A 1,153,433-nucleotide genomic window follows, 5' to 3' on the forward strand; every position below is an offset into this window, starting at 1 on the left:
ATCAAGGTATCTTTAGATTTTATTAACACTACTATCTTAAAATAGAAGAGTCAAAATACCTTGTATTTCTTTATTTTTGTACGATAAGCCTCAACAAAGATATTACACATTTCCAGGCAGTCTCCTTTCAAGGTGAAGTCTCTAAGAAGTCGGTACGTATATTAGATGTCTCCCGTGCTCAATGAAGGTTCTAAAGTTCCGTGAAAAATCTCCCCAACTTCAAACGTTAAGCTGAATTACCGTGACTGCCTTCACGGCTCTTGAGCGGAATTATTTTATTAAGCGTATTTTATTCCGCTTTTTACCTAGACCTTATCTGAAGTATTATTGCTTAACTTCGAGACATGGGCCATTTTGAAAAGGAACCCCTGGAGGTTGCTGCTTATGACATCTTTATTTTTTAGAGGTAAGTATTAGGGGACTTTCATACCTAAAGGTTTTATCTATACACTAGCTGACGCCGCGCGGTTTCACTCGCGTGGTTCCCGTTCCCGTAGAAATACGGATAATATATAGCCTATAGCCTTCCTCGATAAATGGGCTATCTAACACTGAAATAATTTTTCAAATCGGACAAATAGTTACTGAGATTAGCGCGTTCAGTCAAACAAACAAACTCTTCAGCTTTATAATATTAGACTATATATATAATAGATTAAGAAAAGTTATTGCTGAATTTACTTATATATTATCCTACTAATATTATAAATGTGAAAATTTGTATGGATGTTTGTTACTCTTTAATGCCGCTACTACTGAAGCAATTTGGCTGAAACTTGGAATGGAAATAGATTTTACTCTGGATTAACACATAGGCTTTTTATCCCGAAAAAATCCATGGTTCCCGAGGGATTTGTGAAAAACTAAATTCCACACGGACGAAGACGCGGGCGTCCGCTAATATTTTATATGTAGTACAATAGAATTTATTACTTCTACCTTAACTTATCGTTAATCATTTAAAATAGCAAAACTTCTAGAGTTTGTTATACATACATCTAATTTTATCGCGTTTCATTTAAACAAGCGAAGCTTCAAGTACAACCCTTTGCTCGAATTACACAAGCTACAGATGTCTGACCTCTATTCTGCGAAGGTTCTGGGCTTGTTATTTCAGACGAGCGTTCGAACTGTTGCCTTTCTGATTGTTTTAACTGAAGCACTTTACAGTTTCTCGTAGTTAAAAGGTGTCTATGACTATGAAATACTATTCAAAAGTACTTTTATGTAAGCCAGCGAATGTTGTGACTACGTCTTCTTTTTTCAAGAAATCAGTTCGTGCATGTTTTAGTTATTCAATTTCTTAAATACCGAACTACTTAAACTGTGAAGGAAAATATCGTGAGGAAATCTGCATACCTGAGAATTTTATTAATTCGCTACGTGTGTACTAAGGCCTAACCTCTCTCATTCCGAGAGGAGACTCGTGCTCAGCAGATGATGATGATGATGACGATGATGAGGATGATGATGATGGTGATGATGATGATGATGATGATGATGATGATGACGATGTAGCTGCTCCAGACTGTGCTTAAACTACCTGTAAAAAACCTCATGAAGATGAAGAGGTCTATACAATCATAAAGAGAATATACTCGATCATATACTCGATTACTACTTTGTGATGTAAATACCCAAGAGCCGTGATAGCCCAGTGGATATAGCCTCTGCCTCCGATTTCGGAGGGTGTGGGTTCGAATCCGGTCCGGGGCATGCACCTCCAACTTTTCAGTTGTGTGCATTTTAAGAAATTAAATATCACGTGTCTCAATCGGTGAAGGAAAACATCGTGAGGAAACCTGCATACCAGAGAATTTCTTTTCTTTGCGTGTGTGAAGTCTGCCAATCAGCGTTGGGCCAGCGTGGTGGACTATTGGCCTAACCCCTCTCATTCTGAGAGGAGACTCGAGCTCAGCAGTGAGCCATATATGGGTTGATAACGACGACGATGTAGATACACCACATTCTCTCACCTTCTTATTTCAACAAACAATCACACACACAAACACATAATATTTAAGCACTATTTATATATACTCTTAGATTGTGAATTTTTAAGGAGATATATTAGTACAATATATGTATAACCATGTACAAGTGTGTGGACAAGCACACGTGCACTCTCTATTCCCTAGGTGAAAGATTAGGCGCAGGAGCAACGGCTTTACGTTCTCTCCAATGATATTAAAAACATTATAACCCTAAGCACACCAAGTCGCTTCGGAGCACCCTTGTGAATCTAAGCTCTATATCCCATCTCCTGAAAATAATGAGGCCGTTAAACTTGGCTGATAATGATAGCTCGTGCAAAACCAGGGTGAGTCGCTAGTAAATAAACTAATTTCAATTCATATTACTACTTTATACTTAGCTACTACCGTTCTCCATTTACGATTCAATATAAAAGTTTATTTTTGAGTTCAAATGCTTTTGTTCGCGTTTCCGCTTTCGTAACTTTTATATATCCATTCCGAGATAAAGAACTATAAAATAACGTTTTATTTGTCCGAAGCGGGAATCGAACTGCTATACCGGAGCGATCAATCAGTTGTACAATAAAGTCCAGTATCGTAACTCGCAAGACTGAAAGGTCTAGTACGAGGACGGACTACTCGATGTGTTTTATATTGTTAACATTTTCTGGCTCTGATTACAACCGACACGTCTTGAAGTCGGTTCCCACGTTAATACTTTCAACTGTCTGATCTCATCCTCATCCATTCCAACTATTATCCATAGTATACTCTTAATATAAATGTATGTACATAAGTTAAATCTTTGTAGCTAACCGATATAAATGAATTTTAGTAAACAGATAAATCACTTTTTGTTGCCAATAAAACAATAGAATTTGTTTGTATGAAAACCTTTCATTTTCTAGGTATATTTATGAATATTATTACACGGACTTGGACCATCGGGTATTTTTAGATACTAAACGAAAAATTGCCCTGAGGGCGTAAACGAGTTTGAACGATAAATGAAAACTCCATCGTTATTAAATCATGTTCACGGAAATTAGTAGGTATTGGTAGTGTAATTTTTTTTCACCAATTAATTACCAATTGTAATGTAAAAACGTTGTTATAATTAGATATTTTTAATTTCTATCCCCAATGGGGTTAAGAGTTCATAGTCTATATCGATATTTCCGTTATTTGAAATTGTTCATAGTATTTCGACTAACGATTGTAGTGGCTCCTCGTACTAGTGCCGCGGGAACGGGCCATGTAGTGAATAGATTTCTACAAACTGAGCTATTGTAGTACTATGTAGCTATTTCTAGCTCAGATTAACTACTTTCAGTAAACCTTAACATTTTCTATAATTAATCATAACAAATCAGTCTATTTTGGGCCACTGCAGCCGATCATTACTCTGAATAGCTGAGGGGATTTGGAGCATAGACCCACCACGCTGTTCAAATACGGTATGCCGACTTTTTTTGTCTTACTGTCATTTTTTTTTTATTCTTTACAAGTTAACCCTTGACTACAATCTCACGTGATGGTAAGTGATGATGCAATCTAAGATGGAAGCGGGCTAACTTGTTAGGAGAAGGATGACAATCCACACTCCTTTCGGTTTCTACACGACATCGTACCGGAACGCTAAATCGTTTGGCGGTACGTCTTTGCCGGTAGGGTGGTAACTAGCCACGGCCGTAGCCCACCAGCCAGACCTGGACCAATTAAGACAATCTCAATCGGCCCAGCCGGGGATCGAACCCAGGACCTCCGTTTTGTAAATCCACCGCGCATACCACTGCAGATTAATAGACAGATCTCTAAATCGCAGACTTGCGACTTGCGACGCTTCAATACCGAGCGTATCAAAGATACAATCGAGAAAAATCGAGGCTCGAAAGTGTTCGCGAGAGATCTGTCTATTGGACGAAGACAGTTGACACGTTTGAAGACCGATCAGGGCAATATCATTTCTTCTAAGCCTGAGATCTTGAGTGAGGTCGAGAAGTTCTACGGACAGTTATACACCTCTACCCAAAAGCCTGTTGACAATTTGGCCAAAGATCCTAGAGCCAAATTGACCCGACACTATACCGAAGATATCCCGGACGTCAGCCTATACGAGATTAGTATGGCTCTCAAACAACTTAAGAACAACAAAGCACCAGGTGATGACGGAATCACAGCAGAACTCCTGAAAGCGGGTGGAAAACCGATACTTAAGGTCCTTCAGCGGTTGTTCAATTCCGTCATTCACGAGGGTACAACACCTAAGGCGTGGCACAGGAGCGTGGTGGTTCTGTTCTTCAAAAAAGGTGACAATACCTTGCTGAAGAACTACAGACCCATCTCGTTGTTGAGTCATGTCTACAAGTTGTTCTCAAGAGTCATTACGAATCGTCTCGCTCGTAGGTTTGACGACTTCCAGCCTCCCGAACAAGCCGGTTTCCGAGCAGGCTTTAGTACCATGGACCACATTCATACGCTGCGGCAGGTTATACAGAAGACCGAAGAGTATAACCAGCCACTTTGCTTAGCGTTTGTGGACTATGAGAAAGCCTTCGATTCGGTGGAAACTTGGGCTGTGCTGAGGTCTTTGCAGAGATGCCGGATCGACTACAGGTACATTCAAGCGTTGAAGTGTTTGTATGAAAGCGCCACCATGTCAGTCCGTATACAGGATCAGACTACGAGGCCAATCCAACTGCAGCGAGGAGTGCGGCAGGGAGATGTGATCTCCCCAAAGCTATTTACCGCTGCATTGGAAGATGTCTTTAAGCTTCTGGACTGGAACGGATTTGGCATCAACATCAATGGTGAGTACATCACTCAACTACGTTTTGCCGATGATGTAGTCATTATGGCAGAGACTCTGGAGGACCTTAGTACCATGCTCAACGACCTCAGCAGGGTTTCTCAACGTGTGGGCCTAAAAATGAACATGAGCAAGACGAAGATCATGACTAATACTCATGTACCGCTCCACCCAGTTATTGTTGAGGACTCTGCGCTCGAAATTGTAGACGAATATATATACCTAGGACACACAGTCCAGTTAGGTAGGTCCAATTTTGAGAAAGAGGTGAATCGCCGAATCCAGCTCGGCTGGGCAGCGTTCGGGAAACTCCGCGACATCTTTTCGTCCGAAATTCCTCAGTGCTTGAAGACGAAAGTCTTCGATCAGTGCGTGTTGCCAGTGATGACATACGGATCCGAGACTTGGTCGCTGACTATGGGCCTTATTAGAAGGCTCAAAGTCACTCAGCGGGCGATGGAGCGAGCTATGCTTGGAGTTTCTCTGCGTGATCGAATCAGGAATGAGGAGATCCGCAGACGAACCAAAGTCACTGACATAGCTCAGCGAGTCGCGAAGCTGAAGTGGCAATGGGCGGGCCACATAGTTCGAAGAGCCGATGGACGTTGGGGCCCCAAGGTGCTGGAATGGCGACCCCGCACCGGAAAGCGCAGTGTTGGGCGACCCCCCACTAGGTGGACCGAGGATATCAAGCGGGTTGCAGGGAGCCGCTGGATGCTGGCGGCTCGAGATCGTTGTGCTTGGAGGTCCATGCAAGAGGCCTATGTCCAGCAGTGGACGTCTATCGGCTGATAAGGTAAGGTAAGGTATACCACTGCGCCACGGAGGCCGTTCGTGGCGCGTATCCTAAACACGTCGATCAATATGGCTGGCATTAAAAAAATATATATTTAACCGAGTTATAGAAGATTGCTGGAAATAAAAATAAACTAAAACCCATCGCCGTCGGCCATTTTTAGAAAATATTTAAATAGATAAAAGAATGTGACGTATCGCACGCCCGCATCGTCCGCCGACCTAAGTCAACATGAAGGCTGTTTGACCACTCGTCTCTACTTATGCTTGACTTGTGGCAAGTTAAGCTAAAACTTTCAGGGGTTAAAGTGTAAATCGTTTATAGTCAAATATTATATATCTTTAATAACGAATATTGTTTACACAAAAAGGATTAAAACATTAAAATATTTACAAAAAAAAAAAATATAAGTATATTAATTGGACATACATTGCTGACTAGCTAAGCTTATTATATTAGACTACAAGCTCTTGAAAAAAAATTACTTGTGAAATGAACCAACGTGAATAACGCTTAGAAGGCTGTTACTATATTATCAGAAAATACCTCTGAGCACTATGCCGTCACTTCTGAGCGGTACAGGTGAGAACACCCGAGTGAATAGAATTTTTCAGGTACAAATGATGAATTACGACAAATTATTAATGTACGGCTTTGTTATAGTGTTATTATGTAATGATTATTATGTAATTTTTTTTAAGGGCTTGTAGTCTATATGTTACTTGTCAACTAATTATATTTATAAAATGAGACAACAGGTCGGGTCAATTTAGTCATTCCCACCAAGCTGAAAATCAGTAAAATTGCTTAAAATATTGTTGAAAACAAAATTTGAAAGTTCTTTACCTGTAATAAAAAAAATATATATATTATTCAAGGTAAAAAAAATAGATATATTTTCAGCAAAACGATTATAATCATATTTTAAATAATCTTACTTTTTTCAGCTTGGTGGGAAATTATGTAGTTTTACTCTTATTTTTTGGTCTATAATTTGACCGGACTATATTGATTGCTTTAAAATATTAATATTTCATTTATGGAAGTCCAGAATACTTAATATAATTTCATTGCTACCCTAAATCGATGTGGCAAGGAATAACAAACTTGGGGATGTTTTTCTTACTAACAGATTGACAAACACTCGTCGTGAAGGGGATCATGGAGGGATGGAAACTTATTAACGTAAAGTGAAACTCAAACATGGGATATTCTATGTGTTATTTTTAAATCTTAAAATGAAAAAAAAAAAAAAACCACGAGGCATAGTGATCTTTTAACGATCTCTCTGGTGTAGTTGGTAGCGCTGTGTTTCTCAACAGAGAGGTCCAAGGTTCGAATCCAGTTTAGGATTTTATTTTTTCTTAATTGGCTCAGCTCTGGTCTGGAGGTAGGCTTCGGCCGTGGCTAGAAAACATCCTACTGACTAAGACGTATCGCCAAGCGATTTAGCGTTCCGGTACGATGCCGCGTAGAAACTGTCAGAGGTTTGAATAGAATAAGACTGGTTCAGTTCTAAAGATTTTAAGTACGTCTTAAGTTATTAGATCAAGTAATACAAGAATATTACTGTTTTATTTTTGAAAAAAAAAAAAAAAAACATGAGTCGTGTTTTTAAGACCAGCATTCTCTTTAATCCACATTTGGCCAGCGTGGTGGACTAACGCCTAACCCCTCTTATTATGAGAGGAGACTCGTGCTCAGCAGTGAGCCGAATAGAGGGGATGGGGGATGATGATTCCCTTCAATTAGTCGTAAAAACTTTGGGAATGGTTAGACAATCGTACGAGCGGGGATCGAACCCATGCTATATTGAGTATTTTAATATAGCTGGAATTTTCCGAATAATTATAAAAATCTTTGTTCTATAAATTTTTTGTGCAAGAAATGACTTCCCGTAACAATCATGAAATTTTAATTCACCCGACAGAGATTTAGCGGCGGCTGGTTTAATATTTAACTACAACCCGCCATTTCATTTCCAAGGTTCAGATTAAACTCGAGATTTGCTCTGGACTCGACAACTTAAAGACTTACATAACTAAGTACTAGATGTTAACTGCTACTTCTTGTTCTGCAAATTCATTTTTCCTACTTCCAAAATCCGTGGAGATTTTTAGAATCTTTACTTTCTTTTTAAGTACCTGTTTTACTAATAATGTAATCGCGAAAGTTTGTATGGATGTTTGTTATTCTTTTACGTTAAAACTACTGAATGAATTAGCCTGAAAATAGAATATACCCTAAATTAACGCACTTTTATTCCAAAAAAATCAATGGTTTTCAAGAGATTTGTGAAAAAAAAATGTTTAATGTGAACGAAGTCGCAGCCGTCCTCTAGTCAGAATATACAAATGGAAATTAAAGTGAACACATCATTATTGTAGTACTATGTGATATTGCAACTATACTGCGAACTTTCACTCGTAGACGTTGACGTAGACTTATCAGGTCCTTTGTTTGAGGACTAGGTTTTTGAGGTGAGGGAAGTCGCTCCCAAATTCTAAACTCCAGATTGAGATCCAGTTTCACTCTGAAACTGGAGTTCCAGTTTCGAACTCCAGTTTCAAAAGTAAGAAATAAATGCTCAATAATTCATAGACCGACACAAAACTCGCACTTAGAACTCGTGGTTTGGACCACAAAGTTCTAAGTGCCTAACCTGACCAACGAAGCAGTTAAAGAAAATACTTAATCAATCATCTCCAATATTTGTGATAAGACACGGTTTTATCTAACAGTGATAAGGTTACATTACAATAGATTTATTAGTTGTAAGATACCCATTGTTTACAGGACAATAAATTGGCTTATTAATAGTATTTAATTATAAATATTATCTAAAGATAATTGTCTATTTTGATTTGCATTACGGCAACTCTACTCATACTTTACAAACTTATTATATATTAATGCTGTCTGCAAAATTAATAAATGTGATTCAATTGCTCAAATACACAATATTGAACTACAGAACGGTATAACAGGTAAGACACTTCGACACTCATACTGTATTTATTTATTTGTAATGCCAACAATGACAGCAAAAAACATTATATATAAATCAGTTACAAAATTCTTGGACTACTGCAGCCATCTTTAACAGGCATTCACAGCACTGCAGAGTCCGGTGAAAAACTTAAAGTAAGAGATTAACCTACACTTAAATCTAAGAAAATTTACAATAATAATAAAATAATTAAAATGTCAAAATCAAGAAAGTTTACAATATTAATTAAAACTGTAGAATTATAATAAAAACATAGTTACAGAAATAGAGCTGCAACCATTGTTAATGTGACCACTGCCATTTGTGAAACTAGAAGTATTGTGTCATCTAGCGAGTTTATTTAGGAAAGTATTAACATTTCTTCAAAACTTCTTTAAATGAATAAACTTTATTAGAATTTGATCAAAGAAGAGCCATTTAAATGAGCTATTAGAATTATAATGAAAAAATGTTACAAAAACAGAGCTGCAACCAATGTTAATGTGACCACTACCATTTGTGAAACTGGAAGTAGTGTCTATAAAATTAAAATCTAACATTATTATACGAGCAAGTGATTGTCTAATATTTAGCGAGTTTATATAAGGAATTACTTTCACATCTTCAAAAAATCTTTAAATAAATCTAAACTTACATCAGAATGTGATTAAAGAATGACACTAATTTATATTCTTTAATATTAATTATTTTAGACAAACAAAAATTATTTTCAGTTTTAAATTAACTAAATTTTATCAGTATAATAATAGTAGACTATAGGTAAGTCAGTAGAAATCATATAAATATTATAAAGTCAGGAGTAGGTACGAGTATCTTTGACTTCTGGGATAATAACAATGTTGCACTGACGTCACATTTACTGGTTTATCTGTCTATTAATGGAAAATTATATAGATCCATATACACACAAATACCAGATAACAATGCAATTGCGTTAAAACTATTTGATATTTTTTCATTTCTTCATCCAGCCACGCGCAGAGTAGGGTTCGAAGATTAAGTTAGCACTTTAATCGCCTATGTAATGCACAAAAATACCGATAACCATATCTCACATCATGAGATAGACGATGAAAAATTCATTCTCACTTTGCAAAGTGGAAGGAACCCAAAAAATATTTTTTTTCAACCTTTTTTTTTTCTATTTTATAGACGAAATTAATATACATTCCCATACTAAATTTTATCTTTCTGGTCTTAACAAACTCTGAGTTATCTTACTAACAACTTTATCTTTTTAATTTACGTTTTTTAAGTTGGTTGACTATTACTCTTTAAATAGCGATTGCTAATAAGATGTTATAGTTTTCCTTGCAATCTCATAATACTTTCTATCCACACTATGAGATAAACGAGTAATTATCCCCACTATTCATGTTGGGGAAGTACATTAATTTTTTTTGCAAGAAATTACTTTACGACTTTGTTTACATTTTAAATGTACATATTCATCTCAATTTACAGCTTTCTAGTAGTAATAGTCTCTGCGCTACACCGCGGACGGACGGACAGACAGACGTACATGACGAAACAATAAGAGTTCCTTGTGGACTACGAAACCTTAATAAAAATGAACAAATTAAAATCATTTATCAATAAATAAAAACCAGTCCAAACGTTGCCATAAGTTTGGACTGGATGACGTGTGTACTAAAAACAAATTTTACAGATTTTAGTGTATTAAATAATACATGCGATACGTAAAATTTTCTGCAAATATTGTAATCACCGCTTGTATAAGAAACTATTATTATTTTCGTAGTAACGTGAATTATTATCTTATCGTGTGTTTAAAGTATTACATGTTTAAATACGTTTACCGTTACAGTGTATACTCGTAGTGTTCTGAGTTCAGAGCTAGGAGTGTAAGAATGGATATTTCATTGTTTTCATATTTGAAAAACTACAGCTAAATGATATTTGCTATAAAGTGTATTGGATTTAGAAGGTAAAGGCATTTGTAAGAGTTTTTAATTTAAATTTAATAATTATTTGTGGCAGACGATGCTATGTTTAGCAACTTTTATCAGTTTTAGACCGCTTTTTAAAATCAATTGTTGTACTGTACTTTATAATTGTTGCATATATTAGTAGGTATTTGTTTTATTTGTTTAGTGAGCATTTCAAACTTTTATTCAAATTTAGACAACAGTATGTTGTATTTAAACAATATATTTTTTTTAAATTTTGCAGTGAAACGTAAACGTGACAATGAAAGTGAAGAGGCAGTGTTTTTGCTCCGAATCCAGTAATGATGTAGAAGACGTCAATCCAAATACTGCGTTAGTACAACCTGGTGTATATCATCCAAAAAATAGTAGTAAGTACCTAGATAAATTAAAATAAAATAAACGAATAATGCGGTTTTCTTTGGAATAAGACGTCATTGGGATGGGTCTTAGCTGCATCTACGATGAAGATCTGATAAGCCTGACTGAAGATATCGACGTTTTTCCATTTAAGATGTAATTATTTTCTGACGTAATAAACGTTATTTTATCTAAAATCATTATTTGTAGAGTTAAGCTGAAAATCCGTTTAATGGCAGATATTTACTTTCAGAAATCATGCGTTCCAAGAATATACGGAGAAAGTATTTACGGGCAGTGTTCAAAAGTGGAGAGTTCAATATTTATACAAAAATGACCAAAAATTTTAAAATATTCTCAAATTATTTCTTCCTGCTTGTAGAAACTAGATGGCGATGGACATTGTTAAACTTCTTCGTAGCTTATACATGTGTGTGGTTATTGTTTGGTGTTATTTATTGGATCATTTCTTACAACCACGACGATTTTAGTGAAATCCATCTACCTCATAACCAAAATATTTCAAGTTTTACACCGTGCATCAACAATATTTATGGCTTCACATCAGCTTTTTTATTCAGCATCGAAATTCATACAACTGTTGCTTATGGTCGAAGATCTATCACATTGGAATGCCCAGAAACTATAATGGCAATGTGTCTTCAATGCATATTGAGTTCTATTTTCCAAGCGATAATGATCGGAATTTTATTTGCTAAGTTAACGCGACCAAGAGGGAGAACCCAGACTATTCTCTTTAGCAAACACGCTGTTATAAATATGAGGAATGATAAATTATGCCTTACATTTCGAGTTGGTGACATAAGAAAATCTAGAATTTTAAATATTGAACCAAAAGCCTATGTCATAAGATTTAATGCTGGTGATAGTGAAGTGGATAATTTAGAGCAAACCGAACTCAAAGTGGTAGTAGATGAATGTGAATCTACTTTCTTTTTATGGCCTTCAACAGCTGTTCATGTGATAGACGAAAAAAGCCCTCTATATAGGTTGTCAGCGGCTGATTTGCTTTGTTGCAAGTTAGAAATACTTGTTGTATTTGAAGGTATAATAGAATCAACCGGTCAACCTGTGCAGGCTCGATCGAGCTTCACCGAACATGATCTTCTCTGGGGTCATAGATTTGTGTCTATGGTGAGTTTCAACTTTGTTAAAAAAATGTATGATGTTGATTTTTCCAAGTTATCTGAAGTACAAGCAGTCGATACTCCTCTGTGTTCCCCGTGTGAATACAATGAACTATTGGCTTTATTAGAAGACGATAAGGCTTTGTCAAATTTTGACTTTTGGTACAAATAAGAAAACGAATGATGCTTTGTCAACAATTAATGGATTCTGAATTCATATTCATTGTAACATGTCACTGAATTTGATTTTACTGGTTTAATTAATAATAAATAAAGTCGTATATTTAAAGGTCTATTTAAATAATATTGAACATTAAAAATAATCTTTCATTATTGTAGTTTCACAATTTGTGTATATTTATTTATTTATTGTAGCTAAAATAAAATGTAAGTAATAATCACAATTATATGCTTTAAATGGTTCCTCTATTTATTTATGTAGTCAATAAACATATTTTGAAATCTGATAATACAAAGACAGTATACTTTTGCACCATTCCATTAAAACCTTTAGTAAAGTTCAGGATATCAAATGACGATCTTGAAGTTTCAAAAACAATGTAACTGTCACATTTAAATACATGATTGTTTATGGATCAATTAGCTTTGAATGCCATTTACAAATACAGAAATTAGAGATGTCTTTACTTTAATTTGTAATTAAATTGTAATAATAAATATTTATTATTAACATTCATTCTCAGCATACCTTTTTTATTTATTGCAAAGTATACTCATACATCGTATATTTCAGTTTGTATTTTTATTAATTGTATTGTTAATCGTTAATTCAGTTGGTAGACCTATTTTTATTAAGCGTATTGTTATTGTTATTGTTACATAATATGTATATTGTTACATATTATGTATATTATGAAATCTCCAAGTATCTAAAGTTTTGAAGCCAGATTGATTTTTTTATTAACAAACTATCTTTTGCATGAAACCTTAGAGTTTTCGCTTTAATTTGGTATTTATCAGTTAATTTTACGCCAGACTAATTTTTAACACCTCGGGAACAATTATTGATTTTGTTTATATAAAAACTTACCTGATGACAGCTTGTGTTGTGATTTTAAACCGTAAAAATAGACATAGCTATTCATTTTTCATGTTTTAATTGGCTTAGTACAAAATTGCTACAAAAATAGGTAAAAAAAAAAAAATTTTTTGTAATTTTACAGTCGTGTGGTTTTTTATTAGACATCGTATCGTTCATTGTAAAGCATATCCGTAGCAGTTTCGTTAGATACAATCTGAAGAACTTATAACAAGGCCGAAGATAAAGCTCTTACAATTAATTAGCAAAAGTTTCGACCAGGTTTCGAAATTAATTGTTGGATGGTATCGAAACTTGTTCGATATCGAGCTGAGGTATGGGTAACATGTTAAGGTAGAAATATCTGATTATAGATAAAGCGATTGATGAGATCTAGAATGAGGATATTAATATTAAAAGCTAATGAACGCTCATGTTACTCCAGGTTATCATGTGCTGCTATGTATGATGTGGTCTTCGGTTTATGACTTAACACGCTCACAATCTAGTGGGCCTAACGTGGGCTCACGCCAGTTTCTACTCATGAGTTCGTGAGCCCAATATGAACTCATTTAACTCTTAAAGTGTTGTAAACAGTTTTTCCTGTATAAACATAGTCTCAAGGAATTTTAGTAGCTCTCGATACTCCCTTCCCTTCCTTAGAAGTGCACCTTTAGCTTTTGGATTAGATTTATGAACAACCTAATAAACTCTTAAAAACAAGACAACCAACCTTTTATTCAGATTATAGCCTAACTACCTAATTATTACTACTACCTAATTTTTGGTGGTGGGAGTCTTTGGCTGTGGCTAGTTACCACCCTACCGAGAAAGACGTATCGCCGAGCGATTTAGCGTTCCGGTATGATGTCGTGTAGAAACCGAAAGGGGTGTGGATTTTCATTCACCTCCTAACTTACCATCAGGTGAGATTGTAGTCAAGGCTAACTTGTAAGGAATAAAAAAAAATATCAAGCTTGTAAGACATTCAACCTGTTGAGAACACTGCGGTGTGGTCTAAGTCTAAGTCTAAGTTTTAAATCACCGTTTAATAGATGAAGATAATATGAGGCAAGAAACACAAAACGATCAACAAAGAACAGGTTTTCTAAATAAGAAAGGTACAATATATAAAATTAGGCTAATCAATGCTTTTATTGTTTTTAGATCGCATGTCATACTCATATCCAATTAATATTACAATACATTGAATACCAGCGACGTCATCCGCGTGGAGTTCAATGTAAATTTTCAACCCCTTTTTCATCACTTTAGGGGTTGAATTTTAAAAATTCTTGAATCACATTATATTTCGTATTTTTTATGATTTATGAACGATTTTTTAAAATTGTAACTCTAAAAATTAAGGACTTTCCATACAAACTTTAAAACCCTACTTCACCCCCTTTTATTTTTATTTTAGCGTCGAAAAGTACCCTACGTTTTACTCCAAAGTTTAGCCGTGAAAAAGTAACAGCCAGACAGATAGACAGACTGACAGACATTCAGACAGACTTACTTTGGCATTTATAGTATTAGTATTTATATTATATCCTTTATATTCATGTTTTTATAATATCTTAAAATGGTTATGAATCTTTAAAACGTTATAAAAAATTATCTCAGTTACAAAAAATAATTTTGAAGGAACATTTTCGAAAAACATTCCCTGTTACCTGTTACATTAGTTTCGTAATAGACGTTACAGAAAAGTTCTTTCAGTTTTAATTTCTAATGCTCAGGAGACGTGACGTGTAGCCGAGGTACAGTCACGTACAATATTACTAGCGTGATTCATCCCTGGCCTAATTTCTACAATGTACACCGGCGATAATAAATCTCACCCACCTTTAGCTGTATCCATGCCAAAATATGCCTTATCACATTTACACCAAAGGTGGATTTGGATTTCGTAAAATATGTAATTTTAAAATATTTGCCGATTACAGTAATAAAGTCGTTACACCTCTTGAATTGTTATGTTTAATATGTCGTTTTACGTTTTTATTGTTACGCTTTCATAAGTTCATAATTTATAATTTAACTCGATGTGAGGTTATTACTCTTAAATTTTAAATTAATGTTTGTCTTATTTATGAAACTCCTACAATAAGTGGTTGATGGTAACGTCGCTCTAAAATTATTTTTAGAGGGCACACTGAATTATACATCGACAAACTGTATATGTTATTTCTATCTTCTTTTCTCTTGTGCTTTTATTTCAATATAAAAAAATATTCAACCCGTGTTAAGATAAATAAAAATATTCCATTTGCAGCAACTCTTAAAAGAATATTTTAATTATTGTATAAATTTTTCAATGTATCATTAATATAAAAGCAAAAGAATTACAACGATTCCATTGATTTAAAAATAAACAACAGTAAAATATCTCTACAAATAAACCCGCTTTACTATTGTTGGGTGAAACGAGAAATTATTTTTATGAATTCGAATATCTCCAACGCCGCACTGAAATATGCTTTATTGGGAGTGTTCCCGTTCTTATACCGGTTTAATCAGGGATCGAAGACAGCGCATTTGGTACAGTCACGTACAATATTGCCGGCGCACCGGCGCCACCGATCTACCTGCCACTGCATGCGGGAATTAAAAAGTGCTTACAAAATAATATCGAAAATATTTTACACTTTTCTGTTGAAATGTACATTGCTGTATTACATAGCAGGTATTTTAAATTATTTGTTATGGTAATACAAGGTATTACTATCTATACTAATATTATAAAGCTGAAAAGTTTGTTTGTTTGTTTGTTTGATTGAACGCGCTAATCTTAGGAAGTAGTCCGATTTGAAAAATTCTATCGAATTATATAGCCCATTTATCGGGGAAGGCTACATGCTATATTTTATCCCCGTCTTCCTACGGAAACAGGAACCACGCGGGTGAAACCGTACGGCGTCTACTAGTATCTCATATACAAGGTACCATATCAATTATATTATGTTATTACCATGTATGTATCCTTATTTGGAGACTAAAGAGGAAGTATCTATGCTAAAAACCGTAGCAAATATGTAATACCTATATACAAACAGGAAATCACCACAATCTCTATAAAAGCTTTTACATTCCACAGACATCGACTTCATTTATTTGTAAAAGATATCCCACAACTTCCTGCAAGTGCTTTACAACGTTTTCTCTCGCGAATACTTCTATAGTTTCAAAATACAGACATCTAGTATCGCGAATTATGTCGGCATAGACAATATATCATAACTATTCCGACAATGGAAGGAAACTATTCTCTAATGGGCATGCCGAAGCAGAAACTATGCGACAGTTTGATATTGTGCCGGATTCGTCCAATACGCTTGAACGTGGATCGTTTTGCTGAGCGGGTTACTAAAATTCCTATTGCTATTAGTTTAATCGTAAGGTTTAGAGTCAGCTTTTAAATTGAGCTTTGTTCTAATAGAAGTTATCTTACATCACACTAATACTATAAATGCGAAAGTTTGTGTGTAGTGAGTGTTTGTTAATCCTTTGCGCTGCGGCTACTGAAGCGATTTGGCTGAAATTTGGAATGGAACTAGATTTTACTCTGGATTGACATATACTTTTTATCCCGAAAAAATCCATGGCTCCCGCGGGATTTATGTAAAACTGAATTCCACGCGAACGAAGTCTAGTATTACAAATAAAGGACCATAAAATATGACTACACTTTCGATCCTTGGGTTCAGGAACAATACTTATTAATGACTATCAGCTGCCGCGCGGTTTCACTCGCATGATTCCCTTTACCGTAGGAATATGAGGATAAAATATAGCCTATAGCACTGGGGATAGTGTGACTTCCTAAAAGTGAATGTTTTTTTCGGCTACACTTTGCGTCGCTCACTACTCTTTGCGTTCAAACCGAACGCATTCGAGGGAAAGGTTTGGCATGATAGATACCAAAATATGTGCGTACCTCCTTTTACACGAAAATACAACTATATTTTATTAGTTTATGTTCGTTATAAAGCATGCTATGACTAAACTAGCTGACACCGGGTTACCGTTTCCGTAGGAATATAGGGATAATATGTAGCTTATAGCCTTCCTCGATAAATGGGCTATCTAACACTGAAAGAATTTTTTAAATCGGACCAGTAGTTCCTGAGACTAGCGCGGTCAATCAAACAAACAAACAAGCAAACTCTTCAGCTTTATAATATTAGTATAGATGTCAAAATGTGAAAATTGTGGATTAGATAGGGGTCGTCATTCCAGCATCTTGAGACCACAATGTCATCGGCGCTTCAAATCTTATTCCCCATGCATTCCAACGTCAGCTTTGCCACTCGATGAGCAACGTATAACCCTGACTTTGGTATTTTTCATTTCATTTCTGTTTTAATCAATCAGAGGTATTCGAACATAGCTCACTTCATCCCTCGGTGACTCTGAGCGTTCTAATGAGGCCTATAGACCAAGTCTCGCAGTTAAATTCGTATATCATAAATTATAAAACACTGGGTCAAATATGACCCGAAGGCCTGTAAATTCAGTAATTTAGTTAGCCTATGAAGGTTAAAATGTTCTCCCATAAGAACTACCGTTGGATGTCAATTATTTTTTTAAATATGAATGAAAATAAAATTATTGTTTCTCTTTGTATTCGGTATTTTATTTACAACAAAACGTATCAAAGTACAGTTCGAATGACAACATTTTAGTTAATGTACTCTGAATACAAATTTGTCTCGTATAATATAGTTCAGCACATTGTTATTTTCCCAAGAAAACTTTACACAAAATCACTTTGAAAGTTTTAGTTGGTAATGTTTTGAGTGGGTCAATTCATGAGAGAATACAACGGAGTTTATTTATCTGAATGTATTCTTCTTGTAAGCATTAAGAGATAAAAAAGTAAGTATAATTTAAAATTCGTTAAAGAAGTTAACGAATTTGTTGGTTTGTTTTTCACTTTTTTACAGTCAAAGCGGAATGACTTACTACCTACTTTTACTTCTTTACTTTTTTTTAAGTTAGCCCTTGACTACAATCTCACCTGATGGTAAGTGATGATGCAGTCTAAAATGGAAGCGGTCTAACTTGTTAGGAGGAGGCTGAAAATTCACACCCCTTTCAGTTTCTACACGACATCGTAGCGGAACGCTGAATCGCTTGGCGGTACGTCTTTGCCTTCACGGTGGTAACTAGCCACGGCCAAAACCTCCAACCATCCAAAACCGGTTTTTATGAATTTTAGTATAGAAATATATTAGTAATTGGAGCAGAACATGGGCTACCATGTGTATCTTGTTATGTCTTTCTCAGGCACAGATACTAATACATTTTATATGGAGTCACGCAAATCTAAACAGGTTTGCGTGACTCCATATAAAATACCTTGCAATATACAGATCTATAAGCGAGTAAAAACTTTGTTTGTCGCCGATACCTTTCTTGCGATTGGTTGCTAACCTAACTGTCAAAACGAAACTTGAATGGGTCCGCTAGTTATCAAAATATAGGCAATATAATTAAAATTTTGAAAATATAATCTTAAATTGACTCAAGCTGGGCATTGAACCTAAGATCTCTTCGTTGAGAAGTACCTACAGCGCCAGGTCGTCAAACCTACAACCAACCCAGTGACCACCTCCTATGACGTGCACCACGGACCAGAACTCCTGTTTCCTCGTGTTATCGCGACCTCCGAGACGTTGCGAGCCCAAACCGCTTATTTCTACTTAAAACTTATAACGCTATAACATTGTGACTATACCATGTTGTAGACACGTATACATCGTGGAACAATCTACAAGTTCTGTGCTGAAACTATGAAGAGTCAGTCATTTACATTTAGACTACAACTATAGACACGCACTTATAATAAGCAGAGTATTTGTAGCGCACAAAAGAAATAAAAAAAAATCATGTGTGAGTAGATACCCTTTTAGGATTAGCAGGTCAATTCAGGCTGGTGGGAGGCTTTGGCTGAGGCTAGTTACCATCCTACCGACAAAGACGTACCGCCAAGCGATTTAGCGTTCCGGTATGACGTCGTGTAGAAACCGAAAGGCGTGTAAATTTCATCCTTCTCCTAACAAGTTAGCCCGATTCCATCTTAGATTGTATCATCACTTACCATCAGGTGAGATTGTAGTCAAGGGCTAAGTTGTAAAGAATAATAAAATAAAAAAAATTATGACGTTTGTTAGTGGATTTATATGAAACTAGCGGTCTTTGTATTTTTCCGGGATGAAAAGTAGCCTGTGTACACAAAAAAATCTTATTTCTATTCCAAATTTCAGACAAATCAAGTTATGTCGTCGTCATCAACCCATATTCGGCTCACTGCTGAGCTCGAGTCTCCTCTCAGAATGAGAGGGGTTAGGCCAATAGTCCACCACGCTGGCCCAATGCGGATTGGCAGACTTTACACACGCAGAGAATTAAGATAATTCTCAGGTATGCAGGTTTCCTCACGATGTTTTCCTTCATCGATTGAGACACGTGATATAAAATGCACACAACTGAAAAGTTGGAGGTGCATGCCCCGGACCGGATTCGAACCCACACCCTCCGGAATCGGAGGCAGAGGTCATATCCACTGGGCTATCACGGCTCTTAAAATCCTCAAGTTATGTAGGAGTAGGTAATGTAGAATTATTCTATTAATATTTGTTTTAGCAAAATAAATTCCTATTATATTTATAGCTGGAAATATCGTCCATAAAATTTAATATGTCATCATTTTAAAATAAATGGCTTTTGGAACAATCGATGTGCCTTATTAAATTATTATAAAGCTTTCTATTCAGCTCGCAATGTACTGCCGAGTTTCACACGCACGCAATTCGCACTTGTAATGATTCGCACATTATTCGCTGACAATTTATTATTATTAATCGTACATGGGATTTAATTTATATACTTTTTTTATGACGTGTTTGTTAGTGACACATTCTCGTAGCTGCTCATTAATAATATATAAATAGTAAATAGTGATTGATAGGGATATTCCCACCGGGATAAAAATAATTTGATTATTTCCTTTATTGTCTAGGGCAGGTCTATTTTCATCATCGAAATGAAGGCAATCAAGAACAAACCACACATAATACAATTAGTTACTTACTTAAGTTTACTGCCATTATATTTCGTGTTGCAGCCGAAGATAGTTTACTTGATTTGTGGGCATGATTTGTATACTGATAATTTCATATTCATATTCATTTATTTGTTGAGAATACACAGATAATTATGCATTTGACTATTTCTGGAGTACAACAATTCAAAAAGACACAATTAAAATCTAAAAAAAAATTAAAAATGAAAGTCAATAGCAATTAAATTAAATTAAACTTAAATTGTTAAGGTACCTTTGTTCAGAAATTATATTTTAAATTATGGCCCAATGCGGATTGGCAAACTTCACGCAGAGAATTAATAAAAATAAATAAAAATAAAATAAAATTCATTTATTTCAGGCATACACCCATATTAAAAAAAACATAAAAAACAAAAATCGAAAATAAAATTAAAAAGTCAAAATAGTATTGGTAAAATGTCAGAATAATATGAAATGTCAGTAAAAAGCATTATGGTCATTATTATTTTTATTATTATTATTATTATTATTATTATTATTATTTTATTAAGTCCGTTAGGTTAAGTTACAATTTCCATATCGGCATGGACTTTAAGAAAATTCTCTGGTTTCCTCACAATGTTTTCTTTCACCGTTTGAGACACGTGATATTTTATTTTTTAAAATGCACACAACTGAAATGTTGGAGGCAGAAGTCATATCCAATGGGCTATCCCGCACAGCGAGTCCATGGATTCGCACCTATTCGCACCTCCGTGACTCAACTAATAATTTCCTGAAAGAAAACCCAATAAAGCCCAGACACACTGAACCACTAACACTGGCCTATAAAACGTCTCCGCAATAATTTATACGCGCGACTCCGACCAAGGATCGGGTTCTGCACTCGCAGTTAGCTGCGACTCGTAAACCAGAGTGCACGTTATCACATTATACCTACTGTATACTCCACACCTACCTTAAGTTGAGTCTTGACAGAAAAATCATCATATCTTGTATATATGACCAATATTCCTATTCCCCTCCAATTAGTCGGGAAAGACTGTATTAGGAGTGGGTACGACAAAAGTCCATAGGGGCGGGGATCGAAGCACTACCCCTTGGTGATTGATTGCTTTTACCGTTGAGCTATTTGAGGCTCAAAGCTTAAGCTTTGTGAAGGCCAAAGTTTGTGTACTGATGCTATCATAGGTAAGTACTTATTGTAAACAATGATGGAGTTTGGAATGCAGTGGTTTTATTTAATATGATAGCAGGTTTCAAGGATCTAGACCACAGGTAAACAGTCCAAGTAAAAATAATATTTTTATTATATTTCATTCGATATAATAAGATAATTCATGTTTCCAATCGTCAGTCACTTAGCTTTGCGCCAACCCTTCGAAAAACTGTTTAAGAACTTTAAGGGCCTCTAGCAAAGTTTCGCCACAAGGCTCTGGAAAATTGATTTTTTATGATTTAAAGTAGCAAAATTACGTTTTATACTTACATTTGGAATATGGGCTAGGAAACTTATAATCTGAAACTAGCTAACTGTGGTATAAATAGCGAAGGCTCTCGTTGTATAAGCTTAGTACATAACTAACAGTGTAACCTGTGGCGTGCATATGGTTTAACTAGGGTAGACACAACATGTACAAATTATACGAAATGTACTAATTGTACAAAATGGAAAATTGTTCTTCCTTCAATGATCGGGGTATGCAGTTCATATATGGATCTATGAAGTGCACGTCATTGCGTATAAGACTCCAAAAAGTTTACCCAAAACCCCGTACGTCTACAACTCTACGTACAAGTACGTAGCAGCCATCAATCAGGCCACCGTCCCGTGCCGCCGCGTATAAAATCGACAAGAGTGCTGCCCAATGAAATATCGACGCAATAAACATCCTACCTACCGACACGGTGATATACACGTGTTGCAGGTGAAATAAATATTTCGACTATTCATACATTTTCTGAAAATGAAGCTTTTATTCAAAACTCGTTATTGATGGCGCTACATTAAATAGTCAGTTGTGATATTTTATTTAGAGTGCACAAATTACGGGTATTAATAAAAATATTTAGTTGTATCCATATTATTTAAAATGAAATTCTTTTTCAACAAGCAATTACGGGTTTAGTTTTGATACAAATAAAGTTGTTGTATGGGTTGTTAATGATGAATTCGCTAAAACTGGTAAACATATATTTTATTATTGTTTGCATTTGTCGAATAAATTATATTCTTTTCACATGCAATGACAAAATTTATATGTTTTTTTTTATTTATTAGATTGATTATAATTTGACTTTTTATTCACGTTTTTCGTCGTTTTTTTTTACAGAATGTTGACTTCAGTTGTGTGTCTGACATTTTTGTCAGCCCATAGATAACAAAGCCAATATATCGACACTCGGAAACGAAATCTTATTATGTTATGGATTCACGGTGAACAGGGCCACGTGTGACACAGAGAAAATCTCCGAATAGAGCTCGAGACTGGAACACTTCCCTTCCCCGCTCATATTCCCTCATCATTCATCATCATTATCAGCCAATGGACGTCCACTGCTGGAAATAGGCCTCTTGCATAGACTTCCAAAACACAACGGTCTCGAGACCAGCGTTTTAGTGAGGGGTCGATCAATACTGCGCTTTCCGCTGCGAGGTCGCCATTCCAACAGTCTTGGAACCCCAACGTTCATTCGAACTCTCTTCGAATTGTGTGGCCTGTCTTACCACTTCAGCTTCGCGACTCGCTGAGCTACATCAGTGACTTTGGTACGTTTGCGGATCTCCTCATTTCGATCACGCAGAGAAACTCCAAGCATAATTCTCTCCATCGCCCGCTGAGCGACTTTAGAGAGAGATGCCAATAGTCGGCCAGGCTGGCCCAATGGGAATTGGCAGACTTCACACACGCAGAGAATTAAGAAAATTATCTGGTGTGCAGATTTCCTAAGGAACCTTCTTCCTTCACCGTTTAAGACACGTGATATTTAATTACTTAAAATGCACATAACTAAAAACTTGGAGGTGCATGGATGCTATTGTAACCACTCTTATATACTAGAAACTTACAGCAGTTCTAGTGAAGCCAAGGCATTTAAACAGGTTATAGATATTTTGTTGACACTACTTCCCTACTTTTACGGCATATAAATTAATGGCCATTTTAATTATTTAATTCATTTGTTATGTCAATTGTAATAAATGAATGTACTTAATTTTAACAAAGTCAGGGTAGTTACAAATTTTTGGAAACTTTGGAATGAATTGAATTTGGAATGAAATTGAAATTAACTTTGGAATGTCTAAACGGATCTGAATGGTATTAAACGCAGAAATATAATGTAGTCTTGAATAGCGCATAGATTAATTTATAATCCCGATATAAAAATGGTAACGCAAGGTGCGTGGGTGAAACCGCCGAGCACAATTATTTTTTTATAGATAATTGTTTTATTGTTGCAGATAAACAGTGGTCGTGAAAATTCAATTAAGCGCCTTTGTTGTTTCAACAGCAATAAATGCTGAGATTTCTTTTGCATTTATATTTTTAAATAGCAATATAATTGCTATGATTGTATTTAATCGTTTTTTTCTTAATTTAATCAAATAAATGCGAAAATTGTCACACAAAAAGTATAATAATACTTGGGGACACCAGATTATGCCTTGTTGGTTCAGCTTGTACTATTCTGATATCGTGTACCGGCTGAGGCGAAAAAATATTGGGGTTTTCGATAAGAAATTATAAGTATCCCGAAGTTTAAAAGTTGATGGTGTAATTAACTTAATTTGCTTTAATTGTCACTCTATATCACACAAAATCCATCAATCAGCATTAAATATACTTAGAGGCACAATTATCCGCCCGCTTTAATGGGCGGATAATTATGTCTCTGAGTGTATATGTGGTGAATTAAAGTTCCAAATCCCCCGGGCATGCACCTCCATTTTTTTCAGGTATGTGCATTTTAAAAAATAAATATCACGTGGCTCAAACGGAAAAACACCGTGAGGAAACCTGCATATCTGAGAATTTTATTAATTTCTACGTATGTGAAGTCTGCCAATCCACATTGGGCCAGCGTGATGGACTACTGGCCTTAACCCTCTCATTCTGAGTTGAATATGGGTTGATAGTGATGATGATGATAACATTTTTGACATGACAACGTCTTATAATTCGATGGAGCCAGCAGCACACTCGAAAAATGATGACGTCATGCGTCGTTCCCTCGCTCTAGGGTTGCAAACTTTTTTTACAAGAAATAAAGTATAGTCTTGTCTATGAAGATTAATAAACAGTATTTTAGGAAAGCGAACATTTTCTTTTCAAAAATGCAAGTATTCCATCAGTATACTCTTATGACGTTGTCACGTTCAACTATCGTCAGTAAACCGACTTTTCAGACTACCGATTTTTTTATGCCTATAATATGAACAGACACTAACCGGAATTTCGATAAAAATATCGGAAAACACCCGTAGCAGTAACGATGAAGCCTTCAATAGATGGGATTGTTGTGTAAGGAAGACGCGATTGTGAATTATTGGAGCGATGTCGGGCGCGGATACGTAAGAGCTTTCGCCCATCTGCGGTGGTGCCGACAATAAAACATACGTTGATAAAATATATAAAAAAATAAAAAATCCGGCCAAGTGACAGTCGTACTCGCGCACCGGGTTCCGTAGTTTGACCCGTAAATGATCTGATATAGAAAATTAATAATATTTATAGCTGCAATTGCAATTTTTTTGGGTTCCATACCCAAAGTGTAAAACACGACCGTAATAAGAAAATAAACAATTATTTTTGAAGTAGTTACCGACAAAAAACAAAAATTTCTAAAACAGAAATCTCTAACAAAAAATTAATTAAATTATGGGACATACCTATATATACTGAAGGCACGGCACTAGAAATTAATTTTACGATATTTCAACTTGTACTTCGCTTTTTGTTTATTTCATAATTCTAGTATAGTCTGCTATTAAGATTTTAGATTTTGAGTCCCTTGTCAGGGACAAACTTTGCGATTTATCCCAGTACTTATATTTTATTTTTTTCATAACTTTACACTAATTTTTCTAAAAAATAATTACAATATGCCATCTTCAGGCGTTGTGTAGAAAAATGGTCCTGACAAACTAACAGACGGACAACTACGTGATTTTCAGACTTTTATTTTATTATTTTTAGATACGGAACCCTAAAAAATAAAAAAAGGGGAAAGCGCCGTTCGGTAGGATAACATTTCTTGAGATCAAAACAGAATGAAGCTTTCCTTCAATTTCGATTTACGACCAAAACATACCTGTACCTCACCTGACGTTACGCATAGACCTAATACCTTGTACCCGATGTATTCTTTGAAATACGTCTTGTTTTGGTTTATCCTTCGCAGACAAAAAGAGTTCTATTCCCTCTAGCTATTCTCTTTCTACGATCGCTAACGCTTCGAAAACTAGAAAAATGCATGGGAATGACATTTGCTACTACAGGTCATGTGTTACGAACGAATTTGCCTATCTATAGCTAAGCAGTTGTATATAAAAAGGTTTATAACGATTCATTTTGAGGCTGCACCTCTGTCCACTGCAGGTGAAGACAAAGTTGCTTCACAAAGCTATGTTAATATCAACGACTCTGCGCTCAGGGGCTCGGCTCAAATGTTCGTAACACTTTGTACGCTTTGGTGAAAGTTTTAAATTTGCTGAACAGGTTGTGGATTGGACAACTTTGGCCTTTCAGTTGATTATGCATGCTAAGTGTGATTTACATTAGGTATACGTGGGTATTCTTTTTCAGGAATAGGGTCAGCTTTTTTAGGGTTCCCTAGTCAACAAGGAGGGTTTTTTTTGCGACTGACATTATGAAACTAATAAGGGTTTGTTGTGTCGACAACGTTTGTCTGTCTGAACGCCGTAATTTTGCATTTACATTAGGTATACTGTCGAAGTTGTAAGATAAAATCTTGAAAAATACTCTTTTTTAATGTAAAGGTTGATTTTTTTTAATCGTTAATATCATAGTGGGGGGTGTTATATATTGTATAAAATGTAATGTGTCTAAAAATATTGTAGGTGTGTTGTTTTCGATTCATAAACAGGTGTAAAATATTAGTAAAATTTTGTACTAAAGCTATAAGAGTCATATTGTGTTCTCGCTGGAAGTTAAACGTCTAAAAAATACAAAAACGTAGGTATTAAAATTTTAAGAGTTTTAGTTGACCAACCAAAAGCTTAGCGTATAACTGCGGAACCCTACACTGCGCGTATTCCGACACATACTTCACTGATTAAATGTAGTAGTAAGGTGACACACACACACACCCACATATACACAGCGCCGCAGAAACGAATCTTTAAATTATCTATTTAATTGAAAACAGTTATCTTTTCAGCAAATTACTGTTTGGCGCCAGAAATATTATTTATTTATATAAATGTTGTTATCAAAAACAATATTAAATTATTAACAATATTACTCATCATCATCATCATCATTATCAGCCGATGGACGTCCTCTGGTGGACATAGGCCTCTTACTTGGACTTCCAAACAAAACGGTCTCGAACCGCCAGCATCCAGCCGCTCCCTGCAACTCTCTTGATGTCTTCGGTCCAGTGGGGGGTCGACCAACACTGCGCTTTCCAGTGTGGTCAACATATTACTATATTGAATGGATCGATAAATAAGAAAAACAATTTTAAGTCATATCTATGCAAAATTTATAGGCTTTTAGAAGGAAGAAAATGAAAATAGACGCTCATAAAACTTTCACGCAACCCAAACCGAGGTTGTATACCCTTTAGAAAAACACGTCGTAAAAATCATCTGATTTCAACCAAAAACCCCTTCAACCCTTACAAGTAAGGCAATAACTCCAAGGGCAGGGACAGACGTTAATAATGCCCTATAAACCATCAAAGGACTTGCATAAACCATCTTCAAAGTTATTAACTTTAGATTGTCATAAACTAAAGTGCCCCATACTTTTATAGCGGAATTAGGGAGAGTTACATGGACGGGTAATGCCAAGATACACGACGCAGTCGGACAGTTAAATATCAGTTTTATGTTCACGTACTTAAAGTATGTGTGGACGGTACGAGATAATGTTGATGTATTGTGTTTATGGCAAGGTTTAGTAGGGAAATATTCCTTTTTTACGATGTAAGAATGGCTGAGGCTTACGTATGGAGACGTTATTAATGTTGTTCGCTTTGAGCTAAGTGATCAAGGGTTGGAATGGTTTTACATTTTAAATTGATTAATCGTTATTTATTTTCATTATTGCCTACTAAGACATCCATCTTTACACAAAATCCAGGACGTTCTACTTATGAAACTACTCAATTACAACTGGCTATGAGTAATTGAGCTTTCCTTCTAACAAATTCTCAGTTTGCTACTGGAAATGTAACAGCAGGGTAAGTAGTTGATGGTGTTACCACTCGTTTAAGTCCTCATTAACAATTAATGGAGTCGAGGTTTCAAAGGAAAAATATGAGAAGATGATCTAAAAATGATCATAGGACCTCTTTGGATAAGAATAGCGGTAGACAGAAAACAGAAAGAGTTAGAGGAGGCTTTTTTCGTAAGGCGTACCGAATTAGGAGACATTCTGTATGATACTGGTTTTACTCTTTTCAGTTCATTACGCTTAAACAGTCGGGTTTTTTATGTTTTACTTTCTTTAAAATTATTTACTTTGTAAAATTGTAAAGTTAATATTTCAGAAAATAAAAGCTATTATTATTAAATTGAGGCATGTCTGACTATCACAGACTGTCGATCGTTGTAGCTATCGTACAATATCACGTATAGTTTTAGCTACAAAATAAATAGCACCTTTCAGTACGAGCTCAGTGCTACAATACGTAACGTTTATTGGATGTGGCGCGACACTTAGAAAGATGATAGCGAGATGTGCTCGGAAGCTGCGCTGTAGCGGAAAACTCTTTGGATCATGTTAACTTATACAAAATAATAATAATAATAATAATAATAATAATAATAATAATCATTTATTTGCAAGAATTAGATTGGGCAAGTAAAATCTAAAGATAACATTAGGAAAATTGTATAAACTGAGTGTCAATGCTATCGTCGTTATCAACCCATATACGGCTCACTGCTAAGCTCGAGTCTCTTCTCAGAATGAGAGGGGTTAGGCCAATAGTCCACCACGCTGGCCCAATGCGGATTGGCAGACTTCACACACGCAGAGATTTAAGAAATTCTCTGGTATACAGGTTTCCTCATGATATTTTCCTTCACCGTTTGAGACACGTGATATTTAATATCTTAAGATGCACATAACTGAAAAGTTGGAGGTGCATGCCCCGGACCGGATTCGAACCCATACCCTCCGAAATTGGAGGCAGAGGTCATATCCACTGAGCTATCACGTCTCTGTCAATGCTATAAAAGCGTGGTAAAAGCAAGTCTTTGTTTATCATGAAAATTACCGGCTTGGCATTATCTAATCTGGCTTCTAATCCTCTGTCAACCTCTTAAACATTTAATATAAAACGGTGTTTTCGCAGGGTTGAAACTGTCTGGCGACGCAGATGATAATATTTTATTCTTATTTTGTACCTACGCCTGAAAAGTGAAAGGTGCGCATGAGGAGCAACAGGCCGCGGCGTGCGCACCCGCACGCATATGCACGCTGTTGGCGGTAGCGTACGTTGAAAGGTGCGCAGAATAGGTTGCGCCTAAAAGTGTAACTCTGTCATTCGCTCATCGAATTTTACTGCTCATATTTTTTCATACCGGGGGCTATATATGAAAAATAGATTCCTATGGAGTAAACTCCAAAAAAAAAACAAAATGACCTTTATCTGGGTACTGAATCTTTAAAAGCAGCTATATTCCAATGTCACCATGGTGCTATCTCAGTAGTTCATAGTGCAAATCCCCTAATCGTCTCCCACACTTACCTGTAAACAATGAGGATGAGCGTTTATAAAATGAAGGTCTGGCCACCAGCCACCCTCATTTTACTAGCTAGGTAAGCACTTAATTAAATTACTCTTAATCATTGTAGATAAGTACCAGGGTACAATAAAACAGCAGCAAAACAAATTAACAAGTGATAGCCCAATAAATGAAACTGCACTGCTGAATTAATAAAGGTCTCGAAGACCCCAGAATTTTTTTTTAGTCTTTCATTATTCCTGCAATCTGTCGTGAGACATTCAGCGTGATTTTAAGTATTTGTATTAACCATTCGCTGCCCGCGAGTATTTTATCGAAAAGCCCGTCTGCGTTGAAGAAGCCGACAGTCAGGGAATGCGGTTTTAATCTACCGTTGTGAGCCATTTAAAAAAATCTTTATATTCCTCTATCGCGCCGAGCATGATACTGTGCTCGCCTATTGCCCTAAGTTTACTTTATAATTTTTACATGTCACGTAATGGATACGATGGGCGACCGGTCGTCCATTTAGGAGTCAAGAGGTTAAGGCGTATTTGGTGCGAAATCTAGTGATTTGCCCAAATATAATAATATAGTGTCTATTTCATGACATCTTCTGGTGCTCGTTTCTTGAGCTTTTTGAAAGTTACCAGGTTTCTTCATCATTAGATACCTTGCAAGTTTATTTGGATTGGATGCATACGCTTTTGGTATGTTTTCATTGAGTGTGCAACTTCTGTTAATTATAGTAATCATTGTAGGTAAGTACCAGGGTATAATAAAACAGCAGCAAAACAAATTAACAAGTGATAGCCCAATAAATGCAACTGCACTGCTGAATTAATAAAGGTCTCGAAGACCCCAGAAATAAACACCAGTGCCGCTGCAACTGACAGGTATTCTGCATCGTTCATTTCATTTGGACCTAAACTTACTTTGTCTATATTGAGAGCGCAGGTTAATTCGCGACAGAGACCGACGGAAGTTGTAATAAAATCGTACTGAGCATGCAGCTAGTCTATTTCAGTCAGCTGTTGTCTTTAATTAAATTGCAGTGGATCCAGCTTTGTATAATGTTATGTCTCATCTAATTGAGTATCTCTGCATTTACAGAAAATGAGTTGCACGTATCCAAATAATACTTTAAATCAACTTTAATTAAATACACTTTAACTTTTTTTTTTATGATTGTTTTGAAAGTGTAATTATTTAAACTAAACTAAGATGGTTGTTTGCTTAAGCAGATTTTCATTAACTTTGGATTAAGGTTTTATACTATTTACATAGTAGCAAGATATAAAATATATACCAAAAATAAATGAGTATGCAGCGTGAAAATAGGAATTGTTCTTTGGTCAAATATCGTGTTTCGGAGAGCACAAGTATAATTGCATGTGATAGCGCTCTATAAGTGTCAGCATCCCATCTGGCGTTCTCACCATACTTATCAAATTTCATGAGGTCGGTTAAATAAAATATTGGATTTTTATTACCAAAGTCAACAGCATCTAAACAAAAGATAGATAAAAAAATCAGAAGGCATCTCCGAGTTGAGAAGTTTGTGGTATTACACATCCGTGCCTCGGCTGTCCATCTTCATCAAATAATTAAAACCTATCAGTTATATCAGTATAGTTACGAATTCAAACACTAGCCCTAAGCCCAAATCTCTGAAGAAGCACATGGTCAATTTAGACCTAATAAATTTTATTTTTTTTATTTTTGATTGCGTAATTGCTGTAGGCTCTTTAATGGGACCTCAGCTGTGTTAGGGAGGGCTTTGTGGGAGTGAAGAGATATCGCCAAGTGGGGCTCGAGTGCAAGAAAAGGCTCGGCTTAAAGGCCCGTTCGGAAAGGGTGTTTTGGTCTGTCAGTCCTGACGTCCGTGATTATTTACTAAATCAAGGTTCCGAATCTCCTCGAATTGAAGGTCGCACGGCAGTCGTTAAATAAAATTAGTTGATGATGACGATGATGATGACGACCATGATGGTATTAAATACGTTTTCACGTAACAACCTCTGTGAGCAAGCTACCCTGTGTCACAGCATCGCTATATGGAGCGTAGTGGATGCTCTAAACAAACAGTTACGGCGCAGTTTTACTGCGGGCGCACTTAAGTTGCGCTGCCCATATTGTTGCATCCACTTTACTGTACCAACTGGCAGCTCAACTTGCGCGCAACTTATTATAATGGCGTATATGGGGGTGGATGTTTATGTTGTTGAATTGTATTTATTGGTTGATAAACATTGGCTGTTATTTAACTAATCCTAACTATTTTATTGCAAGCTTTTTATTTATCTTCTCTTGTTAAAGTGTGGGTTAACCACTATCAGCTAATTTAAGGGTCTATGACAGATCCCTTCATATATAAGGGATATGGAATTTAGAAACACTACGCTGCTCCAATGGGGTTTGGGTGATAATGTGAACTCCTTAACAACCACTATCTAATTAATCAGTAATAAACCAGCAGGGTCATTATGTAACTCGGTGAACGCTTTAAAATCACAGTCACGACAACAAATGACAGCGATTTTTCGTTTTTGCGATCATGTAACACACATCTCCCACCGAAATGACGTCATCTTGGATCGTTCTCTGTCACGGTCACTTGTAGGGATTTATCCAAGTTATAACGCAGTTTTTACGTATCGATAGTCAGTTTAAGCGATTATGTAAGCCTAGTGATCATACAACTGGGTGACACAGAAGTTGTCAAAGTCAATCGCTATAGAAACTAATACCGAGCAGTGTTTTAATAAAGTTTACTTGACGCCTGTGATTCAATAATTACAAATAAAAGTACTTTTAGGATTTTTTTGAATTTTGTACTATACCTTGTAAGTAAGGTATTAGTTTGTAAGTCAATAAAATCAGAATTAGAAAAGTTTTTCATGTAAAATATGACGAAAGTTGAGAATATATAGTAGGTACCTACCTACATACTTATTTCATAAAGCAGAATTACAGTTTTAGAGTTAGTTGAAGTGAATTTAATTAATTGTGTTATTTTTGTAGGGTTTACCGACATTGCCATGTACAATACAATGCATGTAGCATTTGTATTGTACGCGGAAACGGAACGAAAAAGATGTCTTTGTCGAGTTCATTGCAAAACTTTCGTGTCGCGATACCAGCAGGTTTTAGAAGAAATACAAAGTCTTTGAACAACTGCTGTTCGCAATGAATTAGAGATAAGTAAGTTATATGAATGAATGAAGGAATTTTCTTCATTCTCTGCGTTGAGCAAGTGACGTGGACTATGGGCCTAACCCCTCTCATTCTGAGAGGAGACTCGAGCTCAGCAGTGAGCCAAATATGGTATTTTTATATGGTGAGCTTCCATCATAGGATAAGTTGGTTTAAGATTTGGAGTAGGCTTATTCAGTACTAGCAGACACACCATAGTTTGACCGGTGTAGTTCCCGTTCCTGTGGGAATATGGGGTAGCACAGAGTAATACGGGCTATATTTTATAGCCTATATTACTCTGTGCTGTAGCTTACCAATGGTGAAAGATTTTTTATAATCAGTCCAGTAGTATTTGTGTTAGATTGTAAGAAACAAATAATATTATCTAAAGATCTGTCACTGTCATCCTAAGAACCTAAATTAAACCATTGAATATTATTTACAGGTCTTGGCAGCTTTAAACTTTTATGCCAATGGATCATACAAATGGCTTTGTCATGGCTAAGCCATCTTTTAGCAAATGCCTACATGAAGTCGCTGACGCTCCTGAATACCCCAGCTGTTTAAAAAAAATGTGTTAAGTTCCCTTTGCATTAAACACAAAATCATTATAAATAAGTAAGTATGAAACTAACTTATAGCACAGTATGAAACATAAACATAACCTATTCATTATATTTTTAGTTTTTTTTTTCTAAGACTCAACTAATTTGTGTTCACTACCACACTGAATCTTTCATAGGTTGATTTTGCATAAAAACTTATTTGCAAAATGAGATTAATAAATAATACACAGAGTGCTTATTTATATCACAGGATGTTACTGTAAATAGACATATACCCAGGTGCTTAATCTAGATTAACATCTACTTACAGATTTATGAAAAAATTTGGATTGCCCGGGTATTAGGGCGGATTGATTGCACCCATGTGACAATAGTTCGGCCTACAAGCCAAGAGCTACTAGGAGGCTAACAATTAGAATTGAATAAAAGCATGGTACCTCCTTTTATTTAAACATTAACTTATTTATATATTGTCAATTAATATTTCAGATATGTGATGCCAATCTAATAATAACATAGTGGATGCTCAATTTGGTGGTGCATCTTATGACTTGTACATATGGAACCAGTGCAATAAGACCACTTGAGGAAAACCTGCCCAATAGGGACCGCTGTTGGTTGTTAGGTAAGCTGTTGCTTAGGTATAACTGTCAGTTAATGAAACTACAGGATCCAAATCTAAATTATGAAACTGTTACTTTTATGTAGGCAAAATACATAATACATTGCAATACACACTTCAATTCTTTCAGGTGACCAATGTTTGCATGATGACCCCCATCTTGGGAGCTGCTCCTAGATCCCATGAAGATATGGACAACATTGCTGTGTCAGAAATACGGTGGAGCCTTGTAGTTGGGTGCATATTGTAAAATGTTTCCTCACTCCAAAACCATGAACTCTGGTTTCCTAAACCCTCAAGCTATGCAGCCGAAGGAGGAGACTTATCACAGGTCAGTATATTATATACCTACTTTATAAGAACTTGTTGGGCAGTACCATGTATACCTACATTATGATTTATTTTTCTAGGAGAATCACTAATAATTTTGAAGAAGTGAAGAGCTTAACAATGTTTCAACCAACACCTAAAGAAGCTTTCACTTGGCTGTTAGATCAAGGGCTGGATACAGAAAACAGTAATCCTTGTGATGGCAGTATTGTCCAAGGATTCCTCACCATGATACCAAGTTGCTAGAACCCTCAAGCTATGCAGACAAAGGACTGGATATATTTTTTCGTGACCAAGCCTTCTGTATAATTATTTATACTTAAACCATACAAAGCACTATCTAGCCCCAAAGTAGGCATACAGAGTAGCTTGTGTTGTGGGTACTAAGATAGTTGATATTATAATATTCATTTACATTTATATACTACCTATAAATACTTATATAATGTAGGTATAAATACACACACACTGGAAAAAACCCATGCTCTTCACACAAATATTTTCCAGGTGTGGGAATCGAAACCATGACCGTGGATGCAGGAGCACTACTTACTGCGCCACGCGTATGTGTTTTTATTTTGAAGCAAATTATTAAAGTTGATAATTCAAATTGTAGTCATGTTTTTAATTAATCTGTAATTAATTTTTAATTTACATTTTTGTTAAATATTTACCTATACTTCAGTCTATTTTTGTTAGAGGGGGTATCTATATGTGTAAGTAGGGTCGTTTCTTGATTAAATTAAACTAAAGAATGAAAGATATATATTATAACAAAATTTGTCAACAACAATATATTAAGTCTGAATAAAAAATACACAAGTAAATATATTTTTTATTTTTAAGTAATAGATGTTACACAAATATAGAGTATCTACTTTAACTACCTGGCCCTACCTGCTTAACATTAAACAACATTGTTTTTAATCAAATCATTATTTATTTATTTCCTACAATGTGGTAGGTACATGTTTTGTTCTTAAAATTATTGAATTGTATAGATAAACAACTAATGTAGTATTAAATTTTTTCTTTTACAATTACTTAAATAATCATCATCATCATCATCATCATCATCATCATCATCATCATTATAAACACATATTCGGCTCACTGCTGAGCTCGAGTCTCCCCCAGTAAGAGGGGTTAGTGCCTACCCGCACTCGGGAGACCCCGCACTGGAAAGCGTGGTTGGTCGGTTGGTTGGATGTTCGCGGCTCAAGATCGTTGTGCTTGGAGGTCCATGTAAGAGGCCTATGTCCAGCAGTGGACGTCTATCGGCTGATAAGGTAAGGGAAGGCCAATGCCTAACCCCTCTCATTCTGACAGGAGCCGAATATGGGCCAGCATATTTGGATTACATTGGCAGACATCACATATGCAGAGAATTAAGAGAATTCTCTGGTATGCAGGTTTCCTCACGATGTTTTCCTTCACTGTTTGAGACACGTGATATTTAGTTTCTTAAAATGCACACAACTGAAAAGTTGGAGGTGCGTGCCCCGGAACGGGTTCGAACCCACACCCTCCGGAATTGGAGGCAGAGGTCACATTCACTGGGCTATTAGGGATAATAATAATAGTTAAATAATATTTCCTCCTAATAATAGATAATAAAACATATTTTGATGTGCAATTTTACAATAAAATTTTTATCTAATACTATGTAATACTGAAATTAACCAAATGATAATAATCATATTCTTTATATACAGTGATGTCATAATTAACTATATTAAATTAAAATGAAATTATATTTGAAAATTTTCTCTCATATGCAATGTCATTATTGATAATAATCTTATAAAAAATCTGTTCATTAAATGTTTGTTTAATTCTTTCTTCATGAATCGTTCATAGAGATGAAGGATTCAGAATCACCAATTTTTTCAAGGTGTTTTGCACCTCAATGGTGACCAGCGACATGGAGACTTCCATAGTCAGTCCCTGGCACTCAAAGTTTAGAGCCCACATCTTCATGTTGATCTGAAATGTAGAAAATATTTTTTTATTACATGAACTACATATGCCCCCGGTTTCTTTAAGTAGATCTCATTCCTGTGGGAATATTGAGATTATATGTGATATTTAACAAATCAAAATGATGATATTTAACAAATCAAAATGTGCAATATTTATTAAGCTGAACATGTACATAATAAAAGAAAATATAAAGTACAAATTATTATTTGAATTAGCAATTATTATCATTAAGAATTACATACACTGGATTAGGTAATACTATTCATTCATTCATGATTAGACCAATAGTCCACCACTCTGACCCAAAGCGGATTAGCAGACTTCAGATAAGCAGAGAATTAAGAGAATTATCTGGTATGCAGGTTTCCTCACGATGTTTTCCTTCACCATTTGATACATGTGATATTTAATATCTTAAAATGTACACAACTGAAAAGTTGGAGCTGCATGCCCCGGACTGGATACAAACCCACACCCTCTGGAATCTGAGGCAGAGGTTACATCCACTGGGCTATTGCTGTGCTTATGGACCTATATCCCTGACAAACCCTCTAGTCTATACTCTGCAGCAACTGGGCTTTTATGGGATTAAACTGAGCTCTTTTGTTTTTTGATTTGCCTTATATTTTATCCAGTTTTGTAGGAGATACAGATACTTGTAGGATTTAACTTAACTATATATTGTAATTGAAATTTGAATTAATTATTTTAAGTGGCTAGCCTCAATCATCATAAAAAAATTACTAATCAAGGTAGGATTTTATATTTAGCCTTAATGTAACTAAAACAAACACCTACAAATACAAACAATTCTAATACATCTGCATAATGAGACAAAGTTTGATTTTGATTATTTGTCTTGTACTTAATGCTTAGAACTTAAAGGTTACAAGGTGCAGGTATAGTTGTGGTTTAAAAAGGCTTGTTAATGCAATATGCTAGTCACAAAACCAAGTATTATGTTAAACTTATAATAGAAAATCATGAATTTCAATTGAATATAATTACTATCTGATGCTCGACAGTTCCAGCTGCATAGTTCTCACTCTCTTGGGACTACAGGGATAAAATATAGCCTATTACACTCGCAAGTTATGTGAGTTTCTATTGGTGAAAGAATTTTCGAAATCGGATTAGTAGATCCAGAGATTACCCCCTACAATATCAAAAATTTCCTCTCATCCTCTTTAAAATAATAATATAGAATATAGATATGTGATAACTTACACAACGCCACTGGCAGACGCGAACACGGAAGGTTTATTTAGTAGCCTGACTTTCCAAAGGCCCTCCAAAACAACCCATCGCCAAGTTTGATCCAAGCCAAGGCGATCATTGAGTTTCCCGGACATCTTTAGTTGCAAGCGATGAACTTTAATAAACAAAACACTATACAATATACTTTACATATTATCACAACGACCATTAAATTAATCATAGGCAGACGATAAAACTTTGAAGAACTTTCGTGTAGATAATGTTTTATGTAAAAGTGGCCGTTTACTTTGATAAATTAACTATTAACACTAATAAAAATGTATACGATAAAATGATTAATTAATTACTTTTATTGAAAACAAAAAACTAGCAGTAGCAAGTACTTTGATCCAACGAAACCAATTTTTTTATTAATATTTTGATACGGCTTTGTTTACCAACAAAGAAACTATGGCACTTCACTTCACCACAGACAAACAGCAAAATCAAGTATAATGCGTATATGTGCAAAAGTATGCCGCACCCGTAGTAAGTAGTACCGGGAAAGGGTGTATTTTATTTAGTCGCATAATGTCGATAAAATTTTGCGCCTAGAACGATATCACTAGGCATTGTGGCTGTCTTTTGTCTTACATAATCGGAATTGCAAAAACACTCTAGTGTTCAATTTAGCTTTGCGTTACACAGTTAGAAGTGATACGTCGAGATACATAATCAGCCTGCAGGACTGAAGGCAAACGTACTATCAGAGACCTATTGTCACAAACTTTAAATTAATAATAATTATTAATACTAAAGGTTTTATATTATAGATATGTCACTAGCGAATCGAAACTGAGGCGGAAAAAATTGGCGAATTGTCTTAATTTCATTTAGTCTCATTGTAAACAACGAAAGTTATATAAACAAGTAATACTTAAATAAATATTTGATTATTATTACAAAAAAAAAACATCATTCATGTAGTAATAGATCATGTATGTAGTATCCCTATTAGGCTTGCCAAATTTGGAAGATATATTTACTATTTGCATCACCTGTCTACAGAATATGTGCAATAAATAAATTGCTTGATTGAACTTTTCAACATCACACTGAGATACTTCATAGGAAATTTCTTGAAAGAAAGTAAAGCTACATATCTCATAGTCTGACCTAGGACTCGAACTTAGGACCTCTTGTACTACAAACTAGGCTAACCACTACTAACTAGTATACTGACAGTATCTGACTGCCTCATTCGACGATTAATCGTCTAGAGTATTCTTAAAAATGTTCACAAAAGAGGTTCACGTGTTTATGACATTTTTAATAGACGAAATAGAAAGCTTACACCAATAACAGTAACAGTAATTCGCTCCACGCCGCCACTGGCTTTGGGTAACGGTTAAACCTCTAACTTGAAACAGAACAAATGTTACAATTCCAGGCGTAACTTTGTGCTGCGAGATTTAAAACTTGATTTATACAGTTGTAATGTGTGCCAGGAGCTAAAGGCGCAGCCACGGTTGGCATAAAATCAGCAACCCATATTTTATTTAATTTAATTACAAGTTTTTTTTTATTGAGAAAGAATACAATAAGGAACTTAAGCTAACTTATCCTTATAACTTTGCGCTAAAGAATGAGCCAGCCCTTCTGTCACCAGTCGAAGCATCTAGCCGTGGTGAAATAATTCGGTGTAATTTTTTGGCAATGCGACTCCGTGGCCCAAGGGTCTCCACGGCTAAAGTTACAAGTAACTCTCAGTCAGAGGGACATACTTGTGCCACCGGTTTCAGCTTTTTCTGCTGCCGGTCTTGATTCTGTCTCCCTGGTATGACACGGTGCTAATGTTTCAATGCATGTAGCGTCTACATTAGGGCCCGCCTCATTTCACAGGGAACCAGCGTCAATCTACCAGGTCTCTTGCCAGCATCCCGACTTATTCCTGACGACTTATTACAAGTTAGCTTTTGACTGCGACCTCACTTGATGTCAAGCGACGATGCTATCTACGAGATAGAAGCCGGCCCACTTGGAAGAGTCCATGTCATTATTATATAATAGTGATAGATACATACATCAAGCTTTGTGATACGAGTATACTACGCAAACCAAGCAGTATAATGGATTATTATAACGTGACTAGCAGCGACAGTGATTGTACCATCATTTAGTGGTAGAGGAAACACCTCGAGTAGGTCCCAGGACTTGTGACACCTTGGGTGTTTAAAGGTTAAAAGGATCCTTTCATAATGCATAAACACTCGCCTGCCTTGCCCCACATGTTCTCCATGCCCACACTAAACTACTTATGATCAATAATTACAACACAAAATCACTAACGCGACTAGCAGCGTGACGGCGTTCACGCAGCTTAACAATGAACTGAACTGAAGTCATCAAATAGAGGAACACGTAACACGATAGCTGGATTATAGCTTCATATATCAGCTCCAAATATCTCACGATGATGATAATGTCACTAAGTCTTTAGGGACACACTAGAGCTAAAAGTGACTGTTTACAGTTCGTATGGACACGACCTAACTTGGAAACAATTTCTAAAAACTTTCTTACGAATGATTTAGGTTGTAATAATACAGCGAAAAGTTTTAATAATGCGGGGACTTGTTGCTTAGTTCCAATAAGATCCGGGTTCTTAATACCAAAGAAAGAAAATTCTTTCTAAAGTTCTCTTCTTTTTCTCAAGTTTCTACCTGGAGATGAGAAAGTTAACTATAATATTATGCTCGTGTCGATTAAGGTTTTCTTAATTGGTCCAAGTCAGGCTGGTGGGAGGCTACGGCCGTGGCTAGTTACCACCCTACCGGCAAAGACGTACCGCCAAGCGATTTAGCGTCCCGGTAAGATGGAAATACACTGTTAGAAGTGGGTACAACAATAGTCCAGCGGGCAAGCATCACACCTATGATATTTGACCATGACCACGATAATGATACATGACGTAATTTTAATTTTAAGTTTTCGACTTTACTTACCATAATTAAATCATGACAAACTGACGTTTCAAAAGTGCTTGTATAATAAGCCAAATTGAAATAAATGAATTTTGAATTTGACCATTGACTTGACATGAGCTGTTGAGGCCTATATCGCATGGATTTTTATTAGCCATCTGATATAATCAGATATCATATCAGCCGATATCCACTGCAGGACATAGGCCTTTAATAGGGACTTCCAAACATCACGCATCTAGCATGATGAGCTTTCGGTAGACGCTCTCTTTTGATATGCTTTCCTCACTCGCCATGGACCACTGTGCTTTCCGGTGTAGGGTCACCATAATATAAAAAAACGAAAGTTATTTCATAAAAATATAAACTTTATTCATCAAATATTTATAATTAACAATGTAATACTAAAACGTATACATTTCGTTGAAATAATATTAGTGATTGAAATCAGATTGAAACATGGAATAAATTAATCGTTTCATAATTATACAGCTTAATTGGGTATCTCCCAATTAACAATAGTTTTCAATTGATAGCGATTGTTTTGAAGCCATTTTGTATTATAGAATGTGAGCCTGAAATAGCCATACCTGCCTCACTTTATGAATACTTCCAGTTTGTCTGCCCATGTTCCTACCATATGCAATTAATAAATAAGATATGGTAAAATCCGCTACTAAAGTACCAATAAATACCTACAGGACCACAAGCTACATACGTTTTCTTTGGGGCTAAGTAGTGATGTGTGTATTGTGTCAGTATATATTTATTATATATGGGTACCTACGTACTGTGCCAATTGGATTTTGACTACCTTTGAATGAATTGATTTATGTGTAATTCGGGAAAATTAAGTAAATTTTAACTATACTTAGAAAACAAAAAATTTCGGGATATTTGTAAAATAAACAAGGTTCGAAAATTTCAAAAAGAACAACGTAGGTAATTTTGTTTGTACGTCCCCGTCTCCGAAACTCGTCATCGCAGATACACTGTTAGGTACTTCTACAAATTTGCTTTTAAAATATTCAATAAGAAAAATTGACAAATGTAGAGAACCAAGGTCCAACTTGGACCATTGAAACCTGTTACTTTCCACCACCACAGTCCAAACTGCATAATTGGAGGATTACAAATTTTCAGCCTTAAAGCCGTAAGAGCCGTGATAGCCCAGTGGATATGACCTCTGCCTCCGATTCCGGAGGGTGTGGGTTCGGATCCGGTCCGGGGCATGCACCTCCAACTTTTCAGTTGTGTGCATTTTAAGAAATTAAATATCATGTGTCTCAATCGGTGAAGGAAAACATCGTGAGGAAACCGGCATACCAGAGAATTATATTAATTCTCTGCGTGTGTGAAGTCTGCCAATCCGCATTGGGCCAACGTGGTGGACTATTGGCCTAACCCCTCTCATTCTGAGAGGAGACTCGAGCTCAGCAGTGAGCCGAATATGGGTTGATGACGAAATTTTCAGCATTCATAAAAGAAGTATGTCTGACTATCGCAGACTCTTAGAACATTGTGTGTATTATTTATACTAATATCATAAAGAAGATAGATTTGAAAGTTCGTTTGTGTGCAATAAAAGATTCCGAAACTACTGAACTGATTTTAAACTTTCACTATTGGGCAGCTACACTATCCCCTAGTGCTAAAGGATATATTTAATCCCCGTATTCTTACGGGAACGAGAACTACGAGGGTGGCCCGTAGCGTCAGCAAGTAACTAATAGTAATGTGAGATAGGATGCACTGTTACAGGTAAGTGTAGGTAGTTCCTTCTTCCTCCAATATCTAGTTAAATAAAACAAGCGCATAGCTTATACGTCATTTTCTTAAAATAGTCTAAATAAATTCAATATGCACTTCCTTAAATCCTAAGAACTATATCTAATAAGTGGGATCAAAGTTTGCATTAATGTATACGATAATTGTTAGGAATAAATATCATATTTCCTAAAGTAAAACACCGTTTATATATAATACCCGTATTCCATAAAGACTTAATACCTTCGATATGTTAAGTATGGCAACTTGCGTGGTTTAAACTAAGAAGTAAGTAGTACAAAGTTAGCAAAGACAAGTGGAAGAAGGTGCCTTGTTTTTATCACGCCTTATTTGGGTTGCATAAACGCAATTTCCAGCGGAAAAATAAGGTCTGTCAATTATCACTATAAAATAAAGACATCTATCTATAGCTTGGCAACTTCGTTCGTAACACTCCCGGGGGGCGTGTAGCGATAAATGAAAAACCCACTCACTTCTCCGCACGCACTATTTCACACCCGCGCAGTCTTTCCCCTCGTCGCCCGCATATCATGGGAGTGTCATCAACTAAATTGCCAGACTACAGAACTAGTTAAACAGAGTTAACTATACTTCAGGCGGTCTAGAGCTATAAACAATTTTTTTAATTTCTTACTTTACCTCAATATTTAAATTTATCATTGTAAATAGTTTGTGGAAGTGGATCGTTTATATTAAATATGGTCTAATATTCGTACTTCTTAGAGTTTGAATGGAATCTCCATTAAAATTTGCCTATATTGAAACCTTCGTTTTAGGTACAAACAATCTGTTAGCTTTTGTGGATCTATAGTTATTACTGTTTTGATGAAACATCTCATATTGTTCTTAAATCAAATCTTAGTATTATTTATCAATATAAATATCACTCACTATTACATATTATATTACGAATAAATTATCACTAACATAATACTGCATGCATACACATCATAATCATAATCAATCATATCGTTAAATAATATTCGTTTTTAGTGTTAAAAGCTGTGGCATTGGAAATTTTTGATCTTCCTTTATCCTTTTAATTATCTCGATCTTCGAAATTCTCGATTTAAAAAAAAAAATCTAAAATGTTTATCAGCAAATCCAGTAGACATACCTACTGTTTATGCACAACCATTATTAATATATTTTTATATTCGTAATTAATAGCATATAAAGGTATGTTTCTTTTCTATTATCGAAGGTCTTGTATCGTATCGTCACAAAAGTAATCTACCTATATCACAATATAGTCTATGTTCAACCTAAATTGTGTCAGTATTCAAAAAATCATATGTATCTTTGGTTACAAATGCAATAAATTATTTACGCTTATCTTTAACATTATCATTATGTGTGATCACAAAATTGTCTTTGTCTACATATCACTCGATTTGTGTTTCTATATTGTGTCTAGTGGTCGGTAGATCTCTTTCTTGTATCAGTTCGCCGTCACTGTGACCGGAGTCTGTGTCAGCTGTAAATAATCACATATTCACATATTATTCATATGCCATACTAGTGGACGCCCGCGACTTCGTCAACGTGGAATTAATTTTTTAATTTAAATAATTAAAAAATGGATTTTTCGGGATGAAAAGTAGTCTATGTGTTAATCCAGGGTATTATATAACTATCTTTGTTTCAAATTTTGGACAAAATGAGTTCAGTTGTTGTGCCGTTATAGAGTAACAAACATCCATACAAACTTTCGCGTTTATATTATTTGTAGGAAGTATTAATTTAGTATTTGTAAGTAGGTTATGCCAACGTAGCATATTCCTATAAATACAAAGGGTATATTGTAATATACGCTTTGTATTTATAGGAATATATGAATGATGGTTCAAAGTGAAGTTACCATAATATAATAAGCTTTTGTACATTTGGCAACATTTATAGAAATAGATGAGTAATGGTTCAAATCGCAATTATGACTTAATTAGGTAAGTTAATGCAAGTTTGATTTTTTTTCTAACTGAAAGAACTACATTTATTTTGTGTTTAGTTATAGAAAACCCTGGACCATGCTCGAGTGATTCATGTTCAAATAATGTTGGTTTCTGAATGACAAAATACCTTTTTTCTTTCCCATTGCTAACAAGCAGACTGTTTTTTAAGATTCACGTAATCTAAAATTGCGAATCTTACACAAGTTGTGACACAAAGAATTACTTTTAGTTATAAACAAACACTTTAATTTTTTTTTCTTTTAAAAAGAATATTTGCCATATCTTTGAAATACGACCAATATTAATATTAATAATTAGGAGTGGGTACGACAATAGACCAACGAGGCAGGGATCGAACCACCACCCCTCGGTAATGAGTTCGACCGCTCTTACCGTTGAGCTATTAAGGCTACTTTACATTGTAAACAGAATACTTGCCATGGGGTCTGGTATCTAGAGCCAGCACAGCAAGGGGCGTGTCTTCCAGCACGCCCGACCACCTCGCAGCCAGCACTCGGGAGCCCCTGTGACCCCGCACCACCACCGTCGGGACGATACTCGGCGATATCGACGAGCCAGAGTACATTGATACGCCAACACTTCGACGCAGAATTGTACTACAAAAACAATTTTTTTTAATCTTTTCTGGCGATAGACGTCCTTTGCAGGATATAGGCCTCTTGCAAAGACTTTCAAACTTTATGATTTTACTAGCTGACGCCGCGCGGTTTTACCCCAGTAGTTCCCGTTTCCGTAGGAGCACGAGGATAATATATAGTATATAGCCTTCCACGATAAATGGGCTATCTAAAACTGAAAGAACTTTTCAAATCGGACCAGTAGATCCTGAGATTCGCGCGTTCAACCAACCAAACAAACAAACAAACAAACTCTTCAATTTTATAATATTAGTATAGATTACTAGTAAGTAATAAAGTTCCGGGTGATGGCTTAGGCCGTGGCTAGTTACCACTCTACCGGAAAAGAATCGATTTAGCATTCCGGTACGATGTAGTGTAGAAGCCGAAAGGGGTGTGGATTTTCATCCTCCTAACAAGTTAACCTGCTTCCATCTTAGATTGCATATTCACTTACCATCAGCTGAGATTGTATTCAAGGTATAAATTATAACTTAATAAATGAAAGTAAAGTGGAAAACGAAATAAAAATGAAAAAGAGAATTATTTTGCTAACAGAAATAATCTGTTAGCAAAAGCTTTAACACGCAGTTAAACAGTTATTTTTTCTACTCGGTTTAGTTAAACTAACGTTCATTACGACTGCTGTCTCACCTGATGTAAAGTGACAATGCAGCCTAAGAAGAAAATTAGTTTACTCGATTAATTAGTACAAGTTTAGTTTTACCTATTAAGTACTACAAATTTCTACTCGAAACTGTACGGGCAAGCTAAATCGCTTGGCTTATTCACTAGGGTCTCCAGCCACGACCAATGTCTACTACCAGACCTTAGCCAATTTAGATATTTTCGGACCACTTTGTAGACAACCACAACACTACCAACTGTATTGGCGCAGTTTAGGTGGTAAAAAAGTTTCGAGAATATGTCTCACTTTTGTTCGGGATCCCGCTGCGGCTGTTGTCGCTTCTTGCAAATGACCACCAGCGTGACACACAGGGTGGTCAGTATGGTGAGCAACACCAACGATAGAGAAGCGCCCACGAGAAGCGCCACACTATTGTCGTTCGATGGTGGCTGAGGTGGCATCGGAGTCATTGTTTGGAGAGAACCTGACGAAAACAAAAACAGATTAAGAGATTAAGACATAAATATGATCATAAAAGAAAATGAGATAAATCTGGCTATTAGATAAACGATAATGATGGCTTTTGGTAAACAAAATAAAGCCGTGGGCTGTTGTAGGCTTTTCTCGGACCGCTCGCGTTCGGAACACTCGTAACTGTTTTATTTTCTCTTCAAGATAGCCCTTGACTATAATCTCACCTGATGGTAAGTGATGTTGCGATCTAAGATGGAAGCGGGCTAACTTGTTAGGAGTAGGATGAAAATCTACACCACTTTTGGTTTCTACACGACATTGAACGTTAAATCGCTTGGTGGCACGTCTTTGCTGGTAGGGTGGTAACTAGTCACGGCTGAAACCTGCCATCATCCAGAATTAAGAAAACCTCAATCGGCCCAGCCAGAGATCGAACCCAGGACCTCCTTCTTGTAATTAATCCACTGCGTAGGTATACCACTGCGCCACGGAGACTATCAATACTTACTTTATTTATAACTTACTAACGTAGTTTAAAAAGTGCTTGCTAAATGTCTAATTGAAATGAATTGAATTTGATTTTGACTATCGTAGGCTCTTGGTCTATAATACTCTAAGGTACTAAGGAACACCAGTTAATAGGAAAAAAAGTAAAGAAAAAATCAAAACAGGTTTCAAATATAATTTAGTAGGTAGGATAAGACGTAATTGAGACAGGGAAAAATTTAGTACAAAAAAAGACCAATTTATTTTAATATTTCTTTTACTATAAAACTTTTATGAGGGAATTTTCCATGTTTGCAATACAATAACAGATTTAATTTAAACTAGCGGACGCCCGCGACTTCGTCCGCGTGAAATTTAAATTTTCACAAATCCCTCGGCATCCATGGATTTTTCCGGGTTGAATACTTTCCAACCTATGTGTTAATCCAGAGTAAAATCTATTTTTATTTCAAATTTCAGTCAAATCGGTTCAGTAGTTGCAGCGTTATAGAGTAACAAACATCCAAACAAACATCTAAACAAACATCCATACAAACTTTCGCGTTAATAATATTAATAAGATTAAAGTAAACAGGTGTTATTGCAGCCAAGTTGTAGGGACCTTATATGTTTTAAAAGAATCTATACTAATATATTAAAGCTGAAGAGTTTGTTTGTTTGTTTGTTTGTTTGTTTGATTGAACGCGCTAATCTCAGGAACTACTAATCCGATTTGAAAAATTCTTTCAGTGTTAGATAGTCCATTTATCGAGGAAGGCTATAAGCTATACATTATCCCCATATTACAACGGGAACGGGAACCACGCGGGTGAAACCGTGCGTCGTCAGCTAGTATATTATAATTAGCGAAAATTTTATAAAGGTTTTTTACCAGGTACATCCAAATCATCGCTAGTCCGTATGGGGATGCTGTGCAACGCAGCCGGATGCTGTGACCTTCCGCGAGGAGTTTCCGAGTACACGAGGAAAGTGTACAGCCCCGCAGACAGAGCGTCCAGGGGAAACTGCGGAGTGACGTCATTGCTGGCTCTGTATACTGCTTCAGTGAGACCTCTGCCAGAGATGCCCTGGGTAAAAAGCACGAATCATCATTGTCAAGTATCTTAACGACCCATTACATGATGCGGCCTCTCTCTATAGGAGACGACGACGACGACTTTCGACGGCTTCCGTGGCGCAGTGGTAAGTGCGGTGGATTTACAAGACGGAGGTCCTAGGTTCGATCCCCGGCTGAGCCGATTGAGGTTTTCTTAATTGGTCCAGGTCTGGCTGGTGGGAGGCTTCGGCCGTGGCTAGTTACCACCCTTCCGACAAAGATGTACCGCCAAGCGATTTAGCGTTCCGGTACTATGTTGTGTAGAAACCGAAAGGGGTGTGGATTTTCAACCTACTCCTAACAAGTTAGCCCGCTAAGATGACTATCTGATCTGAGATGGACTGATCTAAGATGGACTTAGATTGCATCATCACTTACCATCAGGTGAGATTGCAGTCAAGGGCTAACTTGTAAACAATAAAAGAATATAAAAAAAGTAGAGGGAAAACGTAGCTTAGGCCCACTATGCTGCTTCAATGCAGGTTGGCGGGATTACGGTCATCATTTCATCATCATTATCAGCTGATAAACGTGCACAGCTGGGCAAAAGCCTCTTTCATGGACCTTGAAACACAGCGGTCTCGAGGCGTCAGCACCCAGCGGATTCATGCAAATCGATGAACCGAGGGATTAGGGTGTTATTGTTAAATTAACGGCCACTATAAGATGTTAATACTAGTGTCCGGATGGCTTTTCGCGCTATTTTAGACAAGGGAGTGAAAAACTGTCATCTTTCCAACTATTTTAATTTTTTACTGAAAATATCTTTGAAGAAAGAAAAGCTCAGTAGGTGCGTTATACGTATAAATCCCGACCCAGGATTTGAATCCAGGAGCTTTAAAGGTAAATTTCTGTATCAACGAGGCAGATATAGCACGAATAGGAATAAATAAATCATTAATAGTTACACTAGTCACTGTTTGAATTACTTCCGTAGAATAAGATAGGCTTGTAACTGAACTAGTTATGAATGAATGATCGTTTATTCACAAAAATGTAGGTCGTACACGATGGTAAAATTTAATTGAGCCTATACATTATACCATAATGGTGTATGAATGTTATTATCTTAGACTAATAACCTTTAGACCCGTCTACCTAAGAATTTTTCACTCCAAACGTAAGCTACTTCTGTGACTATGTGAGCATTAGAGCTAAACTACCTTCGCCAACACGTACACAAGCGTACCTATCGTAGCGTAGCGATGCCTCAAGTGCCCCGATTTCGGGTTACATAAAACATCTTACGAATCTGGTGACAACACACTATCTGTGTGTTATCACCTCTATGGTTATTTCACGGTGTCATCAATTCTATGGCTATTATCAAGTTGGACAATAATGCAACATGACACAATGGAACGTCGCGTGATCGATGAAGAAGGACAGAAGCGAATGAAGAATTAACGGAAAATTAAGCTTGATAAGACCATCGCTTTAATGCAGAAATGCAAACATACTGCTCGAGAAATGTCAGACTGAGAAGCCTAGAATAAAGTTATTGAAGTGATAACTTCTTTTTTTTATTTATCCCTAGTAAAAAGCCTTGAGAGTAAAAAAAAACATAGCGGACTTGTATGTATCAATCTATACTCTATACATATATATAAAGCTGAAGAGTTTGTTTGTTTCTTTGATTGAACGCGCTAATCTCAGGAACTACTGAACCAATTTGAAATATATTATCCCCGTTTTCGTACGAGGACGGGAACCACGCGGATAAAACCTCGCGGCCTCAGCTAGTGTATTATAATTTATGTACTGTCAAAAGTGTTGGCGGCTGGAGAGCGTTTTGTTTGGAAGTCCATGCAAGAGGCTTATATCCAACAGTGGACGTCCATCAGCAGTTAACGACGATGATGATGGTGTTATCACTTGAAGAGATAATAGGGAAATATTAAAGGGGACAGTATAGACACCTCGACCTCACCTGATCGTTCATAGTGGAGTCATCGCCCATCACGGGCGCGTGGTGGCGTACCTCCAGCGCTTCGAGAATGAACCGCTGTGGCAGCCCGCCGTCGTGACCCGGCTCGCAGCGCAGGAACTCGTCTTCTATCTCGCAGTTGCTCGGAGGCTCGGGTAGAGCTACAGAATAGTTATTTATGCCACTGTCATGTAAAGGCCATTGTAGCTCGAGAGTTTTTTGTGCGAAGCCGAATTGCACGAGTGCTACAATTGCTAATTGCGTGCAGTGGCATACAATACTTTTTCTACGAGCACAATACAACCGTCTGCCCAATTCCAGAAAACGACTGACAACGATGTGATAAAGTATTAATTTTTTTTGAATCTTTATATATTATGCACTAGTTGTAGTTACGAATCCAATTGAAAAGCCTAGTAATTTGGACCAAGAACCTACGATAGTTCGTCAGCTTATATTCCTATGAAAGTACAGTTTTATACGTGGACAATAATTGAAGATTCGGACCTTTGAAACCTGCTACCTCCCAAAGCCACCATGGTCCAAACTCCATAGAGTTACTCAACGAACTCAGGTATACGTGAATGGTAGGTGCAACAGCTACACACTTTCAGCATATTTTATAAAGATTTTACACTATTACCACATTTTTAATGTGTTACAAAATTTTTGGAATCTATACCAAAAAATGTCCCGTCCAGTGTGTGTGTCCCGTCAAAATGTAAATTACAAAAATAAAAACAATTCTTTGTGTACCCAGCCTTACTCTAACTTAGGTGATTTTAGACTAGCGTATTTTGCGGGTATACGGTCCTTTCAGCATACGCGCTACATATCGCGCTTCAAAAAACCGAACTCGCGTAAACGGGCATATTTCGGCGTGTCCGCTCGAACCGGTGTTGTCTTGTCAGTATCCCTGGGAGGCGTCTCCTCCGGCTCGCGCTTATACGAGCTCAGAAGCGCGTCAACGCTCCAACGAATTGAACGTGAGCCAAAAGGCGCGCCTATACGCGCCTACATGCACTTCCAAAAACGAGCTCATACGCGCGTATAAAACGCTAGTGTGAAACCGTTCGTAGACATTGAAGCGAGGAAATTTATAAAATTTAACAATTTCTGCTATATACATTGAGATAGTATATATTTAACGGTTCAACCTCCAATAACTCTATGTTACCCTGGTACTTTGTTTGACTCTTTTACTTGTGATGATTTCTATCAGGTCAGTCCACCTACTGTACACCGCACAAATGAACCTTACTCCAAAAAACTGGATGAAAACCTACTGACCTGCAGGCATAACCCTGAACAAGCACGGCTCCCGCTGGTTGCCGATGTCGTTGCTGGCCCAGCACGCCAGCCAGCCCAGATCCTCGTCACCATCTTCAGTGGGTAGACCATGGACCACAGAGCTCGTCGCGCCCCTTATGGTGACATTTGATGGCGGTATCTAGGTGTTATAATATTTAATGATCATCTTTTGTCATCGCAAAACTGTAGTCACAATGTGAAAGAAAGAAAATATAAATACCATAAAAAACAAGACTTGAAAATGTAGCAATTCTCGCAATCAGTTATTCTACCGTATAAAGTTGTGAGATCCATGTAATTGCAAGTCGACTACTCCTGTATTCTGTTTTAAGTTAATTACGTAATTAGCTAACCTAACAACATCTTATAGTGACCCTATCAATATTAAAAATCTTCTACATTTTAAATAAATAGATTGAGAAAACAGAGAAGTAAAAATTTGATCTAAATACGGGAAAGTAAGCAGTAAAAGTCCACTTACAGGTAAGACATCCTTAGTCCCATTATAAGTCCAATAAAACCTCAAAGGTCCAGCGTCCCTAGTTGAAGGCGCGGATACAGAGCAGCGTGCCCTGACCTCTCCGCCTGGAGCGCCAGCTATCTGCTGCACCACGCTCCCCGCTGAACATTCAGGGCGCGCTACACACGTAAAAGATAAGTCAAAGTCAAAGTCAAAATTCAGTGAAAACTTCTACCGGAAAAATAACTTTAGTTTTCCTGGCACCATATAATTACATTACATATAATTATTTTTCTGGGTATACTTTTCTTTGTTCCTTATACTGCAAAGTTATAAAATATCCTTCCAGCTTTTTTCGCTACCACCTACAACATAGGTAGGTTGGCACCGCTTTCAAACCGCAAGGAAATAGGTACAATGTTATTTTTCGCTTTTTAGAGTAGTTAATGCATCTATGAAGTCGGTTCAATTTTTTTGTTAAACAGATTTTATTTTTCTGTTTTTAGTGTGTCCTAACATTTATCACATATTTCAGCTATTTTGATTTCAACACAAAAGTAGGTACTGAATCGATTTTCGTGAAAATTAAATAGGACCCAGTGGCGTGCACAAGGATTTTAACTAGGGCATGTAGTACAAGTAATTTTTACTTATGTACTGTGGTTCAAAATAGGTTTGTATGTTTGTAAGTCCTTAGGGTAGGCAATGCATTTTTTGCATCTATGTAGTGCACGCCACTGATAAGACCAATATGAAAGTATATTTTTTCAAACAAAATAATTTAATACAAAATTGATTAATAAATGACGAAGTTATGAGGTAAAAAACATTAAAAAAACATACGTTTCGAATTGAGAAACTCCTCCTTTTTTTGAAGTCGGTTAATAAAAATAATAGTCCCTCCGTAATATTAAGTACGGAAGTATATATAAGAATAGTCTTAAGATAATAATATGTGGCACTTACACAGTACATTCAAGTTGAGAGGTTCGCTGAGTCCACTGCCCTCTGAGTTCCAAGCTCGGCATCTGTATCTTGATGAGTGGTGTCTCCGGAGACCCCTTAGCACCAGCTTGTTGCCTTCTACTGCTATACCTCCTATGGGGTCGTCTCGAATTAGGTGGTTCTGTGTTCAAAAATAATATGACTTAAGTGGTAAAGTGGTAGTGGAGGTAAGGTAGGGATAAAGGTATAGTAATTTACTTTGTGTTTATATTTTTTTTGTATTTTAAAATTAACCTGAGGTGGCAATCCAACACACTGCCTTCCAGCGTTATGGGCAACGGGGTATAAATTATGTTTGTTGTATCAACTCAAAGTTTTTTTTATGTTAGTTTTAGCAGACTCAGAAGTGGATTACAAAAATAAGAAAACCAATGTCGAACAAAGGTCGAACAATATTTGTTGACAACTTAATTAACAAATTAAACTGAAACCACAATAGGACCCTAGAATATAGTGAATGACCTTGAGTGAAGTCACGCACTTGTGAACGTTGTGTGTAGGGTTAAAGGCGCCTTTGACAGATATCTAACAATATCATAAATTTTGGATACGACTTCACGTAAAGTGGAGTAGAGTCACGAACTTGTGATAATTGTATATATGGTTAAAGGAACCCTTCACAGTTAACTAACACTACCCTTTTCACTCAAGTCACACTGCCCGCCTAACCCCCCATTAAGGATTATACAACAAAAAATGTGGACGGCTCTAACGCTTCGAGAATACTGAAGCCGACCGTACGACGAGTGCCTTATATCGCAAGCCATACCTTTTATCGGCACGAGCCAACATGAGATCGAGCGACGTCATATCCGTCTCAGACTACTATTTACTACATTATATTCATTTATGCATTCTTAATCATTTGTATGTGGTACTACAGTCTCGGACCAAGGCGTGTTTGGGACCCTCGTAACTTTAATTTTAAGTTTTCGAATAATTATTATCACCATTATCTTAAGTTTAATATTATTACCTGACGTTTCGAAAGAGCTTGTAAACTAAGCCTATTTGAAATAAATGAATTTTGACTTTGACTTTGACTATCAATTGTAAAATGGAACTATTTGTAGAGCACTTTCATACAGATCGTTCACGAAGTACTATCGGCCAAGCAGCAATGCTGTATTATTTTTGCTGTGTTTACACCACATGGATCGTTTACATGTCTATCAGTAACGCTTTACTTTAAGAGAAAAGTGTGCGCGTGGAATTTAGTTTTTCGCATATCTCGGGAAACCATGGATTTTTTCGGGATAAAAAGTAGCCTATGTGCCTCCCCCAAGCCGATTGGTCATCGTGGGGGAAAATGACCAAGACCCCCTAAGTATAAAAAAATGTACCACAGATATATTTATAGCTACCTTTAATGCAAGATCGTTACGAACTGCTGAAAAACTTCTAGAACTGGATCTAGCCATTGCTGAAATTAAATGGGACATAATAGGTATCAGTGAAATGAGAAAATTTGGAGAAGGTATAGAAGACCACGGTAACTACATATTGCAATATAAAGGCGAGACACCAGGTTTGTATGGTGTAGGATTTCTAGTCAAAAAGAGACTTGCACATAATATTGAAGAATTTAAAGGGATCTCCGAAAGAATAGCTGTTCTGAATATAACGTTACCCTTGAACAAAGCAGAAAAATGGACCATCATTCAAGCGTACTCACCAACTGAAGCAGAAAAGATAGATAATGTTGAGAAAATTGAAAAATTCTATGAAGACTTAAGAATAGCTGTACAATATTCACATAAGAATCTTATAGTAATGGGTGATTTTAATGGACAGATTGGGAAATGTAATAATAGTGGAGAAGAATATACAATTGGAAAATACGGACAAGGTAAAAGAACAAAAAACGGAGACAGATTGATAACATTTGCAATGGAAAACAAACTTAGAATTCTCAATAGTTTCTTCAAGAAAAAGAAATCAAGGAGGTGGACTTGGATTTCACCAAATGGATTACATAAAAACGAAATTGATTTTATTATGTCCAATAAATTTAAGACTTTTCAGGATATATCAATCATTCACAATTTAAATTTTTATTCTGACCATAGAATGGTACGTGCAAAATTAACAGGCACACCTATAAAAACAGCTAGAAGATTGCATAATGATAAATCTGCCATTGTTTGCACCGGAAACAACAATCAACTTAGTACTAACTTACAGAAACTAATTGACGAAAGTAACTTTACAACGATGCCTCTTCAAGCTAAGTACGAACATGTTATAAATTTATTAAAAACAGAAACAAAGAAAGTAAATGCAAAATGTAAAACGGAAATTTCTAACAAAACACTACAGCTGTTACAAGAACGAAAAGAACTTTTTAATAAAAAAGATAAAAAATCAAATCGGTCTAAAATAACTGAAATCAGTAAAAAGATAAATGAAAGCATTAGGAAAGATAAGAAACTAAAGAGGCAAAACACATTGAAGAAACATATTGAACGAACTGGTGGTATCAAAAAGGCGATTAAAGAACTAAATCATAAAAAAGATTGGATGCTAAAGATGAAGACTAAAGATGGGAACCATACAAATAAAAGACCAGAAATACTTAAATTAGCTACAGACTTCTACCGGAAGCTATACCAAAGCAGAAACCAAACAGTTGAGATAAACGAAATATCCTTGGAACCTGAGCCAATACCTAAAATTCTAACGGAAGAAACTATAAAAGCAATTAATACTCAGAAGAGAGATAAGGCAACTGGAACTGATCAAATAACAAATGAACTTCTAAAATTTACCATACAGGTAATTGCTCCTCTATTAACCAATGTATTCAATGAAATTATTGAAACTGAAAATATTCCTACAGACTGGACTAAGTCGATAATTACATTGTTGCATAAGAAAGGCGATAAGGGAGAAATTGGAAACTACCGGCCAATTAGTTTGATGTCGAATGTATATAAGGTTTTTTCAAAAATAATTTTGTCCCGAATTACACTTACACTTGACGAAAACCAGCCAAAAGAGCAGGCAGGTTTCCGTGCCAAATATTCAACTATAGATCATATACATGTTCTGAGACAAACATTACAAAAATATAATGAATACAATAAAATTTATTACCTAGGATTTGTTGATTATAATAAAGCCTTTGATTCCTTGGAACATGAATATATATGGGAGGCAATGCGTAGCCAGGGTATTGAACAAAAATATATTCGACTATTAAAGAAGATATACTCGAAAAGTACAGCTCAAGTCAGGCTGGAAACAACGGGGGAAGCGTTTCCTATACAGAGAGGCGTTCGACAGGGAGACCCGATCTCACCCAAGTTGTTTTCAGCAGCCCTGGAAATGATATTCAGGAACCTGGACTGGGACAAAAATGGACTCAACATAAACGGAGAAAATCTAAACCATCTACGTTTCGCAGACGATCTAATTATATTTTCTGAATGTCCCATAAAGTTACAGCAAATGCTTCAACAATTATCAATCCAGAGTGCGATAGCAGGGCTCTCAATGAACACAACTAAGACAAAAATTATGACTAATGGCCCAAAGACATATAATATAGAAGTAAACATGGAAAACATTGAATATGTAGAAGAGTACGTTTATCTTGGACAACTAATATCCATAAACGATACAATGAAAAAAGAAATTGACAGAAGAGTATCTAACACGTGGAAAAGATACTGGTCCCTTAGTGAAATAATGAAAAATATAGATATGCCAATTAAGGAGAAAAGGAAAATATACAACACATGCATTTTGCCATGTTTAACGTATGGCTGCCAAACATGGGCATTAACAGAAAAATTAATAAATAAAATAAATATATGTCAAAACGGAATAGAAAGAAGTGTAACTGGAGTTAGGAGAAAAGATAGAGTAAAGTTAACAAAAATTAAAAAGACTACTAAATTTAAGAATGTGGAAAAAGTATACAAAACACTAAAATGGCAGTGGACAGGACACATGATACGGGAAAAGGGCGAGAAATGGACAAAAACAATTTCAGAATGGTATCCAAGGGATGGTAAGAGGAATAAAGGAAGACAGGTGAAACGTTGGGAGGATGATTTTAAAAAGGTCGCCGGTCCTGAATGGATGAGAATGGCGAAGGACAGAGAAAAGTGGAGATCGTTAGGGGAGGCCTATGTCGAAGGACAAGCTGCTAATTAATAAGAATTATGTATATACTTTAAAATGTAAATCTTAAATACCGGCAGTAATAAAGGCTTATTTTATTTTTTATTTTATTATGTGTTAATCCATGCTATAATATATCTCAATATCAAATTACAGCTAATTCGGTTAAGTAGTCGAGGCGTGAAAGAGCAACAAACATTCATATCATTAAAATCATCAATATTCGCAAATCTCGGGAAACCATGGATTTTTTCGGGATAAAAAGTAGCCTATGTGTTAATCCAGAGCAAAATTTATTTCCATTCTAAATTTTAGAAAAATTGCTTCAGTAATAGCGGCGTTAAAGAATAACAAACATCCAAACATCCATACAAACTTTCGCGTTTATAGTAGGAAGTAGGATTTTTACCTAAAGCATTTTATTAATAACTAAAAAAACATATATGCAAGAATTTATTAGTTATAAGAATTTATATTTAAGTTATTTTCAACCAGTTTTATAAACAAATTGAAATTTCATACGGTATTAATGAAATCTTTATTACCTGTCAGGCCGACACGCCACAACTGAATTACATGCGAAGCGACCTAAGTTTCAATTTGCGTGGAAGGCGTATTAACGCTGGCTGGCGAATAATTACGCCACAAGGCGGACATAAAAACCTAATGTCACTTATGTTCGCGTTATGGCGGTTTGTTGGTTTTATTGCCCTCACGTACCGAAATGTAAGGGTACAAGCAACCAAAACCAATCATATACTATGTTTTTGTAAGGGTTGCCGCAAAACTACTGGCGAAATTATTTGCCTAAGAAACTATTGAAAAATATGATGTATACTAGGACGGAAACCACCACCAAACTCCATGATTAGCTATAGTACAAAATTATACTTTTAGCAAACTACTCCGAAGTGTTTTGAAACAATAAGAAAAACTTATGTTGAACGAAGGAATAACCTTCGTTCAACATAAGTTTTTCTTTGTTTGTCAGGACAATTTAAGCACCATGTTTGTCAGGACAATTTAAGCAAGTCAAAATGTCACCAGGAATGGCAGAGCAGTAATACCTTGGACAATCACAGAGGCTTGTGGCACCGGACGCAGTTTTAAGATGTTTTTATTTTGAGATGATAGTACTTACGTATTAACTTCTGTCGTACATAAATTTACCTAACTAACCGACGCCCTGCATTTCAACCCACGTAGTTCCCGTTCCTGTGGGAATATGGGAATAAAACATGGCCTTTGATACTCACAAATAACGTGACTATTTAATGTTAAAAGAACTTTCGAATTCGGTTCAGTGGATCCGGAGATTACATTACCACAAACTTTACCTCTAGATATATCTAACAGAAAAAATCTTAATGGTCGTAACTTCGTGAGTTAAAAAAGAAAACAAAAGAATAACTGCCCGAAAATGTGTTTTCAATCTCGGAAAACCTCGGGCAAGCGAAAGTTCAAGCGAAAGTTTTCCGACAGCCAAAACGGCCAATTACGTATTCACAGAGGTTAGCGGCGAGGCGTATTAAAGAATTTGTGCTAAAATTGCCATTTCATTTTTATTTTATTTATTTCATAATTAATTTTACAATAGGTCCGTCTTTTATTCTTAAAACAATATTTTGAAGTTGACTTCTTCAACGTTCTATTTTATTGACCATCTTTTACATTTTATTGCTATAATTGTCCGATAACACCAGCATCAAAAAGCAAGTTAGATTTAAAACAAAAATCAGTCAATAGTGTGTCGTGTCATGCGCATTTTAGGGTTCTAAAGTTGCATATCTTAATGCTGAATTAGGATAGTGATTTTTAATTGATTCCATGAATTTCCAGCCTTAATTAGACCTCGTGACGCTACGCCCTGAGCCAATGAGGAGGCATGCAGCAAGATATCCAAGACAATTATGGATTTGCCAATGCATAAGTTTAAGCAATGTATTGATAAACATTTACTTAAACAAGGTTGCTACACAATTAATGAGTTCTAATGATAAAGTCCCTTATAGGCCATTAGATCGGTTTTCACCTTCACACAGGAAGACAGGAAACTATATAAAAAATTGTAATGATGTAAATTGGAAAAAATGGAACCAACTTCAGAGACGTATTTCAGTTATTTTAATTCATACACAAAATTACTAAACCGATTTTCATGTAAATGAAATGGGACTTATCTGGAATTATACTCTTTCATTCAAGAATTTTCAAAATTGGAAACTAAATGACAAAGTTATGACAAACATAAAAAAAAAACATACGCGTCGAATTGAGAATCCCCTCCTTTTTTGAAGTCGGTTAAAAAAGAGCAAATCTTGAGTTTCTTGCGAGCCCCTGTAACCAAGTGGCACGTCGATTCTCTTTCTACGTTCGCAAACGCTTCGAAAACTAGAAAAAGGTATGGGAATGACATTTGCTATTGACAGGTCACGTGATCAAGATCTGTCACTCCCATACATTTTTTTAGTTTTCGAAGCGTTTGCGAACGTAGAAAGAGAATCGACGTGCCACTTGGCTATATGGGTAGCTCTTCTCAGCAGAACAGTGCTTGTAAACAAAGCCTCATCATCATATCAGCCGATGGACGTCCACTGCAGGACATAGGACTTTTGTAGGGATTTCCAAACATCACGATACTGAGACGCCAGCATCTAAGGAATCTCGCTGCGACTCGCTTGATGTCGTCAGTCCACCTTGGGGGGGGGGGGGGGGGATCTCTTCATAGCTCGTTCCATCGACCGCTGTGTGACTCTGAGCTTTCTTATAAGGCCCATAGTTAGTGACAAAACAAAACAAAGCCTACTTGAAATAAATGAATTTTGATTTTGATTTTTTGCTGTTAACATAAAATATAAATACTGTCTGCTTAAACAATATTTCATGTTTATCTTCAAGAAGCAATCAAGAAGCTATAAGCACTTGGTATCATGAAAAGGCTTTTCACGCAAGGTGAAACTTAAGTCAATGGTTGTTCACTTAATTTCCCTGTAGCGTGACGCGATGGACGGGTAATAATGGTTTAATTAGCACTTTAAGAAAATTCAATTTGATATTAAAAAGAATCCTACTAAGATTATGAATGAAAATGGAAATGTACATACTTCGAAAGGAAAATAACGGTAGCCTTATAGACCCACATTTGTTTCGTCTGTTTGTTTGTCTATCTTTATCTTGGAAACATGTGAATGTATCGAATTGGAATTAAACCTCAGGTCTATATTTCCCCTAAAATTGTGAAAAAAATAAATATCTATGATAATGTTAAAAAATTCGAATGTGCGTAATTGACCCGAGCTGGGTACCCTCTCTTTTGAAAGCCGTATTACCAGGTGCGCCAAAAATGTCATCAATGTAGGGTAACTATTAACGTCATCATCATCATCATCATCATATCAGGATGTTCACCGCAGGACATAAGTATTTTGTAGGGACTTCAGAACATCACGGTCCTGAGCCGCCCACATCTAGCGAAACCGTGCGACTCGCTTGATGTCAATCAGTCAGTCAATCCACGTGGTGGAGGGTCGATCAACACTGCGCTTTCCAGTGCGGAGAAGCGATTCCAGCACCTTGATAAATTTGTAAAATGGCGTTAAACATAAAAAACTCCTGGCTGAGTTTGTTGTGGGCTCTTCTCGGACCAAGCCTCGTTTGGAACCCTTGTAACTTTAATTTTAAATTCTCGACCAATTATTATTACCATTATCTAATAATATTATTACCTGACATTTAGAAAGTGCTTGTAAACTAAGACTAATTGAAATACATGAGTTTTGGAATTTTAATTTGAATTATACCAACGTAATGAGTCATAATAAAATACTTTCAGACAGTCTTCCAATGCAAAATTGATAGACAAGCTCTACATTACGAGTAACTTGAGCGAAGCGGATCAGGTTCCATGCAAGCTTATCCTATGTGTAGCAAACTGTCTATGTATTAGTTACTTTGTTTTCTTTTGTGCTGTAGCTAATTTTATCTTCTCATTGAATGAAGCTGTATAATCATAATAATGTTTGAACCTAAACAAACTTAATTACTCTGAGAAAGGCTTCGTTGATATTGCTAATTAATTACACCCATAAATCTCTTATAATAACCGTGATCTTTATTAACTTTCTGATGAGAGCTTCAATGAAAATTTCACGTGTAAAGTATGACTTCATCAGGTGGCAGTCATAAATAACAACCCCCTCTTGAGGGGTTATTACTGTACATCAGTCACGTTTATATCAAATCACTGCTTATATTATTATTCTGAAATATTTATACCATTAGATTAAATATTTAAAGGGTTAAAATCTGGCAAAGGAAAGTATATCCTAAAAAAATCCTGACTTTGTAGATATAGAGGTTAATGTAGTCTCACTACTCCCTAACCAGTTCTTCAATTTTGAGGACTGAGTTGTCTTGTGGAAGGTATAGCGCAAGTTTTCAGATTGCTAAAAATACCTAACCAAAAATGTCGACCAGCATGCTATTCTGTAACGATGGTTTATATAACTCGCAAGTGCCATTTTCGAAATCACCGCTATCTTTCTCATTCTACAGTATCATGTTAAACAGGGAGAGATAGAGGTGAATTCGAAACTCTTGCGAGTTATAAGAATATCGTTACAAAATAGCCTAGCTCTCTCTTCTTCTCAGATCATTGAAAGGGTTGTTGAGCGTAATTTAATCTCAAGTATTTCTAAAAAAAGTATTCATTGAAGCATAAAATTCAAGTACATTCTTATTAATTTTCTGTACATAATATCAATTACACCAAAAATATCAATACACACGTAACTGAATATATATTTATTACTAGCAGAACCTCACGGTTTCGCCTGCGGGCTGCGTATTTCCAGTTTCCGTAGAAATAAGGGATTAAAATATATTTTATAGCTATTGGGATAATGTAGCTTTCAAACAGTGAAAGAATTTTCCAAATCGGTTCAGTAGTATTAGAGCAAACAAACAAATAAACAATCAAATCTTTCCTCTTTTAGTTAGTACTCGTATACTCGTAGATGGACGATTCGCACGTGAAGTTCAGTTTTTCACAAATTCCGCAGGAACTATGTGTTTTTCCGGAATAAAAAGTTCCCTATATGTTAAATAATAATCTCCTCTATTATTCAGTGAAAGTCATAGTAAAATCAGTGTAAAGCCGTTCCAAAGATAAGCCCGGACAAACAGTCAGAGAGACGATAATTTTAAAAAAGCTCGTTTGCGTTTTGTTATTTATAAGCACTTAAAACATAATAAAATGACAGACAGACACTATAATTATTATTGTATTGATTTGTTTTCATTACCTCAGTTCCCCTGTAAAAGGTGAAGTTGTAAGACGGCGGCGAAGCGTCAGCAGAGCACAGTAACTCGGCATCTTCGTCTTCTCTGAGCAGGCGCGGCTCTTTGGGCTCTACCATAGATATCTGGGCGGCTGGCGGATCTGAAGCAAGGAGTTTTATTTATAAGAAATATAATATTATGCGGATGTCCGCAACTTAATGGAAGGCCTATTCTACAACCCCGTGGAATCAGGCTTTTCTAATAGTTATTTCCTTTTTATTAAATGAAAGATAGGTTTGTGCCACAGATAACATTGACAAAAAAAAAACGGAAAGACAAACTGACAGACCGGACAGACCTGACAGACGGAAACACAAACAGATGTAACAACATAAAAGTGAAAATTTTGGAAAAACCCCCGAAGGTCATAAAATTATTAATTACACTCTCGATTAAGTCATCAATATTCTCCCCCACGCCAGTATATTTGCAGACATTCGGTTGTTCTTCCCCACCTTCACGCCTCACAACTTTTAACCGATTTTCATCAAACATATCTAAGAACACTCGCCCGTAGGTCACAAACAAAACACATTTCATACAAAGCACCTAAATTCACCCGTTCGATAGCTATGGTGACACAGACAGACAGACAGACACGTCAAACTAATAACAACCCTCTTTTTGCGTCGGGGAAAAAAAGAATATAATAGCACATGTAAAGCTGCATAGATTCGTGTTTAGCGTTAAAGTGAACATAACATAACATAAAATTATCGATTCCAAGTAAACATGAGAGTAAACCAATATTGAAATATGAGGTACAAACTCGAAACCGTCAAATGTCTAACTTTAGCGAAGACATTGGTTAGGAGTTCATCGGAAAGTTCTACTTGTTAAACCCTCTAATTAATATAATAATTAAATGTCCCGGCTTCGAGACGTGTGAGGTGTTGGCTGAGAGAACTTTTAATAAGATCATTATGTAATTAGAGCTTGAATGTCATTAACATTGGAATAATGATATACGATTTTACGAGTAATTATAGCCAGTTAATTAATTTTTGAACGACTTCGAAATAGGAGTTTATGTACGTTCACATGATCGCAATTTCCTCAAAAACTAAAAATAGATTTTGGTAGGGGAATTCTTATTTCAGTCACGGCTATCAAATAAGCGTCAGCGTTCTGTGATTTTGATACATATTTTAAAGAGATTATTTATTTCAGCAATGAAGGCAATTAGATTTTTTTTGTATTGTGTTATTTGGGGGTTTGGTTTTAACAGGAAAATAAAGCTTTATAAGTAAGTACATATTATTTTTTAATAAAAAATGAGGGAAATTGAACAAAACATTAATATTTGTTTATCGTTTGGCAATTTGACAATTTCACTAGGCCCCCTATGTGCTAACCCTTATAAAAAGGCTCAAAGTCACTTAGCGGGCGATGGAGCGAGCTATGTTTGGAGTTTCTCTGCGTAATCGAATCGAGGAGATCTGCAGAAGAAACAAAGTCACTGGCATAGCTCAGAGAGTCGCGAAGCCGTTGGAATCAAATCTCGCTGGAATGGCGACCCCGGCATTAATTTATTTCACTCATTTCATTTCATTTATCACTAATAAATAACAGATGACTGTAAATATTTCCAATATCGGGTCTTAAACCAATAATTTTTGCTTTACTTAAAATGTAAGTATTTGACAATGTAAGGGACATTGTCATTATTAATATGTTAAAATAAAGCATATTTCGCCGCCGTTTCGTCTTAATGCTTCGTTTTTTATAAACTATATAGATTTTAACGCAGTTTTTATTCATTCATTCATATATTTGTTGAGAATACACACACTATGATTGTATTCACCAAGAGATAGATAAATCAAGAGGAAGGTTTAGGACTTAGGACAAGGCACGATTTAATCCGAAAATGCGTATTAAAGCGGACAAAATCTCGAGCGTATGCTAGTTATGACAATATAGCAACGAACAGATGTCAATGGTTAACAAATGATTTTCTGGAACAGTTTTTATTGGCGTATCTCGCAGCTGAAAACGATAAAAGCCATAAAAAGCTATAAAAGCGGACAGACGGTCGGGTCAATTAGGGACCAGTTTTATTTCGAATTTATCGTATACATTACGGCATGTTTGCGCATACAATACTTAAAAATTAATAGGTAACAATTAAAAATCATGTGCTTCCTTAAAAGCCTAGTCCAGTGGTCCCAGTTTTGAGGCCATATACTATGAAACCATATAAAGGTGGACTGACGACATCAAGCGAGTCGCAGGGATTCGCTGGATGCAAGTGGCTCAGTATCGTCATGTTTGGAAGTCCCTATAAAAGGCCTATGTCCTGCAGTGGACTCCATCGGCTTATATGACGATGATGATGGTGATACTATGAAACTGAGGATATTTAAATGTATTATTTTTTTCAATTTAAAAGTTGTCAAAACTCTTGAAATTGAGTAGAAAAGTTGTTAGTAGCAGATTACACCCATGCACCTTAAAAAGCATGTCATGACTATTTTGATCTACTCAACACCTTACCATAGCGCTGTTTTATAACGGCGTTTAATAATAATTGGACAGTGTGAGTTTTGATCGTCTCTATCTTTCTCTATCTATAGTACTGTGTAAGATATTGTGTAAGACAGACACAAATAGACGATTCGAAAGTTATTTGTTAATTTATAAAAACGTCTACCTACTACTTGAGTTTCGATCTTGATATGTCCAAATGGTCAAAGCATCAGAAACTAATGTGTACACATTTACGTGTGGTACAATTTTTAATTTTTTTTTTACTATTTTCCATATTCATCATCCAACCTAAATTGTCTTACAGGAGTTTCAACATGTTAATACCTACTCTTTAGGTAATGAATTCCGTCAGAAATATACGTTACTCGATCTCACTCCAAGTGTGTTAAGTTGGTGCTTAATTATGTGAGGAATTCGCGAGAATTACAAATGGCCGCGGTCTGGACGAGGGCGAGTATACTGCTGAAATGTATGTGCTGTCGGTACTTTGTTATTAGTGATAGTGCTTGAAACTGTCTTAAATAAGCACTGAAATATACTTAAACATATAATGTCTAGCACAAAAAAGTAACTACTCTATTAGGACACTAAAGGACATTGACCAAGTGACTATGAAGATTAGTATCGGTATCAACTTTATTGTGTCACAATGAAATAAAGCTTAATTAAATGTTTGATTTGAAGACTTTTAAACGTGGACAATAGCGGTATTAAATCGTCAAAATGATATAAATAATAAAATAAAATAAAGTGACATGTTACATGTCATGTAAGTAAAAATTACTATGACAACATTCCAAGAAAAATAATGGCGGTCGTATTAAAGACAAAATAGTATTTTATTTTTATTCATCTTTATTGACGGTGTTTTCGTGATAGCTTATAAATGAAAGTAACATTTATAATTTAAAAAATGAATTATAATCATGAAAAACTTGTGACACAAATTCGATTTACTCAGTTCACCGATACAGCTTTTGCCCATTGTCCTTTCTCTTCACTATTTCTCGCTAATATACAACAAAGTCCTGTGGATATGACATGACATCTGCCTTCTACTTGGAGGGCGTAGGTTCGTTTGTGTTTGTCTACTATTTTCTGCGTTTGAAAAACAAATGATTAATTAATCATACTTTACGTAAACCAAATACATGTTTTGTAATTCAAGACCTCCGATCGGCAAAACATTTTCTCAAGTTTGGTGTTCATTAAACTTTGGTGTAGATTACTAATTAATACCTACATCGAGAAAACAAAACAATACAAACAAAATATTTTGACGAGATAATAAGATACATGGCAAACGAGTTTTGGTCTATAAAGTTTAGGTTTCACATTACAAAACAATGTGCAAACCACAGAATTAATAAAATACATAGAAGTCACTTCTGTAATTTTAAGTTTTAAAAATCCGTACCCAGGGTCGTGTCCTGACCGAATATAGAGTAAACTTTAGTTATTACTTAACTAGTTTAGTGCATAGCAATAGTGCTATAATACTAACTAAAGTTCACTCTAAGTTACCGTTATTAAAGTCTATTTTCTTAAAACACAAACGCATAAGCGTACGTCTTCTTATAGGTCCGCACCCTTGTTCTTTCTAAAGCTAAAGCTTTTTCAATGCTTTGTTACGCAAAATAAAACTTTCAGTCCTTAACACTCATCATCACCAACCTTGTTTGAGTAGGTATCCTCTCAGAATGAGAGGAGTTAAGCCAATAGTCCACCAAGATGACCCAACGAGGATTGGCAGTCTTCACAGACGTGAGAATTAAGAATATTCTCAGATATGTTTACGGTTTCCTCACAATTTTTTCCTTCACCGTTTGAGACACGTGATATTTAATTTCTTACAATGCACACAACTGAAAAGTTGGAGGTGCATGCCCCAGACCGGATCCAAACCGAAGGCAGAGGTCATATCCACTGGGCTATCACGGCTCATAATTATTATAATAATCACCACCAAAGAGTGGTTGTTCGATCCCCGCCCTGTTGGTCTATTGTCGTACCCACACCTAATACAGTATCTCCGACTAGTTAGTAGACTAGTAGAAATGAGAATATTGGCCATATTTGAAAGATATGGCAAATTTTCTTTTAAAAAAATAATAATAGTATTTCCGCCGAATAATAAGTTTTGGTCAGAAGATTAGTTACAGACACATGAGGCTTATAACGTACGCCTCATCAAGTTGAGGCACAGATAATGCACTATAAGAAAAAAAAAATTATGTTGATGATGGACTTAAAATTAACAGAAAACCTTAAACACAAACTCATACTTAAATAGCACAAACTAAATAACTGAAGTAATAACTTCATATTTTTTTCTTTAAGTAAAAATGTAAGAACCTACTACTCGTAGTAGCGATAAAAAGTATAATTTTAACGCTTGTTGTAAATTCATAACCATCAAGTTCCACAGCTCCATTTTCACTTCGCGAAATGAAGACCAAAGTAATGACCATAAACACGATTGCGCGCCGCTAACTAGATGTCACGACTTTTTGTCCAGTAGTTAATTGAAATACTCGACTGTGTACTACATTTATTACATTTGCAATCTTTGTTTATTTCATTAACATTTTCTATCCCTTTTAAATTGGTTTCCAATAAAACAAATGTACGGTTGTAAACTTGCTATCCGCGTTAGTTATAAATATAACCCATTTGGTACTTCAACACACAGAAAAACACTGAACTTTCCTTATTTAAAGCTAGACTTTGAAATAAGGCAGCTATTAGTAATTAAAAATGAACTAAAATAAACAAAGTAACGACTATAACGAAATCTGTCGCTTTAATATTATGTGTTTATGTGTTACAGAAACAATAACATGCTACTTGTGAAACTCTTTAACGAGTTATTGGCCTCTAAAAGAGTTCAGTATTTTAATAAAAAACTAACTTTACTAACCAAATTAAAAAAAAATAATATAATCCTTTCCAAAAAATATTAGCTATATTTTTTGAATATGTCCAATCAGTCAATCGGTTTACTATTTATAGACCCCGACCGATATTCATTTAATTTTCAACTACCTTAATTTCTATAATTTACTTATATAGTATAATACTTTAATTTTTATAATACATATCTAGCAGTAAATTAAATTAAGTAGTCTTAAAACGATCAAATTAAAAAAAACATAAGTTTTTTCATCGACCTTTGCATATACATACCTATACATACCTTTAAAGCGGCTATAAAACAAAACTTTGTCCCTAAACTCCTTTAAAATCACGTATAACGCTCTCTGTTCTTTAAACTTTAAATAATTCAGGACTGAGTCAAAAAGCTTTATTATTACACAAAATAGCAGAGCGTGGTAATGGCGGCCACAGCGCGACTGCACAACCGCTAACTAGATGTCATGACTTTTGTCCAGGAGTTAATAGAAAAATCTCCACTGTGCGCAAAACTTGCTTGTTTAGTAACTGTGATTATTTTGTTCAGCAAAAAAACTACCCAGGTCAGTGAAGTTCTAAAATAGTGCTTTTAAAACTATTACTCAGTTCATAATTTTTAGAGTACACTCCTTATTGCAAATATTTTTTTATTGTTTATGAAAAAACTACTCTTTTGTAATCAATCACCATCATTATAAGCCACTTTAAACTGCTCCCTACAGGGCCTGAAGGCTGATTCACTAGCTTTGACTTATGTTAGTTGACATGTTATATACGAAATTGATATTATATGTAACCCTTCGTGGATATCATACAGCAGGTAGATGACATTTCTCAGTTAATTTGATGTTAATTTTAATAGGTTATTAATAAAGACCAACTTAGTGACTAGGCCAGCAGTAGGCCATTTCATTAACTTTGGCGTATGTTTGTGGACATATAGCTATTGATAGTCATTCTTAAATCACGTGATTTTGTATTCTCTATTTATTTAATGCTAACCGTTCCAATTGAGAGATTATAGGTAAAAAAAATGTCATTCGGCCTACTGACTACCTTTCGTGGATATCATGGTAGATGACTTTGCCCAGTTGACACTGTAAGTTTTGTTAACAACGGCCTCTACGAAAACGCGGTTATTATTGAATTGATGTTTATTGCATTAAGTAGCTGACATACGTCAAAGTTAGTGAATTGAGAAACCCTCAGTTTTCGTCGTCTAATAATATGTAACATTTGCTATGTACTTTAAAACCATAAAGTTGTTTAACAAAATTGCCGTCGACTCAATCTTGTAAAAAATACTGGCGGGAAAATAACGCGGAAGTAACCCGGGGCGGGACATACTCGTATAATGCCCGCCGGATTTGAGTCACGACGCATAAAATCTCGTTACAGTAAAATGCAAAGCTAAGATCGGGCGTGTGTGTGCGTTTAAAAACTGAGTGACTTTGAACACTACGACATTATGTCTCCGCATGTTATGTGGAGACATGTGCAAACTAGTTCCTTGAAGAAGAAGATTTGATGAATGACGTATCATTTTTGAATCTCGTAGATAAGCCTTGCTAAGCACAACTCCGCCGCTGTCGGTCCCAAGTCTGTATGCAAAAGGAGGAGGGTTGATAAGGAGGGACCATCATCATCATCATTATCAACCCATATTCGGCTCACTGCTGAGCTCGAGTCTCCTCTCAGAATGAGAGGGGTTAGGCCAATAGTCCACCACGCTCAATGCGGATTGGCAGACACGCAGAGAATTATGAAAATACTCTGGTTATGCAGGTTTCCTCACGATGTTTTTCCTTCAACGTTTTGAGACACGTGATATTTAATTTCTTAAAATGCACACAACTGAAAAAGTTGGAGGTGCATGCTCCTCACCGGATTCGAACCCAAACCCTCTGGAATCGGAGGCAGAGGTCATATCCACTGGGCTATCACAGCACAGGAGGGACCATACCTACCGTAAAAGGTCAATACCATGGCCACCTAACCCCCATGAAGCGGTAACCAGTTTAGCCCTACAACATCCCATACAACAACTATTTCTGGCATTTTGTGTATAAATCTGATTCTATAGTGTACTGAAAATTATAGGTTCGCAATATTGACTTGATTTACGATTAACTTAAAGTATCAAGACATCAAGATTGGTTGTGATTGAACTTCTCAACGGTTTGCAGTAGCTACCTTGTGATTGGGCTTGGTAAATGTGTATTGATGATAACTTTTCACCCACATGGTGTTGACTGTTATTAAGGGTCTGATGATGAAGACGAAGGACCAAAAAAAACGAGAGACTTTTAATGTAGTTTTTACCAATGTGTATAAAACCTGATTGACTATTTACTGTATAGTCAAAATTTAAATTGCGACTGACGCGTTGCAAATGCGACAAAATTGTCGCTACACACAAAGGCTCTAAGACCAAGTGTGTAAATAAGCAGGACGAGAGCACGTGTGCATGACACGAATTTATGCTGCTCCTTGGTTTAAAAATAAGCAAGTTAAAGAGACAAAAATATAGCTTGAGGTTGCTCATGGAGGAAAGTAATATTAGACTTCAGAAAGTGTCAGAAAACTTAGATTAAACAAAATCGCATCTATAGGCACTAATATTATAAAAAGGTAAAGTTTGTGCTATTGTAGGGGTTTTTTACCATTAGCCACATTATTTTTGAGTGTCACAGATTATATTTTATCTCCGTATTCTCACGCAAACGTCAACTGGGTCCTGGGTGAAACCGCGAGGCTTTGTCTAGTAATAATATAAAAATGGGTTAAGTTCGAAATACGCATTTGCGTATTTGTCTTGATATCTTATTAAATGAATGCGAAAGATCATTCACGACGAAATCTCGAAAACCGCTTGATGTAATCCAACAATGTTGAAATTTGGCAGGGAGGTAGTTTATAATTAGTAGGTGTCCACTAAGAATTTTACTATAGGACCGGATTAAAGGATCTAAATATCAGTAGGTCAAAGTCGCGGGCGTCTGCTAGTATTAAATATATAGGAATTGAAATGTAGCAACTGCCAAATTATATAGTTTACTTTTGTTTATTAACTTGAAGTTAGTGGTGTTAGACCCCGTGCCTCGGAGAGCACGTTAAATCGTCAGTCCCGGTCATTATTATTAACATCTGACAGTGGTCGTTAATGAATTTAACATAATCACCCTAAGCGTTTCAAACCGCATTGGATCGTGGTGGGTCTAAGTTCCATATCCCCTCTTAGGTAGAAGGCCTGGCCCTTTAGTAGGTCGTTAAAATAGGCTGATAATGATATTACAAGTTTTACGTAGGTATACCAATATAAAATCAGTAACCAAGTGTTCCAAGGAAATTACGGCTGCAACGATTTTGCAACGTAAAATAATGTACTTGATATTTCACATTTCCCGGCTGCAATTGGCGCGCTGGTGAATTTTCCATCGCACCGGAGTTCAGCGTTGCGGAGACGCACACGTTATTTACGCATCGGAAAGTAGCTTTATATACGTGAGGCCTGTTATTTTAGGGTCGAAACAGACTTGCAACTTACATCGCGCCGCGACTGTCGTTTTAGTAACTACTGCAAGTTAGTTTTAGTTGCAATATTAAAGGTAGAATTTAACGTAAAATACACAGTTTAAAAATCATATCAATTTAATGTAACATTTATTCTGAAATTCAGACGCATTCTGACAAAAAAACAGCCGGTGTATCGGACCACGAGCAGTGTAGGAGGAAAATTGACAGATTTTCGAAATGTACACTTTTTAAATAGTTATTTCTGAAGTTTATTTTGTTTATCTGCCACGTTTACCCAAAATCTCATCGGCTCCTTTCGTCGTTATCAACCTATATAATAATCTTAATTCTTTGCGTGTGTGAAGTCTGCCAATCCGCATTGGGCCAGCGTGTTGGACTATTGGCCTAACCCCTCTCGTTCTGAGAGGAGACTCGAGCTCAGCAGTGAGCCGAATATGGGTTGATAACGGCTCCTTTACTAAAGGTATTTTATCAGGCTACACCAAGTATTGATACTCGCGCGCCAAGGCGCGTTTGCGACCCTCGTAACTTTAATTTTAAATTTTCAACTTCAGTTATATCTAACCATAATTATACAATAACGTGACTTTTTAAAAATAAAATAAGTCTCATTTTACACCTATAATTTGAGCACCTTCAAATCAAGAATGAATAGGCATCTTTTAGGCAAGCGTGCTTTATCTTAGACGTCATCATTACTTTCCATCAGGCCATTACATTCCATACACCATTGTAGGTGTCAGAAAACAAATGCCGGGAGGGCATCCCAAATCTTTAGTGTGCGAATTAAAAATGATAGTGGTGAAGCGCAAGAATAAACAATTTATAAATGAATTTTGATTTTGATATTTTAAGTTAAGTGTTGCATGTATATTTAAGTTGTTTTAAGTGTCGCACATGTGGTCCAGCCCATAAGTAACCCACAGGGAGCGTCGCAGCGACCTCGGCCTGCCAGCGCACGATAATATTTAAACTTGATGAGATAAACTCTTGCAACATACGAATAAGGAAATATGTAGAAACCGCTTTTGAAATTAAAAAAAAAACTATTACCCCGAGTCCATAATATTGCTAGAATTAGGGCTTTTGTGTCTATATGATTTTAAAAAAAATCTAAAATGCAATGAAAAATGTGCTTATCTAGTCTTTCTCTACATACGAAAATCCTCTTTCTTTAAGAAAACTTCCTCTAAATCGGTCTATCCGTTTAATAACTATGATACCACAGACGTACACAGACAACTTATAAGAAAGAAGACACAACTACAGATAAACTTAAACGTTTGAACCTCGCATACACAGGGGTGAAAATAGCAACAAGCAATTATAAAGAATATTGCTCCGCCAATCATTTTCATAAAAAAAAAAACAAACTTAATTAACGTTGTTGGTCATGATAAAAACCAATCACAAAAATGTTTGTCAAATGTGTGTTTGGCAGAAGCTTGCACTTTAGAGATGCGAAAATGTACTGCCAACCTAAATGGACGCAACAGTAACTTTTCATTGTATATTTTACTAATATTTCCTATTATAATTAATAACCTTGTATTACAACTGTGTTGTTGACATTATTATGTTTCCATATACATATTTCTATATTCGAAGTTTGCAAAGTTTGCGCCCCAACTGTTCTACGCCACCTTGTTTAGGAGTTGTCAACTTGGTGAGATCGTGCAAAGTTTTGATGAATCAATTTTGTCAAATTGTAAAATAGCTAGTCATTTTTTCATCTAAGTAGTTTGAGAAGAAATAAGATTGAAATATAGAAGCTATTCATTATTATTAGAAGTAGAAAAACAAATATAAAATTGAAAATTTATAGTTTAACCTATGATGTTTATACTGTGTTTGTATGGATGTGTTTGATAGCCAGGTGTCAAGTTAATGCACACGGGTTATACTAAAATAACTGCCTCGCTACTTCAGTGGTTACCTACCTAGGCCTGGCCTGAGTTTGAGTCCAGCCAAAAACCCCGCATTGGAGTAGTGTGTTGAGTCTGTGCCCCATATCCTCACCTATAGGGAGGCCTATCCTGGCCTGGTCAGGAAATTTAAAATAGGCTGTTATTGATGGTTAACATATATATAGAACCTCAATTGTATCTCTTTCACATTGCAGACGGCATGTTTTAACTGATTTTTTATTTTCTTTTAAATAATGAAGCTCTTTCATGTATAAATAGTGAAGCTGAGAATGGCAAAAAAAAATTAATAAAGTATTTTTTAAATAATAAATAAACTTACCTCCGAACGAGTGGGAGAAAAAAAAATATAATATTTTATTAAAAACAGTTCCGCCATTTTTGTATGCCACGCAGCAATAAAAGGAGCCAGTCCCCTGGCGCTCTTATATTTCCCTTTATGCTCCTCAAAGATTCAGTTATTAACGACGCGGTGTCCCCGCGATGGCTTTAATGCAAAAAAACCTTCTAAAGAATTTCAATTTTTTTTCAAAAGCCCGCGAATAAAGGCGCAACGACGCTGAATAGTCAACGGCTTAAAAGATTCATTCAGATTTATACGAATTTAGAAAGAATCTTAATGACTTCATTAAGACGGGAGTGGTTATGAAATTATGATTTCCCATTGACCGGACCTCGCGATGGACTGAATAATGATAGAGTGCGACTGTATCTGGAGCAATAAGTGTGTACGAATTGTATAATTATAATTATTTTATACTGCATTATAGGCCAAGAGCTTGCCCTTGACTGCAATCATGCTAATGTTAAGTGACGATTTTTTTTTTATTCTTACAAGTTAGCCCTTGACTACAATCTCACCTGATGGTAAGTGATGATGCAATCTAAGATGGAAGCGGGCTAGCTTGTCAGGAGGAGAATGAAAATCCACACTCCTTTCGGTTTCTACACGGCATCGTACCGGAATGCTAAATCGCTTAGCGTATGTCTTTGCCGGTATGGTGGTAACTAGCCACGGCCGAAGCTTTCAGCCAGACAGACCTGGACCAATTAAGAGAAGCCTCCGTGGCGCAGTGGTATGCGCGGTGGATTTACAAGACGGAGTTCCTGGGTTCGATCCCCGGCTGGGCAGATTGTCTTAATTAGTCTAGGTTTGGATGGTGAAAGGCTTCAGCCGCGGCTAGTTACCACTCAAAGACGAACCGCCAAGCGATTTTGCTTTACGGAACGATGTCATGTAGAAACCAAAAAGGGGGTTTCGTTTCACTTAAAAAAAACAACAAAAAAATTAAATATATTAAATCTTTAACTGAGCCGTGCTGGAAATCAAACCCAGGACTTCTGTTGAGAACCACAGCAATACCAACTGTATCAAAAATCTCAATGATTGTCTACCGCACTTATTTAACTATCTATGGTTAATGGGCTGACTAACTTTCGGGCTTGAGAAAATGAGGTATATGTGACTACGGCAGGCCCACGTTCTACAATGTCATATACAAAAACTTTTTTCAAAGCACATTCACAAACAAGCAAGCCCTCAGATAACGCCGGTAAGTTGGCAGCGTGTAACGAAACGACGCTATCTAACCGCGCTCTCTCTCTCTCTTGATGCATTGTCACCGGTTTTTACAACTTATCTATGCTCATACTTTTGTCTGTTTTAGTCTGTGGTGTTTGAATACCAACACGGAAACGTGCATTCACTAACATTGCTATACAGAATTTTAGAATTTAAACTATCGTGAGTGTTATTCGTTAATTCGGTTTGCTTACAAGAAGACGAGTCTAATGAAGATGACATTAATGAACCGTCGGAGAGTGTAACGGAACCTTCACTCTCCACCACTCAACCCCTCTCCGCGCGCGCAATGCGTGCAGCAGCGCGTCGCGCAGCCGCTTCGCAGTTTGGATCGTGCCGCGATGCAAGAACCAGCTCATGACTAAGGGCCCCGTATGGGTTCGAAACTAGTCGGGCATACTCCGACCTAATATCACGTGAGTTTTAGCCGTGTTTCATAATCAATTAATTGCTATACAGTTTCATTGTTTCATAGGATACAGTAAAAATGTATAAAATAGATTGACAAGTTCGTTGAGGACACTCCAGTGATATGCGGGCGAAGAGGATGGAAGATCTGCGTGGGTGTGAAGTCGTGCGCGCAGTGAGACTAGAAGTAGGGTGCATCAGTTGTAGGTTTATCTGTCATCACTACCCGCCTCCCGGCCCCCGCGGACCATCGGAAGTGTTACGAACGAATTTGTCAAGCTATAGTCCCTCAACGTAAAAATTATTATTACGAGTACATAAGTTTAGAGCCAGACATGATAGCCCAGTGGATATGATCTCTACTTCCGATTCCGGAGGGTGTGGGTTCTAATCCGGTCCGGGGCATGCTCCTCCAACTTTTCAGTTGTGTGCATTTTAAGAAATTTAATATCACGTGTCTCAATCGGTGAAGTAAAACATCGTGAGGAAACCTGCATACCAGAGAATTTTCTTAATTCTCTGCGTGTGTGAAGTCTGCCAATCCGCATTGGGCCAGCGTGGTGGACTAAGGCCTAACCCCTCTCATTCTTAGAGGAGACTCGAGCTCTGCAGTGAGCCAAATATGGGTTGATAACGACAAACGAACTATGCTTGGAGTTTCTCTATGTAATCTGAATTGAGGAAATCCTCAGAAGAGCCAAAGTTATCGACTTAGCTCAACGAGTCGCAAAGCTGAAGTGGCTATGGGCAGGGTATAGTTCGAAGGCTTTGAAGTTGGACTTCCTTCGGTGCTTTTGAGGTGTATGCCACAGTGCCACCTATTGAAACTAAAACTATGTTCGGTTCATTGTTGAACACGAGTCTCCTCAGAGAATGAGAAGGTTTGGGCTAATAGTCCACTACACTGGCCTAATGTGGATTGGAAGACTTAACACAAGTTCTGGTACGCAGGTTTCCTCACGATGTATTTCGTGAGGAAAGCTGCGTACCCTTCTTTTAAAAAAAAAAATAAAAGAAAATTTGCCATATTTTTTGTAATAGATATGACCAATATTCCCATTCCCCTCCAACTAGTCGGGAAAGACTGTGCTAGGAGTGGGTACGACAATAGACCAACGGGGCGGGGATCGAACCACCACCGCTTTTGAGGCTATATAGAGTATAGACCTTCATAATTTGAGACACGTGATATTTAATTTCTTGAAATACACAAAACTGAAGAGTTGGAGGTACATGACCCGGTTCGAATCAAAGCCAAATGTGTTCACTAGTCTATCACGGCTCTAATTTAATTCATCATCATCATCATCATCATTATCAACCCATATTCGGCTCACTCCTGAGCTCGAGTTTCCTTTCAGAACGAGAGGGGTTAGGCCAATAATCCACCACGCTGGCCCAATGCGGATTGGCAGACTTTACACACGCAGAGAATTAAGAAAATTCCCTGGTATGCAGGTTTCCTCACGATGTTTTCCTTCACCGTTTAGACACGTGACATTTAATTTCTTAAATTTATTTTCTCATTACGAGGTTAATTTAATAGCAATGACATAATTCGGAGATTTCTATGTACTCAGTGACAAGTGGCTTTTACATTAAGGTTAACACAAACATGAACACGATGTAATAACGTAAACTGTAAAGCGATTTAAATCATTTTTATTCCTTTAATCTCTTTGAAAACGGTCAGCAGTGCTTATTTACAGTCTGGCGCCCACTAGAGGAAACGTGCGCGGCATAAATACCACTTGGCTTGTGCCTGCGGGATGTAAAGAGCACTATGAATATGCTTTATAACCGTTTGGCACAGTTAGAATGTTTTACGACTGTTTTTTTTATCACCATCTTACAATGTCATTGAAAATAATCCTCGTGTAGGTTGAGTTCATTGTTGGTTGGTATTAATTTTACTAAAATAGAGTCATAAAATCTATATTTGTGGTATAAAATATGAGAAAATAATTATATTGATTTATTCTTATGAATTGACGACCTTCGTGGCGCTGTGGTATGCGCGGTGGATTACATGACGGAGGTCCTCTGTTCGATCCCCGGCTGGGCCGATTGAGGTTTTCTTAATTGGTCCAGGTCTGGCTGGTGGGAGGCTTAGGCCGTGACTAGTTACCACCCTACCGACAAAGACGTACCGCCAAGCGATTTAGCCTGATGTACGATGTCGTGTAGAAACCGAAAGGAGTGTGGATTTTCATCCTCCTCCTAACAAGTTAGCCCGTTTTCATCTTAGACTTCATCATCACTTACCATCAGGTGAGATTGTAGTCAAGGGCTAACTTGTAAAGACTAAAAAAAAATGGGCATTAAAATGTCTTAACCCTCGTGGATAAAGAAAATAGTATAAAAATGTTTCATTCATCTCAAACATTTTTATATTTAGATTAAAAACTCTACGAACATTTCCATGTATTGATGAAACTTGAAGGTTGCTATCGACTAGTGTAACCACGTTCACAATTACTTTAAGGATATTTTCAGAGAAAATTTGAAATATTTTATTTATATACGAGAATTTAGTAAATTACAAAACAAGAAACAAATTTCATGAAAGTTGACTATTGGTACTCGTAGATCAAAATAATTCTGCCGTATATCGAGATACCGTTAATTCTTTTATCGCTATCATAGCGAGCAAACATTTATTATGCGGATCACCTGATGTTAAGTGATTCCCGCCAGTATGTTATGAAATAATTGAGGACGACGTAGTGGGTCCATGGGGAGTTTTTAGATAAGTTTATTCAATCATAAACAATACGATATTAAAGCTAGTTACAAACATCGCAACAAGAAGTTGTTTGAAGAAACAACTTACTTACCTAGTGGGAAAATGATCGATTCCAAGTACAGAACAAAGTTGCAACGATCGATTCAAAGCACAGAACAACTCGCCGAGTTGGTAGATAGTGATAATGATAGTCAATAATTAAAATAATAAAAAATCCTCACTGCCTAACCTGCTCACACCTTGTTCGTATTTTGTATAGCGATTAATAAATACCGTTTTTCTAATTGTAGATTTTTTTTAATATGGCCATGATATACCGTTTGGAAATCCTCTTGATAAGCCCTTGATTTTGATACCCATATCGCAATAATCGAAATATTTTTTTTTCTCGCAGCCGTCGTATTGTTTTTTTTTTTAACTTCACCTCTATAAGAATACTTGGGTTATGAAGAGAAATCTAACGATATCTTAAAGACGTAAATCTATTCAGCGCCTTGGAAGATGTGTAATAAAGAATATTACATACATACATATCATACATACTTACATTCATACAAGATACGCGCGACAAACATAACCCTTCTTGCAGTCGAATAAAAAGAAATCATTACAGTATGACAAAATAAAAAAAAGTGATTTAAAAAACGGTCATCCTACAATCGATGCACTCGTTTGGCAGCGCGCCATATAATATACGCCAACTTAACGAAAACTGTTGTGATGCGAACATGACGTAGGCACTCCACTAGTTGGAGGATCAGCAATAACTTTTGCCGCGGTATTCAACTTTATGAACTATTTCAAGAGCTCGTTTTAATATAATAAAAGGGGGAATCTTAGATTTCGTTTGAGAAAAATAAATTTTGATCTGATATTGAGATAAAAGTTGTATGTGTGTAGTACTTCAGCAAAATGGTGATACTTTGGCTGTCCTTTATGAGAAGGTATTAGGCATGGTTACCCCACTAGGTGGATTGAAGACATCAAGCGGGTTGCCGGGAGCCTGGATGCTGGCGGCTCGAGATCGATATGCTTGGAAGTCCATAAAAGAGGCCTATGGACGTCCAGCAGTGGACGTCCATCGGCTTTTAATGATGATGATGATTAGGCATGGTGTGATATTAAAAGTGAACCCATTTTTTTCAAGAATTTTTAGTAAGACATATTTTCATGGGTTGTGTATTACATACATTGTCTTGAAGAACCTGATACGGTCATGTTCAGTAACATCAAACAGTGATCTATACAAAGTCAAAAATAATTCCAAGACTTTCAACCCGAATCAGAGCAGCGGTTGGTATAATTTCATAGAAAAAGCTATACCACGTAAAATAGGCTAATTTCATTTAAAATCAACCAAGACGAACGCTATATGCTTGCACTTATAAAAAAATAAGCATAAAGGTATCAGGAAGTTCCTAACTCTACCCGCTGTTACATAAAACTCTCTAACTCTATCATATTCTTAGCTATGTATTTTGCGTGAATCCTTGCCGTAAGTTTTTTACAAACCTAACACTTTAGTCACGATGTGTGCACGTTTAGCTGTAACATGTGTGTTTATATTTGCTTGAGATACCATCGACAATTCTATAGGCACTACTCACAAAGTACTTCCAAAGTCAAGGAATCCTCCAGGGTGTAGGCCGGGAACCAGGGGTTCGAGACGCGGCAGACCAGCTGACGGCCGCTGTCTTCCCTTCTCACTCGCCAGGTCAGGACACTTCTGGTGACTTCACCCTCTACTTCCACCTGATCAATACACATAAATAAAATAAGTGTCCGTCTGTTTCAAAATAATTATATTTTCTCAAGCGCTTATAGTTATTTACACAATAACGTTCCGGCGTAGTTGCCTCACTTGCACGTAAGGGTTAAAACCTACGCTCCACACCTAGAATGGATGCTCAATTTATAGGCTATGGTTTTTTGCTTACTATGTGGGTTAATATGCTTGGTCCGTCAATTATTACATATACAACAAAGAATATAAAATAAAATTTATTTATTCCAAAAAAATGTTACATATTTCTGCTTATATTTGAATCTTTCTTGACTGTCTCAGATTCTAGGATTGAATTTCAGAAACTAGCCATTGAGTGCCAAAAAATTTAACCGAATCATTTCACCGCGGCTAGTTGCCTCGACTGGTGACAGAAGGGCTGGCTCATTTTTTGCGCAATGGATCAGCCTGGCTGTCCAGCGCGGAAATGCAGCCAGTATTCTTGCCACCATTCCATGTGGGCATGATTTGTATAACTTAGCTTAAGTTCTTTATTGTATTCTTTCAAAAAAAAAGAAACCAGGTCTCTCAAAAGATTTGATTCTGTACTAAGACGTGGACGTATTCTGGTTAGTTGTATAAAAACAATCACCTGTGTCATAGATGAGTCCATGCGCTGTGAGTTGATGAACCAGTCAATGTTGGGCGCGGGTTTGGACCCTCGCGTGGTGCAGACGAAGGAGCGCTCGTGCCCCGACCGGGTCGGACCTCCTCCCGTCACTCGGATGAACTGAGGCTTCACTGAAAGTACCACATTGCATTTTTTTTCTTCGGTATGAACCCATATTCGGCTCATTGCAGAGCTCGAGTCTTCTCTCAGAGTGAGAGGGGTTAGTCCACCACACTGGCCCAATGCGGAAGGCAGACTTCACACACGCAGAGCATTAAGAAAATTCTCTGGTATGCACGTTTCCTCACGATGTTTTCCTTCACCGTTTGAGACACGTGATATTTTAATTTCTTGAAATGCACACAACTGGAAAGTTGGAGGTGCATGTCCCGGACCGGATTCGAACCCACACGCTCCGGAATTAGAGGCAGAAGTCAAATCTACTGGCCTATCACGGCTCTTTATTGGGCTATCACGAATCTTTACTGAGCTATCACGGCTCTTTGTATTTTTCTTTCTTATTTAGTGGGTTCCCTTACTATGAGGTAGTCGACATCCTCGGACCGGGTTCCGATGAAATACTGCTGAGCCAATCCCCGAAGAAATTTATTTTAAGTCTCACGACTTGCAGGATCATTCAAATAAATAGGTTCTATTGTCAGTGAATTTATTAATTGAAAGTTTATTTAAGATCTTTGCATTTTTCTGTTTAACCATATGTTGGTGAAACAAGAAAAAAGTAACAACTTTGTGACTTTATTACATTTTTTGTTTGTAAGAAGGTTGAGGGTTTTTATTATCTACTATCGATTGATCGGTTTTTTAGTAGGTACCTAGGATACTCCGTTTTTACACGTAATTTATAGTATTACGTATTACATTTCGATCTTCCATCGTCAATAAACTCCATTGGTAAAAGCTCTTTTATAGTGAACACTTACGAAAAAAAAATATTCGTAACGAATTTTTGGTATTTAACTAAAAACTCATTATTCAAATTGTACTAAATTCCCATAAATATACTCAAAAGCGTTCATTCCAAAACAACACCCATTCATTACACAAATCCAGGACTTACAGTACAGCTTGAGGGTGACATCCCTTGTCTGCGGTTGCAGCAACGGCGGCTCGACCCTGCACTGCAGCTTCGTGCCGGACGCCTCGCGAGACAGGGCGGGCAGGTGGACCTGACACACCGAGCCGGACTTGGTTGAGGCGAGGCGCTCGTCGCCTCGGTACCAGGACATGTCAGGGGCTGGTTTACCTGTGGAATTTATTACCTCCTTCAGATATTCCTTTGGCAGTCATTGCCTTTGTGATAATAAAAATAAGATACAAACAAACGTTTTATAGGTGTGTTTGGTGTGCAGCTATAGGAGCTTCATAATTGTTAATGTGCAAAATATGCTGACATTTCTTCCGTTTATATTCGGGATGTCTTGCCCTACTAGTACATCCAAACGCAAACGGACTTTCTAAAAAAAAACATAGTAAAAATATTTCTGCCAGAGCCTAAAAAGGACCATTTTTACCATGTTTCTGCCGCTAAACATGGTAAAAATTTTTGGCACCAAAAATGCCTAAAATTGACAATTAATTATACGTGCAAGCGATATTAGCATTCTACGAAATGATGTGATAGGAACAATGGTTTTGCTCTCGACATTAAGTGGGTTATCTGTTAATTCCGTCAATATGCTAAAAAAACATAGTACTGAAGGACACCAAGTGTATCTCTTGCCCACAAAACTCGTGCAAGGCGTTTTGCGATTTTGTGTATAATTGTTTCTGCTCGTATACTAACTCACCTCCAGAAGCTTGGCAAGACAACAGTAGATCCTGCCCCTCTCGGAAGGGTCCAGCGATAGAGCCCAAGATTTCTCTGCCTTCTGAGTCGTATATCCGCGGCGAGTCAGGTGGAACTGCATTTTCAAATGGAAGATGAATGAAAAAGGATACGAAGACATAGTTGTTTTGACAGATCATAGCCAAAATTTATTACTTTATTATTCGTATTAAACTGCCTCGCTGGTGCAGTGGTTAGCCTACGTGTAGCATCAAATTACGAAGTCCGGTGTTCGAGTCGTACAAAGAAACGCCAAGATTTTCATTTTTTATGATGGTAAGTGATGATGCAATCTAAGATGGAAACGGGCTAACTTGTTAAGGAGTAGGATGAAAATCCACACCCTTTTCGGTTTCTACACGACATCGGTAGGGTGGTGACTAGCCACGGCCGAAGCCTCGCACGAGCAATCATTGGATAGTGATAGTTACAAGCGCAAAGGTAGTTGGTTGAACCAAGGACATCAAACGGGTTGCAGTGAGTCGCTGGATACGGTTGTCCGAGACCGTTTTGTTTGGAAGTCCATGCCAGAGGCCTATCTAGCAGAGGACATGGTCGTCCTCTGCTAGATAGGCCTCTGATTAGCTTTTAATGATGATGATGATGATGATGATGATGATGATGATGATGATGATGATGATGAAGATGATGATGATGATGATGATGATGATGATGATGATGATGAAGATGATGATGATGATGATGATGATGATGATGATGATGATGATGATGATGATGATGATTTCTAAGTACTGCTATTTATTATTTACATGTAGATAGAATTCTCCACAATGCAACTCTTGTGAAAAAAGCAAGTCATGTCTACTATGATATTGAGCATATTATGAAATGACTACTCACCTATAACAGTAAGATTGACTCTATAATTCCTAGTCGGGGAATCAATGTAGTCAATCCTGCATCTATACACGCCTTCATCGTACCGCGCCACCTTGTCCACTGCGAGATGAGCCGACGAAGGGTCAGATTCGTTCAGCACGAAGTGTGTTCTAGTGCCGAACTCACCGGCTATCGCCCAGTGGACTGGTGGGCCGTTTCTGAAGTCGACACTGTGAACAAAAAAAACAAACCTTAAACATCATTTAAGGCACTCGCTCACTACAGCGTTCGAAAGTAGACAAGCGCGCTTTACTTCGCCAAGCCCTCGAAGTGCCCGGATATCAGCTGATGTGCCTCTGATCAAATTTGCAGGGCGGTGACGGAGGTTTGCCCACACATATATTATCAAACATAGAAACACGTTTCCAGAAGTTATATGAAAAACAAAGTTCGACGACTTACGCCTTTATAATTCAAGAATGAGTGGTCGGACTTTTTACGAGTATTGTATCCATACTCCTGACAGTTATTCTATGTGGTATCATAGCGGAACACTAAATAGCTCAACGTCTAATGGCAGGCGTCCACAAATCCACATCCACGATCCGTACGATGCGGATCATTGGTCACTTGTTTACTTTCTATACAAATAATACCAAAATCCGTTTGATGTGATGCTTACGATACGTACGTTCTGTGGACGTCTGCCATTAGACGTCCCGCTAAGCTATTTGGTGTTCCGAACGGTGTAACCTATTGCGTTTATATAAGTACATACTAGTAATAGATTAGATAGATAAGGAAGTAAGGATAGATAAAGTCTGAAGTAGATACAATTCATAGCACAACGGCTGGCGGTGCCAAATCGAGCTCGCATCCGAGCTGTGAGTCAGCGCTGTTTGAACGCCGCGCCAGGAAGACTTCCGCTTGGACGAGCTCCAGTTGATTCCGCTCCTGGAGAGATATTGTTTAGATTGTGCTGGCTATCGATAACTTTATTTATTGCCAGATAGACTGTTTACTGTCTAAATACTCGCTAGCTGGATTAATCTTTTTATATCTGCTAGCATAACAATCTTTCAATAAATTTGTCCTGTTTTACTTAAACACTCATAAAGATTTATAAAAAAAACCCAGCGATCCTGATGCGTGGCGTTTGGAGTACCCAAGCAGCCGGTGGTTAAAACTCCGGTGTAAGGAACCCCCTCACAATACACGCTATTTCAAGAATCGTTCTGTGTCCGGCTCTTGATCCAATAGTCAAGCGTTAACTAAGATGTTGGTCGAAGTATTTCCCATGAGACTATTTTCTTTATTATTTTGATACTTTTGTTATTATCACAGAACACAAAACAATAACCACTTATGTTGATAATTTTTCAAAGTATTTTTTTTTATCTTTTAACCATGACTAATATTTGACTCCAATTAGTCGGAAAATACTGTGTGGTTATGACAATAGTCCCGGGCGATGATGGAACCACGACTTCTGGTGTAAGTCCGTTCCCTTTACGATTGAGCTATTGAGGCTTAAAATGAGCTTATGTAACTCGGGAAAGATGTAGCTTTCTAATGGTGAAAGAATTTTTAAAATCGGTTGAGTAGTTTTTGATTTTCATAACACACAATAAAACAATTCTTAGGCCAGATTTCCCATAAAGAAGGAGGATTTAGAGCTTCTTAGTCATACCACTATGTTTTATTGCAGCAGCGGGCTTAGAGTATATTCAAATAATTCAAATGACTCAAATAACTCAAATGACTCAAACAACCCAAGTGACTCAAAGTTAATGATAATGACCAAGACAGCTAGTTAGACGTGTCCTCCGAGGCACAAATATTTCATTTTCCGACACAAGACTTGAATCATTATTTATATCCAAATTTCAAAAATATATTCATCTAATTTCACCGCGGCTAGTTGCCTCGACTGGAGACAGAAGGGATGGCTCATTATTTGCGCAAAGGATCAGCCTGGCTGTCCAGCGCGGAAATGCAGCCAGTATTCTTTGCTACCACTCAACTTGGGCATGATTTGTATAGTTATTAGGATAACTTAGCTTAAGATCCTTATTGTATTCTTCCTCAATAAAGTATGCTTAATTTACAAGCACTTTTGAAACGTCAAGTTTGATAAAGTGTTTATAGAATACAAATACGGTTCGGAAAGGAACCCACTACTAACCACAGAACCAACGAAGCGGCTGCTACATGTATATATTCGAATGAAAACATAAATCTTATCAGGCTGTCGCCAAGCGACAGTGGTCATAGATCACGGCGCAACAAGAGCTAACAAAGCTTAGACCTCCAGCATCAGATACCAGGTGATCGTTAGGAGACTCGCTGGCAACTAACCCTTCAGGAACTGGCAACTAGCCAAATAAGTTCAAAACCGGAATGACGATTTTTTGTTGCGACTTAAATAGGAATTGGTATTATTATAAATATTATAAATTAACATCAACTCATATTTTCATCATTATCATTAACAGCCTTTGGACGTCACAGCTGGACATAGGCCTCTTGCATGGACTTCCTAACATCACGATCTCGAGCCGCCAGCATCCAGCGGCTCCTATTGTATTATATATTATTACTATTAAATAAATTGCCATTGAATATAATAAACTTGGTCACAGAATACATATGTATATACATGACTTGGTCAAGATTTTTGCAAACTTTTTTGTCAAGTTATTCTGTATTTTCTATCTTATTCGAATTCATTATCTAACTCTTAACTCTCTTTGTCTTATATGACACTCTATTTCAGATTGAGATTAGAGATAAATTACAGATAAAAAATCGACATGTTTTAAAATCATCTTCACGTAATTATTATCTTTAGTAGCACCAAACTTTTACCTACTTATTAAACACTTAACATATTATAGAAATCTTTAACTTTACTTGAATCCAAGTAAAGTTAAAGATTTAAAAAAATATATACAATTCCAACTTTTTGTCGCGCGACATGTCGATAATATGGTTCTAAACTAAAGTTCTGATAATATTTCAGCATTCCCAATTTATTGAGGCTCTTGTTCCGGACAATGCAATTTGGATTTTTAACTTCTGTAAGAGTAGGTACTTCTGAATATTATTACCTTAGTTTACGTGTTTAAGATCTTATTAGATTATGATTAAGTAAAGCTTTTGTGTTAAGCTTCTCTTGCATATTTTAGTTATACAGAGTCTATTTTTGGAAGACGTTTTAGCTTATCATGAAGGTAAGATCATATTATATGAAAGCTGGTGTGTGTAAGCTAAACGGATACCAGCCAGTGCGATACATGAAAATAATACTCGCATATCATAACTATGTATTAAAAAAATATTCAATTCGTATGAGTCGTACGTTTGGTTATCAATCATATTATGTTTCAATATTGTGAATACCAAATTTTATAAAAACTAAACAAAGCATCATCCTGATGAATGAAATCGTGGGAAATATCTATTCTAGATGCAGCTGGATAAACTCAGAATCATAAAATTCATAGCAGAACATAATACTGTTATTCAAAAGTATATATTTTTAATAAAAGCCAGTTTAAAGTGCACCGTTTTTCATTGCATGCAATTTAACCGTCTAGACTTATATCGCGAGTTAAGGATTCATGTATGCATCGGCGAGTGCTGGGATTCTTTTGTTGTACGCCAAGCACGGCTGGAGACCGGCCAATGCTGTGTTATGGCTCTGATCTATCTCACTCTACTTTCATATAGTATAGGAGCATAAAAGTTAATTTTTGGATTCATTCGAGCATAGCATGTGAACATAAGGGTTCTTTAATTTCCTTTCACGTTGTTCAGTACCTCCAAGTAGGAGCTCTCAAGCTTAATCGTCTAGACTTAAATTGTGAGTTAAGGATTCATGTATGAATCAGCGAGTGCTGGGATTCTTTTGTTGTACGCCAAGCACGGCTGAAGAACAGCCAATGCGTGTTATGGCTCTGACCTATCTCACTTTACTTTAATATAGTAAAAGAGCCTAAGAGTTATTTTTTGGATTCAGTCGAACATAGCATTAGCATGTGAACATAAGGGTTCTTTAATTGCATTTCATGTTGTTCAGTACCTCCAGATATGAGCTCTCAAGCTTAATCGTCTAGACTTAAATTATGAGTTAAGGATTCGTGTATGAATCAACGAGTGCTGGAATTCTTTTGTTGACCCCTTAGGCTTGACTGTCTAGGCTTATATTACGAGTTAAGGATTCATGTATGCATCGGGGAGTTCTGGGATTCTTTTGTTGTACTCCAAGCACGACTGGAGAGGCTGAAACGGATGGTACCTGATGGTAACTTGTACCTCTTCCTCGTCAGATGCCATTTTACCATCATGTAAGATCGAAGTCAAAATGTAACATGACCTTTACTTTAAATTAATTTATTAATAATAATTTACATAAATAAATAAAAAATAAATTAACTACAACAATGTTTGTTCTTTAACTTATTCTTGACCACTGTGCCAATTTGGGTACACTACACTTAGGGTAGATAGACAAATATGTCTACCTACCCTAAGTTTAGTGTACCCAAATTGGTTAACAGAGTTTAATGTTTGTACTGTGTGGTAGAATCTTTGCAAATAGTCAACCGACGTTTCGAAAGTGCTTGTAAACTTTAATAAATGAATTTTGAATCATCATCATCATCATCATATCAGCCGATGGACGTCCACTGCAGGACATAGGCCTTTTGTAGGGACTTCCAAACATCACGATACTGAGCCACCTGCATCCAGCGAATCCCTGCGACTCGCTTGATGTCGTCAGTCCACCTGGTGGGGGGTCGGCCAACACTGCGCTTACTAGTGCGGGGTCGCCATTCCAGCACTTTGGGACCCCAACGTCCATCGGCTCTTCGCACTATGTGCCCCGCCCATTGCCACTTCAGCTTCGCAACTCGTTGAGCTATGTCGGTGACTTTGGTTCTTCTGCGGATCTCCTCATTTCTGATTCGATCACGCAGAGATACTCCTAACATAGCTCGTTCCATCGCCCGCTGTGTGACTCTGAGCCTTCTTATGAGGCCCATAGTTAGCGACCAAGTCTCGGAACCATAGGTCATCACTGGCAACACGCACTGTTCGAAGACTTTTGTCTTCAGGCACTGAGGAATTTCGGACGAAAAGATGTCGCGAAGTTTCCCGAATGCAGCCCAGCCGAGTTGGATTCGACGGTTCACCTCTTTCTCGAAATTGGACCTACCTAACTGGATCATATGTCCTAGGTATATGTATTCGTCTACAATTTCGAGTGCAGCGTTCTCAACTATAACTGGGTGGAGCGATACATGAGCATTACACATTATTTTTGTTTTGCCCATGTTCATTTTCAGGCCCACCTGTTGAGAAACGCTGCTGAGGTCATTGAGCATGGTACTAAGGTCATCCAGAGTCTGTGCCATGATGACTACATCGTCCGCGAACTGTCGCGAAAGCGATTAGACAGATAATCGTAAGTATCGATTATAGAGTACATCTCTAAAGAATTGTCACATCACTACCGACGCGGGACGTTTGACGTCTATGGTTTTGGCGGGTCGGCAGAGAGAAAAAAGTGTGAAAAAAGTTAGCAGAAAAGATTACAGTGGTTAGAAGTGTTAGAAGATCTTAGTAAGTTTAGTTTGAAATAGGCCAGCAGTTTGGTAAGTGAAATTGTTATCATGTTGTCTAGATATAACCAAACAAATGTTGGTGCAAATGAGTTAATAGCACAATGACTGTTTGCGGACAGTGTATTAGTACTCAACAAAAGAATTAGTAAGAGACATTGCGAGGCTTGGGGTGGCTATAGGGGCGGTTGGAGGCCACTTGGGGTGAAACCCCAAAATCAGTTATTAGATAGCCAACTCTATTGTACTGGGAGTGATGGCTCAGAGATTAGGTAGCTAATTAGACCCACTAACAGGCAAGAGTAGTGGAGGACCAGTGTTCATGTAATTAGACCCACTAACAGGCTAGAGTAGTGGGGAAGCAGTAATATTAGAAAGGTAGCATGGTTAATGCTACAGCGAACACTGGTCAATCAGTAAATTAGATACCCACTAACAGGCTAGAGTAGTGGGGGCCAGTACTATTAGTAGGCATCATGTTTGGTGCTACAGCGAACACTGGTCAATCAGTAAATTAGATATCCACTAACAGGCAAGAGTAGTGGAGAACAAATGATCAGTTACTTAGACCCACTAACAGGCTAGAGTAGTGGGGGCCAGTACTATTAGTAGGCATCATGTTTGGTGTTACAGTACACTGGTCAATCAGTGAATTAGATCCGCTATCAGTGTGAATGGTGGATAGTTAGTAACTAAAATATAGAAGGTAGGTGTGTATAGTATAGTAAACAATAGTAATGTTTTGGGCACACTATGATCATTGGCCCAGCAATTTAGACAATGATATTGTAGTATTTACAGAGTTACATCTTTACTTAGTTGCAATGACTTATTTAGAGAATACTTATAATTGTTATGCAGTATGAATTAACTTAGAATAATCGTCCAGTACCTCTGGTTAGATGTACTTGGCGACATGGTGGAGACGCTGGGATATTTTATAAAAACATTAACATTATTGTCTGTATTTTCATAGTACATAATGAAGTCTAAATGTTTAAACACTAGCAATGTGGCAAAAGTAATATGCCATAGTTATTATAAGTCAGAATATGTCTCTATACCTTGATATTTAGTGTAATAATTATGAATGTAAACATGTACATGATGTTTACATCTGTTGGTATTAATTATTTATATTTAACTTAATAACACATATTAGGATCATGCTGTTAACTCTTAGTTAACACTTATAACATGGTATCAATTATAATTCAATTACAATTTTTTGTTAATTTAACTAACATTCATCACTTTGTAAACATACAAAACAGAGTGTAACATTCTTTTGTAATGTAATATTGAGAGTTATAATTAAAATATTCTTAAAATTAGCCAGAATGAACATTTATTAAAATAAACAAAGAGTTTTTTAAACTAGTATGTAATTAATGGCAAATATTTTAATAGGGTAGTATTATTATTTATTGGAGCATACTATTAGTCATACTATGAGCATAATTATTTACATAAAGACAGTTAAGATACCATGAGGCTAATAAAGAAGCAAAGATAGTAATGTTGGTACTTTGGGATTTAGATCAAACATCAAAGTACAGCAATATGCCTACTTATTAGTACTTGACTTATGCCTTAATATTGAATGTATGAAAAAAAAAGGGGTTATTTTTTACAAAAGTTTAATATTGAATAGTAAATTTTTAACCTAACTGTATATGATGGTGTTTAAATATTTAAGTATAATATACATACAAAAAAGTATGTTAATCAGGTACTCTGAATTTCCTTAGAATGAAAACAATCCTATAAAATAATGCAGTTTAATTTAATATGAGTCATAATGAAGTGAACCATAAGAAATAACAAAATATTTACCTTTTTTGATACAAATAGGTACAGAGTAAATAGAGTTTAAGAATACCAAGTCTTAGTACAGCCGTTTTAGTTTATGGTCATATTATTATGCAACTCTGACCTACTGAATTTTGTTTTAGATCAGAATTTTGGTTGTTCATAAGAAACAGGATGGATTGAGTGTCTGTTTTTGGGTTATACTGTATTAAAAAAAAAAAAAAAAAAATGGAAGTGGTCATCCAAACTCGGGTAAAACTGCTTTACGAGGCCGTTCAAACCCATATAAAGACAGCTCGAGATATGCTTTTAGACTTTGTTAAAAGTGAAGAGAATGTAAGAAAGTTGGAAGTTATTAGTGCTAAATTAAAAAGTGGCAATGATAATTTTGTTGCGGAAATGCAGAATTATTATAAGGTACTGACCGCTGCACCCGACATAGATGAAATCAACCAGTTTTCTGTAGTGCAGATTCAAGCGGAGGAGCTGATAACAGAAATATGTGTAACTCTTAAACAAAATGAAAGAAAACCAAGTTCCACCACAAGCGACAAAGTTATGGATGTTACGGCTAAATTACCAAGGATGGAATTAGCCAAGTTTAATGGCAATATCTTAAAATGGTATGAATTTTGGGACCAGTTTGCTTCAAATGTGGATAGCAGAAATATTTCGGACGTTGACAAATTACTCTACCTGCATTCAGTCCTCGAAGGAGAAGCCAAACAGGCCATTATTGGATTAGACACCACGAGCAAAAATTACAGCGTTGCTGTAACCACATTAAAAGAGAGGTATGGCAAAGCAAGTGCAATAATTGATGCCCATTATGTTGCACTCTATAGAATTAAATCAGCTCCTACGAATAACATAAAAGATAGTAGATGTGTTTTAAACGAAATTGAGAGGCACCTTCGAGTATTGAGTTCTTTGGGTGAAGACGTGAATCATAATCATCTAAGAGTCATGATAATGGAAAAAATTCCTGAAGACCTTATTTATGAAGTACGGATGAAAATGTGCGGAGAAGATGACTCTATTGATAGTATAAGAAAAAATTTAGAATATATTATATCAGCCCGGGAAACATCAAGCAGATTCAAGAGAGAAGGGACTGATATAAAGAACATGGAACGGTCTGTTATCGAAGATAAATCGGACCAGGAAAATTTTACATTACGTTCTCTACATGCTAGATCTGAAGTAGTTAGTGGCAATAGTGGTAGTAGACAAAACAAATTTACTACTTGGAGAAAAGACAGATCAAAATTTGATAATCGTCAGTTAAACAAATTTAAACGACCCTCTCGAAAAAGGCCATATGAAAACTCTGACAGGACTAACGAACCACCTAAAAGGAAAACTATCAAATGTATATTTTGTGGACAGGTGCATTTTAATGATGAATGCACAACATATATATCAATACAAGATAGAAAGTCTCAGTTAGGTACACGCTGTTTTATTTGTTTTGGGGACAAACATAAAGCTGATAGTTGCCGTTTTAAACAAAAGTGTAGACATTGCGGTAGATTCGGCGCCCACAACCGTGCACTGTGCCCCACGAAATTTAAAGGACAAAGTAAAACGCATCATACAGATAATCTACATATTAACACTGAGATAGCTGATCTCAGTGTTACTACAGTGTTACAGACTTGTTTAGTAAAAGTAAGCTCAAATACTGATTCAACACAGTTACCAGGTAGAATACTACTTGACTGTGGTAGCCAACGCTCTTATATAATTGAATCTTTTGCAAATTCTTTAAAGTTACCTATAATTGAAACTACAAATTTATCAATATTTACTTTTGGCGCGAAATCACCACATCATATCGAAAGTCCTATAGTAAATTTCAATATCACCACACGAACTGGTATTAAACGACTAATATATGCGAATGTAGTACCCCACATTACACGTGACATAAAAACGCCAAAATTTGATAAGTCAGTTGATGTACGGAATGATATTAGATTAAAAAACCTAACGTTGGCAGATGATGGGTCACGTGGTGATGAAATAGATATTTTGTTGGGTAACGATTATTATCACTCTTTATTGTTACAAGATAAAATACCAGTTGCTCAAAACCTATTTTTAGTAAATTCAGATTTTGGATGGGTATGGTCAGGAAGTTTCAATAAGATGCCTGACAAGTCAGATCAGTTAACTGTACTTACTTATTTTCAATCAAATGGTAATTTTGATAACAAGTTAAACATACCAGACCTTCCACTAAAGTATGATGATGTCAAAAAACTGTGGGATCTTGAATCAATAGGCATAATAGACTCACCTAAATTGACTCGTGATGAAGAGGCCATAAATCAATTTAATGAAACCATTCAGTTTAAAGGTGGTAGATATTATGTTCAATGGCCTTGGACAGTGTTTCCACCAAATCTTCATGATAATTTAGGTTTAGCTTTTGGCCGTCTCAACAGTTTGTTAAAACGTTTAGATGCTACCACAATCAAAGCATATGATCAGGTTATTAATGAACAAATACAAAGTGGGGTTGTTGAAATTGTACCAGACCCAAAAGCTACACAAAGCCACCCAGTCCATTACCTTCCCCACCATTGTGTCTCCCACAGAGACAAACCCGGTAAGCTACGAATAGTTTACGATGCCTCAGCCAAAATTAAAGAGAACCATAGTCTCAATGAATGTCTATACCGTGGACCGTTAATGTTGGAAGATCTTACAGGGTTATTAATTAAGTTTAGACAACATCGAATAGGAATTGTAGCCGATGTGGAAAAGGCTTTTCTTCAATTAGGGCTGCAAGAACCAGATAGAGACGTCACGAGATTTCTGTGGCTGAATAATATTAACCATAGATCTCCTGATAATATTTTATATTTACGGTTTTGTCGCGTACCATTCGGAGTAATAGCTAGTCCATTCTTGCTGAATGCTACGATTCGATTCCACCTAATTAAATTAAAAAACGAAGTGGCAAAACAATTAGCAGAAGATATATATGTAGACAATATAGTAACATGTGCACAAACTGTACAAGAGGCATGTGATATATATACGATAGCCAAACAATCATTTGAACAGCTTTCAATGAATTTACGTGATTGGAATTCCAATTCTAAAGAACTGTTGTCCCATATACCTAATGAATTTGTAGTAAGTGATCAAGACAGACATGTTAAAGTATTAGGGTTGATTTGGGACATCGATAACGATAGTCTTCATATTAAACCTCAACGAGATAATAGTGTAACATACAATGTAAAAACAAAACGTGACGTTTTAAAGGTTATAGGTTCGATTTATGATCCTTGCGGTTTTGCAGTACCTGTGATGCTATCCGCAAAACTATTTTTTCAAAAGTTATGGAAACTAAAGAGTAAATGGGACGAGAAATTACCGGACGAGTTATTAGGCGAATGGGGAGAGATAACAGAAAAGTTTAAATACATAGACAATATAAAAATTTGTCGTTATTTCGCGCGAGATTTGGACATAGAAATGCTGAGTAATAACATTCAATATCAATTACATTGTTTTACGGATGCATCCTTAACATCTTATGCGGCAGTCATTTACCTACGTAGCTCCGCAAATAATAATAATAGTGTTAATTTTGTTATTGGCAAGTGTAGACTAGTACCTCTAAAGAACAAAGATAATTTACAAATTCCTAGATTAGAATTACTAGGCGTACTTATAGGACACAGATTAATTAATTACGTGTCAAAAATATTACGGCTTCAAATTAAAGCACAATATTTATGGACTGATAGCCAAATTGTTTTGAGCTGGTACAAATCAGAGAAACTACTCCCACCATTTGTTTCACGTAGAATTGCTGAGATAAAACAAAATAGATCCCTAGAAATCCGGTATGTTCCAACAAAACTTAACCCAGCAGATGTAGGTACTAGGGTAGAGAGGGTAGAGTCCTATCAGGAATGGCTTAAAGGTCCTTTATTTTTGATGGAAGACTCAAAACAGTGGCCAACACATATCAGTCACGAGATAGTTCAGATGCAAACCTTTTTGGCCGGGGAGGGTCGTAAGAGTCCAACGTCTACGAATAACTCCGATGAAACAGAACGAACACTTGAAACAATTCAACACTCTGATAGTCAGACAGAAGATATATTAAAATTACAAGCGGAATATTTTCCAAAAGAAGTAGGAGGATCTACAACAGACTTATCTAGAGTACTACAATTATATAAGGACCAAAATGGAATACTAAGATGCAAAGGTAGATTCAGATACACTAATTTAACGCATGATCAAAAAGAGCCAATCTTGCTTCCTAAGAATGCAGAATTTACACATAATATTATTACTGAGTTGCATCAAAAGAATTACCATGTGGGTGTTTCGCATACATTGGCCTTACTAAGGGAACACTTCTGGGTTCCACATGGACGATCAACAGTTCAAAAAGTGATTAGAAAATGTCAACAATGTGTTAAATACGGAGGAGGTCCATTCAAACTACCAGCAATGCCTGACTTACCAGCTGAAAGAGTAAAACTGGGCTTACCTTTTCTCTTTACGGGTTTAGATTACTTTGGCCCTCTTTATGTCAATGAAATGACTCTGGAAAAGAGATGGGTATGTCTATTTACATGCTTGACAATTAGAGCTATTCATATGGAAGTTGTGACAGATTTAACAGCTCAGGAATGTTTGTTGGCAATCAGGAGATTCGTAGCGGTCAGAGGTTTACCTCAATTGATTCTATCTGATAATGCTACACAATTCAAACTTACGGCCGACGTTTTAACATCTGATTATTGCATACAAAATAATGTGCGTTGGAAGTTCATCCCAGAATTAGCGCCATGGTTCGGCGGCTTCTACGAAAGACTTATAGGATTAGTGAAACACAGTATGAAAAGAACATTAGATAAGCATACTATAAACCACAATCAGTTATGCACTGTGATTAAAGAACTTGAGGCAGTTATTAATACCAGACCATTAACGACAGTAGGGACTGAGCTAGAACATGTATTAACACCAACAGATTTTTTACGCATAGGCGGGCCAGTTGTAGCTCAGATCTCGGATCGAGATTTTTTAGAATCAGCTATAGCGACTAAGTCGAATTTGATTGAAGGTTGGAAACGCGGTCAGACTATTCTTTTAGAATTCACAAAGATGTTCAATAACCAATATTTAACCAGTCTGCGAGAGCGACATGACAGACATCGGCAGCCAAGGACTGTAGTCGCTAGAGCACCTAGATTATCAGAAATAGTACAAATAAAATCAGACAGTAGTAGAGCACACTGGAAAGTCGGCAGGATTGTAGAGTTAATTAAAGGTTCAGATGGAGAGATTAGGGTAGCTAAAGTAAAACTACCCAATGGAGATACTTTGACACGGTCCATAGGCCATCTTTTTCCATTGGAGTTGGATGATCACGATAATACAGTAACCCTGAAGGATCCAACACTAACAGAAGATCAAACTACGGAAAACAACCAAACTTCGGAGCAAGAAGAAATAGCAACAGACGCAAATAAGCGACCTTCGCGTGCATCAGCAGTAAAAGCCAGAGAGAAAGTCAAGGAGTGGACTGCACAGCTAATGATTAACTTGTTTGAGCAGTGAAGGAATTCTAGTTCTTAGATAGTGACAGAAAGTAATTTAGTGATTGTAATAAATAGTCAATTAGTAAAGTCAAAGTTTTATTTCCTTCTGCTGGTGGCAGTGTCGCGAAAGCGATTAGACAGATAATCGTAAGTATCGATTATAGAGTACATCTCTAAAGAATTGTCACATCACTACCGACGCGGGACGTTTGACGTCTATGGTTTTGGCGGGTCGGCAGAGAGAAAAAAGTGTGAAAAAAGTTAGCAGAAAAGATTACAGTGGTTAGAAGTGTTAGAAGATCTTAGTAAGTTTAGTTTGAAATAGGCCAGCAGTTTGGTAAGTGAAATTGTTATCATGTTGTCTAGATATAACCAAACAAATGTTGGTGCAAATGAGTTAATAGCACAATGACTGTTTGCGGACAGTGTATTAGTACTCAACAAAAGAATTAGTAAGAGACATTGCGAGGCTTGGGGTGGCTATAGGGGCGGTTGGAGGCCACTTGGGGTGAAACCCCAAAATCAGTTATTAGATAGCCAACTCTATTGTACTGGGAGTGATGGCTCAGAGATTAGGTAGCTAATTAGACCCACTAACAGGCAAGAGTAGTGGAGGACCAGTGTTCATGTAATTAGACCCACTAACAGGCTAGAGTAGTGGGGAAGCAGTAATATTAGAAAGGTAGCATGGTTAATGCTACAGCGAACACTGGTCAATCAGTAAATTAGATACCCACTAACAGGCTAGAGTAGTGGGGGCCAGTACTATTAGTAGGCATCATGTTTGGTGCTACAGCGAACACTGGTCAATCAGTAAATTAGATATCCACTAACAGGCAAGAGTAGTGGAGAACAAATGATCAGTTACTTAGACCCACTAACAGGCTAGAGTAGTGGGGGCCAGTACTATTAGTAGGCATCATGTTTGGTGTTACAGTACACTGGTCAATCAGTGAATTAGATCCGCTATCAGTGTGAATGGTGGATAGTTAGTAACTAAAATATAGAAGGTAGGTGTGTATAGTATAGTAAACAATAGTAATGTTTTGGGCACACTATGATCATTGGCCCAGCAATTTAGACAATGATATTGTAGTATTTACAGAGTTACATCTTTACTTAGTTGCAATGACTTATTTAGAGAATACTTATAATTGTTATGCAGTATGAATTAACTTAGAATAATCGTCCAGTACCTCTGGTTAGATGTACTTGGCGACACGAACCGCAGTTGAGTGATGTACTCGCCATTGATGTTGATGCCAAGTCCGCCCCAGTCCAGAAGCTTAAAGACGTCTTCCAGTGCGGCGGTAAATAGCTTCGGAGAGATCACATCTCCCTGACGCACTCCTCGCTGCAACTGGATTGGCCTCGTAGTCTGATCCTGAATACGGACTGACATAGTGGCGTTTTCGTACAAGCACTTCAACGCTTGGATATACCTGTAATCAATTCGGCATCTCTGCAATGACCTTAGCACAGCCCAGGTTTCCACCGAATCGAAGGCTTTCTCATAGTCCACAAACGCTAAGCAAAGTGGCTGGTTATACTCGTGAGTCTTCTGTATAACCTGCCGCAGCGTATGGATGTGGTCTATGGTACTAAAACCTTTTCGGAAACCGGCTTGTTCGGGAGGCTGGAAGTCGTCAAACCTATTAGCGAGACGATTCGTAATGACTCTCGAGAACAATTTGTAAACATGGCTTAGCAGCGAGATGGGTCTGTAATTCTTCAGCAAGGTGTTGTCACCTTTTTTGAAGAACAGAACCACCACGCTCCTATGCCACGCCTCAGGCGTCGTGCCCTCGTGAATGACGGAATTGAACAATCGCTGAAGGACTTTAAGTATCGGTTTTCCACCCGCTTTCAGGAGTTCTGCTGTGATTCCGTCCTCACCTGGCGCCTTATTGTTCTTCAGGTGTTTGAGAGCCACACTAATCTCGTATAGGCTGACGTCCGGGATATCTTCGGTATAGTGTCGGGTCAACTTGGCTCTGGGGTCTTTAGCCAAGTTGTCAACAGGCTGCTGAGTAGTCGAATTTTGAATACTTTCAAAAAATCTACATGTACCTACGTCATACCAAAAATTTGTGACAGAAATATTCAAACAGTAATTTCTCCTCGACAAACTTTACATTCTCCATAAAAACCAGTTTACTACCCCTCATTATAATATACATAATTTTATTATATTTAACAAGCTAATATAAAATTCATGTCGTCCATTATAGTTTGAGAGCATAACATTCTCAAAAATTTTTAATAAAACCGTCATATAAAGCGAATCGCCCATTCGCTTCATTCAATATTGTTGGATGAAGCATGGATACACGTAAAAATTATTATAGTGCAATAAATTACTGGCGATTGGCTTAGTACCTCTATTTTAAATACTCTCGTAATATAACAAAATCTAAATAGGTAGCAAACACTACCTAGTTATTGTACCTACTTGGGCTTGGTGTACAAGCACTTCAGCCCTCCTAACAAAGTGGCACGCCGATTCTCTTTCTACGATCGCTTACGCTTCAAAAAGTTGAAAGATGTATGGGAATGACATTTGCTATCGACAGGTCACGTGATCAAGAGCTGTTATTCCCATACATCTTACTAGTTTTCGTAGCGTTAGCGATCGTAGAAAGAGAATTGACCATTAGGCTAGGAGGGCTGAAACATCAAGTTTCACTATTTGCAATGATATCACCGATAAAGGAAGGCAGAATCTTTTTTTTTTTTTATTTATTTTTTACAAGTTAGCCCTTGACTACAATCTCTCCTGATGGTAAGTGATGATGCAGTCTAAGATGGAAGCGGGCTAACTTGTCAAAGAGGAGGATGAAAATCCACACCCCTTTCGGTTTCTACACGGCATCGTACCGGAACGCTAAATCGCTTGGCGGTACGTCTTTGCCAGTAGGGTGGTAACTAGCCACGGCCGAAGCCTCCCACCAGCCAGACCTGAACGATTTAAGAAAATCTTAATCTGCCCAGCCGGGGATCGAACCCAGGACCTCCGTCTTGTAAATCCACCGCGCATACCACTGCGCCACGGAGGCCGTCTCTACTGAGAAGAGCAGTAATAATCTATGCTATATTATATGTTATATTATATAGAGGAATGATTTGATAGTTTGTATGTTTGTTTGCATTGAATAGGTTCTGAAACTAATAAATCGATTTGAAAAATACTTTCACTGTTAAGAAGCCACACTATCCTTAAGCGCTATAGGCTATATTTTATCTCAGTATTTCGACATATACGGAAAGCACGCAGGTGAAACCGCGCGGCGTCTGCTAGTACTAATACTCGTATAATAAACTCAACAGAATCATCATTCTTAATAACGTACGAGTAAAGTACGAAGGTTTGGCTGGTGGGAGTCTTCGGCCGTGGCTAGTTACCACCCTACCGGCAAAGACGTACCAAGCGATTTAGCGTTACGGTACGATGCCGTGTAGAAACCGAAAGGGGTGTGGCTTTTTATCCTTCTCCTAAAAAGTTAACTCGCTTCCATCTAAGACTACATCATCACAAATAAAAAAATAAAAAAAAGGAGTTAGATTTTATATTTTATTCCCCTTGTATCTAGATGAAAGCCGATCCAAGTGACTCCAAGCATCTTTGTCATTAATAAAATCAATAATTGTATATTAAGCTTGGTATTAAAAGTTGAACACATTTCTTGACCTTTTGCAGTGGCAGGTCCCATAACTCAATAAGTACGTATAATTTGTCCCACAAGTAACTAATCGTAAGTACACGCTTTTTAATTTGAAGAAAGAGAAGAATAAACATAAACATAAATGATAAATTCTGAGAAGAATATAAACAGATGCCAATAGACTCGTGTTAAATAGAGCCAAAAATCAACCCGCGATTTTGTTTGCCTTTAGACCTCCTTAATTCGACTCTGCAAACAACAAAATCCGTCCTTAGCGGAAGTCTATTAACTATGTACTGTAGGTATATAATGTCGTTGGCTAACAAATACTACCTCACTGACAAATTTCATCTTTATACGTCAAGTAGTTTCGAACTTCCGGTATTATTCGTTATCAACCCTTAAGTATACGGCTCACTGCTGAGCTCGAGTCTCCTCTTAGAATGAGAGAAGCTAGGCCAATAGTCCACCACGCTGGCTCAATGTTTGAGACACGTGATATTTAATTTCTTCGGTTTTATATTATTTAGATTATAATATGTATATCTTTGAGTATTGTACAGTAAAATAAACAACAAATAAGCAGATAGTTTTATAGAGAGACGGCAGTTATATAAAAATAACGAACTTCTTTATGGCCAGCTCTCTAGTCTACGTCTGAGTAATTTTAAAGAACTTCTGTTTCCCGGTCGAGTTTACTGAGGCTTCTTTACGACTGTCCCGTACTGTTATTGCGTATGAACATAGTCTAAGAGACCGTGGCATTGTTGATATATTATATTTAACCGACTTCCAAAAAGGCGGAGGTTCTATGTTTGTCTTGTATCTTGCATGTTTCTTTTTTCATCATCACAATATTCACTATCAATTCAAATATACTTATTTGTCCTAATGAAAACATGAAAATCTTTTATGTCATATTTTTTTTTGTTTGTCTGGATGCAGGCGGCTCAGGATCGCGATGTTTGGAAGTCCCTACAAAAGGTGTTTGTCCTGCAATGGACGTCTATCGGCTGATATGATGATGATGATGAAATTTTTTAACATCAACACTTAGCCATAATCGAATAATCGTCCATCATTGTTCATTTACGAAGTTATCCTTGAAAAATTTTTTCATTGCCATCAGAAATAAACACGCAACGTATTTCGAATATAGTGTCGTTAAAAAAAAATGCACTGTTATTGTTTTATTTTGTATTAACTATTACTAATATAATATAATAAAGTCTAAAATAAACTTAGCATACTATTCTATGTACTTTTTTTGAGTTGTGTTGTATTTTTAATTTTGGGCGTCGCAAATAGACTTTCATTTAACCTCATACAATATTTGAACGAGAGTTTTTTTAACGTCCGTTAAAAAAAATCTCGTGCGAATGAGGGCTTAAGATCCCACACTCTATTAACAAGTCTACAATACGCCTACGCCCATAAACTCAAGTGTGAAATCTTATTTGTAATTATACCGATAATAACCATACCCTTGAGTCTGAAACACAGTGATGCAACTTTGCAGTGGAAATAAGCCCATAAAATAACATTATAGTGTAAGAGACAGTGGCAATTAAAGGTTAAATCTTTAACGGTATAGGGTCCCACTAAACTTTGATCAGTCCAATCACAGACAGAAAATATATACAAAAATTGGTTTTCTGTGTTGTATAGCTTGAATGGCTAAAATCGATTTTTGTATATTTTATTCAAAGTAAAGACACTTGATTTCTCTCTCTTCTATTAAAGTATAGTATAGAAATATAGATAATGTAGGGCCTTTGAAACAAATATATACAATGACAAGTTACTATCCTTGACTGCGTTAAAGGAGAAATTTAAAGAAATTAATTGTGGACAGTTATGTAAAATGGTGGTAAACAAAAAAAAGTAACCTTGGCTATGTTTGTAATGTATAATATTACTAGCGAACGAAATTCAGTTTTTCACAAATCCCGCGAGAACCATGGCATTTTCCGGGATGAAAAGCCTATGTGTTAATCCAGAGTAAAATCTATTACCATTCCAAATTCCAGCCAAATCGCTTCAGCAGCCGCAGCATAAAGGAGACAAAAACGTCCACACTTACACACAAACTTTCGTCTTTATGATATTTGTTTAAGATAAGATTGTGATTACGTAGGTCTGGTCGCACAGGATTTTTTTCTAATAGTATTCAGTTACAAAATGCACACAAGCAATAAAGTCACACAAATCTGCGCCCGTGTTACATTTCGTTAATAATTACATTGTTTATTATGCATCAGCAAATTCACTCATTCTAATTTATGGATTGCAAATAATTTGGACGCAACTATGCAAATTTGGGCCTGTCATGTGTGCAGTGTGCGAATTTAGTGTAATAATAAACACGATTCGAGCTTCTACACGCGGAAATTATTATAAACATAATTGCTTTACACGATATTATACAATATACACAGTGACAACATTGTATTAATTTAGCCATAGGTTATTACAAAAATAACTTTTGCCAACAGTTTAGCTCCCGTTAATTTAAATTTTCAATATTATATTGGAATACAATTGACTACGGAACGCTAAATCGTTTGGCGGTACGTCTTTGTCGGTAGAGTGGTAAAACCACGGCCGACGCCACCCACCCATCACTTCTCAAGTTTCGCAAGAGTGAAAGAATTTTTCAAATCTGTTGAGTACAGTTCTGAAGCATAATCAATGCAAACAAACAAACAATCATTATCAACCCATTCCTCTTTATCGTTATCAACCCATATTCGGCTCACTGCTGAGCTCGAGTCTCCTCTCAGAAAGAGAGGGGTTAGGCCAATAGTCCTCCACGCCGGCCCAATGCGGATTGGCAGACTTCACACACGCAGAGAAATAAGAAAGTTCTCAGGTATGCAGGTTTCCTCACGATGTTTTTCTTTCACCGTTTGAGATACGTGATATTTAATTTCTTAAAATGCACACAACTGAAAAGTTGGATTTTCATGCCCCGGGCCGGATTCGAACCCACACCCTCCGAAATCAGAGGCAGAGGTCATATCCACTGGGCTATCACGGCTCTATATAATAGTAATATATATGAAAGAATTGACACTATAGTCTGGCAAGATCGTTGATAACACTCACATGATATGCGGGCGACATGGGGAAAGACTACGCGGGTGTGAAATCGTGCGTACGGGGAAGTGAGGTGCATCAGTCGTGGGTTTTTCATTCATCGCTACACGCGCCCCGGCGGAACATCGAGAGTGTTACGAACGAAGTTGCCAAGTTATAGTTATGAATATTTTAACAGGGGGATATAAAAATCTTGCTAAAGAACATCAGTCTTGAATAAAATTAAATTATATTACATCGGGAGTCAAGTAAAAAGGCAATTTTTCATGTATAATGTACTGCAAGTTATGTTGGCAGCACTCCAGTTAAACTTGGCGCATAATAAGAGATTTCCAAAGTTCACCGATGCTTATATGAATTCTAAACTTACTACCAGTTACAACTCTTGGCAACTAGATTAATTGCACAGCGACTGAATGACCGAGTAACGAGTGTAAAAAATACATATAAATTCCTTTGCTCTTTAAATTAAATAGGTACTGTTATTTCCTTTTTTAAGCGCACAGTCATGAAAAATTTGCCAGCGATGCAGTTCGTTTAATTTCGGAATTTACCGCTACACACAATAAAACAGTATATTTTTTTATTTTATTTTTATAATTTTGTATTTATTGCTGGCTTTTTATATTTTTTGCTCTGGCCTGACGTTTCAAAGGTATATGTAAACTAAAGCTACTGTTACATATGCTCATTTCAAGCACGAAAGCATGCTACTATTGTGCATGTGTATCACAACATTGGTAATAATAAGCATGCTTATTTCGAGCTTGCTCAAGAATCAACAGTCGTGCGATTTATGAGCATGCTACTGCTGCGCGGGTGGAAGGGGGCGTGCTTTTAGCGACTCTAGAACAGGTTTGCTTATTGAGTGTGCTAGTCGATCAGCATTGCTATTCTGTATTCTCTTCACCTTCTTCTCTCCCTGTCTAACACTATACTATAGACAGAGAGCGATAGATACAAATTAGCATGTGTTATTGGAATGTTTGCTATAAGCATGCTTATTTAGGAGCATACTTAAAAATAGCATGCTTATTGCTAGCAAATGTAAACTGATGATAAGCATGCTCGTATGGAGCATACTTAATAGCACGTTTTTAGCATGCTATTTTAGAGCATGTGTAATAGTACCTTAAGCCTACTTGAAATAAATGATTTTTGACTTTGACTTTGACACGACATCAAAAACAAAAATCTCATTACTATTCATAACTCCATTACTCCACCAAGCGAAAGTCTACGCGGTCAGAAGAAAAGGCTCAATAAATTGCCGACGTTGAAACATTACCGTGGGTGCATTTGGCTGTCGGCCAACGGGTCCGGGTTCGGTGCCAGGCCAGTTCTTAACGATCACCTGATATAGAGTCCTAACTTCTAAGCTTTGTTGGGCCCTGTTGCGTCTTGATAAATGATCTTTTACTGTATAACGGATGTATTGCATTAAAAAATGTACTACTCTATATATTCTATGCTTCTATAAGTAATGATAGTAAACATTGTAAAAAATAATTATTTCAAAAGAGCAACTGTTGTTGACGGAGAGACAGCAACAGCCAGACCTTCGTCAATAAAATTAATAATAAGAGCTAAGAGTTTTTTCGGCTCATGCTCTATACTATAGATGAGTACCGTAACCTACTATGTAGTTTGGACCGTAGTGGCTTTAGGAGATAGCAGGTTTCAGGGTAGAGTTAGTTAACTATTATACATTGACATTTTTTTATAATATTCTGGCTGTGTAATTTTTTATTATTTTTAAATTACACCTTGTTAATTGAACAGGTTTATTTTTTGCATAAACATAATACAATAATTTATAAGACCTACGAGTATGTAAGAATTTATCTTTATTTTGGTAAATAAAGAATGATTTGATCTGATTTTATATTTTTATCGGCAAATGATATCCCTATCCACCATCAAGTTGGCTTCATGGCAACCCTTGGCTACAGACGCTTGAAGTTTCAAATTAAATAGTGGTTTACGAAAGGTTCTCATTAAGCTAAGTAACTGGAGACTGGGAATATAATTTCTCATATTATGCCGAGGAAAATATATAAAAAATACACTTTATTCTTAGACGGTTGAGGGTCTGGATCCTTAAACCCCGCTACCTCCCAAAACCACCACGGTCCAAACTCCATAATTGGCTACCGTACCTTCTTATGGTAAGGATTCTTCAATAAGGAAGTTAATAACGAAAGCCAAACAAACGTAAGCTTCCGCCAAAACTATAAATCAGTTTATTAGACACCATATTAATAATTTTGAAACTTATCCAGTATTGGAAATATTGGAACATTTAATAACTGAGACAAATTGCAATTAAGCTTACGCAAGCTAATATACACTGTCGAAATATAATTTGATATCTCGAACGTTCTAGAATAATGCAGCAATATGAGATAGTGGAGCTTCACGGGAAAATGTTTCGCGTATGGAAAATACGACCCCGGAAGCTAAGTGGAAATCTCGCGCGAGAAGTAGGAAAATGAATTTTCTTATTGATAGAATCCTAACTTTGGACTTTTTTATTTGCTAAGTATTTTGAAAATACCTTAATTTTTAAATCCAATTATTAAGCAGTTTTATAATAACCATAAGATTGTTTAACTATAACACAAGTGGGTAGAAACAAATTTTTACCATATGGAATTCATCAATTGTGTAGTAAATGTTTTTTGTTTGAACTTATGTAGGTCTAGCTTAAGCGCATTAGGTATATGCTTTATGTTCTGTGGGTCTGTGTGTTCTGTGGGTCTGTGTTGGGTGTTCTGTGGGTGGTCCGGCTTTAACTATCTTGGGAATCTTCATAGTAATACACCCAAGCCTACGAAAGATTTTTGTACTCTTGACATATACATCCTGCATAACCAGTGAAGTGTTTCACTGTTTATAGGCGGCATTTCATTTACCATCACGTTGACTTTATGCTAGTGTGGGACGCCCTCTAGCTATATGGTCCAACAACATCAAGGTAGTAGGTAGTGGCTGAATGAGGAAGGCGGAGGATCCTCGGTACGTCAGTTTTTACCATTAAAAATCAGTTTTCCAATTAATTTTTACTCAGAGAACTTTTTTTGAACCAGTCTTTTTACGCAATCAGTTTGTAACCATGTAATTGGTGGGTATCTGGAATACAACACGAGCCAATGTCATCTGTATTCAGGTAGCTTCTGTATCTGGACGTTAGCCAGACTAGCCCTTACTAGTTGTTTGATCTCTTGAGGGGATGCTGAATAATGGAGGGGTACAACTAAATTGGTTTTCATTTGTTTCGATATCAAACGTCCAACCAGCTTTGGACTGTACGAAAGTGAAGTTGATATGTGGTCCATTTTATTTTGTTACTAGCTGACGAATTCACGCAGGAATATGGGGATAATATATAGCTTATAACCTTCCTCGATAAATGGGCTATCTAACACTGAAGGAATTTTTCAAATCGGACCAGAAGTTCCTGTGATTAGCGCGTTCAACCAAATAAACAAACTCTTCAGCTCTATAATAATAGTAAACATGAGAAATTATCTAATATACACCAATATTATCGTGCTAGCCGTGATAGCCCAGTGGATATGACCTCTGCCTCCGATTCCGGAGGGCGTGGGTTCAAATCCGGTCCAGGCAAGCACCTCCAACTTTTCAGTTATGTGCATTTTAAGTAATTAAATATCACGTGTCTCAAACGGTGAAGGAAAAACATCGTGACGAAACCTGCATACCAGAGAATTTTCTTAATTTTCTACGTGTGTGAAGTCTGCTAATTCGCATTTGGGCCAGCGTGGTGGACCAGGCAAAGAGTCTCCTCTCATTCTGAGAGGAGACTCGAGCTCAGGAGTGAGCCAAATATGGGTTGATAATGATGATGATGATTATCGTGCTGGCTGTGCCCCGCAAATTTAGAACCATCAAGTTTCGCAATCACAACTTCAGTTCTTTACCGTCCATACATTTTAAAGTAATTAAGATTAAATTACCAAAGTTTAATACTTCTAAATTAGCTTGCGAAGTCTACAGTTAATTTGGGTCTACAAAGAGAATGCTAGCGGAGACTGTGAGCTGCAAAGCCTTTTATTATGTATCCACCCGCCAATCAGCATTGAACCAGCCTGACAGATTATGTCTCGGAAAATCCTTTAGGGTCACCGCAAACTGTTATGAGCTGAAAATTATTATTGGTATTAAATTGTATTAAGTTTAAAAAATAAAATAATAATAAATATCTGTTGTTTAGGTAAGTACTTTATTTACATTTCTTTTATAATTACTTTATGTAATATAAGTAAACGCTAAACTGAAATTTCGAAAGCGAAAGCAACATGATTATTGATTATATCGGATAGCTGTTAGATTAAACATTATTTTATTACACAATTAAATTATGTAAGGTTCAGTTTTAGAAATACAACATTTTTATTTATGTTTATTGCTTACTAGCGGACGCCCGCAACTTCGCCCTCGTGGAATTCAGTTTTTTGAAAATGTCGCTAAAACCATAGACTTTTTCAGGATAAAAGGTATAATTTAAAATTTTAGCCAAACCGGTTTAGTAGATGCATCGTTAAAGTGCAACAAACATCCAAACAAACATCCAAACATACATCCAAACATACATCCAAACAAACATCCTTACAAACTTTCGCGTTTGTAATATTAGTAGCATTAGTAGGAATATCAGCCTATGTAGATGGGCCATTACATGGCCAGGCCTTACTACTCATAGGAAAGGCTATATAAAACATAAACCCACCAAGCTGCACGAATGTGGGTTGGATGGCCTAATGCGAGCAAAAAATGGGTCATAGAGTTTTTAACCACAATAGTTCGTTGAATATACTACATTAAAAACTCCTTTGATATGAAGAATGATTCATCAATTTAAATTAATTATTTTACAAGTATTTTGTGCTGCTAATAAATTTAGGGATTCTCATTGCATCGCCTGACCAAACGGCCACCGCATATTGTAAAGTTACAACGCTGTGACAACGAACTTTCCATGGAAACTTCGTTGTTAGTGACATTTTAGTATTGGCTCCCTATAGAAATAAAGTTCAAATTTATTTATTTATTTATTTGGACCACCAACAAAATTATATGGACACAGACTTTAAATATTTTACAAATAAGGGTAGCTTAACAAACTTAACACACATTATTTTACTCATAGGTAGCCACAGCACGCAAAAAGTACATATAGTTCGTATGAATAATTTTAAAATTGACAAATAAAAAGAAAAATACAAAATATTAATTTAAATTTACACATTTTCACATAATTCGAGATTTATAGACAATTATTATTTATTTCACCGACATGTGTTAAATAGTAGATTCGCACTCCTATCTGCGTTGACCCTTATCTACGGGAAATCTTTTAATCCAAAAGAGGCGACATTTTCTCGACTGCAGAACACTAATTAATTATTCCATTTAAATTATTTATTTTGTTGAGTTCAAATAAAGCGTAAATTAGGTGTGCGGTTGGAGATAAAGTTTTCCTAGCTGAGCCTCTCGCTTTCACTCGCGTAAGTCCCGTTACTGATCACAAAGGGATTGGTGATTGGGTTGCAAAGTAGCCTATAGTTTCTCGTTGAGTAATGATTTAGTCACAAACTTTTTTTTTTATTTATTCTGTACAAGTTAGCCCTTGACTACAATCTCACACACATGGTAAGTGATGATGCAGTCTAAGATGGAAGCGGGCTAACTTTTTAGGAGGAGGATGAAAGGAACGCTAAGTCGCTTGGCGGTACGTCTTTGTCGGCAGTGTGGTAACTAGCCACGGCCGAAGCCCCCACCAGCTAGACCTGGACAAATTAAGAAAACCTCAATCAGCCCAGCCGGGGATCGAACCCAGGACCTCCGTCTTGTAAGTCCACTGCGCATACCACTGCGCCACGGAGGCCGTCAAAACATCTTTAAAATACTATCTGAGTTTTCTGAAAATTTCCAATTATCCTTCATTGTATAAACTAAAAACGTGCAAAGTTTCATTACTTTCGGCTTGACAGTGCGGTCGACACATAGAAGGATAGATAGACAAAAATAAAAATAACAATATCTTTTGGCTTTAGTATCGATTATTTATTATATATAGTACCCTCAAACATGTTTTTAAATATCTTCAATGAACAGAATTGGACATGTTTTAATTTTTTTATTAGTACAAATTCAAACATACAAACTATCAAAATAAAGTTCTTATAAAATATTCAATCTTCTAAAACTATTTTCAATTTTATCTTGCCAATCACTGGAGCGCAAAAAGACTTGCGTCCAAAACTTTTTTAATTCTCCAAACAGCCTCCACGGTTATTGGTGAAATGGATTCCGCACATTGTGGGCCCCGGCACTTAGTAGATTAACAAACACCGGTCAGTTTTGTAGTAAAATAACCTCTTGATATGCAAATACAACGGTTTTGTAATTCAGATTAGAGGTTGGGTACGTGTGAAGTAATGGATACGTGGTAAAGAACCGTGTATCGCGTACCGTGAATCGTGTACCGTGTAAGGCATAATCGTGAGCGTTGCAGAGATAGATTTCGGTTTCCTCCCCACCACACTGCTTTCCTAAATAAGAGCATCTGCATGATGATTATTAGAATATATAATAAATTACCAAAGCGTATAAGACAGGAGAACAATTTAATTAGTTTTAAAAATAATCTGCGTAGGTTTCTCCTGGACAATGCGTTTTATGACGTAAATGAATTTTTAACTTTGACATTTTAATATAAATTTATTCTTTTGACAATATGATGTAAATTGATTTTTGATTCATTTATTTTTTATTTGTATTTTCTTTTTTTCAAATTAATTAATATTGTTCTTCTATTCATTATTAAAAGTAATTTCTGGAATGACATAATATTTACTGTAAATGTAACTAATATTTTGCATGCCAATCGGGCGTGATACAGAACAGATTATATTTATTTGTTAAGACCTTGTAAACTGTATCAGCAAATAAAGGATTGTATTTGTATTTGTATAAAGAAGCTTTGGGTAAGGAGTGCTTTTTTTCAACAGCTGCGGAAAAAATAAATGTGCAAGGGGTTATTGCAGTTGTTATTCTGACCACGCAATAGATGAACGAGCTGCATTCATCATCACAGAAACTAATACGCGAGCGCTTACACAAACTATACGTAGCTCGGTCGTAACGACCAGAGTGCCTAGTGGAAGTTTTCAATATTTTTATACTGTTACTATCGCGTTAACGTAAACGCGAATTTATATGGAATTGAAACAGTTGTGCAGTAGTGCCACTAGATGGCGCTGTTTCAATTCCTTAGAAATTCGCGCTTACTTTAACGCGTAATAGTAACAGTATCAAACTGCCACTAGGCCCTCAGTGCAGTAGGTTAGTTGACACTTTTTTAAGTGTTTTAAATTGTTCGTTTGCGTTGTATTAGATTGAAAAAAATATTATAATTTTTTGAGACGTGTTTACATAAAAAAAATTATTTTTAAATATTTTTTTGACAGTACGAACCAACACGCTGTCGGCCATGATGGCTTAACTGTTTCAGGAAGTCACGTTAACACTAAACCTTAACCAAACGTTTGACAAATTTATTAAGAATTAATTAGTTTGACGTTTATTCCTTTAGCGACATCTAGTAACATATTGACGTCACAAAATGGATGACAGTATTTTTGAATTAATTGATTATGAAACAATCCAAACTTTTTGGATCAGTTTGGATCGTGCCACGATGCAAGAACCAGCTCATGACTAAGGGCCCCGTATGATTTCGAAACTAGTCGGGCATACTCCGACGTAATATCACGTGAGTTTTAGCCGTGTTTCATAATCAATTAATATGAATAACACTCACGATAGTTTAAATTCTAAAAAGTATTTTTGACGTTTGGAAAAAATTATTCAAATACATTATTTTTAAATTAAGTTTTGTATGAAATCCTTAACATTTATTCATTAATATCGATATATTTCGGACCCTTATTCCATGTTAATTAATGTCTGAAGTGAATATTGTTTATATTTAATTTGAAACGAGTCAACTACCCTATTTGATAATGCGGCCAAGTGCGCGATTTTCACTTACGGTTTTTTTTTCAGATAACATGGTCGTTGAGGCCACTGGTCGTGGTCATGATCGCCGCCTAGTGTGCATGGTGCCTAATAAATAAGGAAAAATCATGTATGAACATTTTAAAAATGCGTCCATAAATAAATGTATTTGAATAAAGTCTGAAAGACCGAAGTTTTGATACTTTCAGTGAACTTTTCCATTACTTCTGTTCGCAGGAAGCACTTAAGTATAGTTTAACGCGTTATATCGAAAAACTATCTCCACAGAGCGAACGTGTGGAGGAACTTTGACCTCTATTTGTCTCTGGGGTAAGATATAACTCTGGTGAATATGTCAACGAGATTTACATGAGGAATAGAGCGGCTTTTCTGTAATAATTATTGTCACAAGTTCACACCTCATGTTGGTTTGTGATTCAGTTTAACAGACTCACTTTTTTCTTAAATGTCTCAGTGTAAAATAGATAAGTCTTGAATTATACTTTTGACCTTCGAATTTATCTAAATTAGGTAATGAATGGCCTGGCAGTAGGGCAGCCTTAGCTATTTACCATCATTCTAGTAAGGATAATCATTGTCATTGATTTCAGCCGCTGGTTCACTCCTGGACTAAAGTTTCTTGCGAGAATTTCCAAACACAATGGTCTGCATCCGGATACTCCCGGCAACTCGGTGATGTCAATGGTACACACTACGTAGCGTCATTTCACCTTGGGAACCCAACATCTATTGGCTCTTCGAACGATGTGCTCCAGCCTCAGACCAACTATTGTATAGGACCTCCCTCGCTATACGTTAATTTTCTGTCAAAGTATCAACGATCTAATGCGATTATAAAAACTTTCTCTACAGCATCGATGTTTCATTGTTGTAATCGTGTTCGTCGTTTAAAGAGCTCCGTAAAAATACCTTTTTGTGTAGTTGAATAATGTAAAAAACGAGCAAATACTTGTAGTTTAATAAAAGTTATATTCCAAATCTAAGCTCGTTTTCCTTAGAAAATGACAGAAAATTTCGTTTGTGAACATGGGTGCGATACTGGTTCTTCTATAATTGGTCTGAGGCTCCAGCCATTGCCTTTTTACGAGTAGCTTTACGACTAACTATTTTTCCAAATTTCTTTTTTTTTAATTTTAAAATTTTGCTAGTACAAGATTTTATTTAAACAAAACTTACAATTTCATTTTTTATCACTTTTGTCAAGACAAATTATTGCGCCTGATATGCAAAATTTCGTGATAATTGGTGGAGTAGATAGCCTCAACTACTCCTCTAATTATTATCATATTATACGTAATAAACAAACCAAAATTCATATTTTTAAAACGTTGGTTAGTCTCATCTACGAGCTGATGAGTATATCTTGGGTGTACGTCAATCTTTCGCCCCATTAATTATTGTGACCCATTTTATTGGACACTACACCAAGTTATGTTATTGATACTGTTCCGTCCTATATCAGCCTTTGTAATTTATGGCACAAGGGTCCGGGATTAATAACTTTATTATTAAACACTCTTCGGATGGGTATACTTCAGTTATGACAAAGGAAATTTTACTATGAAGAAAATTGTTAAACAATATTGTTTTAAAATGCGTTTGTTTTTGTTCTTTACTATTTTGTTGTGTTTTAGACAACGAAAAGTTTTTTTATTTTTTTATTCTTTACAAGTTAGCCCTTGACTACAATCTCACCTGATGGTAAGTGATGATGCAGTCTAAGATGGAAGCGGACTAACTTGTTAGGAGGAGGATGAAAATCCTCACCCCTTTCGGTTTCTACACGGCATCGAACGCTAAATCGCTTGGCAGTACGTCTTTGCCGGTAGGGTGGTAACTAGCCACGGCCGAAGCCTCCCACTAGCCAGACCTGGACAAATTAAGAAAATCTCAATCTGCCCAGCCGGGGATCGAACCCAGGACCTCCGTCTTGTAAATCCACCGCGCATACCACTGCGCCACGGAGGCCGTCAAAAGTTGTTAAAAGGAACTGAATTTTTTTAATAAATTAAATTAAAGTGAACAAATTAAAGTTACTAATTTTAATAAAACTGCTAGTGCAAGTTGAGTAATTTAAAAAAAAAGGCTAAAATAAACAGATATATAAAAATATTTAATTTTATTTAAAACGAAAACTGCTATTCAGAATCAATCCAGAAGCCCGCCCACAATAAACTCAGCCAGTAGGTAGGTGTATACTAATACGCTTCCTAAAGCACAAGCCGAGGAGGAGCCGTGATAGCTCAGTGGATATGACCTCTGCCTCCGATTCCGGATTGTGTGGGTTCGAATCCGGTCCGGGGCATGCATTTCCAACTTTTCAGTTGTGTGCATTTTAAGTAATTAAATATCACGTGGCTCAATCGGTGAAAGAAAACATCGTGAGGAAACCTGCATACCAGAGAATTTTCATAATTGTGTGTGTGAAGTCTGCCAATCCGCTTTGGGCGAGCGTGGTGGACTATTGGCCTAACCCCTCTCATTCTGACAGGAGACTCGAGCTCAGCAGTGAGCCGAATATGGGTTGAAAATGATGATGATGAAATCAAAAATTAAAGAGATTTTTCGGGATTTGCCACTCGTCTATTGGGCCCTCGTAACCAAGTTTGATACAGGGCCTTTCCAAGGCACGCTTCGCCACTGGTCTCGACGTCTGCAAGTTGTGTATAAATTCATTTACTGGATAAAAAGTAGCATAAGTGTTAATCCAGAAGCCCACCCACAATAAACTCAGCCAGAAAGTATACACTAATTATACGCTTCCTAAAGCACAAGACCGGCATGTAGTGAGGTTATGGGCTCACAGAGTAGCGTTTAGTCCGCAGCCTCACTATCACTAATTACATCATGTGGACAGTGCATAAATTCACGCAGCGACTGCACCGCTCCGTGCGGCCATTTGTATCTCACGCGGGCGCCTCGCACAATTACACCGGCCAACTCACTTGAGTTATGTTGCTAAATAACATTTATAATTGATAATGAATTGTTCATCAGTTATGTATTAAATGTAAAGATATAATAATGATCGCAATCATTTAAACTTTTATCACTTTAATCACAAAGTACGAGTAGATACAATCCAGTATTATTTTTTAATGTCAAACACGAATCCTTATCTGTCCAGTTTTCTGTCTTCCGAATTGATTTATTTATTGCTTTTTTATGTATGCAACTATACAAGCAACTATGCAACTATACAAGCAAGCTAAAAGGTTCTATTTAAATTGTCTACCAAAACTTATTATTTAATCTACATATTATAAAATGAGCCGTGATAGCCCAACGGATATGACCTCTGCTTCCGATTCCGGAGGGTGTGGGTTCGAATCCAGTCCGGGGCATGCACCTCCAACTTTTCAGTTACGTGCATTTTAAGAAATTAAATATCACGTGTCTCAAACGGTAAAGGAAAAACATCGTGAGGAAACCTGCATACCAGAGAATTTTCTTTAATTCTCTGCGTGTCTGCCAATCTGCACTGGGCCAGCGTGATGGACTATTGGCCTAACGCCTCTTATTCTGAGAAGAGACTCGAGCTCAGCAGTGAGCCGAATATTGGTTGATAATGATGATGATGATGATGATGATGATATTATAAAAATAAAACTCACATCGTGTTTATCTACGAGTAACTTTTCTTAAAATAAATAAAATAAATTTACACCCCAAACAAGGACTTGAACTAATCTCGTGGGTCGACGCCACATAGTCTAACCATTGAACCAACAAGGTAGTCTAAACAAGATGGACAGTTTCAATGAAGCTGTTGAGGCAGCATTTTCAAAATCAAAAACAAAAATTTCAAAAGTTTGGAAGGTCATTTATTATTATCATAACTTTAAAACACCTTAATAACACCGGTCAGTGACCGTCCATTAGCACTAAGTTGGTTATTCAGATTGCCTGTCTCATGGCAAAAAGCCTGAAGCACCCTCAAAATATAATTGGGGGCTCAAACTATGGGGCGGCTAATTGCCGCGCATGCATATGCATGAGCATCGATTGTGGTGTAATGAACACTGGCGAGATATCCGCGGCGGAATACTCATTTGAGAAAACAAATAATTCCGATGGTTATCTCTTTCAACACCTCTGGTTTTATCTTTTTCTTTACATATTGAGCAGCATTTTCTTCTCTTTTTGATGGTTGAATGCAGAATATTTTACGGAACTTCATTTTAATAATAGATAGCTTAGTCCTGGCTCATTTTATAAAACATGTAAAGTTAGAATGTGCTTCTTCCATAGGTAATTCCAAAATCTATGGAGACGTGATATCCTGAATGGATATGACCTCTGCATTCAGTTCGAAGGGCGTTGATTCGTTTCCGGTCCGAGGCATGCACCTCCAGCTTTTCAGTTGTGTGCATTTTATGGATTTATATATCACGTGTCTCAAACGGTGAAAGAAAAACATCGTGAAACATGCATACTTGAGAACTTTCTAATTCTCTAAGTGTGTGATGTCTTCCTATCCGCACTTGGCCAGCGTGGTGGACTAAACTAACCTAACCCCTTCCATTCTGAGAGGAGACTCTCAACTATGAGCCGAATATGGGTTTTAATGATGATGTATGGAGTTCAGGCCGCTTAGACTTAAGGACGTAGTATATGTTTCATATGTAACAGTAAAATACGTATTATTGTAATATTTTTTATAGGATTTGAGAAATTATCTTCCAGATTATGGCACTTAGCTATATGGCAACCCTTCGCTAGATGCCCTAAAAGTTTCATCTTAAATACTTTTTTTCGTAGGTATGTCACGTAACTGGCGAGTATGAACATGATTTCAAATATTATGCCTAAGAAAATAACATACAACCATAGAACTTATCTATGGGATAAAAATCTTCCTTAATAAAGATTTTATGGACATAAAGGCGGTTCTGACATAAAGGACCCGATAGAAGGAACCCTGAGTATTAGTCTGTTGCATTTGCTACCAGACGAGTTAAGTTACACAAATCCCAGAGCTTATCTATGGGATAAAAATCTTCCTTAATAAAGATTTTATGGACATAAAGGCGGTTCTGACATAAAGGACCCGATAGAATGAACCCTGAGTATTAGTCTGTTGCATCTGCTACCAGACGAGTTAAGTTACACAAATCCCAAACCCTTTGCATAAAGTAATAATAATAAATAAATAATAAATCGTTATTTATCAAAATACATATAACAATTAGTTTGAAGCCCTGCTTCCTGTATTAGTTATTACTGTGTTACAGAAGGCAGTGTCTTCCCATTTTTAATGTTACGGAAAAACTCAAGACGCAAACACGAACTCAGTGTATCCTTCCCTTTACGAAATGATATGTTGCGGAAATCATAACAATTCAGCAGTTTCATCAACTAACCGGTTTGCATGTAGTACAGTGGGCCATCAATCACGCAGTCACACGTCGGGATCGGATGTTAGATAATTAATTACCTGCTGTATGACACTTCGCTACTCAATTCCTCAATCGTTACTGGGAGACATTGTTTGTATGTGGCAACTAATTAGGGACATTTTAGTGAACTAAACCTCAAAATGACGTGACGGCTAGAGATGCGATGTTAACCACTGCGTTGCCTTTATTAAATTATGGCCTTATGGCCTATAAGCCTATGATGACCTTCGTTATTATTTATAAGCCGAAAGATTATCAGCTCTTTCTTAAAATCCAAGCACAGTAATCTTTTTTTTTTTTTATTCTCTACAGGTTAGGTAGCCCTTGACTACAATCTCACCTGATGGTAAGTGATGATGCAATCTAAGATGGAAGCGGGCTGTTAGGAGTAGGATAAAATCCACACTCCTTTCGGTTTCACACGACATCGTACCGGAACGCTTAATCGCTTGGCGGTACGTCTTTGTCGGTAGAGTGGTAACTAGCCACAGCGGAAGCCTCACACCAGCCAGACCTGACAAATTAAGAAAATCTCAATCGGTCCAGCCGGGGATCGAACCCAGGACCTACGTCTTGTAAATCCACCGCGCATACCACTGCGACACGGAGGCCGTCAAAAATCCTCTATAACTATGTGTCATCGATGCTGAAATACCTGAAAGTACCGACAGTTTACTTTAAACTGTCGCTAATTAGTTAAACTGGTAAAAATCTGATTACAATCTTCTGGCTATACACACCAATTTCAAAGGACACAATGAGCAAAGACGACATCAAAAAAGTTGAGACGAGGAGAAGAGAGAATACGAAAGAGAATGACGTGATAAAATGCATTACGGTTCCATGTCAACTTTAGAATCCTGGGGACGTCCATGCCTATTAGCAAAACTCCGAAAGATTTTTCCTCCTCGCTGAATAAAAGTGTTTCCACGAAATCTCAAAAACCTATAAAACCACGAAGTTGTGAGTACCAAAATAACCTACGTCTCCCAAAATTCTAAATCAAACTAAGCTGAACACTCACAAACCAAGCTTTGGCGTTAATTAATAAGGCCATTGTTTCCAACCCTGAATAGCTTAATCAGCAGTGACAATAGACCCGATACGTGCCTCGCTGTGCTGCAGGCGAATGTGGACCAGACGTAATGAACTGCATTCTGAAACATGTTGCTTAATACGCGAGTTCAAAAGTAGATGGACATGGAATCGCTACGAAGAGTTCCCTGGCGTATCTTATTTTGGACGATTTTCTAGTTTAAATTCTTTATTATCGTGCCTAAAGGTTGTCGTTTAAAATTTCTTTGATTGTTTAATGTAAATATTAGATAAAAGGTGAAAAGTTACAGCACCTTAACCTTAAACATTTAGGTATCACCGCCAGCTAAGATTTTGCCTGTTAATCAACAAAAATATCACCCAGACGAACCTCGTACCTACGCAACGTTTAGCGCTTTATGATCCAATTTTCTGTGTGCAAAAAAATATTTAAAAGGGTTGAAGAATATGTCAAAACCTCCCTCAGGTTTCGACATATTCTACGAGCGGTCACAGAGGGGGAGAGATATGAAAGTGAAAAAATATTTCGTAACTATAGCTAAACAGTATTTTTAACCGACTTCAAAAAAAAAAAGGAGATTCTCAATTCGCCGCATAAGTCTTTTTTTTGTTTTTTTTATGATTGTTACCGCATAACTTCGTCATTTGTTAACCAATTTTAAATAATATTTTTTTGGTTAAAAGAGTATACTTCCAGATTGGTCCCATTTAATTTTCATGAAAATCGGCTCAGTAATACGTCACTGGCTTGGCACCGCCTTCAAAGTGATCTGAAGGTAGCACATACCATGTTTGATTTTCGCTTTTTAGTTAATTTTTGTGATTTTGAAGTCGGTTCAATATTTTTTGTTAAAAATATTTTATTTCACTTTAATATTCCTAAACGCGCTACAGACTAGACGGCATAATTGACCGTGTATGAGAGGCGTAAGCCGTGAAAGTACTTACGTGTAGATGGGCATTCGATCTGCATCCTTGAACCACATCGTCATGGCCACGTCGTGGACCGAGGCGGCCAAGTCGCAGGGCAGGCGGGTTTCAGCGCCAGGTGCTGACCACACCTGGATTATACCTGGAAAATAGAGTTGGATATAATCAATATAAAGAGTCCGTCTGTAATAATTTCAAAGCTATTTACACGATACTATACAGCTTTTTTTATTTTTTTTCTGTCTGTCTTTGTTTGTCCGGGCTAATCTCTAGAACGGCTAAACCTATTTAAATGGGACTTTCATTGTTAATAGAGGAAAACACCAACTACAAGTAATGACAAAAATATCAATTACACTAATTTATTTTTATACTATTTAATTACTAAATCATTCACTAGCACCGTTACATGTTTGAAAACGCCACGCCTCTCCTTTTACGAGAGAAGATATGGAGCTTAGAACCACCACGCTTCAATACGCGTAAGAATGAATGGTTGCAGTCATTAGAATGAATATTATAGTAAGCTTAGTTTACTAGGAAGGTAATATCCACGGTATTCATAAATAGCGTTCAACTTTAGTTTTTAATGCTCTGTGGTAATATCAATTCCGATTGAAAGCGAACCGCACAAGCATTCCGCACATAAACTTTTCTTTTTAATTTTTCACCCTCATTCGAACCCGACCCGCTCTTATTGTCTCAATAAAGAACCTGATGGCGTCGGAACCTCATTCGGCAAATGATGAGATTGAATAAGATCTCTCGCAATATGACTCTGAGACAATTTCCTCAGCAGATGTGCGCGAGACGGGTTTATGGAGTCGCAATATATGCTCAGTTTATCGCTCTGCTTCAGCAAATGAAATATCAGATCCGTCTGATTTTTAATGTGCATCACGTTGTGATGACACTGACGTTTTATATTTTAATAGGAAATTAGCAGTAGCAACGGAAGAACAACACCGGTTTAAGTAACATTTTAGTCCCGGTCATTATTATTGTCATTAATCATCACTAGCAATCCATATTCTGCTTACTGTTGAGCATGAGTCTCCTCTTGGAATGAGAGGTGATAGGCGTTGGCATAAAACGGTGAAGGAAAACATCGTAAGAAAACCTGCATAACTGAGAATTTTCTTAATTCTCTGCGATATTTTGCCAGCGAAATTAGGCCAACTTGTCATTGAATAAAAAAATGTTATTATTTAGAAATCGTTATTTGAATGGTATTTCAAATTAGGTACAAAGTATTTTAGTTATAAAATCATGATCCCGTGTCAACCGGGACCCGTGACTTTAATTAAAATTAATTAAAAATATATCACTAGCCCACTCCGCTCTAAATTGGCCATCCTTTTTAATCATTTAATCCTTTTTAAGCTAATTACAGGACCACGGTGGGTGCGTTTAATTAAAATGTGTCCCCACATATCGACTTAATTAATAGAAAATACCGACTCAGTTTGCGGAAAATTTTAGGTATTTTTGTTTGGTATTTACTGGCAAATACCTGCGACAATTTATTAATGTATTATGTACTCTTTATTCTTTTAACATACGAGCAGACGTCAGCAGCTTCGTCCGCGTGAAAGACGATTTTCTACCTTTACCTTAGAAGCAAGAGCTTTGAGACCTAACCTAACCCGACCCTTTGACCTGACCACCACCGATTGTGTGTATTTTTAGAAATTAAATATCAGTGTCACAAAAAACGGTGAAGGAAAACATAGTGAGGAAATCGGCATACCAGAGAATTTTCTTAATTATCTGCGTGTGTGCCGTCTGCCAATCCCTACTGGCCTAACCCCTCTCATATTGAGAGGAGACTCGAGCTCAGCAGTGAACCGAATATGGATTGATAATGATGATGATGATGAACTCGACCCTGACTCCTTAATCCGATAATGATAATAATAATAATATGATGCTGACAATAAGTGAGCCGTGATAGCTCAGTGGAAATGACCTCTGGCTTCGATTCCGGAGGGTGTGGGTTCGAATCTGGTCTGGAACATGCACTTCCAACTTTCCAGATGTGAGCATTTTAAGAAATTAAATATTACGTCTCTCAAACGGTGAAGGTATAACATCGTGAGGAAACCTGCGTACCAGAGAACTTTCTTTATTCTCTGCGTGTGTGAAGTCTGCCAAACCGCATTGGGCCAGCGTGGTGGACTATTGGCCTTACCCCTCTCATTCTCAGAGGAGACTCGAGCTCAGCAGTGAGCTGAATATGGGTTGATAATAATGATGATGAATATCTACCTTAGTACTATTGTCCTGAATTATATTTGATGTAACGAACAAACACTAGCGTGATGTATTCCGGTATAGTGCCATCTGGTGAACGCCATTCCAAACAGTTAGCTGACCGAACTGACATTGTCCTGTTTCATGCCACTGTTATGTATATTGTAAAACAGTCCTCTGCTGCGTCTGTTTGTTTGTTCACGATACACTGGAAAATTACTAAACGGTTTTTCATGAAAAAGTCTTAAATATATAGTCATTTGTCAAGGTTTAAGGAAAACTGAATACAGTTTAAAAAAGTTGGACCACCCACCGAAGGTAATGATGTAGGTAATTAACTATAAATATAAATATTCTTTTATTTTGACATTCTTTTCAAAATATAAGTTTTTGTGATTAAAAAAGCTCGAAAATATTTCTAAATTTAAGTATCTTTTTAACAATAACTTAAAAGTTTGATTTTATGAGCACTCAATAAAATAAAGCTCTCGCTCGAAGCTATACAAAATAATGGACTAAACGTAATAATTTAAAACGCGATATACAGTAGGTATCTACACCAGTGTTGCCAGTAAGTTTGGTGTATGTAAAAGCACTGAAAAATTCCAATACAAACTTCAAGCAATAACATTGTTGCAGCTTCAACAAAAAGTGCCAACACAACACCAACAATGGAGTACAGAAGTCACTTGCACTGCGACAACACAAACAATGCGTCAACAAAACGGGAGCCGTACCAACAAAGCCATAAACAATCGATACACTGTTTCAACAGCGCTTCATTGAAATGTCCTACTTAAGAGCAAAAATGAGTGTTGCAGTATTGTTCAATGCAAATAGAATGCGCAACTTGAAGTGCTTGCAACAACCGTATCGAGGACCCGCCACAGAACTACGAAAGTTACAGACAATCCACACTGAATATACTATTCAGTTAAAATAATAATAACCAAAAACGAAATAATAAAATTTTACTAAACAAATTAAGTAAAAATACAAACAATGGTGTAACGGCGACCTCTCTAAAGTGATATTCCAGGCAACCGTTAAATAGAAGGAGTTCACGTTTACAAAGAGAAGTGGTTGGTGCGCAAATATCGACTTCAAATACTGTATAATAAAAAAAAAAAAATAAAATATACTTAAAACTACATACATTAAGTAAATAAGTCATCATTATTAACCTTCTTTTTAACAATCTACTACATAACCAGGCTTTGCTCTTTATAGAAGAAGGAAATTGAGCTTTTACCCACAACGCTTCTCTAATGTAGTTAGCGGGCATGTGGTTATAATGTTATTTTTTTTAAAGACTTGTATCAGATGGTAATGATAATGACTTAACAGCTTAATGTGCTCTCAGAGGCACGGTGTGTGTGTCCACTTCCCAACTATGAAAACGGTTGAAAATGTCTTTTGAAACTGTAAAAATCGGCCCATTTTTTAACCGACTTCAAAAAAGGAGAAGGTCATCAATTCGTCGGAATCTGGTGATGGAGGCGGTACCAAGTTAGTGATGTATTAATTGAAGCCGTTTAAAACATAAAGATTTAGGATTTCTAGACAGTTTAACGGCTTTAATTACCACAGCAGTGCTAACTTGGTACCGCCTTCAAACTGTGATGTTATTTTTCGCTTTTTAGTTAATTTTAATTTAACAATAAGTATTACTTATTTTTCAAGACTGTATTATTAAATTTAACAAAAAATATTAGTTTCTCCTCCTTGCATCCCAATTCTATCCAGATGTTAAACTTTCGGAGAATTTCAATAAATAATTGGCATGTCTGCGAGTTCTACAGTCTACGGTCGACTGGGACAAAGATATCGACGACGGAGTAAGTTTGAATGCTATCTCCGTAAATGAACCTCATCGCATAGCTATAGATTAGTGTTCGCTGCTCGTTGCATTAATGTTATTACTATCTGTCTCCTTATGCTCTGGCGTTTCCCCTCTATTTGTTTCTTATTTCTTCATTTGGAATGCCAAAAGGCAACTGTTATGGCTAGTGGACATTGTAACAGTAAAACAATTGTGTTATTTTATATGGTTCATGAGTTGTGATGGCCCAGTGGATATGACCTCTGCCTCCGATTCCGGAGGGTGTGGGTTTGAATCCGGCCCGGAGCATGCACCTCCAACTTTTCAGTTGTGTGTAATTAAATTTCACGTGTCTCAAACGGTGAAGGAAAACATCAAAATCATGGTGGACTATTGACCAAACCCCTCTCTCACTCTGAGAAGAGACTCGAGGGCGGCAAAACTAAGTCACTTATTGCAGTTGCAATGCAACATATAAGAACATGATGCTTGGATTAATTGTTTGTGTGTTTGGATTAATAGATCTCCACATAGTTTAGATTTAAAAATATTTACTTTCTGTGTGCAGGTGATCCAATGGTCTCCAAGCATTTTTATCGTAAAGAAATCCGTTAATTGCACAGAACAGAAAAAAACAAACATACAGCCGAACGTAGAACCTCCTCCTTTTTGGAAGTCGGTTAAAACACTAAAAGTTAGTGGTTAATTCAGTAGGAACCTCTACTTAGTAATAGATTATTATTATATTCACATACGTTTTCATCAACTAGATCAACGCTATAGAATTCTATCCAATGCTTGTATATTCCACATCATCATCCCCTTACCCTTATCCTACTTATTACTCGTCAACTCATTTTACACACATGTCCTCCTTCACACAATCCAACCATCTCCTCTTTGGCCTTCCTCTCCTCCTTTGTCCTTCCACTTGCACATTCAACATTTTTCTAGTAATATGTCTTTCCTCCCTACACATTACATTACCAAGCTAACCTTCTACTCCTCAATTTTTCTGTCACTGGCGCCACTTTCAGACTTCCTTCTATATACTCATTCCTTATTTTATCTACTCTTGTCACACCATACATCCATCTTAACAAACGCATTTCGTTCACATGCATTCGTTTACTATCCGTCCCTTTCACCGCCCAACATTCTGATCCATACAGCACGACAGTTCTTACAACCGCTTGTATATTCCACATATTATGTATTAATTAAAACTTAATTAGTACATTCAAAATTTCATACAACACAGCAGCTGCAGAAAACTCAGCACACGATATTCGCGTGCGTTGTCCCAAAGGCAAATATAATTAAGTTGCATCCGGGAGGAGTTGGCTGTAATTTTCTCCTTGACGGCGCAACTGGCTTAACGAGATAAATTACGGGAACAGACGACCACGTGGTGCTGTGGTTTGTTGCTTAATTATAACATTGTTTGCTTTGCTAACTTTGTGGCGCGCGACGAATCCTAATGACTGGCGACACTCATTGAAATAACACTACTATCGACCTTAATAAAGAACGAATTAAACGAGGCATGTTATTTATAAGAAAAGGAGAAGTAAGAGCCCAGTGGATATGAGGTCTGCCTCCGATTCCGAAGGGCGTAGGTTCGAATCTACGATAATTAAATATCACGTGTCTCAAAAACGGTGAAAGGAAGGAAAAACATCGTGAGGAACCTGCGTACTTTAAAATTTTCTTAATTCTCTACGTTTCTGAAGTCTGCCACATTGCGCTAGCGTGGTGGACTATTGGCTTTACTTCTCTCATTCTGAGAGGAGATTCGCGCTCAGCAATGAGCCGAATATGGGTTGATAGTGATGATGATGATGATGATGATGATGATGATGATGTTATTTATAAAGTGCTTAATGTCAAGCAACTGTTCACTTTAATACCGACTCTTCAGCAGTAAGCAGAACCTGCCTTCTGCCTTCTGATTCTTATCTGGTGGTAAAGCCTCTACAAATAAACTTGAGGTTTCAAAGGTGCTTGTACTAGAAATTAGAAACAAATAGATTTTGATTTTTTATTTTAAGTGATCATAAATTTCCGCATCATTGTATTCATAACATTTTTTTTTATTCTTTATAAGTTAGCCCATGGCTACAATCTCATATGATGATGCTACCTAAAATAGAAGCGGGCTATCATATTAGGAGGAGAATGACAATCCACACTTTCGGTTTCTACACGACATCGTACCGGAACGCTAAATCGCTTGGCGGTACGTTTTTGTAAAATAATAACTATGTAGTAATTAATCTCGCATGGAGTGTTTTTACAGCAAATTAAGTAAATGAAAGTCTCTTGTGCGTCTCTTTTGTGCGAACAATTCAATTCCGATATTGTTTTCTCCGTAAAATGACCCCGGGAAACATAAAAGGGAGAAAAATAAATTTATTAACAAAAACAGAGGACGTTTCTCGATTAAAAACGGACTTTGCGATGGTAATTTCATTTGAACGGTCTCCAACCAACCGATACGAAATATTATTTACATTTGCTACGTGATCATAGTGTTTCACTTCCATTGCTGCATTTCTTAGATTTTAGTTCAGGTTGAAATCTATACTAATATTATAAAGCTGAAGAGTTTGTTTGTTTGTTTGTTTGTTTGATTGAACGCGCTAATCTCAGGAACTACTGGTCCGATTTGAAAAAATCTTTTAGTGTTAGATAGCCCATTTATCAAGGAAGGCTATGGGCTATATATTATCCCCGTACAGGAACGGGAACCACGCGGGTGAAACCGCGCGTCGTCAGCTATGAGAAATATTATTGCTAATGTGATCATTGAGTGCACACCAAAGATTCGTTTAAATAACTAACTGGACAATTGTATGACATAGTCGACCCAGTGGTGTGCACAAGGCTAGGGTATGCACTGTAGGTACAAATTGCACAAAATGGAAAATTCCTCCTCCAAAACAGGCACGCAATGAATCCTCAGGGTATACATTGCGTTTATGCATCTATGAAGTGCACACCAATCGACCAATAGCGGCCGGACTTTAAATATCGCTCTCCATTTCGTACCATCACAACGAAAGAGTTATTGTATTGAATTTGTTAATTGTCGTGAAGACAATAACTATAATGTTGTCTACACGACATAGTTATGTCGTAGCGCGCATCTTAAGCCTACTGAGTACAAATATAATAACGACATCCACTTTGTTAAGGCTACAGAGCACATGCAATTTAAAAAATAATTATTTATTTATTTCCTTATATTTTATTTTTATAATAAGTTTAGCCTATTTGAGTATTATCTTTGTAAATATACTTATATTTACGAAGTACAATTATAACTTTATTCTTATAACTAGCTGACGCCACGCGGTTTCACCCGCGTGGTTCCCGTTCCCGTAAGAATACGGAGACAATATATAGCCTTCCTCGATAAATGGGCTATCTAACACAAAAATAATTTTTCAAAACGGGTTCCTGAGATTAGCGCGTTTACTTTAATTATTAGTATATAGATATAAACAAAACCTAAAACCATGAATACCCAGCAATGTACAAATTACAACAGAATATTGTCCTCTTTGCGAGACGTCTTAGTAGAGGCCCGGGATCAAACGTATTCGATACAGTCATACATTTTATTGTTAGTGGAAGTCCAGGTAGCATTTACATACGGTCTCGGCGCCTAATCCCTTGCCTGGGTAAGGGCCGAATCAAAACGCGGATTGAATGGTATTACCTGGCTGAATTTAACCAGTTCTATATTTGTGTACTTGTGTAAAGCTTTTTGTTAAAGCTCGTCTCTAAAGTACCACCAGCTTGGGTATTTGTCGTAAAGCAAGCGGTATTTCAGTTTACAGGGAATGGTTTTTGCAAGTAAGTATGAAACAGGATTTGGGTTCTAAGTCTAAAATGATAATAGGTACCTTTGATACTGATGATGACGATGTGGTGACTGATGGTGATTATTATGATTAATTCGGTGGTCATGACAACCTGATGATTACAATAAAATGAATTATACTAAGTCACTTTCTTTGTCCCTTTATCCCTATGTATGCTTAAATCTTTAAAACTACGCAACGGATTTTGATGCGGTTTTTTAATAGATAGAGTGATTGAAGGTTATTTATATAACTAGCGACCCGCCCCAGTTTCGCACAGGTGCAATGCTGCTACTAAATACTTCTGGGACTCGATTCATCATACATCATCATTATCAGCCGATGGACGTCCACTGCTGGACATAGGCCTCTTGCATGGACCTTCAAGCATAACGGTATCGAGCCGCCAGCACCTAGCGGTTTCCTGCGATCCGCTTGATATCCTCGGTCCACATAGTGGGGGGTCGACCAACACTGCGCTTTTCCGGACTCGATTGGAACCCTTGAAATATTAATTTTAAGTTTTCGACTTATTACAACATTAACAAACGTTCCAAAAGTGTACCTATTGTAATTATTTTTATGTTCCAGTAAACTTTACAAAGACGTTCTTTCCTCTACATTCATGTAGCCCTACTTGACTCTGTCTTTCATTTGTCCCTTTGGTGATACGGCTGTTTACAGCAAATTCGCAAGAAAAAAAATGTTCTCATTAAGTCATGTGAAAGAGTTTATAAATTGTATTACCATGACGTAAGACAAAACGGATTGATATTTGACCACTTTGTTTCAATTCGCGTGATGGAGCCCATTTAACTGCGGTTAGGTTACGAAGCGTTAAACGACGCTATGCCATTGTTTGCATTGACATACACGTCACGGCAAAATTATCGGCTGTTGTAAAACATTTCTTTAACAAATACTGCCTTCAACATCCCATTTACGAACTTCCAGATTGGTCCCATTTAATTTTCATGAAAATCATGTAGTTAGTAATTTTGTGATAAAAACAAAATAACGAAATTGACCCTACTGGCGCTTTCGTTCACTATTCTAGGACACGCTAAAAACGGTCATAAAGTTGTAGGACTAATTAAGAAAATCTCAATCTGCCCAGCCGGGAATCGAACCCAGGACCTCCGTTTTGTAAATCCACCACGCATACCACTGCGCAACGAAGGCCGACGAAAATTTAGTTCCTTAAATCACATTTTAAGTTGAGATGAAACAACCCTGCTAGTCGTATATTATAGACGTTAGAACATAGCAATGGAAACACTCCTAGCTTTAATTAGCGCTCCTCAATTAGAAGAGTCAATAAAACTTGCTTTTATTTGAATAACCGTGGATTAGCATGGTGTCGACAATGTTAGTAATTTGTACGACCCGGTTGTCTATTTGTTTTAATGACCTACATGACGTAGTGTGAATAATTAAATAAGCCGGATAAAACAAGGTACAAAGTTTAAATTTTTTAATCATTTGGTGTTTGGAAGAATTAGTAGAGTTTGTAATAATATTATTATGTATCTTGTCTCTTTGGTCCCGTAGTTAGTTACTTTTTACGGACAATGAGGCCAAGGTTCGAATCCCTTAAAAAATATTTTAAAGATAAGTCATAATGGCAGCCTAGAGTTGGCAGTTTGTCGGTGTCCACCATTATCTCGGTGAAATCTTCTTATGGTGATGGTGTTGGCTTTTCACTGGACATTAACTAAACGACTATTAGAACAATAACATTTGACTCACTCCACATTGCAGTAAGCTCGCGAACAAGGTCCGTGTTTTGTTAATCAATCCTTTCTCATTATAATTTAGCACTAGCGGATGCCCGCGACTTCGTCCGCCCTTAGACCTCCTTAAACCGGCCCTCTCGCAAAATCCGTTCTTAGTGGACGTTTACTACCTATGAACTACTTCCCTGCTAAATTTCAACTTTGTACGTAAAGCGATTTTTGAGATGTCGTGATGAATGTATGTAGTACCTTTCGAATTTATATTATACTAGCTGACACCGCGCGGTTTCACCCGCGTTGTTTCCATTCCCGTAGGAATACGGGGATAATATATAGATAAATGGGCTATCTAACACTGAAAGAATTTTACAAATCGGACCAGTAGTTCCTGAGATTAAAGCGTTCAATCAAACAAACAAACAAACAAAAAAACTTCAGCTTTATAATATTAGTATAGATTAAGATTAAGATTACATAAAGTTTTGGTTTTTTACGTTAAAATACATAAATATATTCTGCTACCTAAAATATCTTTAAGTAGAATATGTTTAAGTCATCACCAAGAGACGTTAAGTTCACAATATTCAATAATAAATGAAATTAAAATTATTTATTCACTGAGAATTCTCGGCGAGTCTCAGTAAATAATTAATTTTAGTGATACAAGTTTCAGTAAACTCCACTTCTCGGTAAGTCTTAATTATATTCATACGAGTAAGTGGTCTAAAATAAAATAGTTACTTTATTCAAAATGTCTTTATGTGTAACTAACGCACGCCCGCGACTTCGTCCGAGTGGAATACAGTTTTTCACAAACCTCGCGGGAACCATGAGTTTTTCTGGGATGAAAAGTCTAGCCTATGTGTTAATCCGGAATAAAATCTATTTCCATTACAAATTTCAACCAATTCGTTTCAATAGTAGTGGCGTTAAAGAGTAACAAACATCCATACAAACTTTCGCTTATAATATTAGTAGGATTGTTTAAGTTAATTTATTTTTAGTTAAGTTTCAGAAGTTGCGGGTGATCGAACGAGCTATGTTAGGAGTATATGTGCGTGATCGAATCAGAAATGAGGAAATCCGCAGAAAAACCGCAAAGTCACCGACATAGCTCAACGAGTTGCGAAGCTGAAGTGGAAATGAGCGGGGCACATAGTTCGAAGAGCCGATGGAAGTTGGGGTCCCAAAGTGCTGGAATGGCGACCCTGCACTAGTAAGCAGTGTCGGTCGACCCCCACCAGGAGGACTGACGACATCAAGCGAGTCACAGGGATTCGCTGGATGTAGGCGGCTCAGTATCGTGATGTTTGGAAGTCACAACAAAAGGCCTATGTCCTGCAGTGGACGTCAATCGGCTGATATGATGATGATTATGATGAGGTTGCAGATGTTCACCAACGTAAATTCATCATCAACCCATAATCAGCTCACTGCTGAGCTCGAGTCTGCTCTCAGAATGAGAGGGGTTAGGCCAATTTAGTCCACCACGCTGGCCCAATGCGGATTGGCAGACTTCACACACGCAGAGAATTAAGAAAATTCTCTGGTATGTAGGTTTCCTCACGATGTTTTCCTTCACCGTTTGAGACACGTGCTATTTAATTTCTTATAATGCGCACAACTGAAAAGTTGGAAGTGCATGCCCCGGACCGGATTCGAACCCATACCCTCCGGAATCGGAGGCAGAGGTCATATCCAATGGGCTATCACGGCTCAATAATGTAAATTAGAATAAATAAATTTTACTAATAATCCCGAAACACCCATATAAATAGATAATACTCACAAATAAATCCCAATGCAGTTACATTAACGTATTACGCAACATAGCGCATGGTTCGAGGCACATCAAATATGTTATGATATATGTCGGTGATTGCGTATAATAGTATGGTCCTCAGTCACGAACCTTCCCCCTATACATCAGATAAACACTCGGCAGAAACTACCCACATATATTCATTATTACGATAAGGGGATAGTTGTGTGGTGCAATATGTTTGTATTGTTAATCTTATATTACTATTTCGCTTTTTTTGGTCAATGCGCTTAACTACAATCATGCCTGATAGAAAGCAACCATAAAGCCTAAGGTAGAACGTGGCTTGCCTAGAAAGTGCATAATAACTCTTAGAAAAAAGTTAAAAATAAAAACGAAAAAAAATAGGAACTTATTAATACACACCCCTGTCAAAGTGTACAGTAACATCGATATATGCAAAACTGGCTGTAGGTGATTTTTTATAGTATTAATGAACCAAACAAATCAGAATCAGAATCAGAATCGTTTATTTGCAACAAACATTAAATTTAATTATTCAAAGATGTTCTAATGTATTAGGTAATAATGTTTTGGTAACAAGGAGCAGGCCTTTTTTTGTTTATGTTTTTTTTTTCTTTTTTTATTCTTTGCAAGTTAGCCCTGACTACAATCTCACCTAATGGTAAGTGATCATACAGTCTAAGATAAAAACGGGCAAACTTGTAAGGAATTGAATGAGAATCCACACGATCACATTTCTACACGACATCGTACCAGAACGCTAAATCGCTTAGCGGTACGTCTTTTCCGTTAGGGTGGTAACTAGCCATGGCCGAAGCCTCTCACAAGCCAGACCTGGACCAATTAAAAAAGCCTCAATCGGCCCAACCGGGGATCGAACCCAGAACCTCCGTCCTGTAAATCCACCGCGCGTGCCACTGCGCTACAGAGGCCGTCATGAATAGGTAGATACTAAGCTTTTGGGCAAGGGCAAGGGCAATTGTAAAGAATAAAAAAGTAACCACTGGTACAACAAGGCATTTTTCTTTCTAGATAAATAATAAATAAAAGCTTACAAAATATCGCAAAACAAATAGCTCGTGTACCCTCTGTATTGTGGGACAAGCCCACAATATCGCTAAGTGCCCTCCTATTTTCTGTTAGGGTTCATTAATGGACAAAGATACTGAACCCGTTAACAATTTTTCCACAGCTTGTATAAATCGAGAGATTACTCCGGACAATTACTAGAGTATTTTCCCTTTGAAACTTGCGCTGTCTCCGCTTTTATCTAAGCCCTAACATTTAAATACTCACCGGGGGTACAAACGGCCCAGTACAAAGATATTTTTATAAGTAAGATATCAATTTGTGGCGTGCTTTGGAAATAATACCGCTGAATAATATTTTATCGTCGTGTGTTAGTTTTTCAGCATAATGTAACGGACACATACTGTTTATGCATCAGCTTAAGTTAGGTGTTGTATGTATATTATTATAAATCTGCAGTTATAAATATAAAGATACTTTATAAATTATACATTTTAAAAATTCAAAATTTCAGGAAAACAGCATTTTTTAAGAAATTGCTATAAATATGAATTGCTTGCTTGCTATTTAAAACAAGTTACTATCTGTAATATGAACTCTCACGTACAATTTATTTATTTAGTTTTTATAAACAACACTTGCTTTATTAAGTAGGAATCAATAATATTACAGCAGGCAAGGATCGAACCCACGATTCTCCGTGTTGAGTTCATCTCCTCACTTCTTCACCGGCTTGGGTCTTATTTACCCATCTTGAAACATTACGTTGTGAAAAAAGGTACGTGTATGGAGTGTTAAATTAAACGGCAAAGCCTTTCATTATGAAATGCTTAACGATCTTCTATTATGACTGTTTTGATTTATTAATTAATCTGACAAATAAATAAATGTTTCTTTAGTAACCGTTTCTATTTATAATTAATAATTATTAAATTCTTAATGATTAATTAGCTTTGATTCGTAATGATTTATTAGAATGAAATGAAGGAAATTATATTGGAAATTTGTTTCGATTTCGGATGAAAGGAAAAGTTTTGACAAAATAATATAAATAGCGCAATGGTTGTATTAATATTCATTTGTTTAAATGCATGCATGCAATGAATGCAGATAAATATTTAAATATTTTTTAATGGTTTGTAGTGATTTTATAAACAAATGGTATCAAATTATCTCTTATAAAATATTTCTTTTATAGCTTTTTTCCCTACAAAATATATAATTATTCCAAAACTGTTTTTAATTAGCTTTATAACTTTGTTTTTATTAGAAGTAAGTAGAGTTTATCGTGACCGAATCACAGACATGCTATTTCTGGGGTGCCATTCCGCTATCTGACACTCATCGACGAACATAACGACTATAACACGTCTTATTCGAATTTGAACTTTAAGTTTATAGGATTTCAAAATTAAAATGTCACTAACAACATAGTTGCCATGTACTTGAGCGATGTTACATCGCTGTAACTTTACAGAATGCAGAGGTTGTTGTCTGTGATCTGTGTGCCGGTCTAAAGGCTTCCAGTGAAGGTTTTTATGTGGACAATTGATTGAAACCCTACGAGGTGTTGTAATGTTACAGTCGGTGGCTTTCCATTGAATATCAGGTATCTCCACTTTATTATAAATCGATCAAAAAGAGTAAAGTACATCTTTTAGATTCTAGAAAATACGTTTGTTATACTTTCATCCTTTTCTATTTAGAGACTGATATAAAACTAAATAAGGCAGATAACAATAGCGTGTGAAAAAATATATAACTCAGTACCAACTGTAGTGGGCACCGACGTCATATAACGAGATCATCTAGCAGCAAGTCTGAGAGAAGAGATAGAATATATGAGAAGATATAGTCCATTTAGGTTTCTTTATTCTTTTTCTGGTACATGTAAGCCCTGTCCTGAAGTTTTTACTTCAAGAAAAAACATCACTCGCAAGAGTATTCAAAAGTCTTCATAGGATAACATGGAGACAATTGCACTATCTTCTCTCCAATAGTAATGTCAGTGTGCCCTCTCATCAGGCTATAATAGTGAGAAATTAAAAAATGCAGTTATAAACACCCTTGCGCATTATAACATCTCATACATATCTACTCGTACGTATGAGTGTTGGTATTTTTTCAAATCGCTTAGTAAAACGAAAGCTGGAAGATTACTTTATTGTATACAGCATAGATATTGATGACTTAGCCGTCCAGATTTTCTGTAAGATATTCAACAGCAAAGGAAATTGTGAAATTTGGACCAACGGGTCAAACAATTTGTTAATCGGAATAATTTAATGTTAATCTGTTCCCCTCGGCTAGAGGAGGGTAAAGCTTTGAGAGAAGCAGACAAAAGACATGAGGCCGTTTGATCAAAGCCTCCTGAAACGTGTGAATCGAGTTACGAGTGTTTAGGGTGGGCGCGACAAAAGATTTTAGGCGTCATTAAATACAAGCTTTTCCTGTATTGTGCTGCGTTTGAACTTTACACCATGCTGTTGCACCAGCAGTTTCATACCAAGTTGTATAATCTATATCTGTAAAAACTAATCCCTATTTACCTTGATCGCCTCGTAATTCAAGAACGACTTAGCTGATTCCATGTAGGTCAGTACTTTATAGAAGGAAATTCAGAAAAAAAAAACAACTTTTTAGGAATGTGTTGGTGATGGAGCAAGCCTAGGGGTGCCTTAGCGTGTGGTTTGAAGGTTTGGTAAAAGGAAAATACTTGTTTGAACTTTGGAATTACACAGTAAGACAACAGCCGGCGTTACGTTGAGAGACGAACTGGGCGATACAAAAAAGTCGCTGCACGGCGCTGGCGTCGCCTTAAAATGTGTTCCGTTTAATGCATAAAAACATATACATACGAGTACAACAGGTTTATACATAGTGGTAAGTACATTATTATTTTATTTATATTAACTATTTTTATACTTATTTATTTTTATCCTAAGTTAATTTATTACATAATATAATTTATTATGTTACAGGTGCTGTGTCGGCAACAGAATGTTTGTTACAAAATTACGGCTTGTTTGATGGTCTAGAATAAATTTAAGAAAGAAATACGTAAATATTAATATACACTAGTGGGTTTAAAGACTATTTTTACGATGCTATTCTCACAGGATCAGGAACTACGCGAGTGGAAAGGTTTCCAGTGGCTGTTGGTAACCATTCTGGGTCTCTTAATTGTTTAAACTCTTCTTCACATCTCTCTGATTTAATCTACTTCTATTTCATCTCTGGGTTAATAGTAATTTTTACAAATATTTTTTGCAGATGTCCAGCTTGTATCAATCATATATCATATTCATATCAGCCAACGTACGTCACACTGCAAGACATTTTTAGTAGGGACTTCCAAACATCACTATCCTGATCTGCCTGCATCCAGTGACTCCCTGCGACTCTCCTAATGTTGACAGCCCACCTGAATAGGGTTCGATTAACACTGCGCTTTTTAGTGCGGGGTAGCTATTCCAGCACGCAAGCAAGTTGCATTGCCACGGCTCGCTACTCGCGCCACGCCGCTCGCCGTGCGAACGCGGCACAAATGCGACGCCGTAGCGGACAATACGCCGCTGTTTCACGCGCACTTGTGCCCGGCCGCTGCCTCTTGGCAGTTTTCCGACGATTTCCGCTTCAAAATGCTTTGTCTGCTGTGAAATTTTTTTGAATACGCGCCTTTTTTTTATTCGCGTGTAAGAATGTAGGTTGAAATGTTGATATACGGCCGTGTTTCCGCGTATTGCATAATTAAAAATGCGCTGCGAAAATTAAATGTGAATGTGTATCACGACCTTTCTTGTGCAGATGTGAATGTTGTTGCTTTTATATATGCTACAAGCGGACGCCCGCGACTTCGTCCACGTAAATTAAGTTTTACACAGATCGGATACGGATACATTTTTTTTAATTTTCCATCTGATTTTTGTCTAATTTTCCATCCCCCCAGAAGCGACCTACTACATATTTAAAATTACATACTTCCAAAATTTTCCAGAAATGTTGAAGTAAAAAGCTTATTTATGGATTTTTTCTCAAAATTTTAGATACAGTAGTTTCGGAGAAAAAGGGTAAGGTCAATTTTCCTCTATTTGTTTAAATAACTTAAAAGGTATTTTTTTTTAATCTAAAAAAAAAAATTTTTTTAATTCTCTTATCAAGACCTATCATTTGATGTATCAAAGAAGTTTGTAAGAGTTTTTTGAAAAGAATGTGCGCAAGTGAGATTATTAGGGTTCCGTTTTTGTACTACGTACGTTCGGAATCCTAAAAGGAAACTAATATAAATATAATCGGAAACGAATATAATCTAACAATTCTAGATTTTAGAAATCGTATTGCAGTTGAAATAGTTGACACGACGAACCTCTTCGCACGCTTGTAAAATTTGAATCGACTCACGAAATCCTGCCAAAGGATTATCGCATTTATAACGAGAGTGTTTAGGTTCATATCGTGTAGCGTAGATTATATTCGATTCTAAAATCTGAATATGCCAGATAGGAAGGCCGGAAATTGCTGGATGCGTGCGTTCCTTTCCTTTGTTTGGTCAGAAAGCTGGACGGATTGCCGGACTTACGGCCTCTGTGATGAGATTGCTCACTAGTTCCTGCCTTTGGTTTTGGGTGAGTTGTTGATTATCCTAAAACGATATCTCGTTTGTTTAGTACAGTGATTCCCAAAGTGGTCTATGTCGGCCCCTAGGGGTCTATGACAACCTGCAAGGGGTCTAAGTCAGTGAAAAAAAATTTGGGGGTCCATGAAATGAAAATGGGGGTCCACGATAGTAGATCTTAACACAGGAAATCAATATCAGGTAAGTAGGGGGTCTTCCCAACACGGAAAAACATGGCAAGAGGTCTACGACACAAAAAAGTTTGGGGAACTCTGGTTTAGTGCATCTACGCACATCAAAAGCAAAATCAAAAGTGGTTAGTCTGTGTGGTTTTAAATAATTAATTAATTTCCTGGGTTCGATTCCCTGGGTATAAAATATTCTTTCTTTCAAGCATTTTTAGTATTAGTTCGGCGCTGTTGGGGGGATGACACCATTGGGCCTCTCAGAGTATGGTAAGCCGTCGGTCTCAGACATTAGCATTAAACAATCTGGTAATAATGGTAAGACCACAATCCCGCATTGAAGCAACGTGGTGTGCTGGTGGGTCAATGCTCCAAATTCTCACTCCTATAAAAAGATCGTGTGTGTCGTTCAAGTAACCTTTTGTAGGCTTATAAGTCTTCATTTTGTAATATCGAAAAAAAGGAATAGTCTCTAAAATGTGTAAAACTTTCCCTGAAAAATATGTATTTAAATAACGAAATTCATAACTTCCCATATCTATCAAAATTAAATAATTACTTACAAGTTTTGGAAACAAACATAATATAAATCATAGTTCGTATTGATCAAATACAAAATCTTATTTTTTGAAGTGAACTGTGAAACTGATCTTTTAAAAATATTTAAGTGGACACTTCGCTTGTCCTTTTGTTAATTTTTAATTAAAAATGAAATTGCAAAGATTAAACAGGGTAAACGTATTACGATCATATATTGACCCGTGAATAACAATTCAATAAAACACAAAATTATCATCCCATTCGTTCATCCGAACATCAAAATGGATTCCAATTACGTAAATTACACGATATTAATTTAAATTTAATAGAGAACGGCGACCCATTTCGCAATTTCCTTAGAACAAGACCGGGTTGGGGGATTTCGCGCTTCGAATACGTTTTATTAAGTATCTCTCACCAAATATTATATAAATTCGCTTTGGATTTGTATTTAGTTAGTAGCTAAAGGATGCCCGCGACTTTGTCTATGCAGTTCAGATTTTACGTGAAAAAAAAGTTGTCATAAGTTTGACCTGTCTGTCTGTATGTCTGTCAGTATTCAGTGTATGTTCGGAGAGGGCTATATGTGCTCTCCGAGTTATGGGGATGTAACCCTACAAAGAAGGTTTTTTACTGACCATTTCTGAGAAAAACTAAAGTTCTGTGTCATAAACCAGCTTGGACTCCAGGACCTGGTGATTCGAAGCTACACAAAGTAACAACTGAACCAACAAACACTGTTATAATTTTAAATTTTATTCTGATTCTGGCGTTTAACCAACCAACCAAGCCTCTTCAGAGTTTTAATATTTAGTACTAGCTGACGTCGCGCGGTTTTACCCGCGTGATTACCGTTTCCGTAGGAAAACGGGGATAATATATAGCATATAGCCTTCCTCGATGAATGGGCTATCTAACACTGAAAGAATTTATTAAAATCGAACTTGTAGTTCCTGAGATTAGCGCGTTCAATCAAACAAACAAACTCTTTAGCTTTATATATTAGTATAGGATTGAAGTCTGTATTATATTGACCCTATGGTCCTATACTTTGACACAGGACAAATTTACATCTCCTCGCTCTTCTGAAAGACACATTTGATGACTACAGATAATTCGAGATGCTTATATTCTGAGAATAGACAACGCGTATCATACAAATTGTTTCAATTAATACATTCATTAAGACATCAATCATCACCAAACGAAATATTAGCTTAACAAATTAATCATCATCAACAACAAATGGGTAACTGTCTGTCTATTCGCGATAAACTCCAAAAGTACTGAACGGATTTTCATGCGGTTTTCACCAGTACGTAGAGTGATATAAGATTCATGAGATAATATGTGTATTGTGTAAGTTTGTTAAAATAAAATCTTGTTTACAAACAAATTCAACCGACTTCAAAATCTCAAAAATAAACTAAAAATTTTGTAAAAAAGATTTTATTTTTCTGTTTTCAGTGTGTCCTAGCATAGTGAACAAAAGCGCCACAGTACGAGCAATTTCGTTTTTTCAAGTGCTTAGGTATCTGTAGTTATTTTGACGATTCTGAAATACAGACTTTTACAAAATATTTACCTAGGCTCAATCTCTTGAACAACTGAACCGATTTTAATTGGATTTTCACTTATTTAAATTCCCGCGGAATTTGTGGAAAACTGAATTTTAGGCGGACAAAGTCTCAAGCGACCGCTAGTATACATTAAATGAACCTAAATCACACCCCTTTCAGGTCACCGGCGGCCAGAGCAAAGGATTCGGTTCGTGGAAGCTGTAATCTCGCGCAACATCTGTCACACAAGTGCTTTGAGTCTCCCAATTAGAGTACACACGTGGACCGCTTCACACTAAGTGCTGCATCGCTTTAGGCTCCTCGCACACGCGGCCACAACCCGACCAGAGGCCAGACCAGCCTATTCACTCACTTTGAGTAACTATAGTAGACGAAATTTACCAACTAACAGCGGCGAAAAGTCCATACAAGCCGATTCCTGTTAACTTTCAAAATCTAATTTTAAATCCATAAATACACATTTTTTTTTATTCCTTACAAGTTAGCCGTTGACTACAAACTCACCTGATAAGTGATAATGCAATCTAAGATGGAAGCGGGCTAACTTATTAGGATTTATTATTGTATATCCATACATACATGTTGTAATAAATATATATATGTATGAATGTATGAGAAACTGGAGTTTGTATCAAGCGGTATGAACTTCCTTTTCTTTGGGACTGCTTGCCTTCGTCAAAATTCCATCATTTGCCACTGCTAACTAAAGTAACTAACTTTCGTAATTCTTAGGTCACGTGATTTTGTATTCACTATTTAACTTTTGCTAACTGATCAAAACTACTAATCAGTATCTAATGGGAGAGAATAGTCTACCTTTAAGGAGCAAAATGTTTAATTGCTTAGTAAATTGGCAGGGAGGTGGTTTATAGTTGGTAGACGTCTGTTACATACAAATTTTACGACAGGGCCGGATTAGAGGTCCAAAGGCTTTCACAAGTTTGAATTAAAGTCTTTCATTTTTTATGATATTATTAAATAATATTTATGCGAACTTTGAATGCATGTAAAATCATAACTATTTGGTTCTTTTAAATAAAACAAAAACTAGTATATCTGTATATTTATAAGCTCTAATGTAACGAAGTTTCAAATGATTTTGCATGCCTAGTAATATTCTTCATTCAATGACGGCAGATGCGACCAGCCAGTATTACGCGGGCAGAATAAAAATTGCAGTAGTCCAACGATTGTCTGCTTCACGACCGGTCATGGTCGTGGCTGCAAATCTTTTGCGACCACGGCCAATTAGTCGTAGTCTTGGCTGCCCAGTTCGTGAGATTATAGCGACACAAATTATAGTGTACTGTAAGAACACTTAAGTTTACACAAAATGTTAGAAAGAGGAAATATCTTTAGTGCGATTAGGCTTTAAACTACTACAACGATTTTGAATACTTTATCGCCGATGGAAAGCTACGTTATGAGCGAGTAACATAGTTAATATTTTATCCACATGCTCTTACAGATACAGGAATGGAAATAGAACGGGAATAATGAAAAATGTCACATTGAACGGACGGAAGCTAAAAATATTTTTCATATATTTTTTTTTGTAATTGTACAACTTTATTTTATAAACATCCCGATAATCATTGTTATTTGGATATCAATTATTTAATATTAAATTAATTTTTCTAAAGTTAAAGTCTCATAAAAATCAAAATATTCAAAGCCAAATTTCAAATTAGTACAGCCACTTTATAGCATGAGTTGTTATTAATGATAATACGCAAAATAACTTTACAAGGAAGTTGAAAAACACCTATTTTAAAAATATATAAGTCTTCCTAAATTCTCTATACGTTTGTACAATTTAAGAGGCTGTTAGTGACATCTGAAGCATGAAGACTCGTTTCATACATTGCCTGAAATATATTCGGCTTTTTATTAAACGGCTAAATTATACAGTAAGAGTTGGTGGGCTATATAAAGTCGGGATTTTCTAGGCTGACGTATTTTTAATGGACTTTAAGTAAATGAGACTATGAAATTTTTTGTTATCTGTGTTTTACTAATATGGGATATATTAGTAAAACACAGATAACAAAAAATTTCATAGTCTCATTTACTTTAAGTCCATTAAAAATACGTCAGCCTAGAAAATCCCTACTACTACTCACCTTACACCTCAATTATCCTACCTATTTATTTATAATATATTATACCTACCTAATTATCACCTATTCGTCAATTCAACTGTGAACTGTGTGCCTAGTGGTAGTTTTCAATATTTTCATACTGTTACTATCGCGTTGACGTAAACGCGAATTTACTACGCAGGTCATCTCCTCCCGGACAAAAATCCAGGTGGGGGTACGGGCCTCGAGGCTACGCCTCCTTGCCCGGGTAAGGCGCGGGGGATCTTGTTCCCCCGGTCATGTTCTTCCAGCCCCTTTCGGGGCTGAGACCTTTCGGCCTAAGGGTGACGCGAATTTATATGGAATTGAAACAGTTGTGCAGTAGTGCCACTAGATGGCGCTGTTTCAATTCCTTATAAATTCGCGTTTACGTTAACGCGAAAGTAACAGTATCAAACTGCCACTATGCCCTCTGTGCAGTTTTCGCTGAACAGTTTGACTTTTATAACATCACATTTAAAACTGAAGACGGTCCATAGACCGTAGATCCGCATCGTACAGGTCGTGTGGATTAACTTGACACACGGCTCGAATGATGTTTTTACTGTTTGTATGGATGTGTTTGGAAGTTAGATGTCAAGTAAAAGCGCAGCATCAAATGGATTTAGTATTGTATAGAAAGTCATTCAAGTGCGTCCACTGATCCGCATCTTACGGATTGTATCAAATGGATTTTATGTTCCGTAAAATTAAAATCCGTTTAGACACCAACGTTAAGTGGACGCCAACATTTACAGTGCAGTCTTCAGTTTTGCATACTGAACAGTTCGACTGTTCAGTTAAACTTGAGATCTGTAGCCCGCATAATAAACAAAATTTGAACCACTACATTAAACCTTCACCGTTCTGAATATTTAAACGGGTTGCAATATGGGAAGAACGATCTATGGATACCCATTCATTCCTAAGGGATGTAAAATATCATATTTATGAAAGAGTCTACTGTTTCCACAGATTAAATAATAATAGGCAGATAGAGCAGATAGACCTTTTCAAATACAAATTCAAAAACTAATACAGTCTCGAGTCAGTACGATCACAATGCATCGCATCAGTAATTTTTAAGACTATTCAAGAAAATTGGCGTTTTATGTTTTTAAATATTTTCAAAACTGCTTACAAAAACAAAAAATCTGTATTATTATTACTAATATTATAGAGTTGGTTTGAACGCGCTAATCTCAGGAACTACTGATCCGATTTGAAAAATTATTTCAGTGTTAGATAGCCCATATACCGAGGAAGGCTATAGGCTATATATTATCCCCATATTTCTACGGGATCGGGAACCACGCGGGTGAAACCACGCGGCGTCAGCTAGTAACTAATAATCAATAGTTTACTTAACTATTGTTTATTATACTATTATGATATCAATCTACGTAATTGTTGGTAAATCTTGAAATACAAAAAAAAGAAAAAAGTTTGTACATGCGGATGTCAAGGAGACGCGTGACGTTTTTATAGGTTTTACCGGCCTAACGCGCTGCTTATAAAGACTCATTCTGTATAATTCTTTATTCTGTGACTGTTTCTTACACAATATGAAGTATAGTAGCAGGTAAAGTTAGAAACAATACAGGTATCGTTATTTCTGTCTCGCAGCCAGCACTGAAACAACGGAACTAACTGTAACTTCAAAGCGCTTCGTACGGTGACATCTTGCTTTCTCAGCGTGTTGCATGATGTGACTACGTGCTACATGCAAGATCCATGTAACTTTTGAAAAGGCTTTTAACGTTTGCTGTTTAAAAATAAATTATTATCAACTAGCTGACACCGCGCGGTTTGACCGGCGTGGTTCCCGTTCCCGTGGGAACACAGGTATAATATATAGCATATAGCCTTCCTCGATAAATGGGCTATCTAAGATTGACAGATTTTTTTAAATCGGACCAGTAGTTCCTGAGATTAGCGCGTTCAACCAAACAAACAAACTCTTCAGCTTTATAATATTAGTATAGATTGAAATCCAATGTATTTGGAAATTGCATAGTTAGTTAGTTAAGTAATAGGCTTTTGTTATTTCAGTCCTAGGTTAGAGTTCTAGGTCGGGTAGGGAATAATGTCATTTTCTTTTTTTTTCCAAATATTCTTAATAAAATCTCAGGCCACAGTTAAGTACTTGTACTCTCGCGCCTGCGACTTGAACTATTGGTTAAATTAGAGGTTTTAATTTTGGTATTGGATAGTCCATTTCTTAAAAAGACTGTGCAGTTGAATATGAACGAAGCATCAACGAAAAAGTAGTAAAAACGGGGAAAATTATCCCTTTTGTTTCCGTTGCGTGCGCTGCGTAAACGATCAAAGTTTCGCTTAAATCATGTAAAATGAAATATTTCCCCTTTGAAAGTTCTATAGAAGTCCGCAACGGAAGTTGTCTATCTTTTAAGGTTGAATAGGGTTTCCACGCAGACGAAGTCGCGGGCATCCAGTACTTCACTTTGTTATTTCAAGTTTGCTTACAAGTTTTAGCAGACTCATAAGTGATTACAAAAATAAGAAAACTAATGTTGAACAAAGTTTATGATTCACAACATTTGTCAGGACAACTTAATTAACAAATCAAACCGTAACCAAAATAAGACCCTAGAACGGCAGAGAATGACCTTGAGTGAAGTCACGCAATTGTGAACGTTGGGTGTAGGGTTAAAGCGCCTTTGACAGATATCTAACACTCCCCTTTTTCACTCAAGTCACTCTTCCCGCCTCATCCCAATTAACCCATAAAGAATTACACAACAAAAGATGTGGACAGCTCGAACGCCACGACCACACTGAAGCCGTCCGTACCGCAAGTCGGTGCAACGCGGCGATAACACAAGTAACTTTTGGAATGTCAGGTTTATCTGTTTCTTACTACTAGAATATCTACCACCAGTTCGAAAGGTAGGATCTGCTGAGAGGTTCCGGCAACAATTAGCAAAAATAAAAGTAAGAAAACGCTACAATACCGAGGTGCAATATCCCCACACCTTCCAAAGCACGTGTCAAGTCGCCTAAATAATTCATCCCGCGGTACCTTTGTAATACAAAACAAAACACACCGCATTTGGCGGGTAGTTGGAAAAAAGCCGGCTAATATTGCGCTCTCGTTCCGGGCGGCTGGTCGGGACGCCGCATACATAAAACATACAGGACTCTTTGCCGCACCGCGCAAATATGATCTAATAACGGTGCGTAGTGTACAGGGCATGTGTGCGTTTGCACGCACGACACGAGATTTGCCTTGGTGTGCGATTCTTAATGAGTCACGACATCGTTTTTAGGGTTCCGTAGTCCACAAGGAACCCCTTATAGTTTCGCCATGTCCGTCTGTCGGTCCGTTCGTCCATCTGTACACGGTTCAGCGTTGTGTGTAAGTGTGTAAGTATGTTTGTCCTCTTTTACGCTACGGCTACTGAAGCGATTTAGCTGAAATTTGGAATGGAAATAGATTTTATTCTGGATAAACACATAGGCTACTTTTCATTCCGGAAAAATCCATGGTTCCCGCGGGATTTGTGCTATGTTAGTTACTAATAAAATACAGTGAACAAAGTTTATTTAGTTTACCTCCCCTACTGTGAAGTGGGAATGTTTTTTTTTACTCGTTTACATAGTGTAGATACCCCATACTATGTAAACGTCGTTGGATATGTATTTAAAAAATATGTGGGATCTTCTTGATTTATTTTCCGATTTAGGGATCCGTTTGTAAAATATTAAGGTTTTATGAGCTAATTTTTATAAGAGTCAAGCTCCTCCCCCTCTACCAGCTAAACTATGCTAATGTATGGATACGTGAAACAAATCACAAAGTAAGTAAATAAAGTTTTCAGTAATATAACTCAGAGTCTGTTAGAAATAGAAAGCTGGAATTTGGCATGGGTATGTATAAACTCTCATTTACTTATTAGTTATTTTTTTTAATTTTTAAAAATGTCAATATAAATATAAAACACTATTAAAAATTTATAAAAAAAAAATCAACCCTCCCGCTGCGGGACATTTGAGTGCCCAAGCAACCGGTGGTCAGGGCTCCAGAGTAAGGAACCTCCTCACAATACGCGCCGTCTCAAGAATCACTGCCTTTTGTATCCGACTCTTGATCCAACAGTTAAGCGAAAGCTTCTTAAGGTGTTGGTCGAAGCTTTTTGCTATAAGACCATTGACTGAAACAACTATCGGAATAGAATAAAAATTAGTTGACTCAACATTCCACAATCCGGAGTCTGGCGGTAATCTCGTGAGCAAGGTCCAAATATTTTGATACTTTTGCATAGATTGATAATTACGTCTTTAAAGTGGTGAAGAACAACAGTATTACTAACTGCCCCAGATAAGTCGTGAAACTGCTATTGCTAACTCAGAACTATTTTATCTATTATTTTGTCTAGTACAATGGAAACGCTCTCTACCTAACTCAATTCTCAGAGCTCTTGTCTTCTGATGTAATGCTGTCTTAAGTAAAGTCAGAGCTAATGTTGTATAGTTCCTGGCCTACCTGCGGGATAATTTAGCTGATGTTTGTTTTCAACCTATTTTAATGACCTTACAGGTATTTATAGGAAATAAGATATAGAATTTAGATAGAGTATAAGCCGCTTCGTTTCAGCGATGTAGGTTCTAGTTTGACAGCCTCCGTGGTGCAGTGGTATGCGCGGTGGATTTGCAACGTCCTGGATTCGATCCCCAGCTGGGCCGATAAAGGTACATATTTCCAGCGCAGGAGTCGAAATATAAGGGTCGCAAACCTTACTCTTCACTCGCGCACTCACCACTTTACCGCTCAGAAATGACGGCATATTGCTCAGAGTTATTTTCTGATATAGTTAACGCCTTCTAAGCGTTAATTACGTTGGTTCATTTCACATGTAATTTTTGTTCAAGGACTTGTAGTCTAGTCTAGCTGGTGGGAGCCTATGACTGTGGCTAGTTACCACTCTACCGGCAAAGACCGCCAAGCAAGTTACCGTCCCGGTATGATATCGTGTAGAAACCGAAAGAGGTTTGGATTCCATTGTCGTCCTAACAAGTTAGCCCGCTTCCATCTTAGGTTGCATCATCACTATCAGGTGAAATTGTAAGTAAGGGCCAACTTGTACAGAATAAAAAAAAATTGATCGAAACTAGGACCTCTCCTAACCACGCACCAGCGAGGCAGTTTTTCACTTTAAAGTAATCTACCAATTCGCCAAAAGTGCAACATAGCAGCTTTTAACTTGGCTAAAATGCATGGCTCAAAAAATTAAACACTGAATATAACTACGGGAAAGAATTGTTAGACGTACCTATGTTTTAAATTAATTTAATACTTTTACATTTATATTTAACTAGCGGACGCCCGCGACTTCGTCCGCGTAAATTTCGATGTCAACTTTACTACTACCCCTACCCTACCCTACCCCTACCGTACCACTACCCCAACTCTACCCTACCCAACCCCTACATCTACCCTACCCCTACCCCCACCCTACCCCAAACCTACCCCTACCCTACCCCTACCTTACCTACACCCTACCCCCATCCTACCCCCTACCCCCATCCTATCCCTACCCACCGCGTACCCTATCCCTTTCCTACCCCTATCCCACCCGTACCCCTATCTCACGCCTATCCTACCCCTACCCTACCACTTCCCTATCCTACCCGTACCTCTACCCTACCACTACCCTACCTCTACCCCTATCCTACACGTACCTCTAACCTACCACTACCCTACCTCTACCCCTATCCTACACGTACCTCTAACCTACCACTACCCTACCTCTACCCCTATCCTACCACTACCCGTACCCTACCCTACCCTGTAACTTCTCTATCTTACTCCTACCCTTAGCAAAATCGGTCCAGTCTTTCGAGAGTGGTGGTATGACCAAGAGAAATAGAGACTTCTATGCTAATAATATAAAGAGGTAAAGTTCGTGTGGTTGTAGGAGGTAATCTCTGGATCTACTGGACCGATTTGGAAAATTGTTTTACCAATAGAAAGCTACGTTATTTGCGAGTGTCATAGGCTATGTTTGATCTCCATATTCACACGGGAACGGAAACTACGTAAATGAAAGCGCCGGGCGTCATATAGCGGAATTTCTGCGTCTTTTAGAAATTTTGTATTATCTCCGAAACTATTTAAGTAATTAACATACTGTAAAGGGCAAATCTTATCTCCATAATATCCTTGTGATTATTAAATAATTTATTTTAATAAGGATTAAAGTTTAGTTGTATAAATAATGACGTAAACCTAAGTATATAAAAATAATAATTTTTAAAACACAAAAGGTACTATATCTGCTAATATATAGAAGATAGATATATGGTGTCGCGGACTTTTTTGTAGAACTTTTAAAGATACATAAAGCCTCCATACATAAATTTCAATTTTACACAATAGTTAAGGCAGCGCATGCGAATAAGTCTGTTTAAGAGGATTTTCAGTCCGACCTGTATGACAAAAACTGTGATAACTCGGCTAATATATTTGATACCAATATAAAATATAGCCTATAGCACTCCCCGATAATGTAGCATTCTACTGGTGAAAGAATTTTTAAAATCGGACCAGTAGTTCCGAAGATTACCCCATTTAAAAAATGTGACAAACTTACAAACTTACAAACTTTACCTCTTTATAATATTAGTATAGACTAGTGGACCCGGTCAAGCTTCGCTTTGACTTATGTGCACTTCTTCCCTATCTCTACTCTACCCCTGCCCTACCCGTCTCTACCCCTACCCCTTGACTCTTAAACGCTTGTATGGGAAATAGAAAACGGTTGTTTTTATGGTTTTCCCGGCAATTATTCTGATTTTTCTCACCTTTTAAACCTTCTCTATACCTCCACGAACATTTCAAGACCAAGATGAGATAAATCCACTCAGCCGTTCTCGAGTTTTAGCGAGACTAACGAACAATAATTCATTTTTATATATATAAAGATTGTATTGTCAGAAAATTTTAGCGATTAATTAGGAGGTTAATTTATTCCTTCAAAATAAGTAAAAAATTAATCGCACTCATAACTCGAGACCTAAAATATAAGGGCTTTATTTTGTAACTGTAAAACTCTCCCATTCCATTACGTTACGCTCAAGTCGTCAGATTTTCGAAATGTGCAGTTTTTAGCTACCAACTCACCTACCTTATCTTAATCTGACGAGCTGGTTGAGTATTTCTGAAGTTACTTTTTTATTTGGTTGCTGTAAACGTACCCACCAATATTAAGGGCTCATACTTGGTGGAGGTACTCAACAACGTGCAAGGTATAATCCCTTATGTGTATCTACCGCGCTCGAGTAACTGCAGAAATCCCCTCTTCGGCTCCCCAGCTATAGCCTGATGGGACGGCAGACTGATATGACGGACAGGTTATTAAAGCAAACATATTAAAACATCCAAATTAGGTACAATTTTACGGGATCGGTCGAGGTTTGAAGAGCCTGCTACTATTGGTATTGGAATGTCCGATCCACCATGATCCAATAATACCTCCCTCCCCCATATGAAGCGTCCTAAATACAGAATCGCATGCGACACACGATATTATTTAGGGATCGGCATGCCCTGGCACGCTGCCAAAGATCAACGGTAAAATTAGAGGGACCTAGCGCCACCCCAATAAAAAGGCACAATCATTAGCTACAAATGTATCCTAAACTAATATTATGCCATGGTTCTGCATATTAATACAGAGTAAAATTTTAAATACATAATATACATTTATTTTATTTATTATTATCGATTCGATATCGATATTTTTTTTTAAATCTCTTGTAGTGTTTCTGTATGATTTGCGATCCCAATTAGATCTGGTTTTATTTTGCTTTGTGATCCAGGAATTTCTTTTTTTTATTTAATGATGCGAGATCATCATCCTCCATCTAGAATAACTCTTTTAGAAGAGCCCATTATTAAGAAAGCTTTCATACATTTCAATACGCTCGCCTTATGCGGATTGGCAGACTTCACACACGATGTTTTTTCTTCACCATACGTTACCTACGCCCTCTTAATCGAAGGTTGAGGTCATATCCACTGAGCTATCACGTCTCTTCCGTGGCGCAGTGGTTTGCGCGGTGTATTTACAAGATGGAGGTCCTGCGTTCGATTCCCCGCTGGATCGATTGAGGTTTTCTCAATTGGTCCAGGTATGGCGGGTGGGAGGCTTTGGCCGTGGCTAGTTACCACCCTACCGACAATAACGTGCTGCCAAGCGATTTAGCGTTCCGGTTCTACGTCGTGTAGAAACCGAAAGGAGTGTGGATTTCATCCTACACCTAACAAGTTAACTTCCATCTTAGATTGCATTCTAACTTAACATCAGGTGAGATTGTAGTCAAGGGCAAACTTGTAGAGTATAAAAAAAATCAATTCACAAAGTCACTATAAAACTCTTGAAAGGAATAAATCACAGTCGCATCCAAAACTGCTTGAATCGATGCCGATACGAAAAGTTATTATTTTTTTTCTTTAACTAAATTATAATACTGTTTTAATATTTTTTGACTATGTAGTTTAAAATAAACGTATCTACTCATCAATGTACTCTTAGTTATCCGACTCGTGCCTGTCCAATCTTGGAAGACTATTTCAGACCTCTGGCACATCGCCAATGCCTGTTGGAATACTTCCTTCTTGGGTCTATTACTTACATCACTGAATAAATGGTACTTTTAAGAAATTTTGTCGTTTATTACTTAACTGGCTACCACGGTTTTGTTCGCGTTTAGTTAAAAATAAATTGAAGGAATTCTCTCATTCAATGTTAAAACTTCAGCATCATCTTTCTGTTATAATAGGGTACTTGACTCATACCAAATTTAATATAAACAATATTAATCTTGCATAATACATGGACTCGAAATATTTCGATATTAATTAATAAAAGTTAAGGATTTCTTAGAAAATTTAATTTAAAAATCATGCATTTTAAAAATTTTGAAACCAATTGTTAACTAATATTTTTGTCAAACGCTCCTTTATTATAGTGTAGGGGTTCGTTTACGCTGACGATGAATTTTGTAACTACAGTGTAGAGGAAAGCGTGCATACGATACGATAGTCACTTTCCGCAGCTCGCGCATTCCGGTCGTTTGTAACTAAACAATAAAGATATTTCCATACAAAAGTGTATCATTAATAGCAACCCCAGCAGAAGTACCATAGTTGCTAAAGTGGTGACCACCGACATTCCTAGTGAACACAGAACTTTTGGAAATTCAATAAATAAGGGAAGTGACTGACTTGTGTGACAGCAAAATGACAAATCCATCTTCTTCGGTAGCAGCGACTTCAGAATTGGCCGCCATCACTCTTTCGTCAAAAATACCGGATTTCTGGACCGACCAGCCCAGGGTATGGTTTATACGGACGGAAGCAATGCTGGCACCACAGAAGTTATCAGACGACGCAAGATACGACTTGGTTGTGTCCAAACTCAACAAGGAAGCCATACAGCAGGTAACTGACCTATTAATAGAACCACCGCCAACGAAGAAATTTGACACCCTTAAAGCTCGCTTACTTAAAATATATGAAGAATCTAAAAACCGTCAGTTACAAAAGCTAATTAGCGAGATGGAACTTGGGGAGCAAAAACCATCCCAACTTCTTCGACGGATGAGGGAGCTAGCGAAGGATAGCATCCCGGATGACACACTCCGTATCCTATGGCAAGGGCACCTGCCTAGTTCCGTACGGGCAGTGCTTGCAGTCTCCGAGATAAAAGAGCTGGAACACCTATCGTCAATCGCCGATAACGTATATGAGACTACGCGCACCACACACAACGTAAGCGAGATTACACAACCACCAACCACCGACACGGATAGGATTTTGGCAGAAATAGCCAAACTAACCGTGAAAGTGAATGAGTTCGAAAGATCAAGACCAAGATCGAGACCACGTCGCTGGAATTACGATCGTTCGCGTTCAGCATCTCGGACACGCGATCCTTCAGAACCGCGACGCACCCCGGACTCACCAGGTTGGCTCTGTTTCTATCACAACCGGTTCCGCGGCAAAGCTCGGAAATGCACGGAACCCTGCGCGTGGAAAAATCAGCCGGAAAACTAAATGAGGCACAGACACCGGCGGAGCTCTGTGCCATCTCACCGTGCAACCGCCTTCGCATCCTAGACACCAACAGTGGTATGCATTTTTTAATAGACACTGGTGCTAACATTTCAGTGTTACCTGTGAATAAAAAGTGTAACTCATTAGAACATAACGACTACAAATTATACGCCGCTAACGGTTCAGAGATTAAAACATATGGTATAAAATCATTAGTATTAAATTTAAAGTTAAGACGACCATATCGATGGGATTTCATAATAGCAGACGTAAAACAACCGATTTTAGGTGCAGACTTTTTGAGTCACCATAAACTACTGGTTGACGTCGGCTCACGAAAACTCATTGATAGGGTTACAGACTTAAACGTTATAGCGTCAATAGTAAGTGTAAGTGAACCTTCAATATTATCTGTTAGTATAGATCAACCATATCGCGATTTGCTTTTGAAATTTCCTAGCATTACGAAGCCAATGTCATTCACGGGAACAGCATCAAGTTCGGTACAGCACTGTATTGAAACCACCGGACCACCTGTTTATGCACGGGCTAGACCGCTTCCACCCGATAGGTATAAACGCGTCAAAGCAGAATTTGAAAAAATGCAACAGCTAGGTATTTGTCGCCCCTCTAAAAGTGCGTGGGCGAGTCCTTTACATGTAGTTCAGAAGAAAAACGGTGACATTAGGCCATGTGGAGATTACCGTCGCCTCAACGCTATTACTAAACCTGACAGGTATCCTATTCCTCGTTTGCAGGATTTTACCTACATGTTGGCAAAAAAGAAAATTTTTACCAAAATTGATGTAACTAGGGCTTACCATTGTATCGAAATCGCGCCTAATGATGTTGAAAAAGCTGCCCAAATTTTGCCGTTTGGATTGTTCGAGTTCACCCGTATGACATTTGGCCTACGTAACGCTGCCCAAACATTCCAACGTTTTATGGACTCCATTTTTAAAGAATTAGATTTTGTTTTCATTTATATAGACGACATACTCATCGCTAGTGAGGACGAAACACAACACCTCAAACACTTAGATATAGTATTTCAACGTTTAGCTAATTATAATATTACTATAAATCTCTCAAAATGTATGTTCGGTCAAGCTACTTTAGAATATTTAGGTTACCATGTTTCGCCTGAAGGAATTCGACCCTCCGACGATAAGGTTCAAGCGATCATAGAGTATCCGAAACCGCAGACAGTGGAGGAGCTACGTCGATTCACGGGTATGATCAATTTTTATCGTGCTCATTTGCCCAATTCAGCTTCGTACCAGTCCCTATTTAACAAATATCTCGGGAGTACAAAAAAGAAAGATAAAACTAAAATTCAGTGGTCAGAAGACGCGAGTAAAGCATTTGAACAATGTAAGTTAAGTCTTAAACAGGCTACTACATTGGCACACCCACGGATTGATACGACGCTCGCTTTGATGACCGACAGTTCTGATTTTTGTGTAGGTTCTGTTTTACAACAGCAAGTGCATGGTGTGTGGGAACCTTTAGGATTCTTTTCAAAAAAGTTAACCACAGCTCAACAGAAATATTCAGCTTACGATCGTGAATTGTTAGCTATTTACATGTCAATAAAGTATTTTCGAAAACTATTCGAAGGTCGTCAAATTTCAGTGTATACCGACCATAAACCGCTAACATACGCTTTTTCGAAGTTAGGTAAAGAATCAAACGAAACACCACGTAGAGTCAGACAATTATTATATGTCAGCGAATTCACGACAGACATACGTCATATAAGTGGACATAGCAACACGGTTGCCGACACATTATCACGTGTAGAAACAATCCATTGTCCTACAATTCTTGATTTCGATAAAATTGCAGAGTTGCAAGAAAACGATGCCTACGTGACTAACGCGAATAACTCCAATGCAATTTTAAAGAAATTCTCTTTACCGACTTGTAATAAAGCGGTATATTGTGATGTATCTTCTAAAACGGCTAGACCTTATATACCACAAGAGTTTAGGCGTGCAGCTTTCGAAAGCATACACAATCTTAGCCATCCCGGCATACGCGCTACTCGGAAACTAGTTACACAAAAATATTTTTGGCCAAGCATGAATATGGATATCAATGAATGGTCTAAGACATGCATTAGTTGTCAACGAGCTAAAATTGATCGTCATACAATTTCCAATTTAGAGCGCTTTCCTAAGGTCGATCGCTTTGCTCATATTCATATAGATCTAATTACTTTACCAACATCTCGAGATGGATATAGATATTGCTTAACGGTAATAGATCGTTGCACACGCTGGCCAGAAGCTTTTCCTATTCGTGATATTAGCGCAGATACAGTAGCGAAAGTTTTGTACGAGAATTGGATATGTCGATACGGAAATCCAGTACAGATTACTACAGATCGTGGATCTCAGTTTGAAAGTTCTCTTTTTCAAAATCTTATGAAGTTACTAGGTATAAATAGGATACGAACGACAGCATATCACCCACAAGCTAACGGAGCTGTTGAACGCTGGCACAGGACTCTAAAAGCTGCTCTGATGGCACGCTTAAGTGATAAGTCCTGGGTTGAGGAGTTACCCACAGTTTTGCTAGGGTTACGCGCAGCATGTAGAAGCGACAGTGGCATATCAGCTGCTGAGTTAGCATTCGGACGAACATTGCGTTTGCCTGGAGATTTCTACGATACTACTCAAGTAGGATTTTCAGATCCTCATAGTTTAGTAGAAAACATTCGAGAACACATACAGTCCCTCCAGCCAATACCGGAAGGACACAGCAACTCCCGCTCGTATTTCGTTCACCCAAACCTAGATAAGACTAACTACGTTTTCGTCAGGGATGACACAGTACGAAAACCTTTAAAACCTCCTTACGATGGTCCATACCGCGTTCTACACAGAAGGTCCAAGGTTTACGTCATACAGATGCCAGGGAAACAGGTCAGCATTTCGATTGATCGCCTAAAACCCGCGTACATCTTGCAAGATCCCGATGAAACAAGCATTTGTTCTGAAAATAAGTCACACAGTCCTAAAAAGGTCGAACCAACAGTAAGTCCCAACACAGGAGTCAAACCCGCGACCGTACACCGAACATCACGGTCAGGCCGATTAATAAGAACACCAGTAAGATTTGCTGAATAGGACTCGCGTACATTATAAGCGTTAATATAGCTAAGCGATACAACAATTATATTCCTTATTATTTTTCTCTTAAATAGATATACGAATAGTTAGTAGTAATCGCATCGCGCAGTTATGGAATGTAAACCTTTAGTATTAAGATAAGTAGGTTACAACTAAGCGTTTTTCTCGAATAAAAACCGACTTGAATGTTTAAATTTTATTGTCATACTCTTACTTTAGTAACGTATACATACTTGTCATTCAGATAGACAAAATGGGTAAAACGTATAGCAAGCAAGAAGGAAACAAAGAAATTGTGATTGCCCAAAACGGCGCTAATGACGCACATTATAGCGCAGTGGAATATAAAATAGAAACTTATGGACTGATTATCGTAATTACTTTAATATTTTTGCTTCTAATATGTGGTTGCATCATGTACAAGAAATGCAACACTGCCATTAAACATTGGACTAGAAAAACCATGATGTCAGCGATGTCCACAAATCAGGTTGAAAAACAAAGTCAACCAGCAACAGCAGTCCAATACGCTTAATAATTAAAAGTAAGTCAGATCATGTTTGCATAATTTTAAGTAAAGATAACATTATTGTACCCAGTTCACTTGAATGTAATATTAGATTCTTTGTACCTGAATGTAATAATTGTAATTCTGCAAAAAGTTTGTGAACACTATAGGTGGGCTACTTTCCAAGATAATGTAACTTGACGCCTCATTGTTCAATATTGTATTGTGTAATTGTTTGCGTACCTACTTGATAATTTTATCTATTCTATGTTTTCTGTACAATGCAATGAAATTCCGTATGAAAATTTTTGTTTCTTTGTTTGTATACCTACTTAATAAAATTTTTTTTTTCCGCATAGGGGGGGAATACTGTAGGGGTTCGTTTACGCTGACGATGAATTTTGTAACTACAGTGTAGAGGAAAGCGTGCATACGATACGATAGTCACTTTCCGCAGCTCGCGCATTCCGGTCGTTTGTAACTAAACAATAAAGATATTTCCATACAAAAGTGTATCATTAATAGCAACCCCAGCAGAAGTACCATAGTTGCTAAAATAGGATTTGTTAATGTGACGTCATGAAATAGTTGAAATATAGACTATCATGGCCTACAGGCGTTTTGGTTGGTATTGGATAGAAGCAGGCGTTACTTTGCGGAAGTTCATCATGATTATATAATGATTTATTTATTTTGCTATCATCCGCGAAAATTCGGCGAACCCATGCGACAACGTCACCCAGGTCCGACAAAATACTCTCTACGTACGTTTCACCCCGAAACCGGAGCATCCTCAGGAGATGTTGATTTTGCAATTGCAAGTTGTAGAGTCAACATCTCCGGAGGATGCTCCTTTTTAAATTGCCACACATCAATGGCACGACCATATATATTAAGTGTACGTCAAAATTATAACTGCTAAAACACCGCCGTTATATTTGCCACAATTTTGAAATTGTTTGGTACCATTTTGAGATTGTGCCAGTACCTAGTAGTTACAACTGCATTTGCCTGCCTGCCGGCATTGGAGCGTGGTGGATACTCCATATCTCCTTTAAAGGCCTAGCCTATGTTTAAATCTACGAGTATACTAGTATTATAAAGCTGAAGAGTTTGTTTGCTTGAACGCGCTAATCTCAGTAACTACTGGTCCGATTTGAAAAACTCTTTCAGTGTTAGATAGCCCATATAAAGAGTAATGCTATAAGCTATATATTATCCCCGTATTCCTACGGGAACAGGGATCACACGGGTGAAATCGCGTGGCGTCAGCTAGTTGATAATGATGACTACTATACATACATCTCAAGGTTTACTAAAAGAACTCTTACATAAACAATGGTGCATTGACCTCCTTTATTAGCTACATAGAAATAACAGGTGTCTCAACATGGCGTCCGTCCAAACAGGTCGCCGTACGACCGATGCCGTTCATTTGTCACCACTTTATTTCCTACCAAAATTATCGCAGCACTTGCGTCCTAATTATAGACCGCGTCTTGTTGTCTACTGGAAACAAGCAGTTTATGTCTATCTAATAAAGTTATCGTAGAGCCATGATAGCCCAGTGGATAAGACCTCTGCCTTCTATTAAAAGGGCGTAGGTTTGAATCAAACTATTCAGTTATGTGTATGTTAACAAATTTAATGTCACGGTGAAAGAAAAACATCGTAAGGAAACCTGAACATCTCAGATTTTTTAAAATTATCTGCGTGTGTGAAGTCTGCCAATCCGCATTGGGCCAGCGTGATGGACCATTGGACTAATCCCTCTCATTCTTAGAGGAGACTCAAGCTCAGCCGTGAGTAATGATGATAAAGTGTGATAACCCTATTTATTTGCATCCGGGTAAATTAAGCTTTAGCATCCATTATGTAGGACGTAAAAATAACCGCACGGATAAGTCATCATCATCATCAGTATAGTATAATTTCTACAATACAAAAATGATCACTTAAAATAAGTTCACCACATATTCGAATTTAAAACAAAAATAAAATGGACAATCGCACTAAAACCCAAACCAGCCGGGCACAGTTGGCTAAGCCAGAAACAAAACCAAAACAGAATTAAATATAGTTAGTTTAAAGTCACGAATACGATTATTTAGATCTCTCCACGACAATTACGCTCCCCGTACGGTCTTAAAAATCCTTATGGCTTAGTGGAATTTATTTACCCGGTTTATGTGCAACCGGGTAAATTAAGCTTTAGCATCCATTATACAGGACGTAAAAATAACCGTACGAATAAGTATCTGTTATTAATTTTATATTTTAGCCATAATACAGGTTCACACGGGTGTATGTGAATTATTTCAACGTATAGTTTTATTTTAAATTATTTCATTTATCATCATCATATAGTTTTATTTTAAATTATTTCTGCTTACTGTTTTATACCGTTAATTTACATTATATTGATTCAATATATTGTTAAACTGGTTATGTCCTAAGGTTTCGAAATTCAATCGAATTTAAATAAAAGAAATATAGCTTCATTACTATGTTATATTACGAAGAATATTCGAGAATAATGAATTATTTAACTATAAAACAGTTTTTTTGAAATCGATCGGTAGTTCGCTATAGGTACAAACCAACAAATTATTGCTATATACGACTTATAAAGATCAAATTATTATATATCTATTTATTAAAAAAAACAACCAAATAAATAAATATTCTGTAACCGGATAAAGATTCATTGAACGCCGCAACCATAATTATCGTACTAAAGGCATCTAAATAAGAGAATTGTAGTAAATTCAAACGGCTCAGTTTGGCTGCGGAGAGCTTTACGACCGGTTTTTAGTCGGCTTGCCCGGGTGAAATTGGATTTAGATCCGGTTTCATTAATTCTGTAACTTTTAAGCTCGGAATCGGGTATTGATTTCTATCTGGAAACCCCGCAACAGTAGCTGCCGTGTGATTGATTGACGGATATAACAATAGGATTTTTGGAAATAAAATAGCCAGATTTATCGATTTCTATAAGGAGTTTTGTTATCTACTTTAACCTTTAATATAAAAACATACCACAAAGGAAACAAAAGGTGGAGAAACCTGCATACCAGAGAATTTTCTTAATTCTTTGCGTGTGTGAAGTCTGCCAATATTTTACCCTCGTATTCCTAGGGCAAAGGGAACTAAACAAGAAAATCCGCGGGCCGTCCGCTGGTTTAAAACAATGACTGACAGACATACCGACAACCAGCCAAAGCTACTTAAGCTCAAGCAAGTTGATTTCAGGGTTATTTTATAAGGAGAAAAGAAACGGGAGCGGCAAGTCAAAAATCTGTTTTGAACTTAAGATCAAGTCAGCGTTTTCGTACTAAACGAAACTATTCATTTATTCCGGTGTATATTTCGGTGTATATGCCTAAATATTTTGAAGTCTTCTGGTGTTTTTAGTAATGAACTTGTCCTGTGGCGTACACTTATCTGACTCGGCCATATTTATAAACTTGGATTAATATTTAAACTTAAATTTTTGTCAAAGTAAACTTTACTTTGAAGAAAATTGAGGCTGAAATCTTAATCCAAGTATATAAAAAATTGTTATTAATCTTACTAACTCATCTAGATTATTATTTATATGGTTCTTGAACTGAAATAAAAATTCATTTATTTTATTTTATTTTTTTTATAAAATGTAGCCGACTGTATATAGGTGTACACTGTTTAGTATGTAAGCTTGGGCCTAACGCAGTGTAAGAGTTGTAGGTCCAAGCTTACGACTAATAACTTGGCAGTACAAAGCAGGCTCGCAGTAGTTCTAAAATTATACTTATTTATGAAATCGATTTATTGACAATTTCGTAGTTTATTCCAGTAGTTTAAAAACCGATATATTTACGGCCCCCGTATATGGGATCAACGGAGAGTGGTACGATCTATAAACCACTTTAATGTCCTCTTATAACTCGAGTATATCCAACTTGCATAATCCCTATAAATAAAATATCATCCAGTCCCTGCAGAGATATTGACGTACAATTTAGATCGGCTAATATGAACATTTTCATGTTTTATGTGAATAATTTAACATTTGTAACGTAATCGCTAAAGTAATATACCTATCTCATAGAATTGTTATGATACTTTATAATGGTGAAATATTAGATGCATGCTTTATACGTTTTCGTCTATATAGTTATAAGTTTATATTTTAAATAAAAACCGGTTAGTTTAAACTTTCATAATACAATTTAATACTCATAAGTTAAATCATCCGAAGAAAATTCAGTTCAGTTGGTAAAATACTTTCATGAATTTTTTTTTTTGTACGTAACAAAACATATTTTATCACTGACCCAATTATTATTGGTAATGAGTCGTACGAGTATGTCGTGTTATTCCAAAGTTACACACACGTTTATCGTAATCGGCATCCTATTTTTAGGGCCATTCCTTTATGTTTATGTTAGAGCACTCTACCAGCAAAGACGCACTGCTAAGCATTTTAGCGTTCCGGTACGTCGAAACCAAAAGGTTTCTGGATTTTCATCCAACTCCTGACTTGTTAGTCTGCTTCCATCTTAGATTGAATCATCACTTACCATCAATTATGAATGTAGTCAAGGGCTAACTTGTGAGGAATAAAAAAAAAAGAGGGAAAAATCACCTCGCTCCTTCAGTGCAGTTTGACGGATTTTGTTATAATGTTTGAAAATGTGAAGAATGGTCCTAACACTCTGGGTTGCTGTTAAAAATATCTTAAGTGTCTAACATTTTTATAAAAATATCTTAAGTGTATAACCCAAGACTTGTACTAGGTACTCGTCATCTGTTACGGAAATGGATAAATACTGGATCAACAAGGCAGTTGATCAAATTAATACAAGACAAAATATGTCCTTCTTGTGTATGAGCTTTTTCATCGCTTCCTAATGTCCTATATACCACAGTCATAACGCTCTTAGTTATGTGATTGTGTGGAATTATTATGTTTTTATTGCTTTTGCATCATATACTTTTGTTTTCAAAACGATTAATGTTGTTTTAAATTCAACCGAATGAGGCATGATATTGCGAGGTTTTACGAGTCTTTGTGTTGCAAAACTAAATAATATATTTTATTTTTATATATTTTGGACAGAAAACCAATACATTGAAATAAACATAAATTATATACACATTTTAATTATTTTGGAAGCATTTCATTTAATGGCTGTGACTTTATTTGAAACGGATGAATTTCTTTTTTACGTATTTCAACATAACTTATTATTGTAAATAAAAAAAAATTATATCGGCATTGATTTTTTTGAGCATTCAAACAAATATGTTCTCATTATAGGTCTCCACATCTGCACTGTCTTTACTGGCAAAGACGAGGTTGAAAACCTTCCGTGATCTAAAATGTTAATAGCTATTGAGTTTATGAGCTAATAAAATAAAAAGCTTTACTTTTATTATAGCAGACTCAAAAGGTGATTACAAATATAAGAAAAATAATGTCAAACAAAGGTTATGATTTACAACACTTGTCAGGACGACTTAATTAACAAATCAAACTGTAACCAAAATAAGACCCTGCAATGGCAGAGAATGACCTTGAGTGAAGTCACGTACTTGTGAACGATGTGTGTAGGGTTAAAGGTACCTTTGACTGTATACAAACACTCCCCTTTTCCACTCAAGTCACTCTTCCGCTTATAGAAACCCATAAAGAATTACACAACAAGACATGTGGACGGCCCGAACATACTGAAGCCAACACGAGATCGGACGACGTCATATCTGTCACAGACTACTATTTCCTACACTATTTATTAACAATGTAAATTTAAAAGCGACTAACGCGGCGATAACACTCTGAATCTAGTGATTTTACAGCGAATCAGATCCGGAAATACCAACAACGCTCCTTAAATACTGCAGTACGAAATAAACGTCACATTAAGGTCACATTATTATTTCACAAAAGCAGTAACTTTCGGTTCAATGAATGAACTTTTAGTAGCCATCGCTGCAGCGCCGCGTCGGCCGCGCTGTCGTTGGCAGAGCGCCAGGTTTAAAGAGAATAATACGAGTGTATCGGGGAATATGTTCGCACGGACGTTTCTGTCATACGTGATGTCGAATGTGTTCCGTGGCTTGTTAACTCTTGATATGAAAGAGGGGTGTTGTATATTTATATAATCAGTGAGCTGATAGACGATGGGTTTTCAAAGTGTAGAAATGGCAACCCCACAACAGCAGGCGCAGTGTTAGTGACTGCCATTAGGTGTAAGTGAATGTATCGGGGAATATGTTCGCACGGACGTTTCTGTCATACGTGATGTCGAATGTGTTCCGCGGCTTGTTAACCCTTGATATGAAAGAGGGGTGTTATATATTTTAAATAAATAATATAATAAATTAACCTTGTACGCAGGAGATATTAGAGTACATAAGTGTATGCGCAAGCACAGGTGCACTCTCTCTTCCCTCACTCTCAAAATCCGATGGAACGGCAGACTGACGCGACCGGTGAGAGATCAGGCGCAGGACCGACGGCTTTACGTGCTCTCCGAGGTACGGGAGTGTACCAACACCGCCAACTTCCCAACTCCAGGCTGCTTATTATTATTATTATATATTAAGATTTTCCTTGTAAGAAAAATCCCAATAACCTATTTTATTTTTTTGTCGCCCTGACCCGGGATTCGAACCCTGGACCTCATTGTCTGTAGCTGAACCAGCTAACCACGGGATCAATAAGGCAGTTAATACTTTAAATATTGAGCTGCTATACGATGGGGTCTTAAAGTGTAGGAATGGCGCGATGGGGACTCAATTCAAGGTAAAGGAATGACGATCCCACGCCGAAAAACGCAGTGTTTTCGAAAATGTATCGAATATGTTCGCAGAGATGTTTCTGTCATACGTTATGTCGAATGTGTTCCGTACTGTGTTAACCCTTATAGCGAAAGAGGCATATTGTATTAGTCAGACGATAGACGTTGGAGTCTCCGTTGAATGTTGACCCCACATGTATAAGAAGAAGCGTTAGCTTTTAGCGATGTCTGTTCTGTGGTTGACCCCGCACCAGCAAGCGCAGTGTTAGTGACTTTCACTAGGTGATATAATTATATCGGGGAATATGTTTGCACGGACATTTCTGTCATACGTGATGTCGAATGTGTTCCGTACCGTGTAAACCCTGGCTGATAATGAGGGGCGTTTTTTATTGCATTTGTAGACCATTAGACGTTGGAGTTTCAAGGTGTTCAAGGAATATCGACCCCGTACCAGCAGGCGCAGTATTAGTGACTACCATTATATTTATACATGGAATAAGATTTGAACCTCAAATTTATTAAAAGTAAAGTAGAACTAATTACTACTACTACTTTTAGTTCACTTGCAGTTCAGTTGCGAAGTATCAAGTAGGTAATCAAGTATCTAGTAGGTAATCTAGTATCAAGTAGGTAATCAAGTATCAAGTAGGTAATCAAGTATCAAGTGGGTAATCAAGTATCAAGTAGGTAATCAAGTATCAAGTAGGTACATAGTAATCCACCAATACTCACTTGACTCCACGATCTCCTCGCTCGTCCTAATCAGGCTCTGCAGCACCAGCCACACCGCTATGCCGCACAGGTTCGTATCTCTCACCATTGTCACTGCTTCTCCGAACCACTTCACTGCACTTCTTCGGTTTAGCACTCATTGATCTGTCACTGACTCACTTGATTACCACTATTTATATTTTTTAAGTTTAATTTTGACTCACTTTTATAGCTTGAATCAGATGACTTGGTGATATTCGTACCATCTAATTAATAAAGGTTTTCTAATTTTAGCAAAGAAAAGTATTTTACCTCTTAAGTTTGACGAAAATGTTATGTGCAAACTCTCATTAAAATCGGTGCAATCATCGCGGGCAAACAAAGGAAGGAAATGAAAAAGAATATACTTACTATATGAGCAACCAAAATAATAACATAGGTTGCTCATATAGAATGTTTGTGTTAAAAAAGTTTTACCCTAAATATCTTTGAAAACCATGCTCTAGGTATATTATCAATTGGATTTTAAGTGACAAATATACAGACAAAAAATTCTGGATTTTTATTTAAAAATTCATTACTTTCCCTAGGATAGTTCCGTTCTTAAACTCAATAACTATTTGACTTAAAATATGTATAAGTATTTTAAATAACTTGAGTTTTTAATATAAATGCATATTTTTATCTCTGTTTGCTTTTATTATATTATATTCTTAAATTCAGGTTACGTAAATTGAAAATCAACTAAGACAAAATTAAAAAAAAAAAATATACTTAAACAATACACATCACTATCTAGCCCCAAAGTAAGCATACAGAGTAGCTTGCGTTATGGGTGCTAAAGATAGTTGATATTATAATATTCAATATTCAATTAAAAGTTGCCACCTTAGATTATTTTAATAGATTGCATCCTATCTACACAATTGCCATATCCTCAAATGATAACAGTTAATTTAAATTACTCAACGTAATCTTTTTTACATTTCGTTACATAGGTAAACAGAATTACATATGATCACATTAGTCACACGTAACCAAGTCAACTGTCCCAAAAGTTGCAGTTCCAGCTATTTCCTAATCCGTCTCCAAAAATATAAATCTATTTCCGTCCATCAAAGTGTCATAAAGTTTGGAGGGTGTCCAAGATATTTTTTCCGCTGGTGAAATTTTTCGCGTCCGGAACTCGAGATCTGAAAAGAAATAATATTATTTTTGATTATGTAAACACTCGTGTTTGCGGGATTAGATTTATGGGAATCACTTTTGTGAATAACATCTTTTACGTTCATGGCAACACGTGGCCTTGGGTAGATTAAATATGCGTGAAGAATAAATTAAACACTTTAGTAGTCTACTGCCTTGTTTGTCCAGTGGTTAAACTATGGGCCTTTGAATCACGGGGTCCTGGGTCCAATACGACCCCGTGTCGAATCCAGACGCGGGGGTATAATGACTGTGTTACTAGGATGTTCGCGGAACAAAGAAAAGCTTAACATTTCATACTAGTTGATCACTGAGCCAACGGGGTATGCGACTTCTGCCTGGCTAGCTGACTTTTAAACTCACTGTAAGATTATTGAGGATATTAAGCAACATAGTATAGGCTACTCATTAATATCAGAATTCCACAGGGACTCGTGAAAAGCTTTATTTGGTTCTCTACAAGTTAGCTTTTGACTACAATCTCACCTGATGGTAAATGATGATGCAATTTAAGATGAAAGCGGACTAACTTGTTAGGAATATTGAAAAACCACACCCATAACGGTTTCTACACGACATCGTACCGAAACGCTTAATCGCTTGGCGGTACGCCTTTGCCGATAGGGTGGTAACTAGCCATGACCGAAGCCTCCCACCAGCCAATCGTCTAGAAGAATTATTATTCGCCAAACTGAGGTTTTAAAAGTACTCCGTAGTTTGAATGTGAGCAAAGGCCCTAATGGAATACAGCAATTCTATTGAAAATATGCGCCCCTCAGTTGTCTAATAAACTAAATTAATTCGCCTGTACCTAGCCACGGCCGAAGCCCCCCCCCCCTCCCCCCCTCCCAGTCAAAAGCTTTCATTCGGACGAAGTCTCAGAAGCTTTCCGCTAGTACATACCTACACTAAACTAAGCAACACTGAAGCGTTTTCCTGTTAACAATTGTCATGAAAAACAATTTCCAATTACCCAAGTTGGTATTCAAATATTAATGAAAGTCCCGAACATTTATTAGATTAGGAAAAAAAGCTACGACGTAAGCCGCGATGACAGCGTCAGACCAAATCATGGTAATCTTAATTGAAAATAAACACTGGATGAGACTTACGGAGGCTGTTTTTTATTTACGGCAGCCATTTTGAAATTCATGTTTTATTCACTCCATAAATACAAAGAGATTGTGTACAAATTTCTTAACTACCATTTTCTGTACTTTCAAAGCTAGCGATTCTTCCCGCGTTAATACATCCATACTAATGTTATAAAATTAAATATTGTAGGAAATAGTAGTCTGAGACGGATACGACGTCGCTCGATCTCGTGTTTGATCGTGCAGACGCTAGGTGGCGCGACTTGTTTCTGTAAAAAGTAAGGATTTAGAGAGGGTAGCGATCAGTTGGCGGGAACGACTTGCGATATAAGGCGCTCGTCGTACGTTACATTGTGCTCGTGGCGTTCGATGCGTTCACATTTCTTGTTGTGTAATTAATTCTTTATGGGTTACTTGGGATAGGTGGGGAGAGTGACTTGAGTGGAAAAGGGGAGTGTTAGTCGACTATCTATAGTGTGTAGGGTTAAAGGATCCTTTAACCCTACACACAACATTCACATGTGCGTGACTTTACTCAAGGTCCTTCTCTTCCTTTCTTGGGTCTTATTTTGGTTACAGTTTGATTTGTTAATTGAGTTGTCCTGACAAATTTTGTGAATCAGAATCTTTGTTCCACATTGGTTTTCTTATTTTTTTTAATCCACTTTTGAAGCCTTCTGTTAAAAATATATAATATGCGAATGCGAATTTAAAACTATTTTTTTATGGCTGTCTGACTAATTGACTGATTTAATGAGTTTTACTTATTTTTGCAAAAAAAAAATACTTATGTAGGTAACTTTGTATGAAAAACTATTCTTTTTCAAGTTATGTTAATGAAAATTGCTAAAATGTAATGAGTTAAGCAAACTCGCAAACCCACCTTGTAGCAGTGTAGTGGGATTAAGCTCCTAATCCCCTCTCCTATAAGCAATGCATGGTCATTCAAATATGCTGACAATGGTGAACCAATAAAATATGATAAAGTCACGGGATGTTATAAACTATAAACGCTTTTAGAAGAATAATTTTCAAAAGTAACACTTCTCTGACGATATTTATCATTATCATCATCATCACTTAATGCAATCTCCATAACGAAGTTTGACGATAAGTATATGAAAATCTTTCTACATTCTATAACGCGCTTCAGTTGAATAAAGGTGATATTTATATAATAGATATATTTACCTCATTATATGGTTAACACTATATGCCATACTACTTTGATGTATAATACCGAGCTAAGCTCTGAAGTTTATTGCAGAATGTTGTTGGTATCAATTTGCAATAGCAGCACCTGTTTGCCGGCAATCGGAAACAATTAAACATCCCAAAACCATTCAGTGAAGAGCTCTCTACCAATATTACATCGCTGTAAGGCTGGACGCACATCAATCTGCAGGTGTAAGAAACTTTTGCAACAACAAAAAAATATGAGATATCAATTTATCGATTGTTTTGCTGTTTGTAAATTACCTAAATATACATCCAAAATCGATCAGATAGCATCTGATCAGAATGCAAAAGTACTTCTGCAAAAATTCTTTTGGATGCTCCACGTATCATGACACTCTGGATGCCCCACGTGTCATGACACTCCCATGATATGCGGGCGACGGAGGAAATAAAGCGCGGTTGTAAAATCGTGCGTGAGGTGCATCAGTCGTGGGTTTTTCATTCATCGCTATACGCCCCCGGCCCGCGCGGACCATCGGGAGTGCTACGAACGAAGTTGCCAAGCTATAGCAGAAAGAGTCTTGAAGCTGAAGTGGTAATAGGTGGGGCACATTGTTTTATTGGAAGAGCCGTTGGACGTCGTGGTCCCAAGTTGCTGGAATGGCGACACCGCTCTGGATAGCGCAGTGTTGGTCAAACGGGATACGAAAGCTTCTTGATACAGACGGCTCAAGACCGAAGTGTTTGGTCTTGTAAATGGCAAGTATCTACTGAAAATTATGATTGTTGCAGACCAAAAAAACAAGACCCGAAAACCGTATAGTGAGCGACAAATAAAGTGACATATTTGAAACCTGAAAGGAACATTATTTTATTCCCCAAGATCAAATTTCGCGACCCGCAAAATTGGTTGTACAAGTTTTCTAATGTTACAATACAATCAATTGTGTGTGCACGAAAATATATATTAATTCATAAATTATATTGGAGATCCTTTAAGAGTGGAAAAGCTGGAATTAACAATGATGAAATAAGCCGTGATAGCCCAGTGGATATGACCTCTGCCTCCGATTCCGGAGGGTGTGGGTTCGAATCCGATCCCGGGCATGCACCTCCAACTTTTCAGTTATGTTCATTTTAAGAAATTAAATATCACGTGTCTCAAACGGTGAAGGAAAACATCGTGAGGAAACCTGTATACCACAGAATTTTCTCAATTATCTGCGTGTGTGAAGTCTGCCAATCCGCATTGGGCCAGCGTGGTGGACTAAGGCCTAACCCCTCTCATTCTGGAGATTCGAGCTCAGCGGTGAGCCGAATATGGGTTGATAACGAACGAACAATGATGATGAACCAGAACTTCATGGTACATAACCAAAGCGTGACTTATTAAACTAAGAACTTCTTGTATAGAAGAAACCGAGAAGACCTATACTAGCACTTCAGATGTTTGCGTTGAGCCTAACGTCGAGGGCTCTGAATATTTTGGCCTCAGCCGCACTTCCGCCGATCTAATAATACCAACTCCCTCCGGATGTGACGCTTCCCTCGCCTTGAAAATATTAATCGGGCGATTCAATTACCGCCCAGTTTGGGTAATTAAATGAAATTACTCTTTTTGGATGTCACAAGCGGTTAGTTTAACTTTAACGTGAAGGTTATTATGTTTTTAAACTGGCTTCACTACTGTTACAAACTGAGTCTATCTCTACAATAGCTAACGTTTAGAAAATGGGATTGATACATCCAATTGATCAAGTGACTTATCGAAAAAAAATCCAAGTAGGTATTTTAACTTGGTTGAAGAGAAATTTCGTGCCAATCTAAGAACCTCCTAATTATTATAGATTATGTGATAAAGAAAAAGAGATAGGGAGACTTGGAGAACTATCAATCTAAAAGTTCAATGACTTGTAAATTATTTTAACAGTAAAATAATTTACCCTTAAAATATCAATCTTCACAATACTAATAGTTTTCATCAGCTCATCGATCCATCATGTCATCTCATGTCACATTTTTTCATATACGTACATTCCATTCTCGAAATACTTTTCCCACTTCACACACCATTAGCTGCATAGATAAAAATGATATCTATAATTAGTTTAACAATAACCATGACAGTATGCCGTACTTCATTGTCGGCCGCAAGTGCTACCAGGCGAGGCAAATCATTTTTCAGTTTACAAAATGTCACTCACATCAAAGGGTGTACATCAAAAGGTATTGCTAATGATATACAACGTTGCATCTTCATTTGTTTTGACCGCATCTTCTTTAGTCGCCAGTACTTTTTCGATTTCACCAACTGCATTAACAAGTTTGTCAGGATGCGCACCGTTTAAATTTATGCTATCCTTTTTTAACTTGATGACAAACTTGGATACGTTTTCGAACCCCACTTTTAATACGAGGAATGTTTCAATGTTGACGTTAATTTCTTGAACGTGCCGTTTTGTTTTGGTTCTGTTGATATAATAAATTTAATCTCTGGTTCTAATTGAGGGGTTCAGAAAGAGGGATATATTTTTGGAAACTTTTAACCTTCGTTAAAATTGAGTTTTATAAGTTTAGTGTGTGTGAATGTTTGAGCCTATAACAGTAGTAGCAAATATATTAAATTGAAATTAGACCACCTTGAATGTAGTTTTGTTTAGTGGACATTTGATTTTATGAAGGAACTTATTTTTTTTAGGAATGCTAGGTGTAATGAAAAGTTAGTAGCTCAAGGGAAGATATCTGATTTTGTGATTTTTTGTGATTATTTTTCTTATTTTAAAAGTGATTTTCTACCTTTGAACTGTGTTCTACACTCCACTACACTAAAATATTTTTTTATAAGTTAATGTTTAAGTAACCAGGGCCTGTAACCATATGGCTCGTCGATTCTCTTTCTACAAACGCTAACGCTTGGAAAATTAACAAAATGGATGAGAATGACAGATCTAATAGACAGTTTTATCACGTGACCTGTCTATAGTCGTCACTTACCATCAGGTAAGATTTCAGTCAGGGGCGAACTTGAAAAAAAAATAGTGAATATTATTCTCATACCTTTGTTAATTTTCGAAGCGTCATCGTTTGTAGAAAAATATCGATGTGCCACATGGCTACAGATCCTGAATATATAACTAAAATCATTAAGTTGAGTAGTTTATTGTATTGTAAACGATTATTTTCATTTAGTGGTTATAATTTACTCACGATAGTTTAAATTATAAAATGTAATGATATTTTTATTAAGTTTAATCACATTTTTATTTCTTCCCGAGACACCTAAGATAATAATCTGTTGCCGAATAAACAAGAACCCCTATGATCCTTATCACAGAGCCTCATAATCAGTGGTGTAAGTGACAAATTGAAATGGGTCTCGTCGTGTATTAAATTATGTTTATGAGGGTAGATAATTACATTTTTATGGCAGACGGGCCACAATTGTAAGTAACAATGAATTATGATAATGTACCTACATCATTGCTGTATCATTATTATCATTGACGGCCTCCGTGGCGCAGTGGTATGCGCGGTGGATTTAATGACGGAGGTCCTGGGTTCGATCGCCGGCTGGGCCGATTGAGGTTTTCTTAATTGGTCCAGGTCTAGCTGGTGGGAGGCTTTGGCCGTGGCTAGTTACCACCCTACCAACAGAAACGTACCGCCAAGCGATTTAGCGTTCCGGTATGATGCTGTGTAGAAACCGAAAGGGGTGTGGATTTTCACCCTCCTCCTAATAAGTTAGCCCGCTTCCATCTTAGATTACATCATCACTTACCATCAGGTGAGATTGTAGTCAAGGGCTAACTTGTAATGAAAAAAAAAAAAAAAAAATTATGTCTCTGTTTGTCATAGGTTTAGAATACATTTCTAAACCTATGACAAACAGAGACAATTTTTTTTTTTTGTTTAGGTTATACATTTCAAGGTTAAGTGTAGCTCCTGGGTAGGATACTGCTAATAGTATAATAATTCTACCTATTACTTTCGGTTGTTGATACAATAATTACAATAATATTATGACTCCATATCTTGTCATGGTGACCATACTATATTTACCACAGAACAGACATCGCTAAAAGCTAACATGATATTTACAATTTTAGGAATTTTATATCATATTGTCTCGATGTCTCGACGGTGACAAACGTCCCTTTGTGTTTAAAGTTTACCTAACATTAAATTTGAGTACCTCACTTGTAGAGAACAAAATAAAAAAAAATCTTTCTTCCGAGAAATTGTTAGTAAGAAGTGTCAGCTCGGAGTGGGAAAGTTATTGGTGCTACATCACCTTGCCTCGGCAAACATGTAAAGCCATTGGTCTAGGTTCAGCAATGTGGAGTGTACTACTCGATCCGTTGCTGCTTCATTTAAGACGCAGAGGGTTGTGCTGGGTTTTAGTGGGTATTCTGGTCCTGGTCGGCGAGTTCCTCATACCCTCCTGAGGGTACCGCGGAGTCTCTTCCACGACACCGTCGGGAGGGATGCGTAAAAGCTTCCCTCCCGACGGAGAAAGCTCCCAGAAACTTCCCAGCGAGAAAAATAAATTAGTATAGGTTATTATCATTAAAATTTTGATAGTGATAGTTAAGGATTAAAACATTATCACCGTCCGCCAACCCGCATTCAAGCAGCGTGTCTATTTAGAGTATGAAAGAAGTGTGACGAAATTCTCGAAGAAAGGTTTATTATAGTCTGGTCTAGTAGAACTAATGTTATCGCCGTGTTACAACGACTTGCGGTACGGACGGCTTCAGTGTGCTCGTGGCGTTCGAGCCGTCCACATCTCTTGTTGTGTAAGTCTTTATGGGTTACTTGGTTGTTAGGCGGGGAGAGTGACTCTAGTGGAAAAGGGGAGCGTTAGATATCTGTCAAAGGCGCCTTTAACCCTACTCACATCGTTCACAAGTACGTGACTTCACTCAAGGTCATTCTCTGCCATTCTAGAGTCTTATTTTGGTTACAGTTTGATTTGTTAATTAAGTTGTCCTGACAAGTGTTGTTAATCGTAACCTTTGTTCGACATTAGTTTTCTTAATTTTGTAATCACCTTTGAGTCCACTAAAACTAATTTCACCTAATTATTTATTACATTCAATATATTCAAATTCCCCGACGTGATAAACTGGGGTCCAAACACTATTTGCATTCAAATAGCACCCGTATCCTAGCATAATTTATAAAGCAGACCTGCTCATATAGTCTAAGCTAGATGCTCCCCTTCGCTCACGCATCCAATCTACCTGCTAAATTCGAAACTTCCTCTGCCAAACGGTTCGCAACACTGTAACTTTGATAGCCTATTTGGACGGATTATACATATGATTTGCAACGAGAAATAGCTCTCTGGCTACTCATATCGTTCTGTATTAAACTGTTATGCTCTTTTGTTGTATTCCAGTATACAATATACGTTACTTTTTATTAAACACAATGTATGTGATGTATGTACGTAATAAAACTGTAAAAAAATCAAAAAAATATTGAAGTAAAATAAACAAAGTGATTATTCATACAGAATACTTATTTTTCCGGTTACCGGACCAGTAGCTTTAACCGAAAATAAAATACGTACCTATCTTCTTAAGTATACTTTTCCTGTTAATTTCTGAAATTGAGTCTATTAACCAGTCCTGTTTTTAACCTTGACTGTTAGGCTTCATTTAGAACTTTCCAACGAAAAGGAATTTTACATGTTTTTTTCAACGGAACAAATCCTACTAATATTATAAACGTAAAAGTTTGTTTGGATGTTTGTTACTCTTTAACGCCGCTACTACTGAAGCAATTTGGCTGAAATTAGGAATGGCAATAGATTTTAATCTGGATTAACACATACTTTTTATTTACTACTTTAGCTACTTTTTATCACGAAAAAATTTATGGAATCCCGAGATTTGCGAAAACCTGATGATTATGATGGTATGAATGTTTGTTACTCTTTCACGCCTCGGCTACTGAACCGAATCACCTGAAATTTGAAGTAGAAATAGATTATAGTCGGGACATATAGGGAACTTTTTATCCCGGAAAATCCATAGTTCTCGAGGATTTGTGAAATGCTAAATTCCACGCAGACGAAGTCGCGGGCGTCCCTTGGTAATATGATGTGCCATATATAACCATGCATTATAACTATTTTGAGGATGTTTCTGAATCATATCCACTGAGCCATCACGGCTCAAGACGAAGTGTTTCAACACATTTGCGAGGAAACACAGTTTCTGAAAATTAATTTGCATCTATGTTGTTAGGTATGACATTTTGACACACTTGCCATTTTTACAAATTTACACAGATAGCAAAGTGCGAGCACCAGCGTTTTTTTAGGCAAATGCACCAAAAACAGCCAGTAGGTATTACTAATAAAGTAAATTAATATTTTTGTGTGTCTGTTACAGATAGATGTCATTTATTGTCAAAATTGATAAAATGAAATAATTAAATGTTTATTTCTTATATTTTATCTCACAAGGTTAATTTTATTCATAATATGTTGAGCACTTTTCTGGCATAAAAACTTTTTGCTAAGGTTTAAAAAAGTACCGTTCGTTTTTACACGGATGATAAAGGTTGTATACTACATAACAGCACATGTGCATTTTACTTTACATTACGGCACATGTGCGTAATGAGATACATTATAATAAATATGTTATAATAGTACATTATGTCCCACGTCTCAAAAGTTTGCAACCGTCGACATACCTGTTTTTAACAGGACCCACGTATCCCAGTGATATAAATGTGGACCACCATACGAGTAGGTACGTACCAATACGTCGTATCGTATACAAATAACAAAAAGATCTCGTGAAACCTCCAACACCACAATAAGTATTGTATACGGTAACGTTTGAGCACGAGTGAGTATATGATAACAATAACAGTGACTTGATTTGCATTTAAAAAGAATCATTTGCTCAAGGAGATTAGGAACGTGCCAGATTTTTATTTTTAAATTTACCATTCTTAGGGTTTTTCTATACTAATATTATAAAGAAGTAGTTTGTGATGCTGTATCTGTGGAACTACTGAATCGATTTTGAAAATGCTTATAAATAGCAGGCCACGTTATAATTTTTTTTTATCTGTCTTTATAAGTTAGCCCTTGACTACAATCTCACCTGGTGGTAAGTGATGATGTAGTCAAAGATGGAAGCGGGCTAACTTAATGATGGAGGATGAAAATCAAAATCGCTAAATCTCCACCAGCCAGACTTGGACCAATTAAGAAAATCTCAATCGGCCTGGCCAGGGATCGAACCCAGGATCTCCGTTTTGTAAATCAACCGCGCATACCACTGCGCCACGGAGGCCGTGTGAGTGTCATCGACTATATTTTATACCCGTATTCTCACAGGAACGGGAACTACGCGGGTGAAACCGCGGGACGTCGTCTAGTTCATAATGGGGAACAGTTAGTTTTATTTTTTTTTGGAATTTACTCCTAAGGAAACAATTCTCATATAAAGCGGCCGGTATAAAAATTTGACGAGTAGTAAATTCTTTTAAGCGTTATCAAAAAGCGTAAGGTTTTTCTGCGAAACGTCCTTTGCGAAAATATTACTTTGAGACTCAGACCAATTATAGAAGGACCTGTATCACACTCATAGTCACGAGCAAAATTGTCTGTCATTTTCTAAGGTAAACGGGCTTCGGTTTAGTATATCTTATACTAAACTAGAAGTTTTTGCCTGTTTTTTACACCATTCAACTACAAAAAAAGATTTTTACGGAGTTCTTTAATCGACGAACACGATTACAAATATTTAAAATTGATTCTATAGTGACAATTTTTATAATCGTATTAGATCGTCGATCATATAATTTGACAGAAAAGTAACGTCTAGCGAGGCAGGTCCTATACAATAATTGGTCTGAGCTTTGAGATCATGTATGTGTTTTTGTAGACTATGGCAATTAAAGTTTATCTTCAAACATATCAGATTCCATCGTAAAACTTTAGCATTAATTTATTAGCACTTGTACTACATTATTATTGTCTCAGGCAATTGTCCCTAGTGAAATAATTATTTATCAACTAATAAGCCAAGAGACCACCTATACTATTTTATCAAGGGAAAAATCACGTCTACTCACGGGTACTCATCATAATCATCATTATTAATCCATATTCGGCTCACTGCTCTCGAGTCTCCTCTCAGAATGAGAAGGGTTAGGCTAATAGTCCACCACGCTGGCCCAATGCGGATTGGCAGACTTCACATTCGCAGAGAATTAAGAAAATTCTCTGGCATGCAGGTTTCCTCACGATGTTTTTCCTTCACCGTTTGAGACACGTGACATTTAATTTCTTAAAATGCACACAACTGAAAAGTTGGAGGTGGATACTGGGTACTCGCATCGCAATTACTTTTCGCAAGTGATGCAATTGGAGTATTATGAGAGAGCTAGAGAAAAAAAGATAACTAGGGATTTGTTTTAAAGCTTGTTCACTTTTATTATGTCATCTGCACATACTCGTAAAATGCCAGTAGTTACACACGTGTCGTAAAAGCTTCGATGCTACTGTCTTAGCTATTTTGACATACAAAATACTGATACACGTATTTTTTATCACAAAGTTGTCTTAAAACTCAACATTAGCTTAAATATAATTTACGGGATAAGTTTTCTTCAGATTTTTTTTGTACTAACTCGTTTGTTTCGTTTACTATTTATTTTATAGTGATATATTACTTGTTATCGGACTGCCAAGAAGAGTTATGTTTATCGCGAGTATCTTGTATGTGTGTATGTACTATTCTTTATTATCTTATATCTTCTAAACCATTTCACTATTTTATTCATTTTTTATATAATGAAATTGTTATGTGTTGTAAATTTAAATTAAAACTATGGATTTCCAAATTGAATTTAATCGGAGAAGAAACTCAGCCCACCATAAAATATAAAAATAAATAAAGCCCACCTTTCTTTTTGTTATTAACATCTCACAATATAATTTAACATGGAAAAGCTATTATTGTAAATTTTATGCAATCCTTTACATTGTAATAGGCTTTTGCAATAACAATGTTTATTTATATAGCGTGGCAACTTCGTTCGTAACAGCCTCGATATTCCGTGCGGGTCGGGGGACGTGTAGCGATGAATGAAAAATCCACTGAACGTCACATTTCACACCCACGCAGTCTTTCTACCTGTCACCCGCATTTCATAGGAATTTGCCAGATTATAGGTAGGCTAGCTTATAGATAGGCATGTTTGTGCGGTGGTCTCCTAGCCTAGTGCTGTTTATCGCTGCGACCTCGCGCGGTGCATCAATTGTGATGGATAGGTGCGCGTCATAGCGGCGGGGGTGTATCCCGCGCGATCACTATTATTCTATTTCGTATCTTGCATATCGTATGAGTGGATTTGTCTTAAATTATTCTTTGAATCTACCTACATGTACCTGTAATAACAGGTATGTGTAATAGGATATTTAGTTATTTACTGACTTGATGACGGCGCACGAGATCTTCCGCGTGGTTACCGTTCCCGTAAGGATACGGGGATAATATATAGCCTATAGCATTCCTTGATAAATGGGCTATCTAACACTGAAAGAATTTTTCAAATCGAACCAGTAGTTCCTGAGATTAGCGCGTTCAAGCAAACAAACAAACTCTTTAGCTTTATTCATATTATAAGAATATATAATATAATATAGATTCAAGTTCCTGCTGGAAATTGAACTCCTGAGTGTTTTGAAAAGAAAACAAAATCCCATGGACTAGCTCTCAAGATAAAGGCCGTGTTAAAGTATTGAATAGAAAGCAAGCGGTACTTCCGTGGAAGTTCTTATCTTGTTATATTCTATCAAAGTTTCGATGAGTCCGAGCGACCACATTACCCAGACCCGATGAAGAATCCTCTGCATATTACTATTAAGAAAAATCACATTTTAAAAATACAAATTACCACTCGAAATTTTCAATGATGTGTATTTGAAATTAAAACAATTTTTCCATCTTTCCTAGATGGAAAATTTGGACAACCCACAGAATCAGACAGTAGACAAGGTCATAACCCGCTGCACCAATCGGCTGTCGGTAGCAAAATAAATCTGTTTTGAAACTTTGTGTAAACTATTGATGAACTTCTGATAATATTTCAATACTAAAAAATCCTTTTTCCTCCGTCTATTAATTAGATTCCTGGAATCGGTGTGTGGCCTGTTTTAAATATACACGAGAACTTTGGATTGTCGGCGCCATTGCAATTAGATAGCATCGTGAGATGACTCAAACGGAATGTCGGTCGTGTCACAACACTGCGAACGTGGAATTAGTTTGAATAATTAAACTAATTTATTGTGATAGTTATGTGTTAATATAGAATTCTTGAATTATAAATCATAAGAAGGCTCAGAGCGACACAGCGGGCGAACGAAGTAGGAGTATCGTGATCGAATCAGAGGGCCTAATGGCAGTTTGATACTGTCACTGTCACGTAACGTAAACGCAAATTTCTAAGGAATTGTAAGAGCGCCATCTAGTGGCACTACTGCACAACTGTTTCAATTCCATATAAATTTGCGTTTATGTCAACGTGATAGTAACAGTATGAAAATATTGAAAACTCCCACTAGGCACACTGAAATGAGGAGATCCGGAGATCGGCATAGCTTAATGAGTCGCGATGCTGTGACCGGGGCACATATTCGCAAAATCCGCTGGACTTTGGAGTCCAATGTGACTTTACCCGACCGGACTTAATGATTGATAACAATTAAAAGAGAAGGATTGTGATAATTTTGTGTAAATATAGAATTTTATTGCGTAATGCCCAATTGTAATGCAAGATATAACCTGCATTGAAACAGCATGGTTTAATCAATCTTCTACTAGGTTATATGCAGGGCTCTTCTGTGGGCGTTTAAAATATAAGATGACGTCGATTTTGATAATGATGTTTGATGATGAAGATTCTTTCACCCATGCGAAGTCAGACCGCATCGCTTGTTAAAAATAACAAACATAAGGCGACGTCGTAAGAACCTCATCTTTCAACATAAAGCGATCTAATAAATTATATTTTCGCACTTTTAAATCTGTGTAATGTGGTAATTTTTTATTTTTAATCCCAAGGTCGTGGGCGAATCGTAAAAAAGTGACAAAAAACTGTGTTTTTTAAGTAGATAGCATCTTTTTCGGCACAACCGACTGCCAAAATTATAAAAGTATATATCTTATTAATGTATGTAATGACATTACTGGTAGTCTAGCGCAGGGGTTTTATTAGTTAGTAGTATTATAGATTAATTACTAGTAATTTTGTCCTAGAGCAGCAGAAGTCATATTGATAGTACACTGGTCATTTTAGCCTAGAACAGGGAAATTCATTTTAATTAGAAACTTCATTTTAGCACTGTTAATTTTAACCTTGAACTGATTAGACTCTGGTCATTTCATCCCAGCAAAGAGGCAGTCAATTTGATTAGACACTGGTTATTTGAAAAATCAATTTGATTAACAATTAAGTTGCTTTTAGTAAGTGAAAGCCACGCAACTCGTTTAACATTTCCATAAAGCATAATATACTCGGAAGTAGGCATAGTTTATAGATTACTTTAACAAGTATTAAAGTATATTTCCTGTAACAGACTAAAAAGTATGCTCAAATAGGCTCGGTTTATTTTAAAATGATGAATGATATTTAAATTGATATTTAAATCTAAATGATATTGAATTAACGTATAATCAAACACGTGTTTGATGAATAATGAGATGGTTTTTACTTCAAAACACTTCCAGGAAATCTTAGTATGTTTAAAAAAATTAAAGATAAATAAAAAGCTTGTAAGAGCGACCTACAAACATACAATTTGTATGATGGCGCCAGTTCGCTCTCGTTTCAATTTCATCCCTGTATTTTTAGAGGCGGTAGGCCAGCGCTTATCGCTACGTTGCGGCGTCCATCTGTCATTCTTGTTTACTTTCACGGTTAATTAACAATTTTAATCAAAATAAAACTTCGGTTCTAGCTACGAACAAGCAGAATATATATTTTTAATCGCAGGTGTGATCGCAGTTAAACGTTACCTCGGATCAAAAATAAAATTAAAATGTATACTACAAAATTAAAAACAGGTAAATTTTGTGGTATTGTAATCTCTGGATATACAGAAGCGATTTTAAAAATTCTTTTACCACTAGAAAGTCACGTTGCTTGTGAGTGTTACAGGCTATAATATTTTATCCCCGTTTTCTATATAAGAACATTTTTCATCTTTCTTCTTTTTTTTCTCACGGGATCGTAGGTGAAACCGCGGGGCGTTGGCCAGTTAAAAATAAAATAATTAAATCTGTAAATCAGTATATTTTGGGAAGCTTGACCATTTTTAATCTCTAATCCGAGAATATGACTAGTAATGAAACCTAGTGGAATGCCCGTGATCTAGGTTTAAATGACCAGTAGGTATTTACCGAAGGTAGCGCTGTACTAAAGGTTCCTATTCACTCTTGACTTGAAGGTACCCATGCTGTCGGTTATAAGGAAAATGGAGTTTCAAAAGGCATTCCATAACTTTGCAGTGCGAAACAGGAACGAAGAGCTAAAACGCTCAACTACGTAAGGATGCAGATAACTTCGATATCTATTATATTATATTCCATACTATTAGTAAGTAGTTCCTAGTTAGTTTCTAGTTATATGATGAACTAGCTGACTCCGCGCGGTTTCACCCACGTGGTTACCGTTTCCGTAAGAATACGGGGATAATATAAAGCCTGTAGCCTTCTTCAATAAATGGGCTATCAAACTCTGAAAGAATTTTTCAAATCGGACCAGTAGTTCCTGATATTAGCGCGTTCAACCAAACAAACAAAAAACTCTTTAGCTTTATAATCTATACTAATATTATAAAGCTGAAGAGTTTGTTTGTTTGTTTGTTTGATTGAACGCGCTAATCTCAGGAACTACTGGTCTGATTTGAAAAATTCTATCAGTGTTTGATAACCCATTTATTGAGGAAGGCTATAGGCTATAGCCTATAACCTTCCTCAATAAATGAATGGGAATATATATATTATCCCCGTATTCCTACGGGAACGGGAACCACGCGGGTGAAACCGCGCGGCATCTACTAGTATTAGTATATAGATAGTGAAGAACGCACTAGGTACTAGACATATCGAAAAATTGCTGTTTGAAAAGTTATACTTCGATACATTGACACGATGCATCGATAAATCATGCCCTTATCACAATGTTTCCGCTATTGTACGCACTTTATTGATATTAATTGTGCGAGGAATAAATCCCCATCGGCCGCTCCCTCGGGCTTCGCATGTCGAGATATTTTCGTATCCCATGGGTAATCCTTATCATCTATCCAACTTGAAAAGTATGAAAAGGGATTTTATATGATAACTAGAAAACACCCCACGGTTTTACTCGCATAATTTGCATTCGCGTAGGAATACGGGATTAAAATATCTATACTAATATAATAAGCTGAAGAGTTTGTTTGATTGAACGCGCTAATCTCAGGAACTACTAGTCCGATTTGAAAAATTCTTGCAGTGTTAGATAGGCCATTTATCGAGAAAGGCTATAGGCTATATATTATCCCCTTGTTCCTACGGGAACGGGAACCACGCGGGTGAAACCGCGCGGCGTCAGCTAGTAGCGTTTATTTGTGAAGATTCATCATCATCATCATGTCAGCCGATGGACATCCACTGCAGGACACAGGCCTTCTGTAGGGATCCAGCGAATCCCTGCGACTCGCTTAATGTTGTCAGTCCACCTGGTGGGGGGTCGACCAACACTGCGCTGCGCAAAAAGTTGAATCTTACCTTAAAAAAATACCTACTCGTATTAGTTTAAAGACGTTTACTAAATAATACATTTTCTTGATCGTATTTTTCATTGCTGAAGGTCATGCCATTTTATGGCCTCCGTGTCGCAGTGGTATGCGCGGTGGATTTACAAGACGGGGGTCGTGGGTTAGATCCCCGGCTGGGCCGATTGAGGCTTTCTTAACTGGTCCAGGTCTGGCTCGTGGAGGCTTCGGCAGTGGTTAGTTACCACCCTACCGGAAAAGACGAACTGCCAAGCGATTTAGTGTGGATTCTATTCCTAAGAAGTTAGGCCGCTTCTATTTTAGATAGCATCATCACCTACTATCAGGTGAGATAGTAGTCAAGGTTTAATTGGTAAATAAAAAAAAAATGTCTGCAAAATGAGATACAGGCTACTTTTTATCCTAAAAAACCAAAGAGTGTCCGTGGGTTAGTTACAATTTCAATATCATTACGAACGTTGTTGCGTGTAATGGCTTGTAGGAAATAATTTATATTGTTTGATTGAACGCACTAATCTCAGGAACTACTGATCCAATTTGAAAAATTCTTTCAGTGTTAAATAGCCCTTTTTTCGAGGAAGACAACAGGCTATATATTATCTCCGTATTTCTACGGGAACGAGAACCACGTGGGAGAAACCGCGTGGTGTCAGCTAGTACACTACATATAACTTGAGGATGTATGAAAGAATTGGAGTTAAAAGCCCATCTGAGATAGAATTGCACTCTACTTTTTAAGGAAAAGCGATCTACAGACTGAAACCGCGGAGCTAATCAATACTAATATTATAAAGCTGAAGAGTTTATTCGTTTGTTTGTTTGATTGAACGCGCAAATCTCGGGAACTACTGGTCCGATAGAATTGCACTCTACTTTTCAAGGAAAAGCGATCTACGGACTGAAACCGCGGAGCTTAGCTAGTATACAATATGATGTACACAATATATTAAACTAGTAAGCCGGGATAGAGTATCCACGATACGAGACTTAACTCTACTTCAGGATACAAAACCAAAATTTCCGCCTAAGCCTTAATAAGCACTGCTTAAAACTGTGATACCTACTTAAGTAGTTATGAAGTAACTATTATAATCGTTTATTGAATTTTGTGATTTTATAGCAACTACGAGACACAAGCTCGTACTGAACATGATCGAAGTTAGTCGACTTGAAAAAGCAGGTTCTTTATTAGACCCCCATGTATATAAATGATGGGGTGAGATATCCTTGGAGTTTCTCTGCGTGATACAATCAGAAATGAGGATATTCGCTGAAGAAAAAAAGTCACCGATATAGCTCAGCGAGTTGCGAAGTTAAAGTGGCAATGGGTAGGTTACATAGTTCGAAGAGCCGATGGACGTTGGTCCTAAGATGCGACCCCCGCACAGGAAAGCGCAGTGTTGGTTGACCCCACACTAAATGTACCGAGGACATCAGGCGGGTTGCAGGGAACCGCTGGATGCTGGCGGTCCGTAGTGTTTGAAAATCTATACAAGAGGCCTATGCCCAGCAGTGGACGTCCATCGGCTGATAATGATGATGATGATGATGAAGGTAGATATCACATAATCATCGTTGACACTCAAATTGTTAATATGAATTCTGCACATTTTGTACATTCTGTACATTGAAGATATTTTGAAAATTATTGTCGATACTGAAGCTAAAAATATTTCTTTTCGATTTTTTGTGTATGTCTGTCTGTCCGTGTTTTTATGTTATTAAGGCATCACGCTGAATGAATTAGGAACATCATACGGAGAAGGTTAAAAGATACTTTTTTTTTTTTCAAATAATACTTGCCTTTTCTTTGAAATACGACCAACATTAATTGGTAATTGACCAAGGGAATGGGACCCTTTCAACTAGTCGGAAAACAAAGTGTAAGTAGTTTACGGCAATAGGACGGGCGGGAATCGAATCACGACCCCTCGTGAAGAGTACGACCCCTTTACCGTTAAACTTCTGAGGCTTCCATTGTGTTTCCTCAAATAAAAGTGATCCGATTCGGATTGTTTTTATTTCTTCATTATCATTAGCAGCCTATTTACGACCCACTACTGAACCAGGCCAGGCAGTAATTTTCAATATTATTCTAGAAAAAATGGCGTCTTATGTTTATATATATATTTAAAAAACTGTTCAGAAACATTCAAAAAATAAGATGGAGTATTTTTTATTGGTAATTATTGATTATTACAATAATTTACGCACCTTATTTTTGTTATTGTTCAATTTTGAGATAAAAATTATGAAGAAAGTTTGTCAAGGATACGCGTGACGTTTGTTTTTTTTAATAGGTCTCACCGGCTTCAGTACGTTGCTTGTAAACTATGTAGTACCGATGTAAAAATTATAATGATTCACGCCTTACCGAGCTCTATCAGGGTAAGACCACCAACGTTCTAAAGTAACATACAACTATATGATAGTAGCAATTCAATGACCGGTCATAAAATCACAATATATCAAATGATACCATGACAGGTTGCCTGTCACAGATGACATATGATATGTACTGACCGCTATAACTGGTCTACAATTCGTCTATGATAGCTAGTCTAAGTAGCTAGTTAGCAAAGTAATTGAATTTAATATATAAAATCTTATTTTATTTCCTTTTTCCAAAATTCGAAAATAAGTCTGTCTGAAACGTCTGTCTTTTTACGGCTTAACCGATTTGGATAAAACTTTCTAGTAGGTATAGGATTAAATGAGACCTTGAACCATCCAGTGTTCTCGTGGAATTCATAAAAATAGAGAAATTTATCATCATCAACCCATATTCGGCTCACTGCTGAACCCGAGTCTCCTCTCAGAATGACAGGGGTTAGGCCAATAGTCCACCACGCTGGCCCAATGCGGATTGGCAGACTTCACACACGCAGAGAATCAAGAAAATTCTCTGGTATGCAGGTTTCCTCACGATGTTTTCCTTCGCCGGTTGAAACACGTGATATTTAATTTCTTAATGCCGGAGGTGCATGCCCGGACCGGATTCGAACCCACACCCTCCGATATCGGAGGCAGAAATCATATCCACTGGGGTATCACGGTATCACAGAGAAAGAGAAATTTATAGAGATTAATAAATAAGAAACTCATCGCATTATGAAGTAAATAATGACAAACCTGAAAAATAGTTCCAACCACTTAGACACTCACAATTTGCCATTAACTGTAACTGCAAGGTTAAAAATTGCATACAAATAAAAATATATAATAAAAGTGAATATTAAAAGAACACTGTAACTACCTTGTAACAACGAAAAAATGCCAAAATCCATTACGCATAGACAACATAGAAGCACCAACACAAATCTGTCACATTTCGAATTTCGAACACCGCCATTTTGGAATTCATAACACACGAGCGCGCGCGCCGCGTTCGTAGCACAACTACCAGCTTTACGATTATTAGGTACGTTTCACTATAAATAAATTGCTTTAACACGTTTTCTGATGCTACCAACTGCCGTTTGGATGTGACTGCCTCATTTTCTTTTTATTTCACACAAACATTTGACATAATATATTTCTTAGAAAATGTTTATAAATATTGTATTTTTATTCTCTACTAGCTGACGCCGCGCGGTTATATCCGCGTGGTTTTCGTTTCCGTAGGAATACGGGGATAAAATATAGCCTGTAGAAACCGAAAGGGGTGTAGATTTTCATCCTCCCCCTAACAAGTTAATCCGCTTCCATATTACATTGCATCAATGCAATGTTGCTTACCATCATGTGAGATTGTGAGATTGTAGTCACGGGCTAACTTGTAAAGAATTAAAAAAGGTACCTTGTAGGCAAGTGTTCCATTGTAGGTAGCAACTACATTTAACATCAGGGGTATTTTTAAGTATAGAGAATCAATCGGCACCTTATAGGCAAGTATGTTCAAATGTAGCCGCAGGCTGCATCTTCGCGTTAGTATTCTTCATCAGATGTGTTCACGGCCTAACCTATCTATACTAATATTATAAAGCTGAAGAGTTTGTTTGTTCGTTTGTTTGTTTGGACACACGTTAATCTCAGGAACTACTGGTCCGATTTGTAAACTTATTTCAGTGTTAGATAGCCCATTTATCGAAAAAGGCTATAAGCTATATATAATCCCCGTATTCCTACGAAAACAGGAACCACGCGGATGAAACCGCGCGGCGTCAGTTAGTTTGTTATAATGATTCCTATATATTTCCTAATATCCATCCTATAAGGTTGGTTATTGACTATTAAGTAGAAGAGATGTTTGAACTAATTTCCGTGTACCGCAAGCATTGAGATGTTAATGTTGCTCTCAAATGTGTTTGTAAATCTTGTCGGTCGCTTCGACAGGTATTGTGTGGCGTTTTGAGGATCGCTCGCTTTAACTGTGAATAATTTTCCGAAATTTCAATGTCACAATGTGTAACGGTGACGTATGGAATGCGGTCGAATAATTCCTGAAACTTAACTTTAACTTTCGGAAAGTAACTTCCTTTTGTGTTTTCAAGTTTTGTTGTGTGTTCGTACCTTTATTTTATGTGCAACTAGCGGATGCCCGTGACTTAGTCCGCGAGGAATTCAGTTTTTCACAAATCCCGCGGGAACCATGGATTTTTCCGGGCTAAAATGTAGCCTATGTGCTAATCCTAAAACGTTACATATTTATTGTTGCCTTTACATCTCCGTGACTCGGAGTTCCTGCAAATGCCTCAAGGCCGTCCAAGTCTCACAGCAGTATGGGTCGTATTGTACTAAGTACACCTAAGAGCGTGGTGAGTCTCAGCCCCAAATCGCCTTTCCTAGCGTACTACGAAGCTATGATGATTCCTATTACCTGCCTTCCAAACCGGTGTTCTTTGTAAAAGCCTTTACAAGCCGCACTTGAAGTTTTTTTTTTATGCAAATAGGCTAACCTGATGGTAAGTGTAGATACAGGCTAAGATGGGACACGCTTGCCTAAAAGGTGCCTATTCACTTTTGTTTTGAAGATACCCAAGATTCAAGAAAAAAAAGACTTAGCCGTGCGTGTGAGAAAAAAGACGCAAAGCGTTTTATACGGGTCCTAGGGATATCTACAAAATAGCGATGAAAACCCAACCGATGTCTTTAAAAGTGCTTGTATATGTATCCATAGGTCGCTGGTTCAGATCCGGCTCGAAGGACCACTTTGTAGAGGCCAGGCTCAAAAAACACAGTTTTTGGTAAAATCGGCTTATTTCTTTGGAGACGTGTGTGGTGACAAAATTTCTGTGGTTCTTTCAGAAACGGCTTTAATTAAAACATGACACTGGATTGGCACCGCCTTCAAACTGATCAGAAGGTAGCACTTAGGTTATTAAATAATGTTAATTCGCGTCGTTTACACCAAGCTTGTATACCTACGTGAAATACAGAAAAAATGATTTTAACTAAGTGCCTATAACTAACTCAGCCAGGAATTTTTCATTTCAAATCTTTACCACGAATAAATCCCTCAAACTTCGCCCACATCAGTACGGATCTTATTGTTTTATCTCCGCCCATTACGTGGATTGACATTCGCCGTCGCAGCGGTCATCGTTTATGGGGCCCTAATAAACCCTTGGTATGACCACGTTATGTCATTTTAATGTTTCTTTTTGCGGTTGCTTCTACACTAGCGCTTCTGTACAGAAGCGTTCGAACAGCTTCATTCAATTGGCTTTAGAAAATACAGCAGAAGCAGAAATTATAGTCAAAATAATATTTTTAACATTAAAATGGAACCCACTTCAAAGACATATTTCAGATATTTTGGTTTTAACACAAAATAATTTTTATGAAAATTAAATGAGACTTATGTGGAAATATACTCTTTCAAACAAAAAACATTTTTCAAAATTGATTTGTAAATAACAAAATGTAAGTAACAAACATTAAAAAAACATAAAAACATACGCGTCGAATTGAGATCCTTCCTTCTTTTTTTGAAGTCTGTTAATAAAACTAAACTCTCAGTTTTATTGCGTTGCATTAACAAACTCATGAAGAAGAAACCAAAACCAAGTGTTCAGAAGTAGTCGGGTATATTTCGAGAGTAAGCAGGTAAGTTTAAGTCATTTTTCACCTTCATAATTATTATTAGCATTGGACTAAAAATAAAGCTTATTTTCCCATTTCATAGATGCATAGATAAGATGCATAAAAGTACGACATACTTTGAGGATTCGAACGATTTTACGAACCTATATAGGAAGAACAATTTTCTAATTTTAAGACAATTTTTACGTATAGTTAATAATATAGTTAATTTGTACGTAAAAATTGTCTTAAAATTTAAAAGTTTACGTATAGTCCTATAGTTAAAAACCTTGTGCACGCTACTGCTCATTTCTAACTATTAACAACCCATATTTCGCTCACTGTTGAGCACGAGTCTCCTCTCAGAATGAGAGGGGTTAGGCCTCCACCACGCTGGCCAAATGCGGATTAGCAGACTTCACACATGTAGAGAATTAAGAAAATTCTTAGGTATGCAGGTTTCCTCACGATGTTTTTCCGTTACCGTTAGAGACATGCGATATTTAATTTCTTAAAATGCATATAACTGAAAAGGAGCATGTCCCGGACTGGATTCGAACTTACGCCCTCCGATTCAAAGGCAGAGGTCATATCCACAAGGCACCCAAGACCACCGATACTGTACCAACGAGTCAAAAATTGCATCAATATATTCCATCAATTGTATATCCCAGCAATATGTCAAATCTAATCACTATACGGGCGAACAAGGCGCACGTTAGGCTGAACCTCCATCATCCTCGGCTGCGAAGCTCAGCGATCACTCATCCACTGCTGTAATTAATTCTAAAGTGCTTTGCTAACTTTTGTGATGAATTAATATCGTTTGGTATCGTGTTGCCTAATATAATGTCTTCATACGCTGGGGACGCGTTTACATTTTGTAGGAACGATTTAAATGCGATACTACAGAGGAATTAATAGTCATAGTCTCAATCGATCTACTAAGCTATTTTAACTAATTTTAACAGTCCACTACAAAACAGAGGCCATTTCTATTTAAAAGTTAGAATTTGTAGCTTAGATCCCCCTTGGTTTTTTGTTATTGACAAGTAGTTTTTGTTTGTTTTATTAAATTTTCATGGACTTTTTGTTTGAAAACTCTTTTTGTATTTGGCATATTGACCAACGAGGGACAAAATAGACTTTATGAAAATACTCTTATTTTTATAATAAAGATTGAAAAAGAAAGGAAGCTTCGTATTTTTACGTACGTCGCGCGCACATTTTTTACAGCTAATAGGTAAATAAAGCGAAAAAGGACTATTTCCCTCCGCTCTTATCGTGACCGTAAAAATGCAAACGCAGTACAAGTTTCCTAGTTAACTCGCATGGCGTTGTATTACTTTATATTGTTAGGAGTTTTCGCGTAATGAGTGTTGAGTTTCAAATTAATTTACACACTTTATAATATACTTTACTTTACTTTAGAGCTTGGGTTTTGCTGTAAGTACGTTTTCAGAGTAAACAAAGGTGTTTTTTAACTAAAGTATAACCGGCCTAACTTAAATTAATATGACATTGTTTTTTGTAGCGAAAAGTTTGGGAGTATAGGTTTAGTTTTGTAAGGGGAAAATGTGTAAAAATGCCTTAACATTTTAATCTAATGTATAAAATTCTCGTGTTCCGATGTTTGTTGCCAAACTCCTCCGAAACGGCTGGACCGTTTTTTGTGAAATTTTATGTGCATATCAGGTAGGTCTGAGAATCAGTCTACATCTATTTTTCATAACTCTAAGCTCATAATACATACCCCTAAAAAGGGTGGTCCACCCCGAAATTCTTTAAACGTTAGTCAATCAGCTAGTATTAATAATACAATGATGTTTAATTATATATTTAAAGTAATCCTTACCTTATACTTATATTTTAATGCGACAATAACTTTATACGTCAAAATTTCAAGCGTAAACCACTTAACCTATTTAAAAAATCCTTTACCATTGGAACGCTATATTATCAGCAAGAATCTTACTTAATAAAAAGTATATAAACGTCTTTTTAGTAGACAAAACGCCAGTGCAAAAGTTACACCATCGCTTGTGCGAATGACATTGTAAAAGGGAATATTTATGGTGTCCCATAGAGAAGTTTATTGTACCATGAACATTACCACATAAGGGGAGCGATTTGTTGGCGAAAACACTTGAGTTATAAATAGCCCGTCATTTTTATGTTGGAACCACTTGCCTTTGTTGGTGTTGAAATTTTTATTTATCGTGTTAATGCTAAATTAAAATAAATTAAATATGTGCACTAATTTATCACACTATCACATTTCACACTAATATTACAAAGGCGAAAGTTTGTGTGTGTGAGTATGTTTGTTCCTCCTACACGCTTCAGCTAAGCGATTAGGCTGAAATTTGGAATGGAAAAAGATATTACTCTGGATTAACATATATGTTACTTTTCAGCCCGGAAAAATCCATTGTTCCCGCGGGATTCGTGAAAAACTGAATTCCACGCAGATGAAGTCGCGGGTGTCCGTTAGTATAGGAATAAAACTAGCGGAGCACTGCGACTTCGTCTGCTTGAAATCTCTTAACAAAAATCTACCTCAACTTTAAATTTAAATCAAAAAGAACTTTGTAAGACGTTTTTAACCCTACACAAAACGGTCACAAGTTCGGGACTTTACTCAAGGTCATTCTCCGCCATTCGAGGGTTTATTGGTAACATTCTTAGTAAGAATAGTTAGACGTGACTGACTTTTATTCAATAATCGTGTTTTGCTAATTAAATCTGCTTCTGAAGTCAACCCCTATTTCTAACACACGCAATGGAAGGTCTCATAAAGGAATAATTTCTTTTAATTTTTGGTTCATTTATTAGTGTGTATTAGTAGTCATAGTGTGACGTTACAATTATAGCTATCTTCGATAAATGGGCTATTGAACACAAAAATATTTTTTTTATTCTTATCAGTAGTTCCTGAGATTAGCGCGTTCAACCAAACAAACGCACTCTTCAACTATACAATAATACCTATTAATATAACTGAGATTTCACGTAGTTTTATTTCGTCGTCATCAAACCATATTCGGCTCACTGCTGAGCTCGAGTCTCCTCTCAGAATGAGAGGGATAAGGCCAATAGTCCACCACGCTGGCCCAATGCGGATTGGCAGACTTAACACAATCAGAGAATTAAGATAATTCTCTGGTATGCAGGTTTCCTCACGATGTTTTCCTTCACCGATTGAGACACGTGACATTTAATATCTTAAAATGCACACAACTGAAAAGTTGGAGGTGCAACTTTTCAATCCCCGGACCGGATTCAAACCCACACCCTCCGGAATCGGAGGAAGAGGTAATCCACTGGGCTATCACGGCTCTTGTTTTATTTAAAAACAATATTTTATTTTAAATAACTTTAGAATAACATACAAAAACCAGTATATAGGTTAAACATACGAGTCATGAACAAAGCAAAAAATTAAAATTCCACACGTCACATGGTCCACACGTGGCGCCTGAGCTACGTGTACTGCCCTCATTTTGCTCTATTTGTGTTTACTACTGTTTATTATTTACTGTTTTTTGTTTTGTTTGTGTTTTTAGATGTCTTATAAATAAACAATGTATGGGAAATAATTGGCTCTTATTACAGCATATTACATGCGTGAAATGTGCATGCCGTGTCTACCTTCATTTGATTGTGCAGAGCCTTGTGTTTGTGTTTATTTTAGATTGTATTTGTGTTAATGCTGCAACAGTCACTGGTGGACCAAATAAATAAATAAATAAAATAAAATTATTATTTTTATTTATTTATTTATTATTCAACAAACAACACATTTAAATTAAGCCTAACCATAGTGCAACACAAACCACAGTTGGTTTTACTGTGCACTGGTTATTATTGCATAATACAATATTTAGGAACAAACAGAACATTATTAACAAACAGAAGAGGATAAATACCAAGAATAATCATTATAGGGTAGTTAAATAAAAGTGTGAGTGAAATAAAATGTGAATAAAAATTACATTGAGTTTACTTTAATAATATAACAGACTTGTCTAGTTATATTATTAAAGTAAACTCAACAATACATACCTAATTACTACTAAATATTTATTTTTAATATTTACTAAGGCTTCATTTCATAACAATACAGAAGGAGTACCTACCCAGTGGAGTGTAGTGGTGTAGATTTGGAATATGAAGAATGAATGAGAGAAAATGAATTTAACACCTACAAAACATAATAAGTAAGTGTTTAAATAATATAATTAAAATTCAATTTTATAACTACGTATTGATTGATTGATTGATTCAGTCTTCAGTACGTAACCCTCTATGAATCAGATCATTAAGACTGCATTGATTGATTGATTGATCAGAGTTAAAAATTAAGTCTGGAATGTTTACTTATTCCAATGTTCTATTTTACTTATTTTTTTATTACGTTGAAATGCACGTAAATGGAAAATTTACGTGGTTTAGAAATAGTAACGGTAAAAAAAGATTATCCGAAAATACTCCTTCATACACCTACTACATCTCTAGGGTAACATTATCGCCTACTCCACACCTACTCCTACAAATCAAGACAACATCACTTTAGCTACACATAAACTTATTTAAAGCGAATATATTTGGTGTAGGAAATAGTGAGACTTGGTTGCTAACTATGGGCCTCATAAGAAAACTCAGAGTCACACAGCGGTCGGTGAAAAGAGCTATGCTAGGAGTATCTCTGCGTGATCGAATCAGAAATGAGGAGATCCGCAGAAAAACTACAGTCACCGACATAGCTCAACGTGTCGCGAAGCTGAAGTGGCAATGGGCGGGGCACATAGTTCGAAAAGCCGATGGCCGTTGGGGTCTCAAGGTGCTGGAATGGCAACCCTGCACTAGAAAGCGCAGTGTTGGTCGACCAGGTGGACTGACAACATCATGCGAGTCGCAGGGATTCGCTGGATGCAGGTGGCTCTGTATCGTGATGTTTGGGAGTCCCTACAAAAGGCCTATGTCCTGCAGTGGATGTCCATCGGCTGATATGATGATGATGATGATGAGGTAATAGTAATCTGAGACGGATATGACATCGCTCGATCTTGTGTTGGCTCGTGCCTACTCTAGGTGGCGCGATTGTTTCCGTTGGGGCCGTTGGGAGGGAGCGGTTTGTGATATAAGGCGCTCGCCGTACGGTCTCGTCGTGTTCGACCCATTCACAACTCTCGTTGTGTAATCCTTCAGGGGTCACTTGGAATAACTTAAGCAGTGGTGTTGGCTTGTCGAAAGGGTACCCTTGGTACCTGCGTCCGGAGTCACAAGCTGGGACTGCTCAAGATAATCTCTGCCATTTTAGGGTCTAATTTTGGTTACAGTTTGATTTGTTAGTTAAGTTGTCCTGACAAATATTGTAAATCATGACCGTTGTTCAACATTGTTTTTTTTTTATTTTTTTAGCGAACGTCCTAGACATGTAAGAAAACGGGAAAAGACAATTGTCGACCCTACAGTCACAGAGAAGAGGAAAATATTGCCCTCTCTTCCGTTGCGTTAGGATGGAAAAGAGAGCAGATGTGCTATGCTCAAAGGGTTCGGTAAAGCTTTGTATAATGACCCTACGTACGGAAACTTCGGTAGACAAGTCCGGCACGCACTTGTCCGGTTTTTCTACTTACTACAACTCGCTTGGACAACTTGCAACAAATACCCCGTTGGACCAGTAATTTATCCCATGTTTATTCTCGTAAGTCCAGTAACTTTGAATCATGGCGTCTTGGATTCGAGTCTCCACATGTCACGTTGCAAGTGACGGGTATTTTGGTATATTATTTCTCATTTAGGCCAAGAAAAATGTTTGAAAGTCTGGTCCCATATAAACTCCAAACACACTACGTTCGAAACTCTATAGTTTGCACAAAATTGAACAAGCAGATTCGAAATTTTTAATTGCCAACCAAAACATACAGCCTTGAGAGTACAAATCAAATGCTTGTTTGGCTAAAAATATAATAATTAAGAACAATAGAATGAAGGTAATTGTTACATTCATTGTTTAGAAGGTATTGTTTTCAGAAACTGAAGATGAAAGTTATATTTATTTTTCACCGCTTTGATGGAAATGTGGAAGCCTCATAATTTATTATTACTGACTGAAAAAATAAAGCTTCTGGCATACATTTTTGTCCTATATTTGAAAAAATGTTTGAGTTTGAGAGTTTGAAAATTTTTACTTAATTGTTAGTGACAATCGTTGGAATTTGGATACCATATAATAAACTAAAGGATTATTAAATTTTCAAAATAGACCCAATCGAGAACTAACCCACTTACAAGGTTATTTATAATTTACATAAAAGAGTTAAAACATACACATAAGTACAATTCATATACATTCAGATTTCGTATATATGTTCAAACGTAATTAATTCAAATGAATTGCTGAATCACAAGTAAGCACAGACTAACGGAATACAGTAGAAGACTGTATTAATGAAAATGTATTTTTTTAATTCTAAAGGACCATTATCGTAAAATTTTAATTATAAAAATAAATATGCTGAATGCAGCTTGGAATATGAAAAGATTTATATTTATAAAATGAAATAATGTTCTTGTATACCCTATTATAATAATTTGCGTAAATGCAAATATTTCATATTCTTACCGAAAAATTATAGAAATTCTACAATTTACTACAATTTATAATCATCTAAGACATTCGGTTCACTATTGAGCACGAGTCTCCTCTTAGAATGAGAGAAGTTAGGCTGATAACCAAATGCGGATTAGCAGACTTCACAGACGTAGAAAATTAAGATAATTCTCAGCTATGTTTAGTTTTCGTTATGATGTTTTGCCTTCCTTCACCTTTTGAGATAAGTGAATTTTAATTTCCTAAAATACCTACACATAACTGTAAAATTAGAGGTAAATGCCCCGGACAGGATTCAAACCTACGCCCTCCGAATCGAATGCAGAGATGGCACTGAGCTATCTCGGCAATCCTTTACTAGTGTGTTGAAGAAGAAGAAGAAGAAATATACTTTATTGTACATTAAAAACAAAAATAAACAATAACTTATAATAACACTTAGAAACTAATGTACAAATGGCGGTCTTATCGCTAAAGAGCGATCTCTTCCAGACAACCACTGTGGAAGAGAAAAAAAAACGTAAGCACCGATTCACCGATACACCGTATGTTGTATTTTGAAACAGTCATAGACATTCTACATATTTCATCTAGTCCTTGAGAATATCATGAAAGACAATTTTAGTAGGATCTAATTTATAATTGGCGAACGAACGAGTGGGTGCTAAATTAATATGAAATTTTCCTAATTTGACTCGACGGAAAATTTATAATTTAACGCACATTAATGATGTACGAAAATTGAAACATAATAAAACGTGATTCGTATCCACAGAACAAAAAGCACTTCAGTTACGCTATCAATTTCTTTGGAAAATCATATTATAATAATTTTCAACCAGACACATAATATTGTCTGGTATAAAAAAAAATTCAAAATTAATTTTTCAACCAAACAAGTAATCTTGTTGCTTGCTTTAAAAAAAATCAAAATTCATTTATTTCAAGTAGGCTCAGTTCACAAGTACTTTTGTAAGGTCAGTTGACTATTTGTAAAGATTCTACCATCTTATGGCTTTTTTTTAATCTACAAGTTTTATTAAGGGACTTTTATTAGAACTATAAAGTTGACTATTCGTAAAGACGTTCTACACTTAACTCTATCATAATTATTTTTATAGCTTATTAAATTTTGAGTGGACAATTAGATGGTGTGTATTTCTTTTTTATTTTATTAGGGGTAAGGCAGTGTAGGGATAGGGAGGAAATGCATATAAGTCAAAGCGAAGCTTGACCGGGTCCGCTAGTTTACACTACAAAAGAAACTGTCCTTTTTGAAAATTAAAAAAAAATACCAACAAAAATACTCGTATACATGGAACGTTAAACGCAATACGAGTCGCTGGAACAACAAACGGACGGTCAAATTGCGTTACCAAATGATTCATAGAAAAAAATATTTATCTTCGATTCGGGGGAATCTATTTATGTACTGAATTGTGCCTGTTCCCGTATTTATTGGTTTGGCAGTTATCGGTCATTAGTTACTCGAACTACATTTACTTGTCTTTAACCGACTTTATATAAAGCGCACAAATAATATGAATCTGTAATAGCTTAGTGGATATGACCTCTGCCTACAATTCGGAGGGTGTAGGTTCGAATCCGGTCCGGAGCATGCACCTCCAGTTTTCCAGTTACTTATGTGCATTTTAAAAAATTTTGACGACCTCCGTGGCGCAGTGATATGCACAGTGGATTTACAAATCGGAGGTCCTGGCTTCGATCCCCGGCTGGGCCGATTGAGATTTTCTTAATTATACCAGGTCTGGCTGGTGGGAGGATTCGGCCGTGGCTAGTTACCACCCTATCGGCAAAGACAACTACCAAGTGATTTAGCGTTCCGGTACCATGTGGTGTAGAAAAAGGGGTGTGGATTTTCATCCTCCTTCTAACAAGTTCGCCCGCTTTCATCTTAGACTGCATCATCACTTACCATCAGGTGAGATTGTAATCAAGAGTTAACTTGTAAACAATGAAAAGAAAACAAATGTCACGTGTTTCAAACGGCGAAGGAAAAACATCGTGAAGAAACCTACCATACTCTGCGTGTCTAAAGTCTACCAATCCGCATTGGGCCAGCGTGGTGGACTATTGGTCTAACCCTTTTTATTTTGAGAGGAGATTTGTCCTCAATAGTGAGCCGAATATGGGTTGATGATTATGATGATGACAAATAAAGAGGTTCTATGTTTGAGTCGTACGTGTGTGTTTTTCTTTTCTATAACAAGTTGACAACGATCTCACCTGATGATAAGTGACCAATGTCTAAGCGGGCTTATTTCGAAGAGGTATTTATACGGTCGATAATGAATTTAAAATTATCACCTTAAGCCTACCAACCTGCATTGTCAGAGCAGGTGGGTTTAAGCTCGAGATCCCCTCTCCTGTTAGGAAGGATTCCTGGACTTGTAGCCCACTACACTGCACTGTTAAAATAATGATGATGATGATGATGATGATGATGATGATGATGATGATGATGATGATTATGAACTTGGAATTAGCTAATCTATACTAATATTATAAAGAGAAAAGATTTGATTGTTTGTTTGCATTGAATAGACTCTGAAACTACTGAACTGAATTGTATTATTAATTGGTATTCTTGCCACCATTCCACGTGGGCATGATTTGTTAAGTTATTAGGATAAGTTAGATTAAGTTCCATATTGTATTCTTTCACAATAATAAAAAAAAACTGAATTGAAAAACATTTTAACTGTTGGACAGCCAATACAACAATACAAATACTATTCAAAAAAGCTATAGACTATTTTATCTCCATATTTCTACGTGGACGGGAATCACGTGGGTAAAATCGCGCAGCGTCTGCTAGTCAAATAATAAAAAATACGTACCTAGATCTACCTACGACACGCTTGGCAGTAGGTACCTACGGGAGCCGCAGTCGAATGTAGCACAGTCTAAGATGGGACACGCTTGCCTAGAAGGTGCCTATTCACTCTTGTTTTGAAGATACCCAAGTTATAATATTCAGGAAACACAGACTTGGGAAGGGTATTCCAAATCTTAGCCGTGCGTATGAAAAAAGAAGACGCAAAGCGTTTTGTACGGGTCCTAGGGACATCTACAACATAGGGATGAAAACCTACCCGATGTCTTGCGGTGCGATGGTAAAAAGGCGAAGGTGGTATGACATCGAATAGCTCCTGACTACATTCTCCAAAATATATCCTATAAAACACCGATAAACTGGCAACTTTCCGCCGATGCTCAAGGGTCTAGAGTTTTGTCAAAAGCAGTGAATCTGTGCCAATGAGTCTGTTCTATTACTTCTATCTTTTATCATTCCATTTTATTCCACGCAAGCGGGCACATATACGAATAGGTGCCACAGTGAGGCAATTCAGAGAGGAACTCTTCAATAGAAAACCGGACAAGTGCGAGTCGGACGAGCTCAATGCGGGTTCTGTACAAATCATTTTTTAAATTGGAGGCAAATATGTATAAACTTGAAAAGAAATATAGATATGTTTAAAATTGTGACAATGAAGCCCTTTCATAAATGACACGGTTAACTAAATTTAAAGTTGATATGAGTACATTGTTTTTTTGCAATGAAATGGTTTCAAGTTTTTACATATAAATGTAATTGTAGCACTTATAAGAATTTAATAACTTGTCAAAAATTCAAACCATCTATTCTTACGTTAATTTGGAATTTTAATTTTTTCACAACTTCAAGTGACTGTAGACCTAGGTTACCTAGGTTGTAATTTCAAATCGATGCGCTTTCCCGATAAAGAGTCTCGATAGAAAGATGGACAGACAGACAGAAAAACAGATGGATCGTGGATTTTATGTTTTTGTTTTTCAAAATTCTTTATTAAGCAGAAATATTATACATAAGCATGTTTTTATATAATTACATACAGTCAACATAACACTAAATTACTAACTAAGGCTAACTTACACCTATTTTAGTTATCGGCTATGTACTTAAAACTATTTAAATTTTAACATGAAACAAACATAATAAGAATTAAGACGTAATATCAAAGATTATTGCGGTATATTTGGTAATATATCAGCTTTATAGGGACCAAGTTAGCGACCAAGTTTCGGAACCATAGTCATCACTTGGTCGCTAACTATGGGCCTCAGAGTCACACAGCGGGCGATGGAACGAGCTATGCTCGGAGTATCTCTGCGTGATCGAATCAGAAATGAGAAGATCCGCAAAAGAACCAGAGTCACCGACATAGCTTAACGAGTCGCAAAGCGGAAGTGGCAATGGGCGGGGTACTTGCAGTGGACGTCCATCGGCTGATATGACGATGACGATGATGATCCGCTTTATACTAGAAAAAAATTATAAAAAGAAGGTTCATGGGTAGATGGACAGATAAGGGTTCCATTTTTCATTTTATGGCACGGCTAGGGACCCCTAAAATATGCCCAAAATTGACAGTAACGCGAAAGCGAAAATTAAATCGCGAGCAGCGGAGCAACGCAAACAGTTGTCAGAGACCGAAGCGAAGCCGGCGCGCGGGCGATTTCGGCTTTTCATCTAAATGCACACATCGCGGCCTCAATTTCACGCGGCGTCGCTCAAAAACGTCGCAAAAAGAAACTCAAAAGGCTGCCCAAAAAGGCCGAAACCAATAAGGTCAACGCCCACTGACCAAAAGGCCAGTAGGATACAGTAGTTTGACCATGTGTTTTTGATTTACGGGATAAATGTAGTTGAACTAAGTTGGGATTTTTATTAGTCATAGTCAACGGATCAAGTAGATGGAACCTGATTGTATGAAAAGTGGAAAATCTGATTGACACAGCGCAGGCCATGCAAGGAATACGTCATAGTAAGAGCTCTCCTGTGTACATAAACCTGAGGCTTCCACCTACTTACTTTATCGATCTTCATCAAAAATGGTCCGGTCATTTTTGAATGATGGTTCAATAATCAAACAGCGCAATGTAATGTACCTAATTTGAATCTAATGTATGTACGAGTACGAGTAAATAATCATCATTATTAACCCACATTCGGATCACTGCTGAGCACGAGCCTCCTCTCATAATGATAATGGTTAGGCCTTAGTCCACCACGCTGGCCCAATGAGGATTGGCAGACTTTACTTACGAAAAAAGTTTAGAGAGAGTTGTAGTTTTCTCAGGTATCGTGTTTTACATTCACCGTTTGAAACACGTGATTTTTAATGTCTTAAACTCACTCACTGCTTTTATCATGTACATAATATCGCAGGGTATTTTTCTGAAATATTGAGGTATGTCATAATGTAGAAATAAAGATATTTTCTTTCTTTCTTAATTTTCCTTTTCATATGATTTTATTAGATTTCTAGTGTTACAAACATATCTGTAGTACAGACAAATGCGTAAAGAGCATTAATGTCGTGCATTGACAGCGTAATTTAAGACGTAATTTTAATACCAATTTCAGCGAGACCTATCCTGACTTTTCATGCAAGTATGGTGACCCTACCCAGGGGAAACACGTGCGAGACGAGAATCCTTTGACAACTAGTTACCCGTAATTCGGAACGTGTTTTTCGGTACGTTTGAATGGACGAATTTCTTTGTAGATGTCGAAAAAATGTAGCTCAAATCGTTTGGGTAGGTTTCTTCTGTATCTAGTAATTTTGTAGGAAATTGACATCCAATAAATAGACTTAATTTAAAGCTAGGTTCTATTTCCAATTCTAAGCGAAGATCTGATTAACTATAAAGTAATAAATAAATAAATGAATAAATAAGCCGTTTATTCCATATTTACATTTACATTTCTAAATTACATTTCAAAAGGTGTTAGTAGTTTGTTAGCAAGTTTTCTTAAATAATTATGTTAGTAATATTAGTTAGTAAGTTCTTATTAAATATGGAGTAAAGGTCTCCTCCATCTTGTTCCACAACTTCCTGTCTTTGCCAGATTACATCCATTCGTTTCCGGCTATCTGAATGATATCATCAGCCTACCGTCTGATTGGTCTTCCTACATTTCTTTTCCCTAATGGACCTATAATAGGATACCCCAACTATAAAGTAAATCGGTCACTAATCAAACTAAGGTTCAGATGTTTAAAAGGTTTGTTTCTGTTCCTGTTTAAGCTACGAGTAGAGTAGCATCAAATCTGATACGCATGGGTAAATTATATTGAGAAACAGAATAGCTTGTGACATCGAAGCCCGTTTACGAAAAACACATAATCAGTTTGATGTTTTCCGTCCATTTACCAGTAGATAAAATAGCGGGTAGCTAAAGCTTAGATTGCTTGAAAATCGTTTTAAATGTATAATGTAATGTAAAAAAGAGTAGTTTAAAATAGAATAGTTTTAGTCTAGAATAGTTTTCTAGTAATAAATATTCGCATTTTCGCAACAATACTTGTGTAGTGTTTCGCAAGGCACCCCTTTTGTGCCAAAATCGTTTACAATCGGCAGTCATGTTTTATGCTGGCCATGTGTTGCTTACGTGTTTACGTGAGCGCGTTCTACAGTACACATCGCTACTAAATGAATACAGCTACAAAATAGTACATTCAGTATACATTTATATACGAATTTATTTGATTTCTTATGTGAATTTACTAACAGTGTCAGCAATTTTATTGCAAGTTTATAGACTTCGTGCACATGGAATTTTGTTTTTTCGAAATTTATCTCATATGTCCAATAGTCTAGCTTAACTTTTATAATTTTAAAATAATTAGAAAAAATATATGTTCATGTTCAGTAAGTAACTTTAAAAGAGGAACAATTCCTTCATACCTCCAACTTTTACTCGGCGCACGCAACAGAAGATCTCAAAAAGAATACTTTCTCCCGTTTTTGACATTTTTGTCATTTTGCACTGATACTGCGCTGCTAGGTGGTATTTTTTTTTTATTCTTTACAAGTTAGTCCTTGACTACAGTTTCACCTGATGGTAAGTGATGATGCAATCTAAGATGGAAGCAGGATAGCTTGCTAGGAATAAGATGAATAAAGAAATTCACAGTCCTTTCGGTTTCTACACGATATCGTACCGTCTAAATCGCTTGGCGGTACGTCTTTGGTGGTGGGGTGGTAACTAGCCACGGCCAAAGCCTCTCACAAGACAGACCCGGACCGCAACTGGGGCTGCCAAAAGCCTCTATACCTATAGCTTTCCCCGATAAATTGAATATCCACCACACTCAATTTTTAAACGTTCAACTAAACAAACAAATAAGCTCTTTACTCATAATATTAGGATACAGTGGATGTTAGTAATCGAACAGAGACGTCGATTAGAAGAGTCAGTGCACCCATTATTCGATCGTACATACTCCAGACAGACAATGCAATCACGGAATAATCAAAAACTTTCGTAAATAAAACCCAGTGTCATTGACCCCAATAAACCCCCCGAGACCGATACAATGCTCAAACCCAAACCCAAATACCTAAAACTACCCACATTGCCGTGCAACATAAACAGTTCACGTCGCACAGAAATAACAATATAAATAACTTTAAAAGGCATTTCTTTGTACTGATCGTTGTACCGACTGATTTGTGAACGGTTTGAAGTCTGCCCATAGAGCTAAGAATGTGATAGATTCGTCATCATCATCAGCCTATTTAAACGGGCCTGCCTCCAGCAAATCCTCACAGTTATTCGCTGGATGCAGGCAGCTCAGGATTGTGATGTTTGGAAGTTGCTACAAAAGGCCTATGTCCTGCAGTGGATGTCCATTGGCTGATATTATGATGATGATGATGTGACAATCATTGTTATTAGAGGTCAATAAAGGCCGGTACCGACAACTTAACCTATTCTTCGAAGCACAAAGCTGTAATACCACCAACTTCCCAACTCCGGAATAATAAAGAAATGTTACTGAAAATTGCTTAGTACAAAGAAAGCTACAGTCTAGTTATTAAAGCAATTTCTTATTGAATAAATATTGAATCGTCATAATATTATGTTATTGTTTTTTTTACATTAAACTAAACAATACTCGAAGCCTGACGCCTTCAACAAAAATATATTTATAGTGTATACCTAATTGACAGACTACGCATAATAGCCCATTTAATGGTAAGTAAAAAACAGGGCAGTTCTATAAACGCTTCGCAAGACATTCAAGAAACATGCAAGCCAATTGTGGCATAAACATGAGGCGTACATCTTAATCCTCATGTGCCTCTAACTTCACTGACAACCCTTCACTGGCTTATGACTGCTAAACAGCAGAAATAAGCATGGCTGTACAAAACTCTACGTCCGCTCTATAAATATGTAGGTCTTCAAAATCGGCGTATTTATAGTAATGCTTGAGCATTTCAGGATTATTATCGGCTCGCATCGCGTGCGCCGCTGGCCTTGACGGCACATGCTCGTCCGCACACTGTCAATACACTCGTTGCCATGTTTGTGTGAACGCCCATTTCGCTTGGTACACATTCCGCGAATAACATGTAGATTTTTTGAAACAAATCAGGTCAATCAATCAGAAATCAAGTCTGATCAAAATTAGCAGAGTCAACTTCGACGCAAACGCTTCAAACAAAGTTTATCTTTACAATGTTTTTTTTTGTATTTTTTTTTCAAAAATGTTTTACTTAAACAATGACAATTTCAACTCAAAGTTAAAAATTATTAAGTAGACATAACTTGAAATACGCTATTTTTGCATAGTGGCTGTTTGACGATCGCGTTAATGTAAACGCAAATTGCTAAGGGATTTAAAACAACGCCATCTTATGGCACTACTGCACAACTGCTTCAATTCCATATATATTCCGTTTACGTCAACGCAAACTGATTTCCAATGCGGCTATTGAACTATGAGCTATCACCACCATTATACAATAAGATGTGATGTATACAAAACATACTTAAATATTAATGTAAGTCCAAGAAGTTATTGATTAACAACACAGATTCGATTGTAGTCCAAGCAAGTGGGTCAAAGAGTTCGTGAGCAATAATTGGAGCACGCTGTATAATATACAGGATGGTCACATTCCTGACATGCGATCTGCTCGTTTACCTTGCACTTTCTGAATGGATTTATTATTTACTTTTTCCTCCCTTTAATCACACTCGGAAACTTGATTGAGTTTTATTTTTTAAGCAGCTATGAAATAGGTGGAAAATTTAAACAACTTTATAAACTTAAGTGTCGCTTAGCATGGTACATGCAACTTCGCGTAATTAATGTATTGTGATTTTTAAACAGTTTTATATTTTACTGAAATGCGATCAGAACCTATAATGCATATTATGATATGCAGCATAAAACTCACATGGTATAGTAACAGAAATGAGGATATCCACAGAGGAACCAAAGTCACCGACATAGCTCGGCGAGTCGCGAAGTTGAAGTGACAATGGACAGGGCACATAGTTCGCATAGCCGATAGACGTTGGGATCCCAAACTGCTGGAATGGCGACCCCGCACCAGAAAGCACAGTGTTGATTGACCCCCAACAAGATGGACCGAGGACATCAAGCGGTTTGCAGGGAGTCGCTTGATGCTGACGGTCCGAGACCGTGATATTTGAAAGTCAAGTGAAATCAAATCAAAAATCATTTATTTCAAGTAGGCTCAGTTTACAACTTCTTTTGACACGTCAGTCTATACAATAGGCCTGTGTCCAGCTGTGGACGTCCATCGGCTGATAATATGATGATAATGACATAAATAAAAGAAATCCATACTAATGCTAAATGCGAAAGTGTCGGTCTGTTACCTTTTCAGGGCTATACCTACCGCTGAACCAATTTGTATGTAATAATGAAATAAACTGTTTATTTATTGTCATTGTTGGACTTAATCTTCAGATTGTGACGTATTTTATGGTAGTAAAACTATGTAGGTACTATAAAATAAACAAGGAGTTCCTAGCTGAATATAAGTCCGTAATTTTAACGGAATCGTAGTGCGAGAGCGAGCTACCATAAATCGTCGAACACAGTTCAATAGCAAAATTTCAATTAGGAATAAGAAAGTTTAGACCTGGAGGAACGCCAGCGGAACTAATGCCATATGAAATTTGGGGAAGTACAATAAATCGTTTAATTCAATATCTATGACACTCACAGTCCGACGAACTTGCACTGCATTAGAATTTATTCAAGTTATGGGTTCGCCATTAATTACTATAAACGACAAAGCCTATATTCATGACTAGTACTGAAGAAGTACCTACATTTTTTATTGTTTCACGACCTCTACATAACGAGTGCATACCCTGTCAAAAAACTCTGAGCACGCCACTGACTAGCATCTGATCTAGCGATTTTTTTTTATTGGTTTAGTAGATTTTTTCTAATTATTTACAAGTTAACCCTTGACTACAATCTCAACTAATGGTAAGTGATGATGCAGTCTAAGATGGAAGCGGGCTAACTTGCTAGGATCAAAATCAACACCCCTTTCGGTTTCTACACGGTATGGTACCGGAACAACATAAATGTTTTTTGTGCCGGAACGTTAAATCACTTGGTGGTACGTCCTTGCCAGTAGGGTGGTAACTAGCCACGGCCACCAGCCATCAGAGATTACACCTACATCCTCTTAAACTCACAACTTTATAATATTACAAATGGAATGTTCTTCATGGGATATCTAAATATAATACAATCACAAGCTTTAGGCCTAGTTCAGACTACTTTAGTATTTTAGTCGAGTACGAAATTCAAAAATTGTTCTTACTAAAATAGTAAAGTAGTCCGAACTAGGCATTAGTCCAAATCCCCTTCTCTACAGTTAAAGAATAGCTCAAAAATGAAATAAATAAAAGTAGATTTTCTAACGTAGTCCGTTGATGTCTGCGACACTTGCATCTAATATTTTACCGCCTACTACGATTATTATTTTAAGAATGGCGTCGGTCTAGATATGACGCACGTCTGAGATTCTATTATACTTATTCCTTAAAATATTCGGAAATTTCTTTAAATTACTCTTTTATTTATTACTAGCGGACACCCGCGACTTCGTCTGCCTTTAGACCAACTAACAGTAGTAAATTGTCCAGCCCTTACAGTAGTATCGCTGTAAAAATTGAGTAACTTCTCCCGTTTTTCCAACATTTCCCTTCACTGCTCTGCTCCTATTGATCGTAGCGTGATGAAAAGTATACTATAACCTGTCCAGGAGCATGAAGATAATAATTGTACCAAGTTTCGATTACTAACCACCAACTGATAATTATTTAGGAAATATATTTTATGTACAGAATTGACCTCTCTACAGATTTATTATAAGTCAATAACTTAACCGTTTTGGGAACGACTTAACCTGAGGGATTATTTTGGGATACATATATATCCTCTTTGAACTATCGTTATATTCACTTCTAGCCCTGACTTTACGGTTGCTTGCATAGTTTTTTTTAAGAATAATTTGCCATATATTTCCATGCCCCTCCAACTAGTCGGGAAAGACTGTATTAGGAGTGGGTACAACAATAATCTGACTGCTCTTACCATTGAGCTATTGAGCTTAAAAGGGAAATTACTACTTAGTCATATATCATTCATACATACAAGCACACACACAGCAGTAGAACTTCCCTAGGCTACCTTTGACACAATAATCTCTATCACTAGAACAGTTACTGTATTAATGAAAAGCGACATCCATCCATTCCAATTTAATTGCATGCGATACGTACACAGGCGCTCGTATTTGAATACAAAATTCAATATGTCGTCATTCATATTGCGGATCAGCGATTATATTGTTCTGCGGATTATCCACCAATTAGGTTAATTATTAAACTATATTATGTGCCTCGCGGTTTTAACCGCGTCGATTAAGAGTGTGCAATATGTAATTTGGTGGTTACAAATGGTTCTGGATCTCAGATTCTGGAAAAGTTAGGAGCCTGATATTTGGGTAAACGATATTTCAAAGTGTTAGCTTCGTTACGACTATACAAAATACACAATTTGTAAAACTTTTCTCGATAGTTTATTTTTTTTTAAAAATCCATGTTTGAAAGTAAAATGTGAGCAACATTTTTCTTTCAATCTCAGGAAAAGCAAACTTATTTTCTTAAATTTTTGTTTTGTATAGAAAATTAGGTATATATCTTGAACATGGCCATTTTATTTTTCGTTATGTTGTTTTATTTACTTGCAATTAGGTAAGAATGGTTTTGGCGCTCACGTCATAAAATTTGCATCGCGCGTCATTCGCTCCGTGCTTTTCACTCACGTGAAAGTCATAATTCAGCGTCTCGCTTGCGCTTCGAATTTTATCCATATCGTACCGACGTGCTGCGCGCTCTTAAGTATCTGTGGGAACAAGAAAATTAAAAAATCAAATCGTTTCAAAAAAGCTCAGTTTACAAGTTTTTATAACTCGCTAGTGCGAGTTTCGAATTCATCTCTATCTTTCTCTGTTTAACACGATACTATAGAATGAGAAAGATACCAGTGAATTCTCTCGAAAACTCGCACTTGCGAGTTATACAAAACAACGTTAGAGAATAGCCGTGCTGCTCCCAGTTTCGTCAAGTCAGAGGCATATAGAGCCGCAGTTAACTCTTCATATAATAGAAACAAGGACGTACTACGTCCATGGAAATATATATTCCTATCATTGAAAAAATAAATACAAACACACCAAAATGCATCTGTCAAGCCGATCACGTCAAAATGGACGCCGATAAAAAAATTCGATTCCAAACAGAGCTCGCGCCGCGTTAGCATGACAATACCGAATCGTACATATTTCCAATATAATGGAAAAATCCAAACATTCCTAACACAGCTACATACCTACAATTTTCTAAAATACTAATAGACGCCACGCGGTTTCACCCGCGTGGTTTAATATTATTTTGTTAATAAACTATAGTTACCTCTAGTAGTTAAAATAAGTGACGTCAAAATAGGTTCAATGTAAACAAACAAAATCGAATCTCTACCTATCTGTAATAATTATTAGTATTAGTACAATTTATAGGAAGAGCCTTGATAGCCTCTGTGGATATGATCTCTGCCACCGTTACCGAAGGGTGTGGGTTTGAATCCGGCCCGCGCATGCACCTCCAACTTTTCAGTTGTGTGCATTTTAAGAAATTAAATGTCACGTGTCTCAAACGGTGAAGGAAAGACATCGTGAGGAAACCTGCATACCTGCAGCAGTGAGCCGAAAATTGGTTGATAATGATGATGATGAGCTTATAAGAGGAAGTCTGAAAGTGGCACCAGTGACAGAAAAATTGAAGAATGAAAGGTTAGCTAGAGCTAGACATATTGTAATGCGGAGGAATGAAAGTCATATTACCAGAAGAATGTTGAAATTGCATGTGGAGGACACAAGAGGAGAGGAAGGTCAAAGAAGAGATGATAGGAGTGTGTAAAAGAGGGCATGTATGTAAAAAGATTAGATGACGAGTTGACGAGTAATAGAGAGGAATGTAGAAGATTGACATATTTTGCCGACCCCATACTCGTAAGTGAACAAGGTATAGGATATAATGATGAATAATCCTACAAATATTGAAGATTGATATATTTTGCCAACCCCATATAACTCGTAGGTAAGGTATAGGAGATAATGATGAATAATCCTACAAATATTATGAACGCGAAAGTTTGTATGGATGTTTGTCCTTTTAGATGTTTGTTACTCTTTAACGCCACTACTACTGAAGCGATTTGGCTGAAATTTAGAATAGAAATAGATTTTACTCTGGATTAGCACATAGGCTACTTTTCATCCGCCCGCGACTTCGTCCGCGTGGAATTTAGTTTTTCACAAATCCCTCGGGAACCATGGATTTTTCCGGGATAAAAATAAGCCTTTGTGTTAATACAGACTTAAATCTATTCCCATTCCAATTTTCAGCCAAATCGCTTCAGTACTAGCAGCGTTAAAGAGTAACAAACATCCAAACATCCATACAAACTTTCGCGTTTATAATATTAGTAGGATCTCTCTGTCAATATTTACATCAATGAAAGAAACCTTGACTTCAAAGTTTGCTAACACGTTCTATCTAAGGTTTCGATTCGCATAATACGATTTGGAAAACGAATATTTCGTTGTAGGTAAAATTTCGCCAGTGATTGCACGGTATTCAATAAACGATCGGTGTTAGATGGGAATCCCATTACGAGACATGCATGACCCGACATTGTTATGGTAATGCGATGCGAACTTGTGTACGGAGTCGGGATTTTTCATACGAATTTAAGATATGGGTATGACAGTTCAATTTTTTTTTTTTAAGAAAATTGGTTGAATCCAAATTGGAATGCTAATTCGCAGATTATTTTTTTAACTTGAAAACTCCAGGCTTGTGTGATGTATAGTAACTGTATGTGTGTATCATGTATGTAACTGTTGTGAATACCAATGGATTAAAATCACAATGTTATAGTGTGCAAGTGGAAGGACATAAGAAGAGAGAAAGGTCAAAGAAGAGATGGTTGGATTGTGTGAAAGAGGACATGTTTGTAAAAGAAGTGGATGATGAGTTGACGAGTAATAGAGACGAATGGAAAAAGTTGACATATTTTTCCGAGTTCCGACCCCACTTAAGTGGGATAAGGGTAAGGAGATGATGAGACAACATTGTTATAGGTTGCCTGGTAGAGATCGCTTAAAAACTCCGCGCCACGAAAGAAGTCCTGCGGCTAAAACCTGATCTAAAATTGACAGCGCCTTACGCAAATGACAATAAGACAAAAGACAAATGATAATAACAATTTTTTTGATTTTGATTTTTGATTTCATCTTCTTCTTCTTGATTTTAGAAGGATGAAACTTTCGTCCACCGACGTTCGTCGTTTCGTCGGCCTGCTCTAACTATGATATGGACCCGTAAACCTGCTACCTTCCAAATAAGGCAAGTTTTCCGAAAATCTTTAAGTAAAAAGTTAACTTCTGTATTTTTTCAAAATTTTAGATTTAGTACTTTCAGAGGAAAGGGGGGAAATGTTATAATAAATAACTTAGTAACTTTTTGTAATTTATTTTAAAAATATTTGAAATCCTCTTAACAAGCTCTTTCATTTGATGTTACATGATGCAGTTTGAAATTTTCTTTGTGTGTTTTCAATCTTGCCTCCAAAAGTGAATCAAAAATTTCAGTTTCAAATTTTTCTGGAAATCTTCAAGTAGAAAGCTCATTTTTGTATTTAAAAAAAAATTAGCTTCGGAGTAAAAGGGAATGGTCAATTTTCTTCTATTTGTTTATATAACTTGAAAGCTATTTATTTTGAAATTACAATAAAAATATTTTTAAAATTCTCTTATCAAGATCTTTCATTTGATGCATCACACGATGAAGTTTGCAAAAGTTTCCATCTTTCCCCCCATAAGTGTTCCATATTCAATCACCTATTCACAGTACATCACTGTGTTTGGATCAAAAAAATTGATATGTGTATCAAATTTCAACTGGATTGGTCCGGTAAGTTCGGAGTTCGGAGAGACAGACATTTAAATATGCGCGAGTATACAAGGGTTCCGTTATTGTATTACGTACGTTCGGAACCCTAAAAAGAAAAAGTATGCACTAAATGAAATTTGAGACTTAAAGGGAATATTTTACTGGATTTTTCAATATAACTCGCAATCATGCAACGTATACCATTAGTATACAAAACAGACCACAAAAACCTTCGAGCATTTTCCGAACAACGCCGCGCGCAACTCCAAATCATATTACAAGGATTGGCATGTTAAAGTGGTCGCACATTTACCACCGCGGTAATATCCGCACGAACGCAATACGACCTTAATGATTATTGAATATTTTGAGAAAACATAGATAGGCATTTCCTTTTTGTCGTTTTTATTGGTAAACAGAGACAATAGCTAGAGAGACACATGTTTCAGTAGTAGAAAGAAAGAAAAATGCGTTTATTTCGAAATTATGCCACACATCACAATATCTCCAATACACCAGTTCAACCAGGACCCTGCGTAATGTGTGGCATAACCCAGAAAATGTAAATACTATAATTAATGGATGAATTTTGCCAAGCAATCGAATTAAAAAGTCATAAGTCAAGCAGACAAGTACACAGTATGACAGTAATTTTTATCAAAGATAATAGAGTAAAACATTTTTGAACACAAAAAAAGAAAACAGAATGAATCAGAAAAAGAGCGTATCAAACACATTTTTTAATACACTGATCTTTGTGATTGATGTGACGCAAACTTTTCCGCAAATGCGGATTTTCCGGTACGGCTTCGGTTATAAATATGTGCTTTCTGCTTTACATCTGTGGTATTGGATTTATTCTAACACTGCACTCGGGACAGGATTAAATAGCGAAGCGCTTTGTTTTTCCAAATGTTTTCGAAGTTCACACTCGCTCGCGCAGTAAGCTTGGAAATAAAACCGATTTTTAAAAGTCAAACTTACATAACAATACCCTGCCTTGATGGTCTAGTGGTTAACTCTACTAACTCTGGTTTGATTACGAACCAAAAAGCCCAAGGTTCGCGTCCAGAATCAGCTTGGAAATCAGATTATTGTGAGTGGGAATTAGATATTCTTAGTAGTTAGTTTAGCCCAAACTTGGAAAGCAGTGTCACCCTTTTACTGTATGAATTTTTATGGTGCCATTCTTGGCGATTATCATTAACAGATGTGAATGATCTTTACTGCAATTTATTCGATTCCTGAAATATGTAGGTAAGTGCATATTGTGATCAAAGATGGATGAATGAAAGATTTTTATATGCAAGGCAAGTTCGAGTATTTACTCGTAAAGTTACAAGTTACCTTTACAATGCAGTTGGTAATACTGCTTTTCAATTTTGAGGTGCTGGGATTCAATTCCCGACTCTGTTCAATTTAGGACTTTGTGTTATCTAAATTGGTTCAGCTTATACACCAGCAGGGGTATGGGTAGAATTTGTACGTCCAAGAAAGCCGGCTATCTGAGACTGCATCGTTACATAATATCAAATTAGATGTGCCGTGACAGCCCAGTGGATATGACCTCTGTCTCCGATTCCGGAGGGTGTGGGTTTAAATCCGCTCCGGGGCATGTCCCTCCTTAAGTTGTGTGCATTTTAAGAAATTAAATATCACGTGTTAAATATAACGCTGAAGGAAAACATCGTAAGAAAACTTGCATACCAAAGAATTTTCTTGATTTTCTGCGTTGCTGAAGTCTGCTAATCCGCATTGGGCCAGCGTGGTGGACTATTGGCCTAACCCCTCTCATTCTGAGAGGAGACTCGAGCTCAGCAGCGAGCCGAATATGGGTTGATAATGATGATGATGATTTCAGCTAGTCATCATCATCATCATTATCAGCCGATGAACGTCCACATAGGCCTCTTGCATGGACTTCCAAGCACAACGATCTCGAGCCGCATACATGGGAGCCGATGGATGCTGGCGCCTCGAGATAGCTAGTATAGAATAAAAAAACTTGTATCAAAACATGTGGACGCTTGATACATGTGTGGTCGGGTTCTGTGTTTTCAAGTTTAATAAATCTCGCACTGGCTTTTAGGAAGTGATTAAGAAATAAAATTAAAACGGTCACTCACGTCGCCAATGTTTCTAAATGTGTTCCGTATATAGAATTATTGAAGAAAATATTTCAATAGTCTCGATCATCTTATAATTTGTTTGCCTTTGCATAGCAAAGTTTGAATTTTGCAATTAAAAGGCAATCTATACTAATATTATAAAGCACAAGAGTTTGTTTGTTTGATCTAATGTGCTAATCTCAGGATCTACTGGTCCGATTTGAAAAATTCTTTCAGTGTTAGATAGTCCATTTATCGAGGAAGGCTATAGGCTATATTATCCCCGTATTCTTACGGGAACGGGACCCACGCGGGTAAAACCGCGCGACGTCAGCTAGTATATCAATAAATATACCTACCTGAAAATATTCTTAATTCGCTATGGACGTGAAATTTGCTAACCCGCAATAAGCCAGCGAGATGAGGCCTAACCTATATATATGATAACCTATCTCATTCTGAGAGGAGATTCGTGCTCAACAATGAGCCAAATATGGGTTGTTAATGATGATTATGACGATAGTAATAAATGGTTAGGGTTGCCTGTTGCCCGATTTCCATTAACATGTAAGTATCAAACAGCATGTGCCTGTAATAATAGGTAACTAAAAGTTATTCATAAATTAATGTTCAATACATAAAATACTTATCTCTAGCATGAGCTTCTTAGGCTTGTTAAAAAGAAAAGTAGTAGAAGTACACGTTTTACTTAAAACACATCACTTTATAAGTTAACTAGCGGATTTTCGGAGGTTTCCCATTCATGTGAGCATATACTCATATAAAATATAGCCTATGTTAATGTATATTATTTAAATTGGTGCAGTAGTATTGGAACACATCTCCTACAAACATAAAAATTCAAAAAAGAACCCTACTTTTAAAATAATAACAATGAAGGAGTGTAGTTACTCATATTCCAAGGATCTCTAATATCGTACTCATTATAGCTTACCAAACAAACGACTTATCTTCTCACAGTAATCTAATTGCTTTTTTTTATTTTCTTCGTAACATAAATATGCCTACGAAAGTTCCGTTTGGTTTCAACCATATGCAGAATAAATTCAAACCTAAATCACGATTCTTGGAATAATGAACGCAAAAATATACCATATACCGCCTTTCCTGTGTTACCATACGTCATTGTCTCATGGCTTACTTAACGTATAAAATAAAGATACAAGTCATATTTTCATGTATTTGATTACATAACTTTTTTTTTTAATGCAAATAGGCTTGCGTTTGACTATGATCTAACCTGATGGTAAGTGTAGATACAGTCTAAGATGGGACACGCTTGCCTAGAAGGTGAATATTTACTCTTGTTTATTCATTTATTAGAAGTACTAGAGGTTGCCTGCAAATATGTTTGCGTGAAATTCAGTTTTTTACAAATCTCGTGGAAACAATGTATATATCTGGGAATAAGGTAGACTTAAGTAATTGCTATATATGAACTCTGCTTTCGATTCCGATATGAACTCTGCTTTCGATTCCGGAGGGTGTGGGTTCGAATTCGGTCCGGGACATGCACCTCCAACTTTTCAGTTGTATGCATTTTAATAAATTAAATATCACGTGTCTCACACGGTGAAGGATAAACACCGTGAGTAACCACGCATACCAGAGAAAGTTCTTAATTCTCTCTGCGTGGTGAAATATTGGCCTAACCCCTCTCATTCTGAGAGAAGACTCGAGCTCAGCAGTAAAACGATATTATTGAATCGTCGTCGTCGTTATCAACCCATATTCGGCTTACTGCTGAGCTCAAGTCTCAAGTCAAATAGTCCACCACGCTGGCCCAACGCGGATTGGCAGACTTCACACACGCAGAGAATTAAGAAATTCTCTGGTATGCAGGTTTTCTCACGATGTTTTCCTTCACCGATTGAGACACGTGATATTCAATTTCTTAAAATGCACACAACTGAAAAGTTGGAGGTGCATGCCCCGGACCGGATTCGAACCCACACCCTCCGAAATCGGAGGCAGAGATCATATCCACTGGGCTATCACGGCTCATATTATTGAATAACCTCTATTTTTCAGTGAAAATCTCATTAAAATCGCTTTAGCCATTAAAGAATACCTATCAGCTTCAGCCCGCTCGAACAGACAGACAGACAAAGTTTAGTAGTCGTTTAGTATCGTTTAAATGACTATAGTAAGCAAACCTATAATATGTCATACGGAACCCGAAAGGTGGAATTTCATCCTACTCCTAACAAGGTAGCCAGCTTTCATATTCGATTGCATCATCACTTACCATCAGGTGAGATTGTAGTCAACGGCTAAGTTGTAAAAAATAAAAAAGGCTAATAATTTAAAATCACAAACAGACACTTTTATATTATTTATATGTCTTGATTACTAACTCGCGAACGCTCCGCGGTTTCATCTGCGTAGTACCGGTTCTCGTTTGAAAATATTACTCGCTTATAATGTAACTTTAATTTGCTTGTAGGAAATGAAGTAACATACGCTTTATTATGTTATGTTTAACTCCTGCGAAGGATAAAAAGGCTCAATATTTCTTAAAAGTGTTAAAAGCTCAGTATTTCAGGACTCGAACCCAATCCGAAACCATAAAGGCCAACCTCTGTTCTCACGAGGCATTTGATATTAGTGCTATTGAATATATCCTCCATGCCGCGAATATACTCTTATTGTTTCGCTTTAGATTGTGTCCCTTAACGTTGCGGCGCCGATTGCATTGTTAAATCAAAAGGGCGATTGTGATTCGACCGATCGAGATCGGCTTCAATAGTTCTAAGCGATGATCTTAGAGCGATTTTTATTATATTATAGGATCACACGTGTGAGTAAAGGAGACATCAATAGTTCTACAATAGAGTTTCAATAAATCTCAGAGCTCTATACAATTTCAATACAAGACAAACTAACAAACAAATGAACAAGCAGCTTTTACACTTCTCCCCAAAATTACAAGGATTTTTTCATAAAAACAAAAGACTAAACCCGATGTTAACTGAAATGCGTGTTCACTAGCTCGCAGTTGCTAGCGAAGTGACAATGTAAATGCAATATAGGTTTTAGGTAATCTTTAAATAGGTCGCTTTCCCTTTTTCAAGACATAGGTGGCTGGCGCCTCGAAGTCTATGTTTTGATCTTCGACATAGCTAACAATATTTATATTAGTGCATAGGTATGTGGCAAATCTGGTGAAATATATTCGCCACGTATTTATGTTACTAAGCAGCATTTCTGTGTAGTTTGTAGGTCTGAATTTAACAAGTAAGAACGATTAAAAATACATGAATTTTAATAGCTGCGACTCAGTTGGTTAGGCCCAGCTTCTTATACCAAGACTCGAACTCAGAACTTCGTGATCTGAAATCACATATTATGCTAACTACTAGACCAATGAGACAGCCCCATCACAAATCAAAGTTACTATTGCCCTTTAAAATACCAATTTTAAAGAAAAATTAAAACACTTGAAATAACAATAAAATCATTTAATTTAATTGTTATTTCAAGTGTTTTCATTTTTCTTAATATAATAATAATAAAGATAACTTTGAATCCGAAAATAAAGTAAATACCATATATGAAAAAACTTTACACGAAATATATTTCCAAAATAACTATCAGAGTGTGATTAGTGATCGATTCTGATGCCAAAAATGCAGTTACTAAATTTTTTGTCTGTCTGTATGTTCGTTATAGAAACGAAAAATACTCGACGGATTTTAACTTGGTACAATTATTGTTCATACTCCTGGGAAGGTTATATATACTTTTCATCACGCTATTTACTCCATTTTTACAGCGATACTACTGGATTAATTCATGTCCATGTAAGGGCTGGATTATAGAGGTTTAAGGGCGGATGAAGTCGCGAGCGTCCGCTAGTAACTAATATATTTGTAAATGGTTTAAGCCTACAATAATATACAATACAAAAAACTTTTTAAAACTCTTTGCTCTATAAGCTCTAGTCTTTGTACTCTAGCTTCTATATAATAGTATTTAGTTTAAGCTTGTCAACTCGATTCCGATCGCTAGATTACAATAGCACGGCTGTGTGCGTGGTTCACCAGCAGATATTTCACTGGTAACCGAGGGTGTAAACGAATGGACATGAATGGGATACGGATTGTCTATGGCTTCTCGTATGCAGGAGCAACTATCTATGACAGAATATATTTCAATAGGCTATTCTTGATGTAGATCTAGATACTGGAAGTGACTTTAAGCTTCCGAACTTCCATCCACAATATAGGTAGGTACTATCAGGGTCCTTTTATTTAATAGTTAAAGAGTTTGTTTGTTTATTACTACCTACTAATCTCAGGAACTATTTAGTTCGAATGGAAAAATTATGTAAGTGTTGGATAGCCTATTGATTGAGGAAGGCTATATTATAACAAGAGCTATGACAGCCCAGTGGATGTGATCTCTGCCTCCAATTCCAAAGGGTGCGGGTTCGAATCTGGTCATGGGCATACACCTCCAACTTTTCAGTTGTGTGCATTTTAAAAAAATAAATATGACGTGTCTCTAACGGTGAAGGAAAACATCGTGAGGAAATCTGCATACTGCAAAGAATTTTCGTAACTCTCTGCGTGTGTGAAGTCTGCCAATCTGCATTGGGCCAGCGTGGTGGACTATTGGCCTAACCCCTCTCATTCTGAGAGGAGACTCGAGCTCAGCAGTGAGCCAATTATGGGTTGATCAAATCAGTTTACAAGCACTTTTGAAAGGTAAGTTGATTATTTGTAAAGATTCTACCACGCATTCGTTGCGTGCGCGTTGTATTAAAGTTACACAAAAACCATGTATGAAGGAAAACTTAATGGTTAAGAAGGGGTCTTTGTACTAAATAAAGCTAAAATATTTATAAAATTGTTTAATTAAAAACTTTAGTTCTCTTACTAAAAACCTAAGCCTTATGGTACGTAATTAATCATCCAAGTCACAAAGTTTAAACTAGTACACTAAGGTGCCGACGTTTAATCGTAGCAGCAGACCCACACGCGTGGCATATGGGATTTATTGACAAAGTTTGACCGGTGGACGAGGCTCGGCTCAGCCTCAGGTGAACCCTTCCAAGTGTATTTAGGCACTTTGTTGATGGGAGCTACCTGATTAGCGAGATATCATAAGTCACGTAAAGACAATAACACAATAACCCGTGACTTTTCGCAAGAAAATCGACGTAAATTCATTGTACGTGAAACTTTGAAACACATAGGTACATACGCACGAAAAACATTACCCTCGTTCTGATGCAGTCGGATAAAAAATGGTAAATCTTCAGGATCTAGATTGTAGATCTATACTACAGCCTTTCGTGATGAGTACTGTTTGCCAACAAAGAAATTAGAAACGAAGGTAGAAAACGCACGTTATTTTATAACTTATTTATTTTAAATTATGTATGATGTGTTTATGAAATGCAATATAAAATATTTTAACCATATCTAATTGTTCTAAACTTATTAATTTAAGAACAAATTAATTATAATTATTATGAGGTGATTTATACCCTCATTTTTAATTTGTTTGTTGATAAACAGTATTCATCAAGAAAGGCTGTAGTATAGTTCTAATGTTTTGTGTCAAAAGAAGAATATTCCACCACGTATGTTCTTGTTGTTGGTATCTTCAAGGGGTTGTGAAGAGACAAAAAAAAATATATAAATATTTGTTAATTATTTGCTTTACGTTATTTAGTCTCGTGAATTGAAATTGCAAGTTTTTTTGTAGTTAAAGAAATGTATTTAATACATATTATATCATCTAACTATCATCATCATTTAAATGCCCAGCGCAGGGCTAGAACTGTCTCTTTTCACTTGTAAAGACATGGTACATATAGCGTGAACCCACCAAGTCACTCCAATGCGCTTTTTCCAAGAATTCCCACACGTTTTAAGAACGTGACCAACGAAATATTTCTTAGACAAATACACAATCCAAAGGACACCATATCTCTGATATACCTTGATTTTAACGTGGGGAAATCCTCGTGGACACCTTCAAAGGGAGGTTTTGTCGGACTTCAACCGACTAAAACCCCTCGGTGTTCCGACTCGTCGCCTGATGACTGAATCACGAGAACATTTTATAAACTACCGCAACATCTCAGATATATCTACGTTTAATAATTTGGTACGAATCCCATACAACAAAGAAAAACTCTTTTTCTCGAGAAAATAATCCATATGCAGAAATTAAATTTCACTTGAATATTCCATACTACCCTCAGAATAAATAGCCGGCACATTCCACGCCGATGTCCTAATTTTAACGCTAGGACGAGACATTTACACAACAAATTCGCTCGTAAGCCGCGCGTTGACTGTTTGTATGTTTGTTTATGTGTTTGTTTTACCCCTCATTTGGGGTTGGCTTTGAGATGTTTTAATTGCACTGTTGTGTTTTGTTAACTGAATCCTTTTAGTTCACTTATGGTTTTAATTTAACGCCTCAACAGCTCTATAGGTAACGGTAAAGGACCGGACTTCTTCTTCTTATTCCTTCAGAGTTTTTTTCGAACTTGGCCATGTAATTGGCCGTTGTTGTTGTGTGGTCGCTGAGGAACCAATGTAGGTTGCTCGTTGTTCCGTTACGCCGCTGCTTTGTTGACTGATTGACTCATATCAAATTTAATATGTACGTTGTACAATAATAATTTCGCATAGTAACAATACCTTACATACCTACATAGTAAAACAATACCTTATGAAAGTTAAAGATTTCTTATAAAACTTAATTTAAAAATCATTATTTTTGAAATTCTCAAAATCACTGTCGTTCATTTTGTGACGTCACAATAATACGTCAAACTAATATTTTTGTCAAACGCTCCGTTTGTAAGGGATTTATTAGAGTGACGTCACGAAACAGTTGAAATATAGACCATGATGGCCGACAGGCGTATTGGCTTAAACACATTATTCAAAAACTAAAATTTTCTTGTAGATAATCACGTCTCAAAAAAAAATGAAAAAGTGTGTGTCAGCTCCGACGCACGAATGGAGCTTACTCTTTCAGATCCACTGTCTAAATAGTGTATGTTGTCGCGCAGCATACACTATGTACGTCTCAATACTTACGCCTGAAAAGTGAAAGATGTGCAACCGAGGAGCAGCAGGCCGCGGCGTGCGCGCCCGCCACATGCACGTGCACATGCATGATCAAGTGCTTGCTGTTGGCGGCAGCGTACGGTGAAAAGTGCGCAGAATAGCTTGCGCACAAAAGACGTAGGTACCTTACGCTGTTTGTTGTTTATTGTTGTTTGTGTTGAAGTTAACGAACTTCGTCATTTCTTAACCAATTTAGAAAATTATTTTTTGTTTGAATGTGTATACTTCCAGATTGGTCCCATTTAATTTTCATGAAAATCGGTTTAGTAATTTTATGTTAAAATGAAAATAACAAAATTGCCCGTGCTGTTGCGCTTTCATTATTTCCGTAACAAACATAAAAAATTTAAAAATACAATACAAATACAATCCTTTATTTGCTGATACAGTTTACAAGGTCTTAACAAATAAATATAATCTGTTCTGTATCACGCCCGATTGGCATGCAAAATAATAATTTGTAAAATAATACAAATAGGAAAAATTAGGTGTTGAATTGAGAACCTCCTCCTTTTTTTTGAAGTCGGTTAAAAACCTTGCCTGTAATGGGCCCTTAAGTAAGGTTGATAATGATGACTACTAAAAATCTTATTTAGCCCTTATCAATTTACGACGCCCATTCAAGATCAAAGCGCAGTTTTATGGGCGATCGCAAATCTGCTGCTTATTCGGCAATAATAAAAGCGCCAATAACAAGCAGTAACCCGCGTCTATACCCGTGGACCATGTGCGCGAGTAATGGCTGCCGACTTAGTTCCAGGACTTTATTGTGAACCGTTAAATTTTACCGCCATGCATAAGCCGGATGGGCAAAGATCGGACTGTGTAGATCGGACAGTCACAATAATTGATAAGACCTAATAACTAATATTAATTCATTGTCACGGGGATAGCCTGACCTGTCTCTTCGATTCGGAGGGCGTAAGTTCGAATCCGGTCCGGGGCATGCACATCCAATTTTACAGTTATGTGCAATCTAAGAGATTTTTTTTTAATTCTCTATGTACGTGTAAAATCTGCCATTCCGCATAGGGCATATTATGGGGCTAGCGTGGTGAACTATTAGTCCCCGCTCATTGCGAAAGGAGATACTTGCTTAACAGTGAGCCGAATATGGTGTGTACTAGAGATCGACTAATACTGCAGGCTAATTCACTATCTTTGACTTAAGCTAATTGACATATACGAAATTGGGATTCTACGTAACAAATGTCATCTGGTATTTACTGGTGGATATACAGTACGTAGACGACATTTCTCAATTGATTTGATGTTTATTTTAATAAGTTTATAATAAAGACCAGCTGTTCTCTATAATGCTCAATTGAATATTTGCTCTTTTGCTTTCATTACATTTTTATATGTCACATCTGCATCTTTTATTATTCTTTGCCCGCACACTGACCACCAGGGGGTTTTACTTTTATGTCCGCGACGCTTACTCTTTTTGTGTTGGAAAGTTGGTAACATTGCGTCACATGTCCGCCACAGCGCGCCACTCGTTCCGATAGCGAACTTTAAATTAAAACACTTGCAGGATTACTTTTACTCCTTCGTGAACAGGTCAATGAACCCTGTGGATGATAGGCAAGATACAAAGAGGTGTTTAAAGTAAGAATAGATGGCATTTCAGAATCTGAATTTACTATATAATCAAAATACGTCCGATATAGTACTATAGAATCAGAATATCTATATAAAGTACTGACTAAATTCTTTATGTTGTGGCATGCGGTGACAAACAGTGGTATTTTACACAATTTACTCAGTACTTTATATAGATATTGTGATACTTGTTTTTCTCTTTTTAGTTTATTACGTTTAAGCAGTCGGGGGTTTTTTTTTTAAAAGGTTTTTTTTTGAACTTTTTAATTTCTTTAAGTCAGATCTTTTATATATATTACAGACAATGTCATTTCTGACTTGAATACATTTTTGTTAGTAAATTTTACTTCGATAGTTCCAATATAATTCATCCATCCATCAGGTGAGATTCTAGTCAAGGGCTAACTTGTAAAGAATAAAAAAAAAAAAGACTAGTGGTTAGGCTTTAGAGCTCGAGGTCCTGAATTCGCTTCCTGGGTCGAAATGTGAAATACTGGGCTTTTCCTTTTTCTAAGATTTTCAGTATAAAGATTGTAGCTCATTAGATCCACTCGGGACCCGACGAATTCCCGAAAGACGACAGGTAGACCACGGGTAGACGCCGCGTTGACAACTCGCGGTTCATGCGAGGCAAGCATGTCAACAGCGAACTATCATCGAGTGATTCACTCGCGGTGACACCTTGCGTTCGAGGCGATCCGGTGAAAATAAAAAAAAAATCAAAAATTCATTTATTTCAAGTAGGCTCAGTATACAAGCACTTTTGATACGTCAGTTGACTATTTGTAAAGATTCTACCACCGGTTTGGAAGACAGATTCTGCTGAGAAGAAACCGGCAAGAAACTCAACAGTTGCTCTTTCTAAAATCATACAATAATGTTATAATTACAATTTATGACAACATTACAATTTCTTATGATGATGGTACGGAGTTGATGTAGTAAGCGCTTGGCCATACTAATCCATACGAAGAATACTAACCACTCGGCGAGGCGATGCGGGTAGGGTCTCGGGTGGGTCTAATGAGCTGCGAACTTTAATTGTCAGCCAAAACTGGGGTAGTTGGCGGCGTTACACCCTTGTGTCTCGAAAAGCACTTTTAGTCGGCTGTCATTATTACCTTTAAGTAGGTCAACAATTATACCTTAGTATTTTAGATCTTGTTAATATATGTTTATTTATTAATTGTTATCTGTTGGTGTCCTAATAACACAAATAAAATAAAATAAAACGACATTCTACACAATCGATAGTAATATAATAAAGAGGACTACAAACCGATTTTGAGAGATCTTTTACCATTTGAAAACCACGTTATTTGTGTGTTACATAGGTTTATACCCGTATTCTCACGTGCACGGATGAAACCGCGTGGCGTGAGCAAGTCAAAATTGATTTTTTGATAATATTCTCCCAAATTTGGTACAAATAGCTATAATGAAGGTAACTACAGGTATGGGGTAGATTAATTACACAACACCGCCTGCCTTGCCCGGGGCGCGCTCGACACAAAGGCAGGGATCACATGTAGTAACATTTACCCTACGTGTTCTACATTAATATGTAATTATCCTTCGCTAGCATTCACCTGTGACTTCGTCTGGATACAATATTAAGTTTATGCCGTAAAAATCAGTTACGAAGTACCAAATTTAAAAACTTTCTTGTACTTTTACCAAAGTGATTCAATTCTATTTATAACTAAGTGGAAAGTTCGTACCAGGGATACTAAAGAGGTTCGATAGTTCCACGCAATAATCGAATCCTAGACTTGAGACCGCTGCATTCACCATAAGGCTACTATTGATGATTAAATATATTGAAAATATCATATACTAGCGGACGCCCGCGACTTCGTCCGCGTAAATTTCGATGTCAACTTTACTACTACCCACCCATACCCTACCCTACCACTACCCCAACCCTGCCCTACCCAACCCCTACCCTACCTTACCCTACCCCCACCCTACCCCTACTCTACCCCTACCTTACCTACACCCTACCCCCATCCTACCCCTACCCTCCCCGTACCCTATCCCTTTCCTACCCCTATCCCACCCGTACCCCTATCTCACGCCTATCCTACCCCTACCCTACCACTTCCCTATCCTACCCGTACCTCTACCCTACCACTACCCTACCTCTACCCTACCCTACCAATACCCTAAACCCGGCCCTAAACCTACCCTACCCCTACACTACCCCTACGCTTCCCTACCTGTACCCTACCCTACCCTGTAATTTCTCTATCTTACTCCTACCCTTAGCAAAATCGGTCCGGTCCTTCGAGAGTGGTGGTATGACCAAATAGAGACTTCTATGCTAATAATATAAAGAGGTAAAGTTCGTGCGGTTGTAGGAGGTAATCTCTGGATCTACTGCACCGATTTGGAAAATTGTTTTACCAATAGAAAGCTACGTTATTTGCGAGTGTCATAGGCTATGTTTGATCCCCATATTCACACGGGAACGGGAACTACGTAAATGAAAGCGCCGGGCGTCATATAGCGGAATTTCTGCGTCTTTTAGAAATTTTGTATTATCTCCGAAACTATTTAAGTAATTAACATACTGTAAAGGGCAAATCTTATCTCCATAATATCCTTGTGATTATTAAATAATTTATTTTAATAAGGATTAAAGTTTAGTTGTATAAATAATGACGTAAACCTAAGTATATAAAATTAATAATTTTTAAAACACAAAAGGTACTATATCTGCTAATATATAGAAGATAGATATATGGTGTTGCGGACATTTTTGTAGAACTTTTAAAGATACATAAAGCCTCCATACATTAATTTCAATTTTACACAATAGTTAGGGCAGCGCATGCGAATAAGTCTGTTTAAGAGGAGTTCAGTCCGACCTGTATGACAAAAACTGTGATAACTCGGCTAATATATATGATACCAATATAAAATATAGCCTATAGCACTCCTCGATAATGTAGCATTCTACTGGTGAAAGAATTTTTAAAATCGGACCAGTATTTCCGAAGATTACCCCATTTAAAAAATGTGACAAACTTACAAACTTACAAACTTTACCTCTTTATAATATTAGTATAGATTATCATTTTGATATGACTACTGACAGCCGTCGGTCGCCCACTGCCTGTTGGTCTTTTGTAACATAGCGATCCTGCCCCCCTAGCCAAGTGGCAAGTCGATTTTCTTTCTATGATCTTCGAAAACTAGAAAAATGTATGGGAATAACAGATCTTGATCACGTGACCTTTCGATAGCAAATGTCATTCCCATACATCTTTAGATAACGATCGTAGAAAGAAAATCGACGTACTACTTGGCTAGGGGGGCTGAGCCGCCTGCATCCAACGATTTCCTGCGACTCATTTGATGATGTCAGCCCACCTGGTGGAGGGTCGACCAATACTGCGCTTTTCAATGCGGGGTCGCCATTCCAGCACCATAGGACCCCAACGTCCATCGGCTCTTCGAACCACGTGACCTACCTATTGCCTTATTCAGCCCATTTCAGCTTCGCGACTCGTTAAACTATGCCAGTGATTTTGTCTTCTGCGTACTCCTAATTTCTGATTCGATCACGCAGAGATACTCCGAGAAAAGCTTGTTCCATCGCCTGCTGTTCATAATATTTATATTGTGGTCCAAAGTTGTGCTATCTACAAGTAAATATTACAATAGCCAACGCAATAATCGAATCTTAAACATTTCAGACTTGATCCCGGCGACTTCATCATTATTTAGATTCTAATCTAAGTCCTAATTGCATTGTTCTCATATAACGGTCCAACCGAAATGCAAAGAAAGAAATAAAAACATAAAAACCAAAATAAAGTTGCAGTGAATTTTTCGAGTCTATACAAAAGTGTATAAAGGAAAAGCCACAATAGAAAACTAAACAAAATAATGACAAAAATGCTCTCCGTAACATTCTGCGAGCCCTGCAACACTTCATAAACAGTTTTTACGGCAAGCGTGGAGCGAATGACGAAACGTCAAGACTCTTTTGATCTATAGAATTAAAATCACACGGTGTATGGTGCAATGCTACGGCCCGGCGCCCAATATCGGCATAGGTACGAATAAGATATAATATAAAATTTAAAGGGAGAGGTCCAAAATTGTATGGAGCCCAGGATCAGTCATTGCACCCTGGCGGAAATAAAAGAAAAAAAAAATAAACTATTTTTGATTATACAAATCTACGAATTATCTTTAATTCTTTCGAAATAATATTAATTCTCTCCCAAGAATTGCAACACTAATATGGGTAATAATGGCGGATTAATGATGTTTTCAATGCAGTAATCGATTTGACGTTTGCTGTCAATTGTCATGTCATAGTTGCTTTGAGGGGGCCATCTTGATATAACTTAAAAACTTGGGTTTTAATTTTATTTATTTCTTTTTATTTAGTTAGACTGCTGAAACAAAGGCAAAACCCCCGAAGGTCATGTTATTAATTACCCTCTTGATCAAGTCATCAATATTCTCTTTCAATGCTCTTTCATTTGAGACCCAACTCGAGAATATTTGCCGACATTCGCTAATTCTTCCCCACTTTAACCCCCAGAACTTTTAAACGTCTCAACCGATTTTCATCAAACATTTCTAAGAACACTCGCATATAAATCACCTTTCCATCCATTCAGAAGCTATAGTGCCACACACAGACTGTCAGACAGAAAGACACGTCAAACTTATAACACCTATCTTGCATCGGAGGTCAAAAATACAAAGAAGAAATGTTCATGTTTTAACGTCGTAGTAACAACAATACCTCTTACATCTGGAGGCTTGCCTTGTTGGTCCAATCAAATTGGTTAGCCCATGTGGCTTCAGTCTTGAGGTACTGGGTACGAATCCTTAGTCAGGCTATGAGATACTGAGCTTTCCTTTCTTCTAAGAATCCTTAGAAAGTTGGGAAGTTGATGGTGTTACTACCTCCGTGCATGGAGAGCCATCAATCCCGGTAATTAACAACATCTGATATTACGAGTTCCTCGAGTACGGGTGCTATTATCATTCATTATTTATATTATTCCAAAGAGCGACGTATTTGTATGAAGTTTTTGCAACAGTGGTGGTATAAAAAGAGGGTATTTGATGACTTGAGCTTAGTTGTTTATTAGGCTAGCGTGGACACCGATACGCTGCACTAGTCGCGTTAGTCATTTTGTGCAATAATGTTTTGTTATAATTACTATAAAATGTTGATGTAATTATTGACCATAAATTGCTTAGTGTGGGCATGGAGAACATGTCGGGCAAGGGAGGTGAGTGTTAATGAGTTGTAAAGGAATGCAACCTACACCTAAGTCCTGGGACCTGCTCGAGTTGTTTCCTCTACCACAAAATAACAGTACAATCACTGTCGCTGCTACCCCTTAAGTCATAACTAGTAGTTAATGAAATTAACGTTACCACCCTAAGCCCGCCAAACAGCATTGGAGCAGCATGATGGGTATAAGCTCCATATCCGCTCTCGTATAAGGAGGAAAACCTGGCCCTGTAGTGAACCGTTGAAATAGGCTGATGATGATGATGAATAACGGCATAAAAAGATGTGAACCGCGTCTGCGTGTCTCTTGGGCCACACCATAAAGCGGGTAAAGGAAAACAGTGACGTCACACGAGTCCTCATAGGTCTCGTGCGCTATGCCTTTGTGAACATTTGTGATACCGAATTCTTCATACATGTCTATCCTACGCTGCGTTTCTCATTAAGTTAGTTACGTTTTAATGAGGCGTACTATGTAGTCTGTACCTCATTGGTATAGTGGTGAACCTATGTAGCTTCGGATACCGAGGTCTTGAGTTCGAATCCAGAGTCGGACAACACTGGAATTTTCTTTCTTCTAAGAAATTATCAGTAAAGATTCTTTACGTCTACGTCTTGGAGCATTTTAAGCTATCAGTTATAGTTAATAAACTATTAATAGCTACCAATAGTGGTCGTTATGGAATTTTTAACAACCATTGGAGCAGTGTGGTGGATTTTAGCTATGAATGCTTCAAATCCCCTCTCCTTTAAGGTGGGTAGCTGGCCCTGTAGAATGTAGATCGCTTGCTTAAATAGGCTGATGATAATTATGACCATTTGGAAGGTTTTGAAGATTTGTACGGTACTTTAGACTTGAAGTCCCGGTCTTTCTTCGCAAGTCCCTTCGTTAGAGGTTGTCAGGTAGACATTGCTTATAGTAATAAGACCACCTGTACATGTCATTCTTGGTTTAAATTATTAATTTTTAATGTTTTTTGTATTTTTGTGTGCAATAAAGTAATTCTTCTTTTTCTTCTTGAATGGTTAGGTGACACTTAAAACTTCATCATCATTATCAACCAATTAACATTCACTGCTGTACATTGGCCTCTTGCATGTACTTCCAAACACTTGAAACCTTCTACCTTCTAAACCCAGCAAAGTCAAAGTCAAAGTCAAAATTCATTTATTTCAAATAGGCTTAGTTTACAAGCTGTTTCGAAACGTCATGTAATAATATTGAAACTTAAGATAATGGTGATAATAATTATTCGAAAACTTAAAATTAAAGTTACGAGGGTTCCAAACGCGCCTTGGTCCGAGAAGACTGTCCAAACTCCATAATCGGCCATATTTACCGTACCATTGTATTTATGGATTGGATACTATGGTTAAGTACGGTTAAGCCTTTATATAGTAGAGTATGTCTGGCCATTGCAAGCTCTCCTATATTAAAGAACGACCGAACCAAGTCCAGTAGCATACAATGGCTATTCAGTGAGGTGTAGACGCTATAAACACATCCCTAAGACGGTGTATGTTTATAGAACTGGAGTAATAATAATATTATCAATACCCTATTATGTTAGTGGAACTAGTGTTGTGCAACGTTGGTTTTAGTTTCATTTATCTATCTAATAATTTATTTTATTTATTTACCTACCTCATATCGCAAAACCTGAATTATTTATAAACTTGAATAAAATTAAATCATTTTCAAAAGCACAAATGTACCTACTCATAAAATTAAGAAGTGGATAATAATATCGTAAGTATGTGCTACCTAGTGATCAGTATTAAGGAGGTTCCAAATCAGTGTGTTAATTTAGAATGTTTCTGAAAGAGCCACAGGAAAAAACTATCTTCCTACTTCGTACTAATATTATAAACGCAAATATTGTAAACCCATAAGTTTGTATGGATGTTTGTTACTCCTTAACGCCGCAACTACTAAACCTATTTGGCTGAAATAAGAAATAGAAATAGACTTTACTCTAGATTAACACATATGCCACTTTTCGCCCCGGATAAATCCATGGTTCCCGCGGGATTTGTAAAAAACTAAATTTCATGCAGACGAAGTCGCGGGCGTCCGCTAGTTATGACTTAAATGGCTATTATTCATTATCCTGGCACCGCCTTCAAACAGAGCAGGAGTTAGCACATAAGATGTTATTGTATTTGGTTATTTTTATTTTTAAATTATTAATTTTAACAATTACAGCTGAACATAAACTCCTCCTTTTTAAAAGTCTGATAAAAAGAAAAAAATATTTTTTTATTTATTTTATCGATTGTTTAATATTATTCTCCATACCCCTGGGGCGATAAATTGAACGATAATGATTAAACTTATAGTAATAATATGGTAGAGATTACTTATAGTAATAAGGCCGCCTTTGCATGCTAAGTTTAAATTATCTTTTTAATGTTTTAATTTATAACTGAATTTTTGTGTGCAATAAAGCATTTCTTCTTCTTCTTCTTCTTCTTCTTCTTCATTCTTAACTTCCCGGTATCCAGACATCACTACGCTTGCACCTATAATACAAGACGTAACAGAATGCCTATTAGAACTAAGATATTGCTTTCCATTTCCCCAAACAGCTCTCTCGGGGCCGGCTATATTCAATGTCTCAATGAATTTGTGAGAAGCGGATATGTTTATTATTGCTTACTTGCCTTGTTCGTCTGTACGGCTGTGAAGTACTTGATCCCAAGTTCAATTCCAACATATGGATGCAAAGAATGCAAAATTCAAGAATATCGAAATTATACAATAAGTTTCATATGTTAGACATCCATTGTGGGTCCTTGGCTAATTTCAAAAAGCAAATGCGTGTTAGTCCCATTACACTCTGATTTATTCTTAAATATGTAGGTATATAATATATTTCTAAGACGTTTATAAGCGATTGTGATTTTTTTTCTTTACAATTTTGTATGAATATTCTTGTGTGTAGCTGTAGAGCTGTTTAACTCTAATTAGTATTATAATATTTAGATTTTCATTTTAATGTTTAGAAATTTTAATGTTTAGAGCATGTAGTGTTAACCTATAAGTGGCCGAACATTTTGCCTTGATACCTTATATTATTAAAATATTAAATATTATATAACTTGTAAGAAATGTAAGGTTGTTGGTTAACCAAATAAATAAAAAAAAAAAAAAAAAAACAATAAATTATTCCCTTTTAATAATTTATTTCCTCAAATGAACACCACCTTATCTGTACCTACTAATATTATAAAGAAGAAACATTTGATTGTTTGCATTGATTAGGCTCTGAAACTACTGAATCGATTTCAAAAATTCTTTCACTCTTGGGAAGCTGCATTCTCCCCAAATATATATTTTATCCCCGTATTCCTGCGGGAACGGGAACCACACGCGGAAACCGCGCAGCGTCATCTAATATTCAATAATAATTAATCTTTACGTAATACCTACCTTGTTTCGTGTCCTAAATACATTCTCGCATCATAACTAACATATGCCCTCTAGTTTCACTCACTTAGTACCCGTTTCCGTGAAAATACGATAATATGAGCTATGGCTGTGGCTCTCTATTGGTAAAATAATTTTCAAAATCAGTTCATCAGATTCAAAGATTTCATTCTACAACCTCACATACACACAAACTTTACCTCGTAACACTAATCTATACTAATATTATAAAACTGAAGAGTTTGTTGGCTTGAACGCGCTAATCTCAGGAACTACTGGTCCGATTTGAAAAATTCTTTTAGTGTTAGATAGCCCATTTATCAAAGAAGGCCCCTATTATCCCCGTATTCCTGCGGGAACAGGAATCACACGAGTGAAACCGCGCGGCGTCAGTTAGTATTAATATAGATTTATTTGAGTATACACCCCGTCACTGTAAAATGCGTGATAAATTGTAAGCCTCAACCTCAAACCTCAAACCTTTGTGTACGGACGACCAAATGTTTTTGACAGATATATACAAAATTGACAGATTTACGCCTACGCAGTCTGACAGATTTACAATTGAGTACTCGTCATTCGATACATGCGATATGGCGTTCCTGTACGAGGAATTGTTCTGGAATGTTCTATAAAGGCTACAAGGAAACGTAGCTAGTATAATTAACTACCACATTGGACCAGTGTAGCTTATGTGGCTTTGGATCACGATTTCCTAGATTCGAGTCCTGACTGAAGGTCTAACTTGACTTTACCATGGCATGACAAAGTATACTGTTGCTTTCCATATTCAATTGTTTACGCTTCTTATGTGTTTGAATTGTAATTTTAGAGCTGAAAAAAAAACATGGGTGAGTTTTTTGTTTTCCGACTTTTCTGACTTATCAGATTATCTTTTTCCGACCGAAGTTTGTCATAGATAATTTTTTGTCACTAAAAAAAATATGATTTAAACGGAATATGTACCCTGTACCCATTATCTTTTAGGTTTGGAAGTATCAACATGAAAACTACAATTCCATCAATTTGTCGTTATCAACCCATATTCGGCTCATTGCTGAGCTCGAGTCTCCTTTCATGATAGGGGTTAGGCCAATAGTCCACCACGCTGGCCCAATGCGGATTGGCAGACTTCACACACACAGAGAATTAAGAAAATTCTCTGGTATGCAGGTTTCCTCACGATGTTTTCCTTCACCGTTTGAGACACGTGATATTTAATTTCTTAAAGTGCACACAACTGAAAAGTTGGAGGTGCATGCCGCGGACCGAATTCGAACCCACATCTTCCGGAAACGAAGGCGGAGGTCATATCCACTGGGCTATCATGCATCTATGTATAACTCCAATAAATTTGAATAGATTGATGGTTCTAACTACTAACAATACAAAACAGATAACAACAAAGAATTGACGTATAAATTGTTTGTTTATAACGCGAAATCGTCTGAAAATCTAAAATTAAAAGGCGACCCGTGATGTACGGCGCAACGTCTGTCTGTCACGGGCCACCTACTGAGACGGTATCATTCATCTTTATATCCCCAAAACCATATTTATTCACCTACCCTCAACCGTATTACAATGTAGTAGAATTGATATTCATCTGCGCAAGTGATATACTAATTTTGCGACGTCGGGATGTTTCCTAATTTATGACAGGCATAGCTCTTAATGCGTCGACATAAAGGCGATATTTGTGTTGAATGAAATATGTATACTGGTAAGTAATGTGATGGTTTTGTTACGCACGGAGGGGGAGACTTGCACGTCTTGTTAGGAAAATGACAGTTAGGCATTGCACACACGTAGACACCACGATATATGGAACACCGTTAAAGGACACCAACATATTCAACATAATTTTGTTTTACCCCTCAATAGCTATTAAAGAGGCCGAACTGCCGCCGAGAAGTTCAATCCCCGTCCACTTGGCCCCCGTCCAGTTGGATAGTCTTTTCGACTAATTGGAAGGGAAAAGGAATATTGGCCATAATAAAAAAAGATATGGAAAATACTTTTGTAAAAAAAATACTGGTCATTTTTTAGCGAAAAAAATAAGGTATATGAAAAAAAATATTTATTATGCGTTGGGTGTAATATTGGCGATCAAAACTATAAACCTATCTTTACCTGAAAAATAAAATATAAAATTAGAACTTCGTAACTTACAAATTTTACTAATTTGTAAGTAAGTTCGAATTGTTATAATTCGTAAGTAAGTTCGAATTAATATAATTCGTAAGTTGAAAGGTTAAGAGGTCCTGATAACACCAATGATAAACTACTAGTAAAGTTTTTACTTAGCTGGAGGAGAGGAAAGTTGAATTTTAGTCTTGTGAGAAAATATTGCCCTTACAAGTTTTGAAAGTTCCCCTCGATTTCTCCAGGATCCCATCATCAGATCCTGACATGATGACAATGGGACCATTCCGAGAGTATACACTTGCAAACAAAAAAAGAATTATTCAAATCGGTCCAGGCGTCTTCGATTAATCGAGTAACATACACAAAAAAAAACATACACTCGAATTGAGAACCTCCTCCTTTTTTTGACGTCGGTTAATAAAAAGATGGATAGATTTTTCGGCAACAAATCTCTACGTTTGCAGTACGCCTTAGGAATTTATGCTTCACGTACATTTGGTATGTTCTTTTTGCGTTCGTAACTTGTTAATGAGATACGGGTTTTACTATGTTGCTTTACATCTTTCTATGATTTATTTTTATACAAAAAACTTACAAAAAGTACTTGGAGGAGGAATATTTTGAACAGCTCTAAAACTTTACTTTAGTTTACGGCTTTTTTTATTCTTTACAAGTTAGCCCTTGACTACAATTTCACTTGATGGTAAGTGATGGCTTTTACGGCCCCCATGGCGCAGATTTACAAAACGGAGGTCCTAGGTTCGATCCCCGGCTGAGCCGATTGATGTTTTCTTAATTGGTCCGGATAACGGCTTCGGCCGTGGCTAGTTACGAGTGCTACTCTACCGGCAAAGACGTACCTCCAAGCGATTTAGCGTTCCAGTATGATTTCATGTAGAAACCGATAGGGGTGTGGATTTTCATCTAACAAGTTAGCTCGCTTCCATCTTAGATTGCATCATCACTAACCATCAGGTGAGAATATAGTCGAGGGCTAATTTGTAAAGAATAAAAAAAAATAAAAAAATAGTTGGAAGGAAATGGCAATTTTTTTAAAAGATATTTAAAAAAAATCGAGTTGTTTTATTTTTAACCGACTTCAAAAAGGAGGAGGTTCTCAATTCGGTCGGTATTTTTTTTTTTTTTTTTTTATGTATGTACACCGATTATTCAAAGACGCCTGGACCGATTTCAAAAATTCTTTTTTTGTTTGAAACGGTATAGTCCCCATTTGGTCACATTGCCATCAAGATCTGATGATGGAATCCTGGAGAAATTGAGGGGAACTTTCGAAAATTATATAGGTGTCTAATGTGTTCGTCAACTTTTCCATTTAGTACTTTTAAGCACTACAATTTCATGAAGGTTTAAAATCGATCTGATGATGGAGCCATAAAACAGACGAGGGAACTCCTCGGCGATTTACAGCAGTTACCTTGTGTTTGGGCTTGATTTATTTGTATTAATGAGAACTTTCCACATAGATAGGTTGTGACTATCATTTAGGGGTTTGGTGATGAAGACCAAGGACAATTAAGGGAACTCCTTAACAGTTTACAGTAACTACCTTGTGTTTGGCCTTGATTAATTCGTATTGCTGAGAACTTTGTACCAAGATGGGTTGTGACTGTCATTAGGGGTCTGATGACGAAGACCAAGGTCAATTAAGGGAACCCCTTAACGGTGTACGGTAGCTACCTTGTGCTTGGGCTTGATTAATTTGTATTGCTGAGAATTTTGTACCAAGATGGGTTGTGACTGTCATTAGGGGTCTGATGTGTTCGTTTGAGATGAAATTTTACACTAAAAATGGAAAAATAATAAAAATTTTAATAAAAAAAATACAACCGACTTCAAAACCAAAAAACGTAACCAGTAAACTAAAAAGCGAAAAATAACATCATAATATGTTCTACCTGCTGATCAGTATGAAGGCGGTGCTTAGCCGGTGTTGTCTTGATTTAAGCCATTTCTGACAGGACCACATGAAACAACACTGTCTGCAAAATCTAAATGGCTTGAATTAATACATCACCGGCTTAGCACCGCCTTCATACTGATCAGCAGGTAGAACATATTATGATGTTATTTTTCGCTTTTTAGTTTATTGGTTACGTTTTTTGGTTTTGAAGTCGGTTGTATTTTTTTTATTAAAATTTTTATTATATTACATTTATTTACATGGTGTTTAACCAATAATTTCACAGCAAGTTAAGCTAAAATTGGGATATAATCTATACTAATATTATAAAGCTGAAGAGTTTGTTTGTTTGGTTGAACACGCTAATCTTAGGAACTACTGGTCCGATTTGAAAAATTCTTTCATTTTTAGATAGCCCATTTAACGAGGAAGGCTATAGGCTATATTTTATCCCCGTATTCCTGCGAGAACGGAAACCAAGCGGGTGAAACCGCGCGGCGTCTACTAGTATAATATAATATCTTCCAAGATCTGGTTCATCAAAGAAGCAGAGTGTAGGTACTAAAGTTCAATGACCCCGCTAATTAATATCTCACAGTGTCACAGTTTAAGACGTCACTGTCACGGTTGCCGTTATAAATGGCTGACGGGTTCCGCACATCACTCCCGCGCTCACTCGAGATTAATAGTGTAACCTTATCAGCGGAGTATCTTAATTCTTATCAGTTGCAAATTTTACTTAGGTATTTCTTAGCTGTTTAAGAAATACCTAAGTGATTAGGTGTTTTGACGGCCTCCTGGCGCAGTGGTATGCGCAGTGGACTTACAAGACGGAGGTCCTGAGTTCGATCCCCGGCTGGACCGATTGAGGTTTTCTTAATTGGTCCAGGTTTGGCTGGTGGGCTACCGGCAAAGACGTACCGCCAAGCGATTTAGCATTCCGGTACGACGTCGTGTTGAAACCGAAAGGGGTGTGGATTTCATCCTCCTCCTAACAAATTAGCCCGATTCCATATTAGATTGCATCATCACTCACCATCAGGTGAGATTGTAGTCAAGGGCTAACTTGTAAAAAAAAAAAAGGTTATCTGACTAAATAAGCAACTTAACAAATTAACAAAATATATGATAGTATATTTGCAAAATACAACCTGATAAAAACCTTTCATCTTTTAGCTTTCGTCATGACTTATTGCCCTACCCAATGATATTTAATACTAGAGATAAATCACTAGTGCATCAAAACTGAGGCGGACAAATGTGTATAATTGTCTTAATTTCATTTAGTTGCTTATTAAACAGCGAACGTTATTTAAAGCCTCCCAACAGCCAGATGTGGACGAATTAAAAAACCTCAATCGGCCCAACCAGAGATCGAACCCAGGACCTTAGTTTTGTAAATCCACCGCGCACACCACTGCGCCACAGAGGCCGTCAGAAAGGTCTCTATAAAGAGACGTTTCTTCTACTTAATGTCTAGTCTAGACTAAGTCTCCTGTGAGACTCGGATCTGAACTAAGTGGGACTAGACTTCATACTTTTATCGACTGTGAACAAATAATAAATGAATAATTAGTAGGCATCGAAATCTCTACATATCTTGGCAATTAGCACCGAAACGATACCTATTGCGTTAGATTTTAATACCAGTTATTCTGTATGACCCTATAAATACTTTAATTAAATCAAAAGCCATAAAACTCAATTAGTAGCACCTAAACACCTAATACCCTCACATGGTATTAGCAAAGCGACCAAAAATTACATTCGCGAAAATATATTTCACGCGAAAACGTACCTTACGTTTCAATACTTAAGGATCAATGTTTGATTTTGCAACTGAAACATTTTGTAAACAACGTACTAATGTGTTGATAATTAGCTTCCAAATTATGGTTTGGTTAACATCCCATATCGCCTTCGCAACTCATATTGGATAAACAAAATTGAACCTTATTGCTTTGGTGTAGGAGTTGATATTGTACTCCAATAAGGCATCAAACGGATAGGCAAATAATAAATTAATTAAAATTTATTGCCGGCTGTAAATCTAGGAAGATTTTACAATAGACAACTGAACAAAGCTGGAAACATTTAGATAAAATTTAAAGAAATACATACATGATGATGACTAACCTTATTTTAGCCGCTAGTTGCTTTCGGTAAGGTTAGGGTTCGGTATTAGTCATTTATTAGTTTCAATTTCAATTCTTGGGAACAATCGGAAAAATTTTGTATGTAAATACAAGAACCCACACTACATTATGCATTTTACAAGTTAAATACAAGAACCCACTCTACACTATGCATTTTACAATTTAAATACAATAAGCCACTATACATTATGCATTTTACAAGTTAAATACAAGAACCCACATTACATTATGCATTTTACAAGTTAAATACAACAACGCACACTACATTATACATTTTACAAGTTAAATACAAGAACCCATACTACATTAAGATTATGCATTTTGAAAGTTAAATAAATATAACAACCCACACTACATTATGCATTTTACAAATTAAAGAAAAGAACCCACACTGCATTATGCATTTTACAAGTTAAGTACAAGAATTACACTACATTATGCATTTTACAGTTTATCTCACATTATTTCGTATCTTCGGTACTATCATCAACACATCAGCTATTTGTCTACATTTTAACATACCCAATATTATCTCCCCCATAAAGATCACTACACTAACCGCATATAGGATTCCAATCAGAATAAAAGCTCCGAGTAAATGCTGGATACTTAACGGTAGAATAGCGTTAGTTGCATCGCGCGTGTTGTGTATAAACAACTCTTCGTTCCATTTATCTATCAAACCATTCTCTGAAACACTCCGTATGATGTTATTGAATCTCTCCAACATTGGAAACCATTGTCTAGCCAACAATACGACACCGTATTTGTAAAGGTTATCACTCTCTGGGAAGCAATATATCAAAGGCGCACCTTTGCCCAATTTCTGATCCATATATTCCGCCTGCCTTCTCGATGAGACAACAGCGAAGTTTTTCTCGAAAGCCGCCCGTCTTACACCTTCAGAGAAAGTAGTAGTATTATATTTGCGATACAAATAAAATCCACTCGCGTTATTATTCTCAAAATAGGATCGGTATATCTCCCGACCTCCCAAAGGAATTCCAGACTGAATTAGATTAGATTCAGTACTTATCTGCTTCTCGAATCGTGGGTGTATTAGGAAGCTCCTCAGGAACGACTCGTACGATATCGCCATGTTCAAACTGAAGCATAACCAGACGAAAATCAAAATGCGGAACGCCGACGATTTCGGTTCAAATCGTGCACCCCATCCGAGTAGCATACTAAATGTCATCAAAATCGAATTCGTCGGCCATTTGGTTATAGTCTCATTATGCTCTTTGTAGTACATATAATGGAAAATGTTGCCCATTATAATAATACTCAGCGAAGTGGCCACCCAAGTTGTCCATTGAAAAATTATAATGAGGTTATCCCAAGTCGCCGCCGGCTTCGCTTTCGGCACGCACCAAGTCATCTCGTCTTGAGTATAACTTACGGTTGGTTGGAACCATTTGCGAATTGTGCGCGTAACTTCTATATTGCCGATGACGAGATCCACGGAATCATTTCGTAACATACTGTAAGCTCCTGTCGCCCTCCCGTCCGGGTAGATCACGCCCCAGTTCTCCTCTTTGTCTGAAACTCGAATAATAAGACTCATGTTTGTGAATTGACTTATAATCTTCACAAGATTTATCTCCCCACCCTTTTCGAATTCATAAGCGTCGCTCCATATTGTGTTCGTAACTTTTCTTTCGGGAGGCATCACATACGGTTCAGATATGACGGCGTACGTTATTAGAGGGCATCCTTTTAAGTCGTATGGAAACATCTCCCTTTGAGGTTCGAATTGCTTTATATTGTTATCTTTGCATTTGTCTAAAATGTATACTGTTGTACATTTACCGGCGCAGTTTGTATCACTGTATGGAGACCAGGAGTACGCGGTGATATCATCATTTAACGAGGAATAAATCAAGATTATACTTTTAAGGATTTTAAAATTACGAAATTCGTTAATTAATTTGATTGCTGCTCTTTCGCCGTCTTCGTTTGGTTTTAGTTGATAGTAAGCTACGGATTTAGCGAGTGGGTTCCAAGACGGCAATGATCTCAATTGGTCCAAGTGGATTGCTAGATCAGTTTTGTTTTCCAAAATCAACATGTAGTTCTTTGCTTTCTCAGGAAAGTGAGATGCGTTGGCGTGAGGCCGGAAACCATTTTTTACCATAATTGAATACTTCTTACCACTATGCAGGGTTTGTAATATCAATGCTTCTGTAGTTGAAGTGTAGGATTGTATGTTTATGATGACGATGCTACCTCTTAATGCTTTCTTCTCCACGAAGTATTTCTCAGATAGTTTCAAAACACAAATTGCGCTCTTCGTGTTTTGGTTAGTCTCAGAACTAAACAAAAGTGTATTGTTGCTATATGCAATATTGATGAGATATATGAATAGTACGAATGATATTTCGTGTGAGCACATCTTGACTGACTACGCCGTACTAAGAAAATAGCGAAATTTTGCAAATGAGTGTGATTTTAGCGTTTAAATTCGCAAATGGTTGTGTGCAGGGATGGTACACTTGAGGGTTTAATACTAGTTACTAACAATTACTACCGTTGTTTCATTTTATTTAGGATATTTGAAATAAATGAAGTATGAGTAAGTAGGTAGGTTCTGTGTACCTAGTCAATCGTTTGTAACGATTACAATTTTGTACTGTATACAATTTTGTCATTAGTGAAGCTGCGGGAAAATGCTAGTTTTAGTGGACTCAAAGGTGATTGCAAATATAAGAAAACTAATGTAGAACAAAGGTTATGATTCACAACACTTGTCAGGACAACTTAATTAACAAATCAAACTGTAAGCAAAATAAGACCCTAGAATGGCAGAGAATGACCTTGAGTGAAGTCACGTACTTGCGAACGATGTGTGTAGGGTTAAAGGTTCCTTTGACTGATATCAAACACTCCCCTTTTCCACTCAAGTCACTCTCCCCGCCTATCCCAAGTAACCCATAAAGAATTACACAACAAGAGATGTGGACGGCTCGAACGCCACAAGCACACTGAAGCCAACACGAGATCGAGTGATGTCATATCCGTCACAGACTACTATTTCCAACACTAAACGGCGATAACACTAGTTCATTTTATTCACAACTAAAGGAGTTTGATTATTATTTATATTCATAAAACATATAAACAAAGGATTAGAAACAAAATTAACCTTTTCTATTTTCAACATTATTAGTTATTCTTTTTTGTTGACTCGATTAAATATTGTCAGATGAAAAATATTGTAACTGGTGGAGTACACCTGCTGATAATTTTTTCTTTGTTTTGCCATTTGTTGACATTTAGAATCAAATAGGCCAATCATTTGTAAATTCGCAATGTTTGCCATTTCTTTTCTAGTCAGGTAACTTAAGGCACGGCACATTGCAGAAAGAGTGTTATTAGCTTGTCCTGTGATTGTTTACAGACAGATTGTTAGCAATATTGTTGTATTAACTCTTTGCTATTGAATTCCTAACGGTTTAATTATCCTAATTAAGAAATAAATGAAATGCTAAAATTTTTAACATTAACTTTAATAATCACTACATTAATATATATAATGGTTTATTCTATTCTCAAAAGAGATGATGGTTAAATAAAAAAATCTAGTAGGCTCTTGTACGAGCGTGAATAAATGACTTTAGTTATTAAAGATTTTTTATTAAATAAAAGCTACACAAATCTATTGGTGCATCTTGTATGCTTTCTACTTTCTCGTAATATAACCTAAAACTAATTCTCCAACAAAAACAACAATAGACACGGCATACAAGATACCAGTTAACACAAAGGCTCCCAACAAATGTTGTACACCCAGCGGCAACACTACAGCACCTTCAGACCTGATTTTATTCGTAAATAGTTCCTCGTTCCATTTGTCAATCAGACCATTTTCCGAAACGCTCCGTATAATGTTATTAACCCTTTCCAACATGGGGAACCACTGCCTGGTTAGTAAAACAACTCCGTATTTATAAAGATTATTCCTTTCGGGAAAACAATAAATTAATGTCTCACCTTTACCCAACATCTGATCCATATATTCAGCCTGCCTTCTCGATGAAACAACAGCGAAATTTCTATCCAAAGCCGCCCGCTTTATCCCTTCGGTGAACGTTGTAGAGATATATTTGCGATACAAATAAAATCCGCTAGCATTATTAGTCTCGAAATAGGATCGGTAAATCTCTCTACCTCCCAAAGGAATACCGGAGTGTATTAGATCTGATTCGCTACTTATCTGCTTTTCAAATCGCGGGTGCATTAGCGAGCTTCTCAGGAATGATTCGTACGTTATTATCATGTTAACACTGAAACAGAGCCATCCGACTACTAAAATACGAAATTTTGATGATTTCGGATTAAATTTCGAAGACGACCCTAGCAGCATATTCAAAGTCATTAAAATAGAATTCGTAGGCCACTTTGACACATTTCGATGTTCTTTGCTATACATATAATGGAAAATAATGCCCATTATTGTTACACTTGCTAAAGTGGCTATCCAAGTGGACCAGTGGAATATTTTTATAAGATTATCCCATGCTGCAGCTTTTTTTGCTTTCGGCACGCACCAAGTCATTTCATCTTGAGTATAACTTATTGTAGGATCGAACCACTTACGAAGAGTCCTTGTGACTTCAACATTTCCTATAACGAAATCAATCGAATCATTCTTTAATATCTTGTAAGCTCCAGTCGCCTTACCGTCTGGATTGATAACACCCCAATTTTCTTTTTTCTCTGACATTCTAATAATAAGAGTCATATTGGTAAATTTGCTTATAGTTTTTACAAGATTTATTTCGCCACCTTTTTGAAAATCGTAAACATCGTTCCATGGAGCATTAGCGACTTTTTTGATCGGAGGTAAGACATACGGTTCAGATATAACTGCGTATGTGGTTAACGGGCACCCCTTTAAGTCTAACGGAAATTTTTCCCTTTCGGGCTCAAACTCGATTATTTTATTATCTTTACATTTATCTAAAACGTATACTGATTTGCATTTTCCAGCACAATTATTATCACTGTAAGGGGTCCAAGAGTAGGCGGTTATTACGTTATCTAACGGCGAATGGATTAAAATTATGCATCTGAGAATTTTAAAACTTCGATATACGTTGGTTAGCCACATGGCAACTTTTTTACCATTTTCGTTTGGCCTCAACTGATAAAAAGCCACCACCTTCGCAAGGGGATTCCAAGTTGGCAAATGACTTAGGAGACCTAAGTGAATTCCTGGATCATATTTTGTTTTCAATATCATCATGTAGTTTTTAGCCTTTTCAAAAAAGTGTGAAGCATTGGCGTGGGGCCGGAATCCATTTTTGATCATTATAGAGAAGTGTTTGCCTCCATGCATTGCTTTTAGTATTGTTCCTTCTCTAACAGAAGCATGTGAATGCAGATCTACGACAATTATGCTTCCACTTAAAGCTTTTTTATCAACGAAGTATTTTGCAGTCATTTTTAATAAACATTCTGCTATATTTTCAAACTGTTCAAAATCATTTGTAGCTATAGATGGATATTCACCTAATGTTACAGATAGTAGATGAACAAACCATAGAATTGAAACCTTAAACTCCATATTAGATGTGGGTTTGTCTGCAGTTGTAAGGAAAATAAGGATTTAAAGGTGAGACTTAACGCGATTATTAATTCAGGAAGTTTAAAAAGGCAGAGGTACATAACATTTCTAGTACAAAGCCAAATTTTAATATTTTGATTTTAATAAATCAAAATATTAAAATTTTAGTTTTTCTTAATAAAAAAGATGAAAAACTACCTAAAACTGATTTACAGATATTACAACAAGAATGTTTGTACATTTGCATGTTTGTATACAATACGTAAAAAATGTGTGTTTATTGCGTGTTGTGTGTGCTTGCCATGTGTGCATGATTTTTTGTAAGGTACTTATTTAGTCGAATGTTTTATAATCTTTACACCTTGTAGAAAATATTTCATACATACCTACGCTATAAGTATAATATGATGTATGCTCAGGTTAACCTGCATTTTACAATACTATAGAAATTGACTCTATGTTATCTTGAACGCGGTTGTAAAAAGCTCTAAACCACTACAATTATTAGTAGTATTAAACTTATTGTAGTTTTTATGTTGACGATTTCTAGCAATAAACTGTTTCACGGCAGTGACATTTGAAAGAAAGTAGGCTAACATATAAATAATTTATGATTCATCATCATCATCCTGAACTTCTTTGTATTTAAAGTTCAAAGTTGTTATCGAGTTTAACGTAAGTTCACCGTCATTATCCTCATTCAACTTTACTAAAGCATCATTGGAACCTATTTCAAAGCAAATATGTTCAAGTACATTAACGGCCTTCATGACGCCGTATGGTATGCGCGGTGGATTGTGGTGGTGGTGGTGGATGGTGGAAGACGGAGATCCTGTGGTCGATCTCCGGCTGGACTGATTGAGATTTTGTTAATTGGTCCAGGCCTAGCTGGTGGGAGGCTTCATCCGTGGCTAGTTATCACCCTAACGGTAAAACGTACTGGGGTGTTGATTTTTATCCTACTTCTAACAAGTTTGCCCGTTCCATCTTAGATTGCATCATCACTTTCCATCAGGTAAGATTGTAGTCAAGGTAAGAGTGTAGGGCTAACTTGTAAAAAATAAAAAAAAATAAGAAATGTAATGTAATTTACTTTTATATTCAACTAAAATGATGGTAAATCACTGCCACTTGATATAAAATTTTCTTACGGTCATTTCTTAAAAAAGCCATAAATATACGACAAAAATTATGCGGTGGCTGATGTTTAAGTCATACACTAGGACATGATAACCTTGTTAGCATGAACTGTTCAAGCTCACGTACCTGTTACTTCATTGGACATCAACGTTTCTTTTTTGGAACATTCACTTAGTATCGCTGCGCCGTAGGTACTACTTAATGGACAAGGCCTAATAATCACTAGCAATGTCTATGTTGTTCCTGTTCAGGTTTAATAAGATTAAAAAATAAAACAAAAGGACATGTAAATTACATAATGTATTATTATTTCAAAATCTGATCGCTTTACACAAACAAATCTTGACTGTACAACAACTTTAAATGTGTGTGGTCGAAACAATTAAACATTTAAAATGTTTTCATAAAACATTGCTCACATTCAAACAAATTGATCGGGGATCTTACGTAATATTGTATTGTGAGAACTTAAACTGTAAAAGTAAAAATTATCACGGTACATTTATTGGTACAAATAACTAAAATACATTAACTATTATAATTACGACTAAAATTGACAGACAAACAAATTGTTCTAACGCTTTGTGCCGTAAAACGAGTGTGACGTTACACCGTACAATACCGCTTACATTACATTAAGTTATTCATATATTACTATATACAATAAATGCAACTTCGAGTCCCTAAAACCTGTGCTCCATAACAATCTATATAAATATGACTTTATCGTTAAAGCTAATTAGCTACGTCCACAGCTTGTTTTTATCTTAATCTTGCATTTTCTTCAGTTACTTGATGTAAATCAACCTAATTGAAGTAAAATCGGTCTACACTCACATTGGGAGCGGACTATTGCTGATAACTAATTGATATGTTGTACAAAAATGTAAGTGGGTGAGAACAGGTACCAGTTTAAAATAATCATCAATCAACAAGATTAAGATAAAAGTGTTTGAATATGAACATAGCTATTGAAATATTGGGAAAGAGGAAAACGGGACGGTGGATGTAGTATTTTATTATAAAAAATACAAGCAAGGCATCCGTAATGTAAAAGCTTTCAAAGTAAATGACATAGCTTATAATAAACAAATCTAACTAATAATAATATAATCAGTTATTGTAATTATATAAAAATGAGATTACCAAAAATCTATTTATGATTTTAAAATTAAAAATTGGTAATATGTTATAGTTGATAAGTAATACTTATTAAATGAAGATGTAAAGATTGAAGACACAAAATAAGCACAGAAACGATTTTATTACCATAATGCTTGAGTATTTATTAAAATAATCAACGATATAATGAACAAAAACAAAATACAACATGATGGTGAGAAAATCTTAAACACTTGAGTATTGACACAATTTAAAAAAGATTATAATATAACTAAAGCATTAAAATAAAGTACATTTTGCAAAATCCATAATAAATTTCTAAAGAAAACCAAAACTAAATAAAAACGACAAGTCTAATGAGTGAAATATACTCAGGTGTATACAAAATGAGCATGAACATTTTTGCGATTTATTATTTGAAATACATTACATTATAAATAGGATACAATTAGGACGCATTAAGGAACTAGTCCTGGATTAGTTTCATGAAATTTATTTGACGTTTCTGGATTGAGTTTTATTGTTTTAATAAAATATTTACATTTGATTTAACATTTGGAAAATTTAATATGATGTTTTTAATGATTAGGCCTTTGTTTAAATAATCAGTAACAGAATTAATATATTCTTTTTCGAAAATAATAGTATCGGAGAATGACATCAGATATCCTAGGTATCCATATAACATAAAGTTATTGTTACTCTAAATTAATGTTGAGAGAAAGCAAAGCTTAACTTAAAAGATTAACAAATTATAGGTGTTTTTAATCTTCATTTGCAAAATATATGTATTATTCTAGATACAAATGCTAAAAAACCGATAGACAATGGAAAATTAAGGTAATGGGATGATAAGTATACCCTGAAAATTATAGTCTGAGCAAGGTCCAAATAAATTTAGAAATATGCAAAACGTACTTCGAACGTCTATCCATGGAAAACGGATAGCAAAATTCATAGTACGGTATTCAAGAGTATAATATATAAAGTATTTTCATGGACCCATAGGAAATCTGTCACCAAATCCCTGATCTCTAATGTCTAAATGGGATAATGCATAACAATCTCTACAGAACCACCATTTCCTACAAGCTCGTATGTTTTTACGCCATCTATGTTATTATACCTGTCTATATCAAAGCTGATGTCGCCTTTTTTCTCAATAACATACCATTTTCTAATGATCGCAAGTTATAGTTTGCGCAGTTTTAGTAATGAAAATACAAATAAGCTGAAAGGCATCAGCTATATTTCTTTATCATTTGCATTTTCTATACAATAAAATTTCTGATCAGCTTTATAATTCCCTACTCGCATTACCTATTTATTTAAAATATTGTATAAGACCTAACAAATATAGGAAAGAGAAACATGTAATTGTAAAAGTACCGTAGTCTTCAATTGAACGATATGCTTCATTGTCATTGGTGGCAGCGCCATTTTATTTTAGCCTTGTACTCTTTAATTAATAAGGGTTTAAAAGGATTGTCTCACAAAAAAGTATTTAAATTTAAAGATTCGCAATATCTTTTAAAGTAATGTAGGCAATATTTTTATTTAAGTAACCATAATATTACCTACTATTGCTAAAGATTGCTAGATTGCGATTTTCCAATTAAATAACCAGCTTAAGGCCAGAAGTTGTTTTCAAAAGGCATGACGAATCATGTAACTCTCCATGTTTTCTATATAAACAAAGTAATTATAAATTAACACGAATTTTTAAAGTCTACTCATTAAAATATTATTTCAAAATGATGCTGAGGAAAATTTGGACATCTCATCGAGATATTGTCAACAATCATTTTATATTAGAAGAAGTTAGTCTGAAAGCCAGAAAGTACATTGCATTACGTGGATATACAAATCAAAGATATCAGTGCCAGAACCTGGTTTTAAAATAATTATAATATCAATGTTAATAAACTAATTATTGAACGAAAACTTAGGAGAAAATATTTACTATCAAACTCTAAATATTTTACTGTAGCTTATTATAATGAAATTGTTGAAATCGATGATGATTTTAATTCTGGAAAAACCATTTCCAAACATGTTATAATTTGGCAGGCGTATAATTTTGGATAAAATTTTTGATAGAATGCTTTAAATCTGTTATTTTATACAAACTATCATGGTTTGATTACCATCACCAGAATCCTTGCTGCTTTATGTTGATATGTAACTGATAAGTTAAACATCTGTGCTGTATTCTCTATGTAATTCTATATTATGAGCTGTATAGTAAATATCTTCCCTGACAGTTTAAGGTTTATGGAACAAGTTTATACACACGATCTCACAAGTGCCGTTCTACAACGTTTTACATAATTAATATTTACACTAAGAGCCTTTGGAATCTGTGACATTTTTACAGCACCACAAGAAATTAAAAATTTAAGATTTTTATACATAATAACTCATTTATACATAACCTAAATACAATTTTAAAACATCAGTATTATGTTGTATTGTATAATATTTTGATGTATTAACATCAAAATATTATAAACTCCGAAGTAGATTGTATACTAGCATTTATATTTTATTTTGAATCTTCAATTAGATCTACTGGGAAGCGATGTACAAAACATTACAATAGTTGCAATATTCAATTCACTTTACTTAACTTAATACTTGATATATAAACCAATGACGTTCAGCAAAATGCTATTGTAAAGCAGTACGCTTGTAGTGCGTACAAGAATGTCACTGTCTACAAAGGCTCTAACACTTGCGTATCAGTCGGTATTATCATCTCTATCTTAATGCAACTTAACCTTTACTTGCTCATCATTCACACCATTAACGATTTATTACCAAATACATACCATTCTCAAATCATATCATTATTTTGTATATTCCATTCAGCTAATTAAGGAACCAAGCGACTACGGGTTGATATTCGAATCACAACTAATTCTCGTATATAAATCGATCTACAGCTGATATGTCCCCGTCTTACGAGACTTGTATTAACAATGCCTTTGTATAACTTCCACCTAGTAGGAGCACTATATTATGCAAACGTTTACCTAATTATTTCTGTGTAAAATATTCATCATAGTATTCTTAATCTTCATCATCATCAATAGCATATAATTTGCATGCTCATATTTTGAATGAATGCTTACTTGGAGGTTAGGAAGATTGAAACTAAATTCAATTGAAATGTGTATGAACATTATTCTTATTTGAAATTAAATTGATCATCATTTAAATCAGTAGTCACTTTTGTATCACTTGAGCAATCAACTCTAACATTCAAATATTTTACACATGTGAGTAAACGTGCAAATTATAATATCCCTACAGAAAAGTTTAGCACCTTGTTACTCTACCAAAAAAGTAGGTAATCAATTAATGAAACGGTGAACAAATTAGTGTGACATGGTTTTATGTTGGCGATCACTTCGAGCATTTCAGCCATGGAAGTTTAGAATTTAATCAAGGAATCCATCCGAAAAGGAACATTTTAATGGACATTTCAGAACACATTTTTTTTTACATTTTCTTATAAAAATTTGCATCTGACTTTATTTTATCATCTGATGTTGAAAAACCGTGACAGCTTGATAATCTATGTAAGTTATTTTGTTCAGGCTACACCTTCTTCAAACTGATGGTATGCTAAAATACTTCAAATCGCTTCATTATTACTTGCTAATAGGGTGAACTAGCCATTACTGAGATCACTACTATTCTCCGAATCACTTGATTTATGAAGAGAATAACTTGATTTATGAATAGCATTTTTTCAAGCATTAGTGGCTTCAACTTTTTACCTTTTGCTTTTATAAAATTTTCAATTCAATCTTCTTTAGAGATAGTTAACTTCTTGAGGGAAAGAGAATGAATTCGAAATTCAACCCAATTGTAATTTTTAGTGCCTTTTAGGGAAATTCTAGCATCTGCTTACATTTTCTGTGTTAGATCCATACTTTTACTTTCTCAATTATTAGTAGCAGTGTTTGCTTGTAAGTGATAAGGCTGCCTATTTTTCATCTTTCTAAATTCTTTTTATTACTTAGTTATTTTCGATTTCTGCTGTCAATTAAGTGTGTTTTCATTCAATCCATTTCAACGCTTGACAGAATCTTGTGAAAGTGTAATGGCTGTACTGATCAACTACTAAAGTTCTCTCGTCAGGGGTTGCCTGGTAGAGATTACTTATAGTAATAAGGTCGCCTTTGCATGCTAAGTTTAATTTATGTTTTTAATGTTTCAATTTATAATTGTATTTTTGTGTGCAATAAAGTATTTCTTCTTCTTCTTCTTCTTCTTCTTCTAATATAACAAAAAGAAAACACCTTCCATGGCCCTAATGCTCGAAATCGTTATACCATGCATTATCAATACAAGTGGCGTAACTCCATTTTAAACACAACAGCGGGTGGTATATCCATCTCTGTCTTACACGTACCACTCCTTGATGCCATCTCGCTTCACGGGTTGCGGGAGCGGCGCGAGGGGGGTGGTGCCGTTCCTGTTGAGCGGGAGAGGTTCGAGGTTCCGCGCTGCTCCGCCGGCTGGGACGCTCGAAGCGGTTTGGTAACTTGAGTGGGCCTGAAGAAACAAATACATTTAGTTAATTCAAAGCCATATAAAACCAATACAGGTAATGACTTTAAATAGTAAATAAATATATAATTTATACGAGAGATAAGGATTGTCCGCAGACCAACTGTACTCTCTGCATCTCCCCGTTGCAACAAAAAGGGGGATGGGATAATAAGGAGAGATTTGTCGTCAAAATTATCTGAACCTTATGACGTATTTTAGGTTGGACTTGGTTGGTATAGACAGGCTGAATTTACTAAGCTATTCATTACCAAATTTTAGTGTTTTTTTGTTTGCCCACTCTTTCAAAAATCAATAAAAATAACCAAAATGTAGTTCGGGCCATAAATATGGGATCAATAAATGTCGAGTGGCGAGAGACTTGAGGTTGGTTTCATTACCTAATAAATGTCAGACAGTCTAAAACAAAAACAAAAACAAAACTTCGACACTACAGATTCGAATTTGGTGAAATCTGAGCAAAGAACAGGGAAAGATGAGCTCTTAATGAGGCTTACTACTTCATAAATCCTTAAGTTCCTAAGTTAAAAAAAAACTATTAATATAATATTTTACCTGGTTCCCCAGTAAAGCAGCGCTGGCACTTTGCTGATAGCTCTTGTCTTCCGTGACCTTGTATGAGGTATCTATGCGGAACATCACTTTCAACACAATTATAACTATAATTATAATAGCTATCAGCACTATCGCCACGATACCTGGAACAAAATAACAAATTATCGGCCAAAGGATTTGAGACACCTTTGATGAAAAAGTTTCGTTGAAAACAAACATTTAGTCGCAGTTGTCTAATCTTAACCATATTGGTCGCCTAGAAAAGACTTACAGCTATCGTCTATTATATTTTGACTAGATACATAGGTATCTAATAATAGTTTAAGAATCAAGAGTGGTAGAACGAAAGATATCCTACTAATATTGTAAACGCGAAATTTTGTATGGATGTTTGGTACTTTGTTACTCTTTAACGCCTCCACTATTGAATCAATTTGGCTGAAATCGGAATGAAAATAGATTTTACTCTGGATTCACACATACGCTACTTTTAATCCCGAAAAAATCTATGGTTCCTGCGGGATTTGTGAAAAACTAAATATCACGAGGACGAAGTCGCGGGCGTCTGCTAGTTATAAAATTTTGCTACTATCATGACAAATTTGGTTGCTAGACCTGATTTAAACCAATTTAAAATTTTGTCACTCAACGAAGCAGAAAGAGGACGCGACATGAGCCTTTGTAATGTACAAGTTAAAGCCTCCAACGAAACCAACGAAGTTTTATGAACTGATTAACGGGAATAAAAGAAGCTCAAATATGCCGTGATGATGATTATTTATGTATTGTACATTACAACTTAATAACTCGCGTCACAACAACGTTCATCTGAGTCGTGTCCCGTCCAATTAGTGGCGATAACTGCAGCTTACAGATCAAACTTACCAACAATAGTTGCATAAAACTCTGACTCAGGTGGTGTAACTCTATTGTCCGTAGTCTTAGGATGGTACCACTTGGTGGTAATCTCATGCTCATATCCATTATAATCTGGATGGACTCTGCCCGGCACCCGGTCGTGGCCCTCCTCTATCTCGTACGTTGGGGAGCGGGTCTCGATCTCTATCTGATGATGGTCTTCGTAGTCGGGGATGTGATGGTCTTCGGTGGTGTGCGTGGACTCTGTGTGTCTGCCTGTCAATGTCGGAGTGAAGTGGCCAGGGTGTGAGCGATCTGTGGAAAACAATACTTTGGTATGTAATCCATTATAAATTTTGCGTCTCTCGTGACCTGGGCCTGTAGTCATGTGGCACGTCGATTGACTTTCTACAAAGTAAAACGATAGACGTCAACGACAGATCCGATCGATAATTTGATCACGTGACCTGTCGATAACGAATGTAATTCCGTTGCATTTTTAATTTTCGAAACATTTGCGATTGTAGAAAGGAATCGACGTGCCAGATGGCTACAGGCTCGGATGTTTCAAAAGTGTTTGCACAGTTTTGAAACGTCACAATCACAGAATATGGAAAAAATAATTTTTTTGGCAGAGTGCTCGTGGTTATACGCTACAAAGACACGTTTTGCTTTACCATGGACAATAAACTAAAAAAATAGATTAAAGAAATACCAGTATACTAACTTACAAGTTTAAAACTAAAGAAGTCAACCAAACAAATATACTTTTATTAGGTTTTTTTGTATTATTGATATGCGACGAAATTCTGTTTATAAGTAATGTAAGGAATGATAACATTAATGTCCGTTTGGTATAATTATCCAAGACTCCAATCTTAGCGGACGTCTTCTAACTATAAACTACCTCCCTTTTGAATTTCAACTTTATACGTAAAGGGGTTTTCGATATTTCGTGATGACCTTTTTATATATTTATATAAAACCAACTTACCATCAGTAGGCGTAGTTCCCTTATCTGGTACAGTACCACTGTCAACCGTGCCAGCGTGCATGTTATCATGGTCAGGTAGAGTGGTATCGCTCTTCGTGGTGCCAGTGGTATCGGTACCGCCGGCGGTGGAGCCAACTGTTTTCTCTACATGCTCTGTTACCGATATGGTTGCTGTTGGTGAAGTCATTGCGTGGGTGCTGCTCGCTCCAGAACTGAAATAAAATGTAATATATGCTTTTTTGATCAAGTTCACTTCTCTGATTAAAATAAAGTCATAAAACTGTTTTTACACTCTCAAGAGTATCATTCTCAAGAGCTGGATCTATATTTAATCTCAAAGGCATTTGATTTTGATTTATTGCCTTTGGTTGGTGTTTATATTTGGCATGTGTAGTTTTATTTAAAATTCAATTTAATATTGTATAAATATTCAGCAAATATATAATCCAAAATTTCAGCAAATGTTTCAAATACTATAATTGTAATTGCGATCTTTATCAGTCATTGAAATTGCTGTATTTTCCTAGTTGCAATAATTATTTTATAAATGTAAAAAGTGCCCAAGATAAACTTATGTCCTTCTATGATATGATATGGCATATTTTATTTTATATTAACATTTCTTTCTTAGAATTTCTTATTTCGCTTTCACATAAGTTATTCTTTCGTTTGGTTTATTGGCTAGCCAGTATTAAGTGTTTTTATTTTTTTAATCTTACGTTGTCATAGGATGTTCTGGTTCTGTGATATCTTCTCCACTGGAACCTGATCCTTCTATGCAGTCTTCATCATCGCATGGTTTCATCATTTTCTCGCTCTTATCTCCCTGGAAAAATATATTGAGATAATTTCAGACAAATTAGTTTTTTTTTTCAATTTTCAAAATTCTAGTCAAATAAATAAGTAGACATTTTAATCTGTTGATATCTGAAATCGTAGCATGTTTCCCCTTAACTAAATGTGATCATAATTAATCTTTGAAAACCGAAACAAGTCGTTTACCTTATGCATCTTAGAAGGCGGTCGTCTCGTAGAAGGAACATACACAGGAGTAATGAGATCGTCTCCAGAGCCCGCGTCAGGAAGCACGCAGGCATCCTCGTCATCATCCCTGCATCCCGACCCGGCGCCGGAGTATACCAGTTCATCCAACACGCCCGGCCCTCCGTAACCAGATGGTGGTGTCTGGAAAATTTCATTCGAAAAGTTACTACTTCAATATAACATTGCTTATATTTTAAAATTTGACAACAATTTTTAACTTTGCTAAAACGCCATCATGCCTTTGATTTAGCAAAGAGACATCATACAAAAAGTGATTTCAAAAATGATAATAATGAGACTTATTAAGTGTCGTACAAACGCTAAAAACTAATTCTAATTTAATTAAAATAAGTTTCAATGACTAATAGATAGATAGACAAGGATTTAGAAGAGATTTGATTGAGTCTTAACCAAATTATTGAATTTAGCTGAATCAATTACATTCAGTATGACAAAATGCAATGGAATCAATAAACTCAAATGCAAACAGACTTTCTGAAATAGATTCTGATTTAAATAAGCTTGAGCCTGCTTTAAAATGAAAAACAAACTCCAGATTTAACGTTCCAAAGAAAAGGATAATTCTTCTTCCAGAGAAGATCATATCATCTTTTCATCATGTTTATGTGAAAATGGTAATTCTTACTTCTACTTAGCAAAATTTGCTCCTTACTTGCTGCATCCTGTTGATATCTCGATCCAATGGAGTGTGAGCTCTTCTCACGTCACCTCGCAATGCTGCAGCGGGGTCAACCGCAGCGGCCAGGTCTAGCAGTCGGGCTCCATTCACCACCAGACCTGCCACCACTCCGCTGAACGACCTCCCACCACCGCTGCCACCGCCGATCGTGATGCGAGACATACTGTTGAATATTGAGGACTGTTGGCCACCTGGAAGAATGCATTTGTTTTTTAAATAATCTCAAATTAAAGTTTTTAAAAAATTGACAGATTTTAAAGTAATTATTTTAGAATTAGATTGCGTCCAGGTAATCATAGTATACAATGATTTTTATTTAAGTCACCTTTATGTACACATCTGAAGTTTCTCTTCTATGATTTGTACACATTTATGAGGTTCCGAATGTCCAAGTACATAAAACGGAACCCTTGTAGATCATTCGCGTGTCTGTTTGCCTGTTGGTCCGTTTGTCTGTCTATTACAGCCACTTTTGGATTGAATATTTTTTACTATTCATAAAATCATCACTTAGTTTTAAAACTTGTTGCATAAATTTTGTTTTTGTGACTGATAACTGTGGAATTTGGTGTTAATATCTTCAATGATCATTATCGAATGTAGTGAAAGATCACTAGGGAACAGGTATCGTCGCTTTAAGTGATGGTGGTACACCCTTGAGCCTTAGTTGTGCTTCAAACACAAGGGTAGCATACGGATGTTTCTCATACAATGACTCACCTTGCGGATGTTTCTCATACAATGACTCACCCTGTGGATGTCTGATGTTGACAGCGTAGTTGTCCAGCTGCAGCGCCGCTCGACTGCCGTTCCTGGTGAACCTGGCGACGTGGTACGCGCCGTCGTCAACACGCGCCGCCTCGTCACCCAGCGGGTGGTCTCCGTCACCCACGTTGTATACCATGAACAGGTTGCCGCGAATCTAAACACATGTGTTAGCAATTTTAAATGTTGGTCCTACTAAGTCATGATACGTCATGATACGCCAGTACATTGACGTATCATTACATTCTATATATTTAGAGTTTTAGATCAAGTAAACGGTTAAGCCGAAGGCAGACTCGAAGGGCTATCACCCCGTATATACCTCTGTCTTCGAGTCGTAGGTTTGAATCCAGTCAGGGGCATGCACCTCCACCTTTTCAGTTGTGTGCATTTTAAGTAATTAAATATCATACGTCTCAAACGGCGAAGCAAAAACATCGTGAGGAAACCTGCATATATCTGAGAATTGTCTTAATTCTTCACGTATGTGAAGTCTGCCAATCTGCATTGTGACAGCGTGGTGGTCTAACGCCTCTAATTCTGAGAGGAGACTCTTTAGATAAGAGATTATTATTGATGATGATTTGTAATTATAGCTAGTTTTCAACCTACAATCTTAGTATTGTTTGTTTTTGGATTTGTCCATGAAGGTTAACTATGGGCCTTATTAGAAGGCTCAAAGTCACTCAGCGGGCGATGGAGCGAGCTATGCTTGGAGTTTCTCTGCGTGATCGAATCAGGAATGAGGAGATCCGCAGACGAACCAAAGTCACTGACATAGACAAAGAGCAACTGTTGAGTTTCTTGCCGGTATCTTCTCAGCAGAACCTGCCTTCCGAACCGGTGGTAGAATCTTTACAAATAGTCAACTGACGTGTCAAAAGTGCTTGTAAACTGAGCCTACTTGAAATAAATGAATTTTGAATTTGAATTTGAATAGCTCAGCGAGTCGCGAAGCTGAAGTGGCAATCGGGCCACATAGTTCGAAGAGCCGATGGACGTTGGAGTCCCAAGGTGGCGACCCCACACCAGAAAGCGCAGTGTTGGGCAACCCCCCACTAGGTGGACCGAGGATATCAAGCGGGTTGCAGGGAGCCGCTGGATGCTGGCGGCTTGAGATCGTTGTACTTGGAGGTCCATGCAAGAGGCCTATGTCCAGCAGTGGACGTCTATCGGCTGATAAGGTAAGGTAAGGTGATCTTAGTATTTAAAAGTCATTGAAACTCACGATTTCCATCTGCATGTAATCCTGTGTGTTGGAGGACTCGATCCTCATGAGCACCGCGTCCGACTTGCTGGTGACGAAGCCGACCGCCACTTTGTCTGTTTCAGTATCAGCGACCGCGCTCGGCGGGAACGTGTACGTTATGATGCCTCTGCCGGGACCGAACTCGTAGGCGATTGATTCTACAAATTTAATGGTGAACAATCTTTACCTGATATTAAAGGTGGAGTCGAGGTATTAGATAAAAAACACTTGTCTATTACTACTGTATACGCTCGTTCCCAAGTAGCAAGAGAAAAGATCATTGGTGCGGTGCTAGGAAATATTTACAAAACAAGGTACTGTTACCTTGATAAATAAATATTTTCCAGTACCAAATAATCATTTCTCTAAGGTAAAATATAAATTGTTGCTTCTTGCTACTAATTTCAAACTGCAACAATACTTTCTTCATTAAAATTATAATTCCTTTACTGCCAGAAATGTTTATCAATAGAATTTTTAACAATTCCTCGAAAGCAGATGACAATGAAGACAGCTTGTTTAGAAAGTTTTAAAAAAAATAAGATAAAGAAATAATAAATTAGAATTAAAACGTGGCGGTTACTATTTTAAATTTTAATCCCAGAGAGTTACTTAAAATTGTATGGGCGCGTATCGATATCACATTGTCTTACTATCGTACCGAGAGGGGCGACACATGGGGTAGATGGCCACGTAGACTCCGGCAGCCTGATTGCGCGTATGCTGTCAAGCGAAGGCGAGTGGCAGAAATATGCACAAATGCTCCGGAAAATAATGATAAAAAAGAAAGAAAAGGAAAAAGAGGAGAAAAAGAAATGGGAAATACCCTAGAGGCAGTTAGCACGATGTAATGCCACGCAGTTCCGTGCTAACTCTGACAATAATAAAAAAAAAATGTCTTACCATCGTAACATGTGGGTCCAGTGAATGAAGTCAGGTCACAATCGCATACATATGTGTTCCACTGTTGCACACAAACACCTTTGTTTGCACATGCGTTATGTGTACATTTCGTAGGACCTGAAATCAGAAAATATTAAATAAGTATTAAAATTAAATTGACTGTGCGTGACTGTGAGTCGATTTAAGTTAAATTGAAATGACTAATTGCAATTATTATAAAAAAAAAACGTGAATAATATTAAATTTATGCGATAATATCTCTGTCAAAAATTAATCAGACAGGCAAATTACATTTCTGGTCTAAATGACTGCACAAATTTTGATGAAAAATCTTGAAATACAAAAGACAAATAAATTTGAATGGCAAACGCAATATGTAGATATACAAGGTAAGTAACAAAATATCGAATAATGAATTATTTAGTAAATCGACTATCTATGTACCTTCACAACCCGATACTAAAGATGAACTAGGAACAACAGCGTCCTCAATCAAAGAAGGTGATTCACCAGGCAAATCCAGACTTGACATGCAACCTTCAAAACCTTGTCTCGACAACACTCCCACTGGCAAAGACGTGTACATATCCTTTGGAACTCCGCCCACATATAAAACGCTGTCTAATTCCAGCATTAAATTTGAACCTGAAATAATAATACGTTAATGTACAAATCTAATATTAAATAAAAAGTCTACGAATAACTACCTGTATTTGCTTAATCTTAGCAATTTTATTTTAAAAACTTGTTGTTCAATGTTAATAAAAACGACGTAACCATGTTTTAGTGGGTTTCGCTAAAGCTATTGTATTTTATTACTAACATATCACCATCTCTTTACAAAGATGTAGATATATGATAATGATAAAGGCAATAAGTTTCGAGTTCCTATTTAATAAGTATAAATAGAACCAAGTAGAACTAAATATATAGTATTTCTGCTCAATTAGTCTCTTTTAAAGTTTCAAATTAATATCATAAAAATTTGAATTTAAATCTTACTTGTTGTATGCATTTCCAAATCCTCATCAACTTGCATAGTATGTATCTTCGGGGTCGGTCTTCTGATAGACACCGTATGCCATCTGTTATCATTGAGGAAGCTCTTTATCTTGTCTTTCATCGTAACAACTCCATCGCCAAGATTAAAAACGCAATGGATATGGCCATTCACTAATTCTACTGCAATAAAATCTTGCTTTTTCCCTCCATTGTAAAATAATAGACCATCCATTTCTGTTGTTCGGAAATAAAAATCTAAGTACGTGTTCCCATATGCCTTTAGCAATGGTAGTCCAACGTAAGTATGTTTTGATTTAAACGTAACGGATTTATAAACGTTCAAGGAATCCGGTTTCACAAATTTCCCATTGAATATTATATTGGAGTTATCATAAATATTGTTGTTCTCATCGCTTACTCCGATTCCTAAAGTTTTGGCCATATCAATGTACTTTATTCCGTTGAAAACGAATTTTTGAAGGTATCCAACAAAATTCGGTAGCGTCGATGTCATTTGAATTTCTTCTTCTGGATGATATAGTCCTCCTAAATGTAGTGTCGAGATTTCTAAAGTAGAAGCTTTTCCTAGAATGGTTTCAGCTGTAAAATAAATCAAAATAAATGATAAACTGGGTATTGGAACAAATAGTACATTAAATCACAACATTGACCTTTTAAATAATAGAAACTAGCAAAGTAAATGCTTCGTGGTCTTAGAAATAAAATTTCACTTCTTTAAATTTAATATTTGATTGTAAATTGAGTACTACATTAATAAAAATCAACATGTTTTCGAGTAACAGTTTTAGAAGACGTAATATTCTATTCATAAGACCGTTAAAATTTACAATTAGCAGCCAGTTTTCAAACGTATTTACACAGAGTCTATCAGCTGGAAGATATTTAGCATAAAATAGCCAAGCTGTACTGTTGCTTAAAAATATTGACTGTAAGTATTTTGAACAACATTTTTAAATAAGAATGCTTGAGGAGCTGGTGATGTTTATAACAAATTACTGTGTAACAAACATTACACTAGCTTAGAAGATTTGTATTTGTAATATGTTACATACAACTTATACCACAAGTTAGTTCTTAACACTAAATAATTTGTAGTTGTGTATTGTATTGTATAATGTTACTACTTGTGCTTTACTTAAGTTTAATTAAATTAACTAATATTTAATTAAATTATAAATATGCACTAAATTAATGGATATGAGACCATTCTTGTGTTAATGAGTGTTACTTATAAAAGAACAAGTAGTAATTTTGAATTGTCGCCAATAGGTAAGAACAATAGATATTCTAAGGAGAAATCAACTAGGAAGAAATAAAGCAGAACAACTAAAAGGTGAAGGTATCAAGTGCCAGCTAGAACGAACTTAAAATACAAAAAAGCCTCTATCTACAGCTAACAGGAACAATAAACATCTAGGGACACTATTGATAGAACATCAAAATTAAGTTCAGATTTATAATTGCACAAAGGAGATCTCTTGGTTTCATTTTAAACTGTTTAGAAAATTATCTTTGATTCGAATGAATCTAATGATGAGTGAAAGTGCAATTATTAAACTATTTAAGAAGTTTTCTTACGACTATCACTACTACTAATTATAAACTATTATGATGTAAAGTAGTTTTGTATAGTTAGTTTTGAATGTTAATCTTAAAATATGTTTCATTTGTTTTTTTTTTTTGTGAATTGCACAAAGGAGTTCTATGATCTACATATTTTTGTAAATATGTTTGTTTTATCACTATTTTAATAGATTTTTTTTATTCAGATTAGATTCAGATTTAAGATCATGAACTTCCAAGTTTTCTATTTTCTCTCTTGTAAGTAATATCTCATTCTTTTCTCTTTCTGTCAATTGTGATTTGAATATAATATTTTGTTGATTATCACTATTTTCAATTAATTGTTTGATATAATATTTCAACCGTTATGACCTTTCTATTTCTTGCACTTTCTTTTCTGGTTTTAGTAAATCAAAAATATTTAAATTATCTATTGTCTTTTTTAATTTATCAGATTTACTTATATTACTCTAATATCAATATCTTGTTTCAAGTTTCTTACTTTACGGATTGTTATATCTTTGGATGTGTATCCCTATTTAATTTTCATGTCAAATTAAAACCAACCTTATATCCACTACAATAAGGGTGAAAACAAAATGGTGCGGGTGCGTCCCGTGCATACGTACATAACGTACCGCGTACTGGCTGCCCTCCGTCTACCTGCAGCTTAAGGTTAGAAGCTCGGCGCGAGAAGCGGACAGTATGCCACTTGTCGTCTGCTACGTTGGTGCCAGCTAGAAGATTCTGGAGAAATAATATTACAAATCTGTTACAAACGAACATTTTGAATGTTAAATAATTTTAAGTCTGTTAACAATAAATAATTTGAATTGAATGGAATGGATCAATGGATATTGGATCAATCATAAAATTGATTCTGAGCGATAGGTTCCTTATAAATCGGTACGGAGGTCCTGGGTTCGATCCCCGGCTGGGCAGTTGAGATTTTCTTAATTTGTCCAGGTCTGGCTGGTGGGATGCTTCGGCCGTGGCTAGTTACCACCCTACCGGCAAAGACGTACCGCCAAGCGATTTAGCGTTCCGGTACGATGCCGTGTAGAAACCGAAAGGGGTGTGGATTTTCATCCTCCTACTAACAAGTTAGCCCGCTTCCATCTTAGACAGCATCATCACTTACCATCAGGTGAGATTATAGTCAAGGGCTAACTTGTAAAGAATAAAAAAAAAATAACCCAAAATATTACAACACCTTTAAGTTAACACGGAAATTATACTAGCAAAATGCCTTTCGATACTTTTACTGTAAGCAAACAGGAATATTTAGAAGTGTTAAGCTATGCCGATCAATATATACCTATATAGATGTATACATCATAGTTAAGTCTTAGATATTTTTGATTTTTTATCATTTGTTATATATATGAAAAACGAATAAATAGATTCTCTAGAAAAAGTCGTGACAAAGTCCAAAAGTAAGTTAGTTTTTCAAACTATAATTATTCACCTTTTCTCTATCACCCAATCTAACACTTGCTCTGACTCTCCCAGCAGCCACAGCCAACTCTATCCTATCAGCAGAATGTTCCGACGCTGTCCGGAGCAGCAACCCAGCCTTGCTCGTCCGGAAACGTAGCAGCAACTCCTCCGTCTGTGTGACGTGCTCCGGACCGAGAGAAGCTGTGAGATGCTGACTGCCGTTGAGGAATATTGTTGGAGATTCTGTAAAAGTCAAATATTTCTTTAGTCACACTCTAGAAAATGTTACAGGATTTTAAGTCAATATGTTTCAGTAGAAGCTTGTTGAAACAACGACATATCTCAGGATAGTCGATAATGTTATTGGATATTAGGAATCTGAAATCAATTTAACTTCGGTCGTGAAAATACTCGTATATTTTAGATTGAGATATAATACAACATAATAACAAAAAATTATAGATATTTCTTTAGTCACACTCTAGAAAACGTTACAGGATTTTAAGTCAATATGTTTCAGTAGAAGCTTGTTGAAATCACGACATATCTCAGGACAGACGATAATGATATTGGATATTAGGAATCTGAAATCAATTCAACTTCAGTCGTGATAATACTCGTATATTTTAGATTGAGATTTAATACAACATAATAACAGAATAATTATAGAAAATAATGATAAATTTTGTTATGAATCTTTCTTTTGTCAAAGCGTATCGATTAGCGTGATGTTGATTAGCCAGCCTTTTGTTGGGGGTTGGACAGTCAATAAATGGACTAAATGAACTAATGAAGTAAAAGTAGTTCCTGAGATTAGCACATTCAACGAAACTATCGATCTCTTTATATCTTCATTAACTTTAGTAGGTAGGTATAGATTTCTCTTTGTACGTCATTTTGGTTAGAAGATTACCTCGTCCACAAGTCGGACCTCCGTAGTTAGTGGCAGAGCAGTCGCAGAGTCCTCGGTTCCAGCCCTCGGAGCACACCCCGCCGTGCTGACACGGTGAGCTCACGCACTGCTTCATTAGAACGTGGCACGCTGGTCTCACTGACGCTGGAATGAGGTAAACAGAACTTCAGACGCAGTAATCTTGTAAATGCGTTAAGCAAAGTGTAAACGAGCGAAGCAAACTTTTTGAATTTTTGGTAGGCACTAATAAACTGCTTCGTTGGTACACCTATGTGGTTGGTTGACCTATGTGGTTTCGTATCACGATGTCTTGAGTATATAATTTCATATATTTATCATCATCGTCATTGTCAACGTCATTGTCGTCGTCGTCGTCGGCATCACCATCATCATCATCGTCATCGTCATGAACATCATCATCATCATCAGCACTGCGCTTCACATCATCATCGCCGTTCCAGCACCTTAGGACCCCGACGTCTATCGGCTCTTTAAACTATGTGAACTAAGCTGAAGTGGCAAGGGCGGGACCCTTGCCACTTCAGCTTCACGACTCATTGAGCTATGTCGGTGACTTTTATAAAGATGTGAATTTAAAAGGATTTCTAAAATATTATTTTAATTAATGAGACCGAGACATTTCTTACATTATGCAAAGGAAATTCAGCTCCATATAATTCCGTTTCCGTAAGGAAGGAGACCCTATAGTATACTATTAAAATAGTGGCTGATAATGATGACACAGTAAAATCTAATAAAATTTTTCAACGTGAAATTTTTAAATGAATACAAATATACTTGCAGCTTGCAATAACTATTTGCGGCAAATATTTGTGGCCTTTTCACGTGTACACTCCGACTAATGAGTACATTTGTTACGTACGTCTTTTATGATATGCACGTTCACTAATGACGTCATTAAAAATGAGCACATAAGATAAATTAATATCTCTACTATCACGATGAATAAAATAGTTTGCCTCAACACTTTAATGCTGCGGTGAAATAAAAATACTGCTAAAACTGACGTAATTTCTTCATAGTATTAACTACCTAACCTAGAAGTAATTTGTAATTTTTTTGGAGCCCTTATTCATAAGGTACATGGTTCTGCAAAAAAAGATAAAACTAATACCGCGCATAAACATGGGCTCTTATAGTATTTATTTACTCCCACAGGAAAATCAAAAATACTATTTAAAGTGGGGCTTATCTTAACAATTTATATCTAGTTTGGCTCATCATCACCATCATTATCAACCCATATTTGGCTCTCGAGTCTTCTCTCAGAATGAGAGGGGTTAGGCCAATAGTCCACCACGCTGGCCCAAAGCGGATTGACAGACTTCACACACGTAGAGAATTAAGAAAATTCTCTGGTATGCAGGTTTCCTCACGATGGTTTTCCTTCGCCGTTTAAGACACGTGATATTTAATTTCTTAAAATGCACACAACTGAAAAGTTGCAGGTGCATGTCCCGGATTCGAACTCACACCCTCCGGAATCGGAGGCAGAGGTCATATTCACTGGGCTATCACGGCTCACTAGTTTGGTTATTGTGCGCATTTTTTCACGAAGAAGTCACATCAAAGGGTCAGATTGAGCTAGGCCAATGTTCTTTCTTACCAGAATCCTGCTGCCTGGCATAAGCCGTAAGATCCTGTGGCTTGCCGTTCAGCACCAGGTCGCGGATGCAGCCGACGAAGCCCTGCCTCAGTGCAGCCGTCCACAGCACCGCAGGGGTCCGGGAGGCGGAGTACTCTGACCCCAGACCCCCCACAAACAGGGGGCCGTCCAGCTCGAGCTGATTGGATTCACCTGTAAGAATATCACACAAATATCACGAAAAGCTTACGTGTCAATACGTCTCGTATGTTTGCTACTCCTTTTCGCCGCAACTAGTGAGCCAATTTAGCTAAAAGGAATGGAGATAGAGATAGATTATAGCCTGGATTAACACAAAGGTTACAATCGAAATCTGGAAGATAGCTTGAAATTAAAACATCACACCACCATGGCTAGCAGTAACTACGTTCTTAATTTTGTTCAACTCGACATAAATATCTTATACAAAAAGTTTTAATAGAATGGTTATGCTATACTCTATTGTTAGACCCAAAAGTTCGTTTTACACTAATCCTGCCATTGGAGCACTTTGGACAAGTCAAATCTCCATACTCGCTCTGGCGAAAAGCCGTAGAGTTAGGCCATTAAAAAGGCTGATAAGTAATAATAAGTAAGGATTTTTTTTTTATTTATACGTTCACAAATAAAAAAATACCTAACCTAACATACTTGGTTTTTGAACCACTAAAGTTCCAGTTCTTAGGAGCATGGAGTTTACAATCTCGCGAGATAGAGATATCATGCTGAGGTGGATACCTTTTTTGTCCACGACCAGATATTCGTATGTTCTGTTTGTTTATTTTATTTTATTAATTGTGTGTGGACAAATAAAGATATTCTATTCTATTCTACAGATTCTAAACTACCGGTATTTATTATTTTACGGTGTCATACGCACTGAAAAGTTATTGAATACATCTATCAGAAAAGTGCGTTCCGCCATAAAACATTTCAGCAAACTTACCAGGAGTCTTAAACTCCGCGTTGGCCCCATCAACGGTGACCCTCCCGTCCCTCCCAGTCCGTCGCAACAGGAACTCGTGCCAGTGGGAGTCGTCCACCCTCCTCCGGGACGCTCTGACCCTCACTCCTCCGGAGCCAAGGTCCACGTGCACGTAGATATAGCCGTTCAGGATCTCCACGGCGAACAGATCCGCCTTAAAGAGACAGTATTACTACTACTAAGTAATCGTGTCTCGTACCAATTTGTTAGGTTATCTCATCAAGAATATCTGACTTGGTAGGGGACAAATGATGACTTTTCTAGTACTCGTAAATTGTACCAAGAGATGACCTCATCATGAGGGACTTCTCTTGTAAATGACCATACTCTGAGCGTTTTAGATTACGTGATCTCTAAAAGACGCACCAGTGACTTTGTTACACCAATTGTGTAATTCGTTCCGAAGACCTCATCATCTGACCTCACGCCTCACAACCTATAACCGATATAGACCTCAAAATTATTAAAGTGGACTAAGAAACTTTCGTACTTGTATGTCGTACGTAAAACCTGTAAAAAATCTATCCTATCTATGTTAGGAATTTCATTTATTCCATGTTAAAATAGGGTTATATTTTACCCAATTTATATTGGGCCTAAGAGCTTGGTCAGACTTTTGTCATTGTATAAAAACTGAAAGTTTGTCAGCCCATTCTCATGACATATGAATATAATAATAAGTACGGTAGGAAACTAAAAGAAAGTAAAAATCTAGACTTATTTGTCTACATTTTGTATGTTTATATACTATACACTTTCTACATTATATATCATTATAACTATCATGACGAACGAAATTATGCTACTAATCTTAAGACACATAGATTTATGGCAACCCTTTGCTAGAGACTTTTAAAGTTTTATTTTAAACAGTGTTTTTAAGAGTTGAAATGACTGGCGACATTACGCCGGAAAAAAAAATCGCTTTGTCTGGATCCTTAAAACGTGCTATCTTCCAACAAGCCATCACAGTCCAAACTCAGTACAAGCATGGGCTGACAAATTTTCAGTTTTTGTAAAAAAAAAACTGTCTAGCTTTCTCAGATACTCAATGTTGCATTGACACGCTCTACAAAATTTCACAGATTTCCATAGTGGAGACATTCGACTGATCGCAATTGTAGGAGTGACTAAGAGGTAGGTATTTATTTCTCTAACATACTATTTATGCAAGCAGGATTAAACGATTTTTAAACAGCTAGTTTTTTTTTTAAATTTCGATTGATCTTGCCAATGCTGCTATATTTACTGTATGTGACGAAACACTATATTTGAACATAATTAAACTATAATCAATCGCTCAGTATAGATTCATGTCATCGATAATTCAGATATTCGTGTACATTGCATGTTCTGTTAGTTCGTCCTGTATGTATTAGGAACACAGAACTGTTAACAAGGACTTGAATACATTAATACGCCAATAGCAACATAGTTTGTTTTCACAGCATCTACATTACATTATATAGAATTATATTACCAAAATCTAGTTATGTAGTGTTAAAAAATTTAACCCGTGTCTCTATCTATCGCTAGGAGTACCTACTGTCTTATTAATTTGGCCACAGTTCACTTGTACCATGAATTTAATAATTTTATTAGATACTGGCGGACGCCCGCGATTTCGTTCGCGTACCCTACTCCTACCCTAAGTATTCCGTCTATTGGTTCTAAGCTACCTCCCCACCAATTTTCAGTCAAATCGGTCCAGTCGTTCTTGAGTCATAAATAGTGTAACTAAAACGATTTTATTTTATATAATAAGATAATAAGATTATATTTTCTGTTACCTATGTGATTCCAGTGAGTTATTTCAAAATTTTAGAAAAATAAATATATAATACTATCAATTACCAACTGGAAACCAAAACACTTTGATGTTATTGCATAATTATTATGAATACAGTATGCCTTTCATTTTATAAAACAAAGGTCTGGTCATACAAGCTCTGAATCTACAACAAAATATCATACGTAATATTTTCTCGCCACCTGATCATACTAAGTTATCATAGAATATAATAATATGAAATAAATTCGGTTAAATTACACCATTACAGCTGAATAGATTTGGACAAAATTTGGCACAGAGCTAGACTACAGTATGAAATAGTACAGGAGCTAATTTAATCTTGGTTATTCCCAATGGAACGGAATCTACGCGGATAAAACCGCGATGCACTGCTAGTCTGAAAATAAAATTTCTCCTTGACACAATCAAAATGCATGCAAACTATTCAAAGCCTATTTAAATACCATTCTACAGACGGGGCATGCAAACCGTTCGTGGCAGTCATTATTATTAACTGTAATAAAACTAGAAAATGTTTGTATTTTTTTTTTAAAAGAGTATGAAATACTAATGAACTTTGTGTGAGGGACTTCTTGAAATATACAGAAAACATAGGAACATAAAGTTGATCGCACATTGCCTCACGAGCACGTTTCATCTGCGGCTATTGGGTCTCATGACATCATAAAGCAATGTGCAATAGTATTAAGACTTAAAGCCAAAGAACACTTGGTTTTAGCCATCTACAGCTCCTCCTTGCGTAGTATTCCTAGTAACTACCAATGACTTCTTTTTCTCGCGACTTGCAGACCCTTAATTACCACATTTCCAGTGATCATTAGTTTCTCTAGGTTGCTCTTTATCTCCTAGCAATGTGGTACCCACTCGAAGACCTTTTGTAAACAGGTGGTAGGACAGTCTCTTCAAAATCTTGAGCTTAATTATTTGTAGGTATATTTGTAGCCAGCAAAAACCAAGTAAATTACTCTATAATAAACTCAGTCGTAACATATTTTTATTATGACAATAAATCTTATGACTAAAATAATATATCTACAGACTTACTCGCTTTGGATGTAGCCTCAAAATTTTGTGCATTTTTAACCGACTTCAAAAAGGAGGAGGTTCTCAATTCGGTCGGTATTTTTTTTTTTTTTTTTTTTTTTTTTTTTTATGTATGTACACCGATTACTCAAAGACGCCTGGACCGATTTCAAAAATTCTTTTTTTGTTTGAAACGGTATAGTCCCCATTTGGTCCCATTGCCATCATGACAAGATCTGATGATGGAATCCTGGAGAAATTGAGGGGAACTTTCGAAAATTATATGGGTGTCTAGTGTGTTCGTGAACTTTTCCATTTAGTGCCTTTAAGAAATACAAAATTATGAAGGTTTAAAATCGATCTGATGATGGAGTCATAAAACAGACGAGGGAACTCCTTGGCGATTTACAGCAGTTACCTTGTGTTTGGGCTTGATTAATTTGTCTTAATGAGAACTTTCCACACAGATAGGTTGTGACTGTCATTTAGGGGTTTGGTGAGGAAGACCAAGGACAATTAAGGGAACTCCTTAACAGTTAACAGTAACTACCTTGTGTTTGGCCTTGATTAATTCGTATTGCTGAGAACTTTCTACCTAGATGAGTTGTGTCTCTTATTAGGGGTCTGATGATGAAGACCAAGGTCAATGAAGGGAACCCCTTGACGGTTTACGGTAGCTACCTTGTGCTTGGGCTTGATTAATTTGTATTGCTGAGAATTTTGTACCAAGATGGGTTGTGACTGTCATTAGGGGTCTGATGTATTCGTTTGAGATGAAATTTTACACTAAAAATTGAAAAATAATAAAAATTTTAATAAAAAAAATACAACCGACTTCAAATCCTAAAAACGTACCCACTAAACTAAAAAGCGAAAAATAACATCATAATATGTTCTACCTGCTGATCAGTATGAAGTCGGTGCTAAGCCGGTGTTGCCTTAATTCAAGCCATTTCTGACAGGACCACATGAAACAACATTGTCTGCAAAATCTAAATCTATAAGATATGCTCACATAGCTTGAATTAATACATCACCGGCTTAGCACCGCCTTCATACTGATCAGCAGGTAGAACATATTATGATGTTATTTTTCGCTTTTTAGTTTAGTGGGTACGTTTTTAGGATTTGAAGTCGGTTGTATTTTTTTTATTAAAATTTTTATTAGTTAAACTAAAATTTTATTCAATAAAATTATAAAGGTAAAAAATAGAGACAAAACACACTACTAACTAAAAGAATAAAATTTATGGTTGAATAAAAAATGGTATAAATATCTATTTATATATTTTTAATAAATTATGGGATATTGGTGCGAATTTGTGTAGGTATATAATAAAGCTTAATAACACATCCTCTCACGTAGCTACGGTCATCTAAGAACCGCATGTTGGGATAAAATAACGTGCGTTAGGCTTAATTCAGACGGTGATAGTATTGTAGATGTTCAAGCCGTAAAAAAATATTATCCCATATTTCCAAATATATTTTTAGGGGTTTTAGTAAGTCACTTATACAAAGCACATAAATAACAATCACAGAGAAGGCGGGGTGGGGGGAGACATTTTCAAACTTCTTCAAAAAAAGTTATCCGTAAATATTCATATTTATAGATTTGCGATTTTGATCAAAATCTTATAAGTACCTAACGGTATTATATGTTTCAGTTAAATAGAAATAAATTCAAAACTCACACTCTCTAGTAATAAAAAAACATCATTACAGAATAGCGCAACTGTTTCAATTTTGATATTCAATTAAATATTCAATTTAAAGGCGGATTCGTCTTCCTTGATTTCTTTCTTGGTTTGAGATCTCGTTTAGGAATCTATTGCAATACAAAATCAAAATATAAGACGACGCAATCTGAGATTAATTCCATAGCGACACTGGATCACCTCGCTCGCAAGATGTTGATCACGATGTCACCAGTTTAGGCGGTGTGGTGCAGGTGCCTCGTAGCTCTAATGAGCTATGACCATAATCTGTCATTTAAGTTTATTTATGTCAAATTTCTGTCAATTTTTATTCATCTTGGTAAACCAGTTACCTATCTGACAGTAAACATTAAAAGCTTTATTATATCAGACAAAATATAAAATACCCAAACAAAATATCGCCGTCTAAAGCCGCCATAGTGTATATACCTGTGCCTATAATACTACGTGCACACCAACGACAAAAAACACAATACACTTCAACATATCCAAGTGGGTGAAACTTTATAAGGTACCATACACAAATTCCCCTAATTTTAGTGTTGCCATATTATTCCAACACTGCCTTACCTCGACCTACCATGCATAACTCTCAGTGGATAAAAATGGAACTCAATTCCAATGGCACTCCATTCTAACGCTGGACTGCTATTGGAATAGCTTTTCAATTCCAATTTGTAAACTGTAATTTTAAAATTAAATGCTGAAACCGTGGAAACTCCAATCAAATATACTTCACACTAAATATTTGTTTTAGTTTAGATTTTAAGCATGAATTTTCTATTTATGGAAAGTGAACTTTGTCTTCAGCTTTCACACCTTAACTACTGAACCAATTATGATGAAAATGTAACATGCATTCTGTCAGAACTATAGAAGAGAGCATTACCTGTGCTACCTTTCAACTCTTCTAAGAAAAACATGGATTGAAAAAATCACTTTCACACAAAATCGTAACAGTGATATTCCTGACACCAGGAAAGTTGAGATTTGAAAATACTTCTATATTACAGCCTTACTTAACATATTGTACTGTTTACCACCAATCAAATTAGAAATGAAGGTAGAAAATGAATGTAATTATTTAAGTATGTAGAAATTTCATAACTTACCTATTTTAAATTATGTATTGTTAGTTTATAAAATGTTATTCAATATTAACTATATCTAATTAAGCTTATTAGCTTATTAATCAAATTCATTTTAATTTTTTCAAAAACATGACGTATAATTATTATTATTAGATGTGATGCGAGTAAGGCTAAAGTAAAGATTCGAAAATAATCAAAACATTCTGTTTGACTAATAAATATTATATGTAGCTAAATTTAATTATTTTCATAAAACAGGCAGTTTCACAACGCCGGGCAGGTTATGAAGTACGATGAAATAAACGCTAAATCACGGTCTCAAATAATTAAGCGTCGATCGTGAAGTTAATGTTCATGCTTATCCACTGAGTATAATTTATTGAGATTGCAAAATTTTTCCTCAAACATCGGTTCATAATAATCAACCGTTTTTAATTAAATCGTTCTGTACTAATTATTTCAACGGCGAAAAATGTATACAGAAAACTAATTAAACGCGTGTTAGAACACGCATGTGGACATGGGTTCCGTAGATTTTTAATAATATCATAAAAATTTACGGAATAAAACAAATTTACATAAGTATAGCTTTTCTTATCCCGAATGATGTTTTATAATTGGAATTATTATTGAAACACCAATTAAAGACTTTGTGTATAATGTAAAGGGACGTCTATACATCAAAAATGCATTTTAAATTATTTAGAGCGATACCGAGGATGACGCATAATAAACGAAAAAAAAAACAATTGCTCAGCAAACATTCGTATGATAATTTAATAAGATAGTATGAAAAAACTTTCGCACAGTACGTATCATAAATGTTCCCATGATAATGCGAATAAATCTGAAAATTATCATACGAACAATCCAATTTGCCAATTGTTTGATAGTATGATGACATTTGTTTGAATACTTTGTAGTTATGTCATGTGAAACTTTTGAAAATAATTTAATAATATGGTTTTGCTGCTGATACTGATTTTAAATGTCAACGCTTGTCTCTACACGACTTACGTGTTCCGTAATTATGGAGACTATGCCCCATTCAGAGTTTTTTTTTTAATATCCTTTTTTCAAACAAAAATGCCGACTATGGCATTTCTGTAAATATGGCTTTAATTTTTTTTATTTGCCTACGGAACCCTAATAATGTTACAAAGTATTTTCCAACGTTAAACACAAAGAGCAAACTTAACGAACCGAACCTTTTATAATATCGATCACAATTGCCTGAACACACATGATATTATCGAGAGCCCTTGATATAGCCTTCGTGCGGCCGCCGTCTGTTTAAGGATACATCCATAATGGCTAATTTTCTGCCCTAGTGAAATAAACGCCAATTATAGTTCTTAAGTTTTCTGTCTACTTTTTATCTAATATCCGTTAATAATTCAATGGAGCCGGCTGCACACTCGAAAAAAGATGACGTCATGCGTCGTTCCCTCGTTCTAGGGTTGCCAACTTTTTAAAGATTATTAAACAGTATTTTAGAAAAACGGACATTTTCTTTTGAAAAAATGCAACCATTCCATCAGTATTTTCTTATGACGTTGTCACGTTCAACTATCGTCAGTAAACCTACTTTACAGAAAATCTGTTTTTTTAGAAACCTTTTGAATTAGCTCAGAGCTACGCGTAAGTTTTCTTATAAAGACCGTGAAAATCAGTTTCAAATTTTTTTAGGTCACTGTTAAAATTTATTTTTCACATAACTTGGCTTATATTGGTTTAGTATACCTATGCACTCTTTACTTTAAGATGTCTATATATTACACCTATATTGACAGTCAGGTCGTAATCTATATACTAATATTATAAAGAGGATTTGATCGATTGTTTGTTTGTTTAGCTTTGAAACTACTGAACCGATTTGAAGAAATTTGTCACTTTTGGGAATCTATACTATCTCCGCGTACTATAGGCTATATTTTATGCCCGTATTCTAACGTACACATACACTACATTGGTAGTATCCATAGAACATAAAACACTAAAGCTAACGTGTATTTAAAATTCCATAATAGTAACCTATTAAAAACTCAATAAAATTTTGCAATCTCTCAATAATTACTAATCTGATGGGTATGACAGTGGAAGGAGTTGGTTTAGTGAAAACAAGTTACGAAACGAGATTGATATCAACGTTTTTAAATATTTATTCATTTGTTTTCGAAGGCAATCGATTATAAATCGTTTATTTCAAGTATATGGTGTCCGGTTTCCGTTTCGCATAATACACATAATACGCAGTGAAAATTACATCTTATAGTCATAGGTATATAGAGCAAATATTTTAATAGTATGTATTTTGCTACGGTTATACCATAACCTCCAACGTCAAAAACCGATCCAGCCGATTGGAATACGCAGCCATCCTTGGTCTATACTAATATTCATCATCAACCCATATGCGGCTCACTGCTGAGCTCGAGTTTCCTCTCAGAATAAGAGGGGTTAGGCCAATAGTCCACCACGATGGCCCAATGCGGATTGGCAGATTTCACTCACGCAGAGAATTGAGAAATTCTCTGGTATGCAGATTTTTCCTCACAATGTATTTTGGATATGGATCGTGGAATGGAATGGATCGTGATTGGAATTTGGATCGTGGTGACATTGAGAAGTAGCAGGTTCCTATCCTAACTATTTAAAAATGCTTGAAATAAACGATTGTATATTCTTTCTATACCGATTTTAGAACTTCCAACCTTCCGGATTGACTAAGCATTGTCCTCATCATCGTTTCGTAACAAAGGGTTCGGATATCAGTTCCTGATGATGATGAGATGACCTCGCCAATGGTATCTGCGACAACTGTCCCCCAAAAGCTCCACCCCTTACCGTGCAACCTACCCTTGGTGGCTTCGCGCCCATGTTGAAGAGAATGAGTCCATTCGGCTCATTTGTTCTGAACTTGAACGATATGGTTCCGGTCTTCACTGCCTCCCACTTTGGTAGTATCTGTGGAAACAAATAGAATTAGTTAAGAGAATATCATCAAATGTCATGACAGGATACCAAAACACAACCAATCTTTTTTAATAAAATCTTTCTGTTTATCCGGGTTAATCTTTGAAACAATTTTAAATTCAATTTTAACAGGACTTTTACAGGAAGTTAGAGGACATTATTAAGCAACATAAAGGCTTTTTTATCCCGAAAAGATTCATGGTTCCTGAGGGATTTGTGAAAAACTGTTTTTGATGTGGAAGAACTCGTGCATCCGCTAGCCATCATTAAAAGATAAATATAAACAACCCACTGTAGTATACCTGCAGTGGGTTGTTTATATTATTCTCCTCGGGATATGGAGTTTACACCCAGGCTGCTTTAACATGAGTTTGATGGTAGTAACTATTGTTAGGCCTCATTCGCACGAGAATTTTTTTAACGGACGTTGACAAAATATTGTAGAGAATGATCTATTTCCAACGCCCAAAATTGAAAATGCAATACTGCTCGAAAAAAGCATTGTGTCTTGAAAACGCTGTCGTGTGAACATAATATAGGTACTTAGAAAGGCATTTGAAAGAAAGAAAGAAAGAAAGAAAGAAAGAAAGAAAGAAAAAATCTTTATTACAGCATTATGCCACACAACACAATATGCTCATAATATCATATAATGCTAACAAATAATATTGTCATATTAAATAATATGACAGGACAATACCCTGCGATGTGTGGCATAACCCAATAAAGGGCCCCAACTCAGCATATGCTACATACTCTTTAAATAAAAAGAGCATTTGTTGTATTTGAACGTTTTTTTAACGACCGTTAAAAAACCTCTCGTGCGAAGTTCATCCTGATATCCATAAAATCAGTAAGAAAGCAATCCCAGCGAACACTATCAGACCTAGTTTAACACCTTTACATATTTATATGGCTTACATTCGTTCAAAAAAACGTGGTGCAGGGAAAAAAATAATATAGAGTAATTTATCCAAGTATTAGCGTTGTATTACGTACGATCGACCCGCTCCGACCTCGGAGCTAATGACCGGTCCTTCAGGGTTGAACTTATTTTATGATCGACATACCGATAAACCAATTCACTCCTCGTGTTTTAATGATTCTGTAATTTATTTAATTTACTAAGTAGTAGCTAAAGACGTATGCGTATAGCAGAAACTAGTTGACCCTGCGCGGTTTTACCCGTGTGGTTCCCGTTCCCGTAGGAATACGGGAATAATATATAGCTTATAATCTTCCTCGATAAATAAGCTATCTAACACTGAAAGAATTTTTCAAATTGGACCAGTATATTAGCGCACGATTTCACCCGTGGTGCAGTTGTGTGCGTAGTGGATTTACAAAACGGAGGTCCTGGATTCGATCCCTGGCTGTGTCGATTGAGGTTTTCTTAATTGGTCCAGGTCTGGCTTGTGAGAGGCATCGGTCGTGGCTAGTTTCCACTCTACCGGCAAAGAACTACCGCCAAACTATTTAGCGTTCCGGTACGATGTCGTGTAGAAACCAAAATATGACCTCTGTCTCCAATTCCGGAGGGTGTGGGTTCGGTTCGAGGCATGCACCTCCAACTTTTCAGTTCTGTGCATTTTATGAAATTAAATATCACGTCTCTTACGGTGAAGGAAAAACATCGTGAGGAAACCTGCATACCAGAGAATTTTCTTATTTTTTTTTATTTTGAATAAGCAAGCGCTTAGCTGCAATCATGCCTGATGGTAAGCGATGATGCAGCCTATGGTGGAACGCGCTTGCCTAAAAGATGCCAACTCACTTTTGACTTGAAAATACCCATGTGGTGTGATGGTGGGGAAAACTGAAGCTGGAAGGGCATTTAATTCTACGTGTGTGAAGTTCCAATCCGCATTGGGCCAGCGTGATGGACTATTAGCCTAATCCCTCTCATTCTGAAAGAAGACTCGAGCTCAGCAGTGAGCCGAATATGGATTTATAATGATGATGAATGATGATATGTATATTTAAACGTCTATTTTAACTAGGTACCATATATACGTACTGCACAACAACACTAATGCAAATATCAGAATATCAAACGCAATAACCATGTCAATACTAAATCCTCCATTTGCGTAACACCACCTTATCGTCGCTGTACGGCGATTACATCACATAAAGTTACATTACGGGACTACGCTCTGCGTATGGGGATTAGGCTTTTTGATTCCAACCCTTTTCTCATACCATTTTGTAGCGAGATTTATCGGAAAACGTTGAGATTATTCAATAGGTAGCGGAATCTTAGGAAAATACTTCCAAAACATAAAATATAATATAAATAATATCATTTCTGAAAAGCCCGGATGCGTCCCAATCCCGGGGTTACTTTTCGTCAACCCCTAATACCCGGTATTTAAAATTATTATTTATTTCTAAGAATAGTCCCGAAGCTAAGTTTCTAGCGACTGGTGATATGATTTATATATGATATTTACAATGCTATATACTCGTATTATGGACCTTTAATATCTATTTATTGTAGGCCTCCGGGACGCAGTATGCGCGGTGGACTTACAAGACGGATGTCCTGGGTTCTATCCCCGGCTGAGCTGATTGAGGTTTTCATTACTAGTTCAGGCTTGGCTAGTTACCACCCTACCGCCAAGCGATTTCGCGTTCCGGTTTATGTCGTGTAGAAATCATCATAGACTGCATCATCACTTATCATCAGGTGACAAGGGCTTACAAAAAAAGAAGAGGCCTATGTTCAGCAGTGAACATCCTTAGGCTGGTAAAGACGGAATTATCAGAAAAAATCAAGCTGCCAAGGAGATATTGTCATCGGAAACGCTGAAACCTTTGATAAAAAAAATGCATGGTGGAATATTTCTCTCTATCTAGATCTATTTAGCGTTTATAACACACAACGATTGCCTGATCTTCGCGGTTCTAATAAAAACTGAAAGTTTCAAGCAATTCTAATTTAAAGCATAAGTTTTATTCTATAAAATTAATTTTATTCTATAAGAGCATATTGTAGCTAAATCTACAATAAACTCCAGGAATATATCTAAGAATAGCTAATCGTACCCTTGTTCATTATAATTTACTTATGCTTTTATAAAATTGCTTAAAACTTTCAGTTCTTATAGAACCGCGAAGATCAGGCAATCGCTGGTCGCACTAATGGGCTTAGTAAATAACGACGTTCATCGGCTTAAGTGAGAAAATTAGCATGCCATAGCTTAAGCCAGTGCGTGGCGTAGGTGACCTAATACTCAGGGGATTAGGAATTTTCCCACCCTTTTCTCATACCATTTGCGAGTTGGCGCTATCGCAGCGGAAAATCAGTTTATTGCCTCAAACCCCGCCTGCCTATATTGGAAGTAATTACAATAATTTACAAACACTTAGTAAAAAAATCATGAATAGTCATCATACAGTTCACATAGTAAGGAATAAAAGAAAATGTATTCACATTGCAATGTTAATGTTACAGAATGGAAGAGCGAGGTCTCGCAATACAGAGATAATTTTACTTATAGAGAAGTCTCAATTCCAAATTAGTCACAACTCACAACTGTTACTGATATGATGGAAATAAATTATATTTAATTTTTCATTTTGATTCTTTTCGCAATATGGATCAACTTTGTAAGTTATAGACGCTAAATAAATATAATTAAGTATATAGCCTTCTGCTAAGATACCACATAAAACCAGTCAAGGGTATCAGTAGGATAAACATATTATGTCTACTTTTCTAATTTAGCCGATTTAGACTACCAAGAAAATACTGTCTAGGGCAAGGATAGAGTCGGAGTAGGTTAGAGGTAGGGGTAGGGAAGTCCGCTAGTTAATTATAGAAATACAATTTTACTAATTTGTATCAGATGCCCCGCTGTTTTACCCGTGGAAATATTGGAATAAAATATAACAAACTAATGTTTTACTTGGTGAAGAAGAAGACAACTTTCTAATGGTAAAGGAATTTTTAAAATCATTTGAGTAGTTTTTGAACAAAATCATAACGAATAAACAAAAAATCAAATCTTTATATTATTAGTTTAGATCCAACTGTATAATAGTCAAACTATGACTCCATTTCGTTTTCAAAGGTCAAAGTACGTATGCGTGGTCGGGATCGTACAGAAATGGTGGCATACACAAAATATGAATGAGCGGTATTATTCATTGTTAAACTAAGGTCTAGAGAGGCTAAACATAAGCGGCTTTTAGTTTCTGAGAAAGGACTTCAAATAACATGCAAATAATAGTCATAAGCTAAATGGTCTAAATAAAATTTCCATTTAGGTGTACTGGCTATTTGAATGAGAACCTGCAAATGTCAGATATACTACATTTTATAAGGCGGAAAATTCGTTAGCTCCCACCTTATAAATAGGTAATTAAGGTAGACAACTTTGGAGTTTAGACCACTCGCTTTGGGAGCTAGCAGATTTCTAATGTAAATCTCAATAAAAAATATAAATTCTTTTATTTTTTTCATGTCCTCAGTCGTCAGACAATTCGTAGCTAATAATCCGCGCAATCCATCAGAGTTCAAAAGTTCGTTAATTTTGACTTTGACTTTAATTTTAGAATCTAGCACTGTAGAGCAATTCTATAACGATTATTTGTATAACTCGCAAGTGCAAGTTTCGAATTCACCTCTATCTTTCTTTTTCTATAGTATCGTGTTAAACAGAATACAATAGAAAACAGATATAGAGGTGAATTTGAAACTCACACTTGCAAATTATACAAAACATCGTTACAGAATACAGTTGGTTAGGAAGGCAGAAAGAGCGCCGAGAAGAGCCGACTTATCTTCCTTCTTCTAAAGTTATTTGAAGGTGTTTTTCAAAGGTTTGCTTCACGGCAAAACAGCTGAACCGATTTCGATGAATTATCGTATGGAGATAACTTGGACCTTAGAGCTGAAAAGGCTACATTTATCCCGGAAAATCAATATTTCCCGCGGGTTGCATGAAATAGAGAATTTCATCCATAAACGGATTATTAGGGCCGGCTACTCCCAATTCACGATAAAATAAAAAGTCATGATACTCGGAAACTCGGAACACAAACCGATAACGATGATGCAGTAAAGGAAGTAAAAGAAAAAGTTGCGAAGTACTTCCTAGTAAGTTACTGACGAACTTAAAGAAAACTTTACCGCTGAGTCCGAATAAAAAGTCTTAGCAAATCAATATTGAAGCGCTTCAATGGATTTCACTGCTCACAGAACAAATATAATAAAACTAGCAAACGCTACTAACTGAGGCTGGTAAATTACGGTCTTTTTAATCGATTTAAGACGCTTTCGAGATGTGTTGCAGGAAAATGCTCCGGATTCGAAGGACTGCATTTCGGACCCACGCATCGCTGCATTTAGACTTGCCAAGCTTAAGGTTAACAAGGCTTTCTACCATCTGCTTCAAACGTATTCTAGAATACTTCGGACACGTTGCCAGGAAAGAAGGAGACAATATGAAAAAAATGTTCCTAGCAAGGTTATTTTACATTTTTTTATTCTATACAAGTTAGCCCTTGACTACAATCTCACCTGACGGTAAGTGAAGCTGCAATCTAAGATGGAAGCGGGCTAACTTGTTAGGACGAGGATGAAAACCCACATCCCTTTTGGTTTGTATACGACATCGTACCGGAACGCTAAATCGCTTGGTGGTATCCCGATTTCCGTTTGTCTGACCAGATCCGCACCACACTCAAGTCTACGATGCTCTCAAAACAGCCGGAGATAGAAAAAAGATGGCGCAACACCTTAAGGAGTAAAGTCAGAGACGGAGGTTGCCACGACCGTCACACATGAGGACAACGACTTACGGAGGAGGAATCGAATTCCAAAATAAGTACGCGAGCTTAATCCGTATTTAGACAGAAATAAAATACTCAAAAAAAATATTTTAAAAAGGATTTCTAAAATGAAACTTGGATATCCCGCTAAAAGTGCAGGTTCAGATCAGATACGCATTATCTTAAATACTTTCGTTTATTTATTTTTTACCCACGTAGACGACGTTCCTGTTGAAATATCGAAAATTGAAATAATAGCCTATATTACGCTAACCCAGATTATATATATCTATGTAAAATTTCATTCAGAACTTTTCAGCCTTTCTCGACTAAAAAATGGTGAAAATATGTGAAGAATGGTATTATAGATCAGTTTGACTTGAAAATGTACTTTCATTAATTAGATTAAACCTAAGAAGACTCTAAGAACAACTGTGTAACGTATCTCACTATTAACGCGTCAAGATAAACCAAATTTACAGATATCAAAGACTAAAGGGACCCCTAGAGTGGCAGTAAAACGCTTAACTCAAATCCAATAAGCTTTCCTAAGTCTAATCAGATGAAGCGAACTGCGGAGCACTTGACCAAATTCGAGAGTCCGTCCCATAGAGTGCCCTCGACTTTAGCGAACGTTCACTGTAATGGTCCGGGTTATAGCCGATTTTTCACGTGAACCATTGTTTTTAATTGGTACTTATCCCCTCTACAGACCGCTATTGTAAAGTAATGAGGTATGTGAAAAGTAATTGTTGCTCGAATATCTACGTGAAGTTTGAATGGCCTTTCTGAAATGTAGCATTCAAAACGGAATGGCTCTAGGACTGCTACTGTTGGAAACTCCTAGCTATTATGTTACGGTGAAAATTAACTTTGTTAGTACTGAATTTAGGTTTGATATGAATTGTTATTATACCACGTTGATCCAGTGGTTAAGCCATTAGCCTATGCGGCTTCGGATCATATGGTCGGTGGGTACGAACCCTGGCTGTGGCTATAATATTTTTTTAGTGGCAGCCTGCAGTTGAAAAGTCGATGGTGTTACTCCCTTGTGCCTCGAAGACTATTTGAAGTCGTCAAACCCTATCACAATCATTATCTTATGATAGTGTTGAGTCAAATATTGTTATCGGTGCATATCACTCATATCAACTGGAAAACGGATTGGAATCGTATCGCTATTCTTTGTATAAAATTACAACGCACACCAATCGGATGCGTAACGTAATCGCCTCGGTCTATTTCGCTATACTAAACGTCCGGATTTTAACTGATTGATTTGGCTTCCTCATGGTAGGCATCCACAGATACACATCGTACGTATTAGATCGCATCAAACGGATTTTTAATTTTACGGTAAACAAAATCCGTTCGATGCGACCCGACAAAAATTCTTTTAGTGTTAGATAGCCCATTTATCTAGGAAGGCTATAGGCTATATATTAACCCCGTATTCCTAGGGGAACGGTAACTATGCGGGTGAAACCGCGAGGCATCAGCTAGGCCAAAATATATTGATGATTCTAAATAAATCAGGTCAAGCTTCATTACAAAATAATACGCCCCACAGAATCGTCGAGGTCATCTCTTTGATATTGGAAAGTCACTTTAGATCTACTGATGGTAGTTGGCTGTCCAATATTCTACTTTGCAGTAATTTTAAAGTAGAATTTAATATCTGCAGTTTGATATTTTTACGTAAAATCATAATTACTTAAGGTCTACTTACATTAAGATTTTGTTTGTCTATCTTGTAATTTTGAATTTTTTTTAGCATCTATTATATCTATTAACATTTTAACTGACCAATTTTGTATCTTTGATATTTTGAAAAATATCGTCCATATCAATGAACCAATCCTCACTGACATAATTCAAGCTGAAGTGGCAATGGGCAGGCCACATAGTTCGAAAAGCCGATGGACGTTGGGGTCCCAAGGTGCTCGAATGGTGACCTCACACCGAAAAGCGCAGTGTTGGTCGACCCCCACCCGAGGATATTCAAGGGAGTAGCTGGATGCTGGTGGCTCGAGACCGTCGTGCTTGGAGGTCCATGCATGTCATATCAACCGATGGACGTCCACTGCTGGACATAAGGTCCAGCAGTGGACGTCCATCGGTTGATATGATTTTCGCGTGAAATTCTGTTTTTACTAATCCCTCATGAGCTATGGACTTTAACTTTATAATATTAGGTATAGATAAACCTCACTTATTTCGATTTACAAAATTACTCATATTTTATTAATCCATATGATGCAACCGTTTTATAATCTGCTATTTACTCTTTTTTTTTGAAAACGTTTTGCGGGTACTGTTATACAGTGCCTGATTAAGGTAACCTGATTAAGGTAACTTAAGCAATCTTGTGAGCCCCCGTATCCTTAATTGAAGTACAAAGAGTTCCTACAAAAATTAAATCAATCAGTCACTATAAAAGCGCGGATTTCTTTGACTTTCGTGTGCCCGTTTTTTTTTTCTCGGTCATCTCTGGTTCCCTAGACGGGAGGCCCTAAACAATAAGCTACTCGCCTGCTGTACAGAACTAAGAAGATTTTTTGCATACAGATTTTTAGATGCCTAGAAACTCTGATCACATTTTTATTTGTGAAAATAATCTCGTAATTGTAATATTTTTATAAAACAAAATGGTTAAATAACCTGGGATGCCATTCGCTACAAGGCATCGGTTTGTGATTGGCGCTTGCGGTGACGTGATATATCACATCACTGCAAACGCCAATCGCGCTTTTATCTCTATGAATGACGTCACTTGCTAATGTGTTGTGTTTCGGCGGCAAAAATTTTACGTAGATATTTTTTTACTGGTTATTATTGACGGGACAAAATAAAATATAGCTTACAATACTTCCATAATTCAGTTTAAACACTGTTTACAAAAGAGGCAAGTAGCCTATTGCTTAAATAGCTTAAAGACTTATCCGACTGTAAATACCTGTTAGAGGCATAGAGCTTACCAAGTGCGCATCCTTGGTGGCGAAGGTGACCGGATCTGCGGAGTCAGTGGCCGAGCACGCGTACTCCAGGCGCCCGGTCACAGTGATCAGCTTGCTCCCGGTCCTCGCCAGGTCTATCAGGTTGAGACGCAGCGTATCTGCCGAGAACTCCACCTGGAAAGGTTCCTCTGGATATCATAAGAACTTTATAAAAACATTTTTTTTTTAAATTCTTTTCAAGTTAGCCCTTGACTATCTCACCTGGTAGTAAGTGGTGATGGAAGCGGGCCAACTTGTTAGGAGGAGGATGAAAATCTACACACCATTCGGTTACTACACGTCATCGTGCCAGAACGCTAAATCGCTTGGCGGTACGTCTTTGCCGGTAGGGTGGTAACCAGCCAGACCTGGACCAATTAAGAAAATCTCAATCGGATCGAACCCAGGACCTCCGTTTTGTAAACCCACCGCGCATACCACTGCGCCACGGATGCCGTCAAAAACATGATTTTATTATTACACTAACAGCCTCCCCGCGGTTTCACCCCCGTGGTTCCTATTTCCGTATTTCTACGAGAACAGGAACCAGATAACACGCAGATAAATAAAATGTATGCTAAAAATAGCACACGGGGATAGTGTTGCTTCCCTACTGTAAAAAAAAATCAAATCATTTCAGTAGTTTCAGAGCCTGTTCAATGCAAACAAACAAACAATTAAGCCTCAACGTAGCTAGTTCAACGGTAAGAGCGGTCGGACTCATCACCGAGGGTTGGTGGTTCTATCCCCGCCCGTTGAACTATTGTCGTACCCACTCCTAATACAGTCTTTCGTGACTAGTTGGAGGGGATATGTATGATGGAATGGGAATATTGGTCATATTAAAAAAATATATATGACAAATATACGAGGGGAATTGTGTTACATGTTATTTTTGTAGAATTTTCACTTAGGTATGTCTGTAATAAAATAATAGCAGCGTTTTACCTGAAATAAAACGCATATTAAAATACTTACCTCACTGGAAGCTTTATATTGAGAGTAGCATTTCCGTTTCCGTCGATTTCATACCAGTTTTCGTACTTTTATTGACGTCACGTCTGGCTATGTGGCGCCACCTGGCGGTGTCGGGCTCGGGAAGTTTCGTAAATCGCTGAGCGCGACTTTAGCTCATTGGCTCAATATATCACCAGGCAGGAATTACTTAAAGCTTCCAGTGAGGTAAGTATTTTAATATGCGTTTTATTTCAGGTAAAACGCTGCTATTAAAATATTGACCGTAACTGGAAGCTTTATATTGAGAGCCTGTTTGTTTTCGCCTGGTGACGCCACATTATGGTATTATTTCGCCAATGTGATTATTAAAATAAAACTTTTTATAAAAATATTATCTCTAATTCGATTAGGCTTTATTTAGAGAACAAGCTAGTAACGAAGTTTGACTTACTGTGTCTGTGCATAATACAATATTCCATTTTGTTGGAATGTAGCAAAAATACATGTCTACGGTACAATGGTAGCCAGTAATAAGTATCTATTGTCTGTGGATATTATTTATTCAAACTGTCAACTCTTCGACATTCAAGTGTCGTAATTGATATTCACACTAAATTATTTAGGAAAAACACTGCTGACCGATATAGTCGTTATGAAGATTTCTTACGTGACGTCTTTACTCATTCTGCTATAACCATATGCGAGGCGGTTTTTTAAAAAATTTATTACAAAGAAATAAATATTAATTCTTGCTGCATTTAGTCGTAGTGGATAGTTATTTTATTTAATAATGAAATAGACTTATTATTTCCTAAAGAAAAATTATGATAGTGATTATTTTATTTACAAATAATTTCCAGCCAGAGTAAATACTTCTATCGGTTTTTGAGCCAAATTGCGGCCAAAATTAAATAAAATCATCAGATTTTATACTATGTTATCCCTATAATAAGTAATGTTAGGTCATATACACGCCTTTCAGAGTGTACCTACAAAAATATAATTATTGAAAAAATAACTTAAGAAGTTACTGACATTCCAAACTGGTGGCATGGAATTTTTAGGCTTTCTTAACAATTTGGCATGAATTTAAGGATATGCTTTACAAAGTTATTGATCTCTTAAGTAGGTTACTTGAAGATTCAAGAAACTTAAACTGGGTCAGTTCTTAGACATTAGGTCATATAATGTACTAAAACTTTTACTTTTAGACAACACTACACAAGCCGATTTTTAAGTTTTGACAGGAAATTAAAAATAATTTCAGGTTTTCCCATATTTCTTGAAGACTACCTCTAACAGTTTTGTAACTGCTAAGTCCGTTGTCGTGATTATAATAAATTTGTCTTCATCCTATAGAATTATCGGTACTGCTAGCACTCGGAATCTGAGATCCAAATGACATAAGACTTACTCTTATCAAGGCTATTAAATATATTCTTGTCAACCGATTCTGATGATTCTCTGAGAATCAGTGTAAGTGGTGGCGATACCATAAAGCAAGTGGAAAATTCCCTATACACACTGTACACATCGTATAAAACAACTTGAGCGTAAGTTACATCTCGGGATACGTACAAGTAATCATGGACTACGTGTACCTTATTTAATGAGTCAGATCAGTATAGATCAGTCACCGACATACCCTATTTCACAATCACTTTTTCTATGCTACAGTAATGAAAGCGCCGAGTATGGAAGATAGCGATGTTGTATAACAAGTGATTTGCATGCTTGTTGTTCCTGCCGCGTATACTATTGTGTACTGTTTTGAACTTAGTGATAGTCTAATTAAGGTTACTAGACATAAAGATCTTGCAATTTTAACTGTTATATTCTATATTTAAACTCATTTCTCTTTTCCTCCGTAATATGTAACGGCAGTCATTTTGTCCAATTGAATGTTGCTTAGGGGGTGAGCTTGATTCTAGGGGCATATACGAGTAGTATGACATACATTTCCTTTTTATTGGAATGCAGTAGCTATTCCTCTCGTGACCATGAATACCTCTGAGGGTGAATGTTTAGTAACGCTGCCCAAGCGTGGTCAAAGGCATCTGCTACTAACAAAAACACTGGCTGAGGGTGTCAGTGAAGTAGGTAGCTAGCAGTCTGATTATATTAAACAAGGTCATTCATTCATTCAATGGTAACGGGCAAGTTTTCGATATAGTCTACATCTACGCTTCGTATTATTTTCTTAGTAAATGATAAAATTGTCGATTCTTAATTCTACATATCTCTTACAAAACATGCTGCGAATTCGATAGCATTGAGAAAGTATTTGAGAAAGAGACATGCATAGTTCAAATGACAAGGAAGTAATCTCCAACAATTCCCTGTATACAAAACGTAGGAAGCACCTTTGGGATTTTATTACATACACATGCAAGTAGGCTTGTGTCTATTCTTCAAACTGAGTTTTTGATGCTGTGCGTATTTAGCAAGTGGAAATGAGTGCGACCGCGCAGGCCCACAGGGTTGGAGGCCGCAGGCCCACGCGTCACAAAGAGAAAAATGAAGGTGTCGGAACTTAAGTTCAATCCAGCTCCAGAGGTCCTGGGTTCCAGTCCACCTGGTCACTGTGCTATTTCCTACTAACCTAACCTAACCTACCTAATTGAGACTGTGAGGCTATTTGGATGAAATAATAAAGACTCACACAGAAAGTCCAGAAATTCTTTATTCGTCAGTTATTTCTTATTAGATAACTAGAAACTATGATAAATCATATACGCTTAGTGCGAGTGATGTTTTTCTCGTCCCACGGAGGAAAGAAGATGTGGGTTACTTGGACCGGACTTAAAGGCTCTGATGTCCCGGTATCTCAGTCGTTGAATTGAGAGCCCGTGGGTCCAAATCACACTACCGGTCACCAACCAACCAAACGGAAAATTTGTTTATCTTCCCACATTCCCACCTCCGTAAGAGAAAGCATAACTAAACCTTTAATTAAGCATGTACTTCTATAGAATCCTCAAACAGCATATATTTGCTGTTGGACAAAATTACACAAGTATCATAATATACCAAAATACCGCGTACAAAATACCAAAATACAAAATACCACGTACGAAATACAAAATACCAAAATACAAAATACCACAATACAAAATACCACCATAAATCGTTAAGCACTAAACTTTAAATTATATCAGAACACGGTTCAGATCCAATGTCCAAATATCCAAAATTCCCCCCCGAAATTAACACTGTATAGATATGTGCTCGTCCATAACACCGAAGATCAACGCAAGCTTGGTAAACAAGATAGGACTGACCTTGTCTGGGTCTTTACCCGGTTATATGTCCTGCCGGACTCCCTTGACCTGGTACGGCTACTCCGTCTGCCTCAGCTTGCGACGTTCCCGGATGTTGTAACCGGCAAATGATTATCTTCTTAAAGCCTTCCACGAATCCCGCGACGTCACGACGGATTCGTACAACCTCTTCGAAACTCGTAAAAACTCCTAAATTACCCTTTTACATTCTCAAAGGTTCTCGAAACTCATTCTTATATCTTTCTTTCTTATTTTCCTATTTTTATTTTTCCCACTGAAACGAAGAAATGACACGTCATTGTTAAGTTCTACCGGCGTGGTCAATGACCCCGCCCAATGTCCCGTAAGGTGAAAAATATTTCTTACCTGATAATATCAGCTCTCTCTAGCCCATTATTCCCCCAAATATTAAATATACGAATTCATTGCCAACGGGAACTGGAACAAAGATTTATACATTCTTTAACAGCGGCCATTTTGTAATACCTGAATGTGCAAAAAATATGTACTCACGGAAGACTCCTGCGATTTTCCCAAGACTTAATAAACTTATATTTTCAATGAGCTGAACATAATATTTTAGTTAAGGTTTTTGGTCTCAGCAGACCTGCTACATTAAATCCTTCCCCCCGGATATTTTTGTTCAGCTCATGGTGGCTGTTTCCAGAAAATGACCGAAACTCTGTCCCCGGCGAGAACTTTGCTCACACGTTTTCGTTCGACGCATCAAAAAATTTGTTCGTTCATACAAATCTTAACTATAACAATAGAAAATCTTTATCCCTTCTATTTTTGTATTCACAAATCATAAGCTTGCCAACACCATTCTAGTGCCTTATTATATGTTTTTGAACCCCCACGACGTTTGTTTTACCCGAAATTTGCCAATTTGCACACTCCGACCCTGAAACGAAACGCAATCTCACACAAAGAGACACGCTCCAGTCGCCATCTATGGTTTAGACGCCCATTCACTAGCGACCCATAATATAATCAATTCTTCGCACCTTATTATGAGCACGTTTTGTACAGATTTCGTCATCATACCAACAGATGGCGCTTTACACCGTCACAATACTCCCCCTCCACAAAAACACGTGTCGAGATATATCGAATATATATCTCGAGACGGCTGCCCTCAGCTTAAGCAAAAGAAAACCCAAAACAAAAGAAAAGACATCTGTTGAAGAACACCTTTCGAAATCTAAGATGTTAAATTCAAAAATTATCGTAAAACTTTGATCAAAATACCATCAACAGACAGTCGTCCTACCAAATTTACGAAATCATTTTTCCCGAAAGAAATAACCTACAAAGATAAAGAATTATTATGGACCTCCTACCAAAGATTATTTAACTTAAAGACTACTAATACGAAATTCATTTAACCGTAAGGTAACTGAAATTTTCTAAATTCTAAGACTAACTAAATTAAGCTTGAACAAAGTATAATAAGACAAAATTTGTATTTTCCACTTTAACTAATGTTGTATTGCATCTTAAGCGAATTTAAGAACCTACGAAACTTAATAAACCTATGTTATGTAAAAGCGAATTAATCAAAATCAAAAAAAAAATGCTAACAAAATTATAGAAAAAGAAATTATAAGAAATCTAATGCAAATGTATTTAAAAAAACGGAACTAAATACACCAGTGATCCACAACCAAGTGAGGTTCACCTTAAGGTGTGACTGAATTGTTTCTTCTTAAAGAAAGAAACACCAAAAGAAACCATAAGCAGCCCGTTTCCACTTCTCGCTCTGAAGTATCAACCTAACCAAGCAAGAATTTACATTGCCTATGTCATTGCTTAATCCTAAATTAATGTCGAACTTTTAGTTGACCTCTTATAACTTAGCTTCAAGAAAAAACTGATACTGAATACTGAAAATGTGTATACTGAACCGTAATAACTGCACTATGAGGGATTTAAGTTTTTCTGCGCCAATATTCTTTGAATTGTTTTCCTTAACATGCCTAATCTCTTTCATACTTCTCTCTCTTAAACTATGGTAATGCTCTCGTTTTCCGATACATCACTACTTTCACAATATCCTAATTAAATGCTTTATATTATTTACATTTAAACAGGGAAAAACAACTTCTTCGGCCTAACCTCATTTATTTCTTAAAATCCTTTATGTGCCACGTCCCAATTGGACGATTATCTGAACACCGAACCAATTCGTACACCAATGGTGAAAGAACTTTAACTATCTTACATTTCTCAAACTTAGGGGCTAATTTTGATGCAATATGCTTAGAAGCATCACTTAATATATAAGTTCTTTTCCATACTATATCCCCTACAGAATATTTCGCGGACCTCCTTCTTATGTTGTAATGAGCAGCGTTTGTAGCATGAGCCTGAAACAATTTTTCCCTAACTTGCTGAAATATCTCGGTCAAAGTTCCAAATTCACCTGCATATTCTTCCCTAGGCATACCGACTTCATAATCTTTATCTGTCTCCTTATAAAAGGAACCATTTAAGATTGGTTCTCTAGCATGGACAAGAAAAAACGGCGTAAACCCAGTGGATTCGTTAACTGATGAATTGATTGCAAATTGGATCTTTGATAAGTTTTTATCCCACGTTTTATGATTGTCTTCTACATAAGACGCTACCGCCGTCATTACAGTCTTATTATAACGCTCCACAAGATTAACTTGAGGAGTGTACAATGGAGTATAATGTAAATTTGGGATATTGTACTGTTTAATAAATTTTCGGAAATCAGAACTCGTAAATTGTGATCCATTATCCACAATTACGGTTTCTGGAATACTGTGCGTAAGAAACACATTATTCTCTAAATGCTTAATAACGGCAGCACTTGTGGCTTGCCTTAACGGAAATAATAACGTATATTTTGAGAAACAGCACGTTACGACTAGCAAGAATGTGAATCCTGAAGTTGACCTTGGCAAAGGTCCAACAAGGTCAGCTGAAAGAACCTGGAATGGTCTTTGACACCTCTTAGGTTTTCCCATTAGTCCTGGTTTAGCAGTTGTAGCATGTTTATACGCAGAACATGTGTCACAATTTTCGACGAAGTTCACTACATCTTTGTACATGCCCTTCCAGAAATACCGAAGAGAAATCCTACGATGTGTTTTGAATACACCGAAATGACCTGATTTTGGGTCTGTATGGTTCTCTTCCAAAATCTTTTTGACCTCACTCTTACGAACCACCTCTTTCCATTCAAACTCACTAAGTAATTTATATTTACACTTACTAAACCTAAACAATCTATTGTCCAAAATGCAGAAATTCGGAAAATTAGATGGATGCTCCTTACAACCCTTAAAAGTTTTATCGTACCATTCATCTGGAACGAAATTTTTATCTAAACTTGCTTGTTGTCTTCCAACAGCTTCTACCGCAATCAGTCTCGATAAAGAATCTGGAACAACATTTTCGGAACCCTTCCTATGTTCGATAGTGAAGTTATACTGCGACAACCTGCAACCCCATCTGGCTAATCTCCCCGTTGGATTTTCAAGATTCAGAAACCATTTCAACGATGCATGATCGGTAATAATTCTAATGTGTGCTGAACCAAAATATCCCTGAAATTTTCCACGGAGTATATTACTGCCAAAGCTTCTCTTTCGGTGGCCGAATAATTTCTCTCGTTTTTATTCAAACTTCGACTTATATACGCTATTGGATGATCATGACCGTCTATATCTTGAGAGAGCATACCGCCTATTGCATATGAAGACGCATCGCAATGAATTTTAAATTCTTTACTGAAATCCGGAACTGCCAAAATTGGTGCAGTAACTAATGCATTTTTTAAAACATTAAATGCTAATTCAGCCTCCTCATCCCACTCAAACTTAGGTGTATTTTTCCCACTGATAATATCAGCTCTCTCTAGCCCATTATTCCCCCAAATATTACCTGCCTGCGCGGCCTGCGCGGTCGCAAATGGCGCCCCACGTTGGGCGCCATTTGCGACCGCGCAGGCCCACAGGGTTGGAGGCCGCAGGCCCACGCGTCACAAAGAGAAAAATGAAGGTGTCGGAACTTAAGTTCAATCCAGCTCCAGAGGTCCTGGGTTCCAGTCCACCTGGTCACTGTGCTATTTCCTACTAACCTAACCTAACCTACCTAATTGAGACTGTGAGGCTATTTGGATGAAATAATAAAGACTCACACAGAAAGTCCAGAAATTCTTTATTCGTCAGTTATTTCTTATTAGATAACTAGAAACTATGATAAATCATATACGCTTAGTGCGAGTGATGTTTTTCTCGTCCCACGGAGGAAAGAAGATGTGGGTTACTTGGACCGGACTTAAAGGCTCTGATGTCCCGGTATCTCAGTCGTTGAATTGAGAGCCCGTGGGTCCAAATCACACTACCGGTCACCAACCAACCAAACGGAAAATTTGTTTATCTTCCCACATTCCCACCTCCGTAAGAGAAAGCATAACTAAACCTTTAATTAAGCATGTACTTCTATAGAATCCTCAAACAGCATATATTTGCTGTTGGACAAAATTACACAAGTATCATAATATACCAAAATACCGCGTACAAAATACCAAAATACAAAATACCACGTACGAAATACAAAATACCAAAATACAAAATACCACAATACAAAATACCACCATAAATCGTTAAGCACTAAACTTTAAATTATATCAGAACACGGTTCAGATCCAATGTCCAAATATCCAAAATTCCCCCCCGAAATTAACACTGTATAGATATGTGCTCGTCCATAACACCGAAGATCAACGCAAGCTTGGTAAACAAGATAGGACTGACCTTGTCTGGGTCTTTACCCGGTTATATGTCCTGCCGGACTCCCTTGACCTGGTACGGCTACTCCGTCTGCCTCAGCTTGCGACGTTCCCGGATGTTGTAACCGGCAAATGATTATCTTCTTAAAGCCTTCCACGAATCCCGCGACGTCACGACGGATTCGTACAACCTCTTCGAAACTCGTAAAAACTCCTAAATTACCCTTTTACATTCTCAAAGGTTCTCGAAACTCATTCTTATATCTTTCTTTCTTATTTTCCTATTTTTATTTTTCCCACTGAAACGAAGAAATGACACGTCATTGTTAAGTTCTACCGGCGTGGTCAATGACCCCGCCCAATGTCCCGTAAGGTGAAAAATATTTCTTACCTGATAATATCAGCTCTCTCTAGCCCATTATTCCCCCAAATATTAAATATACGAATTCATTGCCAACGGGAACTGGAACAAAGATTTATACATTCTTTAACAGCGGCCATTTTGTAATACCTGAATGTGCAAAAAATATGTACTCACGGAAGACTCCTGCGATTTTCCCAAGACTTAATAAACTTATATTTTCAATGAGCTGAACATAATATTTTAGTTAAGGTTTTTGGTCTCAGCAGACCTGCTACATTAAATCCTTCCCCCCGGATATTTTTGTTCAGCTCATGGTGGCTGTTTCCAGAAAATGACCGAAACTCTGTCCCCGGCGAGAACTTTGCTCACACGTTTTCGTTCGACGCATCAAAAAATTTGTTCGTTCATACAAATCTTAACTATAACAATAGAAAATCTTTATCCCTTCTATTTTTGTATTCACAAATCATAAGCTTGCCAACACCATTCTAGTGCCTTATTATATGTTTTTGAACCCCCACGACGTTTGTTTTACCCGAAATTTGCCAATTTGCACACTCCGACCCTGAAACGAAACGCAATCTCACACAAAGAGACACGCTCCAGTCGCCATCTATGGTTTAGACGCCCATTCACTAGCGACCCATAATATAATCAATTCTTCGCACCTTATTATGAGCACGTTTTGTACAGATTTCGTCATCATACCAACAGATGGCGCTTTACACCGTCACATGAGGTAAAATATTGGTCCGGCTTCAGTATTAACAACAGAGCATGGTGCTTTTATGATCCTTTGTATTTCATTAAGTAGACAATTGTTGATATTTCTTCCAAAACAGGAGTGTGGAACGATGTTCCATATAGATTAAGAAAAACACGAGGTTATTCGAGAGAACGGTAGGAGATAACCTCAGATTAACCTCTGTACGTTTCTGGTGCCACCATTTTCTTCCATTGAAAAAAGTGGTGAAAAAGGTGGCTAAAAAGACCGCTTGAAATGAGGTCTATCTCAAAATACTTTAGGTTTACTGGATGCATTAAACTTTAAAGCATACATAATACCCTTGATGGGCCTCGAGCCCCTGAAAAAGGATTCATTTAGAATCCTTTGTTTTAATAGAAATTTTTATGTTACCGCTTATGCGTTTTTCTACATTTGCTAGGTGACGGAGGGTATCATAATATGTTTTACCTTTTCGTTTGTTTCTAAGTTTTATGAAACCTGAAGTATGGTTATAAATTTTGCAAATAATAAACTGTATACATCCAGTAATACCTTTAGAAAACTTTGATGTATTCGGAAAAATAAGTTTCCTGCCTTTAACCTCTATACCAAAATGCACATGATGTTTTAATCTGACGCTTTCGTTCATCAGATTTTTACGCCATTGTTACAAAGTAATTAATTCACCCATTGGTTACAAATCTAGTAGGCCTATTCACTATTTTGGTCTTTATTATCAACCTATATCAATTGGAAAAATATCATTTACCTACTGTGGGATATTCACGAGTAAGCAATAAATGACATTTTTACATAGAAACTCAATTTTGTATATGTCAACTAGCAAACGTAAAAGATAGTGAGTCAGCCTGCAAGGGCTTTAGGACATTAGTCTCTTGTACATTGCTGATAAACACCCCGCGAGAGTGGATTATAATGATCATACAAGCAAGGCTGCGCAAGTGTTCCAAGCGATGGAATCTTAACATTTTTCATGCATTCGCGAGAACCCCTCGCGAGGGGTGGCGATCACACACACGACATCGACACGGGTATTTGAATAATTTATATAGATAGATAAGATATTCGTATCCATACATCGTTGATAAACACCCCGCGAGGGTGGATTGTATTGATCATGCAAGCAAGGCTGTGCATGAACGTGTGCGCATTACAGATATGTATATTCCGTGTTGTATGTTCCACGCGATGGAACATTACTCGTCATGCATACGCCCGCGACGGTGGCGATCAAGGACACCGGTATTTGAATAATTTATATAAAGAGATAATACACCCCGCGAGGGTGGGTTGTAATTATCATGCAAGCATGGCTGTGCATGAGCGTTTGCGCATTGTATGTATATTCCGTGTTGTGTGTTCTACGTGATGAAATTTCAACACTATTCGTGCCTTGCCCTTGCGAGGGGCGGCAATCCTCAGTATTTGACTGGAAATACGTCTAGGAATGTTAACACTTTCTATAACCTCGTCCCCATGAGGGGCGGTAATCTATTAGTCCGGTATTTGACTGTGCAAATACGTCTAGGAATATTTAAACTTTCTATACCTTACTCAGTAAGTTGGTTTTGCAAATACGTCCAGGAACGTTAAAAAAACTGTGTATACCTTGCCCCTGCGAGGGGCGGTAATCTATTAGACCTATATTTGACTGCAAATGTGTCCAGCGACGTTAACAGTGTCTACGCCTTGCCCCTGCGTGGGGTGGCGATTTATAAGGCCAGTAATTTACATCCAATCAAAATTCCTGTGCTAAATTCTGGCGGGATTTGTGAACCTTTTTTCAATGCCGGTTTGAATTGAAGTAACAATATGTTTGAGTAACTTCCAAAAACTCTTTGTCTAACTTGTCTTCGAGCATTCGTAATTTATGTACTCCTTTGAAACGAAAGCCACTGGCCACGCGTTCGTTTTGTAGTATATATGTTAGACAACAGTCTATTGCTAGAACGTTCACTTTGGTTTCTGAGTTCACATTTTTAGGAAGCCCGCTGGGCCCCGCCACTTTTAATACTATTTTAACTGTTGAAAAATCACTACAAAGAAAATATTATTATATACATGCAAGTACGAAAACATTTGCAAAAAAGCAAGACTTTCAAACACATGAAGTAGTGATCCGAACGGAAAAACCGTTAAAATAATGATCACGTACTATTTTCAAATGAAATTTGAAATTTTACATAATTTAACGTTAATTACATTAACGTTGTATGTAACAACGTAATAATTACAACGTAATAAAATATAAAGTACTCACAGCGAATTCACTTCACTTATTACACTTTATCTTGCAATGTCGGGTACCAACTGATTGCAAGATGTTGCTTCGACGGTAAACAAAACGCCAATGAGCTAAAGTCGCGCTCAGCGATTTACGAAACTTCCCGAGCCCGACACCGCCAGGTGGCGCCACATAGCCAGACGTGACGTCAATAAAAGTACGAAAACTGGTATGAAATCGACGGAAACGGAAATGCTACTCTCAATATAAAGCTTCCAGTTACGGTCAATATTTTAATACGTTATTATTATCATCTCAAGAATGTACAAGATGGCGCTACGTTTGGCTTTTCAAAAAGATGTAGGATTTTTGAGAAAGTATGATTATTCAAATATGACCAATACTCGCTTTCCTTTTGGTACAAAACACAAGAAGCTGGGATTATGATTCCTAACCAAGAACAAGGACAATACAATTATAAATCATAGAACATAAAATAATATTCATGATATAATTGACCGGAGCTTATTAATCACAATTAAACTCAATTTACAGAGAGAATGAAAAATCATTACGTGAGCTTATCACAACTGAATAACGACGTAAAATATATTACGGCGACCCGACAATATATTAATATTAATTAAAATCGCTAACCGGATACACATATACTTGCAGATCGGAAATAAATGTTAAAATACGTAGGCTACGTACAAGTTAAATATTAAATAAATATCGTATTACATTAAATGAAATTCATATACAAACAAATATTTTGACTGACTGTGTTTATATTTCACAGGGAGTTGAAGGAATAAACAGATGGTCGCTCTGATGTAAAGTGAATGAAGCAACTTTTAGTACTACGCGCTATACATGCTCGCTAACTTGAAGTAGAAACTATGGATTTTAAGTGTTAAGCCTCAAATGTCCGTAATTTCACCCTGCGGCAAATTGAACCACCGATGCGTTGCGGCGCCGCATCGCAAAGATTTCGCAAGATTTCATCAGCGAGCACACGAGTGGTGCGACGCCGCAACGTTGTTATGTCGCAGCGACGCCGTAGTAGCGTTGGACAGTCTGTTAATAAAGTAATGTTGTGACGCATAAACAACTGAGCGGTGCCGCTCCGACGTCACCACGCATCCCACCCATCCTCGCCTCGGCGGTTGCAAGTCCGGTGCGGCGCCGGAGCGCATCGTGCCACAGATATTTGTAAGTAAGACGACGCAACGCATTGTGAGCCACCGCTCCATATTGAAATCCGGTATACTTTGAGCAAATGTTATGATAGAGTTGAATAAATAACCAGGAACTAAAGTGGACTTCGAACAATGCATAGTTTCAGTTATGACATACAGCATATGATATGCAGTTTGACGGCCTCCGTGGCGCAATGGTGTGTGCGGTGGATTTACAAGACGGATGTCCTGGGTTCGATTCCCGGCTGGGCCGATTGAGGTTTTCTTAATTGGTCTAGCTGGTGGGAGGATTCGGCCGTTAGTCCGCTTTCATTTTAGAATGCATCATCACTTACCATCAGGTGAGATTGTAGTCAAGGGCTAACTTGTAAAAATTTTAAAAAACTACAGATTCGAGACTCTTATTTTCCTCATACTCATACCTTTTATACCAAACATTACGATACTGAGCCGCCTGCATCCAGCAAATCCCTGCGACTCGCTTGATGTCGTCAGTCCACCTGACAGGAGCTGCGTTTTCTACACATACAATTTGTCACAAGACGTTATCACTTCAAAAACATACCTTTTTCAGACAGCCGATAAAGTTAGTATGCACTCTGGCCCCCGGCAGCGCCCGTGCGTTGAGAGACCCCCCAACATGGGCGCGGGAACTCGCCAGCATGGTGAACGACCCCGCCACGTGCGAATGCTCCGAGTACACGTCATCCACCACTGCTGACACCTGGGGACAAGATAAATTGTTGAATAGCAGTAGGCATTTCATTGGTGAAGTTTATTATGATTAATCCTACTACTATAAACGAAAGTTTATATGGATGTTTGTGTGTTTGTATATTTGTTACTCTTTAACGCTACTACTGAAACGGTTTGGCTGAAATTTGGAATGTAAATAGATTTTACTCTGGATTATCACATAAGCTATCCCTATTCATTCCGGAAAAATTCATAGTTCCCGCGAGATTTGTGAAAAACTATATTCCACGAGGACGAAGTCGCGGGCGTCACGTTCACCACACCTTGTGCCTGGCATGCCACCAATGACATGTTCTTGTGAAGAGAACTAGACAAAATGTCTATCAATGGAAGAGGTGTTTTCTCAGTCCCATTTCTTTCGTCCCAAAGTTGGCTTTTCGTCGTCGTTTGGTAGCATTTTAGGCCTACTGGAGACAATACCAGTTGTTGAATAGCAAAGTTTATTATGAACAATGAATATTTTATTTACTTTGGTACGCGGCAGCGTATGTAGCTGCCTGATGCTCTTACCATAAGTAAGTACGGGAGCCAATCATAGAGTTGGGACTGGACTGTTACCTGTTACCTTGAAAGGTAACAGGTTTCAATGATCAGACCCTCAACCATTCGAGTGTAAAAGGTTCTATCACTTTCTATTAAAATATATATATTTTTTTAGCTGCGGCAAACTTTGAATCTAAATAGTCCTCAATCATATTTCAAATCATAAATCATCACTATCGCGTTTAGAACAAAGAAAAGTACTAAATTTCAAACAAAAGACATTTTTGAGATTACCATTTCCGAGCGTCCATCTAACTTCTTTGTTCTTTTTACAAGAAAAAGTGTGAAACTAATATCCCCCATTGAAGGGAAGTTGAAATGCTGACTGAGCGCCAACTTCGGAAATAAACTGTATATTACGAGTGGTCGGGGTTCCCGACACATCAGGTTGCTTCGAACCGTGAACTAATAATGTAGGTATAGGTAGGGTATCCATTCTGTAGTACGATGTATTGAGAAATGTTATAACTTAGCAAAGCATACCGTCGGTTTCGATGTGATAGCTCGTGCGTGCAAACTGACGAACTTTACAGAAGAGACAAGAAACATTCTTTTAGGTATCACAGGTTTTATGCGATTAAAAACGTTTTTAATGTACGTACTACAAGATATTTACGGGCTACCACCGGAAAAGCTGTTTGAAGCTTTCTGCATCAAAATCAATTTTTACCAAAAATTGTTAGTTATGAGGTATCACATCTAGACCGACGATACCGTAGTAATACATTTTGGGAACGGTTATGCCGTAGCACAACATTTTGGGAACGGTTATGCCGTAGCACAACTTTTTGGGAACGGTTATGCCGTAGCTCGACATTATGAGAACGGTTATGCCGTAGCGCTACATTTTGGGAACGGTTATGCCGTAGCATGATGTTTTGGGACCAGATATGCCGTAGCAGTTTTGGGGGAACGTTATGGCCGTTACTCCCCCAAAACTGTCATGCCGTATCATGACATTTTGGTAACTGTTATGGCTTAGCACGACATTTTGGGAACGCTTATGCCGTAGCACGGTTTTGGAGGAACGGTTATACCATATCACGACATTTTGATAACGGTTTTGCCGTAGCACGACATTTTGGGAACGGTTATGCCGTACCACGACATTTTGGGAACATTTATGCTTTAGCATAGCATATTGATAATGTTGAACGGTTTTAGTTTAGCACGAAATAATGAGGAATGGTAACGGCTTAGCACGACATGAGAATAAATTGTTGTCATCAACTCATATTTGGCTCACTGCTGAGCTCGAGTCTCCTCTCAGAATGAGAGGGGTTAGGCCAATAGTCCACCACGCTTGCCCAATGCGGATTGGCAGACTTCACACACGCAGAGAATTAAGATAATTCTCTGGTATGCAGGTTTCCTCACGATGTTTTCCTTCACCGTACCTTAAAAAAACTCTTTGTAAGCACCATCCTCGTTCTTCAAGGAGTATTCTAAAAAAAGAATTAGCAGAATCGGTTCAGCCGTTATCAAGATTCGCGTTTGTTCAAGATTAATTTTTGTATAGAAAATACAAATCGAAAAATCTTTTTTTAGTCTTTTAAATTTTTCTCTACGTAAGAACCATCCTAGAACTTTAAGGAGTATTTAAAAAAAGAATTAACAAAATTGGCTCAACCGTTATCGAGATTTGCGCTTAGAAAGATTCAAGATTCATTTTTATATTACGAGAAGATTTACAATTCCTTTTACATTTACATAATATTATCGATATCCCATATGTCGGGATCTCTGTAATGGTCAATGTCCATTTATAAAGAAAATTGTTGGTCACCCAGTATATAGTATACAGCGCTGGGATCGTTTAGGGTAACTTTTATCGCGCGGAAAAGTTTTTTCATATTCCACGGGTCGATGCGGTGTATAATGAAATTTGTTTTCAAGATATTGCTTGTAAACATATTGGATACACATTCTGGCTCCACATTTTGTTTGTGTTGTGTAGTTTGTGGATAATAGTGGTAGACCACTTTGTGAGGAATTTCTTTTTCACTATAATTCAACCGTATTCCTGAAACTAAAGAAATATGTCTGTTTTTTTTTTATTCTTTACAAGTTAGCCCTTGACTATAAACTGATGGTAAGAGATTGATGCAATTTAAGATGGAAGTGGGCTAACTTCTTAGGAGGAGGATGAAAACACACAGTTTCTACACGACAAAGTACCGGAACCCTAAAAAGTGTTGGTCGACCCTCCACCAGGTGGACTGACGACATAAAGCGAGTCGCAGGGAGTCGCTGGATGCTCAGTATCGTGATGTTTGGAAGTCCCTACAAAAGGCCTTTGTCCTGCAATGAACGTCCATCGGCTGATATGATGATGATGATGTTGGATTTATAAGAAGCCGGAGTCCGTATCAAGCGATATGAATTTCCTAATCTTTGTCAAAATTTCATCCTTCGCCACTCCTGGTTATACCACATAGAACTACAGTCTACAATCGTACTATCACCACAACGTCTTTTTGCAAAGAAACAATTCGTTCCAAGCCGCAATTTCGCTACACAGATCGTCTGACGGATAGATACTCATGCATACGTTATAAATAGATTGTCCCCAAACGAATTGCCCCCAACACGCGAGTTACAGCGACGTGGGGCAGACGATACCATCTCAATACAATTCATGAAACATGCCCCAAACAAATAACATTTGTATTTTGTTGTGGTTATTTTCGAAAACCACATTTCTGAATTATTCGGTTCTTTTTAAACATTTAATTTGATTATCTTGGCAAAAATCTAAACGCAATTTATGTTGGTAAAATATACAAGAACTTTTCAAACTAAAAATGGAACAAGATTTTGTGTTAATATTATTTGAATGTCACTTTGCAAAAAAGGTGTTAGATAAGTGTTTAAAAATTGTGTCACGTAATTTTTTACTGTGAATTACTTCTTATTTATCCTTTGCAAGTTTTTACTTGATATCAATCTAACCTGATCTATCCTATCTAACACTTTTAACTATGTGCCCAGCCCATTGACTCTTCAGCTTCGCGGCTCGTTGAGCTAAGTCGGTGACTTTGATGTTCTTCTACGGATCTTCTCATTTCTGATTCGATCACGTAGAGATAAGATAAAAGTGTTGCATCCCTCTGCGTGACTCTGAGCCTTACTTTGGAGCCCATAGTTAGCGATCAAGTCTCGGAACCATAGGTTATCACTGGCAACACGCACTGTTCGAAGAGTTTGGCCCAATCCGCATTGGGCCAGCGTGGTGGACTATTGGCCTTAACCTTCTTATTCTGAGAGGAGACTCGAGCTCAGCAGTGAGCCAAATATGGGTTGCCTATAGAAAAATGTAATGTAATAGAATTAAAGTTTTCGGCAAATTATTATCACCATTATCTAATAACATTATTACCAGACGTTTTGAAAGTGCTTGTAAACTAAGCTTAATTGAAATACATTAATTTTGACTATGACTTTGATTATGAAGTTGTATGTTAGAACAAAGCAGCCATTATTACGTGTTTACTGGCGGCGGTATTATGAAACCGCTGCACGATTGTGGCTTGCAATACACTTGGCAAAGGACAAATATTGTGTACAGTCAGCAAACAAAGTCATATAAATAATTATAATTAAATTTTATTATTACACTTTTTACAGAATATGCTTTCCGGATGCACTTTAGCGTGGTGGTCAATTGCGGAGTTTCGACAGAGATGGTTTCGGAAAATAGTACGTAAAACGCTTAGGTCTTCAATTGTCAAATTCGTTTCGAAAGTTAGACCTTTAGCTTTGTCATAACTCTTCGCTAGAGACCCTGATAGTATCATATCATTTACGGTGTTTTTCAAAGGGTTGTGCTAAGCTAAGTGATTTCGCCAATTACGCCGAAAAAATAACATGCAGGACCAGACCAGGAGCAAATGGTACACCTGAGGCGTACCTAAGTGTTAAATCACATGTGCCTGTAATTACAACGGCAAACATACCTATAAACCCATAAAAAATGTACCCCGCAATACAAGCTCTGAAAGTAAAGACTGGTAGAAAATTTAATTGATAGTCAGCGATGATGCATCCCATTCACTCTTGACTTGAATATACCCGTATTGTATATGGTAGGGAAAACGGAATCGGTAAAGGCATTCTATTACTTCGCAGTGGGGATCAGGAACGAAGCGAAACCCTTTGTACCAGTCCAAGGAGCATAAAGTACGTAAGGATGCAGACCACGATTCCTGGCAGTTCTATTGTAAACATGTAAGTATCTAGTATATAAATTCAATTCAATTCAATTTATTTATTTGCAATTATATAGTTAAATAGGTACATTAGCTGGTATACAATAAATGTTGAAGTAGGAACATTATACAATTCGCCATATACTGGCATGCCAATTTCTTAAAACACTATAGTCAAATTAAATATAAAATTAAATTCATATAAAATAAAATAATAGTATCATTAAAATAATAACACTTTTGTTGCTGACTGTACTGAGATAGAATCGTCATAAGCGAGATAAGCGAAATAGTGTCGCAATCCCAACGAGTTACTCCAGATTGATGTTTGCTCAGCGAAATTATACAGACATTAATCTCACAAGATTACAATAATGAGATTTAGGAGCTGACTGGAGATAAAATGAGATCCCAGCGTCATGATAATATTTTCGATTAATCTGCTATATAATAATGTGTAAGAAATGAAAGAGAGAGACATTTTATATACCTACTAATAAGATACATTTTATTTTCAGATCCAAAAATTGTATGATGAAAATGTAGTCTTACACAGGGTTGAACATTTTAACTGAATAGATATAAAAGCTTAATAATATACCATATCTTTTTATACTCTTCCCTCCATGTTAATGTGTTTCTCAGATAGCATGGGCACGGTGACAGTTGCCTCATGCTTTCAAGGGTGAAACGAACTGTCACCGGACCCACGCTATCTGAAAAACACTATAGGAGTAGATACAACTATAACCGTGTGAAGATCAAATCTATGACCTCTAAGTGTTGAATCCTGTATAATAGAGCTGCGGGGATTTAAATTTAATTTTAGTTATTCATAAAAACCAAGAGGACCGTGATAGCCCAGTGGATATGACCTCTGCCTCCGATTCCGGAGGGTGTGGGTTCGAATCCGGTCCGGGGCATGCACCTCCAACTTTTCAGTTGTGTGCATTTTAAGAAATTAAATATCACGTGTCTCAATCGGTGAAGGAAAAAATCGTGAGGAAACCTGCATACCAAAGAATTATCTTAATTCTCTGCGTGTGTGAAGTCTGCCAATCCGCATTGGGCCAGCGTGGTGGACTATTGGCCTAACCCCTCTCATTCTGAGAGGAGACTCGAGCTCAGCAGTGAGCCGAATATGGGTTGATGACGACGACGATAAAAACCAAGCCTGGTTATACAGAACACAGCGTACGAAATTTAGAACAATTAAAAAATATAACATTTACACGCAAATTAATTACACGAAATTACAAAATAACACGGGTTATGTGAACCAAAAGGTTTATTTGAACATTTTCCCAGGTTTCTTAATTGATATTTTGAACCTTAAAAGCAATTTCATGTTATTTGAAAATTTCTCATTTAATAATATGTTTATAGTTAAATGGAGTGACTTCTCCCGTTTTCCCAACATTTTCCTTCACTGCTCTGCTCCTATTGATCGTAGCGCGATGAAAAGTATACTATATATAACCTGCCCAGGAGTATGAAGAATATTGTACTAAGTTTCGTTAAAATCCGGCATATTATTAAAATGAGACAGCGAACTATAACGAACATACAGACAGACAGACAAAAATTTTACTAATTACATTTTTGGCATCAGTATCGATCACTAATCACCCCCTGATAGTTATTTTGGAAATATATTTCATGTACAGAATTGAACCATCTTAGTCATAGTCATAGTCTTACAGATCATAATATTAACTGAAACACGGCTAAAACTAGTTTCGAACACATACGGGACCCTTAATCATGAGCTGGTTCTAACAACGCAGCACGATCCAAACAGTTGTGAGTGTTTCATAATCAATTAATATGAATAGCACTCACGATAGTTTAGATTCTAAAATCTTACGAGATATTGATTCGAATTTTGGAGAGGCATGGTGGGTCCAAACTCTAATCCCCTCTCCTATGTGTGACTTTATTAACGTAACGTAATGTAACGTTAAAAACGTAACAATTACCTGAGAATTATACGCTAAAAATACTTAACAATAAAAATAAATACCTGGATTAAAACCAAAGAAATTTTTATTTCGTTTGCCCGCAAATTAGCTTATATAATGAATACTTAAAACTATTTAACTATGAATATATAACGAGATAACGGATTTTAAAGGCAAATATTTATTTTTCAACACTTACCCTGCAAAAGCTCGTGAACGGCGTAATCTGTAAACAAGGAACAAAAATTAAACTTTATTTTAGTTTCGGACTATCTGCAAGACAGGTAACTAAAGTGTATTTCAGATAGCATGGGTACGGTGACAGTCGCCTGTATGACGTTCATAATGCATCGTGAATCGTAAAAACCTTTCAAGAGTTAAACCCTGTCACCCGCACCATCCTACATGAAACAAACTGTATGTATCTTGATATACAATTCAAAACATAAGCCAACAGTGGCATTAATATAGCGGTGATAGTGGTAATGTTATTCCAAAGAAACAACGATAATTTTATTTCTATACAAGTTAACCCTTAACTACAATCTCACCTGATGGTAAGTGATGACGCAATCTATAAGATGGAAGTGGGCTAACTTATTAGGAGCAGGATGAAAATCCCCTTTCGGTTTCTACACGACATCATACCGGAACGCTTAATCACTTGGGGATACATCTTTGACGGTAGGGCGGTAACTAGCCATGGCCGAAGCCTCCCACCAGCCAGACCTGGTCCAATTAAGAACACCTCAAAATGTAAATCCACCGCGTACACCACTGCGCCACGGATGCCGTCAAAATTTTCTGATTTCATTTAAATAACCATGTAACACCATCGTAAAATATTACTCTTGTAACACTACTTAATGTAAAATGTCATTATAACCTCATTTTATTGAAATAACCATTTTAGATGATGATGGTTTAAAAACGTATTGCTACGATATTACGCAGGCAAAGTAGCAGCAAAGGGTTAAAGAATAAACTCGCAACAATTACTTAAGCAGCTAATAAAATCTAATATTCAGGTGTCCTTCACAAATTGCTTTCCGGAAACCCTCTGTTTCACTATAATCATGCAAACGGCTCGTAAATCGACCCGTTACTGGAAACACTAAGCCCATACAACTAGAACAGGGTCTGTAGCCATATGGCACGTCGATTCTGTTTCTATAAACGCTAACGCTTCGACATCTGCAAAGAGAACCCTCTTACGAGTTTCTTAAGTTGATACTAGAAGGCAAGATAGTCGAAAAAAGGGCTCGAGGATGACAAACATGATTTGTGGCGCAGTGGTATGCGCACTGGACTTACAAGACGGAGGTCCTGGGTTCGATTCCCGGCTGGACCAATTGAGGTTTTCCTAATTGGTTCAGGTCTGGCTGGTGGGAGGCTTTGGCCGTGGCTAGTTACCACCCTACCGACAAAGACGTACCGCCAAGCGATTTTGCGTCCCGGTACGACGTCGTTTAAAAACCGAAAGGAGTGTAGAGTTCATCCTCCTCCTAACAAGTTAGCCCGCTTCCATCTTAGATTGCATCATCACTTACTATCAGGTGAGATTGTAGAAACTTGTCAAGAATAAAAAAAAAACTTTTCAGCTTTATAATATTAGTATAAATAAGTATACAAAAATACAAATCTTTCTTCTTTATGATAATATCAAAGTAAATAGATAAGATCGAGATTGACCAAACGTGATCAAAATGTTTTTACAACTCAGCAGTATATCTCGATTTTGTCTCTATCTTTATCTATCTCTATCTTTAACATGATACTAAAGACATACGATACAAACCGATTACTATTGTTTTTAAAGTATACCCTGAAATTTTTCTTAATATAATGCCATAAACAGGTGCTGCATAAGCCATGTTAGAAACTTTCACAGTTCAAAAATCACGTTCTCGAAATTTTCCACCAGATTTCGAGCTTTAAGGTCGCGTCATAAATAATTCAGTTCCGAACAATCTATCTAACACGGGCGAAGGTGCACACAAATAAACACAGTCTCGATCAATCTTTATTTGTGTGCAGCAAGAATTTTAAAATACCCGCAGCTAAATCAGAATGTCTGGGCAATTTAAATTTATCCTAACTTTTCAAAGCTCACATTTCTTTTAGACTAGATAAATCGATAAAGCATCAAACTTCAAAAGGTTTCTGATGGAACTGTATTTATTAAAAAAGATTATTTGATCATAGTGATACCTATTACTTGAAAGTTTTGCTCATTTCATTAGTAAAGATGTCTGGGACAAGATTAGGAAACGGTAGACATTTCGTTTGAAAAGCTCTAGCCTAATTACTACGTTGAAAACAGATCATTTTTTGCTGGGATGTTTTATTACATAACAAAATTTTACTTTATTACAAAAAAGATAAATTAAAAAGATCAAGAAAACATATTGCTCTAAGCCCTCATTCGCACGAGAGTTTTTCAACGGACGTTAAAAAAGCATTTAAATATAGTATGAAGTTAAATGAAGGTCTATTTATAACGTCCAAAATTAAAAATGGCACAGTGCTCGAAAAAATGCGTCGTGTTATTTTTTTTTTTAAGAATATTTGCCTTATTATAATATTAATAATTATGCTTATTTATTAAATATGACCAATATTCCCATTCCCCTCCAACTAGTCGGGTTTTACATATACTTGAGAATGCATTTGTTGTATTTGAACACTTTTTTGCTGCGTTGCATTTTCAGTTTTGGTCGTTGGAAATAGACGTTCATTTAACTTCATTTTATAATTGGACGCTTTTTAACGCTTTTTTAACGCCCATTAAAAAACGCTCGTGCGAATAGGAACTAACTTTTCAAAGGCAAATTCTATTCTACTCTTATCTAATTTAGTTGTCTGTATGCATTGACCTCTTATAATAAAAGGACGCACAATCATGTAGAAAATTTCACTTATAAACTGGCCAATTTTGCTATGACAGTTTTAGAATTATTGGAAAAGAAAATTATACCTAAACCTTTAAATATAGTCCATTATTCAATAAAATCCCAAATTCAGAGGAAATTCAACGTTAGGGATTGAGTTTATGATTGTATTTGCAAATGCAACTACTAGAATTAAGTGCCAAGTAGTTGTGTCTGGCACTCATTGAGTGGGGACATTTTATGGTCGATGTCTGTATGGCTCGACAACCTTTGTTTTCCGATGACTAGAAAAAATCAAAAAGTCATTTAAAAATGAAGCCAAATGAAGATAGTCAATAAATTTTTAAAATGGAAATAATAAATTACCCTTGGGCAGTTTTTCTTTTCGAACATAAACACTACTCATTGTGTTATCGCCGCGTTGCAACGACTTGCGGTACGGACGGCTTCAGTGTGCTTGTGGCGTTCGAGCCGTCCACATCTCTTGTTGTTTAATTCTATATGGGTTACTTGGAATAGGTGGGGAGTGTGATTTGAGTGGAAAAAGGGAGTGTTTGTTAACAGTCAAAGGATCCTTTAACCCTACACACATCTTACACAAGTGTGTGACTCCTCAGGGTTTATTGGTAACATTCTTAGTGGGAATTGTTAGACCTGACAGACTTTCATTCAATAGTTGTGTTTTGCAGACAACCGCTTCTGATGTGAAACCCCTTATACTTCGACATTTCCAAGCGATGTAATTCATAAGGTACATTTATTTAAAAATTAATGTAGACCTTAGAACACGTCTGATCTTGGAAAAGATGAAAAATACATATTGAAGTTTTCCATAATTATCCAAACCGTGTTTTTTCCAAAGCATAGCATAATCCTATATGAAAAAAACTGAACAAAGTTTTAGAAGTTGTAAAATTACGTATTCGAAGGATAAAATAAAAAAGTAATTCTGACGAAACCCTAACCTTTTATAAGCTCTTAGTTCATAATAAATTCTCGGAACTCAATTCTCGTTTGCTGAATAAATTTTCTGGTAGTAACTTTATGGCACAAAATTATCTACTAAAAGCTACCAGACTGATACGCTTTTTGATAGTGGCTAACGTCACAACGTAATTATTAGGTTTAGGTAATCAATTTAAGTAGGTAGTTTTAATATTATCTTCTAATACCACGACTAGTTGCCTTGATTGGTGACAGAAAAGCTAGCTCATTTTTGCGCAAAGGATCAGCCATTCCACTTAGATATGCTTTGTATAGTTATTAGGATAAGTCAGCATACATACGTTCCTTATTGTATTATTTCTCAAAAAAAACCTATATGTACGATACTTTTATGTACATGGTTGCCAAATAAATGGATTCAATTTTAAAAAGGAAATGAATTATTAACAACCTGGTTGGTCCAGTGGTTAGCCTATCTGACTTCGGATTACCAGGTCCTGGGTTGGAGTTTGGGTGCCCCTACAACGTCTATGAATGCCACTGTTAGCACACGCACTGCTTCAATGCGGGTTTGTGGTAAGGGTTTGTTTGACTTTGTGATGGTCTCTATCAGCTGGCTAATTCACTAACTTTGACGTATGTTAGCCCTTTCCCGAAAGGAGAATCCTTTCTCCTGCCTAGCCTGGTCTTGGAATAGGCTAATTATGATAATACCAATAAAACATGCATATTTTACAAAGATTTTTGATTTACCTCTTGTATCCTTCTTCTTACAGTCAATTTATGCCATTGATGGTCATCGAAGCGGGTCTTCGAGGGTTTGATATGCATCTCCTGCTTGCCGTTGCCCAGCCCCATGGTCAGGGACAGCCCTCCGTCCCGGACAGCCAAGTTGAGGTAGTCCGCTTCATGACCTGGACATGTACGATCTATTTTTTAATTGTCTTTGCGCTTTGATGTCTGTAAAATTAGAATGTAACTGGCGAATGCAAAATTTTCATGTGACGATTACGGTTGATTGGATATTGATGAGTTAATTTAAGCATTTTGTAAATTGATGAATATGTAACACTAGCCTACGCCTTTTGACCTCCTTAATCCGGCCCTGATGCTCGAATGAAATTCGTTTTTAGCGGGCACCCACTAACTATAAACTACCTGCTAAATTTCATATTCGTACGTGAAGGTGTTTTCAAGATTTCATGATAGTGATTTTTTGTATTTTTATGTATATATATAGTAGTGCAATCATTAACAACTTCTTTATCTTAGTTGTAATGAACAAAGAAACAAAGAAATTCTTTAATTTCAAGGCATGCACCTCCAACTTTTCATTTGTGTGCATTTTCAAGAAATTAAATGTCCCGTGTCTCAAACGGTGAAGAAAAAACATCGTGAGGAAACCTACCACAGAATTCCTTAATTCTCTGCGTGTGTGAAGTCTGCCGATCCGCATTGGGCCAGCGTGGTGAACTATTGGCCTAACCTCTCTCATTCTGAGAGACTCGAGCTCAGCAGCGAAGAATATGGGATGATGAATGATGAGAGACCTGTCGTAGAATGTACAACGTTCAGTAGAGATTAGTCAACAAACCAGTATAGAACAGCAGGCCGTTGGGCTGTCTCGTCTTAAAGTAGAGGGAGATGGCGTCCTGCGTGCTCACGATGGGCTCCCCGCCGGTCTGCGTCAGGTCGTAGGACAGGAACTCTGCGCCGCGGAACGTTGCTTCTGAAGGTGCTTTGTCTGAAACAACATCATCTAATTAACATTTTTATTATTTAAATATATCATCATCAACATTAGGTGCCTTCTTCCAGCTGAGTTTGGCAGTCATGTGTAGACAACTCTTCCGGTCTTTTGCAATATTTTTAAGCTGTGTGTATATTAACTTGGTCCACTCTTTGACATCTATCCACTTTCTTCGCTGTCTTCCTGGAGCAAGTTTTCCGGGTATCTCACCTTCGAGGATCTACCTAGGAATCCTAAAAGGATCCCCTTTGCAGATGATTAATGATTGTCATGAGGCTTCGGTTACAATTGGCTCTTTTTAAAACTTGATCATTCCAGACGAAATCTTTCTGATGATCTTGACTTACAGATCTTGACCCAGAAAACTATTTATTCTTGTTTATTTCTTCATGAACATATCGTGGAACTTTTGAGGTTGGATTGCTTAGTTACTAATCTCAATTCAGAAAAAATCTTTCCCATAACAACGGCTGTTGTATTTGATGTGTTCAAGTCAAACGGCGCCATTATTGGTTCGAGTTCACGAGCGACGCGACACAATGTGTTCGTGCTGCAATAAACATACACTGACACGATCGTGTCGTAAAGTGTTCAGCTACCCACTACTACGAGTACCATTCCAAGTGATTACTTGCCGAGAGCACGTCACCTAAATGTACGGAACTTCTAGATTATTAACAGCTACATTTTGTTATTTCATACTTTTGCTGAAAATATGAAATACTAGCCGGCGCCCCACTTTTTCTCCCAAGTAGGTTCCATTACTGTGAGAATAAGATTAAATAGCATAGGCGCTCAGAAATAAAGTGGCTTTCTAGCGGTAAAAGAGTTTTCAACATCGGTTAAGTAAATCCAGAGATTACATCCTACAACACCACAAATTTCACCTCTTTAAATTATTATTAGTAGATTATAACAGCAAATTTATTGGTTTCAACCAATTCCGAACCGAATTTGCACCTACAGAGAGGTCATATCCACATAACGAAAAACGTTAACGGAATATCCACTAGGCTATTACATAGAGCTTTGCTATAGTGCTCGTAGCTATGGTTGTCTTTAAAACGTACAACGCCATCCATTTATAATTCGCTCCCAAGTAATTGAAGGAGGTGCTTTAAAGTTTGCTTTTACTTATGCAGTTTTAATCGCCTCCCAAGTTGGCTGACACCTGAAAGAAGCGAAATTGATTAATGGCGCGAAGTTTGCCGCAAGTTTTGTATAATTTGCTAACGACTCAGTTGCAACTACTGCTACCTCGACTACTATTATGTATTCTGTGCCACAACCTTTATACTCAAACTTTTAAAACACTTTGTTCAAATAGGAGTATTGAAAATGCCTTTTTGAGTTTCAGATTTCATTCTCTTATGACAATCATCATCATTGTCATCATCATCATCGTCATCATCATCATCATCATCATCACTCCACCTAGTGGGGAGGTCGACCAACACTGCGCTAACGTCAATATTAAAATGAAATTTATTATAAAACTTCAATAAAATTTACTTAACTATAACGATAATAAGCTCTGATTTCTTAACACGTCTTCGTCTAAGAGCCTATTACAAATGATTGATGTTTTTTGTTATCAAAAATTGTAAGGTGATAGGATAAAAGCTTTCCCATTATACACAGAAAGATACTATCAAGCTTTCTCAGTCGCCTAGTCTAATTCACATGTGCTCTTTAGTAGAAAAAAAGTTCTCCGTCTCCTATAAAAATGTTTGAGGTGTCATTCGATTGGGAATTGGATGTATGTAGTTTTTGAAAAAATTGAAGGCTCGCTCACAAAAATTGCATAAGTTATGAACAATTAACTAAAAATAAAAAAGGGGTTCGGTTTTTGACTTATAACTCAAAAATTATTTAAGATATTTCCAATTTGATAAAGATTCAAAAAGAATAGGAAATTTTCTAACAAAAACTGTAACCTTTAGAAGTCTGGACAAATATTTATCTAACTAAATATTGCGCTGAAAATGGGGAATTTAGTAAAAAGGCTCCAAGAAGAACTAGAACTATTTTCTACTAAAGAGCGCATGTAAATTAGTCTAAACCATATTTACAGTGAAATAGGATTGTTGAGTGTTGATTTGCTTGCGTTTGATAAAAGCCCACAAATTACACTATTGGCCGTGATTTCATTTTGCAATTTATAAAATTTTATTGTGTGCACCTTTGAAAGAATTATAAATTTAATGTAGCCTTTTATTGTGTCCTACATTACTTTATTTTTATTTCTTATGTTAGTAAAATTACAGTCGCATTTTCCCTTATACATTTTTATAAGCATACATAAACTAAGAAATTTATTCCAATTTGTAATAAATTAAAGTCATTATATAAACTTTATGAATTTAAATAACCGTCATGCTAACTCCTAGAATTAGATTCACGCTAAAGTGGAAAAACTCGTAATGTTAAAGAAGTAGAGTGGAAAACAATTATGAAATTCCATACAAGTTGCAGTTTATGTCGCAGAGAGTTTTACTCCACGGTTGTGCTAAGACTCGGTTCCTTTACGGTCACATACATTAATTTTCATAAGCTTTGTTCCACTGGTATGTTTATTGTCTCTGGAAACTTTATTATTTAGTAGAAGATTGTTATTTTAGTTTCATACGACTAAGATTTCTACAACTGTTATCTTTTTTTTTTACTCTTTACAAATTAGCTCTTGACTACAATCTCACCTGATGGTAAGTGATGATGCAGTCGCACCGGAACGCTTAATCACTTGGCGGTACGTCTTTGCTGGTAGGGTGGTAACTAGCCACGGCCGAAGCCTCCCACCAGACATTATCTTACCTACTATTTTCTATTATAAACGCATAAGTTTGTATAGATCTTTATTACTCTTTCACGATAACAGTGAAATTTGAAATTGGAATGGCTCTCTAAAATATGTTACCCGCCCAATTCCATTTCAGCTTTGCGAATTAGAATTATGTCGGTGTCTTTGGTTCTTTTGCGGATCTCCTCAATTGTTGATTCTATCACGGAGAGATACTCCGAGCATAGCTATACATCGTCAGCTGAGTGACTTTGACCCTTCTCATAAGATCCATTGTTAGCGACCAAGTCTCGTATCCGTCGAAACGCAACAAGCACAGTTCGAAGACTTTCGTCTCCAGGCGCTAGAGAATTTAGGATGAAAAGACGTTGTTATGTTTATAAAGAAGGTAGAAAAGTTTTCTACCTTCTACCTTCACGTCATAGATGCATAAACACATTGCATACCTTGACGATTCATTACAAACCTGTATTGGAAGAATTTTCCGTTTTGTACAATTTGTGCCTTTAGCGCATACCCTAGTTAAAACCTTGTGCACGCCACTCTAGAAAACAATTATTAAGTTTCCATATATGTTGCACTTAGCTTTACGTCGAGTACTACAGTTGTGCTAAGACCCGGTTCCTCCTTAGCGACTAATTGAATACGGTTCTATTGTTACACAACTTACATTAATTATCATAAAGATGCTCTTATGTTTATTGTCTCGGGACTTTATTATTATGGAAGAATTTATATTTTTATATTTATAAGACTAATATTTCAAAAATACTTTATTATTTAATAGAAGAATGTAGTTTTACATTTAGATGACTAAGGGCTAATATACGTTAAGAGAGTTTCTTGAATGCAAGCATCAGTTTTTTAATTGTAATTTTTGTAGTTTTGCATTTTTAGAGTCAACATTTCCTCAGGAAATCTGTTTTTTTTATGCAAGTTAGTGCAAGTACCTTTGATTACAATCTCACCTGATGGTAAGTCATAATGCAATCTAAGATAGAATCGGGCTAATTTGTTAGTTGGATGAAAATCCACACCGCTTTCGGTTTTTACCGGAACGCTAAATCGCTTTTAGAGTTCAAAATACGAAGTATAACGTATGTAGCTTTTTCTGCTGGGTGTGGCAAATGTGTATAATATTTCACTGTCCATTTTTTTTCTTTAGAAGTTAGCCCTTGACTACAATTTCACATGATGGTAAGTGATTACGCAATCTAAACGGAAGCCGGCTAACTACTTGTAAGCAGTATGATGAAAATCCACATCCCTTTTGTTTTCTACATGACATCGTGACGGAACGCTAAATCGCTTGGCGGTACGTCTTTGCCGGTAGAGTGGTAACTAGCCACGGCTGAAACCTCCCAGCCAGATCTTGACCAATTAAGAAAATCTCAACCGACCCAGTCGGGGATCGAACCCAGGACCTCCGTAAATCCACCGCGCATACCACTGCACCACGGAGGCCGTCAAACATTTTCACGTTCATTGTGAACTTCCAACTGTCTCTTTGGTTGTGTCTTTGGATCACGATGTCCTGGGTTCGAATCCTGTAACTTGATGTATTTTTTCACTCAAGAAATTCTCAGCAAACATTATCAGCCCCCCGTGCTTCTGAGAGCACATCAAGCAGTTCATTGTCATTAAAATATAATAGTGATATTTACAATCTATACTAATATTATAAAGCTATAGAGTTTGATTGTTTGGACGCGCTAATCTCAGGAACTACTGGTCCCATTTGAAAATTCTTTCAGTGTTAGATAACCCATGTATCGAGGAAGGCTATAGGCTATATATTATCCCCGTATGCTTACGGGAACGGGAACCACGCGGTTGAAACCGCGCGGCGTCAGCTAGTTATTAATATTTTCACCTAAATTTCGTATTCCGAAGCTTTCCTTTAAGGACCGACGACAAGCTGTTAAAATTGACTGTTTGCTTCATAATTATTTTCAAGTAGAAAATGTCTTAAACGGTGAAGGAGAAACATCGTGAAAACTGTGAATTTCCTCAATACTCTACGTGTGTGAAGTCTGCCAATCAACATTGGGCCAGAGTGGTGGACTATTCGCCTGACCCCTCTCATTCTGAGAGGAGACTCTTGCTTAACAGTGAGCAGAATATGAGTAATGATGATGAATATTTTGTGCAAAGCGTTCTATATAATATATAGAATGAATAACACATATAGCAGAACGATGTAAGTGTTTGCAACTTGCAGAACTTGCAATTTGTATAAGACTAACTTCAAAGCCACCCAACAGTCGAGTTTCCGGGCTGCAACTAATTGGATATTAATTCATTATTCCACAACCTAACATCCACATCTTGATATAATGTGCTATGATACCCGCGACTTTGTCTGCATAGAAAGCTCTGAACGTTATACTTTTTAAATAGAAATATTGCTTTCGAGTTCCATTCGATCCGACCGGCATAGATAATATCTCGCCCTTTTTAAAAAAAAAATATTTTTTTTTCTTTTAAGCTATTGCATAGGTTCTATCGCGGGTTTGAGCGCGAGGACCGAATCAAGAAATTCCGTAACGAAAATAAACCTAACACCCAAGCCGTGCATTAAGTTAACACATTACACACAGGACAAGTTGTGTAAAACTAAGGGGCCTATTATTAAGTTTGATTCCAGCTCAACGTGAAGACATATTTATTTAATAATTCTATCAGTTTTTATTTTTTCCTAAGAAAAAGAAATACTGCATAAATAAAATAAATAAATACTAAAAGGATTTGACTGAAATTGAGAATGAAGAAAGATGATACCCTGGACTAACATATGGATTACTTTTTATTCCGCAAAATACCAATGATTCCCACCTGAGTTGTCAAAATTTGACGTTGAATTTCACACTCATGAAGTCTAGGACCTTCTTTATTTGAATTACAATCACAATGAAGCTATTATTGTGATTGTAATTCAAATAAACACTTTTTGGAGCCATTTTATATACAATAAATATCACACTAATATTATAAAAGCGAAAGTTTGTGTGTAAGTGTGTGTGTATGTTTGTTCCTCCTTTACGCTGCGGCTACTGAAGCGATTTGGCTGAAATTTGGAATGGAAATAGATTTTACTCTGGATTAACACATAGGCTACTTTTCATCCCGGAAAATCCATGATTCCCGTGGGATTTGTGAAAAACTGAATTCCAAAAATTATATTTATAAAACAACTGAAGGGATATTTAAGATGCGCTCTAAGAGTCCAGATTTAAACTAACTGAATTAAACAACTTGGAGTTTGCAGCATTCTACAAAAAAGTATAAAAATCTTTGGAGGAGAGTTAAAAATAAATTGCTCGTCGCATTTTTTAAGGAAAGAGGAGACTTAATTTTTAAGCAAAATTTTAAATGAGCACTTATAATAACTTTGACTTCAATCAGCTTATCATTGTATATACCATGTTTAAGTTAAGTAACAAAGACACTTTACAGTCTTAAAGCCATGTTGCATTTCTTAATAAAATAATCTACAGTTATTATATGACGTAAATTTTGGAAAGTTGTCCACAACAACTTTTAAGCCAGAAATAAAATTCATCAATCCATACGTTTAGAAGCTATGCTTATACACAAATTCGCATAACGACATTTCAATGGTTAAAAACATACTCTGTCATCATCATCATCATATCAGCCGATAGACGTCCACTGCAGGACATAGGCCTTTTGTAGGGACTTCCAAACATCACGATACTGAGCCACCTGCACCAGCGAAGCCCTGCGACTCGCTTGATGTCGTCAGTCCACCTGGTGGGGGGTCTGCCAACACTGCGCTTACTAGTGCGGGGTCGCCATTCCAGCACCTTGGGACCCCAACGTCCATCGGCTCTTCGAACTATGTGTCCCGCCCATTGCCACTTCAGCTTCGCAAAAAATAACGAACTAGTTCTAAACGAACTCTGTCACTAATGCGGGCTACAGACGTTCAGTTTTAACTGTACAGTTTTATCTACTCGAAATTTCAATTCATTACAAAAAAAGGAACAGTTCTCAGTTTTGCCTAAATAGGGACAATTTACTAAACAGTTTTCCTGTACATATTACACTGATATTAACAATTGTAAATTATATTATTGTATGCTTTTTTTAAAAAAGCAACTGTTGAGTTTCTTGCCGTCTCTTCTCAGCAGAACATGTATTTCGAACCGGTGGTAGAGTCACTACAAATAGCCAATCTTGACTTTGTAAAAGTGCTTGTAAACTTTTTTTATGCTGGTAAATGCGCATCCCGCCCGCAGACTGTACAAGTAGAACTGCACAATCTACGGCCTATGTGGGACTTACTGACACCAGAAACGTACTTGAAATAAATGAATTTTAACTTTGACAGTCAAAACTGCAGGTCTGTAGCGCGCATAAAATCTCTATCTACTATTCATTCTAATATTAATTCTAAATCACAATAACAAATGACAATTTCCCCTTTTAATATTCACTTCCATCCAGTGTTAGGATGACACTCCCTCTTATAACATGGTCGTCCAAGTTGCAACTAGAGTTTCATACAAGTTACATTTATGTAAGGAGCAAGTTTGCGCGGTCGAAACTACGCTCAGTTTCTCTAATGCTACTAATTGGATGTCGCTTCAGTGTTTTAGGAGTCGCAATCATTTTCTCAAATTCTCTTGACTTATCTATACTCTATACTTATAATAAAACTGGTCAAATTATATACATTAATTCGCAATTTGAGATTTTACTTATACCATTTGTAACACCAAACGTTACCGTGGTATACGTTCCTACTAGCTCCATCTAGAACTAATAATAAAACTGTAACAGGTTAATTTTTGTACATTCTGCATATTGAAGCTATTTCGAAATTTTTTGTTGGAGGGCATTATATAATCGATACTGAAGCTAAAAATATATTTTTTTGATTTTTTTGTCTGTCTGAAAATCCGCGTTTTTTGTTATTCGGAATTCTGAAACTACTGAATGAATTCAAATAAAACTTGGCACGGTTTAAGACCATAATGCGAAGAAGGTTACAGGATACTTTTTATTGTAAAAATAAAATGAAAAGGCGGTGAAATAGGGTTTGAAAGTTTACATTGACTTCCACGCGGACGAAGTCGCGGGTGTCCGCTAGTTTTCATAATATGAAGATGCACTTAATGCATTCTATGTAAATTCATTCTAAGAGACAGCGCAGTAGAATTAAATTATTTATTTATTAGCGGTTCGCTTGCGACTTGGAATTCTTTTCTTACGGCTTAGTTTGTTTTTCATAAATCTAATATGTATGGAAAAATGCATGAGTAGATTCGTAAGACTGCTACTAATTTTAACTATCTTGGATATTATTTTTTTATATTTTGAAATCGATCTCCTATTAAAAAGTGGATGCACAATCATCGATCAAAAAAAGTACCCACTCAATGAGTGCCAAACACAACTTCTTGGCACTGAATTAGTAGTCGCATTTTCAAATTCAACCTTAAACTCAATCGTTAAGGTTGAATTTGCTCTGAACTTGGGTTTTATTGAAGATTGGCCTATATTTAAAGGCCTTTAGGTATAAATTTCTTTACCAATAATTCTTAAACTGCCAAAGCAAAATTGCCCAGTTTTTAAGTGACGTTTTCTACATGATAGTGCGTCCCTTTATTATAAGAGGTCAATGTATTTTGACTTATATTTTTCGAAATTATACTCGTAGGTACTCTGCTGACCTCTTAGCTAACCTCTTCCAATAAAGAATCTGTATTTAATGTAATCTAATCATTCATCTCTAAAAATTTCTTTTTCTAATTCTAATGAAATTTTCAAATTCTAATTATGAATATAAACTAAATATATTCTAACAGTGTGTTAGAAAAATAGACTTATAAATAATTCTTAGTGCTAACATTCTATGGTAATTTGTTTGTACACACCTATTAATTAGAATAATTGAAAGAAAAGCAATTTGGACATAATTTACAGAGTAACAAACTATTGTTAACTTCGGGTCATGTTTCTATAAATGATTAGATTATGGAATAATAACCAGTGCACAGTAAAACCAACTGTCGTTTGTGTTGCACTTTGGTTAGGCTTAATTTCAATGTGTTGTTTGTTGAATAATAAATAAATAAAATAAATAAATAAATAAAATAAATAAAGATGTACCATATAAACTATTAGATAGAATATCTATATGTAATAGTATATCTATGGCACAGTTAGCCAATGCTACTTCAACACATCCAATTTCACATCATCTCACTGACTACCGGTATGATATGATGACCGGTATCACCTTGATTTCAATATAATATTATTGAAACTCAGCGTTTCAGACCAATTCCTCTCCCCCTGCACCCCTGTAATTCTTTTGTAACACGGCAGCTGGAATGGTTTTAATTCATCCGTATCGGTTTTCCAGTACAAACGTTCTGTTTGATATAATTCCAGTTTGTTTTGTTCTATAAAGAGATTATATTACGAACGCAAGGTTACAAATTAGGTGCGTTTGAAGATTTTCGTTTGATGTTTAGAAAGCATTTTCCGATTAAACATCTCATTTGAGTAACCACAGGTATATTCGAGGTTTGTTAAAAGTTGCGTACTGCTTTGTACTAATCATTAATCTACATTTTATACTAGTAACCGTAGTAGTTTTAATCTATACTAATATTATAAAGCTGAAGAGTTTTTTGATTGAACGCGCTAATCTCAGGAACTGCTGGTCCAATTTGAAATATTCTTTCAGTGTTGGATAGCCCATTTATTGAGGAAGGCTAATAGGCCATATATTATTCCCATATTCCTACGGGAACTGAAACCACACGGGTGAAACCGTGCGGCGTCAGCTAGTTAAGTATATAATGCAATGCATAAGTTCATGTAAAAAACATTTACTAAGTCGAAGACAAGAATTGACGAATTTCTTAATGATAAAGATAATTGAAGGCCATCGGATCAGCTTCCACCTTCAGTAAGTAAACATAAAAGAAGTGGTATTTATTGTAAATTATAATAATGTATGTTTTAAGAGAGCAACTGTCGACGGGACGAACAAGATCAAAAACTGCATAATTCACAGACTCAAAACAGAATAGTTTAAGTTCGATCATATTGGACTAGTGTGTTGTTAGTTGTACATTCTTTTTGATCAATTTCAGGGAAAATCGGAATAATAAACATGTTCAAAAGAAATGACTCCTAATAATCCTTAACAAAAGAAAATTATAAGTGTTCCATAATGGCTAGAAACTATTGTCAGACGCACAATTTTCCGCAAAAATTAAAATTCCCACAACGCTACTTGAACCACTAATAAAACTATATTATAACTACATCTGTATTTTCCGCGAAAATGAAAATTCCCTCAACGTTCTACACCGATACTGAAATATCTTCAGGAGATGTTTCCGGAGAATTGCAATATTGTCAAGTCACAATTGCTATGTAAAGCATTGTCAATATCAGATCGCGGTAGATCGGTTGTCGTGCAAAATAGCAATATAAATTGCTATTACATAGTTTTTCATAAAACTAAACAGGCGTTCTCTAGTTCAGTTTGACATCAAAACATATTCATCATCATCGTCGTCATCATCATCATCATCATCAACATCACACATAAATTAATAAAATTTAAGTATATTCTGTCCATGATTTCAAAATAATTGTATACAATTGTATATAAATGTAATAACTGCGTATTTTCAAGTGATATTAGCTATTTACTCGTACTATACTAACACATATTCATCCTTTATTTAAAACTAGCTGACGCCGCGTGGTTCCCGTTCCCATATACTATAAAGCCTATATATAGCCTTCCTCGATAAATGGGCTACCTAACACTAAAATAATTTTTCAAATCGGACTAGTAATTCCTGAGATTAGCTCGTTCGAACAAACAAACTCTTCAGCTTTATAATATTAGTACAGATGTTGTCTGTCTGTCTTTCTGTTTGTGCTAATCACTGGAGCTGGCGAATTGCTGAACCGAGTTACCGAGAACACAGAGGAACCAGTTATGGAGCAACATATAAGGTTTTTAAACCAAAAAAACAAAAAGTTCCCGCGGCATTTGTGAAAAAGAAAATTTCACACATACGAAGTACCAAAGTAGTATAAATCATTTTTTTTGTAATACGCACACTAAACACACACTCACAATATAAATCGTAATATATACTCGCAGTAGGCGGGGACTTCATAGAATCATAAGCACACTGCATACCCTGAGAATTTATTACGAACCTGTATTGGAGGAGGAATTTTCTATTAAGGACTATTTTTACGTAGTGTGCCTACCCTAGTTAAGAACCCTATGCACGCTACTGTATACTCGTATAGTATAATAGGAGACCAAAAATAAGAATTCTACGTAAACAAGACCCGGTTTACAAACCCGCACCATTAAAGCTAGAATAATTTGCATACAGTGCGCGCGGTGAAATTGAGTTTCACTTCTAAAACCAATATGGCCGATGTCGATGTAACATCGTTGACACAACGGCGTTTGTTGCTGTTTTAGGCCATGGAGTTGTATCCAAGTGTAACCGCCTTTTGATTGATAATCCTCGCCTCGTGAAACAAAGGACCCAAGACTTTGTGAAACAACAAATATGAAAAATAAAATATAATAAAATAATAAAATACCTTCATCTTAATAACTTATATTCGGCTCAATGTTGAGCACGAGTCTGCTCTCAGAATGATAGGGGTTAGGCCACCATGCTGGCCCAATGCGGATTCGCAGACTTCACACACGTAGAGAATTAAAAAAATTCTCAATGTATGCAGGTTTTCTCACGATTTGTTTCGTTTCCGTTTGGGACGACCGGACAAGTGTGATATGACAAAGGGTTTAGTACCAATATCTATAGAAACTCAAACACAGACAATATATAAAGATATTCGTAGCGAGTTGGACAAAGGACATCGAAGTCTGGAAGATGGCTTAGAAGAAAACTCACCACCATGGTAACATTGATAACCGGCGCCGAATCGCCACGAATTGATATACACAAAGTTTAATCAATATGAACAAATGAATATTTTGGATAGACCCCGGCAAGTAAGTTGAACCAAAAAAATAATCTGTGCAGGTACAACTATAAACCAAAGTGTCACGTGCTCCATAGATAACCAGCAGGCTAATTCACTAACTTTGACGTATGCTAGTTGACTTATACGAAATTGAGGTTCTATATAAAAATTTCATCCGGTGCTTACTGGGGGGATATGTCACAGTAGGTAAATGACATTTTGTCAATTGATTTGACGTTTATTTGAATAGGCCAGCAGTAGGGTACATTTAAGAGTGTGCAAATGGTTCTGGATCTCAGATTCTGGAAAAGTTAGGAGCCTGATATTTGGGTAAATGATATTTCAAAGTGATAGCTTCGTTATGATTATTCAAAATACACAATTTGTAAATCTTTTCTCGATAGTTTAATTGTTTGCTTTCAATCTCAGGAAAAGCAAACTTATTTTCTTAAATTTTTGTTTTGTATAGAAAATTAGGTATATATCTTGAACATGTCCATTTTATATAATGATGAACTTCCGCAAAGTAACGCCTGCTTCTATCCAATATGGCCATTTTGTTTTTCGTTATGTTGTTTAATTTACTTGCAATTAGGTAAAAATGGTTTTGGCGCTCATGTCATAAAATTTGCGTCGCGCGTCAATCGCTCCGTGAAAGTCATAATTCGGCGTCTCGTTTGCGCTTCGAATTTTATCCATATCGTACCGACGCGCTGGCGCGCTCTTAAGATGACAAATAATTGTACACGCGATTGCAATGGCGTCAACGTATTGCTATGGTAAACCACTAATATCCGAAAATGTGTTACTGCGTATAGTCCAACTCACAGAGCAAACAGCACTCATGCTACGTCATAGGCCTCGGCACGGATTGTAAAACTTTATTATTATTATGTTCTGTAGCCCATGGGATATTAGTGTAATTAAAAATTTACATTTTTAATTTGGAACTAAAATTACACTATTTTAAAAATTGAAATTGCAATCAAAATTGAATCAGCATCAATACTTTACTCGACATTTACAAAAATGTAATGAAATACATTATGTATCAGCTTGCACTAGCCAGACGTACTTCATTTTATAAAAACTTGTCAGCTTTGACTCCATAGGTCCGAATCCAATTGTCTAAGTAATAAACGTACATTTTTAATATTTTTCGAATAAATGGAATAGCGTGTTGAGAAAAATAAAAAAAAATCGCTGAAGGTAATATCAGACGGTTCATTTTTCGGTCATTTTCGTCTTTCATTCGGTGCCCTTCACTCGAAATGAAATGTCTGAACACAAAATGAAACACCAATACCGAATGAGTTCATTAATGAACCGATCCAACGATGTTAGATTTTATCAATCGGCATATTTCATTCTAACTGCGAATGAACAAAAAATGAACGGTCTGCACACAGAGAGTTGACTCGGATTCGGCCATTTTGTCTCAAGCAGCTTATCTATATAGTTCTATATTTGTCTATAGTTTGAAAGTCGAGGGACCTTTGAAACATGCTACTTTCCAAAATCACAGTCTATATTTCATAATTGGCTACCGTACTTACTTATGGTTTAGGGAGGGAGCGAGTCTAAAGACGGGCGTTCGCTATAAACCCAAAGAAAAGTCCGCAGTACAATGAGAAAAAAATCATAAACCAACGTTAGATCGATATCGCAGAAAAATTCATAAAAAAATCTCCTAAACGAAGCAAAATCGTAGAATATACATGGAGGTGATTCGGATACTCCTCGTTACAAGGCATCCAAATTTTAGCTTTGATCGTCAACTCCCCGGCCTGTATATAAAGCGAAAGGTCACTCATAACGATGACTCAAAAAACTGATTGACGTACTAAGTTACATTTTAGCAGGGAGGTAGTTTATTTCTAGTTTAGTAGAATAGTTTAGTAGACTTCCGCTAAGAACGGATTTTGCGACAGGGTCGGATTAGGGCTGGATTATGGTCTCTTCTTAGGCCAGGGCTCATTTGGAATCTTCGTAATTTTAACTTTAAGTTTTCGACTAATTATTATCACCATTATCTGACTTTCGATAGTGTCTGTGAACTAAGCCTAATTGAAACGAATGAATTTTGATTTGATTTATGGAGCACTAAGATACTTTTCATTCATTAAGCAACTCTGTGAAAGTCGTCTTTTACTGGGATCAAACTATAAAATGAGGTAAGTCAGGCTCTCGCAGTCTCTCAGTCCATTATGAAAATGTGCCCGGAGTAGATTGACTGGCCCGATCGGGATCGTCACTTAATTGGAAATTCAATTTCACAAACGTCACATTCCGGGCTGCGAGCCGATTTTCCTTTTTTTTGTTTTTTTTTCAATTGCATTTACTACACGACCGTAGGCAATGCGGTGTTTTTTTTAATTGATGAGAGGTTTTGGATTCAATTTTCAGCTGAACTACTTTGACCAAAACAATTACATACTATTTTTACGCATTTCATGGTATTAGTTACAATATTTTTTTATCAAACGGGTGCATAGTTCATCATTAACAACCTATTATTTGGCTCACCGTTGAGCACGAATCTCTTCTCAGAATAAGAGTGGTTAGGCTGATAGTCCACCACGCTGGCCCAATACGGAATGGCAGACTGCCCACACGCAGAGAATTAAAAAAGTTATTAGATATGCAGGTTTCCTCACGATGTTTTTCCTTCACCGTTTGAGACACGTGATATTTAATTTCTTAATGTGCGCATAATACTTTTTTTTAAAGAGTCCACTATTCTTACATTGCTGAATCGTTACAATGTCAACAATTGTCTGTCAATCCGCATTGGACCAGCGTGGTGGACTATTAGCCTAACCCCTCTCATTCTGAGGAAAGACTCGTGGTCAACATTGAACCGAATATGGGTTGTTAATGGTCATCTATACTTATAATAAATCTGTAGAGAGGTCAATTCTGTACATGAAATATATTTCCAAAATAACTATCAGGGGGTGATTAGTAATCGATACTGATGCCAAAAATGCAATCAGTAATTTTTTTGTCTGTCTGTATGTTCGTTATAGAAACAAAAACTACTCAACGGATTTTAACGAAACTTGGTATAATTGTTCTTCATACTTCTGGGCAGCTTATAATATACTTTTTATCATGCTACGATTAATAGGAGCAGAGCAGTGAAGGGAAATGTTGGGAAAACGGGAGATGTTTCTCGATTTTTTTAAGTTTCCGTTGCATGTGCAGCCTTAATGGGTAGGGTAGAGGTAGGGTATGGATAAGGGTAGGGAATGGTAGGGTAAAGTTTACATTGACTTTCACGCGGACGAAGTCGCGGGCGTCCGCTATTCAAATACTAAAATCAGCTTGTACATATATGTTTTCTGTGATATCGGTTTTAGATGATGAGGGTCATTATCTTTTGCGTCCGTGGTTAATACTTTATGTTGATGCAATAATATAATACACAAAACAGGTGGTGCACCGTGCCTCGCTAACAATAGGCTCTCGGGATTTGGACGGCTTCCAATATTTATTGTTTTTCTTGTATTCACTAACAAAATGCGAATGCACCTGCATTTTGTGAGACTGAAACAATGGAAGGGGGTTTTGCAATCACGGGAACAAGGGTGATGCTATCAAAACTGAAAACTTGTGAGTACATGGACTTTATTGTTATGGAAACTTTTTGGAATATAATTAAGATTTTTGACTAATGAATAAGCATTTTTACATTTCCTCATAATTATTGTTGTTTATACACTTGGTAATTTCAGTCACTGACGATCTTGTTAGTTTGACAGCCGATAAAACTGATCGTGTGTTGGTCGCAATCGGCATGATATCATGCACATCGTTGTTGCTTGCTTGCTGGCGCTGCAGGCATGTGAGATTACTTAATCGTCCGTGGCTGACATAAGTGACGATAAAGTTTTCGGTAAAGGCTCAAAGGTTAGGCTTATCTAGAAAATGCAAATTGATTTATACTTACTTAACTTTAATTAAGATAACCATGTAGATGGTAGTAAATACAGAAGTTAGAAAGACTTTTTTAGAGTATAAGGAAAAAGAAACCAAACCGCTAAGTACGCGTCATAGTAAAATTAACTAATTTCAGAGCACAAGCACCATGACACGAGATATTTATATCAATCATTTATTATCAACCCATATTCGACTCACTGCTGAGCTCGAGCCACTTCTCAGAATGAGAGGTGTTAGGCCAATAGTCCACCATGCCCAATGCGGATTGGCAAACTTCACACACGTAGAGAAATTAAAAAATGATCTGCTATGCAGGTTTCCTCACGATGTTTCTCCTTCATGTGAAGGATATTTATATATTATTAGAAGATAAATAACACGTCCAAAAAAACTTCGTCCATTAAAACGAAATAATATACTCTTACCTATATATCCTAACCACACATTATACTAACACGTAAAGGCTCAACTAAAATAGGTTCCGTTGAAAGTAAATTTCCAAAGATAAAAAAGACATTAGCGGGGATCATCCATCCGTTATCCGGGATCTGGGTCCGGGATGAGGGAACGGAACGCCTCATTACCGGGACGGGTCAAGGGGTGAAAGATCCCGCACATTCAGATCTAGATTTAGATTTTTAGTCTTTTCAGGTTGGGTTTTTTACGATGCCAACTTTTATCTTAAATCCGCTTCTTTATACACAATCTACAGATAACCCGCGGTTTCACCCGTGAATTAAACATTATTATACTATAAAATTATATTTTTAATAAATTAATGAATGCTAATATTTATAACTGTAAAGACTATTTTCAACTAACATTTAACTAATTATAATGATCGACATTTTTTTTTAAATTATGACATGACTTTCTCTTTTATTGTTTTTTTTGTAATGTAATTTTGCTTCTTTTTTGTAATACTAGCGGACGACCGCGACTTCGTCCGCGTGTAATTTAGTTTTCACAAATCCCTCGGGAACCATAGTTTTTTCCGGGATAAAAAGTAGCCTGTGTTAATAAAGGCTATAATATATCTCAGTGCCAAATTTCAGCTAATTCGGTTCAGTAGTCGAGGCGTGAAAGAGTAACAAACATTCATATCATCAAAATCATCAGTTTTCGCAAGTCTCGGGAAACCATGGATTTTTTCGGGATAAAAAGTAGCCTATGTGTTAATCCAGAGTAAAATCCATTACCATTCCAAATTTTTTTATGCTAATAATAATAATAATTAGTAAAGGAAGTTACACAGGGATAAGACCGACTTTTGCATGCACTATCAATACGCTTTCTAATAGTGGCGTATACAAGGTAGGCACTATTCGAACAAATCATTCAAAATGGGAAATTCCTTCTTCAACAAAGTTTCGTAATTAATCCTCAGGGTGGGCAATGCATTTCGCATCTAAGAAGTGCCGCTGCTTTATAAGGCGTAGAAGTAAAGGCATTCCAATTGATTTCAATAAGTATTCCCAGTCCGAGCCACAATCTAATGCATCAACCAGCAGTTACCGCCAACTTTCGACGCGAGGCACGCCATGTTAGATTGGTGCTCGATTTTTCAATTTTCCAGACAGACACTCGATTTTTCCCGCCTCGTTCCAGTTTCCCAACAATTTCTATTACTGCACCATTCAGCTGAGAATTCCGCGCGCTAACCTTTACTACATTTGCTTTCCGCGTTTTATTAAATTGTGTTCTCTCCAATAATGCATCGATAGCGGGAAATTTAATTTGTTACGTTGCTATTATTTTAGATAGTATTTGTTCTATCCAAAGGGATGCAGGATTAAATATATTTATTAAAATAAGTAGAGATTTGACGGCCTCCGTGGCGCAGCGGTATGCGCGGTGGATTTACAAGACGGAGGTCCTGGGTTCGATCCCCGGCTGGGCAGATTGAGATTTTCTTAATTTGTCTGTGTGAGGCTTCGGTCGTGGCTAGTTACCACCCTACCGGCAAAGACGTAAGCGATTTAGCGTTCCGGTACGATGCCGTATAGAAACCGAAAGGGGTGTGGATTTTCATCCCCCTCCTAACAAGTTAGCCCGCTTCCATCTTAGACTGCATCATCACTTACCATCAGGTGAGATTGTAGTCAAGGGCTAACTTGTAAGGAATAAAAAAAAAAGTGACATCTTTTTTTTTTATTTTTAACGACTTACTACAGGGCCATGTAAAAAAAGGAAGATGAATTAAAAATGCCGTAAAACGTTGTAACAAACTTTTTTTTGATAAAGAAATGATTTCATTATTAAAGTAGAATTAGCAAGATTTTTTTTAAGATTTTAGTAAATTTCCGGGTGGTTAGGGGTAGACCTGATAGGCCGGGGATGGGTATTCAGTTTTACTTGTTATAAAACAGTAGCATGAAAGAGATTCTAAAATCCATAGTTAGTTTATACGCCCAACGAAATGTTTTATTTAAGTGATAACTTCTTATAGGAGAGTAAACCGCTTTGTAACGTAACGCGTTACGGCGCCACTCGGTCTACTTTTCTCACATACTTCAGCAGGTTTATGTTAGGAGGAATATGAAGTTTACATGATATTATGTTTACGCTGCTCCGAAGCAGATCAGTGGGCTTAAGGTGATGATGTATGTCTCTTTAACATTCGTTATCAGAAGTTAATGAAAATGCCTTATGAATCACCGACCGCCGACCGATGGTTGCATATGATCTCCATCATAGGGGATCTAACTCCACCAATATATTTACTTGAAATTTCTTAGGAGAAAGAAAAGGTTAGTACTTTATACCTAGACCCAGAACTCGACCCTAGTAGTTTATGATCCGAAGCCACATAAACTAAGTAATCAATGAACAAAGCCATCACTAAACTCTCAACTTAAACCTAAAAACCAAAACCTTCTCCTAATAAAGTCCTAGTCCTAATCATTTAATTTACACCTACCCTAAACAAAACACCACACCTAAAAATAAAGGAACGAAAAAAAGACAAATTTATGCTAAATTTACGTTCATTTTCCTTGTACTACTTTCAGATCGCGTATCATCTACACCTTTATTAGACATCTTCACCTCAATCTAGCGACATTTCCTCATGTATGGAGGGTAGATAGAAATTTTGATAGAGATAAAAATTTGTTTACCTACTCAAGTTACGGTAAAAGGTGGAATTCATTCGACGCGCCTCTACGCGAGCTACATTTTGATGAAAGCGTGTCAATTCTTGTCACGACACATATGCGCCCCTAAGTAATTCTACACATTTATTAATTCACTAGGTGTTACCTGCGACAACTGAAACTCAGCATTCTCCCATTATCATTAAGAAATTTCTAACGAAAATGTAAAACAAATAGGTATACAATATTTTGAGGTATTTTGACGGCCTCCGTGGCGCAGTGGTATGCGCAATGTATTTATAAGACAGAGGTTTTCTTAGTTCGATCCCCGGCTGGGCCGATTAGGGTTTTCTTTATTGGTCCAGATCTGGCTGGTAGGAGGCTTCAGCCGTGGCCAGTTACCATCCTACTGGCAAAGACGTACCGCCAAGCGATTTAACATTCAGGTACGATGTCGTTAGAAACCGAAAAGGGTTTAGATTTTCATCCTACTCCTTACAAGTTAGCCCGCTTCCAACTTAGATTGCATCATCACTTACCATAAATCTCTCAATAATTCTCCTAATTCTCCTTTAACCCAGCTAAAATCCTGTGTGGAGTTGGCACAGCAATAACCCAAAGGTGGGAGATCGAATCCGAGACCACGAGTATCCATGCTGAGACTATACTATAAGTATACTCTACTGAGAAATTAAATTGCTTACCATTAATATGGAACAGAGACGGCATCCATTTTAAATCTTTCAAAAAACCTTGTGACCTTTCTATTTTTCCTAAGAAAACACAAGCTCTTTCTGCCCAAGGTCGTTTAAAAATTCTATTTCGCTATTCAAAGCCGGTTTTCAAAAGGCATTTTTACGTATATTCCTTTGTTTTCAACCGCGAGCCTAGCATCAGATATCGTGTCTATTCGGTTTGTTAGCCCGCACAATATACATAATAATGGTAAGACAATATTGGACTGTTTCCAAATAACAAATTTGCAAGCCCCGCATTCCACCTGTCCTGTGCTTTGCTTTGTGCTCGTACAATAAGTTGTTGCATGCGTCTGCCCCGCATGCTGATTGAGCCTTGGGAACAAAAGGTTGTAGTAACCTTGAATAGGCACGACTGCGAAGCGAATTATGCAAACAAACGAGCCTTGTTAGAAAATCTTGATTTATAAATCAAATATAACTTTGCAACTTTAATAGGCCTCCTGTATAAAACCAAGAATTTTTTTTGCATATAGGCAGTTTAGATGCCTAGAAACTCTAATCACATTTTTATTTGTAAAAATAATCTCGTAATTGTAATATTTTTATAAAACAAAATTGTATTTTTATCACGTCACCGCAAACGCTAGTCATAAACTGTGACGTCACTCGCTACAAGGCGTGATTGGCGCTTGCGGTGACGTGATATAATCACATCATTACAAACGCCAATCAAGGAGGAGGACCGTTTTATCTATATGAATGACGTCACTTGCTAATGTGTTGTGTTCCGGCGGCCATATTATTATTGACGGGACAAAATAAAATATAGCTTATAATACTTCATAATTCAGTTTAAACACTGTTTATAAAAGAGGCCAGTAGCCTATTGCAAAAGAAAAGGCAGGTTATTTGCTAACTCTATAATATTTTAAATATGAAAGTACCTAACTATTTATGTTTTGGACCAAAACTGTACAAAACGACTCATATATATTTTAGGGTAAATTTTAATTAATTTGAGCAAAAATGGTTTTGAAACTGAGTTTTAAGTAATTTCGTAACATAATAATTAACGTTAACAAGCAACGTAATTATCCTAATAAAATAACGTGTTTAATGAACGTTCAAGCCTTTCCAACATATTATACCTACAAGTTTTCTTTTTTTTTTTTACTTTTCTAAAAAACTCTTAAAATAAAAAAATATATAGCGCTAGGCGCAAAAGTGTTTTTTCAAGCCTACAACAACGATAATCTTGAAAACTATAATCGAACACACAGCTCAATCCTATTATAACTCAATTTCTATTAACAAACTCGCTAAACAAAGAAAAACTACGCATATGGGTCAATGGGTCATTTTGACCCTTGCAGCTATTAAAACCCGCCAAGACTTTTGTATCAAAGATTACGTCCTTCATAATCAAAAAATCCTTTTATACCTATCTAGCTAATATGATCTCAAGTTGCCTTTCTAATAAAAAACACATCCTAATCTATCCACACACAGACATACAAAATACATACACATTAAACCTACCATATATATCGTTAGGGGTAAAACATGGTAGTAATATGTGACAGTATATGCCCAACTCAATAATCCCTAGGGCAATATAATATGCCACGACGGCTCATATGTAGCCGATCCGAGTAACCGAATGCTCACAGTCACACGGCCGCTTCCGTGAGCCAAGTAAAGCTGCCTTTCCACCAGAGATGTGACAACGTAGGTGTATAAACAGCCTTATTTTAGCTCAATGCAAGCCAGCTGTCCTATTTACTATTTTGGTCTTTCTTATCAACCAATTAAAATAAACATCAAATCAATTGAGGAATGTCATCTACCTACTGTATGATATCCAGTAGGTACTGAATGACATTTGTTACATAGAATCTCAATTTCGTATATATGTCAATTAGCATACGTCAAAGATAGTAAGTTAGCCTGCTGACCTCTTTCCTAATGTAATGGACTCTATCCTCGTGTGTTGATATATTATTATACACCCGAACATTTTTTACTCTGCGTGTGTGAAGGCTGCCAATCCGCATTGGGCCAGCGTGGTGGACTATTAGCCTAACCCCTCTCATTCTGAGAAGAGACACGAGCTCAGCAGTGAGCCGAATATAGGTTGATAATGATGTACATCGATGAAAGTTTTTTTTTCTTCCTTTCGAACCGGTGGTCGAGTCTCTACAAATAGTCAAACTTGAGGAGGAACACAACTGCTTATACACAAAATAAACAAATTTAGGTTTGATTTAGTCTATTTTTGCTTTTATCAGCATTATTAGAAATGTCAAAGCAATGTAAATAAATTAGCGAACAAGAAATTGATTGGTTTAATGTTTAACCGACTAGAAACATGGCACACATCTGAAGCCACAGAAAACAGAACTGTATCCGGGGTCTGGTGCAAAGGCAGCCTTACGGTGTAATGTCGACTAGTGACGGAAATGGCGCGATGACGGCGCCGGAACTCGTCTCCTGCGACCCGAGCGACTCGCTTCCGGTACATGTGTCCGATTTAAAATTAGAAAAGGGTTACTTTACGTACTTGTGCTGAAAAGTGTTCTTTTTTACCAAATGCTGTACTGATAAAAAGAATCAATGATTAAAAGATCTATTCTGGATCGATGTTTTTAAAACTTTACAACGCCAGCTTTGAATCTTTATCTATAGTCAGCTGTTACAAAACAAATATGCGACTTATATGGTTGTATTAACGTAGAAGTCCTCCTTTTCCTTCTTGAATATAAAAATAAAGAACTTTCCTGTCTTTTGAAATAAGAAACTCCAAATTGATTACCAAGCGTCATAACATGCAATACTGATCCAATAAGCCACAGAACGGATCACATTGACGCAGTAATTCATTCGCGTGCCAACGAACGAATGAATCTACCGAATGATTGAACGAATGATTCACATCTCACTCGCAGAAAAACGATAACATTGCAAATGACACGCCCAATTCAATTCCTCTCCGATATGTTAACGCGGGATCACGTGGAATTGAATGTACGAATTATTCGCCCGCGGAAAATGTGCGAAACAACCCCGACTACAATCATCCCCTTTCAATATTAATTTTCATTTTGTTTTGTATGACATTAACATCCTCCCGAACATACAGTTGTAATCCCGAATAAAACGAAATAGATGCAAAAATGCATATCCCTGGGGACTCATTACGGATCTATATTGGAAAAGGAATTTTCCATGTTGTTCAATTTGTTTGAGCATATCCTAGTTAAAAACCTTATACACGTCACAAAACACAGGACAATTGTAAATGCACCTTAGTTCATTTACAATTGTCCTGTGAAACCGGTTAAGCCTCTTTGAAATAAACAAATTTTGAATTTGAATTCCATTAGTCACTGAAATGGCTATAACCGCAACGCTTGAAAGGTTAAACCATTCCTATGAAACATGAATTACTTCATGGAAACAGTTAATGTATTTCCAAGTGGTAGTGAAGGCAAATGTCACCGCCAGGTGTCAAGGCTCGAGGCAATCATAAAAACAAGGAACGTGCCAATTGTGGGACGTATGTGGGCTAACGACCTTTTTTACCATTACCTTTCAGATCCAACCTACTTATTAACCTTTGAAGCAACCGAGGAGTAAGTCTTTCTACTTGAAGAATGGAATGGAATTTGGAAGAATGTTTAGCTTTGAAATGAGTTCAACATCATCATCATCATTATCAACCCATATTCGACTCACTGTTTAGCTCGAGTCTCCTCTCATCAGAATGAGAGGGGTTAGACCAATAGTCGGCCATAATAGGCCACGCTGGCCCAATGCGGATTGGCAGACTTCACACACGCAGAGAATTAAGAGAATTCTCTGGTATACAGGTTTCCTCTCGATGTTTTCCTTCACCGTTTGAGACACATGATATGTAATTTCCTAAAATGCACACAACTGAAAAGTTGGAGGTGCACGCCCCGGACCGGATTCGAACCTACGCCCTCCGAATCGAAGGCAGAGGTCATATCACGGCTATGAAATGAGTTCTACAGTCAAGCGTTTTTCAGGCGCGGTGGTGACTATTATTTTACAAAAGAACCTATTCATCAAACCCATAAATAATACTTATTTAAGATACAGTACGTATAATTAAAAAAGTCTGGCGGTTTTAAGAAGTCACTTAGAAATGTCAAAGTGAGTTTATTTGTTACGCTATTAAATCTACACTTTCTTTTTTCTATTTTTTTAATTTTTTTTTGCTGGGAAATGCATTTACGCATCTCTTTTACGGCACCCTCTGGAGTGTATGTGTTTCAAACCTAAACCACGAAACTTACTTAAAAAATTCTTTCACCAATGAAAAGTTACATCATCAGCGAGTAACTTAATATATATTATTCGTTTATTCCCGGGAAGTGGGCAAGTGAAACAAGGTCGTCCTCTATTTCAAAATATAAGTCTGTCAAATTTCAAAAACACGTTGTCTCGTATCAACTAAGTCCCTGTACACACCTAGTGCACACTCGGATTAAACCCAATTCCGTTTAAATTGAAAATTTTCAAGCACTAATCCAGCTCTCCGGGAAACTGGTTTCATAACGATGTAGCGAGCAAGTGGCGCAAATTAAAACGCGGTCGCGCGAATTGGAAGATTGCATCTTGGATATTTTATGGCTGATTTATACCTCACTGCCAAGTATACGTAAGATTGAGAATCATGCATAGATAAGGACTTACATTGACCGCCACCGTGGCGCAGTGGTATGCGCGGTGGATTTACATAACGGAGGTCCTGGGTGCGATCCCCGGCTGGGTTGATTGAGATTTTCTTAATTGATCCAGATCTGGTCCGGGTCTGGATCTGGGAGGCTTCGGCCGTGGCTAGTTACCACCCTACCGACAAAGACGTACCACCAAGCGTTCCGGTACGATGTCGAGTAACAAGTTAGCCCGCTTCCATCTTAGACTGCATCATCACTTACCATCAGGTGAGATTGTATTCAAGGACAACTTGTAAAGAATAAAAAAAAACTTTGTCTATCTGATTTTACAAAAGGAGGTTCATTTTTCTGTACCATGTACGGCTGCGATCAGTTCTAGGACTATGAACGAATGTTGGCGAGTGTTATATATTTTTTTCTCTTATTTATTTATTTATCCTATTTTTTAATTTTAACAATGTTGATAAAATACATAACAAAAAAACACTATTAAAAATTTATAAAAAAATAATTCAACCCCCTCCCCCCGCGACCATCCCTGAACCCCGAAGATCGAAACCATCAGTAATATGAAGGCATCGGAATCTACTTCGCGCAAAGTGCAGTAATTTTCGAGTTTATCGCGAACAAACAATATAGACAGACACAGTTGAGGAATTTGTTTTATAATATGTTCAGAATTTAGATATGTACTAACGAATGCCTGCGACTTCGTCCGCGTGGAATTTAGTTTTTCACAAATCCCTCGGAAACCATGGATTTTTCCAGGATAAAAAGTAGCATATGTGTTAATCCAGGCTTCGAGGCGCGAAAGAGTAACAAACATTCATATCATCAAAATCATCAGTTTTCGCAAATCTCGGAAAACCATGGATTTTTTGGGATCAAAAGTAGCCTATGTGTTAATCCAGAGAAAAATCTATTTCCATTCCAAATTTCAGCCAAATCGCTTCAGTAGTAGCAGCGTTAAACAGTAACAAACATCCAAACAAACTTATTACGGATAGTTTAAATTCTAAAATAGATACAATATTTCATACTTTGGGAATATGCAACGTAATAGGATACTCGGCGTCAGTTTGAAATATAATCCAACTATTGCAATAGTTGCTTGTTATTCCCAAATTACGTCCGCGCTCGGGGTCGAGTTTAATTGGTAGCCTCACCATCACGGCCATTAACTGTTTAAATATTGCTTCGGACTTTCTGTTTTACTTTGTGCTAATTTGTTTGTATACAAATCTCTAAACTGAATTAAATTGACAGGTCAAAATTAATTTGTTGTAAACATAACATCCGTATGGTGAATTTTTTGACAGATTTTTTCTGAGGATGTACTACAGGTATTTATTTAATTTATTTCTTTCATTAAAGGCCACGAGTCTCCTCTCAGAGTAAGAGGGGTAAGGCTAATAGAATGGCAGACTTCACACACCTAGAGAATTAAGAAAATTGTCAGGCAGATTCCCTCACCATGTTTTTCATTCAACGTTTAAGACTCGTAATATTTATTTACTCAAAATTCACATGACTGAAAAGTAACATACATGCCCTGGGCCGGATTCGAATATACCCCCTCCCATCGATCGTAGATCGGTAGATGGGCCAAGAAACTTCGCGGAATTGTCATTGGTATTGCACGTTGAGACGTCATCACTCGTAACACCTTTCTCTTTATTCGTGTTGCCATAAATTTAACAAGAAAAAACAAGAAGGGATTATATTAATTGATTATGAAACACGGCTAAAACTCACGTGATATTAGGTCGGATTATGCCTGACTAATTTCGAACCGCATGGGTTCGAAACTAGTCGGGCATAGTCATGAGCTGGTTCTTGCATCGCGGCACGATCCAAAAATAAAAAAGAAGGGATTAAACACGAAAAATAGTAAAATATTTTTTTAAGTCCACGTCCACTCACAACTTGCGCTTGTTACGTACTAATATAAGATGTGCGTGCACGTCTTTGAGTAATGACATAAAATTGTGCTTTCTTTAATATAGAGGGCCTATCTAACCATTTAAATCGATGCCCCCTCCGAATCCAAGGCAGAGGTTACCACTGTTCTATCACGGCTCAATCATGTATAAAATACATTATTACCAGGAAATCCATTGTCGCCACTTAGAAACCGTTTAATAAATACAGAAAAAGCGTTTAAGAGTAAGTGTAAGTAGTTCTTTCAGCAAATAGTGGTATCGCGTGCGATACAGGGTGTTGCCATTAGCGGCCGCGCGCGGAGCCGGCGAGTTTAATAGCCCCCTCTAACTACTTTGCTTTCGACTTTTTAACATGTATATATCTAATATACATTTTAAATGCTTTAAATGTGCAATTTTTGTATTATACTTACTTATGTTTATATGTATATTTTGCACGCACGGAGAATTGATATCAAATGTTGGTTTTTGGTAAGGTATTTTTATAAAATTTATAAGGTATATTACCTCGAAAACGTAAAACGTAAACGTATAAGAACAACATGAAATCTTAATACCACTGTCTGGTACATTTTCCAGGTGCTATCTCTAAAAGCAACACTATTATAGACGCAGTCATAATCTATTTATGTAGATGCTGGTGGGAGGCTTCGTCCGTGGCTAGTTATCACCCTACCAACAAAGACGTACTGCCAATCGATTTAGCGTTCCGGTACGATGTCGTGTAGAAACCGAAAGGAGTGTGGATTTTCATCCTACTCCAAACAAGTTAGCACGCTACCATCTTAGATTGTATCATCACTTACCATTAGAAGAGATTGTAGTCAAGGGCTAACTTGCAGAGAAAGAAAAAAAATAGCATTCACATAAATACCTAGAATATCTACGAGATGGGGAGAGAAAAACCACACATTGTGCCATCATGTAAAGCATTGCAGGGTACAGTCAGTAACAAATCAAATATAGAAAACCAAAAGGAGCAACCTAAAAACATAGTTCACCGGGTCAGCAAGTATGACATATAAACAACTCCAAATGGTTTTAATTAGGAAAATTCAAACGCTTGGCTGAATTTCAAGTCGCGTGGACGACCCAACGGTCCATTTCAGACCGCTCCAGTCTCCCAACGACTATTTAATTACAATCACGGCAAAATGCTAATATAACCGCTTTGAACCGGTTTGGGCTGCTTTGGACTGCTTTGAACTGCTTTTGCTCGGTTACAACGAAGCGACATTTGAATAAAAACATTGCAAACAAGTTATAACTTAGTGGTACTTGAAAATTATGACTTCTGAACCTAATTCATACTAACATTATAAATGCGAAAACATATGTGTTTGTTTGTTAATCACATATAGGTATATGCTGCACTGATTTAATGATATTTGTGATAATACCTTTCAGATTTTTGAAAAGAGCTAACTTCGCCGTGTTAATAAAACTTGAATAAGGTGAAATGCGTTTAGAACAAATAAAACCTAGAAGAAAGTTATTTTTACCTATCTGCCGATGGAGGGTAATGTTTTTAAGCGTAGCGTTACGTATGTATGTATGTATGTTGTATTATCTGGCAAGCGTTTTGACGGCGCGCATTGGTATGCGCGGTGAATTTACAAGACGGAGGTCCTGGGTTCAATCCCTGGTAGGACCGATTGAGATTTTCCTAGTTGGTCCAGGTCTGGCTGGTAGGAGGCTTTCAGCCGTGGCTAGTTACCACCCTACCGGCAAAGACGTACCACTAAGCGACTTAGCGTTCCGGTATGATGTCGTGTAGAAACCGAAAAGGGTGTGGATTTTCATCCTCCTCCTAACAATACAAGATTGTAGTCAAAGGCTAACTTGTAAAGAATAAAAAAAGCGTGTGAATAATTTTACAGACGAGTCGCCAAATAATTTAACTTCTCTTGTTGGAAGTCAGTTATTTATTACACTCAAGTAAATCATCATGCCGGTATATGCAATTGCTAAAACACACTAGAGAACATTCGCATGGAATAACGAGATTCACATTTAAGCTGCTCGCAGTATGGCGTGCTGCAGTAACGTTTCAAATCCATACATTTAAAATAACGACCGCTAACTCGCTGCGTCAAGCTATAGCGTTAGAACGTGCATTCCTACACTCTTTATGTCTCACGAATTGTACATTTACAGCATATTTTTCAAGTAAATGCATCACTGTAACAAGCTTTTGTTTAATATGCTATATTTGTTTAGGTGTCTCATTGGTACACTGGTTAAATACGGGTTTGGTTCATGAGTTCCCGGAATTTGAGTTCTGGGTCGAGCTGAACAATATTGATTTTTATTCTTTGTTCCATGTTTGTAGTCTCCTTAAAGTGTCACGTTTAACACAGGTTGATGCTTATTTTAAGAACGGCAGCCTTGAATACTGAATTACTTTATTGATCTAATGCATCTGTGCACGCTGATGTTAGCACGATTTATGAACTGACCTCTCTCACAGAAGGCGCCCTCATAGTCTCCGTCCCGGCACTCGCAGATGGGCCCGTCGTCTGTGCTGATGCACACGCTGCCATGTTGGCACGATCTATGAACTGACCTCTCTCACAGAAGGCGCCCTCATAGTCTCCGTCCCGGCACTCGCAGATGGGCCCGTCGTCTGTGCTGATGCACACGCCGCCATGTTGGCACGATCTATGAACTGACCTCTCTCACAGAAGGCGCCCTCATAGTCTCCGTCCCGGCACTCGCAGATGGGCCCGTCGTCTGTGCTGATGCACACGCCGCCATGTTGGCACGATCTATGAACTGACCTCTCTCACAGAAGGCGCCCTCATAGTCTCCGTCCCGGCACTCGCAGATGGGCCCGTCGTCTGTGCTGATGCACACGCCGCCATGTTGGCACGATCTATGAACTGACCTCTCTCACAGAAGGCGCCCTCATAGTCTCCGTCCCGGCACTCGCAGATGGGCCCGTCGTCTGTGCTGATGCACACGCCGCCATGTTGGCACGATCTATGAACTGACCTCTCTCACAGAAGGCGCCCTCATAGTCTCCGTCCCGGCACTCGCAGATGGGCCCGTCGTCTGTGCTGATGCACACGCCGCCATGTTGGCACGATCTATGAACTGACCTCTGTCACAGAAGGCGCCCTCATAGTCTCCGTCCCGGCACTCGCAGATGGGCCCGTCGTCTGAGCTGATGCACACGCCGCCATGTTGGCACGATCTATGAACTGACCTCTGTCACAGAAGGCGCCCTCATAGTCTCCGTCCCGGCACTCGCAGATGGGCCCGTCGTCTGAGCTGATGCACACGCCGCCATGTTGGCACGATCTATGAACTGACCTCTGTCACAGAAGGCGCCCTCATAGTCTCCGTCCCGGCACTCGCAGATGGGCCCGTCGTCTGTGCTGATGCACACGCCGCCATGTTGGCACGATCTATGAACTGACCTCTGTCACAGAAGGCGTCCTCATAGTCTCCGTCCCGGCACTCGCAGATGGGCCCGTCGTCTGTGCTGATGCACACGCTGCCATGTTGGCACGATCTATGAACTGACCTCTCTCACAGAAGGCGCCCTCATAGTCTCCGTCCCGGCACTCGCAGATGGGCCCGTCGTCTGTGCTGATGCACACGCCGCCATGTTGGCACGATCTATGAACTGACCTCTCTCACAGAAGGCGCCCTCATAGTCTCCGTCCCGGCACTCGCAGATGGGCCCGTCGTCTGTGCTGATGCACACGCCGCCATGTTGGCACGGGTCGCGTCGCTCGCACGCGTCACCACTTGCGTTGGTTATGCGAGGCACCTGGAACAAAACATGCATATTAGTATCTTCAGTATTAGTCAGGCTTAAGCAACATTTAGCTGTCATAGAGTGTTCATAGCTCTTCGGAATTGTGTAAGCTTCTATCGAAATCTGTATACGTATAGAAAGAGATACATAACGACAAGTTATATTCGAATTTCCTGACATCAGATCTGATTTGTGGGAAAAAATAGTGATGTTGACTTTGGATAGCTATTAATTGGAAAGAGGGACCAATGTATGAGCGAATGCTTCAATAATAAGATATGAAGACTAGACTAGAATGGAATTAACATTCAGCATGTTGACTCAGGATCAGCAGTTAGAGTAAAGGTTTTTTTAATGAACGTGATTTTGTTACGTAGAAAATAAATTTGTTATTTATTGAACAATATCCTGATCATTTGATATACCAAAAAAAAATATTTTATATTAAACATGGCATCCTAATTTGACCCAACGCAGCGTTATATTAACTAAAATAAATGTTAAAAAATTAATAGCACAATTATTATTTTTCAGTCTATAAAGCCATAAAAGTTCCCATCAATAAGCCGTAGCAGTAACTTTTAATGGTATTCATTAGGCATAAAAATGGATCAATTAAGCTGAAGACAGGCCATAAAATGTCTACAGGTGCTTCATATTTTGGCGAACGGCCAAACAACCGGTTCTGCCAAAAAGTTACGCGTTAACACTTTCTTTTTGCTTCTATAAATTTGCGCTGTCTGGTCCGTCCGTACCAAGAGGTTCAACAAAGGATTTATTAAAAAAGTAGTTAGGTACATTTATGGAACAACTTGGGGTTGATTATAATGTGTACATTTTTCCTCCTGAACTTACTATTGGAGTTGTAGCTGCATAAAATAACACTGTCAAGGATTGTACAAGTTTTAGACCGGACAAATACCCTACTATAAATCCGTAAATCTGTCCCTGGCTCGAAGATCTCGAAGACCATACGGGATGAGGCAGCGATCTTTATGAAAGTTCCCAGGTGGCTTGACAAATTCCGCCTTTTTCCGTCACTTCTAACAATGATCGTAATATTTTAAATCAATTTACACAAAATCTTGACAAATTTAAATATTTATACCAAAACCTTCCTCATAAATAACTCTATATTTGATGCAAACGGCATGTAAATCCTTACAGGAGTCCTTGAGTTTATCGCAGACATAAAGACGCGGCGGAGGTGTTTGTTTTAGAATAATTATATAGAAAGTTTAATAAATCAATATATTTCGTCAAGAAATAAATATGAAAAATTTTCGGCAATTATCATATAATAATACAACCTAACCCAATAAATTGGCTTAAAGAGTTTCCATGTATGACACACGTGAAATTTTTGGCCGTAAGCCCGAAAATTTTCAATCAAGCACCGTTACAACATTCAAAAACCTGTGTAATTAAGGTAAAGGTTGTAAAATTCTCCACAGGTGCTCCAGTATTGGCCGGGGGCCAGATATTTGGCGCTCCCATCCAATACTTCGCAATCGCGCCTTCTTTTTCTTCCAGTTTGAACTTTTTCGGAAACGGTACGTGATTTCCAGTTGAAATCGCTGAGGAGGGTAGATCACTCGATTTTATTGGGCTTTTAGGAAAGGCAATCTTTTGGGGAATCTATTAAAACGAGGAGTGTTTTCTGATTGAATAGTTTGTTATTTTTAATCCATATTTATTTCAATTAAAGTGTTTTTCAGATAGCATGGGTCCGGTGACAGTCAGTATGATGTTCTTATTACCTGCTATTATCGTGAACCGCGGCAAACTTTCAAGAGTGAAACGAACTGTCACCCGCGTCATCCTACATGAAAACAACTGTAATATTATAAACAGGAACAATTTTTATTTTTGAATGTAACGAATATACCTACTAAAAAGTCTTTCACCAATAGAAAGCTACATTATCAGGTAGTAACATAGGCTATATTTTATCTCCGTATTCCCAAGGGACAAGTAACTACTCGTATGCGGGTGAAACCGCTACTAATTGAGAAAAATAATTGACCCATACAGCGCCGGACCGAGGTAAATTTTAGAATGGAGCGATATCCAATTATGGCGCCTTTCCTGTTTGCTCCTAACATTATATACTAGGGACGTTTGAAAAGTTCGTAGCCTAACGTATATCGGAATGTCATACATTTTTAACCGACTTCAAAAAAAGGAGGAGGTTTCTCAATTCGACCGTTCGATTTCGATTCGATTCAAGCCGTTTAAATCATAAAGATTTTAACTGGATTTTCAGACACTTCTTTCAGATACGGCTTTAATTAACACAGCACTAACTTGGTACCGCCTTCAAACTGATCAGAAGGTAGCACATACTATGTTATGTTTCGCTTTTAATTTAATGGAAACTTTTTTATGATTTTGAGGTCGGTTGTTCTTTTTTATTATTTTTTTTTTAATTACGCTCATGTTAAAGCTACATTATTCAATATATAGCTATATTAATAGAATAAAATTTTATGCATTCATGTGGATTCGTTACGTTCCCCACGCGATCCCGTCAAACAAATCGTGACTAGGTACTCGTATTTTTTAACATGAAAAAAAATCGAGTATCTTAACTTAATCACTGCAATGAAGAACTTGAAGAAGAAAGGTTTAGCAAAAAAAAAACATTTATGAAGTCATGTTAAAAACAGAAGATGAATTAGGGCCTTCGTATATATCGTGAAAAAGTGAGTCACGAAATTCCAACGTGGTCGTAACAGCGTCGAAAACGACCAGGGTAGCGATAGACCGTCAACGTCGACCTCTGACAAAAAAATTCAAAAAAATTGTGACACGATCATGTCTTATCGAAGATTAGCAGATGCCCGTGACTTCGTCCGCGTGAAAATCCATCTACATTTTTGAATTTTTTATATATAAAAAATACAAAATCAGAACCCTCCGGCCGAAGGCTGGTGTACAATAAAGTGCGTGTATTTTTGCGCTTGGGTAAAATGCCCAGCCATAGCCACAGTCGAAAGCCCTATTACAAACACCCGGCCGAAGGCCGGTGTATAATAAAGTTCGCGGCCGAATGCCGCGCGTTTTTTGCGCTTGGGTAAAATGCCCAGCCATAGTCACAGTCAGAAGCCCTATTACAAACCCCCGGCCGAAGGCCGGTGCAGTATAAAGTTCGCGGCCGAAGGCCGCGCGTTTTTTGCGCTTGGGTAAAATGCCCAGCCATAGCCACAGTCGAAAGCTCTATTACAAACCCCCGGCCGAAGGCCGTTTTTTGAGATTCGCGGGATGTAATTACGGTGGATTACTAAAAAAAGGCGTAAATATAAACTCTGCTTAATAATGAAATCTGCTGCGATGTTTCAGAGGACAAATTAAAGAAAAATGGCCATGATCATTGAGAAAAGTTTTGTTTCATCAGGATAATTTGCAAGTTCTGCTATGCTTTTAACAAACGTGTGAAACGTTTGTTAAAAGCGTAGCAGAAATTCATCAGTATAATTTAGAATTCTTACCTTACCACCATATTCATATGATCTAGTTTCGTGTCCATCAGACTTTTATCTATTTCCGAAGCTAGAAAAAGCACTTATCAAGTTCAAATTTTTTATGAAAGTGGTCTATGCATTTTCTAAGAGTTTAAAGAAAAAATATAGCTGGTATAGAAATGTTTCCAGGCCAACAAAATAAGTGTATTGAGCTCTAAATAAAGTTGAAAAATAAATTAACTAAAAAATTATAGCGGTACCTGGTGTACTTAGGCTACGAACTTATGGAACGCGAAGATTTTGACCATACTCAGGCCAATTGAAAATCAGGCACAATACCGTCTCTCGATCACGTAGTGCCCGGGTGCAATCATCACCCTAGCGCCCCCTAGTACCTATAGAACCCGCGCGGCGAGTGGCGCTTGGGCGCCCCAGAGATCGTGACACCCGGGTGTAACGCACCCCCTGCACTATAAGTAAAGACTCTCTAGCTCACGCAGCGCCCGGGTGCAATCATCACCCTAGCGCCCTCTATTACCTGTATATACCCGAGTTAAAATCAACGCACTCCCTGCACCATAGGTAAAGAAAGACGCCTCTATTAGAAGTAAATTCGTGCGTTCATCTCTTCGCTTTAAATATAGACGATCGAAAAGAAATAAATTTCTTTTCGATCTTGTCTTTACCATTTCGGCGCCCCCTAGGATTTGGCGCCTGGAGCGACCGCTCCGTTCGCCGTATGGACGGTCCGGCCCTGGACCCATAAGAGATATGGATAGAATAAACATATACCTTCTCCATGTTACGAATTTATTTTAAGCTAAGCAATGTTAGGAAGTGACTAACTAGAACGAAATGTACGTCCGTTTCCATCTTAGCTTTGTCCCTTAACATTCAACTTATCACAGTCAAGCTCTAACTTGTCAATGGACCTCTGTAGTGCTAACATGCTACCGATGAGATAATCTCGTGAAGAGAAATAGACAAATTTCAACCAATGGTGGAGCAACCGTAAATACCACTCTTTTATTGCGTTGCTACGAAAGGGATGTGATTGGGACAAGACCGCCGTCATTAGATGACATTTTGTCTATTTTTTTACTTATAGTCTGGCAAGTTCGTTGATGATACTCCCATGATATGCGGGCGACGGGGGGGAAAGACTGCGCGGGTGTGAAATCGTGCGTGCGGTGAAGTGAGGTGCATCAGTCGTGGGTTTTTCATTCATCCCTCACGCCCCCGCGCGGACTATCGGGAGTGTTATCGAAGTTGCCAAGCTATAGTCGCATGTAAGCACTATTAATGAAGCCACTTTGCCCTCAGTTCAATTACCCACGTGTACTCTAAAAATTTTGTCGCATAAAAGTGGGCGTGAACCAAGCACGCCATGTGACCGGACCAAGCACTTCGTGATCCACGTTATTAGCGTGTAACCACGTGCTTTGATTGGATCGAAAATAATTATAAATTATATTTAGGCCAATGGTTTGTGAAAAGTTCAAAGTGTTCGCTGGGACCGAGCGAACTGGGATTCGGTTTGAAGTTGTACAAACAGGACTTTTAGCCCGAGTTTGTTGTTAGGTATTTGCAAATCAAATTATTGGTTTGTCTCTCTGGTAAATGTTCTACTTCTAATAGGTAGTAGCGATACTTCTAATACTAAAGAGACAAATAAATGCAAAGTGTGTTACTATAGTTCGTTGATGATACTCCCATGATATGCGGGCGACTGGGGGAGAAAGACTGCGCGGGTGTGAAGTAGAACGCGCACCGGGAAGCGCAGTGTTAGTTAACCCCTCACTAGGTGAACTATTAGGTGGACATTTCACAGTTTCATTCGATATCGCAATATAACAAACTTGGAGCAAGATACTGTTAGTTCGTTTTGTCCCCCCTCAACCCCTCTCTCATCGCGCCGCCTCGTTTGGATCGTGCCGTTGCAAGACCAGCTCATGACTAAGGGCCCCGTATGGCTTCGAATTTAGTCATGTCGGATTTCTCAATAAATTAACATACTTTACAGATTACAAAAAGCCAAGGCAGCGCAAGATTTTAGTATTTAAAAGTCCTCACAGGAATAAAATTTAATAACGTATCATGAGGTTTATAATAAAAATTACAAAGCTCCATAATCATTACGTTAGTATAAAGGTCAGTGCATACATTTCACCCTCAAATAAGTCGGTTGAACTGAATGCACTGACCTTTGTATTACGTCACGGATTCGTAAACCTCCCACACGAACTTCCCACGCTGCTTTTTCGTCACAGAGGCCGTACTCCGGGTACTATAAAACGTTTCACAGCTCTGTGGGCGCGTAGGCGGAGGGTACGATAGCAAAAACATACGGGTTAAAAACATTGACGTTACCGCGCAGTCTTAAAACAAGCTTATATTCAACACGCCCCATTCGTTTGTGTGGGTTATATATAAAAAAACATTTTTGAAATTACATTGCACTCTAATTTGTTAATAGATTCTTGCGTATCTTCAATGTTTTAAATATGATAACATAGTTGACACGTGGTTTAAGTTCATATAGTCTTTTATATACTCTGGCTAATAAACGTAGAGACTGAAATTGCCTGCCAAAATTAAAAAATCATTCAGACATATTAGAAAAACATGCGTTTTCATAACTTGTTTAAATTATTTTTTTGTTTGTTGGTACATTATTACGTATAAATAAGTATTAAATTTAGCTATTCCAATATTTGCACTATAATTTTCAAAATTTACTGTTTTTTTTTTAATTCGGCGCGATATTTCAGTCTCTAATTTTACTAGCCAAACTCTACTCGTTATTATGTCTTAACACAATGATGTTGTTTAATGTTGTTTTTTTTCATTATATTTTATTTTCTATGTTTAACTACGAAGTCTTCTAAAATCGTGGTAGTAAGAATACAGAACCCAGATCCCAAAAACAGCTGCGTTTCAAATATTGTTGGCATTTGTTATTTCCTATCAGAATCACAACATTATTTCAACTTCATCATTTAGTAATGCGATATACACGTACCAAGATTGTATTACTGTAAGCACAAAAAATATTTAACATAGTTATTATTTTAAATAGTTATTTGTGTAAATTGACAATTAACATGATAAAGTTGAAGTACGAGTAATATTCATACGACCTGACACAGTTCCCTACAAATTGTGAGAGCCAAAATATTGCCCTACAATTAAAGACACATTTAAGATTTAAGTTAACCTACTTGGCACGCTTTCACTGTTATTACGGTTGCTTCATAATACTTTGTGTAGACTATTGAACATCTTTGCAAATTCTGCATTTAGATGAACTTACTTCTCAGATAATTTTATTCAACGATTCATGGAAGCAAATCAACCGTGGTATATTTTGCGCACAGGATAGAATAAAAGATAATATGCTGTTAAAAGGTTGAGTTTTTAAAACTTAATATTATCCTATGTTTCTTGGAAGTTCTTTGCCGTGGTAGTCTGAACAAACTGACTGACCCTTGAAATATATGCGTGTAAAATCTACGTCAATTGTCTAAATTATTTAACTATTTCATCCGTAAGTAAGTAAACATTTTCGGATTTAAGCCATCAACGATTAAAACTTTAGCTAGAAGCTCTCTGTTGTGGATTACAATTAATAAATAAATGGGTTGGATTCGAATTTGACAATTATTTTGAAGTCAAAGTCAGGTCCATTTAATTTAATAAAAACCCAAATAATATTTTTAACATTTTTTTATGTTTATGAAGAAATAATAGAATTAACACCATAAACCTTAAATTAAAGTTTTAGGAGTCTAGTCTGAGCAAAATCACAATTACAGGTTTTATAAAAAAATACCACTAAGGTGTATAAAGACCTAAAAAAAGGTAACCACTACGTATTTTCGTCCCGTATGTTTCTGTAGGCAATGTCTCAAAAACGCCAACGCTATGCGTGGGATTACCTCTGTAATCGCTACACTGTGTAAATATTCATGATAGAGCAATTAGGCTCGGACCACGCTAAGCCAACGAACACGTAACTGAAATACCGCATTCTACCTACACTGTGATCATGGATTACCCCTGCTTTTAACGATTACTGGTCAATGAAAGATTCTTAACAACAATCTTTTCTCCGTCGTGGCTTAAATTTTTAAGTTTAATTAAATACCTTTTTTCAATATTAGCTGTATTAACAATAACAAGAATATTTATTCAGTTAGTTAATAAACAATAGATCATTGAATTTTTCTCTAAACTACCTACTTGTGATAAACGAGCGAATGAATTATAAACTTGATGAAAATTGTGTGACATAATTATGTGTGAAAACATAATTGAATCGTTAATTTTGAATGTAATTAATGAAAAGATGTAATTTTACAAATAGAAAGAAAACCAAACCGATTTCAAACTAGTAATGATATATTTATCCCCATAATCCCATGAAAAACTACGCAGGTAAAAAAGTAGGCTGTTTTTTAGTGTTGAACATCACAAATTTTGGGCTAAGGAACGTTACCTTTGGTACGAGTTTGTGTAATGGGCGTAAACCTTTAACCCCTTTCGCTACCTAATATTTCACGCTAAATATAACGATCATTGTTCTCTCATCCCGTCGCGGTGTGAATTGCATCGTCCATCATCGTTTAAGGTAATGCCACTCTCCAGGGACAAAAGGATCGCAGATCCAAGAAACTTTTAATATAATGACAACATTGTTAGGGCGAGAGAGTTCAGAGGTTTTCGAAATAAAATGTTTTCAGATACCATTCCTAGTAGAGCTATTTTGAAATAAACAGAGTCTAATTAAGTAACTTTCAATTCGATTTTAGTGACGAAAAATCTTTTATAAGGGAATACCTATTTTTTAACTTTTTTAATGATTAACTAGTTACCCCATCACTGCGATCTCACCTGTTATTAAGACATGATGTTTTCTAAAACGGAAGCGGGCTTTTTGACGGCCTCCGTAGCGCAGTTGTATGCGTGGTGGATGTACAAAACGAATATCCTGGGTTCGATCCCCGGCTGGGCCGATTGAGGTTTTCTTAATCGGTACAGGTCTGGCTGGTGGCTTCGGACATGGCTAGTTACCACCCTGGCAAAGACGTACCGCCAAGCGATTAAGCGTTCCGGTTCCGTGTAGAAACCAAAAGGGTTTTTCTTTCTCCTCCTAGCAAGTTAACTCGCTTCCATCTTAGATTGCATCATCACTTACCATCAGGTGAGATTATAGTCGAGGGCTAACTTGTAAAGAATAAAAAAGTGATACAAGTTAATTTTCTCACATAACATAAAACACATATGCTACGCATTTTACCCTTATTATCTCGATCAGTTTCTACGCAGCATTGTACCAAAACGCTAAATCGCTATAAGTAAAAGTGTTTATCAAGTTGTAATACAGTGCGTGTGGTTAAGCCGAAATTACAAGTAAAACACATAATTTTTGCACTTACGAGTATAATTCGAAAGACAGATAACTAAAGCTAAGATAATATTATTAGTATAGAGTAATTGAAAAATTACATAAGTTACAAATTAGTTACAATCGTTTGTTAAAACGTTCGCTGCAAGGTCAATTGACCTCGTAAGTCTCTTGAAGATCAAGAGTTAGTTACACCACATAGTTTTTAGTATGAGGTCAAAAAACCTCGTAACGCACCAGAGTAAAATACAGAAAAATCAGTGCCGCAGCGAACATGTTAAACTGGTACGCGTCTACCAAATGTGCGACAACCTTTACTCCTTCACAGAGTGTTGCCATTCATTCTGCGGTATTACGCGCAGAATTTAACAATTATCTCCTCTACATTTCCAGGGATACCATTCATCAACATTCGTAATTCCCAGCATTGATGTTGTTCTCAAAGGACAAAGGGAATTACAAATACGAAAATTTCCTTTTTTTATTTTATCCCTAAAACCTTTGTCAAAAATGTGATAAAATACGATTGGGTATATTTTCGCACATAGACCAGCTGACCTATTCACTATTTTGGTCTTTATTACCAACCTATTAAAATAAAAAACAAATCAATTGACAAGTCATCTTCTACCTACTATAAGATATCCACCAGCAGCTGCATAAAACTACTAGCATACGTCAAAAATAGTGAATTTACAGCACGCTAATTAACTATCTTTGACGGATACTAGTTGACATAGACCAAATTGAGATACTATGTAACAAAGTATTGTCATCCGGTGCCTACTGGTGGATATCTTAAAGTAGGTAGATGACATTTTGTCAATTATTGATTTGTTGTTTATTTTATTAGGTTGATAATAAAGACCAAAATAGTGAATAGGCCAGCTGGAATGTGATAAATTTAAACCTTTACAAGTAGTTAGTCAATAACATCATGTCATTGATAAATTAGTGTTTTTATTAAGTTTTCATCCCTAAGTCATCCCTAAAACTCATAAGTACAGAGATTTGTTTCTTCATATCTTTTAAAGCATGGTTAGAGTGTGGAACTGTTTCCCTAAGTCTATGCTTCCTAGTTCTTACAACTTGGGCATCTTTAAGACAATAAAAATGTAAACTAACTTTTCCTTAAGCTAAGGACAAGTTTATCATTATCAACCCATATTCAGCTCACTGATAAGCTCGAGTCTTCTCTCAGAGTGAGATGGGTTAGGCCAATAGTCCACCACGCTGGACCAATGCAGATTGGCAGACTTCACACACGCAGAGAATTGAGAAAATGCTCTGGTATGCAGGTTTCCTCACGATGTTTTTCCTTCACCGTTTGAGACACGTGATATTTAAATTCTTAAAAAGCACATAACTGTAAAGTTAGAGGTGCATACCCTGGACCGGATTCGAATGGGCTATCACAAGGACAAGTTAGCTCTTGATAATTATTTAAGGAGTAGACAAAAATATGAGTAAGTGGAACAATGCGGAAGAAGCCTATGTCAAAATCAACCTGACTAACAAAATACCATTAGTCATAAATAAAAAATGTAAGGTCAGTGAACAAAGGCTTAATCATTTTTATTAACTTTTCCTTCAAAAAAACTTCTTAACCCTCTTTAAGTGGGTAGGCGTAGGCAACATGACCCTGTGGCATGTTTAAAACAACGTTATTACACCGCTAAAGTTACACGTTGTTCGAAAATCCGTGGGACGCCACGTTCTTGTCATGTCTCATTATTTTTCGCCCTTGACATAATACAGCTACGGGTTTTCATAACACGTGAATATTTGGACAGAAACACACTTACGACACGCGACGCTAATATGCGAAAAGAGGCGTGATTTGACAGTCTCATACAGAGATAGAGCCTTGATAGCCCAGTTGATATGACCTCTGCTTCCGATTCCGGAGGGTGTAAGTTCGAAGTCGGTCTGGGGCATGCACCTCCAACTTTTCAGTTATGTGCATTTTAAGAAATTGAATGTCTGAAACGGTGAAGGAAAATATCGCGAGGAAACTTGCTGACCTGAGCAATTTTCTTAATTCTCCATGTGTGTGAAGCCTGCCAATCCGTATTGGGCCAGCGTGGTGGACTAAGGCCTAACCCCTCTCATTCTGAGAGGAAACTCGTGCTCAACAGTGAGCCGAATATGGGTTGATAATGATGATATAGGGATAAATGGTTTGTTATACACTGACGTATCTCATCATTAACGGCCTATTTTGACGGCCTACTACAGGAAGAGGGTCTTTTATTAATGGAGAAGGATATGCAGCTTTAACCCACAACACTGCTCCAAAACGGATTGGCGGCCTTAGGGTGATAGTCTTAAATTCACTAAACCACTATCATAAACGATATCATTTCACGGTTTATCACAGTCATTATGAATAAAAACAAAATGTAATTTGGTTTTTTTTATCTTGTTTATTCACAACGGTGTCGCGTTTTATATGAAAAAGTATGCTCCCGCCTTTATTATATGGCGCCATACAATATTTTATAAGGTAAATCTTATCTTTACTTATGTTACCTAACGCTTTTTACGTATCTGTTAACTTTTCTCGACTGACGAATAGGCAAAAAAATATTGACAAAGAAAATATCCGAAGAATATTTTAGTCTTACGTTTATTATTTGAAAGAAAATATCCAAGGAATGTTGTATATACCTAAATATATTTTATACATATTTTTTTCAAAGTAAACTGTAATCGTTTTAATTAATTTTTATTTACTTGGCATTTTGAACAAAAATGTTTAGTTATGATACTAATATTTTAGTATCTATACTAATATTATAAATCTGAAGATTTTGTTTGTTTGATTGAACGCGCTAATCTCAGGAACTACTGGTCCGATTTGAAAAATTCTTTTAGTGTTAGATAGACCATTTATTCAGAAAGGCTATAGGCTATATATTATCCCCGTATTCCTACGGGAACGAGAACCACGCGGGTGAAACCGCGCGGCGTCAGCTAGTCACTCTATAAAGTTTTATTACTACTAGCTAGTCACTCTATATAGTCAAACTGATTCTATTGACTATTTTATAAATACATCAAATGATCGTCACTTTAATGGTGATGAATAAAATCATTACTCTCCAAACAACATTCACTTCTTTGTTTTCTTATTAGGTATTTAAAAATAAACCTTTCCAACGTATTCTTATCTTAAAATACCATCTTCTTATTGTTTACTTTTCAGCATTTTTTATTTATTTACGCACTAGTAACTCTATTCAGATCACAAAAAAGTATAACTAGTAGAAATATTCCTCAAAGCATTGTGTTTCGCCTTTGTATAGTTTTCTTTTACACAATAAAGTCTTACAAACAGACAAAATCAATGAACATTTTCTGTGTTGCAATTTTAACCCTTCGAGGGGGTCGAGCGGGGTAAGTTGGAGCACCCTCGCGCTGAGAGGTGGCAGTGACTCTAAAAGCGTCATTGTGTAACACAAATATATAATGTAGCCCGCTCATTATGTGCCGATAATGTATTCAGGGCTTACGTCTCACCTGAGGTGGAATTTTTAACTTTTATGTTTTCCACTTTAAACTTGAGAAGGTGATTTTAACTTTGAACGTTTTCTAAAATGTTAACTGTTACTTCAGCTTATGGGTAACTGTTTATTCAGCTTATGGTATCGCAGAGAAGGTAAAAGGAAAAGAGGCAGACCGCAGAAAAGATGGGATGACGACATCAGAGAAGTGGCTGGAGTGATGTGGAACAGGGTGGCTCACGACAGGTGTGAATGGAAAAGGTTGGAGGAGGCCTTTGCCGATTGGCAAACAGATCATCAAAAATTAAACAAATTTCAAATACTAGAATAAGCTCATTGTTATTTTACGTATGAATAAGTTATAGATTTTAAGTTATTATCCAAACATTGTTATTAGGCTAAGTTTTTTGATCTGATTAAAGGCAATTATTATTATTATTATTATTATTATCATTATTGTTTATTCAGCTTGAATACTATAAGGATACTACTATTAAATAGTATTCAACGATTAGGTATAAAACAGTACATAATAATATCGTACATATAATTATTCAAAATTTCATCAACGAAGTTGTTGGTTTTTTTTATTCTTTTACAAGTTAGCCCTTGACTACAATCTCACATGATGGTAAGTGAGACTCAATCTAAGATGGGAGCTGGCTAACTTGTTAGGCGGGGGATGAAAATCTACACCCCTTACGGTTTCTACACGTCATCGTACCGGAACGCTAGATCGCGTGGCGGTACGTCTTTGTCGGTAGGGTGGTAAGTAGCCACGGTCAAGGCCTCCCAGCAGCCAAATTATTTAACATTAATTACTTGTAAGTACATTTGTTTATACATATAATGTATCTACCTGATTTAGTTATACAAATTATGGGGCAGGATTCTTTTTGAGGTATTTTAATAAATAATTTAAACAGTTGTACAAAACTTAAGTTATAATACAGGGGTAACAAAGAAATGTGTAGGAACGTAAAACTATTATGATAAATAATTGAGAAACTAAAAACTTTGAACTCCACAAACTACCTTAACATAAGAAATAAATAATGTGCCAGACAAACGAAGGCCAATGCCGTTGGTTCACGTTCACATTCATCTAAAATTCAGTTACGATTAAATTACTCTAGATCTATGATTACTGACTGAATCAGACTATTATTAAATAAAATACGCTACGTAGTCAATATTCTTTGGTGGCTTACTAAGTAAGCTGTTTAATTGCTCATGCCTTAAACGCACTGCAAATATATGGAATTTCCTTCCAGCTTCCGTTTTTCCTATTTTTTTTTATTCTTTACAAGTTAGCCCTTGACTACAATCTCACCTGATGGTAAGTGATGATGCAGTCTAAGATGGAAGCGGGCTAACTTGTTAGGAGGAGGATGAAAATCCACACCCCTGACTGACTGCGTTACTTCACATCTCACTTGATTTTAAGTAACTAGAAAACCGTCAGAGGTACCGGTAGAATGAACTTGTACCTCTTTGAAGTGGTACCAGTACTCCACCTCTACCTCTGACGGTTTTTACACGGCATCGTACCGGAACGCTAAGTCGCTTGGCGGTACGTCTTTGCTGGTAGGATGGTAACTAGCCACGGCCGAAGCCTCCCACCAGCCAGACCTGGACAAATTAAGAAAATCTCAATCTGCCCAGCCAGGGATCGAACCCAGGACCTCCGTTTTGTAAATCCACCGCGCATACCACTTCGCCCGGAGGCCGTCAAAATCTATCATATCCTATCATCTATTGTTTAAATATATTTTCGTTTAGTTAATAGGTTCTGCATAATCGCTTACCATCAGGCGTGATAGCAGAAAACCGCTTACTTATCATAAAAATCTAATGCGAATTATATTATCTAGCACTAGTATTAAAAGAGTACTTTTGCTCAATAAGCCTTCCATTATATTGTAATTCAGGTAAGTGAAATTCTATTAAAACAGAAAGGCATAACGTTTTAGATGGCGGCACGGAACGGGCCGACAATCACCGGCAGATGTGACAGCCTATTACACCGAGAGGGTTATTAACTAGAGGGCGTGGCACGCAGGTGTGATCAATTAGCGACTGAGAATTATATAATCGATTCTCATTGTAGAAAAGTTTTAATGCAGTCGTGAAATGTATAACTGTTAAGTTAAGTTAAGTATATACGTATCTTATTTATTTTGGAATAATCTCAATTCTTATATCAAATTTATGATCCTAAACTAGTAATAATGTACTAAATTCACTTAAATTTTATTCAATCTATTTGCGACATTTTAAAACATTTCAATTTTCACTAAGAAAAGATCGACCTCTTATGAACAGATGGTTGTGGTTTGCAATAAAGAGGTCCAGGGTTCGATTTCAAGCTTGAATCAGTTCAGGATTTTATCAGCTGGTAGTCATCGGCCATGACTAGTTATCAACCCTGCCGGCGAAGAAGCAATTCGTTCCGGTACGATGACGCGTAAAAACCGTCAGAGGTACGTCAGAGGTCAGAGGGTAGAATTAACTTTTACGTACAAGTTCATACTACCCGTACCTCTGACTATTTTCTAGTTACTAAACATCAGGTAAGTAACACAGTCCATGGTTAACTTTTAAAAAAAAAAAATCCTTTTTTCGAAGGTTATTAAAAATATTAATCTAATATATAAAATTCTCGTGTCGCGGTTTTCGAACTTGAACTCCTCCGAAACGGCTCGACCGATTTTGATGAAATTTTTTGTGCATATTCAGTAGGTCTGAGAATCGGCCAACATCTATTTTTCAAACCCCTAAATCCTAGGATAGGGTAGTGGTAGGGTAGGGGTATGGTATAGGGATAGGGTAGGGGTAGGGTAGCGGTAGGGTAGGGGTAGGGTAGGGTTAGGGTAGGGGTAGGGTAGGGGTAGGGTAGGGGTAGGGTAGGGGTAGGGTAGGGGTAGGGTAGGGGTAGGGTAGGGGTAGGGTAGGGGTAGGGTAGGGGTAGGGTAGGGGTAGGGTAGGGGTAGGGTAGGGGTAGGGTAGGGGTAGGGTAGGGGTAGGGTAGGGGTAGGGTAGGGGTAGGGTAGGGGTAGGGTAGGGGTAGGGTAGGGGTAGGGTAGGGGTAGGGTAGGGGTAGGGTAGGGGTAGGGTAGGGGTAGGGTAGGGGTAGGGTAGGGGTAGGGTAGGGTAGTGGTAGGGTAGGTTTATGGTATAGGTATAGGGTAGGGGTAGGGTAGTGGTAGGGTAGTTGTAGGGTAGGGTAGGGTAGGGGTAGAGTAGAGGTAGGGTAGGGGTAGGGTAGGGGTAGGGGTAGGAGTATGGTAGTGTAAGGTAGGGATAGGGAAGAAGTGCAAATAAATAAATTAATAAGTCAAAGCGAAGCTTGAGCGAGTCCGCTAGTAATATATAAAAAAATAAGAAGGCTCAGAGTCACACAGCGGGCAATGGAATGAGCTATGTTAGGAGTATCTCTACGTGATCAGAAATTGGGAGATCTGAAGAAGAACCAGTCACCGACATAGCTCAGTGAGTTGCGAAGCTGTAGTGCCAATGGGCGGGGCACATAGCTCGAAGAGCCGATGGACTCTGGGGTCCCAAAGTGCTGGAATGGCGACCCTGCACTAGTAAGCGCAGTATTGGTCGACCTCCCACCAGGTGGACTGACGACATCAAGCGAGTCGCTGGAATTCGCTGGATGCAGGTGGCTAAGTATCGTGAAGTCCCTCCAAAAGGCCTATGTCCCGCAGTGGACGTCCATCGGCTGACATGACGATGATGATGATGATGATGATGATAAAAAAAATAGCTCTTATAATCTTTTGCTCATTTATCGATGGGCTTACTCGTTTTACTACAAAACCCTGAAAGTAATAATTTTGATTGAGAATCTTTACGAGTCCGTTTAAATAATATTACGAATAAATAGCTGTAAGGAGTGTTAAAGAGTTTCATTCATAGAAATCATTTACATTTGGATCCGTTATAAAAGTTTTATGAACTCTTAACTCCATGAATATTATACGTATGGTTTGATGTTATTTTAGGTTTCCAACGATAAAACAATAATAATTGTTTTATAGGTTAATAAAATTGCCTAACTTCATTTCGCAGGCACGTTTTAAGGTATAAATTCATATACCTACTTGGATTTATAGCGAGTTTCCGTAGTAACCAAGACGTGAAGCCGTGATAGTCCAGTGGATATAACCTCTGCCTGCGATTCCGGAGGGTGTGAGTTCGAATCCTATCCAGGGCATGCACCTCCACCTTTTCAGTTGTGTGCATTTTAAGAAATTATATATCGCGTGTCTCAAACGGTGAGGGAAAACATCGTGACGAACCCTGCATACCAGAGAATTTTCTTAATTCTCTGCGTGTGTGAAGTCTGCCTAGCCCCTCTCATTCTGAGAGGAGACATGAGCTCAGCAGAGAGTTGAACTTGGGTTGATAATGATGAAAAATGACATAATATGAGAGTGGTTTGATTGCTTCCACTATTTGAGTTTTGATCTTAACTTGCCTAGGTGATTTAAGACACCAGACACTTTAATAGTTCTTTGGCATTGTAATGCGTGACACAATTTCAAAATGAACGTTTTTCCTTTCATTTCTTCTACAAATTTGTCTCTAAATGTTGTTATTGTGTCTATGTTTTAATAGTAGTACAAAACAGCAAAATGTATCTTTATTACTCGTATTGCCTTTTAAAGTAAACACTGTTATTAATTTACATACAAAACAAATAATTGGGTTGAAACCAATTAACGGTTAAACGGAAGTCTGTGTTCCATCAATTAAGATAAAGGGGCGTGTATGGATTCTGCGAAAAAGAGAAAATTCGAATTTTAAATCCACGTTTTTTTACGGGGGTTCAGATTAAACCCCTTTACCGTATTCGGGGGTTTTAATGGATTTTTAATGGTAGTCCATTTGCCCCCGATCTCCTCCACAGTGCGAAATTTTGATAGCCAGGTTAATTCTTTGTTTTTTTTATACTAATAAATAAATAACGCTTTTAAATGCAAAATGATAATAATTTTTTCAAAACTTAGTGGTGGACCTATCATCTTTTATGAAATAAGGCAAATCTATTTCCTTATTTCATAAAAGATGAAAGGAGAACGCCCACCGGTCAATACAAGAACGACTCCGAGAACCCGGTCATGGCAAATAAGAAAACAAACAAACAAAAAAAACAATCATACATCTTAAAATGTCGAAAAACTCAAGCTGTATGGTCAACGACCTTTGCTTGTCAGTTGGGAACAAATTAAGATGAATTAAAAATGTAAAACGTTGTAGCAAACATTTTTTGATAAAGTAAAGTTCATTATAAAATTAGAATTATCAAGATTTTTAAGACAAATGTATTGACCAACAGATTATATATAGTAGCGGGAAATCCTTGTAACTTAAACATTAACACTGCAGAAACGTCTCAATTGTCTATTTTAAAACGTAATTTTACTCTTGAAACGAGAACTATTCGGAGCTCCGGGAATCTGGAGTCCGTTTGAAATTATATGAGTTTGTTTTTATTTACTTTTTAAGCTAAATAACTTAGCTTCGGTTAATTGAACAAGAGATTTTTCTCAAAAAATATTGACAATGACAATTTTTAAACTTATTTTAAACATGTACTCGTAAGATAAGATTTCAGCAGACCAAAATGCCCATCCCCGGCCCTGGGTTACCCTGATCGTTATCAACCCATATTCGGCTCACTTCTGAGCTCGAGTCTCCTATAAGAATGAGAGGGATCAGGCCTTAGTCTACCACGCTGGCCCAATGCGGATTGGCAGACTTCACACATGCAGAGAATTAAGAAAATTCTCTGGTATGCTGGTTTCCTCACGATGTTTTCCTTCACCGTTTGAGACACGTGATATTTAATTTCTTAAAATGCACATAACTGAAAAGTTGACTGAAAAGTGAGTTGAGTGAAACTGAAAAGAACCGGAATCGGAGGCAGAGGTCATATCCACTGGTTTATCACGTATCAAACTAAAATACCACTGACAAACTAAATCGTGATAAATAACTATCCGGTAAAAATAACGATTCGCTGATGTGTGAACTCGCCAGCTCTGATACAGATCTTCTAAAGGTCACTGAGCGATGTAACAGTGATACTAATGGACAAAGAGCCCGCTATTGCCAGACTTACCTCATTTAATGAAGCCTGAAAAGTTTATCAGTCTATGCTCCTACCATAGGTAAGCATAGTACCAACCCAATTACGGAGTTTGTACTGTGATCACTTTGGAAGGGTCCAGACAGTCAATCATCTAAGTACCTATAAAACATACATTTTGTTTTCCACAGCATAATTTGAGAAATCATGACCCCATTCGTCAGATTCACCATTATTTGGCAATCCTTCGATAGAGATAGACGTCCGAAAAACGTCCTTTACGATCCTGATGATGGCGCAACGACCCACAAAACTTCCCAGGCAACACAAACACAAGCTACACAACTTCTTCGCCGGCGAAGACGTGGTGCCCAATATCTGACGTGGTGCCCAATATCCCGATCCCCTAAGCTGAGGTCGGAGTCCGAACTGCGCACATTTCTTCTGCTTCTACCTTCGGACCCCATCAGGCAATGCTTCTGCGCTCGCCCAAACCCCCCAATGACGCCGCTAAGGTCTCATTAAGGAGACTACGGCACTTACACGATCAGACTAAATCGACTAAGACCCTTAAAGTCTGATCTTAAATGGTGTTTTTAGAAGAATCATCGCGAAGCTATATGAATAGCGACTGTAGACATGACTCCTCACGATATCCAGTAAAAAACATCAAATAATTACGTTTTATAATTGAACAATTGAGGATCTGGACCCTTGAAACCTGCCACCTTCCAAAGCCAGTTGAACCTCCATAATCGGTTGCCATACTTACCAATGGCTTACCCATGGTAAGAGCATGGGTTGGCAAACATTCAGCCTTCATTAAGTAGAAGAAGAAGAAAGAGGTATGATGAAGTAAGTCTGGGTGTCACAGGCTCAAACTCCATAACGTCCCCTGTTCAGCGAAAGCGCATAGGTCGCGTTGCTCTTCCGTCGGTATCTGGAGGTTGCCCGTTGAAAGGTTATTCAATATATTTTTGTGCCGTTTGACCTATTTAGCTCTCGACGACACTTGGATTAATAAATACCAGCGTTTATTTATTTATATCTTAATGCGGATAACCGTTATTCTGTCTGCGAGAAATTCGGTTTTTAGAACTTAAGGCTACATTCACACAGCATTATATATATACGTCTAAACATATATGTATATTGGTGTACGGTTTTGACGACCTCCGTGGCGGAGTGGTATGCGCGGTGAATATACAAGACGGAGGTCCTGGGTTCGATCCCCGTCTTGGCCGATTGAGGTTTTCTTAATTGGTCCAGGTCTGACTGGTTGGAGGCTTCGGCCATAGATAGATACCACCCTACCGACAAAGACGTACTGCCAAGCGATTTAGCGTTCCGGTACGAAGTCATGTAGAAACCGAAAGGAGTGTGGATTTTATCCTACTCTTAACAAGTTAGCCCACTTTCATCTTATATTGCATCATCATTTACCATCAGGTGTAGTCAAGGGCTAACTTGTAGAGAATAAAAAAAAACGTTTTTTTTTTCAATGTCAATTTCGTGTGAACATCGTATATGCCATTACGTATACCGTAAAAAATGTGCAGGCCAATTGTAGTGTAAATGTAACAACTATTAACAAGGTAAAGTTAACTCGACACTCTTAAATTTAGCTAGAATGCTACTTCTTCTTGGCAGACATTAATGACCTAAATTTATCATGATGGAAAACGTGGAAATCTTTGGATTGATTCTTCTTTCTAAAACCATGAAGATCCGGTAAGATCTTCATGGTTTTAGAAAGAAGAAAGAAAGAAAACATCTCACGTTACAAAAAAAAACAGTTGTCTTTAAAGTCGGTTTACTGACCATAGTTGAACGTGACAACGTCATAAGAAAATACTGATGGAATGGTTTAATTTTTCAAAAGAATGTTCGTTTTTCTAAAATACTGTTTAATAATCTTCATAGACCAGAATATACTTTATTTCTTGTAAAAAAATTTGGCAACCCTAGAGCGAGGGAACGACGTATGACGTCATCTTTTTTCGAGTGTGCAGCCGGCTCCATCGAATTATAAGCCTTTGTCACGTCAAAAACAGCATCATAATCGTTTCATTAGTTTAGAAGCTACGATGTCTTGGTCATACTTTTTTTGTGGTTAAGCAGACAGGTCATACAAACAGGTTTTTAAGTTGGGGGGTAAAACTGGAATAAAATTGATAAAAATTTTAATTTTAATTTTCTTTCATAAGAAAAAGATCAAAAAGATACTTTAAACTTACGCATGAATCATGAATACGCAGAACCTTCAGCATGGACTCAAAATAAAAGGCAACGGAATTTCCTTTATTGTATAGAATATTCTATAATTTAATAACCATTGTAACATCCACTCTATTCCTTGAGAATTTGAGTACATATTACAATAACGTCGAGTGGCAGTACGAGAGCTCGACAATAGAAAATTGAGATGTTTATGAATTATGACGAGCGGTGCATGGAATTTGATATTCCCCTTTTGTCTTGTTCTGTTGTTTCTTTAATGAAAACTGTTTGAAAGGCTATCGTTTCCTTATTACTCAGTTTAGGGTTGTCACTTACCAGGGCTGCGATGCTGAAGCGTTTTTAAATAATAAAATTAAGAAAAACATAAATTCACACTATCAATAACCCTGGCAAGAAACATAGTCTTATGGCAGGTAAAAGAAAAATATAGGTTTAAAAAAATATTCAAAACACAAAAATGTATAATGCTGTTAGTTTTGAAGGCAATGGAATTAAGAATAATTTTTATTTTGTACATATATCATATATATATATAAAAAACGTTTCATGTAGGTGTATAGTAATACGCACCGTTGAGCCGTTATGCAGAGACAATCCTGTATAAAGTACTAAACGAGCAATTTTACTAAATTTCAAATTCTTAATTTTTAGAAAAAGTGATCAAGTGTAGCGTCTGAGATATTACCCAAACGAGGCAAGTTAAAGTTTAAGTATGGACGTGGAGTCTGACAGGCAATTGAGGATCTATCTCACAGAATATTTTTGTTTTCTTGGTTAATTTTCTCCACTTCCGGCGATTTAACGGCTCAGTGGCTTTTGTTTTAGTGGTACAACTACCAAGGAAGGAGGTTGCATCTTTCGGTAAATATCCCGTAAGTAAAAACCATCAACTAGACCTTTGTGCACTGACTGCCAGTAAATTTACGTTAATAAACTGCTGTCAAAATTTATATTTGTTACCAGAAATAGGCGTTTTACGTTTTTGGATTGTGATATATTATGTTTTGAGAAAAAAAGACTAATTTTGTTATAGAAAAACGTTTGACTGTTTTCAATACCTAAAAAAAATAGATTTAGACTGAAAAGTACCATCATTTTTGATTTTCAAAATGTCCATAATTTTTGAAGTAAAACTGGATAAGCACGTTATTTTATTGCTAAATCCCATAACTTTAATTTGCAATCAGTTGAATAGCGATCTTACATCAGTTTTCTCAAAAAAAAAAAATCTGCATACAGCAGTCTGTGAGACTCCACGCCCATAGTAGTGTTAAGAAAAAATTACGTCCATACTTAAAGTTCAAAATTTACTTGTAAAAACGAATAAAAACCAAATTTTTTTAGATCATCACTATCGGATTCCTTCTGCGAATTGAAGGTTTGCAGTCAGAAATCGATGGCGACTGATGGTGTCTGGTGATGATGCCCTGACCTTCAAGTCCCTGGAGTGTCGCAGCTCCTGCCTGCGCGGCGGCTGCCCCGGCAGGTCGGAGTACACCAGGTTGCGCACCGCTCCCCGGAACTTGGGCTCGAAGATCACGGACGGCAACGCTAACGTCGTCAGTTTTGAGTTGTACCTGGAACAAGCCAAGAATTTTAGAATTTAAACAATCGTGAGTAATTATTCATATTAATTAGATTGTCGCGTTGCATGAACCAGCTTATGACTAAGGGTCCAGCATTGGTTCAAAACTAGTTGGGCAGTTAAAAATAATCTTTATTCCAAAGATTTTATTCTATAGACAATTAGATATGTCACTAGCGCGTCGAACTGAGGCAGACAAAAGTTGCTAATTTTCTTAATTTCATTTAGTCGTTTATTAAACAATCAAAGTTATTTAAACAATTAATACCTAAATATTGTCTTCAATATCGAGTTGCGTGTTCTGAGTGTAAAAACTACATACAGGGTGTCCCGTAAATAGTACGACATACTTTACAGGATGATAGCTAACATAAGGCCTACTAAAATAACGAAATATATGTTAGCCGAAATTTTACGGTTATTAAGTTATATTAATTTTTCTCCAAAATTCAAAAATCCCTACCTTCAGTGCAATTTAGACGTACCACGTGCTGAAAAATTACTTAAGCGTTGGTTTTATTCTTGATAAGTATTTTTATATAGTTGTTTCTACAAAAACACACCCTTCGGAATCGAAGGCAGAGGTCATATCCACTGTGCTTTCACGGCTCTGTAGCTGGTTTACTAGGTAGTAAAAAATTACAAATCGATACAAGTTAGAGGACGGCAGTTCATCAAACAGCTGTTTTTTTATTACAAAATTTTTATACTCCTACCTAATGGATAAACGCCCCAAGTTGCCCATTCCAGACTTACTCATGTATCAACCAATATTAATAGCCAAGGTAACCTCATAAATCTTGTACCATCTTAATATGACAGCAAGATAGATAGAGCCAATTTTCTCTCGGAATGTATAAAATAGTGAAATGGATGTAAACATTGCACTCTTACAAGTCGTTGCGTTTCACATCCATCTAGCATGACAAGGACGCCATTTATCTTGCGTCCTTTTCGTTTCTATCAAGTGTTGACGACGCAATATATTTCAGTCTATCTTGATAGATATCGTAGGGTGAACGTGAAAGTAGCTGCTTCGATTGTCCAGTTGTTAATATAGCTTTGGATCATGAAATCCTGAGTTCGAATCCTGGGTTCCTATCCTACTAATATTATAAACGCGATAGTTTGTATGGATGTATGTTTGTTTGGATGTTTGTTACTCTTTAACACCGCTACTACTGAAGCGATTTGGCTGAAAAATTAAATGGAAATAGATTTTACTTTGGATTACCACATAGGTTACTTTTTATCCTAAGAAAATCCAATGATTCCTGAGATTTGCGAAAACCTGTTGATTTTGATTGTATGAATTGTAAGGTCCCTTGTCCTTACTGTAATAGCAGTAAGTCACCGTCTCACCACTACACTGGCCAAGCAGCGCACGTCCGCCTCTTCTCGATGCCAGAGATAGACTGGCTGCTTTGTCCCACTACCGGTGTATATATACACAAACACTACATGAATGTTTGTTACTCTTTCACGCTTCAGCAACTGAACCGAATTATCTGAAATTTGACCTGACGTTTCAAAAGTGTTTGTAAACTAAGCCTAATAAAATATAATTAATTTGACTGAATCTTCCAAACCTAACATGGTCAAAAATCCATAGTTGCCCATAATTCCACATACCTTCACTAGCAGAGCATACTATGACAAAGTATGAAAAAGTTTCAGCTTCTGTAAAAGGTAGGTTTACGGAATTGGCTGGTATACCATTAAATATGAAAGAAAAATGGATTTCGGTCACAAATTCCGTTAATTGAGTGCCCACTCAGTGCTGACGTAAAAGTAAAAACCTAATCTAACCGTTGAATGACGGATGACGAAATTAATTCAAAGTACCGCGTGCGGGCCAAGGTCAACAGTTTTCACTGAAATTTCACTGCGAAGTGCTTTTGACCGTGGCCGTAGAGTAAATACTATTTTTGACAACCTCTTTTGACGCTGCGGCTTAACAGTAAGCTCATTGTATAAAAAGCTTTTACTCATTGTGGAAAAAGATTGGTTTTATTTAGGTTAGTCGAAAAAATATGCGGTTGGAAGACCTCCGTCAGGAACGATGTTCATCTTAAATTAATTAAAATAACAAAAAAATATAATATAAAATATGATATTGATACATTTTCATATTACACAAAGCGTTAAACACACACATAAACATACATAACGTTTAAAAGCTATTTCAAAATGACTCCAATTCTTTCTTCTCGGACCAAGACGCGTTTGGAACCCTCGTAACTTTAATTTTAAGTTTTCAAATAATTATTATCACCATTATCTTAAGTTTCATATTATTACCTGACGTTTCGAAAGGGCTTGTAAACTAAGCCTATTTGAAATAAATGAATTTTGACTTTTGACTATTTTGACTAGCTATCTCTATTGTAAAACGCATAAAAGAACTCCACGAAATATTATATACTTTTGCTTAAAGTATTTAGTATAGGTATAATGTATCTATTCAACTTCAAATTTTAAAATAGGCTTAGATTACAAGCACTGTTGAAACGTCAAGTTATATTGTTATGGTGATAAGTGAAGTGTTGGTTGACTCTTCACCACGTGAACTGATCAAGCGAGTTGCAGAGATTTGCTGGATGCAGGTGGCTCAGATGTTTGTAAGTCCCTACAAAATATCCTGCAGAGGACGTCCAATTGATATGATTGATGATTGAATGATATAAAGTCGAAAACTTGAAATTAAAGTTACGAGGACACCAAACGCGCCTTGTGAATGTCAGAGATACTCGTTCGTTTAATATGCCGGGTTATCATGTTAAAAAGGTTACAGCATAAAATATCTATCCGGGAAATTGTACATATATTCAAAGAGAGATGATGTTGGTGATCTAATATTTCCACGAGGGCGTGAAAAATTCTAAACATTTATATGCAAATGTTGGCCCTTAACGTATTACCGTGTCCCAGAAGATGTGCCCTTAATCTAAGTTGGTAAAAGACATTTTTGAAAGCGTGGGTAGGAGCAAATATCAATCACAGTTTTGAGATGTTTTTACCTTTACTTTTCTTCCATTACTAAATTTTTGTTTTTATTTATTTTTAATCGTTCAGAAGAGATTGTCCATTCTAGTACATAATAGGTATGTTGTACAAACACAAAATAAGCTTCAAATCATTGAAAAAGATATCCGATCCGATACTCCTGATTGGTTTCGTCGCGACATCGGATCACTAATTTCTTAGTACTTACCAAATTATGATAATACAGTTATGGTGGTATAATTCAGCCATAGCTAATTTAGTAACTAATCACTGTGATCTTATAACAACATACTTTTTGAACCAAATAAAGAAATACAAAATTAAAAAATAGCTTTTATTTAAATGCAATCAAGTAATAAGAAAGCTCAGAGTCACACAGCGGGCGATGGAATGAGCTATGTTAGGAGTATATCTGCGTAATCGAATCAGAAATGAGGATATCCGCAGAAGAACCAAAGTCACCGACATAGCTCAACGAGCTGCGAAGCTGAAGTGGCAATGGGCGGGGCACATAGTTCGAAGAGTCGATTGAGGTTGGGGTCCCAAAGAAGAAGTGGGAAGTTGACGTCAGTCCACCTGGGAGGGTCAGTCCCAAAGTGCTGGAATGACGACCCCGCACTAGAAAGCGCAGTCTTGGTCGACTGACGACATAAAGCGAGTCGCAGGGATTCGCTGGATGCTGGCGGCTCAGTATGGAAGTTGAAAGTCCCTACAAAAGTCCTATGTCGTGCAGTGGACGTCCATCGGCTGATATGATGATGATTATTTTTTAAGCGGTTAAAAAATTGATTCAAACTAGGAATGTTGTTGTAAGGCATTGCCAACTCACTAGAAAGACCGTCAAACTAGTCTCAAAGGAAATGGTCTTCCAGTCATTGCAGCTCCAGTTATCTTACAAGTAGCCGACGGCGCGCAACAATTTAATTACTGCAAGTGATTCTAGCTCGGCACAGACACCTACAGTGATATATACCGCAAATGGAGGTACCGATGACAAAAAAATGGCTAGTAGTTTTTATGTAATTAAATCACGACTCCACGGCCTCCGTGGCGCAGTGGTGTGTGCGGTGGATTTACAAGACGGAGGTCCTAGGATCGGTCCTCGGCTGGGCCGATTGAGGTTTTCTTAATTGGTCCAGATCTGGCTGGTGGGAGGCTTCAGCTGTGGCTAGTTACCACCCTACCGACAAAGACGTACCGTACGTTCCGGTACGATGTCGTGTAGAATCCGAAAGGAGTGTAGATTTCATCTTACTCCCAACAAGTTAGCCTGCTTCCATCTTAGTTTGCTAACTTGTAGAGAATTAAAAAAATCAAGCGTTAAGTTAAGTTTTGATATATCTGGCGCAGTTGTTAATGTTTTAACGGAAAGGTTCTAGCTTACCAGCTCAGGTTAATTTAAGACTATGTTTTCTAAATTGGTTCAAGAATCTACATAAATAAGGTCTGGTGGTTACAACTCTACCTAGAGTCGGTAGAGTCGGAGAGCCGGTATGGATGCCGACATACAAATATAATTCCACCTTAGCCTAGCCACTCAAAGGTTATTTTTATATAAATAAAGGCTATTATTATTATATTCAATTAATAATTTATCAAGCAAATTGAAACAAAGGATTGAAGTATTTTATACCCGACAAAATTCTTCTACATTTACCGGAGCATCCTCAAGAGATGTTGACTCAGCAATATCCATTTTATTGCAGTCATAAGGTGTTACAATTCAATAATGTCAATTGTAAAGCATAACAACTTTTTTTAAAGAATATTTTTTTTTAACATGACCAATTCCCCTCCGACTTGTCGGGAAAGAGTATTAGGAGTGGGTACGACAAAACGGGGCAGGGATCGAACCACCACCCCTCGATGAAGAGTCCAACCGTATTACCTTTGAGCTATTGAATAATTGCTATGGCGGCTATAATAATATATACTACTTAGGTGAAGAAGGAAATCATTTTTGACGTGACAACGTCTTATAATTCGATGGAGACGGCTAAACACTCGAAAAAATATGACGTCATGCGTCGTTCCCTTACTCTAGGGTTGCCAACATTTTTTACAAGAAATAAAGTATATTCTAGTCTATGAAGATTATTAAACAGTATTTTAGAAAAATGAACATTTTCTTTTGAAAAATGCAACCATTCTTTTGACAATTTTCTTATGACGTTGTCACGTTCAACTATCGTCAGTAAGCCGACTTTACAGACAACCAATTTTTTTTAATTCGTCGCCAAAACCTTATGTGCATGATCTGATTCGCACTTACCCAGTTTTTTCAACATAAAAATTGATGGGTAATTTATGGAGTCAAATAAAGCATGCCGAAAGCACGGCGGAATAAAGTTAGGCATTTTTATGAACCTATAAAAACCATTGTACCCGGTTTATGGCTACCAGTAAAATAACGTCATGAAGTTACGACTAAACGCAATATGACAAAGAATTTTTAGTTTAATAGCTAAAAATTCAAAATTCAAGACATCAAATATACAAAATTTATGTAGATATTACAACTAAGAAAAAGAATACCCATATTATTTTACCACTAGTGAAATTCAGTTTTTCATAAATCCTGCGGGAACTATGGATTTTTCCGGGATAAAAGTAGTCTAAATGTTGCTCGATAACCTCCTCTATCTACCAGTCAAAATTTCGTTTAATTCAATTCAGCCGTTCCAGAGATTAGCCCGGACAAACAGGCAGACTGACAGACGAAAATTTTGAAAAGCTTTATTGGATATTGGATAGAAGCAGGCGTTACTTTGCGGAAGTTCATCATGATTATATAATGATTTATTTATTTTGCTATCATCCGCGAAAATTCGGCGAACCCATGCGACAACGTCACCCAGGTCCGACAAAATACTCTCTACGTACGTTTCACCCCGAAACCGGAGCATCCTCAGGAGATGTTGACTCTACAACGTGCAATTGCACGTTGTAGAGTCAACATCTCCATTGTCGTCGTCGTCATCTCCGTTGTCGCATGGGTTCGCCGAATTTTCGCGGATGATAGCAAAATAAATAAATCATTATATAAGCTTTATTGGGTTTTAGATTCGTGACGCACTTGAGAAAACATCATCTTGAATCAATCTTCGTTCGTTTGTTCGTTACCAACCCATATTCGGCTCACTGCTGGATCGAGTCTTCTCTCAAAATGAGTTAGGCCAATAGTTCACCACGCTGGCCCAATGCAGATTGGCAGACTTCACACACGCAGATAATTAAGAAAATTCTCTTGTATGCAGGTTTCTCACGATGTTTTCCTTCACCGTTCGAGACACGTGATATTTAATTTCTCAAAGTGCACACAACTGAAAAGTTGGAGGTGCACCTGACCGGATTCGAACCCACACGCTCCGGAATCGGAGGCAGAGATCATATCCACTGGGCTTTCAAGGCTCGGTCTCTATCGGAATCAATCTTCACTTATACGAAATTGAGATTCTATGTAACAAATCATCGGGTGCCTACTGACAATCCTTCGTAGATATCATACAATAGGTATTTTTTTTTTTATTCTTTACAAGTTAGCCCTTGACTACAATCTCACCTGATGGTAAGTGATGATGCAATCTAAGATGGAAGCTGGCTAACTTGTTAGGAGGAGGATGAAAATCCACACCCCTTTCGGTTTCTACACGGCATCGTACCGGAACGCTAAATCGCTTGGCGGTACAACTTTGCCGGTAGGGTGGTAACTAGCCACGGCCGAATCCTCCCACCAGCCAGACCTGGACAAATTAAGAAAATCTCAATTTGCCCAGCCGAGGATCGAACCCAGGACCTCAGTCTTGTAAATCCACCGCGCATACCACTGCGCCACGGAGGCCGTCACAATGATATTTCTCAGTTGATTTGATGATTATTTTAATGTGTGGACTGTGAAAGGAAATAGATGTATTCACGTCAAAGCATCATTTAGTGCGCTCGCTAATTATTTTCATAATGTAAGTTTCGCAATTCATTTGCAAACCGTACTTTGCGCTTTGCAGTGTTCGCGGAACATGCGGTCGACGTGTGTTGCACTTTCAAAGGCGAAATTGGATACAAAGTTTCTCTGTACTCATTCGTGCACACCTACTCTATGGAGTGTAAATATGTAAAACTTTTATTTAGTTATTGACTTTTTTATGTAACTAGTAAAATCATGACAAGGTTTAACATAGAATTTATTAAATTATAATTTTACATTTTAATGATTTAAATTTAAATTTAAGAAGAAATTACTCTTACTCTTTAACCATAAAAATAGAACAAATATCAGTATTTTTTCTATTATACTGTGATCATTATACTGATATTATAAAGGCTAAAGTTTGTGTGTGTAAGTGTGTAAGTTTATTCCTCGTTTACGCTGCCGCTACTGAAGTGATATGGCCGAAATTTGGAATGAAAATAGATTTTTCACCTTTTCATCCCAGAAAAATCTACGGCTTCCGTGGGATATGTGAAAAATTTAATTCCACACGGACGAAGTTGCAGTGAAGTTGCTTCATATTTTAAATAATCCTAAAAACAATGTTATTCACCTACATGATCGACCAACACCTCGCCTATCTAGCATTTCGCAATTAATTTTCTAACCATACTTTGCGCTTCACAGTGGTCGCTTGTATTGCGCTTTCAAATGCAAAATCGGGTACAAAGTTTCTCTGTACTCATTTATGCACACCTACTCTAAAGTCAATATAAAGATACAAAGTTACCCGACGTTTACATTTTCTCTAATTCGTAGGGATTAGCTTTTTTCCGACGCCAAGCTGAACGGATCTAGGATGCATAAACGACATATCTTTTGACAAGAAAAAGACATAATATTGTTATTAACAATAGCGGCGGACTCGAAAATATCACTTTATCTCTTTTTTGGTCCGATGGAATGAAAGAGAGATCGATATTGTCGGTTGCCACTTTATCTTTGCGACTTTCGTTCTTCTGTGAATTTCGTTATTTCTGATTCGATCGCGAAGAAATACTCCAAGTACAACTCGCCTCATCGCCCGTTGAGTGTGAGAGCCTTATTAGGAGGCCCATAGTGAGCAAGCAATGTTTCGTTAAACAAGTCGAAGTTCTCAAAATTTCTACACAGAAGACTGTAGCCAGTGGTATATACCTTATATATGCAATAATTTAGTGCCTATACCAAATAATGACTGATTATGAACCTATATTGGAGAAATTTGTGTTGTACAATTTGTCGTATAATGCCTACCCTATTTAAAGGTTTTGTGCGCGCCATTCGCTGTAACAGCCTTCCAACATGGCGTCCGGGACGTTTCGGATACGGATAATTGAATTGTTCGCCCCTACGGGAGGTATCACGCACTCGGCAAGTAATTTCTTCGTAAAATTACACTTAACAGTAGTACCTTTGTGAACAAATTGCCACGTAAATTTTGTCAAAGATAAAGTAATAGGTAACTTCTAGTACATGTACTAATTGCCTATATATTTTTTGTGTATTGTAATTTAGAGCCTCGGTGAGCTCGTTAAGCCGTTGGTCCTGGATTATCATTAACATCATGTTAAAGAAACTTTATCATCCTAAGCCCACCAACGCGCATTGGTGTAACTTGGTGGTTCTAAACTCCATATCATCTCTCCAATAAGGAGGCATGTTCTTGTAGCCCGCTAAAAAAGGGTGATAATTTTATAACATTACACTAATCCTACTAATATTATAAACGCGAAAGTTTGTATTTATGTTTGTTAGGATGTTTGTTACTCTTTGACGCCGCAACTACTAAACCGATTTGGCTGAAATTTAGAATGAAAATAGATTTTACTCTGGATTAACACAGCTGCTTTTCAACTCGGAAAAATCTCAGGTATGCAGGTGTTCTCACGATGTTTTCTTTCACCGTTTGAATCACGTAATTTTTAATTTCTTAAAATGCACTCAACTGAAAAGTTGGAGGTACACGTCACTAAATACTTCTTATTAAGATAAGTGTTATTTGACCCATACGAACAAAGCAATTAAAATAAAAACAATCAGATTGCTAAAAGCATCCTCACAATAGCCATTTATTTCTCCCACGCGGAAGTCTATTGTCTCAAGTTTTCATTATCGCGCTGCTCTTTATTAAAATTGCCATTAAATTATCTCCAGCTCATCTTAATTACATACAACCTTGAAACGGAGACACCTAAAAAGAATATCGGCCCCTGTGGTACCATCTGATTTGATTTTATAGATAGAGTCTGTAGGAGCTAGACCTTCTCGAATTTATAAAAGCTAAATATTTGACAGCTCTGGCCGTAGGTAAGTAAGGGTCCAGATTTCCAACCATCCATGGAAGTCTTATGCTAATATTATGAAGAGGAAAGATTTGATTTTTTTGTTAGTTTATTTGCATAGAATATGCTCTGAAACTAATGGACCGATTTGGAAAATTCTTTCACCTGTGAAAAGCTACGTTATCAAGGAGTGACATAAGCTATATTTTATCCCAATATTCTTATGCGTATGGGCAGTTCGGTTAGTATGTAATAAGTATGTACGATAAACAGGTACTAGGCTGCGGTACCAGAAAGGCTGGGAGGAGGTGAAATGAAAAAAAATATATAATAAGCAACTATCGAGTTTGGGTCGTAGTTGCTTCGGAAGATAGCAGGTCAATTCAAGGGCCTAGCCAGGTATTTGATTTTTTTGTAACTTTTACACACAGTCACAATCTATATTTACTTAGCTGTCAATCTTACTAAAATCATTTTTAAAGATCAAACATAAATACCTAATATTAAAGGATTCCCAAGTGTCTGATGACTGGGGATATGATTTCTCGTAACTTTTCATAAAAACTATAAAAAGTGCCCTTTTAACTTGAATAGGGTCCCTATACAGGATACTTGTTATCTCCCAAGGTCACCACGGTTCAAACTCCTTAGTTGCCTACCTTACTTTACTTGCCTACCTACCTTACGTAAGAGAATGAGCTGAAAACTTTGTAAAACGGCAAAGGTCTGACCATCGCAGGCTCTTAGTCCATTATCAACTTTATCTGTAAGGCGCTAAGTAACCGTTCAGTATTCTCACCGGCATGCCAATATAATTTTAATAAATTCACAATATTTCCATATCTAGATGTTATGGAATTAAGAGGGGATTTCAAAATTTGTAAAGAATAATCCAAAAATAACAATGTTATTCTAAATAGGTACTTCATTGAAAATCAGATGTTTTAAATTAAGTTAGTCTTTTTTAAAATCCAACTCAAATAGAATAAAATAAATCAAAGCATTATACGAATACAATATCTTCAGACCAGTAAAATGTAGCAATTTTTATTTTAAGACTTCAGACAACAATATTTTATTAATGGAATCAGAATGAATGAATAAACAAAGAAGAAAAAAGATGGAAAAACATGCTAAGTGTTTCTTATCCTTTTATATCGCGTATTTTTCATCTACACCAATTTTAGATATCTTTTGCTTCAGACTTAAAATCTCACTCCTTCCTGAACAGCCAGAATGCGACTCTAAAGTCGTTGTAAAGACTAAACTTCGATACGTACCGTGAAGTAGTGACAGTAGAAGTTTGTATGCTATTCCGCCTTTGAAACTGGCGACACCCTGCACCACAACTCTCCTGCACGTTTCGAGAACTTTCCACTAAATCGCCCGGTCAACAGGAAATAGCCCAGCGGCTAAAACTTAATTTAAAACATCCAGAAACCTATTGGTATGCACTTTCATACGGGATTTTAATGGTTTTTAAAAGTTTCAAATGTAGTGATTTGTAATTTGTGTAATAATAGTAGTATCAAAATTTGTTAATCGAATTAGCTTGAGTGTGTTATTATTAACCAACTTTCAATTATCTTATTATTGGTTTAAAATGAAAACAACAAATAAAATGCCTCAACTCAGCCTTACTATATAGATACATTAAAGCGTTCCGGTACGATATCGTGTTGTAACCGAAAGGGGTGTGGATTATCATCCTCCTCCTAACACGCTTACATCTTAGATTGCATCCTCACTTACCATCAGGTAATAATAATAATAATCGCCTCCTTAAAGTCCTTTTGAGAGTGTATATTTAACATTACGCTATTTCGTAAAAATAAAACCATTTTAATGAGTACAAATCCACCTCCTATACTCCTCTGTTACCCTGGTACTTTGTCAGACGCTTGTGCGTTTCGTCACAATTTCTGATTTCTACTGTAAGATCGAAGCCGCCTTCGATCTTACAATAGTCGCCTAAAAGAACTTCGTTCCAAAAGCATTAAACTACATAGCTTGGCAAGTTCGTTGATGATACTCAAATGATATGCGGGCGACGGGGGGAACAGACTGCTCGGGTATGAAGTCGTGCGAGCGGGGCATCGCTACCCCCTCCCGGCCCGCGCGGACCATCAGGAGTGTATCGAACGAATTTGCCAATCTATAAAACTTTTAATCCAACCACTGATTAGTTAACCCCATTACAGCGTCGCATCCAATATTAATAAACGGTAAACACAGCGTAAATGCAAATACTTGCCTAACAAATAGGCGCCGCAATTTGCATGAGGTTTCACGGCCGGCCGGTGATGCATGCGGCTGGATTTTGTGAAAATCCCTTATTTACGACCACACTGTTCCCAAGCGAGCGAAGCACTTAGAAATATTTCGATTTTCACTTGAAAGAGTTGAGCATTCACTTGTAACAGAACAATTAATGTTCGCCGTTTTTATATTTGTCGAACTGTAAAACGAACCGAGCCGAGAGCACTAGCGTAGAGCTAAATATTGCTACGAACATCTTGATAATTCTAGCGAACGTTCTATTCCATGTTTCCATTCCAAGCAAATCTGCTCGCTAAAATGCTCGCCAGAACGCTCAAGTCTATCAGCACCTTTAAAAAGTCAATTTTGAATCTAAGAATTTAGTCTCTTTCGCTCTAATTTTTGTTTATAAAGAACATTTACCTTATATTTTAAACTAGCTGACGCCGCGAGGTTTTACCCGCGTGGTTCCCGTTCTAGTTAGGTTACGAAGATAATATATAGCCTATAGCCTTCTTAGATTAATGGGCTATCTAACACTAAAATAATTTTTTAAATCGGACCAGTAGTTCCTGGGATTAGCGCATACAAACAAACTCTTCAGCTTTATAATATTAGAATAGATATGACCAATATTCCCGACCCCCTTCATTAAAGTTTGTGTTAGTAGTGGATACGACAACAATCCAAACCACGACCTCTCGGTCGGTTTTGAGACCGGCCGTTGAGCTATTGAGGCTAAAAAAGCAACTTTACCGGAAAAGTCTAAAAAGTTTTTTAATTAGAGAGGTTGTATTATAACTTTAAATCCTGCTAAATAGGTCACGGACAAAAACTATAGCACTTTAATAAGATACATCAAGAAATAAGGGCAGACGGCGTAAATTGTGACCCAACACAGATTTCCTAGATCCCTGCAAAATGAGGTTGTCTGGCTCGATCTAGACTCGTCTTATACCCCGTCTAGACATAAAGTCGCTGAGATTGCGCTTTAGAATGAGAACCCAACTTAATGGGTCTTAAGCTTTATGCTGTTTTAGAAATCCCTTAGTTTTGCCGCAGAAATCGTTTTTAACCGATTTCATTTATACCTACTAATAGTTAATCATTCATCATTATCAACCCATATTCGGCTCACTGCTGCTCGATTCTTCTTTCAGATTTAGAGGGTTAATATTGTCCTAGTTGAGTGTAAAGTGTTTTCTTTTTGAAAATGTGACGTCAGCAATTTAGCCACGAAGACATGTCAGCGCTGCACGCCGGCACGCGCCAGTGGGGGCTCGCTATAGCGCGCCGACAGGAGGTACCGCGAGCGTGGTTGGTGTCGCATGCTGACATACCATTACATAACATGACCGACACATGAGTAACAACTAGCTTAAAGCCTAGTTTTTTTACTAAACCACAGTAGCTCTTTCAGCCATTCAAACAAACAAAGATAAAGTTAATCAAACAATAAATATAAAGTTAAATAGTTAAGAGGTTGGTTTCCAGACCGCTTCAATACATTACTCACTGTTGGTATTTTTGGATTGGTTGGACAGATATTATACGTAATTTTTTGTTTTTTGATTAATCTGACAATTTAAATTAAGTTTTCTTGGTTACAATAAATAAACCAAGCCATTTGCTATGGGTTTCTGCCAAAAAATGTTGTTGCAATTGTTAGGCCAATAGTTTACCACAGTGGCACACACGCAGAACATTCTCTGGATTGCCTCACGATGTTTTCCTTCACCGTTTGGGACACGTGATATTTAATTTCTTAAAATGCACACAACTGAAACGTTGGAGGTGCACGCCCCGGACCGAATACGAACCCACACCAGAGTCACACAATTACCGATGAAGCGAGGTATTTAGTATCTCTGATCGATTCAGAATGAGGAGATTTGAAGAACTAAAATTACCTACATAGCTTACTATGTGGACAATAGGTGGACGCAACACTATGTGGACCCCCCATTAGGTGGGCCTTCCATTAGGTGGACTGACGAACGTCACCGTCAGCCTGCGCCTGTAAGTTTGGCTACTTAGAGTAGCTCGCGAAAAAAAGAACTCCCAGTCAGCGCTTTCACAAAGATTTTGTAATATCTTTGGGTACAATAGTTTGAGAAGTGTACCAGTAGGTATGTCCGGCCCGTTAAAAGTTGTCTGTCATCATATCGTCCTGACTGAAAACCACAGCGGTGCGACTCCGCTATTTTACACTCGTCGACGAACTTATCGCCTACAACACATCTTATTCGAATTTAAACTTTATGTTTATAGAACGCCGAAATTAAAATGCAACAAAGGTTTATGAGCAACCCTCAACCTCACTATCTATCAAATTCACATCATTTATTCGGTTAATCATACAGAAGTACCAATAGCGCCAGCTTCCAATCCCTTTTTCAATACTTCCTTCCAAAAGCAGTATACAACCCCAAAAGTGCGCTGTATTGGATAAATGTGAATCATCAATAACAGTACAGCTTAGTCGCCGTTTAAAACACACACGACACCGCACATAACTCATCCCCGTATCGTGCCACCCCCATCAACTATAGATTTTCTTAAACGACGTCTGTTACGTCCCTCGCCTTTCACTTCGCTTCACTGTTATGTTGAGCTTTCAAGTCACAATGTATGTAATGTATACTAATATTATAAAGTTTGTGTTTCTTCATATCGTCTCCAAAGAGCAAAAAAATCTTTTATATGTTTGGGTGTACTCTTCTATAACAAGATCCCCAAGACTGTGATGTACTTGCCAATGCTTTAAGCAATGTGTTAAAAACATTTACTTAGTCGAGGTTACTACACCATTGATGAGTTCAGATCAGCTTCCACCTTCACACAGGAAGTAAAACTATAAGTCATTAATTGTAAGTTATAATACTGTACGATTTTTTTAAAAAGAGCAACTGTTCAGTTTCTTGCCGGTTTCTTCTCAGCAGAACCTGCCTTCCGAACCGCAAGATGCCTAGATTAAAAAAAATAAGAAAACCAATATCGAACAAGGTTCTGATTTACAATATTTTTCAAGACAACTTAATTAACAAATCAAACTGTAATCAAAATAAGACCTTAGAATGGCAGAATGACCTTGAGTGGAGTCACGCACTTGAACGCTGTGTGTAGGGTTAAATGATTCTTTGATAATCGACTAACACTCCCATTTTCCAATCAAGTCACTCTACCCGCCTATCCCAAGTAACCCAAAAAGAATTACCCGGCAACAAATGTAGACGGCTCGAACGCCACGAACATAATAAAGCCGACCGTACGGCGGGTGCCTTATATCGCAAGTCGTTCCGACCGTACGACGGGCGCCTTATATCGCAAATCGTTCCCGCCAACCGAAAAATACCCCTCTCTAACTCCCTACTCTTTACGGAAACAAATCGCACCACCTAGCGTCGGCACGAGCCAACGCGCGATCGAGCGACGTCATATCCGTCTCAGACTACTATTTATATTTAGTAGAACAAAATACGTTAACTCCATAAGATGTCTTCGTTCCAGCGACAGCCTCCGGATATAGGTCACGCGGGCGGTACATAACAACCGTAATATATTATAACCGTTCCATTTCACTAGTTTATTGATACTTGATATAGTGTATTGACGGTGGGACAATAGCCAGTAAATCGCTTTGTCATATAGTTACAAAGGCTTGAAAGGAGGAAAATATACGGTGAAATTACAAGTTAACTCATATTTCGGGTCAAAACTAAAGGGTAGTAAATATCAATGAAATTTAATAATGCTTCGTTGAGGTATATATTTTTGTTTCGTTGATCCCGATAGCTTGTGGTTTTTGTACCTCAACGTATAAGATTACTTTTATACATCACTAGCTGACGCTGCGCGGTTTTACCCGCGTGGTTCCCGTTCCTATAAGAAAACGGGTATAATATACTATATCCTTCCTCGATAAATGAGCTATCTAACACTGAAAGAATTTTTTAAATCGGACCAGTAGTACCTGAGATTAGCGCCTTCAATCAAACAAACAAACTCTTCAGCTTTCTATATTAGTATAGACTAGAGGACGCCCACGACTTCGTCCGCGTGGTGTTCTGTTTTTCCCACGGGAACTGTCGCAGATTTATTAAAGGGGAACAATTCTGTCATACATGATTTTTGTAAAACTTTAACCGTTTACGCAGCGCACCCAACGGAAGCGTTCAATAGGATAAAATCCCCCGATTTTGAAACATTTTCATCCGCTCTTATTGACCTTAGTGTGTTAATATATGGCCCATAGCCTTTATCTATAAATGGGCTACACTGAAATAATTTATCAAATCGGGTCAGTAGTTTCTGAGATTAGCACTTTTAACGCAACAAACAAACAAACTCTTCAGCATTGTAATGTTAGTATAGATTCAAGTGTTTCGGGAACCATTTGTTTTAAGCAATTTTATTTTATTTCCCATTTTTATTACTTATATTATCTGTGGTCTATGAGGATGTGCCGACAGATCCTATGGGCGAAGTCCTGTTCTGCAAAGCATAATTTGCCCAATTCCAAGTGCTCTACCCTACCCTTCCTCTACCGTACACCTAACCCTACCTCTTCTCTTTTTTAAATTTTCTTTCCGTAAGAACCATCCTCGTACTTCAAAAAATATTTAAAAAAAAATAGCGATATCGATTCAGCCTTTTTCGAAATTTGCGCTTATATACAAGATTTTTTTTATTAGTATAGATTGTCAAAAATCGCAATAGGAATACAAAAGATCAATCTTTTTTAAAATTTTTGTTTGTATCTCTGTTCACGATAACTTTTGGATTGCAATTTTCTAGAGATACATACACAATGAAATAGATCTAAACAAAAAATAAATAAAAACAAAAGTAACTGTCTAAAAAACATAATTCACACCCACAATGTAGCAAGCCACTAGTCCCTTAGGTATATAACATCACACAGCCCACTTTGCTGCATCTAAGAGGTTTTCAAAAATCCAAGAATACAGATATCTAAAAGAATGTAAATGTAATTCTATTCAACAATTCTCTTGAAGTGGACTACTAAATCGATAAATCCAGCACTGCAACGGAATACTAATTCAAATTTTCCAATTCTTTTGTAATACAATATTTCAAAATGAAATAGAATTTCGGGATAGTTATTGGAGTTGTACAGTTTTATTGCAAATCCTTTGTGTCAAATGATATTGAATAGGAGAAGGCGTTACTTTCTTCATTATGAGTTTATTATGTATTTTATTTTTTTATTTTTTATTTCTTAGGGATAGTTAACTATTTCTTAAATAAAATAAACGTAAAAATAGTTTAAACATGTAAACAACGATACTATCCACGAATACACATACGAAAATTATGGCTTCACAAAATACACAAACATAAATCAATTAAAAAAAAAACAAACAAACATAAATCTATATAAAAAAAGAGAATTATAACAATAATAATTAAAAATACAACGAAACACAAATAGGTAAGAAAAAAAATTTAATAATAATTATAATAAGAGATCTAATAATAAGAATTAAGACACTATTACTACTCAGGTACAGGGATATTTAATTTTTGAAGAGTGATTGAGATGGCCTTTTTATATTGGGATTTTATATATGTACAGTGGATATTAAGCTTATTTGATTCAGTAAAAAAGTTCCTCTACCAGATATTCTTTCATATACATGAAAAGTTTACGTAGTTTCACTAGTGGTATACGCGTTTAAAGCTAAAAGTTATTTATCTATCCCTAGGGAACAGTATCTTTTACTGAATAACCTCTATACCTACTATCTACCGTTTGTAAAACGTAAACTTTAGTCATACTTGATGGTTTAGTTAAGGCGTTTATTTTTTTCATTATTTTTTTTTTAAATACATATTTAGTGTATTTAAAAAAATACATGAATTTTAAAAGTCGATCATCACGAAATCTCGAAATCACTTGACGTACAAAGATGAATTTTGGCAGGGAGATAGCTTATAAGCTGGAAAAACAATGTTAGGAGTGGGTAAGATAATATGTGGGCGAGGATCGCTTGTCATTGTCCTCATGAGGCATAAGGACAAACCAAATACTGAGGCTAAGATCAAACCAACATAAGGATTAAGATTGGGTTGCAACCCCTAACGCCATTAAAACACTGAAAGTTTCAAAAGGCGTTAGTCCTTTAAAGCTTGAAAGACTTCCACTGTGTGTCGGAAAATTCGAAAACTCAAAGCTCATGTCATCCCGTAATTAAAAAAACATTCCCGAGGAGTGCATCCGCGCTTGTGAAAGGTCTATGCCCTTTTGAGTGACTAGTATCACGAATAAGGGCGTGTACACACAACAATTATTATAATATGAGTAGATAACAACGGTGTGTGTTTTATTTACTTTTACATTTATCTAATTGGTGGACTCTATGGTGCAAGCACATAATACCTTGCTTTATAACTTAAAAGGTCATTGGATTCTCCATTTTGGTTTTAAATCTACGAGTAAAACTCAAAGGTGACTGACTGACATAGTGATCTATCAACGCACAGACCAAACCACTGAACGGATCGGGCTGATATTTGGCATGCAGGGAGATGTTATTACGTAGGCATCCGATAAGAAAGGTTTTTAATCTATTCTACCCCCAAAAGGATAAAATAGGGGATGAAAGTTTATATGAAACTTTGTCAATTTTGCGGCGATTTGGCTGAAATTTAGAGTGAAAATAGATTTTACTCTGGATCCATGTTTCCCGCGAGATTTGTGAAAAACTGAATTCCACGCAGACGAAATCGCGGGCGCCCGCTAGTAAATAAATATATTGGAAGAACACCCCTCTGACGGTTTGTACGAGGCATCATATCTGAATGCTAAATCGCTTGGTGATTAGTCTTTACTGGTGGGGTGGTAACTAGCCAGGACCGAAGCCACCTAACAGACTAGACTAGACCTGAGCCAATTTAGAAACTTTAAAATTTCTTTGCAATTAAACACTGCAGTGTCAGCATCTCCTAAGGATTTTCCGTTTCTAGATTAAAAAGTACATTTTTTTATTTTAATAGATCTATTTTTCAGTCGGTTCGGAAAATAGCGAAATAACTCTAGTATTCACTATTTATAATAGAACTTACGCAAAGTAACGTCTGCTTTGAATAAGATGACTATAAAACCTTATGAAACCCAACTGGGATCAATGAGAATGGGAATCAGTTCCTCTACATAATGGTTTTCCGCAAAGGTATGCTTTTATTAAATAACTAGCGAACGCCCGCGACTTCGTCCGCGTGAAATTTAGTTTTTCACAAATCCCGCGGGAACCATGGATTTTTTCGGGATAAAAAGTCTATGTGTCAATCCAGAGTAATATCTATTTCCATTCTTAATGTCAGCTAAATCGGTTTAGCAGTTGCGGCGTTAAACAGTAACAAACATCCAAACATACATACAAACTTTCGCGTTTATAATATTAGTAGAACTATAAAATCCTAAATAAACCTTAGCCATTTTTGTTGAAATTAGAAGCAATACCAACTGTGCCAGAGAGGTCGTGAATATACGTTTGTCGCCGCCCTAAACAGGCAAGTGTCAGCTGAAATTCGCATAGAAAATGTTTGGGGAAAAACGACCATTAATACGACAGGGACAGGTTGAGGAGCTCTCCGTTTAATGAGACAGTTCTGTTTACCTTTAGTCTCTGTTACCAGTGGCGTAGCCTGCCTTGGAAAGGCCCCATATCAAAATTTGTTGGGGGCCACAATGAAGGGTAAAAAAATCTTACAAAAGAAACAAAAATGCTTGCTTAAAATAAATATGACAGTGGCTTAAGTTATATAGGATGTTTCATTGGGCGCATCCTTAACTCGGGGAAAAAAAGATTACTTTTATGACTTTTGTCGTTTTTGTAGTGAAACTCTATAGGCAGCTGCACTGCACCCAATGCACCCGATCACATCAGCGACCACACTATAGCTTGGCAAGTTCGTTCGTAACACTCCCGATGGTCCGCGCGGGCCGGGGGGGCGTGCAGCGATGAATGAAAAACCCACGACTGATGCACCTCACTTCCCCGCACACACCCGCGCTGTCTTTCCCCCCGTCGCCCGCAAAGCATAGGAGTGTCATCAACAAACTTGCCAGACTATGCACGACATCGTATAGCGTTTAACAAATTTAGAAACGACGTAGAACAACATTGACTCCGCAACTATATCATCCGATCCGACATCAACGACCACACCACACGACATCGTGTCGCATGTACCTGTCTCGGCCCGACATCTATACCCCCGTGTTCCGGCAATCAGCGGCACGGATCGCGTTCGCACTCGCAGCAACACTGAGTTTCCATTTTGACAAAATTGCCCTCATAAAAGTGAGATGGGATGGCTGAGGAATCTTAATTGAGTCCACGTTAAAACACGGTGCAGTTTAAGATACAAGCTGACGCGATATGTGCCTAAAATTGTTTTTTTTTTATTCATTTATATAATATTTATATTATTTATATTATTCGGTTCTTTACTGTAGACTTATTACTTAATTAATTAATTACTTTTATTTATTATGTATTTGTATATTTTAAATGGGTTTTTAGCCTGAAATAAAGACATATTATTATTATTATTATTATACTAAGGAAAAGTGGTGCGTTGAATTGGTTTCTCACTATAAAAGACCATATTTTTTGTTTAACAGTATTACCAGTAAAATAAAATATAATAATGAACTTAACCAGAACATGATAATTTCTAAAATTTAATAATTAACAATATACTTAGGTTATTAATATAATATTCGGAACTCTCAGAAATCGAATCCACGTCTTACTACTATCATTTGGTTCAGGCAGCATAAAACCATTCATTTTTTGGTTGGCACTATGTAATCATTGTCATTTTTCTTTTTACAGATGAACCATGTATTTAAACATGACCAATGTTCCCTTTCGTCTACAAATAAACTTAAAGTACGGTTAAAATCAAGGCTTAGATACCTCGAAATTGAGTCGAACCTTTTCAAAATACACTGGCTGAGTTTTGTTGTGGGTTCTTCTCAAAAAACCCTTGTAACTTCAATTTTATGTTATCGACTTTACTTACCACCATAATTATCATAACATAACCTAACGGGTCCAAAGTGCTTGTAACTCGTGGACTTTTTGAGATTTTTTCTATATTAACTCAATAAAAAGTCGTGCAAAAATGACTCTAAAATCGCTACCGCCTGTATTTGCACCATGTCCAATTAAACTACGAAGAAGACGGTATCCCTAAAATATAGCGTCATTAATACAGAAATAGCGGAGTTTTCCCTAAAAACTCTCCGAACCGACCCGCGCGGCTTAGTGGTTAAAAGATTTAGTGAAAAATAAACCTTTTAGTGCTTTTATAAGCTCGTTTGAATATTCCCACCAGATAAAACGCACATTTTTCGTCAGATTATTTCGATAAGCATTTTAATTTTGAGACTATATTTTACTTTGTTATTTAGTTAATTAGACCAAAGGAGAGATGGTTGGTGTATTCGAATAAGAACAAGAGATTTAGATAATTAATCATTTATTTGTCACTACATAAATTAAAATACAGGTAAAACAAAAGAAAATAATATTTTGAAGTAGGATATAAATGGTAGAAAATATTATCGTTAAATACAATCTCTTCCTTGGGCTATAAAAATATCATAAGGATATAAGATTGTCTGTAGATGATGATTATATTATGATTATACGTACGATAGAAGTCAATTAAAGAAAAATTTGGTCTTAAAAGCTTAATATACAAACAAACAAACGAACTCCTAAATCGAAAAATATTGGTAGAAGATCCCTTATATCTTTTAAATACCTATCCAACGATACCCCACACTATGATATAAACGAATAAAAAAAATCATCCTCACTTTACATTTAGGCGAGGTACCCTAAAAAAAAAATTTTTCAAGATTTTATTCTACGACTTTGTTTACAATTTTAATACACATATGAGTATGTGTAAAAGCTAAAGCTTTCTAGTAGTACGAAATAGTCTCTGTCGTCGTCGTTATCGACCCTTATTCGGCTCACTGCTAAGCTCGAGTCTCCTCTCAGAATAAGAGGGGTTAGGCCAATAGTCCACCAAGCTGGCCCAATGTAGATTGGCAGACTTCACACACGCGGAGAATTAAGAAAATTCTCTGGCATGCAGGTTTCCTCACGATGTTTTCCTTCACCGTTTGAGACGTTTAAAATGCACACAACTGAAAAATTTTAGGTGCATGCTCCGGACCGGATTCGAACCCACATCTTATAACACTGGTCTTAAAATACAAAAAAATCCGCATTACAACGTTTAAATCCTTTGAATCTTAACTTTTAATTCCAACAGGGAAACAGTTAAATGCAAATCAAATAATTGGTCTGCAGGGGCCCACAAAAACAGTTTGTGAGTGCTAACCCGTTGGCGGCGCGCCGTTGATGCCTAGCTCGCACCGCGTGACCCAGTTGAGCTCGTTAGGGTCGAACGTACCGCGGGCACGTTCGGCGGATCCATTATATTATGCAAACTGTTTAATTATATTTTAAAACAAGTACCTACGTGGAGACGAATTGACGTAACATATCAAGCTCAAAACAGTGTTAATGCAGTCTAAGATGGCATCCAGCTTTTTTAGGGTTCCGAACGTACGTAGTACAAAAACGTCAAAAACGTCGTACAAAAAAAAAAATAAGAAAATTCTCTGGTGTGCAGGTTTCCTCACGATGTTTGACTTTCACCGTTTGAGACGCGTGATATTTAATTTCTTACAATGACCAACTGAAAAGTTGGAGGTGCATGCCCCGGACCGGATTCGAACCCACACCCTCCGGAATTGGAGGCAGAGGTCATATCCACTGGGCTATCACGGCTCATGAGATTTTTATACTAATAGCCAAACTTGAAGTTCCAACAGTACTTGTAAACCTAACTGAAAAGACTATTCTTGATTTGGTTTAATTTGAAAATAAGAGAATACTGCAGACCTGTGACAAAACTTGTCACAAAAACCTCTACGACTACTAGTAACAAGTTTGGTTGAGAGGTTCAAACCATCAGCATAAGGTAACACAAAACTACACCCAAACAATAACACAAAAGAAACCGCTGAGTGAGGGTACGGCGAAATTGAATTAGACAAACCGGCCGCGTGCGGACAACTCATACATATGTAACATCTTATTAATATTTATAATGTGTGTTACGAGGAGAGATGGGAAAGATGTCCTTTCTTCTAGACTTGTGAAATACACTGAAATAAGGGGAAATGAAACTGGTATAAATTTGTGATGGCCTTTTTTGCAGTATGTTGTTTTTAATTTCCATTTAAAAAAATATTATACACAACCATGCAAACACTCAATAATAATCCCGAATTCAGTACAAAAGTACTTAACCGTACTTAAAAGTACTGTACTGTAAATCGTATTAGGTATTATGACAGTAATATTTCCTTAAAAACATCCTTACAGAAGGCATCTACTGATCCGCATCGACAAATTGAAATTAAATGAAATATTGACAATATTATTTCATTTATTAATAACTAAGTAATGTTTAAGGAATTCCATTCCATTACGTATCATCAACATCTCCAAAGAATACTCCGGATCTGATCCAATCTGGGTGACTTCACCCCATTTGATTCATCATTTTTTCGCAAAAAATAGCATCAATTATTATTTATGAACCATGCAAGCTGATATACCCCGTGCTTCGGAGATCACGTCAAGTTGTCAGCCTCGGTCATTACATAAACATCTGATCGTGTTCGTTAATTAATTTAACATTGTCACCCTAAATCAAACCCACTAGGACTGAGGACATCAAGCGGGTTGCAGGGAGCCGCTCGAGGCTGGTTCTTTGGAAATCCATGGAAGAAGCCTATGTCCAGCAGTAGACGTCCATCAGCTGTTAATGATGATGATGATGACCTTAAATCCGCCATTGTCCATCGGCTCTTCGAACTATGTGGCCTGCCCAATGCCACTTCAGCTCTGCGACTCGCTGAGCTATGTCAGTGACTTTGGTTCGTCTGCGGATTTCCTCATTCCTTATTCGATCTTGCAGAGAAACTCCAAGCATACCTCGCTCCATCACCCGCTGAGTGACTTTTGTTATTAATTAGTTATTAACAATACCCTGACTTTATTTTAATAGTGATTATCTAATTAAGAAATGATCTTTGCTGCGTTTCATCAGATGTACACCGACTCTTATGGTTTATTAAAATCCAAGCCATGACATGATATTCCGCAGTAAGAATTTTACATTTCTTAGTAAGCAACTAACGAAAGAGCCTCAGAAAACGTATACGTGGCGCTATTCACCCTCGTAGGGGAGGTTAAAACTTGTTTGCCCTGTCTAGCACTCTCCTATAGTGCATCCCTTAAGAGATTCCCCAGACTGAGAAAACTACATACAGGGTTATTAAAGCGTAGGTGCTGACACTCTAGGAAACAAAGGACACCTTGCTAGTAAGAGGCTGCACTACCTAGCTATTTGCAGTTGATGAAAGTACAGGAAAAGACGGTAGATGATCATTAAAAGTTAGTTTTCATGAAAAACTTAATACGATTTTTTGATTGAGGATGATGGGCAGTTTTGGAATCTGAATGTCATTCCAATTGACAATTTTCTTTTTGAAAGGCTTTTTTATGAAATTTTTTAGCCGCAAATGAGTTTGTGTCGTAAAAAAAATAATTGTACAAAATATTTTTGTAAGAACATAACACATAAGGATATAAATGTCATCGTTGGTGAAAATAGCAAGTACTTGGTGTGTTTTTTTTGTTTTTATTTAAGAAACGATATTTAAATATGACAAAATGATCCCTTTACAATCCCACTAAGTAAAAAGCTTATTAATAAACCGGATTTTTAGTCTAGCTGCTTAAAAGTGAAGCAATTGAGTTATCAATGTTGCTTTTATATGTGATTTAATTAATTTGTTAATGTCAGAACTTCGTGAACACTTTTGAAAAGTTAAAAAAATTTACAATCGATCACCCGGATTTTAGTCTAGCTGCATAATGATGAAGCTATTGAGTTAACAATGTTGCTTTTATATGTGGTTTAATGAATTTGTTATTTTCAGAGCATCGTGAACACTTTATCCTAAATCTACAATCGATTCGCAAGGCAGCAGCTTTAAAAAAGTGTGCAAAAAGTTAAACTTTCCGTGAAAATATACTATAAAGGCAGGCTAAATAAAGGCTCGATCCAAACCATTTAGGAATCACAAAAGATTTCTATGTCAATGTGCCCGATTCAATTCCAAACCATTCGTGCGGCGATGGCTCTGGAGTCTTCTCCGATACTAATCAAATAACAGTCCCGCAAACAGAGCCCATAGCCGGCTCACAGAGATCTAGATTATGAACGAAACGCTTTTTCAGAACCTATATCGAGCGAGAACTGATAGCTTTTTACGCGATATGCTATATATAGCTTTCAGAACAAGTGATACAATAAATATGTACCTATACTATTATTCGTTCGTTATCAACCCATTCAGCTCACTGCTAACCTCGTGTCTCCTCTCAGAATGAGAAAGGTTAGGCCAATAGTCCAACACACTAGCCCAATACGGATTGGCAGACTTAACACACGCAGAGAATTGAGAAAATTCTCTGGTATGCAGGTTTCATCACGATGTTTTCCTTTCACAGTTTGAGACACGTAATATTTAATTTCTTAATTTGCACACAATTGAAAAGTTGTAGGTCATAGCATGCCCCGTACGTGGATTCGAATCCACATCCTCCGGAATTGGAGGGAGAGGTCTAAATCGCTTGGCGGTACGTCTTTGTCGGTAGGGTGGTAACTAGCCACGGCTGAAGCCTTCCACCAGCAAAACATATTGTTTTAATATCATTCTATATTGAATGTAGCAGTTTATATCACAATTGGAACGCTAGCGGAATAATTATAGAATTGATTTTACGTCCCATGCTATTTGCTTTGTAATTTATTGGGCTTATCTCTAAATTAATATGTTTAAAATTATAGTTTAATGTTATTTAATACAAAGAGTTTTTAGTTGCAACCTAGTTGCAGCTGACTAATGGTTCCGTAGTTAGAGTATTTTCTAAATATAAATAGTAGGAAATTACATTCACATTTTTTTAAAGTAAAAAATTCGTTATCAACACATATTCGGCTCACTGCTGAGCTCGAGTCTCCTCTCAGAATGAGAAAGGTTAGGCCAATAGTCCACCACGCTTTCCCAATACGGATTGACAGACTTAACACACGCAGAGAATTGAGAAAATTCTTTGGTATACAGGTTTTCTCACAATGTTTTCCTTAACCGTTCAACATAGTCCCGGAAGAATAAAATTAATTTATGTTCCGGTTAGTGGACGAGTAGTTTCAGCCAATTGTCTTTCACTCATGGGATAAATGAATACTATTCATGGTGTCTCTAACGGTCAGCAGGGTTATTATGTAACTCGGTACCATTCAAGTAATCAGTCACTACGTCGTTTTTCATAGTATTTTCGTTTTTGCAATCATCTAACATTGTGTTTTTAACGAAATGACACAATAATCGTCATTATACGTAAATTGATATTTACGTTATTTTATAGAAATATTCAAGTTAGATGATTGTTAAAACATATAATTTCTAAAAGGTAATTTCGTAGAAATAACAATTTTAGATGATCACAAAAACGAAAATACAACGAAAATCGATGTAGTGACTTATTGTTTGAATCTATACTAATATTATAAAGCTGAAGAGTTTGTTTGTTTGTTTGTTTGATTGAACGCGCTAATCTCAGGAACTACTGGTCCGATTTGAAAAATTCTTTGAATTGAATCTTTTCTTGAATTTTTCAAATCCCATTTATCGGGGAAGGCTATAGGCTATATATTATCCCCGTATTCCTACGGGAACGGGCACCACGCGGGTGAAACCGCGCGGCGTCTTCTAGTACATAATAAAGCCGCAGATCCGTTAACTTTAAGCTTCTTGAAAATTTTTGCTAGGATCTACTTTATACCTACTCGTACTTTTGAAATGTTGACCCAGATGTGTTGTTCAATATTATAAATCAGCAGTAAGCATATTTTGCCATTGTTTCATCTCCCATTACAAAGAGTGGGGGGGCGGGAGGTGGCGGTTGATACCTCTCAGCGCGAGATTAAAAGATTTTATTTCAATTAGTATTGGAGTTTTGCCTGAAATGAAAATTAATGATGAATTATCCGTTACAAGTTTAAATTAAAAAGGAGAAACCCAGTCTCCATACAAAATCTGTTTTTGTTTCTCACGATGTTTTTCTTTCGCCGTTTGAGACACGTGATATTTAATTTCTTAAAATGCACATAACTGAAAAGTTGGATGTGGCCACGGAACGGATTCGAACCCACACCCTCCGGAATCGGAGCTCATATCCACTGGACTATCACCGTACTTGAAAAAAAAGTATATAATTTCCTATCATCTAATCTACTAAATCTAAAAAATCCAATGACGCTTTAGTAACTGCAAGTTTAGCATCCCAGGCTCCCCTACTATAAATTTCGTGGTCCGAAGTCTTACAAACACGTTATGAATAACGGCGCGGGTTATAATAACGGATTCGAACCCATACCCTCTGGAATCGGAGGCAGAGGTCATATACTGGGCTATCACGGCTCAATTACAGATACACACGGTTGATTGCACATAATTGAGTCACTTAGGTTAATTACATCGTTTTCACTTAAGTACTTCTCGATCCGATGACCTAGACCGTGCTACATATTAATTTATTACATACTAGCGGACGCTCGCGACTCCGTTCGCGTGGAATATAGTTTTTCACAAATCTCTCGCGAACCATGGATTTTTCCGGGATAACTAGTAGCCTATGTGTCAATCCATGCTATAATATATCTCAATACCAAATTTCATCTAATTCGAACCAGTAGTCGAGGCGTAAAAGAGTAACAAACATTCACATCATCAAAATCATCAGATTTCACAAATCTCGGAAAACCATGGATTTGCCTATCTGTTAATCCAGAGTTATATCTATTTCCATTCCAAATTTCAGCCAAATCGCTTCAGTAGTAGCGGCGTTAAAGAGAGGCAAACATCCAAACAAGCATCCAAACATCCATACAAACTTTCGCGTTTATAATATTAGTGGGCGCTCGCGACTTCGGCCTCCCTTAGACCTTCCTTATCTGACCCTGTCGCAAATTCCGTTCTAAGTATGCACGACTGAAAAGTTGGAGATGCATGCCCCAGACCAGATTCGAACCCACACCCTCCGGAATCTCATATCCACTGGACTATCACGGTACTTGAAAAAAAAGTATATAATTTATATTTAAATAATAAATATAAATAAATAAATATACTTAAACAATACACATCACTATCTAGCCCCAAAGTAAACATACAGAGCAGCTTGTGTTATGGGTACTAATATAGTTGATATTATAATATTCATATACATTTATATACTACATATAAATACTTATATAATGTACACACAGACACTGGAAAAAACCCATGTTCATCACACGAATATTTTCCAGTTGTGGGAATCGAACCCACGGCAATGGATGCAGAAAGCAGGGTCACTACCCATTCCGCCACGCGGCCGTCAAATATTTCCTATCATCTAATCTACTAAATCCAATAACGCTTTAGTAACTGCAAATTTAGCATCCCGGGCTCCCCTACTATAAATGTCGTGGCCCGAAGTCTTACAAACACGTTATGAATAGCGGCGCGGGTTATAATAAATGCTCGTCTACAAATCAAAGCACAATACACAAAGGCTGTAATTTAGACTGCCTGTATCTATTGTTACTCTATAGTACTACCACATTATGTACTACACTCGTGAATATACGACGTTGTTACGATTAATACGATGCTCAATTAAGCATGCATTGTATATGAAAAACGTATAATTATTAATAATCTACCTGTTACAACATATATCGATAGTTACAAGGCCGTTATACGGAAGTAGTAGATATCCACATGCAACCGACAAGAAAATATAGAAAACGATCTATTTTTAAAAATATTTATAAAAAAAACATACATACAGCCTAACGTAGAACCTCCTCCTTTTTGGAAATCGGTTAAAAAATCCATATATTTTAAAAGAAACGGTTTGCTCTCCTGAAAAGTTGCTATTTTTGACTTTCGCGGTGTTGGTAGTTAAGCGACGATTTTAAGATATTAAATATCATGTATCTCAAACGATAAAAGTAAAAACATCGAGAGGAAACTGCATACCTGAGAATTTAAATAATAATCTACGTGTGTGAATTTCGCTAATCTGCTAGCTAGCGTGGTGGACTATTATTCTAACCCCGCTCATTTGAGGAGACTCGTGCTCAACAGTGACCCGAATGTGGATTGTTGATGATGATTATGACAAAAAAATCTTTTGGTTGAATTAGTAAGTTCTAAAGTGACTAACAGCTGTCATGGCCAGATATTCGTTAATGGTTACAAAATGAATTTTTTTTCAGACCATTTTTTTATTTTATTATTCGGAATAATAATAATAAATCATCGAATAACCATTAAAAATTGAAGATTTCTAGCGAAAAGTTGCCACAAAGCCACTGGCGACTGGAAAATAAAAAAAATGCTTTTTATTCTTATACGATGACACTTTGGATGATTGAGGTTACACCTTTTACCTCCCAAAGCCATCATGGTCCATACCCTATAATTGCATAATGTACCTATTTTCTTACGGAAAGAGCATAGTCTGACGAACTTTCGGCGTTTACAAAATGAAGAAAGTCGGGCTAGCATAGGCTCTATAAACTCTGTCTATAATACAGCCTTTCTTCATAAGTACTGTACCAACAAAGGAATTAGAAAGAAGGTAGAAAACGCATGTCATTTCATAACTTATTTATTTTAAAATAGCTGACGTCACGCGTGGTTTCCGTTTCCGTAAGAATATGGGGATAATATATAGCCTATAGCCTTCCTCGATAAATGGGCTATCTAACACTGAAAGAATTTTTCAAATCGGACCAGTAGTTCCTGAGATTAGCGCGTTCATTCAAACAAACAAACTCTTCAGCTTTATAATATTAGTATAGATTATGTATGGTTTGTTTATACAATGTTATATAAAATATATTAACCATATCTAAATGTTCTAAACATATTAATCAAATTTATTTTTATTAATTTAAGAAAAAGTTAATTACAATTCTTATTAGGTGTGAAATGACTAGTGATTTATATCCTCATTTTTAATTTGTTTGTTGGTGAACAGTACTCATCAAGAAAGGCTGCAGTATAGTTATCAAGGCTTTCAGGCCATGTAATAAGTAGTTACAAACATAAATAGAACAAGGTCAGGTAATATAATAGTTTGAAGTAGGCCGTTCCCTCTCGGCGGACCAGCGCCAGATTACACCGAGTTACTAAACATCTGTTCTATTATTCACAAATCAGTACACAAAAACACAATCCAACTTTGTTTGATATAGATAATATTGTATTTAGTTATAGATTTAGATTACGAGATAAAAGTAATGGAACGAGACCTTGCGATGGCTAGACTTACCTCATTATAGGGAAAGCATTTGTGTAATTATTATTTTGTTTTCTCTTCGTATTTTTTGTGAGAGACGTGATAGCCTAGTGGAAATTACTTCTACTTTCGATTCGGAGAGCGTAGGCTCGAATCCGGCCCAGGGCCCGGTCCTACAACTTTTCAGTGGCGTGCATTTTTAACCGACTTCAAAAAAAGGAGGAGGTTATCAATTCGTCGGAATCTTTTTTTTTTATAAGAAACTAGTGGCCGCCCGCGAATTTAGTTTTTCACAAATCCCGCGGGAACTGTGGATTTTTCCGGGATGGAAAGTAGCCTATGTGTTAATCCAGAGTAAAATCTATTTCCATTCCAAATTTCAGCCAAATTGCTTCAGTAGCCGCAGCGTAAAAGAGGAACAAACATACTTACACACTTTCGCCTTTATAATATTAGCAGGAAGTAGGAAGTAGGAAGTAGGATTAAATATCACGTGTCTCACTCCAGTAGCGGACCTCTATCGGCTGATAAGGTAAAGTAGGTAACATATGTGAGATTTTGTTAGTTATTAACGCAAGAAAATGACACAGTAAAATTCAGCAGTACTATATTCTGAGAAAATGCCAAAAAAGCCAAGGTCAAGAAGCAAATCTCATGATAATGTGGAAGTGACAGGCAATCGGAAAAGTTCATAACAGGCGCTAACGAGCCCCGGCCCGGGGCCGCTGATTTATGGAACTTCTTTTACTTGATAAGGTGACTCGGACGAGGGGCCCATCTTAATATGTTTTATAACGATTTTACTTTGAAAGTTGGCGCATAAAAAATGTAATATAAAAAAATATCGTGTCACATTTGTGGGCGCATTTTTGGAAAACTGTTCGACTGATTTCATTGATTTTATTTGGGTAGTAAGAAATTAAATTGTTTGTAGTTAAAACTTTACACATACTTCATTTAAACTCTCGACTACATGAGCTGAGTTGACGAACTACTAGTCTTTCATAAAATGAGTTATGAAAGATGAGATGAGTGATTAATTGGTATAGTAGGACCATACGATGATGACCATTCAGCTTTTTTAAAACTTTTTTTTGACCGATTTCATTGATATTATCTGTGAAGTAAGAAATTTAATGACCCGTGTCTCAAACGATGAAGGAAAAACATCGTGAGGAAACATTCCTGAGAATTTTCCTATGTGTGTGTGAAGTCTGCCAATCCGCATTAAGAAAGCGTGGTGGACTAATTAGTCTAACCCCTCTTATTCTGAGAGAAGACTCGTGCCCAATACTAAGCCAAACATGGGTTGTTGATGATGATGATGATTTGTGTAAATCCTTACTACCCCATCTCCAATTTTGAAACATATGCTTTTTAAAGCGAAATTTCACTTCCACTTCCATCTATCATTTCATACAAAAAACTGGTATTTACATTTTCATACAAAGATCTTCCTCCTGTCATCTCCTTAAAAGTCCTTAGCTACTGTTAAATAAACCTACCTTTCTAAACCAATTTTTACTAACTAAACCTTTTTTCCACCTTAGGTTATATCTACACTTATCATTAGGTGAGATCGTGGTCAAGCGTGACCTTATTCCCTATAAAAAAGGAACTCGCGACTGGGTCATTATTTTTTATATTATGTTGAACAACATATAAAAAATACACCTTATGCTTTTGTAATTGAGGGTCTGGAGCTTTGAAATATGGTCCCGTACCTATGACGACACAAACTACATAACAACCTTCTATTCGAATTTGTGGTAAGAGTATGGACTAACGAACTTTATTACAAAGGTCTGGCTGTCCAGGCTCTCAAGCTAATATGAATAAATAGCAACAATGGTCGTAATTTCAAATATATAATGATTTATAGACACACAAGTAATAAATAATCGACCAATCGTATATAAATAACATTTGTATCCGACGTTAACTCAATTCCACAATTATTCCGGATCCGTAACATGATCTATATTAGCAGTCCATTACATATTACGTGTTAACTAACTTTGAACTCTATGCCCCCGTAATACATACTATGCTGCGAAAATTGGGAATTATTAAGCGTTAAGCTTAAAACGTTTTAGCGAATTTGGCTCTTGTCATAATGGAATAGGGTGCTGAATTGTTTATTTTACTCTCGGAAGTTGTTCACTGTTTCATACCGAGCTACGAAACTAAGAGACACTACGGAGCCTTCTTTTAAAAATATAATTCAAAAACAGTTTACTAGACATTTTTTGTATAATTGTACATAATTTATATCACATACTTTCAGATTATGTAAACGGACGTAATAATATGTTACGCGGTGAAATATGGTTTGTTAATTAGCTGAAAATTATTGTATATTACATACATTATTTCATATACATAGGTATTTTGAATGACAAATTATTGTAATAATAATTATGTGCAATGCTTAGTTTCCGAAAGTCAGAATTTTGGGTTCTCGGACCTTATAGTTTTATAAGTATTTGGCTTAATTGCTAAATAAAATACTGATTTTGGTCATCGGACTTGTTATTTCCCACTTGAAGGAAATAAAATTAAAATTTTAAGACAAGAAAATCACTTGCGTAATAATTTAGTAATATTAAATTTAACATAAAGTAGAAACAACACTGCTATATATCACGATTCAACCTCCATAACTTTATGCGACCCCATGGTCCGGTACTTTTGCAGAGCGAACGACGTCTTCTCCGGTTGGGAGAGGGCGGTAAGTACTCCGTGAAGCTCGCAGTAGGAATATACAGCAATTACTTATTCAAAGTTAAAATAACGCTCTCCCGGAGCGCTCTAAGTGTTAGAACGAGTACCACATCTTCAGTTCTAGTTCCGTTTTTGCATACTTGATTACTTAATGGATGCAATATACAAGTGTTATAATAGTTTTGTAACACCATTTAGTTTCACTTGTTAAACTACGCTATCAGTGTACGCAATTTCGTTAACTGTACGGATCTATTATTAATTGTCTGTTTATTGAACCCTGTAAGTTGTAACCCACACAAAAAAAAAATAGAAATTACCCAAAACTCAAATCTTGCAATCATAGTTTTAGCAGAAGGCTACAAAAGTGGATTTAAAAAAAAAGAAAATAATGTCGAACAAATGTCAAATTCAACAAACAATGGAAAAATTCACAATATCTGTCAGGACAACTTAATTAACAAATTGAACTGTAACCAAAATAAGACCCTAGAATGGCAGAGAATGGCACCTTTCGTGGAGTCACGCACTTGTGAACGGTGTGTGTAGGGTTAAAGGATCATTTGACTGTTAACAAACACTCCCCTTTTCCACTCGAGTCACTCTCCCCGCCTATCTCAAGTAACCCATAAAGAATTACACAACAAGAAATGTGGACGGCTCGAACGCCACGAGCATACTGAAGCCGATGGATTAACACATAGGCTCCTTTTTATCCCGGAAAAATCAATGATTCCCGCGGGATTTGTGAAAAACTGAATTCCACGCGGAAGAAGTCGCGGGCGTCCGCTAGTAACATAAATATAAGACCCTCCAAACATTATCCTAACTCAAAAAGTTATTCAGCAAAAATACATTACTCAAAAGGCCCGTTTACGTCATAAAGCTGGTTTAATTAAAAAGAATATGTCTGTCAACAACCGACGCGAAGTTCGCGCCGCGGCCGCAGAGTTGCGATGTTGTGGTCAGATGACACTGAGGCAGAGAGGTTCCGTATTTAGCTAGTCGGAAGGCTTTTAAACTTTTAAAAGTACTTCTAAAAGTTTGAAAGTTCTATTTTTAACTGTAAAAGTGGTGTGTGTTGCAATTTGTATTATAATTTGTTTTCATATTAATTTACATTTATGACTCAGTTAAAAAAATTACTGTGACAGACGGACACGCGAATGATCTACGAGCATAAGGGTTCCGTTTTTGTTAAACGTACGGAACCCTAAAAGTAGCGCCTTGCCATCATTATTCGCCTATTTGACTGGTTCACTAAAGCAAGACCTCTTTTATAGAAGAGGGGATTTCGGCCTTCCTCCTATATATACGAGAATGGGTTTTAGACCCACCACGCTTCACCATGGGGGTTTGCAAACTTAGAGTGATAATTATATTTTGACTCTACAACTATGACTATAATAACGGACGAGCATGACAGTTTAACGAGCTCCCCGACGGTAAAGGGTAAAAGCACTAAAACCACCCAATTCCCCATTCTAGACATGGATAAGAATGACTTGGACGAAAGAGAGACAGGACAAGACCTAAGTTATGACGGCCTCCGTGGCGCTGTGGTATGCGCGGTGGATTTACAAAACAGAGGTCCTGAGTTCGATCCCCAGCTGGGCCGATTAAGGTCTTAATTGGTTCAGGTCTGCCTGGTGGGAGGCTTTGGCCGTGGCTAGTTACCACCGACAAAGACGTACTGCCAAACGATTTAGCGTTCCGGTACGATGTCGTATAGAAACCGAAAGGGGTGTGGACTTTCATCCTCCTCCTATCAAGTTAGCCCACTTTCATCTTAGATTGCATCGTCACTTACCATCAGATGAGATTGTAGTCAAGGGCTAACTTGTAAAGAATAAAAAAAAAAAACCTGGATACGCCAATGGCCTAGACAATGGACAGCCAAGACCAGAAAACCTGGAATTCACATGCAGAGTTGCTCACGATTGAAACGAGTTGCAGCACATCACGAGCAAAAAGCACATAAAGCATTAAATAAAACAAACTGCAGTAAACAGCATGTTAACAAAAGGTCGAAAAGTTTCGAAATTAAAATAGCTGCCGGCCTACGTCCAAACATTTGCTTTGACTCCAATTTATGCCGCCGCGGGTCGCTTCAGAGCCAGTTATAAAAATTTCCATATCCGCTTGCATGTCATAAAAAGTATGCAAATGAGAATTTTAATCGGTTTTCATATCTCGTTTAACACCTATACTTTACAGAAGTTACAAAGCCGATGTAGCAATGTTACAGTCTAACATTATTTTAAAACGTACGTACTAAACGTTATAAAGCAGTCTATAAATTGTTAATGTACATTTAACAATATATTAAAACTATTGACCTCTTAATATAGTCCTATATTCCATAAAATCACAAATTCAGAGCAGATTCAACCTTAAGAATTGAGTTAAAAGTTTAATTTGCAAATGCGACTACTTCAATTGAGTGCCAAGAAGTTGTGTTTGGCACTCATTGAGTGGGGACATTTTTTGGTCACTAATGGTGCATCCACTTTTTAATAGGAGATCGATGGTTAAAACTAATTTATTAAAGACAAAAAAGCTTGAAGGCAATTGGAACGCTTTTCATCTTCAACACTATAAATAAACAATATATACAAGACAAGAAATAGAACTAACGATAATTATTAAAGACAACTTTTTTTTAAATTACAAGTTAGCGCTTGACTACAACCTCACCTGGTGGTTAGTGATGATGTAATCTAAGATGGAAGCGGGCTAACATGTTAAGAGTTTGTTTAAAATCCACACCTTTTTTGGTTTCTACACGAACCGGAACGACAATCGCTTAGCGGTGCGTATTTGCCGGTAGGGTGGTAACTAGCCACGGCAAATCTCCCACCAGCCAGACCTGGACCAATTAAGAAAACCTCAATCGGCCCAGCCAGGGATCGAACCCAGGACCTCAGTCCAGTAAATCCACTGCGCATACCACTGCGCCACGGAGGCCGTTGAAACGTGCTCTCCAAGACTCGGGGGTGTAACACCACAAACCGCTTGCCAACTAATGAACTTTTTATTTCAAAGTAGAAGGAAAGAGACCTCAAGGAGCCCGATGCGTTGGTCAGATCAAATCCGCACCACTCTTGATACAAAAGTACAAGAAGCTTTACAAGTCCCGAAAAACCGAGCCACATGGCGCGACATCGTACAGGAAAAAATCGTGTATGTGTGACAGGGGTCGCGACCCTCAGTAATGAGGAACACGACGCGGAGAGACTTTAAGAAATCTCTCACAAGAAAGGCCAACTCAATCTTACATAACCCATGACCTTATATCCAAAGCTGCAGAACCCATTCAATAACTCAGTACATTAAAAACAAAAGTCAGTTTCCCTTTAAATAAATTCCTATTATCCAGTTAATTGTGGAATAACATATTTTTTATTCCGCAACTCATTAAGTCGCCCCAGAGCTCCGTCTCTGTGGAAATTAAGCCGGTGTTGATTTCGCCATCTTAATTGCCACAAATTCACCACAATAACGTAATCAAGGTTCGGGCTCATAGGTCAAGAGCTGCGACCTGTTTTTGCGAGCCTTTATTTGACTTGCAATTTTGAAGGAGCCTGAAGCGTTAATAACCCCACGGTTATGGGACAGAACTTAAGTTTGATATGTTTAGGATCATGCTGATGATTTTTTTCATACGCTATTCACTTAGCAAAAAGGGTTCATTTATCATTATTATTATTATAAGTCACGTCACCCTTGTTATGTCAAAATGAGTGTTTGCTTACTTACAATCTTGCAACTGAAAAACAGTTATCACCAACCGATTAATATTAAACACATATTATACGCTTAATTCTGATGACAATGCATGCAAGTAATGATAATGATGCATTTGAAAATCCAATACAGCGAACTCCCAACACGGGTATTGAATAGTATTGAAATAACTCTAAAAATCTATTTATTTTAATATTTAATTAAGAGATTTTTTTAATAAAACTTACCTATTTTAAGACCACTTTGACGATACTTTAACATCAATAAACAAAAAAATATGATGGCTACTGAATACTGAAGCCTAAATAGCACCACGGTTAAGCGATTGACCTAAATTTTTTTGGTTTAGTCCACTCCCGTTGCCTCTGACAAAAACTTATAATTTTACTAGCGGACCCGGTCAAGCTTCGCTTTGACTTATGTGCACTTAATTCTTCCCTATCCTGCCCTAAAAATCTACCCTACACCAACTATTCCCTTACTCTAAAACCTACCCTACCCTTCCCAACAACAAAATTGGTCGCTTGCTCTTTGACTAAAACGAGGTCCAGCGAGCGCGAGTTGATTTACTTTAGACCAACATTTAGATGGAACGAGAAATCTGTGATTTTGTATAAATTACGGTAAACCGAGCTCTTATAATTGACTACGGATACCCGTGACTTCCCATTACTCTACCGCCAAGCGATTTAGCGTTCCGGTATGATGTCGTGTAGAAACCGAAAGGAGTGTGGATTTTCATCCTCCTCCTAACAAGTTAGCCCGTTTCCATCTTAGACTGCAACATCACCATCAGGTGAAATTGTAGTCAAGGGCTAACTTGTAAAGAATAAAAAAAAAAAAAAAAACTCTTTTCCTATACATGAAAAATTGGTGTCGCTCCGCTAAGCCAAAACTCAACAACAGGTCTGCCGTTTTTTTTTTGTTTTTGTAATGGGGTTGTAGGGTAAACAATAGGGAAACTGTAAATAATAAGGTAAATGATCAAAATCATTTAAAATTGACAATTTTGAATTCTTGAAAATTACATATTTGTCATTTTTAAGTGGACCCTAGAACTTCATGTTCTGAACCGGCTTTTTAATCGTGGAGTTTTTAAAGTACAGAACCACTTAACCAACCAGGCAATCAAGTTTTACAGATTACCACAGAGTAAAACAGCCAGAGTGACAGACTCTTTACTTTATACTATAGTGATTAATTGTAGGGTCATCTGACGTCCCCGAGTAGGTATTATTAATAAACTTGAAAAGAAACGCCGAGAGCAAGTCTCAAGAAACACTCGTCGCTTTGTACTCGCCGCCAAACAAGCGGCGTAACGAACGACAAAGAGATTGACGCGGAGAGCAGAGCGGCGATGAATATTTTCATATCAAAAGGAGATTGGATGTAATTCGGCGGCCCGGCCTAGACTTTATAAAAGTTTAAAGATGTAAGAAATGCTTTTATTTACAGAGACAGGTTTTGACCGAGTACAGTGAAAAATTTTATTGATTACATTATATTCACTGATATGGATAGTGAATATAGATAGCTCAGTGGATATGACCTCTGCCAAAGATACGGATGGCGTAGGTTCGATTCCGTTCCTGGGCATGCACCTCCGACTTTTCAATTGTGCATTTTAAGAAAATAAATATCACATGTCTCAAACGATAAAGGAAAAACTTCGTGAGGAAACCTGCATACCTGAGGATTTTCTTAATTCTCTACGTATGTGAAGTCTGCCAATCCACATTGGGCGAGCGTGGTTTACTATTGGCCTAAGTCCTCTCATTCTGTGAGGAGACTCGTGCTCAACAGTGAGCCGAAGATGGGTTGCTAATGGTGAAAAATGATTAAATTACATGACAACAAAAAGTTTATTCTTATGTTAAATAAATTGTAACCCTCGTTGTTCGTCTGTGGCCTATGTAGCTTCAGATCGTGAAGTCCTTTGTAAGTATATCTTGTAATAAATTTCTTTCAAGATATTTTGAATAAAACTTCCCAGACTTAAAGTTGGAGGTGTACACCTCCGTGCCACGAAGAAGCATTTTGATTCTGGTATTTTTTATTTAGACAGACGGAGACCAGCTAGGCTATTCTGTAACGATATTTTTATAACTCGCAAGGACGAGTTTCGAGTTTGCCTCTATCTCTCTCTCTGTTTAACACGAAACTATAGAATGAGAAAGATAGCGGTGCATTCGAAACTCGCACTTGCGAGTTATACAAAACATTGTTAGAGAATAGCCGTGCTGGTTCTTGAATATTTGTTGATACAATTGTTCGAAATTCAAACAGAAACTCTTTACATATTTTCTAATTTTCTTTCCTTGGTCTGTCACCAACAAAATGTTATATCTCTGCGAATAGTTACAAAGGGAAATAAATTGTCGGACTTCTGTACCGGCGTCGTCTTCATTAATACTACTGAACAGCGCGCCGAGTCAGGCTCAATAAGTAGGTACTTTGAAAGCTTCTTCAATTCCAAACAGAACTTACTTCAGTTTGTTTGAAAAATTAACTTTTCTCAAAGCAGAGACCAAATTAAAAATTATATATTGCAAAATTTTATCCAAGGCTTTGCGTTAAAGTATCTTCGGTAAAATATTACACTTACTCGCTTTATTTAGATAGCTTATTCCATTATTTTCAGTCAAAATTATGATGATGGTCATCATCATTAACCACCCTCACTGCTAAGCTCGAGTCTCCTCTCAGAAAGAGATGGGTTAGACCAATAGTCTACCACGCTGTCCCAATGCGGATGGACAGACTTCACACATGCAAAGAATTAAGAAAAAACTGAACCTTCTCTATAATGTCGATTATACAGAAAAACTATTCTTTTTGTTCGGGCTACGGAACAAAAATCAGAACGAAACCATTAATTAGCTTGTAACAAAAATCCGACGTACTGTTACATCCCTAAATTCTATATTCATAGTGCAGAGCTGTGACACAGATATAAATGTTCTGTCAGCAATATATATGCTTTATAAACCGTAGCTCTGCCTCTAAACATTCAGTCGTTCTGGTGATTAGCCGAATTGCTGTCCAGCTACGGACCTGGTTTATGCCCGCCGGTCTGGACTAAGTAACAAGGCTAAGCCCCTGGTAATACTAGCCGCCTATAGACCCTTTGCAGGTCCTCGCGAGTCGCGAAACATAGTGATCCACAGTAATAGAGTTTGTTGTCGAACTATAGTTAAATTATAAATAATAAAGTTCAGTTTTAGTTAATAAAGTGTTTTTTTTTATAAACACCGATAAGCCGAAACTAACATTTGGTGTCAGAAGAAAGCGGGATTTATTCCTGTTGGACGCCTACTCCTGACGACGTCCAGAAACTATAGTTCTCCGAGCCAAGCTGCCTGCCCTGCTGCCGTACCTGATCTCTCTGACAGACGGATAGTCAGACTCCCAGCTACTCCGACAATAAGACCACATCGTGCCATACCCTGTCGTTCCCGAGGGTTCACTGCCCAGCCGAGAGGTGCTGCCACGCGGTCCAGACTCCTGAAACATCACCTACATCGCGACGAGGCGTGCGGGATTGCACGCGCGACCCAGATCGACTCACCCGGCGTTGCAACACACTGCGCCGCTGCTCCGATTAATTCGCCGACTCATCAATGACACCGATTCTTGTGCTACTGTGAGTAATTTTTTCGAGTCATTGACTTTATTACACTGGTTTATTTTCTGTTATTGCGTAAAATATTAAGTTATTATGGCAAAACGGGAAGAAACACCCGCTCCACTCCAAATTTCCCCCGCAGAATCCCTTAGAATGAATTTTAGCGATTTAACCCGATTCATAAAACCTTTCGACGGTGATCGAAACAAACTAACATCATTCATAAGAAACTCTGAAAACGCCCTTCGCTTAGTAAATCCGACAAATGCAAACATCCTCTTCCAGTATATTCTTTCACAATTAGAAGGGAAAGCCGAAATAGCCTGCTCATTGAAGGTGTTTGATGATTGGTTTGAGCTAAAACAATTTTTAAAATCCAATTTTGGTGAAACTAAACACCGAAGCCACCTACTTTTAGACCTCCAAAACTGCAAGATGAAACCAAATGAAACCATCTTAGAATACAGTTTGCGTCTCGAAACATTCTTAACTAGATTACAAACTGATATTTCCCATTCTACTAAGGATCCTGGCGAAATAAAAGGGAGACTTGCCGACACGGAAGATCTCGCCTTGCACACCTTTTTGTTAGGTTTACCAAGCCATATTTCTAATATTCTTAGGTGTAGGGACCCTTGTAACCTCGCGGAAGCTATTAACCTAGCGATTCAAGAGGAAAAATTTTACAATCTCGCCCAGTCATCAAAGAGACCCATAGAACATAGGCCGAACCGATCGAACTATTTTAATCAATCTGTGCATAAAGCCGCTTTTCCGTCAACTCCTCATTCTTCTAGTTTAAACCAAACCAAACCATTTCCTTATAAATCTAACTCATACCATGCGCAAGATAAACAGATAACTCATTATTCACAAACACCACCTCCTAAAGAAATAATTTGCAGATATTGCAGAAATTTAGGCCACGATATAAGCCAATGCCGAAAACGGCAATACAACCATGCCAAGCGCCAAATTCCTCAAAATCAGAATAATAAAGTACATAATCTTTACGAAAATAGTCCCCAGAATAACTCACATAACATACCTGAGGACAATTTTTTAAACTAATTAGGGTTCCATGTTTGCGTCGCTCGGGACCCCAGGTACAAAATGACGCTAAGAATAATATTAATTCCTATTTTCATCATACAGTCAATTATGAAAAAAATAATACATTTATTACACGCGCCAACGAACAGGGTAACCAGTCCCAAACCCATGACCGTGAAAATCCTTCTAAATCCACTGATTCTACTATTTCTACTAAATCCACTGATTCTACTATTTCTACTAAATTCACTGATTCTACTAATTCCACAGCATCTACTAGTTCTAATGTACTCACTGACTCCGCCGTATCCACTGATTCCACTGTATCTACTAATTCCACTGTATCTAACAAACCCACGATATCCAAAACGTCCATCGAATCTACTCAGCCTATTGAACCTACTAAATCCTCTAAACTCACTCATAAAAATACGAAGAAAAATAATATTTATACCAAAACCCGTAAAACTTCTACGAAAAATATAATAGCAAAATCTAGCTCCGAAACAATTTATAAAATTCAATATAATGATAAAGTTCATTTACCACATATTTATGTTCATTCAAAATACTCAAGTAAACCGTTAATACTTTTAATAGATTCAGGATCAAGCATATCCTTAATCAAAAGGACTTCGCTATCAAAACAACCTGAACTCATATCCGAAAAAATTCAATTTAAAGGCATAGATGAAACAGCCCAATACTCAGAAAGTTTTGGCCATTTTCAACTAGATATTAGATTAGAAAAGTTACTAACAATTTATAGTAAATTCCACCTTGTATCTGAATCCCTTGGATTTAATTTCGATGGCATAATAGGTAACGATTTCTTGAAAAATAATAATTGCATTATACAATATGGTAAAAACGCTCTACATATTGGTCAACACCAAATCAAAATCTTTTTTACAAAACCTCAATATTTAATACCTGCCCGATGTGAAATGATGATAGAATGCAATGTCATCAATCCAGAAATAAAAACTGGCTACATTGAAAAATCGCAAATTCAAAAAGGAGTATACTTGTCCAGTTGCTTGACTACAGTAAAGCCTAATAATCATGTAAACGTTTCTATATTAAATACGACAAATACAGAAGTCAAAATTCAAACCTTTTGCGTCGAACTTCATCCCTGCGATACATTCCAGGAAATAGAGACTAACTTTATTAACAATGTTAATGTAAATTCACTCTCAAAATTTTCAGATCGTAATAAAGAAGTTAGAAGTCAAATCAGGTCATCTCACTTAAACTCAGAAGAGTCAAAAGCACTCCTAAACCTTTGTCAAGAGTATTCCGACCTATTTTATCTTAATGGCGATATCCTTTCTCATACTAACACTCTACGTCACGAAATTAAAACTACTTCTTCTCAGCCCATTCATGTCAAAAGCTACAGGTATCCAGAATGCCATAAAGAGGAAGTTAACAAACAGATTCAAAAAATGCTAGATCAGAAAATTATAAAACCTTCTAATTCTCCATGGTCTTCTCCAATATGGATCGTTCCTAAGAAACTCGATGCTTCTGGCCAAAAGAAATGGCGTATTGTCGTTGACTATAGGAAATTAAATGACATCACTGTAGGCGATGCTTACCCTATCCCTAATATCACCGAAATACTGGATCAATTAGGACACAGTAAATATTTTTCCACATTAGACCTAGCCTCTGGATTCCATCAGATTCCCATGAATGAAGAAGATTCTCCAAAAACTGCATTTTCAGCGAATAACAATCACTACGAATATACCCGAATGCCTTTTGGACTAAAAAACGCCCCTGCCACGTTTCAACGTCTCATGAATACTGTACTTTCTGGCCTCCAAGGAATACATTGTTTCATTTATCTAGACGATGTTATAATTTATTCTCACGATCTTCAAAGCCATATCAGTAAACTCAAATTAGTTTTTAATGCCCTTAGGCAACATAATCTCAAACTACAGCCAGATAAATGCGAATTCCTTAGAAAGGAAGTAGCTTACCTTGGTCATATCATTTCAGACAAAGGAGTTTCTCCTAATCCCGATAAAGTTAAAGCTGTAGCTTCATACCCTACTCCCAGAACACCTAAAAATATAAAAAGCTTCTTAGGTCTCGCAGGTTATTATCGTAAATTTATTAACAACTTCTCTAAAATTACTAAACCCTTAACTAGTCTCTTACGAAAAGATGTTGAATTCATTTGGTCACAACAACAGGAAGACGCATTCAATACTCTTAAAACCATGCTTACTAATGCACCAATCCTTCAATATCCTGATTTTTCGAAAACCTTTATCTTGACTACAGACTCATCAAATTACGCTTTGGGTGCCGTACTTTCCCAGGGTGAAATAGGTAGTGACCTTCCTATCGCATTCGCATCTAGGACTCTTAATAAAGCTGAAGGTAATTATAGTACTACAGAAAAGGAATTACTAGGAATACTATTTGGTACTAAAACTTTTAGACCTTATCTTTATGGTAGGAAAATAAAAATCGTAACTGATCATCGACCACTAATATGGCTTATGAACTGTAAGGATCCTAGTAGTAAACTAGTAAGATGGCGTCTAAAACTAGAAGATTATGATTATGAAATTATTTACAAACCAGGCAAAATCAATAATAATGCCGATGCCTTATCTCGACCTCCTATACATACCATTGATGATATTGACCCAACAGACAACTTGACTTATGAATCCTTTATCAAATCACGTTCCAGTCCTATGCTACATGATACACAAATTACAGAAACAAATCAAAGCCTACTCGAAACAGCATGTACTTATATCGCCTATCCTACCTCTATCGATTTAGATACTTCCAACCCATATTGTGATAACATACTTAGCACATTAGAAAACAGAAATGAATTTGAAATGTCCGAAAGAGAATTGAATAGTCTAACAGTGTCTTCTACTAACAACAAAACCTACTTCCATCTATTCACTAAAACTCACTACTATGACTCAGCCACCTACAGAGATATATTCAAGGTTCTAAAAGAATTACGTAATCATTTAATAATATTTTATCCACAAGTTACAGAAATTTCTATCTCTGATTTTGATAATCCTTATGATAAACTCAGGTTTTTACTAATTTACGAAATCATAGCATTTATTTTTCACAACACTAAAATTAAAATAAATATATATCATAATAAAATTAAGTATCCTACTCCTAACGAAATTCCCATAATATTGAAAGATAATCATGATACTCCAATCGGAGGACATATTGGCTCAAACCGTATGTACAACAAACTTAAAGATGTGTATTATTGGAAAGGCATGAAAAAGGACATAGAAGTCTACGTTAAAAATTGTTCTCAGTGCCAGAAAAACAAAGCATTAAGAGCAATTAATAAAGCTCCTATGGAAATTACTTCTACTTCTCAGGAACCTCTTCAAAGACTATTTACAGACGTAGTGGGTCCTCTGCCTGAATCGTGACCCCAAGGATTCAAATATATTGTAACATTCCAAGACGATTTAACAAAATATTCAATGGCCTATCCTATAGTACAAGCCACGGCTGAACAAACTTCGGAATGCTTAGTTAAATTTATCTCTCATTTCGGTATTCCTCGAACAATTCTCTCCGATCAAGGAGTTCACTTTATAGCTGACATATACAAACAAGTGGCATCTCTTTTTAAGATTAAACATTTATTTTCGACCATTTATCATCCCCAAACTAACGGCTCCCTAGAGAGAAGCCATTGCACGCTTAAAGAATATTTAAAATCGTTTGTTAACAAGGAACAAGACAATTGGCATAAATATCTTCCCACTGCTCTTATTTCCTATAATAGTACGACACATACCACTACAAACTTTAGTCCTCATGAACTTCTATTTGGTTGTAAACCCTATTTACCTAGCTCTATCTACGACATAAGTCCCACAGCCACTTATCCTGATTACATCAAAAATCTAAAACATAAATTGAATACCACTAGAAATTTAGCTAGCGAAAATATACTTAGAAGTAAAGAAAGATCAAAACGTTATTATGATCAACATGTTAAAGAAAAAACCTATAACGTTGGAGATATGGTCTACATAAGAGAACATCACAGATTACGTAAAGCTCTCTCCCCAGTCTGGAAAGGTCCTTTTAAAATCATAGAAACCCATGATAATAATAACGTCACCATTCAAATTAATAGACGTAAGATCCGTTACCACTTCGATCAAATTAAACTAGCCCACGATAATTCTCTTCCAGGGTCATCGCGCCAGGCACCATCGCCACAACCGAGTTAATAACGCCAATAGTCGATAGCCCAGGTCTATATTTCGATAATCTAGGAATCTTAAAATACTACAATAACTTCTGGAATATTATTACATTTACTGACTTATCTTACATAAAACCTCATGTAGAAAACATTAAAAATGTTATACATACCGTAAAAGAAACTTGCCATAGTTATAAATCTGCTAAAATACAGTCCGATTGCTCTAACACACTTAGTCCTTTAGAAATACTTCTAAAAAATGTTGAAAATAATTATCAATCTCTATCTCATCTTACGCAGGAAAAAGGTCGTTCTAAAAGGTCTTCATGGTTCGGTTTTGGTGGACCCATACTTAAACAACTATTTGGATCCCTAGATGAAGACGATGCTCAAATATTTACTAATGCTATAAATGCAATTCAAGATGACCAGAGACATCTTGCATCTTTAATGAAAGAAAATATTCATGTTATCTCTTCTACTATTAGTACATTTAACAATACTATTCAGAAACTAAATGAAAATGAGCAAATACTTAATAGTAACATAGAAAAATTAGATAAAATCCTAGATAACGTTTTGCAAACTACAAATAAATTAGAAGCGTCATCACATCTCACAATGACCTTTAGTGCTTTAGAAAGCTCATTAATGACTTTAAATTTTAACCTCAAGGATATCATTGACGCAATCCTATTCGGTAAACAAAACATTGTCCATCCCTCTATACTATCTCCTATGCAACTTTATAATGAATTAAACTCTAATAAAAATAAAGTTCCCCAAAATTTTCCCTTACCCTTGAATTTAGAAAATATGCACATACTTTTAGATATATCCCAAATTTCTAGTTTCATCACTGACTCTAAAATAGTATTTGTTGTTAAAATTCCTCTTGTTCTCTTACAAGAATATAATTTGTACCATGTCTATGCCCTTCCTACTGCCCATGATATCAATAACCCACATTCCTTTGCTATGATCAACCCTACCGCTAAATTTTTGGCAATAACAGACGATAAATCACTGTATTCAATGACAGACTCGATCAGTGATTGCAAAACTCTAACAAATAACTATCGCCTGTGCAAATTAGGCAATGTGCATTCTAGTGTCGCAAATCCTACGTGTGAAGTGCAAATCCTAAGTGCTTACATAAATAAAATACCGGACACATGTGATTATAAAAACGTAGTTAGTGATATTGACGTTTGGCAAACGATTAGTAATAATAAATGGATATATGTTCAATCCAACATAGCTAAGCTCTCGGTTAAATGTAACAATAGTATTAACGACTATGATATAATTGGAACAGGAATTCTCAAGCTTCCAAAAGGATGCACAGCTTTTCATAAACTCTTGCAATTCTCTCCTTCAGTAGAATACGAAACTGCATTGTATATGCCTACTCCTAACTTTAACATTATAAATGACGATTGCTGTTCCAGAAAGAAAATAAATTCTACGCTTCCATATCTAACACCAATTAAATTATCTCATATAAACTTAGATTCTTTGCATTACGTTACACATAGATTAAATCAAGTTAACGATGAAATTGAAAAGATTGAAAACCAACCCTACCATATTAAATATGGAAGTTATTTCAGTGTTTGTACAACTCTCGTATCTTTAATCGTATTATGCTATATTTCTTTCAAAATGTATAAAAAATGTTGTAATCGAAGAAGGCGTAATAATAGTTTAGATTCTAGTTCTGGTTGCTGTATTCAGATTTTTAATAGCTGCTATACTAAACCTAATCAAAATATACAAGCTATTAATACTAGTTCCGATTATGAAACACATAATAGAGCATTCGAATCCAATAGTAGCTCAGAGAACTCTCCTACTTTCCTAAGGAGAAATTTACATTGAAATGTTATGTTTAGTACTTTTCCATAATTACTATTATACTAATACTGTTACTAAATTATTAAATGCCATTTCATGTTTGGTTTATACTATTACATAAGTCTACTATATACTATTTGCTATTTTAATACACTGGTTCTTTTGTAATAATAAGAAAATGTTATTTTGTAAGTTTTTTATTTTCTATTTCTTTGTGATTGTATAATCTTAAATATTATTACCTATGTAGGAAAAGAAAAAATATGATTATGTTATTCCTAATTTTCATTTCTATTTCTTCTATTGTAATACTTGGATCACTATTGTAATATTCTACTCACATCTTACTTACTATGATGCTTCGTCTTAAAGAGGGGAGGTGTTACATCCCTAAATTCTATATTCATAGTGCAGAGCTGTGACACAGATATAAATGTTCTGTCAGCAATATATATGCTTTATAAACCGTAGCTCTGCCTCTAAACATTCAGTCGTTCTGGTGATTAGCCGAATTGCTGTCCAGCTACGGACCTGGTTTATGCCCGCCGGTCTGGACTAAGTAACAAGGCTAAGCCCCTGGTAATACTAGCCGCCTATAGACCCTTTGCAGGTCCTCGCGAGTCGCGAAACATAGTGATCCACAGTAATAGAGTTTGTTGTCGAACTATAGTTAAATTATAAATAATAAAGTTCAGTTTTAGTTAATAAAGTGTTTTTTTTTATAAACACCGATAAGCCGAAACTAACAGTACGTAGCATTTACGTAGCGCCGTAGCTCTCGTAGCACTCGTAGCGCTCGTAGCGCTACGACGTAGTCGACGTGACCCAGAGGATTTGGAAATACGTTTACGCCCCACTTGGGGACAACTACACAAGGCATTACTAGCATTTGCTACTGGCATTTAAAAACGAAAATAAACAAATTACAGTTCGTGCGCTACAGCATGGTGCGGGTGACAGTTCGTTTCACTCTTGAAAGTTTGACTTGATTCACGATAATAGTAAGTGTTATGGACGTCATAAAGCAACTGTCACCTGCACCATGCTACAGCGCACATAGTATAGGGCATGCACTAAACCACCATAAAAGAATTTCCTACTTCAATATATAGTAGGAACAATATTTGTATGACAAACTTTTTTTGTAACTTTAATAGTGTAGATAGAACTCTGTATACATAGTTAGTACTTCTTGTTACATATATAGCAAAGTAGCGGACGCCCGCGACTTCGTCCGCGTGGAATTTACTTTTTTACAAATCCCTCGGGATCCATGGATTTTTTCGGGATAATAAGTATATGTTATTCCAGAGTAAAATCTATTTCCATTCCAAATTTCAGCCAAATCGGTTTAGTAGTTGCGGCGTTAAAGAGTAACAAAGCATCCACACATAAATACAAACTTCCGCGTTTATAATATTAGTAGGAATTCAACCAAACGACTGAGTTACGTATGCGATAAGCATTCCGAATTAAAGCCTTTACAGCCATTCTATTTAGAATTACGTTTAAGTTTTTTATGAAATAAATTAGTAACTTTATAGCAAAGATAAGTAACGAAGATTCTAAACGCAACCACTTTTACGCGGGTCAAATCAATGACTGACACTTTTTTACAGTTAATGTAATCCTTTAAAGTAAAATTTTCATTTGTATGTAAATTATAACTGTTACGTTGAACGACTTTAAAGAAAACCACAAAATTTGACCAATGGACTACAAAAAATACAGAGCTGACCCAAAAAAAAATGCATTGTATTTTTCTAAAATAACAATGCGAGTCTAAAATGCATGGGGAAACGCCATAACACAGATAAGGCGACGCTAAAGAGCTCTCCCAGCGTCTCGAGGATGTTGCTCCGCAGTTTGCTGTGAAAGGAAGCTAAATAGGTCGCACGAACACTTTACTACTGGCTCTCGCACTCGCTCACCAACTGAGGTTGTAGTTTTAATAGTAACTAGTGGACGCTCGCGACTTCGTCCACATGAAACCCTACCCCTACCCTCATCATCGTCATCATTATCAACCCATATTCGGCTCACTGCTGAGCTCGATGTTATAATAAGAGGTAATATAGTTAAGGTTGCGTCATGGATGCGTTTATTGAGTGAATTAAAACTAAGAATTAACAGAGATCATCATCATCATCATTATCAACCCATATTCGGCTCACTGCTCACCTCGACTCTCCTCTTAGAATAAGAGGAGTTAGGCCAATTGTCCACCATGCTGGCCCAATGCGGATTGACAGACATCACACACGCAGAGAATTAAGAAAATTCTCTGGTATGCAGGTTTCATCACAGTGTTTTGACTTCACCGTTTGAAATACGTGATATTTAATTTCTTAAAATGCACACTTAAAAGTTGGAGATGCATGCCCTGGACCGAATTCGAACCTATGCCCTCCTGATTTGGATTTTCCCTACCCTACCCTACCTCTACCTTATCCTACACTAACTAGCTCTACCTTAAGAATTCTATGTCCAGTCTCCTGGTTCTAAGCTACCTCTCCACCAATTGCTGTCAGCCAAATCGATCCGTTCTTGAGTTATAAATAGTGTTACTAACACGACTTTTTTTATAGTTATAGATAGTTAACCCAACAAGCAAACTCATACACCGTTGGATAAAACCAACTACACTTCGCAAACAGAGACACGGAAACTTAAAACTTAAATGATTATCTCACGGAAAACTAATTTTAATTCTTCTTATTTTTTGACGTTGGATAAATCCAAAGTCCATAAGCCAGTTACTTTCATGACAACACTTCGAGAAATATTGGATAGAAGCAGGCGTTACTTTGCGGAAGTTCATCATGATTATATAATGATTTATTTATTTTGCTATCATCCGCGAAAATTCGGCGAACCCATGCGACAACGTCAGCCAGGTCCGACAAAATACTCTCTACGTACGTTTCACCCCGAAAATTGCTTTGCAATTGCACGTTGTAGAGTCAACATCTCCTGAGGATGCTCCGGTTTCGGGGTGAAACGTACGTAGAGAGTATTTTGTCGGACCTGGGTGACGTTGTCGCATGGGTTCGCCGAATTTTCGCGGATGATAGCAAAATAAATAAATCATTATATAACACTTCGAGAAACACAAATAAATATCAGTTTTTAGGGTATCTAGCAAAGGGTAGCCACGAAGCTAAAAATTTTGGCGACTGGACATGATTCCGCATGATTACGCATAAAAATATAAAAAAAATGCTTTTTATATTGGTCAACGAAGGATTTGAATCCCTGATATTATCCAAAGCCACAAAGGTACCGATTCCATAATTGGCAACCGTATTATCTATGGTAAGAGCACTGCCTGATAAACTATCGAAAACAAATAAGAATCAGATGTTCTTTTAAAAATAACTCCAAAACAACAGTCCTCCAAGAAACTTTCATTAAAATAATCTATACGCTATCCCCTCCACGTTAGCACCCACTACACGTAAGTCACATTAGTTAGATACGTGAGGGAGTGACACAAAGTATTCTGTACCTTACACCGGCTTTGCTAGTCCAAGCATCATATAGTTTAAAGTTTTAGTGCTTATGTCGTTTGTCTTCCAAAGTTTAGATAATAAAAGCATTATTGTTTAGACACCGGCACATATTCTTTTACCAAGCTACGTTATTTTATCTCCGTTATCCCACAGGAACGGGTACTACACGGCTGAAACCGCGAGGCATCGACAATATAATGATTGTCTCTGTAACGATCATTAATAATGACTGGTACAGAGTGTATAACGTGCTCTTAAAAGGCTTGGGGATGTATCTAGTGTGACTTCGAACTTTTACTGATGTCTTGAAATAAAAAATAACTATAATGCATCATTACTTTTCGCGCACTAGCCACTGCCGATATACCTACGCAATAGGGTAGTTGACTCATATAAAATTTAAAACAATATTAATTTGGCATAGCACATGGAATAAGGGTCCTAAATATATCGACACTAGCGAACGCCCGCGGCTTCGTTCGCGTGGAATATTTTTTCACAAATCCCTCGGGAACCTTGGATTTTTCCGACATGAAAAGTTGCATGATGTGTTAATCCAGATTAAAATCTATTTCAATTGCCAATTTCAGCCAAATCGATTCAGTAGTTGCGGCGTTAAAGAGTAACAAGCATCCATACAAACTTTCGCGTTTATAATATTAGCAGGATTAATTACTAAAAGTTAAGGATTTCTAAATTTTATAATGTTTTTTAAAGTTTTATAATCTTTTATAAATAATTTAAATACAGTTTCGTAAACTTTATTTAAACATCATGTATTTATTCAAATTTTCCAAACGTCAAAAACGCTGAAGTCCATTTTGTGAAGTCACAATGTTACTTCATGTACTAAACGTCAAACTAATTGTTTACTAATACTTTTGTCATACGCTCCGTTTTTAAGGGATTTGGTATAGTGACGTCATGTAACAGTTGCAATTTAGACCATCATGGCAGATAGGCGTTTTCGATCGTATTGTCAAAAAATATTTAAAAAACTAAAATTTTCATGTAAAAAATATGAAAATCAACTAGAGGCCCGACAGGACAATAAGTACTGTATTCTACGGGGCTTTATGCGTATGGGACGCAACCTGCGTAGATATGTTGGCAGCGTTTGGCGGCCTCCGTGGCGCAGTGGTATGCGCAGTGGACTTACAAGATGGAGGTCCTGGGTTCGATCCCCGGCTGGGCTGATTGAGGTTTTCTTAATTGGTCCAGGTCTGGCTGGTGGGAGGCTTCGGCCGTGGCTAGTTACCACCCTACCGACAAAGACGTACCGCCAAGCGATTAAGCGTTCCGGTACGTTGTCGTGTAGAAACCGAAAGGGGTGTGAGCCCGCTACCATCTTCGATTGCATCATCACTTACCATCAGGTGAGATTGTAGTCAAGGGCTAACTTGTACAGAATAAAAAATAAAAAAAACTCGGTTATGTCTAATGACTATGTATTTGCGGCGCTTGCCTTTGAGACTTTAGACCCATGGTCATCTGATACCAAAAAAAAAAAATATTATTGACCCAAAGGGTAGGACGCTTATTTGACCCAAAAGGGCTTGCCATCCAGAGGGATAATAGTGCCAGTGTATTTGGTACCTTCCTCATGGATAACAATTAGGTGGCATTCTGTTAATTCTTAGTTTTAATTCACTCCATAAACGCATCCATGACTCAAACTTAGGACTATATTACCTGCACCAATAAGCTATCAAATGAACTAACAAAATAAATATTTGTTGGTTTGTGTTCTTACAGAGACATCATAATATTTTTCTTATTCATATCTGATATAACTGGGACACTCTATTAAAGCCGTCACAACATCTTATTATAATAAGAAAGCATGTTTCAAATCAAAGAAAACATATTTGTTTACTTTTGTTTATTATTAAAGTTGCCTTAGAATGGCGGAGAGTACAAGTAATATGAAAAACGATACGTCCTATGTTGCGTTTTGACTTTTTACCCCTATTTATTTATACTTCACAGACCTAAACATAACGAATAATGTGAAATGGTTAAATTCTAGCAAGTGAATAATGTCTAGTACAATAATAAATAATATTGCACATAGAAGTTAGAGTAGTCCTTGAGACGGCGCGTATTGTGAGCAGAGCGCTGTCTGTTTGTTGTTTGGGCAATCAAAAGCCCCACTATAAAATTATCATTATTCACAACTCATGTTCGGCTTACTATTGAGCACGAGTCTCCTCTTAGAATGAGAATGGTTAAACATAAGTCTAAATTGATGATTGGCAGACTTCGAACTCATAAATAATTAAGAAAATCAAATCAAATCAAATCAAATCAAATCATTTATTTGCTAGAATGTGGTACATGTTTTGGTCTTAAAATTACTGAGTCACCTATACATTCAACCGATTACAGTATGCAAAATTTTTACAATTAAAATATTAATTTCAATAATTTATCCTTATAACATTATTTGATGTGAAAATTTACAATAAAAATTTCAACCTAAATTTAACATATATTTATTACAATTTTTATTATCAATTTTTATTATAATAAACCATAAATAAAATTTTGCTATTTACAGAACAAAACTTTAAATGAAAAAGAAAATGAAAAATAAATCGATGATGAAAATTAATAGATTAAATTGCTTATGTCATAATGTAATTATTTCATGAAATTGATAAATTCATTTATATTATAAAAACTCTTTTCGAGCAGCCATTTATTTAATTCTTTCCTAAAAGTTTGGAGAGGCATTGCTTGCAACTTACTGGGTAGCTTATTAAAGGCCGCTATAGCCATATAGTAAGCGTTGTTCTTGAATATAGATAAGGTACATTTTGGCTGACATATTTTATGAGGGAATCTTTGGTTATTTCCGTCTTTATGCTTAAAGTAGTTAGGGTATTTCTTAACAATAATACAAATCTCTCTTACATACATACTAGGTAGCGGTAATATATTCAGCTGTTTAAATAGTGATCTACAACTTACAAGCGGTCCTACACCAAAAATAGCTCGAATGCACTTTTTTTGTGTCCTAAAAACTCTTTCAACGTCAACAGAATTGCCCCAAATAGGAAGCCCATAAGAGAGGACTGAAGATACATAGCCATGATAAGCAGTTATTGCAGCTTCCTTAGACACTGTCATTCTTAATCTCCTTAGTACATAAACGAATTTATTTAATTTACCGCACACAACATTGACATGTTGCTTCCAACTACAGTGCTTGTCATATATAATTCCTAAGAATTTACTCATATCAGTTTCGCTAATATTTATATTATCGTAGTGAACACTTAAAGGAGCCCTATTTGAATGATAGGAGTGAAATTGCACAATTTTTGTTTTTCCTAAATTAACTTTTAAATAGTTTTGTCCCAACCATTCTATCACATTATTTAGTGCTTCATTTACAACCTGTTGATGATCAATGTTATTATTTTTTATTAATATTGTTGTATCATCTGCAAATAAAATGCAAGAATGATTTACACATTTTGGAAGATCGTTTATATAAATTAGAAATAAAAACGGACCCATTACACTGCCTTGTGGCACGCCTCTCTGAACTATTCTGAATTTAGATCTAAATTTGTTCTTAGCACTATTATTTATTTTACATATTTCAGTGCACTGCATTCTATCTTTTAGGTACGATTCAAGCCATTGATGAGCTTTACCTCTTATACCATATTTTTCTAGTTTTCTTAAAAGTAATTTATGATTTACATAGTCAAATGCCTTGGTCATATCTAGAAAATTCTCAGGTATGCAGGTTTTGTCACGCTGAATTTCCTTCACCGTTTGAGAAATGTGCAGGGTTATTATGTAACTCGGTGTACCACTCAAACAATCAGTCACTACATCGTTTTATATCGTATATTCTTTTTTTCAATTATCTAACATTGTGTTTTTAACGAAATGACATAATCATCGTCATTTTACGTGAAGTAAAAATAGTATAATCGTGGTAGTAGTCGATAGTTACGTTATTTTAACAAAAAACTAGTAAATTATTTACGTAATTCCATTGAAATAATCATGTTAGATGATCGTAGAAGCTAAAAAACATTACGATTTGATGTAAAATGGTGCAGTCAAGGTTATTTCGTTGAAATAACTGCTTTAGATGATCACTAAAACGAAACTACGACGAAAAACGATGTAGTGATAGTAGATAGATAGTAGATTCATTGAATGGTCTCAGACCAATTATTTTATAGGACCTGCCTCGCTTGACGTTACTTTTCTGTCAAAGTATATGATCAACGATCTAATGCGATTATAAAAACTGTCTCTACCTAATCGATGTAAAATAGTTGTAATCGTGTTCGTCGGTTAAAGAGCTCCGAAAAATACCTTTTTGTGTAATTGAATTGTGTAAAAAACGGGCAAAAATTTCTAGTTTAGTATCAGATATATACCAAATCTAAGCTCGTTTTCCTCTGAAAATGACAGACAATTTTGTTCGTGACTATGAGTGCGATACAGGTCCTTCTACAATTGGTCTGAGTTGAATGGTACACAAACTTACATAATAACCCTGGTGATATTTTATAAAGTTGGAATACATGCCCGAACTTATACCTTCCGAATTGAAGACAGAGGTCATAACCACTGAGCTATCACGGCTCAATGATATAGTGGTGTATATGAATGTAATCCGAGCCAGGCAGCAGATAATGGCGTCTACACCGGTGTGTAAATGTGCTGTGCCATGCAGCGCTGTGAGTTACGGCCCGGCTAATGCGACGGACGTGCTGCGACCGCAAAAATGCTCGTTAGCTCTTATACTACATCACTGTTAGCTCTTAGACTACATCAGCGTTAGCTCGATTTATGATAACGCTTCTCTACATACACCTAAATGATCTCTCTGGCGGAATCGCCAGCGATTTGACAAACGATAATGACAACTAATATTAAGAATATGAGAGTTTGTTTCTTACACCTGAACCAATTAAAAAAATGTTGCATCAATGGAGAGCTACATTATCAACGAGTAAAAGATGCTATATTTGGAGTTTACTCCTTAAGAATCGATTTTTTATTTATAGTCCCCAGCCTTCTCTCAGAATGAGAGGGGTTAGGCCAAAAGTCCACCACGCTGGCCCAATGTGGATTGGCTATGTGTTAACCGAGAGTAAAACTTATTTCTATTTCTAACACAACACACACCACACAAACTTTCACCTTTATAATATTATTGTGATCACTAGTTCCATTTAGATTTATCCCACACACAAGTCAAAATCACCCAAAGCTTTATGTCGGGTTAGACTGCGAAAAACAAAGAAAGATAAATGGCCGTCCGAACCGTACGTTCTATTCGTAACCTAACCCTTAGGAAGCGTTCATACTACAATAAAATCTGGCCCAAAAAAAAGTAAAAAAAAAGACATCTGAAACATGAACATTTTTTTATTATTTTACGAGTAGTTGAGGGAATAAGCAAGTGGATAATGTTCCACTTAGAACGTCAATATTTTTGAAGTGATAACTTCTGGGTATCCTCCCATACCGCTTCGTAACGTAACGCGCTACGGTGCCACTCTGTCTGATTTCCCTTTCTCTCACGCATACAGCAAATAGGCTTAAGGTTTCACTTCTGTCGGGCGTCCTGACGCAAACTTTTTTTTTAAATAATAGAATGAAGCTATACAAATCGTATCCACGTGGAATGGTTGGCTAGAATATTGGCTGCATTTCCGCGCTGGACAACAAAGCTTTGTGCAAAAATGAGCCATCCATTTAATTAATTATTCATTCATCATCATTACCAACCCATATTCGACTCACTGCTGAGCTCAAGTCTCTTCTCAGAATAAGAGGGGATAGGCCAATAGTCCACCACGGTGGCCCAATGCGAATTGGCAGACTTAACACTAGCAGAGAATTATAAAAAATCTCTGGTATGCAGATTTCCTCACGATTTCTCACAATCTTGCACTACCCACAGTCCACACCCTCCGGAATCAGAGGTAGAGGTCATATCATGGCTCTTATTATTACTATAAAATAAAAAAAAGTGATGGAATAAAAAATCTTCTATGGGATGTCATGCCAAGAAGTTACACTACAAAGTTTGTCTTCTAGCGTTTGGTTCACACTAGGGCTTAAAATGAGCATATTAGTACTTATGAATCGGCGTCTGGTGAGTTGTGAAAGCGCCTTTACTCGGATAAATATATTTCCGGCAAGTGTATTTTATACGGGTATCATTCTATTGAGTTCAATTTATTTTGTTACCAATTTATCATAGTCAGGGGTCCGTAGAACATTTTTTACACCTGATTACTTACAAGTTAATTTTTCGTGAGTAGCTTTACCTCCAAGAGACGATTAACTTTTTTATTTACGAAAATTCTTGATTTTGATAGCTTACTGAGTTACCAGGAAATTAAAATTTCGGAGCGTCGGAACGGAATATCTCGATGTCCCGTACCGACGCTCAGAAATTTTTATTTCCTAAAAGTTGATCATCTAGATGAAGCTTCATCGAGATGAAGCTACCCACGAAAAATTAACTTGTTGGTAATCATGCGTAAAAAATGTTTTACGGATCCCTGTAAATAGTAATACGATAAAAAATACTTTAGTGATAGTCACTAAAGTATTTTTTATCGTATTTACTACTAGTAGACCGTGTATCATTGCATATCATTGATATTTGTATGCAGGGCGCCGCAGTGGCACCGTGTAGCCTCTCCCTAAGCTAATGATGATGATGATGATGATGATGATGTACTTATCCAAAATTCGCACAACTCAAATTTGAGCCTTAGGCTATTAAAATATTTCTTTCAATTCCCACCTGCAAGAAGTTTATGCTTAATTGTACAAGCCGAGAGTTATAGCTGGCCAGTTAGCGCAAAGTTTACCCCTAATGCGTCCCAGTGCAGCCCTGCTACCTAACTCAACGTCAGTTTGAAATTTTAACTAAGTGTTTGTTGTGCTAATTTTTAACGCCTACGTGTAACTAAGATTTACTTTAACGCCTATATACTGAGGGCCTACGATTGCCAGTTGCCGTAGATATCTAATTTTATGAAAGTTTTAGTAAAGTACTGTAGTCAATCAAAAATTCGGACTGTGGTTACTTTGGAAGGTAGCAGGTTTCAAGGGTGCAAACCTTGACTTTGGACCTGACTTTTCATATCAGGCTTGTTCGACCTATAAAATACTGAAGCTAAAAATACAAAATATGTTTAGCTTCAGTATCGATTATATAATGCCCCCCAAACAAAAATTTTCAAAATATTTTCAATGTACAGAATGTACAAAATGTACAGAATTCGTATTATAAGTATAGATAGATATAAATAGATATAGAAGATATGATATATATATAGATGGATAGATAGGAGAATAAACTGACAAACTTTCAAAAAAGTCAAAATAAAATTGGGCAAATAAAATATTTATAATTTGTTATTTATTTTTTTAACGAGGTGCACAACTGCACAGTAACTGTGGTTTGTGTTGCATCATGGTTAGGGTTAAATTTAGGTATGTATTTTGTGGAATATTAAATAAATCTAAATATATAAACCTCAAAGGTGTCTGACTGACATAGTGATCTATCAACGCACAGACCAAACCACTGGACGGATCGGGCTGAAATTAGGCATGCAGGGAGATGTTATCCGCTAAGAAAGGATTTTGATCAGTTCCACCACTAAAGGGATAAAATAGGGGTTGAAAGTTTACATCGATTTCCACGCGGACAAAGTCGCGGGCGCCCGCTAGTAAAATAATAAAAGCACACACCGAATTCGCACTCCTCTAGTATGTGTATATTTTAATGGTTTACAAGGCAGCTAATACAAAGGGGTTAGGAGCTTAGACTTTATACTGCTCCAATGTTATCTATTATTACTAAGATTAACCCACTGAAAGAATAACAACAGTATTACGAGAAAACGAGTGGGTTGCGAAACTCGTGGGCGGTACAAAGTTCAATATTATTGTTGAACCGACGTTGTACAAAGTATCAAAGATCGCCCACGCATTCTGAATACTACGAAAACGACGGTTTTTGCCACTGACTTAAATAGGTCTTCATAATATTATCACAAGTTTAGAAAGTTTCTTATATTGTAGTAGTTAAGTAAAATGTTTTAAAGGTAAAGTGTTTTTTCAGATAACATGGGTACTGTGACAGTTACATAATGACGTTCATAATATTTACTACTATCGTGAATCGCGGCAAACTTTTAAGAGTGAAACGAACTGTCAACGTTAATCACTGCTCGAATAATGAAATATTAGTAATAAACAATCTAATAATGTATCATAATTAATATCTGAAATTCTGTGTTCAGTGACATTTTTAAATTTATTTCAAAAAATCGCATATTTCTCAAAAGACTTAGTGTGTTATTAAAAAATATTAAACGTTGAAAGTGATTAATAAAGTGTTTCCTGATTATAGGAAATCATTTGTTATCGCCGTGTTACAACGACTTGCGGTATGGACGGCTTCAGTGTGCTCATGGCGTTCGAGCCGTCCACATCTCTTGTTGTGTAATTCTTTATGGGTTACTTGGTTGATAGGCGGGGAGAGTGAACTGAGTGGAAAAGGGGAGTGTTAGATATCTGTCAAAGGCGCCTTTAACCCAACACACATCGTTCACAAGTACGTGACTTCACTCAAGGTCATTCTCTGCCATTCTAGGGTCTTATTTTGGTTACGGTTTGATTTGTTAATTAAATTGTCCTGGCAAGTGTTGTGAATCATAACCTTTGTTCGCCATTACTTTTCTTAATTTTGTAATCACCTTTGAGTCCACTAAAACATTAAATAACAATCTACTTTGATGGATTTATTTTTAAGAATAACTAGAAATATACGAGTACATAGAGCGTCTCAAAGAAAGTTGATCGCTGATCACTGGACATCGATATCTAATACGAAGCTATACAAATTACAAGTAATTGGAATTCGTATTGTGCACGTCTGATCTCGGATTAGTGTCGTGTATCTTGTGTAATACATTTTGTACCGACTTGCAAGAAAAGAGTTTGACATAAGGAGTCAGACATAGAGAAGAGAGGGAGGTATTTATATTTATATATTGTATTATCATGGAATTAATTTATTAATCTTTGTTACAAAATAATATTTTAAAAAAATTATTAAAAACAAGCTCTTAAAGGCTCTAATTCCAGTACATATTGCACCAAAGTAAGAATAAAATAGGAGAGAGTAAGAACGGAAAAATGAGTTTTGATCCGTTTAGTTCCTTTGAGCATTTGAATCCATCTTCGACGACCACCTTAACAGAACCTTTACATCATCACCGATAGTAGGAATACTGATTTTCATTTGTTTTTTTTATTATTATTCTTTACACGATAGCCCTTGACTACAATCTCACCTGGTGGTAAGTGATGTTGCAGTCTAAGATGGAAGCGGGCTAACTTGTTAGGAGGAGGATGAAAATCCACACCCCTTTCGGTTTGTACACGACATCGTACAGGAACGGTACGCCTTACGGTACGCCAGTAGGGTGGTAACTAGCCACAGCCCGAAGCCTCCCACCAGCCAGACCTGGACCAATTAAGAAAATCTCAATCTGTCCAGCCAGCCAATAAGTTGCAGAAGTTAGATTTTTCATACCATATTAAGGGTATAAGAAAATATAAGTATGTTCATAAAAACATAGACAATTATAACGAAAATTGTTCCAGTTTGTTTTGCTAGTAGAGCGTACCCCTTTTAGCGGTAATCCGGCTTTATTTCCCCGTCTTACTTACCGCGAAATAATTTCAGACTACCCTTTCACTGTATTTGGGCCGGGCTGGTAAAAACCGCCGCAATTCCGAGGCCAAAATCGCAAAGGGAATGCCGCACATTCCAAACGTGCTCGCCCCAGTGTCACATTTTTTGCTGTAGATTCTATGTTGAACATTTAAGTAGGGTTGCCACAATGAAATAGCAGTTTTTACCCGGTTGTAAATAGGGTTATGTTTACATATATGCGGCTATGTTTAAGTATTTCGCATGCATTAATCTTAATTTTTAGAGCCGTGATAGCCCAGTGGATATGACCACTGCCTCAGATTCCGGAGGGTGTGGGTTCGAATCCGGTCGGGCCATGCACCTCCAACTTTTCAGTTGTGTGCATTTTAAGAAATTAAATATCACGTATCTCAATCGGTGAAGGAAAACATCGTGAGGAAACCTGCATACCAGAGAATTATCTTAATTCTCTGCGTGTGTGAAGTCTGCCAATCCGCTTTGGGCCAGCGTGGTGGACTATTGGCCTAAGCCCTCTCATTCTGAGAGGAGACTCGAGCTCAGCAGTGAGCCGAATATGGGTTGATGACAGGAATCTTAATTTATTGCCACACAAGGGACGCAATTAGCAATAAAACGAAGTCGTAGTTGCATCATGTAGCTCCATCACAATGTCGAGTTTGTTGGTTTTTTACCGAATATATTTTAAATACTAGGCTCAGCAATTTTTTATTTTTTTTCCGTCTTATATGTGCATTGCATGCATGCTTGCGGCCTCCGTAGCGCAGTGGTATGCGCGGTGGATTTACAAGACAGAGGTCCTGGGTTCGATCTCCGGCTGCGCTGGTTGAGGTTTTATTAATAGGTCCAGGTCTGGTTGATGGAAGGCTTCGGCCATAGATAATTACCATCCTACCAGCAAAGACGTACCGCCAACCTATTTAGCGTTTAGAAACCGAAAGGGGTGTGAATATTCATCCTTCTAACAAGTTACTACCAGGTGAGATTGTAATCAAGTGTTTACTTGTAAAGAACAAAAATAAATATATGTAAAAAAAATTAAATTAAAATGCTCGACTCAGAGTTGTATACGTCTTTCATTGTGTTAAGGAATGATAAGTTGCAATTCGGTAAAGATTTGTTATACATGTTGCTACAATAAAATATACATATAGTGTATTTCTAAGGTTTCACACTGTGTACATACGTAGATATGCTTCATATACTCGTATAAACACTATATAACTTAATAAATATTATTTTTACTGAAAAGTTGACAGCCCTACCTCATGAACGGTTCTAAGCCTTGTTAAAGTAACACGTAATGTATGGCGGCTATATTGGGTTTCATGCATATACGTAAACATATATTTTTCAACCTCATTGACAACCCTAAAGGTCGAAAGGGTAACGTTACGCCGAAGGCAAGTTTGGTAATTTATAAACTCTTATTTATAAGTACGTACCTTATCAAATTTCCTTAAAAATACAATGCTACTAACAATACAACTTTTAGCAACGATATTTTATACCATAGATATGTTACATGCCAACAAAATCACCGTTAAAATTGATTCGAATTTAGCTACTCCACTGAGCGCACACATGCACAATTTTGTGTTTACTTACATTATATATCTAAGTTTATATAGTTTTTTGACTTCCTGAACACACAACTCGACATTGTAGACAATATTCATGTATTCTTTGTTTAAATAACTTTCGTTGTTTACTAAGCGACTAAATGAAATTAAGAGTGTGCAATATGTAATTTGGTGGTTACAAATGGTTCTGGATCTCAGATTCTGGAAAAATTAGGAGCCTGATATTTGGTTGATATTAAATGATATTTCAAAGTGTTAGCTTTGTTATGACTATACAAAATACACAATTTGTAAAACTTTTCTCGATAGTTTATTTTTTTTTAAATACATGTTTTGCTCACATTTTGCTTTTTCAATTTCAGGAAAAGCAAACTTATTTTCTTAAATTTTTGTTATGTATAGAAAATTAAGTATATATCTTGAACATGGCCATTTTGTTTTTCGTTATGTTGTTTAATTTACTTGCAATTAGGTAAAAATGGTTTTGGCGCTCACGTCATAAAATTTGCGCCGCGCGTCAATCGCTCCGTGCTTCACTCACGTGAAAGTCATAATTCGGCGTCTCGTTTGCGCTTCGAATTTTATCCATATCGCACAGACGCGCTGCGCGCTCTTAAGGCAATTACACATATGTAATTACACATACACATTTGTCCGCCTCAGTTTTGATACGATATCTCTAGTGTAAAGTATCGTTGATATACAAAAAAGATTTTTTATGAAAAATAACGTTCTAACAAAAAATAAACGCCGAGTAAGGCTCGTTGACTCGGCCATTTTGTTTTTAAATCTATTACAACCGGCACTTGATGTACAATGATAATAATTTACGATGCAGTTTCAAGTTGAAAGCGCGCTGACCTGAAAATTGTTATAGCGCACGTTTTATACTTTTTATAAAGCCAAACCAGTTTGTTATAACTACCTTGGTTTTTTTTTTATTCTTTACAAGTTAGCCCTTGACTACAATCTCACCTGATGGTAAGTGATGATGCAGTCCAAGATGGAAGCGGGCTAACTTGTTAGGAGGAGGATGAAAATCCACACCCCTTTCGGTTTCTACACGGCATCGTACCGGAACGCTAAATCGCTTGGCGGTACGTCTTTGCCGGTAGGGTGGTAACTAGCCACGGCCGAAGCCTCCCACCAGCCAGACCTGGACAATTTAAGAAAATCTCAATCTGCCCAGCCGGGGATCGAACCCAGGACCTCCGTCTTGTAAATCCACCGCGCATACCACTGCGCCACGGAGGCCGTCAAAGGTTATGACCATACCTGAATATTGAAAATCTATATATTTGTAAATGAAAAAAGTCACAGGGCTTTTAAATATTGGATAGAAGCAGGCGTTACTTTGCGGAAGTTCATCATGATTATATAAACATTTATTTATTTTGCTATCATCCGCGAAAAAGTGCAATTGCACGTTGTAGAGTCAACATCTCCTGAGGATGCTCCGGTTTCGGGGTGAAACGTAAGTAGAGAGTATTTTGTCGGACCTGGGTGACGTTGTCGCATTTGACACTGATTTTACGTTTCCTGTCAATTGTCATATCATAGTTGCTTTATGGGCGCCATCTTGATTTATCTTGAAAACTTGGGTTTTAATTTTATTTATTTCCTTTTATTTAGTTAGATTTATTCACTTATTTAGATTTTAATAAAATCTTTCTATTTTTTAAATTTTATTGATATGGGGTACAAGAGTGGACCTGAAATGGACCACCTTTATTTAAAAAATCAGATTTCTGGATAAAAAACTATTGTTCATATTGTTTGTATTTTTCTGACAGTACGAGACAATACAATGTGCGTCCGCAACGAATTCGCTGCGGATACGCGGCGTGTTTGTTGCGCGCCCGTAACGTATCCGTTGCGAGTTGCGCTTTGAGAACGCTCGCAATCCGATATTGTGATAGCTCTGTTAGTTCCAGTCTTGGCCACCAGATCAAAAATGTTATAACATTATAACAAGGTGTTATATAATTATAATATTATAACAAGATCCCCAAGACTGTGATGGACCTGCCAATGCACCACCTTCACACAAAAAGTAAAACTATAAGAAATTGTAATGTTATCATCAATTGTAAATTATAATACTGTATGATTTTTAAAAAGAACAACTGTTGAGTTTCTTGCCGGTTTCTTCTCAGCAGAACCTGCCTTCCGAACCGGTGGTAGAATCTTTACAAATAGTCAACTGACGTGTCAAAAGTGCTTGTAAACTGAGCCTACTTGAAATAAATGATTTTTGATTTGATTTTGATTTGTTTGTAGCAGTGTGTGTGTATAAGTAAAGTGTACTCACGAAGGCGGTATCCCCCCCACGAACACATCGGAGTTGGTGTTGAACTTGCCGAATGCGAACTCCTTGCCGCGTGACGTCTTATTCTGCGTGATGCCGTCCACCGAGAGAGACGTCTGCTCGTCCCGCCGGGCCACCTGGGAGATACAACGTGGTTAACAAACATTGGCCAAACATTGGCCAGGTATTTTTGAAATTGGATCGTGCCGCGATGCAAGAACCAGCTAATGACTAAGGGCCCCGTATGGGTTCGAAACTAGTCGGGCATACTCCGACCTAATATCACGTGAGTTTTAGCCGTGTTTCATAATCAATTAATTTGCCAGGTAATTATAATCCCTACTATAATATTATAAATGCGAAAGTAACTCTGTCTGTCTGTCTGTCAAGATGAATTTTGGTGTAATAGTAAATGGGACCTTGGAGCAAAACATAGGGTACTTTTTGACCCTGAAATAAAAATAGAAGGGGGTGAAATACGGGTTGAAAGTTTGTATAGAAAGTCCTTCATTTTAAGAGTGTCAGTTTTAAAAATTTGATCATGAATCATAAAAGAAATACGAAATATAATGTAATTCAAGAATTTTTAAAATTCAACCTGTAAAGTGTTAAAAATATTTCTTAATAATATTTTTTTATTTTATACGTTTATTTCTTGGTAATTGGCCAGGTATTTTGGCCACTTTGCCGCTATCGGTATCAGTAAAATGTCGTCCAATGGCATCAGAGTTGTCCCTTTCGTACTAATGAAAGAGATAGCAGTATTTCCAGTTGCGCTGAGATTGGTTGAATTTTGTCTTTAATCCTTCACGAGAGTATTCCTTATAAGATTAAGATGGCGCATGTTAGCGTCACTGAGGTATCTGTGGTATTAAATAATTTTGCAGAACCCTGCTCTCTTTTCTGCGGAACCCCTAAATTCCGAAACGCATTTTATAGCTGTACTAGCAGATACTGACTGGTTATCCTTATTTATTTTCAGCACCAGACGGTGGCAAGGATATTTTTTATTGTTTTTTAATTGATATAGATGGTAATTTTCTAACTAATAGTAGTTTGGTAAGTATAATAGTATAGATAATTTCCTTAGCTTAATTATCTTATGAAACTCCCCCAACAAACTATTATCAAGTCAAGGTTAAGTTGGTACACGGAATGAAAGGCGCAGAAATAAATCTAACTAATCGTCTAATAAATCGCCATCGCCCTATTTTTTGACCAGCAGGCTAATTCTCTATCTTGGCCGTATCATCATCATTATCAACCCTTATTCGGCACACTGCTGAGCACGAGTCTCCTCTTAGAATGAGAGGGGTTAGGCCAGTAGTCCACCGCGCTGGCCCAATGCGGATTGGCAGACTTCACTTCTTCACAATTAAGAAAATTCTGTGGTATGCAGGTACCCTCACGATGTTTTTCCTTCACCATTTGAGACACGTGATATTTAATTTCTTAAAATGCACAAAACTAAAAAGTTGCAGGTGCATGCCCCGGACCGTTCGTTACTACAGTTCGTTAATACAGTTCGTTTTTCTAAAATACTATTTGATAATCTTCATAGACCAGAATATACTTTATTTCTTGTAAAAAAAGTTGGCAACCCTAGAGCAAGGGACATGACGTCTTCTCTTTTCGAGTGTGCAGGCTTCATCGAATTATAAGACGTTGTCACGTCAAAAGTGACCCGATAAGAATCGCGTTGTTAGGACCCATCGCCCCTGTAAGGTACCAATGATACTTAAAGAGATGATGATGATCGTCCAATAAAATGTATGTCTCACCTGAACCTTATGCCAGTGGCCGTCATTGAGGTCACTCCCCACAGTGATAATCTGCGCACCACCACCCAAATTGTACCTCAAACGCAAAGCACCATTCACTAGTTTCAACTCAAAAAAGTCGTAAGTCCCATCGTCCGTATACAAAAGTAAGCCGTTTGGCTGGTCCGTTTTGAACTCCAACTCCAATGTCCCGTTCAAACCAGCGTTCCATTTGCGGAACTGGGAGTACGGGTTCTGCTTGTCGAGGACGAAGGCCAGGTTCCTGTTGAGGGACAGGGAGAGCAGCGTGAAGAGGATGCAACGCATGCTTCTGACGTGGCCGGCCATGTCGCGTCACCAAGCGACGCCCGTCAGCGACCGTTTGCGTCTCATGTCTCGTGTGCCTGCAACAAATTATATCACATTTAACTTTATTTTTTTAATCTTTACAAGTTAGCCCTTGACTACAATCTCTCCTGTTAAGTGATGATGCAATCTAAGATGAAATCGAGCTAACTTGTTAAGAGGAGGATGAAAATCCACACCCCTTTCGGTTTCTACACGGCATCGTACCGAACCGCTAAGTCGCTTGGCGGTATGTCTTTGTCGGTAGGTTGGTAAGTGATAACTAGCCACTGCCGAAGCCTTTTTTTTTTATTTATTCTTTACAAGTTAGCCCTTGACTACAATCTCTCTTGTTAAGTAATGATGCAGTCTAAGATAGAAGCGGGCTAACTTGTTAGGAGGAGGATGAAAATCCACACCCCTTCCGCTTTCTACACGACATCGTGCCGGAACGCTAAATCGCTTGGCGGTATGTCTTTGCCGGTAGGGTGGTAACTCCTCCGAAGCCAGACCTGGACTAATTAAGAAAATCTCAATCTGCCCAGCCGGGGATCGAACCCTGGACCTCCGTTTTGTAAATCCACCGCGCATATCAAACTATTTTAGGTAATAACTTCTAATGGGAGGGTTAACGAGCGAGTGGCGAAGCTGAAGGCCACATAGTTCGAAGAGCCGATAGACGTTGGGGTCCCGGAATATGGTTGCTGAATGGCGACCCCGCATCGGAAAGCGCAGTGTTGGTGGACCCCCCACTAGGTGGACCGAGGATAACAAGCGGGTTTCAGGGAGCTGCTGGATGCTCAAGACCGTTGTGCTTGCACGTCGATGAAATATGCCTATGTCCAGCATCTCAATCATCAATGATGATGATGAAGGGAGGGTTAACCGCTTCGTAACGTAACGTTTTACGGCGCCACTCTGTGTGCCTTCCCTTTCGCTCACGCTTACGGCAGCGGGTCTAAGTTATCACTTTGTCGAGCGTCCCGAGACGAGCACGTTTATTTATAATAGTAAGTGGGTAATGCACTGTGACTTAAAACTAGGATTTACGCAGAACACTTTAGACTGTAATAGAGTTAGAAAGTATTGTTAAAACTTTAAAGGCTGTTTAAAATTTACTTTTTATGAGATCTGATAACAACTTTTAGAGTGCAAGCATTCGTACCTATTTTATTCGTATAAAACAGAAGATAATAAAGCAGCATCAGTACAAAAATCGCCAAGCTGCAAACGATGCATGACGTTGAGATGTTGAAAAAGAGATAAAACAAACGTTCCCATGCAAGTGCTATGCAGTGTGCAGGTAAAAGCCACTCAAACGGACAAAAGGCGATGCGAAGGGAAAGTAGGCCGGCAACGGAAGCCGGGGGCCGGTAATCAGAAGGACAAAGGCATTGCGGCAGACGAACTTTCGGATACTTGTAATGTGCACGGAAACCTAAGTTCCGTGTTTTGTTGGTGCGAATGATGATGTTAAAAAGTAACCTTCCTAATTTCATTTGTCAGTTTGCTATGCGCTGTCATTGTGGTCGGATGTGATTTCTGAATTGATATATTGACATTGATTGTCGTAAAATTTACGAAAGTTTAGTGTTTGTGTGAGTTTTGAGTTGTACTTGTTTTTATCACTTTTTACAAAGATTTTACTTTATTATAGTATATACACATATATTTGACGGCCGCGTGGCGCAGTGGGTAGTGACCCTGCTTTCTGAATCCACGGCCGTGGGTTCGATTCCCACAACTGGAAAATATTTGTGTGATGAGCATGGGTGTTTTCCAGTGTCTGTGTGTATTTATACATTATATAAGTATTTATGTGTAATATATAGTTGTATATTAATATTATAATATCAACTATCTTAGCACCCATAACACAAGCTACTCTGTATGCTTACTTTGGGGCTAGATAGTGATGTGTATTGTTTAAGTATATTTATTTATTTATTTAAAAAAAAAAAAACACACACATGTCTATATATATATATATATATATATATATATAGCCCTGTGTCCGTCTAAGGCTAGAAAAATGGCAACTCTTTGCATGAAATGTAAAAGAGCCATATGTAGGGCGCACATAATGAATGTGTGTTCAAATTGTGTAGAGTAAAAAAAAATTAACATTTTCATTAATATGTGATCTCTTAACCGAAAAGAATAAATAGTTGTAATTTCTTAAATAATTTAAGTTTATGATTCGTTGATTTATATTGTTTTATTTGCCTGTCGTATTTTTTACGAATGTTTAATTACAACGTCACTTGTAGGATAGTTAAGTAATCTAGGGTTAAAGATATGCCAATTTTTTTTCAAAAATAAAATATTATAAGTCATGCCACTAAGATATTAGATCGTTTAGAATGTTAAATTTATGTGAAGGTAAATAGCTACCAATCTACGAGTATTTAGGTACATAACTTCAACTGAACAACAATCATCAAAGACCTTTCAAAACTTCATTTGAAGGAAGTTGTTTTGAACAATAAAACAACAGGCGAGAATATTAACAATTCTAAGGTAAACGAACTTTAAATAAACTTTGGAAATACGTTGAAAATGTGCTCACTTATCCACCTTCTATACATATAAATAAGGGAGTAGTTTCCATAACCTAAATTTAAAAAAATGTAAAGTTTGTGAGGTTATATAGGGAGTAATTTCTATGTGTAATTTCAATGTTTGTTACTCTTTAACGCCGCTACTACTGAAGCGATTTGGCTGAAATATGGAATGTGTATAGATTTTACTCTGGATTAACACATAGGCTACTTTTTATCCCGAAAAAATCCATGGTTTCCCGAGATTTGGGAGAACTGATGATTTTGATGGTATGAATCTTTGTTACTCTTTCACGCCTCGACTACTGAACCGAATCACCTGAAATTTGCTATTGAGATATAGGATGGATTAACACATTAAACTAAATTCCACGCGGACGAAGTCGCGGGCGTCTGCTAGTAAGCTAATAAGCATGAAAGGTAGCATTTACATAACACGCCCTAGATACATATATGTTATAGCCCAGGTAGCGTCGCAGCATCCCGCAAATGGTCGCTCACGACATAGGTCACACAGATACGATCTTGACATCCGAATTACATTATCTTAGATAACGGGAAATGGGAACTGGGGAAGCGCTGCGAGGTACCCTATTAACATACTATGTGTTTCCTATGGCTGTGCTTGTATTCAAAGTTAAAGTATTTATGATATACACTAGCAAGTAAATGAAACTTTGGATGATTAAAACTAATGGATGAAATTTGGATGATCGGATGACATTTGGTGTTTGGCTTCATCTGCGTAGGTACCGTTGCTTGGCATATATATATTTGTTTAAAAAACCATTTTACATACATAGTTGAGCCCAGATTTAATGAATGAACCGTTATAATATGCAAATTATAAAAAACTAGCGGATGCCCGCGACTTCGTCCGCGTGAAACTCGATGTAAACTTTCAACTACCCCTACACTATCCCTAAGCTACCCCTACCTTACCCTACCCTTACCCTACCTCTACTCTACCCCTACCGTATCCCCACCCTACCCCTACACCTACCCTACCCCTACCCTACCCCTACCCTACCCCTACCCTACCCCTACCCTACCCCTACCCTACTCTACCCCTATCCTACCCCTACCCTACCCCTACCCTACCCCTACTCTACCCCTACTCTACCCCTACCCCTTTTTAATTTTTTTCCGTCATAAGAACCTTCTCCTGACAATAACAAACACATCAAAAAAAAATATATAGTGAAATCGGTCCTGCCGTTGACGCGTGATGGCGTGACCAAGGAAAATATAAATTCATTTTTCATATATTTAAACTAGTGGACCCGGTCAAGCTTCGCTTTGACTTATGTGCACTTCTTTCCTATCCCTACCCTACCCTAAATAAATAAAAAAAAAAATAAATAAGCCTTTTATTCGGACCTCATTAAGGATATCTTACAATAGTATATACAATACAAAATATTACATACATTTAAATACTATATCGTTTATACATTTAAAATTTTTCGTATATTTCGTTTTTATTTACTTTCTGTAGGTCCGTTTGCCAATCGGCAAAGGCCTCCTCCAACCCTACCCTACCCTACTCCTAAAAAATTTAAGTTTGATTGACAATTATATAACCAAGTTCAAAGCCAAAACACACATTTTAAAAAATTAATAATTGTTTTTGGTAATTTTGATTTATTGTAAAAGGACATCTATAGAAGGTTGATGCCCAAAGAATGACCACACTGGGCATGCGGGTTGGTCAGGTGGTCAAGTCCTAGACTTCTCGCACCGGTGTCGCTGCTGCCCGACACCGGTCTGTGACACTTATGAAGTCTAGCTGAATGGTTATACTGCCACTTATCGGTCGCCAGAGACTCGTCGGTCCATCTGCAGGGTGCACCACGAGCAGGTGAGGTTGGTAGTTGAGGAGACTGACTAGTACTAGCCTCCCCTTTACAACTCCCATTTTTTTCTTTGCTAGGGCCAAAATAGTCGACTCTAATAAGTTAAATTTCATCCAGAGCCGTTCTACCATTCTAGCGTCGTTAAATGAATATCCAACCATCTAAACTTAAACGACTAAACTTGCCTCTAAAAATATATTTTGTTAGTAACAAAATTTTGTTTGGGTTTTAAAACAGGTACTTATGTTCCTTTTAAGAGAGATTTAAAGCTTAGAGCCATCACGCTACTACAATGCTAGTGGATCTAAGCTTAGGCTGATAATGTATGATACTGTGACGATCACTATCACGATGATAATAATAAAGACCGGGACCATCGGCTTAATGTTCTCTCCGAGTTCCGCAATGCCACCTATTTCTATAGTCATTACAATTTGTATTGCAAACATGAGACGAAATATCTTAGCGTTCACCGTGCAGTTGCTGGGTCCATTATGTGGCAGAGAGAAAAACCCGAGCGGATCACCGGACTTGTGACCAATGGTGTAGGGTTAAGGACGTCTATGACAATTAACTAACACCCCTTCTCCGCTAGTGTTGTTCTCCCTGTCTAGCCAAATTTGGTAAGATCCTACTAGAGCTTTGGATATTCTTTCTCTATAGTACTTGCTGCCGTTCTAGTGAAATCAAGATATCCTCTCGTACCTTCTACGGCGTACAAAGTAACCACATAGCCAATTTGACTATGTGGTTAGTTTGTACGCCGAAATATTTTGAATTTGACGGCCGCGTGGCGCAGTGGGTAGTGACCCTGCTTTCTGCATCCACGGCTGTGGGTTCGATTCCCACAACTGGAAAATATTTGTGTGATGAGCATGAGTGTTTCCAGTGTCTGTGTGTATTTATACATTATATAAGTATTTATATATAGTATATAATTGTATATTAATATTATAATTATAATATCAAATATCTTACCACCCATAACACAAGCTACTCTGTATGCTTACTTTGGGGCTTTACTTTAAGTAAAAAAAAAATTTAGTTAGTTAATTTGATAGAAGATGTAAAAAAACTTTATAATTTTAGAAAAAAAATGTAAATTTCTTTTTGTTTACAAAATTATCTACAAACAGTAAACAAAGAAAAGGTCAACATTAGCATAAGATAACTGTAACATCTATAAACAAAAGAATACTCGTAGGTTATAAAAACTTTGAGAATACAATTATTCAAATGAAAGTCAAAACTTTTATCTCTTTACCTCTCAAGCTCTCAGATCTCTGTTCGCTAACTCACTGATTTTAAGTTATGATAACAGAGATAAATATAGGCTACAAAGAACTCTCCATTGAACGGAAACTCGAGAAAATTTCATTTTCATAAAGTGTAAATACATTATACACTACACTTTGCCTTGTTGGTCCAGTGATTAGTCTGACAGAGTCCTGAGACAAGACTGTAAAATGTTGAGCTGTCCTTTCTTCTTGGAAAAGCAATTTACCTAGATCTAAAAAAATCTTGATAATTCTGAAGTGGTAATGAGCAGGCCACATAGTTCGAAGAGCCAATGGACGTTGGGGTCCCAAGGTGCTGGAATGGCGACCTCGCACCTGAAAGCCCAGTGTTGGTCGACCTCCCACTAGGTTGACCGAGGATATTAAGCGGGTTGCAGGGAGCCGCTTGGAGCTGGCGGCTCGAGACCGTTGTGCTTGGAGGTCCATGCAAGAGGTTAGAGGCATATGTCCAGTGAACGTCTATCGGCTGATAAAGTGGGTAAGGTATTGAAATCATTACTTTACTACAACGTTTTACGACATTTTTAATCCATCTTTAATTTGTCTCCGACAAGGACATTCTTTGACCATACATCCCGAATTTTATGACATTTTTTGAAGACTTATAATTGGTTTGTTTGTTCATTTTATTGTCTGTTAAGCTTGTAATAACACTCCGTCTTAATAAAATACACTCTAAATTTAAAAACCGAGTACATATCTTGGTTTTGTAACTCTTTTAGGCTCGTTGGCACTAATTTATTATAGCAGTGATGAATAATAAACACGATGGTACTAGAATAACTCTTTAATTACTTTATAGTTTAAATATTTACAATGGTAATACGACAAGACTATGAGCGCGTCAAACGTAACAATCGAACGCACCGAGAACGAAAAAGTGGGTAGGTTTCGACTGTCGACTGCACCGAGCGCGGAGCGCGTGACGTAAGTCGGCCGCCGCGCCACATACAACGGGTTTCACTCGAGTATGCGCGCGAATTAAATTTAATGAGTGAAATGTGTATATAATAATTTGTGAGTGTGGAATTATGAATGTATGTAATGTAAGTGTGTATGTAAGTGTGAATGAATGTATTAAATAAATTAAAATAATTATATTATAATGAAATAAAAATATATAATATTATATATTATAAATAAATAAATTAATTATGTATAAAGTAGTAATATTATAAATAAATAATGGTATATGTAGCCTACAATCACTCCCCTCCAGAGGCCGTGTCTACGGACGATAGAAATCCGGAAACCGTACTCGTCTCCCTGACCGTGAGAAACGTGGAGTTTCTCCAGCTTGTTGCTGGGTGGATGGAGGGTCTGAAAGTTTAGATGGTGGGTCTGGAGGCTTGGATGGTGGAATATCCAGGGAGTATGGCTGGGATGTGTCGTCGTTCAGGCACTGGATGAGCTCTGGATCAGTGATCTGGGACTTGGCGAGCACTTCTAGATCAACCGGCATCTCTAATTCATGTACACGGGAAAGCGTGTCGGCGACGACGTTGTCTTTGCCCGCGATGTGTTGGATATCGGTCGTGAATTGAGAGATAAAATCTAAATGTCGGAATTGTCTCGGCGAACAGTTCTGTTTCCTTTCGTGAAACGCGAAACTGATCGGTCTGTGATCCGTGAAGATAGTGAAGTGTCTCGCTTCGACCATGTGGCGGAAGTACTTTATTGCCTCGTAAATCGCGAGAAGTTCGCGGTCGTAAGGCGAGTACTTCTGCTGAGCGGAACTCAGTTTGCGCGAGAAGAAGGCTAATGGCTGCCATGCGTCGTCCTGCAACTGTTGAAGAACAGCACCTATGGCAATATCCGAGGCGTCTGTAACCAATGCTAGCTTGGCTCCGCAGTCAGGGTGCGCCAGAAGGGTAGCATTGGAGAGGCTCTCCTTAGTATCGGAAAATGCCTTCAGAGCATCGCCAGTTAAGTTAATGGGGGTTGAGGCCTTCACAGAACCCATGAGAAGGGCGTTAAGGGGGGCTTGAGTCTGGGCAGCATTGGGCAGGAATCTCCTATAGAAATTTACCATGCCCAGGAAGCGCCTGAGCTCCTTAACAGTTTTAGGGACGTTTATGTCCGCGATGGCCTTGACCTTGCTATCTAAAGGTTTGGTACCTTTGTCGGAGATATGGTAGCCCAGGAATGTCACTTCAGGTTCTCCAAAGACGCATTTTGCTGTGTTCACCAGCACGCCGTAGTCTTGCATACGGGAGAACAGCTCGCGTAGGTGGATTTCGTGTTCTTCGGGAGTCCTAGAGTATACCAAAAAATCATCAAGGTACGGATAGACAAAGTCAAGTCCACGCGTTAGTTCGTCAACGAATCGCTGAAACGTCTGACCGGCATTCCTCAAACCGAAGCTCATGAAGGGGAACTCGTATAATCCAAAGGGACATGTGATCGCCGCCTTCGGGATGTCATCCTCAGCCACTGGGATCTGGTTGTAGGCCTTCACGAGGTCGATAGTACTAAAGACTCGGCAGCCAGTGATGTTATGGGAAAAATCGTGAATATGGCGGATAGGATATCGGTCAGGGATGGTCCGGGCGTTCAACCGTCGGTAGTCGCCGCAGGGCCGCCAACTATTGTCCTTTTTTGGAGCCAGATGAAGAGGAGACGACCATGGGCTTTCCGAGGGTCTCGCGGTGCCGTTTGAAAGCATGGCTTCGAATTCCTGTTTGGCAATTTTTAGCTTGTCAGGAGCGAGGCGTCTGGGTTGGGAAGAGACTGGAGGACCTGGTGTAGTTCTGATGTGGTGTTGTGTTTGGTGTTTAGGTGTACCTGGTTTACCGGCGGGGCGGGTAATGTCTGGAAATTCAGCCAATATTTTATGATACCTACTACTACCGCCAGTCGAAACCTTTACACTTGTTACAAGTACCTCGGGTGACGTCATACCTATAGTACTAATATTAGTAAGGCTATCGATAAGCCTATGGTTGCATATGTCTACTATTAATTTATAGTGAGACAAAAAATCTACGCCAATGATAGGTTTTGTGACGTCCGCGATTACGAAGCGCCACGGGAAGTTACGGCGTAATCCTATATTTAATGTGAGTTGAATGCAACCGTAGGTATCGATAACTGTACCGTTAGCCGCACACAGAGAAAACGAAGTTTTGTTACGACGTTCGCGGATTGCACTAACGGGGTATACGCAAATGTCACTACCGGTATCTACTAAATATTTAGTCTTCGTATCGCGATCCATCACAAATAAGCGACCTGAGTTCCGGCAATCGACGGCCGCCATCACTGATTGCTCCGATCGTTTCCCGACGCGGATTTAAAATTGCACGGCGGCACACACTTGTTTGCGCTAGCACCAAACTTGTGGTGGTACCAGCAGTTAGCGAACCGGCGGGTGCTTGAGGCTGATCGTCTGGACTGGGAACGGCTTCGACTCCTCCCACGGGCTTGACCACGGTCAGTTGACGATGTACGTTGGCTGTCGCGAGCGACGAGTGCGCTGACCTGTTTTGTGAGCTCCGCGACTTGTCGTACTAGTACGTCGAACGCCGACGATGACGTCACAGCGGCTGTCTGCCTGCACGGTGCTGCGATTTCAAACACGCGGTCGGCGAGCTCCGCCAGGGCGTCTAGTGAGCCTCTCTGTGACACGACGATAGGTTGTATCTCCGTAGGAAAGCGGCTGGACCAGATTGTCCTTAAAAAATCTTCAGGGACGTCGGCGCCGGCTAAATGTTGCAGGTGTCGGAGAAACTGTGATGGTTTGCGATCACCCATTGTTTCATGCGTCAGCAGCTGTTTAATTTTGTTTTCTTTCGACACTGATAACCTTTTTATAAGCTCCGTCTTCAGTTTTTCGTAATCCGGGGGGCCTGTGATGATGTCCTCGACCTCGGACGCATGTTGTCTGTCGAGACAAGCGAGCACTTGGTAGAACTTTATCTCGTCATCCGTTATGCCGAACATCCGAAACTGCGCTTCTACCTGGCGAAACCAGATAATGGGTTTTTCTGTCCAAAACGGTGGGGCTTTGATCTGCCTCACAGGCGCGGTGTCTTGCGATTCACTTGACATCATTTTCGGTTTTGCGCGTGGCCGAGTGTTCACTGTAGCGGTCGTATCACTATCACTGCTCATTTTGATTGATTTTTTTTGAGGGTCACCAGTTTAGGCTCGTTGGCACTAATTTATTATAGCAGTGATGAATAATAAACACGATGGTACTAGAATAACTCTTTAATTACTTTATAGTTTAAATATTTACAATGGTAATACGACAAGACTATGAGCGCGTCAAACGTAACAATCGAACGCACCGAGAACGAAAAAGTGGGTAGGTTTCGACTGTCGACTGCACCGAGCGCGGAGCGCGTGACGTAAGTCGGCCGCCGCGCCACATACAACGGGTTTCACTCGAGTATGCGCGCGAATTAAATTTAATGAGTGAAATGTGTATATAATAATTTGTGAGTGTGGAATTATGAATGTATGTAATGTAAGTGTGTATGTAAGTGTGAATGAATGTATTAAATAAATTAAAATAATTATATTATAATGAAATAAAAATATATAATATTATATATTATAAATAAATAAATTAATTATGTATAAAGTAGTAATATTATAAATAAATAATGGTATATGTAGCCTACACTCTAGTGGCTGTATTAAAAAACTCACACTAAAATGAACTTTAGTTTTTAAACCCCTATTTTGCAGTCGTTTCATAACTAATATTTAATATTATTTAAGCTCAAACCAATTATAGAAGGACCTGTATCGCACTTATAGTCACAAACAAAATTGTCTGTCATTTTCTGAGGAAAACGAGCTTAGATTTTGTATATATCGTATACTAAACTAGACGTTTTTTACACAACTCAATTACACAAAAAGGTATATTATAACGGAGCTCTTTAACCGACGAACACGATTACAACTATTTAACATCGATTCTATAGAGACAGTTTTTATAATCGCATTAGATCGTTGATCATATACTTTGACAGAAAAGTAATGTCTAGCGAGGCAGGTCCTATACAATAATTGGTCTGAGTATTTAAGGGCCATAACGTATTTGGGCCCTGGGCACAAGATATCGATTCTCGTCCCGACGCAACAAGGCCCATACAATATTCACGCCGTACCGAGCTGAAACTTATTTACTTCCAGGCTATTGATTCTTCAATTATGGACACCTACTTAACGTAACGTGTTAAAGGTGTTTTACTTACGTTACTTTTGGTTCTGTATACGTAAATATTTTCTTCTTAGCTGAGGCACGCGACTTCGTTCGCATGGAAACTAATTATTTCACAAATCCTGCGCGTACAATGAATTTTTGAATTTTTAACTGACTTCAAAAAAAGGAGGTTCTCAATTCGACGGGTGTTTTTATTTAATATTGTTACCTCATAACTTCGTCATTTCTTAACCGATTTTGAAAATTCTTTGTTTGTTTGAAAAAGTATAGTTCCAGATTAGTCCCATTTTTTCATGAAAATCGGTTCAGTAATTTTGCCTTAAAATAAAAAATTACGAAATTTCCCGTACTATGGCGCTATCGTTCACTATAACACACTAAAACCAAAAAATATAATCTTTTTAACAAAAAAATTACAAAACTAAAAAACGAAAAATAACATCGTATGTGCGACCTTTTGATCACTTTGAAGGCGGTGCCAACACAGTGATGCATAGACTTAAACCGATTAAATCAAAAAGTTTTAGGATTTAAAGACAGTTCTTTCCCGTGGTTCTTTCAGAAATGGCTTTAATTAATACCTCACTGGCTTAGCATCGCCTTCAAATTGATCAGAAGGTATTACGATATTATAGTATACGATGTTATTTTTCGCTTTTTGTTTTTGTAATTTTGAAGTCGGTTTAATTTTTGGTTAAAAAGATTTTATAATACGATAAAATTAGTCTACGTGTTAATCCATTGAATCTATCTAATCTATCTCCAAATTCCACAGCTTAGTATTTTCCAGTTTAGTATTTCTAGAATAGAATTAGTCTATATACATATTATGTTAATCCTTGGTATAATCTATCGCCATTCCACAGCCAAATTAGTTTAATAATTGCGTTGTGATTTAACAATTATACACACACAAATTAGCTTTCGCTATTATATTACTTACTAGTGGACGCCCGCTATGTTCGCGTAAAACCTGTTTTTTAGTCTTTGGATTATTCCGGGAAAAAGTAGAATATGTTCTGTTCCAAGGTACACTTTATCTCTATACCATATTTTCGTTCAAATCGATTCAGCGGTTTAGCCGTGAAATGGTAACAAATAGACCGACAGACTTACTTCCGCATTTATAATATTAGTATAAACTAGCGGACGCCCGCGACTACGTCCACGTGGAATCCAGTTTTTCAAATATCCCGCGGGAACCATGGATTTTTCCGGAATGAAAAGTAGCCTATGTCCAGAGTAAAATCTATTTCCATTCCAAATTTCAGCCAAATCGCTTCAGTAGCCGCAGCGTAAACGAGGAACAAACATACTTACACACTTTCACACTTACACACAAACTTTCGCCTTTATAATATTAGTGTGATTAGTGTGAAGTGTGATATTAGTGTGATTGTTGATAGTGTAGAATAAGTCGTATGTCTAAGGGTTGCCAAGAAACTTAGTGTCTGGGTACAAGATTTTTTTCCGAGTAAAATATAGAACTATATTTTTGGGTCCGCATCGTTGAAACCTGCTTCTTCCCGAAATCAAAACGATTTAAACTCCTCAGTATTTATTCTACCTCAATTACGTATCTAAGAAAAACTTTCAGCTTGTATAATATGGAAACGATCTGGCCATTGCAGTCTTTTGTCAATCTTTGCATCAGTGGATTGACCATTGTAGCAAAAAGAAATCTGAGACGGATATGACGTCGCTCGATCTCATGTTGACTCGTGCCGACGCTAGGTGGCGTGTCTTGTTTCCGTAAAGAGTAGGGAGTTAGAGAGGGGTAGCGATCGGTTGGCAGGAATGACTTGCGATATAAGGTTCTCGTCGTACGGTCGTCTTCAGTATGCTCGTGGCGTTCGAGCCGTCCACATTTCTTGTTGTGTAATTCTTTATGGGTTACTTGGGATAGGCGGGGAGTGTTAGTCGACTGTCAAAGGATCCTTTCACCCTACACACAGCGTTTACAAGTGCGTGACTCCACTCAAGGTCTTTCTCTGCTACTCTAGGGTCTTATTTTGGTTACAGTTTGATTTCTTAATTAAGTTGTCCTTTGTGAATTATAACCGTTATTCTACATAGGTTTTCTTATTTTTTAAATCCACTTTTGAAGTTTCTACTAAAACCATGTTATCGTGGGAAATAACTATGAATGACACATGCCCCGCGGTCGCATAGACCTTCGGCATGGTTAAATACTCGTAGAATGTTCAAGGCTTAGCGTTGCTCGCTAATACTATTGCTAATTAGATTTGAGTTATGAAGAGTTAACGGCCTGCCTTAGCTTATTTATAAAAAAATTTTTGAGTATAACTAGTATACAACTAATAATACTTCATAGTTTATTCGCATGTTTCAACCATTTAAAGTTAAAAATTGAAATAGCCGAAAACTGGCGCGAAGTCGGCGCGTTTGACACTTGCACTGGACAGAGCGAACTTTATACTGATTTTACGACCACAGACTAGACTTCCACAAACGAATTCCCACGGCTAAAATCTGAACTAAAATTGACAGCACCTTACACAAATCACATTAAGTGGTGCGGAGTCTATTTTAAAAGTTTATATGTATGTTTTTGCTGTCAAAATGTCCTTCACACCTCTCCTACAATGGAGGATTCTTAATTAAATTCAATAGTTAATTACATTCAATTAAATAAAGCAATAAGTTATCAATTCTGCCGAGCGTCCCGAGTCGCACACATTATTTTTTATTTTGGTTTTTGCCAAAATTATTTTGTAATTTTGCGTAGATATGAAAACGTTTTTTGTTTCTTTAGGTAGAAAAAAGTTCACCAGATCAGTGCATTATTGTATTCACCACTGGCAACCTGCAGTGCATTCCATCTGAGGACAAAAGCCGGGAATACTCTAAATACAATACAGCCGCGGTTTCCTCCGGCGCGCTATCGCAGTCCAAAATAGCTAAGATTCTGCGTTCCGAGCTACGGGAATGCAATTCGGAATGCATTTCATGAATTGGTACACTTTTATATTAAACTTTCCCTTGTTCTCGCCTTGGGGATTCGGAACTTAGTTCGCTAGTATTGCGAAATTTGAAACTTATCTATACGTTCTAAAAAAAATTTTGAAAAATCTCCGAAGGTCATGAAATGATTAATTACACTTCTGATCATGTCATCAATATTCTCTTTCAGTGCGCTTTTATTTGAGACCCCACTCGAGAATATTTGCATACATTCGGTTATTTTTCCCCACTTTCAACCCCCAAAACTTTTAAAGGGCTCAACTGATTTTCATCAAACGTGCCTCAGAATACTCGCCCATAAGTTACCTTTCTTACAAAAAAAATTTTGTTGAAATCGGTTTATCCGTTCGGGAGCTATGGTGACAGACAGACAGACACGTTAAACTTATAACACCCCTCTATTTGCGTCGAGGATTAATAAAATAGAAATAAAGATCCTGTTTGTTTGTAGAACCGCACCAATTACTGTAACTAGCAGTCCCATGGGAAACTGATTTTACTCGGCTGAGGAGGGTAAAATTTTTTTTTTTTAAATGTTTGAGAAATAGGGGTGAAAGTTTGTTCAAAACACCTTCATTTTCTTGAGATAAGTTCATAAAATCAGACTTTGGAATACACACGTCCCGTGAGAATACGGCGACAAAGTATAGCCTCGCAGATAATGCAGCTTTTCATTAGTGGAAAAAAAATCTTCAGTGGTTTAGACGTAAAAGCTTAACAAAGAAACTCACATTTGTATTTACAATATTAGTAAAAATACTAACAATGTCAGTGATTTGAGTAGGAGTGAACCTCACAAATCTCCACGCAAGACGCGGAGGGAAGGTGAGTTGGTATTGGTAAGCCTCTCAGATCCCCGAACAATGCATACCCAATCGGGAATAGCTGCGAGGTCTTACGTCATACAAGTTCCAAGATTACTTTCAACAATGCATACTGTGCATTTCGATTGCATGAATTACTCGTATTAAACATGGTGCCAGTCTTTTTAATTCTATATAAAATAAAATAATGCTAATAATAAAGCAATTTTATAGAAGTAACAGGGTATCTGCGATCATCACTTTAGGAGCTATAGGGATTTTAAGGGTCAGTTTTGCGGTGATGCCACGAATCTCTGGAAAGCGCTAAGTGGCACGAAAGAGTGACGTCTGCACTGAGAAAGTTCGTAAGATTTGTATGGGTGTTTAAACAGAATTACAAATAAGCTTTCTTATTTGTGCGTTTATGTTTACCATAATGAACATCACAAATGTCACATTGAATGTAATGAAGCTAAAAATGTATAAATTGACATCTTTCATTATGACGTTCAGGAACTTTGACAGGAGAGCGTAACGGAACCTTCACTCCCCAGTCCCCACCCGTCAGCCCCTCTATCAACGCGCGCTGCGAGCGGCTGCACGCGTCGCCGCTTCGCAGTTTTGATCGTGCCGCATTGCAAGAACCAGCTCATGACTAAGAACCCGTATGAGTTCGAAACTAATCGTCTCCAACGTTCAGCGTCTGAATTTTAGCTGTGTTTCATAATAAGTTAATGTGAATAACACTCATCATGTCAGCCGATGGACGTCCACTGCAGCACATAGGCCTTTTGTAGGGACTTCCAAACATCACGATACTGAGCCTGCATCCAGTGAATCCCTGCGACTCGCTTGATGTCGTCAGTCAACCTGGTGGGGGGGGTCGACCAACACTGCGCTTTCTAGTGCGGGGTCGCCAATCCAGCACTTTGGGACTCCAACGTTCATCGGCTTTTCGAATTATGTGCCCCGCCCATTGCCACTTCAGCTTCGCAACTCGTTGAGCTATGTCGGTGACTTTGGTTCTTCTGCGGATCTCCTCATTTCTGATTCGTTCACGCAGAGATACTCCTAACATAGCTCGTTCCATCGCCCACTGTGTGACTCTGAGCCTTCTTATGAGTTCCAAGTCTCGGGACCATAGGTCATCACTGACAACACGCACTGTTCGAAGACTTTTGTCTTCAGGCACTGACTAATAACACTCACGATAGTTTAAATTCTAAATTCTTTTTATGTATTTGGCAAAAATTTCTTATAGAATCTTCCAACAGAGATCTTGCACCGAGTAATTTGTATAAGAGATGCAATGTTCCCAACAACTGGGGCGGGCGACCGCATAGCTGCCAGCTACTCAGTGAATATTGCATTTGGTATTGTAAATATACGTCGATGCGCGCCCGATATATTGAAAATTTCCCGTTCAAAGAAACTTTCAAAGAATGCCTTATATGGAATGTTAGAGCCAATCTAATCTACCTTTTAGAACTTGGTTTCAATGTACCCACATGATATGCTATCTAATTAATTATAACACATTTTCTCGTAAAGTATGTATTATTTCACCAATTTCAATATTGTAATGTATCTCATTATGCACATGTGCCGTAAAATGCACATGTACCGTAATTTAATATAAAACCTTTATCGTCCGTCTGAAAACGAACGGTACTTTTTTAAATCATTAAAAGAGTTTTTATGTCTGAAAAGTGCTCAACATCTGAAGAATAAAATTAACTTTATGTAAACAAATATTTAATTCTTTAATTTTAATAATTTTGACCATAAATGTCAACCATCTATGTGTAACAGAAACACAAAAATATTAATTTACTTTGTTAGTAATACTGACTGTTCTTGATGCATTTGCCTAAAAAAACGCTGTTGCTCGCACTTCGCTATCTGTGTAAATTTGTAAAAAAAATGACAAGCGTATCAAAATGTCATCAATGCAAATTAATTTTCAGATGCAATGCAAATTAATTTTCAGAAAGTGTGTTCAAAGTATTTCCTCGCAAATGTCATATGACATACGTGCTTTGATAATTACAGCCTTTGCAATATCGCCTCAGCTATAATTTTCAATTTACCGCACTTATATCATAATATACTATAACCAGAAGTATAGTTTGCCTTGTGAAACTCTTCTTGGCTTTCAATTAATTGGTCAATATAACAAGACAAAGACGTGAGACGTGATAACCCAGTGAATATGACCTTTGCCTTCGATTCGGAGGGCGTAGGTTCGAATCCGGTCCGGGGCATGCACCTCCAACTATTCTGTTGTGTGCATTTTAAGAAATAAAATATCACGTGCCTCAAAACGGTGAAGGAGACCATCGTGAGGAAACCTGCATACCAGAGAATTTTCTTAATTATCTGCGTGTGTGAAGTCTGCCAATCCGAATTGGGCCAGCGTGGTGGACTATTGGTCTAACCCCTCTCATTCTGAGAGGAGACTCGAGCTCAGCAATGAGCCGAATATGGGTTAATAATGATGAAGCGGGCTAGATATGAAAACATATAAAACAAATTTACTTGTGTGTATACTCGTATCGCAATAGTAAATTCGCGAGATCCGAACAAAGTTGTGATCGTAGCAAACTAGGGCAGAGAAATGTATCGCATACAAGTCGAAGATTGCATTTCAAATTGTAAATACACCGTGACGTCATACGATGTTCGTATTCGAGGAATTTTTACGTGAATGCTTTTATACCTCGATACGTACATTTGTCGATGGTTACTGAAATAAACAAAATTTTAGTATAAGCTTTTGTTTGCTTTTGAGAGAGAGGAAAAATACGTACCATCAAAAAATCTAAATCAAAGTTCGTTTTTATCAATGAGGCTTAATTTACAAGCACTTCTGAAACGTCCAGTTTAACTATTTGTAAAGACTCTACCACCAGTGCGGAAGTCCAGTTCTAGCACCATGTATAACTCTCCGCAGCAATATTGCTGTTCTGATCTTAGGGTTCATTTACGCGACGGCGGCAACGGCAGCTGACAACTGCTACCGACTGCCGTTCACTGCCGTTGACTGGCGTTGACTGCCGTCAACTGTCGCCGAGACATCGCTGACTGCAGTCGTCGGTAGCAGTTGCTGCTCGTGTAAATAAAACCTAAAGTGTGACTGCAAGCACATCTATTTATGTACCTACCTTTTGCTTGACAAGTTCGTTAATGACACTCCCATGATATGCGGGCGACGGAGGGAAAGGACAGCGTGGGTCTGAAGTCGTGCGCTCGAGGCATCCCGAGATTTGCGAAAACTAATGATTTTGATGATATGAATGTGTGTTACTCATTCTTTTACGCTTCAACTACTGAACCGAATTACCTGAAATTTGGTATTAAGATATATTATAGCCTGGATTTACACATAGACTACTTTTTATCCCGGAAAAATCCATGGTTCCCGAGGGATTTGTGAAAAGCTTAATAACAGATGGATAACAGTAACTGAATGGGAGCAAAGAACTAGAGAAATAGAATCAGACGTAACTGGGCCAGCTAACCGCTGAGATTTCCACGCAAATGGATTTCAAAATGGCGAATAATTTGCTGATATCTTATTGAAACTTTCCATACTAAATATTCTATAAAAAAGTACTTTTTTCAGTACGTTACTATTCAAGGAAACTAAGTTTTGTATTCACTTTCTTTTGTATTCCTAAAACACCATAGACTTGAGTCGCCTGCATCGAAACGTTGACCTTAGTTACTCCTTTTGATTCTCAATCAAATATATATTTTTTTTATTCTCTACAAGTTATCCCTTGACGACAATCTCACCTGATGGTAAGTGATGATGCAATCTAAGATGGAAGAGAACACAGAGCGTTCTTACGAGATTACAAGGTCTTTAATATACGAGCAAACATTTTATATTCTCACTAGCTGACGCCGCGCGGTTTTACCCGCATGGTTCCCGGTTCCGTAAGAATACAGGGATAATATATAGCCTGTAGCCTTCCTCGATAAATGGGCTATCTAAAACAGAAAGATTTTTTTAAATCGGACCAGTAATTCCTGAGATTAGCGCGTTCAATCAATCAAGAAAACAAATTGTGCAGCTTTATAATATTAGTAAAGATTTTCCTTTTCTATTTTCCTCTTATTATTATGGTTCGAATAAACAATAGCTAAGCACCGCAAATGCCGACATAAGTCTTAAACTATAATAGTAATATTGCGGCCAAAGTTAACTCCCGAAGGCGTTCGTATCGCACCGTCGTAAATACATTGATCCCAACTCGTTGGAGGATTGATGTGGGCTAAACAAAGTTGTTGGTTATCCTACTATTTACTCTAAGAACTAAACGTTTACAATATACAACCTCATTTATAATTAGGAACAACGATTCCTTTGTTTATAATAAAACTTAAAAAACAATACCCATGGTCACAAACGAAATAATAAAAAAAGACTTTAAAAAGATTTAAAAATGGAATGAAAACATTTAAAAAATACCCCTATTAATTAAGAACAAACGATTCCATACCTTTGCCTAACAAGGCTTAAAAGCAATACCATCGTTTATGGTAACGAACGAAAAGATTACAAAGAATTTCAAAATTCAAAATGGAATAAAAATATAAAAGTTCAGAAATAACTAAATCGTAACGCCCGAAAGCGTTCGTATCGAGCACTGTCGTAAACACATTGATCCTAGCTCGGCGGATTGATGTGGGCCAAACAAAGTTGTTGGTTATCCGACTGTTTACTCTAATAACCAGATATTTACACAATACAACCTCCGTTTTAATTAGGAACAACGATTTAATACCTTTGCTTAACAAGGCTTAAAAAGCAATATCATCGTCTATGGTCACGAACGAAAAGATAGAAAATAATTTGAAAAGATTTGAAAATGGAACGAAAAAAACGTTCGGAAATAACAAAATTATAACTCCCGAAGGCGTTCGTATCGTAACCTCCTAAACACATTGATCCCAAGTCGTCGGATTGATGTGGGCCAAACAAAGTTGTTTGTTATCCTACTATTTACTCTAATAACAGTTCCCACTTCTAACGAGACGGCCATCTATACCGCAACTACGAAAGATAGAGCCTTTGATTTATTAAATAATTTTCTTTAATTAAACTGCCTCGTGTAGTCCAGTGACGTCACGGAATCCTAGTTTTGAATCTTGAGTCGGGCTATGAAATACTGAGCATATCTACCCTATCAACAAATTCTATCCTTTTTTTCTAAAACAAAAAGTCCAGGATCGCCTCAGTAGCCCACTCGTTGGACTATCTGGTTACGAATCACGAGGTCCTAGGTTGGAATCCTGGGTAGTGCTATAAGAGTTACTAAGATTTATTTCTTCTTAAAAACTTTCGTGCCTCGATGAGCAATTAAAGCCGTCGATCTTGACCATTATCAGTAACATCACAGATAGTCATCATTAATGAATTTAACATTGTCGCCGTAAGCCCGCCATACCGCATTGGAGCAATATGGGTATAAGCTTCATATAGGCTGATACTGATGACAAAACCAGGCCTCCCTCTTTATAGGAGAGGGTATATGGAGCTTAAACCCACCACGCTGCTCCAATGCAGATTGGCGGGCTTAGGGAGATAAAATTTGACGGCCTCCGTGGCGCAGTGGTATGCGCGGTGGATTTACTAGACGGAGGTCCTGGGTTCGATCTCCGACTGGGCCGATTGAGATTTTCTTAATTGGTCCAGGCCATTGGTCTGGCTGGTTGGAGGCTTTGGCCGTTGCTAGTTACCACCCTACTGGCAAAGACGTACCGCCAAGCGATTTAGCGTTCCGGAACGATGCCGTGTAGAAACCGAAAGGAGTTAGCCCGCTTCCATCTTAGATTGCATCATCACTTACTATCAGGTGAGATTGTAGTCAAGGGCTAACTTGTAAAGGATAAAAAAAAAAAATATTTGACTTGGCAACGATCGGTATCACACGTTGACCTGTGACCGACGCCTCAAATGCTCTTCGAAACACGGGGATGTAATACCAGCAACCTCTCAACTTCCTGCTGAGAGCATAGACTTACGAAATAGGCAGACGGTATCGGTCAAACAACTGAAGCAACAATGGCGCTATATGTGTGAAATTATATAATAGGAAATTAATGAGAGTCCGTCATCATATGTGCATCTGTGCATGTACGGATGTAAATGCGAAATGGCAAAATTAGTGTGCGTCACTTTTTAGTTCAGGAGACGGTGTCTGGATCTGTTATTACGTCTATGACTGAGAGTTTTTAGTGAGAATTCTTATGGTCCTATAACCTATAACCTCGTGACCCAAAGCTATATTGTAACCACTTTACCAACGAGGTATTTGATACTACCTTTTTACAATCTGCAGTTTTCCACGGAGGTTTATGGCACTAACGCGCGAGGAAACCATACATTTTATTGGCCATAACATCGTCTAATGCCAGTATAGTATACACTACCTACGTAGATGCCAGTATTATACTATACTAATATTATGGGATATATTTTTTACTACCTCATAAACTGTCTAGTCTGCAACATTAATATTAATACTCTTTGGCGTAGAAATTCTCTGCCTACCCCCGGAGTTTTTTTTGCATCAAGTATTTCAAAATCCATCGCGTAAAAATATATCTTATGTCACTCTCACAGAGACTATTCTATTACCTGAACATAGCTCGTGTAAAATTGAACTTTTTTTTCAAGGTTTTTATTAACCTCTTTGTTGGAACGCATAATATACCTACGCAAAATTACAACATTATAATATCGTACCTACTACAATTCTTTGGAGCTACGATTACACCACGAAAAGACGGACAGACGGACATAGCGAAACTAAAAATGGTATCCCAAGTTTTTAGTATAATCATTAATTGTATAGATACTTATTTTTTAGTTAATACTCGCAATCACAATACAAAACTTAGTCTATGGTACATGTAAGTATGACAAAATATTATACACCTATAAGCCCTAACTTGGAAACTGAAATTATAACGTTATACACTCACCCAACATTCCGGCGTTTAAACAAACAGCGGCAACCGCTGTCAAGTAATCGATACCAAACATTTACAAAATACAACCTCCGTAATTATTAGGAACAACGATTTCATACCTTTGCCTGCATAAATTAAAAACACAAAATAGTCTATGGTCACGAATGAAAAGCCAAAAGAATGTAAAGGATTTGAAATTGGAACGAAAAAAAAACGTTCAGGAATAACAGAATGGAGCGCGAGTACTCACACCGTACTATGCTACATGATACATCTACACAGATTATATATAACACAGTGAGTTGGAATACCTTTTATAAGTCCATGGGCGTCTGCAACAACACAATGGGTGTCTAACGGAGGAACACAAACCACTGTACACACGGTTATGGTGTTTAATGAACTGGGGGGTTGGATTATGTAATTAGATCAAGTGGTAGGACGCATGGCGCGAGCTGGACGCGCGATATACAACTGCAGGCAGGAATGGCGGCGGATGCGCGCGCAATCCGCCCTGCGCTTACTGTGGCCTTCCTTGCGAGCGACTGTCGTGCTGTAGGAAATATTCAGTTGTCGATTTCAGCAATAAGTTATTAAAAAAATAAAAAAATCTAAATTGGTTTATTTCAGGTGGGTCTAGTTTAAAACCACTTGGAAAGTCAAGTTTGATTATGTACTTGTAGAGACTGTATCACAGATTCGAACTTCAAGTGAACATTATTACTATTACCTTACCTACAATAATTATTCACTCCTAACACAATCATATCTAGAGACGAAAAGAAATATTGTTGATATTCACATTATAAAAACACTATAATTACTAATAATATAATAACAACAGTTTATATCAAAGACTATTAGTAGGTATATGGATTTAATAGTTTTATTTTATCTATATTTTTTTTAACTTCTATTTTTATTTTTTTTAATTACCTTACCTACAATAATTATTCACTCCTAACACAATCATATCTAGAGACGAAAAGAAATATTGTTGATATTCACATTGTAATAACACTATAATTACTAATAATATAATAACAACAGTTTATATCAAAGACTATTAGTAGGTATATGGATTTAATAGTTTTATTTTATCTATATTTTTTTACTGACAATATGAATTATTAACCTTAGTCTTAAAAGTCGGGGGTTCTTCACACAAAACTAAATATTTACCCTTTCTATAGACCCATTTACTAAAACTTCATATTTGTATGGCGGAACGCATCGTCACTAACCATTAATTATTGGAATATCAGGCAAATGTTACTTAAAAAAAAATTCAGTAAAAATTAACTCGCTAACAAAACAACACCTTAATCCAGACAAAAGGCTCGCACTTTGTAACGTTCAGCGTTACCTTACACCAATTACACCTCCCGTAACTATCGCAAACTTATCACGTAGTCCATTGCTGGCTTACCAAAGACAACACAACAGTAAAATCAAACAATTTCATACTAAACCCGCAATGGATGTTACGACAAAGGAAAATTATCACTTATTTTCACAAGTGTAGTTTTTGAAGGCGAGTCATGGTGAAAAAACGTTGATTTTCGTGAACGAATCCACCGTAGCTAAGTGCAATAAGGAACTGAGTAAATCTTTTCCTGGAGGCAATAAACGCGTCAATGTAATTCATATAGCTTTCACCTCATTCGTCTACTGGCTACGTTGTCTTGGCAAAGATACGGGTTCGATTTCGGGATTTCTCTGAAAACAGTTGTTCAGTTTTTACAAGTTTGTACTCAATTTGGAACGTTTGTTTGTTTTTGTTAAATCTCCCAAACTAAATCTGAAAATGTTCATACCTTACCGTTTAGTTAGAATGAGAACACATACTGAAATACGAGTAACTGCATTAGCTATTAACCGTGTTAAAACTTAATCCAACTGAAAGATAATCTTTCCTTACTTTGCTGAGAAATCACTGCGTAGCCTCGGTTTCCCGTAGAGACTCATATTAGGTACTATCGAATGTACTCATCATCTACGAGTATATTAATATTAGAGGAAAGATTTGATTGTTTGTTTGTTTATTTGCAATGAATAGGGTAACTACTGAATCGATTTGAAAAAATATTTTCACTCCTGGGAAGCCATACTATTGCTGGCTTTATATTATCCCCTATATATTCATACTATATTTGAACTCTCGTGCGAATGAGAGCTTATTTCCAATGAAACGACAACCACTCGGGTGAAACCGCGCGGCGTCTGCTAGTATGATATAAAATGTAGATTTTTTGATTTGTCTACCTACATATAAAAATACTTATAATGTATATTATTAATGTGTAAGGAATAATAATATTAATGTGTAAGGAAATCCTACTAATATTATAAACGCGAAAGTTTGTTTGGATGTTTAGGTGTATGTTTGGATGTTTGTTTGGATGTTTGTTGCTCTTTAACGCCGCTACTACTGAAGCGATTTGGTTGAAATTTGGTATTGAGATATATTATAGCCTGAATTAACACATAGGCTACTTTTTATCCCGAAAAAAAACCACAGTTTCCCGAGATTTGCGAACTCTGATGATTTTGATGATATGAATGTTTGTTGCTCTTTCACACCTCGACTACTTAACCAAATTAGCTGAAATATGGTACTGAAATATATTATAACCTGAATTAACACATAGGCTACTTTTTATCCCGCAAAAATCCATGGGTCCCGAGGGATTTGTGAAAAAATAAATTCCACTAGTAGTACTCTCCTATTTGATCTATTTCATAGGACTAGAACCCAGTACGATCCAAAGTCTAGGCTAGTCACTGTACAATTTGTAATTTTTAAAGTTAATTTCTTGTTTGTTATCATTTTAAGAGTAGTAAAAAGAATATTATTAATATCTGACAGAGATCGTTAAATAATCAAACACTATTATCCTAACCCGCCAACCTACATTGAAGCAGCGTGGCGAGTATCGTGACTCTATATCCCATCTTCAATAAGGAAGCCCGAGCCCGTAGTGCGCCGTTAAAATATAAGTAACATAATGATGAAAATATACTATTTTTTTAATAAATTTTCGTAAATTTTCCTCGCAAAATGCAGCAGGGAATAAATAATTCTGTAGCCGGGAGGTGTTATAAACGCGCGCATATAAATTCAAAGGTTTATGTTTTCGTCCTTGAGAACAAATCGTTCATACACTCGTGTACACTTGTTACTCGAGCTTTACTATTGGAAATGTGTCGATTTTCTCCGACTTTTTATTAATAATATATTTGACGTTTTATTTCTTCTACTTACGAGTTTAACAAGCCTCGTTTTGGATCATGTGGTTTTGGATCACGAGCTCCTGGGTTCCAGTCCTGGAAGGGGTTACGAAATATAGAGCTTTCTTTATTTTGAAAAAAAAAAGTAAAAAATCTCAAGTTGGGAAGTTGGTTACACAACCGTGCTTCTGAATGCACGTTATGCTATCGATGATCCTTACCTTACTTTACCTTATCAGCCTACCTAACCTATAGCCTCAATAGCTCAATGTTAAGAGCGGTTGGACTCATCACCGAGGGGTGGTGGTTCAATCCAGTACAAATACACAGTATTTCCCGACTAATTGAAGGGGAATGGGAATATTGGTCATATTAAAAATATATATTTATTCTTTTAAAATTAAAATAACTGGACTGTGTGTCCTGGGTATATATATTCTTCTATAATTTCGAACGCAGAGTCCTCAACAAATCCCGATGCCGGTCATTATAATGTAAATCTATTAATGATCGTTAAAGTTATTATGCAAAATGCATATTTATCATTATGGCTTCGCAGCTTGTACATTTATTCAGTGTCATACAGTGCCATACAGTATCATACAGTGCCTACTGACAACACTTCGCGGATAACATACAGTAGGTAAATGACATTTCTCAGTTGATTTTATGTTTTTCTAAATAGGTTGTAAATGAAGACTAAATTAGTGAATAGGCCAGCTAGCTCTAATACCTGATTTCAAAATCGACTATTGTGGAATTCAGAAAACGCTGGCATGTTCCATCAATTGGACTCGATCCTAATTTTATAGTTAATCTAAAAACATCAGTGTTTCAACACAATGGGAAACTATCGCGGTATAATTGGGCTATTGGACATTCTCTAATCTCTAATGGGAATTTGTGTGATGACACAGTGCTATTTTCATTTTATCTGCATTCACTTTACGGTGTATTTCACTCGGACCGATTGTGTATATCTACCCAATACAGTAAGTAAGTAATATTCCGAAATGACAGACCGTCAGATAGCATAAAACCTTTGCATAAAACTGAGTTCAAATGAGTGATTTTTTTAATTCTTTACAAGTTAGCCCTTGACTACAATCTCACCTGATGGTAAGTGATGATGTAATCTAAGATGAAAGCGGGCTAACTTGTTAAAAGGAGGATGAAAATCCACACTCCTTTCGGTTTCTACACGAAATCGTACCGGAACGCTAAATCGCTTGGCCGTACGTCTTTGTTTGTACGGTGGTAACTAGCCACGGCCAAAACCTCCCATCAGCCAGACCTGGACCAATTAAGAAAACCTCAATCGGTCCAGCCGGGAATTAAACCCAGGACCTCCGTCATGTAAATCCACCGCGCATACCACTGCGCCACGGAGGCCATCAAAATGAGTGAATTCAATTGTGTCTGTTTTCTTCAGAATAAGCTGCCGGTTTCAGCTAATTCTGAAGAAAACAGACACAATTGTTATTGTCACAAATATGCCTCTCTGTCCTAGAGTTACATGTTTCCTTTTGCCGTGGAAACTCTTGGACAATGGAACGTTTCTAACGTCACCCGGACGTGGGTTTTCTAACTCACGATCTCGGGGGCGTCCGGACTGATTCACTCAGGTCACGGTTACACGCTCCTGAATGGCCCTCTAAGCCGAGGTCCGAGTGTCATAGGAGACGCTCTTAGAGAGCCGTTCCGTCCTCTATCTTTATTTCAGCCTTCGGGTCTCATCAGGCGATGCTTCCGCGCTCGCCCAAACCCTCCGGTGTCGCCGTAATGGTCCCACATGCTTACTGAACACGAAAAAAAAATTATTATTTTTACAACATTAGATAGGTAACCTTGAGGCTTTATTTAGAGTACGAACAATTTTTGGATTTACCTACCGCCCTAAAATTGTTCGTACTCGACTAAAATACTAAAATAGTCTGTACGGCCTTTAGGCAAGATTCAGTAGACCATAAATTATACTAACTCTACATTATTATAATCTGTCATTTGGTAACATAGAATAAGGATGTGCTTTTAAAGTTACTTGAATGTAAAAATCGATTCTTTTCGATATGGATATACAGTATATGAGAAATGTTGTAATTAATTATTATACCACTTTACAAATTGACGACATTTAGAGAGTTAAAAAAATAGCTTTAGTAAAATCAAGAAACGATGTAACATATAAATTACTCTCCTATTATTATACCTACTTATTTGAATACAATATTTATTTTTTTAATTAAAGTCGATATAGTAAATATTCAATAATTTGATGTTTACAAAAAAAAAAAAAACAAAAAAAAATTAAAGAACGAGTGGCTGAATATTAATTATTTTTTATTTTATTTACGAGCAATCGATATCGAGATATCAACTGCGAATCGATCATTGTGTATGTATAAATATTATAAAGAGGTAAAGTTTGTAAGTTTGTAACAATTCTTTGAAATGGGGTAATCTTCGGAACTACTGGACCGATTTTCAAAATTCTTTCACCAGTAGAATGCTACGTTATCGGGGAGTGCTATAGGCTATATTTCTATCATATATAACTACTGAGTTATCGCTGGTTTTCTCTTACAGGTCGGACCAAAAAAATTACTTATTCGCATGCGCTGACTCAACCATTGCGTATAACTCAAATAAATGTATGGAGGCTTTTTGAACCTTTAAAAGTTCTACAAAAAAGTTCGCGACACCATATATCTATCTTTTATATTTTAGCAGATATAGTACCTTTAGTACTTTAATAAATTATTTAAATTTTAAACTAAGGTTTACGTCATTATTTACACAACTAAACTTAAATCCTTATCAAAATAAATTATTTAATAATCACAAGGATATTATAGAGATAAGATTTGCCCTTTACAGTATGTTAATTAGTTATATAGTTTCGGAGATAATACAAAATTTCTATGGTAAGGTAGAGGTAGAGAAGTTTACATCAATTTTTACGCGGACGAAGTCGCGGGCGTCCACTAGTTGTGTATAACTAGGAAATATTCGTATCGACTCGACTATCGACTATCGTATTTACTTCCCTGCCCTAGTCCAAGTCCAACCACAGATTATTAGATAGTCCAACTGACAACCAAGGAACATCAACATCTAATAATCTGTGATCAACTGTCCAAGATCAAATTTCTTAGTGTGGTCATCTGTGAAGTGTGAATAAATTTAACAAAATTTTTATCAAAAACACCTGGAAATATGAATGATAACATGTGGTTTATGGAGAAATCGATCATTAAACGGTCAAAATAATTGTCGTAAGGCGCAGTATCACATTCTTGGCGGAGTCTCTCGTATTAATAAACAGCATTTTACAACTCCGGCAAAAGGTGATTATGTGATTAATTTACATTTCCGCAAAAAAAAAACTAGTATTTACTACAACATCTTGAGTTTTTGAGTTGTTTTATTAGTTTTTAGATTTCAAGTAACCTGTAAATGCTGTAAAAGCTGTTATACAACTTTTCTTGACAACATGGGTTTGTTTATTAAAATGCATTCGACCTTAATTAATATTCAAATTCGATTGGACAAAGTACGTGACTGCATCCACATACCTCAATTCCTTTGTGTTTTTAAACGAAATTGATGTTATACGAATTTATAGTAACTGTCCTTTAATGCTGATGTGTAATCAATCGACCTAAATTCAGTTTTATGTAATACATAGTAAGTATAATCTAATTAGGTAAGTGAAAATCTATTTTAAGATTAGATCTAAGTAATAAGTTAGAAAAATACATATCTTTACTTTTGTATTATTTTATTACTTACATTTCAGTTATTTTTTAGCCTTAAATAAAGTTTAAGAAATGATTATCCATTTAAATTTAATTCTCTTTTACCCGCTTGAAGTTTTGTTTTATGACAAATAGTAGCCCAAAACCAGACAATTTTTATTATTAAGTTAATGATTTATTAATAAATAATTGTCTTGTTAATAAATATATTGTTACATTAGAACCTCTTTTTATTTAAATTTTTGCCTCTCTAATATTTAAAAACACCATTTTTCTTGAATAATATTGAAAGTTACTAATGCAACCCTTTGTGTCGTACAGACTCGAGAATGTTTTCATTTTTTAATTTTGTATTTAGTGGGGCTACAACACTGTCTGTGCGCTCCATCTGCCTATTTTTAATTAATCTGTGACTGTACTGTATTACATTTGAAAATAGAACTACTCTTTAACAGGTTTTAGCTGCAACAAATAATGGTGCACAACTGAGGTCCGGACATATTCTGCTTTTGAAATTAAATAAAAAATATTATTGAAAAAAATGGCAAGATATTTTGAAAACACAACTATATTCAACTTCAGCTGGGATCAAGTCGCTCTGGGGTATTGGAAGAGGTATCCCAATCCACAAAGGTATGTGAAATTAATCCAATATTCTTTAACTATAATTACCTTCATAAATTCAATAAAAATGGTCAAAAATAATCATTGTATGATGATTACATTAAATCTGGTCAGTTCACCTTGTAGGAGGCTGTTGTATAAGATATATGTTTTGGATCAATGTTCTTCACAGGGCAGATTTTCCTAATGTGAGTGCCTGAGGGTAGATGTTACCTTATCAGCCGATACTGCTGGACATAGGCCTCTTCTTCTTTCTTTCTTCTGGTCCGTTTCCGCACTTATCATGTGATTACCATGTGATTGGCGTTGTGCGTGGATCACTCCGGTGTAGGTTCCCGCTGGATTTATTCCATCCAGCCGAGCTCGCCTCTTGCATGGACCTCCAAGCACAACAGTCTCGAGCCGCCAGCATTCAGCGGCTCCCTGCAACACCGTTGATAGATGTTATATAGCCTAAAATAAGTTTCTTAATGCCTATTTAGAATTTGCCTTATTAATACAAACAGACAAACTTGAACATTATTTATGTACAGATAACTTTACAACAGGTTTAAATATCTTGTTTAGTCAATTGTTAATTTTGAAATATTGCATAATTATAATAGGATTACTTAATTAGCTTACTTGTATATTTTTCTGCAATCTGTATGTCTAATCATTTGGTGAATCATGCAAGACATGGCAAGTCATTTAAGGAAACTTTAAGTATATTCTTAGTTTTCTTCAGAAGTATGGATTAAAATAATGAAACCCCATTAGAATTACATGAGTAATTTATAAACCATTCTTGACAGTTGGGTAAAAAAATTAGAGGAGATATAGACAAAATTTATAATGCCGACCTTTTTTTTTAAATAAGTAAAAAACAAAAAAGATGTGAGTGTAACACAAAATTGAAAAATTTTGTAGTTATAATATATAACTGTAAGTAACTGTCTGTTTGTCTGTTACCTTTTGACAGCTAAACGGCTGAGCTAATAGAGCTGAATTTTGGTATAATAGTAAATAGGACCTTGGAGCAAAACATAGGGTAATTTTTGCCCTAAAATAAAAATAGAAGGGGGTGAAGGTTAAAGTTTGTATGGAAAGTCCTCCATTTTTAGACAGTTTTAAAATTTTTATGATAAATCATGAAATACAATGTGATTCAAAAATTTTTAAAATTCAACCCCTAAAGTGGTGAAATAGAGGATGAAAATTTACATTGATTTCCAGGCGAAGTCGCGGGCGTCCGCTAGTACATACATAAAACAAAAGAGAAATGTATATAACATATGATATATTGCATCAATTCAATAATACTTCTTTAATGAAACACTGTAAATGTAATGTTTCGATTTTAATGTACATAACAATAGTAATTGTAAACTTGGTTTCAGCACACATGTGCTATCAGAGGACACCTGCAGCCGACAAGTAAAGAATGGGTGCCTTTACACAAAGCGACTGCTAACCAAGACCAACAGGGTGCCCAAATGGGGGGAAAGGTATGTACTAATAAATAAAATCTTCCCTCTGACAACATTTTTCTGTAAAGTAATTACCAATGTGAATATATATTTTTTCCATACCTGTTTTACCCTAACACAGAAATTGATGGATGGATGGGAGGGGGTTAGATGTGTTTTTCATTTGAAAAAAATATCCTTGAGGCAATCTTAAATATATATTGTCAACATTAACAACCCATATTAGGCTCACTGTTGAGCAAGACTCTCAGAATAAAAGGGGTTAGGCCCTAGTCCACTATGCTAGCCAAATGCGGATTGGCAGACTTAAAACAATTCACAGATATGACGATTTTCCTTCACCATTTGAGACACGTGATATTTAATTTCTTAAAATGCACATAACTGAAAAGTTAAAGATACGCCCTCCGAATAGAAAGGCAAAGGTCATATCCACTACATATTATAGTTTATATATATATACTTCAAATTGTTCAAAATAAGTTACATCATTATGTTATTGATCAAAGTTTGTAAGGAAATCACAGTCCTGGAAAATTATATAAACAAATGCATACAATGAGGAAAATAACATTCAAAACACTACCATAGGAAAAAAATATGTATAGTAAGGTTTCATCTAATTAAATTACAGATTATCTAGATTGTCTGGAAATTAAATAAGATTATAAAATTTCAAAATCTATTAAAAATCTTTTATTGTAATTTGATCAAAATTCATAGTTTTATCTTTCTTGCATTAAATGTTACATTTTTCAATATGTGAACTATGAACATAAACGCACAAATAACAAAGATATTAATAATTTTGTTCGAACGCCCATACAAATGTAACGATCATTATGACCTACGACGTCATTAAATCGTACCATTTTGTATGGGGCGTTTTTCGCGGCGGCGCCGTAAATCTGACCCTTTAAATCCCTGTAGCTCCGAAAGTAATGATCACAGATACCTTGTTTCTTTTACAAAATTGCTTTACTATTAGCATACTATCCTAATTTATAAACAATTTGAAAAACTGTCATCATCTCTATTGTATTAGGTCCTACATTGGGACAGGTATCCAAAACTCTACAGTGCCAGTTTCCAATTTGTTTCTATCTCCCTCTGCCTAATATAGATATTAGAGAAATTTACAGGGTGCTCGGGAGTGTTTCCCATAACTCTGGGGTTATATTCTTTAGCGAAAATTAATTAAAAATGTTCAAAGAACATGTATTCTAAAATTAATATTTTCGGGGTAAATAATATTTCTTTTGTAAATAGATCTTAAAATGTGTCCCTTATACGCATGCTTTTAACTCTGTTGTAGTGAAGTTTGACGTATTTTTAAAATGCATGGATAGATAAAGCCGTGTCCGACGAAATTACGACTATCCATGTAACAGATAGTCGGAATTATTTGAATTACTTTGTATGAAAAAATAAAGAAAAAGTAAAGTAATAAAAAATATTAGTTATGCAGTGGACTCATCAACACCTTGAAGTTATGGGAAATAGAGCACCCGAGCATCCTGTATAGACAAATTGGAAATTGTTACAGAATAGCACTACTGCTCGGTGATTAATCTCTGCCACATGACATGCCTGGCTTTTGCTTGGTGAATCAATGCTAAGATATTCGCACCTTACGAAAGTTAGCATGTGATATTGTATCTATTTTAAGTGTCTGGTAAAAAATATTGATGTTGTGATGATTCACCTTGCATTAATATGGCATTGAGTGTACTGTAGATAATTGTCTAAACACATTGCGGGGTCACCTTCAAGGTTTACAGTTAAAATAAACAAACAATATTATCATCGATCATAAACAAAATTGGGCAAAGTATATTTCAGTGATCATGATCAGTGAGCCGTGGTAGCCCAGTGGTTATGACCTCGGCATCCAATTCCAGAGGGTTCGAATCCGGTCCGGGGCGTACACCTCCAACTTTTCAGTTGTGTACATTTTAAGAAATTAAATGTCACGTGTCTCAAACGGTGAAGGAAAAACATCGTGAAGAAAACTGCATTCCAGAGGATTTTCTTAATTCTCTACGTGTGTAAAGTCAGCTAATCCGCATTGGGATTCAAGCTCAGCAGTGAGCCGAATTTGGGTTGATAGTTGCCAATGCTAACAACATTTCAGCTTTCATAAAATGAGAAAAGTTTGGTTATCACCACTCTCTATCAGATTCTCGTAAATACGATAATAAATAAATATTAGTGTTTTTGTAGGTGTGTTTCTACCTCCATTTTTATGAATTTACCCCTCAATATATTTTTATCAAGATGGATAAAGGTATTTTGTCACTGATAAGTTAGAAATTTGATATTTTTTATCAAAATAAAGTGTTTAAATCCATATTAACGATTATCTTGTTTTTGTAAATATTACGTAGACTGCTTAAGATGAGATAAAATTGTAGGTAGGTACTTACTTGTATGTGGCTAAGAATGTTATGGACAATATTTGCAATCATGATACTGAAAAACTAAGGAACACATATTCAATAAATAAATTTTGAAGCCCTAATATCCGAGGAAGAAGGTTAGTTCCGATTCCTTCTGTTCATAACACAAGTTTTCGACTTAATCAAAATGTTAATGAAGCCATAGATGATACTAAAACTCTTCATAATAAAAAAAATACATGAAGATTAATTTTCAAAATTATCTTGCAACCATTGAAAATTGAATCAGTTGATTAGAATGATGACTAAAACACGTGTTCCTCTTTACTATCAGGTTCTTCAGTGCGAAGTCGGTGAAGATAATAGAGGAGAGCATAGTTGATCCAGAGAAGAAGGTTTTGGTCACTTACACCAGGAATTTGGGATACACTAAAGTTATGGTGAATTTTGGATCACATTTTGAATAATAAGTAGTACAATTATAGTAGGGGAGCCGAAGAGGGGATTTTTGCAGTTACTCGAGCGCTGCAGATGAACGTAAATGAGTATACCTAGCACGTTGTTCAGTACCTCCATCAAGTATGAGCCCTTAATAGTAGTGGGTGCGATTGGGGCAACCAAAAAAAAAACTAACTTCAGAAATACTCAAGCAGCACGTCAGTTTGAGATAAGGTACGTGAGTTGATAGCTAAAAGATGTGCATTTCGAAAATCTGACGATTTGAGCGTCACGTAATGGAATGGGAGGGTTCCAAAGTTACAAAAAACCCTTTGAGCCACGATTGCGGTTATTTATATACTTATTTTGAATGAAATAGTCTCCTGAATAATCGCTCATGTTGTCTGATGATTTCAGTAAGCCAAAGTAACAATTGTTTTTAAAGTCTGTACAATTTTTCCCACCGCTGAAAGCGAAAAAATTATATAACCATTTATTTATTCTATCATCTAATCTACCCAATCTAAGCGATTCCAATGATGTAGTAACTGCAAATTTAGCATCCCGGGCTCCCCTACTATTATGGCACTTTGCGATTTCAATGTAAATCACAAGGTGCTGAAATAACGATTCGGCACCGGTAAGCGCAGTGTAGGTGGACCCCCATTTCTCCCACAATGCTTGATGATGATGATTATGACTCGTTGCAATAAAAGGTTCCATTTCAGTCTTTCCTGCAGTTTTTCCAATATTCCGTTTGATGGTGCTGTTACTGACGATGCTCATGTCCCCAGAGCGTGGTGGAGCGCGTGGAGTACAGTATGTGCCTGTCCCCAGAGCGTGGTGGAGCGCGTGGAGTACCGGCCGGCGGGCGCGGGGCAGACGGTGGCGCGGCGCTGCGCGTGGATCGACTCGCAGGTGTTCGGCTTCTCGCGCGCCATCCGCGCCTTCGGCCTCGACCGGTTCCGCAAGAACTGCAACCAGATGGTGAGTTGAGTGCGCGACACATACGAGTACAGTCAACACAATGCAATGTGGGACATGACGCAGGTTCGTGGTTACCTTGTCAGCCGATAGACGTCTACAGCTGGACATAGGTCACCTCCAAGCTCATCGGTCTCGAGCCGCCAGCATCCAGCGGCTCCCTGCAACCCGCTTGATATCCTCAGTCCACTGGGGGGTCGACCAACACTGTGCTTTCCAGTGCGGGGTCGCCATTCCAGTACCTTGGGATTGGTAATTGTTCGTGGTATATTACATAACATTGATTTCTTCGATTATTTTAAATTGTGAACCTACACCTCGGGATTCGGAAATAACGATAACTGAGTCCTTAACCGCTTGTTACAGAAATGCCCCAAAACTTATTATTGTTTTTTTATTCTTTACAAATTAAAGCCCTTTGACTACAATCTCGCCTGATGGGTAAGCGATGATCCAATCTCAGATGGAAGCAGGCAACTTGCTAGGAGGAGGATGAAAATCCACACCCCTTTCGATTTCTACACGACATCGTGCCTCACACTTCATTAGACGACAGAGAGGAGAGTCTGTCGCCAAAACCATTGTATCAAGCGATATGAATTTCCTTTTCTTTGAGATGGAAAAACTTCGTCAAAATTTCATCCTTCGCCACTGGTACATGTATATTTATGATCGCCAGGTGAACGGCTTCAACTTCGTCCTGCACAGCATGTTCCCGCGGCAGGCGCCCGCGCACCCCATGGCGCCCATGGCGCACACGCTCAAAGAGATGCGCGAGGCCGCCGCCGCCGCCACCGACCGCGCCAAGGCCAACGTGCTCTCCTCCGTCAACCGCAGCTAGGACGACTGAGGCGCTCCCAGGACGCTCCCCAACACGTGCACATGCAAGTGAACAACACATAAATACATTTCAAAACACAAGTGAAATGTAAACAAGTGTTACACGAGGACATTGTAGAACACACGTTAAATATACAGTTGAATAATGCAGTACACATAAGAACATTTCAAAACACGTGTGAAATATAAACAAGTGTTACACGAGGACATTGTAGAACACATTAAATAATACACTTTAATAATGCAATACACTGAACAATTCGAAACACATGTGAAATGTAAACAAGTGTTACACGAGGACAGTGTAGAACACACGTTAAATATACAGTTGAATAATGCAGTACACATAAGAACATTTCAAAACACATGTGAAATGTAAACAAGTGTTACACGAGGACATTGTAGAACACACGTTAAATATACAGTTGAATAATGCAGTACACATAAGAACATTTCAAAACACATGTGAAATATAAACAAGTGTTACACGAGGACATTGTAGAACACACGTTAAATATACAGTTGAATAATGCAGTACACATAAGAACATTTCAAAACACGTGTGAAATGTAAAGAAGTGTTACACGAGGACATTGTAGAACACACGTTAAATATACAGTTGAATAATGCAGTACACATAAGAGCATTTCAAAACACATGTGAAATACAAACTAGTGTTACACAAGGACATTCCTGAGTGAACGTGAAATACTCCTATAAATAGTTGATGAAGACATTTTTAAACACATGTCAAATGTAAGTAGGCGTGACACAAGGACATTCCTGAACACACAATGAAAATACAGTATGCAATACATTTCAAAACACATGTGAAATGCAACCAAATGATACTAACAAATAACCACGAGGACATTCCGCAACACACGTGAAAATATTTAAACTAAGTGACACAATATATATTTTTAATATGTATTTATAGTATGGAAATATTTTCATGAGGTTCGCCAAACTTGGTTAACCAATTTATGTGACACATGACAACATTTAAAAAATATGTTTGATATACTTATAGTAAAACACACAAGAAATATTTAAAAAATTAAGAAACAAACGTAACATAAAATACTTGCAAAAAACATGAAAATATTTCCAAACACATGTAAATATAATCCTCTCAAGTGACACTATAAACAAGGATATTCCTAAACACAAATCTAACCAAGTGAAAAATACATAAAATACATCTTAAACAGACACTAATACATTTTGAAACACATTAAATACAATTATGCCAAGTGAGACACACTTTTAGAAAAGACATTTTGCAAACAATTTTGGTTTTTGTCAGAAACAGTCTCGATAAGTTGTTGTGTAATATAATATTATTATTTTATGATAGGCCATGCATTTTCACTTTACTCACTAGTGCTAACAAGTCATCATTATAGCCTATTATAAACGTGCCAATTCAGGAACAGGCCTCCCTAGTTATAGGAAAGTTGATATGAAGTTAAGTCCAATGCTGGTTAGTTGGAATAAATAGCCTCAATAGCTCAACAATAAGAGTGGTCGGACTTATCACCGAGGGGTGATGGTTTGATCCCTGCCCCGTTGGTCTATTGTCGTACCCACTCCTAGCGCAGTCTTTCCCGATTAATTGGAGGGGAATTGGAATATTTGTCATATTAAAAAAAATATATGGCAAATATTCTTTAAAAAGAAATTATATAAAATGAGAAGAATTTCATTGCATGCTCTGTGCTTCCACCACTTGAGAACCTAATTAAAATTTAGTGATAGTTGGTAAAGTAAAGTATACATTTCCTTGAAAAAGTACAATTAAACATTAAATTCATAAATGTTTTAGCTTTGAGAAAAATAAAAAATGAGAATTATATTTAGCGATATACACAAATAAATTGTATAAATTATAATAGTGTCTTGTGCATTTACTCTTACAATATTCGTCTTTCATACAATTTAATAGGAGTAAGTGCATAATACACTCTTGCATAATATATAGGTAAGTATAAGATATTAAATATTATAAATATAATAATTAAATATTTAAACTACAAGTGTTTACAATAAACAAAATCTGCTTGCCATATTATTTGTAAAAGGATTGCAATTTTTAAATGTAACTATCAAGAATCAACTTGTATCAGTAGTAAATAAAATATGTGACGATCAAAATTTTTTAAATCTATTTCTCACTTACAAAGCACTGCCATATGTTCGCATACATTCATAATTATTATTTACGCTACTATGTACCTAAGTGCCGGGTTTACATTACGAAACAAAAAATATTTTTTAGAGTTTCCTCCTTAAGAAACGATATATAGCCCCCCGTTTGAAAAAAATATGGGCAGTAAAATTGGATGAACGAATGGCAGCGTTCCGTTTTTTGTGCGCAACCTATTCTGCGCACCTTTCACCGTGCGCTGCTGCCCACAGCGTGCACATGCGTTCGGGCACGCACGTCGCGGCCTGCTGCACCTCGGTTGCGCACCTTTCACTTTTCAGGCGTTAGTATTGAGACGTACCTTCATAATGTATGCTGCGGGGCAACATACAGTAATTTAGACACGTCGATCTGAAAGAGTAAACTCCATTCGTGCATCGAAGCTAACACACTTTTTTTTTTATTAATATTTATAAATGCTACATAAACAATAGGAACATGTCATTATTGGTCATTATTATGGATAGAATGTTGATTATTTGTTTTTACAATAAAACATACATGCCATGTAAAATAATGAAAGATAAAAAAATATATAAAAGACAAAATGTAAAAAAAAATAAAAATTATATAACTATTATGTCACAATCTTGTATATTTGTTGTCATAAATTAAATGCTAAATAATATAAGTTGATTATAAATTCAAATTTTGTCAATTTTAATCACTCTTAGCGTAAACCCGGTCTTGTAAGATGGTATTATGAACTTTCCAATAATGATATTGATCATAGATTGCCACATTCCAACTGTGGGAGTTTTTGTGAATGAACATTCATTTTCATTTAAAACATGCTACTGAAGTATTCATTCAAAATCATCATTCATTGATGAATGTTTTAAGCATAATATTAAGTTCATGTTTAATATTAATAAATCTTTGCTGTATCAAAACAATTAATTAGAAATTGATTTAATTCCTAATCATGCTAAGACTTTTAAAATTAAAATAATTATAAATCGAAAGTGAAATATGAATAAAATATACTGTTTACACTTATTCTGATTTTAATTATTAAATGTTAGTGTATTAAAAAAAGATAGAATATTGTAAATAAACCTTAGCTTGTCCATATGTCTTACCATAGTGATAATATAAATGCATTTTTTGTGGTATGTATTTTGAAATCTTGTTCAATTACTGTTTGTATGTACTCACGTCGCTAGTATAGTATGATGCAATCTTTATGACGTTTTAGACTAGCATTACGATACAAGATTTTAGATGCCAGCGGTAACGCAGGGATGCGGCGGCAAGGCCATCTTCCCTCAGTTCTTGATTTTTGCATACACTACGTGACACTAGCTTATTGCTGAGACGTCATAAGGATTGCATCCGATTATACTAACTTTAGATTATTTCATAAAAATTGGACTACATATACTAAAATTAGTAGGTAGGTATATGTCCGAATTATTTGTACATGGCACCTTAACATATTCAAACATTAAGTTTGTATGGAAACTGATGGAAATAGAAATTATATAAAAGGACTTTTAAGTAAATATTTGTGTCAGAAGGTCTTGAATAATTGCAACATGAACATCTTTCGTTTCAAAGACACCACACCAGCCGAATGTATTAAGGTGTCAGGTCAAAATCATTTTCACTACCCTATAATAATTTGTGATGAAAAATCCCAATACCTGATGTCCAAAGGCTGGCGAGCAAATGACGAGGTCCTCAATAAGGTTTTTAGTTACTCTTTAATTAATATGGATAATATTAATGTTGAATTAAAGTTGAATACTAACTTACTATAATGAAATGTTTATTAATTTTCGACTTTATTTCACTTTCACAATCACATTAGTTTGAATATAACAAACTGTGCTTAGCAATAGCGAAGACTGAAATTTTCTCTTAGGTAACCCGTGTTTTTTTAGTCTGAATGTGTTTTTGACTGAGTATGTTAAATTATAAGTTCCGTGGATTTTTAAAAGGTAACCCGATAGGAATCGAGTTGGTTAGGAACCATCGCCCCTGCTACTTAGCCGCTCCTCGTCAGGTGCTAATTTAATAGTTTGCGACGTGAGTTATCATTTTTATCAATTTTTATCAAATTATATTTGTATTTTTTTTTTACAATATGCATCTACCTACTTTCCATGTGTAATTTTAATTATGTCAATAGAATGTTACTGTTGTAAATTAGAGGGATGTAGTTACCACTTCCAAAATACTGCTAATAAAGAGTAATACAAGTATTTTGTCATAGTTTCATTTTTATTACAACCATTCTCAGCTAAACCATGTGTGGATTTTGTTAATCTACAGACTACACTTATATGGCTGTAGGACTTTCTAAAAGTCAAGAGAATTTTCACTAAATTGAAAAAAAATTCATACAGCCTAAAACAAATTAAGGTTTATTAATAAAAGTTATTTGGCCAGGAATTGTTTAGCCTACCTAGTAGTATTAGTCGCGCAAATTCGTTGAATACACTCCCATGATATGCGGGCGACAGAGGGAAAGACTGCGCGGGTGTGAAATCGTGCGTACGGGGAAGTGACGTGCATCAGTCGTGGGTTTGTCATTCAACGCTACAGGCCCCCCGAACCGCGCGGAACGGGAGTCTTACGAAAGAAGTTGCCAAGCTATCACAGAGTTTATTTAAAGAGTAGAGAGTTTATGTTCTTTAGAGTCGTGAAATAAAAAAAAATTGCCATAATTCTGTATAATAATTTATTTACTGTCTATCTATATCTACATTGAAATTTACAATTAATTCAACAAAAAAAAAACTTAACATGGCAATCATTTTTCCTAAAACTTCATTTAAAAAAAGTTATCATGATAGATCAGCTATTTTATTTTAATTGCAGCTCTTAACCGAGCACTTCGACTTCTGGGGTTCCTTTCTACTTCTTCATCTGACGGAACCTCCACATGTTTATTAATAGGTTTCCATGGGGAATCTAAAAACTGATTTATCGTTTCTTGATCCTGGACTAAAGTTGGACTCAAATATCTTAACGGAACAGGGTTTGCTGTTTCATTGATGATGTTTCCTGCTATATGCCTTTTAACAATAGTATCTTCTAAAGAATGAAAACAAACCGTCAAAAGACGCCCATTCAATTTTAAATAATACTTTGCTAACACCATTCCATAGTTTATTTCGTTCAATTCATTGTTTACGAAAATTCGTAAAGCTTGAAACACTTTTGTAGCATTTGATTGTGGTCGTTGTAATTTGTCTAATCTAAACTCGTCAGGGCAACATGAATCAACAACGTCAACTAATTCACGTGTTGTGTCTATATTTTTAATCATATATCTAGCTTGTATAATTGTTTGTGCAATTTTGGCTGCCTTCTTTTCCTCGCCGTATATTTTAAATATCTTGTACAGCTCGTGTTCATTGGCTGTCGCTAACACTTCCCTGGCGGTTATTTGGTTTGGATCACGACCTGCATCCATTCTCATGTCTAAGTAGCCATTTTTGCTTATCGAAAAACCTCTTTCACCCGTATCTAACTGCATAGAAGAACAACCAAAATCAAATAATATCCCATCTATCGATGATTGATTAACATCAATGCTTTTTAAAAGTGAGGGTAATTCACTAAATCTACCCAGCAAAGGTGTAACTCTATTGGGAAATTCCTCGGCTAGCTTTTTAGCCTTTTCATAGGCAATAGGATCTCTGTCAAGGGTTAGCAAACGGCAGTTTGCTGACTCAAGTATCTTGCGAGAATGACCACCTGCTCCGAACGTCATATCTAAATACAGCTCACCATTACTTGGTTTCAAATATTTGATGACTTCATTTAACATAACAGGTGTATGATCTTTGTATGGATTTGTATGGATGTTTCGTTGTAAAGACACTCTGTTTAAAATTTTTATATAATTGAGTAACATCTTTAGTCCTTACTAAATATTTTTCTGAAGAAACCTTTGTTCTCTTCTTTCAAATAGTCTAACACTTCAGTGGAAAGTATGAGCTGACACTCTTCTGTGCTTAAACCAGTAGCAGTGCTGTGAAGAGTTCTTTTATATTTATTCCTATAGTTATTGTCAGCTAATTTGTTCAATGCGTTGTATTGCTGGTTGCAGAATTCAGAGTCTAAATTCACTTTGTCAGTTGATTCGAAAGCAGCTTTTACTTTGCTACGGATGAATTTGCCAAGATCTCTGTAAAAAGTATCAATTTAAGAATCCAGTAAGTTAATGTTTAAAATTATCAAAGATTTACAAATAATTACTACAAATATATAATAAAGTATATTATTTCTTTGATAAACTGTATTCATAGACTAAATCATAATAAAAATATAACAGGAAAATCGGAATAATAAACCTAACCTCACCTTTCCCCTTTCGACGCATCCACAGGCCACTTTACAAGGAGCTTTGTAAATTTTTTATATTGGGAAGTCATTATAACTTTCTATTATCCATATTATGTTAAAGACAATGTAATTATTATGGTTTTTAGTAGTTTTTTTCACTCAAACACTAACTTCTAAAAATATACCTAATTTACTACCGTCACCGTCAGTGTCAGTGTCAACCACAAACGTCAATGTCAACCTGACTTTTCATGAGTAAAGTTTTTTTTTCTTTATACTTTCCGACAGGGAAAAGGCAAAGCGTTTAATTGTACAGCCAAATATTTTGACATTCATAAGTTTTTTTTCTACGCTGTTTTATGGCTCTGAGTTCAAACAATTTTATAAGATTAGATAACGTTTAAAAATTATGTTTTTTAGGATTCCGTGGTCAACAAAGAACCCATATAGTTTCGCCATGTCCGTCTGTCTGCCCGGTTTAACGCAGAGACTATTACTACTAGAAAGCTGTAATTTAGCATGAGTATGAACATTAAAGGGTGGACATAGTCGTTATCTAAATATTGAAAAATATTTTTTAAAGGTACCTCCCCTACATGTAAAGTGGGTATATTTCTTTTTATCTCTTAATATAATTAATCATTAGAGTCGAATCTGTCATCATATTATGAGCAACGCATTAAACATTCTAAAAACCTGTTGGAAATTAATTTACTCTTTGGCTGGAAGTTGTATTCACCGCATTGTATGCCTAAACATCTAGAAAATGGTGAAAGGAAAACTTAAAAAAAGATTAGGGGTTCCTTCCCTACATGTAAAGTGAGGTGATTTTTTTCTCGCTTATCCCATTTTGTGTGTTAGTGATAGTGTGTATCGTTGTTCGTATGTTTGCAATAAATGGTTTCAAAGCTTATTTAATCTACAGAACCAAACATTGCGTGTAGCCCGACACGCACTTGGGCGGTTTTTATATTGTATTGATTTACCTATATGTCATAATAATTTTTAATTTTGAATTGGATTAAACAATGTCATAATTATTTTTCAATTTTGTAATGGATATTTACAAGCATTACATCTACAAATTGCGTGAACAAGCTTTAAAAGAGCCCTACATCTATCTTCTTAACGAAGATATAATACCGAAACTGAAACAATATATCCATGAGCTCAATGCAATATCCTTTAATGAAGACGCATATCACACTTACTATGGCGAAATTAAGACCATTGTCAACAGCTTTAACATTTATTGGACTGATAAAATGGACGATGCTATCAGGGAAGCCGATAGATGCAGCCATTGCATTAACTTGGCAGAACTAACTGAAATGGCTCAAAAAACATTTAAAATGCACAAAGTTAAACAAGCAGATTTTGAAAGCGAATTCCTCCCACTTAATACACAGTTAGAAGAACAATTATACAAAAAAGTTATAGATAAATATAACACATTTATGGAAACCTTTGAAGAGTTTACTGAGAATCTAAAAAAGCTCGACAAGCAGGAAAAAGTTGAAGCGTTCGCAAAAGAACATTTTCCGTTTTCTCTGAAGAGAAAAAACGATGTGTTTGTCTTCACGTATAATTTTATCTCCACTGAATTAAGTTTGGCTGTTAGTATAACTTTGACTTTTATTCCACTTTATGATTATGCATTTGTAGGTAAGATCCTTCATGAGCATTAGCAGTGGCACCTCTACCTCCGTTTCCGGAGGGTGTGGGTTCGAATCCGCATGCACGTCCATCTTTTCAGTTGTGTGCATTTTAAGAAATTAAATATCACGTGTCTTAAACGGTGAAGGAAAAACATTGTGAGGAAACCTGCATACCAGAGAATTTTCTTAATTCTCTGCGTGTGTGAAGTCTACCATTGGGCCAGCGTGGTGGACTATTGGCCTAATCCCTCTCGTTCTGAGAGGAGACTCGAGTTCAGCATTGAGCCGAATATGGGTTGATGATGATGATGATGTTTTCTCAAGAGCTTGTTTACACGAAACCAAAACACAAACAAGCGTTTATATATTTTGTCGTTTTTATGATTGTCTTTATTTTCACGGGGTTGGTATTGGCCCGTATTGATATCGATTTCATTGGGTCTTTCACTGGAAAATTGATGAGGTAATTAAACAACATATTTAAGCTGTTATAATCTTCTAAATTATACCGGAAAAGTCTATGGTTCCCGCGGGATTTGTGAAAAACAAAATTTTAAGTCTAATCTACTCTAGTATTTAAGTAACTTTTAATATTTAAGTCCGCAGTCAGTAAATAAAATACGTCAACAACAATTCGGCGATAACTAAGCCCATAAGCCTTTTCTCATAAATTTTCAGGTTGATAAAATTCGCATAAGTATCGAGGAGATTTTCAAACGCCTGGGAAGCAATTTGCGCTCGGTACGCGAACAGACGGACTCGAGCGTCTCAGACCTGCTCATGCAACTTTACGAGAAGAATAAAGAGCACCTGAATCTGTCCCGGCGAGACATTCGCAAGTCTGTGGAGATTGCAGAGGTATCTTAAGGATTTAAAGAAATGACATTGAAACTATAGATTATTTTGAGTAGGTACTAAAGTAGGTACCTAGGTACCTTACATGCTTAGCTCCCTAAAATTAATGTAAGAAAATACCGTAATAATTTGAAGAAATGATATTGATACTTTAGGCTTAATAAGGCCTGGCTGACGGTCTTGTCACCTGTAAACCAGCTTGTGTACCCTAGCATTTTAAACATACCTGCTTAGCACCTGACTGATTTTCATCTTTAGGAGCAGGAAACGTTCTGTTGCCTCCGAAAAATACGAATTTATTTAGACCTTACGAATGATCGAAAACCTTCTTCAGCTCTCCCTATCAACGTCCGTTGGCCTCGCCCGATTACACTTTTTGAAATGATTCACCAGTTTACTCCCCAAGCCAAGCGTGCGTAAAGAAAATATTGCAACTCCTTTTCAGGTTTCAGAAGCAAATGATTCTTTGACAGTACCTACATAATATATTTGGCAACTCTTCTGTAATAGGTTCAGCGTAGCATTGATCTCATAAAAGACAAAATAGTGGATTCCAAACAACTCCCGATCCTGCGTCTGCAGGAAGAATGTAAATACTGGGAGGACAGGATACGAGAGTTTGACCACATCTATCAGAGCTTGAAAAAGCTTCGCGAGGAAGAGGCCCAATTGCTTGAACAGGAGAAGCTTTATAACTCTATGAAGTAAATAAATTAGTAATTTGAGACTTAGAGTTAGACATACCTACCTATAAACTCAACTGCGTCGTTAGTTCAGCGTTTAGGCGTATTGATATGGTCAATCACCGATTATGGGATCAGATTGAATACAGCAATATTGGGTATTTCCAAGAAATTCTCAGTAACAGTATCTCTTCCCAATTGAGATGCCCACTAGTGATAACGTTATGTCGTCGGCACTCCGTGATCGGTCACAATCATATACATCGGATGACGATCGTTACAGCGTTATCCACACTGTCAATCCGCATTAGCCCGCCTACCGCAACTCTAAATCCCAATTTTTATACAGGAGAAAACCTACCAAAAGAATGGGTTGTTGATCTTGATCATGATGGTAGCCAATAAATGTAGCATAGTGCAAAAGGATTGTACGTAGTTGTGTAGGCAGGTACTCCCAGAGAAGCGTATATCAACCGTGGACGCTTACTTCTTCAATTACTGAGTCTCGTTATCAACCCATATTCGGCCTACCGCTGAGCTTAAGTTTCCTCTCAGAATGAGAGGGGTTAGGCCAGTAGTCCACCACGCTAGCCCAATGCGGATTGGTAGACTTCACAAACGCAAAGAATTAAGAAAAATTTCGGATTTGCAGATATGATTCACCTTCACCGTTTGCGACACGTGATATTTAATTTCATAATGCACACAGCTGAAAAGTTGGAGGTGCATGCCCCGGACCGGAGTCGAACCCACACCCTCCGGAATCGGAAGCAGAAATCATCTACTGGGCTATCACGGTCACATATACCTACATATACAATTACTGATAATGACCTTATTTACCCCTTCCCTCACCAAGTAGGTACATAAATAGGCTTAACTTATTATAAAAATAAAATATAAGGAAATATCAATACAACTACAACTACAAAATTAAAATAAATTAAAATTAAAACTAATACTTAAAAATATTTATATTTTATATTTATTACTGATTGATTTAAATATAATATTCTGTTCACGATGAGTATGTAGGTATTATTACTAACAAGTGTCTTAAAAGCACATCTCAACTGATCCAGGATAGATACTTCTGTCTGAAGAATTTTATTGAGTAGTTACGTATTTCAGAGAGTGTGAAATTCCGGAGTCTAAACAAAAGTGCTGGGACATCATGGACGATAAGTTGAAGGGAAAACTGCAAGAAGTAAAGACATTAAAACTGAACGCTGCAAAGACTTTACATACATTTTTCAGCGTTCGAGGTTGGTATGCAGGAAATCTAAGTTTAAGGCTAACAATACATTGCACCTTCTCACTATAAGTCCGATACACACATGTCCTCTTTCACACACTCCAGCCATCTTTTCTTTGGCCTTCCTCTCCTTATGTCCTTCCACTAGCACATTCAACATTTTTATAGTAATGTCACAGAAAACATATGTACAAGTAATATGACTTTACTCCCTACGTATTACATGTTTCTTCCATACCAAGCTAACCTTCTACTCCTCAATTTTTCTGTCACTGGCGCCACTTTCAGACTTCCTCATAAACTCGTTCTTTATTTTATCTATACTTGTCACACCACACATCACACTTCCATCTCTACATATCTTTATCTACGCATTTCGTTCACAAGCATTCTTTTACTATCCGTCCCTTTCACCGCCCAACATTCTAATCTATATAGCACGACAGGTCTTACAGGTCTTTCAAATTTAAAGATAATTTTAATATTTAAGTCCTACTGTACGTACCTACTGTCCAGTACTAAAATATTATACAACAAATAATAAATGTAATTAAATAATATTATTGCGAACCAGCGAATCTGGTAAGAAATAGTAGTTGCGGCAAAAATTGGACAGCCTACTGGCGGCAAATTTGTCATTCCGCCACTCTCTAGATATAAGTAGGATAATTGACTATGACCATATACTTAAAGTACTCTCTAGTGCTCTCCGAAGCGTGGAGGTTTACGCTACCAACCAAGCTCAACTCTTCAAATATCTTGAAAGAAAAAAAAAGCTCTGTTTCATACGCTCGACGCAGCGCTCTAGCTCAGAAATTTTCAATCCGAAGCCGCATATTATATAACCTAACGAGATAATTATAATATTAAGGGTACAGAATACATTTATAGGTAATCCTAAACTCTATCTATCTATTCCCAGGTCCAGATAGGGTTATGTACTCGGACAACGTCGGCAGATACTACGTGGACGAATACGGCCACCAGTGCTACGTGTTTAATTATGGACACGTAGTGTACCACGTCAACTGTCAGGGAGAGTACGTTGATGTAAGTGATGATTTTAAAGTCATCAACATCATCATCATTATTATCAGCCGATATACGTCCACTGCTGGGCATACTCGTAGGCCTCTTGCGTGGACCTCTAAGCCCAACGATCACGAGCCAGCAGCATCCAGCGGTTCCCTGCAACCCGATTTTTAAGTAGGCACGGCAAATAACGAATACCAGTAAGTACGTATGTTACGTTCAATGATACTGAGTTGTGAAAGTCCAGTAAATAAACCTCTGCCTTCGATTTCAAGGGCGTAGGTTCGAATCCGGTTCGGAGCATAACTGATCAGTTAAGTGCACTTTATGAAATTAAATATCATGTGTTTCAATTTTCAAACAGTGAAGGAAAAGCATGGTGAGGAATACTGCGTATGAGATTTTTCTTAATTCTCTACGTGTGTGAAGTATCCGAATTGGGCCATTAGCTTAATCGTGATGGACTATTGCCCCTTATCCCTCTCATTTTAAGAGAAGACTCGTGCAAGATAGTGAGTCGAATATGGATTATTAATCAGTAAGTAGGTAATATTTCAGATTCCCGACAAAGATAAATATTTTTATGACGAGATGGGCCGCTTTTACATAGACAAAAACACGCAGGAAAAACTGTATAAAGTGGCGCCTTGCTCGAGCTCTTACAGAATTGAGAACGATATATTCGTGAAGCAAACCAAGGACTGTGGACATTCAGAAACAAATAACCCAGAATGTCGAATGTTGGTCAGAGATCCTAATGATAAGGTGTTACTGCCACTGATTGAATCTCAGAATATTAAAGGTAAGCCTTAATTAAAGGTAACCTAATAGATTCATTTTCTATTATCATATCAGCCGATGAACGTCCACTGCAGGACTTTTTATTCTAGGACTTTTCTAGGCACTTCCAAACAACTGATCCTGTGTCTAGCGATTCCCTGCGACTCGCTTGATGTTGTCAGTTCACCTAGTGGTGGAGTCAGTTCACGTCCAACATGGCGCTTTCCGGCGCGTGGGCACTATTCCAACACCTTGAGAACCCCATATCCATCGGCTCTTCGAGCTATGTGCACAGCCCGTCGCCATTTTAGCTTCGCGACTCGTTAAGCTATGTCAGTGACTTTTTTTCTTCGTCGGATCTCATTTCTGGTGCGATTACTCAGAGAAACTCCGCCCGTTCATCGAGTGACTGGCCTTCTTATGAGGTGTATAGACAACCAAAACTGACCATGAAATATGAATAATTTTGCTACTTTCCGTAAGTAATTCTCAAAAATTGTTAATTAAACTTGCGCAAAATATTGCTCGTTTCTAATCCATACCTTTTCAAGATTTTAGGAAATATGGTCCTCGGTTTCTTTTATCATTACCTAGTTAGGGATTTAAGATAAACCTTTAATTAATTTCAGGTAAACTAGACACCGAAGCGGTAAAGTATCTCTGGGACACATTTGGGCACGTCCTCCCCGAGGTGTTGCACGACGTGGCAGAACAACAACCCAGGAACCCCATGCACACGCTGGCTCACAAACTACTTGTGTATAAGTTAGTTGCTTATAACTTACCCTATAAATTATTGCATTGCAGAAACGGAAATATAACAAAATACGACATAGTGACTTTCATTATTTGTCATCAATTTACCATTTAACAAAGGTCTAAAATCTAAATTGAAAAAGCCCAAGAAAAGTTAGTATTACGTTTCTAAGCTTTTATTGTGTGTGCAAATGCTTGGAATATATCTGCGTGACCTAATCAGAAATGAGGAGATCCGCAGAAGAACCGATCCGAACTGTTATAGCTCAGCGAGTCGCGAAGCTGATGTGGCAATGGGCAGGCCACATTTTCGAAGAGCCCATAAACTTTGGTGTCCCAAGGTGCTGGAATGGTGATCCCTCACCGGAAAGCGCAATGTTGGTCGACCCCCCACTTGGTGAAACGAGAACAAGAAGGAGATTGCAGCGAGCCGCTGGATGCTGGCGACTCGAGATCGTTGTGTTTGGAAGTCCATGCATGAAGCCTATATCTAGCAGTGGACGTCCATCGACTGTTAAAATCATAAATATGTTGATGAATGATAGCGCCTCCACAGTAACGTCGAACATCGATCAGTCATCATTGTTATCCTATAGATCTACAGGTTTGTAAGAAGGGTTGGTAAATTCTATCTCTATCGAACTTACCTCTATTTCACCATATCGAAAGAAGAAAGAAAGAAAGAAAAGATCTTTATTTTTAAGTAATGCCACATATCACACAAAATCTAAATTATAACATATTATGGCTTAACTGTCCACTCAAACAGTGGAGCACTAAAGAATGCCCTGTAATATGTGGCACAACCTAGAAAAAGGCCCCAACTCAGCATTTTGCCGCATACTTTCAATAAAAAAAGTATGCAGCACTGATGTGTGTCGTCGGTCTAGATGTGATAGATATACCTCGTGACTAACAATTTTTGGTAAAAATTGATTTTGATGCAGAAAGTTTCAAACAGCTTTTCCGGTGGTAGCCCGTAAATATCTTGTAGTACGTACATTACAAACGTTTTTGGTCGCGTAAAACGACTTTTAGTGATACCTAAAAGATGATTCTTGTCTCTCCTGTAAAGTTCGTCAGTTTGCATGTACGAGCTATCACATAGACCGACGATATGAGGAAACACAAACAGTTAACATATATTTTTACTAATCGACAATAATTTTCCGTTCACAGATACAAACATTCGAATGAAGAAATGGAACGCAAAAAGAAGGAAGCTGATTTGTATCGCAGTAAAATATACCAAGACCGTCTAGAGGTAACGTTTACCCAGTACCCTATTCTAGTAGGTTTTTATCTTAATTAGCTATTGCAACTGTGTTAATTGTAGGTAGATGAGAGTTCTTCACTTTTAATTGATAATTTTGTAAAGATGTTCATAGACGTAAACATGCACCGCCTATATCCCGAGGAGTCATTATGTGCTCCCTTCTCCAATGTGAGTTATTAACAGGTTGTACATATAGTGGTTACCCTAGCTACTACCTTGTGTATGCCACTCTTTACGGCATCAAACACTCAGAGGCACATTTATCCGCCCACTTTAATATAAGGCGAGTACGGATAATTATGCCTCTGAGAATATATATACAAATCCGTAGTCGCAAGCAATATATCCATGTTTTATTTAAAATCGGAAAATTTCAATCTTGTTTCCGCAGAAAGCAAGCACAAGTTACAAGGCGTGGAAAAAGAAGCAAACTCGGCGAAGGAAGCCGGACGAAATCGACGACTGCGAGGAAAACATGGCGTACAACATACAAATACAGAAACGAGATTGCGTACAAATGTGTGTTGAATATGATACTTAACAAATGATTAGATAAAGATTTTGTAAATGTGTTAATTTATTATTAAACCTATTTAGCCGACTGTGTATTTGGCGAGTAGAGCTAAAAACCTGTGTTGTTTAAAATTGATCCTTTAAACTTTATGAAACTAGCAGATCCCGCGATTCTCAACTTCTACTATACTAGCGGACCCGATCAAGCTTCGCTTTGACTTACGTGCGCTTCTTACTCCTACCCTACCCTAAAAAACTCCGTATAAACCATCGTCGTACTGCAAGGAATATTCTAAAAAGAGAATTAGGCAAATCGGATCAGCCGATCTCGTGATTTGCGCTTTAATACATTTTTATATTCAAAGTTAGTCTATATGTTAGCTCATAATCTAGCTTCAAAAACGGAAATATGACATAGTAACCGATAGAAGGTACATACGGTATAAAATATAGATTATGTTACTCGCTGATAATGTAGCATTTCATTGGTATAAGAACAAGAAATAAAGGTAGGTGAAAGTTACAATACAAACGGTTATTGCCCATGAAAAATTACATACTCAGGGACTATAATTTAGAAGTTTGATTATTATATTACCCTGCCGACAAAGACATACCGCCAAGCGATTTAGCATTCCGGTACGATGTCGTGTAGAAACCGAAAGGGGTGTGGATTTTCATCCGCCTCCTAACAAGTTAGCCCGCTTCCACCTTAGATTGCATCATCACTTACCACCAGGTGAGATTGAAGACAAGGGCTAAAAAAAGAGAGAGACCTGAATATTTAGTAGGTCATTTCACTTTGATTCTCGTTTCTAAGAAAACCCGTTCAATTATCAAAAACGCCCCAATAGTATAACACCTCTGTACTATTGTCGTACCCAGTCCTGACACTCTTTTCCTACTAAATGGAGGAACAGGAATATTGGTCATATTTAAAAGATATGGAAAATATTCTTAAAAAAAAGAATTCGCTAATAAAGGGCTATAAAAATAAACAGCTTCCGAAATAAGTGTTTTCAAAGTTTTATTATTTCATTTATTATTAATATTTATCTCAAATCTCTATATTACACATCTAATATAATGACATGTACCTATGAACAAGTTCTTTTAACGGAATAAGGGAAGATAAAGGCCCCGTCACACTGGCGGTATAAAAACGCGCGGCATGCTACAGTACTACAACTGTAGGCACTACGAGTAGATTTACCGACTGACTTACGCACTTACTGACTTACTATGATACTAGTTAACCAGTAAATATGTATTGTTAAGTAGTGGGTATAGGTAAAGGTTTAAATTAAAAACGTAATGCGGCTTCGTTTGTGGGTAAAAATAACTCCAGATTAATATTTTTTTATCCCTCGAAAATAACGATATTAAATAATTTAAAGAAAATAACGATATTAAAATCACCCCACATCCTTTTGTACGCCTGAGAATAATTACCTACGGTTAACCAACTCACTATTAGCGGTGAGCCGTGTTTTTTGTGAGAATAGGATTAAAAGTAGCTTATTTATTTCAGACAAATCGATTCCTGCATACAATAACTAAATATTAAACTTTAGTTAGTGCAAATTACGGTTATATTTTCACATTCAAATCGTAAAAGTATAAAAGTAATATTGTTGACTGTACGCTGACTCCGCACGATACGCGCGTTCACATATCGCCAGTGTGACAAAGCTCTAACCACAAACTATAAATGTACTGTGAAACAAAAAACCCCTTTGCATTGCTATACATATACAATATTATTTCTCATTTAAAAACTATTAAATTTCAACTAGGTACATATTCCGGGATAAACAAAAATTTGTGCCATCAAGCGACGTAACGGCCGGTTCACACGATTCCAGACACTTGATCAGGAAAGCCCTTTCTAGTAATGGTCAGTAGATGTTGTTTTTAATTGCTTGACAAGTCACAAGCTTTTGCAAGAAGTCGTTTATTTATTTATCAGCGTGGTCACCAAAATGTTTATATTATAATTAATGTGCTTTGGTTTTCTTTATTTTCAATTATTGTGTGTAAACATCACTAAATAAGTAAATAACGAAGTTATTAAGAATTCAATAATTATTCAAGTGCAATATTGCAAGTAAATTAAGTATTCATTTTCAATTTTTCCACCAAAATGAATAATATTAAACAAGCAAAAGTAACATTTTCATGATTAGGCAGGTATTAGGGAATGGAATAATGTGAAACGGCCATAAATAAAATCCCAATCAATGTAGAACTCTCATTTCACATAAAACCGCTGTGGGCACATTGTAAGAAACAAAGACACGTGACCTATCTTTAAGGAGAGAAAAAAAAAGAAAACAATTTTTGTCTATGACTCGCTCCACAACAGAGGCTAGAGTATTAAACATTAAATTATATTTATCGCCCGACGATCCCCCGCCTGTGTTTCCACCGTATTAGCCTACCATAGACTCACTTATCTATAGACAAGCATTTATTTATGGTGATAGAAGCGGGACTTTTTACAAAGCGATTAAAACCTATCGGACACTAAACACAAGTGGGGCGCCGAGCGGTATAAAGTTGTATTCGCACCACACACTTCGAGACTTAATTTTATGTACAAAAAAAGTTGTCAAATACATTCGAACAGTGCGAATGCAGCTTTATCTAACAAATTTCCCGAACCAATATTCACTTGAGTACACGCGAATTTGTACTTTATTCTGTCATAGATAGTGTTTTGGCTCTAGTAAATATTGGTTAGTTATAATAAATCGACTCTCTATAAAATCCAACCTTGCTTACGGAGTTGATGCTTAAAACGTCTTTCAGTGGATCAATTTTACGATTAATAATTATTCATATTATACAGACAGATAATAAACAATACGACAGTCAATCATAACAATTGATACTTTTCATTAGGGTGCTCACACACTGTCTGTAGTATTGTCAATCTGAGCCTTGGCGAAATTTGATATGTTTTTTTAACTGAAATATTAAGGTTCTTCAGCTTCTTCACCCTTTAAAGACTGATTAATTGTAATATATTTTTTTTCGTCATATTATTTTCAGTTACACAAAAAACGAATTATGCCAACTATTTTTTGAGATTGATGCCAGCCTTCATATTTGGAATAAATATTGTCACATTGTCAGGCAACAATTTCAAAAATATAGTTGTCATATTTAATTCTGCCTTTTTTAGGTCGGTTGGTTAACTTCTTGTTTTAAATTACTACTTTGTCAACTGTGTTCGGATTGTGATGAAACTTTTATTTAATAATCTGCCAACAACGTAAAGTCAAAATAAATCCATAACAAGTCCCATATTAATGTTCTACCAACCAATTCATAAATTAAAAATCTAATTTTAATTTATGAATTTTCAATTTTGCTTGCAAACAAATCCCAACGCACTACGTTCCAATTGGTCAAAAACCTTGAAGGTCGATACAATTACTTTACCAACCAATATAAATCCAATAGCTCGTTACCAACCACTGATTAAAAAGAGCCTACGAAAGACTAGGATTTTGTCAGACTATAACCTCTACCATAGGTATAGCCTGGCAAAAAATAGTAGAAATTAATAGGGACGCCATTTTCGCCAATATGGCAACACGAATACGAGGAACTTAAACGTAACCCTATTAACATAACCTTCAAAGCCGATAGATTAATCACTTTTGACACATGACACTAACAACTGACAAGTTGAATAGTGTTGTAAGAGGAAAAAAAGTTAGTTCTGTTTCTACACTTTTAAACACCACATACAATTTTACAACTTTGAATATGAAACATATTATATATTTTCACACATATTTGGACTACAGACTATTTGAAATTGAAAATGGAATTTTTTATACTTTAGTATTGGTCCATATAAGTTGCACAGATAAAAAACTTCGGAAAAAATTTATAGTCTGACGATTTTTCAATCATGCCTCATTCATCATTCCATGCTGAATGACTTTTGCGTTTTCAGAGTCAGATATAGCTAGGACAAGCGGTATGTCAAAGGTTGCAGACCGCTGAGTAATTATATAAATACATTGTCTTAGTCGACGACAGATATAAACAAAACCCAATCCCTTGTCTATTAAAAGATTGCCGATCGGTGAAATAGTCAAAATTCAGTATAAAAACGGAATTGCATATTTTATTACGTTAACAAATGACGGTTTATTGGAAAGTTTCACGTGGTTCGGTTGAGGTTGGTCCGGTGGGTGGTTATCGGCTCGTTTTAAGCGTCAACTCGTTAGTGCGCAGTTGATGCGCCTAGTTGTTGATAGCATCTAAGGCGTACGCAGTTGATGTGCTCAGCTATTAAGCGCATCTACGGCGCACGCAGTTGATGCGCCTAGCTATTGACTGCATCTGCGGCATAGGCATTTAAATCGCCTAGCTGTTGTTGGCATCAGCAGTTGATGCGCCTGGCTGTTGACGGCGTCTACGGCGTACGCAGTTGATGCGCCTATTTGTTGACAGTATCTGCGGCGTACGCAGTTGATTTATTTAGCTGTTGAGCGCGTCTACGGCGCACGCAGTTGATACGTCTAGTTGTTCATGTGTCAGCGGCGCGAGCAGTTGATGCACCTAGCTGTTACCGGCGGCTGTAGCGTACGCAATGAATGCGCCTAGCTGTAGATGACATCTGTGGCGCGCGCAGTTGATGCGCCTAGTTGTTGACAGCGTCCGCGATGTCGCTGCAGTCGAATTGCTCCGAGCTGTCCACGTGGTCGGGATGGAACTCCCTGTATATCTTGTCCAGCAAGCCTTGCCTGCGAACAAAGTGTCATTATTTATTGTATGTCAAACACACACGTTGATTTACGCGTATTATACTCGCCGGTTAGTCTAAAATGGGCACCACGACATATCTCGAGAGGTAAAGAAGATAAATGTCGACCAATAGACGCTGACGCCGTTGACGCATGCTAACCCATTTCGGGCCATGGTGGCAAATATATTCAGATCAGATTCTAGTGCACAAATTTGTGCGCTCTCTATTTCCCTCAATTTTATAATCCAAGACAAGAAAAGAGCAGAATCGACATAGGAGAGAGGTACCCCCATCGATTCGTCCGACGAAAAGAAAGTACGGGCTACGAATCGATGGGGACCCGGGCGGGAGCGCCGTGCTCCTCCTCACTCGTGGCTCAGCGCTACAACGAAATGTAACAACTCACTTGGCCGCCAAGCCGCCGCCGGGGGGCAGGCCGGGGATGTTCTCCTGCAGCAGCTTCTTCAGCACGTGCGTGAAGTGGCTGCACGAGCGCGACACGTCGTCCTCCTCCTCCTCATCCGCGCGCTCGTTGATCAGCGCTGGAACACACGTCATAACATATAAGGACGCTGTCTGCGCAAAGTTTGTAGTAGTGACAGCACGTAAAGTAATGAAAGAACGTCAACACAGCAGAAACGTGCTGTTCAATTAAGTTTTTAGCCGCAATCATGCCTGATGGTAATCGATAATGGAAATTCTGATGACTGATTGATTGATGATGAATACAAGATGCCTTTTCACTCTTGACTAGAAGAGACCCATATTAAAGGTGGCGCGGAAAACGAAAGCTTAATAAGCAATTGAAGTCTCCACGCCCTTGAAGTGCGTATGTTTTGTTTATTTGTATTTTTTTAAAGAATATTTACCATATCTCTTAAATAAGACCAACATTCCCATTAATTGGAAGAGAATGCCCTGTCCTCAACTGTTGTTGAGTTAAGTTTTGGGAGGTGAAAGTGGGGAAGAATAACAGAATGTCTGCAAGTATACTCGAGTGGGGACTCAAATGAAAGTGCACTGGAAGAGAATATTGATGACTTGATCGAGAGTGTTCTTATTTTTGTTTGATGAGAAAATTAGTGGTGGGAAAATTGGGACATGGAAATCCAATTGTTTATATTGGAATAAAATGAACAATTTTCTTCATTGATCCGGTCCACATATATGATGATAGAAAGAATTTCTGATATAAAATTCTAGATAATTTTATGACGGGTTTTTCAAAATTTTCAATTTAATGCTATTAATCCAGTATTTTCACGGGAACGGATAATACGGTGGTGAAACAGCGAGACATCTGCTAGTTAGATATACAGATAAGAAAAAAGCAAAGAAAACGTTGCATTGCATATTTCCTATTGATGAAGTGTTATCAGTTATCAAAGTTATCAACTTGTAATTATATGCCGGTGATAAACTGTGCCATACAACAACCACACACTTAATACTTATAATATATCTATATGAAGTGATACCAGATTTCATGGTTAAGAGTCTGTAATGGCCAGACCTTTGTCATTTTATAGAAGCTGAAAGATAGTCAGCTCACGCTTCTACTACTACAGGCTAGTTGACACTTTTTTAAATCGTCATAAATAGCTCATACTAAACTTTAAAATATTTTTTCATATTTTTATGAGACATGAAAGTATTAGTTTTTGAATATGTTTTTGACAGTACTAGCCAAAACGCCGTGTCGGCCATGACAGTCTATATTTCAAATGTTTCATGACGTCACTACAATAAATCTCATACAAATGGAGCGTTTGACAAAAATATTAGTTAACAATTAGTTCGACGTTTAGTACATCAAGGGTGTTAGTGACGTCACAAAATAGACGAGAGAGTTTTAGACGTTTGGAAAATTTGTAAAACCGTGATATTTAAACTGCGTCAGCAGTGAGCCGAATGTAGGTTGATAATTATGATGATGATATTTGAACGCTTTTTTAAAGTCGTTACAGATCGTCGAAACTGAGCCCACATTCGCACGAGAGTTTTTTAACTCTCGTGCGAATGTGGGCTCAGTTTCAACAATCGATCGAAACAAGTGAAACACTGCCCGTTCTAGCAATTGAGCTCCATTGCAACGTTACAATGTAACGTAAAAGAGGCATGGTTTGTTGATCTAAAATTTGAAGGCCTTCCTTATTTTGCTGATTTATTTTTTTTAGTTAGAGAGAAGTGCTTTAACTTGTAGAAAGAACACTTTGATTTAAGATCTCGTATAAAGACATATGGTACAAAACAATCGAACCATCTCTTTCACGGTCGCCATGGTTTGCCGGTGTAAAATTAAGTAGATATAATATCGTGTTAGCATTAAGAATTCGCTCTGGACACATTCCACTAAATGGATTTGCATACCTTGTTGGGAAATCTAATTCGCCTAAATGTACAGTGTGATATTATTGAAGACGTTTATCACATATTGGTGGAATGTGTTCGGAACGAAAGAGAGAGATATTGTATTAATATTAATTTACGAGAAGTGGGGGAATGTAACAGGATCCTAGCCTAAACCTTATCTAAGGAGGCTAGAATGTTGTATGATGTTGAATGATTAATCGTAGGTAAATAAGTTATTTTGAACAAACCCTCGTTAAATAAATAAATAAAAAACGTAACGTAACGCGCTAGTGGGGATCGCTCTAACGGGGAAAATTCAGGGTTCCCAACTTACGGGTTTTCCCCCCAGATTTAGGGGGCAAATAAGTGAAATGGGATTTTTTTAGGGGTATTTTCAGGGATTTTTTGACTCTTTAATATTTTTAAATTGATGATAATTTTAATATTTCTTTCTTGACCTAGAGACTTATAACGACATATAATACGTTATTCTACAACCACTCTGAGACAACTGGCGGCAATTTTCATCGATTAAAAAAATTGTTAAATTTATTCATTATCAATATGTATGATTTCAAAAAATTTGAATCTTCAGATAAAGACGTAATGTTTTGTCTGTATTAAATATAGACTTTTGAAACATATTACAGCATATTATTTCTAAATTATAATGAATTTATATTTGTTAGGGGGACAACTCAATAATTAAGGCGATTTTAGGGGTTTTTGACACAAACTTTAGGGATAACTATTTTGGAGAGTTGGTAACACTGGGAAAATTTCATTTATTTTAAGCTAGTTATTATAAAATTTCTAATCTAGGTAATAGTAGGAGAGCTGGCAAGAATTTTTGGGTAGGTATTTGAGGCAAGCTGAAAACTTGTCCTGTACCTCTCCTATTATATCCCAATACGAAACTGCAGACCTGGCTGGTGAGTAGCGGGGCTAAATCAACCCCCAAATTTTTAAAAATATTTTTTTTTTTATCCAAAAATATACTTGAGGCAATTTGCAATTTTTATATGTTGTAGTTTAATATTTATAGAATATAAAAAAAAATAAGCCAGACGATTCAGTCGGGGTTTTAACATTGCCAGGCTCGTTCAAAAATATTTTGCAAAAAAATATAAAAAATGTATTTGAGGCAACTTGAAATTTTAATAGAGTATTATTTATAACTAAAAAATAAGACTCTCAAAAAGACAGATCATTTCGGTGGGACTTTTTACCTGCCAGGTGATCTAACAAATTTTGTATGGGTGCGAGTGCGAAGCGCTATAGACAAACTGTAGAGTGAGATAGAGCGTTTATCGTTTTTGTCCAGTTTTTAATTGATTATTGGGCTACAGATGAAATGGCAACATTTATTGGTAACACATTAATAAAGTTGAATTATGATTCGTGTTATTCATATATTGTGAAAAATAATGTTGTTGAAATGACTATTGATGAGAATCTGGCCTGTAATAATCACGAAGAAGCTGATACTAAGATAATCCACCATGTGTGTAAGCTCGATACATATAGAAAGACGAACGTTCTTCTTATAAGTTCGGATACAAACGTACTGATAATCATGCTAGGAAATATGGATCATCTTCAAAGCGATGACCTTAACATTTTTATGGAGTATGGCACTGGGAACTCTAAAAGGTACATCAATGTAACAAAATTATACATGGAATTAGGGCCATCTTTATGTGCAAGTTTACCTGGTTTTCATGCATTAACAGGATGCGATTATAATCCATAATTTTTCCAAAAAGGAAAAATAAGGCCATATAAAATATTGATAAAAAATCAAAATTATCAAAAAGCTTTAACAGATCTTGGAGTTGCACATATTACCGGATCACGTGAAGAAATTTTGCCAATTTTGGAAGCATTTATTTGTGAAATTTATGGATATAAAAATATATCAAATATAAATGCAGCACGGTTTCATAAATTTTGTGTAACTTACAAAGCTAACACTGAAGATGAACCTTTCAAAAAAACTTTAAAAAATTGTGATCCCTCTACTTTACCTCCGTGCAAAGCTGAATTACAACAACATCTTTTAAGAACGCAATATATAACGAGTATTTGGAGAAATGCATATTTGCGATTCCCCAGCAGTTTGACACCGAATAGAAACGGATGGACACTTCATGAGGATACGCTACATTTCCACTGGTTCGACGGAGATTGTATGCCGCAATCAGTATTCGACGCTATTGTTCATGAAAACAATAAACAAAATAATATTGGAAATGATACTACAGGTGCGTATACATAGTTTTTTTTTTTAACTGCTGTATTTTAATTACTATGATTTATTTAATCAATCCATATATATTACTTTTCGCAGATAATGCAGGGGTATCCGAATTAGACACAGATGAATCTGAAGTTGATTCTGATAGCTCTGATGAAGGAGCATCTACAGAAGAAGAATGACAATTTCTTTCTGATATGACAGGGAATTAATTACATTGATATTTGTATACTCATAATAATTCTGCAGCTGTATTATTAGTATATAATTTTTCTATTTCAATAAATCTGATTTTGTAATTTTATATTTTTGTAATCATTACTTTATAAGATCACCTGGCAGGTAAAAAGTCCCACCGAAATGATCTGTCTTTTTGAGAGTCTTATTTTTTAGTTATAAATAATACTCTATTAAAATTTCAAGTTGCCTCAAATACATTTTTTATATTTTTTTGCAAAATATTTTTGAACGCGCCTGGCAATGTTAAAACCCCGACTGAATCGTCTGGCTTATTTTTTTTTATATTCTATAAATATTAAACTACAACATATAAAAATTGCAAATTGCCTCAAATATATTTTTGGATAAAAAAAAAAAATATTTTTAAAAATTTGGGGGTTGATTTAGCCCCGCTACTCACCAGCCAGGTCTGCAGTTTCGTATTGGGATATAATAGGAGAGGTACAGGACAAGTTTTCAGCTTGCCTCAAATACCTACCCAAAAACTCTTACCAGCTCTTGGACTATAATGTGATAAGGCGACATTTAATCAAAATTGCTCGATTTGCTGTTAAAAGATTTCGTGTTCAGATTTCGACACTTCGACTTTACACTGTCAAGGCCCGGTCAAAGGTTAAGGTTAGAAAAGGTTCCAAAAATCACAGAACAACCTTTTGATAAAAAAAAATTAACGTAATTTGATCCTTACTCACTTAGCTTTAAAGTTGACAATTCACTGGTTTAATAGAATCGTGATTATAATAAGTTTTCGACACAAACGGTAATATAAAAGTTTATGTGTGGTTTTTATTTGGGTGTAGGGTGACCAAGCGGTCTGGAAATTTTGAGACTAATTTCATAGTAGTTTACGCTTAATAATAATTAGGTACACAATGTACCCACCTTAAACCCAAGTAACCTTAATTTTAAGATTTTGACTTTAATTATCACCATTATTTCATAACAACCTGACGTTTCGAAAGTCCAATTGAAACAATATATTCTCAAGTTAATGCGCAAGGTTAAATAAAGTCGAAGTACCGTGGACCGTTTTTTTTTTTAAATTGCCATATATTTTCAAAATGACCAACATTTTGGTCTCCTCCAATAGTCAGAAAAGACCAAGATCTCTCGGTGATGAGTCCCCTTAACCAATGAGCTAACTATACAGTGTGCTAGGGAGTATTTTTCATAACTCTGGGGTTATGTTCTTTAACAAAAATTAATTAATAACGTTCAAAGAACATAATAATAATAATAAAAACACTTTATTACACCAAAAACAAAATAACAAAAATTTACAAAAACAAACCAAGTAAAATACAAACAATGGTGTAACGGCGGCCTTATCTCTAAAGTGATATCTTCCAGGCAACCGTTATTATAAGGAGTTCACGTTTACAAAGAGAAGTGGTTGGTGCGCAAATATCGACTTAAAATACTGTACAATAAAAAATAAATGAAATATACTTACATAAACTAAGAAAATTAAAATACATAAATACCAATATTAACATTAATAATATATATATACAATAAAATAAACTTACTTAAATTGATATTACATACCTAAATATATTACTGTGATAAAAAGTAGTCTTTAAGACGACGTTTAAATATATGAATCGACTGAGAATGACGAATATCCCGCGGCACGGCATTCCATAGTTTTACGGCCTTAACAGTGAACGACTCACTATAGCGGTGAGTCCGACTAAATGGCATAGATAACTTATTATCATTGCTGTATCGATGATTGAGAAGGTGGTTAGAACCGCGAAAGTGAAACCTTTCTTTTAAGTACGGAGGAGAATGATAGTGATTAAGTATAGAATAAAGCAAGGAAAGTATGTGAAAATTACGACGCTGAGCTATAGCAACCATTTTAATTGAGCACGAAATTCAGAAATGTGGTCAAATTTTTTTAACCCAAATATGAATCTAATGACTAAATTTTGAAGGCGTTCAAGCTTGTTAAGGAGATATTGTGGTAGGTCACAGTAACAAGAATCGGCATAATCGAGTAATGGAAGAAGAAGCGATTGAGCAAGAGAAATCTTAGTTTTAAGAGGAAACAAGTTCTTCCACCTTCTCAACCTGCTAATCACTGCAAAGATCTTCCGACTGACAGCAGCAACCTGGGGTGTCCAGCAAAAGCATTCATCCATAACTAGGCCGAGATTTTTGACTGAACTGTTAAAATTTAATTCAGTTCCATCTAATAAAAGGGGAGGAAGAGATGAAGTATTAATTTTCGAAATTTGTTGACGTGACCCTATCAAAATTGATTTACTTGCATTAACCGACAATCCGTAGGATTTACTCCAAGCACTGACTGTATTAAGATCAGTATTTAGACTGGCTATTGCATTGTCAAGCGAGTCAGCGGGTGATGATACATAAATTTGCAGATCGTCAGCATATAAATGGAAGGAGAGGGAGAGGAGATCAGTAATAGAATTAATGTAAATAGAGAAGAGTAACGGAGAAAGCACACCGCCCTGAGGAACACCTGCATTTAATATACTCGGAGAAGATAATTTCTCATTAACCCGAATACATTGATTACGATCATAAAGATAAGACCGAAACCAACCCAAAGCTTCAGGAGAAATATTAATTGACTTTAGAACTCCTAGGAGAATCTCGAAATCGACAGTATTGAATGCATTCGAAAAGTCAAGTAAGGTAACAACACTAAGGAGCTGGTTATCGATGGCGTATCTAATATCATCACAAATTTTGATAAGTGCAGTGACAGTGCTGTGCCCAGTGCGAAATCCAGATTGATATGGATTTAGTATATTAAATTCAGAGAGATATAATAATAATTGTTTGTGCACTATACGTTCTAGAACTTTGGATAGAAAAGGAAGAATAGAAATAGGACGGTACTGCGAGAAAGTTGAAGGACTGTGAGATTTCGGAATAGGAACAATGTATGCTAAATACAAAGTATTAGGAAAAGTATTTGTAGAGAGAGAGTGGTTAAAGATATGACAAAGGATACCTAGTATGCCGTCAAGTGCTAAAAGGATCATCTTTCGACTCACCTGATCACACCCTATAGCATCTGATTTGATGGCCATAATATTTCTTTTTACTTCCTCATCCGTGACAGAAGCAAATTGAAATGGCAAGGAATTTGGTTTTGGACGTAAGGAAAGCGTGTTTAATGTATGTACTTTAGCTGCATTATCTATTAAGGTAACTTTTGTAAAATGATTATTTAGTGCTTCTATGTCGAGATTCCAAGTAGATGATGCTCCAGACTTTTGCTGCATCCTTATTTTCTACAGATGCGTGAATATAGGAGCGCTGAGCATTCCTGCAAAGCCTATTGCATTTATTGCGAAGATCTTTATATTTTACAAAGTTTTCGGCAGAAGGATTCTGCTTGTACTTAGTCTTAGACCTATCTTGTTTCGCCATGAGAGCCTTGATGTCATCTGTCAGCCATGGAGCCGGTAGATGCTTCAGTTTTATGGGTCTAAGTGGAGCGTGAACATCAAACAACTCCGTCAACAAAGAATTGAAAATAATAATTTTGTCATTCGTTGACGAAGCATTCAGGATAGTACTCCAGTCGATCATACTGAGGTCAGACATAAACTTATTTTTATCAAAGTGCTTGAAACTTCGTCGCATCACAACTGTAGGCTCTATAGGCAATATGTGTCCTAAAGTTAAAATTTTCGGATTAAATAATATTTATTCTGTAAATAGATCTTAAAATATGTCTCACGCATGCTTATAATTATGACGTAGCCAAACTTTAAAATTTAAAATGCAAGAATATATAAAGGCGTGTGTTACATGGATAGTCTAAGTTCTTTGAATTACTTAGTATGAAAAAGTTTTTATTTTTTTAGTTAAAAAAATGCAGTTCGACTCAAATAAGTGGACTCGTCAACACCTTGAAGTTATGGGGAATACTCCCCAGCACCCTGTATATTCCTACTTTGACGTTCCATCAAAATCAGTGTTTAGAGGCTCTTATGAACTCAGTCACGTGTTTTCAGTAAGTTAGTAGTTATTAATCAACGAAGGCCGATCATTAGTTGGCTTCATAATAACCTAATTAAGTACTTAATTACCAATACAACATAAATCGTACTTACATGTGTAATCCTACTTATTATAAACTTTAAGCCTCTACAGTCTACGGTCGAAACGCCGGGCTCAAAGGTTGTGGGTTCGATCCCAGGCCGAAAGACTTATCAATCTTAAGTTTGATAAGTAATAATCTATACATTAATATTATAAAGAGGTAAAGTTTGTGTGTTTGTAGGAGGCAATCTCTGGATCTACTAAACCGATTTTGAAAATTCTTTTACCAACAAAAAGCCACGTTATTTGTGAGTGTCTTAGACTATTTTCAATCCCTGTATTTACACGGGAATGAGTATTAAGGCAGACGTCCACAGATCCGCATCGTGCGCCACGAACGCGTCGCTTTGAACGGATTTTAGTATTAGTCCAGGTCACTGGTCTTGGCTAGTTACCACCCTTCCGACAAAAATATGTACCGCCAAGCGATTTAGCGTTCCGGTACGATGTCGTGTAGAAACCGAAAGGAGTGTAGATGTCGTCCTACTCCTAATAAGTTAGTCCGCTTCCATCTTAGATTGCATCATCACTTACCATCAGGTAAGATTGTAGTCAAGGGGTAACTTGTAGAGAATAAAATATTTGTAAAGAAAGTATTACCATTAAAAAACAACAAATTACAAGTGCGTCCACTGATCGTACAGATCGCATCGAACGGATTTTTTCTGCCGTAAAATTAAAAATCCGTTTAATGCGATGCGTCCGATACGTACGATGCGGATCAGTGGACGCTAGTGACAAATATTGTAGAAGCAATCCATACACGAGACAGGAAGTCATGAACAAAAAATTGTATAAATTACAGTGTCTATTTTCTAAAAATAAACCGCCGAGTTCGTTGCCTATTCGACTCAATAATATATGCTTTCGGACCGATGCGTGACTTTTCAGAAGTGTTTGAACCTATTTGAAATAAATAAATTTATTGCTGACTAGTTTACCGAGAATCTGTTTCCGAACCGTTGGTGCAGTCACTACTTACTCATAGATTAAACTTTTTGAACTGAATGATTTGATTGAGTTAGTGATAGTGCATATCTCGTATACTAACGGTGCCAAAGGATTACCCCGATGCATGCGTCATAGGGCTTCGGCCTCATATAAATTAAAGCGCGAAATCGTTCCACCACCATTCTCTAATCAGACACCGTACTGAACGCACGTTCATTGCTTTAAACCCTTTAAATATATTAACAATAATATAAAATATTTAATTCGTATTCCAAATTTAAAATTCAAAACAACTAAAAGGGCAAGGACTAAAGCAATGAAACTAACGTTCGTTTTTTTTAACAATGTTTAATTTTAATAAATAGTAAATATATTATTATTTGTTTAATATTAACAACAATGTAAATATTATTACTTTCAATACATTAATTTATAAATATATGTATAATAAAAAATCTACTTAACAATTACCTAAGGAGTAGAATTTGTAAGGGTTATCACAAGGGCTTTTTTATAAAATGTCTTTTAATGGACCACTTAACCTACTTAACAGATAAGACAAAACGTTAATGAGTTTTTATAATATAAAATGGAGGACTTCAGGGCAATTTGGGTTCACACAACTCTAGGATAATATGAAAATAATGAGTAAAAAACATTATTATAAATTATAGCAAATAACACTTATATTATGATGATAAGTAAACTTTTTCAAGGTTATTGCATGTTTTTTTTAACATTTCCAAGTGTCTATTACTATTGACCTCTAGTGGACCTCTAGCCTACTTAATAGAGAAAATGTCAATGATATTTTACATACAAGTATATGGGGATATGGGTTTACATCGCGCATCTAACCGAAGGGCCACGACTTTGCTGCATCGGCGACTGGCTCAGACCAATTATTGTATAGGACCTGCCTCGCTAGACGTTACTTTTCTGTCAATGTGTATGATCAACGATCTAATGCGATTATAAAAACTGTCTCTATAGAATCGATGTTAAATAGTTGTACTCGTGTTCGTCGGTTAAAGAGCTTCGTAAAAATACCTTTTTGTGTAAGTGAATTGTGTAAAAAACGGGCAAAAACTTCTAGTTTAGTATAAGATATATACAAAATCTAAGCTCGTTTTATTTAGAAAATGACAGACTTTGTTCGTGACTATGAGTGCGATACAGCTCCTTCTATAATTGGTCTGAGGCGACTGGCGACAAAAATCTAAGTACGCATTGAAAATAGGCTGTATACCTGTAAGTGGCTGGACACATTGTCCACGATCATTGTGTACTTTTTATATAACATCTACTGTTTACTAGCTGTAGGGGTATTAAATAAATAAATAAAATACGATTTATTTATCATTTTCGTAACACACTCTTAACCTTATTAGCGAAATCAACATGCGGAATTCTACAAATCCTGATTTCGTCTGGAAATTAGGTTGGTTGGTTGGTTGGTTAGGTGGCAACATGAGACATTACGGTAGTGACTATATCTACACGTGGAACGGCCAATCTCATGGCCCAGAAGGAAAAAGAAAAAGAAGAAGAAGATCCTCACAAATCTGCACAGGCCTCACATGCGACCCACCACAAATTTCGTGAAGAGAAAAATACATCGTCGACCAATAGCAACCGAGCTATAAATATTGTTCTTTTGTCCTATCGCAACGAAAGAAAGAGAGCGATACTTCCAGTCGACAATATGTCATTTTGTCTTGACGACGTATGTCGTGGATCGCACACTAGGTTTACTGACAATGATTTGGCTATTTTTAAGTCAAAATGTCAACTATTTTTTATTTTACTGGGAATAAAATACTAATAAACAACTTACAGAGCTGTGACATCGATCATCGTTTCCATGGGAACTTAATGACATTTTAATTATAGCATCCTATAAACATATAGTTCAAATTCAATAATACTCGTCATCGAGTGTAAAATAGCTGAATAGCACCCAATGTTTATACCTGTCCTAAGTCCTTCTTCAATAATAACATAATACACTCGTTAAAAGAAGGAAGCGATTAAATACTAAAATTTTACACCTTTATTAATTTATTTCTCGCTATTCCTATGAAGTCGTAGCCCAGCAGCGCAAAGTAACATTGAATGGCGTAACTAAACCGGTTATATCTGATTATAGGGCATTTGGTTTCATCACATTGGGAAAACCCAATTAAAATAGACTGGAAGCGATCAATTAGAAAAAATTGTTTTTGTTAGGTAATACTTAACGTCACAAGCGGTCTTCTAGAGCGCCTCTAGAGTTCAGAATTCAACATTTCACTTTGCATTTTGTGAGGACCCCTTTGCCAAAGGGTTAACAATTTTAAACACGAGTGCAACATAGAGCCCTATTCGATGTGCACTGTTTACCAAATGAGGGTATAAATAGCTTCACACCTAATAATAATTATAATTAACTTGTTCATAAATTAATGAAAATAAATTCGATTAATAAGCTAAAAATACTAACTTTTTAAATAATATTTTATAAACAAACAGTACATAATTTAAAAAAAAATCGTTATGTAATGACATACGTTTTCTAACTTCATGTCTAATTTGTTTCTTGGTAAACAGTACGCATCGAATAGGGATATAGTAAACACATTTGCATTTAAATATTTATGAAATTCGTGTGGACTATAGGGGAGAAGGATACATTATACTACGGGCGATTACCGAGGGGGGAGGCAGGGGTAAAAATTGAGAAAAATGGTTCACGTAGTATAGGTAGGTTCCCTTACTAAATAACTACATACTCCGATTCGCAAGACGTTCGTCATATCATTATCATTACAAATAAATACTTCTACATTATCTACTCGTATGAGTCACTTGATAAATATAGACTAGTCAAATGTAGCGAGAAATTAACTATGTGATAAAAGAAAATTATTTTCTTGAATTTCATTTTCCATTTTGTGACCCTCGGGGTAACATTAAGTGTTCTACCATTACGTACCACTTTGATGATCTATATTCCAACAGACTTCCGTTTTTTTTTTATTCTTGACAAGATAGCCCTTGGCTACAATCTCACCTGATGGTAAGTGATGATGCAGTCTAAGAAGGAAGCGGGCTGACTAGTTAGGAGGAGGATGAAATTTTTCTTTTTCTTTTTTAATTTCTTTCGGTTTCTACACGACATCGTACCGGAACGCTAAATCGCTTGGCGGTACTTCTTTGCCGGTAGGGTGGTAACTAGCCACGGCCGAAGCCTCCCACCAGCCAGATCTGGACCAATTAAGAGAATCTCAATCTGCCCAGCTGGGGATCGAACCCAGGACCTCCGTTTTGTAAAACCACCGCGCTTACTACTGCGCCACGGAGGCCGTCAAAAAAGTTTTTCCGCAAAGTAGTTTCCAATTTATAAGCCCTTAAGAGATAAAATTTTCATTACTCATATCTACGTACTCTATGCATATACTTTCCGAAAGTCGAAATATTTATTAGTGCCGATATAATAAAAATATTTAATTCCTATAAAAAGTTTTATCATTTTACCCGGCTTTTGGGTATTTCGTAAAATCCCAAAACCTCTCCAATTTAACTCATATAAGTACGTATTAGACAAGAGCCCCAGTCGTACAAAATTTATTTAATTTTTAGATTTCTGGGAACAAAGTATAAAAATGGGTCCGCAGGTTTCACTTATCCTATTAATGGTAGGCGCCCACTGATCCGCATCGTACATATCGGGCGCATCGCATCAAACGGATTTTCATTTAATTTTATGATATAAGAATACCGTTCGTTACGATCTGTACGATGCGGATCAGTGGACGCATTTGTATGACTTTCTATACAAAGAATAGTAAACTAAAATCCGTTTGATGCGATGCGTCCGATACGGATTCATGGACGCCTGCCGTAATACGAGTATGTATATAAATTTCTTATTCTTATAAAAGATAAATAAAAACCGTCTAACGTGGGTATATATAGTAATTGGTAAATACTATATATACCCACTACTATATATGTGGGTATAGTAGTAATTGGTAATTACTACACAAGGGCTAAATTACTCACTATACCAGTAACATTGTAAGGGTGTCCATTTTCGAGCATATGTATAGACAGTCCTAAAAATTTGAAAATCTTTAGTATGTGGTTAAGAAAACTAAGAATTAGTTTTGTACTTTACTAACGCTTAGATTAAAATTTCTAAAACTCTTTTTTTTCTGTAAGATAACTATTATCTTATACGTAGATAATGATGAAATAAACTCTGTTTTATAGATATAGACAATGGTAGTAAGAACATAACAATCTATGTACTTCTATTTGATTTGTATATTTTTTTGTTCATTTAATTTTTTGCAATAATATTTAGCTTTAGGGAGAGCACTTATAAGAATAAAGATTCAAGATTTCTACACCTATGAGTAAGACCTACATCCTACTATAATAATAATTGACAATATAATTCTCTACTACAATTTCGTAAGTAGGCACATGAATGTTATAACTATTTATTGTATCTTATTTTCTTAATTTGAATATTATTATTTGGCATTCAAAGATTTAGTTCGCATCAATGTGACGGCAGTATAGAATAAATTATGATGTTTGTTTATCATTAGTTCTATCACTATTATTTCGAAAATTCTGCTTGGTATTTCTCTATCTCTATATTTTATAATAATAATAATGAGAGTAGATTATGTACTCATGCTAATTCTCCTTAACTACTGGGTGTATCTGAATTGCATGCGGTCAAAACTCTAGGCATTAAAGAGGAAGAAACAGTATTCCTATAAAAAAGTAGTCATTTTACGAGCAGTTTGGATACAAAGTTATTTATTTGTATTGCATCTATAACTGGTTCGGAAGAAGATTCTACTGAGCACAGCAGGCAAGAATCTCAGCTGTTCATTATTTATTTTTCATGTTTATTTATTTCCGCAAAGTATTTTCCGGACTATCCTGTATCATACAATACACATGGCCACACTATTTTATACTTTATAGCTTCCTACGCGACTTTTAAGTTCGCTCCGTCGGACCGTTACCCCAATAGCCCACTCGCAATAAAACGAATACAAAGCTGAATTGGAAACGAGAAAATAACTTACCTACTTTACACAACAACCCAGTAGTAATAGCCGCTGTTATAACGGACGAGCGAACGAAGTTTAGCTGATATACGAAGATATACAGTTTGGATCGTGCCGCGATGCAAGAACCAGCTCATGACTAGGGGCCCCGTATGGATTCGAAACTAGTCGGGCATACTCCGACCTAATATCACGTGAGTTTTAGACGTGTTTCATAATCAATTGATATATGAAGATATACGGTAATGTTTTGTCCGTTAATCTGACTAATTTTAAAAAAAATGTCTACAATTAACGGGAAAAAATTCGTAAAAATATGCATACAGACAGTGGCGTGCACTTCATATAAGCATTAAAGCGCTGCATACCCCAAGAGATTTTTCTTAATGCTTATTCAATGCAAATTTTTCGAATATGCTTAATTTTTCTTACTAGTGCACACCCTGGTCGATAACCTTATGCACGCCACTGCATACAGACGCTCAGGCAGACACGAGCCTGAGGTCTAAAAGGACGAACATTAAACGTCTTTAAACGTGGTAGTGGTTGGAATTCACGGATAACAAATCGTAGAATAAAATATTCAGCTTTTCTTTCTTTCAAGAAATTTCATGCAATACAAGTTTGACAGAACTCAGAAGAGCAGTGTCACAGTGATCTTAGTTTAGATCGTTGGTAACAGTATGATAATGATAGTGATCGTTAAAGAGTCATTGTCGTACCCACTCCTAGCACAGTCTTTACCGACTAGTTGAAGGGAAATGGGAATATTGGTCATATTATAAAAGATATGGCAAATATTCTTAAAAAAAACAAGCAGGGTGGCCAAGCCATACGAATAGGCCGACAATGCCGAGGGAACCTTACCTATAGTAGGTATCATGCGTATTGACACGCACACTACAATCGTAATCCGACGCTGCGGCGTGTTTTCAGTCTGGATTTAGCATTGCGGAGAAACTTAATACAATAAGGGCATGTTTATAATCGGTCAGATTCAATGACTTCTGTAATCCTTCGGCTTCGCTTATAAAAAAAATCATCTCTACTTGGTACTCTTATAACTAAAATGTGTTCACCTTATTTCATTTTTTCTTTTTTTTCTTCTTTTTCAGTGAATAATACGAGTGTGTATGTTCCTTATTTGTGATATTTAAGTTATCTTTTATTTACTGTTCTTCTTTATTTCATGCTGTGTTTATTTGTAAGTAATCACTACACTTATAGTTATTTATAATTTAGTTACATTTTATTATTTTAGTTAGTGTAAGTGATTGTAAATAAACCTAATAAATAAAGACGGCTGCGTGGCGCAGTGCTTAGAGACCCTGCTATCTACATACACGGCTGTGGATTCGATTGACACAACTGGAAAAAAATTGCGTAATAAGAAGGAATGTTTTCCAGGACTGGTTTTAAATCACGTGACCTATCGATATCGAATGTAAGTGTAGTACATTTTTTAGTATTCGAAGAATCAGCGATTGTAGAAAGAGAATCGATAATTATGTAACATGGCTACTAGTTTTTTTTTTCATTTTGAGATTTGTATGCTTTTCCCCCCTACGTTTTGAAGCAGCGATATAATCATGTCAGCTTTTACATAGAATAGAAATCGCAAGACATAAATCACATAAGCTATCGTGTGTGGATAGTTTATTGATATGTCAAAGTTGACACGCCAAGTTTTTGATAGTTGGAGACATGCGAGCCGTAAACGAAAGGAAAACTATATGGAAAGAAATATTTTAAACAGATCTTACGACATTATACACAGTCATTCCATAATTTTAGGGACGTAATTTTTATTTTACAGTAGATCCGTACGATGCGAATCAGTGAACGCACTTGTATGACTTTCTATACAAAGAATACTACAACCCGTTTGACGCTATGCGTCCGATACTTACGATGCGGATATGTGAACGTTTACCATAATTTAGAAATAAAACTTTAACGACTGAATTTAACTCTAAACTGAACATCGCTCCTACCCGATACGCACACAAAATTTCTTAAAAAGCGAAACCGTTTCGAAGGTGTTTGGTGTTTAAAATATGTTCTAAATATTATGAAAGTACTCCATTTAATAAAGGGCATAAAAATATTCTTCTAAATTCGTTGCATGTTTATCGATCTACTACTTTATCATCCGAAGGACGTCCACTGCAGGACATAGGGCCTTTAAGGACCTTCCAAACACAGTCCTGAGCCGCCGGAACAAACAGCCCCAAAATTAGTGGGGGGTCGACTAATACTGCGCTTTCGGTATCACCATTCTAGCACCTTAGGACCCCAACGTCCATCAGCTCTTCAAACTATATACCCCGCGTTTATTATATTAATAGATCATTTCATTATGACCTGTGTTTATTTAAATCTCGAAAACATGGTCACTATTGTCACAACGCGTAAGTACGTAGCCAAGAATAACGACTTTCCGGCAGATCGTACGACGATAAGAGCAGCATTGATTATATTATTCACTTGGCTAATCCCTCGTCTTCGACGGCATGAAATTCAGATTTTATTTTATACATCATTAGCTCTAAGAGCTATATTAGCTTTAGTATCTCATGCTTTATCCTGTTCCCATGGATATTTCGAGATAAAAGTAGCAAATGTGGCAGACTAAGCAATCTCTATGTTATATTTCAACGATTAGACATACGAGTAAGATGCATCAACGAAAATGTCATATCGCGTGAAAAGAAAGATATATTGTCGACCAATACTGGCACTGGCAATTGAAATATAGGTATCTCTTTCGTCGTGGTGAAACGAAAGAAATAGCAATATGTAACTATCTACTAATATTATCAAGAGGAAAGATTTGATTGTTTGCATTGAATAGGCTCTGAAACTACTGTACCGATATGAAAAATTGTTTCACTGTTGGGAAGCTACACTATCCCCGAGTGCTATAGGCTTTATTGTATCCTTGTATTCCTACGGGAACGGGAACCACGCGAGTGAAACCGCGCGGCGTCGCCAGTGTAAGACAATCGTAGACAATTATACTGTGACATGTATCCTGCCATACTCGATGTGCACTGTTTACCAACAATTAGAAAAGAAGGTAGAAAACGCATTTCATTTCATAACTTATTTTAACTATTGTTCTAATGAGATTTATTTTCATTAATATAAGAACAAGATAATTATAATATTGTAATTCAGCTAATTGACATGAAATGACTAGTGATTTACACCCTCATTTTTATATGCACATTGAGTATGGACCCACTGTGATATCATGCATTGTGGGCTGTGCATCTAGTAGCGTGATCTCATACAAAGTACAACACCAAGTGCCAACATTCTTGGTAATGCTTTCTAACTACCCTCAACACCAGATGTTTCAGATATTTTAATAACAAAGTTAAATATTGTGATGATGCATGTATCAGAAGGGGGATAAATACTCAAGTACTGTAATTATCCCAGTGTCAGAAGTCATATTAAAAAGACACGTTGTTATCACAATACTTACTACTTAACAGAGGAAGTGAAAGTTGTGATGATGCAAGTATCAGAAGTGGGATAATGAAGCAAGTACTGTTATTATCCCAGTGTCAGAGGATATATTAACGAGTCATCACAATACTAATTAAGTATTGAGATGATGCCAATGTATGAAGTGGGGAAAGTCGTCAGTATTGTAATAATGTAAGTATCAGAAGTGGGATGAAGTCGTAAGTACTGTGATGATACAATTAATGGGATAGCCGTCAGGCGGCAAGTTCACCGTTGCCGTCGGTCGGTCGGTCGGGTCGGTCGGGTGTGTCAGGTGGGTCGGTCGGGTCGGGGCGCTCGGTCGGCGCAGAGCACGCATGCAGTAGAGATTGATAGCAACCTGTGAGCCGCTGCCGCAGCGTCTCGTCCAACTCGCGGTCAGCTCGCTGCGCCTCCGGGTTGGGCTTGGGCGCGGCGGGGAACACCACCAGCACAATGCTCATGTTGTCTTTGCTGCCCTGGAACAGAGATGGTGGGTTACAGCTGTATATATGCACATTAAACCAAGCTGATTGAAGCTTGTAGGCTGAATCTTAGTGGAATAGTGGATTCCTCTTGTGTAACTTCTTCAAAATTGAGAGGGTTCAGAGGTTTCTACACTGAGGACTTTGATAAAGAGTGTTTCTTATTGTTATAGCTACGTAAAATCAATGCTTGTTATTTAGTCTTGACTTTTGTGTAGCACTTTTGTAGTGTGAACAATTTTAATATATTATTTTCTTTTATAAGGGTAGTTTAAAGTCTATACAACCCTTAAACGTAGACAGTAAAAATGGTAATTTTGAATAGGTCTTACAAAATCCATGGGTCATCTAATAGCATAAACGCTATGTCCTAATTAATGTGTTCTAAACACACTGTTCAAGCCTAAGCATTTCAATAGATAACATTATTAACATTAGGATTAACCCAAATAATTTGTTAAACAAAATATTATATTATTAAGGTTCCTGTTTACAAAAAGAAGCTTACTGATACATAAGGTAATACCCAAGAAAACAAGTTGTAAACCATTGGAATAATTGTATAAAACAACTAACAATGTATTGAATAGAATCAAGTATTTTAAAAAATAAGAATGATACAAGTTTTACAACCTTAGAGTGTTATTGATCATGTGTATAAAATCCCTAACTTTTCTATGATTTTTCTCTATATTTTTTTAAAAATTCTCTGAACTTATATAATACATTAGAAACAAAAAAGGTATACATTTATTAGAAGGTGTAATTTAGTTACATAATCATTATAATACTTGTATTCACTCTAATCTATAATTATTATTTACTAAAATTGTCATAATGTAGAATGAAGGTGAAAACAGTGTAAAATCTCAATTTACCCCTGATTTCCAAAGTGGCTCCTCAAATTCATTTACTTTTATAATTCATTGAACATACTGAGCTTCCCTGACTTTGCCTAACAGATTTTTTACTTTAGACTTGCTGATTTTTATATTTAGACAATCTTTATTTATATCATAAGATATTTTGGCTGGTGGGAGGCTTTGGCAGTGGCTAGTTACCACCCTACCAACAAAGACGTACCGCCAAGCAATTGAGCATTCCGGTACGATGTTAGCAACCGAAAGGAGTGTGGATTTTCATCCTCCTCCTAACAAGCTAGCCCGCTTCCATCTTAGACTGCATCATCACTTACCATCAGGTGAGATTGTAGTCAAGCGCTTACTTGTAAAAGAATAAAAAAAAAATGTTTTACTAAATGACTTTTGAAGAATAAGCTCCTATATAAGAGTATATAACTCCAAAAAATTAGCAAGTCCCAGTCATTGCAATACACATACACATATTATTATGTCATAAGTATGATGCATCGCTTAATTTTGAATCACAATTTAAAAAATTCACAAATTAAAATGTTAATTTTTAAAATAATAATTCAATGTTAAACTCATCAGTTGTAACCTTGAAGTATATGTTAATTGTGATATAAAATAATACAACATTACATGCAGCACATGTGTAAATAATGTGTAATGTAAGATTTTCTATTGTTGGAGCTACAACTCATTGATTTACTGCTAAACTAACAAGATTACATATTGTCTATATATAGGTATAATTATTTCCAGACAAGTTAGCCTAACTACAGATAGAACAGTATAAAAGCTTGCCTGGAAAGACTCTGAGGAAAGAAGAATAAAAGCCAGTGGACATTTATTATGGTACTGTACTCAAAGGGTAATGTGGGACCCTATTACTGAGGTCCCTCTGTCTGTTAGTCCATCTGTCACCAGGATGTATCATATGAACCATGATAATCTATAGTATAACTAATGTATTTCTGTTGCTGCAGTGATAACAAAAACTAAAATATTGAACAGAATAAGAATTTAAAGGGGCTCCCATACATAATGTTTTGCTGTTTTATAGATTAGTTTTTATAGATAGTATGGAACCCTTCTTGCCTGAGTCGGATTTGCACATTTTGGTTTATTTGGGACTTTTTGAAAATAAAAAAAATGTGCCTTACGCTTTGACAATATAGTGTATATCTTTATTATCTATTGCTATAAAAGCCACCATGACCATACTTGCCTGTAGTAGGACCATAGACTGATAAACTTTCAGCCTTTATAAATGTCTGACGACAATTTCTAATACTAATGCCTGGCCTACCCAGCAACTTAGATGATTTTCTTAAATGTTCTTACGAATTAAATTATTATTTGACTGACGATTATCATACCCACTACCAGAACTAGCTATAAATAGTTGGTTATCCTTGGTTCCTATCAAAATCATAAATATTTTTGATGTTGACTGTCAGAATCAACAGATAGCGGAGCATTGGGTCTACTATTAAAAGTAGATTTGGCCTAGCTCTTCTTATTCTGAAAGGAGACTCAACCACTGCAGTGAGCTGAATATGGGTTGATAATGATGATTAGAAGTAGAAATATCTGCAAGGTTTTAAAAGATTTATGATGATGTCTTTACCACTTTGATGGTAATGAGGCACATCCACAACCAATCCAGAAATGACACAATTTCTTAAACAATTTCTAAATTAATGTTTTCTTTATCGCTCGAATAGTGGGAAAATGAGAAATAGGTCACAAGATTCCAAGATCTTGAGCATATTAACGATGATGATGATGGATGGATGCATGGGTTGTGAGGTACATTCATAACTCTTTACAGTAGACACCATTATAAAAATAGAACACTCTTCAAGTCTCTGTGCTGTAAAGTATGAACAAATGCATGTGTATTGGTGATATTTTTCTGCTCTAACCAACTTGGGCTTTTTAATTGACTCTTATTAACCTCCAATGACGCAAAAAGAGGGGTGTTATAAGTTTGACGTGTCTGCCTGTCTGTTTGTCAGTCTGTCTGTGGCACCATAACTCCTAAACGGATGAAGGGGAAGAATAACCAAATGTCTGCAAATATACTCATGTGGGTCTCAAATGAAACTGCACTGAAAGAGACTTGATCAAGAAAGCAATTCATAATTTCATGACATTCAGGGGTTTTTCAAATTTTAGTCAATTTAGTGTCACTTGCCTAGCCACTTTCAACGTGTGTTATACTAATATTTAAATGGGTGTCATGTGTATTGTATATGTATACAACAAATAAAGTCAGAAACTATACTATACTAGATATTTGGAAAATCATTTCACTATTAAAAAAAGCTATGTTATCAGGAAGTAACATACACTATATTTTGTCTCTGTATTTTCCACAGGAATAAGAACTATGAGTATGTAGGTGAAACTGTGTAAAAGTATCTGCTAATATTTAATAAAATCTAGTGACAAGATTGAATTACTACATGGCCTAATGTGAGAGTGGTAGTTGGTATTTACCTTATAGAGGCAGGTGTCAATGACCTGATTGGTAATAGCCACAAGGTCGTCCGTGAGCTGCAGCAGAGAGTGTATGTATGCGCACAACGCCTCGTTGCTCATCACGTCCCACACGCCGTCGCACGCCAGCACCAGGAACTCGTCCTCCGCCTCCAGCCGCTCGTGCGCCGACACCTCGGGCTCCGGCGACACCAGCTGCTCGCACGGCCCGCGGCTGTACGACTTCTTGTAGTCGTAGTCGCCCAGCGCGCGCGACACCGCCAGACTGCCGTTCACGCGCTGTATCATGACGGAGCCACCCGCTTTGACGATGCGAGACTTCTCCGACGGCAGCTCCGGCTTGTGGTCTCGCGTGGCGAACACGGGCGCCCCGTTCCGCGCTAGCACCGCTCGCGAGTCGCCGCAGTTGGCGATGTATATCTGCTTGGGCGACACGAACGCGCACACCGCCGTCGAGCCGGACTTCTCCTTGCCGGCCGAGATCTCGGGCAGCTCGCGCATCTTCTGGTCCAGGTCGAGGAAGCCCGCGCGTATCGCCTCCGCGACCTCCTCGCGCCGGAACTCGTCCGTCTGCAGGATGCACTCCAGCAGGTTGCTCGAGCAGTGCGCCGACACGCGAGCCCCCGCGTGGCCGTCGAACACCGCGAAGTACGACCAGTCGGACAGCGTGCCGTTCAGCGTGAGCTGCGCGTGGTGCGCGTCCTCCATCTCCACGCGCCAGCCCTGCATCGACGCCACGCCGAAGCGCAGACCGTTGCCCTCTCCGCTCTCATTATACTTCTTCGTCTCGGGCTTGTTCAAAAAGGCCCCCATGCTGAGTCCTTCTGCACGGTTACGTTATTCGCACATAGTTCCCGCACCATCAGGCACACACGTAAACGTCACGGCCGAAAACGTAATACGCGAAGAAAAGCATCACTGAACCTATTACCGAAGATACAATCTCGTCTCACGGGTAAGGTGAACCACGAATTCGTTCCACTGAATTGCTTCTTTGGTGGAGCAGCTACAATATTCCCAGATGATGTTTTAAAACTTTAATCGGCTTCTACTGCTTCTACGTAATTGGTTTTATTCTTGATGTTGCATCAAACTTGGTGACAAATCGTGCTCTTTACGGAATCGTAAAACGAAAAAGCAACTCAAAAGAATGAATGGCGGACATAAATAGTAATTGTCTATGGCTGATAAGTAATAAAAACGGATAATTTTAATAAAGTCTATACAATCATGAATTTGAGTCGTTTACTTTTTATTCAATATTTTTTTGGTTATATGCTTTCGTTACGTACTAATAATTTTTAAAAATGATCATTTTCACAGCTTTTCCTTTCTAAGAATCATAGACAATATCCAAATTAGCTCGCGATCAAAGATTATAGACTAAGATTACATCAAACGACAGCGTAATAACTGTCAATGTCACCACTCACCACAGTTTCCTTCATTCAACTGTCCGAAAAAATAGGTAAATAAAATGTCAAATCAAATTGTCAAAAAATGTTATGATTTATGATTGAGGTTAGAACTTATTTTAGAACATTTATTTAATTTATAGTTACGTCAATTTTTAAATGAAATTATTATGAATAATATAATAAATACGGACTACTTTGTTTGGCTCCGCAAATAAGTTCAACTAATATACATGTATCAAATGAAGGAATAGCTGAAATCATTGAATACTGGAATGATATAAAAATGTATAGAAGTTTATTGTTTAAAAGGTAAGTTAAAAGAATATTTACGTTCAATAACTTTAGATGGGTTTGGGTTTTTATTCACTACATACATTCTACATCTACAATTTATAACAAAAAAACCTAACCTAACCATAAAAACTTTGATCTATCTATTCCGATTTAATAACAAGATAAATATTCCGCTAGTTATCCCCCAGGATGATAACACAACATATAGATAGAGAACGTCATCTCTCGTTTCCAATAGTTTCTCATCTTGATACCTTTTCCATAATTAACTTACTTGTTTAAAATTAAGCTTAGGTATTTTTAATCTACAATAATTATTAGGTAGAAATTTTTAAGTGCCTAAAGTAATAAAATGAAAAAAAAAATACTACAAAAATAATTCCATAATTGCAAATACCCTCTGGTTCCCCAAATAGGTCACCAAATTGTGAATTTTGTTTGCAGCCAATCAAAAAATTTCTTCCGATCAACTCCCTATTTTTTTCTTTATTTAGTAGTCTCCCTAGTTTTTTTTACTGTAATTTTTATCATTATGTATATATCTACTTAATTAGTGTAACTGGATTTGTCTGTACTAATTACTAAATAAGAAAATCAAAGATTTATAAATGAACTGTTATAATTACAGGTTACCATTGAAACACATTAGAAATGAATGCATTTCCCAATTGTCAGAAAGCACCACATTTTGTTATGACTTCAAGAAGTGGAAAAGATGCATTTCTATCTCCAGTGTTTGTTATAAAAAAAGAAAATCTGTTGAAGAAAGGGTTTGTTTTATTTTATTTTATACTAGCACATAAGTCAGAGTGAAGCTTGTTGGGTAGGGTACATGTTGAAGATCCATTTTTATTTATATAGAATAGCAGATGCCTGCAACTTTATGCACATTACAGAAATCTTATGAGAGCCATGAATTTTTTTTTGAAAAAAGTAGTCTACATCAGTCACAACGGAAGGTTATTTGAGGACTACCATCCAGTGAAAATCTCATTCAATTTCAAGCCATACCAAAGATTAGCTCAGCTTGTTTGTGTTTTGGTATACTATAAACACTTGAGAAAACACATTTATCTTAAAATCACAGACAGAGGTTAAATTTTATATATGTATTATGTATTGATTATGTTTATAAAAAAATTTCAATAAGTATACATAATACTTATTGAAAATTTTTTATAAAATTGTATAGGATAAAACAGTATAAAGCTAAAAAATTCAAAATATTCTCTTTACAGGCCATAGAGAATCAAGGCAGAAGAGTGATAAGATATTCACCCAAGGCAGGCTCTGAGGTTGTAGGGATATGGCGGAATATGACAGTGCAGGAAATAGCTGATGTTCTGAACAAAGATGTGGGTAAGTTTGATCATTTTAGTCAATCAAATTTTTTCAACTATGTTTTCAAGTTAAAAAAAAACTAACCGTTGAGCTATTGATGCTTTTCCTACAATTGATATGATTAAAGATGGTGGATATGACTGATTGAGTGTGAAAATTAAAAGTTTCATAAATACGCTGCATCTTAAAGCCATTATCCCACAGTAATAACAACAAATTTACTAATATTTCCAACTTTGTTACCAAGTTCTATTAATAGTAATTTATTTCAGATCACGTGTTCAATGCATTAGAGTTTGCAGACAAAAACTCTGATGTGAATTATAAAAAAGATACAATCATACATAATCCACAGATAATAAGAGATATTGTTAAAATATCAGGCTGCAGATTTAAAATTGTTGCGAGACCGGATGTTGAAGAAAAGCAAGAGGAGGTATGTGTTTGATCCCACTTCTGATTTTTATCTTCTGCTAGTAGAAATACATTATTAATTGTGTGTGAACTCATGAACTACTACATTTTAAAAAATCTATATTAAAATTTATTCATTTCAATTATGCTTAGTTTACAAACACTTTTGAAACATTAAGTTTGACTATTAAAAGATTCTACCATCAGTTCGGAAGGCAGGTTCAGCTGACGAAGAGCCGAAATCCATTAATCTGAAGCAAACTCATGTACCCTGAATCTCATGTTTAAATTTATGCAGGAGATATTAAAGTGCACAAGTGTATGAGTAAGTACAGGTGCACTCTATTACTTCACTTATAGTCTGATGGGATGGCAGACTGACACAACTGGTGAGAGATCAGGTGCAGGAGTGATGCTTGTCCGAGGCACAGGGGTGTACTAACACCACCAACTTTTAGGCTGCTTTTAAGATTTTTCTTGTAAGAAAAATCCCAATAACATATTTTGGTGGCCGAGAATTAAAACCATTGTTTGTAGCCGAACCACAGGACCAATGAAGCAGTTTATAAATGAGGCATTTGAATTTGATGTAGAACAAAGACGCGGTGCCGTCTCCCCCCGCGCCGCCCGAGTCGCTGCGTCCGCGGCCGCCGGTCGTGTGCGTGATGGGCCACGTGGACCACGGGAAGACCACCCTGCTGGACGCGCTCAGGGACACCGCAGTCGTCGACACTGAGTTTGGTGGCATCACTCAACACATTGGCGCTTTTGAAGGTAGGTACAACAAAAAAAAAACTAGTTATGTTAATGGCTCATGCCTTTCACTCTACATGTAACCTGGGTCCAAAATTAGCCTTGAAAACTTGTGTTCTTTAGTGAAACTACCAACCGGAGAGAAGGTGACGTTCCTAGACACGCCTGGACACGCGGCGTTCACTGCCATGCGCTCGCGGGGAGCGCGCGCCACCGACATCGTGGTGCTGGTGGTGGCGGCCGACGACGGCGTCATGGAGCAGACCGTCGAGTCCATCCGCATGGCCAGGGAGGCGGACGGTGAGTTGTGTCACACAGGAGACGATACAGACATCGTGGTGCTGGTGGTGGTGGCCGACGACGGCGTCATGGAGCAGACCCTCGTGCTGGTGCATATGTCGTTGGTCGCCTGTTAGACCCACAGAGCACGACACTGGTTGAGGGGGTAATGTTCCCGCAAACTTAGAGAACAAAATCGCGACGAAATAGAGAGATGTTTAATGCGCCGGGATGAAAAAAGTGGTCTGTAGTTAAACCTAACTTGCGGCGATCGTTTGATCGCGTCAAATAGGCCTAGCGTGTCTACTAGACACGATCAAACGATCCCTAAATGTTTAATTAGTAAAACCCCATATTTGAGGGTTGTGTTATGACCACCTCCAACTCTGAGCTTAGTCCTTGAGATCTTATACCAACTTATCTCTGGCTATTCGTAGAGCATCGTAGACAGTAGAATCAAGTGTAGTGCGGATCTGGTCAGACCAACGCATCGGGCTGCGCCCTCGCGACCTTTTTCTTTCCACCTTGCCGGTAACAACTAATTTTTAAATTCTTTAATTGGTTATAATTAAATTACATTGACATTGAAACAGTTAAAATATTATTAATTTTCATTTCCAGTTCCTATATTGGTGGCGATCAACAAAATCGACAAGCCAGGTGTGAACATTGTAGGTATGCCTCCATTTTATTTATTTATATTTAAATAGCATTTATGTATATATTTAAGGTATAAATTAAACCTATTGAATTTCTATTTTACATAAATATTTTTTGCTTAAAAATTGTTATTATATGCATTAGGCTGGTGATATATGTTTACAGGAAAAGACAATGCGTTCGTTAGCCAAACACGGTATAGTGTGCGAGGCTTTGGGGGGTGACATACAGGCTATAGCTGTGTCGGCGCTCAAGAAGTTGCACTTGGAGACGTTGGTGGAAGCCCTCACCCTGCAGGCACAACTCATGGACCTGAAGGCGGACCCGGGGGGTTACGTCGAGGGTGTGGTTATAGAAGCCTTGGTTGATCCTAAAACTGGGTAGGTCGAGTAAGATTTTATAGATTTAAATCCAATTTTTGAGTTACTACTTTTAGCTTATAGTTTCATATAAACACCTCCAGTTTTCCTTTCAATGAATGTGATTATTCCTAAAATGTGGAAGAAATAACATTGATGTATTGATGTATGTAGTAACAACGGAACATTGTTTATGTATACTTGTATAGTTGCCTATCATTATTTAAAAGTTTGTTCGTCTTTGAGTAACATGTATAAGCGTTTGAAGTAGGCAGTAGACAGGCAGCTTCTTGGTGTGTAAAACTGAAGTTAAGTTTATACACACAAATGTTCTAAGTCTGTTGTTTCCCAGAATGGATTGAGTATTACTGGTTTGTACCTTCAAAGAACAAACATCTACATCCCCTTCACCTTACAGCCAAAGAAATTTCTGTGCACTAATAAATTAGGGAGTTGTCAGTCGCTTATTCAGTAATTTCAGCTGCATTCGGTTTCATACAAAAGTCCAGTTCCTGCCACACGGCGTCGCAAAATGAGTTGTCTTCCGACTTACACGCGAATTTCTGAAACCGAAATTACACGACTTACTTCTCACAAAATTACGCTCGTTTGGCCTCACCCTTAGTTAATCGGAGAGAAACATCTCTTGATACATAGTTTTTTTCATTATTTTTTTTATTTTTTCTCGCTAGGAAAATCATTCACATCCTCTGGAGGAAATGTGGAACTCGTAACCCATGTTTTGAATTTGATATAGTTGTCACAAGGTCACGTACATCATTTGGACAAAGTTCTTCATTTTTGGCAGGAAGCAAGCCACAGTGTTGGTACAGCGTGGCACTTTACGGAAGGGCTGCATCATTGTCGCGGGCACCGGTTGGGCCAAGGTCAGTTCGTTGTCATCATCATTATCAGCATATTTTAGTGGTTAGGCCTTCCTTTTTATGGCATTGTCGATTTGCCAAAAATTTCCAAGTTAAACACTGCTCCAATGCAACTTAATCGGCGGAGCGTAATAATGTTAACACTTCAGACTTTCACTTTCAATAGACTAATTCACTAACATGACGTATTGCTAGTTGACATATATAAAATTGAGATTCTATGTAACAAATGTCATCTGGTGTCTACTGACAATCCTTCGTGGACATCATACAGTAGGCAGATGATATATCTCAGTTGATTTGATGTTTATAATAGGTTATTAATAAAGAGCAAATCAGTGAATAGACCTGTAGATATATTTGTCACACCAATAGCTTAAATTTTCTCTAAAGCACAGAGAAGACCACACCACCAACATCCCAACTTTAACTTGCTACTGAGGATGTCTTAAAAGTTAGAACTCAATATTTCATAGTTCAAAAGATCCCCTAGGACACTTAATTGATGCCACATAAGCTAGAGTCCTTTTCATGAAAGAAGTACCGCAGCTAAAACCTGAACTGAAAGTGCTATTAAGACATAAGCGCTGCGTGTGAACTTCTTGGGACTTCTTTCATGAAAAGATACATAGGCTTCATCCGATATTTCAGGTGAGAGTGCTGAACACGGCAGAGGGCGCGTCGGTGCAGGAGGCGCCGCCATCCACGCCCGTGTCGGTGCTCGGCTGGCGGGAGATGCCCTCCGCTGGCGACCACGTGCTGGAGGTAGACTCTGAGGTGAGAGACTTGTCAGACAAATCATATATACCTTGCTTTAGATGCCAAAGATGTATAATTGCTTATCTTTCTTTTTATTCTCTAATCTAAATCTTTTTCTCTGACATATATTTAGTTATAAGACTTTTACGCTATTTTCTAAAGATATAGGTAAGAAATAAATGGATAGCTTGTGTCATGTCTGTCGTTATTAGTTCAAAAACTGTTGTACCTGTGAGCGTATCCAAATTCCTAAACAAACACATGCACAGCATAATCATATATTTATCACACGCGTAACGAAAAGTAGAATCTCCTTACCGAATTGGTATTAGAGTCAAACAAAAGAGTTTGTAAACTAAGCCTTGTTGAAATAAACGAGTTTGTGTGGTCCCCGCTATGTGAACAGAAACGCGCCAACGAAGTGATGCGCTGGCGCCACAACCAGCGCATGAAGGAGAAGCAGGCGGCCGACTGGGAGGTCATCGCCAGCAAGGAGAGCGAGCACCGCGCGCACTACCGCCAGCAGCTGGCGCACAAGCGCGCGCTGGGCCGCTACCGCATCAAGCCCAGCGGCCCGCGCCAGAAGATGATCCAACAGGACACGCACCCCACGCTCAGCGTGCTGGTCAAAGGTCAGTCGTCATCATCAGCACCGCCAGCAGCTGGCGCACAATCGTAATTAGCACTTTACTTGAAAAATGTTGTGTTTTCCATTATTCATATCACTGTTGATTGTCTGTGACCAGGTGACGTGGACGGTTCCGTGGAGGCCATCCTCGACATCTTGGAGACGTACGACGAGCACGAGCGAGTCAAGTTGGAGCTCGTGCACTTCGGCGTCGGACAAGTCACGCCCAGCGATATAGAGGTAAATACATGTGCTTTGACGGCACCCCGGCAAGAAATTTTTACCTTAGCCTTAGAAATTAAAGTTAAAGCCAAAATTCACTTATTTCAATTAGATTTGTGAGTTTACCTCGTCCCCTCCAAAAATTTATGGTTGGCTGAAATTTGGGTGCGATACAAGTCCATGTGTATTTGGTCTGAGAGTCTGGGTATGTCTTCCACTGTCTACAGATAGCGCAAGCATTCAACGCAGTGATATACGCCTTCAACGTGGAGGTGCCGCCCGCGCTGGCCGTGGACGCGAGGAAGGCGGACATCCCCATCAAGAGGCACAACGTCATCTACAAGCTGGTGGACGACATCAAGCAGGAGCTCAGCGCCAGGATACCCTCGCGACAAGAAGAGGAACTTATCGGTGAGCACCAACATCATTTTCATAGCTATCTCTACACCTCTATAGTTATACCTTGAGAAATAACTTGGAAAATATCTCAGGAATTACCTTAAGAGAAAGAAGACCGAAGATCTCTTATAGATAGTCGTTGCTACTTTCACTATCGCCTGCTAAGTGACTTCCACCCTTCTTATGAAGCCCTTAACGATTCGGTGAAACGTTGGTGAACGAGTATTTTTCTTTGATTTAAAGATTGTCAGGGGAAGTTGGAAATCGGAATTGAAAATTCGTAACTTATACACTACCTATACTTGTATTGGTCCTTCGATCCGGATTTTTAAATCTAACAAGAACCGTGATAGCCCGGTGGATATCACCTTTGCCTTCGATTCAGAAGGCGTTGGAAAAATTCAGTCCAGGACGTGGACCTTTCCAACTTTTCAGTAATGTGCCTTTTTGCAGATATGAAAGAAAAACATCGTGAAGAAACGCATACCTGAGAATTTTCTTATTTCCCTATGTTAGCGACGCAAACGCCTTTAATTATGTAATCTGTGCAGGGCCGAAAACGGAACGTCTGTGGTGTCATAGATAATGTGACTTTGACAGCTTTTTAAATAAAATCAACGACTTTTACGCCAAGTGCCTAAGCGTCACCATATACGTTTCCGATATAAGCAGTTTTACAAAGAAATATCTGTGTTTTTATTAAGCCTGGCCCTTACACCCTACGTGTGTGAAGTTTGCCAGTCCGCATTGGTCCAGCGTGGTGGACTATTGGCCTAACCCCTCTCGTTCTGAGAGGAGACCCGTGCCCGTGTGCGGATATGGGTTGGTAATGATCAATTGATTTGTTTTTCAAGGTGAGGCGAATGTTCTTCAGCAATTCCAAGTGTCGGAGGGTAGGAAGAAGGTTCCGGTGGCGGGGTGCCGCTGCGTCAAAGGTTCTTTAGCGAGAAACGCGCTTTATAAAGTCATACGCGGACAGGAGGTTGTTTATGAGGGTATGTATTTTTTAATATGGACTAACTTATTCTGTAAACTTATCAAAACAATTTAGCAGGCCAATATATAAGAAAAAACAAAATGAAAAATATTCAAATAGGTCCAATTGTTTTTGACAACTAAGGAATAGCTATTAGTTATTTTATTAATTTTAATATTAGTTATTTTAATAATATTATGGATATATAATATTATGGATATTTACATTATATATATTTACCAGGTGGAATAGTGACATCAAACGAGTCGTAGGGATCCTCTGGATGCAAGTGGCTTTGGATCGTGATGTTTGGAAGTCGCTACAAAAGGTCTATGTCCTGCAGTGGACGTCCATCGGCTGACATAATGATGATGATGGCTGGTCCTTCTACAATTGGTCTGAGTAATCATGACGGCCTCCGTGGCGCAGTGGTATGCGCGGTGGATTTACAAAACGGAGGTCCTGGGTTCGATCCCCGGCTGGGCAGATTGAGATTTTCTTAATTTGTCCCGGTCTGGCTGGTGGGAGGCTTCGGCCGTGGCTAGTTACCACCCTACCGGCAAAGACGTACCGCCAAGCGATTTAGCGTTCCGGTACGATGCCGTGTAGAAACCGAAAGGGGTGTGGATTTTCATCTTCCTCCTAACAAGTTGGTCCGCTTCCATCGTAGACTCACTCGTAGAGTAGAAAAAAAAACATATTATGCCTGATGGGCTGTTATGTTACCCAATACAGGGCCAAGTCATACAGTAGACAGTATATGGAGTTAAAACCCATGACGCGTTTTCAAAACGGGAAAGCAAACTGAATAATCAACTATAAAATCGAATGAAACTTATTCCCCAGGTAAGCTGGCGTCAATGAAACACCTCAAGGATGAAGTGAACACGATAAAATGCGACATGGAGTGCGGCCTGAGGTTCGACGACGCAGCGTTCGAGGTGCGGCCCGGGGACACCGTGGTGTGTTACAAGATGGTCGACGTCACTGATGCCACCGCTTGGGACCCCGGCTTTTAGTACTTAGCCAAGCTTTAAATATTATAATAAACGTATGCTAGATAGATATTGACTTTTATTTCACCTCATCGTCTTGTCTACTTGTCTATGATCTTTTTAAAGAGACTGTTGGTGGAGTCTTTTATTTCAGTTGATCGCCTTGTCTATGGCATCTTAAAACTTATTCAGAGACTCGATGCTGTGTTACAAGATGGTCGACGTCACTGATGCCACCGCTTGGGACCCCGGCTTTTAGTACTTAGCCAAGCTTTAAATATTATAATAAACGTATGCTAGATAGATATTGACTTTTATTTCACCTCATCGTCTTGTCTACTTGTCTATGATCTTTTTAAAGAGACTGTTGGTGGAGTCTTTTATTTCAGTTGATCGCCTTGTCTGTGACATCATCATCTCTAAGGTACTTAGGCCAATGCTTTATAAAAATAGTTATGATAGATAATATTTTGTTTCATTTCAGTTAGTTTATGCTCAACGGTAAGAGCGGCCGGACTCATCACCGAAGGTTGGTGGTTCGATCCCCGCCCCGTTGGTCTGTTGTCGTACCCACTCTTAATCTCTTAATACAACAATAAAAAAAGTTCATCGGCTTGTCTACTTGTCTATGTCTATCTTACATTCAGTGTATTTCGTCGTCTTGACATTTATTAGGTCATAGCCAATGATAATTTTATACTGTCAGTTATCATTGGCCATGATAATAAATGACAGTATTTAACATCATTGGTCATGGCTCACAAGCATGTTGAAGCGAGGAGAGAACCGCCTTCAACATGCTTGTGAGCCTCCTCCTTATTAAATTGTTCTGAGCAAATATTTAACACTTCTCAGCTGAAAAACGGTATATGCTTCTGCATAGATTCCAATTGGTAAATTTTGGATATTTCTTTAGAACATGAACAGAGAATTTTCTTAATACCTGAGAATTTTCTTAATTCTCTACGTATGTGAAATTGCCAATCCGCATTGGGCCAGCGTGGTGGACTATTAACCTGAAATTCTGAGAGAAGACTCGTGCTCAATAGTGAACCGAATATGAGTTGTTAATAAACGTGTCACTGGGAAATAAAACCACAAAAATTTTATAAAGAGAATCGTCTATTTATTTCATAAACTTGATAGGCTCATAATTCGTGTCTCACTAGTTTTTGAACAAACTTCAATAAATTAATATTACATAATCAGTTGCTTATAGCGCCGCCCGCGCGACATCTAGTAACTTCGTGTGGAACTAACATTTATTTACCAACAATAAACATATTTATACAAACAATAATGTGGCCACAGTTTAAATATCTTACAGTTCGGATACAATCACACGCTGACTGCCATGAAAACATAGCGGCAGCTATATTTATCTACAGAACTGATTTTATATATTTACCACCGAATATTATGTTATATTTTGCATCTTTTGCATGAAAATTAAAAAATCTTATACAGTAAGGCGTATTGTGGTGCATATACGTAAGCAGACTTTGCAACTCTTTGATTGAATACAATTGTCAGTAGATAGACAACATAGACCTCCATTTTACGATTACGATGAAAATTAAAAAAAAAATAATAATCTTGAGGATATCAAGGTAAGTTCAATCTCGTTATTAATATAGAAAAGCTATAAAAAGTCAGTACATTTTCTGAAATGTAAGATCTCTAAACTGTGGCACTGCATGATATCAAGATTGAATTAATTACACACTAACAACTATACATGTTATATAAATAAAGGATAAAAATAAATGATACTCATAATTTCTACACAGTAGGAAATATGTTGAAATGCAATGTGGATATTACTAGGTATAAACATATTTAACTAAAACCATTAAATTGATGGCATGACAGAACAGTTTAATCCCGATTGGTCTAATTATCATTTCATCTGACTATAACATCAAATTCACAAATTTTTCAATTAATTTTAATTACGTGAAATGGATTTACTTTTAATAGGTTTTTTTTCTAATGTAATTTTTCTTTCCTTTTTTATTTTTTTAAAATTAATATTTTATCATAATACCATAACTAGACATAAAACTGTTTAATAAATGGATTTCAGATGTAGCCAACATTTTATTCTTTATTAATTTTATGAGAATAGAATCAACTGCGAATTAAGGCAATATTACGAAATGAGAATTACACCAACCGGGCCTAAACGGAAATGTGGATTAATGCAATGTTCCAAGGCATGATATCATCAAAATTTTCATTTCCCACATCTTGTGTAGAATTTGAAATAGTCGATAAGCCGTGTCGTTGTGTTACCTCCGTAGGTACTATATACACAGTGCAATTATAATAATTATGCTTTGTATGGAATATTTGACAACAAGAAAAGTTACACAAAACTGCATAATCTACATGTGATATTTGACAATAGTGAACTGTACACAATACCGGGGACACTGTTTGTCTTTGACTTTAGTGGTATCATGACAGACCATAGACGCGTTTGTGTATAAACTAAAGGTTCATTTCGTTAAAGACTCCCTTAGTTTTACACACCAACTGTCGATTATGGACTGTCAGACGCTTGTCTGTACATTTGACCAATACACCCAAAGCGAAACAGACTTCCTAAAGTAGACATAGCTGACGTAATCTGGCCTTGAAACATTGAAATTTCATGAAGTAAACATACAAACACTGTATTTCATGAAGTAAGCATAAAAGGAAGAAGTTTATCTTCCTTCCCTGAAGCACTTTATACGGACATTTTTAAATCTGTAAGCCATGAAGAACTTCATGTATAGTGTAAAATATATCTGACACGATAAATCAACAATTAAGTGTATACAAAAATCGACAACAACAAAGTCTCACAGACGAGCTCGATTCAACAACTTTTCAAATCGAACAAGAATTAATTTTAAAATAAATAAAGATTTCGACACCGAAAAAGGTGGTTGATTTTTGTCTTTACGTCACTTAAACTATTTCATACAATAAATTATACTCAGTTGTTTAATTAAGTATTAAGGATACATACGTCTTTTTTAATCTGGACAAACTTTATCACACTGAAAAGTTGTACCTATTCGATCGCTTAAGAGTGAACTTGTTTTTTTATAGATTTGAATCAGCGCCATCTAGTCGTAGATTATGACCCGGCAGTTGTAATGCAAATTTCCGGCTCAAATTATTTTTGTATTGATACTTATAAGCATAATTAAGAATTTCAGTTTGTTTATAACTTCGAATAGATGCTTAAATTTCATACTTTAATGTACATAAAAAAGTAGACATAAATAGAAAGAAAACCAAACAATCCGTGAGTAGAATCGGCGCTGATTCAATATGAAACTGAGTACATTTATCTAAAAAAAAATATACGGAATACACACTCAACAGTATTAAGTATATACGCTTTGCAATTGCAAATGTTAAACATATAAAAGGACTAAACAATTTCATAAGAGAGATTTCAAATAAAAGTGAAGTGACCTAAAAGGTTTGCGATCTATGATCACGGTTACTCCTACATCTATATTTACATGTGAGCCGGAACGCACTTACAAGTTACAATATACACTTGTCTATACATTTACAGTACAATCTCAAGACTATCGATATATTATAAATCCAAACATTCTCTTTTAACCACAAAAACTGAGACTTCGCTGGTTTTCTGGACAAACCGACAAAAAAGTCATTTCACAGAAAAGACACCATAATTATCTATTTATTGGTGCATAGTCACATAATGCAGTACATGTAAATAAAAGTATCTGATTTAAATAAAACTGTTTTCTCGAGTAATTTATTTAGGCACGATACTAAAACACCAATAAACTTTTTAAAATATTATCTGTCTGTTTGTAATCTCTGGAACAGCTGTACCAATTTCAATGGGACTTTCATTTTTATCCCTGAAAAATCCCTGATAATAATATAAATGCAACAATGCAGCGATGCAGTCGTAATATAGCTGATCCCTCACAGTAAAAGTATCTAAGGTCTTTGAGTAAGACCTTAGATACTTTTAGTGTCGTTACTTTTTGTCTAAGACCAAATAAAAAAAGGTTCTTGGTTAATTTCTCCAAACAAAATTACTGTTTTTGAATGAAGTTTTAATTTCTTGGGTGAAATAAATAAGTCCCTAACATTTATTTATAAGACAATTGTTCTAACTTAGATAGCTAAATTCTACTAAAGAAAAAAAAAAGAATAAAAAAATTGGTAAGTCTTTACCGCCTTACCAATTTTTTTATATTTGACGATTAGTATGCGACTCCATAAAAAATTAAAGAAAGTGGAAATAATACCATATTATTAATCTGTTGAATTGAGATTAGTTCTAACTTACTTACTATTAGATTATCTATATGCATCTTAAAGATCAAGTCAGTCAGCCAAATCAGAGCTCACCCATCTACACCCATGAAAATTTTTTGACTATAGTACAGTCTCATCTTATACACTCGTAGTATATAGTAAGACTAAACAATATTAACGTAACCGATCTATTGTATAAAATTATCATTGTATTTCGTTCATCTTTTTCAATTGGAGGAGGAGGAAATATCAAATCATATTTATTTTTCTTACAAGATAAGTTCAAGTTACTTTTGCATTAGGATTTTAGAGTAATCGTAAGCAAATTGTGGATTGACATTGTTTTGTTGCTGTTTTGATATTTATTATATTTAGGTTATTTTTGCAGGAGCTTAAAAGCAGAGTATTAAAGGATACTTATTATTTTTAATTTGTCTGCTCTAACTCTACTATTATTTGAACTTGCATCTGTATTACAAAACAAGATATTAGAATCATTGCGTAGTCAAGTCGAATATTTAAAATTGAAACTGTCCTAATAAGTTTCTCGTGGATGTGGCGCCTCAATAAGACGAGCTCTATCTCTGATATATCATAAAACCAAAAGGCATACGACTTTTTAATATAATCTAAAATGGACATAATAAACCGACGAAATTGTCTAATAAAACTCAGATAAACCAAAACTGAATAAATGTCCAGGATCCGGGATTTCATCTTCATGATATGATCAACTTAATATTTTAGTCAGTTGTATAGTAACAATTTCTGATGACCTCCCCTTCTTTTAACTTGTATCAATAAATAGGTCATCCAAATTGTTAGGAACCACCAGAATCGACACCAGCTACCAGAATCGTCAATTTTCATAATTTAAAAAGTTAAAGGTACCTTCATGAAGCTACTCACGGAAAATTAGCTTCATTGTAATCAATAATCATAAAAATGCTTCCCGGATCCTGGGGTATAGCGTTCAAGGAACATTTATTTAGCTACGATCAAAACTTATCACCATGTTGACATTATAAGACTTCTATGATATTTTTTAAGAAACCTCAGAAGGACAGCAAAGCCTCAGCGCACAATCCAATCAGCCTAAATGGAATAGTAATAGTATTACATAAAACCTCACAACTCTTTAAAAAGACACACGTAACATTTTCACAAACCCCCTTATCTGTAGTTACCATTGGTACGAGAATGAAATTGCGCAGTACTGTATAGTTTAGGAACAAATTAGCGAAAAATTCGCACAGCAATACGCGGTAAGTCAATACAAAAAATACAAATATGTGTATGAATTGTGACTTTAAGCACTGCATCCTCAGAACAATTATCTTCTATAGGACCTGCCTAGAGGTTACCCCTCTGTCAATACTATATGATCATGATCTAACGCAAACAAACTGCGTCTATAGAATCGATGTTTTATTGTATAACGATTTAAAATGTATAGTTGTGTGTAATGTAAGGACACAGATGACAATGATAATGAACAAGTCCAATAGAAGGTAATTGATCTGAGACTGCATCTAATATTGAAACAATTAGTCGACACCTGTTGGCATGCCTGTAAACATAATGTGTGCCAAGTCTTATCGTAATGAAAGAGAGTTTTCTCTCTCCTCAATAAAAAAAAAGTTTTTCTGAATTTATTTTTAATTGCCACTCGAAACGCCACATTCAAAAAATTTACAATTCACATAATCAACCTAGAAAATTTCAATTTATATATATTTTAGGCTGTATTCAACTAACTTGAGGCCAATCGTATAAAATAGAGTTTTATACACAACACTAAGAAAAATGTACAAAGTACAATAATCTTTTTTTAATGTAAACACTATAAATATGTTACACGTCTGTTTGTCGTGTGCAAAAAATATTTTCATGCAAAATAAAAAAATATTACTTAATAACGGATACTACATTCGGAATATCTCTTCGTTATCACCCCAAATTAACACATTGAATCAAAAAAGCAGGAATTTTTCGCTACATTTATACCTTCCATTTCTCCTTCATTAAAACTGTCTTTGCTCAACTGACTGATGAAAGCAATAACTTGGTAATCAAAACAAAATATGTGTTAATGTGCTTATAAAACAAACAATATCAAAAAAGGAGACAACCCAAAATTGTATAGGGCGTAAGACTTGCCTTGTATTAAGTGAAAAAAAATATAAAACATGTTTTTAATCAACCAATCAAACCGTTTAATCTCTAACAGCCATATTTATTAGATTTTAACCTCAATTTTCTTAACATTAAAGTAGATCTTATCACAATAAGGTAAAGTTCACTTTACTTTGAACAAAATTGGGGTTTAAGGCTGCCTGTCCACCAAAGTGGAGCGAGGGTGCGTAGCAGAGAAACGGACTAGAGGAGATGGTCCAAAATTGTATCGAGCCCAGGTCCAGTCACTAGCGGAAATATTTTTTTTTTAACTATTTTTGATTAAACAAATTTACGAATTTACTTTAATTCTTTCGAAATAATACTCAATATCTCCCAAGAAATGCAACACTAATAAGGGTAATAATGGCGGATTGATGACGTTTTCAATGCAGTAATCGATTTGACGTTTGCTGTCAATTGTCATAACATAGTTGCTTTAAGGTGCGCCACTCAATTTAATTTAGTTACATTTATTCACTTTAATAAATTTTAATAAAATATTAGTATTTTTAAAATTTTAATGATACGGGGTACAAGAGTGGACCTAAAATGGACCATCTTTTTTATTTAACCCCGCTCCGTTTCCCCGCTTCGCTTACGGGTTTCATATGAATTTTTAAACTAGCTCGCAAGTCCCTGTCCACTTAAAAATAGCGGAGATTTTGTACAATCCTATTGGTTAATATTTCTCCGTTTCTCAGCTCCACTGGCTCGCTTCGCTTAAGTGGACTGGCAGTTTAAAAAAAAACGGTATTTCGAAAGTGACATCACTTGTCTGAAATGATATTAAATACATTTTCACCTTTCTCGATGGCTGAAGGGCGCTTCTAAACGTACCGAAAAACTTAAAATATTTGTATTTTCAGCACAGATTAAAGAATAGATATTTTTGTCCCAACCCTTGTTGTTTATTTTACATATAGGAAAATCTTTTTTCTTCTGCCGCTATGAGGCAAAAAAGAACAGAAATGGGCCGTCTCCTTTCTTGTTTATTGCATCATCAGTTTTAGCAAAATGACACCTGGTTATATTAAAAAAGTGTTCTCGGCGTATTCACAGAAAGTCGGACTACAATATTCACATAGTATGTATTTTATTAACAAAAACAATAATAAAGTTATTAAAACACGCTGTACATAAACGTGATATTACGTTAAAGTAATTATTTTACCTAGTTATGACTTCAAGTGGGTCGATATTCCTTACTATAAGTAATTATAATTTAACCCTCGTGACCGACCATTGCCTTCACGCTTGCATTCAAAGAGCACTGAAACTTTTAGTACGGTTTAGTAATAACTACAGTAGGTACGACTGATTGCAAATTAAACAGTTTGCAATATGTTTTACATGATTTTAAAATTGAGGTAATAAGATCGAAAAAATAAAATTGAAGCTATGACGTTTTTAAACGCATATCTGACTGAAAAGAAGAATCCCACAACAAATTCAGCCAGTCATTCAATAGAGCTCAAACATGTAGAAACGTATTTAGGTAATCCTTAATAGTTTCTATTTCTGAAACATGATGCATGCATGATATATAATATGTGTGTCTGACAGCTAACATAAAAAATCTTAATAACGAACAGTAGACCGTATGTAAAAGCTTTAATGCCCTTTGACGTACGCGTTCTACCAATCACAAGTTAGTATTTTAATCGGGCTCTGTGATTGGTAGAATACAAGGATGCAACCTTGAACACAATCAGTTTACACGAAGGCTAATTAGTAAACTTTTGTATTAAACAGATGTAGTTTTACTTCTTCAGTTAAACCATGATTTTGCTTTTACAGGCAAAATAATCGTCTAGTTGACTGTCTGTTGATAGACAATTCATATACCTAAGAGTTTATGTCTTCATCTGCAAAATACGAAAGCATTACTACGTACTTAGACGGGTTACATAGATCACTCGGCATTATCACAACAGCACAGGGGACTTCATTCTCTATGACATTCAACTCATTACTGTAAAATCTTACATACAACGATAAGCCTGCGATTTTATCTGATGTTACCTAATAATGCAGTAACTTATGGATCATCAAATCATCATCATATCAGCCGCTAATGGATTAAATAACACCAATTATTTCGGACTGGCTTACTCAAACTTGCTTGGCAGAATTCTTGAAAATACATTTTTACCAGAACCAGCTACGAACACAACCAAGCATAATTGTTTTGTTGTGCTCATACATACCACCGCCACAGTGTTTTTCATTATTTTAGGCATGTCAGACTAATCGCATAGCAAAGTACCATAGACAAGAAAGAAGAATGAAAATTGTCACAATCAAAGCTTAGCATGATACCAGAATTATTATGAATCATAAATTCTAGTTCCATATAATAATATGTCGTCGAAGTTAAATAAACGCGAATGTAATTACCGTCGATGTCATAGAGGATCAAGGCCCGGATAGCGCCTAATCGACGAGGTCTATCCTGTCCGAGCGTCTCGACCTCGAGTCGCCATTTTGCGCCTTCGCGGGGCGCGCCCACGTGTTGACGCAGCCGTCCGCGCACGCTGTTATCAAGTACTCCGCACGGAACAGCAGCGCCGTCAGCCTCTCGTGGGCGATCTTCTTGCACACCAGCGGCTCTAGCACCGGACACTCGTCGAACCGCGGACAGGAAGGCGTCCCGATCAGTTTCAACGGGTCGAAACTGTCCGACGTGACCGACTTCCCCCTCAACGCGACCGTATTCGTCGTGGACTTCTCCGCCGGCTTCGTCAAGCTAAAATTCCGCCGGTGGTCCGACCGCCGCTCCCCGAACGAAAACCCGGCGAGGCGCTGCGTGAAATTGACTCCTAACGACCCGGAGGTCTCCTCCTTCGCTTTCCCCACGCTTATGTTCAAAGTGGACACGTTGTTCGACTTCGTCTTCGCGACCGGCTTCGCTCCGGACGGCTCGCCCGACGCGTTGCCGCTGAGCTCCGCGTGTTTGTGCCCGATTTTATTCGTCTTCGTACACTTGACGGGCAACTTGGCGCCCGGGATGCCGTTCGGGGAGAAGTTCTGGCTGTTGGGCGAGAGATGCGCGGAAGCCCGCGCCCGCACCGGCGGCCTCAGCACGTCCTCCGTCAAGTCCCACAAGCACAGCTGCGTGTCCTGCGAAACACTGCCTAGTCTGTAACACTGCACACTCTCACTTTTCTTGTCCTCCTCCACCTCGTGCTCGGGCTCCGCGAAGCTGACCACGTACGGGTCGAACGCCACGACGGAGACCCAGGAGCGGTGCCCCTGGCCGCGGGCCACCACTCGCCGCTCGCCGAACGACCACACGGTGACCAGGTCGTCCTCGCCGCCGACCACCACGTACCTGCCGTCGGGCGCCCAGCACACGCAGAGGAAGCCGCCGAAGTAGGAGCGCGCGCGGCCGATGAGCTCCATGGTGTCGTAGTGGAACACGCGCAGGAAGCCGTCCTGCGACACCACGGCGAGGTTGGCGCCGCACGGCGAGAACGCGAACTCGTTGATGCAGCTGCCCTCCGCGCCGATCACCCACCTGCAAATTATCGGATGTCGTGTCAAATTCAAATTCTGATAAACTACACTAAAGCGCACAGTACTGGGCTACAGCGGAGTGTGCGCTCACCTGTAGAGCGGGTTCCTGGTGGACTTGGTGCGGCACGTGTGGATGGAGTAGCCGTCGCCCTGTTTGAACAGCTGGTAGTGCGGCACGGTGGCGCCGCAGCCCAGCTCCTCGTTGTACACGTACAGCTGCCCCGACGCGTGCGCGCTCAGGAACAGGTTGCTGGAGCCCGGCACCCACTTGATGCACGTCACGCGCGTCTTGTCTATCAGTCTCTGCCACAGACAAACATAACGCTATCAATTATTATTTACTTTTTTAATCAGCTAACATAGTTACCCCAAGGTGGTATTGTTAGCTGATAGCTAATAAATTGTTAAGCCTCCTTCCATATCATTTGTCTATAGCAGAGAGCGCATTGCATGATCCTTAAGGGCAGTTTGGTTGCAGCTGGCTACGCCTTGGTTGAGGTGACACAGTCAGTTGGTATACATGATAGGTGGGAGTTGGCGAAGGACGTTTGCGGTTAGGTTGTTGTGAACGTTTGCTTTTAGCATCGGAAGGTTGAGGACAGCAGCATATTTTTACCTGCAGACCTTTTCTTAGTGAAACCTTTGGGTGATGTTAACGGTTATGTCCATCATCCAATTAGTTTACAAGTTAATTGGTACTATGATTCCGTCGCGCCTATGAACGGCACATAGTCCCTGAAGGAAGTCTGTTTCAGAAAACATTTAGAGAAGAATCTAGTTAGTCGCAGTATATATACACAGTAACAGGGGGAGAAAGCACATTATGGGACAAGGACGAAGAGTAAAGACTTTGTAGGGAGTCAAGAAGACCCGGGAACACGCGAAGAGCAAGTACAGAGACCGCCCTCCCACTAATTCGGCCCGTATGACTGCCAACTCAGGTTGGGCCATGGGAGGTGGTGGTTTGTCCTATTGTCCCAGTAACACGATACTGCTTCACCTATCTAGTAGCAATAAGTATTGGAGAAGAAACCTATTCAGTCGCTATCACAGTAGGTATAGTCTAAAACCATCAAAGTGATAGACTGATCTGCATAGTCACAATAATAAGAACAAGTCTTTCAAGGTCACAAGATAGAATAATTTATTTTAAGAAAAAAACTGTCGTATACCCACGTAAGCGACCGTGGGTGCTATCGTGAGAATCTTACATTGTTGGCTCATTATCGTCCAAGATCTAAATCCAGTTAGCTCAAAGTCATTGTGTACAAACAGTAAGCCTTACCGCGTCGCGATGTCTTATTACGGGTGATCCGACGAAATAGATCAAATACCGATAATAATTTGAAACTTTACACTTGTTGCGAAAAATCTTTAACTGCTAACTTAATCTCGAACTAAGAACTCGTAGATTAAGTTAGCAGTTTAATCCGATACCGATAAAAATACCCCACACCATTGATAGACGATAAAAAAATTCGTCCCCACTTTATTTGCAGGGGAGGTACCATAAAACAACTACAACTTGGATCAAATTTCTGTTTCAAATTAATCATAAGGCTACACTCACCTCTTCATTATACAATTTACTTAATTCCTTCTTAATGGGGTCTATGAGTTGTATCTGTCCCGTCGAGAACCCTATGATGAGGGAGACGCTCTCTGGGGTGATGGTGACGGTGTTGAAGTCGTGGCACGTGGGGTTTGTGCCTTTGTACATCTTCTTGTCCACTGGCTTTGTGAGATCTGCAGCCTGAAACCAAGAAGGTAAAAGCTAAGCACATAGAACTGTTACATCTTACTCCTACTTTCACCTTTGTTCGGCAGAAAATCTAGTTAGTAGTCGTCTAGTAGGCAGTGCATTTTTGCATATATGATATGCCTGCCTCAACTCACAAAGCCACTGCAAGCCTCAATAGGTCAAAGGTATGTGCGGTCGGACTCATCACCAAGGTGTGGTGATTTGATCCCCGCCCTGTTTATGGTTGTACCCACTCCTAATACAGTATTCCCGACTAGTTGGAGGGAAATGGGAATATTGGTCATATTTATAAAACATGGCAAATATTCTTTTTAAGAAAAAATGTAAGTTGAATAAAAACAATGAAAATTGCACATATGGAAGATCATTTGTTGTATACTCTATAGTCTCTATAGAATAGAGTATACATTCAATTACTAATATTATAACTACTAATATTGTAAAGAGGAAACATTTGTGTTTATGCAGTGGATAATCTATGGATCTCTCTTCTTTTTCATGCTTTTTTTTTTGAAAATTCTCATAACACTAGAAACGACGTGGGTAAAACCGCGGGGCGCTGACTAGTATTCTATAACTACGTACTCATCATATGCTGTGGCAGTTCTGTAATAAAATACATCTGTATTTATAAACATTTGAATGTGTTAGAAACATCCAAAGCAATCAATATGCAAGTTTTATCACTGAGTGCTCTCCAGTTACAGATATGTGACAGTGTGTTATCTGAGCTATTATGAAAATTTAAGTTCATAAACATTTATTTAATTTTATTCATCATTTATGGTTCTAGCTATCAAAATTATTGGTCAAGTAGAAGACGCCATGAGGTTTCACCCGCATAATTGCAGTTGCAGATTCCGCAGGAATACAGGGATAAGATATGAGATAGCCTTAACCCTACATCCTGTAGTCACAAGTTCAGGACTCTGCTCGGAGTTTGTCTCTCTACCACGCGATGGACCCGGCACCCGCAAGGTGAATCCATGGAATGCTAAGATATTTGTCTGATACTCGGGGATAGTGTAGCTTCCCAACAGTGAACAAATTTTTCAAATCAGTTCAGTAGTTTCAGAGTCTATTAAATTCAAAGAAACAATCAAATCTTTCCTCTTTATAATATTAGCATAGACTAGCAGTCGCCTTGCGGTTTTACTCGCATGGTTCCTATTCCTGTGGGTAAACAGGGATAAAATATAGCATTTAACACTCACAAATAATGTGGCTTTCAATTAGTGAGAGAATCTTCAAAATTGGCTTGGTAGATTCAGTGATTACTTCGTACTACCTCACTAACTCACAATCAATCTTTATACCTATCCAATATTAAATGAAAAAGTTAAGTTAAGTTGGTCAAGCAGTTTGGAAGGAGCGCTACTACAAACCTGTGACAAAAAATATATATTAGATAATATTTATCTTAAAGGTTGTACCTTCAATATCCTGCAATAAATATGAAATAAAGATAAGTAAACCTTATCTTATGTTCTTATTCACTCTTACTATAATCCTAAGTGGTTAAAAACTTGTATTGAGAATTCACAACATGAGCAAATAATTACCTTTTAGTACATTTTCTACTTAATTATGTATAGCAGAAAGTTATATAACATGATTACTGTCACTGTACTACCTGGCTGATTGGGTATAATTGTTTCACTTATGCAACAGTGTAATTTGTTTCACTGAACACACAGTCTAAGAAGCCCTATTAGAGAAGTAATTTAAGGCCATAGTACAAAAACAGTTTTAGTGACCTAAGATCTATACCTACTTTACTTCATGTGTACCAACAAACAAATTAAAAATAAAAAATAAAAAAAGGTAAATTATTAACTTTAAATTGTATATTGTTTGTTCATAAAATGTTATTCAATACTTAACTTTATTAACTTAACTTTATTTTAATTTAAGAAGTGCTACAGTATTAAATATCAGGAGCGACTAGCAATGCATGTCAATGACTTGGCAAACAACCTGGAAGGAGACGGCAGCCTGCTGTTTTCAAGATTAAAGCCCAGATGTTTGAAATCTAGCCAAGAAAGATAGCTAGAATACAGCATAGAATACAGCAGATAGGAGATCCGTTATTGGACTTACTCCTTCTACACATAGTCTCTAACCAACAGACGAACGGCTCAATGTCAAATGACAAATTCCCAAGTAACAGTAAAGAGAAAGAAAAAAATAATAATTTAAGAAGTTAATTATAATATGACTAGCACACCCAGTCGGACTTCCCTTTAACTTATGTGCACTTCTTCTTTACCCTACACTACTCTAAGCCTACCCAACCCCTACCAGCATACATGTAAATGACCAGCAATTTATACCCTCATTTCTAATTTGTTTGTTGGTAAACAGTACACATTAAGTAGGGCTGCAATTGTATGTGAGGTCATCCTTCCAGATGATAAGTCTGGGTGAGTTATAGACCTTGAGACATGCCTCCTTGTGAGTAAGGCAGACTATACAGATACTATAAAGATCTAGATTTTTTTATAATTTGCTTAGATGGCTCAGGTCATCTTAGTTGACTAAGCACTCTTTGTCAGTTTACCTGAGGCATAGACGTTAAGTCTCATAATACATGATATTTGAAAGAATAAATATTATGGTAAAAATTTCCAAATATAACTCTTCTACTGGAAAACAAACACTGGCTTTCTAAATTAAAACTATGTAATAATAATATAAAAGGAAAAGGTCACTCATCACAAAATCTCATCAAGAAACAGAAACATTTTAGATTATTGAGATATGGTTTAAAATCTTTTCAGTTTACTGAACTTGGTTCTCCACTAAGTTTTAATGTCTAATAACCAACACTTTTGGCTCAAAGTTAAGCACAGGTCACCTCTCAGGATGAGAGGGGCTAAGCTAGTCCACCGCACTGGCCCAGTGGCTAGCTGGTCTTTCCTTCACCATTTGAGACACAGAATAGTTATTTTCTTAAAATGCACATAACTGAAAGGTTGGAGATGCATGCCCCAGACTAGATTCAAACCTATGCCCTATGAATTAAAGGCAAAGATCCACTGGGCTATCACAATGCTTAACACTATTTATAAACAATAACACTATTTACTATTTATAAATTCAAAACATTGATTTCACATACACATACAGTACACAAATACACAACATTACACAAACTATTACATTTACAGTGTTATGATGTGATTGATATGTTTAGAACTGACCTGTATTGAACCTTATACATTTATCTACAGTATTCTATGAATACTAACCATACCATAAAATTAGAACATAACAAAGTTTAACCATACCTTCTTGACTCCACGATACACGTAAACATAGAGTTCTTTCCCGTGATTGAAGCAGATCCTGTCGTCGGAGCCCTGTCCGTCGGAGCCGGGCGCTCCGCCCGCCGGCCCCGGCGGCAGAGAGACCAGTGACACGCGCACATGAGTCGAGCCCGACCCACTGGTGTACCCCACTCGGTTAGGCCTGGAATACTCCGACAGTGTCATCAACCGGTACGTGCCTTCCCGGGTCACGAACTGTGTCTTCACATCGTCCTTCCCGCCAGAGTCCGATTGCACAGCCATGTTATCATATCCTGTTATTATTCATCTAGACCGCCAGAGACTCCCTGTTGGTGTTCTCTTAGCCCGCACGTGAATTTGACCGACTGTTGATATCCATCGCTCGTAAGTACTCAGTTCGATCAGCTCATTAGCTGGCCGACTGTAAAATGTCTTATTGTATGATTTATTTAGGAAATTGTAAAATCAAATTAGATTTCTTGTGTATGCAACTTGAAGTCAGGTGTCATGTCTGACAACATGACGCAAGCCGTCATGTTCACAACTTCTCTCATTGTTTATGATTCTACTTTTTCAGCACTAGCATCTAGTCATTTTTGGTTTTAGCACAAGGAAAAATTATTTCATTCTCTATCGGACGCCAGTAATGTCGGGTTTAATTCGATTTTTTACATTAAAATTGCTCACATTAATACTATTATTTAACTACATATAAATAAAAAAATCACGCCTCATTCCCGTATTCCTGGAAGTAGACAATGACACAGTGGCGTATCTAGACATGGGCGAAGTGGGCGGCACCTGGGCCCACGGCCTCGCACTTAAAATAAAAGGGCCTTGTGAGGTGGATTTAATTCAGTAACATCATGGACCGGCTGATAAACTGATATTATCGTAATCACTAACGTTACGCAAATTGACAATAACTACTTTCAAATTAAATTCAACTTTTAGCTATCTCAGCTAGTTATTGACAATTTGCGATTGACAAAAACTAGTAACTACCTATTTAAAAAATACAAGAAAGTTAAAAACAAGCATTTTTAAAAACAAATCAGTCCGAAACTACTGGATGAATTCAACTAAAACTTGGCACGATTTGACTTCATAATACAAAAGAGGTCAATTTACTTCTCGGATTAGGTACACCAAGGTACACTCAATAGCTCACAGGGCCTGGTCTATGTACCAAGCTTGAAAGTCGAAGCACAGAATCTTAAATAAAATTATCTAAAACGTGATAAACGCATTTACTGGTTTTTACTTTTTACTCTTTTAATAAACCGTAAATAATAATAATATTAGAAGAATATATATCAATATTATAATGGATTTTTTGTTTAAGCAACTTGAAATCAGGTGTCATGGCTGATTTTAAATTTTGTTCAAAGAGGTCATTAAAAGTAATTAAGCTTTATTTTTATACATTTACTAACATACGCGCGTTTTCATTCGCGTAGTTCCTGTTCCCATTGGAATACGAGGATAAAATGTAACTTATAGCACTCAGGTAGATTCCCAACAGTAAACAAATTTTTCATATCAGTTCAGTAGTTTCAGAGCCTATTCAATGTAAACAAACAATCAATAAAATCTTGCCTCTTTATAATATATTCCGAGGCACAATTATCCACCCTCTTTAATATGACGCGAATATATTAAAGTGGGCAGATAATTGTGCCTCTGAGTATAGAAGTATAGATAAATGAATGATTAAATTATAAAGAGAGTGAAATAAAAAATAATTTTATTTATACTATGTACATGTTACATTTACAGTTTCAACATTCTGATTTTCTGTTTCACTGTCTTTGTTTATCTCTTGCTTCTTTTCAGAATCTTCAGTTTTGTTTGGGTCACCCGATGGTGCTACAGGTTTACCATCTTCACCACTCTCAAGGAACTTATCCCACTTATTGATTCTCTGATTCAAAGCTGCATCTGTCTCAGCTATCCTATATTTCGTCCTTCCATCCCATGTTTCTGCAGTTATCTGTCTCTTACCAAACCAGCGACCATTTATAAGTTGTATGACGGCATCGGCTTGCTCAGGTTCCTTCATAGTGATCTGTGCTACACCCTCGGGATGCCGGTCATAAATAACTACTTTCCGAACTTCTCCACACTTGTTGCATTCCTCCCTCAGGTCCTGTTGGTAGTCAAGTATTAACTGGACTTCATTATCAAAGTCTGAGGGACTGAATAGATTTTTCACTATTACAATTCTTTCATGTTTTGATCGTTCTCCTATGAACTTCTCTGGTCTCCAGTCAAACAGTTTCTGCTGCATTTTCTTAATTTTCTCTAGCTCCTTTTTCTTTTTCTTCTTGGGTTTGAGAGCTGGATTATATTCTCCCTTTAATTGAAAGAGGGCTTTCTCGACTGATATTTTATTGCCTTTCAAGTCGCTGCCATCAAGAAGTTTCAATGCTAGGTCAACTGACTCAATTTTTATGTATGTACAAAGGGCATCACCTTTAAAACAATTTCTCTCTTTATCCATATACATTTTGATTTTCATTTTTTGAGTAGTCGGATCTCGTTCAACAAGACCACACTTTTGCATAAAATTCACAAGTTCCTCTTCAGTTAAGTCTAACGGTAAGTTTGACACATAAACTTTAGTATTATTTTCTTCCGAGGGCTGAAACCATTGGGGTTCATTCTTCCTTTTCAACCCTGATTCTGATTTTTCCTTTTTATCTTTTTCAGGTTTTGGTTCAGCCGGCGCGTTGTCAACAAAGCCATAAGACATTTGATAATAGGCGAGAAATTCATCATCAACTTTAGGTATCCACGCTTTTTTCTCTTCATCCCAATAGGATTTTGATCCATCGGCTTCTGTATAAATATGAGTGTCATTTTCATAAGAGTATGTGCGTCCTGGAACTTCTGTTTTTGGATCCCAAGTGTTGGACTCCTTGTTCCAGGTGTATTGTTGGTGGGTTGTAGGATCTGTGTATACAGCCTCATCTTCGACGTAGGTTATGTATGGGGCATAATCACCCCATTTAGATTCAGATGACGGCTCTAATTTATCTTCTTTTTTTTCTGTTTTACTTTCACTAGCGGTCTGCTTCGTAGGTGCACTTTCTTCGGTTGGTAAGTTATCAACGACTTTAGAAAGAACTTGTGATATTTGTTGTTCGCTACTATCTTTTACATTTTTATCGCCGATATCCTGTTCTGATAAATCAGATATGTTTTTCTCGTTACTGATTTTCCTTTTTTCTTCTTCTTCAGCTAATTTTTGTACGGTATCACTCGAAAGCTTGATGACAAATCCAGTCTTGGTATTCTTTTCTGGTTTCGACATATTACATGCGTACTTTATGTGCTATATACGCATAATTACCTTCTACATATATATAATGATAATTAAATAATATCTAATCCACCACGATCTTAATTTAAAAATTTCAAGCGACCAAAAATCCAATAATTTTCAGAAATGAAATTGACCAAAGACCAAAGTGACGCACAAACATGACAATGACATTGATGGCTACCAAAGAATATATACTCAAACAGGACTTAAATTATCATGATGATTTTATATCTATGTTATTCATAGATTTATTATTGATTTTTATGGTTGTACGGTGTAATTAATACCTTTGCCTTTCCCCGATTGAAAGACTAAAAAAAGAATATATACTCAAACAGGACTTAAATTATCATGATGATGATGAATAATAAATCTATGAATAACATAGATATAAATATCTATGTTATTCATAGATTTATTATTGATTTTTATGGTTGCACGGTGTAATTAATACCTTTGCCTTTCCCCATTGAAAGACTAAAAAAAGAACAGGTGTCAATGTCAAGTTGTCAACTGTGATTGTGAAGTTTGGTTTGGTGTGAAGTTATGAACTGTCACTGTCAGTGTCAAATAATTATCTTGTCGCATGTACTAATTTAATTAATATTACAATTTTTAAATCAATAATTTTGCCTGTTTTGTTTTGGTTACATCGTTAAAAGCCGTTAATGTCTTCAATGCTGTCTTGAACTGTCATAGAACGACAGTTTTATATTTAAAAATCTCTGGAAATCTTAATAATTGTTTACCCCTGCAACTGTTCATTGGTGTTACGAAATTGTAACTATTATTTTAATTTGGAACGATATGGAGGACCTAACGAATGTTTACTTCTCGCCGCTGCCGGACTCGCCATACGTGAAACCGTTCCGTTTCAACTACACACAGAATGGGATGGAGAAGACATGGGACCTGCTGGAGGTTCACGACAGTGTAGCGATTATTGTGTTCAACGTGTCGAGGAACGTTATGGTGTTTGTGAAACAGTTTCGTCCTGGTAACTATCATCATCATAAGCATATTTTAATGATACAGTCCAGTGCACATGTCTTTGTCCTATAAGAGAGTGTGTTTTGGCGGTGACGCTACCTCCCCCACAGTACTCCAATGCAGATTATTATTTGCAAGTGAGACCTGCTAAGTAGGAGGGTAATCTCTAATTGAAGCAACAGTACTCTTGGTTTTCAAAATATTTTTTAATTGAATTTTCTTGAGGCAAAAGCATTTCACTCAGTTATTTAATGTCTTTTTTGTTGGTAACTTTACTATTTTGAAAAAGATTGGGTGTCATACTTAAGATTTGTGTGATAAAAAAAGCATAAATAGTTATCTTGGAAAGTTAACTTGAGTTCATCTGAAAAGTAAAGAACTGTAAGCAGTTAGATTTTGTGCAGCTTTTTTAATAAATAGAAAGAAAGAAAGAAAGAAAAAATCTTTATTACAGCATTATGCCACACAACACAATATGCTCATAATATCATATAATGCTAACAAATAATATTGTCATATTAAATAATATGACAGGACAATATTCTGCGATGTGTGGCATAACCCAATCTTAATCTTAATAAATCTTATAATCTCACAGATAATATATCTATATATAACTTTTTTCAGCCATTTATTACAACCGCATTCCACCACAAGACAGACAAAACTCAATTGACACTAAAAAGTACCCAGCAGAGCTAGGCATAGCATTAGAGATGTGTGCCGGAATAATAGACAAACAGAAACCTGTAGAGGAGATAGCTAAAGAGGAAGTGCTAGAGGAGTGTGGCTATGACATCCCGCTGGAGAAACTGCAAAGGATTACATCTTATAGGTGAGGTGAAGGAACTTTAATTCATCAAGAAGAATTAAAAGAACAACTAGATGCCCACAGATCAGTTCTCTTTTTCATATATCCTGTGGAAATCATTAATATTTATTCCGGGGCATAATGTCTCCTTTCCAAATTTTGGCCAAATAGGTTTAGTAGTTGCTGTGTGAAGGAGTATCAAATATTACACATAAATTATTAGAAAACATCATAATTTAAAAATTTCAATAAATTGTACAGTAGAACCCGTTTAATATGTTGTAATATGGACTGGCATAAAATGATGTATTATGCGAGAAATCGTTTTAAGCATGATCATCTTAAGCGGGTTCTACTGTACTTGTATTTTCATTCTCTACAACTTGCTTCACACACACCTATATTACTGGAAACTACTTAATTGATTATTGTTTAACACAATGCTTCCCATAACATATCCTGGCAGTACCCATAGAGAAAACAAAACAATAATTTTAATAATTAGTTTTTTTTTTATTTTAGGTCTGGAGTGGGGGTGCAAGGTGCTCTGCAAACATTATTTTACTGTGAAGTTACTGACAATATGAAAACTGAACAAGGTAATTAATGTCTGTTTTCTGAATGTATTATCTCTCCTGGTACTTTCCTGGAAAATTATTAAATGTATAAAACTAATGTTAGTAATCCATTTTAAAATTCATCCATCAAGCACAGTTAATTTACAGGCACTTTTGTCTGTTTGTTGGAATACCACTGGTTTAGAAGTAAGTAAGTAAGGAGATTTGCCAAAAAAAGTCAACACCCTTTTATAAAAAGACATTGTGACAAATCAGTGTGTCTATTCTTAATTATAAGCTAGTCTTGACTGCCTTGTAGATTCAATAGATAACTAATGTCGCTTCAAATCACGAGCTGCTAAGTTTGAGTATTTGAGCCTAGGTTAGACAAAAACTACTGAGATTTTCATTCTTCCAAAGAAATTGTAGTTAAAATATTTAGACCAAAGTTGGGAAGACTTTTTACACACACCCCATAAAATCAATAGATTATTTTTTTATTTTTTACAAGTTAGCCCTTGACTACAATCTCACCTAATGGTAAGTGATGATACAATCTAAGATGGACGGGGGTTAACTTTGATAGGAGTAGGATGAAAAGTCCACACTCTTTAGGTTTACTTTGAATGATCTAATTTTTCAGTTCAGCGCAAACTAATTTTCTAAATGGGTAATTAAACAACCTCTTATCATTTCCCTTGAGAGCATAGAACACACACCAATTAGGTGAATTAAAAATTTGTTAAGTTGATTGCAATCTCATAATATTAATAATACAATATGTGACGCTCAAACACCCTTGACCTCATTTCTATATGCAATATGCTCATAAATAAAAGTTCCCTTAAGAGTATTTCATTCTAATCCAAACTTACTAATATTATAAAAGCAAAAGTAAGTCTGTTTGTTTGTTATCTTTTGAAGCTAAACAGCTGAAATGATTTAAATGAATTTTGCTGGATCTTGGAGCAGAACATATGCTACTTTTTATTTCGGAAATGGAATCATGCGGTTCCTGAGATATTTGTCAAAATATTTGTTTCTGTGTGTATTTCTGTATTTTATTCTAGGAGACACCGCTCGATTTTCCCGAGTAGTTTGCGTTCCCAAATATGGCGATTAATTTGTAGCCTATGTTACTCGCTGAATATGAAGCTTTCTAATGGTAAAAGAATTTTTGAAGATTGTCCAATAGTATCTGAATTAGGTAAATCGTAACAAAGTAAATATAAAATCGAATCTACAACTTTATCCTATTGTCTCCAGGCGGCGGTATAGATGACGAGATAATAGAAGTGGTGGAGAAGACCATCCCTGAAGTGGAGGCTATGGTGCGCTCCCCGGGGCCCATATCGAGCCCCCCCAGCTGTCTGTTCGCGCTCATGTGGTTCCTGCACTTCAAGGCGGACCAGTTCAGAACATAGTCTAATATATATGTAGCAAATAGCTTGAAACCAGTGGTGTGCACTTCATAGATGCATAAACGCAATGCATACCCTGAGAATTCCTCACGTACCTGTATTGGAGGAGGAATTTCTCATTTTGTACAATTTGTACCTATAGTGCATACCGTAGTTAAAAACTTTGTGCACGCCACTGCTTGAAACATATTGAGGGTAGTCTAAATATTATTAATTATTTTATTATTTTGACAGACTTTTAAAATGAAGTAATTCCTCGCCTAGGTATAGTCGATCTGTTTCGGTTTGGATTAGGGTTACATTCCACTAAGCGACTAGAACGTATTTTGGACTCCTGTATACGTTCTACAAGCAAGGTTGTTGTGGTGTAGTAGCTTCACTAGTGATACTAATTTTGCCTTTTCACGTAATGTGGGCTACTTTAAACAATCGTATTGTTCAGTTTAATCGTCCGTGTGTAGGCACAAGTGAGACCTTTTGGCTGTAGTTTTTTCTAATATTCTGATTTATTTGTACATCTAATTCAAATTTCATTACAGTTACTTACATAAACAGTTGAACAGATAAAACTTTGCAGTTAAAACTGAAGGTATATAGCTCGCATAAGGCTCACAACGACCATCTCAGTAGGGTTGCAACTTTCACATGGAACGGGACAAACTGTCGTCGTGATCGCTTAGTGGAGCGTAGCAGTATATGGTAGTCAAGTGTTTGATAGGTGTGTTGGTATGTAAAACTGAATGTGCGTAACGCTCCTTTAGTTTATTTTTACATACGTAAAATCTGAAAAAGGAATAGATTGACTATACAATCATACAAGTATTTGTATTTTTTTAGCAAAAAAAAATTAAATTAAATTTTGTATTTTTTAGCAATAAAATTTTTTTGAAGGCTATGTTAAAATTTGAAGGACTAAATGGATTTTTAAATTGTTTACATTCCACAATCAACATTATGTGAATGATTGTTTATCAGTGGAGAATGATAAACAGAATGTTATAATGGAAACGTCCTATATGAAGTCCGTCATAAAATGTGCGTTGAATTGTGATGAAAATATTTGGCACCTCTTTAAATTAGAGGATTTTTTTCTATTTTATTGATATTTTGTTTATAATAACTAAAGACTTTGATAAATTTTGTCTATCGCCTCAGTTTTTTTAAATGACAGAATTATTGTCATTAATTAATTAACATTTTACAGATTTTAAACTTAATTAGAACAAATTGATCAACATACCAGTACTATTATAATTAAGGCATACTAGCAATAAATACGTACGTTCGGAAACCTAAAAATTAATAATAATTAGCTAATATTAATTTATTTTTGAATATATGTAAAATACAAACTTATCTATTAATTATGTGATATTTGTATGTTATGTTACATTAAAATGTTAAAATTTTAATATATCATTTTCTGAACTAATAGTAGAGCCTTTAACAACAGACCTCTAACTAATTAAACCTCGTTTTAATGACTGAGTCGGAATCTAAATCTAATTTTGGTTTTGGAAAGAAGTTCCCTAACTTACAAGTTCCGAGTTTTTCTATTCATTTAGGGATTACTAGCGGACGCCCGCGACTTAGTCCGCCCTTAGACCTCTTTAATCCAGCCCTTACAGTAGTATCGCTGTAAAAATGGAGTAACTTCTCCCGTTTTCCCAACATTTCTCTTCACTGCTCTGCTCCTATTGAACATAGCGTGATGAAAAATGTACCTACCCAGGAGTATGAAGAATAATTGTACCAAGTTTCGTTACAACCGTAGTAGTTTTTGTTTCTATAACGGACATACAGACAGACAGTAATTTTACTAATTGCATTTTCGGCATCAGTATAGTTATTTTGGAAATATGTTTCATGTACAGAATTGACCTCTACAGATTTATTATAAGTATAGATTAATAACAGAAATACTATCTGCACCAAGTGTAAATCATCATAAATGATCAAGTAAGTGTCACTCACTTGTTGAAGTGAAAGTTTAAAAGCTATACGAAACATAGCTGACGACCGAGATAGTAAAATACTGTGTAAATACTAAATATATTGTAGGGATTGTAGGTAGATATGTCTTTATCGGGCCAGCGTGGTGGACTATTTAACCTGAGAGGAATCTCGTGCTCAACAGTGAGCCGAATTTAGTTTGTTAATGATAATTATGTACCTACTCATAATATACAGAGACGAAATCGCGGGCATTCGCTAATGTAGACAAAGATAACTTTGCAAAGGTTAAATGTTCAAAGCAAAGCGATTTAAACGGAAGTCTCTTATCATAGAATTACTATCTACAATAGTGATAAGTATATGAGATTGTTATTTGTTACATACTACATAGTAATTTACTTAAACCTATTATGTGATTCTGACATCACGAAGATTGTATGTACCTATTTATTTACCTACATGTTCAAGCAATATTGTAATATCATGCTTATGCAAAACTGTGCGAAATTGATTTTAAGTACAAGTACGTTTTCAATTAAATAAAACTTTAATCTACTTATGACTGACTGACTGACGCCGTAGTGGTCCCACGAAACACGAAAAAAAAAATTTAAAAAAATTTAGCATTGCGCCTTAAAAACTTTGAATTGAATCATAATGGTGAATAGGCACAGCCTTTGCAGCTCCACCCCAACCAACTAGTGGTTGACGGCTGAGGCTTGGAACTATCCCCGATTCCAATGCCGATTGTAGATTAAGACGCCCTTTACGACCCTGACGATGACATAACAACCGACAACGCTTCTGAGGCAACACAATCACAAGCTGCACAGCGAGACGAGGTCCCCGATATCTGATGTCACCCGGACGTGGGTGTTTAACTTACGATCTCGCTCGGACTGATACTCAGGCCAAAACTTTACGGCCCTCTAAGCCGAGGTTCGAGTCTCATAGGAGACGCACTTAAGAGTCGATTCGCCCATACACTCTGCGTCTGCTTCGGGCCCCATCAGGCGATGCTTCTGCGTTTGCTCAAACCCCCCGGTGACGCCGCTGAAGATTATACGGCCCTTGCACAATTAGAAAAAAAATCTACACAATGGCCTAATTTAAATCATCCCTTAATGGCCAGTATATACAACTGTTTATCGTGGATATTCGCGGAGTCCAAATCAGTTTACTTTAACGTCTCTATATGTATACTATTACACTCTTTGACGTCCATAATGTTCACACAACTATGATAGCTACATTGATCGCAGGAACTAAAACCACCTGAAAATTATCTTGCATAGGTAATGAATTACGTTTCGTCTTATTTACGTTTTTTTGCAATGCACACTGTCTTATTAGCCGCTGAAATGTCCCGTGCAACCAAAATCGTTGCATTGCAAGCACCCCTAAATCATAATGCAACCAAAATGGTAGCATGAATAATGAAGCGTACTTTGTCCATGCAACGAAAATGGTTGCATAAATATTGACTGGTATTTTGACCGTGCACCCAAAATGGTATCATAATATCTGTCTTAGATGTGTGTCGAATTATGCCTTCTCAATCGTTTCAAAGGTAAGTCGTATATTTTATCCCGCTTCTCTTATGATAATATAAATTCGATTCATAGAGAATTACGTAATAATAGCCAGTTGGCCCGCGCCCTTCGTGCAGTGCGCTCGCGCTGACGTCGTTATGTAATTCTATTTTTAAAATGTGTTTTTATGTGATTAGTGTGTGTTTTTAATGCGTAACTTCAGTGAATACCGGCGATAAAGTTTCTGTTTATCGCCGGTAGCTTATTGGTTGCTTGCTTAAAAGGGGTGTATATATAAAACCGCAAATAGGGTACTTGCCTCTGTTTAAAAAAATATTGAAGTATTTTAAGCTATATTTTATTTTGTCCCGTCAATAATAACCAGTAAAAATCTATTTATTTGACATGTTTGTTACTCAGGCTTATTTCCAATGCCGTAATTGTGTGCTTAGTATGAATACGGACTGTGATGTTTGCCTTGTTTATTAAAAGCACGGATTAACTTTGTTATTTTATTTTAAACTGACCTCCCAACCTCTGATGACATAACAGTTATAGAACCGTGACGTCACAAGACATAACAGTTATACAACCGTGACGTCACAAGACAACAGTTATAGAACCGTAATGTCACAAGACAACAGTTATAGAACCGTGACGTCACAAAACATAACAGTTATAGAACCGTGTCGTCACAAGACATGACAGTTATAGAACCGTGACGTCACAAGACAACAGTTATAGAACCGTGACGTCACAAGACAACAGTTATAGAACCGTGACGTCACAATACATAACAGATATAGAACCGTGACGTCACAAGACATAACAGTTATAGAACTGTGACGTCACAAGACATAACAGTTATAGAACCGTGACGTCACAAGACAACAGTTATAGAACTGTGACGTCACAAGACATAACAGTTATAGAACCGTGACGTCACAAGACAACAGTTATAGAACCGTGACGTCACAAGACAACAGTTATAGAACCGTGACGTCACAAGACAACAGTTATAGAACCGTGACGTCACAAGACAACAGTTATAGAACCGTGACGTCACAAGACATAACAGTTATAGAACCGTGACGTCACAAGACATAACAGTTATAGAACCGTGACGTCACAAGACATAACAGTTACAGAAGTTATGTAAAGGTAAGTTTTAAGGTAAAAGTGAGATGGAAACAACTTTCTTAAGGGGTTTCTATACTTTTAAAATAAAATATCGCTACATGGTTTAGTACATTAGATGCATATTTTTCTAAGCTATCCAATGGCACAAGAAAATACATGAACAGTATGAAACTTACTTATGTTTTCGCCGCGTTGCAACTTGTCTTTTCTCTCAAAGTTATTAATAATAACCCTTTTTCGCGTTTTTTAGGGGGTGCCTAGGATGCTGCAACATTTTATAGTTTCTAGTTTTAGCGTTATAAACAACATATCCAAAAAGCAGCGACTTTGAATTAATTCCATTTCCAGGCTAAACTGACTGGACTAGGAATTTTAGAATTTAAACTGTCGTGAGTGTTATTCATATTAATTGATTATGAAACACGGCTAAAACTCACGTGATATTAGGTCGGAGTATGCCCGACTAGTTTCGAACCCATACGGGGCCCTTAGTCATGAGCTGGTTCTTGCATCGCGGCACGATCCAAACATACATTACATCCAGGCATACTCCGATCTAATATCACGTGAGTTTTAGCCGTGTTTCATAATCAATTAATATTGACTAGAAATAGTAAATAAATAGGCGAGTTGGAGGAAATATATTTTTATGGTAAAGTCAAACATCTAATGTATCCGCGTGAGGTCCTCCACGATCTTGGCCAAGTCCTCCACCGTCGCGTCGCGCTTCATGCCCTCGCCGTCGTCGATCTGACGACAAACACAAACATTACCAGGCGTGCACTTCATAGATGCAAACATGCACTGCCTACCCTGAGGATTCAGCAAAAACCTGTATTGGCGAAGGAATTCTCTACTTCTTGCAATTTACAAGTCTAATGCCTACCCTACTTTAAAACCTTGAAAAACTGAGCATTACCTACGAAAACTATCAACATATTTTATGTATAAAACATCATCATCATTATCAACACATATTCTGCTCACTGCTGAGCTCGAGTCTCCTCTCATATTAAGAGGGGTTAGGCCAATAGTCCACCACGCAAGAAAATTATCTGCGTGCAGATTACCTCACAATGATTTTCCTTAACCGTGCGAGACATGTGATGTTTAATCTATAATAATAATGCATACTGTAAATTGGAGGTGCATGCCCCGGACCGGATTCAAGCCAACACCCTCCGAAATCAGAGGCAGAGGTCATATCCACTGGGTTATCTTACTTCTATAAAATTACTTTTGAAATTAAATAAAAAAACTCAAACTATTTTAATCATGTTATAGCTATTTTGACCCGTGATAGCCCAGTGGATATGACACTATACACACACCCTCCGATTCCAGAGGGTGTGTGTTCGAATCCGGTCCGGGGCATGCAGCTCCAACTTTTCAGTTGTGTGCATTATAAGAAATTAAATATCACGTGTCTCAATCGGTGAAGGAAAACATTGTAAAGAAATCCTGCATACCAGAGAATTTTCCTAATGCTTTGCGTGTATGAAGTCTGCCAATTCGCATTGGGCCAGCGTGGTGGACTATTGGCCTAACCCCTCTTATTTTGAGAGGAGACTTGTGGTTGATAGTAAGGCGAATATGGGTTGTTAACTTGAGAATAAATACATGAGGACTAGTATCGCACCCAAATTCATGAACAAAATTTTCTCTCACTTTTTGTGGAAAACTAGTTTTGATTATATTTTAGACTAAACTAAAAGTAGTTGACCGTCTTTTACACCATTCAACTACACAAAAAAGTACTTCTACGGAGCTCTTTAACCGACGATCACGATTTTAACTATGAAACATCGATTCTATAGACAGTTTTTATAATCGCATTAGATCGTTGATCATATACTATGACAGAAAATTAAGCAGGTCCTTAAGTAATTAGTCTGAGGTAGTCAAGGAAGACGATGTATCACCTGCAGCCCCTGCACGGTCTCCTGCTGCATCTCCCGCGACAGGTCGAGGAAGCTCTCGATGAGGTCGCCGTCGATGAAGCCCTCCGCGGGCTCCGTCTTCACGTCCGTGTTGAAGGAGCGCCAGAACGAGTGCGGGATCTTGCCCACCGACTTGATGCTGTGCGTCAGCCGCTCCTCCAGCTGGTGCAGGAAGTCGAACAGCTCCTGCGTCAGCTGCACCACCAGACCTGAGCAACAAACGGGATATCACTATGTGGAACTGGCCATGTGACCGGTGGCCAGCGTGGGTGCGTGTACTCACAGATGGCGCCGGTGACGGTGGCCAGCAGCACGGGCCGGGCGACAGGCGCGGCGGTGTCGGCGAGCTGCGCGACCAGCGCGCCGCGTCGCATCACGTTCACCATGTCCCCTATGTGGAACTGGCCATGTGACCGGTGGCCAGCATGGGTGCGTGTACTCACAGATGGCGCCGGTGACGGTGGCCAGCAGCACGGGCCGGGCGACAGGCGCGGCGGTGTCGGTGAGCTGCGCGACCAGCGCGCCGCGTCGCATCACGTTCACCATGTCCCCTATGTGGAACTGGCCATGTGACCGGTGGCCAGCATGGGTGCGTGTACTCACAGATGGCGCCGGTGACGGTGGCCAGCAGCACGGGCCGGGCGACAGGCGCGGCGGTGTCGGCGAGCTGCGCGACCAGCGCGCCGCGTCGCATCACGTTCACCATGTCCCCTATGTGGAACTGGCTATGTGACTGGTGGCCAGCGTGGGTGCGTGTACTCACAGATGGCGCCGGTGACGGTGGCCAGCAGCACGGGCCGGGCGACAGGCGCGGCGGTGTCGGCGAGCTGCGCGACCAGCGCGCCGCGTCGCATCACGTTCACCATGTCCCCTATGTGGAACTGGCCATGTGACCGGTGGCCAGCATGGGTGCGTGTACTCACAGATGGCGCCGGTGACGGTGGCCAGCAGCACGGGCCGGGCGACAGGCGCGGCGGTGTCGGCGAGCTGCGCGACCAGCGCGCCGCGTCGCATCACGTTCACCATGTCCCCTATGTGGAACTGGCCATGTGACCGGTGGCCAGCATGGGTGCGTGTACTCACAGATGGCGCCGGTGACGGTGGCCAGCAGCACGGGCCGGGCGACAGGCGCGGCGGTGTCGGCGAGCTGCGCGACCAGCGCGCCGCGTCGCATCACGTTCACCATGTCCCCTATGTGGAACTGGCCATGTGACCGGTGGCCAGCATGGGTGCGTGTACTCACAGATGGCGCCGGTGACGGTGGCCAGCAGCACGGGCCGGGCGACAGGCGCGGCGGTGTCGGCGAGCTGCGCGACCAGCGCGCCGCGTCGCATCACGTTCACCATGTCCCCTATGTGGAACTGGCCATGTGACCGGTGGCCAGCATGGGTGCGTGTACTCACAGATGGCGCCGGTGACGGTGGCCAGCAGCACGGGCCGGGCGACAGGCGCGGCGGTGTCGGCGAGCTGCGCGACCAGCGCGCCGCGTCGCATCACGTTCACCATGTCCCCTATGTGGAACTGGCCATGTGACCGGTGGCCAGCATGGGTGCGTGTACTCACAGATGGCGCCGGTGACGGTGGCCAGCAGCACGGGCCGGGCGACAGGCGCGGCGGTGTCGGCGAGCTGCGCGACCAGCGCGCCGCGTCGCATCACGTTCACCATGTCCCCTATGTGGAACTGGCCATGTGACCGGTGGCCAGCATGGGTGCGTGTACTCACAGATGGCGCCGGTGACGGTGGCCAGCAGCACGGGCCGGGCGACAGGCGCGGCGGTGTCGGCGAGCTGCGCGACCAGCGCGCCGCGTCGCATCACGTTCACCATGTCCCCTATGTGGAACTGGCCCATGTAACCCATTTGTTGTCTTTCCTCGTCTGTTGTCGCCGCGCTGATGAAAAAACAATATTGTAATTCGGAACCGTACAAGTAAAAGTAGAGAGCTCTTTGTGACAAAGGATGTCAGGGGAAATACTATCGCTTCGCTGTCCCATTCCTACGTCGCTGTCTATAGGATATTGTTAGCGTTAAATTACTGGTATATTATGTAACTTAACAGATACATATACTTCATTTTGACAGGTATAAAGCAAAGTGTACCGTTTAGCCTATCCTTAGAATGCTATGGAGTTTTGCTAAATTGTAGGCGATGGATTTCATTGTATATTAAACTGTCAAGTATCCCTCCATTGGGCTGTAAGCAGTCCAAGAAAAAAACGCCAAAACACAAAGCATTTTAAAGCACTTATTTTCTTGAAAAAATTAATACATCTTCTACTATAGAAATATTGAAAAAACTTGATGATCAATATTTAAATAACCTTTGTTTGTATCAAATTGTATGAAACTGTCAAGGTCAACGTCAAAGTCAAACTTCAAAATGATTTTACGGTCACAGAATGTTTTACAGGTTTCTATATTGTCAATGTTAAAACAATGCTTCATATCTCTCCTAAATTCTCCAGTCTAAAATATACCTTACAGAATACAAAATAGAGCACAATTTAGTTTTATTTGAGTGTCCCAGCCGGGTTGCACTCATCCTGGGGCACTTTAGGCTAAAAAATTACCAGGAAGAGTGCAGTTAAGTGTGTGCAGTTACCAACCTGTGTGCAGTTAAGTGGCAAACAAAATGAATTTATTTTTGATCTACATTAATTGTGTAACTCACCTGTCCTTCTGGCAGACGAAGAGGTTGAAGCTGTTCTCTGCGCCGAGGAATGTGTCGTCGTCCAATATCTCGACGGCCGTCATCCAGTTGGGACTGTAGTCTCGCGCTATCTCCTCGAAACTACCCTCCATCTGACAAATTATAGACAATTTGAGCAAATTTGAGCTGAAATTTTCATCATAAAAATTCATGTAGAGTAGAGTTTATATGCTTAACGTCGTCTTAGAAATAAATTAGTTTTAATGTGAAACATTTTTCAATATTTGTGGTTTAAAGTCACAAAAACACGTCACAACAAGTTGACATACACATCGTGAAGTTTCCTTCTTTATAAACTGAAATCCCACATAATGCATCCAATGTATTTTATCCCTTAATGTATTAAAAAAAAAACAAAGTACATTTAAGACGTCCTTTATTTTCAAACACCTACCTATTCACCGCCTTGCCATTAGTCGGTCCCTTTGAAGTCATTAAATTTAGCCTAAACTAGGTCAAAGTTCAATGACTTCTTACTTGCGAAACAGGATATTTTAATTTTTTTACAAATTAAAATCGCTAGGGTGTGAGTTAGCTTGAGGTCATTTTAAATATTGCTAAGAGGTTCCTTGTATTGGACTAATAAATGTCGGGACGGCTTACAGACGGTGAAACTAGCACGGTGTATAATAGTAGATTCAGCCGGTGAGAATAAATATTTTATATATTTTGGGTCTCCACTTTGTGTTTTCATGAAACTTATTAGTTTTTTTTTGTAGAGCGATTAGTATTGCTGTCACCTGTTTGTACTGTAGGAGTGAGAGGGAGCGCATGAGGTCGCCGACGAGGATGAAGTCGCCCTTCACTTTGAGGTAGAGCGCGACGATGTTGTTGAAGTGACTGCACTCCAGCCGCAGCTCCTTCTCTGACGTCCACTCGAATAACCGCACCTGAACAATATATATATAGTTAGAATAAATATTATGACCTAACAAATGAACTAACTAAAAATGGCTATGTAGTTAGTCTGTATGCCATAGAAGTAGTTGCGAGAGGATTACCAGCAAAATCTCACTATAACTTGCTTAAAGACCTTGGCCTCTCTAGAAGTTCAGCTAGTTCTATATTAGAACGAGTATCCAAAGCTGCTCTAATAGGATCTTACCAAATTTGGATAGGTAGGGAGAACAACACGAGCAGAGAAGGGGAGTGTTGATCGATTGTCAAGGAATTCCTAAACCCTACATCCAGTAGTCACAAGTCCTGGACTTTGCTCGGTGTTTTTCTCTCTACCACGCGATGGACCCGGCACCTGCACGGTGAATCCATATGAATCCATCCAGATAATTCGTTTCAAAAATGCACAATGCACAATTGTCGCCAAAAAGTTGCCTGTCTGTTGGTGTTCTACAGGATTTTTTTTCGGATCAGGAACTTTTCGATCTAGCTCCCTCTTCATCTTTTTACCATAGAAATGCCAGGCATCGCAGAGGTCTGCATCAATACGTAGTTGACGTCCCCTGGACGCGTACGAAGCGTTTCGGTTCTTCGTTCCTGATCCGCACTACGAAATCATGGAATGCCCTTCCAGCTTTCATTTTCCCTACCACCTACAGCATGGATATATTCAAGTCAAGAGTGAACAGGCATCTTCTAGGTAAGCGCATTTCACCATAGGCTGCATCATCACTTACTGTCAAGCCGCCCTTGATCTCCTTCTCTGCGACGGGCGTCAGCTTGCCCAATACCCTCTGACGTCACACCTATGTATTGCACAGCTATGTACTGCGCAGGCAAAGACTCTGTCCAGTTCGACTCACCGTACTGTTGATGGAGGCCAGCAGCTTGCCGTTGAACTCGACGAGCGTGTAGCAGCCGCCCTTGATCTCCTTCTCTGCGACGGGCGTCAGCTTGCCCTCCGACCAGTGGAACAAGAGGATTCTGCCCTGCAACAACCATGTTCATTACACAACACAAACACCTATAGCTAGACCATGGTACCCTAAAATGGTCTTAATGGACCCCCACGTTGGCGTGACAAAAATAAACGGAGGTTCACAACTTGTAAGCGGAAGTCCATGAATAAATTCAAAATGGGGAATTTTCTAAATAAAATAAGTAAGCATTGATTGTGCTGTGAGCAGATGGAATTTACCAACTTGATTGATTGGCAAAATTTTCTTTTTTTTATTAACCAATCAATTATCACTTTTTGAATACTGTTAGTTAGCGATTATAGAGTTATGGAAACTCGCGTTGCGTTCATAGTAAGATCTAATCTTCATATTTTTTATCAAGTGTTGGGAAATGGTAGGTCAACATAAACCAGCATAATTTTTAAACTGGTCTCCAAACTTTATGAGAAAAAAAGTTTGGGAACTTCAGTATGTGTTTGGACTGTGTCAAGTGTGAGGCACTGCACCTGCTTGGGCTCCGACTCCTCGGGGTTGATGATGGCGGTGCCCAGCGCGTAGTAGTGGTTGGGGTCGTCGGCCAGCCGGCACGACACCAGCGCCATCGCGAACTCGCTGGCCTGCAGCTGGTGCGCGTGCAGCACTGCAACCATACCACTAAAGTTATTACTACAGAAATAGAAAAAAAAAAGTGTAGTGACCACATGACTGAAGCATAACTTCAACAAAGTGCCTATAAGCCTTAGGTATAACTGCATAGCAACATGTTCTTGAAAGGATTGTTTCTAAGTTCTTTACAAACGCCATCTGTTGGTAGTTTAATATAACAAACACTGCTTCACTATGCCTGTAGATGGCAGCGCATATTCTATCGCCCGATTACAGGTTTAGTAATGCATGCAAGTTACTGCCCAAGTCAAATGTAAACAAGTTATACTTCAATTGTGGAGAGCGTAATGTTGGTTACCTATCACAAGATAATAATAAGAAATGTTTATTGGAAAATATTAAGTATATAATTTCTGGCACTTTAACTAGGTAAGCAGGTGTCTTTAAGGGTCAGTGACTTCCCTTAGGTTTAAGGTCTTTATAAACAACACCGTAAAGGATGTAAATTAACATAAAATATGCAAAACGTTGAAATTTTTAAAAGAAGATAAAAAATACGAAAGCAATAAAAAGAATTTTTTTTTGTTAATTGTTTTGTAAGTAATTCTGTGTGTATGCGAGCATGTGTGTGTATGTGTGTGTGTGTGCGCGCGCATGAGTCCGTGCATGTGTGTAGGTGTAAGTGTGAGTTTGTGTGTATGTGTGACTATAACTAATTTCCTGATGGACTAATCATAGTAGCAGCGAGTCGCGGCAGGTACCCAACAGTTCTCGGGCGGTGCTTCTGCCAACGCGACAGTGGAGCGTGCGTATACCTTCGAAGGTGTGCTGGTCGATGACGAGCAGGTTGTGCACCTCCAGGTCGGCGGCGGGCGGCGCGTGCTTGCTGCTGGCGGGCGCGGCGCCGCTGGTGCTGGCGGCGGACGTGGACGCGCTGCTGCGGACGGCCAGCGCCGAGCTGCCGCCCGACACGTCCAGCTTGTCCACGCGCATGGTCACCACGCCGAATGTCTGCAACCGTGTAGCAAGCGTGAGCAATCGTCTCAACCACAACACTTGCGGCATTTCGCTAACAGTGATCATTCGGAAGCATGTCGGCCACCGAGTATTCACGTCAGTTTCTTCATTTTATTGTTATTTTTTTATTTTTTTATTTCCTTAAACCATGTTAGCGTAAGCAGTTAGTAATATAACATTATTTTTAATATTCATACACCTGTTAAGGTAGAAAGTATAAGGGTATGTATCTAAAAGAATAAACTGTAAACCTTGCATATTCAAATGAATAAATGAATTATTATTATTATTATTATTATTATTATTTCAGAGTTTTATAAAATATATACACATAATACATAAAAAATCAGCTTTTCAGTATTGGTATCACATATAACTAAAACCATTGACGAATCTCGCTAATTACCAGTCATAGTTTAATCGTAAACTATGCTATTATTTGATACTATTTTCACCTTATTATGAAATAAAGAATATTTGAAATATATTCTCTATTTCATAAAAAGATGAAAATTTGACGGCCTCCGTGACGCAGTGGTATGCGCGGTGCATTTACAAGACGGAGGTCCTGGGTTCGATCCCCGACTGGGCAGATTGAGATTTTCTTAATTTGTCCAGGTCTGGCTGGTGGGAGGCTTCGGCCGTGGCTAGTTACCACCCTACTGGAAAAGACGTAGCACCAAGCGATTTAGCGTTCCGGTACGATGCCGTGTAGAAACCGAAAGGAGTGTGGATTTTCATCCTCCTCCTAACAAGTTAGCCCGCTTCCATCTTAGATTGCATCATCACTTACCATCAGGTGAGATTGTTATCAAGGGCTAAGTTGTAAAGAATAAAAGAAAAAATAAAAAAAAGTTACCATTTTTGATCATTGCTATTGACTAGACACTATTTTCACCTTATTATGAAATAAAGAATATATGAAAGTAAAAGTAAAGAGAGCAAGCCCAAGGATACATAAAAGTGTATCAGTCTCCTTATAACACACAAGAAAGCGTGATGGAGGTCACAAAAACATTACTATTGAGGTCAGTAAATGTACGTCAGGTTACAAAAGTCAATAGCCGGTACCTGCGAGGCCTCCTGGTACGCGATCCGGCGCGGCGACTCGCCGAGGTGCACGGTGCGGATGTGCAGCTTCTGGATCTCGTCGATGGTGCCGATGGTCACCGTGTTCACCGTCGCCAGCGCTAAACTGAACATATACACCACTTAGTACGAAATTTTCTTACCACATCGATGTTTTAAGAATGGAAACATCTATTCCATCATCATCTCCTTATCCGTATCCCGCGTAAGTGGGGTCGGAAAAATATGTCAATCTTTTCCATTCGTCTCTATTACTCGTCAACTCATCATCCACTCCTTTTGCACACATGTCCTCTTTCACACAATCCAACCATCTCTTCTTTGGCCTTCCTCTCCTCTTATGACCTTCCACCCGCACATTCAACATTTTTCTAGTAATATGACTTTCCTCCCTACACATTACATGTCCATACCAAGCTAACCTTCTACTCCTCAATGTTTCTGTCACTGGCGCCACCTTCAGACTCCCTCTTATATACTCATTCCTTATTTTATCTATTCTTGTCACACCACACATCCATCTCAACATACGCATTTCGTTCACATGCATTCGTTTACTATCCGTCCCTTTCACCGCCCAACATTCTGATCCATACAGCAAGACAGGTCTTACAACCGTTTTGTATATTTTACCCTTAAGTCTAAGAGGCATTCGCTGGTCACATGGTCACACACAATGGAAACATCTATTAATTCGAGAATTATTGGATAGAAGCAGGCATTACTTTGCGGAAGTTCATCATGATTATACAATGATTTATTTATTTTGCTATCATCCGCGAAAAGTCGACGAACCCATGCGACAACGTCACCCAGGTCCGACAAAATACTCTCTACGTACGTACATACGTACGTTTCACCCCGAAACCGGAGCATTCTCCGGAGCTGTTGACTCTACAACGTGCAATTGCACAGCTTTTCGCGGATGATAGCAAAATAAATAAATCATTATATAATCAAGAATTATGTTTTTTAATTTTTTTTTACTAGGATACCAACAGATTAAAATTAATAGAAAGAAAGAAAATTATTTTATACACACACATAATAAACAAAAGACAACAAATACTTTAAAAAAAAGAATTTTTAAAAATATAGTAAACGAATAATTTTATATCTTAAACTAATAATTAATTAAATCCAAAAAAATGATGTGTGGTACCAAAATGGTCACCAATCAGCATGTGCTACGCTAGTGTTGTAATTAATACATGTGTATATCCTTATATTATTATGGGTACGTGGGTGTAACTGCGAGGCGTGGGCTAGTTAATTATATACAAGTTTCCATATTAAATTTAATCCAACTAAAAATGAACACTGAACGTCACCATTATGTACATTTGCAACCATCGCATAGCCAACCCACTGACCAATAGATGGACCAACGTTGGCCCAATGTATCCTACTAATATTATAAACGCGAAAGTTTGTATGGATGTTTGGATGTTTGTTACTCTTTAACTACTGAAGCGATTTGGCTAAAATTTGGAATGAAAATGGATGGCTACTTTTTATCCCGAAAAAATCCATGGTTTCCCGAGATTTGCGAAAACTGATGATTTTAATGATATGAATGTTTGTTACTCTTCCACGCCTCGGCTACTGAACCGAATTAGCTGAAATTTGGTATTGAGATATATTATAGCATGTATTAACACATAGGCTACTTACTTTTTATGCCGGAAAAACCCAAGGTTCCCGAAGGATTTGTAAAAAACTAAATTCCACGCGTCCGCTAGTACTAGCATAAGATGATCCCTGTTTAAAAGATTGGCAGCCTGTCATGTACCTGTCCGGGTACGCCTGCGCGTTGAGCGAGCACATGTGCGTCACCTCCTTGAGGTTGACGTTGGAGAACACCAGCTTGTGATTGGACGAGAAGATGACGGTGGGCCGGTCCGAGCACGCGAATATGTTCGTCGTTGACAGCGACCTAGCGAAACAAGCATTCCATTAAATACTGTTAAATTATTAGTCTTCATTGAAAACTTCTTTACACACATAGGATTTAGGGAATAAGATGGTGGATGTGTTACGAAAAAGGAGATGGTCCAAAATTGTATGGCCCAGGATCAGTCATTGTACCCTGGCTGAAATAAAAGAAAATGTTTTTTAAAACCATTTTTGATTATACAGATCTACGAATTTATTTTAATTCTTTCGAAATAATATTAATTCTCTCCCAAGAAATGCAACACTATTAAGGGTAATAATGGCGGATTGATGACGTTTACAATGCAATAGTCGATTTGACGTTTGCTGTCAGTTGTCATGTCACAGTTGCTTTATGGGCGCCATCTTGATATAACTCAAAAACTTGGGTTTTTATTTTTATTTATTTCTTTTTATTTAGTTAGATTTATTAACTTATTTAAATTTTAATAAAATCCTTGTATTTTTTAAATTTTAATGATACGGTACAAGAGTGGACCTGAAATAGACCATCTCCTTTAATCGAAAGGCGCCATATGTAGTAACACTGCTTAACTACGATGCAACAGAAGTAAGTCCACACACGTTTTTTGAAGTAAAAATTTCTTGACTTGAGAAAGTAAGTTGTTAAATGCGTTATGAAAATTGTAATCGTGCGATGTGTGCTGCCATCTACAGGGCTAGTTACAATGAATTTTTTTGAAACTACCAGTAGACGGCGTTCTCAGAGAACTTTGAAACCAACCCTTTTCGTACACCTGAACCTTGCGATGCAGTTAGGCCTGAGGCTCATAGATGGCGCTTTTTTTATTTTCGCTTCGGTCGTGCGGTCTAAAAGACACTTATTATTTACAAACCCTTCACCTAAAGCTCCTCAGCACCGTAGGCTGCGTGCCGAGGGTGACCTTCTTCTTGTTGGTGAGCACGCCGGTGTCCTGGTCCATGGTGAAGTAGAACATGGAGCCGTCGCCCAGCGCGCACAGCAAGTAGCACACGCCCTCCAGCACGCAGATCAGCAGCGAGCGGGGAATTATTTCTGAGAACAGTGATTTAACTAAACTACAGCACAGTCTGAAGCCTATGTCTCCCTATCATCATCATTAACAACCCATATTCGACTCACTGTTGAGCACGAGTCTTCTCTCAGAATGAGGGAGCTTAGGTCTTAGTCCACCACGAATAGCCCAATGCGAATTAGCAGACTTCACACGCATAGAGAATTTTAAAAAATCTCAGGTATGCAGGTTTTCTCAAGATGATTTTCCTTCAGCGTTTGAGACACGTGATATTTAATTTCTTAAAATGCACACAACTGAAAAGTTGGAGGTGCATGCCGCGGACCGTATTCGAACCCACGCCCTCCGAAGGTCATATCCACAGGGCTATCACGTCTCATTGTTATTCTTACAACTCGTGAACTAAGACAATAACCCAGTGCACACTTAGTAGCAGTAAAAGAAGTTCCGGTATGATGTCGTGTAGAAACCGAAAGGGGTGAGGATTTTCATGCTCCTCCTAACAAGTTAGCCCGCTTCCATCTTAGATTGCATCATCACTTACTATCAGGTGAGATTGTAGTCAAGGGCTAACTTGTAATGAATAAAAAAAAAGTAGTTAAAGCTCACCGCCGCACAGTCTCTCGGTGTGCAGCGGCCTGAGGTCGGGCAGGCGCAGCACGCGCAGCGAGATGTCGTTCCACAGCCCCACGCCCAGCAGCGCCGTGTCGCCGCCCGGGCCCAGGTCCAGGCACGCCACCTCCTCCTCCATGCACACCTCGCTGGTGACCATATTTTTCTGGATTATTTATCTTTTTATTTGCCCTAAATTCTACTTATTTTATGTAATTTGTATTAATGTCAACAAAATCCAAGAAGTGGTCACAATAGATTATCTACAACTTGACAACGTACCAAATTGCAAGTCGACATGTGGCTTGCACATGTGGCGTGCACATGCGCAGGCCACACTAACAACTTACAACTTCAGACAACATTCTTATCTCTACAACCCAATTTTGTAATTAGTTGAACAGTAAACGGTGATCGATAAACACACTTTCTTTGCCCCCTTACCTTTTAACCACACACGCAAAAAAGCTTCATCAAACAATATGGCCGTTTTTGCCACATATTTTGCACTTGCAGTGATTATAACACATGTACAAAAGAGTGAAGAGATATATAAACAAAATTTCGTCCAATGGCGTCGGTGTTATCCTAGTCATATCTTTTTCGTACCAAAGCAATGAAATATATAATGAGATAGCGTTATGTATTCCGGTTGCAGCGCCATTGGTTGAATTTAGTATACTATCTTTACGAGATTATTTCGTTGGTCGCTACTGAAGAGTCAAAACCTTGACTGAATCCAGAGGTAAAGAAATGTAGTAATAAGGATTTTATTACTACACTAGCTGATACCCTGCGGTTTCACCCGCGTAGTTCCCGTTACGCTGACAATACAGGAACAAAATATAATATAGTCACATATAACGTGAGTTTCAAGTGGTTAAAAGAATTTTCAAAATCTGATCAGTAATAATAAATAAACTTTATAATATATAGTTTAGAGGTATACTATATTCATAGAACTATGAATTATAGTAGGCATCAGGACAATATCTTGTAGTGTTGTATAACCTAGAAAAAGATTCCCGCTCAGCATATTGCTACATTCCCCTGACCTACAATCGTAATGTTTAGATGGATCGTATTTTATTTCTCGAGAAATGACAATAATATATTATATAACTCACGCGATGAGCGTGAGCGCGCGCTCGCCCACGGCCACGAGGTACAGACGCGGGCCGGCGGCCGCCACGACGCGCGTCTCGGAGCACGCGACCACGGACACGCCGCTCAGCGCCCACGATGCGGCAGGCGCCCACGAGCCGTCTGCGCCGCGTGCGATCAACCGCACGCCCTCGTCCGTCACCTGACACGTCAAACAAGTAAACGTACAGTCTCCATAAAATAACTTTAGCTTTAGTAAAATCTTAATGTATAAAGGTCACCACGAAATCTCGAAAACCGCTTGACGCACAAAGATGAAATTTGGCAGGGAGGTAGTCTATAGTTAGTAGGTAACCGGTAAGAACGGATTTTGCAATAGGGCCGGATGAAAGAGGTCTAAAGCATCTCGCAGGTTTGTATGAAAGTTCTTGTTTTTTTAAGCTACAAACTTTAAATTTGGCAGAGTGGCGGTTTATAGTTGGTAGACGTACATTACAAACCAATAATGCGGCAGGGCCGGATTAAGGAGGCTTAAAAGCTCTCGCAAATTTGAATGAAAGTCCTTCATTTTTCATGCTACAAACTTGAAATTTGGCTCCCTACAAACTTGAAAGGGAGGTGTTATAAATAAAACACGCGTAAATATAAAGGTAGTGAAATTGGGGTTAAAAGTTTACGTCAATTTTCACGCAGACGAAGTCGCGGGCGTCCGCTAGTATTTTACATAAGAAACTAGCATGGGATAATAAGTGGAAACATTTCTTACTTGTATGAGCTGATCGTGGCACACATTCCCTGTGAAAAATGTTTGTCTGTCTGAGACAAAGCCTCTGATATCTGTTTCCTCAACTTCTTCTCCGTTCAGTGTTAATACTCTGTTAAACAAATATAATACTTTATTATCTCATAATTGAATTAATGCAGTATTTATTACTAATACTGATTTTTAAAGTGGAGCTAACTAATTTGCAAACAAAATTAAATCATTCATTAATTTTATGGTCTATCTGCAATTAGTCGACAGACTATAAGATTTTTGCCAGTAATTCTTCTTTACGAGATAGAAAAACAAAGTATATAGAGAGTCATGTGCCTGATTCTATTAGCTTGTTTTAACCACTTAACACTTTCCACAGTTATTACCTTGGTAACAAAGTGGTTATGTTTAAGCAATTATGTGTGGTGTTTGAGTTTTAACTGACTTAAAAAGGAGGAGGTTCTCAAGTTGATCAGTATGTTTTTTTGTGATATGATCTCTTTCTTGTTGCATGTAGTATGTGTGATAAGTCATTGGTGTTGCTAGCAGAGGCTATCCAGAACCCTCCTCGATTTTCTCCCTTTCCATCTGCCAGTGTACATACGCCTTTATCAACTGTATCTATATGCGCGGTGATCATCTGTGGTACCCCTCACAAGAGCCCTATGTCCAGCAGTGGACATCCATCGATTGACAGTAATAATCACCTTGTTTGTCCCACGAAGGCCAGCACCAGCGTGTCGTGGTAGTTGGAGTCGGGCGCCAGGGTGAGCGCCCACATGCCTTTGATGCCGGGCAGGTCGATGAGCGCCTGCTCCTGGATACCGATGCCGTTGCGGATGATGCGCAGGGAACCCATCTTGAAAGCACCTGTTACGAATTCATTATCATTATTTATCATGATAGTGATAAGCCGATGACACCCCTCCCCCACCCCCTCAATGTTAAAAAGCCATCGTTTATAACAGAATAATGTCTAACAGTGAACATACAAAGCATGTAGGAACATCTGCGCCTGTGAAATAATGAGATAGTTGTTTTAGAAATAAGCATTTTCCCCCAATAAGTTCTGTCACAAAATACTTTACTAATAATACCAGGCCCAGAGCTTTGCCAGATGATGAGCAGATGACTACACACTTGAGCACGTAATGAGCTGGTTCTGGCCATGTCACATTTCGAGGATGGGCGCCAGGCTGGTGTAGGGCTCCATGGGCTGCACGTACTGGCTGGCCTCGTCCTTGGTGACTACACACCTGAGCACGTGATGAGCTGGTTCTGGCCCTGCCGCTCCAGGTCCACGACGCACATGTCGAGGATGGGCGCCAGGCTCGTGAAGGTCTCCATGGGCTGCACATACTGGCTTGCCTCGTCCCTGGTGACTACACACCTGAGCACGTGATGAGCTGGTTCTGGCCCTGCCGCTCCAGGTCCACGACGCACATGTCGAGGATGGGCGCCAGGCTGGTGAAGGTCTCCATGGGCTGCACGTACTGGCTGGCCTCGTCTCTGGTGGCCGACAGCCGCACCAGCGCCGAGTCGCCCAGCCGTGAGCCGATGAACACCACCCCGTTGTCCAGGTACGTCATGCACTCCGGTATTGGAATATCACCTAAAACATTCATATTTTTTATCAATAAAAATGAATAAATGACGAGGTTTTTGAATCATTTAATATATCATGAAACATAAATAGCTTCACTTAATAGGAAGTCCGCCATATTGAATTCAAAGTGACGTCATTGTACTCTTCTTACAATATTTTGCAATTCTGCTGATCTACTAATAGAAAACCACAGAATGCTACGGGCGAGTGTTATTAGACACATATGATGGAAATCGGTTGAGACGGTTAAAAGTTGTTGGGGTGAAAGTGGGGAAAAATAACCAAATGTCTTGCAGACATTTGGTTATTTTTTTATATACTTGAGTGGGGTCTCAAATGACAGCGCACTGAAAGAGAATATTGATCACTTAATCTAGAGTGTAATTAATAATTTCATGACCTTCGGGGGTTTTACAAAATTTTCAATTTTATGTTATTTTATATCTGTGTAAAATTCAATTTAATAGACAGGAATACCCAGGACCTACCCAGGAATACCCAGGACCTACTCAGGAATTCCCAGGAAATACCCAGGAATACCCAGGACCTACCTAGGAATTCCACCTTGAGATCCTTGACAGTCTGGGTGCCGTCCATCTTCTCCTGCAGCTCCAGCAGCAGCATGAAGAGGCGGCCGGCGATGTCGCCCATCAGGTAGCGCAGCCCGCGCCCGTCCACGCGGCAGTAGCAGTGGATGGGCGTCAGCTGGACATGGACATGTTCCTTTCACTACTTATTTATAATATAATAATACTTATATACTTATTTATTGATAGGCAAAAAACCCAATACAAATTATGCGAAAAAAAATCTTAATTAATTTATTTAAAGTAGGCTTAGTTTACAATACATAATGTACTATACTATACATGTGTAATATTCTTTCTAAAATAAAAAACAAAGCGATATCTATGAGCCTCAGGCATAACTGAATTGCTACAGGTTCTGTTTTAAGTGTACAAAAAGAGATTGTTTCAAGTTCTAGAAGAACGCCATCTACTGGTAGATTATTATAACAATCACTATTTCACTATGCCTGTAGATAGCAGCACGCATTTTAAAAGCCTCGTCCGATTACACTTTTCGTAACGCATTCACCAACTCACTCCCCAAGTCAAGCGTGCTTAAACTAAAAATACATTTCTTATAAAGTACTGAAAAGTGTTCTATTGACAATACAGAAGCTCTAAAAGAAATTTGCGCAATATAAAAAGCATTTTCCTGTATATCTGTATAATATATTCAGTCAGTCAAACGCTGATCAAAGGTAAGGGTAACGATATCAATAATAATAATTATTGGATAAATTGCTCTTCATACATAAGGTCTGCTAAGACTTTATGTGGAAGAGCAATCTATACAGAAATATAGAAGAACAGTATTCTATGTGCAACATGAAAGTGCACATACTTCAATTAATCCTGTTTGTGTGAAACCACTTGTACATTGCGTCAAAGCCAATTTGAAGTGACCTTGAAGCCACTACAGATTTTTGTGACGTTAGAATGTCGGCAAAAGTAGCGATTGTAATTCCCTTTATTCTGGAAGATCTGTTGTGTATAAGGTAAACAGCACAGGCTCCAATACTGATCCCTGGGGAACACCAACCAAAGAAATAATCACGAAAGAGTCTCACCTTTATCTGTGGTGGTGCGACGGCCACATAGCTCTGACCGTCATGATACACTATAGATTCCTGCCCAATCACAATTGCACCACCTTCAAAAAAACATAAACTTCAGTTACTACACTCTTTTTTTTAATGTTTTTATTTATTACTGTATTTTTTGTTTGCAATAAAGTATTTCTTCTTCTTTTTTGTTCTTCTCTATAGCATTGCTAAAGTGTAAAGCCTGGCAGGTCACTAGTAAATTAAAAACATAGCCTTTCAAAGTCAAAGTGCAAGTCAAAATTCTTTTTTTTCAATTAGCCTTACTTTACCTACTACATATGTTACAAAGTAATTTAGGCTATATTTAATCCCCATATACGCACAGTAACGGGATCTACGCAGGTGAAACTATTGCTTGCCTACTATGAGTTAAGTTAAGTAAAAAATAAAAAGTAAATTACCTAAAGGACTGGGCACAGGAATCAATACAGACGCCTCTGTCTCCACATTGTCCTGTTTCCATGGTATCTTTATAAATTCTTTATCTCTTAAGTTTATCTCATGTGTCTGAAATAGAATCAGTATTGATTTAAAAGCCTCAATAAAGTCTCAAGAGAAATAGTCAACGAATGACAAAATGTCAACCAATAAAGGCGGAGTTTTCCTAGTCCCATCTCTTTCACCCAACATAGACTGCGGTATTTCCGGTTGCGCCGTTATTAGTTGAGATTTGTCTATTTCTTTTCGTGAGATGTCATTTGTCACAAGTCAGGCCTACTGAGCTAGGAGTTGGTTGCCTATGAGAGCATTTTAAGCCGTCTGTCTGAGTCATTATGAGTAGTGATACTTTATAACCCTAAGCTCATCAACATGCACTAGCGCAACATGGTGGGTCAACACTCCATATCGCGTCTTCTATATGGAGGAAGACCTGGTCATGTAGTGGGCTTCTAAAATAGGCTAATAATAATGACTCACCTTAATATGTCTTCCATTGAGATCTTGATGTATTAAAATTAATGTTGGATTTGAACAGCCATGTAGAAATTCTAAATCATAAACATTTAGTTCATCCAACCTGCAGCGAAAAAAATAATTATTATTATGGGTAAGGATTTGTAGTGATAAGATCGCCTTTGCACATATTTCTACCTATTTTATTTCTTGATGAATATTGTAGTTTATATATTTTGTTATGTACAATAAACAATAAATCTATCAAGATAGTCAACTAATAGCAGGCAAACTGGAAATATCCCAGTCTCTTCAGTCCAGAGCTAGAGCAAAGAGAGAATATTGGTTGACAGAAAATCATTTTGTATTCACTAGATATGTTATGGTGCACATCTTAGGTGTACTGAAATGAGAAAACCTTGCATGAGAATTTCAAGATTTTTTAGCATTGAATATTGTTTTTTAGCTTTAGTCTGGTCTTGTGAACTCTGGTGAAAGGATTCAGTAATGGCTAGTCACCACCCAAACTTCAGGCATACCGCAAGCTGCTTCATCATTCGGTGTAATACCACTATATCTGGCATCATTTGACACTCAGCTGGGGAACAATCCCCTGGGGGTGCCTCCACAACGTCTATGAATTCTACTATTAGAGGTCTTCTGGGGTTGTACTACTGCTATACTTATTACTGCTGCCAAGTAATATTGCTGTGTTCTCATGCCTTTCTGACCAGAATAAAAACCTGAAACCCTACAGTTACACCCACATAGGTGTCGTTGCCATGAGACTTTGCACTAAAATGTAGCTTCTATCACTCGCTAATAATGTAGCTTTTGTTTAAATTTATATAGAAGTTACAAAACCTATTTACTATAAACAAAAAAACAAACAAAAAACTATTTTTACTTTATAATATCAGTGTAGATATAATCAAAGAAAATCACCTTAAACTAGCAGCTTTAAGCTCTGTAGAATCCTTATCCAAGGGTATAATTTTGAACAGGCCATCGTACAATCTCAGACCAATCACCCTGGCCTGTGGGTCGATCACTGCAAGTATGCCGTTCTCTGAAGGTTTGCCGATTCTATCAGCCACATTTCCGTGTGCTCTAGTGACCACTTCTAGTTCACCGTTTGCGCCCGTCCTCCACTCTAATATCATAGCGTTGTAACGGGCAGTTAATATAAATACCAGATCCTGTTTCTCATACTGAAATTAAATTTTTCACAAATTAATCAATTACATAAACCATTTATTGCATATATCTAATTTATTTGAAATGTTGTTGATAATTTGTTAGTAAGTTTTAATAGATTATGTCATTCATATTAGTATATTTTATTGAAATACTAGCAGACCCTGTCAAGCTTTTCTTGTCTTATGTGCGCTTTTTCCCTATCCCTACCCTAACCTAAAAAAAAACTCAATAAAAAGCATTGTAGTACTTCAAAGAATATTCTATAAAAAGAATTAGCCAAATTGGTTTTGCCATTCTTGAGATTTGTGCTTAGACATTTCATCGCTGCACACTCCCCGGCCTGCACGGACCATTGGGAGTGTTACGAACAAAGTTGCCAAGCTATAACTAGTTATAAAATATAAATGGTAATAATGTTGTAAAAAAGGCAATACTTACCGGAGGTCTAAACAGTTTCATTTTAGCCACTCTGCCATATAGTCCAACCTCTTTCATGGGGCGAAGACCCTCTGGAGTAACAAGGTACATCTCTAGACGAGACACCTTCGCCACCAGGAGGTTTAGGTCGGTAGGAGATGTGAAATTGCCTGTCAATTATTATCATGCTTAAGAATTGTTTAAGAATGTACTACCTAATTTAACTTTGTTTGTCACACAATTTCTAGACTGTATAACTAATTTTTGTTTTTTCACACACTTTTTAGACTGTGTAACTTACTTTTGATGAACAGCTGAGGACAAAAGTGATTGCCACAACACACAGATATATGTTAAATAAATATTTTAATAAAAATTAATTTATTATTATTTATTTCTCCATTAAGTTATTGTACACTAAATTCTAAAATGAGTTAGTAGTTTCTTTTAACATAATGGTAGTCTTCAATCACCTATTGTTTTGTGAAACAAAACTTAAAACAATTTCTATTATTTGTATAGTTTTTAGCCAAAAATATAATAATACACCAAAATATAAATACACCAAAATTTCCATTCTGCTTTAAATTGAGATATTAGCAGCTTTACACTTCATTATTGAGATTTGAATTTTGACCATAACAATGATGAACATTCGCAGCCATGATAAACCTCGTATAAACACATCCCAGCAGGGTTCTAATACCTGCATGGTTCTGTGATTTCAGAGCTGAGTAGATTGGGACATACTGCAACTACCAGTGTATTATCCTATGAATTATACATCTGTTTAATTATGTGTCTCAAACAGTGAAGGAAACATCTTGAGGATACCTGCATACCAGAGAATTTTCTTAATTCTCTGCATGTGTGAAGTCTGCCAATCTGCATTTGGCCGTGTGGTGGACTATTGACCTAACCCTGTCATTCTGAGAGGAGACGCGAGATCAGCAGTGAGCCGGATATGGGTTGACAACGACGATACTTCTATTTAAATCTTCTAGAGCATACAAGTTAAGTGACAACTTCAATGTATAACTTCAACTTTAATAGCAACTATCTAAGACATTTCTCTGCATATTATTATTATATATGTCTAATAAGAAATACTTAAATGTACTAGAAACGCGTGATAATCCTTAAGTGTTGTTAAGGGCGGAATTTATGCCGGGACATCCACAAATTAGGCAGAACGTTTAATGTTAAAGGATAATCAAAATATGTTATTTATTACAAATATGCTTCTCATATAATAACCGTTAGAAGTTATAAAATCACAAAATCATCTATAGTGGATAACCTCTTGCACGAAATTGTTTAGGCTATCGGTTTTAATTTTTCAACGAATAATCGGGAAACCGAGGGAGTTTTGCAGTCTAAATACTCTGGAGAATATTGGTAAACAGATGCCGATTACATACAAAACCATTCTCCAATAGAATAATGGTTAAAAACTTAATATAGCTAGGTACCTGTTATGCATGCTGTAACTGCAGTTGGTTTTTGTGCAGTAACGACGTAGTGGTAAGCCATTCTGAATATTGTGTCGTGTTAACACTTGATAATTAAAAGTTTATATTTGCATTTCTTTTGATTATGCATGTAAAATAAAATAATAAATAGCTGCGCCGCTTTTATTTTTTCTGCATAAATTTTACTTTTTTTTAAGAAAACGCCACAGAGCTACCGAGGAATGAATACACCACAGACAGTAAAGCAGGAGGAACCACAGATTAAAATAGTTTTCAGGGAATAAGACCACAGATTTTTTACCGCGAGAGACTTAATTTCGTAGACAGATAAAATATACCTATTACATTCTAACAATTTATTTTGCCGCATTTTGCAAAATATTAGAGATCAAAAAGTGTAAATATTATGTATAGAGAGTCCTCGAGAGAATTTCCCGTCCACTAAAAGGCGCCGAACTGTTTATTTAATTTTTTTAACTCAAAAACTTTTTGTGTGTTTATACGGTTTATACAAAGTAATTAAAATAATTCCGACTATCCATGTAACACACGCCTTTAGGTAAAAATAAAATAAATATTTTTTTAATCAATGACAAGTGACAACTCTGTGCATTGCACTTTCTGATAGTGGTATGGACTCAGGATGCAGCGTTTGTCTAACTTTGTCGATATCGCCGACATAGTGGCAACTGACACTCTGCACTTCACTAATTAGCTACTTCAGGATATTTCGTATTTAGGGGACACAGTATATATTTACAAAAAAAATATTATTTACTCCAAAAATATTCATTTTAGAACACATGTTCCTTGGACATATTTCTTTAATTCTCCTTAAAGAATATAACTCTAGAGTTATGGGAATCACTCCCTAGCACCCTCTAAAACATCTAATCAATTAATCTCTAATTTCCACAAAGTAACTCTTGTTTATATGAGCCATATTCCGTAATTTTTTGAAAACTTAAAAAATCCACAAAAACTGAAAATTTAAAAAATCCACAAGGGTAGCACTGGGAGGGAAAGGAAGGGGGATACAAATGTTCTGTTGAAATCACAACTATTCAATGTATATTTAAATTAAAGAGAACCTCTTGTATAATAACTATAATTATCTTTGTATAATTTTATTTTATTCCTTAAACACTAGTTTTTATGTACAAAATTGGCAAATAATCTTAAAATCAGTCTTCACGGTTGCTAGGAGGTACGCTCTCGAAAAGCACTTGCGTAAGGAATGTGAATTTTCCTGAAAATATAAAAAAAAATCGTTTTATCAAAAGAAAAAAACAACTAAAATAATTACAAACATTAATTAATTGGTATGTTTCGGCTACAGTTTTTCATTGAAGTGCAATTTTTAAAAGATAAATAAATATGAAGATAAATATGATCAGGACCGACGGATTTACGTGCTCTCCGAAAGATGGACGTGTATAATCACCAACTTTCCAACCCTAAAGTTAAAAAAAAATAAAACTTCAACATCTCATCGCTCGACCCAGGATTCGAATCCAGGACCTTATGATCCGAAGCCATATAGACTAACCACTGGACTACAGAGGCAATCAGAAAAATAAAATATAATACACAACAACAATAATTTATTTTGTTTAAAATTCAAATAATTAAGCCTAGCATAAATTATTCTATTAAACATTTACTTACTTAATAGTCTAGTAGGTGTCATTTTGTAATACACGAACATCGTGTATACTCCGACTCCAATGACTATAAATCCAATAGCCATTACATACTTCATCGACGGATCATGTATTATTGGGAATATCGATAAAAATATCGATACCAGCAACACGAAGCACGGCACTATTGTAGGAACTCTGTACGGCCTAAAAATGAAATAAATTGTATTAAGTTGCTACCACACCTTCCCGACTTAGGCTGTCAGGTAGTTTGAAAACAACTGACATGACTCTTTAAAAATAAAACTAACCTTGGTGTATCTTTTTGCGTTTTTCTCAATACAAGTAAGGCAACCATTGCTAAGCCATAGAAAAACCATAGGAACCAACTTGCGAAGTCTATTAAAGTTTTAATGTTGCCAACCAGTATAAATATCGATGTAAGTATTGCCTGTAAGAAATATTTTTAAATCATATAAATTATTTTATATATTATCGAGTCGTAAAGTTGAAGTGACAATAAGCACGGCACATAGTTCGAAGAGTCAATGGATATTAGGGTCCCAAGGTGCTGGAATGGCGACCCCACAGGAAAGCGCAGTGTTGGTCGACGCCCACTAGACGAACCGAGGACATCAAGCGCAAGCAAGTTGCAGGGGACCGTTGGATGCTGGCGGCTCGAGACCGTGATGTTTGGAAGTCATTACAAGAGACCTATGTATCACTATCAGCAGTGGACGTCCATCGGTTGATAATGATGATGGTGATATTTTATTTACAATTACTCTATGGCTTTATTATTCAAAAGCAAACGCTGCGCGAAATTGTGAAGAAATTCTTTCTGAATAAAAAGAGCAAACTTTTAGTCAAGGTCCTCCCAGTTATTATCCCCATTTAAAACTAAAATTTTCAAAAATCTTTTAAGACCAACACTAAAAAACCGCTGTGTAAATTGCAGCTTGCAGGTTTCAGTAGTTTCGGTTGACTTTCGATATGAGATTCAGACATACATAGTTATATGTGTTTACCTGAAAAGCGACTGCAGGCGCGGGCGTCATCTGTTTCATATTGACGTACGAAAACACCTCTAGCATGTGACCGCCGCGCGCTGCGGTGTAGCATACCCTGTGGACAATCGTTATTATTATAAATTATAGAGTTATAATTTATTTTTCCGAGTACAGCACTTAGCCGTAGGCTCCTTATTGAGACATCAGTCACCGGGCGTTTTGTGTGTACGTAGAAGCATCGCATAATGGAGACCGACGGCAAATGCAGAAAATGTGGACGGAACGACTCTCTAAGGGCGGTTACTCTGAGACTCCGACCTCGGCTTTATTATTGCAATGATTAACTAATCGGAGCCAAAGATTTGGGATTTCCTCGAGCGCAGCAGATGAACAAACTTGCACGTTGTGGAGTATTTCCACCAAAGGAGGGCTGGTTGTCCTTAACACAGATCCATAAAATCTAGTTAGGACAGCCAGTTCTTGAACTTCAGAAAATTGTAATACCTTTTTTTATGACAAATAAACGATTTATTTATTTATTTATAATTATTATGAGCCTTTGATGTAAATTAAACTTGTCAGTTCCGTTATACTTCGTTTTTAAAGAGAGATTTTTTTTGGTCAGAACCGGTCATGTCGCGTTGTTGGAAAGGTGTGACATGACTTTTATAACTTAAAGTTCACAGGTATAATAATAGTTTAAGTCTGATATATAATAATAGTTTAAGCCTGGTATAATAGGTTAAGTCTGAGCTAATAAGCTAAGCTACAATAAAACTCTGGACAGAGGAAGCTAAGTATTTTAAGTCTCTGTTCATAATGTATGAAAGAAATTAAGACTCAAAAGGGATAGAACGCAAGAGGCGTAAAGTCTGTATTAAAAAAGAAAAAATATTTTTGGACTCGGCGGGATATTTAAATTTTTCTGGTTACGCTAAGTATACGGCACATCCATAGTTGGAAAGCTGGCAGCTTATGAACGAGTATTGATGACGAATGACGATTTTTGTCACCTGGTAACACCGATCCGCACTCATGGCACATTCGTAGTTGGAAAGCTGGCAGCCTATGTTGACGAATGACGATTTTTGTCACCTGGTAACACCAATGCGCACTCATGGCGCATTCGTAGTTGGAAAGCTGGCAGCCTATGTTGACGAATGACGATTTTTGTCACCTGGTAACACCAATGCGCACTCATGGCGCATTCGTAGTTGGAAAGCTGGCAGCCTATGTTGACGAATGACGATTTTTGTCACCTGGTAACACCGATCCGCACTCATGGCACATTCGTAGTTGGAAAGCTGGCAGCCTATGTTGACGAATGACGATTTTTGTCACCTGGTAACACCAATGCGCACTCATGGCGCATTCGTAGTTGGAAAGCTGGCAGCCTATGTTGACGAATGACGATTTTTGTCACCTGGTAACACCAATGCGCACTCATGGCGCATCCGTAGTTGGAAAGCTGGCAGCCTATGTTGACGAATGATGATTTTGTCACCTGGTAACCCCGAACTGCACGCTCATAGCGCATCCGAAGGTGGCGACCGCCACGCCCAGCGGTATGAGGAAGCTGGCGGGGCCGAGCACGCGCGCGCCGAACGCCACGGCCACGGCGGGCACGGACACCATCTCCGCGTACGACAGCACCGCCATGTACGCCACGTTCATGAACACGTAGAGGCACGTGATGAGCGGCACCGCCACCGATATGCTGAGCGGTACGTTGCTAGAAAAGAAACGTATCCACACTAATATTACCATTCGTAGCGTGTTTATCAATGATGTTAGAAGAAATAAGAGGTTACATAAACTACATTCGATGTTTACAACTGGCACACAAAAATTCTCTGATTCTCAGTTTCCTCACGATGTACCTATTCTATATCCTTCACCATTTTAGACACGTGATATTTAATTTTCTTAAAATGCTAACAGAAAAGTTGGCAGTGCATGCCCCGGGCCAGATTCGAATCCACACTCTCCGGAATCGGAGGCAGAGGTCATATCCATTGGGCTATCACTGCACCAGAGAATTTTCTTAATTTCTCTGTATGAAGTCTGCCAATCCGCATTGGGCCAGCGTGGTGGATTATTGGCCTAATCCCTCTCATTCTGAGGAGACTCGAGCTCAGCAGTGAGCCGAATATGGGTTGATAACGAACACAAAAATGATTTCAGCGGCGTTGTCCACAGCGCGATGGCAGTGCGGTCAGGTTTGCTAATTAGTATTATTAAATAGTTTTAACGTGCCACATCCGGTCCGCGTATAACCTATCTACCTCTTTTTTCTTCTAACATCATTGGTATTTATGTCATAAATCATCATTTTAAACCCTTATTCCGCTCATTGTTGAGACACGAGTCTCAACTCAGAATGAGAGGTGTAAGGCCGATAGTCCAGCACGCTGGCCAACATAACTGAACCCACCGAATCGAAGGCATAGGTCCTCCACGGGACTATAACGTCACATGTTAAGAAATGGCTAGCTATTTTGCCCGCCTAGGCCGTTTATTTAGCCCCGGTATCCAATGAAATGTATGAGTCGAAAGTGAATTAAACTCTACTCTGGCAGCTCAATGCTTATTGCTATATGGCAAGTTCGTTGATGACACTCCCATGATATGCGGGCGACGGGGGAAGGACTGCACGAGTGTGTAATGTGCGTGCGGGGAAGTGAGGTTCATAAGTCGTTGGTTTTTCATTCATCGCTACACGCCTCCCGGCCCGGGCGGACCATCGTGAGTGTTACAAACGAAGTTGCCAAGCTATATATAACAGGTTTATTCTTTATTCTGACCTCCTTGATATACCCTCAAAAGATGACGTATGTCTACTGTACTTTTGAAACGATATTTCGTTACTAGGTCGTCCCGTTCCGTCTGAGATAAAAGCTTCCCATAGCCACAGCACAACGAAAGTGCCTCGCTAGGGCTTATTCCACCAGGGACAACCCACCACCTCCCATGGCCCTTTCGACCTCTCGGAAATTTGGGCCGAATCGAGGGAGGGCGAACCCAGAACTTGCTGTTTGCGTGTTTGCCTCGCTAGGGCTTGTCTGACGGAAGCACTTACATGCCGGGGTTGATGATCTCCTCGGTGACCACGGTGACGCTGTTCCAGCCGTCGTACGCCCACAGGCCGGAGTACAACGCCAGCGCGATACCGCCCGGGCTCGTGGTGCTGCCTTCGAAGCCTTTTTTTAGGTTCTCTGTATTACCTGCAATTAATAACTACATATACATATAATGGTACTATACCGTCATCATCATGAACAACCCATAATCGGCTCACTGTTGAGCGCGAGTCGCTTCTCATGAGAGGAATTTGGCTAATACCACGCTGTGGAAATTTGTCCACCACGCTGGCCCAATGCGGATTGGCAGACTTCACATACGCAGAGAATTAAGAAAATTCATGCAGGTTTCCTCACGATGTCTTTCCTTCACAGTTTGAGACACTTGATAAATATTTAAATTTTAATTTCTCAAAATGCACATAACTGAAAAGTTAGAGGTGCATGCCCCGTACCAAATTCGAACCTCAGTATCGAAGGGTAAGATCATATTCAATGGACTATCACGGTTCTGTTACTATACCATAAGACATGCAACTTTTGAGTGTTCGCCTTGCGCCGATCTAAGGTTGGTTTGCTGGTTAGAATTAGGTACTTACAGTTAGTATCTATCATTATTACATAAAACCGAAAGGAACATCACAAAATATAATGAATGAATAACGGATGAATATGTGGGCTTCACATCCAACAATAACATCTATTATATAATCATTATATCGTCTTGTAAATATGCGTGTGTCGCTATAAGCTTAAATCAAGACGCGTGAGGCGACTTCGAGTCGGAGGGAGGCGCCGCGCCCCTGTATTACCGCTGACATCTAAAATCTTATATTACGCGGCTTTTACCTTTAGCGATCTCGTAGATGCCGCCGCCGATGACGACGAGACACGCGAACACTTTGCACACGCCAAATATGTTCTGCACCTTCACGAACAACTTCACGCTCGTGATGTTTATATACGTCATCACAACTGAAAGAAAATCATCATCATCAGACTTTAAACTATCGTGAGTGTTATTCATATATTTTTTTTAATTCTTTTTGTTAGCGCTCGACTACAATCTCACCTGGTGGTAAGTGATGATGTAATCTAAGATGGAAGCGGGCTAACTTATTAGGATTATGATGAAAATCCATAACCCTTTCGGTTTCTACACGACATCGTAGGCACCGGAACGCTAAATCGCTTGGCGGTAGGTACGTCTTAGCCAGTAGAGTGGTAGCTAGGCACTGCTGAAGCCTCCCACCAGCCAAAATAAAACACGGCTAAATCTTGTCACAACGTCGGAATATGCCCGATTAGTTTCGAACCCATACGGGGCCCTTAGTGAGTTTTAGCATCATTATCAGCATATTTTGATAGCCCACTACTGGGCAAGGTCTCCCTTCTTATATCAGAGGGATATGGAGTTCAAGCCCACCAAGAAAAACTCATATTTAACCAGGATTCAAACCCAGGACCTTGTGGTCCCAAACCACATAAACCACTGGACCAATGAGAGGAATGAGAAAGAGTCATCATCATCATCATTTGATGGACATAGGCTTGTTGTCTAACAAAGACCACATTTCCAAGCTGCATACATCCAAGAGCTCCTTGTTATTTTCTTGATGTCATTAGTCCACCTAGTAGAAGCTCAACCAAGTATGAACAAAAGAATAATAATGCACAACACATTTGATTTCAAATTTTATTTAGAAATACAAAAAAATGCTCAAAATTTACTACATAATCTATACTTATAATAAATCTGTAGAGAGGTCAATTCTGTACATGAAATATATTTCCAAAATAACTATCAGGGGGTGATTAGTGATCGATACTGATGCCAAAAATGCAATCAGTAAAATTTTTGTCTGTCTGTATGTTCTTTATAGAAACAAAAACTACTGGATGGATTTTAACGAAACTTGGTACAATTATTCTACATACTCCTGGGCAGGTTATAGTATACTTTTCATTACGCTACAATCAATAGGAGCACAGCAGTGAAGAGAAATGTTGAGAAAACGGGAGAAGTTACTCAATTTTTTAAGCTTCCGTCGCGTGTACAGCCTTAATGGTTAAAGCTACATAGAAATTATGTATGACGGAAATGTTCTCCTTAAAATTATCTATAAAAACACAACAGCATATATATGTCTATCTTTTATGGTTGACTCACAATAACACGTGTAACTTCCGATAGCTTAGCAGTTCGGAGCTTTTTAATTATATTTGTCTACTCTTATGTTTATAACACTCATCACTCATCCTTAATAAGAAAGTTAACATTATTACCTATTCAATAAAAAAAGAATCATAAAAATCGGTAAAGAAACACCAAAGTTATATAAGAAATACGCTAAGCCATCGCGCGTGAATACTAATTCATGCTATATGGATTATTTTTGTGTAACGGTTGCCGCGCTTGACGCGACTCGCGGTGGGAGGAATAAATAAAGAAGTGCAGCCTTAATGAGTAGGGTAGGGGTAGGGTAGAGTAGGGGTAGGGTAGGGGTAGGGTAGGGGTAGGGTTGGGATAGGGTAGGGTAGGGGTAGGGTAGAGGTAGGTTAGGGTAGGGTAGGATAGGGGTAGAGTAGGGTAGAAAGTTTACAACGACTTTCACGCGGACGAAGTCGCGGGCGTCCGCTAGTACATAATATATACAAGTATGCAGAAACAATGACCATGAGCTCAGACCAAATAATCACTATTCGTCTGAGACCGTCAAATGTCGGCCATTTTGATTTTTGGAGTGACAAATTCAGGGTATTTTATTATTATTAGGATAACTTATTAGGGTAAACCGCTTCGTAACGTAACGCGTTACGGTGCACACGAATTATTTTTGATCGTTATGTTTTCAATATACTCATAAATGGCATCACTGGTACAACTTGGATAACATATTTTACCTACATGCCATTTTATCAAAGAATAAACAAAAAGGTTTTTTTTTTAATTGTCAATATATTTTGCAAAAATAAAAAAATCCAGGATCCGTGAAGCATTTTTACAATTGATTACTATTAAGTTTTCTGTAAGTAGCTTAACTCCCTTCCTAATTTGTATCAGTAATGAGGTCATCAAAAATTATTACTGAGTGTTCTTTTAGTGTTGCTTAATTAATAGTTAAACAATTTAACAGCCAGATTGTCCTACAAATTGTGCGGTTCGTTATCTCGTTCTTATGCTCAGAAATTTTTTTTACCCAGTAACCCTGTCAGGTACCAGAATCAAGAATTTTCATAAATGAAAAATAGTGATCAGTTACAGATCCTGGACTAAAAGTATCAGTAAGCAAATTTGACTTCAAGTTTATTGTAGGGGTTCACTGAAATAATATTGAGATCCTTCAGCATTTCTATGATGATTGCATTCTCATCTTCTACTTCTATGTATCCATTTGAATCTTCTTTGAGCTGCATTAAGCGCTGGAAGAAAATAGAAACATTATTTTAATCTAAATTAATATATTCATCATTACCAGCCCTATCAGGATTCGGGCTCAGGGTTTTTTACATTGGCCTCGCTATATAAGAGGGGATATAGAGTTTAAGCCCACCACACTGCTCCAAAGTGGGTTGGCAGGTGTTGGTGATGGAGCAAGCCTAGGTGGCTGAGAACGTAATTTAGGGTTCAGGAAAAGGAGAATACTGGTTGAACTTTGGGACTTCACTTTAGAACCACATAATATAATTTATTGTGTTACAGGTGCTGTGTCGAACAGTGTTTATCGGGCGAGGCGAATGGACGTTGAGTTAAGAGCTAAAGGAATTTTACTACAGTTGTGCAGAAAATCACATTTATTTTATATAGTACTAGCGGACGCCCGCGACTTTGTCGTTCGTCCGCGTGAAACTCGATGTAAACTTTCTACTACCCCTACCCTACCCTACCCCTACTCTACCCCTACCCTAAAAAAAACAAAAAATTTAAATGAAAAAATGGTTGTTGTGCCTCACTCAACATATAGGTATAGTGTGTCGCAGACTTTTTTGTAGATATTTATAAGATCTACAATTAATTAGAACATTTTATGGTTCTATCTTTTATAGTTTAGGCAGTGTACGCAAAATAAGTAACTTTTCTGGTTGAGTTTTTACACCTTGTGTCCGAAAAACCCAAATATCTTACGGAACCCTATTTTTTCCAAAATAAAATTCAGCCTGTGTTACTTGTGGATAATGTAGCTTTCGAATGGTGAAAGAATTATTAAAATCGGTCAGGTACTTTTTGAGCCTATTCATTACAAACAATAATAATAATAATAATAAAGTCTTTATTTTTCATACAAATTAGTAATACAATTTTTTTTTTTTTTTTTTTTTTTTTTTTTTTATTTTACGTTTGCATGAATCCCATTGTATTGGGTATAGGCCTCCTCCAGCAATTTCCACTTTCGTCTGTCCCGTCCTGACCTCAACCAATCCCCACCAGCCACTTGAGCAATGTCGTCTGTCCAGCGCTTCTGAGGTCTGCCAACTCTCCTTTTGCCTAGTGGACCCTGCCATTCAGTGACCCTAAGTGTCCACCTGGCGTCTTTCAACCGCGATATATGTCCTGCCCATTGCCATTTCTGTTTCAAGGCATGTTTTAAGGCGTCTGTGACTCTGGTTCTTTCTCTGATCATTTTATGTCTGACTTTATGGATTTTTTTCAATTTCAGCATACTGCGTTCCATTGCCCAATCCAAGTAACACATCCTAAAGTGTTGCCGTTTGTCTATCAACTTTGATAGCCACATGGTGCAATACCCTTGCATGCAAACATGCCCTTTAGACTAGAACACAGTAATTTTGCCTGGCGACAAAAATAAGCACTTGATGGTACATCCCGAGCGAGTTCTGTAGCAATTCTACTAATATTATAAACGCAAAAGTTTGTTTGGATGTTTGTTACTCTATAAGGCTGCTACTACTGACGCGATTTGGCTGAAATTTTGATTGGAAATAGATTTTACACTAGATTAACACATAGGATACGTTTCATCCCAGAAAATCCATGGTACATGGTACATGGAGATTTGTGAAAAACTGAATTCCACATGGATGAAGTCAAGGGCGTTTTGCTAGTAAGCTCTAAAACAACTACAATCTGTAACACTTACCCCAATAATATCAAACGCTATATCACTATCATCTTTGAATACTGATCTAATCAATCCATGTAACTCGGTCTTCAGGTTCCGGAAAGCATCCCTTGTTCTGTCTATTTGTTCTGGAGTCACACCGCCAGGGTTGACTCTGGGCTTGCTGAGTGCTTCTTCTGCTATGGCTGTGTGGTTGTTTAGTCTGAAAATTAATTATACAATGTATGAAAATACCTTTTCTATAATATATAATATACATACAAACACTCCGCAGTTTCAACTGTGTAGTTTCAAATTGTGGGAATACAGGGATAATGTATGATTGGATGTGTAATAACTCTTCAAGTTGGCCTAGTAGTTTCAGAGGTTATTCAATCCAAACAAACAGATGTTTTATTTTTATAAAATTATTATGCAAGTATAACACCAGATAGTAGTTCAAAGAAGCAATTTTAGTTGCAATCAAGAAGTTTTTGATTTCAAAGCATTCCATATCTTAAAAGAATAAAAAGATCCTTCACAGGACCACTTCATTAACTGTGTTGTAATTAAACTCTGTCACATAGGTGAGAAGGTATCTAATTGTAATGAACAATTCTTACCCATAAGACCCTACTGCTGTATTAACAATGATTTTCATCACACACTAATACCAAATGAACTTAAGTATTTGCTAAACTTCTATTCCACTCTGAAGCCTTTAAATTTATATATACAATACAGACTTGAAGTTTGGCACAATATCTTACCTTTGTATTTCATTCTGAACATCCAAAATAGTGGCTCGAGTACATTCACACAGCATCTGCATATGCTGATTCTTCACTTTAATTTCCTTGATGAACTGGTTGATGATCAGATTCTCATCAACAGGTATTTTACCAGTTTCGGAGTCTTGGATTTGTGTCCGCAGGCCTTCTACGTAGTTAAGGGCGGACTGGCCGACGTTATTATTATACACGTTCTGGTTCAGAGGAGAGTTTTCAATGATATTGTGCGTGTCAACGCATCGTTGTCGTACTTCTCTTAGTTCGCGAGATAAAGCCTCCTTGGTATTCTCATCGAATTTGCTCCCCATTGTTTTAAATCACAACAAAAGTCCTAATGTTAATAATGAATTGGTAATTGTTTCAAAAACTTGCAGTATATCACTTGTCCCTACACAACTAATATTTGTCCAATTATTAATCTTCAAAAGTTCACACTTCACTTCATAAAATGCTTATAATTTTAAAGCACACCATTAGCACTACAATATTTTATTACAGTTAATTTAAATCACATTTTGGTAACTCAACAAATTAATGTTTGAATTTCAAGTTTCAACGGACTCGGACTGTCGGACAGAACGTTTTCGTTTAGCGTATCAAAGACAACTGACACCTGTCAACTTCAAACATACTCTTGACAGTTGACACTGACAAGATCAATCTCTGTATAGTGTTGTGCCACTGAAGTCTAATCCGATGGATATTTTGATCGAATGAATAATTTTACATTAGTTATAGTATTAATTAATAATTATTATTTTAAAGATACTTGGACCTCACTCATGAGATTACCGCCATGTGTACGAATATTATGTCATCTTTAGTTCCGATAGTGGTTTCAGTCAATGTTCTTATAGCGAAAAACTTGGATACAGGAGTTGGATACAGAAGGCAGTGATTCTTGAGACGGCGCTTATTGTGACGAGGTTCCTCACTCTGGAGCCCTGACCACCGGTTGCTGGGACACTCGAATGTCCCGCAGCGTGAGGGCTTTTTCTTTATATAGAAACTTTGTTAAATATTAAAAAAAGGACAAATAAATGAATGAAAGTTCTTTATTTTGATGCAACACTAAAAATGATAAGCCGCTAATAAATTATGTGTTGGATTATTATTGGTTCATATTTTTTTACATTGTACCTACGTATACGTAGAATCCTATTTAACTGTTAAGTCAATTACTAATGTAATATTTGGGTATTTGGGTGAAATATTAAAAGTTAAAATTACCAGTTCGTGACAATAATATACATTTCTGATAATACTTACATAGTGCTGATAAAGATCCTAATTTTATTGCCATTGATTTATAATCAGCTTGCAAGTCCGTAGTAAAAGGTTGTATTGCATATTCTGCAAAAGTCATCACAATAATTGCTACTTCAGCAGGTCTTAATATGACAACATAAATCCATGCACATATAAACGAGGGCAATGGACCCCAAAATTTGTGCATTTTTCCAAAAGCTTCTTGGAAGTAGGAATACTCGGCGCCCGATTTACCAAGAACTGTTCCCAGTTCAGCGAATGACAAAGCACCTGGAAAATAAAAAAATAGCATGTAGGAATTTTTTTGTGTGTGTATTTTTTTTTAAAATCAATTTTAACTGCGTCGTTGGTAGAATGTTAATCTGTTTGGATTCAGATCGTAAGGTCCTCGGTTCAAATCTTGGGTCACGCAATAAAATACTGCACATAATTAAATATTTTACAAAATTCCAATAAATTATAAGCAGCATTCACCAAAGTTGAGTGGTGTTACACCCTGTGCCTGAGAAAGGATATTGACACATCAGTCTCGTTCATTGTCCTTAACACTTGATAACGTTACGGAACTAAACGTTATCATCGTAAACCAACCTGCATTTAGAGAAGTATGTTGATGTGGATTTTGTTAGGAGGAAAAAGAGTACTGTTAGTGGGCCATTTATAAACTCGTGTTATACTGCTGATGATAATTTAAATTGGTAAACTGTGAGTTTTATTAAGGGGAAATGGGAATTCTACCAGCCATAATATTATCGTGTATAACAACGCGCCACCCCAGAGGACGCGACGCCGGTGTTGAGTCATGTAGTGTGTTCTACATTAATTGAATTAGCTGATAAACTCATTCATTCGGATGGCAAGTGGCGTTGTGTTGTGGGATGAGATAGCATGTTACTCGTAGGTACTTATTTTCACGTCATATATTGTATATCGGTTAACCTCTTAGCTTTGCGATTCCAAATGTTTTACCACCCTTAATATATCTGACTGCCAAATGCTATAGAATTTTTGCAAAAGCTTGATTCTTTTAGCAACCTTGATTTAACAAATTATTATTATTGGGATGTGAATTGATTAGGTAAGTAACGAGAGGTCATAGTACTGTACTGTGTAATGTATTATCTATATCGAGTGATAAAACATTATTGTCGATATAAGCCGTAGTAATAAATATAAGGTTGCCACTAATCCCATAACGTTTACAAAGTGTTTATTATATTTTACTAACAGAACATGTAATGACAATTCATTTGAATTGACCCAAGAGGGCCAAGGGTCGGATATGTGGATACAAAATGCAGTAATTCATAAGAGAGCGCGTTTTAAGATTACGTTTTAAAGCCTCAATTTGGGAAGACCGGTTTTTTTTATTTAATATATTTTTGTATCAACATTATTAAAATAGAAAATGAAATATGCTAATAAAATAAGAGAAAAAACATAACTATTGTAGTACATGGCAAAAGTTCTGTTACACGATGTAATTTTAGTAAATATTTAACAGGCATGAGGCATCTTACCTACACCCACCTAATAAGGATATGATTCCAGATACAGTCCACACTATTAGGCACAGTGCAACAGATCCGGAGTGCTCCAGGGCAGATGCTGGGGACACGAATATTCCAGAACCTATCATCACTCCAAGTATGAGGTTTACGGCTGAGAACAAACCGAGCTCTCGTCGTAATTTGACATTGCTTCCACAGAGACTTTCCGTTTTGTTTTCAATTCCATCACTTTTTTCTATTTTTGCTATCTCCTTAGAAGACATTGTATCTGAAACAAGTATTTAGAAACTCAGAACAATTAGGCTAAGAAGCTCAAACCCTATAGGTCTAGAGTTCAATTATTATCACAAGCTTTTGGCCTGTTAGGTGAGAATAAGGATATTGTACATACCTATTTTAAAGATATAGGTAATGAGTAAAAAATTACTTTAAAATGTAATTAAGTAGGTAGATATTTATTTTACAACAAGTTTAAACTAAACCGCACCAGCATACGTATTTGATTTGAATTACGATAAGACTGAGGATTAACTTTGTAATCATCTAAAAACGTAGGTAATAATAAATGTTCAACTGTTTGGATAAAAAAGATAAAACATCTAGAACTGAAATTATTTCAAAATAGATCTAGTTATTTTTTCTTGAATCACGTGCTTTTATAACGCTACAAATTTCAATACAAAAGTGATGTTTGAAAATGAAAAATAAAGGCGAAAAATATTGAATATGATAGTTTCAGTTAGTAGTAGGTAGGTAGTTTCAGTCATAATATGCATTTATTTGATTTGTAGCATCCCTGAAGAACTATAAATACCTTCCTACATACGCTACGAAGGTCAATGTACATAATCAAATTAGTGGCGAATGAACTCAAAATTGCGTTATAACTCGTGCACTCTCGTGCACCATTTTATGTCTTACGTGTAATAGATATAAGAATGATTTATGAATGATCACAAGTAAAATGTGTCGTGGGAATTAACCCCTGTGTTATAAAAAGAGGTCAGAAGTATCTTTGAACCGGTATTGCCAAATCAAACGGGAAGCAGTCCACTTGTTTCCAATCAAGAAAAACGGTCTAGCGGCGAACTATAGAAAGCTGGAATTGATGTCACTAAATTGGTACCCAAAGAACCAAAGATAATAACTTTGGTTGTTTGGTTACCTACCCATTTGAATATGTGCAATATTAAAACTTAGTTATAAGTTAACAACGACAGGCAGAAGTAAATAATTAAAATGTATAAAAATCACAAAAAGGTAATTTAAGAACAACAATGGCTCACAATTAAATCACGATAACAAAAAGTAGAAACAGAAAAACCAATAAGGCTGAAATAGAGAAGAATACACAAAACCTATTAAACTGTCAGAATAATAAAAATTCAAGCAATATATTCTTAATCAAAACTACAATCGTTACTAAGTGTGCAACATTATCATCAAAGTATGTTTCCGAAAATATTTTTAATACTAATTTTGCAGATAAAATAATGATAAGTGAATCGATATTTACGATATACTCGTAGTTAATGTAATGTCTGATGAATTAAATTTATCGAGAGACTCATCAGTAGACAAAAACGTACGCATAGTAACAGTCATAATACTGAAAATACGAAGCGAATTATGTAAACGCTCTCGTTTTTAGGGGATTATTAAGTTACTCATAAGTGATAAATGTTATCTGATGATGTAACCATCACACTGAGTGTTAGAGACGAAATATGTTAAATGTATTACGTTATACGAATTAATAATAGAGGGCAGTGGAGTGGGTTATAAAATATTACCATTTTCTTTTAACATACTTGTATTGATAATCTGAACTTTACTTTTTATAATAATATTATAAAACGTAAAGTTTGTGGTGTTGTAGGGGGTAATTTCTGGTTCTAATGAACCGATTTTGAAAATTCTTGTACCACTAGAAAACCACGTTATTTGTGAATGGTATTGTTTTATCCCTGTATTCTTACGGGAACAGAAACTACGCGCGTGAAACCGCGGTGCAACGGCTAGTTATCAATATTTATAATCATACTGCATAAGAATCGTTTATTATAGATCACATCAAGAATATAAATGTGAAATATTAAATCACATAGTTTCCACACACGGTTTGTAGGTTTTCTACTTAACAAGATTAGAAACATTTACATGAACATGAGACATTAATTTGTCGAAAGCATAGTACGTAAACAATGCTACCAAGATAACGTGTTACCGACGTCCCAGTTGGATAATCCCGGATTTATCCAAAAGATTATGCCAAGACAAAACAATAAAATCATACACCAAGTTATATAAGAGTATGAGTAGATAGATATACATAATTATTGTAGTAGACACACTAAGATTGAGATATATTCACTTTTTACATTCCTACGAGTATACTATCGATTGACTATATTTTATAGTGAATCGATTTGCTTGAGCATCGTCAGCTCAAGCAAATAGTTTTGTCTACAAAAAACATCCTCATTACATAAGTATCTCTTACCAATAGTACACAAGTGATAGTTGCTATTCAAATTTCGAATCCAATATACATTTTTTTCTTATTTATGCAATCTATTGTCAAATTAGTTTTTAAGCAAACTCGATCATGTAATGTACACAATAATCAGTCTTCAAGCTCAATTCAAAGGTTTTCAAATCTAAATTCATCATTCATCATCATCATTTTCAACCCATATTCGGCTCACTGCTGAGCTCGAGTCTCCTCTCAGAATGAAATCTAAATTACATTCATAAAATTCCCGGCACGTGTAGTTCTTGATATGTTGGTCTAAGGTCTTTATGTAGATATCTTCATCATTTCCTATTATACGAGTATATATTTTATGATGCATGTTTGGCTTTGGCCTCGAAAAATTATTAGTGAATAACGTGACACATTAGTTACTGTAAATGATAATTTAATTATCTGTGCATGCGTGAACTCAAAAATAGATTTCGTAAAAATAATATGATAGTTGCTATAATTAACAGTTAAAGTGTTAATAAAATTATGGTAAATACATTAAATAGTTGTTTATTCATCCACAATACACAACATTAACATTATAAATTGAACGAATGAAAAGTGAATATTTGTATTTGGCACATCACTATTTTGAAAATATACAGCTATCTTTAGCCCTTCACTGTACAAAGCCAAAGAGAAAAAGCCCTCCGAGGTTTTGATACAAATCATAGACCATGAAAAATATTTAGAAAATAATTTAAAACTTAGATTTATGATTTATTTAATACATTTTAGAGTGATTCTATTTTTTTTAAATCACTATTAAGGGTTTACGCATTGTGGGCATGCTCATTGATTATAGTATACCAACTACCCTCAACGGTGGTTCTTTGGATGTCTTTGTCTCATAGATATGGGGATAATGGGGAACACTAAATGAATCCAGCCAATCAGATGTCATTTTTAAGCCGTTTGTGGTAGTAGTCATCAGAGAATAATGAATAATGTTATACGAGTAGTATCGAGTCAGCTTAAGTCAGGTACCTACTCAATACTCGAGCTACCTATTTCACAAAATACCGATTGTATTTTCCACTTCGTTCTTAGCTAGAGTTAGCTAAATATGAGCGCACGATTCTAAGCTCACGAAAATATTTATTTAACCCAACCAATTTCCTGAATGGACGAAATTCGACTTGAATTCAATTAACATAATTATTATGTTTCTTTGCCTTAACATCAAGTCATTTATGGAATGGTCCTAGGTATTTCCACGCCGAAGAAGTTACGGGCGCTTGCTAATTTATTATAATCGGTCAAACATTAGAAATTACGTTGCATAAAAGTATTTCAAATATAGAATATTCCCATATAGAGAGCCGTGATAGCCCTTGGATATGACCGACTCCGGAAGGTGTGGGTTCAAATCCGGTCCGGGGCATGCACCTCCAACTTTTCAGTTGTGTGCATTGTAAGAAATTAAATATCACGTGTCTCAAACTTTATATGGACCGAAAAATGCATACCATCAGAGAATATTCTTAATTCTTTGCGTGAGTGAAGTCTGCCAATGCGGTGGTTTATTGGCTTAACCCCTCAAATTCTGAGAGGAAACTCGAGCTCAGCAGTGAGCCGAATATAGGTTTATATCGACGATACTCCTTTAATGATAACACAGATTAAAGGAATAATATGGACGGTACTCAGGAGTGCTTTTTATTTGATGATTGACAGTGTATACGAAATATATTTATGTACAACTAACTGTACCCTGCCGTTTCACTCTTGTAAATGTTGTTTCTGTGGGAACATCGTAATTTTTTTAGTAGTGCATGTTTCACGTTAATCTTTCTATGACGCTAAAAATCTATAATCGAAATGTTTATTCAATGAGATTTTATGTTCATTTTGAATCATCACAATACATTTATCTTTTTACTTTATAAAAACGTGATAAGATAAAAAACATAAAAGTTGGTTAATAAAACCCAGTTTGAGGTAAGAAAAAAAAATTAAAACATACCTACGTGTCGAATTGAGAACCCCTCCTCCTATGTTAAAGTCGGTTAATAATAAGCTACGAGGTTTTCGAACGCGTCTATGTATACATAATTATATTAATATATTGAACAAAGTAGATTCAACATTTGAGGATTATCCGGTTTCAATCTAACGCGTAATTTGAGGAGTTTTATTGGATCTGGGTGGTCTGATGCCGCTTGTAAAAATCAAGTTTACGTGGTGAAAAACTATGGAAAAACAATTATTTGTTCGTACGTATCGTGCTCCTCGTATTCCGTCTATCATTCCCTTAGTCAATGATAGTAGGTACATACAAAATGATTGATTGCTTATTAATGTCCACATATTGGCTCTTCATATCTCTTGTGTACAAACTTAAGAGCGAAATATCAGATATTTGATATAATAATATTTAATGTCTCTACCTACTCGTATTTGACTGATAGTACCAGCGCCGGCCCGAAGTAAATTTTAGAATGGAGCGAGATCCAATTATGGCGCCTCTCCTGTTTGCTCCTGATAATATATAGGTACCTATACCAATTGTGAGTGCAAAGTAAATATGGAACGTGAAGATCTTGACCATACTCTGGAGTGACCAACTTTCTTTACCATTTAGGCGCCCTCTATGATTTAGCGCCTGGAGCGACTGCTCCGTTCGCCTTATGGGCGGGCCGGCCGTGGATAGTACTAAGGGTTTGAACGCATTACACTCGCGTGCAAGAAATTAAAAACTCCTGGAAGTCTAGTTTAAAGTCAGTGCTTACTGAAATATAAAAAAAAACTGTTTAAGGCACATCATAGATGCAAAAATGCAATGCCCTGAGGATGAATTGTCCAGAATTGAAGAAGGAATTTCCCATTTTGTAGCATTTGTAGGCACTGATCTACCGTAGTTTTCCCTTAGCCTACTTTGAGCACACTATTATATGCACTTAAACATTATTTCATCCTATGATCATTCCTATGTCACTGATGTTGATCACGAGGTTTTAGGGTCATTTTAGTATGACCCTGTGACCTCGTTATCCCCAGACAAACTCTACCCCTGAACCAACGAGTACAAGTACGTATATATGGTACTAGTGGACGCCCGCGACTTCGTCCGCGTGGAATTTAGTTTTTAACAAATCCCACGGGAACCATGGATTTTAAATTTTAAAAAGTAGCCTATGTATTAATCCAGGCTATAATATATCTCAATACCAAATTTCAGCTAATTCGGTTCAGTAGTCGAGACGTGAAAGAGTAACAAACATTCATATTATCAAAATCATCAGTTTTCGCAAATCTCGGGAAACCATGGATTTTTCAGGATAAAAAGTAGCCTATGTGTTAATACAGAGTAAAATCTATTTCCATTCCTTCAGCCAAATCGCTTCAGTAGTAGCGGCGTTAAAAAGTAACAAACATCCAAACATACATCCAAACATCCATACAAACTTTCGCGTTTATAATATTAGTAGGAAGTAGGAAGTAGGACTAGTAGGATAATAATGATCTGATCCCTCTGGTCCCCTAGGACCAATGATGCACCCAGGTAACCGTGGGTTATTGGGATTGTTCCTAAAAAAATTATAAAAGCAGCCTGGATTTTTTTTTAATTGGGAAGTTGGCTGTGTTTGTACATTTTCGTACCTCGGAGAGCAAGTAAAGCCACCTGTACCTGATGTTTCTCCGGTCGTGTCAGTCTGCCGTCCCATCAGACTATGAGAGTGAGGAAATAGAAAATGCACATGTGATTTTTTTTTTAATTTTTACAAGTTAGGTAGGGTGGTAACTAGCCACGGCCAAAGCCTCCCACCAGCCAGACCTGGACCAATTAAGAAATTCTCAATCGGTCCAGCCGGGAATCGAACCCACGACCTCCGTCTTGTAAGTCCACTGCGCATACCACTGCGCCATGGAGGCCGTCAATACAAGTACGTGCTTGCGCACACACTTCATCATTATCAACCTCTTCACCTCTCAGAGTGAGAGGGGTTAGACCAATAGTCCACCACGCTGGCCCAATGCGGATTGGCAGACTTCACACACGCAGAGAATTAAGAAAATTCGCTGGTATGCAGGTTTCCTCACGATGTTTTTCTTCACCGTTTGAGACACGTGATATTTAATTTCTTAAAATGCACACAACTGCAAAGTCGGAGGTCGTTGCCCCCGACCGAATTCGAACCCACACCTTCCGGAATCGGAGGCAGAGGTCATATCCATTGGGCTATCACGGTTCTTGCACAGACTTGTGCACTATAATATCTCTCAAAATGAGATTGGCCACCGCGATTGAAATATTCGGTCGGGATTGAGGTCGGGATCATTAATTATTTAATGATAACCTAATCTACAGCTACGGATGCAAGTCGACTAATTAATTCACATGTAAATCAATAAATGCAAATGTAGGTACCTATATTTTTATCACACTTACATTATCAGACAGTGTGTATTCGAACACGTGTACCTTCGTAATACACGCGCAGTGTTACAATGTTGATCTGTCGTAATGTGGAGATTCAGAGAATATAGATGAGAGTGACGACCCGGGCCTTGGCAGCTCAATGCTAATTGCTATAGTCAAAGTCAAAATTCATTTATTTCAAATAGGCTTAGTTTACAAGCTCTTTCGAAACGCCAGATAATAAGATGATGGTGATAATAATCATTCGTAAACTTAAAATTAAAGTTACGAAGGTTCCAAACGCGCCTTGGTCCGAGAAGAGCCCACAACAAACTCAGCCAAGGTTTATTTTTTTATTTATCACCATTTTACAAACTTGTTTAAAACTAAGCACACAGTATATGTGGCAAGTTTGTTAATGACACTCCCATGATATGCAGGCGACGGGGGGAAAGACTGCGAGGGTGTGAAATCGTGCGTGCGGGGAAATCAGGTGGGTTTCTCATTCATCGCTACACGCCCCCCGGCCCGCGTAGACCATCGGGAGTGTTACGAACGAAGTTGCCAAGCTATATAGACAAATTGACATGAAGACTTGGGGTAATAAATGTGATAGTAGCAGTAGTAGTATATTCAAGGAAGTCCCATTTGCCTTTGGATTCGCTCCTCATACACTCAAAATATCCGTTCCTTATATCACTAGGTTCACCTAAAAAAGTTGAACGGATTTTCCGAAGTAGATTGATTGATTGATTTATTTATTTACCAACCTTTGCTTTTCTAAATGCTGACAATGCGGATAATCTGTGGATTTTACGACATAAATAGTAGTCAATCCAGGATATAATTTGTTCCTAATTTCAGCCAATTTCATTCAGTAATATTGCCCTGACAGAGTTAACAATTAACAAACATCTATGGCACAAATTTTTTAATATTTATAGGTACTAAATATACTTTATTATGTTTTCTGTGCTATCAAAACTGAGGCGGACAAATGTGCTTATTTGTCTTAAATTCATTTAGTCGCTTATTAAACAACGAAAGTTATTTAAACAAATTATACGTACCTACCTAAATATTGTCTACAATGTCAAGTTGTGTGTTCAGGAAGTGGAAAAACTTTATAAACTTGAATATATAAAGGAATTAAACACAAAATTGTGCAAGTGTGCGCTCACTGGTCCACTTAGCTAAATTCGGATCACCTTTTGCGGTGATTTTGTGCGTAACCTGTCTATAGAGTAAAATATCATTGGGCATGCCTGTATTAGGTAACATTCTTGAGATTTATTGGGAGAATATCTATCCGGCATCCAAATCCGGTATGGTTGGATGTTGGAACATGACCTAGCAAATATTCAGCTTAAAACGAGGAAAGTCTCTCAGTCCATACTTATAAAAAAAACGGCTTCAACGTATATATTTCGATATATATATAAAATCTGCCATCAAAACAAACCTATAAATGAATCGCGCGGAGGGATAAAGAAAGCTAAATATAAATGTGTATTTGGAGATGTTAATGACCGAAATGTTGATATTATGCGCTTCTACAAGGACCTTTGTACCGTTTACGTAGTTCGTATAAAGTTATAAGTAGGTACAACATACCTACTATAGGTTATTTGCGTTGTAATTTTGGAGGTCATTGAAATAAGGAAAGTAAACAAAGAAACCGAGGTTTCAAAAGTATCGAAAATTCAATACTCAATTTTAAAAGTTAATATTATTAACCTATTGGCTGGTGGGGGGCTTCTTCCGTGGCTAGTTACCACCATATTCCTAATTTCATAATTTCTTCTAACTCCTAACAAGCTAGCCCGCTCCCATCTTAGATTGCATCATTTTCAATTTATCAGGTGAGATTGTAGTCAAGGGCTAACTTGGAAAGAATAAAAAGGATTACCTGCAAGCTAATAGCATAATTTGTTGGTATTTTTTCATACAAGTAGGTACTTAAAGATAGATATATACCTATTTACCTACTATAGGTAATTTATGTTGGGAATTTTGGAGGTCAATGAAATAGAAAAATAAACAAAGAGACTGCTGTTTCCAACTAATGATAACTCATCAGATTTAATTTTATTAGTTAAGTAGGTAGAAATATTTTTAAAAGCTTAGCACAATTTATTTCATTAGTCATAGATAATTTATAAAAAAAAAAAGAAATGCGTAGATAGGTAGGTATGCAACCTTGGAATTTTATCAACAATTTAAACACAGTAGAGAATGAATATTAGGTATTTATTAATATGTGATTTTAATGTGGTATTAGCCTCTCGACCGCAATAATTACAATTAGCCTTCATTAACAGCAGCGTTTTAGTTACAGTATAGTAATTATAATTATTAACCGTATACGATATCCACCTGTAAGTGGCAAGGACTCGTATATAACCAGAACCCAGTGTTACCAACTCTCCAAAATATTTATCCCTAAAGTTTGTGTCAAAAACCCCTAAAATCGCCTTAATTATTGAGTTGTCACCCTAAAAAATATTAATTCATAATAATTTAGAAATTGTATACTGTGTAACTGGGACTCTCTGACGAAGACGCATACCAGCGTTCGAAGTGACGCCGATTGATTGGGAAAACAGACCCCGTGTAACGGGAATATGCGAGGTGAAAAAAGAAAATTGCCGCCAGTTACCTCAGAGTGGTTGTAGAATAACGTTTTATATGTCGTTATAAGTCTCTAGGTCAAGAAAGAAATATTAAAATTATCATCAATTTAAAAATATTGAAGAGTCAAAAAATCCCTGAAAATACCCCTAAACATTTCAGACCCCTAAAAAATCCCATTTCACTTATTTGAACCCTGCCAGAACCACACTACGTAGGCAGTGGCGTAGCTAGGTAACCAAGGGCCCTGGTGCAAATGAAAAAATGGGGCCCTTACTATACTGGTTAGGTTTTATCCTGGACCCCCGAACTAATTTTGCACAGTACTTGGCACAGTAATAATAATAAGTAGGTATGTAGGTTGTAGTTACTTTTCCGGTTGAACTCACTTGTACATATGTTTTCTGTGACTATGTCATAAAAACCTCTAACTATTACTACTCCAGAAATAGCAGTAGGTATTATTTTCATAGCCCTTCTCAGAACTCGAATCCGGAACCTGCCGAACCTACATATCCGAACAAAGTCAAAATTCATTTATTTCAAATTATACCTACACAAGTTAACAAGATAAGGTTAAGTACAAGCACTTTTGAAACGTCAGATTATGAGATAATGGTGTTCAAGTCGAAATATTAAAACTAAAGTTACGAGAATGATAAAAATCAACCGACGAAACAGCTTTTATTTTCATATCGCAGAGACATCACAATTTGAAATTTATTAAAGCGTAAATATCAATATCTGTTTACATTTAAGAATTCCAAGAATGTCCTCGCAGCTCGATGCATTCAGGAAACAGAGGTATTTGAACCTCATATTAAAAATACGAGACGGGCATATTTGTGTGAAGCAAACGTAGGCGATATCGACTCATACATATGAAATACAATCTATACTGATAATATAAGATGTAAGGGATAATAATATCTGAATCAGGGTTACCGATTTAGACAATTCTCTTTCTAATATGAATTAACTATTAATGAACTATTATGAAGACTTGCGCTAATCTTACGCTAATGTTTGTTTACATGAAACATGTTTAACATAGTAGTATAGTAATTAAAACCGTCCCAGTAAATTCACAGCATAACTACTGCAACTTGTGACGGGCGGTAAAGAAAAAAGAATAGAAAGCCACTTTATTTGTAAGTGTCATAAGCTATATTTATTATACTCCCATAGTAATAAACCTATGATGCCGGAAACCGTAGGATGACTGCTAGTATTACATATCATAATCGCTAACGTTTTGAAAGATTTTTGTTACTTTGAATGGTAGCACGAATACCGACTGATTCTTTGCCTTAGATCTTTGATCTTTGTTATCACGTCAACGTAGACCCCCGTTAAGTATTCCGTGGACCCCTGGGGGACTACCTGGACTACTTTGAGAATAAATGCTCTAAAGTCTAAACCACCTACATTTTAAAGCAAATCAGTTTCAAAACTATGAAGTCTGTGTACGTTCATATTCCACTATCTAGGTATTGCCACGTTCCAAATCTATTTGTCTGATAACGTCTTATCATTAAATATTTGTTCGGATAAAAGCAGAAAGATTCTCATTCTGCCAAAGTGTAAGAAAATAACACAATCATGAAAACTAGAACGAACGAATGTGTTAAATCAAGAAGCAAGTTAAATGTAGATAACACAAAAATGCCGGACAAGTGCGAGTCACACTCGCCTATCGAGGGTTCTGTACAAATTGAAGGTGATTGATTGTTGTATCCTAAAAATCAAAAATCAAAATCAAAATTCATTTATTTCAAGTAGGCTCAATTTACAAGCACTTTTGACACGTCAGATGACTATTTGTAGAGATTCTACCACCGGTTCGGAAGGCAGGTTCTGCTGAGAAGATACCAGCAAGAAACTCAACAGTTGCTCTTTTGAAATGAAAAAGTCATACAGTACTATAATTTACAATTGATAAAAGTTTAATCCTATAAATTTTGGTTTCCCTGAGTGTTTAAATACTTAAATAAATTCGCCGTAGTATATTTAACGAGATACCGGTGGCATTCGAATTTGATATTTTAAAAACTTGTAAATAAGCCTATTTGAAATAATCGAATTTGAATTTCCTTCATTAGAGAACGTATTAGCCAAATTTAAAAAGTAAGTGGCTTTATCACAAATATTGAACAAAGTCCACTGATGAGCTCATGTGCGTTAGGTAGCTAAGTATTGTTTTATGGTGGAGATAACAATACAAGTAGCGAGTAAGTATATGCAAATGTGACTTTACGTCCTTGGTAAATAGATAGGCGTGGCTAATAAATGCTATGGTGTCAGACGTAGAAGTGTATCTACCTTACCAGTAAGTATAGAAGTTTCTCATGCAGGAGTTCCCTAAGTGTGGGTCGTAACCCACAGGTGGGTCGTGAGCGAATTTTGAGCAACGTAAGATAATTTTTGTTTTAGTACATTGCCCAGCAGGGTAATTCACTAACTTTGAGGTATGTTTGTTGATATAGGTATACGAAGTTGAGATTCTATGTAACAAATGACATCCGTTGCCTACTGACAACCCCTTCGTGGATATCATACAGTAGGTAGATGACTTTCTTCAGTTAATATGATTATTTTAATAGGTTGTTAATAAAGACCAAATTAGTGAATAGGCCTGCAACCTTTATATAAGCACTTGTTACCTCTGACCACAAAGATCAGATAGTCTGAGGGCTACCAATAATTTATGCCCTCTTTCTAAGAAATGGGTCCAGTATCCCGACATAAACAGTTTTGTTAAGTGGGTCGGACGTTGAGTTTGGGAACCACTATTCTAATGTAATTACAATATAACTGCGACGAAGCTCTAAGCAATAAAGTAAATGACGAATACATTAATTCATTAACAAAGTGATGTTTAGTTCGACGCCAAGGATAGTCACCCTATAAGTGATATATATTCGTAATTACTAATTAAGTGTTAAGTGAAAAAAAGTCCATACCAGTAGCAAAATAAAATGATGTATCCACGAAAATGGATCATTTCAACAACATGACTATACTACTCCGTCTGATACTATAATAGTATGAGCAAGCGGAGACAATAATGTCCTTTCCTTTTTTCCATTATCCATCGAAAGACTTCAACTTCTGACGTCATAATCTTTTTAAGTATACAGGGGTATGCCCAGTAACGACCACGCAAAACAGGGTTGTTCATGCCAGGGATTTTTCGTGAAAATGTGTAATTTTTGTTATAAAAATAAAATATTATCTACATCTACATACATTATCTTTTCTTTTAGATTTTATTCGGTCTATATACAAATACTTTTACGGGTTAAATAATACAGGTTATAATTTTAAATTTTATTTTTTATTAGAATTACGATTAGGCGATGAAATCGATAAAGCCGGTAGCATGAACGTAGAATACAGAAGGAAAAAGAATGAAGATAGACGTAATAAAACGACAAATGTATTACAGACGCTTTTAATGGTTTAAGTGTCATTCGGTAAACTTTATACAAGGACAAAATAACAAAGAATACAATGTACTACCTACTTACATATATAATACGTAAGTAAGTAGTTACGTAGATAATATTTACTGTATTACTTGTTCCATATTTAAAATTTGCTTAAGTAATTTATAATGAAACTATACAAATAAAACCAGACACCCAAGTATTTCCGTATGGTTTTTTATAAAACAGCTGTTTAAGTACATTCGTTATCAACCCATATTCGGCTCACTGCTGAGCTCAAGTCTCCTCACAGATTAAGAGGGGTAAGGCCAATAGTCCACCACGCTGGCCAATTGCGGACTTCACACACGCAGAGAATTAAGAAAATTCTCTGGTATGCAGGTTTCATCACGATGTTTTCCTTCATGATATTCAATTTCGTAAATGTACACAACTGAAAAGTTTGCATGGCCCGGACCGGATTCGAACCCACACCCTCCGGAATCGGAGGCAGACGTCATCCACTGGGCTAATACGTACCTACTACTAAGTACTATTATGTATCTAATAGATACTTAGTAGTACTCATCATCATCATACTAGGTACCTATTTGCTTAGTGATGAGGAAACGTAAAAAAATAGGGGTATTGTTATTAGTCTAATAGGGTAAGTTATAGTTTGCTATGATCGTTTGTTGTGTCCCAGCTTCCAAACCATAGGCTCTCAACCTTATTTTGCCCACTGACCAGTGCCATGAGAATCATTCATCAATTGAAAGAAATTACAAGGAGTGCCCAATTTTCAAATAAATTCCTCTTGAAAAGTAGATTTTTTTAAATTATCCAATTTAAAATATTGGATTATTTAAAATGTATGTAAAATGTAAAATCGTCTGAATTTTAACACACATAATACCTATATTTTGAAAGTAACTTTTAGACTTTTTATTTTGACCTGCCAACTTGCCTGTGCCATACCAAAACACTTTAACATTTTAGGGTCCTACCTGTCCGCTTGAAAATATTAAACGACCATAAAAGGTCATGATTGGCGATCATTGAGAGACTATTTTTTTAACGGTTGGACCGATTTTAATGAGGGTTTTTTCATTTGAAAGCTGATGATCAAGATGGTTCTTCACTGTAATAAAGACTGCATTTGCCATTGCGAAGATATCGGCATTTTTTATTATGATAGAAAAAAAGTCTGATAAACGAGTAAAAGTCGTTGTTCCATCTAAATTGGGGATTTATTATCACTTGATGTCAAAATTGTCTTTCTTTCTTTTTTATAAAATTTGGCGACACGCCATAATCGATTGAGAGTCAATTTTTAGGGCACTAGAGTAAGTTGTGCGTTAGAGAATACACAGTACATTTTTGTTTTTCTTATACAAATTTTATATAAATAAACTTACCTTTATAACTCTTCAAATCACTACAAATAAAAGCAACATACGATAAAAAATTACCAAAACTGTAACTTTCTCACACATAAAATCCTCAAGATTATTTTCTAAATATAATATCCCATAAAATATCCGAATTATACGAGTAATTTCGTAGCAAACGCGCGGAATGAACGAAGTACGAGTAAATATGTACACACGTGTTTACATCGACTCGGACATAAAAAGACTGCTACAACGGTACATTATTGGTCTACAGCTGGTAAAACCATTGAGATGTTATCACCTCTAGAGACCGTCACGTATCTGACTGGTATTATTTTCGATCAACAAATTGTTGATTTGAGGATAGGATATTACATCAATGCATTTTAGAAACTAATCGACACCCGCGACTGTCAGTGTTGAAAGATTTTTATACTTTCACTCCTAGGTATCTCTAAACAAAATTGTTTGCGAAGTCTGTAAAAGATTTCAGTATGGATGACAGACTGAATGTGCGTTCGTTGTTTATGGATGATTTTTGAGGGATGATGTAAGAAAGCAGTTTGTAGATTTTTATAGTGTTTTTCCAATGAAATGGAAAAAAAGGTGGGAAGGTATAACATGCTATTTATGAACATTCTATACGCATAAAACAAAAAAAAAACACTAAATTAGGGTCCTCAGTGGACATTTCAACAATATCAAACCCAGCATAATGCCAATGACTCTTTTCAATTTAAATCTTAAATTAACGACTTTCATAAAACTTTCAAAAAAAAAAGTATTTCAACATTAAATAATACGCATAAACAATCGTCAGAACCACCGCATATGGTACCTAGTTTATATAAAAGAAGTTCCATTAACCAAAAAGAGAAAAGAATCGGATTACGATACCAGACGAATTAATTAATTTTAGAGATTACCACTTGTCTAAATTATTAAACAAGTAGTAATCTCCAAGGGCCATAACATCTCACTGGGTAGAATGCATTCTCTCAGCGGTCAGGGTTAGCAACACCAGTCTCCATCTAATCAAATATTTCACATAACTAAATGTAAACTGGAGAATTTTACTCTTGAGTTATGACGGCTAAAAGCTTATAAACATGTCCAATAGCATTTAATGGTGTGGCGAGTTTCTCAAAGTTTGTTTTTCAAAGTATTAGTTAGGCATTAGGTAGTAAGGTCGGGGAATGAGTTCGTAGCTACATAGTTTCTTTAGTTTCACATCGATTTTTTTGCTGTTTGACGAAGTGAAGATAATTATTCGATAAAGCTCTTGCTACTCTACAAAACTGTAGTAATAGCATTTTAAGGATTTTATTGTTACTTTGAAGTATAAAATAATTTATAAGAATCGCTAAAACGCAACATTTTTGACATTATTTGCTTTTCATTGAGACCAAAAAGCTGTAGCAGCCTGATATCCGCTATTCGACTGAAAATTACGTTTTAAAAAAAAAGGTTTATTTAAACGGATACCAGTTGAAAAAAATACTCAAGTTTCAAGTTTCAAAGCCTTTATTATTCCTTACATTTCTATAATTTAACAATGTTTACAACTAAGAAAAGTTACACTTTCAAATTGTTTTTAGTAGGTTAGTCTTATTTCTAATTGATTAATTAAATATATTTAACTATGCAGTAAGGACCCCTCATTGGGTATAGGCCTCCTCCAGTCGATACCATTTAGTTCTATTATTTGCGACTGTGAGCCAATTTCTGCCTGCTAACCGGACAATGTCGTCGGACCAGCGCGACTTTGGTCTGCCTACTTTTCTTTTACCCGGTGGGCCAGGCCACGCGGTAGTTTTTAACGTCCATCGATCGTCTATTAGTCTTGAGACGTGTCCTGCCCACTTAAACTTAAGTTTCAAGGCATATTTCAATGCGTCAGTCAGTTTCGTCTTCCGTCTTATGTCTTCACTTTTTACTTTATATATTTTTCTCAGATTAAGTATGCTCCTCTCCATTGCCCTCTGGCATGTTACAATTTTCATATTTATATTTTTGGTGTGAACCCACGTTTGGCTGGCGTAGGTTAGACAAGGGAGGATGCATGTATCAAATACTGTTTTTTTAAGTTTGAGTGGATAGGATCCTTTCATGATTTCTTTGTGCGCCCAGTATTTGTTCCAACTAGAAGTAATTCGTCTCTCTACTTCCTCTTCTGCACTTGTTACACTAAATGAAATTTGTTTTCCGAGGTATATGTAAGAATCAACGTATTGCACTACTGTATTGTTCAACATAATTATATTTTTTGAAGTATTGGTCATTATTTTGGTTTTGTTTAGATTCATTTCTAGTCCAACTTTCCTACTCTCTGTGTCCAAAGTGTTGATCATTTTTGCGAGCTTATCACTGTGTTCTGCAAAAAGTGCAATGTCATCAGCAAATCGGAGGTGACTCAGATATTTTCCAGATATGTTGATACCTTCATTTGCCCAGTCTAATTGGTCGAAAACATTTGCTAAAACTGCGACAAATAGTTTTGGGGATATAGGATCGCCTTGCCTTCCCCCCCCCCCCTCTACGAATATATATTTCTTCTCCGCATTGTTCTAATTTTATTCTGCTTTTACTATTAATGTAAACATTTTTTAAGATGTCAATGTACTGTTTGTTTATCTTGCAATTGTTTAGGGCTTTCCAAATCGAATGGTGAGATATACTATCGAATGCTTTTGTATAGTCTATGAAGGCAATATATAGCGGTTGGTTGAATTCTCTATATTTCTCAATAAGTTGTTCCATTACATGTATATGGTCAATTGTGCTAAATCCAGTTCTAAACCCTGCCTGTTCAACAGGTTGAAAACTATCAATTTGTGGTCCGATTCTACTTAAAAGTATTGATGTAAATAATTTATAAATGCTTGAGAGAAGACTTATAGGTCGATAGTTTGAAATTTGTAGAGGGTCGCCTTTTTTATACAAAAGAATGATTTCCGAAGTGGTCCATTGATATGGTACTTGTCCAGTATCTATAATTATATTAAATAGTAATGTTAATGGAGCAGTTAGTAAGAGCGCTGCAGTTTTTATAATTTCATTTTGGATGTTGTCTGGCCCTGCACTTTTGCCTGTTTTAAGATTTTTAATATGATTGAGTGTCTCGGTTTCATTTATTGGTATTATTTTGTCTGTGTTTTGGCAATCTATTTCTTGAATTGTGTCAATTTGTTCTTCAGGTACTTTAGAGTACAAGTCCTTATAAAAAATTGTAGCACAATCCAGTAAATTTAACCTAGTATTCAATACTTGATTGCCAGAGCTCAGGGCTGGAATCCAGTTTTTGTATGTTTTTAATTCGTGTTTCGCTCTTTTGTAACTTCTGTGTTCCGTCAGATTTTTTTCTATTACAAGTTTTCTGTGATTTTCGTAATCCTTCCTTATAGCTCTATTTGTAATTTTAAAAAGATAACTTAGTTCTTTTCTCGTCTCTCTATCTTTAAGTTTACGTTTTAAAAGCTCGGAGCGCCTTTCAATAAGCTTCTTGGTTTCGACGTTCAAAATACTTGGTCTTTGTTTATTTTGGTTTAATTGAGGTTCAAGGCTTGTTTTTATTATAGTTTCTAGGGAGTCATAAAAGGTCTGTACAACAAAAGGTTGTGTGAAAAAAATACTATTAGTATTATATTATTTAGGTAGTTGTTTATATAGTTATCCTTTTAAACACGAGTCCATTTCACGTGCTTTGACCGCGATGAAGTCATACTTTTACTAAGTTTGTGTGTCAAGGACACTGCTTTTCTATTCGTATCTAACGATTTTATATTTTCTAAATTGGCTCAGGTCTGTGGCCTTACCCATTCAAACAATGAGTCACTACATCGATTTCCGTCGTATCTTTATTTTGTGATCATCTTACATAGTTATTTCTAAGATATGACCTTGACTACGCCATTTTACATCAAGTGGCAATGACGTTTTTTGGAAACGATCGGAGGTATGGGTAGCATAATAGTGTGCCTCTTCCAAGTTAATCTACTTCCTAGACTGCAGGTGTGATCGCAGTCAAGGGCTAACAAAGAATAATAAAAAAAACTTGACAACTCCGCATTATAAGTACAAAGAGCACTATGTAAAGATAAAACAATGCTGATTGTGATCACCTTATCACGTTTTATCTAATTAGGCTAATGTTTTATATGTGTATTTATTTGCTGAATTTAAGAAAGTAATTATAATTTTAACTAATTGCCTACTTAGGTAGGTAGATATATATATATATATATATATATATAGCGGGCGATGGAACGAGCTATGTTAGGAGTATCTCTGCGTGATCGAATCAGAAATGAGGAGATCCGCAGAAGAACCAAAGTCACCGACATAGCTCAACGAGTTGCGAAGCTGAAGTGGCAATGGGCGGGGCACATAGTGCGAAGAGCCGATGGACGTTGGGGTCCCAAGGTGCTGGAATGGCGACCCCGCACTAGTAAGCGCAGTGTTGGCCGACCCCCCACCAGGTGGACTGACGACATCAAGCGAGTCGCAGGGATTCGCTGGATGCAGGCGGCTCAGTATCGTGATGTTTGGAAGTCCCTACAAAAGGCCTATGTCCTGCAGTGGACGTCCATCGGCTGATATGATGATGATGATGATGATATATATATATATATATATATATATATATATTTTAATTCTGTACAGGCTTCTGTAAGGACTAACCTTGACTATAATCTCACCTGATGGTAAATGATCTAAATTAGAAGCGGGCTAACTTGTTAGGTGTAGGATGAAATCCACACTCCTTTCGGTTTCTACACGACATCGTACCGGAACGCTAAATCGCTTGGCGGTACGTTTTTGTCGGTAGGGTGGTAATTAGCCACGGCCGACGCCTCACACCAGCCAAGATAGTTCTAAAATTTTTACTTACCCCTGCCCAATGACGTAGCTACCCAGGAGCTAGGCGGTGGAATGCCCCGGGGGCCCGGGGCCCTCAAGCTGAGGCCCCCTGAGCTCGAGTCCTTACCAGAAAATCGCGATCGAACTGAACCTACAAAATTCCTAAATCGAAAGAGCTAATGATAAAGTACCTACTTAGTTTAGCTTTTTAATATATTTTTAGATATTTAATATCTTTACTTGATAAAACCAGTATATATATTATTTTTTATAATATATATACTTACTGGTTTAATATTTTTACTTGACAGTAGTGGGGCTGGGGCCCCATTTTTATTTGCACCAGGGCCCTTAGTTACCTGGCTACGCCACTGTAAATCAACAGAAGTAGGTGCCTACTTAATTCCTCTTGAATATTTTTCGTTAGGTATTGTGGGATTATTTTCTGCAAGACATAAACAAAAAATAACCGCTCTTACTTGACTTTTCGCTTTTAAATTATAGTTAAAGTCGCCCGGGGCCATGACACTCCCAGCCTCTACAAGTCTACAAAGCTATGGTCATAGATTTACGATTCGGTACAAGTAGGACATTATAATTATACATTATAATTCTATGACTATGGTACTGAATCAAACCGTCATCCGAATAAAAATCTACAACAACATCAAATAAGGATTTTTAAAAATTAATTCTCTTTAGATGCATAAATATTGCGTTGTAATTAGTGGCGATTATATTTTTAACTACCAAGGTTATGTGGTACCTAATTTGTAAGTCAACAGGAAAAAAATGTTAAATTATTATTAATTATTTATTTATTATCATAGTAAATACTATAATGGTTTTAAAACGAAAGCCACACTCTCAAAAATACCTTAGTTAAATAATAATGAGACGATTTATAAGCAAAGTATGCACCAAACTTCTTGTCTGCTCTGAACACAAGGTGTTAGAATACTTTGGCGCGAACCTACTATAAATGCATTATTAATTCCGTAGAATAAAGATCATATCATCAGAGTAAAAATATCATGCTCTTGATTTCTGTTTTTTATTATCAAATATGTTAAACGGATGAACCCATCACTTGTATTGTATCTACTACCACAGTAGAGAAAAGTCTATTAGCTAACATTTTCAGAAAACACGGCTTTCAGATAATGATGGCCCGAAGCCCGACCTCACGAACGAAATTAAATGCTTTAAATGTATGTATAAATTGTCCAAAGCAGCTGCAATTTAAAACCTTTGATTATAAATACGCCATCAAAGTGTAAAACGTACTAAAGTCAAACACACTCCTCCAAGAGACACTGAGTTAGCAAATCTCCAAACGGCGATTATAATATCGGTCATTAATCTTAATTTCTAAGTGTCTGGCTGGAATATACTATACACTTGATGTTAAGGTAGCTAATTGTGTAAATTATCTTTTGTTTACAATATAATTGCGGCTAATTAAATAAAGGACTTATCGCAGATGGGTGGCACTTGAAAGTGCAACAAAGTTAAATAATAATTAGCGTTATCTACTTTACATAGGTACCTATGTTTTCTGTGCCTACCTTTTTTACCTTCTTGCATAATCTTATCAGTTACATTCTACGCAGACCAAATTTCAGAAATATGAAATACCTATTTGAAACAATTTTTTGATTTAATTGAAATTTTGACTGCATCTGTGGCGCAGTGTATGCGCGTTGGATTTACAAGACAGGAGGACCTGGGTTCGATCCTCGGCTGGGCCGTTGATTTCTGACAGGTGGGAGGCTTTCGACCGTGGCTAGTTACCACCCTACCAACAAAGACGTACCGCCAAGCGATTTAGCGTTCCGGTGTTACAATGTCGTGTAGAAACCGAAAGGGGTGTGGATTTTTATCCGCTTCCTAGCAGGTTAGCCCCCATCCATCAAATACATCATCACTTACTATCAGGTGTATTGTCTAGGGCTAACTTGTGAAAAATAAAAATAAAAAAGTGGAAAAAGCTGGACTATTTTGTCGAAAGCGGGACATCGTAAAAATGTAAATTTTTCGAATATTTATCTATTTATTTGAGCTCAAATTACATTTACGTGACAGTAGATAGTTTACCATGCTCGCGCTTTTTGTCTGCACGCACGGTCGAGTTATTCGCGAAAAGCGGGACGAAACCTGTCCCGCGCGGGACATTTAATTTTGATTTAAAATTGGGACGTCCCGATGGCAACGCTGCACTAGGTAGACCGAGGACATCAAGCGGTTTGCAGGGAGCTGCTGGTGCTGAATGCTGGCGGCTTAAGGCCGTTGTGTTTGGAAGTCCATGCCAGAGGCTTAAGTCTAGCAGTGGACGTCCATCACTTCGGCTGTTAACTTAGACCATTAATAATGGTCTAAGGCTGTTAATGACGGTGATGAAGATGATGAAAACGGCTTTGTGTGAAATTACATATCCCATCTACGTTATTAACCAATGTCCGGACTCCAGGACCATGCCATGGCAACTTAGAAGAACGTGAAATCTTTATGAAGCAGCGCCATCTACATCCTAGATTTAAGATTCCAGGATAATAAATTCAATTACTTATGGTGTGTATGTATTATAATGTTTTTAGAGATTTAAACCCTGTAAGTATGGAAAAAAAAACAAAAAAAAAGACTATACTAAAAATACCGTAGCTAGTCACTAGATGGCGCTATCACAAGCGTTCCGAAAAAAGTTAGAGTTGCCTATCTATTTCCAATAATACATTGTAATCTTTGTCCAGGACTTCTGTGTGTGTTCGATTGTTTGCATCATAACCAAGGGGCCGAAACTTCAATACAAAGACTTTTGTACCTAAGAGATTATGCATGTTTTGGTTGCGGAAATAAATCACTATAGTCCACAAGTTTAGGCTTTTTACACAACAATATCACTTCTCAAAAAGGTTCTTTTAGGCGACACTTTTCGTTTCGATTCACATACACTTTATTTTTAATAATAAGCTTTACGGCTCTGGGTTCTAGCCCTTTTGAGCCCGAATTCACATACAATTAATTAATTATCTTGGACTAATTATAGAAGGACCTGCCTCGCAAGACGTTACCTCTCTGTCAATCAATCAACGATCTAACGCATGTATAAAAACTTACAAACGCGTTAGATTGTTCGATTGTATCGATGTTTCATTGTTGTAATCGTTTTCGTCGACTGAAAAAACTCCCTAATCATTCCGGTTTGTGTAGTAAGTAGTTCAATGGCATGAAAAATGGTCAACAACTTCTAATTCACTAAAAGATGACGTGACGTTCGATTTCAGTCTCACCTGATAGTAAGCGATGATGCAATCTAAGATGGAAGCGGGCTAACTTGTTAGGAGGAGGATGAAAATCCATACCCCATCACACGTTTTTACACGACATCGTACCGGAACGCTAAATCGCTTGGCGGTACACCTTTGCCGGTAGAGTGGTAACTAGCCACGGCCGAAGCCTTGCACCAGCCAGACCTAGTCCAATTAAGAAAACCTCAATCAGCCCAGTCGGGAATCCAACCCAGGACCTCCTTCTTGTAAATCCACCGCGCATACCTCTGCGCCACGGAGGTCATCAAAACATAATTATAATAAATAATAAATTTGTAATAAAAACAATATCTAAAAGAAAAATAGATACTATTCTTCTAACGAACGAACGAACAGCAAAACATCGATCCATTAATTTAATATTCTGTGTACAGATTATATTATTCTTGTTAAATATTTTATTATTTATTTTTTAATAATAAAATAAATAATAAATAAAATCTTTATTCACCAAAAAAATATACATAAAACCATAACATTGCCTGTGGTCTCCACACTAGATTGATCTGTATCGTGGAGACCAGGTAGGATTTTCTAATGCTTTCCGTTGGACTAGGACTAATTACAAAAATTACAATAAATAGGACTACATTACAAAAAGAAAAACATTACAAAAAAGAAAAGTAAAGTAAAACAGTAAGCAGAAACATTAGATGGTGTACACAATTATTTTAGCTTATTTCATATTTGCATTGAGTAATTCTTCAGTGTCTGTATAAGTTAAACTTTTTAACCAATTAGTTATTGTTAGACTTGCCTGATTTACTGAGAGGTTGCAAAGATCACAGGACCTTGCAACAAAGTTGTAGACTTTTGCATCGACATATGGTGTGAATCGTCGAGCGAACTCAGTTTTCGCAATTGGGAGATTGACCTTGACTATTCTTTTTCCAAATACCTTTTTTACATTTGGGGATTGTAGCAATTGTCTATGTTTTGACAAAGCTGCTTTTAATATAAAGAGTTGACGAACTGTAAGCACCCCACTATCTTTATGTAGTAGTGCGGTTGAATATTTGTATGGTTTTTTTAGCATTACTTTTAATACTGATCGTTGAGCTCTCTCTAGATCTATTAAAATTGTCTTTGCTGCACTTCCCCAAGATAGAATGCAATAGTTAAGAAGCGACTGGCATAATGAAGTGTATACTAATGTTAGGGTTGACGCGTTCGCTATATCGCGTATTTTTTTCATTATACCGATGATTTTTCTGACTCGTTTAGAAAGGAAAGCAATGTGTGGTCTGAAGGAGAGCTTATTATCGATCTGGATCCCAAGATATTTAATGACTTCGACCTGACCAATTTCATCACAAGCACACTGAGCCGTTATGTGGCGTTTTGCATTTGTTACGCCACAACTGTGGATCTTAAGGCCATTGTTTCGTTTTTTGGGAGCGGAAGCTGCAGTTTTATGAAAGCACAGGTATTTTGTTTTGTCTATATTCAGCGTCAGTAAATTGTGGCTAAGCCAATTCGATAAAGCAGATATTCCCGACTGTGCATTTCGATAAGTTTCTTCCCAAGTTATACCATGGAATAGTAAGGCAGTATCATCGGCGTAACAGATGATGTCAGCGTTCTTGAGTGGTATACTGTGTATATCGTTAATATATAATATAAATAGCGTCGGTCCGATTATGCTACCTTGAGGTACACCAAAATTGATACTTTGCACGTCACTTTTTAAATTAGATATTTTTGTACACTGCTTTCTGTTGGTTAAGTAACTTTTAAACCACTCAAGTGGTATGCCTCTTATACTGTTGCATTCGAGTTTTCTTAGTAAAACCGGGATGGACACAGTATCAAAGGCCTTTGCCAAGTCCAGGAATAAACCTATGCAACCTTTTTGCTGGTCGAGATGGGCAGATACAGTAGATGTTAGAAGACGGACAGCATCCTCCGCAGATTTATTATGCCTAAACCCAAATTGCCTCCCTGATAGTATGTTATGGGACTCTAAGTAAGACATAAGTCTCTTGTTAACTATTTTTTCCAACAATTTGGAGAAGGTTCCAAGCAATGATATGGGTCGATAGTTTTCAGGCTTGTCTTTATTCTTGTTAAATATTATCGATGACTGAGTTTACCTCGTCCCCTTCAAAAAACGACAGACAATTTTGTTGCTGCATTTGGGTGCGATGCATTTCCATTTCTAATTCCTCTATGTTAAATATATAGAGTTTGCACAAAAACAATACAAACGACATAAAAAGAACCCAAGCAGACATGAGTCACAAACCATTATGAAAAATAAAGATATTGAGTTTTATGGGTATTAAATGTGCATTTATAAAATTAAATTATAACTTTAATTAATTTTATAAATGTCGTATTTTCATATCAAAAGAAGAAAGAAGTTGTAATTAAAACGATGATTTCTTTTATTTTAATGTGAATTTAACCTTTCATTTATTGCAGAATTACCATATACTATGATAATTTTTTTGATTTTGTATTAATAAGTGAAAGAAGATTTGACATTTGACAGTTCACACTTCACAGCACAGAACACTACTTTATTTGCTGTCTATGATTAATACTCCTACTTATATATCAGTATTCGTTAATGATTCGTTAACTAAATCCAGTCTGTCGTGCGTAATTTTCTTCCCTTGTAATTTTTGTTATTTCGTTTTGTTCTCGTTTCGTTGTTATTGTTAATTATAGTTTATTTGTTGTTTGGTTAAGGTTACCCGACTGCAAGAAGGATTATGTTTTTCGCGCGTATCTTGTATGTGTGTATGTAATATTCTTTATTACCTCATATCTTCCAAACTGTTGAACGGATTTACGTAATTCAGATAACGTTAGATTTGTTTTAATAACCCAAGTGTTCTTAAATAGGTGAAATTAGAAAAAAAACCAACAAGACGACTGTGAGACGCTATAGAATCGGGGAGAAGTTTTTTTTTTGTGAATATTGCAACATGCGAATCAAATTCAAGGGATTTTTGTGAGAATTTCAAAATGGTATATCATGGCCATGTTAAAAAAAGTACAATTAGGAAAACGTTATTTATTAATTCTAATATTAATTAAGTCTATACATAATACGCGAGGCGGACGACTATAAGGTGCGAGGTTTATGAAGTGTAGTTATAAAACACCTAAAATAGACTAAAGGAAATATATTGATTATAAAAATCGGACAAGTGCGAGTCGGATTCGGCCACCGAGGGTTGCGTAGATTTTTTATCGTACTTTGTAACAAACGTAACAAATAAATCCGAAATTCACCATCTATCGTAACTAAAAAGTGTGAAATAAACTAATTAATTAAACAAATAAAAAAACCCGGCATAATTTATTAATTTATTAATTTTATTAATTTAGTACGAAAATGAGTGAACCGGAGCCTGGTACTAGCCGGAGCAGTTATTCCGCGTTGCTATCGTTTCCGTCACCAAAAAAGAAACGTACGAATCACCCTTATCGTCCTCCGAGAAAACCGTTTTGATTAATGTGTTTCAATATTTCGAGGAAACCTTATGCTTGCTTCTACATAATAAAGAAACAAAACTATAAGTGTTCCTCATTGACTACGGAACCCTTAATATAAGTGAAGCATTATCTGTTTGATAAATAACAGGATATATTATATAGGAATATAGAATTAAAAAAATATTTGTTTATCAAAGGAAGTATTGACAATATTCGTAAATAATGATAAAAATTGAGCACCCCTGAGTCAGCTGTTTTTGTTTGTTGACATTGTTTAAAATACCTACTCGATTTGACTATAGGTACTGAAGTTAGAAAAACGTAACGAATTATTATTAGAGGTGAGTCCTATTTGCTGAAACACGTACTGAGTATTACTATTATTTTTAGTTATTAGTTATTATTGTAGAGACGTACTCCTAATTACTCAGTGGTCAGAGATTTTACATCTTAATAGTCAGCAAGCGTACATTAATTTTAACTAAGTTATATAAAGTCATTTGGACTAACTAAGGTACGATGTAATAATCCTGAGTTCGATCCAGAGTAACATTTGAAAAACATTTTTCTCGAATAAAATCTGTAATCGCCATTTTCCTCTGACTTACATTCAAAAATATTTCATATGCGGAAATAACGTCCAACATTGTCGTGTCTGTAGATACACATCTCCTAGGAGTATATATTCTTTGGTCAAACTGTTATTGGTTTTGGTTTACTCTATAATCTATGACGCAAATTCTTTTTTTAAAAAGAGAAGCTTGTTCGAGTTCTCTTTTGTAATAATTATTAATTAAATAATTTTGGTTAGAAATAGTTTCAAATTGTGATATTTAACTTTTAAGGTTATTAATTCAACTTGTGTTGTAGTTATAAGTTCACAAAACTCAGTTACCTGAAGTACGAATCCTCATTTAATTTCTCGTCTGTGACAGATCGATTCGGCGTACTCCGTTGAAACTTGAAATTATAGGTTATAGGGTTTAATTTTTATAGTGCTTTTTGTTCTTGTTCTCTCTATTTTAATTGAAAATGGAAAGCATGGATGTCGCGCAAGAGAGTACATCTTCCGCAACAACGCCAGCGACGGAAAATGGTGAGTTTAAATGCAAAAACAGAAAGGACGCCACCGGCATAGTGCGGTGAAAAACGTGTTCTTTTGTCTGGTGGCTTTTCGGTTTAAATGGATTTTGAACGTGTTATAGGGCCGGATAAGAACGTTACGGCTGAGGAGATGACCTCGCGTGACTATTACTTCGACTCGTACGCACATTTCGGCATCCACGAAGAAATGTTGAAAGACGAAGTCCGCACCCTCACCTATAGGAATGCTATGTATCATAACAAGCATCTATTTAAAGGAAAAGTAAGTGTGTCCTTTGTTTTCGTATTCATTTTCTGCTATTGCATTGTAGTGTATTAGAACTTTGTAGAATAGGCAGGGAGTTAAGTATCTCAGTGCAAGATTTAATACATTTAACTCCGGCCGCTGCGATATTGCGTTTTTAACAGGTCGTGATCGAATGGGCGATGTAACTTCGAACTGGCAAGGTTGTTGAGCTGCAGTGTTCTAAGGTTATGCCAATTGCTTGTCTTTGTACTGATGAGACATAAAACAAGGTAATTGTAATTAAATATATCCCATTCAACGACCTGTCAGAAACAATCACTGAGCGGCCGGACATTAGCCTCTACATCAAGCAGCAGTCTTTATGTATACACAATCATCTAACATGGCTATTAATATATTTTTTTTACAAGTTAGCCCTTGTCTACAATCTCACCTGATGGTAACTCATGATGCAGTCTAAGATGAAAGCGGGCTAACTTGTTAGGAGAAGGATCAAAATCCACGCCCCCTTCGGTTTCTACATGACATAGTACTGGAATGAAAGATTAAGAAAACCTCAATTGGCCCAGCCAGAGATCTAACCCAGGACCTCCATCTTGTAAATCTGCCGTGCATACCCCTGTGCCATGGAGGCTGTTGAAATTACTAAATTGGTTTAAAGATTTTATTTCACCAAAAAAGAATGTACTGTTAACTTAGTTAACATATCGAGTTTTTGCAGACAGCATGCATTATTGAAATAAAATTTTAATAATATTGTTTTTTCAATATTTTGTCCAAGTTTGTGACAATGTAGGATTTAATCAATTTCTTAAATTATTACTGGGCTATCAGTATTAGCGTCTTCCGTTGTACTTGAAATACTACAGTAAATACAGTATTAGCCTGCAACCAACAAGATACCTCGTGAGTAGAAATAGATAAAATGTCAACTAATGGCAGCTAATTAAAATACTTAGAGAGAAAGTCTCTACTATTACTGCAATTGCTAAATTGCTAAATATTTCCAGACTGTGCTAGACATAGGCTGCGGCACAGGCATCCTGTCCATGTTTGCTGCCAAGGCGGGTGCTGCCAGAGTGATCGCTGTGGAGTGCTCCAACATTGTGGACTATGCACGCAAGATCATTGAGGCTAATCGACTTAGTGATGTCATAGAAATTGTTAAAGGGAAGGTAAGTTTATTATGTCATCATCATCATCATTATAAACACATATTTGGCTCACTGCTGAGCTTGAGTCTCCTCTCAGAATAAGAGGGGTAAGGCCAAATAGTCCACTATGCTGGCCCAATGCAGATTGGCAGACTTCACCGGCATAGGATTAAGAAAATTCTCGGGTAGGCAGCTGCTTTCCTCACAATTTGTTTTTCCTTCAACATTTAAGACACATGAGTTATATGTCTCCTCTATAAATATTTATAATTTCCAGGTAGAGGAAGTTGAGCTGCCAGTGGAGAAGGTGGACATCATCATATCAGAGTGGATGGGCTACTGCCTGTTCTATGAGAGCATGCTGGACACGGTGCTATATGCGCGGGACAAGTGGCTCCACCCTGACGGCATGCTGTTCCCAGATAGGTGAGATGCAATGGCCTGATTATAGGCCTAGGCAAAGTTGTATAACACCAAGATATAACCAACAGGAGTGGAGTGTTAATGAAAAATTTGACAAAATTAGGAAAAATAGGCAAAAACCATGTTTAACAGCATGTTCCTGTCTTAAAGATTCTAAATAGGTTTGCAAGCAGACAATGTCATTGTTTGCACCCCACATAATATTATGCAGGGTGGCCCGTAATTAATGGATAAAATTCAAATAGGAGATACACCACCTAATTTTCTAAAACTAATTTGAATAATTTTCCAAAAATTCCTAGGGTGACAAAATTATATATTTTTTCGGATTTTTCAAATATTACTAACTTAAATAAGTTTTTTTAATGCTGCTGTAATTACGATTTTAAAGATCTGTTTTTCGTAAAATGAAGTAAACGAAATAAATTACGAAAGCACGGTAAATTACGAAAGTACGGTAATTACGAAAGTACTATTTTTAAACTGATTCAAGATATTTTAAAAACCAAAAAAAAATATTACATGGTCACCTAGGGGTTTTTGGAAAATTAGTTTTAGATAATTAGGTGGTGCATCATCTACTGTTTGCGTTTTATCCATTAATTATGGGACAGCCTGTATATTATTAGTTGCTTTTCCAGTGAATCTTCATGTAAAACAAATGTTTTCTTGTAGGTGCACATTGTTCATCTGCGGCATAGAGGACCGGCAGTACAAGGATGAGAAGATCAACTGGTGGGACGATGTGTATGGCTTTGACATGTCCTCCATCAGGAAGGTGGCCATTTCCGAGCCACTGGTTGATGTGGTTGATGCTAAACAGGTAATTTGCATTACCAATACTGCCGTATCATGACATAACATTTTATCTTAAAAAATATTATAAAAACAAAAAACCTGACTGTTTAAGCATAATGAATTGAAAAGCGAAAAATAAGTATCACAATATCTACATAAAGTTCTAAATAAATTATTTCTTTCTAAATATATTCAGGTTAATTTGAGTCATTAAATTTAGAAATTAAATATCACATGTCTCTTAACAGTGAAGGAAAAACATCGGTAGTAAACCTGCATACCAGAGAATTTATCCGCATTGGGTCAGCGTGTTGGACCATTGGCCTAACCCCTCTCATTTTGAGAGGAGTATATGTATTATCATCATCATCATGGGTTGATGATGATGATGATAATACATATGTACTTATGACTTCACTTGGGAGTGTTATCACTAAACATTATGTGAAGATACAGAGTAATGACCAGTCAGACCAATGAATACAGAGTAATGTCAAAGTTCTGCATACCAGAGAATTATCTTAATTCTCTGCGTGTGTGAAGTCTGCCAATCCGCATTGGGCCAGCGTGGTGGACTATTGGCCTAACCCCTCTCATTCTGAGAGGAGACTCGAGCTCAGTAGTGAGCCGAATATGGGTTGATGACGACGACGACAGAGTAATGTCATACCATAGCAGAATAATTCGCATAAGTTGAAATATATTGATATTTATGAGGCTTTCGGGAAAATCAAGTCATCAATATTAATTAAAGAATACATAAAAAACAAAAATTGTCACTATGTTTGAAGGTTATGTAATTTCAAAAACAATTGAAAGTTTTATGTAATTAGATGAAAAAAATTGATGAAATATTGTGTTAGTATTACTTACTAAAGTATTTATTTGTTTCTTGTAGGTTGTCACTAACTCCTGTCTGCTGAAGGAAATAGATTTGTATACAGTCAAGAAGGAAGATCTGAATTTTGAAGCCAAGTTTCTTCTGACAGTAATTATATCTAATTTTTTTTTTTGTAGTGTAATTTTTAATTTGATTCCATTATTTTCTTATTTTCATTTCAACTATAATTTAGCAATGCAATTTGCAATTACTATTAGTTTGTTCAATACAAAAATTCATGGCAAAGTTATATGTCAGGGGTTACATACATATCAATGATAAAAAGTAAAGTTGCTGTGAAGCACAAAATGCAAAATGTTCATCAAAGCATAATAACTTTGAGATTTTAGAAAAAAAATTATTCCAAAAGGGGCGTGGCTAGTTGCCACATTAGTTACTGGCAAAGATGTACCACCAAGGGAATTAGCGTTCCGGTACAATGTCATGTAGAAACTGAAAGGGGGTGTGGATTTTCATCCTCATTTAAACAAGTTAGTCCACTTCTATTTTAGATTGCATCATCACTTACCATCAGGTGAGATTGCAGTCAAAGACTGACATTATATCTAGAGATGCGTTAAATTTTTTTTCAACCGAGTACTCAGCCGAGTAACTCTGTTCAATCAAATTCCCATTTCGCGCGCGTAAACAAGTATTAATTCAATCCAAAATTGTTTTTTTCAAGTAGGCTTAGTTTTACAAGCACTTTTAAAACGTCAAGTTTGACTATTTGTAGTGACTCTACCACCAGATCAGAAGGCGCAGTCTCCTGTTGAACGCTGTTGTTTTAATTATATGTACCTAAATAATGATTTTCTTAAACAAGGTATACTCGGCATTCACCGACCGAGTTATTCGGCCGAGTACGAGTATCAAAAAATCCGCCGAGTACGCCGAGTACCGAGTATCAACCGAGTACTCGGCCCATCTCTAATTGTATCTATTAAAATGACATCTTTTAGAACCAGGGTGAAAAAGTAGGGTAAAATCTGAATGCTGCACTAAAATTTCTTGTTGGGCATTGGTTCGTTCAATGCAGGATTTTTTCTGATTCTAAATCTGAAATTAAAAAATTAAAAAAAAAATTATGTTTATACTCAGACCAATTATTATTGTATAGGACCTGCCTCACTAGCCATTATATTCTGTCGAAAGTATATGATCTACAATCTAATGCGATTATAAAAACGTTTCTCTATAGAATCAATGTTTCATAGTTGTAATTAAGATTGTTGGTTAAAATAAAAGCTCCATAAATAAAATACATTTTTGTTAAGTTAAAAAGTGTAAAAAATGGGAAAAAACCTCTAGTTTAGTATAAGATACCAAATCTAAGCTCATTTTTCTTGGGAAATGACAGACAATTTTGTTTATGAATTTGGGTTAATTACTGGTCTTTCTATAATTGGTCTGAGAGCTTACAATAGAATTGCTTTTACCCATCAATATAATATTATTGGTATGTTGGGTTCTGTACACCAGGTGCGCCGCAACGACTTCATCCAGGCGCTGGTGACGTTCTTCACGGTGGAGTTCAGCAAGTCGCACAAGCGGCTCGGCTTCAGCACCGCCCCGGAGGCGCCCTACACGCACTGGAAGCAGACTGTCTTCTACTTCGACGAGTATATGACTGTGAGTACACGTTCTTGTGATATTTGACTTACCATTAAAGTTATTGGAGTTTACTCTTTAAGAATAGATTTTACATATACTATAGTCCCCAGTATGAAAAAAATGTGGGCAGTAAAATTCGATGAACGAATGACGGCGTTACGTTTTTTGTGCGTAACCTGTTCTGCGCACTTTTCACCATGCGCTGCCGCTATCATCGTGCACATGCGTTCGTGCTGCTCCTCGGTTGCGCACCTTTCACTTTTCAGGCGTTAGTATTGAGTCGTACATAGTGTATGCTGCGTGTATGGTGAAGGAAAAACATCATGTGTGAAGTCTGCCAATCCACATTGCCTAAGCCCTCTCAGTCTAAAAAGAGACTCGTGCTCAGCAGTGAGTCGTATATGGGTGTTCAATGATGATGATGTAAATTGCAGGTGAAGAAAGGCGAGGAGATAATGGGCACTTTCTCGATGCGCCAGAACGCGCGCAACAACCGCGACCTGGACTTCGAGCTGGAGATCGCCTTCAAGGGCGAGCTGTGTCAGGTGCAGGAGAAGAACCACTACCGGATGCGCTGAGTGACCCCCCACTCGCTGGTCCCGGGGGCGCGTGACCCCGGGCGTGCGTGACCCCGGACATGCGTGACCCCGGACAATATGATTGTGGACACACATCGCTTGTTTGCTTCAATAATGTGATTTGTCAAAAATCATAATTTTACATTAGCCTTACAAGTTAAAAAAAAAGATTGTGTTAATACTTATGTAATTTTTAATGTAACTAGAGGACGCTCGCGAATGCACTTTTTACAAATCCGAATCTGTCAAGTACCTAGTTGTGGCGTTAAAGAGTAACAAACATCCATACAAACTTTTATTATGTTAATAATGTGTATAATTTTAAATTAACTTGAAAAACGCATTATTTGTGACAAGTTTTTTTTAAATTAATTTTTCTATGTAAAATTGTGTTTTTTTGAGATATCACGTTATTGAAGCAAATAGGCATTAAACACACAAAAACACACATACATACTGCCCTGTTGTGCTATGACATTACACTGTATCTTCAGATACGTTGTTTTCTCTATTGTATCTAAATGCATGAATGAGGTCCTCACCATTGACCTCTTATAAGAAAAAAGACGCACAATCATGTAAAAAATTTCGCTTAAAAACTGGCCAATTTTGCTCTGACAGTATTAGAATTATTGGTAAAGAAAATTATACCTAAAGGCCAATATAGTCCAATATTCAATAAACTCCCAAATTCAGAGCAAATTCCACTTTTAGGATTGAGTTTGAGGTTGAATTTGCAAATGCGACTACTTAAATTGAGTGCCAAGGAACTGTGTTTGGCACTCATTGAGTGGGGACGTTTTTTGGTCGCTGATTGTGCATCTACTTTTTAATAGGAGATCGATGGTCCTCGCACATGGTTACATATACTGGCATTTGAATAATATTTTTTTTGAAGACTAAAATACTGTGAGAAATGTATTCGTATTATACACTGTATCTTGCAAATATATTTGTGATTTCTCAAAAATGGTTGTTTTTTTAGATACAGTGTTTTGTCATGGTATGGCAAAGCCTCTTTTTTGTAGTAATAGTTAATGGACCAAGCCGATAGTCCACCTGTAGGCATAAAATGCGACCCACAACATAATATCTCGTGGAGACAATCAAAAACAATTGTCGACCAATAGCGGCCGCATCCAAAATATAGTTCTCTCTTTCGTATTAGGAATAAAATTATAGAAATTGTTTCGTAAAAGCAAAAATTAATAAGCCCCAATAGCTCAGTCATACAGAGGTCGGACTCATCACAGAGGTGGTGGTTCGATCCCCGCCCGGTGGACATTGTCGTACCCACTCCTAAAAATCTTTTCCGCCTAATTGGAGGGGAACGGGAGGGAATATTAGTCATGACCAGACACGGTCCAATTAAGATAACCTCAATCGAACCCAGGACCTCTTAGCTTATGAATCCACCGCGCATACCACTGCGCCACAGGCGAATTGGTATTGGTCGACAACATGTAATTTTTTGTCATTACGAGATTTATGTCGTGGGTCACATGTTAGGCCTATTAATGGTAAGTGGAAACCTTATAAACTGAGTAACATTTCACTTGCAAAGTACTAACCCTTGTGTCCAAGCTAAGGTGCAGGTTTGATTCCTGGACCAATGGAACTCTGTTACATAAAGCTTTACTACTCAAATTCCTCTCTATTTTATACAGATTTTCATGTCATTAAAATTTTCACTTCGACAATTTCATATATTGTATATGTAGAAACATTGGTTGCCGCATGTATCAAAGTTAAAGATGTCTCACAAAATAAACAAAAATGCACCTACATTTGGGCCCTTGTTAGACCATGTAAAAAAAAGAGATTGTGAATTAAAAAAGAAAGGAAAAACATTACCTATTACCTACATTTTACTATTTTTTGGTTTCACGCGTAAGGGGCCCTTGTAGTCCGGGGGCCCTATATCAATGAAACTGCTGATACGGCGGTAGCTTACGCCTCTGTACAAGAAAAAACATTACCTATTACCTACATTTTACTAATTTTTGCTTTCACACGTCCGGGGGGCCCCATATCATTGAAACGGCTGATACCTCGGTAGCTACGCTCCTGTAGAAGAGAAAACATTACCTATTACCTACATTTTACTAATTTTTGCTTTCACACGTAAGGGGCCCTTGTAGTCCGGGAGCCCCATATCATTGAAACGGCTGATACTTCGGTAGCTACGCCCCTGTAGAAGAGAAAACATTACCTATTACCTACATTTTACTAATTTTTGGTTTCACACGTAAGGGGCTCTTGTAGTCCGGGGGCCCTATATCAATGAAACGGCTGATACGCCGGTAGCTACGCTCCTGTAGACTTAACACTAGCTAGTAACACTTATCAATTCACAAATCACATCAAAAGCAACATTCAACAGTCATTATTTACCATAGTCATCACCATTCATAATCACTTGTCATAATGATCATCATTTTTCATCATACTCAAATTCCATGAGATTTATTACTTGAATAATAAATTAAATGAATCCAAAATATTTTATTTTAAGTAGTGCTCATTTTAGATATGGTTTTTAACCGACTTCCAAAAAGGAGGAGGTTCTACGTTCGGCTGTATGTATGTTTTTTTTTTTTTTTTTTTTTTTTTTTTTTTTTTTTTTTTTATGTATGTCCAGCGATAATTCCGTCAATTATGGACCGATTTTGAAAATTCTTTTTTTGTTTTGAAGGGTTTACTTCCAGGGTGGTCCCATTTTTTTCATGTCAGGATCTGATGATGGCATCCTGGAGAAATTGAAGGGAACTTTCGAAAGTTGTAGAGACGGCTAGTGCGTTTGTTAGTGTTTCCATAAGGTATTTTAAACCACTACAACTTTATGAAGGTTTGGAGTTGGTCTGATGATGGAGCCGAAACACAGACGATGGAACTCGTCAACGATTTACAGCAGTCACCTTTTGTTTGGACTTGATAAATTTGTATTGATGAGTACTTTCCACCTGTATGGGTTGTGACTGTATTAAGGGTCTGGTGATGAAGACGAGGGACAGTGAAGAGAACTCCTCGACGGTTCACAGTAGCTACTTCGTGTTTGGACTTGATAAATTTGTATTGATGAGCACTTTCCACCTAGATGGATTGTGACTGTATTAAGGGTCTGGTGATGAAGACGAGGGACAGTGAACAGAACTCCTCGACGGTTCATAGTAGCTACCTTGTGTTTGGACTTGATAAATTTGTGTTGATGAGAACTTTCCACCTAGATGGATTGTGACTGTATTAAGGGTCTGATGATGAAGACAAGGGACAGTGAAGAGAACTCCTCGACGGTTCACAGTAGCTACCTTGTGTTTGGACTTGATAAATTTGTATTGATGAGAACTTTCCACCTAGATGGATTGTGACTGTATTAAGGGTCTGGTGATGAAAACGAAGCACAGTGAAGAGAACTCCTCGACGGCTCACAGTAGCTACCTTGTGTTTGGACTTGATAATTTTGTCTTTTTTTTTTTTTTTTTTTTTTTTTTTTTTTTTTTTTTTTTTTTTTCCGTAGGGGGGAAAATCCTCATGGACACCCATGTTGGGTAGTGCCGGACTCTTACCGGCTAAAAACCCCTCCTACCTTCTAGACGTTTGGTGTTCCTGCCATAAAGCCTACCACCAACGTCGCGAGTCTTACTTCCCATTCTCTCTTTCATCCGTCTCCTTGATCTTCATTATAGTGTCCAGATAATTCCTAACTATATTCCATTTCTCACTGCATTCCAGCATTATATTTATTACATTATCTGCTGTCATCTCTTGTCCTAGGTCCTTCGTTGCTTCCTCTCTTTCAGCTCGGAACCGAGGGCAGGAAAAAATTGTATGTTCTGCATCATCATTGGGGTCAATGCAGTACATGCAATTGGAGCTCTCAGTTTTTTTTATGCGTGTTGTATACTGCTTAAAGACCCCATGACCTGTAAAGCACTGAGTCATTCCGAATGTAATGCTCCCATGTTTTCTGTTTACCCAGCTCTTAATATTCTTGATCAGTCTGTGAGTCCAACGACCGTCCGCAGATTGATCCCACTCCCTTTGCCACGCCTCTAACGTCTTTTCTCTGGCCATACTTCTTTCCTCTGGCATTTCCATCTTGTATGTTTTTGACCTTTCCCGAGCCAGAAGATGGATCGGAATAAGATTTGCCAATACAAGAGCAGCATCAGTAGAGATGGTTCTGTAAGCGCAGCATGATCTTAATGCCATGGTTCTCTGAGAGCTCAGTACCATTTTCCTGTACATGTCTTTATCCATGGCCGTCACCCATATAGGCGCCGCATACATTACCACAGATTGCATTGCCAAAGCTAATGTTCTCCTTTTTTGTGAACTTGGTCCTCGAGTGTTAGGCAGTAATGAAGACAATGCTCGGGTAGTTTTATGGGCCTTTTCACAGGCCATATTTAAGTGCTTGCTGAAGTTCAGCCGTGAGTCCAGAGTAACACCCAGATACGTTACAGTGGGAGTGGGTACCACCGGTGTACTACCGCACGTGAAATGGATATCCGCACGTATTCTCCTATTAAAGATAATGGCCACAGTTTTTTCCGGAGCAATTTCTAGCCGATTATGCGTCATCCATAGCATCACACTATACAGGGTCTCGTTACCTTTTCTTACCAGATCTATACTATCTTTAGCAGTCACTGACACTGCTAGATCATCTGCATAGCAGACTAATTTAACCCCCTCTGGAACATCTATTGACATAACATCGTCGTATAGAATGTTCCACAGGGTTGGGCCGAGAACGGAACCTTGAGGGACACCACCTCCGATAGCAAGTTTGGTTTCCTTGTTAATTTGAATAGCTCTCTGCTCTAGATAGTCTATAATGCTATTTACTAAGTACTTGTTAACCTTTTTTATTTTTAGTTTAGCTATTATTTTTACCCAAGATGCCGTATTAAATGCATTTCTCACGTCTATTAAGATCAAGCCGTTCCATTGGTTTTCTACTTTGGCAGCTCTTGCATATGATACAACTTGCTTAATAGCGCCAATGGTTGTTCTACCTTTTCGGAAGCCAAACTGGTTATCATTGAGACCACCTTTTTCGTCTATATCTCTTATTAGTCTGCTATTTAGGAGAGTCTCGTAAACCTTAGCCAGAATATTGATCAAGCAAATTGGTCGATATTTAGTAGGATCCGAGGGCTTCTTCTTTGGTTTGTCGATCAGAATAAGTTTAGCTAGTTTCCAGCGTTCCGGAAACTTCCCACTTTCCAGGAGTCCGTTGAATAGTGTGAGAAAGTAGGTAGAATATTTTAATATGACTCTTTTTACAACTTCTGGGGGCAGAGAGTCAGGGCCTGGCGCTTTTCCCAGTTTTATTTTATTTGCCGCTCTCTTGATGTCCCCCTCGCAAAACTTCAATCCTTTTAGATCGTCTCTGTCTTCATTTACTTCTTCTATATTTATTCTCTCTTCTTGTGTTGTTGTAAAAAGCTCTTTGAACACATTAATCTTTTCTTTGAGAGGTAAAGTTCTTTTTGGATTTGGTAGTTGGAGTTGGCTTTTTACTATTTTGTAGGCTCCACCAAATACGTCATCTTCTAAATTGTCACACATATTGCCCCACCTCAGTTTTTTTGCAGAAATTATTGCCCATTTCAGTTCATTTTTATGGATTTTATAGTCATGCTTCAGATCTTCTCTTCTTTGAGTATTCTTACATTTCTGAAACTTCCTTCTTTTTATTCTGACATCCTTTATTTTCGCCTGAATACTTTCAGTCCACCAGTAAGGTAACTTATAATCGACGTTACATCTGATTTTTGGGGTACTTTCCTTGAAAGCTATTCCTAGAGCATGGTCACATTCCTCATGATTTATTTCCTTCCCAAGTATTGTTTTTTCAAAGATTTCAAAAAAAATATCCATATCAGTCTTTCCAAACGTATATTTTGGTTTGTCTTTTATTTTTTCCTCAATCTTAGTTATGATGATTCTATGATCACTCATAGGAACATCATCCTCGAGGACTGACCATGTAATATTCTGTGTGGGCAAGTTATCACTTACAATAGTGAGGTCGATGTATGAGACTCCGTTTGGGCGTACGCAGGTTGGCACTTTTCCGTCATTGAGAATGTTGAGCTCTAAGGACTGCGTCCACTCCAGCAGGTCAATGCCTCGTTTTGTTGTGTCTCTACCTCCCCAACAGACGTGTTTGGCATTAAAGTCCCCAGTTATTATAAATTCGTTTGTAGGACATGCCAGCATCCTAATGTCATATTGGATGTTTTCCAAGTGGGTTAAAAAATCCTCATGGGTACATTTATTTGGGCTAATATACACACTGTATATGGTAGTATTTTTGGTCTCCACACAAATAAAGCAACCCACAGTGCGGTAATTTAATATATCATATTTTTTGCTATAATTAATGATCATAGCACTTAAATCCTCACTGATATATTGATGTTTATTGTTGGTTTTACATTTTGCTAAATTTGGTTCGGTAAAGGCTATGAAATCGCACTTAGTTTCATACGCTACTATCATGGCCATATCGTGGGCAGTGATACTTCTGTTCGCGTTTACTTGGAGGACTATGAATTTGGTTTCTTAGAGAACTCCATGACGTCTCCCTTCTTGTTCTTTCTGGCTTTACTTAGGGCTAGCTTAAAGAATCTACACCTACCACTACCTGCTGGATGACCATTAATGTTGCAATGTGGACAGAAAGCTTCATTTGTGCAGTCTATGGCCTTATGTCCATCTTGAGCACAGTGGTGGCATTTTTGGCTTCTATCCACGCCTGTGCATTTTGGTGCTACATGGTCATATGCCCAGCACCGATAACATTTTGTAACGTCAATTCTTTTTTGAACTCTACAGATACTTAGTCCTATTCTAATTTTGACATTTTCCAAGATTTTATCTGCATCTTTTTCGTTAAGAACTATCGTCGCTATTTGATTACCATTTTTCATTGGTCTTAGGGATCTCACTTCCAGTTGATCTATTGATTGATCTATATTTGCGTCGCATATTGCTGTCTTAACTTCTTCTATGTCTGCTGTACTATCAATATCCCTAATGTGTAGTGTACTTTTTTGATTTTTGACAAGCATCTTCACGTTCTTATTTTGTACCAAGTCTTTAATAGTTTTGGACACTTCATCAGCATTTTCTTTTACTCTTACTAATACGTCGCCTCTATTCGTCTTTCTCACTCCTTTGATCTGTTCTAAAACCTCGCTTCCTTTAAGACCAAGTTTTAGCTTTTTTAGTACATGTGCATATGACTCTGTATCTCCTTTAATAAGTATAATATCTTCTGGCTTTCTCGCCGTATTTTTACTTCTTTCTCCTTGCATTCTTTTTTTCGTTCTCAGGAATACTGAGATCTCTGTAGTTTTAAATATTGCTTGGAGGATCTTGCGCATAGTATTACTTTCTATGCCCTGAGGTGCGACAATCGATATTTCCGACATACCAAGATTTTTTGCAATTTCTTTGATTTCTTCACATAAGTTATAAATATCCTGTTGACTTCTTCCGTCTTGCTTATATGGATCATAGAAAAAAACAATTACCCTATTTGTCTTAGTTTTGCTTTTTTCTGTAGTCAGAATTGTTACTGATTGCTCTATTATATTGTAACTCCCCCCTTCACAGATTATCTTGTCTCCTTCTAGCACTTCTGGATATCTATTGATCACCCTTTTTCCGACTCTCGACTGCACTTTTGTATTGTCTTCACAAAAGTATACCACATTGCTGCGGACATCTCTAAATATATCACCGTGGTCTATTATAACATTTTTAAAACTATCGTTTGTCCATTCTAGGTGAAGTTTCGACAGCAGCTCGTCATAGTTCTTTAGTTCCTGGTCATTGAGATTGAATCTATTGTCAGGGATTTTATTTTTAGTGTATATGTAATCTCTTTCATTTCTTAATTCTTCAAATTTATTTTCGTAGTCTTCTTTAATACTTTTAATTTGAGTTTCTAATTCTGAGACGCGTAGTTCTTGTGTACTCTTGTACATATTAAAATCCTGTTGTAGTTCATAGAACTTTGCCATATCATATTTATATTTTGTAACTGTCTGTCTGACTAGGCTTGTTAAGTCCAATGCAAATTGTTTGATCTCTTGGTGAACTCTCTTATTCCCTCTAGTAAATTTTGCCAGTTCCTCTACCTTAGCCTTGATTTTCTTTAGTTCTTCTGAGGGTTCTATGTCGTTTGGTTGTACCATAGTAGGGCTCGATACTTTTTTCCTTTTCTTTGGCCGTTTTTCTTCTTCTACTCTTCTGTGTTTGATAAGTTTACTATCTTCGTCATCTTCACCGTTATCAGTATTTTCAGAAGCATCGCTTTCAATATTTGTTTCATGTTCTTGTGTTATAGCGAGTCCTGGTGGTGTTCTCTGTACTGTACCTCTTCTAGCGAAAGGGTCTTCAACTTTTTCAGCTTCCTCTCCTTTAAATGGCTTGATACATTTTGGCAAAACGTTGCCCCCCCCAGAATACGAGGGGCAGCCCCTTTCATCAGCCGGAGCTTCCAGGGGACGGGATTCTCCGGCGCGAGAATGCTCAGCGCTGGTACCCGCCTGGGGTATATGTTTTTTTTGTTGTGCTTCCATGTTATAAATCAAGATCTCTATAGATCTCCTCCTTCCCATCTTTCAAAGAAAAAACAGCCGCCCAATGTGGAACAGACGCTGACCAGACAGCCGCTCGCTCCGAGTACAGACGCTGCCTGGATTTGAGGTCTTCACCTGTAACCCTAGGCAGGGGACCGCGATATTCCCCGCAGTACTGGGACCCCCTCCGAACTTCGCCATCACGTGAGCCGGCCTACTGACTCCCGTGATGCCCACCCCCGCGACGTGGACGCGCCAAAGGAGATTTGTCCAAGTGAAACACAGAGAAGATGTCTCTGTCCTTCCTTGGACCGGGCTAACGGTCTTGTATGACCCCAAGACCGAGGGCTGATAATTTTGTCTTGATAAGAACTTTCCACTTAGATAGGTTGTGACTGTACACACGCAGTAGGTATGCTAACACTAAAAATAAAAAAATAAAAATTTTAATAAAAAAAATTCAACCGACTTCCAAGTCAAAAAATAACTTTAACTAAAAAGCAAAAAATAACATCCTACCTATGTGCTACCTTCTGATCAGTTTGAAGGCGGTGCCAAGCCAGTGATGTTTTAATTAAACACGTTTTAACTACAAAATTTCTGTGGTTCTTTTAGAAACAGCTTTAATTAAAACACGACACTGGCTTGGCACCGCCTTCAAACTGATCAGAAGGTAGCACATAGGTAGGATGTTATTTTTTGCTTTTTAGTTAAAGTTATTTTTTGACTTGGAAGTCGGTTGAATTTTTGTATATCAAGTTTGTCTATTTGTATTGACTCTACCTCTGGTTATATAAAAGAAATACTATACTCTAACATCAAAATACTATTACTGTTACTATGAACTACTTGTTGCATCACCACTTCAGCTTTGAGGCACTGGTGTGCACAAGGTATTTAGCTAGGGTAGGCACTATAATACAAATTGTACAAAATGGAAAATCTCTTCAGTGCGTTTTTGCATGTATGAAATGCACATCTCTAAATATCTCGAACGCCTATTATACAACCAGGACGAGACTATTCTATACAATCATATTGTTACGGGAGTCAAACTGAAATGGACCCTCCGCCCTAGGAGTTACGTCTCAAAGTTGCACTGTATTGATAATGGCCAAAACACTGTATTTAAAAAAAAAGCAATTCTTTTTGTACACTCAACTATACTCTAAAAGGCGTTTTTATTATTTTTTGTAACAGTTCAGTAGATCTAAATGTCACGAGATATTTCCTGATGATTTGGTATTTTGTGATGGCAGGAAATATTTTTGTTTACACCGCTATTGGTCGACATTTGTCTTTCTCTCTTCTCCAGTGACTTCTTCTCAGTCTAAGCAGCTCACCGTGACATTTCAAGACGAGAGAAAGACATGTGCCATCCGATATAGCTCTTTTTAATTGTGTTGAGACAAAAGAGAAAGCTATATTTCAACGAGATATCTACAGTACAATAGACTTAGCATACGATCAACGACATGTGAACAGGAATAGACAAAATGTGGACCAATGGTGGCGGAGTTGACCCTGTCCCATCTCTTTCGTTCCAACATAATGAAAGAGATAGTGGTATTTCCGGTTTGTCGCTATTGGTTGACATTTCTCTGCATTATATTTATTTGCATAGACATTTTATATGCGGAATAAGACGCTGGTTTCTCACGTCTGTTGTAAAGTTTGGTGTACAAAAGGAAATTGCTATCACTAACCGGTACCAATGGAGAACTAGGCTTAAAAGTTAACTATTGTAGCAAAATTAACTATTTTGCACAGTATTTTTAAATTGTAAGACATAGGTTTTGTATCTTAATGTGTAAGTAAGTTTAGTTTTACCAATTTTGTCACTATTTTTGTTTGAAAGGTGAGAGCGTATGTAATGGTGAGCAGCAATTTTTTTTCTTATTTAATAATGTCTCGTTAGTCGTAAAAAATCTTTTTGTAAAAATGGAGGGTAGATTAAGAACAGAATGTTTATAAAAGTTTCCGTCGAATTGCGTTGAATTTGGGCTGCGTCACTGTATAGTCTGGCAAGTTGTTGATGACACTCCCATGATATGCGGGCGACGGGGGGAAAGAAGTGCGGGGAGGTGAGGTGCATCAGGCGTGGATTTTTCATTCATCGCTACACGCCCCCCGCCCCGCGCGGATTATCGGGAGTGTTACGAACGAAAGATGCATCAGTCGTGGGTTTTTCATTCATCACTACACGCCCCCCGCCCCGCGCGGACTATAGGGAGTGTTACGAACGAAAGATGCGTCAGTCGTGGGTTTTTCATTCATCGCTACACGTCCCCCAGCCCGCGCGGACCATCGAGATTGTTACGAACGAAAGGTGCATCAGTCGTGGGTTTTTCATTCATCGCTACACGCCCCCCGCCCCGCGCGGACTATCGGGAGTGTTACGAACGAAAGATGCATCAGTCGTGGGTTTTCCATTCATCGCTACAAGCCCCCCCGGCCCGCGCGGACAATCGGGAGTGTTACGAACGAAGTTGCCAAGCTACAGTTAGTGACAGGGTTATATCGCCTCAAACCAATTATTGTATAGAACCTGCCTCGCTGGACGTTACATTTCTGCCAAAGTATATGATCAACGATCTTTTGCGAATATAAAAACTGCCTCTATAGTATCGATGTCTCATAGTTGTAATCGTATTCGTCGGGTAAGGAGCTCCGTAAAAATACCTATTTGTGTAGTTGAATGGTGTAAAAAACGGGCAAAAACTTCTAGTTTAGTATAAGACGCAAATTTCTAAGGAAATGAACAGCGCCATCTAATGGCATTACTGCACAACTGTTTCATTTCCTTACAAATTCGCGTTTACAATAACGCGATAGTCACAGTGTGAAAACATTGAAAATTTTCGTTGGACATTTTTCTACTATTCGTCTCCCCATGTAAACCGTTTCTCTACCAACCTACCCGTATTATATTCTGTATAAAAATTAATATTATAACTCAAATACAATAAATAATTCAATTAGTTTCCAATAAGGGGTCATACATATATTTTGTGTCAGGTATTTTAGTATTATGTAGATTTTTTTTTACTGGTGATTCATATTAGCGCTATATAATCCATTTAAATGTTACAATTTATGACTGACTATTGCATTCTTTATAGGATGCAATTTTATTTATGGCACATTCTTCTTTAACTTATAATTTAGGCCAAAAGTTATATAAACGTATTTGTAGGCAAAACAATTTGCTACAAATTATGATTTTACAATTTTTTGTAAGACGCATAGTTAACGAAATATCGCGAAAATAGTGACCCCAGAAAATTGAGGTTAACCTTCTATTGACCCCCCCACACAATCATGTCCCAAAAATAAAATTGCGTTCTCTAAAAAATACAAAGCTCATGTAATATTTCTATGGTTATCCATATAAAACTGGATTGATAGGCGCCACTAGTAATTTTTAGTAGTTGATATTAGAAGAAATTAAGGCTCAAAGGACTGGAACTCAGGGCTTTAAAGCCAGTTAATATATTTTTTAGAAGAAATTGGTTCGTTTGGTTGCATGTACTCGTAATGTATTAACGAATATAATTCTCACTTGTTAAATGTAACACTTTGATTACCTCTTGCCACATCTGACGAATTATACGAATGACCTCTAATAATTTACTTTTCGTACTTTCATTTTGAGTATCATACCAAACTGTCCACATGAATGGAAAATCGATTAAAAGCTTTCATTTTTAATTTTTATTAAAAAAAATGCTGGTTCGTTTTTAGGCTCTAAGCTGTAATGTAATGTCGCTAATGATGACTAGATTTTATGAAAATGTACAACATTATGATGAATAAAAAATTGCGATAAAATATGTCTAATTAGTTTTATTTACCACTAGCCCACCATGGTACTGGGGATAAAAATATAGCCTATGTTACTCGATGATAATATTGGCGTGCACTTCATAAATCCATAAATGCTCTGCCTACTCTGAGAAATCATAACGAATCTGTACTGGAGAAGAAATTTTGAATTTTGTACAATTTGTTCGTATAATGCCTACCCTAGTTACGAACCTAGTGCACGCCACTGGCTGATAATGTAACTTTTTAGTTTTCACCATTGGTTAATTAATTTTGAAAATCGGTCTTCAAAATGTTAGTTAAATTAACCTGTAACCATCACTATACAGAACTACATAGAATTATTAATCCGCAAAAATGCTCTTATATAGCCGTAGACAAAAGCTCAGTATTCCACAGCCCGAAAATGAATCAAATCGAACCCAGGACTTTCACTATCTACCGCACCCAATAGGACTGTTTCATTACAGGTAGGCGTAGGTATTTGTGAGTGCAACTTTTTCAAAAGCATGATGCATGAGAGCCGTGATAGCCCAGTGGATATGACCTCTGCTTCCGATTTTGGAAGGCGTAGGTTCGAATCCGGTCCGGGGAATGCACCTCCAACTTTTGAGTTGTGTGCATTTTAAAAAATTAAATATCACGTGTCTCAAACGGTGAAGGAAAAACATCGTGAGGCCTGCATACCAGAGAATTTTCTTAATTCTCTGCGTGAAGTCTGCCAATCCGCATTGGTGGATTAATGACCTAATCCCTCTCAGTCTGAGAGGAGACTCGAGCTCAGCAGTGAGCCGAATATGGGTTGATAATGATGATGCATGTTTAAGTGGGTTTTTAAGTATTGCATAATAATTTATAATATGAAAACCAATTAGTATTTTTTAGAGAAGTCAAATAAAAACAATCTCTAATTAATAATCACTTTTATTTTACATCTTTCTAAACTCTAAAACAAAGTTGCTTTCCGCGTTTTAGTGCTTACATATTTTAAATGATTTTATAATAAAATGCATTTGTTAAATTGAACAACAAAATTGTTCATCCACAATTCATTTTTGTAGAGAATTTTTTTTTTTTTTTATGTTCTCTGTGAGCCTAGCTAGCCTAGCTTTCAGTTGTTTTGAATTATACCTACCACTGAACTTGTGTGGGTTTTTCGGTAGCCAACGTCTTTTTATGAATTCTAGGTAGGTACCTAAAGGTTTGGGGAGTTAGCGATCAGCGTCGTGACGTAATCACAAATTGTAATGTACTTTGAGAACATGTCATAACTATCGCGTCGCGTCGTGTCGCCGTCGCGTCCGGCGGGAATACAATAAGAGCGCAACGGGACGGGACACTGTTTGTGTTTGTGTTCTGTGAGTTTACACTTTACATTTTAGCTGTTACACAGACACTAGAATGGACGCACGACGCCCCTCGATGTCAGACTTGTGTTTTATAACAAAAATGGACGTCGTAAAAGTGTACTTTCTGGCTTTTTTTAACCGACTTCAAAAAGGAGGAGGTTCTCAATTCGGTCGGTATTTTTTTTTTTTTTTGTATGTACACCGATTACTCAAAGACGCGTGGACCGATTTCAAAAATTCTTTTTTTGTTTGAAACGGTATAGTCCCCATTTGGTCCCATTGCCATCATGTCAAGATCTGATGATGGAATCCTGGAGAAGTTGAGGGGAACTTTCGAAAATTATATGGAAGTCTAGTGTGTTCGTAAACTTTTCCATTTAGTATTTTTAAGCGCTACAATTTCATGAAGTTTTATAATCGATCTCATGATGGAGCCATAAAACACACGAGGGAACTCCTCGGCGATTTACAGCAGTTACCTTGTGTTTGGGCTTAATTAATTTGTATTAATGAGAACTTTCCACATAGATAGGTTGTGACTGTTATTAGGGGTCTGATGATGAAGACCAAGGTCAATTAAGGGAACTCCTTAACGGTTTACGGTAGCTACCTTGTGCTTGGGCTTGATTAATTTGTATTGCTGAGAATTTTGTATCAAGGTGGGTTGTGACTGCCATTAGGGGTCTGATGTATTCGTTTGAGATAAAATCTTACACTAAAAATGGAAAAATAATAAAAAAAATACAACCGACTTCAAAACCTAAAAACATATCCACTAAACTAAAAAGCGAATAATAACATCATAATATGTTCTACATGCTGATCAGTATGAAGGCGGTGCTTAGCCAGTGTTGTCTTAATTTAAGCCATTTCTGACAGGACCACATGAAACAACACTGTCTGCAAAATCTAAATCTATAAGATATTCTCACATGGCTTGAATTAATACTGTTGGTTTATTTTACAAATAAATACAAAAACTAATCTTGATTTTAAATATAATTAAAAAGATATTTGATTGTATTAAATAATACACCAGCGCCATCTTCGTTCATTCCAAACAGAACGTAATTAAATGTTTTCGTAATGTTCCTCACTTCTTGTCACACCGTGCTAGTGGACGGACGTATTGCCTACCTTGCTAAAATAATAATATTTTGGATAATAATAATAGTGATCAGTTATATCCATCAAGTTGTTTTAATAGTATAAAACCCACAAACTAATAAATACATCACCGGCTTAGCACCGCCTTCATACTGATCAGCATGTAGAACATATTATGATGTTATTTTTCGCTTTTTAGTTTAGTGGATATGTTTTTAGGTTTTCAGTGCAAATCTTGAGGTCCTGGGTTCAGTCAAAATCTACATATTATTTCAAAAGTATATCTATGGTAATCACTGCCCGCAATGTGATATACCTACATCTACGCTCACCACGTCCCGACTCCCGTCCCGTCTCACATTCACAGCGTACGTCGCCTTTCTGCCCAGTCCGCTGTCTGTCCGAAATAATATTATCTGTAATCTAAGTCTAGATATAATTAATCTCCTATTGATCGTCTGTAAAGTTTGATATTTTATTCGATTCCACTTTAAAAAAAAATTAATTATAAAATATGATTATCCTACCTACACTGGAATATTTTACAAATAATTTCAGTTAGGTGTACGGTGTACGATCTACTAAATTTAAATTAATATAATTTATTAACACAAGTTTGTGGAACGCAATTTTTTTTATTATAAAACTCTGCCTTTCAGTCCAATAATAATTAATGAAACAGTAATTAATTAATGAAGAATTAATAATTAATCAATTACTCATTATTTTATAAGTAATTAATTATTAATTAATGATTAATCAATTATTATTATTTTTTTTTAATAAAGTAATTCAAGGTGAGGAATATATTGCTTCGGTCGACCAGTTAGTCCTAGGCTGGCACGATGGGCGCAATGATTGGCACAATCGGCGCTACGGGCGCGTTCTTCTGTAGATCGACGCAGCAGCAGTTGGTGATGAGGTGGTACTCCTGGCAAGAGTTGGCGTACAGGAACTTGCAGTCCGTGCGGCGGCAAGTGAACGCATGATCTGCAATAATGCGATTGAACGGTGTTTTTTATTTTTCAAAATTAAATTACAGGTGAATTCTAAGGTATTGATTGAGGCTGAAGCTAAAACGGAAGATTGAAAAGACATCTGGTGCCTCAGAGAGTATGTAAGAACGTTGTTTCTTAATCGGTAACATTTGTTAATAGTAACAGAGTCATTTGTCATATCCCGCATAAGTCTCGTGTCTTAAAAAAAAAAAATCAATATATTATTTTTAGGATGTATGGACATGTGATGGACCATTAAAAAAATTAAAAACTAGCCTTCAAGAGCCAGTTTCAACATCTTTTGATATATTTTGTGTAATAGTTTATCCACAAGATTTTTCTTTGTGAGAAAACATATGGTTGATACTATTCCACACTTGTCAGAAGGCGATGAAACCGGCCTTTAGTCTAGCACCGTTATTCTCGGCTCATCTACAGTAAATACTTAGAATACTCACATCCCGAATTATCACAGCAGCAGGAGTCATGGGCTTCTTTGTGCGAGCAGTAGCTGTACACCGAAGAATCGCAGAGCGGGCATCCTGGGTGGGCGCCTGGTGGCCCGTCCGGCCGGTGCGGGTACTGCCCCGGGTACTGGCCCGGATACCCGCCCGGATATCCGCCGTACTGGCCCGCGTACTGGCCGTATCCGATCCCACCTCCTAACAAATATTCCCATATGTCCCTTATTCCAAAACCTGTTGGATTGAGCGTTAGTGAATGAAGATGGAAATGAATGAATGTTAAGTTGATGTGTCGATTATAAAATGTTTGCAATAAGTACCAGATTGTTATTAAGGCCTTGAGAAGATAACCACTTAGTACCACGTAATACCTATTAAAAGTTGCTTATTTACTGTTAAGTTAACAGGTTAAGAATTAACGTACCTAATGTACCTAATCATTATTATCAACCCTTTATTGGCACAATCCTCATGTTAATCTCAGAATCATGATCATCAGTCGTCTTACATCTCGACTCTAGTTTATAGTTGTTTTTTTTTAAAGGAATAAACAACTTTAAAGGAATTACTTTAAAAAGAATGTTATGAATAACATTAATTCTATTAAGTATATTATTTTCTTACTAGCGAACGCCCGCTACTTTTTTCGCCCTTAGACCTATTTAATCTAGCCCTTGCAGTAGTATCGCTGTTAAATGGAGTAACTTCACCCGTTTTCCCAAAAGTTCCCTTTTCTGCTATGCTCCTATTGATTGTAGCGTAATGAAAAGTATAACCTGCCTAGGAGTATGAAGAATAATTTTACCAAGTTTCGATAAAATCCGTCGAGTAGTTTGTGTTAACGAACATACAGAAAGACAAAAAATTTACTGATTGCATTTTTAGCATCAGTATCGATCACTAATCACCCGCTGATAGTAATTTTGGAAATAAATTTCATGCACAGAATTTACCTCTCCACAGGTTCATTATAAGTATAGATTAATTAGATAGGTACGATCATTTCAAATGCATTTTTCTAAGCTTGCCAGCATTTCGGAGTCCGTTCACCTTTGAAAGATAAACTTCGTCCCAATAGTCTGTTCTCAAATTGTTGGTATATACGAGTACATTATATAGGCTAATGATGTTCTTCAAAATAAATGTTCATAGGTACATATACGCTACATACAGCGTACATGCTGCTAATTGATATTCATAATGACATCATAAAAAAAACACAATTTGTATGAATTAAGGTTTTAACTTTTAACTCACAAAGTCAAGGAAATACACTATATAATGTGAGTTCAACAATAAAAAGATATGATCTTTGAGTTTTCGTAATTAGTTAATTACTGTGCATAACAATTAAGTTAGGCATTTTTTTGACCGAGATTCATCATCAAGGTCACACTACCTAGATGATCAACTTGCGTTTATTTATATTGCTTCCTCCTATTTGCTCCTACTTAGCTAATTTTGTGATATCAAATTTCTAGAACGATTCAGACCATAGTTTGGATAACACTGCTAACGTTAAGTACATACAGATTTTAGATTCCCATAATATGGGTAGGTACCTACGTACCACACAATACAAGAAATATATTAAATTGGTAAAAAGCAAAAATGTATAAATAATGAAGTTCTTAAATACTGCTATGCTGACGACTTTAGATAGCTAGTTTTCTTGACTTAAGTTCTATTTAAGAAAAAAAAAACCCACCTAGATTTTTTTCTAATAGAAAAATCTTCCATTGTAAATAATAATTAATGGACTGAGGCTAAATATTCTAAATTAACATACCTATATAGATAACATTTCTTAAATGATTTTCGAGATCGATGCCCTTTACCTGGTTAATGAACTTAAACATGAACATGTTTGGATATGTTATTCAGCCGTATGATTTGATTTATCACCCGATACCAACGAAATCCTGCTCCTATTACGTAAAGCTTAATGATTGATGCACTTAGGTACTATGATATTACGTAATTTGTGTCAAATTAATATGAAGCAAAAAGCCTAGTTTTTTATAGTCACCTGATTTTTTTGTAAGTTTTTTAGTGGTATATTAGTAAGTAAGATGTGTAGACCCAGTATTTTATATTATTTTATTATTAGTCTACGAACTTTGGTAGACCACAATCTTAGTCCTTGTGATGGCCAGTGCTTTGAGTTAGCCCATGCTCTCACCATAAGATATATCTCTATTTATTGACTAGGTCTAGAACAACTAAGAGTCTTTGCAGCTTCTTCTCAAATCAACCATGGTTCAAACTCCATAGTTATTGTGTACAGAAAAGCTATAAAATTTCGAAGATCTGGCCATCACATACTCTTGATCTAATGGATATTCTACCAAGTTAACAAACATAAATCAAAAAACTTACACAAGCAATCAATGACATTGAAATAAATAAAAAGTGTTTGTAAGTAAATAAATAGTGGTTAAAGTTTTAATAACAATTCTGTTCTATTATAATATTAAACTTTCTGGATATCTCCTAGTTTTTCGTAAAAGCTGTTATAATGTCGTAAAGGTGAAAGTTTTTGTTAAATATAATAAATACAAAATAACATTCAATGTCATTGCCAAATCAGGGTGACGCATTAATGACTTTTCGCTTTAATAAAAATATTAGATAATTTTTACCCAAGGTTTATCTTATTTACCACTCAATCTGTTTCGGCTGAGATCGTAATTAGTCGGAGTGAGACCTAAATAAAAACGAACATTTAAAATAATAGCTAGTTATACTAATAAAAATAATTAATTATCTAAATCTCAACTTTATACTAATCTAAGTACTAAGTATTAACTACTTGCTTTTTTATATGGTATCATCAATAAGGAATCAGTAATTTTTGAGAGCATCCTCCAATCCGTAATTATTGTAGGCACCTACCAATGTTACTATTTACGATACAAAAATCGCATTTTATTTTCAATAATTCACTACGTATACGTCAACGGCTAATTATTATTTCATTAAATAATTAATGAAAAAAATATTAATTAATAATTGGCTTTTAATTAAATTATTTTTTATTATTCAATTATTCATTAAATAAATAATGTATGTAAATATAAACTTACCATATCCTATTGTAATTAATGTAGCAAATACTAGTACAGTAAGTTTAGACGACATTGTATCACTTGTATTTTTATACAATAAAGTGTATGTCTGTTTGTCACAAGCGGTCCGTTTCGCAGATGGGAATCGAGTGTTATTATAAAAATGTTCGTCGCAGCTAAAGGCTTAGCTTGACATACCGGTACAGGCGTCGATATAGCTGTTAAAATAATAAACATTATGCCACCATGACACCATGTACCTAGATATATCTATTAAATTAAAAATACTTACTTCGTCCATGATAAAGTATTTTTAAATCAAACATAACATTCATTTCCCGTTGCTATTACATATATTACGTAATTGATACGGAAACGAAAATGAAAAATAACGTTGTAAAAACTTTGAAACAAGAAAATATTTATCATCTGAAATTGTAAAGTATTATGAGTTTTACGAGTAGTACTTTTTAATAATTTGTAGCCTAATTTAATTTTAAAATTTAAAAAGTAATTAAATATTAAATAGTATTGTTTAAAATAACGAAAACCACATCAAAATCGCATCAGTAGTTGTTGTGAATGCGGACATACGAGAACAATATGCTTATGAATCGAATAAAGAAACTCCTTTTATAAAGCTGATAAAACACTTGGCCGTCTAACAAAAAAAGTTTTCATTTGACACTTTCGTACGCGCCTGTACATACGCGTTATTCAGGTCCAAGGGTTATGCTTGTCCTTAACTCCTAATAGGGCCCGTTCTCCAAGCACTAATTATAATACCTAGACCGGTGTTTGCTGACCACCTTACGTATGGCGTTGCTACTCTAGAGTCTAGTGGATAATTTACTTTGAGTAAAATTACATAATATACCTACCTAGCTAGCTTGCTATTGCAGCTATTGGAGACAAAAGATTATATTCAATCAAATTGATCTAAAGTTTCTACGTAGTTTTTGTTTATTTGCTAGAACATTTAAACTTTTAACTTTATCATGAATTGTACAAAAATTTTGTAAGGCCTATAGAAAGGTCCATCCTGAAAATAGTTCGAATTGATTTTTTTTTCATTTTTTTATTGCAGTCGGGTATAGATACCCGTTACGGGACGTATGACAACACAGCCCTAAGTTAGAGGGTTCCTGTGTAATAATTATGCCCGCATGCAATTCATGTTTACCGTATCATAACTACCTAAAGCCGCACTAGATTTGTTTAGAGGTACCGACCTACGAGTACTCGTATAGTTTACGAAATTTGCATTTGTTAAGTCTCAAAATTAATTCCTCATTAGTCATTTTATTGCCCCACTGCAGGGCTAAGCCCCTTTCACAAGAGAGGCAATAGTCCCACCACGCTGCTCTTTGTCAGCCGATGGATGTCCACTGCTGAAAATAAGTCTCTTTTGAGGACTTCGAAACAAAGTTTTGAGTCGCCAGCATTTAGCGCCCTTCTGTAAGTTCTGTAACCCGCCCCATATCGTCGACCAACATCGCAGTTTCCTTTGCGGGTACACCATTTTATCACCTTGGGACCCTATGTCCATAGACTCTTAGCCGTTATGCCCCGGCAACTTCAGCTTTGCGACTAGTTTTTTCGATATATCCTCGATATATTAATAGTTGACTACATCATTCGCTGGATGCAGGCGGCTCAGTATCGTGATGTTTGGAAGTCCCTACAAAAGGCCTATGTCCTGCAGTGGACGTCCATCGGCTGATATGATGATGATGATGATGATGATATTAATAGTTTGCAGAGATACTCCAAGCACAGCTCGCTCCATCGCTCGCTGAATGACTTTGAGCCTTCTTATGAGACCCATAGTTAGCGACGTGCGGGTAAGTCATCACGGCAAGACGCTCTGATCGAAGACTTTCTTCTTCAGGCACTGAAGAATTTTGAACGAAAAGATGTCGCGGAGTTTACGGAATGCTGCCCAGCCAAGTTGAATTACGTTCTGATAATACAATTTCAAAAATTATATAGGTGCCAAGCCATTAATTATTAGTTATATTCCCTTTGGGCTCATGGTTAATCCGGCCCTGATGGGCACCTAAAACTTATCACCTATGCCAATTGCCACAGGCTGACGGTCATTGCAGGACGGGTTCCTTGTGTTTGCTGTAGTTTAAACCTGCATGAAGGCATCCAGTCCTGCCCATACCTGAGAGCGCGCCTATATTTAGAGCAGCCAATGTCAGGGCCGGGGTGCTTGACCGCTGTACCGTAACAAACCAGTCCGCCGACGCTGGACTTAGGAGATGTTCTCATTAGTAGTTTTAATTGTGTTGTTATTTTATAATTTTGCTAAATGATAATCACATAGTCGCGGTGGACATTCTGCTGGCTTGGTTCAACATTTCATTTGTTTTTTGAAATTCATATTAACATAAATTACATAAATACTATAATTTACTTTTCCAACCCTAATTATGCCACTGAGGCAGTACAATATTTTGTGAAAGACCGCATCTTGATGTACTGCCGCTATACTCATTTATTTTTGGATTTTCAACCATCGTACCTTGATTTCGTATGAGTTCCAAAGTCGGGGATACAACGACCTTTGTATAGGTTCCCTGCGAAATGTTAATTTATTTATAAGCGATGATTTTTCACTTACCTACCATCAGGTGGGTCATCTGCTTCGTCCGTCGATTAAATATCATCATTACGAGTATCACTATCAGCTTATTTTAATAGCTAAATGGCCAGGTCTTCCTTGTTATCGGAGAGGGGTCGGCGTCAAATAGTAGATTTATATAATAAAATAGTAGCTGTGTGTGCACAAAGCTTAAGCATTGTAAAGAATTAAAAATATTACATACGTATGTCTACGTATAAATTGACAGCGTCTAGATAAATCTTGTTAATCCGTGATTAAACGCTTCAATGATAGTAGACATATTTAATTAAAAAGGCTTTTAGTGATCGCGGGCGATGCTCTCTTTAGACAGTACGTATTAATACTGTCTCTCATCTCTGTGACATTTATATTATTTAGTAATTTTTTGTAAGTAGGTACTCATTCAGCAAAAAACTGCTAGACTAGTCTTAATTTAATGGTTAAAAAGTGGTTTTGAAAAGTTGTTTAATCGTTTGATAAAAATAGTACCATTTCTTCCTGATATCCTCTCCAATAACAAGTAACTCGTAACTGTTTGGTACCCTAGAGACAACAAAAGGAAACGTGGAAAGGCCATTAAGAAGATGGGAAGATGATTTGAAGATGACAGCAGGAACACTTTGGAAAAGGAAAGTTCATGATCGCAAGACATGGAAGATCTTGGGAGAGGCCTTTGCCGAAAGGCAAGACGATTTACCGGTGTCGTAATTTTTTTATATTGTACCTATAGATTTTTATATTAAGGTAAATTGTTAATAAAGGCTATTATTATCCTCGCTAATTGAATTCTCAACTGCCTCGTTGTTCTAGTAGTTAGTCATTTGGATTCGGGTGACGAGGTCCTGGGTTCGATTCTCGAGTCGGGTTATAAAGTATTTCCTATCTTCCAAGTAAATCTATGTAAATAATTCTTAATCCTAAGTAGGAGTTTAACACCTCAAGCTTCAGATATCACGGTAAGCCGTTGATCCCGGTACTGAAAATCTGACAGTGATCAAACACATAAAGACAAATTATCAGTTAGAAGCCCGGCAATATGCAGTAGCAGTCTGGTGGGAACAAGTCCCTCATCTCTGCTATAAAAGGCTGTCCCTATAGTGTGGCATTTAAATATGCTGACAATGATGAAAATAAAAAAAGCAGAAGTTTGTACTTCTGGTTTTTGTTTATCCGGGAAGTAGGTATCATACATATCATATTTGACGGCCGCGTGGCGCAGTGGGTAGTGACCCTGCTTTCTGCATCCACAGCCGTGGGTAAAATGTGATATAATAATAATAATAATAATAATAATAATAAATAAATAATAATAATAAAAAATAAATAATAATAAAAAATAAATATGTGATATAATAATAATAATAATAATAATAATAATAAATAAATATACTTAAACAATACACATCACTATCTAGCCCCAAAGTAAGCATACGGAATAGCTTGTGTTATGAGTACTAAGATAGTTGATATTATAATATTCATATACATTTATATACTACATATAAATACTTATATAATGTATAAATACACACAGACACTGGAAAACACCCATGCTCATCACACAAATATTTTCCAGTTGTGGGAATCGAACCCACGACCGTGGATGCAGAAAGCAGGATCACTACCCACTGCGCCACGCGGCCGTCAATTACAAGGCCGGGTGTAATTACAAGCACATGAGCTTCATCATTATCAACCCATATTCGGCTCACTGCTGAGCTCGAGTCTCCTCTCAGAATGAGAGGGGTTAGGTCAATAGTCATCACGGCTCAAGCACATGAGCTTAATGCATATGATATGCCTTTTAAATTATCGGGTGTAGGTGCTCTTCGATGAACTTTTCAAAAAACATTATAAAAACATATGGTTGAAGAATAAAAAACGTTTTTTTGTATTTTAATGATTTTTTCTACTAGGTACCTATGCATCTACTTAAAAGTAATATACAATTGTAATTAGAGAGAAATAAATATTATTATAACATGAAAAGTAGTAAGTACTCGTAGTAGTGTAGGCAATAAAGTATAATAACTGAAATATCCTGAATTTTCATTGGATACACATCATAACACAATATCCTAAATAACCAAATGTTTTGAGAGACAATGGACGGAACGGACGGCGACGCGTGACTGGTGTGATGTCAGCAGTTGCAATGTACTATTGAAAGCAAATATCGAAGCGTGATAGACCACCCCCTTCCTGAAGTAATGCACGTAAACTGCGGTACCAGGAAGGAAAGGAGGAGATAAGAAGGAAAAAAAAAAGTTGCAATGTAACCTGTATTATATTTAATATTCCGTGGTACTAGTTGAAATATAACACGTTACACAGAGCTATAGATATCGCGTCGTATCGCGTCGTGTCGCGTCGCCGTCGCGCCCGACGGGAAGAAAACAACAAGAGCGCAACGGGACGTGCCGTGACGCGTGAGGAGGTACATCAGTGGGTTAGCACCGCCTTCAAGTGATCAGCAGGTAACGTAACATGATGTTATTTTTTTTTGCTTTCTAATTTAGTTGGTTGGTTTTAATTTTATGTTTGTTTCGGTTGTAATTTATTTTTTATTATTTTAGCTGTCACACAGTATTTTATTTGTACTTTAATAAAAGAAAATAGTTCCTACAGTCACGAAAAAATAGGTATTACGTCATACCAGGCGCCTCTAACTTATAACACAGCAAGCACATTTAGAATACGTAAATATGTAGTAAAATAACTTTAACTAATCTAATATAAAATTAAAGTAAACATTAAATCTAAAAATAAATCTTAATTAAATATAAAAATCTACATTTTAACACAAGTAGATGAATCTACAACCTGATGATTCAACAATGAATTTTAACGAACTCAAGAGTAATTAAGATTAAAAATTGTTATACATTAAACTAAGTATAATTTAAGAGCATGTTACAAAGCAAGAAACATAATGTATTAAATAGGCGGTTCTAATGTTCTAAAAGAAAGTTAATTAATAAGACATTCACACGTAATGCCAGTTTGTAATTAGGGGTCTTGAAATATAGACATAAGAGGAAACATAAAATAAAACTTATGTAGTGGATATGGGGCTCAAGTTTTGTTGTCCGTACCTTTGACGTCAAATTGTCAAGAATCCTGACACAAATATGAAAGTAATAAATGTCATGGAAATATATAAGAAGTTGAATCTAATGCAGTTAGCTATAGAGTTCAAGTTTCATTAGCCATACCTATTACTTTCGTCAAACTGTCAAGAATCCTGACACAGATATGAACAGTAATAAATGTACTGGATGAATGTAAGAAGTTGAACCTAATACAGCTTGATATATGGTTCAAGTTTAATTGTCCGTACCTATGATGTCAAATTGCCAATAGTCCTGACACAAGTACGAAAGTAATAAATGTCATGGAAGAATATAAGAAGCTGAATCTAATTCAGCTTGCTATAGAGTTCAAATTTCATTATCCGTACCTATTACTTACGTCAAATTGTCAAAAATCCTAACACAAGTACGAAAGTAATACCTGTCATGGAAGAATATAAGAAGCTGAATCTAATGCAGCTTACTATAGAGTTAAAGTTTCATTATCCGTACCTATTACTTACGTGAAATTGTCAAGAATCCTGACACAAGTATGAAAGGAATGAATGTCATGGAAGAATTTAAGAAGTTGAACCTAATGTAGCTTGATATAGGGTTCAAGTTTCATCGCCCGCATGATATCACCGGTGACGGAGCAGCGACCGGCCTGCATGATGACGCGAGCGTCTTCGCGGCCGCAGACCAGCTGCTTGAAGTTGAACTCGTTGAGAGTGAACGTGGTGTCCGGGTCCTCGTCCGGCTCGCCTTCGTACACTGTCACTTTGTTTAGATCTAGAGCTGAAATGAAATAACAGACTTTTTTAATTTGTCCAATGTCCAGGCAAAGATCGTTGACCAAACAGCCTGTTCAATCGTGTTCAATTCTTGAGTACATTTATTTTTAACTTTATTCTTTCCTATAGGAAAATGGATTACATTACACTGGATTACACAATGGATTACATCGTACCAACATATCTTCAGTTTTACTATTACATTACAACATGACAAGCATTATTCGTATTTTAACATTTAAGCCTTGTAATAATTATCTAAAATGATCTCAAATTGGCAGCGCCTCCGCCACCACCACGCGTGACTTATCAAAGCTAACACAGGTTAACTTAGCGTAGTAAATTCTTTGATCCTTTAGCTATTTACAGGTATAATTAAATTTTGGATGAAAATTATTATACTGAAGATAATATTTGAAGCCTGAGAGGAAACACGTAACGCACTTGACTTGTTTAGTTACTTGTCTAAGGCATTTGAGTTTGTGCAACGTAGCAATATAAAATAAAATTAAGGAAAAAATGTGCTGAGATTGTATTAAATAAATAGAATTTTGAAAGTAGATATAAATGGAAAACGATCTGTCCGTCCTAAAAATAGGGGTCCCTCAAGGATCTATATGAGGGCCAATTTTGTTTCTCATATATATTAACGACTTTTGTTATCTTGATAAACCTAGTTCCAAATAATTTGTATATTTCTGTAATTCTATAACTTTATTAACTTCGGATAGGATTTCCACATTTACGATCTGTGTTGTGTGAGTAACTAGATGAAAACGAGTGATTATTATTAAACAAAATTAACAACAATATTAAAATCAAATAAAACTATAAAAAATAGAAAAGTTTATACTTATAGTTAGTTCTATTTATAGTATTTATACTATAGTCAATGCATATAAGATAAGTACTTACTCCAAGAATACACTGAAACTCCCTTCATGATGTGGAAGAGGAACACGCCCCCCAACTCCTTGGCCTTGGCCTGGTCTACGCTGTCGAGCCGGGCCTTGATCCTGGCCACCAAGTCAGCCTTGCTCAGGTTTGTGTCGCTCTGGGATGCGCCCTGTAACATCCACATATTTAAACACAAAAGTCCAACCTTAGGCTATATAGAGAAGATAGGCTTGGGTATGAACATGATCTCACCTGATGGTAATTGTAGATATGGGTAGTATAAGATGGGATACGCTTGCCTATAAGATTAATATTCATTCTTAGTTTGAATATACCCAAGTTTTATGACTCAGGAAACACAGATTTGGAAAGGCCGAAGGATATTCCAAACCAAAGCCGCCGTATTAGAATAGAAAACGCAAAAAAGCGTTTGTTGAGTCCTAGGGATATCAATTCAAAATTCAAAATTCATTTATTTCAATTAGGCTTAGTTTACAAGCACTTTTGAAATGTCAGTTATTTCACAACTTAATTTAATCCAATGGTGGTAATGATAGTCGAAAACTTAAAATTAAAGTTACGAGGGTTCCAAACTCTTCTCGGACCAAAGGCCTTGGTTCGAGAAGAGCCCACAACAAACTCAGCCAAGGTTTATTTTTTTGTTTACCACCATTTTACAAACTTATTTAAAACTAAGCACACAGTCGTATAATACAGTTTAACACCAAGATTTGTTATCATGTATGTTTCCTTTTCTTGTTATAAATGTATTTTTTTTTCTTATGTAAACTGATTTAATGTAATCGTCAATTTATTTTAATATTACGGAAATGTGCATGCCGTGTCTACTTTAATTTGATTGTGCAGAGCCTTGTGTTTGTGTTTTTTTTTATATTGTATTTGTGTAAATGCTGCGACAGTCACTGGTGGACCAAATAAATAAATAAATAAAAAAATCATCAACACTAATAAGACTTTCCTAAAAGCTTGCGTTATCCAACAACATAGTGATGAAAAAATTGAAAACCCATCTCGCGGTACCGTGGTAGAAAGGAGAAGGTGGTACGACTAAGAGTAGCTCCTGAGCACATTTTCCGTAATATACTTATCCTATAAACACGAAGTACCTACCTACTGACAACTAGCAAGTTTCCGTAAACAAAAACAATTAATAATAATTATTTTTGAAAAAATAAATCGATTTTTATCCAGGTTTAATTTAACGTCAATAAGTATTTAGGGTTAAGAACGTTCATATGTTTACCTACCTGTCTCACCTGATGGTAAGTGATGATGTAATCTAAGATAGAAGCGGGCTAGTTTCTACACGACATCGTACCGGAACGCTAAATCGCTTGGCGGTACGTCTTTGTCGGTAGGGTGGTAACTAGCCACGGCCGAAGCCTCCCACCAGCTAGACCTAGACCAATTAAGAAAAACCTCAATCGGCCTAGCCGGGGATCGAACCCAGGACCTCCGTCAATAAATCCACCGCGCATACCACTGCGCCACGGAGGCCGTCAAAATAATAACTACTTAAGCGTATAAACCTTACTCTTGATTGACTCTATCTACTGATGAAAACCGCATTAAAATCTGTAGCGTTTTTAAAAGATGTAAGCGTTGGTTATAAAATATGTTACAAGAAGATTAAGTTATGAAGATAAAGTAGGTACATACATACATAAATAAATTAAATTGGGTAAAATAATTAGAATTAAATATGTATCTATGTTATAATCCCATATACTCGTACATGGTATTTTTTTAAATACTGTAAACTAGCCGACGCCCTTCGGTTTCACCCGCGTAGTTCCTGTGCCCGTGAGAATACGAGGATAAATAATAGCTTACGACACTCACAAATAACGTGGCTTTCTAGCAGTAAAAGAATTTTTAAAATTGGTTCAGTAGATCCAGATATAACCTTCTAAATTAAACTTTACATCTCTATAACATTAATATTGTAAATAATTTCCAAAAAAGTACAATGCACTCACCATCTCGTGTGTCAGTTCCGTTCTGTCGCTCGCTGGCCGGCTGCAGTGAGGCTGCGAGTTGCGACTTTCACTGTTACAAAACTTACAAGCACGCTCTGACTAGGGTGACCATTCTCACACGATGATAGGACAGTCTCATCGGGTATGTATCGTGGTTTGCTATTCAAAACGTGAGCCACTGTATCAAATATAGATAACAATTTATTTATTTTGATATCATCCACGAAAAGCCGACGAACCCGTGCGACAACGTCACCCAGGTCCGACAAAATACTCTCTAGAGAGTAATATATAGAGAGTATTTTGTCGGACCTGAGTGACGTTGTCGCATGGGTTCGTCGGCTTTTCGCGGATGATAGCAAACTAAATAAATTATTATTTAATCATGATGAACTTCCGCAAAGTTACGCCTGCTTCTATCCAATAACTATATCAAATGCCAGTGATTTTGCGTATTTGGTCATCATCTACACGATTATGTCAATGAAATTACTTTAATTAACATTATTTCTATAGATTAAGATCTTTCAATAGAGCGATAACTTATAATCTAAAATTATTTGGTTGAAATAACTGTGTAAAATGAGGTTATTAACGGCATTTCGTTGAAAGTTTGATGATCGTGAAAACGAAAAATCAAAATCACTTGATGCACGCACTGTTCGAAGACTTTATTAAGGCACTAAGGAATTTCTCGAACGCTGCCCAGCCGGGTTCGGCGATTCACCTCTTTCTCGAAATTGGACCTACTTAACTGTGTGAGCTAAATATAATATGTATACTTATCTACAATTTCAAGCGCAGAGTCCTCAACAACAAAAGGAAGAAGGGGTACAAGAGTACTAATTACATTATCTCTAATCATATTGCAATCAGTAAAGTTTAAAGATTTATGAACTAAATTTTAATAAGCTAATCACCGTCCTGACTACCTTCTTACCTGGTTCGAGCACAAACGTTTAATGTTCGTTTACTGGCTGGAGCGGAACGACCTTCAGCGTTTATAGTTATAAATGCAAACTTATTCTGTTAAACTTAGTTAAAAACAAAAATAATTTCATAATTAGCCTCTGTGAATTAACACTTTGAATTGAGGACTTAATTTTTTTCGTATTCGTATCGACGTGATTTTATAAAAAATATTTTCAACAAAAACATAACACCGTTACATAATATGTTTTCCATGTCGTTAATTAACTAATTGTATGCAAAAGATTTTAATTAGTTTTTCACCCAAGTAGAAACCAATTTTATTAGCGAGTTAGTGCTTTTTATCAACTCAAAAAATCTTTATTCATAAAAATATTTGTTCATTTTGAATCATTGCTATTGTATAAAATAATTTTTGACTAGGTATAATTGATCGTACTGACCAACTTTACGTTTCCAATATTAGATAAATAAGATCAGTTCAATGATACGAATATACTGTAAGATTCATTTACATATACTCTGTAAAAGATCTGTGGAAAAGGTCAAATCCGCTAAAATCCGTTAATGCAATAATGTATCACTGTGAAGTCGGACCATTTTCATGTGTAGAGTCGACAATAATCAAACCTTTTAGGATAGGCAACGTGATTATGATTTATGCAAGTTATATTTTTGGTAGGTAGGTTGATGGTAAAGGCCAATTGATGTTAAGTATAAAACCATCGATATATCTATAGCCGTGATAGCCCAGTGGACATGACCTCTGCCTTCAATTCGGAGGGCGTAGGTTCGATTCTGGTTTGGGGCATGCACCTCCAACTTTTCAGTTATGTGCATTTTAAGAAGTTAAATATCGCGTGTCTCAAAGGGTAAAGGAAAAACATCGTGAGGAAACCTGAATTTACTTAATTCTCTACGTGTGCGAAGTCTGCCAATCGGCATTGGGCCAGCGTCGTGCACATTGACCTTACCCCTCTTATTCTGAGAGGAAACTCGTGCTCAATAGTGAGCCGGAAATGGGTTGCTAATTAAAAAGATAAAACCATCACCCACAACCGAGGGCGCTTAAATAAATTAAGCTCTGATCATAGTGGTCAAATAATTACTATCTTAAATAATAAAACCAATAGCAATCAATGGGTAAAGTGTAGGCCAATAACTGAAAGTAAATTAAAGCGATTCAAAAACACAATTATTTCTAAAATTCCAAGTCTTGCATTTGAAAATAATCATCCAGACATGCTCTTTGGTACACTTTTCAAGACAATAGACAGAGAGTTTAGTAAAATTTTTAACTTTAAACGCATTAATGCTAGCCAAAAATTAAAGTTTAGCGAATGGGCTACTGTAGGCATTTACAAAAGTAGAGACAAACTGTACGAGTTGTACGAGGAAAAACAATATACTCAAACGCGAACTTATTTAGATTATGTCAAAAGTTACTCAAAAATTTTCAAACGTGTTTGTATTCTTGCGAAATCGTTACACATCAAACAGAAAATAATTGAGTCTGAGAACAAGATACAAACCACCTGGAATATAATTAATAGAGAATCAGGAAAAATCAAACCGCGGGATATCAGTTTTGAATTAATTGTCAATGACAAAAAGGTAAACACTGATATCGAGGTTGTTAATGCCTTTGAAGATTTTTTCCAGAATGTTCCTATCTTGTTAACTGATTCACTAGATTCGTCTGCTACGGAAGCCCAGAGACTATTAAGAGGCAATGTTAAAGAGTGCAACGTTCTTTTTGAATTTCACCACATAACTGTATCAGACATTAAAAAATCTTTCAATTTGTTAAAATTAAAAAGAACCGGAGATCTGTGGGGCATGTCAGTGAAAGTAATATCTAATATAATTGATGTAATTGCTCCCCACTTAGCCATTATTTTTAATGAATGTGTGGACTTAGGTATTTTTCCGAACCTAATGAAGCATGGCAAATTGATACCACTTTTTAAATTAGGAGACAAATCAGATCTTAATAATTATAGACCGATTACAATATTGCCAACACTTAGCAAGGTCTTTGAAAAAATCATATTAAATCAACTTTTATGTCATTTTAATTTAAATAACTTGTTTCATCCTGAACAGTATGGTTTTACAAAAGGTCGCAATACAACTGATGCAGGGGCTAAACTTTTAAAACATATTTATGAAGCATGGGAAGGTTCTAAGAATGCTATTGGTGTGTTCTGTGATCTGTCCAAGGCGTTCGATTGTGTTGACCATAACACCCTTCTACTCAAGTTAAGCTACTATGGCATCAAAAGTGTTGCACTCGATCTCATTGCCTCTTATCTCAGTGATAGAACGCAGAAGGTATGCATAAATGATATAAAGTCGCACGGTTCCACTACCATAATGGGCGTCCCACAGGGTTCAATTCTGGGTCCTTTTCTATTTTTAGTGTACATAAACGATTTACCATACCATGTCAGCGGCATATGTGAGATTGTACTGTTTGCTGATGACACATCCTTAATTTTTAAGTCCGACAGAAATAAAGATAACTCTGACGACGTAAACCGTGCCATATCGCATGTGTCGCATTGGTTCACTGCAAATAATCTACTTTTGAATGCCAAGAAAACTAAATGTATTGAGTTTTCATTGCCAAATGTTAAAAAATTAGATAAGTCTATAATGATCGATGGTGAAACACTGGAAATGGAGAGTTCCACAGTTTTCCTGGGAGTGACCTTGGATTGTAAACTTCAGTGGGGTGCTCATATAGAAAAACTGTCTGGTAAACTTAGCTCAGCGGCATTTGCCGTGAGAAAAATAAGACAGTTTACTGATGTTGATACAGCTAGGCTTGTTTATTTTGCGTACTTTCACAGCGTAATGTCTTACGGTATTTTATTGTGGGGCAAGGCTGCCGATATACAATCTATATTTGTTCTTCAAAAAAGAGCAATTCGAGCAATATATCAATTAAAATCACGCGAGTCCCTTCGTCAAAAGTTTAAAGAAATAGGTATACTAACAGTAGCCTGTCAATATATATATAACAGTATAATATATGTAAGACAAAATATTAATTTGTACAAACGAAAAGGAGATTTAAACCCACGTCTTACTAGACACGGGCATAAGTTAGTTATTTCTGCATATCGTCTCCAAAGAGTAAAAAAATCTTTTGTAGGTTTGGGTGTACTCTTCTATAATAAGATCCCCAAGACTGTGATGGACCTGCCAATGCATAGCTTTAAGCAATGTGTTAAAAAACATCTACTTAGTCGAGGGTACTACAACATTGATGAGTTCCTTAATGATAAAGATGCTTGGAGGTCGTTGGATCAGCTTCCACCTTCACACAGAAAGTAAAACTATAAAAAATGTAAACAGTAATTGTTATTAATTGTAAATTATAATACTGTATGACTTTTTCAAAAGAGCAACTGTTGAGTTTCTTGCCGGTATCTTCTCAGCAGAACCTGCCTTCCGAACCGGTGGTAGAATCTTTACAAATAGTCAACTGACGTGTCAAAAGTGCTTGTAAACTGACTTGAAATAAATGATTTTTGATTTTGATTTTGATTTTGATCCTGGATGAGTTCTCCTACGTAGCTCTACTTCTACAAGCCACTGGCAATACCGCAAATCAGAAACGTATGGCGTCGCTATTACCAAAAAAAGTTACCAAGAAGACGAAAATGGGTTGCTAATAATGATTTGTTATTATCTGACATCTCTTGTGAGGTCAGATAATCATTATGCTTTGGCAAGAGCAAGAGCATGGCTAGAGCGCTTTCCTGGATTAGTTCTCCTACGTAGCTCTACTTCTAGAAGCCACTGGCAATAACGCAAATCAGAAATGGCGTCGCTATTACCAAAAAAAGTTGTTCCCGTTTGTTTTATGGTCACCACACAAAAGTGTTCATGTTAAGACTATCGTTATGTAGTATTGGCATTGCGTAAAATTTCACTTTTAACTGCGTCGGAGTGTCAATAGAGGCTAATTGTGATGTGGTTTTGATTACATTTGTACACGGTCATCATCCGTTTCCTTGTTAGAAACTAAACTAAAGAGACGCTGTGGCCTGTGAGAAAAAAATATTATTATAGAAGGGCATGCAATTGAGTGTAAATATTTACGCTTGTCTTCGTAGGTATATATTTTTATGGTTTGGTTTGACATGGTCAAATTGCCACTATCCATTAATATGCAACAAAATCAAAAATTTGCAAAGCCACCCAGTAGGTCATTTTAGAGAAATCCATGTACTCGACTAGCAGTTGCGTGCAAGCCTTGTCATGTCCGATATTGAAGAATTTTGTATTTAAGGTGTTTTTCAGATAGCATGGGTACGGTGACAGTTGCCTGTGTGACGTTCATAATACGTACTATTATCGTGAATCGCGGCAAACTTTCAAGAGTGAAACGAACTGTCATCGGTCCGTACCCATGCTATCTGAAAAACACTTTAGGTAGTGCATATCCTTATCGAAAACACTCTATAGGTGTACCTACATGATACTCGTAGATAAAAAGTGCCGAATTGATAAGGTTTTGTAGGGGTAGTACCGAGATACGAATGACTTCTAAAAAAACACAATATCTTCATCTTTCGTATCTTTAATGTTTCATCCCCCATCTTTCATTCCCCATGATTGAGATTAGGTAAAATTTAAATGAAAAATATGCAAGTAGATTAGATTGGTTTTATTGATCAGTGATTTTTTTATATCGATATAATAGGTAGTAGGTACACGTTTTAATTTAATTTCCTTCAATGAGACAATAAAGCGAATATAGTAAGCGTGGAGAAATCAAGATCACGGAACTTATTGAAAAGCAATACCTTTCCCTTCCACCTTGAAAAACCCTCAACCGTCCTGCGTAATCCCTCATGGTAGGTAATCTTCAACCACTCCTACTCTATTCTTTTCTTTGTCTGTTGCGGTTCAATATTCCGATGTTTTTAAAAGTTCACAGAATAGTTTATGAATAACGCCGCAGACGGTAAGCGAAAATGCAGGTAGAAGTGTAGACCGTACGCATGGATCTGTACCTACTTGCTCACTTTCTTGATTGAGGATTGTAGGTGATAGGGAAATAGAAAGCTTGAAGGGCATTCCAAATTTTCTCAGTGTAAATCAGGCGGACAACGCCTTCAGTGGCTGGTGACGTAGAGAAGATGTCGATTACTAGAGAACCAGAAAGTTATGACAAAATTGAAGGCTCAGGAAAAAGATAAGAAGGAAGAAGTTAAAAAAGATGGTTAGCTTGTATGAAAGAAGACCTAATGGGGAAAATGTGTGTGTAGAAAAAAGGTAAAGAACAGAAATGAATGGGCAAAAGTGCAAAACAATCCTTTCTGTTATCCCTGTTTTTTGTGTTAGAACAAGTGGTTGACCAGGCGAAGACCTAAAAAGGTTGTAGTGCCGACGTATGTAAATAAATCAGGAGGGTTATTATGTATCTCAGTGTACCATTTAAATAAAGTCACTACATAGTTTTTCATCGTGTTTTCGTATTTGCAATCATCAAGCTTTGTTTTTACAATGAAATTACATAGTTATCCTTATTTTACGTAACTTTACATTGGTATAGTAATAGTAATAGCGAAAATACGTTGAAAAGCTATGTAGTCACTCATTATTTGAATGGCACACCGAGATACGTAATAACCCTGCTGGTAAAGCATTGACATTGACCTATCTACTTTAAACGCATGTGTTGGACTTAGATCTCAAGGTAAGTTTGAGCGTTGGTAGTGTAGGTATATCATCAGCACTCCTAGATGTAATGGGTCTGTTAAAAATGGTGGAATTGCTCGTCATTGCACTGCATTGACGAAGCGTTGGTGAACTTCTAGTGCTACGTGTCCGTTGTTCATTTAGTGATGGATCTGATGCTTGGTTGCTTGGCTGGTTAGACTGATTAGCTTGCATTTGTAGTGGGCCGCGTTGCACTGAAAATAATTTGTTATCATTGATTTTTACCGCTGACAGCTGACATAGCTTAGCTAAGCTGAAGTAGCAATGGGCAGGCCACATAGTTCGAAGAGAAGATGGACGTTGGGGTCCCAATGTGCTGGAATGGCGACCCCGCACCGGAAAGCGCAGTGTTGGTCGACCCCCCCCAGGAGGTGGACCGAAGACATCAAGCGGATTGCAAGGAGCCGCTGCATGCTTGCGGCTCGAGACCGGTTTGTTTGGAAGTCCATGCAAGAGGCCTATGTCCAGCAGTGGACGTCCATCGGCTGATAATGATGATGATGATGATGAAGGCCAGCTGGCCTATTCACTGTGGTTCTTATTGTCAACCTAATAAAATGAACATCGAATCGACTGAAAAATGTCGTCTAATGGTTGTCAGTAGGAAGGCACCGTAATATTTGTTACCTATAGCTTTGCAAGTTTGTTGACTGCACGGGTGTGAAGTCGTGTGTGCAGGTTAGGGGGAAATAAGAAGTCGTACGCGCGGGGCATTGCTACCCCCCTCCCGGTCTCTGCGGACCATCGGGAGTGTAACGAACAAATTTGCTAAATAATATATATATGTATTAACTTTGACGTACATAGTTATAATAGGTATCATTGTATGGACTAATATAGATGGATAGATAAGGATATGGTTATTGTAGAATGTTAAGGAATTACGTACAAACTCGCCGTATGAGTGTTTCGAGCCTGCTCTCGAAGATGGTGCCGACGAGGTGGAACATGAGCACCGCCAGCACTACGGGGCCGCAGGAGCTCCATGCCATAGGTCATGTGACACTACCTGGGGTAGGACAAGTTTTGTTAACACATTCACTGGGGTACGAGGTCAATTGACCTAGCACGTCTAGCGTCTTTAAAAGTTAGGAGGTCGATGGACCACGTAACGACATAAAGTTCTAGTATGAGGTCAAAAAACCTCGTAGCGCACCAAAGAAAAGTACAGAAAAATCAGTGCTCCAGTGAACGTGTTATAGCACTTTTACGTGAATGGGAAGTATTATTTCGTAAATAACTGTATCCTGCCGTCCGAGATCTTACGAAAACTTACCCAGTGTAGGGCTCTGTATGTTCAAGGTCCAACGGAATTTAGGTTTCAAGTCGTATCTACTGTCAATTGACCCATATGTACCTTACTCCTCTAACAACTGCCTTTCAAAAAGGAAAATCGTACGTATAAATATAGTTGACCGGATTTACTTACCAGCACTATTATTGTGATGAAATAAAGTTATATGGTTTAATACATTTTCGAATGAATATTTTTATAACATAGCCTTCCTGATTATTACTAGATATTAAAGTCCAAATTTTAGGTGGAATCAATTGGAGATTATTACGTAACTATTACTCGTACGAGTAGGTAAAGGTTTATTATTGTAGTGTTTAGTTTATTATATTATATTGTACTAAATTGTACTCGTAATTCATAATGAATTTGATATTCAAGTTTTGGTTTGGATTGACGTATCAATAAAGTCATTGTTAAAAAATAGCGTTATCCTTTTTTCCTCTGTCTACATTTTTCTTATATAAGTTACAAGGGCTCGCACCTCAGACGAATTATAAATGCAGAGAGGCTCGCACAGACAGAAATCGTTCCGGCGTTCTGAGTTCCAAAGATTTACGTTTGCAATTTTATGCCGCCATGCAAAAAGCAGGCGGGCTTATATTGCTCGATGCTGTAAAATTAGGCACATGCATTACAAATTATAAAGAATGAGAAAGGGAGAACGCAGAATTAAGCGATGCTCTTGCTATTTCTTATCTTGGCCTTCTAGCCTTCTGCGTGTGGGTTTGGGTTGATCCGCTTATGGTAAGCCTTGCGGCGGTGCGAGTGAAATAAAAAACCATTGAAAGGTAAGGCGTGGGGGGGAGGGTTTAATTCCCAGCATCTGTGGGAAAAATGCCTCCTAAGATGACCGAAGTAGGGTAGGGTCCTGCAGGGTCAGGAGGACGACTTTCAGCACCTCCAGCGCTACAAGTATCGCGTCACTGGGTTTCCGTTGGGCGTTGGTTAGTTAACCGGGACTACACTGCTGGGCGGGACGTACACGTACCTAGCGCGTCTTTCGTTCCGCGCTTCCTTGTGGACGACCGTACAGTCCCAATCAAAGATAAAACATTATATCATGGCCCAATAGTTGGATGGGTGGGTCCCGCTGCAGTTCACGCACGAGGCCGACCGGCCTCTTCGAGCGGCCTAGGGTTGTTTTTCGCGCTGAGTAGGTCACCGCAACGAACGCGGGCTTGATGGCGGCTACACTGGAAACTTGACTGTTTGCCATCGGGGTTACCACTTTGCCGGTTATAATATGTTCGGTTAGATGGCATTTAAATAAAAGGCGTGTTCACGTTAGGAGGTTTACTGATCGACTATTTTACAGGGATCTATATTCGACAGCGAGATGCGTGTCTGTACCATATTGTTTACATAGGACTACGTCATTTTATTACATTCGCTAACAGCTAACTTACACGTTTAATTAATTCTAGTCTACACGCTACAACTGTAAAAAATTTCGACACTAAAAACATTGAGAGGGTCCTCCATGACTTTATTTTAATGCCCAGATAAAGAATATTTTATTGAACGCCTTGTCGTTTTAAATAGCAATTATGATTTAGGAACAATTTTTAATTGATACCATTTAAATAATGTATTTTATAATTTAAACAACTGTTTTCATGTAGAACTTTTTCTATTGAATGTATTGAATGCTATTGAATGTATACTTGAAATTTTCTTAGATGACATTTTTAAACAACAATAATGGCTGACTATGAACCAAAGACAATCAGTAGGGTTGAGAAGTTAACCGCGGGCAACGTAACGATATCAAGTAGGTATCGTTATATCTGAAATAATTAAACTAAAATATCCGTTACTATACGTCATCTTAAAAAACGAATACGTTCCATATTCGTTTCGTTTTCCAACTTTTCAGTTGTGTGCATTTTAGGAAATTAAATATCATTGTAAGAATATATACACCAAGGAGAAGAAGTGAATCATGAAATACATGAAAATGTTGGATATAGTAATAATAATAATAATATATAATATATAGCCTTTATTTCCAAGTACATAAATTACAAAAATTTTACAGTTTACATTTTTAAAAATTACAAAAGATACAAAAGTTACAAAAGTTAAAAAACATTAACATTTCATTTCATTTTGTTGGATATAGTAGCGACATTATTTCCGCATACGAATATTTTTGAAATAAAGTCAGTGGCAATTTATAATGGAAATTTTTAATTTTTAAATTGTTGAAGAAAACAATTGAGAAAAACAAAAAAGCGACAAAAATATTTTTCTATTGAATTAAAGATTATTATTTCTTTCTTTTTTTACCTTGGTTATACACCACTAGTCCAAATGACTATGTAGAACATAATTGGAATTAATGTACACTTACTGTCTGTCTCTAATTATAATTCGTAACATTTTTCTAGCTCTAGAACCTACTAAATTTATTACCGCATAATGTCATATATTCAAAAACCTTTGTACTAAAGTTTCGGCCCCTTGTACATCACTATCTCTCAAACTTCTTTATATAATATCCTAATAACTCTGACTATCACGATTTACGTATACCAGAAAAATAAAAATCTCACCATGTTGCGAAACAAAAGTAATAAATTTTTTTCCATTAGTATTTCAAATCTTTTATTTATTTTTCTGATCCAGCAATCATAATATTCAAGTCGTATTTGTGTATTGTTTTCTTTATTCTTAATTTAAAAATTTTGCAAGTGGTTGAAGAATCGGTTTATCGGTTTTTTAATAATTTTTGATCGTGCTATATAATTACAAACATTCGGGAGCACTCGCGCCGCGATTGGTTAAGCTCGGTTTAGGATGAGTTTACTGCGAGCAAAAAGTGCCACATTGTCGCTTCCATGCTCATAGTGAGGTCGTGTCAATGTTTGTTCCATATCATCATTACTTATTTGTTTCGTTTGCAATTGTTAGTCTTGTTATTTATTTGTTGTTTGGTTGTTATATTATTGCTGATTGCTGAGTAGTGTATGACTAACAATAATATAACTAACCGAAAATTCCGACTTTCAGATGGGTGGATTTTAGGTTGAATTTCATATGGATTGATTTATTTATTAGGTATATTAAAAATATAAAAAAAAAAAATATTATGAAAAAATACAACCGACTTCAAAATGTTAACGTACCCACGAAACTAAAAAGGGAAAGATAACATTATTATATTTTCTACTTATTGATCATTTTGAAGTCGCTGCCAAGCCCGTCTGATGTTGACTTAAGTCGTTACTGAAAAAAACACATGACAGACAAAAATAATGTCTGAGAAACAAAAATCTTTACGATAGGGTACACCTTGAATTAATAGATTGAATACACTGGCTTGGCTGAAAATATAATGATATTATTTTTCCCTTTTTTAATTTCGTGGGTACGTTAATATTTTGAAGTCGGTTGTATATATTTTTTTAAATTATTATTTGTTTTTTCTCAATTAGGTCCTTCAACTATTTTAAAATCAAAAATCTCCATTTAAAATTGCCACTGACTTTATGAAAAAATATTCGTATGCGGAAATAATGTCGCTGCTATGTCCAACGTTTTCATGTATGTAGATTTACTTCTTCTCCATGGAGTATAATATATTCTTTGGTGCTGTGTTAATAAAGATACACATTTATTTTATTTATAAGCCACAAAGGACACAAATATTAAAATTAAAAAATATGTACATAATTATCGACAAGTTATAATTTCATGTATCTTTCCCGTCTCTTCAATTCATAGACAATCTAGCATTACGAAATGTCAAATTCGCAACATTTTCGTTAATCTGTAGAAATAAAACTTGTTGTGATTTCGTTTTTAGTGAAATAAATGTGATATAATAGTTAATTACAAGCAGTTTTTATGTAATTCGCGGTGTGCGCGTTAAATGAAGTGATGTGTATATAAATGATTTAGTTTAAACGGACGGTTTGTGAGAAATATGTGAATGTCGTGACGACGGATCTTTGTTTACCTTTTTTGCCATGTAAGGAAAAAAATACTATATATATTTCTATATTTATCGCCATTTCATTAAAATTCTCAAGAATGTTCATGTTTAATTCTTCTGAGATCGCCATCGCGATTATTTTATCTGTCAACGTTATGTCATTGTCAATTGAGCAATTTGTATTTATCTGTCGATGTCATTTTGCGTTGGCGTTTACGATTTTTGATTTTTCATTCATAATTTCATCGCAATACAGTCAACAAACGTAAAATAAACAAACAAACAAAACGATTATTCAATTAGGAAGCTAACAAGATAAAATTCTTAAGATAAACCAGTAAGCGGACTTTGTTTAACTAAAAGTCAGTTTCAAATATTTTCTGGTAAGTAAAAACATGTTAATATGCGAGATCAACATTCATTGCATTTAATTAACATCCATTAAGCAGTGTTAATAGTTTACATGGATCGTTATTGATTATATTTAAATTTTATACGGTAGAAAGTGTTTTGATGTATGATATAACCATTGAAAGGTGAAATTACAGATATTATTTAACCTTGCATTCAAGTTGGGTGTTTGAAAGTTGTTAGTAACCTGCATAGTGGCTTGTTTAGTTTCTCTGCACCAGCCGTCGGTAGCATTCGCGTGTTTTAGTCATTAATTGAATAATGAGCTTTTTATTTAAGTCTGCAGTGTGTCTAACCATGGTTGCTGAGAGTATGTATTGTAGCTATAAGATGTTATTGTCAAAGATTTTGTACCAATGATATTGTACTATGTCACTAAATTCGAATCACTTTTGGGGTGATTTTGTAGGCACATAACATATCTAACAGTATAAAATCATTGGTTATAGTTATGAAACAAGTTTATAACTAAAATATTTATACTACTTAGTCTTATGAGCGTGATTTCTTCCGCTTAGCCATAAGTTTTATGATATATAATAATATATCATAAACATTATAAAACAAAGTTCTCTGCTGCAGCTGCCTTGTTGTATATTTGTCAGTTCACCAAAAGATAGAGTCATTGATTAGGAAAGTTCAGTTATTTCAATTTGTCAAGGTATTGTGAAAAATGTTTGAAATATTATAATTGTTAAGTTAACAAGTCAAGCCTCCTTGAAAATGCTACTTTTAATGTATAGGATAAACATCCATGATCATTAACCAAAAGCTGTTACTGATGCGGGAATCAACCCCATAGCATCAGATGCAGAAGGCAGGGTTATCCACTCATCATCATCATCATCATATCAGCCGATGGACGTCCACTGCAGGACATAGGCCTTTTGTAGGGACTTCCAAACATCACGATACTGAGCCGCCTGCATCCAGCGAATCCCTGCGACACGCTTGATGTCGTCAGTCCACCTGGTGGGGGGTCGGCCAACACTGCGCTTACTAGTGCGGGGTCGCCATTCCAGCACTTTGGGACCCCAACGTCCATCGGCTCTTCGAACTATGTGCCCCGCCCATTGCCACTTCAGCTTCGCAACTCGTTGAGCTATGTCGGTGACTTTGGTTCTTCTGCGGATCTCCTCATTTCTGATTCGATCACGCAGAGATACTCCTAACATAGCTCGTTCCATCGCCCGCTGTGTGACTCTAAGCCTTCTTATGAGGCCCATAGTTAGCGACCAAGTCTCGGAACCATAGGTCATCACTGGCAACACGCACTGTTCGAAGACTTTTGTCTTCAGGCACTGAGGAATTTCGGACGAAAAGATGTCGCGAAGCTTCCCGAATGCAGCCCAGCCGAGTTGGATTCGACGGTTCACCTCTTTCTCGAAATTGGACCTACCTAACTGGATCATATGTCCTAGGTATATGTATTCGTCTACAATTTCGAGTGCAGCGTTCTCAACTATAACTGGGTGGAGCGATACATGAGCATTACACATTATTTTTGTTTTGCCCATGTTCATTTTCAGGCCCACCTGTTGAGAAACGCTGCTGAGGTCATTGAGCATGGTACTAAGGTCATCCAGAGTCTGTGCCATGATGACTACATCATCCGCGAACCGCAGTTGAGTGATGTACTCGCCATTGATGTTGATGCCAAGTCCGCTCCAGTCCAGAAGCTTAAAGACGTCTTCCAGTGCGGCGGTAAATAGCTTCGGAGAGATCACATCTCCCTGACGCACTCCTCGCTGCAACTGGATTGGCCTCGTAGTCTGATCCTGAATACGGACTGACATAGTGGCGTTTTCGTACAAGCACTTCAACGCTTGGATATACCTGTAATCAATTCGGCATCTCTGCAATGACCTTAGCACAGCCCAGGTTTCCACCGAATCGAAGGCTTTCTCATAGTCCACAAACGCTAAGCAAAGTGGCTGGTTATACTCGTGAGTCTTCTGTATAACCTGCCGCAGCGTATGGATGTGGTCTATGGTACTAAAGCCTTTTCGGAAACCGGCTTGTTCGGGAGGCTGGAAGTCGTCAAACCTATTAGCGAGACGATTCGTGATGACTCTCGAGAACAATTTGTAAACATGGCTTAGCAGCGCGATGGGTCTGTAATTCTTCAGCAAGGTGTTGTCACCTTTTTTGAAGAACAGAACCACCACGCTCCTATGCCACGCCTCAGGCGTCGTGCCCTCGTGAATGACGGAATTGAACAATCGCTGAAGGACTTTAAGTATCGGTTTTCCACCCGCTTTCAGGAGTTCTGCTGTGATTCCGTCCTCACCTGGCGCCTTATTGTTCTTCAGGTGTTTGAGAGCCACACTAATCTCGTATAGGCTGACGTCCGGGATATCTTCGGTATAGTGTCGGTTATCCACTGCACCAATCTGATTCAGGTTTATTAAAAGCTGAACCTAGGTTCAGCTTTGAATAAAGGAAGGGTGAACGAAAAATCTGTCTCTTCTATCTAAGACTGGATACTCACCACATGTATAAAAAGTCAATTTTATAAAACCTCAATAGCTCTGTGGTAATGAGCCAACGTCAAGTTGCAAGGTCTTAGGTTCTTAAACTAACTTGCTAAACTATTGTAGTAACTATATTGCATAAGTTAGTAGGAAAGGAAGTAGGAATGTTTGTCTGTAATAATATTTTATAGAGGAAGATATTTTTGTATAGAACAAATACAGGGCCAATTTTAGAAATTCTGTTGCTAATAATTTAAAATATTATATAAAGATAGTAAATCTGTTAAATGTCTGTATAAATAGAGGATCCATCCCTATTTTATCCAATATCTATCTATCTATCCAATATATATTACTTTCATACATAATACTAGCTGACGCTCGTTTCGCGTTCTCGCTCCCGTAGGAATATGGGGATAATATATAGCCTATAGCCTTCCCCGATAAATGGGCTATCTAACAATAAAATAATTTTTCAAATCGAGTAGTTCCTGAGATTAGCACGTTCAATCAAACAAACAAACTCTTCAGCTTTATATATTAGTATAGATTTAGAAAATATAAAACCCGAAATGAACTTGACAAGGGAAACTCATTAGCTAAATATGTAAAATAATATATGCAAAAGTCTCTAACATTGAAATGGAGGTCAAATGTATGGAAGTATAGAATGCAAAACAAAAACAGAGTTTATAATTATCATTATGATAATGTTGGGTAACAGTGAAGGCATTAGTCATAAACATTTTGTGGTTAAAATATTATTATTTACAACATTAAAACAGTAGCTACAAATATGACCAGCACATTGTTTTGTTACTTGCTTATGTTTGGAGTCATTTGGGTCAGACTAACTAAAGATAATTTAAGGAGACTAATATTATACATATTCATGCCATTTATAAAATAAAACATATTAGTCATACAAGCTGGTTGCTAGCACACACTCTCAAAATATTGTAATAATAATAGAGTAGTTGACTCATATCAAATTTAACATAAACAATAGTGGGTTCAAATCCTGTCCGGGATATAGGAGTACACCTTTTTCAGTTGTGTGCATTTTAAGAAATTAAATATCACATGTCTCAAACGGTGAAGGAAAACATTGTGAGGAAGTGAGCTTATAAGCTAATGTTAAGATGGAGTCTAGCCAGTTAAATAATCATATTATAATAATAAAATTGTATTGCCATTTTATGTGTACTTGTATAGCTCGTAGGGTAGCGATGCCCCGCGCGCACGACTTCATACCCGCAGTCCTCCCCCCCCCTGCCCAATATCATGGGAGTGTCATAAACGAACTTGCCAAGCTATAGTATGTAGACACATTGCTGCGTCATAAAACCATGTTGTTTTGAAGTTCATTAGAGACCTGTGTCCATGAGAATGTTCATCAGCTGATAATGAGGATGATGGTGACGGTTTCCATTTGCAGGCAACTTACACAGAAACTACCAGCGCAGCATGTCCAACCCAGCGCTAACGTCGGAGGCACAGCTCCGGTACATGCTGCAATGGTTCGGAGAGTTCAGCGAGTTGCAGCGCGAGGACTTCCTGCCCATCCTGGCAGCAGCACACTCAGGGAAACCAGACCAGCTGGCTGCCAGCCTGGCCTCCATGTCGTGCGATGACAAGCCTGTGAGCCTGTTTCAGTGCAGGGTAAGTTTCAGCTATCTTTTCAAGTTTTTTAGGGTTTGTACCTCAAAAGAAAGTAAACGGAACCCTTATAAGATCACTTTGTTATGAGTCTATATGTCTGTTTCTCAAGACTCTTTATTTTGTTGGTATCAAGCAGTCCTGGATTAGCCTATAAGCTATTTAAGCAATTGCTTAGGGCATTCCGTCTAGAGAGACACGGGGGGACAACAGGAAAAACGAGCACACGAAAGTAAAACCAATTTCCAAATCCGCGTATTTTAATTAGTTCTTTGTAATAGTATTCATAAGAATTGCTTATATTAATAAAGATTGACATTATTCCTTGATCCAGTACTGGTATCATGTTGAAATTTAAACCGTAAATAGTCAGTTGTAAAAAAACAAACTTTGTCACGCAAAGTAAAAATTTATTTAGCATAAAACGCATATTTCAACACTCTTAAAGGAAACAAAACCTATTAACCTAGAACTATAAAATTTGTCAAGTAGCATTGTTAAGGAAAATTTCTCAAAACTGTACATTTGTAATTAAATTATTGATTAATTCAATTTCAGATCAAACTATTCAACGAATGGTTCCCCACATGGGCAGAAGAAGACAAAGAAAGACTGGTATCTGCAGTGTCAGAGATAGACTCAGACTTCGGCACCAAACTGCAAGACGTCATCTCCAACGGTGCAGTTGTTAACGGAGACACAGAAGCACACCAAGACACAGAAGAAGTAGTGCACGAGGGAGATGAGGTGGTAGAAGTGGCAGTGTCTCAGGAGAACATTAGTGTAGAGATTGCTGCAGCTTCCTAAAAGCACAAATGTCAAATGTTCAATCTACGGCTGCTAGCAATAAGGTCAATAAAGTAGGGTAAGGATGCTTAAGTTTGTACCCCTTGATACTACATCTTAGGGCCTATGGAAGCATATAAATATTCTGGGATACCCTTGGGCCATAGACGGTTTAAAAGTTACTAATTTAAAAGATCTAAAACACTGACTAAAATTTAGTAATTTAAAAGACTACAATTATTTAGGTTACTGTCTGTGTTCTTTGGTGGTCTCATTTGCTTAGAATTATGACGTATATAGCCAGTCTGCCTTCCCGATATAGCATGAAAGAATTTTTTAATTTGTATTAATACTTTCTGAGATTAGCGCGATCAACCAAATAAACTCTTGTAGCTTTTTAATATTCGTTATTATGCAGACCTACCGAAATTCCATGTTTTTATTGTACCTTTACCACTTTTGCTTTGCAAATTGGAAAACACCAATCTTAAGAAATTAAACTATAGTACAAATATTAATTCCAGTCAATAAAATGACAAGTGCACTATCACTGAAATGTCATTTTACTCACTGGAATTAATAATCATACATACGATTAATCTTACTCAAGATTATTAATTCCAGTCAGTGAAATGACATTTCAGTGACTGTTACACTTGTCATTTTACTGAACTAATAATCGTACTATAATATTGCCTGGTACTGCTATATCAACTATAGGTAATCTTACCTTACTTTATTGACATTATTATTGCGTTTGGGGACCTATATACATATTGTATGTACAACAAACCGCAGTCTTCGGCGCAGCACAGGGTGTGACGTCAGAGGGGAGCATCTTGTTAACAATTTAGTCCGCTTCCATCTTAGATTGCGTCATCACTAACCATCAGGTGGAATTGTAGTCAAGGGCTAACTTGTAAAGAATAAAAAAAAAACACCCGTACTGCGCGAACGCAGAGCTATGTTGTTGACCTCTATCACTAGTTGCAGTTTTCGAAAACGAAATTCGATGTCGAGTTCCTTCGTACATTCCATTAGTTATATCTGTGACTTATGGATTGAAGGGTGTTTTGGAAAACTGACGAATTTAAATTAACGTTTTTGAAAGCCCCAAAATTTTATTACGTATATTTTATGCACTTATCTTTTCTAAAACACCCTTTATTGGTAGCTCACGGCCTAGAACTGCTTAAATACCGACATGGTGCATCATTTTCGAGATATATGAACTCGTGTTAGGTATATAAACATATAAGACAAAATGTTTTCATTACAGTTTGTATCCCACTTCTGATATAATACTACGATTCAGCGAAATAATTGATTATTATGCGACTGTTGTTCACCTCGTGATAATATTCGAGAGAATTTCTTTGACGATAACATTCGCAAATGTCGCGAATATTGAATTTGCGTTATGACAATAACTACAGTTAATGGCAGGCGTCCACAGATCCGCATTGGACGTACAATGTTGATCAGTGGACGCCTACCATAAGGAGCGTAGTCCAGAGAGCCTAGTGGCAGTTTGATACTGTGACGATCGCGTTATACTACTGTTTCAATTCCATATAACTTCGCGTTTACGTTAACGCGATAGTTAACAGTATGAAAATATTGAAAACTCTCACTAGCACACATATTGGTTTAATGGAGAAAGTAAGGGTTAAACTGTAATGTATATGTTTTGTACGCTCCTGGCACTAATTAGGGCTGGTACATAATTAGACTGACTGACATTGAGTTACTACATACTAGAGAAGTGTTTAAATCAAAAATCACGTCGCAACTCGCAGGAGTGGCTGATTTTAATCTATACTAATATCATAAAGCTGATGAGTTTGTTTGTTTGTTTGATTGATGAACGCGTTATTCTCAGGAACTACTGGTCCGATTTGAAAAATTCTTTCAGTGTTAGATAGCCCATTTATCGAGGAAGGCTATATACTATCCCCGTATTCCTACGGGAACGGGAACCACGCGAGTGAAATCGCGCGGCATCTTCTAGTTTTTAAATAAATTTGATTGTAGTTTTGGCTGAATATTGTTACTTAGGACGAAAACGTCGTAATCGCCATAAATGCGTGGTGCTAACGCGTTTCTTTCAACATGAAAACTATGCAAGCTAGCAAGAACTACTGTGAATTGCGGCGATATCGCCTCAGTTGAACGGGACGGAGTTATGATGAGTGGTGTCTTCTCTAGCACGTAGTATATAGTAACTCAATGTGTTCTGGCCCTTATATTGTATTAGTATTACTACTATTTATTTTATTTTTATAGTTAAAATATTTTTCATATGTCTCTTGAGGCTTATTTGCCCATCTTTTTTTAGATAACGTTTTTAACTATTAGTTTATTTTAATATAGATGTCTTTATATTGGTACATAATGTACCTGATTTAGATCTTATTAATTTAGTTTAAGGTTAAAATAATATATTCTCTATCATAGATTTTTTACTGCTAGATATGTTACGCGCCAATAAAATCACCGCAAAAAGTGAACTGAATTTTTCTACTCCACTGAGCACACACATGCAAAATGTGTATTATAGTTTTTACTTCTTGAACACACAACTCGACATTGTAGACAATAATATTTGTTTAAATAATTTTCGTTTTTTACAATGCGACTAAATAAAATTAAGACAATTAGCCACTTTTGGCCGCCTCAGTTTCGACGCAATAGTGACATATCTAATAGTGTAAAATCTTTGGTCTCCATCGGGTTATAATTGTAACTAAACTTATAACTCATAAGGGCGCAGCATATATGGCGATGTAGCGAAGCGCGTTTGTGACTATTCAACTATAATTGATATTGCTGGTGTTGAGTTATTTGATGAATATTAGCTATATTTTCTCAATATGACCAATATTACTCTTACTATTCGTATAGGTTGTAAGGAGTGGTACGACAGAAGTCCACCTGGCGGGGATCGAACCCACGACCACTCGGTGAGAGCTAATTAGGTTACAAATATTTAATTAATTAATTTAACATGGGAAGTGACTTTTTCTCGACTGTATTTTAAAAAGCGACTTATTGATTTATTTTATTATCTGCGATAAACCGTCGAAATCAAGCGACGACGTCACCATGATTCGTGAAGAAGTGACGATCATAATGAACTTTCGCAAAGTAAGGCCTGCTTCTATTCCATATACGACTGCATTTTACCATCAGCAATATCAATAGTTTGATAGTGAACGCTGCGCTTCGCCAGATGTACTCCGGCCCTTATTCATAAATCAACATTCGTTTTTGTATTTTTTTCATACGTTATACGTGTCACAAGTATTGGACAAGTATCGATAATATAGTACAGTCGATGTGTACTGTTTCCAAACAAACAAATTAAAAATGAGGCTATAAATCGCTAGTCAATTTCACTCCTAATAATAGTTATAATTAAAATAAATTAATGAATTGAACAAAATAGAAAAAAAGTCAATGAAATGTTCGTAATGTAATGATAATAAATTCGATTAATAATCTTAGAACACTTATTACTCTTAGTTAATATATTTTTAGCAGTCTCAGAAGTGGATTACAGAAATAAGAAAACCAATGTCGAACAAAGGTATTCACAATGTTTGTCAGGATAACTTAATTAACAAATCAAACTGTAACCAAAATAAGACCCTAGAATGGCAAAGAATGACCTTGAGTGAAGATTCCCACTTGTGAATGTTGTGTGTAGGGTTAAAAACGTGTAGGGTTAAAAAAAAGGCGACTATTTCCAACAAAATTTTGAATAACATTGTAATAACAAACACTGAAAATAAATAGTTATGAAGTGACTTGCGTTTTCTACCATAATTTCTAATCTGTTTGTTGGTAAACAGTACACACCAAGCTGAACTGTAAGTAGGTATAGAAGATGTATTCCAACATTCCAAATTAACATCATTCCATATTTATACATATTATTTTCTTTGGGAATTTGAATCTCTATTTATTTACGTACAAATTGTATGTAAGCATAAGAGTTTGTATTGCTTGTTAATCCATACCAAGATAAATGTGAAAGTATGTCTGTCTGTCTAATACCTTTTAATGGCTAAACCGCTTAACTGTTTTAGGTGAGTTTTGGTACAGTGATAGGGACCTTGGATCACAATTTAGGCTACCGGCAAAGACGTACCGCCAAGCGATTTAGCGTTCCGGTACGATGTCGTGTAGAAACCGAAAGGGGTGTGGATTTTCATCCTCCTCCTCACAAGTTAGCCCTCTTCCATCTTAGATTGCATCATCACTTACCATCAGGTGAGATTGTGGTCAAAAACTTACTTACTAATTACGTAACTTGTAAAGAACTAAAAAAAAAAATTACCCCGGACAAATCTGAAAACTGAAAAAAGCTAAAAGTCTGCTAGTTATACCTACATATTTCTTACATTGGTAATACATATTTCTTACATTGGTAATAGGTATAAGTGACATGTTTATAATGTAAAATTTCTAAAAATTTATATTTTAGCGTAATATATGATAAAGTATGAATGTATGGTATTGTCAAAAGGCACAATGCGATATATGGATCTAGCTCATAATAAAATACCTGTAACACGAAAATACTTATTTAGGCCTACTAGAAGCCCAAAATAACAGTAATAATAAGAGACTATAACTTCATAGCCGAAGAGTGGTGCACTATAAATGGTGTATGCTTAAGCATACAGTCTGCCTGTTATGACTTTCTTAATAATTTTGTAAAATCATTAATATGTTCCTGGTTATCTATTAGCGACACTGGAAAGTACAGTGTTTTTGGATTCCTATTATAAACCCTATATGACTAAACGAGTAATTTCCAAATTAATCGACAGTTTGTAAACCCTATTTGACTAAACATTTCTAATACTGTACATTGGTTGACAAGAAAACATTTTTATAACCAAGACGACGACATAATGGGTACATTATTCTCTATTTATTCAAGAATGTCTCATTAAATACATTTTCAGAAAATGTAAAATGAAATTCCAATCGTGGAAATAAATAAAGTACAAACATAATTTTGTGCCAATATATTATATTATACCTAAAGTATTTGTTAGTTTTTCTGCAAAAGGAAATACATATCCAGAATTACTGAGACTGTAGTTTAGATCTAATTATTATTTATTTTACAGTTTTCTAATAGTGAAATGTAGAGAACATAATTCCGTGTATCAGATGGTACATAATATTTGACGTCGTCTCTTATACTATAAAGTATAGATTTTTAACTTGAACTTTGTTATGGAGTGATAGAAAGGTGCTTGAGTGTGAGCGGCGAGCAAAAGAAGGAATTTTAAATATTTGTGAAATCATAGACTTTACATATTAATATAATATATTACTTCGAAGAGTCTTGTGTTTTATTTGTACTATTGGTCTAAGATCCGGCTTTAGAAATATATACCCTCATCTGTTATTTATTTGAGATCAGAAATAAATGTTAAATAATACTGCGTAGTTAAATTGCGGTTAAACACATTTTTCATACAAAATCTAGGAAACCATGAAGTAGATCAAAGGCTAATACAGTTAAATTGAGCCATAAATAATTGACTGTTTTTATCTGGCAACTTACAGTCGCAAGCAGGCTACCTTTAGAGCCCCCGCTCACTTACAACTTTTAGTCGGCCGATTATAGAAAAGGTATAGCGATGTATGACAGCCCGCACATCTGTCCAACTAAATCACGCACAATTAAAAAGTCAGTCAACTAAAAATTGTCAGTGAGCGGCCACCCTTACTTTTTCAATTCTTTTGGGTAGATATATTTTTTTAACCAGATTAACCAGTGTACGTGTAGGTAACTAAGGGCCCTTGTGTAATTAAAAAATGCGGCTCCACTATCTGGTTAGGTTTTACTAAATAAAAATATTCATCACCTCTTTTTCGTTTTTCGAAATTTTCTAAGTTTAGTTCGATCGCGATTTGATGCGAGGGCCTCTGAGCTTGTTGGTCCCGGGGAAATGCACTGCCTAGCCCCTGGGTAGCTATGCTCAAGAGTTGTTCCAGGATCCCAGTTTTACGTTTACACAGCATAGTACGAATATACGATAAAAAGCTTCATGCTTTCGCTCGCTCGGATGGTATTTTGTTAATGAATCATATTCTGGACAGAAATGTTTTACGCAACCCTATATTTTATGGTATATTTAGGTATTGGTTAAAACAAATGCATCCAGTAGGTAAATGACGACCTTCGCCCATCTGTGAAGGTCGTCTTATATTAGAATCCTCTACTATTATACTATTTTGAACTAATAATAATTGCATCATAATCATCATGTCAGCCGATGAACGTCCATTGCAGGACATAGGCCTTTTATAGGGACTTCCAAACATCACGATACTGAGCCATCTGCATCCAGCGAATACCTGCGACTCGCTTGACGCTCGTCAGTCCGCCTGGTGGGGGGTCGACCAACACTGCGCTTTGTAGTGCGGGGTCGCCATTCCAGCAATAATAATTTATCTAATAATAATTTTTGCGTGTTACAGTTTGGCTTTTTTCGTAGATAACTTGCTGCCTACCAATCAATAAAGATCAATAACGGCGACCTTTGGCGATACGCATAAATCACCACTTTGCAGAAATTTTACAATATTCCCCAGCCAGATCACGGCATTTCATAAAGATAACCCTATTATTAATTATGGTAGGTACTTACATATAATATCTATCACTAAGTAGGTATTGTTATGGCATATATTTATTATAAGTATATCTATTATTAAATAGATAGGTACTTATGAAAAAAAAAACAAGGCTCGAAGTCACTCAGCGGGCGATAGAGCGTCTCTCAAACTGTTTGGAGTATCAGTGCGTGATCGAATCAGAAATGAGGAGATCCGCAGAAGAACCAAAGTCACCGACATAGCTCAGCGAGTGGCGAAGCGGAAGTGGCAATGGGCGGGGCACATAGTTCGAAGAGTCGATGGACGTCGACTAGGTGGATCGAGGACATCAAGCGATTGCAAAGAGCCGCTGGATGCTGGCGGCTCGAGATCGGTTTTTTGTAAGTCCATGCAAGAGGCGTATGTTTACCAGTGGACATCCATCGGCTGTTAATGATGAAGTAGGTACATAGCAGAGGAGTAGCTACCGCCGTATCAGCCTTATCAATGATACGGGGCCCCCGAACTACAGGGCCCCCGAACGACCCTTACGTGGGAAAGTTAAAATTAGTAAAATGTAATCCACAATCTACTTTGGTTTGAAGAATCTATGAATTCCCGTATATCCCGTATATCTATTCATAGGTTCGTCAAACATCTTTCTGTTTTAAGAAATCTTTACGCTTCATATTGGGCCCCTAAACTAATTTTGATATAGGGCCCCTTCAAGACACGCTACGTCACTGGTACGTAGGTACCTAATTACCTATTTTATCAGCATTAGAACAATCTCAGTGAACTAAGACCATCTTATTCATCATCGTTCGATCCAGGATTCTTAATTATTAAAATTAAATTAATTAATTAATTTATTATATTAAAATTTGTCCATGATTCTTTATTAATCTAACGCCTGATCCAAGGAGGCATATAAAAATAACCTATCTATAAATAAATATTAATATTTATTTGTTATAATATTAATAGATAAGTAGGTTACGTACTTCGGATTTTTTTAATGTTGGCTGGTATTTCTCTACAGATAACCTTACATAGAAACTCCTGGGTAAATGTTAACCTCTTTAATTAGGTATATTTTATTACATATTATTAAAACCCAGGTATATATAACTTGTAACGTGTGTATTGGTTCATTGTAGAGAAAGCTTCTTGCATTATTGGATCGACTTGCAAGTAATTGTATTCAGAGAAAATGAACGCTTTGTTAAGAAGTTGCTTTCTTCTGTGCCTGCTCGTGATCGCTTCCACTTATGCTAGAAGTAAGTACTTATATAGATTTTTGTAGATCAAATTCATGGCAATCTAATATGTAAAATAATTATTTAGCATGTGTCTAGATACACGTAGATATATACCTAATCATCATCATTATTATCATTAACAGCCGATGTACATCCAATGCTGGATATAGGCCTCTTGCATGGAATTCTAAACAAAACGGTCTCGAGCCGCCAGCATCCAGCTGCTCCATGCAACGCGCTTAATGTCCTCAGTCCACCTAGTGGTGAACTGCGCTTTCCGGTGTTGGGTCGCTATTCCAGCATCATGGGACTCCTCGGTTCTTCGAACTATGTGGCTTGCCCATTGCCACTTCAGCTCCGCGACTCGCTGATCGACGTCGGTGACTTTGGTTCTTCTGCGGATCTCCTCATTCCTGATTCGCCCCATCGCTCGCTGAGTGACTTTGAGGACCTTCTTATGAGGGTCCACAGTTAGCGACCAAGTCTCGGATCTGTAAGTCATCACTCACGCGCACAGTTCTAAAACTTTCGTCTTCAGGTACTGAGGAATTTTGGATATAACGTCCGGCTGTTCAGAGATTGCTTTTCTGACCGGTGGTGATCGAATGGGCAATGTAACTTCGAACTGGCGTACATGGCTGTTGAACTTCGCTGTTTCTGTGTTATGCCAACTGTTTGTTGTATTAATGAGACAAAATACGAGGCAATAGTAATTAAATATGTTTGTCCCATTCGATCACGACCGCGGTAATCTCTGAGCGCCCGGATATTAATGGCGTTATTGGCTGGTAATAATGATGACTGATGGTGTATTGTCTCGTTTCAGACCAATGCAACAACAACTCTATATGCATTGAGTTCGAGCAGTGCACAGGGCTGTACTCTCAGCTGGCGCACACTCCACTCACCAAGGATGAGGTGGCGCTGCTGCAGAGGATGCACTGCGGACACACGGGGATGAAAGTGAAGGTATCATAGAATCCAGTAGCAGAACCTCGCAGTTTCAGCCGCGTAGTTTCTATTCCCGTGGGAATACGGGGATAAAATATAGCCTATGACATTCCTTGATAATGTGGCTATCTGCTGGTGAAAGAATTTTTCAAATCGGTCCAGTAGTTTTGAGTTTATGTGTTACATATAAAAATACAAATCTTTCGTCTTTATAATATTACTTACTTATTTATTTATTATTAGTAGCGTCTTGTACTTATGTCTCTCTTAAACGAGATATTTAGGGTGGCCGCACACTGACAATTTTCGAATTTTCACATGATCGTGAAGCAATACGTTTGTCATCTTACTCTCCATTCCAGTGACGTAGCGTGCCATGGAGGGGCCCTGTATCAAAATTACTTGGGGGGTAAAGAATGAATAAATATGACTGTGAATTATTTTGGAACATGCATTTTTTTAAATTAATTAAATAAAATATATTTTTTTTTCATTAGCTTACAACATTCATTAAGAATTTTTATCACGGCAACATGCCTGTAACTCACACCCTGACAGATTGTCAGTGATCTTCGCGTAGTAGCATTTACAGGTAGCATTCGTTTTTGACGGTTTTAAACAATTTATGGTTTTTTTTGTTTAATGCTTCTCTGTCTACGATTTAATGTTTCTTATTACCTTGTGTCTTATTGACATTTGACAATATTACATGACATTCACAGCCTACACCGGATATTAATTCCATTCCAGGTGTTTTATATTTTTAGTTTTTTTATTTTTTATTTTTATTGGCTGTTTTGGACACTTTTTGCCTAGGTATGTTTAATTTGTAGACAAGGGTGCGAAACTACATATCTAATTAATGCGGGTTCCGAAAATTCTGAAAATTATTTCCTCAACAGTTATTTGTATCTTCTTTCAGTAGAAAATACTATCGACCTGCTTATAAATTAAAAATAATAAAGGCCCATTTTAGGACATGTCCTTTACTATTTTTTAATTTTACAAGTAAGTAGCCTTGTGTCATTGATACGGCTGATACAGACGGTCGCTACGCCCCTGTTCCATTAGATAGTAGAATTAAGTACATACAACGAGGAAGATAATAAAAAAACAGTTATTACTGAATTGGAGATTCCTGTGACTCATTGGTTTTTAATTTCTAGGTTTGCTGTCCCCCCGGGCTGGCCTACATCTGAGCAGTGTTCCATATGAATGAAGACTATGCTGCATTGACGTCTACTTATAATACCTAATACCTCTATACTTAAGCACTTATGATAAGCTATAATAAATTTCAGTTTACATAACTAATGTTATTTTTTTTTAATGCATAATTATTAATTACCTAATCAATGTCCACTAATTTGTTAAGCACATATGAAAACTGCCACCTACGAGTAAGGCATTCACTATATTTTGTTCCTTACCTGAACGTAACACACAACGACGTATTTGAACACACACACAGTCTGTGTCGTAGCATGCCTTATCATAATTATTTGGGAGGCCCAATAGACGAGCGGAAAACCCCGAAAAATTTATTTAGCTTTTCATTTACTCTACTCTGCATTCTTTTTAGTTTTGTAACTTCTGCAGTTTGTTTTTTTTTTTTAATTTGAATTGAAAACCACCAGATTGAATAATATTGTAGACACAATAATCCACAATATACAGATGGAGGTCGTAGCCGCTCCAAATACGAAATTCAAAAAGTAATACATTCTCGAGTCAGTACGACACGAAGTGGTCTTATGTTTTTAAATATTTTAAAAACTGTTTAAAAAAACTAAAGAAGCAAGATGGAGTATTTTTTATTGGTAATTATACATAGTATATTAACATATAGTACATGGTTTATTATTACTAGCTCAGGGTTTCTCAAACTTTCGGCTCCACGAACCCCTGTCAATTTACAAGTGACAGCGAATCCCTCACTAACTAATGACCCCTCTCCCCTAAGAAAAAAAATAATTTTGCCGTTGAAGAAAATAAGGTAGGTATTTATTTAAAAAAAAAGTAACACATAAAGTACCTACCAAAAGAAATGTCTTTGTACTATTAATTTGTTTCTTGTCGCAAATGGATTCAATGTTAGGAGTAATTTTGGACAATTTTAACCTTAATTCTGACTCTGTATCAGTTATCAAGCCACCAATACGTAAATCTTGTCGCGAACCCCCTGCCGTCGAATGGCATACCCCACTCTGTGAATCACTGAACTAGCCTATTTGCTCTCTTGAAGATTTTTCGACAACCCATTAAATCTTTATTCGGGATAACGACAACCCATTAAATCTCTATCCGGGATTACAACAACCCATTAAATCTTTTCGACTTCGAATTCGAATTCGTATCCGGAATTTCCCGCGTAGGCGAATAAAACCTCAATCAACTCGTTCTCTTTGTTTGATAACGTTAACTAAAACTCAGTTCATATCATCAGTTGCGAATATAATATAAATAATCGTTGCGTACCGATCGGGTGTGATTCTTGTGCTCATTTTATTGTAAAAATAATGAATATTTTTTGCTTGATTGCTCTGTTTCTATGTCTCACAGGTGTGATGCCAACTCATGCTGACGGAGGTAAGTTTATTACGTATCCTTTAGTATCAGAATTATTGTTTTTTCCTCCAATCATTACATTATATAAAACACTAACAGTAACGCGTAGTTCCCGTTATGATGTACTAGCAAACGCCTTGCGATTACAACCTGCAGTTTCTAGTCACCTTGAATATATACATATGTGTTATAGAGATGAAATATAGCCCATATTACTCGTTTAAGAAGTTGCTTTCTAGTGGTGAAACAATTTATAAAACCCATAAAGTCGTTTTTAAGTTAAATCGTAACAAACAAAAAATCAAATCTTACCTGTTTATTATGTTAGTTTAGACTAGGTGACGATCCGTGGTTTCACCCGCGTAGTTTCTGTTCCCGTGTGAAAACGGGGATAAAATATAGCCTATGATACCCACAAATGACGTGGCTTTCTAGTAGGAGTCCGAACTAGGCCTTAGCGACGTATACATTCAAGTAACAGCAACACGTCGAAGCGATTACAATCAAAATTTTCAATTATTTGATAATTTGACACATTTAATGTACTGGACAACCACGGAGCACGCCTTTAACATTTTGGTTCAACTTACTTGGCGGGGCCTGGGTAAGTGTATAGTTCAGGTATTGTACACAATGCCTAGGCAATGTATAAAATACCTAGGGCGTTCTGACAATGTATAAAATATTATGAATATGATTGTTCACTAAATACATTACCTAGGTAATCTATAAATTGCCTTGCCTACCTGCCCACCCGCACATCCTTGTGTGCTTTCGTTATACATACATTACCGGTTAAGCATCAGGTATTGTATATAATATCTTGGCAATATGTAAAATCAATCAATAATATGTCATTGTCTACCTTACCTTATCAGCCGATAGACGTCCACTGCTGAACATAGGCCTCTTGCATGACCTCCAAGCACAACGGTCTCGAGCCGCCAGCATCCAGCGGCTCCCTGCAACTCGCTTGATATCCTCGGTCCACCTAGTGGGTGGTGACCAACACTGCGTTTTCCAGTACCTTGGGACCCCAACATCAGCCGGCTGAGCTATGTCAGTGACTTTGGTTCGTCTGCGGGTCTCCTCATTCCTGATTCGATCACGCAGAAAAACTCCAAGCATGGCTCGCTCCATCGTCCGCTGAGTGACTCTGAGCCTTCTAGTAAGGCCCATAGTCAGCCTCAGATCCGTAGGTCATCACTGGCATTACGCACTGCTCGAAGACTTTCGTTTTCAAGTACTGAGGAATTTCGGACGAAAAGATGTCGCTGAGTTTTCCGAACGCTACCCAACTAGCTGGATTCGGCGATTCACCTCTTTCTCGTTTTAGGTATTATATACATTGCCTAGGCATTTTAAAGAATGCCGGATTATACACATTGCCGGTAACATACATACAGATCTCATAGCATAGATTAATGATGTTCTCAATTGTTTCATTATTTCAGAATGTCACAACGGTCGAAGATGTTTGGTGTACGACGAGTGTGAGGCACTGTATTCGAGGTGGGGTCACAACCACTTCTGGCGGTTAAAGTTTCTGGCGCGAGTGCATTGTGGGGTCAATGATAACCAGGAACCGATGGTTATTATCTTGTTCTAGTTATTCATTCATCATTAACGACCCATTACATGGTCAGATCTATCTCCTTATTTGGAGAGGGGATATGGAGGTTAGATCCACCACGCTGCTCGAATGCGTGTTGACGGGTTTTTGGAAATATTTCTTTAACTACCACTATAAGATATTTACGTGGTCTGAGACCTCAGACCAATTATAGAAGGACCTGTATCGCACTCATAGTCACGAACAAAATTGTCTGTCATTTTCTGAGGAAAACGAGCTTAGCTTATAGAGCTATAGATTTGGTATATATCTTGTACTAAACTAGAAGTTTTTGTCCAATTTTTACACAATTCTATTACACAAAAAGGTATTTTACGGAGCTCTTTAACCGATGAACACGATTACAATTATTTAACACCGATTATATAGAGACAGTTTTTATAATCGCATTAGATCGTTGATCATATACTTTGACAGAAAAGTAACATCTAGCGAGGCAGGTCCTATACAATAATTGGCCTGAGTCTGAGACACAGCCCATTTCACTCATCAGCCAGCCGGCCTATTCACTAATATGCTCTTTATTATCAACCTACTAAAATAAACATCAAATCAATTGAGAAATGTCATCTACCTACTTTATGATATCCACCGATAGGCACCGGATGACATGTGTATATGTCAACTAGCATACGTCAGACAGTGAATTAGCCTGCAGGTGTCTAGTTCTGTGTCCGGGTAGCTTAGGAGTTTTTAACCAGTTAACTTGACTCAATTACCTACTCATCAATATCCGGTATGTGTATATAAATGTAGCCGCGGTGATAATTGTATATCTGTTTCAGTAGATTAAACAACACCACAAACTTTTCTTCTTCACATTACCTATTAGTATAGATATTAGTGTTTTTGAATTTCATTACAGACAAAAATACTTCCAAAAAATTGGTGTAGATATTTTTAGCAACTCAGAAGTGGATTACAAAAATAAGAAAACCAATATTTGTCAGGACAACTCAATTAACAAATCAAACTGTAACCAAAATAAGACCCTTAATGGCAGAAAATACCTTCAGCAGTCCCAGAGGCTTGGGACTTCGGATGCAGGTTTAAAGGATCCCTTTCGACATGCCAAAATTCACCTTTCACTGCTCAAGCTATTCTCCCCCCTATCCCAAGTAACCCGCAAAGACAAGAAATATGAAAGAAAGAAAGAAAGAAAATCATTTTATTTGGACACACACACATAATACACAAAAGACAACATATACCTAAAACAAAAGAAAGAAATTTTAAAAATATAGTAAACTAATAATTTAAAGATATTAAACTAATGATTAAATTAAATCCAACAAAAATGATGTGTGTGGTACCAAAATATGGAGGGCTCGAACGCCGAGAATACTCAACCTCCCTCCCTCTCTAACTCCCTACTGTTTACGGAAACAAGTCGCGCCAACACGAGATCGAGCGATGTCATATTCGTCCCAGATTACTATTTCCTGCAATATATTCTCAATGGAGAAGCATAGTGGGTCTAAGTTTTAAAAGTATATATTCGAAGTACACATAGGCCACATGGTTCGAAGAGCCGATGGACGGTGGGGTCCCAAGGTGCTGGAATGGCGACCCCGCACCGTAAAGCGCAGTGTTGGTCAACTCTCCACTAGTTGGACCGAGGACATCAAGCGGGTTGCAAGGAGCCGCTGGCTACTCGCGGTTCTAGACCATTTTGTTTGGAAGTCCATGCAAGGGGCTTATGTCCAGCAGTGGACGTCCATCGGCTGTTAATGATGATAATGATGATGATGATGATGATGATGATACGAGATATTTACCCTGCATTGCATCATGATTAAGAAGACAAACAGTATTGTATTGTAAGTACATACAAGTAAGATTCCTGTGACTTATTGGTTCTTAATTTCCAGGTTTGCTGTCCCTCCGGGCTGACTTACGAATGAACAGTGTTCCGTTATGAAACAAAACTATGCTGCATTGACTTCGAAAGATTTTATGTATACCTATTACTTCTATAGCAACTTATCTTCATATAATAAATTTCAGTTTAAATAAAATTCTTAAGAAGTTGTAACTTTTATTCCATTCATATTGAAAACTATTTATTTCAAAATTACAAAAAAAATATATATTTGAGAGTACTTTTATTTAATGTATCACACGATGCAGTTTACAAATGTTTTGTTTTACTTTCCATCTTGCTCCCCTTGATCTGAATAATAGGGAATCTGATGGAATTAGTTGTTGGGATAAACTTCATGAGTTCCTCCTATAAGTTTTTGTAAGGGTGCATTTTTGAATTCTGTATGTTTGTACGTTTGTAAAGTAGAGTCTAAAGTGTTCACGACAATTTTTTTGTAGTATCTCTTCACAATATTGTTTGGATATTTGTAAAATAAATAAGGTTCGAAAATTTCAAAAATAATCAATAATGAATTAACGCAATCAAATAGGAAATCGCACAATTTTAGGTTCAATGTGACATTTTTTGTTAAGCGAACGCACAAATAACAAAGATATCCGTAATTTTGTTTGAACGCACGAAATCTCGTGCAAATGGGGACTTAGTATATTTGTTACCGGCTATGTGTGTAATCCTGGATTCTTTATAATGCCTTGCCTAGGCAATGTATAAAATACATAAAACGCGTAGGCAATGTATGAAATATTATTGATTTTATGTATTTTTAGGCATTTTTAATACTTGATGCTTAGCCGGTAATGTATGTATGACGAGCACAACAAGAGGGTGACACGCAAAACGAATGAAATAAAATAAATGCACGCAGCGTGTAATGAGTATATTGCGTAATTTTTTTTTAAATTCTTTATAAGTTAGATTACAATCTCACCTGATGATAAGTGATGATGTAGTCTTAGATGGAAGCGGGCTAACTTGTTAGGAGGGGGGTGAAAATCCACACCCCTTACGGTTTCTACGCGGCATCGTACCGGAAAGCTAAATCGCTTGGCGGTGGTACGTCTTTGCCAGTAAGGTGGTAACTAGCTACAGCCAAAGCCTCTCACCAGCCATACCCTAAGAGTATTTTTGCAAAGCGCAAAGCCAGAAGCTTGTGAAGGATGTTCTAAATAAAGCAAGTCTACGAGGCAGAGTGAAGCGAAATGGGGAGGAGGCAACTTCTGCAGAGAAACGAAAACAAGTCTGTTGGTGTAGTCATTATTAAATACTTGAATCTTGAAAAAATATTTGCTATGTTAATCTGTTGTAGTAATTTAATTAGATTACTCCGAAAAAGTGAAAAATCTTGTGTTGAGGTAGATATTTGTTTGTTATTTTATACATTGCCGGTGGAGAAGTAGGTAATTAATTTATACAATCCCTAGGCAATATTTAGATTACCTAAGTCCTAAGTAATGTACTTATATAATGCACAATCAATAAATAAATTATTATATAAAGAAAGAATACAATAAGGAACTTAAGCTAACTTATCCTAATAACTATACAAATCATGCCCACGAATCAATTGCATATTCATAATACCTATTTTATACATTGCCTAACCATTGTATAAAATACCCGATACACATTGCCGGTAAAAAATAACAAAAATTGACAAATACGCAATTGGTGAAATTTATTCCCTCTATACTGTCACCCCTAAAATCTGGCCGCTCTGGGCCCGGACCAACTTGGCTTTAGGGTAAATCCGGCACTGCTTGGGCCATTTATTGTAATTTACAAATATTTTGTTTGGGAATTACAGTCTACAATATTCTTCAAAGATAAGGAATTTTCGCTATTTACCTTAAACAATCCCCATACCCACATTTATTTATTATTATAAGGAAAATATGTACTTAATATGTAGGTAGTAAGTATAAAAAAAAAAAAATACGACGCGGTCATAACTGTGGGTCAGCTAGTTCATAAAAAAAAGAATTTTCAAAATCGGTTGATAAATGACGGGATTATCGCTGGACATACATAAAAAAACATACATACAGCCGAACGTAGAACCTCCTCCTTTTGGAAGTCGGTTAAAAATATTTTAAAGAAGTCCGTTGTTGTTTATTTGAGTCGGAATATCATTAGTGCTAGACGGTTCAAAACAAAAGACCTGTGAACTTTATTATAGGTACTAGCAGACGATTAAGGAGGATGAAGTCCATCCTCCTTAATCCGGCCCTGTCGCAAAATCCGAACTCAGCGGACATCTACTAATTATAAACTACCTACATGCCAAATTTCATCTTAGTACGTCAAGAGCTTTTCGTTTTTATTATTATTAATATATTTGGAAACTAGTAAGTACGTGCCGACTTCGTTCGCGTGAAATTCAGTATTTTAGAAGTACCGTGGGAACTATAGATTTTTAGGGGTAATATACATGTATTCCTGTGAAAATCGCTTTAACGATTAAAACTAATTCAGATATTAGCCCAGACAGACATACAAATTTGAAAAAAAAACATTTGTATTTGGTTTCGTGTAAATTACATTATCAGCACTTGATGAAACAGATAATTTGAAATCACAGACGGACACTCCAATTTTATTTATATGCACATAATTATTAAATACCACAGTACTAGTAGGGAGTAGGTACGGTTAGCACGGTACAGAATTTTGCTATCATTTTTCCTGCGGGTTTTTAAACCGGACTCGGTTTATCACATTGATAATAACAATTGAATTTGTGCCATTCGTCTCACACACATACTGTGTTTAATCAGAGTAAAGATACTGTGGTTTAATGTACTAAATTTCGACGTTAGATATTAATAAAATAATAAAAAACATATAGGAGCGCAAAAAAACAGCAAAATGCAAAAATAGAGCACTAATTAGGCGAAACCCGAAGCGAGTCGAGTATTTTTTTCGACAACCCATTATATCTTGATCCGGCATTCGAATTTTTAGTCTCCCCCGAAGGCGAATAAATCTAAATCAACGTATACGTTGTTTTTGTTTGATAACGTTAAATAAAACTCAGATCATATCCATTTCCGAGTGCAAATTATATCGTCTTCGTACGTTGACCTGGTGCGCCAACTTCATTGTAAAAATAATGAATATTTTTTGCTTGAGTGTTGTGTTTCTATGTCTCACAAGTGTGCTGCCAACTCATGCTGAGCGAGGTAAGTTTATCACGTGTTCTTGAGAATCAGAATCAGAATTAATGTATTATTGTCCATTTTAGAATATTAGTAGCAGTAGCGCGCAGATCCCGTTAAGATTCGACGCGCCCGGTTTTATTTGCGGTTTGCTGTCGCCGTAAATATAGATATAAAAATACATAAAGTCCCAACGATTTTATACTATTAGACATGTTACGTGCCTATAAAATCATTGAAAAAATTGATCCAAATTTAGCTACTCCAATGAGCGCGCACATGCACAATTTTGTGATTAGGTTGGGGTAAAAGTTTCTTTGCATTTTATACAAAAATTATAAAGTTTTTTCACAAAGTTTATTTACATTTGACTATAAATATGTAAATAGCGAAGCCTTAATAGACTAGTGGATATTACCTCTGCCTCCGATCCCGGAGGGTGTGGGTTCGAATCCGGTCCGTGGCATGCATCTCCAAGTTTTCAGTTGTATGCATTTAAGAAATTAAATATCACGTGTCTCAAACGGTGAAGGAAAAACATCGTGAGGAAACCTGCATACCAGAGAATTTTCTTAATTCTCTGCGTGAAGTCTGCCAATCCGCATTGGGCCAGCGTGGTGGGCTATTGGCCTAACCCCTCTCATTCTGAGAGGAGACTCGTGGCCAGCAGTGAGCCCAATATGGGTTGATGATGATGATAAGTATAATTTTTTTGGGTAACTTTTTGCCATCAATATTGTAGTCCATCCAGTATTGTAGTTATACAAATACAAATTTTGTTGCTTCTGATCAAAAACTGCGAACAAGTGGTTATGGCAGTCCTCTCGTAATGTTAACCTGTCATTGCCTAAGGAATTCTGCAGAGACCAAAACAGGTGAAAATCTGAAGGTGCAAGGTCAGGACTATATAACGGATGTATCAACACCTCCCAGCCAAATTCTCGTAATTTTTGCCGAATGTCTAAAGATGTGTTAGGTTAGGTAGGTTTTTTTTTAGGTTAGTTAGGTTATCATGGTGAAAAACAACACCCCTTCTGTTGGTTAATTTCGGCCGTTTTCTCTCAATTTTATGCTTTAATCTCATCAGTTGTTCTCAGTACAGTTCAGAATCGATCTCTTTGTATAATTTGGATATTGCTCTTTTTGGTACAGCCACACAGCTGTATCCCATAGGTCCAAACGGGCAAGAAATGATGTTTTTTATTGTTTCATTATAGTGGAATCAATAAAGCACATTTCTTCGACCTATTTTATTGAGCTGTCCGATTTTAATAATAATTGTTTTATTAGAAAAGGGTATACTCCTATAATGGTCCTACATTTTGAAAAAACAATTTCTACTCTAAGAGTAGGAAAATAGAAGATGATTGACAATTAATGGGAATTGTAATGTTAAACTATGCGTAACTATGCGTAATATCAAAAAAGAAACTGAACAAAAAAGAACATCAAAATCGGAGCTGTTTCTGACGACTTCCAGCATGTGTTTGTTTTATGTATTCTTCACAGAGTAACCAGAGAGAGTCTTAACAAACTGTGTGCTGAAGCCGGTGCCACAAAAAAAAAAACAAAAGTCACGCGTCTCCTTGATATCTGCATAAACAAACTTTTTCCAATTTGTAATTAATATAATAACCAATAAAAAAAAACTCGAATCTTATTTCTTTACTTTTTAAGAACAGTTTTTAAAATATTTAAAAACGTATGACGCCATTTTTCTTGATTACTATTAAAAATTACTGATACGACGGTTCATATCGTACTGACAAGAGAACGTATTCGTTTTTGAATTTCGTATCCGTGACGGGTACGACACCGTCATGTTCCGTACGCTACATATGTATTTTTTGACGGCCTCCGTGGCGCAGTGGTATGCGCGGTGGATTTACAAGACGGAGGTCCTGAGTTCGATCCCCGGCTGGGCAGATTGAGATTTTCTTAATTTGTCCAGTTCTGGCTGGTGGGAGGCTTCGGCCGTGGCTAGTTACCACCCTACCGGCAAAGACGTACCGCCAAGCGATTTAGCGTTCCGGTACGATGCCGTGTAGAAACCGAAAGGGGTGTGGATTTTCATCCTCCTCCTAACAAGTTAGCTCGCTTCCATCTTAGACTGCATTATCACTTACTATCAGGTGAGATTGTAGTCAAGGGCTAACTTGTAAAGAATAAAAAAAAAATATTGATTAATCTATGGTATTCTTTGACTCAATTCAGAATGCAGCAACGGAGCAAAATGTTCGTCGTTCGAGGAGTGTGAGGCGCTGTACTGGACGTTCGCGAACGGACGCTCCTGGCGAATGCAGTGGCTCGCGTTACAGCTTCATTGTGGGTTCAATGACCGCCAGCAACCGATGGTTATTATCTTATTCATACACTAGACTACAAGCTCTTGAACAAAAATTACATGTGAAATGAACCAATATGAATAACGCTTAGAAGGCTGTTACTATATCAAAAAACTAGCTGATGCCGCGCGGTTTCACCCGCGTGGTTCCCGTTCATGTATGAATACAGGGATAATATATAGCCTATAGCCGTCCTCGAAAAATGGGCTATCTAACACTGAAAGAATTTTTCAAATCGGACCAGTAGTTCCTGAGATTAGCGCGTTCAATCAAACAAACTCTTCAGCTTTATAATATTAATATAGAATATAGATAACTCTGAGCACTATGCCCTCATTTCTGAGCGGTACAGGTGAGTACGCGAGTGAAGAGTAAGTCTTGCGACTCTTATCTTTCGACTCCTGCGCTGGAAAATTGGCGTTTACGTGTAAAGTATCTGCATATGTGTACAAAACGAATGGCACAAATGCCGTACAGTCAAAATCAAAAATCATTTATTTCAAGTAGGCTCAGTTTACGAGCACTTTTGACACGTCAGTTGACTATTTGTAAAGATTCTACCACCGGTTCGGAAGGCAGGTTCTGCTGAGAAGAAACTGGCAAGAAACTCAACAGTTGCTCTATTTAAAAAATCATACAGTACAATTTCTTATAGTTTTAATTTTTGTGTGAAGGTGGAAGCTGATCCAATGGCCTCTAAGCGCTTTTATCTTTAAGGAACTCATCAATGTTGTAGTACCCTCGACTAAGTAAATGTTTTTAACACATCGCTTAAAGCTATGCATTGGCAGGTCCATCACAGTCTTGGAGATCTTGTTATAGAAGAGTACACCCAAACCTACAAAAGATTTTTTTACTCTTTGGAGACGATATGCAGAAATAACTAACTTATGCCCGTGTCTAATGTCTTAAAAAAGAAATATCACGTGTCTCAAACGGTGAAGGAGGAAATGGTATGCAGGTGCATACCAGAGAATTTTCTATATCCTTAGTGTGTGTGAAGTCTGCCAATTCGCATTGGGTCAGCGTGGTGGACTATTGGCCTAACCCCTCTCATTTTGATAGGAGACTCGAGCTCAGGAGCCCCGAATATAGCTTGATAATGACGATGTGGTGGTTAAAACTACCACGCTACTCCAATGCGGTTCCGTGCCGTGATAGCCCAGTGGATATGACCTCTACCTCCGATCCCGGAGGGTTCGAATCCGGTCCGGGGCATGCCTTCAACTTCTTCAACTTTTCAATTGTGTGCATTTTAAGAAATTAAATATCTCAATTAAATGTCTCAAACGGTGAAGGAAACCTGCATACCAGAGAATTTTCATAATTCACTGAATGTATGAAGTCTGCCAATCCGCATTTGGCCAGCGTGGTGGACTATTAGCCTAACCCCTTTCATTCTGAGAGGAGACTCGAGCTCAGCAGTGAGCTGAATATGGGTTGATAATGACCATGATGATGATTCCAATGAGGGTTGGATTAATAAAATAAAATTTATATTTCAATAATATTTGTTTATTTTTCTTATTTATAGCATATAAGCAGACACACGCACCCAAACACACACACACACACACACACACACGCTGCTATGTTTTGTACGTGACATAAGATTGTTACATCTAAGCAGGGAAGAGCACAGGTGTCTATAATACAAATTATTTCTTAGTTTAGATACCTGTTACTCATCCATTATTTATAGTGTTAAGCTATTTTTACCTATTATGTTACGGTTTTATAGAGAATAAACGATTATTATTATTAATTATTGCTTTCAGATATGCTGTCCACCAGAGCTGGCCAGCTACAAACCGGAAAGTGATCTAGCAGCGACTCTGTCTCTCCTGCCTCGCGCAGACGAGTGCGGGGTGCAGTATGACAACAGGATCGTGAACGGCCAGGCGACTGCAATCGATGACCACCCGTGGATGGTGCTGCTGCGGAGTGCCCAGCGTAAGCAGAAGCACCACAGCTATAAACCATAGCTTGAAGGTGCTAACCTCAGGAACTACTGCTCCGATTTGAAAAACTCTTTCAATGCCGCCGCGTGGTTTCACCCTCGTGGTTCCCGTTTCCGTAAGGATACGAGAATAGTATATAGCCTATATTATTTCTCGATAAATGAAATCTAACACTGAAATAATTGGATAGAAGCAGGCGTTTCTCTGCGGAAGTTCATCATGATTGTATAATGATTTATTTATTTTATCATCCGCGAAAATTCGACGAACCCATGCGACAACGTCACCCAGGTCCGACAAAATACTCTCTACGTACGTACATACGTACGTTTCACCCCGAAACCGGAGCATCCTCAGGAGATGTTGACTCTACAACGTGCAATTGCAAAGTCTTTGCAATTGCACGTTGTAGAGTAATGATATAACTGAAATAATTTTTCAAATCGGACCAGTGGTTCCTGAGATTAGCGCGTTCAAACAAACAAACTCTTCAGCTTTATAATATTAAGTATAGTGTTTTAAAAAGTAAGTTCCAGATTGGTCCCATTTATTTTTTATGAAAGTCGCTTTTAAGTAATTTTGTGTTAAAATCAAAATATCTGAAATACGTTTTTGAAGTCGGTTCCATTAAAAGTGTGCAATATGTTATTTGGTGGTTACAAATGGTTCTGGATCTCAGATTCTGGAAAAGTTAAGAGCCTGATATTTGGGTAAACGATATATCAAAGTGTTAGCTTCGTTATGACTATACAAAATACACAATTTGTAAAACTTTACTCGACAGTTTATTTTTTTAAAAAATACATGTTTTGCTCACATTTTGCTTTCAATCTCAAGAAAAGCAAACTTATTTTCTTAAATTTTTGTTTTGTATAGAAAATTAGGTATATATCTTGAACATGGCCATTTTGATTTTCGTTATATTGTTTAATTTACTTGCAATTAGGTAAAAATGGTTTAGGCGCTCATAAAACTTGCGTCGCGCGTCAATCGCTCCGTGCTTTCCACTCACGTGAGTCATGATTCGGCGTCTCGTTTGCGCTTCGAATTTTATCCATATGGTACCGACGCGCTGCGCGCTCTTAAAAAGATTATTTACCTACCCACAGTGCGAGGGAACGGTTTCTACTGCGGCGGCGCTCTCATCTCGTCCCGCTACGTGCTGACGGCGGCACACTGCGTGCGCATGTGGCGGGTGTAAGTTGATTCAACAGCTACCATCATCATCATTATCAGCCCAACGATTTTATACCATTACTAGCTGACGATGCGCGGTTTCACTCGCGTGGTTCCCGTTCCAGTAGGAGTACGGGGATAATAAATAGCCTATAGCCTTCCTCAATAAATGGGCTATCTAACACTGAAAGAATTTTTCCAATCGGACCAGTAGTTCCTGAGATTAGCGCGTTCAATCAAACAAACAAACTCTTCAGCTTTATAATATTAGTATAGATATGTTATGTGTCTTACTTACCTTATATTTAGACGGTTAAGGGTCTGGATCCGTAAAACCTGCTACCTCCCAAAGCCACTTCACTAAAAACTCCATAATAGGCTACCATACTTATTTATGGTAGGAGCATGAGCTGACAAACTTTCAGCTTTTACAAAATGACGAAGGTCTGGGAATCACGGGCTCATACTCGTAGCATAGCAGTAGGTAATAATCTTGAAAATAGCAGTGCATTGCTCTACTGGGACCAACGATTATTAATAGACCTGATATAGTGCTAGTCGATCGGTTAGGGCGTCGTGCAATAATTGTTGATGTTACTGTTCCACATGACGATCTGGTTAAAGCTGAAAAGGCAAAAGTATCAAAATACTTGGACCTTGCTCACGCGATTACCGCGTTGTGGAATGTTGAGTCAACAAATATTGTTCCGATAGTTGTTTCAGTCAATGGTCTTACATAGCAAAAAGCTTAGACCAACAACTTAAGCTTTAGCTGAACTACTGGATAGGCTCGGATACAAAAGGCAGTGATTCTTGGGACGGCGTGTATTGTGAGGTTCCTCACTCTGGAGCCCTGACCACCGGTTGCTTGGTACTCAAATGTCCCGCAGAGGGAGGGTTTTTTAATAGTGTTTTGTATTTTATCAACATTGTTAAAAAAATCAAATAAAAGGATAAATAAATAAGAGATAAAAAATAAAAATGCATATGAACATTTTTTAGGAGCAGTGTCCGTTTAGGCGAATGGAAGATATCAAGCCCTACTGATTGTGTCACCGATGCTTCTGGATTTATTGACTGCAACATTCCCCCTGTCGACGTTTCTGTGGAGGAGGTCATTGTCCACGAGGGGTACAACGTCTCAAACGCCAATCAGCCAAACGACATCGCCTTGTTGAGGCTGGCCCACGATGTGCTTTTTAATGGTATGTTGAATTTATTTAGGACTAGAAGACGCGAGCAGTTTCGCCCGCGTAGTTGCTGTTTCCGTAGGAATACGTGAATATAATATAGCCTATTAAACTCACAAAGAACGAGGCTTTCTATTGGTGGAAGGATTTTTAAAATCCAGAGATTACCCCCTCAAACTGCAATGCTGCAAACTGTACCTCTTTATGATTCTACTAAAATTATAAACGCGAAAGTTTGTTTGGATGTTTGTTACTCTTTAACGCCGCTTCTATTGAAGCGATTTGGCTGAAATTTGGAATAGAAAATGGTATAACACATAGGTTTTTTATCCCGACATCCATGGTTTCCCGAGATTTGCGAAACCTTATAATTTTGATGATATGAATGTTTGTTACTCTTTCACGCCTCGACTACTGAACCGAATTAGCTGAAATTTGGTATTGAGATATATTATAGCATGGATTAACACATAGGCCGGAATTTTATCCCGAAAAAAATCCATGGTTTCCGAGGGATTTGTAAAAACAAAGAACAACAAAAAATTACACGCGGACGAATTACTCACCTACCCCCTCCGAATCGAAGGCAGAGGTTATATCATCATCATCATTATCAATCCATATTCGGCTCACTGCTGAGCTCGAGTCTCCTCTCAGTATCAGAGGGGTTAGACCTTAGTCCACCACACGCAGAGAATTAAGAAAAATTCTCTGGTGTGCAGGTTTCCTCACGATGTTTTACCTTCACCGTTAGAGACACGTGATATTTAATTTCTTAAAAAGAAAAGAGGTTATATAAACCATTATAAACTTATTATTTTTTTGCTGAACATTGCCTGTATCTAATTTTATTCACTGTCTAGATTTTGTGAAGCCGATCTGCCTGCCCGTTGATCCTTTACTTAAGGAAGACACGTTCGAGGGATACGACCTGGTGGTAGCTGGATGGGGGAAAACTGAAACCGGTATGACTTATTGCGCCTGCTTTTTATACTCTTTACAAGTTAGCCTTTGACTACAATCTCACCTGATGGTTAGTGATGATGTAATCTATAATGGAAGCGGGCTAACCGTTTAGGTACTCTAAGTCGATTGGCGGTACGTCTTTGCCGGTAGGGTGGTATTAGCCATGGCCGAAGCTGCACACCAGCCAGACCTGGATCAATTAAGAAAACCTCAATAGGCCCAGCCAGGGATCGAACCCAGGACCTCCGTCTAGTAATTCCACTGCGCTACAGGGGCCGTTAAATTGCTTGCAATAAATATATTTAACTTTTTTTTACACCAATCTACTTTGGATACTAAAACTACCGACCGAATGTGCTTAACTTAACCTTACTTACATCCAGGCCTATTCTATTAATTAAAATAAACATCAAATCCGTTGACAAATGTCATTTACCCACACTATGATATCCACCAGTAAGCGCCGGATGACATTTTTAGATAGAATCTCAATTTCGTATAATATGTCAACTAGCATACGTCAAAGATAGTGAATAAGTCTGCTTATGGCATTGCTCTGATATGCAACTAAAGACCTATTTTCTTTTTGTTTTTATAACTTAAATTGTAAACTGTTTATCAACCTACTGGAACATTGAAAATGGGAAGACACTGCCTCCTGTACAGTAATATAGTAAAGATAAGATCTCCAAAGAGTTAAAAAATCTTTTGTGGGTTTGGGTGTACTCTTCTATAACAAGATCCCCAAGACTGTGATGGACTTGCCAATGCACAACTTTAAGCAATGTGTTAAAAAAACATTTAATTAGTCGAGGTTACTACACTATTGATGAGTTCCTTAACGACAAAGGTGCTTGGAGGCCATTGGATCAGCTTCCACCTTCACACAAGAAATAAAACTATAAGAAATTGTAATTTAATTGTTATCAATTGTAAATTATAATACTGTATGACTTCAAAAGAGCAACTGTTGAGTTTCTTGCCGGTTTCTTCTCAGCAGAACCTGCCTTCCGAACCGGTGGTAGAATCTTTACAAATAGTCAACCGACGTATCAAAAGTGCTTGTAAACTGAGCCTACTTGAAATAAATGAATTTTGAATTTTTTTGAAAGATTTATTATTATAATTATTATTTCCAGGTCGAATGTCGGATGTAAAGATGCAAGTGTTGGTGCCAGTTATGAAAAATTCAATATGCAGTCAGATTTACACAATGAGCTTTAAAGAAATTAATGAGAATCAAATTTGTGCTGGTGGGAGGAATAACAAGGACTCGTGTGGGGGGGACTCGGGAGGTCCACTGATGGGTCAGTTCGGGGGTCGCGGCTGGACGGTGTTGGGCGTGGTGTCTTTTGGACCCTCACCTTGTGGCATGCTCGGCTGGCCAGGTGTCTACACCAGGGTGCCTGCGTATGTCGACTGGATACTATCCAAGTTGCGACCTTAGGATTGGCAAGATATTCCATACTAATTCCACAGATTAAAGAATAATAGGCAGATAGAGCGGACGGAATACGGCAGGGATGCAGCCATGACAAAACAGACAAATACAAATTCAAAAAAAGAATACATTCTCGAGTCAGTGCGACACGATGCGTCGCGTCAGTAATTTTCAATATTATTCAAATGGCGTCTTATTTTTAAAAGTTTTAAAAACTGTGCACAAAAACTAAAAAAAATAAGATGGAGTTCTTTATATTATTAGTCTGTTATGATATCAATTTACGTAATTGTTGTTAGTGTTAAATCTTGTAATACAAATTATGAAAATATATTTCAAGTACGCTTTTACATATGTATTTACAATATTATTGTATTTAGTTCTATATGTATTATATAATATTTAAATTACTAGTAACTAACCTAACCTAAACTTATTATAAAAATAAAATAAGTCTGAAGATATAATTTTATATTTCCTTTTATTTTAATTATGAATAAGTTTGTATATATGCAGATGTCAAGTGTGACGTTTGTTTTTTTTTGTGGGTTTTTGTGGCTTTGTGCTGCTTGTATAGATTCATTCTGTATCATTATTTATTCTGTGACTAATTTTAAACACTAAAGGCGCTGTACATTTCATGACGTCAGAGAGTTGTCGTTAAATGGAAAGAAGAAAAATGTAAGCGTCAAATTTATAGTCAATACACAATGATTTTCTTTGTTTGTATGTTTGTGAGCAAATAAGAGTATGATAATGTATTAAGTCAATGACTTCTACTTATTAATCATGGTCAACAACAGATATTTTATAGATATAATAAAGTTAAGGAGTAAAATCTATTGTTTGTTTTATAAGCTTAAATAAAAGTTTTGTACAACTATGGAATTTTGGTGGTTTATAGGTACCCTGAAGGATCAACGATATTTTATATTATAGACATGTTACGCTTAATCGTAAAAAAGTACCGCAAAAAGTGATCCGAATTAGGCTACTCGACTGAGCACAATTTTGTGATTAATTCCATCATATATTTATGTATATATAGTTTTTATACTTCCTGAACATACAGTTCGTCATTGTAAACAATATTCAGGTATTATTTGTTTAAATAACTTTCGTATTAAGAAGTTAAATTAAGACAATTATGCACATTTGTCCGCCTCAGTTATGATGCGCTAGCCCTATCTCTAGTATACAATATCTAGTATAATTACAGAAAACATAGCATGCATGGGCATGCACCTCCAACTTTTCAGTTGTGTGCATTTTAAGAAACTAAATATCACGTGTCTCAATCGGTGAAGGAAAACATCGTGAGGAAACCTGCATACCAGAGAATTATCTTAATTCTCTGCGTGTGTGAAGTCTGCCAATCCGCATTGGGCCAGCGTGGTGGACTATTGGCCTAACCCCTCTCATTCTGAGAGGAGACTCGAGCTCAGCAGTGAGCCGAATATGGGTTGATGACGAAAATATAGTTGTCAAAGTTAAAGACCCTGAGTTTTAAAATCACAGGCTTTCGCTCTAAGCACATGCTTTTCGTAACATGTATAACTTTAAACGAAATACAAACAAATGAGGTAGTTGACTCATATTAAATCTATACTAATATTATAAAGCTGAAGAGTTTGTTTGTTTGCTTGAACGCGCTAATCTCAGGAACTACTGGTCCGAATTGAAAAATTCTTTCAGTGTTAGATAGTCCATTTATCGAGGAATGCTATAGGCTATTATTCCCGTATTCCTACGGGAACGAGAACCACGCGGAACCGCAGTGTCAGGAAGAGGCACGCTTTTGAACGGAGAAAATGTATAGGTACTTATGTATATCCCGTTCATCGGCGAAGAGTCTATACAGGTCGATTCCCGCCGTTTTACCTTATAAAAATTCATCCATACATACTATTCATTATTATTATTATTTTTTTTTTATTTATTAAAGGAAAACAAACAGCTTTACATATTACTTAAAATTAAACATATATAGTTGTTGTCATTAAGCCAGCGAAGTTTTCACATATAAATTGAGAAATAATTACAATTATTGTGATGAATATGTATGAATGTATGAGAATTGGAGATTATATCAAGCGATATGAATTTCTTTTTCTTTAGAACGGCTTACCTTTGTCAAAATTCTATCCTTCGCCACTGATCCCGTTTTACACTTGGGTACGTATCTATAGCCTAAAAATTAACCATTAGCGTGGGTCTTCTCCTCCCGAGTGAGCCGGGTAAGGCGAGGGGGATCTTGGTCTCCGGTAGTTTCTTACAGTTTCTTTATGGGTTGAGGCATTTCTTGCCTATGAGTCGGGTTAAAGGTTATGGCTGTGTCAGCTGGTTTGTCTAGCGATTGTAGCAACTTAGTCGGGGGTCGAGGGGTTCTCTCGTCCTGTAAATGACTTACGACGTACGTTTAGCTCGACACTCAACAGATGGCGCTGCATTGTTTGGTGTCGCGCTAGTGATTGTTTTTCACGGAACGTATAAGCATGAGATTGTAGATACGTGTTTGGTCTTTTTTACTTTTTTTGAATTTTTTAAATTTTTGAAATTCGAAAGAAACGTGTTTTGTTTCTTTCGAATCGGATGTCCTATTCAGTTATACTTATAGTCTTATATAATACCTTCTTTCTTAACATATATTAGCTGCGACCCGCGGTGTTATCCGCGAAAAATAAGTTTTTTTTTTATTCTTTACAAGTTAGCCCTTGACTACAATCTCACCTGATGGTAAGTGATGACGCAGTCTAAGATGGAAGCGGGCTAACTTGTTAGGAGGAGGATGAAAATCCACACTCCTTTCGGTTTCTACACGACATCGTACCGGAACGCTAAATCGCTTGGCGGTACGTCTTTGTCGGTAGAGTGGTAACCAGCCACGGCCGAAGCCTCCCACCAGCCAGACCTGGACCAATTAAGAAAACCTCAATCGGCCCAGCCGGGGATCGAACCCAGGACCTCCGTCTTGTAAATCCACCGCGCATACCACTGCGCCACGGAGGCCGTCAAAAGTACACGCAGTAGCGGATTTACTAGTAGGCTGACTGGCTGAGTAGGCTGAGAATTTTACTTCACTAGGTACGTGCGTGAAGTCTACCAATCCCCATTGGACCGTGGTGGATTATCAGCCTAACCCTTCTCATTCTGAGAGGAGACTCGTGACCAACAGCGAGTCGTTATTCCTATATTAGCCGGGAAATGTGTATATCATTGGATAACATATGGTGTCAGGTTAAATAATAAAGTTTACAATACATACTTCAATCTAAATTTATTATAAGATCTTATAAGATAACAAGGCAATAGAAATGGCATGAAAATGTTGTTATCTATTAAATGACATACTTAATCATAATTATCATCATCATCATCATCATCATCATCATCATCATCATCATTATCATTTGAAATAGGCTGACACAGCCCAGCGAGTCGCGAAGCTATAGTGGTAATGGGCAGGCCACATAGTTCGAAAAAACAATGGACATTGCAGTCCCTGGCACCGAAAAGTGTTGGTCACCCACCACTAGGTGGACTGAGGACATCAAGCTGGATGCTGACAGACACTGTTTTGAAAGTCCATGTAAGAGGCCTGATGATCATGACTACAGGGTCAGATCTCTTTACAGGAGAGGGAATATGGAGCTTAGACCCACCACGCTGCTCCGATGCGGGTTGGTGGGCTGATGATGACTAGAACATGGCACAGTGTTCCCGCACTCGGCACTTCAAAGCCAAGAAGCAATCGACAGTGATAGCGACATCTCTTTAATTTCATGTGAAACATCTACTGCCTTGTTACAAATATTTATAAAATTACAATACAAAATTAAGGCCTCAGCTTAGAAAGTATCCAGTCCATGTAAGCAGTGACTCTAGTATACACCCCGGGCCACCCAGGGGTCCCGCATGGCGAGGGTCCGTAAGATACCACGCCGATGGCCATCCAGTTCATGGCAGAGACCTGCCCCATCAGAGACCCCCCAGAGTCTCCCCTGCAGGAGTCTTGTCCCGCCAGGCCCCCCGCACACATCTGGTTCTCTGATATGACACGTCCGGCCCTCCGGTACACTGTCTGACAATCGCTTTTACTGACGACTGGCACCACGACCTTCAATTTGACGTCTGACGATGATTCTGTAAACATTAAATTGAAGTCGTTAACATTTTTTTGTACTCCCAATTCATAATCTACTCAATATAAACCCTCAAACCATATCACAAAGCTATCAATTCATACAGGTTTGGTTTCGTTATGTTCGTTACCACATGGGTAAACCCTACCTACAATATATTTTTTAAAAATAAATACAGTTTCATGGCATTGTCTACAAAATTCAGGCTTACTTAAGAGACAAAATGTAGGAGCAAACGCCGAGACTAAATCTAGGAGAACATGCCATACCAAGATTTTTTTTTTTTTGTTTTTTTTATTCTTTACGAGTTAGCCCTTGACTACAATCTCACCTGATGGTAAGTGATGATGCAGTCTAAGATAGAAGCGGGCTAACTTGTTAGGAAGAGGATGAAAATCCACACCCTTTTGGTTTCTACACGGCATCGTACCGGAACGCTAAATTGCTTGGCGGTACGTCTTTGCCGGTAGGGTGGTAACTAGCCACGGCTTCCCACCAGCCAGACCTGGACTAATTAAGAAACTCTCAATCTGCCCAGCCGGGGATCGAACCCAGGACCTCTGTTTTGTAAATCCACCGCGCATACCACTGCGCCAAGGAGGCCGTCGAAGTTTCTTTTATGAATGTCCTAGAAAAAGTATTTTATGCCATGCACGTAATTATAAATAAAGAAAAAATATTAGTACTCGTGATGCAATGGCAAAAATCACTGATGCTACAATGGCCTTCATTACATGACAGTGGCATAAATAACTATTACAAAACTTCGAAATAGAAGGTTCTAAGTATGTTTGACTGATCAGCTTGAAGGCCAAGCTAAGCATGTGATGTATTTGTTCAAGTCGTAAATCATATCATCATCATTATATCAAAGATTCAGGTTTTACGAACAGTCTTTCCTGTGGTTCTTTCAGAGACGCATTAAATAATTCACCACCAGCTTGGCAACGCCTTCAATGTGATCAAAAAAGGTAGGATATACGATCTTGAATGAAATATGCGAGAGATTTACCATGTCTTTTTAGCTGCTGGTTAGAGTATTGTTAAGAGCTACGTTCAGTCTCACTTACTTGTTTCCGTTTTTCCCCATCCGGCCACCTCCATGTCTGCCCCCTCGAATGTCTGCCTTCGCAAAGATGGGGCAACAGGTAGACATATCGGCTTCACAAAGTCTGCGAACAGATATGAAAATGCTGTCTCAGTGTCAGGATTAAATACGACGAAAGTTCTTCGGTAATAGCCCAGTGGATAAGATCTCTGCCTGGGCGTAGGTTCAGGGCATGCAGCTCATACTTTACAGATAAGTGCATTTTAATAAATCACGTGTCTCAAACGGTGAAGGAAAAACGTCGTGAGGAAACCTGCATAACTGAGAATTTTCTTAATTATCTACAATAATTTAAGATATGGAGCCGGAGCCAACATAATGGAGTAACCATGGAGAATGACCTTCATTTACAAAGGATAAAAACTTTGATTCTTTTTCCCAGGCTTGTATTAAGGCATGATGCCTTGCCTTGCCTTGACTACAATCTCACCGGATGTAAGTTTTTTTTTATATGATTGAGTAAGTGCCGTAGGACATCAGTGGTGTCACCGGGGGCCTGATGGGGCCCCAAGGCAGAAGCAGGGTAGATGGGCGGAATGACTCTCTAAGACCGTCTCCTCTGAGACTCGGACCTTGGCTTAGAGGGCCTTTCGGGAGTGCAAGCTTCAACTACTAGTTGGTTGGGGTGGGTGGCGGCTCTCTCAAAATAACTTAGAGTGTTTCATATATTGGGCTATTGTGGGGAGATCTAGGTCTCTATGTAGGTCGTTAATGCGCACAAACCACGGAGCACCCGTGGCCTGACGCATGAATCGGTTCTGAAGGACCTGATGGGGTTTTAGAGTCGCCTTTGGGCGGTGGGCAAACATTACACTGGTACACCAGTGTCATTATTGGACGGATGCAGGTCTTGTAGAGAATGACCTTGGACCGGAGAGATAGTTTGTTTTTGGCACATATCATTGACGTGTAGAGACGACCCATCACATAAGTAGCACTTTTTCTGGCTTTCTGTATGTGAGTCGCGAAGCTCATGCGGGTATCAAAGGTCACACCTAAGTATTTGTGTAGTTCGTTGTACCGGGATAAGTGTAAGGAGACCTCTGATAAATTGAAATAATGGCGTGCAAGTTTCCTTGAGAAGAGCACTGCTGTACTCTTCTCTGGGTTTACCTTTATCCTTCATTTGCGAAACCACTTCACTAAGTGTGTTACCGCTTTCTGGAGGTGGGCTATTATAGATCTACGGTAAGGGTGTGTCACAAACAGTGCGGTGTCATGTAAGTGATGATGCAATCTAACGTGGAAGCGGGCTAACTTGTTAGGAGTAGGAGGAAAATCCATACCCCTTCCGGTTACCGGCTACCGTCTTTACGTGGCGGGATGATGATGATGTACAAACCATTGAAAGGCACGTCGTAGGCCAGCCTCAGCAGCGCGATGTCATTCTGCTGGTGGTTGTCGGTAGGCACGTATTGTTCGTGCGCTATGATCTCCTCCACCGGCACGTCGAGCGGGCGCGGCGCGCAGTCGTCGGGCCGCGCGCAGTCGATGTCGCTGGATGTGTCCCATTCTCCGAGCCGGACCTCTGAACTGAAATACAACACAAGATGTTATCGCCACGTTGCAACGATTTGCGGTACGGACGGCTTCAGTGTGCTCGTGGCGTTCGAGCCGTCCACATCTCTTGTTGTGTAATTCTTTAAGGGTTACTTGGAGGCGGGGAGAGTGACTTGAGTGGAAAAGGGGAGTGTTTGTTAACAGTCAAAGGATCCTTAAACCCTAGACACATCGTTCACAAGTGCGTGACTTTTCTTATTTTTGTAGTCTTTTCTGAGTCTGCTAAAAATGATAACTGCTTCGTAGTTGAACCTTCTTAAATGACGATGCAGCAGTGGTGGATTTACAAACGTGCCGCCATTAGGCTGATAAATATTTGCCTTCTACCGACCTCTGTAATTCGCTGCCCTACTCCCATTTTTCATATATAGATATTCGAGAGAATTCAGATTACAAGATTTAAGTACAGATGTAAAATTTTACGCTAGTTTTAGTATTTTATTATATGTAATGTACGTACAGTACTAGAATATTAGTTAAATTTTCAATACTCAGTTTTTCAATGTATATTTAGAGATGTTATTCTTTATTTCTGTAAGACAAAATGGTTAGCTAGCATAGTATATGTCAACAGACTAGACTGTCAATTAGTCTATAAATACAAGCCTGGGTTAAGAGGGGATTAGTTGCACTTGGGTGCTACAGTAGTACGTACCACGACGGTACTAAGCAGACAGTGTTCAAATAATAAAAAATGTATCTTACACTTTCCAAGACTCCGGAAGGTCTGACCCCTTTACACAATGGGCCGCGGTCAGCACGTATCTGGACGAGATCAGCACTCCTCCGCAGTAGAAGCCACTCCCCACCACTGGAATACAATCATCATCATCATCATCACCTCATCATCATCACCATCCTCAGCTTATTATGTCGCGAGAATAAAATGATAGGTACTTATAACACTAGCAGAACCTCGTGTTTTCACCCGTAGTTCCCATTCCCGTGGGAATACGTAAACAAACTACACCCTATGATACTCTCTAATAATGTAGCTTTTTATTAGTGAAATAATTTTTCAATGATGACATGCCACATTTTATTATAGATAATATTTGTTTTAATAAAAATTAATGATGGTTTTCCAACACTACGTAAATGTTTATTACATTATGTACTCACCTACTAGTCATATAGGGAAAATGTTATATTAAATGATTTACCTCAATAGGTATATGTAGGCAATTAGGCATATAATATTATTTAACTGATTATATCGACGTATAGTTGAATCAGTTGAAAATTTCCTGTTGTTATAACAAATGCTGATTTCATTTTAATATATTACTAAACCCAATTTGTTACATAACCTATGTTTATTGCCGTATTCCCAATAAAAACTACGCGGGTGACGTCACAGGTTCTGCTAGTTCAAAATACATGGACGCAACGCGCTAATAGGGTAGATGCCAAGTTATACGTCAGCTGTGTGGTTTGTTGTTCGGCAAACTAAACTAAACCAAAAATCTATGATCTAACGCGTATATAAAAACTGTTGCTACAGAATCGATGTTTCGTTGATATAAACGTTTTCGTCGTGTAAAGAGCTCCCTAAAAATGCCGGTTTGTGTAGTTAAATGGCATAAAAAACGGCCAAAAACTTGTAGTTTAGGAAAAGGTGGAGTAACGTTTCATTTGAAAGTATTTAAACCTTAATTTTATTAAATTTGTAATAAATACAATTTATAAAAAGAATCGTTTCTTTTGACGAAACAACCAAACATCGATCAGTAATCGAATATTTTATTTAATCTGTGGATAGTCTAAGCAATGTGTTTGTTAGTCTGTGTAAAAATTACAAATTTATAGTTGTGTGTAGTGTATGGACATAGAAATCGTCCCCCTTAAAAAAACGACAAACAATTTTGTTCGTGAATTCGAGTGCGATGCATCTCCATTATCTAATTCCTCTATGTCGTCAAACTATTCAAACCTAGTCATCATCTCCATTATGCACATTAATTGTCCGCCTCAGTTTTGATGCGCCAGTGCTCTATCTCTAGTATGAAATATCGTTGGTCAAAAGCACTTCGTTATCAACCCATATTCGGCTCACTGATGAGCTCGAGTCTCCTCTCAGTATAAGAGGGGTTAGGCCAATAGTCCACCACGCTGGCCCAATTGGCAGACTTCACACACGCAGAGAATTAGGAAAATTCTCTGGTTTGCAGGTTTCCTCACTATGTTTTCCTTCACCGTTTGACAACTGAAAAGTTGGAGGTGCATGCCCCGGACCGGATTCGAACCCACACCCTCCGGAAGCGGAGGTAGGGGCCATATCCACTAGGCTATCACGGCTCTTAAAAAAAGCACTTACACTTTTTGTATTTGACCAATGCCATCCACGGGTGCTCGTCGATCTCTGTGAGGTTGCCGCCGAATATCCGGTCGTTGTTCATAACGCCGCATGTCTTGAGGTCCGGGAGGAGGTCTGCGGGAGATCTGACCCCGACATCACCACCGCGGTTCGATGTTTGCGTGTTGTACATAAACTCTTGCGGGCAACAAATCTGGAGTTTAAAGTAAATATTTATTTATTTATATACACGAAATATGCCCAGAGAAACAATTTCCCAATTCGTTTCTCGAGCAATCAGAAATAATAATTACAACAATAAATCTTAAATTACAAACAAAATAAATTAAAAATAATTAATTGAAATTCAAACAAATTAAGAATAAATTAACAATTTAACCAAGTCAAATAAATTGAAATTAAACAATTCAAATAAATTAATAATAATATTAGGTGTCGGAAAAACATCGTGAGGAAACCTGCACTCTAGAGAATTTTCTTAATTCTCTGCGTGTGTGAAGTCTGTCAATCCGCATTGGGCCAGCGTGGTGGCCAGGCCTAACCTCTCTCATTTTGAGAGGAGACTCGAGCTCAGCAGTGAGCTGAATATGAGTTGATCATGATGATGATGAAAGAATATAACCCCAGAGTTACTCTCGAGCACCCTGTATAATTATTATGTGTTTGCTTACCATCGGCGTGATTCCAGCAAATCCGCAGTGCAATTGTTTTAATAAATTATGTAGATAATTGTTATCGGGATGCTGTTGCAGTTCTGTGTACAAGCCGGGACACTGATCCAGGTTTATGCACCTCACGTTGTTGTTGCATTGTTCTGGAACGAGACGAACAGGGTAATGACTAGTGACTCACGAATTTAATCATTATTATCATCCATCGGGGGTCTGCTAAGTGGTAGTTACCCGTAGGTATATATAATAATAATAATATACTCCCGACCGACTTTTCGGTCAAGGCGGCTAATCTTATGGTGAGATTAACCTTGTACATACTTTCTTTTATAATTTTATACTATCTTCGTATCATTGTCTCGAATCGTGCCAAGTTTCATTCAGTAGTTTCAGCGTGATGCCCGGTCAACAAAAAGTCGGACAGATCGACAAAATATTTAAATGAAAATTTTTAGTTTCAGTATCGATTAAGATGTTATATAACTTTTTCAAAATATCTTCAATGTACAGAATTTAACCTATTACAGTTTTATTATAAGTTTATGTAGATGTTCATTATTTTGCTGGTGGGAGGCTTCGGCCGTGGCTAGTTACCACCCTACCGGCAAAGACGTACCGCCAAGCGATTTAGCGTTCCGGTACGATGCCGTGTAGAAACCGAAGGGGGTGTGGAATTTCATCCTCCTTCTAACAAGTTAGCCCGTTTCCATCTTAGACTGCATCATCACTTACCATCAGGTGAGATTGTAGTCAAGGGCTAACTTGTAAAAAATAAAAAATAAAAAAAACATCGATAAGTAGGTAACAGAACAGCTTCGACTAACTGTAGCTATATACAGTTAATTTGCAGGTTTATCGCAGCACTAATCAAAGATGACTCGTCATAGTGGGGTCAACGGCCTTACTACCAAAGCCTCTATCAAAGCGGTCTTATTTTTTTAAAATTTATTTTACGTTAATCAAAGTCCAATAAAATTTTCGTACTTTATCTTATTTATTTATTTTGGTTAAATTTTCAGGTTTCCTCTCGATTTTTTCCTTTACCGTTTGAGGCACGTGATATTTAATTTCTTAAAATGCACCTATCTCAAAAGTTGGAGGTGCATGCCTCGGACCGGATTCGAACCTATGTACTCCAAATCGAACGCAGAGGTCATATCTAAGCTATCGCTGCTCTTTAGGTTTTAGGTACCTAGATGGTATGATATAATAGTAGATTGTTATACAAGGGGCTAAAAAGACCCATTATATACGAGGTATTTTTAGGGCCTGAGACGTAAGTCGAGGGCCGCCTAAATAGAAACCGAGTATATAATGGGTTTAGCCCCACGTGTTACACTCTGCTTTTCACTACGATTGCGAGAAAATAAAATAGTTTAGTTCAATATTCAATGATTTATTTAATTGAAAATTAAATGTACAAAGTCTACAATTTAGGATATTATGGGAGATGCTTTTACCCGGTAACATAATTTCCGACTATTGAATAACGAGTATATGAGGTAAACGTGGGAGATAATAGTTTTTAAAAACTCCTTTCGTAAGTGAATCCATTTGTTGCTGTTTTCTTCACTTATTAAATTTTTCGTAGGTAAGTATTTAAGTAAATGCGTGTGTACTTTGATGGTAACAGATTGAAAATTTCATCCATCTCCAAATTAGGATCACCATTCTCAGTAGATGAAGACACTAATAACAATTAATGTTGAAATATATGAAAGTTACAGTTCGCGCGGCGAGAGTTTGGCTTTGACCTTCGGATGGAGGGGATTACTGCGCATGGGTACTGTCACGCACACAATACTTTTCCTTTTTTATGTACCAGGTTGGATATTTGAGTGGGTCAAAATTCATGTATAGTGATAATAATGCTAGAAAATAATACGAAGTAGATAAACTTCTTCATTTATTAAAACTATTGATAGTTATTTTACATATTTAAAATGTTTATACAGAGACAGCAATGAAAATTCTAAATAATTGTTTTTAATAAAATTATTTATTCCAAGATACATGTAAAATTGGTACATAAGAATCGACAACAATTAACGAAAATAGCAATTCATTTGTGAACGTGATTGTACAACAGGAGTGCGCGGTACGTCGTTTCGGTGCGAGAGGCAGGTAACGACTGGAGCGCCAATCAGAGCACCGCGCACCCGCCCCGCACCCCGCTAATGCCCGTTGATACCCAATTTCTGATTTCTGCGCAATAACGGTCAAAGCCAAACTCTCGCCGCGCGAACAGTACAGTCACAAAGGAGATTGAAACTCTTTCATACAATTTGGGCCACGAATGTAAAAGGATGAAATAAGTGTCAATGAATAGCTTAGATATTATTAAACTTTCACTGAAAATATTATAGAATTTGACAATCTGGAATTAGAGATATACGAGATTTAGTAAAAGTGAGGTTATTTAAGATAACAGCTGATATTACCTACATAATGAATAGCTAATTTTTCAAGTGTTTGATTTTATTATTAAACTTAGACCATTGTTAATTTACTTTTCGAATTGGATGAATGATAAGATAGAATTCAAATGACTGATGAGATCATGGTAAGTAGGGTAAGGTCTTAACGGTGAAAGAAAAACACCATGAGGAAACCTGTATTCCAGAGAGTTTTCTTAATTCTCTGTGTGTGCGAAGTCTGCCAATACGCTTTGGGCCAGCATGGTGGACTATTGGCCTAACCCCTCTCATTCTGAGAGTAGACTCGAGCTCAGCAGTGAGCCGAATAATGAGGGTAAGGTAAGTAAGGATCAAGGGTAAAGAGTGATAAAATAAAACACTTTATTTAGTTGATTTTTATTCATTTTCAATTATAATTAATATATCATCTAAGAATTGTGCAGGGGGTACTATATTTTCTTGGTACCTAGCCCGACTAAGGTACCATATTATTGACATAACATGTGCGCAGAAGCCTAAAGCCCTTTTGCCTACAATGCAATTGAAATAATCATTCAATATTGCTTCTCTACCTCTGCAAGAGCTGTCAACAAAAACATAAAACAAAATAAGTTTTTCGACTAATATGTCTAGACTGTATGCATCCCCGAAGTAGCCATGAGCTATTTGAAGCCGACAGCTCTCGAAGTAGGCTACTGCTGACCTCCCTGCACACTTCTATTAAATAACCATCGTTACCCCTTACATTCTCTCCATAATATGAACGTGCCTGCTTTTTAACAAAGCAAACAACATTTTTGAAACAATTTGATAAATACCTAATGGTATGAGAATTAGTTCACTGTGGGTTAGCTGGGGAAAAACATTTAAATTATCATTACATCCCAGCCTTCAATAACTAAATGAATATCACATAGACGATTATTCTCAGGAACATAATACTTTAAAAAGAGGAACAGCTCTCATATATCCTGGTAATACAATAGTAGGTTCTGGTTGGTTGTTTCTATCTTCTCCAGGCTAGCTAGCAGGAGGCTCAGTTAGAACTCGGGAAGAAGTTGATGGGCCTGAGACTATATGGACAGCAGCCCTGTCTGCAGCCACCCAACAATTATGGCAGATGTGGCTTCCTTGTTTTATCTACAACAAACATACATCACCTTCATTATAGTATTCATACTACACTCTTCTATATTAATATTATAAAGCTGAAGAGTTTGATTGAACGTGCTAATCTCAGGAACTACTGGTCTGATTTGAAAAATTCTTTCAATGTTAGCCCATTTATCGAGGAAGGCTATAGACTGATATATAACTAACTAAACAATGAGGCTGTCACAAACATGCAATATTATCATTTCAAAATCATAAATAACAATGTACATTGGTTTAACTTACAGTTTGAGGCATAATACATTCTTCTATGGCATTATAAATTCTCAGTTCACAAGATGAGCCTGTATGAAGCAGATGAGTGACTTGTGATGCAACAGAGCGACCACAGCGGAGGCAAACATTACGGTGGCCAAATTGTCTTGGTTGATCAATAGCTGATGTTTGTTCCAGCAAGCTTAGCAAATATAGTCACTGTTGTTTACCTGAAATATTGAAAAAATTGTTTATATCAACAAATTCTGTTTACTCTATACTTGGCCCCACCTGTAACCTGCTTTGTCGTGGGCCTACACTGTAAATCCGTCTCCTAAAGGGGAGACCTGTGTGCAGCAGTAGAATGTAGGGCAATGATGTTACTTAGCTGATTTTACTATTTAAATGTTATCAATCATTGATGGTAAACATTGTAAGGAAAACTATAGGTTAAATTGATAGATGCCAGTTCGCTAATAAATACGCGAGTACTTACAGGCTGCGGTGTACGCCATCGACGAATCACTAAGAGAATCATTTCGTCATTCAAGACTCGTCTGCCTGTGGTATTACAACTAGTTGTTGCTTTTTCCTTTTTCTTTTCTATGCCACAGTTCACACAAAGATCCATGATGTCGATTTCCAATCGATAAGCCGGCAAATAAATCCAAACTAAGGAGCCAAAGTCAAACGTGTAAACAATTAACAAAGTTTTTTAAACGCATACGCCACGCCGGTCGCCGGGACTGCTGTCAGTGTCATGTCACTGTCAACATAAATAAAAATAGAGTCGTAATCAACTCGTGACACGATTTTGTAAATGAGAATCGATTTTTAGATTTCTATTTATTACTTATATCTCTTGATTCACAGTAGATTAATTTAATTGATCTAAATAGTTTTTAATATTGTTACTATATTTATATCCCCATTAGCCTCTTCTATATTTTTATATAAAATTGATATGCATACAAATCGATTAAAATTATCGATTACCTATTTTATTTTTGATCTTATCTTATTTTTTACATTTCTCATCTTCCAGATTGTGAATTGAGCTGATTTTTTAAATGATTTAGTAGAAAAAAATAACGGATTTTTTAAGCTATCTTTCAACCTATTACAACTTGGGCCCAGAAGTTCCCGTCTCCTTTACAATTATTTTCTGAAATAAATCAAGTATGTATTATTTGTTTTTTAAATTCTCGCTTTTTAATTTTATTTTTTTCACATGAGAAAAAGGCAAAGGTATTACACCGTAAAGGATGTCCCATGTCTTCAATAAAAATTAAATAAAAAAATGAACGCATTCCACAGACAAGAACGCTGCATTTATTTCCAATTTAAAGTTTTTTATTTATTTTTCAAAACAATCAGGGCCTTACCTATAATGATTCTATTTTCGAATAAAACCACCTCTGTTTTATAGTAGGCTAGTACTTGGCTAGTACTCGTAACAGACAAGAATTAAAAAAACAAAATTACTTTAGCCCGTAGAGGCTAATATGCTTGTTTAGCCCCGCTGTGGAGTGGTAATATGACAGTGTTTTTGAGCAAGAGTAGTGAAAATGATATTTAATGTGATTTCGTAATATTATGCTAAGTAGACTGACTCGTACTCGTATCGTAGATACAATAATAATAATAACTTGACATGAATTATTATATTTTTTAAGTATTTTTCCTCATGCTAGGTGATATATTTGTGTAGGTATCTACAAATGTATTTGTTTTTAATAGCAGTGGTTCAACGATTTGGGACATTGTACTAATTGGGAATCTAATTAATAAAATTTGTTTATTTCCTATAATACATTAAATTCAATGTACAAAGATTTTTTGGGAATTTCCTAAGTAACAAGCAGGGGCGTAGCCTGCCTTGGAGGGGCCCTGTATCAAAATTAGTTACGGGGCCCAAATAAAGGGTAAAAATTTTTCAACAGAAACAAAAATGTTTGCCTAAAATAAATATAACAGCGACTTAATATATATAATGTTTCAACTATTGGATGCACGCTTAAAACAACGGGCAAAAAAATAGCTTTTTTGTTTTTTAAATATTGGACTTTGCAATTGCACGTTGTAGAGTCAACATCTCCTGAGGATGCTCCGATTTCAGGGTGAAACGTACCTATAGAGTATTTTGTTGGGTGACGTTGTCGCATGGCTTTTCGCGGAAGATAGCAAAATAAATAAATATATATATTTTGTCATTTCTGAATTGAAATTCAATAGGCAGCTTTTATATCCGCTTTTTTCCGAGAAGGTAAGGGGCAGATACGACGTTAGCTACGCCCCTGGTAACAAGCCTGATATATCACATTATGAAGGCTGAATGGTTGTCAGTTTGCCCTTACCATAGTGGTAAGGCAATTATGGAGTTTGTTTGAGAAGAATAATTGAGAAGATGGGCAGAAATTCACCGACAAAGCTTAACGAGTTACGAAGCTAAAGTGGCTATGTGTGGCATAGATCGAAGAGGTGATGGACGTTAGATTGGATTGGATGTGCAGTGTTGGTCGACCCTATATTAAGACGGATTACAGAGATAAGCAATTGGGTTACAGGGAGATCGTCATCAACATCATTATCAACCCATATTCGGCTGACTGCTGAGGTCAAGTCTCCTTTCAGAATGAGAGGGGTTAGGCCAATAGTCCACCACACTGGCCCAATGTGGATTGGCAGACTTCACACACGCAGAGAATTAAGAAAATCTCTCTGGTATGCAGGTTTCCTCACGATGTTTTTGCCTTCACCGTTTGAGACACGTGACATTTAATTTCTTAAAATGATCACGGCTTAGCACGATATATAGGTGCTGGATACACGCTGCTTATACCGTTGTTTTTGGAAGTCATTACAAGAAGTCCATGTCCAGCACGAAGTCCAATAGGGTAGGGAATTATTATTATCAGTCAATGACGTCCATGTTGATAACGGTGACCTTAGACTGTCTATACAGTCTAAGGTAGCGTGCCAAGTGACTATTCACTGAAATCGCATTCAAATGCTGTTCTTGTATCGTGATTTATTATAGAACCACAATAGACTTGCTATACGCTACAATCGCGTCTGGCGAGCTGTGTTTAGATCTAAGTGTTCATTTAAGTAGAGATTTGTCTGAGAAGCCTATTCATTTGCCTTGACCTCAAGTTAACTGGCAACACAGACGCCGGAAGCGTGTCACACATTTTATACCCGTTTATACTCGTAAACATGTATTAATAACTCGTTCTATGACGTGATTGGATACGATGCTATAGCATCTGTTCTGTGTAAGCAAATAAATAAACAATCAAACACTAATAGGGCATTTTTATGAATCAGTTGGTTATTTGTTGGAAGTGACTATTCTTACAGAAACGGTACAAACTAATTCTGGATTAATAGTTATTATTTCGACAATTTCCGGCTACCGGAAGACCTAGTTACAGCTTTCTTTTTTGGTGATTGTGTCTTTGCTGAAGGCTCCTAAATGGAACTGCAGCAGCTTCATCTGAAATTTTTGCGAGCGCAGAACCACTGCCAAAGTCGAGTCAGAGAGTTAGAACGGCTCTGTAAAAGGCGTCTTCTATAGGATTTAAACTACTGCCAATGGGCTGAATAACATCAGTCCAGACGCCTCAGTGACGTCAATTCAACGTCTTTGTGACGAAAGCGAACGGGACCTTGTCTTTGCCGGCGAAGATAAAGTGCAATCTGTGTTGTCAAAAGGTCATTGTCATGTCGTAATCCGGGTGGTAAAGCAGATTATTTGGTCGTCTGTTTCCTTAAAAGACATTGGGGTAAGAGGTTTTGTTGTACGAATTTGTAAGAAGTCAGATGATAGAGTTAAGGTTCGATGGTTTGGGTATGTAGAGGGGAGAGAAAGGAGACTACTAAAAGACATATAAGGCGAGGGTGATTGAAAATGTTTGACGAGAAGGCCAAGGCATTCTTAGATCAAATCCAGCCCCTGAATTCTGAAAAGTTACAGCGTTGTGACATCATTCCTTTCCATTCGAAGTAGTCGAATAGGATAGGCGAAAAGTTTGTCGACGGGTGTAAATGGCGCCATTTACACCCAGGTGCCATAAAGCCAGGTGAAGAAGCTGGAATTGCATCAGTCCTATCATACAAGCAAGGTATACAAGGAAATATAAACAAGGAAACTCCATATTACGGGAGTAACGGTAGGCAGGGATCACGTCTTTGAGGCATATTGATTGTATTTATGTAAACAAGAAGATAAATTTTATAATATGGAACAAGTAAAAACTTGGGGCCCAACATAGTAAATATCTGCGTAATTATAATTTAAAATTCCCTATTTATCACATAACATAGACATTATCGGAGTGAGGGAAGGACAACAAAAGGACAGTAGATATAACAAGACAAAAGCGTCTGCCACAATCTGGAGTTTATTTTTTAGTTATGATATTTTACCGAAGTTTATTTTGGTTCATAGCATCATCATCTTCATTAAGTATCAGTATTTTTAATTGTCCACTTCGGGCCTAGGCATATTGACATATTAAATGCAATTGACCTCGAATAGGCAAATATACATAATCATAGATGAGTCTCCATGACTACTAGGTAACAAGGTAGGTACATACTTATTTCCTTGCATTATATACCACTTATGAAGCACAGTATTGCTAAATAGGTGTTTTATATGTTTTCCTGCATGATCTATCTTATACTAATTGTGCTCGGTGGTACCTATTCAAGACTATTAAAAATCAAAAATCTTATCACCTTACTTTCTGAAAGAGCTATTGTAGGTACCTATTATATAGTAGGTATATATTGTAGGGTTCGATCCTCAGCTGGGCCGATTGAGGTTTTTTTGATTGGTCCAGGTCTGGCTGGTGGGAGGCTTCGGCCGTGGATAGTTACCACCCTACCGGCATAGACGTACCTCCAAGCGATTTAGCGTTCCGGTACGATGCCGTGTAGAAACCGAAAGAGGTGTGGATTGTCTTCCTCTAGTTACCAGCTACCATCTTAGATTATATCATGACTTACCATTAGGTGAGATTGTGATCAAGGCCAACTTGTAAAAAATAAAAAAGCCTGACGCTGAAGTATGATTTAGGTTACTTATCGTCAAGTGAAATTGCAGACAAGTGTTAACTGGCAGTTAAATAAATAAATAATTATTAATTACGGAAAGGTACGGATTTCTTTCGTAGACCGGGCGTCGAGTCAATCTATGGTCACGGGTGAGTCAGGACGGATTTTCCTCAGTCCTTATACCTCTGTACCCTAGAGCAGGGTTTCTCAAACTTTCGGCACCAGGAACCCCTGTTAAAATTTCCAAGTGACAGTCGCGAACCCCTTACTAACTAATGGGAACCCTAACAAAATAAAGTTGACTGTTGAAGAAAATAAGGTTTTCATTTGAAAGGTAGCACATAAAGTACCAAAAGAAATGTCTTTGTAATATCAATGTTATGGGTGTGCTTGTTTCTTGTCGCAAATGGATTCTACGTGAGGAGTAATTTTGGACAATTGTCACGATAATAAGTTATCAAGCCACCATTACGAAAATCTTGTCGCAAACACCTACCGTCGAATGGCGAACCCCTAGGGGTTCGCGTACACTTTGAGAAAACTTGCCCTAGAGGATCTTGTGTACCCTACAGGGTCCTGTGTACACTAAGAGAGTACTGAATAACTAGGACGCCTAGAAGCCGAGTTTCAAAGGACTCCCTTAGTGATACAGTCTCCCATGATATTTCTTCTAGTACTTGACTCATTACCCGTAAAGCTCAGTAGGCGGGCCTAGAGCAGGCCTAGATTTGTGACAAAAAATGTGGGAACAAGCAATGAAAAACAACCAAATTAGGTACTAGTAGACGCCGCGCGGTTTCACCCGCGTGGTTGGATAAAATATAAAGCCTTCCTTGATAAACGGGCTATCTAACCCTAAAAGAAATTTCAAATCAGACCAGCAGTTCCTGAGATTAGCGCGTTCAAACAAACAAACAAACTCTTCAGCTTTATAATATTAATATAGATAGAGAGGCGGCTGGTAACTGTTTACTGTGGACTGGCCCCTGTTTATGACATTGATATTCGTTGGAGCATAATGCATAATCGCCTTTAAGGCGATAACCCGCACTGAAATAGGTAAAAGTTTGAAACCTTTACGAAGTCTAAGCCTTATCGTCATCAACCCATATTCGGCTCACTGCTGAGCTCGAGTCTCCTCTCAGAATGAGAGGGGTTAGGCTAATAGTCCACCACGCTAGCCCAATGCGGATTGGCAGACTTCACACACGCAGAGAATTAAGATAATTCTCTGGTATGCAGGTTTTCTCACGATTTTTTCCTTCACCGATTGAGACCCGTGATATTTAATTTCTTAATATGCACACAACTGAAAAGTTGGAGGTGCATGCCCGGACCGGATTCGAACCCACACCCTCCGGAATCGGAGGCAGAGGTCATATCCACTGGGCTATCACGGCTCTCAAAGCCCGTCTAAGCCTTAACCAATTAAAAAAAAAAAAATATTTTATACTATAGACTATAGATACTTGAACATATGTTTTCTGTGCTATAGATATGTTACGTGCCTACAAAATCACCTCAAAAAGTGATCTGAATTTAGCGACACCACTGAGCGCACACATGCCCTTTTTGTGTTCACTTACATTATATATTTATGTATATATAGTTGTTACACCTAAACACTAATAACTTAAAAATCATAAAATTTCGGCAACATATATTGCGTTATTTTAGTAGGCCTAGTAGGGACTGCAAATTCCGCCTGAAACGAACACGACTGGCCAACATAGTATAGTAGTATATACTCATTCCTGGAGTGACGCTACATCAGTGGATGTACAGAGCCCGAAACGACATACTAAAAAGTCATTTGATCGGATTATGGTCCAGAGACTGATCTCCGATAGATCAACAAACAAGAGAAAAAAAAAAATTTAGTAGGCCTTGATGTTAGCTACCACCCTGTAGAGTATGTCGTACTATTTACGAACACCCTGTAGGTACATATTGTTTACACTTCTTAAACACACAAGTCGACATTGTAGACAATATTTAGGTACCTATTATGTGTTTAAATAACTTTCGGTGTATACTTTTTTCATTTTTTTATTCTTTACAAGTTAGCCCTTGACTACAATCTCACCTGATGGTAAGTGATGATGTAATCTCAAATGGAAGCGGGCTAACTTGTTAGGAGGAGGATGAAAATCCACACTCCTTTCAGTTTCTACATGACATCGTACCGGAACGCTAAATCGCTTGGCGGTACGTCTTTGTCGGTAGGGTGGTAACTAGCCACGGCCGAAGTCTTCCACCAGCTAGACCTAGACCAATTAAGAAAACCTCAATCGGCCCAGCCGGAGATCGAACCCAGGACCTCCGTTAATAAATCCACCGCGCCACGGAGGCCGTCAAAAACTATATAACGTACTATGCGACAAAATGAATTTTAGACAATTTTTCACATCTCTGCCTCAGTTTTAATGCGCTATCCCTATCTATAGCATAAAATATCGTTGATCTTGGATCATAATAAACATAGAGTATCTAATGTAGAGGTTACACTATAATTAATCAACTTGAATTTCAACTTACGTGCATAAGTTAACGCCACAGCACACACAAAAAAAATGAACACTTTTTTGCACAACATATCCGTGAATCTGCACATTATATTCACTCGGTACTATTGTAAAACCAACATAAGATTGATTATTTACTTCAAGTGATCGTTTTAAAGATTAAAGGTTATCACCAAACACACACAGAGGCTGTGTGCTCACACAGGTCGTTGGGACGTGGTTGAGTGTTGAGATGTCACACTCATCTGAGTTTCTGATGGGATTTCCTTGTATTAACGTAATGTCCACGCGTCGATGCCCGTCTAGTGTAAGAGCAAGCCACTAAGATTGGCTAAATAGGTATCTATAATTCTATACTAATATTATAAAGAGGAAACCTTTGTTTGTATGTTTGTAAGTTTGTATGTTTGTTTGTTTGTTTGTTTGTTTGATTGTAATGAATAGGCTCAAAAACTACTGGACCGATTTTAAAAATTCTTTCACCATTCGAAAGCTACATTATCCACAAGTAATATAGGCAAAATTTTATTTTGAAAAAATATAGGGTTCCGTAAGATATTTGGGTTTTTCGGACACAAGGTATAAAAAATCAACCATAAAAGTTACTTATTTTGTATAAACTATAAAAGATAGAACCATAAAATGTTCAAATTATTTGTAGATCTTATAAATATCTATAAAAATCCGCAATATCAAATACACTATACCAATCAATGTCCAGTGAGGCACAACAACCATTTTCTTATTTAAAAATCTTGATTTTTTAGTTTATGGGTAGGGGTAGGATAGGGGTAGTTGAAAGTCAACATCGATTTTAACGCGAACGAAGTCGCGGGCGTCGGCTAGTATAAAATAAAACATATTGTTTACTCATAATTAATTGCATTAGTTTTTTTTTTCATTCTTTACAGGCTAGCCCTTGAGTACAATTTCATCTGATGGTAAGTGATGGTAAGGGCTAATTTGTTAGGAGGAGCATGAAAATCCACACCCCTTTTCGGTTTCGTTAGGTACTGGAACGCTAAATCGCTTGTCGGTAGTCTTCGCCGGTAGGGTGGTAACTAGCCGCAGCCGAATCCTCCCACCACCCAGACTAAAAATAATCACAATCGTCACAGCCAGTAATCGAACCCAGGACCTCCGTTTTGGAATTCATCGCGCTAACTACCACTGCGCTACGGAACGACCTACCAACAAAGACGTCAAGCGATTTAGCGTTCCGGTACGATGTCGTGTAGAAACCGAAAGGAGTGTGGATTTTCATCGTCCTACTCCTAATAAGTTAGCCCGCTTCCATCTTAGATTGCATCATCACTTACCATCAGGTGAGATTGTAGTCAAGGGCTAACTTGTATATAACAAAAATAAAAAAATATAAATGTATTTAAAACTTTATGAATGACTTATTGGTTATTGTAGATAATAATGTGTGTTTTTAAAGCTTTTAAAATTATTTTGACAACGAACCACTAGCTCTCAGACTATGTTTACATCAACATTAAGCGACTTCTGACAGCGCAGCTACTCCCACCACAATCACGTCTTGGTTTACAAGTTGAACAAGTTTTTAACAACTGGTCTGTATTTGGCAAAATGTCATTTTTTTAATTTTTTTTTACAACAGGTTCATACCACCAGACAGATACTAAGTGATAATGATAAAGAAATCTAATAAAAAAGAAATACCTACATACATTAAAAAATTTAAAACCCGATTGAGTCTTGCTATGAGTAAGAATAGGTTAGTATTTTCCATAAAATTACACCACATACTCGTATGATAAAAACCCGCTTATTATTTTACTATCTGACGCCGCGCGTTTTCACCCGCGTGGTTCCCGTTCCCGTAACAATACGGGGATAATATATAGTCTATAGCCTTCTTTGGTAAATGGGCTATCTAACACTGAAATAATTTTTTAAATCGGTCCAGTAGTTTCTGAGATTAGCGCGTTCAAACAAACAAACTCTTCAGTTTTATAATATAATATAGAATATAGATACTCGTAAATAACCAACATTTGCCATTGTTAATAATTTACTTATTTGGACGGCCCCGTGGCGCAGTGGTATGCGCGGTGGATTTATAAATCGGAGGTCCTGGGTTCTACCCGGCTGGGCCGATTGAGGTTTTATTAATTGGTCCAGGTCTGGTGGGAGGCTACGACGGTGACGTAATGCTAAGCGATTTAGCGTTCCGGTACGATGTCATGTAGAAACCGAAAGGGGTGTGGATTTTCATCCTCCTCCTAATTAGCCCGTTCCATCTTAGATTGCGTCATCATTTACCAACACTTTGCTTTCCGGTGCGGGGTCGCCAGTCCAACACCTTGGGACCCCAACGTCCATCGGCTCTTCGAACTATGTGGCCTGCCCATTGCCTCTTCTCTTCAGCTTCGTGACTCGCTGATATTGTGATGGGGGATTTCAATGCAAAGCTAGGCCACAGCGGCCAAATTTACTTATACCTAATCAGTACTTATGTCGTGATAGTCCAGTGGATATAACCTGTACCTCCGATTCCGGAGGGTGTGGGCTCGAATCATCGTCCGGGACATGCACCTCCAACTTTTCAGTTGTGTGCATTTTAAGAAATTAAATATGTCTCGAACGGAGAAGGAAAAATATCGTGAGGAAACCTGTATACCAGAGAATTTTCATAATTCTCTGCGCGTGTGAAGTCTGCCAATTCGTATTGGGCCAGCGTGGTGGACTTTGGCCTAACCATTCTCATTCTGAGAGGAGACTCAAGCTCAGCAGTGAGCCGAATATGGGTTGATGATCATGATTAAGAGTAGTATAAGTTAATTGATTAATGTTATAAGTAGGTAGTTAGTTAATTAACAGGTTAATCACAGGTACAATTAAGCGATTACTATTATTATCATTTCGGCATTTAATCCCAAAAAAAAAATATATACGTGTTTTGCAATTCTGTAGGAATAAGTTTTATATTTAGTCTAGTATCTACTAGCTACGTCTAATGTAAACAATTGTATACAAGTTGTCCAATAGTTATATTACTCGTCGTGTTGTATCAGGCGCTTTAGAAGTTGATTTAAAATTAAACATTTTTCAAAAGTAAAGTATTACAATTTTGAAACCTTAACTCTCTCGTTAATCCAGTGCTTAGATTGAATGGTTTCGGACCATAAGGTCTTGAGTTCTATTTCTGGGTCTAACATCATTTGGGGGGGGGGGGGGGGGGATTAAATTAAAAATATACAAGGAGTTGGAGAGTATTCCCCATAACTCTGGGGTTGTATTCTTTAACATAAGTTAATAAAATCTGTTCAAGGAACATGTGTTTTTAAATGAATATTTTACGGCCTCCGTGGCGGCTTACATGACAGAGGTCCTGGGTTCGATCCCCGTCTGGGTGTCGGTCGTGGCTTGTCTTAGCCGAGTCAACATTATATCAGTAGCGAAGAGTCCATACAGGCCGATTCCCGTCGGGTTACTTTTTAAAACCCATTCATACATATTATTCATTTTCACCATCAATCAATCAATCAATCAATCAAAGCCTTTATTACTTCTTAACAATAAATTACATAGTTATTTTAAGTTTATTTATCCTATACTATTTGTGTTAGTGTATTAGTTTATTAATATTTAACAAAATTGCGTGTTCATTTTTTACAATTGTTTGTTCTGAAATAAGTGTTAGAAGGTTATAATTGTTACGTATAAAGAATAAAAAAAAAAAAAAAAAAAATATTTATGTTAAGGGTACCCTCACTGGGTATAGGCCTCCTCCAGCTGATACATTTTATTTATTCTTTTGTATGTAGAAAAATAATTCGTTAATTATGTAGGTTATTTATGTAGGGTATTTTCACCATATCATATGTATAATTTCTCATGCATGCATTCATATAATGAATATGTTTCCGAAACCGAAACCGAAGTTTGTATCGTGCGATATGAATTTCCTTTTCTGTGGGACGGCATACCTTCGTCAAAATTGCATCCTTCGCCACTGATATAAATACTTATGCGTAAAAGTATAAAAAAACCCACCAATCGCTCGAGTAAAAAACCCACTCCACCCCAAATAGAAGTCATCAAAGAAGGTTAAACAATGACATTTTAATTGAGGTTAAATACAAAAATCAAAATAACCCAGTTTTTTTTTTTTTTTATTTTAAAAGAATATTTGCCATATCTTTTTTTTTTTTAAATATGACCAATATTCCCATTCCCCTCCAACTAGTCGGTAGTTTATATTTTAATAACAAACAGTTTTGTTCATATTCATGTGTTTGTGCAAATCACTGAACAGTTTGAAGCCCAGAGTGAACATGGCAACACTCTTCAGCAGTTGCCAGTTGTATGGGTCGTTGGTCTTCCACAGATTGTTGGCGCCTCTCCACGCGGCGGACAGGTGTCGTTTTATTGCATGACACGTCTGAAATGACATACATTAGAACCCGTTTAATACGATTTCGCAGGGACCCAACTAAAAACGCGTCTTAGACGGGAAAGCGTATTATCCACTACTACATACATTATACATTATTACGGTATATCCCCCACCCATACAGGATATGGGTGGGGGATAGTGAAAAATATAACGACTAATACATAGTTATAAAAATAGTGTATTTGGTGTAAACACTACCTAATTATGCTACATAAAGTAATCACTTATTCTGGTATGACAAAAAGATTTTGATGCATTAGCAATTACGAAATTTTCAATTAAATTTTACTTTCGCGGTGCCTATTCATAATTTTCAGTTCAGAATCGCACTGTCAAACGTCGTTTGCTGTCAGGGTCTTTCAGTTCTTTAAGATATGCAACTTCGTTTAAGAACCTTTATGCTGTCCGGATCTATCTGTTGTAATTTATTTGTCGCATTTGAAATTACACGTGTGTGACATTTAGCCGTATTAAACGGGATGACGAATCGTGTTAAGCGTTAGGAAATGTATGAAAACATGTATCAAGTGGTAGGGACTGGCATAAAATGACGTATTATGCGAGAAATCGTTTTAAGCGAGATCGTTTTTAGCGGGTTCTACTGTATTTACTGAAGAAGCAAAACAAGACTGAACTTTTAACTTGCAAGTAGCTTTTACCCCTTAAGGCAACGATATTTTATACTAGCTATATTTTAGGGCTAGCGCATCAAAACTGAGGCGGACAAATGTGCATAATTGTCTTAATTTCATTTAGGCAGCGCACGGTGAATGGTAATACGTTGCGCAATAAACGTAACGCCGTCATTCGTTCATCGAATTTTACCACCCATATTGTTTTCGTACCGGGGGTTATATATGAAAAATTGATTCTTAAGGAGTAAACTCCAATATACCTCACTGTTGAGCTCGAGTCTCCTCTCAGAATGAGAGCGGTTAGGCCTAGTCCACCACGCTGGCCCAATGCGGATTGGCAGACTTCACACACGCAGAGAATTAAGAAAATTCTCTGGTATGCAGATTTCCTCACGATGATTTTTCTTCAAGGTTTGAGACATATGATATTTAATTTCTTAAAATTGATAATGACGATCTATTTATCAAGCTGAAGAGTTTGTTTGTTTGTTTAGTTGAACGCGCTAATCTCAGAAACTACTAGTCCGATTTCTTCGAAAATTCTTTCAGTGCTCATTTATCGAGGAAGGTTATAGGCTATATATTATTCCCGTATTCTTACGGAAACGGGAACCATGCGGGTGGAACCGTGCGGCGTCAGCTAGGTTAAACTAATTTAAATTATATTAACATCTTTAGGTGGTGTGTTCTTGTCTCCTCGACATTTAATTTCTTGTGACACATTTCTTGAAGTATTCGATGCTTGTGGAGTGTTCTGGGTTAGGGCCACATTAGCCGAAGGTCCGGGTGAGGCAGTAAGTCTGCACGCCGAGGGTACAGGAGCTGACGCCTTCTGGTGGTTGCTGCCATCCTCGCTGTTCAGGTTCTGTTTACGAATGCACGACATCTTCTTGCAGGCGGTCATTTAAGAGTTATATTATTTAAGGGTCTTTTGCGTATCGTCCTGTATTGTTTTATCATAATTTTAGTAATTGATTGGCTTATAAATGGCTATTGCTAATCGTTGATCAAATTTTGACGTAACAATTTATATGTTGTCAATGAGACAGGTTGACATGCTATTAGTGCGTAGACAGAGAAGCTAATAGACAACTTTATTTTTATTTTTTTTTATTCCTTTACAAGTTAGCCTTTGACTACAATCTCACCTGATGGTAAGTGATGATGCAATCTAAGATAGAAACGAACTAACTTGTAAGGCGGAGGATGAAAATCCACACCCCTTTCGATTTCTACACGACATCGCACCGGAACGCTAAATCGCTTGGCGGCACGTCTTTCTCGATAGAGTGAAACTAGCCACGGCCGAAGCCTCCCACCAGCCATACCTGGACCAATTAAGAAAACCTCAATCAGCCCAGCCAGGGTTCGAACCCAGGACCTCCGTCTTGTAAGTCCACTGCGCATACCACTGCTCCACGTAAGTCGTCAAACTAATTGCTGTTGTAAAACCGGACAAGTGTAAGTCGTACTCGCCCACCGCGGGTTCCGTAGATTATAAATAGTTCAGGAATCGAATGGGGACAATGACAGGTTTAATATATTGACTTCGTCCGCGTGAAATTTAGTTTGTCACAAATTCCTTTGGGAACGGATTTTTCCAGGATAAAAAGTAGCCTATGTTTAACACATGGGCTACTCTTTATCCCGGAAAAATGTGTCTTTTTCGAAAATATTTATTTCTATTAAATTCTAAAGCGCCTGATATAACACGAAGAGCAAATATAACTCCTGTGAAATTTGAGACTAAAGTGTAGATGCTAGATAAAGCGATCTATAAAATAAAAAAAATGGGTTTAAATGCCGAAATGATAATAAAAGTAACCGTCTAATTGAACCTGTGGTTAACCTATTAAATAACTAATTACTCATTATCAGCCTATGGACGTCCACTGCTAGACATAGGCCTCTTGCATGGACCTCCAAACACAACAGTCTCGAGCCGCCAGCATCCAGCGGCTCCCTGCAACCTGCTTGATGACCTTAGTCCACCTAGTGAGGAGTCGACCAACACTGCGCTTTCCGGTGCGGCGTCGCCATTCCTTGGGACCCCAACTAATTACTAACGAATTTAATTAATACATTATTATGAGGTCCTGGGTTTTAATCTTGTGTCGGGTTCAGTAGCAAACCTGAATTGGGCCCCCCATGCCATGGAGAGAACGTGGACCTGCCAATGCATAACTTTTTGCCGGCTCATCTCAGTAGAACCTGCCTTCTGAACCGGTGGTAGAATCGACTGACGAACTGACGTTTAAAAAGTGCTTGTAAACTGAGCCTACTTGAAATAAATGAATTTTGAATTTTAAGCGGCGGTCCCAGATATATTATTATTAAGGTCTAATGACCATTATGGTCCAACATTATCGGCGTTGGACCAACGTGATGGGTCTAAGCTTCAAAACTTTCTCTTCGCAGTTCTAGTGGTATATCTTTAAGACATGGTTTACAGGCTTGTCTACGGTCAGTACATCGAAGATAAGATATAAATAAATTATGCCCAATCTTTGGAATTATTCAACGAATCTTTGAAATCTGACATCCTTCTATTAAAACAATCACAATTTTTACTAAACTACTTTATTAGTTTTTTTTTTTTTTTTTTTTTGCCCAATTTATTTATATCAGTAACAATGATAAATGTTCATCATTTCTAAAATGATATAAATAGACTAATTTCATTACATCACGGGTTTTTATCGTATGAAGTGTAATTTTGTGGAAAATACATAAAGTAGGTACCTATAACACACTTATTCATACTATATGTATCAATCGGGTCAATCGGGTTTTTAATTAATTAATGTATTAATTTTTATTAGATTTATTTACCACTAGACACCTAAAAACTTAGACTATGAGAAAGCCTTCGATTCGGTGGAAACTTGGGCTGTGCTGAGGTCTTTGCAGAGATGCCGGATCGACTCCGGTCCGGGAGCCAGGTAATAAATTGGGTGATTATTTATCAGAGAGTAGTATCATAATGACTTATGACCGTCAGCTGCGATACGGTAGGGGGGAGGGATGCCCGGCTGTAGCCTTCCACGCTCGAAGAAAAAAAAATACATTCACTTATTTCCTCTCAGCTAAAAATTTGTTAAACTGTAGCTAACCCAATATCTCAACCGAAAAAAAAATCAGTTGGTTATAGCATGATGTATATGTACGTCAGCTGGTGCGTCGAACTTGTAAAAATAATTTTCAAATTCAGCTATTTACTCTCAAATAAAATTTTATCTGGTGATAGGTTATATGTGACGGTGGATAAATATTTAAGCCAACTAGAAAACCCGTCAGCTGATTCTTTGAATTCTTCATCGGAAATTGAATTATTTTAAAGCTGAAAGGCAAATCCGTTGGTATCATAGATAGGGATGCGAGGTATCAGCACTGTTTGCCCTACTGCTGGACTAGTCAAAACTGTAGCACCAATCACGTTATTGTAAAGAAGAAATTTTACTTGGAGTCTGGTTCTGTTTCATAAATTTGGTGGTTTCAAGTTTCTTAGCAACACAATAGCACAGCACATAGAAAGAAAGAAAGAAAGAAAAAAAGAAAATAAATTTATTCAAATTTAAAAGTTACAAACAGTATCCTTAACTAAAAACAGCATGTCTGTCTGTAACCCTTAAAAAAGAAAGGGTGTACAGCTCAGCATATGCCGTGTACTATATACAAGCATAACACACGGCGCTGATTTTCAGCTGAGACCCGTGTGACGCCACAGCTAACATAAGAAAATAAAAATGAGAACAAATTCAAGTGAATTAAATTCAATTAGAAGCAGCAAATATGTTTAAAAATAATAATTAAGTACCAATTAAACTACAGATGTAAAGATATATAGTGTGATTTATATATGAATTTATAATGTGAAGTGTATTTATTACTAAATGTATAAAATATATATGTACCTATAATAAATAAAAAATCAAGATAAAGAACTAAATTAATAACTATATAGCATATCACAGGTTTTCAATTTTAGTGAATGAAGGTTTAGAGAAGGTTTACTCAGATTTAGAGAATTTAAAAATTCTTGTTGGTAATGAACCGCACTCTCTTGATCCATTACGTTATCAATGGACATGTAGTTCACGCTGTCTCCGGGAAGTTTACTCAGTATTTTGTTATTGACGTCGTCAACGATATTGATTCTAGCTGCTAATATTGCCCTTTGACACATCCGTTTATAGTCTTTTTGCTCTATATGGACTACATCTGGATAAACTTTGGAGATTAGTTCTTTAATGTTGGTAACTTTCTCACCCAAATCACTATCAATTTCAATACTGAAATGAGGAACTTTCCCGTCTCCTATTAAAAGTAACTTTGGAGGAAAATTTATATTACCTCCACCTAAATGTGCTTTCATAATAATAGATAGTTTTATGGTATGAACAAACTTCCATAGTGAGAAAGTTTTTAAGCAAGACTTCACAATGTCAGTTCTGGTTCCCCTAACTATCACCGGTAATGTTTAGCGAAAATCCACAGCAAACATGACAGTGATTCCATCCATGAGCTTGTTAGTGCTTCTAATATCTCTAAAAGTTCTATCTAAAGCATCTACATGAGCTCTATGAATCATAGTACATTCATCCCATATTATTAAACTGACATCTTGCAAAAAATTTCTCAGAGGCCCAATTTTCTGCAAAGAAATAGTCAAAGGCAATTAAAAAGTTGAATAAGCGGTGCGTCCACCCGCTAGTAGCGTTGCAGCGATGTCCGACGAAGCTACAGCCAAGGCTATTTTCTCTTAAGACCTAACTTTAACTAATATTAAATTAGTAACAAAAGTTTTGCCGGTTCCACCAGGGGCATCCAAAAAAAAATATCTTCCCTTCATTTAAATGAACACTGTTTAAAACACAATTATAAGCAGTCAGCTGCTCATCTATTAACTTAGGTTCGTTTTCAAAAATATAATCATTCAATTTATTTAAATCATACAGTTTTTGCAATGGTTCTTCCAATGGATCCATATTACTATTTTAATTAACTGTGAACATTGTTTTTATGATGATATTATGAAGCATGGGATCTTGTTGTTTGTCAGGTATTTCAGCCGATATTATGTCATCTATAGAATTCGGCTGTAATTTGTTTGCTAGATTTGCTAGCTATAATAAAATATGAACGTGAGGTAAACCTCTTTTTTGGCATTCAACCCTGTAAACAAAAGCTTGCGTTGGTCCAAAGATATGTTTCTTTGTCAATAGGTCTATAACTTTTCTTTAGTTTCAAATTAAATACTCTTGAAAACAAATCATGTCTATCGTTTTTTATTTCTGCCCATTCATGTGAATGTAACAAAGAGATCTTGTCTCCCAAACTTTCTGACGTATGTCATGGCATCTTGACTTTTTTCGTTCATGTATCTTGGAGATCCTGTAAATGAAGATGGCAATATAACATGCTGGCCAATATTAGAAGCGTCTATATTGCCATCATTGATAACGGCATCTCTTAAATGGATGTAGTGTGTCTTGTGTCTCTCTGAGGTAGTCCTCAGCCCGCAACTTTTTTGATTTAAACATACTCAATCTCAGTATCAAACCAGTGGCTAGCTCTTACACTATATTTATAAGGAAATCCCATCACAGATAAGTGTGACATCTCAGCTCTCAATAGTTTAGTCAACATCTTTCAAACTACCGCGAATTCTTGGAGAGGAACGTAATACAAATATTAACTCGTGAAATCTCTATTGATAATATAATTTAATAGACTAAAAATTGAACTGGAGAAAACACATAGAAACAAAAATCCAACCTCAACACAACAATGACTCAATGCAAACGCATGATAGGGAAAACTTGGCGCCTTAAACCACACATAGTGAAATGGCTTTAGAAGCTCCATAATCTGGTGATCTAGGATACTCCTAACAACAAACCAGCAAGAACTTCAAAAGTTCCAAACACAAGCATGTCTAGCCATAACAGGCAGCATGGGCCCAACGCCCATAACCGCTTTAGAGGTGATACTAGGAATACCACCCTTCCATCTCCGTATTAAAGAGGAAGCAATCTTGACGGCCCTCGGACTCTAGCGGGCAATAGAAAGACACAAACACAGGCTATGCAAGCCTATTCATTAAAGAAACAGCAAAACACCCTCACTTAGAGTGGATATGTGACAAAACGAGGAAACCTGATGGACAAGAGATAGGAATTCATCACAGATGATACCGAATCAAAACCAAATGTGAATACAGTGGAACTGTCGTCGTCGTCATCAACCCATATTCGGCTCACTGCAGAGCTCGAGTCTCCTCTCAGAATGAGAGGGGTTAGGCCAATAGTCCACCACGCTGGCCCAATGCGGATTGGCAGACTTCACACACGCAGAGAATTAAGATAATTCTCTGGTATGCAGGTTTCCTCACGATGTTTTCCTTCACCGATTGAGACACGTGATATTTAATTTCTTAAAATGCACACAACTGAAAAGTTGGAGGTGCATGCCCCGGACCGGATTCGAACCCACACCCTCCGGAATCGGAGGCAGAGGTCATATCCACTGGGCTATCACGGCTAGAATATTAACATATGCTGTGACAGTCAAGCAGTACTTAAAGCTCTTAAAAAACACACGCATACATAACTCCCCATTTACCCCTACGAACTATGAACATTCAAAATATTCTATGTTTCTGTTGACCCATCTAGATTTAAAGTTCTTATCAATATAAGTTAATCAAGCCCAATTACAACATAGCTACTGTAAACCGTTGAGGAGCTCCCTTAGCTTTCCTTCGTCTCTATCACCAGACTCCTAATGACAGTCACAACACATCTAGATGTAAAGTTCTCATCAATACAAATTAATCAATCCCAAACATAAGGTAGCTACCGTAAACCGTTGACAAGTTCCCTTAACTGTCTCCCGTCTTCATCACCAGAACCCTAATGATAGTCACAACAAATCTAGATGTAAAGTTCTCATCAATACAAATTCATCAAGCCCAAACACAAGGTAGCTACTGTAAACTGATGAAGAGTTCACTTAATTGCCCCTCGTCTCCATCACCAGACCCCTAATGTCAGTCACAACCCTGATCTAGGTGGAAAGTTTTTGTCGACACAAATTAATCACGTCCAAAGACAAGGTAACTGTTGTAAACCGTTAAAGAGTTCCCTCGCGTGTGTTGCGACTCCATCATTAGATCGACTCCAGACCTTCATTAAGTTGTAATGCTTTTAAGTGGTTAACGGAAAAAATATAAAGCGCTATACAATTTTTGAAAGTTCCCCAAAATTTCACCAGGATCCCATCATTAGATCCTGACATAATAACTATGGGACCAACTGAAAAGCATACCCTCTCAAATGAAAAAAGAATTTTTTAAATGGGTTCAGGCGTCTTCGAGTAATCGGTGAACATACATAAAATAAACAAAGAAAAAGATTCCGACGAATTGATAACCTCCTCCTTTTTTGAAGTCGGTTAAAAAATAGACGTAAAGGCTGCAATAATTGTCTTGAAAAACTGATTCTTCTTGAATGCTGGTGCCTGGTGCTTTATCTGTACGCAGTATCAGTATATAACGCGGTTTGGAAGATGTTGACTGCACTACAATCACGCCCCACCCCGTATGTTTTGCTGATAACCTTTAATCTATAAAACGATCAGTCATAAGCTGGTTTTACAATAGTACCGTGTTAATTTTATATGCTGAACCATGGATATTTTGTGCAAAAAAGTGTTCACTTTATTTGTGTGTGCTGTGGCATTAACTTACGCTCGTAAGTTAAAATTGTAGTTGGTTAATTTATGATATTATTTTGTTCGTCTTCATTTATTCGTTCCATTAGGTACTGATAAGTTCAAAGTAATACATCCTCCCTTATTTTATGCCCATGGGGGTTAAATTTATCCTATTTAAGTGAACGTCTTCATCATAGCACAGTAGCTCCAATCTTTTATTTCGGTTCAATCAGTCAAAAATCTAAGAAGATTTATACAAACTTTCATCCCCTATTTATCCCCTTAGAGGAAGAATTTATCAAAATCCTTTCATAGGGGATGCCTACGTCATAGTATCTTTATGCATGCAAAGTCTAAGCCCGATTGGTTTAAAATTGACAAAGTTTCATACAAACATCCCCTATTTTATCCCCTGGGGGTAGAATTAAATAAAATTCTTTCTTAGCGGATGCCTATGTCTTAACATCTACCTGCATGCCAAATTTCGGTTTGATTCGTCCAGTGGTTTGGGCTGTGTGTTAATAGATTACTAAGTCAGTCATTCACCTTTGAGTTATATATATATCGGGGCATCGACTATATACTACTTCTGATAACGGAGACGCCGTAGCCTCAGGGCGGGTTCTAAGCTTTATGTGTCAAGGATGGCAGATACACAAAGTAACACTATCAATCATCACCGAATCGATCACTTAACTTACAACTACATTTCTACCCTCTATATTGATCAATACAGCGCTGATACCATCACATATAAACCAGGGTTATCTATGATAGAGCAAGGAGTCAGCCACCAGCTGATGTCAGACTTGTAACTGATCCAGTTGGGTTAAAGACTTCTTTTACAGTATACAAACACTCCCCATTCTCAGCTGGTGTTGGCTTCTAGCTAATTAATTAACAATGCAATGGCCTTACTTCTATTAACTCACCCACTGAAGTTCGGAAACACTATCACTATTTTAACACTGCACCATTACTATTTAACAAATGGAAGACGAGTATCTATTCCAAGAACTTGATTACACTGAACTACTCAACCAACAGGCTACAGAGTGGCAGAGCGCCTTCACTCTGTAAAGCGCACCGCCTACGCCCCATTTTAAAGCAATATCGTTATCGTTTCCTATTGGTCGAGCGCCGCCACGACCAGCATGGTGGAAACCTTTTACAGTCTTATTTATTTAAACAGTAAATAATTAAATCCCAATTACATGAAACCTGATTCTAATATTATCGCAATAATTAACGTAGATTTTGCTATCCGTTCAAATAACTCACTCGGCGACATATATTTAGATATTGTTTAAATTTTCATGATATGAGTCATTACCCTCTTCGTCTTGTTCCAGAACAATGCAGCAACAACGTGACGTGCCTGCACCTGGATCAGTGTCCCGGCTTGTTCACAGAACTGCAACAACATCCAATTAACAACACTCTATTTAATTTGACCATACAATTGCACTGTGGGTGGAATGGAACGACGCCGAAGGTAAACTAGAACATTATATTATATTGATACTGGCGGACGAGAGCCGTGATAGCCCATATTACATCTGCCTCCGCCACCTGCATTTTAAGAAATTAAATATCACGTGTCTCAAACGGTGAAGGAAAAACATCGTGAGGAAACCTGCATACCTGAGAATTAATTCTCCATGTGTGTGAAGTCTGTCAATTTACGCATTGGGCTAGTGTGGTGACTATTGGCATAACCCCTCTCATTCTGATAGGAGGCTCGAGCTCAGCAGTGAGCCGAAAATGGGTTGATAACGATTGGCGGACAGCCCCGACTTCGTCCGCGTGGAATTCGTTGTAACCTTTAACCCCTACTTCACCCCCTTCTATTTATATTTTCGCTTAAGTTGTGTATAATAAATATTTCACTAATTAGTTTACAATACTAAAACTCAAAAAATTAACGATTAAACCATTGATCAACACCATTATTATTGTAATCAACACTACAAGGGTTGACATTGCAGTACTTAACTGCATTTGTATTAAAAAAAATGGTTGTACCTAATTCTTATTGAATGTAAAATTAGTTTTTCGATGTATTAATAAGAATTATAAATGTAAAATAACATAAAATTACAAACAACAAATATAACATTATAATTATAGTAGTTCCCTGGGATTTGCCTGACGCGCTCCGCACGTCTCGATATAGATAAAGGTTATTAGGATCATTATTATTATAAGGATAAGTGGACATATAAATAACTGTATACGCATTCAATAATTTTATTACATTTTATTCATTGTAGCCTAATTTTAACACTTATAGTAGTAACCAAGAATAGTTGGGAACAAACCAACACAGTAGTTGTATCATTATTATGTATATACACTCGTATTTTACAAGGTTTGGCATTCCAATAATTGCAGTTGTTGCACTATAGGCATTCCAGTAATTGCAGTTGTTGCACTATAGGCATTCCAGTAATTGCAGTTGTTGTACTATAGGCATTCCAGTAATTGCAGTTGTTGCACTATAGGCATTCCAGTAATTGCAGTTGTTGCACTATAGGCATTCCAGTAATTGCAGTTGTTGTACTATAGGCATTCCAGTAATTGCAGTTGTTGCACTATAGGCATTCCAGTAATTGCAGTTGTTGTACTATAGGCATTCCAGTAATTGCAGTTGTTGCACTATAGGCATTCCAGTAATTGCAGTTGTTGTACTATAGGCATTCCAGTAATTGCAGTTGTTGCACTATAGGCATTCCAGTAATTGCAGTTGTTGTACTATAGGCATTCGAGTAATTGCAGTTGTTGCACTATAGGCATTCCAGTAATTGCAGTTGTTGCACTATAGGCATTCCAGTAATTGCAGTTGTTGCACTATAGGCATTCCAGTAATTGCAGTTGTTGCACTATAGGCATTCCAGTAATTGCAGTTGTTGCACTATAGGCATTCCAGTAATTGCAGTTGTTGTACTATAGGCATTCCAGTAATTGCAGTTGTTGCACTATAGGCATTCCAGTAATTGCAGTTGTTGTACTATAGGCATTCCAGTAATTGCAGTTGTTGCACTACAGGCATTCCAGTAATTGCAGTTGTTGCACTATAGGCATTCCAGTAATTGCAGTTGTTGCACTATAGGCATTCCAGTAATTGCAGTTGTTGCACTATAGGCATTCCAGTAATTGCAGTTGTTGTACTATAGGCATTCCAGTAATTGCAGTTGTTGCACTATAGGCATTCCAGTAATTGCAGTTGTTGTACTATAGGCATTCCAGTAATTGCAGTTGTTGTACTATAGGCATTCCAGTAATTGCAGTTGTTGCACTATAGGCATTCCAGTAATTGCAGTTGTTGCACTATAGGCATTCCAGTAATTGCAGTTGTTGCACTATAGGCATTCCAGTAATTGCAGTTGTTGCACTATAGGCATTCCAGTAATTGCAGTTGTTGTACTATAGATAAAGAAGCTTTTGTCGGTATCACAGAACACACGCTAGCTGACTCATTAATTCTGTGGTCGGGACTGTTCAGGAATAGTGCTCGGATCTGCTGAATCTGCCAATCTGAAATAAATTGAAATATCTAATAAGTAAGTAATAATAATTAATAACTTGAACCCTTACTCACGATAGTAAAAAGCGAAAAATAACTACGTACTTGCAAACTTCTGATCAGCTTGAAGGCGGTACCAAGTTAATGTTGTGTTAATTAAAGCCGTATCCGAAAGAAATGACTGAAAATCCAGTTAAAATCTTTATGATTTAAACGGCTTGAATTAATACATCACTAACTTGGTACCGCCTTCAAGCTGATCAGAAGTTTGCAAGTACTATGTTATTTTTCGCTTTTTAGTTTAGTAGAAACATTTTTGTGATTTTGAAGTCGGTTGTATTTTTTAATATATTTTTTTTGTGTTAAAAAGAATGACAAAGTTATGACGTGAAGAGGAGTTATATGAAGTTTAAAAAAAATATATACGCGTCAAAATGAGAACCTCCTCCCTTTTTTGAAGGTTAATAACCCTGTTATGTAGGCCCAATTTTTTTTTATTAATCTATACAGGAAAATCAACCCAAAGTTAAAAGTTTCATCGTGATCTCTTTTTTATGGGGCAAACAATGTGTGGAGAGTGGGCCATCTCTTTTAGTGACTGACACAAAATCAATACATGAATAAATTACCGGCATTTTATTTGCTCTGGGTCGTCCAAAAAGTATATATGGAGACCGAAAATCGGATATATATATGCCTTTTCGTAAAGACATTCAGGCCCAAATGGTACAGCAGACTGAAAAAAAAACAACCGTTACTTTAGTGACACGAAAAAAAGGTGGGCCGTTATTTTGCTATTCTTTGTGAAAAACCCATCGATGTCCTATTAAAAAATGGTTGCACAATCAGCGACCAAAAAATGCCCCCACTCAATGAGTGCCAAACACAACTTCTTGGCACTCAATTCTAGTTGTCGCACTTTTTAAATTCAACCTTAAACTCAATCCTTAAGGTTGAATTTGCTCTGAATTTGGGATTTTATTGAATATTGGACTATATTTAAAGGCCTTTAGGTATAATTTTCTATATTTCTAAAACTGTCAAAGCAAAATTGGCCAGTTTTTAAGTGAAATTTTCTACATCAATATATATTTATTTATATGTATATTTTTTATGTCCTATAAATTGTTTCTATTCTATTTTATAATTCCGATTGCGCCGCTATCGGTCAACATTTGTCCATTTGTCGATATATGTCGTAGGTCGCATGTTAGGCCTACTGTTGTCGTCAGAAAGAACGACAAACGGCTAATAAAATTAATTGCTAAAGAAATAATTACCCTCTCCACGACATGGCCACTGAACCTCTCAAACCAATTCTTGTATTCCGTTGGTTCGGTCAGATCGCCAAGAAACTGCAGACCACTGCCGATGAGTTTTCCACCAATCGTGAGTGCAAACCATGGCAGTTGGTTTTCGCAGAGCATCTCCTGTGTCATGTTGTAGTGGTAGTGGGTACCTAATTAATGAATTTAGTTTATTTTTTGTTTATAAATAATATAGTAGAAAAGTGGAACTAAGATTTTGATCGATAATTATACCCAGGTATTTAATACAGCTTGTTTGTTTAATACTGTAACGTGAACAATCGGTTACATTATTGCGTGTATAGATAAAGAATCAGGATGTGGTTGATTTTTGTTATGTATACTATATGTTATATATTTTATTTTATCTAAATTTAAAGTAAGTAAATTATTATCTAACCATTTGACCACATTTGCAAAACCTTTATTCGTGTCGTTATGAACTTCTTGCCAAGATTTGCCTTTGAACAACAAATGTAATACAAATGTAATAATCTTACCTGGTAGCAGGTTGATGTTACATAAATCGTTTTTGTAAATTAGAAATAATGTGGGGCCTAATACACTGCCTTGGGGAGCACCAAAATTATTGCTTTCAGTTTTTACTAATAAAATCACTGATTTTAACTTGCTGATGTCTATAGGACGTGTAGTATTTAATCTGTAGTGGCAACCCCCTTATTCTTATACAGAGGTTTTCATTGCTTCTCTTGACAAATAATATAACTACTTTATTTTTAATATATCTGAAGATCTAACTGTATACCAGTCAGAACAGATCAAAAGTCAGTTAATATAAAATGCTCCAAAAATGTACTTACCCATTCTAGGTGTGCAGTTTTGTTTAGTAAACAGAGTCTTTGACTTGATATCAGCTTCGGTACGTGGGATGAGCATGAGCTCTCCACTATGGTCCTGAACCCATACCCCATCATCTTGTAGCGATGAACCATTGCTAGCTTCTGGACCACAGCCGGCTTCCAGCGTTTCTGCAGATACGATTATATTATACACTAACGGATGCCCGCGACTTCGTCCGCGTGGAAATCAATGTAAATTTTCAAGCCACCACTTTAGGGGTTGTATTATAAAAATGTTTGAATCACATTATATTTCCATAACCCTTAATCACCCCCTTTTTATTTTATTTTCGCAATAAAAAGTATCCTTCCCCATATTATGGTCTCAAACCGAGCAAAAGTTTTATTTGAATTCATTCAGTAGTTTCAGCGTGATGCCCGAATAACAAAAAACATGGACAGACAGACAGACAGACAAAAAATCGAAAAAAAAATATTCTTAGCTTCAGTATTAAGATATTTTGAAATTTTTGTCCCCCGACAAAAATGTACCTGTTACAGTTTTATTATAAGTTCTAGATGGCGCTAGTAGTCCTTTTTGCCAAGGTGTTACAAATGGTATAAGTAAAATCTTAAATTGCGAAGTAATGTATAGAATTCGACCAGTTTTATTATAAGTATAGATATAGATTTTGAGATTCATCATTAGCCTTTTTTTGATGGCCTCTAAATGTTTGAGACTGACTTGGTCTGGCGGAGAGAGATTTGTAGTTCCACTCTACTGCAAGTTTGGTTATAAGATCGGCCACTGTATATTTGGCCCTTTTCGGTAGAATTTGTCTGATTTGATTTTTCTAAAACCACAATGATTTTGGATAATGATAATATCTTTACTTATTGGTGACCTTACCTTCAGAGACATAGTACTGTGTGATAGTCCAATAGTCTCTCTCGGGCTCGTTGTCTGTGGCTGCCGCCGTCCATTTGGTGAACCACTTGTCAAGGTCAATCACTGCAGCGTACAAATAGTCCTCAGAGAACTGGAAGGAGCAGTTATTTGAGACAGTATTATAACATGGGTCGATCCATAATTATCTGTGAGTCTGTCTGTACGTCCGTGCGTCTGCCTTTTCACGGCTAAACTAGGTAGGTACTAGGCTAAATTGGATGAAATTTGGTATAGAGATAAATAGAATCTTAAAGTAGAACGTGGGCTACTTTTTATTCCGACATTCTTATAATCGGATACAGGATTACTTAGATGGCTGTCTGAGCCATCTAAGTAATCCTGTATCGTTGGTTCTAATCAATAGACGATTACATGCCGATTAAAATATTTTATCCTTTGGAAGATCAACACATAATAGAAATATATGTTTTATGCAGTTATATTTATATGGGGCATTTTTGAAACAGTTACAGCATATTTAAATAATCTTTATGGACTGATTGCAAAAGAAATAACAACCTTGTCTTTTTTTACCCGACTATGTCAGAAGGAGGGTAATGTTTTTCGTGCGTATAATAATCATAAATCCCAAACGGCTGGACGGATTTTGACATATGAGGTGTCATTGAGTTGTTCAAAACTGTGATAGTGACATAGGCTATATAAATTTTCAAAATGGCGCCCATAAATGAAGCGAGGGGGGGGGGGTAAGTCTTTTTACCTTATCCCAACAAGATGGGTATCAAATTTTTCCCTGCCTGCAGCACCACAAAGAATTTAGTCAGCACTTTATATAGATATTGTGATACTTGTTTTTTTCTTTTCAGTCCGCTTTGTTTTTATAATAATACTAGCGGGGACGCCCGCGACTTCGTCCGCGTGGAAATCGATGTAAACTTTCAACCCCTATTTCACCACTTTAGAGGTTGAATTTTAAAAATTCTTGAATCACATTATATTTCGTATTTCTTTTATGATTTATGATCAAACTTTCAAATTCTTAAAATGAAGGACTTTTTATACAAAATTTCAACCCGTATTTCATCCCCTCCTATTTTTATTTCAGGGTCAAAAAGTACCTTATGTTTTGCTCCAAGGTCCCATTTACTATTATACCAAAATTCATCTTGATTAGTTCAGCCGTTTAAACGTGAAAAGGTAACGGACAGAGTTACTTCGCATTTATAATATTAGTAGTGATTTCTATACTAGATCTTACAGACAGCTGCAGTCCACCCATGAAACCAGTAGGTGTATACAGCGGACAGACGTTACGTCCAGGCGGGCAGTACATTTTCAGCTGCTGTAAGGGTCCAGGAGGTCGTTCAGTGTAGACCCAGCCCGCCGTCTCCGCCTCTTCGACTGTGCGCGGGACTTTGATAAAATATTCCGTAATACCTTCTAAAGGGCCATATGTAACTGAAAGCAATTCATAGTTTAAAGTCACTAATTGATTACCATGTGTCAACGACTTCCCTCGTGAAGATCACATGGCTCCACGGAAGACCAGCGCTGAGCTGGTGCATCCATCACTAGCGTAGCACATGCTGAGTGGAGACCATTTTGGTACCACACACATCATTTTTTTTTTATTCAATTTATCATTAGTTTAATATCTTTAAATTATTAGTTTACTATATTTTTAAAATTTCTTTCTTTTGTTTTAGGTATTTGTTATTATGTGTGTGTTAAAAAAATAATTTTCTTTCTTTCTTTCTTTCTTTCTTAAGATATTTATAGACTACAGGCCCTTGAACAAAAATTCCCCGTGAAATGAACCAAGGTAAATAACGCTTAGAAGGGTTACTTTATCAGAAAATAACTCTGAGCAGTATGCCGTCATTTCTGAGCGGCACAGGTGAGTACGCGAGAGAATGTAATTTCTCAGGTACAAATGATGAATTACGACTAATTATTAATGTACGACTTTGGTAAAGCCTTCTAAGCGTTATTCACGTTGGTTCATTTGACAGGTAATTTTTGTTCAAGAACCTGTAGTCTATTAGACATTTATATCGTGATCGTAATCGTGTAGAGAATAAAAAAAAACCTGGCAAATGCGTGTTGGGCCAAGCGCAGTAGTGTTCCGTAGATTAAGTGAGCAGTTTCATCCCATAAGTAATCCACAAAAGTACCAATAACATAATGTATACATTATGTTATTGGTATTTTGGGATAGGCGATAAAAAATTGGGCGAATGGGGTGATTTTGTAGGAACGTAACCAATCTATAGTATAAAATTATCATTGGGGCCCCGTATCAAAATTATTTGGGAGGCCCAATAGACGAGCGGCAAATTTCGAAAAATCTCTTTCGTTTTTCTACAGTTTTTTTGTTTTTTTCCGCACGACCAGATTGACTAATATTGTATTATATATACTATATTTTCATCTGCGATAAAAGATTTTTAATAGACTTTGAAATTTTATAATCTTATTTATTTTGCCAATATCCAGTCAAACTTTGCTTTTAATGTATAAATTAGTTAACATTGACCTTATTTACCCGAATTTATCATAAAAATCAATATATTCAAACCTAGTCATCATTCCTAATTATCGCTACTCCTTACCTCTCCAGCCATCCAGATCAAAACCTGAAACTGGGTAGAAAAAATATTTTAAATGTAAGTTCTTAAGTATATTATGTTTCTTATTATAAGCGGCTAAAGATTATGTTTGTCGGAGATAGCTTATAGCTTATCGGTTGCTTGCGTAACTGTTCTAGCCAATGCGGCGAACTTTTCAAGTTGAATAAGTCAAATGTAAGCTTGAGCTCGCTAGGTATACAATATTCAAACTACTTGCAAACAAAAAAAAATATTCAAATCTGTCCAGTCCAGTCTTCGAGTAATCGAGTAACATAGATACAAAAAAACAGACGCGAATTGAGAACCTTCTCTTTTTTTGAATCGGTTAAAACCAATGATAACTTACCGACCACGCCTACTCCCAGGAGTAATAATAAAAAGACTTTCATAATGCACTGTTGCCAATGTGTTAGATGAAAAATTAATTAACCTCTCATATTTATATGCGTATTCCATTCAGACAGATAATATTTGTACATATGTCGCTGTTTGAACAGCTGATTCCTATATTTTTCCGTTGTCTGTCTTAGCTATCACAAACTATTTTTAATCATCTTAAATTATCATCATTAACAACCCATTTTGGACTCCCTGTTGAGCACAAGTCTCCTCTAAGAATGAGAAGCTTAGTTAGGCTAATAGTCCACCACGCTGACGCTGGCCTAAGACAAATAAAATTAAGGAAATTCTGAGGTATGCAGGTTTTTTTCACCGTTTGAAGTACGTGATATATTTTTTTTTAAATGCACACAACCGATACGTAGTAGGTGCATGCCCGGACCGGATTCGAAGCCACTCTCTCCAAATCAAAGTTCCAAGAGTTCCTTGTGGACTACGGAACCCTAAAAAGTTAAGGATTTCTTATAAAAAATTTAAATATCACGTATTTTTTCTTTTGTTTATATAATCGATACTGAAGCCAAAAATATTTTTTTTTTATTTTTTTGTCCCTCTGTCTGTCTGTCTGTCTGTCCGTGATTTTCTTGGCCATGCATCACGCTGAAACTACTGAATTAATTCAAATGAAACTTGGCACGGTTTAAAATCTTAATACGGAAAAGGATAAAGGATACTTTTATTGCGAAAATAAAATAAGAAGGGGGTGAAATTGGGGTTGACAGTTTGTATGGAAGTCCTTCATTTCTAGAGTTCCAGTTTTAAAAATTTGTTCATGTGAATCAAAAATTTTTAATACTCAATTCCTAAGGTGGTGAAATAGGGCTTGAAAGTTTACATTGATTTTTACGCGGACGAAGTCGCGGGCGTCCGCTAGTTGAATTATAAAATGATGGAATATATCAGAGGTAATAACATCTGTGTTGGTTATTTCCATTTATGTGACTCAAATATAAACAGTTACATCATTGTATTATTTAAAAATGGGTGCAAATAATTAACCATTGCATAGATACTTCTAGGTGTACCATAAATATCTTAATAATTGAACCAGCTAACTGAATGCAACCATTATATATTTGCTTGAATATTTAACAGTTTAAATAAGGAATTTTATTTAATTAGTCTTATTTAGGTATGTTACCTAAGTAGTACCTATTAGCACAGTAGATATAATAAGCTATTAGGTTAATCTGAGAGACAATATTTGCATAATAAGTATTTCTTTATATCTAACTGGCGGATCCAGTTTTGGCGATTGGCTGCATTTTGAGTACACTCCGCCAAAGATGAGTGTGTAGCAGCCTTAACTAAATCCGTCCAGCGGGTTGGAGATCGATCGACCTCTAGATCTTTTGCCTTGGACTTGCCCTTGGGTCTTTTTGGCCCCTTGTATAACTACACCTCAATACTACTATAAAATTACACCTCAATATTATTTGATGTTACGTTACATTTCAGATTTGTTGTCCGCAAGAGTTTTTGTACAACAATGAAACGTCAATCCACGGTGGCGACGTCGGGGTCAGATCTCCCGCAGACCTCCTCCCGGACATCAGGACCTGCGGCATCACGGAAATCGGCGGTTTTTACGTCAGCCTCACCGAAATCGACGAGCACCCGTGGATAGCATTGCTCCAATACGAAAAACGTCAGTGCTTCTTTTTATTAAACCCTGTTTCTGTCAATCTGTCTGTGACTCCATAGCTCCCGAACGGACTAAGCGATTCCAATTTAGTTTTTTTTGCATTAAAGGTGACTTAAGGGCAAGTGTTCTTAGACATATTTGATGAAAATCGGTTGAACCGTTAAAAAGTTGTGTGGGTTGAAAGTGGAGAAGGACAACCGTATGTCTGCAAATATACTCGAGTGGGGTCTCAAATGAAAGCGCACTGAAAGAGAATATTGACGACTTGATCGAGAGTGTAATTAATAATTTCATGACATTCGGGGGTTTTCCAAAATTTTCAATTTTATTTAATTCTTTACAAGTTAAAGGGTTTTTCAGAATACAAGGGTACAGTGACAGTCGCCTGTATGACATTCATAATACGTACTATTATTGTGAATCACCGCAAACTTTCAAGAGTGAAACTATAACCCGCACCATCCTACATGTAACGAACTGTAGCCCTTGACTACAATCGCACCTGATGATGCAATCTAAGATGGCATCAGGATAACTTGTTAGGAGGAGGATGAAAATCCACACCCCTTTCGGTTCCTACACTAAATCGCTTGGCGGTACGTCTTTGCCAGCAGGATGGTATCAAGCCACGGCTGAAGCTTCCAGCCAGACCTGGACCAATTAAGAAAACCTCAATAGGCCCAGCCGGGGATCGAACCCAGGACCTTCGTCTTGTAAATCCACCACGCATACCACTGCACCAAGGAGAGGCCGTCTGAGGCTTCTTCGATCACGAATAACATATGACACAACTGACGGACAATATTGCTTCTGCCCGGTTAGTGCGTTGCGTTGCGTCGCCGCAGCGTCGACTTAACGTTGCGTCGCCACAGCGTCGACGTTACGTCCATTTCCATATACTTTAAACTAGCAGAAACTTGCGCGTAGTTCCCATTCCCGTGGGAATACGGGAATACGGCGAAACTATTAGGGTTTCTTGTGGACTACGGAACCCTAAAAACTAGGCATATTTGAAAAATTCTTTCACCAATAAGACTTACATTATCAGAAGAAAGAAAGAAAGAAAATAAGTTTATTCACTTTTTAGTGTCACAAACAGTACATCCTATCTTAGATATTATATGACTGTCTGTGACACCAAACAGAAAGGGTTTACAGCTCAGCATTAGCCGTTCATCGCAGGAAAGCAATGCGCAGCGCTGATTTTCAGCTGAGACCCGGGTGACGTCACAGTCAGTTATAATTATAAACTAAACATCTAATCAAAATACTTTAAATACATCCAAAATAAAAATTCATACAATAAGACACAAAATTAAAAAAAAAAAAAAAACCAAAAACAAAAAACCTTGATAAGAGCGTATAAATAAAATGATAATAACATAAAGATAAATGCCAACATACAATAATTAATATTACATATATATATACATATAATATATATAAATAGAAATATGAATACTTATACCAATTAATAGACTGTACCTAAATGTGTTATTTGCATCTAAAGTTCCCATTAAATAATTGATGCCTCCACTGCATAATCTTCTAACTCTTTTTGTCTATATAACATGAACTTCTTCAATTTCTGAGAGAAGCTAAATTTAGATTGAGAGTCGCGAATAGGTGGCGGAATGTTGTTCCAGCATCGAGTGGCGGCATATTTAAAACTGCCCCTAAAAGCCGCAGAACAATGTCGCGGGAACATAAGAGGCTTTTTTGCGCACCTATACTGTTCTTTACAATCGCATACCCTCACTAGCTTCTCAAAAAGATATGATGGCCTACAATCCTTGAAAAGACCAAATAATAAGGAAGCAAGATGTAGCTTTCTCCTGGAACACATCTTTAGCGAACCATGTTGGTTTAAAAATGGAGAAACATGTGTTCTAGGGGGAATTGAAAAACAGTAACGTGCACACGCATTTTGTACCCGCTGAATGAGCTTGCTCGTTCGGACTAATAACCGAGGCCCATAAACCACGTCAGCGTAATTTAACTTTGACAGTACGAGGCTTTCAACTAAATGACTACGAACTTCCTGACTAAGATACTGTCGTATTTTATATAACACCTTTAGCCTATAAAAGCAGTTACGTGCCACCACAGCTACATGCTTCTCGAACCTCAGCTCGGAGTCCATCAGTAAACCTAAATTTCGCGCTTCAAATACCCGCTCTAATTTCGTTTCCTTTAAAATGACGTTAGCAGATTCAAAATTAATCTTTTGTAATTGAGCTGGTGAACCAAATACTATAAGCTTAGACTTGCAGGGATTAAGTACCAACGAGTTTTTTTGTGTCCAATCCGCTATTCTCTGAAGGTCGCTATTAACTCTTTCAACTGCTAGTTGATACTCATGTGGTTCGAAAGAACAGTATACCTGCAAATCATCAGCATATAGGTGAAATTGACAATTTTTAATGTTATTGGTGATATCTGCTATGTACAAAATGAATAAAAGGGGACCTAAAATTGACCCCTGTGGAACACCTCTGTCAACTTTAGTGATGGAAGATACGCACTTCTTGCCATTGTCCTGCGTTATCTCAATAAACTGAGTTCTATTCGTTAAATAACTATCGAACCAATTTACTGTATTGATATCAAACCCGTAATACGATAGTTTGGAAAGTAACAGTGGAATATTTATACAATCAAATGCCCGAGAAAAATCTAACAATACCAGCATTGTACACTTTCTTTTGTCTTGGGCTGTCAGTATGTTGTCCGTAACATCCAAAAGCGCAGATACTGTGCTCCTACCAGCTCTGAAACCTGATTGCAATTCCGGTAATAAGTTGTTACTTTCAAGATATTCCGAGAGTTGCAGGTATATGACTTTTTCTAATATTTTGGATGCACAGGGCAATATACTAATCGGGCGCAAGTCTTTAACAGTAGCAGGATTAATAGATTTGGGAATTGGACGCACCACTGCTACTTTCCAAGCATCTGGAAAGATCGAATTATCAATTGAGGCATTAATGATTGATGAGATAACTCCAAGACTCTGTGGAAGTGTCATAACCAACATATCCAATGTAATCTCATCGGTCCCTTCTGCATTTGAATGTAGATTCTTAATAATTTTGTAAATCTCATTTTCAGAAGTAGCACGAAGCGAAAATGTGCTAGATGTTGCCCTGCTAAATTCATAAAATGTAAGCTGAGAAATAGCTACATTATTGTCACCTGGTACATCCATAAAGTGGTTACTAATTTCATTTGGGTTACACAAATGAACAGGCAAATTTGTATCTTTCCTAGGAAGGACAGTACTCTTAAGGTTACCCCACAAAACTTTTGGATACTTAATTTTATTATTTATATCGTGCGAAAAATACGCACGTTTTTCACTATCTATAGCCTCGGTTACTAGCGCTTTATACTGTAAATAATTTACTTTGTTCTGTTCAGTTTTCGCGTTTCGCCATTTGATGTGAGCATCATCCCTCAACTTTATCATGTGTTTCACAGTGCTTGTAATCCAAGGATCATGACGATCCTTTGTTAACCTTGTTTTTTTAGGCGCGTGAACATCGAAAAGTATTTTGAGATAATTGTTAAGAGACGAAACCATGAAGTTGACATCATTTAAAGAAGACAGTAGGGACCAAGGTATCATATGTAAATGGGTTTTAAATAAATCTAGTGAAATATTTTGAAGTGATCTACAAGTCAACATTTTCGGCGGGATTTTCTTCTTTTTTAGATTTAAAATACAATGAAGAAAAGCATGACGACTAAGTGAAGGTATATAAGAGACGCCGACGTTGAGTATTGGTGTATCGGTACAAATTAAATCAATAAGACTTTCACTATTATCAGTAAAGTGTGTTGGGGACTCAATTACCTGATTAAGCTGCAGGATATTAAGAAATGTTACTAGTTTTTTAGTCTTGAAGTCATCTTGTCTCATTAAATTTATATTAAAATCACCTAATATAACAGAGTAGTCATGATTCGATAGAGATTGCACGCTCTGAGTGATTACGTCTAGGAACACATCCGTGTCAAACCATGGCGGCCTATAAGCTGTACCTATCGCAATTTTAGACGAATTGACATTTACAGTAATCCACATCTGCTCAACAGAATCGTGATGAGGCACATGACATGTACGCGCAGCTATACCCCGCTTGATGTAGAAGGCAACGCCGCCCCCCCTGCCCCTGCACACGGTGTCCGGGCGAGGAACGTGTCGCAGCCGATACCCCGGCACAGAGGGCGCACGCCCCTCCTCCCCCGCGCGCAACCACGTCTCATTGACAGCCATTATGTCTACTTGGAAACGATCCATGGCGACAATGAACTCCTCATGCCGTGTTCCAAGAGATCCAGCATTAAGGAAACCAATTTTTAAATATTTGTTCACCGCGCCTTATAAATAAGTACATATACAAATAAATGGGATATTCCATCAATGACTAAAATGCTTTGCTCAGTAATCATAAAAATAATAATTGATTGATTGATTTGAATATAAATAAAATACAGATATACCTACCACATAATGAAGAATAATATGTTTACTAGTATTTTCTATATAAACTATATTGAAATATATATAATAGTATGAAATAATATTAATTAATATTAGAAAAACATAAACAAAACGTTGGCCTCTAAATAAGCTAATAATAATAAAATATAACGCCTCATAATAACAAAGTGAATTATTTATACAAGTTTATAAGCTGATTCTTATTTAACAAACTTATTAAAATACAAATATTTGATGATATACAGTATGAAAATATTATACCTAGTTTAATTGCATTATTTTTACAGCATTTACAATAACACAATCTAAAAGTAACAACAGTATTACAAAAATAAAAAATATAAGCATAGTCGTACGAATACAAAAAACACGTAAATGCAAAATACAAAAATTGTTGGCAGGCAAATAATAACAAATAAGTGTGTACACATAGCCTATTCACAATAAACAAAATCAAGGTTGAGCAAAAAATCTATTTATGTCGTTATCTGACCGCACACGATGAACAGGCCCAGAATCAGTCTTACGTATATAAATGCGACCTTCCTTTGTCCATATATACTGCCATTTTTTAATACGTCCCTGGTCGCGAGCCTTGTGGAACAGTAGTCTATTTGTCCGCGTCAAGTGTTCATTTACATAGAAGCGTCGCGGCTCAGCACCCGACACTACCCCCGATGAGTCAGCGCCGCGGCGGACTCGCGCCGCTCGCAGCAAGTGGTCACGCACCGCGCGCCGAGCGAGACGCACGACCACGGGCCGTGGCCGTTGCAGCACCGCGCCGTCCGCGCCCTCCTCCGCCGCGCGCCGCGGACCCGAGCGCTGAGCCGAGACTATGTCGCGGTCATCTATTTCCACTCCCAGTTTTCTGGACAAGAGACTTGTGATATTTAATAAATTTTCTCCTGAACGCTCCTGTAAGCCGGAAATCACAACATCATTCAACAGCAGCTCCTGATCTCTATCGTTTAGCTGATCTTGAAGCTTAGCTATAACATCAGTAAGATCACTCCTCCCTGATTCTGGTCCACGAGACTCCGACTGTTCCTCAAGCTTTGACAACCATCAGGGAGTAGCACAGTTAATGAGAACTTGTCGGGTGAAACCACGAGGTTCTGCTAGTGTTATAAGTACCTAGGTACCTAATCATTTAATTCTCGCGTCATATTAAGCTGAGGATGGTGATGATGATGATGATGATGATGATGATGATGACTGTATTCCAGTGGTGGGGAGCGGCTTCCACTGCGGCGGAGTGCTGATCTCGTCCAGATACGTGCTGACCGCGGCCCATTGCGTCAAGGGGTCAGACCTTCCGGAGTCTTGGAAACTGTAAGATACATTTTTATACAATTTAAGATTACAAACGTTGATTAACTATTGTATGGATTTTTAACCAACTTCAAAAAAAGACGGAGGTTCTCTTAAAGTGCTCTCCAAGTCGTGAATGCTTTGTACTTTCATGCTCTGGAATGACAATTTATTCACACAGTTACCGTATGAATAGTCACTTCGTTGCTCATGGTCCGTCGCAATACAGGCAAGCCAGCGGTAACTACAAAGCCTCTCGGCGACCTTGTTCAGACAGACAGGGAGGTCCTGGATTCGATTCTCAGCTCAGTCAGTTTAGGATTTTATATTTTCTACATTGGCTCAGGTCTGGTATGGTCGGTTGAATGATAGAATCGGCGGTGGTTAATTACCACGCTACCGTTAAAGATGTACCACTCAGAGATTTAGTGTTCTAGTACGATGCTGCGTAGAAACCATCCGAGGTGTGGCTCTAGGATAAGCTTTTACATCTTCCAAGTTAGACTGCTTCCATCTAAGACTGCATTGTCACTTAACATCAGGTGAGATCATAGTCAAGAGCTTACATATCATTGAATTATGAAAAAAATTAAAAGCAAAAAAAACTTTTTCAAAAAAGTGAAAACTTTTAAAGAAAAAAGTGTTTTCTTCTTTTTAGAGTGTTTAATAAATAAGTTTTTTGCTTTAAATTTATTTTCTATTTTTTAGTTATCGCTGGCTAGGTGTCTGATTCCGTTCATATTTTAAAGTGACTCTTAATAAACCCTTTCATTTCATACCCATATTGTAGTAATGCTTTAAAAATAACTGTTCCGCCAATCCACCGGGTGGTCCGCCATATTGGATTTAAAATGACGTCATATAAAATGTCGTGCATTGTCATCCTCATGACGTCATATATCATGCCCGTGCATCGTGATCAACTTAACGTGTATACAATATTTTAGCTCAATCGGTTGAAGATATCTACTTCAAAATTGAGTTCAAAAAACCACCGACACCAAAGAATACATACATACATTGCAAGTTAAATAAAAGCTTTTAAAACAGGCGTGAGTGATATTAGTGTTGTATCAACAACGAAACAGTTATATCTAGTGTTGTATTTCAGTTCGCATGTCCGGCTCGGTGAATGGAACACAACCAGTGACATCGACTGCGCGTGGGGCGACGACTGCGCGCCGCGCCCGCTCGACGTGCCGGTGGAGGAGATCATAGCGCACGAACAGTACGTGCCTACTGACGACCACCAAAACGACATCGCGCTGCTGAGGCTGGCCTACGACGTGCCTTTCAATGGTTTGTACATTGTTATAAGCCACGAGAAAGGCAAACCTAATAATCCGGTTACCGGAAAAATAATGTCGCCGGTCTAATTAATTGCCGGAATTATAAAAATATACATTTTATCCAGAAACCGTATGAATAAAATAAATTTATAACACATCTGCTCGTAAAGTATCGCTTATTTCACCAATTTCAATATCGTTATGTATCTCGTTACGCACTTGTGCCGTTATGTACAGTAAAATGCACCTTTTCCGTAATGTAATATAAAACCTTTATCATCAGGGTAGTGTAGGGTAGGGGTAGGGTAGAAGTGCAAATAAATAAATTAATAAGTCAAAGCGAAGCTTGACCGGGTCTGCTAGTATTATACTATATTAGGACTTCGTATTTTGACGCACTTTTTTCATTTACGGAATTTCTATTCACTATATCTATTTTTACACTAATGTTTTGTATATACACTAGATAGGTTCTAAAACGAGCTAACGATTGAAACCTAAACGAAATCTGTACCTTCTCTGAGTCAAAAGATATACTAACTGGAAATTTCGAAAACCGACAAAATGACCCAAATTAGCAGAGCTTCCCGCTCCGCACATGACTTATCATCTTTAGTTTAAACTTAACGTATAAAACTTTTTGATTCTTCAGCTATCCAATGGTGTAATTATATTTTGGATAGATATGATACCCGTTTTCCTTCACCGATTGAGACACGTGATATTTAATTTCTTAAAATGCACACAACTGAAAAGTTGGAGGTGCATGCCCCGGACCGGATTCGAACCCACACCCTCCAGAATCGGAAGCAGAGGTCACATCCACTGGGCTATCAAGCTTTGGTGAAGGAAAACATCGTGAGGAAACCTGCATGTGAGAGAATTATCTCAATTCTCTGCGTGTATGAAGTCTGCCAATCCGCATTGGGCCAGCGTGGTGGACTATTGGCCTAGCCCCTCTCATTCTGAGAGAAGACTCGTGCTCAGCAGTGAGCCGAATATGGGTTGATGACGATGATGATACTCGTAGTTACGTAGCAAACTGTATCACCCGTATATTAGTTTTTTTTGGATTGACACCGCACTACGGAAGCAATTTTAAAGACGAATTCACGTCAAAAAAATCATATCTGTTCGCAGATTTTGTGAAGCCGATATGTCTTCCTTTAGCCGCATCTCTGAGACGGCGGACATTCGAGGGCACAGACATGGAGGTGGCGGGATGGGGTAAGACGGTAACAAGTAAGTGAGACCGAACCTGGCTCTTAGCCATTTACACTAACCAGCAGCTAAAAAGTCATGGTAAAAATCTCTCGCATAATTTTTAAACAAAAATGTACCCAATAAATTAAAAAGTAATAACGTCGTGCTACGTTTTGATCAGTATAAAGATGTTGCCAAGCTAGTGGTGAATTTTTAAAGCCGTTTAATTTAATTAGCCGTTTAATCCGGTAGGAAATAACCACACTAAAGACTATTTGTAAAAACTGAATCTGGATGATGATGATGATAATGATGATGATGATGATGATGATGATGATGATAATGATGAGACGACGACTTGAACTATCTGACTTAAACAAATTAATCATAGGCTTGGCATTGCCTTTTAACCTACTCTTTTTAGGAAGTCGTTTAAAAATGTTAACGACTACAATTTAATGTTTACAGAGTCATCGTCAGACATGAAATTGAAGGACGTGGTGTCAGGCGTCAGTATAAGCGATTGTCAGGCAGTGTACCGGAGGGCCGGACGTAACATATCAGAGAACCAGATGTGTGCGTGGGGCCCGATGAGACAAAGTTCCTGCACGGGAGACTCTGGGGGGTCTCTGATGGGGCGGGACGATTTCATGAACTGGATGGCCATCGGCGTGTTCTCTTACGGACCCACGCCTTGTGCGACCCCTGGGTGGCCCGGGGTGTATACTAGGGTCACTGCTTACGTGGACTGGATACTTTCTAAGCTGAGGCCTTAATTTTGAACTATATGTTAGCTATCGGCTAGCAATTGTTAATAGTAGTTATGTATTTCAATAGCAATAAGCAATTAATGTTTACCTATTTTAATTAAATGAATGTAATGAGCATCATTGAACAATGACTTCCGCCAATGTGGCGACTGAATGTAATGAACACGGTTGAACAATAACTTCCACCAATATGGCGGCAGACGCCATATTGGCAGTTACACAGAGTCTGGCTATAAAAGTATGGCGGCATTCTTTGTTCAACTGTCTTAGCGAGAACAACTATCAAGTTATATGGGTATGTATTGCAATATTGTTACAACTTAATAATCGATTTATTAAATTTATATTATAGTATGTAAAGAAATAAAGAAATTATAGTGTGTATATTACTTATAGTGTGTATATATAATAATAAAATAAATTAAATAATTATATAATAATTAATTTGATTATGACAATAAATTTGTTAGATTCATATTTTATGAATATCAATAACAAGGCAATATATTATGTTTTACACGAAATTATAAAGACTACTATTGTCGAAATATATTAATTATTCATCATCATCATCATCATCATCGTCATCATCATATCAGCCGATGGACGTCCACTGCAGGACATAGGCCTTTTGTAGGGACTTCCAAACAATATTTATATTACCGTCTAATGACCATTATGGCCCAACATTATCGACGTTGGACAAACGTGTTGGGTCTAAGCTTTAAAACTATCTCTTCCCAGTCCCAGTGGTATATCTATAAGTTGTCTAAGGTCAGTACCTCGAAGACAGGCATAATTTATTTATATCAGTATCAATGACAAAAGTTCGTCATTTCTAAAATGATATTACTTTATATTATATATTTATTATTTATCAACTCAACTTTATTCAGGGCTCACAACAGTTTTGGGCTGAAAATGAAGAAACCATCAGAACTCTACAAACACCTTAGAGTTACAAAAACGCATGTCCTGGCAAAGTCTCAGGACGAATTAGTAGCGTCACTCCCAAAAGGTGACTGTGCCACTGAATTGAAATCAAGGCTTCAACTCCATAAACAATTTATGGCAGGTGCACAGACTAATAGAGCTGGGTTGGGTGCAAGTAAGAATAAAGGAGACCGAGACATAGTAAAAACCCTTTTTTACAAGAAGATGAAAATGATATTTTTGTAGCTATCATTATCACGCGCACGCGATGAGTTTAGAAATTCAAAATGATCCTTAGGTAAGTTCTGCATCCCAGTTGCACTAAAGTGGCGCGCCTTGCTATATGACTGGTCTCCTGCCTTATTAAAATTATATCTTAATGCCTTTCAAATGACTCTCCCAGATTAGAGCAACTTAGTACGATGGGAGAAAGCAATAGAAACAGCAAGGCACTTGTTGGTTGGATGCAAGGTGCTTCTGGATAGGAATCTTTACACTCACGTCGTCATGATAGAGTACTCCAAATTATACATGAAGCTATAAGCCTTTCAGTAGCTAGAGTTCAAAAAGGATTTGTAGTCAACAAATAAAAGGCAAATTAACTTCGTTAACTTCGTTCGGCTTCAATAACAAAATCATCTGGTAAGCCTTACTCAATCCTAGGTTCTGCACCTGATTGGACTTTATTAATGGATACGTATGAGAAACAATGAAACATTATAAAATCCCAGAGGATGTCGCTGTTTCGAGATCTAGACCAAACATTTTCCTTTTGTCCAAACAAACAAAGCGAATAGTACTTGTAGAGCTTACTGTGCCGTGGGAGAGTAATATTCCGAAGGACCACAGTATAAAAGTGAATAAATATTATGACCTAACAAATGAACTAACTAAAAATGGCTATGTAGTTAGTCTGTACGCCGTAGAAGTAGGTGCGAGAGGATTACTAGAAAAATCTCTCTATGACTTGCTTAAAGACCTTAGCCTCTCTAGAAGTGCAGCTAGTTCTATATTAGAGCGAGTATCCAAAGCTGCTCTAATAGGATCTTATAAAATTTGGCTAGGCAGGGAGAACAACACGAGCAGAGAACGGGGAGTGTTGATCAATCGTCAAGGAATTCCTTAACCCTACATCCTGTAGTCACAAGTTCAGGACTCTGCGCGGAGATTTTCTCTTTACCACGCGATGGACCTGGCACCCGCACGGTGAATCCATGGAATGCTAAGATATTCGTCTCTCACTAATTTCAATTACACCACGGGTTTTTATCGCATGAAGTGTAATTTCGTGGAAAATACGTAAAGTAGGTACTTATTATTTATGTCACTTATTCATAATAAGTGTCTCGGGTCAATCGGGTTTTTAATTATTTAATGTATTATGTATACACGAGGACGTAAGTCCAGGACTCTACTTGGAGTTTTTCTCTCTATCACGCGATGGACCCGGCACCCGCTCGGCGAATCCATGGAATGTTAAGATATTCGTCTCAATTGAATAACATAACGTATGATCGACACCTAAATAAATCATCGTCGGAAAGAAAATCCTCAAGTTTCTTCTTCTTCTTCTTCTAAGAGTTAGACGACTGTTAATTGACAAATTATTTCCGATGTCTTTTCCGCCTTAATAAAAATGGACGTAAAAGTTGAAATAATTGTCTTAAAAAAATGATTCTTCTTGAAGCCTGCTTTATCAGTACGCGGTATCAGTAGGTAATTAACGCGGTTTTGAAGATGATGACTGTACTACAACCACGTCCCCAACCCGTTTGTGTTTGTTTGGTGATAACCTTTAATCTATAAAATGATCAGTAATAAGTTGGTTTTACAATAGTACTGTGTGAATTTTATATGTAGAATCATGGATATATTGTGCACAAAAGTGTTAATTTTATTTGTGTGTGCTGTGGTATTAACAAATGCTCGTAAGTTGAAATTGTAGTTTATGGAACACTAGATTTCAGCGTGTATTTCAGTTTTTTCCCGCGGGAACCATGGATTTTTCGGGATGAAAAGTAGCTTATGTGTATCCAGAGTAAAATCTATTCCCATTCTAAATTTCAGCAAGATGGCTTAAGTAGTTGCGACTCTAAAGAGTAACAAACATTCATACAATATTTTGCGTTTATAATATTAGTAGGAAGTAGGATTCTGCAGCCCAAACTTTAAAACTTTTTGGCGGAGTTTAAAACCATTCTTCATTATTGTCATAATACCCACAAAACTTCAGTTTTAAGACTCTCCTAGGCTTGTGTTTATGATGATGAAATGCTAATTTGATTTTTTTGTGGTCCGATAGAAATACCCGCTTTTGACTCAAGTAAAGACGTTAAAAGTTAAACAATATTAATATTGTTAAAAAATATATTCTTCAAATTATGTTGTTTATTTTACTACCCGCAAATGATTGTTCTTTTTTTTCTTTCCTCTTTTTGTTTGTTATTTAATTTTGTAAATATATGCACAGTTAAACCAACTATGGTTTGTGTTGCATGCATGGTTTGGCTTAATTTTAATATGTTCGTCTTGTTCCAGAACAATGCAGCAACAACGCGACGTGTCTTCACCTGGATCAGTGTTCCGGCTTGTACACAGAACTGCAACAGCATCCCGACAACACTTTACGTAATTTGACCATACAATTGCACTGCGGATGGAATGGATCGATGCCGATGGTATGCTAGAACATTTAGGTTTTTACCAATGAAATTGCCGTTCTGCTGGCCATACTGGCCATTTCAAATCAAAATAATTTTTGTGTTGCTAACAATTCTAATTTAAAATTATTTTTATTTTAAAAACATGTAATTCTTTTTCCAAAAGTAGTCATTTGTTTATTGATAAATGTTACATTTTCATCGCATTTCAATATTTTTCGTCATTATGGATACGTTAAAAATTCGAGTAATTATGGAATATGAGTAATAGATACAAATCCGGTACTATTTCAGCAGAAGTAGATCTTATTACTAACATCAAATTGCAGATTGCTATAAAACAAATAGCTGTAGTTATATTTATTGACCTTAATTGAGCATTTGATTCAGTTAGCCATAATTTGCTTTAAAAGAAACTAAATAGTATTGGTATTACTGGTAAAGCCTTCAAAATTTTGAAATCATATCTCTCAAACCGTTCTCAGATAGTGAAAATTGTAGTAGTCCAGCGTCCAAAAACTATTAAAAGGTTCTATTTTTGGGCCTTTGCTTTTCTTAATTTATATTAACAATATTCATGAAATTGGTCTAAAAGGGGATGTATCTTTATGATGATACTGTCCTAAGTTACTTTGGTAGGTCTGTTAATTCTGTAATGAGAGAACCTCAAAGTGATTTAAATAAGCTTAACGTATGGTTTCAATGTAACTTACTTACTAATAACACTGCTAAAACAAATTACATCTTATTTATTCCAAAAAATAAGAAAAATTGGCACTTTTGAACCACTCATTATTAAGATTATAGTCAAATCAAACAGTCAAAAATATCTGAAAATTTTAAAAGACGTTAGTTTATAATCTCACTCGTGATAATATAATCTGCCGTCATATTGTGAACTGAAAATACTGAATACAATCTAACGTGTTATTTTTCGGTATTTTATAATCTTTAAGAATTGAAACCGTTAAATTGCAATTTTAAAACTTCAAATGTTTGAACTTGCTCCTGATTGGTCGGCCTTACAGCAAACCGTTCTGTGCCCATAGGAATGAAACACATATGTCAGTCAAATAAAATACTTCAAGAATTGTGACATCACATATTTATTTATTATTTATTATACCTAAAGACTGACCTAAGGGCATCCGAATTATATCATAGAATAATCCGTAAATAGAATCATCATAGGTAGTATCGAGTACATAAAATATTATGTAAGTCTCTCATTGTTTGAAAAAAAAAATGAAATTGGAACGAAATGCAACGTTCTTGTCTGTGGAATGCGTAATTTGTATTATATATTGTGAGCTGCGTCTGCTTAAATAATTTTTACATTGACTACTGTACTGAATTATTTTATTTTCTCGCAATCGTAATGAAAAGTATAGTGTAACACGCAGGGCCAAACAAATCCGAGGATAGTATTGTTGTTTACATATTTATTAACCCCTTTGATATGTAAATGTTGTCATGACTAAACTTTGATATGTAAATGTTTAGTTCCAAATAAATAAAAATAAAAAAAAAAACCCATTATAAACTTTATTTATTTTTTTATTTAGCGGCCCTCGCCTTACGGCTGGTGCCCTAAGAATACCTCGTATATAATGAGCCTTTTAGCCCCTTGTATAACAATCTACTATAAAATTACACCTCAACATATATTATTTGATGTTACGTTACACTCCAGATTTGTTGTCCGCAAGAGTTTTTGTACAACAATAAAACGTCAATCCTCGGTGTCGACGTCGGGGTCAGATCTCCTGCAGACTTCCTCCCGGACCTCAGGACTTGCGGCATCATGGACATCAGCGGTTCATACTCAACCCTCACCCAGCTCGACGATCACCCGTGGATAGCATTGCTCAAATACGAAAAGTGTAAGTTGACCAATTTGAAAAATTCTTTCACCAATAGAAAGCTACATTGTCAGGGAGTAACACAGTTTTCACCGTTTTCCCACGAGAACTGGGAACGCGGTTGATAACACGAGGTTCTGCTATCATTATAAGTATCTAATCATTTTATTCTCGCGACATAATAAGTTGATGATGAAGTGATGATGATGATGATGACTGTATTCCAGTGGTGGGGAGCGGCTTCCACTGCGGTGGAGTGCTGATCTCGTCCAGATACGTGCTGACCGCGGCCCATTGCGTGAAGGGGTCAGACCTTCCGGAGTCTTGGAAACTGTAAGACACATTTTCATACAATACTAGCTGACCCAGCAAACGTTGTTAACATTTGTATGGATTTTTACTGACTTCAAAAAAGAAGGAGGTTTTTTTTGTGTTAGTTAACTCATAACTTCGTCATTTATTAACATTTTTTTTAAGTTTTCAAGTTATTTAAACAAATAGACGAAAATCTAAAATTTTTCAATACAAGGGCCATTTCTGAGGGGCGAGACGGAAAGGCAAAAAAAATTAAAACGGCATTGTGTTATATATTTATTCGTACAGTTGCTGTATGAATAGTCACTTCATTGGTCATGGTCCGTCGCAACACAGGCAAGAGCGGAAACGACAAAGCTTCTCGGCGACCTCTCTAACGCAGTTGACATTGTTTCTAACAGGGAGGTCCTGGATTCGATTTCCAGCTCAGTTTAGGATTTTTTAATTTCTAAATTTGCTCAGGTCTGTCATGGTTGGGTGATAGGATCGGCCATGGTTAGTTACCACGCTACCGGCAAAGACGTATCAATAAGAGATTTAGTGTTCCAGTACGATACCGCGTAGAAACCTTCAGAGGTGTGGCTAGAATAAACTTTTACCTCTTCCTAGTTAAAATGCTTCCATCTAAGACTGCATCGTCACTATATCAGGTGAGATAGTCAAGAGCTTACATGTCATTGAATTATGAAAAAAAGGCGAGAGTGATATTAGTGTTGTATCAACAATGAAGTTGTTATCTAAAGTGTTGTATTTCAGTTCTCATGTCCGGCTCGGTGAATGGCACACATCCTGGGACATCGACTGCATGCGGGGAAACTGCGCGCCGCGCCCGCTCGACCTGCCGGTGGAGGAGATCATAGCGCACGAACAGTACGTGCCTACCGACGACCACCAGAACGACATCGCGCTGCTGCGACTGGCCTACGACGTGCCTTTCAGTGGTTTGTACATCATCATCAGCTTGAGGACTCTACTGAAAGAATGTGAGCCACGAATAAGGCTAATGTCTAGTTATCTGGTAACCGGAAAAATAGATCAATGGTTTTTTCCGGTAACCGTATGAATAACATATTATAATGTCGCCCGTGTAAATAATTGCCGGACTAATAAACTTATTTTATCCAAAAACATGTATGAATAAAATAAATTTATTCGCCCGGTTACTGAATGAATAGTCACTTCGCACAAATCCATCCTTTGTCTTACATAATCAGTATCACTATTATGTATTTTTCGTCTTGCACGAAGAAATCACGACGAGAGACATGCTCATGTTATGAGGCACACTATCGGTGCATAGTGGCGAAAGTGTCTCATTCTGCAGAGACTGATTCTCCAATTTCACCATTATAGACCGAGATGGCTCTCGTCACGAAGTAGTTGACACATTATCAAAAATATCTTAGTGGATATTCCTAGTATAAAACACTGACATGTTTTATTACGTAGAGTCTTTTTGTAGAAGAACGAGTTTTACAAAAAGGCTGCAATATAATAATATACACAGTCTACAATGAAAATCTCAGTAATAGCCGAATAGTACGAGCCGAAGAGAGTATTTTTGCCGTTACTCGAGCGCGAGAGATTAACATAACGCTACCTTGCCTTTGCCTACCTACGAGTATATTGTCTTAACTGAGCCCTTAATATTGCAACGTAAAACAAACAAGGAAATAATGTTTCAAATAATCACAAAGGGCATCATGCCTCAATAGTCAATACTAGTGCCGGTTCTACAAGCCTGGGAAAGACAGTTAAAGCTCGAATCCTTTATAAATAAAGGTCATTCTCCATGGTTACTCCATTAATTTGGCTCTAGCTCCATATATGTCCAACCAACCCAGTTACTCATATTAGCGAAAAGCCAAAACTTGTAAAAGTCACCGAAGAACTTTAGTAATGTTTAATCCTGACAGTGAGACAGCATTTTCATTTGTTTGCAGACTTTGTGAAGCCGATATGTCTTCCTGTAGCCGCATCTCTAAGGCGGCAGACATTCGAGGGGGCAGACATGGAGGTGGCGGGATGGGGAAAGACTGTAACAAGTGAGTGAGACCGAACCTAGCTCTTAGCCATTTACACTAACCAGCAGCTAAAAAGTCACGGTAAAAATCTCTCGCATATTTCAAGATACCAAAAAAATAAGGTGAATCCGTAGGGAATCCGTAGAACATTTTTTACAACTGATTACTATCAAGTAAATTTTTCGTGGAGCCGTGATAGCCCAGTGGATATGACATCTGCCTCCGATTCCGGAGGGTGTGGGTTCGAATCCGGTCCGGGGCATGCACCTCCAACTTTTCAGTTGTGTGCATTTTAAGAAATTAAATATCACGTGTCTCAATCGGTGAAGGAAAACATCGTGAGGAAACCTGCATACCAGAGAATTTTCTTAATTCTCTGCGTGTGTGAAGTCTGCCAATCCGAATTGGGCCAGCGTGGTGGACTATTGGCCTAACCCCTCTCATTCTAAGAGGAGACTCGAGCTCAGCAGTGAGCCGTATATGGGTTGATAACGAAATTTTTCGTGAGTAGCTTAATCTCGATGAGATTAAGCTTATAACATAACTTTTTTGTTTTACGAAAATTTTTGGTTCTTGAGCTAACAGAGTTACCAGGAAATAAACATTTCTGAGACAATGTACCACGTTACACGTAATTTGTAGGAAATTGTGGCTTTTAAGTTGTATTACTGTTAGTTAAGCAACAGTAAAAAAAGTCTCAAACTGATCATGATCAGTCAAACCTACTCTTTTTAGACTGCCTAAAAAGTTGAGTAGGTTGTTTGACTGATCAGTTTGAAGGCAGTGTCAAGCTTGTGTATGTATGTATGTATTTTTTCAGTTTCGTTTATTAATGTTAACGACTAATGTTTTCAGAATGGACGTCATTCGCCAAATTGAAGTTCACGTTGTCAGCCGTCAATAGAAGCGATTGTCAATCAGTGTACCAGAGGATCGGACGTAACATATCAGATAACCAGATCTGTGCGGGGGGCCTGATGAGACAAAACTCCTGCAGGGGAGACTCTGGGGGGTCTCTGATGGGGCAGGTCTCTGCCATGAACTGGATGGCCATCGGCGTGTACTCTTACGGACCCACGCCTTGTGGGACCCCTGGATGGCCCGGGGTGTATACTAGAGTCACTGCGTACGTGGACTGGATACTTTCTAAGCTGAAACCTTAATTTTGAACTATTATTTTAATATCGATAACAAGGCTATGCATGTTTCACACGAAATTATAGAGACCACTGTCGCCGATGACTTATTGGCTAACTTTATTTTAAGTGCCGAGTGCGGGAATACTGTGCTATGTTCTAATCATCATTAGCCCGCCGACCCGCATCGTAGCAGCGTGGTGGGTCTAAGCTCAATATCCCCTCTCCTGTAAATTAAATATCACGTGTCTCAATCGGTGAAGGAAAACATCGTGAGGAAACCTGCATACCAGAGAATTTTCTTAATTCTCTGCGTGTGTGAAGTCTGCCAATCCGAATTGGGCCAGCGTGGTGGACTATTGGCCTAACCCCTCTCATTCTAAGAGGAGACTCGAGCTCAGCAGTGAGCCGTATATGGGTTGATAACGAAATTTTTCGTGAGTAGCTTAATCTCGATGAGATTAAGCTTATAACATAACTTTTTTGTTTTACGAAAATTTTTGGTTCTTGAGCTAACAGAGTTACCAGGAAATAAACATTTCTGAGACAATGTACCACGTTACACGTAATTTGTAGGAAATTGTGGCTTTTAAGTTGTATTACTGTTAGTTAAGCAACAGTAAAAAAAGTCTCAAACTGATCATGATCAGTCAAACCTACTCTTTTTAGACTGCCTAAAAAGTTGAGTAGGTTGTTTGACTGATCAGTTTGAAGGCAGTGTCAAGCTTGTGTATGTATGTATGTATTTTTTCAGTTTCGTTTATTAATGTTAACGACTAATGTTTTCAGAATGGACGTCATTCGCCAAATTGAAGTTCACGTTGTCAGCCGTCAATAGAAGCGATTGTCAATCAGTGTACCAGAGGATCGGACGTAACATATCAGATAACCAGATCTGTGCGGGGGGCCTGATGAGACAAAACTCCTGCAGGGGAGACTCTGGGGGGTCTCTGATGGGGCAGGTCTCTGCCATGAACTGGATGGCCATCGGCGTGTACTCTTACGGACCCACGCCTTGTGGGACCCCTGGATGGCCCGGGGTGTATACTAGAGTCACTGCGTACGTGGACTGGATACTTTCTAAGCTGAAACCTTAATTTTGAACTATTATTTTAATATCGATAACAAGGCTATGCATGTTTCACACGAAATTATAGAGACCACTGTCGCCGATGACTTATTGGCTAACTTTATTTTAAGTGCCGAGTGCGGGAATACTGTGCTATGTTCTAATCATCATTAGCCCGCCGACCCGCATCGTAGCAGCGTGGTGGGTCTAAGCTCAATATCCCCTCTCCTGTAAAGACCCTGTAGTCATCAACATTAGCCTTCTTGGATGGAAAAATACGATCTCAAGCCGCTAGCATCGCCAGCATTTATGGGGGGTCGACATACACAGCGCTTTCCGGTGCGGGGTCGCCATTCCAGCATCTTGGGAATTGCGTCCATCTACCAACGTCATCATCGATGGTCGTCATTGTTATTGCATTGTTATAACTTCAAATACAATCATATTCAAGAAAGTATATCTTTATTTTTTAACCTGACGCCTTACAATTCCACACATTTGTACTCAGGAAGTAGGCACAATGATTTACTTACACTGATACAATTAATACGTAAAATTTTATATCTTAAACCTTGGTAGAAAGATTGACTACAGAGGACGTACACCATCCATAAAGGTAGTTGTCGATAACTTCATTAATGACCTCAATAAGGTAGACCAAACTTCAACCAAGGAGATTCAATCAAACAAACAAACTCTTGTTTGTTTGTTTGATTGAATCTCAGGAACTACTGGTCCGATTTGAAAAATACTTTCAGTGATAGATAGTCCATTTATCGAGGAAGGCTATATTTTATTTTCAAAAAAATTAGGAATCCTTCCTAAAACTCCAATAATGTAATCCATGATGTACAAAAGTTTTGTTTACATGGAGTGCGCTGCCAAAACTATTGATGTTAGAAATTAGAATAAAATAATATACTATAACTTTGCAGAACACATCATTTTCTACAAAACACGTCGCGACAGCATATATCTATCTTCTATATTTTAGCAGACAAAGTATCTTTAGTACTTTAATAAATTATTTAAATCTTATACTAAGGTTTACGTCATTATTTACACAACTAAACTTAAATCCTTATCAAAATGAATTACATAATAATCAAGAGGATATTGTAGAGATAAGATTTGCCTTTTACAGGATGTTAATTAGAGTTACAAGTAGTACCTGCTTCCCGCCTATTTCGTATAGATAAGTGTCGCCGCCTAGCGTATAGTAGCGTCATTTCATTTCATACTTTTATGACTTCCGGTTACTATAGTTAAATTTGATTAAGTAACAATGATTATCAATCCGAACAGTGGAGAGGTTATTATAATTTATATAAATATAATTATTTATTTTACGTGATACAAATTCATCATTGGTTATTTTATTCTTAACAATTGTGACGTCACGTTATGATTTATATTGTATTTCTCAACTTTGTGTTTCGATATTTTAATATTATTTTACGATCGTTATAAATATCCTCTAATTAATTTATGTGTTTTAGATAGAATTATAACGTTTGGTTTGCATAATAATACTCCGGAACTATTATTAAAACGTACTTGTATTGTTAACATATTCGTGCTACCAACAGTAGACACTAACTTTGCAAATATTATAAAATAGAGGGTTGTTTAGCAGATTCATTGATATACTACCATCAGCGTGTAATATTAGGTAACATTATAGCGGAAGCTATGCTGAAATTGTTATCGAATAAATTTGTGTACAGTGAAACTATTATTTTACTTCTCCCACCTTCTGTTACATTAGTCATATAGTTTCGGATATAATACAAAATTTCTAAAAGACGCAAAAATGCCGCTAAAAGACGCCCTGCGGTTTCATCCACATAGCTCCTGTTCCCGAAAGAACCCGGAGTTAAAAAATTGTCTATGACACTCGCAAATATCGTCGATCGCAATTGACATCGATTTTAACGCGGACGAAGTCGCGGGCGTCCGCTAGTAGCAAATAAATCGATTTTAATTATTTATAATGAACTTCCACGTAGACTACATTGTATTGTCATCCGCGTATATTGTCCAATATCCAATCCATGTAGTTGGCGACCCTCGTATAGATGCCAGGGAAGCCGGCGACGCCGCATCGTTTGGACCCGTAGGAGACGACCCCTCGCTGCACGTACCGGACCCCTGCGGCGCCGGTCCGGCCCGGGTACATCAGGGGTCCGCCGGAGTCCCCTCCGCACGAGTCCTTGTCTTGCACCCCGCCCGCACATAGCTGCGACTTTTGGATAGTGACAGATCTGTAATAGTAAAATAGTAGATTGTTATACAAGGGGCTAAAACGACCCATTATATACGAGGTATCTTTAGGTAAAGCGAGGGCCGCCAAATAGAAACCGAGTATATAATGGGTTTAGCCCCGTGTGTTACACTATATTTTTCACTACGATTGCGAGAAAATAAAATAAAATAATTCCGTACGGTAATTCAATGTTTTATTTTAATTAAAAGTTCCAGTACGAAAAACCAGTACGAACTTGGAAAAATTTATGTTAAGAGATGTTTTACCCGGTAACTTAATTTAATTTAACTGTTGTGAAGATGAATAATGAGTATGTGATAAAAACTTCTTCCGTAAGTAAATCAACTCGTTGTTCTTTTCTCCACTTATTAAATTTTTCGTAGGTATTTAATTTGTTGGTTCATTTTGTTCCATCTTTAAATTAGGGTCACCATTCTCGATAGATGAAGACATAATAATTAATGTTGCAAAATATGTAAATTACGGTCACAAATTCACAAAGAGTCTTTAAAAAATCAAGTATGGATTATTCACAGCAAATTGTTTTTAAATTCTCGCTCTTTAATTTTATTTTTCTTTACTAATATAATTTTTTCTCATGAAGAAAAGCCGTATATATTACACCGTACAACCTTGTCTTCAAATCTCAATCTCGCTCTTTAAATTCGCAACTCAATAAAAATCATATAAAAAAAATTGCCGCATTCCACAGACAAGAACGCTGCATTTTATTCCAATTTCAAGTTTTATTTTTATCAAACAATCAGGACCTTAGCTCTGGCTCAATCGCTCGACGCGCGGAGCCATAATATAACCAAAAGAAGAAGAAGAAGGGCCTTACCTACGATGATTCTATTTGCGAATAAAACCTCCTTCGTTATAAAGTAGGCTAGTACTCGTAACAGGCAAAAATTAAAAAAACAAAATTACTTTAGACCCTAGAGGCTGAAATGCTTGTTTAGCCCCGCTGTGGAGTGGTAATATGACAATGTTTTTGAGCAAGAGTAGTGAAAAAAATATTTTTTTACAGAAAATAATGTAGGTAAGTTAATATTAAAATTAAATGAGCTTTTACACAAGCAGTTTTGAAAGGCAAGTCTGTCTGTGGGTAGTGGCTCTACAACAGATTCTGTCAAGAGCCGGTAAGAAATACAATGTTACAATTTATATATTTTTTTAGCCTCAATAGCTCAACGGTAAGAGCGGCCGGATTTATCACCGAGGGGTGGTGGTTCAATCCCCGCCCCGTTGGTCTATTGTCGTACCCATTCCTAGCACAGTCTTTCCCAACTAGTTAGAGGGGAATGGGAATAATGATCATAATTATTATAAAATATATTACAAATATTCTTTAAAAAATAAATATTCGTAAGAGTGTGGAGGGTCTGTCCTTCTTAATTTAAGGTACTCAGTGCCCTTGTTTGTCTTACCCGTCCCTGTAGATCCCCTGGCACTCCGCGTTGGAGATGACGGGCAGGTCGACACTAAGCAGCACGGGGGACTGCAGACCATCCTCCGTGGCGCCCCAGCCCGCTACCACACCGTTGAGTCCCTCCAGACTCTCTGACACCAGTGAGGAAGTGGTTGGCAGGCAGATCGGCTTCATGCTGTCTGAATGACAAAATAATTAGTTAAGGTATATTAACACCGTGATAGCCCGGTGGATATGACCTTTACCTCTGATTCCGGAGGAGGGGTTGCACCGGTCCGGGGCATGCACCTCCAAATTTTCAGTTGTGTGCATTTTATGAAATTAAACATCCAAACATTCGCGTTTATAATATTAGTAGGATTATCACGTGTCTCAAACGGTGAAGGAAAACATCCTGAGGACACCTGCGTACCAGAGAATTTTCTTAATTCTCTGCGTGTGTGAAGTCTGCCAATCCACATTGGGCCAGCGTGGTGGACTAAGGCCTAATCTCTCTTATTCTGAGAGGAGACTCGAGCTCATCAGTGAGCCGAATATGGGTTGATAACGACGATACTACCAGTTTGTAGGTTATTTAGAGTTTCGCCACAGAATACATATGGTTTCGCTTTAGATGTAGTGGGACTTTGTTTAAAGAAACTGATTCAAGATAGAAAATTTTGAAAATTTCGAAAAATGAAAATATAACTTGGTTAAAGCGATTTTTGGATTTTTTTTTAAATTAGTTTTAGACAATTAGGTGGTGTATCTACCATTTGCGTTTTATCTATTAATTACGGAACACCTTGTATAAACAAAATTGTTACTTACCAAGAGAAAAGTCTGCTGGTTCAGCTAGCCGTATGAGACCGATGTCATCTGCTAGAGTCTGCGGGGAGTACTGTGGATGCGGGATTACTGAGTCTATTGATACATTCTGAAATTACAACATTAAACATTAGAAAACCATCTTTATTACTGGTATTACTGGGTTACTCTACTGGGGTCAGTTGTATGGACTTATTTCTTTTATTATTCTTTTTTTTTTCCTTTTTTATTATTTACAAGTTAGCCTTTGACTTTTGACAATCTCACTTTATGGTAAGTGATGATGCAGTCTAAGATGGAAGCGGGCTAACTTGTTAGGAGGAAAATCCACACCCCTTTTCGGTTTCTACACGACATACAACAGCCAGACTTTAAGAAAATCTCAATCGGCCCAGCTGGGGTCGAACCCAGGACCTCCGTTTTGTAAATTCATCGCGCATACCACTGCGCCACGGAGGCCGTCAAATTCAGTGACAAGTTATGGCCCGGGATCCGTGGAAAAAATGTACGAGTGATTACTATCAAGTAAATTTTCCGTGAGTAACTTATCTTGGTGAGACGGTCAACTTTTTTATTTACGAAAATTTTTGATTTTGGTAGCCAACTGGGTAATGAAAATTTCTTAGCGTCGGAACGAGACAAACCACGCAATTTGTAGGCCATTGTGGTATTTTTTTATTTATTTCCCAACTTAAAACTCCTAAATGGAGATAGATCATCCTCTGGATTAACACTTAGATATGCTACTTTTAATCCCGGAAACATCCATTATGAAATTTAACGAGGAAGAAGTCGCGGGCGTCCTCTAGTAGTTTCTATTTCAAATCAGGTAGGTCAGATGCTTATGATTTTTAACACCTCACGCAAAAAGAGGGGTGTTATAAGTTTGACGTATCTGTCTGTATGTAGTACCATAGCTCCCGAACTTATGTGCGAGTGTTCTTGGACATGTTTGACGAAAATCGGTTAAGCCATATAAAAGTTGTGAGAGGTGAAAGTGGGACAGAATAACAGAATGTCTGCAAATATACTCGAGTGGGGTCTCAAATGAAAGCGCACTGAAAGAGAATATCGATGACTTGATCGAGACTGTAATTAATAATTTCATGACGTTGGGGTTTTTTTACTAATTTATTAAGAGGCAAGAGGGATATAATTCATATACCAATTGTTGAAAACCAAAAAACCAAAGATCCATATCCAAATTATACATGCAATATGTACATGACATATTGTCAATTGATTAGATGTTAATTTTAATAGGTTGATAATAAAAACCAAAATAGTGAATATGCCTGCAATTAACGCTAAAACACGAAGCTTTCCAGTTAGTTGAGAAAAAAATAGTTTAATTACTATAAAAAATACGCATCATATATACCTTACCTTACCTAACCATACCTAATAACTTTAATAACTAGATTTATGTTATCAACGTATTTGCATGAATATTTTATATATTACACAAAAGTCTGGCAGATTTTACCTTCAACTACAAACAGGATAGATAATGCAAAATGCCACGTTTGTTTCTGTTTTTAAAATTCAAACCAGTTTTTTAATGATGCAAAAGGAAAATAAAGTACGAATTGAGAACCACATATTTTCGTCGTAACATTCATCTTAAGACTACACGTGCAATTAATTAAATGAAACTGTGGGAAAATTATTGTACCTATATCTATTGTAATCATTTTCCAATATTATTCATCGTGTGTATAGTCGTATGTCATCAATTAGTTATAATATAATCAACCTATGCTTAGACTTAACACGTTTCTTAAATGTGGCTTAAGTTGAACTTATACTAATCCAAGCAAAACGCGTCTAACAAATTTTATAATCCTATCCTACTATTCTACTAATATTATAAACGCGAAAGTTTGTATGGATGTTTGGATGTATGTTTGGATGTTTGTTACTCTTTAACGCCGCTACTACTGAAGCGATTTGGCTAACATTTGGAATGGAAATGGATTTTACTCTGGATTAACACATAGGCTACTTTTTATGCCAAAAAATCCATGGTTTCCCGAGATTTGCGAAAACTGATGATTTTAATGATGAATGTTTGTTACTCTATCACGCCTCGACTTAACTGAATTAGCTGAATATTGGTATTAAGATATATTATAGCATGGATTAACATAGGATACTTTTTATCCCGGAAAAATCCATGGTTCCCGAAGTCGCGGGCGTCCGCTAGTTCTGTACCTATATGAAATCCCATGACACGCTCGCACACTTCTCCGTGTCGAATCCTCCGAATCTGGAAGATACCCCAGGAATCCAAAACTAATTCGGATGATATCATCAGATGCGGCGGATATGGTGTGCGAAATCTTCTTGATCTCGATTCTTTCGACGCGTTCGACTCGGATAAGTGTGCGTTCAACTTTAGTGACTTAGAGTGACATTGAGTCGGTTACGATTATCATGCCACAGGAGCAAAGACCCAATGCGGGTTGGACTTGATAATGGTGCTGATTAGGATATTTGTTTTTTTTTCTACCTTTAACGAGCGCTATCAGACTAATTACATAAGGATATGCCTCGCTAGACGTTACTATTATAAGAGAAGATAGAAGACCAAATGAAAACTCGTTTTCTTCAAAATGAATAGTTTAAAAAACTAAAAAACACGCTTGATACCCATATCATGGGAATGCATTTCAAATAGCCTGTCCGCCATATTGGATTTAAGTCATGTGCCTATTTTTTTCGTATTCCTGACAATCCTGACAAAGCAAATCCTTTGATACTTATGTCATGGGGGTGAATTTCAAACAACCAACCAAGTCAGCCAACTTGGAGAGGCCGCCATATTGGATTTGTAATGACGTTTCTTAGCTAACCATGTATTGTCATCAGAACTCAAACTCAGCGTGTGCAAAATTTCATCTAAATCGAAGACTAGATATGAAGACTAGAAGTGTTCCCCATACATAGTTAGTTTCAAGTGAAGCTAATTTAAGCGTGTTAAAAATGACAGACAATTTTGTTCGTGAATTCGGTTGCGATACTAGTCCTTATGTAATTAGTCTGAGTTATCAGACGTTAATAATTAAATGTCCAGAGACGTACCAGAGACATCGGTCTAGACTTACTCTAATTTTCGGCGCACAAATCAATTGTCCCTCCATCCTCTCGCAATCAGGGTCTCTCCTGACATCATACTCTCCCAGTACGACGGACGTCAGCCTCAGACTTCCTCTGAGGAATGAGATGCAATGCGCTGCCGTCAGCACGTACCTCTCTGTTATCAAAGTACCACCACAGCTCAGTCTTGTGCCACGTCCTGGAATTTATACAATTTTTTTTTCAAGTAAGAACAATTTTTCTCTCTTGACGCTATTATTCAGATAATAGACTTTTTATAGCTTTTTCCGTAATCTATAGATTTACTAGTTACGGAGAGTGAAGTCAGAGTTTAAAGGAAAGGAATGATCAATTATTGTTTTTTTTTTTGATAAACTTGGGGACTACTTATTTAACACTATTACTATTGCTAACACAATTACTAACACCATATGGGTGAATGGCCTGAAATAAACAGTTTTTTTTTTTAATTTAACATTCCGAAAAATATACATTTGAGATCCTCTTTAACACACACACTCTCACTCTCAAGATCCTCTTTAACTCACTCTCTTTCGATGTGCTTTTCATTGAATGTCATACGATGCGATTTTAACATGGGCCCCTCAAAATTGACCTACATATTCAGATCGTAGACTTTATAAAGTTTGGTTTTGTCTACTGACATTTAGTGGCAACCCCTACAACTTTTTATTTACCACAATAAGAACCTATAGACGTTGGGATCCCAAGGTGCTGGAATGGCGGCTCGAGACCGTTGTGCTTGGAGGTCCATGCAAGAGGTCTATGTCCAGCAGTGGACTACAATAAAAGTAATATGTGATGTGACATTACCTGATTCATAGGACAGCAGGACCATCCACGGCATCTCGAACAGCTTCGTTCTACTGCCACCAAATATTCTTTCACCCTCTATAGCACCGCACTCCGTGGGCAGAAGATTAAAGTTTCGATGATTTCTTATATCCGGTGTCCTATCTATTGAATTATATACACTATTTGTGTTACTAAACCAGTTGTTATTGTTGTTATCTTGGTCCCTGTTGTTATTGTTGTTTTCTCTATCCCTGTTGTTATTATTCTTATTGTTTCCATCAGTGTTGTAAGGATTTTCTGTTGTAAATGAGCCCCATGAGCTAGTGCTCGGTTTAGAAGTGAATGGTTTTGGTGTATTTCTGTTACTACTGGAACTGCAGCATACCTGAAATGTTTTGTTATTTTTGTGTTACAACTAGGGTTGCCATCTTGAAATGTATGCTGTATAACTATATGTTAGGAGAAACCCGGGGACAACCGGGCATGTTTCTCCAGGTTTTTCCTATTTTAGAGGGAGTCCAGGGAGCATCCGGACGGGCATTTCATTTGTGATCAACTTCCCAACTCTTGAGAATTTTTATAGATTTATTATCATCATCTCCTTTCTCTTATCCCACTTAAGCAGGGTCGGCAAAATGCCTCAGCGCTAACGGCTTGGCAACCGATAAAACTGATCGAGTGTTGGTCGTTGCATGACATCATGCTAATCGCGACCAACACACGATCAGTTTTATCGGTTGCCATTAGCGCTGCAGGCACGTAGGCCAGATGGTGAGTGGCTAGCATAAGTTTGGTTTAACCAGTCACATCCGGGCGCACTCTAGACGTTGAAGCCTCTGAAGGCGTCGCCGTTGACGTACGTCAAGGAAGACATCATCACTCACTTAGCATAAAGGTAGTCGTCTTCCGTTCTCAGCGACCGCGACGCGTGACCGCGACCTGCGCCCGCACGACCCACTGCTTATTATGAATTTATATGGAGTACAAAACAAAGTCCAAGACCGTGTCGCGCGACGTGTACTGCTCCATATAAAGCAGTGGGTCGCTAGTCGCCAGTCGCGTTCGCCAAGATCAGAAGTTTACCTTAAACCCCCACTCGCACGAGCGTCGTTAAAAAAGCGTTCAAATACAATAAATGCATTCCCAAGTATATGTCATACGACAGCGTTTTTAAAACAGGACGTTGTTTTTCGAGCAGCGTTGCATTTTCAATTTCGAGCGTTGGAAATAGACTTTTATTTAACTTCATACTATTGTTACGGGGTACCCTATTACTTCAGACATAGGGTTCATAATCGCTTGCCCCTTCGTGTTGTTTACAAGTCGAGATGTTTTGATCGCATATCTATTGTTATTGTTTTCATTTGGCAAACTCCGTGGAATCAACAACACGCGTGTAAGTGGTCCCAGAATTATGTGGGTGTTTGGTGGATATAAATACACGACAGACGCGATGCTCGGGGCAGTTAACTTCGAAACGGAGTGAAGTGAACATTAAGTGATACAAGCGATACAAATGAACAATACTGAACTCGGCTACGATTTTGGACTACGAATTGCCTACGTTTGGAAGAGTGTATTGATACTCGGATCAAGGAGTGGAATAAAGTCTTATACCAGTCACCAGGTGTTTAATTCTAAATCCTCGAACCCTAGTTCGTAACACTATATTTGAACGCTTTTTTAACGTTCGTTAAAAAAACTCTCGTGCGAATGAGGACTAATTAAGAATTAGTAAACATACCAGTGGTTCATCGAATTCGAAGCCGCACCCTAGTCTCTGCAACTTGTCCCGCATGTGTGAAGGCATCGGAGTACCGGAACGTCGGATCTCGTTCAGAAGAGGAGTGCACTGGGACAATTGCTTGCAAGTGCCCGCTCCATTCTCACTTGTGCAAGATTCACCTACGTACTGAACTAAGAAATAAGAAGATATGTTTTATATTTATTTGTATTTTATAATCAACCTATATTTGGCTCACTGCTGAGCTCGAGTCTCTTCTCAGAATGAGAGGGGTTAGGCCAATAGTCCACCACGCTGCAGCTGGTCTAATGCAAAATTGGCAAAATGACCTAACCCCTCTCATACTGAGAAGAGACTCGAGCTCAGCAGTGAGCCGATTCTGTAGGAAGCTCTTTACACAATGAAAACGAGAACAATGTCTAGGTACCCTACCGACAAAGACGTACCGCCAAGCGATTTAGCGTTCCGGTACGATGTCGTGTAGAAACTGAAAGGAGTGTGGATTTTCATCCTCCTCCTAACAAGTTAGCCCGCTTCCATCTTAGACTACATCATCACTTACCATCAGGTGAGATTGTAGTCAAGGGCTAACTTGTAGAGAATAAAAAAATAAAAAAACTTTTGGTGAATATATTGCAATATAATAAAAAAAAATTAATAAAAAAATACAACCGACTTCAAAATTATAATAATGTTTTTACTAAACTAAAAAGTGAAAAATAATTTCGTATGTGCTACCTTCTCAGGTTGCTCAGTGCGATCAGTTTGAAGGCGGTGCCAAGTTAGTGATGTATTAATTCAAGCCGTTTAAATCATACAGATTTAGCATTTTCAAACACTTCTTTCAGAAATGGCTTTAATTTACACAGCACTACCTTGGTACCGCCTTCAAACTGATCGCACTGAGCAAATTGAGTTATATATTAAGTTATTTTTACACAAAAAAAACATACACTCGAAATGAGAACCACCTTTTTTGAAGTCGGTTAGAAAAAGTTGCAAACTGCAACTAGATTTTGAAGTCTTTTTAGAAGATTTTGAGGTCTTTTAAGAAGTTTTTTATATCTATTTTTTTTTTTACATATTATGAGTAGGTACTTAGACTAATATAATATTATAATAATTATTATTATCTAAGCAAGATGTTGTTGAACTCTAACCAAATAAATAAACACATACAATACAAATTACACATCGATAATTATGTACGTTATTCATGACACATTATTATTCCTTCATGTAGATAATACTATACAAAAATATATATACATTATTATATTACTAGCTTGACGCCTGCGTCCGCATGTAATACAGTTTTTCCCAAATCCAGCTGGATCCATGGATTTTTCCGTCATAAAGTAGCCTATATTTAGCTCCATAACCTCCTCTATCTTCTAGTGAAAGTCCCATTGTAATAGGTTAAGCCAATTCAAAGATAAACCTGGGCAAACAAACAGAAAAATCAACAAAAATAAAGAAAAATGTTCAATTGTTTTGTATTATATTTTTTTATACAGTGCTTTTCAACCAAAAAAAAGTATTCCTACATAAGCACTAGAGAAAATTAAAATTAAAATCACAGACAAACACTTCATTTTCATTTTTATGTATCGATGTGTTTGTGAATCATTATATACCTAACTAATAACATATGAGGTAAATACAACCATATTATAATCATTATATTAAACAGGTATTTTAACTATTGTTTAATTATATAAATATGCGTAGTAAACAATAATTATTATTAATAGATCATTATAAATCTCAGCAAGATTTGTAATATCTGTTTACTTGCCTTGCTATGTTGTTCACTCAATATAAAAAATAAAGGAAGCCCTTTCCCTTTCTATTGTTATTAGTTTTTTTTTTTCAAAGAAGATGGTCCATTTCACGTCCACTCTTGTACCCCGTATCATTAAAATTTTAAAAATATAGGGTATTTCTTAATATCTTAATAGGTGAATAAATATAACTAAATTAAAAAGAAATAAATTAAATTAAAACCCAAGTTTTTGAGTTATATCAAAATGGCGCCCATAAAGCAACTATGACATGACATTTGAGAGCAAACGTCAAAACGACTATTGCGTTGAAAACGTCATCAATTTGGCATTGTTACCCATATTATTGTTGCATTTCTTGGGAGAGAATGAATATTATTTCGAAAGAATTAAAATAAATTCATAGATTTGTATAATCGAAAATAGTTAAAAGTTTTCTTTTCCATTTTTTCCCCCAGGGTACAATGACTGATCCTGGGCTCCATACAATTTTAGACCATCTCCCTTATATCCAACGTCCGAATATACCTACATCATAATCGGTTCAGCAGTGTAGCTGTGAAAAGGTAAAGACAGACCTACGGTAGCATTTATAATAGGTATAGATTGCTCATTTAATCAATAAAAATAAGAAGTCTAAAGTTCTTAAAAATAAAAACTAAAGACCCCAATCAAAGCAACCATAGGTGCAAACTTTTATCTTAAGGAAAACAAAAATGTGGTTATGGATTACCTTGAAGCTAATTTTTAATCTAAAAATATGTATTAATTGGACTTGCTTCCTTGTATCTTATTGGTGTATTTCTTTTTACGGAAAATTACCATTTTTAGTTCACTTTTATATACTTAGACGATATTCCAACACCATAGTACCTATTGCTCCTTAAGTCGCGCGAAAGTTTGTATGGATGTTTGTTTGGATGTTTGTTACTCTTTAACGCCGCTACTACTGAATCGATTTGGCTGAAAGAGGAATGCCCACCGGCCGGCTCAGGGAAACCAGAAACATTATATTATCATCTTCATATACTTTTATATCCCCGTATAAAAGTATATGAAGATGATAATATAATGTATAAATAAGGATCTGGTTAAATAGTTGGCTTAGTAAAAGTATGTTTCTTGAAGAAATATACATTTTTCCTACTTACTCTTTCAAGTAAATGTGTCGGGGCTATAGATTTATAACTCATAGATAGCGTGTAGTTACAGGATTCTTAAGCTGTTTTATGTGCCCCGAAATGGGAGCCCTTGACGCATCGTTACGCTACGATAAGGACGCTTGTGTCCGTGTCGGGGAATGAAATTAGCTTTGCTCTCATGCTCACATAATCACAGAACTGGGTGGAGTGAAAAAGTGGGGTGCGGGTCTATAGGTCTATTAGTCAAGGTCGGGGCTTTTTAAATAAAGGAGATGATTCAAAATTGTATGGAGCCCAGGATTATTCATTGCACCCTGGCGGAAATAAGAGAATTTTTTTTTTAAACTATTGATTATACAAATCTTTACTTCTTTCGAAATAATATTCATTCTCTCCCAATAAATGCAACACCAATATGGGTTATAATGGCGGATTGATGACGTTTACAATGCAGTAGTCGTTTTGACGTTTGCTGTCAATTGTCATGTCATAGTTTCTCTAAGAGCGCCATCTTGATATAACTCAAAAACTTTTTATTTTTTTTTTTCATTTTTATTTATTTCTTTTTATTCACTTAATTAGATTTTAATAAAATACTTGTATTTTAAAAGTTTTAATGATATGGGGAACAAGAGTGGACCTGAAATGGACCATCTCCTTTTGTACTTGTTTTCGTTAACATTCAGATATAGTCGACCATTAGTACGATAAACAACGTAAGTGAGCGTATTTAAATGAGCTTGCGGTTTGGAACACTGCGGTTTCTTCGAAAATAATTTAGTAAAATAATGTCTTATGCGATACAATTTTTTTAATTAATTCATTGTTTAAGGAAAACCCCACTTGAAAACAACATTTATTTATTTAAACGACGACATTGGAAAATTTAAACACGTAGACAACGAAACCTATACCGAGGCACGTTTGCTGAGAGACGGGACGAAGGGCGCAGGAGCGTACAGAACAGAATGAAAGTTAGAATTAAACGATAATATCATAATAAAACCTAACCTTTTTTTATTGAAAAAGAATAAAATAAGGAACTTAAGCTAACTTATCCTAATAACTATACAAATCATGCCCATGTGGAATGGTGGCAAGAATACTGGCTGCATTTGGACAGCCAGGCTGATCCTTTAAGCAAAAAATGGGCCAGCCCTTCTGTCACCAGTCAAGGCAACAAGCCGCGGTGAAATGATTCGGTAAAATTTTTTGGCACTGCGACTCCATGGCCCAAGGGTCTCCACGGCAAAAAGTATAAATATGTAACTCTCTGTCAGAGAGGCATACCTACTTGGTCCACTTACTGGCGGCTCCCGGTCTTGATTCTGTCTCCCTGATATGACACGGTGCTAATGTGTCAACGCATATAGCGTCCCACATTAGGGCAAGCCCCATTTCCCAGGGAAACAGCGTCAATCCCTCAGGTCTCTTGCCATCATCCCGAATTTCTGACGGCTCGATTAGCGCAGGAATATTTATGGTGGCAAGAGCCCTTTTTGCCGAAATAGCCTACCGCCACTCCTTTGGCATGAAAGCCCGTGAAGAATTTACATAATAATGTATATTAGTAAAAGGTTTTTTTGGAAAGTTAAGAAAATCGTGCCGATCACTGGATTTTTTTAGAAAACCTAATGACCATTTCATGGATGTTTGATAGGTACTCAATCAAATTTGTTGATCGACCCTTCGCCAGGTGGAATGAAGACATCAAGCGAGTCGCAGGGATTCGCTGTATGCAGGCGGCTCAGTATCGTGATGTTTGGAAGTCCCTACAAAAGGCCTATGTCCTGCAGTGAACGTCCATCGGCTGATATGATGATGATGATGGATGTTTATGGATGATGATGGATGATGACGATGTTACCCAACGGCTGAACGGATCTGGATAAAGTTTGGCTTGGTGATAGATTAAAGTCTGTTTTACAATATAAACTACTTCTTATCCCGATATTTCCTTAGGAAAAGGGGTGATAGTATAGTTCACAAAACTTATAAAAACATTTAGAGACGAGTTATTGGATTCTATTGTGAGAAAAAATCGCTGGATGCTGGCGGCTCAATACCGATTTGTTTGGAAGTCCATGCAAGAGCTCTATGTCTAGCAGTGGACGTCCAACGGCTGTTGGACGATGATAGTGAGAAATGTTTGTGTGGGATGATAGGTTGTTTTGGTTTATAACAATTGGTACAGTTAATTAGTAGGTGTGTTTAAGTAGCTCAACGGTAAGAGCGGTCGAACTCATCATCGAGGAGTGGTGGTTCGATCCCCGCCCCGTTGGTCTATTATTGTCATACATACTCCTAGCACAGTCTTTCCCGACTAGTTGGAGGGGAATGGGAATATTGGTCATATTTAAAAATATGGCAACTATTCTTTAAAAAAAATAACCTATTTTCAGAGGCAAATTCGTAGTTATTTTCTGTCGAGTAAATGTAATGAAATCGTGTTCTGAAAATTACCATCAGGTTAGAAATACGATCTATTACAACCACAAATTTATTAAAATTTATATGAATTATAGATTTTACATACAGCTGCAAACATTTAGCTTTGTTTAGCTATACACAGCGCCTTAATACTGACATCCACAAGTCTAGCATAAAAAAGCAACTTGCTATTAAAGTTGTTTACATCGAAATCGTAAACTGTCCCTATAAGCAGTTAATGTCAATCGATTTTAGAAAACCATTAATTACACGTTTTAATTACTGGAATCTTCAATTAGACTCGGCTCCGGTTCAAACGATCCATTATCGACGGAACGCACTAATTGCCAACTCACTTTACTTATATGATATCTATAATTCAAACACATATTTACTTGTATCTCTATACACTTGTATGAAGATGCAATAGTCCTCTATATTTATGCTTTCGTCTTCAGGCACTGAAGTATACCTATTTATACCTCAGTCTCAGAAAGTCTTTGAACAGCCTTATCGCAAGCTTTTAAATCCGTAGCGATTCCATAATGTTCTTCTCACATTTCGTACCCTGAAGTCAATAAGATACTTATCGCAAGATTGTTTCGTATATCGATTTTCGATATTATCGATCATTTATTGGTAACTTTAGTTTTAAGTTTTCGACTATTATTACCACTTTACTTTTTTAAACTACGATTAAATTAAATTATGACATAATCTTGACCTTTCAAAAGTGCTTGTAAACTAAGCCTAATTGAAATAAATGAATTTTGACTTTTTGACTTTGACATTTAATTGACTTAATACCACTTACTTATGTTCTTAATAAGATGGACAGATATGATGGTTTTGCAAAAGTTTTCTTCTTCCAAGCGTGTTGCAAGTGATGAATACATATACCGAAACTTAGTCTTTAACTATGGGCTTAGAAGGCTCAGAGTCATTCAGCGGGTATGGGTCGAGCTATGCTCGAAATATCTCTGCATGATCGATCCAGAAATGAGGAGTTCCGCGGAAGAACCAATGTCACCGAAATAGCTCAACGAGTCGCGAAACTCGCGAAGTCGGCATTGGGCAGGGCACGTAGTTCTCAAGGTGCTTGAATAGCAAACCACACATCGGAAAACGCAATTGGTCAATCACCCCACTTAAGACTTCATGTAACCAATGTCATTCGATGCCTACTGACGACCTGATGTGGTTATACAGTACAGTATAATACATCATACAGTAGGTAGATGACATTTCTCAATTTATTTGATATTTATTTATAATTAATTAATTAGTGAATAGTAAATTAATTAGTGAATAGGCCAGCAGGGAGTCGTCTAAAACCGTGTTGTCGATCGGCTGATAATGATGATGATGATGATGATGAAACTATCCTTGAAAGATATACAAGCGACGTATTTTTGTAGATTACTAAAAGAGAGTGTATAACTCTCTTTACGTTATAATATCGCGTATTAGTAAGGGTTTTCGATAAAAGCTTCTAGCAACTTGACTTCCACTTCCAAATATCAATCGATTTACATCTTTTTTTTTTATTCTCTACAGGTTAGCCCTTGACTACAATCCTACCAGATGATGCAATTTAAGATGGAAGCGGGATAACTTATTAAGAGTAGGATGAAATACACACTCCTTTCGGTTTCACACAACATAGTATCGAAACGCCCTCGGCGATACGTCTTTGTCGGTAGGGTGGTAACTAGTCACGGCCGAAGCCTGGACCAATTAAGAAAACCTCAATCGGCCCAGCCGGGGATCGAACCCAGGTGCTCCGTCTTGTAAATCCACCACGCATACCACTAGGCCACGGAGGCCGTCAAAAATCACTTTATCTATAATTAATGCAAACCGCATGACAGACGCGGTGAAGGACCATGTTTTATCATAATATGTACTAGTGTAAATTATCTTTTCAACAAGCATTCAGTCCTTTTAAATAGAATGTCCAAAAGAATCAAATAAAAAGATAATAGTCAAAAAATCGTAGATAACTTACCACATTCAACACACAGCAATACAAAAACAAAACACAGAACACACTTGGCAAACATTTTGTTATTTTTATCGAATGTCACTTCACTATTACGTCGAAATGTCGATAATAAATGAGTGCGAGTTCACATGTCAGCCGCCAACGAGAAGGGCAGGATCACTAATATCGAATCCACTAAAAACAATAAATTAAATCTCGAGTGACATCACTATTACTAGGAAGTGCCGGTATATGCAGAGATAATAAAATTAATATAACTGTTATTATAGTTTGACTTTATAGAAATATCCAAATTTATATATCTATACTAATACTAGCTGACGCCGCGCGGTTTCACCCGCGTGGTTCCCGTTCCCGTAGGAATACAGGGATAATATATAGCCTATAGCTTTCCTCGATAAATGGGCTATCTAACACTGAAAGAATTTTTCAAATCGGACCAGTAGTTCCAGAGATTAGCGCGTTCAATCAAACAAACAAACAAACAAACTCTTCAGCTTTATTATATTAGTATAGATTGTAAAACGGAAGTTTGTAAGTTTGTTTATACGTTCATATCTCTGTAAGTCCAGTACGATTGTAAAAAAATATTTTTTTATAGGTATTGTGATATCATAAGAATCTTATATCTAAAATCTACTTCCGTTCCAAATGACAGCAAATCGCTTTAGTTGCCCATTTGTTCCAGGAATGTTAGCCTTGGCCTTGTCTTTACAATACTTCCAATCACCCTCATCTTATAAAACCCCTGTCTTATGACTTATTGAGGTTATAAAAACTGTTAAGGTATACACATAAATCTATTAATTACTATTGTTTTATTTCGTAATAGGTATTTCCTTTATAAATAAGTATAAAAGCCTTACGTCACTCATTCATTGTCTGATTAATCACGAAACCTCACAAACCCATAAGACGTTTTTACTTCAATAGGTACTGTGATGCAAAGGAAAGGAAGGAAAAACTTATTACCAAAAGACATGACGCAAAACAAACAAATCTAGCTGAATCTACATCAGTAAAATGTATTTTATTTTTCCCATTGCAAAGTACTGAATAACTCATTTGTATTTTGCGGTGGGAGTGAATTTACCCGACAGTTTTTCTATATGAGCACCCCACTGAAGCTTACAATCCAAGGTCACTCCCAGAACTCCCAGCTCTCAGTTTTTGAGGTTAGACAATGACTAATGTACGAGTTCTAAGAAATGTTCACATAATTTTCGACTTATGAAATAAGAAACCCGCGTAGTTCCCGTTCCCGTGGGAATATGGGAATAAAATATGTAGCCTCTGATACTCACAAACAACGTGGCTTTCTTCTGGTAAAGGACATTTCAAAATCAGTTTATTAGATCAAAAGATTACCCCCTACAACCTTACAAACTTCACATATTTATAATATTAAGTTAAATTAAAAATTACTAGTACACTTGTCACTTCAACAATTTCTTCGTCTTCAAAGTGTTTATATATGAGGTCATAACTGAGACCTCATAAAATAATATTTTGCGTGACCTCACATAGGTTACAATTTTGATAAACTCTCACATTTCACAAAAATATTTTTAATCTCTAAAACTTTGATTTTATAATTTGTTTACAATATTGGCAATTTCTAATAAGTCAGACTATAGTTATTCATTTGGGCCAACCTCCCTGGTTGATATTTGTATAGGGAATACCGTTTACACTTAAGATGAACAAAGTACCTATTACCGTCTAGGTAGTTCATAACTTAATTGATAGACGCGTCATACTATCTGCGTCTTAGAAATATACATATATTATCCTTACGTCAAACAAGAACAAATTGTTTCATTCAATCACAACACACCCGGTTTTTTTAATAGTATTTACGATACTTTGCCGTTATATCTTTGCGTCATCCTTATCATGCTAATGATTAGCTTGGAACATAGTGTCACTTCGTTGGAGGAGGTAACTGCGCTCGTTAATCTAAGGCAAAGCTTAATAAAATAAGCCTCAATCGCCTGAATTTATCGCAACCAACCGTTCACCGAGCCTATTATGTAACTTGTACCAATTCAATAATGAGTCACTACTTAGTTTTCATCGTATTTTCGCTTTTGTAATCAACTACTGTAACTTTCATCGAAATAAGCTTGACTGCTCGATTTTACATTAAGTGACAATGTTTTTTTCAAATTAAATTACGTAAATACCAGTTTTTCGTTAAAATAACGTTACTACCAGCTACTACCACTACTATACTACTATGTTACTTTATGTTTAATGATGATAATTGTGTCATTTCGTTGAATTATTTGTTACTTGAATGGTTCACACACCGCCCACCGGGTTAATAATCCTGCTGATCGGAAGACAGCTAAAATAGCCTGTAAGGTACTACAGGCTATTTTAGCTGTCTAAAGGAGCGCTGACAACAAAGAACTTTAATACCTTTAACCTTATTAGATTATTAATGTTAAAAATGCTTACTAATGAATACAGGGCAATTGCCTTACTTTGGTTGCCGATGAAGAACAACGCGTCTATGCTTATTATAACATCACGGATCACGGGTCACTTGCTTATAAAACGGGTTTCCATTGCCCTCTTATCTGGTATCTGGTCTTCTCTATAAATGAGATAAAAAACAATACATATAAAGAATGATGATCGTACTCTGTGGAATTAATACTAATTAATACATTTTAGGAATAATGAAGACTTCAGGGATCCAGGACCTCCATCTTTGTGAATCCACTGCGCTTATCACGGAGGCCGTCAAAACTGCCCACTAAAAAATTGATTTTATAGTGGGAGTTTTGACAGCTCCCTTAGAGGACATGAAATATGGAGCTTAAATCCACCACGCAGCTCAGAGTTCGCGGGATTTAGGTGATACATAATGGTTAACTCTTTCACGAATCCGGTCCGAGGCATGCACTACCAACTTTTCAGTTGTGTGCATTTAAGAAACTAATTATATCACGTGTCTCAAACGATGAATTTTCTTAATTATCTTAATTATCTGCGTGTGTGAAGTCTGCCAATCCGCATTGGGCCAGCGTGGTGGACAATAGGCCTAACCCCTCATAATCTAAAAGGAGACTCGAGCTTAGCAGTGAGCCGATAATGGGTTGATAATGATGATGAAAGACCAAAATAGTGAATAGGCCAACTGAGGATAGTGGTGTTAGTGAGCAACTTCGACGTACAAAGTTACAAACATGTTCACAAGCTCTCTATAAGAATACGAAACCGGTCTGAGAAAAGAATACGCAGAATAATATACCCAATTACCTACTAGACAAAAAATATACGTGTTATTACTATGAACAAGTTTATTTTATCAAGAAAATCAAGCTTCAGTTAATGGTTTTGCTGTGCACTAGTTGTTGCCTGTGACTTTATAAAAAAAATATTAACAAGCATTGACAGGTGGGAGGCTTCGGCCATGGCAAGCAATTTTAGAGTTCTGGTACGATGTAGTGTAGAAACCTAAAGGGGTGTGGATTTTCATCATCCTCCAAACAAGTTGACCGCTTTTGTTCGCCTCAGTTTTGATTTATCTATTACAAAATCTTTGCTCCACGGAGCAAAAGAGTATTACGTCAGGATAAAATCTAGGGGTTTATCTGGCCACCTTCCAATGCTCCATCATCAGACTAGCTTCTTGTTACCATATTATTGTACTATCGCCGAACATACTAACATACATCAGTCCAACCAATCCAACATTAAGAATAAGACCATGTTTTCCGAGTCACAGGGATGTGACTGCTAAAAAGATTTCCTTGAAAAGTAATTGTTTTTTTGTCTTATCTTGTCAAGTCTTGAACCCTGAACTCCATTATTCATAGAAGAACTAGCTAAGCACTAGACCAATAAAGCAGCTCGATTTAAATTAACTATGCAATGGTGACTAAAGGTACAACATACATTTTCATTCAATAAATGCAAGACACGTTTTATTTACACTCATAATAAAATGTGGGAAAACACGCTACACCCGTAGAAAGGCACGCTGCAAACAATACACTTAAGGGTCATCACTATGAATCAATGCGATTCTTTTTTTTTTTTACAAGTTAGCCCTTGATTACAATCTCACCTGATGGTAAGTGATGATGCAGTCTAAGATGGAAGCGGCCTAACTTGTTAGGAGGAGGACGAAAATCCACACCCCTTTCGGTTTCACCACGGCATCGTACCGGAACGCTAAATCGCTTGGCGGTACGTCTTTGCCGGTAGGGTGGTAACTAGCCATGGCCGAAGCCTCCCACCAGCCAGACCTGGACAAATTAAGAAAATCTCAATCTGCCCAGCCGGAGATCGAACCCAGAACCTCCGTCTTGTAAATCTACCGCGCATACCACTGCGCCACGGAGCCTTTTGCAAATCAACATTATCAATAACGTTCAGGGGCGTACCTACCGCCGTATCAATGATATGGGGCCTCAAGGGCCCCTTGTGAAATCTAGATTAAGTCACTGTCGTATTTATTTCTTTTCTAAGAAAACTTTACCCTTCATTTACCCAAACTAAATTTGATGCTTTCTCCAAGGCACGCTACGCCGCCGTACAAAATAATGAAGCCGCTACTGATGGATTTCCCTTACACTTTTGCTGCGGCACTGATTTTTCTTTTACACTTTCAAATTCATGCGATACTAGCGCTTCGTCGTTAACGTATCGAGTTCGCATCGCATTTCTGTGTCTGCCCCTTAATAGCTTTTATACGTACCTACGTCGTCAAGTTTATATTATCATAAATTAATCTTGAATTTTGTGCTATAAGTGGAAATTTACGAAAATACATTTAACGGTTATTTAATGTTTGTTTAGAGGTAAGTACTAAATTGTTGTCAACTTCACATGGTGAAAATAGTATTGACTTGATTTCTGAAATATTTCTCTGGGTTATGTTGTGTGGACAGCGCCCACATTAGGTTGTCGTCTGTGTAACTGAAAATGGACACTTTCACAGCCATCATCGTTGTAAACCCATATATTCGGCCCACTGCTGAGCTCGAGTATCCGCTCAGAATGAGAGGGGTTAGGCCAATAGTCCACCACGCTGGCCCAATGCGTTTTGGCAGACTTCACACATGCAGGCAATTAAGAAGATTCTCTGGTATGCAGGTTTCCTCACGATGTTTTTCCTTCACCGTTTGAGCCATACTCGCAAGAAAGTACCGACGCAATGATGATACGGAGCCTTCCAGAGCCGTCTTCAACATATAGGCCAACGGGCCCGTGCAAGGCCCTTACCTAACGGGGGCTTTAGAATGCCGATACAACGCTTACACTCATTTTGTTTTAATATTTATTTGTACCAATTTATACCCATCATTTTATATTACCTATAAACAATATGAAATCCAGAAAAAGAATTTTGTTTCATTATTTTTTTACTTACTAAAGGGGCCCGAATTTATTACGCCCACTGGCCCCAGCCTCGACTCGAGTTTGTTGCCACGCTTGGATCGTTGGTGTATATGGTTTCGTTGACATGTTATGAAAACGGTCAAAGGCTGTATGATAACAGTGGAAGTCGAAGGTTCAGTATATCTCTAGTATTTTAAATTGCGAGTTCCGTCACAAGTAAACCACTAAATTACATATATTCCAGGATCCGTGGACCATTTTCATAATTATCTTATACTAGCTGACGCCGCGCGGTTTCACCCGCGTGATTACCAATCCCGTATCCCGATACGGGGATAATATATAGCCTATAGCCTTTCTCGATAAATGGGCTATCTAACACTAAAAGAATTTTTCAAATCGGATCAGTAGTTCCTGAGATTAGCGCGTTCAATCAAACAAACAAACTCTTCAGCTTTATAATATTAGTATAGATAAAAAATATTTAATAATGATTACTATCAAATTAATTTTCCGTGAGTAGCTTCATTTTGATGAGACGCTCGCTTCTGGTTCTTAATTTAATAGTTATACAGCTTAACAGCCAGAATGTCCTGCAAATTATCTCTTTAACGCTCTCTTTCGACGCTCAAAAATTTTTATTACCTGGTAACCCAGTTAGCTACCAGAATCAAGAATTTTCGTAAATATGTATAAAAGTTGTGCGTCTCATCAAGATGAATCTATTCACGGAAAATTAACTTGATACTAATCAATTGTGAAAATGCTCCACGGATCCTGGACTATAAGTGTTGCTAAATACATGTATTAATACATTCTAAGAGGAGACTCGAGCTCAGCAGTGAGCCGAATATGGGCTGATAACGAATACATGTATATTACCAATTACCTGATACTGTTACTGTTCGCGGCTGACTGAACCCAATGTTCTGTGACAAATCACTTTTCACCGCATTCGCTCCACCTCCAGTACATCTAGACAAATCCACTTCAGCACTCATGTACTCGTGAGGTTAAATGTACACAACAATTTAATACACAACCATTTAAAATGAAATAAGTAATCTATAAACTATATAATACAAAATACCTTGGTGTATTTGTAAGCAATAGTGAATACCATGTTTTTTTATAAAGGGATTTGTATCTTCCTTGTTATCTTCGTATATCATGTCAAAACTGGTAAGCCAATTTTGTTTTTGAAGTTTCAATAGCGAGAGAAATAAATAAATAAATTCATACTGTCCTAAACACAATGGACTAAAGGCCTGGCTATCAGACTTCCGACGACAACGAGACGAAGTTACGATTGAAAGCTGCAGCAGAAAAAGCTGAAACTCTTTGAAAGACTGAGAGTTGGAGGTGCATGCCTCGGGCCGGATGAGAACCCACACCCTACGGAATCGGAGGCAGAGGTCATATCCACAAGGAGTTCGGAATGTGGTGATTTTAGGAGTTCGCAGGTTTCAAAGGTCCATACCCTCAAGTGTCCAACTGTCCTTTTTTATTCATTTATACTTTTTTGTACAAAAAATCAATAACTAAAGAAATAGAAGAAAACATAATAAACAAGTATGTGTAAAGACTTAATTGTGTATAGCAATATCTGCCAGACAACCTTTGGATTTTTTTTTTATTCTTTACAACTTAGCCCTTGACTACAATCTCACCTTATGTGAGACCTACCACCTTACACAGTGATGATGCAATCTAAGATGGAATTGGGCTAACTTGTTAGGAGGAGGATGAACTCCACACCCCTTTCGGTTTCTATAATAATTTTAGGCAGAAAGACTATTAGGAGTCAGTACGACAATAGTCCAGAGGTTGGATTGAACCGATGACTTCTTGGTCTTGAGTCCAGCCCCCATACTGCAAAGCTCAAGGTTCATGCCGATTATCTTACAGAAATAAAATATAAAGTAGCTTAAACGTTTACAGATTTTTCCTTGTAGAACGAGGTCCAGGTTCGAGGCTAACCACTATTTATACCTACCAGTAAATTAGGTACCATGTTCATAACTAAATTATCATGTAGGAACGTATGCAAGTACATGCTTATAACTTAAGGGCCAGACTTTGTCTTTACTATAAGGGCACACAGTTCACTATGGGCCCTGGAATGTGGTGACTTTTAAGTTTATTTGTTGTTTTGACAGAATGTTGTGTTTGATAGTCCAGCCAGTAGATCATTTCATTCTTTAACTACCTACCAGGTGGGTAGATCGTCATCAACCCATATTCGGCTCACTGCTGAGCTCGAATCTCCCCTCAGAATGAGAGGGATAAGGCCAATAGTCCACCACGCTGGCCCAATGCGGATTGGCTGACTTCACACACGCAGAGAATCAAGATAATTTTCTGGGATGCAGGTTTCCTCACGATGTTTTCCTTCACCGTTTGAGACACGTGATATTTAATTTCTTAAAATGCACAAGGCAGAGGTCATATCCACTGCTTAAAATGCTCAAGGCAGAGGTCATATCCACTGGGCTATCACGGCTCCCAGGTGGGTAGGTAGGCCCATACATTTTCGATTAAGTCACTCTTTTGCTTTTTAATCATAACGTTAATTACACTATTTCTTATTTCATCATTAGGAATACTCCATTAGTTTCCCTAAATGCTCTCATCTAAGTGCACAAATTTTACTATGCTTTTCCTGTTATACCTTTACTATAAGGGCACACAGGGCACATAACTGGGCCCTGGAGTGACCTTTATGTTTAATAGTGGTTTTCACAGAATATTCTCTTTGATAGTCCAGCCAGTACCTCCTTTCATTCATTATCTTTAAGTGCCCAAACTATCTACCATGTGGGTAGGTAGTCACTAAATCTTTTTCTTTTCAATCACAACGTTATTTAATACACGGTTTCTTATTCCGTCACTTAGTAATACTCCATTGATTTCCCTAAATACTCTCATCTCTAGTACACTAATTATTTAACTGCTATGCATCTCCTGTTATACCTTCGTAGTTCCCGTTACGGTGAGAATTGGAGGATAAAATATCCGCCTCTATAGACAGCCAGTCTTGCCTTCAGTTTATAATTTTATTAATTTTTAATTATGCAACGATGGCTCCAATTATTATTTTATACCCAAGGGCCCACGCATGACTTAAAAATCTATAGGTAGGTCTAACATTCAAGGCATTTATTGAATACGGCCCTGAGTATAACTTAGGTAGTATAATAAATCATCGTGTCTTCTAAGAACTTTGCCAGAAGTTACCAATAATAAGGGCCTGTCCCGATGCCAGTCAGTCCAATTAGGTACATAATTAAAAACCAATTGACGTAAGTACGGATATATCGTAGTGTTGTAGTGGAAACCTCATATCTAATTAGTAGGTATTCATTTTTATTTTACAACCTTATTATACTTTTATCACCTCTCCTAGAAAAAGGGAGGCCTGGCCCTATAATAGTGGGCCCTTAACATAGGCTGATAATGATACAAACAATTAAAAAGTTTTTTGTTTTTTTTTTGCGTTGTTTTGTTTGCCCACGACAATTTTTAATAACAATTGTTTCTTGAAGTAAAACTTCTTTAAGCACGCTTACTTGGAAAGTAAACGTTACAAAAAGTGTAATCAAAAAAAAATATATATACGGTCGAATTGAGAAACCTCCTCCTTATTTTGAAGTCGGTTAATGATATACCGTTACAAATACAAATTTTAAAAGCGCCATCTGTACTAAGACTGCTAAACTACGACAGAACACAAGTAAGCAGCGCCGAACTCGTTTAGCCTTTTAGCGGTATAATTATGAACTAACTAGTAAAAGTTAGTTCATCAGAGCTTGTGAAGTAAGTCCGACACAAGAGGTGGCGCTACTAACCGCTACAAATTATCAAGTTTCTCTTTCATGTATTATTTTATTTTTGAAGTGAAACTTCTTCTTACGAACGCTTCACTTAAAGGTAAACACTTTGGTAAATGCGTTACAAAAAGTGTAAACGGGCGAGGCGAACGGTCGTTGAGTGGGAGAGCTAAAGAAGTTTTACTTCAGATAAGTGGTTTAAAGCACGCCGGTATTTTAAATTTCGCAGATTTAAATAACCAACTTTCATAATAAGCTAAAGATGCATTAAATGTTGCAGATCTGTGGAGGAAAGTGTCTAGTCACGCAGCGTGGAAGACTCTGGACGCCTCTGAGTGCGGCTATAGTGCGTCCGACCGCATCATCGGCGGACGCGACGCGGCGCTGGGGCAGTTCCCGTGGATCGTGCGCCTCGGATATAACAGTTGGTTCTCGTTTTAGTATCTATAGTGCAGATGTGAGGAGGAAGTGTCCAGTCACCCATGAATGACTCTGGACGTCGCCGAGAGCGGCTACAGTGCGTCCAACCGCATCATCGGCGGACACGACGCGGCGCTGGAGCAGTTCCCGTGGATCGTGCGCCTCGGATACAACAGTTGGTTCTCGTCTTAGTATGTATAGCGCAGATGTGAGGAGGAAGTGTCCAGTCACCCATGAATGACTCTGGACGTCGCCGAGAGCGGCTACAGTGCGTCCGACTGCATCATCGACAATATGATGATGATGATTGAGCGGAATATGGGTTGTTAATGATGGTTTTATCGAGGTAGGTCTGTTGAAGTAGGCTGCTGCCTAATCATAGACCTGTTCGCAGCTGGCGATGCCGAGTTGGATTGGATGTGTGGCGGAGCGTTGCTGACCGACCGGCACGTGGTGACGGCGGCACACTGCGTACAGACCTCGGATGAGTATAATCTGTAAGATCATTACGTACTTTTCTTGTAGTAGCTACCGCCGTATCAGCCATATACGGGGCCTCCAGTCTACAGGGCCCCTTACACGTTAAAGCAAAAATTTGTAAAAAGTAATCGTAATGTTACTTAAAATGGTAGTGTTTCCCGCGAAAAAAAAACATAAAAAATCTGCAAAAGTAAAAGTAATACTTTATGGTGAAAGAGTTATGGTAGAGTATATCAAAAACTATTCGGGATTTGCCTCTTGTCTATTCCCCTCCCCCCAGCCCCCCAACTAATTTTAATAAAGAAAGAAAGAAAAGTTTATTCAGAATACACATCATACAAAGAAAAGAGAGAAAAAAAACAATAAATTAAATACATTGCAACTGCATGATGTAATCCTAAAGAACCCTCTAATGCACGCTACGCCACCGACCAGTGCTCTTTGTAAGAAAGGTATTTAGAAATTTCAATATCAAGGCGGGGAAGTGTGAACAAGTGTTTGTACACGATATAAGTCACGGTTACCCAGACGTACGTACGTCAGTACTTAAATAAACCGAAAACAGGAAAGCTCCGTTTAAATACTTCCTCAGTAAACAAACGAACATGACAATGAAATCGTTTATCCTCGGAATCTCCCAGGTGATGGCTAAACTTGAGCTCTTACATCATGACCGCTGGCAACTAATTGATGATTCGTGATGGTTTGATGACGTTGCAAATTTTTATTCCTATTGGCGTAGAGTTATTACGCATAGAATAACAGTCTATGATGAATTTTAGAATACGCTAACTCAGGGCTTGTAACCATGTGGCACGTCGATTCTCTTTCTTCAAACGCTAACGCTTCGAAAACTAAAAAATGCATGGGAATCCGACTGCTTGATCAAGTGACTTGTCACTACCGAATGTCAAAGCGTTTGCGATCAAGTAGGTTTGATAGTCAGTGTTAACCAAACCTTTGTAATTTTATAAAAGTTACTAGCGGACGCCCGCGACTTCGTCCGCGTAAAAATTGATGTAAACTTCTCTACCTCTACCTTACCCTGCTCGTAAACCTACCTAATCCTACCCTACCCTACCCCTACCTTACCCCTACCCTAACCCTACCCTACCCGTACCCTACCCCTATCCTACTCCTCCCCTACCCTATACGTTCCATATCTTTCCCCTACCTCTACCTTGCCCCTACCCTACACCACCCCTACCTTATCCGTACCCTACCCTACCCTACCCTACCCTACACTTTCCGTAAATTACCCCTACCCTACCTCTATCCTACCCCTTCCCTACCCCTATCCTATCCCTACCCTCAGCTAAATTGGTCCAGCCTTTTGTGCGTGGTGCAATGACCAAAAGACTATAATTTCCCAAACGACTTCTATGCTAATACTATAAAGAGGAAAAGTTTGTGTGGTTGTCGGGGGTAATCTCTGGATCTACTGGACCGATTTGGAAAATCCTTTTACCAATAGAAAGCTACATTATTTGCGAGTGTCATAGGCTATGTTTGGTTCTCATATTCACACGGGAACGGGAACCACGTAATTGAAACCGGTGGGGCGTCATATAGCGGCATTTCTGCGACTTTCAGAAATTTTGTATTATCTCCGAAACTATATAACTAATTAACATACTGTAAAGGGCAAATCTTATCTCTAAGGTATTAAATAATTTATTTTGATAAGGATTTAAGTTTAGTTGTGTAAATAATGACGTAAACCTTAATTTAAAATTTAAATAATTTATTAAAGTACTAAAGGTACTATATCTGCTAAAATATAAAAGATAGATATATGGTGTCGCGGACTTTTTTGTAGAACATTTAAAGGTTCAAAAAGCCTCAATACATTTATTTCAGTTATACGCAATGATTGAGGCAGCGCATGCGAATAAGTAAGTTTTTCGGTCCGACCTGTAAGAGAAAACCCGCGATAACTCAGAAGTTATATATGATAGAAATATAAAATATAGCCTATAGCACTCCCCGATAATGTAGCATTCTACTGGTGAAAGAATTTTTAAAATCGGACCAGTAGTTCCGAAGATTACCCCATTTCAAAAAATAGTTACAAACTTACAAACTTACAAACTTTACCTCTTTATAATATTAGTATAGATGATACTAACATAGGTTATTACGGTGGCCAACTATAGAGTTTGGATCGGGGTGGCTCCAATCAAGGGATCCTCAACCTACCATGTACCTACCAGCGTCTTTCGTCACTGTCCTTGGTAAAACAATAAATTTTTGGAATACAAATAATTTTTTTTAGAAAGAATACATTAGGAAACTTAAGCTAACTTATCCTAATAACTATACAAATCCCACGTGGAATGTTGGCAAGAATACTGGCTGCTTTCCGGATTAGACATCCAGGATCTTTTTCGCAAATAATGAGAGTTTCTGTCACCAGTCGAGACAACAAGCCGCGGAGAAGTTTTTGTCAATGAATTCAAAATTCATTTATTTAAAAAAAGCTAGTTTGCAACCGTTTTTGAAATGTTTTTTTGTAATGACACTACTATCAGTTCAGAAGGCTGGTGAATTGACCTCGTCACAGGGTTATCAGTGACTAGCCACTGGGGATTTGATTTCTCATATATATCTCAAAATTTGAAGGATTGCCCTAAAACTAAGTAGTTTCATGGCAATCCTTTAAAAATTAACCTTTAACAGTATATTCCAAACATCATGACATCACTTTGCTGTTGGTATGTTTGTATTTACTTTTCGTACTCATATCCTGTAAAAAAATACAAAGTCACGCCTTCATGTACAGTATCATGTTAGTTCTTGGAAACAATTCACTTATAGGTTTTACCGACCATATGCGGGTTACTGATGGCATTGAAAAATTACAATTTGACCGACTTTAAATAGGAAAATGTGACTCAGTGCACATTTTCAGAAATAAACGAAAAAATACAATATGAAACCTAAGCTAACTTAATAGCTATACGAATCATGCACACTTGAAATAATGACAGGAATATTGGCTGCATATTTCTGTTTTAAACAGCCTGGCTGATATTAGAGGCGGGCAAAGATTTTATGATAGAGACATGTCACTAGCCCGTCTAAACTGAGGCGAACAAAAGCGGCTAACTGTCTAATTTCATTGAGTCGCATAGTAAACAACGGAATACATAAACATATAATGGTATTAAACACACAATTGTGCATGTGTGCGTTTAGTGGAGTAACTAAATTCGGATATTTTTGTGATGATTTTGCAGGCACGTAGCATAATATCTACAGTATAAAATGTGGTTAGGGGCGGGCCCTTTTGTGGGATGTTTTATATGAGTTGACACATTATTTCCGTATCAGGGAGACAGAATCAAGACCGGGAGCTGCAGCAGAAAAAGCTTAAACGAAGAGGTGCACATTGCACAAGTAGATAATTATGCCTCTCTGACATATGCATAGCAGGGTGGAAAAGCATCCTTATACGTATGTATGTCCCTATATGTTCATCACTGCATTAATCGACGTCGATAAACGAGTAGTTGCACATTGCACAAGTAGATATTGCCTCTGACCGGAAGTGACCATAGGCGTATATAGCGGGTGGGCCCAAGAATGGACCTGTACCCACCCTAATGTTCTGGGCTACCGATATGCAATTCTATTAAGATACTATTAATAGACGTAATGTCGGGGGCAAGGCCCACCCTGGGAAATATTCCTAGATACGCCAATGGGAGTTATTACATAATTATTTGTCCTTTTTCCGTGGAGAGAGCCAAACTTTCGAATTAATTCACCGTGACTATTTGCCTCGACTGGTGACAGAAGGCGGCTGATATTTCATCAGTATTCTTGTCATTATTCATGGGCATGATTTATATAGTTAGGTATAGGGATAAGTTAACAAAAAGAATCACATCACATCACATCACATCACACTGATATATAAATGCCAAAGTGTGTAAGTGTGTATGTTTGTTCCTGTTTTGTGCAGCGGCTACTAAAGTGATTTGGCTGTTTGGAATGGACATTCTACTATTATTATATCCTACTAATATTATAAACGCGAAAGTTTGTATAGATGTTTAGATGTTTGTTACTCTTTAACGCCGCAACTACTAAATCTGGCAGGTAGTGCATTTTTATATCTATGAAGTGCACGCCACTGTGATGATGGTGATGGTGATGGTGATGACGACGACGACGATGATGATGATGATGCTGATGATGATGATGATGATGATGATGATGATGAATTACTCCAACAGCACAACCATAAGGGCAGGCGAACACAACACACAGACCGACCGGGACTGCGCACTCCGCGTGTGTGCACCAGCAGTCCAGGACCGGAACATCAAATCTATCAAAAGCCATTCGCAGTACAACAAGCCCGAGTACCACAACGACCTGGCTCTCGTCGTGCTGGATAAGCCGGTCCAACTCAATGGTAATATTTATTTATCCATACTAATATTATAAAGAGGAAAGATTTGATTGTTTGTATGTTTGCATTGCCGCATTTTTACTAGGCAACTTTCTTGCAATGTGTCAATGTGAATATTTTCTATCATTTCTTTCTTATCCCAAATATATAACAGATACCAAGCGATAGCGTTCCGGTTCGCTGTCGTCTAGAAACCGATAGGGGAAACCGAGGATTTTCATCCTCTTCCTAACAAGTTAGCCCGCTTCCATCTTAGCTTGCACGAAACTATTAAAACTCTTACACTTGACTACCTTAGCTGTTTTTTTGCGTGACTATCGTGTCCCAGGCATGACGCCCGGAAGTATGCTCTCTCCCAATCGACTTACAATTTAAGGAGAAAGAACTGGTGCTAGTGACTAAATAGTTGCGGACTAAATTGTTTGGACCTATAATGCTGCTGTCAAGGGGATCCACTATTGTTTTATTTATAAGTCAAGGGTTAAAATACAAGTTAAACTTTACAATGAACCCGTGCACTCTAGTGCTCTGGAAGAGAGACTATAGTCTGCGATACCGCACAGTTACAACCTAAAATAATGCAAATAATATAGTGTGTGTGTGTTTGTCCTACACTAATACGTAATATGTATGTCCCTACATGTAGCATTAATCGGCTATGTCAGTGATAAATATGATGGTCTTTTGTTAGACTACGTGCTGCCAATCTGCCTGCCCCGCAGAGAGCAGCTCACTCCGGCGGCGGTGCGGCTAGGGGAGCCCCTGGTGGTGGCGGGCTGGGGCACCCTCAACATGACCACCGAGCAACGGGCCACAGTGCTGCAATACGTCGCCGTGAGTTCTATTTTTGAAAACTTATTTACGTACTCTGGACTTGGGGAGTAATCTGGCAAAGGTATCGGTCCGGTAGGATGCCGTAGAAACCGTCACAAGTATGGGCATAAACTTTACCCCTTCCCAATAAACCCGCTGCCATCTGAGACTGCAAATCCCAGCGGTACGTCTTTGCCCGTAAATAACTAGCTGCGGCAAATGCCTACTACCAAATAAATAAATAAGTAAATCAATGGACTTCGCCCAATTGGAAAATATAAAATCCTAAAAAGGACCAGCAGGGAATCAAACGCAGAACCTTTCAGTGCCATAGCACTACCAACGCAGTGGTGGTGTATATCCATAAGCGTAGCTACCGCGTAAGTTAATCCTTGACTACAATCTCACCTGATGGTAGGTAATGATGCAATCTAAGCTGAAAGCGGGCTAACTTGTTAGGAGGAGAATGAAAATCCACACCTCTTTCGGTTTCTACACGACATCGTACCGAACGCTAAATCGCTTGGCGGTACATCTTCGCCGGTAGGGTGGTAACTAGCAACGGCCGAAGCCTTCCAGCCAGACCTGGACCAATTCAGAATACCTCGGTCCAGCCGGGAATAGAACCCAGAACATCCGTTTTGTAGATCCACTGCGCATACCACTGCGCCACGGAGACCGTAAAGGTTAGTTGAGTAAGTCGCCCTTCATTTCGTCACGTACCAAATTGGTTATGACTGCTACCTACTGTGACTTAAGTATTTATTCTTGTCGTTAAAATTATTCTTGACTAGCAGGCACCCGCGAATTCGCTTGCGTAGAATCCTACTGTAAAAGCTTCTGCCATACTATGGAACTTTTGACGGCCTCCGTGGCGCAATGGTATGCGCGGTAGATTTATAAGACGGAGGTCCTGGGTTCGTTGGCTGGGCCGATTGAAGTTTTTTTTTAATTGGTCCAGGTCTGGCTGGTTACCACCCTACCGACAAAGACAAGTTAGTCCTAACTAGTCCTAGTTCCTCCTAACAAGTTAGTCCGTTTCCATCTTAGATTGCATCATCACTTACCATCAGGTGAGATTGTAATCAACGGTTAACTTGTAAAGAATATAAAAAAAAATTGGTATAGGTCTGGCTGGTAGGAGGCTTCGGCCGTGGCTAGTTACCTTACCGGCAAGTTATCCTCTTTATCTGAAGGAAACCGCATGAAAATCCGTTTGGTACTCTTTGAGTTTATCGCACAGACAGACAAACGTGGCGTAATACTTTGTTTACGGCTTGGAGTGATTAATAAATAACTATTGGTCAGATTGGTTTTGTAATAAGCATATTTTGTGGTGGTGGAATTTTGATTTTCAATATAATCAGTATATTTGTAATAAATTACTTACGTACTTTGTGGCGAATTATGTCATGAAATTATTAATTCCAAAAAATATTTTTTACCCCATGTTGTGCTATTAATTCAATGGATATTAATTCAAGACTTATAGGCTATTTCCCGTTGTACTAGAGTTATGCTATTTAGCAAGAGCTAAAAATAGATGATTTTTTAATTAAGTCATCATCATCCTACTTTTATGGGGTCGGCAAAATATGTCAATATCCTCCATCCGCCTCCATTACTTGTCGACTTTGAAATAAGTAGGTATATTTCGAAAAAATGCAATGATAAATTTATTTGCTTAGACTAAGAATTTCTTAAATAAACATAGAGCTTATTTGTATGTGCATAAATAAATGACAATCTATGTCAATCTACGATATGACATGAGCATAAAACTACTGTTACACATACTCATTTCAAGCATGGAAGCATGCTACTATTGAGCAGTTGCTACTTATTAGCATGTGTATCGCAACATTGCTAATAATGAGCATGCTTATTTCGAGCTTGCTCAAGAAGCAACAGTGGTGCGCTAAATCAATAGTAGCATGCTTCCGTGCTTGAAATGAGCATGTGTAACAGTAGCTTTAGTATAGATAATGAAAAATACTTTGTACGGAGCCGTCAGTAAGCGTATCTGAATCATACTTTTTTGTTTTTTATTCTTTACAAGTTAGCCCTTGACTACAATCTCACCTGATGGTAAGTGATGATGCAGTCTAAGATGGAAGCGGGCTAACTTGTTAGGAGGAGGATGAAAATCCACACCCCTTTCGGTTTCTACACGGCATCGTACCGGAACGCTAAATCGCTTGGCGGTACGACTTTGCCGGTAGGGTGATAACTAGCCACGGCCGAAGCCTCCCACCAGCCAGACCTGGACAAATTAAGAAAATCTCAATCGGCCCAGCCGGGGATCGAACCCAGGACCTCCGTCTTGTAAATCCACCGCGCATACCACTGCGCCACGGAGGTCGTCAACCTTGGCCGTGTTTCACCCTAGATATTTCTGTTTCCTATTTATAGCTTTAAGCACCATCGTTATCGGTGACTCAACGTGGCGCTATAACGTAACGCAACGTATTTTCCCTTATTTTTCCACCAGGCGCTTCGTGTGAGAGCCTTATCTTTTTAATATCAATTTTCCTCACACCTGAACAAACATACCGATCACGAGGTTTCTTAGAACGTTTCGGGAATTTGTTTACATACAATTTGCGTCAGTAGATAACTCATAGCGTTAGCTAGCGCTTTTTAGTTCTGTGAAAGACGATTCTTCAAGGTACGAGTAGATACAATAAGGCGTTGTTCACATTATGCAAAATCATCGATATACGAGTATAATCTAAGTTTTAATAATAATCTAAGCGCGACATAGCGCACATAATATGTTTCACTGTTGATTTGTTTTCATATAGGTGGTGGGTTCATATTTTGTAGGTTTGGGTGTACTCTTCTATCCCCAAGACTGTGATAGACCTGCCAATGCATAGCTTTAAGCAATGTGTTAAAAAACATCTACTTAGTCGAGGTTACTACAACATTGATGAGTTCCTTAATGATAAAGATGCTTGGAGGCCGTTGGATCAGCTTCCACCTTCACACAGGAAGTAAAACTATAAGAAATTGTAATTGTTATCAATTGTAAATTATAATACTGTATGACTTTTTCATTTCAAAAGAGCAAATGTTGAATTTCTTGCCGGTGTCTTCTCAGCAGAACCTTCCGAACCGGTGGTAGAATCTTTACAAATAGTCAACTGACGTGTCAAAAGTGCTTGTAAACTGAGCCTACTTGAAAAAAAAAAAATTTTGATTTGATATATATAAATACTAGAGGACGCCCGCGACTTCGTCCGCGTGGAATTTAGTTTTTTACAAATCCCTCGGGAATACACTGCACTTTAATTTTTTTTTAATTCAGTACCTCCCAAAAATGTTTACAATTATCAATACAAGAAAAAAAAATTGTAAAAATGATGCAAAATGATGGGAGGGTGACCTGAAAATCACCCCCCTTTGTCGTAAGGCATACTGAAATAAGAAATATTTTGTAGTGTTTAAATAATGTAGCTCCAATTTTTTATATTGTTTCCTTCTTCCTCCTTGTTCATGAATCTTTTAGTTTGTACAGTTGTAATGTTAACATTTCAGAAATAAAAGGCAATATTAACTACTTTCTCTCATTTATTAATTTGTGTTTTTTTTTAATTTTTAACAATTTTACAAATACAAAATATAATACAAGACACTATTAAATTTTATAAAAAAAAAATTAAACTGTAAAAAATGCAATAATATTATTATAATAATTTCCAAAGGTGATATTCCGTGATAGCCCAGTGGATATGACCACTGCCTCCGATTCCGGAGGGTGTGGGTTCGAATCCGGTCCGGGGCATGCACCTCCAACTTTGCAGTTATGTGCATTTTAAGAAATTAAATATCACGCGTCTCAAACGGTGAAGGAAAAAACATCGTGAGGAAACCTGCAGAGAATTTTCATAATTCTCTGCGTGTATGAAGTCTGCCAATCCGCATTGGGCCAGCGTGGTGGACTATTGGCCTATTCATTCTGAGAGGAGACTCGAGCTCAGCAGTGAGCTGAATATGGGTTGATAATGATGAATGATGAATTTCCAAAGGTGCCAGTACTGCCACCAGAGAGGTGTAACCGAGTGAACCAAGGTTTCCGCCTCGCCAGCACGGAGATATGCGCCGGCGCGACCCTCAACAAGGACGCCTGCGGTGGTGACTCAGGAGGGCCCATGATGAAGGTAAAGACGTTCTCTTTATCTTACTAGATAGCCATCGATTCGTGAGATCGTTAGATTTGTATGGGCATTCAAACAACAACAACAAACAAAATAGCCTACAGCCCTCATAGATAAATGGACTATCTAACACTGAAAGAATTTTTCAAATCGGACCAGTAGTTCCTGAAATTAGCGCGTTCAATCAAACAAACAAACTCTTCAGCTTTATGATATTTAATATTAATTAAATAATAAATTTAATAATAAGAAAAAGCTGAAATTGGTTAGTGGCTCAAGTATGCCTCTCTGACAAAGAGTTACATATTTGTACCATTTGCCGTAAAGACTCTTGGGCCATGGAGTCGCAGTTCCAAAAAATTTTACCGAATAATTTCACCGCGGCTTGTTGCCTCGACTGGTGACAGAAGGATCAGCCTGGCTGTCCAGCGCGGAAATGCAATATTCTTCCCACCATTCCACGTGGGCATGATTTGTATAGTTATTAGGATAAGTTAGCTTAAGTTCCTTATTGTATTAATAATAATATTTAAGATCATTTCTTTTGGCAGGTCTTCGATACACCTGATGGGCCGAAGACCTTCCTAGTGGGGGTCGTGTCATTCGGCCCCACCATTTGCGGCAGCAAACAGCCAGGCGTATACACTTCTGTGCCACACTTCTTGCCCTGGATGCTTGATAATATTGTGAAATAAAAAAAAATGCGGGGACCCCGTTAGGAACAAAATGCTTTTTATTCAATATCTATCCAAATATATAAAAGAAAGTCAAAAAAGTTACTCTATTTATAACTCAAGTACGGCTGGAGCGATTTGGTTGAAAATTGGTGGAGAGGTAGCTAGCTTAGAATCAGGATACGGACATAGGATACTAAGGTTAGGGGTAGCGTTGAGTAGGGGTATGATAGGGTAGGCGTAGGGTGGCAGTATGGAAGTATAGAGTTGGGTTTCACGCGGACGAAGTCGCAGGCTTCCGCTAGTTCAGTATAAAGTAGCAAATTTTGTATAAAAAATCATGGACTTCCAAACAAAACGTTCTCGAGCCGCCAGCATCCAGCGGCTGCCTGCAACCCGCTTGATGTCTTCGGTACACCTAATGGGGGGCGCACCAACACTGCGCTTTCCCGTGCGGGGTCGTCATTCCAGCACCTTGGGACCCCAATGTCCATCGGCTCTTCGAACTATGTGGCCTGCCCATTGCCATGTATAGTGATGATAAATAGACAAATGTCAACCGATAACAGCGCAACCGGAAATACCGCTACGGCGGCGGAATTGTCTCATTCCGCTACCATTGGTCAACATTTTATCTACTTTTCTCTTCATGAGATATGTCATTGGTCGCGTGCTTCTTGATAATGATGAATGGTTTGTTCAGCAGGATCAAAACCACGATCTATCGATTATATGATTTCATCATTATCTTACAATTTATTGTTTTTGCCGGCGCCTTTCGATTCCGCTTATAAAATAATACCCACCTACGTCAAAGTAGGTACTGAATAAAAACCGTGTTAAGATAACAATTCCAACAATTAATAAAAGAAAACCTATTTATTTAGGTATTACATAAATTATATAAGTGAATAATTTAGTGATAAGGTACGAGTGATTTATGTATTTTCCCACGCAAACATAAAAAAATCCATATATGATAAGCTCTATTTATTACAGGGTCACTGGAAATACATAGCAATCCATTAACCCTTTAACCCTTAATACGTTTTCGGGAACCCTCGGATACGTTCATTTTATTATAATTCTGTGAGCCATTTAATATAAACACAGCTGTTTTTTCGATTTTATTATTTTATAGTTAATTACAAATATTATGTTGAAAGATAAACTGAAATCGATCGTTTCATAATCTACCATTTAAATTTTATACATTATGTTTTTTTTTTATTATTGTGGCTTTATGATATGAGATTAATTATAAGCACAGAGAGCAATTATAGTGTAAGGTTACAGTAACATGAATCGGCGATCAGCATAGTGCGTTATTAGTTCTTCCGCTAATAGAAATAAACTCGATAGTTCCGGCAAGAATTTCCCGAAGTGAATAACAGTCACTGGGAATCGAGAGGCTGCTATAAGTAGACATATAACAATGCAAAACATTCATGAGTCACAACAGAAATGTTCAGGAATACACATAAAATACGGTAGGTAGCCAATAAGGTAGTTGACTCATATCAAAGGAGATGGTCCATTTCAGGTCCATTCGTGGTACCTCGTATCATTAAAATTTTAAAAATACAAGGATTTTATTAAAATTTATTAAAGTGAATAAATGTAACTAAATAAAAATAAATTAAAACCCAAGTTTTTGAGTTATATCAAGATGGCGCCCAAACAGCAACTATGTCATGACAATTAACAGCAAACGTCAAATCGATTACTGCATTGAAAACGTCATCAATCCGCCATTATTACCCATAATAGTGTTGCATTTCTTAGGAAATAATGAATATTATTTCGAAAGAATTAAAGTAAATTCGTAGATTTGCATAATCAAAAATAGTTAAAAAAAAAATATTTTTTTTATTTCCGCTAGGGTACAATGAATGACCTCAGCAGAGTGTCTCAACAGGTGGGCCTTAAAATGAACATGAGTAGAACAAAGATCATGTGTAACGCTCATGTATCGTAAGTTATTGATGAGGACTTTACGCACGAAAATGTTAACTGGGACACACAATCCTGTTTGGTAGGTCCAATTTTGAGAAGGAGAATCCAACTCGGTTGAACAGCGTTCGGGAAACTCCGCGACATCTTTTCGTCATCCAAAATTCCTCAGTGCCTGAAGACGAAAGTCTTCAAACAGTGTATGTTGCCAGTAATGACTTACGGATCCGAGACCTGGTTGCTAATTGTGGTCCTCATAAAAAGGTCAAAGTCAAGATTGCACCGCATGTGGCAACATAAAGTATTTAGTTCGAATTTATACACATATTGTGATACTTATTTAGACTAATATTATAAAGCTGAAAAGTTTGTTCGATTGTTTGAACGCGGTAATCTCAGAAACTACTGATCCGATTTGAAAAATTCTTTCGGTGTTAGATAGCCCATTTATCGAGGAAGGCTATAAGCTATATATTATCCCTGTATTCCTACGGAAACGGGAACCACGCGGCTGAAACCGCGCGGCGTACGCTAGTAACAAACACACGCCATCTAATCGTTCACTCATACGCAAGGTACCCAAATCGCTGGCACTGATCTCTCTAGATGGCAAGGCTTATCCTTTAGACCAAATATGCACCAGCTCTTAGGTCACCTGACGCATGGATCAATTGTCGGGCAATGATATTCATAGAGCAATTTGTGATACTTATTTTCTCTTTTCAGTTCATTACGCTTAAGCATTCGGTTTTTTTTGTTTTTACAGTAATATTTTTTTGTGTATTCACCTGTGAACATTATTGTTGTGACTCATTATGCTATGCAATTCTGAGATCATTTCGTTGTATTTCCAGAAGACTCAGCGGCGTTACTAATTTGTAAATGGATTATGGACTCAGAGTCTGTGTTGGCCAGATCTCTCTGGTACAGTAGCTTGCTTGTTCTCAATAGATTCGTGGGTTAGATTCTCAGCTCGAGTCAATTTAGAATTTAGTATTTTCTAGATTGCATAGGATCTAATAAGATTTCTAGATTTCTACATTGAAGTGACAGTGGACTGGTCATGTCATTGGAGTCCTCCTAGTTGGAGGAGTTGGTCCTCAAGTAGAGTATCGAAGTGTGGGGCGCCCTTTAAGTAGGTGAAGCTACGAACATTGGATGGTAGCTGGCATCGATTGTATGTAAAAAGCCAGAAATAGCAGACTGGTGCTGCTTACAAGAGGGATATGTCCAGCAGTAGATGCATAATGATTGATGATGATTAGATTGGCTAAAATATAGACATGGACGTAGGCAATAAGGATAACCCATGGGTAGTTCCTAGCTACCAGTAAAAATTTACCTACCATCAGAGGATTTAGCGTTCTGGTACGACTTGTGTCACACTCAAATTCACTAACAAAGTTCTCTGTCGTCTTTTTGGGGCAGATTCTATAGAAGTTAATTGTTTTGAGCTATCACCAAACGCCACCAAACTACAGGTTGTGTTGCTACATGACCACAGAATATAAAAACAAAAAAGCTAATTATTTCCATGGTAGGAGCATTGACAGGCAAATTGATAATTTAAAACAAAGGAGGTATGTTCTTTACAGGCCGTTCTTCTACATAGATTAGTAACCTCAATACGCTGGGGATATAATTAAACATTGAATATGCTTTTGTGTACCAAATGACTAATATCCTGACGTTCAAAGATAACTCAATCTAAACAATACGCCCCTCACGTACTTCGTTCTAAACTAGGTACACTCGTACTTAATGGTTCATATTGGTTCATTATGGTTCATTATGTGTTTTTAGGGAATCCACTTTTATAGGCTTCTATTGAATCTGATATTCTTTTGTCCACAAATCAGCTGGGTTACATATTTGCTATTTGCAACTCCTAATTCTTTCTGTTGCCATATTGCAATGTTTTCTACGATTGCTGTCACTAATCTTATACAGGGTGTCCCGTAGTTAATGAAAAATACGCAAATGTACCTAATTATCTAAAACTAATTTACATACTTTTCCAAAAATCCATAGCGTGACTAAGTTATATTTTTTTTTTTTGGATTTTTCAAATTTTCTTTCTTGAATCAGTTTTTTCAATGCAAATTGTGACACTCACAAATGTTGGTAAATCTATTCTCAAAACAGTTCAAAAGATACAACCTCTGTATTATTAGAATACATTTTAAGGATACGTAATTGTTATTATATTATTTCCTATGCTAAATGCTAAAACCAACTTTGACTTTTCCATTTAATAATTTTATTACATTTTTTTCCTTTTGTAAATTTTTTTTTATATTTATTTTAGTTTTTTTCCTGGTATTAGTATTCGAAATCAAATTTGTCGACCGGAGACGCTTGTAATTTAAACTATTAAGTTAAAACTTGTAAGGTTTTTTGAGACTTGTTCATCCATACGATGTCTTTGGTCTTCCAAAAGAAAGGTTCTGATGTTATATTGAAGGTATTATAATATGTTCTATTAATAAAATCAGGTAGGTATAGTTTGTAAGGTTGTAAGGGGTAATATCTGGATCTGAACCAATTTTGAATATTCTTAATTCTTTTACCAATAGAAAGTTATATCTTCACCGAATAAGATAAAGTCTATATTTAATACCCTTAGGTATTAAAGTAGGTATCATTACGGGTGCAAAAGCGAGGTTAGTTAAGTAAAAAAAAATGCGCTTGTTTGCGCAGATTCGTGAGAAAGACAACCTAAAAATTTTAATCGATTTATGTAAATGTTTAATCGGTTTTATTCTGGTTTAAAGTATGTCCCGCACCAAAACCCCGACGAGGGAAACTGTGTGTGCGCACTTATGATGATGCCTACGTATAAGAAGGTGAGCATCCACTAGGGTTGCCAAAAGCGCTATAATACGTCTTAGTATTTTACTGCACTTAGGGTCTACATATCGTCGGTCTACATTTGATACCTCGTAAATAACAATTTTTTTTTTAAATATTTTAATGCAGAAAGCTCCAAAAAGCTTTTCCGGTGGTAACCCGTAAATATCTTGTAGTACGTACATTAAAAACGTTTTTGGTCGCGTAAAACGACTTTTAGTGATAACTAAAAGATGGTTCTTGTCTCTCCTGTAAAGTTCGTCAGTTTACACGTACGAGCTATCTAGACCGAAGATATAGTAAGTACGCAAGAATACTATTTTTTCAACACCACAATTTAACAAACAATTCTTTCATTTTAAAATTTCATGAACCCAAGGTTTCGCACCCAAAGTATGAAACGGTACCCTAATGATAAGCCAACAAAATATGCATTTTTAAGTATATGTTCACACGGCAGCGTTTTTAAACACGACTCTTATTTTATCGAGCAGTGTTGCATTTTCAACTTGCCACTATAACAACAAATACTAACAAACAGAATAAATATATATTTAAAGGGGTTCCTATAGAACGAAAGTGTTTGTTTGTCGTTATATAGACGGCACGAAACCCTTCGTGCTCGAGTACGACTCATACCTAGCCGGTTTTAAAAAAAAAATATTAACTTTTTCTTATGCAATAGCCTGTAGAATATTCGAACTTTTCTTTTTGTGTCTCGAACTTTAAACTAAATCATTAATATCAAAACTGCATAAATTGCAAATAGATATTATAGATATAGTTATTATAAAAAGTAACAATTATAATTTCACCTTGTATAACCTTCGTTCATATTGCGTATTCCATAAAATACTATTATTTCCGTAATACTATATTTAATGGCTTGGTCTGTAATATAATGTTCTAAACAAATATTGGCAACCCTAGCCCCGCCCACAAATCTGCACAATCACGTAACTCTAAGCTGACTACGCCATGGATTACGTCGACTTATGACGCATGACTCATGAACTTAGACTAATTAGCTATGGACTTATATCAAAGTTCACCAAAAAAAATGTCTATTGCTTTTTTTAAGGGGACAGGGCTAATAATAACATGTAACACCAATAAATATACATATTTAAGTAGTTTACTCGTACACTACACACAGATATACATTTAAATCGCAATATACACCGTACTATTTTTACACACACACCGTCTCGTTACACCGAATATTCGATTACATGGTCGATGTTCTGCACTTTAGCTGAAGAATCGATCCGTTTTAGATATTGTTTTTATTACAAATTTGATACAAATAATTTTAGAAATACTTACAATTAAGCGTAACCGGCATATTTAAGAAGCTATTTACGCAACGAAAGCGCAGTGTCGACCCCACACTAGGTGGACCGAAGACATCAAGCTGGATGCTGGCGGCTCGAGACCGTTTAGTTTGTAAGCCCATGCAAGAGGCCTATCCAGCAGTGGACGTCCATCGGCTGATAATGATGATGGTGATGATGATTTACGCAACAAAAACGATTACAACAAAAAAAAGATTGATTCTTTTTTATAAACGCATTAGATCGTTGATCTTATACTTTGACAGAAGCGTAACGTATTCAGGTCCATATATAATTAATCAAAGCGCATGAACGACGTATCTACAGAATCGTCACAATCTTGCTCCCACAAACGTACTTTCCGTGCACAACTACACACACAACGTCTGTTATATACGTATTACACACACGCTCATTTCAATAGGTATAAGCTTTTGGTAGCAGGAAAACCAGTCAGTAATATCCTGTCAGTGTACCGTACCGTAGTGTGTTTAGTGTACCAACGTAATAACAACAAAATTAATTGTTTACGAATCATTTACGATGACGGATTATATAAAAATATCGACATTACTATTAGTAATACTCTCCACTGTTAATGCACGTAAGTCCTAATTGATGTTCTTGATTATTCCACTGTAATGACATGAACTGGCTCACCTTCATTGTTGCTTGTGCATTTGTTTCCACAATATATCATTGAGGATGTCGACTCGTTCTCTAGCTCGCTGTCTTTCTAATTAAAATAGCAATAAAACTCAGTTTATTTATGTCTATGTTAATAATATGAAGAGGTAAAATTTTCCGTTTGCGGTTTATCTTAAAAAAAAACTCGACCGATTTTAAAAATTCTTTTTTCTGAAAGATAAGTACATTTTCTTATGGGATATATCATCATCATATTCCCACAGGCATAGTGTATACTTCTTCTGTCTTTTACTCTTAAAAAATAATGTATTTTTTTACTTTTATTTATCTGGTGCCTCAAATTTAGTTTTTCAAGGTAAGATAGTAAGCTAGTATTGAGAGTTGACTTTAACTTTGATTGTTCACTAAACAGAGAGATCCTGGTTTTGATTTTCAGCTAGGATCAGTTTAGATTTTATATTTTGCACTAGCTGACGCCGCACGGTTTTACCTATGTGGTTCCCGTTCCCGTAGGAATACGGGAATAATATATAGCCTATAGCCTTTCTCAATAAATGGGCTATGTAACACTGAAAGAATTTTGCAAGCAAATAAACAAAATCTTCAGCTTTATAATATTAGTATAGATTTTAATAAATATATGTATGGATGTATGAGAAACCGGAGTTTGTAGCAAGCGGCTTTTCTTTGGGACGGGTTATCTTCGTCCAAATTTCATCTTTCGCCACTGGTAATAGTAGATACTCGGTGGTAATCTCGGTATTCGTGAGTGTTTGAACATGTAGAGGTTTTTTTTTTATTCTTTAAAAGTTAGCCCTTGACTACAATCTTACCTGATGGTAAGTGACGATGCAATCTAAGATGGAAGCGGGCCAACTTCTTAAGAGAAGGATGAAAATCCACACCCCTTTTCGGTTTCTACACAACATCGTACCGGAACGCTAAATCGCTGTACGTCTTTGTCGGTAGGGTGGTAACTAGCCACGACCGAAACCTCCCACCAGCCAGACCTAGACCAATTAAGAAAATCTCAATCGGCCCATCCGGGGATCGAACCCAGGACCTCCGTTATATAAATCCACCGCACATCCTCCGCGCCACGGAGGCCGTCAAATCTCAGAATCTAATCTCAGGATCTACTAAATCCACTTTGAAAATGTCTATTACGTTATTTGTGATTCTTATAACTATATTGATGGAATGGGTATTCGAAACTAAAGGAAAATGTTTTGTTTTAGAAATGATCAAGCAAAATTTGTGCGCCAAAAGCACAGATACCTGTCAACTTCTCACGGAGTGTGACTTCGCCCTAAAGTTGATAAATAGTATCAGAGACAACGTATCAACCAAAGGACCTATTATACAAAAGTTGCAAGAATTGCATTGTGGATTTAGAGGAAGAAGCCCACTGGTAAGTTGATAATTGACTAGATAACTAGCGGACCCGATCAAGCTTCGCTATGAGTTATTTCCTACCCCTATCCTATTTTACTCCCACCCTACCCCTACCTTACTCCTTCCCTACCACTACCCTACCCCTACCCTACCTACATCTACCCTATCCCTCCCCTACCCTAACCTTACCCTGCCCCTACTCTACTCCTACCCTACACCTATCCTACCATACCACTACCTTACCCCTATCCTACCTATCTCTACCCTAATCCTATATCCTTCTCCTAGTTCTCAGCTACCTCCTCACCAATTTTGAGCCAAATCGGTACAAAAGTAGTAGTTCTAGCAGTTCTAGCTGTCTAATCATTCCGTTAGAACTAGGTCCAACCAAACGCTAGGTTAAGCCGACTACAAAAAAGAAATAAAGAAATTAAATTTATTACCTTACCCTACTCTAATGATTGTCTGTAACCCTTTAAATGAAAGAGTGTACCGTTCAGCATATGTCATACACTACATAGACGAATAACACACGGCGCTGATTTTCAGACCCAACATTTCCCTGTTGAATAGTAGATGGAAACAAGTTCTAACGTATAACAGGCGACTAGATTAATTGCGTGATATCACTGACAGCAATAGAAAGATTTTTTAAAAATAACTTTAACAATTATTATTTATTCAGGTCTGCTGCTCAAGTACTCCATCAGATGGCTCCATAGTGTACTACCAAACTGAAGATACAGCCACAAATCGACCAAAACCCCTAACAACGACTACTCCTATGCCAATGACAACGGAGCCATCAAAAATTGCGGTCGTGCCACCCAGCACTGTATCAGAACTCACAGTAGAAACCGCATCTCCAGTGGAACCCGACGTTTTCCCGGGTAGAAACATTTGTGGGCAATCGATCAGCAATGACAAAATCATAGGCGGCTCTATCACTGCCATAGACGAGTACCCGTGGATGGCGCGAATTAAATACTTAGTCCAAAGTAAGTTCATAGACAAACAGCATAGATACATAACGGCATAGATACATGACGGACGGGATTGCGACGTGAGACGTCGAGTAGAAAGTTAAGCATTATAAATGAAAATGACGAAAATCGAGTTTTCATCGAATTGCGGTATTTTGATCGGTCGCAGTTGGATAGCTTCGTAGGAAGCTTTCCTGACTATTTTTGTGATAGTGTCTCTCTGTCTGTCTAAATGTATTTTTGAACCAACTTAGCCCAGTACATTTTGAAAAAAGCAAAAAAATACAAATCAAAAACAAAAAATAACTGTAATTTTTAATGTGTAAACTTTTTAGTCTTTATATAATATATTATATAAAGACATACTAAGAAATAATTCGCCACATAGCGGACGGTGACGCAATATTGACGTGAGTTATTGCAATTGATATTTAACACGGCAGAGACAAACAGAGCCGTCGCGGTCGGCGTGACGTTATGTTTTACGTGATAACTTTGACGTGCTAGTATAGTACAGTAAATATAAAAAACGGCAGAGACAGACAGTGCCGTCGCGGGTGGCGTGACCGTTCTGTTTGACGTGCTATTATAGTACATTATAGTGGAGTGCTATTAGGTTTATATCTCGGAATCCAGTGATAGTGAATGGATTTTTATGTAATAATTATTTTATACGGATGGTGCGATTTCAATTTAGTATTTTTCGTATTAAAGGTGATTTATAAGTGTTCTTAGACATGTTCGTTACAAATCAGTAGAGCCGTTTAAAGTTGTGGGATGTGAAAGTGGGGAAGAATAACGGAATGACTGCAAATATGTATACTCGAGTGGGGTCTCAAATAAAAGCACACAGTTTTTCAAAATTATCGCGTCACCGTCCGCAATGTGGCGATTAATTTAGCTTATAGTGTCAGTTGTTAGGTTTCAGTTATATGTTACTTGCATTCACAACATTAGAAATAGTATAATAAGCATAGTCATTAAGCCTCCTGTGCTCGTAAATACTACACCACACCCTTCAGACCAAATACAATGCCGCTTGGTGGCGAAATTAAGCATGGCGATAATAGTTACTTCCCCCTTCGAGCTTTGTCACATAAAGCTAACACATTAATGATATCTATCTGTTTATCTATTAGAACAAACTTTCGTAAACCCTATTAGTAGGATTGTAGTATAATAAGCACAGAACATAGGAAACAAACTACTTTTAATACAACGCTACAGGTAAATAGTATTGCAATTAAAACCTTCAAAATATATAGGTTTATAAAATAAGTACATTAGATATACATAACTAATTGGAAATTTATTTGTCTAGATAGTGATGGCAGCACAAAAACGAGATATGCATGTTCAGCCACCCTTATCACGGACCGTCATCTCGTAACCGCTGCTCACTGCTTGCCTAGGAAGCAACAAGCGTAAGTATACATCATTTCTGAAATCACACATATTAGGAAGAATGCTCATTGCTCACCTCTTAATCTTAATATATATAAATCTCGTGTCACAATGTTTGTCCTCAATGGACTCCTAAACCACTTAACCGATTATTATAAAATTCGCACACCATGTGCAGTTCGATCCAACTTGAGAGATATGATAGTTTAAATTTCAAATTATAGTCGCAATTTTAATTTATTGCTAATTATTTGTCTCTATATATAAAAGAAAGTCGTGTTAGTTACTCCACTTATAACTCAAGAACGGCTGAACCGATTTAGCTAAAAATTGGCAGGGAGGTAGTTTAGAGCTAGGAGAAGGACATACATTTTTTTTTTGTAGGGGTAGGATAGGGGTAGTTGAAAGTTTACATCGAGTTTCACGCGGACGAAGTCGCGAGCGTCCGCTAGTATAGTTATATTTGTGAGCGATTAAACAGACCCAAGCTTCCGACTTCTATTAAACATAGAAGCGAATTTAGAAATAAGCTATTTAGCTGAGCGATAAAGTTAAAATAATTTCTAACAACCTTTTAACCGACTTCAAAAAAAGGAGGAGGTTCTCAATTCGAGTCTATGTTTTTAAATCTACACACCTTTAATACATCATAATTATATCAATAGGTAAACAATTACCTTGCAACAAACCAAAGCACAAAAAATTGCACCTTACGTTAATAGTTAGTACCTAGTAGGTATGTTTATAGAAAATACAAAAAAAGTTACTGATCTTATATTTGTCATCAGTGTTGCCGTAAGTTTGGGAGATTGGAACATTGATTCACCGGAGGAGTGCTACGGCGGAGTGTGCCCGGACCCACCCGTGGAGATTGAGATAGAGTCCATCGTCAAGCATCCGGCTTATAAAGCGCCGAACTATACATTTGGTGATATCGCCATTTTAAAGCTGAAACGGCCTGTCACCTTCACAGGTACTTTATATTTACTCTGTAGATATCCTTTAATTCCTATTTTGCATATTAGTAGTCCTTAATAAAATTTCATCTAACATTCGTTGGATTTTGCATTAGCACTAAAATAATGCAATCCTTACAAAACTTCTTCCCTTTTTTCATTTCTTTTAGATACAATTCTCATCAGAGATATCTAACATGTTAATTACATATCGAGAGATTTCTGTTGAAGTCCAGTCTACACAAAAATAAACAATCAAAAAGTAACGCAGAAAGGATACCGCAATAGCAACGGTGTACCTAATTTAGTCTTTGTTGTGCTGTATATCTTTAGTTACCTACTATGTTTAATATTTCATGACTTTTTCCTTAAACCACAGATTTCATACAACCCATCTGCCTGCCTACCACGGAATATATCAAGATGCAGGACTACACACACAATAGCGTGTATTGGACGGCTGGCTGGGGAGTTACTGAGTTTGGTTAGTGGAATTTTACATTCACGTATATTTAAAATTATATATATTGTACTGTTAATATCGTCACTGAAAAAACACAGATGAAAAATGAAAAAGTTCAAATCAGAAAAAAGATCTTACGCCAAGTTAACGCTATAACGACATCGAAGCATTGCTCCACATTTTGACATGCCTATTTATTAATAGGTACATTGTCTAACTAACTCGATAATATACTTGATCTTTAGGAGCGGGTGGTGTCTAGTCATAAAAACGAATTATTTTTGAGAAAGATGATTTTAGTTAATAGTTGTCTTTATTTTTAGGTGATGCGTCAATGGTTAAACGGAAAGTTGACATTGAAGCTGTGCCAATGGACGTCTGTCGCGCTGCTTTACCCTACATCCCAGAATCTTCTTCACAAAGCTTGATATGCGCTGGGGGCCGGCAGGGCAAAGACTCTTGTTCGGGTGACTCGGGCGGTCCTCTAATGAGGGAAGTTAAGGAGAATTATAAAGCGAACTGGTTTCTCTATGGTGTAACAAGTTTTGGAAGTAAACGTTGTGGCTCAGCGGGTATACCTGGAGTATACACAAGGGTCACTGTGTATATGGACTGGATACGCAACATTGTTCAGACTTGATTAATTATCTCTACCCAACTTGAATGAACTTTAAATCTATTGTAATTCTAACTTTATACCAGCTTTTGACTTATCAAAGCTGCGAAGATTAAAAAGGACAAGAAATTGGATGTCCAAATCTGAATGTTTATGCTAAAGAGAGATTTCCGATGTAAGAACGAATGTTTCCTCGATAGATTTTAATAAGTCGAAGTTTTTGAAAACTTAAGCCTTAAGAATACGTCTAAGACAACATATTCTTCCGCTGTGCAACTATAATTGCAAATTTTAGCAACGAAACGAAGGTAAATAAATGACATGGAATATAATTTACTAGATGAAAAAAGTATAAGTCACAACTCGAGTGATATTGTTGGAACTTTGAATAATTTGGGGTTCATCCCTGGTTTTCATTCATTAATGAATAATCATGTGTATTTAATCTTGACACGAGAAGGTAACGGAAAAATAGGGCTAACGTTGGTATGGTGCTTATTCAGTATTATATAGTAGTATTATTGTCATTTCTTATTGATGCTCTGGTACTGCCATGTCGTTTGAGTTGAGGTGTGAACTTATTTCAATATAAAAGTCTCTTGCTTATTTCCAAATCCAACGTTTGTTAGATAGGACTCGAGCAATATTTGGTGCTTTCACACATTGTGAGTATACTGTCATATATAATTTAACTGTGGAAGCACGATGGGTCTGCATTAAGTAGTGAGAATGATATATAATATAAAAGTCTCTTGCTTATTTCCAAATCCAACGCATGTTAGATCGAGCAATATTTGGTGATTTCACACTTCGTGACTATACTGTCATATATAATTAAAACTGTGGAAGCACGATGGGTCTGCATTAAGTAGTGAGAATGATACTGCTTGGTAAAAAAAAGATATTTATTACTCTGCGGCCTTTTAAACTGTCGAGGTATTATATTAAAGGTTTCGCCATATAGCGGACGGGACGGCGACGCGACACTGGCGTGAATAACCGAGTGGTTACGTACTACAGTGCCGTCGTGCAAAGCGTGACGTTCTGTTTGACGTGCTCTATATTAACTAGTGGATCACGAGCATACAAAAGTCAGACATACCTTATTTTATAAATATACAGTATGCTCTCAGTATTTCCCATAACTGTAGGGTTATGTGCCTTAAAGAAAATGAATTAGAAATGTCTTGAACTTTTTAGGTAGGCCACGCCAAGACGTGAGCAGTGAGCAGGCAGTAAGTAATGAGCAGGCGATTTGATCATCGTAGGGGAGGACTTTGACGAGAATTTACTCGTATGTTACCAAAAAGTTACCATACTTAAGAGTAAGATGTAAAAAGGAAGGTAGGAGAAAATATACGAGTGCGTTTGGTGCAAGCCTTCTAACGGTCGTTTTCAATAACCTATCTATCCGCCATTTCGCTTACCAAAGTTAAGAAAATCGATCTTTCTGTTCTAATCTGCTTTTCAACCTTCTGGCAGAGAGTTTGACTATGTAAAGATAGTTTGACTGTTACTGATAATCGAGGATAGCTATCTATCCGTAATCTTGGGTAGATTATTGAGAACGGATGTATGACACTCGAATCCTTTAGTTCGCATCGTAACCATAACGCAATCGTGACGTCACTTGTATTTGCAGTTATTTGACTTGATGATTCACATTTTTGTAATGCAAAATTCCATATTTCGATTTTGCAACCGTTTAGAAGGAAAGTTACATATATTTTTGGTTTAAATATCGGTTATATACTGCCCTCCAAGATTTATAAATACAATATTTTTAAAGTATCTTTTATATACTTGTTTTTAGTTTTATTTAAAACTTAAGAGCCGAAAAGACAGTCTGTAAAAAACATACATATGATTTATTGCAAAATTGACACTAAGCAATAAAGTTAAGTAAATCAAGATGGCAGCTAAAAATATACAAGGTGTCCCGTAAATAGTACGACATATTCTACAGGGTGTCGGCTGACATCAAGACCTACTGTAATAACGCAATATATGTTAGCCGAAATTTAACGCTTAAGTAATTTTGCAGCACACTAATCTGCACTGAAGGTAGGGGTTTTTGTATTTTGTACAAAAATCAAAATCAATATAACTTAAAAACCGAAAAATTTCGGCGACATAATATTGCGTTATTTTAGTAGGTCTTGATGTCAGCTAGCACCTTGTAAAGTATGTCGTAATATTTACAGGACACCCTGTATATAATAATTTACCTTTTTTTATTATATATTATACTTTCAGCTTTTATAAAATAAGGTCTAGTTTCGACAGGCTCTCTGTTTAATGGTTAATATTTTATTTTAAAAATAAATTATACGTTCTTAATTATGTGTAAATAATAATTATCATAAGTATTTATGAATTAATTTTATTGTATAAAATAGTCGGATACACTAAACTTTAAATGTTAATTTTGATTCTAAATTAATAAAAGAGGAAATATAACTTATAAGTCGCTCTAGCCATGTTACATATCGGTTCCATTACTACAAACGATTCGTTACTACTTCGTTATCGATACGTCACGTGATCAACCTATCATCGGATACGTCACACCCATACCTTTTCTAATTTCCGAAGTGTTAGCTATTGTAGAAAGAAAATCGATATCATGCCAAGATTATCAACACCTTGACTAGACTTTTTATTTACATAGTTTTTCGCCATAGAGCACAGAATAATCTATTTCTATGTCATAGAGTAATAAAAATATTTATTTTACTTTATATAAATTGTACGTGTTTCCGACTTAAGTCGTTAATCAGTATTACCAGTATTTATACGTTTTGTAGTTGTAAGCTAATAAGTCACGGTTAATAAAATATAAGAAATATTTTAAATCCAACAATTTATGTGCTTTTATTTCTTTCCCACACTGTAAGCAAACTTACAAGAGTTTGAATGACTGAAAAACTATAATCCTTCAAAAATACATAGTATGAAACAATGATACTAAAGGAAACATCGTGAGGAAACCTGCAAATCAGAGAATTTTCTTAATTCTCTGCGTGTGTGAAGTCTGCCAGCGTGGTGGACTAACAGGCCTAACCTCTCTCATCTTGAGAGGAGACTCGAGCTTAGCAGTGAGCCGACTATGGGTTTATAATGATAATACTAAAGGATCATTGTCTTATTTTCATCTCACTAGCTTTGAACAGTTTTCTTTCTAGCACTATGAGTACAAGTTTATAGTGTTCGTCACATTCAAAATTCAAATCAATTTTAATGCTAAATTGACGCTATTTTGCAGAAATATAGCCTTTCCGAAGTAGTTTTTACTACGAATAAAAAATAATATAACAGTTGCGGTTTTACTTAAATATAACAAGAACAAAACTTAACATAATACATAATTAACAAAAATTTACGTTGCATATGTAAAACAAAATATACTCTTTAAAAGATGTGATAGCCCAGTGGATATGACCTCTGCCTCCGATTTTAGAGGGTGTGCGTTCGATTTAAATGTAGGTAATCTATACTAATATTATAAAGCTGAAGAGTTTGTTTGTGTCTTTGTTTGATTGAACGCGCTAATCTCAGGTACTACTGGTCCGATTTGAAAAATTCTTTCAGTGTTAGATAGCCCATTTATCGAGGAAGGCTATAGGCTATATATTATCCCGGTATTCCTACGGGAACGGGAACCACGCGGGTGAAACCGCGCGGCGTCAGCTAGTTAATATAATATTTTGCATGTCGATGATTTTTTTAGGAAGCACATTATTTAGACTTATTATTATAAAAACAATGAGGGGATGTTCTCACTGGGGATTTTTTTTTTATTCTTTACAAGTTAGCCCTTGACTACAATCTCACCTGACGATAAGTGATGAAGCAGTCTAAGATGGAAGTAGGCTAACTTGTTAGGAGCAGGATGAAAATCCACACCCCTTTCGGTTTCTACACGACGTTGTACCGGAACGCTAAATCGCTTGGCGGTACGTCTATGTAGGTAGGGTGGTAACTAGCCACCTAAACCTCAATCGGTCCAGCCGGGGATCGAACCCAGGACCTTCTTGTAAGTCTACTGCGCATACCACTGCACCACGGAGGCCGTCGAGCATAAAACACCAGCGTTATCAGTGAGTCAACATGGTGCCATTACGTATTTTCCTTATTTTTCCACCAGGGGCAGAACTTTCATTAAAACACCTTATCTTTAAATATCAATTATCCTCACACATGAACAGACATATATCAATCATGTGGTTTCTTAGAACGGGGGTGATTTGTTTACATACAATTTGCGTCAGTAGATAACTCATAGCGTTAGCTGGCGCTTTTCAGTTCTATGAAAGATGATTTTTCAAGATACGAGTAGATACAATAAGTTATTGTTCTCAATAATGCATCTCATATGTCCCGGTAGACCATTGGCGAGGTGGGAAGACGAAATTAAATTGTATATAATCTAAGAGTATGCTAAGCAATTTTGTAAAAGGAACAGGGTATCTGCGATCATTACTTTCGGAGCTACAGGGATTTAAAGAGTCAGATTTGCGGCACTGCCGCGGATCCCTGAAAAACGCCCTATACAAAATGGCACGAACTAATGACGTCGTAGGTAATGTAATGATCGTTAGATTTGTATGTGCGTTCAATCAAAATTACTAATATCTTTATTATTTGTGCGTTTATGTTTATAGTTTATTTATTTAAAAATTGTCACATTTAATGTAAGGAAGCTAAAACTGTATGAATTTTCAACTAATTACGATAAAAGTTTTTTAATAGATTTTGAAATTTTATAATCTCATTTATTTTGCAACTATCCAAACAATCTTTGCTTTATATGTATAAATTAGTTAACATTGTCCCTATTTACCCGAATGTATCACAAAAATCAAAATATTCAAACCTAGTCATCATCTCCATTGGACATCTTCGTAGGAGGCCTGCCCCCATTCTGGGGTTCTTGCGTAAAATATTAGAACTACTAAGGTACTAAACTATTCATAAATATTTATTCGTTCAAATAATGTTTCGCGTGTATCTGGAACAATTTACCGAAATAATCAAAGTGATGCATAAACGCGTAACTACGTCCAAATACCGAACGATGACTCCGTGGCGCAGTGGTGAGCGCGGTGGATTTACAAGACGGAGGTCCTGGGTTCGATCCCCGGCTGGGCCGATTGAGGATTTCATAATTGGTCCAGGTCTGGCTTGTGGGAGGCTTCGGCCGTGGCTAGTTACCACCCTACCGACAAAGACGTGCCGCCAAGCGATTTAGCATTCCGGTACGATGTCGTGTAGAAACCGAAAGGAGTGTGGATTTCATCCTACTCCTAACAAGTTAGCCCGCTTCCATCTTAGATTGCATCATCACTTACCATCAGGTGAAATTGTAGTTAAGGGCTAACTTGTAAAGAATAAAAAAAAAACGATAAAAACTTTTTTGCACTCAGTACCATAACAAAATACCACGAAACAAAAGCTAGGGAAACGTCTTGGCTATTAGCACGTGCTGTACAAGTCAAAACTATTAAATCTCGAAAGCCGAAGATGGGATTATTTATAACTCCCAGTTGACTCGACATTCCACATGGCGGTAAGATTCAAGTGTTTTAATCATCATCATCATCATCATATCAGCCGATGGACGTCCACTGCAGGACATAGGACTTTGGAATGTCTTCCAAACATCACGATACTGAGCCACCTGGATCCAGCGAATCCCTGCGACTGGCTTGATGTCGTCAGTCCACCTGGTGGGGGGTCGGCCAACACTGCGCTTACTAGTGCGGGGTCGCCATTCCAGCACTTTGGGACCCCAACGTCCATCGGCTCTTCGAACTATGTGCCCCGCCCATTGCCACTTCAGCTTCGCAACTCGTTGAGCTATGTCGGTGACTTTGGTTCTTCTGCGGATCTCCTCATTCCTGATTCGATCACGCAGAGATACTCCTAACATAGCGCGTTCCATCGCCCGCTGTGTGACTCTGAGCCTTCTTATGAGGCCCATAGTTAGCGACCAAGTCTAAGTATTTTAATAATTTTTCCTATTCAGCTTTCACCAGATTATCGTCATGTCAGTGATAATAATTCGATTGCAGAGCAATGCACTACTATGAGGAGCTTATCAATTCGTTATACATATGTTTTTTTATACATTTGGGACAGGAAACATTTTAAACATTAGTAAACCGTGTTAATAAATAAGTAATCTACAACAAATTCCACGAATTAAGTAGGTACACACAAACGTAAAATTAGGGCGTCACAAAATCCCTACCAACAAAATATTTTAAAACATGTACATGTTAAACAAGGAAAATTAATAACATAAAACTGGGGAACCAGAAAGAAGAAGTACCTACACAAAAGATAATAGAAATACATAATTATATAAATATAAGTGAAAACATTAATGTATACTAATATTATATACATTAATGTTTTCACTTATATTAGGGGTAGTTTACATCGAGTTTCACGCAGACGAAGTCGCGGGCGTCCGTTAGTATTATAATATTTTGAAAAACCAACGCTAGGTCGTACCTACCTATAGTAATACATTTCGAAATCGATAAGGCCATACTGATTAGCAAGATGTTGATGGCAATGATATTTTATAGTATAGATGGGACACTAGCGAATCAAAACTGAGGCGGACAAAAATGTGAAAAACTGACTTTATTTTATTTAGTCGCTTATTACACAACGTTATTTAAACAAATAATACATAAATATCATCTACGTATCTAAGTAAAAACTATACAGGTTGTCCCGAAAATAATCTATACTAATATTATAAAGCTGAAGAGTTTGTTTGATTGAACGCGCTAATCTCAGGAACTACTGGTCCGATTTGAAAAATTCTTTCAGTGTTACATAGTCCATTTATCGAGGAAGGCTATAGGCTATATATTATCTCCGTATTCCTACGGGATCGGGAACCACGCGGGTGAAACTGCGTGGCGTCAGCTAGTACGACATACTTTACAAGGCGATAGCTGATATCAAGGCCTATTAAGATAACGCAATATATTATTATGTTAGCCGAAATTTTACGATTTTTAAGTTATGTTGATTTTTGAACAAAATACAAAAATCCGTTCTTTCAGTGCAGTTTAGTAATACCATGTGCAATGAAAAATTGAATTGAAAAAATATACTTGGTAAATATTTTTAATAGTTGGTAAATATTTTTAATAGTTGTTTCAAGTAATGAAACTTTAATTTTTTCTACTGCAAAGTAAGTTTTTTTCAAAAAACGGGACTAATTATTTTTTTTATGTTTGACATTTTTTTTTCTAAACATTAAACGGTCACATTGAAAAAAAAAACATATTATTACATTACGCACCATCGGTGGTACAAGGGCATAACTGCAGTTTTTGCAATTTCACAGGAGAGCCATTTTAAGATTTTATTTGCATTCAATACGATCTTGTTCGGCTAATATTGATCTGAAGTATTGATTGTCCTTTACATGATGTAAAGCATATATTATGGTTATTTAAGACATGTGGGTATCATAAAATAGAAACGTTTTATTTGTTTTTAATTAACAAAAATAATAAGGTAGGGGCACAATTGTGCCCTTGTTGCTCCAAAATTTAATTAATGTTGTAATTGTGACCCTAGATACACATTCTTTATTAGATGATCTAAGAAACAAAAATAACAGTTTTGTTTACAATTATCATTTATTTTCATAAGTATTTTACTAACTTCTAATATGATTATGTAGCAAAGACATTTAAAAGCATAAAGTGCTAAAAAATCAAATTCCAGTAACTGCCACTGCTATTAGACACTATTTTTATCTTAAATCAGTCTTTCAGTACTATTTGGATTGACATTACTTTGTTTAAACTTAATAATTAAATGAAGGAATAATAAAAAAAGTGATTTATACATTATTTTAAATAATCTTAATGTTTAAACCTTACAAAATAATCAAAAACTTCTAATGTAAAAAAATAATCAAAAATTTGTAACATTCATTACTATAAAGATTTAGCTTTGATGCAACTTGTTTCCACTCATTCATATTTCTTTGACGTTTTTTAGATCGTTTTTATTTCATTCAATTTTTTTTGAGTCGACTGCATTTTCATTAGGCTTAGAAGATCTATTGCTGGAACTAGAAGAGCTGCTGCTAGAACTGGTTGAGTCATTGTCGGAGCCGGAGGAACTGGACGAGTTTCTAGATTGTGAATGTTTAGTTTTGCATAAAATCCGCCTTGTTGAGCAGGGAGGCTTATACTCTGAGTCTGCCGTTGGTGAAAAATTTTGTGTGTGTGACATTCAATCAGCAGGATTTATTGTGTCCGTAAATTGATGTTTGAAGTAGGTTCTGTCATGCCGTGATCATTTTTTTCCAACATAATAATTTGCGATTTCCAAATTATCATCAATTTGAGGCTTTTCAGTAGTTTTCCTATTATTTTGATCATCATCATATCATTTTTAAATAGAATATTTAAAATTTTTCTACATCGAGATCCCATTTTGTTCTAAAAAAGTAATAATAACATTAACTAAAAAAAAAATATAAGCTTATAACTAAATTACAACTTTTGATAATTATGTAGTTACATCCTACTAATAATGATAAACGCGAAAGTTTGTAAGAATGTATGGATGTCTGGATATATGTTTGTTACTCTTTCACGCAAAAACTACCTACTGAACGGATATTGATGAAACTATATAGTAATGTAGTTTATACTTACATACATCAGAATAATACATAGGTTACTTTTTATCAACGTACATAGCGGGCAAAGTCGCGTGCCAAAGCGAATGAACCGAGATTCGAACCCAAGACCGAATTCGAATAATATCGAAACAAACATCGATAGATTATTCAAATAGACCGTAAGATTACTTAACCTTTTAAGCAATATTACTTACAAAGTAAAAAATGTTAGTAAAAAATGTTATTATGCCTACCTTAATACTATATTAACTGGTATGACATAGACAGATTTGTGTTAAATACAACAAAAAATATATAAATACTGGACATACAAAGCGATAACTGCTTGGAGGACTTTGTTCCTCCAAATACGCGCTTGATAGATTATTTTATAAAGTAGTGAAAAATAAATATAGCTGAAAGTTAAGCTGATAAGCTGATTGATAATATGTGTATGATTCATTGTGAAATTAGACCTATCAGATAATTCTTACGTTAGTTAAATATTATTTAATATTTAGACAGTATTTTTGTATTCAATAATAAAGTTTAAATGAAAATACAAACAGTTATGTTACATGACGAATTTCAAAGTTTAGGTGACCAAATATGACGTCACGTGTAATGTTCTATTTAAATTGAAATTCAAATATCATTACGTAGAATTTAAAATAAAACTTAGAATATAGATCTGACATTATTGTAATTAAAAAGTAAATAAAAGTAATAGTTGTCATTATAAACGTTATTGGAATATGGTAACACTGGTAGGAACTACTAAGAATGATTCTATGTAATGAGGAATTACTGGCATAGACACGGAGCGTCAGGATACGCGGTATCAAGTAATCTGTGGTCAGTTTGAGCAGATGGTGTGTGATTGGTCTATTGCAAACAAATGCAGAAGGAATATTAGCCAATAGGCGTTTTGTAAAGAATCGAGATGTTCATGGATGATGACGAAATGGCGTCTTGGCCGGTGTGATTAGGAAATATAAAATAATGTTGTTGTTATGGTGTCTTCCTGTGTTTCTGAGGCTGTTTTATGAAAGCTAAGTATTTTATACATAATATCTTTGTTGTAAACTGTATTTTATTATGTTGTATTGTTGTAACGATAAGTTATAACATCCGAATATTACTTATGTGAAATTAGGTATATTTGCAACGACATTATATAGTACCTAATTACGTCGTTGTATATTTGTATGGTAATAATGGTTAATGTTATTTTGATTTGTCTTGAAGTTAAGACTTAATTGAACTATCTATTTCAAGGTATTAATTATTATCCTAAATATTGTAATTGTAATTAACCAATACTTTAAAAGAGCATTTGTTGAGTTTCTTGCCGTTCTTCTCAACAAGAGACTGCACTTTCCGAACTGGCGGTAGAGTCACTAAAATTAAAAGTAATATTGTTCAGTTAAAGAAATAAATGATTAATTTGGTCACGATTCTATTTTATTTTATTTAAAATACCTTGACACTCAGTAAAACTTAAATAACATTCAATATATTTATTTTAATAAAATTAAATTGAATTAAGGATACTTATCTTAATAAAGTTAGTCAATTAGATCGGCACAGTTTATTTAAATTTTCATTCAATGATATTATTGGCCATTTCTAAAATGATTTATATCAGGTCTATTACACTACGTGATAAAGTATGTATTAACATACAACGCCTATCAACTAATCAAATTGTTTCTCTATAAAAATACTAAACTGACGGACTTACCCGACTGACGATCTTAGCCGAACTGATCTTACAAGTAACAATAGATATTTATGACAACAAATTATAATTCTGTTCCAATAATATTATTTGAGAAAAATCATTATTAATTAGACATATAAATAAATAAATTTAACATCAGAAGTGGGATCGAATAAAATTAGCTAATACATTTTTTTTTACTGTTTAAGGAAAGCGTTGGAGCGAGCGATGATTCCACGCTGCTGGAAAGTTTTCTTATAAATACTTCAATCTGTTCTGACGCACAAACGCAGCGGTGAAGCTGTGATGACATGCTTCGGTCAAAAGAGCAATGAAAATGATGCTAAAAGCTGGGGCAAGCTAACAAACTCTATTGCAATGGATAAGTGTGTAGATAAAAAGTGCAGCGACAGCCAATTCAAATGTTTTGTCGAAAGTTATTCCGTTTTATTTTTGTTTCATCTACAGCCATCCTGTACAACATTATTTTTTTTTATTAATTTAATATTTAATGATATATTTTTTTTTATGCCCCACTTGTGGGATATGTGTTATAAAAGTTCAGTATTTAGAATGGCCGAACGGTTTTGATAATTTGGAAATATCACAATTATAAAATATCAATATGGCAATATAGGAAAAAACCGACTAATAAGAATAAACAAAATTTTATATTATATGGGAAAAGGTTAAAGAAAATTATTCAATTAACTCAAAAATCTCAAAATGATTATAAAATTAAAACTTCACAGAATAAGTCTAAGGCTACTTGGAATATTATAAATAATTTAAAAGTAAAACGCAGCAATAACAATAATATAAATAAGATTAAAAGAGATGGAATAGTAATCCAAAATCCTCAAGAGATAGCACAGGCATTCAATGAAAACTTCCTTAATCGTAAAACTGTTAAAATAAATAATACTAAAAATAACAGTTCTTGGAATAAATCAAACTCAATTTTCATGAACCCTAGTACACCTTCACAAATAAAAAATATTATACAATCATTGAAAAAAACTAACAGTTGTGGGTATGATGAAATCAATACTAAAGTAGTTAAATATGTTTCCGATATAATATCACCAGTATTAAGTTACTTGATAAATTTGTGTATTGAGAATGGTATATTTCCGGAAAAATTAAAAGTTTCTATCGTTAAACCACTCTTTAAAAAAGAGGACAGTGAAAATATGGATTGTTATCGGCCGATATCATTGATTCCCATTTTTTCAAAAATAATGGAAAAATATATATTTAATAATCTGAATGACTATTTTGAGCGTTATGATGTTTTCGCAGAAGAACAAGTTGGTTTTAGGAAAAATAAATCTATAAATTTGGCCATATATAAATTTTTAGAGGGGATAATGACAAGTGTTGATAAAAGGAAACCGGTTTGTGCGCTTTTTATGGACCTGACGAAAGCATTTGACTATGTGGACCATAAAACTTTAATTGATAAATTGGATGTGTATGGGGTAAGGGGTAATGCTTTGGCACTTATCAATTCGTATTTAACTGGTAGGCAACAAATTACTCAAATAACTAGAATAGATAAAAATAATAAAATTGAGACAGCTTATATGTCGGAGTCCAAAACAGTAACAACTGGGGTGCCACAGGGAAGTATATTAGGCCCACTACTGTTTATAACTTATATAAACGATTTTCCCACAGTAACTGATCATAGGATGGTTTTATTTGCTGATGATAGTACGGTAATTTTTATTGGTGATCCACAAATTTCATTAGATGACATAAATTATACTTTAAGACATATTATTAATTGGTTGACATGTAACAATTTAATTATTAATCTTGACAAAACAAAAATTATGACATATGCAAATAGACGTAATAAATTACAATTAGACATTAATTATTTAGGTAAAAAAATTTCCGAAACAACACATACTAAATTTTTAGGTCTCGATATTGATGACAGTCTTAATTGGAGGAAACACATAGACAATTTATGTTTAAAGCTAAGCCGATTTTCATATGCATTATATATGTTGTCCAAGGTAGTTAACCAGTCAGCAGTAATTGTAGCGTACAATGCCTACGTAACAGCTACTATACGATATGGAATTATTTTCTGGGGTAATTCTTATGACCGAGAGTATTTAAAGCCCAAAAGAAATGTATACGATCCATATGCCGTTTGAAGCCCACAGATTCCTGCAAGCCATATTTTGATAAATTTAAAGTTCTAACCTGTTCATGTTTATACATTTACGAGGTTTTAGTATTTGTCAAATTACATAAACACCTATTTAAATATTCAGATAAAGAACGGAGGAAAAACAAAATCTGCTTCACTCATCATAATACTTCATTATATGGCAATAGCATTTTTCATATGGCACCTCTAATTTACAACAAATTACCAGCAAAATTAGCTGATAGAAATTTAAGTGTTGCTTTATTTAAAATTAAAATCAAAGAACTATTGTTAAAAAAACGGTATTACACTATCAAAGACTATTTAACTGACAAACAATAATAATTAACGTATAACGGACATAATAATAATTTAATAATTTTAACATCATAGTCATTAAGTAAATTTCAATAATTATAGTGTATTATAGACAATGTAATTTAGTTATAAGATTATTTTTTAAATTTGCATGCTATTTTGTAGCAAATTGTATGCCAACATTTATATCAAGATCTTTATTTAACAATTTGCAAATAAAGAATTATGAATTATGAATCAAAGATAATAATTTAAGAGTTTCGGCAATTATGTGAATAATGAATATAAATATTAGTTTTTCTTCCCGAGGCCATGATAGATTATTAGATTATTGCAACAAATTATCTCGAATATTAAGTAAACTGAATATCATTTGGAGAAGAAAGAGACAAGAAAAAAAAAAAAGAAAAAGAAAAAAATTTGTTTAATGGCAAAAAAAAAAAAAATGGTACGTAATTATAAAAAATATGTAAATTGAACATGAACATTTATTTTTTTTAGCTGCGTTTTCGTAAATTATAACTTGAATTAAATTAGTTTCATGTTTAGTATATATTATGTTGCTTTATGTAATCAATTTCACTGCTGCTCAAGCTATAGCTTTGTTAGTCTTACGTCAACGATATCGGTTAAATGAAAAGTGTATCTATGTTAAAGTATGACTCGAGAATTTTATTTTGTGTTAAATTTCACCTCTATCAGCCGCTGTGTGACCTCTTATTAGGTGACAGTTATCTTATTTGCATTACTTAAATGATTATTTCACATTGTCTATGCAAATGATTTAAACCAAAATCAGTATTTTAAACAATCAAAACATTGAGTAACATGGTATGTATTAAATAGATTCATAAAATAGGTACATTGGTTTAAAAAAAAATGCAGAATGGAATTTTTATCTACAGTTGTAATATTTGAAGTTATTACTTGAATAATTGTTGTTCATATAAAAATTATTATTTTTGTTTACAAAGGACCATACACAAAAACAAAATATATTGATTTAAATGTGACATGACTATGACTTAAATTGAGACTATAACTATGACTGAAAATGCCAATGTCACGGAAATGAAAATATATATGAAATATAATATCACGGATCGCTGTGTCTCTGCCCTGACACTTCACTGTTATTTCACCGGCAGCGGGTGATAGGTGCTGTGTTGAAGGCCGGAGATGTTTTGAAAAATCATGTGTGTGATGGCAATGGTCCATCGTTTCATTTCATTTCATGTTCATTACTAACTACTCATTTTATTTTATTTATTTCTCATTTCATTCATTTTCACCTCATCATTGTTCAGTTAGGTTCATAATCCACGAATGAGGTTACTAACAATAAGTACTTCGAGATCGAAGGAAAGATTCATTCACGTCATGTCCATTACTAACAACTCTTACTTTCGTTTCATTCACCTTATTCATTTGCATCTCATTATTCATTTTATATTCATGTCCACGAATGAGGTTACTAACAATAAATACTTCGAGAGCGAAGGAAAGATTCATTCATGTCATGTTCATTATTAAAACTACACATTTTCATTCGTCTTTCATTTTCATCTCATCATCATTATTTTTATATATTATTCATGTTCATAATCCACGAATGAGTTGAAAAAAAAAAAAAAAAAAAAAAAGAAAAAGAAAAAGAAAAAAAAAAAAGAAAAAGAAAAAAGATGTGAGAGTACTTCGAGAGCGAAGTACTTGTCAGTCTGGCCGTGATAGATTATTTTATAAAGTAGTGAAAAATAAATATAGCTGAAAGTTAAGCTGATAAGCTGATTGATAATATGTGTATGATTCATTGTGAAATTAGACCTATCAGATAATTCTTACGTTAGTTAAATATTATTTAATATTTAGACAGTATTTTTGTATTCAATAATAAAGTTTAAATGAAAATACAAACAGTTATGTTACATGACGAATTTCAAAGTTTAGGTGACCAAATATGACGTCACGTGTAATGTTCTATTTAAATTGAAATTCAAATATCATTACGTAGAATTTAAAATAAAACTTAGAATATAGATCTGACATTATTGTAATTAAAAAGTAAATAAAAGTAATAGTTGTCATTATAAACGTTATTGGAATATGGTAACACTGGTAGGAACTACTAAGAATGATTCTATGTAATGAGGAATTACTGGCATAGACACGGAGCGTCAGGATACGCGGTATCAAGTAATCTGTGGTCAGTTTGAGCAGATGGCGTGTGATTGGTCTATTGCAAACAAATGCAGAAGGAATATTAGCCAATAGGCGTTTTGTAAAGAATCGAGATGTTCATGGATGATGACGAAATGGCGTCTTGGCCGGTGTGATTAGGAAATATAAAATAATGTTGTTGTTATGGTGTCTTCCTGTGTTTCTGAGGCTGTTTTATGAAAGCTAAGTATTTTATACATAATATCTTTGTTGTAAACTGTATTTTATTATGTTGTATTGTTGTAACGATAAGTTATAACATCCGAATATTACTTATGTGAAATTAGGTATATTTGCAACGACATTATATAGTACCTAATTACGTCGTTGTATATTTGTATGGTAATAATGGTTAATGTTATTTTGATTTGTCTTGAAGTTAAGACTTAATTGAACTATCTATTTCAAGGTATTAATTATTATCCTAAATATTGTAATTGTAATTAACCAATACTTTAAAAGAGCATTTGTTGAGTTTCTTGCCGTTCTTCTCAACAAGAGACTGCACTTTCCGAACTGGCGGTAGAGTCACTAAAATTAAAAGTAATATTGTTCAGTTAAAGAAATAAATGATTAATTTGGTCACGATTCTATTTTATTTTATTTAAAATACCTTGACACTCAGTAAAACTTAAATAACATTCAATATATTTATTTTAATAAAATTAAATTGAATTAAGGATACTTATCTTAATAAAGTTAGTCAATTAGATCGGCACAGTTTATTTAAATTTTCATTCAATGATATTATTGGCCATTTCTAAAATGATTTATATCAGGTCTATTACACTACGTGATAAAGTATGTATTAACATACAACGCCTATCAACTAATCAAATTGTTTCTCTATAAAAATACTAAACTGACGGACTTACCCGACTGACGATCTTAGCCGAACTGATCTTACAAGTAACAATAGATATTTATGACAACAAATTATAATTCTGTTCCAATAATATTATTTGAGAAAAATCATTATTAATTAGACATATAAATAAATAAATTTAACACGCTCATTTAGAAGGCGTAAGTACACTAAATCTGACTTTGTCTTTCCAGAATGTAAAACAAAAAATGGCATATTTACCTTAACGACTTTGTCGCGCTAACACAAAACCACTTCGCACGCATGCGATGCCACAACTGACCAATGAGACTTTTTCGCTCCAACATTGACAAAAAAAACGTGCGAATAGGACAAAGGCACTATCACCCTCTGGTGAAATGAGACCGAACTGAATGATTGTCTTTTTTCTACCACATAAAAGGGTGTTTTTAAAGCACATTGGCATACATAACTCGATTTCACAATTTTTGCCTGTTATGCCCTTGTCTTACCGATGGTGCGATTAGTACATTATTTTCAAACACCTCGTTACAAATGCTATTTTCGTTCCAAAAGGGGTTGATTATGTAAAAATCGTAATTATCACCTTGTAAAGTATGTCGTAATATTTACGGGACACCCTGTATACTCATACATAAATATATAATGCTAATAAAGACAAAAGTGTGCAAGTGTGCTCGCTGAGTCGCTAAATTCGGATCACTTTTTACGGTGATTTTGTAGGGGTGCAACCGTTAAAACATTAATAGTATTGAATTATCATTGGTTGATAATTTAATAATTTCATTATTATAGTAGAATTATCAAGTTTTTATATTTATTCCAAAACATATAAGTATAGATAACAAAACAGAAACATATTTAATTTTCTGTATTTAAATTTTATAAAGTTTTACAATAATATTAAAACTACGTACCTACATTTTTATAACTACATATTATAAAAATTAAAAAGGAAATATACTAAATTTAAATTATATCTAAAGACTCAGGCGTCGTAGAATTCGTCCGAATCGACGATCATTGGTAAAGTGCCCAGAAGGCTGGCAGTATTGCCACGTCGTATGGCAATACTAATTCTTTGGCCTAAATATAGGCCAGCCTTCTAGTCACGTTAGGTGTCGATTAAACGCTTTGCAATTTTTTTGATATAAGTAAATTGCCGGGTGGTTAGGGTAAGCCAGGGCCAGAGATGGGCATTCCCTCTTATTATCTTTAATTTTATTGGTTTTACCGGGATATTCCGATTCCACTTGTAAAATAATACCCACCCACGTCAAAGTAGGTAAGTAGCGAGCAAAAATAAAAATCAGACTAAAATAACAATTCCTAAAAATAACATAAAATTAAAAAAATTTGAAAAACCCTCGAAGGTCAGAAATTATTAATTACACTCCCGATCAAGTCATCAATATTCTCTTTCAGTGCGCTTTCATTTGAGACCCCACTCGAGTATATTTGCAGACATTTGGTTATTCTTCCCCACTTTCAACCCCCAGAACTTTTAAACGGCTCAACCGATTTTCATCAAACATATCCAAAAACACATGCCCATAAGTCACCTTTGGAGCTATGCCACAGACAGACAGACAGACACATTAAACTTATAACACCCCCCCTTTTTGCGTCCGGGGTTTAATAAAAGAAAACCGATTGATTTAGGTACCTATTCCACTATTAATGTATAGTGAATTACTAAGTGATAGCTTACGAGTGGGTAATTAATGTATTTACCCAAGAAACATGAAAAAATACATATAAAATTCGCTTTAGTTATTAACTATACTTTTTATGTTTATTATCAATTCAATGCTTTAATTCTTGGGTGGGATATGTTGATTAAAGCTTAAAAATTATTCAAATATTACCAACTAATCTTCATCATCATTTAGCCTATCAAAATCACCTCCGGGCCGGGCATCACGCTGAAACTACTGAATGAATTCAAATGAAACTTGGTACGGTTTGACACCATAATAAGAAGGTTATGGGATACTTTCTATTGTAAAAATAAAATAAAACGGGGTTGAAATTTTGTATGGAAAGTCCATAATTTTTAGAGTTACAGTTTTAAAAATTTGTTCATAAATCATAAAAAACATACGAAATATAATGTGATTCAAGATTTTTTTAAATTCAGCCCCTAAAGTGGTGAAATTGGGCTTGGAAGCTTACCTTGATTTTCACGCGGACGAAGTTGCGGGCGTCCGCTAGTAACAAGTATAACGAAATGATCTCAGCTAGTCTGAGTATTTCCAGAAGACTCAGCGGCATTACTAATTTGTTAATAGACTATGGACTCGGAGTCTGTGGTGGTCAGATCTCTGTTGAGAACCACAGCAGCTTGCTGTGGTTCTCAACAGAGTCCTGGGTTCGATTCTGTGTTCGGATCAATTTCGGCCATGGTTAGTTACCACCCTACCGGCAAAGACGTACCGCCAAGCGATTTAGCGTTCCGGTACGATGTCGTGTAGAAACCGAAAAGGGGGGATTTTCATCCTCCTCCTAACAAGTTAGCCCGCTTCCATCTTACACTGCATCATCACTTACCATCAGGTGAGATTGTAGTCAAAGGCTAACTTGATAAGAATAAATTTAAAAAAAATCCATGTAACACACACCTTTATCTATCCTTGCATTTTAAAATACGTGATCGTATCGTATCAAATAATAAAAAAAATTCAACCGACTTCCAACTCAAAAATTAACCTAAACTAAAAAGCAAAAAATAACATCTTACCTATGTGCTACCTTCTGATCAGTTTGAAGGCGGTGCCAAGCCAGTGATGTTTTAATTTAAGCCGTTTAAATTACAAAATTTCTGTGGTTCTTTCAGAAACGGCTTTAATTAAAACATAACACTGGATTGGCACCGCCTTCAAACTGATCAGAAGGTAGCACATAGGTAAGATGTTATTTTTTGCTTTTTAGTTTAGGTTAATTTTTGAGTTGGAAGTCGGTTGAATTTTTTTTATTAAAATTTTTATTTCTTAATTTTTAGTGTTAGCACACCTACTGAGTGTGAATAAAAATTAATAAGCAATTAGTTGAAACGTTATTTTCTTATGATAAGTATCTAAGTCCTACAATCCTAATTTTAAAAATACTACCTTAACTCATTTACAAAATTTCACTCCCACTTTATCCACACGTAATATGAATATTCAGAAAAACGTGAAAGGTGACTGTCCTCCGTTCATCACCAGACCCCCTATGCAGTGACAATCCATATGGTTGGCAAGTTCTAATCAATATAAAATTTATCAAGTCCAAACACAAGGTAGCTACTGTGAACCGTCGAGGAGTTCCCTTAACTCTCCTTCATCTTCGTCACCAGACCCCTAATACAGTCACAACCTATCCAGGTGGAAAGTTCTCATCAATACAAAATTATCAAGTCAAAACACAAGGTAGCTACTGTGAACCATCGAGGAGTTCTCTTAACTATCCTTCGTCTTCATCACCAGACACCTAATACAGTCACAACCCATCTAGGTGGAAAGTTCTCATCAATACAAATTTATCAAGTCCAAACACAAGGTAGCTACTGTGAACCGTTGAGGAGTTCTCTTAACTGTCCTTCGTCTTCATCATCAGACCCTTAATACAGTCACAACCCATCTAGGTGGAAAGTTCTCATCAATACAATTAAATCAAGCCCAAACAAAAGGTACCTGTTGTAAATCGTTGACGAGTTCCATCGTCTGTGTTTCGGCTCCATCATCAGACCAACTCCAGACCTTCATAAAATTGTAATGGTTTAAAATACTTTATGGAAACACTAACAAACGCACTAGCCGTCCCTACGATTTTCGAAAGTTCCCCTCGATTTCTCCAGGATGCCATCATCAGATCCTGACAAGAAAAAAATGGGACTACCCTGGAATCAAACCCTTCAAAACAAAAAAAGAATTTTCAAAATCGGTCCAGAAATGACGGAATTATCGCTGGACATACATAAAAAAAAAAAAAAAAAAAAAAAAAAAAAAAACATACATACAGCCGAACGTAGAACCTCCTCCTTTTTGGAAGTCGGTTAAAAATGATGATGATGATGATGAATCGTAGTGATAAGTCTGTCGATATCGACGAGATATTGGATCTGGCACTACGCACTTCACTAGTAAGCTACTTCATGATATTTAACAATGAATAAGTTTGGCTTGGTTATAATATAAGGATGTGATTTAAAGGACACAATTTAAGATCTATTTACAAAAGAAACTCCGAAAATATTCATTTCAGAACACGTACTCGTATTTAGACATTTTTAATTAATTTTCCCTATAGAATATAACCCTAGAGTTGATTATTAGTTTGGATCGTGCTGCGATGCAAGAACCAGCTCATGACTAAGGGCCCCGTATGGGTTCGAAACTAGTCGGGCATACTCCGACGTAATATCACATGAGTTTTAGCCGTGTTTCATAATCAATTAATATGAATAACACTCACGATAGTTTAAATTCTAAAATAACCCTAGAGTTATGGGCAATTCTCCCGAGCACCCTGTATTGTAAAGGTGCTAGAGGAGGGCGCTATGGTGATGATTGCACCGGGCGCTGCGTTAGCCTCCTTGCTCCTACTAGACATAGGTATACTTTTACACACGCATTGACAGCTTACACACACGCTCATTCCAATCTATATAAACTTTTGACAGCAAGAAGACCCGTCAGTAATTACCCGTCAGTACACCGTACAGTAGTGAGTTTAGTGTACCAACAATAAAATTAATAATTTACGATGACGGATTATATAAAAATATCGACATTACTACTGGTCATACTCTACACTGTTACTTCTCGTAAGTCCTAATATTATTTGCTATATCTTTTAAATATGACCAATATTCCTATTACCCTCCAACTTGTCGGGAAAGACTAGGGGGTACGAAAATACCAACGGGGCGGGGATTGAACCACCACCCCTCGGTGATGAGTCCGACCGCTCTTACCGTTGAGCTATTGTATTAACATAGAGCCGTGATAGCCAAGTGGATATGACCTCTGCCTTCGATTCTGAGGGCGTAGGTTCGAATCCGGTCCGGGGCATGCACCTGTAACTTTTCAGTTATGTGTATTTTAAAAAAATAATTATCACGTGTCTCTAACGGTGAAGGAAAAAACATCGTAAGGAAATCTGCATACCTGAGAATTTCCTTAATTCTTTAGGCGTCTGAAGTCTACCAATCCGCATTGGGCCAGCGTGGTGGACTAAGGCTTAACCCTGAGAATTCTGGGGAGGAGACTCGTGCTCAACAGTGAGCCGAATATGGGTTGTTAATGATGATAATGATGACAGTTTTAATATAAGTATAGATAAAGAATATTGGGGACGTTGACTAACTAGGTTTGAATATATTGATTTTTATGATACATTCGGGTAAATAAGGTCAATGTTAACTAATTTATACATAAAAAGCAAAGACGGTCTGGATAAATAAATAAGCAAAATAAATAAGATTATAAAATTATAAAATCTATTAAAAATCTTTTATGGTAATTAGATAAAAATTCATACAGATTCAAGAACTTATTAATAAATTAATTAGAAGTTATTATTCAACGCAAATATGAAATAAACTAAACTAAAACATGTACATCTATCTTACGTTTTTGTTTACTGTTTTACTATACTTTTCTTAAAAATAAATATGTATTTTTGAGTCCTACCTGCAGGGTAATTATGTATCTCGGTGTACCATTCATATAATCAGTCACTACATTGGTTTGCATTAGAGATGTGCCGAGTAACACTTTTGCCGAGTAACGAGTACCGAGTTTTACTCGGTTCAATTTTTTTTCAACCGAGTACTCAGCCGAGTAACTCGGTTCAATCAAATTCCCATTTCGCGCGCGTAAACAAGTATTAATTCAATTCAAAATTGTTTTTTTCAAGTAGGCTTAGTTTACAAGCACTTTTGAAACGTCAAGTTTGACTATTTGTAGTGACTCTACCACCAGCTCAGAAGGAGCAGTCTCCTGATAAAAAGAGCGACGGGAAACTCAACAGTTGCTCTTTTAAATCTTTCATTTTATTTTTATTTAAATTTAATTGAGATTTGCAAAGATTTCCTAAATTACTAATAAATACTTTTTGATTAACACTGTTGTTTAAATTATATGTACCTAAATAATGCTTTTCTTAAACAAGGTATACTCGGCATTCACCGACCGAGTTATTCGGCCGAGTACGAGTATCAATAAATCCGCCGAGTACGCCGAGTACCGAGTATCAACCGAGTACTCGGCCCATCTCTAGTTTGCATCATATTTTCGTTTGTGTAATAATCTATCATCGTATTTTCAACAAAATGACATAAGTATCTTCATTTTACGTAAAGTGGCACTAATACTAATTGCTACTGCTACTTCAATAATATTATTGCTGCTTCAATAAAACTAATTGCTACTGCTACTTCAATAATACTATAGAAAATACGATGATACAAATACTTTTTGTATTTATTTTTGATTAATAAGAATTTTATTTATTATTTTATTTATTTTCAGGTGCCTCGATTATATTATTTCAAGGTAAGACACTATGATACTAAGATACTGCCACTTCTATATTACTTCCACTTTACGTCAAATGAAGATACTTATGTCATTTCGTTTAAAATACGATGTTAGACGAACACAATTACGAAAATACGATGAAAAACGAAGTAGTAACTAATTATTGAATGGTACACTGAGTTACACAATAACCCTGCTGGTCTGTTCTAGTAGTAGGCATCGGTCGTGGCTAATTCAGCAATCCTATCAGCAAAGACGTACCGCCAATCTATTTAGCGTTTCGATACGACGCCGCGTAGAAACCTTAATTCCGTTGTTAAATATAAAGATAAAGTTTGTCAGAGTTTGTTAAAACTAGAAAGATAAAATTTAGTATCGGTATGTACCTATATTAATTTCATCTATAAAATATTAAAAAAAAATTGAAACGAAAAATTTTGAAACAAAGGAACCAAAAAAAAAATTTTGAAAAAAAAAAATTTTTTTGGGTTCGTTCGTTAAATGCAAAATGAGGATGAATTTTACATCGTCTATCCCATGGTGTGAGGTATGGCGGTAGTTTTGTGCATTACATAGGGGATTAAAGTGCTAACTTAATCTACGGAACCCTACACTGCGCGTGGCCCGACACGCACTTGGCCGGTTTTTTTTGTTTGTGAGTGTATATTATATCTCCGTATTCCCACGCGAATAGGTTTTCGAAACTAAAGGGAACAAATTGTTTTAGATGTGAACTCCGTCAATGTTTGCACCAAAAGCACAGACACCTGTACATTCTTACTGCAGTGTGACTTTGCTATGGACTTATTAAATAGTATCAAATACAATCCATCATCCCGATACAAAATTTTCCAAAAACTGGTAGAAATGAGGTGTAAAATGGACGGATCAAGCTATTTAATGGTAAGTTTTATCAATTTAAGTAATTTATAATGTATCTATACTAGCTGATGAGTTTGTTTGTTTGATTGAACGCGCTAATCTTAGGAACTACTAGTCCGAATTGAAAAATTCTTTTAGTCTTAGATAGCCCATTTATCGAGGAAGGCTTTAGGCTATATATTATTCCCGTGTTCCAACGGGACGGGAACCACACGGGTGAAACCGCGCGGCGTCAGCTAGTTTTTTTATAATTTGCAAAACTGTCTCCGTGGTGCAGTGGTGTGCGCGGTGGATTTACAAGACGGAGGCCCTGGGTTCGATCCCCAGCTGGGCCGATTGAGGTTTTCTTAATTGGTCCAGGTCTAGCTGGTGGGAGGCATCAGCCGTGGCTAGTTACCACCGTACCGACAAAGGGCGCGGAAAAGGCTATTTACGGCACTGCCCAGGACCTTCGTATTGTAAATCTACCGCGCATACCACTGCGCCGGAGGGCGTCAAAACATTTTCGTAATTACTTAATTATTATTATCATTTTTTCAGGTGTGCTGCCCAAATAAACCACCAGCTGATTCCATAGTGTACGTTCAAACTGAAGAAACAGCCACAACAAGACCAAATCCCCTAACAACAACGACTCCTGCGCAAATGGCACCGGAGCCAGTCAAAATGGCGGTTTTCCCATCCAACACTGTATCGAAACTAACACTAGCAACGGCGCCAGTGGAGGAAGACATTTTCCCGGATAGAAATATTTGTGGGCAATTGACCAGTAATGACAGAATCTTCGGCGGTTCTATTACTGCTATAGATGAGTACCCGTGGATAGCGCGAATTAAATACTCAGACAGAAGTAAGTTCATGCCATCATCACCATTATCAACCCATATTCGGCTCACTGTTGAGCTCGAATCTCCTCTCAGAATGAGAGGGTTAGGCCAATAGTCCACCACGCTGGCCCACTGTGCATTGGCAGACTTCACAGACGCAGAGAATTATGAATTCTCTGGTATGCAGGTTTCATCACGATGTTTTCCCTTCACCGTTTGAGACGCGTGATATTTAATTTCTTAAATGCACACAACTGAAAAGTTGGTGCATGCCCCGGGCCGGATTCGAACCCACACCCTCCGGAATCGGAGGCAGAGGTCATATCCACTCGGCTATCTGCGACGGCGACGTAAGTCTATGTTATAGTCTTATAGTTGAAACCCAGGATCCGTGGAACATTTTTACAACTGATTACTATCAAGTTAATTTTCCGTGAGCTAATTTTGATTAAAATGAAGCTAATTTTGATGCGACACTCAACTTTTTTATTTACGAATATTCTTGATTCTGGTACCTAACTGGGTTACCAGGTAATAAAAAATTCTGAGCGTCGGAACGAGATAATGTACCACGCAATTTGTAGGACATTGTGGCTGTTAAGTTGTATAACTATAAATTAAGCAACAGTAAAAAACGGCTAGTTAGTAACAACTTTTAATAACCTCGTTATTGGTACAAGTTGGCAGGAGGGAGTTTACCAAAAGTTGTTACTAACCAACTGTTTTTTTTACTGTTGCTTACTACATTATTTCGTTCCGACGCTCAGAATTTTTTTATGAAATAAGTGCCTACTTATATTATGAACGCGAAAGTTTGTATTGAAGTTTGTTACTCTTTAACGCCGCAACTACTGAACCGATTTGGCTCAAATTTGGAATGGCAATAGATTTTACTCTGGATTAACACATAGGCTATTTTTAATCCCGGAAAAATCCATGATTCCCAAAGGATTTGTGAAAAGCTAAATTTCATGTGGACGAAGTTGCGAGCGTCTGCTAGTAATATATAAATAAATTGGAAATTTATTTGTCTAGGAAGAAATGGCAGTAAGAAAACGAGATATGCATGTTCAGCCACCCTTATCACAGACCGTCATCTCATAACCGCTGCTCACTGTGTGTCTACGAAGCAAATAGCGTAAGTATACATCATGATTACTCAAATCACACAAATTAATAAGAAGGCCCGCCTCCATATAATATCTCAGACCAATTATAGTAGGACCTGTATCGCACTCATAGTAACGAACAGAATTGTCTGTCATTTTCTAAGGAAAACGAGCTTAGATTTGGTAAATATCTTATACTAAACTAGAAGTTTTTGCCCGTTTTTTACACAATTCAATTACACAAAAAGGCATTTTTACGGAGTTCTTTAACCGACGAACACGATTACAACTTAAACATCGATTATATAGATACAGTTTTTATAATCGCATTAGATCGTTGATCATATACTTTGACAGAAAAGTAACGTCTAGCGAGGCAGGTGCTATACAATAATTGGTCTGAGTATAATATTGATATTGGTGAATTTGTGAGCGACTCGAGGCTCCAACTGCTATAAACGTAGATGAACTTAAGCTAACTTAACCTAATGACTATACAAATCATGCCCACGTGGAATGGTGGCAAGAATACTGGCTGCATTTCCGCGCTGGACAGCCAGGCTGATCCTTTGCGCAAAAAATGAGCCAGCCCTTCTGTCACCAGTCGAGGCAACAAGCCGCGGTGAAATGATTCGGTAAAATTTTTTGGCACTGCGACTCCATGGCCCAAGGGTTTCCACGGCAAAAGGTACAAATATGTAACTCTATGTCAGAGAGGCATACTTGAGCCACTTACCGGTTTCAGCTTTTTCTGCTGCGGCTCCCGGTCTTGATTCTGTCGTTAGAAGCTAATTTAGAAATTTTAGCTACTTCTTAGCGGAGCGCTGAAGTTAAAAATTTTCTAACAACCTGGATTTTTCGTTTACTTGATTATAATCCTTCAATACAATGACAAATCATAATTATATCAAAAGGTAAAAGAATTACCAAACCAAAAAAAAATGTGCCTTGTTTAAATATTTAGTAAGTATGTTTATAAAAAATACAAAAAAATACTGATGTTAAATTTGATTACAGGTATGCCGTAAGTTTGGGAGATTGGAACCTCGATTCGCCGACGGAGTGTTACGAGGGACAATGCCCGGACCCACCCGTGGAGTATGAGATAGAGTCTATCGTCATTCATCCCGGTTATATTAAGGAGAACTATACATTCGGTGATATCGCTATTATAAAGCTGAAACAGCGCGTCACCTTCACAGGTACTTTATGTTTCTTCTGTCTTTACTGCCTTTATTTCCTTTTTTCGCTTAAATAGTTTTTATTAAAATTCATCGACTATCGTTGGCTTTTGTATTTGTTTCTATTTAAAATTCGTATTAGGGAGACCTAAATTGGTAATTGGTTATTGAGAGATATTTCCGTTGAATTCAAATTTGTAGGTCTCAGAATAAAACAATCCCAAAGTAGCGCAGAAAGAATACTATCACCGCAATAACATCGCTGTATCTAATTTAGTTTTTTGTTGTATTGTTTAATTTTATAATGGAGTTGCCTTTATGTTTCATTATTTTTTCCTTAAACCATAGATTTCATACAACCCATCTGCCTGCCTACCACGGAATATATCAAGATGCAGGACTATACACACAATAGCGTGTATTGGACGGCTGGCTGGGGAGTTACCGAATTTGGTTAGTTACATTATATACATACTTACATTTAGAAAGTCATATGGTGGAGAATTAGCCTCAGAGGAACTTCAGGTAGAAATGTCTAGAACTTTACTGACGTCTCTGTAGATAGAGTCATACATAGGAGGTTCTCAAGTTGATTGGTTTATGTATGTACACCGATTACTCGAAGACGCCTGAACCGATTTGGAAAATTATGTTTTTGTTTAAAAGGGTAAACTCTCCATATGTGGTCACATAGTCATCGTGTCAGGATCTGATGGTGGTATCCTGGAGAAATCGTGGGGAATTTTCAAAAATTATAAAGGTCAATAGTTTGTTTGTTAATTTTATTTTTATTAAGTATTCATTAAGTATTTTAAAGCACAACAATGTAATAAAGTTTGACCTTGATCAGTTCTTGTCCACCTATGTCAAAACACAGACAATGGAACTCCTCGACAATTTCCAGTAGCTACCTTGTGTTAGGCATTGATTAATTTGTATTGGTGAGAACTTTGCATCCTGACGGGTTGTAACTATCATTAGAAGTCTGGTGAAGAAGACGAAGGACAGGTAAGGGAACTCCTCATCGGTTTATAGCTATATTATAGACCTACTTCATACGGTTCGAAATAACAGATGACGTGGAGAGAGACGTTCAAGTCAGAAAAAAGAGCCCAGAATAACTAAACGACATTAAAGCATTGCACTACATTCTAATATACGTAGTTATTGATTAATTGTTTAGCTTTTTTTAATCATAAAACTGCAGTCAAAATGATTAACTTTGAGAAAAATCATTTTCGCTAATAGTGGTCTTTATTTTTAGGTGAACTGTCAATGGTTAAACGGAAAGTAGACATCGAAGCTGTGCCAATAGACATCTGCCGCGCTGCTTTACCACAAATCCCAGAATCTTCTTCACGAGTCTTGATCTGTGCTGGAGGCCAACAGGGCAAGGACACTTGTGCGGGTGACTCTGGCGGTCCTCTAATGAGGGAAGTTAGAGAGAATTATAGAATGAACTGGTTTCTCTATGGTGTCATAAGTTTTGGTGCTAAAAGTTGTGGCTCAGTGGGTATACCCGGAGTAAGCACAAGAGTCACTGCGTATATGGACTGGATACGCAACATTGTTCAGACTTGATTTAACTACTAGTATGAACTATATATATAAATTAAGTTATATACGAATTCAGTATTAATATAACCAAATGTTAATGTTAAAGAACAAAATAAATATAGGCTTATTAATGATAATGTTTGATTGTATTATTTTAATATAATGAAAAAATAGGTTCCTAACCGTATATCTAACCTGTGCTTAAGAACTGTTATCTAAATTCAGTAGTATTATATAGTAGTAGGGTGGGTACTCTAATAAAAAATGTATTGTTAAAAAATGTACAGGAATGACTTTCACAATTGACAGGTTACGTGATCAAGTTATCGATCGGATCTGTCATTCCCATACATTTCTCTCTAATTTTCGAAGCGTTAGCGTTTGCAGAAAGAGAATCGACGTGCCACATGGCTACAGGCAAAGGTTCGTAATGCCACTGCTAGTCAGGCTTGATCATCACAGTGCTAAACTTTCCGATAATAATTTGAGTACCTACGATTTATGTTAAGTACTTATCTTACCTACATATGATATGTAAAAAGAGGGTAGGAAAAAATATACGAGTGTGTTTCTGGTACAAGCCTTATGACTTTCAAATTCTTTAATCAGTACCTACCTATGATGCAATCGTGATGTCACTTTTGCAGTTATTTGATTTGATGATTCACAGTTTATATAATGCAAAATTCCATTTACGTTTTTGAAACCGTTAAGAAGGAAGGTTACGTCTTATCTGCGGTCTAGTTATGCGTCAATTATTTATAATAAGGCTCAAAAGGGTCGAAAAGCCAGTCTTAAAAAAAAAACATATTTATGATTCATTGCAAAATTAGTGATACTATGCAATAAAGTTAAGGAAATAAAGATGGCTGCTAAAAATATATACCTAAAATGCCAGCTAATTGTTAGTTTTTTTTGATGTTTTTTTCTACTGTTGGTTAATTAATAGTTATACAACAGCCACAATGTCCTAAAAATTGCGTGGTACATTATCTCGTTCCGACGCTCAGAATTTTTTATTACCTGGTAACCCAGTTAGCTACCAGAATCAGTAATTTTAGTAAATATAAAAGTTGAGCGTCTCGTCAAGATTAAGCTACTCACGGAAAATTAACTTTGTACTGATCAATTGTAAAAATGATCCACGGATACTGGGCTAACTAGAGTTTATAGTTACACTAGATGAAAACCCTGCTTCGCTCGGGTGACTCCTTAATGCACATGTAGGCACATTTCTGTAGTCTAAAAGACTTGTATCCAAGGCGGTAAAATAAATTAAAAGAAAAAAAGGTGGGCACATAAATAAAATAAAATGAGTTTTTATTTAATTTATCTTTTATTTTGATTCCTTCAGTTCTCGCCAGCTGTTTTTTTAATAAATATGTTTTATGTACTTATTAAAACATTTATCTAAGATATAGCCTAGGTATAGGTAGGTATACGTATAAATTACAATGCGCTACAGCGCCATCTCTCTCCGTTTTCGCTTAACAGTGCATCTGTCAAAATCAAAAAAATTGCTAGTCACATCTCTATTACATACATCTTGTACCGAATCGTAAATCTATGATTACATATAGTCACATACTCCTCTATGGATAGTTGATTCTTGATCTTTGACAGAGAAGTAACGTCTAGCGAGACAGGGATGTGATTCCACTATTTTATACTCGTCGATATAATATTCGCCTATAACAAAATTTATAAGAATTTTAACTTTTTTTCTAAAAATAAAAATGTCACTAACAACGATGTTGCCATGGAAACGTAACATCGCTGTAACTTTACAGAATACAGGGGCAAGCCTTTTGTAATTGGTCTGAGCATCAAACGTACTTTCCGTCAATGATAATTTTATACTATAGATCGGTTACGTTCCTATTAAATCACCGCAAAAAGTGATCCGAATAATAGGCTACAAAACTGAGCGTACACACGCACAATTTTGTCTTCATTCCATTATTTATTTATGTATATACAGGGTGACCCGTAATTAATGGATAAAACGCAAACGGTAGATACACCACCTAATTATCTAAAACTAATTTGACCCTCCCATACATTTTTGCCAGCCATTTTGTAAATACAAAAGTAGACACAAATTTCATATAAATTTACTAACCTCGATAAGTGTACAAGTTTTTAAAATGATAGTACACTTCAGTCCCATACATTTTTTTAAAGGACATTTTTTTTAAATCTGATGATCTTAATGAAAGAAAAATAATTAAGGCATTCAAAGCTTCTTCTACAAAACAAATATTTCGTAACATTTAACAAAAATCAGATCTTTAAAATCATAATTATAGCAGCTAGAGCATTGAAAAAACTTATTCAAGATAAAAAAAATTGTAAAATCCGAAAAAATAATATAACTTGGTTACTTGTACTTGGTTTTAGAAAACTATTCAAATTAGTTTCAGATAATTAGGTGGTGTATCTACCATTTGCGTTTTATCCATTAATTAGGGGGACACCCTGTATAGTTTTTACACTTCCTGAATAAAGAACTCGACATAGTAGACGATATTTATGTATTATTTGTTTAAATAACGTTCGTTGTTGACCACAACTAACATTAAGATGTGGAAATTTCCTCTTTTAAGCACCTCATTTTTCATGACCTAGTAACACATCTAACAGTATTGAACATCATTGCTTTCCGTACACACACATCGTCAATTATATCTGGCTTCCACACTCGCACGTTTAATATGTTAGTAGCTTTTAATAGCAAGAAATCCAGCCAGTAATTTTCTGTATGTACGCAGTACAGTTGTGAATTTAGTGTGCGTGATAACAATTAAATTAATTAGTTACGAACAATTTACGATGACGGATTATATAAAAATATCGACATTACTACTGATCATACTCTACACTGTTACTGCTCGTAAGTCCTAGCTGAAGTTCTTGATTATTGTATTCTCGAGTATTCTATTCTAGATTATAACTGGCTCACCTTCATTGTGTCTAGTGCATTTGTTTCCATAATATTTCACTACAGACCAGGCGCATAATATAATATTATTTTATATAATTATTTACAATCAATAACCTGTATTGAGTGTAAATAATTCGTGGACCGCATTATGTTTAGATACAGTTTTGAATTTAGACAAAGCGTTAATTCAGTTATTTGGACTGAACAAATGCTTTTTATCAGTTTTATTAAAAATAACCATTTTTTTGTCACACATAATGCCAATCTATAAAAAAAAAACACAAGAAAGTAAAAATATTTTTTCAATGTATCACTCTGAAACTACTAAATGAATTGAGCACATAGTACGAAGAAGGTTATAGGTTAGGATACTTCAATATCGCGAAAATATGAATATAAGGGGGTGAAATAATCACACTAATATTATTAATGCGAAAGTTTGTGTGTAAGTATGTTTGTTCCTCTTTTACGCCGCTACTACTGAAGCGATTTGGCTGAAATTTGGAATGGAAATGGATTTTACTCTGGATAAAAGTAGCCTATATGTTAAAGGCTACTTTTAATTCCGGAAAAATCCATGGTTCCTGCGGAATTTGTGAAAAAATAAATTCCACCCGGACGAAGTCGCGGGAATCCGATAGTATTATATATTAATGTAATAATAATGATTCTAATAAGTAATAAAAGTGAAAGTGAAAAACAAAAAGTGGCCTGCAATTCAAAACTATTGCGGGGTATTAAATTTACATATTTTTCTAATCTTTTAGACATTAACTAGTTGTACAATAAAAATTGTTTTATTTTTATTTTTCAGATGCCTCGAATATCGTATTTCATGGTAAGATATTAAACTAATACAAAAATTAAATAAAAGTAAAACCTTTTTAAAAACAAGCTTTTATTTGAATGCGCTAAAATGAAAAACTCGCGACAAGTTTTTATATTTATTTACACAGAATAAAGAATCTGAATTGTATCTAGAATGAGTCTTTACAAGCAGCGTGGTGAAGCCGGTGAAACCCATAAAAACCAAACGTAACGCGTCTCCTAGACACCCGCATATACAAACTTTTTTCATAATTTGTATTTCAAAATTTAACTAAAACAATTACGTAAATTAATATAATAAATAATTAATAATTACCAATAAAAATATTCTTTAGTTTACGTGAATAGTTTTTTTTAAATATTTAAAACATAAGACGCAATTTTTCTTGAATAATATTGAACTGACGCTTCGTGTTGTACTGACTCGAGAATGTATTACTTTTGAATTTTGTATTTGGAGCGGCAACGACACCGTCGTGTTCCGTGCAAATTATACAGAATGCTCGGAAAAAAAACCAAAAATTGATTCATAATGTTAAAGAAACATTTGTTCTAAAATTAATATTTTCGGAGTAAATAATATTTCTGTTGTAAATAAACCTTAAAATGTGTCCCTTATACGTATCCTTATAATAATGACGTATTTATATTTTAAATTGCAACGTTGTCAATTTGTTACCTAAAGGCATGTGTTACAAGCATAGTTGGTATTATTTGAATTACTTTGTATGAAAAAAAATATTGGTTAAGCAGTTCGATTCTTATTATTGGTCTCGTTAATATCTTGAACCCCTCTTGAGATTCAGAGAGAGAGAGATTCGCAGAGATTCGCTGGATGCAGATGGCTCAGAATCGTGATGTTTGGAAATACCTATAAAAGACCTATGTCTTGCAGTGGACGTCCATTGGCTGATATGATGATGTGTTTATTTATTTTTTTTATATTTATTTATTAAGGAAAATCAACCGCTAATACATTAAATTCATGCTTACATTTAATTACATTGATAAATTAGGTTAATGTTTAGCTATTAAAAGATTTTCACAACTTTCACAATTTTTAGATATTATGTACACTTCTTAGTTATAGATATCCATTAGTTCATAGGTACAAAAGGTGTTGGTGATACCTTGAAGTTATAGATGAAGCCTTCCACCACCCAGACCTGGACCAATTAAGAAAACCTTAATCGACCTAGCCGGGGATCGAACCCAGGACCTCCGTCTTGTAAATCCACCGCGCATACCACTGCACTACAGAGGCCGGAACGCTAAATTGCTTGGCCGAAGCCTTCCATCAGCCAAACGTTATTTATGACTGTCATAGACTATATTTTATCCCTATTAACTTCCTTTTTTTTTTATTCTTGACAAGTTAGCCCTTGACTACAATCTCACCTGATGGTAAGTGATGATGCAGTCTAAGATGGAAGCGGGCTAACTTGTTAGGAGGAGGATGAAAATCCACACTCCTTTCGGTTTCTACACGACATCGTACCGGAACGCTAAATCGCTTGGCGGTACGTCTTTGCCGGTAGGGTAACTGGCCACGGCCGAAGCCTCCCACCAGCCAAACTATACGACAGTAAAGGAAAATAATTGTTATAGATACGGACAAGCAAATGGAGTGCGACATAAGCTCACACACCTGTAAACATTACTCAGACTGTGAGTTTGCTCTGGAGTTATTAAAAAGTGTCAATGAATCAAACCGAAACCAAACTATAGAGAAGATGAAAGAAGCGAAGTGTGGATACAACGGATCAGATATGGTAAGTTGATATCAATATAGACAACACAAACTCCGTACTTACTACTGTAGGATAGGAGCATGATAGGATAGGAGTATGGTAGGATAGGAGTATGATAGGTTAGGAGCATGGTAGGATAGGAGCATGGTAAGATATGAACATGGTAGGATAGAAGCATGGTAGGATAGTAGCATGGTAGGATAGTAGCATGGTAGGATAGGAGCATGGTAGGAGAGTAGAATGGTAGGATAGAAGTATGGTAGGATAGTAGCATGGTAGGATATGAGCATGGTAGGATAGTAGCATGTTACAATAAGAGCATGGTAGGATAGGAGCATGGTAGGATAGGACCATGTTAGGATAGGAGCATGGTAGGATAGTAGCATGGTAGAATAGGAGCATGGCAGGATAGGACCATGGTAGGATAGTAGCATGGTAGGATAGTACCATGGTAGGATAATAGCATCGTAAGATAGGAGCATGGTAGGATAGTAGCATGGTAGGATAGGAGCATGGTAGGATAGTAGCATGGTAGGATAGGAGTAAGGTAGGATAGTAGCATGGTAGGATATGAGCATGGTAGGTTAGGAGCATGGTAGGATAGGAGCAAGGTAGGTTAGGAGCATGGTAGGTTAGGCGCATGGTAGGACAGGAGCATGGTAGGTTAGATAGTACAAGATGAACGAGTTTTATATTGATCCTCAAGCTGACAAACAGTAAAATCAGAAACTCTACTTTATATGTGATATTTTAATGCCTGCCACTGTTTTTGATCTGAATGAAAAAAAAACAATTTTGGTAATATTTCTAAGTCAGCAGCTTAGAGATGAAACAAAATATCTGTCAAACCAAATTTTTCTGGGCAGGTATGCTGCCCAAATACACGGCCCGCTGGCTCCATAGTGTACGATCAAACTGAAGAAACAGCTACAAATAGACCAAACCCCCTAACAACGAAAACTCCAGTGCCAATAGCAACAGAGTCTTTGAAAATGACGGTTGTCCCATCCAGCACTATATCGGAACTAACAGTAACTGCAGCGCCTGTTGAACCAGACATTTTTCCAGATAGAAATATTTGTGGGCAGTCGACCAGCAATGACAAAATCTTGGGCGGTTCTATTACTGCCATAGACGAGTACCCGTGGATGGCGCGAATTAAATACGCAGACAGAAGTAAGTTCACATTCAAACAACTAAGGCTTCTGCCTCATTTGTGCGTTGCGTTACGCGTCGTTCTCCATATTTAAAATGATTTGCCTTATTAAAGCGCTGCGTCTTCACAGACGAGACTTGTAATTACAATAGTAGGCTTCAGATCAAATACAATGCTGCTTGGTGCTAAACATAAGCATGAAAAAACATAACATATCATAACATATTAGTTACTTCCCCGTTAGAGCTTTGCATTTTATATCTATATGTTTATCCATTTCAACAAACTTTCGTTAACACTATCAGTATACCTAATAAATATGAAAAAAATTAATAAAAAAATATTTTTAACAAAAAAATTGAACCAACTTCAAAATCACAAAAATGTTTCTACTAACCTAAAAAACGAAATATAACATTGTACTGTGAGCTATTTTCTGATCAGTTTGAAGGCGGTACCAAGTTAGTGCTGTGTCAGTTAAAGCCGTATCTGAAAATCCAGTTAAAATCTATAAAGATTTTAATTGGATTTTCAGACAGTTCTTTAGCATAGTTAGCTAATGATGTAATAATTCATAAGAATTATTACATCATTAGCTAACTATGCTACAGATAAACGGTAATATTATTTAAATCCTTTTAAATCTATTGGTCACCCCGTTAGTCTATTGTCGTACTCACTCCTAGCACAGTCTTTCCCGACTAGTTGGAAAGGAATAAAAAAATTTGGCAAATATTAGGACGGAGGTCCTGGGTTATCGATCCTAGGCGATTTGAGGTTTCCTTTATTGGTCCAGGTCTGGCTGGTGGGAGGTTTTGGCCGTGGCTAGTTACCACCCTAACGACAAAGACCTACCGCCAAGTATTTTAGCGTTCCAGTACGATGTCGTGTAGAAACCGAAAGAGGTGTGGATTTTTAATCTACTCCTAACAAGCTAGCCCGCTTCCATCTTAAATTGCAACATCACTTACCATCCGGTGAGATTGTAGTCAAGAGCTAACTTGTAAAACATTTACTTAGTCGAGGTTACTACAACATTGATGAGTTCCTTAAAGATTGGAGGCCATTGGATCAGCTTCCACCTTCACACAGGAAATAAAACTATAAGAAATTGTAATTGTTATCAATTGTAAATTATAATACTGTATGACTTTTTCAAAAGAGCAACTGTTGAGTTTCTTGCCGGTATCTTCTCAGCAGAACCTGCCTTCCGAACCGGTGGTAGAATCTTTACAAATAGTCAACTGACGTGTCAAAAGTGCTTGTAAAGTGAGCCTACTTGAAATAAATGATATTTGAATTTTTTTTTTTTGATTTTATATCATTTTAAATGTATTTGTCTAGGACTTGGTGGCGTCGAGATAAAGTATTTATGTTCAGCCACCCTTATCACAGACCGTCATCTCATAACTGCTGCTCACTGCCTCCTAGAGAAAGATGTAGAACCGTAAGTAATTCTCAAATGAAATGCATATTTGTAATCGACTTAAAAAAAAAGATAAAGAAGATTCTCAATTCGCGTTTGTTTTTTTTTTAATGTTTGTTACTTCTTAGTCATTTCTTAACCAATTGGTCCCATTATTTTCAATTGTCATGAAAATCGGTTCAATAATTTTCTGTTAAAATGAGAATAACGAAATTGCACGTACTGTGGTGCTTTCATTCACTATGCTAGGGTACTAGCTACTCTAAAAACAGAAAAATAAAATCGTATAAACAAAAAAGTTAAACCGACTTCAAAATCACAAAAAGAAACTAAAAAGCTACACGTAACATCGTATGTGCTACCTTGTGATCACTTTGAAGGGGGTCCGTCGACACCTTTTGTTGGATAATCCTTCATGAGTGATTTTGGGATAGGCGGTGAGAGTCATTCTCTTCCATTCTAGGGTTTGTTTTGATTACAGTTTGATTTGTTAATTAAGTTGTCCTGACAAATATTGTGAATCATAACCTTTCTTCGACATTGGTTTTCTTATTTTTGTTATCCACTTCTGAGCTAAAACGAAATAAAAGTTACTGATCTAAAATTTGTCTATAGTATTGCCGTAAGTTTGGGAGATTGGAACCTTGATTCGCCTACGGAGTGTTACGAGGGACAATGCCCGGAGCCATCCGTGGAGATTAGGATAGAGTATTTCGTGCATCAGGGTTTCAGTAAGGAGAATCATACATTTGGTGATATCGCCATTATAAAGTTGGAGCAGCCTGTCAATTTCACAGGTAAGTTTATATTTACTCGGCAGATATCCTTCCTTTCCAGGTGGACTGACGACATCAAGCGAGTCGCAGGGATTCGCTGGATGCAGGTGACTCAGTATCGTGATGTTTGGAAGTCCCTACAAAAGGCCTATGTCCTGCAGTGGACGTCCATCGGCTGATATTATGATGATGATGAGATATCCTTTCTTTCCCTATTTTGTTCTTATTAAAATTCATCAACATTCGTTGGCTTTTGCATTTCCACTAAAAAAACATAATCCTTTAAAAGTTTCTCTTTTCTTTTTAAAATTCTTTTAGACACAATCTTCATCAACCTAACTTGTTAATTACTTATCTATACTAATATTATAAAGAGAAAATCTTTGTTTGTATGTTTGTTTGTTTGTTTGTTTGTAATGAATAGGCTCAAAAACTACTGGACCGATTTTAAAAATTCTTTCACCATTCGAAAGCTACATTATCCACAAGTAACATAGGCTAAATTTTATTTTGAAACAAAATAGGGTTCCGTAAGATATTTAGGTTTTTCGGACACAAGGTGTAAAAAACCAACCAGAAAAGTAGGGTAGGGGTAGGTAGGAGTAGAGTAGGGGTAGTTGAAAGTTTACATCGAGTTTCACGCGGACGAATTCGCGGGCGTCGGCTAGTCGAGAGATATTTCTGTTGAAATTAAGTTTGTAGACTAGAAAGAACAGTATCACCGCAGTCCGCAATAGCATCGGTGTACCTAATTAAGTGTTTGTTCTAATTAATTGTAGGTATTCAATAATTCATTCGGAGGGCGCAGGTTTAAATCCGATCCGGGGCATGCACTTCCAACTTTTCAGTTGTGTGCATTTTAAGAAATTAAATATCTCGTGTCATCGTGAGGAAACCTGCATACCAGAGAATTTTCTTAATTCTCTGCGTGTGTGAAGTCTGCCAATCCGCATTGGGCCAGCGTGGTGGACTGGCCTAACCCCTCTCATTCTGAGAGGAGACTCGAGCTCAGCAGTGAGCCGAATATGGGTTGATAATGATGATGATTATGATTCAATAATTAAACTAAAACTGAGATTTAACAGTATTTTTAAATATATAATAAATAAAATATTTAAAGAAATACACACCATCTAATTGTTCACCCCTAGGCAAGGTACCCAATACTCTGGCGTTGTTATCCCTCTGGATGGCAAGGCTTAACCTTTGGGCCAAATAAGCGCCAGTTTTTGTTGTGTTTTATATCTTTCTCTGGGGCTGAGACGTGGACACTAAAATCTGCAGACCGCAAAAGGATTGACGCTTTCGAGATTGTGGTATTGGAGAAAAATGCACCGGATTCCATGGACTGCATTTCGGACTAACGCATCTATACTTGCTCAACTCAAAGTTAAAATAAGACTCTCTACCATATGCCTCAAGCGTACTTTAGAGTACTTCGGACACATTGCCAGGAAAGACGGAGATAATCTGGAAAATTTAGTTATTACTGGCAAGGTGGAAGGAAAGAGACCGCGGGGGCGCAGCCCGATGCGTTGGTCCGACCAGGTCCGCACTACACTCGAGTCTACAGTTTACGATGCTCTTCGCGTAGCCGGAGATAGGAAAAAATGGCATAACATCCTGTGGACAAGGATCAAAGATGGAGGTGGTCACGACCCTCACACATGAGGAACACGACTCACGGAGGATATCTTTATTAATGGAGATACCTTATATATTATAACATTTTATTATTTCACACAGGTTTTATACAACCCATCTGCCTGCCCACCACGGAATATATCAAGATGCAGGACTATACACACAGTAGCGTGTATTGGACGGCTGGCTGGGGAATCACTGAGTTTGGTTAGTGGAATTTTGTATATACTTCCATTTAAAATGTTGTGAAAATTTGTCTCTTTGGTTAAAGTTACACATATAGCAGTTAAAGAAACTCTCATATATAAATTAAATTCATTCATTCAATTTAAATACACCAATTCATTTAGTACAAATTATTGAGTGTCACAGTCACAGTAGGCCAGGTGACACTTTTTTTAATTGGTCTTAAATTGTTCATTATCGTTCTACTAGATTGAAAAAAAGAAATAGTATTTTTTTGAGGCGTGAGAAAATATATGTATTTGACGATACGAACCAAAACGCCATGATGGTCTACAGTTTTGTGACGTTACAAATCCTTTACAAAAAAACACACACGATTTTAAATCAAATTTCGTAAGAAATCCTTAACTATTATTAATTAATATGGATATATTTTGGACCCTTCCATGTACTACACGAAATTAATATTGTCTATATTAAATTTGATATGAGTCAACTACCATCTTACATACCTTTTATTATTACACCGCACATATACACAAAATAATTAGAATTCTCAGATTTATAATGAAAGTTTCTAGTAACAAGACAGATCTCAAAAAGAAAGTACGATTAAGTTTTAATAAAAAAGAAACTTATTTTGTTTTTGAACGCATATATCAGTTTATGATGCCATAGATACAGAGTGATAGACACTGTAGAGATGCGTCGTCATACTGGTAGATAGCGTCACTCGAAATAACAGATGAAGTAGAGAGCTAGATGTTCAATTCAAAAAGAGCCTGCGGTAACTTAACGACATCGAAGCATTGCGCCATATTCTGACAACCCTATTTATTGATACATTAATTGCTCGATAAAAGACTAGAATCCAAAAACAAACTTTTTAGTTTCTAGTCAAACTAAATGATTATCTTTGAAAAGGTGCGTATCGCTAATAATCATTATCCTTATCATTAACAGCCGATGGACTTTCACTGCTGGACATAGGCCTCTTGCATGAACTACCAAACAAAACGGTCTCGAGCCGCGAGTATCCAGCGACTCCTTCCAACCAATATTTTAATATCCTCGGTCCACTTAGTGGTGGGTCGACCAATACTGCGCTTTCTTGTGTAAGGTCGCTATTTCAGCACTTTGTGACCCCAACGTCCATCGGCTCTTCGAAGTATGTGGCCTGCCCATTCCCACTTCAGCTTCGCGACTCGCTGAGCTACATCAGTGACTTTGATTCTTCTGCGAATCTCCTTATTTCTGATTCGATCACTCATAAATACCTCGCTCCATCATCCGCTGAGTGACTTTAAGCCTTTTTATGACGGCCATAGTTAGCGACCAGGTCTCGGATCCGTAAGTCATCACTGTCGACACGCACTTTTCGAAGACTTTCGTCTTCAGGCACTGAGGAATTTTGTATCGCTAATAGTTCTTTATTTCTAGGTGAACAGTCATTGGTTAAACGGAAAGTTGACATTGAAGCTGTGCCAATAGACGTCTGCCGTGCTGCCATACCAGAAATCCCAGAATCTTCATCACCAGGCTTGATCTGCGCTGGAGGCCAGCAGGGAAAGGACTCCTGCAGGGGTGACTCTGGCGGTCCTCTAATGAGGGAAGTTAGAGAGAATTATAGAGCGAACTGGTTTCTCTATGGTGTTACAAGTTTTGGTAGTAAACGTTGTGGATTAGCGGGTATACCTGGGGTATACACAAGGGTCACTGCGTATATGGACTGGATACGCAACGTTGTTCAGACTTGATTGATCATCACTACCCAACTTGAATGATCTCAAAATCTATTATTACTAGCTGTCGCCGCGCGATTTCACCCACGTGGTTCCTGTTCCTGTAGTAATACGGGGATAATATATAGCCTATAGCCTTCCTTGATAAATGGGCTATCTAACACTGAAAGAATTTTTCAAATCGGATCAGTAGTTCCCAAGATTAGCGCGTTGAAACAAACTCTTCAGTTTTATAATATTAGTATAGATTCTAACTTTATACCGGCTATTGAATCACTAAAGCTGCAAGTAATTGGACGACCAAAATCTAAATGTCTAAAATCTATGATGAAGAGATATTTCAGATAATATAAGAATTGTTGTTATTTTTTTACCATTACCTCTATTTTCCCACCCTTAGGGCAGAAACTTTTGACGTGACAACGTCTTTTAATTCGATGGAGCCGGCTGCACACTCGAAAAAAGATGACGTCAAACGTCGTTCCCTCTCTCTAGGTTTGCCAACTTTTTTTACAAGAAATAAAGTATATTCTGGTCTATGAAGACAATTAAACATTATTTTAGAAAAACGAACATTTGCTTTTGAAAAATGCAACCATTCCATCAGTATTTTCTTATAACGTTGACACGTTTGATAATCGTTAGTAAGCCGACTTTACAGACAACCGATTTTTATTTTTAATTTATATGGGCATAGCTTTGAGGCACACCTTACGCAATAAAAAATAATTATTGAAATCAGACTGGTCTGTAAAAGCTATGCGTGGTGTTACATTACAATTTATAAGTAAACAATCAATTATCCCATGTTTTCATACCCCTATGGTTTAGAATTTTTGCCAAATTTATATGGGACCAAATTCAAAATATACCCTTGCCAATAAAAAAAGTATTATCAAAATCGGACGTCTCACAAAAAAGTTACGTGTGTTCACATAAAAAAAATACGTCGTATGGATAACCTTCTCTCCGTGTTTTCGTCGTCATCAACCCATATTCGGTTCACTGCTGAGCTCGAGTCTCCTCTCAGAATGAGAGGGGTTAGGCCAATAGTCCACCACGCTGGCCCAATGCGGATTGGCAGACTTCACACACGCAGAGAATTGAGATAATTCTCTCGTATGCAGGTTTCCTCACGATGTTTTCCTTCACCGATTGAGACACGTGATATTTAATTTCTTAAAATGCACACAACTGAAAAGTTGTGTGCATGCCCCGGACCGGATTCGAACCCACACCCTCCGGAATCGGAAGCAGAGGTCATATCCACTGGGCTATCACAGCTGCGTGTTTTCGTAGGTTATAAAAAACATGATAGGAATAATAACGACAACCATAAATACGATAACATTTGAACTTTAACTATAACCTTTTTATTTTATTATACCTAATGGGGTTTATCAACTGTTATCTAAACTATGCAACGAATATTATAAATAGCCACGCAAAGACGCGAGCTTAATAATGACATCTCTGTGTAGGCGATTTAATTATCAAGAGGGGAAAACTTTCTGATGGTTTAAGTAGGATTTATGTTACCAAAAAGTTACCATACTTAAGAGTGGGTAAAAAGGAGGGCAGATAAAATGGCTTAACTGTGCAATATATACAATTGATTTGAGAGTTGAAATTTTTATGTTTCATAGTTCTTGTTTATGTTAGTCTACTCCTAAAATTTCAACTTGCGGAAATTCATAGTTTTTGAGATATTAATTTGTTTTTAGAAATAATGGTGACGAGTATGAAACTACGTATTTCCTGAGAAATAATAAAAAAACAAATTCCGTACTATGAACCTAAAAAATAGGATAACTTAAAAACTACTTAACCGATTTTCATGTACAATAACAGATATATATATATATATATAAGTTTGCACAAAATCGGTTGTCATTTATTATCACATTTTTTGTAACAAATGAATTCAGAAGTAGGGTAGGGGTAGGGTATGGGTAGGGTGGGTGTAGAGTAGGAGTAGGGTAGGGTAGGGGTATGGTAGAGTTGTGGTAGGGTAGGGGTATGGTATAGGGGTAGGGTAGGGGTAGGTTAGCGGTAGGGTAGGGTAGGGTATAGTAGGGGTAGGAGTAGGGTAGTGTAGGGTAGGGGTAGGGAAGAAGTGCAAATAAAAAATAAGTCAAAGCGAAGCTTGACCGGGTCCGCTAGTAAATAATAACAAATACTTAAATTTGTGCTTTTATTAATTTTCTACAGTGTCATTTACAACAAAACAGTTTAAAACCTTTTAAAAATGAAAAACTTAAAAAATACAGGATATTAAACTTAAACAACAATCCTTTAATACTTACTTTCAACTCACTAGCTCCGAAAAGTCTTCTTTATAGCCTACGTGCGTGTAAAACGTTACTATTTTGGTATTCAAATAAATTTTCCAGGATAGGTAGTAGTTAATCTCGTTTTTCTACTCCCATTTCGTAATCTACTTAATATAAAATCTCAAACCATATCTCAAATCTATCCATTCCTCATGTCGTTTAGTAATGTTTATTAGCGCATGGGTAAACAGTGCTACAATGAGTTTTTGTTAATTTTTAAATAGTTCCATGTCATTGGCTACAAAAATTCAGGTTTTCTTATTAGAGACAAATCTAGGAGTCCACGCATATACTAAAATCGAGGAGTCCCAACGCCAATTACTTATTATATACCAAGTTTTGTTCACTCTTTTATTTAGTTTATAATAGTCGTAGAAAAGGTATTGTATGCCACTGCACGAAATTAGCGATTGTAGCACCCGTGCCGTCTACTATGCAATTTGGCTTGGCTTCATTGCAGAAAAAACACAAAAGCAAACTACAATGACCCCTATTACATGACATAGGCATAAATACTTATTGTAACATTCGAAATTCAAATCACTTTACATGCTAACTGTTATAATAGGTACCGATTTTGCAGAAATTCGAGCTAGTAAGACGAACAAATATAAGAACAAAACTTAACATAATATTATCAAAGCGTCAAAGACGGAATATTTACAATGCACCTGCCTATACTTGAAACCATTACATAGTATGAAATCGCTTCCACAGTAGTGAAATTTTAGTCCAGCAATAGATAGTGATTCAAGAGGAAGGTTTTTATGTAGGTATAATAACATAAACTATTAACTGCTTCGACCAACACCTTAAGAAGCTTTCGCTTAACTGTTGGATCAAGAGTCGGATACAGAAGGCAGTGATTCTTGAGACGGCGTGTATTGTGAGGAGGTTCCTAACTCTGGAGCCCTGACCACCGGTTGCTTGGGCACTCAAATGTCCCGCATCGGGAGATCGGATTTTTTTTATAAATTTTATAAAGTGTTTTGTATTTTATACTTATATTGACATTGTTAAAATTAAAAAAAAGAACTAATAAATAAATGAGAGAGTGAACTATTATAATACATACAAATAATTAAAAAGAGGGCGTACAGCGGCTGTTGAGTCATATGTTTCATCCCGATTGGCAGCGGTCAGCGGTGTGCTTGTTCCATTATAATATCATTTGGTATAAACTAATCATAATATTAGTATTTAAGATATGCTCCCATGCGAAGATGGGGCGGGTCGCTAGCTTAAAATAAAATACATTTTTAGTTGTATGCAAAGATTTTATACTATTAGCCTATTATTTATTAGCCTACAAAATCACCGCAATAAGTGATGCGAATTTAGCGACTCCACTGAGCACAATTTTGTATTTGCTTACGTTATATATTTATGTATATATAGTTTTACACTTCCCAAACACAATTCAACATTTTAGACAATATTTAGGTATTATTGGCTTAAATAAGTTTCATTGTTTACTATTCGAGTAAATGAAATATTTAATATTTTTAAATTTATGTTATAAGAAAATTAGCCACCTTTATTCGCTTCAGATTTGTCGCGCTCGTGACATATGTAATAGTATAAAATTTTTGGGTGTATGAACAACTATTTGAAATAAATCAAAAAATCAATAATATTCTTACAGAGATAACTATTTTTTACTGTTTTAATTCCACACCGTCTAATAGATCTACAGTATTGTTTGTACTGTCAGTTTCGTTTTAATGTTTTATGCAATTCTAACAAACGAGTCAATGGTCAATTTCAAATCTTCTAAAATCATTTGCAATAAAATCGAATTTGCAATAACAAAATAGCGCAATACTTCATTTAATTTCTTTCTAAACTGTCTAAGGAATTTTCCTTAACATCTCTGCCATCGTAAAATTCTGTTACACTAGATTTCTTGTCTAAATATTTCATGATATCCCCACGTAATTCTGGCGAAATACTAGGACTGCCTAAGTTGTAGACTTTACTTTTTCTACCACCTTTCTTTTTACTAGGACTTTTCCTTGGAGACAGTTGTATTGAATCAACAGTCGTGGCTCCTGAACGTGGTGCATAGTATCTCTCGAATAGCATCGGTTGTTGCTGGACCCTTCCATACATCAGCTCCATTTCATGGAGAAACTCTTCCCGCCTCATCCTCTCTTCATCACGCCTCGTTTGCAATCGCATTGCTATGTCCTCTTCGTGACTGAAACGGTAAATTGACAAATATTAATTTGCTTTAATAGACAACTTATCTTTGATCTAATCACTGATTTATTATTCAACGTTTAATTATTGTATGCTATGCCATCGTGCTAAAATCAGAGTTGTCAATGATAGTTCTAACTAATCCTAATAAAAGAAAGGTGTGCGTTTTACTTTTAACCTTCCTGTACCCGCGCCAATTTTTGAAACACCTATACCCGCAGTTTTTGATATTCTTACTGTATCAAAACCTGTTTAAGTAATATTTAATTTTAAAACTTAAGTATAAATGAGTAAATTAATGGTATACCTACTATAACTTCATTATCACTAACTCGTATGTAATGGACTTATTAGTACTTACAAAACAGCCCTAAAAATTCGAGATTTTTCTTAGGTTTTCCAAAAAACCGAACTAATCGTATTTTTTACTTTGAAAAATAAAAATAAACTTACACTAAAAAGAAGGTACACTAAAACGAAGTAAGCAATAAATCCGATAGCTAGCAAAAATCTAGACTCGCCATTGTTTCTAGGAAAAAAAATATGACTGAAAATGTGTTTTGTCGGTCTAACAGATGCGTGGTTATAGGAAGGATAAAGAGAAAAGATAAACTGAAAGTTTACGATCCACCAATCTATTATCTTACTTGTTCTTAACAAGATGCCAAGCAGGTTTAGACCTGAGTAAGCGATCCCGTTGCCTGTTCTCAGACCTCCGTCGTTGCTCTGCCATCCGTCGAGCTGATTCCATTTCGAACTTCTGCCTGACTGCTTCAGCTCTGAACAATGCCGCTAAATTGGACCGCCCAGCCGCAATACCCTTTAGATCCAAGGCAGAATACGCTTGCGTTTTATTAAAAACGTCTTCGGATTTGTCGACAGTACTCCTACTGTTGCTACTTTTTGTCCCTTCGTAAATCTTCTTTGTGATGTCGATCATCTGAAAATAGGAGTAATTTAATTCTGACAAATTTGTTTATTGGAGCCATGAAAAACGGAAATACTCGGTCAAATCTATGTACCTATTTGTGTCGCTTGCATTTTAGACTTTGGGCTCCTGGTCATCGAACACCATAAATTTATTAATATGGTGTCTGACAAATTGAGCCATGGGTCAGATAACCCAAGAGCTGACGCTTATTTCGCCGAAAAAATTGGTCTGAGGACTGAAAGGATAGGCCTTTCCAACCAGAGGGATAATAACGCAAGTGTATTGGATATCCTGCCCATCAGTAAACAATTAGATGGCGCAACTTACTTCTCTTTCATAAAAGAGTTAACTGTTAATTAATCAATAAGCTGATGATGATTTTGATATGAATTTTGGACAAACCTTTTTAGATGCTCTTTCTGCAGTATTGAATTTAAACGGTTGTGGACTTGTGGTAATAAAATCTTCTTTGGCTTTCGACTTTCTCATTTCCTTCGTCGGGCTGGAACAGCGCTGTCGGTCTGAAGAGGTCACTGAAGGGACTGCCGGGGAAGGGTCTCTGGGTAGGTCGCTGTGAGCTGCCGGGGTTGACAGGCGGCTTCGGTCGCGCACAGCTATGCTGCCTGGGAAGCGAGAGTTGCGAAGCATTTCCTCCGCCCGTACACGACGGTTCATCGAGCTGGAAAGAAAACCTTACTTTTGTGGTTTCAGAAATGCTTTTAGATAAAAGCACTTGAGAAATTACCTAACTAATAAATTTTTTTGTATACCGATATTAGAGATAAAACGGTGTTATAGGGGGTCATCTCTGGATTCACTGAGCGATATGGAAATAGTTATTTATACCACTGACATCTAATAAGAGACATTGTAGTACGAATGATTTTGCGAAGCTGAATTGCACAATAGACAGCTAGTACTACAATGGGTAATTACGAGCAATGGCATACATGACCATGATAAAATAATTAAAAATAATAAAAATGTACCAGGACAAATTCTGTACATTGAGAATATTTAAAAAAAAATGTTGGAGTGCATTAGATAATGGATACTGAAACCAAAACCAAAAGTATATTTTTTTATTTATGTCAGTCTGTGTTTTTGTTGACCAGGCATCACGCTGTAACTACTAAATGAATTTAAATGAAATTTGTCACGAATTGTGACAGTAATATGAAGAAAGTTATAGAATACTCTTTGTCGCGAAAATAAAATCATAAAGAGGTGAAATTTTTGACGGCCTCCGTGGTGCAGTGGTATGCGCGGTGGATTTACAAGACGGAGGTCCTGGGTTCGATCCCCGGCTGGGCAGATTGAGATTTTCTTAATTTGTCCAGGTCTGGCTGGTGGGAGGCTTCGGCCGTGGCTAGTTACCACCCTACCGGCAAAGACGTACCGCCAAGCGATTTAGCGTTCCGGTACGATGCCGTGTAGAAACCGAAAGGGGTGTGGATTTTCATCCTCCTCCTAACAAGTTAGCCCGCTTCCATCTTAGACTGCATCATCACTTACCATCAGGTGAGATTGTAGTCAAGGGCTAACTTGTAAAGAATAAAAAAAAAAAAAAATAAAATAAAATAGGGGTTCAAAGTTTGTGTAGAGAATTCTTAATTTTTCGCGTTAGTAGGCGCGTTAGCGCAGGCTGATCTCTAAATAAAAAATTCTAAATCTAAATCATTCGGAAATTCTACCGGAAAAAGTTATCCTCCTTAATTTTGTCGTAAAAATAGTTAGAAAACAGGTTCTTTGGCACCGGCCGCGCTCGAAACCGCTTTTTCTTCTTGCACTTCGGTAGCACGCTCGCGGCTCTCTCGCACGCTCCGCCGATGGACGCTTCTTCGCGCTTCGTGAAGCTAAACGGCTTCATCTGAGCACGAAGCTCTGCTTCGCTGTTTATCTTCGTTATTGCTCGTCTGCAAAACCAACTTATGATCAGTCAGTGAACGGTAACTTTGTAGAAAGCCGTGATAGCCCAGTGGACCTCTGCCTTCGATTCGGAGGGCGTAGATTCGAATTCTAAGGGTGGCCGCTACAATTTTTAGTTGGCCGATAATTGGACGACTTTTTAATTGGTTGGTTGGACGATTTAGTTGGACAGATGTGCGGGCTGTCACACATCGCTATACCTGTTTTATAATCGGCCGATTAAGTCGGCCAACTAAAAGTTGTAAGTGAGCGGGGGCTCTAACTTTTCAGTTAAGTATGGAATTGCATTGAAGTGCATTTTAGGAAATTAAATATCACGTGTCTTAAGCGGTGAAGTAAAACATCGTGAGGAAACCTGTATACCTGAGAATTTTCTTAATACTTTTAGGTGTGTGATGTCTGCCAATCTGCATTTGGCCAGCGTGTGGACTATTAGCCTAACCCCTCTCATTAAGAGAGGAGACTCGTGCTCTACAGTGAGCCGAACATGGGTTGCCTTTGGTGCACCGTAGCGGGCTTAGAGTAATGATGATGAGTAATGATCGGAACAGTGTCTGACGGGAAAGTTTGTGTGTTCATAATATAGTAAAAATAAAATTCACAGGCCACGCTGATGATCGACCTTTCTTTCTATTATTAGTATAGATAACTTTTCCGCGGTAATTATAAACCTAATTAGGTACACTAGACCAGGGTTTCTTAAACTTTCGGCTCCACGAACCCCTGTTAAAATTTCCAAGAGACAGCGAACCCCTTATTAACTAATGAAGCTCTCCCCCCCCCCCCTGCCGACAAATGGCGAAACCCTAGGGCCTAAGGGTTCGCGTACCCCACTTTGAGAAACCCTGCACTAGACTATGCCATATATGCAGACAGGTCAACTTTGACCGGTTTTAATTTGCGATAAAAATTATGTATCTTTAACTTCGTGATAAAATAAGGCGGGTTTTTCCAATGCGATAAATTCCCAATCATGCGGTAGTCACCATATTTAGTGTTTATGCAGGACTGTCCTATTTACCTACTGATTCCGATGATAAAGTTAGCGCCATAGGATATTGGATAATAAAGTTCATGAAGTTTGAAGATTATTTTTGTACAATATTCATTTCTCATACTCGGAAAGTAGTGTTGCTTTGATCTCAGTATTGAGGTGGAAAATGCTGCTTCCCTACACAGGGACTAAAAATAGAACTGCTGTCAGAATTGATGTGAATGTTCCAACGTTTTGCGAGCTAGTTTATCCTTCTACGTGCAATTCGCACTACGACAAGTCAACCAATAGCGGACGAACCGGGATATTACTGTCGCTTTCGCAAAGAAAGAGAGAGGGAGTAATATGTAATTATGGCCTATCATGCGACCAACAACATATCTCATGAAGATAAATAAACAAATGAGAAGTTTGAAATTGGGCCCACTTTTCAAAACGATACGAAAAATTTACTAAAAATCTTGTTTTTTTTACTAGATTACTCCATAAGGAAAATAAGCTGATTTCATTATTTTCATACTGATCTAGCTTTACAAAAATGCGTATTTCACTGATTGACATTGGTTGTCAGCTGTCTTTGAATGTGAATATCAATGAATATCAATGTGATCAGATACGTTTGACAGTAAATTAAATATATGTATTATCTTTGTCAAACTGACAGCTTTCCTTGAGATTTTGACAAAATGTATCTAGTTAATGTGAAATCCCTAGAAAAATCAATATAACACAGATAATGCAATTAATTTGATGTCAAAAAGGTCCGAACAATTTACGCAAATGCACCTTTAAAGTAATGTAGGTGATTTAGTCAACGTAGATTTTGCTGAAAATTGGCTCCATGAGGTTTCCATAAATGTTATGATTTATGGCCAATTTTCAGATTTCTTTCGTTCGTTTTTTTGGGCCTGTGTGTGGAGACTGGGTTTCTCCTTTCAACAAATAGCGGTGCTACCATTATCATAAGACGAAAGAGATGGGACGCGGACAACTGCTGTCGTCATTGGTCGACATTTTGTCTATTTCTCTCGGTCGCATGCTGCGCCTGCACTGCTCTTATCCCGTATTCTGGTAGTAGAAGCATGGTAATAGTGTTATGTGATCAGATGATGCCTATTCAACTACCGTTGCTGCGTATTATGTTTATACAAACAACTATAGTAATATTATCTACATGTCGGTTATTGTATCAAAGTTATTTATGTACCTACACTCAAAAGTTCATAACTGATTAGCAGTAGTAGGTAACTATTTCCTATAATACGATCTTCTTTAAATATATTTTTTCACTACTCTTGCTCAAAAACACTGTCTTATGCACACTGCACAGCGGGGCTAAACAACTATTTCATCCTCTAGGGGCTAAAGTATTTTTTTTTGTCTGTTACAAATTTTTTTTATTATATTTTTTGCCAACGAAAGCATTCAAAATTAAAATTTTCTTCTTCCCATTTTCGACAATTTTTTCTTGCTCCACTAATAATTAGTCGTTGCGTGATTATTACAAATTCAACACGAAAAGATTTCTTCAATTTGAGCCAGCAGTTTCAGAAATTAGTACGTTCAACCAAACTTCACTTAGCTTTAGCTTCCTTATCCTTAAGTATCGGGAATGGAATATTTCTACTGTTTCTGTCATATTTAAATCTTTTTATTTAAAAACACCTTGGTTTTAAAAATCGAATATCATTTATGAATTTAAAAAAATATTCTCGGTCTTGTCACCAGGGTTTTTCAAATTTATTTGGTGGTTGAGAAGAGTTTTTAGAGCAAAAAAACATGGAATTATTAGACTTTCCCAAAAATAAAGAATAAATTGCGTGTTCAGAGATTTTCATCACCTGAAGAAGCTGTGGACGCCTACAAAACGCCCATTTTGGAGACTCCAACTTCCGAATGAAATGGTTGCTTCAATGATTGGTTCTATCGTATGGAAAAATGTGTCAAATTTCGCGAAGAATACTTCGAAAACCAATAAATACATTTTTATACCATTTTTTTTTTTTTAGGATAAGTTAGCTTATGTTCCCTATTGTATTCTTTTTATTTTTAAATAGTAATGTTGTGTCACTTCCTTGATTCCCTAAATTTTCAGTACCGCCCTCGTAGGTGTAACAATTACTAACTAGACTAGATACAAATTGTAACCTCATAGCTTGATCTTCGAGTATTCTGTCATACAAAGGGATCCTGGATTCAATTGGCACCGGCTTGGCTCGAAACCGCTTCCTCTCACGCTTCTGGTGTAACATATCCTCGGACATGGATTTTTGCAGACCCCGCAACTCGTTGACTATACGATCTTCTTCGTCTCTATAAATATACACGACAATTTATTCATTTATTTTATAAATAGCGGACGTCCGCGTCCGCCCTTGACCTCTTTAATCCAGCCCTTACAGTAGTAGGTATCGATACAAAAATGGAGTAACTTCTCCCGTTTTCTCAAAATTTCCCTTCACTGCTCTGCTCCTATTGATCGTAGCGTGATGAAAAGTATACTATAATCTACCCAGGAGTATGAAGAATAAGTACCAAGTTTCATTAAAATCCGTCGAGTAGTTTTCGTTTCTATGACGAACAGACAGACAGTAAAAAATTTTACTGATTGCATTTTTGGAATCAGTATCGATCACACCCTCTGTTAGTTATTTTTAACCGACTTTCAAGGAGGAGGTTCTACGTTCGGCTGTATGTATGTTTTGGAAATACATGTTTCATGTACAGAATTGACCTCTCTACAGATTTATTATAAGTATATAGAAAATTAATATAGGTACCTACGGGACCCCGGGTTCATTCGCGTAATATCCGTTCCTGTGGGATAAAATATAGCCTATAATACTCACAAATAACGTGGCTTTCAAGTGGTAAAAGAATTTTGTAAAATCAGTTCTCTAGATCCAGTGATTACTCTCTACAATACCACAAACTTTACCTCTATAAAATACTACTAATATATAAGTTTATAAAACCTTAGAAAGCACGTCAAATTCATTAAAACAATTAAATAAACGAACTTGAAACAATAAATTAATGAGATATACCTAATTAGAATAATTTAATTAGTAATCAGTGACAAGCGAAACCACAATCCAAACCAGATGGGAAAATGAGCAAAACAAATATTATAGTGCAGGATATAGTGGCGCATGCGTTTGCAATTTTTTTTTGTTTTTTTTTTATATCCATTGTTGACATATATTATATAATTCGAAAAATCATGAATTACGGAAATTTTTAACCAAAAACATGTCAAACAATTGATGAAGATACGGTTCTTTAGGATATTTTGAATGGAAAACGTCCTTATATTCAGGACTTATAATATTTTAATGAATATAAAAAAGAACAATTGACTGCAAAACCTTTTTTTTAAGATTTTCCTATTTAGCTTTCGTTGTTTATTAACTGTCTTAAGATATCAAGTGTCAGCATACAATGTAGATACTACGAGTACCTATATCATTAATCCGTGATCATACACGATATATTTTTTTTTATACAAAAAAAAAATAGGACTCAGAAAAACAAACGAATACGCCACTATGCTCTGCACTATAAGGTAACACTCGACTCCGGTTTTACCACCTTTAATGGACGGTAAAACCCATTTGTTTTCACTCATTTGTTTCGCAAACCGTCTTACCTTTCAGTCATTTTAAAAGGTTTCGGTATCGTGATGCTCTTTCTACGTCTCGATCCAGATCGCCTTGTACGTAATGGACTTGACGGCATACTTTGCGTTTTATATAACCCATCGTCATCATAACTGTTTTCTTCGAAAAACTTATCGAATTTTTCGTCAATTTCTTTCGTAGATTCAAGTTTATCGTCGTGCCAAGATATTGAACACGCCGAATGATTTCTTTTAGGCCTATCCATTTTGGTCACTCCTTTCACAGACAGACTAGTTTTCGTTGGATCAATTTGTACATCTGACGTCAGATTTTCCAATTCACAGCCATCCGTTTTCCGTATAGGTCTATTTGTAGACGCTTTTGTGACGTTGACTTGAGGAATAGGTTTCTCAGAGATTGTCAGAGACTTTTTTCTTTGGAAAACTCTCGGATTTTTCTTTACTGTTGGAACGATTTCGTCGTTTTCGTATCTGTCATCGTAGATACAATGGTCTATATGTTCTACAGCGAGGCCGAGCATTAATTTTTTTTTGTCTCTCAGTCTTCTCAGTGTGGAATAAAACTCTGCTTCCGACAAATGGTTTATGTCGTTGTAATCAGGTATACTTCGGTAGAAATCCTTTAGTTTCTCAGCCTCGATGTCAGCAGACACTGAGCCACAAGAAGATTCTATGGAGCACTGTTCCGTCAATGTCTTTTCATTACGTTCGTACGCAGTCTTAGGCATTTTACTTACAGGATCCACTGGCACATTAACACACGCATTCCTGAACACACTACAGCTATGCATAACTTAATAATACCATAGTAATCAATTGCTAAACTAGTGAGGTTAATAAAACAAGTGAGATTCTTGTGTTTTGGTACTCGTCGCCATGGTGATTGTTGATCATTAACTCAATTTAATTTAACCTATTCATACAGTAGGGTATCGCATAATCGACAATATCAAATTAATTAGTCTACCTTTTGGGCGAATTACGTAGTCGATACTTTACTACTGAACTTCAAATTCAAATTAGATAAATTACCTTTGCCTTACATACGTAGGTACATCGCTCTGAAGCTCTATATAAGTGGACGACTAAATTGTCATGGAAAAAATCTAGTTCTTAAACCTACAGAACCTATTATAAGTACAGAAAACAAAATTAAAAATCTGATGCATCATCTATCTGGATAAGTATAATATGCATCAGGTTTCCCCAAAGCATAATACCGCAACTGTTTAAAAATATGATGACCAATGCATGCATTGCAGTTTGCATGTTAGTTGGTATGTTAGGTAGGTAGGTACGATCATGATTATTAATAAATTGTTGAATGAATTCTAGTGAAACATGGCACGATTACAGTCCATACTGTGAAGAATGGTTAAAAGTGGTCACAGGTTAATTTTTATCCCGAAAATCGGCATGGGTACCTTGGGATAAAATATGAATGTCAAAATGCCGACTTAGCTGTAAGTAATTCACTGCGTGATCCGATTTCATTTATTCTTTTTTTGTTTGAAAGACGATACCTACTTATACTTACTTTATGAGATTAAAAAATAATTGACGTTCGTCGGTTTAATACTCATAAAAAATTACCTTAGACCACTTTTTAATGGTCTAAGAAAATTACAGACGTATCATCCCAACCCGTAATAAGTCTAAACTTTTGAACGAACGGCTCATCATTAGCTGGAAATCTCACTTTTTAGCATCTAGGCTTCAACATCAAGCTTGTTTCAGTAGCCCGAGTTTTATGCAGTTTATACCTACGGTAGATCAAGTTTGAAGCAGATCGGGCGTAGGGTCCAAAAGCAGACATAGTCAGAATGTCAGAAAAACAAACTCCACGCGAAAGATGCCGCTAATTTCAAATAATAAAGGTCAAACCAACATAGGTACTCATAACTAACTATGGGTGAAAAGATTAAGTAAGAACTGATAAGAAACATGATAGCATTCATTGCTTCAGCAGTCTGAAAAGTAACAGCAATAGATAAATAACTATAGCTTTTTAACTTATTTTATAACATTTTATTTAACCCTAGAAGCCCAATCATATTTAAATAGCTATAAAGCCCAATCATACGTAAAAATTACGTGTAAAAATAAATTTCAGAGTTTTCCAATGTTTTTCTGGTAATGAACTATATTTTTGCATGAGTTATCATAATTTAAGTTTTAATTAATAAATAAAATACTTTTTAAGTTAAAAATACTCTTTATTAATATAATTATGGCACTTTAATCAAATCTTGGAAAAAAATCAACAAAAACATCAAGCTTCTAACACTATTTCTTAAAATTACGTAATTATAAAAAAAATCAAGTAGTTTTAATTGTTTTCATAAAATCAAATAAACTTGTAATAATACTATATAAGTCTCTTAGAAAAAAACAGTCTTTAAATGCAGTCTTGACAAACATCAATATTGTGTTCTCCACATATAGCCTTTAAGCATTTGCAACACTGCGCTTTGGTCATCCGCTTTTTTTATATGAACAAAATCCACAATAGCGTCGTTTCTTTGGTTCTGGCTCATCACTAATATTTTCCGGAGATGGCGGTACCACATTTTTCAAAACATTTGTTATATTGTCTCGTCTGTTATATAAAGTTGAAAACAGAGCAATGGATCAACAATATTCCGACACATTCGCGTTGGTCCTCTATTTGTGCGTATAATATTGATAGCCGAAGTCCTTCCCGTCGTACGTCCCTTTGTAGTTGACCATATATGGTTGTTTTTTCCACGTATTGACCGCTGAGGCAAACAAATTATTCTGTGTGTAGTCAATGAAGTTACCTCAAGATTAGGCAATTCCCGAGAAGCAATATTGTTATCGGAGCCCTCTTGCCTTCTTGTATCTTCAATGAAGTCGATCATCGCGTCCTCGTTATCACTCCAGACATCATCTTCAACTACAAGATCTTCTTCCTCGGAGTCCGAATCCAGCGGAGAATAATCGTCATCATTTTCTAAAATTGCAACTATTTCGTCCTGGTTTAGCTGTTGACGGGATTCCATTTTGTATTCAACCTGAAAATATTAATATCATATGAAAAATGTAACGAAGCATTAAGATTAACTCAAATAAATCACAAAAATAAAAATTTGAAACAATTTCAAAAGTTACACAAAGCCCAATTATACGACAAAATTACGTGCAACCTCTCTATTACAACAAAATGGCGGCACTTACCGAGATAACGCAACTGCGTCCTGCAAGGTCTTAATGGCCACTGAGTTGGTTCAGAAGTTAGCGGCGATCGGACGGTAAACGTGAAAGAGACAGAGATATTTCGCCGTGGTATACGTAAAATTTACGTAGATTGGGCTTCTAGGGTTAACATCGTCAATTTTTATAGTGATTAATTAATCCTCCGAGAATAAGTTTGACATTGTCATTGTAAAGAGTTCTTACCAATCTGTAATAGTTTTGACAGCTTGCCATAATTGACGTCCATGGTTTGACAGTGACGGCTGTGCGTCTGACAATGACAATGACAATGACATTTGACAATATATTTTTCGCAATCTCGTGTTGTGTTTTGTTACGAAATACGAAATTAATGATTATAATTTGTAAATAGGAATAATAAATCATAAATTTTATACTAATAAAACATCAAGGTAATTGAAATGCCGAAATAGAAAATTACCTACTGTATCAAATTAGCATAATACGCTTTTTATTACTACGAAACCAAGGAAGGGAAGCAGTCACAATGGTTTTATGCCGGGTAAATTCGTTAAATAACTTACTAATGACACGAATTTCTACACATGCAAGAAATGTGTCGACTACCCGATTGTCTGGTGATAATACTCAGGATAAGGTAAAAGGAAAATATGATATTATCATTGCCGGCGGAGGAATGGTCGGGTGCACCTTGGCCTGTGCTATGGGTATGTGTGATTTTAAATATAGAATGTTATTCAACTTTACTTGCTAAGTCTGTATCCCAAAGAGGGTTTAGACCTTCAGAATGCAGTCAATACTTTTCTGATCACTTGTTAAAAGTTGATGATCATGTACTACTACTACTCATAAGAATTGGTATTTGATGCAGATATGAGATAGCCCAGTGGATATGACCTTTGCCTCCAATTCCGAAGCGTGTGGGTTCAAATCCGATTCGGTCATATTAGTGTTGTATGTTTTGGGAGAGAAGGAATATTATTTTGAAAGAATTATAGTATATTTGTAGATTTGTATAATCGAAAATGGTTAAAAATTTTATTTTCTTTTATTTCCGCCTGGGTACAATGACTGATCCTGGGCTACATACTATTTTGGACCATCTTTGATTTCATTTAATGCTACACTTTTTAAAAATATTGAACCGTGCTATTTATGCTGTTTCAGGTAAAAACTCACTACTGTCAAAATTAAAGATTCTTCTCCTTGAGGGTAGTCCTGATAAAAAGTTTGTGTTGAAGCCTGAATATAGCAACCGAGTGGTGGCTTTGAACCAAAACACCAAGTCACTGATGAACTCTATAGATGTGTGGCCGCATGTAGAGAACATGAGACTTCAACCTGTCAGGCATATGCAAGTAAGCATCATCATCACCATACCCTCTAGATATGTCATAGCTCAGTGGATATGACCTCTGCCTTAGATTTGGATGGCGTAAATTTGAATCTGGTCAGGAACATGCACCTCTAACGTTTCAGTTATGTGCATTTTAAGAAATTAATATCATGTGTCCCAATGATGAAGGAAAAACATCATGAGAAAACCTGCATACCTGAGAATTTTCTCAATTCTACATGTGTGTGAAGTCTACGAATCCTGATTTGGCCTCATTTTTTTTTAAATTTTTATATGATTTTAATTTTAACTCAATACTTACAAGCATTCTCGAAATTGATGATACTCACACAATCCACCATACAGACAACAAAGTCATAGTCTATCCTATAAGGATTCAGCTTTTTTCTACTGCTACAGAACCCTAAAACTTGCCATGTTTCTACTTTTTCAGGTATGGGATGCTTGTTCTGAAGCCTTAATATCTTTCAGCAGTTCTGACATCTTGGATGACGATGTAGCTTACATAGTAGAGAATGACGTGCTCTTGGAAGCCATTAACAAAGAACTGAAGTCTAATGCAATACAGAATGTTGATATAGTCTATGGTGCTAAGATAGCAGGCTATGATTCACCGAAGGCACTAGGAAGAGAAATGAGAAATTTAGTCAAGATGGAGAATGGAGATTGCTATAGCTGTGATTTATTGGTAAGTTTTAGATTTATAAGTAAAGATTTGAGACTTGGTTGCTTACTATGGGCCTTATTAGAAGGCTCAAAGTCACTCAGCGGGCGACAGAGCGAGTTATGCTTCGAGTTTCTCTGCGTGATCGAATCAGAAATGAGGAGATCCGCAAACAAACCAAAGTCACTGACATAGCTCAGCGAGTCGCGAAGCTGAAGTGGTAATGGGCAGGCCACATAGTTCAAGAGTCGATGGATATTGGGGTCCTAAGGTGCTGCCATGCCATCAATGTATCTATAATATGATGTAATGCCATCATACTATAGGTCATCAATGATTTGATCAGTAGCCACTGAAAAAAATTGTACCAGGATCCCATACAAAAGTACCAGTGTGTATTGTGTATATATATAATAACTCATTAGTTTATACACACAAACACTCTGTCTGTCATCTTACTTCGACATACAAAGCAAAAGAGATTTTCTAGAATAGATTGACATGGGATTTTACACATTTCCTTGTTATTTCATATCATTGTAGGATAAAATATGATTAAAAATTAAGTGCTACATTAAAAAAGCAGTTCTCTTAATAAATTTATTCAAATATAAATACATTCAAAAACCCTTAACTAAATCTCAATTTAATGCTAATTTATTGTGAATTTTGTCAAGGTGGCTGCCTGTCATCCAATTTTTTCTCAATACAACTCAATTTTGCATCTGTGGCTTCGACAAACTTATTTAGTTTTTTTGTCAAATCTGTAAGTTGAGTCTTTATATCAACCATACATATCTCTTGTATTGCGTTAATATTGAAAGACATTGGTCTCTGGGCTCTAGCCTCAACATTTGCTGAAGTAGTCCTCTTTCGTCTCTCAACGTTTTGACTCTCGTTTGAAAACCTATCGTAGAGATAGCTCTTCCGTTTTACAATTTGTCTCTCAATATCTTCCTCGCCTTTACACTTTTTAATTCTGCATTCGTAATTGTTGTTCTTTCGTATGCTCTTCTTTGTCGCCTTTCGGCTGACCACCATTTTGTAGATGGACGCTATCAGTTCTCTTGGTATCTGAAAAATAATTTACATTTTAACTTTTAACTGCTAATTTTTTTTCTAATACTTTGTTGGATGTTCTTATGAGACAAAAAATGAGGAAGTTAATGTGGCTGGACCCGCATGCAATCCAAGGAAGGCCCAATCAAGGAATCCAATTTGGTTGGGCCTTCTAAACTCCGTGACATCTTTACGTCCAAAATTCCGCAGTGCCTAAAAGCGAAACTCTTCGAACAGTGTGTGTTGCCAGTGATGTCCTACGAGACTTGGTTGCTAACTATGGACCTCGCTAAGCGGGTGACGGAGCGAGCTAAGCGTACTTTCGATACGTGATCGAATCAGAAATGATCCGCAAAAGAACCAAAGTCACAGACATCGCTCGACGAGTCGCGAAGCTGAATTTGCAAAGGTATACAATAGTCTCACCCTACTCTCCCTGGGGTCGTTGGGCCGTATGTTGAGCGTGCGCATGTGCGACGCGGTCAGCAGCGCGCCCCAGCGCAGCACGGCCATCAGCTGCTGGGGCGCGCACGACAGCAACGAGCTGAACAGCATGCTCTCCAGGTGCGCCACCAGCTGCGTCTGCCGCACCAGCCGGTCCAGGCCGGCGCTTTCTTGTAGTGCCTACCATGTAGAAATAGTAACAATGGTTAACGTCCTTTACGACGACGACGTAACTGCCGACAACGCTTTCCAGGTAACATAAATACTAGCTACATAGACATTTTTGACATCATCCGGATGTGTAGACGTTCAAAATATCTATCTACGGTCACGGGAGGTCAAGACTGATACACTCAGGCAAAACACCCTTCCGAAGCTTCCAGCTCTCTAAGCCGACGCCCGACTCCCAAAAGACGCACCGTACTGAGTCGTTGCGCCCATCTCTTCTGCTCCTGCTTTTGAGCCCCATCAGGCGATATTTCAGCGTTCGCGCAAAACCCCCGGTGACGCCGCTGAGGTCCCATTACGTAGCCTACGACACGACACTTACACAAGAAATAAAAGAAAATAAGCAATGAATTTTCAAGAATTACGCAGCATATATTCTAATTTACAGGTGCATGCGGAAACATACTTATTTTCTGATTCTGATAGGACGGTGACTCGATACGACCGGCTAGAAGAGATCAGACTTAGGACCGTCGTATATTGGAATGAGCCACACTGTGCTCCTCACACTACCGCAATCTACTCGCAATTAATCGCGACGTTCCGTACTCATATTTCCGGTCTTTGACTCAAAAAAATGGAGCCTGCAGCAAGACTATGCGGCATGAAGAGTAACGTAACTTCCCATGCCACTCATCGAATATGTCAGGCCCATTAGGGTAAAATCCACGCAAATCTTGACAAGCGCACATTGACACTTTATACAAAAGAAATATTTATAGATTTACCTGTATATCGCTCACAGCCAAGCCGACCAACAAATTCGTCAGTATAACAGTCACGAGCAATACAAATATCAAGAACATAGCATGCGCTGTCAGGGGGTAGTATATCTGCGAGTTGGTGCAGTTATTGTAGAATATGTCCTCGTACTCCAGTTCCCCTGACATCATCATGACAGTCTTGACCAGTCCAGCGGGCAGGTGGAATGCGGGGTAGTTGCTGAATAACACGCTGAATGCGAGGCCAAATGCTATGAGTAGACAGCTGTAGGCGAGGAGAAATGTTGCGAAGTTCACTGTTACTGCAAAAAAATGGCAAAAAATTAGAAAGTGTGTGTGTGCATATTTTTAAAGCCCACTAGGACAGACATACGAGAGGGGTTTTAAGCTTAGACTTAGGAAGTGTTCTCATCGTTACCATATGCGGCTCATTTCTGAGCTCGAGTCTACTCTTAGAATGAGAAGGGTTAGGCATTCGTCCACCACGCGGGCCCAATGCAGATCAGTAGACTTCACACACGCAGAGAATTAAGACAATTCTCTGGTATGCAGGTTTCCTAACGATGTTTCCCTTCACCGTTTGAGATACGCGATATTTAATCCCCGTATTCTTACGGGATCGAGAACTACGCGGGGCGTCGGCTAATAACTTAGATCTTTATACCTGTCGTGAACATTTGCACGTACAGTCCGAAGGTAGGAAATCTTCCTATGATCATCATCAACTCGAACCAACAAAAGAAAATAGTTATAGCGGCTACATCGTGTTGCCAGTTTGATGTGTTGGAATTTGTCACGCCGTTGTCTCGGTACCATGTTGGAATCTGAAAAAATACGAAATAACTCATTTTGTATTTCTGTTTTGCCGGTTCAGGGTTAAAATACAAAGCTCTTAAATTTCAAAAACTCAAAACAATATCACATGTTATAAATAAAAAAGCGAAAAATAACATTTAAACAAACAATATTGTATTCGTATCTATATGTGTTTACTGATCGGTTTACTTGTATCATCAGAGTGCCTAGTGGCAGTTTTCTATGTTTTCATACTGTGACTATCGCGTAACCGTAAACACGAATTTGTTGTAAATTAATTGCAACAGTTGTGCCACTAGGTGGTGCTGTTTCAATTGCTTAGAAATTCGCGTTTACGGTTACGCGATAGTCACATTATGAAAACATTGAAAACTGTCACTAGGCATACTGTAGACCTCGACATATGTCATGAAGGCAAAATGGCATGTCATCGACCAAAAAGAGTAATATTTCCGGTTCGGTCGCTATTGGTCGACTTTTTCTTTCTTCACAAGATTTTATGTCGTGGCAGACATCTTGGGCCTATTACATAGATAAAATTGCAGAGCTTACCGTACACAAGAATACTCCAGTAACTATGAGCAACTGCAACCAGTTCTCCCACTGTCGGATGTAGGCGGAAAAATCTAGACATGCTTGGAATATTTCTTTGGTCATAAAGCATAGGTTCAGCAGCACTATTACGTACTGTACTGGACGTAGGTAGCTTGGCACGTCGCACGTCCTGTCCTCACATAGGAATATTTCTGAAAACATCGGAAGATGTAATACAATAGAAGCAAGTGTTTTTTATGAAAAGTTTCTTATGAATAGTGAATTTATTCTGCTATTTTTCGAAAAAAGGCCACAAATCCAAGCGGCAACGCCATCAGTGTAATAAATAGAAACATTCACAGACAATGTTTACTCTTAAGCAGTGCGTTTTCAAGAAGAGGCAGGGGATCAGCTGCCCATTGGAGATTATAAAAAACCTTGATTTTCCTGTGAAACCTTTCTGTGTTCTGTGGGCTCAGTATCCGTGACATGGGGATCTGCAGGAAGTCCATTTTAGATGGTACGGTCACTTCGGAAATAGATGTCTTAACATCACAGTCCGAGGAAACCCAAAGCGTGCCGAAAAAGCGCTGTTAAAAACTGATTGAGAGCCAAAAAAATCACCAAATCGAACGTACAAAATAGGTCAAAGTCTGCCAGTTTATGCCGGAAAGCCGGCCTACCTATTGAAGTCCACCCTAAGATGAAGTGTATTTTCAATGTTAAGTATCTTGTAATCAATTAATATGAGAAACAAATACATACGTAAAATATAAAGGCTGTACAGCGTGATGAATATAGCGTGGTACACGAAACTCATGACGAAGAATTTTCTTATCCTCCGCCATTTTAGGAATAGGAATGTCTCCGCTACTGGATGCTTCAAAAGATCCTTTCGACCGACCTGTTAAAGAAATGTATTTCAATTATATGCAAACTTACAGGCCAATCGTAATATAGGGCTAGCTAGAAAATAATTAAACAATACCATTAGATAATGTATAGAAAAATATGCAAAAAATGGCCATGCTAAAATTAACACAGCCGAGATATCCGCAAAGAAAGGATTTCCCAAAATTGACAAAATTTCGTATGTAGTCAATAACTGGCAATTTATATTTCAGTCGTGTTTTGATTGGTTCTTTCATCCATAACTCAACAAAAGCCACTGATAATGATGAATTCTTTCATTCACATCTCCACAAAAGCCAGCAGCCGGCAAAAGTAGGCTGATAACGATGAATTCTTTAATTCTTACCTCCACAAAAGCCAGTAGTAACTCAGCCTCTCCTCTCGAAAGGCAAGGAACAAGCGGTCTGAAGTCAATCGTGAGCTCGCAGTCAACATCGCCTATCTCGTGTTCACTGACATGCACGGCATCATCAAACTTGCAGATGTATCGAGGGATCACGTCGGGGACTCGTCGCACTATGAACGATAGAGCCGACACTCCGCCGTTAGTCCTTAGCGTTACGTCGCCGCCGTAATCTGTATTTTATTCAAAATTGTTAATGAAGATCCTAAATTTATCAAAATCTACATTATCCAAATCCAGAATATCTACTATAATTCGAATGTAACGAAGTATAATTATGAGTAATTATAAAATATAAAATTGTCTCTCATCGATTTTTTTTATTTCTTAATGATCTTCAGTAATGATAATAGCTGTACTTTTGCTGATAGATACTTGAGATCTATCTACCTATGTGATTTTCCAATATCTCCTCACTGATAACAGCACGATCTCTATGTCCCTTGCGCAAACTTCCCGCTAATAGTTCCAATACTTCTGCTGAATGTGCTAATGCTGAGTATGCTAAATACCTAGGGACAATTAAATACTAGCAGAGAACTCACTGACAGTATACTGGCCGCGTTGCTCATAACTTGCGCAAACATCTGCTCTTTTACCCATGAATAGTTACAGTGTTTCTACTGTCTATTGCAAATGTAATGTATATCTTACCCAAGAGCTATATAACGCATGCAGAGAACTCATTCAGCGGCGATATGAAGCGGAGTGTAGCCGAAATGGTCTGACGCGTTAGGGTCGGCCCCCACTGAAAGCACCAACCTGACCATGTCGCATGCCCACGCGCCCCTCATGATCGCTCCATGTAGTGGCGTTCTCCCGTCTATATCCCTTGTGCGAACGTCTGCTTCTGACTTTGGTAATGCTACTGACTGCTACTGACTTTGATAATGCAGTAATATCTTACCTAAGAGCAATAAAACGCACGCAGAGAACTCATTCAAAGCGGCGATATGTAGCGGAGTATAGCCGAAGTTGTCTGGCGCGTTAGGGTCAGCGCCCACTGACAGCAGCAACCTGGCGACGTCGCACGCTCGCGCGCCCCTCACTATCGCTCCGTGTAATGGCGTCCTCCCGTCTATGTCCCTTGCGCGAACATCTGCTCTCTTAGCCACCAACAGTTCCACTACTTCCACTGATTGTGCTAATGCCGCTGCAAAATTAATCGTTATGTTATTTTTTCTGAAATTAAACATCACGTTTCTCAAACGGTGAAGGAAAATCATCTTGAGGAAACCTGCATACTGATAAATGTTCTTAACTATCTACGTGTGTGTGACGTCTGCCATCAAGCATTGGGCCAGCGTGGTGGATAATTAGCCTAACCTCCTCTAATTCTGAGAGGAGCCTCGTGCTTCACAGTAAGATGAATATGGGTTGTTAATGATGACGATTACTTGCCTAAATGAAGACTAGTTTGTCCTCTAGAATTTGGCCAGTCAATATGTGCTCCATGCTCTAATAGAAGGCCAGCGCACTCCGCGTGGCCGTCCACTGCAGCCAAATGTAGAGCGGTGGCCCGACCTGGACCTAAAGCTGCTCGCACATCTGCACCCGCGTCCAGCAGTAGCTTCATGCAGGTTGCAGAGCCCAGCGATGCTGCCACGTGCAGAGGGGTTTCTGTGAATACCTGTAATTTGGAGAGGAATGTTACGCTTGAATCGACTTTGGGATAAACGAAGTCTTGGGTCGACAATTCTGGTATATCCTCTACTTTAACTACTATCGTTTGAGTCTAAGACGCGCGCCTAGAGATAAGTTTGTCTAACAATGGAAAAGATCGATATTTATGCTCGTTGCGATAAGACAAAAGAGAGCCGTATGTAGAAAATCCATCTACACACACACACACTTCTCGATCTAAACGATGGTTATCAGGGTTATAGAAACATTTGGGGTGACGAGAAACCTTTCATTTGTTTTTTCAGAATTGTTGTGCATTTTTATTACATTTTCAGTTTATTTTGATAATACCCATATATATATCCACAGATTTAGCGGACTAACATATAGATTGGTGGCCGTTTAGACCGACCCGTCACCACAATCGGTTTACCGTGTAGCAATGACTCTGTATGCACCTTAGACATAGATCTTAAACTAACTAATAAAATTGTTAATTCAATATATACGAGTAGTAGTCCTTTGTGTGAAATTAATACAAATTAAAGGTCAGATTTTCACGGCTAGCATAATTCTAATAGCGTCCGATTTCTAGGTTAAAATAACAAGCAAAGATTAAATACAGCGTAAACGTAAGCCCAAAAAGATCTATTAATCTTACACAACCCGTTTATTCACTCGCTAATGACATGGCGTAGTTCTTCTTTGAATTAATTTGAACAACAATGGTCGACTCATTCAGATGTTTTATTGTGTTTTTTGTTCGCCTCAGGTTGGCCGGTCATTGTCGTTATAAAAATTTGCCTTATTACGATGAATTTACAATACCTAAAGAATAATTACTGCTAGTTTTTGGAAACCTCTTTGGAAATACCTTGGTGTATTGACCACTTGAAATTATAATGTTTAAGTTAACATGTAAAAGTATTGTCACCGGTAGTAATATGTCCTTCAATAATTGTTTATATATTTTTTTTGTATTGGCCTGGTATAAACCTACTCGTATTTGAATTGAGAGTGTTTCGACTTTGACTTTAATCTGTTTAAATTTTAGGTCTTTCGAGCCGGATATTCATAAATTGCCAACAGTATGTAGCCTGTCACATATACATTACAAAAACTATTTTATACCAATATCATATTAATTATTATTATTTTTAATGATATTCATTGGGTAATTTTTTAACTAACGAAAGTTAATCAATAAACATTATTATACAAGGAGTGAATCCAATTGCCTCATTCTAAATCAGATTTTCTTCAAGACGCATACACTTCCTTTGATGTACTATATTATTATATTATAGTATACTTGTTTGGCTTGCTAGTTTGTTTGTTAAATGATATAAACCAGCTTCCCCTGCGGAGTGTCGGATAGGCGCCGGCTTCCAGCTATGCGCCAATAACTTCCGGTGCGTCACTCAACACCGCGTAATGTAACTTATTATAAGCGGCTAAACTTTCTGTTTGTCGCCGATAGCTTATTGGTTGATTACGTAACTGTACTAGCCAATAGTGAAGTTAGGTTAGGTTAGTTAGTTTAGGGTAGGGTGGGGGTAGGGAAGAAGTCACCGGCGGAGTGTCGGGACAGGCGCCAGCGTCCAACAATGCTTCGACGACTTCCGGTGCGTCACTCAACACCGCGTAATGTAGGTAACTTATTATAAGCGGCCGTAATTTCTGTTTGTCGCCGATAACTTGTTGGTTGCTTGCGTAACTGTGCTACCCAATAGGGTGAAGTTTTTTTTTATTATTCTTTACAAGTTAGCCCTTGACTACAGTCTCACCTGATGGTAAGTGATGATGCAATCTAAGATGGAAGCGAGCAAACATGTTAGGAGGAGGATAAAAATCCACACCCCTTTCGGTTTCTACACGACATCGTAGCGAAACGCTAAATCGCTTGGCAGTACCTACGTCTTTCTCGGTAGGGTAGGTAAGTAACCACGGCCGAAGCCTCCCACCAGCTAGACCTGGACAAATTAAGAAAACCTCAATCGGTCCAGCCGGTAATCGAACCCAGGACCGTCTTGTAAATCCTCGGCGCATACCACTGCGCCAAAAGTTACCACGTTAGGGGTAGGGAAGAAGTCACCTGCGGAGTGTCGGGACAAGCGCCAGCGTCCAGCAATGCTTCGACGACTTCTGGAGCGTCGCTCAGCACCGCGTAGTGTAGCGGAGAGTGCTCGTTCAAGCCAGCGTTGACGTCCGCTCCGTGGCTTATCAGTAACTGGAAAATTGTTAATTCATTGATTTTACTTTTCGCGGCATCCTGGAGGCCTGGACGCGCGACCAGTCTCGAGACGAGACCTATAGGGTAGTAACAACCCCGATTGGTTTATTTACTCTTTAAGTATTTTAGTAATTTAATGGTATAAAAATTTCAGTTCGCCCCAAATACCTATCCAAAAATGTCGACCTCGACTCTAGCTATCAGGAGATGCTCAATTTAACATTGTAGAGCACAAAATTAATGTTTTTTTTCCTATTCTTCGTAAAACAACTTATATGTAACCTAAGAATTGCTTGAACCAGTTGGCCTATTTTACTATTCACTATATTGATTTGGTTGTGCTTGGCTTTCTTCTAGTACCAAGGCGCGTTTGGAACCCTCGTAACTTTAATTTTAAGTATTCGACTATTATTACCACCATTAGATTACATTAAATTATGACATTATCTTCACCTTTCAAAAGTGCTTGTAAACTAAGCCTAATTGAAATAAATTAATTTTGAATTTAAATTTTAACCAATTTGGTCTTTATGAACAATCTATTAAAATAAACATCAAATCAATAGAGAAATGTCATTTATCTACTGTATGTTACCCACGAAAGGTTATCAGTATGCACCGGATGACATTTATTACTTAGAATCTCAATTTTGTATACGTCAACTAACATACGTCAAAGTTAGTGAATTAGTCTGCAAGACCGTCGAAACCATCTATCTGCGTGAGCAATGAGCATGCATGAAAATCCTAACATCCTCACATGTTAATTCTACAATGTATGATTAAACATTGTACAGCAACATCCGTAAAGTAACAGCTTTACCTATACTACCTGAAAACAGATTCATCTGAAACATGTTGTTATTTTCAAACCAGCTGGCCTATTCACTATTCTGGTCTGTATGATCAATCAAATCAAGTGAGAAATGCATCGATCTCATCAAAAAACGTCCCCACTCAATGAGTACCAAACACAACTTCTTGGCTCTCAATTCAAGTAGTCGCGTTTGCAAATTCAACCTTAAACACAATCCTTAAGGTTGAATTTGCTCTGAATTTGGAATTTTATTGAATATTAGATTATATTTAAAGGCCTTTTTCTTTACCAATAATTCTAAAACTGTCAAAGCAAAATTATTAGTTGTTGCAGTTTTTAAGTGAAATGTTTTCAATGGAGAAATGTCATCTGCCTACTCTATGATATCCACCAGTAGGCACCGGATGACATTTGTTACATAAATCTCAATTTCGTATAAATGAACCACATGTCTACATCAAAGATAGTGAATTAGCTTGCAGACGCGGTTGGTTGGTTAAGTATACCTACCTACGACTTTTATCGCAAAAAACACTGTATAAGTTCAGTCACAAAGATATTATTAGATACATCACATCTACAATGTAACTACAATTAATTTACAAGGAAGTGTTAATTTTAAACCAGTTTTCATCGCACGACCTCGAGAAGAAATATTCTTGTTTCCCTAAAATTAAAACAGAACAGAGCGCACACCGTTACTGTTGCCATTTCGAACACTTTTCGCGTTTTCAACTTTTCACATAAATAAACGTGAATAAACAAATGTCACTCCAAGACAAAATTCCTCTTACCTCACGTGAAACAAATTGCGGGTAGGTAAATATTTAAATATTTTAACTTCCGATTGAAAACAAGCTAGGTAACCAATGTTTATAAATCTATGATTTTATGTGTACTATCATAATAGTTTTTTGATCAGAAGCCCCATTTTTATAGCAATCACGTCCCTACCTACAAGATTGCAAAATGTTACCCAACAAAATGGCGCCAGTGTAATCAAATGTAAATAAAATGTATAAAAAGCCTTTTGAATTTTTATATAAAATGCGAAGAAACTCTTTTACCAACCTACCTAGCTTATTTTATTTCATTCTTAAGACCAAATCTCATAGGAAGTTCTTATAGGATAAGTTCCTGTCGTCTATGATTTTGTACCCTTGGGACTTTGGCATAACTTCTGCGCACATATAAACCTCTCAATTATGTTATTCCCATTAAATAGGACTACAGGAAATATGATTAGAAAAAATAAAATTGCAAAGTTTTCTAGGTGCCCCTAGGGGGTCCCCAGGGGGTGCCTCTGCAACGTCAATTAAATCCACTGTTAAGTGCAGCGCTTGGAGATGGATAGACAGATAGACGACAAAATCTTATTCGATCAAGATCAAGCGGACAATTGAATAGTTTTGAATTTGGCCAAGCGCATACTTATCTTCTATAGTCTGGCAAGTTCATTGATGACACTCCCATGATATGCGGGCGACGGGGGGAAAGACTGTACTGATGTGAAATCGGGCGTGCGGGGAAGTGAGGTGCGACAGTCGTGAATTTTTCATTCATCGCTACACGAAGGATTCAAGCTATATAACTACCTATCTGGAAAGCGCAGTCTTGGCAGACTCCCCACTAGGTAAACCGATGACATCGACCGGGTCTTACGGAACCGCTGGACGTTGGCGGCTCAAGACCGTGGGAATTTCATACAAGTAGCCCATATCCAGCAGATGACGTCCATCAGCTGATGATGATGAAGAAACTTATCTTGCGCACTAAAGTAGTTTCTCACCTTAACACAAGACAACGATTTGGCACTCGCAGCGCAATGCAAAGGGGTCGCTTTTCTGTCAGTCTTCGCGTCCCACATATTAGGGTCTGCGCCGTGGTCCAACAACAGCTTGACACACTCCTCCTTGGCCACTAAACAGCTCAAGTGTAGACATGACCTAAAAACAAAACGTTAGCATTAACTCTTCAAAGGTCCCCATTTCGCAAGCTATATTTGTTACGCAGAGCCCTATTACTAGAGACATAAGGATCATAATAACAATCATATCTCATATCTAGTTGTTTACAACTTTTTGTTATTGTTTTTTTTCGAATTTCGTGGAACAACACGCGTGTAGGCATTCCTAGAATGGTCTAGAATTATTCTGACGGATATGGAGCAGTTGACTTTCGGAACGAAAAAAAGTAACATCAAGTGATACCAGCGATACAAGTGAACAATAGTGAACTCAGCTACGATTTTGAACAACGAACTGCCTACGTTTGGAAGTGTATTAATTCTCAGATTAAGGATCCACTCCTTAAGACTTTAAGGAGTGGATCCTTAATCTGAGTATCATACGAGTCACCAGGTGTTTCATTTCAAATCTTCGAACCCTAGTTTGTAACAATATACAATTTATTTGAACAATCTTCGAAACAAATTGAATAAGTATGTAGGCATTATAACTATTATTTTTATTATTGTTTATTAATATTATCATTTATCAATTCGACTCATGAGGCATTCCAACTTGACCACAAAACAGCTTAAGTATAGACATGACCTAAAAACAAAACATCAAAACTCTTCAAACGTCCCCATTTCACCACATTTGTTTGTTTTTTTATGCAATTTATTTTGAAATTCTTCGAAACAAAACGGAGACTTAGGTAGGCAATATAACGAAAAGAAAATGTTTTTCGGCATTATCAATTAGGTGCATGTCCATAAAATACCTACACAGACGAGAATCTACCTTTACAAGTATACCTTTGTGTGTGAATTTTGAACAATGTTTACATTCTTTTGTTACTCTGCTTTTTTAGTATACTCATAATTAAATAAATCTACGTCTTATGACTGTTTACGTTTACTATATTATGAACAAAGTGTATTTTTGCGTATTTTCGAGACAGCTTACGCGGCGTATTAAGCAAGAAGCCTACGTAAGCGCTTGAATTAATTTTCGCGCATGTAATGCTTTGCGATCTACCTCATGAATTGTTGAAAAACGCAAAACCGATCCGTCGTCTTTTAGATAATATCGAACAAAGAAACAGATAAACGACGGAGAACTTTGTTTTAGGTATACAGGGTGATTCGGACTTTAGTGCGGACATTTTTTTTCGTGGTTCTGTATCATTAATAGAACATAAATCTACAAACAGTTCGATACATTTTATGTATTTTTTTTTTTCAATTTATGTCTCAGAAATAACAAAATAATGGACACATTCCCAAACAAACTGCGCAACTGCTGGCGGCACTTTGTAAGACGCCGACAAAGAAATACCGGCAGTAGTCATATCGCTTCGGCTTCGGCTGACGGGGGTGGCAGGGGTGAGGGGATCGAAAAATCCCTGAGGACGCCTGCCGAATTGCCGATGGGCGACCAGTGACAGACAATCTGCCGTCGCTTGCGCATTTAAGTCGAATCAACCTTTAATGCAAAAGTTTGCGTAATAATAATCATCATTTGTATTTCATTATTCCAATCGAAAGTTTATAATTTTTATTATTATTACGCATTATTGATGGTCCTAAGCCCAATAAAGTATGAAGGGAAAATCGATACTCAACTCAAAAGTGACGACCTTTAATTATTATAAAAAATAATAGGTACAAAAATAAACGTAGAAAGGTCAACGGCCCTCGGCGCGGGCGCTCGCTAACCTAGTACCTACCAGCTGATTTTGTAGTTGCCTATTACTGTGCTATTACTTAGTACAGCGATAGGGTGACCCTCAAATTCTGTTTAAATGTTTAAACTTTAGCTAACGATAACTTTGTTATTGTTGAGTTAAAAAAAAAAAAGAAAAAATACGTGTTCATTAAATTTTGTTTATGTACAAAATATAAAAATATCCGTACTTGAAAAAATTTCTTCCTGTATAACATCTTGTAAGTATACCAGCTCGATTGACACAGACTGAATATTTTTTTAGAACTTACTCGTAGTAATTTACCTATTTAGCACCCTCTAAACTTTGACGGATTTCAACATAAATTTCAACATAAGACTGCAAAGCGGAGCGGGGTTAAATTAATTAAATTTAACGTTTATTTATTTAACATAGGTTCCGCTCCGCACCCTCTTCTTCTTCTTGATGTCGCGGCTCCGCAGGTCTTCTCGAGGTCCCTGTATCACGTTGACCGTTACCTATCTATTGTGATCGCCACTGACTAGATTTCCCCTCCAATACTGTTTTAGCCAGGTACAGCAGCAGTTTCTTGGCTGAGATGTGTTTTACTTCCTCTGGGTTTACTGTGAAATGCCCTAAGTGGAGGTTGCGTTTGTTTATTAGAGCTAGCCAATTGCATAAGGACACGCACGCTCCGCACCCTCGCTCTGCTCCGGTAGACAGACACAGTACGCAACTCCGCTCCGCATTACTCCGTTTCTCCGCTACGCTAACTCGCTCAGCTCTGGTAGACAGGCAGCTTTACTGTCCGGATTCACTATTACTTTTACGTGGTCTGGTTTGTTTTCAATTATTAATTTATTTGTTTACTTTTACGATTCATAGTAACTTCATTCGTTATACACGTACCTTCCACCATTATCAGCGCTGTTCGGATCAGCTCCAATCCTCAGCAACTTGAACAGGAAGGAGCACTTGCCCATCCAGCACGCCCACAGCACGGCTGTGCGCATCGCCTCGTCGTCCTCTTGGGACACGAAGCTTATGGCGTCCTCGTAGTGCGACGTCTCCACTAACACGGATATCTCGTCAGCGTAGGGTAGCTGGTGGAGCGAGTGTTGTATTTCTTCTGTAACAGAGCATTATTATTTATTATTATATATTATTATTCATCAAACTTTACTGGTTGTTTTGGAAGAGTCTAGAAGTTTGTGGTTTTACACCCCCGTGTCTCGAAGACAACGTTAAGCCATCGGTCATAATCATTAATATCAGATAGTGAACGTAATTCTCTAAGCCCCCGAATGCATTGCATCAGAAGGGAGGCCTGGCGCTGTAGAATTTAAATTTCAAAATTCATTTATTTCAATAAGGCTAAAAGCTGAATCCGGTAAGTGGCTCAAGTATGCCTCTCTGACTGAGAGTTACATATTTGTACCTTTTGCCAAAACATTTCACTGAATCATTTCACCGCGGCTAGTTGCCACGACTGGTGACAGAAGGGCTGGCTCATTTTTTGCGCAAAGGAAGCGTGGCTGTCCAGCGCGGAAATGCAGCCAGTATTCTTGTCACCATTCCACGTGGGCATGATTTGTATAGTTATTAGGATAAGTTAGCTTAAGATCTTTATTGTATTTTTTCTCATTAATAAAAAATTAGGCTTAGCTTACAAGCGCTTTTGAAATGTCAAGTTATGTCATGATAATTAAAAAAAAATTATGAGGTGGTAATTAAAGTCGAAAACTTAAAAGTAAAGTTACGAAGGTTCCAAACGCGCCTTGGTCCGAGAAGAACCCACTACAAAACTCATGTAAGGTTAATTTTTTTTGTTTACGAACATACTTATCTAGAACGAAGTACACAATCGTATAGTGCAGTTCAACACCAAGACTTTTAATCTAATCCAATCCTTAGACGCTGTTAATGATGATTAGCAATGGTAAAATAGACGGATAGAGCCTCTATTCACACAGGATAAACTTATCATTATTAAAGATCTCTTAAAGTTAAAAAAATTATCGAGCGTGGGAGAATTCTTTGAAAAACGCGGCGTGCGTACAATGACATCAAATTCCTACAAAATACAAACATGAACCAAGATTAAACTTTATCCACTAACTCAAATAATGAGTTAGTGGATAAAGTTCAGTTTCAATACATCTAATGCTAATAGCCACTCACTATCCAATAAGTCCACGTGCCTGCAGCGCTAAAGGCAGGACATCCGATAAAACTGATCGAATGTTTGTTTTTTTAATTAATTGGTCTGGACTTATTAGATGGTGAGTGACGAGCAAAGGGTGTTGTCCTGCCTGTTACCTACTACTGCACTAATTACGAATAATGTACTGTAAAATTTACTGTAAGTGGTCTAAACAATTATTTACATTGATCCCTAGCGCATAATTTAATAAAGTAATCTCTTCTATTCGTCATTTAATAAAATACCTAGTACTCGTATACGCTAAAAACCCCATTTTCAGCAAAAAGAAGGTTTCTGAGAAAAACACAACTCATTGTGAAAGACTCATTTCATTTCATTTCATTTCCGTCACCTCGCTCATCTCGCAATACGCACCTAGCTCCCAGATGTCCCTAGACTTGACTCTCAGCCGGTCCCCCAGGTCGGGTGCGTGCGCCGACTCGTCGCTAGAGATGTACCCAGCCTCCACCTCGTCCGAGTCATCTTCTGTCACCTCGCTTATCTCGTCCCGCCACCGCGCGCTGCCTTCGTGAAATCCCTGTCACAATTGTGGTAGGTAATGCAAACGTTTTACTCTAAATACGTTGAAATTTCGAAAATCGCGACACTCGTGGCTTTAGCTAGATTATTAAACTTTTAGACGTTAGTATAAGATTACGAGTATAGACGACGATTTAAAATTTAGCGCGATTTTAATAGTGCTTCGATAGAACGATTAGATATACACATTAGATACTATTGGAAGCACGACACTCCGTTCGCGTGAAGTTGTGCTATCCCGAAATCCCTGGAATGAAATATCCCGCAGGGAGCATGAGTTTTTCCGGCCTATGTTCTGCTCCAAGGTCTATCACCGTACCAAAATTTGTCTTTCACTTTTCATTCCACATATTTCACTTTAGACAACCACTAAACCGATTTAGATGAAATTTAGCCAAACTGTAACAGACAAACAGACCTATTTTCACATTTATAATATTAATATTGGTATGTATTATTTGGAATTTTCTCTTAATCTTGATCTTAACTGAAACTGATCGCTTTAGTAGACTAATTAGAGTGAGGTTGATCAAAAATCAGAAAATCATAATAATTTTAATTTGGCTCCTGAATCTGAGCTTTTGAAAAAAAATATATTTTTTGTCTTGATTTTGTTATCGCATACCTATACAACAAACAAGTGCATAATTCTAGAACGTACAGTTTTAAAAATAATGAAAAAAGAATATCCATATCTTATCTGTTCTCATAAAATCCTGTACTATCCGCAAAAAAAAATTACAACCAAATTTTATTTTTTTTAAACATTATAGGGCACTTATTTGACTTGCGTAGGCCGACAAAACGTCGGCACGGAATTTGTCGTTCAACACGTATTTCACTCAACAACTTTAACACGTTTACTGTTTTTCCAAACTTTCATTAATTGTAAACACAAAAAAAAAATAATTTTAAAAAAAAATATATGGAACCTTTTTGCTTCTGTCACTGTGCGATGTTTTAGAAGGCATTACGGTTTTAAACAAAATCCCGCGCGTATCATAACATCTTCGGTCGGCGATTCGTCCGTAACTGAAATAATCGTTTGATTCCCAAACAGTCTCGGCTCAACAAATTATTAATCATGATTTAACAAATACGTATACATTAAACTGTAAAGAGAATATTTGCTAAAAGCGTTTGGAAAGTTGTTCAAAAATTGAAATAGGTAGATTTGATTGTTCAGGCTGACTACGTCTTGTGTCCTAAAATGTGGAGTTTGCTAATATGTCTATTGTCTAGTCTCAATGTCCAGTGTTTTATACACTTTTGATCAAAAAAAACCAGCTATGTTATTTAGTTTTTGTTATTTTACATTTTTAGAAGCTCATGTACAACTAACTTTTGTTAAATTGGTATCGACATGATACATTTGTTATTAAGCTTGCGTTTAATAAAAAGTTTGCACTTATTGAGAAACGTTTCCTGGTTTCATAGGGCGCTTTATTATTAAAACACATGCAGCTACCCTTACAAGCATTTTTTATAGCATATCTTTTATGCACCTGTTCGTGCCAATTGCGTTTTGACAGATTGCTGGTCTTATTCATCATTTAAGCTTCCTTTCTCTATTATTATGGGTTTCTTATATATTATTATGGGTACGGGTACGGAATAGTCTAAGCACTCCACCATATGCTACTTACATTAAAGACGATGTCCCCGATATCTGAAGTCACACGGACGTGAGTTTAATGATTCATGATCTCGGAAGTGCTCAGACTGATACTCAGGCCAAAACATCCTTCCAGAACGGCCCTCAAGTCGAGGTCTTCAGAGAGTCGTTCCGCCCATCTCTTCTGCTTCTGCCTTCTGGCCCCATAAGGCGATTTTTCTGCGCTCGCTCAAAAGCCAGGGGTTTTGGACGAACGCAGTTAAACAATCAGATAAAATATAATGAACATTTAAAAGGTTGTGCGATATGCGAAATACTCGTGATATTTTCCTGTCATACGTAGTTATATGGTGATCTACGATAATTACAGCAATTAAACCTATAATAGCTCAGTTGGAATGAGTTTCCTCTAAGCCTCAAAACAGTAGCTTCACGGAAAATGTTGGCTCTACAATGTTCAATTACATGTCAATTTATACTATTAATATTAAGGGGAAAAGTATGTGAAATTATAGGGAATAAATACTGAATCTTTTTGAAATTCTTTTACCAATAAAATGCTACGTTATTTGTGACTTTCATAGGGATATTTTATCCTTGTATTCCCTCGGGATAGACGCAGTGAAACCGCAGGTCGTCTCGTGTTAGTTGATTATGATTATATCTAGTGGCAGGCTACGGCATTGGCTAGTTACCGGTAAATATGTGCTGTCAAGTGATATGCGACACTATCTATCAGGGGTAATAAATAAGCTGAACTCCTTTTAAATTTGCGCGATATTCATCATCATCATCATATCCGCCGATGGACGTCCACTGCAAGACCTGGCCTTTTGTAGGGCCTACCAAACATCACGATCCTGAGCCGCCTGCATCCAACGATATCCTGCGATTGGCTTGATGTCCACCTGATGGGGGGTCGACCAAAATTGCGCTTTCGAGTGCGGGGTCGTCATTCTAGCACCCAACGTCCACCGGTTCTTCGAACTATGTGCCCCGCCCATTGCCACTTCAGCTTCGCGACTCGTTGACGGTGACTTTGGTTATTCTACAAATCTCCTCATTTCTGATTCGATCACGCAGAGATACTCTGAGCATAGCTCGTTCCATCGTCCGCTGTGTGCTTGAGGCCCATAGTTAGCACATAGTCAATCGATGTCTAATAATATAAAAGGAATTATAATACTGGCGCCTAGCGTCTACGTCGTAGACTACGTCCTTGGTGACATTCTTGCCTCTAGCTGTATTTCATCCCGTTTTATTAGTCTATTTTAACACTTCTATTTTTAATTTAGAAAACTACTCTATGGATCAAATCCATGCATCAATTTCATAATTTCGTCTGTTTACAGTTGGAATGTCGGTCGAGTAAACTTGTCAGAAATTTTGATGAATCTTTAATCTTCGTACCATCCACATTTATTACTATCAATTAATAATTATCATTTTTGTGTCAACCATTAACGTTCCGATAGTCGTTTTAGTCAATGGTCTTATAGCAAAAAGCTTCGACCATTACCTTAAGATGCTTTCGCTCGATTTTTTTTCTGATTTCTGATTGTGTGGTGTGCGAGGAAGGGCCGTAGGCTCCTTAATGGAGGTGGTTCTTCACTTTAGAGTCCTGACAGCCGTTTGCTTGAGCTTCGCAACTGGGACAACAAGAGGGGGCTGGGTTTTTATATAAAAGAGATGGTCCAAAATTCTGTGGAGCCCAGGATCAGTCATTGTACCCTAGCGGAAATAAAAGAAGATATTTTTGAACTTTAATTCTTTCGAAATAATATTCATTATCTCCCAAGAAATGCAACATTAATAAGGGTAATAATGATGGATAGATGACGTTTTCAATGCATTAATCGATTTGACGTTTGCTGTCAATTGTCATGTCATAGTTGTTCTATGGGCGCCATCTTGATATAACTAAAAATCTTGGGCTTTTATTTTATTTATTTCTTTTTATTTAGTGTCATTTATTCACTTTAACAAATTTTAATAAAATCCTTGTATTTTTTAAATTTTAATGATACGGGCTACAAGAGTGGACCTGAAATGGACCATCTTTTAATAGTGTTTGGTATTTTATAGGCATTATTGAAAATTAAAAAATCGTAAACTCTCTCTACAATGTTTCGCCAAGTATTTCTACCTCATTCGTTTCAGGTCATTCAATGCATATGTTTGTTTAGGTCTTCCCCATCACCGCCAAACGTGAAACTAATCTCTTACACAACATCTGAATAAACTAATTCACGGATTACACTTGTCTCGATTATCCCACGACTGGCCAATCACAATATTGTGTTATTTACCAAACTAGCGGACGCCCGCGACTTCGCCCTCGTGCAATTTCAGTTTTACAAATCCCTGGGGAACCATGGATTTTTTCGGGATAAAAAGTAGCCTATGTGTTCATCCAGACTAAAATCTATCTCTACTTCAAATTACAGGTGATTCGGTTCAGTAGCCGAGGTGTGAAAGAGTAACAAATATTCATACCATCAAAATCATTAGGTTTTCGCAAATCTCGGGAATCCATGGATTTTTTCGGCATAAAATGTGGTCTTTGTATTGATTCAGGGTATTATCTGTCTTGGTTTTAAAATTCAACCAAATCGGCTCAGAAGTTACGGCGTTAAAGAGTAACAAATATCTCACGGGAACCACAAATTTTCTGGGATAAAAAGTAGCCTATGTGTTAATCCATGCTATAATACATCTCAATACCAAATTTTAGCCGTGCCGTGATAGCCCAGTGGATATAACCTCTGCCTCCGATTCCGGAGGGTGTGGGTTCGAATCCGGTCCGGGGCATGTACCTCCAACTTTTCAGTTGTGTGCATTTTAAGGATTTAAATATCACGTGTCTCAATCGGTGAAGGAAAACATCGTGTGTGAAGTCTACCAATCCGCATTGGGCCAGCGTGGTGGACTATTGGCCTTACCCCTCTCATTCTGAGAGGAGACTCGAGCTCAGCAGTGAGCCGAAAATGGGTTGACGACGTTACGGCGACCAAATTTTAGCCAATTCGGTTCAGTAGTCGAGGCGCAAAAGAGTAACAAACATTCATATCAAAATCATCAGTTTTCGCAAATCTCGGGAATTCATGGATTTTTTCGAGATAAAAAGTAGCCTATGTGTTAATCCAGAGTAAAATCTATTTCCATTCCAAATTTCAGCCTAATCGCTTCAGTAGTAGCGGCGTTATAGAGTAACAAACATCTAAACAAACATACATACTTTCGCGTTTATGTTATTAGTAGTATGACGCCGAAACTGTATGTGCACGTCGAATCATTGTGTACAAGCCTGTCATAACTCCACCGCTACCATATGGGCGGGTGAAACGTGCAAACAATTGCTTCCAGCTCACATTCCAATATTAGATCGGCCTAACCGCCGGATTAGGGTTTTCAGCAGGGAAAACAAATCAAAAACAAATTTTATATTTTAATAATAATTCATTAAAAAATACTGGACTCTGACAGATTGGACTGATACACTCAGGCCAAAAACACCCTTCCAGAGCGGCCTAAGCCTCTAAGCGACCTTTAAGCCCAGGTCCGAGTCTCAAAGGAGACGCACTTTTGAGAGTTGTTCCGCCCATCTATTCTGCTTCTGCCTTCGGGTCCCATCAGGCAATGCTTCTGTAGGTACTGCCCCATGACACCGCTGAGGTCCCATTAGGGAGCCGACGGCACTTGCACAAAAAGAAAAAAATTAACTGATTGTGATGACATCTTATAGTTCATCACCATCATCATCATATCAGTCGATGGACGTCCACTGCAGGACATAGGCCTTTTGTAGGGACTTCCAAACATCACAATACTGAGCCGCCTACATACAGCGGATCCCTGCGACTCGCTTGATGTCGTCAGTCCACCTGGTGGAGGGTCGACCGACACTGCGCTTTCTAGTGCGGGGTCGCCATTCCTTTGGAACAACTCCAGCCATTTCTGACAGGACCACATGAAACAACACTGTCTGCAAAATCTAAATCTATAAGATATTCTCACATGGCTTGAATTAATACATCACCGGCTTAGCACCGACTTCATACTGATCAGCAGGTAGAACATATTATGATGTTATTTTTCGCTTTTTAGTTTAATGGGTACGTTTTTAGGTTTTGAAGTCGGTTGTATTTTTTTTTATTAAAATTTTTATTATTTATTCTTTACAAGTTAGCCCTTTACAATCTCACCTGATGCTAAGTGATGATCTAAGATGGAAGCGGACTAACTTGTTAGAAGGAGGATTAAATCCACACTTCTTTCGGATGCAGCAGGTAGTTCAGCAACCCTACGAACATTGTGCATGCCGCAGTTATTGCCGTAGAAATAGAGTTATGAACTGCAGGTGGCTGCATCCTTCTTACAGCATACTACACATAGTTTAACTACAAGTTACATTATCACACTTCACACTAATATTATGCGAGTAAAGGCGAAAGTTTGTGTGTAAGTATGTTTGTTCCTCTTTTACGCTGCTGCTACTGAAGCGATTTGGCTGAAATTTGAAATGGAAATAGATTTTACTCTGGATTAACACATAGGCTACTTTTCATCCCGGAAAAATCCATGGTTCCCGCGGTATTTGTGAAAAACTGAATTCCACGCGGATGAAGTCGCGGACGTCCGCTAGTGTTCTATGACATTTACTATTAAATTACCATTTACCACTCTACTATTGATGAAGTCGGTTAAAAGTAGCCCATATTACCCCAAATCTACAAAAAAAGGTGTGATTTTTCATATACCAGCAGGCGCGTCGTGGTTTCACCCGCGTAGCTCACATTCCTGTGGGAAAACGGATATAAAATGTAGCCTATGTTATTCACTGATAATGTATACGGATAGTGAAAGATTTTTTTAAATCTGTTTTATGGCACAGTTTAGGCTTGCTAACATATTACTCGACAGAAATCTAAACACAGAATATAAATAGATAAAGCGCTTAAGGTAAACGATTTACATCTGTGGTTTCGAAAATGAACAGAGTGAAAAGTCTTTTTACTCGTCTTTTTTTTACGTTACTCGCTCAATTCATTAAAATTTCATTATCTATACTTATAATAAATCTGTAGAGAGGTCAATTCTGTACATGAAATATATTTCCAAAATAACTATCAGGGGGTGATTAGTGATAGATACTGATGCCAAAAATGCAATCAGTAAAATTTTTGTCTGTCTGTCTGTCTGTCTGTCTGTCTGTCTGTCTGTCTGTATGTTCTTTATAGAAACAAAAACTACTGGACGGATTTTAACAAAACTTGGTACAATTATTCTACATACTCGTGGGCAGGTTATAATATACTTTTCATTACGCTACCATCAATAGGAGCAGAGCGGTGAAGAGAAATGTTGAGAAAACGGGACAAGTTACTCAATTTTTTAAGCTTCCGTCGCGTGTACAGCCTTAATGGTTAAAGTTACATAGAAATCATGTATGACGGAAATGTTCTCCTTAAAATTATCTACAAAAACACAACAGCATATATATGTCTATCTTTTATGGTTGACTCACAATAACACGTGTAACTCCCGATAGCTTAGCAGTTCGGAGCTTTCTAATTAAATTTGTCTACTCTTATGTTTATAACACTCATCACTCATCCCTAACTAAATAAGTTAACATTATTACCTATTCAATAAAAAAAGAATCATAAAAATCGGTAAAGAAACACCAAAGTTATACAAGAAATACGCTAAACCATCGCGCGTGAATACTAATTCATGCTATATGGATTATTTTTGTGTAAAGGTTGCCGCGCTCGATGTGACTCGCGGGGGGGGGGGGGGGGGGGAATAAATAAAGAAGTGCAGCCTTAATGAGTAGAGTAGGGTAGGGTAGGGTAGGGGTAGTTGAAAGTTTACAACGACTTTCACGCGGACGAAGTCGCGGGCGTCCGCTAGTCTAAAGTAAAAAAAGTCTTTGCGTTCTTTTTCTAATGAAATTAATAAAAATCTCCGATATCCAATGATTTACTGTGTTCTCAATATTAGATACATTGCTTTTATCTTTTCCAAGATATTTTACTGCGTCATATCACTCTACCGTCTAAGTCCAATTTCGTTCTAAGAGTGTAATGGTAATTTCAGGTCATAAATGAGGTCTTATGAAAAAGTTTCGGCTGGCAGATGTAGTTTTCTGGGCTCGTAGTCTAAGATTCGAAAAAAGGAATGTGACATGTATGGTCCAGGATAAAAATGCTCCACAGATCCTTGGACATTCCTTGAAGAATATTAGCAGACCTTTGTGCACATAAGTATGAGTCGCAGTATCAGGCTCACCGTAGAGCACGATTGTCCTCTGAGTATGAATTAATGTTTTTCTTTCACCGTTTGAGACACGTGATAATGAATTTCTAAAAGAGAAAGAGTATTACTAATTCTACAAAATATACATCAGTAGAAGCCCTGCGCCCTCGATCTGTCACTTCAGCCACATAATTACGAATGTTTTATTTAACTTTTAGGCAATTTTTACTCAATGCAAACAGAAGGCGTGGTTCGTGAAAACACACGGTGCGTTTTAAAAATAAACTTTATAATAACAACACAGTTTTAAGCGTGTTAGCTAGACGGTAGTGAGACAACTTCAGACTTGTGAGTCCAGCATCTCCTAATCTTTATTTTAAAGAAAAAAAATACACAATATGTTTGTAAAATACACATCACAAGAAAACTGAAAAAATTAAATAATGCAATGCACTTAATGGAGTTCTATGAATCTAACTTTACCGATTATTAGGAAATTGGGCCTCCCTTGGTCGCCTCATGGAGGGCGGATGCGAGGTATTGGAGATTCAAAGCCGCTCGTCTCCCTGGGAGAAGCGGAGATGTTTGCACCCCGTAGGGGTAACCTCCGAATTGTAGTCAGGGCATCTGTCTTGGCTAATATCTTTGGTAACCTCCCCCAGGAGCGAATTTGGGACTCTGCAGTACGTTTGACGGGTAACCTTACCGACACCGACTGATTCGTGCCGGTCCCGGTTGATTTGTTGTTGGGGGCCGACGTTATGGGTTGTATTGTGTACAGCCATTGCAGCTAAGTGCTTGTGTGAACTTTCAACGATAATTGGCCATAGTTTCCTAGGCCCTGTCCTGCCAGTAACGCCGTTGGACCCTGATGAGCCTTTCCAAGTGGCGGGGACTTATTGACCTTGTGCAGCGGTTTTGGGAAATTGAGGAATGCCTCTGCGTCTCGAGTGAACCCCTCCGACCAAGAATGTGAACTGTTTTATCAGAATAACATTGGTCGGCGTGATTTTCTGATTGTGTAAGTGCCGTAGGCTCCTTATGGGACCTCAGCGGCGTCACCGAGGGGTTGGGCGAGCGCAGAAGCATCGCCTGATGGGGCCCGAAGGCAGAAGCAAGTAGATGGGCGGAACGACTCTCTAAGGGCGTCTCCTCTGAGACTCGGGCCTTGGTCGGCGTGAGGATGGTCGATTTGTTACTCGTTTTTGTCCTCACGGCTTCCCCTCAGACAGCTAAGAGCCTTGGCAGAAAAGAGACTCTTGTCCATGGAACGGCGTATGATAAGAGACGAGGCTTTTCGGGTAAAGTATACTGCATTCACGCATACGCAATCTGCGCGAATATGAGGAATTGGTACACATTTCGGTGTCAACCTTTAATTGGCGCGCGCAATGCGTATGCATGTGTTGTTTGTATGTTACGCTTTTACCCCTAAATCTGAATCGATTTTAAAAAATTTAATCACAACTTCACGAGTAACCTAGTCTTCCTATTTAATCCCTGTATTCCCACGGGAATGGAACTTACGCGGTTGAAACCTACTTACTGAGATAATCGATGGCTGATAAAAGGAATAATTCTCTTGGATCATAATGCAGTTATGAGAAAAGACAGATATAGATGATTAAGATGTTGATATTTCATTTGGAGTTCGCGCAAGGCGTCCATTGTTTACGCGGTAGCGCGCGCCTGTTTTATACTATGTTTAGACACGTTCCACTGACGAGCTTCGTCCGTTGCTCATTTTTCTAATCTACCATGTAGATTAGGAACTGTATGGTACTTCAAGAGCCAGTTTTACTAAACTATAAATATTGTACGGTAAAAGTACTAGTCGTACCTATCCATCGTCGTTATCAACCCATATACGGCTCACTGCTGAGCTCGAGTCTCCTCTCAGAATGAGAGGGGTTAGGCCAATAGTCCACCACGCTGGCCCAATGCGGATTAGCAGACTTCACACACGCAGAGAATTAAGGAATTTTCTGGTGTGCAGGTTTCCTCACGATGTTTTCCTTCACCGTTTGAGACACGTGATATTTAATTTCTTAAAATGCACACAACTGAAAAGTTGGAGGTGCATGCCCCAGACCAGATTCGAACCCACACCCTCCGGAATCGGAGGCAGAGGTCATATCCACTGGACTATCACGGCTCTTACAAACTACAAACTTTAGCTATTTATAAATATTGGTATAGAAAATAATTCGAACAGCTGGAAACACTAAACGAGAGCGTCACTTTTTATTTCATCTTCCCGTAACCGAAACTAATATAAATTCCTTTGATTTCGGAGAAAAATGGCGTCCAATATATGTGATTTGTGACCATCGTCCGGTCATTTGCTTGCATCGAAACTGGGTCACTGTATTTGTGCCAATGGGGTTAGGGAAATATTTATGTGTTTGTATGTAAAGGTGCAATCGATTCGCTGAAATAATAACTTGAAAAAGAAATATCGTAATAGCCCAGTGGATATGACGTCTGCCTTTGATTCGGAGGGCGTGGATTCGAATCCAGTCCATGCATGCGCTTTCAACTTTTCAGTTGTGTGCATTTTAAGAAATTAAATACGTGTCTCAAACGGTGAGGGAAAAACATCGTGAGGAATGCATCGTCGTCGTCGTCGTTATCAACCCATATACGGCTCACTGCTGAGCTCGAGTCTCCTCTCAGAATGAGAGGGGTTAGGCCAATAGTCCACCACACTGGCCCAATGCGGATTGGCAGACTTCACACACGCAGAGAATTTAGAAAATTCTCACTTAATATGCATTCCTCCTCCTCCTCAGAGACGTGATAGCCCAGTGGATAGCCTAACCCCTCTCATTCTGAGAGAAGACTTGTGCTCAACAGTGAGCCGAATATGGGTTGCTAATGGTTAAAAATGTATGTGACCTACTTATCGGTAAGAAAGCGGCGGGGACGCCCAATTAGATATGTACTGACAAAAATTTATCAATCAATGTATTTATTTGCAGATACATTTTATGTGTACCTAGATAAATATAGGTGGTAGGGTGATGTAAATGATAAAGTCTTGCCATAATATGTAGGTACATATTTTGAAATTAAATGCACCACCTTCAAAGCTTTCAGTAGATGTTGAAAGTCGATTTTAACATAATTATTGACCAACGCCAATTTTTAACAAAATAATTTCAGTTTTCAGTTAGCCTTAATTCAGGTAAACTTGCACATCGTTTAGATATTGTTTGTAATGTTTTTTTTTGTTTAATTTCCAGATCGGAGCCGACGGAGTCAACTCGAAAGTCCGTCAATCGATGGGAGTGCAGTACGTGTCGTGGGACTACGACCAGATGGGCGTTGTGGCGACTCTACATCTAGCAGAGGTCTATATCTATACCTACTTATAATAAATCCGTAGAGAGGTCAATTGTGTACATGAAATATATTTCCAAAATAACTATCAGGGGGTGGTTAGTGATCGATACTGATACCAAAAATGCAATCAGTAAAATGTTTGTTTGTCTGTCTGTCTGTATGTACGTTATAGAAACAAAACTACTCGACGGATTTTAACGAAATTTGTTACTTATTTGATTATTGGCAGGTTATAGTACACTTTTAATCACGCTACGGTCAATAGGGGCAAAGCAGTGAAGGGAAATGTTGGGAAAACGGGAGAAATTATTCTTCTTCCGTCGTGTGTGCAGCCTTAATGGTTAAAGCTACAAAGAAATCATGAATGACGGAAATGTTCTCCTTAAAATTATAAAAAGAACACTACAGCATATATATGTCTATATTTTATGGTTGACTTACAATAACACGTGTAACTCCCGATAGCTTAGCAGTTCGGAGCTTTCTGATAGAGTAGGGTAGGGGTAGGTTAGGGCTAGAGTAGAGGTACTTAAAAGTTTACATCGACTTTCACGCGGACGAAGTCGTGGGCGTCCGCTAGTTCATTATAAACAGCCTAGCATTACTATGATTGACCTTAATTTTCAATTTGTTTGTTGGTAAACAGCTTATGAGTATGGCTTGATAGAATAATTGTGTCCCGATCTCTTCGTCAGGAGTGCGAGAACACGACCGCGTGGCAGCGCTTCCTTCCGTCGGGTCCGGTGGCACTGCTGCCGCTCAACTCGACCACCAGCTCGCTCGTGTGGTCCATGGGCACGGCGCAGGCGAAACACGTGCTCTCGCTGTCGGACGAGAGCTTCGTCGACGAGCTCAACGATGCACTGGTGAGTTTACATCATTCATCATCAGTGACAGCCGTTGAACGACCACTGCTGGACATAGGCCTCTTGCATAGACTGAATGCTGTCAGCTCGAGACTGCCAGCATTCTACAGATGTCTACGGTCCCTACTGGGGGTTGACCGTCACTGCGCATTCCGGTGCGGGGTGACTTGTTGCTTGTTGGGTGAGTGTGTTTGCAGCACCAGTCTCGAGCTGCCAGCATTCTACAGATGTCTACGGCCCTTAGTCGACCAACACTGTGCATTCCGGTGCGGGGTCGCCATTCCACCTTGGGACCCCAACGCCCAACGGCTCTTCGAACTATATGCAAAGTTATCTGTACAAATGTTCCAGTGGAAGCAGTACCCGCGCAGCAGCGCCGTGGACGCGTGCGTGTCGTGGGTGGGCGCGGCGCTGCGGCGGGCGGGACTGCCCGACGGCGCGCAGAGGCAGCTGCCGCCGAGCGTGCGCGCCGCCGCGCCCGCGTCCCGCGCCGCCTTCCCGCTCGGCTTCGGGCACAGCGCGCGCTACGTGGCGCCCGCCCGCGCGCTCGTCGGGTGAGTGCACGGCCGGAGGCGGCGCGCGGAGGCAGCTGCCGCCGAGCGTGCGCGCCGCCGCGCCCGCGTCCCGCGCCGCCTTCCCGCTCGGCTTCGAGCACAGCGCGCGCTACGTGGCGCCCGCCCGCGCGCTCGTCGGGTGAGTGCACGGCCGGAGGCGGCGCGCGGGGGCCACCAATCACTAAACCGTTTGCTTAAGAGCGCGCAGCGCGTCGATACGATATTGATAAAATTCGAAGCGCAAACGAGACGCCTAATTATGACTTTCACGTGAGTGAAAAGCACGGAGCGATTGACGCGCGACGCAAATTTTATGATGTGAGCGCCAAAACCATTTTTACCTAATTGCAAGTAAATTAAACAACATAACGAAAAACAAAATGGCCATGTTCAAGATATATACCTAATTTTCTATACAAAACAAAAATTTAAGAAAATAAGTTTGATTTTAAACTTGAATTTGAATTATATCTGATTTCAGGGATGCTGCGCATAGAGTTCACCCCCTGGCCGGTCAGGGGGTGAACCTTGGCTTCGGGGATGTGAAAGACCTCACGCAGTTCCTATCCGATGCTTTGTACGCGGGATTGGATATCAGTAAGTTCACATCTAAGACATACAGCGCACCCAAATGGGCTCAAAACAACTAGATCTCATAGGCGTTTATAAAAAAAACATTGTACTAAAAAAGTAAACCATTACGCCTAGTTCGGACTACTTTAGTATTTTAGTCGAGTGCGAACAATTTTTGGGCGGTAAATCCAAAACGACTCGTTCGTACTCGACTAAAATACTAAGTATAATCTGTACGGTCTATTAGAGAGAAGTAGAGATATTGTGTATGGGCACAAGTACTTTTATGGTTAACTAGCTGACGACGCGCGTGGTTCCCGTTCCCATAGGAATGCGGGGATAATATATAGCCTATAGCCTTCCTGAATAGATGGCCTATCTAAAACTGAAATAACTTTTCAAATCGGTCCAGTAGTTCCTGAGATTTAGCGCGTTCAAACAAATTCTTCAGCTTTATAATATTAGTATAGATTAAAGGATGGCTGCAGATGGCAGTTCAACGCGTTTGAAATTTCGTCATCATCATCATCATTATCAACCCACATTCGGCTCACTGCTAAGCACGAGTCTCCTCTCAGAATGAGAGGGGTTAGACCAATAGTTTACCACGCTGGCCCAATACGGACTGGCAGACTTCACACACGCAGAGAATTAAGAAAATTTTCTGGTATGCAGGTTTCCTCACGATGTTTTTCCTTCACTGTGTGAGACACGTGATATTTAATTTATTAAAATGCACACAACTGAAAAGTTGGAGGTGCATGCCCCGGACCGGATTCGAACCTACACCCTCCGGTAATGGAGGCAGAGGTCATACCCACTGGGCTTTCACTTGTTCGCCGTGTTGTCCTGTGAAGAAAATAGATTCCTTCCGCTAGGTAAAGGTTTTTTTTTTATTGCTTACAAGTTAGCCCTTGACTACAATCTCACCTGATGGTAAGTGATGATGCAATCTAAGATGGAAGCGGGCTAACTTGTTAGGAGGAGGATGAAAATTCACACCCCTTTCGGTTTCTACACGACATCGTACCGGAACGCTAAATCGCTTGGCGGTACGTCTTTGCCCGTAGGGTGGTAACTAGTAGACCACAAGCCAATGGACAAAAATAACCTGTGAAATGAACCAACGTGAATAACGCTTAGAAGGCTGTTACTATATCAGAAAAAAATACCGACCGAATTGAGAACCTCCTCCTTTTTGAAGTCGGTTAAAAATAACTCTAAGCACTATAACGTATATGTTATCTAACTTTCGCACTGCCTTACTGTTATGTGAAGGAAATGGACTCTTTCCGCTTGGTGAAGTTGAACAAGATGGTGAATTTATTGAGGATGATGATGGTGGTGATGATGATGATGATGGTGATGATGATGGTGACTGTGATATTATATATACCTTATGAAAATAAACGCGACAATGATAAATTTAGATGCGAACAACATAAAACTACTCTGTACCATAATAGTTTATTCATTGCGGCAGTAAGAATTTATAATAAGTTACCAAAAGAAATTAGGAATGAAAAGAATGTAAATTGCTTTAAAAATAATTTATATAAATACCTAACTCAACAGGCATTCTACAGTGTAAATGAGTATTTAAGTTGATATTATTGTTATTTTCATACATATTTTAATTGTAAAGATGTAAATTTTAAATGGTGAAATTGTCATTTGAATCATTAAATACTTAATAAATAATTTGCATGCCTAATTGGCAAGATACATTTACCATCTATATCTACCGACCACCTGTATAAATAATGCATGTATCTGCAAAGAAATAAATTGATTGATTGATTGATTGATTGATGATGATGGTGATGGTGATGATGATGATGACTGTGATGCTGATGATGATGACGGTGATGATGATGATGATAAAGTTGATGACGATGATGATGTTGATGATGATGTTGGATGATGGTGATAATGATGATGATGATGATGATTACGATGATTACGATGATGACGATGATGATGATGTTGATGACGATGATGATGGTGGTGATGATGATGATGATGGTGATGATGATGGTGACTGTGATGATGATGGTGATAATGATGATGATGATGATGATTACGATGATTACGATGATGACGATGATGATGATGTTGATGACGATGATGATGGTGGTGATGATGATGATGATGGTGATGATGATGGTGACTGTGATGATGATGGTGATGATGATGATGATAACGGTGATGACGATGATGATGTTGATGATGATAAAGTTGATGACGATGATGTTGATGATGATGTTGGATGATGGTGATAATGATGATGACGATGATGATGATTACGATGATGACGATGATGATGATGTTGATGACGATGATGATGGTGGTGATGATGATGATGATGACTGTGATGCTGATGATGATGGTGGTGATGATGATGATAGTGATGATGATGGTAGTGATGATGATGATGATGTTGATGATGATGATGATGATGATGATGATGATGATGATGATGATCAATCCGCAGCGCACCCCAGTCCGCTGGAGAAGTACGAGAGCGGCCGCCAGCGCCACAACGTGCCCACGCAGCTGGCGAGCGACGCGCTGTGCCGCCTCTACTCGCTGCAGCTGGTGCCCGCCGTGCTGGCGCGCAGCGTCGGCCTGCAGCTCACCAACGCCTTGCACCCCATCAAGGTATTTCTCTGTTTTTTTTTTATTCTATAGGAGTTAGTTATGTATAAATAATAAAATTGAGTGGCTCAAAAAAGAAAGGAAGATTAGTGAAGGAAGTCCTCAAGAAGAAATTAAAGAAAGTTTTCCTTGGGGACCCCATCACTGACGGATTTACTTAATAGAAATTGTTTTGCACCTTTTGTATTTTTTTTTTTGTGTTATTTCATTTTATAATATTAAATTCCTAGGTTACCTTAGTTTTAATTATCTTATTAAAATTAGATTTAGCAATTACTTTTAAAAAATAACTAGAATGATGAGCGTCAACTCGCCAACAAACTGCCTGTACAGTTTGGCGAGAGTATCGATATGTAAAATAGTTGTTATATCTTATCAATAAAATAAATTAAAAAAAAAATGTAGCAATTGATTGACTGGTAAATAGGCTACTGAAGGTTAATGCGTGTCTCTGTCAGGAATCCAATAATAAACCAAGTTATTTATTAACACAGCGAATAATATATAACTTTAAGATACATAAAATGCCTTAACTTAGCGGACTGGTTATAATGAATAAACTAGAACACAAGCGAAGACGAGTTAGGAACGATTGCTTTAACTTAACATCGAAGTGAACGTTCTTACAGAAAATGTTTACATAGCAGTTTGCATGCTTAGGGTTCACTGCAAACGGTATTTATGATTGAGTATAAGGCACGCTACAATTCAATTACAACATAGAAACAAAGACAACACGACCGGAAGAGGTTAACTTATAGTCTGGCACGTTCGTTGATGACACTCCCATGACATGCGGGTGACGGGGGGAAAACTGTGCGGGTGTGAAGTGCGAGGAAGTCAGATGCATCAGTCGTGGGTTTTTCATTCATCGCTACACGTCTCCCGGCCCGCGCGGACCATCATGAGTATTGATCAACGTTGCCAAGCTAGAGTGTTAGTTTTTTTTTTATTTCTTACAAGTAAGACCTTGATTACAATCTCACCTGATAGTAAGTTATGAAGAAACGGGCTAACTTAGAACAGGTACAAGTTTTTTCTACCCGTACCTAAATCGCTTGGCGGTACGTCTTTGCTCATAGGGTGGTAACTAGCCACGGCCGATGCCTACCACCAGACCAGACTTAAGCCAATTTAGAAAATGTAAATTCCTTATAACATCTATATTTATTACCCTTTTAAAAAAGTGTCAACTGGCCTTTAAAAAGAAAATATAAAATCCTAAATTTAAAACCCTTTTAAAAAAGTGTCAAAATCAAAATCAAAATCAAAAATCATTTATTTCAAGTAGGCTCAGTTTACAAGCACTTTTGACACGTCAGTTGTCAACTAGCCTATTGGTATGTACAGCGCCATCTAGCGAGACACGTGAACGAACAAATGATTTCAAGTTTAGCACCGTACGTCATAGATGGCGTCACTAATCACACGGAATAATAGTTTGCGAATTTCGAGAACAAATTGCTAACGCCCTTACAATGTAAATTCATGTTCATACAGAGTTTTGAAAGAAATGATACAGATTGTTTTTTTTATTTTAATATTATAATAATCTGTATCTTTTTTTACAAAACTCTTTATGAACTTGAATTTACATTGTAGAACTAAATTCTACTATCTTAAATGTTGCACTATTAATTATATTATGTAGATAAATAGATGGATGCAAAAATATAAAGCTAATAATAATGTAGTACTACATTAATATCCACTAGAACATACAGCGCCACCTAGCGAACCGCACGTGAACGAACAAATGACTTCAAGTTTAACTCCGCACATCATAGATGGCGTCACTAATTAATTACACAGAATAATATTTTTGCGAATCTCATTAACAAATTGCCCGTGCCTTTACATACAATGTAAATTCAAGTTCAGAGTTTTGAACGAAAAGATTCAGCATATTTTTTATATTAATAGTTGACTTGGAACAAAGATGATCATTATTAGCCGCTTAAGGTTATTGCCGGCCAATTCACTAACTTTGACGTAAATGTTTGTGGACATAATTATGAAATTGACCACGTGGTTTCGTATTCACTATTTATTTAATGCTAACTGATCAAAGTTCAGGTTATATGTAAAAAATATTATCCCATGCCTACTAAAATCCTTCGTGGATATCATATTATGATGACATTGCCCAGTTGCCATTGTGAATTTTTTTAACAATATTAACGGAATACGAAAAATGCGATTGTTATTGATTTGATGTTAATTAGGTAGTTAATAAGTGGAAGTTTGGAAACCCGCATAGGAGCAACGTGGGTCGATATCCTCTCTCCTATAAGGAGATAGCCGTAATTAGAGAAAGGAATGATTCTAATAATAGTTTGATTTGTTTCAGAAAATGATCATGTCTCACGCAACGACGTAAATGCAATAGAAGATATGAAATGTATTGAAGTTGATTTTATTATCTGTTAATTAAACGAGAATAGATAAGGTTTGTTTTGTGGTTTGTATTATTTATAAGAAACTGTGGTGTAAGATTGTTTAAACTGTAAATAAATTATTTTGTTAATTATTACTTTTCTTTGAATTTACAAGCACTTTTAACCGACTTCAAACCGAGTTAGATTGTATGTACCCAGGAAATGTATTTCCTTAGAATCTTAGAGGGTACTATTTAGCTACCTAACCCTAATTTATTGACAACTAGCAGTTCAGAATTCAGTTTTTACAAATCCTGCGGGAACCATGGATTTTTCAGGGATGAAAAGTATCGTAGTAGTAATCCAAAGTAAAATCTATTTCCATTCTAATTTTTAGCAAAATCGCTTCAGTAGCCGCAACGTAAAAGAGGAACAAACATATAGTAGTATATCACATCACATTAATGTGATTAGTGTGATGTGATATACTACTATATATTACTAGCAGAAATTAAAATTATATAGGTTTTTGATATATCCAATCCACCCCAACATCTCAAGAAATGTCCAGTATTTTTTGGAAAGCTGTCGAATAAACCAACGCAATCGTCTTGCCGATTAAAATATTTAAAAAATATTGTAGTTTCTAGACACACTTGTACTTATATCCGGTAAAAAAATGCTGGCAACAGTTCTTGAACCGGTGTTCTATTTCCGCAATCAAGATGGCGGTCGGCGACGTTCGAAATTCGAATGTAACAAAAACATGTAAATTAAGAGTTTCCGGGAGCAGTGTACTCTCGGACATTCACGTAGAAATATAATAGGTATTCTAGATAAAATGGATTAACTTTAAAAACTCAGTACTTAATTCGTCTTATTTAAATTAAATTAAGGGATCCGCACCGGCTTCGCAAAGGCGCAATGTAGATTGTAGATACTACTAGCGGACGCCCGCGATTTCGTCCGCGTGAAACTCTATGTAAACTTTCAACTACCCCTACCCTACCCCCTACCCTACCCTACAATACCTTACCCTACAATACCTTACCCTACCATACCCCTACCCTACCATACCCCTACCCTATCCCTACCCTACCCTACCCCTACCCTACCATACCCCTACCCTATCCCTACCCTACCCTACACCTACCCTACCATACCCTTACCTTTTCCTAAATTTTCTTTGCTATAAACCTTACGGAGCCCGAGAACTTTCCAACGAATGCAAAACCGTGGAAATCGGTTCGTGCGTTCTGGAGTTACAGCGTCAGGAAGGAAAACCCGAATTATTTTTATATAGTAGATTATGGGCCAAGTGATCAATCTATACTCGAGCTAAGTGAGCCGATTATGGGTTAATCAAATCGAATCTCTCGGTTTCACCTCTTATTCCGAGGCAATACGGGAATAAAATATAGCATCATTATCAACTTTAATTCGGCTGACTGTTGAGCACGAGTCTCGTCAATATTATAAAGCTGAAGAGTTTGTTTGTTTGTTTGATTGAACGCGCTAATCTCAGGAACTACTGGTCCGATTTGAAAAAATCTTTAAGTGTCAGATAGCCCATTTATCGAGGAAGGCTATATATTATGCCCGTATCCCTACGGGAACGGGAACCACGCGAGTGAAACCGCGCGGCGTCAGCTAGTACCTAATGGTAATATGATTAGTCTATGCTACGATATCTTATATCTCGGGTCACAACCGGGACGAAGCGTACGGCCCGCTAGCCGCTGTGTCTCCGCTTTTCTGTGATATCTTTCGAGATGCGTATTTTATCTACTGCGTACTATTTAATCTTGAAACTACTAGTGCACGGGACTGTGTTTATGTTAGGCGATTCAATGTGGTAGGCATTACAATACCCAATTGAAAGTAATAGGCTAGTAGACATTTTTTACAAATGTTCTTAAATAGTTCATTATCGTTCTACTAGATTTTTTAATACGTTTTTGACAATACGAGCCAAAACGCCTGTCGGCCATGACGGTCTATATTTTTTCAACTGTTTTATGACGTCACGTCACTATAACAAATCCCTTACAAACGTAGCGTTTTACAAAAATAAAAGTTAACAATTAGTATTTAGTTTGACGTTTAGTACATCAAGTGTTAGTGATGTCACAAAATGGACGACAACGTTTTTGACGTTTAGAAAATTTGTAAAAATATGTGTTAATGAAATTAAATTTTTAACCGACTTCAAAACGAAGGAGGTTATCGATTCGTCGGTAAGAAATCCTTGACTTTTATTAATTGATATCGATATATTTCTGACCCATAATCCATGTACTACACGAAATTAATATTGTTTATATTAAATTTGATATGAGTCGACTATTATGTCTCGGACGTAGATACCTACGTAACTCATATTCTATCCGCTTAAGAAATATTAGTTACAAATTACAATGTACCTACATGTAAAATACGTTAAAACCGTTCACCGTATTTTTAACAAGTGATACGGATGTGAGAATGTTCGTTACTTCCGACTCACACGTAGTCGATGGGGCGAGGCCTTAGTATAGCGCGCGACGGGTTTACGACCACAAAATGCCCGTTGCCTTGTGCGTCACACAAGGGTGACCACGCGTTCCGACTTCCGTATAAAAGAGCACCATATGTGAGATGTGAAATTCTGTTTTTCACAAATCCCGCGGGAACCATTAATTTTGCCGGGATTTAAATTAACCAACATATTGTCCTCTATCTTCCAGTGAAAGTCAGGAATCTAGTTCAGCCGTTCCAGATAAAATTAAAAAAAAACTTATATTGTGTAAATGTAAATGACTAACAAGGCTAAAACTCTTGTGACACAACGTCGGAGTATTGCCCGACTAGTCTCGAGCCCATATTCTGCTTGTCTATGCAACGCGCCGTGAGTCAATTTGCATCTTGGCTCACCATTGGCATTTCACGTAAGAAATATATGATTATACAAAAACGAGCTAGTCAGTTTATTGATATAGGTTTTATATTAGGTAGGGTATTTACTAGACCTGGCTCTGCACGATACAGATCAATCTAGTGTGGAGACCACGAGCAATCAAATACTTGGTTTTTGTATCTGTTTTTGGTTAATAAAGATTTTTATTTATTTCTCTATAAGTGATTAGTGATATAAGATTTATAGGTGGAAATCGGAACTTACGTTTGCTGTGAATAGAAATGTCCCGTTTTAGAAAGTAACTAATGGTCATATTAGTCATGCAGCTGCCGCGCTATCGACCGCGGCTAGCTTATTGCGCGCGCTGGGAGGGAGACATCACTAATAATAATAATGGCGTTAAAGGCAGCCATCTTGTTTCCAAGGCATCTTATAAAGGTTACCCGAGCGAATTTCGATTTTATTACTGTGAGATAAGATTGATATTTAAGTTTTCAATTGTTTGAGTAAGAAAAACGTTATTGTTAAAAACGTGAGACATCTCTTTGTTTATTTATTTCAAGAAAGTCCCCCAGAAATACCTGGGTTTTTTAGAAAACAATATAAGTAGGTAGGTCGGCACCTACTTAGTGATACTCTGGCAATAACACTTAATCCCATATTAATTCTAAGAATCTATTTAGAAAACGAGTGTTAATTAAGTAAGTACCCTTAGTTGGTACTTAGATACATATTTGGGTAATTTGATTCGTCATACTTTGTACTCTACTTTAATAGTTATTAACTTTTGAATAGGTATGATTAAAACAATTAGTAAAAAATCTTGTCAAGTAGGTACGTGGGTAAGTAACTTGATAATTAGGAACTTCGTAAATAAGTATATGAGAGGCAATTAACAGTAATAAGCCGTTACAATGCAAAGTTTTAAACAATATTAGACCTCTGAATAGGTAAGTAAACATTTAAATTAATGGCTTTCTTTATGACAAAGATTTATTCATGGAATTTGAAAGCAAAGCTGTGCTCTGAAAGCTTTGGTTAATGCCCACCTGTACCTACTACCGAGATAAAAAGTTAAATATAGCTAGTTCTTAATGCACACATTGAAAAAGAAGAAAAAGATACCCTCATTCTGGTAGATAGTTAGAGGAACCTTCTAAATGAATAACAAAGACTGATTCATTGAAAAGATGACTCATATCACTGTGTAGGTCATTGTTGTGTAGACAAATATTATGACTAATTGAAATAAAGGTATCTATATTGTAACTTCGGTTCTTGCTAAATATCTTTGTAGCTCAATGGTTATGGAAATGGACTCAAATCCTATAGGCTCGATTCAAAGTGTACTATAAAGCCTGTAATGGTTAGACCTACTTCATAAAAGCTGAAAGTCAGCTCATGCCCATACCATAGATAATAGTGCAAAGAAAAAGAACGTCGTGGCTTTATGGTAAAAGTACCAGTATGTATGAATAAGTATTTCAAGATTTTTTTTCATATTTTCTACAGGATATCATGAGGGTGTCGTGCATAAATAGGGACTATGCTTTGAGACATTACGACAAAACCAAAAGTCATCTAAGTTTTGAGCAAATCAAGACAACCAGATACAAATTCAAATGGACATATTATATGTTTAGCATTGCTTAAATATATGTAGGTAGGTACTTACCGCAGTATTTTAGCTTTCTCAGTTAAAACTATGAGTTCAACACACTACGGTCTAAAATTAGCCCATTGAAGTCAATGATATTTTAAACTGAAAAGGCACGTAAAATGTAGGTACCTACATCGATTATGTTGCTTATGCATGAATGTCTGTTGGTCAAATTTTTCTACCTGCTATCTATGCAATAATGCTAAAATACCGTTAAACCTTTTTTGGGCCAGACTGTTGTATTGTAGGTACCTACTTAGGTAGGCTGAACCACAAAAAAATTGCTAAGGTAGGTTACCCTACCTTCTTATCTAAAATACGGTGAATTTCAAATAATTTATACTAGATAGTCTTTGGTGAATTCAATTTGTTTTATAATTGATATAATAGGTGGTACCTACCTACCTAGCACGATGATAGCTATGTTCGGCTCGTATTTAGTTACTTACGTACTTACTCACATATATTTATTTCCGTTATTCTGAACACTATCCATTACCTAGATCTAATTACGATTTCATTAAAAAGCAGAGTGACTAAGTATTTATGCAGGCGAAATCAATGGCTAAAGCTAGTTTCTATATAATTTTCCTACAAAATGTCCGAAGCCCCGAGCCCGATCGATGACGCTCGCGTCGCATTCCTCCTCCCGCCCCTCTACAGTCCGCTTCCCCCTTTCGCTCCGATTGTTCTCCGCGCATGTTCGTAAACTCGACACGGTCGATTTTATAACTCACCCCTGCCGGCGACTTCGCTTGCGCGTCTATATGAATTTATTGAAACTTCTTTATTTAATAATAGTCAATTGTCAGTAGTCATTATTCATTAATTTTTAGATGTTTCACAGTTTTAGATTAAAATAGGTAATAATTAATAATAGGTGGGTATACCTACAGTTAGGTACCTACATCGCAAAAATTAAGTTTAATTAAATAAGTACTTACTTAATGAAAGTATTTTTTATCGCTTAAATGACGTTTTGAACAAAGTATTTTATTAAATTTAAATTGTCAAACTCATCAATTTACATCATACAATATTAGAATAAGGTGCTTAGATAAAAAAAAAACAGTAAAAATTATAAGTAAGTAGGTAGGTAAGTAGATATTTCAAAGTGTATATCAAGTAAAAATAAATTATTTTTATTTGATAAACAGACAGATATTTTAATCGTAGAAGTTGTAGTGAGTTTTCGAATCCCTTCCCCTGACGTTGAATCATGTGCCGGACGCCATGTTTCAAGATAGACCAGGCACTGGATGGAGTGGAGTGTGCATAATATGACCGCATTCTGTTCACAGTTTTCAATTCAGAAAAGCATGCAGATAATGATTCTGGATGTTGCTAGGACTGTTGAACCATCCTTTTTATTTGTTTAGCGTAATCCTATTATTTAGCATATTAATTCAAGGTTGTTTGTTTTTAATTTAAAGGTAATAATATAGCATTTTGTCACTGTGGCTATGTATATCCGTGGTGTCACCTGGATCGAGGTAGCAGCTGAAAATCAGCGCCGCTTGGCCAAGTACTTTGCTTGGTTTATGCGGCACGATGCTGAGCTGTTACCTTTTTTCAAGGTTGTGCCAAACATAACGAAGTGGTTTTTGATGCTTCAACTACTTTAGTTTTGATTTTCAATTGATCAGGTGGTTGAAGCATCAGACACAACAATAGTGCTTACTTAGGCATTGTGGTGTATGGCACAATTTTTTAAATAAATGTTTTTTCTTTCTTTCTTTCTTTCTTTCCCCCACCTCGACATCTAGTAAATGGACTGAACAAAATATGTCTTGCAACAATGTCATTGCTTGTTATTAACACAGTACTCAATTGTTTCGTATGATTAAAGACTTACTTTTTAATTAAAGATTATAAATAAAACATTGGAATACTTTTGAATCAATAATATTAATTAAGACAATAGGGATGATGACAGTTTTTAAATTATATATAAATTAGAAGAACCTATGCTAAAAGTAAAGCAATTTTTTAAAAGTAACACGATATCTGCAATCATTATTATTATTTCAGAGTTACAGCGATTTAAAGGGTTCTAAGATTTGCGGCACTGCCACGGATTTCTGAAAACGCTCCATACAAAATGGCACGAATTAATGACGTCGTTGATTCGCTGATCATTAGATTTCTATGGGCGTTATAAAAATTACAAATATCTTTGTTATTGTTTAAAAATGTCACGTTTAATATAAGAAAGCTAAAAATGTATAAATTTTCATCTAATTACGGTAAAAGAATTTTAGTACATTTTGAATTTTACATATTAATTCTTTGGTTTTTACATATTAATTAGTTAATATTGACTTTATTTACCCGAAAATCAATATATTCAAACCTAGTCTTCATTCCCATTGACAGAACCGGAATTCACATTATTCACATTATATTCATGTTTAATTTGAAGAAAATATTGTTTTAACAACTTTTTATAAATTTCAAAAACGTCGGTTACGATAACAGTAACAGTGTCGCAAGTAACGGTTTTTAAATCAAATAATCAATTAAATCATACAGAAAGCCTCAGGAATAATCTGATCCTCTTAATGAATTAAGCAATTAAATTACTTAAATAGGAATAAATTGGTAAAAAAAAGCTTTTTTTAACAAAGATTTTATTTTACCAAATATTTATCTGATATCGAAATGGGTTGGACATAAAAAAACTGGACGAACCAAATGGCAATATCTAGAATCATAATTTGCATGCTTTTCACAGTTCAATACTGTGAACAGAATGCGGTCCTAATATTAAGCATACATAACTCCCTATGGCGCCTACACTAAAAGAATTTCATTGGAACTCCGCCATTTTGTTCCACAACTGCGCAGTTGCGCGACCCCGATAGCGTCGGGTATAAAAGCGGGTGACGTCAGCCGCGCACTTCATAAAATTTCTCATCCTGGTGCAGTGCGGACGTCTGTGAAGTGAAGTGCTAGAAAATTCTACAGAGCTCTGTGCCTGGTCGTTGCAGGTGTGTAATATTGTCTCAACTCGCAATACCTAAACCCTTATTTTTAAAAATGGGCTACAGTGCACACGAAAAGTCAGTTGTCGATTTTTGTGAAAGCAAAAGTGAATCTTTATCCAATTGGGTCCGCAAAGTTAAATGTAAGTCATTAAATGCTAAGACAAAGAGAAAGCGTGACTTGAGAATAATCGCCATATTGAGTAACTCCCTATCTCGCGCCGAGAGCGAGCTCCTTACTAAACAAAGAGAACGAGCTAGAAGGTGGGCTCAGATGCAAGCTGATCTCGGACTCAATAGTAAAGAAGAGGAAGTCGCCAAGCAGCAACGTGAAACAATCGATAGTTTATGGAAGAATGATCTCAGTGGCCTAGATAATTTTTTCAAAGAATTAGACAATGTCAAACCTATAGTCAATCAACCCATGTGTATTACTCAAGTAGGATGAATAATTAGGTAAAGTAAAAAAATTGTATTTGAATCTGTGATATATGTAGGATGTTTTCTAAATTACAGTCCCATTGCGTTTCGCGTGGGTCTGCAACGCACGGCCGCCATCTTGGCTGTCGGGACGCCATCGCTGAGCCACGAAATGGGTTTGTAGTAACGGTATCATGCATTTATTTAGTTGAATTTTATTTTAAAGATGTGTTCATTGTTAGTTAATATTTCAGTTTTCTATTGAGAGATAGTCTATTGGAATTAAAGTTTTATTCATATTGAATAAGAAATTGTAACATATGTTTAAGTATGATAATAAAAAGAATTTCAAAAGTATTGCGTTTACGAATTTTATTTCTAATCTCTACTTGTATTTTGTTTATTGGAATTTCACCCACCCGTGTATTATTCCATGAGTCACCACCGACTTCATGAAGATCTACGTAGCCGACGGCGTGACGTGTTCGAGATTCCGAGAGCTGCCTGCGACGAATCCACTGCTCCTGGTTTGCGAGACTGCCAAGTTGGCTCTACAGAGCGGCCGTGCACAGAAATAACTGCGACTTGCGCTTCCAATCCGGTATCAGCCCACAGTAGGTAACAGTTAGGCTGTTGCGTCATGATTTCATAACCTATAACCAATACTTGGCCCCACGCGGCCGTTTGGCATGTTGTTCTTTTCGAGCCCCAGATCCTTGGCCTAAACAGCTGAGGCGAGTCAACAACGCACGGACTCCTGTCTACGCTAACTCGCCTGAGTTAGCACCGCACGCTCTCTGCTTACTCGCCTGAGTTAGCAACGCACGCTCTCTGCTTACTCGCCTGAGTTAGCAACGCACGCTCGCGCCCAGTGACGGCTGGTGGGTGGCGAACGGCGTGTCGTGGCCGTTCCGGTTCATGCATAGGTGGTTTGTTCACAGTTATGCGTCGGTGAGTCAACTGTTTACACAGAATAACCTATGACTTCATTACTTGCCTTGATTTGACGTATTTTCCTATACATTATGATTTAATTGTGATTTAGAGGAAAAACATTTGTATAACTTATGTTTGGCGTGGAGATAATTGAATTATTTAAAGTATAATGCTTCTATCTGTATTGAGGATCAATTTATTGAGATTTGCATTAACCGTTTAGAGATTTGCGAATAAATTGACAACTGTGTATATAGTAGGGCAATGTTGTGCAATAACATTGAATTTGAACAGGCTTCCTCCTATGCCATGAACCTTGGAACAGGCCACACGCTGCGAACGTCTATACTATATTATCCTGCTGAAGAGTTGTGGGACGTCTTCTGACGTATGCTGAAGGTCTCCGCCTCTAGCCTAAATAGGTAACGAATTAGCCTAGCAATACTAGGACTTTATAACATTGAAATCTTAATTTGAATATTTAGGAAAGGTGTGCGATGTTGAGCAAATGTGGGCTGATCTATACTGGAAGCACATTGGACGAAAACATGACTAGTCGGTACTTACACAAATATTTTTAATCTACCTACCTATTAAGCTGTTGTTGACTATTGAAATTATTACATATTTTTACGCATAAGATAAACTGATTTTGAAGATTAACCTACTTCTACTCATATCTTATCAAAATAATCGCTTACTTGAAATGAAACGGTTACTTATTTCTGATTATTGTTAATTTTATGATCGCCAATTTTACTGAGCATCTATGTAATCAGAGATGTAAACTTCACAGCTGTCGACTGGGTGCAATGATGGTGAATAGGCGAGATCGATAAAGTTAAAGGTGGAACCTTCGAGAAGGCCGACCTATGGCTTTATAAAGACGAGCTGTCACCGACACCCTGGCGAATTATACCACAAATATCAAATCATTTAGGGGTCCTTCGAACAAGGCTATCCAACATCCCGACATCATTGGCGAAGTTGCATCACTGGCGAATTAGAACGAGTTTTAACATAAAAAAACCAACCTGACTGACGCGAGGCAGGTAAGTGGTCAAGAAATGTTGTGAGTTCGATGATTGATCACTTAACTTCAAAGAAACTACTGAATTGATTTTATAAACTTTAGAGGTTGCGTTTTTTAGAAAACTAATGGTAATGCAGAAATTGATTCTTTTTTTTATCTGTTTTATTTTTAATACACATGAATCTGGATTTTTGATATGATTTGAATCTGCCTAAAGGCAGGGTAGGGCAATTAACCATTTGATAGTTGAAATTTCAGATCTTTTGTTAAATGAGGCGCTCTATAAACCTACATATACATTATACTTTCATTCCGAAACAGCATTTTATATTTAGAATTTTGTTAACTGTTACGAGGTCGATGTTACCTAGAATACACACTTCGATAGGCACTTGAGCATATAATATTCAGAACAATTCGATAGGACTAAGGTCAGTGGAAGGACAAAGGTATTATAATTTCAATTAAGCTCAATTTGTACCTTTATTGAATGTTAAATTGGTGTTCCGTATTGCATATTTTGTGGCGAAGATTCGCCTTGTGTTTGTTTTTAATATGTTCAGGGATGCTGATGTTTCGTGCGGTGGTTTAACTGTCAGTCTGACAAACAATTGAACATATCTGCAAATATTGGTTGCTGTTCTACACCAGCTAAGCAATATCTAAACAATGGAAACCAATTCAAGGATGTGTCTTAGGAATTTCCCAGAATTAAAAAAACCCAGGGAGCCTAAATAACTCCATGGCATCGAAGTTGATTGGAAAATCCAAAAACTACAAAAGCCTCTAAAGTTGTATCCGCAATTACCAAAGTTTACGTAATTTGCCTGTTTTCAACTATACGCACCAACGTATACACACTATCGAAGGCTACTTTTACATATTTCGCTGTAGCCTTGGAGACTGCCCATAAACAATTGCAAGACTATGGCGTAATCATCGTTCTACTTTCGACATATTCATGTAGCTGCGTGGAGTAATGAGAACTCATTGATAAATTGTTCACATTGATGAAGCAAGCCAATACAATTACAACTGGAAATTGTAGCAAAATGTTACGTGAAGAAACAATTCTTATCATAATTACTACTTCTATATTTGTACTCTGGATTATATACACAAATTGCCGCAACTTCTTACATATATTATCATTTCTGTCAAAATCAAATCACTGAAATAGGAAAATATATCCTGTAACATGAGTAGGCGTCACGAAGATGGACATTTTTAAAAAAAGGGTAAGTGGTAACTTTCTTAGAAATTAAAGATTTTATTTATAGTACATAGAAGGTAGTATTTATGGACATGATCTCCAAATGACATGGCAGACGATCTCCATCACCTATAAACAGAACAGCATTTCATAGTGCATGCAAGATGTCCTATAAAGTACCGCTGTTTTCAACCTGAGATGTAAAGGTATTGAGCCTAAAGCCGGATTTATATTTGTCTGACGTGTCGTGTCGTGACGCGTCAGAACAGAATCGCTATCATACATTTTGTATGGTAACGTTTGCACTTGTGACATGTGATGGCTTCTGACGCGTCGCATATAAAATGTATGAAGCCGATTCTGATTTGAGACAAATGTTAATCCGCCTTTTCGTGCCACGCCCTTCAGACTGGAATACAGCTATGTAGATTGGCGTATGTAATACTTCCCTGTAGCTGTCACAAAAATCTCTATTGCTATTAAAATACAACTAATGCCACAAAAACAAAAACTAAAATTAGGTATAGACCTACCTAATTATGGATTGAACTTTATTAACTTTACCTATGTACACTTCACAGCGTTCGTTGACTGCGGTGAAAACATGCTATGCATGTAATCCCTCGAGTTGAAACCCTTTGAAGAAGCGTTGCTATAATAGTTGCCCAATAAAGGTTTCGACAATCGGTTTAGTTTGCTGACAATTTGAACGGTGAAGTTATATGGAAAGTAAAATCCGGTTTAGAGGTTTGAAAACTACATCTCGATAATAATCAAGATTCTCCCAGCGCCCAAGTGTATGATAAAATTATTGGGTCTTGATGGGAGGTAAGTGACCTAAATGTAAAAGATATTTGCTCAATGAAAATTTTGACATCAAGAAATTAACCATAAATTAGTTTCGTAATCGATAAAATATTAATATAGAGATTAAACTAAATTCATGAAATACAACATGAGAAATTAAAACAAAGAAAAGTCAAGAATAGTTTAATTATTGTCGTTCATAATACGAATTGGACATTTTATTGAAAAAGATGACTAGGGAGGCTAGGCTAAGCAATCCTTTTCAGTGTTTTCAGATATTTTTAAATCCAAAATGACCACTTATCACATTCGCTTAAAACCTGCCATCATGGAATTTGTAGAACTAAAAAAAACTAAAATACTGTTATAACATTGGTTAGTAAAGAATAGAAGAGAGAAGTAAAAAGGGGACCACCAAAAATGCAATCAAAATTAATACTGCGCAAGAGGTTCGATCGATCAATTACACCAAAATATACCTATTTAATTACCTTTAGATGCGATGGTATGTCACATCCCACAAGATAAAAAGATAATTATTTGCAAAATGTTTACAAATTTATGCAGCATTAAAAAAGAACAAAGAAGTCTTTTTAGATACCTATTTCAGCTTTGTTAATTTAAATAATGAGTAAAAACGACATCACGTACAATGTTACAAATGTTGGCTAAAATGAAAACTAAATATGTATCTATCCGTATACAAGTATATCATTATGTTCAAATACAAATATCTAATCCAATGAAATCCAAAATTTAAGTGCGTATTTATTGGAACGTATTTGAAAATTAATAATTTTGAATCGATCTAAAAATTATAAATAAAGAAATGCACCACCGAAGGCAACTTACCAAGGTAATATATTAGTTTATTCTAAAATATAAAAATAAATTAAACCAACTTAAATTTTTATAGTATTATAACTTTCTTTTGAATTTTTTTAGATAAACGACCACATACGTTGAGGGGCGATATATATATATTTTTATTAACTCTTACTACATCATTCTTCCTATCTACAAAGACTTGTATCTATGAAAATTCATGAAATTCAACCATCTAGTGATAATAAATGTCATCAAAATCATTCACCATGCTTAGTTATGCCAATGGCACTTCTGAAATAAATATGAATATAAGGATGCGTGCTGATGAAATTGAGATTTATATGCCACAAGCAATTCTACTTGTCACTTTTACAAATCCATGAAGAAACTTCTACAAAACCCAATAGCTGAACCTAACATAGTATTACCACTGGAGGCGATGAAAAATCTTTACGTCATAGAGGTATGTTATCTAATAGATTAAATGTTAAGTCTGATTTTAAAACATATTCAAATTATATGGTATTTGATCTAGTATCCAACAACAAGTAGAAGTTCCAACAATTCGAATGATAGTGCCTATACTCGTAATTACTGTATCAAAGTATTGCAAAGAATCATGTCAATCAAATTACCCTGTAGATTGTTATTTTGCCATCCGATGTATAAGACTGCATGATTAGAATACTGTCAAACCACACACACGCAAAATATATTTTCAAAAGAAGTAGGTAAAGTTGCCTAAAGTCTCGTACCACCGGCAAAATTATTCACAGTATTATTTCCTCACGGCCTAAGGATACGACTTGGCAACCTTACCCTGTTTTATTGAAAACAATGTTGTGTGTGTGCAGGAGACCAAAGAAGATGTAAATGAATATACATTTCTGAATTGATATATTTTAGGTAAAATACTGCGATGAGATATAAGATAACGGAAATATAAAATAATCTACAAATGTTTATAATGTAGCGTTGAACACATAAATAATTTTGCGAATGAGTAACTAATATAAGGAACTAATCTGAGAAAACCTGTAACTAAAAACAGCATCGCAAATTATAACCTACTCTTATAACTCCGATAATCTGGTATGATTCTTGTTCATTTAGTTTTTCAACTCTTTATGTTGTAGAAGAAACTTTAACCCTCGATTGTTTACTTTTGATGTTATAGTATGGTCTGCAATAGCTAATTTAAAATTTAAAGCTGCATTTGTTCAGAATGTTTGTGAGAATGTGTAGCTAGATGCCTGCTTGCGAATCTCCTATAGGTCTAAGAAAGTATCATAACATAATGTATGAAATGGCAAAACCAAGCTCCGCTAGAAATCTAATGCATCTGAGACAGATTGCTAAATCTTTTACAATAATTTTTGGTGATGGAAAAAGAGCAATATGGATGATAATGAAATTGCAATGCAACAAGACAATGCTTAGATATGTCTAAATAATACGGTAGGTAATACAAATATGAAATGGAAGTAAGTATGAATAGTATTCCAGCATATATCCGATTCTGTAGAACGTAAAATAAGTTACCGTGGAGGCTTTTATCCTAAATCTATACGTAATATAGAAATCAATAGTTGTTAACTGATGGTTTCAAATGCTCATTTTATCAAAATCTGTTCAAATATCATTTTGCTTGAAACTCGTCTTTGCAAAGCTTGCCTACTGCAGGCTACGTAACCCCCCTTGGAAGTTTTGCAGTGTACTTCACCAGGCTTCCTCTCGACCTGTCCGCTTGCCTCCAGCGGTCAACGAATCGCAACATCTCATGAGCTGTTTGGCTGTCTCAGGATAATTTGAAACTCGGGGGTAACTACTACCAAACACTACTCATCTTCACTCCGGCAACTTCGTACCTAGACATTCCCAATCTGGTTCGTCACATTGCAACGGGAAACTAACTGCCACTTGTCTGCCTAGTGCCAATGTCACTTCAAGCTTGAACCACTTTTACCAGACTACAACGTGCAGCACTTTTCATATGATGTGATTGTTCGAGCTTGTAACTAATATCCAGCCAGGTCGAGCTGCCTGCTAGTATGCCATCTGCTCAAGCTGTCTGCCAGACAGCAGCGCACAGTGTGTTCCCGGGTGAAAGTGCCTGCCAGGCCTCAGGCTGGTCGAGCTGCCTGCCCGTCGCGTGAATTCGGGTCGTCGTGTCCGTTCGAGCTGCTTGCCAGGCCTCTGCCTGGTCAAGCTACATGCCAGTCGCGTGGCTCCGGGTCGTCGTGAACGGTTGAGCTGCCTGCCAGGCCTCAGCCTGGTCAAGCAGTCTGCCAGTCACGTGGTTCCGGGTCATCGTGTACGATTGAGCTGCCTACCAGGCCTCTGCCTGGTCAAGCTGCCTGCCAGTCGCGTAACTCCGGGTCATCATGTCCGGTTGAGCCCGGTCGAACTGCCTGCCAGTCGCGTGACTCCGGGTCATCGTGTCCGATTGAGCCCGGTCGAGCTGCCTGCCAATCGCCAGCCCGGTTGAGCTGCCTGCCTGTCTCCACCCCGGTCGAGATGTGTGCCTGTCTCCAGCCCGGTCGAGCTGCTCTGCCACGCCTCAGCCTGGTCAAGCGGACTGCTAATCGCGGGCCTTTGGATCGTCGTGAATGATCGAGCTGCTCTGCCAGGCCTCAGCCTGGTCAAGCTGCCTGCCAAGCCTCAGCTTCGTCGAGCCACCTGCCAGTCGCATGGCTCTGGGTCGTCGTGTCCAGTTGAGCTGCCTGCCAGGCCTCTGCCTGGTCGTGCTGCCTGCCAGTCGCGTGGCTCCGGGTTGTCGTGGTCGTTAATGCTGCTCTACCAGGCCTCACCCTGGTCAAGCGGACTGCCAATCGCGGGCCTTTGGATCGTCGTGAACGTCGAGCTGCTCTGCCAGGCCTCTGCCTGGTTAAGCTGCCTGCCAGTCCCGTGGCTGCGGGATCGTCGTGTCCGGTTGAGCTGCCTACCAGGCCTCTGCCTGGTCGAGCAGCCTGCCAGTCGCGTGGCTCCGGGTCGTCGTGGTCGTTAATGCTGCTCTACCAGGCCTCACCCTGGTCAAGCGGACTGCCAATCGCGGGCCTTTGGATCGTCGTGAACGTCGAGCTGCTCTGCCAGGCCTCTGCCTGGTTAAGCTGCCTGCCAGTCCCGTGGCTGCGGGATCGTCGTGTCCGGTTGAGCTGCCTACCAGGCCTCTGCCTGGTCGAGCTGCCTGCCAGTCGCGTGGCTCCGGGTCGTCGTGGTCGTTAATGCTGCTCTACCAGGCCTCACCCTGGTCAAGCGGACTGCCAATCGCGGGCCTTTGGATCGTCGTGAACGTCGAGCTGCTCTGCCAGGCCTCTGCCTGGTTAAGCTGCCTGCCAGTCCCGTGGCTGCGGGATCGTCGTGTCCGGTTGAGCTGCCTACCAGGCCTCTGCCTGGTCGAGCTGCCTGCCAGTCACGTGGCTCCGGGTCGTCGTGGTCGTTAATGCTGCTCTACCAGGCCTCACCCTGGTCAAGCGGACTGCCAATCGCGGGCCTTTGGATCGCCGTGAACGTCGAGCTGCTCTGCCAGGCCTCTGCCTGGTCGTGCTGCCTGCCAGTCGCGTGGCTCCGGGTCGTCGTGGTCGTTAATGCTACTCTGCCAGGCCTCAGCCTGGTTATGCTGCCTGCCAGTGGCGTGGCTCCAGGTCATCGTGTCCGGTTGAGCCCGGTCGAGCTGCCTGCCAGTCGCGTGGCTCCGGGTCATCGTGTCCGTTTGAGCCCGGTTGAGCTGCCTGCCTTTCTCCACCCCGGTCGAGCTGTGTGCCTGTCTCCAGCCCGGTCGAGCTGCTCTACCAGGCCTCAGCCTGGTCAAGCGGACTGCCAATCGCGGGCCTTTGGATCGTCGTGAACGGTCGAGCTGCTCTGACAGGCCTTAGCCTGGTCAAGCAGTCTGCCAGTCGCGTGGCTCCGGGTCATCGTGTACGATTGAGCTGCCTACCAGGCCTCTGCCTGGTTAAGCTGCCTGCCAGTCCCGTGGCTGCGGGATCGTCGTGTCCGGTTGAGCTGCCCACCAGGCCTCTGCCTGGTCGAGCTGCCTGCCAGTCGCGTGGCTCCGGGTCGTCGTGGTCGTTAATGCTGCTCTACCAGGCCTCACCCTGGTCAAGCGGACTGCCAATCGCGGGCCTTTGGATCGTCGTGAACGTCGAGCTGCTCTGCCAGGCCTCTGCCTGGTTAAGCTGCCTGCCAGTCCCGTGGCTGCGGGATCGTCGTGTCCGGTTGAGCTGCCCACCAGGCCTCTGCCTGGTCGAGCTGCCTGCCAGTCGCGTGGCTCCGGGTCGTCGTGGTCGTTAATGCTGCTCTACCAGGCCTCACCCTGGTCAAGCGGACTGCCAATCGCGGGCCTTTGGATCGTCGTGAACGTCGAGCTCCTCTGCCGGGCCTCTGCCTGGTCGTGCTGCCTGCCAGTCGCGTGGCTCCGGGTCGTCGTGGTCGTTAATGCTGCTCTGCCAGGCTTCAGCCTGGTCATGCTGCCTGCCAGTCGCGTGGCTCCGTGTCATCGTGTCCGTTTGAGCCCGGTTGAGCTGTGTGCCTGTCTCCAGCCCGGTCGAGCTGCTCTGCCAGGCCTCAGCCTGGTCAAGCGGACTGCCAATCGCGGGCCTTTGGATCGCCGTGAACGTCGAGCTGCTCTGCCAGGCCTCTGCCTGGTCGTGCTGCCTGCCAGTCGCGTGGCTCCGGATCGTCGTGGTCGTTAATGCTGCTCTGCCAGGCCTCAGCCTGGTCAAGCTGCCTGCCCGTGTCTGGTTGAGCCCAGTCAAGCTGCCTGCCAGTCGCGTGGCTCCGGGTCATCGTGTCTGGTTGAGCCCGGTCGAGCTGCCTGCCAGTCGCGTGGCTCCGGGTCATCGTGTCCGGTTGAGCTGCCTGCCTGTCTCCACCCCGGTCGAGCTGCCCGCTAGTCTCCAGCCCGGTCGAGCTGCCTGCCAGTCTCCAGCCCGGTCGAGCTGCCTGCCAGTCTCCAGCCCGGTCGAGCTGCCTGCCAGTCTCCAGCCCGGTCGAGCTGCGTGCCTGTTCCAGCCTGGTCGAGCTGTGTGCCTGTCCCCAGCCCGGTCGAGCTGCCTGCCAGTCTCCAGACCGGTCGAGCTGCCTGCCTGTCTCCAGCCCGGTCGAGCTGCCTGCCAGTCTACAGCCCGGTCGAGCTGCCTGCCAGTCTCCTGCCCGGTCGAGCTGCCTGCCAGTCTCCAGCCCGGTCGAGCTGCGTGCCTGTTCCAGCCTGGTCGAGCTGTGTGCCTGTCCCCAGCCCGGTCGAGCTGCCTGCCAGTCTCCAGCCCGGTCGAGCTGCCTGCCTGTTCCAGCCCGGTCGAGCTGCCTGCCTGTTCCAGCCCGGTCGAGCTGCATGCCTGTCTCCAGCCCGGTCGAGCTGTGTGCCTGTCTCCAGCCCGGTCGAGCTGTGTGCCTGTCTCCAGCCCGGTCGAGTTGCCTGCCAGTCCCCAGCCTGGTCGAGCTACCTGCCAGTCTTCAGCCCGAACGACCTGCCTGTAAGTTTAAAGTTCTTATCACATTGATAAAGACCCAAATTTAAAGTAATAAGTGCCAGTAGACAGTTTTATCTTTTCTTATTATACGGTCATTGCATAGTTGCGTTTCATTGATTTGCAGGTCTTGCACACTAGCAGTCTACTTTAATTGGAACAGCCCACCTACCTGCATCGCATTATGGAATTCGAGTTTGATCCTGCTAACATTCGACTAACTTCCAGCTATCACTTCAACTTCTGCCTAAGCGAACGTTAGCCAGCTTTCCTTATAACTGTGTTCCATGTCAAATGCAAAAATCTCTTGTACACGATACATGAAGAACTAGGTGCCATCGATACATTCGACGCGTAAGCGAAGCTAACGAATCTATTACAGATTTATTCCACTATCGCCAACATAATACTCAGGAGGATGATTTTTACTATTTACCAATTCAACGAGATAAAATTTCTTCCAAGTTAAGCGGCACTGTATTATCTAAGAAATTATGTCAAAAACGGAAGAGTAATACACTTTTTTTAATCAATTAAAACTAAGCTAGAAAATGATCTTCTCCACAAGCTTACCTGAGCAGGTACTATATAGTTTCTTACACAGCTATCAACTACCAGCATTTATATATCAGCTGGCTCCAGTAACGAATACCAATCTACAAAGCTTGACTGGTCTTCTACACTAGATTGCAATACCGAAATAGGTATGATTCTGATATAAAAAACAAATAGTTTGCATGTGGCACAGGTATGCATAAGTAGGCAATTAAAGAATCTCTTACAGATTTAAGGCCAGATGACACTGATATCAGGTTTTAAGTAAATCGGACAAAAGTCCATCAGATAACATTACACATTATGATAAAGAAAGAAGTAGGTAACACACATTTTTCAGGTTTAAAATGGATACATATTTAAGCTAGAACACAGTCATATACAGAAAAATGATTATGGATTAAGATAGCGTACCACTCTTACAAAAAACAAGAAACAGAAGAACGAGACATGAAACATAAACGGCTACTGGCTGAAAGCAATTGCAGTAACAAAAGTATAGCATGTGATATTACTGAGCTTGTAAGGTATGCAACAAATTATCTCTTACAGGCTTATACTCCTAGGCTAATCGCAAAATGAACATTAAGTTATTAACATTTTAGTAAAAGCACGGCTTCAATGGACCACAAAGATTGGTACAAGTTTTACATTTTTGAAAACCAACAACCAAAAATTATTTATTCAATACATGAATACACATGGCATGTGGTATGCAATAAATAGCTTAGGTAAGAAAATTAAGGATCATAAGTCGAGAGATGCCTGCCAGCCTCCAGCCCGGTCGAGAGATGCCAGCTAGTCCCCAGCCTGACTAACTGCCGCCTGTCAGTCTACTAAGAGCAACGTGGCTCCAGGTTGACGGGTCTGATCGAGCTGCCTACCAGGCTTCAGCCTTCCTGCCAGTCTGCATGACTCCGGGTCAACGTGCCAGTCTTAACGCTGTGAAGCTGCCTGCCAGTCCACGGAGAGTGGCGTGGCTCCGGCTCGACGTGTCCGGTCGAACTGCTTGCCAGGCCTCAGCCTGGTCGATCTACCGTCCAGTGTCCAGCCCGGTCCAGCTGTCTGCCAGTCTCCAGCCCGGTCTAGCTGACGGCCAGTCTCCAACCCGGCTGAGCTACCTGCTAATCTCCAGCCCAGTTGAGCTGCCGGCCAGTCTCCAGCCCGGTCGAGCTGCCGGCCAGTCTTCTGCATGGCTACGAGTCGACGTGCCAATTTTAACCCTGTGAAGCTGCCTGCCAGTCTCCAGCCCGGTCCAGCTGTCTGCCAATCTCCAGCCCGCTCATGCTGCCTGCCAGTCTCCTGAAAATCTCCGGGTCAACGTGCCAGTCTTAACGCTGTGAAGCTGCCTGCAAGTCTACGGGAGAGTGGCGTGGCTCCGGGTCGACGTGTCCGGTCGAACTATTTGCCAGGCCTCAGCCTGGTTGAGCTGCTGGCCAGTCTTCAGCCCGGTAGAGCTGCCGGCCAGTCTCCAGCCCAGTCACGCTGCCTGCCAGGCCTCAGCCTGGTCGAGCTGCCGGCCAGTCTCCAGCCTGTTCGAGCTGCCTGCTAGTCTACCAAGTGCAGCTTGGCTCCGGGTCAATGGGTCCAGTCGAGCTGCCTACCAGTCTGCAGCTCAGTTTAACTGCCTACCAGTCTATGAGCATAGCTGCAGCATGATTATAATTTTAAATAAATGTAAGTAAAAAGTTCTTTATACATACTAGCATGTGTTTAAAAAGGCCCGTGTTATTGCGATTGCGGTCATTGCACACAGACTACTTTAACCAGATGCGTGGAGCCTACCTACCTGCATCGTGTTATGGAGTTTGATCCTGATAGCCTGCTAATATTCGACCAACTTCCCGCTATCAACTTTGACTTCTGCCTAAGCGAACGTTAACCAGATTTTCTTAAAACTGTGCTCCTTGTCAAATGCAGAAATCTCTTTTATATAATTCTACACCAAGAACTTAGTGCCATCGATACACTTAAATCCGACACGTAAGCAACAATAACAACTCTATTACAGGTTTATTCCAAAAATGAGGAAGGTTCTTACTACCTTCAAAGTGCAGAGTTACTCCGGGTCGTCGTCTCCGGTTGAGCTGCCTACCATTCAGCCTGGTTAAGCTGCCTACCAGTCTACAAAATGCAGCGGGCTCCGGATCGTCGTGTCCTGTTAGCTGCCTAACAGGCCTTAGCCTGGTCGAGCTGCCTGCCAGTCTTGTGACTCCGGGTTGTCAAGCTCGTCGAGTTGTTCGAGCTGTCTGCGATTCTTCATCCCGGTCAAACTGCCTGCCAGTCTCCAGCGCGGTTGAACTACGTGCCAGGCTACGAGGTCCAGCGTGGCTCCGGATCGTCCTGCCCAGTCGAGCTTCCTACGAGTCTTCAGCCCGGTCGAACTGCATGCCGGTCTCCAGCTTGGTTGAGCTACCTGCCAGGCTACGAGGTGCAGCGTGGCTCCGGATCGTCGTATCCAGTCGAGCTGCCTAACAGGCCTCAGCCTGGTCGAGCTGCCTGCCAGTCTTGTGACTCCGGGTTGTCAAGCTCGTCGAGTTGTTCGAGCTGCCTGCGATTCTTCATCCCGGTCAACTACCTGCCAGTCTCCAGCGCGGTTGAACTACGTGCCAGGCTACGAGGTTCCGGATCGTCCTGCCCAGTCGAGCTTCCTACGAGTCTTCAGCCCGGTCGAGCTGCATGCCGGTCTCCAGCTTGGTTGAGCTACCTGCCAGGCTACGAGGTGCAGTGTGGCCCCGGATCGTCGTATCCAGTCGAGCTGCCTAACAAGCCTCAGCCTGGTTGAGCACCTGCCAGTCTTCATCCCGGTCAAACCGCCTATCAATCTCGAGCGCGGTTGAACTACATGCCGGTCTCCAGCCCGGTCGATCTGCGTACCAGTCTCCTCCCCAGTCGTTGCGTGCCAATCTACGAGGAGCAGCGTGGCTCCGGATCTTCGTGTCCAGTCGAGCTGCCTGCCTATCACGTGGTTCCGGGTCATCGTGTCCGTTCGAGCTGCCTACGAGTCTGCATCCCATTCAAACTACCTGCCGGTGTCTAGCGCGGTTGAACTACGTGCTAGTCTCAAGCCAGGTCGAGCAGCCTGCCAGTCTACGAGGTGCAGCATGGCTGTTGGACAATGTGCCTGAATAAGCTACCAGCCATTCTCCGGCTCAGTCGAGCTGCCTGCTAGTCTTTAGTGATGGAGCTGCACCATGTTTTAAATGGATGTAAGTTGAAAGTTCTTATCAGATTTAGAAAGACCCTAATTAAAAGTAGTAAATGCCGGTTGGCTTTCTTTCAATTGTGGTCATCGCATAGTTGCGTTTCTTTGATCTTGCAGGTCTTACACACTAGAAGTCTACTTTAACTAGAAGCTTGCAACCTACCTACCCGCTACCACTAAGTTCGAGTTTCAAGATCACCTGCCAACATTCGACCAACTTCCAGCTATAAACCTCAACTTCTGCCTAACCGAACGTTAGCCAGCTTTCCTTATAACTGTGTTCCATGTCATGCAGAAATCTCTAGTCATGCCATCGATATACATTCGACACGTAAGCAAAGCTAACGACTCTATTGCAGATTTACTCTACACCATAACAACCGAGGATTAGCTATATCAATATTAATGAAATAAAACTTCCATCAAGCACAGCAGCACTTCCCGCATCATCAAGCTATCCAGCTGGCCTGCTGACGAACTATAAACTTTGCGTATGAATTTCCTGAATATGCCTAAGCGAGTCATCAAAACTTCATTCCTTGCCAAGCTTTCAATGATCCTTACTGCATGCGGCTAGCTTTAACTACAGTGCTCGATACCTCCAGAACTGAGGACCGTTGATATAGTTACGTCCGACACGTAAGCAAAGCTAACGACTCTATTACAGATTTTAAAAGATCACCTTCACTGAATGCAGCTGCTTGAATAGAACTGTGAGGAAGCTGCTAACTACATCTTACAAATTCAACTAGATTCTAAGCGGAACTTGAAAAGTCTACTACAAAAATTAGACGTAAGAATTAACACACCTTTTCCAGGTTAAAAATAAAATTAGAACCTGACTAACTGGAACACGTTCTCCAAATAATTTTATTTGATGTAACTTTATTCCAATGAACAAACAGATGGTTTCAAGGATGTATGACTACACGCAAAACGCGAATTTAATTAAGTGATCAAGTACGGTAAGCAACAACTGATCTCTTACAGGTTTAAAGGCTATGAACATTGTATGCAAATATAAGCTTAGCTCCAGTACCTACACAGTATCGAGACCACGAGCTACACAACTTAACGGGTAATCTTTACAAGTTTTCATCACCAAATGACCAATGCAGAAAGGGCATGAATTACATTATCAAGACAAGTACCCACGTTCGAGGTATGGAACAAATAGCATGAGTACCTGAGAAGTTAAAGAATCTCTTCCAGATTTGTCTACCTGCTGCCAGATCAATTTTAGCAACTGCAGGGTACATACAATGCAAAAATCTCCAGCACCAGATACATTGAGGACTTAGCAAAACTAAAGATTCTTACAGATTTATAAAAATCATCATCACTGTAACCTCCAACTGCGAGGACAACGCCTAATGGAACACCAGTGTGGAAGAACATCTTATAAATTCACTGAGATAAAAAAACCTAGCAGCGCCTGATATAGAACGTCTTCAAAAATCTGATGTAAGAATTACACACATGATTTCCAGGTTTAAACCAACTGGACCAACCAACCAACCAACCAACTGGATCATGCACTCCAAAGAATATCATTTGAAGTAACTTTATTCCAAAGAACAAACAGATGGTTTCCAGAATGACTTCAAGCAAAACGCAAAATTAAATAAGTGAGCCAGTACGATATAGTACGGTAAGCAACTAATGATCTCTTACAGGTTTAAAGGCTAAATAACCATTGGAGGATCGAGAAAATATATCAACGTTTAATAAATATAAGCTTTGCTCCAGTATCTAGACTATAAACAGTTTAACTGGTAATCTTTATAAGTTTTCGTAACCAAATGGCCAATGCAGAAAGGGCATGAGTTACATTATTAAGACAAATACCCACATTCAAGGTTTGGAATAAATTGCTGGAACACCTGAGAAGTTAAAGAATCTCTTTCAGATTTGTCTACCTAACTGATGATTTGAAGGATGTATTACTACGGGCAACACATAAAATTAAAAAAGTGAGCAACGTTAGCGTAGTACGGTAAGCAACAAATGATATCTTACAGGTTTAAAGGCGAGGATCGAGAAAAATATCAACGTTTAAATGTATAAGCTTGACTCCAGTATCCAGTATGAAGACCATGGACTACCAGCTTAAGTGGTAATCTTAACAAGTTGTCGCCACCAGATGAGCAATGCAGAAAGGGCATAAGTTATCAAGACAAATAACCCACATTCGGCAAGGGTATGGAAGAAATAGCTTAAAGTAAAAGAATCTCTTACAGATTTATCTAGCTACTACCAGACATCACTTTTAGTAACTGCAGTACGTACAATGCGAAAATCCCGAGTACCCGATACATAGAGAACTTCGTGCCGTTGAAGCAGTTACGTTCGGCATGTAAGCAAAACTAAAGATTAAACTACAGACTTTTTTAAATCGTCAACACTGTAACCCCAAATGCATGGAAAACGCCCAATGTACCAACCGTGTGGAAGAACAGCACCTAAATCTTACAAATTCAACGACATAAAATAACCAAGCAGCGCCTGTTATAGAACGTCTTCAAAAATCAGACGTAAGAATTTAACACACTATTTCCAGGTTAAATAAGTGAGCAAATACCAAGTACGATGTAGTACGGTAAGAAATAATTAATGATCTCTTACAGGGTAAATAAACATTGCAGGATAGACAAATAACCACTTTCAAATTTCATGACTACAGTATCCTTACAGTATGAAGACCACGAACTACACAACTTAACTGGTAATCTTTACAAGTTTTCGTCATCAAAGGACCAATTTAGAAAGGGCGTGAGTTACATTATCAAGACAAATACCCTCGTTCCAGGTATGGAATAAATAGCTTGAGTACCTGAGAAGTTAAAGAACTCTTACAGATTTGTCTACCTGGTGCCAGACATCAATTTTTAGCCACTGCACATACAAAGCAAGAATCTCCAGCATCCGATACATAGAGAATGTAATGCCGTTGATGCAGTTTACATCCGGCTTGTAAGCGAAATTAAAGATTCTATTACAGGTTTTTAAATATCATGATCACTGTAACCTTCAACTGCGTGGACAGCGCCCAGGTACACCCGTGTGGAAATACAACACCTACATCTTACAAATTCAACGAGACAAAATAACTAAGCAGCGCATGATATAGAACTTCTTCAAAAATCAGATGTAAGAATTTGACACATTTCCAGGTTTAAAATAAAATGAATAACTGGAATATGTACTCCAAAACATCTTATTTGAGGTAACATTATTTCAAAGGACAAACAGATAATTTCAAGGATGTATGACTACAGACAACGCAAAATTAAAGGAATGAGAATACAAGTACAATATAGTACGGTAAGCAACAATTGATCTCTTACAGGTTTAAAAGCTAAATGAATTTGGAGGATCGCGAGAAAGATCAACGTTTAAATATAAGCTTGGCTCCTGTACCCAGTCTCAAGACCACGAGCTAGTCAACTTAACTGGTAATCTTAAAAAGTTATTGTCACCAAACAAGCAATGCAGAAAGGCCATAAGTTATCAAGACAAATAACCCACATTCGGCAAGGGATGGAATAAATAGTTTAAGTACCTAAGAAGTTAAGAATCTCTTACAGATTTGTCAACCTGCAGCGAGACTTGTGCAACTGTAGAGTCAGTAAAATGCAGATATCTCCAGTACATAAAGAACATAATGCAGTTGATACAATTAACATTCGGCAATGTACGAGTAAGCAAAACTAAACACTCTATTACAGATTTTTTCAAATACCATTACTGTTACCTCCAACTACTTGGACAACGACCAATGAAACACCCGTGTGGAAGAACAACACTTACAAATTCAACGAGATAAATTTCCATCTTTAAAATAAAATTAATACCTGACCAATTACAACATGGATCGTCCAAAGAAACTAAAAGCGGATTCAGGACTTTCATTAAAAAAATAAACCGAACTTCATCAATAGAATTTGAGGTATCGTTACTGGAAATGTGAACAATGCAACATCAGATACAAGTTGTACGGTAAGCAGCAAAATGATCTCTTACAGGTTTGAAAACAGTGAGCTTGAATTAGGATAATCAAAGGGTGGCTCCAGTATTCAAGACTGCAAACTACATAACTGGTAATCTACAGTTTCTACACCAAACAACGGAAGCAGAAAGGTACATTCAGATATTCAGACATTCGTGTGGCAATGGTATGCAATAAATATATTAAGGTCTCTAAAAATTAACGCCAAATAACAGATTATGTTGATGATGAGGACACAAATAAACTATAAAACCACAAAAAAGATTACGGTTGGTATCAAGAACATCGCAGAACACATCTTATAGTATCCAGGATATAACCACAAGGCGAGTAAGTAATTTAATTTTTTACAGGTTTCAAGGCAAGGAGAGTTAAAATAAAAATTGTAATATTTAAATACGAGACTATATAGATTATTGTGATATCCTGTATCGAAGCGTGACAAAAATATAATTTGAGCCTTTGAGGGAAGTAAAATGTAAGCAACATTAATAAAATCTCTTACAGGTATCGAGCAATGCGAGTTATTTTAACATGAGTGAATAATAACTGTGAATAATAGAAACTGATTAAAGTTTTATGATATAAAGCGAATAAATTTGAGAATAAGACGTATAATCTTAAAATGTGAAAAAGCAGATTTATACAAACAATTCAATTTAAAAATATAGCAAACATTAATACTGACTCATATTTTTAGTATAACAGTTAACATATTCAGATTAATCTTTGTTGTTGTTTGTATGTCGTAATAAATTTTATTCTAGGTACAAAAATTGTGTGTAATAATGTTTCTTTGTCGATTTGTTCTAATTATATTATTTACAGATTCAGGAATTTACGTAAGCGCAATTTATCAAAGTATGTTTAATATCTTTTTTTCAGATTCTGGATAGGTATGATGTTTAGTCGTTATAAGACTCAACAATTTTTTTTGAATTACATAAAATAGGCTTAAGGCCTTGGTTAGGCTAAATTTGTTTATCAACAGGTATTTCCAATAGACAATGATGAAGAGTTAAGACGAAGATGATGGCCGGAGACAAAGATGACGACTGAAGACGAAAATGCAGACCGAAGATGAAGACAGAAGACAAAGAGAAAACTCGAGGGCGAAAATGAAGAACGAAGACCGAGGACGAGATGAAGAAAGAAGACCGAGGCCAATGATGACAAAACAACGAAAGTGAAGATAATTAGGAGAGCAGGCAAAGATAAAACTCTGTATTACCAACGTCCACCATTGATTTTGTGGAGATGGTGATATAGAATAAAAAAAGACAGTCTATAGGATCATTAAACTGTAATAAGTGAACCTAACAATTAAATAGACATCAAACCGGTAGCACCAATGCCGGGACGATAACGACAACCGATGGCTGCTGACAAAGATGAAAAATACCAAGATTATAAAAACCAATTAGTGTGAATATGAAGAACGAAGACCGAGGTTGAAGATGAAGAAAGAAGAGCGACGGCGAAGACGAAGAAAGAAGACCAAGGGTGAAGATGAAGAAAGAAGACCAAGGGCGAAGATGAAGAAAGAAGACCAAGGATGAAGATGAAGAAAGAAGACGTAGGGCGAAGATGAAGAAAGAAGACCGATGGCGATAACGGATTGCGACGGTGAGGGTGAAGAAAGAAGATCAAGGGCGGAGATAAAGAAAGAAGATCAAGGGTGAAGATGAAGAAAGAAGACCCAGGGCGAAGATGGAGAAAGAAGACCGAGGGCGACAACGGAGTGCGACTGCGAGGATGAAGAAAGAAGACCAAGGGCGGAGATAAAGAAAGAAGACCAAGGGTGAAGATGAAGAAAGAAGACCTAGGGCGAAGACGAAGAGCGACTGCGACGATGAAGAAAGAAGACCAAGGGCGAAGATGAAGAAAGAAGACCAAGGGCGGAGATAAAGAAAGAAGACCAAGGGTGAAGATGAAGAAAGAAGACCTAGGGCGAAGATGAAGAAAGAAGACCGAGGGCGAAGATGAAGAAAGAAGACCAAGGGTGAAGATGAAGAAAGAAGACCAAGGGCGAAGATGAAGATAGAAGACCGATGGCGACAACGATGTGCGACGACGAGGATGAAGAAAGAAGACCAAGGGCGAAGATAAAGAAAGAAGGCCTAGGGCGAAGATGAAGAAAGAAGACCTAGGGCGAAGATGAAGAAAGAAGACCGAGAGCGAAGATGAAGAAAGAAGACCGAGGGCGAAGACGAAGAGCGACGGCGAAGATGAAGAAAGAAGACCAAGGGTGAAGATGAAGAAAGAAGACCAAGGGCGAAGACGAAGAAAGAAGACCAAGGGTGAAGATGAAAAAAGAAGACCTAGGGCGAAGATGAAGAAAGAAGACCGAGGGCGACAACGGAGTGCGACGGCGAGGATGAAGAAAGAAGACCAAGGGTGAAGATAAAGAAAGAAGGCCTCGGGCGAAGATGAAGAAAGAAGACCGAGGGCGACAACGGAGTGCGACTGCGAGGATGAAGAAAGAAGACCAAGGGCGGAGATAAAGAAAGAAGACCAAGGGTGAAGATGAAGAAAGAAGACCGAGGGCGACATCGGAGTGCGACGGCAAGGATGAAGAAAGAAGACCAAGGGCGGAGATAAAGAAAGAAGACCAAGGGTGAAGATGAAGAAAGAAGACCTAGGGCGAAGATGAAGAAAGAAGGCCTAGGGCGAAGATGAAGAAAGAAGACCGAGGGTAACGACGAAGAGCGACGGCGAAGATGAAGAAAGAAGACCAAGGGCGAAGATGAAGAAAGAATACCAAGGGTGAAGATGAAGAAAGAAGACCTAGGGCGAAGATGAAGAAAGAAGACCGAGGTTGAAGATGAAGAAAGAAGAGCGACGGCGAAGACGAAGAAAGAAGACCAAGGGTGAAGATGAAGAAAGAAGACCAAGGGCGAAGATGAAGAAAGAAGACCAAGGGCGAAGATGAAGAAAGAAGACCAAGAGTGAAGATGAAGAAAGAAGACCTAGGGCGAAGATGAAGAAAGAAGACCGATGGCGACAACGGAGTGCGACGGTGAGGATATAGAAAGAAGATCAAGGGCGGAGATAAAGAAAGAAGACCAAGGGTGAAGATGAAGAAAGAAGACCCAGGGCGAAGATGAAGAAAGAAGACCGAGGGCGACAACGGAGTGCGACGGCGAGGATGAAGAAAGAAGACCAAGGGCGGAGATAAAGAAAGAAGACCAAAGGCGAAGATGAAGAAAGAAGACCTAGGGCGAAGATGAAGAAAGAAGACCGAGGGCGAAGATGAAGAAAGAAGACCGAGGGTGAAGACGAAGAGCGACGGCGAAGATGAAGAAAGAAGACCGAGGGCGAAGATGAAGAAAGAAGACTGAGGGCGAAGACGAAGAGCGACGGCGAAGATGAAGAAAGAAGACCAAGGGTGAAGATGAAGAAAGAAGACCCAGGGCGAAGATGAAGAAAGAAGACCGAGGGCGACAACGGAGTGCGACTGCGAGGATGAAGAAAGAAGACCAAGGGCGGAGATAAAGAAAGAAGACCAAGGGTGAAGATGAAGAAAGAAGACCTAGGGCGAAGACGAAGAGCGACTGCGACGATGAAGAAAGAAGACCAAGGGCGAAGATGAAGAAAGAAGACCAAGGGCGGAGATAAAGAAAGAAGACCAAGGGTGAAGATGAAGAAAGAAGACCGAGGGCGAAGATGAAGAAAGAAGACCAAGGGTGAAGATGAAGAAAGAAGACCTAGGGTGAAGATGAAGAAAGAAGACCGATGGCGACAACGGAGTGCGACGGCGAGGATGAAGAAAGAAGACCAAGGGCGAAGATAAAGAAAGAAGGCCTAGGGCGAAGATGAAGAAAGAAGACCGAGGGCGACAACGGAGTGCGACGGCGAGGATGAAGAAAGAAGACCAAGGGCGGAGATAAAGAAAGAAGACCAAGGGTGAAGATGAAGAAAGAAGACCTAGGGCGAAGATGAAGAAAGAAGACCGAGGGCAACAACGGAGAGCGACGGCGAAGATGAAGAAAGAAGACCAAGGTTGAAGATGAAGAAAGAAGACCGAGGGCGAAGATGAAGAAAGAAGACCTAGGGCGAAGATGAAGAAAGAAGACCAAGGGCGAAGATTAAGAAAGAAGACCAAGGGCGAAGATAAAGAAAGAAGACCAAGGGTGAAGATGAAGAAAGAAGACCAAGATGAAGAAAGAAGACCAAGATGAAGAAAGAAGACCAAGATGAAGAAAGAATACCAAGGGCGAAGATGAGGAAAGAAGAACGTGGGCGACGGCGAAGAGCGAGGGCAAAGATGAAGAAAGAAGACCAAGGGCGAAGATGAAGAAAGAAGACAAGGGCGAAGATGAAGAAAGAAAACCAAAGGCGATGATAAAGACGGAAAACGAAGAAACGAAATTCTTTCTTCGACGGCTCTGTCGAAGAAAGAAGAGTTAAGAACGAAGACCAAGGATGAAGATGCGAGGGCGAAGATGAAGAAAGAAGACCAAGGGCGAAGATGAAGAAAGAAGAGTTAAAGCAAAAATTAAGAAAGAAGACCAACAGCGAAGGTGAAGAACAAAGATCGAGGCCACAATTGAGGAAAGAACGGTGTTGACGAAGATGAAGAAAGAAGACCAAGGGTGTAGATAAAGAATAAAGGACGACGGCAAATATGAAGAAAAAAGACGGAGGGCGAAGTTTAAAAACGAAGACTAAGGTTGAAAAATGAAAGAGAAGACCCATCCAAACAAGTGAGGAAATGAAGACCAATGATAATGAGAGAGAATATGAAGACCAATGAACAATGACAAAACGAAAAATGGACATAGGGCAAAGACAAAGAACGAAGACAGAGCGCAAAAACGAAGAACGAAGTCAGAGCGCGAAGACAAAGAACCAAGACTGAAGATGAAAATAAAATAAGAAAAAAACTGATGTTCTTTATCTGAATATGACTAATGAAGACCAACTGTAGAGTACGAGAGTACACTGAAGAAGAAGAAAAGGTCAAACAAGAAAGAAGTTTAGGATAGAGAAGAAAAATAATTTCTTTTAGGTGAGCATAATAATCATTTATATGCTTGATAAAAAAAACATAGAAGTAGACAGTCTTAAATTTATTCTTATCATGAAGATGTAGGTGCTGTAGGTACTATAATAATATAATATGTATTTAATTAAGAGCTTCAATAGCTTAACTTAACTTAGCTTAATAGTGGTCGGACTCATCACCGAGGGGTGGTGGTTCGATCCCCGCCCCGTTGGTCTATTGTCGTACCCTCCTAATACAGTCTTTCCCGACTAATTGGAGGGGAATGGAAATATTGGTCATATTTAAAAGATATGTCAAATATATTTATTCTTTAAAAAAAATTATTTTAACACGTTCGCTGCGGTACGAGGTCAATAGACCTCGTACGTCTAGTTGCTTCAAGAGTTACGGGGTCTATGGACTTCGTACAACACTTCAAAGTTTTAGTACCAGGTCAAAAAACCTCGTACCGCACCAGAGGAAAGTACAGAGCCGCAGCGAACGTGTTAACATATAAATAATATACAAAAAATACTCATATACATTATTTAAAGACATATTGTTATAGTTTTGATTTATTTTCTTTGCAGATTTTCAAAACAAAGGGAGAGACGAGCGCTACCGGAACATATAACAAATCTACCATGGACTTCCGTAATTTAAAAATTATATATAACATGATCATGATAAATTACAATAAATGCAAATTGATGTAGATAACAGGATATTTATTTATGATTTTAATCAATAAATTATAATGATCATCAATAATTTTTTTTTATTTTTATATTATAAGATGACCAAGTATGGTACTCTATATAAACCAAAGAACCTAACCATCGTAGTTTTCAGTTGAACCCTCCCTGCAACCCATTTGATGTCCTCGTTCAATCTAGTGTTGGTTGACCAACACTTCCATTTCCAGTGTGGGGTTGCTTTTCCAGTACCTTGGAACTCCAACGTAATCGGCTCTTTCGAACTATGTGCCCCTTTCATTGCCACTTCAGCTTCGCGACTCTTTGAGTTATGTCGGTGACTTTGGACCGCCTCATTTCTGATGCTGAGGCCTAGCTTCTAACTAATAGAAGAGGAGATATGGAAGTTAGACCCACCAAGCTGCGTGTTGGCAGGGTATACCTAAATTATAAATCTATATATATAAAAATGAATTGCTGTTTGTTAGTCTCGCTAAAACTCGAGAACGGATTTATCTAATCTTGGTCTTGAAATGTTCGTGGAGGTATAGGGAAGGTTTAAAAGGTGAGAAAAAATCAAATAATTTCCGGGAAAACCCTAAAAACTGCCCTTTTCTATTTCCCATACAAACATTTAAGAGTCAAGCGGTAGGGGTAGGGTAGGTTTAGGGCAGTGGTAGGGTAGGGTAGGGGTAGGTGTAGGGTAGGGTAGGGGTAGAGGTATAGAAGGGTAGAGTAGGGATAGAGAATAAGTGCACTTATGTCAAAACGGAGCTTGACCGGGTCCGCTAGTACTAAATAAAAATTAAATACATAACTTACCTAAAACCGAGTCCGAACCTTGAACCCACGAACTCATTATTTTATGTATTCTGGAAATCATCATGCATAAATAATACCTGTGTTTGCGATTACAAAATAACTGTGGTAAGTAACTCAATTAAACTTATTAGTGCTTACAGCTTTTTTACAGAATACCAAAACACAATCAAGGTTTTTTTTTTGGAATGTTTACGTCGACAAATAAAACGTATAAGTACTTTAAAAACTACAAAACCAACAAAAAAAATCGAATACAGCACTTATTTGACATAGGCTGCAATAAAGCCGCTGGTGAATTACTGAATGCACATTTATTTTTAGTATTATTTCAAGCATGATCTTTCTCACGAACTTTTTGTTCTGCGAATAGAATAAAGAAGAACTTTAAATTGTATTGTAAATAGAATGAAGGCGAGAGTGAAACCCGAACACAAACGAAAATTAAAAAAACCGCGGCTAAAAACCGGAAATAATAAAATTGACAGGTTAAAAAATTATTGTAACTAGCTTAACCATAGATACTCTTATGTAATAGAGCTTAACGGTTTTACATTCGAGCTCGAGGGTTTACACTGGCTTACACTCAAACCAAAGAACTAATAATAGTAAGAGGAAACGAAATAAGGTCACGTGATCTAAAACAAAAAAATCCTTAAAAATGGCGCCGTAACCGTCCACTTTTAATACATATAAACCTAATACCCACAGATTAAAGAATAATAGGCAGATAGTGCGCACGGAACACGACGGTGTCGTAACCATGTCACATACAAAATTCTTAAAACGAATACTTTCTCGAGTCAGTACGACACGAAACGTCGCATCAGTAATTTTCAATATTATTCAAGAAAAATGGTGTCATTCACAAAAACAAAAAAAATTAGTATTTTTTATTGGTAGGTAATTATTTATTATTATATTAATTTCCGTAAATGTTGTTATTGTTTAATTTTGAAATACAATTTATCAAAACAGTTTGTATATGCGAATGTCGATGAAACGCGTGACGTTTGTGTTTTTTATGGGTTTTTACAGAATAAAGACTCATTCTGGACCATTTTTATTCTGAAATAATACCTATCTACCAGCAGATTTAAGTTTGCACTTTCTAAAAGTAGAATCACAAGAGACACAATAAAAACGATCTGATTTCAAGAACAATATCAAATAAAAGAATACGAAAAAAAGTCGGTACAAGTTTTGTAGTTCCATTCTTTAGATCTATAGCTTTAGCTTCATTTACCTACCTATGTCGTTCCTTTGATTATGTAGGAACTCCCATGAAATGGGGTAAATGGCGTGGATCTCAACGTAATTATGTAAAAATAGAGAATATCAGAAAAATTAGAATCTGGAGCTGAATAATTTCAACGAATACTTTCAAAAGTGTACGTCAATGTCAAGTGTCAAATTGTCAATGTCTATTTGACGTCCGTGTTGTTCAAGATTTGTATTTTCAAACTCAAGTTTATTTAAACTTGAGATTTTTAATGATTAAATAATGTTAAAACGCGCTATTTCACATTGTTGAGACATTAATTAGTTTAATGTAAACCACTAAATACATTTCAGTGCCCTCCGAATCGCTAATTGACGTACTATTGGAATTTTACCGGAATTTTACTTTCACTTTTGGTCGGTGGCTTGTGGTCGACCAATAGTTTTGTTTCGCAATCAAAGTCTCCAATCAATAAGCTGGTTTTGACCGCGACATTTCTATTTAGTTACTTCCGAGGGTGCCACGCGAACATGCTCTAAGGTTACTATTGTCCAACAGTAACACCTTTTGTATGGTGTTTCCAGTGATAATGTCATAGGAGTGTTGAAGAGGATTCGTTTTTAAATATTCTTCGTAATTTTCCGGACATCATGGGCTTAGAAAAACGCCATAGTAATGAGGTAGGTATATATTTTTGTAATAATTGTAAATATGTAGTCTTTTTACAAATTATTATGTACATATAGTTGGTGGAAATTAATAATTACTATAGCGAAAATATCCTAAGCCTGAAACTGTTAATATAAAAATCACTTTTACCTTAAAAAGTGCATTTATTTCAATTTAATTAAAGTAAATACCTATGAAAATATGTCAGGTAAGCTAGAGGCATTTTATAGATTTAAAAATCACAAATATCCACACTGTAGCTATTTTCATATATTCAGATATTCAGAGAAACTTGTTTTAGTTCTCTTGTGAATAATGAATTTCTTTGTTTAATAAATTTATAAAAACTCATATGTAGAATACAAAATGTAATGATAACACAAGATGACTTTTTAGCTAGAAACACAAATTTTAGCTCATGACATCAGTTGTATGCACTTGTATGGTCTTTAGAAGAGAGAAGAGATTAGTATACCCACAGATGCTACCTAACACCAAAGAGTAGCTTGTGTTATGGGTTCTAAAATAGCTGTACTAAGGGTACTAAAACAGACAACAGACAAGACACAGACACAGACACTGAAAAACATCCTTGCCTCATCACTTGAATATTTTCCAGTTTTTTTTTATTCTTAATAGACTTGTGCTTGACTACAATCATGCCTGGTGTAAAGCAAGCTTGCTTTAAAAAATGCCTATTCACTCTTGCAGGTGCACTCTTGAAGGTGCACAAATCATTTCAATTAGGAAACACAGAAGCCAGAAGGGCATTCCACATCTTCTCTGTTCTTATTAGAAACATTGGAAAATTGTTTTGTGCGAGTCGACTGGACATCGCCAACATAAGGATGCTAATTTGCACGGTGTCTCTCTGTTCTGTGGTAGAATGGGGATGGAGGGACTAGATTGAAAAGATCCTCTCCGAAAGATATTCAGTAAAAAACTGAAAGACAGGCAACGCTACATCGGTGTTGAAAACTTTGCAGATTCTTTCCAGTCAGAGATTCATCACCAATGAGTTGTGTGAGATTTCAGAAGACAGAGTCACTTACTGCATCACTCATCTGTCAATAACAGAAATTTTCATTATCATATTAAATTCCAGGAAACCAGCTCAGAGTATCTCTACCCCCCGGATATCCTCCAGACCCTGGACTTCAGCAGGAGTCCAGCAAAATTCAGCCCCAAGATAAGTGCAGCAAATCCTGGTGAGGACTGGATGGTGGTCAGGCCGTTGCAACGAGCGGACTTTGACAAAGGCTTCCTGCAACTGCTCAGTCAGTTGACCAGCACAGGGAACATCACCAGGAAACAGTTTGATGGTAAGCTATTTGTTTTATACTCATTGACCCAGTAGAACCAGCCTATGTGGTTTCTAATTACTAGGTTGTAGGTTTCTGTCTTCAGTTGGGTAATGATATTGAGCTTTTCATCATAATCAAATCATATCTGCCGATGTACTTTTGCTGCAGGACATAGGACGTTTATGGGGACTTTCAAACATCACATTTCTGAGCCACCTGTATAGAGCAAATCACTGTGACTCGCTTGATGTCGTCAGTCTACTTGGTGGGAGGTTGACCAACACTGCGTTTTCTATTGTGGGGTCAGACAGACTGGCAAACAGATGTGGTGAAGGACTTTGTTTAATAATATGTATAGATATGGATTTTTTCCTTTGAACCAATAATAATTCAAAGGACAAGTGACATTAAACATGCCGTGACCTTCCAAACTTGTACAGGTGTAGCCTTCGCCACATTCCAAACTTGTTTTGTTCCTGTTCAGCTAATTATGTGATATACGGCGCGTGTATGTGCATACATAATTTACATAATATACATCTTAATAATATAAAAATCTCGTATCACAGATACTTGTAACCAAACTCAGAGAAGGCTTGACTGATTTTTATGAATTTTTTTGTGTGTATCCAGTAGGTTTGATAAAACGTCGTAAATTATTTTTCGCGTTTCTACAGGTATCCTCAATTTTTTTATCGAGATTTTAGTGTTTCTGTATGCAAATTCTTTCATACAGAAACACTAAAATCTCGATAAAAAAATAGAGGACTGATCTGACAGAAAAAAATATGACAGAATATGACAAGGGTGACAAATCTGTTACATTACTTTGCCTCAAAAAATACATAAATAAATTGTAGGTAGCAAGGTATGACTTACATGTTCATACCTTCCAATATCACATTAGTTATTATCCTTAGGGGGGGTAAACTTTATGCAATCTTACCCTACTTTATCGATGATGGTATTATGTGTGGCAAGAATTCTAAAAAAAACTTAATGTTAAAAACAACATACAGTTGACATTTTAAGTTGATGCGGCGCCAAAAAAACACAAAATAAACTTTAAGAGCCTATTTGGCATAGCACCACCTTCAAACCGATCAACCGATCAACCAAAAGGACATAAGTACAATGTTATTTTTTGCTTTTTAGAGCAATGCATCTTTGAACTCTTCATGAGATAATTATGTAGTTATCAGATTAGGCTTACTGAATCATTGGCCAAAATATATATATATTTATTTGAAAGTTCTTGTCTGTCTTATTTAAGCATTGAAGGTCATTTTTGTTATTATACCTTAGTACAGAGATAAAGGAAATGAATAATAAAACTATAATACAAATTCTTGTCTGGGAGGCCATTCCTTTCTCCATACAAACTATGTACCTAATCGTATCGTAGAGCACCATGTAGTCGTCAATATTATTAACTAGCGAACGCGCACGGCTTCGTCTGCCCTTAGACCTCCTTAATCCGGCACTGGCCCAAAAACCGTTCTTAGCTGACGTCTACTAATTATCCCAGAGTCCCGGATTCCTGGAGTACCATCTACTAAAACCAGATCTTTCTCTTTATGACTACAAAGTGACTGCATATGAATATGAATATATTGTAGTGACGACTTCGTGGCGCAGTGGATAGTGATTCTGCTTTGCCTGCTTTCTGCATGCACGTGGGTTTGATTCTCACAACTGGAAAATATTTGTGTGATGATAGGTGTTTCCAGTATCTGTGTGTTTAAACATTATATATAAGTTTATATATGTAGTTTGTAAAATGTATATATGATGAAATCAGCTATCTTAGTATTCATAACTTACTTACTTTACTTGCTTACTTTGTGGCTAAGTGATGATGATGCCTCAAAGCCGATTTCGGCTACAGCGACGCTTCTGACTCCTCAAGTCTGGGTAAGGAACTCAGATGGATAGTTCTCTGGTGTGCTTTCCAGTGACTAATGTACCCTATTTTGGCCTTAATAGACGACTACGTAGGGCACAAGTTAACACACCATCACAGTAATTGTATGGAATTGCGGCAGGTGGACGAAGGTGGACGAAGTGATAGTGTGGGCCTTATATTTATTTATATCTACCCGAATAACACATGTACTTTGTACATACATATAAATCATAATTTGTTTGTTTAAATAAAGAATACACGTCGGTAAGACTAACAGGCAGAAAACATAAAAAGTAATCAAAATAAAAAATTTTAAAATAATATGTGGTGTAAAATTGCAAAAATTTCGTAGTTGCAATTTAAAAAATAATTGCTTGCTTATTACTGCATAGCTGAGTTTTCAACCTTACTTTCATGTAACTACTTATCTGGGTCGAATCTCGACAGTATTTCGTCGTGATATATATCTCGGTTTTGTAAGAACCTTATGAAAGGGTTAAATATATAAAATAAACTATATACTTCATGGCCGATGATGATGACTCCAGCTTATTAACCCAGTGCTATAGAGGCAATTTTGTCGTCTATATAATCTACAAAAGGGAATCGTCTAAAAAAGATAATATGCTAATACTTAGGTGAATATTTTTTTAAAGCGACAGTGTTTATATGATCGTTACTTTGGAAGAAACATGGACATCTTCGCGATGCAGCTGTGGATCGCTCAAAATTCACCATAACTAAAAAATACGACACAATTATGACGTCACAACAAAGTAATTTTTTTAGATTGCAGTGGGCATTATCATATACATATTATAGACTAGCAGACGCCGCGCGGTTTCACCGCGTGGTTCCCGTTCCCGTAAGAATACGGGGATGAAATATAGCCTATACCGCTCGGGGATAGTGTAGCTTACAGTGAAAGAATTTTTCAAATCGGTTCAGTAGTTCCAGAGTCTATCCAAAATATACAAACAAACAATCAAATTATTCCTCTTTATAACATTAGTATACATATGCAAATGTGGACATTTTGCGTGTTAAATGCCGAATGTATTTTTTTTTCCACACAAAATCCGCACCCCTTTTCGTTTTCTACACGACATCGTACCGGAACGCTAAATCGCTTGGCGTTACGTCTTTGTCGGTAGGGTGGTAACTGGTAAGCCACGGCCGAAGCCTCCCACCAGCCAGACCTGGACCAATTAAGAAAACTCAATCGGTCCAGCCGGGGATCGAACCCAGGACCTTCGTTTTGTAAATCCACCGCGCATACCACTGCGCCACGGAGGCCGTTAAAAATTATGTATGTATTAAAGTTATCTATCTCCTATTCTGTTACAGCTTACTTATAGCAAATATCAAAAAAAAATTAATAATCTACAGTCAATCAATATGTTACTTTATCAGTTAATGGTCAAAGCTAATCATATATATTAATGTAAGATAATAGTTAAAAAGTGTACTTATGAGTATATCATATGTTCTTATCAATAGCTGTTTTATTAAATTACTACACATAAGTAGATACTTGATAATTATCTGTAAAGCCGATAGATACAAACGTATAGATTTACAGGGCAATACAATTGTAATTTTTTTATTGGTTTTTGGATAATTTTGATTTAATATGACTATGTTACTAGTTTTATTTTATATTGATTGATGGAATATACACTTGGTGTACTCCATCAAAGGCTTTGGTAAGTTTGCCTTCGCCTTACTAGAGGAAGATATTATGACTTGACTAAAAAGATCGACTGACTGAAAAACGACGGACGACTATATTTGAGTAGTCAAATATCAGTAATTTTTATCAAATAATTTATATCAAAGTAGCGGACGCCCACGACTTCGTCCGCGTGGAATTAAGTTTTTCATAAATCCCACGGGAACCACGGGTTTTTCCGGGATGTAAAGTGCCTATATGTTAATCCAAAGTGAAATCTATTGCTATTCTAAATTTCAGCCAAATCGAAAAGAAAGAAAAGATTTATTTTTAATTAATGCCACATATCACATTAAATTAGAGATGCGCCGAGTAACACTTTTGCCGAGTAACGAGTACCGAGTTTTACTCGGTTCAATTTTTTTTCAACCGAGTACTCGGCCGAGTAACTCGGTTCAATCAGATTCCCATTTCGCGCGCGTAAGCAAGTATTAATTCAATTCAAAATTGTTTTTTTCAAGTAGGCTTAGTTTACAAGCACTTTTGAAACTTCAAGTTTGACTATTTGTAGTAACTCTACCACCAGCTCAGAAGACGCAGTCTTCTGTAGAGAAGAGGGACGGGAAACTCAACAGTTGCTCTTTTAAATCTTTCATTTTCATTTTATTTAAATTTAATTGAGATTTTCAAAGATTTCCTTTGAATACTAATAAATACTTTTTGATTAACACTGTTGATTTAATTATATGTACCTAAATAATGCTTTTCTTAAACAAGGTATACTCTGCATTCACCGACCGAGCTATTCGGCCGAGTACGAGTATCAAAAAATCCGCCGAGTATGCCGAGTACCGAGTATCAACCGAGTACTCGGCCCATCTCTACATTAAATCTAAATTATTACATATTATGCTAATAATCGCTTTAGTAGCCGCAGCGTAAAGAAGGAAGAAACATACACACACACACACACACACACACACACACACACACACACAAACACAGAAAGTAGTCGCCCTAATAGGGAACATTAATATATATAAAATATTACTTGTTAACAGGCTAAATGCATAAGCGAAGCCATATTGACACAAAAAAAGGTTGTCTATGAAATTAAGTTTTTTCTTTCTCATCATAAATTTAACTGCCATCTTGCCTAATTTATCTTGGGGATAACGTATTAGTTTTGCATTGTCAAATATTACTTATAGGGGTAGCAAAAATAACATTATTGTCATCTATATATTATAAAGAGTAAAGATATGATTGTTTGTTTGCATTGAAACTGCTAAACCGATTTGAAAAATTCATTCACTGTTATGATACTATCTTCGAATCATCATCATTATACATTATTCTAGTATTCCTACGGTAACGAGAATCACGCGTGTGAAATCGCGTTTCGTCTGTTAATACCCTGAAATGTTACATCACTCGTAAAATGACATTTCAGTAATGTCCAGTCAGTAGTTACTTTACTTACAGACTTAATAATCGTACAATAGTACTAAATAAACATTACACTCACAGTATTATGTATGCTTTCTTGCCCAGTTTGTCCTCATGCTATGGGTAAAGATAGCCATACAGCCTGTTTTTATTATTATCCTTTACATTGTATTATTCAGTGTATTAATCTTTCCATTTTCGAATTACAGAACGTTTTACGCAAATGAAGAGTTCCGGCGGATATTACGTCACCGTCATAGAAGATAAACGCATCAGCAAAATCATCGGCGCCGCCACACTCACCATAGAGCAGAAGTTCATACACAACTGTTCAGTGGTCAGTGGTTTTAGTTTTCACCATCGACAACAATTAATTAATTTATTGATTAGGATGGACAAATCCAGTCCAGTTACATTAATTAAATAGGTACTTATATACTTCATTCATTCATTAAATAGGTACTTATGTACTTATAAACAAAATGACAAATTAAATTCACTTTATCGAAATTAAAAGAATTCTATTAACCATAGTATTTCAGCTTTCTTTTGATTGTTATACTAGGTATGTTGAGATTTAAGTATAAATTACAAAATTAACTTCCCCCTAAAACGCTTATTTTTCTAAAAAAGCTTCATGTCAATCAATGTATGTTTTTTTGTCTTTTAGCGCGGTCGACTCGAAGATGTAGTTGTGAATGACACATACAGAGGAAAGCAATTAGGGAAATTGTGAGTAATTTATTATTTTACTATACTGTTACATTTTCCATTTTAATATAATAAAGAAAAAAAGACCACACGACTAAAGTAAAACTTCTTTCAAATACAAAAAAAAAACGCCATCTATGAGCCTCAGGCATATAGCAACAGGTTCTTAAAGAGTACAAAAGGGATTTTTTCAAAGTTGTCTGAGAACGCCATCTACTGGTAAATTAAAATAACACACAAAAACAAACACTGTTTCACTATACCGGTAGGTGGTAGCTAGCATCACAAAAGCCTCGCCCGATTACACTTTTCGTAACGCATTCAACAATCTTCTCAAATCAAGCGTGCGTATTGAAGCTTTACTTCAATATTAGTATTGGTGGTATAAAACGAAAGTTAGTTATATTTGTTGGCATGTAAAATAACAACTGAACCGCTCAATACTAATTTGAGGGATAGAAAAAACGTTTACACATGGGACGATTATATACGATTTATTGGTGATAACTTTCTTTTTTAAGACAGAAAGCCTATGCATGTGTATAGGAAAACCACAAACACTATGTACACTGTATAGAAAGGTTTTTAAATTTAATTGTTCCCATTTTTGTAGGATCGTGGTGACCGTGTCCCTGTTGGCGCAGGCGGTAGGATGCTACAAGATGTCGCTGGACTGCAAGGACCACCTCATCAAGTTCTACAACACGCTGGGCTACAAGTGCGAGCCCGGGAACTCCAACGCCATGAACATGCGGTGCGTATAGTTTGACGGCCTCCGTGGCGCAGTGGTATGCGCGGTGGATTTACAAGACGGAGGTCCTGGGTTCGATCCCCGGCTAGGCAAATTGAGATTTTCTTAATTTGTTTAGGTCTGGCTGGTGGTCCCTACCGGCAAAGACGTACCGCCAAGCGATTTAGCGTTCCGGTACGATGCCGTGCAGAACCGAAAGGGATATGGATTTTCATCCTCCTCCTAACAAGTTAGCCCGCTTCTTAGACTGCATCATCACTTACCATCAGGTGAGATAGTAGTCAAGGGCTAACTTGTAAAGAATAAAAAAAAAAAATGTCATGGTGACGGTGACATGTTGGCGCAGGCGGTAGGATGCTACAAGATAAACTATGAAAATACGATACAAATGTTCATCTATTTGATAATGTTCTAGTTGACTTTAGGGCAAACCTCCGGCTTCCCCACAAGTGGGTGCACGGGCCCATCAGATGCCTCAACGGGGAAGACGGACGGTCGAAATACGGCGATACACCGCGAAACGAAAGCCTTCAAAGATAAGCAATGACTACTTACTGTCGAAGGTTGGACCTAGGTTGGTTGACCTCAGCTGACGGGCGATGTGAAGAGTAGGTTATGTGTAATATGTGGAGGTCGATAATTGTGTATTTCACCCGTCTGCAGGCCACCGCAATCCGCAATGCACTTCAATGTCCAGATATAATTTTATCGTCTACTACCGCGGCAAAGTTAGTTAGTTATCCAAATTCACATGCGCTTAACTTACTAACATGTCTCAACCCAACAAAAAATGGTCATACTGAAACCAAAAAACACTAATTCTCCTTTACACATACGCATTTTGCTACAGCAGACAGCAATAGACAACTACAAAAAAAGTTCGCGGCATCAACAGTTGTACCTTTGCCTTGGAGAGCAAACTAAACTGTTGACCAATAGTATAATGATGATGATTGAAATAGATTTGTCTGTTGTTCTACAGGTTCGAGGAGCCATCCTGACAATTAGCCGCTGGGCCATCCGACCTGCGCTCCAAACTGTAAGTACTCGCGTGCGCGCCACGGACTAGCGGCGACCACTCACCACCTACCGCCAGCGGACAACACAATAGATCATCACGACATCGTGTTTCATGTAACTTTGCGTTTGAAATAACAATAGAGGACCTAACTAAAATGCCTAGTAATTCCTGATTTATTTGCTCGTGTCGATGAAAATTCGATTAGTTGGCCTATTTTATAGCCTTCCAAACCGCGTTAGTAGCGTGGCGAGTCTAAGCTCTATATCCACTCGCCTAGTTAATAGAAAATTGAAAATCTGAGATACAGTTTTTTCATGTTAACCATGAGGCTTGTTCACTAACTTTGACCTATGCTATGGCAATATGGTTGATAATAAAGACCAAAATAGTGAATAGGCCAGCAGTTCAGAGGGCATATAATATGCTTAAGTTAAAAAACATGTTTTTTATGGGGCCTAGCTACCGCTGTATCAGCCGTAACAATGATACGGGGCCCCCTGGACTCTAGGGGCCTCTTGCACGTGTAAAATAGTAAATTTTTATGCACAGTCTCACTTAATATGGTGCTTCTCGAAAAAAAAAACATAATATATGTTAACTGCCCATATAAATTTTATTAGATTTGAAAATTAGAATTTAAGGCATTTCGTTGTTTATTTAAATATTTCCATTTGTTACCAATTTTACTTAGTGATAAAAGAGGGGAAAATCGAAAACTAGAGAAATTTTTCGAGATTTGCCGCTCGTCCTATATTATTATTTTAAACGCAATCACTCATTACATCAAGAATCAAATGTTTTAATGTTTTTGGTTGTAAAAATATAACAATACGTTTTTTTTTCGTTTTTTGGAGTGTGTATTATTGGTTTGTTGTGATAATCGCTTGGTAGTTCGTGACATTACAGTTTATGCAGGGTCGATTGATTTATCCATCGAAGACTTTGTTTACGATTCATATAGGTACAACAATAGAAAATATTAATTACTTTGTCTATTGTATTCTGGAGAAAATTAATAGTAGGTAATGTTTTTTTTTTAATATCTTTTGTTATTAATGATTAGTAACTTATAGCGTGGCATGTAAAACATTTTTGTAAGTGTTTGTTTGAGTTAAAAAAACTTCCTATGTAAATGTAAGAAACTACCACACATTTTGCATTTAGTAACACATTTTACATTTTGTAACACATTATACATTTTGTAACACATTTTACATTTTGTAAACCATTTTGCATTTTGTAACACATTTTGCATTTTGTAACATATTTTGCATTTTGTAAAACATTTTGCCAGATCGTGTGTGATGTCAGTGTTAAGTGTATCAAAAACATGGCAAAATGATTTTTTTTTAGATATAAATAATTAAAAACATACAATAATAGTAGCATTTTCTGGTAAATATTTTCACAAGTAATTTATTATTGATACGTTTAAAATAAATGAAATGTTTTTCGATTAAAACAATTCCAATCGAAATATTCAAAGTTGGATAAATCGTAAATATCGTATTTGATGGGGTAACCAATTGATTTGGATGTCCAGCACATAGTTGCGTTTAGTTTATAAGATTTGTAGTTTTTTTATATTACTTGTATTAAATATATAATTCAAGATCAAAACCATATTACATGGATAATAAAGTCCATTCCAATCATATGATTCCAATCCAATTGTTCCTGAAAAAAAAATAGTATGGAATTCGCAAACAGCGCCATCTATGCACAGATTGTGTTTCCTCATGTTGTAACTAGATGGCGCTGTTTGTAATAGACATAATTCCAGAACATACTGTGAAAATAAGTAAAATTGTGTTTTTAAGATGAATATTAATATAGTTTAAACTTAATTTTTTTTAGTATAAAATTAAGTTTATTTTATAATGAAGATTTATATATCCTGAGAATATTGAATGGAACTTGTAGTGCTTTTTGTTAGGGACTGGTGTTTGACGCTTGAAGCGTCGTTTCTTGCGGAGAATAGCAAAATAAATTCATTATTCTTTATTATTAAGAACTCATGTTTATATTCAATAAAGAATTTATATAACTACGTTTATGATTGTCCAATTAATTAATTAGGAAATAAGTAATTAATTCCCTCATGAATATTTAGTTTTGATCTTGTATTTGCCAATTATTATAGGATGTGAATATTATTGCTGTTACTATATTCTAGCTACTTTTTGTTTTCAGTTTTTTCATTGCTTTTATACATTTGTGAATAACTTAGCTTAGTTTCAAGTACTTACTTATAAATTGCAATGTATGTTACTAACATTTTGTTGTATTAAACATTTTCGCTTTAATATGAGTTTTATTTATTTTACAATTAAATAAAAGAGTTTATAAATCACGCATAGATAAAATAGTTCCGCACTCGCTTGCTTGGGATTTTGTATTAGTATTAGGTGTCAGCCTACCTAGCCTATGGAAATGAGGCATAATGGCATGTATGTATGGATGTACTATCCACTTATATTATAGATGCGAAAGTAAGTCTGTCAGTCTGTTACCTTTTTACGGCAAAACCACTGAACCGATTTAGATGAAAGAAGATGTATAATAATGTCCGAAATTGGGCCTACTAGTCAGAAAAATACAAAAATCTTGTATTTTTACTAGCCATCTGAATATTAAATGAAATAATATAATAATAATTTAGCTGATTTAGCCAATGTAGATTTTTCTGATCCGCTGAATGCATAAGTGTTTGTAAGGCCTATATCCTATAGTGGAGGTCTATGGTCTGCTACTGATGAATTGATGATGATGACTATATGCTTGACCTATAAGTACAATTACGCCGCTGTCATTGTCTGAGGTCGTCATTGCCATTAATCAACAAAGGAACGGTCGAGCGGTGGGTACGGACCTTTTATCAGGGGAGCTTCTAAAATACTGTGGCGAGGAGATTCACAAAGTCATCTGGAATCTTTTTGGGCGTATGTGGGACGAGGAACTTGTTCCAGATACATTCAAGACATCACAGATTATTCCTCTCTACAAAAACAAAGGTAACCGCTCTGAATGCAATTCCTATCGGGGTATATCTCTCTTATCTTCTCCTGGTAAAATCTTTGCCAGGTTGCTTTTGAACCGCCTAAAGCCATTGTCAGAAAGCTTGCTACCAGAAACTCAGTTTGGCTTCCGGCCTGAACGTGGTACATGTGAAGCTATTTTCTGTGTCCGTCAACTGCAAGAAAAAAGCAGAGAACAAGGGCAATCCATCTACTTGTGTTTCGTAGACCTTGAGAAGGCTTTCTAAACGCATCTTCTTTTCAGAACTCCAGAATGGCAAGCGCAAGTCTGGCGGCCAGTACCTTCGGTACAAAGATGTTCTGAAAAGACACTTAAAACGTTGTAATATAAATCCCTCGCGTTGGGAGAACATGACTACAAATCGTGCAAAGTGGAGACAAACGGTGAAAGACAAGACAAAGGAGTTTGAACAACAACGTCGACTCGACTTAGATCGGCAGCGAGATGATCTTAAGCTTCGTCCACCTGCCGCAATTCCATACAATTACTGTGATGGTGTGCTAACCTGTGCCCTATGTAGTCGCACTTTTAAGGCCAAAATAGGGTACATTAGTCACTGGAAAGCACACCAGAGAATTATACATCCGAGTTCCTTACCCTGATTTGAGGAGTCTGAAGCGTCGCTGTAGCCGAAATCGGCTTTGAGGCATCACAATTACGAAAAACTGACCATAATAGATTCTTAGACACAGTGACGAGAACAAGGTAATTCGTTTAAGGTAAACTCCAAGCGTTTGTTGAAAGAGAAAGAGGTTTGTCATTACCATTTTATATTTACAATTTCTTGGGTGATAGAAAAGCTAAATTTTTCTTAACCCAACCGGACTCGGAACTTCATGCTCTGAAGCCACAGAATTTCAACAATGAACCAACGACCCAACGAGCCAAATCCTAAAATAATGCAATTTTGGAACATGACGTAAGAAGTCTCAGACTTAATACATAAGGACCTGCCTCGCTAAACGTTACTAGTTACTACTACGTTTCTGTCAAAGTACCTATATGAGCACCGATCTAATGCGATTATAAAAAATGTTTCTATAGAATCGATGTTATATCATAGTTGTAATTGAAATTACTCGTGTTCGTTTTAAAGAACTCCGTAAAAATACCTTTTTGTGTAGTTGAATGTTGTAAAAATCTTCTAGTTTGGTGTTAGACATACCCAATTTAAGTTTTTTTCTATTCCTATTGAAACATTTATAATCTAAGCTATTTTTCCTCAAAAATCCTTATTATTTTATTTTGTTTATGTAATTAGTCTGAGATTTTTGGTTTCAACTTTTTATATCTTGTTGTTTACAGATTAGCTTCGCCAACGGAGTTGAGATAAAGAAGCCAAAAAGTGTGATATTAAATGTAAATATATTTAGTTTTAAATCATTCAATGTTTGATAAGTGAATTGTAAATAAAAATAATTAAAACATTACATTTGTTTCATAATAGGATTATCTTATATTTCGTTCACGCCTTTAAACTGATTTTAGAAATTCTTGCAACTACATTATCAACGAATAACAAAAAATATCTATTCTGAAGGGTGGTATGCACGTGACAACCCCTCAAAAACTTATATAACACAGATAACATACTGGTTTAGATTCCCTGCTGGCCTATTATGGTCTTTATTATCAACTTACCTACCAAAATAAACACCAATTCACCTACTGTGTGATATCCACCAGAAAGCATCGGAAGACATTTTACATAGAATCTCAATTTGGTATAAGTCAACTAGCATACATCAAAGATAGTGAATTAGCCCGATCGTCAAGGAATTCCTTAACCCTACATCCTGTAGTCACAAGTTCAGGACTCTGCTCGGAGTTCTCTCTACCACGCGATGGACCCGGCACCCGCACGGTGAGTCGACCGCCGCCGAGAGAGTTGACTGCAGTCGGCGACGTCGTCGCCAACTGCAGTCTCACATAGCAGCCGATCGTGTAAATGAACACTTACCCCTATATCAGTGGTGTGCATAAGGTTGTCGATCAGGGTATGCACTAGTAAGAAAATTAAGCAAACTGGAAAATCTTTATTTAATAAGCATTAAGACAACTCTTAGGGTATGCAATACTTTAATTCCTATATGAAGTGCACACGAATGCCCTACAGTTAGTGCTTATAGTAGGTATAGTACGATTATTAATTGCAATCAGCAAAATGACAAGTGCAACTGTCACTGAAATGTCATTTTACTGACTGGAATTAATAATCGTACTATATTTGTTATTTTGTTATGACGTGAAGAATTTGCAGGTGTGAAAATAAAAGAGACCTTTACAGAAAATTATATATAATTTAATAATAAACTTTCATAAGCATTGGAAATGTATAATTTAAATAATAATATCTTTAATTACAATTACTTATCAGAGTAAAGACGAGAACAGTCGGTAGTCGTCACATGTCTTGCATAAGATATGCCTTAAAGGTTTCTGTTCATACAGTTTAGATTTCTATGGTTTTTACGGCTGTCTTTCGTCTCATCGCAAAAAGAAAGCATTATTTATCTTTTAAGTTGGGATGGGACGAAAGACAAAGCTAGTTAGATAAACAAAATTATTTCATCTCAGGACGCGTATCTATTGTCTGCAGGCCTCTAGCCATATACGTATCGATAATCTTTCTACATACGCTAACGTTTCGATAGATAAAAAATGTATGGGTGTGGCATTCGCTATCAATAGGTCACGTGATTAATCGGATATTAATTTAATTTAATTATTATTCTACAAAATACTTAATTAAATTAAGCCTAACCATAATGCAACATAAACCACAGTTCATTTTAACCATTATAATAGTAGTTATAATTGGTTATTATTATTAATTATACAATATTAAAAACTAAAAAACAAACAAAAAAGAGAAAACATAAATATAATTTAATCACATGTCATTCCCGTACATTTTGTTAGTTTTCGAAGCGTTAGCGTTTCCAGAAAGTTAATAGAAGTATCACATGGCTAAGGCCCTAGCAGTCTCAGTTATTCAACGGCATACCAGAGGCTGCCTGTCCACCAAATCGGAGCGCGGGAGCGCAGCGGAGAAACAGACTAATGCGGAGCGGAGTGATTTCCCGAAAAAACTTCCGCGCGCCGCAGTTTTATATGAATTTTTAAACTAGCTCGCAAGTCCCTGTCCACTTAAAAGGATCGGAGATTTTGTGCAATCCAATTGGTTATAATTTCCCCGTTTCTCGGCTCCGCAGCCTCGCTCCGCTTCGGTGCACTGGCAGCCTAACCGAACGTAGGCAAAAAAACTTGCGTCAATCATTTAAAGGGCATTGAAAACGGCCAAACATAATATTTAGCAAAGGGGAGCCCACCGGCCCCAGGAACTTAGGTATAACATATGGAGATGCATAACATATGGAGATGATAATATGACGTATAATTTTGAATTTGGTTAAATAATTGGTTTAGTGAAAGTACGTTTCTTTAAGAAAAAATATGTTTTTATCACTCATCTTGCTTAAAAAGTATCATTTTTTTCTGTTACCAACAACCTTAACAAATAACCAAAAGAATAAACAAACCAACCATATATCTTCAAAAAATTTCATTATACTCAGGCTGTATGTTCAACGATCTTTGCCTGTTTTACAAATTAAAATGTCGTTAAACGTTGTAGTAAACTTTTTTTGATAAAGTAATGTTTTCATTATTAAAGTTAAATTATAAGAAACAAAGAAAATATCTTTATCAAGACAAGTAAATTGAGATTTTTTTAAATATACCTAAGTAAATTGCCGGGTAGTTAAGGTAAATCACATCGGCGGACGGGCATTCCCTTTCACTTGACTTTTTCATTAAGCATTGTTTGACAAACATTTGAAGTGTTTGACAAACACGTTTGATTTGACAAAAAGCTTGACCGTTTCCAAGACGCTTTAGTTTGCTTTCTATTTTAGTTTTTGTATCAATTGTTTTTTGAAAAGAAAAGAAAGTTTTGTACACGACTGATGGGTCAGCAAATTTTCTCAAAATCTAGAAAATATGTTCAGGCGTATTTTTATATGGAAATGGAAATTAGGGCTTGCACTTCGTCTGCGAATGTTGAAAATTAATCTTTCATTCGAATTCTGCTTTATTTTTCAAAGTGAAATTCTCGATTTCAAAACATTGATATAAAAAACCCATATCACGTTAGGAGTGAAATAGTTATTTTTCAAGCTAGGCTGTAAAATTGTTTTTTTCTTTGATTAAAAGCAAAGGATTCTTAGATTCTAAAAAGAATCCTCTTCGTTGCGTGGGATTCTAATTTGAAATATGAATGGCTACAAAAGATTTTACCCGACTTCAAAAAAGAGGGGATTGCTAATAAAGCGCGTATGTTTTTTTTTATATCAATGATTCACGACTTTAGTAAAGGACTATCACGTACTTTAGGTGTTACATATAGTCTTAAGGTGTAGAAAAAAGGCGTAAATAATTGTGTAGGTTTTTCTTTAGGTATATATTAATTTTAGGATCACACTTGGACGCGTTTGCAAACTGCGAGATGTTCAAAATATTTTTCAATTATAAATTCTTTAGTGTGAATGTACCCTTAATATAAAATTTGATCATTAAGCGTCACAGTAAAATCGACCTAATAAGCTTTGGAATAAAGCTCAATTTCGTATAAACTTCTAATAGTAGTGGAACGTATTTTAAAAATTAAATTAAATAGAATATAGGACCTTAAAATAAGTACTGTAAGGTCTATTTTCCTTTGACGTCATAGTTATAAATCAAAGTATCATACTAAGGATACAAAGTGTGATGTATGAAAATGTCGCAGTTTGCAAAGGCTGTAAGGTTCAGAGCAAGTCTTCCTTAAAAGGCGCGAACGTGGTCGATCACTTTTTTCAAAGACACAATTATAAAATCGACTTTATGCAATTCACATAGAGTTGTAAATAGGTTGTAACGATATTTTCTACATACATTGATTGTACCAAAATGTGTTTTTAACCGACTTCAAAAAGGAGGAGGTTCTCAATTCGGTCGGTATTTTTTTTTTTTTTTATGTATGTACACCGATTACTCAAAGACGCCTGGAGCGATTTCAAAAATTCTTTTTTTGTTTGAAACGGTATAGTCCCCATTTGGTCCCATTGCCATCATGTCAAGATCTGATGATGGAATCTTGGAGAAATTGAGAGGAACTTTCGAAAATTATATGGGTGTCTAGTGTGTTCGTAAACTTTTCCATTTAGTACTTTTAAGCACTACAATTTCATAAAGGTTTAAAATCGATCTGATGATGGAGCCATAAAACAGACGAGGGAACTCCTCGGCGATTTACAGCAGTTACCTTGTGTTTGGGCTTGATTAATTTGTATTAATGAGAACTTTCCACATAGTTAGGATGTGACTGTAATTTAGGGGTTTGGTGATGAAGACCAAGGACAATTAAGGGAACTCCTTAACAGTTTACAGTAACTACCTTGTGTTTGGCCTTGATTAATTCGTATTGCTGAGAACTTTGTACCAAGATGGGTTGTGACTGTCATTAGGGGTCTGATGATGAAAACCAAGGTCAATTAAGGGAACCCCTTAACGGTGTACGGTAGCTACCTTGTGCTTGGGCTTGACTAATTTGTATGGCTTAGCACCGCCATCATACTGATCAGCAGGTAGAACATATTATGATGTTATTTTTCGCTTTTTAGTTTACTGGGTACGTTTTTTTGGTTTTGAAGTCGGTTGTATTTTTTTTATTAAAATTTTATTCAATCGTCTTTCTTTTTTCGCAGAGTAAGGGCGCGAGTAAGAGTAAGGACTGTCTGAAAATGCATATTTCGTATATTTCGAATTTTGACAACAAAAGAAAGATATATTATAGATATACTATACTAGCGGACGCCCGCGACTTCGTCCGCCCTTAGACCTTCATTCGGCCCTGTAGCAAAATCCGTTCTTAGCGGACGTCATCTTATAAACTACCTCCCTGCCAAATTTCATCTTTGTACGTCCAGCGTTTTTGAGATTTCGTGATAAATAAACTTTCCACATAGTTTCAAGTTACGAGAGAACGTTTGCCTTGTGACCCGCGTAGCGACCGGCGCTCTGAGTTTTCCGGGGCTCAGGATGTGAAATTGGCTACCGGCCATGGAGAAGCAGGCGACCAGGCACTCCACGGAAAACATGCTACTGGAAGAAGCATCAATCTACATAAACAACTCCGTTTTGGCACATGGAATGTTAGAGGACTTCTAGATGAGGGGAAGCTGCATATTCTGGAATCAGAAATTGAACGTTGCGGTTTGACTTTTACTGGAATTAGTGAAACTCACTGGAAACAGAGTGGCCACCGTGATACTGAGAAATTCACCATATATTTTTCAGGCAATGATAAAAGCAGTCACTCTGGAGTAGCCATTGCAATACCCAAAAGATTAAACCGTTCTGTCCTAGGTTATGATCCAGTTAGCAATAGGATGATATCCATAAAGCTCAATGCATCTCCAGTACCAGTAAATGTAGTTCAAGTTTACGCTCCTACAGCTGCTGCGAGTGATGAAGAAGTAGACAAGTTCTATTATGAACTCGAAAACTGTATGTCTAAGATTCCTAAACGGGAATTACTTCTAATACTCGGTGACTTCAACTCAAAGGTAGGAACTACAATCAATGATTCAGGTCTCCGAAATATTGTAGGCAAATACGGACTTGGTACTAGGAATCCTAGAGGAGAGCGTTTGATAGAGTTTGCTGCCAATAACAACATGACCATTATGAATACTGTATTCAAACACCACGTAAGACGTCTTTATACTTGGGTTTCACCCGATGGTAAACATCGAAACCAAATTGACTATGTCCTTGTAAGATCTAGATGGAGAAGCTCGATAACCAACGTACATACTTTACCTGGTGCCGATTGTCACTCAGATCACCAGCTATTATTCGGGAATTTGAGATTAAAGCTGCAAAATGCTAGACCTGCAACAACTACGAAAAGGCTGCACATACTTGACGAGGAGTCCTTTAAGAAATCTCTGGTGGAAAAACATAACACTTGGAAAGCAGAAACCAAGACCACACTGGATTCAAACGAACTATGGTTATCGGCAAAAACATACATCAAAGAAGCAGTTATAGAATCGCAGCCTAGACCTCACAATGCTAAAAGACAACATTGGATGTCCATGGAGACTTGGAAGCTAGTGGAAGATCGTAGAAGTATGAAGGCTAAAGGTGTGTCAGTATCCCAACTTAATGAAATAAGTGCTACCATACAGGCAGAATGTAGACGTGATATAAATCGTGCGTTGGCAAAGTTGTGTGAAGAACTCGAACAACATTCTGACAAGTATGAAACAAAAGATCTGCACAACAAGGTACGCTGCTTGACTCGTCAGTTCAAGCCTAAAACTTGGTCTATAGAGAACGCCGTCGGTATGCCAGTAACAGAAATTCAGGACATTGTCACCGTGTGGAAAGATTACTGTAGCACACTATTTTCTAATGGTAACACTTCGGCAGATGACTTTTGTCCGATAAATCAAATAAATGATCGGGAACCATCAATAATGAGGGATGAAGTGCGCGCCGCTATCCAGCATCTGAAGTGCAATAAGGCCGTTGGTGTAGATGAGATACCGATTGAAGTTTTCAAGGCCATGGGTGAAGCAGGCGTTGATGTCCTATTTAATATTTGTAACAAAATTTGGGAAACAGGATGTTGGCCAATGGATTGGTCGCATTCTTTATTCATACCATTGCATAAAAAAGGCTCAACGAAGAAATGTAACAACTATAGGCTAATTTCTCTCATCTCTCATGCAAGTAAAGTGCTACTTCAGATCATAAATACAAGACTTCAAGCCTATCTGTCACGTCAAATTGCTCAGGAGCAGGCTGGTTTTGTTAAGGGTAGAGGTACACGAGAGCAAATACTGATAATCCGCCAGATTGTAGAAAAGGCCAGAGAATTTAACACTCCGTTGTATATTTGCTTTGTAGACTTCTGTAAAGCATTTGATACTGTTAAATGGAAGAAGCTCTGGCAAGTATTAACAGATATGGGAGTACCTCTGCACCTTATAAATCTAGTACAACATTTATACGTAGATGGCACAGCTGCTGTAAGAGTGGACAAAGTGGACTCTGCAAGTTTGAAGACCAAAGCTGGCGTTCGGCAAGGATGTATTTTGTCTCCACTCCTCTTCAACACCTATACAGAATACATAATGCGGATGGTTCTGGAAAACTGGGACAAGGGAATATCTGTGGGAGGACGAAATATTTCAAACTTACGGTATGCAGACGATACTACGCTTTTTGCACAAACTAAAGAGGATATAGAAGACCTGCTGACCCGTCTAGAAGTAATTAGCCTTGAATTTGGACTTGCCATTAACAGAGAGAAGACCAAAATAATGATTGTGGACCGCGCCAATCAGAACAGACCAGATATTGACAAAATAGCGAACTGTGAGGTTGTTCCAACTTACATCTATCTGGGTTCTACTATCTCTAATACTGGTGGTTGTGAGATTGAAATCCGGAGACGTTGTGCCATTACTAGATCGGCAGTGGATAAACTTAGCAAGATTTGGAAAGATAGGAGAATCACCAAAACCACGAAGGTTCGACTTATGAGGTGTCTTGTCTTTCCAATCTTTCTCTACGGTGCGGAAACGTGGTCCTTGCGTCTACAAGACCGTCGCAAGATCGATGCCCTGGAGATGTGGTGTTGGAGGCGTTTGTTGAGGATTCCTTGGACAGCATTCAGAACCAACATTTCCATTCTCAATGAACTAAAGATAAAAGAAAGGCTTTCGTCGACTGTGCTTTTACGGGTCTTAAAGTTCTTTGGCCACATCTCCAGAAATCATGATTCTATAGAACGGTTGGTAGTGCAAGGGCAAGTCCAAGGCAAAAGATCCAGAGGCCGATCTCCAACCCGCTGGACGGATTTGGTTAAGGCTGCTACACAATCATCTTTGGCGGAGTGTACCCAAAATGCAGCCAATCGCCAAAAGTGGCGGAGCATTGCACAAAAGGCGTCGCTCATCGCTGCAACCACGACCACTCTGCCAAGAGTGCACGATTAAGAAGAAGAAGAAGATAAATAAACTTTCGCATTTATATATTAAGATTTTTCGTTGCGATCGGACGAAAGACAACGATTTGTAGGCAAAACTTTGTCTTGGCGATAATTTGAAAATATAAAAACTAAAAAATACAAATACCTAAACTGAGCTTTCCTAAACTTAAAAAATACTCCTTAACTGGTATTTATATAAAAAGATATCATTCTACTTACAACTCTATTTAAAGGGCGATAAGTACGATAATCGAATCAAGTAGACCAAGTTCGCGCCGATTACTAACCGCACTGACCCCATTAATGGGGGGTATAAGCCTAGAAGGGTGGAGGGGTCGTGATCTTGGTGCCTAACTTCATGGGCCCCTGACCCCGCGCGCTTCGTCTCGCCTCCATTTCTCGCTGACGCTGCAGCTTTCTCTCTTCACGTTTGCGACGCATTTCGTCCATTTTGGATGCGTTGTTTTCTGGAATATGAAACAAATTCGTAAAAAAATATTCATATCAAGGTGGTGGTGGTGGTGGTGGTGGTGGTGGTGGTGGTGGTGGTGGTGGTGGTGGTGGTGGTGGTGGTGGTGGTGGTGGTGGTGGTGGTGGTGGTGGTGGTGGTGGTGGTGGTGGTGGTGGTGGTGGTGATGGTGATGGTGATGATGATGATGTTGATGATGATGATGATGATGATGATGATGATGATGATGATGATGATGATGATGATGATGATGATGATGATGATGATGATGATGATGATGGTGATGATGATGATGATGATGATGATATGATGATGATGATGATGATGATGATGATGATGACGATGACGATGATGATGATGGCGATGATGTATCAGCAACATACCGTCGGCGTTCTCCTCGATGGGCTCGAACTCGCCGTCCTCCCAGCCGCCGAGCGAGTCGTTGCTGTTCTGGTGCGTGGCGGCGTGCGTGGCGGCGCGCGCGCGCACCAGCGTGGCGTGCGCGCTGTTGGCGTGCGGCTCGCCCCACGAGCTGCCCCACGTCTCCGACGGACTCGCCAGCTCCGCCTCCGCCGACTGACGACACGTTTGGATACTTGTTACAAACTATTTGGGCGTGTCAAACACAAATTGAACTTGTTTGTAAAGAAAAAATATATAAATTTCAAAATCCTTGCGAGGCTCAGACCAATTATTTTATAGGACCTGCCTCGCTAGACGTTACTTTTCTGTCGAAGTATATGATCAACGATCTAATGCGATTATAAAAACTGTCTCTATAGAATCAATGTTAAATAGTTTTAATCGTATTCGTCGGTTAAAGAGCTCCGTAAAAATACCTTTTTGTGCAATTGAATTGTGTAAAAAACGGGTAAAACTTCTAGTTTAGTATAAGATATATACAAAATCTAAGCTCGTTTTCCTCAGAAAAGGACAGACAATTTTGTTCGTGACTATGAGTGCGATACAGGTCCTTCTATAATTTGTCTGAGCTGCGAGGTATTCTTTACCATTACGAAGAGAAATCCTCATATAAAGGGTTAGGGTGTGTGTGTTTTTTTTTTCCTCAGAGGTTTCGGAAAAATACACTTACGTATCATCAGGGCCTGATGGTCTGCCCCGGTAAGTCGGGCTCGGGTAACCACTACCGACTAAAAACCTCCTCCTCTGGTCTTCAGCCTCTGTGTCCCCCACGGACCCGCCGTCAGGCATTACTTCGCGGGGAGAGAGTCTTGCACTACTGCTTCTTCAAGTGTTTCAAGTTATAGCTTCTTCTTCTTCTTCACTTTTCTCTATGCGGCGAAGCGAAATAAGCTAGTCGCCTCCCACGCCTCTTTTGACGACGTCATGTCTCTTATTAGGGATTCGGGCCTGCTTCTTCGTTTGAGGGAATTCTCCCAGGCACTGCGTGTTGACTTAAAGCGAGGACATGTTAAGAACCAGTGCTCTGCATCTTCGTTAATTTCAGGACAGGACGGACACTTTGGAGCTTGTATTTGTGTGCGTGTGTGTGTGTGTCAGCATCAACGTACCGGCTGCTCCTGCAGCGTGCCCCACTCCTCGTTGTCCCAGTCGTCCTCGCACAGCGCGGCGAGCGCCGGCGTGGCGTGCGTGCTGCCGCTATAGTGTGTGTGTGTGTGTGTCAGCATCAACGTACCGGCTGCTCCTGCAGCGTGCCCCACTCCTCGTTGTCCCAGTCGTCCTCGCACAGCGCGGCGAGCGCCGGCGTGGCGTGCGTGCTGCCGCTATAGTGTGTGTGTGTGTGTGTCAGCATCAACGTACCGGCTGCTCCTGCAGCGTGCCCCACTCCTCGTTGTCCCAGTCGTCCTCGCACAGCGCGGCGAGCGCCGGCGTGGCGTGCGTGCTGCCGCTGCTGCCCGGGGACTTGGCGCTGGCGGCCGTCGTGCCTGCCATAGCAACATGCTTTACTATAGATAAACCACAAAAATGAGAAATGTGTCAACGGCATGACAAAGTGTACGGTAACAGCTCGAGGCGGACTCCTTGTTACATGTTCCTCGAACAGTTACAGGTGGTTAACATTAATTATTAATATTGAAAGGGACGGATAGTAAACGAATGCACGTGAACGAAATGCGTATGTTGAGATGGATGTGTGGTGTCACAAGAATACATAAAATAAGGAATGTATAAGAGGTAGTCTGAAGGTGGCGCCAGTGACAGAAAAATTGAGGAGTAGGTTAGCTTGGTATGGACATGTAATGCGTAGAGAGGAAAGTCATATTACTAGAAAAATGTTGAATGTGCAAGTGGAAGGTCATAAGAGGAGAGGAAGGTCAAAGAAGAGATGGTTGGATTGTGTGAAAGAGGACATGTGTGTAAAAGGAGTGGATGATGAGTTGACAAGTAATAGAGACGAATGGAAAAGATTGACATATTTTTCCGACCCCACTTAAGTGGGATAAGGGTAAGGAGATGATGATGAACATTAATTAATTAATATGATTATAAAAAGTATTCGAATAAAATTATTATGGCAGTCATGGCATAAATAAGAGGATATTTGATGACTGGTGTGTAGAGTTCTTTGTTGAGCAGCGTGACACCGTCACGCTGCCTGTCGCATTAGTGACTTTACGCGATAATTATTGATCATAAATTGTTTAGTGTGGGCATGGAAAATATATCAGGTAGTGGCCAAGGGAGTGACTGTTAATGTATTCTAAAAGGATCCTTTCACCTACTCCCAAGGTCACAAGTCCTGGGACCTACTCGAGGTGTTTCCTCTACCACAAAACGATGGTATCACTATCGCTGCAATCCGTCAGGATATACTCCGCAACTAGGTGCTCGCTTCCAGAAAGGTCAGCCATCGCCGCAGACTACCTCGTACGCATGAGTCATCCCGAACACGAACCAACTGGACGACTGGACCAATAAGGCAGTTTATTAGCTTTTTCTAAAAATAACATTGCAACACCTATCCTGTACGCTCCATCCGGATCCAGTCAGGTGTATTATACTTTGTTTCTAAGCGGTCACAAGGATTCAGTATTTTTGCCCAACACAAATAGTGTGCAACCAGTGTGCAACCAGTGTGCAAAATTAAGTGTCAGAAATGTCAGCTATCGGCGCAGACTACCTCGCACGAATGTTTCGTCCCAAACACAAACCAAGTGGACCAATATGGCAGAATTTTAACTTATTTCCCATTAACAACATTGCAGTGCCTGTATGTTCCTTCCGAATCAGTCAGGTCTATTACACTGTTAAATCTAAGCGGCCACACTTATTCAGTGTTTTTGCCCAACACAAATTGCCCAGTGTGCAAAATTAAGTATCAGAAAGGTCAGCCATCGGCGCAGACTACCTCACACGAATGTTTCGTCTCAAACCCAAACCAAGTGGACCAATGTGGCAGAATTTTAACTTATTTCCCATTAACAACATTGCAATGGATTGTTCCTTTCGGATTAGTCAGGTCTATTATACTCTTTGAATCTAAGCGGTTACACGGATTCAATTTTGCCCAACACAAATTGCCCAATGTGCAAAATGAAGTTTTAGTTTTAAAAAACAGTACAATACCGGCGCTGGAGTCAATTTCCCCCCACGCAGTCATGTCCCAGTGCTCGGGGTCGTAGTCCGAGGCGGACTCGCTGTGCTCCAGTGACGTCATGGATGTCACTGATGACGTCGTCGTCGACATACTGCTAGATGACGGTTGTTCTGTAACATCAACAGACATGCACAATGTAATTAAAGGTTCTCAGTTAGGTAGGTCTAATAAGGTCAAGGCCAAAATGTGATCTGTAGAACTTGGCGGTCACTGCTGTCACCGCCCAGTCTACCCACGTCGCGACCGCGTTTGCTCAGACTCTCGTTACACTTACCAAGTGAGCCAGGCTTGGACAGCGCAGACGTGGGCGCGTGCTGCACTCGCGCGGTGTGATCTGTAGAACTTGGCGGTTACTGCTGTCACCGCCCAGTCCACCCACGTCGCAACCGCGTTTGCTCAGACACTCGTTACACTTACCAAGTGAGCCAGGCTTGGACAGCGCAGACTTGGGCGCGTGCTGCACTCGCGCGGTGTGATCTGTAGAACTTGGCGGTTACTGCTGTCACCGCCCAGTCCACCCACGTCGCAACCGCGTTTGCTCAGACACTCGTTACACTTACCAAGTGAGCCAGGCTTGGATAGCGCAGACTTGGGCGCGTGCTGCACTCGTGCGGTGTCGGAATGTGATCTGTAGAACTTGGCGGTCACTGCTGTCACCGCCCAGCCCGCCCACGTCGCGGCCGCGTTGCTCAGAGACGGCGTGGCTGTGTGCACGTCTGCCTCTGTAAGCATTTACAGAATTTTCATAATTAAGAGCTGTTTATTATATTCGCAAGTCACTAACTTGACCTAACCATCATATTGCAGAATAGTAAAAAATTAGAGTAACCTAGCTAACTCACATACATTGAAATTCAATTTGAAAGGTGCTGAAACTGTAATTTATTTATGTTAATGAAATTAAATATTATAATAACAGAATCAACTTACCCATTCCTTCTTTTAGACTGGGATCTTCTGAAACCTTTTCTAGTTTTCCTAGAAATCCTTTTATCGTTCTGAATGTTGACTCTCGCACCTAGAACAGTTTTCGAAAAATAAATTTTTAAATAGGGTGGATGACACGAATAATTTCACTTCAGTATTAAATCATACCAAGAGATTTCTAAAAACAAGAATTAAATTAGAATCCTCAGGTGATTACTATGAAAACTGTATACTGCAATCAGTCTAGCCGAGTTTATAGGACTGCAAGATTTCTGGATGCCTAAATTATTTTAATATTATGCTGTTCTTTGTTCATACTGGAATAGATTAGAGATTTCTTGTGATCAGTGGAGGGTTCATGTATTTAGTTCGTAAATTTCATCCTGCATTAAGTCTAGTCGGCTATATAGTCCAGCAATTTTTGCCAAGTACCTGTTTTTCCGGATCAGCGGCCAACAGATACAGTGCCGGTCGTAAATTTCATCCTGCATTAAGTGTCTAGCCGGCTATATAGCCCAGAAATTTTTGCCAAGTACCTGTTTTTCCGCATCAGCGATCAACGGAAACAGTGCCGGTCGTAAATTTCATCCTGCATTAAGTGTCTAGCCGGCTATATAGCCCAGCAACATTTGCCAAGTACCATACCAAGTTTTTCCGTATCAGCGGTCAACGGAAACAATGCAGTTCGTAAATTTCATTCTGAATAAAGTGTCTTGCCGGCTATGTATAGCCCAGCAATATTTGCCAAGTACCTGTTTTTCCGGATCAGCGGTCAACGGACACAGCGCTGGCAGCACTCTGTTAGCGACCTCAGCCAGCAGGAAGTATTGCTGTGTCGCTGCCAAAGCCAGCACGCCGGCTTGCCTCGCCGGGGGGAACGCGTCACGAGTCGCACGCACGAACGCCGACACGAGGACTTTCTGTCGTATCTGCGGGTGTAAGTGCGCCGCTATCTTGCCAAGACACACTGTTGTGTTTGTTCTGTGGACAAATAAGTACATAATATAGTGATCCAAAAGACTGGAGCCTTGTAGCTCTTTTTTTAAAGTAGCTCAAAAATAAGTGACGTCACACTAAATCCAAAATGGCCGACTTCATATACATAGCGAACTAAGATTTTTGTGCATCTACAATATGGCTATTGAATGAAAGGACTTGCTGAGAGTAACTCGAAAAATAATGAGATGTCACTCTAAATCCAAAATGGCGAACTTCATGCATATGGCGGTCTAAGATTTTTATGCATCCCTACAATATGAGTATTGAATGAAAGGAGAGTTTTTTAAAATTTTGAGTTTAGAATCTGTTTTCGCCATTCATGCAATGCCTATATGTGGAATTTGAAATAAATCTGCGCAGGAAGAAGAAATTTCAAAAAGGCGGCCTTTTTTAGTTTTTACTCCAGAATCTATTTTCGCTATTCATGTAATGCCTATATATCGATTTTGAAAGAAATCGATGCAGTAAATGGAAATTTCAAAATGGCGGTTTTTTTTAACTTTGAGTTCAGAATCTGTTTTCGGCATTCATGCAATGCCTAGTTATCGATTTTAAAAGAAATCGTTGCATTACAAAACGGCGGCCTTATTAAAATTTTTTCTTCAGAATCTGTTTTTGCCACTCATGGCAATACTCAAATATCAATTTTAAACGATATCGGTGCAGGAATATGAAATTTCAAAATGGCGGCCTTTTATAATTTTTACTTTAGAATCTGTTTATGCCACTCATGCAATGCTCATTGCGATATCAATTTAGAACGAAATCGGTGCAGAAATACAAAAAAAAATATAATGGCGGTTTTTTTAAATTATAACTTACCTACATATCAAACAGACAAATCGTTAGATAACATCATACATGGGTACCTACATAAAATATTAAATGGCGATTCCTTCTAAATCACTGTGAACTGCAAGAGCTTCGTTCCAATGGAAAGGCTAGTCTTAATCCAGAAGACCAGAGTCTAAACCTTGACTATAAAATATTAAGCCCTGAAATAGAACTCGAATCTAAAAAAAGGACTCGAGCCTTTAATAGGACTAGAGTCAATTTAAAAGGCTTTCCAATCGCCGAGCTCTAAAAAAAGACTCCCGAATCCTAAACATCGGGCGAGTTATGCTTGGAGTTTCTCTGCGTAGTGGAATCAGAAATGAGGAGAGAGAACCAAAGTCAACCGCTGGGCTACAGAATTGAGGTTCCTCACTTTTAAAACCAAAACTTAATTTTGCACATTGGGCAATTTGTGTTGGGAAAAAACACTGAATCTGTGTGACCTCTTAGATTAACAGTATAATAGACCTGACTGAACCTGTTTGTGGGTATTGTTGGGGACTGTACCTGATCCCGCCCTGGTCGTCCTTGGACTGCAGGCGCGCGAAGTGTCGCAGCACCTCCACGTTGATGTTGTTGTAGTTGAGCTTGGGCGCCAGGTGGATGATGGACTTGACCGTCTGCTCGCGGATGATGGCGTTGGTGTCCATGAAGCCGTGCACCACTTGCGGGAATATTTGCTCGTTCACCTGCAATTTGTGTACAGTACAGTACAATATAAGTTATTTGATCGATCGGCTCGTGTCGTCATGAGTCGAGATAGTACGAAGCTAGGTGATAAGTAGTGGGAGACCGAGTGCTGGCGATATAAGAGACCGCGCGGGCGGTCTAACTCATTGTTGTCGTGGCGTTCGATTCATCTACACGTGTTAAATAATAATCCTGGGTTGTTATGGGATACGCGGGGAGAGTGACTTGAGTGGAAAAGAGGAGTGTTAGATATCTGTCAAAGGCACCTTTAACCCTACACACAGCGTTCACAAGTGCGTGACTCCACTTAAGGTCATCTGCTACTCAGGGTTTATTGGTAAAATTCTTAGTGGGAATTGTTAGACCTGACAGACTTTTATTCAATAACTGTATTTTTGAATGAAAGTCTGTCAGTTCTAACAATTCCGCTTCTGATGTGAAACCCCTTATACTCCGACATATATTTATGAAGTGATTACTTCTTATTAAACGACTTGGTAACGTAACGCGTTACGGCGCCACTCTCTCTGGCTTCCCTTCCGCTCACGCAAACATCAGCAGGTTTATGTTATCCGGGGCTTAGCTCGGAGTTCTTCTCTCTGCCACCCGCACAATGAGTCAAATGCTAAAATATCTCTCTGTCGGCGTTCTGAGGTGCACAAACTTCTTTTTTTTCCCTATTTGCCACGCACGGCACTATACGCTTGTTGATGAACGATGACCTTGAGCCTTAGCTCAGTCAACTCACGGTGGAGTTCTGCAGGTGATGGATGAACTGGTCCAGCTGTTGCAGCAGACGCGAGCGCGTGGTGCGGTCGTTGGACGCGAACAGCTTCACCACGCACGGCACTATCTGCTTCTGGTAGTCCTCATCTTCGAGCAGCTTGCCCAACTGTAATGTTAAATGGGGAGACGAATATCTTAGCTGCTTTCACACGTAAGCCTTGCTTTCCATGTTCCATACGAAATGAATATACTTTATATCAAATATGATATGAATCAACTACCCTATTGATGAATTCCTTAATGATAAAGGTGCTTGGAGGCTATTGGATCAGCTTCTACCTTCAGGAGGAAAGTAAAACTCGTTCACAGGAACTGAAAACTAAAAGAAACTTTAATGATGTTTTGAATAATTGTAAATTATTAAAATATTGTATGATTTTTTTTCAAAAGGGCAACTGATGAGTTTCTTATCGGCTTTCAGCAGAGCCAGCCTTTCGAACCAGTGGTAGTCTAAATAGTCAAACTTGACGTTTCAAAACTGCTTGTAAACTAAGCCTAAATGAAATAAATGAAATTTGAATTTTTACTCAGGCTAAGACCTAACTAAAGGAGATCATTTCGTTCATTCGATCAGTTCGTTCGGGCCACATGGCCCAGTGAGTGGTGAACCTACTTTTTGCATACACGGCCGTGGGTTTGATTCCCGCAACTATATAAATATTCGTGTGATGAACATGGATGTTTTCCAGTGTCTGGGTGTGGGGTGTTTATACATTATATTATAAGTATTTCTATTCAGTGTATAATTGGTTATCAACCCATATTTGGCTCACTGCTGAGCTCGAGTCTCCTCTCAGAATGACAGGGGTTGGGCCAATTATCTACCACGCTGGCCCAATGCAGATTGGCAGACTTCACACACACAGAGAATTAAGAAAACTCTCTGGCATGCAGGTTTCCTCACGATATTTTCCTTCACTGTTAGAGACACGTGATATTTAATTTCTTAAAATGCACACAAAGACAAAGACGTAGCGCCAAGCGATTTTACGTTCCGGTACGATGTCGTGTAGAAACCAAAATGGGTGTTGATTTTCATCCTACACCTTAGAAGTTAGCCCGCTTCCATCTTAGATTGCATCATCAATTACTATCAGATGAGATTGTAGTCAATGGCTTCTTTCCTATATGGGTTGTATAGAATAAAAAAAACAGTGAAAAGTTGGAGGTGCATGTCTCGGACCGGATTCGAACCCACACCCTCCGGAATCAGAGGCAGAGGTCATATCCACTGGGCTATCACGGCTCTAGCCATAGACCAGGCTAGACGCTTACTTCGGGGCTAAGTGATGTCTATATTGTGGAAGTATATTTATTTTAACATGTAGAGTTTTGCACAATGAAAGCGAAAACTGAAATCGCCCGATAATAAAGTTTCGGAGGTCATTCCCAAAAATATAATGCGAATTTTGGAATAACTCTGTTTGAATACTTGAATTTTAATGTTTTTGTTTTACGTACGAATTTTTCAGAGATATAGATTTTTTTTTATTTGTTTAAGTGATTTTTTTTTATTGGCTGGGCGATTTCAATCTCTACAATCAGTAGCTGAACTCTAACACAGTGTTCACGTGGACACGGCTTTTTACATAATTTTAAATAAATTATAAATTAAATGACACGCGTTTCCATTTTCTACCTTCATTATTAGTTTGTATGTTGTCGATGACAAACATTCTACAATCCAGATCGAGTTTGGTTTAGAGGTGAGGCGTATATACTGGAGCAGGTCTTAACACTAGGTTTGTTGGAAGATGTATGGCGTACGAGTACGGAGCAGGGACTTATACACGTATTAAGCGTATTTAGAAGTACCGAGTACCGAGGAGCGCAAGACGTCAACAGAGTGCGAGTCCAATACTCGCAAATACTCTAACGGTCCAACCAATACGGGACGTGTTCAGAGACGCGTTCGATTAGTAATGTGTGAGTGAGAGACTTCTATCAATGCCGAAAGAAAATAGACTTTGTTGTCTAGACATAAGACCGGTTTTTCAACGCAATAAACACTTCATACTCCAACAGACAAAACATCGCGAGACGCGTTCCCGGACGCGTTCGTTTAAGAATGTGTGAGTGACGTCCCATTGCCGATGAAAAATTGTCTTTACTTTATCAAACATAAGATCGATTTTTTAACGCAGTATACACTTAATACTCTTAATACTCCAATATTTGGAGTCCCTGATTTTAATCCTTATTTTAAAAACATAATGTTTATTTGTTTTAGTATGATTATTTATCCGCTAAAGTAACAAGTTAATGTAACCCGACAGTATCATGAGGTAATATTAAAAGAAATAACTAAATAATAAAATTAAATTGAAATTTTGAAATTAATGACTGAAATATTTTTGTTTGCAAATTTTTTTCTTTTTTTTGTGGATTACAAAAACCAAAAATAGTTGAAGAAACCAATTGAAAAAAACAAAATAAAAAGACAAAAATGATTTTCTGTTAGCCGGGATCGAACTCAGGATTCAATTTTTTTGTACCTTGCGTACATACCACTAGTCCAAATGACTACGTAATACTCGTTTGAAATTAATGTACGCTTAGTATCAGATAATATGACGTAAAATCGCTGGCCACTGAGTATTTAGGAGTACGTATCTATTCTATAGGTCCTAATGGCTCGTACTTCTAAATACTCGTGGAGCTAGTCTTTGGAACGCGTCTCTCGGCGTACTCGTACTCGTAACACTCAGTACGCGTTTTAGCGAGTACGACTCACCTCTAGTTTGGTTTGGATAATTTATATAGTTTTAAAAAACAAATACAATTTAAACAATATAAATCATTCCGGTTTCCAAGCAACTTTCCAATTTCAAATATCATTTATCAAAAAACTTAAAAAAAAAATCAACAAAATCGGAGCTGTTTCTGAAGACATCGATTCGAGGTAAAATAAAAAAAATCAAATTTTTAATTTTCTATAATGTAATTTCTAGAGCTCTAACGCTACAAAAGTAGGGATTGAGCATTCAAAAATAGGACCTATGTCCTGCAGTGGATTAATTCCATCTGATAATGATGAGTAACCTTCTATTTTTACGTTCGAGCATATATATCTTTGAAGTGAACACAACGATACCTTGAAATATTTCGAGGCAGCGCCATCTAGTTGGTGACTAATGTAAACTTATTAAATTTTTTCTACTTCCCTACTCTCATCGGAATATTGATATTGTAATTATTTAATTTGGTATTTTTTTTTTTTTGTTCAATCTGAACTTTTTGACGCTGTATTGTGTTTTTCCTATGGATTAAGCATAGTGAAATAGTGCTGAGGAGGACATACAAGAGGTATTTATGACTTGACATGACTTCAGAAAACAAAATCTTTTTTAAATCATGACTCATGTCCTACCCAACACTATGACTATATATTGCTTGATGTTAAGCTGCACTGTAGGACTGTGTTCGTACTTAGTTTTAGATAAGTTTGTAAAATGGTGGTAAAAAAAGAAACCTTCGCTGAGTTTGTGTATGTAGTTAAGTTGTTGTGGGCTCTTCTCGGAACAAGGCGCTTTTGGAACCCTCTTAACTTTAATTTTAAGTTTTCGACTATAATTACCACCATTACCTAATTTAAATTAAGTTATAACATGACATGACCTTTCAAAAGTGCTTGTAAATAAAGCCTAATTGAAAAAAAAGAATTTTAATTTGATTTGATTTATAGTGGAAATGGATGACATGATTTTTACAATAATTTTTTAACCAACTGCCAAAAAAGAGGAGGTTTGGCAGTGTCCTGCGATATTTTCGTCATTTATGAACCGATATTGATTTTTTTTTGTTTGGTATCCAGGGTGGTTTTTTTTCATGTCAGGATCGGATGATGGTATCCTGGAGGAACTGAGGGGAACTTTTGAAAATCGTAGATACCACTATAGTGTGGCAAGATCGTTGACAACCCCATGATATGCGGGCGACGGACGGAAAGACTGCGTGGGTGTGAAATTGTGCGTGCGGGGAAGTGACGTGTAGTTGCGGGTTTGTCATTAATTGCTACACGCCCCCCGTCCCGTGCGCACCATCCGTAGTGTTATGAACGAAGTTGCCAAGTTGTAGTACGTTTGTAAATATTTTCATTAGGTATTTTAAGCCTCTACATATTTTGTGAAGTCCATGATGATGGATCCGAAACACAGACAATGGAACTCGTCAACGATTTACAGCAGTTACCTTTTGTTTGGGCTTGATTAATTTGTATCGATGAGAACTTTCCACCTGTTGTGGAAGATGGAAGATGGAGATGGGTTGTGACTGCATTTAAGAGAACTCCTCGACGGTTCACAGAGTGAACTGAACTGAACTGAATTTGAATTAATGAGAACTTTCCAGCTACATGGTTTGTGACTAAAAATTAGGATAGTATTTTCAAAAATTAGGATTGTAGGATCTAGGTACTAACATAAGAAAACGTTACCGCTAACGTTTCAGCTAATTGCTAATCAAAAATGAAAAATTAAAATTTTAAGGAAAAAAAATTCAACCAGCTTCCAACGCCTGCGCGCACGACTTCATACTCGCGCAGTCCTTTCCCTCCCGTCGCCCGCATAGACTAGGTATTACAGGTTTTTTTAATTTTTTAAATTTAATTTAGCTCTCCGCTACTATTGTAGGGATAGAGCATTTCAAAAATAGGACCTATGTCCAGCAGTGGATTAATTCCATCTGATAATGATGAGTAACCTTCAGATTTCACGTTCGAGCATATATATCTTTGAAGTGAACACAACGCTACCTTGAAATATTTCGAGGCAGCGCCATCTAGTGAGCGAGTAGTGTAAACATTTTTCAACTTTCCCACTCGTATCGCAACATTGATATTGTAATTTTTTTAAATTGGAGTTTTAATTTTTTTGTTAACCTATAATATAATATTTTTATAAACTTGACTTAAAATTATTATGAAAGTGTTGACATGTAATCATAAAAAATGTTATGTGCGCCTAGTGTTAATATACATATCAGAACTTTTGTTTGTATTGTTTTTTAACCGATTTCCAAAAAGGAGGAGGTTCTACGTTCGGCTGTATGTATGTTTTTTTTTTATGTATGTCCAGCGATAATTCCGTCATTAATGGACCGATTTTGAAAATTCTTTTTTTTGTTTTCAAGGGTTTGTAATGTTTAATATGTGTATTGTTGGCGTGCTTTAAATGACTAAATATAGGACCTTTAGCGTATACTATCCATTATAGTAAACATACCTTAAACGGTCACCAATAGTAAGAATGACACAGACATATAATAAGCACTTCAAAAACATAAGACATTTTTGCCAGTCGAGTAGGTACTTTTAAAAAGTTGGTCATCAGTACACTTAAAAGCGATTAATAATTATTTTGCTATTTATTTATGTATTTTAATTTTTATTGTAATTGTATCATTACTTTTTTTGTTTTTTTTTTTTTTTATTTCATTATTTTCTTTTCTTTGTATAAAAGCACTTTGTTAGATAATTTAATTTGAAAATAATTTTTATCAGCCCCATCTACATTTTGTATAATTACTTGTGGATAGAGATGTGGGTTGTGTATGTAAACTATTTGTTTTTATATTTACTTTAAGTTTTGTAAGATATATTATTGTACACAACTGTTTTCGATCCCAAATAAATAAAATAAAATAAAATACCTTGAACATGGGCGCCAATACAGCTGACCCAGCGTCGCCATAATTAAAAGCAGTCAGCAGCTGAGGCAGGATCTTGTGCACACACACAGCTTCCGGGAAGCTGTCCAGGTGACCACTTAGCGTCGAGAAGAACTTGGCTTTCTCCACCTTGTCCTTTATCTGGATCTCTTCCAGAAACAGCATTGTGTCTATTAGGTCATTTTTGAAATAACCGCCGAGTTTTCGACATCTGTAAACATGTAATTATTACACATCAATATATTTTTTAATTTTTTTATTCTTGACAAGTTAGCCCTTGACTACAATCTCACCTGATGGTAAGTGATGATGCAGTCTAAGATGGAAGCGGGCTAACTTGAAAGAGGAGGATGAAAATCCACACCCATTTCGGTTTCTACACGACATCGTATCGGAACGCTAAATCGCTTGGCGGTACGTTTTTGCCGGTAGGGTGGTAACTAGCTACGGCCGAAGCCTCCCACCAATTAAGAAAATCTCAATCTGCCCAGCTGGGGATCGAACCCAGGACCTCCTAAATCTTTTTGTAAATCCACCGCGCATACCACTGCGCCACGGAGGCCGTCAAAAATATCATCATCATCATCAATCATCATTATTAGCCATAGAGAGGAAGGAGAAAGTCACTGTTATAGATATACTAGTATATTAATATTATAAATGTGAAAGTAAGTCTGTCTGTCTGTCTGTTACCTTTTCACGACTAAACCAATCAAGATGAATTTTGGTATAATGGTAAATGGGATCTTGGAGCAAAACATAAGGTACTTCTGACCCAAAAATAATAATAGAAGGGGATGAAGTAAGGGTTAAAAATTTTCCATTCATTAGAGTAACACAAAAATTTGTTTATAAATTAAAAAAAAACCACACAATATAATGCGCTTTAAATTTTTTTAAATTCAACCCCTTAAGTCGTGACATAGGGGTTGCGGGAGGGGGGGGGGGTGCTCAACCACATTTAAAATTTAATATAAATAAAATAAAGAGCCTCAGTAGCTCAACGGTAAGAGCTATCGGAATCAGCGACGGGTGGTGGTTCGATCCCCGCCCCGTTGGTCTATTGTCATACCCACTCCTAGCAGTCTTTCCCGAATTGTTGGAGGAGAATAGGAATATTGGTCATATTTAAAAAAAAAGAAGATATGGAAAATATTCTTATTAAAAAAAAAGATGGCAAATAGTCTTTTTTTTTATGTATGTCCAGCGATAATTCCGTCATTTATAGGCCGATTTTGAAAATTCTTTTTTTGTTTTAAAGGGTTTCATTCTAGGGTGGTCCCATTTTTTTCATGTCAGGATCTGATGATGAATCAGAAGCCGTTTCTGAAAAAACTACAGAAATTACGTAATTTAAACGGCTTGAATTGAAACATCACTGGCTTGGCACCGCCTTCAAACTGATCAGAAGGTAGCACATAGGTAAGATGTTATTTTTTGCTTTTTGGTTTAGGTTATTATTGAGTTGGAAGTCGGTTGAATTTTTTTATTAAATTTTTTTTAAACATACCTAGTAATAATATCAGCAGGGTTCGGCCTAGATGCGGGGTTGGCACTGACCAGCTCGCAGTACAGTGTACACAGCTGCTTGGGTATGTTGTCCACAGTTTTCAGCGCCGGCTGGTTGGACAGGGGGCCGTTGAATGCCTCCCAGATCAGGCATCCTAGGCCCCACATGTCTGATGAACTGTGGACAGAGTTATTCTCAAATTAACAACAAGGCAAAGAGCAGGGAAAAGAGTCAATAGGCAATTGCTAGGCGAACGACATGATAATAGTAGTCAAGCCAAACGTTTAAATAATTTATTCTTTTAATATACTCAGAGGCACAATTATCCGCCTACTTTAATATGACGCGTCACGCGAGTGTGGGTATGTCGGATAATGGGGATGATGACTAGGTTTGAATATATTGATTTTTATGATACATTCGGGTAAATAGGGTCAATGTTAACTAATTTATACATAAAAAGCAAAGATTGTCTGGATATTTGCAAAATAAATGAGATTATAAAATTTCAAAATCTATTAAAAATATTTTATCGTAATTAGATGAAAATTCATACAGCTTCCTTACATTAAATGTGACATTTTTTAATATATGAACTATAAGCATAAACGCACAAATAACAAAGATATTAGTAATTTTGTTTGAACGCGCATACAAATCTAACGATCATTACATTGCCTATGACGTCATTGTTTCAAGCCATTTTGTATGGGGCGTTTTTCAGGGATCCGCGGCAGCGCCGCAAATCTGACTATTTAAATCCCTGTAGCTCCGAAAGTAATAATCGCAGATACCCTGTTCCTTTTACAAAATTGCTTTACTGTTAGTATACTCTTAATTTATATACAATTTAAAAAACTGTCGTCATCCCTATTGTGCCTCTGAGTATAGTTAAACTGAAGGAAAACGGCATAGATAACAGGAATATTGCATGTGTATTTTTTTAATTTTTAACCGATTTTTGAGATAAAATAACTATGATAAAAATAAAATGCAGACATAAAAATATTATTATTAAATAAACTCTTCAAATATCTGACATATTTCAATGCACCAAAAAACACTTCTAGTAGTTGTCTGGTTAAAGTGGAACATTATATCACTTTTCAAATGGACAAATAGCAAATGTTTCACTATTCCCAGTCTCAATAGTTCCCAGAGATTTAACAAAAAGTTTTTAGTTATTAAAAATTTATATAAAAATTTTATAAATTAAAAAAAAAATTAGTAATGAGGAATACAAAGAACAATATTTGACCTTAATTCGAATCACATGGATATTCTCTATTGTCATGGTCTGTGAGTTAAGTAATAGTCGGAAATTGTTTTTAATTCAGGCCACAGAGTCATTGGCCGTAATATTTAAATAGAAGATCCGTGTCACACAATTGATTCAACAATGAAATGATAGCAGATACATGGAGTTGTTATCTAACTGAATTTTACATATTTTGTTGATATTTTTAACATTGGAATAAAAGTTTAATTAAATCTTAAGAATTAAATGTGTTTTTTTCTGTCATTTCCTATTTGTATTGTTAGTTGTTGTACAGTACACATCGAGTAGGGCTGTGGTATAGAAAGAACTAGATACACATAGAACACAACATATATTTCATTTTATTTATTTATTATTCTACAAAATACATATTTAAATTAAGCCTAAGCATGATGCAACAAAAACCACAGTTGATTTAACTGTGCACAGGCTATTAATGCTTATACAATATTAATAAAATTAAATAGCAAACAAAAAGAGAAAAGAAAAAAAAAAACACCCATAAAAGCATGTAATAAAAAAAATCATAATTATTGTGTGATTGTATCGATACTGTGCCGCACACAGGCTGTGCCAAAAAGTATTCCTTCAATTACCACCTAAGCACATTCATAAATCTAGTTTTATCTTAAAAGCATTTTGACTGTGTCCGGAAGATTGTTAAAAACAGTTGGAACAATGAATTCCAGCCTTCACTTACCATACCCATGTTTGAAGTATAATATATAAAAAAGTAGTTTACAAAAGGCAGCCTTATTGCTTATCGGAAAAGCTTTATTGACAGACTAAAATTATTGTTGATACTTTGCATAATAAAATTTCAAAAATCCAAAAATGTGATATAAAGTTTAAATGTGTAAAATCTAAACATAAAACTCAAAGATGTCTGACTGACATAGTTGTTGTTAGTTATAAAATAGGGGATGAAAGTTTGTATGAAACTTTGTCAATTTTGGAATTAACTGAAATTTGGAATGAAAATAGATTTTACTCAGAATTAACACATAAGCTACTTTTCATCCCGGAAAAAGCCATGGTTCCCGCGGGATTTGCGATAAACTGAATTCCAGGAGAACGAAGTCGCGGACGCCCGCTAGTCACATAATATGTGCTATCTATTGATTGTATTAAAAACAGTACCCAGTTCAACATAATGTAGTGCTTAAAGCTGTTTAGATTAATAACATTTGATTGGCATTCCCAATGAATACAATACTTGAATTTAAATGGAAAATACTTACCATTTAGTAACTGCCTTCAATTTAGTTGGATCATTCTTTTCAGGTGGATCATATATTTCAAGTGTAGGCAGTATCTTAATAGGTAATGGATTGCTGGTGTCCTGCCCGTGTGCCGTGAGGAACTCAAAACCGCCAAGCTTCCACTCCCCGGCGAGAGTGACAAACACTGAGTATAGGCACACATTGTTGTGTTTCACATTACCGTCGTTGTTGAAGAATGATAGTGCCCTCTGAAATCGCCAAAAAAGAACCATTGAATACAAAAAAAAAGTGTGTGTCAGCTCCGACGCACGAATGATGTTTACTCTTTCAGATTCACTGTCTAAATAGTGAAATAGGGTGAATCTTGCCCCACAGCATACACTATGTACATCTCAATACCTATGCCTGAAAGTAAAAGGTACGCAACCGAGGAGCAGTAGGCCGCGGCAGCCCACAGTGAAAGATGCGCAGAATAGGTTGCGCACAAAAACGTAATGCTGTCATTGTTCATCAAATTTTACTGCCCATATTTTTTTCACCGGGGGCTATATATGAAAAATCGATTCTTAAGGAATAAACTCCAATTTATACTAATACTAGCGGACGCCCGCGACTTCGTCCGCGTAAATTTCGATGTCAACTTTACTACTACCCCTACCCTACCCATACCCTACCCTACCACTACCCCAACCCTACCCTACCCAACCCCTACATCTACCCTACCCTACCCCTACCCCCACCCTACCCCTACCCTACCCCTACCCTACCCCTGCCTTACCTACACCCTACCCCCATCCTACCCCTACCCTACCCTACCCTGTAAGTTCTCTATCTTACTCCTACCCTTAGCAAAATCGGTCCAGTCCTTCGAGAGTGGTGGTATGACCAAGAGAAATAGAGACTTCTATGCTAATAATATAAAGAGGTAAAGTTCGTGTGGTTGTAGGAGGTAATCTCTGGATCTACTGGACTGATTTGGAAAATTGATTTACCAATAGAAAGTTACGTTATTTGCGAGTGTCATAGGCTATGTTTGATCCCCATATTCACACGGGAACGGGAACTACGTAAATGAAAGCGCCGGGCGTCATATAGCGGAATTTCTGCGTATTTTAGAAATTTTGTATTATCTCCGAATCATACATTAAAAAAATTAAGTAATTAACATACTGTAAAGGGCAAATCTTATCTCCATAATATCCTTGTGATTATCAAATAATCATATTTTAATAAGGATTGAAGTTTAGTTGTATAAATAATGACGTAAACCTAAGTATATAAAATAAATAATTTTTAAAACACAAAAGGTACTATATCTGCTAATATATAGAAGATAGATATATGGTGTCGCGGACTTTTTTGTAGAACTTTTAAAGATACATAAAGTCTCCATACATTAATTTCAATTTTACACAATAGTTAAGGCAGCGCATGCGAATAAGTCTGTTTAAGAGGATTTTCAGTCCAACCTGTATGACAAAAACTGTGATAACTCGGCTAATATATATGATACCAATATAAAATATAGCCTATAGCACTCCCCGATAATGTAGCATTCTACTGGTGAAAGAATTTTTAAAATCGGACCAGTAGTTCCGAAGATTACCCCATTTTAAAAATGTGACAAACTTACAAACTTTACCTCTTTATAATATTAGTATAGATTATAGAGAGGTAAAGTTTGTAATATAGTAGTTAGCGGTAGTTTGTATACTACACCCCTACTTTATGGATTTCAATAGAGTAAGATTACCATCTTACTAGAACCACTGCTGTACACTTCATAAATGTAATAATGTACTGCCTACTCAGAAGTCTCATCAAACCTGGATTGGAGGAGATTTTTGTTTTGGGCAATTTGCATGTATAGTGACTACCCTAAACAAAAATTTCATGCATGCCACTTCACAAAACAGTGGGACAACCCCTATGGAGATTTGTGGTCTATTTTTATAATTGCTGGTAATTCATTGCTTTTCTCTTCATCATTACCAACCCTTATTCAGCTCACTGTTTAGCACAAGTCTCCTCTCAGAATGTGAGGGGTTAGGCCAATAGTCCACCACGAGGGTCCAATGCTCAATTGCACCTGCAATTAGCAGACTTCGCACACCTAGAGAATTAGGAAAATTTTTAGGTATTCAGGTTTCACATCCTTCATCGCTTGAGATATGTGATATTTCTTGAAATGCATATAACTGAAAAGTTGGAGGTCCATACCCCGGACCAGATTCGAACCTACGCCCTCCTAATAGAAGGCATAGGTCATATCCACTGGGATATCACGTCAGTTTTCTCTTAGTATTGCAAAAATAATAAGTACAATTAGTATTAAGTAGTCTAAGCCATAAACCACTCAAAACTGCTTATCTACTCTATATATATAATGAGGAAATATATCATTGTATGTTTACTTGTTTGAATTAAATAGGCTCTATAACTATACATATATAGGACCCTTTTGATAGTTTTTTTCACCATTAGACTTTTACATTATCCCTGATAAAGATAGACAATATATTATCCCCATATTCCCTAGGGAACAGGAACTATGTTGATGAAACCACTGGGCATCTGCTGCAAAGGTAAGTAATCAGATGGTATGCTATAAGTTATATACTACAACAGATATAATAAGCATATAGACACATAGACAAATAACTGTTTTGAAATATTTTAAAGTTCAGAATATACAAACTTACTGTAATTTGAAATATTCCCCACGCGAGGAACAGCTCTCGCTGCTGGCCGTCCAGCGTCATATTCTCTATGTGTATCGCTAATGGTTCCACATATTCTGTGGCTACATATAAAAATTTCTCAGTTTCACAGCTATCTAAATAATGTAAAAGGCTTGGGTGTCTCATAGTCTTTAGTTTCTTCAACGACGTTTTAGCTATATCGAACAACGTCTCCGAATTTTTGGTCACATCGTACAAAAATATCGAGACCTCATCTTGCGTACCCCTCTTCTTGCCTTTATGCAAAGTCCACACGCTCCTGTCTTCCAACCCTGGCACCGGATCGCCTACCTCATATGGAAAGTCCTTAGTCGGATCTCGTGAGAAAAAAGACCACATATTGAATACCTTTAGCTAACTACAGTACACACTATTTACAAATCATTTTCTACACAATGCACAATGGTACACGTATTTTTATGTATTTCATAATACAAAAAACGTTTTAAATCTTGTATATCGATTTATCAGAAACATACACTTAATAGGACAAATAGAGAGTGAAAAAGAAAAACATTATCACTAATTTATGTCGATTTTAAATCTATTTTTCTTTAAAAATACGACGGTGCAATTTACATTTACATTTTTCGAATGACATTTGGCAATTTACCCACAGATTATGATAATAAACCCGAAGTACGTAATTTACCACAGAATACGGACCAAAGGGACCAAAGAATAAAATAATCCAACAAAGTAAATGAGCTCTTCTCTCTTCTTGCGTTTGTCGTCTTCTGTCGTACTGACTACTGAGTCTTACGTTTATTATTAATTCGGGGTTTCATGGTCATATTTTGTACACTTTTTTGCGACAATGCAACAGATGATAACAATGCGTATATATCTATTTCAGTGATCTGTGACAGAATTTTCGAGTACAAGTTACCTCTGTGCCTATTTTTAACCGACTTCAAAAACCTTTTGAGGTTATCAATTCGACGGAATCTTGTTTTTTTTAATCTGTGATCATATTATTTTATCTATGATTATCAATTCACGGTAAATACGTTCCTTGTTCACAGCTGTCAAACTGTCAAATATCATTAATAGTGACATTTTTTAATTTTAGGTTATGTTATTCTTTTATTTGTAACTAAAAAAAACATCTATTAAACTTGCTAAATAGATCTGTAATTGTATAATAAAAAAGTAGTGTATTTCATATAATAACTTCATTTCACCTTTCCCTTCAAAATGTCAAAATCCGTAGCCCGTTTAAAGTCGATGAAAAAAGTGGCCGACAAGATAGACCATTCGTCGAAGTTAAGGACGGACATTCCGGCTGGGATGGCTGCGCCTGGTCCACCACTCGGACCGATGCTGGGTCAGGTAAAGTTCAAGGAACAGGGAGTTAATTTCACGAAGTAACAAGTAGTACCTTTTCATATATTTGTAATGATACTGGTACTGTTGATCCGATAGATGTTGCCCTTTCATAGACTACTTTTGAATTACACTATATTTGAGTTAGAAAGTAACTATTAGAATTACTATAATTAAATTTTGGCTTTATTCATCGGTCAAATGTGTAAGAGTCAACAAAATAAACGAAGAATTATTTTAATTTTTTTAGCCTTATATTTATTAACAGTTTGTTATTTCAATATATTATAGATATCTTAGTATAAGCCCAAACCCTGATATGCTTTATTAGGGAGTAGATAACAATATGTGTTCTATCCTAATATATTTCTTATTCAAATTCTTCCAGCGTAATATCAATGTACCAGCCTTCTGCAAAGACTTCAATGAACGCACTGCAAACATAAAACCGGGTATTCCACTGCCGACCAGGGTCAAAATGAACCCAGACAGGTCCTACCAACTAGTCATACATCAGCCACCTGCGTCTTACTTCTTGAAACAGGCTGCTGGTATCAATAGAGGAGCTATGGAACCAGGTAAATATCTATACTAATATTATAAAGCTGAAGAGTTTGTTTTCTGTGTTAGATAGCCCATTTATCGAGGAAGCCTATATATTATGCTCATATTCCTAAGGGAACGGGAACCACGCGGGTGAAACCGTGTGGCGTCAGCTAGTTCGGAGTAAAGAGTAAGAGTAGAGAACAGAACTTGTAGCGCTCAGTTGGAAAAACCTTTGTATCCTAATGCTGGCATTTACTGGACACTGGATGCTTAATAAACACATGTTCAACCTTAAGTTCCAGGACAGAGATCTATGCAGACCACCTAGAGGCAGAGGAAACACCTGCATATTCTGTGCAATTGCCCAGCTCTAATACTTATACATAACTAAAAGATGATAATGATAATCACTATACAACAGCCTTACTTGATGAGTACTGTTTATCAACAAACAAATTAAGAATGAGGGTATATATCCCTAGTCATTTCACATCTAATAAAAACTTTAATTAACTTGTTCTTAAAATAATGAAAATAAATTTTATTAATAAGCTTAGAACAACTAGATATGGTTAATACATTTTATAGACAGTTAGGAAATGATATGCGTTTTCTACCTTCATTCCTAATTTCTTTGTTGGTAAACAGTATTCATCAAGAAAGACTGTACTATATGACTTACATCTTAACATGCTCTCAGAAGCTCGCGGGAGTAACACCACCATTTACCCAGACACACCTGTTTTAATAATAATAATAATAATAATAATAATAATTTATTTATTCATCAGAAAGCAGGTTTACAAAGATTACTTAAATATAATAAGACCCTGATACTCTCTACCATAATAATTTGGTGTATGAAAAATTTAAATAGACTATGTATAATCCTAATTTAAAAGCAAACAAATAAAAAAGAAAACATATGTAATAGCTTATACAATTTAACATTTTAAGATTCAATGATTATGACAAATGTAACTCAAAAGTACTGTGACAGATAAAATAAAATAATAGTCATAATATATACTGTTAAAATTATTAAACCTTGTTAAATTTAGTGCAAAGTCAAGTAATTATTACCAGTGAAATGTTAAAATGTCAATTAAAATTATGTCAAACACACATGTCAATTAAAATTATGTCAAAATATTTATCATACGTCAAAAAAAAAAAGAATATCATTAAAATTTGTAATTTAAATACTCATTTAAGTTATAGAAACATTTATCCATAAGCATTTTAGAAACCTTACTCTTGAAACTATTTACATTGTCAATCTTATAGATATCTGGTAGTTTGTTATATATTGAAATTGCACTACAATGTACACTCTTAGCGAACATGTCAAGCCTTTTTGGTGGTTTTTTTTGGTTTTACTTTTTGCGATGTTCTAAATTCATCTCTACCACTCTTTTGTTGTATAGGCTTGTACTTAACTAAAATCATGCCTGATGGAAAGCAATGATAAAGTCTAAGAAGCCCGCTTGCCTAGTAGATGCCTATTCACTCTTGCCTTGGTGCTGAAATTGGACATGTCACGAAACACATATGCTGGAAGGGCATTCTACACCTTAGAAGTTCTTATTAGAAACATATATAGTATGGTATAGACTGAGATAGAGGTGCACTGCACACTGTTGAAGTTATAAACACTTCTGCCAGTGGGACGCTTCGGCCATGGCTAGTTACCACCCTACAGACAACGAAATACCGCCAAGTGATTTGCGTTCCTGTACAATGTTGTGTAGAAACCGATTTTAATCCTCAACAAATTAGCCTGCTTCCATTCTAGATTGCATCATTACTTACCAGCAGGTGAGATTGTAGTCAAGAGCTAACTTGTAAAGAATAAAAATAAAAACTTTGTTATAAATACCGTTGGTAAGAATAATTTTGTTTCAGTAAGAGAAACCAGTGGCAAGATCACACTGAAGCACCTTTATGAAATAGCTAAAATAAAATCTCAAGATCCGACTCTTGATTTCAAACCACTCAAAGAGATTTGCACAATGCTTATAGGGACGGCCAGGACATGTGGTATTGAAATTGTGAGAGAGCTAGATCCACAGGTAAAGTTTTTTTTTAAATTCAACTATAGTTATTATATCTCAGGAAGTTATTTTGGATTTGGTAGTAGTAACTTCACAGCGTAAACTTCTTTGTATGTGTAAACTTAAGTGTTTTTCAGATAGCATTGGTACAGTTGCCTTATGACTTCCATACTACATACTATAATCGCGAAAAGCGGCCAACTTTCAATAGCGTAACGAACTGTCACCCGCACCATGCTGTCTGAAAACATTACAGAACACAATATTTGGCACAGCACAAACGTGTTAAAGTATTTATAAGTGATACTTGTTTACAAACTGTTACAGATAAGGTTATATATGATAAAAAGCCTACTTTCTACTAATATTATAAACGCAAAAGTTTGTATGGATGTTTGTTACTCTTTAACGCCGCAACTACTGAACCGATTTGGCTGAAATTTGGAATGGAAACGGATTTTAGTCTGGATTAACACATAGGCTATATAGATTGCAGGGTATTTCTGGTTGCCCGCTATTGGTTGACATTTGTCTATTTCTCTGCATGTTCTCGAAGAGAAATTGAATAATTGGATTCATAATAGTCTGTTAAGGAATCGTAACCAGTGCGCTTAACATGTGACCAAACGACGTTCTGGTGAAGAGAAATAGACAAATGTCAAGACAAGACAAATATTTTGTCTTATCTATAGTCGCATGCTAGGCATACACGCTTACTTACGGCTTTTATTTCTCATTTTTCAGGAATATGGCGAATTTCTGAACCAAAGGAAACTGGCTGTGGAGGAACAGAAGAAACTATTGCAAGAGAAAAGGGAAGCGAAAATGTTACGAACTGCTTAATTTTACCATACTTTACCTTAGACTGGAATATTATATAGATTTAATAAATTGTAGATATTATTTATAAATCATTAATGAGTTTTCACTTAATCATTCCTATACTTAACCTGTGTTGAATCAAAATCAAAATCAAAATCAAAAATCATTTATTTCAAGTAGGCTCAGTTTACAAGCACTTTTGACACGTCAGTTGACTATTTGTAAAGATTCTACCACCGGTTCGGAAGGCAGGTTCTGCTGAGAAGATACCGGCAAGAAACTCAACAGTTGCTCTTTTGAAAAAGTCATACAGTATTATAATTTACAATTAATAACAATTACTGTTTACATTTTTCATAGTTTTACTTTCTGTGTAAAGGTGGAAGCTGATCCAACGACCTCCAAGCATCTTTATCATTAAGGAACTCATCAATGTTGTAGTACCCTCGACTAAGTAGATGTTTTTTAACACATTGCTTAAAGCTATGCATTGGCAGGTCCATCACAGTCTTGGGGATCTTATTATAGAAGAGTACACCCAAACCTACAAAAGATTTTTTTACTCTTTGGAGACGATATGCAGAAATAACTAACTTATGCCCGTGTCTAGTAAGACGTGGGTTTAAATCTCCTTTTCGTTTGTACAAATTAATATTTTGTCTTACATATACTATACTGTTATATATATATTGACAGGCTACTGTTAGTATACCTATTTCTTTAAACTTTTGACGAAGGGACTCGCGTGATTTTAATTGATATATTGCTCGAATTGCTCTTTTTTGAAGTACAAATATAGATTGTATATCGGCAGCCTTGCCCCACAATAAAATACCGTAAGACATTACGCTGTGAAAGTACGCAAAATAAACAAGCCTAGCTGTATCAACATCAGTAAACTGTCTTATTTTTCTCACGGCAAATGCCGCTGAGCTAAGTTTACCAGACAGTTTTTCTATATGAGCACCCCACTGAAGTTTACAATCCAAGGTCACTCCCAGGAAAACTGTGGAACTCTCCATTTCCAGTGTTTCACCGTCGATCATTATAGACTTATCTAATTTTTTAACATTTGGCAATGAAAACTCAATACATTTAGTTTTCTTGGCATTCAAAAGTAGATTATTTGCAGTGAACCAATGCGACACATGCGATATGGCACGGTTTACGTCGTCAGAGTTATCTTTATTTCTGTCGGACTTAAAAATTAAGGATGTGTCATCAGCAAACAGTACAATCTCACATATGCCGCTGACATGGTATGGTAAATCGTTTATGTACACTAAAAATAGAAAAGGACCCAGAATTGAACCTTGTGGGACGCCCATTATGGTAGTGGAACCGTGCGACTTTATATCATTTATGCATACCTTCTGCGTTCTATCACTGAGATAAGAGGCAATGAGATCGAGTGCAACACTTTTGATGCCATAGTGGCTTAACTTGAGTAGAAGGGTGTTATGGTCAACACAATCGAACGCCTTGGACAGATCACAGAACACACCAATAGCATTCTTAGAACCTTCCCATGCTTCATAAATATGTTTTAAAAGTTTAGCCCCTGCATCAGTTGTATTGCGACCTTTTGTAAAACCATACTGTTCAGGATGAAACAAGTTATTTAAATTAAAATGACATAAAAGTTGATTTAATATGATTTTTTCAAAGACCTTGCTAAGTGTTGGCAATATTGTAATCGGTCTATAATTATTAAGGACTGATTTGTCTCCTGATTTAAAAAGTGGTATCAATTTGCCATGCTTCATTAGGTTCGGAAAAATACCTAAGTCCACACATTCATTAAAAATAATGGCTAAGTGGGGAGCAATTACATCAATTATATTAGATATTACTTTCACTGACATGCCCCACAGATCTCCGGTTCTTTTTAATTTTAACAAATTGAAAGATTTTTTAATGTCTGATACAGTTATGTGGTGAAATTCAAAAAGAACGTTGCACTCTTTAACATTGCCTCTTAATAGTCTCTGGGCTTCCGTAGCAGACGAATCTAGTGAATCAGTTAACAAGATAGGAACATTCTGGAAAAAATCTTCAAAGGCATTAACAACCTCGATATCAGTGTTTACCTTTTTGTCATTGACAATTAATTCAAAACTGATATCCCGCGGTTTGATTTTTCCTGATTCTCTATTAATTATATTCCAGGTGGTTTGTATCTTGTTCTCAGACTCAATTATTTTCTGTTTGATGTGTAACGATTTCGCAAGAATACAAACACGTTTGAAAATTTTCGAGTAACTTTTGACATAATCTAAATAAGTTCGCGTTTGAGTATATTGTTTTTCCTCGTACAACTCGTACAGTTTGTCTCTACTTTTGTAAATGCCTACAGTAGCCCATTCGCTAAACTTTAATTTTTGGCTAGCATTAATGCGTTTAAAGTTAAAAATTTTACTAAACTCTCTGTCTATTGTCTTGAAAAGTGTACCAAAGAGCATGTCTGGATGATTATTTTCAAATGCAAGACTTGGAATTTTAGAAATAATTGTGTTTTTGAATCGCTTTAATTTACTTTCAGTTATTGGCCTACACTTTACCCATTGATTGCTATTGGTTTTATTATTCAAGATAGTAATTATTTGACCACTATGATCAGAGCTTAATTTATTTATTATCTTCTTTCTCTCAAGCACACAATTATAAAATATATTATCCAGACAGGTACCTGAAGTTGCGGTTATCCTAGTAGGTTCGTTAAAAGCATGCATCAAATCAAAACATTTAAATAAGTTAACAAATCTAACAGATTTTGAGTTTTCTGTTAGAATATCAACATTAAAATCGCCGCAAATCAGTATTTGTTTGGAAGATGTGCACAATCGCCTCATTACATCTTCCATTACCTCTTCAAATTGATCAAAGTCAGCAGGAGGGGGTCTGTACACGCATACTATAATAATTTGTTCCAACTCCACACAAGAAAGTTCAACAATGCATTCCACAGAAAGACGAACTATATCTTTTCTATCCTTACATTTTAAGTTATTATGTAAGAAAATTAAGGAGCCACCATGACCAGCCCTTCTGAAGAACACACTTGACAATGAATAATTATTAATATTAAGAACTAACAGCTGTGAGTTAGTGAGCCAATGCTCCGTAATACATAATATGTGTATATTGAATTTTTCTACAAATAGTTCAACTTCTAACTCCTTGCCGTTGATGCTCTGTATGTTTTGGTGTACAAGGTTAATGTTACAGTGCATCTCCGTTGTCGTATCTTCTAGTTTAAAAAATTTTCAATTGTAACAGTACCAGGATTGGTACTGCGGTCAGGTATAGAAATATTTGTACTATTAGTACAGGTTGTAAAAATGTCAAAAGACTGCGTTACAATACTTGTAACTGGATCGGTTAAATTACAATTAACAATTGAGACAGTACTATCATTCGTACTCTGGTCAATAGAAACATAACTACTATTATTACATGTCATATTAATGTCAATAGACTGTGTTACAACACTTGTAACTGACTCGTTTAAGTTGTAAGCCAACAGAGAGGCAACATGCTGCTTACATTTTTTTGGCAGATATAAATTATCTTTAGTCAATTATCAATCTTAGAAAAAGTTGGGTAGGTAGGTACTTGAGAGTTGCCTGTGATGCTCATTGTTATTTTATAAGTTGGTTTATTTTGTATTTGTCAGCTAATAATTGCTTATTTATATACGTAGGCATTAGACAAATGTAATCTCGGAAATAGCTACGTGCATGTCATACATGAAGTCAGTGCCGCCACGCCCCGACGTTATCCCTGATTCCCAAAATCTTGTATTGCGCAGCTTACCGTATGATGTTACGAAACGTCATAAAGATTGCATCACCTTCAATAGTCCAAACTCCAAGTTACTTAGAGTAGTTACTCCAAGTTACTTAGTACTAGAGTACTTTTTACACACACTTGTGCCTTGAAGAACACTATGTCGTCATTACAATTTACATGTGATAGTTGTTTTTTTTTTATGTTTTTACAAGTTAGCCATTTACTACAATCTCACCTGAGAGTTATTATGTAACTTAGTGTACCATTGAAATAATAACCACATCGAGTTTCGTAATTATGATCATCTAACAAAGTTATTTCAACGAAATGATCTTGGCTACGTCATTTTACTTCAAATGGCAGTGATCTTTTCATCTTACGATCTTCTAACATGATTATTTCAACGAAATTACGTAAATAACGGTTTTCCTTTGAAATAATCTTACTAGAAGTGAATATTAGAAGTGGTAGTACCAAGTTACTACCACTTCTATGCTACTTTACGTAAAATGAAAATACTTATGTTATTTGGTTGAAAATACGATGTTAGATGATTGTAAAACCGAAAATACGATGAAAAAAACGATGTAATGACTTATTGATTGAATGGTACACCGAATTACATAATAACCCTGCTGATGGTAAGTGATGATGCAATCTAAGATGGAAGCGGACAAACTTGTTAGGATTAGGATGAAAATCCACACACCTTTTGATTTCTACCCGACATTGTACCGGAACGCTAAATCGCTTGGTAGTACGTCTTTGTCGGTAGGATGGTAACTAGCCACGGCCGAATCCTTCGAGCCAAAGTATTTAGGCATTGTGTTACAATTTCCTTGAGTAGGTACCTACGGGTTGTAACATGCATTGTTTTTTAAAGGAGGTACGAAGGTAACAAACATACCTACAAAAAAAAATCAATCATGATCGTGACGATTAGGTTCGTCCACATTATTGATGAATAAAAATAAAACCATACACTCTATTTTGTTAAGAAAAGTGTATTCGAAAATAACACAGCTTTTTTGACAATAAGGGTCATAGCTTATTATATCCACCCAGCAACCATCCAATCCTGCTTCGTATAAATTGTCTGTGCATGGATTTCTATATACATTTACGCTCACTAAAGTCCGACCGCTCAGAGATTGCGTTTCTGACACCTGTCAATGTCAATGAGATATTTAAATACTTTTTATTGACCTTAATAGCATAAAAAATTTAATAATTATGGCAACTTATAATAAACGTATTAATTTTGGGCTAAAATTATTCACAATTAACTATAAAATAAACTTAAAAAGATGACATTGACAGGTGTCAGAAACGCAATCTCTGAGCGGCCGGACTTAACATGAACTCCAGCGCAAATGGGTCGCTTCGCTTGCAATGTCACGAGGCGCAGCGAGTAGATGCTGCGTTGCTATAATGAGTAGTAACCTTAAATCTACGTCAGTAAAATAACCACATTTACAAATGTTACAAAACTAAACTTAATCACAACACCGAATAAATTTTTTAAACATCAACAAATTAATAACTTACTATGCTAGGTACCATCAGGTAATCAGAAATGAAATTAGCTATGTACTTAATTTTCTACATAAACTACACAATATATTGTAAAACCCTTATTTTATTTAGTAGGTCATTGACCTCTTATAATAAAAGGACGCACAATCATGTAGAAAATTTCACTTAAAACCTGACCAATTTTGCTTTGACAGTTTTAGAATCATTGGTAAAGACATTATAACTAAAGGCCTTTAAATATAGTCCAATATTCAATAAAATCCCAAATTCAGAGAAAATTAAACCTTAAGCCTTGAGTTTAAGGTTGAATTTGCAAATACGACTATTACATTTAGTGCCAAGAAGCTGTGTTTGGCACTCATTGAGTGGAAACATTTTTTTGGTCGCTGATTGTGCATCCACTTTTTAATAGAAGGACAATTATAGTAGGTACTATTATTAGGTATCTAATTATTTAGAGGTTTCTAAAAAAATGTTTCATATTATTTTTTTGACGTTTCTAATCTCCAATTTTTTTATTTTTCTTAATTTTGTCGAATTTGGTAAAACCTTAACAAAAAAAACCAAAATTCTAGTTTTATTAAAAAGTCTTAAAAATTATAAAATACCTAAGGATAGATATAAAAATATTACAACTACCTACTAACATTCAGATTTTCTAAAACAACTATGACAAAAAATAACTAGGAATTTAGGACGGAACTAAACTAAATTTAAATCTAAGCTTTCAGAAACATACCGTTATAATTTAAGTTTATTTTAACTTAAAATTAACGCCAATAAAAACTCTTTTTTATACCTACTCATTTAATATTTTATATGTGCAAAAATAATTAAATATCTCATTAAATATGACACTTATTTACATGCTTTACCTACTGACCCTTATATTTATTACTTATTTATTGTTACATATTCAAAAAATAAAGTAGCACAATCCACTAAACACGATGTATATATTTTGAATTCATATATACCTACTTTAAATACATAATTAATATTATATTTAATTAATTATCTATTTTATTCAGTAGATTGCTTAATTTATAATTGAACATCGCTCTATTATTCTATTTATCACATCACCCAGTCTGTTCATAAGATCTAAAAGAGCTTTTGACAGTTTTAATAGAATCTACGTTTGAAAATCGTTAATTTAATGCAGGGCCGGAGCTAGGCTACTAGGAAAGAAATATAGCTATGGTGTATATTAATTAAGTAAGTATTAAATATGTACCTACCTAATAATAACATTATGATCGTATAGTAATCAATATTTTTCTTTAGTGCTACATTGCCTTTATTTTTAATTGAATTTAGTATTTTAAGTATTAATGATTGATTTGCTTTAAACTAAGACGTTAATAAACGTTGACACTATTAAAACTGACATACAGTTACAATTCCTAAGTTTTGTTAGTAAAAATATTGTATATATTTTTATTCATTACTATGGTAATAGAAACACATTCAACATAGATATACAAACATGTATCTCGAACAAGATTATATTTTAACCAAATAAAAATTCTTTCTTTATGAAAGCCATCTCAAATCTAAAATTAAGTTGTAAGATATTTGTTAAGACTACACTTTCCTATTATATTAGGAAATCAGAAAGATGAATTATTTATAGACTTTTCTTATGATATATTATGTACATTTGATATTTTTTAAAAAATAAAATTGCTATTTAAAGCTGCAGTAAAGCGTGAAGTTTTTTCACAGTAGGTACAGTATAAAAGGCGTAGGTTATCTTTTTTTAAATAAGGAACAAAAGATCACTGAATATATTCATGAGGTATATAGATTTAAAAGAAACGTGCTTGAAATACATATTTGTCTAAAAAAACTATAAGCTACACAGATTATGATCTATAGAAATGTCATAAAAATATATTATTCACAGTGCTAGAATAAATAGGTACAGAACTCGAGTAAAAAAAAACCCAAAGTTTAACAATTGAATATTGTATGAAAATTACACAATTTCATTTGTCTGTCGCCTACGGTTCTATTTGCGTCTAAAACTGTCGGCAACTGTACTTTACTGAGAAAGATTTCCTATTTCGTACTCCTGAACATGTATGCAGAGGGGTATTGTGGCACAGATCATAATAATATTTTTTGAGAATACATTCCGCCTCAAGTTATGATTACGTCCCTGTCTTGTAAAAATAAGCCAAACGCAAGTCACGGTTAGTTAGACAATCGATTACATGCTAAACCACCGCGCGACAGCTAATTTTACGGTATACGGGAATTAAATTATTCATAACAAATACGTGTTTACTGTACAGAAAGTATTTAAAGAATATTTAAAACAGGTCTATTTAGTTAACCATTAGAGGTTTATAAAATATAAAATAAAGTTTTTTTTTAAATTTAATATTCAACTAAAACTAACAATGTGAAGATAGTTTACGCTATCACGTCTTAGTGATATTCTATTATTTAGTGATATAGCACGTTTGAAAGCTTAACTACTTAATCATTTAGCATGATATGTCAGGGATGCAGAAAAAATACACAATAAATTATAATATATATATATATATATACTTAAACAATACACATCACTATCTAGCCCCAAAGTAAGCTTACAGAGTAGCTTGTGTTATGGGTGCTAAGATAGTTGATATTATAATATTAATATTCAATTATATACTACATATAAATACTTATATAATGTATAAATACACACAGACACTGGAAAACACCCATGCTCATCACACAAATATTTTCCAGTTGTGGGAATTGAACCCACGGCCGTAGATGCAGAAAGCAGGGTCACTACCCACTGCGCCACGCGGCCGTCAAAAATTAGGTTTTGTTTTGAAATACGATTTATATGAAAACAAAATTTAAAAATCAACTTCATAAATTAGGCGAAGCTGAGGTAGCGAAGTCAGAAATACTACTTATATTGATTGGCAGAGTATACAAAAGTAGAATTGCTTGGAATATAAAAGTTATTTAGCCTCAAATGTCTGTACAAGATAACAATAATACATATTTTGTACTATAAATTTAAATTAATGTTGTACTTCAAGGGTGGTATTTTAATTGTTACATTTATAAGGGTCCATTCAATTTAGCCGTTGCCTGAATCCGTCCCTGGTGGAGGTTAATTTGAATGTACCTTGAAAACCCTCTCAATATTTGCTTTTTGCTTAACTTTTTGTTACAAATATAAAAATAGGACGAAGAATAGTTTTATTTTTGTAAATGTACAAATTAAAAAATACATATCAAATTATTTTATTTGTTTGTATTTACAGTTTGAATTTTCGATATGTATTTCAAAATTCTTTTCCTTATTTAGCGCAATTAGAAAACAATTTATAACTATTCTAAATTCAGGTTGTCTTATACCATGCGATAAAATAACTTTTTTTAAATACAAAGTTAGGTGGCTGGTTGGAGGCTTCGGCCGTGGCTAGTTACCACCCTACCAGCAAAGACGTAACCAAGCGATTTAGGGTTCCGGTACGATGTCATAATCGAAAGGGGTCTAGACATCCTCCTCATAACAAGTTAGCATCATCACTTACCATATGAGATTATAGGCTTACTTGTAAAGAATTTTAAAAAAAGTTTTAAAAATAATATATACCTACTAGCGGACCCGCTCGAGCTTCGCTTTGACTTATGATGCACTTCTTCCCTATCCCTACCCTACCCCTACATTACCTCAACCCTACCCCTACCCTAGTCATACCCTACTTTTACCCTACCCCTAGGATTTAGGGGTTTGAAAAATAGATGTTGGCCTATTCTCATAGATATCGGATAAGCACAAAAAATTTCATCAAAATCGGTCAAGCCGTTTCGGAGGAAACTGTGACACGAAAATTTTATATATTAGATGGAGTACGTTCGATACGTAGGAAAGAAGCACATAAAAGGTTTATAAATAAACTTGGCAGATTTTACATATTGTGTTGTGACAGTAAACATTGTTTGGATCATCATGTTTCTCTGTTATAAACAACTTTGTTGACACAAACTTTAGGTCACTTTAGATTATTTTTTGTACATCTTCCCGACATACAATATTTTTTCTTAACAAAATAGCCCATGACAAAAATCTCACTTGATGGTAAGTGATGATGCGAGATGGAAACGGGCTTACTTTCGGTATCTACCGGAACACTAAATCGCTTGGCGGTATGTCTTTGCCGGTAGGGTGGTAACAAGCCACGGCCGAAGCCTCCCACCAACCAGAAACGAAAGAAGTTAAGTTAAGAAAACCTTTATACAATTTATAGCACCATCGACAATAAAATTAATTTTAAAATATGAAAAAATAAGAATCACATTATCATCAGACCCAAAAGCTTAATGAGAATATGCCATTTTGTTATACAAACCATTGAAATTAGTAAAATTTTCAATGTTTAAAACATAAAATGATCAAAATATAGATAATTTAAATTCAGAATAAGCTTGCGAAATGACACTGTTTTCTTCCTTAACGATATTTTTTCTAATTTTACTAGTAGTTTATAATAAAATTAGATTACATATATAAAGTACTAGCGGATGCCCGCGACTTCGTCCGCTTTCGTCTACCCCTACCCTACCCTACCCCTACCCTACCACTACCCAACCCCTACATCTACCCTACCCCTACCCTACCCTACCCCCATCCTACCCCTACCCCCATCCTACCCCTACCCCCATCCTACCCCTACCCCCATCCTACCCCTACCCTCCCCGTACACTATCCCTTTCCTACCCCTATCCCACCCGTACCCCTATCTCACGCCTATCCTACCCCTACCCTACCACTTCCCTATCCTACCCGTACCTCTACCCTACCACTACCCTACCTCTACCCCTACCCTACCACTACCCTAAACCCGGCCCTAAACCTACCCTACCCCTACCCTACCCTGTAACTTCTCTATCTTACTCCTACCCTTAGCAAAATCGGTTCAGTCCTTCGAGAGTGGTGGTATGACCAAGAGAAATAGAGACTTCTATGCTAATAATATAAAGAGGTAAAGTTCGTGTGGTTGTAGGAGGTAATCTCTGGAACTACTGGACCGATTTGGAAAATTGTTTTACCAATAGAAAGCTACGTTATTTGCGAGTGTCATAGGCTATGTTTGATCCCAATATTCACGCGGGAACGGGAACTACGTAAATGAAAGCACCGGGCGTCATATAGCGGAATTTCTGCGTCTTTTAGAAATTTTGTATTATCTCCGAAACTATTTAAGTAATTAACATACTGTAAAGGGCAAATCTTATCTCCATAATATCCTTGTGATTATTAAATAATTTATTTTAATAAGGATTAAAGTTTAGTTGTATAAATAATGACGTAAACCTAAGTATATAAAATTAATAATTTTTAAAACACAAAAGGTACTATATCTGCTAATATATAGAAGATAGATATATGGTGTCGCGGATTTTTTTGTAGAACTTTTGAAGATACATAAAGTCTCCATACATTAATTTCAATTTTACACAATAGTTAAGGCAGCGCATGCGAATAAGTCTGTTTAAGAGGATTTTCAGTCCGACCTGTATGACAAAAACTGTGATAACTCGGCTAATATATATGATACCAATATAAAATATAGCCTATAGCACTCCCCGATAATGTAGCATTCTACTGGTGAAAGAATTTTTAAAATCGGACCAGTAGTTCCGAAGATTACCCCATTTAAAAAATGTGACAAACTTACAAACTTACAAACTTTACCTCTTTATAATATTAGTATAGATAATATAGCAAGGTTTTTTTAATTGAAATTCGTTATTAATAATTGCAAGCTTGAGCTACAATTTCAGGTCATCGTTAACAAAGGTGGCAATTTTAGTAAGAACTACGAAGTTGCAAAAACCACAATAATACAATAAATTGAGCAACAATGTTCTAGTTTAAATTTTAATTGCGACTAAAATAAAAATGTTTGCCGCGATTTCTTTTCCTCTTAGTTCAGATATGTAAAAGTAGTTAATTAAAAATATACCGAGAGTAGGTCGTATACACCTAGCCAAGCTATAATTAATTTAATATAAAAAAGGATGTTTTTTAGTTTTTTCCATACCGAATATGATTTAAAAACCCTTTTCGTTCCATTAACACAGAGGTGAAGGTCGTTTCTTGTATTAGAACATATTTTCTTTATAGGTATATTTTTGTTACCTCCATAATCACACATTAATATCCTTAAGATCCTAAGTTACAAGTTTTAGTTTAAAATTGAAATTCAACCATTCACAATGACTTTGGTAATTAAATAGCTATTTATCATTTTAGGTTAATTGCATGTTAGCCCAAAATAACACTTCGTTGGAATATTTACATAAATTCGTCGCATATTGTACTAACTCACAAACTACTTTTAGTTATATCACTTTAGTTAGTTGTTTCCTATAATATTAAATAAAATAAGAGTAAAATAAGTATTTGTTCGAAATTACAATATTCATGACAAATGAAATGAATATCTGAATTTCTGAATGACTTCAGAAAGATATAAGATATAACTCATCCCTTTAACATCTTTACTAATTTTAGTGACAATATTTACACTAATTTTAGTTGGAAAGACATTAAAATGTATTTAACTTTACAAGTTCATTTGCAAATGAATATATGACTTCTCAAAGCTGTAACTAATAGCTTGGCACCTTCGCAAATTTTAGTGACAGATTGTTTTAGTGTTTTAGTTATTACTCTAACATTGCAAATATACCTATACCTACATTTTCTATAGGTATAGGTATATTCCTATATAGGGTTGCCAACCGTACTATAGTATTGTACTATATTTTGGGTCTGCGTACCTACTATATACTATTAAAGAAATATATAATACGCAAAAATACTATATTTTCAACACTGAAATTTAACAAACAAATCTTTAATTTTGAACTTTATTTAACATTACTTTTCGGCAGACAAAAGCATATTATCGAATTTCGTACTTCAAGCAAAAGATAAAAAAAGAAATATGCAATAAATTCAATCATAAACGTTTTTTTTTTTCACTTATTCCGTAAAATACTATATTTTCTCTTATAGCTAAATCTGAAAAAATACTATATTTTTCTCAAAAAATGTTGGCAACCCTATTCCTATACCTCCTCCTATATAACCAAATACAGGTTAATAATTAGAATTATTAACTTGTGTTTAATTGCAAATGGATCTACGTCCATAAAGCTATAACAAATAGCTCAATTTGGGTGATGTAACGCATCATGCATCAAAGCTTTTATATTTTTGACATGTCTGCTTTGTACCTACCTACATGTAGTCTATTTGATCTGTGCTTACCCTGGCTAATAACCACTGTACTCGCCATTAAGGCATACAGATTATGTTTAACAAGTTGCCATTAGGGGTTCGACTACTCACCATTAAGTGTCACAATATATACTAAGTTTCTACTGTCAACATATTTTCGACGTCTGCGCGGATCTCTTCATTTTCGGCGAGTTTGGCAGCACTTCTGGTAATTCCGTCACCTTCTGGATCGTGAAGTCGGGTAGGTCGGATTCCATTTCGTCGGAATGCAGTGGAATCCAGACTGTGCCGCCTAGTTCGGCTTCTTTACCCCCCTGAAATACAATATTTTGAAATGTATAACAAGCAGACATCCTTCCATTCCCGTGAGAAGTCGGGGATAAAATTATAAGATGACGGATATCAGTGACAGATGTACTATCATTTTGCGGTAGAGGAAACACATCGAGCAGTCGCAGGACTTGGGTGTAGGTTTAAAGGGTCAGAATGCATTAAACTCAACCCTGACTGACGGACATGTTTTCCATGCCCACATTATACAATTTTAAAAACCCCCAAACCACAAATGGTTATCACATTAAAATAGTTTTAGCAGACTCCGAAGTAAATTACAAAACTAAGAAAACCAATGTCGAACAAAGGTGAATGATTCACAATATTTGTCAGGACAACTTAATTAACAAATTAAACTGTAACCAAAATAAGACCCTAGAATGGCAGACTCATGACCTTGAGTGGAGTCACGCACTTGTGAACGTTGTGTATAGGGTTAAAGTCGCTTTTGACAGTTAACTAACACTCCCCTTTTCAAGTCACTCTCCCCGCCTATCCGAAGTAACCAATAAAGAATTACACAACAAGCATACTGAAGCGGCTCTCTGGGTCCTCTACGGTTACCCTCACGGGTCACGGGGTAACAGTGATCGGGGCGTTGGCCCCTCTCTGTGATACTCGACACCGCCTGCAACGACAGGCGGGGCGCTGGGTGGGGCCTGTTTAGGTCCACGGTGTCAAGTCCGGGTTTATCAGATCCGGTGATATCTTGCCGCGTCGCGACCGAGCTCGCAAGGTGACTGAAGCGGACCGAACGACAAGCGCTTTATATCGCAAGTCGTTTCCGGCAACCGATCGCTACCCCTCTCTAACTCCCCACTCTTTGCGGAAACAAGTCGCCACCAGACGTCATATCCGTCTCAGACAACTATTTCCTACAATGGTTATTTTGACAGATCTGTATGGAAGGAGTACCTTCAAGCAGTCGTAGTGACTTAAGTCTAGTCTCTAAAAAAACCTGACTTTGACAGTTTCATCACTGTATTGTTGTTGTTCGAGAATGAGCAATAAAAATAATACCGATTAATATCCATTAATTTTTATTAGCATGACGTCATAAGTAAGTTTTTAATTAATTATAATATTAAGTAGGTGTATTGTAACTTGTAAAATGAAGACGCAATACTTTTGGATAAATAACCTTGAAACCAAAGCTAAAGACGCAATAAAACTGGTAAATAAATAAAATTAGCACTATTACGATAGTTAGACATTGTAAAGCTCGACGTCAGTAGATAGGGCACGTACAACTCGACATTTTAGACAATATTTAGGTATTATGTCATCATCATCATCATCATCATCATCATCATCATCATCATCATCATCATCATCATCACCATCATCATCATCATCATCATCATCATCATCATCATCATCATCTTCATCATCATTATCATATCAGCCGATGGACGTCCACTGCAGGACATAGGCCTTTTGTAGGGACTTCCAAACATCACGATACTGAGTCACCTGCATCCAGCGAATCCATGCGACTCGCTTGATGTCGTCAGTCCACCTGGTGGAGTATTATGTATTATGTTTAAATAACTTTCGCTGTTTACTATGCGAATACATGAAATTAATTAAATTAAACAAATAGGTGATGCCTAAATGTTGACCTACAAAGACGAGTTGTGTGTTCAGAAATTGGGATAACTTTTTAATGGTGATTTTGTAGGTACGTAACATAACTAATAGTGTAAAACTGTTAGTTGAAATAGAGAAAAAGTTGAAATTGATCAAGCTACGTCAAATAATCAGAAAAAAAAAACAAAGGAAATTACCTTAATATCTGTTTCAAGCTTGTCCCCAACCATGATACAAGTCCTGGCTTCAACGCCCAACAGCTTGCAGGCCTCCAGAAAGATGTTCTGGTCGGGCTTCTCCCAGGGCAGGTCCCCGGAGACCAGCAGGCAATCGAAGTACTTCCTCAGTCCAAGGCGCTCGATCTTCTGCCACTGGGCTCGCGAGGGCCCGTTGGTGATCAGACCGAGGAGATAATCCTCCCTGTACCATTTAGCCACGGACCTTTATTGCCAGACTGTATACATGCTGACACTCAGCACGTGTGAGCTGACGTCGTCACGTAAGCTGACCCCTGACGTGACCCTTTTTAGAACTGACCCGTGACATGACATATTTAGAACTGACCTTTGACATGACCCTTTTTAGAACTGACCCTTGACATAACCCTTTTTAGAACTGACCCTTTATAGAACTGACTTCTTTTTTAGTCATTATACTATAAGGACATTTCAGTAGAGGCTCAAGACAAATTGTGGTAGTGTACACAATACAAACGACACTACTGTTTGTTTCAACTTAGGATACAGTTGATATATGACTTGATGTTTCTAATTTTGAAGTTTAATTAAGTAGTAAAAAGGTCATGCAAAAACGTATGTCTACCTATGCGATGATAATTATTTTTTAAAATGATAATACATTTAATAACGCGTCTCTAACTAAAAAAATAGTAGTGTCTCTTTTCCAATAATCTCAGTTAAAAAGACAGCGGAAGTCCGCGAATCGAATCTAATCTATATGCGTCTATGATTAGATAGGGGGAAATCCCATAATGTAATACGCGTTTAGGGGAATCCCCGGATATCAACTTCTACCAGTCAGGTTTTAACTTACGTGATGACATCTATTATATAAGAAAGAGGAACGACCCCGCACTCTTTCTAATTATTGTTTTAAGTAATAGTGCGAGAACATTCATGAGAAGGCATGATGAACAAAACCAATTCACATATAATTTATTTAAACGTAGTATAAATTATACGTAAACACACTTAGTAACTAATGCTAAGTTGACTATGTTTTGATATTACTTTAGATTATAGCAATTTGTCAACATAACATACTTATAAAATAAGAATGGAGATATTCTTGACTATTATGTAATATAGGCAGAAAAGAAATTTCTATTATTTAAAATACAACAGAATGTATCACTTAACTTTTGTTAGTCAGTGACGTCCGCCTCTCTCGACAGTCTAAATAGAAATGATCGCCTCGTTCATTCAAGACAAAAAAATATGCGGACTACCTTACATGTTACATGCACTTTATCGTCTATAATATTTTGTTCTTTTATGTTCGTTTTATAGCAAATTTAAATTGAATTTAGTGTCAAAATTATCTCCACAGATCATACTTATTAAAATTTTTGAGGCAATTTTATTACCTTCTCGGTGCACTCCCTCATATATTATAAATACAATTCAAACCTAAGTGTTGCGCACGCGGCGCCCAGAGTTTAGTCACTCCTTGAGCAATAACTGAACTGTTGAAAAACAAGTCATTTTATTAGCAAACATGCGTTTCAAGCCAGCCCAAACATGTTCGCAGAGATAAATTTAATTATTTTTTGTCTATTAATCATTAAAACAATCAAAATTTATAAAAAAAGTACGGTCTAATTTTTTTTTGGAAATATTTTTTGTATTTTCTTTTTGTTTTTTTTTTTACCTCCGCAAATCTTTTGGGCTGACTTTCATGACATGAAAGTTTCAAAAAGTATTTTCATTAGATCTAAAAATTTGTAACTCGTACACAGTATTATGTGGCATGCGTTATCCAATGAGTGAAAAATGGCAGTTGAAAATGAACTCAAAATTAGAAATGAATGAGATTTTTTTTGGAAAAAAATATTACGATGGACCTTGTGTGTGACCACATAACACCATGCAGACATCAATAAAGTTGTTTTAAGATTACATACAAGTTATTAATGAAATTCTGAATATTCAAATTTAAATCTCACGTCTTTAGGTAATTTAGAATAATCTTACAACATCTTTTATTTAGTATGTATATGATAGGCAATCACTTTGAATTATTAGTATACAAACATTAAAACTTACAATTCCACAAAGAAATTGCCCCTCTTAAAATATACTTTTTATTACATCATGAAGAAATATTTAGTGTTTACATTTAGAGCGGTCGTTTGAGGCAAATATTTCTGCATAACATAAAAATTGTATAATACTGGATGTGTGCGTACCTCAATGTTTCCAATAGATGTATTACATCGGGGGTCAATGTTAAATAATGAAATCTTAGTTTTAACCATTCCTCTGATACATGTTCTGGAACAATACAAAAAGAGTTGTTTTCAGTCATTTTAGGTAAGAGATATTGGGACGGGTAGCAGCGACAGTGATTGTACCGCCATTTTGTGGTAGAGGAAACACCTCGAGCAGGTCCCAGGACTTGTGACCTGTGTAGGTTTAATAGATGTATGCATTGACACTCACCTCCCCATCCCCTCTCATGCCCACACTAAACAATTATTTATTATCAATAATTACAACACAAAACATTATTGCATAAAAACACTAACGCGACTAGCAGCGTGACGGTGTCTACGCTGAATTTCGGGCTGAGAATTTAATTGAGAATTTCTTGGAAGACGTCCTGGGCGTTCCGTTCACTACATTATTTTTTCGAGTTTACACGTATTCTTATTCTACCACAGAACAGCGAGACGTTATGAAAAATGGCCTCCTCTTGTTGTCGATCCAGTCGACCCACACGAATCTGTGTTTCCTAACAACTAAAATTTGAGCTCCTTTACTGGTAACTAGCCGAGGCAAAAACCTCCCACCAGCCAGACCTAGACCAATTACGAACACCTCAATCGGCCCATTCGGGGATTGAACCCAGAACCTCCGTCTTGTAAATCCACCGCGCATTCCACTGCGCCACGGAGGCCATCAAAGAACCATAAATAACCATAAGTCTATACAACCATAATGGGTAGACTCCTTACTTGGACTTTACATCACTTCCTTCCAAACACTAACGATGTAGTATGTACAACATTTTGTTTTAAGTTGTTACAAATATAGAAGCTACGTTGTAATGCGGTGTTGATTTTATTTTGAGATCTTCCACGAATCAGATGAAGAAAAACATCGTTTGGTTTACTTATGAAATTGGGTTTGAAGAGATTCATGCTGCAAACACAAACTGCAAAATATCTTTTTCACATTCCACGTGGGCATGATTTGTATAGTTATTAGGATAAGTTAACTTAAGCTCCTTAATGTATTATTTCTCAATTAAAAAAGAAATATTTTTCACACATATGCTCGAATATACCTACATAGAATAAAGTACCGAAATATATCGATATTAATATGAGTTAAGGATTTCTTATAAAACTTAGTAAGTAAATTTTACCAAACGTAAAAAACGCTGTCGTCCATTTTGTGACGTCACGAATCACGATGGAATTTGATGTAACTAGAGGAATAAACGTCAAACTAAGGCAAACTATAAGGCATGTCCAATTTTTAACCGACTTCAAAAAGGAGGAGGGTCTCACTTCGGTCGGTATTTTTTTATTTTGCTTTAGTGTTTAGGAAATACACATAGACACTTAACCACAAGAAGGGAGATGTTTAGCCATCCAGCCATCAGGCTGATAGCGTTTGGGTTCGTATTGTCAAAAAATATTTAAAAATTAAATCTTTTATGTATTCATGTCTCGAAAAATATGATATTTTATTTTCAATCTAGTAGAACTATAATGAACAATTCATGACATTTTAAAAAAAAAGTCAACTAGCCTATTGTATTTCCAGCTTAGAAATATCTTGTTATATTTATTAATTACGTAAGCGTTTTGTATATTAAACAATATGTTTGATATACAAAACGCCTAATAATAAACCTATCAGATATTATAAAGTCTATTTCATTATTCAATGAATGAGTTAACAGGAAACATTTAGTTTTGTCGGGAGTTGACGTACCTATTGGGGGAAACCTGTGACTACAATGACTCTGCAGAAAGTAACGTGATTTTATGTTTAAAATGTGACCTTCTTCACATTTTGAAATGGAAATTATCCAAATACTTGTAGCATCTAAAAGTATAATAATAAAAAAATCATACATACAGCTGAACGTAGAACCTCCTCCTTTTTGGAAGTCGGTTAATTATTACAAACTAAAGCCAACGCCCACTGACATAGTTCGAAGATATTAAGAGGTCTTCTGTAAATTAAATACATTTCCAAAAAAACTATCAGGGGGGGATTAGTGATGCCTAGAAGTGATCGATACTGATGCCAAAAATGCAGTAATCAGTAAAACTATTGTCTGTCGTTAAAAAAAAACTACGGATTTTAATGAAACTTGGTACAATTATTCTTCATACTCCTGGGCAGGTTATTCCGCTGTCGCGATCAATAGGAGCAGAGCAGTGAAGGGAAATGTTGGGCAAACGGGAGAAATTACTCCATTTTTACAGAAAGAGGTCTAAGAGCGGGCGTCCGCTAGTCTATACTAATATTATAAAGAGAAAATATTTGATTTTTTGTTTGTTGAATTGAATATGTTCTGAAAGTACAAAACCGATTGAAAAACTTTCACTGTTGGAAAGGTACACTATCCCCGAGTGCTAAAGGCTATATTTTTATTTCCGTATTCCTACGGGAACGGGAACCACGCGGGTAAAACCGTGCGGCGTCTATTGTTATTATGATTTAGCTAGTCATAAAACGACATTGACCTCTATGTATTAATTACGTCAAGTTGAGAAAATATACCTAAAAAAATAGATAGGTTGGTAGGTACCTAGTGTTTTTTTGTATAACAGACGTCAACCCGATAAAGCTGTTTATGTAACAATTTGCAAAACAAGTTAAAAATAGCATTTGTTCAACTAAAATGTATACCAGTACGCAATTTTATAATTCTACTGTAGCAACTACTTCTATGAAAATGGATGGCGTGATTTTTATCTAGTCTTAACGACCCACTTTAGGGCAGGAGAAGGCCTCCCTCCTTGTAAAAGAGGAGGAGGATATGGAGTTTAGATCCACCACACTGCTGGTGCAAGCAATGCTGGTTGGCGACCTGAACCAAACATAAATCTTCTATAGAAAACATTTTCCTTAGACTGCGATCCCATCTAATGTTAAGTGACGACGCAGTCAAGATTGTAGCAGGCTAACCCACAGAACATAAAAAACGCTAAGCTGAACCCATAGAAGAGCCCTCTGACGTTTCTATGCAGCATTATTAACAACCTGTATTCGGCTTACTGTTGAGCACGGGTCTCCGTTTAGAATGAGAGGGGTTAGGCCAATTGTCCGCCACGCTGACCCAATGCAGATTAGCACACTTCACACACGTAGAGAATAAAGAAAGTTTTCAAATATGTAGGTTCAAGATGTTTTACCTTCACCGTTTGAGACATGTGATATTTTATGTCTTATAATGCACATAACTGAAAAGTTGGAGGTGCATGCTCTGAAGCGGATTCGAACCTGCACCCTCAGTCATACTAACTGGGCAGTCACGGTTGCATGCGGCATCATACCGGAATACTAAATCGCTTGGCTGTAGATACCTGTACATTTTTTTTTGCCTAGCTTCGTCTAGTGCCAGACCTGACCCAAATAAAAAAAATATAAAATCATAAATAGATTCGAGTTAAAAATCAACAAAGTCGGATACCAACGAGTTACGTACCAACTAATCCTTTGAGGTCGTCGAGATTTTTTTAAACGATGGAACAAATCCAAGGGAGAATTTATTTATACGCTAAAATACCGACAATATATTAATGGGCCGTGAGAGACCATGATATCAGCGGCAAAAGTGTTTGAAGAGTATTATAAAAAACAGGGCCAGTCCGAGTCGAACTCCAGTGAAGAGTGTTCCGTATCTGATCACAAGGAAACCGTTTACATTGTTCGGCCCAGATTTCATGGATAAACCTCGTTACAATGCCCAAATTAGTGACAATCTATACTTATAATAAATCTGTAGAGAGGTCAATTCTGTACATGAAATATATTTCCAAAATAACTATCAGGGGGTGATTAGTGATCGATACTGATGCCAAAAATGCAATCAGTAAAATTTTTGTCTGTCTGTCTGTCTGTCTGTCTGTAAGTTCTTTATAGAAACAAAAACTACTGGACGGATTTTAACGAAACTTGGTACAGTTATTCTACATACTCCTGGTCAGGTTATAGTATACTTTTCATTACGCTACGATCAATAGGAGCAGAGCAGTGAAGAGAAATGTTGAGAAAACGGGAGAAGTTACTCAATTTTTTAAGCTTCCGTCGCGTGTACAGCCTTAATGGTTAAAGCTACATAGAAATCATGTATGACGGAAATGCTCTCCTTAAAATTATCTATAAAAATACAACATCATATATATGTCTATCTTTTATGGTTGACTCACAATAGCACGTGTAACTCCCGATAGCTTAGCAGTTCGGAGCTTTCTAATTAAATTTGTCTACTCTTATGATTATAACACTCATCACTCATCCCTAACTAAAAAAGTTAACATTATTACCTATTCAATAAAAAAAGAATCATAAAAATCGGTAAAGAAACACCAAAGTTATACAAGAAATACGCTAAGCCATCGCGCGTGCATACTAATTCATGCTATATGGATTATTTTTGTGTAACGGTTGCCACGCTCGACGCGACTCGCGGGGGGGGGGGGAATAAATAAAGAAGTGCAGCCTTAATGAGTAGGCTAGGGGTAGGGTAGGGATAGGGTAGGGGTAGTATAGGGTAGGGTAGGGTAGGGGTAGGGTAGGGTAGGGGTAGGGTAGCGGTAGGGCAGGGGTAGGGTAGGGTAGGGTAGGGGTAGGGGTAGGGTAGTGGTAGGGTAGAGGTAGTTGAAAGTTTATAAAGACTTTCACGCGGACGTAGTCGCGGGCGTCCGCTAGTTATTAAATAAAAAAGTATAGTTAAAGGGCTTTTTACGTAATATATTGTTTTTCTGAAACGTGCTAGGCGCAAAATGGTCGGTCTGCTTAAATCGATTAATTGACATAAGGAACCCTAAAAGTAAAAAAAGTGCTACCAACTGGCAATATGCCTGTAGTTCTTGGGCAGCGAGTTGTAACGTGCTGGGCACATTGTCGGTCTGCTTCAATCGATTGATTGACCTACGGAACCCTAAACAAAGTGCTACTAACTGGCAATATGCCTGTAGTTCTTGGGCAGCGAGTTCCGCCACAGATGCGTGGGCCACTCGTCAACAGCGAAGGTGTCGTCGTCGGGCCTGGCTCGGAAGGCGCGCAGGAAGGTGGTCGCGCTCTCGCAGGCCGTCTCGCGGTGCAAGCCGTATTTGTGCTCTAGAACTTCCACCATCTGTTGACAATGATTTTTTTATTATGGTATACCTCAAGTACCTAATAATTAATGATTTTAAACTTATTTCGTGGTTGTTCATTATGAATGTTATTTAAACGGGTACATACCACGATAAAAAGACATTTTTAATGTCGATATTTCGACCCAGTTGCATGGATCGGTATAGGTATAGGTATAGGTATATATGGGGTAGGTTAGGGGTAGGGTAGGGGTAGAGGTATAGAAGGGTAGAGTAGGGATACAGAATAAGTGCACTTATGTCAAAACGAAGCTTGACCGGGTCCGCTAGTAAAGAATATTGTAAAGTATGACTATTTTTTCTCAGCAGAACCTGGATCTCTACAAAAAGACAAAACTAATGTTTCAAAAGTGCTAAACTAAGCCTACTTAAATAAAAGTATTTATAATACGTATATCTAATGAATATTTGTATATTTTTTCAAGTTGCACATTTAGCATTCGCATACGCATTCCTGTATCTACAATTTGCGAGCGTTACGCGTGATATATTAGACAGTTAGCATAGCAGTCAAAACATGCGCCACGGAACTGTCCATCTGTCCGGTCCAGGAATAGTCCGGGGTCGACGCACCGCACACTCCGGCACAGTGCACTCACCTGTGCCTTGGCACAGCATCGAGTTTGCAACACGACACTCTTTACTCTACTATCTGATGGACGGTAATTGTAAGAGTAGTTACTACGAATCAAATAAAATCAAAAATCATTTTTTTCAAGTAGGCTCAGTTTACTAGCACTTTTGACACGTCAGTTGACTATTTGTAAAGAATCTACCACCGGTTCGGAAGGCAGGTTCTGCTGACAAGAAACCGACAAGAAACTCAACAGTTGCTCTTTTTAAAAAATCATACAGTATTATTATTTACAATTGATGATAACATTAATATTTCTCATAGTTTTACTTTTTGTGTGAAGGTGGAAGCTGATCCAATGGCCTCCAAGCGCTTTTATCTTTAAGGAACTCATCAATGTTGTAGTAACCTCGACTAAGTAAATGTTTTTCAACACATTGCTTAAAGCTATGCATTGGTAGGTCCATCACAGTCTTGGGGATCTTGTTATAGAAGAAAGAGTACACCCGAACCTAGTACAAAAGATTTTGTTACTCTTTGGAGACGATATGCAGAAATAACTAACTTATGCCCGTGTCTAGTAAGACGTGGGTTTAAATCTACTTTTCGTTTGTACAAATTAATATTTTGTCTTACGTACTACATTATTATATAGTCTATGGTCGGCAGTAGAGGTGTAGTCTGTTCTGTGGCGGAATGCCGAATGCCTGAAGTTGAGGTATAAAATGGCTGGTTATAATGTGTGTTGTAAAAAAATAATAATAAGTAATAAAGTACAACTACAGGGAACTATAATATGAAGTATTATTTAATACAACTTACATGGCGCTGAGGACAGGGTTACAACTTACAGTAATCCTACTAATATTATAAACGCGAATTTTTATGGATGTATGTCTGTTAACTGTTTCGATGTTTGTTACTCTTTTACGCCGCTACTACTGAAGCGATTTGGCTGATATTTGGAATGAAAATAGATTTTACTCTGGGTTAACACATAAGTTTTTTATCCCGGAAAAAATCATGGTTCCCGCGGCATTTGTGTAAAACTGAAGTCGCGGGCGTCCGCTAGTTATCCATACTTTATTTATTTACACTTAATTTTCACAAAAAATAAGAGAAAAAGACACAATATCATTATTAAGAGAGTAGGATACAAACGGCAGCTATAACGTTAAGTACTTAAGTAGTGATTTCTTCCAGATAACTTTAGGATTAGGAAATAATAAAAAGTATATTATGAGAGTAACCATTTTAGTTTTTTACTTTAAATAAAATATTTCACCAATAGAAAGCTGCATTCATTCAGTAACATAGCGTTAAATTCTTAATTCCATTAGGAATTTAAAAAAATATAGAATTGCTTTTCTTAATAAAACTTTTATGTAGGGAAATAAATTATCACGCAACGATCATCTTGATGGAATAGTAAGAACAATTAAAAAAATAATTATTATAAATTGTTTAGGTATTATTTATATGCATAATGCAATGGAATAAAAAATTATAGCATTGTTTTTCTTAATAAAACTTTTTGTTAAATTAAAATTATCACGCAACGATCGTCTCGATAGAACAATAAATAAATTAATTATTATAAATACGAATATTGCTACTATTTATTGAATACTGGTGGACGCTTTTGACTTCGTCCGCGGGAAATTCAGTTTTTCACAAAATACCATGGCAACCATTTTTTTTTATTTATAAACAAGAGCAATAAAAAATACTGCAACTCCACATGCGATGTTGATTATAATTTGTTTGTTAAAGGTCATATAGAGATTAAAAAATCCAATTTGGGAATTCCTGTTAATAAAATCTACACTCTACCAGTGGCGGAATTATAGCATCCGAGGCCCATGGCAAAATATTGGGCCCTAGAAAAATGGTCAAAGTTCCAAGCTGCTCCACAGACTGGGGGCCTTCAAACTGTGGGCCCATGACATTTTGTCAGCCCTGCCACCCTATAAGTACGCCACTGAACTTCAACACAGATATATAGACAGAATACAGAATAGAGATGTTGATTGTTGACTCAACAAATGGATGTTTTAATTAATAATACTCAACCTAACATTAGTATTCCAGTATAAAAATATCTCTAAAATTTTAGGTTACTACTTACTACTTATACATATAATCTAAAATTGAAATAAATCAAACAAAATAATTCATTCAAAACAATTTTATTATCAGTTTTAATTCTTTTTTAATTTGCAACAATATTTTATTAGACAGCAACAGTTTTTTTTAACCTAGAAAGTAATCACAGAAATATATTTACAGTGTGTTACATAAAAATAAGTAACATTAAAAATAATTTTAGAGTAAGTACTTTTCATTGGTAAAAAAAAGAAGAAAATAATTAATACAAAATCAGGAATATGTCTGCCATACATTAGTCACCAAATAATTTCTTTCCCAAGTCCATTAGTCGGTGGTTTCGGCACATTTTTAAAGCGCCACCCTTTTTGAGAACAGGGATGGCACTTTCATTTGAATCTACAAGCCTACATAAGAAGTCTTCGAATGCTGACTTAACGTTCGGAGGTAAAGTGCCAACCTTGACTTTTGTTAGCATCTCAGCTATGCCATGAGCCCAGCCACTCTCTATAGCAAACTCTGATATCCAAGGTATAATAGTCAAGACACCACTCAAAGTTTGCATTCCCAGGAACCATAAATCAGCAATTTCACTCCAATTTTCTTTATAAGTCATTGAAACGACTAATGCATTTGGATCATTCGATTCATCAACATTGTATGCGTCCCAAAGGAATCTAATCGTTGACTGAATGTATCTGCATATGGAGAAGTCGTTCTTCTTAACTTTACTTGCTTGCTGTTTCAGCAAAAGTAGTCCAAGTACTGCTAAATGGCCGTGCAATACAAGATTTTCAGGTATATTTTTCAGTTCTGGTAAATTGTTGAATATGAATTTCAATAGTGTGTTGAATAGCATACTGGTTTCAACTACTTTTGGCGCTAAAACTGTCAAGTTCATGAAAATGTTGCATAAGCTGACCATGGCTGCGCGAGAGTCTTTCATATCTTCTAACAATTTAGGGTCTAACTCAGGCTCCGGTTGAGTTCTAGCTTTTCCCCTTTCAGACTTTGGAATCGGTGGTTTTTTATAATGAACAATGGACCAATGGAAGTTCATTGCTTCGTACAGGATATCCTCTTGTTTAAGATTTAAGATTATATCTCTGGCTTTATCTTCAACGACAAGGTGACAGAGTGCCGGCAACATTAAACGCAGCAAATCAATTTGGCCCATCAAAGGTGAATCCAAATCTAGTGGTTCACCTTCAGATTTGTTTTTCTCTGTCAGTCGTCTGGCTCGATAAGCATGGAAAGAATCATTTGCCAACGTAAAAATAAAGGGAAGTAAAGTGTAAATCTGCTCCCTCATTGCTGTGGTCTCTTGGGCAATCCATGCTACTAAGACTCTAACCATTGCACATATGAAAACTTTTTCAGCATCAGGAAGTTTGTCTCTGTTTTTGTCGTTAGATACCTTTGTTAATATTGATACAACAGCATTAAATGCACCTTTCAGACTTGTGTATACAGATTGCTTTTCTTTCTGTTCTAAATCTAGCTGATCTTGGCCCATGTAATTGATGGACTGTTCCAGTACTATAAAGCAAGCCGTGATCAACTCGGCATTTGCAAACGCCTGTTTAAAACTCCTGTCTTCTAACTGCATTCTCACTTCAATGGCGCACAGCTGGAGTAGGAGAAGGAAGAATTTCTTAGGATTCTCTTCATCATTAAAAGTCCACTCAACTCCGAGCAAATCAATAATATTTGCTGCTAATTTCAGTGCAGGATCTCTTTGGTTCTTACCTATTTTACTTGTCAAAATGTCATACAATGCTTTGTAAATACTCAGTGGCCAAGTTTCATCTGACGATCCTGGGATCACAGTTGTTTTATTACAGCTGTATAATAGAGCACTCAATATAGTAGCTAATTCGAACTTTCTTTCAGATTGGTCGGTTGCGAAATCTAATGCAATCTTGTTTACTAAGGCATGGAATGGTGTGGGGTCACTTCCCCATGCAGCTGGTCCGTAACGGCTGACTAGTTGAACAAGGATATTGAGGGCTTCGTCAGTTTGGAAGCTTTGGTGCGAGTAGATCTCAGACATTTTTGTGATTGCACCGACTTCGATGAGGGCTTTTTGTCCAGCCTCATGTTCGGCAATGCACTGTAAGCACGTATACGCTTCACTGATGATAATCAGGTTATCGTCATAGTCTTCGTTGTCAGAAGTCTGCACAATCTCAAGGAACACGGGTATGTTAGCCAGCATTTCGGGATGTGTAGCCAGCTCTGGCTCGTTACAGAAGCATGTGAGGATGGATAAGGCCACAGATTTGTAGACGGACGGCGGGCAGTCATCGTCGACGCTGTTCCCAGTGAGAAGCTTCTTCAAAAACTTGAAACCGATGGCTTCGAATAAGGCCTTCTTGGCGGCAGCGTTGCAGTCTTTGCCCTTGACGAGTTTCGTCACCATGAACAAAGCGGCGAACTTTTCCGTGTCACTTTTCGCCGCCTTCAGTATGAGTATGCACTTTTTTATTGGCTCCGATATGTCACCCATCGTTCTATCTGGACGCTGTGCACACAAAACGCAGTAGACACTCGCTCTCTACTGACGGCGAAAGGCGAGATCGAGCGAAACACTGTCTACATCACACTTATTATTAGCGCGAGTTCTGTTCCAAAATATCTAAATCTGGACGTCGAGCTCACGTTCTCCAACTATGAAAGTCCTATTTATATCTTACTGGAACGTGAACGCAACACGCGGGTGCAAGCGAAACGAAGATACGGCGTAGGTAAAATGAAAATGACAGCGCGCGCACTTCCCAATTCCCATGACCGTGGCAATGTCAAAAATTAAAAAAAAATACGTACCTTATTGCAGGCCTTGCTATCGCCCTTTCTTGTTTGGATTAACGTGTTGTCCAAGTCAAAAAATATAGCAGATACATCGTTATTGTCCTCATAAAATCTATCCATATTATTTTTTTTTTCTTTAAAAATATTACAACACGATTGCAGTAAAACACCACCTCAATTTTTGCTGTATTGCGTCAAATGATTTTGATTTGCGTACTTGCTCGCTCTTATTTAAAGACCCCATAGCCTATCTCGTACTAAATAATAATTACTACTGCCATCTATATGTAAATGAAAAACTAACAATAAACAGCTGGTCGTCATGTGGATGTCATTTCGTTAGGACATGTCATTCCCATTAAAGTACTTTTGGATTACGCTAGATGGCGCTGTATAAATTTTAATTATTCAAATGAATTTCAAAAATACTATAGAATCATTATCAGTAACATACCTATTACAGATACATACAGATTATTATTTGTTCTATCTTATCAACAATATATTTTTGATTTGCATAATATGAATAACTGAATCATTCATTTCCCCGGTACTAAGTATGTTTTGTGAAAACCAACCTCCCACTTTCAACGAAGTTACATTAATTTCCACTAGATGGCAATACAAAAATTATATTTTAATTTTGTAGAAGATCATGCGTAGCTAGATATACCTGATATACCAGGTTAATATAAAGGGTACTTAACAGGTTGAAAAGTCATCTTCAACGGTGTTTTCCGAGGGGTTGCCGCGAAGTGTGACAAGCACAGAGTACTTTTTATATTGCTTTAACCGTATTCGCAGCGCACGCAGCGTAAGCTATTAGGAAAAAATATCCCAATTTTGAAACATTCTTCATTGGTGCTCCGCTCCTATTAATCTTAGCGTGATACTGTAAAGCTTATAGATAGCCTTCCTCGATAAATGGGCTATCTAACACTGAAATATTTTTTCAAATCGGACCAGTAGTTCCTGAGATTATTCAAGCAAGCAAACAAACAAACTCTTCAGCTTTATAATATTAAGTATAGATTTATTAGGTATTATGAAGGTAATTATTAGGTTAGACCGGGAATAGTGCCTTTTCTAAGCAATGAAAAAAAACAAAGTGAGTAAATGGCGCAGGAAGAAAAGTAATTAAAGCAATAATTAGAAACAGCCACGATGCGGTTCGCTCGCGAAGGTACGCGGCGCAAATAAAGCGATTTCTGAATTGATAGCCTGACGTCTTAACCAGCTTAACTTTAATGAAACCCAGCTGATTGACACTAACTAGCTAACTTTAAGCGAAATAGTTAGTTATAGAGCTACCTAGATCTATTTAATAATTTCGTGGCTGTTAGTTTGAGTTGTTTCGACATTTCTTGTTGTACTAATCAATAGTCACAGCTCACTTGTTATTTTTTTTTCTTAGAAACTATGACAAGTTAGCCCTTAGGCCTTAGCCATGTTGCACTTCGATTCTCTTTCTACAATCCGCTTTGGAAACTAACAAAATCGGATCTGTTGCTTTGTATAGGCATGTACCTGTACCTAAGGCAACAGATCAGATGTTGCCTTAGGTAAGTATGTACCTATATCTAAGGCAACAGATCCGATGGACAACTAGATCACGTGACCTGTGGATCATGAATGTCATTCCCATACATTTTTTAATTTTCGAAGCGTTAACGTTTGTAGAAAGAGAATCGACGTGCCAAATGGATACAGCAGTGGCGTGCGTAAGGTTGTCGAACAGGGTATGCACTAGTAAGAAAAAATAATCATCTAATAAGCATTAAGAAAACAACTCTTCGCGTATGTAGTATTTCAATGCATGAATGAAGTGCACTGGGATAGCCTCAAACTGATCAGAAGGTAGCACATACGATGTTAATTTTCGCTTATTAGTTTAGTAAAACATCTTTGTGATTTTAAAGTCGGTTGTATTTTTTGCTCATAGTTTATTAAACCAATTATTTAACCAAATACTTATTTCTCCGCATACTACATACTACATACGAGGCCGACGTTGTATTGGCAGGTGGACATTCTTCTTTCCCTACAACACCTGCCCGCCTAGCTAAGTGTCACGTCGATTCTCTTTCTACGATCGCTAACGCTTCGAAAACTAGAAATATGTATGGGAATGACATTTACTATCGACAGGTCACGTGATCAAGATCTGTCATTTCCATACATTTTTCTAGTTTTCAAAGCGTTAGCGATCGTAGAAAGAGAATTGACGTGCCACTTGACTAGGGGGGCTGCTAATAGTTTGTCAACTCATCGCATGAGAACAAAAAAATATAGATAATAATTTATATTATGTACTTTATATTTTTGTGAAAACGGTCAGTGCCAAGGCCTGTTCGTGACAGAGAATCTAATAACAGTGAGATGGGTGTCATGTCTGTATTTACCTACCCTTTATCCATAATATTTTTTTCTATACCCAACGAGAATATTTGCTTGACTTTTGAATACCTTTTTTACGTGGGAAAATCCTTATGGATACCTTCTCGCCACATGATTTACTTTATTTATGCTTAGACGGTTGAGGGTCTGAATTCTTAAAACCTGCTAACTCCGAAATTCACCACGGTCCAAACTCCATAATTGCCGTACTTACTTATGGTAGAAGCATGAACTGAGAAACTTTCAACGGTTCACGGTCTCTCCGTCTATAAGTAAACAAAAAACGAAACCTATGAATATTTAAATTTTATTAGAATTTGAAAACCTCAATATCATATTATTTACTATTAAACGATATTTGACCTTATCGATTCTGAGATGCCTTACTATAGGTACGACCCAGCGTCAGTTTTTGATAATAGCAGTGCATTGCTCTACTGGGACCGAACGATTATCACTGACAGGTATATTGTTGCCAATAGACCTGATATAGTGCTAGTTGATCGGTCAGTGCGTCGTGCAATAGTTGTTGATATTACTGTTCCACATGACGATAATCTGGTTAAAGCTGAAAAGGAAAAAAATATCAAAATACATGGACCTTGCTCACGAGATTACCTCCATGTGGAATGTTGAGTCAACTATTATTGTTTCGATAGTTGTTTCAGTCAATGGTCTTATAGGGAAAAGCTTCGACCAACAGAAACTTTCGCTTAACTGTTGGATCAAGAGTCGGATACAGAAGGCAGTGATTCTTGAGACGGCGCGTATTGTGAGGAGGTTCCTCACTCTGAAGCCCTGACCACCGGTTGCTTGGGCATCCAAATGTCCCGCAGCGGGAGGATTAAATTTTTAAAAACTATTAATAAGTCTTTAACAGTTTTTGTATATTTTGTATTTATATAACTTTGTTAAAAATTTTAAAAAAGGAGAAATAAATAAATGTGAGACTAAAAACAATATTGAAAGTTTGACATATATATTTCTAAATATACCTACATATTATATAGTTTTTCTTATAATCTTTACAAAACATAAACTTGCAAGGTGTTTCGATTATACTAAAACGAGTGGGACCTCTTAGATTTTTAGTCCGGCAACTTCCCCGTTGAGTTACTGAGGCATTTTTATATTTTGAAGCGTATATCCAGTTGATCAAATTTTCATTTCTTCAAATTCCCATCACGCGCGACGTAGAATGGGAGTGCGATAATAAAATAAGTCCATTCGTAATTTAATAACAGAAATATTGCGAGAACGTCGGCGAATGCATAATGGGGAATAAAACACAAATAGAAAGGCTCTACGATAAATTATATTTTTGAAGCCTGAAATAAATTATATTTTCACTACTCTTGCTCAAAAACACTGTCATATTACCACTCCACAGCGGGGCTAAACAAGCATATTAGCCTCTAGGAGCTAAAGTAATTTTGTTTTTTTAATTCTTGTCTGTTACGAGTACTAGCCTACTATAAAACGGAAGAGGTTTTATTCGAAAATTGAATCATTATAGGTAAGGCTCTTATTGTTTTGAAAAATAAATAAAAAACTTTAAATTGGAAATAAATGCAGCGTTCTTGTCTGTGGAATGCGTTCATTTTTTTATTTAATTTTTATTGAAGACATGAGACATCCTTTACGGTGTAATACCTTTGCCTTTTTCTCATGTGAAAAAAAATAAAATTAAAAAGCAAGAATTTAAAAAACAAATAATACATACTTGATTTATTTCAGAAAATAATTGTAAATTTATGACTGTAACTTTCATATAATATTTCAACATTAATTGTTATTAGTGTCTTCATCTACTGAGAATGGTGATCCTAATTTGGAGATGGATGAAATTTTCAATCTGTTACCATCAAAGTCCAGACGCATTTACTTAAATACTTGCCTACGAAAAATTTAATAAGTGAAGATAACAACAATAAATGGATTCACTTACGAAAGGAGTTTATAAAAACTATTATCTCCCACGTTTACCTCATATACTCGTTATTCAGTAGTCGGAAATTATGTTACCGGGTAAAAGCATCTCCTATAAAATTCAAAATTGTAGACTTTGTACATTTAATTTTCAATTAAATAAATCATTGAATATTGAACTAAACTATTTTATTTTCTCGCAATCGTAGTGAAAAGCAGAGTGTAACACGTGGGGCTAAACCCATTATATACTCGGTTTCTATTTAGGCGGCCCTAGACTTACGTCTCAGGCCCTAAAAATACCTCGTATATAATGGGTCTTTTTAGCCCCTTGTATAACAATCTACTATTATTTGACGGCTGAATTATACAGTGGGTAGTATCCCAGCTTCCTGCTTCTAAGATTGTCGGTGCGATTCCTCTATTTTATGTTTTATTCTTTACAAGTTAAAGGAGGTGAGATTGAAGTCAAGGGCTAACTTGTAAAGAATAAAAAAAACATTTAATTCTTATGTACAAAACACTAAGAAAACAGGAAATCCATCGCGTACCTAACACGAGGTATTTTTAACCACTAACCCATTTTCCTAGAAGCGAGTTTCCATTCAACGAATAAACTTAACCAATATTAGGAAAAATACTAAGTCTAAAAAGACGCAATACATTTTAAATGTACTTACGTAATGCAAATTATACAGTCTGAAAGGCGCTGGGGCCGCAGAGCGCTTGTGTTTGCTAAAGAAATTCGTTTAGTCGAGCCTTTTCCTAAGAATACGGTAAAAGGATGCATTAAAAGGTTTCCAACGTAGATATAGCCGGCTGTAGATTGTGACACGAAGATTTACGTGGTAGCTACGGAAATTCCACCTTAAGAGTGTGCAATATGTAATTTGGTGGTTACAAATGGTTCTGGATCTCAGATTCTGGAAAAGTTAGGAGCCTGATATTTGGGTAAATGATATTTCAAAGTGTTAGCTTCGTTATGACTATACAAAATACACAATTTGCAAAACTTTTCTCGATAGTTTATTTTTTTGAAAAATACATGTTTTGCTCACATTTTGCTTTCAATCTCAGGAAAAGCAAACTTATTTTCTTAAATTTTTGTTTTGTATAGAAAATAAGTTATATATCTTGAAAATGGCCATTTTGTTTTTCGTTATGTTGTTTAATTTACTTGCAATTAGGTAAAAATGGTTTTGGCGCTCACGTCATAAAATTTGCGTCGTGCGTCAATCGCTCCCTGCTTTTCAGTCACGTGAAAGTCATAATTCGGCGTCTCGCTTGCGCTTCGAATTTTATCTATATCGTAACGACGCGCTGCGCGCTCTTAACGACCTCTGTGGTTTTAGATCATGAGGTTCAGGATTCGAATCATGGTTCGGGCAATGAGATATTGAGCGTTTTCTCCAAGAAACCTATACTTATAATAAAACTGTAACAGGTCAAATTCTGTACAATACAGATATTTTGAAAAGTTTAGTTTGAGGTTCTTTCGAGTTATTTATTTTTTATTGTTTGTCTGTCTGTCCGTATTCAATGTTGACCGGGCATCACGCTGAAACTGCTGAATGAATTTAAATGAAACTTGGCACGCTTTGAGACCATAATACATAGAAGGTTATAGGAATTTTGTCGCGAAAATTAAATCAGAAGAGGAAAATTGAAACAGGGATTTTAATCTTGAAGAGTCAAAAGTCATTACCCTATTCCCGTCAATGTATAAGTAATGCAATCCCTTCTCCTATAAGGATAGAAGTCTGGTCCTGGTTGATAATCCAACTAATCACATCACATCACACTAATATTATAAAGGCGAAAGTTTGTGTGTAAGTGTGAAAGTGTATAAGTGTGTTTGTTTCTCTTTTACGCTGCGGCTACTAAAGCGATTTGGCTGAAATTTGGAATGGAAATAGATTTTACTCTGGATTAACACATAGGCTAATTTTCATGCCGGAAAAATCCATGGTTCCCTTGGGATTTGTGAAAAACTGAATTCCACGCGGACGAAGTCGCGGGCGTCCGCTAGTATTATAAACGCGAAAGTTTGTATGGATGTTTGTTACTCTTTAACGCCGCAACTACTGAACCGATTTGGCTAAAATTTGGAATGGAAATAGATTTTACTCAGAACTGCTTTTCATCGCGGAAAATCCATGGTTAACGCGGTATTTGGAAAAAACTAAACTTCACGCGGACGAAGTCGCAGGCATCCGCTAGTGATATCTTATTGTAAAGAGGACGTGAATAAGATTATTCACATTCAGTTAATACTGTGTCTGGAAACTCGGGAAGGTATTATTCATACCAAAGGTCGGGCCGCGTCGATCCAGCCGCGCGGAAATCATACAATTACCTTTTGTTATGTCGCTATTGAAGATGGGGTAATTAATTACATTCGCTCGGAATACCCCTGCGGTCTCAATTAAATACGTGGGGTAAGATTACACAAGGGACTCTTTTAATAATCTTAATTAATGTGTTACATGTTAGTAATCGTCCGTGATTTTGTCTGCGTTGCAAGAGATTACTTTCTACACAGTTGAGTTTGGGTGGAATTTTTAATAATGTAATTAGCTTATTTATTTCCAATTTTTTCGTTTATTGACGCACAATAAAAACTTTTAATTTGCCCATTATAAGGGTGATTTTTTTCATTTAATATCTACTAAGTACGTAGTAAATTTATGTACCTTTTTGTTTTGTCGCTATTGAAGATGGGGTAATTAATTACATTCGCTCGGAATACCCCTGCGGTCTCAATTAAATACGTGGGGTAAGATTACACAAGGGACTCTTTTAATAATCTTAATTAATGTGTTACATGTTAGTAATCGTCCGTGATTTTGTCTGCGTTGCAATATTATTACTTTCTACGTGGTTGAGTTTTAATTTGCCCATAATAAGGGTGATTTTTTCATTTATTATTAAGTACCTGATGAATTACCTACCTAGTAAACTTATGTACCTTTTTTTCATGTCGCTATTGAAGATGGGGTAATTAATTACATTCGCTCGGAATACCCCTGCGGTCTCAATTAAATACGTGGGGTAAGATTACACAAGGGACTCTTTTAATAATCTTAATTAATGTGTTACATGTTAGTAATCGTCCGTGATTTTGTCTGCGTTGCAAGAAATTACTTTGTACACAGTTGATTTGGCTGGAATTTTCAATAATGTAATCAAATAATTTATTGACAAAATCATTGTTTATTGACTAACATTAGTGAGTATTGAAAGGTTTAATTGGCCCATAATAAGGGTGAATTTTTCATTTATTACTAAGTACATAGTAAATTTATGTACCTTTTTTTCATGTGCTATTGAAGAAGGGGTAATTAATTACATTCGCTCAGAATACCCCTGCGGTCCCAATTAAATACGTGGGGTAAGATTACACAAGGGACTCTTTTAATAATCTTAATTAATGTGTTACATGTTAGTAATCGTCCGTGATTTTGTCTGCGTTGCAAGAGATTACTTTCTACACAGTTGATTTGGCTGGAATTTTTAATAATGTAATTAAATAATTTATTGACAAAATCTTTGTTAATTGACTAACATGAGAGAGTATTGAAAGGTTTAACTTGCCCATAATAAAGGAGAATTTTTTCATTTATTACTAATGGCCTAGTAAATTTATGTAAATTTTTTTCATGTGCTATTGAAGAAGGGGTAATTAATTACATTCGCTCAGAATACCCCTGCGGTCCCAATTAAATACGTGGGGTAATATTACACAAGGGACTCTTTTAACAATATTAATTAACGTGTTACATGTTAGTTTATATACATATAATTGTATATTAATATTATAATATCAACTATCTTAGCACCCATAACACAAGCTACTCTGTATGCTTACTTTGGGGCTAGATAGTAATGTGTATTGTTTAAGTATATTTATTTATTTATTTTAGTAATCGCCCGCGATTTCGTCTGCGTTGCAAGAGATTACTTTCTACACAGTTGATTTGGCTGGATTTTTTAATAATGTAGTTAAATAATTTATTGACATTTTTTTTCTTTATTGACGCATACTATAAACTTTCCACTTGCCCATAATTGGGTGATTTTTTCATTTATTATCTACTAAGTACCTAGTATTTTTTTGTACTTTTTTGTTAATTTTGCTATTGAAGATGGGGTAATTAATTACATTCGCTCGAAATACCCCTGCGGTCTCGATGAAATACGTGGGGTAAGATTACACAATAAATTATTTTAATATTCTAAATTAATGTGTGTAAAAAAATCGTCGGTTTCATCACAAAAAGTGAGCCGAATTTAGCTACTTTGTGTTTAATTCTATTACATATATAGTTATGTATAGTATATAAATCAAATCGTTTTTAAATCAAAAATGGACATAAAACTTAAAAAGAAAGTAATGGATTCGGTAGTGACACCTACGTTACTCTATGGCTGTCAAACCTGGCCGATCACTAGGGAAATAATCAATAAAATACAAGTAACCCAAAGAACAATGGAAAGGAGCATGCTAGGCCTAAAGCTGAAAGATAAAATTAAAAACAAATGTATTCGACGTAAGACAAAAATAATTGACGCGGCAAAACTAGCATGTCTCCTTAAATGGCGTTGGGCAGGCCATATCGCAAGAGTTACGGATGGACGATGGACGGAAAAGCTGCTTCACTGGTACCCACGCGATAAGTGCCGACCGAGAGGCAGACCGCGGCGCCGCTGGCGCGACGACCTCACTGACACGGCGGGTATAAATTGGACTAGACTTGCGAGAGATAAAATTGAATGGAAAAGGATGGAGGAGGCCTATACCCAAAACTGGGTGCTCTAATAACAACATAAAAACACTGACATACTTATAATCGTAAATTATTAAATTGACATCATAATATAATATAGACAAAGAAAATAGAATAAAATACGAGTATTACCAAATTGACGTTAATAATAATTTGATTTTATATTGACATTTGTTTATTGCATATTGACATATTTGTATCATTTGTATTGTAATTTGTATTGTAATTTGTATTATTATGTATTTGTAATTTGTATTTTTGTAATTTGGTTATTGGAATAAAGGCTATTATTATTATTATTATACATGCATTCTACTCTCACGCCCGGTACAAAATAAATATATATAAAAGCCAAAGGGAAAATAAATAAACTTACTTAAATACACAAAATAAATAAACTTAAATATATATTACATAAATACATATATGCACCGGGCGGAGGATTCACCCCGGCAGGGAGACCAAACGGCCGGGGGTCAGGGCGACAGGTGGAGAAACCGGCGGACTATACTAGCCGAGTCCAGCAAGACCGCTTTTATTATTATTATTATTATAGTATATACAGTTTTCAAAGTTCTAAAACACACAACTCAATAAATATACATATGTATATTTAGGTATTATTTGTTTAAATACTTTTCGTCGTTTACTATGCGACTCAGAAAAAAAGAATTAGCCGCTTTTTAACCGACTACAAAAAAATCTCAATTCTACGCATATGTTTTTTTAGTATAACTTCGTAATTTCTGAATCAATTTTAAAAAATCTTTTTTTTATTTTATCAGTACTACAGTTCGTTATTTTCATTTTATCACAAAATTACTGAGCTGACTTTCATGAAATTTAAATGCACACACACACACTAAAAATAGAAAATCACAAAAATAAACTAAAAAGCAAAAGATAACATCGTATGTGAACCAAGAGCCGTGATAGCCCAGTGGATATGACCTCTGCCTCCGATTTCGGAGGGTGTGGGTTCGAATCCGGTCCGGGGCATGCACCTCCAACTTTTCAGTTGTGTGCATTTTATGATATTAAATATCACGTGTCTCAATCGGTGAAGGAAAACATCGTGAGGAAACCTGCATACCAGAGAATTTCTTAATTCTCTGCGTGTGTGAAGTCTGCCAATCCGCATTGGGCCAGCGTGGTGGACTATTGGCCTAACCCCTCTCATTCTGAGAGGAGACTCGAGCTCAGCAGTGAGCCGTATATGGGTTGATAACGACGACGACGATGTGCTACCTTCTGATAATGTGCCAACACAGTGATGCATTAATTATAGATTTTATGTGCTCCTCAGTATTCACACATTAGTGACATATTATCTCTATTATAAAATCTTTGGTAGTGGGTCGCTTAAAAATAGGGTGACAATGATGAATAAACTTAGTTTCATGTTTAGTTGCTGGATTAGAATAGCGATCGCATTTCAGTGTTTCCCGGGTACAGCTTGGAACAAATAATCACCTATTGTTCGCTCTCTATTGAAGGAGCAGTAATTAATTATACAGAACGGTCGTCACCTCGTCGGATCAGCTCACCAGGCGAATGTCGTGAGGCGTTTATACGGTCAGGGACTTAAGATGACCTCATAACGTAAAGAGTGAGCGTAAGCGGCTTTATACATGTAAACTAAGAACGTACATGAATCAACAATCCAGACTGTAGGTTCTATGCTAAAAGATCCTAAAAATACATTTTTTTTACGAGATATTTACGCTCAAATATATACCGACCTATGTAGGTATTTGAGCTCAACCAGCTCGGTACGTTATCGATCGGATCTGTCATTTCCATTAATTTTTGAAGAGTTAGCGATTTTAGAAAAAGAATCGACGTGCCACATGGATATAGACCCTGTTCCAACAGGCTTTGGTTGATCGGCGCAAGTAAATACGCGCTTAGGCTAGACTTTCGAATCTAGAAAATCGATACTAAAGCTGAAGAGTTTGTTTGTTTGGTTGAATGCGCTAAGCACAGGAACTACTGGTCCGGTTTGAAAAAAAATTTCAGTGTTAGATAGCCCTTTTTTCGAGGAAGGTTATAGGCTATATTTTATCCCCGTACTTCTACGGGAACGGGAACCACGCGGGTGAAACCGCGTGGCGTCTCCTTCTTCTTCTTAGGGTGCCTCTGCGACTAGCGAAGGTTGGCAGTCAGTTTCTTGAACTCGTCTCTATCCTTCGCGAGGCGAGATAATTGTGCGGCGCTCGCGATCCCGGTCCACTCTCTGATGTTTCTCAGCCAAGACTTCTTCCTGCGACCAACGTCTCTTTTACGAGCAACCTTTCCCATCAAGATGAGCTGTAGAAGCTCGTGTCTCTCGTGTCGTAGCACGTGCCCGTCTTAAAGGTCTGCAAAAGTTCACGCTTCTGATTGACGCGTCGCAGAACTTCGGCATTCGTCACTTCAAGCAATAATTAGTCAAGTCAAGTCATTAATAAGTCTCAAGTTGTTCTTATAGAAATCGTTGAGTGTAAAGAACCTCAGATTTGCTGATTGGCTTAAGCCAAGGGGCAGATTATACCCGCTCATCTTTCGCGTAATGCGATTAGTGGATGATTTTGAAAATTAAACCTATTCATTTATATTACCGGGCTGTTTTAATTACTTACTGCTGATATTGTTACAGCTTCTTTTATTTTGTTAACGGGTTTTAACGCTGAAGATTAGATCCATTAATTCACGATACAGAGTCATCGTGATGTATCATTCATTGGACATTAAAAGTACACAAGGTTTGTTGTGGGTCTTCTCGGACTAAGGCACGTTATTTTAATTATAAGTTGTTGTCATTTCTTATCACTATACTAGCAGACGCCTTCCACTTCGTCCGCCCTTTTTTATCAACCCATATTCGGCTCACTGCTGAGCTCTAGTCTCCTCTCATAATTAGAGGGGTTAGATCAATAGTCTACCACGCTGGCCTAATACGGATTGGCAGACTTCACACACGCGCAGAGAATTAAGAAAATTTTCTGGTATGCAGGTTTTCTCACGATGTTTTCCTTCACCGTTAAGGGCTCCGCCCTTAGCCCTTTTTAATCCGGCCCTGTCGCAAAATCTGTTATTAGCGGACGTCTCCTCCTCCTTATCAGCCTCTAGACGTCCACTGCTGGACATAGGCCCCTTGCAGGGACCTAAAAGCACAACTATCTCGAGCCGCCAGCATCTAGCGGCTCCCTGCAACCCGCTTGATATCCTCGGTCCACCTAGTGGGGGGTCGACCAACACTGCGCTTTCTGGTGCGGGGTCTTGACTTGACTTGACTTAAACCAACTTGACTTTTCAAAAATGCTTGTAAATTAAGCCTAATAAAATTTGAATTTAAATTGATGGTTTGCTTACTATTGACACGATTAAAGATCTTGAAAAACTCGCATAAAACTCCCGTTGTAAGCATCAACAAGTGTTAATAAGACGAGGAAACACAGCAGGAAGCATTGCTGCGAGTGGAATGTGAACGGTCTGCTAATGAGCCCCGCGAGTTAATTGCTATCGGGCTATTCAGAGCCTGAGCACAGACAAAAACAATCGTGAATGGGTAACTAAGGAATGAATGAACGAATTAGAATGGCGCTGGAAATGTATTTAGAAAAGAGTCCGCTGGGAATTGGGATTTGTATTTATTCATTGCTAGCTAGCATGTAACTCATTCTGAGAGGAGATTCGTGCTTAATAGTGAGCCGAATATGGGTTAAATTGGTTGATCATTAACAATCATATCAGCCGATAGACATCCACTGCAGGACGTAGCCCTTTTGTAAGGACTTCCAAACTTTACGATCCTGAGCCGCCTGCATCCAGCGAATCCCTGCGACTCGCTTGATGTCGTCAGTCCACCTAGTGGGGCGTTTACCAACACTGCGCTTACTAGTGAAGGATCGCCATTCCAGCACCTGGAAACCCCAATATCCTTTGCCTCTTCGAACTATGTGCCCGCCCATTACTACTTCAGCTTCGCGACTCATTGACCTATGTCAGTGATTTTGGTTCTTCTGCGGATTTGGTCATTTCTGATTTGCTCGTTCGTTCACGAGCTCGTTCCATAGCCCGCTGTGTGACTCTGAGTCTTCTTATCAAGCCCATAGTTAGCGACTAAGTCTTGAAACCATAGGTCATCACTGGCAACACGCACTTTTGTCTTCAGACACTGAGGATTTTTTTGCTAAGGATGAATTACTCAGTCACCTTTATCTGCCTATTTATGTGGGCCCACTGCAGACTTACCTCCTATAGGAGAGTGGCGTCTTGAAATTTGTTACTTTCAAAAACCACCTCAGTGTAACCTCCATAATTGGCTACCGTAACCTATGTAGCATGGACTGACATTTCAATCTTTACTAATATTATAAAGCTGAAGAGTTTGTCTGTTTGTGTGCCTGAAAGCGCTAATTTTAGGAACTACTGATCCGATTTGAAAAAATCTTTCAGTGTTAGATAGCCCATTTATTAAGGAATGCTGTAGGCTGTATATTATCACCGTATTCTTACGGGAACGGGAACCACGCGAGTGAAACCGCGCGGTGTCAGCTAGTAATAGTAGCAAACAAACAAACAAACTCTTCAGCTTTATAAACGCTGGAGAATTTGTTTGTTTGTTTGAACGCGCTAATCTTAGGAGCTACTGGTCCGATTTGAAAAATTCTTTCAGTGTTAGATAGCCCATTTATCGAAGAAGGCTATATGCTATATATTATTCCAGTATTCCTACAGGAACGGGAACCACGCGGGTGAAACCGCGCGGCATCAGCTAGACTATATATAAAATAAGGCACCTTTGGCAGCAACTCGTTCTAAATGCTTTGCGTGTCCGAATATCTTTTAAAGAATTCCAAATCTATGTAGATCTGGCAAAATATAGGATTGTCAAATTACGTAAAGTGCCGAGTCCTACCCTATGGTTACTTTGTCTAACAATAACAGCGATAACTGACAGCGGCAGGGACAGGACAAAGGCTGTCGCCCAAGCTCTCATAATTCTCTCAGGTTTCTTTGAATTCGTTTCGGCGTTTCCCTCCCGTGGCCTTTGTCTCTTTTATTGCCTCACGCTGAATAAAATTAAACTATGATTTGGGTATTTATAGGATGGGAATGGGCGTGGAAAGGCATTTTTTCCACCATGTTTATTATGACATATTTTTTAAATAATCGGTTAGAGACTGCGATCTCCCAAACCAATTAATATTTTGTGGAATGTTGAGTCAACTATTATTGTTCCGATGGTTGTTTCAGTCGATGGTCTTATAGCGAAAAGCTTCGACCAACATCTTAAGAAGCTTTCACTTAACTGTTTGATCAAGAGTCGGATACAGAACGCAGTGACTCTTGAGATAGCGCGTTTTGTGAGGAGGTTCCTCACTCTGAAGCCCTGACCACCGGTTGCTTGGGCACTCAAATGCCCCGCAGCGCGAGGGTTTATTTTTTTTATAAATTTTTAAAAGTGTTTTGTTTTATATTTTTATATTAGCATTGTTAAAAATTAAAAAAAAAGAAAAATAAATAAATGAGAGCTGTTATTGTAAAATTCATGTATCCATAATAGTAAGAACTTCTGTAAACTATTTCAAACCCTAGATCACCCCTTCTATTTAATTTTTTTATTCCATAAAGTATCCTATATTCTTCTAAAAGTTACAATTTATTTCTATATCGGTTCAACTGTTTAACCATGAAAAGCTAACAGACAGACAGGTTGACTTTCACATTTGTAATATTACTAGTGGACAGCCGCGACTTCGTCCGCCCTTAGACCTCCTTAATCCGGCCCTCTTGTAAAATCCGTTCTTAGCAGATGATTGTTGAGATTTCTTGATGAATAACCTTTTGCATTTATATAAGATTAGTCTTAAATTATTATATAATTTTATATTGAACGTTTAAAAATAGTAACGCTTACTTTTTAACATTCAGAAGCCGACACCCAATTTTTTGCACGTTCCAGAAGCAGTATAATTTTATTTTCACTCCATTATCCTCTTGTGGAACAGTATATTTTTCGGCATCATTGTTTATTTTTCCTCTAACCTTACCTTATTCGTTTGCTGATTTCTTGCGTTTTTTGTGTAAGTCGTTTTTCGTTGAAAGGGGATATTTAGGTTTACTGAGTGCTATATTTTTTCACCAAAAGGTCATTAAGGGTCACTGCAAAACAAACGTAGGTACCTTATCGTAAAATACTACAGCCTTATTCATTATCATTTTGGCGACCTCCGTGGCGCAATTATTTACAAGGTCCTGGGTTCCATCCCCAGCTGGGTCGATTGAGGTTTTTTCAATTGGACCAGGCTTCTACCGTTGCTAGTTACCACCCAACCGGCAAAGACGTACCGGTAATATTTAGCGTTCCAGTACGATGTCGTGTTGGAACCGAAAGGGGTGTAGATTTTCATCTTACTCCTAATAAATTAGCCCGCTTCTATCTTAGATTGGATCATCACCTACCATGAAATGATTTATTGCCAACCGATTAAAATTACTAACCAGAATGTTTGATAATGTGATGCATTAAGAATGGGCTCTACGAAAGATGCGGTTGTTATTGATTTGATGTTAATTATATTAGGTGGCTAATAGACTAAAGTTAGTGAATAGGACAGCTGGAACTCATGATCTGAAGCAACGTGGTTAACAATTAACATCCACGTCACAATCCTTAACTTTTAGTAGTGATCGTTACAGAGTCAAATATTATAAGCTAGTCAATAAGCATTGGATTATATGGTGAGTTTAAATTTAAAATCCCCTTCCGGGATTAAATTCCCCGTGGTATCTGCGACGTAATCCCTTCTGGGACCACGGGGAATTTATAAACCACCCTTTTCTATAAGAAGAGACACCCTGCAGTGGTCTATAAAACTGCCCTTACATTTTGTAAGGTATTTTATTTTTGTCATCCCATAAAAATAAAGTTCTAATTCTAATAAAACTTGTTATAGGCGAATATTACATGATCATGATGACGGACTTCAAGTCTAAAATAACAGACACTTAATTGATTATAAAACACGACTAGAACTCACGTGATATTAGGTCCGAGTATGCCCGACTAGTTTCGAACCCATACGGGGCCCTTAGTCATGTGCTGGTTCTTGGAACGCGGCACGATACAAACTGCGGTGCGGCGCGCAGCTACTCGCATCGCGCGCTGGGAGAGGGGCTGAGTGGTGAGGAGTGAAGGTTCCGTTACACTCATTAATCATGGTTCATTAATGTCATCTTCATTAGAATCGTCTTCTTGTAAGCAAACCGAACTAACGCTATCTTGTTCCAAGTTTGTTATATGTGACAATGAAAGAAATAGCGGTTTCCACGCTGTCGGCAGCAACCATCCATGATCCCGATTAAAATCAATTAATTCATAATCAATTTATATGAATAACACTCACGATAGTTTAAATTTTAAAACATACACTTATTTAACAGCACCGGTTCACTCGCACTTTTATTTAACTACCCTATAATGATTATTCTTGGTATTTATCCTCTTCTGTTTGTTAATCTGTTTATTTATCCTCTTCTGTTTGTTCCTAAATATTGTATTATGCAATAATAACCAGTGCACAGTAAAACCAACTGTGGTTTGTGTTGCACTATGGTTAGGCTTAATTTCAATGTGTTGTTTGTTGAATAATAAATTAATAAATAAAATAAAAAAAAAATAATTTCTAATCCAGAACAGATAACATTTTGTATGCGATTACGAGTCTATAATTATTATAATAATATATTGTCATAGTATCTCTCACTGGGGAGTACGGCAGAACCCAAAACTGACATCGATAAAAAATGCTTAATAAAAACGAACGGCCGGGGGATAACAATAATTCGGAATGAGACCGTTTAGCGGGATAACTGCGCGGTTATTATTTCCATAGCGTCGATAAAGCTTGTAAATGGTTTTCCGAACGCGCCGCGCGGAGCCTCTTTATTGCGGTATTTGTCAAGATCCTGGCAGAGGGACGATGGACCGACAGCCTGCGGTAGCTGCACTTGCCTCATAGTTAGTAAGAAAGTTCCATGCTCCTACCACGCTAGCATGGTAGTCAATTATGGAGTTGGACAATGGTTTTTGATGACAGCAGGTTTCAAGACTCAAGATTATCAATTGTCGAAATATAAAACGAATTTTTTTGATAGTTTTCTAGGTATAGTATCAGAATTCATGTTCCCAATCACCAGTATCATAGCTTCACGGCAACCCTATGAAAAACACTATTATTTATCAAATTGATCAAATGTAAAGCTTGGTTTTCCAAACTATTGCGGTATATGTCAAGATCCTGGCAGAGGGACGATGGACTGACAGCCTGCGGTAGCAGCATTTGCCTCATAGTTAGGATGGTTCCATGCTTCTAACATAAGCAAGTATGGTAGTCAATCATGGAGTTGGACAGTGGCTTTGGATGATAGCTGGTTTCATGACCCCACATTCACAATTGTTACATTGTTAAAAAAATTACATTTAGTACTTAGAGTATACGTAAAATGTATTTTTTTTGTTATTTTCTACAAAATATCATAACGAATTATGTCTCAACCATGTTTAGAGTGTGCACGTTTAAAATCTGCTATCTTCCAAAGCTACTACAGTCAAAATTTTGTTAAAAATATGTATTAGAGGCAACCAATTAGAGTTGTTCAGTTACCTTACTTACCTATGGTAGGAACATATTTATGGTAGGAGCATATAGAATTGGGCTTAAATTTGAACTAGAGACAGATTGAAGCCTGGTTCCTGCAAAGCCACAGTATACCGTACTTACTTATGGTACCTATACCTATGGTGGTATGGTAAAATACTACCTATGGTGGTATGATAAAGAACCTATGGTGGTATGGTGAAACACCTATGGTTGTATGGTAAAATACTTATGGTGGTATGGTAAAATGAGATATGTCTGGCAGTGGCAGGCTCTCGGTTCATTGCAGAGGGACGATGGAATGGTTCACGGGTTGCCGTGCGTCTCATGGTAAATCCCGCTAAATTATTTTGCCGGACGCCAATTTTGAGAAGGGATTATCGACGGTTTAAATAGGGATAATTGAGTTGACGGTTTGTTTGCCGTGTTACAGATAAGACAGTAAATAAGTCTTTAGGCCTATGATTCGGACCAATACATATCTCCAGAGTCCGGACTAAATAGCGACTGAGTCGAAAATATCGCTCCCTCTTTCGTTGATGCGATGAGAAGTGGATGTTTTCCATTACGTTGCTATTGGTTGGCCATTTGTATTTATCTCGTCTCCAGATATGTTGTAGTGATCATCATAGGCCTATTTATGTATATACCTCATATGTATAGATGTATCAATAGCTCAACGGTAAGAGCGGTCGGACTCATCACTGAAGGGGGTGGTGGTTCGATCCCCTCCCCGTTGGTCTATTGTCGTACCCACTCCTAATACAGTCTTTCCCGACTAGTTGGAGGGGAATAGGAATATTGGTCATATTAAAAAGATATGGCAAATATTCTTTAAAAATATATATATACAGTTCGTCGAACCTGCGCCTGATCTCTCTCTGCTCTTGTCAGTCTGCCTTGCCATTGAACTGTTAAAGAGAAGGAGCTCAGAGTCAAATTCTGTACATTGATGATATTTGGATTGGAGGGCATCAAATATCGATACTGAAGCCAAAAATATTTTTTTTTCGATTTCTTGTCTGTCTGTCCGTGTTTTTTGTTGATTGGGCATCACGCTGAAATTACTGACTGAATTTAAATGAAACTTGGCAGGATTTGAGACCATAAAACGGAAAAAATTATAGGATACCTTTTATTGCGATAATAAAATAAGAAGGGGGTGAAAAAGGGGTTGAAAGTTTGTATGGAAAGTCCTTCATTTTTAGAGTTACAGTTTTAATATTTTTTTAAATCTGTAACTCTAAAAATGTAAATAATTTGTTCATTAATCATAAAAAAGTTACTAAATATAATATGTTCAAATTCAAGAATTTTTAAAATTCAACCCCTAAAGTAGTGAAATAGCGCATAGAAGGGGCGAAGGGATCGAATTCGCGGGCGCGAATTCTATATATTTCTGACTTTTGAGGTTTTCGTCCGTAATTTTGAAGAATTTTCAAAACGCTTCGGAAATTACGTAGGCCGACGGAGTAAAGCTATAAATTTAGTACACGAAGCTACGTATGCCAGAATATGTCAGGCTATAACAACGGATGACAGTAAAGGTGCCTTTACATTAAACGTGCAACGTTGCTAACCTTGGATCCAGGTTTATTGAGGTCAAGACTTTGTAAGGATATGCGACACTAAAGTGTTTTTCAGATAGGTACGGTGACATTTGCCTTATGACGTTCATAATATGTACTATTATGGTGAATCGCGCAAACTTTCAATTGTGAAACGAATAGTCACCGGACCCATCCTATCTAAAAAAAAGAAAAAAACACTATACACACAATACGCGATGATTTTCCATTTATCATGAGGTGATCTGCTTGGTCCGCTAATTAATAATTAAGAATTAAATAAGTACATACACTACAGAGTACAGGCCTACAAAAAAATATTTATTTATAATGGGGATGATGAATAGATTTTTTTTCAAATTTGTTTGAATGTATTGATTTTTATGAGACAATAAAGGCCAATATTAATAATAACTAAGTCGATACCGATGAAATGAGGAGATCCGCAGATGAACCAAAGTCACTGAAATAGCTCAGCAAGTCGCGAAGCGGAAGTGGCAATGGGCAGGCCACATAGTTCGAAGAGCCAATGGACGTTGGGGTCCCAAGGTGCTAGAATGGCGACCCCGCGAACACGCAGTGTTGGTCGATCAAGAGGCATATGTCCAGCAGTGGACGTCTATCGGCTGATAAGGTAAGGTATACTATATATACCTATACTAAAATTAATTTTGTTTTTTTTTGATTTTGATCTCAGTTAAGGGCTAACTTTGAATACTATTGAATAAAAAGTAAAAGTAAGTCTGACAAGTGGGTAGGCACCCTTAAGCTAGCGGGACGGATCAAGTGGGGCGTACAATTTCCGTGGAGAGGCGACCTCTGGCGGCCGCTCTGTGATTAGCGTCCAGCGGACGATACTGCTGCTAGGAAATGCACGTATTTGTTCTGCTGCGACACAGACGCGGAGATACTCTAGTCATGTTTAGTTACAGCTTGCTACAAGCTATGTAGTGGCGCGCACAGGGGTTTTAACTAGGGAAGTCAGTATGTACAAATTGTACTAAATGGAAAATTCTTTGTTCTTAGGGTAGATAGTGCAAGGATTAGCTAAGGTTATGATGGTACGTGGAAATACTTGACTTCCTATTTAACGAGGAGGATTTATGTTCTGCTATAGGTTTTTAAACATGTTTGACAAGCTTACTTTGTCAAACTTAACTTTTTCAATAAAAAATGTTCGATGAATGCTTTAAGCAAAGCCGCAGACTTTTTGTTTAAAAAACACGTTTTTGACAAAAAATTTGATCGTTTATCGGGATCAATAATGTATGACGTCACTGACTGAATGGTATAGTTACTAGCGGACGTAAGCAATTACATCATCCCGCAGGAACTACGGATTTTTCTGGGATAAAAAGTAGCCTATTTGCTGCTCAATAACCTCCTGAAAGTCCTATTAAAATAGGATCAACCGTTTCAGTAACTAGCTCGGACAAACAGCCAGCCAAAAGTTCAAAAAAAATGTTGTTTTTTTAATATCTGTAAATAACTTTAATCACTTGTTACACACATAAGAAATCACAGACAGACATTTCAATCTAATTTATATATATTGATCTGTAATTAACTATAATGCACTTGTTTTGCACAGTTACTTTGATATCACACTTCAATTTAATTTATATGCATTGATGTATCGATGAATCTGAAAATACTGTTATTCATTACAAGTACAGTTTGTAATCTTCCACATTTGTTTTTCCGAGCAAACAATTTTCTATCTATGAAATGTTCCGCGTATATCGATGATTCATCGAAATTGCATCGTTATTGAAAAAATATATTAGAGTCGCATGACGTATTGCCAGAGTATCGGCCGGGATAAATGTGTAGCCGACAAAATTGGAATCTATTTCTGCTGACATTTCGTACGCTGGCAATTTATGATTCTCATTATTCAGTAATCTGTTTGGTTTGATATCGATTTTTAACGCTAAATGAATATCATTTGATTGTTAGATATGGGTGAGGATTACTAGCAGTATGTGAGGATGAAACATATTCATAAAGTTAGTACTTAAAGTAAAATTATTTATTTCAACAAAGCTTAGTTGGAAGGAGGTTTTGAGCTTAGTTATTAGTTATGCTAGAGAAATGTGTATTTTTTAATTATTTTTATGTAAATGTGTCGGTATATCCGACAAAATTGGAATCTATTTCTGCTGCCATTTTGTATGCTGGCAATTAATGTTTTTTCATTGTTTTTTAGCAAGATGTGTGATTATGAGTGACTAAAAGAATACTATTTGACTGCCAGATATGGGTGAGGATTACTAGCGGTGGGTGAGGATGAAACATATTCATAGATTTAGTACTTAAAGTAAATTTTTTTTTTCAACAAAGCTAAGTTGGAAAGAGTTGCAAGCATCTGCTCGTTTCTTATAAAGATTATAATTTATCATCATCATTATCAACTCATATTCGGCTCACTGCTGAGCTCGAGTCTCCTCTCAAAATGAGAGGGGTTAGGCCAATAGTCTACCATGCAGGCCCAATGTGGATTGGCAGACTTCATACACGCAGAGAACAATGTTTTCCTTCACCGTTTGAGAAACGTGACATTTAAATTCTTAAAATGCACACAACTGAAAAGTTGCAGGTGCATGCCCCGGACCGTATTCGAACCCACACCGTCCGGAGGCAGAGGTCATATCCACTGGGCTATCACGGCTTTATTAGAATTTATATTTGTTTATATTTTTCTCCACTCGTAGTGTAGCTTTGAACAGAAGTGGACGAACAAAAGCGTCGTTGCCTGTTCGTTCCGCGCTTCGTAATTCGCTCACTTCTCTCTTTAAATTTGTTTTTAACGTCTCCCCTTCTTTAGAAAGAGCCGCTATCTCGACGCTTCGCTCTGCCTTTATAACTTTTTTATTTTGTAACATTGAGTCTCGGTTTTTATAACTAGCTACCTGTTAAAAACAAACGTACCTATAGCTTCAAAAATTCATTTAATTTTTTTTAATAAAAATTAACATATTTTAAAGAAAAATGTCTGTCCGTTTTTTTTGGTTGGTCGGGCATCACTCTGAAACTACTGAATGAATTCAAATGAAGCTTTGCACGATTTGAGACCATAATACGAAGAAGCTTTTAGTTGTATATAAGAAGAAGCTTTTGTTGCGAAAATAGTTCTAGAAGGGGGTGAAATAGAGGCTTAAAGTTTGTATGAAAGTCCTTCATTCTTCAAGTCGAATTTATAAAAATTTGTAGATTTTTCCAAAATTCTACACCTAAAAATTAAAAAGAGCACACCTTTTATAGTAGTTATTTTAATACTATAAATTGTTCAAGTTTTGAGATATATTGTTGTAAAATGATTAGTGGGCTATTTATTATGTATAAAACATGCGAAAATATCAATATAATGGGGTGAAATAGGGGTTCGAAGTTACAGGCGTACGATAGTTATGAATCAAAATTATGGCCCAGTTTAGGATATATTTTATTTTATATTACATGATTCAATACTTACAATACGTTACTTTGTTACCTAGTGCCTAATATTATTTATTCCGCAGCGTAAGCAGAAAATCTGCATCGGCCTCTTGTACCGGCCGATATGGTCGGTTCGTCCGTGACGGGAAAACTGAGCAGGGCCTTCCACGTCGCGTACAACCCTTTGTGAGACTCTATGTCTACATCATCTCGATAATATTGGGTACGTGGCTGAATTTACTGGTTCCTGTGGATTTTATTCGAGGTTCCATATGGGGTGAGGGAATAAAATGTACCTATTGGTTGGATTTGTTCACGTTTATGGTGAAATGGACTAATAGGGTAGTTGACTCATATAAAATTTAAGCAATATTAATTTCGTATATTTCGTATATCGATATCTTATTAATATACAGAGTGTCCCGTTATTAATATGACATACTTTACATGGTGATAGTGACATCAAGGCCTCCGTAACGCAGTGGTATGCGCGGTGGATTTTCAAAACGGAGGTCCTGGGTTCGATCCCCAGCTGGGCAGATTGAGATTTTCTCAATTGGTCCAGGTCTGGCTGGTGGGAGGCTTCGGCCGTGGCTAGTTACCACCCTACCGGCAAAGACTTTCCGCCAAGCGAATTAGCGTTCCGGTACGATGTCGTGTAGAAACCGAAAGGAGTGTGAATATTCATCTTCCTCCTAACAAGTTAGCCCGCTTCCACCTTAGACTGCATCATCACTTACCATCAGGTGATATTGTAGTCAAGGGCTAACTTGTCAAGAATAAAAAAAAGGTCTACAAAAATAATAAAATATATGTTAGCCAAAATTTTACGGTTTCAAGTTATATTTATATTACCTACTCCAAAATACAAAAATCTCTACCTTCAGTGCAATTTAGTCGTACTATGTGCTGAAAAATTACTTAATTGTTGATTTTATACTTTATTATTATTTTTGAATTGTTGTTACAAGTAATGAAAATAAATTTTTTATCACTGCAAATATTTTTTTCAAAAAGACAGGCCTGATTACATTATTCATGTTAAACGATTTTTTTGTATGCACTTTTAGCGGTCACAGTAAAAAAAAATGTACTACGAAAAGTTGTACATCTAGCTTAAAAACATATTCACCCTGTATATAGATAAGATGAACTTCTGCAAATTACCATCTTCTATTCAAAACTCTTTATGTATTACATTTAAGTAACACAATTCGTCAAAAGCACATCCTAAACATCACAAGAACAATGCGTTGAGAGCACAATATCATAGAGATAAGAAGGCCTCATAAGCTCGTGTGGGGGACATTAAAGTCGTAAATAAAAAGTTTCATCCGCCCTGAGATAATATCCTCCTAAACATTGTGGACCGGGGCCTGCAATAGCCAGACCTAACCCATTTTAAGTTGACTGAAACTGTGTCAACCTGTACTTCACCATAGGTAAGTACGAAAGGCAAGTATGGAGTTAGGATTATGGTGACTTTGGAATATAGAAAAGATAGTTTCATGTTTAATTTTAAAGTTCTCTTAAAAATTTTTTTTTTATTTACTACTTATTTTATTTATTTATGTACAAGTTCACCTGCCATGTTTCCCGTTCCCGTAGAAAAACGGGGATAAAATGGAGCCTAAAGCACTCGGAGATAATGTAGCTTCCCAACAGTGAAACAACTTTTCAAATCGGTTCAGCAGTTCCAAAGCCTATTTAATGCAAACATACATACAAACGTTCAAATCTTTCCTCTTTAAAATATTAGTATAGACAAGCGTATATTTTTAAATATTTACATATATAAAAAATCATGTCCCAAGTCGGCTTTTCGAAAAAACACCGTTTAATTTTTTCAACTGACCTTTGAAGGTCACTCCTCATTATATCCTGTAGAAAATATCAGAAAATTACATTTTATTATTGGAAAATTGAGGATCTGGACCCTTGAAACATACCTCGAAAGCTACCACGAATTCAAACTCCATAATTGGCTACCGTACTGACCTATCGTAGGCTGAATTTATAGCCTTCATAACATTCACACACTCACACACACAAACACGCACGCACACACACACACACACACACACACACACACACACAAACGTACACGTACACTGCATTACGCATCACTTTTATAAGTTCACAAATCGTATAGGTACGCTGTTGCATTTTGCCATAACAAAACTATGTATTATGGATGTTTTTTTTATTTAACTGGTATTACCGCTAAATTTGTATTAATATTTTGTTTAGACATTACGTCTTATGTTACTTTCATGAAGGGCGTTAATCACCTCAACACAGTTTATAACTTCTGTGAGATCACAGTTATTTTGTTTATGTATTTTTTTTTTTAATTGGTAATTTTTTTTATATTTAATCTTTAATAAGGTATGTCTGGCTACGACAGGCGTTCGGTCTATTGTTGATATAAGAAACTGCTGCCACTGTGTCACGTACGCGGCTGTAACTCATCCTTGTCTGGTGTATATTACGCTTTTTGAGTTCATCTAAGCTTTTATATCTTTTTATGGTAGTTTTTTTTATTGAAAACAGTTGACAGTACAAGATGCCCCACTGAAAGCTAAAGCGTCAGCTTATGCCCTCACTCGCACGAAAGTTTTAAAAGAGGGCTAAGAGTTTTGACGTTCTGTGGTAAAAAACAATCGCAGTGTGGGATCCTGTAACCTCAGACCAATTATAGATGGACCAGTATCGCACTCATATTCACGAAAAAAATTGTCTGTAATTTTCTGACGAAAACGAGCTAAGATTTTATTTTACACCATTCAACTACACAAAAAGCTATTTTTACGGAGCTCTTTAATCGACAAACACGATCACAACAATGAGACATCGACTCTATAGAGACAGTTTTTATAATCGCATTAGATCGTTGATCATATAATTTGACAGAAAAGTAACGTCTAGCGAGGCAGGTCCTACACAGTAATTGGTCTGAGGCTGTAACTAATTGATGTGTGTCTGTGCTTACATATCAATGAAAGGATTACTTGGCTAATCAATCAGAATGAGAAAATTAAACTGAAAGCTTGAATACACCTTCATCTCAATTCTTAATACACAAATGCGAAAGGTCAGGTCAAAGGAACACTCATCAAGAAACCTCTAAAACCACAAAGATGAAATTTGGCAGGGAGGTAGTTTACAGTTAGTAGACGTCCGCTAAAAATTATCAAAGTTTTAAAGGATTTTTCAAAATAGTATTTGATAAAACGAATAGATAAACAAAATGGACAAACAGTTCAATTTTATTTATATGTACAGATATATTATTTAGAACCACAAACATAAATAGAAGCCTCTAATTTACAACGCTTTGTGTCGCTCCAATCTGAATAGGATTTCCAGATATATTGAACACTGGATAGGTTCCCTTTCTTTTGACCTTGTTTGTGAAGGATAGATTTGCGATTGACTTTTCATGGTATTCTTAAACGAATCAAGTAAATAACGTACACTATCTAGAAATCAATTGCTTAATAATGAATAACACAAACAATACATAACAAGCTAGAACACGACGTGATACAATGCGGTTACGAATACAAGCCTCATCATCAATAAATTCCATTTTCGGCTCACTGTTGACCACGAGTCTCTTTTCAGAATGAGAGGGGTTAGGCTAATAGTCCACCTCGTTGGTTCAATCCGGATTGAACGACTTTATGAAAAAAAAAAATTCTAAGGTGGCTGTACCGCAAACAGTACGGTTATTATGTTGGCTATCCTTACGTATATCCTACGGTTTTTTTACAAGGTATGCTGGGGTATGAATCACTAGAGGTGAGACGTAGCGTAGCTCTAGCGGATTACTTCTTCCGCCTGATTAGGGGCGAATTGTTGAACCCTTCAGTACTAGAGTTGGTTTCATTCCATATACCCAATATACAAAAAAGGGCACGCAAAATGAAACTGTTCACTATTCCAACATGTAGGTTGGTGCAAACCCGCGAGTCACCTCTTGTTCGCGCGTTGGCATTGCTAAGCGGGGTATTGGAGTGGGACCCGGATTTAGATTTGTTTTTCTCCTCGCCTGCTGAATTTCACAGAACTTTCAGCAGATACGTTCAAGTAATTCAGGAATTATAGATAGTTTATATAAACACATTAGGTTAAGCCTGTAATGTTTATATATATATTTATATGTGTATAAAATAAATAAATAAATAAATACACACGTAAATAATTGAAAAAATTCTCAGGTATGCAGGTTTCCTCACGATGTTTTAGTTTACGTATGTGATTTAATTTCTTAAAATGCAGATAACTGTAAAGCTGGAGGTGTATGTCCCTGACCAAATTTACCTCACCTACAGCCTCAGAATCGAAGGAAGAAGCCATATACACTGGTCTATCACGGACAGTTCTTGTTTTGTTTTTTTTAAGCATATTTTTTTATAATATGACCAATATTCCCATTCTCCTCCAACTAGTCGGGAAAAACTGTGCTAGCAGTTGGTACGACAATAGACCAACGGGGCGGGGATCGAACCACCACCCCTCGGTGATGAGTCCAACCGGTCTTACTGTTGAGCTATTGAGGCTCTATAGTTCTTGATAATAATCATCATAAATTGGGATTTGGGGCCCTACTTCCATCCTCTCTTCGAATAATACGGCCTGCCCTTTCGCGACTCGCTGAGCTAAGTCAGTGACTTTGGTTCTTCTGCGGATCTCCTCCTTTCTGATTCGATTATGCAGATAAACTCTATGCATAACTCGCTCCATTGCCCACTGAGTAACTTTGTGCATTTAAGGCCCATAACGACCAAATCCCGGATCCGTAGGTCATCTGGTCATCACTGGCAACACGCACAGTTCGAAAAGTTTAATATAATGGTAATTAAGATGTTTTTTTTCATTCTTTACAAGTTAGCCCTTGAGTACAATCTCTCCTGATGGTGTAGGTAAGTAATGATGCAATCTAAGGTGGAAGCGGACTAACTTGTTAGGAAGAGGATGAAAACCCACACCCCTTTCGGTTTCTACACGACATCGTAACGGAACATTTAATCGCTTGGCGGTACGTCTTTGTTGGTAGGGTGGTAACTAGCAACGGCTGAAGCCAAAACTAGACCAATTAAGAAAACCTCAATCTGCCCAGCAGGGGATTAAACCCAAGACCTCCGTCATGTTAATCCATCGCGCATACCACAGAGCGGAGGCCGTCTAAACTTTAGAAACTTCAATGAAAATAAAGGTGTGAAATTGAAAGTGGTTCTGATTGATGGTAGTAGGCTGAATGGCAGGTACATCAGCTTTTGAAGGTAGTAGGGTTTTTTAGCCGTGACAGCCCAGTGGATATGACCTCTACCTCCGATTCCGGAGGGTGTGGGTTCGAATCCGGTCCGAGGCATGCACCTCCAACTTTTCAGTTGTGTGCATTTTAAGAAATTAAATATCACGTGTCTCATCGGTGAAGGAAAACATCGTGAGGAAACCTGCATACCAGAGAATTTTTTTAATTCTCTACGTGTGTGAAGTCTGCCAATCCGCATTGTGCCAGCGTGGTGGACTATTGGCCTAACCCCTCTCATTCTGAGAGGAGACTCGAACTCAGCAGTGAGCCGAATATGGGTTGAACGTACAGGGGGTTTTAGCTGGAGACAGTTACTACCCAAACGGGTGTCCATGAGGATTATCCCACCTGCGAATAAAAAAAGTAAATACCTGGCTGTAATAATTTATATTCTAGCTCGTCATATCTCAGGAACACTCGGCGGGTAATTAAGTTCACAATAAGAGCTCATATCGTTCTGTGGCAGGATTAAGGCTTCCATTATTGTGTTCTTTTATGTTTGCATCCCGACTGTTTCAACCACAGGAAAGATATAAATTCAATAGTTCTCCGTTAGTACACACGGCATTTATTTTTAATTTTTGTTTTGTTAAAACAAACAAATATAATTGCCTCGTTTGTCCAGTGGTAAGCAAAGGTCTTCTTCTTCTTCAGCTTCAGGTCACCGGTGCGAATCCGTAGTCAGGCTGAGTAGTTTCAGTGTGATGACCGGTTACCAAAAAATACGGACAGACAGACAAAGTAAAAAAAATTTTTAAAACTACGCAACGGATTTTGATGCGGCTTTTCTTAATAGATAGAGTAATTGAAGAGCAAGGTTTATATGTATAACTAGTAGACGCCTTCGCGGTTTTACCCGCGTGGTTCCTGTTCCCGTAGGAATACGGGGATAAAATACAGCATATAGCCTTCCTCGATAAATGGGCTATCTTACACTGAAAGAATTTTTTTAATCGGACCAGTAATTCCTGAGATTAGCGCGTTCAATCAAACAAACTCTTCAGCTTTATAATAATAGTATAGATAACATTCATGTTTCCCGCGGGATTTGTGAAAAGCTGAAATCCACGTGGACGAAGTTGAGGGCGTCCGCTAGTATATTATAAAGAGATGAAGTTTGAGAGTTTCTGAGGTTGGAGTAGGTAATCTCAGAATGTACAGAATTTGAATTCTTTTTCCACTAGAAAACCACGTTATTTGTGAGTGTCATAGGCTATATTTTATTCCCGTATTTCAAGTGGAACTTGCGTGAAACCGCGTGACGTTTGCTAGTTATTTTAAACCTTTTAAGAATTTTAGTTCTTTTGTATCTTTTTACAGATTTATAGATATTTTGTTGATTTGATTAAGTTTCACTTGAAACCTTAAAATGCTTTTTGAGAGTCATATCAATTTAGTTTTCTTTGAAATCAGCCATCTCAAAAACTTTCCAAAACTTTTGTCTAGACTGCGTCTAAAGCTTTTTATTTTAAAAAATAGAACTGTATCTTTTGTAAGTCGTTTATTAAGACTTTATTAAGTTAAATGGAAAATGGCAGACCGTTCGAGTGCTTTTACAGACGACGAAGAGTAAATTGGACGCTGTGACAAAAGAATTCTTAGATATACATGATAACAGACGGAAAGATGGATAGATAGATAACTTCAATTTCGTCTGATTTCGTCAATTCTTACGAAGAATCTCAAACTTCTATTGAAGTAGCAGAGAGATGTTATCCACTAGTAAGATTCAAATAAATTCATAGATAGTAACTATGAATTTATTTGAATCTTACTAGTGGACGCTCGCGACTTCGTCCGCCTGGAATGCAGTTTTCGAAAATCTCGAGTTTTTTTTCGAGATAAAAGGTAGTCTATGTGTTAATCTATCTTCGATTTAAATTTCAGCCAAATCGGTGTAGTAGTTGCGGCGTTAAAGGTAAGGTAAGGTTGCGAAGTAAGGATCATTTCTTAATTACAAATAAATACACTAATGTGTATAAATATATGTGTAATAATAATATATGTGTAATAATAATATATGTGTAATAATAATATTAATAACATTGTAGTGTCTGTCTGTGCTTTAAAAATTACTTTGCTAAAGTCCAGGTAATTTACACGATATTAAAACATAACCAGACTTTAAATTTTCGTCTGTCTGTATTTTAGGGCTAAACTTTGTAAAGACTGAACCGATTTGAATGTGACTTTCACTGGGAGATAAAGGAGGTTATTGAGAGACGTATAAGCTACTTTTTAACCCGGAAACATATGCGTGGCTCTGCGTCATGGTGGTCCACTAGTATTAAATAAATTAAGTGTTTTCAAGTTAAACTGTTTTATGACAGACTAACATGTAGTGAAAGCGAAAAAATATCAACACGACAATCCTAAATCGCATATTTTTTTCCATTACTTCGCAGGTGAATTTCGATGAATCAGAGGTAGGACGCGCTACGATGAGCAATTCACGCCCCAGACCCCGACCCAGATATGTGATTCAACGAATTTAAGGGTTCATAATACGTCACCGCAATTATTTTTTGAAAAGTGCCTACACGACGTCATTTTGGTCTAGACGCGGAATGTCTACGTGTTTTTATTCCATGGCCAGAAGATATATTCATGGTAAAATGATAGAAAGCAATGAAGTTATAAGAGACAATGGTAAGCTTCATCATCATCATTATCAACCCATATTCGGCTCACTGCTGAGCACGAGTCTCTTCTCAGAATGAGAAAGGTTAGGCCAATAGTCCACCACGCTGGCCCAATGCGGATTGGCAGACTTCACACACGCAGAGAATTAAGAAAATTCTCTGGTATGCAGGTTTCCTCACGATGTATTTCCTTCACCGTTTAAGACACGTGATATTTAATTTCCTAAAATTCCTAAATTCCTAAAGAGCCATGATAGTGGATATGTACTCTGCTTCCGATTCCCGGAGGGTGTGGGTTCGAATCCGGTCCGGGGCATGCACCTTCAACTTTTCAGTTGTGTGCATTTTAGGGTAAGCTTACCTATCAAAAAATTATCTCTGGTGCAAAAGAGAGGTGTTTTACAGCTACTAGTAGTAGAAAGTTATGGCAGGCAAGAAGCTATTTAGTACTCGTATGTAAAACAATTCGGGGGTTTTTTTAAATTGTAGCTTGTGCTTGACTGCAATCGTATCTGATGGAACGTGATGATTAAAGGTATAAGGGCATCTAGGAATAGCGTATCCAGTGTTGCCTTGAAGGTGTTCAAGTTATAGGTGACACACAAAAAAGTAAAAGTATTCTTCACTTCAGCTGAAGAAGTAGATTTTTCTTAAATGAAATATCTTAGCATTCCATGGATACACCGTGTTAACCGTGTGGCAGAGAGAAAAACTCCGAGAAGAGTACAGGATTAGTGATAAATTAACGTTCGGTTAAGGAAACTAGGTACCTATATTTGATCTTATGTATTTATTTCATTATCATCATCACTATTAACTGCCGATGGACGTCCACTGCTGGACATAGGCCTCTTGAATGGTCTTTCAAACAAAACAGTTTCAAGCCGCGAGCATCCAGCGGCTCCCTACAACCAGCTTGATGTCCTCGGTCAGGCTAGGGGGGTCGACCAACACTGGGCTATCCGGTGCGGGGTCGCCATTCTAGCACCTTGGGACCGTCCATAGGCTCTTCGAACTAAGTATGTGGCCTGCCCATTGCCACTTCAGCTTCGCGACTCACTCAGCTATATTAGTAACTTTGGTTCTTCTGCGGATCTCCTAATTTCTGATTCGATAACGCAGATATATTTAGTTATTAAAGTAGAAATGTAGCCTTATATAAAAAAATAAGTTTTTTTTTATTCTTTACAAGTTAGCCCTTGACTACAATCTCACCAGATGGTAAGTGATGATGCAGTCTAAGATGGAAGCGGACTAACTTGTTAGGAGGAGGATGAAAATCCACACCCCTTTCGGTTTCTACACGGCATCGTACCGGAACGCTAAATCGCTTGGCGGTACGTCTTTGCCGGTAGGGTGGTAAGTGCTGACTTAACATCGAATAAAAAAAAAATTCTTTACCTTACGGAAAAATAAAAAGTTTCTGAGCGAAACATAATTTGGACTCCAACGATAACGCGGGCAATGAGTGAGTGCATAAAAGTCTTTGTGGCCAATAACAAACTGTAGCGCGGCGAACAAAAGCCTTCGTTCCGTACTTTTATAATTTCCCCACTTTTCTTTTTAAATTTGAATGGTCGCTATCTCTGCGCAGCACTCCTAGTTGCACGCTTTTATTCTATTCAGGATCCAATTTCAGAGGCGTCTTGATTTCGTGTTTTCGTTTTTTTTTGAAAAAAAAAGAGTGAGTGAACTTGCAAGAATTAATGACGGATTTTCACTTTTACAAATTTCTGTTAAATAAGGTTTTCTAAAACTTAGGTTGTGTAGAAAGCAAAGGAAGTGATGAGACAGCTTTTTATTATTAAATAAGATCATGTGTGTTCATCCAATGATGTGATGTGATGATCAGGGCCGTGATAGCCCACTGGATATGACCTATGCCTTCGATTCGGAGGACGTAAGTTCAAATCCGGTCTTAGCGTGCACTTCTAACTTTTCAATAACATGCATTTTAAGCAATTAAATATCATATTATGTCTTAAACGGTGAAGGAAAAACATATATATATATATATATATATATATATATATATATATATATATATATATATTAGAGATACATTTCTTTTGGTACTTTATGTGCTACCTTTATTTACATTTATTTTTGGGGGGGGGGGGGGGTTAAGTTAGTAAACCTTTAGTTAGTAAGGGGTTCATTGTCATTATTGGAAATTTTAATAGGGATTCGTGGAGCCGAAAGTTTGAGAAAACCCGATCTAGAAGATTAGTAACAATTATTTATTTTATAACTATGAATAGCATTGTTATTTTAATTAGGTATAATTAATAATAATCAGGCAAAACAACGTAAATAGTTGAAGGTACCTCAAGCGTCACACAAACATCAGTACCAACTCCCAAGAGATATGGATTTATGGAAGTATCATTTGATTCAAAGATAAAATTTTACGATAGCCCATAAATTTCGCAGGAAGATAATTTCGTTTGATTAAGTACCAATATCTCTTATGCAGGTGATAACATCAAAAATGGCGAAAGTTTGGTGATTTATATCTGGAATTCTTATCGCTGTAAGGCAAAATGCAAACTAAAGATTTTGAACAATGTTTTAAAATGAAAGTTATAGGATTTAAATTGGTCCTGTATCCCTTTTTTTAGGGTTCCGTAGTCAATAGGGTTGTATTCCTTCAATCAATGGTAGTTGTATTCCTTTAACGGTTTTACCCGCGTAGTTTTTGAGATAATTCGTAACAAACACAGGTTCGAATCCGGTCCGGGGCATGCCTCCTCCAACATACCTCCAACTTTTCAGTTATGCGCATTTTAAGAAATTAAATATCACACGTGTCTCAAACGGTGAAGGAAAACATCGTGAGGAAACCTGCATACCAGAGGATTCTCTTAATTATCTACGTGTGTGAAGTCTGCCAATCCGCATTTGGCCAGCGTGGTAGACTAAGTACTAACCTCTAATTTTGAGACTTGTGCTCAACAGTGAGCCAAATATGGGTTGTTTAATGATGATAATTAATCGAAATTGTACTTATCAACAACAGGATTGATCTAAAATGAGGGAAGTCTGGGTATCGTAGGCCCGGTCCTTTTTTATTCTGTACAAGTTAGCCCTTGACTACAATCTTACCTGATGATGATGCAATCTAAGATGGAAGCGGTCTAACTTGTTAGGAGAAGGATGAAAATCCACACCCCATTCGGTTTCTACACGACATCGTACCGGAATGCTAAATCGCTTGGCGGTACGTCTTTGTAGGGTGGTAACTAGCCACAGCCAAAGACTCGCACCATCCAGACCTGGACCAATTAGGAAAACCTCATTCCTCAGGCCCAGGATCGAACCCAAGACCTCCGAGTCCATATAAAACTGCATCATACCGGAACGCTAAATCACTTGGCGGTACGTCTTTGTCGGTGGTAACTAGCCACAGCCAAAGCCTCCCAACAGCCAGACCTGTACCAAATAAACCTCATGGTTCCAGCTAGGATCGAACCCAGGACCTCCGTCTGTAAGTCCACTGCGCCACGGAGGCCGTCAAAGCGGATAACATAAAAGCTAATGTAAATATAGTGTCGTGATTCAAGTAATACCGCCCGTAACACGGGAGGGACTGCCCTTTGTTTTATGTATGAAGCCCTTTCAATTCATTCGGCCGATATACTGGAATACGGGCCCCTGTCCTTCCCTTTGTTCTCAATTTAATATACCTGATAATACTCTCGTTGCGTAATACTATGTATTGCTGAGGTTGTGCGTTCGATTCTCGGGTAGGGTCTAATACATTTTCATGTATAAACTAGTTGGCGCCGCGCGGTTTTACCCGCATGGTTCCTGTTCCCGTAGAAATACGCGGATAATATATAGCTTATAGCCTTCCTCGATAAATGGACTATCTAACATTGAAAGATTTTTTTAAATCGGTTCAGTAGTTCCTGAGATTAGCGCGTTCAATTAAACAAACAAACTCTTCAGCTTTATAATATTACTATAGATTTGGTAAAACGCGCACGCAGGTTACCTACTATTACTACCTATTACTACCTACTAATATTACTACCACCCATACAAATTTTAAGACATAAAATATCGCGTGTCTCAAACGGTGATGGGAAAACATCGTGAGGAAACCTGCATACCAGAAAATTTTCTTAATTCTCGTGTGTGAAGTCTCGCACGCCAGCGTGTGAACTATTGGCCTAACCCCTCTCATTCTGAGAGGAGACTCGAGCTCAGTGGTGAGCCGAATATGGGTTGTTAATGATGATATAAATCAACGTCAAGTCGGTTCCAGTCATTATCACTAACGTTTGGTTCGATATCGTTAAAATATCAAATGTAACAATCACTATCGGAATGTATTACTACACTTTAAGTTCTGTTCTGAAGGTTCCTCCTGGAGGTAAAGGGAGGTTTTATAAGAACCCTCTATATAGAACCTCCCTCCACCAGGCATGGCCTAAACGTGGGCCAAATAAGGTGATATTGATGGAAAGGAGGAAAGATTTTCATTTATTTTGGCTGGTGGTAGGCTTCGGCCGTAGCTAGTTACCAGCCTTATCGTTCCAGTACGATGTCGTGTAGAAACCGAAAGGGGTATAGATTTTCATCCTCCTAACAACTTAACTCGCTTCCAACATAGATTACATCATCACTTACCATCAGATGAGATTGTCAAGGGCTCACTTGTAAAGAATAAAAAAAAAACCTGAATCCGATGGAGTTTCTAGGCTGAATGAGTCGGTCCTGATGCCCCCGTGTTTGGATTCTACATCGTTGATGTAGAAATATGCATGAGTTCTTGGACTTTTAATTCGTCGGCAAAGATGTTATGCTGGCAACACAGTCAATATAGATTTAAATATTATTGTATTTAGTTGCATATGTATAATTGTAAAAGCATACTTACTTACTAAAACTAATTAAAAAAACTAGTTAAAATTAAAAAAAAAACAATATTGATTGATTGTGTCCCCGAGCGTTGTCAGTTGTCTTCGGACGATAATTCGTAATCGAAATCGATTAGAATCGTAAAGTATTTTCGAGTTTTTCTGTAACATGACGACTCTGCATGACAGCATTATTTCCCTGTACTAATTGAAAAACCGTGATAGCGTAACTGTGAAGAGCCGTGATAGCCCAGTGGATATGATGACGTGAGGAAACCTGCATACCAGAGAATTATCTTAATTCTCTGCGTGTGTGAAGTCTGCCAATCCGCATTGGGCCAGCGTAGTGGACTATTGGCCTAACCCCTCTCATTCTGAGAGGAGACTCGAGCTCAGCAGTGAGCCGAATATGGGTTGATGACGACGAATTGAAAAACAACACTGACAACAGCGCATCGCTGATAAAACTGTATATTTTTATATAAAACGGTCTTACTTTTAGATGTTTTTAGCGTCGCAGTTTCTTGAATCAATAACATAGATACAGTCCGCTCATCGTTGAATCTCAAATGGAAATATAGCCTTTATTTCTATTACCATAAAGGCTAGGTGTACGTGATCTATATGTGGAGTTGTGTGGAGGGGGGTACTCGGGTGAATTGTGCGGGAAAGGTAAGGATTCCGTTTCTCTGCCAATATGTTTCAATTTAAGCTAAGCCGCTTGTCGATACTGGCTCCCGCGGAATACCTTCAGACTGCGAGTTACAACTGGATCTGAAATAAAAGGAAATGTAGGTAAATGCCGTTCCCCGGTTAATGTTTAGATATTAGCTTTGGCCAGTATGTCAGCATGTATATGGCCATCTATATAGAACTAGATTGGCACGTAGATTGTTTTTCTAACTTCAACTTAAAAAACTAAAACAAATATAGATCCAAATTTAATCCATTTAGTAGTTTCAGTGTGAAGCCTGACCAACAAAAATCACCGACAGACAGACAGACAAAAAAAAAAATTAGTTTCAGTATGCCCTGCAACAAAAATTTTGAAAACATCTTCAATGTACAGAATTTAACTTTATTGTAAGTATAAATAAATAAATATAAATAATATAATAAATATACTTAGACAATTAATATAGAAAAAGATAATAAATGATCATTATTAAAGTTAATATGTATTATATATTTAAACGTTTCTCAGGCAATAAAAAATATTATTTGTGTAGGTACCCCATAGGAATGAGACAACGCAATATAGCCTTAGTATCTAGCGAACCGTCCGCGTGGAATTCAGTTTTTCACAAATTCCGCAGAATCCATGGATTTTCCGGGATAAAAGTAGCCTATGTGTTAATTCAGAGTAAAATCTATTTCCATTCCAATTTTGAGCTTCAGTAGTAGCGGCGTTAAAGAGTAACAAACATCCAAACATACATCTATATTTACATCCAAACAAAAATCCATACAAACTTTCGCGTTCATAATATAAGTAAGATAGCCAATATAGCCAATAGGGCCCTGTTTTACCCAATGTGTACGGAACCCTAAAAATTATCAACAGCCTTATTTTGTCAAGTGACTATATGTTACCAGTCGAGTGACTGGCAAACTTATGGGGAGAGATGTAGGATATATAAGCAAACACTTCGCAGGCGAACGAAAATGTGTTTGCACGGCGCGAGTCGCAAATGCTTCTGATTGCCTGACTAGTGCCTGTATTGAACCAGCTTGTATTGGCTTAAGCCTCGGCTTACACTGTCACGAGGGTAGAAAACTAAACTTTATCCATACTATTATTGTTAGTGACACAAATAGCAGTCAACATTGATAACCTATGTTCGGCAAACTGTAGAGCACGAGTCTCCTCTCAGAATGAGAGGAGTTAGGCTAATAGTCTACCACACTGGCCCAAAGCAGATTGGCAAACTTCACACACGCAGAGAATTAAGAAAAATCTCTGGTATGCAGGTTTCCTCACGATGTTTTTCCTTCACCGTTTGAGACATGTGATATTTAATTTCTTAAAATGCACACAAATGAAAAGTTGGGGGTGCATGCCTCGGACCGGATTCAACCCCACACCCTCCGGAATCGAAGGCAGAGGTCATATCTACTGGGCTGTAACGAATACTATAGACCGATTTAATATTTTTTTTTACCAATAAAAAGCTGTATTCCCAGGGAATAGGAAATCGGCGGGTTAGTAATTAATACAGTTTCAACTCTATAACCTAAGTAATAGCAGTATCGTGCAATAAAGGCGTTAATAAAAGTCAAGTAAAGCTAAGCTACAATTAGGTAATATATACGAATATAATACGGAATAAAGGCATTGATGAAAGTTAAGTAAAGTGCAAGTAGGTAATACGGAAATACACATAGGACATTATGACAAAAGAACTCGTAAACACGGACGAACAATGCTATATAGCAGGTTTATATCTCCAGATAAAGAGCATGCGAGGACACTGGGACAGTCGTAAAGTAGACGAGGAAGTCTCACGTGCTCACTAGCGGCCAAATTTATAAGACTAACGGTTATTTCACGATCTCATGAAGTAATGACTTAAGCGAACTTATGTCTATGAGCTGAGTTAGTAAAGACCTTTAATTAGTACCTACTTGCTGACGCCGCGCGGTTTCACCCGCGTGGTTCCAGTTCCCGTATGAATACTGAAATAATATATAGCCTTTCTCGATAAATGGGCTATGTAACACTGAAATAACTTTTTAAATCGGACCAGTAATTCCTGAGATTAGCGCGTTCAAGCAAATAGACTCTTCAGTTTTGTAATATTAGTATAGATGTAAGTTGGCCCCTTTTGTTATTTAAAAAAAACATACTTTCGTAACTTTTTCCACCTTGAAACTAAAAATAACTTATTGACAAGGTCTGACAAGAATTCCCTTTACAGACCCGTCCAAATGGCCAGCGACCATTACCACCAACACCATTCACGATGGAGGAGCATTGTTTATGGATAGATGACTTGCCAAGGTGGTCACGGTCAGGGATTCTCAGTCACGAGGGACCGATTGGAGAGGGAGCGAGAGGCAAGGGTTCCACTTTTATAAAGTGACGAAGTCTGATAGACAAAGTTTGCCTATCCTAGGTTTTCTATCTAAATATAAACGCGAACGTACACTCATCACGAAATCTAGAAAACCGCTTGACGCTTTAACGTAGGCGTCCACTGATCCGCATCGGACGTATCGGACGTATCGCATCAAACGGATTTTAGTGTTACAATTACAAATATGAAATTTGGCAGTCCATAGCATCCGCTAACATTGAATTTTGCGACAGGGACGGTTTATGGTAGGCGTCCATTGATCTGCATTATAAGTGTCGGACGCATCGCATTTAACGGATTTTTAATTTTACGGTGGGTAAAATCCGTTCGATCCGTACGATGCGAATCAGTGGACGCACTTGTATGACTTTGTACTCGTATACAAAGAATACTTGGAGGCCGTTCAGCTTCCACCTTCACACAGGTAGTAAAACTATAAGAAATTGTAATGTTGTTATCAACTGTAAATTATAATATTGTACGATTTTTTTACAAGAGCAATTGTTGAGTTTCTTGCCGGTTTCTTCTCAGCAGAACCTACCGTCCGAACCGGTGGTAGAATCTTTACAAATAGTCAACTGACGTGTCAAAAGTGCTTGTAAACTGAACCTACTTGAAATAAATGAATTTTAAATTTGAATTTTACTAAAATCCGTTTCCACGGGCATCGGCAAGTTTTACATTTAGGCTCTCAAGTAATTTAGATTAACTTTCAACAAATAATATCGATGTTCTTTATTAAAACATTGATGCCGATTGGACCCATTTCCATAACAGGGAAAGTTTTTAATTAAAAAGGGCTTTTATTCCAAAACCGCATCCAGACGAGGGTAGACGGTTCGATTTGGCACGAGAAATGCGAGCTCCTACTGCTTATGACCCGTGATAGCCCAGTGGGTATGACCTTTGCCTTCGATTAGGAGGGCTTTGGTTTGAATTCGGTCCAGGGCATGCATGTTCAACTTTTCAGGTATGTGCATTTTATGAAATTACATATCACGCGTCTCAAACGGCAATGATAAAGACAAAATAAAACAGAAAAATAACATAAAACAATCCGTTTATTATCAGACGACTTTAATACCAAGCAAAACACGACTCTATAAGTATTATTTTAAGGTTAATTTTCCTTTATTTGAAATCATTTACCAAAGTACGTGTATGGTAATAGGGGATTGTGTGATTTGCGCTCATGAGATTCAATTTCAGCATAAAGTGGAATACGAATGTGGGCGAACAAGTGACGTCACTATTATGCAGGTGTAAGATCTATGAATGTACTCACAGACCACTGAGAGGTTAAAGAACATGTACAAAACATAATAGAGAATATAATTATTTGAATTTAAGTCTCGTCTCAGTGGATATGACCTCTGCCTTCGATTCCGAGGGCGTAGGTTTGAATCCGATCCGGAACACCTCTAACTATTCAGTTTTGTGCTTTTAAGAAATAAAAAGAACATCGTGAGGAAACCTGCATTTCTGAGATATTTTTTTAATTCTACGTGTGTGAAGTCTGCCAATCCACATTGGACTAGCGTGGTGGACTATTGACCTAACTCCATTTATTATTGAACATTGAATATTGACACTATCAGCTTTTGTGAAATAACAAACGTATGGTTTTTAGTCTATAGCAGGGTTTCTCAGTGAGATTAGATAATAATTAAATAATTTTATTAAAATCCAAAAGTTAAAAACAGTACATAATCTACGCTAAAGACAGCATGGCTGTCTGTAACTAGGCGAAACACAGGCGTATGCAGGTAGTTTTCACAAGTTAGCCCTTGACTACAATCTCACACGTGAGTGATGATGCAATCTAAGATGGAAGCTAACTTGTTAGGAGTAGGATGAAAATCCACACCCCTTTCGGTTTCTACACTATATCGCACCGGAACACTAAATCGCTTGGCGGTACGTCTTTGCCTGTAATTAGCCATGACGAAGTCTCCCACCAGCCACATCTGGACCAATTAAAAAAACCTCAATCACCCACGCCGGGAATCGAACCCAGGAGCTAAGTCTTGTAAATCCATCGCGCATACCACTGCGCCACGGAGGCAGATCATAGGCACAGAATACATATGTATAAGGTATCGTTAATGAACCCCCCCCACTCCAAAAAAATCACACAGATTCCCCTTTTGTTATTCTCACTACACTCACACAATCATGACTCATGACATGATTATTAACTCAAAGTGCTCAATTAACTCATTCATAATCGTAAACCGTTTAAAATTCAACAGCCCCGGTACGTTATGCCTTTAATTCCCATTAAACCGTTATAGTTCTGGGGCAGATGTTTTTAATGGCCACTAAATAATAATTAATCCACTAAGGAAACACTAGGACTGCGTCGACGTGATCGTACTACTTAAGTAATTAACTAAAGTTAATTAAACTTTGCTTTTGTAATAGCATGTTTTTTATCTTGCTAGTTTATTTCAAGGTTCATCTCATTGTTTCTTAATTCATGATCCGTAGCCGCATTTTAATCATCAACAAGGCTGTTATGTAGTAATATCATAATCATCATTCATCGTCATCAGCACATCAATTGATGAACAATAGACACACATAGCAGCCCGAATTCTGTAAAGGTACAGCGATGTGACATCGCTCATTTTAATGCAACTTCGTTATTAGCGACATTTTATTTTTGACATCCCATAGAAATACAGTTTAAATTCTAATAAAACTTATTATAGGCGAATATTACATCGACGGGTTCAAAATAGAGGAATCACAACCTAGCTTGTTGGCCTACTCACTGTTTTCTTTATTATCAACCTATTAAAATAAATAACAAATCAATTGGCAAAGTGTCATCTACATATTGTATGATATCCTGCACCGGATGAGATCCGGATGAGATTTGTATTTTTTATCATAATATGTAGATGATATGTTGATAATAAAGACCAAAATAGGAAATAAGTCAGCAGTTGGTGGTTTGACATATTCTACATTTACATGCTTGGCAAGTCTTGCGTCGACCAACACTAAATGCATGTGAATACCCTGTGTAGAAGTTGATTGTATTGCCAAGAGGTTGTAATGGACGTTTACCGTGCGTTTCTTTCCGCAACGTCGGAATAATTTGAACCCACACTGATCTTCAGAGACATGGTTTGTTCTCACGATGTCTTGTCATCACGATGTCTCATTATCACGATGTCTCATCATCACGATGTCTCATAATTACGATGTTTCATAATCACGATTTCTGATAATCATGATGTTTCATAATCACGATGTCTCATAATCACGATGTGTCATCATCACGACGTGTCATCATCACGATATCTCATCAGCACGACGTCACATCAGCACGATGTCTCATCATCATGATGTCTCATCATCATGATATCTCATCATTATGATGTTTCTCATCTGAAGCTTCGTTCGTCGTAAAAAGAGGATCCTGTGTCATAAATATTAACCACCGGACTCCACAAGGTTCTGTAGATGTTTATGTATGATTTCAGTTTTATACTTTCAAGTTACAACTTTACAATCTAAATTGCTAATTCTGAGCGTAGCATTCCAAGTTATATAGATGCTAGTAAAAAACAATTCCCAGTCCTCATTTCCAGTCGTATTAGAATCTACTTGGGAGCTATAACGGTGTACCTACTCACACTACAATCGCCGGTGAAATGGCTACTTTCAGACGAGCGGGCCGTAATAACTATTTTACGAGAGTACATTCGGTACGTGACGTCTGCTTGATAGTTCATTCTTTCGCAGACTGCCACTAATATAATGAGATCTCCAACCATAGCAGTCAAAGTTATATTCATAGTCATTATAAATTGTCTTTATAAATAAATCTATATTAATATTATAAAGCTGAAGAGTTTGTTTGTTTGATTGAATGCGCTAATCTCAGGAACTACTGGTCCGATTTGAAAAATTCTTTCAGTGTTAGATAGCCCATTTATCGAGGAAGGCCATAGGATATTATATATTATATATTATCCCCGTATTCCTACGGAAACGGGAACCACGCGAGTGAAACCGACTTTACAGGTAACCGAATTTTTTAAATATTTTATTATGAAAGTTAGGATTGCGTTTGAAAGAAAGCTATAATTGCAAATTACCTTCTTGTAACAATGGGAAAATCGTTTTAAATTTGCAAAATAGATACATCAAAGTATTAATTTTTTAAGCCAACAAGGCCGCGGTCGTTACTAGTTACGGGGCAGGCTTTTAAAATGTTGACACAAAATATTACGGCAGCGACTTTATTACTAAGTTCGCATTAACTTTATTACGGCGCCGCGGAGGTTGTACAACATTTTAATATTTCACTTTTAAAACTAAAATGCGGGCAACTCAATTTCATCCCAAGTAATTACGCGATGGGCCAAGTTATTTTATTAGTAATGAGTGCCGAATATTAGAAGGCGAGTCTGTCATAGCCAGATATATTTTATTCTTTGACGGCCTCCGGCACAGTGGTATGCGCGGTGGACTTACAAGACCAAGGTCCTGGGTACAATCCCCTGGGTTGTTAATTGATCCAGGCCTGGCTGGTGGGAGGCTTAAGCTGTGACTAGTTATCATCTTACCGGGATAAAGATGTACCGCCAAGCGATTTAGCGTTCCAGTAAAAAAGTGGATTTTCATCCTCCTCTCCTAATAAGTTAGCCCGCTTCCATCGTAGACTGCATCATCACTTACCTACAGGTGATATTGTTGTCAAGGGATACTTTAAAATAAAAATGTAATATACTTAAAAAAAAAGTTCCTACCATAGGTAGGTAGGCCAAATAAGGAGTTTGGACAGTGGTGAGTTTGTAAGGAAGGTTTCAAGGGTCCTCAAATGTCCAAGTAAAAAACGCAATTTGTTGACACTATCTACAGAATATTATGAGGCATATCTCATGTCTCCAGATTCTTAGTTTCTTGGTAACTGTTTGGAAGACTATCATGTATGGAAGCAGTGGACGTCTATCGGCTGATACGAATAATAAAGGTGGAATCTCCTCTGCCTATTATTACGTCCCTCAACGAGATCTCTCTAAATGCTGGGACGCTGAAGGAAGTTGCCATCAGCACATCTACGGCGATATTAATTATCCCTTAGTCTTTTTTCCCTTTTGGTCTTGACTTGCTTAGGTAGTTGAGGCATCGAACGCTGCAATAGTGATTCGGCATTGTGGTGTGGAAGCCGTGATAGCCCAGTGGATATGACCTCTGCCTCCGACGGTGTGGGTTCGAATTCGGTCCGGGGGTGCACCTCCAGTTTCTTTTTTTTTCAGTTGTGTGCATTTTAAGAAATTAAATATCACGGTGATGGAAAACATCGTGAAAAAACCTGCATACCAGAGAATTTTCTTAATTATCTGCTTGTGTGAAGTCTGCAGTCCGCATTGGGCCAGTGTGGTGGACTATTGGCCTAACCCCTCACATTCTGAGAGGAGACTCGAGTCAGCAGTGAGCCGAATATGGGTTGATAATTGTGGTGTGTGGCACAATTTTAGAATAAACGTCTTTTCTTTCTTTTCTTAGGTGATAAGTCTTAATGACTTGCTGGATATATTCAATACATCTAAAGGCTACGCTAGAGCAGTGCTACGGATAGTCTACGGCTACAGCTATGCTAAGGCTACGATAAATGGCGTCTAAACCAATTATAATGGCTGGACTTTAAATGTAAAAAAAAGGCCGTTAGGCCGTTAAAAATTTGACGCTGTGGTGACCAACCTGCCTGAGAATTTACTTTGGAAGACACAAATAGTGAATAGTCCCTACTTATGGTGTATGTCCAGCAGTGAACAATGATGATGATATTATGAATATCTACTGTTTCAACTAGCTATTATGTCCCTCAAAATGCTGGCACGCTGAAGTAAGCAACTTGCCATCAGCACATCCACGGCGATATTAATTATCCCGCAATGAATACGGCGCACACAAAAGGCATTAACCGTGCAGATAATGGCGTCTCGGAGGCGGAGACTTCCGTTTCCTTTCGTGGCAGCTATCATTCACCACACGAAGGCTTTATTATTTGCTCTACAGTTTAAAAAAGTAACTTAATCTAGATACTTTTTGTATTGTTGCCTTGATTTGTGCTATTATAACTAGTTAATTGTACATGAAGTATTAATGATTAATTTTAGTGACTTGCTGAGCATAATCTTTGCACCTACAGGCTATGCTACGTCTGCACTATAGCTCTGCGTTAGGATGCGCTACGGCTGCGTTAGGATGCGCTACGGCTGCGATAGGATGCGCTACGGCTGTGGTACGGCAATGCTACGGCTGTGCTACGACTGTGCTACGGATATGCTACTGCTATGCTTAGACCATGGCTATGCTAGGTTTATGCTACGGCTATGCTACAACTATTTGCGCACACGGTTGCCTTGATTGTATAATGAATGTACTATGAAAGTTAATTAGTTAAGTGTACTTGAACTGTTCGATTAGTAGAGTTGGGCAATAATTCACCAGTCACCTATATTTTGCCAGGAATCTTTGATTTCAGACTTCGCCTTTATATTTGCTTTGTAGTTAAAAAGTAACTTAATCTAAATATGCATTTTGGTCTTGAGTCGAAATGATAGGTAGTAATTTTATTTGAACTACTAAAGATTAGTCTTAGTGTTTTATTGGATTGGACTTTCCATTTTAAAAACTAATGGCAACGACCTTGAAAAATAATTCTGTTATCTATACTATTATGAGGAGGTGAAGTGGGTGAATTTGTGAGGTTGAAGGGGATCTCTCTACATCTACTATAACGGTTTTAAAAATTCTCTTACCAATAGGAAGCCACGTTATTTATGAGTGTCAATAGCTATATTTTGGCCCTATATTATCACGGAAGAGTGAATTACGAGGGTAAAACATCAGGACGTCGTCATGTTTATATTTGTATGAATTGATGGACATTTTACAGTGAGTCAGCGAACGGTTAAGGGGATAAAGGCTCTGTTGTTATCAGTGGCGTGCACAGGCGTTTAACGGGGGTAGGCATTGCAAGTGAAATTCCTCCTCTAATTTAGGTTCAAATGAGTCCTGAGGGTAAGCAGTCTAGATTTGCGTCTAAGAAGTGCATAGACTGGTGGTTTAAGTAAAGCGGCGGATTTCATTAAAACTCCGCTTAGAAAACATCGATATTGGATTGTAACAAGCATTGCCCATGGAAATTGAAACGAAGCGAAATAAATCGAATTTGCCCACACGGCACACCTAGCGACAGTCGTGAGGAATCCATTTAAATGCACGAGTAGACTGTCTTTGGTGATAATTCTATTTGTACATCGAATACTTTGTACAGTTCTGTAGTTTGTACAGTATCGTAATGAGTGTGACTGCACAATTGGAAGTTTATCGGGAATATCGTATAGACCAAGATCCCAGGCAGTTTCTGTGAACCGTTGAGGAGTTCCTCTCACCTGATGGTAAGTGATGATGCAGTTTAAGATGGAAGCGGGCAAACTTGTTAGGAGGAGGATGAAAATCCACACCTTTCGGTTTCTACACGGCATCGTACCGGAACGCTAAATCGCTTGGCGGTACGTCTTTGCCGCTAGGGTGGTAACTAGCAACGGCCGAAGCCTCCTACCAGCCAGACCTGGACAAATTAAGAAAATCTCAATCTGCCCAGCCGGGGATCGAACCCAGGACCTCCGTCTTGTGAATCCGCGCATACCACTGCGCCACGGAGGCCGTTTCTGTTCTATAATCAGACCAACTCCAGACCTTCATTACATTGTAATGCTATATAATACTTAATGAAAAAAAAAACAACAATCCCATGATCAGATCCTGACATTATAAGATAAGATAAGATAAATATACTTTATTTGCACACCACAAAGACAAAAACAAGTGAAATAAAAAACAAATTAGGAAGAGATCAGCATACAAAAGGCGGCCTTATCGCTAAGTAGCGATTTCTTCCAGGCAACCTTCGGTTTAGGAAAACTTAAGGACATCAGCAGGTGGCGTAAAACAAAAATAACCATAGTATTAGTAATACACATACAAACAAATAATTTACATCCTAATACATAAACAATATTACACAAATACCTACAATAATGAATAAAATACATATCAAAATATACTAATAAATACCTTATAAATACCTTATATTGAAAAGAAATAATATATACAGATCGTCTAAAGTCTCATTATCTGGTGCAGTAAAGATACTGCACCAGATAATGAGACTTTACGGCATTTTTAAAAATGTCCAGTGTCTTTGATTGCCGTATGTTTAAATGTATTATGACAACTATCAAAGAAAAGATATTTATCCAAATCGGACCAGGCATCTTCGAGTAGCGTTACATCAATGCAATTTTCTGCTACGTACCTTTCTCAACTGGGACCTGACTAGGTGTCACAGAGTAAGTCTCCACAATCAAGCAGGTGTTTGAAGCACATGAGACGCTATTAAAAACCTATGGTTTCTTCTGTGTGAAAATAAGATGTGTCTGATCGTTTTGGGATCTTACTCTAGCAGAATTACACGTATAGCTTGGAAAATTCGTTCGTAACACTCCCGATGGCCCGCGCGGGCCGGGAGGGGGTAGCGATGCCCCGCACGCACGACTTCATACCCGCGCAGTCTTTTCCCCGCCGTCACCCGCGTATCATGGGAGTTATTTTTTTTTTATTTTTATTCTCTACAACGTACCGCCTAGCGATTTAGCGTTCCGGTATGATGATGTGTAGAAACCGAAAGGGGTGTGGATCTTGATACTTCTCCTAACAAGTTAGCCCGCTGTCATCTTTGATTCAATATCACTAACCATCAGGTGAGATTGTAATCAAGAGCTTACTTGTAAAGAATTAAAAAAAAAACGACTTTGCGTGCTGCCAGTGATGACTTACCGACTTTCTTACTTTAAGTATTACTAATAAAACAATAATATTCAATACCAAGATTTTTTAATAAAAGGTACGAGTATGAGCGATGAACGTACATTTACTTTAAAAATCTACTGTTCATTCCAATTTCAATATTCATATTTCGAATTAAATATACGTGTGTTGATCACCCACTTTATTTTGTTTGTTAAAACATCAGGTCTGTTTTCAATTACGAATTCCACTGGAAATTTACCGAGAGTTCGATTATTATTTTAAATGTAAACCCGTCGAATTTGCGGCCGCGCTAGTCCACAGCCTATCAGCGGCTCTTGAAAGTCATATTTACATATTCCGATTTTATGTCAACATTGTCATAGAATGAGTGCCTGCAACAGTCAGATATACTATATTTTATGAAACCTGCAAGTTCATCTTTTTACCCGGCTAAAGCGAAACCAAAAGGAAGGGTAATGATTTTGGCTGCCTATGTATGTATGTATGTATGTAACCGACCACGGCTCTACCATGACCATTTTGTTCCTATGCATTTCCCTGAGATAGAAATAATCTGAAATATTTTCTTGTTTCGTTCGTTTTAGACTTTTAACGTAGTCGGGTTATAGTTTTTAAACTTAATTTTTATTAACATCCTTTTCTTAGCTTTACTTGTAACTAACTATGTATGTAAGAAAACTTGGAATCTTAATTTGACCCACGTCCCGGTCTTCGATTAGGATGAAATTCTGCACACGCTCTGAGTTCTGATGACAATACATGACTAGCTAAGAAACGTCATTACAAATCCAATATGGCAGTCTCCCCAACATGGCGGACTGGCTGTTTGAAACTCCACCCCCATGATATGGGTATCAAATGAAAGGGTTTGCTGTCAGGAATACGAAAAAAATAGTCACATGACTTAAACCAACATGGCCTGCATTTAAGATGGCGAATTGGCTATTTGAAATGCACCCTCATGATATCAGTATTAAATGAAAGGATTTGTTAAATGGAATCAAAAATGTTTTCACGGGTGAACACAACCGATTTAAATTTATTTAAGACATTAGAGTATAAGTTTACTAAGATATTAGTTTATTATTTTAAGAAATAGTTTAATTTATGTGTTTAATTGATTTTTATTAATTTTAGTATTTATGTTCCTTAAAAATGTTTATGTTTTTTTATATAGATTGCTTAGTAGTTTAGTTTTGATTGTTTCGCTAGATGGCGTTAAACGTTACATAATAGACAAACATTCAGCTTTTATAAAATGCGGTAAGTCTGCTCATCACAAGCTTTTAGTCCGTCAGCTGCGTGCGCTATTTTTGTAATAATATAAACAATACGATTTCAGATCTGTACGTAATAATTAATGAGGGTTAATTAAGTGTACTTGCTGGTTTTATTACGATGCTTTCAGAGTCTCTGTCGTTATTATTGACAGTCCATGTAGTCTCCAGTGATTTATTTGTATTTCTTTTGTTTTATTTATTACTACGGACGCCCCGTGGGTTTATTCAGATAGTTTACGTTACCTTGGGAATACGGGGATGAAATATAGTCTTTCTTATTCGCTGATAAAATAGCTTTCCATTGGTGGCATAATTTATAAAATCGGATCAGCCGAGAAAGCTTAACTAACAAACTTACGATTGTCTTTATAATATTCAGTCAGGTAGAGATAATGGTGATAATTAAAGTTGAAAATTTAAAATTAAACTTACGAGGATTCCAAACGCGCCTTGGTCCGAAAAGTCCATTGGTTAGGATGTTGTTACATCATCATTAGCCCATATTCGACTCTAATTTCGATTCGATACGACACACACGAGCACGAGTGGGAGGGTGCGGGGGTGCGTGTGTGTTAGTGTGTTGCCTCAGTCCACACTTCACACATGTAGAGAATTAAGATAATTCTCTGGTATGCAGGTTTCCTAACGATATTTTTCCTTCACCATTTAAGACACGTGATATTTAATCTGAAAGAAAGAAAGAAAATATATTTATTACTACATTATGCCACACATCACAATTATTTAAGAATAATACCCTGCGATATGTGGCATAACGTAGAAAAAGGTCCTAGCTCAGCATATTGCTATATGCTCCCCATAAACAAAGAACATACAGCGCTGATTTTCAGCTAGGACCCAGTTCCAAGTGCCACCACGAAAACAGGCAACATAAACCTATATTCAAAGCAAAACCAAATTAAAACTTATAACTAGTTTAAAAATTATAAAAAAGAACGAAAAGAAAAATTATATAACATTAAAGTACCTACAGTATTTAATCCAACAATCTTTATTCCCAAGTTTAAATTTACCTACTATGCTATTATTATTATATTTACTTACTATACTACATAATAAATAAAAAAGAAAAAGAATATTTATATAAAAATGTAATATGAATTAATGATTACTAAATTTGTGCATTATTAAATATAATATTGATTACACATATAAGTTACACATAGATAAATATTTACTATAAGAAAGAAAACTCCGCCACATGATGCTGGAATTCCATCTTATTCTTATCTTATCTTATCAATTTCTTAAAATGCACCTGAAAAGTTGGAGGTGAATGCACCGGACCGGATTCGAACCTACGCCCGCCGAATCTAAGATTAAGGAAGGAATAGCATATCCTCTATGCTATCACGTCTGCATATATTAGTAACTTGAATAAACTGTGTTAAACCGATGTTTAGTTGGTCAAAAAATGTTCTAAAGCTTGGCTGATAACAGAACATACGATAAATATCAACGAGGGAGATGCTTGGGCTTTGTCGCAATACATGCAAATGCGAATAACATGATATCGTCGGTATGTTCAATGGATCATTCATCTGAGGAGGCGAGATGTCTGCGTGATGGATGGCGCAGGGTTACATCTCACGGCATGCTACGTGTCGGGTGACTAATCTGACATTTCTTAATATAACATTAATTAGATTAAAAAAATCTTCATATATCTATTCTAAGACGTACCGAAACGGCATGCGGCAGTAGAGTCACTGTAAACAGACAGAATTAATGTTTCAAAATTGCTTGTTATCTAAGTTAATATCAATTGGATTTATTTTTCAAACTCTAATTAATATTAAAAATTGAAGTAAATACCTACATAAATTTTATTTTTGGCAGTGAATTGCTATGAAGATTAGTGTGTGATGATGTCTATTGATGACATGATTACTCATAATTATTATTCCTGTGAAAACACCTATAACAAAATATGTTTTATTTTGGGTAATTGAAGGTCAGCTACCTTTAAAAGTCATCATGATACAAACTACATAGTAGCCTATCGTGCTTTACGAAAATAGTATTACGAACTGATTTAAATAATTTTAGCTTTTATATAAGGTCTGTCTGTCCATCACAAGCTTTCGCTAAATATTCAATTATAACCACAGAAAATTACGAGCAAATCATTCTAATAAGAACAACTAGGCTATGAAATATCCTTACGGCATCTATGTTTTCTGACACGTTTGAGTTGTGTACGTTCAAGACAATAGTGAATGCGGAAAGTCATCTTTTAAACATACGTGCTCCAACCTGATTAAGTACATTTTACATTTTATTTAGTAGTAAAAAAAATCTTTGTCATATAACCTGGTCACATCATAAAATGTTCGATTCAACATTCCGCCCGCAACATATACACGATATTCCGATGAAACGAAATGCATTAATATTCACGGCGACTCATAACGAAATCTACGTTTTCAATCCATCACACAAAATACACGTATGGAAAATATACGAGGTACGAACTTTCAGATTATAATCTTTCCGTTTTTTTAGAATCACAAACGTTTATAGCTATGTATATGTATGTAGCCGTGATAACCCAGTGGATATGACCTCTGCCTCCGATTCCGGAAGGTGTGGGTTCGAATCCGGTCCGGTTCTTAAAATGCACACAACTGAAAAGTTAAAATTAAATATAAAATAAAATAAAATTAAATATCACGTGTCTCAAGCGGTGAAAGAAATACATGGTGAAAATGCATACCAGAGAATTTTCTTAATTCTCTGCGTGTGTGAAGTCTACCAATCTGCATTAGGAGACTCGAGCGCAGCAGTGAGCCGGATATGGGTTGATAATGATGATAATGATAGCTATTTGTGGCTTCGGATGAAACTCTGGATTTGAGACCTAGACCGGGCCCTGAAATAGACGGTCCCAGCCTAACTTTGCCATTTGAAAATAATCGCTAGAAACTCAAATATTACCACCCTATCGTTCAGTTTTTTAGAACTGTATGGTCATTAAAGATACACTCACAGACGTATTGAGACGTCTATACTTTTTTTTATTCATTACAAGTTAGCCCTTGACTACAATCTCACCTGATGGTAAGTTATGATGCAATCTAAGATGGAAGCGGGCTAACATGTTAGGAGGAGGATGACAATCCACACCCCTTGCGGTGTCTACGGTATCGTACCGGAACGCTTAATCGCTTGGCGGTACGTTTTTGTCGGTAGGGTGGTAACTTAGCTACGAAGCCTCCCACCAGCCAGACCTGGACCATTTAAGAAAACCTCAATTGACCCAACCGGGGATCGAACCCAGTACCTCCGTCTTGTAAAGCCTCCGCGCACACCACTGCGCCACGGAGGTCGTTAAAACTTCTAACCTACTACTCTACTATTTATAATGAGTTTTATTTATACAGTCTTAAAAGTTTTTAACGCTTAGATAACTACGGAAAATCTTTTAATTACCTGGTAACGGAATATTCGACAAAAATTCTAAAAAAATGCTAAAAAAAGCGATCAAGCCTGTAACAAAAAGCTTTATGTAGCACCAATCTCAAAAGGATATCCGATATCGAGCTTCGGGGAATTCCCCTCACCTACTCATATTTAATAGATACATCACTGATAGTCAGGGATCCCAAGAACATTTTGTATCTATACTAATATTATATAGCTGAAGAGTTTGTTTGTTTGAACGCGCTAATCTCAGGAACTACTAGCCCGATTTGAAAAATTCTTTTAGTGTTAGATAGCCCATTTATTGAGGAAATATATAGATTTTAAATTATCCCCCTATTCCGACGGAAACGAAAACCACGCGGCTAAAACCACGCGGCGTCAGCTAGTACCTGATAACTAACTCGCAAATTTTCGAGAGTAACAAAAGTTGTTACTAACCAGATGTTCTTTTTACTGTTGATTAATCAGTAGTAATACAATTTAACAGTCACAATGTCCAACAAATTTCGTGCTACATTATCTCGTGCCGACGCTCTGAATTTTTCATTTCCTGGTAACTCAGTTAGCTACCAGAATCAAGAATTTTCATAAATAAAAAAGTTGATCGTCTCATCGAGATGAAGCTACTCACGAAAAATTAGCTTGTTAGTAATCAATCGCCCTCCGTGGCGCAGTGGTGTGCCCGGTGGATTTACAAGACGGAGGTCGTCGGTTCAATCCCCAGCTGGGCCGATTGAGGTTGTAAACTGAGCCTACTTGAAATAAATGATTTTTGATTTTGATTTTGATTTTGTGGCTAGTTACCAACCTACCGACAAAGACGTACTGCCAAGCGATATAGTGAAAGGGGTGTGGATCTTCATCCCCCTCCTAACAAGTTAGCCCGCTTCCATCTTAGATTGCATAATCACTTACCTACTTATACTACCTACTTACCTTATTATTATGAGATTGTAATCAAGGGCTAACTTGTAAAGAATAAAAAAAGGTGTACAAAATGTTCTAGGGATCCCTGACTATGAACTTTGAAAATCGGTTTTATTTAAAGATGACGGGTTAAATTTTCTCTCTCTCTCTCGGCTCTTCAACAAAAAAAAATATAAAACCATTTCGTTACCGTAAATCTATAAAAGATAGATATTTTACTATGTATGGTCTTTGTTATAATCGCATCTACTTTAACGGCGTACAGACTAATTACATAGCCATTTTTAGTTAGTTCATTTGTTAGGTCGTATATTTATTCACTTTTATACTCTGGTCCATCGGAATGTTTGTCTCCCACGGCACAGTAAGCTCTACAACTACTATTCGCTTAGTTTGTTTGGACAAAAGGAAAATGTCTGGTCTAGATCTCGAAATCGCGACATCCGCTGGGATTTTATAATGGTTCTCATACGTATCCATTAATAAAGTCCAATCAGGTGCAGAACCTAGGATTGAGTAAACCATCTTTTTCTGGAATTCGTATAAAAATTACATCCACATCTACTTCTTTGTTTCAAAGAACATCAAGACGTTCTAAACGGTAAATTCCAACAGTAACGGCACTGTTGTTTATATCCCGGTAACCTGCACAGAATGCTTTGTATTGCTTCTAATTCGAACAGCAAGATGTGGAATGCCTTTGGGTCCGTGTTCCTTGGGACGTTTGACTTGATCACGTTCAAGTATTGAATACAATCAAAAAAGGGTTCAGTTTTTGTTCGTACGTTCGGAACCCTAAAAATATTCATCGTTCATAGATCTTCAAAAATCCGCAATGGCTTTTGTCTATCTTTCAAATATAACATCCATTTTATTTTCTAAGCAATTGTCATGTTTATAAGATTTTCCCACAGACGAAGTCGCGGGGTTCCACTAGATCTGTATAAAAAGGTCAAAAGAAAGGGAACCTCTGCAGTGTTCAATACATCTGGAAATCCTTTTCAGATTGGAGCGACACAAAGCGTATTGTTGTAAATGAGAGGCTTCTATTTATGTTTGTGGTTATAAATATATTTGTAGGTACAGATAAATAAAATTGAATAGCTTTTGACTTCGATATAACTCCCTTGGTTTATTATTATTATTCAGATCGAGTCAAGAGTCGATTCAAATCTACACTAATATAATAAAGCTGAAGAGTTTGTTTGTTTGTTTGATTGAACGCGCTAATCTCTGGAACTACTGGTCCGATTTGCAAAATTCTTTCAGTGTTAGATAGCCCATTTATCGAGGAAGGCTATAGGCTATATATTATCCTTGTATTCCTACGGGAACGGGAATGTTTTATAAAATGAATGATTTTAAATGTTGCCTTTTTAGTTGAAAAATGTTAAGCCTTACACTTGTGAGAGGGTTACATCTTTACACACAAACACACACAAACACACGCACACACATTTTCACACAAATTTATAGATAGACCCTATTGTAAAAATAGAGTATTCACGACTTAAATACGTATATTATTATTACCATTATTACAATAAAGTAAAAATTACTTTTTTTTATTCAACGACAAGTTAACCCTTGACTGCGATCTCACCTGATGTTAAGTGACGATGCAGTAGAAGATGGAAAAATATGAAATTCTAAACTGAACCATCCTGAGAATTGAACTCAGGAGCTTTCTGTTGGGAAACACTGCACTACCAACTGCACTAGAGAGGTCCTTCAACTTAGTTATAAATACAAAATAATTTTACTGATTTTAATCCTACTACTATTATAAACGCGAAAGTTTGAATGGATGTTTGTTACTCTTTAACACCGCAACTGCTGAACCGATTTGGCTGAAATTTGGAATGGTAGTAGATTATACTTTGTATTAAAACATAGACTACCTATCATCCCGGAAAAATCCATGGTTCCAGAGGGATTTGTGAAAAATTAAATTTCACGCGGACGAAGTCGCGGGAGTCTTTATTTTAGCTATAAAATAAATATTTTTGATTTTGACTTTGCCTATAGCCATTGAACGCTATTATAATGACGTTAAAGTTAAAAACTATTGTTCTACAAGTGTTAAGGTTTAGTGAGTTTTAGCAATATATTGTGACAATTTCGTGAAGGAATCTCGCTCGGATGCTGCGAAGTGAGGGAATTCTCTGGCATTCAATCACCCGAATATCCTTTTCGGATAGACGATACAAAGCGTATTGTTGTAAACGAGCCTTCCACTATTTGCGACATTTTGTTACGGGATCTTCCTCATACATTGTCTTTGTAAATACTTCTTCTGCGATCGTTTAGAATGACGTCTTTGCGAAAAAGTTTGTGAAAAATATTTCATTTGCAATTAAATATTTGGCCTGAACATATTTGCCTAAGCAGTTAAATTCTCTTTGACATAAAATACATTGCATTTATCTGTGACACTTTTAATAAGGATTTGACACTAAGTGACATTGACAGCCCAGTACAACAGATACTCGTAAAGGATTTTCTTAGAAATAAATAACTAACAGAAGGACCTTACTTTGAAAGAAGTCGCGGGCATTCCCTAGTACTACAATTTAAAAAAAACATCAGTTACCTATATAACCTACCCACATAATATAAACCCATATTCGGCTCACTGCTGAGCACGAGTCTCATCTCAGAATGAGGGGGGTTACTAGTCCACCACGCTGGCCCAATGCGGATTGGCAGACTTCACACACGTAGGAATTAAAAAAAATCCCAGGTATACAGGTTTCCTCCCGATGTTTTTCCTTCACCGTTTAAGACACGTGATATCTTTCTTACAATGCACATAACTGAAAAGTTGGAGGTGCATGCCCCGCACCGAATTTTAACCTACGCCCTCCGGAGTCGGAGGCAGAAGTTATATCCACTGGGCTATCACGACAATTACTGTAGTAGGTACCTACATAACCCATATAACGAATAGCATCAAATTTTCTAAAACCCGATCAATATCCTCTACAAATCCAAACTGTATACGTTGGCAAGGAGAGGAATCTACTTCACGTGAGGAGCACTCGTGACGACATTGTTGTTGATTTGTGAATCAGCCGCTTGCGAATTGAGCCACCTATACCGATTGTTGTTCACGTGCCATTGGAATGTGTCAAATTACACTTCTGAGTCAGAATGATAGAGTTAAAGGGCATCATTATCATCACCATTTATGCTTCTATGGCTTATAGGTAAAGGGGCCCAACTCCTCGGGGTAATTTCTGGATCTACTGAATCGAATTTGAAAATTCTTTTATCAGTAGAAAGCGACGTTATTTGCGAGTGTCATAAGCTATGTTTTACAAATCATATGAACGTACTGAAGTGCCAGGAACGTACGAATAAATGCGGCTGAGTGGATGTACGTTTTTATATTCAAAATTCATTTATTTCAAGTAGGCTCAGTTTACAAGCACTTTTGATACGTCAGTTATATCATAACTTACTCTCTCAGTCACGAGTGTGTATACCTTTAACTTTTTTAGAATTTCCTAATCAGAATACTGAAATTTCTTATAATAAAGAAATAGCTAGTAAAAACTTCTGATTCAACCCTGGACCAAGTGAAAGTTAACTGTAGTCCTGTTATTATTACTTTCATTTGTTCCTAATTTGTTGAATTTAAATTTCGTCTACGAAAGAATTGGGTCAAATTGTGAACATCAAAATAGAACCCCGATTCCAGAGCACCGCCGTGTACCGCGTACTGTATCGTGTACAATCTGATCAGGAATTTACGGCTCCAATAAAACACCTCCACAATGCAGCAAAAGGTTGCGGGAAATGTGTATTTTCTTTACATTTTCTCCTGCTGATTGGATAAATATATTTGAAAGGTATGAGTCCTTGACTGCCTTGGAGGTCCAGTGGTAGTGTGGTTAAAGATTACAAAGTCCTAGGTTCGATTTGGAAAGTTGGTGGTGTTACACCCCGTGCCTCGAAGAACACGTTCAATATAATTTTTTTTTCATTCTTTACAAACTAGACCTTGATTATAGTCCCATCTGATGGTAAGTGATGATGCGGGTAACTTGTTAGGAGTAAGATGAAAATCCACACCCCATTCGGTTTCTACACGACAACGGGTGGTAACAAGCCACGGCCGAAGCCTCCCACCAGCCAGAACTTGATTGTTTCTTCTCAGCAAAACCAGAATTCCGAACCGGTTGTAGAATCTTTACAAATAGTCAACTGACGTGTCAAAAATGCTTGTAAACTGAGTCTACTTGAAATAAATGAATTTTTAATTTGAAATTTGAAGAGTTCATGCAAGCCGATTCCGGCCGGCACACCTTTAAAAATGCATATTAATTGTTGTACTATATCTAGATATGTGAAACCGGAGTTTGTATCACGCTTTATGAATTTCCTTTTTTTTCCATCCTTCGCCACTGCTATGTAGTTGGAAGGAGCTATTACATTCCAGGGTGTTACGCCCCAGAGCACGGGGCGACAACACATTAACGGTATTACTCGACGGCTTGCTTCACTGAGCACGTGCAAATACTCAATCAGGGATATTGAAGCATGCCTGGATACACGGCTCTTACGCTTGGATTATCCTGGAATAAAAGGAAAATTATTTGTGAAAAGACACTTTTTTACATGAAAAAGCTGTTTTTCATTTGATTAAGGCATTGCTCTATCGACTGCCTCGCTAGTTTAATGGTTAACTCTCGTAAATTTAATCGTAACAGTGATGAGAGACCGAAAATTTTTTTACAAATGGCCCAAATTTGATGAATGAGCCATTACAATGTCCAAATCAGTGAAATTTATTAATAGTTATATTAGTTTTAGGCTTCAAATATATTCTCAGAAAGGTATGATAATAAATATACTTAAACAAATATAAATATTCTTAAACAATACACATCACTATAATATATAATATATAGCCCCAAAGTAAGCATACAGAGTAGCTTGTGTTATGGGTGCTAAGATAGTTGATATTATAATATTAATATACAATTATATACTACTTATAAATACTTATATAATGTATAAATACACACAGACACTGGAAAACACACATGCTCATCACACAAATATTTTCCAGTTGTGGGAATCGAACCCACGGCCCTGGATGCAGAAAGCAGGGCACTACCCACTGCGCCACGCGGCCGTCAAATAATCGTAAGCTATCTATATTAATTACCTTAATCGAATCATTTCACCGCGGCTAGTTGCCTCGACTGGTGAAAGAAGGGATAAAAAAAGTCACTCCATATTCTCATAGATCAAAAACAATAACATTCTACTTAATTATTCTATTCAAGGGTAGACTCGCGCTTAACCACGATTCCAACTGTGTTTTTTTTATTCTTTACAAGTTAGCCCTTGACAACTATCTCACCTAAGGTAAGTGATGATCCAACCTAATATGGAAACGGGATAATTTGTTAGAATTAGGATGAAAATCTAAACCCCTTTCGGTTTCTACACGACATTGTACCGGAACGCTAACCGCTTGGCGTTACGTCTTTGTCAGTAGGATGGTAACAAGCACCAGCCGAAGCCTCCTGCCAGCCAGACCTAGACCAATTAAGTAAATTTCAATAGGCTCAGCCGGGGATAGAACCCAAGACGTCCGGCTTGTAAATCTACGCATACCACTGCATCATGGAGGTAGTCAAAAAGTGGTAAGTATAGACGTGATTTAAGATGGAACGCGCTTACCAAATTGCTCTTTCTTCACTCTCAGTTACTCAAAATCCACTAAATCCACTTAATGTTTTGGTCAATAGGTACACAAGCCCATGACGGCGCCACGTACATCATTCGCAAACCTAATTAATTACCATAATTAGTCAATCAGAACAACGTAATGTAACCACAAATCTAGCCGATAAGATTATCCCGAGCTATATCTTGGCATTGATATATTAATTTCTGTGTGATAAAGTTTCGTTTGGTGTATTTTTTGTGATATAATAACTATTAGTAATGCTGTAGTGAAAGGCCAAAGAAGATAATAAGGTTGAGTTCGTGGTAGAGAACATGTGTGTAAAAGAAGTACATGATAAATTGGATGAATGATAGAAGCGAGTGGAATAGACATTTTGACAACCCCACTTAAGTTGAATAAGGTCAAGGATATGACGTAGTCAGATAAAATGTGTTCGGCTATATAACGTGGCAAAGTTCTATATTAGAATATGTAGATCTTGCCAGATTTGACCAGGTAGGAAGAATAACTTGAACGAATAAGGGAAGTGTTAACTAGTTTTAAAGGATGTTCTTAACCATACATCCATCAGTCACAAGTCCGGGACTTCGTTCAAGGTTTACTCTGCTACTCGAGGGCTTATGTGTATCAAATTGTTAGATCTAATAGATTTTCATTCAGTAATAGTGTTTTAACCTTTAAATCCGCTTCTTATGTCAACCTGTCTCCGAAATCTCATCAAAAGTGGGATAAATAACGCAAAAAACGAAATGAATCAATTTTAAAGAAAAGTGGCTCAAAATTCTTTATTTCAAATTTGTAATCGAGAATTCTAGCCATGCGTACATGTTCTAAAGAGAAAACTAATATACATAGAGTTCGTTAGTTAAAAAGCACTAAACTAATTGCCTTCTCAGGTTTTCGGCACAATGGATCCATTAAGCGATCGCGAAAAAAAATACACTGTGAATATCGCCCTAGGGAGTAATAACAGTAAAGCATCGAAAATTGTTATCGTTCACCGTAATGTCATGTATAATTAAGTTTTAGTGGTACGGGATGCCCCACAGCCGTCGATCGGAATAAAGTAGTTAAATAAAGTAGGGCTCGACCGGAAGCGCGGCGGAGTTTGGCAGGTTGACGATAAACTGGGAATTTATGTAGGCGCCTCACTAAAGAAAGTGAGCCTGCAGCAGCCTGACTTTCCTCATTTTATGACGGCTAAAAGTATGTCTTTAAAAGGCGTCGGATGAAATAAAACGCGAATAAAGCTAGTTGTTCTAGTTACGCTCCCAAAAATGTCCTTATGTATACGCTCCTCCTCACACTCAATGAAGCTATGAACCGCGCGCAAAAGACGTGGACAACAGGCCACACCGCTAATTAATAAATAACTAGCCGCGAAAAAGGACATTTTAAATCCTAGTGTGTTTAGTGTCTAGTAAAATACAGTGCTCCCTGCACCGCGCCGCGTTTCAACATATGGTGACATACGCCTACTGAACCGGAGAATATTAATTATTATGAGTTCCTGTACTATTCTATACATATTCTCAGTATTGCAGACCTTCCACAGTCCACGGATCTAGCTATCGAAGCATTTTTGGGCGTTAATTAAACGTGATAGCCCACGATTAATTACAGGCGTGATAGCCCAGGCGTGATAGCCCAGTAACCTCTCCAGTCAATGTCCACCAAAGTCTATGTCAAGCAGTGGACGTCCATCGGCTGATAATGATGAATGATGATGATGATACGAGCACAGGCTGACAATCTATCTGCCTGCGTAAAATGAGGTATGTCTGGCTATCGCAGGCTATTAGTCCACTACAGACAACCGGCGGTGAAGTTTGCTTGCCGTCTGCGATGAAACTTTACACGAGAAAAATATGGGAAGTTTGAAGCAATAACAGAACTTTCTTTAACTGTCATTGGATTGAGACATTATTATTTTGCTATTTTTTTTTAAATTGATGAATTCTTAATAAAACCTAATGTTTTATTTCATCATATCAACCATATTCGGCTCACTGCTGAGCTAAAGTTTCCTCTCAGAATGAAAGGGGCTAGGCCAATAGTCCACGACGTTGGCCCAATGCGCATTAGCAGACTTCACACGCCCAGAGAAATAAGAAAATTCTCTGGTATGCAGGTTTCCTCACGATGTTTTCCTTCACAGTTTGAGACACGTGATATTTAATTTCTTAAAATGCACACAACTGAAAAGTTGGAGGTGCATGCCCTGGACCGTATTCAAACCCACACCCTCCGGAATCGGAGGCAGAGGTCATATCCACTGGTGCGTGGTGGACAATAGGCCTAACCCCTCTCATCCTGAGAGGAGATTCGAGCTCAGCAGTGAGCCGACTAAGAGTTGATAATGATGATAATGTAAAATGGTATTATTTTTGGTGACATGAATGTGATCGCTGTCAATTCTTTCAATAGCAATGCATACAGTTCCGCAACTTGCTTACAATACAATTTTACAAAACAAACACTGCGATAAGTGAACACGAGTTGTTACACAAGTTGTTTTTTGTAAGTCGGTTTGTGTTATTGGAAACAGTGTAAACGTTGTTCTTTACTTAAGGAAAATGTCAACAAATTGTTTTAAGAAGAACGATATTTTTTGGGAATTATGAAGCAAAATTGAGAGCCGTGATAGTCCAGTGGATATGACCTCTGCCTTCGATTCGGAGGGCGTGGGTTCGAATCCTGTCCAGGGTGTGCACCTCCGACTTTCCATTTATATGCATTTTAAGAAATTAAAATAGGAAAAAAATCGTGAAGAAATCTGCATACCTGAGAATTTTTCAAATTATTATCTGTGTGTGTGAAGTCTGTCAATGCAAATTGGACCAAGGCCTAAAACCCCTTTCAATCTGACAGGAGACTCGTGATCAACAGTGAGTTAAATATGGGTTGTTAATGAAAATGAATGAATAAAGCAGCAGTATCTGGTAATTTAAAAAAAAAAAACATTATTGCAATCATTAGAAACTTTATGTACATAGGGATGATGAATTGTATTTAAATTAAAAATATGCTAATAGTAAAGATAATGATGATAACAAAAAAAAATAACAGATTTCAAATAATAACATCGTACTATCGTATCGTATCGTATCGTACTGTCGTATCGTATCGTATAGTATCGTATCGTAATGTCTTTTCTATTGATCGGTTATAAGGAGGTGCCCAAAAACAAAAAAAAAACTTTTGGAACCTATTTGGCAGAGCTTGCACGCCCTTACTAATAAATGTCGCTCAATTATGCAATTAAGATTTCTTAATAAGTTAAAATTTTGGCAATTAATCTAAGTTTAAGAAGATTCTGTTGTTCTGAATTTCTGTAAAAAAAAAACTTCAAGCGAAACTCGGTCTGGCAGATATTAAAAATAATAATTTAAACAAGCAAGTACATGCAACATATAATTTCGTAGAACAAGCCAACGCTGCAGATTGGAGTTTTAAAAATCTTCATGTAGTCAGCAAATTGAATTGACTTCCTAGAACTTCTAAAATTACATCAGTTCAAAACATTCAGATTCAGCAATATTGTTGCTAGAAATTGCTGACTTAATTGCATGCTGCTCGGCACCTTATCTTAGTTTTCAACTAACGCAAAAGATGTTATAAGTTTACGGTAAGTATTTGTGAATCTGTATCTGCTAAGTATTAATCAACTAACGCGTTGGTTTAGTGATTATGTAGAGTAAAGTCATGGGGTCCTGTGTTTGAATCCTGGGTCGAGCAATTAATTGTTGATCTTTTCTTCTTTGTTACATAGAAAGATTGTTATAGATCATATAACGCACTAAAGCTGACGCTTTAGATTTATTCATATTTTAAGCACAATTCAGAAATGAGAAGAAGTTATTGCAAAAATAAGAAAAACCATGTTCAACAAAGGTTAAGATTCACAATATTTGTCAGGAAAACTTAATTAACAAGTCAAATTAATGACGTCTTTGACAGTTAACTAACACTCCCCTTTTCTACTTAAGTCACTCTCCCCGCCTATCCCAAGTAACCCATAAAGAATTACACAACAAGAAATTTGCACCATGGCCATACTAAAGCCGACCGTACGACGAACGCCTTATATCGCAAGTCGTTCACGCCAACCGATCGCTACCCCTCTCTAACTCCCTACTCTTTACGGAAACAGGTCACGCCACCTAGCGTCAGCGTATAGTCATATCCGCCTACTATTTCCCATAATATATTGCCAAGCAATAATTGCTCCCAAAATTTTCCGTGTGGACGCGCCTTAAAGCACTTACTACAAAAATTGTAATTAAATTACCATGATGCAAATAGTAGACAAGTTTTTCCAATTTCGCTCGCTACAGGAGCAAGTTTCTGTGAATTAATAAGCAGTCTCTTGATTTAAATTTAATGTAACAACTTTGTTGAGTGCTATTAGTTGCTCTCGACATTATATAGACACTAGGTAACATAAAAAGCCGTGATAGCCCAGTGGATATGACCTCTGCCTCCGATTCCGGAGAGTGTGGGTTCAAATCCGATCCGGGGCATGCACCTCCAACTTTTAAGTTGTGTGCATTTTAAGATATTAAATATCACGTGTTTCATACGGTGAAGGAAAACATCGTGAGGAAACCTGCATACCAGAGAATTTTCTTAAATCTCTGTGTGTGTTAAGTCTGCCAATCCGCATTTGGCCAGCGTAGTGGACTATTGGCCTAACCTCTCTCATTCTGAGAGGAGACTCGAGCTCAGCAGTGAGCCGATAACGAACATAAAAAGCCTCTTTACGCCTTACGGCTAAAAAACGCAAATACGGTATATCGTGGGTTCGATTTCCACCTTTTCAATTAATGTCGTACCCACTATAACAGGCTTTTTGCTTTGGAGTAAGAGGACAAAAAATCTAAATTATTTGGGGTTTCAAATAGGCTTAGTTTCGGCTAGTGGGAGGCTTAGGCCGTGGCTAGTTACCACCCTACCGACAAAGACGTATCGCAAAGCGTTATAGCGTTTCGGTACGATGTCGTGTAGAAACCGAAGAGGTGTGGATTTTCATCCTTCTTCTAACAAGTCAGCTTTCATCTTAGACTGCATCGTCACTTACCATCAGGTGAGATTGTAGTCAAGGGCCAACTTGTAGAGAATAAAATATATCCCTACACTGTATACCTATACTCTGTATAAAAAAATAATCTTTACCAAACAATCTAGCAACTTTGACAGACAGTTTTAATCGCAAATATAAGAATTTCGTAGGTATTCACTGAAAGGAATTTCGTACCGTACATTATTGGTCAGATGTAGTCATAGAAAAAGGCCTATAAAGGGACAGTGGGGTGTTTGTAAGAAATGTGTACGTGGCAGTCGTTCAGAGGGCATTATAACTCATGTCACGGACAGACCTTCGCCGTGGGGTCTCACTCTATGTAACGTATAACTCGTGCGCATTTACTTGACACTTGGCTATCGAACACAACCTAACAAACACAGTACTTGACACTTGGCTATCGAACACAACCTAACAAACACAGTACAAACAGCATTCGCGCCAGGTTTCAAGTTATTCCGTACGAGCTATACGTAACTTGATCACTCGTGTACAACGCACAATGACCTAACACTTAAATTGTGCTGTCATAATAAAAGTGCGTGTCGGGTCACGCGTAGTGTAGGGTTCCGTAGATTAAATTAGCATTAAACCGATATTTAATGCACAAAAATACCGATAACGATACTCCACACAATGGGATAGACTGGTTCGATTTGAAAAATTCTTTCAGTGTTAGATAGTCTATTTATCGAGGAAGGCTATAGGCTATATATTATCCCCGTACTTCTACGGGAACGGGAACTAAGCGGGTGGAACCGTGCGGCGTCAGCTAGTGGTTAATATATTTAATTTAATTTGTAACTAAAGTCCGTATTTTTTATTTTTATTCTTTACAAGTTGACTACAATCTCACCTGATAGTAAATTATGATGCAGTCTAAGATAGAAGCGGGCTAACTTGCTACGAGTAGGATGAAAATCCACACCCCTTTCGGTTTCTACACGACATCGTACCGGAACGCTAAATCCGAAGCCGAAGCCTCCCACCAGCTAGCCACGGCCGAAGCCTCCCGCCAGCCATGTACACAGTATATGTGTATTCTGGGTATTATAAAACTGTGATCTTCTATTTAGCTGTTATTTACGTTCTATAGATCCACCAACAGAACGCTGGATCCCTAGATACGCAATCTTCAACTGTAATTCAACATTCAAAACTTAGTTTGAGTTAGATGTTTAAGATTAGGGTAATGTTTTAAATATTAAATCTCAGTAGTCCTGCAGTCTAAAGACATTTTACTGTTTTGATATAGTTTCCTTTCATTTTAAGAAATGATATATCACGTGTCTCAAACGGTGAAGGAAAAACATCGTGAAGAAACCTGCTTATCAGAGAATTTTCTTCTGTGTGTAAAGTCTGTCAATTCGCATTGAGCCAGCGTGGTGGACTATAGGCCTAAACCCTCTTATTCTGAGAGGAGACTCGAAATCAGTAGTGAGCAGAATATGGGTTGATAATGATAGTTTCCTTGATCTTCAATCAGTATGTATAACGTATGTTAATCATTGTTTTTGTCAAGAATATAGGCGGCATACTATATACATAGAATAATTCTATAAATATAATAAATTTTTTGATTGCATAATCTTTTGTTGTGATAAAAAGGCTCGCGCTTCTATCATATCTGATGGAATGCAACAACGATACTATAAAAAAATCAACAACTAACACGTCGTCATTATTTGGATATTTACTGTGTGTATATTAGAGCCTTCCGACAAAACTGTCGTGTAATAAAATGTCTACAGTCTGTAGGATGCCTTAAGCAGTGCACATGACAAAATATCCCATGCTCGCAGCGATGTAGCAAATCGACTTAGCTGCAGGAGCCGTGCATGCTAATGCTCGGTTAGCTGAGACAGGTGCGAGGCGCTGATAGTACGATGTTTGCGCATCATCGGCTTCTGGGAGGATTCCTTCCTTGGATTCAATGAGTATTGTGTGAGATTGCGACGTGGCAATGTGCTGAAAATCATTTGGTGAAGTTTGATATTCACTGATTACGAAACACGGCTAAAACTCATGTGATACAACGTCGGAGTGTCGCCGTAGAGGTTTTGTGGTTATCTATACTAATATTATAAAGAGGAAAACTTTGTTTGTATGTTTGTTTGTTTGTTTGATTGTAATGAATAGGCTCAAAAACTACTGGACCGATTTTAAAAATTCTTTCACCATTCGAAAGCTACATTATCCACAAGTAACATAGGCTAAATTTCATTTTGGAAATAAATAGGGTTCCGTAAGATATTTGGGTTTTTCGGACACAAGTTGTAAAAAATCAAACAGAAAATTATGGTAGGGGTAGGGGTAAGCTAGGGGTAGGCTAGGGGTAGGCTAGGGGTAGGCTAGGGGTAGGGTAGGCGTAGGATAGGGGTAGTTGAAAGTTTACATCGAGTTTCACGCGGACGAAGTCGCGGGCGGTTAGTATATTGATATAAGGCGATGTGGTAAACTAATTTGTTTATACACTGATTAATGATGTATATGAATATAAATAAAACCACTTCAAAAATCAAAAAAAAAGCATCAGCAGCGGCGACATTGAACAATGATTTGCTTACGGGAATCGTTTGTTGCATGTTTGCCAATTTTTGGATTTGTCTTTAAAAGACAAGACAAGATGTCTTGTCTAAATTCACTATGCATGGCTTTGCAATGCATCAATGTGTTAAAAAACATTTACTTAGCCGAGATTACTACACTATTAATGAGTTCCTTAATGATAAAGGTGCTTTGAGACCCTTAAATCAGCTTATACCTTCACACAAGAAGTAAAACAATATTAAATTGTAATGTTGTTTTGTTAATAATTGTAGGTAAATTATAATACTGTATGATTTTTTTTTTAATAAGAACAACTGTTGAGTTTCTTGCCGGTTCCTCTCAGCAGAACCTGCCTTCCGAATCGGTGATTCTTTACAAATAGTCAACTGACATTTCAAAAGTGCTTATAGAACGAACATACTTGAAATAAAGAATTTTGAATTTGAACTAAATCATAAAACGGTTAACTCTTTTGTGACTGAAGCATAAAAATATTTTTGAACGCAATATAATATAGTAAACGACAAAACTATACGAGTCTCTAACGTCTACGGATCTCTAAAAAGGCCATAAAACGCTTTGCAAGCTGGAATCGTTTTCCACGGAAAGTAGCTTTGCGGCAAAACAAATGGAAGTATTACCAGAGACAATCTACATTTAAATGGATTCCCCCAACCTCCGCGAGTTTGGTGATAGGTATCGCTTACTTCGATTTATTTTGCTGAATTTACCGTTTTTTCTGTCGCAGGGATTGTCTGTCGTTTGTAAGGTGCTTTATTTTGTCGAGCCGTAAGTGCTAATTGAAGTTCTGTCAATCTTAGTACAAATCACGTACCAATCAAAGTGTTCTAAATAAGTACAAATCAAACTTTTCTAAATAAGTACAAATCAAAATGTTCTAATTGATGAATGAATGAGTGATTGGAAGTCTCTACAAAAGCCCTATGTCCTGCAGTGGACGTCCATAGGTTGATATGTTGATGAACATAAGGTATATTTCATCCCATATTTACACGGAAAATATGCGGGTGAAACCGCGAGTTTCTCCTAGTTTGTAATACATACAAAGCCTAGCGAGATATTAAGTATAATTTTATTTTTTTCAAGTAAGATATAGTAAGTATAAATTCCGATTAAGCTTTTCTTAATTGGTCCAGGTCTGAGTAGTGGGAGTTTCGGCCGTGGTTAGTTACCACCCTACCGTCAAAGACGTACCGCCAAGCAATTAAGCTGATAGAATAATGTTGTTGTGAGTTAGTCCGCTTTCGTCTAGACTGCATTGTCATATACATCAATCAGGTGAGATCTATGTCAAAGGGATAACTTGTAATTCAATAAAAAATATCTCTCAACAAACTCTGGCACATAGAACCTACTCATCTTCATCATCATTATCAAACTATATTCGGCTCACTGCTGAGCTCGAGTCTCAGAATGAGACGGGTTAGGCCAATAACCCACCACGCTGGACCAATGCGGATTGGCAGTCTTCACACACGCAGAGAATAAAGAAAATTCTCAGTTATACAGGTCTCCTCACGATGTTTTTCCTTCTCCTTTTGAGACACTGAGACACGCGACATTTAATTTCTTGAAATGCACACAACTGAAAAGTTGGAGGTGCATGCCCCGGACCGGATTCGAACCCACACCCTCTGGAATCGAAGGCAGAGGTCATATCCACTGGGCTACTGAAGAACCTACTACGCATACCAAATGTCATTTCCGTAAGTACTAGTTATCAGGAAGGGAAAATAGATAAGATTATAATCCGAAATGAATGAAGGTCGTGGAATGAGCGATGGGCTGACAAAGGCACCGGCGCGCCCTAAGAAGACATAATTATCTGGCGGTTAATGGCTTTTGTGCGCATTCTATTCACTGCAGAATAATTAATATGAGCCGATTGTGCTGGTGGTAACGCAGGCCGACCTATACACGTAAATATACTAGTGTGTATGGATACCTACTGTATAGGTCATCGTATGACTGTGAACACCGTTAGATATTACTAGTTGATTTTTTGTTAGCCCTTGACTACAATCTCACCTGATGGTAAGTGATGATGCAATCTAAGATAGAATTGGGCTGACTTGTTAGGAGGAGGATGAAATCCACAGAACTTTCGGTTTCTACACGACGCCGTACTGGAACGCTAAATCGCTTGGCGGTACGTCTTTGTCGGTAGGGTGGTAACTAGCCACGACCAAAGCCTCCCACCAGCCAGACCTGGACCAATTAAGAAAACCCCAATCGGTCCAGCCGGGGATCGAACCCAGGACCTCCGTCTTGTAAGTCCACTGCGCATACCACTGCGCCATGGAGACCCACGGTCCTAGCGCAAATGGCTCAAATACGTAATTACCGACGAGATTACTTTATTAGCGCCGCTTGAGCAGCGCCCGCAAAGTCCATCGTTTCAAGTAGATGGGAAAGCGCAAGTGTGTCAACGCAAGTCACTTTCCACACCAAAAGCCTACCCATCTTTCAAGGCATCAGTGACATGCAGTCCGGTCTCTTGCCATCTCAGACCAATTATAGAAGGACCTGTATCGCACTTACAGTCATGAACAAAATTGTCTGTCATTTTCTGAAGAAAACGAGCTTAGATTTGGTATATACAGGGTGATTCGGTCTTTAGTGCGGATATTTTTTTTCGTGGTTCTGTATCATTAATAGAATATAAATCTACAAACAGTTCGATACATTTTATGTAATTTTTTTTTTTAATTTATGTCTCTAAAATAACAAAATAATGTACATATTATTACTAAACAAGATATATTCAGCTTAAAAGTGATCTGGTGACGTTCTTTAGGTATCAAACGAAAATAAAATAAACGCACAATAGGGTGACCCTAAAATTCTGTTCAAAAGTAAATAACTTTAGCTAACGATAATTTTGTTATTTTTGAGTTAAAAAAAAAAAGAAAAAATACGTGATCATTAAATTTTGTTTATGTACAAAATATAAAAATATCCGCACTAAAAAAAATTTCTTCCTGTATTATAAACTAAACTAGAATTTTTGCCCGTTTTTTACACAATTCAACTACACAAAAAGGTACGGAGCGGATTTTTACGGAGCTCTTTAACCGACGAACACGATTACAACTATTTAACATCGATACTATAGAGACAGTTTTTATAATCGCATTAGATCGATGATCATATACTTTGACAGAAAAGTAACGTCTAGCGAGGCTGGTCCTATACAATAATTGGTCTGAGCTTGCCATCATCGCGCGCCAAACCGTTAGGTTCTAAAACGGCAATCACACTGTCGGTGACAAGAGCACGACGATCATCATCATCATTATCAACCCTTATTCGGCTCACTGCTGAGCTGGAGTCTCCTCTCAGAATGACAGGAGTTAGTAGTCCACGCTGGCCCAATGCGGATTGGCAGACTTCGCACACAAAGAGAATTAAAAATATTCTCTGGTATGCCGGTTTCCTCACGATGTTTTTCCTTCACCGTTTGAGACACGTGATATTTAATTTCTAATGCACATAACTGATAAGTTGGAGGTGCATGCCCCAGTCAGAATGAACGACGATAGTACTAGTCATATTTTTTTTTATTTTTTTTTTATACAAGTTAGCCCTTGACTACAATCTCACCTGATGGTAAGTGATGATGCAGTCTAAGATGGAAGCGGGCTAACTTGTTAGGAGGAGGATGAAAATCCACACCCCTTTCGGTTTCTATACGGCATCGTACCGGAACGCTAAATCGCTTGGCGGTACGTCTCTGCCGGTAGGGTGGTAACTAGCCACGGCCGAAGCCTCCCACCAGCCTCCCACCAGCCAGACCTGGACAAATTAAGAAAATCTCAAACTGCCCAGCCGGGGATCGAACCCAGGACCTCCGTCTTGTAAATCCACCGCGCATACCACTGCGCCACGGAGGCCGTCAATATCAAGTGTAGGATAAAAGACGCTGTTAAAACTAGCCGTCAGCTCTTAGACTAGCGCTCAGTATTCAGACTACGTGCGCACCTGTTGCCTCTGGCTGTCAGCAATTAGCCATTACTGACATTATTTTCACATTACACACAGCTTAGCCTGATTTTACACTAAAAAGTAGGTATACCTACAAAACATTATGTACCTAATTAGTATAAAGTTTTAGATACAGATTACCTGTTTTTTATACAGTCATCATAATTATTATCTATCGAATGGCCTTTACTCGTTTTGGAGTTTTTACCATATTTGAAAACTGTTTTTTTTTATTCAAGTTTGCTCTTGACAGTGGTCTTTTGCAAATATTCTTTATTGTTTAATAAAAAAATTTTGGAAGAAATGAATGCTCAATGTAACAAAATATATAAATAAAAATAAAATAAGCCTTTATTACTCCTGGTTAGTTACACTTACATTATTACCAACGATTTACCTGTCTCCCTTTATTCCTCTTGTTATACAACAGAATAAATTTTGTATTAAATTTGTAAAAATTGGTAAAAGCAATATTACATAGTCAGGCCTAAATTGAACCCAGGGCCACGCAATCCAAAGCTACACACAACCACTTCATCACTGAGTCAAACTTAATGACTAGGAACTCATAGATAATGTAGATATCCTGCTAGTGTGAAGCAGTAAACAAATACCGTTCACAGCCGAGTTAATCCTTTGTGTTAAAATGGCCTTCGAGAGACTTAGCTCTAATGAAGTCCCCCGGGCTTCGCGCGTGTCCTCGCTGCCCGCGCGTTAGATGTCTTGGCTCTTGGCGACGTTATATAACGGGTTGCCTTCGTTAGGACAATAGCTTGTGTGTGTGTTTGAAAATGATAATGTAAACGCTCACTAAAATGATTTATTATAAACTAACAGACTACTACTTTTCCCCTTTTCCCTGTAAGAACACTGTGACTAAAAAATAACTTAAACAAACAATTTCTAATATATAAGACTAGCGGACGCCCGCGAATTGTAGGAGGTAATCTCTGGATCTACTGGACCGATTTGGAAAATTGTTTTTCCAATAGAAAGCTACGTTATTTGCGAGTGTCATAGGCTAGGTTTGATCCCCATATTCACACAGGAACGGGAACTACGTAAATGAAAGCGCCGGGCGTCGTATAGCGCAATTTCTGCGTCTTTTAGAAATTTTGTATTATCTCCGAAACTATTTAACTAATTAACATACTGTAAAGGGCAAATCTTATCTCGTTAATCGTGATTATTAAATAATTTATTTTAATAAGGATTAAAGTTTAGTTGTATAAATAATGACGTAAACCTAAGTATATAAAATTAATAATTTTTAAAACACAAAAGGTACTATATCTTCTAATATATAGAAGATAGATATGTGGTGTCGCGGACTTTTTTGTAGAACTTTTAACGATACATAAAGTCCCTATACATTAATTTCAATTTTACACAATAGTTAAGGCAGCGCATGCGAATAAGTCTGTTTAAGAGGATTTTCAGTCCGACCTGTATGACAAAAACTGTGATAACTCGGCTAATATATATGATACCAATATAAATGTGGTCTGGTCTCAGGTATGGTCTGATGGTAGGCATCGACCGTTACTACTACCAGCAAAGACTTACTAATTTTACATACCAAAACAGCTTTCAAATGTACACCATCCAAAGCTAAATTTGTCGAAAGTAGAAAGACTATTATGGATGTAGCAATAGGACTCAAACTGTACCCCATATACGTCATTTTCCTTTTTAAAGCGAGATAAAACTGTTAACACTCCCGGGTTTCCTTTGTCTCCCGCTCTGCGGTGCGAGTGGCCCCAATTTTTGTAGGATCGTAAACCGTAAGATTTACTGGACGGTCGGGGGTTAACGACCCTCCCTGGCGCACCCCCTCCAAACAGAAGCATAATTTATGAGAATCGTAAGTGAACTATTAAGCAATTTACTCTCGCACCTGCATCAATGTTGCTCCGTATTTTATGGGATTGCTATTAGTCACTTTATAGCAGAGCCTTCGCTCTACCAACCTACTTACGAGTGCGTATGAAACACTAGTAGTAGTAACTTTTCACAAGTTTTATGTTATATTTTTTTTTATGAAAGATTTGCCATTTCATATATTTTTTTTAATTAGAGATCACGTGTACAAAGTGACTTCAAGTAATAGTTAGTGAAAGTTAGTTTTTCACTAACTGTCTAGTTGAAGTCTAAGTTATTATAATAATAATGTAAATTGTAAGCATAAGTTAAAGTCAAAATAATAACTGTATGTATTGTATGTATTATTATGTATGTCTGTATGTATTAGTCACTTATGTAGACTAGATCGTAATCTTACGTAATCTTACTAGAACGTAATCGAGGGACGTAGATATTACACCACCGAATTTCTAATCTCAGGGGAGAAAAACTTTACTGACAATAATGAAGATAAGAGAGAAAATCTCCAAAAAATAATAATTGGAGGGCATTGGACACAAGAAGTAAAAGTGAGATAAATTATTTTGAATTTAATAATTCTAAATTATAATCTTCTATGATTGTTTATAAGAGCGACTGTTAAGCTTCTTGCTGGTTCTTTTCAGCAGAGCCTGCCTTCTGTACTTGAAAGAAATTAATATTGTTTTTGTTTTTTTTTAAAGAAGGCTCTACAAAAAAGTTATAAAATCAAATTTTTAATCCCTGTATCGTCATCAACCCATACACTGCTGAGCTCAAAATCAAAATCAAAATCAAAAATCATTTGAAATAAATGATTTTTGATTAGGCTCAGTTTACAAGCACTTTTGACACGTCAGTTGACTATTTGTAAAGGTTCTACCACCGGTTCGGAAGGCAGGTTCTGCTGAGAAGATATCGGCAAGAAACTCAACAGTTGCTCCACTCTCCTCTCAGAATGAGAGGGGTTAGGCCAATAGTCCACCACGCTGGCCCAATGCGGATTGACACTTCACACACGCAGAGAATTAAGATAATTATCTGGTATGCCGGTTTCCTCACGATGTTTTTCTTCACCGTTTGAGACACGTGATATTTAATTTCTTAAAATGCACACAACTGAAATGTTGGAGGTGCATGTCCCGGACCGGATTCGAACCCACACCCTCCGGAATTGGAGGCAGAGGTCATATCCAGCTATCACGGCTGTATGCAGTTGTCAATACGTAAATGTTGACGTCCCCTGTCTAACCGCAATGGCGTCACATATATCAGACGAAAGATAAATAATAGCTTTCCCAAACATTTTGCAGACGACGTTTATTAGTTTGTTTGCGTGGTATCTCCCCCTACCTGTGTCCCCCTACCGTAATGCAATAATAGGTAGATGTCAAATTGTATTATTACTATGTACTTTTAAAGAAAGGGTTGCCAGTTGTTTTAGGGTTCCGTGTCCAGTAAAACAGGACCCTATTACTGAGATTCCGCTGTCTGTCCACTCGTCCGTCTGCTACCAGACTATTTTATGACCCGTGATTAGACAGACACTACTACACACTAGACTTTTGGCTGGTGGGAGGCTTCGGCCGTGGCTAGTTACCACCCTACCGACAATGACGATTTAGCGTTCCGGTACGATGTCGTGTAGAAACCGAAAGGAGTGTGGAGTTTCATCCTCCTCCTAATAAGTTAGCCCTCTTTCATCTTAGACTGCATCATCACTTACCATCAGGTGAGATTGTGGTCAAGGGCTAACTTGTAAAGAATAAAAAAAAAGACTGTTGAAACTGTTGAAATTTTCATAAATGATGGTTTTTATTGCCGCTATAACAACAAATACTAAAAAAACGGAATAAAATACATATTTAAGAGATTTTTTCAAAACTATTCAAATTGGTTTTAAATAATTAAGTGGTGCATGTACCATTTCTTTTACTACGGGGCATCCTGTATAACAAAATTACAAGAAAAACTATAACAGATAGGTAGCGATTGCTATATAAAGAGTTATATAGCATATAAAGTATAAAGACCAACTGAAAAAACGTAATTGGAACTTGAAAATTGCACATACTGATTCCGTTGATAATTAAATAACTAACGGTAAGTCTGTTAGAACTAAAAAACTGGAATTTGCCATGGTAATTGGATTGAATTGATATAAAAAAGTTAAAAAAAATTGAGGTTCTATCACTACTTGTAGAGTGAGGATGATTTTTTTCTCGTCTATGCCATAGTGTGTAATATTGGTTAGTGTGAATCAGTATCGGTATTTTTGCTTTAAAAGAATTTAAAGAACGGTTCATTTAATATACGGAACCCTACACTGCGCGTTGCCCGACACGCACTTTTTTAAAGATTTTAAAAATGTACGGAAGCTTACGTGCACGTACTTCATCCGTAGGCCGGTCTACGACGTAGGCCACAGACTCTATAGAATATAGTGCTGTGAATTTGTCTCTATCTATGTCTATTTATTTCTCTCGTGATATAGAGAGGTTGACAAATTCGTAACATATAGTCTAGATAAACATAATCACACAACAATACAATACAATAAAACAAGCCTTATTCTACAAAAAAAACAAAGTAAAGTACAAAAAATTAAACTCAAATTACTTAGACGTATAATTTATATTTAATGCTGTAGTTTCGTGTAATTTAATATTACGTACTACATCTTTCATATAAGTCAAATACATTTGAAGCATGCAAATATGCGAGTTATGTGGGACATACACGCTCTGGTACTCGTATATTGTATTGATATTTTTTGTACAATATACTGAAATAGATACAAGATTGAACTACCTTGTTGTTTCAGTGATTAGCCGGTGTGGTTTCGTGTTTTAACGTTTTGGGTTCGGGTCCTGGGTTGAGCTCTTGTTTTTTTTTTCTCTTTACATGTTAGCCCTTGACTACAATCTCAGTGATGATGCAATCTAAGATGGTAGCGGGCAAACTTGTTAGGAGGAGGATGAAAATCCATACCCCTTTTCGGTTTCTACTCGGCATCGTTCCGGAACGCTAAATCGCTTGACGGTACGTCTTTAGTAGGGTAGTAACTAGCCACGTCCGAAGCCTTCCACCAACCAGCTCAATCGGCCCAGCCGAGGATCGAACTCAGGATCTCCATTTTGTAAATCCACCACGCATACCACTGCGCCATGGAGGCCGTCAAAACCTTTTAAATGTAACCAATATTCTCCTCCAACTAGTCGGGAAAGACTGTATTAGGAGAGGGTACGACATATCATTATTATATGCATGGTGCTAATAAACCTTTACGAACGTAACGTCTCGTCGTTATAGTGGGCTATTGAAATTGGTCGATGATGACCGACATGTCTTAACCACTGTGAATTTGTATTTGTGTAATGTGCCCAACTAGTTTCGATCTCATCCTGGGTAATTATTCAACATGTCTTATATCAAATTGTCGGTTTCCTTTTGATATGAAAGACGTTATATTGGCTACTAAATAATTAAAATTATTACTGATACAATAATAGACAAAAGTAAATTAAAATCACATGAATTAAAAAAATATAAGTAGACTTATACAAATACCATTATGACGTGTATGTCCCACTTTAGTTGCCCGTTTAAGTAAAAATAAACAAAGTTGATGTACACTGAAATATAATATTAGTATTAGTATGAGTAAAGTTTTTGTAAAATATGTATTTATTTGCTGTTCCATATAGCCTGTATTATTAGTTTTTATTAACTAGAAAAAAGAGCAAGGCGTGGTTACAATAGCCCTATTCTCTTAATAATAATAGAAATTAATATTAAAAAAAAATAATTTATTTGACGGCATAATATGTTGTCAAATAAATTTATTTTTACAAGCTTTTATTTCCCCATAATAATTAAAATTAGTTCATTGGTGTAGGTAGTCTTATTCTTAAAAGTTAAACCTACGAGGTTAGACTCATTGGTTTTGTAAACACTCAAAGGCTTGGTTTAAGCACATTCAAAAGAGCAACTGTTGAGTTTCTTGCCGGTATCTTCTCAGCAGAACCTGCCTTCCGAACCGGTGGTAGAATCTTTACAAATAGTCAACTGACGTGTCAAAAGTGCTTGTAAACTGAGCCTACTTGAAATAAATGATTTTTGATTTGATTTTGATTCATTAAAAGCTTGTGTTATAAATAAATATAAATTTAAACTGTACTACAAAAAAAAAATATTTTTTTTCCTATTAATCTTGATTTGATGTTACTATGGGTGTAACTGCGCCAGATGTATTTATTGGTTTAGAAGAAAATACGCGTAAGTAGCAAATAGACGTACATTCGCATTTATAATATTACTAGATGTCGCTCTGCGGTTTCATCCGCGTAGTACCCGTTCCCGTGGGAATACGAGGATAAAACGTAGCCTATGACACTCACAAATAATCTGGCTTTCTATTTGTAAAAGTATTTCAAAAATCTATATCTATATCTACATCTATATCATGTTTTAACAATCTATTTAAAATGGAAATGCAACCAACGCATTGTATTAGTAGTGACAAATGAATAGAGTGGTCTGTGTCAACGCGCGCGAGTGACAAACGCGAGCTGTTGACACATGCGATACGAAATGACGCCATTGCCTGATGCAAGCTGTGGCGCCGCTAAGCTTGAATTATTTTGCCGTGAATTCAACAATGCCCCGACGCCTAAACGTGTTTCGGGGTTACATGTACAATGTACAATTATATTACCCGAACGTTGCAAAAGGAAATCTGATCCTGGTTATAAGTAAATTTAAAATATTATCCTATGTGTTATTTATGTATATAGTTTGATTTTATAGCTTGATTTGATGCAGCAGTTTTAATATTACTATTTGTGTAATTTCGCCAGATTTATTTAACAGTTTAGAAAGAAAAAAGTGGCTTATGGACGTACTTACGCATTTATAATATTACTAGATGACGCTCTGCGGTTTCATCCGCGTAGTACCCCTTCCCGTGGGAATAAAGGAATAAAACAAAGCCTTTGACACTAACAAATAAGCTAGTTTTCTAAAAATCAGTAGATCACAGCATGTTTTAACATTCTATTTAAAATGCAAATGCAACCAACGCATTGTATTAGTAGTGACAAATGAATAGAGTGGTCTGTGTCAACGCGCGCGAGTGACAAACGCGAGCTGTTGACACATGCGATACGAAATGACGCCATTGCCTGATGCAAGCTGTGGCGCCGCTAAGCTTGAATTATTTTGCCGTGAATTCAACAATGCCCCGACTCCTAGACGTGTTTCGGGGGTTACATGTACAATGTACATATATTACCCAAACGTTGCAGAAGGAAATCTGATTCTGGTTGTAAATGAATTTAAAATATTATCTTATGTGTTATTTATGAATATAGTTTGATTTTATTTTTCAATATAGCTTGATTTGATGCAGCAGTTTTGATGTTACTATTTGTGTAATTTCGCCAGATTTATTTAACAGTTTAGAAAAAAAAGTGGCTTATGGACGTACTTACGCATTTATAATATTACAAGATGACGCTCTGCGGTTTCATCCGCGTAATACACCTTCCCGTGGGAATGCAGGAATAAAACAAAGCCTTTGACATTCTCAAATAACCTGGCTTTCTATTGGTAAAAGGATTTTAAGGATCGGTAGACCTACAGCATATTTTAACAATCTATTTAAAATGCAAATACAACCAACGCATTGTATTAGTAGTGACAAATGAATAGAGTGGTCTGTGTCAACGCGCGCGAGTGACAAACGCGAGCTGTTGACACATGCGATACGAAATGACGCCATTGCCTGATGCAAGCTGTGGCGCCGCTAAGCTTGAATTATTTTGCCGTGAATTCAACAATGCCGTGAATTAAACGTGTTTCGGGGTTACATGTATATTAACCGAACGTTGCAGGAGGTTTTGATTTTAGTTATATTTAAGTTTGCGTAGATAGATTGAATTTGTTTCACTGGTTATTTTTACAATATCATCATCATCATCATCATCATTATGAAATGAATTAGGCCAATAGTCCACCACGCTGGCCCAATGCGGATTGGCAGACTTCACACACGCAGAGAATTTTCTTAATTCTCCGGTGTGCAGGTTTCCTCACGATGTTTTTCTTCACCGTTTGAGACACGTGATATTTAATTTCTTAAAATGCACACAACAGAAAAGCTGGAGGTGCATGCCCCGGATCGGATTCGAACCTACGCCCTCTGGAATCGGAGGCAGAGGTCATATCCACTAGGCTATCACGGCTTTTACAATATGCTGATGCACAATTGAGTTCGTTGCTTATTAATTTTTACTTCTTTTTTTAAGAACCTACTTACTCGTACCAGATAATTCTTTTTAATGTTTTCACTGTGTATAAGTCCGCTAATCCCTACCTGGCCACCTGGCGGACGATGTTCTAAAATTTAAACCGTATCTGGGGAGTTTTAGTGCTTAGTAGTTTTTCTTTTACTTTACCGGAACGCTAAATCCTTTGCGGTATGTCTTTGCCTGTGAAATCGCAACTAATGGCCGATGCCACCAGACCTGTGCTTGTTGAGGGAATACAGAAATTCCAAATAGACTAGGCAAAGGAATGAACCTAGAACCTATCTATTGAAAACCACTAAATTTGCATAACGCGAGTCGTAGGGATTCGCTGGATGCTGGTTCAGGATCGTGATGGTCGGAAGTTCCTATAAAAGGCCTATGTCCTGGACGTCCATCGCCTGATATGATGATGATGAAGAGAAATGGTAGTTGGTAGATTTTATAGTGTGGTTAGTTGCGATCCAATAACTCAGATCTGTATATACTCAGTATGTATAACACAAAACAACCCACACCCAGTCCCGGTATTGCCGGAAAGGACAAAGGTCCGCGTACAAATGAATTGAAAGGGTCTCATGCATAAAACAACGTCACTTCCTTGCCGAATAATAAGACGTATTACGCGAATCACATTTTAACATTTACATTCTGTTATTCTATCGCTTTTCCCTAAGACGTTAGATCTAAGAGTGTTTGTAGCTGAGCTATGCTTATTTCTGACACTGTGCAGCATTGCTGAGTAGGCTGAAAGGTGAAAGGCAAAGTGAAATTGCAAGCCACCTAGCCAAGAGATCTAATATTAGTTGACGCCGCGCGGTTTCACCCGCGTGGTTCTCGTTCCCGTAAGAGTACGGAGATAATATATAGCCTATAGCCTTTCCCGATAAATGGGCTATCTAACACTGAAAGAATTTTTCAAATCGGACCAGTAGTTCCTGAGATTAGCGCGTTCAATCAATCAAACAAACAAACTCTTTAGCTTTATAATATTAGTATAGATATAAAATTCTCTTGTCATGCTGACGGCTGGACCGATTTTTATGAATATTTATGTGATTTTCGGGTAAGTCTGAAAAGCGTACATAAGCTAACCATTGGACCAAGGAGACAATACATCCAAACTATTATGTAATCTATACTAATATTATAAAGCTGAAGAGTTTGTTTGTTTTTACGCGCTAATCTCAGGAACTACTAGTCTGATTAAAAAAATTCTTTCAGTGTTAGATAGCCCATTTATCGAGAAAGGCTATAGAATATATATTATCCCCGTATTCCTACGGGAACTGGAACCACATGGGTAAAACCGCGCGGCGTCAGCTAGTTAGGTATAATTCCACTACTAAACTTTAAAAGAATATTTTATTATAACCTATTTAATAATATCTTACCCAAAATATTATATATTAATTAGATTTGTCTGCTAGTAATTAGTTTGGATGTTAATTAATCAGATTTAATTAGGTTGTTAGCTTTTGCAAACAACGTTATTACGTATTTTATGTTAGCACTAGGTTTTCCTCTGATTCTGTTCACTCGGTTACTAAAATTATAAAGGAACTAGCTGTCAGCCCGCGTTTTCACCGGCGTAGTTCCCGTTCCCATGAAAAAACTGGGATAAAAATAGCCTATGACACTCACAAACAACTCTGGTTTTCTAGTAGTAAAAAGAATTTTCAAAATCGGTTTTAGATCCAGAGATAGCCCCTACAATATCACAAACTCTACCTTTTTATTATGTTGGTATAGATTAAAACGTTTTCTTTTTATATTAAGTAACATATACAGCCTCAGGATTATTCGTCATTCTGTATGATTAAGTTCACATAACAAAACACAGTATAAAGCAATAAAAACTACGAATGCAGAATAAATAAAGAAAAAAACAACCAAAAGAAACAAAATTAATTCGTCTGTATTACTAATCAGCCGTGATAGCTCAGTGGAAATGACCTTTGCCTCCGATTCCGGAGGGTGTAGGTTCGAATCCGGTCCGGGGAGTGCACCTTTTTAGTTATATGTGCATTTTAAAAAACTAAATATCACGTGTCTCAAATGGTGAAGGAAAAACATCGTGAGGAAATCTTCATACATGAAAATTTTCTTGATTCTCTGTGTATGCGAAGTCTGCTGAACCACATTGGGCCAGCGTGGTTGACTATTGGCTTAACCCCCTCATTCTGAGAGGTGACTCGAGCTCAGCCGTGAGCCGAATATGGGTTGATGATGAAGAACACTAATTGGATTATCAAAACGAATGTAACGATACATGAAAATATAAGCCTTCTTGGCAGTCGGGTAAAAGCATCCTACTTCCTACTAATATTATAAACGCAAAAGTTTAGATGTATGTTTGGATGTTTGTTACTCTTTAACGTCCCAACTACTGAACCGATGCAGCTGAAATTTGGAATGAAAATAGATTTTACTCTGGATTAACACATAGGCTACTTTAATCCCGAAAAAATCCTTGGATTCACGAGATTTACGAAAATCTTATGATTTTGATGGTATGAGTGTTTATTACTCTTTCACGCCTCGGCTACTGAACCGAATTGTCTGAAATTTGAAGAAGAGGTAGATTATAGTCTGGATTAACACGTAGGCTACTTTTTATCCCGAAAAATCCATGGAACCCGAGGGATTTGTAAAAAGTAAATTCGACGAAGACATCCGCTAGTCGCTACATAATAGGACTACAAACTTGGACCTCATTACCTTAAGTTAAAGACTAGCTAACTTAACCATTGATGCATCAAGTTAATTTTTCAACGCACATACACACATATATGACTGTTTTATATTATTGCGATGACCACAATATAAAACGAATGATCGAAAATTTGGTGACTGCATTTAATTAAAACTAATTTATTGTTTGTTTATTTAATTCATTTCAGGCATAAACGAAATATTAGACATCAAAGTGATTTATTGTATTACGAGTATTAATTAATACTATCCCTGCGACGACTAATACTACGAATCCCTGCGACTCGCTTGATGTCGTCAGTCCACCTGGTGGGGGGTCGACCAGCACTGCGCTTTCTAGTGCTGAGTCGCCATTCCAGCACTTTGGGACCCCAACGTCCATCGGCTCTTCGAACTATGTGCCCCGCCTATTGCCACTTCAGCTTCGCAACTCGTTGAGCTATGTCGGTGTCTTTGGTTCTTCTGCGGATCTCCTCATTTCTGATTCGATCACGCAGAGACTCCTAACATCGCCCGCTGTGTGACTCTGAGCCTTCTTATGAGGCCCATTATGGTTTCGAGACTTGGTCGCTAACTTTGATAATTACCATATTTAATTGACGTGAAACGTACAACTACAATAGGCTGTTACAGACTGACTGACGGACACGTGACTGACGGGTGACGGACTATAAGGGTTTGGAACCCTGAACACAGATTGAAAATGTTGGAACAAAGTTAACTGTTTAATTTTAATAAGGGTGAACAACTTCAAAACTTGACTTAAACTGCATACATATACGTTTGGGACCGTGGCTATATTTTATTCCCACGGGAATTTGAAACTTTCCGTAGGAAGACGGCCTCCGTGGCGCATTGGTATGTGCGGTGGATTTACAAGACGGAGGTCCTGGGTTCGATCCCCGGCTGGGCCGATTGAGGTTTTCTTAATTAGTCCAGGTCTGGCTGGTGGGAAACTTCCTACCGGCAAAGACGTACCGCCAAGCGATTTAGTGTCCCTTTACGTAGTAGAAACCGAAAGGAGTGTGGATCTTCATCCTCCCCCTAAAAAGTTAGCCTGCTTCCATCTTTGATTGTTAGTGATGATCAGTTATCATCAGGTGAGATTGTAGTCAAGGGCTAACTTGTAAAGAATAAATAAAAAAAACCTCTCTTAGTATATAAATAAGTCAGTGTGTGGTAAGATTGCCGCCTCCGTGAAGGCGTCACATTTATTATTCGACGGGCGATAAATTATTGTTTTCTTCCCCAAATGGAGACGTAGACGAGTTTTATTGGTTTGTTTGCGTGTAAAGTTGGCGCCCGATACCTGGCTCCCCCTTTTGTTAAATTGCATTATAGTTACAAACTTTGGGAACGTACGTACGTCAAAACATGTATTTGTAACGCTTGAGCCACGAAAGCATCGCGTAGTTTACGACTATAGCATAGCTTGTGAGAAAGCTTGCCCTAAAACGAATCTACGAGGCAGATAACCGAAATTAAGTAAGATTTATTTGTAACTGTGTGGACCAACGAAGTATAATCCTACTTAATATTATAAACGCGAAAGTTTGTATGGATGTTTGGATGTTTGTTACTCTTTAACGCCGCTACTACTGAAGCGATTTGGCTGAAATTTAGAATGGAAATAGATTTTACTCTAAATTAACACATAGACTACTTTTTATCCCGAAAAATCCATGGTTTCACGAGATTTGCGAAAACTGATGATTTTGATAATATGAATGTTTGTTACTCTTTCACGCCTCGACTACTGAACCGAATTAGCTGAAATTGCGTATAAAGATATATTATAGCCTGGATTAACACAAAGGCTACTTTTTATCCCGGAAAAATCCATGGTTCCCTAAGGGAATTGTTTAAAACTAAATTCCTAAACTATTTATATAAAAGAAAGTCGGGCTTGTTACAACACTTATAACTCAAGAACGGCTGGACCGATTTGGCTGAAAATTGGTGGAGAGGTAGCTTAGAACCAAGAATAGTATACTAAGGTTAGGGGTAGAGTAGGGGTAGGGTTGAGTAGGGTATGATAGGGTTTTGCAGTTAAAATTAAATTACGTGTACGATTATTTATTTTTCGCAGGTAACACCGCTGGGCGCAGCTAGTTTTTAATAAAGATTGTTTGAATAAAATTTACTGTCTCATATCACCATGGTAAATGAAAAGAAAATAATAGCTAAGAGAAAAAGGAGCAGAGAAAAGACATTGCTTTATTGCAGGTTCATTTCTACAAATAAAGACAGGGGTCATAAAGAGGGCAAAGGGAGGTCTCAGAGTGCGCCGATTTATGAGAGGGGACTGTTTTTTTCATAAAACATCATGATGCTATTTACTGCCGGGTTAGAGGGAATGTTATTTACAGGCTTATTTGACATGGTAGGTGTTAACGTTATAAGGATGTAATCAGCCTATTACAGGACTAGGATTTCTTTCTTAAAGGATAATACGGAGTTTAGAATCGCCACGCTGTGAATCAAATCGCTGCTTTGATGACGTCACTGGTTCATAAAAGTTTATTAAAACATAACGAAATCTGACCCAGTTGCTTTTTTTTTAATCTTTACAAGTTAGTCCTTGACTACAATCTCACCTGATGGTAAATAATGATGCAATCTAAAATAGAAGCGGGTTAACTTGTTTGGAGGATGAAAATCCAACCCCATTCGTTTCTACACATCGTATCGGAACGCTAAATCACTTGGCGGTACGTCTTTGCCGGTAGGGTGGTAAATAGTCACGGCCGAAACCTCTCACCAGCCAGACCTGGATCAACTAAGAAAATCTCAATCAAAAGATTGTACAAACGAAAATACGATGTAGTGACTGATTATTTGAATGGTACACCGATTTACATAATAGCCCTGCAAATGGTTGAAGCCTCGGATAATATAATAGTGCTTAGGTAATGTGATACATCTAAATATATAAAACTCAAAGGTGACTGACTGACATAGTGATCTATCAAAGCACAGTCCAAACCACTGGATGGATCGGGCTGAAATTTGGCATGCAGGTAAATGTACCTAGGCATCCGCTAAGAAAGGATTTTGATCAATTCTACCTCCAAGGGGATAAAATAGAGGATGAAAGTTTGTATGAGACTTTGTCAATTTTGTGGCGAATTGGCTGAAATTTGGAATGAAAATAGATTTTACTCTGGATTAACACATAGGGTACTTTTCATCCCGGAAAAATCCATGGTTCACGCGGGATTTGTGAAAAACTTAATTTCACGCGGACAAAATCGCGGGCGCCCCCCGCAAGTTTTGAAATAAACGTACTTTTTTACATCTTTTCTTCCAGTCTTCCAGCTGACGATGACAATATTAGTATGTATGGTAATAAAAGATTTTCATTTTTGTAGTACTTACTACAAAAGTGAAAATCTTTTATTTATTCTCCTTAGACAGATGAATGTTCCACATCAGATGTACGAAGTCATAACGGAATACATGATATCATTTAGATGAAGAGCCGTCTAATGAATGCCGTCTTGAATGGAACATTTACATACAAAACGTTTTATACTCGTCAATTGTATGAGAGACATTGGATTGTTCTCCTGTACAGTTTGTGAAACGTCTTATCATATTTTGAATGTTTTAAAACGTTTATCTCCTAGTTTGTTGATTTAATTATAATAGACATAATTTATTACAGTTTTAAATTTACTTTCAGAAGGTTCTCTATTCATTTTCCTAATTTTTAAAATATATCCTATAAAATGAAGCCCGAAAAGTTGAGTGTTAAGGTTTCAAAATCTTTAGCCGGTCTCAAGTCATGACCAGCTTACTTGCACTTAGGTTTTACGTCATTTAAACTTTATTCTCGCTAACGTCAAGGATCGAATGAAACGGTAATGGATAGAGGAGGCCTATTAGCCAATTAGAAAATCCAAGTACTCATTGCAAATAAATTACTGAAAACAACTTGATTACACTAAAATTAAATTGATCTTTAGAATTAAATTTCATACCTATCGGATTTTCGATCTATTAGGATTCGGCATTAAAAAAAACCATGGCATGGATGGCATTAATCACTTATCATCAAGCAAACCGCAAGGTAATTTACTCGCTATTTAAGGTAAAAAAAATATATAACCAACACACTAGCAAAACTATAAAATTACGTGGGATAACAAAGTTGTAATTCGTATCTGAATACCGTGATAGCCCAGTGATATGACCTCTGCCTCCGATTCCGGAGGGTGTGGGTTCGAATCCGGTCCGGGGCATGCACCTCCAACTTTTCAGTTGTGTGCATTTTAAGAAATTAAATATCACGTGTCTCAATCGGTGAAGAAAAACATCGTGAGGAAACCTGCACAACAGAGAATTATCTTAATTCTCTGCGGGTGTGAAGTTTGCCAATCCGCATTGGGCCAGCGAGGTGGACTATTGGCCTAACCCCTCTCATTCTGAGAGGAGACTCAAGCTCAGCAGTGAGCCGAATGTGGGTTGATGACGAATTTGTATCTGTGTAGTGGTTATTGGCTATGGAAGAGTGAGGCTTTCTGTCACAGGCACCATTATGCCCAAAAGAAGGTTTCAACAATGAAATTTATAAAAACTTGTATGTATAACCAATAAAGATTTTGTATTTTGTATTTGTATTTGCGTTACACCCGTTAGCTCCTAGACTACAACTCAGCATTCAAATTCCGCGCGCACCTGTTGCCTGCGCTGTCGTCATTGAGATTATTTTGACATTACTTCAAACAATATTGCCTGATTCAGCCCGATTCAGAACATATGTGCTCGTCGTACGTGTCCCATTACACGTCGCGATGTATAAAGGGCTCTTAACGAAGCTTCTTGTTAGATAGTGCCTGAAATTAAACATTTTATTAAATCTTTTGGGAAGTGACATACATTTATGTGTGAGTTTGGTGGAGGCTTCTTCCTTTTGTGCCAAACAAAGCGAATAGTCCTTGTAGAGCTTACTGTGCCGTGGGAGACTAACATTCCGAAGGACCACAGTGTAAAAGTGAATAAATATTATGACCTAACAAATGAACTAACTAAAAATGGCTATGTAGTTAGTCTGTAGAAGTAGGTGCGAGAGGGTCACCAGCAAAATCTCTCTATAACTTGCTTGAAGACCTCTATGCTTGAAGCTCACTATGGAGCAAGAGTCTCAGAATGTGAGGGGAATGGCTAATAATAATCCACCACGCTGGCCATATACGGATTGGTAAACTTCACATACGTAGACATTTAAAAAATTTTAATCATCTGAATGTTTTTTATCATATTAGATGCCCCGCGGGTTTATCTGCATCGTCATCACCATATACAACCCAGTGTTCAACAGTGAGCCGAATATGGCTCACTCTCGAGCACGGGTCTCCTTTCAAATTGAGAGAGGTTAGGCTAATAGTCCACCACGCTCGCCCAATGTGGATTAGCACACGTAGAGAATTAAGAAAAATGAGGTATACAGGTTTTCTCACATTGGTTTTCTTCACCGTTTGAGACACGTGATATTTAATTTCTTAAAATGCACATAACTGAAAATTTGAAGGTGCATGTACTGACCGGATTCGAACCTACGCGCTCCCAATCAAAGGCAGAGCTTTCCACTGGGCTATCACGACTTGAAACTTTAATTTTCAAGTTTATAATTTTATTTTGCTACTAGCTGTTAGTAACGCTTACGAGGCAGAGGCTTAGCACCCATTCGCATGAGAGTTTTAATAACGGACGTTAAAAAAGCGTTGAAATATAGTATGAAGTTAAATGAAGGTCTATTTCGTTATTATTATTTATTGTCGTGTGAACATATACTTGGGAATGCATTTGTTGTATTTGAACCCTTTTTTAACGTCCGTTAAAAAATCTCTCGTGCTAATGGCGGCTAAAGATATAGTGATAGTAGATATATATTCTGTGATAAATAATAAGTTTTAAAGTTTCATCTTATTTTTTCAGATCCTTAGCAGCGCGATATTGAGAGGCTTTTTATGGAGTAGGCAAGCAGTGACGCTCCGAGCGCCTTTGAGGCAAAGACTGAATTAGAATACTTCCAATTTCCTGTCGAGGCAAAAATGAATAGTCAGCGAGTGAAGATCGAACTAATCTGCTCTCATCTGTATGCGAATAGACTTTGATGCTGCGCGCACTTTTGTAGGGACGAGGGATGCGGAATTTGCGGAAATGTGGAGTAAAATTAGTACAAAGAATTATACAACCCTCCTTTGAATTCAAATTTTTCATTTAATTGATTGACTAGCTGACGTGGTTCCCGTTCCCGTTAGAATAGGGAGAAATATATAGCCTTCTTCGATAAATGGGCTATCTAACACTGAAATAATTTTTCAATTCGGACTAGTAGTTCCTGAGTTTAGCGCGTTCTAGCAAAAACAAACAAACTCTTCAGCTTTATAATATTAGTAAAGATTAAGAGTATTTGATTGATAAACCTAATAATTGAATATGGTTATTTGACAATATTCTGGTATTTTTATACCACAAATTATGTTTTAGGAGATATGCAACGAAGTAGATGCACACCTAGTTATTTAGATTATTCTAGTAACTTTCTAGCCAGGTTAGAATATTGTCTTGTAAAACAATAATTATTAAATTCTTCATGGAAAACATATTTTTTTTTTAAATCATTTTAAGTTTATTAAAGCATTTTCTTTAAAATTTAGAATACGAAATAAAGACTTCATTGAGGTAAATTTTGTGGTAATATTTATCTTAACTTGGAGACATCAATCGTATGTTAGTCAATATTTAATTGATAGACTACGCTTTTGCGACGTGTGCGGTCAATCCACAGTGTCTTATATGCGATCAGCATAAAATAGCCACCTAATTAAAAAGGGTCCTTTGTTATGCAGATCCACCGAATAATCGGGAACCCACGTCTTCATAAAACCTTTCAAATGAAAATCCTTGTTTTTTTCTCTCTTTTATTTAATCTGTATTGAGAGGGTTCGCAAATCTATCTTATATAGTCAATGTTTTGTTACATTAATTATCTACATACCAAAAGCAAATTTAATCTATTAATGTGAAAGAATACAATAAGGAACTTAAGCTAACTTATCCTAATAACTATACAAATCATGCTCACGTGGAATGGTGGCAAGAATACTGGATGCATTTCCGCGCTGGACAGCCAGGCAAAGTCAAAGTCCTTTGCGCAAAAAATGAGTCAGCCCTTCTGTCACCAGTCGAGGCAACCAGCCGCGGTGAAATGATTATATATTTTTTTTAAATAAAACATTCTATTGAGGGTTCAATGTGTCTTGGCTTACGACGGTATGTTGTTTCAACAAAATTATGTTAATGACTTTATTTTACATTCAGTAGCTAATATATAATAGTGAGAGTGGCAAGTAGTAAATTTATTACAACATTAATTATTTGAATTTCGTTGAAATAACCAGATATGGTAAAAAATAAGAAAAATCACTGCCACTTGATACAAAATTTTGTTATTATTTTCATTTTATTAAAACAACCGTCTTAAGTAGAGGAAAAAACCAAAACCATTTGATGTAAACTATTTAACGTCATTATTTTGAAACACCCATGCTAACACTGCCATTTGATATCTATATATATACTAATATTACAAAGAGGTATAGCTTGGCAAATTCATACATAACACTCCCGATGGTCCGCGCGGGCCGGGAGGACGGTAATCGGATATGTAGTCCTTCCCTCTGCCGCCCGCGCGCTCGACTTCACACCCGCGCAGTCCTTTACCCCCGTCATCAACGAACTTGTCAAGCTATAAACTTTGTGGTATTGTAGAGTGTAATTTCTGGATTTACTGAACCGATTTTGAAAATTCTTTTACCACTAGAAAGCCACGCTATTTGCGTAGCTATATTTTATCCCCGTATTCTCACTTAAACGGGAACTACGCGAGTGAATCCGGGGGCGTTGGTTAGTTGAATAGATGTAGTGCACGGTATATGCTGATCTGTATACTCTTTCTTTTTAAGGGTTACAGATAGACATTGTCACTAGGGTAGGGTACTGTCTGTAACTTTTACACTTGAATAAATTTATTTTCTTTCTTTCTTTTTTCTTTAGTTGCTTATCTTTTGAATCATACACCTGACTCTGAGTCTTCTTGTGGAACGAGCGTCTGCGTGATCGAATCAGAAATGAGGAGATACGCAAAAGAACCAAAGTCACCGACATAGCTCAACGAGTTGCGAAGCTGAAGTGACATGGGCGGGCACATAGTTCGAAGAGCCGATGGACGTTGGGGTTCCAAAGTGCTGGAATGGCGACTGCGATGGCTGGCGACCCCGCAATAGAAAGCGCAGTGTTGGTCGGCCCCCCACCAGGTGGACTGACGACATCAAGCGAATCGCAGGGATTTGTTTGATGCAGATGGCTCAGTATCGTGATGTTTGGAAGTCCCTACAAAAGGCCTATGTCTTGTAGTGTACGTCCATCGGCTGCTATGATGTTGATGATGACCTTAAATCCAGGATTCATAATCCAAAGCTACATAAGCTAATCACTGAATAATCGATACAGTTAAACAAAGTCTTGTAATATTCGAGACATATGTGTTTTGATCCTACGATCTTTGCAATATCATTCGTTCATTGAACCATAGTGGATTTACGCATATATTAGTATGCCGGAGTAATGCTTCGCAGCTGAGATTGCTAATGAATATTCCGCATATTGTGTCCGATTGGTCTCATAGGCCTGTGAGCGATGGCTATGCAAATGCGTTGCTTAAAGCGATTACAAGCAAACGGATGCCATTGCCGGCTTATACCTAGCAGATGCATATATGGGTAGGAACATACTGTGTATACAGGGTGCTGGGCAGTATTTGCCGTAATTTTAAGTTGTTCAAGAGTCCTCTTATAGGAGTCGAACTGCGTAAGTTTTTTAGACGGCCTCCGTGGCGCAGTGGTATGCGCGGTGGATTTACAAGACGGAGGTCCTGGGTTCGATCCCCGGCTGGGCAGATTGAGATTTTCTTAATTTGTCCAGGTCTGGCTGGTGGGAGGCTTCGGCCGTGGCTAGTTACCACCCTACTGGCAAAGACAAAAGCAATAAAATCGCTTGGCCGGTAGCACCCTACCGGCCAAGCGATTTAGCGTTCCGGTAAGATGCCGTGTAGAAACCGAAAGGGGTGTGAATTTTCATCCTCCTCCTAACAAGTTAGCCCGCTTCCATCTTAGACTGCATCATCACTTACCATCAGGTGAGATTGCAGTCAAGGGCTAACTTGTAAAGAATAAAAAAAAAAAAGTAATATTTTTTTAACTAAAAAGAAAACTTTTTATATTTTGATACAAAGTAATTCAAATAATTCCGACTATCCATGACACGCCTATATCTAATCTATCCTTGCATTTTAAAATACATAGTCTTAATGGTAAGACTGTCGATATCGACGAGATATTGCAACTGACACTCCGCACTTCACTAGTAAGCTACTTCATGATATTTATCAATGAATAAGTTTGGCTAGGTCATAATAATATAAGGATGCGATTTATGGGTCACAATTAGAGCTCTATTTACTAAAATTAACTAATTTCAAGGAGTTCACGGGTCCTCTTATTGGAGCCGAACTGCGTAACTAGTATTTTTTAACTAAAAAAAAAACTTTTTATGTTTTCATACAAAGTAATTCAAATAATTCCGACGATCCGTGTAACACACGCCTTTATCTATTGCATTTTAAAAATTTTAAAGTTTGGCTACGTCAGAATTACGAGGATGCGTATGAGGGATAAACATTTTAAATACTTTTTACAAAAGAAATATTATTTACTCCGAAAATATTAATTTTAAAACTCACGTTCCTTAAAGATTTTTAATTAATTTTCGGTAAAGAATGTAACCCCAGAGTTATGGGAAATACTAATCAGCACGCTGTATTATAGTAATTTTGTGGTGCAAACTAAAGTCTTCGAACAGTGCGTGTTGCCAGTGATGACCTACGGATCTGCGACTTGGTCGCTGACTATAGGCCTTATTAGAAGGCTCAAAGTCACTCAGCGGGCGATGGAGCGAGCTATGCTTGGAGTTTCTCTGCGTGATCGAATCAGTAATGAGGAGATCCGCAGACGAACCAAAGTCACCGACATAGCTCAGCGAGTCGCGAAGCTGAAGTGGCAATGGGCAGGCCACATAGTTCGAAGAGCCGATGGACGTTGGGGTCCCAAGGTGCTGGAATAGACCCCCCCACTAGGTAGACCGAGGATATCAAGCGGTTTGCAGGGAGCTGGATGTTGGCGGCTCGAGACCGTTGCGCTTGGAGATCTATTTCCCGCAGTGTGCGCCTATCGCCTGATAAGGTAATTGATCAATAAAATAAATATTTTGTATCCACTTTTCAACGCTACATTTTCACTTTATTCCCATGCATAGTAAAATCAGCCTAAGCGAAATAAAAACATCGCTCGGCAAATAAGCAATCAGCAGCATTTGCAAGCGCTCGCTCAGCAAACACTCCGCTCTCCGCTCAAGTGATTGTCAAAGACTGCTCCGATGCTCTGATTGAACGTACAAACGGGACAAACATTTTTGTACTAATAACATGTGCAATTTTATTGACACGAGGTGTACACAAGTGTGGCAACCTGTGTCGCTTGTTTGCACTGTATGCACGATTCCTTGCGATGTTTTTCTTCACTTCTCTTTTTTTTATTGTTTACAAGTTAGCCCTTGACTACAATCTCACCTGATGGTAAGTGATGATGCAGTCTAAGATGGAAGCGGCTAACTTGTTAGGAGGAGGATGAAAATCCACACCCCTTTCGGTTTCTACACGGCATCGTACCTGAACGCTAAATCGCTTGGCTTTGCCGATAGGGTGGTAACTAGCCACGGCCGAAGCCTCCCACCAGCCAGACCTGGACAAATTAAGAAAATCTCAATCTGCCCAGCCGGGGATCGAACCCAGGACCTCCGTTTTGTAAATCCACCGCGCATACCACTGCGCCACGGAGGCCGTCAGTCTCTACATAATAATGTCCATTCACCGAATCAGGAACAATGACATGATAGCCCAGTGGATATGACCTCAGCCTTCGATTCGGAGGGCGTAAGTTCGAATCTCTCCGGGGCACCTCTAATTTTGAGTTCTGTGTATTTTAAGAAATTAATTATAGAAGAAAAAGCATTGTGAGGAAACCTTCATACCTGAATTTTCTTAATGAACGTGTGTGAAGTCAATTTTTATTAGTCTAACTTCTATATCTGAGAGGAGACATGTGCTCAACAGTGAGCCAAATTTGAGTGGATAATGGTAATGATGACGCGGAAGAAACCGCGGGACATAGGAAATAAATAGCTTGTTTAAAACTTGGCATTTCAAGCTACGAAAGTTTTTTTTACCAAAAACCATAATTTTTGTAACCATTTCCATATTTCATTCGCGTGTTACGAATTATGGAAATGCACAAAATTATCACGTACAGCATTCGATGGATTTGTACACAAATTACACTCATTCAAACAGCTCATTCTGTTACGATCGGTCGTTTATATACCAGCTGCCGTTTGCACCGCTGTATTGTATTATATCCATGAATGTAATGCTATGGGAGCAAATATTTAGAAACCACAGTTACTGTGAAATTCGAAATTGTATGAACTAAAATGGCCTTATGACTCAGTGGTTAGAATTTTTATTAATGGAGTATGAGGTCTTAAGTGTTTTAGTGTATTTCAGATAGCATGCGTACGGTGTCGCCTGTATGATGTTCATAATATGTACTATTATAGTGAATCGCGACTTTCTTTCAAGAGTGAAACGAACTGTCACCCGCACCATCCTACATGAAATGAACTGTAGTTTTGAAAATATTTCAAGGGAAATAAAATATCTTAGATTAATACACTAGCTGACGTCCTGCGGTTTCACCGGCGTAGTTCCCGTTCCCGTAAGAATACAGGGATAAAATAAAGCGTATGGCACTCACAAATAATGGGGCTTTCTAGTGTTAAAAAAATATCAAAATTGGTTCAGTAAATCCCTTTTCATCCCTATAATACCACACACTTTACCTCTTTATGATTTTACTTTCTATTAATATTATGAACGCGAAAGTTTGTATGGATGTTTGTTACTCTTTAACGCTGCAACTACTAAACCGATTTGGTTAAAATTTAAAACCAAGATAAAAAAATACCCTGGATTAACACATCGTCATCAACCCATATTCGGCTCACTGCTGAGCTCGAGTCTCCTCTCAGAATGAGAGGGGTTAGGCCAATAGTCCACCACGCTGGCCCAATGCGGATTGGCAGACTTCACACACGCAGAAAATTAAGATAATTCTCTGGTATGCAGGTTTCCTCACGATGTTTTCCTTCACCGATTGAGACACGTGATATTTAATTTCTTAAAATGCACACAACTGAAAAGTTGGAGGTGCATGCCCCGACCGGATTCGAACCCACACCCTCCGGAATCAGAGGCAGAGGTTATATCCACTGGGCTATCACGGCTCACGGATTAACACATAGGCTACTTTTATTCCGAAAACATCATGTTTCTGTGAGATTTGCAAAAATACTTAATTCCACGCGGACGAAGTTGCGGGCGTCCGCTAAGTATTAGCATATATTATTATGCCACACATGACAATTGATTCTAGTTGACACCATGAGAATACCCTGTGATATTTGGCATAACCTAGAAAAATGAATACATCGAAGTGTAAGTGTATAGTAACTGCGACTCTATTTGATCCTATGAGAGTCCACATCTTAAGGAATCAGTTATATTTGGTGCCATTTACTTGATTTAATTATTTCAGCTTCGGCTCCCAAGTTGTGATTCTGTCAAAACCGTTTTTTAAAATTGGATTCCCATTTCCCATTCCTCAGCGGCTTTCATAACTGACGTAACTCCAAAAACTGGAGACAAAATAAACTATCATAGCATTTCATTCCGTGACTTCGAATAATGCAAATTAAGACAATTTCCCGAGTACAACGTCCGACCTATTTGTAACCAAATTGCTGCTCATTTCATTGTTATAATGATTCCGTTTATCGTTGTGCATTTTCGTGAATGCAATACTGTATTTTACATCATTAATTTACTGCCAATCAAACGTATTTACTTGGTTTGCTCGGTATTTCGGGAATAGGTGATACTGGTAATGAGGTTTTGTGTTTGCGTTTGCTTGCTTTTGCACGCAATTTTTAACGCTTTCAAAGTCAAAGTCAATCAATTCAAAATGACCTACGTGGGCAATGATGAAAGAAGAAAAAAGACGTAGATAGTAGTAGTTATCAAAACAATCGGGGCCTTACCTATAACGATTCTATTTTCGAATAAAACCTCCTCCGATTTATAGTAGGCCAGTACTTGACTAGTACTCGTAACAGACAAGAATTAAAAAAAACAAAATTACTTTAGCCCCTAGAGGCTGAAATGCTTGTTTAGCCCCGCTGTGGAGTGGTAATATGACAGTGTTTTTGAGCAAGAGTAGTGAAAAAAATTTTTCAGGGGCGTTGTCAACGGCGCGATGATAGTGCGGCGACTGAGCTCAGGTTTGCTAATTAGCATAGTTTCAACGTACCACTTGCGGTCCGCGTATAACGTATCTACCTCTTTTTTCTTCTAACATCATTGTACGTAAGAAACATTTGACGCTTAATGGTAGGCGTCCACAGATCCGCCTTACCCGTCGAAAGCATCAACAGATTTTAGTATTCTTTGTATAGAAAGTCATACAAGTGCGTCCACTGATCCGCATAGTACGGATTGCATTGAACGGATTTTATTATTTATTTGACGGCCTCCGTGGCGCAGTGGTATGCGCAGTGGACATACAAGACAGTGGAGGTCCTGGGTCCGATCCCGTCTGGGCCGATTAAGGTTTTCTTAACTGGTCTAGGTCTAGCTGGTGGGAGGCTTAAACCGTAGCTAGTTACCATCCTACTGGAAAAGACGTCACCGCCAAGCAATTTACCGTTCCGGTACGATGTCGTGCAGAAACTGAAAGGGGTATGAATTTTCATCCTACTTCTACCCCACAATAACTTTTGTTTGGCTCTAAATAATTGTCCTCTTAAAAAGAAGAAATTGCGTGGTCTTAACCCTTCTATCGTAGTTTCTCATGATATCTGTGAATATCTACCTACACAGTAATAAGTTTGGTATACTTAATAGCGCTTTCGATCTGAGAAGTGTTTATTTAGGATTTGAGTATTTAGGATAGTGTCCCTCCCGTTTATATTAGCCGATGCCCATTGGCCCGAGTTCGACATCAACTTATTTTGTTGATTAAACGTTCTGAGTAACTGATCGATATAATCTCAGAATAGAACCCTCTCAATCTGAATCTCAACCCAAGACTCAACCCAAGAGAGGACTGAACTTCGTACCATCAAATCAAAACTTTATAAACAAAATTTCGGATCATTTATATTTTGAAGAAGATTTTGCTTTAGCTGTAATTTTATAAGGTACAGACAGCAGTTTAACAGGCATATTTGTAGTTCACATGATCCACATTTGAAAATGCCAATTAACCGAGAAAGCCGAATTCTGGATATGACGTGGGGAGAGCCTAGAAAAGCTTAACTTTAAATTCTCGACCAAGATTTCCTATGTGAATTTTTTCCCCTACTTTAAAAAAGGGTTGAATTCCGTTTTGTATGTTTACTCTGTTCTGCGTTAAGATATACTAAAAATTTGACTCAATACCACAAGCCATAGATGTGGTTTAGCGTGGCGTAGAACCAAAAATTTTTTTTTACTGTAAAGCTTTATACATTTTGTCAACCCCACAATCATCTTTTCCACGTTTTTGAGCCCGCTAATCTAAAATCTAATGAATTGAATATACAAAATGTATAAATCGTCGGGACGTGTGTATTTTGGCGCGTGTAAATACGATCCCCCATAAATATTTTTCGGAATTTACAATAACTTTGAACTCGTGTTAGGTCGTTGGGTGATAATTAACCGACTTCAAAAGGGGGAGGTTCTCAAATTAATTTGATTTATAACATCAGGCTCCTAAATATGCTTCTCTGCCTAATAATTAAAATAAGTTAGAAATATTGAAAGATTAAAAAAAATCTTGTTTATTATACCATTTTGTACTGTAGTGTTTGTGTATATATACACCGGTAGTGGGACAAGGCAGGCAGTCTGTCACTGGCATCGAGAGGAGGCAGACGTGTGCTGCTGGCCATTATAGTGTAGTGGTGAGACGGTGACTTACTGCTATTACAGTACCTTACATGTACCTTTGTACCATTATACCTTTACCTTTTAATACTTTTTTTTCAAAACAGGTTTCGATGTCATTCGCCTGTCTCTGTTTCGTGTTTACCTACTTAACATTATAAATTGGTAAAGTTTGGAGTACTATATGAAAATTCTTTTACGACTAGAAAGCTCATTATGTGTGTCATAGGCTATATAATTTTATCCCTAAAATCTTCGCAAATCTGGCCAGATTGTACCCGTCGTCCTTTTTGATAAATAATTAATTCGTGATGTGTTGTATAAAACTATGTTTTAAAGTTAAGGTATTATAGCGATTCAGCTTAGATGATTTTATATATTTATAAACCTTTTCTATTATCTACTAATGATAGTAATTAAAGCTCTGTTAGTAATAACCTGCAGAACACAAGACAGCAATAAAATTCATATCTATAAAGCGTTCCGCTCATTAGTTTGCAGTTAAAAAGCCATTAATAGAAGGAATGAATGAAGGTGGTGAGACGGGGTTGTTACGCCGATTGCCCCGGGACGATAATTAACCTGCAGGTGCGAGGGTAGGTCGGCAAATGAACTTATCATTGCGAATAATTACATGTTTTGGTAGCAGTACTCTTTGAGCCCTGTGGATGGAATGTCTATTTTCAATTCGGCTTGAATAAGGTCTCGGGCATGCAACTCCAACTTTTCAGTTATGTAATTTAATTAAATATCACGTGTCTCAAACGGTGAAGGAAAAACATCGTGAGGAAAATTGCCTAATTTTCTACGTGTGTGATTGCCAATCTGCATTGGGACAGCTTGGTGTACTATTAGCTTGTCCCTCTCAAGAGACTCGTACTCAACAGGTACTAATATGGGTTGTTAATGCTGATGATGATGAGTAGGGCTCCTTATGACAGAGATTTGACAATTGGTTATTTGACAGTTGTAACGATAAACTTTGTTGGTTATGATAGCTAAACGTACAATATCAGCCTATTTTAACGCCTAACTACTGGTCCAAGCCTCCTCGTTATAGGAGCGACATCACGCTGTTTCTATGCGGGCTAGCAGCCTTTTTTTTACAAGTTAGCCCTTGACTACAATCTCACCTGATGGTAAGTGATGATGCAATCTAAGATGGAAGCGGGCTAACTTGTTAGGAGGAGGATGAAAATCCACACCTTTTTCGGTTTCTACATGCCATCGTACCGCTCAATCGCTTGGCGGTACGTCTTTGCCGGTAACTCGCCACGGCCGAAGCCTCCCACCAGCCAGCCACCACCACTTGAACCAATTCAGAAAACCTCAACCTCAGCTGGGGATCGAACCCATGACCTTCGTCTGGTTATTCCACCGCGCATACCACGACCCCACGGAGGCCATCAAAACATACCCGGTACTAGAATGGCAGTTCTGTCAGTCACTCAACGATCGGGATGCTTAAAAGCATTTCCCAGTGTTAAAAAACCCTATTATACGGCAGTGGGCCTAAGTAAAGTTAGAGGTGCATGCCCCGGACCAGATTCTAACTCAAATCCTCTGGTATCGGAGGCAGAGGTTATATCCACTGGGCTATCACGGCTCACATAGGTAGCGTAAAAATAGCACGTATTTCTCCAAAAACGGTAATGGGTTTTACGTTTTAAGTTACGAAGTGTGTATTTTAACTATAATTTTTGCACCAAAAACTCACAACCTTTTAACTCGCAGTGAGATTATAAAACTTCATAATTCCCCTAATCCTGCACACGTTTTTATATACAAGTGAAAATACTGTTTAAATTTTATTAAAATTGCAGCAAGAGCTCTCCCATTGAAGACTGTGCAAACAAATTAGCATTATGAAAACTCACAGAAAACCGCGGCAAAGGTAAATGGAAAACACTGTGGAAATTAACAGTTTCAATTTATAAAACTGCCTCGTTTTTGTATGAGTTACGGATAGCTGGGTTTTTTTACTTGCAGTTACTATTTTCATTTCGCCTCTTTGCTTCAATAACTTGATTTATAATGACTATCTTACTATATACACGACGCTATTTTTTACTTTCAAAAAGTTTTTGGTTTTTCAAGTATATTTTAAATTTTTAACTTGAAAAACACATTAGTGTTAGTGACACGAATATTTTTTGAAAGTTTGAATAGTCTCCTATTAATAAAATAATGTAAAATACAAATTTTCGAGATATTACGTTATTGAATTTGAAGACGCGATTTGTTAGTGATTGTACTGAATCAGACACACTAATATTATAAAAGCGAAAGTTTGTGTGTATGTTTGTTCTTTATTTACGATGCGGCTACTGAAGCGGTATGACATAAATTTGGAATGGAAATAGATTTTATTCTGTATTAACACATAACCTACTTTTTATCCGGGAAAACCCATGGTTGCCGCGGGATTAGTAAAAAACTGAATTCCACGTCCAAATCAAGGGCGACCGCTAGTACTTTGAAAACTCCAGTTACTAATAAATAAACATTTTCTTTTAAACTTCTGAAAATTACCAATTTTTTTTTAATTTAATAAAAAAAGTGCTGTTTTTATATTTCGCTACTAAACGTTTGACGTATAAACGTTTAGGTTTAATATTTAGCTACGAAGTCATATGTTTAGTTTTAGAATAAGTTACTCGTAAGTAAAGAGCAGCCTTAACACATTTCTTACTAGGTTTAAGCAATGTCCTAAAAACATTAAAGCAGATTAACTTTGAGACTATAAATTATGCTTAAAACCCACTATTACGTCTAGAATACGTACCGTATCGGAATATGGAGGAAACTTTTCGGTAGGTGTTTGGGTCAAGTCCAGTTGAAAGCTTGTCCTATACCTCTAGTCTAGAAACATAGAAGAATAGTATTGTCTAGGAAGTTAAGAAATATTTTGTAAACAAATTATATAAGCTTAATTATTTTATTACTTGTAAGTATTAAATTTAAAGTTATAAAGAAATTAGATTGCTTCAAAGACATTTTTGCAAAAAATTAAAATTCTTTCTACTCCCCAGTCAGGTACGTAGTAAGTAAATATAAGTAATAAGTAAGTAAATATAAGTAAGTAAAAGTGATGTAAGCGCGCGGCGGGCTAGCTGGAGATCGATTCTTGTTCTTTATACTCGTCGATGTAATACTGGCCTATAACAAGTTTTAATACCATTTGAAATTTATTTTTATGGGATGCCAAAAATAAAATGTCAACGATGCCATGGAAACGAGCGATGTCCCATCGCTGTAACTATACAGAATGCAGGGACTGTCAGCGCGGCATCGCCGGGTAGACGGCAAGGTGATATTAAGTGGGTCAATTTTCAAAGCGATAGATGAGTTTGTCCCTCAGTTATAAAAGAGCACTCTCAAAAATACAAAACACTGAGTCCTCATTAAGGATTTCAGTACTTTAGAGATAACCCTAAATAGATTATTGGAGTGTTTATTAAAACGCCACAACAAAGGTTCATAATAGTGTTTTATTAAAAAGAAACTTTGCTTATTTCCACACTCCATCTCGTATAATAGAGTTGCCCAACTTCTTGACGGTTTTCTCAAAACTGCAACTATTAATTACATTTTCTTTGAAAGCAACACTCAAGTAAGACTGCAATGCAAAAACTTCGCAACTGGATGTTCGTAACAGGATTAACGACTTTATAAAATCCATTGCGGTGTTACTCCGGCATCCAGGCAAACTTTTCGAGAGCATCTAGAAAATATTTAATTTGCATTTTAGTACAAAACCGAGCCGTGATTGACCAGTGGATATGACCTCTGCCTCCGATTTCGGAGGGTTTGGGTTCGAATGCAGACGCATTTTAAGAAATTAAATATAATGTGTCTCAAGCGGTGAAGGAAAAATCGTGAGGAAACCTGCAAACACAGCAATAAGCAATAAGTCTTTAAAGTTTTTAACCTCACCCCTGAAAGCAGCAAAAAACAGAATGTTTATATTACCATTTATTATTTCTGTCATCTGTTTAACTAAATATAATAGATCCCCACGACGCTCGACTAAGTTCACTTTTAACATCATGAGCTCCGCTGTCAAAAGTCAGTTAAATTTAGTTAAATCACTTTTATTCGAATCATTATCAACCCTCAGGTATGCAGGTTTCCTCACGATGTTTTTCTTTCACCGTTTGAGACACGTGACATTTAATTTCTTAAAATGCACACAACTGAAAAATTGGAGGTGTATGCCTTCGTAATCAGAGGCAGAGGTCATATCCACTGGGCTATCACGGCTCGTCTAATCGAACACTCAACTATAAAAGTCGTCGGAATTGTGTAAATTAAGCAAAATCACAGTAATAGAGGAAACGTCAAATTCCCTCACCACTCGAATCAGCGATACCTATCAGGGCCCGCAAATTGAGGCAAAAGATACCCTTAAATGCAGATGGCTTTGATAAAACCTCCCATTTCATTTTCTCCCCCGAACCAACCGCTTAACTTACGAAACAAGTTTAGTTTTGGTGCTTCAATTTATTTTATTAGAGGAATAACCGGCCGAGTTTGTTGTGGGCTTCTTTGACCGTTTAACTTTAATAGCCAGTGAATCTATACTAATATTATTATAAACCTAAAGAGTTTGTTTGTTTGTTTGATTGAACGCGCTAATCTCAGGAAGTATTGGTCCGATTTGAAAAATTATTTCAGTGTTAGATAGCTCATTTATCAAGGAAGGCTATAGGTTATATATTATAACGGGAACGGGAACCACGCGAGTGAAACCGCACGGCGTCAGCTAATATGGAATATTAACACTATATTCTCACTATCCTATTAACATATATAGTAGAGTTTAAAGAAATAAAGAATTGTGTAACCACACAATTCTGGTTTTTTGTAGCCGCGATACAAGTGAAACTTTTTTCCAGATCGTATGTTAGGTTAGGTGATGTAAGCCATGGGCGCAACATTGGCCTTAGCTGCTATGCCGAGCACCTCTCATTTACCCCTATTCCGCGGCCGATTGTTATGCGAAAGGAATTTTCCATTTTTCTAAATTTGTACATACAATGCCTACTTTAGTAAAAAATAGCTATGGTCTTAAGAAAATATTTTAATCAATTTTGTGATATTTCTACAACCAATGAATGAAAAAGAGAATGGGAGGTAAAGAAGACTCGCAACGTTGGTGGTAGGCTGTATGACAGGGACACCAGCGTTTAGAAGGTAGGAGGGGTTTGTAGATGGTAAGAGTCCAACACTACCCACCGTCACAGTGTCTACGAGAATCCCCCCCCCCCCCTCTAAGAAAAACAAAGTACCAAAATGTAATAACATGCTTAGGACTATCACGGATGCCCTTTGGTTCACTCGCAACAATGAAACCCACAAATACCTTGAAATGCCAACTGTCTGTGAAGAAATCAGTAATAGCTGCAAAAAGCATAAAGAAAGACTAACGCGACATTCCAATTGCTTCGCTAGCTCATTGGTGGTAGCACCGCGAACCGAACGCCTGAAGCGAGCTGACGTGCTCGATGACTAAGTGATGAGCTATGGCTCTTCTGTCAGAAACCGCCCTAAAGTCTTACAACTCACCTGCTTAAAGTCTACTGATCGCAGATCCAGAGAGAGAGAAAAAAAATGTGATAACTTTCCACCTCATCACATTGTTACATACGTTAATGTTGCTATCACATGGACATCACGCGGCCGATAGATCGATTCGCATATTTTCCGGACCATTGGCCGGGTTCCGTCACCCTCGGATAATAAAACGCTGTCACAGAGTGTGTTATAACGACCCCATTCGATCACGCGCCATTGCCTGCCCACTATATCACCATTATACAACTGAGACACCATTTTCTTATCGAAATTGAGCAGACTCTTAAGAAAAAAGAAAGATTTTTTGGCATAAAACCTTGTCCTAATAATTTATATTGAGATTAAAGAAAAAAAATACTAAACCTGGTAAACTTGGCTAAAATAAAATAATAGGAAATTTATAATTTATAGAATGGTATCTATCACGTGAAAAGTATTGCAAAAGTCAATTATGATTTCTCAAGATGACCGACCTACTAATTTCTATTCATCAGGTTAGTTTATTGCCCAATGCAAAACATCTTCTTAGTGATGGTATAAATAAGGGGGTGTTTGATGACTTGAGCTCAGTTGTTTGTTAGGGAGCGTGAACACCGTCATGCTGCTAGTCGCGTTTGTGATTTTGTGCAATAAAGTTCTGTCGTAATGATGTTTTGTATTGTAATTATTGATCATAAATTGTTTAGTGTGACCATGGATAACATGTCGGGCAGGGGAGGTTTATGCATTTTATAAGGATCCCTTAAGCTTGTGACCCAAGGTCACAAGTCCTGGGACTAAAATGATGGCACAATCAATCGTGCTGCTATGTGTCACGTCAAAGGTACCCACGGAATTAAAGCCGGAACTTTAGCGTTTTCTCATCTCACCTCATCATCATCATCATCATCATATCAGCGGATGGACATCCATTGCAGGACATAGGCATTTTGTATTTTGTATTGTGGCGGGTCGACCAACACTGCGCTTACTAGTGCGGGGTCGCCATTCCAGCACCTTGGGATCCCAAAGTCCATCGGCTTCGAACTATGTGCCCGTACCTACTCAATCCTAACACAATCTTTACAATTAAATGGATCGGAAATAAAAACTTGTTTAAACTAAATGTGTAACATACATTCAGTTCTCTAAATCCAATCACGGAATCGAATCCGGGATTCTGCAATTCCAAGTGGGCGAACCCTCTCCAAAGCGTACTATTAAAACTGTAGATAAAAGTGACGGGTGGCGCAGTCAGCGGAATTTTTCCAATAAAATGCAAGTCGGCACGCGCTAACGACCTCTAGTGAGTAGTGACAAACACTTCGCAGCGTCACTGCGGGGTAATGACGCGGAATACCTGACGATTGTTGACTTTATTTATTTATCTTAGTGATATATTTATTGCTATTTTAGCGGACTCAGAGGTGATTACCAAAATAAGTAAACTAATGTCGAACAAAATTAACAAATCAAACTGTAACCAAAATAAGACCCTAGAGATTGACCTTGAGTGAAGTCATGCACTTGTGAACGATGTGTGTAGGGTTAAAGGCACCTTTGACCAGATATCTAACACTCCCCTTTTCCACTCAAGTCACTCTCCCCGCCTATCCCAAGTAACCCACAAAGAATTACACAACAAGAGATGTGGACGGCTCGAACGCCACTAGCACACTGAAGCCGTCCGTACCGCAAGTCGTTGCAACGTGGCGATAACAGCTATGGTTTTATATCGTACTGTAGGGGCTGACGCAACGCTTATGTTCAGAGCAGTGTAACGTAAATTAGTGTGCAATTGTAATTCAGTCCGCCATCTTGGGGAGGCCGCCATATTGTATTTGCAATAACGTTTCTTAGCTAGTCATGTATTGTCATCAGAACTCATGATGACAGGTTAGACCTTGATTGCAATCTCACCTGATGTTGAGTGACGATGTTAAGATGGAAGCGGGCTTACTTGGACGTTTATTCTACCCATGCTGACAGTTCTACGCGGCATCGTACCGGAACGCTAAATCACTTGGCGGTACATCGTTGGTTGTAAATAGCGACGACTAATGCCTATCATCTTTACTAATATTATAAAGCTGAAGAGTTTGTTTGTTTGATTGGACGCGCTAATTTCAGGAACTACTGATCCGATTTGAAAAATTCTTTCAGCGTTGGATGGCTCATTTATCGATTTATTATCCCCATATTCTTACGGGGACGGGAACCACGCGGGTGAAACCGAGCAGCGTCAGCTAGTCAGACAATAAGTCTAATAGTGGGTAATAATGCAGCCTATGGTCGAACGCGCTTACCTGATAGTTGCCTATTCACTCTTGACTTGAAAATACCCATGTTGTAGGTGGTAGAGAAAACGGAAAGGAAAAAAATCACGTATTGATTTATGGAAAAGAATTAACAAGCGATTGGCTTCGTATGTTCGTACGTTTGCTCTCGACACTTTGAGAGGCGATTGTCACCATTTCGCTCGTTAGCTGTCTGTTGAACGTTATTGTCGAATGTTGTCTTCTCGAGTAAACTATTTGTTTTGAACAGTGGCGGACCTTGCCTTGAAGGGGCGCTGTATCAAAATTATTTATTGCCTAGGGCAAAAGATACAAAAATACTTCGTCATCAACCCATATTCGGCTCACTGCTGAGCTCGAGTCTCCTCTCAGAATGAGAGGGGTTAGGCCAATAGTCCACCACGCTGGCCCAATGCGGATTGGCAGACTTCACACATGCAGAGAATGAAGATAATTCTCTGGTATGCAGGTTTCCTCACGATGTTTTCCTTCACCGATTGAGACACGTGATATTTAATTTCTTAAAATGCACACAACTGAAAAGTTGGAGGTGCATGCCCGGGACCGGATTCGAACCCACACCCTCCGGAATCGGAGGCAGAGGTCATATCCACTAGGCTATCACTGCTCTCTCCAAATACTTGCTTAAAATAATTATGACAAAAACTTAATAGATGTCAAATGTCAATGTCAAATGAATGCTTATCTAAAAGGAAAAATTTAATACACTCACTGTATATTAACTATGTTTTAATTGGCACATGAAACCCGAGTTGATATAGATGATATTAATTTTAAACTCAGCTCATGCGATCGCGTCTTTTGACTTCAACAGCCAAAAGGTGAATAATTAATTTAATTTGAGAGCGTCCTGGTTCGCCCCATTGTTCTAGAACGTTCGCTAGCAATAGAACCAGAGCATGTATTGGCCACACCTTCCACATTTACAAAAGCTAAAAAAATATGAATAAAAATTGGTTTATTTTAAGTAGACTTAGCTGAAACTTTATTTATTTATTTATTTAGCTGAAACTATGACAGAAAATTTAGTCAACTATGAAGTTTCGTCCAAACTATAGAACAGTAAAGGTAATATTTTTTTTTATTTCTTTTTTTATTCTTTACAAGTTAGCCCTTGACTACAATCTCACCTGATGGTAAGTGATGATGCAGTCTAAGATGGAAGCGGGCTAACTTGTTAAGAGGAGGATGAAAAAATTTCAAATTTTTGTGTGACTACCACCGGTTCGGAGGGCAGAATAAAGTCCATAATATAAATAAGCCATTCATCATCACAACCCTCAACCGTCATTTTGACGGTTGAGGGTCTGGACCACGAAAATAAATTAATTTTATTGTTTTATAATATATACAAAATAACAATAAAGTCCATGTGTAAAGAGTAGTTTTTTCCTTGTATTATTATGAGAAATCAGTCTATCACTTAGAATCGTGGCAACCCTTCGAAAAACATTACGAAAGATCTATCATGTCTACGAACACCAATCACTTAGCTTCATGGCAACCCTTCGAAAAACACTATGAAAGACCAAATTTAAAGGGTCTCTAGCGAAGAGTTATGTATTTGGCAACTAAAGAAATTAATTCTCATGATAGACTTTACAAAAAACACATTTTATACTTACCATTGGACCCTTGAAACCTACTACATCCTAAAGCCCGTGGAGGCTTTAATAATAGTACTAATTTGAAGGCAAGGTTTCAAGGGTCCAAACTTCATAGTAACCCACCGTACTTGCCTCATGGAGAATGAGCTTACATTTTTCCTCTTCAATACAAAGAGGAAAGTGTGACTGTCACAGGCTCTTACTCCACAACGCCGAAACCACATTTGCGCTGAAGCGAAACCGGTGCAAAACAAAGCGTGTGTCTTGTGGGGAACTTACAACGAGACTTTGGTAGTTCTTCTAGTGTTCTTGCTTCCGTACATATTATGAGAGTACCTCCATTATTAAGTTTGGCTACTTTGACGCATAGCAGCAGCGTTAACAAGGCAGCGGACAAAAAGACATATATAGACGAGGCCGATTATAGACGAGGTACTGTTACACATGCTCTAAAATAGCATGCTAAAAACGTGCTATTAAGTATGCTCCATACGAGCATGCTTATCATTAGTTTACATTTGCTAGCAATAAGCATGCTGTTTTTAAGTATGCTCCTAAATAAGCATGCTCAAAGCAAACATTCCAATTACACATGCTATTTGTATCTATCGCTCTCTGTCTATAGTATCGTGTTAGACAGGGAGAGATAAAGGTGAAGAGAATACAGAATAGCAATGCTAATCGACTAGCATACTCAATAAGCAAATCTATTCAGACGCGCTAAAAGCACGCCCCCTTCCACCCGCGCAGCAAGTAGCATGCTCATAAATCGCAAGACTGTTGATTCTTGAGCAAGCTGGAAATAAGCATGCTCATTATAATATGCAATAAACATGCTAATAATTAGCAAGTACTCAATAGTAACTTGCTTGTCCCGACCCGACGTTGTCCTGTCATGGACTAAGTATTTTCAAAATTCAGTTTTTGTTACTTGAATAAAGAAAAAAATAAAAAATAAAAAAAAACTTCTGATAAGAAATAAACTTATACATCTTAAATTTAGAAAAATAAAGGTATTTAAAAAAAACATCATTACAGCATCTTTATTTTTCAAAAATTTGTTGACAACAATAAACGATATGCCCGAGAGGCGGTGGAAGATGTAAATCTTTTGAGACTTTTACAAGCGTTTCTAGGTTATAATTGTTTTCCACTTAACATAAAGTGTGCAATCTGCTTATTCTGTCAACTATTACTACACAAAAACCCGCAAAAGATATAATTAGAGCACAGCGACCCATGCAATATACGTTGGTTTTTACCTCTCTGCAAGATAAACCGTCGACCGCCGCGCAGTCAGCACAATTTTCCCTCCAATAACTCCTGAGTCCGGCTAACGACCTCTACTGACAAATGCGCCGCGGAATATAACGTAAGCTGACAGTTGACATAAATTGCGTATATTTTTGTTTAAAATATGAAATAAAGGGGAATATGTCGCATCTAAGGTCTAGAAACATTTAAAAAAAGGGGAATATCAACTTTGAGTGCTCTTAGCGATACAATAAAAGTGCTTTTGCCATCATAAACAGTGGCACGCACTTCATAGATGCAAAAATACACTGCATATCTTAAGAAGTCAATACAAACTAATGTTAAATATAAAATACCATCCGTAGTTGAGAAATTTGTAACACGGGGGCCGCTGCAGAAAAACTGAACCAGTACAACCAGCATAAGTATTAGGGTGCTTTTCCACTAGAGATGTGCTTTTCAGCTTTGCTGCGAAGATGTCAAATATATGTTAGGGAAACATGTGACCGTTTCCATCAATACTAAGCCATGTAGCTGTTGAGGAGGATGGGCTATGAGGATGCGCCAGTAACTGCGCGAGAGAGATGCGATAGCTACCCACTCCCGACGGCCCATAGCAGGCATCCATACGACGCATTCATACCACGCATCCATAGCACGCATCCTTCCATAAAAAAAAACATATCTTAGTTGAATCCGTTTACACCAGTGCTAAGCTATGTACACCAATGAATATGATTGGTGGATATCAAACGCATCCATAGCAACGTAGCGTATAGCACATCTCTAGTGGAAAAGCACCTTAACAGACAAATACATAAAAATAATAGATCTTTTTTCATCAAAACTTCATATCACAAATAAAGTTAAAGCCCTGCCTGTACTAGTTATTACTGTGTTACAGGAGGCAGTGTCTTCCCATTTTCAATGATGCAGTAGATTGACAAACAATTTAAGTTATAAAAAACAATGTGTGTGTATGTGTGCATGTGTATCAGTGTCTATGTAGAGATAAATTTATAAATATTAGAGTACTATAGGTATAACAAATACACTGTACCTTTATTTATATGCCTTATTATTGTTCAATATAAATTAATTTCTCGGAGCCGTGATAGTCGTAGTCTTTTAGTCATGATTTTATGTAGATTCTAATTTCTCTATTAGTCAAGCTTTCCATACTAATTTTGTTTGATTTATTTGATAGATTATACAAATAAGGTGCAAGAAATTCTACGTGCAAACCTACTACATGTTTATATAATGATTTATTTATGTTGCTATCATCTGCGAAAAGTCGACGAACCCATGCGACAACGTCACCCAGGTCCGACAAAATACTCTCTACGTACGTTTCACCCCGAAACCGGAGCATCCTCAGGAGATGTTGACTCTACAACGTGCAATTGCAAAGTCAAATAGTTTTGGATGATAGCAAAATAAATAAATCATTATATAATCATGATGAACTTCCGCAAAGTAACGCCTGCTTCTATCCAATACTACTACATCTTGTTTCCTTCACCACGGGTGAAGCCGAAGTGCACAGCCAGTTAAGAAACAACAATCAGTCTTGGCTACAAAGAATGATACTGGAGGGTTCATTAATTTAACTATCTTTTCATAGCTGCAGGCTACCCCGGGATAGCCGTTAAGTTTAATGTCTCCGCAAACGGCCGGCCCATTGCCTGTACACTCGCTGAGGGAAATAAAACCATCTTAAATGATCAGTTAGCATCCCCTTATAGTTATTGTATGAGTTTAAGTGTCCTTTTTATTGGACACGCAATTATATTCTTTAACTATATTATGTCATTAACATCAGCCTATTTTTATAAAACTACAGGAACATTTTAGCCGTGATAGCCCAGTGGAACCTCTGTCTCCGATTCCGGAGAGTGTGGGTTTGAATCCGGTCCAAGGCATCACCTCCAATTTTTCAGTTGTGTGCATTTTAAGAAGTTAAATATCACGTGTCTCAAACGGTGAAGGAAAACATTGTGAGGAAACCTAAAGAAAAATACCGGAGAGTTTTCTTAATTCTCAGCGTGTGTGAAGTCTGCCAATCCGCATTGGGCCAGAGTGGTGGACTAAGGCCTGACCCCTCTCATTCTTAGAGGAGACTCGAGCTCAGCAGTGAGCCGAATATGGGTTGATAGACATAGAATCTCAATTTCGTATATGTTAACTAGCATACGTCAAAAATAGTGAAGAAGGCTGCAGGACCATTAGCCATAAGAAGCGTGCTAAGAAATTAGATTAATTTGTCTGCATACCGTTTTATGTTTTGTCCGATAGCAACAAAAGATATTTATGATATCTCTTTGGGTGCGATGGGGTGAAAAAGAGATCGATATGTAATCAAAAACTTGTTCTCTAGACGCGTATCTTAGGCGTATAGAATCTTATAGACTACAAGCCCTTGAACAAAAATTACATGTGAAATGAACCAACATAAATAACGCTTAGAAGACTGTTACTATATCAGAAAATAACTCTGAGCACTATGCCGTAATTTCTGAGCGGTACAGGTGAGTACGCGAGTGAAGAGTGAGGCTTGCGACCCTTATCTTTCGACTCCTGCGCTGGAAATATGTACGGCGGGTAAAGTATCTGTATATGTGTACAAAAGGAATTGCACAAATGCCGTACAGGAATAAATTACCTGCTTTGCTTCTGCAGTAGTCGACGAATTAACATTTGTTCTGACTTCCGACACCACCATTTTAGTACGGCACTAGGATTTTCGACATTTATTTTTAATCATCTTTAACACTATAACAAAGCCGTACATTAATAATAATTAACTTAGTAATTATCATTTGTACCTAAGAAATTCCATTCACTCGCGTACTCACCACTGTAACGCTCAAAAATGACGGCATAGTGCTTAGAGTTATTTTCTGATTAGTAACAGCCATCTAAGCGTTGTTCACGTTGGTTCATTTCACAGGTAATTTTTGTTTAAGGGCTTGTAGTCTATTAGGCATCGCTGGCCTGATGGGAAACATATTTATTGTAGGTATAAGTAGCTACACAGGTACAGTCAAGAGCATCGCTGCGATTGTAATTGCAAAGCATGTCAACTGAATGGCCTTGGGACATCGTTTGCTTTGCATTTTAATTTACTTTTTTATTCTACGGGGGCGAATGCCCTACCCTAGTCTCTACCCCCCCCCCCCTTTTGCGACGCCCTTGTTGGTTTACAATTCAAAATATGAGCCACTACATCAAGTGACATTTATGACATCACTAGCGGACGCCCCCGACTTCGTCCGCGTGGAAGTCAATGTAAACTTTCACTTTAGGGGTTATATTTAAAAAATTCTTGTATAACATATATATTTTTTTTATGATTTTTCAACAATTTTTGAAACTGTAACTCTAAAACTGAAGGACTTTGCATACAAACTTTCAACCCCTATTTTATCTAAAAATTTAACTTTTGCAAACCTACTACATGTTGTTAAATTTTTATAAGTATTATTTTATCTAAATAAATTTCAGCCCGATTTATTCAGTGGTTTGGGCTGTGCGTTGAAAGATCACTATGTCAGTCAATTACCTTGAGTTTTATATATTCTTAGCAGAAGCTTCAAAAGTGGATTTATAAAAATACGAGGAATAAATGTTGAACAAATGTTTTGACGTTTGTCAACTTAATTAATAAATTAAACTGTAACCAAAATAAGACCCTAGAATGGCAAAGAATGCCTTGAGTGAAGTCACGCACTTGTGAACGCAGTGTGTAGGGTTAAAGGATCGTTTGAGAGTCGACTAACACTCCCCTTTTTCACTCAAGTCACTCTCCCCACCTAGTAACCCATAAAGAATTATTCACCAAGAAATGTGGAGGGCTTGAACGCCACGAGACTACTATTTCCTACAATATTTAAATTTAAGTACACACGTGATGATATTTTTAGCAGACTCAAAATGTGGTTACAAAAAAAGAAAACTAATGTCGAACAAATTCACAACATTTGTCAGAACAACTTAATTAACAAATCAAACTGTAACCAAAATAAGACCCTAGAATGGCAGAGAATGCCTTGAGCGAAGTCACGCACTTGTGAACGTTGTGTGTAGGGTTAAAGGATCCTTTGACAGTCGACAAACACTCCCCTGTTCCACTCAAGTCACTCTCTCCACCTGCCCCAAGTAACCCATAAAGAATTACACAACAAGAAATGTGGACTGCTCAAACGCTACGAGACTACTATTTCCTACAATATTTAAATTTAAGTACATACGTGATGATGATGATCACATAAATGCATTACAATCGCGGCCTAAATTCGACCGGAACATTATAATTAATTTATATTATATTGTATCTAAATGTCAAGTATTGCTTTGTTCATACACAAGCGAGGCGGAGGTCGGAGGCACTAGTCGGGTACATTGGAAACATCGGAACAAGGGTCCTCGAATGTCAAAGCTTTGGAAGCATCTCGACATGTTTGCTTTAAGTTTAAATATGCTCCGAGCACAAAGGGGCTAGGTGTTTGTCTTTTGTCGGCGCGATGGCTTAAAACGATCTAATATTTAACATCGCGTCGCGTTACATTGTCTAGAAATGTGTTATATGTACAATATGTTATACCTACCTGGTGATACTATTTTGTATATGGTCTTAGAGTTTGTGCTAGTCAGACCTTCATTAGTTTAAAAAAGTATAGGGTTCGTCAGATCATGTATGAAATTAAAACTTTAGCTTAGTCTGTTCGTTTTATATCCTTTTTTTTATTCTTTACAAATAAGCCCTTGATTACTCTCATCTGATGACAAGTGATGATGCAGTCTAAGAGAGAAGCGGACTAACTTGACTCGAGGAGGAGGAGAATCTACACCCCTTTCGGTTTCTATACGACATCGTACCGGAACGCTAACTCGCTTGGCGGTATGTCTTTGCCGGTAGGGTGGTAACTAGCCACGGCCGAAGCCTCTCATCAGCCAGACCTGGGCAAATTTAAGAAAACTTCAATCGGCCCAGCCGGGGATCGAACCCAGGACCTGCGTCTTGTAAATAACCGCGCTTACCTCTGCGCCACGGATGCCGTCAAAACACTGCAGTCCATTGGTTTTTAATTCATCATTATCAACTTATTTGTGATTGTAGTCGAGGGCTAACTTGTAAAGAATAAAAAAAAATTAAAAAAAACAGTTGAATAATTACTGAGATTAGCACGTCCAACCAAACAAACAAATCATAAGCTTTATAATATTAGTATAGATTAGTGATAATGGCATACAGACAATCAGTTTACTCTTTCATTATATTAGTAAGTATACGGGAATCAACGCTTGTCTGCAGTAATGGAGTTGTTGAACTAGCTGATGGCTCCAAGCCGCAACTATTAATTAGATTTTCTTTCCAAAGCAAGACAACATAGTCCTCCACACAAACTTTCCACTTACTTCGGACGAAACTGTAACTGGCTTAACGGCTTTGTAAAATCCATCACGAACTTGCTTTAAATGCTTAACGAAATCACTGAGATTTTGGTATCAATATGACGGCATAACAGACTAAATACTACTTCTGATAACGGAGACGCCATAGTCTAAGAGCAGGTTCTAAGCTTTACGTAACAAGGATGGCAGATACACAAAGTAACACTATCAATCATCACCGAATCGATCATTACCGGAACGACCGCTTAACTTACTAATACAGTTCTACCCTCTTACTACAATATTGATCAAGTACAACGCTGACACTATCAGATGTAAACCAGGATTAACTATAGTGGAGCAGAGAGTCAAGCACTAGCGGATCTCAGCCTTGCAACAGATGGAAGTTGGATTGAGGGGCCCCTTTACGTTAAGTCAATGCTCTCTATCTCCGCTCGCGTTGGTTCCCAGCTAAGTAACTAACAATGCAATACTAACCGGACCGGACGATAACTCACTCACTCCCTATATTCACTGACTCACTACTTAACTTCTACATATCTATCACTATTTCACTATGTTTAACAAATGGAAGACGACTATGCATTTCAAAGACGCGATTACAACGCAACTGCTTAACTAGCAGACTAGAGTGGGGGCAGGGTACCCTCACTATGTTAAGCGTACCAGCTACGCGCTATTTTCGCGGCTACAGACGCGATGCTATTGGACGAAAGTCGCGTGATCAACCTTTTACAGTCTTATTTATTTAGAGAGTAATTTAATATTAAATCCTAATTACATGAAAACCTGATTCTAATATTATCACAATAATTAACGTAGGTTTTTCTAACCAATCAAATAACTCCCTCGCCGACAAATATTTTAAGAAATTGAACATCACGTGTCTCAAACGGTGAAGGAACATCGTGAGGAAAACTACAAGGCCTACCAGAGAATTTTCTTAATTCTCTGCGTGTGAAGTCTGCCAATCCGCATCGGGCCAGCGTGGTAGACAAAGGCCCCTCTCATTATGAGAGGAGACTCGAGCTTAGCAGTCAGCCGAATATGGGTTGATAACGATGACGATTTTCTTACTGTTATATTATTAAAAAAAAAAATTGTTATAAGTTTGATGTGTGTGTCTGTCTAGGGCACCATAACTCGTGAACGGTTAAAGTGATTTCAATTTAGTTTTCGTATGAAACGTGACTTATGCACTAGTGTTCTTAGATATGTTTGATGAAAATCGGTTGAGTTGTTTTAAAGTTGTGGGGGGTGAAAGTGGGGTAGACTAACCGAATGTCTATAAGAACCGATTCTTAAATCGGTTCAGTAGTTTCAGAGTGTAAGCAAACAAGCAATCAAAACATTCTTCATGTTCATGTTAAAAATTTGCTAATGAGGATAAATAAAATAAATACTATAAATGAGTATCTCGTTTAAAATGAAACATTTCACAATGGTTTCGTAGAAACTTTACCGAAAATCTGAACTGAGGCGCCTTCGTCTTGAAATTTCCAAAACTGCTAATCGAGTTACGGTTTTATCCGAAGTGGGAAGTTTTGCGCCCTCGATTCGGTAATACTTAAAAAAAAACAATTATAAACATATCGATATAAGCTATTTAGCAATGCATTTTACGGTGATATAAATTTATTAAAGGTAAAAAGGTTGCGTATAGCTGAGCGGATAAGAATTTATTATTTACCTTAATAGATTATATCAGATTCGCGACAAGATTTACGTAATGGTGGCTTGATAACTGATACCGAGTCAGAATTAAAGTTAAAATTGTGTAAAATTACTCCTAACACTGAATCCATTTGCGACATAAAACAAGGACACCCATCACATTATTATTACAAATACATTTCTTTTGGTACCTTATAATCAAATAGTAATAGACCTTATTTTCTTCAACAGTCAAATTAATTTTTTTCTTTGGGAGGGCGGGGGAGGGGGGGCGTGTTTCATTAGTTAGTTAGGGGTCCGCTGTCACTTGGAAATTTTAACAGGGGTTCGTGGAGCCGAAAGTTTCCAGAAATCCTGGATTATATTAATAAACGAATGTTAGATCAGCTATATTCAACCTTTTCTTTACAGAGATGATCAGCATCATCATAATATCATTTGAAGAACATTCTACGATGCGCTTTACAGTTATTTCAAGTGGTCCTGTAAAACAATCCGAGCGTCCTTTGTTCCAGAGTATTCCGAGAGCTGCTCTATGAAGTATTCCGAAGCGCTGCGGAGAAGTTATTGCGCTTCCCGTCCCTCTTGCAGTGCTGCGGCTTTGTTTGTACCTGCTCTAATGTCTTACGAACTAATGTTTGTTGAACTTAAAACTGGTGTATACAGGGCAACTTCATTTGTGTGTGTGGTTCACAATATCATCATCACCTGTGGTGTGCAAACTATGTAATATATCTAAATACATGCCTTTTTCAAAGGTTTTTATAGCCGTTATTTACGAAAAGTAATATCAGCAGAAAACCATCTAAAAATTATTATTCTTCCTCGAAGTAAGCGGAAATAAGAAACATCAGAATAGATATTATTAAATAAATTATTTATCAGGAAAGATTTGCACGTGTCCGCAAGTTATTAATCAATCAGTTGAGCAGTTCTAATTAATTATTTGTATTAAAACCGCTTGCTTTGCTCTCCAAGTGGTCCTGTTAGAGAATCCGAGCGTCCTTTGTTCTAGATTATTCCGAGAGCTGCTCTATGAAGTATTCCGAAGCGCTGCGGAGAAGTTATTGCGCTTCCCGTGCCTCTCGCAGTGCTGCGGCTTTGTTTGTACCTGCTCTAATGTTCTACGAACTAATGTTTGTTGAACTAAAATCTGGTGTATACAGGGCTTAATTTTGAGAACTTCATAATTTGAATGTGTGGTTATCGTCTTTTTATTTAATTTAAACTATCATGAGTGTTATTCATATTAATTTACTATAAAACACGGTTACTCACGTAATGCAATGTCGGAGTATGCCCGACTGGTTTCGAACTCACACGGGACTCTTAGTCATGAGGTTCTTGCAACGCGTCACGATCCAAACTGCGAAGCGGCGGCGCGACGCGTAGCCGCTCGCATCGCGCGTTAGGAGAGGGGCTGTGCGTTGGGAGTGAAGATTCCGTTACACTCTCCGACGGTTCGTTAATGTCATTTTCATTAGACTCGTCTTCTTTTTAATTTTTTTTTATTAAATGCCCTTGACTGTGATCTCATCTGCTGTTATGTGATGACTGATTATGTAGTCTAATGTGGGCTTACTTAGAAGAGGTATGAGTTTATTCTAGCCATATTTCTGGCGGTTTCTACACGGCGGTTTGAAATAATTTGGCGATTTCTGATATTTTGTCAAGTAACAAGTGTGGAAAGAAGTCCTTTTCTCCCTCGGGCTCAATTGAGCGCTCGCACTGTCTGTAATGGCCGACATTAGGGACACGGGGCCGGTGAAGCGTGTCGCTACACTCATCTCACTACTTCCAGTTTACGCGCTCTGGTAGTCACGATGTGACAATTTTCGACACCATTTACGGAAATGCGAGTATATTTACACTGTATTGTTAGATACTAGCTCCGTACCTACGAGTATATTATGTCGTTATCAACCCATAGTCAGCTGAGCTAGAGTCTCCTCTCAGAATTAGAGGGGTTAGACCAATAGTCCACCAATCCGGCCCAATGCAGATTGGCAGATTTCACACACAGAGAGAATAAAGAAAATGATCTGGTATGCAGGTTTATTCACGATGCTTTCACCGTATGAGACACGTGATATTTAATTTCTTAAAATGCACACAACTGAAAAGTTGGAGGTGCATGCCCCAGACCGGATTCGAACCCACACCCTCCGGAATCAGAGAGAGGTCATATCCACTGGGCTATTACAGCTCTTTATATGTATTAGGCATATTGTTATCTAGTCAGTAGTCATTATTTAATTTAACGCGAGTTGGCGTTCTTCAACTTGAGCTGTGAGTCAAAGAGCAAGTTAAGCCTTCAGTCCCATTCATTAACATCTGATAGTGATTATTCTCACTTTGATGACCTCTCTTGCCCGTTAGCTATAGTACATAAATGTGTAGGAGACGTGATAGCCCAGTGGATATGACCTCTGCCTTCGATTCGGAGGGTGTGAGTACGAATTCGGTCCCGGGGCAAGCACCTTTAACTTTTTAGTTAATAAATAGGGGTTGAAAGTTTGTATGGAAAGTCCTTCATTTTTAAAATTTTAAAATCGTTCATAAATCATAAAAAGAATACAAAATATAATGTGATTCAAAAACTTTTGAAATTCGACCCGTAAAGAGGTGAAATAGGACTTGAAAGTTTACATTGATTTCCACGCGGACGAAGTTGCGGGCGTCCGCTAGTTATCGATAAAACTTACATCGGGTTGTAACATCCTTGTCGATTGTTGAATTGTACACGCTATGTGAACATTAGCAGCTTAGTTAGTGTTGTATTAAAGTTTATTGTGAGCACCATTTCTATTATCGACACTATGGATAATGGAGTGAGAGTTAGTTGTATAGATTCACGTTATTTCAAACAACAAAGCTCGCTTTTGTATACGTTGTGTCTAATTTGTGAGAGCTTTTAATTGACTTCAAAAACAGGAGGAGGTTCTCAATTTGACGCGCATGTTTTTATTTATTTTATAACTTATTTTTGTTTGAAAGATTTGTCCCATTTCATTTTCATTAAAATCGGTTTTGTGTTAAAATCAAAATAACTGAAATACATTTTTGAAGTCGGTTCCATTTTCATGTCATAAACTCAGAATACAAAAAAGATCTGTATTCTGAGGTCAAAAAAATTACCTACTACAATGACACCTATCTCAATTATGATACGTGATGATACAGTATAAGGTTGGAAGGGGGTTTAGATACTTGGTAGAGGTACAAATTTATTTTACCCATATTTCTAATGGTTTTAGCGTGGTTTCGTACTAGAACGTTAAGTCGTTTAGCGGTACGTCTTTGCTCTTGTGGTCAATTACGGCCAATGCCATCCACTAGACCAGACTTGAGCCTATTTAGAAAAATATCTGACTTGGGAATATAACTCAGGACCACTGTGTTGAAAATCACATCAGCAATAAAATAAAAACATGTACTTATTTTCTGTCTTTTGGATAGAAAAATAGCCAGAAGATAGTTTTTGGTATCAGATTTTACCGTTTACAATAAAAAACTTGTACTAAAGAAATCTAGATTCAATGCAACTGAATCCTTATCACGATAAGAGGGGTGGGTCGACAAGTTTTTCAAATAGTAGTTCGGTCTGAGATAGGTCACAGCAATTTTCCCATTTCAAATTTAACTTTAAGCCAATTTAGATATCGCTAGAGGATACCAAACCGCATCGGGTCAAGCAATCCATTAACTTTTGCTACTAGGGAACCGTTATCGAGTGTTCGGCTTTGGCCGCAAAATCAATTAGTTTTAGACTAATCACCCGGAAGCAGGGGTCAGAAACATCGCAGGTCGCATGAATAATTTGCTCGAGGACCACTTTGAACGTTGCGGGGCTCGCAAACATTTGGACGCTCATTTCGTTAAAGTTTTCTGCATTACTTAATTTGGTAGATTTTTTTGGAGTGCTCTATGTGCTGTAGTAGGAATTTTTCAACTATATTGAAATTGGACAGTAATATCCTAGTGGATATAATATATATATAATATCCCTCTCGCTTCGATTCAGAAAGCGTAGGTTCTAATACTGTCCACGTCATCAGTATCAGTTTAAGAAATTAAATATCACGTGTTTCAAACGTGTCGGGGATAGAAAAATCATCGTCGCGAGGAAATCTGCATACTTGAGAATTTTCTTAATTTTATACGTGTGTGAAATCTGCCAAACCGTATCCTGCTAGCGTGGTGGACTAAATACGGTGGTTTTATTAATATTGTAAGTATGTGGACGAAAGTCTACTAGGTTTTTTAAATATCATTTTGGAGCTCAAATTTGGAGCTTAGACCCAATCGCGCTCCAATCTGGGTTCGCGGACTTGATATAGGTGTAAAAATTTGACTCTTTTACGATAACCATCAGATGTTAAAAATACCGACTGAGTCGGCGCGATGGGTTTATGTAGGTGGCAAGAATATTATGTAACACCTATCTCCAGGCTGAAATTTTTAAGTCAGTCAGTTAAAACATCGTGATTGGAAACCACCGTGTACACACATACTTTAAGAATTACTTTTTTTATTGGACGTCTCTTTTTACTGGCGTAGACACCTTCACAAACTTACCCAACTTGTTATTCTGTTCTGAAGGCTTGTTAGTCCAACTTTTGCTGCCTCCGCTAAAGTACATCCTGCTGTTAGTGTAAATGGGAAAGTAACTGTGTCGTTTTGTTACATTTTCACCCCTAAACCGATTTTTTTTGATACTAGGTAAATTTTCGTTGTCCACAATAATACCTGATGAATGGTGCATGGTTGGTTGATTTAATGGAACTCTAGGTTAACACTCGTTAAAAACTCTATTGATCACTCTTTTTTTAAGGTACGCATTTCATACGTGTAACACTGAGGCACGGAGTTCTGACTTAACATACATTTCATTCAAGTATTATCGTATACTGGTTTTAATATGGCATCAGTGGAATGCTTATTGGTGAAATTATTTGATGAAGATGATGCTTTATAGTTGGAGAAATTGTCTTTAGATCTGAGCCAATTTAGATATTATTTATACTAATATTATAAAGAGGAAAGATTTGATTGTTTGTGTGTTTGTTTGAATTCAATAGGCTCTGGAACTACTGAACTGATTTGAAACATTCTTTCACTGTTGGTAACGGGATTCATGCTTGATTTTGCAATTCTGACTTACCTGCATACCACATATATGTAACCGAGGTTACTTAAGCGATACAAAATTTATATACAAACTAGATTCTCTCAAAATAAAACTCAGCATCGGTCCAAAATAGTTGTTTAACAGTCCGGGCGACGTTACTAGTCGTCCTTCGTCTCCCTGAAACAAAAAAAAATAAAAATTATTAATATTATTTTTTTCGTAGTTTTTCCGAATTTTCATAATTTTTTTCCAAATTTCCTGCATCTTTGGCACGGCCTTGCTTCCCGTGCGACCACGAGCGCGCGCGGGAACGGGATATGTGCATGATTTTTCATTCCTGGCTATATTTTATCAACGTATTCCTACGAGGACAGGAGTTCGATTCTTGTTCTTTATACTCGTCGATGTAATATTGGCCTATAACAAGTTATAATACTATTTGAACTTTATTTTTATGGGATGCCAAAAATAAAATGTCAGTAACAACGACGTTGCCATGGAAACGAGCGATGTCCCATCGCTGTAACTATACAGAATGCAGGGGCTGTTACCATGCGGGTGACACCGAGCGGTATCTGCTAGTATCCTATAAGGAGTGAAGCAAGACCTTTTAGTGTTTCAATCATCATCATCATCATATCAGCCGATGGACGTCCACTGCAGGACATAGGCCTTTTGTAGGGACTTCCAAACATCACGATACTGAGCCATCTCCATCCAGCGAATCCCTGCGACTCGCTTGATGTCGTCAGTCCACCTGGTGGGGGGTCGGCCAACACTGCGCTTACTAGTGCGGGGTCGCCATTCCAGCACTTTGGGACCGCAACGTCCATCGGCTCTTCGAACTATGTGCCCCGCCCATTGCCACTTCAGCTTCGCAACTCGTTGAGCTATGTCTGTGACTTTGGTTCTTCTGCGGATCTCCTCATTTCTGATTCGATCACGCAGAGATACTCCTAACATAGCTCGTTCCATCACCCGCTGTGTGACTCTGAGCCTTCTTATCAGGCCCATAGTTAGCGACCAAGTGTCGGAACCATAGGTCATCACTGGCAACACGCACTGTTCGAAGACTTTTGTCTTCAGGCACTGAGGAATTTCGGACGAAAAGATGTTGCGAAGTTTCCCGAATGCAGCCCAGCTGAGTTGGATTCGACGGTTCACCTCTTTCTCGAAATTGGACCTACCTAACTGGATCATATGTCCTAGGTATATGTATTCGTCTACAATTTCGAGTGCAGCGTTCTCAACTATATAGGCTAATAATGATAACTAAAATTATCTTCACGTAAGAAGTGCTCGTGTCTTTCCGCATATAGACATTAATATTCCGAGTTTGCATTCAGTCTTATGTCCTATTTCTTTTACCTGAATATGATAATTTATGTTAAGCCGTATTCATGATATTCGCTTTCGCATTTGAAAAAATGAGACGAAAATTTGACTACGTAATGAAGACTACCTTGTAACTGGTATCTTTTTACTTGTCTACTAGTTTCTGTTCTCGGTTTCACTCGCTGTATAAAGTAAATTTATTTTATATGTAAAATATATTAGTTGTATAATTGTTTCAACGACAACAACAACAACAAAAAATGAATTGGCATTTGTATTTTCCTTGCCGAGCAAATTTTTAGGTTGATAAAACATATTGCAAAAAGAAACCTAAAGGCTAAGTATAAATTTAACATAAAAAATGAGTGTGGTAAAAACATGAAGAAAATGTTTTAAAACCCTGGAATACAACATATAATTAAAAGCAAAAGAAGCTAAAATATTGGAAAGATTTTTCATAAAAGGTTGAGAACATCTGGTTCTCGACGTACTCGTAACTTACAACAAAGGAATGCCTTTATTGTTATATTTGGGACGCAAATCATAATTTAGCAATCAAATATGGGCTCTGGTCTATATGTAAAAGCAAAAAAAAAATATCAGTATTCTAAAGATAATTGAGAAAAAGTTCCAAAAAAAATAAATACGTAATCTAAAGAAGCTGAAATATTGTAAATATGTTTAAGAAGGGTTGGGAACATTTAGTACTTATAACTTAAAGCAAAGAAATGCCTTTCTTTTTATTTTCGAGATGCGAATCACAATTCTTTTCTTTTCTTTTTATAATATGTTTTCCATAAAGATACTTCAAATTGTATAGATAAAAACCTGAAACTATACCTGTTTAACATATTATTATTTTTTCAGATGTAGTACCTAATCGAACTTGGCGTCAGAATTGTTATAAAGATTTTGCGAAAAGGTTGGGAACATCTGGTTCCAGACGTACTCGTAACTTAAAGCAAAGGAATGCCTTTCTTGTTATTTTCGGGACGCGAATCACAATTCAGAGACCAAATGTGGGCTCCTATTTGCCGACCCGCAGGTAAACTTCGCTGTTGAAAGGAAAATCGGGGAAATTTTATAGCTCGTTAGAGGCTTAAACGGAAAAACCAATTCAGCTGCGAATATCTTGCGATGTGAGTTTGTACCGTCTAAGTAAACAGATAACTTGTCTGACGAAGCTATTTAAAAAAAAGAATAATGGCCATCTTGACTGAGAGCCTGCTATAGTCAGACATACCTCATTTTAAGGCCAAGGCAAGGCTAAGGCCTAACCCCTAACGAGGAGACTCGTGCTCAATAGTGAGTCAAATATGGGTTGTTGATGATGATGATTTTTATGAAGTCTGAAAGTTCCTCAGCCCATGCTGCCTTAGGTACGATAGCTGATTATGAAGTTTTTACTGTGGTGAATTTGGAAGATAGCAGGTTTGAAGCATCCAGATCATCAACCGTTAAAAATGCGTATTTTTGAAATAAAACTTCTTTGAATTGAGGAGTCAGCTGTTAAATACGTAATGAAAAGTGTAATTGGGCGAGGCGAACGGACGGAGGAGGGACTGCTAAAGAAGTTTTACTTCAGGCATGCGGTCTAAAGTACACTTTTTAAATATTTTCTACGGCATAATCATTATCGGAAATCATATCCCCTATCACTTAGTTTCGTGGTACCCCTTCGAAAAACACCGTAAAAGATTTTTTATTGGATCTTTAAAAGTCACTAGTAAATGGTTGTCACGAAGCTAACGGTCTAGCGAACGGAGACACGATTTGGAACCCTCGTAACTTTAATTTTAAGTTTTCGAATTATTATCACCATTATCTTAAGTTTAATATTATAACCTGACATTCCGCGGGAATACGAGGAACATAGTCTAAGAGTTTTCATAAGCAAAATCGGTTCAGTAGACGTATATCCAGAGATTACTTTTTACAACCTTAAAAACTCACAAGCTTAACCTCTTTATATTATTGACTAGCGGACCCGGTCAAGCTTCGCTTTGACATATTAATTATACTTCTTCCCTATCCCTGCTCTTCACAACTCTACCCCTACCCTACCCCTCCCTAAACCTTCCATATACTTCCACGAACATTTCAAGACCAAGATAAGATAAATCCGTTCAGCCGTTCTCTAGTTTTAGCGAGACTACTGAATAGCAATTCATTTTTATATATATAGATTAGTTTTGTATGAAGGAGGTCTGGTCATCACAGCTCTTAGTTCATAACTATACTAAGCAGACGTCAAGTACACCCTCCTCAGCGGGTAGTGAAACTTGTAGCAGGCGGCCGCGGTGAAAAGTTTTAATTGTTCCACCGCTCCATAAGATTCGGGTCGACAAACAAAATCTTCATGAATTAATTTCCTCCTGTTGGTACACTATTATACGAGTACTTGTTGTTCAGGACTTGTTTGAATTGTGAACCAATTAGCTTGAGCTCCATTATTTTGTGAGTGGTGCTCAGTCTAGCGGACGCCTGCGACTTCGTCCGCCTGGAATTCAGTTTTTCCGAAATCCCGCGGGAATCATGGATTTTTCCGGGATGAAAAGTAGCCTACGTGTTAATCCAGAGCAGAATCTAATTCCATTCCAAATTTCAGCAAAGTAAAAGAGGAACAAACATACTTACACACAAACTTTCGCCTTTATTATATTAGTATGGAAGTATGGTTATTTACCAGTGCTATTTTTACACTGAAAGATGTCGCGCGGTTTTACCCGCGTGGTTCCCGTTTCCTTGAGAATACAAAGATAAAATATGGCCTATAAAATCACAAACAACGTAGCTTTTTATATCTTGCGTAGCGAGATGGATGGAGATTTCACCACGTAAAAAAAGGAAATTATTTGCAAGATTCAATCAGAAATGAGGAGATCCGCAAAAGAACCAGTCACCGACATAGCTCAAAGCGTTCCAAAGCAGAAGTGGCTATGGGCGGGGCACCGAATTCGAAGAACTGATAGACGTTAGGGTTTCAAGGTGCTGGGAACCCCACACTGGAAAACGCAGTGTTGGTCAATTAAAAACTAGGTGGACTAATGACATGAAGCGGATTACGGGGAGCCGCTGGTTGCTTAATGTCGAGAATATGGTGTTTAGAAGTCCTGATGTCCAGCAGTGGACGTCTATCGGCTGGTAGATACTAACAAAGCAAGTTAAATAAGTGCATTTGATAACGAATTTGATTATATGGACATATACATACTGAATATGTGATACAGAACAGCATCAATACCGGGTAATTGCAGTTTGGGCGACTCGCAAGCATAATTGCACTGTCATTTCCCATAGATATTGGCCAAAACCACGCTGATACGCAAGGATATGTAACTGAAATCTAGAACGGCCATTGAATATATATATTGAATCCAAATCCCTTGACATGTTTAAAAAGTCCGTTAAGACATATTATCTTAGTCACTAGTTACATATTTTATTTTATTAGAATATTTATCATACGACATAATGATATATCATATATATTAGTTTATTTTATGATATTTATAATTATTATATAATTTGTGTATTATTATGGTTTATGTATTAGTGTGTAGTTATTTGTATGTATGTATATGTACATTATTATTACGTACACACCACCTACAGTTGTCCTAATAAGTTCCTAAGCCTAAGGTTGGCTGGAAGAGATCGCTACTAAGCGATAAGGCCGCCTTTTGTATTCTACTTTTTCTTGCGTTTCTGTTTTGCTTGTTTTCTTTTATTTTTTGTGGTGTACAAATAAAGAGTATTAAATAAAAATATGTTTTATAAAATATTTGAGTACCTCTATTATTTAGACAGCAGTACGATTAAAATAATATAATAACGGTTTAAATTTCTTTAAGGAGTAAAAATGTTTAGTAAAAATATTTTTATTCCTCTGGTTCGTCCTTAGTTTTGAATAAAAACTTTGTACGTCAACGCCACACAAGTCTAATAATTTTTCTATCCGGTCATGTAAGCTCGGCATTATAAATATCATTGTAGGTGAATATTAATGTTTATTGTTGAAATATTATACATTACATTTATAGTTACCATATACACACAGATTTACACTGCATTAAAATTTTGTGTGTCGTGGACATCACCTCTTTTGTTTTAAACCAACAGCAAAATATAAATTAAAAAAAAAACTTGAAAAAAATGTATTAATATAAAATAAACTTTTTAGTAGTCCGGGAGGGGTGTAAATTTTCATCCTCTTCCTAATAAGGTAGATCGCGTCCATCTCACATTGCATCATCACTTACCATCAGGTAGATTGTAGCTTGTAAAGAAATAAAAAATAGTCGATTGCCTGTGGTCTTCACACTAGACCTGAACGTGCAGACCAGGTATTTTATATTTTATCATTTCAATGTTAGCATTATCCTATCTAACAGTTACATAAAGTTAAAATATCTTCACTGCAACAGAATATTATGTATCCAATAGTGTAAAGCAAGTTGCACTATGGGTTCAGTAATCAAAGCAAGTGATTGCGAGGTTCACTCACACATGACATTCTGCTAATGTGCGCTTAGTTTTGATTAAACTGGTGTAATTTTGAATGATACCAGCTACTTACTATGTTAGTGTAATACAATAGGTACTATAGCTTGGCAAGTTGATGACACTCCCATGATATGCGAGCGACAAAGGGGGGGGGGACTGCGCGGGTGTAAAGTCGAGCGCGCAGGGCATCACTACCCGCCTCCCGGCCCGCACGGACCATCGGAGGCGTTACGAACGAATTTGCCAAGCTATAAGCTATAGATAAACACGGAATTGTAACAGCTACGTCATTTTATAAAAGGTGAAAGTTTTTAGCCTATACTCCTACCACGTAAGTATAGATGTAGTACGGAAGGCAACTATGTAGTCTGGATTCAGACTCATCATCATCACGTACCGGATCGCTAAACCGCTTAGTGGTATTTCTTGGTCGGTAGTGTGATAACCCACCAGTCAACTGATAATTAAACCAGCTAATAATCATAACAACGAAGGTAGATTCCTCTCCCAACAAGCTCATCAAACTGTTTACACTTGTATTTTAATGAGATTGTGTTAAGCACACGCGCTAATAGGCGCTGAGCAAACTTCTAAATGCTCTATTCATGTTGAAGCGCCAAGCTCACCCCTTGCCATCTCGCAAACTTCCGTAATTAACCGTTCATTATCGCAGACTTCCATACCATAATTAATATAAATTCTAAAATGTATTTATTATTGGTTAGCTACAAATATTGTTGAATCGATGTGGTTGAAACCGCTCCGTAGTTTTGTGGTTTCGGATAACTAGATCCTGCATTGAAGTCCTTGGATCCACCTGAAAGAATTCCCACCGGCCCATACAACGTCGGCCCAGGAAACCGTGATGAAACCCCTTCCAAAAGTATATGGAGATGATAATATGATGTATAAATAGGTATTGGATAGAAGCAGGCGTTACTTTGCGGAAGTTCATCATGAATATATAGTAAGTAATATATTTTTCTATCATCCACGAAAAGCCGACGAACCCATGCGACAACGTCACCCAGGTCCGACAAAATACTGTCTACGTACGTTTCACCCCGAAACCGGAGCATCCACAAGAGATGTTGATCTGGTTAAATAATTGGCTTAATAAAAGTATGTTTCTTGAAGAAAATACATTTTTTTTTATCACTCTTCTAAGGCAAAATGTTGGCAGATGTGGTACACCAGTGAACATTTTGTCTGTAACGTAACGCAAGCGGTGAAGTAACATTTAGAGCTGTTTTATTTTTTTCTGTTACCAAGAAGCTTAACAAACAAGAAAACGAAACAAAGAAATCAATCATAAGTCTTCAAAAAATATCGTAAAACTCAGGCAATCGTGTTCTCGTTGTGGACAAATTAAATCTACAATGATCTTTTCAAAGAGCTTCCCGACTTCGTTGAGTAAGACTATCGGTCGGTAGGCCACCGGAGTGTCCAACGGTCTCAGACCAATTATAGAAGGACCTGTATCGCACTCATAGTCACGAACAAAATTGTCTGTCATTTTCTGAAGAAAACGAGCTTAGATTTGGTATATATCTTATACTAAAGTAGAAGTTTTTGTCCGTTTTTTACACAATTCAATTACACAAAAGGTATTTTTACAGAGCTCTTTAACCGACGAACACGATTACAACTATTTAACATCAATACTATAGAGACAGTTTCTATAATCGCATTAGATCGTTGATCATATACTTTGACAGAAAAGTAACGTCTAGCGAGGCAGGTCCTATACAATAATTGGTCTGAGCCAACGGTCGACCTTCCTTACGGATAAGGCAAAGCAAGGCCCTCCTTCCAAGATTCAGGAAACTGTCCAGTCCGATTGATTAAAAAGCTCTCTGAGACGACCTTCGAGGAATTCTCGTGTTATGAAAATGACCCGACCCGGAATACCGTCCGGTCCAGGTGCCGTCTTTTTAGACCGAAGACTCTCCAGCAACGTTCATCTCTTCTTCGGTTACCAGAGGGACATAACCATTGTCTTCAATAGCCACCGAGGAGGACATCGTCGGAGGGATGTAGCCTAGGGAATCCGAAAAAAATTCATTGACCACCCGGCGCAATTTTATTTGTTTGAATTTGAATTAAATATTTTTAATTTGTCTCTAAAGCCGTGACAGCCCAATGGATATGACCTCTGCCTCCGATTCCGGAGGGTATGGGTCCGAATCCGGTCCGGGGCATGCACCTCCAACTTTTCAGTTGTGTGCATTTTAAGAAATTAAATATAACGTGTCTCAAACGGTGAAGGAAAAAAAAACATCGTGAGGAAACCTGCACACCAGAGAATTTCTTAATTCTCTGCGTGTGTGAAGTCTGCCAATCCGCATTGGGCCAGCGTGGTGAACTATTGGTCTAACCCCTCTCATTCTGAGAGGAGATATCACTGCTCTCAAATGAATTGATGAAATGATGACATACTTCATCTTAATCAAGTGATCAAATGTCAACTTCCACTGAACTCACCTAAAAAGCACGTTATTCAAAAAAACTGCAAAATATTCGCGTTGTTATTTTTAGTGTGCCCACAAAAGGCACTTTAATAGTCCATAACAGTCTCAAAGCCTCTCCCAACAAGCCCATTAAACTGTTTACACTTATATTTTAATGAGATTGTGTTAAACACACGCGCTAATAGGCGCTTGGCAAACTTGTAAATGCTCTATTCATGCAGGAGCGGTAAGCGTTGCCCTCCCCTTTCACCGCTTCCCCTTTCGCGTAATTGCCCGTCCATTTTTAGGGTTCCGTATCAAAAAGGGTAAAGCTCCTATTAATAAAAATCCGCTGTCCATCCATCTGTATCACATGAACCGTGATAGTTAGTTAAAGTTTTAGTTAGTTACCCGCTATAATAACGCTTACGCTCATATATCACTCCATCCAATATTTATTTTTATACTAGCGGACGCCTGCGACTTCGTCCTGGAATTCAGTTTTTCACAAAATCCGCGGGAACCATTAATTTTTTCGGAATAAAAAGTAGCCTATGTTTTAATCCAGAGTTAAATCTATTACAATTCCAAATTTCAGCCGAATCGGTTCAGTAATAGCGGCGTTAAAGAGTAACAAACATTCAAACATCCATATAAACTTTCACGTTTATAATATAAGTAGGAAGTAGGATAAAATTATATTATATTAACTAGTGGGCGCCCATGACACCGTCCGCGTGGAATTAAGTTTTTCACAAATCCCACGGAAACCATGGATTATTCCGAGATGAAAGTAACCTATATGTTACCTTATCAGCCGATAGACGTCCACTGCTGGACATAGGCCTCTTGCATGGACCTCCAAGCACAACGATCTCGAGCCGCCAGCATCCAGCGGCTCCCTGCAACCCGCTTGATATCCTCGGTCCACCTAGTGGGGGGTCTATGTGTTAGTCCAGAGTAAAATCTATTTTCATTCCAAATTACAGCCGAATCGGTGCAAAATTGACAAAGTTTGATACAAACTTTCATCCCCTATTTATCCCCTTAGGGGTAGAATTGATAAAAATCCTTTCTTAGCGGATGCCTACGTCATAACATCTACCTACACGCCAATTTTCAGTCTGATTGGTACAGTGGCATTGGCTGTGCGTTGATAGACCATTAAGTGTCAGTCAGTCACCTTTGGGTTTTTGGTTCACCTTTCAGTCACATTTAGACTAGTCTGACCCGGTCAAGCTTCGCTTTGATTTATGTGCACTTCTTCCCTATCCCTACCCTACACTACACTACCCTACTCCTACCCTAGGTAATGTTGTCCGAAAAGCCTTTACAAATCAATTGAATAAGTAAACTTGGGACCATAAAACAACACTTCACATCAACATAAAGATGTTTACACAGACTGCAAACTAATTTATATAGCTTGTTAAATCACTAGTATGGGCGTAGGGAAATAAATTCATGACCATAAAGTTTTCCCCCCCCCCCACTCCTCCTGAAATGGTAGAACAATTAAAACTTTGACTTCGCTTCGAATGCGGCTTGAGGAACTTATAAAAGCTTCTTAAATATTGTTGTTTAGGGATTTTTTAGTTCATAACAACTTATAAGACTTGTAGACCTCCCTTGCTTATAGCTTGTATTATGTTTTCTATGCCTATAGAACAATGTATGTATGTATCAATCTATACTTCTATACTAAAGTAATCTGTCTGTTTGTCTGTCTGTCATCTTTTCACGGCTAAACGACTGAACCGATCAAGATGAATTTTGATTTAATGTTAAATGAGACCTTGGAGCAAAACATAGGGTACTTTTGACTCTTCTAAAATAAACATAGAAGAGGGTGAAATAGGGGTTTAAAGTTTATATGAAAACTCCTCCATTTTTAGGGTAGAGAGTGAAAAAATACAAAAAAAATACGTAATAGTTGTTTATAAGTATTTATGTATAACCGTGATGGCCCAGTGGATATGGCCTCTGATTCTGAAGGGTGTAGGTTTGAACCCTGTCCGGTGCTACATCACCAACTTTTCAGTTATGCACATTTTATGAGATTAATGTTACGTGTCTCAAACGTTGAAGCCGATAGCCCAGTGGATATTAGGCAGAGGCCTCTGATTCTGGAGGGTGTAGGTTTGAACCCGGTCCGGGTTTCAGATATGTGCATTTAAAGAAATTAATGTCACGTGTTTCAGTGAAGGACAAACATCGTGACGGACAGGTTCCTTTCTACCTGTATCTCATACCTGAGATTATTTTTAAATTGTTTGCGTGTGAAATCTAACTATACGCATTGGGCCAGCGTGGAGGACAATTTGAGGAGACTCGGGCTCAGTAGTGAGCTGAATATGTGTTGATAATGATGATGATGATGATTTAAGTGTATATTCATCAGCTATCTTAGACCACATTCGTAATCAAACATAACCTCTTGTTTTAACGTCTACACACACCAGATGGGTAGTTCCTTTATAAAGTAAGTGCTCATATAACATGCCATTATTAAGAAGCGATACTAAAACGTACACACATCCGTACATCGCATCGTAAAACTCGTCGCTTGTTCCTTTTAAAAGGCCATCACTCATTAATACCGCTATAAACTGTAACAATTTCCCGCCAAAAGAGATTGTTGAGACATAACAACGGCAGTTATCTGTACGAGCTATCACTCGAAACGTTATGTTATGTTATGTTATGTTATGTTATGTTATGTTACGTTATGTTGTGTTATGTTTAATGATTATTTGGAGCGCGCAGTAACGTTGAGCTGTGCCGTAATGATCGCGCCTGGTCGTTATTAGACTGAAAGCCTGCCATAACCAGACTTACCTCATTTTAAGCCGTGATAGCCCAGTGGATATGACCTCTGCCTCTGATTCCGGAGGGTGTGGGTTCCAATCCGGTACGAGGCATGCACCTCCAAATTTTCAGTTGTGTGCATTTTAAGAAATTAAATATCACGTGCCTCAGACGGTGAAGGAAAAGCATCGTGAGGAAACCTGCTTACCAGAGAATTTTCTTAATTCTCTGCGTATGTGAAGTCTGCCAATCACGATATAACTTCACAGAATGCAGGGGCTGATGTGTCACCAAAGCTATATTTCAAGGAACCTCATTTTAGGAATGCTGAAAATTTGTCAAACCATGCTTCTATCATAGGGCAGTAGGTACGACTAACAGTTATAGAGTTTGATTTACAAAAACAAGATACATTTATAAAAATACCAAAACAATGATCCCACTAAAATTATAAACTGTGGTAGGGTGATCAATGCCCTCCGTGAAAATTACATAATATAAAAATAGTTCCCTAAAATACGCAAGTAATTTGCAGACAAAATATTGCAAATTGTAGCGTTAATAACAGCCAGAAAAGACAAAGAATATACATAATACAAACATAACCCATAATACATGGTGGCTTTGGAAGGTTTTAAAGGACCAGACTCTCAACCGTCCAAGTTTAAAGCATTTTTTTTGAATGAACGCCATAAATACGCCATAAATACGCCATAAGTTTTTTTTTTGGATTGTGACTATGTTGTATTAAATGAGTGATTTGAAAAATCATTGTCTTGATAAAATGAGGTAGGTCTGGCTCTCGCACGCTATTTCTATAATGCCTCGCGTCTGGTCGTTATGGATTCGATGTTATTTTTAATTGTTTAGTTTTATTTTTGTGTTTGTATCTCCTAATTTATGTGGCTCTCAATTGTTTATTGTTTGTGAGAGAATTAAATAATAATATTATGTTTTATACTCAAACAGTGAAGGAAAACATCGTGAGGAAACCTGCATACCAGAGATTATTCTTAGTTATCTGCGTGTGTGAAGTCTGCCAATCCGCATTTTGCCAGCGTGGTGGAATATTGGCTTAACCCCTCTCTTTCTGAAAGGAGACTTGCGGTCAGCAGTGAGTCGAATGTGGGTTAATAATGAAATGAAATGTATTATGTTTTATTGCTTTTAGCTCAAATTACATATTTTTTTAATTAATTGTTTAGTAATTCTTTTGATTACTTATAACAATCTATTTCTCTTTCTTTATTTTTTAACTCGAACATGCTCCATACAACAAAAGTCAACAGCTCCTTGACATATTTTGATCACTGAAAATGTGGGTTTCGTCTATTGTGAAAAAAAAAACATCATAAAGTGGGACTTATTTCTTAGTAGCTTAGGCGCTAAACTGGAACAAATTTAAATAAAAACTTACAATCCCAGTTACAATGGCAACCCTTTGCCGTAGTCAGTTAAAATGACTTTATGTTAAAATGCAGCATACGAGTACGATAGCAGAATCTGTAAGCAATATAACACTTTATACGAGTCAGTGCTTTGGTCTCCGCCTCGCCACTTGCTGTAGCAGATTTAAATTTAACTGCCATACATGTCACTATTGTTAAATTTAAACCGCGTCTGCCATACGTTATGCCATAGAGTGCGAAACTTATAGACACGAAACTTCGAGAGTTAGTTTATTTTCAAGTAATTGTTGATAAAACAAGAAGACTTAATGTTAAGTGAAAAATTTCACGTGTGATATAGTAATGCTGAAGAAATCGTTGTACAATGCTTGTAAAGTAAGTAGAATGAAAAAAAATGTTCAAATCCTTCTGTCTGTAACTCTTAGAAAGAAAGGGAATGAGGGCAGAGCTCAGCAAATGCTGTCTAAGTCTATTTGAAATAAATGTATTTTTTGATAAAGTCTTACAATGTACATAACTGGGCTTATAAAATACTTTCCAGGAGTAAATTCTAAAATACTTGATAGACTATTAATAGCATTAGATATAGATAGTTCTACTAGCGCCATCTAGAATGTACACAAATTCTGTAGATAATGTACTTTCTGTACATTGAAGAAATTTTGAATCTTTTTGTTGGGTTGCACTGAATGAATTCAGATGAAACTTGGCACGGTTTAAGACCATAATACGGAGAAGGTTATAGGATATTTTTTATTGCGAAAATAAAATAATCATTAAGAAAATACTAAATATAATTAAAAAAAAATTTAAATTCAAACTTTAAAGTGGTGAAACAGGGCTTGAAAGTTTACAATGATTCCCACGCGGACAAAGTCGCGGGCGTCCGCTAGTTATTAAATAATACGATTCAGTACATACTGATACTATATGCATTTCGCCTCTATTTATTGAAACACTCATTGGCGATAGCGAAGAACGGTACAACCCTGTCGCAGAGCGCGCGATATCGCGGTATTTATTGGTACAAAGGCATTGTGCGGGAAATAAAACGGTCCGCGGAGAAATCCACCGGCGCGCGGATTTATACCGTGTATTCAATTTGTGCGAGAGCTATCGGTCCCTCACGGCGCTGCATGATGTGATCTGTACGAGCGAATGGGTGAACGAATGATTGCTTATGGTGTCTTTTGTGTCTTATGCTTTTATTAGACTCATTAGCTCGAAAGTTCTGAGTCTTTGAATCTGACTGTCATAGGAGTGTTTTATAATATTAATAGCGGACGCCCGCGACCTCGTCCGCATGGAATTTACTTTTTCACAAATCCCTCGGGATTCATAGATTTATTCGGGATAAAAAGTAGCCTATGTGTTAATATAGACTATAATCTATCTCTACTTAAAATTTCAGACGGTTCGGTTCAGTAGCAGCGGCGTGAAAGAGTATCAAACACTCATACCATCAAAATCATTAGGTTTTCGTAAATCTCGTGAATCCAAAAATTTTTCGGGATTAAAGCCTTTCGGGTAGCCTATGTGTTAATCCAGAGTAAAATCCATTTCCATTACAAATTTCAGACAAATCGGTTCAGTAGTTACGGCGTTAAAGAGTAACAAATATCCAAACATACATTCAAATATCCATACAAACTTTTGCGTTCATAATATTAGCAGGATAGGAAATAGAAGTCTGAGACGGATATGACGTAGCTCGATCTCGTGTTGGCTTGTGTCGACGCTAGGTGGCGCGACTTGTTTCCGTAAAGAGTAGGGAGTTAGAGAGGGGCAGCGATTATTTGGCGGGAACGACTTGCGATGTATGGTGCTCGTCGTACGGTCGGCCTCAGTTTGCTTGCCGTTCATATTTCTTGTTGTTTAATTATTTATGCGTTAAGTACTTGGGATAGGCGGAGAGAGTGACTCGAGTGGAAAAGGGGAGTGTTTGTTAACAGTCAAAACCTTTCTTCCTTCCCTTCGATCTTATACCCTACAGCGTTCACAAGTGCGTGACTCCATTCTAGGGCCTCATTTTGGTTACAATTTGATTTGTAAATTAAGTTGTCCTGACAAATATTGTGAATCATACTCGTTGTTCAACATTGGTTTTCTTATTTTTTTAACCCACTTTTGAAGCCTTCTGCTAAAAATATGATTTGTTTTTGATTCTGGAACGTATTTATGCCTTTTTATACAATGAAAAGTTACTATGACACTGAACAAGTGACGTCAAGTCTAAGTTGCTAATGGGCTTACTTGAAAGAGGTACTAAAGCTAAATCGCTTGCCGCTACGTCTATACTGGAAGAGTGGTAACTAGCAAAGTCATTGCCTTCCACCAGACCAGGCCAAAGCCAATTTAGAAAATACTAAATTGACCCGATCTGGAGTTTGAACCCAGGACCACTATAGGAACCACAGCATTACCAATTTGTGCCAGAGAAGTCATCATGTAAGTAATGACTTCCAAACATCACGACCCAGAGCCTCCTACATCCAACAAATTCCTGCGACTCGCTTGATGTCGTCAGTCCATCTGGTGTGGGGTCGACCAACACTACGACCTACAGTGTTGATTGACATGTAGGTGTTGGTCGTCGGTTGGTGTACAGAGATGTATTATTATAATAAAACCATGTATGGATGTATGGATATACCTTTGGAATTCAGAGACGTGATAGTATACGTACTAAATAGGAAGTACGGTAAAGTAGTATGTAATTTAAACGGGATTTAAGCCCAGTTTGATATAGGCTGACAAGCCCGAACCGCAAGCGTTGAACGATCCGTCAATAACCGATCCGATGTCAGCGGACAGAACGGTTTTCAACGCTGCCGTAATATCAATTAGTTTTAGACTAATCACCCAAAATGGAGGGTCATCTCGATATGGGTTGGTATTTTGTAATGAATAGAACGGGCTGTAATACTAAAGAAATGTCATATACGGTTGGTGTTTTTTTAAATCTTTTAATTTACTATATAAAAATAAGTCGGGTTTTCCTTCCTGACGCTATAACTCCAGAACGCACGAACCGATTTCCATGGTTTTGCATTCGTTGGAAAGGTCTCGGGCTCTGAGGTTTATAGCGAAGAAAATTCAGGAAAAATTTCAACGTAGGGTATGGGTAGGGGTAGGGTAGGGTAGGGTAGGGGTAGGGTAGGAATAGGTTAGGGGTAGGGTAGAGCTAGTTGAAAGTTTACATGAGTTTCACGCGGACGAAGTCGCGGGCGTCCACTAGTTTTGTATAATATTTTTGTATAACATGTTTTTGGACATGATAATATACACAAACAGATACCTGGAAAACCAAACATTATTCGTCTGTTTAGTTATTATCAGTTTTCCCATGGAAGCAAATTGAAAGACGTATTCCCGAAAAAAGTTTTTACTTTCGAAAATGAGATCCAACCGGCGCCAGTGTGGGCCCGTGTTTACCAGCCCGCAGGTAAACCCGCTCACTGTTAAAAAGGAATTTGGGGCAATTTTATTGCTGATTACATACTCGCCGGGGAGCGGGCTCTTCCTCGTTGTGTCGCAATTATTTCGACAAAACGGAACCACCATTTCCGACTGCCATATTTTTCAGAAACAGTCTCGCATGATTTATGCATGTTCGTTATATAACAGGTGATTTTGTTTTATTTATCATCATTGTCACTATTTTTAGCATTTCTCAATTCAACGAGGGGTACACAATAGCGATCTCCATAGATCTAGACTTACCGACAATAGCTAAATACATGAAACAGCTCTCTCAAAACGATTATGACAGAGCTGCCATCGATCCCAACCAACTAGTGGTTTAGGCCTGCAATTACAACCCCAACCTAAACGCTAACTGCATGCAGAGCCGTCCCAAGAACGTCCTTTACGATTCAGTCGATGACATGACAACAGACAGCGCTTCCCAGGCAACACTATCACAAGCTACACAGCGTCTTCGCCGGCGAAGACGAGGTCCCCGATATCTTTCATTCAGATTAGATTCACTCAGGTCACGGTTACTCCCTCCCGAACGGCCCCCTAAGCCGAGGCCCGAGTCTCATAGGAGACGCCCTTAGAGAGTCGTTCCGTCCACTGTTTTTTTTTCAGCCGTCGTGCATCAGGCGATGCTTCTGCGCCCCACCCCCTGTCGCCGTATTGGTTCCGCATGGAGCCAAACGGCATTTACTCAACAAGAAAAAAAAAATCAACCGAGGGGAACCTTAAAAGGTGCGTTTCTAAATTTTTTCATTAAGTATTTTAAAGCACTTCAACTTAATGAAGGTCTGGAATAGATCTGATGATGGAACCGAAACAGAAGAGGAGAAAAAACTCGTCAACGTTTTACAGGAGTTATCTTGTGTTTGGGTTTTATTAATTTGTATTGATGAGAACTTTCCACACTTTTGTGTGTGTGAGTGTGTGTGACAAATAAAATTTTTTTTCTTTCCTTCTTTCTAATTGTGGGAATCGAACCCACGACCATTCCATGCTGAGTCCCACTCGGCGATTGCGGAGCTAGTGAGGATTGCCGTAACTAGTTTACACGACAATATCATACATATTTTGATTAAATCTCAGGTAACAATTTGAAGATTATCTCAGGTAGAGTTAATATCAATCAACTACAGACATGGGATTACATATCAATTAAAACGTAATAATCTTAAACTAATTACTTTAGTTTGGTAGACAATGATTAGTTATGCTTAATTTAGATTACATAGTCTTTACTAACGGATTCATGCAACTTCGTCTACGTGTTGTATGGAAGGAAAATTTAGAAGGCGAAAACCAAATTTTTCTGACTAAATCTAGCACTTTTTAAAATATACCATTAAGTTTTCGACAAATTAATATCACCATTATCTAATAATATTATTACCTGACGTTTTGAAACGTTTTGAAAGAAAGAGAGTCTACTTGAAATAAAGACTAAATATTTTTCATGTCATATGGGGCAATTTTTTCATTTATTTATTCATTAATTATAATCTTATTTTAAAATAATATTAAAACTACGTACTTATCTATAACCGTGACAGTCCACTGGATATGACCTCTGCCTCTGACTCCGCAGTGAGTGGGTTCAAATCCGGTCCGGGCATGCACCTCTAATTATTCAGTTGTGTGCATTTTAAGAAATTAAATACCACGTGTCTCAAACTGTGAAGGAAAAACATCGTGAGGAAACCTGCATACCAGCGAATTTTCTTAATTCTTTGCGTGTGTGAAGTCTGCCAATCCGCATTGGGCCAGCTTGGTGGACTATTGAATAAATTCACTCAGCATTGAGTGAATTAATTCAATCCGTGGTGCAGTGGTATGCGCGGTGGATTTACTAAATGGAGGTCCTGGGTTCGATCCCCGGCTGGGCCGATTGAGATTTTCTTAAGTGGTCCAGGTCTGGCTGGTTTTGGTCGTGGCTAGTTACCACCCTACCGACAAAGACGTACCGCCAAGCGATTTAGCGTTCCGGTACGATGTGTAGAAACCGAAAAGGGGTGTGGATTTTCATCCTCCTCCTAACAAGTTAGCCCGCTTCCATAATAGACTGCATCATCACTTAGGTGAGATTGTAGTCAAGGGCTAACCTGTAAAGAATAAAAAAAAAAATTGACTTTGACTTTGATGTTTAACATAAAGTTGTTGTTATTTCTTTCTAGAAGTTTCTAGAAGCAACCTGGAGTTGACATGTTGGTAGTGTTACCTCCGTGCCTCGGAGAGCACGTAAATGGTCTTCGTGTTATATTAACACAAATACTGATGGTACTCTGTTCACAAAGCGAGCTCTAACTAACCGTTACGATGCCCAAAGTGCTCGTTGGCTAACGTGGGAACAGGTAACAGCTAACTAAAATTAGTTTTAGTTAGTAAAAAATATTATTGGTGTAACTGCGAGGTTCTTGGTTTGAGGCCTGGGTCGGGTAATGTAAGATTGAGCTACGCGAACGACGAGATAATTACGTGAAAGGAAATAGACAAATTACAACCAATAGTAGTGTAGTCGGAAATACCGCGAAATCTCTTTATGTCAAGTCAAATCTGTAGAGAGGTCAATTCTGTACATGAAATATATTTCCAAAGTAACTAACAGGGGGTGATTAGTGATCGATACTGATGCCAAAAATGCAATCAGTAAAATTTTCGTCTGTCTGTATGTTCGTTATAGAAACAAAAACTACTAGACGGATTTAACGAAACTTGGCACAATTAATCTTTATACTCATGGGCAGGCATAGTATACTTTTCATCACGCTACAATCAATAGGAGCAGAGCAGTGAAGGGAAACGTTGGGTAAAGGGAAAGAGTTACTCCATTTTTACAGCGATACTACTTTAAGAGCTGGGGTTGAAGAGGTCTAAGGGTGGACGAAGTAGCAGGCGTCCGCTAGTATTAAATAATCTTTTAAAATACATGGATTTTTATATCTTTACCATTGAAACAGCACAAAGAGACAGTCGAGGTTTAATATATTTCGAAAAATCCCATTAAAAGCGTATTTGTCGCTGACGAGCGGGAGCACGACAAGGTACAATGTATTTTTTCCCGCCATAATTAAACCCCAGCGTCAAACAAAAACCACAGACTCAACAAATCAATTTTGCGTCGGGAAATTACTTTGTAAAGCTGAAAAGGGTTGCGCGAAACGGTAACAAATTGAAATTCTTTTGTGTTGCGCCTTCACAGTCATGTCCGACCGGGCATCGGGCTGGACTTAAATCAGACCCTCATTATTATTATATTTATAGTCGTCGTTATCAACCCTTATACGGCCCACTGCTGAGCTCGAGTCTCCTATTAGAATGAGACGGGTTAGGCCAATAGTCCACCACGCTGGCCCAATGCGGATTGGCAGACTTCACACAGGCAGAGAATTAAGAAATTCTCAGGTGTGCAGGTTTCCTCAAGATGTTTTTCTTCACCGTTTGAGACACGTGATATTTAATTTCTTAAAATGCACACAACTGAAAAGTTGGAGGTGCATGCCCCGGACCGGATTCAAACCCACACCCTCCGGAATCGGAGGCAGAGGTATGTGCATATACGCACAGATTAATCAATAATATACAAATGAAGCGATAATATACGACGGTGTCGTAGCCACTCCAAATTACAACATTATAAAAATAATACATTCTCGAGTCAGTACGACACGAGCCGTCGCATCAGTAATTTTTAATATTATTCAAGAAAAATGGCGTCTTGAGTTTTTGATGGTAATTATTGATTATTATATTAATATAATAACACTAACAACAGTTACGTAAATTAATTTACGTAACTGTTGTTAGTGTTACATTTTCAAATACAAATAATGAAAAAGTTTATCAAGGACACGATTGATGTTTGTTTTTTTTTTTAATGGGTTTAACCGGCTTCAGTACGATGCTTGTAAATACTCACTCTGTGACTCATATAAAGTTTTATAAGGGTCCAAAATATACCAATATTAATTAATAAAAGGTTAGGATTTCTTACAAAACTTAATTTATAAATCATGTATTTTTTAAATTTTCAAAATGTCAAAAATGCTGTCTTCCGTTTTGTGACGTCACAATGTTACTTGATGTCCTAAACGTCAAACTAATTGTTAACTAATATTTATGTGAAACGGTCCGTTTGTAAAGTTTCGTGACGTCATGAAACAGTTAAAATATCTTAGACCATCAATATGGACCATCATGGCCAACAGGCGGTTTAGCTCGTGTTGTCAAAATAATATTTAAAAATTAAAATTTCTATGTAATCACATCTAAAAAATATATGGTATTTTTTAAATCTAGCAGAACGATAATAAACAATTTAAGACCATTTGAAAAAAGTGTCAACTAGCCTATGACTGTGGATTAGGTTAGGTTTAGGGATTATTGGTTTTTAAAGAAAAATCAATTTCACTTAAAAACCCTAACCTTTGTTGTGTTATTTTAGTAGGCCTTGATGTCAGCTATCAGCCTGTCGAGTATGTTGTAATATTTACGGAACACCCTGTATATATTATACCTAGTAAAAGTTTACGAGTATGTAATATAGATCACGCTGAAATATGTCGCAATAAGATTTAATATATTAACATTATATTAGCATTACAGTTTGGAAACTCGGCGCGACTGACGTTAATATGACAAATACGCCTACCTCCGGCTGCGATGAAACGGTGACGTGGAATATGGTAATAATTCCCTTGGCGGGCTCATTCAGCCCGCTTAGGGTGCTCGCAGACGTAGACGCTTCACTAAATATTGTACATTTTAAGACTTTAATCTCAATAAATATCAGTATCATCAATAATCTTACTTTTAAGTAAATCAAATTCTTATACTTTCTTTATTTATAATAATATATAGCCTATAACCTTCCTCGATAAATGGGCTATCTAACACTGAAATAATTTTTCAAATCGGACCAGCAGTTCCTGAGATTAGCGCGTTCAATCAAACAAACAAACAAACTCTTTAGCTTTATAATATTATAGTATAGATAACTAAATCCGTTGAATCAATTAGATTTCTATATCCTTTTCTCTAATAAGAGAAGAGGCATGTATTTCGCAATAGAACATTAATTAGTCCGGTAATCAAGATCCTTCAAACTCCGCTATCTTAATAAGTAGTTCCAATTACTTTTTGTTTTCCCCCTAATCGAGTTTCCCTCGTCACAGTTTGTTGCGGCCGAGGTTTTTAAGATAACTTTTATCTGAGAACTTTGCGCTAAGGAACGCTTTAGTATATTGTGGTCGCGATTTCCACCGTTATCGTGACACTTTATAAAACTTAAATTGGCTGCTGGGAGTACCTTGTGTACACGTTTGTGGGAGACCTTTTTTTGTACGTTTGTTTGAGTTTGAGTTGAACTCTCGACTCAACTGGACAAGTGGTGTGAAACTAAGGGACAAAACTTATTAAGCCAGAGTTCGATTCCAGCTCAACGTGTAGACATTTATTTTATTTATTATTTTCTAGAAAAAAAAATACTGCATAAATAAAATAAATAAATAATTATAATTGCATAAGTTGATAAAAAATGCCGCGGCAATTCCGAGTGCCAAACGTATTTTTTTTTAATTCTTTGACAAGAAATCCCTTGACTGCAATCACACCTGATGATAAGTGATGATGCAGTCTAAGATGGAAGCGGGCTTACCTGGAAGATGCTCAAATTAATTCTACCTACACCTCTGACGATTTCTACCCGGTATCGTACCGGAACGCTAAATCGCTTGGCGGTACGTCAAAATCAAAAAATCAAAATCAAAAATCATTTATTTCAAGTAGGCTCAGTTTACAAGCACTTTTGACACGTCAGTTGACTATTTGTAAAGATTCTACCACCGGTTCGGAAGGCAGGTCCTGCTGAGAAGATACCGGCAAGAAACTCAACAGTTGCTCTTTTGAAAAAGTCATACAGTATTATAATTTACAATTGATAACAATTACTGTTTACATTTGTTATAGTTTTACTTCCTGTGTGAAGGTGGAAGCTGATCCAACGGCCTCCAAGCATTTTTATCATTAAGGAACTCATCAATGTTGTAGTACCCTCGACTAAGTAAATGTTTTTTAACACATTGCTTAAAGCTATGCATTGGCAGGTCCATCACAGTCTTGGGGATCTTATTATAGAAGAGTACACCCAAACCTACAAAAGATTTTTTTACTCTTTGGAGACGATATGCAGAAATAACTAACTTATGCCCGTGTCTAGTAAGACGTGGGTTTAGATCTCCTTTTCGTTTGTACAAATTAATATTTTGTCTTACATATATTATACAGTTATATATATATTGACAGGCTACTGTTAGTATACCTATTTCTTTAAACTTTTGACGAAGGGACTCGCGTGATTTTAATTGATATATTGCTCGAATTGCTCTTTTTTGAAGTACAAATATAGATTGTATATCGGCAGCCTTGCCCCACAATAAAATACCGTAAGACATTACGCTGTGAAAGTACGCAAAATAAACAAGCCTAGCTGTATCGACATCAGTAAACTGTCTTATTTTTCTCACGGCAAATGCCGCTGAGCTAAGTTTACCAGACAGTTTTTCTATATGAGCACCCCACTGAAGTTTACAATCCAAGGTCACTCCCAGGAAAACTGTGGAACTCTCCATTTCTAGTGTTTCACCATCGATCATTATAGACTTATCTAGTTTTATAACATTTGGCAATGAAAACTCAATACATTTTGTTTTCTTAGCATTCAAAAGTAGATTATTTGCAGTGAACCAATGCGACACATGCGATATGGCACGGTTTACGTCGTCAGAGTTATCTTTATTTCTGTCGGACTTAAAAATTAAGGATGTATCATCAGCAAACAGTACAATCTCACATATGCCGCTGACATGGTATGGTAAATCGTTTATGTACACTAAAAATAGAAAAGGACCCAGAATTGAACCCTGTGGGACGCCCATTATGGTAGTGGAACCGTGCGACTTTATATCATTTATGCATACCTTTTGTGTTCTATCACTGAGATAAGAGGCAATGAGATCGAGTGCAACACTTTTGATGCCATAGTGGCTTAACTTGAGTAGAAGGGTGTTATGGTCAACACAATCGAACGCCTTGGACAGATCACAGAACACACCAATAGCATTCTTAGAACCTTCCCATGCTTCATAAATATGTTTTAAAAGTTTAGCCCCTGCATCAGTTGTATTGCGACCTTTTGTAAAACCATACTGTTCAGGATGAAACAAGTTATTTAAATTAAAATGACATAAAAGTTGATTTAATATGATTTTTTCAAAGACCTTGCTAAGTGTTGGCAATATTGTAATCGGTCTATAATTATTAAGATCTGACTTGTCTCCTGATTTAAAAAGTGGTATCAATTTGCCATGCTTCATTAGGTTCGGAAAAATACCTAAGTCCACACATTCATTAAAAATAATGGCTAAGTGGGGAGCAATGACATCAATTATATTAGATATTACTTTCACTGACATGCCCCACAGATCTCCGGTTCTTTTTAATTTTAACAAATTGAAAGATTTTTTAATGTCTGATACAGTTATGTGGTGAAATTCAAAAAGAACGTTGCACTCTTTAACATTGCCTCTTAATAGTCTCTGGGCTTCCGTAGCAGACGAATCTAGTGAATCAGTTAACAAGATAGGAACATTCTGGAAAAAATCTTCAAAGGCATTAACAACCTCGATATCAGTGTTTACCTTTTTGTCATTGACAATTAATTCAAAACTCATATCCCGCGGTTTGATTTTTCCTGATTCTCTATTAATTATGTTCCAGGTGGTTTGTATCTTGTTCTCAGACTCAATTATTTTCTGTTTGATGTGTAACGATTTCGCAAGAATACAAACACGTTTAAAAATTTTTGAGTAACTTTTTACGTAATCTAAATAAGTTCGCGTTTGATTATATTGTTTTTCCTCGTACAATCTATCTCTACTTTTATAGATGCCTACAGTAGCCCATTCGCTAAACTTTAATTTTTGGCTAGCATTTATGCGTTTAAAGTTAAAAATTTTACTAAACTCTCTGTCTATTGACTTGAAAAGTGTACCAAAGAGCATGTCTGGATGATTATTTTCAAATGCAAGACTTGGAATTTTAGAAATAATTGTGTTTTTAAATCGCTTTAATTTACTTTCAGATATTGGCCTACACTTTACCCATTGATTGCTATTGGGTTTATTATTTAAGATAGTAATTATTTGACCACTATGATCAGAGCTTAATTTATTTATTATCTTCTTTTTCTCAAGCACACAATTATAAAATATATTATCTAGACAGGTACCTGAAGTTGCGGTTATCCTAGTAGGTTCGTTAAAAGCATGCGTCAAATCAAAACATTTGAATAAGTTAAGAAATCTAATAGATTTTGTGTTTTCTGTTAGAATATCAACATTAAAATCGCCGCAAATCAGTATTTGTTTGGAAGATGTGCACAATCGCCTCATTACATCTTCCATTACCTCTTCAAATTGATCAAAGTCAGCAGGAGGGGGTCGGTACACGCATACTATAATAATTTGTTCCAACTCCACACAAGAAAGTTCAACAATGCATTCCACAGAAAGACTAACTATATCTTTTCTATCCTTACATTTTAAGTTATTATGTAAGAAAATTAAGGAGCCACCATGACCAGCCCTTCTGAAGAACACACTTGACAATGAATAATTATTAATATTAAGAACTGACAGCTGTGAGTTAGTGAGCCAATGCTCCGTAATACATAAAATGTGTATATTGAATTTTTCTACAAATAGTTCAACTTCTAATTCCTTGCCGTTGATGCTCTGTATGTTTTGGTGTACAAGGTTAATGTTACAGTGCATCTCCGTTGTCGTATCTTCTAGTTTAAAAAATTTTCAATTGTAACAGTACCGGGATTGGTACTGCAGTCAGGTATAGAAATATTTGTACTATTAGTACAGGTTGTAAAAATGTCAGAAGACTGCGTTACTATACTTGTAACTGGATCGGTTAAATTACAATTAACAATTGAGACAGTACTATCATTCGTACTCTGGTCAATAGATAGAATAGAAACATAACTACTATTATTACATGTCATATTAATGTCAATAGACTGTGTTACAACACTTGTAACTGACTCATTTAAGTTGTAAGCCAACAGAGAGGCAACATGCTGCTTACATTTTTTTTGGCAGATATAAATTATCTTTAGTCAACGAATAAGATGAGATAAACTTATTCATGTCAAAATAAAAAAATGCATCGCTGTGATGGTATGTCAAGTTGTATAACATAAGATTCAAATTATGGATATGCTTAAGATCGTCTTGGATGGTAGCGTGGAAACTACGGCCTATGCATATCAGATCAGACCTGAGTCAATTTTGAAATTATAAAATGCCAAGCTGAACCGAGTTCGGGACTTTGTTTTAATTCTCATGTAGGTAGTATTGTGTTCGTTTGTTATCAACCCATGTTCGGCTCACTGCTGAGCTCGAGTCTCCTCTCAGAATGAGAGGGCTTAGGCCATTAGTCCACCTCGTTTGCCTTTAGTTTTCTCTGTCTCTCTGCTACTGTGACCTTGGTTAAGGCTAAAATTTCAAATTAAACTAAAAACTTAAAGCGAGTATATAGAGATGAAAGTTTATAAGAATATCCTTTTCCATCAAATGGATATTCCATCCACTACAGAGCAACCATGGCCCGTGATTATAACAGTTGGGAACAAGAAATTAATTAAACTCAAAATTAATTGTAAAGGATCGTAGCCTTTGGGTATAATTATAATGCTTGTTGTATTAGACTGTTTTTCGTCGTATTTTAATCTTGTTTTGCCACTCGCGTCTGAATCTAGTTATTACTCCGCTTGTTAAGATAACTTTTATCTGCTGACTCCGCGCTAAATAAGGCTTTCGTTTTAGTATAGGAGCCCATGGTTATATCTATTTTATGATATGCTAGTTGCTAGTGTAATCGCCGCGTTGCAACGACTTGCGGTACGGACGGCTTCAGTGTGCTCGTGGCGTTCGAGCCGTCCACATCTCTTGTTGTGTAACTCTTTATGGGTTACTTGGAATAGGCGGGAAGAGTGACTTGAGTCGAAAAGGGGAGTGTTTGTTAACAGTCAAAGGATCCTTTAAATCTACACACAACGTTCACAAGTGCGTGACTTCACTCAAGGTCATTCTCTGCCATTCTAGGGTCTTATTTTGGTTACAGTTTAATTTGTTAATTAAGTTGTCCTATCAAATTTTGTGAATCATAACCTTTGTTCGACATTAGCTTTCTTATTTTGTAATCACCTCTGAGTCTGATACATAAAAAAGTAGCTCAATAATTAAAATATCTTTGACTTTACCTTTTCCTTTTTCCTTTCTCCAGGGAGTTTCAGTGCGGCGTTGAAACCGACGGTAGGCTCTTCGACTATTCGTTTTATAGCACGCCGCGACTGCCGGCACTGCGATGGCACTCCACAAAGTTAAATTAGCGCTGCTCCTCTACATTATCTTTTGTCAGATATTTTTTATTCCAAACTTGTTGGCTTGTTAGGTCACTCTGATAACGATCAGTTGTAAATGGAAACCACAGTTAAGGCTGTTATACCTTAAAATAAAGCCTCTATGCGCCATGGTTAAGATGATTAAGTTGAGGGTTCGAACTTCGACTGTTGTATTGTCGTACTCAATTGTTTGTATTTCAGTCCAAATATCCTCGTGAATACTATCTCAACATGGAACACATTGGCATACTCTGACAGAGCGCAGCTATTAATAATTGTCATCATCATTACCAATAACAACCCATATTCACTGTTGAGCCCGAGTCTCGTCCCAGAATGCGAGAGGTTAGATCACCACGCTGGCCCAATTTACACACGCAAAGTCTGCCGGATTGACAGACTTTACACACTAAGAGAATTGAGAATATTCTCAGGTATGCAGGTTTCCTCACGATGTTTTTCCGTCACTGTTTGAGATATGTGATATTTAATAAAATGCACATAACTAAATTGGAGATGTATGCCCCGGACCAGATTCGAACGTATACCCTCCGAATCGAAGGCAGAGGTAATATCCATGGGATATCAGGGAAAAAATATTAATAACTAGCGGATCCGGTCAAGCTTCGATTTGACACTTATTCTCTATCCCTTCTCTACCCTTCTATACCTCTACCTCACACTTCACTACACGTTGCAACACTTGGCAATCTTGGCATACATTGTCACGATTTTTTTTTAATTTCTCGTAACGTGAAATTAGTCGCTCATTAGGTGAACCGATTGTTACGAGGGCCTAAGAATTCCATCTAACAAACTATAAATATACTAAACTATCTATAAGTTATTATAAACATTATCTGTTATTTGCTGATAATAATTCTTCAATGTCATGATTACAGTTTTTCGTTAATAAGATACTGATTTGACTAAACCTAAAGATTCTATCTCTATATTTAGCTTCATTATTTATTATTTAAACTCAGATTAAACTATTCACATTTTATAATTAATTTAAATATTATAATGATATAAATTTCATAATGTTAGACTAAGCCGTAAAACTGTATAATTAAAAAGTAGTTGTAAGATACAGAAACCATTTTGAATTGTAAAACTGTTTGAGTCATAGTCGGTAATTATTTCGTCGTCTGGTAGCCAGTCGAGCGCGATCTTTGTTGGTGATAATACACTTTGTTGGAACTATACGAAGATTTTCATTGCTGAATACACATTCTTGACGTCACGCTGCCCGTTTCAGTACGATGAGATCAAGCGGGTTGCAGGGAGCCGCTGGATGCTGCCGGCTCGAGAAAGTCCATGCAAGAGGCCTATGTCCGGCAGTAGACGTCCATCGGCTGTTAATGATGTGAGGGGTTAAGTCGAATAGTCCATCACGCTGGCCCAATGCGGATTAGCAGACTTTACACACGTAGAGAATTGAGAAAATTCTCAGGTATGCAGGTTTCCTCACGACGTTTTTACTTCACCGTTGGAAACACGTGATATTTAATTTCTTAGAATGCTCAAAACTGAACAGTTGGAGGAGCATACCTACACCCTGGGCTATCACGGCTTTAAGTATTTACGGTATTAAAGTGTAGGACTGTAGTGAATTTGGTATTAAACGTAATTTTTTGATATTTTCTTTGGAATATCATGAGGAATCACTGCTTCAACTATAGCTTGGTGGCAAACCTTCTCTAGAAATCTATATTAATATAAAATTAAACGATGTTTTTGGAAGTGTTGCCGTGAAGCTAAGTGACTGGCAAATGAAGACATTAATTTTTATATTATGCCGAAAGTGTTAACCCGCTTTATGTATTAATTGGACGGTTGAGGGTCCAGCCCCCCTAGCCAAGAAGCACGTCGATTCTCTTTCTAAGATCGCTAACGCTTCGAAAACTAGAAAAATGTATGGGAATGACAGATCTTGATCACGTGACCTGTCGATAGCAAATTTCATTCCCATACATCTTTCTAGTTTTCGAAGCGTTAGCGACCGTAGAAAGAGAATCGACGTGCCACATGGCTAGGGGGCAGATCCTCTCAGATCACTCGTGCTTAACAGTGAGCCGAATATGGGTTGTTAATGATCACAACCACGTTGCGCGTGCTGTCACTATACTAAATTCTAAGCCAAACTGACTTTCTATCACACTATAATATTATAAAGGCGAAAGTTTTTGTGTAAGTGTGAAAGTGTGTAAGTGTGTAAGTGTGTAAGTATTTTTGTTCCTCTTTTACCCTGCCGCTATTAAAGCGATTTGGCTGAAATTTGGAATGGAAATAGATTTTAATTTTGATTAACACATAAGCTACTTGTTATCTTGGAAAAATCCATGGTTCCTGCGGGATTTGCGAAAAACTGAATTTCACGCGGACAAAGTCGCGATCGTCCGCTAGGTGTCTATACTAATATTATAAAGCTGAAGAGTTTGTTTGTTTGTTTGTTTGATTGAACGCGCTAATCTCAGGACCTACTGGTCCGATTGGAAAAATTCTTTCAGTGTTAGATAGCCCATTTATCGAGGAAGGCAATAGGCTATATATTATCCCCGTACTCCTACGGGAACGGGAAGCACGCGGGTGAAACCGCGCGGCGTCAGCTAGTATAGAATATATTCTAGATCCACCTACAAGTATTTCACACAACAAATGGTCAGTCTAGTGTCAGGACAGTCGAGTATTAGCAACTTCGGTCTCAGAACTTGTTCGTTGTCAGGGAAGCTTGTTAACACAAATTCCACGGCTTCCGCTTAACAATATTGTGTTAAAGATTTAAACTATGCAGCTTAACCTTCGCTCCGGCGAAGTGGTGCAGTTTCAACTCAAATTGAATACCCGGTTGCTCTGTACCGGTGGAGTTGATAGAACTGCACAGCTGGTTTATAGCTTTATGATTGCATTTTTATGAGGTTTTTACTGGCGGACGCTTGCGACTTTCTTTGGTCTGTTATTCGAGCTTTTGAAATGAAAGAAAAATAAAAAAGTAAAAGAGCATCTGCAAAGAATAACGTATTATTTTAGAATTTAAACTATCGTGAGTGTTATTCATAATAATTTATTATAAAACATGTTTAAAACTCACGCGATACAACGTCGGAATATGCCCGATTTATTATTTATAGTCATGAACTGGTTCTTGCAACGCGGTACGGTCCAAACTGCGAAGCGTCGGTGAGTGCAGCCGCTCGCAGTGCGCGTTGGGAGAGGGACTGAAGGTGGAGAGTGAAGGGGAAGGCGTTGCAAGATCCAGCTCATGTCAAAGGGCCCCGCATGGGTTCGAAACTAGTTGAGCATACTTCGAAGTTGTATCAAATAAATTAATATAATATGTATTACAATATACCTACTAATTTGCATAGGTTTTTGATAAACTATGATATACGTATCCCTCTTTATCACTCTAAATAAATTAAAAAATGCGTTTCTGTTGTGCTGACGTTCCTTTACACATACACACACAGGTTGTTAGTGGTGTTAATTAACCTACTCGTACAATTTCATAGCAAACCGTTTTACGGGAATAGAAGAGCTATAGCAACATTGTCGTCAACCTAAGGTGTATAATACATAAGTCTCGTGTGTCTGTAATTTAGTGAAATTACAGGCAATCATATCCTTCAGAATGCAATATAATAAAGTTGTTTGACGACAGACATAGGCATGGTCGCAGTATTATGTACTTTAATGAAAATTTACTTATTATTATGTCTTTAACTTTGTGTATATGATATTCATGACAGACCATGATGAAATGTCCCATCACATTTGCTTTCCAAGCCTTCCAGTTTTTGATGCGTCTAATAACAAAGACGAAAGAGAGCTCTGTGAATTGTCCGACAATATCATTTTTTATCTATACTGCAAAAATAGGAGAGAACACAAAGATCAAATCTTCTTATACAAATTGATAAATGGCATAACTGATTCTCCATACCTTACTTGTAACATTCAATGGTGTGTTCCTAAACTTGACAGGCGGAAAAGCCGTAAATTTAAAGTATTCCGTCTGCCTTCTTCTAGAACCAATTACGGTAAAAACCGATTTTTATATAGGGCTTGTGAAAATTATAATTTAAAATATGATTCAATTGACCATTTATTTCTCAAGTGTGATAATTTTGCGTCTGCACTAAGAAAATGTACGTAGGTATTATTTAAATTTTTGTACAGTGGTACTTTGTGGATGGTGGCCGGTATAGAACTACTATTTTGGCTTCTATCTATAGATTGCCACCGTTTCACTTTATTTTTTGTTCTATTATGTTATTTGTTTTCTACTCTTGTTTACTATTAATAAGTCTTGTTGCCAACTCCCTAATTGTGTATGTACGATCTTTCCATGGAAACTTAATTGGCTTAAGTGTTTCTAAAATGTGTAAATTATTGTTTTTATGTTAATGCTGTTTGTTTCCTAAATAAATTAAAAAAAAAAAAATCGTAGCACTTTTATGAATAAATATTTAGTTCATTATAAGCACAAGGACAAATTTTTTGCACGCACGTGAAATATCATAATTATCATATCAGCTGACAGAATAACAGAGCGAATATGGGTTGTTATTGGTGATTATATTTCATGTGTTGCACTTGCATAGCCTAGTGGATATGACCTCTGCCTTCGGTTCGGAGGGCTTAGGTTCGAATCATGTTTGAGCAATGCATTTTCAAATTTTCACTTATATGCATTTTAAGAAATTAAATGTCTCAAACGGTGAAGGAAAAACATCGTGAGGAAACCTGCATACCAGATAATTTTCTTAATTATCTGCGTGTGTGAAGTCTACCAATCCGCATTGGGCCAGCGTGGTGGACTATTGGCCTAATTCCTCTCATTCTGAGAAGAGACTATGCTCAGTGATCTGAATATGGGTTGATAACGAAACGATAAGGACGTAAGTCTGCCAATAGGATGGCGAATATGATTTGTTAATGATGATTTTTTTTTTTAATGAATATTTGCCATTTAAGTATGATATGACCAATATTATTATTATTCCCCTCCAACTAGTCGGGATAGACTGTGCTAGGAGTGGGTACGACAATGACCAACGGGGTGAGGATTGAACGACCACCCTTCGGAGATGAGTCCGACCGCTCTTACCGTTGAGCTATTGAGGCTTTAGGCTTTGAGGATTATATTGCAGTTGCGTATGTACGAATCCCAGCAAGAGTTTACCAGCGCTGGACGTTCTGTTGATACTTCGATGGCAATATTATGTATCAGCATTACGTTTATTAAGTCCCACATTTGCATCTCATTCGCCCAACGAGCACTCTTCGCTGGCTCAACGCGAAAATATTTTAGCACAAATTATCATATTCAGGTAAAGGAAATGGAGCGTAGATTCAGACACGTATCTTAATGCATATAATTGTTGATGACACTCCCATGATATGCGGGCGACGGGGAGAAGGACTGCGCGGGTGTGAAGTCGTGCGCACCCGGCCCGCGACCATCGGGAATTGTCTCAAACCACTTGTCTCAAACGGTGAAGAAAAAAATCGTGAGGAAACCTGCATACCTGAGAATTTTCTTGATTTTCTACGTGTGTAAAGTCTGCCAATCCGCATTGGGCCAGCGTGATGGACTAAAGCCTAATCCCTCTCATTCTGAGAGGAAACTCGTGCTCAATAGAGAGCCGAATATGAGTTGTTAATGATGAAGATGACTATAATTAATAGATTTTACTTTTCTCTAAAAATATACAAATCGACGCAGATCTTGTAGAGACTATTTCGCGGAAAATTGCAAATTGGTTATTTATATAACAAACACAAGCAGAATACAGTAAGATTTTTCTATAAGCTTTTCAGCAAAAACTTTGAATTTATTGTGGGACATGTCTATGTCACTCGCAATCGCTAGGTTGACGGCGTCGTTACAATAACAAGAAAAGTAACATTTTCTCAATAATTCCCACATTAGGAACCCCGGCACGTAAGCCTGTATTAGCAGACAACCCAGTCAATAGTTAATTAAAGTTATACCGCCTCCCCAAACTGTTCTTTGAAAGGCCCAATTACTTTTTCTATTCCTTATTAAGTTTCCTTCATCTCCACCTGAAGACAGTCGGGAACTTTGTACGGCAGCCATTTTGAGATCATTTTTGTTAGACGGCGCTGCGTCAGCCTTATTGCTTTGTTTTGCTTCTACGGATAAGGCTCAGTCTACACTAGAAAAATACAAAATGCAATTATTCACAATGCCGTGGAAATTCTTTGTCCATGGAGTCGCAATGTAAACTTTTTCCGAATAATTTCACCACTAGTTGCTTGACTGAAGACAGAAGGGCTGGATATTCTATTGCGTAAAGGATCAACCTGGCCGTTCAACGCGGTAATGCAGCCAGTGTTCTTGATACCATTCCACCATTTAAAAAAATAAAAAGGCCGTAGCGAGTATTCAATTATAGATGTATATACCGTTTTTGTACATCATTAAAAAAGGAATATTCCGCCATGCATATTGTTTACATTGGCAGCGTTTACTAAGAAAACTTAACTTTTTCCAATTCTTCCAACGGTTATCGTCAGATTTCAATCAATTTATTTATGTTGACAACTTGTACCAAAACCTTCCTCATTTTTTTACCTATATAATTCATCTGTGAACTACATGAAAATCTATTTGGTAGTCTTTTTTTATTCTTTACCCTTTGCCCTTGACTACAATTTCACCTGTTAATGTCTTTAAGTTTATCACAAACAGAGTAATTGACTGACTCGGAAGAGGATTTTGTTTTATAATATACAACGTATTTTGTGCTCTCCTGCTTTATTATCAATAATGGAAGTAGAAAACTGCGTAATTGTTTTTATCACGTAGGTCGTTATCAATTTCTCACTTATAAACTGAATACATCCGGCAGCTTATGTAATCAAAAGTAAGGCAATCAAATAGAAGTACACAATCCAGCGCCAGTGAGCAGTTAAAAGTTTACACCAAACGCCATGACACGGTGATACAAAGTTGATGTAATGAACGTAACGTAACGTAATCAAACGTGATATTTGAGAGATGTAATAAAGCTCCTAACATCGTTACACGGCTTAAACAAACAGCCGTAAAATTTAGACGTGGAGATTTGATTTTATTACGTCACGCTTTCAAAATTGTTACGTAACTCTCGGAATGAAGATAATGTCATTTAGAAGAGACGAATAGGTATCTTAGATTTATTTGGTGCCGGGTCTATCGTGGAGAGAGAAGCTGAGCAGCTCAAACAGATCCTGGGATTCGGGTTTAAGGGGCTCATATCCTGAGATTCGGGTTACAGGGGCTCATATCCTGAGATACGGATTTAAGGGGCTCCTTTAAGTCGCGTCAAAACTCACCTTCACTGTACATGTTGTCCCTGTCCAGCGAAATTTGGTAAGATACTAAAATAGGAGCTTCTGTTGCCCATTCTAATATTCAGTTCTTATCAACAGGAGTATTCAGTAACGAAGTTCTGTATAACTCGCAAGAGCGAGTTTCGAATTCAGCTCTATATTTCCTTTTCTGTAGTATCGTGTTAGACAGAGAGAGGTAGAGGTAAATTCGAAACTTGCACTTGTGAGTCAAAGACCGTTACAGAATGTGCTGGCTACGGAGTTCAAGTTCTCGCACTCACTTTAGTATATAAAGTAACAGTTGACGGAACATTTTCATTTTCTAAGATCGCTAACGCTTTAGAGAACAACGTAAAGCTATAGGATTAATATTTCGATATCGCTGTGTCACGTGATCAATATAAACGTACAGAAAAGTCTTAGCCAAGTTTACAATGTTAGCAATATTTTGTTCAGCGAAATAGAATACATGACGAATTTTGACGTTGATGAAGTCCTGGGTTCGACCCCAGCTGGGCAGATTGAGATTTTCTTAATTGGTCCAGGTCTGGCTGGTGGGAGGATTCGGCCGTGGCTAGTTACCACCCTACCGGCAAAGACGTACAAAACGACGCCAAAAGACTTAGCGTTCCAGTCGTGTAGAAACCGAAAACAGTGTGGATTTTCATCCTCCTCCTAACAACTTAGCCCGCTTCCTTCTTAGACTGCATCATCACTTATCATCATGTGAGATTGTAGTCAAGGGCTAACTTGTCAAGAATAAAAAAACAAAAAATATACAATTTAGCTATATGGTAGCTAAATTGCAACTTTGACTAGCGTTTACGAAGTCGAACTTTTTGAACGATGTGTAAGTATGCGGTCGCCGAGAAAACTCACTAGAAAGAAGACTTAAAAAAACTTGTACCCAAACATATGAAACTCTGACCCCCTTACTCACAATACGGAGAGCACAACATCTGTCAGCCAGTAGTTAATAAGCCAACAACACAAAAGTTTGAGCAACTAACAAAGTGCAGATAGTACAGATCTGTAGCAATTTAGCAAAGCAAACTGCCACCATTTGTGAGCCGTCAGTTTGAGCAGCCCTAATTATCACTAACAAGCCGAGCATTGAGCAAGCTCGGCGCGCATCGCTCAACGTCACGGCGTCGTCTGCCTCACCGTGCTTTTGTTATTGACTATTGCAATGCAACATACATCGCAGTATTTATACTAATATTATAAAGCTGAAGGTCGTGATAGACCAGTGGTGTAAGCGACGCAATTGTATATTTTATTTGTAAGTGTTTTAGTAAAATAAACTGGCTGGGCATATAACGGAACGTATAACGTCCAAGAGAAACTGTCAGTTTTGACAGATTTTTGAATACATTCAGTTCGTTATGAATTACCCAACTGTCTACATCCCTTGCAATGATATACGTCCCGAAGAGCTCATTTTCGCCGATTATTTCTGTGTTTTTGTTTCGTCCGTTACAAAGTGGTCTTCGAGCCAGATCTTATGTACGAGAATCTGCGACACAAAATATATGGAGGTACGAAACGCTTGCCTAAGCCAGCTATTGGTTACGGAACGGCTTAGGCAGACACGGAACCAAGAGGTAGGTGAAGATGACGCCGCGCATAAGGCACGGGATAAAAGTGTCAGTACCGGTCGTCAGGCGACCACTTATTGTTCAACTACTGCGCTTTTATCCAATAGACTACGATCGTCGAAGGCAGCGAGTCTAGCAAGGAGACGGTTGGAACTGGAGGCAGCTGCAGCTGAAGCAAAAGCCCGCATAGATAAGGAGCTTATAGAAAAAAGGCTACAAGCTAACATTGCAGCACTAAAGGTCAAATACAGTCCATCGAAGGAGCAGGTGAGGTCAACGCGCGATCAACATGGTCGATCCGCGCACGATCAACACGAGCTGCAAGCGCATATAACGTTGCAAGGGATGTTGACAGTTGGATAATTCTTAACGAACTGAACGGTTTTAAAAATCTGTCAAAACTGACAGTTGCCCTTTAACGTTATACGTTCCGTTGTTTGCTCGGCCCGTTTATTTTATTAAATACATACAATAAGGTCGGGATTTTCTTTATAAATATAATAATAATTTGCGTCGCTAACATACCCCACCCTAGTGCTGGACACAGCACTCCAATCCTGTAGGATAACTAGCGACGCACCATCGTTCCCTTTTATTTATTCGTACGAGTGGGTAAGTAGGTACACAATCAGCTGACATCGACTTATAGATCCACCGCCTGCGCGCGGCCGCCGTCGGTCAGCGTGATTCACGCACCAGAGTGCAACAAAACATATTTTTTCCCTGTTTAAACATTCACAAAATACGTCTTCGCTCGCTTTTACACATTTGATTGTGCTACTAAGTGCGCGCGGTGCATCTCTCGTCCCCTTCACTTTCAGTGACGATCTGTAGTTCGGCAAACAGTCGTGGTAGGTCGCGCAGTGTTTTTCAAACGATTTACAACGTTGCGTCCTCTTGTCATAACGTTCATTATAATCGGCGCTTACGCATATATTTGTTTCTTTCACACGTAGCTCGTCCCGTGCGCTGATTGAAGTTATATCTATCGCTGCAGTTAACATTCTATTTTGCGATAAACACCATGCTTTTGCTACTTTCGACTTCATAACAATTAGTTTTTGGGAATAATAATCAACATCATTGTTTGAATACATACTCATAGTGTTCGTGATGGCTTGTGGTGTGTGTACTCGCGGTTTCGGTATGATTGTGACTTTTTCTCTCCGATATTTTCCATTCAAAGCAAAGTGTTTCTCTGCGTGGTTACCTTTGTTTTGAGTAAACACGGTCGGACATAATATTATTGTGTCGTATACCGGCTTGCAAGTTACCGTCGAAAGTAGCACTGACTTCATGACTGGTGTAATGTTAATGCATTTTAGCGAGCTGTCTTCATAATTGTGAACGTATGAAGCGTAAGTATTTAATTTTACAGTGACAGGTACAATTTTTTGGCTATATTTACCGATGAATAGTGACTGCCACTTCGTGTTATTATTAATATGACCTGTTTGTGTAGGTAGACTCTTCGGTGTCTTTAAAATTGACTTATCAGGTTCCGATGAATTGCCAACGATTGATCGACCCTTTGCACCATAAACCAACGGAGCTGCACCTTCAGTGCCACCGCATCCAACGGCGGGCGTGCACAATTCGCCAAGATGTGTATCATCCTGCAGAACGAATTGTACTTGCAGCTCGTGTTGATCGTGCGCGGACCGTTCATGTTGATCGCGCGTTGACCTCACCTTCTCCTTCAACTTTGATGGACTGTATTTTACCTTCAGTGCCGCAATGTTAGCTTGAAGCCTTTTTTCTATAAGCTCCTTATCTATGCGGGCTTTTGCTTCAGCCGCAGCTGCCTCCAGTTCCAACCGTCTACTTGCTAGACTCGCTGCCTTCGACGATCGCAGTCTATTTGATAAAAGCGCAGTAGTTGAACAATAAGTGGTCGCCTGACGACCGGTACTGACACTTTTACGCCAAGTGCCTAAGCGTCACCATATACGTTCCCGTTTTAAGCCGTTTTTAACTAGTAAACCTGTGTTTTTATTAAGCCTGGCCCTTACAAATTGGTCTTCGAGTCGGATCATTGTGGTATGTTCCATACTCCACCGCCAATTATGGTGAACCGATGGAGCTCTGTTGAAAAACAGCAGCTAACGGAGCAGGAGCAGATCCAGCGAGCTGCAAGGGCAGTACTAACAGGTAACCAGGCGCTCATGACAGAGGAAGGAACAAAACGACTTCTAGACCAGCTAGAAGCATGCACCAGTGGCAAAGTCACTAGCAGCCACGCAGTGGCACCGGATGGAGCTTCTACGCACAGGAGGACAAATAGGTCTAGAAAGCTAAGCGCCTACCTTGCGAAGAAAACACAGTTGGAACTAGCGGCAGCGGAAGCGAAAGCCCGCATTGATATGCAACTGATTGAAAAAAGGTTACAAGCTGATATTGCGGCACTAGAAAATGAAAAATACAGTCCGCTAATGAAGGAGCATAAGGTGCGTACCTTTATGAATAGTGTAGGCAGTTGGTTGCAGCCTAGCCAACACAAACAGTCAGTACAGTTCGACCAGCATTATGGTTCACGTTTAGGCGAGCTGTGCACGCCCGCCGCTACAGACGGCGGCACTGATGGGACTGTTCGAGTGTTGACTAGCGCACTGAATGGTACAACCAACTCCAACCACAACGCACCCAACGCTAAGCTTAGCAATATCAGCACCAAAGAAAACCTACCTGCATATACGGGCGACGTACAAGTCCAGTCCATCGGCGATTCGGAAGAAAAGCTAAAAAACATGAATGGTACATCGACTGTGTTGTCTAAGACCCCGGCGAACAATTATAATGATCACGAGAAGTTTCCCGACAAAAACGTGAGTAATTTGTATTTGCAAAACGAACGATTATTATTATCATCTACATCGCACTCAAGAAACGCTTGCCCGGTGCCGATTTACGGCCACTATAGTTGCACTGAATGTAGTTACAGTAATCACTGCTTGTTATTCGACTTTAAGAAAAATAAAACGAATACAGAAAGTAAAATAGTCACAGATGCACCGGGAATCGAACTAAGTACACTGGTTACGCATGGAAGTGATAATATACAGCAAAAGTTACCAAAAACAATAATAATAGACTTTAAAATGCACGGGCCGCCGGGAGAAAAGACAACACCCACTGTCGTTAACAATGAGAATGAGTCGACTATTTTGACAAATAGCTTGGACTCGGATCTCGCCGCACGAATGAAAGGCGCTACAATGAGTTTTATGCATGGACCTTATAAAATAATGACCGACGGACGAAAGTTGCTTGCAAGTATCGATTGCACCGGTGTGCCGAGACGAGAGCGAGAGATACCGCGGTCACCTGAGACAGCAAACTATGCACCGAACCTACTTGCACCGAACAGCTGCGCCTACGCATCGAGAACGCGACGATATTTTAATGTTTTTAGCGGTAACGTAATAGTTGCAAATAATAAACTTGCCAGCACGGTAACTGGACGGGCGGAGTACATTTCATTTTTGAGATACACGCAATGTTTTGACCGCAACGACATGCAAAGATCAACATTAATAATATATATAATAAGTAAAGAAGAATTATCTATTTTGTTTTACAATAAACATCGGTTGATTCCGATGGGTAATGGTATAGATGCAGCGCGTGGAATTATTAGTCTTATTGCCACGAAATACGGCGCTGAACAGAATCCTGAGACCTACTATAGCCTAGACTGGGATCAGGCATTGAAAAATATATTAACAGCTAAATTTAAAATACAGATGCCCACGCGGAGGGTACTTAGCTTGGTGTCAGAGATGGGCCAAAAGGAAAATTGTTATCCATTTATTTTAGTATGGACACAGCTCGCGACAACTGGGGCTGAAAACTCTAACCATCAGATTGTTACAGGTATCGCGATAAACGTACTCGGAACGTCTGACAGCTCCAACCACCGTCACCGAGTCAGGCATTGGTGGGTGCCACCCTTCACATTTCTGATCCTACTGGGCCAGCGAATCACCTTCCACCGGCGACAAGAACGAGGGAAGAGACGCGAGGCCCCGCGTCGTCAACGATATGGGGCAGTGTGGCGGGCACGGCCGCCTGCTGGTACTGGACGTGAGCGGCACTCCGTCCGCTTCAGTGGCCGACAATACGCGTCGCATATTCCGCCGACTGGGTTAGAGTGCTGACCCAGCACTGGGGTGGAGTGTGTTAGCGACGCAAATGCCACTATTTTTTGTTAATCTGTGCCTTCTAATAAAGAGGCAAAACGGAGCGTATATGGTGACAGCATACGTCATACTTTGACAGCCTTTTAAATAAAATCAACGACTTTTACGCCAAGTGCCTAAGCGTCACCATATACGTTCCCGTTTTAAGCCGTTTTTAACTAGTAAACCTGTGTTTTTATTAAGCCTGGCCCTTACAAATTGGTCCTTCGAGCCGGATCTTATGTACGAGAATCTGCGACACAAAATATATGGAGGTACGAAACGCTTGTCTAAGCCAGCTATTGGTTACGGAACGGCTTAGGCAGACACGGAACCAAGAGGTAGGTGAAGATGATGCCGCGCATAAGGCACGGGATAAAAGTGTCAGTACCGGTCGTCAGGCGACCACTTATTGTTCAACTACTGCGCTTTTATCAAATAGACTGCGATCGTCGAAGGCAGCGAGTCTAGCAAGTAGACGGTTGGAACTGGAGGCAGCTGCGGCTGAAGCAAAAGCCCGCATAGATAAGGAGCTTATAGAAAAAAGGCTTCAAGCTAACATTGCGGCACTGAAGGTAAAATACAGTCCATCAAAGTTGAAGGAGAAGGTGAGGTCAACGCGCGATCAACATGAACGGTCCGCGCACGATCAACACGAGCTGCAAGTACAATTCGTTCTGCAGGATGATACACATCTTGGCGAATTGTGCACGCCCGCCGTTGGATGCGGTGGCACTGAAGGTGCAGCTCCGTTGGTTTATGGTGCAAAGGGTCGATCAATCGTTGGCAATTCATCGGAACCTGATAAGTCAATTTTAAAGACACCGAAGAGTCTACCTACACAAACAGGTCATATTAATAATAACACGAAGTGGCAGTCACTATTCATCGGTAAATATAGCCAAAAAATTGTACCTGTCACTGTAAAATTAAATACTTACGCTTCATACGTTCACAATTATGAAGACAGCTCGCTAAAATGCATTAACATTACACCAGTCATGAAGTCAGTGCTACTTTCGACGGTAACTTGCAAGCCGGTATACGACACAATAATATTATGTCCGACCGTGTTTACTCAAAACAAAGGTAACCACGCAGAGAAACACTTTGCTTTGAATGGAAAATATCGGAGAGAAAAAGTCACAATCATACCGAAACCGCGAGTACACACACCACAAGCCATCACGAACACTATGAGTATGTATTCAAACAATGATGTTGATTATTATTCCCAAAAACTAATTGTTATGAAGTCGAAAGTAGCAAAAGCATGGTGTTTATCGCAAAA

The 1,153,433-nt window shown here is 37.3% G+C and overlaps 40 protein-coding genes and 7 long non-coding RNA genes across 67 annotated transcripts; 22 read left to right on the forward strand and 25 right to left on the reverse strand.

Moving 5' to 3' along the window:
- Positions 1-10,788: 10,788 nt before the first annotated feature.
- LOC112044639 (G protein-activated inward rectifier potassium channel 2-like) lies at positions 10,789-12,220 on the forward strand. The gene is made up of 2 exons (XM_024080540.2): positions 10,789-10,911; positions 11,154-12,220. The coding sequence occupies exons 1-2, from the start codon at positions 10,803-10,805 to the stop codon at positions 12,218-12,220; spliced, it is 1,176 nt and encodes a 391-aa protein (XP_023936308.1). The 5' UTR covers positions 10,789-10,802.
- Positions 12,221-31,559: 19,339 nt separating this feature from the next.
- On the forward strand, positions 31,560-35,554 carry LOC128199269 (uncharacterized). Of its 2 annotated transcripts, none has more exons than XR_008251920.1 (5): positions 31,560-32,286; positions 32,726-32,898; positions 33,336-33,471; positions 33,599-33,799; positions 33,879-35,554. It is a non-coding gene; the product is annotated as an uncharacterized LOC128199269 (long non-coding RNA). The 2 variants fall into 2 exon arrangements; XR_008251921.1 differs by having other exon boundaries at positions 31,560-32,065.
- Positions 34,622-37,722, reverse strand: LOC128199270 (uncharacterized). Its single transcript, XR_008251922.1, has 2 exons — positions 37,009-37,722; positions 34,622-35,784 (listed from the first exon to the last, which is right to left on the reverse strand). It is a non-coding gene; the product is annotated as an uncharacterized LOC128199270 (long non-coding RNA).
- Positions 37,723-40,309: 2,587 nt separating this feature from the next.
- Positions 40,310-180,583, reverse strand: LOC112044633 (kin of IRRE-like protein 2). Of its 4 annotated transcripts, none has more exons than XM_024080530.2 (18): positions 180,445-180,583; positions 160,903-161,083; positions 159,912-160,156; positions 117,149-117,272; positions 81,918-82,126; positions 81,019-81,132; positions 80,289-80,474; positions 79,193-79,341; positions 78,425-78,569; positions 61,180-61,316; positions 51,710-51,869; positions 50,765-50,922; positions 50,263-50,422; positions 48,976-49,133; positions 46,821-47,016; positions 45,275-45,452; positions 44,141-44,319; positions 40,310-43,227 (listed from the first exon to the last, which is right to left on the reverse strand). In XM_024080530.2, the coding sequence occupies exons 3-18, from the start codon at positions 159,997-159,999 to the stop codon at positions 43,136-43,138; spliced, it is 2,433 nt and encodes an 810-aa protein (XP_023936298.1). In that variant the 5' UTR covers positions 160,000-160,156; positions 160,903-161,083; positions 180,445-180,583; the 3' UTR covers positions 40,310-43,135. The 4 variants fall into 4 exon arrangements, with proteins under 4 accessions (XP_023936298.1, XP_052744028.1, XP_052744026.1 ...); XM_052888068.1 differs by having other exon boundaries at positions 160,875-161,083; XM_052888066.1 differs by having other exon boundaries at positions 180,321-180,445.
- LOC128199265 (uncharacterized) lies at positions 87,399-109,903 on the forward strand. 2 transcript variants are annotated; one of them, XR_008251916.1, is made up of 3 exons: positions 87,399-87,556; positions 89,479-95,254; positions 109,773-109,903. XR_008251916.1 is itself a non-coding variant. In XM_052888065.1 (2 exons), the coding sequence occupies exon 2, from the start codon at positions 89,564-89,566 to the stop codon at positions 94,934-94,936; it is 5,373 nt and encodes a 1,790-aa protein (XP_052744025.1). In that variant the 5' UTR covers positions 87,399-87,556; positions 89,479-89,563; the 3' UTR covers positions 94,937-96,948. The 2 variants fall into 2 exon arrangements, 1 of the variants encoding a protein (XP_052744025.1); XM_052888065.1 differs by lacking the exon at positions 109,773-109,903 and having other exon boundaries at positions 89,479-96,948.
- Positions 180,584-231,410: 50,827 nt separating the features above from the next.
- LOC112044642 (uncharacterized) lies at positions 231,411-233,354 on the reverse strand. The gene is made up of 2 exons (XM_052888171.1): positions 232,541-233,354; positions 231,411-231,859 (listed from the first exon to the last, which is right to left on the reverse strand). Exons 1-2 carry the CDS (start codon positions 233,352-233,354, stop codon positions 231,411-231,413), a joined length of 1,263 nt encoding a protein of 420 aa, XP_052744131.1.
- Positions 233,355-234,641: 1,287 nt separating this feature from the next.
- On the reverse strand, positions 234,642-237,813 carry LOC128199281 (uncharacterized). Its single transcript, XM_052888172.1, has 3 exons — positions 237,795-237,813; positions 235,731-236,002; positions 234,642-235,031 (listed from the first exon to the last, which is right to left on the reverse strand). Exons 1-3 carry the CDS (start codon positions 237,811-237,813, stop codon positions 234,642-234,644), a joined length of 681 nt encoding a protein of 226 aa, XP_052744132.1.
- Positions 237,814-237,953: 140 nt separating this feature from the next.
- Positions 237,954-442,933, reverse strand: LOC112044628 (neurexin-1). 2 transcript variants are annotated; one of them, XM_024080528.2, is made up of 28 exons: positions 442,757-442,933; positions 420,456-420,838; positions 418,678-418,811; positions 354,114-354,258; positions 331,834-331,975; positions 301,843-301,992; positions 301,002-301,162; positions 296,612-296,638; positions 289,510-289,668; positions 275,386-275,538; positions 266,501-266,620; positions 257,970-258,162; positions 257,006-257,197; positions 255,379-255,522; positions 254,494-254,708; positions 253,664-253,772; positions 251,442-252,041; positions 250,884-251,084; positions 250,440-250,556; positions 249,516-249,694; positions 248,273-248,444; positions 247,496-247,713; positions 246,781-246,963; positions 246,498-246,604; positions 245,779-245,990; positions 244,812-245,099; positions 243,927-244,069; positions 237,954-243,356 (listed from the first exon to the last, which is right to left on the reverse strand). In XM_024080528.2, exons 2-28 carry the CDS (start codon positions 420,780-420,782, stop codon positions 243,204-243,206), a joined length of 4,944 nt encoding a protein of 1,647 aa, XP_023936296.1. In that variant the 5' UTR covers positions 420,783-420,838; positions 442,757-442,933; the 3' UTR covers positions 237,954-243,203. The 2 variants fall into 2 exon arrangements, with proteins under 2 accessions (XP_023936296.1, XP_023936294.1); XM_024080526.2 differs by lacking the exons at positions 331,834-331,975; positions 354,114-354,258; positions 418,678-418,811; positions 420,456-420,838; positions 442,757-442,933 and having other exon boundaries at positions 253,655-253,772; positions 266,513-266,620; positions 301,843-301,972.
- Positions 283,816-285,455, reverse strand: LOC128199292 (uncharacterized). The gene is made up of 2 exons (XR_008251950.1): positions 284,945-285,455; positions 283,816-284,869 (listed from the first exon to the last, which is right to left on the reverse strand). It is a non-coding gene; the product is annotated as an uncharacterized LOC128199292 (long non-coding RNA).
- Positions 442,934-448,777: 5,844 nt separating the features above from the next.
- LOC112044649 (protein preli-like) lies at positions 448,778-460,604 on the forward strand. 3 transcript variants are annotated; one of them, XM_024080548.2, is made up of 6 exons: positions 448,778-449,023; positions 449,890-450,067; positions 451,438-451,545; positions 454,261-454,366; positions 455,159-455,351; positions 456,028-460,604. In XM_024080548.2, the coding sequence occupies exons 2-6, from the start codon at positions 449,976-449,978 to the stop codon at positions 456,249-456,251; spliced, it is 723 nt and encodes a 240-aa protein (XP_023936316.1). In that variant the 5' UTR covers positions 448,778-449,023; positions 449,890-449,975; the 3' UTR covers positions 456,252-460,604. The 3 variants fall into 3 exon arrangements, with proteins under 3 accessions (XP_023936316.1, XP_023936321.1, XP_023936318.1); XM_024080553.2 differs by having other exon boundaries at positions 448,783-449,023; positions 455,202-455,351; XM_024080550.2 differs by lacking the exon at positions 448,778-449,023 and adding an exon at positions 449,078-449,363.
- A 465-nt stretch (positions 460,605-461,069) lies between these two features.
- LOC112044650 (probable methyltransferase-like protein 15 homolog) lies at positions 461,070-462,915 on the reverse strand. The gene is made up of 3 exons (XM_024080555.2): positions 462,715-462,915; positions 462,300-462,538; positions 461,070-462,231 (listed from the first exon to the last, which is right to left on the reverse strand). Exons 1-3 carry the CDS (start codon positions 462,783-462,785, stop codon positions 461,204-461,206), a joined length of 1,338 nt encoding a protein of 445 aa, XP_023936323.1. The 5' UTR covers positions 462,786-462,915; the 3' UTR covers positions 461,070-461,203.
- Positions 462,916-463,736: 821 nt separating this feature from the next.
- Positions 463,737-471,617, forward strand: LOC112044651 (uncharacterized). Of its 2 annotated transcripts, XM_024080556.2 has the most exons (9): positions 463,737-464,312; positions 465,033-465,212; positions 465,720-465,913; positions 467,024-467,157; positions 468,070-468,197; positions 468,738-468,981; positions 469,589-469,724; positions 470,895-470,979; positions 471,383-471,617. In XM_024080556.2, exons 1-9 carry the CDS (start codon positions 463,752-463,754, stop codon positions 471,530-471,532), a joined length of 1,812 nt encoding a protein of 603 aa, XP_023936324.1. In that variant the 5' UTR covers positions 463,737-463,751; the 3' UTR covers positions 471,533-471,617. The 2 variants fall into 2 exon arrangements, with proteins under 2 accessions (XP_023936324.1, XP_023936325.1); XM_024080557.2 differs by lacking the exon at positions 469,589-469,724 and having other exon boundaries at positions 471,383-471,521.
- An 897-nt stretch (positions 471,618-472,514) lies between these two features.
- Positions 472,515-499,847, reverse strand: LOC112044647 (protein phosphatase 1B). Its single transcript, XM_024080547.2, has 4 exons — positions 498,585-499,847; positions 495,090-495,207; positions 476,679-476,814; positions 472,515-476,270 (listed from the first exon to the last, which is right to left on the reverse strand). The coding sequence occupies exons 1-4, from the start codon at positions 499,395-499,397 to the stop codon at positions 476,168-476,170; spliced, it is 1,170 nt and encodes a 389-aa protein (XP_023936315.1). The 5' UTR covers positions 499,398-499,847; the 3' UTR covers positions 472,515-476,167.
- On the forward strand, positions 480,623-481,185 carry LOC112044648 (uncharacterized). The gene is made up of 2 exons (XR_002886764.2): positions 480,623-480,888; positions 480,975-481,185. It is a non-coding gene; the product is annotated as an uncharacterized LOC112044648 (long non-coding RNA).
- Positions 499,848-500,057: 210 nt separating the features above from the next.
- On the forward strand, positions 500,058-509,035 carry LOC112044645 (translation initiation factor IF-2, mitochondrial). Its single transcript, XM_024080546.2, has 15 exons — positions 500,058-500,311; positions 500,925-501,066; positions 501,535-501,655; positions 501,910-502,073; positions 502,645-502,825; positions 502,928-503,104; positions 503,705-503,754; positions 503,909-504,123; positions 504,911-504,989; positions 505,638-505,763; positions 506,152-506,377; positions 506,492-506,613; positions 506,823-507,006; positions 507,849-507,989; positions 508,817-509,035. Exons 1-15 carry the CDS (start codon positions 500,286-500,288, stop codon positions 508,987-508,989), a joined length of 2,127 nt encoding a protein of 708 aa, XP_023936314.1. The 5' UTR covers positions 500,058-500,285; the 3' UTR covers positions 508,990-509,035.
- Positions 509,036-510,069: 1,034 nt separating this feature from the next.
- Positions 510,070-524,545, reverse strand: LOC112044644 (WD repeat-containing protein 20). The gene is made up of 4 exons (XM_024080545.2): positions 524,017-524,545; positions 520,535-520,717; positions 519,056-519,267; positions 510,070-518,965 (listed from the first exon to the last, which is right to left on the reverse strand). Exons 1-4 carry the CDS (start codon positions 524,296-524,298, stop codon positions 517,882-517,884), a joined length of 1,761 nt encoding a protein of 586 aa, XP_023936313.1. The 5' UTR covers positions 524,299-524,545; the 3' UTR covers positions 510,070-517,881.
- A 1,201-nt stretch (positions 524,546-525,746) lies between these two features.
- LOC112044627 (HIV Tat-specific factor 1) lies at positions 525,747-527,502 on the reverse strand. The gene has a single exon (XM_024080525.2). The coding sequence runs from the start codon at positions 527,330-527,332 to the stop codon at positions 525,773-525,775; it is 1,560 nt and encodes a 519-aa protein (XP_023936293.1). The 5' UTR covers positions 527,333-527,502; the 3' UTR covers positions 525,747-525,772.
- Positions 527,503-527,888: 386 nt separating this feature from the next.
- On the forward strand, positions 527,889-532,557 carry LOC112044632 (uridine diphosphate glucose pyrophosphatase NUDT14). Its single transcript, XM_024080529.2, has 4 exons — positions 527,889-528,341; positions 528,962-529,169; positions 529,668-529,744; positions 530,969-532,557. Exons 1-4 carry the CDS (start codon positions 528,152-528,154, stop codon positions 531,124-531,126), a joined length of 633 nt encoding a protein of 210 aa, XP_023936297.1. The 5' UTR covers positions 527,889-528,151; the 3' UTR covers positions 531,127-532,557.
- Positions 532,558-536,377: 3,820 nt separating this feature from the next.
- LOC112044635 (DNA damage-binding protein 1) lies at positions 536,378-557,880 on the reverse strand. Its single transcript, XM_024080534.2, has 23 exons — positions 557,654-557,880; positions 556,203-556,351; positions 555,510-555,775; positions 554,589-554,688; positions 554,072-554,177; positions 553,635-553,717; positions 552,550-552,703; positions 551,783-552,004; positions 551,100-551,262; positions 550,402-550,510; positions 549,659-549,837; positions 548,529-548,680; positions 547,768-547,939; positions 546,761-546,904; positions 544,951-545,074; positions 543,678-543,873; positions 542,763-542,896; positions 542,161-542,286; positions 541,141-541,290; positions 540,362-540,492; positions 539,415-539,581; positions 537,674-537,900; positions 536,378-536,501 (listed from the first exon to the last, which is right to left on the reverse strand). Exons 1-23 carry the CDS (start codon positions 557,712-557,714, stop codon positions 536,418-536,420), a joined length of 3,399 nt encoding a protein of 1,132 aa, XP_023936302.1. The 5' UTR covers positions 557,715-557,880; the 3' UTR covers positions 536,378-536,417.
- An 865-nt stretch (positions 557,881-558,745) lies between these two features.
- On the reverse strand, positions 558,746-586,600 carry LOC112044636 (b(0,+)-type amino acid transporter 1). 2 transcript variants are annotated; one of them, XM_024080535.2, is made up of 10 exons: positions 586,385-586,600; positions 572,037-572,285; positions 570,507-570,776; positions 564,236-564,361; positions 563,386-563,530; positions 561,811-562,038; positions 560,325-560,421; positions 559,608-559,747; positions 559,322-559,503; positions 558,746-558,902 (listed from the first exon to the last, which is right to left on the reverse strand). In XM_024080535.2, exons 2-10 carry the CDS (start codon positions 572,278-572,280, stop codon positions 558,838-558,840), a joined length of 1,497 nt encoding a protein of 498 aa, XP_023936303.1. In that variant the 5' UTR covers positions 572,281-572,285; positions 586,385-586,600; the 3' UTR covers positions 558,746-558,837. The 2 variants fall into 2 exon arrangements, with proteins under 2 accessions (XP_023936303.1, XP_023936304.1); XM_024080536.2 differs by lacking the exon at positions 586,385-586,600 and having other exon boundaries at positions 572,027-572,167.
- On the reverse strand, positions 565,069-569,861 carry LOC112044637 (uncharacterized). Its single transcript, XM_024080537.2, has 3 exons — positions 569,217-569,861; positions 568,486-568,669; positions 565,069-566,809 (listed from the first exon to the last, which is right to left on the reverse strand). The coding sequence occupies exons 1-3, from the start codon at positions 569,543-569,545 to the stop codon at positions 566,669-566,671; spliced, it is 654 nt and encodes a 217-aa protein (XP_023936305.1). The 5' UTR covers positions 569,546-569,861; the 3' UTR covers positions 565,069-566,668.
- Positions 586,601-598,735: 12,135 nt separating the features above from the next.
- Positions 598,736-617,232, forward strand: LOC112047974 (protein arginine N-methyltransferase 1). The gene is made up of 8 exons (XM_024085300.2): positions 598,736-599,092; positions 599,202-599,362; positions 600,358-600,522; positions 600,779-600,927; positions 601,600-601,747; positions 602,621-602,710; positions 604,085-604,234; positions 604,651-617,232. Exons 1-8 carry the CDS (start codon positions 599,029-599,031, stop codon positions 604,792-604,794), a joined length of 1,071 nt encoding a protein of 356 aa, XP_023941068.1. The 5' UTR covers positions 598,736-599,028; the 3' UTR covers positions 604,795-617,232.
- An 898-nt stretch (positions 617,233-618,130) lies between these two features.
- Positions 618,131-624,383, reverse strand: LOC112047975 (uncharacterized). Of its 4 annotated transcripts, none has more exons than XM_024085302.2 (4): positions 624,227-624,374; positions 623,803-623,847; positions 621,135-621,338; positions 618,131-620,668 (listed from the first exon to the last, which is right to left on the reverse strand). In XM_024085302.2, exons 1-4 carry the CDS (start codon positions 624,279-624,281, stop codon positions 620,511-620,513), a joined length of 462 nt encoding a protein of 153 aa, XP_023941070.1. In that variant the 5' UTR covers positions 624,282-624,374; the 3' UTR covers positions 618,131-620,510. The 4 variants fall into 4 exon arrangements, with proteins under 4 accessions (XP_023941070.1, XP_023941069.1, XP_023941071.1 ...); XM_024085301.2 differs by having other exon boundaries at positions 621,135-621,374; XM_024085303.2 differs by lacking the exon at positions 623,803-623,847 and having other exon boundaries at positions 621,135-621,374; positions 624,227-624,383.
- Positions 624,384-624,490: 107 nt separating this feature from the next.
- Positions 624,491-629,468, forward strand: LOC112047958 (uncharacterized). The gene is made up of 2 exons (XR_002886990.2): positions 624,491-627,170; positions 627,388-629,468. It is a non-coding gene; the product is annotated as an uncharacterized LOC112047958 (long non-coding RNA).
- Positions 628,708-633,759, reverse strand: LOC112047983 (uncharacterized). The gene is made up of 3 exons (XM_024085309.2): positions 633,603-633,759; positions 631,621-631,771; positions 628,708-630,709 (listed from the first exon to the last, which is right to left on the reverse strand). The coding sequence occupies exons 1-3, from the start codon at positions 633,603-633,605 to the stop codon at positions 630,507-630,509; spliced, it is 357 nt and encodes a 118-aa protein (XP_023941077.1). The 5' UTR covers positions 633,606-633,759; the 3' UTR covers positions 628,708-630,506.
- A 5,452-nt stretch (positions 633,760-639,211) lies between these two features.
- LOC112047982 (uncharacterized) lies at positions 639,212-641,946 on the reverse strand. The gene is made up of 3 exons (XR_002886994.2): positions 641,701-641,946; positions 641,161-641,280; positions 639,212-640,465 (listed from the first exon to the last, which is right to left on the reverse strand). It is a non-coding gene; the product is annotated as an uncharacterized LOC112047982 (long non-coding RNA).
- A 1,623-nt stretch (positions 641,947-643,569) lies between these two features.
- On the forward strand, positions 643,570-656,197 carry LOC112047981 (uncharacterized protein C14orf119 homolog). 3 transcript variants are annotated; one of them, XM_052888070.1, is made up of 3 exons: positions 643,570-645,541; positions 649,829-650,052; positions 650,608-656,197. In XM_052888070.1, the coding sequence occupies exons 2-3, from the start codon at positions 649,858-649,860 to the stop codon at positions 650,854-650,856; spliced, it is 444 nt and encodes a 147-aa protein (XP_052744030.1). In that variant the 5' UTR covers positions 643,570-645,541; positions 649,829-649,857; the 3' UTR covers positions 650,857-656,197. The 3 variants fall into 3 exon arrangements, with proteins under 3 accessions (XP_052744030.1, XP_023941076.1, XP_052744029.1); XM_024085308.2 differs by lacking the exon at positions 643,570-645,541 and adding an exon at positions 645,703-645,888; XM_052888069.1 differs by lacking the exon at positions 643,570-645,541 and adding an exon at positions 646,071-646,226.
- A 5,905-nt stretch (positions 656,198-662,102) lies between these two features.
- Positions 662,103-665,901, forward strand: LOC112047977 (CLIP domain-containing serine protease HP8-like). The gene is made up of 3 exons (XM_052888131.1): positions 662,103-662,261; positions 663,695-663,831; positions 665,745-665,901. The coding sequence occupies exons 1-3, from the start codon at positions 662,192-662,194 to the stop codon at positions 665,775-665,777; spliced, it is 240 nt and encodes a 79-aa protein (XP_052744091.1). The 5' UTR covers positions 662,103-662,191; the 3' UTR covers positions 665,778-665,901.
- A 2,500-nt stretch (positions 665,902-668,401) lies between these two features.
- On the forward strand, positions 668,402-678,880 carry LOC112047964 (CLIP domain-containing serine protease HP8). The gene is made up of 7 exons (XM_024085285.2): positions 668,402-668,937; positions 671,128-671,267; positions 673,037-673,211; positions 674,329-674,416; positions 675,398-675,600; positions 676,449-676,550; positions 677,691-678,880. Exons 1-7 carry the CDS (start codon positions 668,868-668,870, stop codon positions 677,996-677,998), a joined length of 1,086 nt encoding a protein of 361 aa, XP_023941053.1. The 5' UTR covers positions 668,402-668,867; the 3' UTR covers positions 677,999-678,880.
- A 2,370-nt stretch (positions 678,881-681,250) lies between these two features.
- On the reverse strand, positions 681,251-699,417 carry LOC112047961 (CLIP domain-containing serine protease HP8). The gene is made up of 7 exons (XM_024085282.2): positions 699,178-699,417; positions 687,791-687,933; positions 687,120-687,312; positions 685,508-685,613; positions 684,585-684,775; positions 683,205-683,306; positions 681,251-682,135 (listed from the first exon to the last, which is right to left on the reverse strand). The coding sequence occupies exons 1-7, from the start codon at positions 699,251-699,253 to the stop codon at positions 681,828-681,830; spliced, it is 1,119 nt and encodes a 372-aa protein (XP_023941050.1). The 5' UTR covers positions 699,254-699,417; the 3' UTR covers positions 681,251-681,827.
- LOC112046527 (uncharacterized) lies at positions 690,588-692,728 on the reverse strand. The gene is made up of 3 exons (XR_008251917.1): positions 692,072-692,728; positions 691,606-691,805; positions 690,588-691,347 (listed from the first exon to the last, which is right to left on the reverse strand). It is a non-coding gene; the product is annotated as an uncharacterized LOC112046527 (long non-coding RNA).
- A 3,978-nt stretch (positions 699,418-703,395) lies between the features above and the next one.
- LOC128199282 (uncharacterized) lies at positions 703,396-705,231 on the reverse strand. The gene is made up of 2 exons (XM_052888173.1): positions 704,896-705,231; positions 703,396-703,575 (listed from the first exon to the last, which is right to left on the reverse strand). Exons 1-2 carry the CDS (start codon positions 705,127-705,129, stop codon positions 703,396-703,398), a joined length of 414 nt encoding a protein of 137 aa, XP_052744133.1. The 5' UTR covers positions 705,130-705,231.
- Positions 705,232-711,872: 6,641 nt separating this feature from the next.
- On the forward strand, positions 711,873-732,627 carry LOC112047962 (CLIP domain-containing serine protease HP8). 2 transcript variants are annotated; one of them, XM_024085283.2, is made up of 7 exons: positions 711,873-711,979; positions 713,294-713,436; positions 722,972-723,161; positions 728,892-728,997; positions 730,088-730,275; positions 731,406-731,507; positions 731,937-732,627. In XM_024085283.2, exons 1-7 carry the CDS (start codon positions 711,916-711,918, stop codon positions 732,242-732,244), a joined length of 1,101 nt encoding a protein of 366 aa, XP_023941051.1. In that variant the 5' UTR covers positions 711,873-711,915; the 3' UTR covers positions 732,245-732,627. The 2 variants fall into 2 exon arrangements, with proteins under 2 accessions (XP_023941051.1, XP_023941052.1); XM_024085284.2 differs by having other exon boundaries at positions 731,406-731,492.
- LOC112047987 (CLIP domain-containing serine protease HP8) lies at positions 732,404-742,527 on the forward strand. Its single transcript, XM_052888083.1, has 8 exons — positions 732,404-732,533; positions 735,710-735,849; positions 737,525-737,714; positions 737,921-738,026; positions 738,765-738,949; positions 739,952-740,053; positions 740,888-741,158; positions 741,958-742,527. The coding sequence occupies exons 1-8, from the start codon at positions 732,530-732,532 to the stop codon at positions 742,004-742,006; spliced, it is 1,047 nt and encodes a 348-aa protein (XP_052744043.1). The 5' UTR covers positions 732,404-732,529; the 3' UTR covers positions 742,007-742,527.
- Positions 742,528-742,682: 155 nt separating this feature from the next.
- On the reverse strand, positions 742,683-761,444 carry LOC112047959 (CLIP domain-containing serine protease HP8). Of its 5 annotated transcripts, none has more exons than XM_024085280.2 (8): positions 761,194-761,444; positions 759,766-759,936; positions 752,402-752,574; positions 750,676-751,042; positions 749,850-750,040; positions 746,746-746,851; positions 745,934-746,114; positions 742,683-744,501 (listed from the first exon to the last, which is right to left on the reverse strand). In XM_024085280.2, the coding sequence occupies exons 2-8, from the start codon at positions 759,818-759,820 to the stop codon at positions 744,261-744,263; spliced, it is 1,314 nt and encodes a 437-aa protein (XP_023941048.1). In that variant the 5' UTR covers positions 759,821-759,936; positions 761,194-761,444; the 3' UTR covers positions 742,683-744,260. The 5 variants fall into 5 exon arrangements, with proteins under 5 accessions (XP_023941048.1, XP_052744039.1, XP_052744038.1 ...); XM_052888079.1 differs by having other exon boundaries at positions 759,766-759,976; XM_052888078.1 differs by having other exon boundaries at positions 761,067-761,444.
- A 4,676-nt stretch (positions 761,445-766,120) lies between these two features.
- LOC112047965 (CLIP domain-containing serine protease HP8-like) lies at positions 766,121-780,099 on the forward strand. The gene is made up of 7 exons (XM_052888084.1): positions 766,121-766,302; positions 769,231-769,374; positions 769,765-769,867; positions 774,092-774,273; positions 774,962-775,104; positions 779,115-779,246; positions 779,795-780,099. The coding sequence occupies exons 1-7, from the start codon at positions 766,242-766,244 to the stop codon at positions 779,936-779,938; spliced, it is 909 nt and encodes a 302-aa protein (XP_052744044.1). The 5' UTR covers positions 766,121-766,241; the 3' UTR covers positions 779,939-780,099.
- Positions 780,100-786,493: 6,394 nt separating this feature from the next.
- On the forward strand, positions 786,494-795,382 carry LOC112047960 (CLIP domain-containing serine protease B4). Its single transcript, XM_024085281.2, has 7 exons — positions 786,494-786,658; positions 787,941-788,113; positions 788,783-789,095; positions 790,402-790,504; positions 791,273-791,457; positions 791,820-791,924; positions 792,227-795,382. The coding sequence occupies exons 1-7, from the start codon at positions 786,598-786,600 to the stop codon at positions 792,541-792,543; spliced, it is 1,257 nt and encodes a 418-aa protein (XP_023941049.2). The 5' UTR covers positions 786,494-786,597; the 3' UTR covers positions 792,544-795,382.
- Positions 795,383-808,342: 12,960 nt separating this feature from the next.
- LOC112056709 (uncharacterized) lies at positions 808,343-833,565 on the forward strand. Its single transcript, XM_052888174.1, has 16 exons — positions 808,343-813,266; positions 814,975-814,998; positions 815,711-815,886; positions 816,406-816,715; positions 817,728-817,830; positions 818,819-819,003; positions 819,331-819,435; positions 820,247-820,561; positions 823,274-823,432; positions 824,298-824,321; positions 825,920-826,083; positions 826,929-827,238; positions 828,563-828,665; positions 829,260-829,441; positions 831,167-831,271; positions 832,691-833,565. The coding sequence occupies exons 1-16, from the start codon at positions 813,206-813,208 to the stop codon at positions 833,005-833,007; spliced, it is 2,643 nt and encodes an 880-aa protein (XP_052744134.1). The 5' UTR covers positions 808,343-813,205; the 3' UTR covers positions 833,008-833,565.
- Positions 833,566-836,755: 3,190 nt separating this feature from the next.
- Positions 836,756-845,962, reverse strand: LOC112056710 (protein FAM161A). Its single transcript, XM_024097188.2, has 6 exons — positions 845,031-845,962; positions 843,530-843,694; positions 840,153-840,374; positions 838,861-839,137; positions 838,175-838,467; positions 836,756-837,525 (listed from the first exon to the last, which is right to left on the reverse strand). The coding sequence occupies exons 1-6, from the start codon at positions 845,810-845,812 to the stop codon at positions 837,156-837,158; spliced, it is 2,109 nt and encodes a 702-aa protein (XP_023952956.1). The 5' UTR covers positions 845,813-845,962; the 3' UTR covers positions 836,756-837,155.
- Positions 845,963-848,567: 2,605 nt separating this feature from the next.
- LOC112051368 (ubiquinone biosynthesis monooxygenase COQ6, mitochondrial) lies at positions 848,568-884,812 on the forward strand. Its single transcript, XM_052888086.1, has 9 exons — positions 848,568-848,926; positions 849,387-849,577; positions 850,010-850,264; positions 877,529-877,636; positions 878,324-878,494; positions 878,846-879,048; positions 879,530-879,645; positions 882,116-882,282; positions 884,630-884,812. Exons 1-9 carry the CDS (start codon positions 848,746-848,748, stop codon positions 884,657-884,659), a joined length of 1,422 nt encoding a protein of 473 aa, XP_052744046.1. The 5' UTR covers positions 848,568-848,745; the 3' UTR covers positions 884,660-884,812.
- LOC112051367 (transient receptor potential channel pyrexia) lies at positions 850,827-867,480 on the reverse strand. The gene is made up of 14 exons (XM_024089971.2): positions 867,340-867,480; positions 866,243-866,405; positions 864,574-864,793; positions 861,821-861,977; positions 859,077-859,211; positions 856,760-856,988; positions 856,266-856,511; positions 855,302-855,531; positions 854,809-854,947; positions 854,062-854,255; positions 853,358-853,517; positions 852,700-852,995; positions 851,726-851,923; positions 850,827-851,314 (listed from the first exon to the last, which is right to left on the reverse strand). Exons 1-14 carry the CDS (start codon positions 867,376-867,378, stop codon positions 850,913-850,915), a joined length of 2,808 nt encoding a protein of 935 aa, XP_023945739.1. The 5' UTR covers positions 867,379-867,480; the 3' UTR covers positions 850,827-850,912.
- A 16,064-nt stretch (positions 884,813-900,876) lies between the features above and the next one.
- LOC112051364 (keratin-associated protein 10-4-like) lies at positions 900,877-916,426 on the forward strand. The gene is made up of 5 exons (XM_052888175.1): positions 900,877-901,078; positions 901,945-902,905; positions 903,027-905,131; positions 905,466-915,679; positions 916,246-916,426. Exons 1-3 carry the CDS (start codon positions 900,877-900,879, stop codon positions 903,118-903,120), a joined length of 1,257 nt encoding a protein of 418 aa, XP_052744135.1. The 3' UTR covers positions 903,121-905,131; positions 905,466-915,679; positions 916,246-916,426.
- Positions 916,427-918,603: 2,177 nt separating this feature from the next.
- LOC112051366 (probable glucosamine 6-phosphate N-acetyltransferase) lies at positions 918,604-930,180 on the forward strand. Its single transcript, XM_024089970.2, has 6 exons — positions 918,604-919,071; positions 920,166-920,382; positions 925,601-925,728; positions 926,062-926,123; positions 926,716-926,856; positions 927,836-930,180. Exons 1-6 carry the CDS (start codon positions 919,042-919,044, stop codon positions 927,852-927,854), a joined length of 597 nt encoding a protein of 198 aa, XP_023945738.1. The 5' UTR covers positions 918,604-919,041; the 3' UTR covers positions 927,855-930,180.
- A 3,013-nt stretch (positions 930,181-933,193) lies between these two features.
- LOC112051361 (N-terminal kinase-like protein) lies at positions 933,194-961,272 on the reverse strand. Its single transcript, XM_052888087.1, has 13 exons — positions 960,626-961,272; positions 957,942-958,171; positions 955,422-955,598; positions 953,894-954,122; positions 948,207-948,350; positions 947,276-947,457; positions 945,688-945,916; positions 944,939-945,026; positions 944,569-944,730; positions 943,978-944,118; positions 942,211-942,335; positions 940,812-941,004; positions 933,194-940,426 (listed from the first exon to the last, which is right to left on the reverse strand). The coding sequence occupies exons 1-13, from the start codon at positions 961,001-961,003 to the stop codon at positions 940,278-940,280; spliced, it is 2,427 nt and encodes an 808-aa protein (XP_052744047.1). The 5' UTR covers positions 961,004-961,272; the 3' UTR covers positions 933,194-940,277.
- A 419-nt stretch (positions 961,273-961,691) lies between these two features.
- On the forward strand, positions 961,692-965,504 carry LOC112051374 (39S ribosomal protein L11, mitochondrial). Its single transcript, XM_024089980.2, has 4 exons — positions 961,692-961,996; positions 962,379-962,568; positions 964,442-964,608; positions 965,335-965,504. Exons 1-4 carry the CDS (start codon positions 961,862-961,864, stop codon positions 965,431-965,433), a joined length of 591 nt encoding a protein of 196 aa, XP_023945748.1. The 5' UTR covers positions 961,692-961,861; the 3' UTR covers positions 965,434-965,504.
- Positions 965,505-970,188: 4,684 nt separating this feature from the next.
- Positions 970,189-993,236, reverse strand: LOC112051376 (N-acylneuraminate-9-phosphatase). The gene is made up of 5 exons (XM_024089982.2): positions 993,028-993,236; positions 987,325-987,499; positions 982,365-982,449; positions 980,134-980,356; positions 970,189-978,327 (listed from the first exon to the last, which is right to left on the reverse strand). Exons 1-5 carry the CDS (start codon positions 993,130-993,132, stop codon positions 978,160-978,162), a joined length of 756 nt encoding a protein of 251 aa, XP_023945750.1. The 5' UTR covers positions 993,133-993,236; the 3' UTR covers positions 970,189-978,159.
- On the reverse strand, positions 990,269-992,973 carry LOC112051375 (neurochondrin homolog). Its single transcript, XM_024089981.2, has one exon. It carries the CDS (start codon positions 992,708-992,710, stop codon positions 990,497-990,499), a length of 2,214 nt encoding a protein of 737 aa, XP_023945749.1. The 5' UTR covers positions 992,711-992,973; the 3' UTR covers positions 990,269-990,496.
- Positions 993,237-1,153,433: the final 160,197 nt, after the last annotated feature.

This window comes from Bicyclus anynana, chromosome 21 (genome assembly GCF_947172395.1).
Source record: "Bicyclus anynana chromosome 21, ilBicAnyn1.1, whole genome shotgun sequence".
NCBI classification, from domain to species: domain Eukaryota; kingdom Metazoa; phylum Arthropoda; class Insecta; order Lepidoptera; family Nymphalidae; genus Bicyclus; species Bicyclus anynana.

Coding starts and splice junctions, on each gene's coding strand:
- LOC112044639 (XM_024080540.2), top strand. CDS start 10,803: ATGAAAGTGAAGAGGCAGTGTTTTTGCTCCGAATCCAGTAATGATGTA. Junction 10,912..11,153: donor ATATCATCCAAAAAATAGTA/GTAAGTACCTAG, acceptor ATTTACTTTCAG/AAATCATGCGTTCCAAGAAT.
- LOC128199265 (XM_052888065.1), top strand. CDS start 89,564: ATGGAAGTGGTCATCCAAACTCGGGTAAAACTGCTTTACGAGGCCGTT.
- LOC112044633 (XM_024080530.2), bottom strand. CDS start 159,999: ATGGTGAGAGATACGAACCTGTGCGGCATAGCGGTGTGGCTGGTGCTG. Junction 117,273..159,911: donor CGAGGAGATCGTGGAGTCAA/GTGAGTATTGGT, acceptor TCTATTTTCCAG/GTATAATCCAGGTGTGGTCA. Junction 50,423..50,764: donor GGACTAAGGATGTCTTACCT/GTAAGTGGACTT, acceptor TATAACACCTAG/ATACCGCCATCAAATGTCAC.
- LOC112044642 (XM_052888171.1), bottom strand. CDS start 233,354: ATGTGCTCACACGAAATATCATTCGTACTATTCATATATCTCATCAAT. Junction 231,860..232,540: donor AAATCTTGTGAAGATTATAA/GTCAATTCACAA, acceptor CTTTCTCTGAAG/GTGTAAGACGGGCGGCTTTC.
- LOC128199281 (XM_052888172.1), bottom strand. Junction 235,032..235,730: donor AAGGTGGCGAAATAAATCTT/GTAAAAACTATA, acceptor GAAGGGATAAAG/CGGGCGGCTTTGGATAGAAA.
- LOC112044628 (XM_024080528.2), bottom strand. CDS start 420,782: ATGGCCGGCCACGTCAGAAGCATGCGTTGCATCCTCTTCACGCTGCTC. Junction 257,198..257,969: donor CGCGGAGTTTAAGACTCCTG/GTAAGTTTGCTG, acceptor ATATTCTTACAG/GTGAATCCAATCAGCTCGAG. Junction 243,357..243,926: donor CTGCTTTACTGGGGAACCAG/GTAAAATATTAT, acceptor TTGTTTCTTCAG/GCCCACTCAAGTTACCAAAC.
- LOC112044649 (XM_024080548.2), top strand. CDS start 449,976: ATGGCAAGATATTTTGAAAACACAACTATATTCAACTTCAGCTGGGAT. Junction 450,068..451,437: donor AGGTATCCCAATCCACAAAG/GTATGTGAAATT, acceptor ACTTGGTTTCAG/CACACATGTGCTATCAGAGG. Junction 451,546..454,260: donor GTGCCCAAATGGGGGGAAAG/GTATGTACTAAT, acceptor CTTTACTATCAG/GTTCTTCAGTGCGAAGTCGG.
- LOC112044650 (XM_024080555.2), bottom strand. CDS start 462,785: ATGACTTCCCAATATAAAAAATTTACAAAGCTCCTTGTAAAGTGGCCT. Junction 462,539..462,714: donor GATGCGTCGAAAGGGGAAAG/GTGAGGTTAGGT, acceptor TACTTTTTACAG/AGATCTTGGCAAATTCATCC. Junction 462,232..462,299: donor TTTGAAAGAAGAGAACAAAG/GTTTCTTCAGAA, acceptor TTTTAAACAGAG/TGTCTTTACAACGAAACATC.
- LOC112044651 (XM_024080556.2), top strand. CDS start 463,752: ATGGATATTTACAAGCATTACATCTACAAATTGCGTGAACAAGCTTTA. Junction 468,982..469,588: donor TGAATCTCAGAATATTAAAG/GTAAGCCTTAAT, acceptor AATTAATTTCAG/GTAAACTAGACACCGAAGCG. Junction 470,980..471,382: donor TATACCAAGACCGTCTAGAG/GTAACGTTTACC, acceptor TTGTTTCCGCAG/AAAGCAAGCACAAGTTACAA.
- LOC112044647 (XM_024080547.2), bottom strand. CDS start 499,397: ATGGGGGCCTTTTTGAACAAGCCCGAGACGAAGAAGTATAATGAGAGC. Junction 495,208..498,584: donor TTGACACCTGCCTCTATAAG/GTAAATACCAAC, acceptor TCTCTGTTCCAG/GGCAGCAAAGACAACATGAG. Junction 476,271..476,678: donor GGCGGCGGCTTGGCGGCCAA/GTGAGTTGTTAC, acceptor CTTTGTTCGCAG/GCAAGGCTTGCTGGACAAGA.
- LOC112044645 (XM_024080546.2), top strand. CDS start 500,286: ATGTATAGAAGTTTATTGTTTAAAAG. Junction 501,067..501,534: donor GAAAATCTGTTGAAGAAAGG/GTTTGTTTTATT, acceptor TTCTCTTTACAG/GCCATAGAGAATCAAGGCAG. Junction 501,656..501,909: donor TGTTCTGAACAAAGATGTGG/GTAAGTTTGATC, acceptor AATTTATTTCAG/ATCACGTGTTCAATGCATTA.
- LOC112044644 (XM_024080545.2), bottom strand. CDS start 524,298: ATGGCTGTGCAATCGGACTCTGGCGGGAAGGACGATGTGAAGACACAG. Junction 520,718..524,016: donor TGTATCGTGGAGTCAAGAAG/GTATGGTTAAAC, acceptor TCTTGGTTTCAG/GCTGCAGATCTCACAAAGCC. Junction 518,966..519,055: donor ACCAGGAACCCGCTCTACAG/GTGAGCGCACAC, acceptor GATAATTTGCAG/GTGGGTGATCGGCGCGGAGG.
- LOC112044627 (XM_024080525.2), bottom strand. CDS start 527,332: ATGTCGAAACCAGAAAAGAATACCAAGACTGGATTTGTCATCAAGCTT.
- LOC112044632 (XM_024080529.2), top strand. CDS start 528,152: ATGGAGGACCTAACGAATGTTTACTTCTCGCCGCTGCCGGACTCGCCA. Junction 528,342..528,961: donor TGTGAAACAGTTTCGTCCTG/GTAACTATCATC, acceptor AACTTTTTTCAG/CCATTTATTACAACCGCATT. Junction 529,170..529,667: donor CAAAGGATTACATCTTATAG/GTGAGGTGAAGG, acceptor TTTTTATTTTAG/GTCTGGAGTGGGGGTGCAAG.
- LOC112044635 (XM_024080534.2), bottom strand. CDS start 557,714: ATGGCTTACCACTACGTCGTTACTGCACAAAAACCAACTGCAGTTACA. Junction 554,178..554,588: donor TCAATGGAAGACATATTAAG/GTGAGTCATTAT, acceptor ATTCTATTTCAG/ACACATGAGATAAACTTAAG. Junction 543,874..544,950: donor CGTACCAGGAGGCCTCGCAG/GTACCGGCTATT, acceptor ACACGGTTGCAG/ACATTCGGCGTGGTGACCAT.
- LOC112044637 (XM_024080537.2), bottom strand. CDS start 569,545: ATGGGGAGCAAATTCGATGAGAATACCAAGGAGGCTTTATCTCGCGAA. Junction 568,670..569,216: donor GTTCAGAATGAAATACAAAG/GTAAGATATTGT, acceptor ATTAATTTTCAG/ACTAAACAACCACACAGCCA. Junction 566,810..568,485: donor TAGCGTTTGATATTATTGGG/GTAAGTGTTACA, acceptor ATTTTCTTCCAG/CGCTTAATGCAGCTCAAAGA.
- LOC112044636 (XM_024080535.2), bottom strand. CDS start 572,280: ATGTCTTCTAAGGAGATAGCAAAAATAGAAAAAAGTGATGGAATTGAA. Junction 570,777..572,036: donor TGGAATCATATCCTTATTAG/GTGGGTGTAGGT, acceptor TTTATTTTCCAG/GTGCTTTGTCATTCGCTGAA. Junction 559,504..559,607: donor ACGCAAAAAGATACACCAAG/GTTAGTTTTATT, acceptor TTTCATTTTTAG/GCCGTACAGAGTTCCTACAA.
- LOC112047974 (XM_024085300.2), top strand. CDS start 599,029: ATGGAAAGCATGGATGTCGCGCAAGAGAGTACATCTTCCGCAACAACG. Junction 600,928..601,599: donor GGCATGCTGTTCCCAGATAG/GTGAGATGCAAT, acceptor GTTTTCTTGTAG/GTGCACATTGTTCATCTGCG. Junction 602,711..604,084: donor AAGCCAAGTTTCTTCTGACA/GTAATTATATCT, acceptor TCTGTACACCAG/GTGCGCCGCAACGACTTCAT.
- LOC112047975 (XM_024085301.2), bottom strand. CDS start 624,281: ATGTCGTCTAAACTTACTGTACTAGTATTTGCTACATTAATTACAATA. Junction 623,848..624,226: donor ATTAATTACAATAGGATATG/GTAAGTTTATAT, acceptor GTTTTTATTTAG/GTCTCACTCCGACTAATTAC. Junction 620,669..621,134: donor CTGCTGTGATAATTCGGGAT/GTGAGTATTCTA, acceptor GCATTATTGCAG/ATCATGCGTTCACTTGCCGC.
- LOC112047983 (XM_024085309.2), bottom strand. Junction 630,710..631,620: donor AGTTTCAGTGTATTCTTGGA/GTAAGTACTTAT, acceptor ATTTCATTTCAG/CTCTAGATCTAAACAAAGTG.
- LOC112047981 (XM_052888069.1), top strand. CDS start 646,178: ATGAGCTTTTTATTTAAGTCTGCAGTGTGTCTAACCATGGTTGCTGAG. Junction 646,227..649,828: donor TCTAACCATGGTTGCTGAGA/GTATGTATTGTA, acceptor TTCCATTTGCAG/GCAACTTACACAGAAACTAC. Junction 650,053..650,607: donor TGAGCCTGTTTCAGTGCAGG/GTAAGTTTCAGC, acceptor ATTCAATTTCAG/ATCAAACTATTCAACGAATG.
- LOC112047977 (XM_052888131.1), top strand. CDS start 662,192: ATGAATATTTTTTGCTTGATTGCTCTGTTTCTATGTCTCACAGGTGTG. Junction 662,262..663,694: donor GCCAACTCATGCTGACGGAG/GTAAGTTTATTA, acceptor TCATTATTTCAG/AATGTCACAACGGTCGAAGA. Junction 663,832..665,744: donor ATGATAACCAGGAACCGATG/GTTATTATCTTG, acceptor CTTAATTTCCAG/GTTTGCTGTCCCTCCGGGCT.
- LOC112047964 (XM_024085285.2), top strand. CDS start 668,868: ATGAATATTTTTTGCTTGAGTGTTGTGTTTCTATGTCTCACAAGTGTG. Junction 674,417..675,397: donor TGCGTGCGCATGTGGCGGGT/GTAAGTTGATTC, acceptor AACATTTTTTAG/GAGCAGTGTCCGTTTAGGCG. Junction 676,551..677,690: donor ATGGGGGAAAACTGAAACCG/GTATGACTTATT, acceptor TATTATTTCCAG/GTCGAATGTCGGATGTAAAG.
- LOC112047961 (XM_024085282.2), bottom strand. CDS start 699,253: ATGTGCAGATTCACGGATATGTTGTGCAAAAAAGTGTTCATTTTTTTT. Junction 685,614..687,119: donor ATTGGTCAAATACAAAAAGT/GTAAGTGCTTTT, acceptor ATTGTATTCCAG/TGGTGGGGAGTGGCTTCTAC. Junction 684,776..685,507: donor CTTCCGGAGTCTTGGAAAGT/GTAAGATACATT, acceptor GTTGTATTTCAG/TTCAGAGGTCCGGCTCGGAG.
- LOC128199282 (XM_052888173.1), bottom strand. CDS start 705,129: ATGACCGCCTGCAAGAAGATGTCGTGCATTCGTAAACAGAACCTGAAC. Junction 703,576..704,895: donor AGAACACACCACCTAAAGAT/GTTAATATAATT, acceptor ATGTCATTTCAG/ACGTGTCATGCAATAAAACG.
- LOC112047962 (XM_024085283.2), top strand. CDS start 711,916: ATGGATATTTTGTGCAAAAAAGTGTTCACTTTATTTGTGTGTGCTGTG. Junction 728,998..730,087: donor CTTCCGGAGTCTTGGAAACT/GTAAGATACATT, acceptor GTTGTATTTCAG/TTCGCATGTCCGGCTCGGTG. Junction 731,508..731,936: donor ATGGGGTAAGACGGTAACAA/GTAAGTGAGACC, acceptor TAATGTTTACAG/AGTCATCGTCAGACATGAAA.
- LOC112047987 (XM_052888083.1), top strand. Junction 738,950..739,951: donor CTACGACGTGCCTTTCAGTG/GTTTGTACATCA, acceptor ATTTGTTTGCAG/ACTTTGTGAAGCCGATATGT. Junction 741,159..741,957: donor GTGTATACTAGAGTCACTGC/GTACGTGGACTG, acceptor TAATGTTTTCAG/AATGGACGTCATTCGCCAAA.
- LOC112047959 (XM_024085280.2), bottom strand. CDS start 759,820: ATGTTTGCCAAGTGTGTTCTGTGTTTTGTTTTTGTATTGCTGTGTGTT. Junction 751,043..752,401: donor TCGAATTCGATGAACCACTG/GTATGTTTACTA, acceptor AAAACATTTCAG/GTATGCTGCAGTTCCAGTAG. Junction 750,041..750,675: donor CCTGCTGTCCTATGAATCAG/GTAATGTCACAT, acceptor TATAAATTCCAG/GACGTGGCACAAGACTGAGC.
- LOC112047965 (XM_052888084.1), top strand. CDS start 766,242: ATGTTTTTTTATAAAGGGATTTGTATCTTCCTTGTTATCTTCGTATAT. Junction 769,868..774,091: donor ACCTCGGATGAGTATAATCT/GTAAGATCATTA, acceptor TTACTCCAACAG/CACAACCATAAGGGCAGGCG. Junction 774,274..774,961: donor TAAGCCGGTCCAACTCAATG/GTAATATTTATT, acceptor GTCTTTTGTTAG/ACTACGTGCTGCCAATCTGC.
- LOC112047960 (XM_024085281.2), top strand. CDS start 786,598: ATGACGGATTATATAAAAATATCGACATTACTATTAGTAATACTCTCC. Junction 786,659..787,940: donor ACTCTCCACTGTTAATGCAC/GTAAGTCCTAAT, acceptor GTTTTGTTTTAG/AAATGATCAAGCAAAATTTG. Junction 791,458..791,819: donor ACGGCCTGTCACCTTCACAG/GTACTTTATATT, acceptor CTTAAACCACAG/ATTTCATACAACCCATCTGC.
- LOC112056709 (XM_052888174.1), top strand. CDS start 813,206: ATGACGGATTATATAAAAATATCGACATTACTACTGGTCATACTCTAC. Junction 820,562..823,273: donor ACGCAACATTGTTCAGACTT/GATTTAACTACT, acceptor AGCTTTTAATAG/CAAGAAATCCAGCCAGTAAT. Junction 831,272..832,690: donor CTGGGGAATCACTGAGTTTG/GTTAGTGGAATT, acceptor CTTTATTTCTAG/GTGAACAGTCATTGGTTAAA.
- LOC112056710 (XM_024097188.2), bottom strand. CDS start 845,812: ATGCATAGCTGTAGTGTGTTCAGGAATGCGTGTGTTAATGTGCCAGTG. Junction 838,468..838,860: donor CAGAAAGAGCATCTAAAAAG/GTTTGTCCAAAA, acceptor TCCTATTTTCAG/ATGATCGACATCACAAAGAA. Junction 837,526..838,174: donor TGGCATCTTGTTAAGAACAA/GTAAGATAATAG, acceptor TTACCGTTTCAG/TCACGAAGAGGACATAGCAA.
- LOC112051368 (XM_052888086.1), top strand. CDS start 848,746: ATGGTTTTATGCCGGGTAAATTCGTTAAATAACTTACTAATGACACGA. Junction 848,927..849,386: donor CACCTTGGCCTGTGCTATGG/GTATGTGTGATT, acceptor ATGCTGTTTCAG/GTAAAAACTCACTACTGTCA. Junction 850,265..877,528: donor GCTATAGCTGTGATTTATTG/GTAAGTTTTAGA, acceptor TTTAATTTCCAG/ATCGGAGCCGACGGAGTCAA.
- LOC112051367 (XM_024089971.2), bottom strand. CDS start 867,378: ATGCCTTCTAAAACATCGCACAGTGACAGAAGCAAAAAG. Junction 861,978..864,573: donor AGCGCTGATAATGGTGGAAG/GTACGTGTATAA, acceptor TTTTGTTTTTAG/GTCATGTCTACACTTGAGCT. Junction 855,532..856,265: donor GTGCGTTTTATTGCTCTTAG/GTAAGATATTAC, acceptor AATAAAATACAG/ATTACGGCGGCGACGTAACG.
- LOC112051364 (XM_052888175.1), top strand. CDS start 900,877: ATGCTGCTCTACCAGGCCTCACCCTGGTCAAGCGGACTGCCAATCGCG. Junction 901,079..901,944: donor TGCCAGTGGCGTGGCTCCAG/GTCATCGTGTCC, acceptor TGTCCGTTTGAG/CCCGGTTGAGCTGTGTGCCT. Junction 902,906..903,026: donor TCAGCCCGAACGACCTGCCT/GTAAGTTTAAAG, acceptor ATTGATTTGCAG/GTCTTGCACACTAGCAGTCT.
- LOC112051366 (XM_024089970.2), top strand. CDS start 919,042: ATGGGCTTAGAAAAACGCCATAGTAATGAG. Junction 920,383..925,600: donor CACCAGGAAACAGTTTGATG/GTAAGCTATTTG, acceptor TTCGAATTACAG/AACGTTTTACGCAAATGAAG. Junction 925,729..926,061: donor TCATACACAACTGTTCAGTG/GTCAGTGGTTTT, acceptor TTTGTCTTTTAG/CGCGGTCGACTCGAAGATGT.
- LOC112051361 (XM_052888087.1), bottom strand. CDS start 961,003: ATGTGGTCTTTTTTCTCACGAGATCCGACTAAGGACTTTCCATATGAG. Junction 947,458..948,206: donor ATCACCTGCAGAACTCCACC/GTGAGTTGACTG, acceptor CACAAATTGCAG/GTGAACGAGCAAATATTCCC. Junction 945,027..945,687: donor CCGCTGATCCGGAAAAACAG/GTACTTGGCAAA, acceptor AAACTGTTCTAG/GTGCGAGAGTCAACATTCAG.
- LOC112051374 (XM_024089980.2), top strand. CDS start 961,862: ATGTCAAAATCCGTAGCCCGTTTAAAGTCGATGAAAAAAGTGGCCGAC. Junction 961,997..962,378: donor TCGGACCGATGCTGGGTCAG/GTAAAGTTCAAG, acceptor AAATTCTTCCAG/CGTAATATCAATGTACCAGC. Junction 962,569..964,441: donor TAGAGGAGCTATGGAACCAG/GTAAATATCTAT, acceptor ATTTTGTTTCAG/TAAGAGAAACCAGTGGCAAG.
- LOC112051375 (XM_024089981.2), bottom strand. CDS start 992,710: ATGGGTGACATATCGGAGCCAATAAAAAAGTGCATACTCATACTGAAG.
- LOC112051376 (XM_024089982.2), bottom strand. CDS start 993,132: ATGGATAGATTTTATGAGGACAATAACGATGTATCTGCTATATTTTTT. Junction 987,500..993,027: donor ATAGCAAGGCCTGCAATAAG/GTACGTATTTTT, acceptor CATTGTCAACAG/ATGGTGGAAGTTCTAGAGCA. Junction 978,328..980,133: donor AGCTTGAAACAGATATTAAG/GTAATTTCCTTT, acceptor ATTGTATTTCAG/GGGGGTAAAGAAGCCGAACT.